Here is a 1,153,433-nt window from a genome sequence, read left to right as displayed (position 1 = left end):
GCCCGCGCCGCTTCCCGCAGCCCCCATTGGCCTGGAGCGGCGAACCGCGGCCAGTGGGAGCCGCGATCGGCCGAACCTGCGGACGTGGCAGGTAAACAAACCGGCCTGGCCTGCCAGGGGCTTTCCCTGAACAAGCAGCGGCCCTAGTTTGAGAACCACTGACTTAGACCATCCCTGACAAGTGTTTGTCCAACCGGTTCTTAAAAAGCTTCCACTGAATGGGGATTCCGCAACTTCCCTTGGAAGCCTATTCCAAAACTTAACTATCCTTACAGTTAGAGTGCTTTTCCCAATATCTAACCTAAATCTCCCTTGCTGCAGTTTAAGCCATTACTTCTTGTCCTACCTTGAGTGCACATAGTAACAACTGACCACTCTCCTGTTTATAACAGGCCTAAACATATTTGAAAACTATTATAAGGTCCCCTTCAGTCTTCTTTTCTCAAGGCTAAACAGGTCCAGTTGTTTGGTTTTTGTTGTTGTTCTTTTAAACCTTTACTCATAGATCAGGTTTTCTAAACCTTTTATCATTTTTGTTCTCCCCTTCTGGAGTCTCTCCAATATGTCCACATCTTTCCTAAAGTGTGGTGCCCAGAATTAGACACTATTTCAGCTGAGGCCTCACCAATGCCGAGAAGAGTGGGAAAATTACCTCCCATGGCTTGCATTACAACACTACTGTTAATACACCTCAGAATGATATTACCCTTCTTTGCAACTGCATTACATTGTTGACTCATATTCAATTTGTGATTCACTATAACTTCCAGATCCTTTTCAGCAGCGCTACTACCTAACCAGTTATTCCCCATTGATTTTTCCTTCCTAAGTGAAGTGCTTTGTACTTCTCTTTACTGAATATCACCTTTTTGATTTCAGACCAGTTCTTCAGATTGTCACAGTTGTTTGCAACCCCACCCAGCTTGGTGTCATCTGCAAATTTTATAAGCATACTCCCCACACATTTTTCCAAGTCATTAATGAAAACGTTGATTAGTACCAGACCCAGGACTGATCCCTTTGGAACTCCATTAGATATACCCTCACAGTTAGACAGTGAACCATGGAAAATTACTCATTGAGTATGGTCTTTTATGCACCCACCTTATAGTAATTTCATCTAGACAGCATTTCCCTAGTTTGTTTATGAGAATGTCACGTGGGGACTGTCTCAAAAACCCTTCTAAAAATCAAGATCTATCATGTCTACAGCTTTCCGCTATTCACTAGGTCATTAACCCTGTGACAGAAGGAAATTAGGTTGGTTTGGCATGATTTGTTCGTGTGAAACCCATGGTGGCTATTCCTTATGACCCTATTATCCTTTTGGTACTTATAAATTGTTTAATAATTTTTCCAGTATTTTGGTTACATTTGGTTATTGCATGCAGGTTCACATTTGCATTAATGTATGAAAGTGAACTCAGATTTTACTGCAGTAAAAAAAAAAAAAAAACTAAAACCAAATAAAAAGCAGTTTAATTTAAAAAACAAAACAAAAAACATTTTGTTTTTAATGCAAAGAAAAATAATGTTTTGTTCCATCCAATCCCTTTTTACCACTGCTATTCATTTTGAACTGGACAAAGGGTATCTAAGTGAAAATAAACAAGGCAGATGGCAAAGTGTCTATTTTCTGGACTTCCTTCAGGTTATCATCTACCCAAATTACTATTAGGTACTATGGCTCATCCCTAGTAACAAAAATTAATTAATCCTTAGAGAGGTATGTGAGTAAGTACATAAAGCAGTGGCCTTTCATCTCTAGTTGCCTTGATCAGGACTACACTCTCAGTGAAATCTATCCAACAGGCTTATATAAATCTTCGCTGGGCTTCAGTCCATCCACCACCACATGTCTCAGACAGACAGACTCTCTGACCCTGACACACACACACACACACACACACTCTCTCTCTCTCTCTCTCTCTCTCTCTCTCTCTCCATACACATATACACACATACACGGAAGAGGAGCAGACTTTCAGCATTCAGGCCTTGATTCAGGAAAGCACTTGCCTAAATCCATCCCTATTCTGGACAGCACCTAAGCAGATGCATAAATCCTGTTGACATCATTGTTTTAAATGCTATCCTGAATACAAATGCTTTCCTGAACTGTGTTCTTCCCTGCAGCTTTTAAATCCAACTCAGAAAGAACACAAAAAAGAAGCAGCAATTGCAGAATCCACACCTCAGTTCAATGTACACTCACAAACACTCCGTTACAACAGTGATTGTGTGGAAAGTCACGGATCTATAATATGTCTTTGTTTCCACCACTCTTGAATACAGATATTACTATTTACCTACCTCACGGGGCTGTTGTGAGACTTAACTAATTGAAGTTTGTAAAGGACTTCAGAAGAAAGGCACTGTGCAAACACAAAGCCCTGTTAGGTATGCGAGCCCACACCTACTAATTGTGTCCTTCCACTGGTTAGAATAAAAAATACATACTCCTTTTAGACCTAACTTCTGACACCAGCTGTTAGCGCCCCTCCCCCGAGCTAAGCCACTGCATTCTGGAAAGGAAATCAAGTTTCCTATAAGAGATTTAGGTAGTCAGCTTCAGAGATGGCTCGGTTAATTCTCTCTTGATAGGAGGCCTAGAAGCACACTAATGATAGCCTATATACATGGCATGCTTCATCCAGAGAGATCCCAAAGTTCTCTACAAACTTTTAAATCTGATTTACAAGCTATTTACATGGGAATCATTTCACCCACCATGGAAGTGCAGCCACCTTTGGGATGAAATGCATCAACTGTAACAGATATAATCGTACACCAGCAACCCAGGAAATTAATTGTCAGCATCTTCTTCCTGCTAAAAGTAATTTCAAATATAGAATGATACATAAAGCAGTGGGCTCAGAACCCCTTGGAATGAAACTAGCAGTACTGTTAGTTACTAAATCCCTTGTGGAGACACTGGCAGTAAGCAGGCTAGTGAAGTGTTTATCACAGTTTACATATTTCTATTGCCACTTTCCCACCTGTTTACAGCTTTTCAATTCACCCAGGGAAAATTAAATGTTCTTCTTCTGGACCAAAGAGCTGAAGGGATAGTGCTCTTTTATGCAGAATTCAAGCGTAAAGAAACCAACATCATTTTAAACATGAAAAGCTTTTCCTTCCTGGAGACAATGCCCTAGAACCTATGGGCCGCACCCCAGCTAACCAGTACAATATTCTTCGCTTATATATTTTTTGCATTACAGTCAGGCCTAAAGTAGGGTTGCCACATGTCTGGTTTTCACCTGGACAATCCGGGTTTTGGCACGTGTGTCCAGGTGCCATTTGACAAGCCCTAATGTCTGGGGGGTTTTTAAATCTGGGGGGGAGGGGGGGGAAGAGGTGGAGAAGGGAGAGGGCCCTTGGGGAGGGGGGGAGAAGCAGAGCAGGGACTCAGGGTCTAGTTGCCAGCCATTAGAAAGCTGGCAACCTTAGCCTAGAGACGCCAACCAAGATCAGGACCCCACAGTTCCAGGCAAAGCACAAACACATGGAAAGACACAAAGAGCTAGCAGTCAAAACAGACAAGACAGAGAAAAAGTGGGAGTAAAAATGGAGGCACAAGATGATGAAGTGACTTACTCAAGGTCACAGAGTGGATCTGTGACAGAGCTAAAGGCAGAACCCAGGTCTCTTGAATCCCCATTAGTGCCCCATCCACTGCCCCCATGCTACCTCACTTACAACAACAAGAAAATCTTAGCAAAACTTCCCTTGGAATTCTTCACTGAGCTCACAATTCTGAACAGACACGGTATCTTCTCTGAGACATCCCAATCAATAAGAACTTTATGCCAATAGCTATGCTTGCATAATTGGCAGTGGTTTAAACAGTTACCAAAGAATAACGTATCTTCGCTTGTTTGTTTAAAAAAGTATTACAAATGTTTAAAAAATATTAAAATACACTGTCCTAGCATCACAATAATTAGTGGCACAGGAGGAAGCACTGACTTGTTACAGAAATGCTACAGATTCTTTTAGGATTCAGCAGTTAAGAGGAACACAACACACTATGATCAGTATATAGGTTACAGGTCAGTCTTATTATGAATACTAATGCCTACAGGAGACTAGGGCCATCGGATTTCCAGCCCCATATGACAGGGCTGAAATTGGATCTTACTGTGTTGTCTTAGAGAGAAAAATTTAAGAACGCATCATGCTCATCTTCTATTTCTGTTTTACTCAAATCAGGAAGGTAAGTTACAGCCAACAAAAGGAGAGACAAGCAAGATTCGGATCCAGATCTGAAAATTCAGGGATATCAGATCTGAGATTTGGGTTCAGACCTATCTTAGAGGGAACCAAAAAGTAAGGGAGGGCAGAGGTAGCCAGTATAGGCCTCTATCCAGGAAATCACTTACACATTTGAATGAAGGCCAAAGATGGTTACCTCTGGTCACCGCCTCTCCCCCCCACACCACCCCAGAGATGGTCTCTGATTCCAAACCTCAGATCTGATGCCCATGACTAAACATTGATTCTATGTGTTTTGATAATGCTTTTTCTTTAAGGGACAAAATAAAGTTAAGGCCTTGATTCACGAATGCACACAAGCAAAATTACTGAAACACACAAATGTCGATATCCTTCTGTGCCTATGTTAGGGTTGCCAACCCTCCCTGATGGGCCCGAGTCTACTGGAATTGGCATCAATCTCCCGGTGACTACTGAAAGCAATCCGCGAGATTTTAATAGGCTGCTAAAAGTCCGGTCAGCGGCACAGCGGGGCTAAGGCAGGCTCCCTACCTGCCTGGCTCCACGCGGCTCCCGGAAGTGGCCGGCATGTCTGGCTCCTAGGCGCAGGGGCGGCCGGGTTCTCCATGCACTGCCCCACCCTGAGTGCCAACTCCGCAGCTCCCATTGGCCAGGATCTGCGGCCATTGTGCGCTATGGGGATGGTGCCTTCAGGCAGAGGCAGCTCATGGAGCGACCTGGCTGCCCCTACGCCTAGGAGCCAGAGGGACATGCCGGTCACTTCCGGGAGCCATCCAAGGTAAGCATTGCCCAGCCGTAGCCCGCACCCCTCACCCCAACCCCTGCCCCAGCCCTGAGCCCCCTCCTGCACCCAAACTCCCTCCCAGAGCCTGCACCCCTCACCCCTTCCTGCACCTCAACCCCTTGCCAGAGTCCTGAGCCCCCTCCTGCACTCCAAACCCCTTGGCCCCAGCCTGGACCCCCCTCTTGCACCCCAAACCCCTCATACCCAGCCCCACCCCAGAGCCTGCCCCCACAGCCAGAGCCCTCACCCCCTGCCCCAGCCCAGAGCCCCATCCCACCCTCAGCCCCACCCTCCAGCCCAGAGCACCTTCCTGTACCCCAAACTCCTCATCCCCGGCCACACCCCAGAGCCCACACCCCTAGCCAGAGCCCACACCCATGCCCCAAACCACTGCCCCAGCCTGGAGCCCCCTACTACACCCTGAACCCCTCATTTCTGGACCCACCCAGGAGCCCGCGCCCCCTTTTGCACCCCAACCCCTGCCCCAGCCCGGTGAAAGTGAGTGAGGGTGCAGGAGAGCGAGCGATGGGGGGGGATGGAGTGAGTGGGGGCAGGGCCTTAGAAAAGGTGGGGCAGGGGCGGGGCCTCGGGGAAGGGGAGAGCCAGGGGCAGGGCAAGGGTTTTGTGCGATTAGAAAGTTGGCAACCCTAGTCTATGTCCAGACCTATTGTGAAGAGGATGTCAGAGAAACTAGTGCTGTGTACATTCTTCCCAGTATGTGGGGAAAGTTGAGCGAGCCCTAACAAACCTTCTGCTACAAGTGCGCAATTTTTGAACTTAATTAGTCAGGCAAGGGAAATGCACCTGCCCGAATCTATGCATTTTCTGTCTTTCTTATGTATAATTTAACCACGAATCACAGCAAACCCTCTCTGGAGGCAAACAGCAGCTGCTAGGAAAAGATTTAGATCTGCAGTGGTGTTCATGCTATTTACAGTTCACTGGGAAGCTGAGAAATACAGTGTCTTTCTGCAAATCATCTCCTTGTATTTAAATTGTTTAAAGATTGAGCAGGTTTACTTTCACTGCACTGAGCTCTCTGATGCACAGGATTGCTACTGGTGTTTTGTTTTTAATTACTACCAGTTTATGGTGATGGATGTAATATAAATAGTTACTAAATTACAGCAGATCAAAACAAAAAGAGGTTACAAATGCACACAAAAAGCTAGCAGAAACTGAACAACCCCATTGAAAGGAGGAATTCACCATGACCTAAAACGGCTAAGGGCAAAATGACAAACTGAGCTGGTGGGGCTATTTGGCTCCCACAATTTATTCTTTAATAACTTCTACTGTAATATTTCTGTGCACATCAAAGGACAATAAGAGGCTGATGTTGGTAATCCCTCTCACATATAAAAACTTTCATTACAGAGTGTTAAAGGCATCACTCTGTCTGAGAAATGGGAATTGATAGGGGTCGGCTTTTTCCTATCCTGGGGAAACATCTAAGGCTTTTTCTCATGGTGACGCTGAGTACTCTTGCCAGAATTTGTTCTGAAAGCAGCAGATGTGCAATATGATGAAAAATCTCTTTGATAAATGGGAAAAGAGAAAAAAAAAGTTCAGCAGGCCACTTTTCTGTGTCAGCCCTAGAAACTGCTTTCCATTCCAATTAGTTTAAAATGTTTCTTGTAAACACTTTTCTATTTCTTCTGATAAAGTTGTCGGTACTAATTCTGACCAAAACATCTAGATTCAAACACCCTTGTAAAAACAGGGTGAAAGAAGTTTTGGCTTCTTTTATAAAAAAAACCAATATAAAATTGCAGCTGGAACTCCTTTCATTATTGTAGCTATACTGTTCATAGAATTGACTAAACGCTGCTCACACAGTTTCAATCTCAATTAAAAATGGTATTTTTGTTCCTTTGCGGAGCTAAACTGCTGTGCATTGTGGCTGTTTTTCTTATGGCGCTCCAAAGTCTACTGCAGAAAGGGCTTCATTTTACTCTCAAGGATGTCATTGCTGAAGGCCTCAATCTAGCAATTCTTACGGGATCAAGGCACGAAAGGTCAGGATCACATGTTGTGAAGTATTGAAAGCCTTCGGGATGGAAGGCACTACACTATACACAAGGCAGTACAAGTAGAAGGGCAGCCTAGTTGGATGACAAGCTAAACATTCACCTCTACTGAAAAACAGATCGTTGCTCATGTCTGTACAAGTTGGTAATCTCCCATTCTCAAATATATTTTTTAACATGTGCATCTGAATCCCTAAGGAAGACTAACAATAAAGTGGGGGGTTGTGCATACAATTAGGATAGTTTCTTACTCTTCTGTTTTCTTAGGACTTGATTCTGCGAGGTACAGAGAATGCTAGTCCCAATCCAGCACTGTTCTTAAGAAGGTACAAACGGCCTCACTGGGTCAGACCAATGGTCCATCTAGCCCAATATCCTGTCTGCCAACTGCGGCCAGTGCCAGATGCTTCAGAGGGAATGAACAGAACACAGCAATATCAAGTGATCCATCCCCTGTCAGCCAGGCCCAGCTTCTGGCAGTCAAGCACATGCTTAACTTTAAACATGTGAGTAGTTCCATGGAAAGTCATTGGGACTACTCTGTTCTTACTGTGAAGCACATGCTTGAGTGCTGCGCAGGAACAGGCCAAAACATCCAGCACAGTGGAAGATTCAGCCCTTAACTTATTTTTAATATAACTTGGATGAATTTTTGGATGAGAACGCTGATTAAACCCAACAAGCTAAATTATCCTCTCTGTTATACGCAGATGTTTCAGATGAGCACATCTGAAACCAGTGGAGATATTTCTTTTGGCCCCTACTTTATGTGGGAAAACTATTGACCCCGAGGTGGCTGATAGAGTTACCAGCAGTGGAACAGAATGCTAAAGGCTGCAAACAGAGGAGATTACCTACTACAGACTACTTTTTTACCCAGGAAGCAACAGTTGTTTACTATATCCTGACAACTTTAGCATTAGGGCCCATTTCTTCTCTCATTACTGAGGTGTACGTAAGTAGCTCTATTGACTTCAATGGAGTTACGTGAATGTAAAACCCGTGTGAGAGGAGAAACAGACCCTATGTTTTATTATACCCTTTAAAAATTGAAACAAAAGGAGTGCTCCAGTAATGAAAACTACAGATTTGATTAACGCAAGTGAATTTTCTCAGTTTCTATTTCATGTCCATTATAAATTTAATTTATTTTATTTTTTTACTCTCATGAACATTGTGCCTGGTTTGTGGTGCTATTTTTAAGCTCTACTTGTGAAAACAATTTTACCTCTGCCCCCAACCTATCTTGATACTTTCATAGGTAGGTTTCAACCTCCTGGAGTTTTGGAAGTGAAGTAAATGTGATGCAGAGAGCTGAGTGAATACTTGATTTTTGAGTTGGGTGGCTGAACTAAAAAGTCAAAACACATTTAATTTGACGCAAAACATTTTTTTTTTTTAGTTTGTTTAGTTTTCAGAGGGACTGGTAGGTTGTTTTTTTACAAAAAAAAACAAGCCTCATTAAATTTTGAAATCGAACAATTTAATTTAAAAAAACACATTGAACCAAAACAAAATATTTTGAAAAACTATTTTTTTCAACTGAAACTATTCACCAAATTTGACCCAAATTTGTTAATAGTTTCGGTTGACACAAAACTGCATTTCAGTGAATAAAGTATTTGAAAGATTTCAGCCAACTCAAGTCATACATATTGCAAGAGAACTCAAATATAATGAATAATACAACTTTACTGATATTGCTCATTATGAATATGTTTCTTCAAAACAGAAGAAGGTAGAAGAATAAGAGGTACAAGTGATGTTTATTTTTTAAACATGTGTGTCTAATATCCTGTATACATTAGTCAAGAGGAACTAAATACTTCATAACTATCATACTTGTCTACTATATGACTAAAAAGCAGCAAGTAGACAGAAAATGTGGCCTAAATATTTCAGAAGGTGTGAAGTAGGGCAAGAGCCTCCTATATGGGACAGCATCCTCTCAACTAGATCACATCATCATTAGGGTCATCCTCTGTTTTTTAATTACAAGATTATGTGATCCTGTTTCCATTCATTAAGCAGCAAACAACTGCTCTAATGCAGTCATATAACTGCATCTCAGCCAATTATATTGTTTGACAATCCAAAGTTCTAATAAGACAACAGTGTATACATCATTTCAACCCAAGAGTTAGATCTCAAAACAACAACCAGCAAGAAGAGTAGCAAAATTTATATTAGGCTATAACAACAAAACCTGCTTTTTTTTTTTTTTTGCTTTTTTTTATTTAAGTATAGTACTTAAAATATTCCCCTTCCCCTCACAGTTAACAGATCTGATCACTGGAAAGTCCAGAACACAAAAAAGGGACTCAATCCTGTGAACACTTAGGCATGTGAGTCTCTTCTTCCATATGGCAACTTGAAAAACACCATTAAATGTTGACATCCAAGTTTCTCATCCACTCTGGGGCTTCTGGTGACATGGAATGAATCAAGTCTGTCCTCTGGACAAGAAGCTTAGAGGGCAGTGGTTTAACAGGGGTTCCTAGGTTGGTCTTCTCCACGTTCACATATCGGGCTCTCCTTCATTTTTCATCTATGTAGTAGGTAATTGCAACACCCTTGTGATGTGGTTTGCTGTATTCCATATCTTACATGGCATGAAGATGTGTTTGTAATCAGATCTTGATCCTTGACCCTGCTGTTTTCTCACAACCTCCACCACTTGCCTTTTGGTGAAAGTACCCGAGTTTTAGACACTTTGGCCCTGACTCAGAAGAGGTTCCTGGACTTAAGATGGAGTCTCAGGTGGTTTTGGAGCTCTTCAGAGACAAGCAAATCTGGGTTCACTATTATACAGTTGTATTTTCATATTATTGCTGCTTCTCTTAGGCAGGATGGTGGTAAGATGTCCGTGAGGACAGGAGGGCAGACGGTTGGTATTGACTTCAGCACTTTTGTGACAATTCTCACAGCACGTAAGTAAAATCATATTGAGGAAGTTACTCTACTTTTCATGTGTCTAGTCCTATTGATTGCAGCAGCACTACTGGCGTGAATAAAATTGCTTGCATGCATGTTGTTTCCAGGACTGGGAACATTCAGCTTTGCATTGCAATGGGACTATTCACAAGCTCAAAGTTAAGCACTTGCATGACTCTGATCCTGCATACAGATAATGTTTATACAGTGCCTAGCCGAATAGGCTCTCAATCCTTCCTGAAGTGTCTGGATGCTACCATGAGCGACCTAATTATCTTGTTTGTCTGGGTCTTTCACACCACAACGCAGGAGTGAAATAATTGAAAAATGTTTTCAATAATTGAAAAATGTTGTCAAACCACAAAAACTGGTGCAAAAATTGAGAGGCAGGTAAAGACCCTAACCCTATTTCCAACACTTTTTTTTTTTTTTTTTAAACTGACTTGATTTCAAGTTGGCGTCCTTTTAATTTATGCTACTGGCATTTATGCGGCTGCCCTTGGCAGGATTACAGGGGCAGTAGTTTTACAAGGATGAACTGCTCTTCAACACTGCTCCAGTGTATTAGGCAGGCACATGATTTCTTTTAAATCCTAGCCATGTGTGTCTGATTCCTCCACCTCCTTTTGTTTTGAAGAATAAAATGTCTCATTGGTAATAAAGCAAATACTAGTGTCCATTAGACTGTCACACTTACTTTAATCCTGAAGGCAGATCATCTTTCCAGCGATAAGCCTAGACTGATTCCCATTGACTTCACTAAGGGCTACCGGATACTCAACACTTTTGAAAATTGAAAGTTATTTGTAAGTGCCCAACTACGAACTTGGGAGACTAACTTTAGGCATCCATTTAAAAAACATGACTCAAAGTCAAATCTTTCAGATTCTTATGCACTAGTGAAAGCTGCTTTCAAGAGCTGAATGAAGCGTGGCATGTCCGGTCCACATATGGTCTTTTACAGCTGGACCTTCAGGCAACAGTTATCTGTTCACCCAATCAGCCCTCTGAAAACTGCATCAGAACAGGACTCTCCAGGCATGGATCTCATCCTCTGCTCATAGAGAAGATGGTCAGATACCCCAGTGACACTGCTCCACCTCCACTCCTCCCCTTTCTTACGGGCACACTGCCCTTCCCTCTCCCTTATGCTATTTAGAAAAAAGAATAAGCCTCTACCTCGATATAACACGAATTCGGATATAACGCGGTAAAGCAGCGCTCCAGGGGGCGGGGCTGCGCACTCCGGTGGATCAAAGCAAGTTCAAAATAACGCGGTTTCACCTATAGCACGGTAAGATTTTTTGGCTCCCAAGGACAGCCTTATATCGAGATAGAGGTGTACATGTTCTGTACATCCTTCAGTCTCTCTTTGTAGGGCATAAGATTTTTGTATATATACCCCTATTCTGACATAATCATGATAACAATGCAATGTTTCCTGTCTATTAACCAGTGTGTTATTATCAATGTTACTGTTAAGCTTCCTGTGGAGGTTCTGTGTCAAGGGGCTTGCTAAACCCCAGATAGATTACGTACGCTGAATTTGCCTTCTCCACCCAATCCGTTACTGTATTGGAAAAGGCCTTCAGGTTACTTTGACATGATCTGTATTTTGTAAATCTGTGTTGACTGCTACTCAATAAGCCCCTCCACTACATATTTCTACAAATCGATTTTCTTATTATGTTTTCTACTATTTTATCTGCAATATGGGGCAGGCTCATCGACCTATCATTATCCCAGCTGTCCTGCCAGTCCAATGTAAAGGGTGGAATGGCACTAGCCTATGTACCTGGAGCATCACTACTGTTTCCCAAGATTTATCGAAAATCCAGGACTCCCTCATTCAGTACACTCAGGACCAAGTATCTCATACTGCAGATTTCTATTCTGGGCCAAGTTTATCTGGGATGCAAGTCCACTGAAATCCTCTCTCCAGTGATATCAATGGTCTTCCACCAGAGAAGAGTTTGGACCTGTTATTTATTCATTCACGCTTTCTTTATTGAATGTTAACTCTGTCACCGCCTCATTTGCCTCCTTCATCTTGTACTTAGTGAATTCTGGGAAATAGATCAAGGGGTTCAGTCACCTCTGATTTCTCATTTTGTCTTTCCTTTTTCATAGAATCATAGAAAATCAGGGTAGGAAGGGACCTCAGGAGCTCATTTTGTTCAACCCCCTGCTCAAAGCAGGACCAATCCCTAGACAGATTTTTGCCCCAGATCCCTAAATGGCCCCCTCAAGGATTGAACTCTCAACCCTGGGTTTAGCAGGCCAAGGCTCAAACCCCTGAGCTATCCCTCCCCCAAAAATGTTTTCTAAAATATATGGAGATATACCTATCTCATAGAACTGGAAGGGACCCTGAAAGCCCCCTGCCTTCACTAGCAGGACCAAGTACTGATTTTGCCCCAAATCCCTAAGTGGCTCCCTCAATAATTGAACTCACAACCCTGGGTTTAGCAGGCCAAGGCTCAAACCCCTGAGCTATCCCTCCCCCAAAAATGTTTTCTAAAATATATGGAGATATACCTATCTCATAGAACTGGAAGGGACCCTGAAAGCCCCCTGCCTTCACTAGCAGGACCAAGTACTGATTTTGCCCCAAATCCCTAAGTGGCTCCCTCAATAATTGAACTCACAACCCTGGGTTTAGCAGGCCAATGCTCAAACCACTGAGCTATCCCGCCCCCCCAAAGGTAGGAGCACTTTTTAGAAGTGATCCTACCTTCCCACTATGTGTGAAGAAACTTCCCCTATTTTGCTTCTCTTCTTCAGCTAATACAGTTTGATTTCTGGGGATTTCTTACATCTCTCCTACAACTTCTGCTATGTAGGCTGCTAAAAAACTGCATTCAAGCATTGTGTAATTCTATTGACAGATGGCCTTTCAGACCCATTGGACTTTCAGAAAGAGACAAATTTTCAAAGGTGAGTACTGATTTTGGGTGCTTCCCTTTCTTGGTTATGTAAGACGAAACACATTAAAGGGGTGTGATTTTCAGAGAGCAGGTGCTCACCACTTAAATAAATAAATGCTGGTGTAAATAATAATCACTTGTACAAGTATTTATACATTCATGAAAGCCAACCTCTCCCACAATCACTAGTGCTCATACAGGCATATATGAGCATGTCATGCAAGTCTATCCCCAAAATTGAATTAGCTTTCTTGCCTAAACTATATAGGGAAACATTCACTAACTGTTTTCTCAGGTACTATTGAAACTTTCCACATTTGACAAGCTTGCTAAATGCAGAGCATAATAATCCGACATGCTGAATATTTTCACCTAGGGCAGTCTTTTCAATTCAGAGTACCACAGGAGGTCTTAAGAAATAAGTAAAGGATGGTGGGAGTTATCTCTGCTCTCACTAATCCCCTCTTTTTCTGTACGTCCTGTTTTCATTACAGCCAAGGCATTTAGAGCTACTCGGAAGACTAGAGTGGTTAAGTCTTTTGAACAATAGCTGTGCAGAGTCAGCAATATAAATAAAACTTTCATTCTGATTTGTAAATAAAAATCACTCATTCCTTAAGCTGTGACAAGACGATGAGGAGTAAGGAGCTTGGGGATGGGGAGAGACACGCAGATTTCTGGATATTACATACTAAAATGCATGAGCTTTAAGAGAAAGAAAGAAGAAAAAATAAAAAGGCTCCATGTTTACTTTTTCATTTGTTTTTTCTACTTTCATGCAAGTGAGGATTTCATTAATTCTGTCTCCATCTATTTCCCAATATTTTCACTGCCTGGATAGTAATACAGGTGTAACCCCAGCCCTGAGGCAGGGCTTAGTGGTCTCCCTATTGCTTGCTGCTTGGGAGTGGCTTCTCACCTCAGGTCCGGAGTTCTGTATCCTGGCACTTGGTGCCTCCACCCAAGGAGGCCCCCTCCAGTGCCTGAAACACAAGGGATGCTGTCCCTTGGGAAAATATTTACTACCAAACAACATACACAATGCACAAGGGATAAAATAAGCATCCCAATCCCCAAAGTAGCAAAATAGGAACGGGGAACTTTATTAGAGCCAACAAAGAGAAGATAAGGAATAAGGATGAACAGAAATAACTAGAACAAAAAGCAACAATACCTTAACCACTCCACCTGCCAGCACTTACAATGGGCCCAACTCCCCCCTAGTACTGACCTAGGCAGTGAATAGAAAATCACTTCTTTACTGGGGAATGCAGCACTGTCATCATTGGCCATCTTAAATCTCACAAGCAAAATGAACAGACATGGGATTTCTTACAAAGTCTTCACACCTAAAAGGATAGGATCATCACAAGGCTCCCTGATCTAGAGTCCAACAGAAAATTCGGCTGGCTCTGTATCTCAGTATTCCACCTCCCGGGTTGCTGGTCTCTTTTGGGCTGACACCTTTCTACGGCCCAGTAACCGCCACCAGTGTTAAAAAATTTCCCTTTGGGTAGGAATGGGAAGTTTTGAACTCTGGTGGTGGTTTCATGCCCAGCAAACCAGAGGTTAATCATAGGTACTACCATGTATTTGTTTTTTAAATATCTGATGCCACTATCAGTGCTGAAGTGTTAAGAGGGAAGTGTTCTTCCCTGCATGCAGTCATGTGTAGCTATAAAATGAGAGGAGACTGTTCTCTCATCTATAACAGTAGCAGCTCTTTTTCCACACTACATATGAAGGAGGCTTCAGTACGTTTTCCGTCCACCTACTCTTTGCTTGTCTTTGGGCCAGCTTTGCTTTATATGTTTCTGTTCCCTTTACCCAGTATGTTGCTTTTCTCACAGCTGATCTTTCAGAAGGGATCTGCCCAACTGCAGATTAAAATGAATCATTTTTAAAACCTTTCCTTAAAGGCAGGTTATCACTTAACTGGGTTTTAACACCTCCCTCTGAAGCAGCTGGTACAAACTGTGTTCGGAGACAAGACTGTGGACCAGCTGATGCACTAGTGTGATCCAATGGGATGATTCCTATATTCTGACAAAGGTAATTAAAAGAAATCCACATCGTTTTGCTGCCCTTGAAATAACATGGTGGATCACACAAAAAAAGCACAAAGTAGCCTTGAAACCTGGCATGTCCTTGAGACCTGGCAGATCCAGTACTTCACCATTACAATAATACATGTCAGAATATCCCCTTATTTTATTTAGTTCATTAAAAATTGCCTACCCAAAGCTATCCATACACGTGCAGTTAATTTTAAAATGCATACACATGTTTAATGTGTTAAGGAAGGAAACTATCTTGAAACAAGAGTGTCCATTAGGTTATTAGAGACATCAGTAAAGAATCAGCACATTACTTTGACCGGATTGTCTGTGCTTGGTTTTAACTAGCACTGAACGCATTTGCATCAGAGCAAGTCAAACTCCACTTTTATTTTTTCACTAAATTGCAGCATTTAATGTCACCTGTCAACACACAGAGACCTCCTAGACCAGGAAAACTGGAAGCATAATTTAGATTAGGGAGTGAGGCGAAGCATCCAGCTCATCCCCCAGCCAACTATTGTAACTGGCAGTGTTTGAAAGGGCAGCCAGAACTTCACCTCTTCCTGCTGAAGAAAAGGAAAAATAGAGATGGGAGAAAGTTAACAACTTCCATAGCCAGCTCATTCTAAACAAATCCATTAATTTACCTTGATATTTTAACAGAATTTTTCTAAGCACTACAATAGGTTGACCTGTCAAGTGCAAGCTGTGTATGGAGATTAAATGGCATTTTGGGGGATAGAGCAGCTTTATTTTACAGAATAACATGCAGTGTCTGGAGTTCTCTCAAGCAAGAAGTTTTGAAGCACTGACTGCTAACTTAGTTAAAAAGCACAATATTCCCTGACAAGCTGAATGCCAAGACCTTGTGTGCACTTTTTAAAATGGCAAAGAATTATTAGTTTTCCTACACAGAGAGAGATTTCATCCTGATTCATCGTCAAACTGTACTTTAAATTAAGAGGCATGGGCAATTCTGGATTCCTTGACTTTTTAAATTAGGGTCAGATTAACTCAGAGAATCCAAAAACAGTAGATCTGCTAGAGGTTGCAATTCATCCAAGGGCTCTAGGCCCAGCTCTGAGCAAGGCATGGTATGTAAGCTGCACCACCCAAGAAGTAGCCATAGGAAGCATTGTTAATCATATAGCCTGTGACTCTCAGTTCCTCCCCTGCATCCATCTTGCAATGGAAGTCATGTGGGACTGGGTTGTAGGGGTGCTGATGGCACACTACGCTGGCCAGCCGGAGTGGGGGATGAAGCCACGGCACCAGTCCTAACCACCCACTTTCCCATGGGAAGCAAGGGAAGTCATCAGGCATACTGCACCTGCTTACTTCTGAGAGCCCAGTCCCAGGGTTCAGGTGGAAAATGCAGGGACATAAGGGGAGTTCTTACTCCCTGTTATTCCCTCACCTCACTCCCTGTTATTCCCTCAGCCCAAGTCAAGTCAAGAGGCTTTACTCGCAGTGATGATAACGTTATGCATTAGGCTCTGTGATAGGCTATTTTAACAAAAGTATCTTCTGTTGTCTTTTGGCATTTCTGGACATATAACAATGCAAATAAAATATAATGAAGCCACAGGCAAGTCTTATAAAAAGCCGGAAGCAGGGGTAGCCTGCCCCTAACTAACCATTTATTTATCATTCTCTGGAACAGTAATGCAGATAATTTCCAGTTTACATAGTCCCTAACCTTGGCCAGCCCTACACTGTCACACCAATGATCAAGTTCTGTTGGACCTCTGCCACCCCACTGAGATGAATGGGCTGGTCTGGAAATAAGAACCTGACCCAAGGCTCACTGAAGTTAATTGGAGTCTTTTCATCAACTTCAATGGGCTTTGGATCAAGCTCCAAATGTGGTCTGAATCCATTTCTAAAGTAGTAGGGCTGGCCAGGAAACAGCAATTCCATTTCACAAACAGTTTGATGTTCTGAAATGTGTTTTACATATAGGAACAAAATAAGACCTTTTGAAATTTTTCACATGCTGGAGAGAAACTATATCAGGGGTTGGCAACCTTTCAGAACTGGTGTGCTGAGTCTTCATTTATTCACTCTAATTTAAGGTTTCGCGTGCCAGTAATACATTTTAATGTTTTTAGAAGGTCTCTTTCTGTAAGTCTATAATATATAACTAAATTATTGTTGTATGTAAAGTAAATAAAGGTTTTTAAAATGTTTAAGAAGCTTCATTTAAAATTAAATTAAAATGCAGAGCCCCCTGGACTGGTGGCCAGGAACCGGGCAGTGTGAGTGCCACTGAAAATCAGCGTGTGTGTCACCTTTGGCATGCGTGCCATAGGTTGCCTACCCCGGGACAATATCCTCCTGCTTAGGGCACTAGCAGAGGATGTGGGAAACCCAAGTTCAAGTCCTTACTCTGTCTGATTCAGAGCAGAGTTTGTCATCCCACTCCAAAATCAGAAAGAGCAGGGATCTCCCGTGGCTCAAGTCAGTTCCCTAACCACCACGCTATCAAGTGTTTGAGTCCTTCTTTTCCTCCCTCAGACCGAAGAAAACTTCTTCATGAAAATGTCATCAAAACCCTTATATTTCTACTCAACATTTTGGTTTTGTGGAAAATTCTGACCAGCTCTATAAAAAACTATTTCAGAATTTACTGACATGTCCAGTAATAAACCAACAGATGCAATTATGGAGTTTATCTGTTGAGCTGGGCTTTAAGCAAAAAAAGGGAACAGAAAAAGAATGACTTCTATTTGTCTGTGCTATGAAGATGAAAATCAAAGTGCTCAGGCTATTTGGGTTTACTAAACAAGACACTGCAGATGTATCTACATAAAATAAACTACAACAAAATGTCTACTATTTTATCAGCTTGTATTTTTATCACTCAATATGCATGTATAGCCTTGGAGTTTGTTGTTACCTGTGAAGTAGCATCACTATTCCATATTAACCTATCAGAGAGAGATTTTGATTGCTTTTGAGGCTTCCCAAGAAAGGGATGAAAGATAAAGATTTAAAACAAAACTGACATTTTATCGAAATCAAAAAACTTTATTGTTTATTCGGTTTATTGTTTTAAATGGAATGTTTCCATTTGAAAATTCAGGCCATCATCAGAGGAAAGAGGAATCTTCCTAATAGATCTCATTTACAACTGGGAGCCAAGGATTGTGAAGAAACAACACATTATTCTTCCAATGAAACAATTAAAGATCCATTATGACATAATGGAAGTACAGAATGCCTAGGCTGTGTGGGTACCACCTCTTCCTCTTTGTCAATTAATAATAATCAGAATCAGCAGACCATTGACTTCAATGGAGCTACACCAAATTTACAACAGCTGAGGATCTGGCCCACAGTATTTAATTATTTGCAAAGACACATTGTACCTTCATATCAATTGAATTATGCAAAAGTTCTCCAACTATAATTGTATTTCTCTAGTTTCCTCCAAATTGCTTCCTCCTACTGCAGCTATTGTTAGAAACCAACCGCACAGGGAAAACCTGCAGCCATTAAAATACTCACATACATACAGTTAACCCAACTAAATTTTGTACAAGCTACCTTTTATAAGGCCCCCAGTACAGAAGCAGTACAATGAGTTGGCATCAACTCCCACTTCTGTCTTTAAGGTTTGGCACAGCTATTACTTAGAACAAGCTCGGGTAAAGTTATTACTGCCCCCAGAGTTCAGGGAGAGGTGGGTTCCGAGTTCAGTTACAATCCCTAGCAGTTTAAATGATAGTTGCTGTGCCATAATCTAAAATAAATTGCTTTTCACAAGGAGCCATGTAAGCTTTCGCACTGCAACACTGAGGAGGCTGCTGCCTGTATCTCATCTGAAATTCAAACAGCACAAGAGCTCTGCCTTTGAACTTGCATCCTCACCTCAAGCAGAATTAGTTCACTCTGCGGGTTCTGTTCATTCTCTTTGAACCTGACATTTGTGTTCCAAAAACAATACTGGGGGGAGCGGTAATTTTTGTTCTCAAAATGTCTGTTTCCCCCCCCACAACCGTCTCCGCTATTTGGAAACCATTCATTATTTTTCACAGTCTTCCCTCCTTACCTCCGCACAGTTATGTTTCGCTTCACCAAGCAGGACTATGCAGCACATATAGCCAACTTCTCCAGTTCCTTCACTCCTATTCTCTCCCTCCCACAAAATGAAAGTGGTGGCAAGCTCTCCTCTCCAAGTGCACAGTACAGTCTGAGGCTAGGTCTACACTACCCGCCTGAATCGGCGGGTAGAAATCGATCTCTTGGGGATCGACATATCGCGTCTCGTCAGGACGCAACAATCGATCCCCGAATCGACGCGCTTACTCCACCAGCGGAGGTGGGAGTAAGCGCCGTCGACTGGGAGCCGCGGCAGTCGATTTTGCCGCCGTCCTCACAACAGGGTAAGTCGGATCTGATACGTCGAATTCAGCTACGCTATTCGCGTAGCTGAATTTGCGTATCTTAAATCGACCCCCCCCCTGTAGTGTAGATGTACTTGCACAGTATGACCACAAAGAGATGTAGCAGCATTTCCAGCCTGTATTGTACCATACACACGTCACCTCCTGCTGAGTAAACTAAGCTTACTGTTATGCTAATTGTGTGCGTTTACAAACTCAAACTCACCTATGAGAGACCATAAGGCCAAAAATTCTAAAGGGCAATAGTGATACAGTGGGTTTGCAATTCAATCCCTCCGACCTGTCTGAAATCTCTCTGGTTTTGGCAGTGAAGGTGAAAAGGCATCTCAATTAACTCTCAGGAAAGAAAATGTAAGAGAAGTCAGGATTAAGCAGATCAGCCTGTTTCTTTTAAACACTCTATTGAATGATTTTATCTTAAAGACAAAATACAATACAACCTGTACCTACTCAAGATCAACCATGCACAGATGCTGAAGTCTAACCAGTGATTCTTCAAAAACAGAATGTTACCAAACTTAATCTAGTCTAAGTGATCAGGGAAAGGAAATGCTTCAGTCCCCCCAGAAGAAACAAGACTACCGGACAGGTCAAGCTAACAACCAATGAGAAACAAAACCATTGCACAATCATGCTGCATATTATCTATTATAGCAAAAGATAAACCCTAGTTAGCATAGGTATGAGTTATCATTATCAAGTATCTGCTCTCAAATCTACAGAACTAACTTCATTGTGTTCACTCTTCTTTTGCAGGGTTTAGGTTTTCAAATGCTGTATTTGAGTCAATAATTAAAAATACAAACTAAATTACATTTTGGTTAAGTTTCTTCATTTACACTATGCTACTGCATTCACAGTTTCAAATGAGTTCAGCATTTGGATATTAAAGGTGAATTCTCAGTCTTTTCCAGTAATTTCCAACAGACTTTTCACCCAAATCATTGATCCCAATCAAAGATCCATTCCCTTTTATACACAATCTTAACAGGATTTCACCCATATAAGTAAATGGCAAAACTCATTCATATAAATTATTTTTAACCATCACATTGATCTACATAACTGAGTATTTACAAAGTTCTTATCACCATGGTTTCGGTGTCCCTTACACATTCTAAGCTATGCGCACAAGGATCTCACACTCTCTCTTTTTCGCCCCTTACCCCTACAGCTTCAGTGAGACGTTTGTTGTAAATACTATCCCTGTGGGAAAGGCAGGGCAAAGCAATAGCTTTTACATTCCATTCTGCAAGTGGTGAAGGTCTTGGGTATTCTCATCATTCAGATCCACAACTGCACATCAGCTGCCTAGAAATTCTGCCTCCGACCAATGGACAGTTCCATTGGTCCAAAGAAACATAGCTGCAATGGGAGATGGAGATCATGAAGTAGCCTGGGAACTTATGATAAGGTAGCCTGGGCTAGTCCAATGAAGGCTTTGAAGACAAACCTTTAGCTTGACTCAGTATTCAGTGAGTAGCCAGAGTTTAGGGTTAATATGCTGTCTGCGCCGTATGCTGTTGAATGGGCAAGCTTGTACAAGACGCCCACCCATCCATTTTCATTCCCAGGTACAGTGTGCTGAAGTAGTCAAACCTAGAGGTCACAAGTGAATGGATCACTGTATCCTGGAATATACCGGTCAGGACCGGGTACAGACTTCTGGCTGGCTATCGGCCGAAGAAAGAATTTCTAGCTGTTATTGCTCCTTCAGTATCTAGTAGCAAGGCGTGTCCAGAAGAGCCCCAGAACTATTTGCCATCTCGATGATTACAAGGTAGACAGACTGAAGCGGCGAGAGTGCTAACTAGTTCTTCAAAATGTTTCCCACATATACCAAAACCAGCTCCACCGTGCCCAGGTTTAGCTGTAGCCAGCTGCTCTTTATCATGCTCAGAGTTACAAATGACTGCATTTTAAAAATCTAAACAAATAAGAGAAAATAAATGTAGGTGCTATCTGGCTTAGGCACTAGGACAGCTGGGTGATGGTGCTATTTGCTTTGATGTCCTTCATCAACCAATCATCCAATTAGCAAAAAAATCCACCATTCCTACACACTTTGGGTAAACCACAACAGCTGCTAAACATTTCAGACACACACACAGAGCAGATGCTAGCCCCAAAAGAAACACTTTAGAACAGTCACATCAATGTCCCTGCTTCTTCTTTGTATTATTCTGTGTCCAGGATGTATCCCCATAGACATGTAAGCATCCTTGAGATACGGAACATACAGCTACTCTTCTTGATTTAGCAAGGGAATGTTCAAACACACCTGTTCAAATGTTTCCATCAAAAGAGGACTCCCGTATGCATCAAAGCTCTCTTCACATTAGTTTTGGTAATAGAAAATACTTTGAGCAAAGCTGTCACCGGTATGTTCTTATTAGGGAAACCCATCTGTAATAAGGCAATTCCTTAACTGGTTACTGTGACAAGGAACTCTGCCACCATTCACCTTTTCTGAATGTGTTCAGGGCAGAATTAAAATACTATATTTACAAGGGTCAGAAGAGATGATCTGGTGGTCTCTTCTGGCCTTAAACTCTATGGCTCTATGTATTTAATCATCACATGATTTGAAGAGTGATCAGATACAGACTATTTATGCCCTTTTCACTAAATGTAGCAAGGCACATGGGTAGGGGAGATAAAGGAGGAATGTGTTTGTATACATAACACTAATAGCACAATATGAGGAATGAGAGGAAAGATGTCGGGTGGAAAACCTAAAGTACCAGCATACCAGAAAATATAAAGTTACTAGCAAATACACAAAGATACAAACTTTTCTTAATGTTATGTAAATAATGGAACAAATATATGTACTTCTCTTAGTTCAGGCTGCTCTTTCGCACTGGTCACCCCTCCTAGTTTTATCATTCAGGAGTAGGTCTCCTCGCCATTTTTTCCATTCTAAATCTCCAGTTGAGTCAGTCTCTTTTCTCTTGAGAATGAGTTTTCTCAAACTGTAACCATGTTCAATGTCCCTCAGCTGGGGTCTGTCTCCAACTTATTCCTCTCAGCCTCAGCCCCAAAAGAATCCCAGGACTGCGTCTTGCTGCATTACCTTGACAACTTTATGTTGTCATCCTTACGAATGTTGTATGGCTGTGGCATCATCTCATCCAACCCACTCTGCTATTATACTTCAGCACATACTGTGCCGGTAATATCACAGATGCCATACAATCCCCACTGGAGCTAAAATACAGGGGTCAGGTACATATATGTGCACATGTATGTGTATAATATAAATAAATATGGGTGCATTTGTACACAATATAAAATTACACATCATCCCACTTAGCTCTTACATAGCACTTTTCATTTATATATCCTAAAGCATCTTACATAGGCAGTAAAGCATCATCTCTATATTCAGATGGGGGAAAATAAAAAAAAAGAGTGCGCACATGAACATGTGAGACAATTCTATGGCAGGACTTTGCTAAGCTTTTAAAAATACATATTTTTTATATCCCAAACAATATAAAATCCAGTGGTCATCAGTAAATAGTCATTTACCAACACTTGACTAGGAATAGTTACTGAGATCCCAGAATACTATGGTCTCCTATCCTTAACATCTACTATTCCCCTACGTATAAAATAAGCAGTAAATATGGTACTTCAAATACTCCTCTGGGCAGACATTTTTATGGTCACCACTGTAACAAACAACAATCCTTGTCTAAACTGCACTAACAGTGTAAAATGCCAAGGTGCTGATCCTTCAAAAAGGTTCATAAAGGATCAATTGAATATCATTTCAATACTAGATTAAGTTTTTATTTAAAAAAATTGACTGGATCATTTATAACGATAAGGAAAGTTTTTCTGGTTATTCATAAGACAGTTATCAATATGAGTAACAAATCAAGCATCTCTGTATTTACTGTTCAACCTCATGTCATCAGACATGTTTGATACACACTTTATTCTAACAGTATACACCTCTACCTCGATATAACGCCGTCCTCGGGAGCCAAAAAATCTTACCGCGTTATAGGTGAAACTGCGTTATATCGAACTTGCTTTGATCCGCCAGAGCACACAGCCCCGCCCCCCCGGAGCACGGCTTTACTGCGTTTTATCGGGTCGCATTATATCAGGGTAGAGGTGTACAAGTATAAAGGACCTATGAAACATCACTGATTTTGCCTTTGTAGTTCTCTTAAAAAAAAAATCAATCAAAGGCAAAGGAACAAACAATGCTCAAAAAGGAAAAATATAAATCCCAAGAAGATGTGAACATTTAGAAGTGCACTATGACCGAACAGCAAATTAACTAAATCGCCTTGCCTTGAAATGTTTATTCTTACATACTGCATCTAGACAGAGGTGTAGTTGCCAGAAACAGTAGACACGCTTCACCCACAATTGTCTCTTTCATAAAACTGATTCCCCCTGGGAGTGCTGCAGTAGTTTTATTACCAACTGAAAAAGACACTCTCCACTGAGACTGTTCGCTAATCACAAAGAAATTTTGAAATCAGTTCTTGGAAAATGCTGCAGAGTATGTATTACACAACACACCTGAGGTGCCATTGAAAGCTTTAGGACACACTGCACAAAAACAAAATAAAACCCTTTATTTGCCATCCAAAAATCTCATTTGCCTCTGTTCATTTACATTTTGCTGAATCTGTTTTTGGTTATTGTTGTGGGGGAAGGAGGGTGGGGTTGGTTCTGTCTGTTTTTTGGTGGTTTTCTTTTTTTTTAAATGATTCAAAAAAGATAAAGCAAAAGATCTCAACAGATGCTTCCAGATTGAATGTGCAAACAAAGTAAGAATGTAAATCAGCTAAGCAAGCTAGGAGATTGCGCAAGTGTGGCATTCACATCTCTTCTCATCACGCCCAAGAGTTAATTACATTGCTGAAATCAGACTTTGAGAACATGTCACAAACAGATGCCTCCTGCCTAGAAGAAAGTTCTTTGACCATCCTCACTGGCCCTCTCGAATTCCAACGGGCTGCATCTTTTCTATAATATGCTGCAAGAGAATTTTAGAAAAATTCATTTGACATAAAATGATGTCAGGAATAACATGTATGATAAAGAATGTTGTTCTCCTGATATTGAAAAGTTGACATTGGGGGTTAAGTTTTTATACAATGTAAGGCCCGAATTGTACTCTGTCCAGAGATCTGCTTGGGTAGTTTGCAAGCTCCCCGATTCCCTGGGTTAATCTGTGCTGGCCCCAGTGTCGGTTAGAGTCCCTGGAGAGCAGTTACGTAAGGTTTGTCGCTCCAGTCACATTCTAGGGTAACAGCAGTTTCTACACCATACCAGATGCCGCCAATCCCTTCTTTCTCGTTCTTGTCAAGTCAGTCTTACCAAACTCATAACAGAAGGAAAAGAAGAGAAGAGAGACGGAACACAGCACAAGCAGCTATTTAGGAGGATGAGAAAAGGTACAAAAGATGCATCCGAGAGCACAGACATAAGGGAGAAAGTTGGAGATAAAAAAAAATGGTGTCAACTTAGGGGAAGATTTTACGTGTGCAGAGGGAGGGCTAGATATTCATTGCCAATCACCACTCTACTTTTCTAGCTGTATGAAACAGAAATGGCCTTGTACCCCAGACTCAGTGCGCCTCATTAACAATGGGAAAAATATCTATCCTGCCATTTATTTTCCTGCTTCTGTACCTGGAGGCTATAAAGTGTGAATCTCATGAAAGCAACTACTTTTATGGATCCAGCCCTTCTGTCACATTCACTTTCACACTGAGTTAGATGGCAGATTTGTGCCACATGTTATTCTATTACCACCTTGAAAAGGAATTCATTTAAAATGAATTTTCTGGCTTCAAATGAACTTCAACTATAATGTAAGCCTGCTAGAAAAGACCAACTTGCATCTCTTCATCTTGTCTTAGTCCCTTTAGGCCAGGTGATAAATTTGGTTCAGATTCAACCGTAATAGATTTTATTTTTTAAAGCAGTTAATGCTTCCATGCAATTAACATTCAAGATGACCCAATGTAAAAAACAACGCAGCAAATACTACAGTAATCCATTCCTCAGGCCTTTTATATTGAGAACAGTGGAAAGGAAAATGTAAACTTTGCAGAGATTACAAATATAGAAACAAATCCACAAATGGCTGCTGTTTGTAAATCCACATTCTCTTTTCTTAAGCCCTACTACCTCATCTTCCTTTTGCTCTTTATACCAGAACACAGAAATTACCACTGGCAGGGCTCCTTACAGCTAGGCTCTAACAAAGGAGACAGATGCTCCAATCACATTAGCCAGTTAAATGGTTCAGCATGGATACAAAAATCTGTCTGAGGCATAAAGTAAAGGCAAGATACTACATTGCACAGTATTGGAAGAGGGATAGCATGGAAAACATGGATAGTATTGAAGTACAGCACAGTATTGGACGAGGGATAGCATGGAAAACAAAACACTGATCAATATTACTTTTGATTTATTTTTTTAGATCCCATCTGGAATTAGCTGTGTGTTTCTGACCACTGTTCCACAAGGAGGATACTGTTGTCTTGAGAAATTGTAGCAGAGAAAAGCAAAGAGAAATCAAGTCTTGAGAATCAGACCTATTTTGGTGACCTGAGAAGTTCCCCAAATGATTACAGGGACTGATAAAGTTGAGACAGATATTTTACACATTGGTAAAAGGTTAAAAAAAGAAATTAGAACTAATCTAAATATTAGAAAATGTAATCAAGACCGGGGACTCATGCATATCTGTTTCATATTAACAATAAATAAACACACAGAATATGTCATTGAACTGACACAGATGTGATTCAGAGACAGTCGATTTTAGCCTGGTGATGAAGGGGCAGCAAGGTGGGATGAAGATAATGCTTAAAAGAAGATGGCACGAAGGAGAGAATGGATTTTTTCTGTTACAAAAGTGTCTCATGCTCTTGTATTTCCCCCCCTTGAATCACAATAGGACTCGTTTAGGCTCATTAGAACACAGACACAAATTGTACTATAAAGAAGTTATACATTTTAAAACAAGTAGTTTAATATGCAGGGCCAGCCTTGGGATGAGCAGGACCCCACGCAAGAACCCTTGTTGGGTACTGAGAATCAGCAATCACAAGCATACACTGGCAATGACAGAAGCTAAATCATTCTTTGTTTTTAACACAATATGGAATAATGAGCAAAAACGTGTCATTTTGTGCATATTGCAGGGCAGATGGGAAAGTCGGGCTTTAAGTTCCTTTCCCTTAGGTTCTTGCTGTCACAGTGGAGGAAAGCAGGCCAGGGGTTGCTGATGCTGTATGGATGCTGAATTCTCGAGCTTCCCTTACCATCTGAGGAAGTTGCCAACTTTTAGTCCAATATATTCATAATTTAGACGGGTTTCTGGATTCTTAAGCAGCTCCTGGATTCTCAAGAGACAGCCAATTTCAGAGTTAAAAAAAACCAGCAGAACTAACATGGTATTTGCCCCCCACTACCCTGGTTTCTCTATTTTCCTTGTCTTCATCTGCCTTGTTTGTTTGGACTGCAAGTTCTACAGGTCAGGGATTGCCTTTTCGTGTGCTTGTACAGTGCTTAGCTCAACTGAGCCCAAATCCTGATTGGAGTGCCTAGATACTATTGAAATAAAAATATATTAAGTTGGAAGTGCAATTTGAATATGGAAGTGTAATGTTAGGAAGGTATTTTAATACATTTTAAGCTGTCTTTTAATGAAGTTTAGCAACTGACAATTAAGCAGGACCAAGTACTTTAGCTCTCAGCAGACCTGAAACACATGCTCTTTTGACCATGGACCACATTTAGACATGTCAGCTCCATGGTACATAGTTGCGACTGAGGTGGTTAGTATAAGGGGACAAATGGGGAAACAAGCAAGCACTGAAACATTTTCCGGCCTGAGAGTTCCTGAAAGATGCGCAATCTACCTGTCTGACTAAAATTCCAGAGGAGTCAAATTACTTAAGATGCTCAGCACATAAAGTGTTTTAAGACCATCCCTAGTCTTCAATCATTCTAGCGTCCCAGCCCGAATGGATACACATCTGAATTCTTTAAACACTAAGCGAAGCACAGAACTGGAGCTCGTGGAGGCGTTAGCTTTCAAGGGTGAATACCTCGTACCAAGAAAACATATGTATTCATAAAAAGCTAAGGAGCTGTTGTTCCCAGCACCATGACACCCTATTTTACTTACTAACCTTGACAGTAAAACATTATCAAAGCTTATAGCCAAGAGCTTAAAAGTATTTACCAAATTTAATAAACCTTGACCAAACGTGCTTAATCAAAAATAGTAGGCCCTTTAGTAATGTGAAACTATTGAACCTTGTGCATTATACCCCGGCATCCAAACAATGTGACTTTGGTATCTCAAACACCGAAGAAGTGCCTTTCTCTTAAAAGAGGAAGGGTTTAAGTTTGACTCCCAGTACAGCGTTTCAGAGATTTGGTTTGCATAATCATTTTATTAAATAGATTTCTGTGAACTACCTGGGGACTCTCCGTACAAATTACCAGTAACAGCTCAAATCTCTCCCCTTAGCCTCAACTCTTGTTAAATGTATTTAAAAGTACAGGGCCAAATGGGGAAGCTACATTAATTTACACCAGGACAATTTGGCCCAGCAACTTTAGCAGAAAAATTATAACTTCCATAGATACTCATTGAAGGCATTTCCCTACTGTAATCAGTCATCAGTGTCCATCCAAGCTAAAATTCTCAAATTATTTCCTACTGTGACCCTATGGCAGGCAGGCACTTACAACTGGTTCCTCACAGATGTATGCCCACAATGCTTTCCTTCTGATCCCACTTTGCTTAAAAGGAACAAGGGAGGAAGCAGCACCTTGGGGCTTGTTTGCTGTTTAAGGAAAAATCATTTGCAAATGTCTGAGAACATTTACTTGAGTACAAACCCAAAGACAGGGAATGGGATCAAGTTTGGGTAGTGACAAGCCACCATTGCTGGGGAACTTTCCTTCCCCTATGGGTCAGTACCCACAGGATGGGAGCGCTAAATAGATAACAAAATGTATTTAAAACTAATACTTCAGAAATTCAGTTATCAGACATAATTAAGTGAATTAGAACAGGCAAAAATCAGTAACCTCAAGATACAAAAATCAGTAACCTCAAATCTGAATTATACTGGTCAGCTAGCTACATGTCTCACCACCTATTGGTGTTTCTATGGCAACCCTCATCCAGGGCACTCAAAGTATTTTTCACAACACTTTAGTGAATTAAGCCTTCCAAGCTCCTTGGCAGATAAGAAATATCACCCCCATCGTATAAATGTGGGAAATGGAGGCAAAGAATGATTTGCTTAAGCTTATGAGGAGAGTGAGCAGCAGAGGCAGGATTAGAACCCAGATCTCATGATTCACAGTCTGTGCTTTAGAGCACTCTATAAATATTCCAGAAAAGATAACTCTGTCAAATAGTGCTGCAAGTAGTGGAGTTGATGTTAAATTGTATAAATATTTTGTAAATCAAACTATATCATCTGGCTTTAAATAAAGTGAGAGTGAGACAGATCATTCTAACTTTAACCTTTAAAGTCACAGCTGCTTGACTGAAAAACATTTATACACTAAATTTTCAAAAAAGTGATGATGGTTTTGGGGCCCATTTTAGCTTGTTGGTGCTCAGCACTTCGGAAACCAGTTGTTTCTAAGTTGTATAAAGTTGGGCACCCACAAATCAAGGCGTTCAGAACCACTAAGCACTTTTGAAAATTTAAACCACTTCTCCTATAATTAATGCAAAAGCTACATTAATAAAATGATAAGTATGTAGAGCTACACATACAGAAAATCAAGAAGTGGAAAAGTTAAGGAGTCTAACAGCAACATTAACTTAGACATTCCACACATCTTATAAGTTATGTGGTAATACCAACAACAACAACAACAACAAAAAGCCTGATGGGATTTTACTCCAATTTTAGTCACATTCAGGGGACACTATTGGGGGACCACCTTTCCAAAAGGCAAGAGCCCCCCTTTCCCCGAGCCTCCACCTCCTGGCCAGGCCAGAAGCTGGAGCCAAGCCATCGTAAGAGCCCCCCTAGGGAGCCCAGGCCACTGTGGGGAGCTCCAGACACTCTACCTGCTTGGGTGGGACTGGGGTGCCCAACAGCAGCCTCCAGCCCATGTCCCCACCCCCAGGGTAGGTGGAGCGTCCGGGGCTCCCCACAGTGGCCTAGGCTCCCTGGGCGGCTCTTATTATTGCCGGCTTCAGCTTCTGGCCTGGGCAAGGTGCAGGGCCTCGGGGAGCTAAGACCCACCTCAGCACCCCCCTCCACCAGGAAGAGCCTGGTGCCGCCCCTGAGCCTTGGGCAGAGACAGAGTGGCACTGCAGGGTATCCAGGACAAATGCTGTCTTGGAGTCATTCAGCCCAGGATCAGGACTTGAACTCTGCATTTCATAGAATCAAAGAATAATAGGACTGGAAAGGACCTTGAGAGGTCATCTAATCCAGTCCCCTGAACTCATGACAGGACTAAGTATTATCTAGACCATGCCTGACAGGTGTTTGTCTAACCTGCTCTTGAAAATCTCCAATGATGGAGATTCTACAACCTCCCTAGGCAATTTATTCCAGTGCTTAACCACCCTGACAGTTAGGAAGTTTTTCCTAATGTCCAACCTAAACCTCCCTTGCTGCAATTTTAGCCCATTGCTTCTTGTCCTATCCTCAGAGGTTAAGAACAATTCTTCTCCCTCCTCCTTGTAACAACCTTTTATGTATTTGAAAATTTATCGTGTCCCCTCTCAGTCCTCTCTTTTCCAGACTAAACTAACCCAATTTTTTCAATCTTCCCTCATAGCTCATGTTTTCTAGACTTTTACTCATTTTTTGTTGCTCTTCTCTGGACTTTCTCCAATTTGTCTACATCCTTCCTGAAATGTGGCGCCCAAAACACAATACTCCAATTGAGGCCTAATCAGCGCAGAGTAGAGCAGAAGAATTACTTCTCGTGTCTTACTTACAACACTCCTGTTAATACATCCCAGAATTATGTTTGCTTTTTTGGCAACAGTGTTACACTGTTGACTCATATTTAGCTTGTGGTCCACTACGACCCCCAGATCCATTTCCACGGTACTCCTTCCTACACAGTCATTTCCCATTTTGTATGTGTGCAACTGATTGTTCCTTCCTAAATGGAGTACTTTGCACTTGTCCTTATTGAACATCATCCTATTAACTTTAGACCATTTCTCAAGTTTGTCCAGATCATTCTGAATTTGAATCCTATCCTCCAAAGCACTTGCAACCCCTCCCAGCTTCGTATCATCCGCAAACTTTATAAGTGTACTCTCTATGCCATTATCGAAATCATTGATGAAGATATTGAACAGAACTGGACCCAGAACTGATCCCTGTGGGACCCCACTCATTATGCCCTTCTAGAATGACTGTGAACCACTGATAACTACTCTCTGGGAATGAGCAACAGAGGGTCCTGTGGCACCTTTAAGACGGTTTTCCAACCAGTTTTGCACCCACCTTATAGTATCTTCCTCTGGGTTGCATTTCCCTAGTTTTTTTATGAGACGGTCATATGAGACAGTATCAAAAGCTTTACTAAAGTCAAGATATACCACACGTACCCCCTATCCACAAGGCTTGTTACCCTGTCAAAGAAAGCTATCAGGTTGGTTTGACATGATTTGTTATCCACGCTGACTGTTACTTATCACCTTATTATCTTCTAGTTGTTTGTAAATTGATTGCTTAATTCTTTGCTCCATTATCTTTCCAGGTACAGAAGTTTCAGGACTACCCAGCCCAATTCAGGACAGGTGGTCACCCTAAACACTATGCATGTAAAATTTCAGCCCCAATGGTAAATGTTTAGGAAAGTTATGAGCTAATGAAAAACAGAAATTGCTCTAGAACTTTTTTAATCTTAGTGTGTACTGCCAGTTACATTATAATATCTGAATCATGACCAGGAGCCCAAGTCAAATATCAAACACAGGAGTCTAAATCTCACTGAGATTAAAAACCAAGACAAATATGAAGAAAATGCAGTTAGTAGTTTAAAGTGACAACTGTTTAAACTCAGCAATTTCTGACACTTGGCATTTTAAGCTTTTGAATTTCAATGAATTTAAAGGCTACACATGTTAAACAAGCCCCAATGCAGGACACTACTCCACTGATGGAAACGGAACAGTTTTAAATGCCAAGTTGATGATTTCTATTTTGAAGCCAAATCCTGCGGTCATAACTTTAGCAAGACGCCCTTTGAAGTCTATTGCAGCAACTAATTATTGCAGGACCAAGAACAAGGTCCATCAGAGGAGGCAGTGCTCAGAGTAAGTGGAGTCCCTAAACTCTGCAGAGGCAAGATCTGCCAGACCAGAAGCCTTTAAACATCAAACCTCAAATTTCCTGAGCAAGCAAGTGCAGAACCACCTCCTCTCATTAATACAACACTATGGTTGAAATGCCAAGCGTCCAGATTCAGATAATCCTCAAAGTTAATCTTGCTCCCTTAATGTCAATTCTGCTATATTGCTCGCATGAAGCATTTCCGACGGTCTCCTTGTTTAGTGTCTTATTGTGCAACATGACGGAGTTAATATTGTTAAAACCACCTTAACCTGGGGCATCCCTTGACTTGAGTGATACTTAAACCTCACCATTGCATTCACACACCCTATTTTGCCTTTAAATGATGTAAAAGGCTGAATCATATTTCTCTCTCTCCCCCCACCACCCTCCACGCAAGGTAGCAGAACCAACCGTTGCAATGCTATTGACACTATTTTATCACTCTTACATGAAAACCACTACAGGGGATGCAGAAAACAATTTTGTCCTCCACTGTAATCTGTATTTGGAAGCCTGGACACTTTGAACATCAGAAGGAAACATGCAATATAACAGAAATTTTAATAAACCCACTAACTCGCTTTGCCGTCTTTCCCTGCTTTGGGAAAGCCACAATTTTCCAATTTAATATGGCAATTATCCCTCACAAATACCTGTACATCAAAATGTTAATACTGCCTATATTTTTAACCAAGAAACATGGGGGCGAGGCAGATAGAAAAGCCAGAGTAACTATGCCAACCAAAGGAATAATTTGAGACAGCTAATCCTACCTGAAGGCGAGAGAAGCAGATTACAACTTCATGGCAGCTCTTGTCAGGGTTTTTCCCCCCGCTTCTCTGAATGGTCAGAGAAATATTTTCTTATGCATAATTTGGACCAAGCAGTAGATTGCCATCATAGGCAAGTGGAGATAAGTGAGACTGCGTGGTTGTGCCGAGAGGAAAATTCACATGTGATAACAAAGGCATCCGTCACCATTTAAAAAAAAAAAAAACGATTCAAGTGAATTGTAGGAACTGAAAGCTGGACAATTTCTTGAGTAATGCATGAATGGCTGGGACACGCTGAGTCCAGAGCCTTGGCCAACAAAGATACTGAGTCATCCGCTTCAACTGCCAGTTATTAACTGCCTCAAGCTCCACCAATGGCTGACTTAGAAAGTATCAGCAAAAGATTCACTAGTTGGCATGGTTAACAAAAGGGACCATCACCCACCCAGTCCCATGTACTAAAGTAGAAAACTCAACGCAAGAGTATTGTCTCTGTTCCTTGGCAGACATGTAAAAACACTAACAAGAAATGTCTCCTTCCATCTTCAGATTGTCAGAAGGCTCTGTCCATTTCTCTTGAATGACGACCTAGCAACTGTGATCGAGGCATTTCTCAGCTCAAGGTTGGGCTATTGTAACTGTCTGTACCTGGAGCTACTCAAAGCTCAGCTTGTGTAACACTCAAACTCACCTGGGGAGCAGAACTGACAGTGAAAGCACATCACCGGTGATCTGCACCTTCCACTCACTTCCCCCAGGCTTCCACACTCAGACACACTCACTCTCATTCTGTGACCTCCGGAGAGAACTGAGCTCAATGGGGACACTGAAGTGCCCAGAGTGAAGTTCCCATGAGACAGAGGCCTTTGTGGCAGAACACCCTGCCAAAGGAGGTCAGAATGTGGCCTGACCCAACCTTTTTCAGAGATCTCTGCAAAACCCACCTTTCCATAGCAGCGTTCTTTCAGCAACAGGTGCTAAAGAATGACAGACCAAGGAGGGAAGAGGGGAATCCCTCAGTATAAAGGGACCAACCCTAGGATACCAAAAGGCCCTCGAGAATAAATGTAATGTTACTTTTAATATTGTAGTGAGCTGATCAGTACTACAGCAAGTACCTTCAGGTGGCAAACATGGACTGAGTTTGTTCAGACAACCGGGACACTGGTGGACCAACCTCCCTTTAGCCAGCCCTCCCACAGACGCTGCCTTCTAACCCCCACCATCCTGGAAGAACACTCCAATTCATGGAACTCAACACCCCCTCCCCCCAAAGGACTCTGCAAGAGTTGGTTCACTTCTAGTTCTTGCTAAGCAAGCAGCAGGGGGTTTCTCTCAAGCCCTTTCTGAAACCCTCAAGGTTCACACAGCCCAATTTAGAACGATAGTGATGGTTTTTTGTGAAAAGTCACTGAGCTTGTAATTTGCAGGAAAGAGATTTCCTACCTCACAAGTCCAGAAGCCATAAGGGAGTTGCAGGAGTCAGAAATGGAAGAAGCATTTTGACCTTCCAATCTGGGTTCTGCACTAACGTGCATCAGCCTCAGCCTCCTGCACTAGACAGATAGCTGACAGAACCAGCCATTAGAGACACAAGGTATGTGAGGGGATCGCTTTTATTCAACCAACTTCTGTTGGTGAGAGAGACCAGCTTTCAAGAACCAGTCACTAGTCAGGTCCCTTCTGTCTGGATTCCTGTCCCTCCCACATCTCCTGTGGAGTACTGCCAACGACAAAGCATCCCATGTAGCACTTCATAACAAATCACTAAGCATCCTTTATAATAAAGGGCACAAGGAACTGAGTCATAACTGAACAGAACTGTTACTCATTTTAACAAACCAAACTGATCTGCACCCTGGGGCAGTCGTTATAACGTGGTGTCCCTCAAAGTGGGAAACAAATTAACAGGTAAAAATACTTATTTCTATATTGTTGGAAACCAGTTCACAATGGATGGGATCTGCCTAGCAACCCCTGGAGAGGGAACACAAACTGCTCTCCCAAGGAGAAAGGAAAGGATCGGGAAAAAATAAGGAAATACACAGTAAAAACTCTCAGGGTGACATTTTCAGAAGTGCCTGAATGACTTCGGAGCATAAGGCCTGTTCACTTTCCATGAGACTTGGGCAGTTTTGAAAAAAACTCATCTTCAATCTGAAGACAAAGGAGCGTGCAGGTTCTACTGAGGAGAGAAGACATGTAGGGCAAACTAGCTGCTGCTCTGCAGAGTTCTTGCTGACCTCCCTTTTCTATTCACAGGAGAAAGCTACTGGGCAGTTAGTTTGGGCAAGAAGACTGGAGGGGTCACTGCAAGAGATTGTCCTTGCTGCCTGCCTGCAATCCTCCTTGAGGAGCCAGAATCCTGCTGAGCTGCGGGCAAGCCTATCAAATGTGACCTGTGACGTAAGACTCTTCGCAGTTGTATGCATGCTGTCTTTTCCTTCTCTTGGCTCTAAACAGGGAAAGATTTAGGTCGATCTTCTGAGTCACCCACCGCTAAGAATGGTCTTCCATTCCAGTGTCCAGGCACTGTGACCACGGAAAGACCCCTGGGTATTCTTGGTTTTAACTTTTAATAAGCAACTGATACTTCTTGGCTAAAATCTATTGTTTTCCACCTTGCACTTCTCCATGCACACTTGGCAGAAAGGTCCGGCAACAATCAAAAAAGTAGAGCCACGGTTTGGGCATTTTCTTTCTTGTGCCCTCATTCAAGCACATTTCTGTTATTAAGAAGTGACAATCCCCAAGCTGCTGCAACTTGCCTTCAAGATATGTAGGGAGAAAAAGGAGCCCAAAATGTCTGGCTCTACTGCCTATCAGCTGAAGGACAGGGAGCATCCACCCATTACAAACTGGTGACCAAGGCTGAAGACAGATCTGTTCGATCGAGTCCATCCCCATGCCACTGCAAGACAGTCCCCCTGATAGGAGGAGATGTTTGGATTGAAGGATGTGGGAGATGCCTGCTGTATTTTATGACTATTATATGTTCTGTGTGTTATATCAGTATAATGGGTTAATTCCCACAGGAGGTAACCGCATATACATGGGAAAGTGGACAGAGCTTCAAACAGCTCCATTAAGTAATGCTTAGAGGACAGTACATGTTTTGAAATTTTACATCTGACCATGCTGAGACCAGCAGTCTGGCTTAGAGTGGGAGAGGGGGAGGAAGGAATCTAGAACAAAGAACTTTGGGGGTGATAAAAACAGCCCCCAAAGCACAATTGGGGAGCAGACTGAACCCCTGAGGTGGGAGTGTCTGGGATAAAATAGTCCTGCTTACACCTCTAGGAAAGAGTAAGGTGTGTAGACATACTGTGTTAAGAATCCTCTCTCTCTTGTTATGCTTTGTTCCTATTGTTGAGATTAAACAATACTTTGTTCTGTAGAAGCTGTTTTGGATCACAAGGTACAGCTAGTCCTGAACCATGACATGTGGTATCCGTTATCTACACTAGATTTTAGCTAAAAATGATATTTGGACTTGTCCACAGAGGGTTAATTCAGATGAAGGTAGCAGGCAAATTTAAAGCAGAACAGGTATTCTTGATTCATTTTCTATTAATCTGGAATAAGAGCATTCTGTTCTGAATTAGCTTAATTTGTAAAGTGAATTAAGGCTCGCTTATTCCATATTTTTATTTACATGTTATTCATATGATGAATCTGGCTTCCCAGATAAATAGAAAATAAAAAGCTAATGAAACTGCATTGTAAAGCATATTTGAGCTAACAGTTAACTAAGTGTCAACACAATGAATTTTTAAAAAGTGTTAACATACTAAACTACCAAAATCAAGAAATTATAATGAAAAGCAAACTCACCTTTAAGTACACCAACCTTACTGGGGTTTAAAGAGAGGCCATTCATTTGAAATCCCATCAAGATTTTTAAAAAGGAGTTTTATATCTGCTTCTGAGACCCAGGGCCAATTTTTCTTGTTTTACAATTATATTTTTCTATTTTTAAAAGGTGTTTTCCCTCTTGACTAATGAAAGACCCACAAAAAAAACAAACAACAACAGGAGAAAGTGACAAACTGATTATACAGTGAAGCTGCCTAGGCACTAAGACCTGTCAAATGCACAAAGTAAACGAACAAATAATAGAGAAAAAGGGTTTTCCCTAATCCCTTTTGGTTATAGCAACACACCCACGCATTGTGGCTTAGGGACAGATGATACTTGATATAATACTAGGTAATGTGATTTTTGAGTTTATGGAGCCCCTTTAAAGCAACTTCTGCTCAAATATTGGGGAAATCACCATTAGACAGGTTAATTGATCATTAATTTTCAAGCGACAAACAACTCTGCTGAACGCTAGACTTCAAACTTGGAAGTTTTCTCTGTGGTTGCTAGTAAATTCTCTTTGACCACAAAGGAGACCGCAGCAGTAACACTCTCCCCCTAACATAACATCTGGCAACACAATTATATTGATCAGCTGATTTCAATTATGTTTGTGGAAGGAAGCTTTAGGTATCAATAAATAATTTCTTACTGCCCCATCATGCTTTATTGTGCACTAAGCTAGCAATCAAATTGAGGGAGGGAGCCTTTCAGTTGAGTGGTGCAGGGATTTAAATCCACCACCTAGCTTCTTTTTAATAAACATGCAGTGATTGGATAATTAAGTCTCTTGCTACATTTGCCCGCTGCTGCTGCTGCTCAGATCTCCCCACCTTAAACAGATGTAAAAAACAATCTACGTGAGCAAACTACTGAATTGTTGCCCTGTTGGATAAGCTGTGCCTTTAGGACTGCAAAATTCCTTTTAAGGAGAGGCAGAAGAGTGAGCTTTGCTCAAGTGCAGTATTTCAGTTCTAGCCCATTGTGGAAGAAGACACTGCATAGAACAACACTTCCAGTGTTTGAGTAAGTGCAACTGTACAGATATTTGCCAAAACAAACCAACAGAAAACAAACCTCCCCCCCCGCCCCGCAACATTAACTGAGATCTTAGAGAAAACTCCTTCCTGAGCACAAACTCGAGACAGACAGACCCTAGAATGGACACTCCACTTTCTAGTGTGTCTCACTCAGATGAAATTCACCAGAACAATCACAAGTGGTAACACCACATAGGTGTGGCAGCTATATAGAGGTCATTTGCATGCATCTTTAATTAACCACAGCAAATCATGTATTTTAGTGCACTTGCTCTGAAAGTATTATCTTGTTTTGTAGCTTCATGCATAGCATATTAAACAAGCAGATTATTTTTGTTAATAAATGGTACTCAGGGCTGCATGCGTGGTGCAGCTAAACAGCATAGTCAAAAATACTACACGGTTATCATAGAATGTCAGGGTTGGACGGGACCTCAGGAGGTCATCTAGTCCAACCCCCTGCTCAAAGCAGGACCAATCCCCAACCAATCCCCAACTAAATCAGTTATAGTCAGAGACAGAATGTAATTAGTATCCCACTTTGTAATAATGTGGCAGCAATCGCATATGCAAAGACTTAATTGATAAACAAGAATTAGGATATGACCATTTGCTCTCATCTCCATTGTTGTACTCTAATGAAAGGGCACTATTCAATTCAGTTTCCAAGTATCTAAACACATGATACTGAATTTGAAGACAATCTGGAAAGAAGGCCACAGAATTCTATGCTGATAATAGCATTGTATTCACACAAGAAGAGCAAACTATTAATATCTGGGATATAAAGGATGCTCATAGTGTAATGATGATAACATTATGATCCAGCTATATTATGCTGAGTAATTCCTCCCTTTTGTTCATATGTTGTTTGCTTCTAATAGGGGGAGCAGCAGCAGGTTGGGGGTTATGGTTGTTTTTTGGGGGGAGGGGAGTAACTTTTCTTCCATAAAGTCAAACTCTGGTAAGACAACAAACCCAAGTCGCTCGAAAGGACAGGTGTTCCTGCTTTGTATTCTTTTTGGTTTAGTTGTTCTAAGAAAGTTAGCTCCTTGGTGCCAAATGCAAGTGCAACCAACAGTGACACTTTTGCATGGAGAAGCTCTTTCAATTGCCAGAGAGCACAAGGAAGGAGGGACAGGGTCTGGCCCTGGCATGGTAGACCCTTAACTGGTTCCAAAACAAGTTACAATACTGCAGCCAGAAACACAAAACTATAAAATAGAAGAGAATCATAAAGCTGTTCAAATGCTGTTGCATCAAGAATGGCACTGCATGGATACCAATATTTCACAAGTGCACTAGAACAATATGATTTCTTGAAGTCCATCCTCACTGACTTGGGAATATTTGAAGTACTGTTTCCCCCTTCGTTTTCTTATCTTAAAAGATAAGATGAGTGGAGACAAAAACATACTATATTTTACAGTTTCGGCTCATTGTAAACACTGGTGATACATCAAATAGTCAAAAAACAAGCAGGCGTCTGCTAGTTTCTTTTGACAATGTGACTATAACACTTCAGAGCTGTTATAAAGTATACCTCATCTTGAAATGCATTAGATAAGGACAGTCTAAAAAAGGTCAATGGAAGGAGAGCTTTAAAAGCTTGCGAATCTCTCTCTCTCACACACACACTTTTTGTTTTATCTGTCCCAAAAGCGAAGTCCTAAATATCATCCCACAGAGACACTTTTTTTATCCTCATTAAGGCCAATTAACACACATGCTCTCTTAGGGTTCTCTGTAGCCCCCACATCATCATTATAATGGACCGCCAGGTCTACTAGAGTTTAGATTTAGACCAGCTTTCTGTTTAAAGCATCGCTCTGCTAACTGCTCTAAAATCTACACAGTTAATCAGATTGCCTTGAAATTCAGTGTGCCTCATGTAGGTGCAGAGTATGATTAGTGACCCAACTTTGGGGTCATTTGACCAAGGGTTCCCCAAGATACAGCCTCCCCTCCTGAAAAAAATTAGCAATTTTGAAGTTTGACCCTTCTGTGTGAGCTGGGATGGGGGGGACTCTGTCTGCATCCAAGCCCCTCTCCTTGCTCCGCCCCCCCCCCTCCCAATGTGAGCTGATATTTTGCCGGGATGGTGCTGAAGGTAATATAAATTTAAACATCTGAAATCCAGGAAATGACTAGATAAAGATACACATCACCCCTGGCCAGAGTTTGCACATGCACAGGGGTTAATCCTGAGGCCTGCTGGAGACGCATGGCTGAAACAGGGGTGGGAGACCCATCCGGGACATGTAGTGGAGTTGGGGGCTCAGCTCAGTGCATAGCTCAGGCTACATTACCAAGAAGTGGACGACCCTCTAGTAAGATGGTGCTTGTCATATATGTATGCAGTAGCAGACGAGAGCAAGGAGCAACTTCTCCTGTATTAAAGGCTTCAACAGGGCTAACTAATGACTTAAAGGGATGGAAAGGGGAGGGTGCACTGGAAGTGTTGGCACGGGTGGGAAGGCCCTACATGTTGCAAGGCACAGCTGGGGAGGGAGGTAGAGAAACAGATAGACTCACCACTCTTATCACACCTGTAAAGTTACTGTAACCACCAGGGAGTGAAACTGTCTAGATTCTGGTCCATAGACCATGTCTGAGTTCTCTCACCAGCCGTGTTAGCGACTACACACTCCAAACATTTAAAAAAAATGTGACCCTAATCCCCATTTCCCAGTGGCTATCGCCAGTTCTGCCAGGGGGGCAGAGTTAAGGTTGCGTATTTGTTGATTTTCAGAAGTTTGAGTTTTGCTGAACCTGACATCCTGGAAAGGCACAAGATACATCCAGACAACCTTAACTCTGTGCTAATGATTTATTTTTTTGGTCAGTGAATAGTATCTAAGTACACTGACTCATACATTGCAATGAAACCCTCTCAGCTGCTGTCCATCACTGGTACCTAGTCACTCTATTATATGCACTGACAATATAGTATAACCCACCTATCACAACAAAGGATACACCATCAGTGTAAGCACCCCTTTCCCTCCCACCCCCGGCAGATCTTTCCTCGTGCTGTAGAATCTTCACACACAAATTAGGGCAGCAGCAGGAGAAACAGCACTGAGAAGGTCTCATTTTTCCCCTTTCATGCTCATGTATCTCATTCTATTTCCTCTCTCTGATTAATCAGACTTTCCTATTGTTGAAACTATTACAAAGCTACTTACGAGTCCATCAGATGATGGATAAGGAGTACACCACAGTTTGTCAACTTATGCTTTGTTCCTTTACAGATTAACATTTTAACACAGGTAAAACTCTAGAATCTATTACTTTGCCACACAAGCAAAATGCTTCAGTAACTGCCCAGGACAGAATACAGAGTGGTGTTTTTGTGAGAGCAGAGTTAAATAGATTTAACTACTGAAACATTATATTTACTTCTAAAGCAGATGGATTCAACTACTTGAGCACAAAAGTGAGGCATCCCCCTTAAAAATGTTTAACATTAAAGTTGAAAAGAATCAGTCTTGTGGAAGTTTATCTTGTAAATATTTAATAATTAAAAACTACCACCACAACCTAACCCAGTTTATCAAAATAACTCACAGGAGAAGATTAAGTCTCATGACAAATGTATGAGTTAAACAGAACATTTGACAGAAAGAAACAGACAGAAATCATGATCACACAAGCAAACAGTAAGTGACATTTCATAGCATGCGTATGTAAAGTTATCTCAGGTATCCATTCGTAATTCAATATTGTGGCAGAGCTCTGACCTTGTCCCCGTGGGTCCTGCGCTTCTAGGCGGTATATGCTAGCCTCAGTGGCTCTCTGTGACCTTCCACATAGCCCTTCTCTCTCTAGGCCAGGGCCAGGGTTACAGTCTACTGAGCCCTTTTCATCATAAAGGGCTCAGTAGACTTGAGCCAGCAAGGAGGTTGGTGAGAGAACTCCCACAGTCTCTGTTGTCCCTAGGGCTTGTTTTAGAACAGTTCAGCCTCCTGTCCTGACAGGGGCCTGAATTCCTCTCCCAGGAGGTGTTCCTGTAGTGGTGGGTTGGGGGGAACCCAGGCCCGCCCTCTACTCTGGGTTCCGGCCCAGGGACCCTAATGGTAGCAGCTGTTGGCAGCCAACCTTTCACTGCCAGAGTTGCTACATTTCCCTGGGCCACTTCCCCACAACTCTCCTGCTTCTCCCTTCTTCACCCTTACCTTAGGGCTCCCTTATCAATAACTTGAGGGTGCCTTCATTAACCAGCCCTTCAGCCGCACTTCCTCTCCTCCGGCTCCCTGGCTCTCCTCTGCCTGACTCGAGTGAGCCCTTTTTATAGTATCAGCGGGGCCTTAATTAGAGCCAGGTGGTCACATTAGCTTAATGGCCTCACCTGACTCTTTGTAGGTTAATTGGAGTCAGGTGTTCTCATTAGCCTGGAGCAGCCCCTGCTCTGGTCAGTCAGGGAACAGAATACGGTTAATCCAGTGGCCAGTATATCTGCCTTCTGCTATTCTGCTGTACCCAACTGGCCTGGGTCTATCACAATATGCAACACTGATGAAACTTAATGGGGTCGTGAATGCTCAGCACCTTTCCAAATCTAACCAGATATTGTGCCAAGAAACCACCACAGCATCTGCACCCACAGCATCTTTCAATCACTTTCTGGTCCCCACTAACCTTCCCCAGTGCAGGGTTAGTCTCTTTTGAAAGCCTTTTCCCTGCATGCCTTCCCACAACAGACTCTTTATATGTGGCAGAACCACGTTTGAAATTTTGGTCTAAGTCAATACATACAGCATTAGTGGGCAAGATCACTCCAGGAGCCCAGCATTTGGAACCCTGATTTGCTGGTGTCAGTAGAAGAGCTAATGAAAGATCCAACTTGCTTCGAAAAGTCTTCAAGAATTCCAGTAGTTAACAAAACAGCACCACGTGGCACAGACAGTTTCTCAGTTGGCATGTGCTTTACGAAGGTCCTTGAGGATAAGTATCCCCATTTTACAGAATGAATGACTGAGGCACAGAACATTGATGTGCCAAAGGCCACATAGCAGAACTGGAAAGAGAACCCCGAGTTGATTCCCTATCTGGTGCCCTACCTTCTAGTCCATCTTGCCTCTCTTTTGTCCAGTTATTCATAGGACAAGAAAAACCTGTAATTGTACATGGTACCCTGGAAAATAAAATATTCTGATATAACCCACAGCAGATTGAAAAACCCTCACAGCACTGGCCCCTGTGTAGTCCCAGTAGACTTGGTTCAAGATGATCTGCAAAACTAATTCCTGGCCTTTTTGACATCTATCCATTTGAAATCAGAGCTGGTTTTAATATATTTTGAAAGGAGACTCAGAATGACCTATTTTACATTTCATCTCACACAGTCTGTACACCAGATGAATCTTGAATATTCACTAGTTCCCACTGTGGAGGCTTGTGACGTCTAACCCTAACAGCCTCTAAATAACTGCAGGAAGCGAGCAGCAGTTTACAGTTTCCCAGTGAAATGGTACAGCAATATTGTTTTCCTTCACATTTCAGTAAAATAGCAAGTCAGGTTAATCCCTGGTGTAATTTCACTTACTGCAATGGTCTGAAGGCAAGTAAGAATTTCGCCCATTGGTGGGGTTTTACGTACATTATGTCAGTAACACCGAACCCAATGTTTAATGTCCTGTTAATTAAAGACGCAGGCCCGCCAAACTAGTCAAGAAGAAAAACCTTTTAGAAATGGTGGCCCCTATGCTGTTAATTGTTGCATGCCTGAAGCCAGCTCGCTCTCAGTACACAGGAGAGTAAACTATAAAAGATAAATGTTTCTCTTTATGCAATGGGAGCAATGAGTAATAAAATCATATCAATTATTCACAATGCTTCCCAGCAGCTTCGAATTTCAAGACCAAAAAAACCTGATAAATAGGTTGGTAGATGAGCTTCAACCGAGGAGTAAGTATTCCGTGGTGAAATCCAAGTCACCCTGAAGGACTAGAGATTGGTATGCTGGTACCAAGTTCTCCCCTACCCCCAACATTCTTACTAATACAGCCCCTTTGCCAAAGCATAGGTTTCAGTTCTGACAGTAACATTCGACACCACTGAATAGCTAATACTCTGAGTCTTCCTTCTAAGAAGCATTGGGAATGCTGTAGAAACCACGATTGGCCCCTGGCCTCTCTAGTTTGAAGTGTACTTACCACACCGGTGGTTGACTACTTGAGCAAGAGCAGATCCACAAGCACTGTGCCTTCTCTCTATTTAACTGCATTTGAAAGGTACTAATCCTGTGTTTATCTTATCTCTAATTAAATGAAGTTTTAAAGATGCAAAAAACAAATCTTGCTTATTTGTTTACTATCCGATTAAACTGAAAACCCCTTTATCGTTCCGATCTTATTTTCTAGCCTAGGAAATGGTAGTGAAAGAAATATGGCAAGTAGAAGCAGAGACAAATGCATTTCAAAATGTTTCATGAGACCCATGAGATAGTAAATATCTTCTGACCATGAAGTAAACCTTTTACAGGAATGTAGTTTAACATTTTATTCTGAAGGATAAATCTAATCCTTGACACACACACAAAAATGAAATGCAAACATTAAATGACTTTCTTTCATGCTGTTTCTTCTGTTAGGTTGCCCACCAACCATGTGCCCTACGGATAGTTGGCACAGATCCAGAAAAGTAACACCCATTTAGCTCTGTGAACGTATGGTGAACTGTCTTTCATTGCACTGTGCCACACAAAACAGTAGCTTGAAAGAGTAACAAAAAGGAAGAAAAAACTGAAGGCGCTAAAACAACTGACTGTGTAATAAGTCATTACTCACACATATCTGAGTAAAATGTTAGTTGCGTCTCAATCATTCATTTTTGTATACATTTCTGAAGTTCCCATCACTTAAATAGCATTATCTAAATTAAAGAACATCAACAGCCCTTCCCAAGAAGGAGCCAGCTCTCCTCCAGTCCTTCATGCTCTGAACTTCTGACTTGCATACAAGTAGTTAGATCTAGGAAGGTTTACCCCAAGACCAAACTGCCAGAGCTATTCCAAAGCTTGGATATTATGGAAATGCCTACCAAGGGAGAGGAGCCCTTCATCGCAGTACAAAGGCTCCAGAATTTGGGCTCAACCTGAGTCCTGAATTCCATAGCTGATGGCCCTCCAAGGAGAATGTTTTGCTTTTTCACAGCCGAGTTATTATCAGAGCTATACAACACTAACTAGCAACAGCCAATGTCAGTACACACAGGGCCTGACCTGAAGCCAAATGATGTAAATGGAAGGCCCCCAATAGGTATTGGATCAGGCGTATAATTTTCAGAAATGAGGATCATTTGAATCATCTATACACACAAATGTAACAGCGCTATGTTTAAAAGACTCCACCTACTAACACCAAAGTCTCCTTTCCCTCTAGTTATCTCCTTCTGGTTGTTAGATCCAGGCTGCATGTGCATTCTTGTTTTATGACTAACGTACAAATGGGCACTGGTTGGTACATTTATATAAATAAAGAGGTAGTTTACTGAGGCAGAATGGCCTCCCTCCAAGCCTGAGTGGGAGGGAACACTCTCTACCCCCTGCTGGATGGAGCAAGGCCAGGCCTGCCCCTTGCACCAGAAGCTGAGAGACAGAAGAGTTTTCCAACCAGTTATGCACCCCACCTTATAGTGGCTTCATCTAGGTTATATTTCCCTCGTTTATGAGAAGGTCATGCGAGCCAGTATCAAAAGCCTTACTAAAATTAAGATATACCACATCTGCTGCTTCCACTCTATCCACCAGGCTTTTTACCCCGTCAAAGAAAGATATTAGGTTGGCTTGACATGATTTGTTCTTGACAAATTCATGCTGACTGCTACTTATCACGTTATCTTCTAGGTGTTTGCAAATGGTTTGCTTAATTATTTGCTCCATTGTCTTTCCGAATACTGAAGTTTCACTGACTAGTCTGTAATTCCCTGGGCTGTCCTTATTTCCCTTTTTATAGATGGGCACTATATTTACCCCTTTCCAGTCCTCTGGAATCTCTCCCATTTTCCACGACTTTTAGAAGATAATCGCTAATGGCACAGATATCTCTTCAGTCTCCTCCTTGAGTATTCTAGGATGTATTTCATCAGGGCCTGGCAACTTGAAGACATCTAACTTGTCTAAGTAATTTTTAACTTGTTCTTTCCCTATTTTAGCCTCTGATCCTACCTCATTTTCACTGGCATTCACTATGTTAGATGTCCAATCACTACTAACCTTTTTGGTAAACTGTAATACTAAACTATATCTACCAAAAAAGTCCAAAAGAATGAAGAACTGCCAACAGTGTTTGGCTTTATTAAAAAAAAAAAAAAAAAAACAACAAGGCACGCACAGTGTATTGAGAATCTTTAGTTTATAGAATTCTGAGAAGTTATGAAAACAACTCCAAGTCATTTTAAAGATTTCAAAATACATATTTGCTCTGTATTCCGTTCAGGCAGCTGTCACAGTGTGGTAAGATTATTTATGACAGCACAAAGAGATGCAAGACCCATAGGACTTTTCGGCCTTAAGAAGGCAAAAAACAAATCCATTTGGAATTAATTGATTTTTCTGGCCCTGAAGGACCTTCTTATTAGAATAGGCTTACACAAAAAATGTCATCCACAACCATTCACCTCTGCTCCCCATGACTTACAGACAGCGACACAAAATAATGCACCTGCCAGAAATCATAAAGACTTTAGGAAAGAAAGATAAAGCATTTCTTTACTGTGTTTTTTATTAAGTTGGGGGGGGGGGGGGAAAGAAGGACGGCTATCACAATATTATGAACCTTTAAACAAAGCCAAAAAGACGTATGGACAATCAGACCTTTCCAGTAGGACACCGATTTCCAGAAATGGATGCAACAAGACCTTTGGCATCAATGAGTTAGTACCATGAATTGCAAGCAACATTCTTTGATAGACTTCAGACTGCAAGCGTCTATGTTTAGAAGCTAATTTACACTGGAATTTAATCATCTCTCCTCATGCATTCTGAGAATATCTGAAGTAAAGTCTTTGTCCTAAATTAAAACTTTGAAATTTTGCTATGCAAAGTAATATAATAATATCGAGTCAGATATGCCGATCTTACCTTGAAGGAAATTAATTGCTTGATTCTTCCTGTTAACTTTATCCTGATATGGATAGAATTTCCCTAGGCAGTACTGGATTGTGTGATGTCTAAAGCAGCTCTGACAAGCTTGGATGTAGATAAAAACTCTGAGAATCACCAGTAGGTAAAAAATATCATTTATTTTCATCTTATGTACTTCCAAGTATTTGTCAAGAGGTTACTTTTTATTCTTTTAAGATCTGATTTCAGTGGGCTTTGGATCTGGCTTTTATATAGTAAAGATGTAGGGTTGGATTTTTCAAGATGCCTAAATGATTTAGGAGCACATATCCGTGGTGCTTTTGAAAACCCATCCTGTGTAATTATTTAATAGTTTTCCATTTCAAATGAGTTTTGGAGAGTCAGGAAAGGCTGGACACTTAGGAGAAATAAAGAGAGGGGACATACTTCTTATTCATTTCTCCTTTAAGAAGTAATTCTGCAATCAGTTACTAGGAAAAGAAAAAGTCATAATCAGTGAGAGAGTTCCTTAAGAGAAAACCTTCTATTATCAATCAACCCCCATGACAGCTCTTATCAGAAGGTAGATTTGCTTTCTACAACAGGAAGAATAAAAGTTAAGTACTAGTATGATGTAGTGGGTTTATTCTTGCTGAACGTTTATTTGAAGAGAAAGGAAGGTTACTTACCTTTATAGTAACTGGAGTTCTTAGAAATGCATGGTCCCTATGACTATTCACTATGGGTCAACCAAAACTTTCTCAGCCACCAAGGCACCACTAGAATTACTGTCAATGTCTTGTTTCATCTTGTTGAAGACCCAAGGTAAGAAGGGGATGGGGGGGAAAGCACACATTAGTGGCTCTGACCACTGCACCAGGAATAGATCCACTCTGGAATTATGCCCTCGAGCTGCACAGGAGCAGTAGGCTGAACACTTCTTCTTTATCTATGGTGCAAAGAGCTCCCATGACAGGAAGCCCCTCTGCACCACCAAGTTGTGGAGTTCTCACTCATGGTCTCTGTGGAATGGTCTGCTGAAGCTGTCCACTAAGGCGTATACTATCTCTGGAAGGTGCACTGCCAAATGGGTTCACTGGTGTCGTGTGCACCAATTCTAATTTGATTGCCTTTGTGCAAAGAGAGGTGGACCTCGCTCCCCACTGCTTTTTACATAGTATACAGTAGTCCTGTTGTCTGATGTGACCTGAACATATACGCTGCATATGAAAGGTAGAAACTTCTTGCAAGCTTCCTGTACTGCTCAAAGTTCAAGGAGGTTGAAATGTACTCTGGATTCTTGATGGGTCCAAGAGCCCTGAGTCACATGGTTCTCCAGGTATGCTTCTCAGTCCAGTAGGAAGGAGGCTGTAATTAGCTTCTTTGTGGGTTGAAGGGAAATGAAGGGTATCCCTACACACACAGCTTCCCTGTTTCTACAGGTAGAGCCATTGCTACCATTCAGTGGTAAGAGAGCTGGTAGTCAGGACCGGTGAATAATACACTGCTGGTGTAGGTAACAACACTATGGCTGGTGGACAGAGCAGTGCGTAGTGCAACAACAGGTATGCACCTCTCCAGTCATTGGTTCCAAGAGTATCAGCAACTCCAGGTCATCATAAACCGCTAGGTCCTCAAGGATGGTATAAAGTCTAGAAAATGGTGAGAGAGAAAGACTTCTGCCCATAGGAGAGCAGATGGTGCAGGCTTGAGTTGGGTAAGAGTTGGTACCATCAAGATCTTCTTCTTGTGGAACGGTGCCACCAGTGCAGTCGGTGATCGCTCCTTCCTCTCCATCACAGGTGCTGGTGTCAGGCCTGCCCCTTGTGGAGGCAGTAGCTTTCACATGTACTAGACATGCCCTTGGCTCTTGATACCAACGGTGCAGACCCCAGGTCCCACTACATTCCACATTTGGGATACTGAGGACTATTTTGAATTACTTTGGGCTACAGGCCCAGTTTCAGGGGAGAGCTGGCAAGAGCCCTCAGAAAGCCTACATGGTGCTCCCAAGAGTCTCCAAAGAGGGGGAGCAGAAGGAGGGACCCTCTGGAAACCTTTGGCCACAAGGGGGCAGCTACCAAATAGCAACTCTGCTACACTACCTGATAAGTTACGGTACCACACGTTGAAGCAGAGCTTTTGCTAAATACTATTAGAGGCTATCAGTATTTCTGATTAAAAAGTAAGACAAAAAAACCTAGGCTAAATACAAAGAACTCCTGTTTTATTTACAAGGTATTCACATGAAAATTTTCTAAAAAATAATAATTTAAAAAGTGATTTTATATATATATAAAATCTGCTCTTGGGTGCTTAAAAGACACCTCACAAGTCTGATTTATGAGTCTTCCCCTCCCTATATTACCCCCTTATATCTATAGCCAGCTCTCTATGGAGTGAAACTTTTGCACTTTCCACTCTTCACAGATGCCGAAAACTAATGAGCAAAACTAAGTTTCAATATTTAATTCCAGTATTTCTCATTCGTGTCAGTGCAAAGTCTGCCATAAAGAAAGGGAACTAGATGTATCAAGTTCTTGTCTGCTCAATGAAATATCAGTAACACCTAAATATAAAGAGAAAATGCCTGATTTTTTTTACTACATATGCCAGAAATTAAGAATTATCCAGCTATACCAAGATACTACTCCTTTCTCAAATGAAACTGTGAAAGAGGGGGAAAAAATCTATATATTTTGATTAAAAAAAAAATCCTTCTGACTGCCGACCTGTTCCAATCACTTATCTTTTGGCATTTGTATTTATAGCAATCCTGTATTCCATAGTATCCAGGATTATGGATATGACTTGAAAACGGTACACTGGGAATTTTCATGCACAACTAAGATTACAGAATGCTTTATATATTGCTTTTCCATTTGCTAACCAACATTATAGCAATTTATCTTATTACTACCTATCAAGTTTCCCACATATTGACAATAATGTTGAAAATTCCTCCCCCATGACCTTTAGAACAAAAACTTTCGGGTTTTCATTTAATCTGGAATGAAAGGAACCATTATAGCTTGGGACATGTTCACCTACCTGAATCATTTACAGAGAGCATGCTAGTTAACTGTCTTCAGTTCCAGGAGAAAAAGGGTACTAACTGCTCTGAGAGAGAGAGAGAGAGAGAGAGAGAGAGAGAGAGAAAACCCTGCATCTGAGAAGACCAATGTGATATATATTGTCCTGGCTTAGCTTAAAAAAGGCTGAGATCCAAGAGAGAGAGAAATAGAGGTTCAAAGCTTGGTATAAACAACTTAATTTAAGTTGAGGATCAGAATATTCTACTGAAACTTGTTCTCTAGTCATAACACTGTGATGCATGAGAGGAACACAAAGTTCAAGAGGAAATTGTCATTCATCCACTTAAGAGCCAGAGCCATCAACAGTTTAACGAAGACGACAAATAAGTGCAATTGAAGACAGGATAACCTTTAGCAGCAGTGTGTGGGAGGACCCTGCAGTATCTAGTTGAAACTTACAGTGAGGGATTTAAGGCCACCCTGTTTCTTTCCTGAGAACAGCAGAAGCATGCATTTAATTAGCTTTAAATAACTCAAAAACATTGGAATCTATTCCCATTAATGTCAGTGGCAAATTGATCCCTGTGACTTTGTTGGTTGTTAGTAATAATAGTAAATAATACTACTTAGCACTTACATAGCTCTTTTCATCCATTAACTAATTAACGTCTAATTTAGTTTGAGAACAAATATATTGCTGTCTTGAGGGGGGGGGGGGAAACCAGACGTCTAATGCAAAGCAAACATTTACAGATTTAGCTAGATATTAAAATGTTTTAAAGGTATTTCCTAGGAGACTTTACTAAAAACAAAGAGAAAAGTTTGAAGGAACACTAACTGTAAAAAGGAAAGGAGTCCAAGTCATAGGAAATGTTAATATCAGTTTTCAAAACAAATACTATGGGTAACAGCTGCCAAAAATTCAAATATATGTAAATTATTGTGACACGGGATTCTTTTTAATTTGTATTCTTACAACTCATAGAAAGTGAAAAATTAATCAGAAATAATATTTCCAAAATGGATTCGTCTCCAGCAATCTCTCCTGTATGTCAAAATTTTGCTTCATAGGTATAACAACAAAAATGATTAATGACCCCTGACATTAGAATTTAAAATGCCCTTCATGCAAATACACTGGTTCCTAGATTCTTTTGTAATACAATAGCAAGCAGGAATTAGAATTGCAAAAAAGCAAAAAGGAGCTACATGGAAACTACACAATGAAGTAGTTTCATTGTGATACTGAGAGAGGAATATGAAATGAATACAAGATAACACTGATATGAGAGTCTAGCCAGCCTTTTCCCCTAAAACTATCCATTCATTTAGATTGCTCTTCATTGCAAAAAAAAAAAAAAAGATCAAATTATATGATTTGATCTGCTCAGCCAGAGCTTTTACATAGTAGAAAACAGTGATTAATTTTACACAAAAAAAGGAAAAGTTTATTCTTAAAGGGACAGGATCCATTCAAATTTGACCCATAATTTTTATATATTTTTTTTAAAAAAATAGCTTTTACAAGAGCTATGAGCTATGGAAACATTTCCATGTTTTAAAAAAATCCCATGTTCAATGAGGTTGTCTATTGCTGTACTGTGCTAGTTCATGACAACCTGAAAGCAAATGTGACTTGTGTATTTCATTCTCCAAACTACAAGAGACATAAAAAAAAATCCAGTAAGACTGTGGGAAAAAATAGAGTTTAAACTTTATTTCAGAATCATCTGTTAGACTGTTAAGAATTCAAAGTATCATTGACCTAGAGACCCTGTCAGAGATCAGGCACCTTTGGGCTGGGCATTGCAGAGGGAGCAGGAGACAGTCCCTGTGCCAGACAGCACACACTCTAAGGTCCCAGTGGGAATTACAAGTTCATGTTTTGAGTCAATCAGGAACTTAAGGGGTTTGCTGGATCAAAGCCTACATTAAAACACTGGAATTTTACCCCATTCTCCTTTTACACATTTGGAGATCTCTATACAAACGGTTCATCTTCAAAAGGAGAAAAACTACTTAAAACATAGGGAGATAAATCCATCGCTCAGATCCGAGCATTTGAAGTTGGTTGACATAATATACTGTACCACTGCACATTACACACAAAGCAGCTAAAAGGTTTGCTTTCTGAAAAATATAAAGTAGCTCAAGCTAAAGGGAGACTTTTAGGTACATTTTTATAGTTTTAATTTATTTTGTTTACTGTCTAGTGCTCACAATATCCTCTTAGATAGTTGAGCACAAAATGCCTTTCCTGCCAATTTGCTCCTTTTCCATTTATCAGACATTGATTTCTTTTACCTCCTTTATTTCTAATGGAGCACAAACCAGTATGGTTCTCATCCAACTAATTGCTTGTGTCCCCAGCATTATCAGTGACGTCAACCCAGCTCTGAGAATAGCTCTGTTAACTTGCACTTCCCGTGCTGTAGCAGACCCATCCTACAGAGCCTCCATGAACAATGCAGACGGCGCCACTTTAATTTCAAGGAAACAAGGTGGAGGATTTTTGTATTTTTTTAAATAAAGATTTTCTGTGCAGGATACAGCAGAACTATATGGAGAAGGGGGGGGGGGGGGGAAAGTGGTCAGTTAGCTAAACCATGGCTGCCTGGTGCTCTGCATCAGCCGTGGGCCTAGTGCAGCCCGAGGACTGCTCTAACTTATGCCATAACCAGACTGCATCATGTCTAACTCTCTCCACCAACACTTCCCCCCTACCTGCAGCTAGGGCCGCCGAGAGCGGGTTCGGGCCCTGGTGAAAAATTTTTTTCGGGCCCCCCAGCAAGGGTGGACCAGCTAAACAGGGCCGACGAGAGAAGGGGGGAAACAGGCCCCTTCTGGTCCGCCGGGCACTGCGGGCCCCCCAGCAAGGGCAGACCGACTAAACAGGGCCAATGAGAGGAGGGGGAAGCCGGGCCCCGGGCACCCTTCCGGACCGCCGGGCCCCGTAATTTGTACCGGCTTCCCCCTCCCCCTTCGTCGGCCCTGCCTGCGGCATGCACCTGCAGGAAGGCTAGCACATAAGCTGGCTCGGTTAGCTCCAGGCCCATTGGAGATTCCCTCATGTTGAGGGGACACTCCAGCTGAAAACTCCAGGCTGAATTCGGTCCCCTTTGTGCTGTAGGCACGGTGCCAGGCAGACAGAACGGGGCACTGGAAACATCCCCTCTGCAACATGGCGAGAGGGGACTTTACTGCTTGTCCAATCACCACCCCCTTGGGGCAGATTTCTGCTCAGACCCAGGAGCAGCACACCCTTGAGCGTAGCTGTCCCTCAGCCTTAACCCCAAGAACCCATCTTCAATGGGTGGTAGCAATGGGGTCTCACCTGCATCTGGGACCGCAGGTATAAAAGCAGCTGAACCCCTGCTATGCCTCTCCTCCTGAGATCTGGTCCCTAGTGTGGGATTACACTGTGCATGATGCAGTGAAGGAAGCATGTGGCCCAGTAACATTAAACATTATGGATGAGGTGGAAAGTGAATCAAATTTTTTTTTATAAATTACAAAAACAACCCAGCCAACACCTTAAGTTGCTTTGCTAGCCTGTCCTTTCAATTCTCCCTAAGAGGTACAGATGGAGTTAAGGGGCCTGACTCTCACCCTTCACACTGTTCTGGCAGGAGCCATACAGCAACTGTAATGGAATTTAAACCCAATTGAAATCCCCTTTGCACAGCCAGAACGGAGAAGAGGGGCCTTTGGGAAATAATGAAATGTTTAATTAAAGGGATATAGTTGGGAATTACAAATATTTGTTATGTTTTATTCCAACACCAACAAAAAGAGAAACAAACTGCTCTGAAGCAATGGGGAGGGGAAGAAAGATGTGCCCCCAGGCTGAGATTACACAGATACCAAGTTTTAGCCCAAAGCAAACTAAAAAGCTAAGATATAAATCCTCATAAAAGAGACTGATAATGGAAACAACACATGACCCTTAAACTTTAGCATCAGACGTGGAACTATATATTATTGAAGACAACTCTAAGCAATCTGCTTAGTGTTTGCCTCTGTGGATCCTGCCTATTGTAGAGGCAGAGATATGCTTTTTCCCTTACATAGCAGGATGATGTGAACTCTGAAGTTCAAAGACAGACCAGAGCCATGGGAAGGGACTTCCTGGAAAACTGTAAAAGGGGCTCCTTGTCAAAAAACACTGAGTGAGCTACAGTCAAACAAATCTGTGAGGGGAAAACATTGAAAGATATAAAGTTTGTAAGAATGTTGCTTGTAAATGGGGGGGGGGGGGGAAAAAACAGGAAATCTTTAAATGGCTTTGTCAAATAATTCTGTAAGGCAAGATTAGGAGTCACAGAACATTGGTCATCTGCTAATCAAAGGCCTTCAAAATGTCTCTTGGCTTCCAAGTTGTGGTCTAGAGTGTGGGGGCGGGGGGGGGCATATGGAGGAGGGGTTGTACAAAAGTAAGTTTGAACAGAGCTAAATAAAAGCAGAGTCAATAATGAAGACTATCTATCTATCTGAGCATTAAAGCTGAGGAAAAACAGAAAAAAAACTGCCGAGCAGAGACACCACCAGTATGTTACTTTAGTGAGGGAAACTATGGCAGAGAGGCTTTTCAAACAGGATGTTTCTGACTTAATTGGCAACGTTTTCATATGCAAGTATTTCTTTTTTGGTGCAGCTTTATTTTACTGAACATTTGGCATGCATCGTGAACAAAGCAGAGTCGACCATCCGTAAATGAGACTACTTTGGAATCTGTGTTGTGTCTAGAGGTATCAGTTAACATGGGAGGGGGTAAAGACCAATAACTTGTAATAAAACCAAAAGATCATGAGGCTGGGTCTTCAAACATTATGCCTGGCCTATAACCAGAAATATGGTGTTTGCAGCAAAATTTTTTCAGGACTGGGCTTGGAAGCCCTTAGGAGCGGACTACAGCAATCGCAATTAAGGGATGAATTCTCCTCTCCGATATAGATGTGTGTGAAGGGGGTTGTGACGTTGTGCAGTCTATATGGTTTTATAAAAACATGATAATAAGTGAATATAATGTAACTGGGATAGTTTTAGAAAAATATGGTAAAAAGTGAATATAACGTACTGGGATATGCTTCATGCAAAAGGTCTCTTGTAAGGTATCATTACAAAGTTTATAATCTACTGAGTGTAATCATCCGATTTGTATAAATGTACCACTCTTGTATCTAAAACTAGAAATATAAAACATAACTCTGAGGGCCTATTGTAATTATGTAAAGTGTGCGCCATTAATGATGGTTTGGAATCTTGATGACTCCCATTAACAAGGACCATTGTCTGCAGATGACTGTGTTTACCTGTGAGTCTTCCTGTATGTGTGTGTGCTGGCAAGTGAGTATTGAAGTCTTGCAGTGACATGTGATCATGTCACCTGAACTGGAATCCATCTTTAACCTGGTGCTTTTCCAGTGAGGGGGGGTGGAAACCCAGAGGGACAAAGGGTTCCCGCCTTATGCAAAAGATATATAAAGGGGTGGAAGAGAACAGAGAGGGAGAGGAGCCATCATGGAGAATCCCCTAGCTAACACCTAAGCTGGAACAAGAGCTGTACCAGGGGAAAGAATTGTGCCCAGGCCTGGAAGGTGTCCAGTCTGAGAAAAACTTACTGAAGCATCTCTGAGGGTGAGATTATCTGTATTTAGTTTGATTAGGCATAGATTTGCGCATTTTATTTTATTTTGCTTGTGACTTACTTTGTTCTGTCTGTTACTACTTGGAACTACTTAAATCCTACTGTCTGTATTTAATAAAATCACTTTTTATTTAGTAACTTACTCAGAGTATGTATTAATACCTGGGGATCAAACAACTGTGCATCTCTCTATCAGTGTTATAGAGGGCGAACAATTTATGAGTTTGCCCTGCATAAGCTTTATGCAGGGTAAAACGGATTTATCTGGGTTTAGACCCCATTGGGAGTTGGGCATCTGAGTGCTAAAGACAAGCACACTCCTGTGAGCTGTTTTTAGGTAAACTTGCAGCTTTGGGACAAGTGATTCAGACCCTGGGTCGGTGTTACAGCAGATTGGAGTGTCTGGCTCAGCAAGACAGGGTACTGGAGTCCTGAGCTGGCAGGGAAAACAGAAGCAGGGGTAGTCTTTGCACATTAGGTGGCAGCTCCCAAGGGGGTTTCTGTGATCCAACCCGTCACAGGGGTGCTGTTAGCTCCCTTACCCACTGGCTTCCTCAGGAATGGCTCTGATCACTGCCTGAAGCTAGTCATGGGTAAGGACTAGGAAAGCTCTGTCCTACCATGCCCCCCTCTCCACACCGGAGTTAAGAGGAGCAAACTGACTCAGGAGCCAGCTATATCCATAGAGGGCTCCCCTGTGCAGGATCAGTTCTCCACTGGCCATTTTTGACATGTTTCCGTTCACTTGTGGCCACTAATGCGGACGTAGTGAAACTGGTGAGCCTGGCCCCACGGTTGTGATTCTCCAAAGGAGAATAAGTGAGTTAGGTGCCCAGCTCCCAAGAGCAGTCTCATTCCAATAGGAATAGCTCCCTTAAAAATTCCAGTCTAAAAAGCTACAATTCTGCCTAGGCAGGTACATAATTTGGCTCATAAACAGGAAGTAATATGGCTAAATTAATTATTTCTGTAAGGACTGTAATAACCACCACACTATATCCTAGTGCCCACAGAAAGGGCAGAAATTAGAGTGCGAGAATCTTAATTCTGAATGTCCTGACTCCTGTGGGTTTAAGACAGAAGTTGAAGTCAGTGGAGCTATGTCAGTTTACACCAGCTGAGGATCCAGCCCTGTAGATCTTGCAAATTACAATCCTGTCGAAGTCTCCCATTTCTGAGTAAGACAATCAATAAGCTAGCACAGGCCCTCTTCCAAAGACGCTTACCCACCAACAATATACTTTAAATCTCTCAGTCAGGGTCCAGTCCTGGTATTGGAACAGAGGGCATTGGCAGAGTTGATGGATGACCTCCTGCTATCCATAGATTCAGGCAGGATGCCTACACAGCCTCCAGGATCTGTCTGTGGCATTTGATACTGTGCCATGGCATACTACTGTCTCTTCTCTGAGAAACAGGAGAGGTTGGCCAGAACGTTCTGAAATGTCTCCAGTCCTTAATTTCAGGAGCTCTCAGAGTGTGGTGATGGGCAACTGCTCCTCTACTTACAAAATGATCACAAAAAATGGTGAACATGTCACTGGTGACTATGTGCAAAGGCATCACAGTACTAAGTAGTGTAATTGTGTGTGCGACCTCCCATAACTTCCTAAGTAAAATATGCATTTCTTACTATATTTGCATATCACCAGGGCAATAAGGCATGGCACCAATGACACAAAGTGTGGATGTTATAGCAGGGGTAACACTAATCTACATATTCTCATTTTTATCTTGCTTTGGAAAGGAACTCAATTTTCCCTCTAACCATGCTCAACTATTTTTAAACATAAATGCACTGTTAAAGCACATTAAGTTTAATGAACTGGAGCATTTCCCTTTGAAATGCTTTCAGTAATCTGATTGGTGGGCAGTATATGGAGTCTTTTCGTTTATACATTGGCTGCGGCCAATCACTGTATAAAATACCATGGCCACAGTATGGCAAATAGCATGCAGTTCTTCCCTAGTCTATGCACAGCTCGGTGTCCCCATGACATAGCAGATCAACAGACCATAAATTCAACACCTCCTGTTATGTTACTACTCTTATTGGCTCATTTTTTACCTCTTCTCTTTGTTTATTTTTACACCCAATTAAAAAATTTTAGCCTTTCAAAACCTAATATTTCCTTCTGTTACTGCACTAATACGGCTACCAAACTCTCTCCTTGATACATTAATTCACTGATTACCTCCAAGGTGTGTCTACGCTACTGAATAGTGTTAGAGTTTAGTCACTGAGTCCCAGTCACATCACTTTTTTGCTAATACATTTGTTCCTTTAGCTCAAAGCTAATATTTCTTTTGGTCAACATAAATCTTTTCAGTCGTTTTATTTTTGCTGTCACTCAACCAGGTATTATCTTGCTGCGTCAAGATCTTAATTTATCCATGATATTCTAGGCTTGTTCCTCAGAGCAGTTACCCTTTGAAAGCATCACTATTAATCTTTCTTTTGACCCTCCCAGTTTTTATACCATAAATCTGTCTCCCAGGTGTTAACTTACATAAAGCAATATGTCCTGCTTCATTAAATGCTACCTACTGGCAGGGCCGGCTCTGGCTTTTTTGCCGCCCCAGGCAAAAAAGCCTCCTGCCGCCCCCCCAGCCCGGGGAGGGCGGCGAGCCCCACTGGGGAGAGCGGAGCCCCGGCGGCCAGAGCGCCAGGGGGAGGGCGGCGAGCCCGGCCGGGGATCCGCTCTCCGCGGCGGCCAGAGCGCCAGGAGGAGGGCGGCGAGCCCGCCGCGGCTCCGCTCTCCCCGGCGGCCAGAGCGCCGGGGGAGGGCGGCGAGCCCAGTCGCGGCCCCGCTCTGGGGCCGGAGCGCCGCGCCGCCCCCCTCCAGGTGCCGCCCCAAGCACCAGCTTGGTGGGCTGGTGCCTGGAGCCGGCCCTGCCTATTGGGGCGGTGGCACTATTCACAAACTTCCTTATGCTGCTTGCTATACGGATCTGCAGCCCTTCAGCTGAAGTCATGCTGTGTGGGCCAATGAGTCCAAATCCCCTGCTAGTATTTTCCATAGGTTCAAAGTACACCTCTACCCTGATATAACGCGACCCGATAGAACACAAATTCGGACATATGGTGGTAAAGCAGCGCTCCGGGGAGGCGGGGCTGCGCGCTCCGGCGGATCAAAGCAAGTTCGATAGAATGCGGTTTCACCTATAACGCGGTAAGATTTTTTGGCTCCCGAGGACAGCGTTATATCGGGGTAGAGGTGTAGTATTTAATGTGACATCACGCACGGTCTCACTTTGACTTTTGGGTTCCTGACTGGGAAGAGAGCATTGAGAACACTGTGTGTGTCAGTTGAAAGAAAGAAAGCTACGACGTAGGATGGGAACGACGTGTGAAGTGCTAGCCTCTCTTTCCTCGGAGCAGGAAAGACTCATTGCCATGCTCAGTCTTCCAGGCCCTTCTTCCAGGGTGCCTTTGTATTCATTCTGACAAAACTCCTGATCGGTGCAGGCTGCCTGCACCTAGAGGCCTTTTACTCCGCTCCCCTCTCATTACTCCAGAGCTAGTCACAGGATCCAACCTCCCTCCTTCAGCCCCCTTCACCCGAGCGCCCCCCCGGCCCTTTTAGTGAGTCAACACCAGACCCCTTCCCAGCTGGATCTGATAACTGAGCAGGGCTAGTTCGGCCCAGCCTGCTGGCCCTTAGAGGGGCAGTCCAACCTGTGAGGCTGTGTCACTATTAATGATCTAAACCAGAGCAGGTGTTCCATATTTTAGGAATATGTGCCATACTAAACACTATGGTACTACTTCATGGTACTATATTAAAGACAGACATTTAGTATATGAAAAGAAATTAATGACTTATTACCATCTATGATGGTATAAGCTTTCTTTTTTAAAGAATGAGAATATTTGGTTACAACTATGTTACCGGAAACAGGGCCGGCTCCAGGCACCAGCCCTCCAAGCATGTGCTTGGGGGCGGCGCTCACCCGGGGAGAGCGGGGCCGTGGCCGGGCTCGCCGCCCTCCCCCCGGCGCTCCGGCCAGCCGGGAAGAGCGGGGCCACCCTCCCCCCGGCGCTCCGGCCGTCCGGGGAAAGCGGGGCCGCGGCCGGGCTCGGTGCCCTCTCCCCCCCCCCCCCCCGCGCTCCCCGCGGGGGGGGGGGGGGCGCAGGGGGCAGCAGGAGGCTTTTTTGCCTGGGGCGGCAAAAAATCCAGAGCCGGCCCTGACCGGAAATAATGTATATCATGAAATAAGTACAAAAGAGTAAGTACAGAAGCTTTCTATTTGCAAAATAAATTCATGAATTGAACAGTTTGTGCACACAATTAAATTAAACAAACACTATACAAACATGCATGTATGCACACACATACCTTCAAATAACTTTTCCTTTAACTATTTTTCTGTCTATTGATATCCATGTTTTTTGCATTGGCAACCCACACCATGGTATGTTAGGTTAGTTAACAGGCGCTGATCCGGGGCATATCAGCTTCAATGGAGCTTTGACAATTTATACCAGTTCTGGACCTGCCCCTTTGGCTCTCTTTTGGTTATGGCAGTGGAACATCTGTATTTTAGATCTATCTGATGCACACATTCCCCCCACCATCACCCTGTATTAGTTTTATTTTTTATTATTTGCCAGAACAAATTTTTTTTTTATTTATTTATTTAAACACACAGAGTACAAAATGTGAATAGCTATGAGGTAAAATCTGAATACGACCAGACAATGGTAGTATTTAAATAGCTAGCACTAATATACTCTAATTTTTCTCTTTTCCCTTCTTTTTTTCAAGAAAGTAAGATTACAAACCTATCTTTCCATGCATCCTTTTATTTGCCATTTAAGCAACCTCAAAGCACATTGGACCCAATAATCCTTCCATACTATTCAGAAAAGACTGTTCACATTTAAATCAGTGCTGCTGCTCTCTGTTTCTCTGAATATATATTACAAGAGAAATACCTGAAGGCCAGACCCAAAGTGGATGCTGATTGGGATAGCTCCACTGTAATCAACCGAGCTACACTGATTTACAAAAGCAGAGAATCTGATCTTAAAGCATGTGTCTTGTTTTTATCTTCCTTCCTTCCTAATCCGATGAATTAATGTCACAATGACAAGGATCTCCCAAGCTCTGAAACACCATGCTATGTGAAAAAGAGAATCCTTTTATTTTTCTATTTGAATTTATGTTTCCTATGTAGATGCCACCTTTCTGGCTTGGTAATATTTAAATACCAGCATCCTGAACCTTTCATCAGTAGCTTCAAACCCAGACGAATTTCCAGAACTGTCAATCTCCTGCAATGATGTTCTTGGCTCAAATACAAACAACATTATGTTTGTAAGCATACAGAACTGATTTTTGGCTGTCTTCCCCGCCCCCCCGCCCCCAATCTACTCATTTAATTAACTAATTCTCTCTAATTTGGGGGGCAAATGACTATCGTCATAGCAAATAATAGTGAGAATGTACAGCCTTGACTGGTTCACTTATGCGGATGAATTTTTTTTCATAGATAAAGCCATCAAGTCTAGCTCTTGTAGAAAGCCTCTCTTCATCTCAGGAGTCCATCTCCCTTTCCCCCCCTTCTCCCCCCAAATTTCTCATCTCCTTTACTCCTATTCAATCCTATCAAACATCTTTCCAAGTCTAACAACAGCATAATTTTATTCTTTTCGAATACACTATTTTCAATGCTCCTCCAACATCTGCTAATTCTCCATCCTTGATAAACCTGTTTAGTCCCTATATATGGAGTTAGCTAAAAGATTAAACAATGTTACCTAGCTTCTTAACCAGAATCCCAAAATAAAAGTTGGCCTGTGCAAGTTATGTGAAGCCATATATTTACCCAGTAATGAGGTTTCATTCATTGATGCTGGAAAATCTTCACCATCAAAAAATAAAAATAAATTAAAAGCAGTCTAGAGAGCAGACTTAAATGCTTTGAAGATTCAGTGACAACTCCAGGAGTTTTTTCCTGTTATCGTGGCTAGAATTTGTTTTAATAATGCTCCTTCATTTTCCATTAACATTTGGAGCTTTATTTCATTTTATTTCCATAGTCCTGCACAATTGTAACATTTGAGATTCTCCAAACTTTGCAAATGTCTGTATTACCCTGGAAAAGTTTCACATTGCTTTTTGGAATTTCTACATTTTATTAGCAAAGTTGGAGGGATTTGTCTATATTCCATTTGCATCTTTAGCTTTTTTGCCAATCACTCTTTACCATTTCCTATCCTGATTGATTGCTATTTCTACTTTTTCATTTTAGAGAATATTTAGCTTACGCGTGTGCTAATAAGTTGCTTTAAATTATTTGCAGAAAGTATCTTTTTATGCCTTTGATCTAAAATAATCATTTCATTATTACTCTGAATAAGAGCAATGCAACTGACCAGAACCCTGTTGTTTGTACTCTTTTTGATGCCAGCTTTAAGCATTCACCAAAGAGAGTTTTTCCATTAGCCGCTGGTGAGCAAATTGGGCTTTTTTCCTAGTCCTGTTAATATATTTTGATATTCATCACTAGATAAATTAGTATCTGCTTATTGTGGGCTTTGGATCAGACCCTATATATGGTAGCCTACATTTTTACACATTTTGTCCTGTTATTGCATTTCATCTTTTTTTTCCATTTTCCTTGTGTTACTGAATGTGACTCTGCAAAGCATTATTCCTTTATTATATCTCCTGGTGTAAATTGTTTTACAGCATTTCATAAGTAGTATATTCCACACAAATTCTATTTATTGTATAATCAGCCAAAAACACACTGCATGATGTACCTCATTGCTTTGGTGGATGTTTAATGCTGCTATTTAAATGCTGAGTTTGCTTCCCATTTGGTCTAAATTAATACTGCTTTGCACAAAACATATTTGCCTCACAGCTAAAATATATGTTGAGAAAAATCTATCAATTTCTTATCTAACAGATGGCTGTGTATGTAGCCAACTAATTTAAAGTCCAGGTCCTTACTGGGGGATTCTTTTGTACACATTCAATTTGATTTCAAAAATAAAATATAGTTGGAAGTAAAAAAAAAAAAAAAGCAGCAAAGTTAGTAATTGTTATTTTTAGCTATTAACACATTAGCAACTTTCAGCTGTAGTAATTCAACATAATCATCATTCCACCTCCCATTAATAACCCGTCAGAGTCAGAAAATAATAAACATTCGTCAGGCCAGGTCATTCTTCAGTCTATGAAGTGAGATCTACACTTCAGCAGGTATAGCTCAGGAGCAATTTTTGGTAGGGAAAGAGGAAAGTGGAAGGAAGCCTAAACCCACAGCATGTAATACACCTTACTTCTGTAATCCCTTGCTCTTTGTAAAGGGAAAATGTTTCCTTTTATGAGGGGAAAAAAAAAAGTTATTGCAGTGAACCTTGTCATATTCACTTTAATAGGTCTTTTGGTACTACAAAATTCCTGGTTATAATATATAGTTAATTTTTTTTTAAATCTACACTCTTGGGAGACTGTATCTGTTAAAAATTAGATTATGTGTCCCTTGAATAATAAATTGTAATCACCGGTAAAACCCTTAATTAGTTTTGTTTATTTAAGGTCTAAAAGAAAGGAGGGGAAAGTGCAACATAAAATAGCCATCAGTTTAAATGGCAGCTGCCTTAACTAGAACACAAGCCAAGATAGTTATAGTGTTAATAATTCAATGTTGGTAGAAAACTGTGCTATTATGACTGATTTATACAGACTGAAGGAGGCATATGTTATGCTACAGGTGGATGTGAGGGCACAAGAAACCACTTTACGGTTTTCCCAGAAGTACAGAGTCAAAAAGGTCATCTGTGGTAAAGGATCTTTTGGATTAGTCTTTTAAATCAATGCATGAATTAAAGGCAATTTACATATAAATGGGCTAATACTCTGGCTTTGAAATTAAATGAATTTTTAAAAGACTTAAGAAACAGCAGAAAGGGTCAGTGAGGTATTAAGTGTACATAATGTGATTTTTTTTAGAAATTGCTTGTCTTGGAAACTATATGTTTCTGGTTAATAATGTTGGTTTATTAATATTTTGTATTCATAATCAGTTCTGTCCAAAAATATACTGCTAGCTATGAGTAAGCAGATGTAGAAAAGCAATCCCAATGAGAGGAATATCATATCTGAGGAAACAAGGAGATATTCTGACTACCAACATGTTTAAAAATTGACCTTTGTTCACTATGTTGCTAAACAGTAGCATCAAAGATGCGAATATCACATTGTAACCAAATGGTGGCTTAGGTCTGCTTTGACATTTATTTTTGGTTCTGAGGGGCCATAGGAAAAATCATTGCCGGCATCTAATGGGGCCCGATTGTTTCCTCGTTTACACTCATCTAAATCAAAAGTGTGTCCATTCACATCTATGGCCCAGATCCTGCCCTGTGATCTGTGTAGGTGTGACAGTACTGTTACAGCAGCCCACCACAGGTCACAACGTAGGATCACGACTACGGAGCAGCAATAACCTAACATGTGAGGGATGACTCAAAACCACTGCTTATGGAAAAGCACCAGTATGAAAGCAAGGGAATGCTGGAGGGTTGGGGGGTAGGGAAAGCACAATCATATAGTAAGTTTATTGTGTATGTTTTGTTGTAGGATTTTTTCTTTCAATAGATTTTAAAATTCCTTGAATAAAATAAAGTTTTCCAACATGGACATTTTTTCTCAGTTGTTTCTTTCATTTGCAGAGCAGAGAATGCCTTGATGCTATCCACCTTTTCCACTGGCAGGTGGCTCCTGACATCTAAACAGCACCCTCAGCAAGTTTGCGGATGACACTAAGCTGGGGGGAGAAGTAGATATGCTGCAGGGGAGGGATAGGGTCTAGAGTGACCTAGAGGATTGGGCCAAAAGAAATCTGATGAGGTTCAACAAGGACAAGTGCAGAGTCCTGCACTTAGGATGGAAGAATCCCATGCACTGCTACAAGCTGGGAACCACCTGGCTAAGTGGCAGTTCTGCAGACAAGGACCTGGGGATTACAGTGGACGAGAAGCTGGATATGAGTAAATGGTGTGCCCTTGTTGCCAAGAAGGCATATTGGGCTGCATTAGTAGGAGTATTGCCAGCAGGTTGAGGGAAGAGATTATTCCCCTCTATTCGGCACTGGTGAGGCCACACCTGGAGTATTGCATCCAGTTTTGGGCCCCCCACCACAGAAAGGATGTGGACAAATTGGAGAGAGTCCAGGGGAGGGCAACAAAAGTGATTAGGGGGCTGGGGCACATGACTTATGAGGCGAGGCTGAGGGAACTGGGCTTATTTAGTCTGCAGAAGAGAAGAGTGAGGGGGGATTTGATAGCAGCCTTCAACTCCCTGAAGGGAGGTTCCAAAGAGGATGGAGCTTGGCTGTTTTCAGTGTTGTCAGATGACAGAACAAGGAGTAATGGTCTCAAGTTGCAGTGGGTGAGGTCTAGGTTGGATATTAGGAAAAACTTTTTCACTAGGAGGGTGGTGAAGCACAGGAATGGGTTACCTAGGGTTTTTAAGGACCGGCTTGACAAAGCCCTGGCTGGGATGATTTAGTTGGGGATTGGTCCTACTTTGAGCAGGGGGTTGGACTAGATGACCTCCTGAAGTCTCATCCAATCATAATCTTCTATGATTCTCACCACCTGGTGCTCTGCTAGGGGGCCTTCACTTGGCAGAGGTAGGGAATAATGGAGATAAGGGGTTCAACATGGTGCACTAAAGCTTTTGTTCCATCCTTCCATTCCTGATCCTGTTTTAAAGAACACACCCAAGTTATTACATAGCACTTGGTCCTCCAATTCCCCCAGAGAGGACCAGGATCTATTGTATGAGCAACTTAATAAAGTTAAGAACAACTGGGTATCCGCTCATTTCTCTCCTTCTCTGCTGAAGCACAATGTTTGTTCATTCTTCTCACACAACATCTACCTCCCCATGGCTTTATGTAACAAATGAATCATTGCCTAATATCTAGGGCTGTCAATAATTAAAAAATTATTCGCAATTAATCGCACAATTAATCGCTCTGTTAAACAATAGAATACCATTTATTTAAATATTTTTGGATGTTTTCTACATTTTCAAATATATTGATTTCAATTACAACAGAATACAAAGTGTACAGTGCTCACTTCATATTTATTTTTTATTAAAAATATTTGCACTGTAAAAAACAATTGCATTTTTCAATTCACCTAATACAAGTACTGTAGTGCAATCTCGTTATCATGAAAGTTGAACTTATGAATGTAGAATTATGTACAAAAAAAACTGCATTCAAAAATAAAACTTTAGAGCCTACAAGTCCACTCATGCTTCCAGGCTGATGATGCTAGTTAAAATAATAAAGCGTTAATTAAATTTTTGACTGAACTTCTAGGGGAAGAATTGTATGTCTCCTATTCTGTTTTATCCATTTTCTGCCATATATTTCATGTTATAGCAATCTTGGATGATGACCCAGCAGGGCTGCCGAGAGCGGGTTTGGGCCCCGGTGAAAAAAAATTTTTGGGCCCCCCAGCAAGGGCAGACCAGCTAACCAGGGCTGATGGGGGGGGGGGGGGGCGGGCCCCCTTCCGGACCACCGGGCCCCGGTACTTTGTACCAGCTTCCCATCCCTCTCGTCGGCCCTGTGACCCAGCACACGTTCATTTTAAGAACACTTTCACTACAGATTTGACAAAACGCAAAGAAGGTACCAATGTAAGATTTCTAAAGATAGCTACAGTAGTTGATCCAAGCCTTAAGAATCTGAAGTGCCTTCCAAAATCTGAGAGGGACAAGGTGTGGAGCATGCTTTCAGAAGTATTAAAAGAGCAACACTTTGATGCGGAAACTACAGAACCCGAACCACCAAAAAAGAAAATAACCCTCTGCTGGTGGCCTCTGACTCAGATGATGAAAATGAACATGTGTCGGTCAACACGGCTTTTGGATTGTTATCGAGCAGAACCCACTAGCATGCGTGCATGTCCTCTGGAACGGTGGCTGAAGCACGAAGGGGCATATGAATGTTTAACATATCTGGCACGTAAATTTCTTGCAAGTGCCATGCAAATGCCTTTTCTCACTTTCAGGTGACATTGTAAATAAGCAGCTGGCAGCATTATCTCCAGTAAATGTAAACAACATTTACATTTGTAAAAAACGTGTTTGTTTTAGCAATTGGCTGAGCAAGAAGTAGGACTGAGTGGACTTGTAGGCGCCCAAGTTTTACATTGTTTGGTTATGGCGTGCTATTATGCATCAAAAAAAAAATCTACATTTGTAAGTTGTACTTTCACGATAAAGAGATTGCACTACAGTACTTGTATCAGGTGAATTGAAAAATACTATTTCTTTTATTATTTTTACAGTGCAAATATTTGTAATAAAAATAATATAAAGTGAGCACTGTACACTTCATATTGTGTTATAATTGAAATTAATATATTTAAAAATGTAGAAAACATCCAAAATATTTAATAAATTTCAGTTGCTATTCTATTGTTTAACAGTGCAATTAAAACTGGGATTAATCAAGATTTTTTAAATCACGATTAATTTGAGTTAATTGCGTAAGTTAACTGTGATTAATCGACAGCCCTAGTAATAGCCCAAGGGCTCAATCCTGAAGCCACTTTGATAGTTGAACTTCCAATCTGCCTGCACTGCGCATGTCCATGCAATCGACCTGAGGTTCTCTCAATGCTGGGATACCCAACTCAAATTTCACTGGTGGATTTCCAAAGCAGGGGCTGATCTTTCCAAAATGAGATGAAATTGTATCCATTCTCCAGGAAACTGTTAGCACCAAGCAGGGCACTGGCATTTTGCAAGCCACAAGAGCGGCTTAAATAGCCACTTTAAAGTATATTAATTCACTGAACAAGATAAGAACTCAACTATTTAACCGAAGGATCCATTGGCAGAAAATCAACAGTGCAGGCACTGTTCTATAAATTATGTTAAGAATAATTTATGGAAATATCTTATAGCATTTAATAAGCACGAAACCAGTACATTTCTATAGATATGTTTTTAGACTAACTTCTAGAGTACGCTCTCATTTATATTAGAAATTGATAACTTTTCTATATCTTTTTAAAATCGCACTACATAATTCTATAGCGAGAATCTAATTATCTAGTAAGTTGTGTAGGATAGTTAAAAACCTATAGAAAGGTTATTTTTGATTAAATTTCACACAATATTTTGATGAGGAAATGAACACATGAATGACTCTCCAAAAATGTGACTCTTTCTTATTCAGTTATTTTAAAAAGGGAAAACTGAATTTACGTAGTAATCGTTAAACCTCTCCCCCTTCCCTTGGAGTGAGGTAACAGCCATGAACTGGGGCTTGTGGATGAGCATTACAGAGCACATTAAAAAAAAGGAATCTTTACAGTATGTACTGTCATAAAGATACATAGTCAAAGCTATATAGTATATATTCACAAATAGATACATAGGTGGTGTAAAGGTAAACAAACAGTTATGGAAATGGACATCTAACATTAAAGAAAGGTGAACCAAAGAATAGTTTTACAGTTAATAGCTGAAATACATGGACCCCACACATGCTTAAAGACAGGCATGGGTATAGGTACCTTGTAGAATCAGGGCCAAGACACTTACATAATCCAACATAAATCATGCAGGGTGTCAGAAACCACTTTACTAGAATCTAATAATTTTTTAGCTTTACGGCAACAAGCTTCAGGCCCCAGATGCCCTGATCTGGGACAAAAAGATAGAAATATCTAGACAATACTGATTTTATTAAAAGTCAAGGGTTCACAATGGAAGATTCTCTGGCAATAATCTGATAAATGCTTCTGAGGATACTACCAAAGGACTTGATGGGAAGGGAGCTATAGACATAAATTTACCTTTATTCAGGCAAACTCTGGCTACCATAAATGTAACATAGTGAGGCTTGGGCTACACTTAAAAATTAGATTGACATAGCTATGTGGGTCAGGGCTGTGAAAGAAAAAAATCCTACTTGACAGGCATAGCTATGCCAACCTACCTAACCCCCAGTGTAGACGCAGCTATGGCAACATAGCTACCATTATTTGTTCCTACACAGATGGAAAAACCCCTTCCATCAGTATAGGATGCATCTACATTGCGGGGTTATGCTGGTATCATTTCTATAGTGTAGACATACTTAGAGAGCTACTTTATTAGATGAAAAACTAGTTGGAATCTCAAATATAGGCGGCAATTTGGATAAAAGGGGGGGATTGGTGTACAGGAAAAATCAAAACAGATTTAATTCAGTTCCTACAGCACATTCGTTACCTAGAGGTCTGAACCCCTAAAATCAGTTTAAGGATTCAAAAGAACAGATGGGGTCAGTCAGCAACTGGAAAGAAAGAAAGAAAGATTCAGAATGGCCTGGCTAGACCAGACCAAGCACCATATTGTATGTATACTAAAACACTGCTCTTATTATCCTTAATAATATATTATCCCAAGTATGAAAATAATGAATTCAACCGAGAGAAATGTGAGAATTAGACTAGTGACAGGAAGGAGAGAAAGAATACAGTGTCAGGCCAAAATTTTCAATGTGGGCACCTAAAGTTAGATAAATAAAGATGGCCACATTTTCAGAGGAACCAAGCAACCTCAACATGACTTGCAGATGCCCAGCAACTCGGAAATCAACCCACTTCTTTAATTGCCTGGGGAGTTAAGTTACTAACTTTGGGAGCATAAGTTTGAAAATTTTTCCCTGAAAGGTCATATGTTACAAGAAAAGACTTCAGGGAGTGGTGGATAAAACATTAAATCCTTTGGCACTAAGCATTAAAAATAATTTTTAAAAAAATCAAACAATTCTAGGATACATAAATAGGAATATAAAATATACAGTAAATCACAGGAGCACTATACAGTGCGGTGTAGGAGAGATTTGAGAGGGGCACATTTAGAATAATGTGCACAGTTCTGACCACCACTTTATGAAAAGGGCAGCACAGAAATGGAGAAGACAAAAAAGAGAGGTCAGCCAGAATCATGCAGGTTCTGGAGGATTTGAGATATTCAAAAAGGTTAGAGAAACTAGGTCTGTTCTTTGGAAAATAAATTAACAGGGGATCACACCAAGGCATACAGAATTCTGAAGGGGAAAAAAAAAAAAAAAAGACTCTCCAGGGTTATATGAGCTCATGTCAAATATAAGAACAAAGGGCATGAACTTAAGCTACGGAAAGGTCATCCACGAAAAGAATTTAGGAAAAAATGCTTTACACATAGAATAGCTATAATAGAAAATAAACCAGCCAAAGAAGCCTTTGGAACAACGGATATAAACTTTAAAAAGGCGACATGCACCTGGAGGACAGAATTATTGTGCAGAGATGACTGGCCTTTTGGAAAATGGGCTTTGAGAGGTTTGTTGGGTTTTTTTAAGTCACCCACGTTATTTTCCTATGTACTGTCTGCTACATCAGATAATATGTGGCTAGCATAATGCCAATAAAAGACATCTGATACCAAACTAACATGAAGCATCTAATAGCGAGACCCCAATATTTCAAACAAGGGCTTTAGAGATTCCACTCCTTCACGTTCCTGTCTAGTGTTATTTTTGATACTTACTGGTTTCAGTAGGACAGGGAACACCACAACAAACTTTGTTCTACTATTTGAGATCCTTTCTTTACTTAACTTTTTCCAGTCTCAGAATAAGTTTTGGTTTAGTAGGTTGAGACTTTTTAAGCAAAGGCTATTATCCAATATGGCTGCCAATCTCAAATATATATAATTTTTATGCATACTTATAGAACGATCCTTAGCAAGGATTAGCAGGAAGGTTTTAACTCCGAACATTCAACTCTAGAGCACAGACATCTACTGCTTGAGCTAAATGAGCAATTCCATTAGCTGGCAACAGTAGGCTGTTACTGTATACAAATGCTCCCCGGGTTACGCAAGACCCAATTTATGCAAATTCGCAATAACAGAAAAAGTTCCATAAGCCAGAATAGGATTTTCAAGTTGCGTAAATTTTTGCGTAACGTACGGGTATACATTTCCAACTTACGCAAAATTCGAGTTATGCAAGGCTTTCCGGAACGGAACGATTGTGTAAATTGGGGGGCGTCTGTATTTGGATTAGCCACTGCAGGCGGACGCAGACTATGTTTTTCAAGCATGTTACACACTCAGTCTTTCAACAGGTAGGGCCAAAGTGTGGCCTAGATAGTGTGGAGGTGCATGGGCATAAGGGGAAATATATCATGGGAAGGGACGCATGTTCCATAGAGACACCAGCTCCCACCATCACACAGGTGGGCAAAGAGGTGGAAGAGGTTGGGAACAGACCAGTGTACCAGCCAGCACAGTGGCACTGGCACGACATATACTGCAGCAACAAGTACAGATCCAGCACATTTACATCCTCTCCCTCCTTCTCCAAGCCACAAGTAAAGCAGGTTGGGAATGTCAATTCATCTGCACTGAAACCATTTGTGGGGAAGGGTTGGTTTCAATGCGTCTCACTCCAGAAATATTTGGGGGAGGAGTTTGAAGTTGTTGATAGGTCCTGTCTTGTCACCTTCAAAATGAAAAGTTTTGCTTTCAGTTTGAAAATCTTTTGGTTTAAAATTGTATTAGTTAATATTTGTAAAAAGGTTAAATAAAAAAAAAAAAAAAAAAACACAATTCCAAATCAACATGGGATGTTTCAGTTAACTGCATCAAGAAAACAATTTGGATTATTGATCTGCAGACATTTGAGACTGACTTTTTGTCCCAATTCAGGACAGGAAAAAATTGTGAAATCTCAAACTCTTGTGGGATGGGAAAACTGTTTCCCACCCAGCTTTAGTCACTATCTCCCTCTAAAGCTACTACTGGGGAAGCACAACTTGCTGCGCTTTTCTGTGGGTTCATGACAAAGCCATGCATGAGGCCTTAATGAGCTTCATAATAGCTAGTACAATTTTATTTATCATTTGAAATGTCTTTGAGAGAGAATGTGGGTGAAGCAAAATATTTTACTGGACCAACTTCTGCTAGTAAGAGACAAGCTTTTGAGCTACAAAGAGGTCTTCAGATCTTCAAGAGCTCTGTGTAGCTTGGAAGTTTGTCTCTCTAATATTCTGGGACCAACACAGCTACAACAATGTAAGAACTTTTGTCATTCTTCACTCTTTTTACCTGTTCGCTAACAAAAGCCAAGAAATTTTAAGTCATAGCTAACCTCCACCTTAAAATACCACTTCAACTAACCTACATAAAGTATCATAAAACCATAATGGAAATAACAGCAAGCCAAAACCTGTCACTCAACAAGGCAAGACCACTATTGAAGGCAACAAGATTTCCACAATTCAGAAGTGTGCTGTAATTCAGCATTTGACTTGGAATGCCTTATTGAAATCTGAAAGACAAGGTAGGTGAAGGAATATCTTTTGTTGAACCAACTTCTGTTGGTGTAAGGGACAAGCTTTCAAGTGTCACAGAGTTCTTCTTCAGGTCTCTGGAAAATACCCAGAGTGTCTGAGCCAAATACAGTTTTGGACAGATTGTTAAGCATTTGATGCACTAGATGTTGTATGATCAATATCCCCCCTCCCAAACGCTTTTTAAGATCCAGGGATCCTTCACATGCCTATCAAACATGTGTTATACCTCATACAGCGCATCCATTGCCCCAACAAAAACATCAATTATGCTCTCCAATGAACTCACACAGAAAAACGATAGACAGAGACACCGTAACACCCATAGGCAAAAAACTTTCCACAAAGCAATCACTCCATATCGGACCTCTCAGCCCTCACTCTCAAAAGGAAATCTGCACAATATCTTCAAAAGATGAGCCTGGGAGTTTAAATTCATAACTCTGCTAGACACTAAAAACCAGAGACTAAACATATACACTGGTTTTATGGCTCATAATTTGTAACACACCCGACTGCCTGCTATCCCTTAACTTAAAATGAAGTGGGCCATTATCTCCCACAGCATCTGTCCCAACTTGCATTTAGCTCAGGCACTCTGGTTACCTTCTCCAGACCTGAAGAGCTCTGTAATGTTCAAAGGCTTGTCCGTTCCACCAGCAGAAGATGGTCCAATAGAAGATATTACCTCACACATCTCACTCATATCCTGGGACCAACACAGTTACAACAATGCAAAACTATTAGGATCTGTCATGCAAAATGGGGGTGTAATTCAGGTATCATTTATGGACAAGCAGCAGAACTGGCTGGGAAATAGAAATCCCACCATTTGAAAAAATTCATCCCAAAATGGGACAAAACCTCAAAGCATGAATTTTTTTGAAGGGTTTTCCAGAAAAATTCCATTTTGGAAGAAATGAAACAATTTTTTGGCTTCCCACCTCCTCTGAACTCGCGGACCAGACAGCTCAGCCTCCCCACCAGCTCTGTAGCCAGTGAAACTGTACCGTGGCTCTCTGCCTCCCCAGCCCTAGAACTGTGGAGGAAGCTGCTGATCAAATGTGAAGCTTGCCAAGCTAATTTGTGGCAGCCTCTTCAACGAAGTGCAGAGCCCTTAGACCACAATCAAATCTGGTCATGGACAGTCAGTGATGTGAGAGATTGTCTTTAGCCACAGCCATATGTGGGATTCTCTCATTGGCCCCAGGTATGAAGGTTGGCTGCACATTGATCCTGGCATGTTCAAAAATGGTCTAGAAGAATACCTAAGCGGCATGGCAAATCAAAGCTGGGTACACACCTAGTCTGGTCAGTAATGAGAGACTGGTGTCTGACATCAGCTACAAGCAATTCTTCATGCCATATCAACCTTGCAGAGAAATTTGGACAGAGAAAGTGGTCCCACAACGAGTGCCTAGATGTCAAGTGCGCTCTTGGGTGGTCGCAGAGGTCTGTGTATAGCAGTAGGCTGGGTTTGCCCAGATCTTCTCAACCATTCTACAGTTGCACATCAACCAACTTGATGCAAGATGAATGGAGCGAGACCGGACGAAAGTATTCTGCTGCAGAGTAACAGAGGGCTAACCCAGATAATAGGAGAGTTTGAGTGTTTTCTCCCCATGAAGCATCAGTCAATTTACTTAGAAGGTTGTTATTTGTCCTCCCCTTAGCCGGAGTTTTCGTCAGGTGGTTAAGAGATCTATCTAGGGTTACTCCAAGGTAGACTGGGTGGGATTCGTGTTCCAAGCAATGTCCATAGAGAGAGATATTCAGTTCCTGAGCTGTTCTGGCATTATAAAGATAGAACATTCAAAACGGTCTTGGCCACACTTGGTTGTAAATACCAACAACTACTTTATTTGGCCATCTTACTCAAGACAGGGTTAGGGAGTCTTCAGGCTCTGGGAGTGACAGTGCTTGGACGCCTAAACAAATGTCATCTGCATATGTGAACTTGAGGGACTGGGTGAGCGGAAGGTCTTTTGCGTATAGGATGAAGAGAGTCGGTGCCAGCACAGAGCCTTGAGATAGGCTTTTCCACGCAGTAACTCTGTCTCCCATGTGCACTCAGAAATGTCTGTTGCAGTGGAGAAGGTCAACAACATTAACCACCCATGCTGGGAGTGCTCTTGACAATTTGACTAAGAGCCCCATGTGCCAGACTGTGTCATATGCTGCTGCAAAGTCCAGAAATACAGCTCCCATCTCCAGGTTTTTCTGAAAACCGGTCAATGAATGTTGTCAAAGCTAACACTTGATCACAGGGGCTACAACCTCTCTGAAAGCCTCCTTGCTTAACGCTATGTATTAACTCCACTTGGGGGCGGGGAGTGGCGCTGAAGTATAAGCTGCTCCAGCACCTTGAATGGCACAGAGACAGACACATCAGTCGACAGCTTCCTCCACATAATTTTGCAAGCTGAGAGGCAGTCAGGGCACTGAGCCTCAGCAACCATAAAGGAAAGCTTTTTGTCAATTTCACTGATAGAAAGTGGGTGTGTTTCCAGCGAGGTCTTGGCCCTATGCTATTTAACATTTTTATCAATGACATGTAAGAAAAACAAAATCACTGATGAAGTTTGCACAGGAATTGGGGGAGTGGTAAAGAAGACAACAGGTCACTGATTCAGAATGATCTGGATCATGTGGTAAATTGGGCACAAGCCAACAATATGCATTTTAATATGGCTAAACATATACATCTAGGAACAAAGAAATTAGGCCATACTTACAGGATGGGGGATTCTATCCTGGGAAGCAGTAACTCTGAAAAAGATTTGGGAATTGTAGTTAATAATCAGCTGAATATCAGTGCCCAGTGTGATGCTGTGACCAGAACAGCTAATGTGATCCTGGGATGCCTAAACAAGGGAATCTACAGTAGGAGTAGAGAAGTTATTTTACCTCTGTATTTGGCAATGGTGCAACTGCTACTGGAATCCTGTGTCCAGTACTGGGGCACACAATTCATGAAGGATGTTGAAAAATTGGAAAGGGTTCAGAGAAGAGCTGAAAGAATGATCAAAGGATTTGAAAACAGGTCTTATAGTGGTAGATTCAAGGAGATCAATTTAACAAAGAAAATATAAAGGGTGACTTAATCACAGTCTACAAGTATCTACATGGGGAATAACTATTTAAGAAAGGGCTCTTCAGTCTAGCAGAGAAAAGTCTAACATGATCAAATGGTGGGAAGTTGAAGCTAGACAAATTCAGACATGAAATAAGGTGTAAATTTTTGACAGTGAAGGTAATTAACCATTGGAACAATGGAACAAAAGTCATGGTCAATTCTGCAACACTGACAATTGCTAAATCAAGATTGGATTTTTTTCCAAAAGATCTGCTCTAGGAATTATTTTGCTATATGGGAGGTCAGACTAGATCATCACAATGCTTCCTTCAGGCCTTAGAATCAATGAATCTATCTATAAAAGTGGAATTCATAACAGCATGGCAGCTGGCTGCGGGAGAGCCATCATTCCAATTTTCCCCGATGAGGGGTGGGGGAAGGGGGGGGGGAAAATCACAAAATTTTGGTAAAACCAATTTCTGCCCCCCTCCCACCCAAAAGGAATTTTTTTGTAGGAAAATTGTTCTGATGAAATTTTTTTGACCAGCTTTAATTGGCAATATGTACCACACCTAATGAGGTAAGTTAAGAACAAAGTTTCAGACTCAGTTCTGAGTTATCTGCCTTCTTTTGGTTTCAGGCATGATCAGGAAGATGACAAGTGTGAAGCAGCAGCTTCAGGAACCAACAACCAAAACAACAAATGGTGAAGACCAGACCTATTCTTAAAGCTGTTGAGTTCCTGGAGGTACCCACCATTTGTCTGGGAATGTTTGCTAAATCAGGTGCATAATTTTTTATTCTTATTAATTTGTATGGCAGTAGCATCCAGAGGCCCCAGCCAAGATCATCACTCCATTGTATTAGGCACTGTAGAAATTAAGAGACCGTCCTTGCCCTGAAGGACTTACCATCTAAACAGACAAAAGTGGGGTGGGAGTGCTATAATGAACACACAGATTAAACAATGTGTAGGTTTATAAGCATTTCGTTCCATGATTCTTTTCTTAGGGAACATGGCCCGGGGAGTGGGGGAAAGAGATGGGAAGGGTGCCGCGAGGGAGTTACCTGAATAATTACCCAGTTTCACCAGTGTATTCATATGTCTTACTTTGTTTCAGTCCCTGCTCACACTGAGATACCTCATCATGTTCATGATGGACAATGTAATTGATCTATGCTGGAGCAGAAAGGAATTACTGAACCTCAGAAAGTACCCTTTTCATTCTGCATTTCACAGTTCTCCAACACTCTTTTTAGCCTCATAAGAATAATTTATTTTAAGCTTTCCTATTTATCTTATAGTATAGGAATAAACAGAAAACAGTACACACTAAACTTAACACTTTTAGTAGGAAGAATACTTTGACACATACAACAATCAGTTTACATGACAGAGCATGAGATGCAATTGTTTTTACCTTAGTTTACATAACCACAAATGTTACTGAGTGCCGTGGTTACAGGGCGAGCTGTGTCTTAGACCTCTCTGAATCTCTCCCAAGTGCACACCTCAAATGACAGGCATGGCATCCCTCACCTCTCTCAAAGATGGAACCCTACAGTGCAACCCACTCTGGACTGCGGCCCTGCTATTTACCAACTGTGTTAATGTAACAGGCCCAACTGTGTTTGGCACCCATCAGCCCTTTTCTTTCAGGCGCCGATGACCACAGCTGATCACAGTGACTCAAAAACAGATTCTTTAGAACAAAGTATTTATTCAGTAACCAAAAGGTACAGAGCACACAGAACAAAAGACAAAAAACAATAAAGGCCTATATACCTATTCCCCTTTACCGAAAGCAACCGTAATCTTTCCTTGCAAGCGTCATTAAGTTCCATTCAGGCCAGTTACCGTCATCTCTGGGTTTGGAGAAGCAGATTTAACAGCTGCACCATGCTGTGTCTGTCTCTCACTCAGTATGTCTTCTTGCATCCCTATCAGTGCTCAATGACACTCCTTGAACAGCCCCTGCTCACAATCCACTCAGCCCCATCCCAGTGTCCCTGCCTAGGCTAGCATCTTTAGGTTTTAGTATCCCCTTTGAGCCTAGGTTTGGCCTGAGAAGAGTACACTTGGCCAGCATGGGTATTCCCGGATTAATAGCCTCCCCAATGACACTTGACATTCTCTAGGATAGTACCACATCTTTGCCATTGTTTTATTTTCCCCTTGCAGCTGCCTTTGAATTAACTCCATGCAGCCAAGCAGGATAATATACAGAAAAATCTGAGATGCACATATTTATAATAATTAATGCACAAGGTTTTCCCCCTCTCTGACATTTTTGCTACCTACATGTAGCCTACACATTTTGAGTCATTTAGCTATATTACAGAATGATCTGCTAAGCAATGTTTCAAAATGAAAAGGGTTTTTTTTGAAGAAAAAATTGTCTATTTTGTTAAGTCTATGCAGCATTAAGTAGAAAACTGAAAAGCCCACAGACAAATACTACGTTTGTTACCTAAAAATATTCACGTGGGTGTGGAATCAGAGTAATTTAACAACACATCTCTATACTTATACATGTTACCTCAATGAAGACTCAGTCTCTTGTTCAAATCCCTTATCTAGCCCCACCTCTAAGAATTCATCCAAAAACAAATGGTTGGGTTAAGGGACTGCTGAGAATAGTTGATACTTTATAACAATTTTTTAAATGCAAACATATAAAACATTGAATGGATATGGTTGTATCCTTCTCATCACATCCTTCACGTTGCAGTTGTTACCTTATGGCAGTTTCTGCCACTCCTGATCACAAATGAGATTCTCATTCTCACACAGACCCGCCCAAGGAGACTAATTTACACGAACTCCCAGGACTATCAAAATTATTCTGGAGGCTGCTCCGGCCTCCAGAGCAGCCCAGAATCAGGAGGGCATGAGGATGGCAAGGCTCCCTTGGCCTCCACTTTTAAGGGATGTCTGAACTGCAAACGTAAAGGTATGTTCTTAATTCGCTTTAGCTAACTCGGGCTAACATGGCAGTGAAGGCGCCGCCATTCAGCTTCTAACTCTGATTAGCAATTCAAATTCAGCCCAGGCTCCCCTACAGGCTTTAACTCAAGCCACTAACCAGCATTAAAACCAGAGATGCCATGTCTTCACTGCTACTTTAACCCCAGTAAGTAATGGGCACTTCCTTTGGGGGGGGGCATTGTAGACATACCGTGAGAGGCACAGCAAAGAACCTCACCCAAGAAGAGGTACCTTATTCCACAAGTTATCCCCTTGAAATCAATGGAGTGAGCAAAATGGCAGAATCTGGCCCTTAGATTGTAAACTCTGGTGCAGGGACCCTTTCTTTGTATGTGTTTGTACAGCATCTAGGATAACGGGACCCTGATCCAATTGGGGCCTCTGGGTGCTTCTGTATGTAATATCAACATTAAATAAATACTGCTACCACCACCCAGCTTGATTAAGAGGGACAAACAAGCACTGTAATGAGCAGTTCACTACTGTCTTTGTACGAAGAGTTTCTGCTAATAAGTTACTCTTGGGTTACTATCATTCAATCATGCTGCTAATAGGAACACTTTCACAGTAATTGGTGCATTTTAGACAGCATAAGATAGTGGACGGTTTTGGAATCGTTAATGATTTGTGGTGACTTCCGCTGTAAGGATGACAATATATTAGTTTACCAGATGCCAGATCAGGCCATGGGCCATTAACGAGAGGGCGTTCTCTGAACACTTTTAGAACAAATACCAGCTGGTTTATTTTCAGCATGCAGACATAATCACACGCATCTCAGATTCAATTCACTACAATGCTGTCAGATACATCATAAATTAAAGGCTCCAAACACTCATTACCATTTCTTAGTCTTAAAAGCAGCACGTCATACAGAGATCCAAAATATTAAGTTTACCATTTTAAAGGAGTTTGATAACATTATATACATTTTGTAAAAGATGATAAATTCTCTAAACAACTCTTTTTATTACCCAACTATTCCAAATATTCTTCAGACATGCTCTTTCCTATTATAGACTTTGGAGCAGCAAATTTCTTTTCTGCCAAGAATTCTTTGAAGGCCAAGGAAGTTTAAGAATGCAGCTGAAACGTATCAGTAAATTTTGGCTATTGTATTCAGATCACCACAGTCACGGAGATTAAACAAATGGGTAAAAAAAGACAACTCACACCTGATTGCAGGGAACTGTCTGTGCATGGCAGTGGTAAAGAGGACTACACCTGATAGATCCTAGCAATCAACCGATTCATTTTTCAGAGAAATCTGAACCACTCATGTATCTTCTACACAAATGTTAGCTAATTGAAATAATCTCTAGGTCTGCTGCATGGAGAGATTGGTCATGCTAATCCAGGACATTTCTATTAGAACATGATGGAATATAAAATGGACTGGGGGGAGAGACAGAACTATTCTTCCACAAACATGGTCTTTGCTGATTTAATTTATTTCGCAGTTCCAACTGCCAGATTAACCTTTCAGAAGATTTAACAAACTAACTAACATGTGATTAATATTCTCACTAGCGTTTTAGAGTACGTCTTCACTACCCGCCGGATCGGCGGGTAGCAATCGATCTATCGGGGATCGATTTATCGTGTCTCGTCTAGACGCCATAAATCGATCCCCGAACATGCTCCCCGTCGACTCCAGAACTCCACCAGAGCGAGAGGCAGAAGCGAAATCGACGGGGGAGCCGCAGCCATCGATCCTGGGCTGTGAGGACGGGAGGTAAGTCGATCTAAGATACGTCTACTTCAGCTACGCTATTCTCGTAGCTGAAGTTGCGTATCTTACATCGATCCCCCCCCCCCAGTGTAGACCAGCCCTAAGAAAGAACCCAAGTTACTTCAGAGAAAGCATTGGTTTTGCATTTCAAGTGAGTTTCATTACTGACTTGATTCTGAGATGTGTTCAACACACTGTCACCCACTGAATTCTCTTCTACTCAGAACTGTTCCTTGGGTACAGCAAATCGGGGCAACCGCTCCTGGCCCCGCGCTTTGGGGGCGCCCAAGGGGCCAGTGCAATTGGCCGGCGCGGTCAGTCCCGGAAGTGACGGATTCTCACTTCCGCCCCCAGCCCTGCACCCCCCCTAGGGACGGCCCTGATTCTACTTATCAAATGATTAGCAGCCCAAGTTTATAAGGAGCATGCAAGGGAATTTTCAAAAAAAATTGCACCGCTTTTGCGTCTTTATCACGTATTAAAGTCTGAAAGATTTGGGTGGTTGGCTTAATTTCTTTTTACTGGAGATATCACACTGGTTTTGCTGGAAGATTCTGGGAGGGGTTCCTCAGACCTTAAATGAAGCTGTAGTGTTGATAACATATAACAAAAAGATAACTTCCTTCAATGACTAATATTCTGGAAAAGGATAAGTCTGAATAAAGTCAAAAGTAGTAAACAGGTCCCTCTCAGTTTCTAATATTAGTCTCTTGACTCTAATGTTGTCATTTCAATAGTTCTCCAATCACTAGGGTCTTCCAGGCTAGACAAGACAAGCAAAATTAAAAGAAAACTTGCAGATCTTCCTTATCCATCATAAAGAAGCAGAAAGGATCACTAATCCAATTTTTGTTTTCCTTGGCAGGTCACCTTTAAAGAGATAAGCAGCAAGCTGTGTCATTTGTAATGGAATAGAGGATCCTTCCAGTAAAAAATAGTGGCCCTCCCCAAAAATTGTTAAAAAGTTAAAGAAACCAACGTTTCTACAGCTTGTTGCAGAACAAGGGGGTAACTAATAAATGTTAATATGGACAGTAATTGTTACAGTGAATACTAGAAAGCCGATTACTGCTCTAGCGCATGCATGCCCAGGAATTGCTAACTCGCCCATTCCTCTGCTCCAAACATAGATTTAAAAAAAAAAAAATCCTTCAGAAAAAATTAGTAATTTATCAATATTGTTGACTATTTTCTTTGTAAAAGCCTGCTGCTTTAATCTTTTTAAACTCAATGAGAATCATGTGGTTAAAATACAACTGGAAGACTATATAACAATTGTGCAAAGGGCCTTTACAAAAAAGTGGTCTTTTTGCCTTTGCTTAAGGAAAGAGAATAGATAGAAATGAGTTTTTCCTGGGGAACCAAGGGAAGTAAATTAACATGGTAGTTCCAGTCACCTTTTGTTATTATGGACCCCCTTATGTACCGTGCCCACTCCAAGCCTTCATTACAATTTTTTGTCTCAAGAAACATCTTTGGATCTTGACAAACCCAGTTTTACAGTAAATGAGCTATGCTAGCTCAGACAGCTATTCAAAAAACCAATAGAAAAAAATTAGCATGCTCCATTTAAAACAACATGTTACGTATAATTTATTCATGACATACACGAGGCTACAATATTGGGCATGGATGTCCTGACACAAAGCCCTAGCCACCAACAACTATGTACAGTGATTGCTATAGCCTTCTTGGATTATGTACCATTAACATGCTCCAGTGAGATACACCAAGAGCTGTCCACAACCTTATCTCTGGCAAATAAACAGTTCAGAAAAGCCCCACTGCAGCATAATCTCTGTTGAATTAGTCTGTTGGCCTCAATCCACAATCAGTGGTTTATTTTAAATTTCACTCCTTGGGTGCAGAGGACAATGTGTTAGCTCTAGGCAAGAGGTGCAGGAAGTTTTATGTTAGCTTTTCCTTTTGCCTTTCAAGTCAGCAAGCTATTCAACTCCACCCTGCAAAAACAACAGTAAGATATCCAAAAGTCGGGTTTCATTAGGTCATCTCTTCAGGTGATACCATGAAGTTACTAGTTCACTGGCCTGACCACTTCGGGTGCCATTATCTCCAAATGCATTTGAATGGTAGAGACTAAGTTTTAGCTGCCTGAGGATATTCTGAATTTGTTTAAATTTCAAGTTTGGAATTCATACTGCCACCTCAGCTGCATAATTCAGCCTGCCAGAGGATAAAATTAGACTGATGGAGGTTTAGGTGATGCAGCAGACCACAGGCAGAATTGCAGAGAAGGAGCAGAGGAAGAGAGATCATCATTTGGGAGAGGTTATTTTTTCTGTCAGTGTATGTACTACTGTTATGAACATTAATACCCTTACACAACAGGAGAAGACTAAATTATAATGTCTGTATTTTGTATCAGAAGGCAGCAGATGAGACAGGAAGGTGGTTTAGATTTGAGTAGAAAAGTAAGCACCCTTCAGAAGCTATGCTGTACAGCTGGGTAGCCCATTAACCAATGCCAAGCCTGTTTGCTTCATATGATCTGCACTTGTGATCGGATTAAAACATTTTGGCAAGAGGTAGAGAGAAATAAGATCTACCACAGATCACGAAATAACCCAGCTGCATCTGTTGGGGATTGTGATCTCCAGCCTAATCTCTTATTCAGCGAAGGGATTTATATATGCTTTCCTAGGTACCCTAAAGCTGTTCTGCATTACTGGCTCTGTTTTAAGCCTCCAATTTTTCTCTGGTACAGCTTGGTGCATGAAATTATTGGGCACCATCAGGAGACCCAGGTAGATACAGATATTCAGAGGGCGCTCTGTTGCACAAGGTGGCTCTTTCTTTCCAAGATGTTTTCAAGCTATTTTGCTGTAACAGGTGCACTGGCCACCTGGATTTTGTTCCCTTTTCTTTGTTTGTTGCTATCAGCTCCAAGTGGCAGAGTCTAAGTTCACAGTCTAAGTATCTACATGAGGAATAAATATTTAATAATGAGCCCAGTGAACAGAACTATAAATTCATATGAAAATGTAGTTATGTCAGGAGTTCTAATAACTCTCTCCTGCACAGGTCTCTATCTTTACCTGAAAGAACACCGTTCGTAAAGGCTCCTTAGTTGACCTGAATGAAAATTTTGAAACAAAGTCTCTCTGTCTAGAAATGCCTGTTGTTCAACATTGACACGTTCCTGCAGGACCCCTATTGAAATGGAACATTTCCATTTTTCAGTCTGAAGGAACTGTTACAAAATTTTATTTTATTCTTTTATATCAATTAACAAAAAATTACCAGTAAGAATACCAACAATTACCAAACCAGCTGCTGCAATACCAATTACTATGCCACCAATTGAATAAATTACCAATTCTATCCTGGGAAACACTTACTCTGAAAATGATTTGGGGCTCATGGTGCATAATAAATTGAACATCAGCTCCCAGTGTGACGCTATGGCCAAAACAGCAAATGTAATCCAGGGATGGATGCATAAGAGAAGTTTACTCAGCTTGTGCAGTAACTGAGGTTCGAGATGTGTCCCCCGTGGGTGCTCCACTGCAGGGGGCAGTGCGTTCCGGTGCCGTCGCTCGGAGATTTTGCTAGCAGTGTCTGGTCGGCGTTCACGTGCACAGTAGCTGTCTCATGGTGGCGTGGACGCCTCTTCTGGCATGCGCGCACCATGACCCCCTCAGTTCCTTCTCTACTGTGGAGCAGTTGATTCTTACTCCGAAGTAGAGGGGAGGAGGCTGGGTAGTGGAGCATCCACAGGGGGCCACATCTCAAAGAACCTCAGTTACTGCACAAGGTGAGTAACCTTCTCTTCTTCATCGAGTGGTGTTCCTGTGGGTGCTCCACGTATAGCAGTGCTCTCATGCGGATGGAAGGGGTTTCGGAGTTGATTGTGTAGCTGCTGCTAGGACCGGGCAGCCTAATTTCGCTTCTGCGCTCGAGCTAAGCGTGATTGCGTAATGATCGGTGAAAGTGTGTTCAGACGCCCATGTAACTGCTCTGCGTATGTCAAGGATGGGCACGTTGTGCAGGAATGCTGTACAAGTTGCTACAGTCCTTGTCGAGTGTGTTCTGATACCCGTTGGAGCTTCAGTGTTGCATAAGGAAGCATAAGTGGATGTAGTTTGATATCCACTTCGATAGTTTGTGTGTTGATATAGCTGCATCTTTCGACCTTTCCGTTGCTGATACGAACAATCTGGGGGACTTACAAAAGGCCTTTGTCCTGTCCAGGTACAAGGCCAGAGTATGGCGGACATCTAGTGTGTGAAATGCCGCCTCTTGTGGGTTGTTGTGTGGTTTAGGGTGGAAAGTGAGTAGGTGAATTGGCTGGTTAAAGTGGAATGAGGACCATATTTTGGGCGAGTCCTCAGAGACACTTTTTCCTTGTGGAATATTGTGTATGGAGGGTCAGCCATGAGCTCCCCAATCTCGCTCACTCTTCGTGCCGATGTGATGGCTATTAAGGATGCTACTTTCATTGATAAATGTAGCATAGAGCAAGATACTAAGGGTTCGAATGGTTTTCTGGTTAAGCATTTGAGCACTAGGTTTAAGTCCCATGCCGGAGTTGGTTCATGAATGTCCGGGTACATGTTTTGTAGGCTCGTTACGAATCTTTGTAAACGGGTGGGTGAATACGGAAGTCCCTTCTACCTGTTGGTGGAAGGAGGAGGTTATTGCTGCGAGGTGGACCTTGATCGAGTTTTTAGCCAGTCCTGATTTCTTTAATGATAGTAGGTACTCCAGGATCAATGGGAGTGGGGCCTGGTTTGCTGATATTTGTTTGCTTTGGAAAATGGAAAATCTCTTCCAGTTTTGGAGGCAAGTATGTCATGTGTTTTGTTTCCTGCTGTTAATCAGTACTTGCTGTACTTGATCCAAACAGGTTAATTCATCCCCTCAGAGCCATGAAGGAGCCACGCTCTCAGGTGAAGTTTCCCTGGATCGGGATAGAGGACTTCTCCTCTCATAGGACAACGGACATCGTGTCGTTGAGAGATATTGAATGGAGTGCATATTGCCATGCGATTCAGGTAAGGGAACCAAGTCTATCTGGGCCATGTTGGCACTATGAAGATTATCTTGGCCCTGTCTGTTCGTATTTTGTGTATGACTCTGGAGATTAGAGGAATTGGAGGGAAAGCTTATAGGAGAGGGGTGTTCCATTTTATCAGGAACGCGTTTCCCAGTGATTGCATTCCCTGTCCTGCTCGTGAGCAGAATCCTGGGCATTTCTTATTTGCTCGTGTGGCAAATAAGTCTATGGATGGATTTCCCCACCTCCGAAAGATGCGTTGTGTTATTTCCTTGTTGAGTTCCCATTCGTGTTCTTGTAAGAACTGTCCGCTTAGTGTGTCCGCCATGATCTTCAGGTGGCCTGGCAGATATGAAGCTGTTATAGTGACGTTGTGCTTTATGCACCACTTCCATAACTTTAGAGCTTCCGCACATAACGAGTGGGATCGCGCTTCACTCTGATGGTTGATATAGAACATGCATGCAATGTTGTCTGTTAATATCTTTATCATTCTGTTTCTTATGAGTGGAAGGAAGTGGTAGCATGCATTGCAGACCACACGTAGTTTAGTAGGTTTAGTGAAGGTGCGTCTGTTGGTAACCATTTGCCCTGGGCAGTATATTGTTGGATGTGGGCCCCCCTATCCGATCAGGGAGATGTCTCTTCTGATTTGAAAAGGTGGTGTTTCCTGTTGGAAAGGTATGCTTGAGCACACGTTTGATAGGTCTGTCCACCAGTGCAGTGATTGAATCACCTCTGCGGTGGGTGTGATTCTCTTGTTTAGGCTGCGCCTTCGTAGTATGTAGACTGTATTTAGCCATCTTTGTAGGCACCGCGTGTGTAGCCTGGCGTGCTTGAGCACAAACGTGGTGACCGCCGTGTGCCCCAGTAGTTGTAAGCAGGTGTGTGCATGCACCGATGGGCTGTGCGAGACCACCAATACAAGGGAGGTCATCATTGTAAAGCGGGGCTCTAGAAGGGATGCTCTGGCTGTGAGGGAGTCCAGGCGAGCACCTGTTGTACTGGAGTGAGGGTGGATTTCTTTTTGTTGATTTGTAGCCCCAGGGAGTGGAAGAGGGAGATGGTTAATTGAACACCTCTTTCTGTTTCTGTCTTTGTGGAGCCCTTGATTAGGCAGTCATATAAGTAAGGGACTATGAGCATCCCTTGTCTGTGTAAGCGTGCTGCTACTACCGCCGATGTTCTGGTGAACACTGTCAGTGCTATGGATAGGCGGAATGGTAACACTCTGTATTGGAAGTGTTCTTGTCCTACTGTGAACCTTAGGAAGCGTCTGTGAGCCAGGTGAATTGTAATGGGAAAGTATGCATCTTGTAGGTCAAGGGCTGCGAACCAGTCCTCTTCTTCCAGCATAGGGATAATCGAATTCAGGGTGACCATTTTGAATCTGTGGGCACGGACGAATTTGTTGAGTTTTCTCAGGTCTAGGATGGGTCTCCACCCGCCATTTTTCTTTTGAGTCAGATAATAATGGGAATAAAATCCCTTCCTGCTATGTTGTGTTGGGACTAGTTCCACCGCGCCTATTTGCAGAAGGTAACGCACCTCTTGTCTCAATAGATGCTCATGGAAAGAGTCCCTGAAGAGGGACGGGGAAGGAGGATGGGTAGTTGGGATAGAAGTAAAAGGGATGGTATAGCTCGTTAGAACTAATTCTAAAACCCACTAATTGGATGTGATCGAGGCCCCATTGGTGTAAAATGGCCTGAGTCGATTCCCAAAGATTTGGGTGTTGTCCGCTGACGCTGATGTTATGGGGAGGTTGTGCAGACCCTGGACCAATACTTCAAAATTGCGGTTTGTTTGGTGGTGGTTGAGACGCTGAGTTCTGGGATTGGTTCTGTTGGCATCTTTGTGGTCTATTTCTTTGTCCCCTTGCTTTGTATGGTCTCTGCTGTCGCTGAGACGTTTTGTCTCTGTTTCTGTGATATGGTTGATAATGTCGTCTCCTTGTTGGGGTTGTTTATAGCCCTAATGTTCTGAGGGTCGCCCTGGAGTCTTTCATGGAGTGGAGAATTTTGGCGGTTTTGGCCAAAAATAGTTTGTCTCTGTGGAAGGGCAAGTCCTCCACTTTGTGTTGCAGTTCTCTGGGGATTCCTGATGAATGCAGCCATGATGCCCTGTTCGTTATAATGGCTGTTGCTGTCGTACGAGCTGCTGTGTCTGCCGTGTCAAGGGCGGCCTGTAGTGCTGTTCTGGAGATAAGCTGGCCTTCGTTCACGATGGCCCGGAATTGTTCTCTTTTCCCTTTAAGTAGATTCTGGGTGAATTCTGTGAATTAGTTATAATTGACATGATCGTTTGCCAGTAGTGTGGTGTAATTTGCAGTACAGAACTGCAGTGTGGCTGATGTGTACACTTTTCGGCCTAGAAGATCCAGTCTCTTCCACTCTGTCTTGAGGAGTGGATTTATATTGTTTTAAAGAGTTTGGTGGTGGGTGCACAGATAGGAATTCCATGCCTTTATTTGGCACTCGGTATTTCCTATCCGTGCGCTTGTTGGCTGGTGGGATGGAGGCCGGGGTTTGCCACATTACGTCTGCCAGTTCCATGAGAGCATCATTGATGGGGATGGGGATGGGGATCTTGGAGGAAGTTGACGTATGGAGTATTTTCAGGGCTTGGTGTTGTGTTTCCTGTACTTCCTCTAGAGCAGAGGTGCACAAACTTTTTGGCCCGAGGGCCACATTGGGGTTGCAAAACTGTATGGAGGGCCAGGTAGGGAAGGCTGTGCCTCCCTAAACAGCCTGGCCCTCACCCCCTAGCCATTCCCTCCCACTTCCTGCTCCCTGACTGCCCCTCTCAGAACCCCAGCAGGGGAAGGGCCGGGGGCTAGCCTCCCTGGCTAGGAGCTCAAGGGCCGGGCAGGACAGTCCCGCGGGCCATAGTTTGCCCACCTCTGCTCTAGAGGGATGTTCTGGCTCTGTGCCACTCACCGGAAGAGTTCCTGGAAGTGTTTGAAGTCACTAGTGGCTGTTGTAGTTGTGGCTATAACTGCTTCATTTGGAGAGGATGAGGAGCTGTGTTCTGGAGATTCACCATGTTCTGATGTGTCATCTCTTTCTTCTTCCCCTTCTTCTGTAGCTTCAGAGGGTTCGGGTACCGAAGTAGGTACTGATTTTATGGTTATTCTGTGCACGGATGTAGGCAGTTGGAATTGCACCCTAAAAGCTCCCATGGGTCCCATTGTGGCCATTGTAGCTGGAATGGCATGGGTGGACATATCCATGGCTTAGCCAGGTATGGTGGAAGACCCTTATTTGGGTCCAATTTTCATTTGTATTTGGTCGCTGTTGGGGAAGAATAGCCAGAAAAGAAGACAGCTTCCTCTTCTTCATCGCTTGAAAACGGTGGTGCGATGGGAGAGTGGGGTTGGTCTGGTGCCATAGGTACCAGTGAATCCACAGTACCGAGTAGAGGAGAGCTCGGTGCCAATGCAATCTGAATTGTTGCGGTTTGTTTGGCAGACATCGGTGCTGCTGCTTTCGGTGCTGATCGCTTCTGTGTGGCCTTTCTTGGCACCGTGGTGTCTTGATTAGGTTATTTTATGCTCTGTGCCGCTATCATCAGTGCTAGAGGGGACACCATGATGTGTGATGTCTGTTGCGGTGCTGTTCCCTTCGCTGGGGTAGACAGTGCCGTGGAGCAGGAGGAGGAGGCTGAACGGTGCCTGCTGCTTGACTCCTTAACTTTGCGGGCAGAGGTCCCTTGGCGGATGGTGCCGGAGGTGCCCAGTGTATCGAAGGTGCTCACTCTAGAGGAGCTCGGCACTGAGGGCGCGAATCTCACTGGAGACCGTTTCTTTTTTAAACGGTTCTCAGCTTGGAGATGGCGAGGCTCTCTTCCTTGCTTTCGCTGAGGACGAGGCACTCGCTCTGTCCAGTGACATGGCCTCAGGGGAGCCACTTGTGGATTCCATTGTGGAGGTCAATGTTTTCTCCATTAGGATGAGTTTTAGGCGGAGATCCCGATCTCTCCTTGCCCTTGCCTTTAAGTTACTACAGTGATCGCACTTCTGGGGGGGGGGGGGTACGACTCCCCCAGGCAGCAGATACAGAGTGAATGCCCATTTGAGACTGGCATCGCGTCCTTGCAAGATGCACACTTTTTAAAACCTGGGGATCCAGGAATTTTTGTTTTTGTCCCTCTTCAAGGTTTTGGGGACAGAGAGAAAGATTTTTTTTTTTTTTACACTACGCTACTGAAAACTACATCTACTTAAATCCAAGCTTAAAACTAACTATTAACACTATAAGTACTATCCTAAATCTTTAAAATCAATTTTTTTTTTGTTCTAGGTAGGGACAGGATGGTAGAGAAGGAACTGAGGGGGTCGGGGCATGCGCGTGCCAGAAGAAGCATCAGCGCCGCCACAGGACAGCTACTGTGCATGTGTGCCCTGACCAGACACTGCAAGCAAAATCTCTGATTGACGGCACCGGGACGCACCGCCACCTCAAGTGAAGTGTTTTGATTGACCTGAAACAATATTCCCTCTGCCCACCAACATTTTATTTTGCTGGAAATTTTGATATTTCAACTTTGTTCCAAATCATAGTGGGGGGAAATTGAAAATTGTGAAAAAAATGGAAATGCCAACCAGCTCTACTCCTTAGTGAAAGTTACCCTTCTCCATTATAACCAGCAAAGTTAAAGATACTGTACCTCATTCCGAAGATTGATCTTAAATATTTAACTTCACACACCATTAAATCAAGCAGGGATGGTAAACTGGATTGTTATGACTGATGAAACAAGCCGAACAAAGATGTTTCTAGCTGTGCCTCCTGGAAGATGGCTCCTTAATTGGAAGAAAGAATTACATCTGAAGGGATATTGTGCTGTTTCTGAATCTTAAATATACTGAGCTGTAAATCTTAGCTGTGATGGAAGGTAGTGCTGACTTCTCTGGGCATGAGAGAGGGTGCACCACTACCAGGAGTCATTGGTATCTCAGTCAATATGGTAGATTAATCTTCATTCAGCAGTAAAGCTTCCCTCACACACAGACTGGAGTCTTTGTAAAAAGTTACTCATCTTGTGCAGTAATGATGGTTCTTCATGATATGTCCCCCTATGGGTACTCCACTGTAGAGGTGTGCTCACCCCCACGCTGCTGATTGGAGAATTTCAACAGCAGTCCGTCCCGCCCACCAATGTGCAGCTCCCCACCTACCACAAAGCTAGCTAGCATGCACAGGCATTCCCTCCTCAGTTCTTTCTCTACTGTAGAGTCAACCAGTGGAGCACCCATAGGGACACACACCTCAAGGAACCATTATTACTGCACCAGGTGAGTAACTTCGAGTAGTGTCCCTATGTGCTCCACTGTAGGTGACTCCTGAGCGGTACCCACCACTGGAGGCTAGGACTTCAGAGTCCAGTCTGATACAGATGACAGTACTGTGGCATCGAATTGGGCGTCCGTAGCCAAATCCTCCAGAATGGCATAGTGCTCTGCAAAGGTATGCACAGATGCCCAGGTAGCTGCTCTGCAGATCTCATATATAGGGATACCCTTGAGAAGGCGATTGACAAGGAGACTGACCTATGGGATGTGTGCGTATTAAAGATGGGAGCATTACCCCACACAGTTGGTAGCAGAATTTAATAGAGCCAGAGACCCACTTGGAAAGTCTCCGCTGAGATAGCTGCACCTTTCAATCTATCCACAACAGAGACGAAGAGTCTTGGAGATTTATTAAAGGCTTTTGTCCTGTCCAAATAGAAGGCCAATGCTCTTCTCATGTCAAGCATATGGAGAATGACTTCCCTGTTGTCCTGATGAGGTTTGGGATAAAATGTTGGAAGCTGAATAAGTTGATTCATGTGAAATGCAGAAGTCACTTTAGGGGGTGAACTTTGGATGTGGTCTGAGTGTGACCTTGGCAGGGAAGAACACAGTAAACGGGGGACGCACCACCAAAGCTGCACTCTCGCCCGTCCTTCTGGCTGAAGTGATGGCGATGAGGAATGCCGTCTCCATGGAAAGGTGAATTGGTGAACAAGTGGCCATGGGTTCAAATGGTGGTCTAGTCAGTCCTTTTAACACTAGATCAGGGGTTCTCAAACTTCATTGCACTGTGACCCCCTTCTGACAACAAAAATTAATACATGACCCCAGGAAGGGGGACCAAAGCCTGAGCCTCACCTCCCCAGATGGCGGGGAGGGGGGCAAAGCCAAAGCCCGAGCCCTGCCACACCAAGCGGGGAAGGGGGGGGCAAAGCTAAAGCCCAAGCCCCACCACCCTGGGGTAGGGGCCTACGCTGAAGTTTCAGGTCTTCAGCCCTGGGGTCCTCAGATGTAACCTGAGCCCAGCTGCCCAGGCCTGAAGCCCTCGGGTTTCGGCTTCAGCCTTGGGCAGTGGGGCTCAGACTTTGGCTTCAGGCCTGGGCCCCAACAAGTCTAATGCCAGCCCTGGCGACCCCATTAAAAAAGGATCATGACCCGCTTTGAAAACAGCTGTACTAGATTGAGGTCCCATTGGGAGTGAGGGGCTTGGGTTGTGGGAAGAGGTTTGCTATGGCTTTAAGAAACCTGTTTCTATTTGGGTGGGGAAAGATTGAGTAACCTTCTACCTGCTTGCAGTGAGCTACCAGAGAGACCAGATTTCTTTAAGATTAACAGGTAGTCTAGGACCACCACAAGTAGGGTGGCTGTATTAGGTGTGACACCCTTGGGTTAGCACCAAATCTGGTACCTCTTCCATTTCTGGAGGTAGGTTCAACAAGTAGTATTCTTTCTACTATCTCCTATACCTCCTCAGAGCAACATGCCTCTCAGTGCTGGAACCATGAAGGAGCCACACTCTGAATTGCAGGACCTGCAGATTGGGGTGGAGGATGTTTCCCTCGTTCTGTGACAGGAGATAAGGAGTGACCGGTCAAGTCATTGGTGGACATAAATGCAGTTGTGACAGGTAAGGGCATCACATCTGCCTGGGCCAGCTGGGGGCGATCAGAATGATGTTCACTTTTTCCCTTTTTATCTTCAACAGGACCTTCAGTAATAGAGGGTATGGGGGGGGGGGGGGGAAGGCATAAAGAAGGCCCTTGTCCCAAGGAAGGAGGAGAGCATCTCCCATGGAGTGTTATCCAAGACCCGCTCTGGAGCAGTACTGTGGACATTTCTTATTCTGGTAAGTAGCAAACAAGTCTAATTACTGGTGTCAGAATATGTCATGTAGAATCGCTGACTATCTCCCATTCATGGTCATGCAAGAATTTGCAGCTGAGACTGCTGGCTGTCATGTTGTGTATTCCGGGTAGGTAGGTCACTGATACTAAGATGTTGTGGAAGATGCACCAGTTCCATAGCTTTAGTGCTTCTACGTACAGAGAATGAGACCTGGCGCCTCCCTGTCAGTTTATGTAGTACATACAGGCCATGTTGTGCATCATAACCTTTGTATGCGTGTCCTTGATCAGCAGGCGGAAGTAGGTGCATGTATTTCTGACCACTTGGAGCTTAAACAGGTTGATATGGAGGCCTGCCTCTGCAAGAGACCATTTGTCCTGTATTGTGTGACCACTGAGATGCGTGCCCCATCCTATGAGGGATGCATTGGTAGTCAGAAACAGAGATGGAGCGGACTGAGTAAATGGGATTCCCATGCAGACGTTTATTGAGTTCTTCCACCGGTTCAGGGGTCGGTGCTGATGACTGCGTTGACATAGCCTTCCCTGGGGCAGATCTTCCATGCTTTTCACACCCCTGCTGTACCGATACTTCTTTGCCTGTGCCCATTGGGTCTTCGGGCAAACCGACTAGCTGTCAGCTCGGTACTGCAAGTGCCTTGGATACCAACTCTAGATGGCATTGGCACCGTTGGTACCGATGATGCCAATGGAGCCGGAGATCACTTCTGGCTTGATTGGGGCTCGCTATGGGTATTCACAGACCCTTTCATAGTGGTCTTGAATAAGTGGCTCATCTCCTTGGGACCACTTGCCTTCGATGTAGCAAGTTGTGGTGGTGGTTCTCGCTGGGACTCCGGGGGTTGAAGGGCTGACTCCAGGAGCAGGAGTTGAAGCCTTAACCATCTGTACTTCCTCGATCTGGGTTTTAGCTGCTGGCACCAACCACACTTTTGTGGACTGTGTTTTCCCCCGGGCAACCAACGCACAGCGAACATCCGTCCGTCACCAGGGTAGATTCTTTGCAGCTAATACACTTTCTGAAGCCTAGAGAGCCAGGCATACTCTTGCCTGGGGAATCCCTCCCCACTGGAGTTGGTGGGAGGCAAACCCTTTTTCTCTTTTCTCCTTTTTTTTGGCACGGCCAGCAAAAAACAAACAAGATACTAAAAGAAAAGAGGCTTCAAGTGAAGCTAAAATTTACAAAAACTATAGGGAGTTAACAATCCATGAATGGAGAGCTCTTAGCTTTGTCTCTAGCCCGGGGCAGTTGAGGAGGGAATGCCCACACACGCTGTCTAGCTTTGGGGGAGGCGGGGAGCCGTACATGTGTGGGCGGGATGGACTGCTATTTAAATTCTCTCATCAGCAGCATGGGGGCACGCACACCCCTACAGTGGAGCACCCACAGGGACAGTAATCGAAGAAGAATAGCCTGTTATTACTGGGTGAAGGTCATTAGTAAGGTCAAAAGTATGATTCCATCTTCACATAAATAAATCAGCAGCCCTTTTTCCAGTTGTGGTTTGGTAATGATTTATTGGGAAAAGTGAGCCTGGGGTAGGCAGTATGCCAACGTGAAGGAGGCTAGTATAGGTCAGTACCCAGAGGACATAACGTTTCTATAAATTAGTGTAGCGAAGATGTTTACGCATAAATGCACAGCCCTTACATATAGATTTAACCTGATATGCCCTATTGTAGGTCTGTGCAGTAGTAACAATCAGAAAGCTCTATGAAATAAGTATCCATTGATTGTTTTGGGACCTCTGTTCCTCTATCTGTGTACTGGTCCAGGTGCCTATTATTTTGGGAACAGATATGCTTCTCCATTTCCTTTATTTTAAGGCTTGTAACAGGGCGGCTTGCCCCTGCTGCCCTAGAGGAGCCGGGGCTAGCTAAGTTAGAGCAAGTGATTCCCTGTAAAGAGCAGCTGGACGCTGCAGAGAGGGGAGGGAGGGAGGGAGGGAGGGAGAGAACGAACTCAGGAGGTTGTAGAGAGACTGTTGTGAGAAAGACTCCTGCACAGAAGGCCCCAAGACCAGGTAGTTGTCCCAGCTGGGAAGGGTTGGGAATACTGCTAACACAGGAAAACCCTCTGGCAACAAGGACGTTTGGGGCCATGCCCAGCTAAAAGCAGGACAGGATATTTGCGTTTAATTTTTAACTACATTAATAAACCAGACCCCAAAAGGGCTGCCATTGGACTTGTAGAAGCTTCTTTTTTGAATTATTGAGGAACAAAGAGAGAAAACTGAGGTGAGGAGCCAGTTGTAGGGCTGTCCTTCGGCCGTGAGGGTTGCAAGGTAGAAGGCCATTCACTGACAACGCTATTATTGTAATTAAATATGGTAACTCACTGACTATTACAATTGTCTAATAAAATCGTACTGGTTTCATGCACGACTGTCTTTTGAAAGGGGGGAATATAGTATCCATTTTAGGATGGATTGTTATTCAATAAGACTGCATGGAAAATTTACATCATCTTATATCCCTGCACATCACATCAAACCGCTTTCCTCCTCCAATGCCCTATCATTGAGTAACCAGGAAGTAATCGCTAAAGGTGTCCTCAATGTTGCTCCAAGATTTGATCAGAGGTTACACTAAAGTTGGATGCAATTATAAACCCTCCTTTGCAGGGACCTATTCCATGCCTAACATGTAGTATTTAGTATCCACTAGTACAGAGAGAGCAAGGGATGGATGATAACTGCTGATGCTCTCTTGCTTGATAGAAAGGGGACATCGAGTAAGTCATTCAAACAAAAGGAAATCATTCTACAGGACACCAATTCTCAGAAGGGATTACTTTCCACAATGCTTCACTCTTTGAAGTGATGGTAAGCCTACATTTATTACAAAAGGGAAAGCCTGTAGCAGAGATCATGCAAAAAGCTAGAATGGAGTGCCCCGAACAGTTATATTAGCTCACTTGGGCCTTGAAATATCCAAGGACAATTTTGACTCAAGTTACAGCAATGAATAAAATGTGCCTCTTTGTTCTTCCCTTTCCAGGCAGGAAGGCTTAATACCTCGATTATAGAAATACTACTGCAATTATAGAGTAAAACTATAAAAAAAAGCCCTCACCCTTTAATCAAAAAGCTTTTTAAAAAAAAGGAAACCAGACCGTCTCACCACATTAAAGAGAAACACCATACTATTTAGGGCACGTCTACACTCCCGCACTTCAGTGCAGCTGCACCAATGCAGTTGTGCCGCTGTAGCACATCTAGTGAAGATGCGCTATGCCAATGGGAGAACGCTCTTCTGTCAGCATAATTCCACCTCCGCAAAAGGTGGAAGCTATGGCTGTGGGACAGCATCTCCCACCAACATAACACCAATGTGGACAGCGCTTAGGTCGATGTAGCTTACGTCGCTCAAAGGGGGGGGGTGTATTTCACACCCCTAGTGATGTAAGTTACATCAACTTAAGCGGTAGTGTAGACCAGCCCTTAGACTCCCCTATTCTACCCTTGAAAGCCTTCCTCCATCCTACAAAAACTAGAACATTTTTTCAGCCAAGCAATTTGACCAGCTAAAAACAGCTTTTGCACCTGCTGTAAGAATATACTACATATGGATCAATTTTCAAGACAACAGTGAAAATATTTCAGATATATTTACAGAATTATCCCACTATGGTCATTTAGTTGACCTTAGTTGGCCTCACTCGCATTCACTCCTCAGCTCATGACTTAGAAAAACATTATTTAAAACTAAAGCAGACAGATGTGTATACAATTTTTAAATGCTGTCAGAGGTTACATGCAGACTTTCAACTCCTTCTATTAAATCTCCATCAATTGTTTGTCAGCTGCATGAATTTCTATTAAGTAGCTATGGTCTGGCCTCATAGCACAGCGTTATAATTCTTGGGTGTGAAGAACATACAGTACAAATAAGTCAGCTATTGAGTATTGGAGTTACGACAGAGAGTTTAAGGAGGAGGATGCATATACACATTTTTAAAAGAAAAAGTAACTGGTTTCAGTCTGATGGGTTTGTTCAAATGAACATATTGATTTTGGTACCAATTACTGTTGATTAGTTCATCAACATGCGTGGTTACTTGCCTACTTTAAAAAAAAACAAAAAAAACCACGACAGAAAATACTTTGTTCCAGAACTTTGAATCAACACACACATTTTCAAAACAAAAATACCAAGTCTGGATCTGTCAGGTTTCAGATTCTTTTATAAACAAATTGATGTTTCCTAATTAAATAATGCTAGACAATACATTTCTGCAAGGAAGTTACAGGTTAGAGAAGCAGGCCCCATAGTTCTTTCCTAAGTCTGTCCTCTCTGACAAGTTACTAAGCCCTCTGGAGCAGGGACCATCTCCTCTCTACAGAGTCCCTCCTATAAAGACATATGCCTGGAGGATAGGCCCATCAATGGCTATTATGCAACCCCTTGCTCTGGCTGTCCCTAAATCTCTGACTGCCAGAAGCTGGGACTGGACACTCAATAATTGCCCTGTTCTTAGGGTGACCAGATAGCAAATGTGGAAAATTGGGATGGGGGTTGAGGGTAATAGGCACTGTATAAGACAAAGCCCCAAATATCAGAACTGTCCCTACAAAATTGGGACATTTGATCACCCTACCTGTTCTGTTCATTCCCACTGAAGCATCTGGCACTGGCCCCTGTTGGAAGACAGGACACTGGGCTAGATGAACCATTGGTCTGAGCCGGTATTGCTATTCTTATGCTTAGCTTTACAACTCACAATGTGAATATTGACGGTGCATAAACTTAAAAATACATGCATAAGCCTTTGCAAGATTGAGGCCTATGTTTGTATAGCATTCTGCACAACTGGACCCTGAGTCTAGATTACATTTATTATGGTAATACCAAAAATCATATTAGTACTACTACTATTTAGCCCAACTCTTTTAGATTGGGAACCTAATTCCAATGGGCCAATTTTCAGAGGTGCTGAACACTTTAATATCCCATTGATTTCAATGGAGTTACACCAGGGATGACTATGGCCCCTCAATAATGAACGAGGAGACATAAGTAACTGAGCCAGGGTGACTAATGAACCCACAATTCACTAATGGGAAATTTTATTGCAAATGCTGTGGAAATCTGTAGTATTGGCTGCCACTGATGTGGCATTTGATGCTGCTGTTATGAAGTCTCCCTAAATACATTCCATAATCTTGTGGGGCTGTCAGTAATTTAATGCTACATTTTGCAGCAGGAATCTGAACAGAAATATTGGCAATGACTATTCATACAGTTTTTTCATACCAAGGCATTTTTTGAAAGATGTACAATAGAACAACAATACAGGATGCCTGTAGCGAGGCAGTGTGGCCTTCCTCTGAGCCAGAGGGGGAAGGACAACCGCGCCACCACTACAATGCCATATCAGGCTAATAACTGAAAACAAAAGAATACATGGTCCAGGATTAAGAATGTGGTGGAGTTGTGACAACCTCGACCTCTTCAGCCAAGCAACAGCCACACAACATGATACCTTCAGAAACCGTTGAGACAAGCACGACAGCATCAAGTTACCTCAAATGGCAAATCAGATTGTTTAAGGTGAACATACCAAACGGCTGTATAGAAGCTATGAGGTGCCTCTTGAATTTAATCTAGATTGTGGCAGGCGTGGTGAAGTGCTGCCAATATTTCAAAAAGGAGTTCCCACAAAAATGTCCCCCTTTTCTTGGGCACAGGCCTGAATGTGTTTGCACAGAGAAGGGGTAGGGAAACAGAAGCACTTGATAAAGAAACTTGAACATAAGAACAGCCATATTGGGTCAGACGAAAGGTCCATCTAGCCCAGTATCCTGTCTTCTGACAGTGGCCAATGCCAGGTGCCCCAGAGGGAATGAACAGAACAGGTAATCATCAAGTGATCCATCCCATCGCCCATTCCCAGTCTCTGGCAAAGAGAGTTTAGGGACACCATCCATGCCCATCCTGGCTACTAGCCATTGATAGACCTATCCTCCATGAACTTATCTAGTTCTTTTTTGAACCTTGTTATGGTCTTGGCCTTCACAACATCCTCTGGCAAGGAGTTCCACAGGTTGACTGTGCAGTGTGTGAAGAAATACTTCCTTTTGTTTGTTTTAAATCTTCTTAATGATTCCCAACATTCTGTTTTCTTTTTTGACTGCCGCTGCACATTGAGTGGATTTCCCACGTTGACTCTTCCCCAACAAATTATGTTCATCTAGGTGTCTGATTATTTTCTTGATTGTAGTTTCAACCAGTTTGCCCAGTAACTTGGTTTAAGTTAACTTTGTTTCTGAAAGCTATACAGACTACGTGTGATAGTACAGCACGGTGTTCAATGTGTGTCGTTTGAAACAGGGAGAGGAGGAAAAGAATTTGTAGTGAGGAATCTGGGGATATAATCTGGATTTCCTCAGCCCCATAACCAGCAATTTTTGGAAGATTCCTGCCATTTTGGTGCAATCTAATCCAATCATCTGTGCAATTCCTTTTGGCTAGTAGAAGGTTAAATTTATCAAAGGGGTGTTTTGGTGTTTCATTTTTGGGAGAAGGCAGCCAGCTCTGCTCCACTATGAGGAAAGGGCGATTTTTAGAATCTTGCCTATAAAAGCAATCCCACTTGTACACTTCGATTAGTTTGTTGATCAGATTTTTTTTCTATCCACACACAGAATATTCAGATTAATCTTGTTTACAATGAAAGTTGGTTAACGGACTGGATTAGATTTGGAATTTATTTTAGGTTACTTTTAATTAGCAACCTCAAAAGCTGCCGAGCTAACCCCTATCTTTAGTTGGCAAAATTAAAGGCTGCTTGTGAACAAGTCAAATCACTATGATTCTATATTAGTTAAGACAGGTCATGAAGGATTTAACCTTCATCTCGCTTCAGATGATCTCCACAAGCCATTAAGAAGAGAATCATCTGTAAAGTGCCCAAGCAATCCAGTGCCATTCAGGAATGAGAGCTGTTAAATAGCATGAAAAATCCTTTCACTTTCTTCTAAGTTCATTTCATTTAGCTAATCTTTTACAAAGCCAAGCAATATATCAAAACTTGGTCTGTCATATCTATTAGTTATATCTGCCCTTCAAAAAGATTTTAAGCCACTAAAATATTTGTGGCACATCTGCTTTTTTTTTTTTTTTTTTTTTGGAGGGGGAAGGAGATATAATAGCATCTCAATCCGATTAAAAACACAATAAACCTTTCTAAAAAGTTTAAAGTTTATTTCATGTATGTTCAGATGGCACATTTATGCATAAGTCTTAAAAGCAGCAGCTGCTAAGAGACATCAATGGAGAATGGCTTCTGCTGGGGTGTGGAATTTAGCATGGATATTTTATTTAAGTTATTGCCATGGTTTGATTACATTCAAAAACATCTATTAATAACGGAGTGAAAAGATTACAAGCATGCCATCTAAATAAAGCACCAACCCTTCTTTGTAATTGAGCATCTAAGCATTTTAGGCTCTCTTTACCCTACTGCTTTTGTCGGTAAAACCTGTGTCAGTCAGGAATGGGGGCGGGAACCCACAAACAAAATGAGCAACATAAGTTTCACGGACAAAAGTGCTGGTGTGGTCAGCGCTATGCCAGTGGGGGAGGCTCTCCTGCCGACACAGCTAATGCTGCTCATTGGGGATGGTTTAATTATACCAGCAGGAGAGCTCTCTCTCCGAGCGGCTACATGAGAGACCGTACAGCTGTGTCACTAAGGTCCATAGTGTAGACAAAGCCTTAGTGTTAACAACAGAGAATCTAAGGGCTCTAATGGCCTACTGCAGCAGCATAATTTGTTTAAACAATGTCTGATGCACTGAAGTCTGTCCCAGTAGCTGGTGGGAGCTCTAGCATATCCCCTCCTGGATAACTGTGGGGTTGGCCAGACCATGGGAGGAGGAGAACAACATCCCTGGGGGAAACAATGGCCTGAATGCAATTTATATTTTATTAGACTTAAATTTGCAGAGTCACAGACTCCCAGGGAGTGTTGGTGTTCGGAGGACCTCTGGATGAAATCCAGGAGGAATGGGAGAAGCAAAGACCTTGAAATAATTTGGAAGGAGTTATGTTAAAAATGTTTGTAAATGGTTCAGTCTATGATGTGCACGAGGCCTGAAACCAGGTCTGGGCCGCTTGACTTCGTAGGGCTGAATTAGGATTGCAGTCTAAATACAAATTAGGCCCCGTACTTCTCTTCTGAAAAACAACTATGTGCAGGACATTTGTTTGTGAGTGTGTTCACATTTCACCTAAACATACCATAGCCTTTTGGATTGGATCCCTATGATAAACTAAGTCTCTGCAGCTGCTTTAGAACCCTTTGGAAGTCAGAATCATAGAATATTAGGGTTGGAAGAGACCTCAGGAGGTCATCTAGTCAAACCCCCTGCTCAAAGCAGGACCAATCCCCAACTAAATCATCCCAGCCAGGGCTTTGTCAAGCCGGGCTTTAAAAACCTGTAATGATGGAGATTCTACCACCTCCCTAGGTAACCCATTCCAGTGCTTCACCACCCTCCTAGTGAAATAGCGTTTCCTAATATCCAACCTATACCTCCCCCACCATTGCTCTTTGTTCTGTCATCTGCCACCACTAAGTTTGCATGTCTGTTTCCATTATCTATTTAATGTTCATATCATCTAAGTGGCACATTAACAGTCTCTTCCGCAAGACATAGAATTGTAGTTGAAGTTTCATACCAGCACTGAGTTCTTTTCTCAAAAAAAATTACCCCCTCATTCTTCCTTCCATGCACAATGTGACCTGCAACTGTATTTAAAAGGAATAGTTTGAAGGCTGATAAACCCGAAATTACACCCACCACTGTTCTCTTGGTTCACAAGAACACACTCATCATGCTGGCCTGTGCTCTGCCTATCTGCTCTGTTCCCAGGAGCAGGCAGGATACTGAATTAAATAGAAATCCTGCCTCAAGTGCAGTATGATTGTAAATATTAATATCTAACACTAACATAAAAATGGAGCAGGGAGGTTGGCATACAATATGGTATGTGGCCTATTTCCCTCGCTTGATGTGAGCCTACCATCCAGGTGAAGACGACGACAGTTAAATAAAAGATACTTACTTAATCTGTCAACCTGAATGGTGGCGTTTTGTTTTTTAATGGTTACAATTACCATATTTTGGGATGGGGGGGGGAAAGAGTGCGAACATTTTTAGTTTGCAACTCGTGAAAGTTAAAAATCCGTATTGTCTCATTGTTATTGATGTCCACACTGAGCAGAGAGAGACTATATTTGTTTCAACACAATACATGAAAATACAGTTCCTGCCATACAGAACTTACAGTTCTTGCAAAAACCACCCCTTATTGCCTGTACTTTATTCAACTTGCTCTGAAATTAGCCCCCTCTCCTCCAAAAGAACTATACTACATCACTGCGTAATGGTCCCATGCAGTCAATCAGACAACCATATACCCATGACTTCGTAAGCAGAACTCAGGACCACAAATGCCCACCCTACAGCACCGGATGATCTAGGATTTGAATTTGTGAATTGCATCGTACACACTAAGGGACAAATCCAAGTCCACTGAAGTCAATGATAAAACTCCGGTGAACTTTAATGGACCCTAAATTTGGCCCAAAGGAAAACAACAGGTTCGGATAGTTAGCCATTTCCCCTTCTGCGTGTAATCTTCCTTTGTTTAACTGAGGAGCCTCAGCCCCTTCAAATGACATGACAATTTCCCCCTGATTTTGTAGTCAAATACTTTCACCTCTAACTGCAGCAGCAGCTTACTGCATCACTAAGGCACTGACCCTGCAAACACACGTGCACAGAATTAACTTTAAACCATTGAACTGAACCAGACTACCTATTTAATTCAGAGTTACTCACATGCAGAGGTGCTTGAAGGACTGAGACGTTCGTTACTATGTACAATTTGTTTACCAAGTTTTTGGATCTTCATTTTAGTGTGACTGATTAAATTCGTGACAGTGACATGTATTTAGGAAAATAAAATTATTACTTTTTAAAAGAGAAGTTAGCCTTATGTTTATATAACTTGAACAGCAACATGAGAGCCTGAAGAAATCTCAATTACATATACTGAATACCCAAAGGTGCTTTTCTAGTCTACCAGGTCTATCATCTGGATTTCTAAATTATCTTAAATGTGTATTTATGTGAAAGACCCTAATGGCTCCAAAAGGAGCAGTTATAGGCAATCACAAAGTCAGGGGGTTCAAAATTCCATAAATACAAACCGTGTGGACTCCAAGGAGCCCAATAGTAATATATACGCCAAGGAAAAGTTAATTTTGTATTTATGGCTTTATTTTGTATTTTCTTGCTTCAGTATTAAAACGAACATTATTTAAACATTTGTGAGAGAGTATAAAAACCTACAGTTGGGCTTTGGATTGGCTGCTGACAATAAAACAAACAGGGTGCAACATAAATGTTTTGAATAAGTTACCTAGGTACATTTACATTTTTGTATGTGTGCATGATTATAAAAATGATTCCATGCTTGGAAATTAGACTTTTCAAAGCTACTACACTGAATCATTTAATTTGTTTAAGTAAGTACCTTTAACGCAGTTGCACACTGCAAGAAACATTTGAATTTTAGATTGAACAAATGAATTGAGAGATATTTCCTCATAAATACAGTTGGAAGACCATTTAGTCTATGAAGACAGACCATAACCCAGTGCAGTTCCATAAAACCATCAGCAGTAGCAATGCATCTTTTATAAATATTATCTTTATTTACATTGTTCCCTTTTTATGCCCGATATATGGCAGTGGACTTCATTTTACAGAAAAAATAAGACCACTAGACAGTACTTCCCATCTTCCTTTTCATTCCTACAAGTCAGCTGTTAACACTAGCTAATGTTATCAGTTCGATAATGCATGCAGATGGATTTCTTAAACTGCACAAGTAGTAATGTTGAATTATTTTTAGGTGATTAATCTGGAGTTTGTGAGTCTGTTCTGCTGATGCAAGTTTGTGCAGAATTGCTATGAATATAATTGAGCTGCCTGCAGGACTCGAGGAGCGAAGAGAGACAGGATGAAGGGTTGTTAATTGGTAACTGGTCAGTAGCCATGGAAATGAGTTTAGGCTTGTAGATTGCTTATTTACTGATTCGAGCCCACAACGGATGAGCCCCGTAATCTAGTAGTTTGACCTCCTGCGTAACAGGCCATATGACCTCATGCAGTAATTCCTGCATCAAGCCCATACCTTCTCTTTGAGCTCTAGCATATCTATTTTCCTGTGTTCCCTGTACTGCTTTAAAGACTTCATCCTGCAAAGTGCTGAGAGCCCTCAAAACACAAAATGAAGTCAACAGAAGTTGACAGCATTCAGTCGCTTTCAGAATGGGATTCTATGTGCTAAGAAGCTGCTAGCTCTTGTAGGAAAAAGGAATTTGGGCACTAAAGGCTTCACAGATAAATGAAGAACTGCTCATCAATTGTATTTAATGTACACCTCTACCCCGATATAACGCGACCTGATAGAACACGAATTTGGATATAACGTGGTAAAGCAGCACTCCGGGGGGTGGGGGGGAGAAGGTGCTGTGCACTCTGGTGGATCGAAGCAAGTTCGATATAACGCGGTTTCACCTACAACGCAGTAAGATTTTTTGGCTCCCGAGGACAGCGTTATATTGGGGTAGAGGTGTATTTGCAATTTTCAAGCTCATGTTTATGACAAATCCTCAAATTTGTAATTTATTTGTACAAGTGATTTTCATTTTACTTTTAAATAAATAAGGGTACAATACACCTGATTTCTCCATATTCTCACTCCACTGAATTAATGCAAAAAAGTCCCTTGGAATGAAAGTAGCATGTTGTTAAGATTAAAAATGCAGCAATGCAGAGCTTCTTTAAATATAACCTTCACTGTCAAATGGGCCAATTACCAAAATATTATTGTAGAGGGTTCGTGCCGGGGCTCGACCCTCCTGGGCAGGAGGGGAGCCACACCGACTCACTCCCGCAGAGACAACAGTATAGTTCTCGAGGCTAGGGCTCAGGTCCTTTGGTGCAGGGGCTGAGCAACCATACAACCGTTAACGGGGCTCAGGCCCTTTGGTGCAGGGGCTGAGCAACCATACAACCGTTAACGGGGCTCAGGCCCTTTGGTGCAGGGGCTGAGCACACAAATAGTTACTTCAGGGCTCAGGCCCTCAAGCAGGGGCTGAGCAAATAAACAGCAGTTCAAGGCTCGGGCCCTCAGGCAGGGGCTGAGCAGCAATCGAACAGTTCAGGGAGCTCAGGCCCTTTGGTGCAGGGGCTGAGCAACAATATAACGATTAGGATAGGCCCAGACCCTATGCCTGAGCGTTGGGTGAGGGGCAAAGCCTGCCACCCGTGAGCGGGGGTGGCAGGGGGGGACGCAGGCCCACCCACTCCACTGCGTCCCAGCCCGGGGCCCTAGCAGCGGCCTCTGCCGCTGCGGGTCAGTGGGGTGTCCTGACCAAAACACACTGACATCGGCTCACACGTGTCTACAGCCTGACCGGGGTCGGCTACCCCCGGGCTACTTCCAGGTTCTCCCTCAGGGCCTACCTCGTCCGTGGCACCGGGTCCAGTCCAGTCCACGAGCATGGGTTCCTCTCGGCCGGGGCTTGGCGGCAGGTCCGGCAGTTCCTCGGGGAAATCCGGCCAGTTGCGCTCGGGCAGCTCCTCTGGGTAACAGCAGGGCCGGAGGGGCTCTGGTGCGGCCTCGCCTTCGGGGTTGGTGTGGGGGAGTTCCAACGGCTCCTCCCAATGACGGGAGCGGACGGGCTCCGGTGGTTCCTCCTCGTAGTGGGCTCGGGGTAACTCTGGCCAGTTAGGGCCAAGGCCTCGGGCCTCGGAGGTCTCCCGGCCGCAAGCTCCCCGCCGCACGTCTGCTCCCTGCAGTGGCTGGGGCCGCACTGAGCTCTGGCGGCCGGCTTTTATACTTCCTGTCCCGCCCCTTGACTTCCGGGGGGCGGGAACAGGCGGCGGAGGCTCCGCCCACCTGGGTGTCTGTAAGGGCACTCCCTCTGCTGGGCAGGAGGGGAGTCACACCGACTCACTACAATTATATTAAGAAATGTAGTTTTAAAACTGATATTCAGCTGTCTCACCTTTAGTTCAAAACAATGGCTTTTTGAATTAACCTGCAATCATAAACTGTATATTTATATAACATGTTGAGGTAAGCTTTGTACATGTTACTTTGAGGTACTGCTAACAAAAAAATGCCAGTATTGATTCCAAGCATTCTGAAACTTCTTGACAAGAAAAGCCAACTTCAATAATAGTTTTTTTTATTTCAAGGACTTCCTGTGATGACTTCCTGTGATTACAGGAACAACCTGACATTTTCATGTCCAGCTGTAAACTTAGATATTTCATAATTCTTCCTTGGAATAGCCAATTAAAAACAGGTACAAAGGAAAGCTAATCAAACCATACACCAGGACAGATTATTATTTTGCAGTGACAGGGTGCATACTACCCCAGTGAGCAACTCCGGCTTCACTTTCCCTTTCTCCTTCACAAATCTAGAAATATTCAGCTCCACACAAAGCTCTAACCACCATTACCCACTCAGCTAAATCTTTTTCAAAATTCTGGCTTAGAAACAACAAACAACAACAACAACAACATCAATTTATGAATTCTTACTAAAAAGGGTTTTGAACCTGTATTTTTTTTTAATCAGAGTAACACTTTTTTTTTTAAACCACAATTGAAACTATGAAATTCCTAGAGGGCCTATCAAAAGATGACTCAAAATGTATACCATATCTAGAGGTCATCAGTTCCTCATTGAACGGAGGAAGCAAATATCAGTCCAGGTTTCCCCTCTAAAAAAGAAGAAGAAAATTGGAACCATGAGGAACAGCACATCAGCTGGTCTCAGCTGTCAGAATAGTGAATTTGGAGCAAGGCAGTATCTCAAGCTGACAAGAGCCAGAATACATAAGGCTTTAAAAGATCACTGTGTATTACCAACCAAGAGTCAATCAATACCCAAATTGCACTTGGAAGCAAATAGGAAGCCAGTGAAGTTTTCTAAGCACTCGTATAACATGCTTCCTACAACTAACCTCGGTAAGTAAGTTGCCTGCTACATGGGATCATGCCCAGTTCCATCAAGTCTGTGCATGTAAGCATCCCTACTGCGTAGTTTAGTAAGGTGGAGGTAACTCTCTTTTTATAATTGAGTATTATCAAAATTGGACAGTCTAACCAATAGCTTGAACTTCAGCATAACTTTATTCTCCAGGATAACAATCCACAGCTTAAATATGGGACCTGATTCCTTATGTGTGAAGGAATCACAGCCTGTGATTCATTGACCCTCTGTATACTTCTCATTTAAAAAAATAAATAAATAAATGAAAGAATCAACTGCTCACAACTTGAAATGCATAAATTGGCAAAAGATCTCAAACGAAACCCAAAACAAGTAACCCACGTAAATTTTTAGCAGTGAACTATCTAAAGTTTCTAACAGTGCTGAAGATACCATAGAATTCATATCCTCAAGAGTGGTCTTAAGTAGTAACTGAATTAGTTATTATGGGTCTGTGACAAAGTGGGAAATATTTGTATTATTTTATACTGGGCATATTTTTGTGTTTATGATGGTGGATTACTTGCTGTGGAGTGAGTTCAAAATGAGGAGGGTTGACAGAAACAAAGTAGGAAAGGCAAAACAACGACCTAGGTAAGGAGCATCTCCCTTACACTCAAGCATAATAGCCAGGTTAATAGCTGTAGATAAGCTGGTACCAGCAAAGATACACAGCTGTGTCACCAATATTGAGGAGAGAGATCAGAAGACATTGGCCAGTTAGTTCTGCCCTGCACAACAGGAGGGGGAGAAAGGGTTGTTGGCAGACTGAAGCTGAAGCACACACTGACCGGGACAAAAAGATAGAGCCTGTGGAGATGGGTACCAACCCTCATACTCAGAAAGAGAGGACTGGAATAAGCTGCACCTACATGAGCTATGGATAGAGAGGTTACGCTTAGATAAGACAAGCGGCATATAGGACTCTGTTGTTTTAACTCCGTTTCCTAACTGCGGTGTTACAGTTTCTTCAAAATAAAGTAGTATTTCTTTGCCAAAGGTGTCTATGTCATTGCAAACTTATACTGGCACAGAGGAAAATGGCTTACAGCTGCCAAACCCAATTGAGCCTCTGGGTTAACATGGATCACAAACAGGGGGGCTGCAGTACAGAGATCCAGTTAACCATGTGGTTCCATCCAGAGTGAGGTGCAGGAAGCCAGACCTCTCACATGAGGGTTTCCTTCAAGACAGACTGAAAGGTCTATAGCACTCTTTGCCCTGTAATTGTGACTAGGCCTTATCCTGAAACTCCTCCATTGACTGCAGGGGGCTTTGGATCAGATCCTACAGCCCTTTTCTTAAGAAAAGGAATTACTGGCTCCAATAACCAAACTCCTGTGAATAAGATGCTCTGCAGGACAAGGATAAGCTATTGTTTCAGGGATGGATGAAGGAGGTTTCCAAAAAAAGTAAATTTTAATCCGCTTCAAACATTCAGAGTAGGAGAGAGTGTACTGCATTAGGACGGTCTAGCCAGAGACTCTGAGCAACATCCCTTTCTGATCAGTTTCCTAAGCTTTTTATGGTCCTTGCCTTTTGACATTCAACAAGTTAACATCCATCTCTGAAAACTAGCAACAGCATGCGATCAGCGATGTACCCATTAACGTCACAGTGCAACCAATGGAGTATGTGCCAGACAATCCAACTACTAGTTGGTGAACCCTTATTTGCTGACAGAAGTTATTTTAAAAAATCCTCAACCAAGCGTATTTATAGAAATCAAATATACTTTTAAAATTCCATATTCATGTGAAGATGTTCTCTTGTTGGCTGAAGTGAATTAATTAGAAATGAGACAGGAACAATAATATACTGCCTTAAGACCTATCAGCCAAAACGATAACTACATAAATCACTTGGTTTAATAGAAATAGAATAGTACACGAACACCATCAGAGGATAAATATTTCCAGCTTTGAAAATAAATGTCTCTACTATGTCTCGGTATTTACCTAATGCCAAGAGACCTGTGATAACATTCTATTCCACTGGTGATATGAAAAATGGATTAGGATACCATGTCCTCAATGAGCTGTTAAAATCTATTACTAAATTTTACCGCACATTTATACAAATCATTTTTTTAAAATCCTGAATTATGTATTTAAACTGAATCAATTAAAAAGTCCATATAGGCACCTGGCACCCTGTAAATAATAATCCTATATAATAGATGTTATAACTGTAAGTATTTAACAGTACCTTTTTAAAATGCATATTTTAAAACATTTTTCTGTTTTTATTTAATTCTAATAAATGACCTAAGGGGGAAAAAAAGAAAAAAAAAGCTTTGGTATATGTATAGAATATGTATATGTATATGTGCTAAAGACCATGAAAAAAAAATATCAAGGACATTTTAACATGGCTTTCAATATAAAAGCCACAGTTCAGTCTGAAAAGTTGCCTCCCATTCTTACAATACCCAAGATTACTAGAACTGAAAAATATCAGAGAGAGAAAAAAAAGAAACTGAAAAAAGTTAATTTGTACTTTGACAGCAAATGGGTATATTCTATTCTCTATAGGTTCTTATACCACCCTCATCACCATAATATCTGAGCACCTTCCAATGGTGCATTGAATGATGCGATCAACATCTGTCATATTTGCTCTGTGTGTCTCACTTGTGCGCACAAGAGTGTTTGGGGCTGGTAGGGTTTTCGGTTTGTTTGGCAGGGTGTTTTGTTTTGTTTTTCATTGCCAGGTTACTCTGTGTTTTGCTGGAGAAGGCAGGTTGAAGAAATGAGTTTGGCACCTGTGGCAAACGGCAGGGAGGTTTCTGAAGGTCCTTAGTTCTTGCGAGAGTTCATGCACAAAGGCACAGTAGAAAGTTCCATGGAGTATGAGCAGCACAGTGGTCAGCCATGGTCTGTCAGGATGGAAAAACTCAATGGCTCCTTGTTGGATGGCCTGCGTTACCATTTGGTCTTTCACTTAAGCTGTGTACTTGACTGGGCCTGCTCAGTAAATGCTTTAATCCACATTTAGAAAAAACGTAGTGCCCCTATGGATTCCCCTTCTCTTTGTGGGGGACACAGCAACAGGAGTCAGAAAATCATTGTAAAAATAAAAAACGTGGTTCCGGTGCTTCAACTGGATCCACACAGGTGGACCTTTATGGCCGTGCAGAGTCTCATTGAAGTCAATGGTGACAAGGGTCTGCCCACAGGGATCCTAGTCCAGGATCAGGGCCTACGGCAGAGGGATTCCTGGGCACATGTGCAACCTGAACATATACTTATTTTTTTAATTATTCAGTTTAAGTTGATGGTGTCCCTTCAAGGCTAAATTTAACTTCAGGGTTTGGCATTATGCCATGAGATGAGGTGTGGTCCACTGGATAAGGCACTTAACTGGGAGTCAGGAGGCCTGTGATTCCTACCTGTGTCTCTGACCTGCTGTGTGACCTCTGGCAAGTCATTTCATCATTTGTGTTTCCCCTCAAACCCTTTGCTGGTCTTGTCTATCCAGTCTGCAAACTCTTCAGGCCAGGGAAAGTCTTTAAGGGTGTGTGCGCGCAATACTTGACACAACAAGGCCTTGATTTCAGCCATAGCCTCTAAACAGATCTGCAATAACACTGCAATGTGTCCGAGATCAATACAGGAGACAGCATGGCACTAACTTAGTGTAAGATAGCCGTGAATTCAGACACACGTTAAAAACTCCCTAGCTTTTGACAGTTTGTCAGAGTATTTAAAGACCAATATGCTGGCTGCTGAACAATGATTATTTTGTGTCATTTGTGGGTCTTCAAACTGTGGTCTTTGCAAAACATTTAGAGAAGAGTCTATGTTGCCCTACAGAAACATCACTAAATCCCTCCCATCCCTAAGTATCTCACAAACAGGAATCCAAAACTTTATGCTGATGGACCTGTACAGTCCAAGTGAAACATATTTGCATATTCACTGAAGCATAAGCAGCTTAAGTCCTGATGAAATTCCACTAGCCAGTACCATGCAGTTCATGAAAAACTAGAAGGGCAGTAAGTAATAAAGTCTGGGGAAGAGGTTTCTAAATTATAATGTAAAACATTATTAATGCTCCGAGTTCTTGTTACCCTTTGTTGCCAACAATTAAAAGTAAAATAGAGCCTATTAATGCTACTAATGATACATCTTTCAGGCACTTGTCTCTGCCTTGGAGACATAATGATAGCACACGAAAGTGATGCTGCCTTCAGTACATCATCTAATTTGGAATGAATGCGGAGGATAGTTCAGTGAGCTTTTCAGCACTCCATCTCCTTCTGAAAAAGAAACGAGCGTCTGTTGGACCTGACTGGCCTTTTGCCAGTCAAGTTCAACTTTAAAAGAAAGAGGAAGAAAGCTCATAATCAAAAAGGAAAGCTAAAGTGAGGGTGTTCTCAGACAGGTGGAACGCTGGTATGTAAGGAAAGACACTTTTGACTTGATGAGTTTACTGGAATTTTAGATTCATTTCATACTTTTCTTTCAATTCTTTTGTTTTACACAGTTTTGGCCTGTGCTGGCCAGATTTCCGGCTGGTGAAAGTGAGCACAGCCCCATCAACTTCTGTTGAGAAGTTAGCCCCTTGCATCTATTCCTTATGGCCCACCAGGTCTGTAGGTATCAGGCAGTGTTCAAAGGGCAATGCATCACACATTAAACAGTGTGGTCCTGTGTTCACACTCCTCAACTATCCAACCCTCTCATAACAATATATTGGGTCCAAAACTAAAAGCTTGTAAAGTAGGAAAATACATTTTGAAAGAGTTTATGGTAACTTACAAGCTTTTTTTTTTTTTTTTTTAAATCTACACTATATCTAGGAAACAACTAACTGAGCTTTTTACCTAGAATACACCATACCCAGAGTCCAGACCCTTCTGACTGACTGTTTCACTGCAGTGTCTGCTACCTGTTTCCTTAATCAGATGAAACTGAAGTTATTTTGCTGGCAGTAAAAGACAAGCTGTCACTCTATTACATGATTTCTTACTAGAACCTATCTGCAAGCATAAAGCATTAACATAATTTATTAGAACAATTAGAATGCATCCTTGTTGTCTTCTAAATTATATTATTCCTTGTACTGGTAATTATATTAGACAAGAGAGAATAATAGTTTGAGATTTCTAAAATCATCTGTAGAGTATGTGAGGAGAGAATGATCAATAATGCTAATCTACTGGAACACAAATTCCCAGAAAGAGATATTTTATCATGCGCGATTCTTTAAATAATCAGCATTATTTCTCAAAGTCCATATTAATCTCATCTGCAGTTTAAAAAAAAAAAATCACAAACAGAGGAATAAACACCAAAACAACTGTCAAAAATGCAGAATGAAAAATCCACATCTTCAAGGGGGTCACATCAGAATTGTTTCTCCTTGATTGCAAACACTTAACATGGGAATTAGCATTAAGTTTACTTCATTTTATACCATTACAGAGAATAGGCACCAATGCTGCACAATATTCCCCAAAGCTTCTACACCACTAACTTTTTAAAATAGCTGATGACATTTTTAAACATTCAAAAAAATTGAGGTTTCCTTTAAAGGATTTTCACAACAGGGAAAGCCAACAACCTACATACCCCCAGTTCCCCCTCCCTAATTATTGCCATTTTGTTAATTAGCAAAGCTAGGCTTATAGATGAATGGGTTCAGAAACTGTCCCAGCGCCAACACACAAACAGGGCTTGTGAAAAATACTGGACTGTTATCCTTGAGCACAGACAAGTACAGCACAGAACACAGTACATGCATCCTCATATTACTCCCATCTGTGTAACTAAACCCTATCCTGAAAAGCAACATCTTTGGAAAGTCAGAGCAGTCTCCGTGCCCATTCATTCCTGGGTCCCTCTGCCATATGCAAACAGATGGCAGGTTGTGCACATTGTGATGGTGATTTTTATTATATGGATACCTGTGCCCTGGAAAATGGGCTGAGACCAAAACACATGTCAAAGAGTCGGCAGATAGTCCACTGTCACTACCCGTCTCAGTTGGATTTGACCTGGCAACAGACAAGTGAAACAGTATATTTTGAGCCATCTATTTTTCCAAAATCATTGAAGGTCTCGATTACAAACAAAAAGCCCAAACAAAAACCCCACAACTTACCACCACAAAACTTCACCTTTGTTCTGCACTAGAAAGTTCCCCCATTTTGCAGAAATTATGGTGGGTTTTCTATTAGACTAGAGCTTCCATCTTCAGATCTCACACTTTAGTGATTCCTTGGAACAAGAGACACTCAATATAAATTTTCAGCGTTGACCCAAGGGAATCTCCACGTGCTTGTGAAATTTCGAGGCAGCTGTTAGCCCAGCAAATATCACAATATCTGATGAGACTCCATCATGCGAGTTAAAGTTAGAGGTGGGTCTCCTGGGGACAAAACAGCATTCAAATCAAATTCAAAAGAAAGGAAAGGGGGAAAGGATGTAACTGGGTGCAGAAAGGAACTCCACCTCAGAACTGATTGTATTCAGTGGCAGAAAGGAAATGAACTGTAGGGAAGAGTGATTACATGATTTGCCCAAGTTTAGATAAGCATTGAAAAAAATTGGGAGAAGGGACCAAGGGGATAGACTCTTGGCTAACCTCTGCCGTATTTTAGTTTTTTCCATTACAGGCTTAAACGAAAGAGTCTTTTCTCCCTTATAGTCCTACTTGATTCCACAATTTATGACCAGTAGGTAGCACTATGTAGAAGAAAACGCTGGGCCCTATCTTGAATCTCTGGAACCTGCTGTGTAGTTGATGGACTGCGGAATCCAAGCATCTTTCAAGTCACTTGATGAAAACTGTACTGCTTCTTCACTTGGATGCTACAGGAGATGAGCATTCATAAATGCTGATGCTTCACTTAGGTGTTTAGTCATCTCTGATCTAAGACCTGCAGCTTCTATTAGTACTAGAAAGCAGTGTCAACACATGCCTCTCTTTTGAGAATCGTCTCTTCTAGTTCTTTTATCAGAAAGGATTTTGAAGAACACAAGTGTGCTTTATGCCTTGATTGGAATGAAGAATCCTAGTGCAATAGTAACTAGGTAGTGCTGATCTTCTACCACAATCCAGATTCCTTGTCGCTTATTTCTTGCAGACTATTCCAAAGTTAAGATTCTTTCCCCATGCAGTTGGTCTTTGAGCATAACCTGTAACTCCAGTTAGAGTAATCAAGGGATCTCAGTGCATCAGGACTGCAAAACCTGGGGTGCTTTAAGCACCTCTAAGAGAGCAGGTAGGGCAACCAATGCACTAAGAAGTGTCCTATTCCTCCTTACAACACGTAATACAGACAAATTTACAAAAGAACCCATGATTCATAGCACACGCTGCCCACGGGCTTCATATATTTCCATTACTTCAATATATGCATTAATATTTTAGACAGAGAATCTCTCAAGCTAAACATAGCCAAACACAGAGAACAATTAGCTCCATTCATAAAGCCAGAGATACAAAAGGCTTCCACAGCTTAACAATTTGTACATAAATAATACTTATCACAATTATTTTCTGAGTAGAAGACAATTGTCTCAAAAGCAAGCTGAGATGGCCCCAGACAATGCAATCTTTAAGTCCTGTTGGTCACGAAGTCCAGGCCAAAACTTGAAGCTACTGTGCCTTCCTGATTGAAATCACAACCGTTACATACTGAGAGTCATGAGTGCTTAGTGGGGTGGGGGAACACAAAATTATGGTCCATAATTATCTGGGGTGGGCCTTCTCCTAGGATTACATTGTCACTTCTGCCCCTCCCCAGGTACAAAGCCAGAGCAACCTGCCTTTGCATAGGGGGTCAGTGTGGGACTTGGTCACTAGGTGCTGAACCCTGAGTACTCCTCTCCCCCTCCAGGAAGCAAGGCTGTAATCTATGGATACTGCATCTTCCAGGCCATAGAGGCTCCCTCCAAATGGAGTTTGGCCAATAAATCCATAGTTTGTAGCCCCACAGATCACACCACACCTCTCTCCTGACCAGCACCCAAATCCATCCGACTGCTGTGGACTAATGCGTGACCTCTCTGCATAGTGGCCTACCCCCGTTCTCAACAAGAGTTAGGATTTGATCCATAGTGTGCAAAATTGAAAGGGAGGAGGGATATTGTGCGGAAGGAATAGGAAAGAGAAGCTCAGATCAGACAGAGAGTCCCGAAAGCAGCCTGTTACCTGAAGGGCCAGATCATCTTGTGCTTCTAACCAAAACATTCTTTACAAACTTAACATTTTTTTTGCTGAAAGACAGCCCTGAGCAGCAATGCGTAGCAGTTCTTTCAGCGCTCACTGTGGAACAACTGCAGCTGTTGATGTTCTTTACCTCCAAGGCCTAAAACCAAGGACACTTACAGTAGATGAGTGGAAACCTGTCTCATCTATTAATAGCTCAGCCAGCTTCCCCAAATGGGCTGCATATAATTTTTTGAAAGTTTAGTAAAATTCCCCATTTGTTTTCAAAGAAGCAAAAAGATGATTGTGAATTTCTTTCCCACCACAGTAGTTCAAGATGCAAGCAAATAGGAGGTGATCTAGATATCACTGCATCTGTTCCTTAAGCCAAGAGGATACTGAGAACAAGGTCTCTAATTATCAGATTCTAGCGATGGCAGTTTTACCTTGGATTAGACATTTTTTGAGATCTACATACACAAGACACTACAATCCAAAATTAAACAAAGCATATGGAGGTATTCAAATCATTGCACAGGAAATAAAATGTGTAATGTGTGAAAAGAGTCTCAGAAATATTAACAGCTGCCAAAAATATAATTAACTGCCATGCAGCACTTATAGTTAACTACAGAGCAGACATAAATTATCTCCACAAAAACATGCAGGACCATCTTATTATTGGGTTTGCGGGCAGGGGCAGAAATCAGACTGGCACCCTACAAAGGGACAGCCTGATAAATCTCTGATGAAGAGTTTAGGCTTTATTAATCTGATGGATTTATAATTGGAATACATGGCATCACTGCATCTAACAATTTACACCTGTAAGGCAAGTGATTTATAATATTCTGTTCAACTATATGTGGAAACCTAAATCTTACCCTAGCCAGGTGGCAGAACAAAAAAAAAGCAAAACCCACAGCATGTGGGACAGTGCAGTGCAAATGTGCTGAAGATGGAGAGTCACACAGGGTCGCTACATACAGAGGAGAGTTTAAAAGATACAAGTAACCTCCAGGAAATGAATACACAAATGGGAACTAGCAACAACCTATCACTCTATATACACAAAAGTCATTGTTATTGCAGGAGCAGATGATCAGTGGATTCTTAGATCCAGGCAGAGCACTCCGAGGCATCATGAAAGACAAATGACTGTCTGTTAGAATGAAGCTGTCTGGGTGGGTGGAAGGTCAGAGTCTTACTAGAGGAAAGGCCCAGACAAAAGACGCAGCCAGCGAAGCAGACGAAGGCGCGGCCGTCTAGTGCATGTGAGTGAGAAGACAGGAAAACTTGAATGGATCCGAGTCCCATCTCATTTTAACCCACTCAAGGCTATGTGAAAGACATTAATCCTCTGCACTTAGGTCTAAAGTTCTTGCAAGATTTGGGGACACAAAGTCTTGCAAAACTATCCAGCTTGATTGCAAGGCCAAAAAAAAAAAAAAAAAAAAGCTCAGAAAAATCTACAGTGTAGTTGCTCATCCCTATTAGATACAATCTCCAAACATCACTGCCAAGGTATCACATTCAGCTGCCAAGGATGATTCAAAACCGTCCCCATTGCCTCATCAAGGAGCACAGGGAGATCCAGGCTGAACACACACAGGACAATGAAATCCACTATGCAAGGAGGAGGGGATTATAAAAAAAAAACAAAAAAAAAACCAAGGCTTTTGTAGGTTCCCCATGTCCCATACCTCCCACTATTTGGATGGAATAGTCTTCATTGGAGAAGTCACCTGAAAGGGCATTGAAAGAAGATTTATAAGGACTTGGTGTAGGGTTTTAAATGGGAGTAATCTAGGAATACTATTGGCTTGGAAAATGTGCATACAGGAAGCCTGTGCACTTCTGTATGTCTATTTGCTAACTAAGGGCTGAACTGAGTTTGCCAGCGTTATGTTTTAGTTTGCCCCAAAAAGTACTGGAGGAGTTTGAGTAATACCACTATGGCCTCATTTCCCATGAAGAGGAAATCCCAACCGTAACCTCCACATGATAGAGAGTAGTAACACTCACTGAGTGGCAAATACAGCTCTGGGAACCAAGTGGTCATCAGTATAAGGAATCAACCTTAAAAAGTGCCAACAGCTAACTGGGTGGAGAAGCATTTAAGATAGGGCAGCTTTTGCCCTGAGAGCAGGAAATGACCCTCCAATTTGGGTGGATGAGGTTTGGAAGTTTTGGATGGCAGCTGATCTAGGAGCAGGTGTCAACAATGAAAACCACTGTGGGGTCAGCAAAGTGGGCAGCACCTGTGGGCTACTTAGTTCCTAGGTTCTTTGTGTATTATTGATTCTTCATGCTCCAGTCATTTAAAACCTGCTACCATGTTGGGGGTACCCAACATGCCCTCTTCCAGGCAACAACAATTGACAAAAGACCTTATTGTTAGTTATAGTAGCAGTAGTGTTGTCATAGCACCTAGGAAAGCCAGTCATGGACCAAAAGCCAATTGTGCTAGGCGCTGTTTTTTTGTTTTTTGTTTTAAATCAGATTATTCTAGAGATAATCATAGACTTTGAAATTTCCTGGAAACTAAAGAATTGCAAGCAACAAAAGAGAGCTTGATTCTGTTAAGTTTTCACATTAAACACGGTTCTTTTAGGACCGGATTCAGCAAGCCTGGTTTTACTATTCAATCACTGGACTGAACTTCAGGCTGTCTGGGTTTCTAACCCGGCTATGCAGACTTTTTGGGGGGGCAAGTTCTTTAATCACTCTGTTTTTAATTGCCCAGCCATAAAATGTGAAAGATAAGTTCATTAAATGTTTGTGAGGTGCTCGGATATCATGGTGACAAGGGACATATCCGCACACATAAGTAAGGCAAACCTTGGGAGGTTCCAATTTCATTCGTATTAGGGGGCACTGAACAGCTTGCAGGTTCAGGACATTATGAATTTGATTCAAGTCAATTATCTACCTTTCTTTCTAGAACGAACATGCTGGTGGGACAACAATTAAATATTATCATGAACACACAAGGAAAAAGTTGTACGTACCAGCATGTGCACATAATGGAGAAAAAGAACGCTTCTATGTGCAATGAAAACTTTCGCTGGGCTTTGCCAGTCAAGGAATAAAGAATGAGCACAAATTCAAAAAGAAAATATTTTAAAAGGAGCATGAATCATGTATAGTTAGTTATTTTATCATCCAAGATGAACACAAAAATACAAACAAATAATTGAGCAACAATAAAGAAGGCACTCGATACATATTTTAATGTAAGAGCTAACCAGTTTTAATACTTCAGTAATCTGAAATAATGATGTATAGAAGAAGAGAAAATAACCCTGCAGTGTTCATTATGTGGATTATACATAAATTCCTAAATAAACTGACAGGGATTTTATCATTTTATTGCTTTGTTGTGTAGAACATCAACAAAATATAAGCGTAATCTAACCTAAAACAGAGGCTTCTGAATGCACTGTTAAACAGGTTGTTATTGAGATACATTTGTAATATTTTTGGTCTTTGTAAAAGTACATGAAACAAAGAAGAAAACAGAGTTAAAAAGGTAACCATAGCTTAGGCTCAATGTATCATTCATTACAAAAATTGAATAAGACATAGATAAATATGCACAGCACAAATCAGGTATTATGGACTCATGTGAAGGTCAATATATATTTTTTACAATATCTACTATAATTAGGGGGTTATGTACAACAGTGAAAGCAGTACCGTCATACACTGACCAGGGTAATATTTGCACACAGAAAGCATTCTATGCAATGGCTTCAACTGTACTGGCATCACATACAAACTAATGAAATCTTTACACTTATTTATTTCAGAAATCTATTTGATGATGTCCACTGGTGTCATACTGCTCAAGTGCCACTTCAGACTGCTGTGGGAGATGATGACACTTTAGAAATGTGTTTTTCCAATATGAAAGCATGCAGAGGAGAAAAGTGGAATTCAGGAAGTACGTGGCACCTTTCATACAAGTAGACACTTATCTCAGTACAGAAGCTCAGATTCTAAATCCTTACTTCCATTTTAATAAGTTCTGTATACCAAGACATCCAGGCCATAACAAAAGGTCCCCCCTTCCATCCCCCCAAAGAAGCGTAAGCTTCTGGAAGACAAGGTTTTTAGCTCTGCCATAAGAGTTAGGGCAAAAAGTCTGATCTCAGCTACACTCAGGCAATTCTTGTCGCGGGAGGTGGAGGGATGTGACTGAGACCAGGATTTAACCATTAGGATTCTTCAGAAAAATATTTATTCTCTGCCCAGAAATCCAGCAGATATTTATACTTTTCACTATACTCAGGCAGACTTATTGTCTGAGCAAAACCTGGATCACACTTAAGAGTGCACTGGCGCAATCACCCCTGTATTGCAGATCAACATCAATACAATGAGAACAAAAACACAAAAATGTTTCATGAAGTATCTGATAAATCTAAATTGTCTTTAGATGAAAGAATTAAAGAGCGCATACTGAAAACATTTTTTGTAATAAGCCTCATCTCCTGTAAGATCCCCCTAATGATGGTGTACACTATAGAAAGAAGTTCATTTTAAAAAACAGAAAGAACCTGGATGTGGTCAAGACTGATTTAGCAATGGTAAAACATAGGAAACAGAGCCCATATAAATGAAGGCACAAAACCACCATCTGAAACGGACTCAATTCTCTTACCAGGATGTGTGATATACAGGACAACTTCCTGTTGGCAGCAGAGATGGTCTTTTTCTTGCTGCTATTTGAACTTGGAAAGAATATTTGTAAATTTGAAGAAAAGAGTCTTTGGGGGGGAAATGGCCTTTGGCCAAGACCAGCTTGAGGCTGACAATATAACATTCCATACTCCTTGCATGTTCATTCCCAAGATCAGCAAGAGAAGAGAGATCATATGATAAGCAGAGTGGAGGGGATAGAAACGCCAGTCTCCTCGGGGAAATAGATGAAGCTGTAGCACACGTCACTATTTCTAGAAACTGCAAACAATACAAAAATGCTGCGGGTTAAAGTAACTGCTGTGCTGCAGTAACTACGTTCTATGGAATACACTAAAGACAGTTTGAATTTCCTAATTTTTTAATTCATGCAATAGTTAGCGTTAGTAGTATTGTTGCAATTTATGATAATTACAAGCATCACTTCCAATCAAGGAGGAAATGTAGATCTTCTTGTTGAAGTAAACAGTTAAGCATACAAGCAGAAGTGGGGAGAACAGCCAGTTTGTGTGTGTGTGTGTGTGTGTGTGTGTGTGTGTGTGTGTGTGTGTGTGTGTGTGTGTGTGTGTGTGTGTGTGTGTATACACACGCACACACACGATTTTGGACAGAGATTTCCTTTATGCTCTTTACAGACAAGAAGTCTGGAGACTACCTGTGAGAGTCTGTCCAGAGGCAGAACAGAGCCGGTAGGCCTGACATGGGAGCAGCTCAGCTCTACCTCATCGATTGACAGGTTCGGACTAGTCTTCAGTTCGACAGAACAGAAGGGAAACTCTCTGCTAACAGTTGCACCAGGCTATGAACGGCAGAAGTGCAGAGGGAGAAGGCATGGGATGGAAATTCCCTGACTTTGCTCTATTTAAATGTATTTACTGTAAGAGAGAAGATCATAATTGTCCATTAATTGTGTGGGGGGCTGGGTTTTTGGGAAGGGCTAGGGTAACAACACTGCAGGTAAGCACCCATTCAGATGGACGCTTTTGGCCTTTCTAACCCATGTTCCAATGGCAGTTAAGCCTTCCATCACTACCACCCTGGTGTATTTCCGGCTGGAAGTGTGGGCTCTGGGGTGGGGCCATGGATGAGGGGTTCGGGGTACAGGAGGGGGCTCAGGGCTGGGGAGTGCAGCTCTGGGAGGGAATTTGGGTGCGGGAGGTTCATGGCCAATGGGAGCTGCGAAGCCAACACGGGGGGCAGGGCAGCGCGCAGAGCCTCCCTGGCCGCCCACGTACCTAGGGGCCACAAGGACCTGGTGGCTGTTTCTGGGACCCACGCAGAGCCAGGGCAGGCAGGGAGCCTGCCTTAGCTCCAGGCCCCCACTGCGCCACTGACCAGAATTTTAACAGCCAGTTGGTGGTGCCAACCAGAGACACCAGGGTCCCTTTTCGACCGCGCGTTCCAGTCGAAAACCAGATGCCTGGCAACCCCAATTCTCAAAACTATTCTTGAATTTGTTGTTGGGTTTGTTTGGTTTTGCTCCCTCCCCCATTACTGAAATCTGTCAAGATGGCCAGAAAGGTAGGAAAGCACCCATCTGACTCCAGAGTTAATGCCGATTCTATTCAGTGGATAAACTGGCATGATGTTCTCATGTCTATTTCCTAACCACCAGCAGATTAAAGCTCATCTACTTAATGGCAGACTATAGCTTTGGATGTCCACTGAAGAGTCACCTGATTGTTTTTCTCTCCCTTCAACTCTGACCTTTGACTGCAGTGATGGTTTTAACACCAGTTGGTCCATCTTATTTTTCCCCCTTGCAAGTTATATTTGCAAACTTGAAATTACAGGGGGGAAAAATGTTTGATCGCCTGCAACTGTTGAACGTCCCATTCTCCATTAATTTTCACCTGCACCCATTTATCAGCCATATAGAGAAAGATCTGACTTTTTACAGAATTCTGCTAACCACCTCTGGGCAGAGTTTGCAGGAACATAGTAGAGATGTCTATGTGCATAAGTAAGCTGATGCCTTATTAATTTTACTGTGAAAAAAGCAAAGTGCATGAAGTTACTCCAGGTTTACAGTGGTATAAATGGGACTAGTCTGATCCTTAGTGCGTTTCTGATCTTACATTGATTACTCCTTATTTAGACCAGCATAAGTGAAGTGAGGATCAGGCTCCTAGAGGGCCAGCACAAAAACAATTATCCTTTAGGATATGCACAATGATGAAAACATTAGAAAGTTCCATGCCCAGGGGTTAAGTATATGACCTTCGGTACAACAATCTTATTTCTCAAAATTCTTTACTGTCAAAACGGCATTGGAATGACATAGCATTAAGTGTTATATGATGATGTAAGTCATGTAACGACCTTGCACAGACTAAACAGCAGGTGAACTCAGATCATTTGGACATCTGATGTTCGTAACTATCCAGATTTAACTCATATACTTTTCTACACTTTTACATTACCAACATTTATTGGTTGAAGATTTTGATGATCATATCTAGAAAGTCAGCTTTAGAAACTCCTCACACAAATTATTAAATGGGAAATACAAGTTACCCCTGAGATGAGACAAGAATTCTTTACCCTGATGGCACAGAAATACCTATTCACTTAGAAAAGTAACATTTCATTTCATGGAAATGTTATGCCATTCAACGTTTGCTGTCAAAATCTATAGCAGTCCTCATTGCCTTTGCTATCAGTCCCTCTAGACTACTGAAGGCTTATTTGAACTATATATAAATTCATGTATTGCAATACAACACAATACGGAGATTTAAAGGCACCACGGTAGCCTTCGTTCACAATTCCCTTGCTTTTATTAGTGTGTGTCTCAGTTTTAACATTCCGAGTAATTTTCATATCACTGTTTTCATGAAAAATATTTCATCAGCTGTGTAAGTGGGATTTTTACAAATAGAAAGGTTTGTGATTTAAAGGCCTATGATCACTGCATCTAATCCAGCCTGTTATTCACAGTTTAACTGCCCCAAAATTCCCCCCGCCCCCCCGAACACAACAGAAAATAGAATTAGCTGTTTTATGGGGCCTTCAATTGCTAGAAAATAAAGTCTAGAACATGCCCCAAGAACAACATGCAGTGAATGTAAACCTCTCTCTCTCTCTAGGAAGGGTCTTCAGAATAAGAGAAAATATATTGGATCATGGCTCATGGGAAATGCAAATACTTTTAGGAGTAAATTCACAATTAGAGGAACAATAGGGAAGAGATAAAACCACAAATAGGCTTAGAGTACAGACAGAGCAAAACTAAGTAAGAGTAACAGAAAATCAAGGGTCTAGAGCTTAATAGAACATCATGAATCTTTCCTAGACATCCAAAAAACACTGACGAGTCTCACTGTAGAGAAAACAAAAGCTATTAGGTGCTTTCTTAAATGTAACTAAGCTGGGCCCTTTGCCTAGCATTCTTGCACATATTTTGGACTTTAGACCAAATATCGTTCTCAGTTACATGCATATGGCTCACTGACTTGACTTTCATGGAGTTGCATGTGTTTACCAGACTGCAGAATTTGGCTTTAAGATTCTCTGAGTAACTCCTTCATTTCTCTACTAAACCAAAAGCACCAACACGCTCATAAAGACTAGTTAAAAAGGGAGCTTCATGATAGGAGAAATCGGTTTTGTTCTCAATTCTTCCAGGGACCCACTGTGTAATCTTTGATAAGTCACCTATTGTGTTTTAGTCTTACGCTGGCCTACTCATAAAAGTTTTACCAGCATAGGTATGTTGGTTAGAGGTGTGATTTTTTTTTTTTTTTAAACTGACTGTTATGCCAGTAAAAGCCCTAGAGTAGACCCAGCTATACTGGCAAAAAAGGTGCCTTATATTGGAGTAAGCTATACTGCTATTGGTCACCTTTATACTGGTACAACTGTGTCCACACTAGAAGGGGATTGTCGCTTCAACTATGTTGGCATAGTTGAAGTGACAAAACTTAAGTGTAGCTAAGCCCACAGTTTCCCCATCTATAAAACGGAAGCAATGGCCCATTTGTCAGGTACTTGGAGATTCCCAAATGAATAGTTTAACACAAGTGTAAAATACCACTATTATTAAACATTTCACTCAGATCATCTGTCAAATTGTCTTCTCTCAAGAGTAAATCTCAATCTTGTCAATATTAAGTGTATTTTACTGCTCCTTGAATTTCTATTGCTTATGCCATTATGACTACATATTGTACTCTCCTGGTGCGCTCGTTACTTTGTATATTTTCTTCATCTGCCAAAAAAATAAAAAATAAATCCATATTCTGGTTCACAAACAAAAGCATCCCATGGCTGGCCAACTCCCTAAGGGAATCACCTCCCTAACAACTATTGTTTCCCTTATCCAATGATATATGAGCTCTTTTCAAATCAAATCAGGGCTGTGCTGGATTTACTATTTAGTTTCTTTGGGAAAGGGGCTGTAACTTCTTAAAAGGATGATAAAGATGCTTAGCCCACGGCCTGAGAATGGAATTCAGCCAAACCCTTAACCTACAATCACTCCCACTCCTTCACCCAAAGCATCAGAATCAATTTGCCAAATAGGATTTCAAGGTATCTGTGGCCAAAAGGCACAGTCAAAATTATTTCTGTCTATTTCACGGAAAGCAAAATTCTCAACCAATAATCGTATCATATACATAAAACCAGTGCATTACAATTCAAAGCTGTATCTAAGTCTTTTTGAATATTCCTGTTTCCCCTGTTTTGGATAATCATTGCTCCCATGCACATTTAAAATAATATCAGAACACTATGGTTACTGATGGCAGAAATAGTTACAGTTTCTTTAAATACATTGTCCTCTTTTTTTAGGCTCCAGCATTGACCAGTTTCAGTCTTATAATGGGAATCTCTGAGGGAAGACCAGTGCCTAGTCATCTTACTGGAGCCCCCCATCATCCTTATTTAGGCAAGTTCCCCTAGTAGGATGAGATTAAGAAACAGTATCCAAGATTCCTAGACTGAGAGGAAGGGAGTGGTATCTTTAGTATACTAGAGACAGAGAATCAGAGTTTTCTAGAAGAAATAGCCTATAATCATTTGCTAAATTCTTTTAGGAAGCCCAAGAAGCAGCCACAAAAATTAAGTTTAAATAGTCACCTGCTCAGTCTCTTGCAGAATATGCCCAAAACACAACAAACAAACAAACAAACAAACAAACAAAAGCATAAAAATATCTTGTAGAACTGAAAGTTTGTTAAACTAATTCAGCCAACTAGCTGTCTCACAAAAGGCTGCTGAGAAACGTGCATACTTAGTGAAGTTTGTTGGTACACAATTTAAAGTCCATTACCAAGATTTTAACATCCTCCGTCCTTTTGAAGCATCACTTAGGTATTCTTCTTTCATCCCCCAAATGAGGCAATTCATCAGACTCTTACTGATGGACCTTCGAGGAGAGTCTAATTTTGAAATACATATGGAACTGTGAATCTCTCTTTAGGTAATACAAATAAATCGACTCTCAGAAGTATTGCCTTCTTAATCATCTTTAAATACAATGTATCTATCACTACAGCCTGTGACTCCAATTTTCTTTGTTGAAATTATGGAAAGAAGGAGAGAATTTATGTAGGAGGAATTCTAACTGTGAGGGCTTCAAATGGATGATCGGTGAAAGATTTTTAAGGACCAAAGCAAGATGCAAGAACAGGGCCTTCTTACATACAGATGGTAACCTATCAAGAACTGATCATTAACAAAAAAGTCTGGGCATTTTTTGCCATTGCAGGCAAAAATTTGCCAAGCCTTACTTCTGGCACAATAAATACTTGTTGTTTGCCACACAGTCGCTGGTAAAATCTCCTACACTTCAGGTTCTCTCTTTCTAATTCAAGGCCTGTTAGAGCATGAGAAAATCTTTTGATAGCAACTTTTCTATTCCCACTGAAGAAAAAAAAAATTGTATTGATGACCCCCCTTCCCCCACTTTAGTTCTAGAAAGAACCACCAAAGGAAAGGTAGAAAGAAATGAGTCACAAAGACGGTAAATGGAACTGTTCCTCAAAAAGAGATCTTAACTGAGGGGAAAAAAAGGCATAAACATCATTCAATACCTTTCATGTGACCTCCCCACACTCTGTGCACACAGAAGGAACTTTTAAGTTTGGCAAGTTACCTTGTGTCAGAAGAATATTTAATGACTGTTACATAAAAGTGAAAGTTGTTGCCTTAGGGGAGACCTGTGTTTTCTTTGCAGCTTTTGTTATCCTACTGTGCCTTCTTCTTGAGACAGCATGTTCCTTCCACAGAGAGAGCCAGCAGCCTTCTCCGTGTGGGGGCTGAGTATGTGCCACAGCACAATTTAACCAGGCTGTCCAAGCTAAGCTAGCTGGAGCCTGCGCATAGGTGATTCTGCCAGCTGATTCTAAACAATTTCTCTCCATATTGTTAACTGCTGCTTACAGGCTAACAAACCCTCATCACCAATTAAAAGAATGCCCATTCTGTTTGGACTGAATGGTATCAAACTCCATTTTCCTGCAATAAAAAAGGATACTTTACTGTAACAGTCTGATTGTCTGTAAAAGAATTGCAGCAATCAGGATTACTCACCCTCTGAATTTAACTACAGCTCACACACAACCAGCCAAATTGAGCCTATTCATAAAATCACTGAAGAAAAAAAAATGGGTGGCAGATATAGCCCAAGTACTGCAGAATCAGGTCCAGTCGGAGTGAAGTCAGTACTATTGGCTCGATGCAAAGCTCACTGAAGTTAATGGAAAGACTCCCCTTGGTTTCAAAGGGCTTTAGATCAGGTGGTGTCAAAAATTGAAGATCTGCTATAATCTCAGTCATGTCATTTACACGCAGCAGCTACGCACTGGGGCAAAGTTCCTTCTGGAGCTCCACAGGACAGGGGAGCAATGCAGCCGTGGCTGCACCACCTATGAAAAATGCAACATACTCTACCCTGTGCACTTGGCACTGGCTCACCTCATTCCGGCTCCTTTGGGGGTGTCTTGTATTCTGGGACACATAGAGATCAGTCCCTTCACTCAAGGGAGAAAAGTACCAATTACTCTTCTGCACAGATGTACAAGATGGCAGATGGAGTGCTCTGTGTGTTGGCTCCCTGTAAAACCACATAGCATCTGGGTACAACCTGGCCCAGTATCTGCAGTTAGTTTCCAAAGAGATCCATCCCCAAGAAATCTTGAAGATGTAAGTGCTATTTTAAGTATGCAATAAGCAACATTAAAAAGAGAATTCTTATGGATTTAATTAACTTAACACTAGGTTAGCAATTAACTTCCCACCACCCCAAATTGCTAACACTTTCATATGGACCAAACATTCAGCACTGTGCTCTTACCTGCCCAATTAGTGATCAGATGATGACCCAAGGCACAAACAATTCTGAATGCAAAAATTTAATTCCAATATGTATAACAAAAATTAGAGATATACCTGCTTATTCCAAGCCCAGAGGAAGCTCAAAACCTGAATCCAATCAAATTAGATTAGAAAAAAAAAAAAAAAAAAAAATCAATAGCACTGCTGTAAATGGTAACCCCAAGCCAAAGTCTTTGTTTGCCTGGAGATAAGGTTGCTCAAAAACAAATCCCACTAACACAATCACCAATTAAATATTATTACCTAACTCTTATATAGCACTTTTCATCCATAGATCTCAAAGTGCTTTACAAAGGAGCTCAGTCTTAGGGTACGTCTATACTTACCTCCGGGTCCGGCGGTAAGCAATCGATCTTCTGGGATCGATTTATTGCGTCTTGTCTAGACGCAATAAATTGATCCCAGATCGATTCCGGAAGTGCTCGCCGTCGACGCCTGTACTCCTGCTCCGCGAGAGGAGTACGCGGAGTCGACGGGGGAGCCTGCCTGCCGCGTGTGGACCCGCGGTAAGTTCGAACTAAGATAGTTCGACTTCAGCTACGTGAATAACGTAGCTGAAGTTGCGTATCTTAGTTCGAAGTGGGGGGTTAGTGTGGACCAGCCCTTAGCAATATCACTTACAAAAAAAACTCTCTTTCACAACCCTTAGCACTCAAGTACCTCACCATCAAAACACATTCGGACTCCTCGTTTTCACAACAAATTCCTTACACGTCTGACAGAGCCAACCACAAGGCACACCCCACATTCCTCCACACTCAAATGTGGAGCTTTAACTCTATCCACAGCTAACTCCGCATTCATTCTTTATAGACAAATGGGATACAATTTTCAAAACACACATAAGTGATTCATGCATTTTTGAAAATTACACTTATATACACCGGGGTGAAGCCTCTCATTTGTCATTTCTGCATGAGATACTAAGAGGTTACAGTTTAGATTCTACATTTCAGTCTGACACAGAGGATTTGATATGGGAATTTTCCATGGTTTCTCTTCCTCCAATATAATTTCCAGCTAAGACAGAAATTTTACCATGTTCAGCAAATTTATAAGTGCTATATTCAATGCCTATTGACATACATCTTTTACTATTGAGGGAACATGGGGGGGGGAGGAAGTGTGAGATAGGGAAAAATAATGAAAAGAACGTTTTCAATTTAAATTTTATATCCTAAGTTATTGTAGAGTTGCTGGCACTATTATAATTTTTACCATGTTCCACTCTAGAAGTGGCTGCAATTTGATGGTGCGTGAAGTGCTCCAAATACAAGATGTATATAGTTGGTACTTCTATAAAGCTTGAGTCTTGTGAAAGAGGATATGTAAAATCAATGAGTCAATAATACTGAGCCCTCGAGATGGTGATTGCTGGGCTGTGGAAGGAGAAACATCCTGAAAGTCTTCTTTTTTGTCTCATTCTTCTGCTTTTTTAAAATATATTTATCTTCTTTTGTTCTCACAGAAGTTCCTCACAATTAGCCTCTCTCTGTGATCGTTCAGGTAAAGAGAAAACACAAAAGTCCTTTTGACAGAGCTTTGAAAAACAGAGTGAGACGCACCGGCATTGTAGAAATGTGTTTCTGTAGCAAAATTATAATTCTGTGTTTGATATCATTATCCAATGCTACAGAATTGTGATGTCATAAATGCAGTACCACACACTTCAGAATAAAGAGGCTGTGAGAGAATCTTTAATTCATCATGAAGGCAAATCCTACAGGGCCTAGTTCTTTGCAGATTTATCCAGGTGGCATTCAATCTCCAGGTACATAAGACAGTCTGTCTAGATGTTCAATCTATGTCTGTCACTGGCGATCTGATCATGCCACAGAAGATTTATTGATGATCACATGATTCCTGACCACATAGCAGCATTCCTCATTTAACACGTTATTAGGATGGAAAACCAATGAACAACAATGTCTGTACCAAGAAAGCTGCCAAAGCATACCATTGCTAATGGAGATGATTGCTGCATTTGGATAGAAATATCTCATTGCCGATCTGGTCCTGACACTCAGTATGTCTTTAGTTAATTACAGCTAGTCAAATGAAAGACCAGAGGAAATTGTTAAAAATATGAAAGATAAATAGATCTATATCTTCAGTAAGACATTTGAATGTTTTCCCCTACACAAAATTCCCCTTTTTAAAAGTATGTTAACGTTTGGTTTTTGTTTAAACAAATGCACACTTACTGTGCGATTAAAAGAAAGAAAGACTTTACCAGCTGGTCAATACTTCTTAGCCTTTAAATTTTTTAGTGAAATATTTGGGGAAATAATTTGCCTTAATGCACAATCCTTTGTAAAAAAAAAAACCTCCACTACCTTTTCGGTACACTGAAGGATTATACCTGTTCATAAAATGCTTAATTATTGTTCCAAGAAGTCTGTATAGGCTGTCCTGCTGAAGAAATCTTACAGTTTATCAGCTTTTGTGATTAAGTTAAATGGGGCATTTTTGCAGGGTTTTATTTATTTAACATGATAAGGATCCCCTTAGAGAAGTTTACTGGATAGTACAGAAACACAAAGGTACAATAAGGGATGAAGCATAGAATAAGCCGTCTATATATGGCTTGAAAAAAGTCTCTTTGTATGATGATCCTACAATACTTTTAAATGAGTATAAAACCTTGAATTTACAAACTAAAACTTCAGCAAAAACTGTTTCTAGAAGTTGTGGTTGAAATAAGAGTTCAGATTCTGCTCCCAGTTAATACCAATGTAAATCTGGAGTACAGTAAGCCACTGATTGAAGTCAGAGTAACTCCAGAGGATACACTTGGCTAAGAGGAGAAACTGGCCCAAAGATATTTTGAAGGGAGAAGCAAAGGCACTTTCTTCTTTTGAAATGTAGTTTTTTTTAATTCTACTAAAGCCAATCAACTTTCTTTTTATTTAAAAACTATTGTACTCAAGATTTCCCAACATAGTAAGTGTATTATGCAGTATATGATATTAATGTTGATGGCATACAAATAAGGTTGAAAGTGTTAAGTTTTCAGAGGTTAACAAAATGCAGAGGTTAACCTTTCTGTAGCAATACTGCCTGTACGTGTGCACTTTAGAACTGCTTACTGCAGCACATGTTTGTTAGTGGGAAAAAGTCTGGATGCATATTTGTTTTACATTAGTTTCAAACCCCTGCTGTGCAGTGCAGCATTGCCGCTTGCCCCGTTACTGGAAATCACTGTAAATTAATTTTAGCAGATATTTCAAGTACACAAATAAAGTGAAAATTAGTGTACAGAAAATGCTGCCTGTTTTACAATCTTTTCCTTCCCTGTTTTTCTGGTAAAAGGCCCAATTTTGCAAATATCACTCATCTGAGCAATTTCCACTCATGTGAGAAGTCTTACAGGGTAAAATAAGAATTATTTCTGTATGTAAAGGTTGCAGAATTGGGCCTGAAATGTGTAGTTTATACTGGTTTGTTTGTTACATTTTTGCCATAAAATACTAAATATGCAAAGCAGAGGAATTGACGCTGCAAAAGTTAAGTTTCTTACAGTATTTCCTGACTCTTTTCTTTAATGTTGCAACAATTTTTCATCTAAAATTCCTTTGTTTATTTAAGACAACAAAACTGCAATTTAATATTTTAAGTCCTCACCTTGGTGAGAGGAGGGAGAGTTCATACCTCAATTCCTGAATAAGGTAGACTGAATTCATCGCTTTGCTCATGCTATTGGGCCCAGTGCTTTCAATGTATGTGACTAGTCTGAAGCCTGGTCTACACTAGAAAATTAGGTTGGTTTAAAACTAGGTCGGTCAGAGGCATGAAATATCCACACCCCTGAGGGGAGTTGTTAAGTCAGCCTAAGTCCCCATGTAGACAGCACCTGGTCGATGGAAGAATTCTTCTGCTGACTTAGCTACCACCTCTCATGGCGTTGGATTACCTATGCCGATAGAAGAACTCCTCCTGTCAGCGTAGGTAGCGTCTACGCTGAAGTACTACTGCTGTAGTGTTTGAGATAAGACATACCCTTATTCGTGCAAGTGGTCCCATTAAAGTACAAAGTACAAACTTTCACATGAAAGTTAGAACAGAGAGAGTTTGGACTTGTTTGGGGACACAGTAGAACCTAGAACTGTGGATAGCTGGAACCATGAAGCAGGTCCCTGTTAAATTAGGATTAGCATTCGCAGCATGAAGGTTTGCCTCTTCACAGTGCTCGCTCTCTCTCGGAATTTAAAAATGAAATCCATTATGTAAGCATGGATGTTCTTATTATCCAGATGTATATTTAACATCCCACTCAACTCTTGGTGTAACTCACTAACTCCATTGACTTCACTGGAGTTAAAATAATTTCCACTGGCTGAGAATCTAACCCTTGCTCTCAATGGTGTCTTATGGCAGTGAGTACTGCAGGTTATTTATACATCGTACAAATATTATTCATTATTTTGTAGGTCTATGTCAGGTCTCATCTTATTATGTTCCTAAACTGTTTAGAGTCCAGGCCTGACAGAGAATAAAGTGCCGCTTAGTGAACCACCACTTCTTGAGCACCTAGGTTGTTTTTTGCAGGTTTCCCATATAATTACTGACCATGAGTATAATTTAAGACCTGAGACAATCACAGTACAAGGAGGAATGGAAAATGCTAAGATTTTAAACTGGCAACAAAGAGGTCAATTTCAGATTGGATTGAGGCTTGGCTGTTCTCAATAATCAAATAGCTACAAAAATCAGTCAGTATTTGAAGAGGCCCTGGAAGAATGATGACCTAGATCAGCTTCTTTGTAGGTTTTTATTTTATCATTATAGTAAGACACTTCCCATAGAGACAAGTCACTCCTCTTAGGAAGGTGAACAAATATACAGGAGAGCAAATCCCACATGGGCACACTGGCTGCTGGTGTAAAGTACAAAAAAATATATGGAGAGAGATTGTAGGGATAGATTTCCAGAAAGCGCTCAGCCCTGCATTCAGGGCCAGTTTTCCAGAAGAGCTCATTCCCATTTAGGCACTTACATGGCCATATTTCCAACAACACTTTGTTCCCAGGAGCCCGTATTGAGAACAAGAGATTTAAACAGACTCTCTTCCAGCCCTCAGAATCTGTGCAAGCCCCAGGTCAGCATTGCATTTGGCACTGAAAAGAGTACTTGCCTTTAGCTACCCCCGAGGAAATACAGGACAGAGCTTCAGTCTGCCCTTTTGGGGCCTGATCCAATGACCTGCTGCAGTCAGTGGGAGTCTCCCTGAGCACTGCATCGGACCCTTTCTGAGAAAGGGTCTCCACTGCACTTCAAGTCAAAGGTCGCCGAAGCAAGGCACCGGAGACTGATACAGAAGAAAAAAAATCACTGAATATGAACATTAGTCAGCTGGTTTCTATTTGGCAGAGAAATAAACCCAAAAGAAGCTCCTAAAAAGCATGAACAGGTACACTTTTCTCCCTTCAATCTTTGTTTAAAGAGGAGATTCTGCACTCCCCAAATTCTGTAGCATACATACTACATGAAATTTGGCCGTACAGTGGCCATCACTGAACATTTACTCACCACAGGAATTAAATCTACCACACATACATTCCCTTATTGTGGTATTTTTCATTCTTAGTACAGGAAATACTACTTATTCATTGTATGTCCATTTTAAAAAGGGACTACTACAATACCGGTGTAATTATAAAAACCTGCATTATTGACTAACTTTGACCACATATCTCTGTATCTGTATCCAGAACTACAGGAAATCCTTGAAATGTGTGCTTTGTGTCCTTCAAAAACTGTAATGCTGTCTAAATACAGGCAGATAGCTATATGTCTACAGAGAGCTGAGAGGTAGAACAGATTAATAGTAGGAGGTCATAGCAGAGCACTTCAAAATAACACGGGAAAACATCTCTGAAAAACTTGTTTTAGAAACAAGGAGGAAAATGCACAGTTTCTTCACTTGTTCTCCATCCTGCATGGAATCACGGGTTTTTCCCCCCCTTTAAGATATTATGAATATGCTGCATAATGAAGACAGAGTGGTTTTGTGTTTTTTTTTAATCAGAGGGCATATAGAGAAAAGCACTTGCTTAGTAAGTTGTCCTGTAAAATTATTTTCCCCAAGTGCACCCATATGAAAATCCTTTAACAATCAGCATTTTTTGCTCTTTATATTATTCTTGCTCTCCATGTAGTAAACAAATATTCACCATCTATATAGTCCCACAAGTTTTTTTAAATTGAAAACAAGTTTTCAAATACAAATGCTACAACTCAAGCGCCATTAACTTTTCATGACAATTTCTTCTTTTACTCCGAAATGTGTGGCTTGGTTTAAGATTGAGTTAATGATTAAAACCAAATGACAGGTGTCAGTCCCAGTAGGAATAGTGCTTTATGCATTTTAGATTTCAGCACATACTAGCAAAACAACAGAGAAGCAATTCTATATGTTTAAACACAGAATAATCAGGCATTCTATTGTTTTCCAATACATTGTTATACCAAAAATCAACTGTTAGCTCTGAATTTCCTAGTAGTCAATGAGGGTTCACATTTGTATACTTATTTCCTCTACTTGCCTGGCATGGAGTATTTGAGGACAGTAAAGGAGGCAGTGGTCTAGTGACTGGGACATGGGAATGGGAGACATAGGATCCTACGTTTTATTAGGTTTCAGAGTAGCAGCCGTCTTAGTCTGTATCCGCAAAAAGAACAGGAGTACTTGTGGCACCTTAGAGACTAACAAATTTATTAGAGCATAAGCTTTCGTGGGCATCCGAAGAAGTGGGTTGTAGCCCACGAAAGCTTATGCTCTAATAAATTTGTTAGTCTCTAAGGTGCCACAAGTACTCCTGTTCTTTTTGCGTTTTATTAATAACTCAGTGTGTGTACTTAGAAAAAAGGGATACATGTACCTTCCTCTGTAAAGCACGGAGATCTAGAGATAAGCAGTAAGTGCAGACATTCCCCAGAACTCTCAAGAGCCCATCTCTTGGAGGTGGTACCAGCACAGCCTGAAAAAAAATTCTAGACCCCTCTTGCCAGTGGAAGAGGGCCAGTATGGCCTCCCTGGCTGGCGCTGGGGAAGAATTTCCTGGCCTTGGGGATAATAGATGCTGAAGGGATTAAATGACACCGCTGCTCTGAGGAGCCACTAGGGGTTTTTCCCAGGGCCTCAACAAAGAGTTTCACTGCATCAGAGTGCCTGACTCAGGTTGACTCCAGCAGTGCTGTTTTTACAGCCCAGGGGGCATATTTCTTTGAGCCAGGGTGTAGTAGACATGAGACCTAGTGAAGTTCTCAGCCTTCTTTAAGGCACTCCTCCCAAGACTCTCTCTCTCTGCCACAGAGACCAAGATAGAGGCAGAGGCAGAAAATGGCAATAGTACCGAGAAAGGAGCCCTCAGAACTGCTGAGGAAACAAAGTGAACCTCTGAACAAAGTGAGAAAGGCAAGGAGCAATATCAGGGCAGATTACCAGACGGCATGCAGATGGGGCAGGCAGGAGGCAGACTGCCTGAGGAAAGGGAGGGATTAAAATCCTTGTCTATCTCCAAGACTTGGTAAACACAAACTCAATAGTTCTAAGCATACCGGAGCAGCAGGTTTCCATGACATGAAAAGCATGATTGCTATACATTTAAATACAAAATAAAATGAAATACTGACATATTCGAACATTCATAGGTTCAATTTGACCCAAGATACCAAAGGTCTGCTGCATCACAAAGTTGCCTATCTTGGCTCTATGGGAAATCAACCTGTAGAAAAGAAGTCAGCAAGCTGTATTGTGTGCACACAAAGGCAGGGTACATTGACCTGAACAGAGAAGAACTCATGAATTAAGCTCAGTTTTGCAATTGTTGTTTTGCAAGGTCGTACTGACTTTTTCAAAACACACTCTGGTTATAGAAGAGCACTAGTTACATGGTGGGTGCAAAGTGTCCAGCTGTTCTGAAGGACCTGGAATAGTATTACATGGAGAGAACAAACAAACAGCCCAGTAATAAAAAGGAAAGTGAAAACTATGACCTTCACGCAGATAAACATTTAAGGCAGCCAAAGGGACAAGAGAGAGAACATATTTCAGTATCTAGGGGACACCTAAGAAGGGAGAATAAGTCTTCCACCAGTATACATAACAAGGGCACATTGAAGAAAAACATCAAATTCATCATTAAGAACATGTTGATTAACTCTATCATCACTGTTAAAATCTATACACAGCTTTTAGGGGTATTAAGGAGAATAGCTAAATTTACAGGAGAAAAAAACATATTGATATAAGCACTTTTATTCTGGAATAACTGCATCTACAGTAGTGGATTGTACTAATTTAACTACAGTATATCTGATTCTAAAGCACTACAATTAAACCAGTACCAAAACTGTCAATAAGCTATCCCCCGTCTAGGAAAAGGGAATTAAGCTACATTCGTGAACATTTCCAGACCCCATAATTTAGCCCTGAAATCACAGTGGAAAACTGACTTCCAAGTAACCCTTTCCTATGCGCATCTAGAGAGGATTTTATATAATCAGATTATGAAGATCCAAGATAAGAGCTTCACTTCTCCCTATAAGGAAGAAACTATCAAACTTGTTATTCAAAGTGTGTTCTATTTTAAACAATAACTGCAGAAAACCTGCATCTTCTTACTTAACAGAGCTGTATTCACAATCTTTATCAGTTTACCTTGAGTTTTCACTGCTTTTTTCCCCATTAGCACTGCAGAGACAACACAGCAAACAGAGAGCTTGCCTTCATTCTTGTGCACCAACAAACTAACGCATTGAGTTTCAATCAACTGCACATGGGCAATCCAAAGGACAGCAGTGGAGCTGCATAGGTGTAACTAATACCCTAATTTGGCCTGCAAAGACTTTGTTACATGTGGAGAGCTTCCAGATTGAGTTTCCATGGCTAGAATTTAGAAAAAAGGATATTTTTACTTTTAAACTTGACCAAACATTTGATATGAAAATTGACAGCTAGTATGGAACATCATGGTCCCTTTTTACAATCAATTTTCAGCGCTCCTCTATAAATATTCAAACTGTCGCAAAGCCTTACAGGAACACTCAGATATCAGAGCATAATTTGGTACCAGAATCCTTCTCATCCTTGGCCCATGTGCTAAAATGGCAACCCAGCTTGCCAATGAATGCCAGCAGTGGTGGGGATTTTTCCAAACCTATATTTACAAAAGCTCCCTTTAATTTGAAATACCTGTCTATGTCCTGGCCTGGGAACATTTTAATCTAAAGCAGCATTTTAACAACACATAGCACATTAGCACCTTTGATCCACTAGTGCTGTTAGTCTAGCAAACAATTAGCACTATTATCACCTAATCAAATGCTATTTAACCAATGTTATAACAACCTCAAAGTGCAGGTCTTATAAGGGGAGCTGTTTATATGTGTTTTTTATATAAAGTATGCATCATAGAAGCCCCAAAAGTTCTGAAGATGAAAGTTCTTGTAAGACATGAGTTTGACTATTACTTTTCTTGGTTTAAATAAATGAATATGTAATGTTGTACAATATGACTACTGTTGTATGTGATCCTTGCTTGCTAACGGTGCTGTTTATATGTGCTCTCATTTTTTTTATTTTTACTTTTCCAAAAGTTTCAGATGCAGCTGAATCCTTCAGATAATTGCAAATCTACTGTAAGTGCCATGTAGAATTATACTAGGCAGACACTTTATACAGTACCCTCACTCACCTTTTTCCTTTGAGTTAACACAAAGGATACCCTCAGAATGAGCACCTGCTACCTACCTCAGGTTACCTACCTACCTCTTTATTACCAATCTCATGCTGTTGTTATGCTGGAAACTGTTAATGACAGCCATCAAGAACATCTTTGATCTGTAGACAATAACTAACCTGCTTAAACCTGATGGAAGTGCTACACAGCCTTCATACAGGCTAAATGAAAGGAGCAATTAAATGCTCCTTTATGTAATGATAACTTGAACATATGCATCCGAAGAAGTGGGTTGTAGCCCACGAAAGCTTATGCTCTAATAAATTTGTTAGTCTCTAAGGTGCCACAAGTACTCCTGTTATTTTAACTTGAACAATGGAAGCCACCGCCCATTGAGCCCAATGGGAAGGCCTAAGGCAGTGTTTCCCAAACTTGGGACGCCGCTTGTGTAGGGAAAGCCCCTGGCAGGCCGGGCCGGTTTGTTTACCTGCCGCGTCCGCAGGTCCAGCCGATTGCGGCTCCCACTGGCCGCGGTTTGCTGCTCCAGGCCAATGGGAGCTGCTAGAAGTGGCGGACAGTACATCCCTCGGCCCGTGCCTCTTCCAGCAGCTCCCACTGGCCTGGAGCAGCGAACCGCGGCCAGTGGGAGCCGGACCTGCGGACGCGGCAGGTAAACAAACCGGCCCGGCCCGCTGGGGTTTTCCCTACACAAGCGGCGTCCCAAGTTTGGGAAACACTGGCCTAAGTGTAAGAGGACTGTTGCCCCCTTACTAACATTCAGTGGGGGTGTTTTGATTGGCTTGCTCCCAGTACTAAAAGGGGAAGGGTCGATGGCAAATCAGGAGCCTGAGACTGACAGTCCCCAGGAACAATGGGGAGAGGCCAATGCTCCAGATCAGCCTGATTGACAGGGCGGCCAGGCTAATCAGAGGGTCAGGAGGCGAGGGAGGTCCCGTCCTCCGTGTGAGCTGGAATTGCCTGGATCAGACTGAGTGGGGCCGAGCTAAGGAGAAAGCAGGGGCCCAAGCTGAGCTGGAGAGCAGAACCGTGCCAGATCCAGAGGGGCCAGAGGCGCAGCCACAGAGCCAGAGACAAAGCCCAGGGAGAGCAGATCCTGAGCTGGGAGCAGAGCTGCAGCCCCAAAGCCAGAGCACAGCCAGGAGAGAGCAGGGGCCTGAGCTAAGTTGCTGGGAGCAGAGCTGCAGCCCCAAAGCAGAGTTACAGAAGCAGCCTGCAGAGCAGACCTGTCCTGGGGGCAGAGCTGCAGCAACCAGAGCCAGAGAGGCCAGAGAAGCAGCCCAGGGAGCTGGAGGCAGAGCAGCAGCAGCAGCCGTGCTGAGGCAGAGTGGAGCTGGGGCTGGAGCTGGGGCTGGGGCTGGAGCAGTCCGGAGCTGGGTGCGGTGAGCAGCTGGGGAGAGTGAGGGGGACCCTGGCAGTGGGCCCAGCGCAGGGAGATACCTCAGCCAAGAGGCCTTGCAGGCCAGACTTGGAGGGGGATCGTAACCCTGACAGGGCGGGGGCGACGCTGGGAAGAAGGGTCCTGCCACCTAGAGCCTGAGAGCGTGTGGCCACCACCAGAGCAAGTGTCCAACCCACAGCGTCCCTGCAGCACAGCCAGGGCCTGAGAAGGAGGCCCGGGACCTACAAGGAACAGACTGTGAACTGCCCTGACGTTCCAGAGACACTGCTTGTGATATTCCCTGCCTCAGAGCAGGGTGATGTGTTTCCTTTAACCTTTCCCATTTTTCCTTATTCTTTTTTAAAAGTAATTGTTAATTAAACAACTTGTATTTGCTTTAAATTGTATAAAATGATCAGTGGGTCAGGGAGGTGCCCAGTGCAAAGAGAGTACCCCGGAGTGGGGACACCCTAGCCCCTGTCCTAGGTGACCACAGCAGGGTTGGGGGTCAAGCCCCCCAGGAATCCTGGGCCCAGCCTTGTCGGGGTTTACGAGGACTCTGCCAGACAGGAGAGTGGAAGGGGAGTCCTCAAGGGCAGGGAGGCCTCTGGGTAAAGGAAGTGGGAGCGAGGACTCGGATCCTTTCGCTAGCCCACTTCACCGGGGTAGTGCAGAAGCCAGGAAAGTTCCCCACAATAGCGGGACCATTCCCCCGCTTACATAAGCAATAACTCTCTCAGGGACAGAGAGATTTCCCTGGGTCTGACTCTGGGACAAGGGGACTGACTACTTGTAGGTGGGTATGTATGTGGTGCAGAAAGCAAGAAAGGGCAGTCCTGAGCACAGACTTGAGACACGGGCAGCCTGTGACTCCCGCATTTGGAGAGGCGAGGTACCAGCGCCGGAAGCTCCCTAGAAGTGAGGGACCACACCCCCTGCTCGGCCTCCACCCCAGCCCCTCTCTCCCCCACCCCACCCCGCTCCACCCATGCTCTGCCCGAGGCTGGTCGCTCGCACCTCTTTGTGCCCTCCCCTGAGCTCCTCCCACCCCACCACCACTCTTTGTGCTCTCCCCCGAGGCCCTGGGGGACGGGAGGAGGCGAAGCAAGGGCGGGGCCTCGGCGGAGGAAGAGGCAGAGTTGGGATAGGAAGAGCAGCAGCATCGGCAGGGCTGTGAGCAAAGAGGACGAGTCGGAGCGGGGCCTTGGTGGAGAGCACGGGCGGGACCATGGAACAGGTGCCCTTTCGATGCTGGCGCTCCAAAGGCGGCAGGCCAGCATGCCTCCAAAGGGAGATGTGCCGTGTCCTATGCTGGGAGGGCTTAGCCTCCCCCGGCCTCTTATGCCCGCTGCCCATGGCTTGAGACAGAGTTCCTTTGGTCACAAGACCTGCTAGAAAGACAAGCTTGGATTTCTGAGCAAGGAAACTGCCGCTGCTGTTTGTTCCAGCTGTGCTCGGGGAAACGGGACGTTGTGTGCTTTCTTTATAAATAAACAGAACTGCACCAAACAATGTCTCTGACTCACATCATCAGATTCTCCTTCTAATGGAAACAACTGGCAAGACCCCAAATACTGGCTAACCACTTGGCCAAGGAGCAAGAGTATCTAGGCGCTGCCTCTACAAAGCAACTTTTGAAAAGTTAACAGTTTTTTGTTTTAAAAACATCACATCACACTATCCATGTTATATACTCTAATGATTTTCTCAGGTTTCACAATATTTGATTGTTTTTCTTAAAGCCCCAACTTCCAAAATCCTCCGATGAGATGGGAATCTCTGCTTTTGTTTTTCAAAGAAGAGTTTCTAACTCTCATGGTTGTGGAGAAAAGCTTGAAAATGTGACCCAAGTGAAACCCAAGAGTTCCAAAACCAAAAAAAAAAACAATAAAAAGACCCCTCCAAGGTGTGTGTGTGTGTGTGTTTAAGATCTCATGTTTGAGCCAATCTCATAATGTTGGGGGGGGGGGTTAGTTCGTGATTTTTGAACACTTGGGGCATGCAGTACTGCAGTATAAAATAATATGTTAAATCATCTCGAGACATGTAGTGAAAAATGTATGTTCCTGAGATACAAACCAAATCCTTCAGTCAGCAATGTGATTCATAGGGCTTGAAAATATGAAGTCTTTCATGAAAAATACTAAACATAGTTTAACAGCAAAAGCTTTGGTTTAAAAAAAAAAAAAGTATATTTCATATGTTGCTTCATACCAAGTCTTTATTAAACTCCATAATTTCAAAGGTTGGAATATTGTGTTGTTCTGTTTTCCCCGGAGTTGTTCATATTTGCATATTTTTTACACATTCTGTGAAATTAATATAGACTTTTGTGTCTTGTACTTAGGTAATAAAACTTGCATTTTTACCTTTCACAGATATGAGTAATGTAGATCGAACACCCAGAGGGACTTTACAATGCAGACTGGAGCTTTATTCTTTGTATATTTAATTTTTTTCACACTAACACATTAAATAAAGATTAATAAACCTTTACAGGGCACAGCAGCCTTTCAAATGACAAAATTCATGCTGATGAAGCCATGCCCCACACAAATGACCCAAGTTCTGTAATATATAATGAAAATTCTACTTTCTTACTGCTTTTCAAATCAAACAATGCCCTGCAGCATTTCACGTTTAGAAAAAGTTTTAAAACCTTTTAGCACCTTTTTAAAAACAGGTCCTAAAAGCTACATTTAAAAAAAAGTCACAGGTTCTTTATTTTAAATGTTTATTCATTTTAAGAATTGTCCCAAACTTGACATTCTCCAAACATAATCCACTACCAGGGAAACCAGGGAAACAAATATTGGTGTAGAAGTATCAGGGTTTATGTCAGCACTGCCCAGATGCTGGAGCAGGGACCAAATGTCCTTTAAAGCATCTTCAGATTTCCAGCAGCCATACTATGCAATTGCTCCTAAATTCCAGGCAGCTTTGCTCCTTTGAGAGGCTCGTGCATCGCCACATCCTCAGAAGGGGAAATTTGTGCTTTATTAAAAAAAACAACAACAACAACAGCAGCAGCTTGAGGCTTGTTCTGGATTCTTTTCAGAGGCCTGGTTTGATGGAAAATGTGTTAAAATGTGTATTGCAAAACACTGTCCTCTGGATGACTGTGGGCCAGATAGTATCACGATGCCCTGTGAGCAAAGCCAATCCTAACACATGGCTGCTGAATGAGAGAGACACCAATCTAGAACTTTTGCTGGCCTAAGGAATCTAACCCTAAGTTCTCCCTCTGCCCTGCTGCAACTTTTCTGTGGATATTGAACTGCATGGCTGTAAATGTAGCCCCAAGCACTATGTTCCACTGTGGAGCTTCCAGAGGATCATTATGGGCAACTGCCCCTTTGCCCCAAAGCCCTCGACTTCAAAGCGCCACACGACTCAGGTTCTTCTTCCATATTATTCAGCATCTACATGAAGCCATTGGTGGAGATGGTGAGAAAACACAGCTGAAGGTGCCAGCATTACAGAGGTGGTGTGCTGTTCCAGTCTCCTTTACATCAAATGTAAAAGAGCATCATCTCCAAACTGTCTCCATGCTTAGCCTAGCATGGGGATGAAATGCAGCTGGCTCAAGATGAATCCAGAAGGCAGACGTGTTTTAGAGAATGTACATCCTTTATAACATCCCCCCCTATCAAGGGCATATGCTCATAGACTGTCAAGGAGACCCACAGCTTTGAGGTCCTTTTGGAGCTCTCTTTGCTGTTAGATTTCCAAATTGGGGATCTCTTAGAATCAGCATGAGCTATTGAGAAATTGTTTCTCCCACCATGACCTCCCCGTGACAGCTATTTTCCACCAGAATATAGAAACTGTCAACCCACAGGGAGAGGCTTGTGAGTGCAAACGGTAGCACCTCTGCAGGAGCCAGAGACAAAAGAACTCTCTCCCATAGGCGAGAAGAATGCGCACAGCCTTCCCAGTTATATCTGGTCCTAGCCGAGAAGGAGATAGACACAGAGGGAGCTGACAGTAATACAAATACAGCTGTCTGCTGTGCTGGCTTTATTGTTCAGGCAGCAAAGGTGAAACGAACTGAAACTTTGCACTGGGAAGGGGAAGTGCTCAAACATTTAAAGGGACATGACATCCCATTCACCACCCAAGTTCCCTTTACGGTGCACATGTACACCCACTACTCAGCAAGGGCTACTAGCCAGTGTAGCTGCTTTCAGCTACCTGGAGGCTACTGGACTGTCCCTTCAGCCCAGGAAAGAATGACCCCCAGTCCAGACAGGCTGGTTTAGACCCTCTTCTCAGGGCTTCAGCTTTATTTTTTCATATTAAACTAGCATATTATGTCAATCGTCCCTTACCCAGGGTCTGCTGCATGGGCCTATCTGATCCCTATAGGTTTCCACTCTACAGGACAGGCCACTTGCCTGAGAACCAGCCCTGGAGTCTCTTACCATAGGCTCCTGCCAGCTCTCTACCCCAAGTAAGCCACTTGCTAGCTTTTATAATCGCCTGATTCCTAGCTGATCAGACTCAGTTGAGAGGTAGCTGATCTACGACAGGTGAGGTTGAATCCAATTCTCCTCAGAGGGCCTGCTACCCTGTGACACTTGCTCCAGGAAAGCCCAACTGAAAGCTACAAGTCCTTGTTCTGTCTGAGGAGGGGCAAAGGAAGTAATGATGATCCCTGTGAGGATTAATTTCCTCCACCTGTAGGTCAAAAGCTGATGTTTTAATCACTAAGCAAATATGGGTATCAAGACTAATCTCCCCTCAATTTAATCAAGTGCAAGAGTAGCATAATGTTCAAGTAAATGTGTGTATGGCATATTATCCTGAAATAGTCTGTTTTTAACTGGTCTGTTATCTCAGCAGGTATCACATGCGACAACGGTCACTGGCAGAGATTGCATCAGTAGAGAAATAATCAACTTTCCACATTGGTGGCACTGCAGGGGATGAATGCTCCTTAATTCAGTGAAATGCACAGCATACCAGTGGTGTTGAGGGTAGGAAGGAAGAGAATCAGAAAGGAGAGAGACACAATAAGCCATGAAATGGAGCCTGAAACAGACAAAAATAAATAAATAAATAAATAAATAAATAAAGAGTAAACCTCTTTCCCCCGACCCCTGACAATATGGAAAAGGAAATGCCAGAGGCAGGGGTCTAACAAGAAATAGAAGGAGACAAACAGGAGGGTACCAATATGTCATAAGCAGAACAGGCCACAGACAGAGAAAAATAAGGTCAGAGTGAGACTAAAATAAAGGCTTCTGGCAGCAAACCAAGAAGCATTAACTAGGACAAAAGAAATATGAAAATATATCAAATGTGGAGGTGTTGTTTGTGTTCATTTTAATTATTACTGTAATGGCTAAAATGGCAAATCTGTTCATGCCTGGATAAATCAGTGCATGCCTGACTCCACTGATTTGTGTAGCTTGATAATATAATGCCAAACTTGAAAAACATTATCGGGACCTCATCGTTTTGATTTTCACGGTCTGATGTTCAAAACCAATATTCATCAGAGATAAAATATTGACTAAGCACAACAGATAAAATCAAATCTCTGAAAAACATGAAGTTATATCCACTATAGATATACAGATTGGTTTTATATTTATATAATATATATTATGTCTATATAAATATAAAACAATGTCCGTGTGTCTACTCAGATTTAAAGCAAATAGATAAAGTTTACCAGAGAAGATCAGGACTAACACCACTGAAATCAGTAAAGTTATTGTGTATTTACATTGCTTACATAACAGCAACATGCTTAATGCAATAAAGATTTACCCTAAGAATACTATGTGGCAGGGCTCACCAGGGCCGGCTCTAGGTTTTTTGCCGCCCCAAGCAAAAAAAATTTTGGCTGCCCCCCATCCCAGCCCTGGGCTCCTCGCCGCACCTCCCTGCCGCCCCAGCCCTGGGCTCTCACCCCACCACCCGCACCATTGCCCCCCACACACACCTCCTGCCGCCCCAGCCCTGGGCTCTCCCCCCCGCACCCTGCACCCTCCTTCCGCCGCAGCCCTGGGTCACTGGTAACTCGCTCCCAGGGCGGGTCATTCAGCAGGAATTTTGGGTGTGCACAGAACACAGACAGGATTGGTTCCCATATGGTTACAGAACTTCAGTAAAGTGGAACAATTTTCAGCTTGTGTGATTGGAGGATATCTGGATGCATATTATAAGACTGTCCTACATAAATGAGGAAAAGTTGAGGTGCCTTTATTATTCTTTTGTTCCACTCTTTCTTTCTATGGGGAATTTGCCAATGTAATATCACTGTCTTCCTTTTAAACAAACAAACCAAAAAAAGGCAATGGCTGTTGAAAATAGCAATTCCAGTCCTAATAACCACTGGGAAGCATTTCTTGCTCAATTTTATCCTACTTTTTCTACAGCAAGTTACAGTGGATCAATATATTTGATTTGGGAGAAATGAAGTAACTGAGCTTGAGCACTCCTGAATTTTGAGGTGTTCAAATCTGCAAGGCAGGTGCTGGGGGGGGGCCCTGTGGCTCCGCAGGGGAGCACGGCAGCATGTATGCAGCAGCGTGTCTGGTGCTGCGCGAAGCCAGACACGCTGGTCTGAGTGGCACGGTAAGGGGCCTGGGGGGTTGGGGAAGGGGTAGCGGGTTCCGGGGGGGCAGTCAAGGGACAGGGAGCAGGGGGGGTTGGATGGGGCGGAGGTTCAGGGGGGCAGTCAGGGGCAGGGAGAAGGGGAGGTTAGATAGGTTGGGGGTTAGATGGAGGCAGTCAGGGGACAGGATAGGCATGGGAGTCCCAGGGGTTTGTCAGGGGACAGGTAGGGGGGAAGTTGGGGAGGGGTCTCAGGAGGGGGCAGTTGGGGACAAGGAGAAGGGAGGCTTAGATACGGTGTGGGGTCCCGGGAGGGGGCAATCAGGGGACAAGGACCAGTGGGGCTTAGATAGGGGGTGGGGTCCGGGGGGGCAGTTGGGGCAGGGGTCCCGGGAGGGGGTGATCAGGGGACAGGGAGCAGGGGGGTCGGATGGGTTGGGTTTTCTGTGGGGGGCAGTCGGAGGGAGTGGATGGGGGCAGGGTGGGGCTACCCTCCCTCCCTGTGGAGTGTCCTATTTTTTGAATGTTAAAATATGGAATCCCTACTCACAGTGCAGCTCTCCATTCACAGCAGACTGCAGCATGAGGTCTCAGCTTCCTCACTCCCTCCCCCTCTTTCCTGTTGGTAGTGGCCAAGGGAATGCTGGGAAATGTAGTTCTTTCCCTGCTCCAGGGCTGGCTCTATAGGCAGGGAGCTAACCACAGAACTACAGCTCCCAGGGCCCCCTGTTGGTTCTCAGCTCCCAGGCTGGATCCCTGCCGCCCCTGCAAATGGGCTGCCCCAAGCATGTGCTTGCTTTGCTGGTGCCTAGAGCCGCCCCTGGGGCTCACTCACCCTCGGAACATCCCCTTGCACCGGTGCAGGATGTTGCCACTATCTTCAGCCCCAGCACCGCCTGCTGGCCACCTGCCTCTGGCTTCTGTGGCTCACCCCTCCAGCCAAGTCATCTAAATTCAGACCCATTCCAAGTTATCATAAACAAGTCCAGACAAAACTGAAAGTTCTCCTTCCCTCTTGGGCTACTAAAGTCTTTTCCTCTCTATTTACTGTTTCTCAGGGCTTCCCCTGCTGGAGCCTATGCTGCCCCTGTTGTCTCTGTGCACCCTAGCCCTGGGCTTCTTAGAGCCAGAGAGATTTGTCTCCTCTGCCATCTCTTGCCCAGCTGAGCCCCTTCAGTCTACTTATTATGGCTTAGTTCTGCCCGCTCTGGAATTAGGAGTCAATTAGCGACTCACCTCCCCAGATGCAAAGCATGACTAATTGGGCACATTCGCTAGCCTTGCAGCTGATGTGGGGGTAAGGCCTAACACATGCTATTAACAGGATCACACTACACAATGTGCACAGGCATTTTTCCTTTCCATAAAATATTTACACATACTACAGACAACATTTAAATTGTCTTTTGACACATGATGGCTGCTCATGAATCTGCCCCACAGTGCTGCCTCCCATACGTTAGGTCAGACTAGTTGGTATTCAGAGCTTCCTTTAGAAAAAATTGGCTGGATTCTGGATAAGTTTATACTGGTATGCCTCCACTGAAGGTCCTTTAGCTACATACTTACACAGTCGTAACTGTAACATCTGCCTACCTCATAATCATTAATGGATTTTATCCTCACCTAGCACCCATTTGAGGAAAGGAGGCATTATCCTCTTTTTTTTTAAACTGAGGGGAATATGAGGCACAAAGAAATTAAGTGACTTGGCCAAGGTCACACATACAATCTGTGGCTCACAGACAGAAAAGCACACATAGGTCTCCTGAGTTCCAGGTCCATGTCCTATCACTAGACCACCCTTCTTCTCCTCCTGATTTACACCACTGTAACTCAGACAAAAATCACAACCTTAGGTAAGAAGTCAGAAAATTTCAAGACTCAGCAAGGGGAGTCTCAATGAAAATGTTTTACTTCAGCCCATGCGGTTGTAGATATGTCAATCCCAGGATATTAGAGAGACAAGGTGGTGAGGTAATCTCTTTTATTGGACCCACTTCTGGATTTATTGGATTTAGCTCTGTGTGGCTCGAAAGCTTGTCTCTCTCACCACCAGAAGTGTGTCCAATAAAAGACATTACCTCACCCACCTTGTCTCCCTGTCTTCAGCAAAACAGCGTGCAGGCCTGCCTGCCTGGGTTTTGTAAACAGGAAGATAATTTAGACCATAATACAACTAGGAAAGGGTAGTTCATGTTTCTCTAATCAAGATTTTTGAAAACAAATTAGGGACCCTTAGTGTTAAGTGCAGTCAATTAACATAAAAAGGGAGACTGAGGGAACTCTCAATTTTGCATCACATATCTCTAACACGATAGTCTAAATATTAAACTAGTCTTGAGCTAAACACACTACAAAGTTGAATTATTTCAAAGCATCATTGTGAGTGTTTATTATGTACACTGACAACCAGGGTCTGCGGTATTGAAATGTATGTAGACTCCTGAGAGTATCAGAATGGCAGCGTAATGGGAGAAACTAGTTTACAGTCTTTTTCCATACCTGATATTTGTAACAATGCCAAACTCTTCTCTCTCTCTCTTTTTTGTCTGTCTCAGTATGAAGCAATGGTCAGATCTATTTTTAAATGACATCAAACAGCAGGGAAGGAAACAGAGTCTTTATATTGTAAAAAGTCAGTGCAGGTTCTTTACAGCAAAAGCCCTGTACTGTGACCTTTTGTATTTCTACAGCCACACAGACAACCAGGTCTGACAAAACCAATGTTTGGAATTAGGATTTTGTCTATCAGAGAACTAAACAATTCTGAACTTGCACCTCCAGCCTTACTGTTTAAATCCACCCAAAAGCCCGAAGTGCAAGGACCTCTAACAGCAGTCTGCTATACAACACCACTGCAGTTTCAATCCTGGAGACTGGAAATCCTGGATTTATCAAAATGAGTGAGTCTGAAGCGAGTCTCACAGCTAAAGGTCATGGTGCCTCCTGTCAGATGTGCCTCACAAATGGGACAAAACAATACCTCTTACTGAGGATTCCCACCATGTAGCTGGGATTATAGCTAAATAGAGAATGATAGACCTACCACTGCCACTCACTGACTTCCACTGACTAGAAAAAATGGAGTAATGAGCTGGGGTTTTGGCCCTAAAAGCATGTAGTTAAAGCAGTTACATGCCTCACTTGCATGTATTACACACATTTAAAAACACAGAATTTAGAAAAAAAATACAAATAAATCTTTCACACAGAGAAAAAGCTCCCCAACTCCAGCATAGCTTTCATTATACCCTCAATCCTTTCCTCCATGGAAAGTATCTAGCAGAGAATCCCAAAGATTACCAAGCTGGAAGGATTAAAGTTTGTGCAGTTTAAACACAGAAAGTGACACACTGAGGCTACATTATACTTTTAACAGAGCTGGCTGGAAAAGTGTGCAGTTCTACAAACCCATAAATAATCACCTTAGATTTCTACAAGAAATCTGGGCAAAAATTACATTACATAGAGCGTAGTGGGGGAGCATGGCCTTGCATTGAAAATGGAATGGTGGAAAAGGCTAGGAATGTTATTGTGACATTGAGAAAACTCTACCAAGCTCTCTCCAGCAATCCACTCTGGGTGCCTGGCCTGGCACATCAAAAGTGACCCCACTCCTACAACTCCAGTTACAACTCCAGTTCCGGGAACTCCCCTCTCCCCCGCAGAGGCCTGAGACAACTTCATGGACACTACCATGGCTTAAGTACTTGACTATTCGCACAGTGTAAGGCTGTCCCTGATTTAGTCAAGACAGTTGATGGATCGGTGCTTGTCTCGCCCCAACAGTCAGGAAACTACAGTTTTGGTGGTGATAGGTTGGGAGTGCTACAAGCTCCTCCAATTTAGTCTGATTCAGTCCCCATACTTCCCTTTGAAACTCATAATCCCCTGGTTGGAAAACATGATCTACATATCTCATGCATTAGCACACCATGACATTTAATTCTAAATTTTGCCAGGACGTCTGCTTCTTGACTTCTACGCTCAAGCCTCTAGAAACACACGTTGGATGCCTTGCCCAGGCAAGGCAGGGAGAGATGCTCAGGTAACAGAGCGGACCTCCTTGCTATTGGGGTCAGGCATCACACTCCCAGCAAAAAAATCAAGAGTTTTCAGATGTATTCGTAAAATGACATGCAGGGGAATATGACTGTCTGATCGATTTATAGCCGAGGCCAAACTTCCATTTGGCCAAATATATTCCACATCAGAACCTGAATTAACCACCCTTAAGGACTACATCCATGAGAATCTGGAGAAAGTTTTCATCCAGTGTTCCACATTTCTGGCCGGGGCCCCATCCTTTCTGTAAAAGATAAAGATGACTTAGTCCAGACTCTGTGTGGACTAGCACATTATAAACAAAATCACAGTGCAAAATTGATACCCTCCGCCTCTGATCCCAGAGCTCCTGGATTAGGTAAGAATAGCCCAGTTATTGAAGTTAGACCTCAGAGGGGCATACAACCTAGTCAGAGTCCAGTCAGGGGATGAATGGAAAACTACTTTTTGCACTTGGCACGGTCACTTTGAATAGCTGGTGATGCCTTCTGGACTTACTAATGCTCCTGCAACCTGTCAGCATCTAATTAATGATGTCTTATGAAATATGCTTGACCACTACGTGGTTGTCTACTTAGATGACATCCTAATTTACTCTGAAGACCAGCCTATGTACAACCATCATTATTGAAAGTCCTAGAAAAACTCCACCAACATGGGCTGTATGCTAAGCTGGAGAAATGCATCTTCCATCAGCCATTGTGGAATTCTTAGGGTACATTCTGTCCCCTAAAGGGAGTTCCCTTGGATCTCCGGAAGGGGGAAGCAATTAGTGATTGGGCAACACCACAAAGCATTTGAGAAACACAGCGCTTCATTACATTTGTGAATTTCTATAGACTCTTTACACAGGATTACTCCTGAATCCTGGCCCCTATAACCTACTGTGCTGTGAAAACCCATCAAGTTCTCTTGCATGCCAGAAGCCTAAGAAGCCTTCAGTCATCTGAAGGCAGTGTTCACCTTCATGCCGATCCTCACATGTCCCGACCCAGGTCAGCTGTTCATCCTGGAAACTGATGCTTCCCGTGTCACAAATGGGGCGGTGCTGTCCCAGAAACAGGGGCCTCAACTAAGAAGTTCATCCCTATGTGTACTACTCCCACAAGCTCACTCCTGCTGAATGCAATTATAAAATTTCAGACATGAAGCTACTTGCCATTAAAGCAGCTTTTGAGACCTGAGGGCATTATCTAGAAGTATTCAGACACACAGTTCAGGTGCTCACTATCACAAAGATTTAGAATAGCTGTGCTCTGCTATAGACCTAACCCAACAACAGTTATGCTGGGCTCTCTTTTTCTCTAGATTTGATTTTACTATCACCTATCACCCTGGCTCATGCAATGGTAAGGCAGACACTCTGTCCTGCAAAGGGGAATATGCCAACTATCTTAAGGGACATGAAGAAGAGCCTCCTTGCCTCCTAAAATCATATCACTTCCTTGGAGGATCATCACTATCTGATTTGTTCACAACCATAAGTTCCACCCTATCAAATGACCCCTTCACCCACACACTCCAACCTTCCAAAAGCAAACTCCAGGGTAAGTTCACACAACAGGATGGACTCCTCCTCGTTCATGGGCATACCTACATCCTTGAGGGATGCCCCTGTTTGGAGGTCCTATACATTAGCCATGATGTCTCTTGGGCTGGACACTTCATCCAGGCAAAGACTACATGCCATATCATTCCTTCTGGCAGCGAAAACTGCAACATTCAGGCCTATGGGAGGTCTTGCAACACATGCTGCTGTACTAAAGTTCCCCAAATTAAACCTTTTGGGATGTTAATACCCGTTGAACCCGCCCGCCCCCCTCCCGAAGGATCTGGGCTAACATTACAATGGACTTCATTGCTGAATTACCAAAATCTGAGGGATGCAATACAATACTGACAGTAGTGGATCAGCTGACAAAGATGGCACATTTCATTCCCTTTGCATAGCTTCCCATCACCAACAATACTGCTTGTCTCCTCATCACATACGTTCCGTATCCACAGCCTCCCAGACTACATCTCTTCAGACTGGGGTTCCCAGTTCATGTCTCGGTTTTGGTGGGAGGTGTTCTTCCTCCTACAGGTGCGTCTCCATGCATCAACCATCTACCACCCACAAACTGATGGCCAATCGGAACAAGTGAATCAGGTATTGGAGCAATGCTTCACCAACTACCACAAAAATGATTGGGCCTTACTGTTTGAGACCACTTTTTTGCAAATTATGGCTTCCACTCCCATTGTCACCCCTTGATACCCAGAACACCCACAGTCCCCACAGACTCAGACTTGGTTTGTCAAATCCATCAGACCCAGAAAGAATTCCAACAAAACTTAGATGTGGCTAAGACGGCACACAAATATCACGTTGACTGTCATATACCATTACTATATACCATATACTGTTGGCACCTCAAGACAGGCAGATCCGTATGTAGACAGCCAATACCTAGAACCATACCAGATTTTCAGGCAAATCAACCCAGTAACCTTTGAACTTCAACTTTCCCACTACCTCAAGGTGCATGCTGTATTCCATGTCTCCCTCATTAAATCCTTTTCTGACAATCCCTTTCCCAAATGAAAATAAACTCCTCATTTGCCAGTCCAAGACTAAGGCCAAAAATAATATCTTATCCATGATATCCTAGACTCCCATATATCTCCCATATCTGGTTCCACTTGCTGATTGGAAAGTGTACATGCTGGAAGAATGGTCCTGGCAACCAGCCCATTATGTGCACACTCCAGAAAAGGTTAGATCCTTCCACAGAGCTCATCTGGACAAGTCAGGTCCTTTGGTGCCCCAAGGGAAATGGGTTGATATCAGCACCCTGGTATTAAAGCCAGGCCTGCCAGGTCTTTACGTGGCTACCTTAGCTGCTGTCCCACAGTGATACACTGAACTAGTCGCTCTGACCAACAGCCTTGATACTAAAGGCCACGGGTCCCTGATTAGATGGACAGGCAGCACTCTTATTGAATACCTGGACTATATAAAGGCCCCAATAGGAAGAGGAAGGTGTCTGAGCAACAGACCAATGCCTGCTTTTTTACATTTACATTTTTACAAATAGTGCTTGTTTTGTATTTTAAACTAACAGATTTATTAAACAAAGGCGGTATTATCTGTAGTTAGTGAACTGAACTGACATATTCTTAAAAATTTTAGAACTAGTAGATCTCATCCTCTCCAACCTCACTTTTATTCTTAGATTGGAAGAGGAAAACAAGATTTCCTGCTTTTTTCAACATCCAATCCGTTTTTCAACTTTGAACAAACTAGTCATTGATCTGAACTAAATAAACTGAAATGAAGAAAATATTCTCTCTGTTCCTGCAGAAAAGGGTAATGCTGTCAAAAGGACTTCAACAAACTCTGGTTCCACGTGCTTAACCAGTGACTTCCCCCAGTTCACTGGTTTGAGTTTCTTTAAAACTTTGACAACAAACGTATACTGCTTGAATATTATTTTTAAATTTAATTTAAATGATTTTAATACATTATGGTAAATTTAGGCTTTGAAACAGGTTGCCATAATTTCAAATTTAATTTTAAATAGGTTAATTTTTAAAAGAAAAATATAGTAATTTAAAATTAAAAAAATCAAATTTACGTTAAAAAATCAGATTTTTTTAAATTATAAAAAGCATTTGTCTTTATCTATTCCACCAAAAACATTATCCTTCATGCCTGTATAGTCAAGATTCTCCTTATCCATTACAAATACACAGGAAGCATTTAGTTTTTCCACCGTTTATTTTTCAACGAGTTGCATTTTCAAGGCACCTAAAGTGCAGGAAAGATGCTCTTTATTGTATTATTATTTATTAACAGTATTATGGCCTAGATGCCACAGTCCCATTGCACTAGGTGCTGTATGTGAACATAACAAAAAGGAGGTTCTGCTCCAAGGAACTTACAATATAAATAGCTGTAGAATAAATTGAAATTGTGCCTTAGTAAGATGCTTTAATTAATAGCCCTACTGTTCCTCTTAATTTTCTGTCCTCCATCGTGTTTGAAGCCTCTTTTGCTCTCTGCCCCACCATTTTTATTGAGTTTGATTGCATTGCTACCCCTTCTTAGGCAGCTACCTTTACGTTGTAATCAGCGGTCCATGGAAGTTCTATTGGTTGAGGCTGGCCAGGAGATGAACTGAATCAGTACATCCCCCAACCATTCTGGCCATTGCACTTCCCTGGTCAGATGAAGCACTCGCCCACTGTGGGCACCTAGTAGAATGGAAGTGAAGTGCTTCCCTCCAACACAACCTCCCTGTGGATGGACTTTGCACTGCTGGGGGCCCTCCATTCAGGGTTGGAAATAGCACGTGCTTTACATTCCTTTTACTCCTTGTTACAAAGCTTTATTAAAGCTCTTTTTTCTCTTCTCTCTATAATTTAAAGTGCTTGTACTTGCAGTTAACTAAGACAACTTTTCCCTCAACCCACACTGCCTTTAAAGTTTTATGTTTTGTTTTATATAATGGTATTCATTCCCCTGGAGTCAACTTCACCACCTCTTTAAACTTTAGCCATTTATCTACAGTCGTCCTAACTAATTACAGTGTGCCTTGCTAATTAACATTGCTGATCTATTTTGTTTAATATGGCCCTCATTTTCTCAAGTCACATTGGGAATTTCAGAATTTAATGCATGCATTTGTATCCAACATCCTTCCAATGGCTGTCATGTGGAATCCCGGTAAATGGTAATCGCTATTTCCCAAATGATTCGTAATAGTCGCTTAATTTACTAATTTCTCTTTATTGGACCAGATTAGATCCAAAGTGTTACTCCAACACATACTGATAGGGAAATTGATCTACAAAGTGAACAAAATCCCCTCCCTTTTTATCACTTGATGTTTCACTATCCCCATAGATCCCTGGCTATCACTAGGCTATATCATCCCTGGCAATTTAAAATCCCCAGAGTGCCTAATGTAAACAGAGTTAGATGGCCCTTTTGGAAAACTTCCACATGTGGATCTCCTTATTTCTGTTATGTTCGTGGATTGCACTCAAGTTCGACAAAAACATAAAATACTCTTGTTGGTAGGATGCAACATAACACTACTTTATTCCTTAAAATCCAGAACTTTAATAACACAAGAAGCAAAAGCAAAGAGACAAAGCAGGCTGCTCCCTAAAGCAGAGAGCACAACTCACCCACTTTACTGAACACTGTCTGTCTGCAAAACTGACTGCATCTCCCAACAGCACTAAGCAGAACCAGGAAACTCCACCCACCCCTTAAAGATAGCTTGCAAGTCCAACATAATCCTTGGTACAGCAACTCCTCAATTAACGTCCTAGTTATGTTCTTGAAAAATACAACTTTAAGAGAAATGATGTTAAGCGAATCCAATTTCCACATAAGAATTAATGTAAATAGGGGGGATTAGGTTCCAGGGAAATATTTTTTTTTCGCCAAAGGCATTATATACATATACAGTATAAGTTTTAAACAGTTTTAAACAAACAATTTAATACTGTACTCACCAATGATGATTGTGAAGCTTGGTTGAGGCAGGGGCATAACGAGGTCGGGGCACAGGGGCTTGCCCCGCTCCGCCTGCCGGGCGTTCCAGCTGTGGGAGTGGGGTCGGGGCACAGGGGCTTGCCCCATTCTGCCCACCTGGCGCTCCTGACGGGGAGCAGGTTTGGGGCGCGGGGACTTGCAAGCCCCCATGCCCCAACCCCACTCCCCATCAGGGGCGCTGGGCAAGCGGAACGGGGCAAGCCCCTGCGCCCCAACCCCGCTCCCGTGGCTGGAACACCTGGCGGGCAGAGCCGGGGAGCCGAACAACGTTATAAGGGAACATTGCAGGATTTTAAAGAAGTATGTTCTCTAGTAGGTAACCGACCTAATAACGTTAACCAGGACGACGTTAAGTGAGGAGTTACTGTACACCACAGTTTCCTCAAGGAAGTGAGTGTTAAGGTCCAGGTGCTGTGTGTAGGGGGTGGGCACTGGGCCAGGTGGCACCTACCCATCATCCCTTCTCCAACTCTGGAAGGAATACACTAAAAAGTTACTACAGCCCAGGGGTCTGTTAAACAATGAGTACAGCCTTCTCTGTCTACAAGACACATCCTCCCACCTCCACCTTTTAGAGGATTCCAGATGCAGCAGCCATGCTGAGAGAGCTGGAGAGGGTAGCTAGGGTCTTGGAGACAGCACAAGATATAGAGACCACACGTGGAGAATTCCAGCAGATCCTGTGTGACCTGTAGGGTTCAGGAGTTGAATTCACGGCCTGTTGCATTTTAAATTTTATGAAGGAGGGATAATTTAGCATCTGCTAAGACGTGTAATGTAATGGCATCACCTAATAGTTTAGCATCACTGAGAATGCATTGTTATTGTTATTTATTATATGTGTTATGGTGGCAAGCAAGGATCAGAGCTCCATTGTGCTTGGTGCTGGACAGACAAATAACAAAGAAGAAAGTCCTGGCCCCATGCAGTGTATCATCAGGTAGTCAGCCAGGACTCTACACATGGACTAAACAGAGAAAAAGGGATGGGGGGAGGATGAAGTAACAAAATGGTGAGAGTTTGGTAGAAAGATGGCAGGCTCAGCTCACCACCTACCTAAATAAACCCAGACATGAGTCATCTGGGGACATCACAGCAGAGGTAGGTTTTTAAAGGAACTTGGAAGAGGGCAAGGCCGCCGATTTTGGTGGAATTTTTACAGGGTATTTCCCCAGCTTAGAAGCAGCATGGAAGAAAGTACAGAATGCTCGAGGAAGAAACGGACAGGAGGGCAATGAAAGGGTGACATCACTGACAGTGTAAAGATGGGGTGGATGGCTTGATAAATTAGTCAGTCTGATCGAGAGGGGCTAACTGGCAAAAAGGCTTCACAGGCATAGAAAGGCAAAGCTGGTGTTCGATGTAATGGAGGAGGGGAGCCAATGAAAGATCAAAGGCGGGGGGGGGGGAGGTTATGTAGTCAGAATGAAGAGCCAGGAAGATGACCCTAGCAGCATACTTTGAACAGACTTGTTTAGTATCCATGCAATAGTGAAGACTACAGTACAATGGTCAAGGTGTGAGATGATAAGGGTCTAAAGAAAAGCCTTGATATAATCACCCAGGTACAGAGGTTATTGGAAGTATCCTAACAGTCTAATCGCTGTCAGATTACTCTCAGAGCACCTGGGTTTTTTAAGCATTTTTTGCTGCTCTGACAAAAAGGTCTGGGATCATCTTTTGTGCAACTCCATTAACAAATTGCATCTGAAAGAAAAACAAAAGAGTCAGTGAAAAAGTGTGTGCTTGCAATTATTGTATTGTGATGGTTAATGTACAGTGAAAGTAAGAGAACTGAAGTTTTGAAACAAAGAATAATCTATATTTGTCTAGCTGAGATTTCCTTTGTATCAGCACTTTAAATATCACAGCCAACTGCTGACAATAATTATGTTAATGTTGCTATGAAAAACAGAACCCCAGGATCTTTATTTTTATTTACTTTATTTACTTTTAACTTAGGCGGCAGGAACTTCAGACACCAAAACATGAGTTTTCTGCCACATTTCCACCATCACAGGACACAGACTATGTCATTTAAACTCATTGCACACAAAGCAGGTCAAATGGACAGAAGCAATAGTCAGTCGTGATGTAAGAAAATGCAGTGATTTTAACTCTTTAAGGTGCAGTATATAATATCTATCTGCACTTACTAATAGAGATAATTAACTACGGGCAATAACAACAAATAGAGAAAAAAATCCCTGTGGATGCATTGATGGAACTCACAATTATCATGGAAACTACTGATGATCATATCTGAGGAGAAAACAAGTAATTTAGTTAGTTGAACACCATCAACTTAAAAATTATGTATTTATTTGGGCGAGGGAGAATTCAGTTACCTTTTGTGGCCTCCTGCACAGGACCTCTCTATCTTTCTTCTCCAATTAGCATCACTGTATTGTTTGTACTTGCTGCAATGGAAACTATGCTTTCCACAGCCACTGTGGTGCTGAAAATCCTGAGATCATGAAAGTAGTCCTGAGGGCCTGAGAAATCCTTCAAAAATATCAGTCTCAAGCCAAAAGCATGAGCTGAAACACAAATGGGAGGAATGGGGAGGAACAAGGAACAGGGAAAAGAAAAGGCAACAAGTATCGAGAGTGGAATAGGTAACATCATCAGTGTAAAATCCCTAGGCTTACCCCAGCAGTCAATTTATCTAAAACTGCAAATGAAGTCCAGAGATGCTGCCTATTTTCATAGCATCTACCATGACTTTTTCCATCAAGAGCATTCAGACTATATTTTCAGGATCACAGTCAGCAGTGCTGGACTGCACTCACAATAAAATAGTTTTGCTCACCTTATAAACTTTACTGTCTCTTATAGAAATATCAGAAGTGTGGCCATTGTTAAATAGCATCTTGTAAATTTCACTATTCATTAGGAAGGAACCAGCACTTTGGGTATTGTTAAGCAGCACCTTGTAAATTTCACTCTCCCTTAGAAAGTAAGAAAGCAGAGAGAAATATTGCTTAGTGGGAACTTGTAAATTTCATCTAGCACTGCAGACAAATGGGCTCTGATTACACGACATGGTTCATGCAGTGTGTCAAACACTTGTTTTAGTATACATGAGCTGGTTTTCCTGAAACAGAGAAATTGAGATGTCACTGCCTAACAGTTCCTTTCAATGCGGTCTCTTTTAAAGGACTGAGAAATTTACAATTCTGACCATTTTCTTCAGTAATGCACAGTGAAACAACTCAGAATGGTCACATGGTACAGTACATGATCTTGTAGGATCCAGTAAGGACCTTATTTTCCCTCCTTACCTTACTGTGTGGTTTTCTTTACATTGAACTCATAATTTGGCAGTTTGTGCGTTTTGTTGATATGATAAAGAGTCTGGGCAAAAGAAGCTCTGGTATTTTCACTCAATGTAATCGATCAAAATTCAGAGCAAAGGAACTTGAAGATCAAGCAATATTTAAAAATGTAATAAAGTTACGGTTACTAAGTACTAACTTTAGAGAGTAAAGACAACAGCTGTTGGGTAAAACTGAGACAGCAACCTACTGGACAGAATTCCTCTGAATGAGGAGTAGCATGTGTCACCTTCTTAAATACTGAAAATGTCACTGTCACATTTTCAATAAACTGTGGGTTGTTAGAAAGCATGAAACCACCGTGCACAAGGTTCTCTCCCTATCAAAGAAAGCTGGAGCATTGCCCAGAGTAGAGCAGTCAGAACAGTCGCCAGGGAAGTTAGAGAGACATTTTTATCCTAGTATGGGGAACCCAGAACCAAAGAGAAAGCAGGTTCCAGGTGTTTGTTTCCTCTGAAAGAATTCCTAAATCACAACTGTTCATTATGCCACCATATAACATTCACGCCTTTTAAGAAACTCACCTAATGGCCATATAAATGGTGAACTAAAGCCACCAAATTATTTTCACTTATCTTTTGTGATAATAATTCACATTGCCAGAGATTAAAGGCCATTTCATGACTTCACGGTGCCACTCTGCCCTTACAATGCTATAATTCTAACTGGTCAAGTAGATCCCTAATTTGCAGACCTCTTCAGAATACTGATTATCTGCATTTTACAGATATCTGCAAAGCATATCTCATCCACAAGCACATATTTCACAGCTGCATATTTTTACATAACATCAACTGGGATCCATCATTTTAGCATTCTCTTTTAATGTCACAACCCGATGCATTATTTCAATAAACAACTCCTATTAGTCATTTTCTCATGTGTTGTCATCACAGAAGTAATATTGTTCTATGCTCTGTGGAAATTCATAACATAATACATGAATAAGGCTGTTACAGAAGACTAAGCATGGAGTACAAGGGGCAAAAACAGATGCAAAAACTACCGTGTTTTCTTGGTGAAATTCCAGTCTTTGTTTGCGAGTAAGCAGGAATGTGGAAAAAAGCAATTACTTTGGAAAGAATGGATAAATGGATGCACTGTGGGAGTGTATTCTCATCTTCATCTGGGCACTGATGTTTATTAAATAATAGGCTGTTAAAAATCATTCCATAAAAAATGTAAATTATTTTTGAGGTAGGGAAGATAATAAAGTCATATTATTCACACACATAATGTAGAAAGGAAGACAGAAATAGAAAAGACAGATAAATACAAGGATAATTTCTGTATAAAGTGACAGATGAATAGAAAGAGAAATGGTGTTAACAAGTGATCTCAGCCTGTTTAAACATACAGAGACAAATTCCACCCTCAGTTGTAGGTATGCAATCTCACTGACTTCAGTATAACAGATAGCAGAGTTTGGCTCAAAGGCTACAGCATAACCCCAATTTTACCAAAGTCTCAGGACACCGGAGATGATCTTCAAAGTCAGGGATTCAGATAACGGTTTTCCCAATTACAGAGACCGCTCTGGCTATCTAAATTTGGCGGCACCAGCTGGCCTTCCAGGAGTCAGCCAACAGTTTCTCTGCCTCTCTGTAGCTCTTCTCTTGCTGAGCTTAAAAATTCTAGGGTTACCATATTTCCACAATCAAAAAAGAGGACACTGGGGGGAAGCCCCGCCCCCGCCCCCACCCCCATCCACTCCCTCCCACTTCCCACCCCCCTGACTGCCCCTCTCAGAACCCCAACCCCCCCTACTTCTTGTCCCCTGACTGCCCCCTGCTGAGAACCCCCCACCCTAACTGCCCCCCTAGGACCCTACCTGTCCCCTGACTGCCCCGACCCTTATCCACTCGCATGGGTGGCAGGGTTGTAGAAATTTTGGTGGTGCCCAGAACCCACTCCCCCAACCTGCCTAAGGCTCTGGGAGGAGGGTTGGGTGGGGGGAGGAGGTCTGGGGTGCAGGTCCTGGGCTGGGGATTAGGGTGCAGGAGGGGTGCAGGGTGCAGGCTCTGGGATAGAGTTTGGGTGCTGGGTGCAGGCTCCGGGCTGGGGCAGGGAGTGGGTGTGCAGGAGGGGGTGAGGAGTGCAGGCTCTGGGATGGAGTTTGGGGGTGGGAGGCGGTGCAAAGGGAGGGGGTGCAGGCTTTGGGAGGGAGTTTGAGGGCAGGAGGGGGTGTGTGGGAAGGGGGGAAGGGGTTTGAGAGGGAGTTTGGGGATAGGTGGAGATGCAGGGGTGAGGGCTGTGGGTCTGAGGATGAGGGGTTCATGATGCAGGAGGAGGCTCAGGGCTGGGGCAGAGGATTAGGGTGCAGGGGGATGAGGGCTGGGGCTGAGGGGTTTGGGGCGTTGGAGAGGCTCAGGGCTAGGGTGGAAGGGCAGGGTAAGGGCAGCCTGTCTTCCCATTAGTGGATGGGGGATGCTAGGACCCGGGGGCAGCAGACAGCAGTTGCTGCTGGCTCTGGCAGTACAAGCAGGCAAGGGAGAGGCAGGCAAGGGAGGGGGGCCACGGGGGGGGATGCGCGGAGGGGGGGTGGCAGGTGGAGGCCGGGGACCCATCCAACACTCCCCCGCTCCCTGACTGCCCCCCCCCGGACTCCCCTTACCATTCTGGCTCCACGTGTTTGCAAAACACGCTGCCCGGTGGGTCGGTTTGTGTGTTACACAGGGCTGCAGACAGAGGGAGGGGGGAGCAGGGGAGGGCTCTGGCTGCTGGAGGCCAATGGGAGCCGTTCAGTCGGCCCAGCCGTCCAATCAACAGCCGCACTCTGCATGGAACGGAGGGAGGGAGGCGAGGGAGAAAAAAAACCTGGACATTTTAACCTTGTTACCAATTCCTCCCGGACGGCTATTTAGAGACGCAAAAGCCGGACATGTCCGGGGAAATACGGACTGATGGTAACCCTAAAAAATTCTGCAGGAGCAAAGTTTCTTCAATGTAACTTCAAAGGATATAACTGGCCTTCAGTTAATCACAGTGCAATAAATCAAGTTTGCACTGAATACATAAAGAAACACACAGAAGAGCTAAACTCAAATTTCACTCTCTTTTGATCTATTTAGTCATGAGCGTATTTTGAACTTAATATTTCCACAGACACTGTACAGATGAAAAATGAAAGCATTTTCTGCACTGCAGAAAAGGTACAGATGAACCAGTTCCAAACATGGTTTAACTGGAAGTGTAGCCAATGACCACCCCTGGTCAGTACTGTCTACAGTCTATGGAACCGTGATGAACATGGTTTCTCCTTGTCTATACCTGCAGTTAAGCTGCATTCTGCACCAATTTAGCTGCACCTGACATCTGCAACTGATAATGTTTGTAGCAGAGATAAGGCTCAATGCAGAGAGACAGAAGTGCCTCACCTAAGGTCATTTGGCATCTCAGTGGCAGAGCTAGAAACAGAAAGCAGATTTCCTAACTCCTCGTTCTGTGCTTTAAGTTTGAGTCCATCTTTCCTCTGCATTGATGTAGATGGGGTATGGGTCGTTTTGGGAATCTGTGGGAGATGGAAGTGCAAGCCTTCTGGAACGCAGGTGTACAGTATCAATAGTGTTGATAGTGAAGGCACTATGAAAATGGAAAGGAATGCACACATCTTTCTCCTTAATTTCTTGTTTCCTGTAAGGTTTTGGGTGGATGGAATGTGACCTAAACTAGTTTTTGTTTGCTGCTTGAATACCTACGACTACTTTGAATTCTCTATTTGATTTAAGCTACAAAGAATGCTCTTGAGTTCAAAGGAAACTTTGTGTAAAGTAACACATGTGGGTTTAATCGAAAACATGCTGGGACCTGTCCTTTGGGCACCTCATTGCTCCTCATATGCTGATTCCCTAACTGCCTTCTAGAATGGGGTTCATGGCCTTAGTCAATAATCAGGACAGTTGATTGCATGAGAATTTCAACAGCATTTAAAGAGGAAAGACATGAACGCCTGGTCTCTCCCCACTCAGAGAGATTTCCCTAGATTACAGGGGTATTTGGTGAAGGAGTCTCTCTCACTGTCATGTTTTCTACTGCCAGAAGCAAGTAATGATGCTTACACCACAGCAGATGTGTCTTCTTCAAATGAAATTCAGCATATTCAGCTTGATGCACATATTGTCTGTTACGGCTAAAAAGCTGTAAAATGCTCTATAGACAAATACTACTTATACTGTAGAAATCAGCACATAAGAAGCAACAAGGTGCCCAAAGGACAGGTCCCAGCATGTTTTCGATTTCTCACAAAAGGGGTACAAAGAAGTTAGACAATCTAGTGAAAAATCATCAAAAGAGGTGATTGTTAAACTCTCACTATTCTTTCTGAATCAATTCATTTTTATCAAACCGTCATGAAAAATTCAAACAAAACTCATAGTGTACAGTCCATGTTTTTGTTTTGCCACTTCAATTAGAGTTTTTACAAATTCAAGGTGTTAAGCTCCTGTTAATACTGAGCTCTGTAACAGAACCTTAATTATGGTGCAAGATAATGCATGAAACCTACATATATGGAAATTGCCTATAAAGAAATCACTATCCCTGCTTTTTTTAATGTTGTGCTGTTGTTTAAAATCAAATCTTTACAATTAAAAATGCATCATGCCAAAGAAATATCAGCATCCTAATTGTTAGAAATGTTGTTGTGTCTAATTATGTTAGAGAGACAATGATTCTAAGAAATGATTTCTTCTTTCATTAAGTTAGCTATTGTCTATTCTGAAGCCATGTTTAACTGCCAAAGATTTGGTAGATTGTTTTATACAGTTCCATTTACTGTGTATTAAGTTAGTCATCTAAATAGTTCTTGCTGCCTCCTATCTGAAAGTCTTCAAGATAATCAACATTTTTCCCCATTGAATTTGATTTACAGAAAAATCTTGACAGATAACACAATGCCAAATTTTATCACTTTTGAAACTAGTAATTAAATGTCATTGGAAACGGTTCATTAAAATTGTGAAATATGCTTTGCATCTACCTAGTTGGAGTCAATAACTGTAATGTGAAAGACACTTTTGAAGATAGCAAGATCCAATTTAAGTCACATCTTTCAATAAAACTCAGGTGTTAAAGATTCTTTAAAAAAACAACATTGCAATGTTCACTAAAATTGAAAGCATAGTATCTTCTTTGACTGCTCAGAATAGAGTTTATTCAGTTAATTCATTAATTAGATTCAACATTCAGTTGAGCAAAGAAAATATTTTTGAGTAATAATCACTTCTCCAAATGCAGTACTGACCTGTGTTATAAAAAATATGCTCAGCACACAAAGTTAGGGACCAATTCTGAAGCCATAGATTCTAGAAGAACTACTCATGTGAGTAAGGGCTGCAAGACCAGGCCCTTATTTCATAGTACATCGTTCATAAAAATGATATCTCTGAGAACACTTTAGAAAGCCAAACACCAGAGTTAAATAGAAAAGAAATAGAAGAAAGAATTCAATCTTTATTATTATTTATATTCCAGCAGAACACATGAGCTCCACTGTGCTAGGCACTGTAAAAAACACATCGAAAATGCAGAGCTTACTTCACAGGAGCAGTAAGGATAACAGTCTGGTAACTAGGTAGATGCAGGGTACAAAGGGTGGGTGGCTTTTAGAGCCTTCTTTCATATCTGCTCAGAGCTGGCTACAATTGAGCCTTTTCTACATACAAGAAATATTTACTTACAAAACAAACAACCCTCCCCCCAATAATTAACCAAAGACAATCAATAGCCTTATAAGAAGACTGGCTGCAAGCCTCTCATAGATGAAGATTCCCCTGGAGGAGCAGTCCTCCAAGTCTCTTGTGGGCATTTCTAAAACCAACCTCCTGTATTCTCTCAGATGGTCTAAGGAAGGTAAAGTGCAATTCAAGGCTCCAACCTTCAATAAGCTATCAGTACAGCATACATCCAAACATAAAACTACCATTTCACTACCTTTGTCAGTCTGAGCAATCAGAAACCTTGCTGGGGTGGCTTCCAGTTCTGAAATGAAATGTGGACACAGCCATAGGTACCGACTCCATGGGTGCTCTGGGGCTGGAACTCCCACGGAAAAAAAATAATGGGCGCTCAGCCAATCAGCTCCTCTGCTTCGCCCTCCACGCATCTCCCACCTGCTGGTGATCAGCTGTTCAGCGGCGTGCAGGAGGTGCTGTGGGGAGGGGAGAGGAGCAGGGGCAGGAAGAGGCGGGGTGGGGGCTTAAGGGAAGGGATGGAGTGAGGGCAAAGCCTGGGGTGGACCGAGGGTCGAGCACCCTCCGGGGACTCAGCAAGTCGGCTCCTCTGGATATGATACATGGGACGTGTATCCATGTTCACATGACACAACCACCCTGAAAGCTCCACAGTACCCAGCTGGAAACATTTCCTATCATATCCTCCACTTCTCAACCAAAGAAAGTCAAGGTCCTTCTGTGTAAAAGAAAAACTTTGTTTACATTTCTAATTTAAAATTCAGTAAGATCCCATTTCAGCTTAAGCTTTACCAGAAAGGTGGCAGTGGCTGCTCAATATATTCCTACGCAATATTCTCTTTTTTTTAGAACATAGCACATCAACAGAGGGAGTTCTCACCATTCTCCCCCGGTGTCCATCCCCTACCCCGAACTAACATGTCATCACAAACGCACCCGGACCTGCTGTTTTATCCCTACTAAAATCAATCTGCATTATGTTTCATTATCTTGGTTTTTGCTAATGTAAAATACTCGTGTCGTTAAGGCTGTTGCTGATGGTGGTGATAATCATTTTTCACAGAATTTATCTCAAGGGACCTTGCAGAAGTGCAGATTGCCAAGAGTGAACATATCATATTACACTAGCAGTCTCAATTTCAGCATTAAAGACACACAAAAACCTTGCTGGTAGTGGCTATTTCAGTTTCCCAACAGATGCCAAATTAAACCCACAAACACAGATTACTGTTTGCAAGATGATGTAACGGCCTGGGGCCCTCGTTACCCAGCTATCTGATAGATTTGGTATAGATATTTACAAGAGCACAAGGATTTGATCTGCACAGTTCAAAAGCAAAATGGCATCCTAAATAACACCTACAGATCATGCGAAGTCTAGATTCAGTCAGAATGAATAAGGTATCATGGTCACTGAGTGAGCTGCCCCTTCTGAGACCCTTTTCCAGTCCTCGCGTGTGCCCCTTTCAAATAACAGGCCTGTGCCTTCACTCGTCTTTGGGGTGGGACCTGCAAGCCAACCACTCTCCACCTGGAGCTCCAAGTTACACCACCCTGGTTATCAGCCATAATACCTAGTAGGCCCAACGGGCTTTGCACCTGCAAGAATTTCCCTTCAGGAGGGTGTGGACAATAATGACGTGCAGTGACGCAGAAGCTATTTCCAAAAAAGAAAGTATGATTTATTTGCCAAAAGGACACAGCACTCAAGAGAAATGGATTTAAAACTACAACAAGACCTATAGGGATCTGGTCTTAGCTATGCTTGGCATTCCCCTCAAGCCCCTAGGCAGACATGACTTAGCCTTGGTGCCCCGATTCTCTTGGGGACCAAGGTACAGCCCGTTTGCTGCCGACCCTGACACTGAGTCAGCCTATGGCAGCCAACAACAGTGGACAACCTCCCCACCTTCCTTTCTGCAGGGCAGACCTTTTAACTCATTGGTGTCTTTTGATCTCCAGGTTCTCAGCCTTGACAAAACTGCCATGTAACTAGGGTTGGGACCATGGAGTCGTCTCTTCACAGCTATTACTCTGGCTGTTGTGTTGGAGCATTTGCTGGAATGCTCCTTATCTAGGCCATTGTGTTGCCTGTCCTGCTTGGTTCCTCTAACAGTCCCATTTGATCTAACTCCAGAGCAATTAGCCCATCATAAATACACACACACAGAGGCATGCACAATATTTATAAAAAATAATATAGATATTTCCTAGCTCTCCACATGAGGTTCCGCTTTTCTCTTCTTCTGCCCATTATTCACCAATCCAGTGATAGAAACAGGAAGTCATCACCTTGAAAAGATGTCATTCCATACAGTGCAGTAGCACCTGGAACAAATTCAACAGTGGGGTAACTCTACTGAGTTCAAAACTTCCTCAGCCAGGCAGGCAACGGTTACAGTGTAGGTGCTTGAAGATGGAGGTGTGAAACACAGTGAGGAGGAATGGAAAGAACCCTCGGGGGTCCTACACATATATTGTAGTGCCAGGGGACCCATCCTTTACAGAGAAAGGAACCTTCCATGAGCAGAATGGTCCAAGAGACCAGTAGTGAAGATTGCCTCCATGGGTTTTCACAAGTAACTACTGGTATAAAGCTCCCAGCTTCTGAAAATATTATTTAGGGTAAAAAAGCTGTACATCAGTGGGATTATGCCAATGATTACATTGGTCCTTTATGTTAGAAAGCCACTTAAATCCATCTTGAAGGTGAACGCTAGGTCTTTCAGAAGCAGAGAACTGTAAAGTTATTCATAAAAGTCCAAAGAGACCTACACAAAGGGGCAGTATTGATGCCTCTGACAATTTTACTCATGGAATTCTCTTTCCTCTGTAGAGAGTGAGAGTGTTTTTCTGCTCTCTGGGAGTAGAGCATACATCTACTGGACCCCTGAGGATCCTTCCCATTCACCATGATACTCCAGTGCTGTTCCTTAATCAGCCAAAATGTCACTATGGAGTCTATGTATCAATCTTAGGTTTTATACCCATCACCATAGACTGAGAGCCTTCCGTGTAAAATCAGTAGCACCAGCCACGTCCCTAGCACAACATGAGGTACTGTCTTGTTTTTCTTTCCTTGTAAAGGCCTGAAACCCCTACTTCCACAGCATTCTCAGCACCTGCAATAGTAATTCTTATCACTGATAGAGAGCTTTTCATCATCAACTGCATTAACTAATTAATTTGACATTAACTAATTAATCTGCTGACCAGAAAGGGAGAGACTGGCACTGGGAAATGATTAGTTTGGAGGTTAAATTAATTAAAAATACTACAGTGGTGACAGGGTTTAATCTCGTACTTCTCACGAGACCATGGAATCGCTCACAGCTGCAGCAATTTGTGATAAATCTGTCGAGAGATTTCTTAATGGGAGTGGAATTAATTTGTGTCACCCTTAAGAGGTGCTCACTCAACAGCACCTACAGTAAACAATGTTAAAAATGTAAGAATTCAAACCATAGGGAATCTATCATTTCAACTAGTACATGGCACCTGTCCAACACCAAGAGACAATGATTTGCACCAATAAAGTGTTTAGGCAACTGCAGCTGTGTTAAGATTTAGCAGGACATTCATGACATTCTATCTTTAACTGTAAATCTACTTCCTAGCATTGCTTTCAGTTCACTTTTCTTTCATAGAACTATATTTTTATCAGTAGAGCTTTTGATACAAGATCTCAAAAAACAAGGAGTGATTTTAAAATATGGCTAAGCAGAGAAGGTTTTCGGTGCTTCTGGAAAAGAAAAGAGAGAGGCTACTACCACACCTGATCTTAGGTATATATACAGAACTACTACGCGGAAGAGCGGTAGTAATAAAAAAACATACCCCACTCCTCAAGAGTGATGTAAGCCTGAAGGCTTTCCTTACACCAAAGTGCATACAACAGCACACCCTAAGCATACAAAGTATATTCAACTGCGAACTACTTTGGGGGCTGTTTAATTGAATACTCCCTGAATAACTGACAAATGAGAAAGTCAGTCAATGATTTTCCTTCTGATTAATGGAGGAGCTTTAACATTAGTAAAGGGTTTTCCTTCACCAGTAGTTCAGTTACATTAACGAACATTTTATATATAACTAGGCTTGGCAGAATTTGATTTTTATGTATTTTATAATTTCAACGGATAATCCTGATGTTTATTTTTAAGTATTTTTTCTGATTTTTGTCTATTTAAATTTTCACGGTTGTGGAAAATAATGGGGAAGTTGGCCAACCGGGTGAATTAGACAATCATTATTTAAGGATAGTAGGCATTGATTTCAAAAAGTTAAAGATTTATAACACAAATGTCTCATGTCAAAAAATACAAAGTAAATATCCTTAAATCAAACCCTAATAAGTTCTCCAGCAGCACTTTTCATACTTCGTCTATCTGTAAACTGCAATTATCATCGAGGGAAATAGTATTTCATTGGTTTGTGAGTGTGCAGCGAAATCAACGTTTACCGGTAAAAAGCTAATCCTTCCAAGCCTATACAGGGCAGGCTCTCCCACAATGTGGCTCGGTATTTTGCTGGGGCCTGAAACTCCAAACTTATCTTTTTATTTACTATCTGAAAAAATAAAGAAATGCCAAATCGCTGCTGCCTGGGGCACTCCCTCGAGTGCTCTTTCCACCTCCAGCTACAGCCGCTGCCACACACCCAGAAGGGCTTCAGGGATAGATAAGGGCTCACCCTGCAGGGATCCTTCTCTGGACACTGGTGCTGGCACTGAGGGCAGGGTGAATGACTCCCCACCTGCTTCCCCTGGGTGGTGTGCAGCCAGCCTAGAGCTAATGGGGAGGAGCAGCAGCAAGAGCAACCCAGGGTCTTTTGCTGGCTAGAATGGGAAGGGCGGGGAACATAATGGAGGAGGGCAGGGGCTCAGCGAGGAGTATACTGGTAGGAAGGATGTCCCTAATGGAGACTCATCTTTCCTATTTTGTCTCCCCAGTTCCTCTTTTTGGATTTGCAGGTCACTTTCCAGCTTCCGCTTGGGTCACTCTTCCCAAGCTCTGGGCACAGAAACCAGCTCCTCCGTCCCACTGGAAGGTGTTTAAAGAGTAATAGCTAAACGAGTCTAAATCCCACGGGCTGCTCTGGCCATCTCAGCCATCGTGTCTAGCAACGTGAAGGTGAGCTCAACTGCTCTGACCAACAGGAGGTATGATGTTAAAAAGCTTTGAGACCTGCTGCCCTAAGATATGTTGTGTGTAGATCATGAAACGTTCAGACTATAACACAGTGTGATGGGGCGCCTGCCCCACACTGGGCTCTAAGGGGTTAATAGAGGCGTAAGGAGGCTGCACAGAAGGCAGTCAATCAGAGAAAGGCTGAGGGGAGCAGCCAATCACGGCCCGGCATGCCCCTATAAGAAGAGCTGCAGGGCACAGCAACTTCAGTCACTCCCTGGAGCTCGAGGCAGGAGGAGAACTGGCTGCCTGGCAGGCTGAAGGCAGTTAGCACCCTGGATAGAGCAGTGCTGCAAGCAGAGACCCGGGGGAGGGGCCTAAAGGCAGCTCCTAGTGGGCTGCAGGCTTCTGCAGGCTGTGGCCCTGAGGCAAGGGCAAAGAGGTGCTGGGGCTGCAGGGAACTGGCTCAGGGAAATCTACTGAGGAGTCGGAGGGGCACAGAAAGCAGCGGCCTTCTACAGGGTCCCTCCCCCACTTGCCATTGGGGAAGTGGTTGGATAGGGATTGCAGAGACGTCCCCCAGAAGTGGTGGGGGGAGCACACTGTGGCATGGCTGGAGGGCTGTGTCACTGAAGAGGACACTGTGGTCCTTGGAGGGATGTGAGTCCAGGCGCGAAGAGGTGATGGGTGGAGCACCACCAGAGCTACCTCCCGTATCTGCCACAAGGAGGTGCTGGAGTGGTGAATGAACCCTGTTACACACAGCAAAACTCTTGTAGAAGACAGGTGGATCAGTCTCTTAACCAAGACAACCTACTGACTGACTCACAGACTCTGCAGCTATAACCTGTGTGACGGGCCCACACCAGGCCTTCTGTATCACATAACCTCAGCAACAAGGTTGTGCCGGGTTGGGCCACAAGTGAAGAAGCTCTGCTAAGGGGCTTCCATGAGCCCAGGGTGCCATAGAGTGTCTCACCAAGTTAGCTCTAAATAAGCAGAAAGGTCTTTGGGCCTGGATAGAGGGAGGGGGCCACTAGATTCTCATGTGAATTCAGTGGCAGGGGAAATCCACATAATTGGCAGGGGGCGTTCAACCCTAGAGCCTGGGCCTGCCTGTGTATCATAAGATTGAATTTCATTTCTTCCCCACTTGCTGCTCAGCTCCCCCACGAAAAGCTTGTTTTCTGGAGCTCTGTGCAAGGTGAGGTGAACTGCATGCTAAGGCAAGGTTCTCCATCTTCCAAGCACAAAAGGCAGCTGTGAATAAAAAAATTGAGCACCTTGTCAGTGTTTTTTTCCTAATACAAAGCTGATTTAAAATAATTGGTATGGCTTTCAGGCATATTGTGGTAGGTGCCAAATAAAGAGTGTGGAAGGAAAGCTGAACATGGTGAAGGTGCTGGACTTGGACTCAGTTCTGGCTCTGATACAGATTTCCTGTGTGGCTCTGGGCAAGTCACTTAATCTCTCTCTGCCTTAGTTCCTCAAGTGTAAAATGGACAGAATAACCCTTCCTCTTACTATCAAGTATTACGGGCAAGGGCTGTCTCTGACTGTGTGTGTCACAATAGGGCCTGATATAAGCTGATCCCTCAAGGGAGTACTGTAGGACCAATAACAATATCAACAACAAAAAGAACATATTAAGATGAATCAGTACATATAGGAGAAATGAAGCAAATGTAAAACGTTAAGGTCTATTCATTGAAAAATTATTAACCACAGCATACAACTAGACCAAGGTCACAGATAAATTAAATTATTGATTTACATCAAGATCTTTTCCTCCATTTGCCAGTATTTCCAGATTTTTTTATATAACTATGTATTATGGCTTACAATGAAGATGAGTTTTGTTATAAATTCTGCATGTCTGCTGACCTATACAATTCTTAAATTAACTATCTTGAAACGTATGTTTGCAGCAGGTGGAAGGCATTTAATTCTGCAATATTGTCTCCTGTTAAATAAATACCTAAAGTTTTAAGATATAGTTTAGGCTCTTCTTCAGCTTCTACACCAAGAAACATACTACAGAGCCTTATCATTGGGGTCATGATGAATAACAGTTGTTGAGAAGGTCTGCTCAGAATGCATTCAGCTGAGGAGCATGACAGTTATTCAGATGTCTGAATAAATCAATGAGTTAATTCAGCTACTACTAAATAAAGTGTGATATAATCAAAATTTTTGGAGTTAAACTAATGGATTTTCAATTATTAAGTCTAAATTCTTTAATTACAAGTAGTGTCACCTACTTTTCACAAGTCAATTAAAGCTGTCTTAGTTACCATTTTTGCATTTCTGTAAATTTGTGGGCTAATTTGCTGAAGTGTTGAGCACCCACAACTCCAACTGAAACCAATGAGCGTTGCGAGTGGTCAGCACCTCAGGAAATTAGACCCAGAACGTGTTTTGTTCACACACACGTGCACACACACAGAATGATGGTGACTACTGAGGCCTGGTCTTCTCTGAAAACTTAGCCTGACGTAGTTACGGTGCTCAGTGGTGTGAAAAATCCACACCCCTGAGCGCCGAAGTTATACTAACCAAACTCCCAGTGTAGACGCAGCTAGGGCAATGGAAGGGTGCTTCTGTAAACCTAGCTACTGTTGCTTGGGGAGATGGAGTTCCTGCAGTGAAGGAAATACCCCTTCTATCACTGTAGTCTACTTCTACACTATGGGTTATAGCAGAATGGCTATGTGTCATAGCTATGCCACTATAGTTCCTGTAGCGTGGACAAGACCTAGCACACCAAGTATCTCTTTTCTGCTATTTATACACTGTAAAACTGCTCAGAATTTGACAATGAAATGTTGTGACTATTTCCAGTAACTTGTTTCACAAAAACAAAGATTATCGTATTATGAAATTAGAAAGTCCAGGTGGGTGAGGTAATAGCTTTTATTGGACCAACTTCTGTGGGTGAGAGAGACAAGCTTTCGAGTCACCCAGAGCTCTTCTTCTTTAAGATCCCATCCCAGGCTCAGCTTTTGAAAGTGCTGTGCAGGTTTCCTTCGAGGATAAGGACTGATAGGTCAGCTATAGAGTGATCGCTTGGTGAAAAGTGCTCACCCACAGGCAATAGGGTGTTTTTGTCTTTGATCGTTTTCCTGTGTGAGTTCATTCGTGAGTGTCTGGTTTCACCCACATAGTTATTATTGGGGCACTGGACGAGGTATACCACATGTTATGGTAGGCATGTGCAGGATCCATGGATCTTGAAAGGTGTGTTGTGGGAAGTGTTGATCATTGTAGCAGTGCAGATATATCTGCAGGTTTTGCGTCTAATGTTCTGGAAGAGTTTGGTGCTGCTTTGAGTTGGGGTGTCCTGGTCTTTGGGAAGCTTGCTTCTGATGGTGAGCTTGGAGAGGTTGGCCGGTTGTTTGAAGGACAGAAGTGGGGGTTCAGGAAAGATTTCTTTCAGGATGGGGTCCCTATCGAGTATGGGTTGTAGTTGTTTGATGATACCCCGCATGGTGTGATAGGAGACAAGTAGGGGTATGCGCTCAGAGGGGGATATTATTTCAGTAATGAAGCAGGTTTTCTCTGGGTATTTGGGTGGCCCATTCCATGATGCAAGCTACTTCTCTGGTGGAGTGTCCTTGTTTGATGTAGGTGTTTTTAACTGTGTTTACTGTTAAGGTGTATATCCCAGACTTTCTTCTTAGAGCATATTCTGTGGTATCTGAGTGTCTGGCTGTAAAGAACAGATTTCTTGGTGTGTTTGGGGTGGTTACTAGATCTATGTAGGTAGGTGTGATGTTCCGTGGGTTTCTTGTATATGGTTGTCTGTAGGGCTCCATTGTTGAAGCTGATTGTGGGGTCCAAGAAGTTGATGGTAGTGTGAAAGTGTTCCATGGAGACTTTAATGGAGGGGTCATGGTTGTTGACGTTGTGGCAGAAATCTATGAGGGAGTTTAAGGATGAAAACATCATTTATGTATATCTCAGGGATATCATTGGTTTTGTGGAGTGTTTGTCCAGAAATTCTTCTTCTTGGGCCACAATTTCAACAACCACAGCCCATTTCTAGACACTAAAAATCATGGACTGAATAGAAACCCTGGATTTATGGCTCATTACAACAATCTGTAACACACTAATCCCTTCTTTTTGTCCTATGACTGCGGAGGTGTTAACGAGCAACTCTTGAACAGTCCCGACTCTACCACGAACGGTCTCACTAACAGAAGTTGGTCCAGTAAAAGATATTACCTCACCCACCTTGTCTCTCTAATATCCTGGGACCGACACAGCTACAACTACACTGTGTACGTATTATTAAATTGGCATACATGCCCGATCCTGCAAAACTCTGAGCACAATGAACTCCAGTTTACATCAGTAAAGCAGAGGGAACTTAATAGCTCATCGAGTGGGTCAGTGACAGAATGGTCTTTATAATAGAATCATACAATCATAGGGTTAGAAGGGACCGCAGGGACATCTAGTCTAACCCCTTGCCAAGGTGCAGGATTTGACAGATGGCAATCCAGCCTCCTTTTGAAAACCCAGCGAAGGAGCTTCCACAACCTCCCTAGCCAGTCTGTTCCATTGTCCGACTGTTCTTACAGTTCGGAAGTTTTTCCTGAGATTTAATCTAAATCTGCTCTGCTGCAGTTTGAACCCATTGCCTCTTGTCCTGCCCTCTGTGGCAAGAGAGAACAACTTTTCTCCATTTTTTTTTTGTGGCAGCCTCTCAAGTATCTGAAGACCACTATTTTATCCCCCCTTAATCTCCTCTTTTCCAAACCAGACATACCCAGTTCCTTCAGCCTTCGCTCATATGGCTTGTGTTCCATCCCTTTGTTGCTCGCCTTCATCTTTGTTGCTCGCCTCTGGATCCTTTCCAAGTTCTCTACATCCTTTTTATACACTGGTGACCAAAACTGGACACAGTACTCCGGCTGAGGCCAAACCAGCACCGAGTAGAGTGGTACTATCACCTCCCATGACATGCATGCTGTGCCTCTGTTAATGCAACCTAAAATTCCATTTGCTTTTTTTACAACAGCATCGCATTGCTGACTCATGTTGAGGTTGTGATCCACACAACTCCCAAATCCTTCTCAGCAGTGCTGCTGCCAAGGCAGTTTTCCCTGATTCTGTATTTGTGCATTTGGTTTTTCTTCCCTAAGTGTAGCACTTTACATTTGTCTTTGCTGAATGTCATTTTGTTGTCTATAGCACAGTTCTCCTATTTATGAAGATCCCTCTGAATTTTAGCTCTATCCTCCAAAGTATTGGCAACTCCCCTAGCTTTGTGTCATCTGCAAACTTGATCTGCATGCTCTCTATACCTACATCCAGGTCATTAATAAAAAATAAATAATAAGTCATTTCTTTCTTGTCACATTTGTACTTTTTGTCTACTGCACATTTAACTGCACAAACTTAGTGACAGATAAAGAAGAGTTTCATTTTTAACCTTTGAAAAGAGAACATTGGGCAAAGCTCACAGTAAACAATATTTCTTATGTGCCAGATGCAGATTTACATCAATGGCCATTAGAAGATTTGCTTTCAATGCATTCATTTTTCTACAGGGTAGGGAATAAGTGACAATTATTTTGGTTCTACACTCTCTTAAATGGGTTTTATCCTCCCACTGAAAAATAACTACTTTGTGGACTCATATGATGCTCCTGAGATAAATTATGTTGTAAATCACACTAGTCCACTGGATACTATCCTTGTCTTTAGTTTTACATTACCCACTATTATACCTCCACAAAAATAAGTCAAGATTCCAGAAGAAATTTAAGAGAGAACAACTAATGGTATAGAACATGATCACCAAAACTATTACTAAATTAATGTTTCTTCTTTTCCCAATAAACACTTAAAGTATCTCCTCATGACAGCTTTAATGGTCCTTTTTTAACGTTACTTAACATTTCTGCTCTGTTAATCTGTTATGCATCGGTGTAACCAATTTATCAGAGAACAAACAAACAGGGTTATCTGAGAATATCTAGCAAAGTTTTGGTGTGGGTATTTTTGGCAATGTTTTACCTAGCTAACTATTTCAGTATACACGTTTAGCAACATTAAGCATGTCACTGATGGACAAATTGGTTCTGGGGGAGATGTAATGGGGTCAACAAACCCCATACTGAGCATGGGGGTGGGGTAAATCTCTCCTGTTTACAAGCAAGTTGCTTGATCACAAACCCACACAGCTGCCAGAGCTGCCAGTCATGGAGGCAGGCACCCAGAGCTGCAACCCAGAGGAGACAAGGCCTGCTATAAAGGGAAGAGTAGAAAGAAAGAAAGAAAGAAAGAAAGAAAGAAAGAAAGAAAGAAAGAAAGAAAGAAAGAAAGAAGGCCTGGGATAGCAAAGGGGCAATAGCCCTGCACCAGGCTGCCTCCAAGAAAACAGTCAAAAGACTGATGGAGACTGCAAGCCCAAAAAGTAAAGGGCTGACTGACTTAATTAGAGGTGGAGGTCCAGGAACTGACCTGACTGAAAACAAACTAAGGAGAGTCAGTCAAGAAAAGCTGAGCCTCTCAAGAGACCATTCAGATGGTGAGAGGAGAAAACCTCTAAATTGCAGTTCTGAAAATGCTTAAAACCATATTAAAAGGATTTCGAATGGAGTTTTATTTTATTCTCCTTGCTCGCTACCTGATGGCAATCTTTTGAGGACAACTTCAAAATGATAGTCGATCCTCCACTATAATCTGCCAGGCTAGCTATGTTTAAAACAAATACAAGGAAGTTCTTCTTCACGCAGCGCACAGTCAACTTGTGGAACTCCTTACCTGAGGAGGTTGTGAAGGCTAGGACTATAACAGAGTTTAAAAGAGAACTGGATAAATTCATGGTGGTTAAGTCCATTAATGGCTATTCATAGAATCATAGAATCATAGAATATCAGGGTTGGAAGGGACCTCAGGAGGTCATCTAGTCCAACCCCCTGCTCAAAGCAGGACCAATTCCCAACTAAATCATCCCAGCCAGGGCTTTGTCAAGCCGGGCCTTAAAAACCTCCAAGGAAGGAGACTCCACCACCTCCCTAGGTAACGCATTCCAGTGCTTCACCACCCTCCTAGTGAAATAGTGTTTCCTAATATCCAACCTAGACCTCCCCCACTGCAACTTGAGACCATTGCTCCTTGTTCTGTCATCTGCCACCATTGAGAACAGCCGAGTTCCATCCTCTTTGGAACCCCCCTTCAGGTAGTTGAAGGCTGCTATCAAATCCCCCCTCATTCTTCTCTTCTGGAGACTAAACAATCCCAGTTCCCTCAGCCTCTCCTCATAAGTCATGCGCTCCAGACCCCTAATCATTTTTGTTGCCCTCCGCTGGACTCTTTCCAATTTTTCCACATCCTTCTTGTAGTGTGGGGCCCAAAACTGGACACAGTACTCCAGATGAGGCCTCACCAATGTCGAATAAAGGGGAACGATCACGTCCCTCGATCTGCTGGCAATGCCCCTACTTATACAGCCCAAAATGCCGTTAGCCTTCTTGGCAACAAGAGCACACTGTTGACTCATATCCAGCTTCTCGTCCACTGTGACCCCTAGGTCCTTTTCTGCAGAACTGCTACCTAGCCATTCGGTCCCTAGTCTGTAGCTGTGCATGGGATTCTTCCGTCCTAAGTGCAGGACTCTGCACTTGTCCTTGTTGAACCTCATCAGGTTTCTTTTGGCCCAATCCTCTAATTTGTCTAGGTCCCTCTGTATCCGATCCCTACCCTCTAGTGTATCTACCACGCCTCCTAGTTTAGTGTCATCGGCAAACTTGCTGAGAGTGCAGTCCACACATCCTCCAGATCATTAATAAAGATATTAAACAAAACCAGCCCCAGGACCGACCCTTGGGGCACTCCGCTTGAAACTGGCTGCCAACTAGACATGGAGCCATTGATCACTACCCGTTGAGCCCGACGATCTAGCCAGCTTTCTATCCACCTTACAGTCCATTCATCCAGCCCATACTTCTTTAACTTGGCAGCAAGAATACTGTGGGAGACCATATCAAAAGCTTTGCTAAAGTCAAGGAATAACACATCCACTGCTTTCCCCTCATCCACAGAGCCAGTTATCTCATCATAGAAGGCAATTAGGTTAGTCAGGCACGACTTCCCCTTGGTGAATCCATGCTGACTGTTCCTGATCACTTTCCTCTCCTCTAAGTGTTTCATAATTGATTCCTTGAGGACCTGCTCCATGATTTTTCCAGGGACTGAGGTGAGGCTGACTGGCCTGTAGTTCCCCGGATCCTCCTTCTTCCCTTTTTTAAAGATGGGCACTACATTAGCCTTTTTCCAGTCATCCGGGATGGGAAAGGAATGGTGTCCCTAGCCTCTGTCTGTCAGAGGGTGGAGATGGATGGCAGGAGAGAGATCACTTGATCATTGCCTGTTAGGTTCACTCCCTCTGGGGCACCTGGCATTGGCCACTGTCGGTAGACAGGATACTGGGCTAGATGGACCTTTGGTCTGACCCGGTACGGCCTTTCTTATGTTCTTATGTTCCGCTGCTCTCTAATACTCTCATTACAGGCTGCTGCAACAAGCTTCATTAATGTTTGTTTGGCAGTCAAACTTGGAGACTTCTGAGAGAGTAATTATCCACAGGGCTGCATATGAGGCAAACGGAGTGAGAGGTGGTATGAACCACTATCATGGTGGCAGTCCACCAGTGGAATCGGTGACAGGGGCCAGGATTATACAAGCCAGCATGATTAGATTCCCACTGTAACTCACACCTGCACAGGAAAATGGCAACAGCAGTGCGTGAGGCATTCAGGGGACAGTATCTCCCACATACAATCTTTATAGAACAAAATGATAACTTATTTACAATATGGGCTTTGATGAATATGTCCAAATATTTTTTCTTTAAAGCAAAATATTATGATCCGAAATGAGATATGCTTCTTTTCTGAACCCTATCCCTAGCTCAATGATTCTACCTTTCAATAAAAGCAGAGCAAGTAAGGGCCACAGAGGATGTTATCTCTACTATCGCCAAGCTTCCTGAGTTTCAATATGTAAGTAATAAAAAACAATATGCCATAAAGGATTGACTATATTTGACCTCATATTTCAATGTTAAAGAGGAATTGATGCGCAAAGCTATACTGGTGTGTTATGTAGGGGATGCCCTAAATTAAGTTTCCTTGTACAAATTAGAAACGTTGACATTTAACCGGGTAATAAACTGAGGAAATTTCATCGCTCCTTACAAAATACCAGGCAGCTCTCACCTACTGACAGCTCACACTGGACGAGAGTCATCATTAAACCCTCCTGATGCAGCATATTAACAGCCATGTCAGAGTGACACCTATTTCTAGCGTTATGTTTTAAACTCAAAAATGAAGGCAGAAATACTTAGTGAACCAGATTTTAGCACTATTTGTTTTTGATATAGTTGTTCCAAAACACACATTTTAACAGCATTGCCAGCTCTCGCAATTATATTGCAAAACTCTTGATATTTGGTGCTTTTCTTAAATCCCCCACTCCCAAAGGCAAATGATTATGTGAAAATCTCAGCTTTCATTCTTTAAAAGAAATATGTTTGGTTTTAGCCTTCCTCATTGGGGAGCCTGAAAATGTGAACTGAGTGTACTGTAAATGCTCAGAAACCAGAAGGTAAATAAAATGAACCCTGAATTTATTATTTATTTTAGTCTCACGATCTGTTGTAGTCCGACTCATGGTATTTGAGCATTTGGGGCAGGTGATATGGTTATATATAATCTGTGAAATGAAACTTGTGAAAACTACTGCTTCCAGACATGGCAATGTTTTACGATTGTCCTGGGATACATACCAAACAAAGCTTGGACATGAAGAATTATTTCCAACTTGGAAAAACTCAGAGAACTTAATAGCCCTTAAGTTTCCAAATCTTGTCAATATCTGCTCTTTGAAATGGTCTAAAACTGCGACATTCCAGAATAATTTTTTTAATGTCCTTCATGGTCTAATATTAATACTCAGGTCTTGAAAAATGCACATGAGCACGAGCACTGGGACCAAGCAGAAGAGAGCTTACAGCAGCTGAAGCAGGAAAAGGAAGCTGACAAGGTTATGTTCAGTTTCACAGGCTACCCACTAAGTCCTGAGTAATGAAACTGACAAAGGACTTTTAAATTTCATGCTTCTGCTGCTTCAAATGTTCTTGCTTTGAAGGCATGGGACGTCTGTGGATTTCTCTAACCCAAAGGTTCTCAAACTTCACTGCACCATGACCCCTTTCTGACAACAAAAATTACTATGGGACCCCAGGAGCGGGGACTGAACCCTGAGCCCACCCGAGCCCTGTCGCCCCAGGTGGGGGAACCAAAGCCAAAGGCTACGGCTCTGGGCTCCAGGCAGTGGGGAGGCTTTGGCCCCCAGCAAGTCTAATGCCAGCCCTGGTGACCCCATTAAAACAAGATCATGACTCACTTTGGGATCCCGACCCATAGTTTGAGAACCGCTGCTCTAGCCTCACTTCCCCCTATTCTAACCTTACTCTCCCACCCCATTGAAAAAGCAGGAACTCTGAATTGAATCTGTATCTGTGCTACTGCAATAGAATTAATCTAAGAAGATCTCGGGGTCCCTTTCACCCAGGGTGGATTGATTTAAATCAAAATGAGCAGGAAATCTTTATTTAAATAACCAATTTTAATCTTGCTTTACCTTTATACTTTTTTTAACTGATTTATTAAACAAAGGAACTATTATCTATAGTTGGTGAATTGAACTTACTCCTTCGGTCACCATGTCCTTCAGGATTTTAGAGCTAGCAGATCTGATCCTTTCCCACCAACTTTTTATTCAGAGGCTGGAGGAGGAAAAACAAGCTATCCCGCTTTTTTCAACTCCCAAACATTTTCTTAACTTTGAATGAGTTAGTCATTGAACTGAACTAGTCAAATAAACTGAAATAAAGAAAATGGAAACAATAAAAGTTATGAGTTTCAGTAGAAATACAAACTGATTTCATGACACTCAGATCAATTTTATTTAATTAAAAAAAAATAATTTCTTCCATTCTCCTCACCTTTCCTTAAGTAGGTCAGGTGTTCATCTAATACAGGCAGTGAATCACTCATTTCCTTAATGCTTTTATTCAGGGCAGTGACATTTCTATAGTTGATATTTGTGTTTGCCATCAGTCATGAAATACATTTCTACACTGTAGTCACAATAATTCTAAACAAGTACCCGTCTTTGTTTAATGTCATCAAATCCCAATATTTTCTTAATACTATGGTAACAGAATACGGGATTCCATACATTTCCCAACATGAGTATATATCTTTTTTAAATAAATAACCCACCTTCTCTTGTATGGAAAACTAACCCTTTCTGAGTGCTAAACTGGGATTCCCCAAATTTAAGAGAGCTGCCTGAGACAAAGCTCTTGGTAACATACAACTGCTTCTGTATGCTGATTGGCTGCTTAGAACATAGTCATTTATAGATCTCTAATGTGTTGAAGGAGATCCAGGTTCATCTTAACATGGGAATGTAGCTGAATGCAGAAAGGGCTAGGAAAATGCAGGTGGGTAATCAATCCCTTACTAAAAGTTTTATTGGTTTTTGTTTTTTAAATACTTCTTTTTTCAACAGTTCCAGAGAGTTTTTAATTAAATATAACTAAGTAAAATAGAGGCGTTGTCTACACTACAGCCTGCCTGCCACACAACAACAACTGTGTCAGGGAAACTGATTACAATGCAGTTGTTTCCTGCCAAAGCTAGCACACAGTTCTGTTGTCTGGTGTAGATGGGACTTCACCCATGTTTCCAACCCACAGTAAAGCTGTGGGTGGTTTGAACTGTGTCAAAGGACAGAAGCGTTGGAAGCAGGCTCCCCAGACAAGGTTGTAGTTGTAATATAGATGGGCCTTAATCTCTCGAGTGCTGACTGACACAAAATGACAGTTTGACAGGGATGTATTTGTTTTATAAACTGAATTAATTTTCTGCTTTTGCCAAAATGGGAAATTGTGGTAGTATTTTTTACCAACAGTCACAATAGCTGGTCCTCAAGGAACACTATGGCTTTGTAACCACATTCCTGTTAATTACACTGGTAGGAACAAGATATGAATTGCAAAACAGAATTGTGTTGCCTAGGAATATCCTAACAGAAATACCAACAGTGGCCTTGGAGGGATTGGAAGGGTGCCAGCTGCATGGCCATTCATCCCCTGCTGGCTAATTCATGGAAAGGCATTTGCAATGGCTTCATAAAGAACAACTTGGCACCTTTCCAAACACACTTGCTTCCAAAAAAAAAAAAGGAATAAGGGAATAAAAATTGGTAGAAGAGTAAAATGTTCTCTACATGACCAGAGCAGACCTTCATTAGACCTCAGGATTCCCTGGCAAAAAGGCTTAAAGCCACTGCATGCTAATTATGTAAATCTGTCTCTGTACCTTGTCCAGAACATCTATCGATTTAACATTACCACTGCCACACTCGTCGTGGAGACAAGTAGCCAATCTATAATTACTAACACTACATTTGACAATAGACTCAAAAGGACACACAATGTCTTTTTTTAAAATGTTTCAATACAGATTTAGGTCACTAAGCCCTGTGTATATAACTGATTCACCCTTCCTGTGCTTTAGTGTCCTATTTATCTATTTCAGTATGAATGAAATTCTATGTACTATTTACTCCTGACATTTACTTTGGAGGCTGTATTATATAAAATGGATTTAAGACTATATAGGTTTAATTCTGGTAAAAAATGAAATGAAATAATAAATTAACAAGAAATATTTCTGCATCTAATTTTGATGTAATGTCTATATAGCAGTTATTACCATGGCAGCTAGATACTTTAGCACCTTAATTATAGAAAATTAAGATGCAAAACGTGATCAAAAATAGTTAATCAAATGCATCTTGCCTTAAAGATTGCTATATGCAGGCAGTGATGGACTGCCAAAGGGAGTGAACTCTATAGATGGTGGCTCTTGACTGAAGTTCAAATCGCAAGCACTTCCCCAAGCAATAGGGGAAAGGCTGCCTCTTAAACAACTAAGTCCCAGACTATTTAGGACACAACAGAACCCCCAGTAACTTGAATCGCACCCAGAAGTGAACAGGAAGTTAGTGCAGAGATTTTAGCACAGTATTATATATTCCCATTGGCCCAAACTACTCTGAAGTCATGCTCTGGCTTTCTGCATTAGCTCGAGCTTCTGGACCACAGAGTATCCCTAAACAGAGCTCACAGCAGTCGTCAGGGTTTGGGGTAAACAAGTCATGGATGAATGGTTGTAAAGAATGTATCAGAGAGGTATAGCTACAGTCACCTGGCCAGCTGCAGATGTTGAAAAGTACTATGGGCCACCAGTGCTATTTGGAAATATACAATTAACAGTGGGTACAATAGGGCCTCATGGATCTGAACCTGTCCAGCAGAAGTTGGGTTTAGACCCTCACTCAGTAGTACAAGCATAATTTCCATCATCATCCAGATGCTTGCCTATCCCCAACTAGCATCACTTCCCTATTATACAGGTTGAATCAAAACCTGATTTTTCATCGATCCCTCTCTCAGACACAGAGAGAGCAATGGGACTGTAGACCAATGTTTCCTCTAATTTTTTCCATCCATATGCGGAATGAATTTTGCTATGCACCAATATGGAGGTGATGTGTCATGCGGGTTAGGGCCGAGGGGTTCAGAGTGTGGGACGGGGGTCAGGGCTGGGGCAGAGGGTTGGGGTGCAGGGGGTGAGGACTCCGGCAGGGGGTGCGGGCTTTGGGATGGGGCCAGGGGTTGAGGGTGTGGGAGGGGGCTCAGGGCTGGGGCAGAGGGTTAGGGTGCAGGGGGATGAGGGCTCCGGCTCGGGGTGCAGGGTCTGGGGTGGGCTCGGGGATGAGGGGTAAAGGCTCTCCAGCCCTCTGTCCCCACAGCAGCACCTGGGCTGGGGGAGAGGTGCCTCTCCCCAACACAGCAGCTCAGGGACTGGGGCCGGGAGGAGAGATGCCTCTCCCTGGTCGCAGAAGCTCTGGGGCTGGAAGCCTCTCCCCACCACAGCAGATCTGGGGCTGAGCCATTCTTTTTAGGTGACAAATCTGAGGAACTGTCCCAGATTCTGGTGTTAGCAGAGGAGGTTTTGGGACAAACTGATTAAACAGTAATAAGTCACCAGGACCAGATGGAATTCATTGGAAGAGTTCAGAAGGAACTCAAATATGAAATTGCAGAACTACTAACTGTGGTATGCAACCTATCACCGAAATCAGCCTCTGTACCAGATGACTGGCAGATAGCTAATGTAATGCCGATATTTTTAAAAAAAGGCTTCTGAGGCAATCCTAGCAATTACAGGCCAGTAAGCCTAACTACAGTACCAAGCAAATTAGTTCAAACTACAGTATAGTAAAGAACAGAATTATCAGACATATAGAAATAATATGTTGGGGAAGAGTCAACACAGCTTTTGTAAAGGGAAATCATGCCTCACCAATGTATTAGAATTCTTTGAGGGGGTCAACAAACAGGCGGACCAGGATGATCCAGTGGATATAGTGTACTTAGACTTTCAGAAAGCTTTTGATAAGGTCTCTCACCAAAGGCTCTTAAGCAAAGAAGGCAGTCATGGGATAAGAGGGAAGGTCTTCTTATGGATCAGTAACTGGTTAAAACATCAGAAACAAGGGTTGGAATCAACGGTCACTTTTCACAGTGCAGAGAAGTAAACAGTAAGGTCCCCCAAGGATCTATACTGGGATCTGTGCTGTTCAGCATATTCAGTGAGGTGGTGAAGTTTAAAGACAATACAAAATTACTCAAGATACCTAAGTCCAAAGCTGACTATGAAGAGTTACAAAGGGATCTCACAAAACTGGGTGACTGGGCAACAAAATGGCAGATGAAATTCAATGTTGATAAATGCAAAGTAATGCACATTGGAACACATAATCCCAACTATACGTATAAAATGATGGGGTCTAAATTAGCTGTTACCACTCAAGAATGAGATCTTGGAATCATCATGGACAGTTCTCTGAAAACATCCACTCAATGTGCAGCAACAGTCAAAAAAGCGAACAGAATGTTAGGAACCATTAGGAAAAGGGATAGATAATAAGACAGAAAATATCATAATGCCACTATATAAATCCATGGTATGCCCATACCTTGAGTACTGCGTGCAGTTCTGGTCACCCCATCTCAGAAAAGACATATTAGTACTGGAAAAAGTACACAGAAGGTCAACAAAAATGACAGGGGTATGGAACAGCTTCCGTATGAGGAGAGATTAAAAAGACTGGGACTATTCAGTTTAGAAACGAGACAACTAAGGGGGGATATGATAGAGGTCTATAAAATCACGAATGGTGTGGAGAAAGTGAATAAGGAAATGTTATTTAGCCTTTCATATAACACAAGAACCAGGGGTCAGCCAATGAAATTAATAGGCAGCAGATGTAAAACAGAGGGAAGTACTTCTTCACACAACGCACAGTCAACCTGTGGACCTCGTTGCCAGGGGATATTGTGAAGGCCAGAAGTATAACTGGGTTCAAAAAAGAATTAGATAAGTTCATGGAGGATAGGTCCATAAATGGCTATTAGCCAAGATGGTCAGGGATGCAAAACCATGCTCTGGGTGTCTCTAAACCCTGACTGCCAGAAGCTGGGACTGGACAATGAATCACTCGATGGATCACTCGATAAATTGCCCTGTTCTGTTCATTCCCTCTGAACCATCTGACACTGGCCACTGGGTTAGATGGATTATTGTTCTGAACCACTATGGTCATTCTTATGTTCAGACCTGAATGTAGGCTGATAAGCACTACATTTCCATGCAAAGGATCGCATTTAAACCCTTCTCCCCTTAGACATTCCTGTTCTCTGTGCATACCCTTCCCTTTTTTTTTTTTACTATGTGTTTGAGACTCAGAAAGCAGATACAAAATAGGCTTGAGACTTATTACGTCTGCTCAGTGCTGAGCACTCCACCTATGTGAACCCCTGCAGCACCTCCATTCACTAAAGCACGACCAACTTGAGTTTCCAGTGATTTGCAGGATCCAGGCCTTAATATGAGGTAAAGTTGGTAACGGTGAAGTCTATTATACTGTGGAACAGTCTCCTGGGGGAAGTGCTGGAAGACCCACTGGGAGAGTCATTCAAAACTATATTATATAGAGCCTTGGATACTTGAAAAATTAGCAATCAATATTTCCTACTAGGTCATTTCTTCTATCCCCCAGGGGCTCAGTATAGGATTGTTCTCCTTCAATCAAATGCAATATTAAACGAATTCTGATAAATCCTTGACTGACATATGCTATCCTGCCAATGCCAAGGGAGGATGCTTATGGTTACATACTTTTTTTCCCTCTCTAACTTGTGAATCATCTTAAGTCTCAAGTGCTTTGTCTGTGAACTTTATTCTCAAGTCTTTCATGAGTATATCTTAGGATTTCAGGCTGGAAACACTCTCTCCTTTGTTCTTCATGTCTTTTATCTCATGCACTCAAATATTTTGCCATTCTGTTCATTAGCATCTATTTTTATTGTATTGCCATCCCTTTCTCTCTCTCTCTTTCTTGCACACAACAATATTAACATTCTAGTTTTAGGAATAACTCCAAGTCCTCACTTCCTGTTATTTAGTATCACTTCTGTCTCATCTTTCTTATTTGACATACATCTTACATCGAAAGCACCTGGCAGTAATGCTTCTTTTATTAATAATTCAGTTTCAGAAATTTAGACCATTAATACAAACATTACTTAGTAGCTGCACTCTTGTCTTTCTTCTCATTATTTCAAATTGGACGCAGGCAAGATTTTTTTTTTAAATTGAAAAATTCCCCCTGCTCCCACCCTATCCTTTTCCTACATAATGTAACGGCCATCTTGACATTCTTAAGTTAATCAGTAATAAACATGCAAAAATCTCTGCAGCACAATTGCTGTGTCTTCATCAACTGCTGATCAAAAAGCAGGGGTACCTTTTCAAGCACTGCCCAGGAGGCATGAATAACAACAGCATTAAAAAATCAGAGGGTTTATGCTCTTACCTCTTGCACACTGTGTTGAAAATGTACCCCGAAGTGTAACAATCTGAATGTCAAGTGATATACAATTGTTCTAGTGCTCTATCCCTTCCTCTGCAGTAAACAATAATGGGTCACGGGACGGAACATCTGGGCCACAAATGACACAAATGTTCCAAGAGAAATGGATTGATTCAGAAATGTGGAATTACAGCTTTGTTCCTCCTGAAAATAAGGCAAATTAGAGTTTTTATTGAGCTTTAAATTGAATAAAAATATAAAAGGGGAAACTTTCTTGAAAAAGAAAATCTGTATACTGTTCAGTACTCTGTAACAATATCCAATCTGTGATTTTTACATCCACAGATACTAAATTGAGAAAAATCTAACAAGTAAATACACGTCTTCTAAGAGTTATGTTCTAATTTTAAAAACTAATATTTGGCTGCTTCTCATGGTATGTATGCCTGCTCAACAGAAGGTGTTTAATTGAAAACTGAACTATAATGGAGATAAAAGTAGCATTGGTTACATGTAAATCTTGCTTCTTGGTAATTAAAAGAAGCATACAAACAGTGTGATTATATACAATTTGACGCTTTATCTGACCAATCGTGCCTTAACATTTTTATTAAGACTGTATCTAGGTATAACAACAAGTTATTACCAAGTAATGTCTGACTGTCTTAGCCTTAAGGACAAACTCAAATAGCTGTTCTTTTTATGTACCAATGCCCTTAGGAAAAAATAAAAATACCTAAACCATGGCTACTCTCCTGCTTTCTTCTTCCTAAGTATTCCCATGGGCCTGTCTGCAATGCTGTTTTGTGTCTTGAAAAAGTATTTATCGCTTTTAGAAATTCTAACTTGACAAGAAAATCACCCTTGGGCTTAAGTCTGATTATTCATTATTTTTATTTGTATTACTATAGAACCTAGGAGCCCTGCTCATGAACCAGGACCCCATTGTGCTGGGCGCTGTTCAAACACAGAACAAAACATGGTCCCTGCCCTAAAGAGTTACTGTCTCTTAATTAAAAGACAAGAGACCACAGAAGGATAGAGACAGGAAGATGGGAATATTAGGAACAAATGAGACAGTATTTGGTCAGCCTGAGCGGCAGTGGTCTCAGCACACGAGTGGCCTAAGCACTAAAGATTTTTGTAGGGATCACGGTAAGGGAGAGTTTTAAGGAGGGGTTGGAATGAGCTTTGCACATTTATGGGGAGCTTCTTCCAAGTGTGAGAGGCAACATGGGAGAAAGCACGACTGCGAAATCAGGGTTTCACCCTTACTGATCTGGGTGGAAGATTCTGTGCAAGGGAAACTCCGCTACAGAAACAGCTTCATGCTATACTTGCTGTATAAGAAACGACTGCCATCCGAACCACAAAGCAACACTGGACATGGTGGGAATGCGTTGTTATTCATCTCCTGGGGAAGGCTTCAAAAGGTCCAAGGCTCTTTATAATCCTCTGTGGTCTGGCTTTTAGAAAGGACAGTAAATGACCTTGGAAACATCCACAAATGGCAATATTCAAATATCGACTCATTTTTGATGTCTTGGTGATACCAACAAATGCAAATATACCTTGAAATACGCATTGTACACTAAAAGCTTAGTCAAATTAAATACCACAGAGACTGATTATAAAACAGATCTGGGCTTTCAACAGAGTTCTGCAGAACATAAATGAGAAAAACTATGGGTTTAAATCATTGTACTGTGAATTGTCAGGAGAATTAAAGATTTTTCCATTAAGTTCTGTTCTTTAAAACCTCTTCTTTATGACTGTTTAGCATGGTGACATTTACTGCAGCCACAGCTTTTTGCTATAGTTTGACTTTTAACATGGAACTGCCAACGTAAGAAGTAGATAGGCAAGGCAGAAGATTTCCAAGAAATGATTAAATAGTCTGATCTGGGAGAATGACTCTTTTCCACGCTGACAAAGTGCTGCTTAACTTGGGGAATATAAGTGAGGTGAAAATATTTCTAGGCCGGGAGTATGAGATTAGGGGAACATGCAGTGTTGCATGACATTGATGCTTCCTTCCATGGTAAAATCCAGTGAATTAGGACGACAGATACAGGATGAATAGCGGTTAACTCTTCAGATTCTGATCAGCCAATGCTTTAATTCACACACTGTCTGTTTTTCTTATAACAAAACAGCAGAGACATTCGATACAACTACAGCACAATCATTCTCAACTTAAATGGTCACATTTCAAGGGTGGGTGCTAGGAACTCTGGGCATGGGCGTAGTTTGGGGAGGTGAAGGGGGGCACTTCCCCCCCAAACAGAGGTGAGCTGGAGGGGGTTGCATGGGGTCATGTGCCACTCCTTCCCCCCCCCCATTTCTGTGAGCGCTGAACTGCCCTGCAGGACTTGATCTTCTTGGCCTGCCCGGGGGGGCTCTGTCCTTTCCATGCTGTACCTTCCCCCCACCCTCGGCATATTTCGGCTTGAGTGGCGAGGAGAGGGCAGGACGGAGCAGCTGTTTTCCTGTGCTCCAGATTGCTGCCTCGGCAGCTGGACGCCACCTCCTGGCTCCAATGCCCACCTGTTTCCTGTACCCTGGTCATCAGTGGGCAGGATCAAACCTGGGATCTCTGGAGCTAAATGCAGGAGCTAAAAGCCAGCTGCCTGTTAGCTAAGGCGGTAGAGCAGACTCATTCATCTCTCGCTAAGTGCTCCCAATGCCACTAGACGGGGCAGAGCACCACACCCAGGAGGTGTGTGGGTTACATACTTCCCCTAGCTAAAGAAGCATGTCCCAAGCTTCAGAGACTTCCCCGTTGAAATCCCGGACGAGCCCCCACTTGTAACACTGACAGACCCCCAGTCGTCAGTGGGAGGGATCGAACCTGGGACCTCCGAAGCTAAATGCATGAGCCTCTACTGCATGAGCTAAAAGCGAGCTGGTCAGTCAGTCAGTCTCTTTCCTCCCTCTCTTGCCCCCCCCCCAGATTGCACAGAGCTCCACACCCAAGAGATTCGTGGGTTACACCAGCAGCTAGGGCTCTTCTGTTAAGCTGGGCCCCCCAGCACCGGCAGCCCAGGTACCATTCCAGGCAGGGGGAAGAGAGCCAGTGAGCTAAGGGAAATGGCATCAGTGTGTATATGTGTGCGTGCTTTGCCCTCCCGCAACAATAGCAGTCAAACCACACCTATGGGAAAGAGCCAGAGGGCCAAGGGAACTGGCTTCAGTGTTTTGCCCCTCCCCAAAAATGGCAGTCAAATGATGCCTACGACTCTGAGATATGGTTACTTTGACTGGAGTCTGCATGCTACAATGGGGATGCCAGAGCCCTGTTCAAGCACAGGTCAGAAAATTCTTAACCTAGGGTTAAAATACAATGTAGACGCTCAAGCCCATGAGTCAACTGATACAAGTCCCACTAACTCTGGGCTTGCATTGCAGTGCAGACATACCCTAAAGAAGCCTTGTCCCCTTCTCGGGGCTTAGGCCACTTCACCAGTGGGGGAACCCTGGCCTGCCCACTACTCCAGATTCCAGCCAGGGACCCTATAAACAGCAGACACGTATGGCTCCTTTAATTAGTTGCTGCTGCTTCCCTGGGCCTCTTCCCACCTAGTCTCTTTACCTTCACCCGTTACCTTATGGTTATAGTTCTCAGACTCTTTCTGTCCCAGGGCCAGTAAATGCTCCTTTGGCCAGAGCAGAGCCCCCTTCTTCACCCCTCTGGTCCCAGCCAGGGACTGACTTGCTAAGACCCTGAAGTTCCTTTTATCTGAGCCTGCTGGGCTCTGGTTGGCTGCTTCCACGAGTTCTCTCTGGGCAGGCCTGGAGAACCCAACTTCACTGCTCCTTCCTGGAACAGGGTGTAGTAGGACTGCAGGGCGTCCAGCAGGGAGCCACAAAGGAAGGGCCTGGTACACCTCCGTCACAATTGTAATGAAGAGAAAATGTGATGGTCTCTTATTACATCCTAATAAAGGGTTACCGGTGCACTGCAGTGTGAACCTCCTCTAACAGTGTAATTGTTTTGTACTATGCATTCTAGGTCTCTGGTTGTTATCGTTTTAATTTTTTTTTTAAAGGTGAATCTTGGGCCACATCTCTGGAAAGGATGCCACCTTGTGCATTTAAAAAAATGCCTTCCACACGATCAAACAAACCCACAAAATAAACATTGTCTGGACCCACAGTGGCTCAGATCTAGAACTGGGGTTCTGGCTGCACCAATGGGATTGTTCATAGGCATGTCCCTAGCACTCTCTTACCCCTTCATGTTCTTCCTCCCTGCTCTCCAGTCTACTTTCCTGACCTTGTTTCTCTTGTCCCTTTCACCCTTCACTCTAGCCCTAGGAACATGGTGCACTGTGCGAAAACTTTACTGCCTGCTCTGCGTGTTACCAGGAAGCAGCTCACTTTGCAAAAGGCTTGATTGGTTCGCTCTCCATTGCAAACCCAGGAGGCTCTCCGATGGTGTGCTTGCAGATTGGAGATCAGAAGAGCATGGCTTAATGCTGACCTGAACTGCTGCCATTTGCAAAGGAGGGGACATGGCTTCTGCTTTCAACGGAGTGGATTGCAGATTGTTGGGATAGAGAGGACTATGAAAGTTGTCCCATAGAATTGTGGGATACTTCTGGATAACTCCCAGAACCTGAGTCAAGCAGGTCTGCATCTACACTGCAAAGCAATAGGGCTCAGACCCCGGGTCCTGGCTTGACTTGCGCTTGGATCCTCCAGCCCTGTAGGGTCCTGGGACCCTGGGTTCAAGCCCTGGTTAATGCAATTGCAGTGTAGACGCAAGGGGGGTTAGCCTTGAGCCTGGGCTCAAGCACAGGCTTACAATGCAGTGCAGACATACCCTTAGAAGCCTGAGTGAAAGGGCTCAGAGACTGGGCTGAAGACAGACAGCTTGGTGAACTCTTTGCTATACTGGAAGGAGTCCATTTTTGACTGTCAAGTATCAGAGGGGTAGCCGTGTTAGTCTGTAGCCACAAAAACGACGAGGAGTCCGGTGGCACCTTAAAGACTAACAGATTTATTTGGGCATAAGCTTTCGTGGGTAAAAATGACTTGGCCGGAGGCCTGAACCACTGAAGGCCCATTTAGTGAAGTCACCAACTTACAGGGGGCACCAGGAGTGAGAAAAAAGATTGTATACCACATCTAGCTGCTAGGAGGCACTTGAGAGGTGAGTGCTGCCCTATCACAACAATATTGTTAAATGCAACGATGAAAAGAACAAAAATAGCATCAGAATATTAGTGACCTTTGTTTAAGTCATCAGTCCTTGGATGTTACAAGATAATATGGTTTTCTCACAAGAAAGGAGAAATAAGCATTATTTATCCTGGACGACTCCCGGCACAATTTTATAGCTCTTTGGGGATTCTAAGGCTTTTAAATAAGCTATTATTACTTGGAACTTTTCCAGTAAGCACCAAGTATTAAATATAGCACCTGTACTCTAAGTTGAATCACCTGTTTATTACCCAAGGGAGCTAAAATTATTTAATAAAATATTATGGAAAATTGACTAAAAGAGACCTCTTACACTTTTACAATGTATTAATTTACCACAAAAGGTTAGGGGGGGGAACTAGAAAAAAAGATTAAAGTAGTCTTATGAATTATGAGAATGAAGTTTTCATGTGGTTTTGTCTAACACCTAACTTTTCCATTGAGAGAATCAGTCTTGGGTGGCAAACCTATATAATACTTTGTAATTGTCAGCAAGCAAGGGGATACTTATACTAGTGTATAACAGATTCTTACCTGCTAATTGAAACAATCTGACCTCCTAGGGGCCACAGGCTCTAAACCAGATTGGTAACTATGCAAATCACCACTACTCTGCAGATGCCAGTATCTCTCTACCTGTAAAAAGTATGCAACTAAACATATTCAATTTCATTGATTAAAAATTAACTGTTTCTCCATCTACATGGTTTGTTAAACACCAGAAATGAAAAAAACTATCTGTTGTCTAAAGTAATATAGCACTCTTTATTGTAACTCAAAGGGCAAAGGGTCATTGGGAAAACTGATAATCTGTTCCACATGTAATTTATATTGATATTTAAGTTAGTTCTGGGGGGATGATAGTGCTTATAAACCTATAATCTGACATTGTACATGTTCATCGCCCAATCCTACAACCTTTACTCATGCAGTTAACACTTATTTATGCATCCAGTCCCACCAAAGTCAGTTGGACTACTTGTGTGAATCAGGTTTACTTGCCTAAGTAATGGTTGCAAAATCAGGTCCTATATTGTTTAGAGAAATGACTTACTTTGCTTTGTATTTTTAAAGATCCATTTTCAGAGGGTTTTTTCCTTCCCTCTCTTGAAAAATAGCATTCCAAATTCATAAGCGGGAGGAAATGACTACTGGGAATAAAATTAGAATTCCTTGTAGATGCTTCTCCCTCTGGTAAAGGTGTATTCAGCATGTGTGTATTCTAAAATTTCCACATCTCTGGTCCTGGCATTTAATTAGGGGGGGGAAGTAAAATGTGCAGGACTAGAATTTTAAGTGTTGGTTTAATAACCTTTATCCAGCTCGTTTCTGAATGATTTTCTTTCTCTCTGGAGGGGCTTCTAATGTCAAACAGTGGTATTAAGGTGAGTCATGGTTACTGAAGAGGCACAAGGCACATGACAAAATTATTAATTTCAAGGGGGAAAATGTTGAGGTATTCCTTTCATTTCATAAATGCTCCTCTAAAAGGAGTATGTAATGTTAAATTCAAACTCCTTTTCAACAGCCAATCGTAATCTCAGTGGTGTCAAAGGCTGGAGATTTCAATACATGTACTGTTGCAAACAGCTCTAAATTAGACTGTAAGGGACGTCTACACAGCAGCTGTAGACTCCAAGCACGGGGAAAGAAACTCAGGCTAGCTCAGCTCGAGACAGCATGCTAAGAATAGCAGTGTGACCACTGCAGCACTGGCAGTGGCTCAGGCTACCTGCCCAAGTCCAAGCCCACCCAGCCCCCCATGTCTGACCATGGGTGGCAAGTCGGAGTCTCCTCCAATGCTGCAACATCTACACCAGGGGGAGGCAACCTATGGCACGTGAGCTGATTTTCAGTGGCACTCACACTGCCCAGGTCCTGGCCACCGGTCCAGGGGGCTCTGCATTTTAATTTAATTTTAAATGAAGCTTCTTAAACATTTTAAAAACCTTATTTACTTTACATATAACAATAGTTTAGTTATATATTATAGACTTACAGAAAGAGACCTTCTAAAAACGTTAACATGTATGACTGGCACGTGAAACCTTAAATTAGAGTGAATAAATAAAGACTCGGCACACCACTTCTGAAAGGTTGCCGACCCCTGGTCTACACTGTTGTTGTAGTCCGCTACCTCGAGCTGAGCTACTGTGAGTCTGTCTCCCCAATCTCAGAATCGCAGCTCCCACTGTAGGCATACCCTTAGACTCTATAGAGGCACAAATATTTTAAATACAGTAAAAAATTAGACAGCCATTCCACAACTGAGGAACAAAGGGATTCATGGATTATACAAATCAAATATGATCACTTTAAATTGTCACATCAATCTGCTGCTGGGTTTTTGGTTTTTTGTTTTATAGGACTCCTTACTTTCATACTACTCAGAATGTGTCAGACAGGAGAAGACGAAGAATAAAAGGTAACTAGCAGTGACAATTTCTGGTTTTAATATTAAATCAAATCTCATTCCAGAACTTTTTGAGTCAGTGTTCGTCACAAGGATTAGTACAGAGTCAGCCAAAACTGAACCCACACCTGCTGTCTCTTTGCAGGTTGGGGAAAGACGTGAGAGCGTGGGGAGATGCAATCCCTGGATCTAAACCCACATATACGGTTTTTGTTTCATATCAGATTGCAAACCAGAATTTGAGGGGGATTAATTTCCAGATGCAACCTAAATCTTGACAACAGTTTGTGAGATTTGGGCACTGTCAAATCTGAATTTAAGTGAGAGACTTGATTTGGCCCGGAAATCTGAATTCTATCCTAACCCTGATCTGGATCAAAATACTGCTTTCCTCAGCCCATTGCTGTTTAAGAACACAAGATTTGTTATACCAAAACAAACCAAGAATCTATGTAGTCTGGTATCCTGTCTCAAACACTGGCTTATACTGGATGCTTTGATGGAAGACAAAAAAACCCACATAATTGGGCAAATCTGTTACACAGAGAAAAATGCCTCTTGACTCCAGCTGGTCCAAGAATGAGTTTTATAATTGTCCTGGCTAATGGAACCATAGATTCTATTCATATGTGTTCAAGTAATGGGTTTTTTCTAAATCTTACAAGCCTATTAACCTCCATAATATCCCATGGCAGTGAATTCCACAGATTAATTATATATATATATATGTGTGTGTGTGTGGTAATTAGTATTTCCTTGGATCACTTCTACTTTTACTACAGTTTTACTCATCTGGAGGCGCAATCCTTCCCCCACTGAAGTCAGTGGCAAAAATGGGACCAGGAATCAGCCCTTTCTAGGAATTAACCTTGTATTTTGAATGCTAGTGATATTGATTTGGTAATGTGTTACAGACATTGTGATACTGCTCACTCTACATTGGAATGCATAGCATCATATATGCAGCCTAGATTTGCTTTCTGCTACATGTTCATGATAATGTATTACCTCTCTGGTTTTATTTTTCCCGGAGGCAACTGCTGTAACAAACCACTTGCCAGATATGTTGTGACCTAGAAATCTGCTCTTAAATGCTCATTATTTGGATTCTGAACCCAGCCTGCAGTTTGAACCTCAGTGACTTGTAGCTAAGGACTTTCATGTTAGCATGTTATATAGTCACTGTTTTGGGGGGAAAAAAAGTTTGGTCTTTTTCAAAATGACCATGTGATGGGGTATAGGCAGTTTCACTCTGACTTGTTATTTTTACTAAATTACAGTCATAACTCAATTTATGAAGATTCTCTTTGGATGCTATCTTCTCGATATATCATCCACAATCACACCCACTCTCAAACAAATGTGTCTTCTAAATCCATTCTTGATGATGATGAAAGCACAAACCAAATGACCTAAACTTCAAAGCCAGGAACTAACCTACAAGGTTAAGAGCAGTGAATATTACAGTACTGCATTAGTGACACTACAATTATGGTCAAGATGGCCATTCCAATCTAAACCCCTATTTTCAGTTGCTTCAAGCTTTCTTTAAAAATTTTCTTTTGCTCTGAGGGGAGGTAGAGGGAGATTAAATTTATCCTGTTAATTTTAAGTCCCACGGTAAATTTTTTGAAGCTTTGTAGAAAATCCTTTGTTGTTTTTGAATTATTAGTGCATGAAAATGTTTCATGTTTTTTTTTAAAAATTCAGATTTCATGTTTGAATTACTCAAATACAGGGACAGATTCTGATCTCAGTTACACTTGAGTACAGTAAAACTGGAGTCACATGATTGTAACTAAGATCAAGGAAAACAAGCTTTACCAAGTTTGGGACATTTTAAAGAAATTAACAAAAAAGCAATTAAAAATAGCACAATGTGCATGCATTGTGACTTCCTATACTTTTATAGAACTAAATACAAAATATGTCAAAGGTAGCATTCCCGATCCATGATAAGCAGAACTGCATTTATCAATGATTAGACATTTTGACTGATTACATACAGGTAAAGACGTTTGTGTTTATTTGTATAAATGCACAAGCATTTATTTATTTATTTTGCAGAGGAAGATGTTCCAAATCTATGAATAAACTGTGCAAGTGGTGGGTTACTGAACCCAGAACCTACTTGAAAACAGTGTGGAATTGGGTTATTTCTGAAAACCTCTGCATGGATTTGAGAATTGTTTCTGTGTCTGGACTGATCCTGTTTGCCCAGCCTTCCTCATCCCGCTAATGGGGATTTCATGCATCTTTTTCTTTGAATACAATATTCTTAGATTAATCTTAATCAGACTCCAGTTTAATTTAGTGCCTAGTTTAATAAAGTAGTTCACATAGATTTTAAAACCAGGTAGATAATTACAGTCATCTAGTCTGACCACCAGCACATCCAGGCCATCAAATTTCACCAAAGAATTCCTGCATGAAACCCATAACTTCTGGGTGAGCTACAGACTATCTTATAGAAAGATCCAATATTCATTTAAAGTGACAGAATCCACAACATCCCTGGACAAATGAGTACAGTACTTAAAGTGCCAGATATTTTAGGTCCAAAATATAAGCCAATTTAAAATGTGTTAACTAGTGGAAATTGCCCTCCTACCTGCAACAGTATATATTTTAAAATCAGTTACTGAGTAATTTCAAAAACACCTGTTACCTAATGACTCTGCAATATTTTTATGCCACTGGTATGGAGACAACAGTCCAGCAATCAGAAGGAGCATATAACAACCATGGTGCTCTTCATAAATTGGTAAACAATCTAAAAGAGTGTGTAGCCTTTGGGAATGATATCCATCTCAGCTTCCTGACAATCAGATAGCGGCATAAGGAAGAAAAACCTTCCTGCTTTTGACAGGTTTCAGAGTAGCAGCCGTGTTAGTTTGTATCCGCAAAAAGAACAGGAGTACTTGTGTCACCTTAGAGACTAACAAATGTATTTGAGCATAAGCTTTCGTGGGCTACAGCCCACTTCATCGGATGCATAGAATGGAACACACAGAAAAAAGATATTTATACATACAGAGAACATGAAAAGGTGGGAGTAGCCATACCAGTTGTCTACTCCCACCTTTTCATGTTCTCTGTATGTATAAATATCTTCTTTCTTTTGGATTTCCTGAGGCTACACCCACTCCTCTTGAATGAGCTACCATATGCTCAGTGCCTCAAGACTGGAATACTGTACACCTGCCTCTACATAAGGCTATATAATGAAGGCCATTCCACATGACTAGCTTGTACAACACACACATCAGCCTGATTCCTGAGCATGACTAACTGCTGAGAGTACCCTCCTCTGGATCCCTATGTATTTCCAGCTCCAATTCAAATGCCTGGACCTAAGTATCAAGGCTGTCAGTGGCCTACAGCTATTTCAAAGACACTTTTCTACTGCCTTCCGAACAAGTGCACTCATCTGGGTTACAAACAAACATTAGCTATGGTGAAACTTTGAGAATGCCTTGCTTCTGGCTCCTGAGTGTCCACTGAAAGAGATCACACCTTAATATAGAGATCAGAATGAACTTGGATATCCGTCTTATAACCATTGGCAAAACTCAGCTTTGGGATGGAAGGCAAGAGAGAGACAGTGATTTTACAAGTTTAAGTGACCAAACCAAAGGACACCAGAAGGAGATTCCCTTTCCAATATTTCTGATGTTTATTCTAATATTGTATTTGGCACCTATATACTGGGGTAATTAGTGCCCTATAGATACCATCACTACACTGGGTTGCACTCCCTAAGAAACAGAGGGATTAAAATTAATTGTGACAAATGGAACGTTAGTGAGGAAAGAAACGTTAATTTCCTGCCAGGTGGAAAATAACTACTAAGACTAAAGATTTATTGAAATGTAAAAATTGTAAAGGCCTATAGTTAATATATTAATAGGTATTAATAAAAATTCTGGGGTTAGCAACTAAATTAGACAAGATTAAACTTTACAGAAAAATAGAAACACTTATTGAAATCCCAGCATGCCAAATAATCACTATTTGCTTTATTTTTAGCTTATTTTAGTATTCTTTTCCTGAGAGGGGTTAAAAAACAGTACAGCTCCTTGGTGTCATTTTTCTTGCATTATGCTGTTCAGCTTTTACACAACGTTTTAGAAGTGCATTAACACACAGAAATAAATCTGAAATTGACTTTGTGGATTGATTTTTTTCTTCCACTTTAAAACACTGTAAATTAATGTATCTGCATATTTTATGTTATGCTGGTAAAGCTCAGTATTCTATTAACAATTGTTTTACTGATCAAACTCATGTGTTTGGCTTTAATATAGATATTGGCTGTTTTAAGTTATTTACATTACTGAAATTGTGATGTTTAATGGGTATGTGGTGCCATAATAGGTTATAATGGACACATGTCAGTTGCCAAGGGAATCCATAGGTTATAGCTTTTTAAATTTTACTTAACCAGCCATGGAGGTGGGGGGCAGAACATAGAGAATAGGGAATCAAAATCAAGTTAAAGTTCTCTGGGTGGAGTTTAGCTAGGCGTGCAACCAAAGTCCCAGGTTTGTCTGATGAGTGGACTGAGGAGCTGAGTACTTACCTTGAATGCTCGGTTGTACCTCCCAGTGAGAACCAGATCGAAAGCCCACTGAAGTCAATGGAAAGAGTCCCATTGTCTTCAAAGGACTCTGAATCAGCCCCTAAGTAATTAGCAGCTCATGCTGTGACTGACTGACGCTACTGACAAATATTTTCTCTGACACTTAAGGCTGAGAATGGAGAGGAGATAAATTTATTTTACTTCTTCAACTAGGAATGTGGTTAACCCCCATCATTCAACAGTTTTAGTAATATTCCTGTATATCATGAAGTGTTGGCCTTTTTACCTATTATTCTTTCAAATCTAGGTCAATTTTTCTTGTGTTTTGGTATTATTTAAAAGTAGTTCTTTACTAGTATTCTAGGCTAAATAAACTGCACAAGTTTCTCTGTTCCCCTACATGGAGGAGACTGAGTCACAATATTTAAACCAGCAGTCGTGGGACACTGCAGAGGGAGCAGAGCTTAATGTGACAGGCTTCGAAGCACACATTGCCCTGTGTGGCCACCTAATCAAATAGAGATCAAAGATCATCAGAAATATTATCAAAAGTGCCATACGCAAAGAAATGTGTTGAGAACACTGTGCCTTGTTTCCATATGGCCCTCGGAGTATTTGAGTGCCTCCCAACATTAACAGAGAGCACATTCTGTGGCACGCAGTTTTCTTACCATAAAACAAGATTTGTTTTCTTTAGCTGCTTTTAACTAAATAAAATATTAAAATTAAATGGATGGATACAATAGGGAGGCAATTTTCCAAGAGAATGCTCCTCTTTAAAGGTATATGCAATTAGCGTCCTATGCCTCTTGTCAACCACCCATAAAAATGAATGTGTTCAGTTTTATGATCAACTATGATATGTCATTACAAATCTGGGGTTAGACAACAGTATGTTAACTCTCCTGAAACAAAAAGTGAAGAAAAAGCCTGGCCACTGAGTTTTCTTAGGGCCTCTTTTCATAGATTTTTAAGGCCAGACAGAACCATTCTTTTCATCTAGTCTGACCATAGAATTTCACCAAGTGATTCCTGCATCAAGTCCCTAAAATCTGGGTATGTTACAGCATATGATTTAGAAAGACATCCAATCTTGATTTAAAGACTCTAAAATGTAGAATCTACCAAATCCCGAAGTAAGTTGTTCCAATGGTTAATTATTCTCACTGTTAAAAATGTTCACCTTATTTCTAGTCTGAATTTGTCTAACTTCATTGTCACTTGTTGGACAATGGGCTTCATTATGCCTTTGTATGATAAATTAAAGATAAACAGAAATCTCCTCTCCATGTAGTTATTTATAGACTGTGATCAAGTCACCTCTTAACCTTCTCTTTGATAAACTAAATAGACTGAGCTTCTTTAGTCTCTCTCTGCAAGCCAACTTCACATCATTTTTGTATCTCTATTCTGAACCCTTGCCAATTTATCAATGTCTTTTTTAAAGCGTGGACACCCAAACTGGAAACACTACTTCACTAATGGTAAGGACACCTCCCTGCTTCTTCTGCTCCACATTCCTCTACTCATGCTTCCAAAGAATTCATTTGCTCTTAGCCACTACATTATACTAGGAGCTTGTGTTCATTGTTTATCAACCATGATACTTAAGACCCTTTCGGAGTCACTGCTTTCCATTCCTCCACCCTATACTTGTGATCTACATTCTTTGTGCTTAGAAGTCTAACCCTGCATTTAGATGGATTAAAACACAGATTGTTTAACTTAGCCTAGTTTACCATGATATCCATAATGACCTTCACAACCTATCTGTGCTTATTGCTATTTACCACTCTACCCACAACCTTCACCAGCGACGGTTTTAGATTTTCTTTCAGATCATTGACAAAGATATTGAATATCATTGAACCAAGAACAGATCCCTGTGGGACCCCACTAAAAACACCCCCTCTGACTAATGATTGATGATTCTCCTCTGAGATTTTGTAACAGTTCTGTCACTTTTATATCTAGTGGAGCTGCAGGGCAGCATGTTCTACTTTGGAAAGATGTAAGGCTTCAGTGTAACTATGTTGCTACAACTGTATGATTGCTGATGCAATATATTGTCAGCAGGAAGATGAAATTCACCACAGAAAGACTTTTTTGAAGTTGTAGAAAGAATGAACAAATGACAGATTAGCATCTGAATGTCATTATCATATTTGTATTTATGGACCTCTTTTCTGACTACCTGAAGTTTCACGCACACTTCATTGGGGTTTTTTGTGGTTTTTTTACTGGGATGAGGACACCATGGCTAAGCAGTATGCACAAAAACCAATGTCAAAAAGGCATCATCAGATAGCAGCATACAAGGTAAGGGACGCGTGACTTTGAATGGATTTAAAATATGGGCATGGAGATTTATTTTTAAACATCTAAGGGAGCAATGCCTATCTTACTACCAGTTGTGTACTGGTTCTCAACAAAGGAGAACGTTCCATCATCATGAACAGGAATTGGTCAGCACTATATTACAGGCTCAGCAGATAAGCCTCAGTTCATGCTGATACTGCTACTTTTGATCCCCAAAATACTGTTGCCAGCAATGCCTACAGTATGATGGGACAAATTTATAATTTATCTCCACATATACTGCACTGACCACCACAGCATTTAGCTGCAGCACATACACACAAATATCATCATCCATTGATCAGTGTCCATGACAGGCAGCAGTACTGAAAAAGGAAGCCTTAGTATAGATGCAATACAGGCCAAAGTTTTGGCTGAGAAGTTGAGCCTGGCCACATGGTCTGGCAGCTAAAGAACTCAGGCTTTAATGTGAGGCCTGGAGGACCAAGTTCAAGTTTTGAGGACCTTCCACAAAGTACACACAGATGGTCTCTGGAAACGAGACCATCCACAAAAGTGCTTCAGCGGATCTCAACCCTGGCAATGGTGCACAAGGAGTGAAGCAGTTTCCAAAGTTGCATTGTCCCCTAAAAAGACTTCAGATAAAGCCAATGCCAATTTTCACATCACAATGAAGAAAATCTCATTCATTTCCTCTTCCCTCCAGAAAATGAAACAACCCTCACTGCCCCACCACCCACATACAGCTGGTGCAGACCACCACGTAAAACAAAATGCAAACAGCGCCATATCACTGGTATCTGAAATCTGCACGGATAAAAGAAACCAGACACTGCGTTTAGAACACAATTTTGCATTATTTCAGTGCCCTAAGGTACTGAATGAGACTCGCATAGCAACTGAGACACCAAAGGTTGTTTCTCTACCACTCTTATATTTTCATAAAAATTACCCTGTAGTCTTCCAATATTTGTTTGATTAGCTATTGTTTAAAGGAACAGCTTTGGTTTACACACCTAAATTTCTGCAAATGTTGTAATTATTTTGTTTGTTAAAGATAATAAGTATAATTCAGCCATTTAACCATACTCTACCCAATTTCTCGTATGTAAGTGCACATGGACAATACAGCCTAAATATGATAGGTGTAACCAAAACAAATGATGTTAAGTATAGGAACAATACATAAAATTATAAATTCGCATACCATACCTCAAAATGATGATAGAGATAATCAGAAAGTAAAGGAGAATGAGTTTTAAATGAATGAGAATTGCCAAGGCTATTAAGAAAAAGACATCACGCCTACCTCCTCTCTCCATGGATGCTTTCTATTCTACCCCAGCCTATATTTGTGCTGTCAACAGCACTGGGCCTTCAGCAGCAGACAGAAGAGTTAAAATGAGACACCTTTTTCAGACAATCGAACACTGTTTATGTTCCCACACAATAGGTACAATCATGTACAGTTTGTATTTGAAGCCAGTTCAACAGATTTAGCACTTCAAGGTGAAAAGTTCCTAATTCGCATTGCAAAGCTATTTTTATGTAAAGTAGGTCTGACTTGTGCAATGGGATTTCATCAGTGTACCGTTACAGATAAACGGCACCCCTAAAACAGAACTGTTTTGTTGGAACATCATGCTACATCATAGCAAGAGTGGCAGGAACTGGTACAGTTAAGGTTGTATAATGGTTTATATTCTAATTCCATGTCAGTTCCTCAGCATTTTTCAAAACTTTAATTTTTAATTTGAGTGAGAAATTTTCCAGGCTTCTAAAGGTGATCAATTATAAAGAAAGTCTGAGAAAAAAATAGATCAGCCATTTTTTGTTAAAGGGACAGTGAAAAAAATACAATTTGCTGATTATATTTTTTAAAAAGTGTGTCGTTATTTGAACATCCCTACAGCAACAAACAGAAGGGATTAGAAATTTAGAGTGGGCCTGGACAACAGCTCTGTTATAAGGAAAGTGCTCAACTATCCTTATACCCTTGTTGGGGGAAGGGATAGCTCAGTGGTTTGAGCATTGGCCTACTAAACTCAGGGTTGTGAGTTCAATCCTTGAGGGGGCCACTTAGGGATCTTGGGCAAAATCAGTACTTGGTCCTGCTAGTGAAGGCAGGGGGCTGGACTCAATGACCTTTCAAGGTCCCTTCCAGTTCTCGGAGATAGGATATCTCCATTGTGTTTCCTGAGCCCCTTAGCCTCCATTGCAGTATAGCCTTCAATACCTTCTCAATGGTTTAGAGTCCCCCCAATAAATCTCACTTCCTAACAAAGTTAGGAAAAGGAGAGATCCACTCAGTACAGAGTGAGCTCACCTATCCTAAAATTATCAAGGTCAGTCTTATCTCCCCCGGTGTGATGAGGCAGAGACAAGGCTGTAGAGAAAAACCAATTTCACCCATGCCCAGTCTACAACACCTAATCTCTGTGCTGTACCCAGGGAGAACAAGTTGAACTACCTGACAGTTGAGTATTTTGAATGGCTGGACTCTTCTAGAACAAATACAATATGTACGTATATCTATCTATCTTTATCTGTATACCAAACCATCGATGTACAGGGCATCTTACAAAGCACATTCAGCAAGTTAAAAGACACGGTCAGTGCCCCCAGAGAGCTTGCCATCTAAAGTGACTAGACAAAGATAAAAAAATTAACTCAGAAAGGAGTGCGGGCGCGGGAGGAGGGTTCAGAGTCATGAAATCTCCTCCCCCAACACAAAAAGAAAAGATGCACAGCCATTAAGCTGCTAGGAGAGCTAGCCTTTTGCCTACATAGCATAAGTGCATTTAAAAATTACTTCTTTCTTTCATAACTTCTGTGTATTTGCTTTATTTCTGTTTAATTTCCTTTTTCTTTCTGTTGGAACTGTTCAGTCTTGAATAACGTTCACATTTAACTGTTAACATAACACTGCTAAAAAGTAATAATTTTCATTTCTTAGAACACCAGTTCATTGTGTTTTGCATTTTTCTGAGTTAAAAAAACTCAGTTAACTAACTTGTTTTTTTTGTAGTTAGCCATAAGTATCTAAATTTAAGCCTACTGGACACCATCAAGTCTTACTCTTTTTTATCACTGCTGACACAGTTCTAATGAATCAGTGCCTTAAAATATTTGACCACTTTTGACATTATTTGACCAGTTAACTGACCAATTATTTTTGGACCAGTCAAATACCCAGCCCTAGACTGTCACTACTATGGGTAACACAGAAGTGAGGGTCACAAATTTGTTCAAAAGTAATAAGGACAGAAAGGAGAGAGAAGACCATTATACCTACATATGAAAAATACAATACTTTTCTTTCAAATCTTATAAATAATGAAGTACCCTGATTCTTGTTATTCAAGCACTGAAATTAAGGTGACATCTCTCCTGAAAATAGTCCTTTTAAAAACCCACCTCTACAGCATTAGAAAGCTTCTGACAGTCTGTCCATTCTGTCCATTTTAGTCCATTCTGTCCAGAAGAGGGAAGTAAAAGGCCCCTAATCCTAACCAGCCATGAGTGCACAGACAACAAATGAGAATTAAAACAAAAACCAACCAATTAGTATCGGCCTGTTCCCCTTTCCTTAGCACAAGCAGGTGTTGTGTAAGGTTATACATATCAACGATCACACAAGGCTCCTCAAGCCATGGCATATCCTACACAGAGCAGAATTTTCTCTGTTATCATTAATTTAAACAATGAACATGCTAATTCCAAAGATTCAGAGACCCATGTTGTCCATTCATATCACACACACACAAAAAACCCCAAACAACAAATTCTAACATCCTAAACTCTCATACAATAATATGGCAAGACTTATAGCTTGTTGCTAGGAGGCTCCTAGTAGAAGAATAATATTTGTTGCACCACAAATAACAAGTCTTACTAAAAATCAGGTTGGATAAAAAAAACTGATGATTTAAAAAAATCAAAAATCAGATTTTTATGTAAATAGAATTTTTAATTTAAAATATGTTTTCCTTTTTAGAAAATAACATATTTAAAATGAAAGTTGAAATTATGGCAACCTATGTTAAGGCCTACTATATTAAATTTTTTTAATTTAATTTAAATTAAATTATGTAGTGTATGCTTGCTGCTGAAGTTTTTAAAAAAAATCAAACCACTGAACTCTGGACTCCAACAGCCATCTTAGTTGTAGTCCTTTTGACAAAGCCCCTTAGGCCTTGTCTACACTAAAGGGAAAAGTCGATTTAAGCTGCGCAATTTGAGTTACGTGAATAGCATAACTCAAATCGACATAGCTTAGATCTACTTACCACAGGGTCCACACTACGTGATGTCGACGGGAGATGCTCTCCCACTGAATCCCCTTACTCTTCTCGATCAGGTGGAGTATAGGAGTCGACGGGAGAGCGACTAGACCCGCTAAATCGACCGCCGATGCATCGATTGCTGCAGTGTCAATCCTCCGGTAAGTGTAGACAAGCCCTTACAGGTTCAATCTACGGTTCCAAGAGTTAGCAAACTCCAAGTGGGGTTACAGCTATGAGAGCCATAAATCATCTTTTTTTTTAATTTTAGGACTATTGCTGTTGTTTTTCTCTAATTACTAAAACTGAGTAAATTAGTCCACATTTCATTTCCTTACCAAAGCCTCTGCTTATCTAGAGCTTCCCAGGAAAAGTGGCTGAAACAGTAAAAATTACATTTTTTTTTATTTCTACTGCAAAAACATGACAAGCCATTTTTGAAAGCAAGTTCCCATTTAGGATGAGATCTTGTCAAACAAATTTCAGACCAAATGTACTATGAAAGAGCGGATATATTAATCCCCCAAAATCAGGCCTTTTTAATGGAAATTCCAGATCAACCTGAATTACTTCAGTGCTATTAGCAAAATTCTAACACTGTTATTCCATTAACTATAATTTCATGAGACTATAAGGTTGTCATAGTTTACAGAGTGAGAGCTGTGATCAGAACATAACAGCATCATTAAAACATGAAACAACCAAACAATATTGGCTTTAGACAGGGGCTTGTATATCTCTATTGATCAGCCATAGCGTACTCTCAACAGGTACTATGGATTATAAATTCAAATCCCACATTAGAGACTGAACTCACAATAAATGTGGCCATAGTGCTTAAAATATAATTCCATATAGAAAGGCTGATTAACAAATACCACAGGTGAAAGCCCAGGTAATTCCACAGATATAATCTATATTCTGCTACTGCAAGGCATTCTCATATCATTGGAAATTGTGTGTTACAATATATTTTGCATTTTTAATTACTGTGGAAGTGCCCAGATCAATGGATGGGTGGCTTTTCCTTCAATGTGTAAGAAAAAACCACCGCTACTTAAATAGTAATATATATTCGTTATTGTTAGAGCATGCTCCTATATCAATATAAATTAAATCATTTGTAACGAAAGCCTATAAATAGGATTTAATTAGAAATATTAAATAATTGCCATCTGTTTATTTTAAAATGTAATTTGCCATAAGTTTATACACATGACCCTTAAAACAAACAAGGTCTAACTCAGTTCTCAGATATACCGTTGTTAACCAAGAGAAACTCCATTCAAGTAAAGCAGGCAGCGCAATTTACACTAGTGGGAGAGAAAAGTATGGCTCACAACCTTTCTCCAATTCACATCCCTATTCTAATTTTCCCTTGCTTTGCATGCTTCCATCCAATCACTACTTCTCCACACAATCCCATTTATCTCCTGCACCTTCCATTCACTTTGCCCCTTTGTACATGGAAACATCTCCCACATCTTGTCCAAACATCCTGTTTCTTCTCCTCCTTCTTCATCTTGGGTGAGATCAATACAACTACAGTTATATTCTAAGAGCTTCATTCTGCTCTTCAGTTGGTAAAATGTATGCAGGCACCTCTTATTGCTGCAGGTCTGTATCCAGGACCAACAAGAACATATTTTACCTACATATCTCGGCACTCCTGTAGCTCCACCCCCCAGAAAGAGCTAAATGTCCCCACATTTTGCTCCGTCAGCTCAGAGGGGAGACCTACTCCCCCTATACTTGGCAATGGCTGATTATTTTCAAGAGACAAGCATAATTCCCAGAGGGGTACAGGGACTGCCCCCGATGGCACCTATAGAGGCATCAGCTATTTAAAAGTGGACAGTGATGGTTAGATTTAGGTCACAGCCCCATGGCCCCACTGACCTGGCCAGCATAGCAGGATAGACATGCTTGTGGTTCTTTTTTGTGTGTAAAGGGCTCTGAAGATGTAAAGCAGCAAATATTACTGAGATTACAAAGTATTTGAACAGGTTGGTCAACCGATTTACGAGCATTTCAGGGAGTCAAGATGTAACAGACACACAGAGCTGCCAGGTATACAGCAAGGGACAGGCTCACACGAAGCAAAATACAGTATGGTAGTTGCATTTATTTTGTTTTATTGTCAGAATATCATAAAAAGAATCACAAACCACAAAACTCATAATGGCAGGAAAAGGTGTGTTTAAAACCTTGCTTGCAGAATAACACCAGGTATACTTACACCAAGCAAATATTTAGTGCCTTTGACAATAGTTGTTTAAATGACAGCACATATGGGCCCTTAACTGACACCCATCTATAGTTCTGCCTAAAATGCACTATGTACACAAGAGCAATCGTGATGGTTTGCAGATTACCACTGAACAGCAGCATAGGCATGTAACCTATTCCTCTGGAATACACTATGGTAATATTACCAAACAATTCAATAACAATTTTCAGGAAGTGGTAATAGTCCATACATAATTAATTTGCTTTAGTCTGTAAGTACATATCTCTGTGTAATACTGCATTTAAAATAGCAGTTACTGCAGCTTAAACCAAACAAACTCACATTTTATTATTCTGTATCAGAGCAAAGGAGTTCTATTTTAGCTCTCCAACTATTATGCTGGGCAGGCTTCATTATGAATGTCTTTTAACTGAGAACTAAACCCCTCTAATCATAATTTAAGCAAGAAGCATACAAAATAATATTGCAAAACAGTGTTAATATTATAAATGAAGCTAGGCTTCCAAAACTAAGCATTTCTATCCAAAAAAACCTAATAAATAATTTGTCCAAAATGCTCTTCTTTTGCATTATGAAAAGCCTACAGCATGTTTTTCACCATTCATTGCCCACAGTAGGTGTATCTGTGTGATATCATCCTACTCCTTATGCACACCCTAAAATAGAACTTTGCCAATGAATTATATTGCCTAAAAGCACAAGTTGTACACTGCACACCACAAATGTCAGACCGAGGAAAAAATGATGGATGCTTTAAAACTGCCTGCCATCCTTTTAACAGAGGGTCATTCTGACTCTTACTGTCGATGGTTTTGCTGTAGTCATTCATTGTGCCAATAGAAATCCCACTGGGAAAATTTAACACACACTCTGGGGCAAAGGCACTGCGCTAGTCTTTATTATGTATGGAAGTGGCTTCTCACAGACTCTAGGTTTTGTTGTTATTGTTTTTGTTATTTGAAAGTTTGCACATCAGTGCCAGATTCAAGGATGGCAAATGCTAGTGCAAATCACATGTCAGAAATATGTGAGTATAAATCCCATCCCTGCACTCTCCCATTCTCCATCACAGCTCCAGTTTTCAGGCGTATGTCTATGACTCTACTCCTTTAACCCAATTTCCCCTTGTCACTTTGTCCTCCTTTGTTCCCACAACTGTCCCCTCTGCCCCCGCCCCTTTCCTCAGCCGCTTCCTTTCATCTGGCTCCTCACCCTTTGCTAACAAACCTGCCCTCAAAAACTCTCTTCCATGATCCTACCAGCTTGGCTAACGAAGGACCTATCTTCCCTCCTTCCCTTTGCCTCCAAACTTCTCAAATCTGTAACTCTTTTCTCTCTCTTTATTCAGGTTCTTATACTGGCTCCCATCTCTGAAATGTCAGATCATTTCCCAAGAGTGCAAACAGCAAAAGTGATATCAATCCCTTTCATTCCTCCCTGCCACCAGAAGGGAAGGGGCTGTGGTGGAAGGGAGGCGGTGGAATCTCCTTCCTTAGAGGTTTTTAAGGTCAAGCTTGACAAAGCCCTGGCTGGGATGATTTAGTTGGGGATTGGTCCTGCTTTGAGCAGGGGGTTGGACTAGATGACCTCCTGAGGTCCCTCCCAAACCTGATATTCTATGATTCTATGGTTCTATGTTGTGGAGAAAGTTATTCCCAACAGAAAGCAGAAGAGTGCCTGCACTTGCTGAAGTTGAGTTAAATTTGTCTATGTAATATGTTTCTTGACAAAAATCCTTCCCAGGCATTAGAAAACCAAATACTGTTGAAAGGATGTGACCCAAGTCAAGAATGAGTATTTAGACCCTTATTTTAGTTAGTTTCAGTTTATTGACTGTACTTTCGGAGAATGCAAAGGCTGATAAAGCATCCAGTAAAGCCTATCATCTCATCTTGTAGCTGTTCTGTTGTCAATCTTTACTCCTTTTTAGTCTAATTTATCGTGTAGCCCCAGTGATTAAAGTGGAAGGAAACAGCAGGGGGAGCCTCACAGAATTAACTAGAGAGAAGAGTGAGCACTGCTTACCCAAACCCAGGAGAAGAGAGGTGGAGCTAACCTCTCTCGTTAGCACAGGCTGGGGACATGTGCAACTGCCCAATTCCCTTTATTTTAACGCCAGTGTAGCACTGTGGGGAAAGGAAACACATTTTTGTACAGCTCATTCTAAACAATATTCTGACATACTCAGGACTTGAAGCTTAAGATTTTATTTTCTAAACAAGTACTTTCCACATATTTTCCTTTGGATCAAAACTTCAACAGTCAGCCCCACCCTGAGCAGAGAGGGCAGGGTTGAGGCACATGAAAGCTTACCAGAGCAGAGATGTAGGCAGGCACTGCAGTATATACAGAGGAGCCTTAAATGCAAGGACAAGAAGTTTGACCTTGTTGCATAAAGCAATAAACCAGTAAAGCAGAACCAGTGAAGTGATTTAAAGGAGGAGGACGCTACATGATCAAAGCAACAGTAAAGAGAGATGACTTTGCCAGCAGCATTTTGACGGTCTGGACTGAAGGTCAAAGATACTTACTGTAACCTTAAAATAATGCTCAATAATTGTCAACATTATACTCAAGGTTCTGTGTACAAGTAGACATATGTTCTCAGTCAACAGTAAAACTTTAAAATGAAAAATTGAACCATCTTACAATTTAAATACGCTTGTAATATTTCCCAGTGCTGTAGTCATGTTTGATATCACTTGAAAGGGCTTACTGAACTGAGAAGAGGGACACAAATTCAAAATGACAGAACAAAGTACTGTGCAAGGCTCAGTTATGAATGTTTACACTTTTCAAAAAAGTCATCTTAGTTCGTAAACCGCAGACAGACAATCTCACCAATGGGAGAACATACAAAAGATCTGAATTGTGAAGAGTTTGTCTTCTTCTATTATTTATCTGGCATCAGTTTGTTTGTTTTTTGTTGTATCTCACTAAGGCTGTCTTCCTCCCTCTTTTCCATCTCTCTTTAATCAGCTAACAAGAAAGTGCCTTACATGTAAATCTGAGTTCAACTATTTCCTTCAAACACTTACCAAGGTGGACAGCAGGAGGGCCATGAAACTCCCCTCTTCCATCTATGGGGGTAACTTCCTGGGAGGTGAGTGAATGGATCATGTGACTGAGAGCTTGTCTATATGAAGCCAGTGCACAGCAAGCTGGGGTACAAACCTACCTCGCACTAGCTTGTTATGCACTGTCCTACTGCTGCACACTAGAAATTCCCTAGGGCGCTTTGATCTACTTCCTTTTCAAAGTGGGGAGATCCAAGCGCACTAAGTGTGAGCACCAGCAGGAGCCACACGGACATAGAGCATGTGGGAGGCTAGTGAGAGGTAGATTTACACCCCAACTTGCCCTGCATTAACGGTTTGTATAGAGAAGCCCTGAGTGAATGGGGAGGGGGTGAATGGGACTGACAAGTGGCGTGCCTTGGGTGGCATGCTCACACATTTGAATTCCCACATCACACCTGCCTGCATCAGTGCAGGAATGTCATATATCCTGGTGAGGGGGGAGGAGAGGAAAATGGGGCAGCAGGCAAGGCTCAATGTTTCATGTGGATTTCCTCCTCCAGGCAATGGAGGCTGCTGTAGAGCCACAGTCTCTCTTAGGGTTACTTGTCACTGCTCCCTGCTGCCCTACCGAGAGGAAAGACAGAAAGTAGCATGAGCCCTGCTGCCATGATAAAGGGCCAGAGCTGGGGGAGTGAAATGGTGGGGATGGGGGAGCCCAGCAGAGAAGAAGGGAGTTAGTGTGTGAAAGGGAAGTGGGAACCACAACTGGGAAAGAAAGGAACTGGGGAGGAGGCATAAGTCACAGTTTCTCCATTAAGGAGGAAGAACCCTAGCAGCAGCTCCCTTGCTTCACTCACACCTCTTGCAAAGGGGCATCGTACATGGAGCTTTTCAAAACTTGGCACCTGAGGATGAGTGGAGAGTTGGGGTGACGGGAGTGATCAATGAATGGATGGGAGCAGTGAGATTCCGGGGGGAGGAGAAAGGTTACGGGGGGAGATGTGAATGGCTTTATGGTATGAGTGCACATATGAGCAACCGAGATGATTTTGGAGGTCCTGAAGGAGAGACTGAAATAAGAAAGAAGAGGAGAGCTTGAAAGAGAACATGGGGGGGTGAGGGAGAAGGGCAGAAAAAATGCTGTGCCAGAACAAAGGAGGTGGGTAGAGAAGGGAACAACAGACAGACGCAAGACTTGAGGAATTGAACTGTTTTGAAGTGGGGAGTTTTTCATGCTGGCTCACTCTGTAGTGTATTTGATGGGTTGGCTTTTCTTTAGAAGATTTTAATTTTCTTGTATGCAGCCCTTACTCTAAGGTACTGAACTATCTCACAATAAGCTCCTTATAAATAGATTAAATAATAAATTATTCCCTGTACATAAGCACATTCCTATATCGATTCCTTTCTCTCTGGTAAACTAATTAAGCAGACATCAGGGCAAAGACTGGAAGTATCCTAACTTCTGAGTATGCCCCTGTATCCAAATGTTTGACCTGGACCTTAGTCATTATCAGTGGAAACTTCAGAGTGTAAACTTGGTTACACAAACAATCTTTGTTTACTTTGTAAACTATTAAAACAAAAGTGATTTATTTTCTCAGGCTATTCCTATCTCAGACAGTAACCGCATTTGGGAAGATTTCTGAAGCAGTCCTGTGTGGGGATTTACTCTTAAATATTCCTGAAATTATCATTGGTATTATTACTAATTTCCCATAGTGCCCAAAGTGTGATAAGTAATTTCCAAATAGAAAAGAAAGCACAATCCCTTCCCTAGAAAGACACAGTCTAAAGACACACGAAAGCAATTAATATGAGCTTACCTGCTAAAAGGCGTAACCCAACCTGACACCACTTACACAGCTAGTGAAGTCACTTGAGGCCAAACATAACCTGGAAAATAGGGAGGTAGTTAGACTTCCAGGAGACTTTCATTATGTAAACTTAATTCAAGCTCTATAACACAATTAAAAAAAAAAAAAACCTGCATGAAATCAAGAACTTTGTCTGGAGATCACAAACTTGCTGCTATATCTTATACATACAGGTACTAAAATTTATTCTGTAATATGAGAGGTTCAATCCTTTGGGTGAAATCCTAGACCCACTGAATTCAATGAGAGTTTTGCCCTTTACTCCAGAAGAGCCAGGCTTTCATACATCATATTATAAAATGGACTTAAGAATCGTGACTCTCTTCACTAAAGGCTAGATCCACAGAAGGCCTTAGGCACTTAAAATGGCAGGTAGGCACCTACATCCAACATTTAGGTGCCACTGAGATCCTCCAAACCCCTGCTCAGCTACCACCTAACATTACAGGCACCTAAAATCCCTTGATGCCTAAATCTCCATTGTTACACTTCCCTATGCGCCTATGTTTCAGCCTCTGGGCATGTACACAGCTGCCTCATCTAGATGCCTGGGCAATTATCTCATGCCCAAGACCCAGCAGGACCCTTAAAGTAGGTGTTTTCCTACCAATCTTGCCTGAGCCAGTAGGCGTTCTCTGAGCATACCTACACCTACACTCACACAACACAGCCAGGAGGGAAGGGAGGCAGAAGCAAGAGGAAGCAGCAGCAGCCACCCACCTTATCATCTTTAGCCCATTGAGAGTTCATCAATGCGCACTAGTGTGCAGCAGCAGGTCCACACAGACAGTTAGTATGCAGGAGGTTAGCACACTTCACATTAGGGCGACCAGATCATCACACTAAAATATCGGGACACATTGGGGTGCCATCAGCCCCGCCCACAGTCCACCCCCGCTCCTCCCAGGCTCCGCCCCCACTATGCCCCAGGTCCCGTCTCCTCCCCGCTCGGCCCACCCACCGCAGCCTTCCTCATCCCCCGGCCTGCCATTGGCTTGCTGCATCCCTCCTCAGTCTTGGCAATGGGCTTAAACTGCAGCAAGGGAGGTTTAGGTTGGACATTAGGAAAAAGTTCCTAACTGTCAGGGTGGTTAAACACTGGAATAAATTGCCTAGGGAGGTTGTGGAAGCTCCATCTCTGGAGATATTTAAGAATAGGTTAGATAAATGTCTATCAGGGATGGTCTAGACAGTATTTGGTCCTGCCATGAGGGCAGGGGACTGGACTCGATGACCTCTCGAGGTCCCTTCCACTCCTAGAATCTATGAATCTATTAATCTGGTCACCCTACTTCACATTCACATCCTGGCTTGCCATGCACTAACTAGCCATGTAGACAAGCCCCGAGAAAGATCCACACCAGAATATCCCAGAACCCAGTGCTTAGGGAATCCCCTGAGAGATGGAAAACCCAAATTCAAAGCTTCAAAACCCTTCTCAACATCAGGCTGGGGAGGGGGTGGGGGTAGCTGAACACTTGTCTCCCACATCCCAGGTGAGTGCTCTAACCACTAGCCTAAACGTTAAAAGAGTGCCTCTTCTCCGCCCCCAGCCATTTCTTGCAAAAAAACAGTTTAGGCACCTAAGTCCAGGAGAGGGTTCACAGCTGAGACTCTCAAGCAGAGTTAAGTGCCTGACTCCCTGAGAGGAGCAAGGCTTAGGCCATGCCCCTCTGCTCAGTATTTCCTACTTAGGGTACGTCTATACTTACCCGCTGGTTCGGCGGCAAGCAATCGATCTTCTGGGATCGATTTATTGCGTCTTGTCTAGACGCGATAAATCGATCCCGGAAGTGCTCGCCGTCGACGCCAGTAATCCTGCTCCGCGAGAGGAGTAGGCGGAGTTGACGGGGGAGCCTGCCTGTCGCGTGTGGACCCGCGGAAAGTACCTTTAAGTTCGAACTAAGATACTTCGACTTCAGCTATGTTATTCACGTAGCTGAAGTTGCGTATCTTAGTTCGAACTGGGGGCTTAGTGTGGACCAGCCCTTAGACAGATCCTTGATCAGCTCACTGCCTTTTGTGGACCCCATTCTTAGGCCTTGTCTACACTACTGCGGTAAATCGACCTAAGTTACACTACTCCAGCTATGTGAATAACGTAGCTGGAGTCGACATAGCTTAGGTCAACTTACTGTGGTGTCTACACTGTGCTATGTCAACGGGAGGCGCTCTCCTGTCGACTTACCTTAATCTTCTCCTTCCGGTGGAGTACCAGAGTCGATCAAAGAGCGCTCTGAGTTCGATTTAGCAGGTCTTCACTAGACCTGCTAGATCAACCCCCGCTGCATCGATCGCAGCAGCGTGGATCCCCAGCAAGAGTAGACATGGCCTTAGTCACCTAACTCTTTCATGCACTGTAGGGAGCCTAGGCACCTAACTTGGGGCTGTGAATTCCACTGGATGGCAAGACACCTAAAAGTAAGGCACTATAATGGTCAGCATTGCAACACCTCAGTGCCTTTGTGCATCTAGTCCCTACTGTTACCTACACTATTCTAATATTAGAACACTGTAATATCTCAGAATGTTAGCTAAGCCAGTTCCGGTTTTGAAAAATCTGACAGCTTTACTTAGATATTCCATTATTAGATGCCTCATCTGAATAACTGGCTGCACTTAGGTTGTGCATACAGACTATGTGAATATTTAACTGCTGTTACTTCTTTTTTATTAATCTTTTATTTAAAAGTGGAAAGACTATTTTACCAAACTATTCATAATCAAGGTTACAGAAGGAAATACATCAACATACAGTAATTGAGAACATTTCTAAACACATCTTAAAGAAGCATGGGATGCAGAAATTAAGCAAAATATTCTATGTTGTGCCAAAAATAGAGAGAATATTGTAGATTATAGAAAAACTACTGGTCCCCATGCTTTCAAGGCATCTGTCCAATTTCATTACTATAGCAAATGCCAAATAAAAGCGATACCTTCAAGAAATCCCATCTTTGCAATGTGTAGATATGCTTTGGGCATTAAGTATGAGCTGTGTAATAGTCATTCAATGCCGTAAAAAAATTATCTATCTAAATCAAATCCCATTACACAAATTCTCCTTCTTCCTTTGTTTCTTCCTTTTTTGATACTAGACTGTCAAGGGAGCTAGCTAGCTCATTCACTCAAGGTAGAGAAAGAACTGATGAGGTGTGGGGTCCTTCAGATTCTCATTGGAAATCTTTGTCTCCCAGCAGGTGCAGAATGGTATAAGCTCCCATCCCCACTCCTCCTGCCAACTGTCTGGATTGCCATATGTGAAACACACAGAACTACTATTTTCAGCCTTTTAAAGAAAAAAGAGGGGATAAAATTTGGTCTGCTCAGCAGCATTTTGGTAGAGGTTGTTTTGTTTTGTTTTTTCTTTTAAAGCCACCTTCCATAAAAAAAAAATCACAAAATATCAGTAATAGAAAATAACTAGTATAAATCCATCAAAGGAAAAATAAAGTAAGCGATAGTAGGGGGAAAAGGGCAGTGGTACAGTTACATTTTAAGAATTTGAAAACTAACATCTTAAAATGTTTTGTGTCTGTTTATTTAAATAAGAATTTGAGTTTATAAAACAGAGCTAGCAAATGATTAATTCAGAGGGTTTTTTTAATCGGTATTATGTTAATTAGCTCACTCATGGTAGGGGCTTTCCAAATGTCAGGAGAGACAGTCTTCCTTACGAAAAACACAAAGTAAAGACTGTTCAATTGGTCAAGCTTTAAAATTCAGCTACAGTTCAGCTGTAGTGAAAGGTATAAGGATTTTTATCATGTGAACAATAAACAGTATATTCCTTTTGGTTTTAAATAGCAGATTTGATCCACGGTTGTGCTCTCCCTGCATTCACAGAACTGCTGCTTAGGTCCATAGGAGAGCCACACAGGTAAGGACAGAAAGATAATAAAGATCAGCAATTGCAGGGTGAAAGCCTCAGAAACAATTTAGGGGCAAGCAGATTTACTGGCCACTTGTGACAAAAGCTGAGAGCAATATAGTAAATAATCATAATTCCTTCTACTGAAAAATACAGACATGGCAAAGAGGCAAATTGTGACCGTGTCTGTGCAGGTGCATCATCACAGCATACCCACTCACAAGGCTATGCCCTATGAGAGCAGGGTGTCCTTAGTCTTGCCCCTCCCCCACTGCCCTGCACACTGTGTGTCTGCTCCAGTTGGGAAACACAGACTGCCCCCTGTGTAAGATGCGGAAAAGAGGCACTGATAAGACAACAGAACAAGTGGAGGTAAGGCTGTCCTATGCAGGTAAAATGCTTCCTTCCACCACGACTCAGGCAGTGCAGTTCCACGCTGTTCCCATCATGGATCTCATCCTGCCTAGCAGCCTTCATTTGAAGTTTATTAGAAAAAATATATAATTTAGATGAATGAAATTAAAGCAGTTCCACGATTTTTAAGAAAAGCCTTTTAAGTTCAATGATTTGCCATGAAAAAACTGTAATGGTGCCAGAGGAAGTATTATATTCTATTATTAGATGAACAATAAATCATTTTTTAAAAATTATCTTAAATGGAAATATAGCAACAGATTTGAAGAAACTACACAAGACTTTCTTCAGAATGAACATTTCACTTAACAGTCAACAGAAAGCAGCTCCTCCAGTTTGTGTAGGCCATCAGTAAAAGCAATCGACATATAACAAGACGAATAGAAAGAGTGTTTCTATCGATTATCTTCAGTATGCAAAATATAATAACAGAGTTCAGAAATGGACTATTTTTACTTTTGTCCTGAATTCTAACTGGATTTTCATGCTAAACTCCACTAGCTGTTCTTTAACAGGTTTAACTAATTTACTAGTTGCCTCAGTTTTGAATTTTATCTTAACACAGTATTTAACTTTATCTTTTAAGCATGCAAAATATTTCAGCATCCGTGCTAAGTATTTAATATATTAATATCAGAAGCCTTTTCCCCATGAATTCTTTTTAAAGAATCACCTGTCATATTAAATGCGAGTCCCTGTGTGAAATGACACAGCAAAAGTGATAACCTGTATGAATTATAACTAAACCAATGGAAGATTGTTGTTCTATGTTTTATTGCTTTTGATATTTCTTTAGCAATCATCATTGCAGTCTGTCTCAACAATTCCCTGTGCACTGACATTCACAATAATGTGTTTTCATCACAAAGTTAGGCACTGTCATTAGATTTAGCAAAAGGCTATATTTTGCAGTTCCCAACCATTTTTCACACCTCACTGCTTCATTGGGATGGGAATGCAACAGTTTTTACATCTGTCATCTTTAGTTATAGTTACATGAATACAAGCATTAACAACGGATTACTGGAAATTTGTAGAGAGATGATTAAGTAGATATGTTCTTGTTATCCAACGTTGGTATGGGGTTAGGAAAGGAAGACATGTCATAGTCTACTGCTGGGGCAGAGTATATTTGTCAACCACAACTTAATCTTCTGTAAAGCTTACTCTAGGGGCGAGGCGTAGTGTCCCTCAGAGATTGACAAGGAGGGACCACAACCCGCCCCTTGGTTTGCAGAGCCAGGAAGGCCACGCCCGCCCTGCCGGAAGCTGAGGGACGGGACAAGAAGCGGAAGTATAAAAGGTGGGCCCTGCAGCTTAGTTTGGCTGGAGCCACTAGGGGAGACAGATGCATCCTGCTTGCTGCTGGAGCCCAAAGAGGACCCCAGCCATACCTAGGACTTGCCAGAGCTGCCAATCGACCAAGACGCCAAGGAGCTGCTGGAACTACCACTGACAACCTACCCCAGGGAGACAGAGGACACCCGCAGAACAGCAGTACCCGCAAAGGGGACATAGGAAGTAGCCCAGGGAAACTAAACTACAGTCTGGTTGGGTCTTGGCCTGATTCTATGTCATCGTGTTGCGGGCGGATCCCCACTGACCCAGTGGCAAAACAGTCCGTCACTGCTAGGACCCTGGTCTGGGACTCAGTGGAGTAGGGTGGGCCCAGGTCTACCTACCCCCTGCCACCGTACCTCTAGGCCAAGAGGCCTGCGTTTGTCAGCCATCCACCAGAGCCAGGATGCCCAACACTTTCTTGTTCTGACCTAACTGCAGGCCAGAGCCCCATAACTGTTTGGTGCCCTGCCCTGCCTGAGAGCCTGGGCTTATAGACTCATTACTGCTCGGTCCAGCTTGAGTGGCCTCAGCTTTAAAGACAGCTAATTTTCACCTGATTGAGCGCAATGACAAGAGCGTGACCGTGAGGAGGCATGGTCTTCCTCAGATATTGACAAGGAAGGACGGCCACGCACGCATTCTCTTACAAAACGCATATTTATTCAGTTTTCATTATTTCATATCTACTTAATTCATACTTCCTTTTGATTTCTTACGATCATCACTCAACACAAAATACATTTGTTATCAATGGTTGGGATGCTTAGAATTATAAGCAGCAACGGTGCTTAACGTAGGCTTTGGCCTACAACTTTTCAAATTCATTGAGTGGTATAAAGATGCACAAGCTTTTTTTCACTCTACACAGAAAGAACAAGCAATTCTCTATTACTGAACCTTTGTATTAAAAGAAGCAACATATGTGAAGCCACCAAACCAGGAAATACTTTCACTGTAGTTTAATTCTCTCAAGGGAATTAATAAAGTAGATTTGAGAATATAATGGTTTGTAGGTCACTGAGGAATGGGCACTTTGGGGACACAGTAAGCACAGATCAGCTTTCAATGAAAGAATGCGGGGCAAAGGAGCAAATTTGACTCTCTCTTCCCCTGAATCTACTTCTTTGTCACCACCTTAGCATCCCATTCTGAGGTCATGGAAGATCCTGAAAAGCAGTCCCAAAATATGATAATATGAAAGGACATTAATATTAAAGAATAGTTGACCCAAGCCAAATAAAAACAAACTATATTCCAAAAAAACAAAAGATTTATAAAGTTTATTTCCCACATAAGGTTCTGTAGACATGGATTAGAATCACCTGCTTTGGCTTGGGCTTGGGCAGTTGGACAGTTCTCCAGGAGGCGCAGAACTAAGGCCTGCCTTGACAGACAAGTCTGTGTCTGGCCTATAAAACCGTACCAAGGGGGGAATCTACTACAAAGAGTGGCAGCTGTAACTGAGATAGGAAATGGCTTTTTAATTTTGGAATTCAGTTCAAGTGCAAGACTGAAATCATCCTTTCCAAAACCTCACTAACATGTCAGATTTTTTAAACAAAGGCATGTCTCTGTTTTTGCTGTACTGGATCAGAAGAACAATTAGTTTAAACAGATTAATACATCAAAAGATTTCTGCTATTATTGCTAAAGTTCTTCCAAGGAAATGGGGAAAAAGTCACAGAAGACACATGAATAATAAATTTTTCAAATGTTGTTTTAAGGTTTTTAAATCTCAACCAATTACGTACCAATTGGTAGAGCGTGAAAACTATTTGTGAAGTTCTCATAGATCTGAAACGCCTGATCATCTGCCAGTGTCACTGGAGAGTGCTACTTCGGAGAAGACTGCAGTTGGGTAACACTGCCCTCATCAGCAGGTGTCACTGCTATCTACTCTAATTCCAAAGTGTTCAAAAGAACAAAAGAAGATTTTGACCTGCTGAGAAAAAAGGCATGGCAAACTGAACATCAAACTAAGAACATACCTTTGATGTCTACCTGATAGCTGTAGTTCTATTTGCACTGCAACTGCAATGCAGACTCTCATAATGGAAGAAAGGATCATCATTTAGGCTACTTACTAAGTAATAAGGCCATTAAAACCAAGACTGAACAGACTTGACTGAAAATGGGTTTAGCAGTATGAATCTAAATCACCTGAAAGATCAGTACAGTTCTATTACATTGTACATACACCTGGAAGAGGATCATGAGCAACGACAGCTTCCTTTTTTAAACTCATCCTTCATTTCAGCCTTACAAAAAGAATGAACGTAGCAGCGGAGTGGGTGGCAGCGGGACACACTTTTCACAAAGCGCTCTCTGCTGAGGCTTCCCTCCTCCAGGATCAGACGCCAGCCCACACAATGACGGGGATCAGTGAGCTGAGGAGGGAAGCCTCAGTTGGCCCAACGACCAGCAGTGCTGGGCTCCACGGACTGCTCCGCTAGCAGTGGGTTCCCACTAAGCCCACCCACCCAACAAAGGTGAACTGTGGAAGGGGTGGAAGGGGAGGTCTCATCATCTCAGCAAGGGCCTTGTGTGAAGTGGTAACGCAGCCCACACAGAGCCTTCTGCTTCAGTGGATTGTGGTGCCCACCCCTGTTCCCCACAGAACAGCAATAGTCAGCCCCCTTCTCCTCTCCCTTCTCTTCCCCAGCCACCTCAATAGCAGCAGTGGCGTTCTCACTCCCAGTCAGGCTGAAACATTACACATATCTTGCATCTGGCATCTCTGTCTGCATCCTCGGGGGCCACAGGAATGGCCTGTGATTGCAGCTCACAGCCAGCAGAGGCCATCAGCTCTCTCTGGCACAGAGCGAGCAGCCCAAGAGCTGATGTCTCCCTGCTCACCATGGGGGATCTCAGCAGCAGGGAGATGCCGGCAACTCTGCTGTGCCTAGTGGTTAATCCAGCCCTGCCATCTGGTGGAACGGGAAGAGCCTTGGTGCAATGTTGGTGGTGAAAGCTGGTACCAGTTGGTGCTTGGTGAGACCCAGCTCTCAGCACCATATGTTAAGTGAAGAACAGGGGGATATTACTTCATAGTGTCAGACAGGTTCAGTCTCCCAGTTGGACGGGGGACTCTAGCTTTGTGGCACCGCCGCTGGGGTCCCGAGCAGCTGCTTTCTTCCATCCATTGGGAGAACTGCAAGCCTCCAGGAGTGGCATTCTAGGCAGTATCAACAGCTAGTCTCCTTTAGGTAGGACCCTTATGGCCCTAGATGAAAACAACAACAGCCCCACACCATGAAAGGACTCTAACCATAGGGAGTCCACCTAGAACACTGTGGAGGCCAGAGAAATATGGCTAGAACCACACCGGATAGAGTGTTGTAGGGTGTCAGTCTAGCCATGTCTTGATGACTGTGTGCATGTTGGGGACCCTGCTATAAGCAGGGGGAAACTTGACGGAGGAGTGACACAGGGGTGCCAGATTGCAGAGGAATGGAGGCGGAGATGATGGGCTTGATAAGGAGAATTTATTGATTTGAGAGGGAGGTGGAGCAAGGAATTGAAAACTGGTGACAAGGGAATGCAAACAAGGCGATGTGTATTCATTTAATATGCAACTTAGGACACTGTATAATTTGCATAAATTATCCAGCTTTCCAAATTCCTGCAGCATGTGATTTGTATCACATGATACATTTACAAATATTTGAGTCCCCTGCTTTCTGGGGGGTTTTTCCTGTTAAATAATTATATAATTTGCCAATCTACCAAACAGACAACTATTAACAGGGATCAGGGCCTTATCCAACTTCCATTAAAGTCAACAGAAATAGTCCTATGGACCTCACTGGCAGTTTGATTGGTCTCTCTGTCACTAGCACTGTCCCTACCCCAAATATGGCATCCTTATTCAAAGTCTTTGGTCTGAGACCCTCCCTTCAGGAAACAAGCATTTAATCACTTTCAATATTGATAACACTTGACATTCGCTACAGCCCACTTACTGACTACATCTTAAAGCAATCCAGTTTAGTTCTGCACAAAAACATGTTAACCCATTCAGAGAGAATAGCTGAACAATTTATTTTGCAGAGACAAGGGATTTGAGAGACAACTCAGGATATAGATCAGATATATAAATGGCATCTTTATAATTTAGGAAGGAAAACACAAGCTAGCAAAATGTATTGGCTAATTAAATTCAGTACACTATACCATTAAATTCTTAGTCACGTTTACTAGACGTACCAGCAGTACAACAGTAACCACATCTGTTCCAGTATCAGCACAGTAGTGATATTATATCAAACACTCTGAATTAATCCTACAGTAACACACAAGAATTATTTTAATTAATAATTCACTAAATGCGTTTAACAAATATATTTTTAAGTATCCTACATTTCCCTGTTAGCAGTAGGCATACCAAACCATAGCGTCTATTGATAGTGATAGAATTTACAAGCTGAGGCTGTAACCCTGAAGCATAATACTAAATTTGCAAACAGGGAACTGTATGTTTTGATATCCTTATGTCCTATTTATTTTGAATAGCCATAGTTCGTAGATTAAGGACTATGTACTGCATGTCTTGAATAGAATGGACCAAATTCCAAAGTCCTTAGTTAGGCACTGATCCTGCAAATATTTTAGCATGTGGTTAATTTTAAGTACAAGGATATTCCTATAATTAAGCAGGTGCATAAGTGTTTGCAGGATTGGAACTTTAGTTTAGACTCAGGCATACTCACACTGAAACCATGACTGAGTAAAAACCGATCCAGGACCGTGGAGTCTGGCCCTGTGCGTATATTGTCTTACTAGCTTAATTTTTTTTTTACTTAGTATTGTTGACATGATTTTTAGGGTGAACAATGCTCTCAGTATGTTTTACATTTTTTGCTTCTCGACATAAAGTGAAACTGACTGATTTGAATCAACGGCAGTTTTGATTTGCCTTTTAAAAGGGTGTTAAAACCAAAGCAGAAGATGGAAAATGAAAGATTAACCTGAAATGTAGAGACTTTGGGGGACAGGGAGGGAAAGGTAGACTGAGAGACCTGAGATTCATAAGAATGAGTGGGGAATGTAAACCATAGTAATTCAGGGAGTGATTTATTTCATCACATTCTCACATTCCCTTATTATATACAACAATGATCCACTATTTCTTATACACATAAGGGTATGGTGCCTCTTATTAGATAAAACTACTGTCTTGTTCAGAATTTCAGCATCAGAACAACTCAATTTTTCTTCACACCTTTCACAAACTGTTCATGACAATGCTCTGCTCAGATAAGAGGTGCCCTTATCTGATATACATCAGATATACATTTATTTTAAAATCACTCATCTATTCACAAGGAAAAGCTCCAATGTGTGTGTGTGTTTGTTGTGTGTTCTTTTTTAAATTTAGGAATAAAATGTGTTCCCCTTTCTATTTACAGGCATTTTTTTCTGGCAAGTATATACCTGTTTACTCCTTTATATCTTTGGGAAAAAATGAAGTTTCTTTAGGGACATGCTGCCAAGAAGTTGAGAATCTCAAAGGCTACATTAATCAAGTAAGATCTGTGCTTTCAACACTTCACAACTTTCACACTGCAAAAAATGTCAAGAGAGAATAAAAAAATGCATTCTTCTCAGGAATCTTGAAGCCTGTTAAGGGATATTTGTAAGAAAGATCTACAAAACATGATGTTCACAGATAAAACACTTTCCCCATGTCACACTGGCTCAAAGAACAGAATGGTCCCTGGCAGTCTGACTTGGTGGTCAGCTGTCAAAGTGAAATTTAATTTAGCAGTAACAATAGACAAGGTATGTCAGTATAAGTACTTGATAAAAAATCTGAAGAACCTGCTGAATGAAATGGCCTTAATGTAAGTTGCATCCACAATAAAATCTAAATCTGACGAACCAAACTATAGAAATACTGCACTGCAGATGAATTATGAAAACTATCATATAGTTTTCCTTTTTAAAAATATCTTTCTTTCCTCTCTCTCTTATCATTGTCAAAGGTACTACTCTCTTTAAAAAAAATGCCCAACTGTCTAGTTGGTCTTAAGCATTTGATAACTTTCCCCCAGACAACAGCTGCCTTGTCACTGGTCTGCATAGCACAGAAAGTTACTAAAAGAGCCTTCACTTAGAGAATCTCCCATAATTTGCTGGATTCTACTTAATATTTTTCTATTCAATTACAGTTCAGTAACTAAAAGCTAAATACATTTCAGAATTGGTAGCCCAGCTGTCTCTCCAGCCTTAGGGAGCATTTCAATTACATTTTTAGGAAAACAATCGTTTTGGCATTGACTGCAGATTAGCAATTTATGCATTTTGTCTGAGGAATATGGCTCTTAGATAGCTCATATCTTCTCTGCGTGCCTCACTGGTCCCTCTTCCTCAGGCTACATGAGCACTGGCAAAGCACGCATGGCCCTGTTGTGCTTTAAAGCAACACATGAAAAAGCCTCAGCTCTAAAACTATGCATTTTAAGGGATGTGTACACATCTCAGCACCCTAAGACCTCAAAAGCCATTAGATTTCATAGGCAGAAAAAGATCTCCTGTCCGCTACCAACACTGCTCTACAGCCAAAATGCTTCTGAAATAAATGTAGTCAAACTTTACTACTTCTGGGTCACTGAGAACGAAAATGATGCTTAAAATTGTTGATTGGCTCTAGTTTTCAAGATATGCTATTGGGTCAGTATATACGATCCTTGACTTGGGAATGGCGGAGGATAAGTGAGTTATAAAGGGAAGGGATCTCAATTTAAACCAGAAATGACTAAAATACATCTTTGACTGGATCTATGAATAAATCTATGACTGGGTTTGGACAGTACTTGCTTTTTAGGCAAAACAATGAATGATGCAATTTGAAGCTGGTATTGCATCATACATGATATGAATTGCATCATGTTATTCCTAGAAGTCATGGATGATGCAATCATAACCAAGCTTACATCACTCTGCTGAACAAATTGCCCTATATCAGCTCTAGAAATCATACAGTGTCGTGCTCTCTTATTTGTCAGTGTTTGATTTTGCAAAGGGACACATTTATGTTTAGCCAAAGTGAGCAGAGATGCCTCGTACTTGTGTGAACAGTGCAGATAACTTCTGCTATGTTTGTGGTGAAGTGACTTTTGCATCACAAAAGCGCAGTATAATCACTATGGTTAAGAAAGCCTATCACCTTTATTTTGGCTGCAAAATTGGAGATCAGGACAAGAGGTGGGCCCCACACATATGCTGCAACTATACTGCAAATATACTGCAGGTGATGTTAGGGTTTCCATGTTCCGTGACCGTCAAAAGGATCTTGTCCCATTCTTCTTCATGGAAGGTGATCTTGTAGCCTGCAACAACATCGATGGTGTGATGGCAGCCCTCAACATCATTCACGATCCAGATGAGTGGAGACTGTTCATTGATTCATCAAAGACGAGTCTTAAAGCTGTTTTACTGCATAATGGCAATGTTTTGCCATCAATTCCAGTTGGTCATGCAGTCCATATGAAGGAAACCTATGACAACATGAAACAGCTTTTGAGGTGCATAAACTATGACCAACATCAGTGGCAGCTTTGTGGCGATTTGAAGGTTGTTGCTCTCTTGCTTGGTCTGCAGACTGGATACACAAAGTAATGCTGTTTTCTCTGCGAATGGGATAGTCATGCAAGAGATTCCCACTACATCAAGAAAGGTTGGCCACTCCGACAGTCATTGGAGCCTGGGAGGAAAAGTGTTCAGCATCCACCACTTGTTGAATCAAGGAAGATTTTGTTACCACCCTTACACATCAAGCTGGGTCTGATGAAGAACTTTGTCAAGGCCATTGACAAAACACAAGCAGCTTTCAAGTACCTCCGTGGAAAATTTCCAAGGTTAAGTGAAGCTAAGATAAAGGAAGGTGTCTTTGTTGGTCCTCAGATTCGTGAACTTCTTCGAGATGATGCATTTGACCATGCACTGCGTGGCAAGGAAAAGACGGCATGGAAAGCCTTCCAGTTAGTGGCAATACATTTTCTCGGAAACAACAAGGCAGACAACTACAGGTTGTTGGTGGAAAACCTCCTCAAGGCATACAAAAGCCTTGGTTGCAACATGTCATTAAAGATACATTTTTTGCACTCTCATCTAGATTTTTTTCCACCGAACTGCGGAGCAGTGAGCGACGAGCACGGCGAGCGATTTCACCAGGACATTGCAACAATGGAGAAACACTATCAGGGTAAATGGAGCCCATCAATGCTTGCAGACTATTGCTGGACAGTGACAAGAGATGCTCCATTTAATGAATACAAGAGACAAGCCAAGAAGCGCCGAGTAGAGACTGAATAGGACTAAACTATGTACATAATAGTTTTTTGCCTTTTGTTTCATAATAAATTTTATTTATATAACCCTTTTGCTGATTTTTAAAGTGTTACATAAACAGGACAGGTGAAATATTATCATGTAAAGCAACCATAAACACATGAAAAGACCTAGGTTTACAATTTATGATTAAAACTCTACTATCTACACAATATACATAGACATAAAATGTAAAAACTTAAATATCTTAGAAACAGTAGCCAATCAGTTGTTTTAATTGTCATATTTGAATTCAGCACATCAAAATACATAATAAATAGCACATTTTATCTCTGAAGCAGACGACTTCTCAAAAATTGTAGACCAGTGTAATTCAACCAAAGATGTTTCTGGAGGTATTAGAATAGCTCCAGTCAAGTGATAGATGAGTGACTAATATTATCAAGCCATTAGAGAAGTCCAATGAAAAAAAATAAAAAAAGCAGTGCATGTCAGTTAATATTACAGACAGCAGGGCAAGATACAGCATTTTACATAGGTATTTCTTAAGGAAATAAAAAGTCCACTGTAGCAGGCTAGTAGACTGGAGAGGACCCAATTAATTTTATATGTTGTTATGCTGAAAGGTGTTAATGGCTGCCAGCAAGCGTGTCTTTGATCTGAAGGCAATAACAAACCTCATTAAAGTTGATGTGCATGATAGCCATCCTTTATTCAGGCTAAACACAAGAACCAATTAAGCTCCTCTGTGGAATAAAAGAGCTAAAACAATAGAAGCCACCACCGAAGGCATTGGGCTACAAGGGAAGGCCTGAGCAAGAATTAACTCAGGGAGAATAAGAGGGCTTCTCCTAGGGACTGACTGCATATGCTGATTGGCTGCAGCTCTGTTTGTCTGTCTGGGTTTTACAGGCAAAAACCAACCCAAAAGCAAGGAGAAAGCCAGCAAAGCAGTCATGAGCACGGCCCTGAGAGGAAGCCCAAATAGAGCCCTGTGGGACACAGGTCTGCCTGGGAAGGCAGGCTTGGAAATTGGGAGCAAGAAAGTTGCCTGCTATTGTTTGTTCCTACTGTGTTCAGGGAACCAGACCATTGTGTACATTCTTTGTAAATAAACAGGATTGCAGCAAATAAATGCCTGACTCACATCATCAATTTCTCCTCCTAAAAGGAAACAACCCAATATGGCCTCATATATTGGCTAGCCTCTCTGTCTAAGGAGAAACAATATGAAGGCTAAGTTCAGGACGCTGTCAGACCTTGTTTGCACTACAAATGCTTTGACGGTATAGCTATGCCAGCAGAACCCCCGAGCGTAGACTCAGCTTATGCCAACTGAAGGAGGTTTTTTGCTAACATAGAAACACAACCTTCCCAAATGCCATTTTAAGATAAGCTGACAAAAGCACTCTTCTGACTGAATAGCTGTGTCTACACTGGGGGATTTACTAGAAACGCTATGTCCATTAAGGGGTGTGGTTTTTTTCTCACCTCTGACTAACAAACAACAAATGCCAACAAAACTTCGGAGTATAGACCTGGCCTCAGGTTTCCAGAACAGAAGGATGTTTTTTAAAGGTGAGTCCCTCAAGCTCCATGTGAGGAAAATCCATTCTGGCCCTCTCTGCTGCCGAAGGGAGACAGGGGCTGAAGAGCAGATTGCCTTAGAAAGCTTAAATCTTTACATTGGTGAAAAAACAGCTTCTTGGCTAATCAGACACTAAAAAGGAACTTCACAGATAGGTGATCAACAGGTAGATGTTAATCTAGTTGATGAGAATTATCAGAAAGGATTGGAGAGGCTATTGAGACAGGGGGATAATTGAGCCTGTCAAACACACTTCCCTTTCAATTAAACCAAAGATAACACTCGAACAGCTTTTGAATCAATTTCCATTCTCATTTCTGCTACTCACCCTCTCTTAGCAGGTCTATTTTCAGATAAATATAAATAATTCAACCCTATTGGAGAGTTCACAAACATTACAAGTATCAACTGGAAGATATTTTTGAAGTTGTAAATTAAGGAGACTGCGAGCATTAGTAATTGAAACTGAACAATTATATAGGCAGAAGGCTGTCAGATTTTTCACTCTTCTTTTTAAACTGTGCAGGGCATAGGGCTCTCTCCTTCAAACACTGTCAACCCCTTGGGTGCACAAGCACCTTGGTAGCACCAAAGATTCCAACAGAAAGGTCTGAAGAAGCCACAGTCTTGAAATCCTTCAGTTCCTTCCACTTAATACAACAATCTACTGGTGCTGTACATATGATATTGTAGACGGTTCCGTGTTTATTGTGCTCCACTGACACCACAGCCAATTTGTCCAGTTTAAAATAAACAGAGAGCTTCTGAAACATCCTCGTACTAATGATATGTATTGGATACCGCAAACAGAGGTGGCAAACAGGCATCTCAGAGGGAGAAGCTGCTACTCTGTGCTTGCAGGTAGCGGGACTTGGTGAGTTGTGCATCTGGATGGTCTGTGGGTTGTTCGATTGACTGTTCTGTTTGTTTGTTCTCTGTGTATGCGTTGTGTAACTTGAGCTGTGGGCCCTGAGTAAGCTAGGTGCCTTGTTAAAGGCCACTAGGCTCTAGCCCTTGGAGTTTTGATCAACCCAGCTGTTTGAAGTCTCTGAGTGATTAATTGCTCCCTGGTGGGGAGGTCTGGAGCTCAGCTGAACTAAGCAGGGAAGACTTGGTATAAAAAGTCATTTGCTAGGTGAACTTGATAACCATAAACAGAGGCAGCGAACAGGTGAGTTTTCGAGGGAGCAATTACATGTGATATCAAGATGGCCAGCAACAGAACAGCGATGGTGACCTGCAGCCTATGTGCCATGTTCTCTTTCTTCCTATGCATGAAATGAAAGTTGGTAGCTGTGTTGGAGGGAAAAGTTCTTGAATTGGAGGGGGCAAAGTATGATGCTACTGAGAATCAGATAAGCTGCAGAGTTCCTAGACAGCCAGGTTTGGGAAACACCAGTACCCAGGTTCAAGAAAGAATGGAGCTGACCACCAAGGAATTGGAGAGAGAGGAAGTCAGAAAGGAGACCTAGCAGATCGTAACCAACAAAGGCAAGAGGTCACAGCGGCATTCTACATGGCTGAAGATGGATGAGGATGGGCAGACTGTAGCTACCAGAGAGAAGAGGACCAGGAAAAATTACACACAGTTAGAAATTTCAAATTGATAACAAGTCATCATGAGGATGGAAGCTAGGCCCAATCTGTAAGAAATCAAACTCACCCACAAAGAGTTCTCCAACTGTCCATGGAAGACAGATGATCTTTGTTGGAGTTTCAATATTCAGAAGACCCGAAAGAACATTCTGCAAAGGACAGGAGGACAATAAGAGAGGGTGTTGCCTTCACAGAGCCAAAACACAAGATGTCATTCTAAGATTGGCTAGACTTCTGAAGTTGACAGGAAAGGATCCACTGATGATGGCTCATATCAGCATTAATGACACTGTGTCACAGGATATCTCACAGATAGTAGATGACTTCAGAGAACTCAGAAGTGTGCTAAAAAAAGAAGAATGTCCAAGCAATCTTTTCTGAGCTCCTTCCTCCCCCACAAGTGAAGGAAGGGTTTTGTGAAACATTGGTCCACCTTTTATGGTGAGAGGGGGCCGTATAGTTTGGATGGCTTCCACCTCAGTAGAAAGGGGACCAATCTCTCACGGATGGGCTGGCTAGAGTAGTCAGGAAGAGGTTAAACTAATAACAAAAGGGTTAGGTAAAAAGAAGGAATATATGAGCATTCATTTAGCACAAAATCCATATGCTGAGAACAAATTAATCAAGGAACCAAAGGACACACAGAGAAGAAATTCTTTAATTATCTATGCACCAATACTAGGAGCCTGGGTAATGAGGGGAATTGGAATTGCTCATTTATGAGCATAACTTCGATCTAACTGATATTATTAAAACCTGATAGGATGATTCGCATGATTAGAATGTTAAAATCAATGGTGATAACCTATTTAGGAAGGATCAAGTGAGCAAAAGGGGGCGTGGCACTATATGTCAAAATGGCATTACCTGTTTCCAACCCACTGATAACTTGGTTATCTTGAATGTTTATGGATCAATGTCCTAACAGATAAAGCACAGATAGGGTACTAGCTGGTATCTGCAATAGACTACAAAATCACACTGGGGAACAGGATGACCACCTTCTTACAAACCTATCTATAAGGCATAGGGGAAAAAATCTGCATGATTGTGGGGAACTTCAATTTTAGTTACATATTCTGGATGTCTACTCTGTGCACAATATTTTAAAATTCTGCAAAATTCTGCATATTTTATTAGTCAAAATAACACAATATAATCATGCCAGTTTCAATTATTTTGGTAATTTATTTTTAAAATACCTGCCAACAAGTATGGCTGTAACAATACAGACAACAAAAAAGATTCAGGAAATGTTTTTTGGCAGATAGATTCCTTACTAGGCATAATAATTCATTTAAACTACAATACAGAAACTATTCCCTATACCCCTCAGAAGCAGTGCACAGACTTGGGGCAGTCAGGGGTAATGGAGGAGCTGAGGGAGAGGGAAGTAAACCTGGAGGGCTGTTGGCTGTGGGTGGGAGAAGTATGGAACAGATTTTTGGGGGAAGAGGTTGTTGGGGAGCCTTCCCCATGCAGATCCTGGCTGACCCCTAGCTTCTCCCATTCAGTCACATCTGCTCCTGTCCCAGTGTGTCCCTACACACCCAATCCCCATTCAGTCAGGCTTATCTGCACACGTCCTGCACATGCACTCCCCTGTGCCCATGTGTCCCTGCACCCTCACTTAGCCAGACATAGCTGCCCCTGTCTACATGTGTCCCTGCACCCCCACTCCACATTCAGCCAGGCCCATGTCCCCTCTCTTCTGGCACCATATCATCCCCCGGTGGGTGAAATGTATAACTGCAGCTTCTCTTCACCTCCCCGTCAGAATCAATTATTCTGGGGGCGGGGGAGAATCATTAATTCTGCACTTACACAGTGGTACAAAATTCTCCCAGGAGTAGATGTTTCATGCTGCCAGTACTAAAACACCCTTGCAATTTCTAAACATTATAGATGACAATTTTCTAACTCAAAAATCAAAAATCAGGATTAAACAAAGACTGTGAATGGCTAGCCAACTACAAAAGCAGTTTCTCCTCCCTTGGTGTTCACACCTCAACTGCTAGAAGAGGGCCTCATCCTCCCTGATTGAACTAACCTCGTTATCTCTAGCCTTACTCACTCTTGCTTGCATATTTATACCTGCCCCTGGAAATTTCCACTACCATGCATCCGAAGAAGTGGGTATTCACCCACGAAAGCTCATGCTCCTATACGTCTGTTAGTCTATAAGGTGCCACAGAAACAATCAAAGAACATAAAATTAATGATAGGTTAGGTATAAGTGATCGTGACTTGATCACATGTATAATGTGCAAGCAAAATAAAGTCCAGACCAGTAATATATATATATATATATATATATTGTTGTGCTTTAATAGGGCTAATTTCACAAAGATGGAAATAATTATGAGCCAAATGAGCTCAGAGGAAGAATTTAATCAGAAAAAATGTGAATGATAATTGGGAATCATTTAAGAATACCTTACTAGATCCCCAAAAAGCCACAATCCCACAACTGAAGAAGAAGGCTGTGCAGGTTGAAAAAAAAGAACCCTGGTTTGAAGGGGACGTGAAGGCAACTATAAAAAGTTATATATATATACACACACACATACACATACATTCATACACAGAAATGGCAAAAAAGGGAAGTTGATAGTAATGAATATAAATCAGAAGCTAGAAATTGTAGAAAATTGATAAGGGAAGCAAAAGGACAAAAGGAGAAATCTCTGGCCAGCAGAATTAAGGACAATCAGAAGGAAGTTTTTAAAAATACTAGGGACAAAAAGAATCCTGACAATGGTACTGGCCCATTAGTAGATGGAAATGGTAGAATTATCAATAATAATGCAGAAAAGACAAACGTGTTCAATAAATATTTCTGTTCTGTATTTGCAGAAAACAGATGATATAGTTTCATCATATGCTGATGACAGCATTCTTTCCATTTCACTTGTATCCTGGAGGATGTTAAACAGAAGCTACTAAAGTCAGATATTTTTAAATCAGCATGCCCAGATAACTTGCATCCAAGAGTTTTAAAAGACCTGTCTGAGGAGTTTACTGGACCGTTAAGTTTGGTTAATAAGGATAATAGTGTTGACGTAATAGACTTAGGGTATGTCTACATTACGAGAGTAGTTCGATTTTACTTAAATCGAATATGTGGAATCAATATTACAAAGTCGAACGTGTGTGTCCACACTAAGGACAGTAATTCGACTTTGTGAGTCCACACTAACGGGGCAAGCGTCGACATTGGAAGCGGTGCACTGTGGGCAGCTATCCCACAGTTCCCGCAGTCCCCGCTGCCCATTGGAATTCTGGGTTGAGCCGCCAATGCCTTCTGGGTAAAAAAATGTGTCGAGGGTGCTTTTGGGTAACTGTCGTCATCCGACCGTCACTCCCGCCCTCCCTCCCTGAAAGCGCCGGCGGGAAATCAGTTCGCGCACTTTTCTGGTCAGTGACAGCGCGGACGCCACAGCACTGCGAGCATGGAGCCCGCTGCGACCATCGCTGCAGTTATGGCCGTTGTCAACACCTCGCACCTTATCATCCACCTTTCCCAGAGGCAGATGCTGAGAAATCGGGCGAGGAGGCTACGGCAGCGCGGTGAGGACCTGAAGTCTGAGAGTGGCACAGACCTGTCAGAAAGCACGGTACCCCGCGCCGAGGACATCATGGTGGCAATGAGTCATGTTGATGTTGTGGAACGGCGATTCTGGGCCCGGGAAACAAGCACTGACTGGTGGGACCGCATAGTGCTGCAGGTCTGGGATGAATCACAGTGGCTGCGAAACTTTCGCATGCGGAAGGGGACTTTCCTGGAACTTTGTGAGTTGCTGTCCCCTGCCCTGAAGCGCAATGACACCCGGATGCGAGCAGCCCTGAGTGTCCAGAAGCGAGTGGCCATAGCCCTCTGGAAGCTTGCAACGCCAGACAGCTACCGGTCAGTCGCGAACCACTTTGGCGTGGGCAAATCTACCGTGGGGGTTGTTGTCATGCAAGTAGCCAACGCAATCGTTGAGCTACTGCTCTCAAAGGTAGTGACCCTGGGAAACGCGCAGGTCATCATAGATGGCTTCGCCGCGATGGGATTCCCAAACTGCGGTGGGGCTATAGATGGAACTCACATCCCTATCCTGGGACCGGACCACCAGGCCAGCCAGTACATTAACCGAAAGGGCTACTTTTCAATGGTGCTGCAAGCACTGGTGGACCATAGGGGACGTTTTACAAACATCAACATCGGATGGCCGGGCAAGGTTCATGACGCTCGTGTTTTCAGGAACTCTGGTCTGTTTAGACGGCTGCAGGAAGGTATTTACTTCCCGGACCACAAAATAACTCTTGGGGATGTGGAAATGCCTATAGTCATCCTCGGGGACCCAGCCTACCCGCTAATGCCCTGGCTCATGAAGCCCTATACTGGCGCCCTGGACACTGAAAAAGAACTTTTCAACTACCGGCTGAGCAAGTGCAGAATGGTGGTGGAGTGTGCTTTTGGCCGTCTCAAGGGGAGATGGAGAACCTTACTGACTCGCTGTGATCTCAGCGAAACCAATATCCCCATTGTTATTGCAGCTTGCTGTGTGCTCCACAATCTCTGTGAGAGCAAGGGGGAGACCTTTATGGCGGGGTGGGAGGTTGAGGCAAATAGCCTGGCTGCTGATTACGCCCAGCCAGACAGCCGGGCGATTAGAAGAGCCCAGCGGGACGCGCTGTGCATCCGGGGCGCTTTGAAAGCTAGGTTCCTGAGTGAGCAGGGTAACCTGTGACTATTAAGTTTGTGTACAGAGAAGCTGAACCTGCCCCCGTTTCTTTACCAAGTAAATATTCACTATCCTCTCCAGTTACATACCCCGTTCCCCCCCTTCCAACACACGTTTAAAAATAAAATCACTGGAATTTTGTTAATGAACACCGTTTTCTTTATTACTGTTATCTCGGTAAAGTGTTGAACCTGGGACGCAGACTGTGGTGGGGAGCGGGTGTAGTGTAGTGATGCAAAGGACGCTTCTAAACTCTGTGTGTGGGGGCTATGTGACTTTGTGGCAGGGGGAGGACGGTTACAGATCCCCTGCTGCGTGGCTCTGTGATCCAGGATAAGGATCGCTGCATAAGATCTCTAACTGCCCTCCCCCGCCACAAAGTCACAGAGCCTCCCCCCACCCCCCACAGAACATGAAAACCACCTCCCAGACTGACCAGGGTAACTAGTGACTGCAATGTGTGTGTGCCCTGCTGCTGAACCTGCCCCCGCCTCTGTACCCTGGTAAAGGTGACTGTCCTGTCCAATTACCAACCCCCTTCCCCCCCTTCAGACAGACTCTCCTCTAAAGAACATGATGGAAACAGTAATTAACAGAAACGTATTTTTTATTAGCAACTGCACATGAAACTGGGGAATGAAACTTGGACGGGGGCTTGGGTGAGGCGGGAAGGAAAGGACTTGTCAAATTTTGGTGAATGAGAGCCTTCTGGTGCTTGAGCAGTCTGCAGGGGTGGAGTGAGAGTTTTCACGGACACTGCCGCCCCTCCTTCTTTGGACTTTGGGTGAGGGGGGTATGGGACTTGGTGGCGGGGGAGGGCGGTTACTGCAGCGGGGCTCTGTCCTCCTGCCTCCGGTCCTGCAGAACATCCACAAGGCGCTGGAGCGTGTCCGTTTGCTCCCTCATTAGTCCAAGCAGCGTTTGAGTCGCCTGCTGGTCTTCCTGCCGCCACCTCTCCTCCCGTTCCATGTCTGATCGGTGCATTTGGGACAAGTTCTCCCTCCACTGGGTCTGCTGGGCTGCCTGGGCTCGGGAGCAGCCCATAAGTTCCGAGAACATGTCCTCCTGTGTCCTCTTCTTCCTACGCCTAATCTGCGCTAACCTCTGGGAGTGTGATGCCAGGCTAGGTCGGGAGACAGTCGCAGCTGTGGGATGGGAAAAAGGGAGTGAATTCCTCAGAAAGATAAATTTTTGGGTGAACAAAGAACATAGTCTTTCTCTGTGAACTAGACCATGCACAGCACCTATCACATGCGCACTCAGGACAAGGTCGAATTTTCGGCCTTCGCATTCAGTGCCTGGGGTCTTGCAGTGCAGATCAGAGAAGCGGGGCAGGACACCAGAATTTGTGTAGCAGGCCGACATGGTAAGCCGTAGACGTGTGGATGCTTAAAACTTTAATAGCAGCACTGGCCTCCTTTCACGTTGAAAGCAAAGCCAGTCCCTGCTGCCAGCAATCCGGCAAGCATGAACTCTGCCCCTGTCCCACCCCCTCGCGGCTGTCCCAGGGAAAGATCCCTGTATGCTGCCCCCTCCCGCCTCCACCACGTGGCTGTAAGCCGCCGGTTACAGTTCTGTAAAGGAACAGGCAAGCAGTCCCAATACTAACATTCCCCTACCTAATTCAAAGCAGGTCACCATGAGCGACATCACTCTGATGAGGATTTCAGAGACGGAGAAAGAAAGGATGCTTCGGGAAAGCCTGCAAAGACCAGGGCTGTATGCCGCCATGCTCTGCAAGGCAATGATTCCCGAGTACTTGCTGATCTCCTGGCGCGGAAACGTCTCCTACTACGGAGGACACAATAAGGCCGCTCTCCCCAGGAACCTGATGCAAAGGCTTTCCCATTACCTCCAGGAGAGCTTCATGGAGATGTCCCATGAGGATTTCAGCTCTATCCCCAGACATATAGACCGGATTTTACTGTAGCTGCACTGGCAGGGACTAAACAGTAGAGCGCCTAGGGCAAACCAATCATGCTAAACCGGACATTGTTAGATTTTTTTTCAGTAGTTGCACTGCCAAGGACTGAAACGTTAAGCGCCTAGGGCAAACTAATCATGAAAAACCCATTGTTATTATTGTTAATATTCCTGTTCTGTTAAAAATAAATGTTTACATGATTAACACTTACTGACTGATCCTTCCCCTGATTCTGTGTCCGGGTTAACGGCTGGGGACGGTTGGTAGGGGATCTCTGTAAGGGTGATGAAGAGATCCTGGTTGTCGGGGAAATCAGCGTTGTAAGCGCTGTCGACTGCCTCGTCCTCCTCATCTCCTTCCTCATCTTCCCCGTCCGCTAACATGTCCGAGGAAGCGGCCGTCGACAATATCCCATCCTCAGAGTCCACGGTCAGTGGTGGGGTAGTGGTGGCGGCCGCACCTAGGATGGAATGCAGTGCCTCGTAGAAACGGGATGTCTGGGGCTGGGATCCGGAGCGTCCGTTTGCCTCTTTGGTCTTCTGGTAGCCTTGTCTCAGCTCCTTGATTTTCACGCGGCACTGCGTTGCATCCCGGCTGTATCCTCTCTCTACCATGGCTTTAGAGATCTTCTCGTAGATCTTTGCATTCCGTCTTTTCGATCGCAGCTCGGAAAGCACGGACTCATCGCCCCACACAGCGATCAGATCCAAGACTTCCCGATCAGTCCATGCTGGGGCCCTCTTTCTATTCTGAGATTGCATGGCCATCTCTGCTGGAGAGCTCTGCATCGTTGCCAGTGCTGCTGAGCTCACCACGATGTCCAAACAGGAAATGAGATTCAAACTGCCCAGACAGGAAAAGGAATTCAAATTTTCCCGGGGCTTTTCCTGTGTGGCTGGTCAGAGCATCCGAGCTTGGACTGCTGTCCAGAGCGTCCACAGAGTGGTGCACTGTGGGATAGCTCCCGGAGCTATTACCGTCGATTTCCATCCACACCTAGCCTAATTCGACATGGCCATGTCGAATTTAGCGCTACTCCCCTCGTTGGGGAGGAGTACAGAAGTCGAATTTAAGAGACCTCAATGTCGAACTAAATAGCTTCGTGGTGTGGACGGGTGCATACTTAATTTGATGTAACGGCGCTAAATTCGACATAAACTCCTAGTGTAGACCAGGCCTTAGTGTTCTGCAAGGTGTTTGGTGTTAATCAACATTTTGATTAAAAAACTAGAACAATATAAAATTAACATGGCATACACTAATTGCATTAAAAGCTGGCTAACTGATGGATCTCAAAATGTAATTGTAAACAGGGACTCTTCATCAAGTGGGTGTGTTTTCAGTGGGGTCCCACAGAGATCAATTTTTGGCCCTACACTATTTTAACATTTTTATCAATGACACAGAAGAAAACATGAAATCATCACTAATAAAGTTTGCAGATGACACAAAAATTGGGGAGTGTTAAATAATGAAGAGAATAGGTCATTAATTCAGAGCACTTTGGATTGCTTGGAAAACTGGGAACAAGCAAACAATATACATTCTAATACGGCTAAATATATAAATCTAGGAACAAAGAATATAGGTCATATGAGGGACTCTATCCTGGGAAGTAGTGACTCTGAAAAAGATTCAGGAATCGTGGAAGATAATGGACTGAATATGAACTCCCAATGTCAAGCTGTGGCCAAAAGAGCTAATGCAATCCTGGGATGCATAAACGGGAATCTCCAGTAGGCAAAAAGAAGTTATTTTACCTCTGGTATTTGGCACTGTTGCGACCACTGCGAAAATATTGTATCCAGTTCTGGTACCCGTTATTCAAGGAGGATGTTGATAAATTACAGGGGGTTCATAGAATAGCCACAAGAATGATTAAAGGATTGGAAAGTATGCCTTATAGTGATAGACTCAAAGAGCTCCACCTATTTAGCTTAAGAAAGAGAAGGTTAAGAGATTACTTGATTACAGTTTATAAGTATCTACATGGGAAACAAGTATTTAATAATGGGTTCTTCAGTCTAGTAGAGAAAGGTGTAACATGATCCAATGGGCTGCAAGTTGAAGACAAATTCAGATTGGAAATAAAGTGTAAATTTTTGACAATGAGGGCAATTAACCATTGAAACAATTTACCAAGGGTCGTGGTAGATTCTCCTTCACTGACAATTTTTAAATAAAGATTTGATTTTTTTCTAAAAAATATGCTCTAGGAATTATTTGGGGGAAATTCTATGCCCTGTGTTATTCAGGAGGTCAGACTAGATTATCACAATTATCCCTTCTGGCCTTGGACTCTATGAATAACACATGTGGGTACAGCATACTCTGCTAATTTAATGCAAAAAAGAATGTCAAGTAATATTCTCCACCCTGTTCCTATGAACCTATTTTATTGCTACTCCTAAGTAGTCAAGAAAAGCTGTAATTTCATGTTCCTTTTAAATCAATGTGTCTATACGATATTCACTAGCGGATATGGAATGTCTATATTAAAAGCATTCATATAGTCACATAATTTCCATCTTGGACTGCAAAAATAATAGATGTAAAACTGACAGAACTTCTCCATCAATGGCTGTGAAAACAACTGAATAAATTATACATATTTAAGAAATAAATATTTTTGAGAACAATACGCTGAAGAACATTATGGGTAATGGCTGTACACACTTGAAACTTGCATCAGAATTGTAAATAGCTTAAAGCAAGCATCAACTTTTATATATTGTAGTATTGCTTGTGGAAGGGAAGGGAATGAGGTTCAGTATATTTAAGAGGAAGAAAAGAATGACATGACGATTATGAAGAGCAAAGATATTTTTAGTATTTTAAAAAAAGACAAATTGATAAAGGACTTCCTTCTCCAGGACATTCAATCCAGCACTTCTTATAAACACATTCACTAAATGTTAGAGAAATGAATGACAAATTTCAGTCTTAATGTAAAAGTGCTTTTTGAAGAGTGTGTATATTTAAAGAAAGGATAAAGCAACTTTAAAAAGTTGAACATAAATGGAAAAATGACTTGCTAGCCAATAGAAAAATGACTTCCTAGTCAACAGCATTCCAAAGAAGCTTAACGCATGAACAGTAAATCCTTTATCATCCCACAGCCACATAGCACTAAGAACCAGGATATGCACTCGGGGTCCAGGGCAGTCTTTTTGTCTTATTATTTTTGAGGCTGTACATGTGTGGAGTCCCGGGGTTCCATCCTGTAAGGTGCTGAGCACTCAGTCTCCAATGCAACAAAGCAATGGAACAACTGACGTGCTTGAAGTTAAGCACCTGCGTAAGTACTTTGCTGCATAGGCAGTTAGAGTGCTCATGATCTTGCAGGACTGAATAGAGCTGGTCAAAACATTTCCATCAGATCATTTTCCCATCAGAAAATATTGTTTTGTCAAAATCAAAACATTCCACAGGAACATGCTGGTTTAGACAAAAAATGAGAAAAGCATTTTGATAACGTTGAAACGTTTCGATGTTCTAATTCTGTTTCGATGTTCTAATGTTTCGAGGTTTTGTTTTGAAATGGATAGTCATTTTTAATTTATCTTATATTCTAAAAACAATTTTTTAAAAGCCAAAGTCAAAACAAAGTGTTTCAATTTTATTGAAATGGAAATATTTCAATTGACTCAAAACATTTTTTAAATTTAATTTCATGGGAGAGTTTGACTTTTTTTGGTTTTATTCCAATTCAGAACAAAAATAAGTTTCAACATTTCAGAATTTCCCCTGGAGCAGAAATCCAAGTTTCAACCTACTCGAGCCTAGTGGATTTTGTTACCTTCAGGATCACCTCACCTGTTGAGACATAAATTGCCTTCAACGTCTCTTCTCCTTCAGAATAATAGAACTGCTTACCTTAAAGGTGAAGCATGCCAGTGAAATCCTGCCTTGTTGAAGTGAATGGCAAAACTCTCATTGAACTCAATAGACCAGAGACAACTCTTAAGAGATGGCAAGAGCCACACCAAGACTGCGGAGTTCATTCCTGCAGGAGCTAAAACAGATTGCAACCCACACCACATTTTGTTCCAGTTACAACAATCACTTCTTCAACCTCAGTTTCATGTACAGTATCACATCAATATTAGCACATTTTTCAATTTAAAAAACAAATAAAAAATAGAAAACATAACTTTTCTAGAGAAAGAATGGAGAGAAAACTCTGTAACAGCAGCTTGCCCCATGGGCTGGAGAGCCTGGGGCTAAGCCCATAGGTGCTGAAACTAGAGGTGCGGGGGGTGCTGCAGCACCCCCTGACTTAAAGTGGTTTCCATTCTATACAGGGTTTACAGTTTGGTTCAATGGCTCTCAGCACCCCCACTATAAAAGTTGTTCCAGCACCCCTGGCTAAGCCCACTCTGATTACAGGATTAACCCCACCTATGAGGAATCTGGTGATTCCAGTATAAAAGAAACAAGAAGTTGCAGTGAAAGGGGGAAAACTCAGGAAGCTGTGGTGGAATCTGCAGAGACCAAGGAAAGCTCTCCAGGCAGGAAGGCCTGGAAAAGACTTCAAAGGCCCCAGGCAGGAAGGTCTGGGAGAAGGAAGAGAAACCTTGGGTTGTGTGGATTTATTATTAGACTTTATTGCAGGAGCTGAGTTTAATTTAGAGCTTATTTTATATTAATGAACCCAGACCCCAAGGAGGGGTATTTTTTGACCAAGAAAAAGCCTGCAGTTTATGTGAACAGTCTAAGAGGGGAAACTGAGACCGGTTGCCTGTAGCATGACCATGGGTCATGAGGAGGTTCATGGGAAGCAGCTGGCTTGGTTACACTGTCATTTATAAAAAAATCTCATTGTTTATTTTTATGCTTTCAAAGATGCTCAAATATCACTGTGATGGGTGTGATATAAGAACTTAGAACAACATTTTAAAACTATATGCTAAATATTTGTTCACAAAGAATATTTTTTCTTGTATGTGACTCAATGTCAACACAACTGCTACAAAAAGTCCTCTCTATTCTAGCAGTGCTTATTAAACATTCCAACTGCATACATATTTTTCTCCATGGGCTATCCATACTGTATGCTGTCATTTTTAAAGACACAATTGTAGAACAACAAAAGCTTGAAAGCACTCCCCTTGTTATTTCCCCCATCAAGTGCAAAGCATGAAACCGTCCTTTCCAGTTAGAGGGTGGTGGATTTGGAATTGCTATGGAACTCTGATTGTATGGTATAGCAGCTGCCTCTGTGGAAAAGCTGAAAACTTAATTTATTTCCTGGGTTACAATACTCAAGGTTGGTGCTATTTCTTGTTAGATATTTGAAGAGCCAGGCAAATTATATTGATTTATTACAACTAACCACACAGGACTTATGTATCACTGTCTACAGAAAAGAACCTATTAAATGATTTAACTGATCACATTACTGAATGTAAAAGGTGGCACACTTCACTGATTATGAACAAGCATAATTGTTGAGGTAGTACATTAAAGGCTTTTGTATAGCACCATTGGTTAGGTTAGTCACAAAATCTGAGTCAATATGATTTCTTGTTTCATAAAGAATGCATGCAGAGTTTCAATGTCACAATTTAAAAAATCCCAAACACAAAAACTTCCCTTTGAAAATTTCTGACCCACTATCTACTTGAATGTTACCTTATTACATCAGGAGTACTGCACGGCATAAACCTGGCATCTGGGGCAAAAAATCATAATTCACAATAAAAATAAATACATCAGTACTTTTAATGTGGATCTCTTTTCCACACCCCAAATCCGTTGTGTTGGATTCCTCACTATCAGGATCCACAACAATCCCAACCAGTAACGTATACCCAGTCCTGGCAATTGACGCAATTGCTTTTCCCAATCCAAAACTCCACAGTTGCTTCATCTTGTGCTTTCAGCGTAACGAAAGGAAGAGACTTAGCCGGAGACAGAACTGAGACCGAAGGCGCTAGCAAACCTGTGTTTCTTAAAGAGTAAAACTGCCAGGACCTGCTCGCTGTCCTTAACTCCCATTCGGGGTTGCTCATTTGATGAAGAGAGAACTCCACATAACTTAGTACTGACTGGGTTATCGTCTCACTTGGGGAATTTCTGTAGCACTGCAATGGGGATGCTGCTATGGAAAATGGCTGTAACCATTGCTCCACCAACAGTTCCTCAGCTTTCACTTAGGGTCACAACACCAGACTTTGCATTTTGCTTCTGCAACCACCAGTCTAGCTTACATCGATGCTATCATGGATGTGGAGGGGAGGATTAGATTCTATTCGCAACCTCTCTATGCTTTTCAGAAATGTTAGACTCTTCATTTGAACTTTGCGCTATAATCCTCCTTCCCTTATAAATACCCAGGGGGCGGACTTGTAAAATCAGTTTAATTCTTTAGCACCAGCTAATTGTACATTGTGGCCAAGAACATTTTGTGAATGGCCTGCTAGGGAACAGTAAATCAGACAATACTACTCATGTATTTGTTGCTATCTTAATTGCTGTTAAATATTAAGAACTTTTAAAACTGATTTACACAAAGATTATCAGCAGTGACAGAACTCACACGGAAAGGGCGCAGACTAATTAAAAACTATCACCACAAATCTGCAGCAAAACAAGGAACATGAACAGCTCCAGTTGTGCCAGGACACGTACTTCTGACCCGGCTCCCTGCTTTGGAAGGAGAGATGGCGGCTCAGTAACCTTGCTGACCCACTCTTTCTTCTTCCAGAGCAGGCCTGGAAGCAGAAGTGGAGGAGACAAGAATGCCATCCTCTCACGCTGCCACTTCAACCTATTCCACTTCCAGGCCTGCTCCAGAAGGAGAGATGACAGCTCGGTAGCCTGGGCTTCCACCTCTCCTTTCAGAAAAGAGAGCTGAGGGTCCCCGCAGATTCGGCATAGGTTACTGAGCCGCCATCTCTCCCTCTGGAATAGGGGGCCTGGTCCAGGCAATTCTGGCACTACTTTTTTAAGAACTCGAGCATTGATTGTGAACAAGATTTAAACTCCACCATAAGGGAATAACTGGATGATATTTATTCTACAGATGGATGATATAAATACAAGAGAGCAGAATAGATTTATTAGATTTTTCCTTGGGTTTGTTTCCAAGCCTTGATGAAGTTTACTACACAGATTACACAAGAAGAAATTAGTATGAATACATACATTCTCGGGTTTCTCTGGCAAGCCATATTCTAATGCAGACTATAGAAACACAGGAGGTACTTCACAAGTTACGAAAATACAACACAGCTTTTATATTACTTCTACTAACAGACATGTCTGTTAGTACAAGTCAAATATTTCTATTATCCAAAGAGCTAATGAATTGTGTGTATACAAATACATCTTATAGATTTATTTTCTAAGAAATTACAATTTAATAATGCAAAGGCATTGAGGTTACACACACACAACTGTATTTGGGCTTAGGAGGGTTGTAAACATGGGAATGTTTATTTGAGGTCATTTTCAGTAGAAACGGACAGACTTCTCCCCAGCAAACTGACTTTGTCTACAAATTTTGATAACACCAGATGTTTGCTAATGTTGTACAAACAGAAGTCATTAAAATGTATTGCTATGAAAACCAGACACCTTTTCAGGATCGGCATTAATATGCAAAGACACAAGATTTGACCTGTATCTATCCAGCAACCAGAGTCAAACTTCTACTAGAAAATTCAAATAATTCTAATTAGACTGAGCACTAATCCTAAATTAGATCTGGACACAAGCCAAAATTACAGCACTAAGCCCATGTCATTTGGAAAGAGGGTGCAATCAGCATTTAGTGATTAAACTTCCTAGGTTTATGATTTGAAGAGGATGGTCTTTTGGGGAAAATGACCTCTATTAAACATTTTTATCTTACACAGGAATTGCCATACTGGATCAGAACAGTGCACCATCTATTCCAATAGTCTGTCTCTAACAGTTGTTCGTACCAGATGAAAGATGCAGGAAACCCTGCAATAGACAGTAATGTGATAACCTGCCTTGAGAGAAAGTTTCTTCAACTCTGTTCATTAGAGAGTGGCCTATGCCTTGAAGCATGAGAGATGGGGATGGGACACAAGGAGTCTTCCCTGATGCCTCATTGTACCTCATGAAAAGGAAAGGGACAGTCAAACTCCCATCACTTGGGAAAGCCCAGGGAGAGCTCCGTCCATGACTCCCAAGATCACAAACTGCCCTTAAAGGGAAGGAAGAGGCAAGGCCATGGCCCCACCCTCCTCCTCTACACTAGCCTGCAGAGCTAGTCAGGAGCACGGTTGGAATTAACCTGAAGGATAGTTCATCTGCAAACTCCCCTGCATAGAGAGCTCAGGGATAAACTGTGTCTTAGGGCACTGTTCCTTCATATGTTACACCTAGAACAATATGGCTCTGCACCATCCATTACTAAAAGCTGTGGTTAATGCCCTGAGTCTCTGTCCTATGTTCTAAAGAACCATTAGACAAAGCTGCCTCTCCAATACTACCTTAACCAGATTATGGCCATAAACCATGGTCAACTATGGTGACTATCTGACAGTGTGTGTTTATGGTTGGGAAATTACACCACCATCAGCTATGGTCAGCGTTCTCAAGCCTGGTCATCTCAAAGCACAGTTGAGCATGATAACATAACATTTGACCACTAAAAATTGCAACATAGCCATGGATAATTAGAGACAGCCAAGATTTACCTATTGTATCTGTAGTAAAATATAAAAGGGTCACCTTTAGTGAATTAAATTAAATGGACAATAAATCAAGCACCAAAACTGCATACCTATTGTGAATAGCTTAACTGTTTGTTGTATGTAATAGAATCCAGAGGGGGGGAAATCTATACACTTTACTAGTCATGCGCAACTTTGTCCTTTTTGATTCTCACAAAAAATACCCAGCACACACACAACACCCACACCCCTCTAACTAACTGATTCAGTGTTTTCCTGACATCGGTAAAATTTTATAAGTTTAAACTACATTAGTTGCCACGTGAATGCTTCATAGTAATTCTCTCAAAAAAATATAGAAGCTTTTCTATTTTAATTGTACCATATAATCCTGCATGATCAATTTTCATCATTTCAAATTCTTTTTTTATGTAATTCCTTCAGGCTCATCTGATCAAAGAACTTTCATCAATATCCAGGAGTATCATAAAGACTTCAGAAGATTCATGGTCCTACTGCAATACTTGCAGTGAACCATATTCCTCATCCTAATAGATAGCCACCCTAGGATGAAGATGAGAGAAGCATTCTCTCATTCTTGTTATCTCCCTCTGCTGGTGCCCTTGTCAGTTGTTGGCATTGAGATATCAAAAGCTATTCATCACCCATTCTCTCCCCTCCGCTTCTCCATTCCCCTCTCCAATTCATTTTTATATTGCCATCCTAATGGAAGAAAAGCCTTTACATACTTTAGTCTCTTTACCCTTAATTAAAAATCCCAAATCTCTCATCTAATTTTTTTAGTGGCTACATATCTTCAAAAAATAAATTCAAATGACACCACAATTATCAAGATGAGAAGCACACAAGTATTTTCGTGCACAATGAAACAGAGGCAAGAGGACATCTTTATATAGGATTAGCATGGGAGAGGTATGATTGGGGGCTACACAGCACTCTGGTTGGAGAGTACAGCATGAGTCACTTTTGAATTCTCTTTCTACGACCCAGAATTTAGGATTATTGTTATAGGTCTCCTATGTTTGGTTCCATGTTATCAGTAGGAAAATGCAGGTTTTTTTTTTTTTTTGTAATTTGAAAGCATTACTTTATCTGATTTCAAGAGTTTTTGAACTGTCTCTTCAAAAGGAGCCTTGGGATCTAAACCTGATTTAAGGAGCCACATCTATAAACCTACAGTGTAAAACAGGCAGCTGCACTCTAGATGTCTGAGCACAGAGCTGAGATTCCAGCCACCCAGCAACTCCAGTCATTTTCTATGTGACCATAAACACATGACTAAGGGTACGATTAGAAACCTGCAGCTGGCCAATGCCAGCTGACTGAGGCTCACCGGGCTCGGGCGGCACCCCAAGCTCTGAGACCCTCTGACCTCGCAGGGTCTTAGACCTTGGACTCCAGCCTGAGCCCAAACATCTACACGGCAATAAAACAGCCCAAGCCCCGAGATCCTGACCCAGGTGGCACGAGCCAGCCACGGGTATTTAATTGCAGTGTAGACATACCCTTAGCAGTCACATGGGCCACGGAGGGCAGCAAACACTGCTCCAGCTGAAACTCTATGTCACCGTGCCTGAGAAAAGCACAATATCTTCTGGCCTGCCGAGGCATAGAGGGGAAGCGTGGTTACTGCTACTCCACTTTGAGACTCTTCCACTGCCTCCACTGGGAGCAGCATTAGGAATCAAATGGTGGCTGGCCCCTGGGCATGGAGCTCCTTATACTCTCCCCCCCGCCCTCTGTGCACCCAAGCAAATAGCGTTTGACTCAGAGAGCTATGTCCTCCAGGCCTTACCCAAACAAAACGTAAGGACTACAGCATCCGGGGAAAACGAACTGGATTTAGACAAGCATTTTGGGGCAATAATAGTTGTTATCAATCAAAATCCATAACACATTTCAGTCAAATAAGTATTCAGAATACTTTTGAGAAGCCTGCCAGGGAATGTACAGTAACAATTCTTATGACGATTTCTTACTGCATTTTCACTATCCACTTTTTAGAAGTTAAATGTCCTTGGTTTGTCACGTGCAAAATCGACAGAAAATCTCAAACATAAATGATCCGGTGCATTTCCTCTGTATTTCAGGAAGGCAGAGGTTGTGCGTTCCCCGTGTGTGTCATAGAGGCCGATTCCCTGCAACCCAACAGGGAAAGACCAGCAAGACCTATTTATTATTTATTTGTACTTTTGTAATACCCAGTGTCCCAAACTGAGATCTGGGCCCCGACTGCGCTAGCTGCCAGTCATATACATAGCAAGAGACGTCCCTGGTCCAAAGAACGTACAGTCTACTTAAACAAGAGATTATCTCTATTTTCCAGATGGGAATTGAAGCACAGAGGGTAAAATTTTCAAGCACCTAAGTGACTTAGGCCCTTAAGTCTCATTGACTTTCAATGGGACTTGGGCATTTAAGAGAGTGTTACACAAAGATATAAGTAACTTCCTCAAGATCACACAGGAAGCCTCTGGCACTGAGTTCATGTCTCCTGAATCCAAATTCACTGTCTTAACTATAAGACCATCCTTCCTGCCTCAGGGCCTGCAGTGGTGTTTGTGGCGTCAGGGTACTCTGCAGGTTGGCATGGCAGTTTAGATTCCTTCCTCCCCAGCCCCTGGAAACCCATTATTTCAAACCTGACTACAGTACTTAGGCTGGGAGCATGGCACATCACACACATGCTCCTAATTTTAATACAGCAGAATCTTTGTCACATTTGCCAAAAGACCTGGATTCTAGAATGTAGGCCAGGCTTCAGGTAAGAAGATATTTTACTGCTATGGAGTTAAAACCTCTTTGAAAGCCTAGGGTTTATAATGGAAACAATATAACAACTTTAATTGTCAGAGTTCAAGTGGACGACCCATACCATGCAATAAATCCTTTTTGTTTAGTAGTTTGATGGCAGAGTTCAAATGTTTTTGCAAACAGCCTTTTTTTCCAGGAAACAACATTTGCTGAGTTAAACTTGGAGGGAAAATTAGTTTGAGAGTCTTCCTCTACCAGTAAATAGAGAAAAAAGCACAACTTAAGCAGTTTCTAACATCAATATGTCCAAATGCTGTATTTTAAAGTTATGCAACTGTTCTGACTACTCAAGGTAATAGTTAAAAAAATCTAGGTGAACAAGGTGGAATAGGTTATTGACTAGAAATCCAGTAAATCATGAAACCAAATAAAAGGTATGACTGAGGCATCCAAAACAAAACCAGTATTGGGTCCTCATAGGAATAAACACATGTACAGTGTGTGCTAAGTGAATGCCAGGACCATAAATTAAAAGTCTTTCAATTATGTTCTTCTGAAGAATATACCTATTAAATCGGAAGATCCTCCCTCGCTGAAGGCAATCAAGAATGTCATGACTTATAACAGCAGGACAGTCTAAAACAGGCTTTATATCTAGTCCAAGATGCAGTGTTATCAAAATCTGGAGAGATAATATGCACTTTTTATTAGCAAATGATAATCTCTTAGAAGAAAATGTACAATGTCTGCTTTAGAAGGCCATTGAAAAAAATAAAAATAATTGTATTTATTTCCTTTTAGTACTAGACGTGGCAATTTCCTGACACAAGACTCTAGTGTCTTAGAATAGTGCACTGGAATCACAAGCAGGAAGAATCTTAAATTCTTAAATAACCTTTACTTTGGAATCCCTAACACTGAACTTTAAATCTGTTTCATCTTTTGGTCAAAGCATCTTTACAGGTCCAAGAAGAACATATGATAGACTTGCTCATGGCTTGTGAAGTAAGCATTTTCTTGCTGCAATGGACAGGAAGCTTTTCAAGCTTCTGTGTGCTCTATGGTTGGTTGCAACTGCTGATAAATGTAAGAGTAGAATGAGAGAAAAATCAAAAACATGAGTTACAGTGAAGGAAAGGGGTGATTTTCTTGTGAGAAAAATGAACAGAGAGAAGTAGAGAGAGATGAGAAAAGCATCATCAAAAGTAAAACAGGTAACTGCGACCTGTCCCTGGGAAAAAGTATCTTACAAATCCATCCAGAAAATGGGGGGCTATTAGGAAGCAGAAAAAACAGCACATGAGAAAATCCAGATGTAAAGTGACAGACAGTTAATGCTTCAGTCTAGCTCTGATATTGAAAAGTTCTAAAGCACATAACAAAAATGACATCTGCTGTATATCTAAATAGACAACGATGTACAAAGAAGAAAAAACTGCATTTGCTAGTAAAAAAAAGTCTTTTAAAAGTGCTTAAAGTTATAGACAGAAAAGTTTGCTAGTTTGGACAAGGATAGACTAGGACTGATCAACCATGCAGCTTCTCTGACTACTCAGGAAATTAGCAGAGGAGGGCAAAGGAGGGCACAATCTGAAGGATAAGAATTACTAGAAGGGAGTCAGCAATCTGAAGAAAAACAATTTGAAAGAAACAATTAGAAGCTGGCACATATCCCAAATCAATAAATGGAAGTTACTGTAGGGCACAGAGTATAATGGCCATGTAATGAAAACTAAAATGCAGATAACTTAGCACTGGACACATAGATGTCCCTTTTAGATTTGATATGATTGTCAAAAGGTCAGCCACCAAAAACCCCACCAAATATATGCCTTTTAACCTATCACTCTTCTGCGATATGGCATTCTGGCATTCTGGCCAGGTGCTAAGCACCTCCAGAAGACATGCAACATCTTGCAGAATTGGGCCATATGTGAGAAAAGATTTCACTTTGTTGCTATATTGTTCTATATGGGTCTGATCCAAAGTCTAATAAGTCAATGGAAAAACTCCCACTAACTTCAAAAAGCTTTTGGTCAGAGCCTATAGAAAGAGTTCTCTCTCTGAAGCAGGGACCAAAATCAATGTGATGCCCTGATTTTCAGAGGTGCTCATCACCATTCTTATTTAATACAAAAACGGGGGAACATAGTAATAAATAGTCAGTGCACCATGATGGAGATTGAATATGCAATTCCCATTAGCATTAATGGAAGCTACAATTGTACTTTAAATACCCCAGCAGAGAGGTGAATATCTGCAATTCAGTAATACATTTATAATTGAGTAACGTCCACTGAATATATAATCTTTAAGAATTCATTTTTCTTAAAATTGAAAGAATCTGTAATTTAACATGATAGGTTACCCAGAAGATTGCCATACAGTGATAATTAATGCAAAGTCTAAAAGTGTCTGCAGCTGTGAATTAGATGAGGCTATACACATAAACAAACATATTGACATCGCTTAAATTCTAAATGGAGAGAAGTCCTGCATCTGAGAACTGATTCTTTTCAACTTGCAAAAGAGAGGAGTGGGACTCTTGTATCCACTCTCAGACACAAAGAGCCACTGACATTGTCGCCCCATTGACATCAAAGCAAAACTGCCATTGATTTCGGTGGGGGGCAGTATTTCATAGAATCATAGAAATGTAGGGCTGGAAGGGATCTTGAGAGGTCATTTAGTCCAGTCCCCTGTGCTGAAGCAGGACCCAGATTACCTAGACTATCCCTGTCAGGTGTTTATCTAACCTGTTCTTTAAAACCTCCAATGACAGGGATTTCACAACCTCCCTTGGTAACCTATTCCAGTACTTTACTATCCTTACAGTTAGGAAGTTTTTCCTAAGATCTAACCTAAATCGCCCTTGCTCCAGCTTAAACCTGTTACTTCTTGTCCCATCTCAGTGGACATGGAAAACAATTGATCACCCTCCTTTTTATAAAGGCCTTAATGTATCTGAAGACTTTTTATCAGGCTCCCCTTCAGTCTTCTGTTCTCAAGGCTAATCATGCCCAGTTTTTTCAGCCTTTCCTCATAGGTCAGGTTTTCTAAACCTTCTATCATTGTTGTTTTCCTCTGGACTCTCTCCAGTTTGTCCACATCTTTCTTATAGTGTGTTACCCGGAACAGGAAACTACTCCAGCTGAGAGTCACCAGTGTCAAGTAGTGTGAGACAATTACCTCCTGTGTCTTACATACAACACTCTTGTTCATACACCCCAGAATGATAGCAGCTTTTTTCAGAACTGCATCACACTGTTGACTCACATTCAGTTTGTGATCCATTATAAGCGCCAGATCCCTTTGAGCAGTACTATTGCCTAGCCAGTTATTCCCCATTTTGTAGCTGTGCATTTGATTTTTCTTTTCTAAGTGTAGTACTTTGTACTTGTCTTTATTGAATTTCACCCACATATTTTTCTGCCTGGAGAGGGGGGAAGGAGACCTGGACTTTCTGATATTGTTAAAGAATGGAAACCTTGTTCAGCCCTCACTTTAAACAGCTTTGTACAAATTATCCTCTAAAATCGCTTTAAACCATGAACTATGAGTTTATACTTTCCTGAGAGATCTTATGAACAGGTCTGTAACTAAACTACTTTCTCTTGGTATTGACACCTCCTCATCAATTATTGGGAGTGGACCACATCCACCCTGACTAAATTGGCCTTCAACATTGGTTCTCCACTTGTAAGGTTACTCCCTTCTCTTCGCGTGCCAATATATATTTATGCCTGTATCTGTAATTTTCACTCCATGCATCTGAAGAAGTGGGTTTTTTACTCATGAAAGCTTATGCCCAAATACATCTGTTAGTCTTTAAGGTGCCACCAGACTCCTCGTTGTTTTTGTGGATACAGACTAACACGGCTACCCCTCTGATACTATAAACTACTTTAGTGGCTATCACACTAAAGTCATATCTCTCCCTGACACCAAGAATGAATCCTATGCTGTTTACGCAGGAAGCTAAATGCCAATCGTTTAAGATTTTTCTGATCTTCTTAAAAACCTCACTCATACATATCAAAATTCCCTGAAATCCACTCTAAAAGAGCACTTTCCTCATACCAACACATTCTTTGAAGCCCCAGAATAAGGAGACTATACTCTTTTTTTTATACCCAAAGAATCATTTGGAGAAATATTGCTTTCTTGAGGTAATGAGTAGTTACCTGCACCTATAATCAGTATGTGCATGTGTGAGCCCCAAATTCCCTGTTTGTCCTTGAGCAACTTATAGAATTTGAAACCGTACAGGTGAAATTTTCCCAATGAGTTTGAATTAAGTTCTCCAAGGCAGAGTGTACCGGTACATTCAGCTCATTTTCTTCTTCCACAGCTATTTATAAACCTTCCAAGGGCTGCTTGAAGGTTAAATTATTATTGTTTTAATATAAAATACTTTAGCTAAGCAGGGCCGGCTCCAGGCACTAGCGGAGGAAGCACGTGCCTGGGGCGGCACATGCTAAGGGGCGGCATTCTGTCCATTCTTGGGGCAGCACAGTCCGGGCGGCTTTTATTTATTTTTATTTTATTTTTTTGCTTTGGCAGTTCAGGCGGCAGTCCGAGCACCTTTTAGTTTATTTTTTTTTTTTTGCTTGGGGCGGCAAAAATGGTAGAGCCAGCCCTGTAGCCAAGATTCTTGTTAAACAGATATTTATTTATATGCACATCGGAGGCACACATCATCACAATATATGAGTGCCCAACTCCCTACTCTAAACTTTTTAGAAGCTTTCTGCATCTATGGTCCCTATCCTTGATAATCCAAGAACTGTTCTCCAGCTTTACTTGATTGATAATAGCTCAGACACAGGAATGAAGGGAACGAAAGTAATATCAAGAAGCACTTCAGTTTTATGTGATCCCCAATAACTCAGAGGTTGATATTCTCCCTCAGAATTAAATGTCCTCCACAAATGAGGGATACATTTTGAAGTGGGTTTGAGGTGGGTTTGTTGAAGTGTGTGTGGGGGGGGAGAGGGGGGCCTGAGGAAATAAAGGAGGCTGCCACACATTTGTATAAACTTGGTGCTCTTAAAAAAGAAATACCAGAAGCACGCCGGGAAGTTCAGGCAGGATGTTAGACACAAATAACAGATTGGGTCCCAAGGCAGGAAGGCTTCCCATCTCACGGAACAGGAACCCACCGGATTTTATAACTCTGCCACTATGCTCTTGACCAGGGGAACAGGCTTTGGTCCAAAAGGGTTGCTTGAGTTGCTGATTTTTGGAGCTGTACCTCTGACACCAAGATGTTTTGAAGGGACCTTAGAGCTGCCTGCCAAATCAGCTAGCTTACAAAGCTATGCCTGTAGGCCCAAAACCAGGTAGAGTATTAAGGGGTGCCTGCCAGAGCCACTTGCTCCTCTTCAGTGCCAGCAGCTGCCTCTTCACAGCTGCATAATGTTTATCACTCTCCATTCGCTTTCGTTTTCAACTATTCCATTAACTTTTCCTTAATTTTTCAGGAAACATGATCTTAAGCTGCTTGCTGTGACTGTCTCTGAGAGTCAGAACACCTGGAGGAAAAGGAGCCCCATTGGGATCTCACCAGAGGGAGCCAAAAAGTTCTACTTTCAGACTGGTTACTGCTCCTACTTGTCCAAACGGAAAGAATTTTTAACCCATCTGCTCTGATGTGGCTGTAAGGGACTGGGCCGTAGGCGGTGTGGTCTAGCATCACAGCTGGTCTGGTGTCCACAACTCATGAATGGCCATGAGGTAACAGTCAGCAAGCAGGGATCACAGTAATTGCTAGCACCAGGATCAATAGGCAAGGGTCAGATATCAGAAATAGTTACCAGGCTGGAATCAGAAGGCAAGAATCAGGGTCAGAGTCAGGCTAGGGTCAGAAACTGGAGATCAGAAAGCAAGGTGAGATCTGAAGTCGCAGCAAGCCAGAAGTCTGCATGGTTGCCCAGACAACTTCCTGAGTCACCCTCCAAAGTTCAACAGAATGCCATAGGGTGCTGCTGCTCTGCCCCTTTGGGTGGTGCTTCCTGGGGTGCATAACTTTTACACAGCTCCTGGTGGCAATGTAGGAATGTCAGCCATCCCAGACTCTGCAAACCTGGCTTCTAGGCCCATTCTTATACACAGTATGTGAGCAGGGCTGTCACTTAAAACAGGGAGTGAGCCATAGCAGCTAAGAGAGGGAGAAGTCTTTGCCCTCATCAGGATGGTAACGGATTCCCTTTCCCAGAGGAATGGCCAGTGCCACCTCGGGTATCTGCTTACGTGACATCAAAAAGATACTTTATGACCATTTGGGACAGTTTAGAAACTTCACAAGTTATTTTGCCAGCTATGTAAACTTAAGCTATATTTTGAAAGGTTTAATATCTTGCTTCACTACACTTGTGTCTTCACAGATCCATTATTGGATGTGGTATTAGCAATCTACAAATGATGTACTGTGTTCTTCAGCTCTATTTTATATTCAAACAACTAGACAGAGTTATGGATAAAAAACTATAAAAATTCTATTAAACTGCTGCAGTATACAAAACCGAGACAAAAATTAATGTAATATACACTAAACATTTTATTTAAATTTAATTGTTTTTTATCTTTTTACATTTTTAATGTTTTCAATTTCATACAATTGACTTATCAGATAAATTCAGACTAAAATCTATAATGCCTTTATTAAAATTGTAGCATATAACAGTAACTGCTGTAAATATGGTTACAACCGCTCTCTACATTATCAGTGAAGAGAGCATGAAAAAACAAAGTGTAGTGTGACGTTTCAGAGGAAAAGAATTTAATCATGTTTATGAAAATATTGTTTAATCTAATTGGTTAGGAGAATATTTAGAAGAAACCTTATGCAAACTTTGAATGATTCATTTCCAATAGTTTTATTTCCATATGTATTAATAAAAATATATTTTCAAACAGCTCTTTACTGTTCAATGCAGTCTTGACTTGCTGGTAACTTCAAATATTTCTTCTCTGTGCCCTTTGTTTATGTTACTTTTTTACAAAACATATTAAAAAAATTGACACAAAAATAGGAAAATACACCTATATGAAACATGAACAATATAATCTAACATGTTTTTCAGGTAAGAGTAATAAAAGAAAATATCCCAACAACCTATTGTGGGAGCCCATACTGGATCTGAAGATTATTTCAAGATATTTTCATGGGCATAATTTTAGTCAGACTATTTGGGTCAGATCTTGTGGTAGACTCCATTTATAAATCCTTATGTAGAATAACTGGGAAATAAAAAGGAAAGGCTTGTGGTTGACCATATAAAACATTAAGTAAAGACTGTTAAGGTGGAGAAAAACAGATGAAGTTTTACAGCTATATTTTACCTTCCCTAGATCACTCAAGAAAGAAGATAGGAGTTTGCTGTACAAAGGAAAGTCTTGCAAAGCATAGCCCTGAAACGTCTATTACTTAACCAATCAATGATACTTGCAAGTGTTTTTAAGATATATCTTCTTGGTCAGAGAAGTCGCATGTTGTCTGTTGAAGATAAAGCAAGAGAATTGGTAGGGTGACTCTGGGGAGGGTCTGAATGATTGAGAGTTTATGACACCTTTAAGACAAGAAGACATTGAGCTGTTTCATTACTTTTTCCCCCTTTTGCTTTGAATTACTTGGGCTGCCAACTTTTCATGGTTGGTTTAAATTTGCTTGGCAATCCATTTGTGTTACTGCCAAGATATATGTTGTATACGCATCTCTTCTCTTTCTTTCAAGCCTAGTTCACCAAGTGGCAGGTAAGACACTTTATGTTATATGCTACTTTATCTATATTTTCTTGGTCCAGAAGCTTTTGTTTTTATACTTAGTGGCACAATGGATTTATCTCCTTCCTCTCTACCTCCTGCAAACTGGGGGTGGACAATCTGAAACTGTTCCACCTTGTATTTTGCTGTGACACTGGGAGTATGTTTCCCAGACCTGAAGAAGGGCTCTGTGCGGCTCGAAAGCTTCTCTCTCTCAGCAACAGAAGTTGGTCCACTACAAGACATTACCTCAATCACCTTGCCTATCTGAAACTTTAGATTTTTTGATTTATGTTTATTTTCTTCAGTAATTGTCAGTGACTTCTTTGGGAAAAGGTATAGTGAGTAAATACTACTACTGGAAGGAATTGTGTTATATTTTTCTCAGTTTTTCTCCTATCTAAATATTGTACTTTGCTATGAAACCTAAAAAACTTTTTTAAAGAGCCTCTAATTATCTATGCCCCTATTGAAACTGACCTATTAAGTCATCTTGGGCAAATTCTTTTATCTACTTACATTGATCATTATATCTTAAAAATAAAATCCAAATAAATATGGTGATACAAGCAAATAAACTAAGAACATTATTTTTGTCTAAACTGCATCTGATTTAGTTGCAAATGAGTCAGTCAAAATGAATATTTGGTACCATTCCCTTAAAAGATAATGGTGATATTTTTAAGGTAATTTTTCATCTGAACTAAAAAGCAGGCATAAGATTCTTCCAACAAACAACAAAATCAGAAACTGAGAATGCCAGAAATGTCCCAATAGCCTCGTCCTTAAGCATCAATTTTACTTTAATGTACATCATAATTTAAATACTTGGATACTTTTCTAAAAGGCTTTCTTATTGAACAGTTTCTAAAGTAGAGTTGGACCTATACTGGCTCTTAACTCCATATAAACACATTACAAATACCAACATTTAAACATCAATGGGCAATCTTTAAACACTGAGATGAATAACCTCTAAATATGTCAAGGAGACTGAATCAAGCAGAAGTTAAGCGCATGCATTGTTGAGAAAAAAGGCAATAAAATTTCCCCAACAATTTGTTGACCTAATTGCTTTTTACTAAAGATAAAGAGAACTGTTGATGGCACAATTAATTTTCTGATCTAAGTATCAAAAGAAAGATTTTCTATCACTAAATGTTCAAAATAGAGTATAAACAAGTTACACATAAACATTAATTCCAAGAGAGAAGTAGGGATTATTTAATTCAAAAAAGTAATGTGATTTGAGCACACAAGCCCCATGTGCCATTTTGAAATTTTAATTATAACACAGGAGCAGACTGAGAAAATTACACGTACAAAAATCTGTGCCTTATACATGCATTTAAATTAAGTATGAATTACACATGCAATTTTTATATTCACAACTGCATGCAATGTTTTCTGACCCAGAGATGATCAGCCAGTTGCATATGGGTCTGATCTTGCTCACATACAATTCAATGGAAACAGTACCATTGACTTTAGTAGGGAAGGCTCAATCTATTTGAAGCATTAGTGACTTTCAACCTTTCCACTCCAAATATTTTGACCTCTATTTGTGAACTGAAGAGGAAAGGGCTATGCAATAGAGAGTTTCATCCATTAGAGATCAATGATAAATGTACAGACATGTGAGTTTATTGCATCGCCATTAGGTTACAAACCCACCACATCATAGCTTTAGGTTCTCACAAGCCCATCCTAACTGCAGCACACGCACTCCGCTAGAGCAGAACTCTTCTCACAACAGCACTAGCATTTAGCCAGCTAGACAGAGGAGCAGGTGAAATTTCAGATACCTGTCTCTCTGTTAAGGGTACATACTAATCCTGCTAGCCTACAAGGCCATGTTGATTAGGGTTTATGCATGTGCGTCCTGTAAAACATAAACAGAGACAAATACTTTCAAATGATGTGCGCCATTATTACTGGCTGTACCTCTTATGTTCAAAAAAACTAAATCAAAGAAAACACATAAATATAAAATATTCATCTTTTCACTTTGAACTTCTCTTAAATTTCTTATCCAAACATGTACTATTTACAATTTAATGAACAATACCATCTAACACAATCATTATATCTTAAAAATAAAATCCAAATAATCCAAAAATCCAAATCCAAATCCATGCCAAGTGTACACTGTGGAAGTTCCTGCAAGCAACGGAACCAGTGCAGTTAACATGACAGTGATATCTCTGCAAGCTAGCTCTCTTTATCCACTCTAGTTCAAGGAGACTTTGGGGATAGGGTCAGCCAATTAAAATGCAAGGGTATGGACCCATAACAAAACGATTCAGCCATAAAGAAACTTCAAAACTAGAATGGAGGAAGATTCCGTCCCACATCCCCCCAATCCAATTGCTGTGTAACATTTCATAGATGCCAAGGCCAGAAGGGAGCATTGTGATCATCTAGTCTGACCTCCTGTAGAACACAGGAAATAGAACTTCCCCTAAACAATTCCTAGACCATGTGTTTTAGAAAAACAGCCAAATCTTTATTTTAAAATGGTCAGTGATGGAAAATCCACCCCCGCCCTCGGTAAATTGTTCCATGCAAAAGTCTGTTTAACATTTGTGTTGCACAGGATAGAGATGTTTTGAAGTCTTTTGGGATTTTCTTCATTTCCCATAATTATACAGTACAGAAACTTATAAAGACATAAAGTTCTCTTTCTTGTAAGATTTTTATTTTTAAATTTGAAAGTTTGGTACTCTAAAAAAAGGAGTCTCAGTGTCCTGGCTGGCTTTATTCCTATGCGTCAGACTGCTGCACTTCCAGTTAATAGTGTGACTGTAATGAGAAGTAATTTAAATAATGGAGACTGAAGCAGAAGAAGCTATAAGGACACAATGCAGAAATTGCCACGGTTTATCAACATCACTGGCGTCCAGCTCTTCATTATTTCTTTGAGCGGGGTCAAAGTAGTTAAAGTGATGCTGTAAATATCGACTAAAACAAAGCAGCTGTTTATTCATGATTTGGCACAGGATATTTGTAACAAACAAGATATGTTTCCTTTCCATGGGTTATTAGGCACAAGAGCATAATTGATATTAACCAACTTTCAGGCATGAGTAACTTTTTCTTACAGCTTGTCTATGTAATTTTTTTAATCACAAGCAGTATGTTCAAAACAGCAACAGGAAATATATTAGAAGTCTATACCTATTATCACTGGGATGCCAGAGAAGTGGAGATCTTCAGTAATGCAATTAAGTAACAGAACCCTAATAAGACAACAATAAACACATCAGTTTCCTAGCCTCAGAGAGCGTTCTTTTTAGAAGCAAACAAACTGAGACTGCGATCACATTCCAATATGTGTTTTGAAACTCCCAGTTTCTGCTATTGTGTTTTAGTATTTCTGATAGGTTTGTATAAATGCTATTATGCTTTTAGTAAATACAGGAGCTATATTTAAACAAAATATTAAATCTTGATTAGTTATGTGCAGCCAAAATATCTTCTATAAAAGTACATCATGTTCAACCTATGGAAAGGGCAGAATCAAGAAACAGATGCATATAACACTCTTGAATAATTATTTTAAACGTCTTGGTAGGTTCATGATTGGGAGAAACAGAAAAGTCTTGTGTGGTCATTGAGTGCACTTCCTGCAAGTGTACAGTTCCCCCAATAGAGGGCATTTCAGATGCTGAACTAATTTTAGCCAAATGCTAAGAGGTGAATCAAGTAGAGGTTTGGGACATGCCAAATTTCCAGACCTTCATCCTTGTCATCACAGCAAAAACATGAAGTATGCTACTAAGCGCAGTTTCCAACTGTATGTTTGGATGTGCAAGGGCTCTGCTAAGGATAAAATGCTGCAGATGTGCTAAAGTAAAACCTTATGTTCAAATTCAGATCAGAGTAAAACTCAAAATGTTGCCTGCCATTTTAAAAGAGAACATTTTATACAGGCCAAGTAACATTTGTGTGAGGTTTACTTACATTAAGTTAGTAGGGTCACAAGAACAACTAGTCAGTTATTAAATAAATGATCGATGGACTGATGAGGCCTGAGTTTTTATAAATTTATTGATAGATTATTTAAATGAGATGAATACATAGAATCCCAAGTTGTTTCAGTAACAAGAATATATAACTTTGTACATTTGTCTTCTGATACCTTAGCTCAGTCGGATTCCATAATATTAGACTTTCAGTCACTGATCTAGCTTTTATTCACTAACCAAGTGCAAATACCAGCAAGCAACAGAACTATACACAGCACATATATAAAGCAGAAAGGAATGTAAGGGCTTGTCTACATGGTCAGTTAGAGCATGGCAAGCCAAGGAGCGAATGTACAGCGCACTAGCCTGCCATGCACTCAGTGGCCATGAGGAGCCTGCAGGTCACCGTGTGGGCAAGCAGAGGGGATTCAGGGTGTCTGATTCAGTCATAGGAAATGACCAGCTCTGAAATTCAGACCCAATTTGGTTCTGACCACCCTAATCTGCAGCCAAGGTTTTGGTTCAAACTCCTCTCTAATTCTGAATATATATATATGTATTTATCTCATTGGTGCCTCTGATTCAGTACTCCATTATGTGCAGTTTTTAAATGGATTTATACAGCTGAGTTGAAAAATTATGTCTAAAAGACAACAGAAAAGGAAACATTGTTAGAGAACTAAAACATGTATGGAAAGATGGAGACGTTTACTTTCAGTGATTTATAAATGGCAGGACACCCTTATAAAAGTCATGAATTTAATTAATTCACTCTCTCTCACCCACCTCTTCGGTGCCCAACAAATACTGCACAAAGAGATCCCAGAACACCTGCCACTTGCACAGTGAGGGGTACTTAAATAGTCTCTACAGTGATTGGTCCATTTCTGCCATTAGCAATGTGTTTTGCACACATTTTATAATCGGTCACCATAGATCATAATACCATTAAAGAGTTACAATAAAAAGAAATGTGCCTATTCAAAACAAGTTCACATTAAATTATGTTATTAATAAATAAATCATGAATGGAATTAAAACAACTATTTGAGGTGAATGATTTCTTTTTATGTTACGCGCCAAATGCACAGATTTCCAATCGTACTGAGATTTTTTTATTATATCAATAAATAAAGATTCTAAAACAAAAGCAGTAAGGGAGTCCATTAGATTTATTGTTAATAAGAGTTAACAAAATAACGAGTGAGTACAGCCACACATGAATTGCTATTGTCACCTCGCTCACAATTCTGTAAAAATGCAGAAATGTTTTCAGGATCGGGCCTTTTTTCATTCCTAACCACTTGTACCCACCAAAATAAATTACTCACCCTCTCTCCACTGATTGAAATGTTAGGATAATTTTTAAGGTCTGTTTAGAAACCTCTTTACAAAATTTCAGGGAAGAAAAACATGTTTTCTTTGTTGTGAGTTCTTCAGGTATAAGATGGAAAGACAGAGTGGGAATTAATATCATCTTTAAAAAAACTGGAAAACTAATTACTGTTTTTAATAAACAGTAATAGTCTTTTGTGCTCTGAAAAGACAAATTGTCCCAGGGCCAAAGTAGGCGTTCAATATTACTGTGCACTAATGAGTATATTTACATACAATTTTCTAAAATGTATGTACATCATCATCTGCAGACAAAATTTGATACCAGTAGGATTTAACAAAAAACAATTAATTTTCCTTTGATCAAAGTGAATACTGAGTGTACTCTATCACAGGTAATTCACTCCATACACAGGTAACCCTTCTGCCAGTTGGAGTTGGCAGCAACAAGGGCTAGGTTCAATACCTAGGCAGGGCCGGCGCTTCCACTAGGTGACCCTAGGCGGTCGCCTAGGGCGGCAGGATTTGGGGGGCGGCATTTTGCCATCCTCGGCGGAAATGCGGTGGTGGGGGGTCCTTCCGCTCCGGGTCTTTGGCGGAAAGTGCCCTGAAGACGCGGAGCGGAAGGACCCCCGCCGCCAAATGCTCAGAGGAGGAGCGCTGCCGCTTAGGGCGGCAAAAACCCTGGTGCCGCTCCTGTATCTAGGAGTTCCTTTTCAACAATACAACACAAAACCGGCTTGAGCCCCCACCCAGTAAACTGGGACAGCTACATACCACCCCCTGGGCACCTCTAAGATACAATACTTCCCCTCTCACAAGCACAAAGTCTGAGTGGAGAAAAGAAACTTTTAATAAAAGGGGGGAAATAACCCAGCATTCATTTGAGGGGGAACAGGAAGGCACCTTGCTCGCTCTGCTGTCCAGTCACTCACTCGCCACTCCACTCTGCCAGCCGCCCTGCTGGCTGATCACCGCTCTGTGGGCAACTGCTCCTCTCTGTGAGAGTATCTTCTGGTCCCACCACTTGACACAGATCTCAGTGATTTCAGCTGTTAGTACAGGAGCCTCACTGCTAATGCATATGGGCAGTCTCTTGCATCAGAGACACTGTCCCAAAGCAGGACTAATGGTTAGACCTGCTTATCAGTGATTTCAGCTCTGTGGTGTGGAACAAGACTCTCAATTGAGTCTTAATGAGCTCTGTTATTACACAGTAGAAAGAGGAAGTGTCAAATGGTGTCTATGACCCTTATGCAGAGCCCAAAGCACCAGGTACAAATACCCATCCCCACCCTCTCTCAACTCACTGGGCTTTGGCAACCCAGTCCTCTGCCTAGCGAGTGCACTTTAGTTGAGGGTGAGTCCCTCAAACAGGGAACACCAAGCACAGTTCTGCTGCCCTTGATTCACACAAAAAGGATAACAACCTTTTAGTGCCCCTGCCCTAATGACAAAGAGATTTGTTACCCAACTCGAGCCAAAAGTGATAATTTGGGCAAAGCAGTCCCATCATGCTGAGCACCTAGATACGGTGGGTGTGCCCATGCAAACAAGGTTGGCTCTTGAAGTCCTCTTCCCCAGCTCATCACTAGATGTCAGGGGAGAGCTCATTCAGACAGTGCTTACACACACAGAAGTTATACAATTTATAATCACTTTTAAAAAAACAAAACACAGCTGTAGCGATGGATAACATTTCCTATACATGAAAAGATTTGCCTAACAAAGTCAGACAGTTGGGGATTACAAAGTTTGGGAAAGTTATGTCTGCTTCAGAGTGACAACTTCAATGATCAGGGAGAAGGCATGCTCCCTTACTTTGCCAGAGGAAAAAGAAACATACCAGCAGTGACATCTTTCTGACTACAGTATCCACAAAGCCAGTTGCGCATTTAAAGTCAGCATTAGATGGTATCCTCTCAGGAGATTATCATCCTTCACTGCTGTCAGGTAAAAAAAGCTATACACTACCATATTTTTTAGTATAACAATTCAGATCTACAAGGAAAATTCTTTCAATTTATTTGCATCCACTTGTCTCCATTTTGATTTCCAAAAGTAAAATAATGCAAAAAAACCCTTTTAGATTCTGGATTTATATTTCAGTTTCTGTAGGCTCACTCCTAAAAACAAATTCAGAAACATCCCTAGCATCACTGGGGAATCTTATTAAACAAAATATTCTACTGAGGACTTATGCATCAAGGCTCAGTATGAGTCAGTTGCTGAAGGCTGCCTTTCTCCCCTCCATGAAATGTGCAGAACTCCAGTTCAGGAGGTCCCACATTCAAGCCTCCCTGGGTACACAATGTGTTAAGTCATGCTTCCCTCATGAGGTTATATGGAAAGCAAGGCCATGCTTCAAATGTGGATCCAACTATAAATCTCAACATTGATGTTTATCTCCAACTTCTCTACATAAAACCTGAAACATTCAATATAGACTTGAAGGTTTAATCTTCCTTACTCTGAAACAAAAATAATATATATTTAGGAGAGACATTTTATTATGATCTTTGGGCAGCCATGTGGCATACTTAGGGGAAGGGAGAATTAATATCATTATTTTTAAGGTAGCAGCGTGCTTAGAATTTGCATATCTATTTTCACCATGGGCATTGATTATGCAATATGTATTCAACTCCTGTGAGTAATATAACACTTTTTATCATTTTTCATCCAGTGAGTCCAAAGAACTTGACAAAGGTGGATAAGCATTATTATCCCGGCTTTCCAGATATGGAAACAGACAGAGAGGTTAAGACCTTCACTTTATTACTATTGATGAATGTTGTGGTAGTGTTTAGAGGCCAACCAGGATGGAGCCACATTGCGCAAGGCGCTATACAAATAGATTAAAACGTATAAGACAAAACAGGCGATCATCACCATAACCTATCACTCCAAAACTGCAGCCAAGAACTGGTTTTATCATTTATCTCTAATAGTTCCTTTGGAGCACAGGATGTTGACAGGGGAACTGAACCATGCAATGTTCAAGTTTTTGCCTAGGCTCTCCACATTCACGGTCATTCCTCAGTTTCCACATGATTATATTATCACCACTCTTTGCCACCCCAGCTATCACTCCATTTAGAGTACACCAGTATTTTCATTCAAAGTCAGCATCTGGAAGGAGTTGTTCTGAAGGACCCAGGCCCTCCAAAATCATTGGTATTTCCTGTCATTTTGTTATTCTGTAACCTTCCACAGTGGTATTTTGGGGTAAGTGATTTTCACAGGCACAGCTCTTTCTGGACTTGAGCCTCTTAGGTGGTGGAATGTGTCCATACAGTGGATACCTTGGACCATGCACCTGTTTTTGTCTTTTCTTTTTACTAAAGTCATCCCGCCTCACTGATGATGCAATCTCCACTGGGCAGTCTAGCGACAGTGTGGTATTGGTTTGAAACTTCTGTGGTGATCTTACAGGACTGATTGCATTCAATATCAATTTTCTGTGCATGGCTTGAGTGTGACCATACTCCGCAATTATTGACAAATTCAGCTCCCCATTTTGTGTTGCCCAGTTTCTGGAGTATATAATTCCTGGTGTTCACTTTCCTTTTCAACCTCTTGACATCCTCTTTGAAACGTCAGTGTCTTGTCTAATGTGACCTCAAGGTACATCCAATGTTCATACTGCTCAAGGACTGTACCATTCCATGATATCCAGAGTTTTTCCTTGGCCTGAGGGTGTTTCAGGTGGGAGGCACACACTTGTATCTTAATATGGTTGGCATTCAGGATCCATGTGCAGCAGTATTCTCCAAGTACACTCTGGGAGCCAGTTAGAATGTACTTAGTGTCCTCAAATCTTTCTGATTTGGTGGCATTGCAAAGATCATCTGCATAAATGAATCTTTGCATGCCAGGGAATTCTGGCTGGTCATTTCTCTTCACATTAAACAGCAAGGGTGGTAAACTTTGGAGCTATCCATTCTGTTGAGCCCACCATCAACTTTTCTGACCATCCAGCTCAACGAAGAAATTTCACTTCTCAAGCAAAAAGGAGATGACCCTGGACATCTTGCTATTTCTCAAACTTCTTGCCAGTTTCAGTAGAAATGCATGATGGCTCACAGTGCCATAAGCAGCCAACAGAACAACAAACACAGCACCTGTAATTTTGCAGGTTTGGAAGCCATATTTGATGTATTGAGTTAAGTTTGCAACTTGACCACAGCATAAACATCCAGGGCAGAAACCAGCTTGATCATCAGTCAGATGCCCTTCCAATATTGGTGCAATTCTACCCATTATTGTCTGCTCATATAGCTTGTAGGTTGGGCAGAGGAAGGATACTGGTCATTAACTCATTCCAGAGTTCAGGTCTTTATGTGGTTTAAGTAGTGCAACTACTTTAGCCCATCTCCACAGTCTGGGTATCCGCATTGCCTCCGTGCAACAATTAAAGTAGCCACTTCTGTGATCTCGTCCCAAACTGTAGTACTAGTTCATTAGATAGACCACCTAGTCCAGCTGCTTTTCCATATTTCAGCTATTTCATTGCTATTGTCAGCTCCTCGGTGTTCAGCTGCACATTGTGGACCTTGCTGTTACTGAGGAGTGAGCGAAGTTCCTGCTGAACATTTTGTTTTGCTATGTGAGCTGGTTTACCATTTAAGATACTCTGGTGTGAAACTTGGTTGGGAGAGACTGTGGTGATTCATTTTGGTTGTTGGTTTAGGGTTTAGCTTCCAAATGGTGGCCCAGGTATTTTTGCTAGTATAGCACAGGTTTGTTGTTTCAATCAGCTACTTCCAGAGGTTGTGCTGCTCCTTTGCGATGAGACAAACAAGACTGTCACGTGGGGAGGAAAAAACTCATAAGAAAAATAATGGGATGCCTATAATTGTGTACAATCACACAGCAAGTCAATGAAAGAGCTGGAAATAAAACCGACTCTCTGTTCTTTGCCATTTCCACTGAATCACTCTGCCTCACAAGTGTTGCAAGAACAATCCTTAAATTTTCACACAGAATCCAGCCAAATTTCCACTCAAGTATGGGTAAATACCAGTCTCTTCTTATCTCCATGCTTCTGACTATCCAGACCCTTAGCCATGAGCTTCTTGGAACAGGGTTAACTACAATTAAGCAGAACTTAACTGATGAGCCAACCTGGTTAACTAGCACAAGAGAAAATGCTGCCATGAAGCTCAGGACTCAGCTTAATCCTTTGCGCTCTCTGCTGATGGTGGCTGGAAGTAGTGAGAAGACAGCTTGGTGAAGCCTTAGATGGAGGATAAGAATTTCTTGCCCAGACATCAAGGAAATCTATGGGTTTTCTGGTGTTGTTCAATTCTTAATAAGATATAGGCATACCAAGAGTTACTGTGGAAGTAATTTTTGAAGACGACTAGAATAAGTCCTGCCACTTTTTACAATTAGGGGAGGGTAGTCTACTTCATCCTACTATTTAATGGGCTCCTATTCAAATCCAGAAAATGTCCCAAAATCTAGAACGATAGTAGCAAATAAGAACATCAGCCGGCAAGCCCTATAATGTAATCCAATTTATAAAGATGACATCCAAAAGCCTCAACTCAGGACATCCAATATTTCCAATTACATAGTTATAGAGAAAACACGACTGACAGCATCCATGCATCAAGTCAACTGCAGAGTGTTGTGAAAGCATACTTTAATTTTGACAAAATTAAGTGACATGCATTCTGAAGCTAAGAGTCTTTTAAAATAGGATGCTAACCAAGTCAATTGGGAAGCATTAAAGAGTTAATTTATATGGTATTATAAAAAAACCTAATTAAAAATGGATTCTTTGTTTAGGCTAAACTCTTGTTATATTACTGAGTTAGGTGTTAAAAACAGACCCATTTAGGCTTGCCACAACCACGGGGGCTCGACTTGATGACCTCTCAAGGTCTCTTCCAGCCCTACATTTCTATGGTTTACATCAGAGATCTTAAAAGTAGAGGAGTCACATGAGAATCACACCACTTTTAAAAGAGAGAAAAGGCAGGTTTTATAATTCTGCTTTCTTTGGCAACATCGCCATTTGAAAACCACTTCTCTTTCTGTCACTCAGAATCTGTCAGCCCTTCAGTATGTTTCTCAATTTAAGCAAAGAAAATGCATTTAGCTTTGCAGTTGATAAAAAAACACTCCACAAGAACACCCTAAGTGAAAATGATTATTTTAATTTACCAAGTAAAGGCAAGACCATAACAGCCGGCATTATTATGCTAGTTGTTTTGCAAGGAGGAAGTTATGGAATTTGCACTGGCTTGAATTTGACGTTAAAAAGGTACATATTTGATAAGAGATAATGAATTGATATCTGTTTCACACATATACCAATCTGTAGTCACATTTAAATAACCCAGGAAAAGGGAGCAGAGACTTTTTTGTTCACCTTAAATATATTATTGTAGGATTTATCATTCATAATCCTAAGTATTCTATTTACATAAGTGGTATTAATTTATAAACCTGTTGTTTTACTCACTTCATGAGATAAAATGACATTGAAACAAACAGAAAATACATTTTTTCTTACTGTGTATCCTCAGAAAGAAATCATCCTGCTGAAAATATTCACTACACACTTCCTGGAAAAGGTTTATGCGTGTGCTCAACTTTACACAGGTGAGTAATCCCATCGAGACTACTGTTGTGCAGACAGTAGTAATTTGAGTAAACTAGCAACAACTTGACCTGTTGTAACAGTAATGGTTTATTAACATCTTATCCTTTCTAAGGCATGAAACATCTTCCTATCAAGACAGACTACTCACATGGTAAAGGTAAGCATGTACGTAAGTCTTTTCAGGATCAAAGCCTTAGTTTCCTTTTTTGTTTCAAGCTTATTGCTAGACGGATCTTCTTTCTGGCTGCTAGACTTCTACAGCCCTAAGCATAAATGTGGTCAAGAGTCATATGCTTCACACCACTTAATTTCCATTGTAGTCATACTACTACCTAGCTCTTATAAAGTGTGTTTCATGTTTAGATCTCAAAGTGCTTTACAAAGGAGAGTCTAATGTATGTTAGGATGCATACATTAGAAGTAAACGGCACAACCTAACCATTGGCCACAGAAAAGGGAAAAGAAAAGAAACGCCCCTTGCTGCAATTTGGTATTTCTTCCATGGCAAGGTTAGATTTATACTGTGCTCACAGGTCAGCTATTACAGATTCTAATCTGCCCTTTTCAATAGGGACAGAGGCATGGGATGCATAATATTTCCAAAGTATGACAATAAAACAGGGTCTGGACCTTCTTATTACTCATAAATTACCATTTGCAAACGTCATTTGAGCAGTCAGTTCTTCACAGGATTCTGTCTTCCCATAAATTATATTATACAATGGTCTAATCTCCTCCATCATTTTAACTGTAAGAAACTCACTTTTCTTTTAAGTTTTTCAGTTACCAAGCTTTTTTCTGTTTTGTTTTTTGGAATGTTGAAAACATTTTACCATCCTCGTTGAAAGGGCTTTTAATAGTCACTATTTGTGAGAATCACAGCAAAATGAGAGTGTTAATAAAATATGCCCTATGTGAAAGTTTGTACAGGGGAACTTTTAGGCTATGGGGACTCCACTGGCATGTGGGAACAAAACAAAGTTAACTGGAGAAAAGATAAACCCAGGGAGACAACATTAATCTTTAGCTTCTTTCATCATCCATTTGCTTGGCACTGGGAGTTGGGTTTTCCCAAACCTAAGTGCTCATGTAAAATACATTACTGCCTTGCATTAGGAAATCTTGTCTATCAGTGTCATGGGGTTAATAGCAAGAAGATATACTGAATGTCTCAAGTATTTTTTAAAATCCTGAAGGTTTGGGGGATTTTGTTTAAGGAAATTGGCAGTTGGGCAGTAAAGCCCAAAATGATGCATGGAAGGAAGAAACCAGAGTTATAGAAGGATGAAGTAACGTATCAGATTCCACCCATGACAATCACAACCTCAGCCTCACAATTATTTCTAGGATGATTATGCCACAGACATAGTAGTTCTATGGTAGCAGGTTTCCAAAAGGTTATTCATAACCTACAAGGGTGAGGTACTGTAGTGGGAATAACAATATTCACATAGTTTACCAGATAAAACATTTTGAGCATATTATATTTCATCTGCTTGATTTTAGAAGCTCTGCAGTCTTAGTGCCCTTTTTATACTGTTCATTCAAAGCTAAAATCTGACACCACAGTGGTACAACACATCTATGAAGCCAGCAAAGAGACAAATCCACAAAGCAGCCATAGAGCAAACATTTCTGGCTTATCCAGACATACAGTACTGTGGGAGCAACGTGGAGTTGGTGAAATCCAGAGAATACACATAGATTGCACTTAAAGACCCATAGGCCTCTTCCTGAATGACCCACTAAGAGTCACTTCAGAGCTCTAATTATGCTGGTAGGATCTTCCCACAATGTAGCCTTGGAGACTGGCAGAAGTTGACATGAATATGGTGGGTGAACTGATGTTACTCAGATCTTTTAATCTAACTCCTCTTTTGCATTTTACTTTCCTAGCCTTAATATCTGGTTTCTTTCCAAATGAAAAGAGTGAATTTTAGTGCTCATGAGGAAGAGACTACTAGGGTTGGCTAAAGCCAGACGCACTATGGGCATGCACTGTTCCCAGCTTTCCCTACATGCCATTGATCCATTCTTGAGCAAAGGCAGCCAGTGAAGACATTAGGGTGACCAGATGTCCCGATTTTATAGGGACAGTCCTGATTTTTGGGTCTTTTTCTTATATAGACTTGTAGCAGGGTGGACACCCGCTCCTGCCTGGGAGGGCTGGAAAGCAGCCCTGGAGAGGGATGCAGCTCTAAAAGCTGGGCTGATTGGGGAAGTGGCCGCAGCTGGGCCCTATAAAAGGCTGTGAGCCAGAGGCCCAGGCAGTCTCCCTCTGTCTGCAGAGGGAGAAGGGCCTGGCTGCTGCAGGATTAGCAGGAACCTAGATTTGGAGCAGGGCTGGGGAAGGGCCAGAGGAGCTGGGAGCTCCGGCCTGCAAAGCCCCAGGCTGCGGGCCTGCTGACAGGTCTATTAGGTACTGGGTTGCAGGGGACAGCCCATGGGCAGGCAGAGGCAGCAGGTCCAAACCCCCTTTGCCTATGATGAGTGGCTTACACTGCAGTCCGCCCCAGTGAGCGGGGGGCTAGATGGGGACTGGCAGTAGCCGAACACTGAGGCGAAGTGGGGATAGTGGGTGGGGGTTCCCCTGGGATGGGGAGACCCTGAGGCTGTGCGGGGTTATTGCCAGAGGGGCAGCAGCCCAGTAAACGGGGCACTGGGGTCCTGGGAGGGACACGGGGCCACAGGTAAGGCAGATCACCAGCCTGCAGAGGGCGCTCCGGATGCTGGGAGAGCTAATTCCCTAGACAACCAGCAGGAGGCGCCGCAGGGGTGAGTCGAACCCCTTACAAGACTCCTATTACCCCCCACCCCCGTCCTGATTTTTCACACTTGCTGTCTGGTCACTCTAGAACAGTGGTTGTCAAAGCCGGTCCGCCGCTTGTTCAGGGAAAGCCCCTGGCGGGCCGAGCCGGTATGTTTACCTGCCGAACCTGCAGGTTCGGCCGATCGCGGCTCCCACTGGCCGCGTTTCACCGCTCCAGGCCAATGGGGCCTCCAGGAAGCAGCGTGGGCCGAAGGATGTGCTGGCTGCCCTTACCGCAGCCTCCATTGGCTGGAGTAGCGAACCACAGCCAGTGGGAGCCGCGATCGGCCGAACCTGCAGACGCGGCTGGTAAACAAACCGGCCCAGCCCGCCAGGGGCTTTCCCTGAACAAGCGGTGGACCGGCTTTGACAACCACTGCCCTAGAAGACATACTACATGGCAATTTTTCTGAGCTGGTTAAATTATCGATAGGTACCTGGCAAAATTGATTTGTACCGCTTGCAACTATGTCTGTCATAAACTAGAACTTTCAAACCCTCATTTTAAAATGTGAGTAAACATAAAACAGCATAAACCAAAGCAAAGAACTCAGCAATGAAAAAGGCATGATGAGTCCCTATGTCAAATTCTGCTCTTAGGTATACCTGTTTACATTGCATATAGTCATTTGGGTAAAATTTTCAAAAGTGCCTAAATCCCAGATTTTTAAAAGTATTTAGGTGCTGCTTTGTTCAACATTGGAAAGTATAACTGACTCAGGAGCCTAAGTCCTAGTGCCTAAGTCACTTTTGAAAAAGACTTAGGTTTTGCAATGCTGAGTGAAGCAACACCTAAATACCTTTCAAAATATGGTCCTGAGTAACTTAGAAGCACAAAGCTCCATTTTCAAAAGTCACTTAGACACTAGAAACCCCTTTTAATGGGCAAAAGGCCTGCAGTGTATTAGTGAGACAAATTAATTAAAATTTACTAAATAAACAATGCACTGAAGGTTCTCTTTGTTAGTTATTTCATTCTGTTCCTCTGCACCTAACTATAGAAATTTGTTGTCAAGATACATGCTCATTTGATAGTTACAGGTAGGTTGGCGGGGGAGGCTACAAAACAAAAACAGTACCGAAAATAATTTCTTTCTCTGAAAAAGTAAACTGAATTGACTGCATTATGCTCTGCACCGGAGCAGCTTGCCCATGACATATATTAGTGTTTTGTGCATGCTGTGGGAGGACGATATGCGCCAGGTAGGGTTGCCTACCCTCCAGGATTGTCCTGGAGTCTCCAGGAATTAATCGTTACTCTTTAATGGATGGAACCTCCAGGAATACGTCCAACCAAAATTGGCAACCCTAGTGCCAGGCAATTTTCAAACTGGACACACCCCTTTTGTCTTTTCTCCACAGCCAGCTGCATTAGCTACATCAGGGGTTGGCAACCTTTCAGAAGTGGTGTGCTGAGTCCTCATTTATTCACTCTAATTTAAGGTTTTGCGTGCCAGTAATACATTTTAATGTTTTTAGAAGGTCTCTTTCTATAAGTCTATAATATATAATTAAACTATTGTTGTATGTAAAGTAAATAAGGTTTTTAAAATGTTTAAGAAGCTTCTTTTAAAATTAAATTAAAATGCAGAGCCCCCCAGACCAGTGGCCAGGTCCCGGGCAGTGTGAGTGTCACTGAAAATCACCTTGCGTGCTGCCTTCGGCATGCGTGCCATAGGTTGCCTACCCCTGAGCTACATGTATCTCTGTACACATTGTTCTGTGCTCTAGTAGGAGATCTTCTTCCTCTAATGCTACACTCATTTTGCTTCTTTATTCTTTTTCCAGGCCTTATGCATTGGCTGGGGCAGGATTTAACCCTCTGAATGAATTTCCAGTATAAGCAATCACATTAGGAAAGGCTATTAAAAAAGCTCAAAAATAAAATCCTAGCTCCTATAAAGACAACAGGAGTTTTGCTGTTGACTTCAATAGAATCAGGATTTCACCCCAGGCCTGGAAGTCCTTTTTCACTGAATATAGACAAAGAAACTGTCTACATTAGGGATTTTTGCTTTGTAACTGCTACCTTGACTGAGCTACACCAGTACAACCACCTAGTGCAGATGCAATGCATCAGTGTAAAATAGGACTTGCACCAGGATGGCCTACCCTGGTTTCAAACTGAGATAAGCTGAACCAGCACAGCACATGTAAGCACATCTGTGAAAATATTTCCAGGGTAGAGAAACCCATAGACAAAGCATTCATCTATCTCTCACTGTAGGCTACCAAAACAAATATATGTATTTTAATATTTTATGTATGTTAATCTGTATTTAATTTGTATTATATTTAATATTAAAGTGTAATTTATTACCTATGCCATTTTTCTAGTCACTTTGATAGATGTACTTTTTGCAGGGTATTTCAGAAAGGAATCCAAAAATACATAGCAACATGATGGTGCCTGGATGAGGTTTGGCTGGCTGAGTTCTCAAGTACGCACAAAGTGCCTAGTTTCAGAGTGGTAGCCGTGTTAGTCTGTATCAGCAAAAAGAACAGGAGTACTTGTGGCACCTTAGAGACTAAAAAATTTATTTGAGCATAAGCTTTCGTGGGCTAAAACCCACTTCATCGGATGCATGCAGTCGGAAATACAGTAGGAAGATATACGGTATATACACAGTAGGAAGATATACGGTATATACACAGAGAACATGAAAAAATGGGTGTTGCCATGCCAACTATAACGAGACTAATCAATTAAGGTGGGCTATTATCAGCAGGAGAAAAAAAAATTTTTGTAGTGATAATCAGGATGGCCCATTTCCAACAGTTGACAAGAAGGTGTGAATAACAGTAGGGGAAAAAATTAGCATGGGGAAATAGCCTACTATCTCGATTGCTGACATTTTATCCGTAAACAAAGAAGAAACCTCAGATCTGAGCACAGCGGAGAGGGAAATTCTGGGTTCACAACATAGTGTCGAACTGCCTCATAGTCTGCTCACACCCAGGGCACAGATGCTGCCAAAGTTGCTGCTGCTACATCCCTCTGCTGTTTATATCACTGAAAACTCTCAAGCAATGGGTCAACAGATCCTTTGAATCTTCACATACTAATGTAAGGAAATTCTATTTTTATGTTGAAAAGACAGAACCATTCATGCAGACAGCAACCAAAATACTAGCAGTAGCTCTAAATGTACTGGAGTGTTGAACAAGATTTAATAAAATACATACCAAGTTTTGGAGGAAGATTCAGCACTACATCACTTCCCTGGGTTTCTATGAGGACTTAAAAAAATTCAGATTTGCATTTTCCTTCCAGTAGTTATAAACATATTTGCACAATAGAGAAGGATGGAAAAGGAAATCCCAGATCCCTTATGTCAAAGGACAATATGTTTTTGCCTCGCTTATTGAAAAACAGTAAATAAATGTGCAACACTATTGACAGTCAACCACAGTCAAGTTCCGTATCATGTTAAGTTTACTGCTGGGTGAGTATTGACTGCATATCTTGGACTTTCCTAGACACTACTCAACATTGCATATGTCCTGTCAGCGTAAGTTTTAATTCTTATTAAGGATCTATGCCCCATTGTACAAGGTACTGTACAAACGTACTATGCTATTTTAGCTCATTTTAGTTCCAACTACAACCCACTTCGTCCTTCTTTGGCCAAATACATATCTATTGTTTCTATGAAGGAGTCAGACAAGCCTGTGGCAGCATTGGCTTGGATCAGTTTTACACCTGGGGTAAACAGATGCAATTCCCAGTGATCTAGGCTGTGTTACTTTACTCATTCTGTGTCATACCTTACACTTCAAGCATTTATTTATTTCAGTCCATACACATTCTAATAAAAGAGTTTCCAAACAGACACTACCTCAAAGAGTAAGGTATACTCAACATGAACAAGGAGGTAAGGAGGTAGCAATATGGTCCAATGTGATTATTCCAATCCTGCGGTTTGTGGCTAAGGTTCTGTCAATATCAGAAACTCAAAGAAAAACACATTATCCCATTACTTTTTCCAGTTAGTTAAATGGAAATATTAGTGGACAATTCTCTCCAGGATCTAAGAGAGTTCTCATGGCTGGCTATCTCCAGCCATTTACAACATATTTCTGAAGTTTCGGAAGGGTTTAATTACTAGATTTTCCTTTGTCTATGTACAGTCGCTTTTCACCATGTGCTCCATTCCTCAGGCAAGTGTCATATTACATGCAGAGAAAAGTTGGTTGATGAATATAGGAAGTTTTTACCTGTTCGTTTTATTGTTTTTGCATCTCCAATCTACAAATCTGGAGAATCCAGTCTATTCTCTCCTTCAAAAGTCTGAGTGGCAGAAAGAGCAGGCATTTTCTTACTAATCCACTGTTCTTTGATTCTAGCCATTTTTTCCCCAGTCCAAAAAACAAGATGTGAACACTGGAAAACTAACCTATCAAACATATTACAAAAAAAGCTGAAGTTTAGCAAGTATAGTTGTACATATCAGAGTCTACAGAGGTGCCCCAATTAACTATATCCAACATGGGTGAGATACATAAGGAGCATTTATGTCCCTTACTGTTCTTTTTCATTATTATATTTTATTATTTATATTACAGTTGCACCTAGAAGCCCATGGGGCTCCATTGTGCTAGGCGATATAAAAACACAAAACAAAGAGACAGTCCTGGAAGTATTATCTTAGTAATTATCTTAGAAGCACTGTTCATTCTGGGATGAGAAACTAAAAATTGAGCTTCTGGGAAAATCAAAATCTGGGTGGTGAACTGCTACCATCTGCCTAAGGCAGAGAACAAGGTGTGAGAAGTATGAGACTGGAAGGAGAAAGCAGCGCTGAAAAGTTCATTATTCCTGAAAATGGCCTGTCTCTTGAAGATTAGATCAACCCAGATGTTATAGATTTGTGGCATTTGAAACTGCAGAAACCAGTTTAATTAAATTAGATGAGAATGTCACAGTGCATGATTTTTCTGTTTAAAAACATTAGCGCTTGGTTATGTGCTTGTTACATGACCTCAACAGCAGCAACAACACTCTGAGAAAAGTTCAGTTTGTATCACAATTCTGCACCCTAGATTGGTGTTGTGTTATTGGTAATGAGCAATCAGGGAGGAGAAGTTGTATGGCATTTCAAAAAAACCTTTAAGCCCTAAAACATTATTTTATTTAACTGCAAAAAAATATCAGTTTTCAAATCAGGTGCTCTGGTGGATAAAGTCAAGTGCTGCTAATTAAGAAAATGAGTGATGAATCATAATCCCAGCATCACTCATTACACAAAATTGCATTTAACATGGCTTTACTACATTGAATTTTAGGACTGAAATAAGGATATAAAGTAATTGAATTTCAAAAAGCTTCCAACATTTCTATAATAAAAAAACAATATTTTGCATGATATAGCACCTTTCATCCCAAGATTTCAAAGCATTTTACAAATATTATCTGCATTTTCCAATGGGGAAACTACAGCACAAAGCGATTAAGTGACTAGCTCATGGATGCCCACTGAGCCACTGGCAGAGGAAGGAACAGATCCCAGGTTTCATGAGTACTAAGCCACTGCTCTAACCACTAGGGATGTGAATCAAATCTAAAATTTGACATAAAGTTCAGCATACTAAGCTGAACCCACTGAACAGCCTTCTTATTACCCACTTCTGCCCTTGCCAACTCCACAGGACCCACGTTTGCTAAATCCAAGTAATAAAAATATCTGTGAAACACAGTGTCCATCACTCTACTGTGGAATGCCCCAAACATGGGTGGTGCTCAGAAGAGATCTGGCTGTCAATGCACCACAGCAATTCCTGGTGCTTCAACAGGCTGACGGGGCTCATCTCTTCTGATCAGTATTACCTTACCTAAGTTTATCTGTCAGTACGGATAAATGTAATATCAAATATCTACAACAAAGAATGTGGGCCATACTCACAGGATGGAGGACCATATCCTGGGAAGCAGTGACTGAAAAAGACTTGGGATTCATGGTAGATAATCAATGAGGTCTCGGTACGACAATGTGGCAAAAAGGGCTAATGCAATTCTTGGACGTATAAGCAGGACAATATTGAGTAGGAGAGCAGGGAAGTTATATTACCTCTGTATTTGACACTGGTGCCCGTGCTACTGGAATACCATGTCCAGTTCTGGTGTCCACAATTCAAGAAAGATGTTGAAAAAATAGAGAGGATTCAAACAACCATGAGTATAGCTACATGGTTGCAAAACCTGCCTTAGAGTGAAATTGTTAAGGAACTCTATCCATTTAGCTTATCAAAGAGAAGGTTAAGGGGTGATTTAATCACAGCCTACCAGTATCCAAATGGGGAACAGAAATTTAACAGAGGGTTCTTCAATATAGCAGACAAAAGCATACCAAGGACCAATGACTGGATGTTGATGCTAAACAGATTCAGACTAGAAATAAGGTGCAAATATGTAATAATGAGGGTAATTAATCATTTGAAAAAATGTACTAAAGGTTGAGGTGGTTTTTCCATCAATGGCAATTTTAAATCAACTGGATGTTTTTCTAAAAGATAAACTTTACTTCAAACACAGCTATTGAAGCAGGAATTAATACAAGGAAATCTTATGGCCTGTGTAATGCAGGAGGTTGGACTAGACAATCATAATGGCCTCTTCTGGCCTTAAAAATCTTGGAACATCTAATCACCTAATGACCTCTAATGTGTTTATCTTCACAGTACCATGTGTGGTAAGGAAGTGCTATTATTTCCATTTTATTGAGACAGAGACTAAGGCCTGGTCCACACTAACCCCCCACTTCGGACTAAGGTACGCAAATTCAGCTACGTTAATAACGTAGCTGAATTCGAAGTACCTTAGTCCGAACTTACCGCGGGTCCAGATGTGGCAGGCAGGCTCCCCCGTCGATGCCGCGTACTCCTCTCGCCGAGCTGGAGTACCGGCGTCGACGGCGAGCACTTCCGGGCTCGATCCGGGATCGATTTATCGCGTCTAGACAAGATGTGATAAATCGATCCCAGAAGATCGATTGCCTGCCGCCGAACCAGGAAGTAAGTGTAGACGTACCCTAAGTGACTCGCCTAAGGTTACAGCAGAAGTCTGTAGTGGTGCAAGGAACTGAACCTGCCTCATTCAAGTCCCACGCCAGCACTCTATCCATCAGACCATCCTTCTTCCCTAGATACTAAGGGTCTAATGCTTGTCTCTGCTTCCACAAACAACAGAGAGGCCTGGTCTACAGTGTGGGGAGGGAAGGGAATCGATCTAAGTCACGCAACTTCAGCTACATGAATAACGTAGCTGAAGTCGACGTACTTAGATCTACTCATCGCGGTGTCTTCACTGCGGTGACTTGACAGCTGACGCTCCCCCATCGACTCCGCCTGCGCCTCTCGCTCCGGTGAAGTACCGGAGTCAACGGGCGAGCACTCGACAGTCGATTTATCGCATCTAGATTAGATGCGATAAATCGACCCCCCGCTGGATCGATCGCTGCCCGTCGATCCTGCGGGTAATGTAGACAAGCCCAGAGTAAAAGCAGCAGTTCCAGCTCAAAGGTGCAAGCGAAGTGCTTGCTCTGTGATTCCTCACTGCTTTCTCCCCACCCTCCAGAAGCCCTTCTACTAGTATACCTTGGGGATTGGGCCTGAGGGTGGGAGAGATGCAGGCAACGGGCTATTGCGCACTCTAGCATTGTCCCTCTCAGATCCACAGGAATTTCCATGCATCGCAGCACAGCAAGCCTCCCTCCCTCCCAAGAGGGAATTTGGCGGGAGCAGTTGGAGGAGGGGAGGCAGTAGCAGCATGGCTTCTGAAGAAACCATTCTGCTATGGGCACAGAGGAAAGGGCAGAGGCCAAAAAGCAATGTCGTTGCCCTTGGCCTCTAAACGTTTTGGGAGATATGCAAGAAGGACCCTCAAGCCAAACTGGTAGGAACAACCCTGACACCTGAAAGTAACAATCTAGCAGAAACCCTGCAATCCAAAACACATTTGCTGTATGACAGTGTTAAGTAACCTTCTCTTATAGGAAATGAGGCATAAAATACAATTGGGGGGCGGGGGAGGGGGGGTGAAAAACACACACCTACGATGGGAAAGATTGGTAGCAAGGTTCTGAGAAACAGAATCTTTTTTTTCATATTCAAAGAACTGAAAATCCACAATATTTGTAAACATCTAATTGCATCTTCAATATTACAATGAATGAAGCAACAAACTCTTCTGAAGTTATTTGTTTTCAGTCAAGTCAGCAATACTACAGTAGATGGATTGTCTCTAAAACCGGCAATATTTGAGCTGAAGAAATTCTTATTGATAAAATAGTACCTTCTATTAATGAGAGCCAGGACAATTTAGTAGGAATCGATTCTTTTAATAAAAAGTGGTCACTATACAACAACTTCAATAGTGGGAACAAACAGGATTGCTTGTTGAATGACATTTTACATTATCTTCTGTCAAATAAATATTCCACTGTTTTTTTCAGTATGTTGGTGTTGTTATGCTCATCTACATTAAGAAATATAAATTAAATCTTATCCATGCAGAAACTGGAACCGAACTAAGTACACTGGCTTTAATTCACACCTCTAGTTATTTTGAACAATGCCATGTGTGGGCACTTATTTGGGATTAAGGGTGCCCTCTTTTAATTGAGCTTAAATCAATGTTTTGCCAATTTAAGTTGAAATAGGGCATTCCTAATACAAAATAAAATTGTCCATGCATAGACTTGCACCAATTTATAATTGTGATATGAGTTAAAACTGATATAGTAATTTTCGTTCCAGTTTGTGTGTAGATAAGCCATTATTTTATGACCAAAAAATACTGAAATGATTTTCGAAGCATGGATAAATGATCTCGTAAGCATAGTCTAGTGTCTAAAGCACAGCACTGCAAGTCAGGACATTTGATTTCTATTTTCAATTCAGCCACAGAATTCCTGAGTGACCTTGGGCAAGTCAATTAACCTCTCTGTACTTCTGTAAAATTGGGATATCACCTACCTCACAGTGAGATTTAATTCTTTAACGTTTTTGAAGTGCTTTGGGATCCTCAGATGGAAGGCACTATATAAGTATGAAGTAGTTTATGTTAAACACTGTCTTGAAACTTAAACCTTATTTAAAAAAAACCCCACTCTTTAGCAGGTAAAGAGAAGTATTTTACTAACTGTAGGTATATCTGAAAATAGATGTGAAATGTGGAAAGCTCCTTTAAGTGGCTCAAAAGCAGCATATTACTTCTCTTCATCTTCGTCTCCCATTCCTAGTCTTTGAACAGGAGTACATTGTAGCCTGTGCATATGTGGAAGATGTTATCAGGAACAGGAGTCAGTTGCAACCATATACATTGTAATAAACTTTTTTTTTTTTTTTTTTTTTTTTTTTTTTTAATGGAGATATCCCATCTCCTAGAACTGGAAGCGACCTTGAAAGGTCATCGAGTCCAGCCCCCTGCCTTCACTAGCAGGACCAAGTACTGATTTTGTCCCAGATCCCCAAGTGGCCCCCTCAAGGATTGAACTCACAACCCTGGGTTTAGCAGGCCAATGCTCAAACCACTGAGCTATCCCTCCCCCCATGCACTCTCCCTTCAGCAATACAAAGCCTCTTAACGGCTCTCCCTTCAACTGACCATTTCCTCAGTGGCTGCAACTCCACAGAAGTTCCTCTGAATTCAGAACCCAACCCTGACTCTGAACGGGCAAAACTCCTCCCCCATGTGACTGCAGAATGTAAAACAGAACATCTCATAGTGCCCTCTTCTCAGTAGCAAACTCTGTAGCCATCATTCACCATGACCTACTTGGTAAAAAAAAAACAGGTACTACATTCCTTGATCTGTATTACTTCATGTATGGCCACAGGTGAAAAGACTGACGGCCCAGAGACTCAGAAGAAAACTAGGCAGGAAGTCATTCCAAGGAGAAAATGAGTTTTTTAGAAGACACTAATTCTTGCTATAGAACAGGATTTTTCTTTTCTGGATACCATTTCTGGACAATCTTCTACAACATATCTCTGCAAAACACCCAGTATCTTTGGACTTCCATAGCCTGAGTGACTCAGATGGAGTCTCAACAGATATCATGTCTCAACAGATCCATTTTAAAATGTTTTTAGGAACATGATACTAGCACAATCTCAAACTCAGTTTTAAAGAACAATATTGTTACATTGTATGTTTGCTACCATTAGAAGACTGTATTCCACTTCTTGTTCTTCAGTATCAGCCCTTATTTTCTGTTTTTTTCTACTCCTCATGCATCCTAGAGGCTTATCTTCTATACTATACAGCCTCCATGCTGTTGCTGCAGAACAGATTACATTTCAACAATTCCAGAGTTCCACTGAGCCTTCACAATCTTCAGTACACTCAAGGGCTGGGGACAGCCTCTATAATTCACTAAATACACTAAACACATTTTCCTACAGAAAGTTGTTTAACATAAATATTGTATATAGCTCATGCAGTACATTTTTTAAAGGCTATATTTGGCTTCAGTACTGAAAGTAATTTATTGGGAGATGGTTTTGAATAAAGGAGAGCATATTAAGTATGATCCATTATTTCAATGGGAACAGATTTGGTTTAAGGGGGAAAAAAGACTTTTTAGGGGAACCCGTGGGAAAACTTAATATTTTTAGCCTCTTTCTATCCACTCAGACGGTTAATAAAGCTTTCAATTGCAAACAAGTGTAATTATGTGCTTGACAATATTTTAAATACTCTATTATCTATACAAATATAAATTAATCTGGTTAAAGACCAAATTCAACAAATGGAGGATGAAAAACTATTAAAATAAACTTTAAAACAGCTGTATTAGGTTTTAATCATGCTATTGGAACAAACCCAGGTAAAAATTGGTTGATGAAATATTTTCTACAAGACTTAAAAACATAGGTACAACATTTCTACAATTACAAATATTAAATAGCCACTAATTCATATTATCTACTTGGATGTAGGCACCAGACAGCTAATATGATTTGCATATCCATATTTTATCCCACATTTTGCTTAATTTTTTTTAGCATCTACTAGGAGGATGCCACTGAGGTTTCTTACCAATATCGGGAATGCAGATATCCCAGTTCAAGACATTCGAGTTGCTCTTAGAATCATAGTAGCACAGTAGCGCTTAGACACTCTTAGTGGCAGTGCTGCAGATATCAGAATCAATGTGGAGGAAAAGGGATTTTATCTGCTTTTTTCATAACTGTTAATCTTTTAAATACTAAGGTGATGGGCATGTTAAAAATGTGACTATATTGGATTACACTCCATTTATTTATTTTATTTCCCTTTCCATTCCACTCCCTTACCTCCCATCCAAAAAACACACAAATCCTTCAGGAATCATCTTCCCCTAGATTCTGCTGTTATTTTGGTGGGGGAGGGGCAAGTCTAGTGTTTATTGTGAATAGCACTCCTCCCCACGCCTTCAACTGGACTCCTCTCCAGTAACTCCTTTTGCAGAAGGATGTATGTCAGCTGGACCCCCACACGCGTTGTTCCTGGCACTCTTGTTGCACAGGCACAGAACTCTGCAGCAATAACATTACTTAAAGAGCTACACATAGGGGTCCTCGCTCGCAGAGGAATGCAGGCTCTCAAACCACTATCTCTGCCTTTTGGGAGCTAGCATAACTGTTCCACTGCTTTTATGGTTTAACTAATAAGACAAAAACCATGAGAACAGCTCAGTGGGGCCACAAGAACATCATCAACCTCTTTTAATGATCCATTTATAGATTTTGGATTGCAGGATTTTCAGCTGGAATTACAGATATGACCCAGCAATTGTTTGACCATGTAGAAGATCTGGAGATAGTGTGGTGCACAGTCTAGTTTAAGGCCACTGGAAAGGATTAAATTAACTGGCAAGGAAAAGAGCCAATACCTTTTTCTAGATAAAACGCGTTCAGTAGCGCTTAGAAATGGAGTAGAAGTCCTGATACCTTCTGAAAACCTTGTCTACCACATAAAAGTGGTAAATTCCACATTAAAAAAGGTGCTCTTTCTAAACACAACAGGACAAGTAAAATATGACGCAACAAGATTTTTTAAATTTTACTACTTTAATTCTGAACAAATTGGGTAACAATAAAATCTCTAAAATTGTAGTTTGCAAATAATTAATATACTAAACAAAGGGTAAAATTAAAAAATTTACATGGCAACTAATGTACTGTTTTTTAAACATAAGTTTCCATCTTGGACAGAATAATACACTTTGTCTGTTATCAAAGGGGGGGGGGAAATTATATTTTTCCATAAATATTTTTAAAACTATCAGTAATTTTTATACCAGTACAATTATCCTGAATATATATTTTACTATAAATAAAGTATTTCACAAGGTTTACTTATGTCTAATAGCATCAACACTTCAATTGTTTTGTATATGAACAATGTCCTCTGTTCAGATAGAAGCAATGTTTAAATCTGCTGTGAGCTACACAAATTCTATGGTCCTAATGGAAGAGGTTAGATGAAGCATTACTGTACTGTAGCATATGAGTCATTCTACACTACACTAATCTGCAGTTCCTTCAAAGCATCACAACCATCCAAGACTCTGAATAAACAATCTCCTTAATCTCTCAAAAGCTAGGACACATTTAGATAAGAGTATTGATCTTGGAATACACCTGCCTCCTTTTTAATTTCTGAAAGTCTTGTGCATGCACCTCTACTACGTGATTATCTAAGCATGTCAAAGCTAAAGAAAATTAAGCTTTAGAGCTAGCATGCATTGATGGAAACACCTCCCTTGCAAAAATTAGCTGCTTATATTGATGACATAGCTTTTATGCAGCTTGGAAGCCAGTGGTGGTAAATTATTTCCTGAGCAACCTACACTCTGCAATGCAATGTTACTCTCTAAAGCACAGTTCAGAGCCTGGGTCTGCTTTCTTTTCACTGCCACCCAAATAACAGTGTAGAACTTTGATGCTCGGTACCCTAGAAATACAAATGAAACACCCACTGTACGCTAGAGGTGGATGGCTACTTGGTAGAGTTACTGGAAAGTATTTTATAGCAAGCTTAATTACTCTAAAGACAGAGAATCATTAACATGGAAAGGCTCATTCCTATTTATGCCAAATGTTGCTGAATATAAAGGTAAATCATTGATTGGTTATGAATAACTGCTATAAATATATGACAAAAACAGTGACAGCCAAAGGCAATTATGCTACACAGAAATATTACTAAGGATGTAGTTCCAAAAAGTTATTTCCAAACTTATGGGGTTTGTTTTTGCAGGGGGATTTGGTGTTGGTGTTGGTTTTGGTCATCTGCCTTCATCATAGAATCACAGGACTGGAAGGGACCTCAAAAGATCTTCTAGTTCAGTCTCCTGCACTCAAGGCAGGACTAAATATTATCTAGACCATCTTTGACAGGTGATTGTCTAAACTGCTTTTTAAAACCTCCAATGGCAGAGATTCCACAACCTTCTTAGGATATTGATTCTAGTGCTTAACTACCCCGATAGGATGTTTTTCCTAATGTCCAACATTAACCTCTCTTGCTGCAGTTTAAGCCCATTGCTTCTTGTCCTATCCTCAGAGAACAATTTTTCTCCCTCCTCATAACAACCTTTTATGTACTTGAGTCATTTCCTCTTCTCCAGACTAAACAAACCCAGTTTTTTCAATCTTCCCTCATAGGTCATGTTTTCTAGACCTTTCATCATTTTTGTTGCTCTCCTCTGGACTTTCTCCATTTGTCCACATCTTTCCTGAAATGTGGCGCCCAGAACTGAACACAATATTCCAGTTGAGGCTGTATCAGCGTGGAGTAGAGTGGAAGAATTATTTCTTGTTGTCTTGCTTACAACAATCCTGCTAATAAATTCCAGAATGATGTTTGCTTTTTTTGCAATAGTGTTACACTGTTGACTCATAGTTAGCTTGTGATCCACTATGACTCCCAGATCCCTTTCCGCAGTATTCCTTCCTAGGCAGTTATTTCCCATATCCCATCATTCACTTCCTCTGAAAAAGAATGTGAATCCCTGTGCCTTCCTCCAAGATCTTTTGTTGCACAGGGAAGGAGATCTTCAAAATTTGACTAAGGTAGGGTAAAAGATGCTATCCCCATTCCTCTCAAGACACTCCTTAGATACTTCAAAGTTAAATGTGGGAGGAAAGGAGAGGGGAAACTGAGTGAGCTGGGAGCACAGAGTTTGAAGGCATTTCACCCTTCTCTATTGCACTGAAATTAGAGGGAGCACTGGGGTGCAGATGAAGGCATTGTCTGCTCACATGTGCTGCAGAGAGAGACCTGGAAAATACTCTGGAAGAGGCAGGAAAAAAGAGACTCAAAGGTCTCTGGGGAGCATTCTTAGAGGGCTTGTTAGGAACACAGATCTTGAGGAAGGGAGAAGAAAGAGGCCACATATCCCCAATCAATTCAAAACAGTAGCCTGCAATACAGTGGAGGATCCAGGGTCAACCCCTGCCATCATGTCTTCTTCAAGTTCTTCTTTCTCTGAATCTGTGTTCAGAGCACAGCTAGAGGCAGACACCTATTGTGCTGGGAAGACATGAAATATGGCATAGTTGTCTGTTCAGAACAGGTCTCACTGATAGCTTCAGAGAAGTGGAGTACTTTCTCCACTTCCCTTACCAGTTTCTCTGGCTCAAAGTCAGTCTTCCATGTTGGCTCCGTTTCTCTGAAGACCAACTGCGGCAGAGAACAAAGATGTCAGCTCAGCCAAAGGCACCAGCTGCTTCTTCTAACATGGAAAGAAACAAATGGAGAAGGCTGACTGGAAGGAGAGGAGAACAATTTTCTGCCACAGTTGCTCTTTCCCCATTGTAGTGGGGGCTAAAAGGAAGTAGCACATGAAGGCGAAGATTTTCACCCCGTAAAGATAGTGTATCATATATGGATGATGATTCAGTTTCACACAAGACTAGGCTGTGTTGCAGGGCTCAGTCACCCTGTTAGCTGAGAAAGGTGTGTGAGTCATTCAAGCCTATTGGGGCAGCTTTGATTTGCAACAGAGCCACACTTCCCCAAGAGGCTGACTTGGAAGATATACAGAGACAGCTTCACAAAGAATAGCTGCCTGATATCAATTTGTGCATTTCAAAAGTTGCCATCATTTTTTCAACATACATCGTCTCTACACCTCACTTGCAGTCTGTGAAATTTTGCCATAATAATATAAGTAAGCATTCACTTGAATTCTGACCTAACCAAAAAAAAAGGAAAACCTATGCTTTTCAGTGTAGCCCACTCCTTTTTGAAATCAATGGAAGCAGTTTGGTTATTACTATTTGCCAATATATGTTAGAACATGACAAAATAATTTTTTTCTTTCTCATATTAAAAGCTCAAAGATGGGAAAAGAAATGAAAAAATAAGGTTAACCAAAGAATCATGAAAAAGTATACTACAGTGATACTGAAACCAGGCATGGCATTTTAGTTAATTAAAACAAAAATAAACCAGGTAGTATTTCATTAAAACACCGGGGAGCAACATTACTTTGAAATGTCACTTTCCCCTTTAATTAGTACACTCTAATGATAAGTGTATGTCATTCATTACCTAATGAAAGTTATGAGCACATATCGAATCTGGGTCACATTCTACAACTGGGAGGTGTGCAGGTAAACACAGAATAAATTAAATACTCTATCAAAAGGGAAACAATTAGGGATGCACTTGGTCTCAACTGGTTTGTATGTCTATTAAAACAATTTCCTAAATTTTTCAGCAGTTTTTTTTTAAACAAGGAAGTTAAACGCCCTCAATATTACAGCTGTTGCTTTGTATAAGAGGTATTTCTTAAGAATGGCTAATAAGTTTTACAGAGACATGAAGCCTCAAACATATTCTTGCAGCCATTTCTCTGAAGTGTGACTCTGAACAGGACCACCAGATTCATATCTTTAATAAAGAAACAATAGGACCACCTAGTCACAAGAAAAAATACCAGGCTGTCTTTACTTCCTTCCTAATATTGAGAGGCATTTTCTCCTTGCAGAATGAGATAACTCTTACAAAACTCTAAGAGATCAACAACAACATTCTCATTTGTAAAGGAGAAAAAGTCGTAAATAAATCCACTTTTTTATCTGGAATTCAGAGTACTGACAGTGGAGTAACACATACAAAGGCTTGTTGCGGCAGTACAGGATATAAAAATGTTGAAGCAAAATGGTATGCTTGATATATTTATTTGCATGTCAATACCCAGAACGCTCTAACACGTCATAGGAGTCCTGGTGCTTAGGCTTTTACAAACCGAGATCTTTCTACATGCTTTTATGTGCAGTCAATTCTTTTCTTTGCATACAGGATTTCTGGAAGCCTCCCCTAACTTCTACCCTCCACACACCTTTACTTAACGGAGATTTTTTTATAGTCCTCTGCATTTGGAACTTTTTGTACTGAAATGTTCGTACAAATCTTGTTTGAGATGTCAACAGGGGATTAAAGTAAGCCCAGAGAGGCCATTCAAAAAGGAAACCTGAGTGTATATTTTTAAATCTTATGATTGCAATAGAACCACAATAACTAGAATTGGGACTGAGCAATATACCCCCCACCTTTTTTTTTTTTTTTTTTTTACAGAACTTATAGTAATAGCCTACTCCATTAACCGGTTAAGCCTTTCTCTGCAAAATGGTATTATCACAGCTCCTTTACAATGACGTCCAGCTCAGACCCTGCTTGCCTTTTCTACAGTTCCACTCTCACTCACATAACCGATCCCATCCGCCTTTTCTCTATCTCAACTCCACTCCACCAGCTTCTGCTCAGCTTGGTCCTAATTGCAAGGCAACTTCTCTATGCCAGTCATGGCACAGCTGCCCCAGTTTATAGGAAAACATTTCTTCCAGAAACTGCCTTAAAACTCACTTCCAAGAAGAATTACAGTGCTTGCACAGTGTTCAGAGGCATGTTGAATTGAAGCAAAGTGGAGATGGTTCTTAATTATTAATTAATTATTATTTGAACTGCTCTTAAGCAAAGAAAATCAAGGAAACTACATTTTAGCTGGGGGGGGAGGGGTTCCTCTGACACTACTGTCTTTGTGCTACTGACTTAACCGCAATTGTAGAGATAAGTTTGCTGGCATCAGAAGCATATTTTTATTAACTGATTCCAAGAGAAGTGCTCATCAAAGAAAAATTCTAATTCCCAAAGTGTAGAACATACAAGGAATTATATATGCTAACAAGGAAATACTCCAGTGAATGCTAACTATTCTGGCTGGCATGAGAGGGCAATATCTCTTTCATCTCCTACTCTCACAAACAGAATTATGCTTCTTCCATGCGGCACATTCTACTTGGAATGCCCTACCAAAATCCATTCATCAAACTTTCACCCTCACCTTGTTCAAATCATTCCTAAAAAAATACGTCTGAGGCATTGTCTCAACATAAGAACATAAGAACGGCCCTACTGGGTCAGACCAAAGGTCCATCCAGCCTAGTGTCCTGTCTTCCAACAGTGGCCAATGCCAGGTGCCCCAGAGGGAATGAACAGAACAGATAATAAGTGATCCATCCCCTGTCGCTCATTCCCAGCTTCATAAAAGGAGCCATTACACTGCCAAAAAAAAACCAACAACAAAAATTGAACCTCTGTAATGCATATTCCTTTCATGAGCTACCATGCAGTCAGTTGTTATTAACTCAAATCCCTTCTCGCCCCTTCCCTGTTCCTGACGCATGGCATAGCCTCACTTGTTTGTCAAATAATCCATTGTTTTAAGACTGCAAGTTCCTGGGGGCAGAGAGATGTCTTGTTTTCTATTAGATGTTTGGGATACTTTAAAAATAAACAATGATGAGAAATAAAAATTATGATTAAAATAGATGTTAGTATTGACTAACACTATTCATTTCAGTACCACACTTCTTTTATACTGTTATCAATTTAGTACTAGTATAATGAGTTACCACTCAGATAGCATGAAGCCTAACTCTATCATAGTAATCCTTTTTCTTATTCCTCCCCCTACCAATTTTTCTTAAAATTATCATAATTTTGAATAATGTAATTCTTCTACAGATCAATATACGGTATTTATTACATTGCATCTCAAAACTGCAGGCTCATAAGCATAAGTAACATCACTTCTCATTTACTGTTGGCGTTTGTTCTCTACTTTTTACTTCTGTTGACCACATTAAATGAGGCTCATTAAGTGGATAACAAGGTAAACAATAACATTTTTTCTTTTTTAATTTCCTCATTTTCTGATAGTAAAAACCATTCAGTCTAGTAAAACAAAGCATATGCTTAGCTAAAAAACATATGTTCTAGAATTACCTTGCTAAAATAAGGCAAGCAAAAGCATAAAAAAAGTGGATTTTGACATTTAATATTTTGTTGAATACTATTACTGCACTGGCAATCACTGTCTCTTACATACAAATTAATAGTCTACCATCTGTCAAGTGTTCAGATAATCACAGAGTTTAATGCACAATATGGTTATTAGAATGTGACCTGACAAAAAGAAAAAGAACACAACCTAATTTGGACTACAAAATCTATGATCTCATTTGCAAATGACAGTTTGACAAGCTATTATTCTGCGTTTTGGCTTCTACAGTAAAAACGATTTTATGCATATGTAATTCTATTAGTCATACAGCCAACTGTTTGTGGAAGATTACTTTAAACTATAAAATTTGCTTAGTCATACAGTATTTTGACTAATTCTTACACAAATATTTGCACCATGAATAATAATTTAATGATCTGTGCAAACATATCTAGAAATAAAGCACGAATCATTAAGCAAAAATAATCCTTTGTGATGCTGCCACTAACTATAACTATAGACTATCCAGCATGGATTTCAAAGAACGAGTGCAAAAAGTTATTAAAAAAATAGTAATTGTCTATAAATCAAAATAAAAAGATGACAGTCTTTTGAAAAGTATAATGTATGAGACTCTTTTGTATGGAATCTAGTTCAAACCCAACTGTGGCATTTGCTAATGAGCACTGTTAATAATACCTGTTTTTATTTATCATGTCATTTGTGCGCTATCTTTATGGCATATTCCATATGCAATGCTTTTTGTTTTCACCAAGGGAAAGAGTACTGACAGTTGTCTCTAATAAAGAACATTAAAAACCCCTATTATTCTTTAATAGTAGGACACAGTATCTGACAAGCCACATGTGCCTTTGGCTCCCCCATTTTTCTATGCGTCTCAACTGGATTGTAAAGGTTCAAACAAAACATATTTCCAAAACATATACTTATATCCTGAGAGTTACTTAAAGGTATACTCATTGTGTAAAACACACACTTAAGAGAGAGATGAATTAATTAAGTCTGCAGACAAAAAGTTCTCTGAAGGTGACAAAACAAAACAGAATTTTTAATATAAGCAATTATATTACCTGCATATATAATAGGTAGAAACAAGTAATGCTGTGAATTATATTTCTTTGTTTTAGCCTCCACTGAGCTTCTATTATTTTAACTTTCACATTGCTTTTAGTTGTGAAAAATGATATATTTTCCTGTCATGTTGGCTCAATACACTCCTGAGTCAGTGCACTGAACCTCTACAGTGTAGAATTATGGGATCAGTTTGGTACTGTCATAAATGCTGGGATATGAATTTTAAGAACAATGTGATAGATTTTCAAGCTTTAGTTACACTACACAAGAACCTGCCTCAATAATAAAGGATCATGAAAGTCCCCAGAAAGCAAGAAAAATCAGATCAGGGTTTATGCAAGGCCTGTAGGCGTTTCAAAGCATAACACTATTTACAGCTGTATAGAACAACAATGCAACTCTTGTTATCAGTTTCTACTAGTAGGGAAACAGGAAGAATAAATGAATAGCACATGAGAAGGCAAGATTCAGAGACTACGCGTTTTAGGTAGTCAATTTAATTGACTACCTAAAATTAATTAGTAGTAATTAATTAATTATCAATTTAATAAAAGGGTGCAAAGTATCCACCAATGATGTCACAAAGAGTGTCATTTAATTATACAAAAGAAACTTTATTTAGGCTAAAGTTTTCCTACGGGCCTAAGTGAGTTAGGAGCCTGTCACATTTTCAAACATGCTTTAGGGGCAGATTTACAAAGGTATCTAGGAGTTTTTGAAAATCCCTCTGTGCAACTGACTGCATCTTTAGACACATAAACACCTTTGGTAAATCTGGCCCATCAGCACTAGCGAGTCCACTTCTCATTGAAAGTCAATGGGGCCTGTGCCCTAAATCTCTTCTGAAATTTGAATTTAGGCTCTTAAATCACTTAGGCAGTTTTACAAAAATTTCCCTTAATCTAAAAATTGCATGGGACAATTGTAACCATGCCTTTGTGGGTCACAACTGAGAATGCCAAATTCAGGACAAACTGCTGAGAAATAGGGCAGACACACCCCAAAACTGGTGGTTATTCTCCCATGAGATAATCCAAACCAGCAACAAAAGTAAACTTCTGTTTCACAACACTGGCTAACAAGAAGTCAGAAAAGCAGTTTACTTAGGTATTCCAGTCCTTGTGTTACCACCAAAAACACTAGACTTAAAGATGAGTGGTTCTTTAAAATCAATTTAATCAAATAAAAGGTTCTTCTGATCCCAAAGGACCAACCACACACCCAGGTCAATATACAACTCAGATCTTACCCAGTAATCAAGCTGTTGCCAATCCTTTAGTATCTAAAATCTAAACGATTATGTATAAAAAGCAAGAAAGCAAGAAAGGTCAGAGTTAAAATTGGTTAAAGAAATCAAATACATACAATAATTGCAAAGTTCTTGATTCAGGCTTGTAGCAGTGATGGAATAAACTGCTAGCTAGTAAAGTCTCTGTTTGCTTCCAAATCATTGGAAGGTCCTCAGTCCTTTAGTTAGATGCTCCCATTAGTATAAGTCCATAGTCCAGAGGTTTGAGCAGGAAAGAGGCTTGAACAGGAAAGAGGCAAAATGGAGATGTTTCCAGCACCTTTTATAGCTTCTGCCATGTGGAGGGAAATCCATTGTTTCAAACAAAGCCCTCAGCACAGCTAGTGGAAAATTACAGGTAAAAGATGGAGTGTGGAGTCAGATGGGCAAGTCACATGCCCATGCATGATTTTGCTTAGTCACAGAAGAAGCCATTACCTATACCCCACTTAACTTGAATAGTTCCTTCACAATGTGTTGGCTAAACACCTTGTTGGTGTTTCCCAGAAGCACACATTAGAAATACAGGTATAGAGCCAGTACTCATAACTTCAGATACAAAAATGATAAATGTATGCAAATAGCATAATCATATTCAGCGAATCATAACTTTTCCATAGACATCTTTCATGCCACATTTTGTACAAGATTTGTTGCAATTATATAACAGTGGTATCAACAATGATCTAAATGGTCATATTTTAATCAGATAACGTCACAACGATATTTATCTGTTGCTGACTGATTTGGTTTGCTGCCAGAAAATTCAACTTCAGGTCCTAACTAGAAAGAACTTTACACCACCTCCCAGGTCACACATGGCCCAGGAGACTGCATACAGGCATATCTTTGTGTCTATGACAACCAGGCTCTGTGACTATTCCCTTTAGATGGCGGCAGGCCTGGATTAGAGCTAATGTTGAAATTGGCACTATATGAAGACTGATAATGGACTTCCTCACCCGCCTCCAAGTTGAATAGCTAGCAGCCTCCATGTCTGCACAATCTGGGAAATAAAGCAACCTGCCACAGCTTTAAAGCTGTATAGAATTTTTGGGGCTGGATGGACTCATTCGTTATGAAACTCAAGAATTTGTACAGTATAGGCTAAACTGTGCCTTTGAGCCGCAGCCCTCAGTGAGTGCAGAGGCACAATTCCCTGGCAGGGTCTTCCAGAAACACTGTACCTGCCTCAGGCACAATGCCCTGAAAGATAGCCAGTGTTTCACCTTTGAAACAATGCAGGATGTGTTCCATTCTATATAGTGCTGGCCTCTCAAAGGGAAGCTAGCACGGCTATAGGTGCTACCCTAGAGCAGTTCTTGAATTCCCTCATGGCAAGGATGGGCACTGTGCCAGAATTTATATAGGGGGCACAAGAAGAGAAAGTGTCACGCACTCTCTCTCCTACGGCATACCCCACTCAGAACTGGAGACAAAGATGCAATAGCTACTCTTCACTGTGTCAAGAGGCAACATGTCAAGCGCTTTTCTAAAAAAAATTATTTTGCTTAAAATTACTATATTCTGATAGGTAAAGTCCTGGTAATCCTTACTTTCTTCTTACTCAAGAGAAAATAAAACAGAAAAAAATAGCTTAGCTTAGCCTAACCCTAACCCTAAATAATTGATTAATAAGAATTAAAGGGCCAAAGGTTCAAAGCTGGGCACAAGGGCAAACACTAAAATGCATATGATTCAACTTTACCTGCAAAATATGTGCACATTACTGAATTTAATTTTGAATCCCAAGTTCTTTGCCACTTTTTCTAGGACACTGATGGACATGCAGGATTCAAGGGGTGGAAAAAGCTGAGAAAAGGGCAAAATCCTACAGAACTCCCATTGTACTATCCTTGCCCCCATCCCCCACCCCCACACCTAAAAATAAAAATCCTTGGCAAAGGGAATATTTTAATAAACTATTAAACATAAGATTCTGTAATTAGATCTCATAGCTTTGTTTCTTTTCCAGCTAACACTTGCACATCACGTATTAATTTACTTGTTGAAAAGCTTTAAAATACAGATAACAGAATGCCATATGTCAGTTTTCTTTTGCTGAGGAAAAAAATATTTCCAATTAAAGCTGATCAAGCTTTTTTTCTTTTTTTTAAGATGCATTTGCAAGTTCTTTGGCCTTTACTACCGAACAAGGGATTTATATTACTGTGATTCTTCCATCCCACCCACCTTCCTCATTCCCTCAAGAAAACTTGAATTGTGAAACAGAATATAACAGTAGCATCATTTAAAAATCACAAGGACACAGCAAGTTTCTGTATCAAAACAGGCCTTGGAAGCTATTTTTTAATGTAATTTCTCACTGGACCAAGGGGGAAATTTTTCAGTATAATATGGATGATTATCCCAAAATATTTTAATAAAATAGCAGCTGAACTAAATTAGTATAATATAACTGCCCACAGCAGTAGCAATGAGAGTCCCTCCTAGATGATTTAGACACAGTGAGCTGAAAACACAGAGAAAAAAAGAACACTTTAAAAGGACACCTTTGGTTATGAGAGAAACTTTTTGTTTTTTTCTCTGCCTACAGTATCCTTCTGGTATTAGTTCTGCCTGTACATTTGCTTCTCTGTAATATTCTCATCCCTAACAAGATCAGAGAAAATGATTTATTCCACCCCCAGACTTCCTACGTTTGAACGTCATCCTATGGGACACTGGATTTCTGAATTGCTTTCGGCCATCTGATATTACATTACTGCAGCCTTCCCTAAAATGAGCCAGAAAAATCAAAATAATTACATTAATGCTGGGAATCAAAGTTTATTGACTTTCCCTTGAGCTATGATACCAAAAAACTGGTTACAAAAGTTGCCTTCTTATTTAATGATACCACCTCCTCCTCCTTCCTTGTACTTGTCAAAATATCTTTTGAAAACATTCTCAAAAAAACATTCTCAAAAAAGTTTTTCATGTGTAGCAATTCAATATCATATCAATTCCCTTTTAAAGGCAGCTAGTTTTCATCATCTCTTTTAAAACTCTAGTTCATTTGAATATTGAGGATATATTTTATTTTATCTCCCTTCTCCAATTCCTCCTTGTCAATGCCTAGGGAAGTACTGGAAAACACTGTCACTTCAACCCCCTCACTCCTTTCAAGAGTGCTCTACATTGTCGTATATTCTCAAGCAAACTGTTATCCCCATGTCAACATCTTAAGCATATTCTCTTTGTGGAGTGACACCCACAAAAAAGTTAATTTGAATGCAGCTACTGCTACCACATGTCACTAGCAAGTGCCCTGTGCCCTCATGATAACTGGTTCTGATGATTTAATGTTTGTAACTTGATATTCTACTGCTGGAGTGTTCCAGGGGTTGGAATTTGTGTGGAATCAGATGAGGAACAAGAATGTTCCTTCTTCGACTTTCTCTCAAGCTCAGCTGAAGTAATCTCTTACTCCTTAGTAAAAAAAAAACAGGTATATTTCTAATTGTCTCCAGAACCTCTCCTCCATATACTCAATAACGTTCCTTTCCCATAAGTCTTTCTGTAGAGAACAGGTCTTCTTTTCTGGAACTGTTTTGTCCCAGGTTACTGGGAGCACCTTGACTCAGACAACTGAAAATTAATCGTTAAATTTAATTTTAACATAATTAAATCAACTGCAACAATTCACAAAAGGACTCGTCAAGTTTCAAAACACAGAATGTTTCTAACAAAAATTAATAAATAATTATCTTTAGCATCTTCTTTCAGAATAAGCAATTTCCTGAGGACTACTTCCCCTCGAGATCTCTCTTTTCAAAGGATCTGCATGGCTAAGTGGTCTGAGTAGATGACTGGGAACCAGCAATTCATGATTTGTAATCCTAAATAATATAGGCTTTTCAGCTAAAGAGTCATTGTGAAGCCCACCTGTTGCTATAGCTCTCCTTCCATATTGGTAAAAAAAGCACTATCAACACTTACACAGTTGGAGGTGGGGAAAGCACACAAAGCTTCCCGGATCCTAGGAAAGATGAAGAAGTGGAATCCACCACAATGTCCTCTATGAATAAGTCTATATGAATTAAATTGTAAGCAGGTTCTGAATGAGCTCTCCCCTGACATCCAGTGGTGAGCTGGGGAAGACGACTTCAGGAACAGACTATGTTTGCACAGACACACCTACTCTGCCTAGCTGCGCAGTATGATGGAGTTGCTTTACCAAAATGACCACTTTTGGATAGTGTTGGGTTACAAATCAAATACATTCCTCTGGACAAAGCCTTGAGAGCTGGGGGTTACGAGTTCAAATGCATGCGCTGATCATCGGAGCCCTGGGCACAGGGGACCCCAGTAACGAGCGAGTGTTGCAGGAATGCGGAATCGGTCAGCGCTACGCTCATCTGATGGGGCAACTCAAGGCGTTGGATACCATCAGGCAGTCAAGGGACATCTATTTAGAACGTATCACCGGACATCAGCAATACCAGGACAAATGAGCCGGAGTGCCGTTGAGAAGCAAAGTCGGGAAAGTAAGTGAATGGATTGTATTTACCGAGGGGCAACCTATCCTAAATTCTCAATTACTGAGGGACCATCTAAACTCATTGCTATATTTGCTTTCCACAAGCTACTCTTAATATAACTTTTTATGAGTGATGTATCCAAATATTTGGATGCTAATATGTTAACTGCATTGTTAAATTTATTAACCTTGATTTGGGATATTGCAGATTATATACTATATGTATTTTATGATTTGGAAACCAAACTTTGTACTGGATAATTTAAGCATTATACACATATGTATAGAAACTCTTTCCTTAACCAGGTATTAGATAATTTTAACATTAGCTTTGATATTGAGTGCAGGGGTAATGAAATGTTGTTATCCTTACTGTATGAGTAAAGGGCAGAACTGTACTTAGCCTGCCCTGATTGAGAGGGTCACCCTAAACTGAACCTCACTTGCTAAGCTGGGGGCAGGGATGCCATATCCCAGCAAAGTAAAGAAAGAGAGAAGGGACAGATGTTCCTACCTGGAGGTGTGGGTTCTGCCTGAAGAGTCCTAAACACCATTTGACTAGTCTCTTGCTATTGTTTAAAAACAGAGCTGATTAGACTCAATTTGCTCAGTGATCACTAGAGCTGAAATCACCGATAACCATGTGCTGAGCCTTAGAGTTGGTGTTGGGACAGTGTTGCAGTGAAAGAGACTGCAAAGCCTGCTCTAGCAATGAGGTTTCCCATTACCTGCTGAAATCAGTGAGAGCTGGGTTAAGTGGTGGAACCTCAGAACATGATGTTGCAGCAGAAAGACAGCGGTAGCAGGGGGCGGAGGCAGCGAGTGAACAACAGTGCAGCGGCCAACGGAGGCAGAGTGAACGGTGGCAACTGTGAGCCAGTTGCAGCAACAACCCAGCAGCTGAGGCATTGGTCATTGTTCCCTGCCCCCAGCCTTGGGGTGCAAGGTGAACTCATGTGAGCACATTTCTGAACTCAGGGGCTTTGCTTACCAAGGATAGCAACTGTGAATGGGGTGCAGTGGAGGGAGAGGAGAGTGGCATGTTAAAGGAACATTTGTCTGTTGGACTTTCACAATGCAAGGTGAAAAACCAAGGCAAAGGATACTGCCCAATGTACTCTGCGGTGGGTGTCTGCTTGTGGTCAGATTATTTTGAATCATGATGGTGGTGTTTTCCCACATTAATGCTGGGTTCTTTCTCCCTTTTTATTAGAAGTGCTTTTGCTATACACGGACTTAGTGCTTGCGAGGGGGGAAGTACTGACTCTTAGAGGTGCCATGGGGTGGTCTTTAATTTTCCCAGATTACTGGGTGGTGGCTTGAGCTGGTTCTGTTTTGTATTGTTAAGAGGAACCCTTAGATCAGGGGTCAGCAACGTTTGGCACGCGGCTCACCAGGGTAAGCGCCTTGGCGGGCCAGGCCAGTTTATTTACCTGCTGACGCGGCAGGTTCGGCCGATCGCGGCCCCCACTGGCCGCGGTTCGCCGTCCCGGGCCAATGGGGGCGGCGGGAAGCCGCGGCCAGCACATCCCTAGCCCGCGCCGCTTCCCGCAGCCCCCATTGGCCCGGGACGGCGAACCGCGGCCAGTGGGGGCCGCGATCAGCCGAATCTGCCGCGTCAGCAGGTAAATAAACTGGTCCGGCCCGCCAGGGTGCTTACCCTGGCGAGCCGCGTGCCAAACGTTGCCAACCCCTGCCTTAGATATTGAAATTAGGCCTTGTTGCTACTAACTCCACCAGGCAGAAGGGTTACAAAGTAATGTAGTTGGCATTTATCTACTATGGAGAAGACTTTTCTATAAATACAATAGATCAGAGGAATAGAAAGTGAGGGTGGGTTTTTTTAGGTATATTGCAAAGAGGACACTTTTTGAAACCCAATATGGTCCAAACTCACTTATTGGGGAAGTGAGGATAGATTTCCTTGTTAAAATTTGTTGTTGTTCTGAGTTTTGTTTTAAATAGCAGTTGGGTAGGGTTTTTGTTACTTTGTTTTGATGATTTTTTGTTTAAAAAAAATAGCAGAAAAACAAGATTGGGATGGGGTCAACTAAGAGGAAAACCTCAAACTTTTCAATTTCCCACTATAGGCAGGAAAGCCCCTCCCCACAAGAGTTCTGTGCCCTGACTGCGCCCATCAGAGGGAGCAAGCAGAGGGCTAGTGGCCTTTTACCCATTCTTTACTTCCAGCATCTACAGAGGGTGGCCCACGTGGCTGCCCCCCCCACCAGTTCGGGGAACCTGGAGGATAGTGACAAAGTGGACAGGCTGTTAGATTCACTAAACTCTACATAGCTTTTGAATAATCATTTGGAGAGGTAGGAATACAGAAAAGGCTCCCCTTGGTCCTGCTCATTCCTTGCTTCCAAATTTGAGACCACAAGATTGTATTGTAGCTAAGAATAAAAGATATCAGGTCTATTTAGGATACAGAGGGGAAATATAAGTATTAATTAATGTTGTAACACAACACTTGCAGGCTTAGGCCTGTAAGATATTTAATTTATCCGCTTTAGGATAAGATCACTATATTATAAAGATAAGTTAGCATAAGTTGGTTAATAATAAACTTGCTGAGCTTGTGTCTCTGCTTGTGATATGCTGATGTTTCAAAAATAACTTCTGAGTTTGAATAATTATGTCTACAAGAGATCACTAGACACCACAAGATGATGGTCAGTAGCCAGGGTGAACTATTAGAGGGAGGAGGGATAGCTCAGTGGTTTGAACATTGCCCCACTAAACCCACGGTTGTGAGTTTAATCCTTGAGGGGGCTACTTAGGGGATCTGGGGCAAAATCAGTACTTGGTCCTGCTAGTGAAGGCAGAGGGCTGGACTCGATGACCTTTCAGGGTCCCTTCCAGCTCTATGAGATAGGTATAGCTCCATATATTATATTATTTCCTTAAGGTAAACCACCTGTTGTTCTGGTGATAGAGTGACATAAATGTTAATGAGTATAAGGGGAACAAACAAGTTAATCTATGGAAAACAGGACACCCTAAAAGTAGTGGGGTGTGGAAGTAAGTTCAAAAAAAGAAAAACCTTCATAAGTATATATAAATCCCAGTCAGCATCAGCCCAACACATTATAAAAGCTATATCCTAGCCTGCATGTCTTGGGGTGGGGGCTGAGGGGGATGCCAGGATGATGACCACTGGTGCTGATGATGCTGGTGAGAATGATGACTCACACTTTGGGTTTTTCTGCAAGGGATGGTGTGAGTAATGTAAATGCTAGACATTCCGGATTATTCTCTCTCTCTTTGACTAGACTGAAGTACATGTACTGCTGTTTGGTTGGCTAATAAAAGTGATTATTACAGAAAGAGCACTGTGTAGTGTCTGTTGTGCACCATAGGGTCCCCTTTCTATTAATAACATCTCTACTATAGTCCATTTTGGGACTGAACTCTCACATTAGGGTGGGTAATTAGTTAAAGTAAGCCATTACTATAGATAAGGCTCCAATATTCTGGGGTGTCTCAGCCACAGGGTGAGGCTAAGACCTAGTGGAGACCCACAGGTGTCTTTCTTGTCATTTTACTACAAGCATGCATAGATCTGGGAGGGGGTCGGCTTCTAACAAAGATGCAAGATGAGGGAGTGAGAAGACGCTAGGTGACCTACCCAAAAGACACAAAGTTTAAAGGTAGCCAAAGCCTGCTTTGGGGAGTTTGGGTAAAATTTGCTGGTTTTATAATGCAGTTGGCATGCTCTGATGTATTCATTTGGAAGTTTTCTAGGTTTCAAACTAACCTGAAATGTCAAGCAAAACAAACCTAGACAAACCCAAATCAGTGTGTTTTGCCTAGCTTTAATTAAAACCAACAACACAGCAAGCACTCTAAAAACATCAGCAGTATTATTTATTTTCTTTTAATAGCAAGATTTGCTAATCTGTGGTTTTAGATAATCTGTTGACTATTTACATTATTTTTTCCACTAATTTAAACAAAAAAGCCAGAGAAGGATACATAGAAATAAACCTATCGATTTTCTTTTGCATTCTTTCCCATAAATTCAACAATTTTAATAGAACATCCAAATAAATTCATTCTGGGGGTGAATATCACTTAGAATTGAATTCAAAGTTTATTTAATAGCATTTGAAATAAGCTTGAATCCTTACCAACCTTTCAGGTAAAGAGCATGCATTTGCCTTGGGTTAATGCTGTAAGTATTGATTTGCAACTTAACTTTGAAAAGTACAAAATGACCCAAAATTACAAGGGTATAAACAACTATGGATACAAATACCGCAGTGTGTTGGGGGAATTTATGTAAACATGGGAGCTCTATGAGATAATGGAAAAATACTGATCTCTCTGGTATGATATACTGATTCTACAGCTTGAGGCAAAACAACAAAACCATCATTTCCTGTGTAATGGAAACTTGGTACCTACAGAATGCCAAAGGAAGGTGAATTTGAAGTGTATCAGTGTGGTTTTGGTTGCCCAAATACTTGTGCAAAATTTAACACGTTTAAGAAGAATTTTTATTTCTATATTTACAGAACTCAGTATAAAAATTCACTGAAACCAATGAAATACAGTGAAACCTCTTAATAGCCTCCGTTGGGATATTTTGGACAACATAACATGCTGGTGGTTAACACAGGGTTGGCCGATTCACCAGGACTTCATCTACATTATGTGTGTACATTAAGATAAGAATTTATCCCCCACAATGTGTAGTATGGAATACTGATATTTAGTACAAACTAGAATAAGTAGCTACTGCCTATGACCAGTTGCTGGTTTTCAACATTAATAACAGAGCATTTGGTGGGAGGAAAAAAACAAAATATTTAGTAACGAGGACATGACTTTACTTGCTCTCTTGCAAAGAATCCAGTTTTGTTTGCTTTTACACTGACTTCCCAACCATTCATCCTCACTGAGATCCCACCTCAGCCTGCCTTACTGTGATTCTTACAAGAGGTAGGAACTGGCGCTAGTACATGGGGGCAAGTAGAAGGAAGACATATCAATCGCAGAGTTCCAGGATGACAGCTGGAGCAATGTCTGTTGGCCCCCCACCTCCTGGGTTCTACTGGTAACATTATCAGCAGAGAGTTCAACAGACCCTTCCTTCTGCTGGAGAGTGAAGGCAGAGTTATCTGAAAACCTAAAAGCGGGTTTCAAATTTAAAAATAAACAAACATTTTGATACCTGTTTAATGAATCATCTCTTATTCATGAAAAGTGTAACTTTTTATATAATAGTCCAAAATGCTACAATTTTCAATAGCATATTTGCAGTAGCTTGAGTTTTAATATTTTCAAAAAGGAGGGGCATTATGAAATCCAAAGTGTGGGGGTATTAAGCACACACTTGAGGATTGCAATTTCAGCTAAAGGAATGCCTCAGTTGTACAACACTGGAGAAACTTTTAGCTGTAAATTGGATTTTTCAATGAATGAGACCAGCTTTTTATGTCAATAGAATACAATATGAAAAGACAGAATTAGAAAAGATCTCTTTATTTGATTTGTACTGAGAGTTCAAAACTGCAATTTCAGAAATGTTTGATAAAGAATGTCTTTTTTTATTGATTGGCATTATTAACCTCTTGCCAGAGAGTCGTTCTATTTGATTTAGTTTAAACACGTCTCACATCTGCAGTAATGTATGCTGTCCTTGGTCCTGCTCCTGCCAAAAAGCCTCTTGCCAATGGAATGATGCATTTCAGTGGCCATTCCTGTATAAATATTTTAAATAAATAAATGTCAAGATAAGTAAGTTACCTACTGGGGATTATATTGCCGTTTTTTTCTAAGCTGTAGTTGAAGATATTAAAACCTTCTTTTAAAAATAGCAGTTTGTTCTCTCATGCCTAATGACAGATAAACCCACTGAGAAAGTGACAGGGAATTTGTTTTTGAGCCCAGCTTTGGGTCTGCTTCTGTTTAAAAGTTTCCTAGTTGTAAAAGGCAGATTTAGACCCAGGCTTGAGCCTGCGGGGTATTGCAGGTGGGGAGGTTTGAAGGTGCTACATTTTTCTATTCAGTACACAATGCAGCAAGCATTTAAGTTTTCACTTAAGCCCCACTTAAGCCAATCGGACTTAATCATATTCTTTACTTTAAGCACAAGTTTAAGGGCTTTGCTGAATCAGGGCCTTACAGATCCTGTAATGAAATGATTTACTGCCAAGATCTCCAGATCATTCTGATATCATACAATAGTACCTGAACCTTACTAACAAAGAAACCTACATTTATATTAAACAATGCAGAGCTATTTTTATCAATTGAGTAATCCACAAAACAAGTCTCTCAAACAAATCTAATCTGATGACATTCACAAGAGAAACCAAGTTCTTTCTTCACATAATCAGTTGCTTTATAAAATATTAAATAAGCAGATGCAAAAAAAATTTTCTATCTTGCAGTTTGAGAAGTACAAACTCTTTCAGACCACAGACTTTCATTATTGATCTTTAAAAGTAAAAACTGGTTGAAGAGATTTTTCTAAATTAAAAGTAAAGATTGCAATTTAATTCTCATGTTTGTATAAATTATTTATGTATAGACTAAACAGCATTTGGGCATTTCTACCCAGCAGCTACAACGTGCAAACATGTGACACTTCCAGTGTAGAGCATACTCTGCTATACATGTATTAGGCATTAGTGGAGTTTTCATGTTTAGCACGGTGAATATCAAAAGCAAACATTTCTCACAAGACTGATAAGTTTGCCTTTAACAAGAACAACCTAGACCAAAAATTATTAGAAAAATATCAGCATCCCCAATGGGCTTTGAAGCAATCTAATTAGGTAGCCCAACACTATATTTTGTCAAAAACCTGTGACAACCTAATAACCAGATTGTCATCAGAAAGACATTGAAAAATGATGTTGTGTTTGCTAGCATTAAAATACTACATCTTTCTGTGCTACCTTCATCATATAAAAAATCTTGCTGGTATTCCACTGGTGTGGAAGGATATTTATTGAAATTATTCTTTTCCACTTGAGAAATAAGAGGCATGGTGTACTAAATTTAACTTAAACTCTAATAAGAGCTCTTAAAAACCAAATGCCTAATTTCAGATTTGGAACCTGGTATTCTGTGCTATGAGAAAAGGTAAGCACTTGACATCAAGAAAGTATATGTTCTGTCTTCCAAAGGATAATAATTCAATGGGCATTAAGTGTAGTATTTCAACCTTAAAATCAAGTCACCATACATTTCAGCTTCTAAGATAAGATAAAGCAGGAGTTATAGATATGTCACAATAAGAATAGTTATGGAATTTTGAAATTATAATATATTGTCCTGGATTTTAAAACTGTGCTTGCCCCCTATTGCACCCTTGTTATTCTAAACAGAGTTATCCAGACAGCTTCATCTAAGCAAACTGAATTAGAGAATAAACTGTTAGACCTGCCATCAAGATATACTGGACTTTAAAATCATGTAATTTGGTTGCCATCTTCTTTTCCCCATCCCCTATTTCCATTTAAATTCTCACATGATTTTATCAGCTACTGTCTTGAGAACCTGTAAAGCAGAGCGAGAAACCAATGTTATATACAACCTGAAAATTGTAATCTCAGCCCTCAAGCAGTATAATGCATTAATCTCTAGCTCTAGCAGTTTGAGAGAGACTGGCTGCTAAACTCATGTGGCAAATACTTTTGCAAAGATGATTAGTTAAGGAACCAGTATACGTATCCTGTCATTCGTTATCTACTAGTGTTCAAAAAGAAAAAAAAACTGATCCTGTGCCTGGGAGGGACAAAGGATCTTCGTTCTCTTGGAAATATGTCCATTATTTACAACATGCGACTCCAGTAACCCCCTTCTTGTACACAAATATGAAGGAAGAGTCTCGATGAACAATACTGTACATAGCCAGAGATCTTTCTTTCTTGGGAATTATCTTTCTCCTATGTAGTAAAACAGCAATATGTATGATGTTGCCAATGCCTGTGACAAAAGTCACTTCTCCCCACTATCTAGCTCAGAGAAAATGATTCAGCACTCATCAATTTTAATCTGTATTTATACACAAGATGAAAAATCACTGTGTGTGACTGCAATGTCACCCCATTGCACTTGAAGTATTAAAGCTAGAAACATAGCAACAGACCATTAAATGATAAACAGAGGGAAGGGTTATGTCATTGAACTAATCAATTCATTCTAAGTGTGCATGTGTGGTGAGCGTATCATATCAATACACGTAGTATTGAACTTTAGCCATTGTTTCTTCATTCTTACATTTTCTTTCACAGAGAATCCTTCGTAGTGATGCCTGAAGAAATACCCACTAGAAATGAACAGAGCTCTTAAGATGATGTAATGGTCTAAGTTACTTGCCAAGGCAACTACTGCTAATATTGTGTAATTTCTTTTTGCCAGTCACCACACTATGAGAAAAATCTCTGTGCTGGGAGCAAGGCATGAAATACTGCTGTCTTGCTTTCTGGAGGAATGTATTTATGGTGAGGGAAATCTGGCTTTTTCCGAGTACTTTTACACTTGAACTCTATTTTAGAATTGTTTTCCTGCTCATGTTATTGATTGGATTGAGAGCCATATACTGCTCTCACTCCACAGCAAAACTCCCCCGCCACCATTACTGCTACTGGAGTTGACTAAGGGCAGCATATAGCCTTTGGGTAGTACAAGTCTCCATTTTGTACACAGAAATATGTGGTAGTCTTTCAACACTTCATCCTGAAAGCAAGAGCTATGGAAAAACAACTGCTTTTAAGAAACACCTTGTCATTGAATATGAAAGATATGTGTTCCAAGAAAAAGAATTTAGACACAAGCATGCTATTTTGATTGGGTCTAGGACAGGTAGGTTCCCCTACTGACACATTTCAGAGAGCATATATTGCAAAAAGCAAAACACCAATGTTGACTTTATATCTCCATTGGGAATGTGAAAGAGAATTCTTGATCATGAACGTAACACCCAGTTTTCATATAAGTTATCCATCAATTCTCAAAACAAGAATAAACACATTTTCCCCCCTCAGGAAAAGGATTAGGTAGGCATGACATTTTTTCCCTTCTGTGCAGCATGTGTTTATAAGCTTCCCTTTTGTAGCATTTATGGATTCATTCAGAGCTATGGTTAAGCTGGAGCAAAGCAATTTGGCACGCTTGCATTTCCTTTTATCGGGGAAAGCAAAAACAGTCCACAAGGTCTGGATTGACCTTTAAAGCATAAGTATTTATTGGAGATGCTAGTGGCTTACTGACTGTGTTTAGTAAAAGGGAACCTAAATTTGATCAATACCATTATCAACAGCACATTACCCTTACTCAAGAATCATTTTTGAATTGTATTGGTGATAAGATAATATGACTGGCATTTCATAAATATAACCAGCTAGATCATTTTAAAAGACACATTAATAATACACGGCTTGATTCTGCCATGGTATATTTGCAGACACCTCACTGTCTATCTTGTAAAGTCAGCTACTTCACTTAAGACAATTAAAAAATTTAAAACCCAGTTTGTTCAATGCAACTATGTTTTAAAAAACATATAAATATATGTATGCCTATCTTACGCTACCACCCCTGGGAAGTAACAAAAATAATTGGCCTCGTAAAGGTTGACTTCAAATAAAGGTTAAAGAAAATTATCCTGGAAACATTATGGATGCTTTAAAGTGGCTGTTTACGAAAGAAACCTATTAGAGGCAGTCCTTATTGCAGTTTTCATTACAACGGTACATTATTTCTAATTTTTCTCTGGAAGCATTTGCCTTTTAATAGAAACACACCCCTTGCTGTAGTGATTGGACTCCAGATAAAGATAAGCATGCACCTCCTCTGTTGTGGAATTCTAGCAATCACTTTGTTAAAGGAAAGCCTAGAAACACATTAGGAACAATTAATTGGGAGGAAAAATTACTAGGAGATGCCCAACCAGTGACAAGGGCACTCAACTGATACAAAAGCAAATACTCAAAGAAACAGAACAATAGGCAAGTATTTTTCATTTCTTCACATATAATTGCTTTGCAATAGATCCACACTCCTGGAGACTCAGTTTTGTTGATAAGACGACCGGAAGGGACCACTGTGATCCTCTAGTCTGACCTCCTGCATAACACAGACCATGGCAAATTCCTGTTTGAACTAGAGCATCTCTCTTAGAAAAACATTCAATCTTGATTTCCAGTGACAGAGAAGGAACCATAACCCATGTTAACTGGCCTTGTTCCAATGGCCAATTATTTGTGCCTTAATTCCAATCTGAATTTGTATAGCTTCAACTTCCAGCCACTGGATCTTGTAATACCTGCTAGCTTGAAGAGCCCTCTGTTAGCATATATTTATTTGTTCCACATATAGATTCCTATAGACTATAATCAAGTCATGCCTTAACCTTCTCTCCATTAAGCTAAATAGATTGAGCTCCTTGAATCTTTCATTACAAGGCATATTTTCCAGTCCTTTAATCATTCTCATGGCTCTTTTCTGAACCCTCTCTAATTTTTCAACATCCATCCACCAGAACTGGACACAGAATTTCAGTAGTGATCACATCAGTGTCAAATATAGAGATAATATAACTTCCCTATTCCTACTCAAGATTCCCATTTATCCATCTGTAACGGGATGCACTCACCTCTTCTGAGCAGCCCCTTAACTGAGTGCGCCCCTGCACACTCTCTCCCTCTGAGTGTCCCTCCTCTGGAGACAATGTCTTCACCCTCCTGGGGCTTCCTGGCTACAGCTCTCCAGCTGGGTCACTATAGTTCAGTTCCCCTCTCTGGGGTGCCTTACTGTCCAGGCCACCAAAATGTATATTGCTTGCCTGCACTTAACATACCAAGTGATCCAGATCACTCTGTAGCAGTGACTTATCCTCATTATTTACCACTCTTCTAATCTTTATCATCTGCAAACTTTATCAGTTATGATTTTATGTTTTCTTCCAGCTTTCTTCCAGGTCATTAATAAAAAAAAACCTATCCCTGTGGGACCCCACTGGAATTACATCCGCTTGAGGATAATTCCCCTTTTACAATTACAGTTTGAGATCTAGCAATTAGCCAGTTTTTGACCCACTGAATGTGTTCTAGTTTGATTATGTATCGTTCTAGTTTCTTAATCAAAATGCCCAGTCTAATAGGGTTGAGAGGTTAGACTGCGTGGTTATATTTTATTTTATTTTGGTAACCATTCTGACTTTTTCCCTATCACTTATAATCATTTAAAGCCTATCTTTTGTAGTCAATAAACTTCTTTTACTGATTTTCTTTGCAAGTGAGTTTGCCTGAAGCGTGTGGTAAATCTGCTCAGGTTTGCAAAGGCTGGTGTATATCCACTTTCCATTGATGAAGTGGTGAACCAATTTATAAATTTGGACTCCTCATCCTGAGCAGTGCAATATGGTATATTCCTGAGGTACAAGGCTGGAGCTGGGGGGATTTAGCTGTTGCCTTTCTCTGTGGGATTCCTGAGTGGTTCTGGGAGCATTCATGCAATCTAGCTGGAAGTGGGACTCCACATACTGTTGAATTGAGTATTAACAGGGCCTAGAGGGTTTCGCTGCTTGTCACTAGCAAAGCATTGTGAGAGACAGCCCAGGCTGGAGAGTTAAGGGGGCACAGCGGTCCCACAGTCCCAGGCTGCACCCCGGGGATCCCCGTCACAGTCTCCTTGTGTCCTTTAGCTTTCCTTACTAATTTTCTACAATTCATAGCTTTATATATATATATTTATAGTGCCTTACTTTCCCCCTCTAAGCCAAGATAGTTTTTTTTTTTAACTAGTGTAGTCATTTTCCTGAATTGTCATTTTTGGGCATCTAGTGAAAACATTCTTAAAAAGTTAGCAATTATCATTAAAAAAAAATTTGTTTCAGTTCTTTCAGCTGACTTGGCTCATAATTGTTTTCTGTTAAATTGGCCTTTTTAAAATCACCAAGCCTGTTACTGATTTAGACTTTGTTTGCACACAACAAATATAATCAATTCATGATTATATCAAATCACACTTGGAGTTGCAGCTAGCAAGAGATGTTAAGAGTAACAAGAAGGGTTTCTTCAGGTATGTTAGCAACAAGAAGAAAGTCAAGGAAAGTGTGGGACCCTTACTGAATGAGAGAGGCAACCTAGTGACTGAGGATGTGGAAAAAGCTAATGTACTCAATGATTTTTTTGCCTCTGTCTTCACAAACAAGGTCAGCTCCCAGACTGCTGCACTGGGCACCACAATATGGGGAGAAGGTGACCAGCCCTCTGTGGAGAAAGAAGTGGTTCGGGACTATTTAGAAAAACTGGACGAGCACAAGTCCATGGGGCCGGATGCGCTGCATCCGAGGGTGCTAAAGGAGTTGGCGGATGAGATTGCAGAGCCATTAGCCATTCTTTTTGAAAACTCATGGCGATCAGGGGAGGTCCCGGATGACTGGAAAAAGGCTAATGTAGTGCCCATCTTTAAAAAAGGGAAGAAGGAGGATCCGGGGAACTACAGGCCAGTCAGCCTCACCTCAGTCCCTGGAAAAATCATGGAGCAGGTCCTCAAGGAATCAATTATGAAACACTTAGAGGAGAGGAAAGTGATCAGGAACAGTCAGCATGGATTCACCAAGGGGAAGTCGTGCCTGACTAACCTAATTGCCTTCTATGAGGAGATAACTGGCTCTGTGGATGAGGGGAAAGCAGTGGATGTGTTATTCCTTGACTTTAGCAAAGCTTTTGATACAGTCTCCCACAGTATTCTTGCTGCCAAGTTAAAGAAGTATGGGGTGGATGAATGGACTGTAAGGTGGATAGAAAGCTGGCTAGATCGTCGGGCTCAGCGGGTAGTGATCAATGGCTCCATGTCTAGTTGGCAGCTGGTTTCAAGCGGAGTGCCCCAAGGGTCGGTCCTGCAGCCGGTTTTGTTTAATATCTTTATTAATGATCTGGAGGATGGCGTGGACTGCACTCTCAGCAAGTTTGCCGATGACACTAAACTAGGAGGGGTGGTAGATACACTAGAGGGTAGGGATCGGATACAGAGGGACCTAGACAAATTAGAGGACTGGGCCAAACGAAACCTGATGAGGTTCAACAAGGACAAGTGCAGAGTCCTGCACTTAGGACGGAAGAATCCCATGCACAGCTACAGACTAGGGACCGAATGGCTAGGTAGCAGTTCTGCAGAAAAGGACCTAGGGGTCACAGTGGACGAGAAGCTGGATATGAGTCAACAGTGTGCTCTTGTTGCCAAGAAGGCTAACGGCATTTTGGGCTGTATAAGTAGGGGCATTGCCAGCAGATCGAGGGACGTGATCGTTCCCCTTTATTCAACATTGGTGAGGCCTCATCTGGAGTACTGTGTCCAGTTTTGGGCCCCACACTACAAGAAGGATGTGGAAAAATTGGAAAGAGTCCAGCGGAGGGCAACAAAAATGATTAGGGGTCTGGAGCGCATGACTTATGAGGAGAGGCTGAGGGAACTGGGATTGTTTAGTCTCCAGAAGAGAAGAATGAGGGGGGATTTGATAGCAGCCTACAACTACCTGAAGGGGGGTTCCAAAGGGGATGGAACTCGGCTGTTCTCAATGGTGGCAGATGACAGAACAAGGAGCAATGGTCTCAAGTTGAAGTGGGGGAGGTCTAGGTTGGATATTAGGAAACACTATTTCACTAGGAGGGTGGTGAAGCACTGGAATGCGTTACCTAGGGAGGTGGTGGAGTCTCCTTTCTTGGAGGTTTTTAAGGCCCGGCTTGACAAAGCCCTGGCTGGGATGATTTAGTTGGGAATTGGTCCTGCTTTGAGCAGGGGGTTGGACTAGATGACCTCCTGAGGTCCCTTCCAACCCTGATATTCTATGATTCTATGATTACTTGTACCTAGGCTACCATAAATTTTTAGTTTTTGTCATCAATTCCTCTTTATCTGTCAAAATGAAGTCTAATATAAAATTCCCCTGTGTTAATTGAAACACTTTTGAGTTAGGAAATTGGCATCAATAATTTTTAGAAATTCCAAGGACAGTTTAATACTGGCAGCATGAGACCTCCAGCATACATCGCTCAGATTGAATTCCCCCATGATAACACAGCTTTTTGTCTCACACACATTACAGATAGGGCCTGGTCACCCTGTTCTCTGTTGTGATTTGGAGGTCTATAGCAGACACTAACTAGTACCTCATCTTGTGCTTTATCTGCTAGGCCACTGATCCATAAGCATTCAGAAACATTTGCTTCCAACTTGTCAGTGATTTTGAAACAAGTAATGTCATCTTTTTTTAATACAGAGTGCAACACTCCTCCCTTTTTACCCACTTGATTCTTCCTGAATAGGTTATAACCATTATTTTAACATACCAATGATGCAAATCATCCCACCAGGTTTCAGTTATATTGACCAGATCAAATTTATCCTCACAAATCAGAAATTCCAAATATTCTTGTTTTATTAACCAGGCTCCTCACATTCGTGTACAGTCAATTAAAGAATTTCTTTTCTGCATGTCCCTTGGTGCTTTGATTAATTTTGTTCTCAACATCTCCATTTTGTTCTAAATGTGTGCTCATTTCCCCCCCTTTTCACCTTCCCCTTTTATTGTTAGTTAACACCCTCCTGACTAGTATAGCCAGCCTGTCCCGTAGCAGACCAGTTCCCCTTCTACTGGGAAGGAGGCCATCCAAACTGCACCGCCCCTTCTGTCTTTCTTCACTCCCAGGATTCTGAGAAGTTTACTTAGACATTCTTCTCCTTCAGCACCCTTCCAAATTCTCCAAAGTAGTCTATAATCTGTGAGATTTCCTGTGAAGCAGTGTCATTAGTGCCAATATGCACCATCATCTTTGCATGCCAATTTCAGATGCAGATCCCACCTCAGTGTCACATCTCATGTCTTGGAACCAGGAAGACAGCACACCATCCTATTGTCTGTCTGCAGAACTTCCTCTCCATTCTTCTGAGTACAGAATCTTAACAAGGATGATCCCTCTTCCTTGGATGGGTAGAAATTTCTTTGAGGACGTGCCTGATTATCTTCCAGGTTGAGCTGAGTAGCCATCCACAGGAATGGCCCACATAGCTTTCCATTCCATTCAACTAGCTGGATCTTCAGATATATTTTTTAGAGTTTTCATGCTGAGAACATGATAATGATTGAATACTTCTAGTTGTGTGAAATTCCTCCTGGTCCTCTGCTATCTGGTGGTTACACCATGCCCATTCCCTTCTACCTCCAGCCATGGAGAAAGTCAACTGCTCCTCTTGCCTCTGAGGGTTACAAATTGCCAAACCTTCTCTCTGGTTTCCACTCTCCCCAGTTCTGTGGTGGCCAACTCCTTTCTTTCTAATCTGATGCTTCCCAAATATGGTGTCCAAGATCTCTTCAGCCACTCTGATGATGTGTAGAGTCCATATTTGTCCTTCCAGATCACAAATCTTTTCTTCCAGCACATCCACCAGCATAGACTCCTACAGAGGAAATGGCTGCCAGCAAGAAAGAAAACATTGCACCTCTGCTGCAGGTCACAACCACTCATCTATCGTTGGTCACAATATTGAGTGTAGAACTGTACCGAGAAAGAAAGCATCTCACAACTCCTTCTGAAAATCCTCTTTGCTGCTCCTGTTAACCTCAGGAATTCGCCTGACAACTGACTTATATACTAAGTCTCGCTGCTTAGCATGAGTCTACAACTTATAAAAAATACATTATAGTATAGTCTGGAAAGTAGATAAGGTGACATACACCTTGGTAGCAAAATAGGGGGGGGGACTATTTCTTTAAAGGGACTGAGAAATAAAACAGCTGAAGATCAAATAAGTGTTTAAAATACAAATCCCAAAGTAAAACAGATCCTGAAAACTAAAGGGTGAAATTAATCCACTGGACCAGGGATAAAATGTACCATTATTCTGAGAGAGCCAAAGCAACATAGTATAATGAAAACAATTTACTGTCCTGGAATTCAGAGCTTGATCAGCTGTCAGAACTGGTGTGAACGAAAAGTTTGAGAGTCCATGTGCAGGAATGAAGGGGAGGTGAGATGAACTGACAAATTAATTCATGTCCTTTTAAGGTACTGTGGACTTGTTAAGCACTTCACAGGGCATAGTCCTCACCCTCACCCAGGATTGTATGTTGAAACATCAAAGGTATTTCTGTATCAATGGGCCTTGTTGGCACCAATATCTTTGGTTTATCTGACTGCTCTTAGGGGGATCAAAGTACAGCTTCAGGATCCATCTTATCAGACATCATCCAAGTTGCCCAACACTGATGCAGTCCTGACACACAGTTTAGACCCTCTGATTCAGATAGATTATAGATTATTAGGGTTGGAAGGGACCTCAGGAGATCATCTAGTCCAACCCCCTGCTCAAAGCAGGATCAATCCCCAACTAAATCCCCAAATGGCCCCCTCAAGGATTGAACTCACAACCCTGGGTTTAGTAGGCCAACGCTCAAACCACTGAGCTATCCCTCCCCCCAAATGTCCCCCTAACATTCACTGGAGGGTTTTGTGTTATCTTCACATGTGACTTCCTTCTGGAAATAATGACCGACCAGGATAGCTTTCAGAAACTCATTCATCTTCGAACCTGACAGTCCATTCATCTTACAGCCCAGCCAGCCATGACCTACACCATGGTCTTACAAAACAGCAGTCACCTATCCATAATAAGCAACAGAGGGTCCTGTGGCACCTTTAAGACTAACAGAAGTATTGGGAGCATAAGCTTTCGTGGGTAAGAACCTCACTTCTTCAGATGCAAGTAATGGAAATCTCCAGAGGCAGGTATAAATCTGTATGGAGATAACGAGGTTAGTTCAATCAGGGAGGGTGAGGTGCTCTGCTAGCAGTTGAGGTGTGAACACCAAGGGAGGAGAAACTGCTTCTGTAGTTGGATAGCCATTCACAGTCTTTGTTTAATCCTGATCTGATGGTGTCAAATTTGCAAATGAACTGGAGCTCAGCAGTTTCTCTTTGGAGTCTGGTCCTGAAGTTTTTTTGCTGTAAGATGGCTACCTTTACATCTGCTATTGTGTGGCCAGGGAGGTTGAAGTGTTCTCCTACAGGTTTTTGTATATTGCCATTCCTGATATCTGACTTGTGTCCATTTATCCTCTTGCGTAGTGACTGTCCAGTTTGGCCAATGTACATAGCAATGTACATAGCAGAAGTAATACATCCCATTACTTCTGTTAGTCTTAAAGGTGCCACAGGACCCTCTGTTGCTTTTTACAGATTCAGACTAACACGGCTACCCCTCTGATACTATCCATAATAGACATTGTATGAGTGTACTCAGAGAAAGCACTTTCGATATTGTTGAATGTAAGTGCTGTAAAAATGCAAAGTCACATGAACACTTATTTAACAATCAATATTTATTTGTGGCCAACCAAGTGCATAAAGGGCTTAAATTAACACACAAAGTACAGAAAGTACACAATATATAGCATTTCTGATTAAGGTATTTCTTTTGAGGAACATTTCTTACAATACCTACAGATCTCAAACAAGTGTTGTGAGGCTTATTTAATAAGCATGTAATGTGCTTGGGATCCTAAGATGGACAGGACTATATTATCACTACTGCATTATGGCTTTGAAACAATTTACTTTACATGTCGGTATAAAAAATCCCAAACCAAATTTCACTCCCCTTAACTTGCCTGATAAACAAGAGGTACTGGAAAGATCAAAAGAAATTGGAATTAATAGATTTGAAACATTGAAAAATTCCTCTCACCAGTATCACTCTGGCTCCACTGCATTTGTCATCTGAATAGCAATGTTCTGAGGCAGCAAAATAACTTAATATGAAGCTTCCATTAGCCTTTAGGACATTGACCAGTCCTGGAATATTTTATTTATACCTGGAAAGGTACTGAAACAAATTATTAAACAATCAATTTGTAAGCACATAGAGGATAATAGGGATATAAGGAATAGCCAGCATGGATTTGTCAAGAACAAATCATGCCAAACCAACTTAATTTTCTTTTTGGACAGGATTACTGGATTAGTGGATAGCGGGGAAGCAGTCAACATAATATATCTTGAATTTTAGTGAGGCTTTTGACATGGTCCCACATGACATTCTGATAAGCAAACGAGGGAAATGCAGTCTAGATTAAATTAGTATTAGATGGGTGCATAACTGGTTGAAAAACCATACTCAGAGGAGTAGTTATCAATAAAGCTAAGATTCTGTCATGGGTATTTTTAGTAAAAGTCATGGACAGGTCATGGGCAATAAACAAAAATTCACAGAAGCCCTTGACCTTGGGAGAGGGGGGACAAACAGAACACTGCCGAGACTTGCAGCTGCTCCAGCCCTGCCACTGCTCCCGCAGCAGGGGCTGACTGCTGCTGTTCTAGTCTCAGGGGGCTGACCCAACCCCAGCCACTGCTCCGGTGAGCCAGGGACTGCTGCTGCAGTGGCCTCAGGGCTGGCCACCAGTCAGCTGTTCTCACGGCCCCAGGGCTGGCCATAGGTCAGTTGTTCCAGCAGCCACTGCTCCAGCAGTCCTGAGGCTGACAGCTACTCCAGCCCTGCCCCAGAAGAAGTCACAGAGGTCCCCGAAAGTCATGGAATCCATGACCTCTGTGACAGAATTGTAGCCTTAGTTATCAATAGTTCCCTGTCAAACTGGGAGAAAGTATCTAGTCGGGTCCTGCAGAGATCAGCCCTAACATTTTAAATTAATGGTTTTGATAATGGAGTGGAGAGTACACTTATAACATTTGTAGATGAAAGGGGTTGCAAGCACTTTGGAGGACAGGATTAAGATTTAAAATTATCTTGACAAATTGGAGAATTGGTCTAGAATCAACAAGATGAAATTCAATAAAGACAAGTACTACACTTCTAGGAAGGAAAAAATCAAATGCACAACTACAAAATGGGGAATAACTGTCTAAGTAGTAGTAATGCTGAAAAAAGGATCTGGGGGAGTATAGTGGATCACAATTTCAGTAGAAGCCAACAATGTGATGTAGTTGCAAAAAAGTCTAATATCATTAGAGGATGTATTAACAGGAGTGTTGCATGTAAGACATGGGAGGTAATAGTCCCACTCTGCTCAGCACTGGTGAGGCCTCAGTTCGAGTACTGTGTCAAGTTCTGGGCACCACGCTTTTGGAAAGATGTGGACAAACTGGAAAGAGTCCAGAAGAGAGTAACAAAAATGACAGATCAGGTTTAGAAAACCTGATCTATGAAGAAAGGTTAAAAAACTGGACATGTTTAGTCTTGAGAAAAGAAGACTAAGGGGAGGACCTGATAAAAGTCTATAATAGCCCTCAATGTTTTTGGCAAGAGGACAGTGATCAATTGTTTTCTATGTGCACTGAAGGTAGGACAAGAAGTAGTCAGCTTAATCTGCAGCCAGAGAGATTCAGGTTAGATATTAGGAAAAACTTTCTAGCTGTAAGAGCAGTTAAGCACAAGAACATGTTTCCAAGGGAGGTTGTGGAATCCCCATCACTGGAGGTTTTCAAGAACCAGTTAGACAAACACCTGACAGGGATGGTCTAGGTTTACTTGGTCCTGCCTCAGCACAGGGGCATGGACTAGATGACCTTTCCAGCCCTACGTTTCTATGATTTACATCACCAGTAGATAGATAGCTTCCTAGGTTATGGCAGAAGTCACCAGGGGATGCTTCATTAGGAGGAAGGGCCCTAAACGGACATGAGGAAAGGCTTGGTGGCTCACACTTGGGCTCAACCAGCACTTTCTTTCTCCTACCAAAAACCTTTCTTCCTACCAGCTCATCCTCCAAGAAGCAGAAAAACCTTAGCAGCTCAGGAATATAGTAGTAACTGAGGGCATGGTCTGCCTGGCACATAGGTCAGACCAGCTCTGTGGTGAAGAGTCAGCTGTGGATCAGGATGAGGATACCGGGAAGATCTAGAGGCATAGAAATAACTGAGAAGGAAAGAGAGAGAGATGGATAAAGATGGACTTGAGAAGTTAACTTATCTCGAGTCCTTATCTTACAACCCTAAAGACAAGTATATGGAGAGTTAAAGCACAGCTGTTTAGTTCAGAGGTTGCTTATCACTTGTGATACAGCAGCTGCCGCCAAGGTAACTATATACAGCATTTGCTTAACAAACAGAAGATTAAGCAGGTGCAAGCAGCTATAAGCCCATAAATTGCAACTGACATATATAAATAAGAACAGATTTTTTCTCCCCTAAAAAGTTTTCCTTTTTAAAACACTTTTATCCACCACATAAATATTTGTTCCAATTCTTTTGGCTTTATTCTACCTATAAACAGCTGAACTACACATATAAACATTAAAAATCAATTTACCATGCCATAAAATGTAAACGTGCTCAGAAAAAAAATAAATTTCACTCACATACTATACCATAACATACATTCATTTCTTCTATATCATACAACTCTGTTATTTCCCAAATGTTTTAACAGTTGATCACAGTGGTTTACAATTGACGACACTGCAAGACAATAATAATTTAAATCTCACTGCATAATGTGACTGTCTTGAATTTCTAAATCTGCCTTTTATGTTGCAGGCTGCTTTATTTACTTCTGAGGACATTCTGCACCAAAAAATTAAAAATTCTGCACACAATATTTTAAAATTCTGCAAGTTTTATTTATCAAATAAATGTGGAGGCTCCAGCATGGCATTGGGGAGCACAGGCCACTGGCTGCACAGAGGTGGGAGATCACTGTGCAGCTCCCCCTCGGGACACGGACTCAGCGGTGAGGCTGCACCCAACCCTGACACAGCGCAAGGACCAGGCCTTCCCCAGAAACACTCCAGAGCCCTGCCCCTCTGTGCCAGGTGCACCAGGTGTGGGCAGGCAGGCTCAGCAAGGCAGGATCCAAGTGTGGAGGGGCTTAGTGTGGGGGGATCCAGATGTGGGCTGAGAGGGTTCTGTGTGGGGCAATCTGGGTGCAGGCGGCTCAGTAGAGGATTCGGGTGCACGGGGATCTGGATGCACAGGGGCTTGTTGAGGGGTTCTAGGTGCAACGGTAATGGGACTCTGCAGAAGGGTCCAGGTTAAAGTGGTTGGTGCTCACCAGGGGGGCTCTCAGTGTGGAGGGGTAGAACTCAGCATGGGGGTCTGGGTGTGGGGGGGGCTCAGTGGGAGATCAAGATGCTGGAGGAGTGGGGCTCAGTGGGATAGGGACCCAGGTGCAGCTGGTTGGGGCTCAGTGGGCTGCGGATCCTGGTGCGGGTGGCTCACTGGCGTGGTCCTGGTGCAGGGGCTCATGGTTGGGGGGGGTTCTGAGTACGGGAGGGGTGAGGCTTGCCATGAGGGACTGGGTATGAGGGGGTCTGGATGCATGGGGGTTGGGCAGATGGGAGAGCATCTCCCTGTACAGGGATCCTCCCCCTGCAGCTGAGGAGCAATGGGTGCAGGAAGCGGGGCGTGGGGGGGGGGAGGGGAGTTTGCAGAGCTTCCTGCAGCTGGGGGAGAAATCTGCAGGTGGGTCTGACCCAGCCCTGGATGCCATGTAGGGAAAGAGGAAGTCCCGTCCTCCCCAGCCCCAACGAGCAGCTGAGCCCAGCGCAGGGTAGGAGCCACCAGCCAGGTCTTCCCCAGTCCCACCCTCTCCCCCATAGTGATTTATCTCTCTGCTGTCTGCCCTAGGAACCTAAAACATATTGCTGGGCAGGGACGCATGACCGCTCTTGTGGCTTCCCTTTGCTTCCCTGTCAGAAAGTTATTTTTTTTCTGCGGGGAAGCAAAGAACTCTTCAGGGGACATAAATTCTGCATGTGTGCAGTGGCGCAGAATTCCCCCAGGAATATTTATTATCACAGTTCTTAACATTAGCTCTTATGAAATTGACAGCAGAAAAATCTCAAAATTAAAAAATAACTTGTTGAAACCAAATACAAGCTTATAGGCTATTTTAACCTGTCCAGTGAAGCCACTTGATGAAAGCGATCTCTGTCACAGCCCACAATTTATCGTCCAATTTCTTTTTTGCATGAACTATTTCCAGTTTAAGTATGAATAAAAGAGCAATTAAGTTGCACATTTATAAATACGCCTACCAATAGGAGTAACATTTTCTTCAGAGAAAAGACGAAAGCTATTGAAAAACTGCAAACAAAGCTAACTATTGTTCTCTATTACTTCAAATTCAGCTTTTTATCCATTTAAAGCCCAGTGACAAAGTCAGAAGAACTTTGCAGCAGTCGAAGTCTGTCCGATAATTTCCTGCTTTCTGCAGAGTTGCCTGCTGCATACTATTGCACAACTAACTATCACAATAAATTTAATACAACCAGATTAAAATGCCACTCTGCATTCTGTTTTAAATGTTTGATTTTGCCAGCTGGCTTTACTCAGTTACTGACCAGAAGCAATACCAGTGTTGTTGTTTTTTAAATCACGCCTACCATTAATCATAGTGAACAGAGCTACACTGGAATATCTTAACCACTGTGAACAAAGCATAAGTCAGCACTCATGCTCTAAGATATGGCCATCCTCAGCACATCAACTTGTTTCTTTACACTTCTCCTCTAACAATTGCTCAGCATTTTTTGTGTGATGGGACAACTAAGTGGTTAAAGAAGTTGTCCTGTCAGCTATATCTTTAAATGCTTAAATCCCTGAATAAAAGAAAAATCAATGTTGTAAGGCAATGTTTGTCAATGCAATGTAATAAATACACTTACCTTTACAGACTATTCTCAATGGATTTCACTTCTTTGCTGTACTTCAAAGCTACAAAGGGATAAAAAATAAAGCATTGACCTGCCTGCCAGTGAAGAAAGAATGTTTGGTGTATACATTAGTAACCATGTTTTACTTATGTCACAGCAAGAGTCGCTGGAGAAACCTCTGATAAAAAGTTCTCACTACTATTTCATAGGCCAAATTCTGGCTGCCAATAGCACATAGGCATATAGCAGAAAGCTTGCAGGGGGGGGGGGGCCAGGGCAAAAGTGTTCTGTCCAATTTTGGCTTCCTCCAAAATCCACAGAGACGCTGCTCCACGCACCTGCCGAAGGGGCACTACTGAGCATAGTCTAAAGATCAGCTGGCATGATCCACATGCGATGCACAAAAGTGGAAGTACAATGCCTGCTCTGGCAATAAGAACCACTCCCCTTGTATGGGGAATGAGGAACATCACCAGTTCAAACGCTGCTTTTGCAGCACTGGCATGTGGTTCTTTTGCAACCTATTTTGCAAGAACACCATAAATATAAGAATTAGAAGTGAGTAAACCTCCACCATTGTAATGTAAGTGGTCATGGGAAATTTAATATACAGTTCTTTCAGCTTCCATCTTGAATGATAGAATACCAGGGAAAATATTAGTTGTATCAGGGAAAACTGAAAAGGTTAACATTGAATTTTAAATAATTTGTTAATTTCATTCCATGTATTACCTTCCTGTTCGACTCCCATATCCCTGTTAGGATTTAGAAATGTTTCCAAAAGCTGCAATGCCTAACTTTTATTACACATCTGCAACGTTCACTCCATGCATCTGAAGAAGTAGTGAGGTTTTTTACTCACGAAAGCTTATGCCCAAATAAATCTGTTAGTCTTTAAGGTACCACTGGACTCCTTGTTGTTTTTATTACACAAGACTCCCTCAATTCTTTATTTTTCTAATGGCATCTTTTGGCTAACAAAGAAGCCATGGCTAATCTCCTCAACTAGAAGGAAGGATCCCTTAGGGCTGGAGAGTCTACAAAAGGGAACTGCACAAAGATGCTATCTGATATCCCACATGGTACAAACCTACGCAGGTTTAGGTCCTTCTGGATACCGCAGGGGAAAACCCACTTGGGGTCATGAAATCTGAGGTTTGAGCAGCAGGGTGATGTTTCAAGTCAAACCTGCACTTACCTAAATAACCCCCCTCCGACTTGCTTATACAGATAAAAAAAACTATCCTGCAACCAGAAGAAAAAAAATCAGACAGAAGTATTTAGGTTTCTCATGTCAGACAAAGATGCATGGTGAGGAAGATGTGCCAGATAACACACTGAGCTGTCCATCCTCAAATTGGCACAGCAGTTTAACATCAAAACCACTCAAATCTCCACTCAGATATGCAGATGTAATACCCATTGAATTAAATAGTATTAAGGCTTTGGTGAGACCGATATTGGGATACTACGTACAGCTCTGGCATCCATATTTTTACAAGGATGTTGAAAAACTGGAAAGGTTGAAGAAAAGAGACAAAAATATTCAAGGTCTGCAGAAAATGCGGTAGAGTGGAACACCTAAAGGGCCCGATCTGTTTAGTTTATCAAGACGACTGAGGTGATTTGATTTCAGCATATATGTATCTCCACTGAAAGAAAATACCAGGTACTAAAGGGCTCTTTAATGGAAAAAGGCATAACAAGAATCAATCACTGGAAGTTGAAACCAGACTAATTCAAATTAGAAAATAGGCACAAATTTATAACAGTGAGGGTGATCAACCATTGGAACAAACTACCAAAGGCAGTGGTAGATACTCCATCTCTTGATGTCTGCAAATCAAGACTGGATGCCTCTCTGGCAGATGTGTTTTAGCCAAACGCAAGTTATTAGGCTCAATATACTGGTAACTGAGTGAAATTTAATGGCCTGTGATACAGAGAGGGTCAGCCTAGATGTCTAGATGGAGGATTGGGCTAAAAGAAATCTGATGAGGTTCAACAAAGACAAGTGCAGAGTCCTGCACTTAGGACGGAAGAATCCCATGCACTGCTACAGGCTGGGGACCGACTGGCTAAGCAGCAGTTCTGCAGCTAAGAACCTGGGGATTACAGTGGACAAGAAGCTGGATATGAGTCAACAGTGTGCCCTACATATTGGCAATGAAATAGCTGGAGTTTCCTGTCCCCACAGACTTTCTGTCTTCTGAACCTCAGCGGGAGATGATTTTCAAAGAAAAAGAGAACTATAAGAAAGGGGAACAGATGCCCCCAAATACTCCTCCCTTTCTCTCTCCCCATGGCATCAACACCACCTGAAGGATAAGGAAAGTAACACTGAACTGTGGGAAGGGTCCTGGCTGAAAGGAATCCAGCAAGACTGCTGAAGCATGTGGTGTGAGAGAGATGAGCTTTGAATTCATTTAGCTTCTTCAGTTAGATAGTGGTTGCATTGTATCTTTTATTTTCTTGTAACCAATACTGACTTTCAGCCCTCATTACTTGTAATTACTTAAAATCTTACTTTCTGTAGTTAATAAACTTGTTTTATTGTTTTATCTAAACCAGCGTATTTGGATTGAAGTGCTTGGGAACCTAATAATTTGAGATAATAGTATTTGGACATATTTTATATTAATAAAATGATGGACTTCATATGAGCTTGTATTGTCCAGGTGAGGGCTGAGCAGTAGAAGACGCATATTTCTGGGGGAAAGTCTGGGACTGGGAATTTGCTGGTGTTGCTCTGCAGTGTAATTCAAAAGTTTCTGGCCATAGCCACTTACACAATATAGCTGGGAGTGATTTACATGCTGGAAGCTGTGTAAGAGCAGACCAGGAGTGTTGCTCTCACAGCAAAACAGTGTAAAAGGCACATCAAGATGGAGAATTGAGGGGACACAGCTTTTCAACAGTCCAGATCGTACCCTGGGTAATGTCACAACTGCTGCTGCAATTTGGCTAGTATTTTCCATACAAGTCATTTACTTCATACAGACATACTCTTCTACTGGTTATGAAAACATTGTGCACATTACAGAAGACATTTTGGAACTCTGCCTTTTCAATTCTAAAACTGACCTATCTTGACAAATTAGTTATTCTTAATCTGATAGTAATTTACACTGCTTTTTTGCGTTTTGTGTGTTTCAGAGGAATCAAGTATTTACTTCAAAAATAAACATCACTGAATTAAAGAAAGCAAGATAGGATAGATGAGATCGCTGTCCAACTATGTCAATTTTGTACTAAAACCCAAAATGATGCTTTTGAAAGGAACAGAGGGTCCTGTGGCACCTTTAAGACTAACAGATGTATTGGAGCATAAGCTTTCGTGGGTGAATGCCCACTTCGTCGGATGCATGCAATGCGATGCTCCAATACATCTGTTAGTCTTAAAGGTGCCACAGGACTCTCTGTTGCTTTTTACAGATCCAGACTAACACGGCTACCCCTCTGATACTTGAAAGGAACAGTCAACTTGCAATCTACACAATTTTTTATTTTAAAACAGGTTGAAAGTAGTTTCAACAATTATATCTGCCTCTGAATTCCACTGCCAAATTTTGGGATTTGCAATTTCAGTTTCATGTTTTTAATTCCAACTGACAATACAAAGAATGCTGTCAAATATACTAAGTAAAGCTGAAAACAAGTGTTCTGTAATCTTTCAGTTACAGTAATCTTAAGAGTTATTTGTTTTTACACTAGTAGGTAAACATTTGCGGACAGAACTGCAATTTCTTTAAGGATGGCAGTGTCCCTTTAAAAATTTATCTGCAAAAAGTTCATTATACTAGATATAAATTAATTTCTGTGTATTTACGAAACATTAGGTCAAGTAGCTAATGCACATGCATAGTGCTAGCTGATTTTCAAACAAACTATGCTGATGAAATTCAATAAGGACAAACGCAAAGAACTCCACTTAGGAAGGAATAATCAATTGCACAAATTCAAAACAGGAAATGATTACCTAGGAATGAGTACTGGGGAAAGGAACTGGGATTATAGTGGATCACAAACTAAATATGAGTCAACAGTGTAACACTGTTGCAAAAAAAAAGTGAATCCCTCAGATAGAGACAAGCACCTACAAGATCTCTATCAAGCATTCTTAAAACTACAATACCCACCTGCTGAAGTGAAAAAACAGATTGACAGAGCCAGACGAGTACCCAGAAGTCACCTCCTACAAGACAGGGCCAACAAAGAAAATAACAGAACACCACTAGCTGTCACCTTCAGCCCCCAACTAAAACCTCTCCAGCGCATCATCAGAGATCTACAACCTATCCTGAAAGATGATCCTTTACTCTCACAGATCTTGGGAGACAGACCTGTCCTCGCTTACAGACAACCCCCCAACCTAAAGCAAATACTCACCAGCAACCACACATCACTGAACAAAAACACTGACCCAGGAACCTATCCTTGTAACAAAGCCCGATGCCAACTCTGTCCACATATCTATTCAAGTGACACCATCATAGGGCCTAATCACATCAGCTATACCATCAGGGGCTCGTTCACCTGCACATCTACCAATGTGATATATGCCATCATGTGCCAGCAATGCCCCTCTGCCATGTACATTGGCCAAACCGGACAGTCTCTACGCAAAAGAATTAATGGACACAAATCTGACATCAGGAACCATAATACTCAAAAACCAGTGGGAGAACACTTTAACCTGTCTGGCCATTCTTTGACAGACCTGCGGGTGGCTATCTTAAAACAGAAAAACTTCAAAAACAGACTCCAACGAGAGACTGCTGAGCTGGAATTGATATGCAAACTAGACACAATCAACTCAGGGCTAAATAGGGATTGGGAATGGCTGAGCCATTACAAACATTGAATCTATCTCCCCTTGTAAGTATTCTCACACTTGCTTCTTATCAAACTGTCTGTACTGGGCTATCTTGATTATCACTTCAAAAGTTTTTTTTTTTTTTTTTTTTTTTTTCCCCCTCCTCTCTTACTTAATTGGCCTCTCAGACTTGGTAAGACAACTCCCACCTGTTCATGCTCTCTGTATGTGTGTATATATATCTCCTCAATATATGTTTCACTCTATATGCATCCGAAGAAGTGGGTTGTAGCCCACGAAAGCTTATGCTCTAATAAATTTGTTAGTCTCTAAGGTGCCACAAGTACTCCTGTTATTTTTGAGGATACAGACTAACACGGCTGCTACTCTGAAACCTATCATTCTGGGATGTATTAGTAGGAGTGTTGTAAGCAAGAGACAAGAAGTAATTCTTCATATCTACTCAGAACTGATAAGGTCTCAACTGGAGCATTGTGTCCAGTTCTGGGCACCACACTTTGGGAAAGATGTGGACAAACTGGAGAAAGTCCAGAGGACACCAACAAAAATAATTAAAGGTCTAGAAAACATGACCTATAAGGAAAGAATTGAAGAACTGGGTTTGTTAAATCTGGAGAAGAGGCAACTGAGGGGGAACCTAATAATCTTCAAGTATGTAACAGGTTGTTATAAAGAGGAGGGTAATACATTTTTCCTCAATCACTGAAGATAGGACAAGAAGTAATGGGCCTAATTGCAGCAAGGGAAATTTAGGCTAGACATCAGGAAAAACTTTTAAACTGTAGGTAAAGCACTGGAACAAAATACCAAGGAAGGTTCTGGACTCTCTGAAGGTTTTTAAGAATAGGTTGGACAAACACCTATCAGGGATGGTCTAGATAATACTTAGTCCTGTATCAGTGCAAGGGACTCAACTAGACGTCCTACCAAGGTCCCTTCCAGTCCTACATTTTTATGATTCTATACTATACCCCAGTATTGTAACTAAAAGAATTAAAGTGATTTAAATGAATTTTGTTAATAAAATATTAGTCAGGTATTTGTATAACTAGTACAATATAATGCAAATAAACATAGGTTATTTATATCAATGTACAAAGGAAATGCTGCAAGAAAAATCTTAAGGCCCAAATCTGCTCCTCTTAAAATCAATGGAATTTTTGCTATTAATTTAGGCCCAAATCCTGCAAACACTTTATCATGTGCTTAACCTCAAACACTTGAATAGTTCTGGTGAAGGGGAGGGATAGCTCAGTGGTTTGAGCACTGGCCTACTAAACCCAGGGAGTTGTGAATTCAATCCTTGAGGGGACCACTTAGGAATCTGGAGCAAAATCAGTAGTTGGTCCTCCTACTGAAGGCGGGGGCTGGACTCAATGACCTTTCGGGGTCCCTTCCAGCTCTATGAGATAAATAAAAAAAATATACCTAACTATTTGTGCTTAAAGCTAAGCATGTACATACGCAATAAGAGGACCAGGGCCTTCTGTAGAACTATATTATTGCAATACAAATAATATAATATCACTATAATAGATTCATAGATTCTAGGACTGGAAGGGACCTCGAGAGGTCATCGAGTCCAGTCCCCTGCCCGCATGGCAGGACCAAATACTGTCTAGACCATCCCTGATAGACATTTATCTAACCTACTCTTAAATATCTCCAGAGATGGAGATTCCACAACCTCCCTAGGCAATTTATTCCAGTGTTTAACCACCCTGACAGTTAGGAACTTTTTCCTAATGTCCAACCTAGATCTCCCTTGCTGCAGTTTAAGCCCATTGCTTCTTGTTCTATTGAGAGCTGCAAAAATAATAATAGGTGTAACTCATTTCCAATATAATGCAATCTCTTAATTTGAGAGTTTTATACCTCACCAGAGTGATACTATGCAAGAAAAGTCTAAAATCATTTTTTCCCAATATTTAAATTATTCATTTGTTTTTTTACTACTGTTGTTTTTGCAATTGAGAGCTGCAAAAATATATGTTAACAAGTTACGTATATGTTAACAATTTGTAGCCTAAAATTTAAAATGGAAAAATAAGAGCCTATGCAGAAAGTTGCTTTAGGAACTTTAAAGAAAAAGCTATCCAACAATCTAATCCATACCTGCTGTTTGAGCAAGCGGTTGCCACAATTTTAGAAAAAGTAGTAAGTTAACAGAATACATAAAAAGATCAGTGAGGGAGACATCTACTGAAACTGCCACATTCCACATTAATTCAGGAAAGTAAAGAGTTAACCAGTTTATTGTTGTAAACAAAGGCATTTGGTTAAATGAAAGTTCCATCAAAGCTTAATAACCAAATTCAAGTGAACACAAAGTAAAGGATTATATACTTTCTGTGGTTTCTATAATGGCTAATCTAATGACACTAAATGGAGTGTTATTGTTGATTCCTTTGCCTCTATTTCATAAATTAGATAAAGCAAACTGACAGTTACAGTACTTGGGAATTTTATTCTACTAAGTGATTTTAAAGGCATGACTTGAACGACTACTGACTCATATTTCTTTCACTTTTAAGGGAAAAAATCATTAAATAAAATAATTGTACACAACACAATGTATGTCTAAACAAATCACAATGTAAGAGTTAGAAGTCAGAGTGAAATGAATCATTGTCATGGATAGAGAAGTAGTCAAGCCAGTGGGATATAAAATAAGGGTAACACACAAGGCCATTCCCTAGCCTCATTCTATTCATGGAACTCTCAAGAGCTCTGTGCATAAATGATGGCATGACCGAGTGTAGAATTCACTGCTGTACAATTTGAGTAGCACATTTCTAAATCTTCATAAAAGTTCACTCTTTTCAACTGCTAAGAGTTTGGTCATCACTTGGTGAAGAATATAAAAAGCCAGCATCCCTGGCCTCTCCTGGACTACAAGACACATCAACCTGAGTTGTCTAGAGACAAAGTTAATAGTACATCTGTTAATTTAGTAACTAAAGATAAAGCCCTTCTCTTCATATGAGCTTTTTGTATAATCAAGGGGCTTTTCTCGAGCACTTGCAGTGTTTTCACTAACCATTGAGTTTATTGGATGAGGGTTACACTTCCTAGAAATGGGAGGGAAATGTCTATCAGCTTTTAGAGATGCATTTGTCCTAACAATGATAGTGGGTTTTTTTCAATTATGTTGATAGCCTAGGAAGGAAAAAATCTCTTTCCCATTTTCATTCACATAATAAGAATCTGCAAGCTGTTCCATATGACAGATGAGCAATGTGAGCTAAAGCAACTTGTTCCGCTTGTCATCATCCAAGAACCTACAGCAATGAGATATATCTGTGATGACACTACTATCTACAGTAGAACTGGGTCAAACATACGGTCATTTTAAAACAGAATGTCAACTATTCTTTCTACTTCAGAAACTTGATTCAGTGGGACTCCAAAAACCATTAGATACTATTGTGATTGTGACAATATTAGAAGCATCCACTTGTGAGCACGAAGATACCATTAAAGGTTTGCAGGAATCTACAGATGATTGTCAAAAAATGTAGATTTCCACCACCGATATCAAGTTCTTTATGCCCAGAACAATTTAATGTGTTGTACCATCAGATCTGTTCTTTACTTTTTGAAGTAATACTCTCATTTTGGCTGATGGGGATTAAATGCATTTAAATCCCCACAGGTAACAATAAAAGTCATTACACAGGTCTACAATTCACAAGAAACATAAAAATAAAGCAGCAAATTCAAATTCATTCCTAGAATCACTCATTTGTTTTTATTTTATAACAACAAAATCATTCCTCTATAGTTCACTGTTTCATATGGAAGTAATTCCCCATTACTCAGTTACTTTTTTATTGTATTACAATGGAATATGAGCATGACTGATATATTATAATATATACAAAAACATAAGGAAGACTGATTGTATTATAAAATATACAGAAACAGAGCTGATAAAATTTACTTGAAAAAATCCAGTTAATCCAGTCTGCATCAATTAATCTCAGAGGCTGTGTTTCCATTATGTTATGACTGAGTGTACATTTCTACCCCATACAATACTACTAGTGTGCATTTGTTCATAATACAAGTAATTTGGGGCAAGAAGTAGACAACTGTGACTTTTATGATGCTACATGATAGATTTAAATTAAGTCTCTAACAGTAAACATTAATATGAAGATGGTCCTTACCCTGCTCTAAAATTTGATCATGAAAATAGTTATTTATCCATGTACAAAATTGCTTTTGCTTATCAAAATCATATTCAACTGTCTTGAAGTGTATACTTACTGTAACATTTTCATCCATTAGTGTTCCTAAATAAATATATCCTATCTCCTAGAACTGGAAGGTACCTTGAAAGGTCATTGAGTCCAGCCCCCTGCCTTCAGTAGCAGGGCCAAGTACTGATTTTGCCGCAGATCCCTAAGTAGCCCCCTCAAGGATTGAACTCATAACCCTGGGTTTAGCAGGCCAATGCTCAAACCACTGAGCTATCCCTCCCCCCACTACTCTGAAAGTGATGAAATTGCATATGTTCATGACATACACTGGGAATTTCCTTCTAAGTGTTTAAAGGCCTAATTTGGCTACCCCTCAGCAGGTGAAGTTCAGGGTTCCTCCTCACCTATTAAGTTCTACATAGCTAATGGCAAGTGTAACTACATCTCAGGTCTCCCCTTCTTACTGGTATATCAGTTCAAATTAGCCCTCTGACCAAACCAAAACAACCCCCAGTCTAGGAGGAAATAAATTCCAATAAGAAATGTTCACTCCTGGGTGCAGGGACTCACCATCGGGTTCCATGGATTCCAAGAAACACACAAAACAAATGAATCTTGCCCTCCCTGGAGTCCTGCTGCAACCTATCTCTAGGCGTCCTTCCATGCTCCTTTCATTGCCTCTCTCAGGGTCCTTCCTCAGCTTCCTGGCAGCTGGCATCCCACTGCCAATGTCTCACCTCCTCACTAAAAAAGTCCATTAACACCTCCAGCTCCCTCCAGGTCTCTGGCTTTCCAAACCAAACATAACTCCTTCCTCCGGGTACCTCTCCAGCCCATTAGTTATCCCCTTAGGCCACAATAGCCTCTTGGCCCTTGGCAGCTGCTGTTCCTTTCAGGTCTCTCTCTATTCTGAGAGAAAGTTACTTTGAAACCTGGCATGCCTTGCTTCTATCCTACAGTCCCCAATATAGCATCTTCTTGGAACAGTAACTCCCAGAATCCCTCCATTCTGGGCCAGAAGTTGGAACACAAGTGTTGTAGATCTAAGTCTGCTCTTAAAAAGGCACCACCTTGTGTCACCGAGATTAGTGGAAACTTAGAATTTCTGGTATCAGTAAAAGATGAGGAAAGGATTTTAGCTATGGAACTACTGTATTCCTTTTCTGGCAAGACTACATGGAAACAAGTACATTTGCACATAATTGTATCAAATCAGAAAATACATTTTAAGTGAAAAATTATACAATTTAGCATATCAAGCAAGTGACATTCCATTTAATCTGATTCATTGAATGAGTCAAAATCCAACATTTTATTGTTCAAAGAGAGATGTATAAACTTGCTAAACTGTAGTATTGGTAGTAAATAATAGGGGCCCTGTTCATCATTTAAGGGTGAATTCTGTGTAAATGACATTTGGAAAAAATCAAGCTACATGACTCTCCCTTGTCACATACACCAAATTCATACTCAACATGAATTGCTTGTCACACAGCATTTGATAGGCACTCGAGAGACTCAAACAAGCCAAAAGGAGGGCAGCTGAAGGAAAGGGAAAGGACGTAAACTCAGCACAAATGTTCAGTTCACAGATGAAAATGAATATTGTGCACAATATATTGGACATTCAAATTAAAGGTCTTATGGGTATAGTCTTAACTCATGTTGCCTGCACTTATGCAATAGGTAGCCCACATCCACACTGACACCACTATATGGAGAAATATATTCAGGAGACTTTTTTTAATCTCATTTATTTGAAAAGTGAAGACAGAAACCAAACAGGGGTCTGTAACCAGCTCTTCATTCTAGAGCAGCCACGTTCCCCATACCTATCTCTAGCAGCATCCTACCTAGATAGGGCTATAGTCAGGGCTTGAAAATTTTATCCAAAACCTACTAGCTTGCCACAGGCTGAAAACTGTGTTTGCTGCCACAGCACCTGCATATTAAAGAAACAGTAGTTGTGTCCTGTTTACTGTGTATTATCATTAAGCATGACATTATCAATCAACATTCTATTTAAGTTATGTCTGCAACTGTAACTTGCTGTGTCTCTTGCTTTCATTCTGCCTTTTCTCATAGTTTCATTCCAATTATTTTTTTCATTCCCTATAATTAGGCATAGCAGAATTCAATTTTTATTTGTTTATAATGTTGATTGCTGATATCAATATTTACTTTTAAGCATTTTTTTCCCCTATTTTTATCAACTGAAATTTTCAGAGTTGTGGGAAATTATGGGGCACACGCGCAGACAATTATTATTTGACAGTAGGTTGAGATTAAAGATGTTAAATCTTTATAACCATTAAAAAACAAGATTGTCATCATAGGTCAAAATATACAAAATAAACATCCTTAAATCAAACTTTAATAAATTGCTTACTTTCCCTTCTCTTTCTTTACTGTTCTTTGCATCTTCCACCATTTGTTCCTTGATTATTCTACTACTTCTCTTCCCCAAACATACTGACCTCAATATTCTAGTCTCATCTAACCTCTCCCCTTCCTTCCTCTCCCACACAGATATTAACCATCTACTCACCTACCCACTCACACAAATATCCACCCCCTCACACATCCCCATTCACTCATATCCTCAGACCTACAACCTAAAAAGAGAGAGAGAGAGAGAGAGAGAGAGAGACCTATCTCATAGAACTGGAAGGGACCCTGAAAGGTCATCAAGTCCAGCCCCCTACCTTCACTAGGAGGACCAAGTACTGATTTTGCCCCAGATCCCTAAGTGGCCCCCTCAAGGATTGAACTCACAACCCTGGGTTTAGCAGGCCAATGCTCAAACCACTGCCTGTGCCAGTGACCAGGTGAGAAACTAACCCAGGGTGCTGTCCCTGGACTTTGCGTGGAGGCTAGTGAGGGTCTGAAAACTATTTAGTCCCATGGCCACCCCTAAACCCCAGCTGCTGGAAAGACCTCAAATTATCTCCCTCCTGGCCAGAGTGTTGGTGATGAGTCTCTAGATGCATCTGGTTTTGGGTCCTCCGCTTCTGAGGAATAATTTCAGTGTTTGTTTGCCATGTTCATAGCTCTGAATAGCAGCAGTGCAGTGAGACTGAGCTGATTCTTCTCACTTCACCTGCGGTCCATCAGGTTGTGAATAGCAGCCACTAAACTGACAAGGATCCGGACAGTTTCCACGTTGCTGCTGCAATGCAAACCAGCAGAGGCACTGGGCTATCCACATATCTAGGCAGACGGCACTACACAGATTAACATTCAATTCACATTTGAAATGTTATCTTTGCAAACATAAAGGACTAAAAGATTCTATTACCTTTCTTTAATTCTTTATTAAAGGAAAGCATGGATTCTGCAAGAGTTGAAAGCACTTGCCCAGAAAGTTCCCTATTCACTAAGGCCAAAACCTTGGCCATAAAGTAGCTTTCACGCCAAGCAAGAAGGCACAAAGGGAGCTTACTGGGAAGCATCATAAGTACTACTCCATCAGCTATAGAGAGGGTTTTAACATGCCCTGCAGCCACTATTCTCTAACCTCTGATAAATATTTCACTTGCATTACGTCTTGCTTCTTCGCCTCAAAAAGTGGGAATTCTCAATATCGCTCCTTTTTAGCAAAATACAGCTGAAAACAGAAGTTCAGAATGGAAGTACCATCTAGGGTGACCAGATGTCCCGATTTTATAGGGTCAGTCCCGATTTTGGGGTCTTTTTCTTATATAGGTGCCTATTACCCCCCACCCCCATCCCCGATTTTTCACATTTGCTGTCTGGTCACCCTAGTACCATCTCAATCATGACACAACATTGACAACTCTTTCCCAAATTGTTTGCAAGAATGATACCTTTTGATGCTATCTACAGGGCCGTTGTCACAGTTGGTAGGCTCACAACACAAACATTGTAACTAAACAGATTTCATTATCCCAAGGAGAGTTGTAAATAAGAGTATAAAGTATTTTAAATACTAAAAAATACCTATTAAATTTAATAAGCTCCAGGGCAACATCTGCCCCTTGCTGTTCTGTTGGATAACCAAGGTTTTAGTTGTCTTGCTAAATTTGTGCTGATTTACTCTCCTTCTAACATGCAACAACAACAAACAAACAAACAAAAATAGGGAATTCAGTTTTCATTTAAGCATATATAACTAAATACTTCCAACTATTAAAAAACCTGTAAGACCTTACTCAAAAGACAAAAATCTAATACACCTGCTTTTGAGGAAGTATTTAGTATAATCTTAACTAAAGTTCTCATTTGTCACAGATAATCACAAAAAATGTGTAATTTTTAGTAGTAGTGAGATTCAATAATCCCTCAATCTAAATTTTTAAATATTAAAAGGTAATTTCTCTCTGAATCACTGATAGAATTATGGATGTATATCCTATACTCAATTATTTCATATATAGTACGTTCTGATGTACTGCATGTATTATATTGTACTGTTTTGTTTGCATTGTGTAATTGGATTTTTTGTTATTGTAAACTATAAAGAAAGCCATCATGGAAAATATTCAATACCCTAAGTGAACTATGAGTAAAAGAGACATGTTTTTGTGTAATTAAAATCTTGTCCATTATATAATTCTTAAAAATATAATTGTTGTTTACTTGCATTGATTTTTAAATATTTCTTTGATCTCATACATTAATATTCATTAGTTTTCTGATATTGGACTAATGAGAATCCTAAGTGTTTACAAGAAGCCATTTAAACACTACACTGAGATTTTTTCTGATTCATATATCTCTCTTCAGTATTAGCAACAATTTACTGTTATATCTGCGTTCTTTAGCATTTTCTTTGAACTTCACAAAGTTATATTATACACACTGTAAACAAAGTGAACACTTGAAGCTTAACAAAATCTCTGCTCTATCAGTCAATTTATAGCACTATCACTGTATAGTCCAAAGGGGAGTAGCATAAACACATAATGCATGACTGAATGAGTAATGCTCATTGTAAAGGCCTTATCTACTTCCTCTATGTTCAACATACATTTTTCATGTTTATGGCATAATACCTTAAAAAGTAAGCCAGGAAGAATGTGATCTAGACATAGCTCTCCTATTTCCAACATTTACATGGGACTTTCACAAAGGAAGCAGAGAGTCCTGTTGCCAGAACAGGAAAATATCAGTCCTCTTTCCTTCACACGCACAAATATAATTTGCATTTGTTATGTTTAATACAACTAATGCCACACCCTTTATTTAAAATAACCTTTTTTAATAGTGTAACATAATGCCAAAAGTGAAATCCCTGCAAGCTGCATAGAAACTTTTTAAAGACACCATAATAGAGGCTCAACTTAAATATATACCCCAAATTTAAAAAAATAGTAGGAGGACCAAAAAAGTGCCACCGAGGCTAAACAATGAAGTAAAAGAAGCTGTGAGAGGCAAAAAGACATCCTTTAAAAAGTGGAAGTTAAATCCTATTGAGGAAAATAGAAAGGAGCATAAACTCTGGCAAGTGAAGTGTAAAAATATAATTAGGAAGGTCAAAAAATAATTTGAAGAACAGCTAGCCAAAGACTCAAAAAGTAATAGCAAAAAAATTTTAAGTACATCAGAAGCAGGAAGCTTGCTAAACAACCAGTGGGGCTAGTGGACGATCTAGATGCTAAAGGAGCACTCAAGGACGAGAAGGTCATTGCAGAGAAACTAAATGAATTCTTTGCTTTGGTCTTCATGGTTGAGGATGTGAGGGAGATTCCCAAACCTGGGCCATTCTTTTCAGGTGACAAATCTGAAGAACTGTCCCAGACTGAGGTGTCATTAGAGCAGGTTTTGGAACAAACTGATAAATTAAACAGTAGTAAATCACTAGGACCAGATGGTATTCACCCGAGTTCTGAAGGAACTCAAACGTGGAAACTGCAGGACTACAAACTGTGGTACTTCTGTACCAGATGACTGGAGGATAGCTAATGTGACGCAAATTTTTAAGAGAGGCTCCAGAAGCGATCCGCCAATTACAGGCCAGTAAGCCTAACTTCAGTACCAGGAAAACTGGATGAAACTATAGTAAAGAACAGAATTATCAGACACATAGATGAACATGATTTGTTGGGGAAGAGTCAACATGGTTTTTTGTAAAGGGAAATCATGTCTCACCAATCTACTAGAATTCTATGAGGTCAAGCATGTGGACAAGAGTGATCCACTGGATATAGTGTACTTAGCTTTTCAGAAAGCTTTTTACAAAGTCACCCATCAAAGGCTCTTAAGCAAAGTAAGCTGTCATGGGATAAAAGGGAAGGTTTTCTCATGGATCAGTAACTGGTTAAAAGATAGGGAACAAAGGGTAGGAATAAATGGTCAGTTTTCAGAATGAAAAGAGGTAAGTAGTGGTGTCCCTCACAGGTCTGTACTGGGACCAGTACTGTTCAAAATATTCATAAATTATATGGAAAAAGGTGTAAACAGTGAGGTGGCAAAGTTTGCAGATGACACAAAATTACTCAAGATCGTTAAGTCCAAAGCAGACTGCAAAGAGTTACAACGGGATCTCACAAAACTAGGTGACTGGGCAACAAAATGGCAGATGAAATTTAATAACAACAACTATACATACAAAATGATGGGGTCTAAATTAGATGTTAGCACTCAAGAAAGATCTTAGAATCACAGGATGTTGGGAATCATTAGGAAAGGAATAAATAATAAGACAGAAAATATCATATTGCTTCTATATAAACCCATGGTACTCCCACATCTTGAATATTGCGTGCAGATCTGGTCGCCCCATCTCAAAAAAAAGATATATTGAAATTGGAAAAGGTACCGGAAAGGGCAACAAAAAATATTAGGGGTATGGAACAGCTTCCATATGAGGAGAGATAAATAAGACTGGGACTTTTCAACTTGGAAAAGAGATAACGAACGGGGGATTTGATAGAGGTTTATAAAATCATGACTGCTGTGGAGAAAGTAAATAAGGAAGTGTTATTTACTCCTTCTCATAACACAAGAACTAGGGGTCATCAAATGAAATTAATAGGCAGCAGGTTTAAAACAAACAAAAGTAACTATTTCTTCACACAATGCACAGCCAAGCTGTGAAACTCTTTGCCAGAGGATGTTGTGAAGGCCAAGACTAGAACAGGGCTCAAAAAAAAGAAATAAATTCATGGAGGATAGGACCATCAACAGCCATTAGCCGGGATTGGCAGGGATGGTATTCCTAGCCTCTGCTTGCCAGAAGCTGGGAATGGGCGACAGAAGATGGATTACTTTATGATTACCTGTTTTGTTCATTCCCTCTGGGGCACCTGGCATTGGCTACTGTTGGAAGACAGGATACTGGGCTAGATGAACCTGTGGTGTGACCCAGTATGGCCATTCTTATATTTTTAATGCCATCAATTCCCAGAAATGGGAAACACTGTTGGGGTAAAATGACAGTGGTGTGTGTGTGGAATTTAGGGACAATCAGGTGCAGCAGACACTCAACCTACAGACTGTGTAGAAGCAGTCCTGTTGATCTCTTAGATTATAGGGTAACATTTTTATTTATATTTTTTTCTCATTTCCTTCATATTAAATTGTAATCAGTACAGAATGTTGAGAATAACACAAGTGTTCTGTTTCCTTCTTTATTAAAGATGTACTACTCTATTCCTGCCTGTACTCTCCCTCTGCATATGCATATATATTATACATTATGTTTATTAAGTGACTAGTCAAGTTCTTTTCTAAAACAGTGTGGTATTTCTCTTGACTCCATCATTCTATAAGACACTAACCAACCCCTTCTTAATCTGAGTATTCAAAAGACTTGAGTTGTGTACAAGCCTGTGTGGTGCATAGTGAAAAAGTCATAGGACTGGATGTACTGTGAAATAATAGGTAACTATGTTCCTGTTAAATTAATGTCCACCAAACCCAAACTGTATGTCAACTTCTACTCCAATTAGAGTTTTGCCACTGGTGTCAACAGAAGCAGGATCAAGCCCAAAATGTAAGTAATAATTTTAAAAAAATCCAACCCTTCTCCATTATGGATTAAAAGAACCTTGTAAGCAAGAACTGAATCTCAATCAAGTGTTATCTTCCTAAGCCTGCAGAAAGACAGCTCTACTGTCCCTGCTGCTAACTTTGCCAAGCAACAGCACTGTATATTTTAAAAGACCCAGGCAAGTTTCGCTACTACTGTTCTAAAACCTGTGTGATTCACATCGGTTTCATACTGCTACTGTTGCATGGGAAAGCAATGAACAGCAGCACAAGGTAGGCGCTATGGGATAAAAGGGCCCAAGCAACTAAAGCCAAGGGAAGGGTAGAGTAGCAGAGACCTTCCCCATTGAGAAGGGAGGGCAAAAAGAAGGCTCCTGCTCCTCTCAGTAGCTAGTGGATGGGGTGAAGCTTCAGAATATCCACCAGCCGATATGAAAGATGGAGACCTGATGCACAGTCAGCACCTTGACAGAAGTCCCAGAAGCAAAAGTGGAAGAGGGCTGGGCTTCACCCAGGCCCCCAACCATCTACCCTTGCGATGATCTTTTATATACAGCTCTGGCAAGAAGGTTTAATGCTCCAGCTAGAAATACCTGCATTCTGTGCTTCTGCATTTTTTACCGTAGAAAGAGTTGCAGTTCCATAGGTGCCGACTCTGTGGGTGCCTGGAGCACCCATGGGGAAAAAATGGTGGGGGCTGAGCACCCACCGTCATCCTCCCATCAGCTTCCCCCTCTCCCAACCCCCTCCTGCCCACCAGTGGGCTCTACGCATCAGCGTCTCCCCCTCCCTCCCCGTGCCTCCCACCCGCTACAATCAGCCGTTTCGCACATATAGGAGGCGGGGGGGGGAGGAGCGAGGACGTGGCGCACTTAGGGGAGGGGGCAGGAAGAGGCGGGTGGGGGTAGAGCAGGGGGCAGGAAGAGGCGGGACAGGGCTGCGGCATTGAAGGAAGGGGTGGAGTGGGGGCAGGGCCTGGGGTCGAGCACCCCCCGGCACAATGAAAAGTCGGCGCCTGTGTGTAGTTCCTTAGGTGAAACTAAATATTCTCTCCCTATAAACAGAAGCCAGAATAATTATCTAATTTTGACATAATTGCAAAAAAAATGTTCAACCTCCTCATAAAATGTGCATTAAAAAACATTGCCTCTTTACTTTATGCACTTTCAGCTAGTACAGTCTCACATCCTGCCTCATTCAGATTTCATCTCCCCTCAGACAAAGCTCAAGGGAAAAGATGTAATGTCAAAATGCTTTTTGATCTATGATAGAGAAAAATTGGCTGATTAGTTTCAGCAATAGATACAGTTTTCAAAGTTAATGTAAACTTTACAAAAACGTACTAATGTTCAGCTAAGGAGCCATTACTATTGTCTTAAGAGTCTCTCTTCATTTCTATGACTTGTTTTTACCATTTAAAAAAAATAATCCATGCCAATGTGATCTCTACCACTCTGTAATGCTAAAACAATGTCTATGCACTGTAAAAAGCCTGATGTGACTGTCATTGTTTTTAAAACACAAAAATGCAGTTTTCTTCCTCCTCCTCCCCAGATCTCCAGAAATACGTATGTAATAAAGGCTCAGTTTCTTGCCAATTGTTATTAGTTTTGTTACTGAAAACTGTAATTAGACATGCTTCACTGACTCATACATGAATCCTATTGTGATTTTATTATTATTCCTCCTGAATGTTGATGAACATGACTGTTACAAATTCTAAGGATTTTCTTTATACCTTATTAAACTACATGTGACACAAGTCAGTTAAATACTGTCCACCTTCCAAATAAACTATTTTAGCTAGAAAAATGTAAATCTACAATACGTAGGAAATAATCCCCAAAAATAAGTGAATCCAACATAGCTATTGCTTCCTTTGTGTTTCCACTATATATAATTTAAAATAAATAAAACATGACACTATGAATGCAACTTTAGTATAGATGAGAGCTCACCGTTTTAAGTAAATTTAATCAGAGAAATTTCACTGAGAAAAACAAACCAGTAAACAAAAGTTATTTTCATTAGTAGGAAGGGAAACTAATAAGGATTATGAAAACCTTACTTCTTTAAATTCCAAAAAACAACTCCTCCTCTCCTGACCTTTAGAGAGCTCACGATTTGTATGTATGCAGAATAAAATAATTTCAAAGCAAATTCATTGAATGCAGCCAACTTTGAAATGGCAGATAATTTTAATCAGATTTGTCCACTGTTAATCTGTTTTAGCCAATGCCTAGCCACAATTTAAATATCATAAAGAGAAGCATGGCAGAACTGTTTAAGAAAAAAATCCACAACACTACAATAAAAGCATCTTGAAATATTTTCTGTCAGTCCAGAGGTCAAAGAGTCCTGGGTGGAAGAGCAAATTCTCCATCTCCCCAGGCATGTGGTAAAGGTTATGCAATTGGGCTTCAGAGAGAGGGTGATGACTGGCAAGCACACTTCTGCCAGTTGAGTAACGGAGCAGGGACTGGCCTCAGAGGAAGCTGTTTTCTCTCCTTTGCAGCAAGAAGATTAACATTAAAACTGTGTGTATTTGGACAGCTGCAAAGTGTAGTCAGTAGCCCATTCCACAGTGAAACCACATTGAGACTTTCTGTTGCAATGCTAGACATTACAGTCCATGTTTGTCTGTCTGCGAGTTACAGAGCTAAGAAGAAATAACACAATGTCTCAATCAGACTACCTACAAGTAGTTTTGAATGGTAAAAATGCTGGTTGCAAAGATGAGAATAAGGAGGCTCAAAATCAAGTATGAGGTAGCCTTAGCTGCAGTCAACTGCCATAGAAAGAATGTACCCTCAGGTTTGGGAAGACAGAGGGGTACTCCACAAAAATTATGCATTATCTTTGGCAATGAGCATCAGACGACATCTTTTCAACCACTCAAATTAAATGCCAAAACAAAATTGATTACCTAGAATAAACTTCTTTTATATCTGGATAACATGTAACCTTAGTGCTTGTTTTTTAAAGCAAAGTGCAAACAGTAAATTCCCACATTATTGGTATTATTGATATTCCATAACAAGACATAAAAAGGAAGGAAATAATGTGGAAAGTGACAAGATCTCCATCTGAGAGATTCAGAAAGTGTGTGCTCCCTTCATTATCTAAGACCTTTCAGCTACGGTTAGAATGAGGCTCTAATATACCTGAAAATGTTAGCAAGATGGACAGAGGGTAAAATACAATTAACTTTAAAGCACTGGTAAGGCTCAGTGGGGGTGACGTGGATTCTTGTATGAAAAACAGGTATGTGGCTGAAGCAATGATGCCTCAGTATGAATGCATGCGTCTGTACTGGGCTAACCTCTAGACATTTTTTGGCCTACGATTGACTGAAAGTACTCTTTTGTCAAATAATGCACTTTAGAAATCATTTGAACTAATGTTCTCAGATTAGATTACATGGTTCTAAACCTATAACTTATTTGCCTCTACAATACATAGGAGATTAATTCTACAGAACCACTTATCCCTTCAGAATAGCCTTGAGGAAAGCATAAAAGCAATCGTTTAAACTACATAAAGTTGTAGCTATATATTTCTCACAAAATTCAATTTTATATATTGTATGTTTCCTTCGGCTAGCAATTTTCACTAGTGTGTGATTTTTATTTTTAGAACTACTGTAGTTTGGCCCAATTTAAATCATGAAGCAGGGTGAAATAAAGGCATTTTACAAAACATTCCGCCAATTACAGTGTAAAATGAAGATAGATGAAAGCCCTTATTTTCTGAACTGTACCCTTACCTGTCCTACATTTGATCTTAAAATACAAAATCTTTCTTCATTCATACTTGCCTTTAAGATGGTACCAAAAAAAACCTGGAAAAGGGTATTTCTATAAACAGGTTCAATAGAAGGAAAGTAGATATGTCTCTGTACTCCACTAGCAACTTCTATGAATGGTGTGGAGAAAGTGAATAAGGAAGTGTTATTTACTCCTTCACATGACATAAGAACCAGGGGTCACCCAATGAAATTAACAGGCAGCAGGTTTAACACACACAAAAGGAAGTACTTCTTCACATACCACAGAGACAACCTGTGGAACTGGTTGCCATTGGATGCTGTGAAGGCCAAAACTATAACTGGGTTCAAAAAAGAATTAGATAAATGTATGGAGGATAGGTCCATCAATGGCTATTAGCCAAAATGGTCAGCGATGCAACCCCATGCTCTGCATCCTTAGCCTCTGACTGATCACTTGATAATTGTCCTGTTCTGTTCATTCCCTCTGAAGCATCTGCCATTAGCCACTGTCTGAAGACAGGATACTGGGATAAATGGATCATTGGTCTGACCCAGTATGGCCATTTTTATGTTCTATTGACATCAATGGTTGCTGAGTGTGTGTATCTGAAGGTAGGATTTGGCCACAAGGTCTACTTAGGGCTTGTGAAATGATGTAAAAGGTAATGATCAAGTGATGTCTCTCCTGCCATCCATCTCCACCCTGTGACAAACAGAGGCTAGGGACACCAGTCCTTACCCATCCTGGCTAATAGCCATTAATGGACTTAACCTCCATGAATTTATCTAGTTCTCTTTTAAACCCTGTTATAGTCCTAGCCTTCACAACCTCCTCAGGCAAGGAGTTCCACAGGGTTGACTGTGCGCTGTGTGAAGAGCCTCCTTTTATTTGTTTTAAACCTGCTGCCCATTAATTTCACTTGGTGGCCCCTAGTTCTTATATTATGGGAACAAGTAAATAACTTTTCCTTATTCACTTTCTCCACACCACTCATGATTTTATATACCTCTATCATATCCCCCCTTAGTAAAAGACAGCCTGTAACTGAAGTAAGATCTCCAACACAACAGTGCAGATTACTACCATTAGTTCATTGGCCTGTAATTTTTGTCTAGTGAAGGCACAATTAGTTGTAATAGAATAGTATGTATTATTTGTATTATAGTAGGATCAAGAGGCCACAAATGGGTAAATGTCCCATTGTGCTAGTCACTGTACTGTCAGATAGTAAAAGACATGTCCCAAAGCACTTACAGTCTTCCGCTCCAATCCTGAATGCACTGATGCACGTGCTTAATTTTAAATTTTTGTGTTTGCAAGATTTGGTTCTAACATTTTAAAAAGACCTTTTGGAATCAGCTATGTAAATCCTATAAAAATTTGCTTTTATAAATAACAAAAAATAATCTGTGTGCTATGATGACCCCTGATTAATAATGTCAGATCAGACTCCCCCTACACAAAGATTTTTAAAATAAACGAACAGGAGAGGGTTTTGTTCTCTTGTAGTATTTTAGCCTGAAGGGGAAAGCTTCCCATACCAAACATGCACATGATCACTTCAGGAAGAAAATTCAACTTGAAAACACACAAAATCATGTTTGCCTACCCACAACAGCTCAGAGGGGGATAGCACTTAAACTCTCTTTACTCCTAGTATGGGGAACTATCAGTCTTTCCCTCCCCAGACACCTAGGGGTTCTCCACTGTAGATTACTCCCGAGCAGTATCCCTAATGGGAGGCTGGAGCTTCAGAGTCAAGTCTATTATGGATGACAATACTGTGAAGCCGCATCTAGCATCGGGAGCAGAGTCCCAGTGAGGGCATAGTGTTCTGCAAAGGTATGCACAGATGCCCATGTGGCGGCTCTGTAGATTTCCAGGGTGGGGACATCCTTGGAGAAGGCAATCAAAGAGAAAACCGATCTCATGGAGTGTGTATGGATTCCAGATGGAGGTACTACCTTGCAAACACGATAGCAGTGTTTGATACAGTTCAAGCCCCACTTAGAGAGTCTCTGGGCTGATACTGCTGCGCCTTTAGACCTATCCACAATGGAAAGGAAAAGCCTTTGTCGAAGGAATGAGTTCTGAGGAGTCAGTCGTCCAGATAGGGGTAAATCACAATCCCTTGAAGCGTAGGCATGTAACGAGAGATTTTGCTTTAGATCTACTGAGATACTTTGCAGCACCCTGATAGAGGCTTGCAGGAAAAAACCTCAGAGGGGGTTTAAAACACCATAAAATTCACATAATTAAGGTGGTGACAGTATCAAGACACTTTGATTTGCATAAAACAGTAATTAGTTCTAAGATTTAGGCTTTAAATAATAATAATAGAAATTAATGATAGTTTAAAACTAGAGAAATCAACATGGCAGATCAAAATAGCGGAGACAGGGATAATGTAGTTTAAATTTAGAGAGTGGAAAATTTCAGAAGGTTCCAGGAAGTTAGAGGGAGGAGCTCTGCTATCTAAAAATAGGAATGACATAATAGGAAAGATCTAGAATTATGCTAATATCTGGAAGCTGATTGGCTGAGATGAGCTGACCTTCAGAGAGCAACCAGTATATAAGCCCGACAGCTAGAAGGCAGAGTGTAGTGTATTTGGGGTTCCTGGAAGAACAGAAGCAGCAAGACACACAGGAAAGAAAATGCTGCCTGGAAAGGAAAGGAGAAGGAAAGCAGCAGCGAAAACAGAATTTTCCTGAGAGTAGCAGCAGAACTCTGAGGTTGCCTTGGAAACAGCCTTCAGAGAAGCCACCTGCCAGCAGTTACCTACCAGCAGCAATCGCTGCTACATCTGCAGCCTAAAGGAGCAGTAGCAGGAAGACCACGGCTGTGGAAACCACCCTCCTGAACCATAGACAGATCAGAAGGACCAATAAGACGATACAGAGGGAATTTGGGTGCAAGTGTAAATCTGATCTTTCTACCTATTATTTTAGAAGCCTATGGGTCCATCTGAAAATAAAGCTGAATGCCTGTGTCTTGAGTGAGATCTCTCCTACCCATCCTGTGACCGCTTGGCCAGTGTTCACAAAACGTTAAATATTAAATGTTAGATATAAAATGTTTAGTCTTAGTCTTATTGTTAAATAAATGCTTTCTTTTTAATCTGTGCATATGATGATGGTTCCTCATGTGTGTATATCAGGGGTGGGCAAACTTTTTGGCCTGAGGGCCACATTGGGTTTTCTAAATTGTATGGAGGGCCGGTTAGGGGAGGGGATGGAGGGCCGGCCCCCACCTCCTATCTGCCCCATCCAACCCTGGGACCCCTGCCCCATTCACACACCCCCACTCCCTGACCGCCCCAGGACCTCCGCCGCCCCATCCGACCCCTCCTCTCATTCCTGATGCCCCCCCGGGACCCCTGCCCCATCCAACTACCCCTTCTTCCTGTCCCCTGACTGCCCCGAAATCCCTGCCCCTGACTGCCCCCTGCCGCCCCATCCAACCACCCTCCTTCCTGACTGCCCCCCCGGACCCCACCCCCATTCAACCCTGTTTGCCCACCCACGACCCCTATCCACCCCCCCCCCATCCCAAACTCCCCTGCCCTCTATCCAACCCCCGCCCCTGCTCCCTTACCGTGCTGCCTGGAGCACCAGTGGCTGGCGGCGCTACAGCTGCGCCGCCCGGCTCGAGCCGGGCCACACCGCCACCACCACCACGCAGCACAGAGACCAGGTCAGAGCCGCTCTGCAGCTGCGCTGCCCCAGGAGCTCACAGCCCCACCTCCCAGAGCATTGCGCCGGCAGCGGAGCGAGCGAGCTGAGGCTGCGGGGAAGGGGGAACAGTGAGGGAGGGGCTGGGACTAGCCTCCTGGGCCAGGAGCTCGGGGGCCGGGCAGGACGGTCCCACGGGCCGGATGTGGCCCGTGGGCCGTAGTTTGCCCACCTCTGGTGTATATAGAGGCCGCTTATACTACATTGTATTAAGTACAGGGTTAGATTGTAACACTAAGATTAAAAGCCTGTGTGTCTGAGGGATCTTTATATGCATGTTACGGAGAATACAGTAGTTTCAATGTATCTGTTAGGTATTTTATGCAGTCTGTGTCTTTTATTTTGCTGCACCACTTTACTGTATAATTCCTAAATATAATTCTATTGTGTTGTATTAAATCCTATGTATCTTTTCTTGCTTTATTAAACTTTTTTTTTATTTCTGTTAAATAAATAATTATTTTGTTTTTGAAGAATTTCTGCTTGTGTGTGTCAAGCCTGGAGGGGAAGGCTGTATCCATGTCCTTTCATGGGTTAGCAAGACTAGCTTGCTCTGGGGAACGCTCTGCAGGTCAGAGACAAGCCCCCTGGTAACACCCTGGCAATTCCTTTCGGGCGGGCCACAACCTTGTTACCCTTTTGTTAAATTAGAAGCGCTATCTAACATAGACTAACATAATTGGCAGGCTTGTACTGAAGGCGCTAAGAGCCCCATGCAAATTTGTAGGTAACATAATTGATGTCTAAATTTTAGGGTAACAAGTGAGCCGCTACTATGGAAAGGACCTTGGAGACTACTTTGGGAGCCGATGATAACCCAAAGAGGATTACTCAGTACTGGTAGTGGTCCTGTCCTAGGGTAAATCTGAGGAACTGTCTGTGGGATGGTAAGATTGAAATATGGAAATAATCATCCTGGAGGGCAAGGGCCAAGAACTAATCTCCCTATTCCAAAGCGGGAATAATTGCTGCTAGAGTGACCATCATAAATTTGAGCCTTGACACATGTTGAGTGTTTTGAGGTCCAGTATGGGTCTCCAACCTCCCCTTTTTTGGGGATATCAAGAAGTAACAAGAGTAAAACCTTTGCCTCATAAATGCTGAGGTACTGGTTCTATGGCTCCTACACGGAGGATATGATCCATCTCTTGTCACAACAGACTCTTGTGATAAGGGTCCCTAAAGAGACAGGGAAGGGTGTTGAGGGTGGGAGGGAGGTGAAATGAATTGAATACCCATTGCAGATGATTTCTAAACCCATTTGTCAGATGTTATCCATTCCTATTTGCTGCAGAACAGAGCAAGGAATGCAAAGGGTTGATCAGCATCAAATGGTGTTGAAGGGCATGGTCTGTCGGCGCCCCGACCAATCAGTCAAAACTGGTGCTTTGAAGTGGATGGTTGGGAAGAAGAAAGCTGTGTGTCAAATGGCTTGCGCTTTGCGAACCTGGACTTTTTCCTTTGAGGCTCATAAAAGCACCGAGTTGGGTAGTATGCCGTATGAGATTTAAGTGAAGGCTGAGAACTGTATTTTCTCTTCTGTCGAGGTGTGGAAATCCCTAATGACTGAAGAGTCTTTGAGTGTGTGGAGAGATGCATCCCGTCTTCTCTGCAAACAATTTGGTGCATTCAAAAAGAAGGTCCTCTACAATTGCTTGTACTTCCTTGGGGAAGCCAGATAAATGTAGCCAAGAGGCCTGCCGCATCACAACAGCTGTGAAGATGGATCGCGCCGCTGTATCAGTTGCATCGAGTGCTGACTGAAGTGCTATCTTGGCCACCAGTTGCCCTTGATTGAGAATGGCCCTAAACTGATCTTTGTGTGATTCTGGAAGTTGATCAATAAACAAATTGAGTTTGGAGTAATTGAAGTAGTCATATTTTGCTGTTAGGGCCCAGTAATTTGTGATACGGAACTGTAGTGTGGCAGATGAATAAGCCTCTCCCCCCTATAGGTCAAGGTGTTTTCAATCCCTATCTTAAGGGATGGACTTCACCTGATGTTGTGACCTCTGGAGTTCACCACATCCACAATGATCAAATTAGGGGGTGGATGGGAAAAAAAGAAAATCTGTATCCTTGGCTGGAACGTAGTATTTCTTATCAATCCGTTTACAAGTTGGCGGGACCAATACAGGGGTCTGCCATCTAAGCGTGGCTGGATCCAAGAGAGCCTCGATGATGGGGAGGGCTACTTTGGATGAGGAAGAGGAATGCAAAATGTCCAGCAGCTTATGTTGTGACTCTTTTACCTTCTCTATAGGTCATTACAGAGTGTCTGCCACCCACTTTGCTAAGTCTTGAAAGAGCTTAAAATTGTCTGCTAGAGATGGCAGAGGGGGCATCACTGCCTCATCTGGTGAGGAAGACAAGATGTTGGTTTGTGGTGTGACCTCTTCCTCAAGGTCATCCTCCTGTTCCTCCCTCATCTCTTCAGGAGGCTCAGGATATGAAGGCTGAGGAAGGGCGCCTCATTGGTTCATGGTAGGCCACGCTAGATGTTCCGGAGGCATAATGTCTATACACCTCCCACAGGTCCCAGTAGAGCCTGGGATGGCGGGAAGGATCCCGGTGGCTAGTACCATGGTTGTCCATACCAGGGTGGTTGAAAGCCAGATGGACAGTACAGCTGTGGAGGCCCAGATTGGTAATGGGGACTATAAAGTGCATGGAAGGAGCGATGGGAGACAACCTCTTCCTGCTCGCTGTCCAACTCTCCACTGAAGAATGGAGGTGCATGATATAGAATCTCGAGCTCAGAGTAAACTCTGGTACCAAGTAGAGGAGACTCAGGTTCCTCAGATAATGTGAGGTCTTTCAAGTATCTGAACTCCTGTGGTGCTGTGGAGATCGGTACCAGTGGTGGCTGCTGGTGCTGGGCCAATGGTACCAACGGGGTCGGTAACATAGGCCAGGCTAAAAGCTACAAAGCTGTTTGGCATACCATTGATGGTACTGAAGCTGTTGCCTATACTGAGGGAGCCTTTCCCAAGGCATGGTCTCTGTCCTTCTCTCTCCCAGTTGGTATCGTTGCTTTGGGTCTTTAGGCATATCAATATTTTCCATTGGAACGGTACCATGCGAACTCTGGGTACCGCATTTGGACAGTTTTGGAGCCACTGGTAGCAATGATACTAAACATGCCAGGGATCTTTTTCAACTGGTTCTGGGCTCGCTCTGGGGACTCACCGCTCTTTTTGAAGCCTTATGTGAGTGGCTCATGGCTATCTTCTTAGCTTCACCACCTTTAGATGTAGAGGGCTGTGGTGAAGACTCCCATCATCTGGGTGAATCTTGGTACGGGTCTGAAGGTGATTGGAGAGCTGCTTCCATTAGGAGTTTAAGCCTCAGCTCTCTATCCTTTCGAGACTATGGCTTCAGCTGTTGACAAAACACACACCTCTGGGGAATGTGGTTTTCCCAAAGACAATAGACACAATAGGAATGTCTGTCGATTACAGGGATGGCCTCTTTACAGGAGAAGCACCTCTTAAACCCTGTAAAAAGCAACAGAGAGTCCTGTGGCACCTTTAAGACTAACAGATGTATTGGAGCATAAGCTTTCGTGGGTGAATACCCACTTCGTGTTAGTCTTAAAGGTGCCACAGGACTCTCTGTTGCTTTTTACAGATCCAGACTAACACAGCTACCCCTCTGATCTTAAACCCTGGTGAACTGGAAATACCTTGCACTGGGGTAGTTCCCAGACAAAGGGGAGGAAGTAAACAAAGGTTTTTTAAGAGAAAAAAAAAATCAAAGGAAACTCTAAAACTAACGAAGAAAAGATTAGTAACTAAGTTTGAACAACAGAGTTAACGATACAATGAACAGACTGCTAATAGCTCTGTCTCTAGCAAGGGTGGTTGAGAAGGAAGTGAGAGGGGTTCACCCTCACACTAGTGAGCCTCGAGACAGACTGGGGGGGGGACAGTACATGTGCAGGCCAAACGGACACTTCTACCAAAGTTCTCTAATCAGGAGCGCAGGGATGCAAGCACACCTAAAGTGAAGCACCCACAGGGACATTACTCAAAGTAAAAACATACTATTTCTTTATCCCATTAACAATCTACTGTGCAATCTAGTCCCCCTTTGAACTAATATGTACAAATGGAAGCCCATCACTTAAGCCGCAAACAAAATACCTCCTAATTTAAGCAAGAAAATTCCAATAATAGAGAATTTGCAGCCCATCTGTTTGTGTGCTTCAGGTCCTTCACAAACTACTTTGTATCCAGCCTTTAAAGTTTCAGACTGTATGAAAGATAAGAAGGTTAACAGTCATCTACCTTCCTGACCACAAGGGAAAAAAAAAAAATCATCAGAGGATACAGCCAGAAGCCGCCTCATAAAAAGGCGATAATTAAAAAAGTGTTACTGCATACTTAAAAGAAATTAAAAGCTAACATTTTCAAAGGCTAAAATTAGAAATACTTATTAGTGATTTGTGTTTTGTGTTTTAGAATATCTTCTAAAAAAAATAAGAAATTCACAGAGTTAAGTAATCTTAACTGTAAAATTTCCTAATAGCCTTTGTGCTCTTTGGTGGTAAAGTGCTCTGATCTCTAGTTCTTATTTGGCAGAATGTGGTCAGTGGGAGTTTTATTTGAGTAAGGACTGTAGGATCAAACTCTTAGCTTTCACATTGCATGAGGAAGACTATTTTTCTTTCAGCTGAGAGTCTGATCCTGTAAAGTGCAGAATGTCTCCTACTGGAGCTGAACATCCTCAACTCCCAAATGCTACAATGAGAGTGGAAGGCATTTAGCATAGGGTTACCATATTTAACAAATAAAAAAAGAGGACCCTCCACGGGGCCCTGGCCCCGCCCATTTCCCACCCCTAGCCCCGCCCCTTCCCCGCCCTAACTCCGCTCCCTCCCACTCCCAGCCACGCGAAAAGGGCTGCCCGAGCGCTACCGGCTTCACGGTTTGCCGGGCAGCCCCCAGACCCTGCGCCCCCGGCTGGCGCTTCCCCAGCGCAGCTGGAGCCCGGGAGGGGAAGCGCCCAGCCGGAGGCGCAGGGTCTGGAGGCTGCCCGGCAAACCGTGAAGCCGGTAGCGCTCGGGCTTCGGGCAGCCCCCATGCCTCCGGACCCTGCGCCCCCGGCCGGGCACTTCCCCTCCCGGGCTCCGGCGGCGCAGGGTCCGGAGGCATGGGGGCTGCCCGAAGCCCGTAGCGCTCGGCTCTTAAACAGAGCCGAAGGCTAGGTCTACACTACCCGCCTGAATCGGCGGGTAGAAATCGACCTCTCGGGGATCGATTTATCGCGTCCAGTCGGGACGCGACAATCGATCCCCGAATCGACGCTCTTACTCCACCAGCGAAGGTGGGAGTAAGCGCCGTCGACGGGAAGCCGCAGAGGTCGATTTTGCCACCGTCCCTACAGCGGGGTAAGTCGGCTGCGATACGTCGAATTCAGCTACGCTATTCGCGTAGCTGAATTTGCGTATCTTAAATCGACCCCCCCCCCCCCCCCCCGTAGTGAAGACGTAGCCGAAGAGTCAGGGGAGGAGCAGAGCCACCGCGGCCGGAGGCTCTGCTCCTCCCCTGACTCTTCGGCTCTGTTTGAGAGCCGAGCTGCCCGAGCGCTACCGGCTTCGGGCAGCCCCCATGCCTCCGGACCCTGCGCCACCGGAGCCCGGGAGGGGAAGTGCCCGGCCGGCGGCTGGGGTCCGGAGGCAAGGGGGCTGCCTGAAGCCCATAGCGCTCGGGCAGCTCGGCTCTTAAACAGAGCCGAAGAGTCAGGGGAGGAGCAGAGCAGCTGCGGGAGGGGAAGTGCCCGGCCGGCATTTTCCCGGACATGTTCGGCTTTTTGGCAATTCCCCCCGGACGGGGGTTTGATTGCCGAAAAGCCGGACATGTCCGGGAAAAACCAGACGTATGGTAACCCTAATTTAGCACCTCAGGCTACGTCTACACTACGGGGGGTGAATCGATTTCAGATACGCAAATTCAGCTACGGGAATAGCGTAGCTGAATTCGACGTATCTGATCCGACTTACCCCGCTGTAAGGACGGTGGCAAATCGACCGCCGCGGCTCCCCTGTCGACGGCGCTTACTCCTACCTGGGCTGGTGGAGTACGCGCGTCGATTCAGGGATCGATTATCACGTCCCGACGAGACGCGATAAATCGATCCCCGAGAGATCGATTTTCTACCGCCGATCCGGGCAGGTAGTGAAGACCAGCCCTTATAGGAATGGGAGTTAAGTATGCATCTTGAATACACCTCTAAATGTCATCCTGAAGTTAGCATGCAAGTGGTTAAAATAAGGTTGTAAATATCTATTTAAGATTTACTGCAATTTAATCATCAATTTAAATTATTTCAGAATCCTTATCACATTTTAATACATCAACATGAAGTTGAAGTACTGCTCTCATTTAAAATTAGAATTTCTCCCTTTATGTATTTTTGCATTACAAAAAGTTTACTGCTTACTAATTTAGTTCTCTTTTACTATGACTCCAGGCTATGAAATACTTACCATATTCTAGAAAAAAATTAATTCAGTTACCCATATCACTAAAATATGTTTATATAAAAAGTTGTCTCGGATAATTTAAAAAAAGTGAGCTGCAGTACTGTGTTGAACAGAACTTTCAATGAAAACCATGTTCAGGCAACAGTAGCTCTTCCCCCTCCCCTTACCCCCTTAAGATTTGCCTTTTCAATGTGATCTATCAGACAATTTAGATCAAAGAAATCCAGGCCAGGACTGGTTAATAGTTGAAACTGCTTTTTTCTTTTTAATCTCCTGTACAAGTAAAGATTGGCAATTAACCACATTTTATTGCATTCACCAGGTAACAACACTAATTCCCAAAGGGGGTGACTTGAAAGAATGCAAAGTTAACTAATTTGTGTGCAAAAAGATATATACATAACTGTATGTCACTTTAACATTATAATTCTTACAAACTATTAATTAAAGAAAATGTGGAGTAAATGTTTCTAGGTTCTTAACAGCAATCTAAATGTTTCTAATGTACATTTGTATGAACAGATTTTTTAAAAAGTCAGTTCTGCAGTAAGACACGACCAGACTGATAGATGTGTACAGGAGTCTGAAACTTGAGAAGTGCCTCAATCAAAGCTACTGCAAGGTTTAGAGTTCTTTAATATGTATTTTCTATAATGCACATTTATCAGTAATATTTAGTTATATACAATATTTTATATGTATACACACACACTGAACATAAGGGAAAGCAGCAATGCTCAGCCCATTTGGAGCAGATACAAGCCTTTGATAGTACTGGCATAGGAAAATGCACACTTGCCATCAACAATTACTACACTTGTAGAAATCTGCTTTAGGGAGCAGGTAATCATTATTGTTGCCTGTGACTGGGTGCTGACCAGGACCTGCTGAGCCAGCCCTCTGTCACTCAAGCTCCAATTAAGGGAGGTGAACTGGAACTGACTAGAGAACCTGGGCCTGATTGGCAGAGGCGGAGCAACTGCCAGCTTGATTAGCCTAGGGTTATACACCGGCTCAGAGGAAGGAAGCAAAGGGGAGGGGGAGAAACCAGAGAGTCGAAGAAGAGGGGTAGTTCTCCCCTCCTGGCTGCAAGAAAGAGAAGACTGGAACCCCTAGTGGTGTGTGTTGAGAGGTGGTGGGTTTGCACTGTGTAAATAAACTGCACCGGGGTAGTGACTGTTGAGCCAGAAGGTCTTTAAGTGATTTTTGGAGCACAGCAGAGGCAGGACCAAGGGGGGCCCTGCTACACCGCTGTGCAACAGCTTTGCAGTTGAGGAGGGGAATTCCAATACTGGGACAAGCCTAATCGTTATCTTAGTTCCCTGCAGTAACTAGCATGAAATCACTTTAAAGCTATGAAATCCCTGCTTTTGACCATATTAGCTATCAATGTCATATTATTCCTGTGTCATTAATGCCCATTTAATGCAGACTTATATATAAACTTCATTATATCAAAACTAATGATCTCTTAACTTGAAAAATGGTTGAGTAGATGCAAATTATGTTCCTTCAAAGGCCATGCCACCAGTTTTCCTCCATCATTTCTTAGGGCTGTTATGATTCAAGTTCACTTTCTTCCAAATGGGAGCAAAACCTCAGGTGGTATAAGTTGTCATACATCCACTGCCAATTTACACCAACCAAGGATCTGCCCATGACCCTTATTTCATGACAAGTGGTAAATTTCTGTGCATAAATTACATAGCCTATCAGTAATAAAGATTAATAAAATATATAAACAATCAAGGTAAAAATATTCATAAAATTCAGTGAATCTTTAATTGTGCCCATGTGGAATGTTCAATATCTTTAGTTAAGAGACAATTTACAGCCACTAATTGCAATATACTCACATATTTAAATGTTTGGTTTAGATATATGCACATTCTTATTTCATGGTCAAACATACCTCAAGTACTTCATAAGAGACCTCTCAAGAAATTGATTATTCATATAAAATTTTGATAAAAATATTTTATTTCCCAACTGAGAGTTTGAGTATTTGTTATGCCTCCTATAAAGGAGCCAGAAGCATTATTTTGGACTTCTATAAAGATGTTAGTAGCTTTGGACCCTAAAGGGGACATAGAACCAGTGCACAGGAAATACTGTAATGTACTCTGGGTGAGAGTGAGAGATATAGTCCTCTAGTTGCTGGCCTACTGAAAGCATAAGGCCCCTTCTGCTAGTGCCAGTTAAATGGCTTCTTCTGTTGCTCAAACAGTAGAGAAATCCTCCCCTCCCCACCCCCCACCGCAGTACATTTGTTCAACTTGTAATTGTGTTCAGTGTCTATAAGACATTGTTGAGATCGCTGGTTGCCCCAAAGTTTTCCAGTGTCTGTTTCATGAAGTATTATACTGCGGAAAATATTTGGGAGGGAGAAAGAACAGGAGTACTTGTGGCACCTTAGAGACTAACAAATTTATTAGAGCATAAGCTTTCGTGGGCTACAGCCCACTTCTTCGGATGCTGTAGCCCACGAAAGCTTATGCTCTAATAAATTTGTTAGTCTCTAAGGTGCCACAAGTACTCCTGTTCTTTTTGCGGATACAGACTAACACGGCTGCTACTCTGAAATTTGGGAGGGAGTAGTTCTACAACAGGTGGTATCTTCTCAGAAAAATACAATACTAGAAATGGCTTATGTTTTGACTGCTATTGATATCCTGGTCATACAGTCCCAAAACACACTGTAGAATCTCAGACTCTAGGCCTTATAACAAGAGACTACACTCAACTGATATAATGGAATGCTCCTGTGTACTATGTATCTTATTTATTTAAAGTTGGCTTTATGATCTGAATAGTCAACTTACATAGCAGATTTATTTAAGCATATGGTTGTAGACTGTTTCCTTTCATGCATTTATGGTTGTTACCAAAAAAAAAAAAAAAATCTAAAAATTTTAAATTGGAAAAAATATGAAAACTTCAGAGGTAGATAAAAATATAGCATATGGAGCCAACTCTTTTTTCTACTTGTTTATTTAAAAAAAAATCTATCCATACCTCTAACATTGAAAAAAAAATTAAAATCTTATCCAAAATAAACTCATCCATTCCTATAAAGTGAAAAAGTACTAAAATGCACTTTTTTGTCCAAAGTGAGTCAAGCTAACACAGAACTCCTTAATCAGCTTTCATGTACTACTCCTGTCTGAACACCTGAACATCCAATATGAAGTATGTTCCTTATTTTATTAAATCTAGCAGTTGGCATCTTATCTACTAAATGCAGAGATAATGCTGACTTTCACTATAAAGCTACAAACTATTTTTTTACCCACCATCCCACAATATACAGCTTAATTGTTTAAAATACAATTGCCAAGGACACTACATTGTGCCAGTTCAGTACTGAGAAAATATAATAATGTATTGAACTATCAAATTCCTAGCTACACAGGACTCTCACTAAACAAAACATAAATCCCACATGGAAATATTAGTTAGTACTATCTTTTTATAACTGAACCAAAAATATCAGCTGATGACCTAGATTTAACAGCACTCAACAGATAAATAAATAAAAAGCAATCCAATAGTCAACATAAAATTTCACATAGGTGAGAGCTTTCATGTGATTTATACTAGACTGTGCTTATGAGCATATTTTGTGCAGATGCACCCAATCACTACAGGCTTTACCACAGCGAAGTCTGACAATATTGATTATACTGCTTGGTAGTTCCTTATTGACTAGAGATGTGCTCAAACACCAACCCTCTGAATTTACTTTTTACTATCTCTTCCACTGAGTAACCTGAAAATGTCTGTGTAATGAAGAAAATTTGCCATTCTTAAATAGTATTTATTATAGCCATACAAGTCTTAAATATTTAATAATGAAACATGCACTAAAAAGAAACTTAGAACCTGAAATCATTAGATGTCCCAGAACAAGAAATAAAAAGAAACATACATTTCTCTGTGTGATTTCAAAGTTCCCTTACATAGGGAGTTAGTTGCTTTGCTACTGTATATTAATTAAATGTGATGTATCCACTGGATGCCAAATAATGTAGATTAAGTATCTAAAAAACTGTGCATTTGAAACCCAGATATTAGGGGGCGGAGGGCGACAAGACTCAAGCAGCAGAAGGAAGAAATGTTTGGGAGGATAAGCAACAAGATGAAATCTGGCCACACTTGAAATCTGAGTGACCATTTTAATTTTTTTTGTAAATTATTCCAGTCATGTTTCCAAATCAGTTCAAGTACAGGGAATCATCACATGATTCATAGTAACAGAACACTAACTTCTAATCATTGTATTGCAAACTGAAATTCCAAATTTATCCCTTGCAATTTAACATTTTTAAAGTGCCTTTACTGTTCTTCAGTCAGTTTTCAGCCTAAGCAAAAATCAGCTGAGAATTATCATTTACATTAATTTAGATCTCAATCCAGCAAAACAGTTAAGCTTGTACTTAACTTTCAGCACCAGCATTTTTCCAGGGTCAATCTTTTAGAAGGTAAGACGTGAGATGTCCCAAGGAACCTTTGGATGTGATAGTCTATGTTTTGGTTTCATGACAGCAAATCCCAACAGCTTCAGGCTAGGTTGAGTCACAGGATTAGAAATTCAAGATTCACCTGTGACTTACAGTAGTTATTCTATTTAGCAAAAATAAATTATGTATATTTTTCTCTCCTGTTTCTCCAGATTTGATGCGTCCCTGAAAAATGCAGTGGCAACCAAACATATCTTCCCATAGCTGCTGCCACTTATATGAAAGCAAGTGCTGTTTTGGGCACACTACTTAATGCTAAGTTTATATATTGCTCATTGGTAATTGCTTTTCGGTGTATACAACTACAAAGAGAATGTTTACCAGCTGGAATAGCAGAATGAGGGCTAGTGAAGCATGTGTTACTATTTATTCAGGTGTATTTATGCCCATTTTTAGATTCAAGACATTTTTTCCCCTTTTTCATGACTTAATACTATGTGGTTACACTTCTTTCCTTTAGATTTAATTTTTGTAATAAAGATACCTAGCCTAAACAAGGGCTGCTAAGCATCCTGCCTGCCTTTGACTCTGCTCTGGAAATGATATGGAAACTTGAAACAGGATGGGAGGCAGAAGGAAAGGAAAATCATTGGCAAGGGGTTTGGAATAGAGGGGGAGAGCCACAATAGGTCTTTCTTGTACTGTAGAACAGGCCTGATCTTCCCTCCATTGAAATCAATTATGAAACTCTCAATGGTGCAAGAACAGACCCAAAATAGTGTCAGCCATTGTATCTATTCATTATGCAAGTCTGCTTTTTGTACTATATTTGGCCAAATACAATGAAATCATCTTATAGTTAAAGGGTTCCCCACTTTTCCCAACACTATTTCTCTATAAGTAGAGTTTCACTAAAAAAGCAAGGGTCTGCTTGGCAAAATATCTCCTCCAAGAAGTGACAGCAGGACCTCTCTTCACCTTCATGTAGTTTCAGGAGACTTCTAATAGTTGTAAGGGCAGCTACTGGAGCTATACCTTCACAATAAGCGGGGAGCAGCAAAGCTGACTCGACTCTTTCAACACACACACACACACACACACACAAGCAGCTATAAACTAGACCACGAACCAGTGATTCCTCCTTTCACAGCAACTTCTCTTTGGCTGAGTAGAGGAAGATTCCAATGAAATTTTATGTCAAAAGTTAACTGATAATTGTTACATTCCTAGAGTTTTAGCCCATTTGATATCCACTTTTAAGGGAGCGGAACATCACTATAAGTGGAGTTTATGCTCACATGAGGAGGACTGAAAGTCCACTGCAATGTACTCAATCAGTTTGGAACTCTTCCGCTACTTCACTATAAACAGAGCGAATCGAGTGCACTAATTCAACAGCCTGTGCACCAGGGAATACTCTCCAGCCACAGCATTCCAGTCCTCTTATCTTCAAGGCTTCTGTTTATTTCTTCAACAAAAGGAGCTGTCCTTTTTCACTTAACCCAGAGGCTCCTGCAAAAGACTATCTATTCACTCCAGGGTTACACTCTGCAAGCCATCTGATTGGGGCTGCTCGACAGACCCCATCCACCAGGAACTCCTACATGAGCCTTCCTGCTCCTTTCAGGATTACACTCAACCCACCTTTGATGTGCAAATTACATATGAGCTGGGTGGGTTCTTTCCCTTGACACAAGAACTCCTGAAAGAGCTTTCAAACTCTCTGCACCTCTCCAGCTCAACTGAACTATTTGCTATCTTTTATGAGGACCGGGTAATCTTCTAGCTATTTCCTGATCCCTGTCCTCACAGCATCACCTGGAAAGGAGATGTCACTGGTGAAACTAGGCCCAATTCCCTTTAAAGGGCCAGCCAACCTGTGACACAGAGTTGCGCTAGAACTAAGTTCACTATAAGCAGCTTTTGCATCACTTGCAACTTTCAAATCTTGATAGACAAATCAGCTCGGTATTAAAGACTTATTATCCTTAATAGGGAAAGTGCTGAACATAATAGTCCTATCATGCAGTATATTTGTCTCTCTCTATTTTATGTTTGTGGAATTATGTAACAGTAAAAATGATGTACTATGTAACTTTAGGAAAATTCAAAAATAAATAAATTATTGATAGTCAATTCTCCAGTAAACCCTTAGGATACATCATGTTTCAATGTGTAAAAACAGTAGCAAATGGTGCAAAAACATGAGTAATGTGTGATCTCATCAAAAATAGAAGCTAAACCCACACCTAGTTTGCGCTGAGTGGGTTTTTTTAAAAAAGCTCATATTATATAATTTAATGTTCACAGTAAAAAGAGTACACATTGAGCAATAAACAAGAAGGATCCATGAAAAACAAATCATGCCAAGAAAACCTGATCACCTTCTTTGACAGAGTTATCAGTAAGGTAGAGAACGAGACAAGATGAACATAACTGAGACTGTAATGTAGCTTTTGATACAGTTCCTCTTCGAATTTAGAAAACTAAAAGTGAAATAGAAAATACACAATCCTGTTACAATTTGTAAAAGCGACTATAAAAATTCTGAAACTATGCCAAAGGTCTGTATATGACACCTCATATGACACCTTCAGATACTGTTGTCAAACTGTGTACTAGGTGTAATGAATGTCAGGCCTAACTAGGCCAAAAGGATATAAGGAAGATCTCCTCCATCTCCCTCCCACTCACTCTCTCTCTCTCACACCCTGTCAGTCTCATGTGGAGTAAGGCGACCTCTAAGCATAGCTACTGGATCAGGTCCCACACACAACTTAGGCAGTCAAACTAGCTTGTGAATTGCACTGGGGCATAGGCAGGAGATAAGCACCCAGTGAAACGGCAGTGCATATGCTCAGAGACAGAAACACAGGCACAGAGAACTTTTATTGCAAAACCTGAGGTGCCAAGCAACTAGATGTGCCTACAGAATTAGGCTGAAGCCAACGGGGAGTTTTGTGGATCATAATGGTGCCTAAAAGGGGACTTAGCATCCTAAGTACCTTTGTGAATCCCACCCTGTGTGTTCATAGTGCCAACACAACGGGGCCCTAGTCTAGTTGGGGACCCCTGATGTTACTGTACCTATAGAGGTCCCGGGGGGGGGGGGGAGAGGGGGGGAAGGTGTTCCTGCAAGCCTGCCCACATCTGAAGGCTCCTCTCCCAGCCTCAGGGAGGAGCCATGAGCCCATGGCTCAAATTGGTGCTACTGTAATACAAGAAGTTAAGAGAATAAAATGGCTACAAAACTGAGTTTTTTAAGAAATAGGCAAATTTAAGTGCAAGTTTAATTTACATGACTATACAACTGCAAACTTCAGAAAAAAATCTATTTAATGAGTGTACAGAAAAGGATTTGGGTGACTGATGACAAACTGAATATGAATTTCCTACACAAAACAGCTGCGGAAAAAAAAAAAAAAAAAAAGAGGCAAATCCTTTCATGTACATACAAGGTTATCACTTACAAGACAGAAGGATAATCCCGCTCTACGCAAAAGGTTATACTAGATGACCCGGGTAGTCTTTTCCAGCCCTATCTTCTACATTTCTTATTTTCACTTAGCAAAATGCATCATAATTCCAACTAAGTGCTCCCGGGTGCGGTATAGTGAATTAAAGGAACAGGTATGAATGGAAAATACTCAAACAAAAGTGACAGTGTATTTGCTGAATATTTAAAATGCTTACAAAGTATACTTTTCATTTCCTCAATAACATAAATTAAACACTAGGCATGCAAAATATATTAACTATAGCATTAATAAAGTCAGTGGAGATTAGAAGCATGTTTTCCAAGGACAGCAAAAGTAAGTCATTGGTCTTCCACTACGCGTTTAGATTCATGTTCTTTGCTCAATGCATTGGGAGTTATGCATGTAAATCCTTACACAGATGTGAGGAGACAAACTTGTAGCCTTTATACTTACACAGTAAGCAGAAACATCTGAAGAACAGACTCTGCCTACAACTCAAACAATCATCCACTTAAAACAACCTCTGTGTAAAATTACCAATTAAAAAATTGCATTATAAAACATGTTTTAAGGAGAGTTGATGTGAAATCTAATTAAATCCCTTTACAAAAATTTCCACACACTGAAACAATAACAGCTAATGTTGGCTGAATCTAACAACATTCCAAGAAGAGACCTGTCTAAATAACATTAGCTGCGATCCTCCCATGGAAAAAAAGCTACCCCCACTGAAAGAAGCAACAAATAAAGCTTTCACACTAAGTGGCAGAATTGACAAGTGAACTAAATTCAGCTTTTATGAGAACTCCAAACCTACCATTCAAATGAAAAAAAACAAAAAAACCACAATGTCTATGTGGAATTTCTTTTCAGCACATAGAATGTAACTTTTAAAGATCAGAATACTGCTCAACTGTCATTCAAAGAAGATCTAAACCACTTCCGAATATCTTAAAATGCATTGGAGGGGAATATAAAAACAGGTTATGAAATCAAGGGAACTACTATGTGTTGGACATAGACATCTTGCCCAAGGGAAAAAAGGTGAAGTACTTAATGCAAGTTTTCTATTAGGCATTTCAATGATTCAATTTTAAATTAAATGGCCAAGATCCTACCACAGAGAAATAATATTCTGGAATGTCTTATTTAAATCACTGACATCAGCTATTTGAAAATAAATTACTAAAATCTGCCTACAGGCAGAGCACATTGTGTGCAATTATTCTTTCAAGTGAACTTTATAGATACATGCTTAAGAATGTTGCAATTTAAGATTTTTAATTATATTACATGCTATATCTAATTGTCCGAAGAGTTATACCGAAGACTTCTTTTCTCCATCCAGTAACTGACTTTAAAATGTTATACATACACACACACACACACAACGTTAACTGTTATTTAAACTAATCCCATCATAAAACCAAGGTCAAAATGACCAAAATGATTTTACTAACTGATTCTTCCATCTAAGTTCTTATGAGTTTCATATTAATTTCCTAATGGGGTTGTTAATAATTTACAAAGGACAGAAATTAAATTTGTACTCCAGAGAAACATATCCTCCTTATTAAAAAAAAAAAAACTATACACTATTGCTACCGATATTTTCGAGCTGTCACTCAGTCCACCCACTACAGACTTTTTCCCATTAAATTCTGTAGTTCATATTTAAGGAGCTATGTCAAATCTGATTGATTAGTTAAGGTTTATAAAGCACTCTGAAGATGTAAAGAGCTATTATTTTATACCCACGTTTTAATTTAAGCGACTAGAACAAGATGAAGAGATTCTGCTGGACCCTCAATACTGCACCTAGGTGGAGGGGTTGGATTATTGTTTTTAATTGGATCCCCCACAGATGACAAGATAGAAAAATAATCGCCTTGGTGCTGCAGAAATACCAACACTTCCGCAGTCCCTGTGGCAATAAACCCTACTCCGTGGGCCAGGGTCAGTCAGCGAGGCTCCCGCGGAGACGTTTTCACGCGAGATGGGAAAGCCCCCGCGTGATGCTGAAGCCGTTGGAAAACGGCCACTCCCGTTTCCCGCGGACTGTTCAGTAACGGCCAGGGGGCGGGGGAGGGGCGCGCCTCGCGGGAACAGGCCTGCCCGGGTATTGAACAGGCCGAAAGCGGCCCGCCCACCAGCGCTTGCTCCAGCCCGCCAAGGGCAGGCGGCTGCGGAGCAGGGAGCCAGGGGTTCCCCCCCTCAGCACAGCGCGCCGCGGGCGGCCACCCAGCCAGCCGACGGACCCAGCCCGCCCTGCGGCTGGGGTACCCGATTGAGAGGGAGCCTCCGGCGCGGAACCGGCCGCGCGGCAGAGCAGGGGCAAGCCCAGCGATACTCGTCAAACGCGCCCGGCTAGCAGCGCGCTGAGAGTCCGGGGGGGGAAAGGAGCCGCGGAGACCGCCAGAGCCGCGCGCCCTGCACCTCCGCCCTTGGGGGCGCCAGCGCGCGCTTCCCACCCTGTCCCAGCGCTTCCCATGCTGCCCGCACCGGAGCGTCCCCGACTCCTCCTCCCCCCCCTTCCCATCGCCCTCCCGCGTCCCTCGCCCCCTCCCCCACCCTGAGCCGCTCCGGCCGCTGAGGAGTAGGGACTGGGAGGGGGAAACAAAATGGAGACTTACACTCCGACTGCTATTGCGCGTGCGTCAAGCCGGGATGGGAGCGGGATGCGCCGGCGCCCTGACGTCACGCACCCGGGACTGGCTCAGGGAAAGGCGTGAGGCTGGCGCGGATTCCCGCCACTCTGACAGGAGCGGCCAGCGCGCATGCGTGTGGCGCCCTTCTGAGGCGGGGTGGCCGGACCCGCTCTGTTCCCTGAGGGGGCGAGCGCGGACCCTGGGCGCGCTGACAGGGCGATTCATGGGCAGTAATCACGGGGCAGGGTGGGATGGTGCGTGGTGCCCGACCCTCGTGCTGCCTCACACTGCAGCCCTTAGGATGGGCCTGAGGCCTCCAGGAATCACGTCAGGCGCTGAAACCCCAGGGCTGTGCCCCAGCAGCATGGGCAGCCCTACACCGACCCCAGCCCAGAGGACAATGTCACTGACACAGCCAGCAGGAGCCCTGCAGGCTGCCATAGATTCCAACACTGTCCCGCCCATGACACCACAGGCAGCATCCCCCTCCTCGGGCAGACATGCCATCCCCCTAGCGTGCTCCTACAGACACCAGTGATGCCCACCACAGAGGCCAACACTATCCCTCAGCGACACCAGACACTCCCGCTGTCACCCTCCCCGCTGCATACAGTGGCAAGCCAGTGTCATGCCTCTGGTACCAACACCAATGTCCATACCTCGCTTCTATATTCTATTCTGCGGAGAAAGTAAATACAGAAGTGTGATTTAGTCCTCCTAAGACAAGAACTAAGGGTTACCAAACGAAATTAACATGCAGCAGGTTTAAAACAAATAAGTATTTTTTTCCACACAAAGCATAGTCAATCTGTGGAACTCCTTGCCAGAGGATTTTGTGAAGGCCAAAATCATAACAGGTTTCAAACAAGAACTAGATAAATTCATGGAGGATAGGTCCATCAATGGCTATTAGCCAGGATGGGCAGGGATGGTGTCCCTAGCCTCTGTTTGCCAGAAGCTGGGAATGGGTGACCGGATGGATCATTTAATGGTTACCTGTTCTGTTCATTCCCTCTGCATTATCTGGCACTGGCCACTGTCAGAAGACAGGATACTGGACTAGATGGACCTTTGATCTGACCCAGTATGATTTCAGAAAACTATCCACACTGATTCCAAGATCTCTTTCTTGAGAGGTAACATCTAATTTCAAAGCCATCATTTTGTATGTATAGTTGGGATTATGTTTTCCAATGTGCATTACTTTGCATTTATGAACATTTAATTTCACCTGCCATTTTGTTACAAAGGGATCTCAGAAAACTGGGTAACTCTTGAGAGTCTGTTTTGTGCTTGACTAGTTTAAGTAATTCTGGATTATCTGCAACCTTTCCCACCTCAGTGTTCACTCTCTTCTCCAGATAATTTGTGAATAAATTGAACAGCACGGGTTCCAGTGCAGCTGTTTGGGGGACCTGCTTATTTATCTTTCTTCACCTGAAACCTATTAATTCCATCCTTTGTTTCCTATCTTTTAACCAGTTACTGATCTATCAGAGGTTTCAGAGTAGTAGCCCTGTTAGTCTGTATCCGCAAAAAGAATAGGAGTACTTGTGGCACCTTAGAGACTAACAAATTTACTATAGCACAAGCTTTCGTGGGCTACAGCTCACTTCATCGAATGCATGTAATGGAAAATACAGAAGGAAGATTACACACACACACGAAACAATGGGTGTTACCATACACATTATAAGGAGAGTGATCAGTTAAGGTGAGCTGTGGTCAGCAGGAGAGGACCCTCCCTCTTATCCTATGACTCCTTACTTTGCTTAAGAGGCTTTGGTGTAGGAACTTATCAAAGGCTTTCTGAAAGTCCAAGTACACAATATTCAGTGGATCACCCTGTGATACTGTGTGATTGAAATGATTATGAATATAATTAATATTGCCACTGTTAGACAATTGCAACAAATTGTGTACAAAGTATAGTCAATGGAAAATTATTTGCTAAATAAGATTATCCTGTTTAAATCCATGTAGCATTTTGTATCTGAAGTTATGAATATTGGCTATATACTTGTTTTACCATTGTGTTTGTTCCTATGCTAACACCCATAAGGTAGTTTATATCCAGTCTAGCCTGCACACTGTGAATGGACTTTTCAAGCTTGATTGCCTATTAAAGACACAATTCTCACAATGGGCCATAGAAGAAACTCATCCTGCCCAGTAAGTCTTCCTATGGACGCCATAGCATGAATATAGCCAATGGCTGCCGTGCCCTCATGAGTCAGCAAGCCCTATAAGGCCATGTGATATGCTCATGTGACCCTGGACTCCATCTTGTGCCAGTAACTTTCCACAGACAGGAGCTGTAAGCTTTGTTTGGAACAGTAAAATTCCAATCACATGGCAGAGGATATAAAAGACCCTTGAACCATCTCCATGTTGCCTCTTTCCTGATCTGATTCTCTGGACTGCAGATTTACAACTAAAATGGAGCATATCGGACTATGGACTGAGAACCCTCCAGTCTTTTAGAAGTTACCAGAAACTTTACAAGCCAGCAGTCTATAACATCACTTCTACAAACCTAATATAAGAACATTGCCATTATTGTATGTATATGACCTATTAACCATTTTAACACACCTTTCTTTTAATAGTAAACCTTTAGATTTTAGTTACTAGAGGATTGGCAGCAGTGAGATTATTGGATAATATCTGAGTTATATATTGACATGGCTAAGAGGCTGATCTCTTGGGATTAGAAGGACCCTATATTTAATGAAATTGGTTTTCAATAACCACTCATTGTAAAGTCTAGTGTCTGGGTGAAATAAGGGCTGGAATGCCTAAGGAGACTGCATTTTTGACTTCTTGTTAACCAATGTGGTGAGACAGAAGTTTACTTTTGTTACTGGTTTGGTATAATCTAATGATAGAATATACATCAGTGTGGGGTGAGTCTGCCCTATTTCTCAGCAGTTTGTCCTGAATCTCGCATTCTCTCTGATCCAATGAGGTATAGTGACACTTGTCCACGTGCTTGTTGATTCCCTCAAATCATTGTAATATCGGTGAGGAATGATTTCCTTTTACACAAACAGTGTTGACTCTTACCTGCCACAACTTTGTATGAGGAAGGGAAGTCTCTAATGTAGACTCATAGCGGAGCCAGCAGGGATTCTTAAAATAGTCCAGGGGTCAGCAACCTTTCAGAAGTGGTGTGCTGAGTCTTCATTTATTCGCTCTAATTTAAGGTTTCGCATGCCAGTAATACATTTTAACGTTTTTAGAAGCTCTCTTTCTATAAGTCTATAATATATAACTAAACTATTATTGTATGTAAAGCAAATAAGGTTTTTAAAATTTTTAAGAAGCTGAATTTAAAAATTAAATTAAAATGCAGAGCCCCCCGGACCAGTGGCCAAGACCCGGGCAGTGAGAGTGCCACTGAAAATCAGCTTGCGTGCCGCCTTTGGCACGCATGCCATAGGTTGCCTACCCCTAAAATAGACCATCATTGAGGCTGCAGGCTTTGCTGATCAGCCCAGTGTCAGACACACAATACGAGGTGTAAGTGGCACACAGCTAAACCCTCATTCTGAAAAAGCAATCTACCTTACCATAGCACATGATGGCACTGGATGTAGCTCCCTGCTCCCCCACCTCCACACACACAAGTCCTCCGCTATCCTGCTTTCCCCTAGGACATTTGACCTACCAACCCACCTGACTTTCCTGACTTTCCCCTCAAAAGGTGCGCCCCAGTGCAACTCCTGTCAAATTTGTATGTGAAGGGAGTTAAATCAATCAACATGACAGCTGATTTTGGGCACCTCAATTTTTGGATGGCCAACCTGAGACACCGATTTTCCAAAAGTGCTGAGTACCTATTCTCTGCAAATCAGACCCTTTCAAGGTGTCTCAAGTTAGGCACCGAAAAATCTCTAGTCATATTTGAAATTTGAAAATCTTAGCCTTGGCTTTAAACTAAATCAGAGGTAAAGGGTTAAAAAGCTTACCTCTTATGCATTCTCTTTCACTGACATCATATACTATCCCCAATCAAGGGATAGGGAGGTGTTCACCTTGCAAGTATATTCCTTTATCCTTTCATCTGTCTTCCCTCTTTTTGTACTTGGCATTTTAAATGTACTTCTTCCTCCTTTCAGATACTGAACATTCAGAAGTGGCTGAAGAGGCAGGCACGTTAAAAAGAAGAATGTATTTTGTCTCCCTCAGCCTTCAATGTATACAGTCATGAGTGTAAAACACAAACATTGTACAGAAAAAAAACCTGAAAAAATCCAGAGTTCAGTAAAATGGCATATCCTAGAATTCGGTTAAGCATGTCAAAGTTAAAACTGATGAAGGGGGAAAAACTATGAGTATTATTGAACAGTGTTAAAAGAAATTGGAAAACCTGAGCGTTTCCAATAGCTCTTCTTATAATTCTCCATTTCTAATGCTATAACCTCTCTACAACCAGAGATTATGCATTACATAAAGAATTATAACAGCTAAATTTACACAAAACAGATGAAGAGGTGGGTTACTACTAGAGCAGAAGCTTTTGTTTACCAAAAGATGGCTTTAATATTCTGCTATTAAGGGAGGAAAGAAATGCAAACACATGAAGCAAAAAGTGATGCATATTGTTAGATACTGTTTCTAAAATTCAACTGAGCATGACATCTCTTGAAGACAAGCTGAGTAGAGATCCTGGGAACACACTCTTTTAGCCCAATAGGGACTCTACACTTTTCCTCATTTATTCTCAGCTGTTTACTAGTTAAGATGCAAAAATATAAAACTCTCCCTAATCCTTAGCAATACTACAAGCCTTTAATAACTTGTCCTTGCTAGCCTCACTACTTCAATGTCCCAGGTGCTTCTAAAAGCAGTTTTCCCTGCCAAGTGAAATCTGAGAAGCTGTCTGCTATTGTGTTTAATGGGAATTGTACGTTATTTTTCAATGAATTTCAGTGATTCCAATATAAAACTGCTTTTATCTAAAAACTACAAATCCTAGAACTTGTGGTGTTGTGCAATGTGTATTTTCTCCTATGGGAAATTCAAACAAACTCTTCTATCTCTTGCCCTATTTTCTTGGTGGCCGAGAAGTGGGAACATAATCGTCGTGGAGAAGTAAGTGGTATTAGTAATAGCCTTACTTAATCTTAAAAATAAAAATAATAAATTCCTTACCAATTCTCTTCTCTTCTATCCATATGGCAAACTGATTCTTTTCCTCATCACCATGTTTCTACCCAGTTTTGAGATGGACAGTGTATTTCTGTTTAATCCTGTTTATCAGGAAACATTATTTATGATCTCCAAACAGCTCCGATACCAGGGTTTGGTGCTTGAATTCATTTTGCCAGTTATGCAGCAGAAAAGCAGCAAAACATTATAGGACCTTAGACAGTTATTATGTTTTTATTTTTTGGAGCTCAATCATAAAAACAACAAAAGATTGCTTTGTTTTTATTTTTATAGGGTAGGTATATAGAATCCAGAGAATATTCTCCACTGGATTATGACTATTTTAAAGCAAATTTTGAGCCTGATAGCTTTACAGTATCCCTTTAATGGCTGCTGTTTATTAAATATTGTTTTGATTATGATTCAGTTCTTGTCCTCCCTCTAAACCTTTTACTCAAGCTACTGCACAGTCTGCAGTGGTCAACTAAACAGCTTCTTCTGTAAGGCCAGTCCATCATTTCTCCTAACTCATCACTGGTCATTCCTCAAAAAGTGCAACAGTATTCATGTTTTTTGACATAGTAACGACAGCCCAACATCCAGTCAAAACAGCCTCTTCAGTGAGGCCAGTCATTCATTCCTCCCTATTAGATCATCATCCCCAGATGCCTGCTGAGCTACACCCTGTGTATTTCCCAGGACTGTACCCACAACACATCCACAAATGACTCTATTTTCAGTAACAGCACCACATCCTTTTGTGAGCCGCCTTCTTCACTAGCATGACAGCTGCAGCTGCTGACCACAGAACTGCTGCCTTTTGAAGTTGTGCCCTTTGCATCACCCATGACTCAAACAGTCTACAAACAGCAAAAAAGTCTAATATAACTTTTTACTGAAAGCAGAGAGTTTGACAAATCAAGGTGTCAACAATGTTTTGCATAAAGTGATGACACAGAGTGTCCCGAGTCTAACACGAAAGAAAGCTACATAGACAGAGTATGATGTTTTTCTTGACTTTGAAAAATATTGGTAGTGAAATCCAAGCCTCCCAACAATAAAATCTGGAGGAGGACTCTCAGATATATCTAAGCATGAGGAGAAGTGTAGGCACATTTCCCTCCAGAAATCTGCAGTCACTGAACATGGCCACCAGTAGTGGATCCAATTAGCTATAGAATCCAAGAGACTAGCTTTCATAGTGTGCTTAATACAGTGAACAGAGACTGTTTTTATGAATGCTGGGGTAATGGCACAATTTCTCAATACTATGGAAAAACTTACAAAATATACATGCAAGGTATAATTATAGAATGGTGCAAATGGAAATTATAAAATATAATTGAAACTCCTTTAGTTTCTTTTTCAAGATGTAGAAGCTGTAGGATTTCTGTTTAGCTAAAGGAGAGCATACAACATTAAGCAACATTATTTTAATACAAAATGAATTGGGTCTCATCCTAAAGAAAAAAATAAATAAGTTCCTAAGTGTTACTGAAAGTACTTATTTGAGTTATGAAATCTGTCAGGCAAAATACTAGCCAGGCTATATGAAAACAAAGAAAACAAAACACATACTACAGCAGTCAAATATAAAAGCAAGGGTTGGACAAACAAACCACAGTATACGTGGGGTCTGCAAAGATTAAAAATGAATGGAAGTATCCATGCTGAGAATGCTCACACTTTTGCTATCAAGGGCTAATGCTAAATTTGAGATCTTCTTGCAAAATGTAGGGGGAATCTACTTTTCCATTGACATATGGCATGACTTTGAACTCAGAAGATTTTAGAAGGAGTTTTCATTCAGAATTAGCAAATTTTATTCTTTCAGATTTTCTCCAGCACTTGTACAATGTAGAGAGGAACAAATGTGCATAAGTGATGTAGGAGATGGGCCTGTACATTGAAGGGAATGTTGGCTTTGCTACATGCTCTTCCTGTCCCTTGAATCAGCAGCTCCTCCTTGCAAACAATGCATTGCAAGCGCCATGTGAGAGGAACAGCTTATATGGAATACAGACCTTATACAAAATTTAAAATTTTACGTTTCAAGTGGGTTTCATCTTGATAGACTTTAAAGTAGCTTTCCTCTAGACACATGAAGATTCCAGAAGATAAGCCGTTTGACTTATAGCCCAGTTCCAAAACAGAAAGACGTCACAGACTTAGTCTCTACAGTATGTAAAACACTGAATATTTTTTAAACTGCTGATTTAAGTGGGACTTTTCCAAGTTGATGTTTGCTAAAAGATGACCTAATTTGAACCTGATTGCATGACTCCAGGGTAGGTTTCACAGCTGATATATTTGAAGACCTTGGATGGAGGCACTGCAAGGCTGAGTAGGTGAAGTTCACAAACTATAAGAATCAAAGGTATGGTCCAGAAATATCTTTTGGGATCAACAAGACACACATTCCAGAATCTCAAAGACCAGCCATCCTGGGAAAGGACATCATGACATCAACAAAGAGTCTCTGCAGCCTTTCCCTAGTGTCCCTGTAACTGAAGGGCTGCTAGCAAGAAGCAATGTGTCAACAGAACATCACCATCTGGTTCCTTGACTGCAGTTCCAGCTCCTACTTTACATGAGTTCAGAAAACTGCAAGAGGTGAAGAGTTTGCAAATCGCTGTTATCTTATTTTTCCTCTCTCTTTTTATGAGCTGGGAAGCATACCAACCTTTCTATAAGCTGTGAAAGTATGGTTGTGTGGATGCATGTGTGTGTGTGTGTGTGTGTGTGTGTGTGTGTGTGTGAAAGCCCATACAGTTCACATAGGGAAAGAGTCAGAAAAAAATGTTTCCCAGGTTTAAACAGCCCTAAGCATTGTCTCATAAAATTATTCATTAGAGTGTGTTCTGTGGCCTATGTTAAAAAGTCCTGAGTAACTGGAAATGGTCATCTGTAATTTCTGGTAAGCAAGAATTGCCAAACTTCTGCTTATCAAGAGAGTTTTATGTTAAAGTCTGTATTTTAATAAGAATTTTAAAGAAGAGGCTTTATAATTGGCTCTAAGATTGTGGTTTAGAGATTAGATAACTGTTTCATTATTAGGTTCTTAACAAGCTCTTAATCATATATTTGATAAAGTTTAGTAAATTCTTTAACTGGGATTCAGAACCAAATGGACCTTTTTAGAGTCCTCTTTAGAATTTATAAGAATATTATTTTTACTATTAATTTGATTTAATTAATTTGAGGATTTAACCTCAAACCAGTTTTGAGACTAATTTCTTGATTTCATCTTGATTGGAATGTTGTAATACTCCATTTCTACCTTAGCTTAAATATTACTATTAATAGCTTTGGTGATACATTTTCATTATTTTAGGTGGTTTAATAAAGTTTATAAGAAGATAGACACATTTATTTCAAAAAACAACATAGGTCTAGATATCTTTGAGGACCTGGGTGGATGCGTAAGATGTGAGCCGGGCATGGTGACTGGTGGGTGGGTGGGGAAGTATGGTTTTAAGCTAAAGGTGTGTTGTTGGGTATCCTCGAGGTTTGGCTTCTGGGCCTTTACATGCCTTCCCTGCTGCCTCTTCTAAAAGACTACTATCACTGATTCAACTAATGAATTATGCAGTAGAGAAACCACTGTGAAACACTCATGGATTTTTAAAGTAAATCTTCCTTGGCTGTCATTTTGTCTGCAGATTGTACTGTTCAGAATACAAAGCCAGTTCATACAGCAGCCACATGAAACTTCTGAGCAAACCAAAATTAATGTGAGAAGCAAAAGAGGAATTACAGAAAAATGTTGCAACTCTAGAAACGAATAATGCTATTGAAGACCTCTGAGTTGGCAAGACAGATATCCAACAGAATGCCAACAAAGACATCCAAATAAACTTTAATTCTACAAGCATTTAGGCTATATGGGGACATTTAAATGTGGCATAGAATGCTTGCCTAAATAAGTAAACGACACAAAAATAGTTTCCCATACCATTTATTATCCCAACAGAAGAATGGCTAAAAACTATAGACTAATTTCTGCCTGGATAGGCATGGCACTAGGGAGGAGGAAGAGTGGGGGGCAGGCAGGATAGGGGTTCTAGTAGACCCATCCTCTCCTTTAAGACACCTATAAAGTAGGGAAGGATCCTACCAGGCAGTCCTGGGGAAAGGCACAATGAGGTATACTTTACTCTGAAAAGGCGCATTCTGAAACTTGGTCTGATCATACCATATCATGCTACCTTGATAGGGGAGATAGAGATATCCTCCCTGGAAGCTGATCGTGTCATCTTGCTGTTGCAGTGTTCAAGCTGGTGCATTTCCTGCCTAGTCTTCTTGAGTACTAGGAAGAAATCCTATCCTGCTTCTTGTGCGGAGACAAAAACCTTGTTATGTTCATTCTTAATCAGCTGCCCCACTCCTACAGTGTGCCAGCTCAACATGAAGAAGGACTTAGCCCTATACCAACAGATTTAATGCCATGTTTGTTTGATGGCCCTTGGCTGCAAAGCTCTCTGCCACCAGATATCAGGGTGAAATGCAAGCCCCAGCTCTGTACAGGTATTTCTCCAGTAACAATGACTGTAAAGTGGGCTGGCAACACGTTCCTTGAAACAAACACCAAGAAGGATCCAACTTCAAGATTACAACAATAAAAATTAAATGGTGTAAAAGGAAGTAGGAGTGGCAAATATCCTCCTTCTGGACAGAATTACACATCCTGCCTTATCCTGCTTAGTTACTACTGTACTCTCATGTACTATGAGCAGTGCAACAGAAAAGCAAAATTAGAGCAATATAGATTAGAAGAGATTAGATATTCTTGCCAGTCTCTGTACAGAATGAGTCCGCAAAAAACAGCATTAGAAGATAGTAATGTGATAGTCTAAGACGATTGGAACCGATCAAAAGCTCATTTATTTAAATTAATGGGTAAAGCTGTTCTATGAAAAACCAAAAAACCCACCTTATCTATTTACTATAATCCATGTGTCATTTGAAATGTAAATGGGCACAAACAAGGTTTACTATTGTCTCCATTCCTATAAGTGATTATGTGTCATACACATTTACCAAAAAGTCAACATGGGCATATGAGCATAAGGCATCGCTTGCTGCCAGTTTACAATTACATATAACTAGCCTCAAATCAGCTATATACAGCAGAGAAACATTGCAGTGCCTTTTGCAACCCTAAAGTCAACATGCAAAAATTATACAATATACAAAAATCATAAGCAAGCTCTAGGCAGTATCCACATAGTTTGTAACCTCCTTGAACCATAGAAGTTCACTTTAAAATTCTGCTGGCAAGTCTGTCTATGGCAAACTTTATTAAGTCCGACAGAACCTGATGGGTATTTTTAAGGTTTAACAGCCTGTAGGGAGTTAGTTCTAATATTTGTACCTGGCTCTCCGAAAAATAGGCCAGAAAACAAGATATCATTTAGGACTCAAGAATAAATCAAACGTGAGGATTCTAACCCTACCTGGTTTTGAGACAATTTTTGTACAAAGAAGATTTAGAAGACTTTTTAAAAGTCAGTTTCCTCTAATTTTGGCAGATTACCTCTCTGAACCACCTTGTTTGATCATCCTTAGCTTTCCCCCCAAAAAAATTCTACTGGCTAGATACCACACAAGCAAAACTTCCTGTACAAAAGGTAGGATTTTCCCCTCTGGAAGATAGAGGGTGTCATAATCAGACTACGATAACAAGCAAGTTACATGAGATATCACCGTGATGAGCAAAGTATAAGAACCTGAATCAGATAGAATCCTCAACTATAAAGTCATTATCTAGACTCTATAATCAAAACTGGGACACAAAAGATATTACATAATAGAGAACTGTTATCATGGTGAAATGTTCTGGTCTTTTTAATTAATCAGACAAAAATAGGTTATTGAAAACAAATAATTATTTTTCCTGGCATGATATTTAGTGTCTTTCTTTCTGCCTGATGTAAACTGTATCTACAGTGTATTTAGTGTTCGGTAAGATACAAATCCTCTCTTACAGATACATATTGTAACAATTAGCCTGTGTCAAGGGCTCCCCCTGTTTGCATAGTAATGAGCCATCCCTCTTTGCTGAGATATGGAGGAAAATGCACCAAAGAAATAGCTTAAATCCAGAGCTCAATGACTGGCCAGAGGTTTTTAAACATTTTATTTTAACAAAGAGGCTGTAATGGAAATAAGGCTGATTCTTTACTAGTAATTTTATGCTTCCACTACCAACTCACATAGAAACAACAAGCCCATGGCAGATGGCGAGTATGATTCTCCCCTCACTTACACTGGTGTAAATCAGCAAGTAACTCCAGAGAGAGAACAATCAGGCACACCCTTTAATATGTTATAGTAGTTGTAATTTCTGACCATTAACTGCTGCATTTTCACCTTTGATAGTACAGGTGAATGGCTGATATCAGCTAAATGTTTTGGATAGGGCCTCATTCACCACTGCATTTTACTCCATTATTACAACCTATCTGATCCCAGTTTTACACTGCGATACCAGTGACAGTGGAGTTCTAGCTGCATAAAAACAGAGGAACAGTCATGATTCAGGCCCATCAGGTTTTTGCATGTTTGTTAACAGTGGCAGCTATATTAATTAAACTACTTAAATATCACTCCGGCATTTGGCAGCCATATTTTCATAAATATTTAGGAATCTCCACTTTTATATTTAGTTGGATCCCAAATAGTCCGTTTCCTACTTCAATTGTTCTTGGTAGAAAACTAGTTCTATTTACTTGAGAAAGAAGGCAGACAAATTGGAAACTATAGTGATGGCAAACCTACATTTGGAAAGGACACAGACAGTATCTCATTAGACATTAATATTTATTTCTATGTTGCAAAAGTGACTAAAATATTTGATTGCATGCAAATGTTGTCTAGGGATCGATATAAACCAAATGATACTGTGTGAGCAACTCCAGCCTATTGTTCTCGCCATTTCTCATGCAACTGTCTTTTTGGTTATTGAACAATTGCTTATTTTCTTGATTTGCAAGTATCAGTTCCTTTTCTCTGCAGAACCTCACTACTGATGAGTAAGTGAAAGAGGAAAATTTTATACTGTGATGATATAAACTTTAAAAATCATGTTTTTCAGGCTCACTCTTTTATTCAGAGCCATCATTTTCATGCTATTGCATCCCTGTTTATCATCCTTCACAGCATGCCGGTTTTCACACTCATTCTTCTGGCATTACAGTTTCTAGCAGCCTAGCCTGCAAGACAGATATCTGTCCAACCATGTGTATTTTCTAGAACACACAATACCACCACATGGAAACTGAATTAACAAAAGTACAATAAGTCTCATTTAGATTGCAAAGATTTAGCTTATTCCTTGAGGTTATATGCTCTACATATAGTCCTTTTATAAAGGATTTGATGATTCTGTTTTATTTATCACTAATTCTGAATAAAGTAATTAAGAACAGGATATTTTTGGTATAATATACCCAGACACTAGTTATTAACAGCAGAGACTTTGGCTTTCCTGTAGTTAATATTAGGTCTGCATTTCCATTTTAAGCCTAATTTTTCACAATATTATAACTCCTATACACATTAATTCTGGGGTAAGAATCACACAAAGAACCTCAGTTTATGAGTGATTTATGTTTTACCAAATATATGAAGATAGTTGTAGTTACACAACATAAGAAAGCATTTTCTAGTATAGCTATACAGGAATGAGATATGCGCATAGAGCTATACCAACCAAGAAATACTCATTAAACAAGCTGAGAAGAGAGAGATGGTGTAATCTTGGACCAGTCTACTTAAATGACAAGTCTTCAGACAGATGATGTGACATATTCTCACACCTTAGCTTTCAACCATACTTGTAAATATCAATATCAATTGCATGACCTTCTCCATGAATGCCTTACAACCTGCAAAGCTCTCTGGATCTACATTTAGATGCCCCTCTCACAATCTACAGATGTACGTTTTTTTTCAAGGTGCAATTGCTTTTTTGGTTTCATTTTTATTACACGTTACCTCAAAACCATAAACCACAACCACCAGAGAGGGAGACCAATAAAAAGGGTCAATGCCTCCATAGCCATCCTGAAAATAGCTTATATTTGTGTGATCCATTAAAGGTTAACAGCTCTTTCATATTGGTATTTTAATCTTTTAAAAATTATTAAATATATATATATTATATATAAAAAAAACACACTAATTGAACCTAAAATGAAAATTTACAAAGAAGGGGGTCACATTTATGTATGTGCTTGCTTCCTGTATCAAACTCCCCAGACTTCTATTTTTGACAAATATTTGTTATTCACATTGATCAAGAAGGGAATTGCAAATCTGAGCATTGCTGGCTAGAGCACTGCACTCAAATTCTGTACTCTCTACTCAGACAACATTTTCACTGACATCAAGAGTTAAGCCTGTATGACAGTGGCAGGATTTGGCTCAGAGTCTCAAATGCGGCCACCAGGAGATTTTCTTGCAGCCACAGCCTCCTGGGTGGTGATCGTGCGGGAAGGGGGTGCTGCCAGCAGGGGTTTGACCTGCCCCCCTCTGGAGCTGCAAATGCCAGAGGAGCAGGCAGCCGAGTAAGTTCCACACCTTCCCAGGGGTGGTGGGGCTCGGGCTTCTAGCTTCAGCCCTGGGTGGCAAGCTCTAGCTGTGTGGCATTGGGCTCTGTCCCCCACCTACAGCAGGGCTTCAGGCTCTGGCCCTGGGCTAACCACCCCTCCATTGCTCCTGGCCCCCCACTGTGTCCTCCAGCTCCAGTCCCTGGCTGCAGGTCTTTGGGCAAATATCACTTTCCACAGAAGCAGACTTACTAGCTAGCAAGTCAAAAGTCAAAAACAAACAAGAACATCAAAGCACCTTATTTGTGTTTCTATTCTGTTTAGGTCCAGTAAAGGAGAAACAAATGTACATTTATTATTGAGTCTGGAAAAAAAAAAAAAACACAAATAACTACTATGATTTGGACATGTATATGTGCATATTTATTTGTTTTCCCTAAAGTTAATTAGGTATTTTAGGAAAAAATTGTCAGAGCAACCCCCAGCAAGAGTTGGTTGCTGCACTCTGAGGCCACCAAAAAAATTGTTGAGAATGCCTGTAGGTAACCTCCTATGCAGAACACTTAGTGAAACAACATTGGTATAAATGAGAATATATGTGGTTCAGATATTAGCAAATGATAATTGCTCAGAGGTACTTTTACAATATGTTTTTGACCAGATACTCAAAGGATTCTCTCATTTTGTTCATTAAATCAAAGCTAGGAACATCCTTGATCTTAATTTTACATTAATTTGCTGTCGTCTAAAATTAATTTACCCATGTTGAAACTTTGGCCCTGATCCAAACACTTATGCATAGACAGAACTTTAAGTACATGAGTAGTTCTAGTGAAGTCAATGGGACTGCTCATGCACTTAATATTAAGAACATGCATAAGTGTTGCAGATTACGGGTGAAATTCTGGCCCTATTGAAGTTGATGGCAAAATGCCCATTGACTTCAATGGGGCCAGGATTTCACTTGCAGAGTCTTAATATCCAAACACCTGAATTTAACAGTCATCAGAAATTTTCTCAAGTTATTACTTCCAGTTAGCAGAAATGGACTGATATTCTTATATCCATGTATTTATGAACAAATATATAAAGTAGCTACTTTAATAGCTTTTAGGAGGCCAACAAATATATTTTAATACACAAGCTTTACATCAAAATATCCCTTAGCCACAAACATGGCAACCCAGCCCATTGTGAAGAGCGGAAGAGAGCAAAGAAGAATGCAATGGAAGAGGGGGAAGCTACAAGATATTACAATTGCAATACAGAACAAGGGATATCAATAAGGGAAGCAAGGAGGCAAAATAGAATTTTAGATAAGGGAGTAAACAGGAAGGAAAATTTTATAAATACATTTTGGGTAAAAGGAAAACAAAGGCCAGTGCTGAATCAATAGTAAGGTCAAAGCATACTGGTCACAAAAAGTGCTGAATATCTCCATATTTTTTTCAGTCTTTAATATAAAGTGTGAAGTAAGCATGAAGCTCCGTGAGATAAATATTAATAAGGCTCTGGGAATATCTAGCTTCAGAATTAATAAGGGGCAGGTAAAAGAATATTTAAGTAATTTAAATATTTATAATTCAGAAGGGATCACTCATATTCATCCAAAGATTCTTAAGGAACTGGCTGAGAAGAAACACTGGTAGTCATCTTTCAGACCTCATGAAGAACAGGTAAGGTACCAGAGGATCAAAGAAGAGAGAATAATAGCACAAATCTTAAGAAACAGGAAGGGGAGAAACAGTTATAGGCCAGTTATTTCTCCACAATGCCAAGAAAAATACTATATTAAAAATTAGGGATGCCCCCAATCTGTACTACTTGATCTGAACAAGTTGAATACCCAACAGTTGAGGAGGTATGTGTATGCATTGGCTCTAGGGTTGTGTTTTGGCCTGTGATGATAAAGGAGTGAGCCATGAAATCTGACTAAGGACTCAGGTTCCAATGCCAATATGTCAGGCAGTTTTGATTCAAGGCTTATAAATCTAAACATAAGCCTAGCAATATTATTGCCAGGAGAATGCTTTTAGCATGCTTTGTCTACCCATCCTAAACAAAGACAACTACACCCTGCTGGCTAGCTGAGCTAGTCACATTCCAGAGAAAACTGGATCTGTGCATCCAATCCAGCTTTTTAAAAATGATCTAGATATTTACAGGTTTCTTGATGGGAGACAAGATTTTCCATTCTACCAATGGGGGACGACATGTTAGATTACAACTAATGGCAGTTATGCTAGACCTACATCACAAAGAGTTAAACAGCAATAGAGACAAATAAGAAAGCAATATCTCACATCATGAATAATAAATACATTGTTCCATTTTGTCCTCAAATAAAATAATAAGAAACATGAATAATGAGACTAGTTGACAGAGGTGTAAAAATATGAAGCTAAAACTTGTATTGTTGAATTCTAAATTTACACATTATATTTACATTTTATATGTTCAAAAAATTCACTTCATGGTGATAATGAATCTGTATGTAATTAACATTCTATCACTCAATGCATTATAGTGTTAGAATAATCTTCCAAGGCACTAAGCTATCATGCATCTAACATTGCTTTCCGGTAACTGGCTGTTCAAAGTAGGTCTCCTTTTGGTTTTGACACTATTAATCTTTCTGCCTCTAGGCAAGACTAAAAGATGTGGGCTCCAGAAGGAAAAAGGGAATGCTTAGAGTAAAAAATTAAAGAAAAACAAAGGTTAAAAGACAGAAACAATAAAGTAAAACAGCCAGGGAAGGTTAAAAAAATTATACAAATAAAAAGCTTTAAAGTAGCAACTTAAGTTCCTCTTAAAGAGCACACACTATTTTTATTATTGCTCTTGAAAGAATATGGACCAAAGTCAGCTCTGGCATAAATGGGTACAACTCCCATACAAGTCAATGAAAGATATGTCCATTAGTGTCACGGCTCAGTGTGATCCAGCAGTTTCCTATCTGTATTAAACTAACCAGAGGCTGCATGCATTTCTAAGCAGTCCTGTGAAATCACTCTTGCTTACACCCCTATATCCACCCACGCAAATACAACTGCTTCCTATTCACCATTGTAATAGCACTGTGCATAGGACCAACTTCAGGATTCAGGGAAGAGCTAGTCTGATCTGAGGATTCTTTGGGATATACTCTTGGCCACCAGCAGTAAGTCTGCTGAAAAGTTCATGCAACCTGAAGTGGCGTTGCTTTGCATGGAGTTCCTTCCATGCTGCCTAACCCTACTTAAAATGTTCCCCAGCAGCTGTTTTCTCAGAGCTCTAGTGAAGTCTCTGCTCCAAACAGGGAGGCCAAGAAGCCCTATACCCAGTGCAGAGGCATACAGGGCCTCCATATGGATGGGTCTTGTCTCATATTGATCTTGGGAGATCTGCAGATTCTGTGTATAGATCATCCCAACTCTTGCCATGATGGTTGGGGGGCAAAGCTGTACTCTCCCCCGAAATGGAATAAAACCCATCAGGTTCCTCTTCCTGAGTATTCCACACACATATATCCAGAGTCCCTTCCTGTGAAAAAACAACAAAAATAAAAATTTAAAAACAGGAAGGGTATGTGAATTTCTTGCTAAGCAATTTCAACTAGTCAAGGGAGTAGAACTCTCCCAAAGGCATTGAGATGCTGTTGATTAGGTCCCATTTTTGTTGGAAGTTATGAAATGTTATTGGAATAGTGGAGTCCCTGGGATACTTTAGGATGGGAGGAAATACAATCTTAAAAATTGGTGGCAGGCCTAGAATTTGGGCAAGAAGCCTATTTTTATTCTCGAACTATAGAAATATAGTTCCTTTTCTACATTTGCCCAGTTTAATCAAATTTACCATTGCTTCTTTTAGAGTAGGGTGAAATTACCCCACTATGATCAGAACTTTGAAAACGAATGGGGAACATCATAAAATCAGCACTGATAAACAAAAGTTTAATATAAAGTCCAAAAGGTGCTATGAATGACATTGCAATGGTTATTTTTTCATTATGCTATAATGTCTTTGTAGCTCTAATTAGTTTAGACATAATTGACTAGAGCTCTCTGCTGCCAAGGTAACTCTCCCGCCCAGGGTAACTCATGCATCAGCTTTTGATCTCTGTTTATAATGGTAAATTTCTCATGCCAGTAGAATGGAAGTAGTAAAGAGAACTGAAAAGAAAGGGGATCACTCAGCAGTCTCAAATGTATTTATCTCTTTATTATAGCTAAATCTTATTTTTGCCCACTCTTCATTTAAAAAATGAAAGATTTCAATTTATGACACTTTAATTACAATCATAACACTTCAGGTTTATTTCTACTTAGCTTAATGAGTGGTTTCTGTAGTGAGGGGGTGTGGCCTCCCTCCAAGACTGATGGGGAGGAACCACTCTCCACCCCCCGTCGTCGGAGCCAGACAAGCCACACCCACCTCTCCTGCCAGAAGCAGAGGGGCAGGACAGGAAGTTTAAAAGATGGGCCCTGCAGCTCAGTTGGGCAGGAGCCGGAGAAGGAAGCAGACTTCTCTTGCCTGCTGCAGAGCCCTGTGCCTGAGACGGAGCTCTGCCACACCAAGGACCCTGAGAAGGTGCTGGGATGCCGACTGACCAGTACCCAGAGGAGCTGGTTGTGTTCTCTGGGGAGACGGAAGAATCCCAAGAAACAGAGATGCTACTATCCCTTCTGAGTGTAAGTAGCCCAAGGACACCTGACAATAGTCTGGTTGTGTTGCCAGAGTTCAGGTCATTGTGTTTCAGTGCGATCCTCGCTGACCCAGTGGTGGAACCATCCACCAATATTAGGGCCCTGGGCTGGAACCCAGTAGAGTAGGGTGGGTCTGGGTCCCCTACCCCTGCAGCCGACCCCACCCCTGGGATGGCTGCCTATCCACCTTAAGTCAAGAGGCCTGCATTTGTCTGCCTGAGCCAGGAGGCCAGGTGATAGACTGCTTGTTGCTCTGTCCTGCCCAGAGGGCCAGAGCCCTGAGACTGCTAATTTCCCACTGAGCATTGCATTTATAGACACACAGTAGTGAGGGGGTGTTGCGACCCTTCAAGACTGACAGGGGGTGGATGGTCACCGACCCCTATAGTTTCCCTTACATACAAAAATCCATTAGAATAATATCAATACATCTAGAAACAAAGAATGTAGGCCATGATTACAGGATGGGGACTATCATCGGAAGCAGTGACTCTGGAAAGAATTTGGGGTCACGGTGGATAATCAGCTGAATATGAGCTTCCAATATGATGCTGCAGCCAAATGAGCCAATAAATCCTTGGATGTATAAATAGGGGAGTCTCAAGTAGGAGAAGGGAGGCTATGTTACCTCTGTATTTGGCACCGCTGCAACTGCTACTGCAATACTGTGTCTAGTTCAGGTGTCCACAACTCAAGATGTTGATAAGCTGGAGAGGGTTCAGAGAAGAGCCAAGAGAATGATTAAAGGATTGGAAGACAGGTCTTATAGTGATAGACTCAAGATCAATCTGTTTAGCTTCTCAAAGAGAAGGTTAAGGGGTGACTTGATCATAGTCTATAAGTACCTACATGAGGAAGAAAAGTTTGAGAATAGATGGCTCTTCAATCTAGCAGACAAAATTGTAACAAGATCCAATGCCTGGAAGCTGAAGCTAGACAATTTCAAACTAGAAATAAGGCATACATTTTTAACAGCGAGGATAATTAACCATTGGAACAATTTACCAAGGGTTGTGGTGGATTCTCCATCACTGGGCATTTTAAAAGCAAGATTGGATCTTTTAGAAAAAGATCCACTGTAGTTCAGAGAGGAATTAATTCAGGGAAGTTCTATGGCCTGTGTTATACAGGAGGTCAGACTATGAATATAACAGTTTGTATAACTGTAGGGTTTAGCCTAGAAACACATACATTTTGACTTTAGGAAAGTTAAGAAATAGGAAGAAATAGGAAATACACTAAGGAATTATGTAAATTATATAAAACCCACTATAGACGAGGAGAAAACCTCTAGGAAGGACAGCATATTGTCACCAACCACATCACCACAATATTTTAGTGTCAGCATATGGAGAGTGTATATTTATGGTTTCTACCTTTGTTGCACAAACCAATGTCCAAGATAATCTAAATAATTTCTGCCATTAGTTAGCCCTCTAACCGCACTGTAGAGGGTCCGTGCCGGGGCTCAACCTTCCTGGGCAGGAGGGGAGCCACACCGACTCACTACTGGTGGAACAAACAACCAGTTAGGGCAGGGGCTCAGGCCCTCTGGTGCAGGGGCTGAGCAACAGTACAGCAGTTTAGGAGCCCAGGCCTATGGTGCAGGGGCTGAGCAAACAAATAGTTAGTTCAGGGCTCAGGCCATCAGGCAGGGGCTGAGCAAACAAACAGTGAAGGAGCTCAGGCCCTCTGGTGCAGGGGCTGAGCAACAATCAGGTAGGTAGGTAGACTCAGGTTCCTACACCTGAGCGTTGGGTGAGGGGGAATCCTGCCACCCGAGAGCGGGGTGGCAGGGGGGGACGCAGGCCCACCCACTCCACTGCGTCCCAGCCCGGGGCCCTAGCAGCGGCTTGTGTCGCTGCTGGTCAGTGGGGTGTCCTGACCGAAACACACCGATATCGGCTCACATGCGTCTGCAGCCTGACCGGGGTCGGCTACCCCCGGGCTACTTCCAAGTTCCCCCTCCGGGCCTACCTCGTCCGTGGCCCCGGATCCAGACCAGTCCAGTAGCATCGGTTCCTCTCGTCCGGGGCTTGGGGGCAGGTCCGGCAGCTCCTCGGGGAAATCCGGCCACTGGGGCTCCAGCGCTTCCTCCGGGTAACAGCAGGGGCGGAGGGGCTCTGGGGGCTCCTCGCCTTTGTAGTTGGCGCGGGGCAGGTCCGACGGCTCCTCCCAATAATGGGTGCGGGGGGGCTCCGGCGGCTCCTCCTCGTAGTGGGCTCGGGGCAGCTCTGGCCAGTTAGGGCAACGGTCCCGGATCTCAGAGGTCTCCCAGCGGCACGTCTGCTCCCTGTGGCGGCTGGGCCCTGACTGAGCTCCGGCAGCCCGCCTTTATACTTCCTGTCCCGCCCCTTGACTTCCGGGGGGCGGGAACAGGTGGCGGTGGCTCCGCCCATTCAGGTGCCTGCAAGGGTGCTCCCTCTGCTGGGCAGGAGGGGAGCCACACCGACTCACTACACGCACACATACAGGGAAACAAAGGAATTGTGGCTATTACCATTTACACTGAGAAGATGGTGAAGAAGGTGCTGGGGGAGCGGCCCAGGGAATTAAAGCAGCATTGACAGAAGTTAAGGAGAGGCAGCAGGAGGCTACTACCTACAGCAGTGGTCTCCAACCTTTTTAAGCACGAGATCTTTTTGAATATAAGTGCAACCCAGGATCTACCCCGCCCCTTCCCCAAGGCCCTGCCCTGCTCACTCCATCCCCCTTCCCTCGGTCGCTCTCTCCCCCACCCTTACTCACGTTCACTGGGCTGGAGCAGGGGGTGGGGGTGCGGGCGGGCTCTGGGCTGAGCCTGGGGCAGGGGCTTGGGGTGCAAGCTCTGGGAGGGAGTTTAGGTGCAGGAGGGGGTATGGGGTGCTGGCTACAAGAGGGGGCTCAGATCTGGGGCAGGGGGTTGGAGTGCAGGATGGGTGCGGGCTCCTACCAAGCAGCACATCCCTTGGGCTGCTCCTGGTGGGCAGCATAGCAAGGCTAAGGCAGGCTCCTTTCCTGCCCTGGCCCTATGCCACTCCCAGCAGCTGCTGGCACGTCCCTGCAGCCCCTGGGGGGGCATGGGTCTCCCTGTGCTTCCCCTCCCTGCAGGCACTGCCCCCACAGCTCCCATTGGCTGCAGTTCCCCATTCCTGGCCAATGGGAGCTCCAGGGGCGGTGCCTACAGGCAGGAGCAGCACGTGGAGACCACCAGCCCCCTGCCCCATGCAAAGACGTTCCAACTGGTTCTGGGAGTGGTGTGAGGCCAGGGTAGGCAGGGAGCCTGCCCTAGCCCTGCTGCGACACTGGACTTTTAGCGACCAGAGACTGCAATCAACTGGCAGAGGCTTCGTGATTGACCAGTTGATTGCGATCTACTGGTTGGTGACACTGATTTATACACTATTAAAATGTATTCGGTGAGACAGGTGTGGGCTGACATTTTAAGCGTGGGATGAAGAATCAGGAAGTCCCATATTCTATTCCAAAGTATAAAAATTACAGGTTTAGGGACACAGGTTCCACTGAAAGCCAATGAGACTTGTGCTCCTAAGTCACTTAAGCACTTATGAAAGTCACTCTGTACATCTGTGGTCTTGAGGAAGATAGTTAATCTGTGTCATTCCCACAAGACTTGCTGGTTTTATCAATCATCAATGGCTCTCTTTTTAAAAAAAAGGAATTCTTGCAAACAATTAATTAATTATATTTTAGACTAATCACTTCTGCATTTTAAACCAAATTTACCATCAGTGTTCTTTATTTCAATAACAACTGCTTGCTACACTGACATAGTATCTACACTGTGGTCAGATTTTCATAAGGATTTTTAGTATGCAGAGGCAGCATCCGTGCTCATCAGCTACATTAACACAATGGCTCTTCTAGAGCCATTACAGTTGATCGTGCCAATGATCCATGGATTATGTACTTTCTCAGAGTCTGATGCACTTACAAACAAAGAGTTCCCCCCCCCCTTTGCATTTCTTGTTTCTCATGAGAGATTTTTCCTCTTTCCACCCCACACTTTTAACACTAATGCAAAACAGCCAAAAAAGAAAATATTAAGCCACAACAGCTTATGCTAAAGTAACATGATGGGTCTGATTAATCCCAGCAAGGCAAAATAATTTACAAATATTATTTATGACCGATATGGTCTTATTTCTTTGTTCTCCTGTTTGTCTGTGTCCATCTGCTGTCTCTTGTCATATACGGCGATTGTAAGCTCTTTGGACAAGTACTTTTTGTTCGGTGTTTGGACAGTGCCTGGCACAATGGTGTCCTGGTCTGAAACGGGGGCTCCAATAATAATACCTGAATATCCTTTTCTATAACACTGCCTAACTTCTGTAGAATTTCTCCCAAACCAGGTGATTTTCCTAATCGTACTTCCAGAAATATGTAGGCACAGTGGGTTGAGGATGGACTTTTCAGCCACTGTACTCCCAGTCAGGGTTACCCAATGAAATGTGGTTTGTCATTTCTGTGTGTTGTGTGTCCCCCTCAAGCCTTTTCCTGCAGGGCCAGAGGGGCTCAGACAACTACAGTCCCACTTACAACAATGACTCCAGGACAAAAACTGCCCTCAATCTTCTGACTGGAGCATTAACTTTGCCTCTAACTGCCATAGCCATAAAGGAGCAAATGGAGGCTAGGAAAACAAATCACTGGAGAATTTTTAAATCAAAAGCCTGGGGAGAAGCAGCACTGAAGTTTGGGAGAGTCAGATAGGGTGCTCCATGGGAACGGCTCTCTCAACCGGCCCTCCCAATTCATCATCCACAAGCTCCAGTCCCTGTTGCTGACACAAGGTACCCGATATACTACTTGTGAGGACTTCAGGTATAGGGAAATGCCATGCCAGAGCTGAACTCTTGTCAGGATAAAACAATAGATAGGGAATTAAGTTTAGACAAAAATGAAGTAAAGCGTTGGGGAAAACTAAATCAGGATCTCATTAGCCGAACAAATCTCTGCAAGCACTAGAAGGACACAGATACTTTCTGCAGTGGGATGACTACTTTGGGGGGAAAGGTCAGCTCACTGCAGAAGAGTCAGACAAAATACCTCAGCTACACCCCAAGTTGTTGCTCAGGAGAGCCAGTGTGATGTAAACATATTTCTTGCCCCTCCAGATTCCTAAGCACTCTCTCTTTCCTTACCAGTTCTGCCAAAGGTTTCCTGTGTGGTCTAGGGGAAAATCCCTTAACCTCTTTTGCCTCCGTTCTCCATCTGGGGAACTGAGGTAATAATCCTTCCTTCTCTCATCCCCATGGCTGCCTTGTCTATTTTTATATTGTAAGCTCCTCAGGGTATGGAGCATCTCCCTGTGGGTATGCACAGTGCCAAGCACAATAGGACCACAATCCTGGATGGGCCCTCTAGGTACTATAATAATAATGATACCCAGGGGATTTACAGGAGCCTTGCTATCAATCATTCAATCACCCAGAGAAGGATGCCTTCTTCCCTGTCTCCTTGCCCATGGATTGAGACATTTGGGGTCTCACACACACACACATGCATTTTCATGACCCACTCGTCCTTTATTGGAAGGTAGCATACTTGGGTAACTACAGGGGCATTCAATAGCATCTACCAAGGGGCACCTACTGCTTTAGAATTGGGCAGCAGCCTTTAGCTGCTGACCTCCACAAGGTCCAACAATATAGGTGATTTTGGTTTGTGTAAGCCCCTGAAGTAGGAAGTACTTATTAAATAGAACAGTCATGCAGAGTACTGACCAGAAAAAAAGATTTAAGGGCTATTGTCAAAAAAGGACCTTGAAGATGTCAGCCCTGTGTATTGGAAAAGAAGCTAGCTGAAATGCATCAATGGGAGGTGGAAAACGCAGAGACGGAATACTAATCAAAAAATGTGCTATTGTTAATCTATAATCTGGTCCCATCTGCAATACTGCTCTCCTTACCGCTTCAGCCCAGGAAGGGTGCAGCATGGGCAGCCAGGCTGATTCCAGGCTGTAAGAATCTTTGGCACAAGGCAGTTAAAAAGAGTTAGGCTTGTTTACTTTGTAGGTTTTCAAGGAAATTTAATAATAGATTTCAAGGTGACAACTGAAGTATTTAATGTTATGCATGTATTTAAGAAGGATCAACCAGATCCACACTTCTCAGAAGCTCAATATTAGTGCTCAATCCAACTACAGGAAATCCAGAAAGCAAACCAGATCCACACGGCTGAGACACTCAAGAGCTAGAGGTCACAATCTAAAAACAGGAAATCCAGAAAGGAAATGTGGGCCAGGATCATCTGCTGCAGACCTCTGGCCAAGAGCACCCTTCCCATACACAGGCCCCTCTGGAGCCCCTTTATGCCATTCTGGTGAAGAAAAGGAGCTCTAAAGGAACAATCAAGGCCTGCTGTGGAATCCCTTCAATGCAGGAGCACCACAGTGCCACAGGCAGTCCATAGGCAGCTGTAGTTAGAGTTCGGACAGCTTTAACTTACTCTGGGGGTCTCAACATGCCCCCCACCTTTGGAGCAGCACAGAATCTGGGAGTTGACGGTAGCAGGTTGGGACTGTGGCCTCCATGCTGCAGGTCTCAGGAATCTGGCTCTTACTCTCTCCATTAACGTACAGTAGCCAAGTATTAGGTTGCAGAGTAAGACTAATTTAAGGACTGTGCCTGCCTGGCCTTTGCCTAGTGCAGAACTGAAACTATAACTTGCTTGCATTTTGAGCTAGTACGATTTCTAACAAACACTACTCAACCATTTTGTCCAACATAAGGATTTAGCCCATTTCTCTCTCCCCCTCCCCCTTTTATAAATAGCAGCTTCTAGATCAGTGGTAACTATACAAAAAGGAGATTCTCTGAGGAACTTGTGAAAGTTTTTATTTTTCTGCTACATAGATTCACTCTTCTTTTGGCTAAGCAAACACGTTAGGATAGGGCAAACTTCTAGGTTAACTGTTAAAAAAGGATAGATTTTGCCAGAAGGCTCTTTTAAATATCCTCAACTCAGGAGATTTTTATGCAGTCTTTTCTCCTTTTTAGTCAAACCCTTCATTCACTGCGGTCTGCACTGTTCCTTCCCTCTCTGGTCATTTACACACCACTTTTATACTGCTCAGCAAGCTACCCCAATGACCTAATTAAGAGTCATCTAGTTATATAAGGAGAAATCTTTTCCATCTAGACATCAGCTTTTCCATTATCGGTCCTTAAAATAACAGTAGATTGCCACCTCTAATGCACTACTGAATTTTAAGTGCAAGTTTTTAAAAGCACTTTTCCAAAGGTTTAATGTCCATTACCCTGGGACACGCATGTAGTTCCCACGGGTATAATGGCAGTTGGGTGCTTACATGTAGAGAATAGACCACTTTAAGTTCAAATACTGTATGCATCTTGCATAGAACATTTGACACATGGAAAAACTATTAACAGTGCATTTCCTATCAGAGAAGATATTCATGAAATCTTTTAGGGTTCATTGTTTTTTCATTTTTCAGGTTTTTCTTTGCATTGCATAGATATGTCAGAGCTTAACTTTCTTGCTAAACCTCCTCTGCAGGCATAAAATATGCTGGAGAAGTCTATGAAATAATCTGTTGCTATTTTCATTTAGAATCAGGCACAGTGACAAGTAGGGAGCTTAATGTTGTCTCTTCACAGTGACCACACGAAGAGCAGTGACCATTTATACAGTGGACTTTCTGTAGCTGGTTTGCAGTTCTAGCCATTTCCTTACAAAGAAAAAGATATTAAAGACAATCCTGGCCTTTTACAGGAAAAGGGATGCTGGCGGCTCTGGTCAACACCGCTGACTGTGCCGTTAAAAGTCTGGTTGGTGGCGCAGTGGGGCTAAGGCAGGCTCCCTGCCTGCCGTGGCTCCACATGGCTCACAGAAGCAGCAGTATGTGCCCCCTCCAGCTCCTATGCTTATAGACTCATAGACTTATAGACTTTAAGGTCAGAAGGGACCAATATGGTCATCTAGTCTGACCTCCCGCATGATGCAGGCCACAAAAGCTGACCCACCCACAACAGAATCTTCCAGCCTGCGACCCCTGCCCTATGCTGCGGAGGAAGGCGAAAAACCTCCAGGGCCTCTGCCAATCTACCCTGGAGGAAAATTCCTTCCCGACCCCAAATATGGCGATCAGCAGAACCCCGAGCATACAGGCAAGATTCTACAGCCGGACCCTCATTTTACCCGCGATGGCACGTTAATGCCTAATTGACTAAAATCACGTTATCCCTTCAAACCATTCCCTCCATAAACTTATCAAGCCTAATCTTGAAGCCAGAAAGGTCTTTCGCCCCCACCGTTTCCCTCGGAAGGCTGTTCCAAACTTTCACCCCTCTGACGGTTAGAAACCTTCTTCTAATTTCAAGCCTAAACTTCCCCACGGCCAGTTTATATCCATTCGTTCTCGTGTCCACGTTACTACTGAGCTGAAATAATTCCTCTCCCTCCTTGGTATTAATCCCTTTGATATATTTAAAGAGAGCAATCATATCCCCCCCAGCCTTCTTTTGGTTAGGCTAAACAAACCGAGCTCCTCGAGTCTCCTTTCATAGGAAAGGTTTTCCATTCCTCGGATCATCCTAGTGGCCCTTCTCTGTACCCGTTCCAGTTTGAGTTCATCCTTTTTAAACATAGGAGACCAGAACTGCACACAGTACTCCAAATGAGGTCTCACCAGCGCCTTGTATAACGGAAGCAGCACCTCCCTGTCCCTACTAGAAATACCTCGCCTAACACATCCCAAAATCGCATTAGCTTTTTTCACAGCCACGTCACATTGCCGACTCATAGTCATCCTGCGATCAACCAGGACTCCGAGGTCCTTCTCCTCCTCCGTCACTTCCAACCTATGCGTCCCTAACTTATAACTAAAATTCTTGTTAGTCATCCCTAAATGCATCACCTTACACTTCTCACTATTAAATCTCATCCTATTATTGTTACTCCAATTTACAAGGTCATCCAAGTCTCCCTGCAGAATATCCCGATCCTTCTCCGAATTGGCAATACCTCCCAACTTTGTGTCATCCGCAAACTTTATCAGCCCACTCCTACATTCGGTTCCGAGGTCAGTAACGAATAGATTGAATAAAATCGGACCCAAAACCGAACCTTGAGGAACCCCACTGGTGACCTCCGTCCAACCCGACAGTTCACCTTTCAGTACTACCCGCTGCAGTCTCCCCTTTAACCAGTTCTTTATCCACCTCTGGAATTTCATATCGATCCCCATCTTTTCTAATTTAACCAATAATTCCTCATGCGGCACAGTATCAAACGCTTTACTAAAATCGAGGTAAATTAGATCCACCGCATTTCCTTTATCTAGAAGGTCTGTTACTTTCTCAAAGAAGGAGATCAAGTTGGTTTGGCACGATCTGCCTTTCGTAAACCCATGTTGTAATTTGTCCCAATTGCCATTCACCTCAAGGTCCTTAACTACTTTTTCCTTCAAAATTTTTTCCAAGACCTTGCATACTACAGAAGTTAAACTAACAGGCCTGTAGTTACCCGGGTCACTTTTTTTCCCCTTCTTAAAAATAGGAACCACATTAGCTATTTTCCAGTCCATTGGTACCACCCCCGAGTTTACAGATTTATTAAAAATTATCGCCAAGGGGCTTGCAATTTCTCGCGCCAGCTCCTTCAATATTCTAGGATGGAGATCATCCGGTCCGCCCGATTTAGTCCCATTTAGCTGGTCAAGTTTGTCTTCCACCTCTGATACTGTAATTGCAATCGCCCCTCCATTATTCCCCTCTGTCCCGCTCCCTCTATTCCTAAGCCCTTCATTAGCCTTATTAAACACCGACGCAAAATATTCATTTAGATATTGTGCCATGCCTAGATTATCCTTAATCTCCACTCCATCTACATGCTTCAGCAGTCCCACTTCCTCTTTCTTTATTTTCTTCCTATTTATATGGCTATAAAACCTCTTACTATTGGATTTAATTCCCCTCGCGAGGTCCAACTCTACACGGCTTTTGGCCTTTCTCACCGCATCCCTACATGCTCTGACCTCAATAAGGTAGGTTTCCTTGCCGATCTCTCCCCTCTTCCATTCTTTGTACGCTTTCTGTTTTTTCTTAATCGCCCCTTTGAGACGCCCGCTCATCCAGCTAGGTCTAATTCTCCTGCCTACTAACCGTTTCCCCTTTCTCGGGATACAGGCCTCGGACAGCTCGTGCAACTTCAGCTTGAAATAATCCCAGGCCTCATCTGCCTTTAGCTCTCTAAGTATGTTAGCCCAATCCACTTCCCTAAGTAGTTGCCTTAATTTATTAAAGTTGGCCTTTTTGAAATCGTAAACCTTAGTCACAGTTTTATTTCTGTTAATCCTTCCATTTAGTTTAAACCGAATTAGCTCATGGTCACTCGAGCCAAGGTTGTCCCCTACTACCATTTCCTCAACGAGGTCCTCACTACTCACCAGCACCAAATCTAAAATGGCATCCCCCCTCGTCGGTTCAGCTACTACTTGATGAAGGAATTCATCTGCTAGCACGTCTAGGAACATCTGAGCCCTATTATTGTTACTAGCATTTGTTCCCCAATCTATGTCTGGGAAGTTAAAGTCCCCCATGATTACACAGCTCTTATTAGTTTTTACTTCCTTAAAAACATTAAATAGTTCTCTGTCCGCATCCAGGCTAGATCCCGGCGGTCTATAGCACACCCCAAGCAGTATCTCAGGGGAGGCTCTAGTAGTTCTTTTACCCAGTGTAATCATTGCCCAGACAGACTCTGTCTTATCCATTCCATCACTTATTATTTCTTTACATTTTAGCTCATTATTGACATACAGTGCCACACCCCCACCTTTACCTTTTTTCCGGTCATTCCTAAACAGCACATACCCTTCCATACCTGTACTCCAGTCATGACTACAGTTCCACCACGTTTCGGTTATTCCTATGATATCAGGTTTCATTTCTTGGACCAGGAGCTCCAATTCCTCCATTTTGTTACCTAGGCTTCTCGCATTGGTGTATAAACATCTTACCGTATGCTGTCTATCCTTTCTCCCATTAGTTATGCACTTTGGTACGGGGGGACAGAGGGCTCTGTGCGCTGCCCCTGCCCCAAGCACCAGCTCTGCAGCTCCCATTGGCCAGGAACTGCAGCCAATGGGAGCTGCGGGGGTGGCACCTGCAGACAGGGCAATGCACAAAGCTGCCTGGCTGTGCCTCTGTGTAGGAGCCGGAGGGGGGGGGGGGGAGAAGAGACATATTTCAAGCAGCTCCCAGAAGCAGCAGTAAGCACCACCTGGAGCCTGCACCCCCTCCCACACCCCAACCCCCTACCCCAGCCCTGATCCCCGTCCTACCCTCCGAACCCTTTAGTCCCAGCCCAGAGCACCCTCCTGCACCCCAAACCCCTCATCCCCAGCCCCACTCCAGAGCCTGCACCACAAACCCCTACCCCAGCCCTGATCCCCCTCCCAGTCTCCAAACCCCTCAGTCCCAGCCCAGACCCCCCTCCTGCACCCCAAACCCCTCATCCATGGCCCTACCACAGAGCCCACATTTGCAGCCAGAGCCCTCAGCTTCCCGCACTTCAACTCCCTGCCCCAGCCCCCTCTTGCACCCCTCATGCAATCCCTCATCCTGGCCCCACCCCAGAGCCTGCACCCCCCAGCCAGATTCCTCACTCCCCCCACACCCCAAACCCTTGCCCCAGCCTGGAGCCCCCTCCCACACCCTGAACCCCCAGCCCAGACCCCCTCCTGCACCCCAAGTCCCTCATCCCTGGCCCCCACCCCAGAGCCCGCACCTCTAGCCAGAGCCCTCATTCCAAGTTAACCCCCTGAGCCAGCCCAGTGAAAATGAGCGAGTGAGTGAGGGTGAGGAGAGCGAGTGACAAAGGAAGGGGGATGGAGTGGGACCTCAGAAGGGGCAGGGCAGGGCAAGGGTGTTTGGTTTTGTGCAAGTAGAAAGTTGGCAACCCTAATTCTCCCCCATTTATAGCTAAGCCACCATTTGTTGTGTTGAATGAGCTTTCTCTGATTTTCTTCAGCTCACTCTGTCTACCCCTTTCTCTACTTTATTGTTTTATTAAACAGGAAGACAGGTAAAGACAGGGGGGAAATCAATATAGTTAAACACATTATTCTCTGGACTCCAAATACTGAGAAGATTCAGCCCCGTTACATTTTGGTGCATGAATCCTCACAAATCTGTAAATCGGAACCATTTCATGTGTCTGGTGACTGATGCAGATGTGAGAAGAGTTCAGAAGTTTTTGGAAATACAACTCTACCCAGATATAACGCGACCCGATATAACAGGAATTCGGCTATAACGCTGTAAAGCAGCGCTCGGGGGGGGGGGGGGCTGCACACTCCGGTGGATCAAAGCAAGTTCGATATAACGTGGTTTCACCTATAACGCGGTAAGATTTTTTGGCTCCTGAGGACAGCGTTATATCGGGGTAGAGGTGTATACCCTGGCCCCTTTGTATCCGTTTACAGACTGTGGGATATATACTCTTAGAATGGCTTTGGCTGGCAGTCCAAAAGAAGGTTTGTGATCTTCAGCCTTTCACATAGTGCTTCCATACAGCCATCACTGAGCAACTTATACTTGCCCTATGCTAGCTAGAATTTCTAATGCATTGCAAACCTCTTTGGAGGAGGATTACATTTTAATGATCCTTTCCTAAGAGTCTATTAAGGAGTATACGAGACACTGACACTTCACAGAATAAAGTTTAAAATAGTGTAGGGTCAGATCTTGCTGAGAACGCCTAACACCACCAGTGGTACCCCTGATTTCAATTGTACTGTTTTCTTAGGAAGGTACTGCTCCGTGTGATTGAGTGGAGCAATCTGGACCTTTATGTGTTAAAGTGATTATAACTTTGCTTCGTCTTGCCTTACCGAGAAAAATAGGAAAAAGGCAAACAGTTATACGTAGATCCGATAGACCTAGAATGATCTGAACTGTCCCTTTTCTATAGTAGGAGACTAATCACATGATTGAAGTTATTAACATACAAGGGTTTAAGATGCATAAAGGTACATTTCTCACAACCCTAATTATCCATCTGATCAATAAGTTCCCAGTTCACTAAGTTCTTCATCAGAATAGGTGATTCTCCCAGTTTCACTTGTTTTGCTCAGTTTGTAATAAATGACTATTGGAATAATTGAAAGATACACGTTGCTGTGGTAACGTGTGACACGTGCAGAATTCTCTCTTCGAAGCCTGTGCACTAAGATTTAAGATCGGCTGCTTCTAGGACAAGCTGGCAGCTGAATATTTGCATTCCCCTGGGAACGTCCAGGAACAACACAACCTCTTCACCAGGAAACAATCTTACTTTACAATTGCCAGAACCACCCCGTGTGTATCTGAAGAGCCGACAAACAATAGTCTAGAGATTTGCTCCAAAGACTTATCAGGAGAAGGAATTCTGTACTAATGAGACAATTCAATGGAGCCAAAAGAAATGTTCTTCCTACAGCCATGACAAAAATAAACTTTTACTAGAGGCGTTTAAGTCCTCATGAAGCACAATACTTAGAAATCTCCTTTCCTAAATAAAGTCTAGAGTTCTTGACTTTTTAAATCATTGTTTTTGCTTAAAGTTGTTGCTCTTTAACGCTAAAGAAATTCCCACATTTTCTGTTTTCCTGTGTAGCTAAAAAAGTCTAGCAGATGTTGCCATGTTTCTAGTGTTAACTCAAAAACATTAACCACTTCTTTCAAGCCTTCGCAACCAATTTCTCCATCATTACCTCACACAACTCGATTTTTTAAAGGAATCTTGCAAATTACATGGTTTTTTCCCCCCAAAACCGCCTTTAAACACAACTTAAGTTCCCAGGCAAATGCTGAAATTAGCTAGTAAACGTCCACTTCCACCTGCTTGCCGCTGCCAAAGCAAAGCTGCTGAGTCCCGGTGATTTTTCCAGTTCACTCATTCTGGGGCAGGAGCTCTGAGAGCATTTTTTGCTGCCAGGGATTAAACAATTTCTGGACTTTTACTTCCTTACGGCCTCACGATCTGTGTTTCTTCTTCAGGCCATTCATGCAACATAAGCAGAACCCAGCTAGAAAGCTGCACCTCTAACACCAAGGGAAAAGCTCCTAGAGAAGGGGCCAGTGCTAAAAATGAGCAGGCCTCAGCTTACCAGCTAAACTTCTATAAAAGCCTCCTAAGTGGGTGTGTCAGCATCCAGCAGCACCCAGAGGCCAGCAGCCAGAGATCAAAGCAGAAGCAGGACACTGAGCTGCAAATACATCTGGTCAAGTTGTGGCCATCTTACTCCCCTGGCTCTTCACTTTGTATCCCCATTCCATACCCTTGATTTTCCACATCATTATGGCGACCTCTCTGGGGAGATACTCCAGCAGGAATCCCCATGCAATACCTGCTAACCAGCACTAGTCAATCATTTCTTTATTGGGCACTGGATTCAGGATGTGGTCCTTTACGGCAACTGGGAAACCTGCCAGCTCCCACTCACTAGTAAGCCAGAAAGTTGGAAGTCCAGGAATTGAATGAATTCATGTTGTGCATTTGAAGCCAAGCAGGTTCTCAGATTTGTAGAACAATGTATTGAGCAGTCTTTACATCATAGAGGAGTTAAGTCCAAAGCCCTCTACAGTCAATGGAAAGACGCCCATTGAATTCTGTAGGCTTTGGATCAGACTCTAAGTGAATTTTGTTTGCTAACTTTTTTTCTCATTGTCTTTGAGACTCTCCACCTCTACCATACAGGAGACATGAATGGGCTGAATTCATCCCTAGCACAGCTTCACTGAAGTCTATAATGGTATGAGGCATGACTTTGAACCAAAATCTATGAAAATCTCAGTGCTTTAACTGTGCAAATGCTACTAAAAATACTTGCTTTCTTAAAATTCTGGTCAGTAAAATAAATCTCCTGCAGTAACTGTCCATATCAAGAATTACTAATTTTACTGATTCCAAAGAGATGTATTTTCTACATATATGGGAATACATTCACCCCTTGTTTCTACCTGTCCTATGGTTACCAGATAGCAACTGTGAAAAAACAGGACAGGGGGTGGGGGTTAATAGGCACCTATATAAAAAAGGTTCCAAAAAACAGGACTGTCCCTTTAAAAATGGGACATCTGGTCACCCTACACCTGTTCATCTGCTGAGGTGATTCACATCACCCCATAGCTGAACAGTTTCTGCTGGCAAAAAACAGGGCCCAGGGCTGTCAGCAGCAGAAAGTCTGTATCAAAGGTTGTGGTAGGTGCATCACCTTCCTCCCCTTCTACTGAAAGGCCTGCATGGGACTAGCATGAAAAGGGTAAACTGGATGACCCAGCTAGTGATAGGCCAGTCAGTCTGACATTGATCCTGGTCATAATAAAGGAACAGCCAATAAGGGACTCAATTAATAAAGAATGAAAGGAGGGGAATAAAATTAATGCCAAGCAACATGAATTTATAGAAAATAGATCCTGTCAAACTCACTTGATTATTTTTTTTTTGCTGAAATTAGAAGTTTGGCTGATAAAGGTAATAGTGTTTACATAGTAGACTTCTGTAAAGCATTTGACTTGGTACCACACGACATTTTGATTAAAAAACTAGAATGATATAAAATTTACATGGTACACATTTAATGGATTAAAAACTGGCTAACTGATTGGTCTCAAAATTTAACTGTAAATGGGGAATCATCATTGAGCATGTGTGTTTCTAGTGGGGTCTTACAGGGATCTGTTCTTTGCTCTATACTGGTTAACAATTTATCAATGACTTGGAAGAAAATAAAATCATCACTGATAAAGTTTGCAGATGACCCCAAAATTGGGGGTGTAGTAAATAGTAGAAGAGCGATCTGGATCACTTGTAAACTGATACAGATAAATTAATACAGATACATGTAAACATTTAGGAACAAAGAATGTAGGCTTTACTTATAGGATGGGGGACTCTGTTCTGGGATGCAGCATGTCTGAAAAAAATTTCAGACTCCTGATGGAAAATCAGCTGAACATGCAGCTAGCAGCGAGCAGCGGTCGGCAAACAGGGCGGCTAACAGGGGAGTTTAAGTGGGAGTTTACAGGGGGAGGTGGAAGGGGAGGCAGGAGGGCGCGGTGGTCGGTGTGCTTTGTTCCCTCAGAGGCTGCAGGCAGAGACCATGGCAGCCATGAGCCAGGCAGCAGGGGACACAATGCAAATGAAAGCATGTAGCAGCTGCGGTATGTATATAGTCCTAGCAGGTGCACCTGATCAGAGGTATGTCTGTATGAAGTGCCGCCTACTTGCCTTGTTAGAGGAAAAGGTTCGGGGGTTGGAGATGCAGGTAGAGACCCTGGTAGAGTTTAGAAGGGGGTTTGAGCAGCTAATGGAGCAAAGGCAAGGGGTGACTGAAGGGGAATGCTCGGGGGTGCAGGTGGAAGCGGGGGCTATGGTCTGTGAGGGGGGAATGTCGGGGGGAGAACAAGAGCAGTGGAAGCATGTGACCGTGAGAAACAGGCCAAGGAAAAGGAGGGCTAGTGAGGGGGAAATAGAACTCAGGAACAGGTTTGGGTGTTTGGCTAACGAGGAGGGGACGCAGCAGGTGGTAACTGATGGTGGGAGGCAGAGGAAGAAAAGAAGGGCAGCTAGTCCAATAGACAGGGGGGAGGAGTTGATGGAGACGGCATCAATACTCGGCCCCGGGAGGATACAGGATGGCAATAGGGGGACTATAAGGGAAAATGGAGACAGACAGGAGTTACGGCCACAGGGAACAGGGGATAGATTGGTAGATTGCGCTGCCCCTAGGCAAAGGCAGGTTTATGTGATTGGGGACTCCTTACTGAGGAGGTTAGACAGGCCTGTGACCAGGGCGGACCCAGAAAACAGAAGGGTGTGCTGTCTGCCGGGCGCTAAGATACGGGATGTGGACCTGCGGTTGAAAAGGATCCTAAAAGGAGCAGGTAAGAACCCCTTGATCGTCCTTCACGTAGGAACGAATGACACGGCTAGGTTCTCGCTAGAGAGAATCAAGGGAGATTATGCCAGGCTGGGGAAGACGCTAAAGGAAGTTGAGGCTCAGATTATCTTCAGTGGGATCCTGCCTGTTCCTAGAGAAGGACAGCAAAGGGCAGACAGAATTGTGAGGATAAATAGTTGGCTGAGGGAGTGGTGCTATAAGGAGGGCTTTGGGATGTATGGCCACTGGGAGGCTTTCGGGGACAGACAGCTGTTCTCGCGGGATGGACTTCACCTGAGTAGGGAAGGAAATAGACTTCTGGGAGGGAGGCTGGCTCATCTCATCAAAAGGGCTTTAAACTAGGAACTCGGGGGAGACGGTTGGGAGATGTCCAGTTAATCTCCACGCCAGATTCCAACACTGAAAATGAGGGCAAAGAGATAAGCACAGATATAGATAGGGGTAGGGAATTGGACATTAGGAGGAGGGGGCGGATGGACACTACGGGGTTCATACCAAAGTGCATAACTAATGGGAGAAAGGATAGACAGCATACGGTAAGATGTTTATACACCAATGCGAGAAGCCTAGGTAACAAAATGGAGGAATTGGAGCTCCTGGTCCAAGAAATGAAACCTGATATCATAGGAATAACCGAAACGTGGTGGAACTGTAGTCATGACTGGAGTACAGGTATCGAAGGGTATGTGCTGTTTAGGAATGACCGGAAAAAAGGTAAAGGTGGGGGTGTGGCACTGTATGTGAATAATGAGCTAAAATGTAAAGAAATAATAAGTGATGGAATGGATAAGACGGAGTCTGTCTGGGCAATGATTACACTGGGTAAAAGAACTACTAGAGCCTCCCCTGAGATACTGCTTGGGGTGTGCTATAGACCGCCGGGATCTAGCCTGGATGCGGACAGAGAACTATTTAATGTTTTTAAAGAAGTAAAAACTAATAAGAGCTGTGTGATCATGGGGGACTTTAACTTCCCAGACATAGATTGGGGAACAAATGCTAGTAACAATAATAGGGCTCAGATGTTCCTAGACGTGCTAGCAGATGAATTCCTTCATCAAGTAGTAGCTGAACTGACGAGGGGGGATGCCATTTTAGATTTGGTGCTGGTGAGTAGTGAGGACCTCGTTGAGGAAATGGTAGTAGGGGACAACCTTGGCTCGAGTGACCATGAGCTAATTCAGTTTAAACTAAATGGAAGGATTAACAGAAATAAAACTGTGACTAAGGTTTACGATTTCAAAAAGGCCAACTTTAATAAATTAAGGCAACTACTTAGGGAAGTTGATTGGGCTAACATACTTAGAGAGCTAAAGGCAGATGAGGCCTGGGATTATTTCAAGCTGAAGTTGCACGAGCTGTCCGAGGCCTGGATCCCGAGAAAGGGGAAACGATTAGTAGGCAGGAGAATTAGACCTAGCTGGATGAGCGGGTGTCTCAAAGGGGCGATTAAGAAAAAACAGAAAGCGTACAAAGAATGGAAGAGGGGACAGATCGGCAAGGAAACCTACCTTATTGAGGTCAGAGCATGTAGGGATGCGGTGAGAAAGGCCAAAAGCCGTGTAGAGTTGGACCTCGCGAGGGGAATCAAATCCAATAGTAAGAGGTTTTATAGCCATATAAATAGGAAGAAAACAAAGAAAGAGGAAGTGGGGCCGCTGAAGCATGCAAATGGAGTGGAGATTAAGGATAATCTAGGCATGGCACAATATCTAAATGAATATTTTGCGTCGGTGTTTAATAAGGCTAATGAAGGGCTTAGGAATAGAGGGAGCGAGACAGAGGGGAATAAAGGAGGGGCGATTGTAATTACAGTATCAGAGGTGGAAGCCAAACTTGACCAGCTAAATGGGACTAAATCGGGCGGACCGGATGATCTCCATCCTAGAATATTGAAGGAGCTGGCGCGAGAAATTGCAAGCCCCTGGGCGATAATTTTTAATAAATCTGTAAACTCGGGGGTGGTACCGATGGACTGGAAAATAGCTAATGTGGTTCCTATTTTTAAGAAGGGGAAAAAAAGTGACCCGGGTAACTACAGGCCTGTTAGTTTAACTTCTGTAGTATGCAAGGTCTTGGAAAAAATTTTGAAGGAAAAAGTAGTTAAGGACCTTGAGGTGAATGGCAATTGGGACAAATTACAACATGGGTTTACGAAAGGCAGATCGTGCCAAACCAACTTGATCTCCTTCTTTGAGAAAGTAACAGACCTTCTAGATAAATCTAGATAAAGGAAATGCGGTGGATCTAATTTACCTCGATTTTAGTAAAGCGTTTGATACTGTGCCGCACGAGGAATTATTGGTTAAATTGGAAAAGATGGGGATCGATATGAAATTCCAGAGGTGGATAAAGAACTGGTTAAAGGGGAGACTGCAGCGGGTAGTACTGAAAGGTGAACTGTCGGGTTGGACGGAGGTCACCAGTGGGGTTCCTCAAGGTTCGGTTTTGGGTCCGATTTTATTCAATCTATTCGTTACTGACCTCGGAACCGAATGTAGGAGTGGGCTGATAAAGTTTGCGGATGACACAAAGTTGGGAGGTATTGCCAATTCGGAGAAGGATCGGGATATTCTGCAGGGAGACTTGGATGACCTTGTAAATTGGAGTAACAATAATAGGATGAGATTTAATAGTGAGAAGTGTAAGGTGATGCATTTAGGGATGACTAACAAGAATTTTAGTTATAAGTTAGGGACGCATAGGTTGGAAGTGACGGAGGAGGAGAAGGACCTCGGAGTCCTGGTTGATCGCAGGATGACTATGAGTCGGCAATGTGACGTGGCTGTGAAAAAAGCTAATGCGATTTTGGGATGCGTTAGGCGAGGTATTTCTAGTAGGGACAGGGAGGTGCTGCTTCCGTTATACAAGGCGCTGGTGAGACCTCATTTGGAGTACTGTGTGCAGTTCTGGTCTCCTATGTTTAAAAAGGATGAACTCAAACTGGAACGGGTACAGAGAAGGGCCACTAGGATGATCCGAGGAATGGAAAACCTTTCCTATGAAAGGAGACTCGAGGAGCTCGGTTTGTTTAGCCTAACCAAAAGAAGGCTGAGGGGGGATATGATTGCTCTCTTTAAATATATCAAAGGGATTAATACCAAGGAGGGAGAGGAATTATTTCAGCTCAGTAGTAATGTGGACACGAGAACGAATGGATATAAACTGGCCGTGGGGAAGTTTAGGCTTGAAATTAGAAGAAGGTTTCTAACCGTCAGAGGGGTGAAATTTTGGAACAGCCTTCCGAGGGAAACGGTGGGGGCGAAAGACCTTTCTGGCTTCAAGATTAGGCTTGATAAGTTTATGGAGGGAATGGTTTGAAGGGATAACTTGATTTTAGTCAATTAGGCATTAACGTGCCATCGCGGGTAAAATGAGGGTCCGGCTGTAGAATCTTGCCTGTATGCTCGGGGTTCTGCTGATCGCCATATTTGGGGTCGGGAAGGAATTTTCCTCCAGGGTAGATTGGCAGAGGCCCTGGAGGTTTTTCGCCTTCCTCCGCAGCATAGGGCAGGGGTCGCAGGCTGGAAGATTCTGTTGTGGGTGGGTCAGCTTTTGTGGCCTGCATCATGCGGGAGGTCAGACTAGATGACCATATTGGTCCCTTCTGACCTTAAAGTCTATGAGTCTATGAGTCTATGAGCTCCCAGTGTAATGCGGTGGCCAAAAGGGCTAATGTGATCCTTGGATGTATGAACACAGGGGAATTTCAAGTAGGAGTAGAGGTTATTTTACCTCTGTATTTAGCATTGGTGTGACTGCTGGTGGAATCTTGTATTCACAATTCAAGAGGAACGTTGAAAAATTAGATTGTTCAGAGAAGAGTCACAAGAACAATTAAAATCTGCCATCTTTGATAGACTCAAAGATCTTATTCCATTTGTCTTAACTAGGGCTACCATATGTCCGGATTTCCCTGGACATGTCTGGCTTTTCAATATATAAATAGCCATCCGGGGGGATTTCTAAAAATCTAAAAATGTCCGGGATTTTCCCCGGTCGGCTATTAATAGATTGAAAAGCGGCGCCGATCGGCAGCCAAAGCCCCTTCTCGGCTCCCCCCATCCCCTGCAGCCTTAGCACTCCCCCGGCCCCGCAGCTGTCTTCCCCCTCCTCCCCTCCCCTGAACGCTCCGCCCCCCTGCTCCTCCCCCTCCCCTGCTTCCCGCGAATCAGATCTTCGCGGGAAGTCTGAAAAGAAGCAGGGGCAAGCAGGCAGCAGCAGGTAAGCTGGGGCGGGGAGGCGTGGCGCGGCCCAGTACGGCCCCGGCCGAGCGACTCTGGCCCCGGCGGCTCCGGCCCCAGTTCTGGCCGAGTGCGCTGGCCCGGCGCCGGCCCCAGCGGCTCTGGTTCCGGTCGAGCGTGCCGGCTCCGACCCGAGCGGCTCCGGCCCAGCCCGGGCCCCAGCCCCGGTTCTGGCCGAGCGTGCCGGCCCCAGCGGCTCAGGCCCAGCTCCGGCCCCAGGGCGGCCGGCCCGGCCCCGGCCCCGGCCGAGCAACCCTGGCTGGAGCGCAGCCCGATTCCTGGGCTCTTGTTAAAGCCGGCCCTGGTCAGGGGATGGGGGCGGGGTTGGATGGGTCGGGAGTTCGGGGGGGGCTGTCAGGGGGTCACGGGTGTGGAGAGGGGGCGAGGCAGGCAGGGAGCAGAGGGGGTTGGATGGGTTGGGAGTTCTGGGGGTCCTGTCAGTGGGCAGGGAGCAGTTGGATAGGGCATGGGAGTCCCGGGGGTCTGTCTGGGGGCGGGGGTGTGAATATGGGTCGGGGCAGTCAGGGGACAGGTAGGGTCCTGGGGGGCAGTTAGGGTGGGGGGTTCTCAGGAGGGGGCAGTCAGGGGACAAGAAGCAGGGGGGGTTGGGGGTTCTGAGGGGGGCAGTCAGGGGGTGGGAAGTGGGAAGGAGTTGATGGGGCAGGGCAGGGACGGGGCTAGAGCGGGGCTCCTCTCCCCCCCCCCCCCCGTCCTCTTTTTTGATTGTGCAAATATGGTAACCCTATCTTAACGAAGAAGATTAAGGGGTGACTTGATTAGTCTATAAATACCTACCTGGGGGACAAATATTTAATAATGAACTTTTCAGTGTAGCAGAGGAAAGTATAACATGACCCAATAGGCTCAAAGTTGAAGCCAGACAAAATTCAGATTGGAAATAAGGTGTAAATTTAACAGTAATTAACTCGTTGCAACAGTATACCAAGGGTTGTGGTAGATTCTCAATCACTGAAAACGTTTTAAACCAAGGTAGGATGTTTTCCTTAAAGATGTGTCGTAAGAATTATTTTGGGGAACTTCTATGGCCTGTGTTATACAGGAGGTCAGTTTAGATGGTCACAATGGTCCCTTCTGGCCTTGGGATCCATGAATCTGTAGAGTGGGTGCCATGGTCAGGGAGAATACATAACCAAGGCAGCCAGGAGATGCACTGATTCAGCACCCCCTTCTGCAGCCTCAACTGATAAAATTCCTATGAAGCCCAACATAGAAACCACAGCTGCCCTGTGTAACCCAAGGTTGGGGCAGCAGTGTAAAAAGCCATAAGCCCTCCTCTACAGTTGAATCTCCCCATAGCCAGTTGGGGAATGGAGATGTAGCTTTCACTCCCCTTACCAAGCAAGGTGAACCTAGCCTGTTTACTACAGTTAGATTAGATGCTAGTTAACAACAACAACTTGCATTTATACAGTGCAATTAATCCCAAAGAATTCTAAAAGGTTGGAAGCCAGGTGGACAAAATCTATCTAGCAAATGACACCAGTGTGAGGAGGGGAAATTTTGACCCAAGGCACCAGAGTTAAGCCCCAAATATTTCAAAGACAATCATGGGATTTTATGGTAAACTGTTTCAAAGAACAAATGACAGGCACCTGACTCCTATTAAAGTCAATGAGAGCTGGACACCTAAGTGCCACATATGCTTTTGTAAATCTCTTGAGTGTCCAAGCAGAGCATAGAAGCTCTCAGCTATTAATGTCTCATTCTAAAGATACATTCCCAATAAACACTTCCAGCAGTGCACAAAATCTGTTTTAGGAAATTCATTACCATGTTATTTAAGCACCTGAGAATCCTTAAGACATTTAGCCTCATAATACCAGTGAAGTGCTATTACCCACATGTTACAGAAGGAGAACTGAGGCACAGGAAAATCAATTGTGCGATTTTTTTTTTTTAAGGGCCTATGGAAACCAGTGGGAGTTAGGCACCTTGGTTTTTGAAAATCCCCAGTGACTTGCTCAGTTTCACAGGAATTTGTGGCAGAGCAGGGGAGCAAATCCAGGTCTCCCAAGTCCCTGGCTAGGGTTTTAGCCACTGGAACATCCTTGCTCTCAATAGAAACTCCCCAATTGTATTATGGGAACATGGCAAACCATTGAAAACAACTCTCAGTCCCTGGGGAAAGATCCTCAGCTGGTGAAAGTCAGTGTAGTTCCATTGAAGCGAATAAGCTATGCTGATTGAGAGCAGCTGAGCCCTATTAGATTTCAGCATCTCACCAATTTGGGGGTATGTTCTTTCTGGATGTGATTTGTTCCATATTAAAGACGCTGAAGGTCGGACACGATTCCTCTTCCAGTGTCAAGTCCTAGGTTCCAGCCCTTACAAATTCAAACTTCCCTGCAGGATTCGGCCCCAAGATATACCTACCCACTTTTCATTTTGAACTTAAAATTAACTCCCGGCACACACTCTGTCCCAAGAGGACAACTCACTAAAAGCGATGGGGCAGCTGCCCCACACTAGCAGAAAAGTAGCCCTAGGGAGGCTGTGCCGAAGGCAGCCAATTAGAAAGGGTCTGAGAGGAGCAGCCAAATATGGCCCGGCAGGCTCATATAAGAAGGGCTGCAGGGCAGAGCAGAGGGAGTTACTCCCTGGAGCTTGAGGAGGGAGGTAGACTGGCTGCCTTGCAGACTGAGGGCAGCAAGAACCCTGGACATAGTAGTGCTGCAGGCGGAGGCCATGAGGCTAGGGCAAAGAGGGTGCTGGGGCCGCAGGGAAGTGGCCCAAGGAGATCCATGGAGGAGTCTGAGGGGATGCAGTAAGTGGCTGCTATTTATAGGGTCCCTGGGCTGGGACCTGGAGCAGTGGGTGGTCCCGGGTCCCTCCCCCCTGCTCCTTGCCACTGGGCAAGTGGTTAAACAGTAGACTGCGCTTGCCACTGAAGAAGACAGCTGGACAGTGGACTGCAGTTCCCCTGGAAGGGGGGGAACACAGCCTGAGGGCAGTGTCATGAAGAGGACGCTGTGGTCCTGGGAGCGATGTGGGTCCAGCAACAGAGGTGACAGTGGGCGAGACACCACCAGCAGAGGGCGCAGCACTAATTCCCCGGACAGCCAGCAGGAAGCGCCGCAGTGGTGAGTCGCGCTCCATCACAGGTGGTCAGCCTGCAGTTACACACAGTGATTCACTCTGTGCCAGGTTACCAAAACTGCAAGAAAAAGATATCTGTATCTAAATCTAGGCCATGGACAACTCCAGCTGCTTTTTTTAATAGAATCATACCATGGTTAGGGAGATACGGAGAAGAACAAGTCACATTTGAGGGAAGACCTAAAAACCTGACTTAATTGGGCCCAGACTATGGTAATCAGTTGAAATTCCACCCACACTGTAGAAGATGGGACTAAGGGACCATCTGAATCGTTGTCTACTACTGTATTCGTTGTTTTACAGGGAGTGCCTGGGAGGCATAGAAAAGAGGTGTCAAAAGTTGGCTACTGAAAAGGCTTTGACATTGCAGTATCAGAGGTGACAAAAGCAGCATAAGGCTGTCTACACAACAGTTTATGTCAGCATAATTTGTCACTCAGGAGTGTGAATCAACTGCCCCCCCGAGCAACATAAGTTACACCGACCTAAGCGCCAGTGGACAGCGCCATGTTGGTGGGAGAGCTTCTCCTGCTGACATAGCTATCACCACTCACGCAGGGGCGGCTCTATGTATTTTGCCACCCCAAGCAGAGCAGTCAGTTAGTTTTCGGCTGCATGACTGCGGGAGGTTTGCTGGTAACGCGGATTCGACGGCATGCCTGCGGGAGGTCTGCCAGTACCCGCCGCCGAAACCACGGGACCAGCGGACCTCCCGCAGGCATGCCGCCGAAGGCAGCCTGACTGCCGCCCTCACAGCGACCGGCAGGCCGCCCCCCGCGGCATGCCGCCCCAGGCACGCGCTTGCTGCGCTGGTGCCTGGAGCCGCCCCTGCACTCACGGAGGTGGTTTTATTATGCTGGAGAGCTCTCTCCCATCAGCATAGAGCGTCTTCACCAGACATGATGCAGCAGCAGATGTGTAGACAAACCCTAAGACTCAGAAAACTGCCTCTGCCACAGACTGTGATCCTGCGCAAAGCACTTAATCGCTCTAGGCACCCTGAAGCCCATCTGAAAAGGGAAATAATCCGTTGTCCTTTGTCTGTCTTGTCTATTTAGCTTGTAAACAGAGGCAGGGACTGTATCTTACAATGTGTTTGTACATTATCTCATACAACAGAGCCCCAATCCAGTTGGACCTGTTGGCACTGATGAAAGGCAATAGCATTAATAATAAAGCTATGCCATCTAGTAGCATGTGTCCCATGGCAATTAGTATTTGTCATAACTTGATAAAATTATGGTTAAAAAAAGGTTATTACCATGATACACTTCTGCTTCTGGTGACTGAAATGAATTACTCAAATGAAAATACTCCAGCCCTGTGGGATTGTAACAGGAACTATATAGCTCTTGGACATGTTTGACTGACAGTCTTAACTGCAAGATCAGCAGCAGCCTCATATTGAGTATCTCACCTCAGTAGAACAAGGAGCCCCTACTTAACCCTCTAGCCAGCTTCAGAGGAAAGCTAAAAACTGGCAGGAAATAGGGAAGATCGACTGGATCATATGTGGAGAGAGTGTGCTTAATTCTCCTCTCACTCACACTAATGCAAATCAGTAATAATCCACTGCTGCCAATCAGGTTACAAACCAGTGCAAGTGAGGGAAGAATAAGGCTGTGTCAGTTGCTACTGACAATATCAGAGCAGAAGTATATACAGCAAAAATGCTTCCTCCAATTATCCATCAACAAGATTAGGATACTTCCCTTATTACTCATAGCCCAGGCATCAGGGATATGGTTCTTCCACATTACCACATGCTGATATTTTCACTGTAGCCACTTAATTTTCTCATTTATTATTGAGATTTCAGAATAGGTCATAGTGTCATGTCATAAAAATAAAAGTTCCCTCAAATTTTATTTGCAACTGTAGCTATCCAGAGCTGGAAGTGGGGAAATGATAGTAAATAAAACGGAAAGAGAAATAAAAACAGATTTAAAATAACATAACATTTTGGTAGGAGAATTTTTTTTTAATAGCAATGGCTTTGGAAAAAGTTACTTTTATGACCAGGTTTTCCACAGTGCATGCAGAATTTGCAGGTTCATCCATTGGTATGCAAGGCATGACACACTGAAGAAAAAGCTCTCTTCAAGATAAGAGACCTTCTCCTCACTCCCTATTCGCTTTTAAAACACAAGCCTTATTAGATGAAAACTAACAGATTCTTAATCTTTGTGGCTGGAATCGTCAGCAGGGCTCAGCATATTGGGTGCCAAACTGTCCTAACAACCTGGCCGCAAGTATCACCATGGGAGCAGCAGGGTGCTGAGCTTTTGGAGAACCTGACCCCCATTGTGGGTGCTCAGCCCTTGAAAATCTGGCTCTGAGCTTTTGGGAATTTGATCCCCTCTTGCATATGTGTTATTCACGCCACACACAGGACTTGCAAAATCACAAGTGCAAAGCACTTGTGGGTGATCCACATGCACAATGTTCAGTTGCGCTAGAGCGAACACGAGTTGATAATCCTAGCGTAGGTCTGTACTGCAATCACAGGGTATGACTGCTGCTCGCTTCCTGAGCTAGCTTTCATCTAGTTAGCTTGGGTACAGGAGCAGCGCAGCTGTGGCAGCATGTGCTTCAGCATGGACTGTGCAAGCCCACCCGAAATCCTGGGCAATTACTTGCCGGGCTAACCTGCGCTGCCATAGTTTCACTGCTGTGGTATCTGAGCTTGCTAGATTAAAGCTAGCTTGTGTAGGTCTACATGAGCACCGGTCATACCCAGGCTTGCAGTACAGACACACCCTTTGTCAAAAGGAGGAGCTGAAGATAACAGAGCCAGGCAGAAATCCTGAAATCGGATTGCTAAAGTTGGGAAACTGTATTTATAGACAATTAATGACACTCTCTCCTACCAATCTTGTCGGTTATAAAGGTCTCTCTGATGTACTGTATCCACCAGCTACATGCTCAACGAGGAAGGAAAAGATGAAAAAGGAATGCCTCAGTAGCTCAAAGCAGTGTTATTTCCCACCTACACAAAGCTCTTCTCTTCACCCTTCATACTGCTGTAATTCCTCCCTCCCTGCCGCCTTGGGGGGGCGGGGGGAAGAGCACTTGTAAAAAAAAATTACTAATGTTTAAAAATCACTCGTGAAATGCTACTGTATTTCCTGCTGCTTTGCATCCCATACATGTGATTAGAAAATGCATATTCAGGGCAATGTGATTAGAAAATGCATATTCAGGGTAGTATCAAGTCTCTGGGACATCTGATTGGAAGTGGAGGTAAGCAGGGGGCAAGCTGGTACATTAGAATCTGTGTCAGTGAGATCCATGCCTACATCTGGTGGTTTCTGTAGGAAAGGATGGATGAGGAGGATGAACACATGCTGCTTAATTGCAGCTTAAATATTTATATTTCAACTAAGTTTGTATCTCTTATTTGCACCAGACATAAGACTGTCCGTCACATGGAATTGGCTGGGAAAGCTCTGCCTTTAAGTAATGGGTGAACATGTGCAATGGGAGCTCTCTTAAACAGGACTGTAGCAGAGGACACAAACCCATCCTGGACCCAAGGAGGAAGGGGTTAATGGCCTACCTGGGAGACCTGAAGCCTGAGACCAAACCTGTTCCACAACAACTGACAATATGAAGCCAAGAGGACAGAGTCTTCAACTGGAGGGATTAAAAGTGAAAAAGCAGGCTCCAGCGTGCTGTTGCCCTGATGGAGAAGCTTCAGGGAGAGACTGATCATCTGACAGTGTGTGGCCTAGCAGTCCTTAGGCAGGAACCCTAGGAGCAGTCAAACCTGGGGAAAAACTTCAGCTGGCTAAGTTGTGTTATCTTCTTGCTTATGTTGCAGGGCTGATTACACCCCATCGCCTTTTGCGGGTGGGGGAGAGGTGCGTTCCAGCCCCATGGTTGAGTCTGTAGAGCTGCCCCCAGTCTCAGGGCTGCGTAGCCCAGTGGCCTTAGTCAGTAGTCCAGCCCTTGCTCTCAGGGCAGTGCGGCCCAGCGGCCAGAGTCAATAGTGCTGGTGAGCTGGGCCACCACTCCTTGGTGGGCAGTGGCCCAGTAGGTGGACCCAGGCCCACCCTCTCCACCAAGTCCCAAACCAGGGCCCTTTTGGTGGCCTTATTGGATATCCTGGGAGGTGGGCAGGGAGCCTACCAAAACACACTGAGCCTGTCTCCAGTTCTACAACCGCTTCCCCGCAAAGCTTCCCTGGGTCACTTCCTACCCAATTTTCTGCAGTTTGCCATCTCTGGGTCTCTCCCCTCTCTGCAGCGTCCCAAGCCTGTGTGTCGGGGTCCGTCTCTGGCTGGCCGGCCTCTGCATCCTGGAGTGCAGGTGGTCCTCCCCCAGGAGTCAGCAGAGTACCTCCTTCCTTACCAGCAGTCAGCCTGGATTGAGCGGCTCTGCTGCCTTTTATATCATGTCTCCAGCTGGAGCATGCCCAGCAGAGCTGAGGGGGCGTGGCCTCCTCAGCCCAGAGAGAAGGATTAACCCCTGCTGCGCCAGTGTGGGGCTGTTACACCCCATCACATCTTATAAAGCCAAACTCCAGGAAAAGAGTGTGTTTTGACTGCATCAGGAGTGGACTAGATTAGGTTGGGGAAAGGCTCCTGTTTTACCCTGAGGATGCATGTATTTTGGGAGAATTATGCACTCTTTATACACAGAGAGAGAAAGAAGGAAAACTTTTGCATAACCTTTGGGGATTTTGATAAATAATGCTTATGAGAATTGAACACACACATTTTCAGATTTTTTTAAATAAAACTTTCTCCTTGCCTTATCTATTTTTCAGGACAATTGATAGTTGCATCCATGCTCCAACATAGTAAACTCAGCTTTCTTCTAACATAGTCCCTAAAGGTTAAGGGCTTCATCTCTTATTTACCCAGTCAAATTCTACACTGGGACATCAGGCTAGCCTCCTGACTAATTTATCTTTAGTAGGAACACTAATTGTAACTGGTCTCTGAGGAATCTGGTAAACTGTGAAGAAAGTAAATCCCAAAACACACACCACCAATTAACAAGCAATCAAGGTATTGGGCAGATGTTTTCTAGTGAGGGATTTCATTTGCTTTTTTTTTTGTTTTTGTTTTTTTTTTGTTTTTAAAGAATCACAGTGAGACTTTTTTCCTTTTATCTCTTCTGCATGCTGGAATGATCAAATCTGAAATTTGTGAAGATTATAGACCCTTTGTGAAGACATTATACTTCAAATTTTAAAGCATTGATGGTTGGCAGGATTTGATGCAATGTTCCAGTCCCCTTTTACAATGAAAAATCTTGACAAACTTTGTTCCTTTTTTCTCCCTCTTGCATTTCACAATTTACCTTTTATAGCTTGTGACCATGAAAAATTCATGGGGATGGTGGAGGTAGAGTTCCTTCATTTCATCTTACCTTCTCTGTCCTCTCCCGAGGCTCCTGCTCTCTGAACAGCTTATTACTGAATGGTGGTGTTGTGACAGCAAAGATAAGTCACCTCTCTCCATCTCCTTCTTTTGTTGTCCTTGGTGCCTTTGCATACTGTAGTCCTGTGACTGTCTATAACTCTATGTTCACCCCTTCTTAAAAACTATCATACATTTTGTACAAAGTATGCCTTGTGAGGTATCATTTGAAAACGCATAATGTGCTGGTCATTATTGTCCTGGCAACATATATGTGGCAACATTGTATGTAAAGTTACAAGATTCTAGGGATGTTACTAAGGCATATTCCAATTCCGGGCCACAAACCATGGGCAGTGCAAGACATGCATTTCTGGCAGAAAGTCTGGGACTGGGAATTTGCTGGTGTTGCTCTGCAGCGTAATTCAAGAGTCGGTGGTCATAGCACTCATACAGTATAGCCGGGAATGATTTACATGCTGGAAGCTGTGTGGGGGCAGAACAGGAGTGGTTGCTCTCACAACGGTGCAGTGTAAAAGACACAGCAGGCTGGAAAGCTGAGGGGACATAGCTGTTGAACAGTCCAGATTGTACCCTGGGGAATGTCACATATCCTATTGGCTGAAAGGAAATGACTCAGCAAGTTGAAGGTGCACCTACACAAAGAAGCAGAAAAGCTATGGCTGTTCGGTGAATATTGGCAAACGGCATGCTGTTACAGCTGTCATAGGCTTTCTCTCCCTTGAGAAATTGGGCAAAGAATTCCCATTAGTACTACCATACCTTTAGCTTCAGAAATGGATCCCTTCGTGTCAAAAAGGGTCCTGTGGTTTACCAGCATTTTTACCCATGTCCATTACAACTCTGCATCTATGTGTACAGCAAGGATCCCATTAGTGCTGCCACCAATGACATCAGTGGCATTGCACCATGCCCTAGTGTCTCTTCTGCATCCTGGAACAAGCTTATTATGCTGCTTCCAGAAATCTCTAATTCATACACGACCATAGTATCTTTACGTAGTATCTTTCATCCAGAGGCATTCCAAGCTGGTTTCCATATTACATGTCATATCTATCTGCCACTAAAATGCAGCCAGTCTGAGGGTGACATGCAGTGGCCACAAGGAGTTGTTTTAAAGTGGAAAAGTGAGGAATAATTGGCCCATTTAACCTATTTTAACCCCTTCAGGATGGTGTGGAGTGAACACCCCATCACAGGGTGCTGTGGAAGTGGTTTGCCCCATGATAGGAACCAAAAGTGTTGAGTATTACAAAGAAGTGCAAATAATTAGGGCAGAATTAATGGCATATTTCAGCCAAAATATCCGTCAATATCAGAATGCTCTATAATCCTGGAATCGCCAACATGCTAAATGCAGCCTTAACTTTATAAGATATTGAGATAGCAATTGTTAAATTTTAAACATCATAAAAACATCTGGTCCCAACGTTATGTACATTTCTGTTCATATTGGCCAGCTTCCTTAGTTTACTGTATTTGGCAGTCATTTCTGTGGCTTAGAGTGGAAAATTGTTAGCCACAGGATCCTCAAACTTCCACTTATATCTCTCAGAGCAGACAGGAAACCAACCAAAGATGGACAAGCAGTTCATACAGTAGAATCTTTGTCCTGGTCAGCAGGACAAATTATACACCTCAAACTCCCATTTTTTCTCAGCATACATATTGGATGACCAGAATTAAAGACTCAGTAGTATATGTAATTCTCATATCACCTCTTCTTGGCATTTGGCTAATCTTAAACTCTTTGCCTGAAGTTTCTTTCCCTAGGAATTCTTAACAGATAGCAAAATTGTTGCTGTAATGGTGTGTTGCTGTACTGCCAACTAGTGATGAGGATGAATAAGAGGTAGCTGAATAAAAGTGACTAACAATATATCTGTGCTTGTGCCATAAATGTTACAATTCTTCTTAACATATGTGTTATGTGCCCCAGCTGGCACTTGACCAGGATTCATCACGGAATTTAGTCCACTGGTTGGATCATTTAGCTTTCCCGGCTTGGGCTGTGTACTGATGGGGAGTGCAACGTGAATGCTGATCCATGCCTCCCAGTATTACAGTTAAAAGTTGTTATCCTCATACTATGTGCAACAGAGTCACAAACTGTATTGTTGTCGTAAAGATTACTGTTTTTAAGAGCCCAGGTAAGGAGCTGCAGAAAGGAAGCCATTTGGAAGAAACAAAAGGTTATTTTTGGTTCTACCAAACCAAGGAACTATGCTATGTATTCTTGAGCTCCATCTACTGGCACCTTATCTATTAACTATTTACAGACAAATACTGCGGCTGGTAATAAACAGGGTTTGATAATATTATAACTCAGATGTGTAGCACTGTAAGATAATGATGTGTAATTAAATCTGTAATCACCTGTGATGGCCAGGAAGGGCCCTTTCCCTCCATGTACAGCTTTCCTATATTCAGTGCAGAGTCCTTTTGCCAGCATTGATCTTTACCTGATACCTAGAGGAAAATGAAACTATAATACAGCTCTTGAACTGTGTGATGCTAGGTGTGGAGGGAAAAATACCTTCCAAAATGATCTAATCCAAAGTGCATTGAAGTCAAGGGACAGACTTCCATTGACTGTGGATTTTAGACCAGGTCCATAATCAGCATAGGCCATGAGCATGATATTTGCTTGTCTTTAGTTTGCATTGCTGCTGACGTTTTTAATGGGCACACAAATACAGAGCCCTTCAAAAAAAAAAGGTCACAATATTTGATTTGACGATATCTTGCATCTGTCAGTTTTGTCAACTTGTGAAATTATATGCAAAGCGTTCGTAACCCAATTGAACAGGTGAAAACACTCATCATACACCTACCTCGGTGACTTGGGATATTAGCCCCCGACAGGCAGGTTACTGCATTGGTTGGACCAACAATCTGACAAGCTCCAGCAAATCCTTTGTTCCTATCTATTCCTATGCTATTCTTATCTTGATAAGACACCAGACAGGTACCTTCCGAGGCTTAATTTGTCTGTGGAAGTAACTTCACATATAATGTTGAATGCTTGTAGAACAGTCCATCAGACCAAAATGGGCTCTTCCTGTCATCCAGTTCTGAAAAGGTCTTCAGCGTGTGAATGGAAGATCTCACTGAAAAGTGCCAGGATCAGAACGGAAGTTTGAAAATACATATGAATGTTTGACTCTTATCCCTATGTAATTGGCAATAAATGACCATTGATAAGACTCCATTTTAGCAGAAAGCTTGAAAGGCTTCTCCTAGATCTCCCTAGCTGCCCACATTGCTCCTAGAGACACTACGAATTGTGCTCCACCCATCCAAACGTCATCAGCGTTTAGGCCCCAATTCAGCAAATCATTTAAGCAGATGCCTAAGTCCCATGGAAGTTGGTGCTGAAGCAAAGCACTTAAGCATTTGCTTAATGGGGTAAACTTGAGCACAAGCTTAAATGTCTTGCTGTATTGGGGCCTCAAGAAAAAGAAATTGATGCGCTGCGTTTATGATCTTTCTTGTGTCCAAGCCTAAGACCTTTATCTCTATAGTAATAAAATCATAATGAATTTAAGAACATTTTATTTTTCAAATTAGTATAATTAGTCAGAGGCAGTGAATCACTGGCCTTTCACTCTGAAACATATGAAGTTCAGTTTTGTCTTTAAATTTATTCTGGAAGAGGTTTAATATATTTTTGGCTGAGAATTTCATCTTCCTTAGAAGCTGTATATAAACAAAATGTCATCCTTTTAATTAGGAAATTGAAAAACAAGATGTAATAGAGTCAATCTGGTTAAAATGACTTAATCCTCTTTATAATGCAAATACTTCTTTTATCTTTATCAAAGAGAGGGTTAAATGTAAATGAAGTGGTAAATAAAACTAGAAAATGCTTAGATTAAATATAATGAAATTGTGTATGTCAGAGAAATAAAGGTAGGTTTAAAGACAAAAAAGGAAAATGCAAAAGCAACACATCTTTAAAATGCAAGAGTTAAAAATTATTCTATTAAACACACCAGAAAAGGAATAGGGATAAAATTTTCAAAAATGCCTGTCACATTTTCAGATTTGATTTAGAAGCTATGGACCTTAGAACAAGACTAGGGTTAAAAACAAATGCCTAGAAAAAAGGCAAGGGTTACAACTTTCACATAATATAATGGTAAATATTATGTAATTGTTATAACCACTTTACGTCTATATTTTATCCCTTTTTCCATTTCCCTTCATATACTCTTTACTTTTTGGGGTAGTGACTGTCTCTTCTAACGTGTGTGTTTTTACTATGAGACTTTGAACCTGATTAGGTGCTCCCATAATATAAATAAGCATTAATGGTTTAAAAGTTTGTAAATTACTTCATGCATTGTATTTGTAAAGGGAGGCCACCCAGAAACAAAAGTGAAGTGTCCTTCATCTGTGCAGATAAGTAAAGAGAGAAAGAAGCAGAGGTTTCTTTGGGATTGAATGGTTCCTGCTTCCACAGGTTATGTGAGGAGGGAACAAAATCTTTCCTTCTCTGTAATAATCTTCTCTCTTCTGCCTAGCAGTAAATTTTAATCCTCTTTATCTAGGCATGGAAGGAGGCCCATAAAATTCTATCCATGTTGATTCCTTTGTATCGATAATCCGTTTTCAGTTGTGTGGGTTTTTTTAAGGTGCTCTTAAAATGTGGTCACAGCTGGTGTATGAGGCAGGCTTTTAAATCTTACTTGTATTTCCCCTCTTGGCCAACACAAAGACTATATTTGTCCAATAATCATTTTTATACATAACTCTGCAAAAGATATGATGACGTTTTTCTGTTTCATTCACAAATTCAGCTTTGGTTGAACTAGACTTTGTTACCCAAAGACATCTCCACAGGGTCTGTATTTAATCTGTACAGTTTGCAGCCTCTAACGGCTCCCTTATGAATAACTTGTGCCAAAGATTGAGCAGAGTCATGGATTATTCTTTATATCTGGAAAGATCAGAAAGAACCTATTTTAAAATACCACCCTCCCCAGCCCACAGTAATGAATTAATTGGTTCAGAAGCTAGTTAAACTCAATTTAAAATTATACACAGGTTTTCTTTTGTGTCTCTTCAGTGTGCTATGACATTAAGTTGCTTATCACTTTTATGTGAAACCCACATAAATGTAAATACTCCCCGGGCTTCCTTTGGCACTATTCTTTGAGCCTGTCCTTACGTCAAACACTTCTGGATCCCGATTTTTTTGATTCTGGACCCCATCTTACATTCCTCTGGGAATTTTGAAGGTGTAAGGAATATAAAAATTAGGCCAGTTTGCACATTTTGTCTGTAAATATATTGGCATATATTTTGGTCAGTTTCCTGAATTCTGCCTTCTAAGAGACATCTCAAGGGATCTGTCCTAGGGATGGGGGTTCCACGACCACCGCTCCCAAGAGAAGGAGGTGGGTGGTGGTGGTTGGGGGACTCCCTCCTCAGGGCGACTGAGTCATCTATCTTCCACCCCGACCGAGAAAACTGAGAAGTGTGCTGCTTGCCAGGAGCAAGGATTCACAATGTGACGGAGAGACTGCCGAGACTCATCAAGCCCTCGGATCGCTACCCCTTCCTGCTTCTCCACGTGGGCACCAATGATACTGCCAAGAATGACCTTGAGCAGATCACTGCAGACTACATGGCTCTGGGAAGAAGGATAAAGGAATTTGAGGCGCAAGTGGTGTTCTTGTCCATCCTCCCTGTGGAAGGAAAAGGCTTGGGTAGAGACCGTCAAATTGTGGAAGTCAACGAATGGTGGTGTCGGAGAGAAGGCTTTGGATTTTTTGACCATGGGATGGTGTTCCAAGAAGGAGGAGTGCTAGGCAGAGATGGGCTCCACCTAATGAAGAGAGGGAAGAGCATCTTCACAAGCAGGCTGGCTAACCTAGTGAGGAGGGCTTTAAACTAGGTTCACCAGGGGAAGGAGACCAAAGCCCTGAGGTAAGGGGGAAGTGGGATACCGGGAGGAAGCTCGAGCAGGAGAGTGCAAGAGGGGAGGACTCCTGCCTCATACTGAGAAAGCAGGACAATCAGCGAGTTATCTAAAGTTCCTATACACAAATGCAAGAAGCCTGGGAAACAAGCAGGGAGAACTGGAAGTCCTGGCACAGTCAAGGAATTATGATGTGATTGGAATAAAAGAGACTTGGTGGGATAACTCACATGACTGGAGTACTGTCATGAATGGATATAAACTGTTCAGGAAGGACAGGCAGGGCAGAAAAGGTGGGGGAGTTGCATTGTATGTAAGAGAGCAGTATGACTGCTCAGAGCTCCGGTATAAAACTGCAGAAAAACCTGAGTCTCTGGATTACGTTTAGAAGTGTGAGAAACAAGGGTGATGTCGTGGTGGGAGTCTGCTATAGACCACCAGACCAGGGGGATGAGGTGGACGAGGCTTTCTTCTGGCAACTAACAGAAGTTACTAGATCACAGGCCCTGGTTCTCATGGGAGACTTCAATCACCCTGATATCTGCTGGGAGAGCAATAAAGCGGTGCACAGACAATCCAGGAAGTTTTTGGAAAATGTTGGGGACAATTTCCTGGTGCAAGTGCTGGAGGAACCAACTAGGGGCAGAGCTCTTCTAGACCTGCTGCTCACAAATAGGGAAGACTTAGTAGGGGAAGCAAAAGTGGATGGGAACCTGGGAGGCAGTGACCATGAGATGGTCGAGTTCAGAATCCTGATACATGGAAGAAAGGAGAGCAGCAGAATACGGACCCTGGACTTCAGAAAAGCAGACTTTGACTCCCTCAGGGAACTGATGGGCAGGATCCCCTGGGAGAATAACATGAGGGGGAAAGGAGTCCAGGAGAGCTCGCTGTATTTTAAAGAATCCTTATTGAGGTTGCAGGAACAAACCATCCCGATGTGTAGAAAGAATAGTAAATATGGCAGGAGACCAGCTTGGCTTAACAGTGAAATCCTTGCTGATCTTAAACACAAAAAAGAAGCTTACAAGAAGTGGAAGATTGGACAAATGACCAGGGAGGAGTATAAAAATATTGCTCAGGCATGCAGGAGTGAAATCAGGAAGGCCAAATCACACTTGGAGTTGCAGCTAGCAAGAGATGTTAAGAGTAACAAGAAGGGTTTCTTCAGGTATGTTAGCAACAAGAAGAAGGTCAAGGAAAGTGTGGGCCCCTTACTGAATGAGGGAGGCAACCTAGTGACAGAGGATGTGGAAAAAGCTAATGTACTCAATGCTTTTTTTGCCTCTGTCTTCACGAACAACGTCAGCTCCCAGACTACTGCACTGGGCAGCACAGCATGGGGAGAAGGTGACCAGCCCTCTGTGGAGAAAGAAGTGGTTCGGGAGTATTTAGAAAAGCTGGATGAGCACAAGTCCATGGGGCTGGATGCGCTGCATCCGAGGGTGCTAAAGGAGTTGGCGGATGTGATTGCAGAGCCATTGGCCATTATCTTTGAAAACTCATGGCGATCGGGGGAGGTCCCGGATGACTGGAAAAAGGCTAATGTAGTGCCCATCTTTAAAAAAGGGAAGAAGGAGGATCCGGGGAACTACGGGCCAGTCAGCCTCACCTCAGTCCCTGGAAAAATCATGGAGCAGGTCCTCAAGGAATCAATTATGAAACACTTAGAGGAGAGGAAAGTGAACAGGAACAGTCAGCATGGATTCACCAAGGGGAAGTTGTGCCTGACTAACCTAATTGCCTTCTATGAGGAGATAACTGGCTCTGTGGATGAGGGGAAAGCAGTGGATTTGTTATTCCTTGACTTTAGCAAAGCTTTTGATATGGTCTCCCACAGTATTCTTGCCGCCAAGTTAAAGAAGTATGGGCTGGATGAATGGACTGTAAGGTGGATAGAAAGCTGGCTAGATCGTCGGGCTCAACGGGTAGTGATCAACGGCTCCATGTCTAGTTGGCAGCCGGTTTCAAGCGGAGTGCCCCAAGGGTCGGACCTGGGGCCGGTTTTGTTCAATATCTTCATTAATGATCTGGAGGATGGCGTGGACTGCACCCTCAGCAAGTTTGCAGATGACACTAAACTGGGAGGAGTGGTAGATACGCTGGAGGGTAGGGATAGGATACAGAGGGACCTAGACAAATTAGAGGATTGGGCCAAAAGAAACCTGATGAGGTTCAACAAGGACAAGTGCAGAGTCCTGCACTTAGAACGGAAGAATCCCATGCACTGTTACAGACTAAGGACCGAGTGACTAGGCAGCAGTTCTGCCGAAAAGGACCTAGGGGTTACAGTGGACGAGAAGCTGGATACGAGTCGACAGTGTGCTCTTGTTGCCAAGAAGGCTAACGGCATTCTGGGCTGTATAAGTAGAGGCATTGCCAGCAGATTGAGGGACGTGATCATTCCTCTCTATTCGACATTGGTGAGGCCTCATCTGGAGTACTGTGTCCAGTTTTGGGCCCCACACTACAAGAAGGATGTGGAAAAATTGGAAAGAGTCCAGCGGAGGGCAACAAAAATGATGAGGGGGCTGGAGCACATGACTTATGAGGAGAGGCTGAGGGAACTGGGGTTGTTTAGTCTGCAGAAGAGAAGAATGAGGGGGGATTTGATAGCTGCTTTCAACTACCTGAAAGGGAGTTCCAAAGAGGATGGATCTAGACTGTTCTCAGTGGTGGTAGATGATAGTACAAGGAGTAATGGTCTCAAGTTGCAGTTGGGGAGGTTTAGGTTGGATATTAGGAAAAACGTTTTCACTAGGAGGGTGGTGAAGCACTGGAATGGATTACCTAGGAAGGTGGTGGAATTTCCTTTCTTACTGGTTTTTAAGGTCAGACTTGATAAAGCCCTGGCTGGGATGATTTAGTTGGGGATTGGTCCTGCTTTGAGCAGGGGGTTGGACTAGATGACTTCCTGAGGTCCCTTCCAACCCTGATATTCTATGATTCTATGATTAAAAATTAAGGCCCTGATTCAGCAGTGGATGAATGATGAAGGCAAGTGGACTTAGGCACATGCTTAATTTCGAGTCTAAAACTTGAGTTGGATGAAAATATATCATCTTGGTTTGGTCCTTTTTACTGAAACGCAATCTATCCTTACACAGACTAAGGGAGTAGCATCAATAAATGGATTAGAAATGACCATTCTACTATGAATTCTTTTATTTGAGCTGCCAGCTGCAAATGCTACATTACCAGCTTTTTAAAAAAATTGTGAGGCCAAATCATTAGAATCAGAGCAGAACAAAGATCTCTGGTCATGGACAGAGATCCAAAAATAGCTTGCAAACCTTAATATACACCTCTATCCCGATATAACGCAACCCGATATAACACAAATTCGGATATAACACGGTAAAGCAGCGCTCTGGGGGGGCGGGGCTGCGCGCTCCGGCGGATCAAAGCAAGTTCGATATAACGCAGTTTCACCTATAACGCAGTAAGATTTTTTGGCTCCCGAGGACAGCGTTATATCGGGGTAGAGGTGTATGTGAGAACTGGAAACATGTATATACTTTGTTTTGTCTCAGTTGAACGGTTCGCCTCTCAGACTACAGTGTGTGTACTTTATATACGTTCCATAAAGACCATGACTTTTTACCATGGTGATTGATTTGTGCTCCATAAGGAGTTCTTCTGGATGCATTAAGGGTCATATTAGTTAGGAAGTCTGATTTAAGAATAAAAATCATGAGCCATCCCTTCAGCTGGTGCATGTCAGTGCAGCAGTATTGACTTCAGTAGAGCTGTACTGACTTCCACCAGATGAGGAAATGGCCCAAGATTTTTCATCACACACATTAAAATGTGTCCAAGCTAATAATGATTCCCAACACCTAAGTATCTGGCCACTTTTTTTATTTTTGTAAAATCATGTGCTTTACGATATACACAGTGTGATGAACAGTTCAGATAGGCACAACAGGAAATAAATTTAGAGAACCACTATTCTGCGTTATTTACATTATGGATAGTATATTGTCAAATGGAAGTAAACTAATACAATAAACCTAATGGAATACTAAGAATTCCTACTGTCCTATTGGTTACCTCATTGTAACTGTTCAGAAAAGACCTGGACTATACACAAACAAACTGGCAATTCAACTTTTAATTTTTCAACATTAAGATCCCAATTCAGGAAAGCCCTTTATTTCAATGGGACTTAAGCATTGCTTAAAGTTAAGCACATGCTTATATGCTTTCCTGAATTGGGAGTATAGAACTGTAATTGTTTTTATTATTTCTTAGAATTTGTATATTCTCTGTTTTTACAATAGCCAGGTGATTTGCCAGGTTAAGTACACTTGGTTCCTCCTCCTTTATCACCTCTAGCTATTCACTGTCTATCAAAATTCAAAAACCCTTCATTCTCCCCAGATTTTTTTCCATTTAGGGAAACCACTTTTCAGTAATTTTCCCCCCTGGAACCAGTACAGTAAATGGTCTACATCCTAGTGTAGACTAGACAAGCTGACTTTAATACTGTTTCAGAAAGCATGCCTGAGGCCAGGGCCAGCGCTTCCACTAGGCGACCCTAGGCGGTCACCAAGGGCGGCAGGATTTGGGGGGTGGCATTTTGCCACCCTCTGCGGAATTTTGGCAGCGAGGGGCTTCTTCCGCTCCGGGTCTTCGGCGGAAATTTGGCGGCGGGTCCTTCACTCGCTCCAGGACCCGCTGCCGAAGTGCCCCGAAGACCCGGAGCGGAAGGACCCCCGCCGCCGAGAATGCAGCTTCAGAGGAGGAGCTGCCGCCGATTACTGTGGAGGAGCGCTGCCGCCTAGGGCGGCAAAAACCCTGGCGCCGCTCCTGCCTGAGGCATGTTTCCATTGGAGGGGTCAGTATGGTGGAATGGAGGCTCAGCAAAGAATACACAATTGAAAGGGTTGGTTCTTTGCTTCGACGTGGTTTTAGGTGGGAAGGGGATCATACAGTATGGGAAACATAGCAGTGGCCAAAGGGTAAATAGTTACTTTCCATTCAAATCTATTGCAAAGTCTACAGAGAAATGGTAGTGGAAAAGTACACTAAAAATTTGGTAACCAGAGCATGTCTGTGAGATGGGGTGTACCAGGCCTTTGTGGCCCCCTAGTGGAGGCAGTGCTGTGCCTCACCCAAGGAAACTTATCTGGGGGGAGGGCAGCCATTTTGAAAACCAGTGAAATCTAGGGGCCAACAGCCAGTCAAGTCCCAGAAGGCTGAAATAAAAAGCTGCAAGCTGTCAGCAAGTCAGTTCCTAGCTGGAGCTAGAGGAATGAGTAGGGATAACCCCTAGGCTGCAGCCAGAGGAACCAGGCCAGGCCCGGCCCTATTACTAGCTCCAATCAGTGGTGGGGGCTAAGAAGGAACATTGCTGATTCAATCCCAGAGAGGGAATTTAACCCAGAAAGAGTAAGAAGCTGTTTTTGTTTATAACTGGCCCTGAGGGGCCAGGAACTGTTTTTACCTCTGGAGTGTGTTATACCCTGAAAGGGGTTTTGGACTGTGTGACCTGGCTGGAGGGGGCTGAGTCACAGAGGCAGGCAGAGAGCCTGCAAGAAGTGCTGGTAGCCAAAGAGAATGGCAGCACCATGACCGGATGATGAGGGAGTATTCAAGAGATGAGTGCAACCGTCAGGGTGATATAGGAAACTAAAGCATTTTAAGATCTGTCACTCTGGACTTGAAAGTGTTACAGTGCTGCATATATGTCCCCAAACAAACTAACCCTTGGGTCTAAGACATTTAAAATAAAGATTAAACTTCAAAAATATATTGACAAACAGGCGTTCGCTCCCACATGGCAAATCAATGCATCACGTACCCATACTTCTGAAATCAGAAGTTTAGTTAAGGAAAACAGTGAAACCACAAGCCACTGGGAACTAGATCAGTTGAAAAGTTACTGTTTTGTCAATTCAATCGAAGTAGTGAATTTAGTCAAGATTTGCCTTTCTCTATTATGTCCTGGATAGCTACTTAGTAGATATGCGCAGCTGAGTGTATCTGGCTAATATGAACTTCCCATATTAATTTAACGGGGATGTAATTACACAAGAATGTGTGCTAAAATACAAAGTCTAGGGTAACCTATTATAGCTGTTGCATTTGATTACTATACCAATGGCTTTTGCATTGTTAGCTGTACTTTTTGTGTTGCTCCTTTGAAAGTGCACAGTACATTATATCAAGCAAAAATCTGCATGAGAATAGATGTATTGTTGTAAATAACTATCCAATACTTGAGAATATTTATTGGATTGCTGTCATTAATGTTTAAAAAAAAAAGCTTGATCATGAAGATACTGTTACACAAATAACTTAGCATGGAATTTAGTGTCTATGGCACGGCTACCAGAGAGAATGCTAGGGCACACAGTCTGAGTTAAGGTCGTTGCTTCCTCCAGGCAACAAGTGGTGTATGATTCTGCAAGATTTTCGTTTATAGTATTTCTATGGCTTATCCCATGAGCTATGTAATCGGGCATTGCATGAAGCAAAAAAATGCCCAGCTGCCTGGGGAATGGTCTTCACTGACCTGGAACATTAGTAATAACAGTACATTGGAAATAAATATTTGTTGAAATGCTGTATAATCTTGTGGGGATTTTTTGGAAACGTAAGAACGGCCATACCGAATCAGACTAATGGTCTATTTAGCCCAATATCCTGTCTTCCGACAGTGGCCAGTGCCAGGTGCTTCAGAGAAAATGAACAACACAGGGCAATTATCAAGTGATCCATCCCCTGTCGTCCAGTTCCAGCTTCTAGCAGTCAGATATAGGGACACCCAGAGCACTGGGTTGCGTCCCTGGCCATATTGGCTAGTAGCCATTGATGGACCTGTCCTCCATAGACTGAACTAATTATTTTTTTGAACCCAGTTATACTTTTGGCCTTCACAACATCCCCTGGCAACGAGTTCCACAGGTTGACTCTACATTGTAGGTGAAAAGTACTTCCTTATGTTTGTTTTAAACCTGCTGCCTTTTAATTTCAGTGGGTGACCCCTGGTTCTTGTGTCATGCGAAGAGGTAGATAACACTTTCTCCACACCATTCATGATTTTTGACTTTATCATATCCCCCTTAATTGTCTCTTTTTTTAAGCCAAATAGTCCCAGCCTTTTTAATCTGTCCTCATATGGAATCTGCTTCATACACCTAATCACTTTTGTTGCTCTTCTCTGTACTTTTCCAATTTTTTTTTTGTTTGAGATTGGGCAACCAAGTACACAATGTGTGGGCATACCATGGATTTATAAAGTAGAATGGTGATATTTTGTTTTATTAGCCATCCTTTTAATGGTTCCTAATTTTCTGTTAGCGCTTTGACTGCAGCTACACACTGAGTGTATGGTTTTCATCTCCTTAAGAGACATATAATTCATATCAAATACTAAAAATCAGCCATCAGAGATTATATCATTTACCATGCTTGTTAGGAAAAGTACATTCTTATCCTTCAGATAATATTGTCCAGAAGTAGCTTCCAAATATCCTAGAATCAATCCATTTACTTTAATTAAATGATTTTCCCCAGTAGAATACATTGAACTATAGCAACACTTCTACCCTTGTAATTCCAAATCTATATTTCTAATCAGAACTGCCAAATGTACAAATGTGGGATGTAGCCAATGCAAATTCTACAGCTGTATATTTAAAATACACACAATTGAAGTGCAAGAAACTTCCTCCTTAACCCTGTATCTTTGTCAATGAGGAGTATCTCAGGCCTTGCATCAGGAACTTGCTAAGGTGTTAGCTCCATCCTATGTAAATAATGGAAATGTATCAGTCCAGGTGTTATTGAACTGAGCCATGTACTAGCTTGCTGTAAAAACTGAAATCCAGTCCTCTGAAGAATTATCCTGGTTTACAACTAAACAGCATGCTCTGTAAAGTAAATCATGCTAGTGTTACTGACAGAATTAATGCTGACATTATTCTAGATTTCATGCTCTTTGTGATCAATATAACACTGTCTCTAGTAAAATGGTAATGTTTCAATATATGGATTTGCTAAATTGCCTAAACTATTTAACAATTTACAGTAGGGTGACCAGACGTCCTGATAAAATCGAGACCGTCCCGATTTTTAGCGGTTTGTCCCGCGTCCCAACCGATCTGTGGTCGGGGCACAATATGTCCCAATATTTCGCTCCGCAGCACTCGCCTTTTTTTTTTTTTCTGTCCTCCCCCCCTCCTCCCGGTGTTCCGATATTTTCTTCCTCTCATCTGGTCACCCTAATTTACAGCCCAGTTTTGCCACCCTTACTCTCACTGAGCAAGTAGCCCAACTGAACAGTAAAACTGGCCCCTGTACCTAGTCCTTACCCACCATAAAATTCCCCAAACAGTCAATTTGTTGAAAGATATTACTGAATTTTATTGCACCAACATTACTAATAAAGGCTGTTTGCATCACTGACAAGAACCAGGTGTTGCTGTAATTCCACCACCTTCCCTTATGCAAAGGCTTTCCACCCTCCCTGTTCAGCATGGCCAGGTGGCAGGTGACTGGTAGACATCATGTGTGTCAGCCACTGACCTTAGCTAAAGCTAGCTATGGGGGTGGGGGAGGATAAATGTGCATTGACTGAGTGTTTGGAACATTTTAGTTTCATCATGCTGATGAAGAGCACTTTAGAGATGGCAGGGTCTTCAGCATGCCAGGAGAAGCTGGTCTGAATGCACGTGAGATCATGGATGTGGCTGGAGCCACAAACTCCAGCCGGAGGAACACTTCCTCTTCTACTTTCAGACCAAAAAGGCCTTTCTGGATGCTCCCTGGCCCATCTGTGTGAGGCTGGATGGATGTGCCTGCCTTCGGGAAATGGCTGGAACTCCCTAGGCAAGGGCGATAAGCCGAGCCGAGGGACCAGAAATAGGTGCAATGGTGGCAGCTGGAGCTGAATGGAAGGGTCAGATGGAACAAGAACAGCAGCAAACAAGCACAACAAACCTCAGATCAGTGCTCCAGAATTCTGTAATTATGCTTTTAACCATGTGCAATAAACATTCCAGTTTTGAAAACAGAATATTGGCAGCATAAAAATGGTATAACTCACTTTACTTTACTGCACAGTCCAATGGCGGACTGTGTGTGGCATCTTCCTCAGGCAGGTCTTCTGGCAGATAACAGCCTACTATTGCTACCAGCAACTCCGGATTATTCCTTTAGCTCAAGAGGCAGAGGTGTGCACTACAGTTGCTGAAAGTCTGGGGTTCAAACCCTCCTGAAGATTTACGCAGGGCAATAAAATATGAATGCTTGTTGCATAGGAGCTATTGCCTGTTCTCGTTACTAGGGGCCGTACAAGCAGAACAAATACAATGAGAAGTAAGGATTAACAATGCTCTACGGTGATATTGGTTGTCAAGGGGTGAGGGAGATCTAAGATTTGGTTTAAAACTTTGGCTGTGAGGCTTCATAGCCAATCAAACCAAACTGAATTTAAACACAGTTTAGTGAATTCAAACACCTTGGAAAACATGGCCATTAGATTGAGTCAAATCCCATTCTGGCATCCAGTGTGTCAGCTTCTTCAGCGCGGTATTCCTCATGTATAAAACATATGACCTGGAGGAGACTTTGTAGATTATGGTGGGTGGATCTTGCTGACAGAAAGCTGCATAGATTGATCTCGACTAGTTTTTCAATCACTGCCTTTAGGCATGCAACCACAAAATTCTGTGTTACTCATCTCACAAAGGCTTTGAGGAGCCTTAGAGCCTTGACTTGCTTGAACTGAACTATAAAGCTATGACAGGATAACCATGCAGAGTTCCACTGGCATCCCCCAAACCAGCCCAGCAGCAGTGTGACCTTGGCTTTTGCTGCTAGTTGTTTTTTTCCCTCTCACTCTCTTCTTGCTGTCTAAATGAGATTGGTTATCTAAAGGAGTTGTAGCTCAACATCTACCTAACATTATTGCTTCCTGTTTAAGACCTAAAGTAACTTGAGTAAGGCAAGATTCACCTAATTAACCAAATTTATTCTGTAGTAAACTGACCCAGAAAGTGATTAGAGGTGCCCTAGTTTAGACTGAGAATTTAGGAAAGACTCAATGATTTTTTAACACTTTCCTTTTCAGATGCTTGTACCTCAAAGTGGTCTTTGGAAACCTAAAGTTTAAGTAAATTATTAGTGCCTGCATAATAGTTCCTGGGGTATTTATAGGTTGGCTAGCCTAGTAGGAACCCAGAAACAAAGGGGGGGGTGTCAACAAGTTTTCTAAATAATGGGATTATGTAGAATGCTAGGACGACATCGAATGATGCTCTTTTTTCCCCAAAAGTTAAGTGACACTAGTTCTCCAGCCAAGATTATCTCATCTGTGCATTCAGATGGGTGCATTTAATCCCTGGGTTTCCTGATGTCCCCTCTTAGAACATGAGGTTAGTGAGAAAAATACTGATGTACAAGCATATTAATAGAGAAACAAAGTATCAGGGCTGCAAGAGCTGACAGCAGGATTTTCGTGAGCACCCATACGCTATACGGTTAACTATTACGTCAGTGCTGAAACACTTTACCCAGCTACAATTGCCCAGTTCTAAAATTGGAGCAATTAAACTTCTTTAGGCTTATCATTACGGCAGAAGTTTAGTAGCTCTTTGATTACACCTCTATGAATGCAGGGGCAGCCATGCACTGAGCATCTCTAGCTCAAATTGGCAACCATGCTTACCACCTGGGGCCTGCTTTGCTCAGTGGTTGAAGGCCCTATTCTATATTACTCAGGGAGTGCATATGCTGCCTGGCTTAATCTCCCTCCTGGTGGATCTCCACCACCTCTCCCTCTGTACAGTGCTTAATTGCTTGCTATTCGTGCAGAGCATTAGTGCAGCATTTTTCATCCAAGGATCTAGAAGTGCTTATAAACATCAAAGTATTCCACCTGCTGGGAGGTAGATAAGAGCTACTGTATGCACTTCACTGATAGGGAAAACTACGCAATAGAGAGCTACATCCAAGCCTGGGTGGGAGGGTGAAGGGGTGAGTGGAGTTTCACCAAGGATGAATTTGGCCTAGAGAGGTTAAGTGACTTCTCCAAGGTTGTACAGTGAACCAGGACTAGAACCCAAGAGGCCTGGCTCCTACTACGCTGCATTATTCATTATTATTTTGTATTACAATAGCATCTACCATTGGATTAGGCACTGTACAAACACATTGTAAGACCACCCCAGCTCCAAAGAGTTTAGGGCCAAAGCCACACAGAGATTTCGGGTGCCTAAATCCCATATTTAGCCACCGCTACAATACACCAAACCCCCACTTGGTTAGTACCTAACTCTGTAGGTGCCTAAACTCACTCGCACCTACATTTTTCCTGTCGAAGTCCTCTAGGCGTTTAAGTTTCTGCCTGTGGGCCTGTATGCTGCTGTCTCAGGCAGGCGTCCGGATATGTATGTCAGGCGTAGCCCCTAGCACAATCCTCAGACCAAGGGAAGATCAGCATTATCTTGCCTGTGGGGCCCAATCAGGTAAGTATGCTCCATGCTTACCCCAGTGGTTAGGGTATTTTGTCTGGGATGTAGGAGACGCTTGTTCGGTTCCTCCCTCTGCCTGATGAGGTGAGAAGAGATTGGAACAGAGGTTCCCCAACTCTCAGGTGAGTGCCTTACTGACACTGGATGAGAGGGAAAACAGAGGGGGAGAGAAGGGGAGTGACCTGCCCCAGGCCATGCAGCAGAACCAGGAGTAGGTCTGCAGAGTTGTGCTCCAGTGCACCATTCACTGGGCCGTGCTGCCATTCCTTTGCATTAACCAAGTGCTCCCATATCCTCACTCAGCAGTCAACACTTCCATTACTCGGATGGTTTAAAATCTCCTTGTAACATTACAGAGAGGTTACTTTTAATGTTTACAGTGCTTGAATAGGACAACGGTCAGCTCTCAAAATAATCAAAACGTAAAGTTAAAAGATATGGTGGCAGGTAAGAATTACTTGTATTCACTAAAGCTTAATTCCAAAAATCAACTTATTTAGATAACGCAAGGGGGTTTCATGCTTCTGAAGCAACAGCTCTGTCCTGGACTAAGTCAACTTAGAGGCCAAAAGCTGAGATGTTTACAAACCCAGAGAACAGAGCTTATGGAACCAAAGGGAAGCACCATCAAGCTATGCTAATGTCTGATGGTTAAACATTTTGGGGGCAGTTAAAAATAAGAATTAAAGTGTGGGTTTTCCCCCCAGCATCTAGACAAAGGGAGAGTTTGACATTTGCAGCGTGTGTCCAGCAGGCGGAACCATGATGCAGATAGTTACTGAAAACTGTCTGTGATAGGGTGGAGGGTTCAGTAGCTCCTCATTGGTGAGCAAATGGTTAACATCAGTTCAGCTCCCCCCCGGCTGTCAGAGAAAGGACTATTGGCCTGCTTCATCCCCGTGCTGGTGCAGAGCTCTGGGCAGGAACTGACTGGAGGCAGCTTGTACGTCCCCTATACAGGGGCTGCAGAGAATTGGTTTGGCCCCACCACAGTCCATGGCAGCTCTGAGAACCATGGGCCTTGAGGGCCTAGGGAGACACTGGCCATGTCTCTTCTCAGACTGTCCCAGATATGACCCAGGCATCAGGGGGTTCTGTATGGGATGGGGAAACAAAGACCCTGTCTTGTCCTTTACACCAAATGTTCTCCCAGATGAGGGAGGTGATTTCAGTTGCTTTGCTGCCACTTTGCACTGGTATCGGGGGTAGCCGTGTTAGACTGTGTCCACGAAAACAACAAGGAGTCCGGTGGCACCTTAAAGACTAACAGATTTATTTGGGCATAAGCTTTCATGGGTAAAAAACCCACTTCTTCAGATGCATGGAGTGAAAATTACAGCTGCAGAGGTAACTCCCTTCTCTTCGTGTGTCATTATATAATGCCTGCATCTGTAATTTTCACTCCATGCATCTGAAGAAGTGAGGTTTTTTGCACTAGTGTCACTGACAAAGTATTCACATGACACAAATGAATCAGGCCCTATAGATTAGGTGGTTATGGCAAAGCCTTTGGGGTGGTCAGGCTCTGCACGCTGGAGTATTGGGCTGGGTGGATCCCAGGTAGAGAAGTTCCCGTTACACTTTTTGCTGCTTTGTTTTCTGGTTATAGACATCCCTTTGAGCAGAAATCCTCACCGACTGTAGCCTGCACCTGTGCTCTAGTTCTGCTGAGTCACTCCACCAGTTTCACATTATCTGACAGATGAAAGGCAGTAATTAGACAACATTCTGGAGTCTAATTGTCTGAGTCCATTCATTTCAGGCTAATAAGAATTAATAATAACTCAGAACCCATGTTTTGATGGAGTTAGTTAATAAAAATATGGTTGTTAAGTTAAAAATTAGTCATTCATTAAATGTAGATCTTTTACTTAATCAGCAGCATATGGTTTTAATATATAAACTACTTTGTCTATGTATACTTATCGAGATGTATACCTGCATATAACACAGTTCATACATAAGAACACAATGTTATACTGAGGAGTGAGCAGTGGAGTATATGATGCACTGAGTTCTGTTACGGAAGAATAAGTTTTCATGATGCTCAGTTCTAAAAATCAGAATGCTGCTAAGTTTTATCCATGTCCTGTGTCTCTGCCAAGGATGGTTGTCAGACCTCACCTGTCCAGCTCACTCATGCTTGCAAGTTTTAATGAATCCATGAGACTTGTGATGAGAAGTGAACCTAAACTAAAGTGCAACTAGTGAGACTTGGTACTTTGGTTAAAATGGGCAGTTTCCAGAAGCTGACATCTTAGAAGATGGGAAGACAAAGGGATGTGGCATGACATTCCGTTATTAACTTTTATTTTCATGCTGAAACATATAAACCCCAGGAATCTGCCTAAGGGAGGAGTGCTAGAGAAGCTTTAATAAACACAAGAGATCAAGACCCTTGCTTTCTATTTCATCAAGAGGTTTTTCTTCATTTTCTTCACCTGCAGATCTATTCCAGTATAAGTAGAGGCCATTTTCCATCCCTTCTGCCTATGACCTGGTCAGTTTATTGCCACATTAGCTTGTTTACAGTCTTGAATATGATCTCCACCTTGATGTTATTTCAACATTTTTCTTCAGGTAGGAAATGTAGGATTTTTTGTTGTCCTACTTGTAGCAACTTCACGGGGAGAAAAGCATCCAGCAATCAAGAGCACTGCAACGCTGCATTTATTATGCTGTGGGCATGAGCACTAGGCATGAAACTGCAGAAAAACCTGAGTGTCTCTGGATTAAGTTTAGAAGTGTGAGCAACAAGGGTGATGTTGTGGTGGGAGTCTGCTATAGACCACCAGACCAGGGGGATGAGGTGGACGAGGCTTTCTTCCGGCAACTAGCAGAAGTTACTAGATCGCAGGCCCTGGTTCTCATGGGAGACTTTAATCACCCTGATATCTGCTGGGAGAGCAATACAGCGGTGCACAGACAATCCAGGAAGTTTTTGGAAAGTGTAGCGGACAATTTCCTGGTGCAAGTGCTGGAGGAACCAACTAGGGGCAGAGCTCTTCTAGACCTGCTGCTCACAAACCGGGAAGAATTAGTAGGGGAAGCAAAAGTGGATGGGAACCTGGGAGGCAGTGACCATGAGATGGTCGAGTTCAGGATCCTGACACAAGGAAGAAAGGAGAGCAGCAGAATATGGACCCTGGACTTCAGAAAAGCAGACTTTGACTCCCTCTGTTCCCTGATGGGCAGGATCCCCTGGGAGAATAACATGAGGGGGAAAGGAGTCCAGGAGAGCTGGCTGTATTTTAAAGAATCCTTATTGAGGTTGCAGGGAAAAAACATTCCAATGTGTAGAAAGAACAGTAAACATGGCAGGCGACCAGCTTGGCTTAACAGTGAAATCCTTGCTGACCTTAAACGCAAAAAAGAAGCTTACAAGAAGTGGAAGATTGGACAAATGACATGGGAGGAGTATAAATATATTGCTCAGGCATGCAGGAGTGAAATCAGGAAGGCCAAATCACACTTGGAGTTGCAGCTAGCAAGAGACGTTAAGAGTAACAAGAAGGGTTTCTTCAGGTATGTTAGCAACAAGAAGAAAGTCAAGGAAAGTGTGGGCCCCTTACTGAAAGAGGGAGGCAACCTAGTAACAGAGGATGTGGAAAAAGCTAATGTACTCAATTCTTTTTTTGCCTCTGTCTTCACGAACAAGGTCAGCTCCCAGACTGCTGCACTGGGCAGCACAGTATAGGGAGAAGGTGACCAGCCCTCTGTGGAGAAAGAAGTGGTTCGGGAGTATTTAGAAAAACTGGACGAGCACAAGTCCATGGGGCTGGATGCGCTGCATCCGAGGGTGCTAAAGGAGTTGGCGGATGTGATTGCAGAGCCATTGGCCATTATCTTTGAAAACTCATGGCGATCGGGGGAGGTCCCGGATGACTGGAAAAAGGCTAATGTAGTGCCCATCTTTAAAAAAGGGAAGAAGGAGGATCCGGGGAACTACAGGCCAGTCAGCCTCACCTCAGTCCCTGGAAAAATCATGGAGCAGGACCTCAAGGAATCAATTCTGAAGCACTTAGAGAAGAGGAAAGTGATCAGGAACAGTCAGCATGGATTCACCAAGGGCAAGTCATGCCTGACTAACCTAATTGCCTTCTATGAGGAGATAACTGGCTCTGTGGATGAGGGGAAAGCAGTGGATGTGTTATTCCTTGACTTTAGCAAAGCTTTTGATACAGTCTCCCACAGTATTCTTGCCAGCAAGTTAAAGAAGTATGGGCTGGATGAATGGACTATAATGTGGATAGAAAGCTGGCTAGATCGTCGGGCTCAACGGGTAGTGATCAACAGCTCCATGTCTAGTTGGCAGCCGGTTTCAAGTGGAGTGCCCCAGGGGTCGGTCCTGGGGCCGGTTTTGTTCAATATCTTCATTAATGATCTGGAGGATGGCGTGGACTGCACCCTCAGCAAGTTTGCAGATGACACTAAACTGGGAGGAGTGGTAGATACGCTGGAGGGTAGGGATAGGATACAGAGGGACCTAGACAAATTAGAGGATTGGGCCAAAAGAAACCTGATGAGGTTCAACAAGGACAAGTGCAGAGTCCTGCACTTAGGACGGAAGAATCCCATGCACTGTTACAGACTAGGGACCGAATGGCTAGGAAGCAGTTCTGCAGAAAAGGACCTAGGGGTTACAGTGGACGAGAAGCTGGATATGAGTCAACAGTGTGCCCTTGTTGCCAAGAAGGCTAACGGCATTCTGGGCTGTATAAGTAGGGGCATTGCCAGCAGATCGAGGTACGTGATCGTTCCCCTCTATTCGACATTGGTGAGGCCTCATCTGGAGTACTGTGTCCAGTTTTGGGCCCCACACTACAAGAAGGATGTGGAAAAATTGGAAAGAGTCCAGCGGAGGGCAACAAAAATGATTAGGGGGCTGGAGCACATGATTTATGAGGAGAGGCTGAGGGAACTGGGATTATTTAGTCTGCAGAAGAGAAGAATGAGGGGGGATTTGATAGCTGCTTTCAACTACCTGAAAGGGGGTTCCAAAGAGGCTGGATCTAGACTGTTCTCAGTGGTACCTGATGACAGAACAAGGAGTAATGGTCTCAAGTTGCAGTTGGGGAAGTTTAGGTTGGATATTACGAAAAACTTTTTCACTAGGAGGGTGGTGAAGCACTGGAATGGGTTACCTAGGGAGGTGGTGGAATCTCCTTCCTTAGAGGTTTTTAAGGTCAGGCTTGACAAAGCCCTGGCTGGGATGATTTAGTTGGGAATTGGTCCTGCTTTGAGCAGGGGGTTGGACTAGATGACCTCCTGAGGTCCCTTCCAACCCTGATATTCTATGATTCTATGATAAGACAACACTGAAAATCAAAAGACCTTTTTTCGGTTGTGTGCCACTAGATTACAAACATGACTCTTATACTGGGAAGGATTTCCTGGCTGTGAATCAGAGAAGTTATAGTTTGAACAGTGGGAAGTCAGCAGCTAGTTTTTGGCTTAAATAAAAAAAATCAAAAGTAACAACTCAGTAGAGCCTAAGAAAAGCATGTTCGCTTTGTCATGAACAGGGTAACCGTAGGATAATCTACTGTAAATATTGAAGGGAGATGGGGCGAGGAAGAGATGCTCATTTTAACAGTACAAGCTTTGTAATGCAGTAGAACTTTGACTTTTGAGAAACAATCTAGCCTTGTTGCTGTCCAGAGGTGTGACTTTCACAAAAGGAAACTTTAGAATTAACTTTCTAATGTGGTTATTATGGGAGAGGAAATGGCTTAAGTGGGGAGAAAGCTAGAAAAATACTGGAAACGTTAAGAAAACGGTTAAATGGCATTGTGAACCCCACTGAGGGCAGAGAAATAAAAACACAAATGGCGTTAGATTAGGAATATGGAAAGGAAATAAGAAAATTACCATTAACCTGGACAAAGGCAAGCTTATGTGACTGGGGGAAAATACGCCAAAAATACAGATACTTAATAGGAGGGATGTACCTGAAAAGCAGAAATGCCGAAAGATGCACATGCAATAATGGTCAGTAAATTAGATGCATTCCTTCAGTGGCATATTTTAGCAAAAATATAAATAACTTGCATTAGCTTTTTATTTTATTTTAAGTCTTCTTCATATATATAAAATCTCAAGGAGCAGTAAGATCTATAAATAAACTGGAGGCATAGCAATTGAGGGAAGAGTACCCAAAATGCTCAAGGGACTGGAGAGATTGGTTTAGTAGGAAGGATTGAAAGAACTAAATGGCCCGTATTCCTCCCTGATTCAACTCCATTGTGTACCGTTTGCTCAAACACCTAAGGGGAGAACTTGGTTCAGTGGCAATTAAGGAGAGGGAAGGTTTAGGCATATAAAGTATAACAAAGCAACGGATGAGATTAAGAATTAAAATTTTAGGATGAATGGGCCAAATTCCACTCTCAGATAAATAAAGGTAACTCTCACTGTAGCTTGCATGTATTTGAGGGCAGAATGTGCCCCCCAAATCAGGAAAAACTTCCTAACAGTGACATTGCTTAGGCTGTGTTAGTCTCCCAAGTGACGCTGGTGAGCGCCTGTTGCTTCAGACCTTTAAAACAAGACTTGATAAAGTGCAGGAAGATATAATGAAGGCAGCATTCCCACGCTGACGGGAGCCTGAGACATGACTAGCGGGTCTAAAAGCCCTTTCCCATTAGAGGTCACGGGGGTTGCCAGGACCAGGATCTGTTAAAGTATGTCTTAATTTCTTCCCTTGTGAAAGGTGCTGTGATGGGCTGTGCAGGTCCAGGAAAGGTTAATGAGGACCTGAGAGGCCACTGCTGTTATCTGGCTGCACCTGGAGAGTGGGCTCATTAGAAATGAAGCTGAGCTGGGAAGTGATTTTCAAGGCAGGAAGCTGAGAGCAGAAAGGGGCTGCAGGTAAGAGTGCTGCACTCTTCAGTCACTGTTTCAGACTATCAAGATTGAGAAGAGAGAGCCTAGGGAGAATATTGGCCTTGGGCTCATCTCCTGAGCCTGGAAGTCTGTCACGACTCCAGGAAAGAGCCCAAGCAGCCACTGGGAGTGGAGCAGGCTCTGGTGGTGAGCCCTGATAAAAGGGCAGGATTTGGACCCACAGGGAGTAGGGTTGCCAACCCTCCCAGATTGGCTAGGAGCCTCCCGGAATCGATCTCCTGAAGGCTCTTGAAACCAATCAGGGAGATTTTAATAGGCTGCTAAAACTCCGGTCCATGGCTCCCTACCTGCCCTGGCTCCGGAAGCGACCAGCACAGCCCTCTGGATCCTAGGTGCAGGGGCAGCCAGCGGGTCTCTATGCGCTCTCACCGCCCTGAGCATCGACTCCACAGCTCACATTGGCCGGGAACCACAGCCAGTGGGAGCTGCAGGGCCGGTGCCTGCAGGCAGGGGCAGCGTGCAGAGCTTCCTGGCCACCCCTGAGCCTAGGAGCCGGACATGTCAGTCGCTTCTGGGAGCTGCCCAAGGTAGGCACTGCCAGGCTGAAGCCACACCCCTCAGCCCCTCCTGGCCCCCAATCCCATGCCCCAGGCTCAGCCCAGAGCCCCTTCCCACAGTCCGAACCCCTCGGCCCCAGCCCAGAGCCCGCACCCCCTCCCGTACTCCAACCCCCTGCCTCAGCCCAGTGAAAGTGAATGAGGGTGGGGGAGAGCGAGCAACGGAGGGACAGGGGGATGGAGGGAGTGGGGGATGGGGCCTCAGAGAAGAGCAGAACAGGGGCGTGGCCTCGGGGAAGGGGTGGAGCAAGAGTGTTTGGGTTTGTGTGATTAGACAGTTGGCAACCCTAACAGAGAGGGAGCCCTCGGAGGTGCTCAGTGGAGGAACAGAGGCTAGAGCAGCAGAGAGGGACAAGCAGTAAAGCCCACAGAGGGCTGAAATTGTTTTGAGTTTGTGTATTCTTGGATTTTTGTCAGGGGATTCAAGGGAGAGCCCTGAGAGTCCCAGCCCCTGAGACAGGGGATCAAGATAATAGAAGGCCCTGAGAGAAGGGTGTGAGGACCACAGGGCCCAGAGGTGAGGCTGACGACCCTTTTGTGAGGACACCAGGCTGTTTTCTGTTGGACTTTCTGTTACCCCACAAGCAGGGGGGACTAAAGTGTGACTCGGCCGGAGGGCTCCATCACTGGAAGAGGCAGAACGCTGGATGACTTCAGCAGCCATCAGTGGGGTGCCAGATGGGGAGAGAGCCGCTACCCAATACCCAGCCATGAGGAGGCGCTCCAGCAGAGAAGACTTGCCGGCAGGTTGGGGCAGAAAGCATTACTGGACTGTGGGCAGGTGTGGAAAAGCATCTCTGCGCTGCAACTCTAGCTCAAGTGATAAACTGTTTATACAGGGGAACTGGCCCCTTAAGACCGGACGAGGCAGGCTGTGCTCCAGGTTTCCGGGGAAGGCAAATGAAGGCCAAAGCAGATGCTGGGTGAGAGGAAGATGGTCCTGGGGAATTGTTAGTGCCTGGGAAAGGAAAGGAAAGGAAAGGAAAGGAAAGGAAAGGAGTAGGAAAACCCAGGCCATTGCTCTTTAAGGAGCCATGTAGAGAGGGTGGGGCAAGCTCCCAGCCAGCCCAGCCAGGTGTTTGGGGGTTATTAGACTGCCTGGAAAGGATGAAGGGAGTGGTGAGATGACGGGGAGGATAGCTCAAAAAGGAGGCTCCAAGCCAGGTCAAGGAAGAACTCAGCCATCATACAGCCCCCAGAGGGAGGGCTGTGAAAAACCCTGAACTTAAAGGGAGAAGAGCCCACAGGCCAAGGAGGCCAGGACCTGAGAGAGACAGTCCCTAAGAATAACAGGAGTACTTGTGGCACCTTAGAGACTAACAAATTTATTAGAGCATAAGCTTTCGTGGGCTACAACCCACTTCTTCGGATGCATATAGAGTGAAACATATATTGAGGAGATATATATACACACATACAGAGAGCATGAACAGGTGGGAGTTGTCTTACCAAGTCTGAGAGGCCAATTAAGTAAAAGAAAAAAGAAAAAGAAAAAAAACTTTTGAAGTGATAATCAAGATAGCCCAGTACAGACAGTTTGATAAGAAGCAAGTGTGAGAATACTTACAAGGGGAGATAGATTCAATGTCAAGGCTGTATCCCTACTTTGAACTTTAGGGTACAAATGTAGGGGCCTGCATGAAGACTTCTAAGCTTAACTACCAGCTTAGTTCTGGTCCGCTGCCACCATCCCAAAGCTAATTCCCTTTCCTGGGTAGCCTTGAGAGACCTTCACCAATTCCCTGGTGAATACAGATCCAAACTCCTTGGATCTTAAATAAGGAGAAATTGACCCTTCCCCCCTCCTTCCTTTCACCAACTCCTGGTGAATACAGATCCAAACCCCTTTTGGATCTTAAAACAAGGAGAAATCAATCAGGTTCTTAAAAAGAAGGCTTTTAATTAAAGAAAAAGGTAAAAAAAAGTCCCTAAGAAGGTTGTGGAAAACCCCTGAACTTAAGGAGAGAGCTTGTAAGATGGGCAGGCCAGATTTGAACGCCACACACAGCCCTAAAAGGAAGACTTGTGGAGTCCTGAACCTAAGTTGGGGGTGGGGGAAAGACTAAAGGGTCTCTTTTTGGAGCCAAATGTATTTAACAAATGAGACCCCAGGAGAGGGGGAATATTGTTTTAAAGACTCTGGGTGTGAGTGAATTATTCCTGGGACACTGAGGAAAACTGAGGGTGGAATGTCCTCAGGACCACCGCCCACCACAAGGGGGGTGACGTGTAGACTGTGTCCTACTTACGCTGCTGATTTGTTTTACCTTTTTTGTTTTTAATCCAAGGGGTTTTGCATTTATGCCCCACTAGGAACAGATTCCTTGTGCTGGCACAACCCTGTTGTGGTGAGCAGGCTTTTGTTCCTGGATTTAGATGTCTTCCGAATCTACCCAGCAGTAGAACAGTGCTGTGTGACTGCCTGGGGGCCGGCTGCTTTGTTAATGGTGTTGAATTATGTGATCTCAACCACAAGAGGCCAGGAAGTTCTGCTTCCAGTGACAGGTAATCACTTCTCTTTTTCCCCCCTAGAAGCCAGCAGAATGGCTTTGTTACAGGCCTCTTAGGAAGCGTTCTAGCTATTAAACAGGATCTATCTCTAGAAACACAGAATGGCTCAGAGGACTGAGAATGCATTTAAATTCTAGGTCACCATTTCAGATTCAGCCTAATGGGATGTTGGATTTTACTGGGAGTAGCTGGCTGCTTAGTTGTCTACATGGAGTAGGTATGATGGTCTGTCCATTTCCAAGTGGACAATCCCCTGCATCACAACATCCATCACTACAATTAGTACCTGCTGCCTGCCTTGTTGGCAGCCCCTTAGGGCTTGGCTACACTTGCAAGTTAGAGCGCATTAAATCAGCCCCGGGCGCCATAACTCTGGAGGTGTCCTCACTGGCAAGGCACTTAGAGCACCTGGACTCTGCGCCCCTGGTAATCCACCTCCACGAGAAGCATAGAGCTTGCTGCGCCCGGGCTGGAGCGCCGGGGTGTCAGTGTGGACGACGTGTTGCATTACTGCGCTGTGATTGGCCTCCAGAAATGTCCCATAATCCCTTGAAGTCAAGTGGCCACTCTGGTCATTGTTTTGAACTCAGCTGCAGGCATGCGGATATCTCCTTTCAAAGCTCCGTTTCTGACAGCCCACATGCTTATCTGCTCCGGGACACAAAGCAAACCATTACTGTGGAATGCTCCTGCTGCAGAGGCAGGCGTTTGTGTGTGTGTGAGAGAGAGAGAGGCAGGGGGTGGGGACTTATGGGTTTCCCCCTTCCCCCTGCCGCTGTCTGAACTTACAAGACAGCATGCTGACACACTCTGCCCTCCAAAACACACTGTCTCTCCCCTCACATACACATACACTCCCTGTCACACTCCCCACTCTCTCATTTGAAAAGCAGCTGGCAATCTGGTAGGATGCCCATGGAACAATGGGAATGGGAAACCTGCATCATGTGACGCTGTGCCTGCCCCATTAGGCATTGCAAACCCTTCCCAAAGCACGCTGCAGCCACTTGCACACTGGGATAGCTACCACAATGCACTGCTTTCTGGGGGGTTGCAAGAGCTGCTAATGTGGACATGCTCCACAGTCACATGGAGCAAGTGTGAACACACAACAGCACTTTCCCTGCGGCTCTACATCTGAAAGGATAGCCATAGCCTTGGAGAGACTAGGAGATGGATATGCATGGACAATGAGTGGCTTGCTAATGCAGGGAGATGGTCTTTTCAGATCAGTGTTGCCCCTGCACTGCCACAGCCTGTGCTGTCCCTGCTCTCTGGATAAACTGGAGGCTTTCAGCATCCAAGACTGTCAGCTCAGCACCTTTCACAAGCCCTGAGTTAACACACAAAAATGTAGTTCTAGTTGCATAAAGCCACCTTGCAAGAAGCAAACAAGGGTTCTCAGAAAAGTTTCCCGGAAAAAAAGGCTGATCTTCTAGGCAAAGAAAATAGTATGGGCATAACATTTTTCCTAGTGGGGATACTTTCCACAGTGATATAACTCACTAACTGGTTTTCCGCTCCCAAATAATTCAAATGTATTTGTGAGGGGGTGGACTAGGCCCAGAGGGCCATTGCTGGAGGCTTCAGAGTCCTGCCACATTCGTCCCAGGTCAGGAGCAGTGGAGAGGTCCTCCAAGCTGGCTAGAGTGGCAATCAGGGCCCAGCACCAGAGACCGAGCAGTTCCTTGCAAGAACTGGAGGCGTGTGGCTGGCAAAGGGAACGACAGCACAATGGACAGCCCAGTGCTAGTAGGGACCTGGGGAGCAAGGAAGAGCTCCTGGCTGGCTACTGGGCCTGAGCTTAGAAGAGCCCTGAGCTAAGGGCATGGCCCATTGAAGGCTGGGGCCCAGAGTCGTGCGTGGGCCCAGGTCCCCTCCATAGGCCATTGGGAAAGGGCCTACAATTGGACATCAGTAAACTCCCAGAAGGAGACTGAACTGTCAGGAGGCCCAGCAGAAGACTGGGGCCAAAACAGACAAAGAGGGCAAAACCATTGCCTCCAGAGGGACTGGTTTAAAGACTGCAGACACACCCACCCAGAGGGAGCGCTCGCCAGAGGTGGGTGCTGACCCTGTTACAGTATTGGTGCAACATTCTCAAATCCTTATTCAGGAAAAATATCTTTTGACCGTGACATCAAGCCTGAAGGCTTGAAATTTTACCAGTCCTGCAAAATCGACACGCTTGCGTCTTCCTCTTTGCCTTTTATGCTACTGTGATGGGGTATGCACAGGAGCGCCGCCAGCTTTTCTGCCGCCCTAGATGGCGGAAGGTCCCGCCCCGAAATGCCGCCCCCCACAGAGGCAGCGGAAGGTCCTGCCGCTGAAATACCGCCGCAGTCGCCGCCCCCCAAATTGTAGTGCCCATGGCGACCGCCTACGTCACCTAATGGGTTGCGCCGGCCCTGGGTATGCAAACCCCCCACACTGGGCAACAAGGGATTAAGGAACTGGTATGGCCTCAGCTGGGCCTGCCCCACCACACCTGTAGGAAATGCATTGATTGGAGGAGCAGTTAAAAGGCAGGGGAGCAGCTCACTTGGGGGCAGACCAGAGAAGAGAGTAGACCTGCATTCTGCCGCTCTAGCAGAGGTAAGCTGAAGGCAAGGCGGAATCCCACCCCACAACAACTGCCCAAAAGTCCCTCCCTGAGGGAAGGGAGGGCCTGCTACAGAGCAGGCTGAGGGGAAAGCATTCCCCTCTCCCTTTCATATGGACTCTGGGTTTTGTTAATTTCCCTCTGTTTGGTTTGGACTACCTCAGCCAGGGAAAGCCCTGGGACTGATATGGCCCAGGAGGAGGCAGTTGCTGCCCGAGAGAGAAAGAGAGCTACCATGCTACGTGCTTTGCACAGCCACCTGAAGGTGCCTTGTGGTGAATGGACACCCTTCACGCTGCCGTAACCCAGACAGCGATTTTGGGACTGTCGGGGGGAGGGAGGGGAGGGGAAGGGAAGGAAGTGGCCCACGGAGGGAAGCTTTAAGCATTCCCTGGCTGTTAGATCACTGATGGCCCTTAAAGGCCCTGGGTGGGAGCCCAGTGGAGTGGGAGGGATCCCCTACCAACAACTCCCCTGCAGGGGCCAGGCTTACCCCCTGATTACTAGATGATGCTACCCTACCAACTAACCCCTGAATGAGAACAGTTAAGGCTACTATCTTTATCTCATCTGCCTGACTTTTTAAGATGTTTCCATTGATTTCCCCCCCGCCCTTTATGCACAAATCAAACACACATAATCAGTACCATACACATCTGTCATGAAACATTGCCAGTATCCTAACATCAGGCGATTCCGTTTTTGAATTGGCCTAAAATTAGGCCTAAGCCACAATATAAGCTTCATTGATTTAAGCACAGCAAGATATCTATTCAATAAGATGTGTTTTAGCAAAGTTTTTTTTCCATTTGTAAAGACTTTCTGCAAATTAAGGCTCATCTATTGTGTGCTATAAACATGGTGGGTCAAACCTTGTGGCAGTGTGCAATGCATCCTCATCCTTCTGAGGGAAGTAGTATAATAGGGTGAGTTGTGTAAGCAAAAATACAAGTCACAAGAGTTACAGATAAAGGGCAGTATCTGTATGAATCTGAGCCTGTCGGTAGCTAATATATGTTGTTGCCCCTGGGCTCTGAGGATTGTTTCTGTTAGGAGGGAAAATTGATAATAGAATCAGGAATTTCTCTGATGTCATCCTGTTTTGCACAAAGTCCAATTTCCCTGAACACAGCAGGAGACCGTTTCTTTGCTCACAGCTCCAAGCCTCTTTCTAGCCAGTACTTAGCCTAAAATTATCTTCGTTTTTTCTAGCTATAACTGCTCCTCTGGCTGTCTGGTGCTTCCTTGCTACTTTTCTCTCCTTCTCTGGTCTTTCTGTTTCTCTTTCAAACACGCACTAATGTTCACAAAACAATATCCAGAAAAACCCTCTCCCCACATGCCTTCCCTGTGCCTTTGTTTTGGGCAGTGACATGTGCCCGTGCTTTGGGTGAAAGCTGCTATTGTTTCTGCTGTCTGGTTCCATAGAGGAGCTTAATGGTGGTGGTGGTTACGCCCAACTCATAACAACATAGCTCACTATATATAAAGAATATAGTAGATCACTATCTACTGGTGTATAAGAATAGGGTATGTGGTTATGTTCATTAATGTGTAGGTTCACTAAAGCTATTGTTACACTGCAAATGACTTCCTTAACAGGATCTTCCTGAGCAGATCTTAACACCACCCCCTGGGATGGATATAAGAGGAGCTTAGTGGCCTCTGGTGGAGGGTGGGTTTAAGTGAGAAATGGGTGCATCCTATAGGAAAAAAAGATGGTCTCTGTGTTGAGACCAAAGAGGTAATCGGTCACTGTTTTAATTTAGGGTAGCCATCCATCCCATAATAAGATATATCACAGCCATCAGACAGACAATACAGAACACCCAGCCAGCATGACCGGAAAAAAACCACAATGGGCCAGTGCACGTCCAGGCACCATCGCAGCTACTTTGTGGCCACTGGTGAAGGCACCACCCACCATAGGACATCCAAGGAGATTCCCAGGGACAGACCCCTAATGCATGGTATGACAACTGGGGAGTGGGGAGGAGGAGATAGGTGACTCCAACAAGGAAGAAGCTGAAGGTAGCGTACAGCACTGCACAATGACACTTTCACCTGTCAGATACTGATTTTTGTGATACTTGAACAACACAGCTTTTCCATTAGAGGCAATCTCTGCCCCGAGAGCCACACCCAGTTCTCACTGCGTTCAATGCATGGGCACCCCAGCGCAGAATCTGTCCCTTCATGTACATTAAAATCCTGGATGCACAGCATGTCGGTTATGGCATCAAAGAGGACTAACATTTGGCAAATGCACATGATTTAATGTTACATGAGTTGTCTCCTTAACTTCAGTGTGGCTAGTAATGTGAGTAAAGGTAAACGTATGCAGGATCACATCACATCCTAAATTGGTACAAACACCTTATCATTTTTCAGATGAGTTGAGAATTACATGGAAAAAATGTACTTTAAAAGTTTGTTTTACTGTTGGGAACTAATAGCTGATGGGCATTTAATTTTGAGCTGTTGCAGGAATGAATCCTCCTTATTTCCATTGATAATTCACAAACATACTGTATTCCTACCCTGGGAGCTGTATTATTTTGCTTAAGTATATCAAGATTTGAGGGCAATAGGATTTTGTATTAGACTATTTACATAGACAGTCAAGTGACTTAACTAAGCCATGCGAGTTCCTAGAATCCCTGTAAAGAGAGGAAACCAACTAACTCCCTGAAAAGAATCACTTTTAACATCCTGAGAGGTTGACAAATAAAAAAAAGATGGGGTTGGCCAAATATTTGGGCCACATAGGGAATACTAATAAAACAGGAACAGTTATCTTGACAGGCATGTTAATTTAGGGACAGAATCTGCTGATGATGATGTTCACCCTTGTTTTACTCTGTCTACGGCTGCAATCCTGCAAACACTTAAGCATGTGTTTAAATTCTACTATCATGGGTAGACTACTCATGATAGTAAAGTTAAGTTCATGCATAAGTGTTTGCAGGATCAGGGCCTAAGAGAATGAATTCTGTTCATAAAACACCATTTAAATGTTTATGCTCTAAATGATAATGATCTTCACCCATCCCTCTGACATCTTTTGCTCAGCAAGCACTATTTCTGTAGCTCCCAGCAATTTCACCATGGCTCTACAGTTTGCTGTTGGCACTTGAGGAGATAAGGCTAATGTTTGCAAATGCTTTATGTATGCAATTAGCAGGTCTGCTGCTTGAATGGGACCCTGTAGATATGCTATTTTTTTAATTATTATTAAATGCGGGTTCAAGAAAGCTCATTATAGGTCTCTTCATGCAGTGACTACAGTCCTAGGACCTGCTTCCTTTAACCATAAAACAGGACTTAGATAGAGTCACAGTGGGAAAGCACAGCCAGTTTTCTGATTATAACCTTTGGGGCATACAGCTAGACACAGTCCATCAGCTCAGAGAGAATTTGGCTCCTTTCTTCTCCCACCTCCCCAAAAGAAAAGAGCAGGGGCAGCCTGTGTCCTGAACAAAAATCAGTCATCCCACTTCCCTACAGGTGAAATAAAATCTATTACTAGACCTTAACGGGAACTTACCCCAGGGGTATAATGATCCCAGATGCTGAGCACCTTGCAAGATCGGGACCTATGCACAAGATTGGGACCTAATGCAGAATCTTGTGCTCTCTTGTTCACTGAAAACTCCCACTTCCAGCTGATTTCTGGGGGAGTTTTGAGTGTGAAGGATTGGGCTGTAAGCTAAAGCCCCCTAAAGAGGCAACTTATGAAGATTTTGCTGGCATAGAAACAGGTTTTTTTGTTTGTTTTTACTGAATATCACAGGGCACTTCACAATCACAGGTTGATGAATAAAATGCTGGGTAACTTCCTAAATAATAACGGCACTTCCAAAATATCCCAGTGATTCAGAACTCCTGGGTTTTCAGTGGTGGCTAATAAACCACCCCCCAATAAAACAGAATTTTCCTTTTTCCATCACTATGTTCCGGTTGTCTGTCTACTCGCCTTTCCTTCTCGTATAAAAAGATCCATTCACTTCACTGGCTGGTAGAAGAATGGACGAACCTTGTATTTTCCCAGTGAGACTGACTGACTGACAGTGGCTTATTTCAAATGTAAACCATTGTCTGCTTATTGAAAGAAAATAAACTGGCTGAGCTGCTTTAAAAATAAAAAAATACTGCGAGAAGCATACGAATCTCCCGATCCGGCTGTCTACAAGGCCACTAGGTTAGCTGCTAGAGAGAGCTGTTCTATTATAGATGGATGTTTACATGCCAAAATAGACTGGTTTACTCTTTCTAAAATTGTTCGCAAATTTCAGTTCTTGCCCTGGTTACTGTCTGATGAGGAGTCCACAAACTCATTTCAAGCCACCCAAAATTTCCATAGAGGGTCTCACCAGCCTATAGTAAACTAAAATATATTAAATAATAACATTTCGCACTCTCTCTACATGTCCAGAGGGCTGTGCAAAGATTGATCCTGCAGCCCTTGTACTCTGGTGAGTAGTTCCATAGACTTCAGTGGGATAACTCACATAAGTAAAGGCTGCAGGATTTGGCATGTTAACAAATTATTTATCAGAACAGCTCTGTGATATGCAATATCTTGGGGACATCCCTCCCAGACTCTTGCACAAATTCTTTGAAACTACTGCAGAGGAGAATGGCTCCAGAGAATTCATTCCAGATTTTACACTGAAGCCACTGGTTGCTGAGACAGAACTTTGGGAGTCTGGCGAATGCTGTGTGACTGCTCTCATGCAGTCCAAAGTCCCCAGATAACAGCTATGTTATGTACCTCACTCTAGTGACAGTGCCTACATTGGAGTGGCAGTGTTGCCTACTAGCTAGCGCACTGACCTCAGACTCAGGAGACATGGGTTCTATTCCTGGCTCTCTCATGGGCCTACTGGGTGAGCTTAGGCAAGTCACTTCAACTATGTGCCTCACTTTCCCCATGTGTATAATGAGGCTGATGATATTGACCTTCTTTGTTTAGTGGTTTGAGATCTACTGAGGAAGAGCCCTCTATAAGAGCTAGTGTTATTGTTACTCACCTAAGTAACTCTCCTGTTAACAGGGACACAATAGCAGGTATGTATGTATTATTATTCCCATTTTACAGATGTTGAAGCAGAGTGGTGGTGAATTGGCTTGCCCAAGGTTGCCTAACGGCTCCAGCACTGCATCTTTCTAATACAAAGGTGAAATTGGTTTCCCTGATAACAAAGACCCATCTCCTGGTCTGCAATCTATAATGCATTAGGTGTCTTTCTGATCCTCACCTCTCAACTAAAGATAAAACAAAATCCTGCAGATTTTCAAGCCGTTAGGGGGCAGGTAGATATGGGCTGCTAGACATGACCAGCTGAGGCCTTGATTCAGCACATGCTTCAGCAATGACAGCACTTCAGTAATGTCAATGGTCCTATTGAAATCAATGGTACCGAAGCACCTGTCTATGTGTTTTGCTGTTTCAAGCTGCATAGTGATCTGTGTGAGATTAATCTAGGAGACAAGTACCCACCTCAGAAAAGCCACCATCATGATAGACCATTTGTAGACTCAACTATCCACCACCCCTGAAAGATTAACACTTCTCCTGGTCAAAGGTTGCACAGTGGCAGGACAATGTAGGAAAACATTGCCCTGGTAGTCTGTGCTGTACGGGCTCTGCGGGTAACGTCTTTCTCTATCACCGCCAATCCTGCACCTTTCACCAGTCCCAAATGCATTTTCAATGCTATATACAAATCAAACACCACTGCAAATTAATTACACGGTATTAGAAAACAGGATGAGACTCTGGACAGCGCTCTGATATATCAAATAATGCGTATGAGACTCTCTGAAGCATTTAAAAAGTTTCTGTTTCTATATCTTTGCTAAACAATTGTAAATTTACACTGAGCCTCAGAGACCTAATCAAAAAACTCTTGTCAAAATACCACCTAGGCTATATTTTAAACTAGTCCTGAAAAATACTGTGCTGGCTTTTCCTCTCATGATCCTGGACTGGCATTGCTTTAATGAGGTGTAGTAGAGAGCTGCTTCTTCCTATGCCCTAAGTCAATTAGAGTGGATAAAACTTAAGGCCATGATACTGCATTGAGCCATGTGGACAGACAGGGCCTAAACCACTTACTCAGTTTGGCATCTTATCCAGCATAGGCCTCCCGGGACCCAAGCCATCCATACCTTTGAGCAACAAGGTTCCTGATTATTCACTAGGATGCTCACGCAGCAGTGAAGGGCTTAAGTTAAACTTTTATCCCATTTTCCCCACAAAGGTGATTGTCTGTGTGAAAACCAGACATGTCAACCAAAATTCAATGAGTAAGGCCCTGATCCTGCACTGGAACCATGGGAGTGGACTCCTGCCCTCACCTGCTACAAGGGTGCATGGTGCTGCTCAAACAGAATCCAGTGAACACCCGGGGTCTGTGCAAACAGCTCCCAGTGCAGACTGGGGCTTTTGTTATGAAGGATGGACTTTTGAAAAGTGCCAAGTGATTTAGGAGCTGCAGTCCCATAGAAAAGCAATGGGACTTGTTGTCCTACATCGTTTAAACCCAGATTCTCAAAGGTTTTTCAGGTACCCTTAGCCACTTTTGAATCCCACCCTAAATGATCACATTTAACAAGACAGAATTGGGTCCTCTAAATAGTCCACCCTGCAAATTCAGACCTCTTGTGATTGACCATCTGAATTTGAGGAGGGGGCCCAGTTAGCCCTGGCATATGCAGTTCTGAAACAATTACAAGAAAACTCCACCTATTGCAGAATCATCTGAAAAAAATCCAACTATTCAAATGTTAAAAGTAAAATTACCTGCCATCTGTGATAAGTTAGCGATTGATTATGCCATGACCGCAGGGGAGGAGGAGTACATTTAAAACTAAAATTGGGGAAATGGCAGAGAGGAAGGATTATTGAATCTGTGTTAAACTCCTTTCTAGTTAATTCACCAGTCCCAATTCATTTGAACATCCTTAAAACCTGATTCTGAAGTAATATCAAATATGTATAGAATACAATTCCAAATGAAAGTGAAAGGCAATACAGGCTATTTTATACTAAAGAAACAACATAGTGATGTGAGGACTAGATGCTCTCTCTGAATTATGCCTTGTGAACACATACATATTTACAAGCCAGATGTCTTATTTTATGCCCCTTAGGAAACTGGCTTGTTCTGAGGTGTACCATATCCTAGGGACTCGTCATTATGTTAGGGTGTAAGCAAAGTCATCAGCAGGTGCTGTGCTGGAAAGGAGAGCGTGTTTCTGACCCCAGGGTGCATGACTAGGTGATGGGTTCCAGGAGAAGCAAATATCTCTGTGCCTGATCGGCCGCCTTTCAATCCACATCCATCCTCACCCTGTTCTCCTGCTGTATCGCACCTCTCCCTGGGGCATGCTGGGAAGTTAGTCCAGCATTAGCAAAGAACTAGGATGGAGTCGGTGGCGAGAGAGCAGGGAGCGGGGATTTTAATAAAGGGGGGGGGACACACTGGAGTGCTGTAGAGACTGACTGTTCTTTAGTGTTTCTGACCCCAGTCACATGCCATAAGTCAGGGTTACAAACGGTTAATAATAATCAGCTGGCAGGGCTCAGTGTGCACTGGCTGCTCTTACAAGGCTGACAGCCAAGAGGTGGGCAGAGATCACTGGCCTGCTAGACAGGTGATGTTCTGGATCTCAGCCTAGGGGCCTGCTGGGGTTTGGGAGAGAATGTTTTTTTTTTCTTTCTAGCCCCTCTCAGCTGAGTGCTTATGCATATTTGTGCTGTGAGGGTTAAAAGTCATGGGAGAGGCAGGGTGCAGCTTGCCACCAAAGAGAATCTATGCGCACCAGAGACTGAGCCCTGCCCAGCACGCATGCTTGCTTAGCCTGCTCAGCAATATGTCTGCAATATGCTGATTTTAACTCAACAGAAAAATAGGATTTTTTTTTTTTAGGCTCCATCTCCGGAGGCCTGTGGGATTGTACCTACAGGAGCAAGAGGGCCAGCATCTAAAAATAAACAGCAGCATCTTGAGTTTTTAAAGTGAAAATGTCTGGCTTCATAACATAATAGAGCACCTCCTGTCTTTGGGAACCTCTTTGGAGGAATGGGTTGCTGCTGTTCCAGCCTGAGAGAGAATTCCTTAGGAAGGTTGCTGGAGGCTATTAGTTCAAAAACACATGCTGAAGACCGCAGCAGTGATCCCGGGCGCTAAACGGGACAAACTCTCACTGTAGACATATCAATCCTAAGCAGTAGGTCATTGCCAGATACCATGGTGATGGTCACCATAGAAGAACCTAAGAAGAAAGATGCATGCTGGGGAGACACAACCCATATAGACAGGCACAAATATAAAGCTTCTGGAAGACTGGATGGGCTGCCTGTAGATAGGCCGTACAAGTTATTTGCAAAAGGGCAGAGGGCTATGGATTATAAACTAAGTGTTGGATAACCAGGACTCTGCAAGGAACATAGTGGTAATTTGTTCGCTAGAGGCTGCCAAGACCAAAGCGATTTTCACTTGCTTTGATAAATGGATTCCTGAAATTTAGCAACTCAACAATGGCACTCCTCAGTGTGCAAATGAAAGGGAGAGACATGATTTCTCAGTCAATAAAGCCACAGCATAACTGATTGTACAGAAATATGGTACATGCAGATAGTCCTAGCCATACAAAACTAACCCCAAATCTGCTGCATCTTTCAGCTTTGGCCCTGCAAATCTCCCTACCTGGAGTACCACCGTATCAACCATTTCTAGCAATCATTAATGAGTTAGGTCCAATTGGGAGCCATTCATCTTTGGACCAACCAGTTGCAAACCCCCCCACTACCCCCACCCCTCATCACTTGTGTATGGCAGGGATGCAGGTGCACTTGCCACTTTATGGCAAACTGGGATGTGTCCTTTGGCTGGGCTTGTCTGCAAAGAAAAGCGCACTGCAGCCTGGAAATTGAGCAAGAGCTCTGCCACCAGCTGTGCTAGGTGCTGGGTGGGAATGGGTGGGTGGGAAAAGGGCTACTCGGTAGCACATCTCCCAAACTGTCTCTGCCCTGCCTACTCCCCCACCCTTTAATGGAGGATCCTTTAGGGCAACTATGGGCTCTGGCCTCAGCACTGGGGCTTGGGCAGTGCATGGCTGGGACCTCAAATGTTTGTCTGTTTGTTTGTTTGTTTGTGGGTTTTGTTTTTTTTTTTAACTTACAAGAACATGCAAATTTCTGCTGTGAGGCCAAAACTAAGGGCAGGAAAGCCACGTCTATTCCCCATCAGCACCCAGGGGTTCCCAGCCCACCAGGAGCTGGTGGGGGAGGTGGAGAAAGTAATGGCATCTTGGCCTTGCCAGCAGGGAGGGGAGGGAGACAGGGACATAAGAGGGAATGGATGCGGGGGGGGGGGGGGGCGGTGGAGTAGGGATTCCTCCAGATTCCCTGTTTCTCCAGCCTTTCTTCCTTGTAGCTCCTATGGGACTCACAGGTCATTCTCCAGCGTCCTTTTAGGTCAGTCTTCCCACAGTGGCTTAAGCCCTGTGCTCAGACACCAGCTCCTCCCTCCCACTGGAGGGTGTCCCAGGAAAGGCTGTTACAATGTTTGAGACCTTGGGGTACTAGTACGTTGTTGGTAGCTGATATAGAAGGATATTGCCTCTAACACATGGGAAGGTGGGAGCCTGAGCTCATTTGCTTTAATTACCTGTGTGGCTGGATGGTAAAGAGCCAGAGAGTCACTGCTCCAGGGCATGCTGCGTAGCTGTGACGGGTGGACTTTTCTCCCTGCTAGTGAGGAGACCCTATTACTGGAATCTACATGTAACCCACACACCTCCTGGGTGTGGTGCTCTGTCCCCCTTGAGTGTCACCGAGACCCCTTGGAGATTAATGAGTCTGTACAGCCTTAGCTTAGAGGCAGCTGGCTTTTAGCTCATGCAGTAGAGTCTAGTGCATTTAGCTGCAAGAGATCTCAGGTTCAATCCCGCCCGCCAATGATCGGGGTCTGTTGGTGTTACGTACACACATACCACAACAGTATTGCTAGGCCCCCAAAAAATCCTGTGTCAGACACTTTGGAAGGCAATATTACATTCTGATTTTCCTTTACTTGCCTTCTGGCATTTGACCCTACAGGGCTCACATTTTTCAAGCTTCTCTCCACAACTATGTGGCCTGGGAACTACGATTGTTTTGGTTTGGTTTTTTTAAATGAAAGCCAAGATTCTCCTGTAATTTCAGGACTCCCCGAGCTGGGTCTTAAGGAAAACACCAGACATGACAAGAGCTGAGATAAAATCATGAGAGTAAGCAACAGTGCTACAAGATATCAAAAGCTGTGAGCAGAAGAATTAACAAAGAGCAGAATGAGAGAGAACAGTAGATGTTAAGGCAAATTTTGCCTTTCCTTATTCGTTTATTCGAGTTGCCTATTTAGATTTCTCACTTTGTTCTAATTAATTAACAAACTACTGATAGTCATTCATTTCTCAAAACATATTTATTTTGCTTCACTACATTTATTTGCACAGTACTACTGTTGTGTACATAGATTATTCTTTAATGAAGTTCAAAACACCCTCTCACAGCATGCATTACTCTTCCAAACACAAAAAATACAATGTTCTGTATATGAGCTTCTGACAAACTAATCTAATTCAGTTTCACTCTGCTTGATTACTCTTTATGTGCTTTTTGGCATATTATTTTTACTCATTATTTTGACTATTTTTAATTACCTGTTTTCATAACATATTTACAGTAATATTCACAACTCTGTTTAACAGAGTTTGGATTACCTAATTAAAATGTATTGGTTTATTTTTGCAATAACATTTTTTTTAAAATGTAATTTTTATTACCTGCATATCTTAAAGCAAAGATGGGCCCAGCACAGTACCTCCAAATCTGAACTCCTTCAAATTTTGGGGTGCTGGGGTAGAGCTAAGGGTGGAGGGTTGTATTTGAATACCTGGATCTGAGCCCACACCTCCAACTTTGGGTCTGTATTGGATCAATAACTGGAATGAGGTCTATTTTCTAGTTCAGAGGTGGCTAGACTCTTGCAAGTCACGGCAGGAAATCACAGTCCGAGATGGTGGAAATTTCCTGAGATCAGTTGATATTGTGAATTTTCCACTTCTTTGGGCTATGAGATTTCAGTGCAGTTGATTTGAATCCTAGCCCTCATTTGACCTTCAACCCTAGCTGACAGGGCCAATAGCAATCAGCCTGAAAAGCCCCCACCTTGGGAATAAAAGGCTTTAAGATGCTTTTTTTGAAATTAAGAGATGGAATGAGGTTGATATAAGGGGGGGTGGGATCAAGTCATATGCCCTATAACACAACCCACTGAAGGTCCTGTCACCTGCCTCAATCCTGTAATGACCTCCCCGTATGCAGGTGACTGCAACTACCCTATAACAGAGTCGGCAACCTTAGGGATGCAGGATATCTATACTGACCCATCCTGCATAAAGAGGCTGGGTAGGGATTTCTAAATCACTATAGCAGATGTCCCTTGTAAATTCCAAGCAGGTTGAATATATTTCAGAATCAAGGGGAGCAAGAAGCCACGTCAGGGACGGGAGTGCCAGCAGAGGAGCAGTCAAATCTGGGGAGAAAAATCAGGGCTGGGATTATATCCTGTTATTGCTATTTGAGTTACCACTAAAGCAAAAGCCCAGGAAGGATGCAAGTTGGGGCTATGTGCAGTGTGCACGGGCAGGATGGGAGCACCACGTTCTGACAGATCACATTTGGTCACAGATGCACAAGCCAGTTAGATCTGGGCAGCTGCCCTGTGGGAGACTGGCAGTAATAGCATCTGATCCTTAGTTAAGTGTGGAGGTGGCTGCTGCCAGACACTTTAAAAGCGGAAATAAAGCCAAGTTATTTATCTCATTTTATTTACAGTAATAAGGTGCCTGCTGGACATCTTCTAAGTGCAGTCTGATAAAATCAATACAGAGCATTAGAATCAGAAATAAAGCTCAACCAAGCCGAATAGGCTACCAACCAGAACTGAAGAGTCTGGTACCAGGGCAAACACAATAGCTCTCAAGCAAACCAACCCACCAGAACAAAACAGGGACAATTCCCAGGTTATGTGGGGCCCAGTCCTGTCTAGTTTATATTCAGTCTGTACTGAACCAAACTACCCTTGAAGTCATGACTCAACTGAAGTCTTCAAGGGGGAATTTGTTTCTGTGAAGGCTGAGATGGGACCTCAGGTTTTGCCCCACCAAAATAGGGAAGAAAAGGCACCGGCACATTTACATAAAGGATTAAAACAAAAGAGGGGCTCCCCAAAATGGTCACTGATAAGGCTGGTGAAATAAATGGCCCTCATGCGCTGCCCTAAAAGAGGGCTCTGGCAGATTTAGTTGGGGATTGGTCCTGCTTTGAGCAGGGGGTTGGACTAGATGACCTCCTGAGGTCCCTTCCAACCCTGAGATTCTATGCCCTCGGGAGCGTTCCACAGCTGAGAAAGCTGTGCTCATGGTCTGATGCTGGATGAATGCAGGGACCAAGCACTGACCCACTGTGACTGTAACTGCAGAGCAGGGATAGAGAGGGAGCTTATAAAGATCCAGGGTGAAATCTTGGCCCACTTGAAGGCAAAGGGAGTTTTATCATTGGCTTCAATGGGCCAGGATTTCACCCCCAGTTTGCAATATGCTAATACTATCCGTGGTCCAATGAGTGAAGGGAGATGCTTTCCTTCAGGTTTAAGCCATAGAGACATGGTGTTTAAGTGTATGTGACTGGAAATTTTCTCTGTGGTACAGATATTCTGATTCCGAGACCATGGTTAATGGGCAAAGCTTAAGAGTGGCTAGAAAAGCTGTTATCTGGATCACTGATCCACGTTAGTCCAGTTTGTGAGCAATGATTTATATGATAATGTACCAAGAAATATGTTTAAAACAAAAAAAGACAAAACTGAGTTTCTGTGGGGCTGATTTTCATCCAGTTTAACTGAACTGTAAATGAGCTATCAAAGACAGCTTACCCATTAGTGGGAATTACTGCAATCGGTTACCCCTATACTTCACTGGATATCTTCTCGACAATCTCCTGATCTCTACAAATTGTTGGTAAGTGCTGCATTAAACTAGCTGTCATCAGTCTTGGCTCTTACTACAGTAGCTCAAACAGATGTCATTGCAGCAATGGGGAGAAGATACGAAGCTTCGGTTTTAACTGAAGACTGTACCAAATTGTAACAATAATATAAAAGTGAAAACATATTGACTAGAACTGATTGACATTTTTTGTTTGAAACTTTTTTAAATGACCTTTTATCTAAAATGAAGACTTTCGCAAAAAATGTTCTGGTTTTGCTTATAAAAAAAATCTTTTCTTTTATCAAACCAGAAATCTTGAATTATCTGTTTTTCCCCCTTTTCCCATCTCTTTTCATCGTTCTTTTATTCTTTTCTGCCATTAAATGCAATAGAATAAATGATGTTTAGAGTTGATTTGCTTTTTCACATTTTCCTGTTTTCCCCCCCCCATTTTTCTTGTTGCTACTCTGTAACTTATCAAAACTTCCCTCAATTCTGGAAAAGTTACAGATTGGCAAATGTCAGAATGACATTCTGTCACTGTACTAAAGTTAGCATAAGAAAAGGTCAAATTAAAAGACAACCACCACCACCCCTGGCCATCATACACGTTATTACATTCAATCGGGGAAAGGAGGGGGGGGGGGGGGAGGAAGGAGAAACTGGGATAAATGGAGGAAAACTAAAAATTACAAATAATAAAAATAAAGAAATAAAATCAAAGAAGTTCAAACAATGAAAAATGATTCTATTTCAAATCCTGTGAACTGGAAACAACGTCATGTTTTTCAAAATAGTCTCTTCCATTTTTCAACCAGCTCTAGGATTGACATATGGACCTTTCTCTAGGCCTTCCAAAAGCTGTATATGCCAATTTGTGGTTTGCTTAAACTTTTGATGCTAACAATACAGTTCTCATTTCACATGCTACAAACCTGGTCACTGTTGTTCTTCCTTTCCTTCCAGATGACCCACTGTCACACTTCCAACTCTGAAACTGGGTGAGAGATTACTTTGGCTATGATTCAGATGGCTCGGGTACTGTAATCCTCGGGACCCTCAGATGTTACACCTGTAAACTCTTTAGTTCTTTTTCTTTATAACAACGTGTCTATTAACAACTCCTTCAATGGAGAAGGAGGAAGAAGCTAGAGAGAGGTCTTTGGTATTGTTCAATAATAACCCTCGTTTTCTTGGAGTGGCAGCCAATACTCACTAGACATTGTTTGTCAGGACATGTTGTTTTGCTGGATAATATCCCAGTGTAATAGCTTTGGTCTACACTAATGCCTTGTAACAATGGACTGGGGAAACGAGTCTTCCCTGTGACATAGCAAAGACAGAAAAAATGGTGTATCAAATGCATGAGCACATAGATGTGAATATCTTCTGACCTGGTGTAAACCAAATCCAAGACATTCACAAGCTTAAAAGAAGCAAAGCAAGAGGAGCTCCTCCCTGCTATACATAATCGTTCCAAATCGGCAATCGAAACTACGATGCGCGTTGGTGCTAATGTGAATGCATGAGATCAGAGAATGTTGGAATCGCTGAGGTTTGTGATGTAATTTTCCCACTACCCATGTATTGTAGTCCAAGACTAGCCTACCTGCTAAAAAGAGCACCCTTGTGAACCCCAAAGAGAAATGGACCAAGGCTAGTTACAACCTCCCACCACCATGAGAGGCTGCCCACACTTACAGGAACTGGACAAATGATTAATATGTTAATCAGGCTGAAGGATAATTGAGAATAGATGGTATCCCTGCCGCTGAGCAATGTGCAATGACAAAAGCCTGCTCAGACAAGGTTGTTCTTCTCCCTTTGTTTTGCTGTGATAATGCGGGCTAGTGACATGCCAGGAAGCTGTAGGGTGACCAGGTGTCCTGATTTTATAGGGACAGTCCCGATTTTGGGGTCTTTTTCTTATATAGGCTCCTATTACCCCCCACCCCCCTCCCAATTTTTCACACTTGCTGTCTGGTCACCTTAGGAAACTGCCACACCCTGAAGGTTTCTAAATTATATTCTAAATCTCAGACATTTTCTTAACTCGGGGCTGTTTCCCTCGCTTGTCTTACCCTTCCTCGAGGAGCTGTCCAGGAAGCCAGCAAGTTCACTAGAGCTTAAGAGAAAGAGCCTTGTCTGATACACAAATCTCCCCCCTCCCCACCCCCAATGCCTACCCACAAAATCCCAGCTCGTTCCCTTACTTTAAACTGGATCCATTCACAAAAAAACAGTTTGGTTTAGAATGCTGGATATTTCCCCCACCTTTTTGTCCCAAAAGCTGCGTTATCTCACAGACAAACTGCAATAGCTGCACGTTACAGAGCAATCGAGTTACAAAGAGAAGGATTTATGAAATAGAAAAACTCCTTCATTTAAGCAGAGAGACTCCCCCTTGTGGTAAATGTGCTGTGGTAGGTTCAAGGTACTAGTGATCTCAACTACCTAGAATGCCTATCGTGGGCAGGCTGGCAAGTAAGTAGCTACCCTACCTAAGAGTGGGCCTAGGAACACACCCAGGTGCAGATGTAGCCCACATTTTAAAATTAGCTTGGCCCACATGAGAACAATGGTTTTACATTTTATTTTATTCAGTAAAAAAACACAACAAAAAAAAGTGTCACCTTTTTCCTGTACATGTCTTTTAGAAGAATCATGGGGTCTCATATTGTCATTTGAATGAATTACTCTTACAACGTAACTTTCAACTTCCCATTTTTAAAATTTCCTACTTTGAAAGCTGACACCTTTAACAGATGATAAAGTAATTCTATGTGCTTGGATTTCACTTGCTGTTTTAAAACCTGGATCTGCAAAAGTCACTTGGAATAACAGGACAGTGGGAGGTTCTGTCCGCATTTATGTTATATCTCCCTTTCAGGTATTCGTATTAAATATATTTCCCCTTGGAAGCCTAGTTATCAGCCCTGATTCAACTATTTCGTCCTTAATATTAACCCAGCATCTATTAAACATTTCTTTAGCTATCTATCCTATACTGTAAATAATTTTTGTTAAGATTTGGGGGTGGGGGCGCGAAAGACTTTTTTTGTTATAAAGTCATATGGCTTATATATGGCTTTATAAAGTCATAAAGTCAATTCTGCAGTTAGTGACACTAGTATGAATTTAATTTGAGTGAAGTGACTTCAGATTTACACCGGTACGAGAGCAGGATTTGGCCCCCAAAATGTTACTGTTTTGTGTGATTTAAGCCTTTCCTCTGCCCCCCCACCTGTAAAAATAAAACAGATGTTAATATTTTAAAGCTGGTTGGTACTCGGGATGATCACTACACTTTTGTGATATTTGGTCACATCCCTATTTGATTTAGTGACATTCAAGACCAAATTCAGACCCAGTGTAAGTGGTGTAACTGCGTTGAAATTAATGTTGAGTCATTCAGGTTAGTGGAGCTGGGGCCAGGTATAGTAGGTCTGTATGTGGCCTTTCATTACAAATGCAAATGAAAAGCTGAATGAAAATCAATTTGGTTGCATTAGGGAGGTATGTTGGCAGGAATTGGGAGTACTGCCTGCTTACCTTCTGGGGCAGCATCTTGTCACTCTCAAGAAACCTTCTTTCTACCAGGTGTGGAATGACATAGATGGACTCCAGCCAAAACGGTACACAGTCCTTTTCAGGGAGGATCATCCCCATGACACTGATCTTTGACAGTAGAACGGGGGGAAATAAAAGCATAAAATTAGGGAATCCAGAGGACTCTTAGTGCTGAACAGTCAAATCATAATAGCCTAAATGTGCATTTGTTATCTAGCTAGTCTACTGATGCCTATAGGAGGTACCAACTATGGAACTGCACTGAGGTCGGTGTGCATACTGTGAGTATCCAGTTTTATTCCTTTCCTTGGAGGGTTTGTTAGCTATCGACTCTCGTTCACTTAATGGGGTACTAGTGGTGGAATCCCTTTCCTTTTTAATGGGGTCTTGTTAGCTAATGTACTGTATGTCACAAGGATCTATTTCAACAGCAATTTCTTAACACACAAACCTAGAGAAATTCACATAAAACTACATCTAAGTAACTGGTAGTTTTCAGAGTAATCCCAGGTGCAGGGAAATTCACAGTGAAGGCAGAGAAGTCTCAGTCCCGATTGGGCTGAACTCTGCTGCCTGCATTTCTCGACTGCAGCACTGAGAGCTAAATCCCCCAGCCAGATCCTCAGGCCAAAAGCCAGATGAGGGCTTATCATGGCGGCAATACAGAAATGTCGTTTCTCCCAATGCTCCATGCTGCAGTGAAGGACTTAAAGCAGCTGCCCAACATGTGCCTGATTCACCTTTGCTGTGCAATCATTTGCACATTGCAAAATGGTGCAGGATTACTACTGACCCAGAAAAGTAGTATTTCGCACCCTGTCTGCACAGGTGTAAATTTTGCCCACAAGGGGTAAAGCAAGCAAGAACCACGTCTTACACCTTCGTTGGGGCAAATGTGTCTCCAAAAGTGTGTGGTTTTGGCCAGCCAAACCCTTCTCTTCATACACAGGCTGAAATGAAGAACATTTTAAGTGCCAGTGATATTCCACTCCTTAAAATGACCCTGCCACTTGTAACACACAAAACTGCTTAATGTGCACTCAGTAGGTCAGCTAGGAAAAGGCTTTTCATAGTCTGACCAATCTTCCTTGTGGAATCACTGAAGGGGATGCGTGTGGAATGGAGCCTGGGCATTGCTTATCGTGGATTTATGGTAGTTCAGGCCTCAGTCGTGGCCTAGGCAGCGTTTTGCTATGTTGAAAATCTGTGTCCCTATCTTTCATGTGCATGATGCATGTCTTTATGACATCATGATCTGTGCTGCAATGCACTGTGCTCACAGCGAGAGCAGTGTGCAGCAGTGGGATGTTGGTTGGGCGTGGGCAACGTCTCTGCTGCCCACACCCAACCATCTGTTATGTTCCTTTCACTGGCTGCCTGTGTGGGCAAAGACTGACTTGAATGCTTTGGCTGTAATGTTTTCAATCCTTATAAAGCAGGACATCTCCCCGTTTTTCTGGTTTATGTGCCGTCCCAATCTCTGGAGGCAAAGGAGCGCTGGAGTACGGGTTTGCTCAGACATGAGAACTGTTCAAATCTTTGCCTCAAGAGACTCTGTTCTGTGGAACGCCCTTCCTTTCAACCTTAAAATTACTTCCAGGAGAGCCCTTCTTAGGAGTTTTAACCCCGTTTTATTTCAGAGGGCCTTCAGCGTAGCACATTGAGTTGTTTTTATGTTTTCGTACTTCGATGAGTTTTATATTTTTATTGTATAGGGTGCCTAGGGCGTCACTTGATGGATAGGTACCTAATAAATGTAATTATTATATATTATGATTATCTTAGCCATATAAACTCCCTTAGGTCATTTCCGAAATTCACAACCAACCACCCACTTCAGAATGAGCACTTTTGCATGAGGAGATCAGCAAAACGTCCTGGTTTTTAGTAGGTCACTTCCTCATGCCTGCTGTAACATGTAAGCCTTCAGCCTTCCTCAGCACTTGACAATATTTTGCTGAATGAATATTTCCCACGATCTGTTGCCATTCTGATTTGATAGCCTTTGGCACCTACTTTGCATCCATTCATCTTGCCCTGGTTCAAATGACTATCCACAAGGTGCAGAGCAACCGTGAATCAGGCCCTCCATTCCTTGGGCTCAGCTCTTGTCACTAAGGGCTAGTCTGAACTAGAAGTTGTACAGCAGCACATCTGCACTGATGCAGCTACGCCTCTGTAGCGCGTCTGGTGAAGCTGCTCTAAGCCGACGGGAGAGAGCAATCTCCTGTTGACTTAATGACTCGACCTCCGTGAGTGGTGGTAGCTATGTCGGTGGTAGCTATGTCAGTGGAAGAAGCTGTCTACACCAGAGCTTAGGTCAATGTAACTTAGGTCACTCAGGGATGTGGATTATTCACACCCCTGAGCAATGTAAGTTATACCGAAGTAAGTGGCAGTGAAGACAAGTCTAACATGCTTGCTCTGCTCACCATTGCATTGGGCATAACTATTTTTTTATAACAAGAGGGAATTTGTGCATCTCTCGATCTTCTCCTCCCCCCCAAAAAATCTTACTGAGTTTCTTGTCTATGGGTTACCACAGTAACTAAATTAGAGGTCTTTTTGAATGAACTAAACTCACAAGAGATCAATCTGCCCTGCCAATGTGCCAGTTGCCGACAAACTTTTATAGAACAAAGCCATTTTGGGGACTCTTTTAAAAAAAAGCTCTATGTGACTTCAAGACCAGCATGAGGCTTTCATGTGAGTATTTCAGCATACGAACAGCTGTCTGCTCTGAAGGTGTTATCCTAAGGGCAGCCTGTGGAGGGGGGTCTCTTTATAGACCATGAGGAAGAAAGCTTATTGGTCTCCCAAACCATTGTAAACATTGGGGGAGATTGACCAATCAAGATATGTTTGGGTATCATACAAGTAAATGTTCTGAAGTCATTATCCATCTATCACTGGTAGGTGGCAGATGTGCTGGCTAATAAACAATATTTGTAGTAATCTATGACCTCCAGTACGATATGTCTTTACTTAGAGTTCACATCACCTATCAACACTCTTCATTCCATTTTGCTTCACGCATCTTTCTGGATTAATCTGTTTTTTATGTCTTCATAAATCAAACAACACAGCATGTTGCTATGATTACATTGAAATAAAGGCCCTTTTTTCTTCCAGCTACTTTGCTTGCCCTCCACGTCTGTTTCTCAGCAGGTTCTCAGATGCCATGTAAGACTTTTAATGCCTCACAACACACTTAAAGAAGAATGAATCTGTCGTGAGGCTATGGGAAAGTAGCTCTTCTGATAAAATAATCCATGAAACTCCAAATTCCGCACTCCTCCATTCCTTCCTTTGCAATGCTAGACAGAAATAAAGGCTGCTGAATTAATCTGGAATCTTATAACACACATGACTTCTTGTAATCTGAATTGTAGCCTCTGAGGTACTTCATGATGATGCTTGCGTGCTCGCCCTCTCTCTCTGGACCAAATCACATGTAAATTGGTGTCACTCCATTGAAGTCAATGATTCTAATAGAGCAATACTGCTTTACACCAGCGGAGGATGTAGCCTTTTGTTTTAAAATGTTACAAAATGTAAGTTGCTATGTGGGGATTTTCTTCCCCTCCCCCCAATTTTTATCCTCCCTCCCTCAGTCTTTATACAGTCATTCTACATATTAACAAGCCTGGTTTGGAAATGATGAATGTTATTAATACTCTTCTAATTCAATAATCCTTCTCATATTTGAACTACGTGCAATATTTTTCTGCTTTCTTCAGCTTTCCCCTAATTCAAACATATGACAAATGTGAGTCTTGGTTTCAGTTTTCTATTATTTCCCTTGTCTGATCAAATAAATTAACAGACTATCATTCCTTTCCCAGGAGTGATGCCCATATGTTGAGGAAGGCAGGGTAAAAATATTACCTGTTCAAACAGAGAAGATAAAAGTTATTATACATTATTCACTCTTCCATGCAAACCAGACAGAGATGCTGATCCTACTCCTTTCACCTTGACAGTGCCCACCACGTGTAATGGTAAATATAGCAAGATTTGCAGAATCCACATCAGTCTGGTCTTCCTTGCACTATATTATAATTTCCCCTTACCGTCCATTCTCATCTCTTCACACAGTAGGAGTTACTTTAATCACACACAATGGCAGTAGTTACTTTAAACAATGGGAAAGAATCCTCTGTCCTCTCTAATGCACACTCCTCCCAGCCACATGGCATCAGTGTTCCCGGGCTTCATGCTGTCGAGGCAGTTTTCTCTATTTGGACAATCAAGGGAAATCTTCAGAATGATTCCTACCTAGCTATTGTTGTTAGACAATGTGCCATAGGCAAAGAGATGCTGCAGGAAATGGATTCTCATTTAACTGTGTTGCATCCCATTCTCCAGACCCCTGTCATAAGTCTTTACCATTCTCCTACCCACCCCAAATTGCTAATGTAAAAGGAAGGCTACTTCCCTCACTACAGGTCTTTATTTGATATATGATGATGTAATGATTGATCTGCAGCTGTACAGAAACTGGGTTATAAACGTTGTACCTTTGGCATGCTGAACCAAGAGTTTTGCTCCTCTCTCTCTCTCTCTTTCAATATTCCATAGCCGTTAAGACCCTGAAGGAACCATTAGGATCCTCTAGTCTGACCTCCTCCATTTCTTTTAATGGGGCACAGCTGTTTACAAAATATGCCTTACAAAGACATATGAGGTAATTTGCTGTCTGAATTCAGGCACTAATACCAAACGCTTACATACTTGTATCTCAGTTGTGTGTGTTTGTTCTAAAGATGGAAATGCATAAATCAAAATTCCAGGTTCAAGATGTGGAGTTAAGTATCAGAGGGGTATCAGGGGTAGGCAACCTATGGCACGTGTGCCAAAGGTGGCACGCGAGCTGATTTTCAGTGGCACTCACACTGCCCAGGTCCTGGCCACCGGTCCGGGGGGCTCTGCATTTTAATTTAATTTTAAATGAAGCTTCTTAAACATTTTAAAAATCTTATTTACTTTACATACAACAATAGTTTAGTTATATATTATAGACTTATAGAAAGAGACCTTCTAAAAACGTTAAAATGTATTCCTGGCACGCAAAACCTTAAATTAGAGTGAATAAATGAAGACGCGGCACACCTCTTCTGAAAGGTTGCCGACCCCGTATCCACAAAAACAATGAGGAGTCCGGTGGCACGTTAAAGACTAACAGATTTATTTGGGCATAAGCTTTCGTAGGTAAAAAACCCACTTCTTCAGATGCATGGAGTGAAAATTACAGATACAGGCATAAATATACTGGCACAGGATCCCTACTCTTCATGTGCCAGTATATTTATGCTTGTATTTGTAATTTTCACTCCATGCATCTGAAGAAGTGAGTTTTTTACCCATGAAAGCATATGCCCAAATAAATCTGTTAGTCTTTAAGGTGCCACCAGACTCCTTGATGTGGAGTTAGTTTCAGAATTTTAACTTACTAGTCTAGAAAGACATAGGCTAATGTAAAATGATTGATATTTTTAAATAAAACACTGTGGTCCCAGTAACTTTCATTAATGATTTTGCATCAGTGAGAATAATTAATGCAAATTGCATTTAAAAAAAACACTGTTACTTTGTTCTGCCCTTATGAGAATGCAATTGCTTTTTAATTGCTTTTTTCAAATAGTGTCACCTGTTGAACTTCCGTTTACAGTCCCAGTTTTGCACACCAGCCTTCCATAATTTTAGAGAGAGAACCCTTGTTAAGTATCAGAGGGGTAGCCGTGTTAGTCTGAATCTGTAAAAAGCAACAGAGGGTCCTGTGGCACCTTTAAGACTAACAGAAGTATTGGGAGCATAATCTTTTGTGGGTAAGAACCTCACTTCTTCTCTTGCATCTGAAGAAGTGAGGTTCTTACCCACGAAAGCTTATGTTCCTAATACTTCTGTTAGTCTTAAAGGTGCCACAGGAGCCTCTGTTGCTTTTAACCCTTGTTAAAGTAGGAGTACCTGCTTGACCTATTGCTGTGGTTAGCTCAGGGATGTCAGGCTTGGAGTGCTGAAGAGAGAACGTTGCTCAGGTTTTCTGGAGCAAACCCATGTGAGTGAACTAGTTGAACATCTGTGTCACTGTATAATCCTTAAGGTCAAAACAGGTGTGGTTCCCCCCTACTTCTCATTTGCATAGGAAGAGAAAATGGATGCAGGTTTTTTTAGTTTTACTTTCAAGCTATTTGAAACTAAATCACACAGACAAAAACCACCTACTTTGAGAGACTATGGGATTTGTCCATTTCTTCAGGCCTCTGGGTCTTTTGTTTTGATTGTTGGTTAGTCTTGATGCAGGGGCCTTGAATCTGCATTCCTTGTGAATCCAAAACATGCATGACCTCGACAGCTGTTTTGAGTGTGCAAGGAATGCAGGATCAGCCCCTAATTCATAGCAGGCACAGCCTGGAGTGGGGGAAGCGAAAGCAAAGGTGGACCTAAGATACCTTTGTGTCTCCTGAATTTGGGGTGCTTAGGGCTGCAGTATACCCCATTCTACATCCTACCTGCTGCACATGGGCATGATGGCTGGTGGTGACTCTGGGTTCGAATTCCCGTACCCTGGAGTACAGGGTTCTTTCATGGTGTGCAGTGGGGAAGAATGGGAGAGGGGGTCCCTTCCCACACAGCTTTCACTGCATTCCAGGCTCTTTTGTGGCAACAGGGATAAGGCTAGTCGTGAACTGGGATATAGAGTTTCCAGCCTGCAGATAGTAGAAAACGCACTGAACTGCTGCAGATTGCAAGCCACCTTTGTGGTTATTGTGATCTCCCTGCTAACACCAGTGCCAGCGGGGTTTGTGTTTGTGTCCCAAGGGATTGACATAGCCATTCCAATGGCTGGGGGTAAATAATATTCTGCTGACTTCCTTAGATTTGTTCCTTCTTCCCCTCCATCCCCCTTTTTGAAGCTATGGTTTGAAAAGAACTCATAGATGAAAGACGCTGTATGTAAATAAAGGTAAGACAATGCCAGCAAACAACAAAACCAGCAGTGACCATTCCAGTCCCAGATAAATCATGTGATTTGTATTGACTGTAAAAAAAAAAAAAAAAAAAAACCTGTAATAATATATTTTTTAAAAATCAGACAAAAACACTATCTGAATAAAGTTCAAGTTTTGACAGAGGGCAACAAAGCCAGATGAGCTCCAGTTAATACTAAAAATAATTCATTCTCAATTCAGACCCTAGGCACTGGAACTAGGGGTGCTGTTGCACCCCCTAGCTTGAAGTAGTAAGAACCCTAAATACATGGTTTCTGCTTACAGCACCCTGACTATAAAAATAATTGTTCCAGCACCACTGCATTGTCTGTTTCCCATGCCAGTGTAAAGGTCTCATTCCCTTGGAATCCCCTGTCTCTTGCTAGGCTAGGGATCAAGCTTAACTTGAAAGTAGTTTTTAAAGGTACCTGTTTACAAACCCCCATGCTAGTCTATTATTTTGTGGGGGGTCTTTGGCCCTAACCAGAAGTATGATGGACATTACTCAGCAAGCTATGTAGGATGCTATAGTGTATATTGAAGGCGGTGTAATAACATAACTTCAAACAGATACAATTTAGATAAGAGTGAGAAATTTTAAATTACAAATGGGAAATTATCTTGACTCAATTACACATTTAATCAAAAACGACCCTGTACTAGTTAGAAGCAGGATAAAGGCAAAATACGGTGCTTATAACTAAAACGTGATAAAATCTTACAGTCTAAAGGAAGGGACAAAACTCATTACAGATAAGCAGCGCTCCCATGTCCCTCGGATTGCTTTTTATTTAAACGCAAGGGCTAAAAAGGAAATCGCTTCCACGTATCTGCCAGAAATCAGCCTAGCGTCTGGGCGCTGATCATTCCAATGGGCTCCCTTTAACCTCAACTCTGATCCGGAGATCAGGATCCTCACAATATTAAACATCAGCAGCAAAAGTCTCTGGCCGTTCTTCGTATGATGATGATGTATCAGATTAAAACGGCAGAACATCCGTCCGGGTGTCTGCTATTGTATCTCGGTAGTTAGCCAGGCTCCTGCCAAATAGATCGATACTGCTTTAAACCCCCCTGCTGTCAGGAAATTGAAAAAAATATGCAGCCGCAGGCCTGATTTGCAAACGGCTGGAAGGAACGCGCTGGAGAGAGACTGTGAGTGTGTGGCTGTAGCCAGCAGGGTTTGCAGGCGAGTGTGGCGTGAGAAACGAGATGTACAGTATGTGAGCGCATGTGTGCATTGCATACACACACACACACACGTGTGTCTACCGTCTACGCACACAGGTGTGCGTATGCACACACATGCTCCCGCAGACCGAACAGATGCTGTCTCTCACACACGCCTATTTTCACATGCAAACGCCTCCCGGGTTTCCAGCGGAGGGACTGGAGGCGAGAGAGAGACAGGGGGAATGTGTGCACGGCCCCTTTAAGAGCCCCGGGTGCGCGCAAAAGCCCGACTCCCCTTTTCCCCGCGCGCCCCCGCCTCCTCTCTCCCTCTCTCCGCTTTAAAGTCTGAGCCAGGCGCCGGGCTCACATGGTGCGTCCTGCATGGAGGAATGGAGCGCGCCCGGCTGCCGTCTGACCGCCGCGGAGCCGCCGCTGCTGCCCGGGGCACGGACTGAGAGCCTGCGCCAGCCCCCCGGCTCCTGCCCCTGCCATGGCTTGGCCCTGGAGGCTGCTTGCATGAGGAGCGAGGGAGAGCCCCAGCCCCAGCCCCGCCACGGCGCTTCTCCTCCGGCCGCCGCCGCCGCCGCCGCTCGGGGAGTGAAGTTCTGAGCGCTCCCCGGGAGCCGACCCAGCCGCCGCGGGGCTGCTCCGGGCCTGGCGCTTGCTGCGTCCGGGACCTTCTGCTCCGGCCCCACAGCACCCCCGCTTTGCCCCCGGCGAGGGCGGGTGACCCGGGGACGTGGGGTGGGGTTGGTGTGTGTGGTTGGTTGGCTGGTTTTTTTGGGGGGGTGGGTGGCTGGGGAGAGGGGGAGGACAAGCGGCAACTTCTTCTCCACAAGTTCCAGCCCCCTCCTCGCCCCCTTTCGATGTGCGCCTTTGGACATGCGGAGGCTACTGCAACCGTGTTGGTGGATCTTTTTCTTGAAAATCACCAGCTCCGTGCTCCAGTATGTGGTGTGCTTCCCCGGTGAGTGGCGCCGGCCGCGGGCTGGGGGGAGGGTGTGTTTGAAAATACAGGGCTCCTGCTTTGCGCGCTCTGCTGCACCGCCTGGCCCGTGGGGGGGCTGGGGGTTCCCAAGGGTGCGTGGCTGCTGCCTCTCCCCGGGGGGCTGGGTGTGCTGGGGCGGGGAGCCGGCGAAAGTGTGTGTGGGGGGGTGTTGTTGATTGACCAGCTCACCCCTAGCCATGGGCGTGCGAGACTCAACGGGGGGGGGACGGGACGGGGGGACTGGTCTCTGCCCTACCCCGCTTCGGGGTGGGCTTTGTCTCGGGTAAGGGGGGCGGTTCTCCGCTCCGGCTTCCCAGCCACACTTTGCCCAACTTCTCCCCTTCTCCCCTGGTGCCCCTGCTCGCAGCGGCACCGGCTGCGGGAGAGGCCCCCTACCCCCGGGTGCGGGATCGTGGCTGCCCGAGCCTGGCCCCCGGCTCGCAGCTGCCTGCCCGCCCCGCAGCCGCCTCCCATCGCCCCTCCTGGGCTTTGCCCGCTCGGCAGCCGCATGCCCCACAGCACCGGGGAAGGGCGGCGAGAGACTCCGGCCCCTCGGCGGCCCCTTGCCCCGGGGCGCGCCCGTGGCGAGGGATGGGCACCCCGGGGCGCCCGCTCCCTCCCTCCCCTCCGGCGGGCTCGGCTTTGGCGCAGCGCTTCCCGCGGTGGAGCCCCGAGCGGGGCCGGGCAGCAGCCGGCGGAGCTCGGGGCGCTGCGCTGCGGGGCGCTAATGGCACCGGGCGCCCCAGCTCCAGGGGCCCGGACGTGCCCCGGGGAGGCTCCCGCTAGGCGGGCTGAGGTGCCCCCGCACCCCGATCCTCTCCCCCCCAAAACTTAGTTGTGTCTTGCCGCCCCCGGGGCTTCCCACCTGCGCCCCTTGCCCCTGCTTGGCTGCGTTCCGCCGCCGTCCCCTTGACCTTGGGGGCCGGGGATGTGGTCTGGGGGGCCCGGGGCCAGAGGGACAAAGGTCGGAACCTGCCCGTCCTTCGGGGCGAGCTGAGCACACAAACCCTGGCAGCTGTTCTGGTTCCTTTGCTCCTAGCCCGGGCAAGGAGGGAGGCAGCGGAGCCTGATGCGGAAACTTCCCCCGGCGGGTGGGGATGCGGGGTGGTGGGGGGGTCTGGCCACAGCCTCAATCCTCAGGGGGCGCTGGGCTGTGCTCCCCGCATCACTGCCAGGCGCAGGGGTGGATTCCCACCCCAAGGTTGCCTTAACACATCCTCTCCAGCCTAGTGCGCTCAGGTCAAAAGCAAAATCCTCCAGGAGGCTGCGGAGAGGAGGACGCTTGCTGTGTGTGTTGTGTGTGTGATGGCTAAGGAAAGTTAAAATGTCAAAGGCTTTGGAGGGGTCTGCTATTCCATTTCCCAAAGCTGCAGTCAGGCAGATGCACCCACAGAGGCGCTGCTGAGCTTCTGTCTGTCACCGGCTGCGTTCGTCCCCTCTCCAGAAAGCCCCCCAAACACGCACGCACGCTCCGGGATGGACGTGGCCCTTCTGATGAGTTACTCAGAACTTCTCCTGAGTTTCTCTCGAACTAGAATGTATGTGATAATAACTTTCCCACGTCTGCACATCTGCTGGCTTTCAGTAGCCACACAATCTCCCCTAACGCAGCTGGGGAGATCAAGATCTAAAGTTGACCAGTTTCTCTACCCAAACAATTACAAAACCCATTTCTGCCAGAATTTATTTGTGCACCCTTCAGTTTTAAAGGGGCACTGTCAACTGTACATATGTGACTCCAGTTTCCAGCACCCTCCAGAATGTTGTATATCTCTGTCTTTCTCTGTACATTCCTTTAAAAATATCTCCGGTTTTTTCCTGTCTTCCCCATTCCTGTCTTATGAGAATCTTTGTTACAGAGAAGTAGCTGAGGAGTGGAAATGTTGTCAAATGCACAAGCTGGTGTGTGTGTGGGGGGGGGGGGGGGAGTGGGTGTATGTAGAGCAGAACTATTTTTTTAAAAACTTCTTTTGCTTAGTGTTACTCGTTACTTTAGTAGCTACAAAATTTTCAGCCAGATGTGATTGTTTTTATTTAAATAACCAAGTCCAAAAAGGTACCACTAAGTGTGGAGATATATATTAAAAACGTACTTTGGTATCTTATTCCAGAAAAGTGAGCAAATTGAATATTTTTGGAGGCCCTTGCTGCTTGCTTTTCTGTTCATTTTGTTAGTTAAGCCTATGTCTTCATAGCTATTAAAGATGAAAAGCTGTGACACTGACCTTCTGATGCAATTTGTATTGTGGACCACTTACAGGATGCATGAGAAGAGTAAAATCATTTTCTGGAAGCTTTCTAGTAACTTTCAATTCTCTTTTAAAATACCCACAAGGACACAAGCAAATAGTCTGTATACCCCAATCACCTCCAGTAACTTATCAGATGATAAAATGATTTCAAGCAAAAATAAAATAAGCCGGAGAGTTAAAACCTCTATCTGTTTGAAATTCTGCAGCTCTTGAGGAAAAAAACATTTATCTTCTTTGTATTGATTTCTTCTCTATTTCACTTCAATGAGAGTGTGCCTTTCTTTCTGGTTCTGATGTATATTATACAGTAATTACATCTAGAAAGCAGGCTCTAAGAACAATTCAGGAAAACAAGCTCTAATGTAGGTTTAATATTACAATATTGTAAGAATAACTGATTTATATCCATGGAGTTAAAACTAGATAATATTTGCATTATGGGTTGATGTAGAGAGATGCTCTGTGTTTGCATACCCATGTTCATGTACCGTGTATAGCCAAATGATTTAACAACGTTAGTAACTGAGAAATAGCTATATAATACTTACAGATGCTGTTCAACATGGGGCTTTGCTTGGAAAACAAAGTATTTTCTTATGAAGGCTTTTGTGGCTGTAGTTCTTGACACTGCTACCATGTTAGGCCTCGCTGATTTCATTATTGTAGGTTTTCTTCCAAACAGTGATCACAGTTGTGGGTTGGGCAAGTTAGAACATTAAGACAAATAAGGACACTGTAGCCTTCTCTACTGTGACCTGGTACATGAGAAGTGCCAGAGGCAGGAAGGCTGCAGCGAGCGCCTCAGGGGACTAAAACAGGACATCAGTGTTGACAACACCAAATGGCAAATTGTCAAAATTGTGTTAATGGGGAATCCCTGCCAAAAATTAACTATTTATCTGAAACAAAATCTACTTAATTTTTTTTTAAAAACCTGAATTAAGAAGCTTACCGAATGCAGATGTTTGTTTTATGTAGAAAAACTTTATTCCCAGCTGCCTTTAAACAAGAGATACAGATCACTACTTTGTCTCTTCCCCCTCTCCTTCCCCAATCGCTTTCATTAGTGAAGCAACATAAAACAGACAATTTAACATTGTAAAATAAAATCTGAGGTCATATAGAAAATAAACCCTTTCACCTTTTGCAGTCCTCTAACAGACTTGTAATGAATTTTTACCTTTGTATAAGTGTCTTGTTCTCTACTCCATCAGTAACAATGAGGAAAATATATTGGAAGCTTTTGCTCTTCCTGAAGTGCTAGTGCAGTACATTTAACTGTGAACTTGTCACTGGTAATTGCAATGGTTAATAAATCAAACTAAGATAAAGTAAAAACAATTGTTGCTATGGGGTCTGCTCACTCATGCAGCTAAATTCATTGGGTCAATGAGTAAGAAAAGGCCTAAATATTAATAATACAATAGCATCCTTAATAATCTGCTTCCCTGAGGTAAGGAATGTTTGTGTTCTGTTCCGCATTTTGTGACTAGTATAGTACCTGGCATCTATGGAGCTAGAAGCTTGTTTCTGTTTTCTTAGGAGAAATGTGTAAAAGGTGGATTAAAAAAAAAAAAATCTAAATGACCTAATTGGCTAACAAATTTAGTTCAGTATTGACCTAGCATATATCAGCCTCCAACTTTTTTAAAGGCATGATGTTGGTGGCTTTTAGTTCTTCACTCAGCAAGTATGAAGACTATAATTTCTTTGGGGGGGGGGGAGAGAAATCTTTAGTATTGTTTGTTTCCTAGGAGCTTGTGCCTTTGAGTTAATAAAATGCCACTTTCAAAATCTTTAAAGGTGCTGAATAAGACTAGCCTTGTTTATCCAAGATTTTCTAGAGCAAGGTGTGTACTCCTGCACTCCCTTTCATAGAGAAATGTGGAATGTACAGGAGAGGGCTCTCCAAGACTTTATTTAGTCCTATGGCTTTTATGAAGATGACACGTCTTACATTTTAATTATTCTCTTATTTTCAATGCCTTTTTAAATATGCTTTATGTTCCAGGAAGTGGCTAATGGAGTCCTTGCTGCTAAAGAATGTCAAATATTCCTCTCTTCTTTTTCCCTGTGCACTGGGCGCTGAGCTTGCTGGTATGCTTCTGAAGAGAAAACTAAGGAAGAGCTTTGATATTGTTAGCAGACGTATGGAAGCTGATTCACAGCTAACGGTGCCAGGACAGAGCTTTGTAAAATCTTTAAGTGATGCTGGAAGCTGAGTATATGAACAGCTACAGCAAGTGTGATTATTATTTTTTTTGGGGGGGGGGGGGGGGAAGAAGAGTAGAATCTGGATATCTGAGAAACATAGTGGTGGTGCAGCAACTTTCTGTTTGTCTGAGGTTTATAGGTTCTATAGAGCCATTGTTCTCACCTAGTGGGATCAGGCCCTATTCTGGGTCTTCTGTTTTTTAAGGGTGAAGAAGTGAGATAGCATCCTGTGTGTGCTTCTCGCCCCTCCCCCCTTCTCTTCAATATGTTACAGAAAACTGGTGCAAATAGCTTTCTATCACACTTTGGGAAAAGAGGAGCCTTTACTCAGAACTAACGAAGGATTTGCATAATCTAGCATAGAGACTTGATGTTGTTCATCAGCTAGTTTGTACAGTAGCTTCTGATTGTCTTGCTGAGAGCTGCTGTTGACAACTCAGCCAGGACCTACTTGTCCAAGTCCCACTGTCCGTTCTATTCTCCTTGAAAAGGTGGAGGAGCATCTCCTAAGAAATCTCACTGTCCAGGAATATGATGTGGCCTCTGTTAGGAGTGTCAACTTTCTGTCAGCAGCGCGGGGCTGAAATCCTGGATTCATTGACTTGTCAATGACTCTTAATAGGGCTAGAATTTCACCTGGGGTGTTTTTCTCCAACACTTTCCTTACATAATTTTTTTTTAAATTAAGTGTAAGGCTTTAATTATGTAACATGAATAGTTTTCATTGTCTATTCAGTTATAGAAAATACGATGAAGATCCTATCCCTGTTCTGATCAGCGTTGAAGGACTAACATGCTGGTAGCTTTTGGAAAGAAAGCATTGTTAAGTTTGGCTCTAATTTAAATGTTGAGTTTTATGGTTAAATTAAAAAAAAAAGTTTCAAACTATTAATCTCAACTATCTTTGGAACAAATGCTAATCTCTTGGCGGCTGCTTTTTAGCAGCCAGTCGAACATGTGGCATGATGTGCTCGGGAGCCTATGGGTATAGTAATAAAATTGCACTTTATCCAGTACATAACCTTAATATGAGGAATTATGAGAGAATGAGACTAATTTCTGTTTGCTTTTAAGTTACTGTATTTTAATTTTATTACAAAACATACATCGTAGTTGCTGTTACGTTCTGACTGAATTGTGATTCTTTATACTCTCACGTGGCAGCAAGAAGTCATTCTTAAGGCCTAATTATACAGTGCTTTTAAATATTTCAGTAAATTTGTTCTGCTGAACCCCTAGAGCCATTTTTTAAAAGGTATTTAGGCTCCTAGTGGGATTTTTTTCAAAAGTGCCTAAAATCCCAGTAGGCACTTAGCCACGTCTTCAGGTGCACAGGTTTAAAAGGTAAGGGCCATATTTTTAACTCAAGCAAACTGCCATTCACTTTTTATCTGAGTAAATCTGCAGGCTTTACTTTCTTTACATAATACTGACCTGGGTGTAACTCCATTGACTTAACTGAGAGTCACTCCACTTGACATTGACATCTGCATCTCTCTGGGAATGTTTGGGAGGCCAAGGTTAGGAGGAAAATATAAATTATTGTGTCCTGCTCAGACTGCATTTCTGTACTAATGAGGGGAGCCTGTTATATTGCCCACCTGGTAAGGTCAATTGAAGACCAGCTGTTCTGGTTGGAAGCCCTAGTTTCTCCATTTGTAGATTGATATTCCTTCAATGAAAGAAAGGGGAGGGGGGGAAGCATGTAGGTAGCTGATAGGGGTTTTTGTAATGTGGTCGGGTTGGGGGCCCTATTGGGCTGGATGCTACTGCACAAACACAGGCAGACACAATCCTACCCTGCCAAGGTTACAATCTAAATAATGACCCTTCACACCAGAAGCTAACAGGTGAAAGGAGGGAGAAAGAGCATTTAAACAAAGCAATTGAGGTGAGGGATGAGATGGCTACTGCTTCTGTTCCTTTGTCTCTTTCCATATTTTTTTTCTTATGGGAATGAGGGGAATGGCAGGAAGTGACTAAATAGGAATGTGTGTGGGGAAAGGGAGAAGAGACATATCACCATGATGCATGGCTTCTTTCCTCTCAGCCTAGGATTTATTTTTTATTTTTATTGAACAAGTTCACCTTAGAGCAATTTAAATTAGCCACAGTTTTTTGGGAGGCTAACAGTAAAATCAGGTAATGGGTGGGGTTTTTCACGTCATTGTACAAATTTAGATACGTTTGGCAACTGGTGTATTAGAGTTCCGAATCCAGTAATTTGGATAGTGCTAGATCATTCTGTAGAACTCCTGGCTGCAGCGTGCACCTGCCAGCAGCAGTGACAGGTGAAATCTCACTTGATACGGGGTGCTGCAGCTCTTGAGTACATAAATGTTGATGTGACGCCCAAGTACATGTATTCTCTGCCAGTTGCTGCTTTGAGGGATTTTGCATTCATAGCATGGAAACCTATGTAAGGAAAATCTAGATTTTTGAGACTTGGCTACTTAGCTTAACAAAACTGCTTTGAATAGCCGTTTCTGTGCTCACAGATACTTGATGAATGAAACCTGGAGCCAGTGGGAGCTGCACTGGTATTTGGGAGCAAAATATTGGCCATTATTTGGTCATGTGGCAGCTGTTGGTTCTTTTTTCTGATTCAAAAGCATGCCAGTCTTTTCGATGGAATGCTTTTAGAGCTCTTCTTCTGACAGCCAGCTTATTCTAGTGAAAAAGAGGAATGCTATCTGATCTCTTTTGCTCACCAAAATGGACAGTAGTACAGGATTTCCCCCCCACACTTTTGGAGGGGAAGAGACTGATAAAATGCACCAGTGTTTTAATCAAAACAGTGCTTCAGAATGTGTCCACAGAAAAGCGCTTAAGTATTAGATTATTGCCCTTCATCATTCTCAAGCCTTAAAACTGGCATTTCTGCTCCTTGGCTGTGCCACCTCCTTTTTTTTAATATTAAAAAAAAAAAAAGCATTAGTCTCTCTCTGAAGAGAGGAGGCTTAAAAAAGAATGCAGAAGGACTTAAACTGAAGAAGGCACAACTCGTGAACCCCCCCCCACCCCGCTCCCAACCCCTGTCCAAAAAAGGTCAGATTCATTCTGTAGTCTTCTGCACCACTACAAAGTTTATGTAAAAACACTTCTGTGCTGATTTTTGCAGTGTTACTCGCTTGGCGCTGGTGCCAGTACGGGACAATGATTGTGCGGTACAAGGCAATGGTGAACTGGACCCATTAAATGATCTGAGCCTTCAGCAAGGATACTCATTTAGTGCCACCAAAGACTGCTGGTTTGTGTGCTCTATTCTGCACAGCGTTCTAAACGCAGCCCTGTACAATTGGAGAGACACTCTTGCTAGCTTCCGCTCCTTCGACTTAGGATGTTGAAAGGGCCATTTTAAAGAGGTATTGCAACCATTAATAGGGAGTTCCAAAATAAAAACCTCATAAAGAAGTGGTCTCAGATGGCCAAGATTTTTCCAAAAGTGACTAGTGGCTTTTTTTTGCTTGCCCCAATTTTTTGGGGTCCAACTTCAGACCCCATAGTGGGTGCTGATTTTTTTTTTTTTCCAGCAAATGCTGAGCTCTGACGTTCTGATAATCAGACCCATTTAAGTTTTCTTCACCTGAAAACTGAGGCACCCAAAATTGCTTGTTGCTCTTGAAAACTTTGGTGCGGATCTACATTGACCTGAAAAACTAGGGGTAGAAATGTCAAAAGCTCCTGAGTCCCACTGACTTTCAGTGGGATTAAGGTTCCTAGGTGCTTTTGAAATTTTTATTCTGGATCTACTACAGAAAGGATAACCGTAAAACCTGTAAACTGGGGCTTCACAGTGCAGGAATACCTTTCAAGCACAGCATCCATTTAACCAGTGAAATGAGAGAGCCGGAGCACTAGTTCAACGGGTCAGAATCTCCATATTGCTCACCAATTAATTACGTTCAATATTCTTTTTACAGTAAAATAATTTAGGCATAAATATTCTAAACACTTTTTAAAAAATATACCTAACATTTGCCTGACAGCAGTTGCATCATATTCTAATTGGTGAGACTCACTAATGAGAGTACTCACGATCTAAAATTAGTTGTTTATTTTTCCTTTCTTCTGTGCCCGAGGGTTTTGCATCAGATTATGTGGCTTCCGTATAACTGTTTGTATTTCAAAGCAACACCTTCCTGAATTTTTAGCTATTTAAGTAAGTGTTAACTGTGTGGGCTCAGTGACAGCAGTTTCAGAAACTGATTTTTTTTAATTGTTTCTTACTACATTGTTGATGCATAGTAAAGTGTTCCTCTTTTGTTTACTGTGAATAAATTCATTGTTATCTTTGTAAGCTATGGGTGCGAATGTGTGATCATATAATGTCTCTCTCCTTAACATGGCGCAGATCCTCAGCTGATGTAAATTGTCATTACTCCTCTTGTTAAATGGAGCAATGACAAATTACACCAGCTGAGATTCTGCCCTGTTGTCTTCATAGTGGGGGATGGAAAGGGTTATCTTGAAAAATGTTGCATATTAAAACTAGGGATTTTGTTAATTTCAGGGAGTTGTTGAATGAGATTCTCACAAAGAATCATAATTTGGTCAGAACATAACAGTAACTATGATGCATGTCTTTTAATAAAATTAAAATACAGTAATTGTCTTTTTTTGTTTTTTAAAAATCCCAAGTCTACATTATTTTGGTTTGCCAGTATCTAGGGTCTTCATAAAAAGCTAGGATCCTTCAACAGAGCCTGTCTGCATGGTTTGGCCTTTTTTAAAATTTTTGTTGTCGTTAACCATTGGAGGGTTTTTGTTTTATAGGTGTAGTGAAATGTGGAGCAACATCTTCATTTGGTTTCTCATTGTAAAGCTACCTCCTTATTGTAAGGCATGCTGTGTGCCTTTAACATCTCTGAAATCTCCCAAGTCACTATTGACCATTGTTATGCAGTCTTACTCTCCTTTTTTTTTTTTTTTTAAAAAGGAAAAAAAAAAAAAACTTTGTGTAGATAAGGTGATCAGTTACAGTCGGCATGGATTTGTCAAGAACAAATCGTGTCAAACCAACCTGATCGCTTTCTTTGACAGTGAAACAAGCCTTGTGGATGGGGGGCGGGAGGAGCAGTAGATGTGGTATATCTTGATTTTTAGTAAGGCTTTTCAGACTCTCTCATGACCTTCTCATAAACAAACCAGGGAAATACAACCTAGATGAAGCTACTGGTTGGGAAACCGTTCTGGGGGAGTAATCAGTGGTTCAGTCATGCTGGAAGGGCATATCAAGTGGGGCCCTGTAGGGATCAGTTCTGGGTCTAGTTTGGTTCAATATCTTTGTCAATGAATTAGATAATGGCCTAGAGAGTACACTTGTAAAGTTTGTGGATGATACCAAGCTGGGAGGGGTTGCAAGTGCTCTGGAGGATAGGATTAAAATTCAAAATGATCTGGACAAACTGGAGAAATGCTCTGAAGTAAATAGGGTGAAATTCAATAAGGACAAATGCAAAGTACTCCACTTAGGAAGGAACAAGGAGTTGCACACATACAAAATGGGAAATGACTGCCTAGAAAGGAATACTACGGAAAGGGATCTGGGGATCATAGTGGACCACAAGCTAAATGAGAGTCAACAGTGTAATGTATCAGGGGGTAGCCGTGTTAGTCTGTATCTACAAAAACAACAAGGAGTCTGGTGGCACCTTAAAGACTAACAGATTTATTTGGACATAAGCTTTCGTGGGTAAAAACCTCACTTCTTCAGATGCATTTGAAGAAGTGAGGTTTTTACCCACGAAAGCTTATGCCCAAATAAATCTGTTAGTCTTTAAGGTGCCACCAGACTCCTTGTTGTTTTTTAACAGTGTAATGCTATCACAAAAAAAAGCAAACATCATTCTGGGATATATTAGCAGGAGTGTTGTAAGCAAGACACAAGTAGTAATTCTTCTGCTCTACTCTGCGCTGATTAGGCCTCAAGTGGAGTAGTGTGTCCAGTTCTGGGCACCACATTTCAGGAAGGATGTGGACAAATTGGAGAAAGCTCAGAGAAGAGCAACAAAAATGATTAAAGGTCTAGAAAACATGATCTATGAGGGAAGATTAAACGCAATTTTTTCAGTCTGGAAAAGAGAAGACTGAGGGGTGGACATGGTAAGTTTTCAAGTACATAAAAGGTTGTTACAAGGAGGAGAGAGAAGAATTGTTCTTCTTAACCTCTGAGGATAGGACAAGAACCAATGGGCTTAAATTGCAGCAAGGGAGGTTTAGGTTGGACATTAGGAAAAGCTTTCTGTCAGGGTGGTTAGGCACTGGAATAAATTGCCTAGGGAGGCTGTGGAATCTCCATCATTGGGGGATTTTTAAGAGCAGGTTGGACAAACAGCTGTCAGGGATGGTCTAGATAATACTTAATCCTGCCATGAGGCAGAGGGCTGGACTAGATGACCTCTTGAGGTCCCTTCCAGTTCTGTGTTGTTTGTTTGTTTTTTTAAATGATTTAACCTATTAGCCAGACTCTAAACCAGGCAACAGACAGGAAATTAGGATTATCTCAGTCTAAATACCAATTTGAATTTGATCCAGGCCACTTGGTTCTTACTGGCAATTCAGTGACTCTGTGAAAAAGATGTGATTGACAATGGAATGACAGCTTTTTACATAGGATTTTGTAAGGTGGACATATATGACCAGACCATCAAAAGGTATTTAGGTACCTGAAATCAATGGGAGGTAGGAGACACATTTTAGGGAGCTGGGAGAGACCTTTGAGGAGCTGGTCCATATTGTCTAAAGTGGATTGAGAGTCTCGGCAGAGCAACTAAGGACTGAATGCACATGGAGCCCTAGACTGGCCTCTTGCCACTGGCTGTTATGCTTGGACAACATTCTGCAGGGACATTGGTGAGGGAAGCTTGCACCCGTGGTATAATTCGTATGCCAAGAGCTATCCATGGGGCACCTTTCCGTAAACACTTCCATGATTTTCCTTTTTAAAAATCCTGTTTTAAAATCACCTGTAAGTGCCAAGAAAAAAAATTCTTTACTCTCTTCACTTCCCATTGACAAACAAACATGTTTGTTTGTCAATCATATTTGACATGTTGTTAGGAGCACTGGAAAATAAATATTCTTGGGTGTGTATAAGAATTAATGGGGCTTGGCAATTAGCTTGCTAGAATGAACCAAGTGACTTAGTTGAACGTACAGAGTTTTACTGAAAAAGCCCTTCCTCGTAGTTAAAAACAAATGAAATTGCTTCTTATTGATTTTAATTTACCTTGAAACACTGCTGTCTCTCGAACAATGCCAGAAATGGAAGCAACTATAAATGAGTACAAGATGTGATAAGAGAGGCGGACTCTTAAGCAATCAAGAACACAGACAACCTCCACGTTAGACAGTAGTTAAAATATGAGACTATGTATGGATCCATACATAGATTTGCCTTAATCTTGTCCTTAAGCACTTGAAAGCTACATTCCTGATATGTCGACACACCCCGTCTCTCTGGCAGAGACTGTAAGGCCTACTGCCACAAGGGAATATTTTTCACTATTGCCCCATCCCTACACACATGGGTTTGCTTGTGTTCTGCAGTACATACCCACGTGGGAAATGGATTGAGGAAGCATAGAGGGCGAGGCCAGTATTTCTAGAGACCCTTCCACAAATGGCTGCTGAAGGAAGTGCTGCATGGCTTTTGGAATAACACCCCTCCCCCCCCCCCCCACACACACACACGCACAAACCATCACCCTCAAAACTAAATACATCAGTATGTTTAGAAGGAGAGTTAGTGAGTGTGAGACATGCACTGGAAGTTATTGGTCCATATCAGAAAATACACCCTACAACTCTGGCAAGAAAAACTGCAGCAGTAGTAGACTAGTGTGAGGAAGAAATGCCATATCACAGGGGCTTCAGCTATTCTTTTGCTCACCACCATCTCCTTTAAATGTGGAGTTTCTTCTTGAGAGTAATTTGAGCAAAGATTAGTAAACATGAGAAACCATACAACACACACCAGGTATTGGACTTGAAAGACTGAGCTAACGTTGCAGCTGATGTAATTAACAAGGTAACTCTATTGGAAACTGTTAACTGCGTTCTGCTGGCCTGATCCTGAGGGGTACTGTGCATTCCTAAGTGCTACTGAAGTTAATGGGAGCTGTAAGTGCTTAGCACATATTTAGGATCAGGTACTAATTCAGTAATGCAAACACATTCTCTTCAGATAAGCGGTGCCCTTAACCTAGCATTCTGAGGAGGTAATTGGGTAGGTTCTCTTAATCAAGCAGTACTAAAAAGCCATGAATAAGCTACCATATTGGACACTTATGTTTGTCATTGTAGGTTACCTCCATGTCGGCCTTTTGATTTTGCCCATTGGATGGGCACGCTGGACACCTTGGGGGAGGTTCATTTTAAAAATGTCACATTTCTTACTTTGATAATGTCAAGACAATTTAATATAAAAAAAAAAAAATTAGTTTGGTCAGGGGAAAATCCTGCTCTCTGGGGAGAGATCTATTGCCCAACAAAAGTGAAACGGGTTCAATGAAAACAAATTCTTATGAACGTTTTTGTATCCTCAAAAAAAGGGATGGAAAAAAGTCAACCAGTGCCAGTAGAACAAGACTCACGTGTAAAGAGGACACCAGTTATAGGCTCCACCTCTCCCCCCAGCAGACATACGTGCACATGGGCAACTACCTTACACGGCTGCCCTCACTGGTGTACCTGAGCAAGCTTGGATAGGTTAGAATGCTTCTATCCAATGTTCTCAAAAATCCGAGCAGAGAGAGGAACTTTACACATTACTCCAGAAGCAGCCAACCCTGCTCAGGCATGGGTCTAGCAGAAACAAAGTGTCTTCAAAGACAAAAAGCTCACTGATGACACCCTGCTTCAGGCTCCAACAAGCATCATCTCTGGAATGAACGGTGAAGTGTCATGAGGGCAGAGCAGAAGTCTGGCAACTGCTCACTTACAGAAGAGAGCATAAGCATTGCCACAGTAGATCATAGTAATGCCCTGCCTAATAATGATCCCCTCCCCAACCCTGACCAATATAAGATGTTTGAAAGAATGCTGCAACAACTGAGGAAAACAATATGCACAGTAGGCGGGTCAATAGTTTCTTCCAAAAAAAAAATATATAATCCATGACGGCTAGGGGTCCATCCCAAGAGTACCCAGCACTTTCCATTTCACCTGAAGCTGAACTGTGAGACACAGAGTACTGTGCACAGGTGTTGTACATGCTTACTAGTCTACCCTATTCAAGAGAGAACCATATTCTATATTACATGAAGCTTCTGCAAGGTACAGGGCACTGGGTGCAAGCCTGAATGCGATCCATGCTTTCGTCATTCCAAGGAGGTGCATAATGTAGAGGAGAGAGATCTCTTGGCCAGCTGAAGGCGGAGGGGCTTTTGGCCACTACTCCCTTACAACAGCTATTGCCCAAATCACGACAGCTACAGTAACAGAACTACATGGATTCAGGCTATTAACTGTAGAAAACTACCATTGTGAGGGTTGTCTACATGGAGCAGCAATGCAGACTACCGGGGTGTGATTTCTAGAGCACACGTATGTGCTGTGCACTAATTGGCCCATGTGGACTTTGCTGGTGAGCACTAGAAGTTCCCAAGGGTGCTTTAATGTAGTACCGAAACAGGTTAGCCATGCTGTCATCATCCCCAGGTTTGTATCTGGCATCTGTACCTTGCAGAGGCATCATGCAGTGCAGAAAGAGTAGTAAGGAACCTGTAGGAAGTTTTTCTTAACATACAACCTAAACTGGCCTTGCTGCAAATTAAGCCCATTGGTTCTTGTCCTATCCTCAGAGGTTAACAAGAACAATTTTCTCCTTCCTTCTTGTAACAACCTTTTATGTACTTGGAAACTGTTATGTCCCCTCTCAGTCTTCTCTTCTCCATACGAAACAAATCCATTTTTTCCCCATCTTCCCTCATAGGTCATGTTTTCTAGACCTTTTATCATTTTTCTTCTCCCCTCTGGGCTTCCTTCAATTTGTCCACATTTTTCCTGAAATGTGGCACCCAAAACTGAACATAGGGTTACCATATTTATTAAATAAAAAAAGAGGACCCTCCACGGGCCCTGGCCCCGCCCCAACTCCGCCCCTTCCCCGCCCTAACTCCGCCCCCTCCTCCCTCCCACTCCCAGCCACGGGGAAAGGGCTGCCGGAGCGCTACCGGCTTCACGGTTTGCCGGGCAGCCCCCAGACCCTGCGCCCCTGGCTGGCGCTTGCCCAGCGCAGCTGGAGCCTGGGAGGGGAAGCGCCCAGCCGGGGGCGCAGGGTCTGGAGGCTGCCCGGCAAACCGTGAAGCCGGTAGCGCTTGGGCTTCGGGCAGCCCCCATGCCTCCAGACCCTGCGCCCCCAGCCGGGCACTTCCCCTCCCGGGCTCCGGCGGCGCAGGGTCCGGAGGCATGGGGGCTGCCCGAAGCCGGTAGCGCTCGGGCAGCTCGGCTCTGAAAGTCTGAGAGGGGAGGAGCAGAGCAGAGCAGCCGCGGGAGAGGAAGTGCCCGGCCGGCATTTTCCCGGACATGTTTGGCTTTTCGGCAATTCCCCCCGGACGGGGGTTTGATTGCCAAAAAGCCGGACATGTCCGGGGAAAAACCGGACGTATGGTAACCCTACTGAACACAATACTCCAGTTGAGGCCTAATCAGCAGATTAGAGCGGAAGAATTACTTCTTGTGTCTTGCTTACAACACTCCTGCTAATACATCCCAGAATGACCTTCGCTTTTTTTTGCAACAATGTTACACTATTGACTCACTATGATCCTCCGATCCCTTTCCACAGTACTCCTTCCCAGGCAGTCATTTCCCATTTTGTATGAGTACAACTCCTTGTTCCTTCCTTAGTGGAGTACTTTGCATTTGTCCTTACTAAATTTCATTCTGTTTACTTCAGCCACTTTCTCCAGATCATTTTGAATTTTAATCCTATCCTCCAAAGCACTTGCATCTCCTCCCAGCTTGATATCGTCCGCAAACTTTATAAGTGTACTCTCTATGCCATTATCTAACTCATTGACAAAGATATTGAACCAAACCAGACCCAGAACTGATCCCTGCAGGACCCCACTCGATATGCCCTTCCAACAAGGCCGCCCGGGGGGGGGGGGGGCAAGTGGGGCAATTTGCCCCGGGCACCGCACGGGCCCCCACGAGAATATAGTGTTCTATAGTATTGCAACTTTTTTTTATGGAAGGGGCCCCCAAAATTGCTTTGCCCCAGGCCCCCTGAATCCTCTGGGCAGCCCTGCCTTCCAGCATGACTGTGAACCACTGATAACTACTCCCTGGGAACAGTTTTCCAACCAGTTATGCACCCACCTTATAGTACAACCTAGATGGAGCTATTTCCCTAGTTTGTTTATGAGAAGGTCATGAGAGAGAGAGTCTGAAAAGCCTTACTAAAATCAAGATGTACCACATCTACCGCTCGCGCACCCCCGTCCCCCCCAGCATCCACAAGGCTTGTTTCACTGTCAAAGAAAGCTATCAGGTTCGTTTGACATGATTTGTTCTTGACAAATCTATGCTGACCGTGACTTATCACCTTACTATCTTCTAGAAGTTTGCAAATTGATTGCTTAATTATTTGCTCCATTATTTTTCCGGGTACAGAAGTTAAGCTGACTAGTCTGTAATTACCTGGGTTGTCCTTATTTCCCTTTTTATAAATGAGCACTCTATTTGCCCTTTTCCAGTCTTCTGGAATCTCTCCCGTCTTCCATGACTTTTCAAAGATAATTGCTAATGGCTCAGATATCGCCTCAATCAGCTCCTTGAGTATTTTAGTTGCATTTCATCAGGACCTGGTGACTTGAAGACCTCTAATTTGTCTAAGTAATTTTTAACTTGTTCTTTCCCTATTTTAGCCTCTTCTGATCCTACCTCATTCTCACTGGTACTCTCTGTTAGACATCCAATCACCACCAACCTTCTTGGTGAAAACCAAAACAAAGAAGTCATTAAGCACCTCTGCCATTTCCACATTTTCTGTTGTTATTTTTGCCCCCCCATTGAGTAACGGGCCTACCCTGTCCTTGGTCTTCCTCTTGCTTCTAATGTATTTGTAGAATGTTTTCTTGTTGCCCTTTGTCTCTAGCTAGTTTGATCTCACTTTGTGCCTTGGCCTTTCTAATTTTGTTCCTACATACTTGTGTTATTTGTTCATATTCATCCTTTGTAATTTGACCTAGTTTCCACTTTTTGTAGGACTCTTTTTTGTTTTTGTTTTTTAGCTCATTGAAGATCTCCTGGTTAAGCCAGGTTGGTCTCTTGCCATACTTCCCATCTTTCCTACGCAGTGGGATAGTTTGCTCTTGTGCTCTTAATAATGACTCTTTGAAAAACTGCCAACTGTCTTCAATTGTTTTTCCCCTTAGGCTTGCTTCCCATGGGATTTTACCTACCAACTCCCCCAGTTTGTGAAAGTCGCCTTCTTGAAATCCATTGTCTTTATTGTGCTGTTCTTCCTCCTACCATTCCTTAGAACCATGAACTCATCATTTCATGATCACTTCCACCCAGGCTGCTTCCACTTTCATATTTCAACCAGTTCTCCCTATTTGTTAAGATCAAATCTAGAACAGCCTCTCCCCTAGTAGCTTTCTTCACCTTCTGAAATAAAATATTGTCTCCACTACATTCCCAGAGCTTGTTCGATAATCTGTGCCCTGGGGTGGTGTTTTCCCCACAGATGTCTGAGTAGTTGAAGTCCCCCATCACCATCAATTCCTGTGCTTTGGGTGATTTTGTTAGTTGTTTAAAAAAAGACTTACTCACCTCTTCTTCCTGGTTAGGTGGTCTGTAGTAGACCCCTACCATGACATCACCCTTGTTTTTTACCCCTTTTATCCTTACTCAGAGACTTTCAACATGTCTGTCTCCTATTTCCATCTCAACCTCAGTCCAAGTGTATACATTTTTAATATATAAGGCAACACCTCCTCCCTTTTTTCCCTGCCTGTCCTTCCTGAGCAAGCTGTACCCTTCTATACCAATATTCCAGTCATGTGTGTTATCCCACCAGGTCTCTGTAATGCCAACTATGTCATAGTTGTATTTATATACTAGTATTTCAAGTTCTTCCTGCTTATTCCCCATACTTCTCGCATTAGTATACAGACCTCTAAGATACTGATTTGATTTCCCACCCCGCCAATTCTGCCTTGTCTCTCCTTTTTTCTCTGCTATAACAGCCCATGCTCCCACCCAAATTCCGAACCTTCTCCCAGGTCTCCATGTTCTTGACTTACCTGTGGGCTTTGGTCACCTGCCCCCTTCGAACCTAGTTTAAAACCCTTCTCACTAGGTTAGCCAGTTAAAGTAGCACTCTCTGAAGCCTTCATAATAATTTAATCTTTATTAATCAAATATGTGGATGGCTCAAGGGATTGGTTAAGCGGTTCAGGAATTCTCCTCTGTCTTTGTTTCAAATTCTTTCCACAAGAGGGTAGTGAGGAAATTGTTACGATCTTGATGATTTGTCTCATCTATGAACTCAGTGGTCTTGGTTCACTTTCCGGTGAGCAAATGTCCTCCCTCAATCTTTGCATCTGGTTGGGAATCTCAACAGAGGCCAAGAGCTGACTGGGTATGGAGACTTTAACTGCTATTTCCAACTTAAGACAGCCCTTCCAGACAGGATTCAGACTTTTACTGGTGGGACACTTGTGTGTGTGTGTGTGTGTGTGCTCGTTTGCACTGCTGCTAATATCATACCTCCTCTACGGATAAAGAAAAGTGCAGTTACTAGTACTGTCAAACCAGCACCTTTAAAGGCCATTACATTGTCCGGTCTATCACATTTTTAAATAAAATATAGCTGGTGAAGTCCTGGCCCCTCTGAATTCACTGGCAAACGCAAATGATTTCAGTGGGGCCAGGATCTCCTCCACTCTGCTACTTTGAGTTGGTACGGTTTTGACCTCCATTTCACTCCCTTAGAAATTTATTAAGTATACCAAACAGGCTAAGGGTGTTTTTCACACCCACACCCACACCCACACCCACACACACCCTTCCCATCCAGGGCTATTTGGAGGTGAGCTACCTACCCTGTTGCATGTAGCTTCCTCGTAGCTCTGGCTTTGCTCATAGTTACCTTACTGATTCAGAAAGGCTAATGAATTGGGGGAGAAGGGCAGAGAATGGCAGCAGTGGTTATTGGGATAATCAAGGTGAGCTTTTGTTCCCTTAAAACTGTAAGAAAACAATGTTCTGTTGCTACAAAATGTAATTAATAACTAGCTCCTGTTGATGCAGAGCTCATTTCATTCACCTTTGAAGGCAACTTGAGTAGCACGCGAACTGCTCGGATCTGATATCAAAACAGCAAACCATTTCTTTTCAGCTAATCACCTAGAACTAGATAGGAATTTACACGTAGGTGCCAGATGGCCAGCTGTGTTTAAAATATACAAATAGTCTCAATGCACATTGCACCTGTGAATCTAAGCTAATAGGGGTTTGATCATACTTTAGTCATACCTGTCCTATGCAAATCCAGGATAGTAGTATAATAAAAGCAGCAATGTTTTCCAGCTCATGCAGTTCATCTGCGTGCAGAGTTAGTTAATGCCTAGTTCTGCAGGCTCTCTGCCTTTGTACATTTTATATTATCAAGCCATGTGACTTTTCTTTTTTTAAACTAACTACTTTTAAATGTTAAATAGAATTTTCATCTTCAGCTAATTTTTTTTCTGGATCTTGGGGAGTCTTGTACAAGGTTTTCCAGTAATCCTGGTCTCCTCTAAAATTAGAGTTCTGGGCCGAGATCCTTGCGTGTATAGGTGCCTAACTCCCATTGAAATCAATAAGAATTAGGCACTGCAAGTCCCTTTGAGGATCTGAGCCTTGGTGACTGTTTTGGCCTGCGAACCTCCCACTTCTGTGATTGTACATTGAATTACCAGGCATTACATTTTGGTGCCCCCACTCACCATAGTCTCTCTCATAGCCATAATTCCAAAAGATGTAAACCCCCTCTTGCGCCACATTCTCGTAGATACTCGAGTGCACAGTCTATCTGTAGAGCCAGGTAAGTACTCACAGGATTTACATTATGAATGGATAACTACAGCAGCTTATCTCATTTGCACTCTATTAGTGCCAAGTTAATTTACTAAATAACTCTGTAGTCCTAATCTTCAATTTTTAATTTGCCTGTCAATTGTGCTTTCTGCTGAATTGATAACTGCTTGCAAGTGCCCAGCAGAAGAATGCAGTCCTGACGTTTTCTTCCTCAAAACGAGCTGTACAAAATAGTGTACGCTATGTGCATGAGGGAGAGACAGATTATTTTTTGGGGGTCTTTATACATAGGGACCATATTGAAGTTTGCTGCATGACATTTTGATCTAGTAAAAAAGATTAGAAAACTCATAGACTCCCTTTTTGAGAGTCACCAGGTTTTTCTGCTAAGCTGAAAGTGAATTAGGCCATTTTGCCAACACTGTCTCCATTCCTGTTCATTGTATGGACCTCTTCATCCAGTGTACCATATGATGTCAAGCAAAACAATCGATGAAGCCATTAGCCAGCTTGCTATCTGGGTAGGAACATTGATGAATTCCTTCATATTTCCCCTTGGGTTTATTTAGTGATTTGTGTCAGAGGAGGAATGAAGAAGTATAAACAAAAGTCACACGCTTGCTGTACCTCTCAATCCAGGAATAAAGCAGAGACAACAGTGTGATTTGCTTTTTAAACCCTTGCCTTCCTTATGTATATTTATAGAGTGTGGCATGAAGGATCTGCTTAACTCTTTCCTCCTTCTTTTAACTTTCCACATGGCCTTATAGGAGTAGTTGGATTTATAAATCTAGTAGAGAACGAATATACAGAAATTAATCAGAGGGCTTCAGCGGAACTGTATAATGATACTGTAGTAATACAGTACTGTAAGTGTGCTTTTTTAAATGTTGCTTGAAGTGTCTTTGCAGAATCTTTCTACCTTTTTACTGATACTTTGCTGTATATGCCTTGGCTAAAGAAGCAGATATTTCTGTCTAGCTGCAGATTCAGAAGGCTGGTTGTCCGTCCCTTTTTGCTTATTTTGTCTTGCAGCAGGGCGGTATGGGCCCGCGGCTAGGACATGGGAGACCTGGGCTCAGTTCCCTACTCTGGTGTGACATTGGGCACATCACTTAGCCGCTCTGTGCCTCAGTTTCCCGTGTGTAAAAGGGGATAACAGTCCTTCCCTACCTCACACGGGTGCTGTGAGGATAAAACACATCAAAATATTGAGGAGCACTTTGACACCTATTGAGGAAATAAGCATTATTATTGTCTGTCTGGCATTGTCCTCTGTTCGTTGTTTTCTTGGTGGTGCACGGCTTTCACAGCTACACTGACATTCCATGTAGTGTCTTCTAGCACCTTCATGACCACCTTCCAGTTGTGAATTAAGCACATGCTTAACAAACACGTAGCTTGTTCCCTCCTCCACCCCCCCCCGCCAATCCCCATGGGGAGAACTGCATATGCATTGGAGTAGGGGAGTTTTGGAGGGGGGTGGGGTTCAGTGGGACTGCTCACGGTAGCGAAGTTCAACATATGCAAAGGTATTTGTGGAATGAAGGGCCCAAACCTGAAGTGCTCACTGAGTCCATTGACTTCAATGGCAGCCTTGCCTGTGTCAGGCCTAGAGCAGCAACTCAGACCTGAAGGGCTTGAGCCATTAAGAGTAAAGGGTTCCCAAGTGTTCCCTTTAATACTCGGGTAATGGCTGCAGCTGCCTGTGTGTCAGTAGTCATAAAAATGCTCTAGGTAAGCGTTTGTGGTTTTTACTGGCCATTATCCTTTCATTTTTGACCTTAATACCATGTTTCATTTGTGTTTGGTCTCCTTAAAATGCTTAAGAAATGAGTGTGTGTGTGTGTGTGGGGGGGGGGGGGGGGGTGTGGATGGGGGGAAGGGAATGCTGTTTAAGGCCCCGATCCAGCAAAGTACCTATGCGCGTGCTTAAATCTGACTTCAGTGGGACTTAAGCATGTAATTGGATATTGCTTTGCTGAATGCTAAAGTCTGTTTATAAATGAACGGTGTTCATGATAAAACGAAACCATACCATTCAAGGATTGTTTATAAAATGTTTATGTACGAAATTCTGCCCGTTTGCAAAACGATAAGCAAACAAAGTGATGGTATTGAAGAGGTTTCCTCCACGCACAATTGGTATGCGAAGTAGATCACTTTTAGCAAACGTTGGGTTAATAAATCACAGTCCTAATTTAATGAAGTGGCATTGTAATCTGTGTCTAAAGCCGTGCTTGTGGAAGAGCACAAAGTATGGTCAGGCCAATGGACTAGATAAGATACGTTTCCAAAGTAGAAAACTACCGTGGGGAGGTCACATGGCGTAACGGCGCTTTCCGTTGGATGGTGGTGAAATGCTGACTCAGGAACATGCAGATTTTTAACAAGCTGAGCAAGAGCCAGTTGTTACTGAGGCAATAAAGTTGAAGCAGTAGTTTGTCAATAGCACCTGCGGGTGACACCTGAAAACTGGTAGGGAAATTGTTCTATGACGGGACTCAGAACAGAGTAGGGAAAGGCCATCCTGAGGAGTCTTCTCTAAAGACACCCTAAATCTACGGTCCCCTAGGGTACCTCTTCTTGTTTTGGCAAAACTCCTTGCTGAATTCAATGGGGACCTCTGCTTCATGTCTGGTATAATATGAAGCAATGTTTGATTAGTGAGTGACTTACTGTAGTGTTGACAAGGAAAAAGACTATCAACTACAGGATATGTTGATAAAGGGCAATAGTGTTTCTTTACAGTTGCTTCCCTGGCAAGCTAGTATGGTGCATGGTTCATGAGATTTGGAAGTCTGGTGGTGCTGAATGGATGTGTGGAAATTGCATGCTTTAAAATACTGTGACTTTCATATAGACTATAAAGTAAAGCTTAAGAAATCTTTAATAAAATAAAGATTACATTAATCAAACCAATTGGAGGAGGAAAAACTCTATTAGCACCATTATATATGTAGTCACAGGCAGCTCTTATCGTCTATCTCCGGAGTAGGCAACCTATGGCACACGTGCTGAAGGCGGCACGCGAGCTGATTTTCAGTGACACACACACTGCCCGGGTCCTGGCCACTGGTCCGGAGGGCTCTGCATTTTAATTAAATTTTAAATGAAGCTTCTTAAACATTTTAAAAACTTTATTTACTTTACATACAACAATAGTTTAGTTATATATTATAGACTTATAGAAAGAGGCCTTTTAAAAACGTTAAAATGTATTGTTGGCGCGCGAAACCTTAAATTAGAGTGAATACATGAAGACTCGGCACACCACTTCTGAAAGGTTGCCGACCCCTGGTATATATTCCCATTTTACCATCTGCACTTCTCTTCCAAGTAAAAATTTTGAAGACTAAAAGAGCAGTAGAAATTCTGGTGGCAGATTTTATATATATATATATATATATAATCAGCACTGAAAATCAGTTTAATTATAGAGTGTATCTTAATACACTAAAATAAACTCCAAATGCCTTTCTTCCCCACTGGTTTCCCATTTCCGCTCTGTACAACAATGTCTCTGGAGCCTAGAATTCTCAGTGCAGAATTCTGCAAGTGGAGACAGTGTAGCAGTTACATGCAGTAAGATACTGGACTATAGGATGTTTGCCCCAGTTATAAAACCACGGAGGGATTCTGATGATTGTGTTGGTGAGAGTCTGATTCTGTTGCCTCTCTATCCATGTCCTGGGCTGAACCCTGATTGGAAGAGCGTTAAAACTTTGAGACCTATGGGGTGTGTGACCCAAGTCTGTCCACCCACCATGACCATCAGTCTACCCTAGGTATGGAGGCCAGAGATTGTAATATCAAAGGTAGCTTAGCTTTGAGCCACTGCTAAGGTGGTGAAAAATACTTTAGCATGGCACATAACCAACACTGCTCAGGTAAGAACCCATATTTTCATCACCTCCAGGTTGGACTGCCATAACTCACTTTATCTGGAGTTGGACGCAACTGATGTAAAAAGGCTAGTACACCATGTCTTACTAGTTTAAAAAAAAAACAAAAAAAACACCCAGTGTGATCACATCACACCTCTGACTGGCAAACTCACTTGGCTCCCAGTTCTCTCTAGAACTGCTTTAAAATTCACGGTTCTGATTTGTAAGGGGATTAGACCTCCATATCTTGGAAAACTTCTTACCCTCTCCCTTCCATCCTGAAAACCGTTGCAGTTGGATAGGCCTGGGTTCAGAGTAGAGGGCACTAGAAATAGGGTATTTTCAGTGGCTGGACCCCAGCTGTAGAATTCTCTGCCATGTGAGATCGGGCTGAGTCCAAGCCTTGGAGGAAGACTGATAGAAATGTATGTTCTCTTCTGCTCTCATCTGCTTCTCAATTTTGGGTGGTGCATGTATACCACAGTAATAGGAATTGAGAGAGGGACTATAATCATGTAAAGATTGCCAATAGCTTCCCTTCTCTCAGGAGCGCTGACTAGCTCGGTCAAAAGTGGACTGAGATTCTGCGTGGGTTTCCACCAGCCAAGAAGAGCCTGGGTGCATTTTTTGCATGTGGAAGCACTGACTTCCCCAGTGCTTGCAGCACGTCCTGTTGTGGGTTTGGAACTTCAGGGCAGGTGGTTTTGCTGTCTTCTTCCATCCTGGTTCTGATTGAGGGCCTGTGACGCTCTTCCCCAATTCAGTCAACGCTTCCTGTGCAGTAGGATGAGCAGTAGTATGCCAGGGGATGGGCAACCCAGACTAATTCGCCATCTTGCTGCATCCATGGTGGAGGGGAGAGACCAAAAGACATCTTCCTTACTGTTGTGGCAGAGGAGTGAATCAAATTCTTGCGCCGAAATCCGGTTCAGCTGTGTCGGGAGCATGAATGGCAGTAAATCCTACCCCCCCCCCCCCCGTTTCATTTGGCTACCGGGGGCGGGGGAAGAGGAGGGAGTGAGGAGTAACTGAGGATGAGTATTTTGATGGTGGCTTTTTTCATGACCTACCCATCATTGCAGTATCGATCACCTTTGCTTGCGGAAAGTAGATGGCTGTAGTGCTCTGCTTTGTTCAGCCTCCTGGATGCTGTTCTGTCTGTGAATTAGCATTTACGGACAAACAGCTGATTGTGTCGGATGGAATCCGGGATAGGGCTGCCCATCTCTGTTGGGATGAGGCGGTGGGCGTAGTTATGACCGAGGTAACGCTGTGTGAATGGGCCGTGGATGCCGCCTGTGCGGGTCCTGAGCCTACTTGACAGTAATCGAGTAGCAATGAGCTTTAGAGGTCCCAGTATTTGGCTCAACACAGATTCTATTGCGTGGATCAGCTGAAGAGGGGATGGTCTGTATATCGCTTGGGAGCCCTCTTGGCCTTGCATAGAGACTTGAATCCCACGCAGTGGTCTGGCCACCCCTTTGGCTCAGTTTCTGCTCAGTGCTGCACCAAATAAGTGGAGAGAACAAGTTGTGGTTACTCAGGGCTGTCTGCCTCATCCTGTCTGGTCTCTGACCTACCCCATCTTCAGACAATTTTTTGCTTTTTGAGCTGTGGATGGTGTTGGCTTTCATAGGTATAGACCTTGCATGGAGCCTCACAGGCCTGAATTTGAAGTCTAGCATCATGTCAAAATAATGGAGTGAATGGCACAATGTGATCTTGAATGATGCATCCATCATGCCTGCTTTTTGCTCTAATTGGTGATACTTTTTGAGAAAGTACCATGTGCCTGTGAACTTTTCAGGTATAACGCAGGGATCGAAAAGCAAACAACCGGACACCCACATAGTTACAGATCTCTCATTTATTGCCTCATAAACTGTCTCCAAAGGCACTTATTCCATGCAAAGCAAACTATTCCAGGGCGGAGGTATTAGTACTCTGTCAGGCAGAGAGTAACAGCTTCTGTAAACCAAGGTTTCATTTAAATAGGTCTCATGATCTGTTAAATATTTAGGTATTAATATTCCCCCATGGCTTGATCAGCGATTTGAAATGAATTATCTCGCGCTGCTGTCACAATTAAAGAGAGACATGCTGAGGTGAAAGGGATTGTCTGTTTCCTAGATTGGAAGGATGTGCTCAGTGAAAATGAACATCCTCCCAAGGTTAAATTATCTATTTAAAACCCTTCCAATTACATTGCTAGGTAGAGGCTTTTTTATGAGATTTAGTAGAGAACAAATGAGTTAATTGGAGGAGGAGAGAGATTCGGCACACGCCTCCTACTGCACCCTTCATCATGTGCTCCCACCTATTTTCATCCCACTCTAGGGGAGGGATGGGAATGGAATTGCCAGCCGTCCAGCTCCACTTGTGGGTTTTTTTTTAATTTTGCTGCCCAGTAGCATTAATCCCATGCATTCAGGCGTGCATGTGTGTGCGAACACTACTTGTGACCTCCCTTTCTTTGGCATCCCATGTGGGGCCGGCCATGTGTTCACAGTGGGAAGGAGTCTTTTGTAAGAAGCTCCTGCCTGTCCTAACTCCCAGCTGACAGTGGCACCCAGTAGCTGTTTCTCTTCAAATGCAGTAACCCATGAGAGGGAATGCATTTTGGTCTCTTCTTCAACCCTATGTTTCAGCTAACACAAGTTCCCATAGCCCGAATCCAAACCAGCGCTGTCCTTGGCCACAGAGGCAAACCAGCTGCCTACGACATGAGGAGATGCTCTCCACTGCACTGCTAGCTTTGGAAACATTTGCTCCAATTGTCCCTTCCTGTTGGAGTTGGGGACAATGGACTCTAAGCAGTTCAGAGCTTCCACTGTGTGCTCCCTTGGTGGTGAGGGGCTGGTCTGGCTTCGTGGAGTGGCAACAGAGTGGTACCAGAGAGCCTTCCTGCAAAGTGGAAACCCTGTGGATTCCAGATCAGCTGCCTAGAGAGCCTGTCTCTCAGCACTGTGGTGACCCTCCTCCATTTGGCTGATCTTTCATCGTCAGCCCCTGGAACAGAGGTTGCCAAGGCTTCTGGCAGCAGGAATTTCCACGGGTGGCCATCTCCTTGTGTCAACTTTTCTGGCAAAAATCCCACTAGGTTTGGAAAGGAGCATATCCCAGCAGGTGGCTGCTAGCCCTTTAGCTCCCTTGATCCCCCTTCGCTCCATTGATCTCCAACAGAGACTCCTCCCCTGCAGAGCCATGACTAGGATGGTTGTCTAAGAGCATTTACACATGCTCCCTGTGGAGGAAGGGAAGGCACTTGTGCTGTGCCGATACCCCCTCCCCATATTCCACGAGCCATGGGGTATCACCTTTCATCTCCTTGTTCCAGTTCAATACAGCAGAGTGCATTGGCTGCAGGATGCAAGTCCTAGTAACTTGTGTATCAAGAGAATGCTCTGTCTAAATTAGATAAGTAGACTATGACTGTAAAAGACAATCACTGAATAGAGGGTTCTTAAAAGACCCAGTGAATACACTTCTTTAAACTTGGGCCTGCTAGGGTTTAGTCACAGAATGCGGCAAGATTTTTAATTTTTTGACTATTCTGAAGCCCTTTCCCTTGGAAGATAATAGTCTTTGTGTAATTGAACTTCAAGGTATGTACTCGTGATTGATAAGCTGCAGATCTTGTCCGGAGATATTGTCTGCTTTTCTTGGGCCTGGTTATTGACACAGTTAACATGCTTTATAAATATATGCTCAGACGGAAGCCTGGCGCTGCCCTCTTGAACTTGAGAAATTCATCTCCAGGTCTGTAATGATGATCACTAGATGAATCTTATCTGTGAAGCAGATGGCCTTCTTTGCTTGCTTCCTAACTTGGTATACACAGCTAATTGCCCTTCTGAGAGACGTCATTTTGCAACCTTACATTGGAAGGAGGCTTATTGTCTGCAGACCTATTTTTCTCTGGCTGCCAGAGGCCTTACTCCAGCAAAGAAACCAGATTATAGCAGATCTGAGGAAGCGTCCTTTAGGAGGGAGTTTACTAATAGCAAAAAGAGAGGAAAAATCCTCTGGTGTCTATGGGATATTTTACACTATCGTGTACAATACTGTTGCGTCTCACTCCAATGTGAGACTCTTATTGTCGGAATGCCAGACCTCTATTGCCATGATTAATGTAACAGATAAACGAGCCAAATACTCAGGCAAGTAAAATGTAGTCAATCCTGGCTGTGTGTGTGTGTGTATAATATGAAAAAACCCTGCTAATTCTGTGAAATAAATTTGAAACTTCCCTGGCATAAAATTTATACTGAACTACATAAACACACTTGTAAAAAGCGCATCTGCTGCTGTAGTTACCATTTTAACACTGCTCTGGGGAATATCTCCAAAAATCAATAGAAAGCTCAGACAGACAAATCACGACCTAGATCTCTAGAGTGTTGATACTAGAATGTGTGGTGCTCAAATTCCACACACAAAGAAGGGAATAGCTTGTCTTGGAAATGGCAAATGAAGATGGCCCTGCCCTGAATCACCTGACCTCGAGCCTGGACTAGGGTGACCAGACAGCAAATGTGAAAAATCGGTACAGGAGGTGGGGGGTAATAGGTGCCTATGTAAGAAAAAGACCCCAAAACCAGGACTGTCCCTATAAAATCGGGACCTCTGGTCACCCTAGGCTGGGATGAAGCTCCTTTAGCTGTGGAGGGAATATAAAGTGAGAAGGCTGGCTTCAGCATGCTGATACCTGGATGGAGAGATCCTGGTTCAGAGAGTGAGGGGTCTGTTGAGTGGTCCAGAGGTTGGAATGCTGGGAGTGGCTAGTTCTGGAAGAAGACTTGAGCTGGACTTTGTTACCTTATTGTTCTCTTCATTAATAATGGCAGTGCTCAGGAAGGGGATGGTAAAACTTCCATTGACTCCAAGGGGAGCAGAGCTGTGCCACTGCTGAGCACGTGTGGAAATTCCACCCTACATAGTGTGTGGACTGTGCTTTCAAACAAAAACAAAAAAAAATTGGGGAAAAGCATCTGCTCACAAATAGGTTGAACCTTAAATGAATGATACTGTACATAAATGAGTGGCTTCTGTTGCACCGTTTGCATCACTTACTTTCCCAGTCCTTCTTGGGTTGAAAATATTATGTATAGAGAATGGAGCAAAAGACATTATGGAGTAAAATTATACAAGCTTTAACCAAAAAAAAAAAAAAAAAGCCTTACACACAGGACTTTGGGGGGAGTGGGTGGGGGGGAATCAAAGGCATAACAAATTTGCATAGATAACATTTGAATTGTTAATTCACATCACAAGGATGTGTCATTTTTAATTAAGAATAAAATGTGGATATTCTAAATTGGAAATGATTATAATTGCAGATGGAAATTGAGCTTATGGGAGCTGGTTTCATTAACTTAAAATTTAAAACTTGGCTTTGTTTTTTTGTTTTGTTTGTGATACTGAGGTAGTTTATAAACCATAAATTTAAGCATGTGTGGACGAAGACCTCATTTCTGCAAACACTTACACAGGTTTGTAACTTAGGTCTGAGTTGTTCTGTTGATGTGAATGGGGTCTACCTATGTGGGTACAGTTACTCATGCATGTGTAAGTGTTTGCAGCATTGACCCAATATTATGGCCTTAAATACTATTGCTAGTAGATTTCAGTGCTGTTAAAATACAGTGTTCATTAGGAAGAATGTTTTTTGTCCCATAGGGTTTTCATCTTTATGGCTTTCTATTGACAAATATGGCAAGTACTGTGCTTCTAAACACACAACTCACCGTAAGATATTTAACTGGAGGTAGTTGTATGACTCACTGGATTATAAATCGGGGAGGAAAAAATGTAGTTTTTAGAGCTTAATGGTCACCTGTTCAGCCATGTGAGAGAGCAGCAAACTTAATTATCAAGCATACACCTGTGTGTTAGGAAAATACATATTTTGAAGCAAGCAAAATTAGAAGGTGCTTCTGCTTCTGCGAAGAGCAATACACTAAGGGCTCCATTACCTCTGGGATACAAAGGGGCTTTAAAGTGAGAACTCCAATTAGTGCTAATGGGAGTTATCTGTGTAAATCTTCAGCACATTGGTGGGAGAATGGACCCTCTAAATGATTGGCAGGTATTACCTCTGCATTCTAATTCTCTATGGAAGTGTAATCCAGAATCATTTCTTTGATCATTCTGTTCAGCCTTCCTGTTTGCTGTATGCTGCAACACACTATGAATAAACTATTGTTTACCAGCAATGGCCAGGTAGCATCGCTGAGTTATTAGAATAATGTGCACGTGGAAATTTGAATGCACGTTTGTGTAATATACTGGGTCAAGAATAGCTCCGCTGTCTCAGAGACTTAATAGGGATTCAGTAGGGCTTTCTTCTAAGCAGGGTTGAATCCTTTTTTTTTTTTTTTTTTTTTTTCCCCTGGAAATTTAATTGATCTGTGATTCTCTGACAAACTCTCTCCTCTTCCCCTCCATACATATCATGCACCCCCTGTAAACTCCTATTTGAAAGGTCTCTTTCCTCTCAGTTGCTGCAATACTTAAGAAGCAGTAATTTACAACAAATAATTCCATGTTAGGCTTTAGTCAGTGTTGGCAAGTTCTTGCTAATGAAGATCAACTATATGTGGGAAGAAAGATCACAGCTTAATTTTATTGTGTGGTGTGTAAATAGCTCAAAAATTAAGAGTAAAGTGAACTAATATTTAGTAGGATGATAAAAGAACTTACTTGAATGACAGCACAGTTGATTTCCCCCCCCCCCCCCAAGTACGTGACTAGAGATAGAAAGCAGGGTAATGTCACTAGGGTAATATACAGCTGATAACAGTGACTTCATTTGCATTTCTTCCCCTTAGCTTGTGTTTTTTTCCCCCTGAAGCACATGTGTTGGGAATTGAAAATGCAGTTTGCCTATTATGTTGGCAGTAATCTTTCAATTTTTTTAACATAAAAAATGAGGCAGCAAACATGAGCAGCCAGTGATGTATGGGGCTATTGATGGGAATTGAATTTGCAAAGGGAAAATGGGATTTGGTTGCAGTCTAAACTGATAATGATGTAGCCCAAATGGATTTGTAATGGTCATTCATTCATTGTTTTTGCCAACTGTGATATTTGACAAAACATATTCATGGAGGTGACTATGAAAGAAGCATAGGTTAGCTCTGTGAGTAGGAGTTAATAGCTCATAGCAAACAACAGGTATGCAAACATTGGACTCCAGCCTGTTCCCAGTGACTTCATTAGATGCAGAAGGGGACTGAGAGATTTATTTACATGGGAGGAAAAATGGTTGGTGTTTGTACATATTTTTATTAGTAACTAACTGTCACACAGAGAGTGAAATATACTGTGGTGCATACATTTTAAAGAATGTGTTTAGGTTTGTTGTATGGACCCTGAGAATTCTTCCCTACTGTTCATTACTTATACAGTGTTGTAAACCTACAAGGCACTTCACAGAATATCCAAATAGCCCAGGTGCATGCCCTGGGGGTGTGGCAACCTAGCACAGATGAATCTGATGCCTAGTGCAAAGACGCACACATTCCAGTGGGTCTTCTGTTGTTTTGTTTTAAGTCACTGACTGAACGAGGAGTTTGGAGTCGTGTCTACACTGCAGCTGGGAGCAAGATGAGCACTACCTGGGCTTAAGCCAGTGCGCTGAAAATAGCAGCATGGACGTTGTGACTCTGACGGAGACTCAGGCTAGACACCCAAGCTCAGGCCCATGGGTTTGGATGGGCATCAGTTCCCAAGCTGCAGCATTGACACTGCTATTTTTAGTGCTCTAGCGTGAGCCGGACTACCGAGAGTCTACCTGGGGCTTTGAGGCTCCCTCCCAGCTGCAGTGTAGACATGCTCTTGGCTGCTAGAAGAATGTAGAATCATGTTTCACGCTACTATACATGTTGGGCTCGATCGTCCTCTAAGGGTATGTCTACGCCTCAAATGAAGGAGTGATTGTAGCGTGGGTAGCGTACCTGTGCTAGCTTTAATCTAGCTAGCCTGGGTAACAGTGGTAGGAAAGACGAAATATATGGACCTGAATGCAAGCTGGCAACCTGAGTACAAGCCACCTAGGTACAAAACAAGTAATAGGTGAAAGTACTTCCCGATGGCTCCTTCTCCTGTTAGGGGTTAAAAAAAATCCATTTTTTCAGAATCATTAATGGTCCAGTATGCATAGCAGTGAAGGCAAAGGCAGAAATGTGGGTTAAGTAAATGAAAGCTGCATAAGGTTTGAGCAAATCCGTGCCATGTTGTCAGTAACACCCACAGTAGGACAACCTATCTTTAACAAATGTTAGAAGGCAAGCACTGAAAGAAAGGGTCCCGAACTTCGTGTCTACTAGCAAATGGCCAGAATGCTAAAGCTAACTTCAGCATTGGGTACTCTAAAAATACTACTGCATCATCTAACCCTGCTTATCTATTTGGGCAATAGAGTCCCTTCCTGGGAAGTGAAAAATCTTTTCTGCTCTCTCTTTGCCGTCAGCACTTGTGTGTATATAGTTTAATATAAAGATGTTGGAGACTGAGGAAGAAAGCATGCCCAATGGTCTCAATAATTCATGGGCACTTATTTGGGAGTGGGAGTGGGAAGCATAAGTTTCTGCCTTTCTGTGGAGCAGATATCGGAGCAGGTGTCTTCATGCCTAGGAATGTGTTTTGCTTGTGGTCCTCACAGGCAAGAGAATAAAACTGACTCAGAATATTATGTGTATAAAGAGCGGTTTAGTTCTACAGCTGTGTGAAACCTACAAAACATTCATGTTAAAAGGGGGTATGCTGTCAACATGGAAACTTTTTAAACAAGACATGCCTGTGACGTTGCACTCTATATAATTTTATGAAAGTATGCTGATGAGTGTGAATATAATGTAACTAAAATATGCTTCATGCAAAAGGTCTCTTGTAAGGTATCATTACAAAGCTTATAATCTACTGAGTGTGGTCATCCTATTTGTATAAATGTATCACTCTTGTATCTGAAACTAGAAATATGAATTATAACTCTGAGGGCCTATTGTAGTTATGCAAAGTGTGGGCCATTAATGGTGGTTTGGAATCTTGATGGCTCCCATCAACCAGGACAGTTGACTGTGGATGGCTCTGTTTGCAGGCAGGCCTTCCTGTGAGTCAGGCTGGGAGGAATGAGGGCTTGGAGTCGTAGTGACATGTGATCATGTCACCTGAACTGGAATCCGTCTTTAACCTGGTGTTTTTCCATTTAGAAGGGGGGGGGGAACCCAGAGAGGGACAAAGGATTCCTGCCTTATGCAAAAGATATATAAGTGGGTGGAACAGAACAAAGGGGGCAGCCCTCATGAGAAATCCCCTAGCTACCACCTGAGCTGGAACAAGGGCTGTACCAGGGGAAAGAATTGTGCCCAGACTAGGAAGGCGTCCAGTCTTGAAAGAAACTTATTGAAACATCTGAGGATGAGATTTTACCTGTATTCAGCTTTATTACTGTACTAGGCTTAGACTTGTGTGTTTTATTTTATTTTGCTTGGTAATTCACTTTGTTCTGTCTGTCACTACTTGGAACCACTTAAATCCTACTTTCTGTATTTAATAAAATCACTTTTTACTTAATAATTAACCCAGAGTATGTATTAATACTGGGGTGTGTGCGCAAACAGCTGTGCATCTCTCTCTAACCGTGTTATAGAGGGCGAACAATTTGAGTTTACCCTGTATAAGCTTTATACAGGGTAAAACGGATTTATTTGGGGTTTGGACCCCATTGGGAGTTGGGCATCTGAGTGTTAAAGACAGGAACACTTCCTAAGTTGCTTTCAGTTAAGTCTGCAGCTTTGGGGCACGTGGTTCAGACCCTGGGTCTGTGTTGGAGCAGACGGGCGTGTCTGGCTCCACAAGACAGGGTGCTGGAGTCCCAAGCTGGCAGGGCAGGAAAGCAGGGGCAGAAGTAGTCTTGGCACATCAGTTGGCAGTTCCCAAGGGGCTTTCTGTGATCCTACCTGTCTAACTTGGTCCCTTTCCTGTGTCCTTACACATGTCTACAAGGATGCTCCGAGTCACGGAGATGAGACCAAGATGACCCTAACTGTGTCCTGTTTAATGTGACCCATTAATTCTGCAGACTCCCGAATGGCGGTAATGTGTGGAAATAGCATAAGCCTGGACCCTAAATGGCCCATTCCTCCCTGTTGAACCTTTGTAAGCATGAACTGCTGTGTAACTTTTTTTGGTTTTTTAATAAGTGACATACCTGGAGTTGAGAACTTGCTTTGCATAAACAGGTACAGATTGAACTGTTAATGACCTGGAGTAGTGAGTTCCTTGACGTTGTAGCACAAGCACACTTTTTAGCAGAGTTAAAACTTGCTAAGGGTCTGATTCTGTGTGGCACTGAGCTCCGTGCACTCCCATTAAAGTCAGTGAAGTTGATGGTGCTCCGCACCTTGTGGCACTACTAGGCATTAGGTTTGTAATCGAAGGCACAGATATATTCTCCACTAGTCTACAAACTTCCAATCAGAGCGGTGAGACTCTGAAGATGACAAATGATCTGTAGAATCAGGATCTCCCATTACCTCCTGAATCAAGTGGAAATGCTTTCTATGGGAACTTACCGGTAATGTACCTCTGACTTGAAAAGAAAAAATAATCAAAGTTACATTGGTCTTAATTTCATAGCTAGGTTGTGTGTGTGTGTGTGTGTGTGTGTTTAAAAAAAAAAAAGGGGGGGGGGGTGTAGCTTTAGTTAAAAGTGAGATGACATAGAACAAGAATCTCCTCCATACAATGTAACAGACCTCTTCCATGGCCAGATTTTATAATAAAACTGTATGATGCTGAAGTGATGAAGTTTATGCCAAAGACTCCATAGGGATACAATCTCTATGCTTGCTGTTGTTGAGGTAATACCCAGATTTCCTTTTAAGTTCCATTCTACATAGATAGGAACACTTGTGCTCTATCTTGGCATAACTCACTCATGTCGTTATCCATAGTTTGCTTACGGTTCTCCATTCTTGTACTTGCTGTGACCCCCACATCCAGTCTTTCACAAGTGGTCGTCTTTAGATACATCCCAGAATCCTTTGTGTCCGTTTCCATGGTAATTCAGAAGAGTCCCCAGATCCCACGGCCCTTCAAAAGGGATGTCATGGAAGTGCAATGATTTATGGAATGCTTCTGGCATCTGAAGGGGACTAGTGGAAAGTGACCGAACACATCGGCTTTGGCAGGAAACCAGAACCAAGGACTAGGAACTATCTTGCACCATCTTCTCTAATCCCCCCCATGCACATTGCTGGCAACCCAGAAACTGAGACTTGCTGTTCTAGGGGATTTAGTGTGAAATATCAGATGTGAACTTTTGGCAAGCAAAGAAGGGTAACTGATTTAAAGACCAACAGTGCGTTTCCTTAAACTCTGGGGGGGCAAAGGTGGTCAGGGTAGCCTCTAAGGGCTGAATCCTGTGGTTCCTATCAAAGCAAGGCTCCCAGTGAAGTCCAGAGTAATGGCAAATGGTGTGTTCTAGTCAAAGAATCTCTTAAATCAGCATTGTCACAAAGCTGGTTGTATAGCAGTCCAGTTTTAGCTAAGTTAGGGAAGCAGGGTGAGGTCCACTCTTCAATGGTAAAAAGGATTAACTTGTTCTCTTAATAAGCCCACAGTTCCTTTTGGAGAAGTTTGGATGAAATAGGCAATTTGCAAATACGGGCCTACTCCCAAGCATAGTAGGAGCTGCTGTGTTTCCCAAAGACATCGCTGATAAAAAATGATACTCCCAGCTCAGTATCACCTAAACAAATGCGTGAGCGTTTTGTCTAGACTCAGTTCTTGGTATTGCTGGAAAGAACGAAGGCAGTGGCTCTCAACCTTTCCAGACTACTGTAGCCCTTACAAGAGTCTGATTTGTCTTGTGTACCCCCAAGTTTCACCTCACTTAAAAACTTACAAAATCTGACCTAAAAATATGAAAAGTGTCACAGCACACAATTACTGAACAATGGTTGACTTTATTTTTAACCATATAATTATAAAATAAATCATTTTCAATATAAATATTGTACTTGCATTTCAGTGTCTAGTGTACAGAGCAGTATAAACAAATCCTTTTGGATGAAATTTTAGTTTGTACTGACTTCTCTAGTGCTTTTTATGTAGCCTGTTATAAAACTAGGCAAGTTACTAGATGAGTTATGTACCCCCTGGAAGACCTCGGAGTACCCACGCATACCCCTGGTTGAGAACCACTGCACTAAGGTTCTATGTTCGTGTAACCCACAAGCACTCTGTCCCCCTCTAGTGGTGGCTGGGCCTCATATAAAGCTCGGGAAGTCTGCTACAGCCTAGGGTAATAGAGCTGCATTTTCTAGGGCTAGGTCTACACTACAGCGGGGTGTCGACCTAAGATACGCCACTTCAGCTACGTGAATAGCGTAGCTGAAGTGGCGTATTTTAGGTCGATTTACCTGGCTGTGAGGACGGCGGCAAGTCGACCGCTGCCGCGCCGCCGTCGACTCCGCTACCGCCTCTTGCCGCGGTTGATTTCCGGAGTCGACGGCAGAGCCATCGGGGATCGATTTTATCGCGTCTTCACTAGACGCGATAAGTCGATCCCCGATAGACCGATTGCTACCCGCCGATCCGGCGGGTAGTGAAGACGTGCCCTAGCTCAGGCAGTAGTGGCTTGTGCTTTAAGACTTGGAGGCTGCAGACTCTATCTCCACTCCCAATTGCATACACAAGGGGTGTCGTGTTACATTGCGCCATGCACTTGGCTTAACTCTCTGCTTCCATACTGGTACCATATCGGGTCACTGCTAAACAAACAAACGTTATTCTTCAAGGCTCCAATTCAGGGAAGTGCTTCAGCATATGCTTAGAGTTAAGCTCGTGCTTAATTACTTTTCTGAATCGGAGCCAAAGCAGTGGAAAAACATGTCGCTTTCAGTAAAAAGTAAATTATTTTCTAGTTAAAATTCATGTGAACTCTTTCTGAAACAATGTAGGTGATTGTGCTGCTTGGCTTTAGCCTTCTGTTTTTGCAAAATGTGCATCTGTTGCTTTAATAATTTGCAACATGCACACAACATATGTTCTTCCACATACTGCGAAGGGAAAACCTGAACTTTCATCTAAACAAAATTTGCTTATATGATCACTTGTGTGGCTGCTGTTCTCTATTTTTGTTTGTTTGTTCCCTTCCCAACTACCTTAGGTTTTATGTAGCGCAGTGGAGTAGTATATTTCTACGTTTCCATTGCAGCAGTATTTTGCTCATGTTGGTTTATAAGATTTTTCAAGAGTAAGCCGGTATTTGTCATTAATGTCACTGATTGAATAGAACATTTTCTTTTACCATATGTGTGACTATGCAGACATTTGTTCTGGATATTTTTATTTAACGGTTCAAGGTTCAATTATTTTACTGGATGGAGTCAATTTCCCCCTCTCCCCCCCACCTATTTAGTACCTGCATATAACAATAAGTTAATGAAACATTTATGGTGGCAGTCCATTAACAACAAAAAAACAAAGGATCCCGTCTAAAGACAGCCACCAAAATGTTGTGTTGAAATGAAACCTGTTCTCTAGCTATTGTGTATTCATTACCACTGCCTCTTACGGAAAGGTGGAAAGGTCGATATGATGTAACGCAGTGATACCTTTGTGTGCAGAACTGCTTGGAAGCAATCTGAGTCAACAGGAAAGCAATATCTTCTTAAAGCTTGTGACTTATATTACTTTTGTGATCTCAGGTATGAAGGAGATAAAAAGGGCAAGGGTTTACTGTAGATTCTCTTGAAGGCATGTAGAGTTCTTGAAGTAGTAATAAATGGCAGATTAAAATTGATCTCAGTGAGACTTCCGATGTTAACCAGTGTTATGAAAGTAAATGATTTTAGCGTTTTAGCTGCTTCATCAAACAGGTCATGTCATAGCATACTGTCACGGAACCGCCTTCCCTGAAAAACCCAGCTACAGAGAGAGCTTTGAAAAGCATTTCTGGACTGGCTCTGGAACGGTAATTTCCAAGCGATAACGAACCATCAAATGCTAATTTTTTTAATTGGAAAAGTTAATATTCTTGAAGTTCCACAACAGTAGTTAATGATTCAGAGGTGCTTTAAAAGCAGCAGCATTATTTTTGGGTGTGTCACAGGGCATGCCCCCAGCTGACCTAGTGTGGCTGTTCAGGCACTCCGCCTCAGTTTCCCTTCTCTCATGGCCCTTCTGAACTCCTCACACCTTTTTGGACCATGTGGCAAAATTCCCTGCTAGGTTTCTAATTTATTAAATTCAAATAAACTTGAGACAGTCTTTGCCCTTGGCTCAGTGGGTTGTACAGCCTACCTCCTTGGGGCCCGTGTGTATCGATCCTAGCATCTCTGGCCTGTAGTCTTCCCCACCGTGGCTTCATATGTTATGTGCATATGCTGTGTAAGGGGTTCACAGCCTCTTCCTTGAGGCCTGTAGATTCTGGGTGCTTCTCTCCCTCTCTGTCAGCACCTCTCTTCAGCTGATGGCCTGTTATTGGGCCCAGGAGCTCCTTATTCAACTAACTGCCTAGCTGGGCTTGTTCCTCATGGGGAGCCTGTGCCCCGACTGCCCTCAAGGGGCCAGCAACACTGGGGCAGTGGTTGAGGGATTAGAATTTGTTGCTTAAAATGTGTGTATTTGGCATGGCTGAAACAAAAGGAATCGTCAATTTATGTGTTTAGAAAATGCTAAATCCACAACAACTGCTGGGGTAGAACCTCAAAGTACTTTTTAATCTCCTTGTCTGAACTCGACTAGATTTCATGCGGGTGTCTTGTAATGGGCATAACCCCTGGTGCTGTTGACTCTCGTGTATCGTAGTACATATTCAAGTGAGTAATATGGATGGATGGCGGGGCAGGGAGAGAGGAGTGTGAAAGTGTGCCTGCCTTCTTCTTTCACGACAAAAGGAATGAATTTACTCCACGACTATTGTCATCCGCTCTGGAAAGACTGACCAGCATCTAGTTGGATCCAGAGTATAAGCTAAATTCATCGTTGGTGTCTGTGAGCATATCTTCCCTAAAGTCAATGCTTTCACCACCAGTGTAACTGGCAGTCCGTTTCCATAACGGAAGCTAAAGCATTGCCCCAACATGATTGAATGTCTGGCTATATGAGTCGTATAAAGCCATTCTTTGAATTTGTACTGTTTGCAATCTGACTGATAGCTCTATAGGACTGAACAGATAAGTGGCCCCTCTGTCAGGAATTACAATCCAGGTTACATTTGCTACATGAGATGTGAGATGAGGGAGGGAGGGAGGGAAGGCTTACACGAAATGAGGCTGAGGGTATTTGGTTTTTACAGGTTATGCTTTGTGCCTAGTTTAATTGGCATGTGTCCCATTTATTAGATCTAGTAGTTACATGGGATGCTGTTATCTCACCCATGTGGGAGTGTTCCATTTTTACACAAACCGGTTGTTTGACATAGGTTCAAAACTGTGGAGGTCAGCACAATAGTTCATCTTAATATATTGCATTTCTAAACCAATATGCATGCAAGGCACTCTCAGCACTTCACAGACAACTGAGGTAAGCCTCCCAGCATCCTTGTGGGGAAGGACAAGGATTGGTTGTGGGGAAACTGAGACCGAGATGTGAAGTGCCTTGCCCAGGGTCTCGGAAGGAGTCGGTGTCCAAGCCAAAACTAGAACTCAAGAGGGCCTTGCCTGGGCCATAGATTGTCCTACTGGCTTCCCACAGTACCATGTAAATTGAATTGGCTTGCATCATGCATATTTACCCTGCCTTTGACATGGGATATGATGGGTTTATTAGTAACTACCGACAGCAGCTCTGTTTTGCTTACCTGCTAGCTTCTTTTGACGGGGAACTAGCTAGCTGCTGAAGAGAGGAACAAGGAATTTAATCCCTCCTTCTCCCAAATACTAAGTCTGCTCTTCCGGAAAGAGTTAAACGTGATATAATTGTTTGCGATTACAAGGTTTCTTGAAAAACGTAACCGTTGACATAATATCCTTAGATTTCTGTAAGGCGCTCGGCTTAGTCCTGTACGATGATCTGATGTAAAATAAAATTTAGCACGATATGGAATCAGTGTAGCCATATTTAATGGATTAAAATTAGGGTTACCTGATCACAAAAAGCAACTGTAATTGAGGACTCCTCTCCCAGCGTCGGGGTGCTTCTGGGGCCCTGTAGGAACCTGGTTTTGGCTGAATGCAATTCAGTCTTATCAGTGATCTTGCAAAATTTTACCGACAGTTAATTTATATTTTCTTCAACTGACACACGGTTGGAATGGTAAATAAAGGGGACGTGTGTTACACAGACCAAGCTGGGTTGCTTGGTAAGATAGGCTCACGAGAACAGCATGCCAAATGCAAGGTCAATAGATCTAAGAACAAAGAAAGTAGGTCACACAAGAGAGGATACAATACATAGGAATGCAGTGACCCTAAAAAGGACTTGGGGGTCATGATAGATATCTACAACGCTGCACTGGAAGCTCACTTTCTCGTGGTTAAGAGCACAAATGCAGTCCTTGGATTCATAAGCAAAGGATACCAAGTAGAAATAAAGAGGTAGTATTACCTCTGTATATGGCATTAACTAAAGAAACTCAGTCTATTTAGCTGATCAAGTGATCTCTTAATCTTTTCTTTGATCATGGTATACTAGTACAGTAGAACCTCCAAGTTACGAACACCTCAGGAATGGAGGTTGTTCGTAATTCTGAACAAAATGTTATGGTTCTTTCAAAAGTTTACAACTGAACATTGACTTAATACAGTGTTGAAACTCTACTTTGCAGAAGAAAAATGCTGCTTTTAACTATCTTAATTTAAATGAAACCAGCACAGGAACAGTTTCCTTATTTTGACAAATCTTTAACTTTCCCTTTTTTTGTTTTAGTAGTTTACATTTAACACAGTACTGTATTTACCTTTTTTGGGGGGGGGGGGGGAGGGAAGGTCTCTGTTGCTGCCTGATGGTGTAATTCCGGTTCCAAATGAGGTGTGTGTGGTTGACGGGTCAGTTCGTAACTCTGGTGTTAATAACTTCTGAGGTTCTACTGTAGCTATGTAGGGACAAGAATTCTGGTAGTAAATGGCTCTCTAATCTAGCAGAAAAGGGCATAACGAGATGAGGTCCAAGCATTAGAAGCTGAAGCTAGAGAGATTCAGACTGTCCATAAGACATTTGTTAACAGTGCTGATGACTGGAACAACTTGCCTAGAGATGAGGTGGCTTTTCCATAACTGGAATTCTTTAAACCCAAACCGCCTATTTTTTCTAGAAGAGATACTGTACCTGAGTAGTGATGGGCTTGGTGTAGAAGTCACTGGGTGAAGTTCTCTGGCTTGTGTCTATGCAGGAGGTCAGATGAGGTGATCATAATGGTCCCTTTTGGCTGTAAAAATCTAGGGGTAGGTCTACACTTACCCGGTAGTTCGGCGGCGAGCGATCGAACTTCTGGGTTCGACTTATCGCGTCTTGTCTGGACGCGATAAGTCGAACCCGGAAGTGCTCGCCGTCGACTGCGGTACTCCTGCTCGGCGAGAGGAGTACCGCGGAGTCGACGGGGGAGCCTGCCTGCCGCGTGTGGACCGAGGTAAGTTCGAACTAAGGTACTTCGAACTTCAGCTACGTTATTCACGTAGCTGAAGTTGCGTACCTTAGTTCGAATTGGGGGGTTAGTGTAGACCTGCCCTAAGAATCTAAATAACGGAGGAACATTTTCTTGAAAACGTGTAACTTTTCAACCAGCTTTACTATCTTAGGGAGCTCTCAAAACCCATCCTATGCAGGTGAATAACAGTGAAACATGCCTGTTTACCTTGATCCAAAATGATATGGAAGTCAGTATAACAGTCTGGATCCTGTAGCTTTCATATTTGTTGTGTAACTAAAGAGTGTTTTACACACTTTTTGGAAACAACATTTTTTTGGGTAAATTAATATTATATTGGTTTTTAACTCCCCTCCCCCCCGGACGTTCATTTCTTTTCTTCTTCTGGTGAGCAAACTAATTGAGGGAACAGTTAGACATAGAACCAAATGCATACGGGAAATGCATTTTCCCTGTTGGATTCGTGTAGCATGCTGGATGGAGGACTCTAGAAAATGCATTGTTAAAGGAAGGGAGCATTAGTCAGACTAGCAGAGTTCTCCCCTATTCAGAAGCCGCAAGGAAGGGTCCAGAGAGACAAGTGACAGGGACTTTTGTTTGCTCCATTGCTGTAGGTGCATAGAATTTTATGTCAGACAAGTTAATCAAGGAAAACGTGTCTGTGCCATGTCTTTATTTCTTCCCCCTTCGGCAGCATCTTTTAGTAGCTCCATTGTAGCAATGCTCGACTCACCGGTGTGGCGCTTCTTGCTGGCTATCTTGGGAATTAGCTCTCGTTCAGCCCGGAGCACCCTCTGCAGGCCGATGACTCGCCTGCCTCAGGCCCCCGTGTCCCTCCCGGACCCTGGTGCCCCTTACCCCAGGGTTCTGCCCACTGTAGTACCCCCACACGCTCTGGGGCTCCCCTCCCAGGGGAACCCCCAACCCTCACACCCGCCTCGCCTCAGGGGCCACTGCCAGTCGTCCTGTAGCCCCACTCACTGTGGCAAACGGCAGTCTGTCATGGCCACTCTTCATTGGCAAGGGGGTCGGACCAGCTGCCTCTGCCTATCTCTGGGCTGCACCTCCCAGCCCCAGTACCTGCCTAGGCCTTTACCAAGGCCTCAGCCTGGGGAGTTGCCAGGCTGGAGCTCCCCAGCTCCTCTGGCCTTTCCCCAGCCCTGCTCCACTCCAGGTAACCTTTTCTCCCCAGCAGCCAGGTCCTTCTCTCTCCACAGCTAGAGAGAGAGAGAGAGAGAGACTCCCTCCATCTCCTGGCCCAACAGCCCTCTTATCAGGGCCAGCTGGGCCCTAACTGAGCGGGCCACAGCTGTGGCCGCTTCCCCTATCAGCCTAGCTTGGCTGCTGTTAACCCTTGCCTATCGGAGTGGGGCAGCCACCCCATTACACTCATTCTTACAGCTTTTTTTTGAGCTCATAGGCAAAATTCTCCCCTCTGGCCCAAAGTCACTTGACTCCCGTTGGGTTACAACCCAATGCGATTGTCCCCTAAGGTCTCTTCTGTGGTGTTGTGATGAGGGCAGGATGTAATTTTTCCTGTGGAAATGGCTACATAACAAGATGGTTCCCCCCCCCCCCCCCCCATGAAACTAGCAAAAGGCACTACTGGAATGGAATGCCACGTCTCTGTGAATGCCATTGGTGTGTTTGTTTTGCCAGTGTAATACTGTCAAAGCTATGTTGAATGAGCTGATTTCAAGCTGTTGATATAGTTCAGACCTTGGCAGCTCTCTAATCTCCTTGAAGCTTTAGTGTTTGATTGCATTCGTTTGCCCAGCAAATAGTCAACTGTGTAAGTTATCTCAAAGTGAGAATATATCTAAAGCCTGTATTTATAACAGACAAGGTTCATAGGAGTGCAGAGACCCTATAAATACACATATGGGCTTTTTTGAATATCCCATGAAATCTCAAATTCTGCTTGTCGACACCTCTTAAACAGGCCTAAGTTATCTTTTTGGGTGCTGTTAGGTTTTATTGTTTAACAACATGTGAAATAATATCTGGTCTCTCTTTTTCAGATCACTGTGGCAGTTTTATGTCTAAATTAAAAGGTCTTCCCATGCGTGATGCACTAAAATGTATATTCGCAAGTGGTGGTTGTTGAAGGCGAGAACACTGACTAAATTGCTACTAAATCTGTGTAAACATCTACCGTCAATAATGCAGTGTCTTGTCAACTTTAACCAACTGATATTTCTTCATGCCAAAAATCTGGGAAGTTCAGTGGCTGTAGGGGAACAAATGTTTACGCAATCTGCAACTCAACAATAAACTAATTGCTTTCTAATATGCACTCATGTTTGTATATAATTGTACTACTCTAACCCAGTGCAGCATGACTCCTATAGGAAAGGCAGCAAGGGCAGCTTTCATTCTATAAGGTCACTTTAAGATCCTTATAATTTCTTTTTTTGGTTACAATTTGGCACGTTTTTGCTCAGCCCTACAGAATGTTATGGAGAGTTTGAGCAAAAAGAGAACAGCTATTTTGGCAAGAGGGAGGAAAAACATATTGCAGCAGTTCCAAACAAGCTTTGCAAGCTGTTGTATGAACAGCTCAAGCTTCTCGAAGGAGGGGTGTTAAACTCAAAGTTCAGCAGGGATGGATAGACCTCTGTCCATGGTGCCTTTTTGCCTGTCAAAGACTGTCCCCCTGAGTCTTATTGTGCTTTTCCCTGCTCACCTCCCCAGACTTCCATTTTCTTTAACGGCTGTTGTTCCTCACGTGACATGAACACGGCGCATTTGAAAATTTTCCATACTAGAAATGTCAAGGTCTATGAAAAAAGGAAAGTTTTTTTTTTTAAAATTCACACACGAATTAAAGTGAAAAGGGAAGAGATGAAACAGTCAAGGCACTTATTTCCCACTAGGCCTAAAAGGCATAAACAATAAAAACGAGTGAATTGTCTAGATGCCTCAAAGACAGGGACAGATTAAGGCCTCTGCAACCTAGGCAGGTGCCTGGGGCCCAACTTGAATGATGCTGCAATCCCTGTGCGCTAGGCCCCAATGCTCCTCACTCAAATTTGGTCCCACTGCCCCCCTGTAAGGGCCAGACTTGAGTGGGCAGTGGATGGCCAGGGCTGCTGCTCCTCACCTCTGCCACAGGGCTGGCTTCTGCCCAGACCACCAGCCGTAGCTTTGCTGCCAGGATGGGGAACTGTGGTAAGTGCCCACAAGGAGGGTGGGGGGAGTTGTCTGGGACAAGGGCGGTAGGGAGACTTGCGAGGCTACAAATACAAAGGGGTTAATAGGGCAATGTCTATGCCGCCAGATTAACTGGCTAGGATTAACCTGGATAGGAGAGGGGTTAACTATAAGCAACATCTGTGTGTGTTTGTCTAAGGCCCAGTGCTGGGTTAATCTGGCCCTGCTCAATGGGCCAGGATTTTTGGAGTCAGTGTTGATTAGAGACAGGCATGGCTGGACAGGGTCATAGTGGAAATCCTTTGTCACTGTTCGTTGCTAAAGTGAAAATAATGTCAAGAGCTTGTAAGTCACAAGCTAGAAAGGATTTGTGCTCACATCAAAAGGCAGAAAATCACTGCAGGTTCCTCAGGATCAAATGTATGGTTGAATGAAACTTTCAGCATTTTGAAGAGAGCAAAATGCTGCATTTTATCCTGCAAGTGAGAGGTTTTTTCCAATGATGCCATCATCAAAACCTATCAGCAGCAAGGACTTAAATCCCTGCCTCCAGGCGTCTCAGTAGCTTATTTCAGGAGCAGGCCCTGTTTGGCTCCAACACCCCAAAAATGGCAAAATGTAATGGACAAAGTCATAAAAACAGATTTGAGCTTTATCAAGGTGCAGCCTCCTTAAATGTCTTCAGTGTAGCACAAAATAAGCAATTTAAAGACCAATAGTTCAAGCACTCTGCCCTGGATACATTTTTTCAGACTGGTATAAACTTGCAGGCCAATCGGCCTGTGGTCATCTCGCCTACATTCCCCGCCATCCAAATTGTGCACTGAATGGGTCCGATCTTTTAGAAGAATTACTATTTGACCATGTGTCGTTAACGATTGTAGTATAATGCAAATGTGAAAGGGTGAGGAGTTCATGTTGCCGGACAACCTTAACACTCATTTCCTGAATCTTGAGTGTCCCACTTTACAACATTAATATTCTTTTAATTTAACTCTTTGAGTGGAATATTCTATGCACATACCCTCCCACCCCCAATTCTATGGAAGGTGGGAGGGAGTGTATGAGTATGTGACACTACCTCAAGTGATTCTCAAATGAATTTCTACCGCAAAACAATTGAATACTCTTCATTCAATTTCCCAGCTTGAAAGACTTAGTGGAACATGTGGTTGTACCCCAGTGTGGTAAAAACGTTATTTTAAAATTGTTTCTTTTCCCAAGCAAAATGGACGTTCAAATTAACGTTAAAAGTTAGAAATTGCAAGTATAGTAAAGCAGAAAATCTTAGAGAATCAGGACATACATTCATCTTACTCAGAACTCCAGTGCTGTCCTTGCCTCTTATGGTAGTTTCAACAGCTTGTGAAGCATATGAGCAGTCCACTTTACTTAAGAATAGACCGGTAAAAAAATTTAAAGAAAAACCTATGCAGTATTTTAAATTATTGACTGGGGTAAAAATGGATTCTGAACATGTGAAAGAGCTTGTGTGTGGTGTGGGTTTTTTTTATTATTATTATTATTTTATTTTAAGCCAAGAGCAAACTTTTCCGTTAGTCTCGCAACTTGAAATTATCTGGGTGGCTTTTTTCCTCCTAAACATTGAAGGTTTGTTTTTTACAGACCATTTTAAATTCCTTTTCCTCTTAATAATCTCTCTTGCTTGCACACACAAGATAACGGTTGTCTATATGGTTTTGCTGGATTACTAAATTGACAAAGCATCAGAATAAACAACAATCTGTTGTGAGTAGAATTAGCTGGTGTGTGTTAGCTTATTTATTTATTTTCTAATGTAGCCTATTTCGATAATGGTGCTAGGCTCCGAAGTGAAAGAAGTCCACGATGGCTCACTCCATAGCATTCTATGCAATTCAAAATGATTACACTAACCTATCAAAATGAGTGGGGATCGGGGTAGGTGAGTGACTGAGTTTGGAGTCAGAGTTTTTGCAAGATATTCTGTTTTTTGGCAGACATCCAGAAAGAGCCCGCTCTATAGTCTGTACATTTATAATCCCTTTAATGTATTGGCTTAGCTACAACATGCTGATGTCAAATAATAAATGTGATATTGTAGTTCATGGGAGGGATTTTGTTGCCCCAAAATTGGACTGAACATATAACATTATGGTGATGGAAATTCCTTTGGAGATGAAGGGTTTCTTTCTGCCGGGCTACCTGTTCTCCACAGGCCTCCCAAAGTAATTGGCACTAATCATTTGATGTGTATGGGTTGTAGAAGTTTGACCTTGAACCTAATGAAGACTGCAGGGGATCTGACCTACTGTGAAACATCTTATTACAGTTAAGGCCCAGAAGAACCTTTTCACTTTTGCCACCTGTTATAGTCTTGGACCCTCTTGTAAAGGGTTCACTTGTAATCTATCCTGGTACATTTCTAATAGGAATTTGACTTACTCATCACGATTAGTTGTATCCAAGGGTATGAATTAAAAGAACATGCCTTTCCACTGGGGTGAGGTGAAGTTCATGGAGTTCAAGCTGTTATGAAACTCTTGAACTATATACTTTCAGGTTTGCAAAACTATATTCTTAAGTTGAAAACCTCTCCTCTCTAATTTAACATCTCGCCTCCCCACGGACCCCCAAGGATGATCCAATGTTAAGAACCAGGCTCTTCTCATGAAAGAGGAATCTGTGATTTATATCAAAGCTAGGGTGGCATAGGCAAGTGCCCTATATGCAGTGTTAATATCCTGTTCTGTATTTTTACTAACCTTATTTCTCTCTGCCCTTCTGCTACTTTATTTAGTAGCACATTGTTTAGAAACTATCAACCACAGACTCTCCCAAAACAGCAGTTTCCCCAAGCCCTAGGATTTCTCTCTTGAGTTGAAAGTCACCCTACCTGCCATCTAGGAATTCTTCCTTTTTGTATAACTTTGTTTCATCTACTCACTTGACCTAGTTCATTCTAGATCAGATCATTTCAGTAGAGCTGCAGGTTTCTAGCTGGATGATGAGCTCCATACTTGAGAATGAGTTCTGGTTTTTGTATGCAGGGATATGACTAAGGGTTGAGGTTTGGATGTGGCTGGAAGCCACCTGGCACATCTAAATAGTGACCTCATAACATCTTGATGACATTATATGAAGGTTGAGGATTAAAGCCCCAATTCTCCACTACAAAACTCATATTCTCTCTCTCTCTCTCTCTGATATAGTTAGCCGTAGTACGACTCTGCTATGTGGAAGTCAGATGGGCATAGAACCTTAAAGTTGAGAGAGCACTATTAGCACAAATTAAACCTAATACATGTCAATGCCTTGGTTTAAAGCAGCGGTTCTCAAACTACAGGGCGGGCTTCCCAAGGGAGGCACGGGAATGTGTCAAGGGAGGTGCGAACTGTGTACTTTATATTAATAATAAATAATAAAAAAAAAAGCTGGGGCTTAAGCAGAAGGGCCGTGCACACACCCAGGAGGCGGGGATAAAGGAGACAGCCGCAGCCCCACTGACCGGACTCAGGCTCCACTCCCCCATCCCTTTCCTGGAGGCGGTGGGGCTCCAGCTGTCAGCCCCGGGATGGCAGCAGCAGCGCAGAAGTAAGGGTGGCAATGGGGTGCCAAGTCTGCTGTGAAAATATTGATGAATATCACTTTTTATATTGCCACCCTTACTTCTGTGCTGGTGCGATGCGACTTTCAGAGCTGGGCGCCTGGCTAGCAGCCGCTGCTGTCCGCTCTACCTTCAGAGCTGGGTGGCGCTATATGTACTTGTGTGTAAGGGGGCGGGGCATAAACGGCTACAGACACAAAGACAAGGGGGGCCCCCATTCAAATAAATTTGAGAACCACTGGTTTAAAGCTGGAATATCCTCTCTGTTGATAGCTCTGTAGTACGACACATTCTTTACTGTTGTAAAGACCTAAATCTAAAAACTAATTCTAACTGATGCAGATACTTAAGATAAAAGGTTAGGGTTTTTTTAGAATTTATCAGTGCTTTGACATTAGACGTTTCAAATGGGTGTTATAGAACAGAGTGTAACTTTTTCTTGTTCTATTGAAAGGTTATTCCTTTATGTTGGAATTTAATCCAGGGTTGTAGTTCTTAGCAGATGTTTTGATTAAATCTGACTAATTGTAGACTTTTTTTTTCCCTTCTTTCTCCTGTGAAAGAAACAGTTGGGAGGATAGGAAACTGCATTTGTAAGAAATGTTGGAACCATTAGTTGCACAATTTAGAATTTAGGGAAGTGTGAAAGAAATAAACTTTCTCTACAAGAAAGAACAGGGCTATAAAATTGATGGTTCTTATCGGGTTTCATGTCCATAGTTAATATGGCAACAACTCTCATTCAAACCAGAGTTTGCTGATAATTGTGAATGAATGGCTCTGGATGACACATAGCCAGGCATGACTTGGGTAATCACTGTAAAAGATGAATCGCTGAAGGGACGTGAGAAGTTCCTTTTCAGGGTATTTCTGGTTAGGGTGAATGTTATATGCTTACGTGGCTTCAGATGGATTTTTGTTTTTTAAAATGCAAAGCACAGGCCTTGCCTTGTCTTCAAGCCATCTTTTTTTTAATTCATATCCCTCCCCCACCCCCCATAATAAAGTTGCTTGCGATCAGGCTACTTTGACCCAGTACTGAGGCATTTGTTTCTCTTTGCCTCTGGCTCTTCATCTTTCGATTGTGTAAATCTAGCTCTTACTGTTTGTCAGTTCTCTCTCCCTTGTGACGAGGACCTTTCCTGGCTTGCCCCAAGGGGTACTGTGTGTGTTTTTTCACAGATGCCTTCTAGGGATCACGTGGCAGCTCAAGGCAAGGTTGAGGAGTCTGTCTAGCCATGCACAGGGGTTAAGGAAGGGAACTGTTGTGGAGCACTTCAGTGCTCAGTCCCTGCTCTGTGTGGATTTGTCATTCAGAATGGCAGTTCCTTTATACAGAATCCGAGAGATGATTGAGGGGGTCCTTTTGGGTTCTGAGCTGGAAGGGAAACTATTCTGTCAGTCATCATGGCTTTGGCATTCTTCACGTGTGCTAAATGATCAGCCACACACTATTCAGAACAATTTTTGGTTAATTGTCTGTCTGCTAATTGTTGGAGTCCTTTAGCTCCATTTTTAATAGGAACACAGCAGTCATTGTGGATTACTGGCTTTTTTCCCCAAAGCAGAGAGAGCTGACCAATTGCTTGACAAGTTCCCTTCCTACTTGTTTGATGCATTGTGGGTCGTCGTGTTCCCTCTCTCCCCCCCGGCAGATACCACTTTAAAAATACTCATAGATGTGGTAACAAACCATATTGGAATGAAAGCAGTAAAATATAAAAGTACTTTAATATACTGGAATCCAGACAGTCAGTAGAATCTTATACTCTCTAATGGGAGAATGACTAGGAGCAACCTGGTAAAAGAGCTGTTAAATTATTATTATATATGCTGGCCTGAGGTTCAAAAGGGAATTGACTTGACTTTTGAACTTTCAGTACCCTATGGAGCTAACTATCTTCCATTTTGAATAACTTTTAGTTATTAACGTACATCCCACCATTAAACCCCCCTGATATTTTCAAACTCTGTGGCGGATTCTAGAAATTCGTTATTAGTCTAACAGAACAGATTGTCAGATCGGACAGTTCTGGAAAGATTTGCTGTAATCTCAAATAGGCCTAAATGTTCAGTGGTGATCGAAAGAGCAGCCATTTGTTGGGGATAGCAGGTTTAATTGGTTCTACAAATGTCAAGAAGTATACTACATGCTGGGTATCATCTGCTGCCATCTTATCTATTAACTACTCAGGCATATACAGCGTGTCTGTAACCCTAACTGGACATTTAAATCTGGCTACAGATTGCTTAACAAGCGCTTAATTTATAGAAAAATTAGATAAATTGTGTTGAAGAGGAGACTAAATACTATTTAGAGCTTACAGTATTAATACTGTAATTTTAAATACTGTTAGCTTTAAATACTATTTAAAGCTTAAAGTACACCTTAGTTTACTGTAAGGTTACTTCCATGCCAAGGTCTACCTTGTTGCTTGGAATTGGTTTGCTTTGGTTGTAGATAAATTGAAGTAAAATCCTGCAAGCAAGTTGTCACACACCAATCCAGTCGGTTACCTTCTTGTTTGCTGTTAACGGTTCCTTGACCCGTATTTAATTTCCATATTTTATTAGCACATCTCTTCCAACAGCCTGTTATATGCAGCGTCTTCCTTTGACTTTTGTAAAAAATTATTTGGGAGCGATGACCTTAACTTTTAGTGAGGATTGATGGAGAAACACTATTAATGCTTATAAAATACGTATTGGGGAGGTATTCTATAGCAAAATGTAATACCTAGATAGGCCCACTTGGTCCTAGGACAGAACCTGTCTCCTAAGACCGGAGTAATGTGGAACGTGACGGTGGGGAAGAACCAAAGGCAGAAAACCTTGCTGCCTAATGTCAGAATCATAGAGCTGAAGACCATAAACTGATCACCAGTTCATCTAATCAGCCCTCCTGGGTATCACAGGCCACCAACACCACCCTGCACCCCACACCGAACCCAACACCTGAAGTGAGCCTAAAGTATTACAGCCCACAGGAGATGAGACTATTGTGGGGTGAAGTGTATTCCCCCCCTCCCCCTCATACTCCTCCAAACCTAACCCCGGGTCAAGCAGTGAGTGCATTGTCACAGGTCTGACCAGGAGAACACTCTTAGGGTGCACATCCTCCATCACCCCCTCTTTAAAATGGTAATCTCACGCTCCAACTGCCTAGACCCTGGAATCAGCAATCAGCCTCAGACGCTCCTGTACCTTAAACACATCCTCCTCTCCCAGAACTCCAGCCACGTGGGTATAACATTTAGCGTTTAACTTCCAAAGAATGAACTTATTATTTCCTGCCCAAAACTTTAAACCAAAGCCAGGGAGTAGGCCACCAACTGTTATTTTAATTGTCTTCCCTGTACATAAACCTGTCTAGATTGCAGGATGTTAACATGAAAAAAAATTTTTTTTTTCATGTTATCTATTAACTTGCGAATGACTTTGCTGTCAGTGTGCTGTAGTGAAAAGAAAGTCAATGTTCCACGCCAAGGCCCGTACGGTACCCTTCTTAAAATACCCCACAGCAGAAAAGGGGCGCATGTATGGTGTGTATGAAAATGTAGACGTGTATTTGTATAAGGTGAAATTCAGGCCCTCTGCCTTCATAAACCCAGAATTGCCAGCCCTGATTGTTCAAAAATTATTAGTCCGATCCCAAAAATTCATGACTCTTTAAAAATTTTGGTTCCTACTTTCATTTTATTTGAGCCTTTAGGATTCAGGCTAGGAAAATAGGTACAATTTTGAAACAGTGAGGTAATTAACCTTTGGAACAATGTTTCAAGGGTTGTGGTGGATTCTCCATCACCGGATATTTTAAAATCAAGATTGGCTCGCTTCCCTAAAGCATTTGTTTGCACAGGAATTAATTCAGGGAAGTTCTATGCCTGCATTACACAGCAGGTCAGACGAAATCATCACAGCAACCTCTTCCGGCCTTACCGTGCACAAATATCTTTCCAGGATTTTCTCCATAACCAATTTCTTTTCTTTAAAATAATGAAAGCTGAGATCGTCACATAATCCCATGACTCTAGGATCTGGGGCATAAAGGAAAGGGCAAAATATCATGAGGAAGCCCACAAGACTGTGAGCCCAATTTTTCTCCTTTGTAGAGGAAGAAGGGGGGAGCTTAAGCAGTCTGTGCACAGGGGTCCTCCATGCAGAAACCTGAAGAGGCCTGCATAGAAGGTAGCGTTGGAAGTGGGGATACTGCATCTTCTGCTCTGCAGAGTCAGTGATCCTATCACTCCATACAAGTAGTAGGGGGTGGGGAGCTAGGGCTGCCACCCCCTCCATAGAGGCGTGTATTATAGTCGCACTCCGTTGCCCCAGCCCTCGGCTGGGGGGAGAGTGCGTGTGTGCGTGAACATACCTGACTTGCTCTCCCACTCTCTGCAGACTTAACTGGCATAAATCTCTTGGTCACTCATGCTTTTTGCACACATGAAATGAATTTATCCGTTCGTTAATTTAAATGCTTTGAATGCTACAGAACTTAAAAAACAAAACCCCATACTGCTGCTTCTCCTATACTTTTTACACTTAAAAATACCCAAACAAAACTAGCTGAGCTCTGTGGAGCTCCTGCAACTGGTTGCAGGTGATAGATGGAGAGAGATCTGGGCTTGGGTGCTTTGGGTGATGCTCCGAGGTCCCCATGCAGTTCAAACTCACAGCCATGCTGCAGTCTGTATCTGCCCACTGTGTGCCTCCCTCTGTCACATTTTGCGCAAGTCACCTAGCATAGTAGGAGGCCTTCAGTTTAAGTGTGACTAGTAAATTTACTAAAAAGCAACAGAGGGTCCTGTGGCACCTTTAAGACTAACAGAAGTATTGGGAGCATAAGCTTTCGTGGGTAAGAACCTCACTTCTTGCATCTGAAGAAGTGAGGTTCTTACCCACGAAAGCTTATGCTCCCAATACTTCTGTTAGTCTTAAAGGTGCCACAGGACCCTCTGTTGCTTTTTACAGATTCAGACTAACACGGCTACCCCTCTGATAGTAAATTACTAACAATCAAACACTTATGTAACTCAGAACAGCTGCTCAATCTCTGAGGGCTTCAAACGATACAAAGGAGGGGATGATGCCTTTTGAAATCTAAAATACCCTTAAAAATGGGTTTCTGAGACTCCATTTGTGACCTCAGATAGGCAGAAAAAAGGCTTGACAGTACCACAGTCATTCAGTTTTCATCCTGGAGGACTGTGAACATTCAAGATAAATTTATACAGAGGTCTCTTGAAATTCTTGCAGGCAGATGTTACTTCCAAGCGTGGGGTGTTGCAAGACCTAACGCAGGATATTGAAATACTTCAAGTTACTATTAACATGGGAAAATTCACCTAGGCACAATCTGGCGTGTACACAGTATGTGCCAATGTGACTCGTCATCTGGAGCATTTTTGAAAGGGACGTATGCCAAAGCTCAAAAATACGACTTTAAAGCGTCAGTTCTCTGACTCTGACTGTGGTCTAGTTGGAGTCTTGTGGTCAGAAGTAGGAGGATGCTTTCAATTGTCAAAATGACTGGTGTAGCTCACCAGCAATGTATGTTTATATTGAGCAGGCTTTTTTTAGCGTTCTTGGTTGCAGAAACAATTTTGTTTCTTTTTGGATTCTAGCAAACTAGAAATTTGTCTCAAATCCTTATGGTCAAATCAATTATATTTGACAAGGGCTGCAAAGAAAATCTGTTAAGTCCTTTATAAGTCATAGTTTGCTATCTGCATAATGAGATATTTGGGGGCAGGGGAAGGGAGATGTTAGAGGGAGTAGGCCTGATCAGACTGAGAGTTAATAGGAAACAAGAGTCTGGTTAAAATTTAAAACTGAGTCCTTCTGATTTGGAGCCTGGCTCCTTTCACTCTTCCTATCCTAACCAAGTCAGTGAGTGGAGATCTTCTAATTGTTAGTAGTCCTAGGAAACGTACTTTGCTTTCAAAGCCAACCTTGTTTTTTAAATGCAAAGGGTGGCATCTAATGAAATCAGTGAGAGTTTAGCTTTTGACTTCAGCAGGACCAGGATTTTGTTTGTTTTTCACTTTACTATGTCAAAATGGCAAGTGGAAATGAATGCGACTATTCCTTACTGTCTCAGCATGCAACTCTTGTGTATTCTTGTCCTACACTGCCTCAAACAAAGCAAATTACCATTTTTGTAACACAAAAGCTTTCCATTCCAGGCAAACAATATAGCTTGCTATATATGCTGGTGTTTACATGGGTGCTGCATAGACTGGCTCTAATCTTTAGGTTGCAGAAGCACATCCCGCTGGCAATCTAGGAAATACCAGCTTTCTACGGGTTAGAAAGGGAGATCCTTTTGGGTAAATGTGTACTCCAGGGGTCCGCGACCTTTCAGAAGTGGTGTGCGGAGTCTTCATTTTTATTCACTCTCATTTAAGGTTTCGCGTGCCAGTAATACATTTTAATGTTTTTAGAAGGTCTCTTTCTATAAGTCTATAATATATAACTAAACTATTGTTGTATGTAAAGTAAATAAGCTTTTTAAAATGTTTAAGAAGCTTCATTTAAAATTAAATTAAAATGCAGAGCCCCCTGGACTGGTGGCTAGGACCCAGGCAGTGTGAGTGCCACTGAAAATTAGCTCGCGTGCTGCCTTCGGCACGCGTACCATAGGTTGCCTACCACTGGTGTACCCATTAGTTCTTCCCTACTAATAGACAGGCAGGGGCTAAAATCCTGGCTATAGTGAAGTCAGTAGCAAAACTCCCGTTGACTTCATCAGGGCCAGGAATTTACCCTGTATACCTTTGTTCCTACTCTTATGGATAAAAAGCACAGAGGCAATAAATTGTTCAAGAAAAAGAGAAAAGCATCTCAACTGTTCTGGGTAGCAGCTGAGAGAATGTGCTAAGTGCAGCAGTCCTAGGCCTTGATGGTGAACTCTGGCCCAGAGAAACCTCTGAAAGAGCAAGCTCAGTAACTGCTCCTCTAGAGATTTTGTGGCCTGATTTCCATCTTGCTTACACCGGTATAAGCCAGAAATAATGTCAGTGAAGTCAGTGTAATTAATTGGTGCAAAATCAGTGTTAAGTGAGAGGAGAATCAGGCTTGTCATTCTTAGTTGCGTTTTTTTTTTTTAAAGAGCAGATAAACTCCTTAGATTTTTTTTTTTTTAATACCGTTCTCTGAGTGGTAGTGAGGCTGGTATAAACACAGCTGAAATGAAAAATAGAAATGCTCCTCTTACCAATGGAAAAAAAAAATCTGCAGAGGAGGTGGAACAGAGCTTAATGTAGGTTGGAGGTTAAAGGCTCTATTTATAGGGGCTAGTCATGTCGATGGCCCATGAGACTTCTGTGCACAAATCAAGGGCAGTGTATGGCCCAGCCAACATCTTAAATAGTTGTGAAGAGAGAGCTTCAAAATCAGCTACACACGAGTACAAGAGGGTGGAACACCCAGGATACCCGTAGGATGATTTGAGTGTTCATTTGCTAAGAAAATAGCAAAGTTTTAGCATAAAACTGATTAGAAGCAGGTAAACAAGATGGCCTATCCTAGAACTGTACATGCCTGTAATGCAGGAGCAGTTTAACACGCTGATTTGCCAGGGATAAAAGTGTAGTTCTCCTGAGCAATCTTCAAGGGATGGCTTGGGGCCAGCTTCTGAGCCCATTGAAGCTGATGACAAAACTCAATGACTTCAGTGGAGCAGGATCGATTCCTGGTTGACAATCTAGACTCTTTTGGGATTATTCACTTAATTTCTAATTCTCTTTATAGATTCAGACCTATTATGTATAGCTGGGATGGGTGTTGGACCTACTGTTGTTTGTAAACACCTGTTAGGTTATAAAATAACCTACAAAGGTATAGGATTTAATTTCCCATTCAAGTCACTTCATGCACATTTGGCTGGACACACAGGGCTTGATCCTCCATCACCTTCCACTTTGTGGAGCCTCTGAGACTTTGGCAGAGTGGGTGTCATGCTTCCAAATGACAGTGGTACTATTCCACACACTCTGCACTGGTATCAATGACTATCCAAGGTGCAGAGAGAATCAGCCCCAAGATCTTCACTGGCTTATGCATCTGGAACTTGTAAATTTTACTACATAAGCAGAAAGTAGCAGGTGTGTGTGTACTTGTAAACTTTGTTGTAAGCCATCTTGTATAAAAGCTCCAATGCACTAGAACAATGATTCAGCGTTCTAAAGCTACCCCTTTTTGTGAACAATACGGTGGTAATTTCTCTGTGGTAACACTGACTCTGATGATGTGGAGACACTGTGCTCACTTGTTTGGGGGTATGCATTTATATTCCCTATTGTGCACAATTTTTGCGTCCTATTCATTGACCTCAAGTACTCGGGTTTATCTTGATTTTTTTACAACTTGTGTATGCCACCAGATGAGTGCGTTGGCTGTAATATTAAAATAAAACTTAAAAAAAAAATCCCAAAATGCTCAGCCTGTCTGAAATAGTGATTGGGTTTGGCTGACTACAGAATCAAACAGAACACAAATACATGCAAAGTATGCTACCCTTTCCATGTATTTGTTGTTTGCAATATGTATTTTATTTTAGGGGGGGAAAGCTAGATGCAGAAAACATTGGAAAGTATGTAAGTAAATAAGAAAATTTGTGGGAAAATGTAGGGCTAGTTTTTTTTTTTTTTTTCCAAAGTGCTCAGGACTAGAGCTTGGCGAAATTTTGTGTTGGAACGTTTTTCTGGTGAAAAATGCAGATTTGGCGACACTGAAGCATTTAGCTAATGCCTGCTGGTTTCCTTGAATTGTTCATTTGGAAAACAAAGTAGTTTGAAAAAAGTCAGAACTTTGTGATTTGTTTGTTTCTAAACTACTTTTCGTTTCAAAATGTCTTTAATTTTATTTTTAAAAACTCAAAATAGTTTTAAAAGGCCCCATTGGCCGGGAACGGCGAACCGCGGCCACTGGGAGCTGCGGGGAGCCATGCCTGTGGACGGTCAATTTACCCCGATGGGCTGAGTGCTGAAGGTTGCCGACCCCTGTCATATTGTTTGAATACTTTACAAAAAGGGATTTCTCCCCCCCCCCCCCCCCCCCGTGTGATGCTTGGTTAATTTTCCTCTTCAAACTGGATTTCAGTTCAAACACACCATACTGAAATTTTACTCCACTCCTTCAGACAATAGCAAATCGATAAGAGCTAGGGACAAGAAAATTTACCGTTTTCATCATTTCTGCACCTATTCCGGAATAAAGCTAAAACCACAATAAATACTATTCTCCCATATATAGGATTCTGCAGCGTACCTTCTGGCTGATGAATCATAGAAAAGTTTAGGTTTTAACACGTCGCAATATCTCAGCATCATCTTTTATCTGGAGCAGATTGTAGTTAAGAGGTTTGGGCTCTTCATTTAACGCTACCAAGCTGATCGTTAGTGCCAACTGTCTGTCTGAACTGCCAAAACATTTGGAAAGAATAGACGTGAATTCCTTCCTCTTAAGGTAGGGATTCTCTCTTCTCCAGCTGCTACAATATCTGTATTAGTTCCATGCTCCTTTCATTGCCTGTTCCTGCCGTTGTCTTGGCTGGAGCTGTGCTGGGGTAGCATGCCAATCACGCACCTTGCTGGTCAAGAGCTGAGTAGAGGCAGAGCCTTGTCCTTCAATAAGCAGCATCTTTTTCCTCCTCTTTCTCCTCCAGCAGCTTTAATTTGAAAAAGCAAGTAGGTGTGAGTGCAGCCGGGGGCCAGGCTTCCTGATGCCAGACTCGAAAGCACGAGCAAGGGGTGAGCCCCCTGACACCAGAAGGTTCTGGGGGCAGTTTCCTGGTACTAACCAGGTTTGCCTCAACATGTCTGACTTGGGCTCAGATCCTGCAGCCCTGGTCTCTTTTCCAGGAGCAAAGACACTGGTTAGCAGTGACCAAATGGCCTTCTTCATGCCAAATATTGAGTGCAACAAAAGCATTTCAGAGAAAACATTTTTAAAATCAATAAAGCAGCCTATATGCGTCCTGTTGTGCCCTAAGGGCTGGTCTACACTGGGGGGTGTGGGGGGGGAATCGATCTAAGATATGCAACTTCAGCTACATGAATAGCGTAGCTGAAGTTGAAGTATCTTAGATTGATTTACCTTGGGTCCTCACGGCGTGGGATCGGCGCGGGATTGACGGCCGCAGCTCCCCCGTCGACTCTGCTACCGCTGCTCACTCCGGTGGAGTTCCGGAGTCGACGGGGAGCGCGTTCGGGGATCAATATATCGCGTCTTAACGAGACACGATATATTGATCCCCGATAAATCGATCGCTACCCGCCGATACGGCGAGTAGTCTAGACGTACCCTAAGATTTACCATTCCCTGGATCCAGGAAGGCCGAGCTGATGTAGACTCCCTCTCCTGCAGAGGGAGAGATCAGCTCCCTAGGCAGCAGCCTGACAAGAGAACCTGCCTTCTTTTCCTGAGAACAGCTCTTGATTTCTGCGGGCTCTGTTGATCTTCAAGCTCACAGCTCTGGCAAAGCCAGGTTTCCAACTTGTTGGAGACCAACTGCTGCCTCCTAGAAGTGATCAGCTTGCCCCTGTTGTCTTCCAGCAGTGTGCTTGAGGTTGCTTCTCTAGACCTATTGTGTTGCTTTCCTGTTTGCTCTTCCTACAGCTCCTATGAAGTAGTTCAATACATTGATATAGGGAAGTCTAATAGTTCCACTCCCCATTATACAGTAACTTTAGCTGACTGACCAGGTAATTTACAATATTCATACCACTCTTACAGCTCAGTAATCCTAGATAATACGTGGCAGCTCCTAACCTGCCACACCATCTACTGGCACCTTACCTATTAACGAGGGGGGGGAGGGATAGCTCAGTGGTTTGAGCATTGGCCTCCTAAACCCAGGGTTGTGAGTTCAATCTTTGAGGGGGCCATTTAGGGATCTGGGGCAAAATCAAAATTGGTCCTGCTAGTGAAGGCAGGGGGCTGGACTTGATGACCTTTCAAGGTCCCTTCCAGTTCTAGGAGATGGGATATCTCCATTAATTTATAAGACTTTTTATCAATACATTAGAAGCAAGAGGAAGACCAAAGACTGGGTAGGCCCACTGCTTAGTGAAGAGGGAGAAACAGTAACGGGAAACTTGGAAATGGCAGAGATGCTTAATGACTTCTTTGTTTCGGTCTTCACCGAGAAGTCTGAAGGAATGCCTAACATAGTGAATGCTAATGGGAAGGGGGTAGGTTTAGCAGATAAAATAAAAAAAGAACAAGTTAAAAATCACTTAGAAAAGTTAGATGCCTGCAAGTCACCAGGGCCTGATGAAATGCATCCTAGAATACTCAAGGTGCTAATAGAGGAGGTATCTGAGCCTCTAGCTATTATCTTTGGGAAATCATGGGAGACGGGAGAGATTCCAGAAGACTGGAAAAGGGCAAATATAGTGCCCATCTATAAGAAGGGAAATAAAAACAACCCAGGAAACTACAGACCAGTTAGTTTAACTTCTGTGCCAGGGAAGATAATGGAGCAAGTAATTAAGGAAGTCATCTGCAAACACTTGGAGGGGGGTAAGGTGATAGGGAACAGCCAGCATGGATTTGTAAAGAACAAATCGTGTCAAACCAATCTGATAGCTTTCTTTGATAGGATAACGAGTCTTGTGGATAAGGGAGAAGCTGTGGATGTGGTATACCTAGACTTTAGTAAGGCATTTGATACGGTCTCGCATGATATTCTTATCGATAAACTAGGCAAATATAATTTAGATGGGGCTACTATAAGGTGGGTGCATAACTGGCTGGATAACCGTACTCAGAGAGTTGTTATTAATGGTTCCCAATCCTGCTGGAAAGGCATAACGAGTGGGGTACCGCAGGGGTCTGTTTTGGGACCGGCTCTGTTCAAGATCTTCATCAACGACTTAGATATTGGCATAGAAAGTACGCTTATTAAGTTTGCGGATGATACCAAACTGGGAGGGATTGCAACTGCTTTGGAGGACAGGGTCATATTTCAAAATGATCTGGACAAATTGGAGAAATGGGCTGAGTTAAACAGGATGAAGTTTAACAAAGACAAATGCAAAGTGCTCCACTTAGGAAGAAAAAAATCAGTTTCACACATACAGAATGGGAAGAGACTGTCTAGGAAGGAGTACGGCAGAAAGGGATCTAGGGGTTATAGTGGACCACAAGCTAAATATGAGTCAACAGTGTGATGCTGTTGCAAAAAAAGCAAACATGATTCTGGGATGTATTAACAGGTGTGTTGTGAGCAAGACACGAGAAGTCATTCTTCCGCTCTACTCTGCTCTGGTTAGGCCTCAGCTGGAGTATTGTGTCCAGTTCTGGGCACCGCATTTCAAGAAAGATGTGGAGAAATTGGAAAGGGTCCAGAGATGAGCAACAAGAATGATTAAAGGTCTTGAGAACATGACCTATGAAGGAAGACTGAAAGAATTGGGTTTGTTTAGTTTGGAAAAGAGAAGACTGAGGGGACATGATAGCAGTTTTCAGGTATTTAAAAGGGTGTCATAAGGAGGAGGGAGAAAACTTGTTCACCTTAGCCTCTAAGGATAGAACAAGAAGTAATGGGTTTAAACTGCAGCAAGGGAGGTCTAGGTTGGACATTAGGAAAAAGTTCCTAACTGTCAGGGTGGTTAAACACTGGAATAAATTGCCTAGGGAGGTTGTGGAATCTCCGTCTCTGGAGATATTTAAGAGTAGGTTCGATAAATATCTATCAGGGATGGTCTAGACAGTATTTGGTCCTGCCATGCGGGCAGGGGACTGGACTCGATGACCTCTCGAGGTCCCTTCCCGTCCTAGAATCTATGAATCTATGACTGACAGATATCCACATATAGAACACTCCTGTAATGCAGCTCTAAGGGAGGTGACGTACTCTGTTACTCCAGACGGGTAACCGGCAGCACTATTTGGCACAAAGATGGGGCCTTTGCCCTGTCCAGGCTCAGTCCAGCTGTCAGCAGCATGAGAGCTTTGGATTATTCCAGGAAAAGACTAAAGAAACGGTTACTCAGCGTTTGAATATGATGGGCCAGCTGACTGACTGGCCCTTTTCAAAAAGGGCAAAACCCATTGCAATGAAGAGAGCTAAAGGAAACATAAATATTTTCCTAATTACTTTGCCATGTAGGTGATTGATTGCAGTTACCCAGGGATGTTATATAAACATGAATTGGGGGTCCAGGAAACCATTTCTGCACTAAGATATGGTCTGTGCCTAGAGAAAAGTTTCAAACTCCTGGCCTAAGCAAACTTCTCACTGCAGCAGTGGACGTTGTTAAGTATTAGATCCTGACAGTGGTAAAGAGCCATTTATACCACACTGCCAAATTGGTCTCTTGAGCTTTAACTATTAATTTTTTTCTGCATTGTATTATAGTGCATAAGAAACCCAGTTGGGAACCAAGACACCACGGTGCTAGGCACTGTACAAACACAGAACGAAAAGATGGTCCCTCCCCAGAAGATTTTACAATCTAAATAGACACGAATTTTCCAAAGTGACTAGTGATTTTAGAGAGACCGGGTGGGTGAGGCAATATCTTTTATTGGACCAAATTCTGTTGGCAAGAGATTTTTGGAGTGCATCAATTTTTGGGTGCCTGGTTTAAGGATTGCCATTTTTTAAAGGGTCTCCTTTTCAGAGGTTGTGTGCTTGATACCTGAAATTTGGGGTCTTTTATAGTAGACCCCCCAAAAGCACTAGTAGCTTTAATGTAGGCCTTGGTCGTTGGTGGACTGACATGGAGCGTGAGAATGGGAAGCATCTAGCTTCCAGTGAAGTGGAAAATAGTCCCGGCTGCCCGAGCAACTCATGGTACAACGGGTTACAGCCTGGTTATAGCAAATAAAGTAAAGTTGATGGACTGAACTGAACTCCTGCCTCTCCGTGACTTGCTACCAAAGGGCCACCATCCACTTGAACTATGATGCTGCTTTCTGAGACTGTTTTTGTCTCCTAGTGTTTTAAAAGCAACACCTTAAAGCTACTCTCCTTGAATGGGATTAGAAAACTTTCAGTGTATTTACAGGTTGTGCACTCCATACATTTGACATCACTCTGTACAGTGAGGTTCACTTATTCACCTATATAGTACGTCTGCTAGACCTGTTTGTCTTTCACACAGCAACAGCGTGGAGAGAAACTCTTTTACACTTCAGAAAGGTCAATTATAAAACCACAAATTGGCTGGGGAGTGAAGAGGCAAGAGAAGCACTGGAAAATAACTGATGGGGTTTGACTGGATTTCTAGCTAGCTGTTTCTTTAAAACAAACTTTCTTTGAACAGCCAAAAAATTCTTTAACATACTGTAGTGGGTGTGGTGGCAGGAACTGCTATTTCCCATGAGAACATTTGTCATCATTTAAGATCAGAAATAGGCTGGAAGACTGATGTTACTATGACTCTTCCTTCCTGGTATTTATTCTTCTGTTCAACTCGGTTTGCCTGACTTTCCTCATCCTCCCATTGCTGCCCACTGTGTCCTGTCTGACATGTAGATGGTGAACTTTCTTGGGCAGGAACTATGATCTTTTGTTGTCTGTGCCGCACCTTGGAGATCTCATCCTTGCTAGGATTTCTAGGTGCTACAGTAAAAGAAATTAATGATGTTTATATTTATAATGAGGAAAGTTTACTATCCGAGGTTTCTGGTGCTTTGCCTATCAACTAAATATAGTCCTAGGTTTTGTGTCTTTGTTTTTTTTAAAGAAACAAAAAACACGGTCCAGCAAATACTCGACATCCCCAAAGCAGGAAAGAATTGAATTGAATACTAAATCATCCCAGCCATGAAGTTTTCGGTAAGATCCCGGAGTACTGGTGTCCTGCTACTGAGGGGGCGGGGGAGAGAGACTGCATGATGATTGAAGTTCTGTATTCTGCACCTTCTTCAATCTCCAAATGGATCTGAGGTGTGGCCCCATGTAGTCCGCATTGTTGGAATCTAGTCTTGAAGTGACAAAAGCACATGATGATGGCAGTAAGGTCTTTGCATGACAAATTGTTAGCTGGTCTAGCTGAGAGAGGGTAGGCTTTCGGCAGCCAGCTCCTATTGAATTTCAGCAGGATGCTAATGCCTAACTTCCTTCCTTCCGCCTCTTTTGAAAATCACAGTCTCAAACTCTTTTATAGCAGGTACCCTATTTATCCAGCACTTGGCTTCCGTGCTTCTCGTCCTACACTGAACATGCCTGATTTCTAGACGCTGTGCTGTTCGAGGCAGGGAATGTCTCCATCTGTGTTTGGAAAGAGCCCAGCCCATTTTGGGTACTACTTAATGAGTCACCAGTGATGGAGTCACATCTAACCAATTTTGATCCGCTTGGTACAGATTTTAGCACTTCCAGCATGAATGAGCGTGGCACCTCACTAATCTAAGCTCCGCCTTTTCGCTCTGCTATTGATGCCCTTTGACTAACTTCTCTGTTAATACCTGGTAATTGTGATTGTTGTAGGGTCCAGGTGGCAAAGAGCCATTGACTCCTAGGCAGTCCACAGAAGTCATTTTGGTAGAAACCCCAACTTGGTTCTTAGTCATGCTGTCGCTGCCCCCCCCCCCCCCCACACACACACGCACACAATTTGCCCATCTTCCTGCTGACCTTTCTTGTTTGCCCCTTTTTCATTTGATTTCTGCTCTTACTTGGCAAATTGTTCTGAGACTTTTCTCATGTATCTGTATTTGGAGTGATTCCTTTCTCTTAAGAGCTTTTAACCATGTGGGGACAACCTTGTTATTTGCAGGCAGTGGTTATTAATAGGGGCTGGGACTGGAGAATTTTTAACCTCCTGTGGATATGGTCTTTATTCCTGCATGCCAGGCTAGAGTTCCTTGGGTGTTTTTACATACGTCTTTACTCTGTTGTTCAGTGTCCCCGAGGCATTTAAAATATACAGCAGTTTGTCATGTTCCATTTTTCTGTGCAACTGCAGCTTGTCCTTTTTGTGTGTCTAGATTCACAGATACGTTTTTGTGTTGGTGTTTTAAGAGTGTGTGTGTGTGTGTGTGTGTGACAGCAGTCACTTGGTACAAGCTGTATGAGTCTTTGCATGTTTGATTTGTGGAAGCTTCTGTCTGCTTTTCGTGTCTGGAGTGGGCGTGATTCCTTGCATTAGTTAGACTTCATGTCTGCAGAAATCCTGAACACCTGGGGATGCTGGTGACAACTCCATGACATCCATAATGCATGAGCTTGATAAAGCCTCTTGCTTAGAAATGCTCAGTCTCTCTACTTGGTTTCCTAATTGAAGTAAAAAATTCTGTAGGACTCTGTGCTGTTGAGGAGAAGGAAAATCTTCCACAAGGAGAACATCAAGCTGGAGCAGAGGGAAAGGATCTAGATAATGCCATGGTATCCTCACACTGAGGATACCCTTGGGGCAGGGGACCCCTGTTATTAGGAAGAGCCAGCACTTGCACCAGGAAGTTGTCCCCAACACTTTCCAAAAACTCCCTGGATTGTTTGTGCACCGCTGTATTGCTCTCCTAGCAGATGTTAGGATGATTGAAGTCCCCCGTGAGAACCAGGGCCTGTGATCTTGGAACTTCTGTTAGTTGTCCGAAGAAAGCCTTGTCTACCTCATCCTCCTGGTCCGGTGGTCTATAGCAAATGCCGAACACGACCTCATCCTTGCTGCTCTTGCCTCTAAACTTAACCCAAAGACTCTCAACAGGCTTTTCTCCAGTTTCATACTGGAGCTCTGAGCAGTCATACCGCTCTCTTACTTACAGTGTAACTCCTCCACCTTTTCTCCCCTACCTGTCCTTCCTGAATAGTTTATACCCATCCATGACAGTGCTCCAGTCATGTGAGTTTGCCCTACCAAGTTTCTGTTATTCCAATCACATCATAGTTCCTTGACTATGCCAGGACTTCTAATTCTTCCTGCTTGTTTCCCAGGCTTCTAGCATTCTTTTACAGGCACCTAAGATAACTAGCCCAAATAAAAAAAGTAAAAGGATCAAAAAATGCCACTATGGATAAACAACAGAGTAAGAGGTGATCAGAGACAAAAAAGCATCCTTTAAAAACTGGAAGTCAAATCCTCCTGAGGAAAATAGGAGCATAAACTCTGGCAAGGCAAAAGTAAAAACGTAATTAGGTAGGCTGAAAAACAATCTGAAGAGCAACTAGCAAAAGACACAAACTACCAGTAAACATTAAAATGCATAAGCAGTTGGAAACCTGCCAAACAATCAGTAGGGCCTCTGGAAGACGGAGGTGCTAAAAGAGCACTCAAGGAAGACCAGGACGTTGAGGAGAAGCTAAATGAATTATTTACATCAGTCTTCACTACAGAGGATGTGAGGGAGATTCCCACACCTGAGCCATTCTTTCTAGGTGATAAATCTGAGGAACTGTCCAGTAGCGGAGGTTTTGGAACAAATTAATAAATTAAACAGTAATAAGTCATGAGACCAGATGGTATCACCCAAGAGTTCTGAAGGAACTCAAGAATGAAATTGCAGAACTAACAACTGTGGCATGTGACCTATTGCTTAAATCAGCCTCTGGACCAGATGACTGGAGGATAGCTAATATGATGCTGATTTAAATAAATAAAAAAAAAAAAAAAAAAAAAAAAAGCTTACTGGCCTGTAATTGCCAGGATTGCCTCTGGAACCTAACTTGAGTGCCAGGCAACTTTGGTTGAAACTATAGTAAAGAACAGAATTATCAGACACATAGCTGAACACAATATGTTGGGGAAGAGTCAACTCAGGTTTTGTAAAGGGAAATCATGCCTCACCAGTCCACTAGAATTTTGTGAGGTCAACAAATATGTGGACAAGGGTTATCCAGTGGACATAGTGTACTTGGACGTTCAGAATGCCTTTTGGCAAGGTCCCTCACCAAAGGCGCTTAAGCAAAGTAAGGCGTCATGGGATAAGAGGAAGGTCCTTTTGTGGTCAGTTACTAGTTAATGGATAGGAAACAAAAGGTAAGAATAAATGGTCAGTTATCACAATGGAGAGAGACAAATAGCATGGTTCTCCAAGGCTCACTACTGGGGCTAATGATGTTGAACATATTCATAAATGATCTGGAAAAAGGGGTGAACAGTAAGGTGGCAAAGTTGGCAGATAATACAAAATTACTCAGACAGTTAAGTCCAAAGCTGACTGTGAAGAGTAACAAAGGGATCTCACAACACTGAGTGGCTGGGCAAGAAAATGGCAAGAAAACACACTTTGGAAAACATAATCCCAATTATATGTACAAAATGATGGGTCTAAATTAGCTGCCCTCACTCAAGAAAGAGATATTGGAGTCATTGTGGATAGCTCTCTGAAAACATCCACTCAATGTGCAGCAGAAATCAGAAAAAGTAACAGAATATCAGGAGAGGGAGAGATAAGACAGTAAATATCATAATGCCACTATGTAAATCCATGGTATGCCCACATCTGGAATACTGTGTGCAGTTCTGTTCACTCCATCTCAAAAAAGATATATTTGAATTGGAAAAGGTACAGAGAAGGGCAACAAAAGTGATTAGGGGTATGGAACGGTTTCTGTATGAGGAGAGAGGAAAAAAAAGAGTGGGATTGTTCAGCTTGGAGAAGAGACTACTAAGGGGGGATAAAATCATGAATGGCGTGGAGAAAGTCAATGAGGAAATGTTATTTACCCCTTCACATAACACAAGAACAAGAGGTCACCCAATGAAATTAATAGGCAGCAGGTTTAAAACAAACATAAGGAAGTACTACTTCACACAACACAGAGTCCACCTGTGGAACTCATTGCCAGGGGATGTTGTGAAGGCCAAAAGTATAACTGGGTTCAAAAAAGAATTAGATAAGTTCCTGGTGGATAGGTCCAACATTGCTATTAACCAAGATGGTCAGAGACACATCCCAATGCTCTGGGTGTCCCTAAACTGCTGACTGCTAAAAGCTGGGACTGGATGATGGGATGGATTGCTCAATAAATTTCCCTATTCAGCTCATGCCCTCTGAAGCATCTGGCACTGGCCTCTGTTGGAAGACAGGATCCTGGGCTAGATGGACCATTGGTCCTGCCCAATATGGCCATTCTTATATTTTTAAGATGCATGTCACAGTTCAGGGAAACTGCACCTGTATTCCTCTCTCCGTGGTCCAGCACAGGCACTCATTCAAGACTTCCGGCTCCTCAGCCATCAACCCGACTGGGGTTTTTCTAGGCAGTGGAGCTGCCTACCTACACGGTGAGATCCCCAGCAAGACACACGGCCTAAACAGGCCCATCTGTGCTTTGTTTTTGTCCTCAGTGGCTGTTCACAGACTCTAATTGCCCATAGTTAGAAGTGCTTTCTAAGAAAGTACGTTTATTCTTACATTGAAAGCTTTACAGAGACAATGTAATAAAACAATAAACCCTGCTTGCATGCTAATAAGCATACCAGAACTCAACCCCCACCAAATTCAGCAGCAGCTCTGACAGGAGACTCTCCTTCACACATCACAAAAGATTCATAACAGCTTCAGCTCAGAACAAGCACCCGGTGAATAAGTCATTCTGTTCTTCGTACAGCTTGGGCCTTTGATCTTCAGGGTGTAGCCTCATAAGGCTGGGTCCAGAAGTGGGAGTGTAAATTCCCTTCCCCCCCAGATATTCCTAGGAAACGCACTCAACTTTGTCCCAAAAGTTCCTTCTTGTCTGGCCCATTGTGTAAAAGTCTTCTGAAACACATAACACTTCCTGAGGCTTACATTGGTCACATTTCCCCACTGAAGAAGTTACACACAATCCCATAATAACATACAAATAGCTTTGTATTTAATGCTATGGACTCCAAAGATGCTTAAACTTAATTCAATAATGGTTTTCAAGGATATTGAAGGGACTCGTCCTGTCTGTCACACACTTTTTTTTTTAAGAAATGTGTATCAATTTTAAGTTTCATGTCAACACAGAAATCAAATGTACAATAAATAGCAGATGTAGCCATATCCCAGTTAACTTAATGACACCTTAATTAATAAACTGAAATCCCTCCAGAAATCTACACTGTGTATGAAGGGATACATATCTGCTAGCATATCAGCCTCAGTTCTGGGGTTGATGAACCATTGCTGTGGGGTTAGTGTTGGGGGCAACACATACCACAGCTATGCAAAGGGAGTGGAGATGCATTTTCTAGAAGATGTATCTGGATTTTGTTAAAAGTCAGGTGGGAACTGCTACCGGTGTCTTGGGTTTTCATAGATTTGAAGGCCAGAAGGGACTGATGATTTAATCTGACTTCCCGAATAACATGTTGCCCAGTTCCTGAATGTTGCCCAGTAATTCACAGTGTGTTAGTAACCTCTCAATTTACCTATGTTGTATGCAAAGATGCTTGGCCAGTCCTTTCCTGGACATCTTACCCTCATTGGCCTTTTGAGATATTGTCCTCTCCTGGTTCTCCTCCTTCCTATTTGACCTCCCCGCCGGTGGGTCCTCTCCTCTCCCAGAGTCTGGGGTTGGATTCTTCTGGGTTCTGTCCTTGTCCCTTTGCTCCGCTCCGGTTATATTCTTCTTTAGATGGTCATATCAGTCACATGGCTTGACTGATGGTCTCATCAGTCTCCATGTGAGTGACTTGCAAAAATCTCTCGCCACTAAATTATCTCCTCCTGCATCTCATCTTGTCTCTATGGTGTCTCTTTTTGGATGTCTTGTTGTCAGCATAAACTGAACAAGGCCTCTGTTTGTGATGTCACTCAGGGCTACAACCTGGGGATTATTTTTGATTTTTGCCTTTCTCTTGTCTCCTGCGCCTTCCAGTCCAAATCTTGCTGTTTCTTCCTCCTCAGAATCTCCATGATATGTGCTTTTCTCTCATAGTCATGTGCTTTTCTCTTACCATAGTCAACTCTCTTGTTCGGACCCTTGTTGTATCCCGCCTTGATTATCACAACATCTTCCTCTTTGACTTCCCAAACAAACCTATTATCCCCATCAGTCTATACCAGGGGTCTCAAACTCAAATGACTACGAGGGCCGCATGAGGACTAGTGCATTGGCCCGAGGGCCGCATCACTGACACCCACCCCTTGCTGCCCCAGCCCCGCCCCCACTCCACCCCTTCCATGAGGCCCCGCCCCCGCCCCGCCTCTTCCGCCCCTTCCCTGCCTCCATTCCAACCCCTTCCCCGAAGTCCTCACCCCAGCTCTGCCCCCTCCCTGCCCCCAGGGGGTGCAGGAGGGGTGCAGGGTACGGCAGGGGGCTCAGGGCAGGGAATTGGGGTGTGGGGTGCAGGAGGCGTGCGGGGTGCGGCAGGGGGCTTAGGGCAGGGAGTTGGGGTGTGAGGTGTAGGGTGTGGCAGGGGGCTCAGGGCAGGGAGTTGGGGTGTGGGATGTGACAGGGGGCTCCGGACAGGGGGTTGGGGTGCGGGGTGCGAGTTCCGGCCCCTGGCCCCGCTCCCTGCCTGCTCTGGCCCCTGGCCCCGCTCCCTGCCTGCTCTGGCCCCTGGCCCCTGGCCCCGCTGTGCTTCGCTCCAGGAAGCAGCCGAAGTCCCGGGGGGGGAACGGCGCCATGTGCTGCTCTTGCTCCTCCAGGTACCTCCCCCAAAGCTCCCATTGGCCGCGATTCCCCGTTCCTGGCCAATGGGAGCTGCGGGGGGCAGTGCCTGGAAGCGAAAGCACGGAGCCCTCTACTCCCTCCCCCCCCCCCCCCCGCCCAGGGCTGCAGGGACATAGTTCCAGCCGCTTCAGGGAGCGGTGTGGGGCTCGCGGCGCCACGGGGTAGGCGGGGGGGTGCGCGGGGGGGGGGAGCTTGGCGGGCTGCACAAAAGAACCCCGCGGTGAGACCCCTGGCCTATACAAAATGCTGCCACTTACCTCCTTTTCCTTGTACATGGAATTCTCCTCCTTGAATTCCTCAATAGGCTTCTCATCCTGGCTTGTATCAGATTAAGGCTTCTAGTCATCACTTTGACAGCTCTGTATAACTCTGACCCCTTCCCCCCCCCCACTTACTGTCCTTCGTCAAACTTTGTGTAGCCCAATATCACTTCCACTCCACCCATGCTGCATTCTGTTTCACTTGTTCGTCAGTTTTTATCACAATCATCTCTGTGCCGCTTTCTGTACAGCTCCCTGTGCGTGCTACAACCTCTCTGATCGCTTCCTGTCGACGTGTAAATCCCTCTTAAAGACCCACATGTGCCATGCTGCCTAGTGAACTGAGTTGATTTGTATACAAATTGCCTATTATTTCTCTTCCCCTGACCTCTCTCTAATTGTGGTTTTTTTTTGTTTTTTTTAAATTCTGAGCTCCTTGGAGCAGGGACCCGTTTAAGTTTTGGAAAGTGCTTAGTATGTATTTTGCAGTGATTCCCACTAAACAATAATACTCTGAGTATGAATCAGTCTGATTTTGTGGTACAGCTTCTCCACTTGTAACTCCTGGTATGGATAGCTAAATCACCTTAGTCTAAACAGACAGTCCTGTGAACAGATGGTAAATAATTTACAAAAAGTGAAGCTGTGAGTAGGATCAGCGTGACCTTTGAGTCACACCCTTCTTAGTGTCATCGAAGCAGACTTGCAGCTCTGAATCACAGCAGACTACACTGTATTTGTAAGATGAATTTTAAATCATTTAAGGGTAAATGAGACGAAGCTGAATTTATTGAATGAAGCTGATAAGCCAGTGATCCTGTAGAACAAAGGGCTGTAAAGAAACTCAAAAGCATTGCCTGAAATTCATCTCCCGTCTTTCATCACAGCTCCTAGTCTAAAGCAATGTCCAATCCACTTGTCCTTTCACTCTAAAAGCTATAGGGAAAGTGTCCAAGCCCAGCATGAGTTGTTGTCAGAAAACAGCATTTTTTTTTTTAAATTAAATTAAATTAATGGAGATATCCCATCTCCTAGAACTGGAAGGGACCTTGAAAGGTCATTGAGTCCAGCCCCCTGCCTTCACTAGCAGGACCAAGTACTGATTTTTGCCCCAGATCCCTAAGTGGCCCCCTCAAGGATTGAACTCACAACCCTGGGTTTAGCAGGCCAATGCTCAAACCACTGAGCTATCCCTGTGCATGAACCAAATTAACTATGAATGTGGAAAGATATTACAGGAAGAACAGCTATTAATTTAAGAAAAGGAACAATATAAAGGCTTTACAAACGTTATACTCCTAATACTGTCTCTGTGAAGTAGGTAAGTAATGGCCATATTTTTAAATTTTGGGGTGGCTTTAGTAAAACCATATTCTATAGTACAGTATAAGCAGGGGCATGTGCAGGGATTTAAATGTGACTATTTTTTTGGAGGGGCACTTTAAACACCAGCTCCCAACACAGTGCCCCTAGGCCCCCACTGTCTGCCCCACCCACCAGGCCCCTGCTGCCTCCTCGGGCTCCCCACCCAGCACCCCGAGGCCCTATTGCCTTACCACTCCCTATTGTCCTGAACTCCCTTCTGTGCACCCCAGGCGGGCTCCGAACACTTACGGGAGGCTGCGGGCGAGGACTCGGGAGGGTTCCCAGCGCCCCCTCTGGCCAAGCTGTGCTGCCAGTCTGGTTTCCCTGTGCCAGGCGTCATCTAGTGGGGCTCAGTGGGAGCGCCAGCTGCAGTGCCTTTCCCAGGCATGTCCCTTCAGCTGCGCAGCCTGATTCCCACCCTGGCAGAAAGCGGGGGAAGATGGGCTGGGGGGACGGAATCCCGGGGCGGGTGGTGTCGGAGCAGAAGCAGGGGGCGGTGGTGGAGATAATTATTGGGGGACCCATGCCCCTGCTTGCTCCCTTCGTGCACGCCCCGAAGTATAAGCAACAACACTGCTTGATTAGTTAGCAGGTCAGATACTCATTTCAGTCAAACTGACAGATAAGACTGAAAGTAGTGACTAAGGTAAAGCATCGTCTCTCTGCAGCAGGCTGCCTTCACTCTCATCAGGTTTTTGGTTGACAGTACAACGTGGGTAAAGATGAGATTTCTTTTACTAATGCATGGTTTTGCAAAAGGGAGGGGGGGAAAGGTGTATTTTTGCCAGATCAGTGTTTAGACTATTTTTTTAAAAAGTGAGAGGAGCCTTAAATGGTTTTATCGCTTCTTGTCTTTGGATATTGGTGTTTTAAACTTAGCGAGATCTCAAAAGAAAAATCATGAATTATCTTCTGAAGTATTTTCAAGAAGTGTGCTATCTTGTGCTTAAAAATACGTTGCACTACGACAATCTTTTATTAGCTGGATTCACTCCACCACCCAAACTCTTTATCTGGAATAGCTGCACGCCATAACATAAGGTTTTTTACTTACACATAGAATTGATGGAATATTTATTTGGTGGATATTCAATTTAAATTGGCCTAGTTTTGAATGCATATTTATGACTTTGAATCTCAGTACTTCCAAGAAAAAAGTTTAAAAACCGTTCTTATTCCCGTGCTGCGGTTAATAGAAACTTACCTTTGGTTGTTTTATTAATAGCTCCTTCCAAGTCTGGTTAATCAAAGTACATTTGGCAGCAAGATATTATAAATCATGATTTAGTAACAGAAAGTTAAGGCTTTGATGTCAATTATAGGATGAAACACCAAGATTTAAATGAATACTAAATTTTTAGTAGACATGTTTAAAGAGTTTACATGGTGTCGTAACTGTTCATGGAACTTCACATAAAATATGAGACTCTGCCCCTAGACGCTTACGAGACTAAAGAGACTTTTCTGTTGTCTATAGCTAGATCTCACGTTAGATGGTATATGCAGTGGAGGCACGGTTCACCTCATCGGTGGCGTGTGGAAACATTCTGACTGACAGCCCATCTTTGTGATGAGTTTCTTGCTCTTTTCACAACAAAAAACAATATGAAGAAACCACGCTGGCACATGTGGGTCCTAAATAAGTGTTTACATGATCAGGCGAAGCCTAGCTGTCTACATTTTGCTGTTCTGGCTGGTTTTTGGCAGCTTCTACAACATAAAATGCAGTGAGCACCATTGGATGCCTCACAAACTACCTGAAGGGATGCTACCCTATTCCTATGCACTGCACAGAGATAATCTGGAGGGTGGCTTTAGACAAGGAATGTTGCATATAGTTCTGCAGAACTATATGCAACCTCTTGCTTGGTCAGTGTGTATTTGGGGCTCATGAGGAGGCCTGAGTTGCGTTATTGTCAGGATGTTGATGATGCCCAGTTCTGTCACATCTGACCCAGCTAATGCTGTCAAACGTTTACCCTGTGTTTTGTAGAGACTGGGACATGAAAAGCCCAGCAAAGAGAGGCAGGATGTGTGGTGGGTCTGGGTAGCTAAATCACAAGGAAGGAGAGTTGCTGAACTGAACGGTAGAAATAAATGTTAAGTGACCAGAGATGACAACTTCCAGCTTCCACTGTTGCTAGTTGTTTTATTCCACCAGTTTCAACTATTGAGTGAAAGTGATAGCTAATCAAATGATGGCAATGAATTAAAATCCATTATATAAAATCCAAGGCATGATAAATCTTGTGCTCTACTCCCGGTATTCCCCTTTGTTCACTACTGCTGTGTGTGTGTGTGTGTGGGGGGGGGGAACATGTGCTCTAACTCAACCACCAGATATGGGCTTGATGTCAGAATCACTGGGTTATGTTATAGGGCCCGTGTTATGGAAGAGGTCTACATGAATAGATGAGCATAATGGTCTCTTATTGGCATTGAAATCAATGGATGAAAAGTTGGTCCTATTGAAGTCAGTGACAACATTCCTATTGATTCAGTGGGGCCAGGATTTCACACTATGAATTGAAAGCACTATGGTCAGTCTCTTCAGGCCCCCAAATATACTTTCTGTAAATTCCATGTGGCATCCCGGGAGTAACGTCTTTATCCCAATTAAATCAAATGTTTAAATTGGCTTTGATCCTCAGCCACTGGAAAAGCAGGTCTCTCTTTGAGTTGCTGAGGTCCTAGAAAGCACTATAATGTAGTTTCTCGTTTTTAGAAACAAACTCTTCATTTAATTTAAATAAGGCGATCCTATATACAGGCATCCCCCAGGTATATGACATGGAACACACCTTTTGTTATGAAAGTAGGGGCTTAAATGACTCCACAGGGCAGTGGAATATTTGAACTCCCATGCAAAGGCATATTTTGAAATTGTTCATATTCTCATTTAACATTATATTTGCTTTAAGGTTCATACATATTGTCAGTAGAATTATTTTTTCCCCTTAACATTTAGTATTGGCACATGGCTAGTTAATAAGGTAGCCAGACACATCCATTTTTCATGTCAAGAAATACTGAAAGGAATCTCTCTCAATTATTTGTTTTTTTTTCTCTTCATATGGAAGTCATATTTATAAACAACTATTTTCTATATCTCCATGAAGATGAAAACATATCAAAGGCTCTGATACCATCTTTTAAAAGTACCGTTGTATTGAATTAGTTTAAATCCCCAACCCAATACATTTATTCATTTACACATTTAATTAAATAGAAGTTTAAAATAAATGAGATCATTCATTGCATAACACAAAGAAGAGCCTTCGTCTACCACAGATGTCTGTCACTCAGTTGTGTTTTGTGCCCAGTGAATGTTCAGCAGCTGTTAGATATTTCTTTACAACTTTGTACAGAGTCAAATTCTGGAGGGGATGCTAATCCTTCCATAATTAAAGCTGAAGCCAATTTTCTGCTACACACCCAGTCTTTTTCACACACAACCCCCCCACACGGCATAAATTGATCAAACCAGAATCTATCACAAATTCTGCATGCCTCATTTCATTTTAGGTTCAACGTTGTTGAAAGTTTGAGGGAGATCACACAAGGAATTTCATTTAGGAGAGATGGATCTTTTAAAAATTTTCCCTAATGCTTTGTTTGACTTGTTATGTCTCTGAAGCTGATTAACCTCTAAACTTCATACTTCACTTCTCCTGTAATGCTTAACAAGTGGAAGCACTTTCCACTGGGTTTAAAGGGGTTCCAGCATCAATTATTGAAATACTTAAATGGGTTATTGTGAAATTATCAAAACATGGATGAAATTCTTAACTGATATTTATAGACACTTATGGTTGCACTTTGCAGTAAAATAATGCAATGTGTGTATGGCCCCATGAGACGGGCTTTGCAGTGGCTGGCATAAAACCACAGTTATGTTCACTGTCTCCATCCTACCCATCAAAACTTTTTCAGGCTAGCTCGGCACTGGCAATCTCACAACCGGACAACATGGGTTTAAGTGAGTTTGCACAACTGAAGGAACAATTTTGCTCTTAATTCTCCCCTTGTTTGTGTGAGGATTTTTTTTTTTTTAACTTGAGCAAAGCTTGTTCATATTTAAAACAATAATGCAAATACCAACCCTACTCCGTCTCTGCAGAGATATGATGGGCCTAGCCAAAGAGCGGCGCATTTTAAACCCCCGAAGTCTTGATCGTATGCCCAGGAGTTGCTGAGCAACCTGTATTGATGGACCTTGGGTCTCTGACTGGTCACTGAAATGCATTGGAAGCAACAGAGAGAGAGCTTTAGATATGAATGCAGCAATTCAGAATGTAGTCAGAAACAGAATGGGAAAGCTGATGCAACGAGTGTAAAACAGAAAAAATAGGTTAAAAATAGGGGTATATTTAAGAATCCTGGCAGCAGAATTTTCCATAAGCTGAAGTCTGACAGAGGGTGGTGATGGAGGGTGTTTGCTCTCTGCTATTCCATGAAACACGTACTGCAACAAGGTATCCTGTAACCTTTCAAAGCATGGATTCTCGTCTTGGAAAGAGGCAACAGGATTAATTCAAGACTGTTTTCCCTGAGATGGTAAAAAGAACGTACAGTTAGAGGAATAATCTATGACAGAACTAAATCAAGGCAAACACCTTGCATTACTCGCTGTATCTTCACAATCTTAATAGTAAATGTAATGGCTTTTCTGGTGGAAACTGATCTCCTACCGCAGATGCAAGAGGCTGTTGCTTTTTGGACTATCTGTCATAAAGTCAGTCATAGCTGAATTAAACCTCTGAGTATTATCTGACATCCATTTTTATAGAATAGGAGCATTAACATGGCTCAGTTAGCATTGCAGAGAGGCCGAATTGAATGAAGCCTGTGTAACAATAACAAATCAGCCCATCCTGACATACATGAGTCGAGACTTTCTGAACATTGCTAATTTCAGTATTAGATTCTTAGTGCAGACTGCACACAGACTGCCAGAACAGGCAATGGATATTGCCTTTTTAAGTAAGTGTTGGGCTGTCCTTAGACAGGAAGGAAGCACAGGAACAGCAGAGCCCCCAGAAAAGCACAGAAATAACATCGGGTCACCAGGCTGTCATAGAGCCACTTCTATTCCTGAGACATCTAAGATCCTGTCTCTGTTCAGTTCACTGATCTTGTGCTTTTACTGCTTATTATTCTTGGCCATGTCAGTGATTATGGCCTGTTGCCCTGAAGGTGTATTTTTAAAGTCGGAAACTGTCCTCAACTTCTGCTGCATCCTGCCATTTAAGGAGTCTCTCTTTATCAATAATGATGCAAGACTCTTGAACAGTGACGAGCCTCTCGTGCTTAGATCCATGGCTTTTTAAACAGTGAAGGTTTAAGCCCATGCCAGAAGTCTGTTTAAAATAACAACAAACCTCCATAGGGATTTAAATGAAGCATCGATCATGGCTGGAGACACATTGGGATTTCCAAAAGTGTTCCAGTCACTTAGGAGCACAATGAAAGTCAATATGACCTAGGTTTCTGAGTCATCTGGGTACTTTTGAAAATTCTGCCCACCATTTTTAACATACTGTTGACCCTTCTTACACCAGTGTCCCATTCTGACAACAGCATCTCCCCTGTGAACAATAGCGGATAGCAGGGGCCTCAAAGCTTAGCTTGCCAAAGGAGGAAAAAAACAGATATGCAGCCGGAGTATACTCTCAACTTATTTACACACATACACCAGTCCTGGAACAGAGGTAGTCAAAACAGCATGCAGAGCAGTCAGTCACCTCTTTCAGGAATCTCAGCCCAATAGCAATGCGCGGTTCCCATGGAGCAACTCTGCCTCAAGAATTGAGAATTCAGCACCTAAGGCAGAAAGCAAACTTTCCTGTTGCTTGTCCAGCTCCCTCTCCAAGGGCCACTGTTGCTACAGAACTTTGCAGTAAAAAACTCATTCATTCACATGCTAAGAAAAATCCTGGAAGACTGTGTAACACATTAGTGACACGAGCTATAACATACCTGTAAGGGGTTGTCTACATGGTGCTGCCATGCAGACTATGGGGGTGTGAACAGTAGTGTGCTCTGAAGTGTTGCACTTGACCTGCCCAATATGAACTCTGCTGGTGCAAACCTGGCAGTGGGTACCTTTTTAGCTTGCACTAGCAGGGTCCACCCAGGGCAGTTGTTAGAGTGCAACACTTCAGAGAGCTCTACACTTCACAACCCTCTAGTCTCCACTGTTGAGCCGTGTAGACAAGCCCTAAGATTGAGGCATTGTAGAAGTAACAGCCAGATTTGAAACCCTTACTCCATTGAGCAGTATCTTAATCCACAAGTAGTCTCATGGAGTTCAGTGGAACAACATGTGATGTGATGTGATGTACTATATAACTTGAGTAAGGGGCATCACAGTCTGTCTCTACATTGGCAATCTAGTACGAAGATGAAATTTAAAATGAAGGTCAAAATTCTGTTCTCCCATGCACGTGTTAGGGTGCCCTGGGAGTCAATGAGTGTTCGCTGTGTGTGATTGAAGATGCAATTTGGTCCTAAATGAATTTCATTGGTAAAACTGAAACTCAAACACAGTGTGAATGAGACATCTGCTAATCTGCTGAGTCACGTCTATAGAGAAATGTCATAAGGATTTTTAGAATGCGACACTGCATGTGTGGCAGATGCTCTGGCACTGTGGATCGGTCTGTTTTTAGAGGAGGTCTTAAACAGTAAACTTTTGTGTGGTCCTTTTTATTTTAAATGTATGTCCTTTAAAAAGCAAAGAAATTAAACTACAAAAATAATAGTGAAATTGACACAAGCTACAATAAGCAAGGAAACTCAAAATTAAGGCTGACCTGCTCATTTTAGGCTTGCCAGGTCAGTTTTTCTTTTTATTATTGTTGTTGTTCTTATTTTATCATGTTAAGTTAGTGATGTTACTTTAGCAGAACAGGATGATGTGAAAAAATCACTTATGTATGAAATAATTTTAAACGTTTATCGTGACCTTCTTGTCTGGCATCACACCTTAAAGAGCTGTTGATGCTTCTTGTGAAACAAAAATATTCTCTTTAGAGAACACTTGACCTTTTCATTTGGTCTTTCACTTTTTGTTATGTTGAGCACTTTTTTGCATTAAAGACCTGTGCTGTTTAAGAATTCATCTGCTCCCATTCCATGTCCGTCACATAGTCACAAACCTTCACTAGTAATGACATAACCATATGCATTTGTATTTATTTGGCTTTTTATTCGCTTTTATAGCATCCTGGCATTTCCCTTGGCATTTGAGTGCTCTGGTGTGCGTATGACTGGGATGTGGCGAACACAAATTAGACATGGCGGGCCAAATGCATAAAGCTCTCATAGATTTCCATGGCAGTCTTGAGTGTGCAAGGATGGCAGGGCTGGATTCACAGGGAAGTGTGATGTTGCCAGGGAGGATAAGTAACAGAGCATCTGAACACCAGAGCAATAGAACCTGTTTCCATTTAGATTCCCTCAGTAGTAAGAAGGCGATGTACTGTGTGTGATGTACCGACAGACTTGTCTTTATATAGAATGTTTGTTTTTCCCAAGTCTTCCTTGACAGTTCAATGCAACATTGGTGGACGTGTTCTCCTAGTAGAATAGCAACAGCTGGAAGTCTTAAAGGAACAGACAGACAAATGTGCCTCACGGTAGCTTTTACATGTCTTCATTTTCTTTTAAATTTGTAACTGGATTGAGCAATGTCGTAGCAACAAGGAAGTATCAAAAAGTCCCTCCTAATGCTATCTTGTGTGTTTGATTTCTGCTGGCTCATTCTTCTGGAATCAAGTCTCCCTTTATTGTGTACTTAGTATTAACAAGAGCAAGAAGTACAGCCACATTCCTTTATTTACATATGAAGAGCTGTCTGTGGGCAGCTAGAGTAGCATGGAGTATCTTCACAAAACAGCTCTGGGGATGTAAGTTTTTTGTGCATTATGGTAAAAGTAGAAAACCGGAACCGGGTCTACACTACAGAGCTAGGTTGAAACAGGGCAGCTTACATCCACCTAACTATGTGAGCATCACTCCCACTATGCCGACTTCACTTCACCTTCATGAGAGGCGTGGAGTTGATGTAGTTAGGTCAACGCAGTGTCAGTGTAGACACTGCACTGCTTACGTTGACTGTTATTGGCTTTCAGAAACAGTCCCACCATGCCCCGCACTGGCCGTACGGTTGGTACAAGCGCTCCTGGTGAGGACGCACACTGCCAACGCAAGCAGTGTAGCGTGAACACGCAAAAGCCATTTAATTAGATGTAATTTTGAAGGGTAGACATGCCCGGAGTGTATTTTAACCAGTGAACTTTCTAGCACCTAAAGGAGAGAGAGTTTTACCATCTGTGTCTGCCCGGTCTAGCTGTTCCCTACTTGCCCACCCCTATCTCTCACACAGAAGAAGGAAAGAGAGAGAAGGTGCGTGAGGTGTCTTTATTGGACCAATTTCTGTTGGTGGGAAGGACAAGCTTTTGAGATTACCTCACCCACCTCATTTCCCTCATATCCTGGGACCAACATGGTACCAACAGCACTGAAAACAACTAAAGAAAGAAGAGAGCTGTTTTTATTTAAAGATTTTAAGTGTGGTGGGGAGGGAAAAATCACCACTCAGACAGCTGACTTTCAGATCTCCTCAGAAAGGCTGACAGCCTGTGACCTCGGTCTGCCAGACCAGATCACAGAAACCGCCTGGCTGGTCTACAGTGTCCATCTGAACAGCTAACCCATACACTACGTGTAAGGCCCAGACTGGTAGGTTACAGAGAGTTCATGGGGCGGTGTCAGCAGCAGCTATTCCACAAGCAGAAATGGAAACTGCAGTGAGTGCAAAGGGCACCTTAATCTTAATTGCAAATTCAATACGTTTCCCCCACCCTGTTTAGGAAACTTGTGGTGCATTACGTAAAACTTGGTTAACCACGCTGTCTACTTCTACAAGTCATTTAACAGTTCCTTTATTCCTGTGGTTACTCTACTGGGTGAGCAGTATGTTAAATCCAAACTCCTTTTATAACTGCATCCTGTCTGAGAAGAGTGGCGAGTGTGTGTGTGTTTGGCTTTTTGGGGGGCGGGGGGAGGGAGAGAGAGTCAAGAATTCTCTTCTTTTATTTTTATCATTGCTTAAACTAGGCTGCCTGATATGACAAGGGTGTTATTTGTATGCTGATATCATCTATACAAGATCAAATACCTCTTGAAGTTGTCATGTGGAGACTTTGTTCCAAATGATACGAGCACTGGGATCAAAACATCAGCATTCAAATATTTATTTCAAGGAACATGAAAACGTCCTGCCATTCCACCCGCAGGACTGGTTTTTTGGTGATATTTGCACACACTGTCCTGCAAAATCAGGAGCTGAAGTGTTGGCTCACTTACAACGAGAAATGGTATTGTGAAGGTCACATGAAAGCACTCCAAGCACTAGAGTCTCTGTCATTCACTTCTGCCCTTATCTTCAGTGTGCTGAGTGACTTGGGCTTGGCATATGTAGGAGATCACCTAAAGCTGCAGGACGAGGGCCCTGGATAACTGCTCTGGTACAATGGAACTCTCTCCAAGGAGGGTAACATTTGTCAGTGCTGGAGATGGAACTTTATTGGGAGCTGACCTGGGACGGTGGAATGAACTCCCGTGGGAAATAAGGGCCATCTCAAATCTCACCACTCTGCCACAAGCACCAACCTGCCTTCTAACACATACTCAGAGCTGTGCGCACATCGTAAAACAAAACTCTACGAAAAACAAAACCCTCCACAGCACTCACCGTTCTTCTCCTGAAGAGAGGATGAGAGAATGAACCATGTCTCACCAAATGGAGTCATGTTGCATGCTGCAAGGCTCAGATACCACGGTGACCAGGGCTGTATAAGAACCTACATAGACTAGAATAGCATGAATGCCATCTGGAGAATGAACACGGCCTTTGTCATACGTTCTTGTTAAGCTGTAAGGAAAGAAGGTGGCAGTGGGGTGGTGGTGGTGGATTAATTAATTCCTCTAGCCCAGATCTGTTTCTTGCTTATTAGTTACTTCTGCTCTTTCTAGAATCCAGATGGTTTCCAATGTCTGTCCCTTGGTGAGTAGTCCTTCTTGGCTAGTACTGATGAGTAAATTACAAGATGAAGCAAAAGGACTTCCAAGAAAAAACAGAGGAAATGTGAGATTTTATTTGGCTACCAATGCAGCCTGAAGATACTCAGTAAAAGTAATATGTGGCAGGAACACGGTGTAATAGGTCATGGTGCCTCTCGTCTCAGGAGAATATCTCAATCCAAACAGGAAACCTGTTTGGCAACAAAGGCGATCTTAATTCTTCTCCATTCCATGATGAGGCAGAAGGCTTCCTGTAGTTTCCATGCCATTTACTCTTGCCTTTGCAGCAATAAAACCAGTTCTTTTGTTGCATGTTAAAACAAAAGCCTGTTTAGCCATTGGTATATGCATATCCTATTAAAAGAGCTGGGATGTAGGCACAATTATCAGCAGCAAAATAGCTGTGTGTGTGTGTCTCCACGAATGGAGAACTTTGGCAGTCCCCTCACCAATAACGCTGCAGGAAACAGTATCTTTATGTCCAATAAAATGCACCAGCAACTGTCTTACTCCTTCTGCATAATCTTCAGTTGAAATCAATGGTTCAGACACCTCAGTCGTCTAAATCAGCTTATCGGCATGGCAGTGTGGACATGGCACAGAGGGAAGTCTAGGGACACAGAGTATGGGAACTGGAGATGCTCACGTGGCAGCTCCGTTTTGACCAGCTTTGGGTTGGTGTTCGATAGAGTACACACCGGTGGTGGCCTTGTGCAACCAACAACAAATTTGGACTCTTACAGGCTGACTGCTCCGTTTTGAATTGATGCCAAGTTGCAATGACCGGTCTCTTGCTGAGAGCAGGAGGAGGCACCATTTTCAGTTCCCAGGAGGCTTTTGAAATTGTTAGGTAAACCCATAGGAGAAGTGAGCAGCTGAAAATGTGGCTTTAGTTGCTCAGGTTGTTACACCAGCTGCACAGGTTTAGGTCCTCCTACTTGGAGCCTTTACCTACGCTGCCGCACAATCAGGCATAAGCACAATAGACACACCCATTGTTCAGGCTCCCTCTACTACAGAATAGGTTTCTGGGTTGCTGTACTAGGTGTGCTTAAAAGTACACCGGATCTTGGTGAGATGCACCAGGCAGTTTGGAAACTAGAAGGTGTCTAGAAAACTGAACCAGAGGTGGCTAGTTTGAGGGTGCTCCATAACGTTATTTAAATCTAACTAAACCACTATTTGCCTTGAGTAGTTGTGCAGGACAGATCGAGCGAAAGTCGTTTGGCTCATGGCTGTACCTCTTGTGAGAGTGGGGAATAAACAGTATGGCAGGGAACATGGTTCTCTGTTACTCAGTAGATGCAATTTACAAAGATGTCAGAAAGAAGGAGTTATGTTACTGTCTGGTCAGTTATGTTTAGATGCTCTGGTATTACTTGTGTGTTTAGAAATGGCTTTTGAGAACTATCTAGCTTAAATTGAAAACTAAGCCCAAACCAAACAACACGGTGTTTGGGTCCACATCAAACCTTTCTTCACAATGCTGTTCACTCCTGGGGGACAGTGGCTGGATAAACATGGAAATTTAAAGGTATCAGGGTTTCCAGTAATCAGCCGAGTATTCAGTATGCCATTCCCAGCTAGTCACGTAGACATGTTTTCCCAGTGTGGGAGTCTATAAGACTGTACACAGCTTGGTTTTAAGCTAGGAAGTGTTTTGTTTGTGGAAGTGCTCATTGTGACCATGTTCTATTCAAATGTGTGGTCTTCACCATTAAACAGCTTTCACAACTCTGGATCCTCCTATTTGTCTGCTCTTGCACCTTATCACCCCAGTGCCAACATGCCCAGTTTTGATTTGTCCACCTCTCTTACAAGAGTCTTTATGCTTCCATCCATACCTCCTCCTTATGCAGTCCTCCCTTCCATCACAATGCGTGTAGGAAACTGTCAATTGATGATAGGCTAATAAGTGCCCTGGGGGGATTGCTGATACCCATTTGCTTTGCTTATCTTATTCTTGCATTCAGGAGAGGGAACCCTTTTAAATGTCTAGCTGGGTGCATAGCTCCTCTATAACCACATGACCCTTGTCCTCCTTCCCCAGTTCCCTCCATTTGGTGCACCCACTTGTTGCATCTTTTCTTTAAAGTAGATCGTAAGCTCTTATGGGCAGGGACTGAGTTTCCCTATTTTTATACGACCCTTAGTCCAAGGGGCCCCCAATCCTGATAGGGGCCTTCAAGTGCTACCATAATACGATAATAATAAAGGGTAACCACTGTATTGACGAAATGCCAATTATAGCTAGTAAGAAACGGGTGTGACGTTGTGCAGTCTATATGGTTTTATAAAAACATGTATTTTTGCGGATACAGACTAACACGGCTGCTACTCTGAAACATGATAAGTGAATATAATGTAACTGGGATAGTTTTAGAAAAATATGGTAAAAAGTGAATATAACGTACTGGGATATGCTTCAAGCAAAAGGTCTCTTGTAAGGTATCATTACAAAGCTTATAATCTACTGAGTGTGATCATCCGATTTGTATAAATGTACCACTCTTGTATCTAAAACTAGAAATATAAAACATAACTCTGAGGGCCTATTGTAATTATGTAAAGTGTGGGCCATTAATGATGGTTTGGAATCTTGATGACTCCCATTAACAAGGACCATTGTCTGCAGATGACTGTGTTTACCTGTGAGTCTTCCTGTATATGTGTGTGCTGGCAAGTGAGTAATGAAGTCTTGCAGTGACATGTGATCATGTCACCTGAACTGGAATCCATCTTTAACCTGGTGCTTTTCCAGTGAGGGGGGGTGGAAACCCAGAGGGACAAAGGGTTCCCGCCTTATGCAAAAGATATATAAAGGGGTGGAAGAGAACAGAGAGGGAGAGGAGCCATCATGGAGAATCCCCTAGCTAACACCTAAGCTGCAACAAGAGCTGTATCAGGGGAAAGAATTGTGCCCAGGCCTGGAAGGTGTCCAGTCTGAGAAAAAGCTTACTGAAGCATCTCTGAGGGTGAGATTATCTGTATTCAGTTTGATTAGGCATAGATTTGCGCATTTTATTTTATTTTGCTTGGTGACTTACTTTGTTCTGTCTGTTACTACTTTGAACCACTTAAATCCTACTGTCTATATTTAATAAAATCACTTTTTATTTAGTAATTTACTCAGAGTATGTATTAATACCTGGGGGAGCAAACAACTGTGCATATCTCTCTATCAGTGTTATAGAGGGCGAACAATTTATGAGTTTGCCCTGCATAAGCTTTATGCAGGGTAAAACGGATTTATCTGGGTTTAGACCCCATTAGGAGTTGGGCATCTGAGTGCTAAAGACAAGCAAACTTCTATGAGCTGTTTTCAGGTAAACTTGCAGCTTTGGGACAAGTGATTCAGACCCTGGGTTTGTGTCTGGAGCCAGATGGGAGTGTCTGGTTCAGCAAGACAGGGTGCTGGAGTCCTGAGCTGGCAGGGAAAACAGAAGCAGGGGTAGTCTTGGCACATCAGGTGGCAGCTCCCAAGGGGGTTTCTGTGATCCAACCCGTCACAACGGGCTCCCATCTGGTTTAATTATATATTTGAAAAAATGCTTGTTTTTATACGACCACTTTTCAGAATGTGTCCTGGAATTCTTAGCACCCTTGCAACGAAGTGTGATTAGTGTGTCCGTTGGTGAATGGTTTTTGTTTTTGATGTAAACTCCCTTAAAACAGGGCTGTTCCATGCCCAGAATTTCCCTTTGGGTCAGCGACGGTCTTTTGTTCTGCGTCGTGCCTAGCACAACAGGGACCTGGTGTGGGACTGGAGATCTGAGGCGCTACAGTAACACAAGTGATTGACAATAATATTAAGGGGATGCTGTCCCTGTCCTCTCGTTACAGGCCCAGTGGTTCTGACACACACACTCCCACCTAGCATCTCGGATCACTTAAGTCTCTCAGTCAGTAAAAGAAGTCACTGCCCTTATCTACTCCCCTGTCCATCCTCCGGCTCCCCATTACCTAGGCTGTTGATGCAGAAGATTGGGGGAAAGCTGGAGGTGACAGGCAGTGGTGACTGGATGAGCAGCAAGGCAGGAGTCACCAGCCATTGTCTGTGCTCCCCAGTGTGGGCTTCCTGCGGTCAGAACAGGGATTGGACACCCCCAGTCTCTGCAGGCTGTCTTCTCTTTTTCAGGCACCCTATGCTGCTGCTTCTCTGTAGGCCAATCACACATGTGGGTTTGAGCAGCCCTTGGATTCAACGTGTCTTCCTGCTTGTGGCAGCAGCATCTCCTTCCAGGCCCCAGATGTTAAGATTTATGGCCTGGACCCAATGAAATTCCCATGGGCTCATATAGCACATAGGGTTGCCAATTTTGATTGGACGTATTCCTGGAGGTTTCATCAAATGACGTAATCTTTAATTAAAAAGATTAATCTTTAATTCTTGGAGACTCCAGGACAAACCTGGAGGCTTGGCAACGCTAATAGCACAGCTGGACACACTGGAGTCTAAGCTGCGGGAGCCTGCTGCAAGATGTAGTAACCTACTATGGATAGACATTGTTATCTCATTTTGGCCAACATTTACAATTTTATTGCAAGTCTCATGATACCTGGAGTTGTTCTTAAAGCCCCAGCTCCTGGAGTCATATGATTGTGAAAGTCTTGGCTTACTTTATTTTTTAAAAATGAAAATTTCTAGCCCTCTTGGTTGTGGGGAGAAGCTTGAAAATGTGACCCACAGAGACTCCAAAGCCAGAATGGAAATAAACAAGAATCCAACGTTGATTATCTCCAACAAAGCCCCCAAACCAAACAATCCTCCTAATTGTTTAAGCCAAGCTCATGACTTCTGTTAGCCTGATTCGTGAGTTTTGAATGGTTGGGGTTGGCCGATACTGTTATCTACAGATACAACAGATGGGTGCTTTATGCTGCACATCCTCAGCGGTAGGGAGTGGAGCTTACAGATTTCTGTCGTCTGTAATTGCTTTACTTTGTTCCATTTAAAATATCCTACTGGGTAAAGTATTATTGAAGGAGATATTGTACCTCTCTTACAAAAACGTTCCGTTGCAAATACCACCTGCTCATGCCTCTCATTTTCAAAAGTAGTTTTTTTAATCATAAGCTAGATGGTGAGGATTGTGGAATCTCATCCTGCTTCTAGCTCAGAGATGAATATTTAGTTATGTAGAAAGGGTTTATGAAAGCAGATTCCCTTTTCAAAGATGATTGTCACAGTAGCTTAAATTGTCTGCCAACCATCATAATAGAGTTTTACTACTGTAGAGAAACAAAAGCATAAGATAAGCTTAACTCATTGAAATAAAAAGAGAACAAAGGGAGAAAACATCAGAACAGCAAAGAGCCTTGCTGATGACAAGGGAACACGGAGTGATTTCCATACAAGTAACAACTTGAAAAGAGCTCCCAAAATAAGGTTGCAGAGAATGGATTTAAGGTCCTTCTCCCCCTCCCATCCTCTTCACACTTCTTATTTCAACAATAGCTTTTACTTGTAGTAATAGCAAGGGCAGTGTGCTGTGTAGGTGATTTCCTGAGAGCCTGGCCTTGCCCCAAAGGAAGGGACCCTGAAGAGAGCATATCAAGCACAGCAGCTCAAAGGTTTGATGGGAATTTAAACAAAAATCCTCAGGTGAGATGGAAAATAATGCTGGGACTTGAATGTGGCCAAAACCAATTTTGTGGCAGGTTGCAAGTTCTCTGCATTTCTAATTTGAGTCTCTATCTCTACCTCCTTTCTTCTAGTGGGAGCAACTGTTTCTCCAGCTAGTTCTCTGTGTTTGCTGTTTAGCCTGTACAAAAGGCAGGGAGGCAGGCAACTGGAGCAGGTGCTAAACAAGGCTGCATACGAAGAAATATGTCGGGGGAACGGTGTCCATTCCATGTTAAAGGAGCAGTTTTGTCACTGGACATGAGCATTGACAGAAAGTCAAAGGAGAACATCAGGTCTCCTTCAAATGCAACATTCAACCCTTACTTAGGACTTGAAGGTTTTTACAAATGTTAATTACACCTCTATGAGATACATAAATGCCATCCTCATTTTATTAGGAAACTGAGGCAGAGAAGCTATGTGAATTTCCCACGTCTACAGAATGACCCAAGACTAACACTCCAGAGTTTGACCCTCAGGCCACACCTTTTATCCATTCCCAAAAGTAAGGTTCCAGTTCGGCAAATGCTTAACACATGCATTCTTGGGCTTCTCATGATGCACACTTACATGCTTAAATGTGTGTGTGTGGAGGGGTGAGGGTGGGGATTAGGTCCTAAATATGCAAATTTGTTACACTAAACAAGCAATACGATTTGCTCGTACGATACTGCAGAATACCGAGGAGTTGAGAAATAAGCACGCTGCTTAAACTTTAAAAGCGGACTGGAAATGCTAATTTTCTTCATTACATGCTTTTTTAGCTTTTATCTAAAATATAAAGGAGGGAATAATGAGCAAAATTGCTAAAATATATGAACAAAAAGCTCCTACTAATCCCACAGCCTTTTCATGCATGTAATGCCCATTGAAGTCAAGCTGGGGGTGGCGAGGGGGGCAGTTAGGTTGTAAGGAGGAGGATTATATGGCTGAGCCTCCAGTTTGGAATTTGTGTTTTTTAATGAGTCACCTGTTCTCTCCATTTGTCTCTTCCCCCCCTAAACTTAGCATAATTTTGTAACAAACTTGGATCTCGATTGGATTCAATCTAGCTTGATGGTATGGATTTGTCCATAGTTATTGACCCTCTTATGACTCCTTGTGCCATAATCATAGCATATTTCTTGTCTAGGTGTCTCAAGACAAAATGTTGTTCCTGGGTATATCGAGTATCAAACGCATCATTTGTATTCCCGTGCCTGTGTGAGCACTAAATTACGTGCTGTTCTATTCTAGAAGGAGGGTATTTAAAGCCATCTACACTTTAATGGAAACAAGATTTCAATTATTCTTGTAATGATAGGGATGAAAGTTTTCTAGTTTAGCCAGAAAAAGTCGTGTCCTCTAATGAACCTCAGCAATTAGAAATGCACCGCTCTATAACTGGGCTTCTAATGAATAATCTATAGCGAAACGAGTTGTACATCTTAGTAGCTGCTGTCTTCTCTCCTACACCCTTTATGTTCACATGGGGCTACATATTTCCCACTGTGTTCCAGAGCACTCGCCCATCATGCCATATGGTTTTTTTCCTCTAATGATTGCACGCAAAGGCCCTGAATCTTTGGGCCTGTGGGGCTTGTGATCTTGTTGGAACATGCAGCATTCCAGTGTGAAAATTTTCACATTGATACCCAGCAAATAACTCGTTACACAAATGGCAGCATAACAACTAGAGCTGTCAAACGATAAAAAAAAATTGCAATTAATCACAAGATGAAAAAAGTCGTGATTAATTGCAGTTTTAATCGCAATGTTCAACAATAATATATCAATTTAAATGTATTATAAATCTTTTTGCATTTTTCCACATTTTCAAATATATTAATTTCAATTACAATACAGAATACAATGTGTACAGTGCTCACTTTATATTTTTTATTACAAATATTTACACTGTAAAAAGATAAAAGAAATAGAATTTTTCAGTTCACCTCATACAAGTAGTGCAGTCTCTTTGTCATGAAAGTGCAACTTACAAATGTAGAATTATTTTTTTTAAACATAACTGCATTCAGAAACAAAACAATGTAAAACATTAGAACCTACAAGTCAAAGCATGAAAGGACATCCAAATGTTTAGCATATCTGGCACATATATATCTTGCATAGTCACCTACAACAGTGCCGTGAGAATGCCTGTTCTCACTGTCAGGTGACATTGTAAGTAAGAAGCGGGCAGCATTACCTCCTGTAAATGTAAGTGAACTTGTTTGTATTAGCGATTGGCTGAACAAGAAATAGGACTGAGTGGACTTGTATGAGGTGAATTGAAAAATACTATTTCTTTTGTTTTATCTTTTTACAGTGAAAATATTTGTAATAAAATATAAAATGAACACTGTACACTTTGTATTCTGTGTTGTAATTGAAATCAATATATTTGAAAATCTAGAAAAACATCCAAAAATATTTATAATACATTTAAATTGAAATTCTATTATTATTTAAGTGTGATTAATCACAACTGTTTTTTAAATCGAGTTAATTTGTTTTGCGTTAATGGCATGCGTTAACTGCAATTAACTGACAACCCTAATAATAAAAACCTAATTGTTATTGGGATTAAAAACAGAGCAATTCTATGCATGTGTGTGACTTTCAAAAAGGCAATACATATCCATTTTCCAGGCTGCTTGGGTCATTTTCTGGAACTAGTTGTTATGGCTGGATGCATGTTTCATGGATGCATGTAATCAGTTTCTTGGCAAATGTACTTACAAGCAAATTATTTATAGTCATTTTCTCCCTGCATTAAAGGTTATGATATAGCATATGACATTTTAAAAACAATAAAGGTCCAAGTAACTAAAATCAAGGGATTAATGCTATAATAGGGGAGGGGGAGTAAGTGCAAATTGTGCTAAGTTTTTTCTGTGTGTGGCCATGATTGAACAACAGTGCACTGATGTTACTAAGCTGTGCGTCTTTACCCCATTTATATAAGCACTGAAGCATTTAAACAGAGTATTTGCAGTTCATTTCCAGGCAGCTACACTCTTATAAAAATAGATGAAAGGGATAAGGGCACCTTTCTGAGAACAAATTTTTATCTGAATTATCCCTCCTCACTACTGTACTAGAGCCAGATTTCATGACATTTAAAAGTGGCTATGCACAATTTCATTCTCCTAATTCTTCGCTCCATTTGGTGGGAGTGGTGGCACGGCTGAATCATAGGAGACACGGATTCAAGAGCTTCTTAGCCAGGTGGCACTGAGCAGTGTCACCTTCATGATACACGTGTGCAGCTAGAGCGTCTGTGTGCACACCTCGGTGGGATGATTAGATGCTCATTGCTTGTTGAATCAGCCCGGAGGTAGTCCTGGAGTAATGCTGACCTTGGCTCAGCATGTAGAGTGTCAAGTTCCAAATCCTCTGCACCGTGAAATTGGGGCGTCAGGAGAGAAGGTTTGAGAGGAAAGATGGCTGTGGCTTAGAGCGTGTCCACACATACAGCATGGCAGTGACGCAGCTGCACCACATTTGGGGAAGACGCGCTCTGCTGATGGGAGCAAGCTCTTCTGTCTGCATAATAAAACCACCTCCACGAGTGGCGGTAGCTATGTCAGAGGGAGAAGCTCTCCCTATGACCTAGCGCTGTCCACACCGGCACTTGTGTCGGTGTGACAATGTTGCTCGGGAGGGTGAGTGACATGAATTATGCTGCCAAACTGTAGTGTAGTCAGAGCCTAAGGCACTGAAACACGACTGAAAAGAGCTGGATCTGTCTATCTGAGCAAGTCACCTGATCTGCTTGTGTCCCATTATCTGTAAAGTGAGGATAACAATACCTCCTTGGTCTTGTCTATTTAGATTGTAAACTCTTGGAGTGAGGGGCCGGGATGGACTGTTCATTACTATCTGTATGTACAGTGACCAGCACAATAGGGCCATGTTCTGGGTTAGCACTACAAAATAAAAAGCTTGCTCCTCCCAAGTGAAGGGTTGTGAGATATCTCTTAGGCTTCTGCTAGGGTTTATTGCTGCAGAAAGAGAACTCTACAACGGAGAAGGATACAAGCTTATTGCAGCCTTCACTCATCCTCTGGGAAATGCATTAAAATCTTAAAACCACGGGTATGTTGTGTTTTGTTTTTAAGAGCGTTGATACTTAGGTGAAGTGGAGGGATGTTTTATGTACCCAACTTTAGAGTGACTCGATAGCTTCCAACCTTCTGACTTGCTTACCTAAGTGAGGCTCTTGGGAGACTATTCTGTTAGTTTTCTGATAGCACAAATAAGTGGGGGGAGGGGAAAAAGATGTCAACAGGAGCTAATCTGGCTATGGTGATGAGAATGAGGATTCTACAGCTTCTGCTGGTTTCCATAGGTCTGCTGGAGAACTCTGGCTCAGAGCATAGAATTACAGAACTGCACAAAAGAAAAGGTTTGTTCCTGGAGCCAACCCTACTGGTGATAAAGGCAGTGCCTCATTTAGGAGTCAGCATGGTCTAGTGGATAGAGCACTGGACTGGGGCTCAGGAATTCTGGGTTCTATTTCTGGCTCTTCAGCTTGGTGACTCTGGGCAAATCGCTGCCTGTTTCGGATAATGATACTGACCTTCTTCGTGAAGCACTTTGAAATTAACTGATGGAAAGTGCTCAGCGTTGTTGTTGTTGTTACTGTGAGGTGTCTTCCGAGCATTTAAGCGGAGAATGGTCACCAAGGTAAAACTTTCAAGAGCACTTAAGTTCCATTTTCAAAAGTGACTTTCCATGGTGTCACGTAGGTGACTCTCGAAAATGTTACCTATGTCTCCGAAACACAGACAATGTGATATTTTTAAAGGGTGAATTCAGGAGGCCTGTTTTTGTCCATTGTGGCTGCAGCTAGAGTGCGCGCACACCAGGAAGTGAAAGCTCATGGTTCACTCACAAACAAGCTTTTGTGCATGCCAGCCAGGGTTCTGTCACTGCAGAGGAGCCATGTGTGTATTTGTGGGTGCACCTGTTGTGCCACAACTGAAAATCTGGCCCAGTGCTTGTTTAATGCAGAAGATGATGCTGCCGCAAAGATGCTGATCTGGTCTGACGGTGATAACGAGTGGGTAACGGCAGCTAAAGCTAAGAAGCCCCCGTGCAGGGAGAGGGTATCCTCTAAACAGAAACGTTCCGGCCTCACATTATCGCTCTGACCGTCCTGACGAGGAAAGGGACTAATTTATTGCCAAATCAGTCAAGCACATTGGAAAAGATCAATCAGATTACTGTTCCTCCTCCATTAGGCTGCATTTGTTTGGATAGAAGGAAGCTTGATTGTGCCTAGATGGAAAGGGAGCGACAATTGAGTGGAAAGCTGTAACATGCCAAGCTGGGTTGATAGCTTTATAATTCCTGCTAGTACAATCATGTCAAACAGCAAGTGAGCAAATAGGAGCTATACCAATAAATCTTGGGCTCTGCTGGTTGGCTTATGAGTGGGTGGGTAGGTCTTGACCTTCCCTTCCACAGTGTTTAATTACATTTCCCACATGACATTTTCTCTCTCTCTCTCTCCTTGACACATTCCATCATTTGCATCAGTGATGATTGGCACCAAGCCCCTTTGGCATCTCCTGGGTTTGCTTGAGACTTGTTTGTTTTTCTACCTTTTTTTTTTTTTTCTCCTGCTGCCCTAATTTTTCTCTTTACCTCTCCATATGCACTCGGTGAGCTTGTCATTCTAATAAACAAGCTTATTCTCCAAGTAGCTTTTCCCAAGTTGCTACGGCTCTATTTTGTGTCTCTGTTTCATGACTATTACCTGCAAGTGGCGGGTGTGTTTGACATATTTTCCCCAGTAGAGAGAGAATTAATATTTCCATATTTTTCAAATATCTGGCTTCTGTGTGTTAAGTTTCAGTTGGCGATGCTTTTATAAATAGGCAAAATTCAGCTTGTATAGTCAGATGCCCACTCGGTCAATACACACACCTACAGATATCTGTATATAACATATTGATCCCAGCCCCCGATCTCTGCTCCTGTGGACAGAAGCCTTATACCACTCTAAGGGATTGTCCATATGGGGAAATTAAGTATAAAACTATACTGGTATAATTACATGGTTACAGTTATACCAGCATAACTATTGCAGTATATCAGAGGGGTAGCCGTGTTAGTCTGGATCTGTAAAAAGCGACAAAGAGTCCTGTGGCACCTTATAGAAGTGGGTATTCACCCACGAACGCTTACGCGCCAATACTTCTGTTAGTCTATAAGGTGCCACAGGACTCTTTGTCGCTTATTGCAGTATAGGCTCACCTCTTATACTGGTCTAACTTCTCATGTGGACAGTCCCTTAGCCTCTGATCTTGCAACCTGTTCTGTACAGGCAGACTCTGCTGTTGATTTCATTGGGGTCTGGGTCTGCCTGCATGGATCAGCTAGTGTGATGCGGACCCTTAGCATGCTTTACAGTGGGATACAGATGAGGCTAATTGGTAAATTTGTACATAGCCAGAGTGCTGCTGAAGGTTTACTGAAAAATAGTCTCCAACTTTTTTTTTTTTTTTTTTTTTAAAGAAAAATAATTTCTCCACAATGGTGTCAGACAAAATGCTGTCTTAGTCAACAGCTTTCCCCAACCGCTGCTGTCACAACTGCTGACCAACAAGTACTGGATTACTGCCGTCTCTCTTGCTTTTTGAACCTCTCTCTCAGCGATTAATTCTGCCTTGTTAAATATTACGGTTGATTTAAAATTCCATGGTCTTTTCACCCGATGACTATTTTAAAGCATTGCTGTGGATTAGACTTAAGAGAAAACAAGGATTTCTAACAAATGATCAGATTTCATCCTGGTAAAGGGCTAATGGTGGGGCACCCCAACATTGTGTATTAGGACTAACTTGGTATTTATTGATGACCTGAAAAAAGGGATGAACAGTGATGCTGCAGAATTGGCAGATGACACAGAATTATGTAGGTTAATCAAGACTAGAGAAGTGTGAGGAACTTCAGAGGGACCTGACCAAGCTAGGTTAATGGGCAGCTCAGTGGCAGATAAAATTGTGTTAAGTGCAAGGTAATGCACTTAGCAGGGGAGGAATAATTAGACCTATTCATACACCTTACAAGTTTCCAAATGAACTGTAATAGCTTCTGGGAGGGGAAAAGATGTAGGCATCACATGCTGCTGTAATGAATGTGGGAGCGTTCTGTGGCTATTGATCTGTACCTTCGCAGTGTGATTTATGCATTGGTGTGTTGGACTGCCAGAGGCAATTTCAACGCAGCCTCCCATAGGCAGGTGTAAAACCAGTGATTGCAAACCATTATGGCTGCCTGGCCCAGTTACAAGGCCATTTTCCTAGATGGTCTGGCTGGCTGATTGGGAGAGCCTTGTTTGACCCTTCACACCTAGGACCGGTAATGTAGATGCTATTGAGCAATATTCGTCAGTGGAGGCCAGAGACACACAGGGAGGGGTGAGTTTTTTTGAGAGAACCCTGTTCCCCCGAGAAAGGGAGAAACAGGCTGGTGGAGAGACGCTCTTTGAGCCAAACGGAGACCTGACTAGGTCCCAGCAGTTCAGTTCCCTGCCTTCCTAAAAGAATGGACGTCCATTTTACCCCTCCCTGTAACGTAAGTGGAAAGCCTTAAATTAGGCAGCTGGTGTGCTGAGACCACTGCCTGTCGTGCTGACCAGCATTGTCTCATGGTTTCTTGTACTCCCCTGTTGGTCTGTCTGTCATTTGTGGTCATCTACTTAGATTGTCCCAGCCCAAAGCAGCTAACAATCTTTTTGTTGTGTCTGTCCAGCAGCTAGCACAGTGGGGTCCTGGTCCGTGCCTGGGCTCCTGGATGCTACAATAGTACAAGGAATCAGATACTATTATTATGACTAAATCAGCTTGTAGTGACGCATAAGGTTAAATGAGACTAACTGTACATGCATGTGGTTTGTTTTAAAATCCTCTTTCTCTAATCCCATTGATAAATAAATACTCTTGGTTGTAGGCTCCTGAGGGGTGGGAATGCTGGTGCCTAAAACCTACTCAGACCTGCAGGGTGTGGTAAAGGATTGGTGCATGGGGGGCAGTGTACGTGGGTTTCAGTCTGTCTTGTAAAATTCCCTCTGAGACAGATAAGGCTAAGAGACCAAAGACCTGAGCTGGGTGCTGTCCTCAAAGAGACCAGAAACAGGGCAGAGGTGCTGCTGTCCTGTAGCTAGGACAGCTACATAAGCCAAAATGCCAACATGCTACTGGGATACATGAAGAATGGGATGGAAAATAGTATGTTACACCACTTTCATGAAAAATAGTATAGCCAATGATAGTACAGCCTCACTTTGGATGAGAAAAGTGAGTCAGAGCCCTGCAGAGACTTCCATAGATGTGTGGGTGCAAGAGCTTTGAAAGAACTTAATTTTGTCCCGTTATTGGCCTCTTGGGCAAGTAACCGTGAATAGGAAGGAAAGCGACCCAAGTATAACTAAGGCAGGTGAGACGGAGCCGTAGTCAGGGCCGGCTTTAGGCCGATTCTCTCGAATCGGGCCCCGCGCCTAAGAGGGCCCCACACCCTAAAGAAGAGCGCCTAACTTAGGCGCCTTTTTAATTTTTACTCACCGGGCTGTGGTCCAGGTCTTCGGCGGCACTTTGGCGGGTCCTTCACTCGCTCCGGGTCTTCGCCGGCATTTCGGTGGCAGGTCCTTCAGTGCCGCGGAAGACCCGGAGCGAGTGAAGGACCCGCCGCCGAAGTGCCACCGAAGACCCGGACCGCCGCCAGGTATTCAGATCGGGCCCCGCACTTCCTAAAGGCAGTCCTGGCCGTAGTCTGTGCAGAAGAAAGCTGGCATCACTGGAAAAGGCCACCAAGACATCGGTCGCGACGTCTGCAGAGACACATCTCTCGATCATGGGGATGAAGCGAATGCAACTTTCGCTTTGATTGTCAGAGCCGTGTGCGCATGGGACCCCAGCAATGAGCGAGTGTTGCGGGAATGCAGAATCGGTCAGCGCTACACTTGGCTGATGCAGCAACTCATGGTGTCAGATGCCATCAGGTGGTCGAGGAACATCTACCTTGAACACATCACCGGACGTCGGCAATACCAGTAGAAATGAGCTGGAGCGCCATTGAGAAGCAAATTGGAAAGTAACTTGAAATACTTCTCTGGATTATATCTATTAAGGGACAACCTATCCTAATTGCTCAATTAGTGAGGGACAATCTCCATTCATTCCTATATTTGCTTTCTACAGCCAACTCGCTGTATAATTGTTTGTGTGTGATGTAGCCGAGTATTCGGATTCTAATATCTAAACTGTATCTTTAGATTTACTAATCTAAATGTGGGTTATTGCTGATTATGTACTATATGTATTATATGACTTTTAAACAACCCTTTTGTACTTTGGATAAGCCAAGCACTACACCCAGATGTCCAGACACTCTTTTCTTAATTTATGGATTATATCATTTTATATATAACTGATGAAGTTCTGCCAGGGCTGAGGAGCTTCATTATATTTCTACTGACCTGTCAGGTAGGTGTATGTCCTGCAGGAAGGCATGTGTTCTCAGAGCGTTTCAACTGTCTGTGTCCCTGTTCCCTGAAGGGAACTTCATCTGTAGTGTGCTTGGAGCAGAGAGAGGAGGCAGGCAGAGGACAGAGAGGGCAGCTTGCATAAGGTCCTGTCCTTACAGCTGCTAAATGCAAGGAGGGTCACCTCCAGTGCTGTGGGAATATGTTCATGTTGTCTCTGCATTTGGACCCTTGTTGTTACAATAGACACCAGGCTCAACTGTAGGGGTGCAGGCATGATTGCGTGCGGGGACAGCTGATTCAGTCGGAACAAACAAGTGCAGAGGTGCTGGCTTTCTTAATTTAAACGGAGTTGTTTCACTTACACCACATGATTTTCAGGCATCTAATCAGAGGCCTGCATGGGTGAAGGCTTGAGGGAGCGCTAGGACACATCTAGGTATATGGCTCACATAGCTTTTTTCAGGCCAATAGACCACAGAGTGCCACAATCTAAAGGTTATTCCTTGGATAGACCAGCTGCATTGAGCTGTTGAGGTTTTCCAGCCAGCTGCTGCACCCAGACTTAAAGGACAGCAAGTGTCTTGCCAGTAAATTAGGTGTGTTTACTTTCACAGCCCTTTCACACACACTCTTCTCTGGTACTTGAAAGAAGTGTTAGGTATGGATCTGCCAGACGACAAGCTGCAGTCAGCAGGCGGCCTGTAGCACTGCAAGCAGGTGTGAGAGAAACAAAGCTGCCACTGGCTGTAATGTGTTGGGTGACGTAGGGTCTAAGGATTTATTTAATGGAATAGCCTCTCTGTGGAGTATTCCCCTCTTCCTACTTCAAGTGCCAGGGAGTGCAAAATCTGTATGCAGCCTCTACGTTAACCCCCTTGGCAATCTCTAGGGGTGTGTGTGTGTGTGTGTGTGTGTGTGTGTGTGTGTGAGAAAATGCAGCTCCTATTTGTAATCTGAACTACACCTCTACCCTGATATAACACGAATTTGGATATAACGCAGTAAAGCAGCGCTCCAGCGGATCAAAGCAAGTTCGATATAACGCGGTTTCACCTATGACGCAGTAAGATTTTTTGGCTCCCAAGGACAGCGTTCTGTCGGGGTAGAGGTGTATTTAGGACAATAAAAAGCCATACAAATGAAATGTTCACAAGCTGAGACATTAAACTGGGAGAGAACCATAATTTGGACCAAATTCTGCTCTTGTATTAGTGCAAATCCAATGTAATTGTATAGACTGCAACCGAGTTACTCTGGTTGGACAATGGTGTGACTTAGGAAAGGCTTTGGGCCTTTTTAGAGAACCTCATTCATCAAGACACTTGGGGGATGAAATCATGGCCTCATGGAAGTCAGTGGCAAAACTTCTATTGACTTCAATGGGGAACGCTGAGCACGCTACAGAACAAAACTTTGTTTAAAAAGTACAGTCAAACGTAATCAAAAATACAAAACAAAGGCTCAGTATCAGCTGAAAATGTATAAAATGGAGGTTGTCTTGCGACAGGCAGTTTGAAAGACCCATCTGTCTAGGTGCTATATTCGTAGTGCACTGAGCCACTGGGGCATTATAGCTTAGATACTATATGTCACTGTGATGATCAGGAGGGAAACTTGTGCTGTCATAGACTGATTACATGTATTTATTCCCCGCTGTTGCAACAGAAGGACCTTGCGAGGATTATGGAGAACGGGCCAGAGAAATATGAAATGCTTTCTGTATGCTAGTTATCTACTGTGGTTCCAGTTTGTCCTGTAGGATCTACTGAATTTCCCAGCAGTGCCGGGGAAGCTGGATGCAGCAATCCAATAGTCCGAGATGAAGCAGGCCATTCTGTGGGGAATTACTGCAAATGTCTGTTTAGTCCTGTACTGATTCCCTTGTAACGGACATCCTGGTAGGGTACTGGCTTAAAAGCCACCAGTATTAGAGCTTTCAAGTCCATTTGATGACACTGTTTCCAAGTGCAGCTCTCAAAGTGAAGAAACCCTTTTGAAAGCTTATTCTTTAGGCTTTCAGATTATGTAACATTTGGGTGCAGACTCTTTTAAAGGAGCCTCAACCTGGCGTCTGTTCTGGTGCCCAGAGTTGATTCCAGGCACAAAATTGTGGGCACAATTGTAGGTGCGGTTAGGAGGGTTTCGATGCCTAATGTCCTGATTTGTTGGTGAAATCAGGTGGTTCGGGAACTAAATATCTCTTGCGCCTATAATTAGTCAAAGGTGAAAAAATAGACGGTGTTTAAGAACTTGGCCCTCTCTCAACCTATATGAGTCAGCCTTGGCATCTTCATTATCCAAAGTGATTCATTTTAGGAAATTTAGTTTGTGAATAGGATGGTGTAATTGAAGAGGGGAAGAAGTGTGTGTGTGTGTGTGTGTGTGTGTATGTATATTTGATACAGATTGCTATGAGAGAGCAGGGATTGGGGCGTCCTCTGTATGTGCACAACTGGGCCTATAAAGGCCGTTAAGGTGAATGCAGCCAGGTTTTAGATTAAGTACAGCGCATGTTAAAGTTCATTAGTGCAAGAGGAGGAACAAATTTGGAGCACATTTAGGAACACGTTTAAGACCCTGATTGTGAAAGTGTCATTATCAATATTTCTTCACTGTTAGCAGCTTCTTATTGGCACAACCAAAGTGCCTATTTACACTGAGGAGGATTTTAAGTTAAGGTATCAACTTCTATCCAATATTTTCTGGTTTTTACTCCCTTTTGTCTAATAAATGTCTAGCTGAACCAACTGGACAAATCTCTTCTTACAACACTCTGTGACCAGAGTGGCAAACTAAAAATGCCAGAACACCCTAATTCTGCTATTAGGCTCAACATCCTAGAGTGGCTCGGAACCTTGGGGGTCACTTGCTTTGTTTCTGCAGCAACTACATTGCAAGCATCAAAGACAGAAGCTGCATTTTCCTCTATCTTTGTTCTTTTCTCTCCCACATATTTAAATAGCTTTTAAAAAAATCATTCTGTGGTGTGCTGCAGGGAATCACTGTCAGGCACTGGGCAGCTGAATCGGAGTCTGACTGAGTGTCTCTGTTTTCTCCTCCTCATCATCATTTTTGCTCAGGAAGTGAGTATGGTCTGAAAGAAACAAGCCCAAGGCCAAGTGAAGAAGATGGAGAAACGTTTTCTAATTAAAGCCTTGATGAGTCTGTCTCCTTGTAGCTAAGTGTTCAGGGCTGGTTCAGTGTTTGAACATCGTGCCAGCAATAGAAATTGAGCCCAACTACCAGTGTGGTGGGAGGGGGAATTGCCCCAAATGTAACTGCAACAATTGAAATCCAAAAGGAATCTTTAAAAACCACATGGCAGCGACTTGTAACAATGGCTTGCTGCACAATGGCTCTCCTTCTCTAGGGGTTTGGAATTTAAGTCTCTCAGTAGATGGATGTGTGCTGCGTTCAAAGATGAAGGCCCTTAGGTTTAAACAAAGAAAACCCACAAGTATTCTATTAATACACAGAGAGCCAGTGCAGAAGATTCAAGACATTCTGTCTACGCGTGCCACAGCACGGCACGAGACTTTTTATACCCATCTCACAGCAAGTGTAAGTCTTCCCTTCTGTTGCAGGTATCGGTGATTGGAAGTAAGGACTGGTATGTACCTTCCGAAACAACGTGCTCTTGAAATGTCAAGATGACGTTGAACTTAGCTCCGGTTCTGTAGCATAGACGTGGCCTAATATCGGCATAACCCCATGATGTAGGTGCAGCCTATAGCAACAAATGGGTTTTTCCATTACTGTAGGAACACCACCTCCCCAAGCAAGGGTAGCTAGGTTCATGAAAGCATTCTTCTGTTGATCTAGCTGTGCCTACGTCAAGGGTTAGTTCCGCATAGCTATGGAGCTCAGGGGTGAGTGATAGAGATATGTCAGCCTAAATTTTAAGTGTAGATGAGGCCTCTGTCCGGTGGTTCCCCAATTTATATTTAAATATAGCTAAACTGGAGAAGCGCTCATGTATCACCTTAGTGTATTGTAGTTCATAAGAACTTCCAGAGTAATTGTGTTAAGTGCTCTCTTGTCAGCATATGGAGTTAAATTCAGACCAAAGAGTGTTTTTACACCTGCCGGGGAAAAGTCAGGGAAGCATAGAGTATCCCTGCCCTACAATGCTTTCAGTAAAATATGTGCAATTAAATGCATATTGATCAGCAGCCTCTAACTAGCGGAGTAGGGCAGTGACCAGGAGGATTACCTGCGATGAGCTTGAAACCAGCCATGTAGGAAATAAAACTCACTGGAAATTATGAATAGCCAAATAACAAAAAAGCTTAATTAAATCTTGATGAAAATGTCTAACAGATTGCACTTCGTTTCTTCATTTAAAAATATACTTTTGATAAATTGTTTTAATTCCTAGGGCATAGGTATACTGGTCTTTGCTTGTCCTTACTCAGTTGCCGTAGAAGTTTGGAGTTCAATACATATTGACTTGGAACATGTATTAAGGTTTGAATTGCTTGATAGGTTCCAGAACTTCAGATGGCAGGAGGAGTGTATAAACCTTGCTATTCTTATTTATTTTTAAAAGCACCTCGGTACCATTTGAATGGTTTTTGTTCTAGCCTTTTTTGTAATCTGTGCATAATTTAAAAAAATGAAAGGTCCATATAGCTGAACTAGTAGTTAGAAGAGCGGCTGTATAACTTATGACAGACCTTTGACTGCTTTTAGAAAGGCATTGGCTCTGACCATTAATCTCAATAATATACATAGACACAGACATGCACACATCGTTAAAATGTTATGATCAGACTGTGCCAGTGAAACCAGGAAACTAAGATGTAACTGTAAAATGTAGCATTTTAGACTTCAGCAGGGCTGTTTTTGTCTATGCATTACACTAGACCACAAGCAAAAATATCATTTGAGCACTTAAGCACAAGTATTGTCCATAGCACCACCTCACTCAACAGGGTGCTCTTGTCTGTGTGCATAGCTGTCTGTCCTCATGGGTGTATGTTGGTCCAGTTGCCTCTTTACATGTCCATCACCTCTGTCTCAATTTTCAGGGCAGCCAGTAAATAAACACGTTTGCCATCCGGTTATCTGTAGGTTAGCAGGCTGCCTGCCTGTTTCACCACCACCATTCTGCAGCTACATTAGGAAATGCTTCTCCCACACCCATTGCTATTGTGCCTTTTAAGGTTCTTGTGCTGAGATACTGCAGGGTACACAGTGTTTGAGTGAATGGCTTCACTTAGTAGGTGTTCCTTAGAATACTTTCACTTTTAAATACTTTTAAAAGGCTGCTTTTAGTTATCAGTCAGGACGTTCATTGGGCCAAATTCCGTTCTTGACATCAGCTCAACCCTGCGGAACTCAGTGGGTCTCTGTCCTTGCAACTGAGGCTACATCTACACTACAGGGGGGGGTCGATTTACGATACGCAAATTCAGCTACGCGAATAGCGTAGCTGAATTCGACGTATCGCAGCCGACTTACCCCGCTGTGAGGACGGCGGCAAAATTGACCTCCGCGGCTTCCCGTCGACGGCTCTTACTCCCACCTTCGCTGGAGGAGTAAGAGCGTCGATTCGGGGATCGATTGTCGCGTCCTGACGGGACGCGATAAATCGATCCCCGAGAGGTTGATTTCTACCCGCCGATTCAGGCGGGTAGTGTAGACCAGGCCTGTGATGAGAATTTATGCCATTAAGTTATAAAGATTTCTACAAAGTGATATCAATTAAAAAACAAAATCAGAAGCCTGCAACACAGCAAATGGATACAGACAGGGATGAAATAGAGCAATGAAAATCAATATAAAAAATAGTTCATGGTAATGCCATTTAACAAACATACTCTAAGTATGCTCTCAATTTGTTGGGGGTGGAGGGAAGATTTTTTTGGCCATTCAAATCTTACGGGATGTATGAAATGGAGAGACTTATGCTAGAGGGCATCAATATAAAGCTCATCACATATTTTAAAAAATCTTCCCTCCTAATTAAGCCAGACTAAGCTCGTGTTGAGCCTCATGGGACACTCTCCTCGGAAGAGAAAAAACTGACTAAAACTAATTTTTATATTTTGAAGTTGATTTCTAATAAATTAGAAAGCAAAGATCTTGCAGTAGGAAAGCATTCTCTGCTTTCCCCCAGTTAAATGTTAGACTCTGGATAATGGCATCATAGTTAGTCAATTGCTACAAAGTCATAATAGCAGTTTGAGTATAACTGATACTCTGAAGCAGGAAAGTGTCTATGGTAAAATAATAAACCATTATTTCAGTACTAATCTCAACTTAATTAGAATAGGACAATGAAGCATATTTTTAATACTAGAGGAAAAACTATTAGCATACTATTTAGTAACAATGATATCCTATTATCCCAAAGACAAAATAGGATTAATAGAGCAGTAAAGCACTGAAACCATATATCAACAGAAGAACATAGCAGTAGATTAATTTTGTCAATAGCCAAATTAAATTCAAATGTGTGTGTGTGTGGGGGGGGTGGGTATTTTCCTTCTGCAAGGATCAGAAGGGATGGCTTGGCCACAATTTAAGTTTTTGTTGCAGATTCTTTGTTGCCAAAAGGCGGAAGGTGCCCCCCATGTTAAACATGCAGTTAGATGGATACAAACTCTCCAAAATTTTGTCAAGTCTGGGCTGATTGCCCCCCTTCCCCACCGGCCTTTTTTTTTTTTTTGAGGCCAGAAGGGACCATTAGATCATCTAGTCTGAACTCCCATACAACACAGGTTATCGAGGTTCACCCCCTTATTGTGGTGCTGACATCTGAAACAGGGATATATATTTTAGATGCTTCAAGTTTCAGAACTATTTTCCTGCATGCAGTAGCCAGGATTCTGACCCGATCAGTTGTTAATGAAGGGTGAAACTCTGCAGCACACTTTGTTGCAATCGAAGTGACGGAGATCTAGGGTACTCTGAGAGCATGTTTAATGTTCTAACCAAGCCTAGTCAAACAAGTTTTCCCCAGTGTCAATGTGATCAGATTTCTCTTTATTTGCAGAGATTAGTCAAGTGCAAAATGCTGGATTGTTCTAAAAATATCTATTAACATCACTTTGTGATAATTTCTAATATGATGCAAACCTGGGAAATATGATGTCCTCTTTGCCTTGCTGTTTCATTTAAGCTGTGGACTCTAACATAGTTATCAGAGTACCCACGTTTGGATATGGGCCAACATATTCTCCAGTTAATGCTCATCTGCACCCAGCCTGGCTTCCATTGCTAAGGTGGGAGACTGAAGATTACTCCTCTCCTTGTTCAAGTCTCTAAGGTGCCACAAGTACTCCTCGTTCCTCTCTTTTCGGTTTTTATTGCCGTCACTACGGAAACCAAACAGCAATGGTCCCTGGTGGCAGGAGCCCTGTAGAAGCAGGTCTGCTGCTTTCCTGGGTGACTGTCAGCTCTCAGCGCACTCCTGGTTAATTTGTTTTGGAGGCTTTAACACAAACTGAGAGCTATTGAAACTTGGCAGACTGAGCACGTTTCTACCCGGCAATCAGACATGTGACTGCAGCGTGTGTAGATGTACTCGCGCTACCTTTGATCTAGCTATCTCAAATAAGAATAACGGGGAAGCTGCGGCAACCTGGGCTAGCCATTGGAGTATGTAACCAGGTTTGAGGACAGGCTGGTACTGCACTGCTGCCGCGGCTTCACTGCTGTCCGTCAAAGCTAGCTTGGGTATGCTGTGCGTGTGGCAGTCACACCTCTACTTGCAGGGTAGACATACCTTAAGTGATAGCACTCCAGTGATGTCTTTTTGTCTGCAGAATGAAGAGGTGGCAATGCCCCTCCCTTACGCTCCCCCACCAAAGTGAACATGTGACAAGCCTGTTCTGGAAGGCACCCCTCTAGGGAAAAGGCTCTGCATTGAGTCTGCACCCTGATCGAGGGACATCAGTGGGAAAACTCCCATTGGTTTTGATGGGTGGAAGATTTGAGCGCCTCTCTGAGACTCCCAACAAGGGTGCATTGACATTGTGGGGTTACCAAATGTGATCACACAGCTCACTGAGCAGCCAGCTAATAGTAATGGCTTTCAGCCAGCTCAGGGTTGAGTCTGAAATAGTGACCTACATGTGAAAAGCCTTGAGAGGGAGTATATGGGAAAAGGGCAGGAGAATATTGAGCATTTTAAACGTGTAATGTAAATCATGAACATTGACATAATTTCTGTGCTAAAACTTCAGGATAAATGTAACTATATATCCCCTAAAGAGCTCTGGACGTCTGTATGCTGGCTTTCATTTTCTGGAAGTTATCTACAGTATTAAACAAGGTTAATATACCTTTCGCTTTGTGTGTGACTATCTTATGGAGAAAATATGTACCATATCATCTGAAATTATGGCAGTCGTGATCAGGAATATGTTATACAAAAAACAAACAAACCCCCCACTTTTTTGCTTTAGAAAAATCAAAAACTCATTTGTTCAGAGAAATAAAACCGCTCTAAGTAGCTACTGCTCTCTGGGATATGTCCACAGGCTTCAGGACTGTGTTGCTGTCTAAGCACTGAGACACATTCACCTACTGCAATAAGTCGATAAGCTAAAAAGTTGATCACTATTTATGGCCCTGGCCTTGCACTGCATTTGCCTCCATTCAGAGCCTTGCTGGCTTCAACGGCTGCAGTGACACTGTGCACTGTAGCAGCAGTCTGCCCATATGCTAGCAATACAGGATCAGGGCCTATTATTGTAGCCACTTTCTCCTTTGAATTTTTAGTTACTCTTCTGAGCTAGTAAGGAAAATGACTTTGTGTACTGCCCAAGTAATACTGGACTACATGGGCTGCAGGTCTGTGCTAGTATGACCATTCCTGTTTTGCAGCACAGCTGTTTTGTAACCAACAGCGTTAGTGTCCTGAAAAATCTAGGCAGAGTCCTGTAGGAGGAAAGACTTCACACACATACCTTGAGTTTATAGCCATGTGTGATCTTAGCATTTTTATCCCTTTTTATTTTGATAGGAGTTTTTATTCCATCCATCTCACAATTGCAGCACAAGTCTGTGCATTTCTCTTGGGGTCTATAACTGGGAACGAAAGCTGACATTTGATAGAGCGAGGAGGGGGTGGGGAAGAGAAATACCCGCAGTGGGTTGGAAGGTTGCTCGGTTTTCTGATGACATTCTTCTCTGAGAGGCAAAAGAAGAGTCTGAGCTAAATGTGTCCTGAGATTAATTTGTAGTTTTTTCATGTTAATTATAACCACTATCTGTGAAATCAGTAGGAGGTCAAAGTATCAGATACAATGATTCTTTTCAAAGAATTTAAAAATATAAGCTGCTTTGAATAAACTTTTCTAAAACCCAAGAGAAAAGGCAATTCTCTAACACCTTACCCATGACAGGCAAACCTAGGATTGTGCTGAAAATATAAGATGTGTTGCTTTACATGAGACTTTTCTAACGCTGTCAACCCTTGTAGACATATGGCTCCATTTGATGCAACCTGACAATAACAGTTAGCAGCAGCCCAGTCCTCCACATTCAGAACAGGGCACATCTGTTATACATTTGTTGACCTTCAAGGCCCAGTTAAGAACTAGCTGGAAAACATCCCTTTTCATTTCCATTTTTTCTGGACTCTTGAACATGTTAGCGAGTTACTGCCCAAGGGATGGTTTCATAAAGTCTGCTAAGACTATACATTGTAGATGACGAGCCTTTCTTTTACCTGTAGTACACTCCTCTGCCTACATGGCGAATGGCTCCATCTGCCCGTTTTGTTCTGAGAAGTGACTTTCTAGAACATTCCGAGGTGTGTCTTTTGTTTTCTGGGGCTGTTCTGACGCTTCACACCATTTCAGACCATCAGTTAGTGATCTGGGGCATAAACCTTTCTTGGCATGGCAGATAGAGGCTTATTTTTAGAACCCGCTAGGAGGTCAGAAGATGCCTGGAAAACTCTGTCGTGTAGTGGGAGCTTACAGGACCAAAAAGCTCTCTCAGCATAGCGTAGCCCAGAAATGTATCTAGTGCTAGTTCTTACTTCTAGGAAGGTCAAACACTAGTCCCATACAGCATAAGGGGAAAATGTATTTTAGGGGAGATGGGAGTACTGGGAGGAGTCTTTCCAAGGGACAGCTGGAGGGCTCAGATTTCCCATCTCTAAATCCGCACCATTCAGTATTTTTCCATTACCGGCTTGCACTTTCTTGAGTCTGTTTCACTCCATGTTGTATAGCATTACTGTAATTATGTGACCTAGTCTCCTCAGAGTGAATTATCCACAGGCTGTGCCACCCCTTTCAGGCAGAAGGAGGCAGTGTTGCCTAATAGAGCTTGCACTAGGATTCAGAAGACTTGGGTTCTAATCCAGGCTCTGCCACTTCCCTCACTATGTCTCGGTTTCTCCAGTTGTATAATGAGGATAATGATACTGACCTCTTTCCTAAATCACGTTGAGGTCTACCAATGAAAGGCACTACCTAAGAGCGGGGGTAGTGGTATTCTAACTCTGAGGCATCCTTCAAGCATTCTTACAGAGTACAGTCATCAAGGGTAAAACTTTCAAAAGTCCCATTTTCAAAAGTGACTATGAGCAAGGTATTGATAATGGATAAGGCTGCGATTTGGTCATGGAAGTCACGGATTCCGTGACTTTCCGTGATCTCTGTGACTTCTGCAGCGGCTGGTGCTGGGTCACGGGCTGCCTGAGCCGGCAGCAGCAGCAGTTTGAGTGTGTGAGAGGGGGTTGAGGGTGCAGGGGGTGCTTACCTTGGGGTGGGGGGGCTCCCCAGCTCCCACTGACATAGCCCTGCAGCTCCTAGGAAGTGGCGGGGGGCCTCCATGTCTTCTGCTACCTGTGCCCGCAGGCCCCGTCCCCACAGCTCCCATTGGCTGCCGTTCCCAGCCAATGGGAGCTGCGACAACCGACACTTTGTTGCAGGAGAAGCGCAAGGAGCCCCCGGGACCCTCATCTGCCTAGGAGCTACAGGGACACAGAGCTGGGTAGGGAGCCCTGCCAACCCACCCACCCCAGCACCAGCAGGGGTCCCAGGCCACCTCCACCAGCACCCCCGGATCACCCCCTCCAGTGCACCTGCAGCCCACCTGCCCAAGTTTTAGTCACAGCTATTTTTAGTAAAAGTCATGGACAGGTCACGGGCCATGAATATTTGTTTACTGGCCGTGACCTGTCCATGACTTTTACTAAAAATACCTGTGACTAAAACATAGCCTTAATAATGGAGACTCAGCTGCCGTGGCTTAGTGAGACAGAAAACACAAACTGTTTTCCCTTCGTGGGGAGGGACAAGCAGCCATGAAAAGGGATGAGGAAGTGCCTAGAGCCGGGAGATCTGCAGGACTGGAGTTGGGGCCAGGTCGCAGAGCATCACTGGGGGCTGCTTGGCCCTGTGCGTTCTGTGGCCTCCCCTCTGGGAACACAGCAAGCTCATGGGCTGTAGGGCACTGGCTCCCATCTGTTGCTTCATGCTTTTCTCGTTAGGGGGTTAGGAGTGCAGATTAACAACTAATGCTGTAAGAAAAGCATTTGGAAGCTCAGCTAAGTGATGTTTGTTCAGCTTTTTCCACCAGCCTGGAAGTAGGAGAAGAGAAGGGTTTACAAAACTCCCTCCCCTGACTTCCGGTCTCCCTTGAGCAGACTGTTTCATCTCCAGTTCTCCTCACTGAACAGTGGAGGGGCTAATTGCAAGTGATCCACTTACTCAGTGAACATTATGCTTGGCATGCAAATTTCTGCCCTGCTGCTGCATGTGTCAACCTGTACTTCAGTGGGAGTTGTGTGGGCACCCTAGGGCAGGAATTGGGGCTGCATATTATTAAAATTAATGACTGAAGTCTCACCTGCTCAGGATCTATGCAGCATACTCTTTTTTGCATTTCAGTCTGTTTGCATAAGACTGGTTAGTTTCACTTCTTAGGTCTTAGGCACTGGCATGCTGCTGCTGTAATTGATTCACAGGACTGCAAGGAAAAGTTTAATTAAACAAAAAGTCTCTCCACTTTAAATCAAATTTGAACATTAAGGAAGACATCTCTTCTTACCATTTAATCTCTTTTGTTTTTAATACAATTTATTATAAAATCATGAATGTAATCCTAGTAAAAGACATGCAGCAAGTGCTAATTTATTGGAATGTTTCAAAAAGAATAATTTAGTCAGGGGAAAAATGAATGTAACTTACACTTGAAACTTGTGGAAATTGCATCTTAAAGGGACACAGTCGGTTTTTATTTTGTCTGTTTTGTTTTAAAAAACACATCGTTATATTTTAAAGAACTCCAGTCTCTGACGGTATGGTCTTTCACTATTTATGTCCTGATGCTTATATTTTTTTAGAAAGTCCTTTAAATATAAATTTTAATGTTGAAAGCACAAAATAAGCAAATGAATTTTTTTTGTTTTGTTTCTTGTTACCTTTCAGTAGTTGTAATCTTTGGTGCTACTTGTAACTAATAGCAGGATCAAAATAATCAAACGTGATTTAATTTGACTGTGCTGCTTGAAATTTTACCGAATACAAATAACCCTGAATCCATTTTTTAAAAATGGTTTCACATATAAATGTTGGTGCCTGGGTAATATCGGATTCTCAATGCCCTAATCTTTATGGTCATGATCCTCCCAAGTACTGAGCATCCTTAGCTCTGGCTTCTTGCAGCTAGAACCACTCCATGATGCGTCTGTCTGCTTTCTACCTCTCCATGCCCCCCCCCCCTTCCACTTTAAGCCCCGCACAGATGATAATGAACTGCTATTGATTGCACATTGCTTAGTGAACTAAAATTTTCAAATTCAGTGTTTCCGAACTAATGTGGGGTTTGGTTCACTTCAATTAATGCCACTGTTCTGGAATGGAATGGCTGTAAATTGCACAAACAGCCTCTTGCTCAGGTTTTTTTTTTTTTTTTTTATTTAAACCTACGTACTTTCTTATGAGCAATCAGGTTATCTTTCAATGACTTTATGCAGTTTGCTGAATTTTTGCTTTCACTGGACTGTCAGTCCTCCTGCGGTGTCTCCTCCAATCTCTTCCATTCAAGAGTGTACTTCCCTTCTCCTTTTCCCCTTGCCCACCTGGACCACCCCCTGGCCTGGGCTAGATATAGCATATGGACTAAGTGTTTCATGTAAATTCTTTGGGTCAGGGACTGTAATAGAAATGTTACATAATGTTTTCCCTGACAATACATCCACGAGAACTTGTGACCTCCTCATCACCCTTACCCAGGATTCAATTGTGCCTCTCAGTCACAGATCCATGACAGGGACCATGGGGAGTTGCATGGCCTCAGAGTGAGTTCTGGGAGCAGCCAGCTATGTAGGGGGGCCTGTACTGGCTGCTACATCCCTTAAAGAGAGTGTACCTTGGGCTTGCCTCTGGTGCAGCCAGTCCTGCAAGCTAAAGCAAGGAATGGGTGGTAGCCTCCACACTGATGCTTTTGGGGTAGCTAATGCCACTATCCAGGGATGGTCTTTGCCTTCAAAGGAGTGTACAGTTTGCAGCAGTGACCTGGCCCTGCAACCAAAGCAGGGACTGCTTACCTCCTTCTCCGTCTGCACATGTATTCCATGTAGTGGCTGTCCACAATCTGACCCACAGGATGTGGCAGTAGTAACACCTTACCTTGCTGTGTAGCGTGGCTTCAGGTAATGGGTCCAAGAGCCCTTTGCAGATGAACATATAAGAGAATAACGCACAGCAAGGTGCAGCTGCATCTGGGTTGGCGAGTTGGAGACAGACAGACAGCAACAAACCACCAGAATGTGGGGAGGGGAAAACGTTATCCGAGGACCCTGGGCACAACCCCTTCTCTTGCAAGAAATGCCATAGGAGCAAGCAGAATATCTGCCTCTGCAGCTGCCCTACCTTACAGAGGCTTCTTTCTCTCCTACTTCCGCCCCTGGCTCTGACCATGGTGGGAGTGTTGGGCTTCTCCTCTCCCATTCCTGCCATCAGCCCCTGCCTCCTCACCCTTCCCACTCTTTCTTCTCATTTGAACGACACTGCATCTGACTCTTCTCTCCTTTCCCCCTCTGTATGTCGCCGTCTTCTACCATCCACACGATTCCCTCCCATCAGGCTTCCTCTCTGATCTCTTCCTCCCCTCTTCGCGACCTCCTTTCGCCATCCTTGTGAACACCACCACTGTCCTGCCTGTCACTCAGGCCCATAACTTGGGCGTTCTCTTCAACTCAGACCTCTCTCTAGGTCCTCACATCCAGGCTGTGGTTAACTCTTCCATGTGTCTTTCCTGTATAGCGTCTCTATGGTACAGCCTTTCCAATGCAGCCGCACAGCTGAAACTTTCGTTCAAGCTCCTCAGATCACGTCTCCATTACTGCACCGTCCTTCTCTTTGGCCTTGACAGATTCATCTTTCTTCACTTGTATCCATTCAGAAAGCTGCTGCAAAGGTCAGGTTCCTGACTCTCTCTGCTTTCACCATCTTGCCTTTCTTTGTATCCCTTCACTGGCTTCCTCCTCTCTATTGCATCAAACATAGGCCACTTCTCTTCACTTCCAAGGCACTTCTTGGGCCTGGTCCCCACTAACCCCCCACTTCGGACTAAGGTACGCAAATTCAGCTACGTTAATAACGTAGCTGAATTCGAAGTACCTTAGTCCGAACTTACCGCGGGTCCAGACGCGGCAGGGAGGCTCCCCCGTCGATGCCGCGTACTCCTCTCGCCGAGCTGGAGTACCGGCGTCGACGGCGAGCACTTCCGGGATCAATCCGGGATCGATTTATCGCGTCTAAACCAGACGCGATAAATCGATCCCAGAACATCGATTGCCTGCCGCCGGACCCTCCGGTAAGTGTAGACGTACCCTTGGCCTATCATCTCTCATTCACTATGGACATATTCTCCTGCCTGTGACTGGCCCATGATAGCAGCACTTGTTAAATCTTCAAACAAGCACCTTCATTCTTTCTCCCATGTGGCCCTCCATGGTTTGGAGGAGCTCCCTATAAGCATCTACCAAGTTACCTCATTATCCTCCTCCCAAACTCTCCTCTTCCTTAATGCCTATAAAAAACTTGACAACAGTTAGGCCATTGGTGTACTGGTTCCATTGCCTGTGATGCTGACTAATATCATCTCATTGTTCCCTTGTGTGTCTGTTCATCTGTTGTCTCTTGTCTTACACTTAGACTGTGAGCTCTGTGAGTTACGGGCTGTCTTTTTGTTCTGTGTTTCATAGATTCCAAGGCCAGAAGGGACCACTGTGAGCATCTAGCCTGACCTAGAACTTCCACAAAATAATTCCTAGAGCAGATCTTCTAGGAAAACAGCCAATCCTGATTTAAAAATTGTCTGTGATGGAGAAGCCACCCACAGCCCTTCGAAATCATTCCACGTGTTAATTACACTCACTGTATAAAATGTACACATTATTTCCAGGGTGAATTTGTCTAGCTTCAATTTCCAGCCATTGGATCGTGTTAGAGCTTTCCCTGCTCGACTTAAGAGCCCTTTGTTAAATATTTGTTCCTCATGTAAGTTCCCATAGACTGTAATCATGTCACCCTGCAACCTTCTCTTTGTTAAGCTAATTAGATTGAGTTCCTTTGTATAGTGCTCAGCACAATGGGGTCCTCCTCTATGACAGTACACTACAAACAAATAATAATAATTGTCTGTTTTTTTCAGGTTTTCCCCAAATGACCCCCACCCCAGGCACACAGCAGGCAGAGCTGGCTGAAAAGTGGGGAAATATTTTGTGAAATATTTTATGAAAAATTTATCTTTCTTTGGTTGAGTTTCTTTTTTTTTTTTTTTAAATTCTTAGACCAGCTGTACTGTCCATCGCAGAAGAATGAGGGGTTGAGCCATCCTTGCTGGGAGCTGAATTTGCAGAGCTAGCAAATCTAGCTAAACTGACTTCAAACCTGATGCCTAGCTCACTAAGTAGTATCCCTTCAGGGTTGTAGTCTAATAAGATGAATACTCCGTTGGGGCAGAGACTGTCTGTGCGTGCCTTGTGCAGTACTCAGCATGTTGGTTACTTAGCATGCTATTATTGCATGCATATGTTTAGGGATGTACAGCACAAAACATTTTCCTGTAGCTTTAAAATTAATCACTTAGTGGTGGGACAATGTTTTACTGTAGTATACTATGATTTTTTACCGTTTAAAATCAAATTATTCATATGGTCAAAGCTAATCTAATAAAAACCCACAATATAATATGCAGAATGTCAGGCAAATAAAAAAAAGTAACAACTTATTTAATGCTCCTAAACTTCTTCAAGGAAAAATAGCATTTGGTAGTCTGCGCGGTGTTCTTGTTTAAAAATTCTGCTTTACCGCAGCAAGCGCTGCATCTGTAGAAAGTTAAGATGAATATGAATAGTGCTCTTACAAAACAATCACTGACATGCTGTCACTTTTTAATGCATTAGGGTTTTATTTAAAGAAAATCATTTACTTAAAATTATAATGGCTTTTTAAAGTTGGTTGTAGTAAAATTGAATAACTGTGGTGGTATTAAGGTAATAGCTGCTTTTTGGCCAACTTAGATTGTTGGATGTTCCCTACAAGATTCCTTTGTGGCACTGTATGAAAGGATTAATCTATTTTTAACACTGGCACCAGATGTACAAGAGGAAGAAATATTGTTACAGTTTACCACGAACAGACGTATGGAATACGAAAACAGCAACTGTGAAACCCACAAAAGCAAGGAACTTCCAACTTAAGGTTGGCAGTGCCCTTAACTCCCCCTGCTGTGGATAAGTAACATAACTCCTATAACACAGTATGTAGGAACACTTCGCCCCAGCAGTCACGCGCTTGCAGTAGCTAGGTGAGCGTTTGCCAGCGAGGCACAGCAACACACATCTTAAGGGAAAGTTGGTTTTCTCTCTTTTTTTGGAGTAATTAAACTTTCCATGGATACTGAGGACCATTCTGGGGCCTCCTAAATCAAGTGGGGGCTACAGTGCAAAGTCATCTTATAGTTAAATCTCGCCCAATCTGCTCTTGAGCAGAGAAACCTGCAGTCGTCAATCTTGCTTTCTGAAAGTTGGCGGAGTTCCTGGTGAAAAGGATTCCTGTGTGCAAAAAGCTAGATCCACCAGTGCTTTTGTGGGGTTATGCAACACAGAGGGCCCTGGCTATTTACCACGGAACAGAGACTTAAGAAAGTAACTATGTTCTTCGGACCAATGTGACTTGCACATTAAATGCGGTGTTGTTACCTGGGCATAGTTCTTTCAACACGTTTTTTTCCTAAATGAATTAAGTACTCAAAGTAATTGTCAGATTAATAGCCCTGGAAACTGAAAGCCCTCCGCTCACTAGTTAAAGCATAGACAACAGGAATGAGAGCTTCTCACTGCTAATGTGCCTCAAGTTGCTGCTTCTGGGGAGACCATTGCTTGGGAAGAGAAAGCAGTTTGGTCTCCATGACCATGCAGCCATTAGTCTCTCTGGGAGCTGGGTAAGGGCTTGCTACGGAGGAGCCTTTTTATGGTATAGATCCTGCCTACAAGTATGTGGAATTCCACGACTCCCTGCCAAGTGTCAGTCAGACACCACGATCTTTTTAGGTACCGACCAAAAGCTGATTCACATAGTGATTGAAACATGTGCCGGTCCCAAGCTCCTGTGTGTGCTAACTTCCTTCTCCCCTGGCACAAACCCCACTTCCACAACAAGCTTACGTTACAAGCGATTCCTAGCTGTAACGCAACCCCAACGCCAACTGAAAGCGTCCCTGTATTGCCCGTTTCCCCCATCCCTTCTTTCTCTTTCGCTCTGTATGTGCCTTAGCAACCTTCCTGCCCATAGCTATCTTCACCACCCTGTTCTGCCCTGCCAGGTTGCAGCTGCCAGTCACTGAGTCCAAGATGCTAATGTTAATTTAATAAAAGCCAATACCTGTATTTTTTTATACAGGCTCAGATACAATTGACAAACTGTTCATCTAATAGATACTTTCCTATATCCCTGTTTTCAGCTGCCCCTCTGACTTAGGAAGGCCACATGGTCTAGTGATTAGAATACAGGGCTGGGAGTCGAGATGATTTATGACTCCAGTTCCTGCCTCTGCCACTGATACCCTCTATTGACCTTGGATTCTTCTTTGTGCCTGTTTCCCCCATATAGGCAATGTGGAGAGTAATACTTATCCTTGTTAATAAATGTTTGCCAAGGGCTTTAGGATCCTTTAGCGAGAGGTGGTACGTGCTGGGTAAGGGCAAAGTGTTTTGTCCTTTAAACTTTTCTAAACTTGTTAAGCTCCCTTTTTCAAAGAAGCGGCTTCAGCCTGCATTCAGCATTGCGATGGCAGTCTCTCTGACTTCTGCCTAAAGCAGCAGCATTCCCGCCAGTGCTTGTGCATGCACCATGGGATGGCAGTTGGCGTTGGTCTTTTGGCAATGGCGTCGCAGCATGAATGCTCTTCCAATTCGTTATCCACCCTCACCCCCAGTCCTTTGCTGTTGCTGCTTTTGAAACAGCACTTTATATTCCACTTTATATTTACACAGATGATTATTTCTCCCCAGGGCCATTACCGTACATTTATCTATAGGAGGTCATCTCACTTACATCTGCCCAGTTGTCTGAGCTTGCCAGATCACTTTATATTTTGGATGTATCCTCTCTAGTGTCTACTATTCTGCCTGGCTTGGCATCACCCACCGATGTAATGAATGTGGAGTTAACGTTGTCTTCCAGACTGTTATGTGAATGGAGGGGAAAGAACAGTCCAAGTCCTAAAATGGATTGCTTCAGGGACCCACTTGATACCGCCTTTCGTTTTCAGACTGTTTCTACTTGGTTACAAAGCAGTTATTGTAACTAATATTGTTCTTGTCCATTTGGTTCCTCTGAGCCCCATTTCTACTTTTTCGGCCCCCTTCTGCCAATGGCCTCACTGGAGGCAGAGTAATCTTCTAGCCAGCTCTAGCTCTGCTTGGTTCCTGAGGTGGTTAGAAAGACTGCTGCAGAGCAAGGAAACTCCCTACCTACTCACGCCCCCGAGGAGGAGTGTCGTGTTCCTGGAGAATGCAATAAATGAACTGTTACTTTTGAACTCTGCTTCCCTCATGTGGCATCATGCCCTGCTGCTGCTAGATTGCCAGAACTGACCCTTCCCCTAAATACAACATTAACAGTGAACAGCAAAGCTCAGATGTACACTGAACATCCCGATTAGCCAGCCTGTGAGGGGTGCATGGCACCGCAGTGAGTTTGAATTCGGGAATTTCTCCCCTGGATTAGGTCCAGTATCTTGTCACATATCAGCTGTTGCAGAGGAAGGTACAAAAAACCAGATGGTGGAGAATTATGGAATAGTCTACCCAGGGTGAAGTTTCTTCCTAACTGCTGTCAGCCAGTGGTTGTCTTTTCCCCGGAAAGAACAAGATGGTTTATCTGGAAGACTGGTTGAAAAGGGAGAGAATTCTGAAAAGGTGGGATAATATTCTAAATGCCCCTCCACCCTGAGCCTGGTTAGTAGGGTCAATCAGCACGAACGTTTGCCTTTAACTCAGTTTTCTATTGTTTTGGTCTTTGCATGTCATCTTTAAATAAAGATGGAATTGTTTTTTCCAGGTGAAGTCCATTGCTGGCAATATCTGTATGTGCTATGTACTGCCAGCATAAAAGGATTAAGATGCCATCACTATATGAAACATCAACACCATTAAATAACTTTTTAGGCATAGAAACACTAATGCCTATCAACTGGATTCTAAACTTTTTTTAAAAAAAGCTTTTCTTAACCTTTAATTTGTTCCCTTAGAGCATTTTGTGCCTTGTTGACCTTGAGACCTGACTGCAAATTACAAGAAAAATAACCTATAAAATATATTATTAGAACATTTTTATTCTCTGTCATAACCATTCCCCTTTGGAGTTTGCAGCTCCAATGTTAGTGCCTGGAAACCAGAGTGAACCTAACTAGAGAGAAATTAATGTGGTTTTACTTCATTCACACAGTAAAATTAATTGTAAAATTGTCCAGGTATGTAAACCTTGTAACCTGACAGGAACCTGGTAAAATTCCAATCATGGGCCTGTTGCTGATCTCATATCAATTTCACACCAAGATGGGTCCATTGACTTAAGTGGAGCCACTCTTCATTTACAGTGTGAATGAGAAGGGCATCAGCCTCTATGTGAATTGCTGAGGAAGTGCTATCCTGCTCGTTCATTGAGTGACCTGGCTTCAGTGACAAAATTGTGCAACTTGATAGGTCAGAGGGAGATGTATGGGCCTTGGTGAAGATTCAGTGGGGGATCTGCTTTATGTTGGATATCTTCCCCCATCAGGAGAACTATGGGCTGTCTTTGCAAGAGTATAGATTCACTGGTCTGGTGGGTCTCTTACATCTCACGTTCTCACGTGGCTTAAATCAGGGGTCTCAAACACGCGGCCCAGGGGCCGCATGCAGCCCGCGGGGTTGTTTTCTGCGGCCCGCGAGCTCCTCGCGCCCCCCCCCCCAGCATTTACCTAGAGCGGCTCCAGCCCGACGTGCACCGGGGGAAGGGCAGGCCCCCTGCCGCTCCGGGAAGCGGCCGGAACGTGGGGAAGGGGGGGCACAGGGCTCTGTGTGTTGCTCTTGCTTCAGGCAGTGCCCCCAGCAGCTCCCATTGGGTAAAACGAAGCTCTCCTTAGGATTTTGGCTTTCTCTGCAGCTTCTGGTGACTAGGGATGGTCTAAGCAAGTCCATGGGCAGAAGCTGGGTCCCAGTGGGGAGGGGGGCTCCCTATGCAGCCAGTTGATTTTTTTTTTTTTTTTTTTTTTTTTGGTCATTGGAAAAAAGGTTGAAAATGAATTTTTTTTGGCACTGCTGGGTATCTGGCCAGCTTTGCTTATGTCTAATGCTAGTTCTGCAGGCGATTCCAATTATCTGATTTGGCTCAGCGGCCCAAAATTACCAGCAATGCTGCATCTCACACAGCTGATGCCAACTGAGTTGTAAACTGCATAATACAATACCAAACTCTTTGTAATCATGCAGCAGCCTCCCTGGACAAAACTGGCAGCCTCTCTCTCTCCCTGACCTCCCCAGGCTCCCTTTTTTTAAGTTCCCTTAATGGGGTCATTAGTATAACTTGAGGCTGCCTGGCTGACTCGCTAATGAGGCTGGGCTGCCTTGCCTCAGACCCAGACAGGCTTGGGGAGGGGTCCATAAAACCTGGCGATGATCATGGGGATTTGGATTCATTCTTCCCAATTCCGTGGGAGCTCATCGAATGTCCCTGGCAGTGGCTAGCTGCCCTTGCACACCCTGAGACCTCACTCATGGGTAAGGGGAGGCTATCCCTTTGCATAAGGGTGGGAGTCTCACTGCCCTGCAGTGGGGGACTTCCCTGTCAATCCCCGAAGGGCTCTATATCCTGTCACAATACGCCTGCTTTCGTGCTGTGAAAATAGATTTTCAATGGTTTATTTACAGCAGCCCTGATGCTTGTGGGAGTTGTGTTTTCCTGATACCGTGGAATAATGGAAAATGCATTAGAGTGAATTCAGTGGCTTCTAACTCACCAGGTTGCAAAGGGTTAATGCTCCTAGCAGCTGCTGCATTCCTCTTGCTTGGTACAGGGCGTTTTAATTCCACTGGTTAATTTATTTCCCCACAATGTGACACTGTGTTCCCTGAACTATTTTTCATCTTCAAATTGCAATCTGCCGGTTAGTTCCTGTAAGGCCTGCTGTGCTCTGCGTTTATGTTCTTGTTCTCAGCCGCTGCGCTGCAACCACATCATATATCAGGTACATAAGCAGCAGAAAGAATGAATAGACCTAAAGGTCCCATGCCATTTACATGAACAGATCTGTAGATTATATTCACCCTAAAGGGGATCTGCGGGGTGACTCGCATATGGGCGGTAGGGTCTGTATCACTCAGCAGATCCTCAGCTCAAGGGGTGCCTCTTCTCCCATTGAGTCATAAGAGATTTATGAGCATAACTCCCATTGTTCATTAATGGGAGCCATCCATGAACATTACCCATTCATCCATTGGAGACTAGATTTAGTCTTTTATCTGAGAATCAGAGGAAAGTCACTGTTGTATAATCAAAGGAAGAAGTCTTTCTTGGAATATAATTTGTTGGTACCGTCTGACCACCATATGTCGTTTGACTTTCATCCTTTTTTGGCAAGATATAAAATCATCTGGACAAAACATGGGGTTCTGTGGTTGAGAAATCTGTTTTAAAGCAATACAGTATTAAAATGGACTAGCTGCGCCTGAGATGTTGTGTAGATTTATTTGCTGTCAGAGGCTGATAAAATATTTGAGGCAAATGGCCTAGTTCTGTTTAGGCAGTTTCCTGTGAGAGGGACTAGAGAGATGGATCGAATCATTTTTTATTTTAATTGCACAAATATACTGTTAACCATTATAAATCTGTTTTCTATCAATTGTTCTCTCTTCCCCCCCCCCCCCCCCTTCCTCTCTGGCCTATCATGCAGTGTTTCTTTTAAGACATCATCTGGAATAGTAAATGCTTTTGCAGTTGAACATGTGGAAAAGTTAAGTCTTGTGGTGTCTACATCTTAACTGTCTCTAGTAGTATCTGATTGTGATTTGAAAATAAAGCCAGTGTACCTAATCTAAGATGCTGGTTTTTATAATGAGGATTGTTTTACAGATAGTTAACGGTCTTGGCTCACAGCTCTTAGCCATGGTCTACACGAAGAGATCGGTCTTGTGCATGCTCTTTTACCTTCTAAAATTTGTAAATCTCTCTCTAGCTGAAAAATGATGTAGTTTTCAATAAAATACCTTTTTGGTGCACACATACAAAACACCCAAAACCCAACCCCACAACTCGTTCTGCAGCCTGAATTAAACACAGGGCTAATTACTAACAGTTTGGATAACAAAGTCCCTTTATGGCTAAAACACTAACGAGATTTTTCTCTGTGCTCTTTAAGACTTCACATAATAATGGAGGGCCAAGTTCTTAATAGCCTAACTCTCAGGAATAGTCTTGAAGGGCTTATCTACATTACAAAAGTAGCACTGGTTTAACTAAACTTATTTAGTTAAAGTAGTGCAAGTCCCTAATGTAGACACACTTAACCGATTTAATGCTTGCTTAAATCAGCTTGCGTGGGTAAAATACTGAATTAAGATGAACTGGTTTAGGTGTGTCTACATTAGTTAGTTTAATCAGAACAATTGCAAATTGATTTAGTCATAGCAGTGCACCTCTTCTAATGCCGACGAGGCCTAAAATGATCAGCATTTGGCCCAGAATGTAGTGTGAGTTAATCTAACAGAATGTATGAATGATGAAATCATTAGTTATGAAATATCAGCCTTAAAGGGTTTTGTTTCCCCCCCCCCCCCCTTACACGGATAACTGTTTGATATCATTTGAACACTAATGCCTAGAGTATAATCTCTCCAAATATTATAATAGTTTTATATACAAGTAGATAGGGGTTAAATTCTGTATTTTCATGTGAACTCTGAATATTACTAGAGTATTCAGGAAGAATTACCTTATTGTGCCTTAGAGGGTACTTATCAAATCCATTTTGTTGAAAACTTAATATACTGAGACAGAACAAATGGAAAGCTGATCAGAATATTAAATAAACAGCACAAAATTTCATTGCTTTTGCTGGCTGTGGAAGTGTGACACGGATTGATTCACTTTAGAATATTGTGCAGGATCTGAGACTTAGTGCTGATTAAAATTAGAGGGAATTAGGGATGAGAGAGATTTCACCATGATCTCTGTAGGGATCTTTACCTTCTTACACAAGTATTTATGATAGGAGCCAGTGCAATTCCATTGACTGCAGCTGTTGTTCCGGCTGATAGGTATCGATAGTACAGCAGAAATCAGTGGAGTTGCTCTGGGTTTAATTTTACATCGGTGCATCTGAGAGCCAAATTGGGCCCAACGTATTTTAAATATGTATTTACAATTCTCAGACCACATATGCTGGTGTGCATAAAGGTGTGCATCTCTACCTTCAGCATTGGCCTGGTGTATGTACCCAGCACCCTTTGCAGTTGGACACTTGCTGTGTGTCTCCTTGTATCACAATCTCTCTCCCCTTCTGTATACATTGATCCCCCACTTCCTTCCTTTTTTCCTCTTGTGGCTTCCTTCCCAGGGCAACTGGTGTGTTGTTCTGACCCTCCTGTGCACCCTCCTGCAACCTCAACCACTCCCAAGCTGCCTTGCTTCCCTAGTCCTCTTTGTATTGACCTCCGGCTCCTAGCTGCATTGCAGGATCCAGTTCTTACTGAGTACGACGAGAAACAAGTTTGCTGCTCTCTGCTGCTGAACTGATTTGAACCTCAGAGCTCGTGAGTTCACCATCTCCCACCTGTGAAGGAATTATGGAAAACTGTAATGATTAATGTTAATAACTTCGCTCCATTAACATTTACTTAGGCCAGGTCTACACTACCGCGGTAGTTCGACGGCTGGCAATCGAAGTTCCGGGTTCGATTTATCGCGTCTGGTCTGGACGCGATAAATCGATCCCGGAAGCGCTCGCCGTCGACTGGGGTACTCCAGCTCGGCGAGAGGAGTACCGCGGAGTCGACAGGGAGCCTGCCTGCCGCGTGTGGACCGCGTCTGAACCGCGGTAAGTTCGAACTAAGGTATGTCGACTTCAGCTACGTTATTCACGTAGCTGAAGTTGCGTACCTTAGTTCGAATTTGGGGGTTAGTGTAGACCAGGCCTTAGTGTTTTCCTGTTCTTGGATACACACAAGCTAATCTCCATCCATTTGATCAGACCATCTATCGGTCTATGTAGGTACTGAAATAACTCACATAACCATGATCTGCGAGTGCCTCACAAACATTAATGACTATATCCTCAGGCATCTCTGTGAGGTAAGGAAGGATTACTAACTCCATGTTACACTTGGAGAATGGAGGCATAGTCAGATTAATGACTTGCAAATCTGCACTGCAAGAAAAGATCTGCAGCAATGAGTCTCAGACCCTGGGCCAGCTGAGTTGGGCGTATGCTACGGGGCTAAAAATTAGCTGTGTAGATGTTCCTGCTCAGGTTCTGAGACCCATCCCCTTTGCCGGGTTTCAGAGCCCAAGTGGGAATGCTTCCACTGCTATTTTCAGCCCATCACATGAGCCCTGCAAGCTGAAGTCAGTTGACCTGGGCTCTTAGGGTATGTCTAAACTACAATTAAAAACCCGCTGCTGGCCTGTGCCAAGTAACTCAAGCTAAGGGGCTGTTTAATTGTGATGCAGACATTTGAGCTCAGGCTGCAGCTGGAGCTCTGGGACCTTCCCACCTTGCAGGGTCCTAGAACCTGGAGCCCAAAGTCTACACCACAATTAAACAGCCACTGTTTTTTAGTTGCAGTGTAGACATACCTTGAGATGCATCACCACGTTTTTTGTTTCAGTATAGACATACCCATAGGAAGTGTGTAGCAGACTCAAGGATTGAACTCAGGTTTTCTGAGTTCTACTACAATGCCTTAACATCAAGACCAACTTTCCTTCTCTCAGAACTCCTCCATTTGTGTGGCTTTATATCTTGCACTTAACTGTGTCAATCATCTGAAAATGCCCAAAGACCATAGAAGAGTAGTATTTACATAACTATTGAGTTGCCACTCAGTAGACATGAGATGTTTAGCACATCGTATTTCAAGAGTATTGTTATCGTTTTGTATCATACAAAATATATTTAACAGTGTAACGCAATCAAATTCCACCCTGCAGTTCCGTTAACAAACACTTGAGCTACTTTCTTGACTTATATTGCCAGAACTTTTCAGTGGAATTATACAGTTGCATAACGTGGCTGCTCACTTATTAAAAATATAGATAGATTTATAATTATAATTAGTGTCTATGTAGAAGTCTAAAACTGCATATTTTCATAAGGATGTCAATTTTTAATTGCATAAATAAGATGCTGACTTAAGCAAATATTCAATTTCACATTAAAGTAAGAGATTTGTAAAGGCCTAGATTTACATAATTTAATTTTCTGCACAGACGATACTGAAAATCAATAGCATGATTCATAGCCACACCGCAGAATTGCCATGCAGCCATTCTTTGACTGCTTAAGCTAAGAGTTCAAAGAGTTCTACAATTGATTTTAAATGTTGTGTGCTGACTCGGAGTGTTTCCCTTTAGAATCCCTAAATGGTTTAGACCCTGTCTCTTTCCTGTTTTGCCGGTAGGGCCTACCAAGGGCCTGGTGGCTATGGAATTAGTAGCAAAACTTTACTTCTGGTGGAACTGGCTATCTAGCATCCTTCTTCTGGGTGAAGAAATCCAGATTTTTCTGGAAAATCAGCTGCCATCTTGTCTACTGTCTACAATTAATCTATATCTGCATGCTCAATGAAGTTATGACTGTCTAACTCCCCCTTGTGGGGCATTAGATAACAACTAGTTGCAGTGCACATGCAGGGCCGGCTCCAGGGTTTTGGCCGCCCCAAGCAGCCAAAACAAAAAACAAAAAACAAAACAAAAAAGCCGCGATCACGATCTGCAGTGGCAATTCGGCGGGAGGTCCTTCGCTCCCAGGCGGAGTGAGGGACCGTCCGCCGAATTGCTGCCGAATACCTGGACATGCCGCCCCTCTCCGGAGCGGCTGCCCCAAGCACCTGCTTGACAAGCTGGTGCCTGGAGCCGGCCCTGTGCACATGTCCCAGGACACATGGTTCAAAGTCAGAACTTCCTGCAGTTCTGAACCACCATGTTCTTTTCCTTTCCCCCCGGCTGCTGCCTCCTGCTGTCTCCATTCCCCCACGTGCTTTTTCACATCTCTCCCTATGGAGTTCCATGTCCCTCTTCTGACTCCACATACTCCTTCTCTTGACATTGATATCCCCTGCTCTTCTGTCAGCTGTGAGGAGGAGAGGAAGTAGACCCTCTCCCAGCAGACAGGAGGAAGGGGTATGGCATATTGAACCTGAATCCTGCAGCATGACTCCTGATTTCTTATTTCTTTAAGTTCAAGTTTTCACAATTGGATTCTACAAGTGAACCAGGAATTTGGCAGCTGCCTGAAATGTCAGGAAAAATACTCAAAACCAGAGGTTCTGATTAAATAACACAATCTGTCAAGATTGTTGTTCATGTGGGCTGGGGCGAACCCTACAGTATGTTTTTGGGAAATTCTTTTCTTCCATTCACACTGGTAGAGAACTTCCAGTTTGCCACAAAATTTAGCATGATTGTGCTGCAGAAATCAATTGGCCCTGCCATTGAATGAAACTCTTTGCACTGCTTTGTAGATGGGGCAGCTTAATACACCTGCTACTGAAATGTAACAAGCTCCAAGGTACCTTAGTACGAAGCTGGATTTATTTCAATGGGAAGAATTGAACTGAACTGCCAATACTTGGTGTTCCATGAAGGTTTGTTACAAGCCCAGCCTTGCTATGCCTGGCTTGAGAAGTGACGGGCATACACCACTTGTGGTACGGCTACTACAAGCAGTAACCTTTTGGACACTTTACTGAAGTTAAGTGTTGGAATTATTTAATTAGTACCTTCCTGATTAAATAACTGAACTGAGAACAGTCAGACTTAAATTGCTGTTGAGTCAGACTATGCTCGGCTTTTCTTCTAATACTGCCTAGACAGTTCTCTTTGGATTTAAAAGGCGGTTTTATTTTTTTTATGTGCATTTATTATAAGACATTGGTATGCAGGTGTGGTGTATTGTGAAAGAGAGTGGAATTCTTCAGACTACCTTTCTGACATTTGTCAACTCATACAGCTCAGATTTGATTGTCACGTGTACAGAAGCAATACACAAAATCTGCATGTATAAACTTGTCCTCTTGTGAAAGCTGAGCGTTGCTTTAAAAGAAAGAAGCAGATGTTAACAGTAACCAGAAAAAAAACATGAAAGTACTCTGTGACACAGTGTAGTTTGTATTGTTTGGTGGGTTCTAGTTCTTTACTTTATGAAAGCAAACCAGCTTGGTGGCTCCTTTTTAATGATGTTTTTGCTGCGTGGTGGTCTTGGGATTGTACACAAGGTGGCTGCCTGACACTACTGCCCCTTCTCCTTGGCTGGAAGGCAGTGTCAATGTCCTCCATTGTGGATTGGAGGGCATAAGCTGCTGAAGTGTGACTTCCCGTCAATGAAGTTCTCAAGCCTTCACCACTTTGGCCAATTAATATTAACCTCGCCAAAGACCTCCACACAGTCTGGGAGAGAGGGTACTTCTGTGCCATAGGAGGGCTACCTGTTTTGGGATTTTTATAAATATATTAATGGAGATATCCTATCTCCTAAAACTGGAAGGGACCTTGAAAGGTCATCGAGTCCAGCCCCCTGCCTTCACTAGCAGGACCAAGTACTGATTTTGCCCCACATCCCTAAGTGGCCCCCTCAAGGATTGAACTCGCAACCCTGGGTTTAGCAGGCCAATGCTCAAACCACTGAGCTATCCCTTCCCCCTTTTAAATATAGTTTCTGCTGTAGTGGAACCAATACAATACAGTATCAAAAGCAGAAAGTTTATAGAATGTGCTGGACTCTGGCATGTGTGTGTCTCAAGAATCTGGCTACCTGCTGTTTTTCCTATACCAGTTATTGTTTTGTGTATGAATAGTAAAGCAAGTCCACACGTACCCTTCGTGTGGCTAGATAGAAAGTCTATCGACAGTCTAAATGTCCTGGGATAGACTCTCTGCTGGTGTACGTTTTGTTGTTGATACCTTGCGTGATACTCTTCATGGATAAATATTGTGTAAGATGTGTATGATGTAGTGAGTTTGTCAGGTCTGAGGTGAGAGTTGTTGGCAAAGAACAGGGGACACTTTGCCTAGGAGCCTCTGTGTCACAGTAACCCACTGTTGTCTCTTCAGAGACCGTATGCCTGATTCAGAAGTCTGTACACATAGAGTCCAGGCCGAAATCGTGTTGTCATTTATTATTTGTGTTACTGTAATGCCTAAGAGCCCCAGTCATGCACCAGGATTCCATTTTGGTAGTGCTGTGTAAACACAGAACAAAAAGACAGTCCCTTCCCCAAAGCGTACCCACCGTGCCCCCTTTCCTCCAATAGCATTGTCAGCCCGAACATCCCATTACGCCCTTCTCTCCTCTTTGCACCCTCTTCTGCCCCCCCCCCAAGGAAAGGTCTTTGTTCAAGAAGCAACAAAACCTATTCCGAAGGTAACTCGGTCATGAGGGTTTCCCAGGACGCCCTGTCTTCTGTGTCGTCTCTTTAGATTGTGAACTCTTCATGAAACAGAGACGCTCCTTACTCCTGAACAGCACCACACCCATTGTCTCTGCTTAACAAATAATATCTTTAGCGAGTGAACGTCGTTTTCCTAATTGCTGCTGTTTCTTTTCTTTTCTCAGCTCTGACTGAAGGGTACGTTGGCTCGCTGCACGAAAACAGACATGGTAGTTCTGTGCAAATACGGCGGCGTAAGGCCTCGGGGGATTCTTACTGGGCTTACTCAGGTGAGTTGACTCATACCACATTGGAGTGAAATGTGACTGGGACACTGCCAACCCCCAAACTACCTGTTTGAAATGTTTGTTGTATTAGTTTTGCTGCTACGTATGCTTCAGGAATTTGAAACCGGAATCAGACTTTTATTTTGCAATCTTTGCAACTTGGATTTTTGTACTGTCACTCCTGAAAATTCAAGAGCTTGACTGACCCACCCTGACCTTGCCTTCCACACACACAACAGCACAATTGCATAGCACACTCATGCACTGCTCTTGGAGCCACTGCACTCCCCCTCCCGCTCTCCACAGAATGGCACTGAAGAGCTGTGATGATTCTTGGAGTGCCCAGGACTGAGTCGCCTAGATACCTCCTCCCCCTCTGCCTCCAGCATGAGAGAGACTTGCTGGTGCTTAACTGGGTGTCATAGTCATAGACTTTAAGGTCAGAAGGGACCAGTATGATCATCTAGTCTGACCTCCTGCACAACGCAGGCCGCAGAATCTCACCCACCCACTCCCGCAACAAACTCCTAACCTATGTCTGAGCCATTGAAGTCCTCAAATCATGGTTTAAAGACCATGGTGCAGAGAATCCTCCAGCAAGTGACCCATGCCCCACCCTGCAGAGGAAGGTGAAAAATCTCCAGGGCCTCTGCCAGTCTATCCTGGAGGAAAATTCCTTCTCGAAACAAAATATGGCAATCAGCTAAACCCTGAGCATGTGGGCAAGACTCACCAGCCAGACACCGAGGAAAGAATTATCTGTAGTAACTCAGATCCAACCCCATCTAACATCCCATCACAGGTCATTGGGCATATTTACTGCTAATAGTCAAAGATCAGTTAATTGCCAAAATTGGGCTATCCCATCATACCATCCCCTCCATAAACTTATCAAGCTTAGTCTTGAAGCCAGATATGTCTTTTGCCCCCACTGCTCCCCTTGGAAGGCTGTTCCAGAACTTCACTGCTCTGATGGTTAGAAACCTTTGTCTAATTTCAAGTCTAAACTTCCCCATGGCCAGTTTATATCCATTTGTTCTTGTGTCCACATTGGTACTGAGCTTAAATAATTCCTCTCCCTCCCTGGTATTTATCCCTCTGATGTATTTATGGAGAGCAATCATATCTTCCCTCAGTCTGCTTTTGGTTAGGCTAAACAAGCCGAGCTCTTTGAGTTTCCTTTCATAAGACAGGTTTTCCATTCCTCGGATCATCCTAGTAGCCCTTCTCTGTACCTGTTCCAGTTTAAATTCATCCTTCTTAAACATGGGAGACCAGAACACCGCACACAGTATTCCAGATGAAGTCTCACCAGTGCCTTGTATAACAGTACTAACACCTCCTTATCTCTACTGGAAATACTTCGCCTGATGCATCCCAAGACCGCATTAGCTTTTTTCACGGCCATATCACATTGGCGGCTCATAGTCATCCTGTGATCAACCAATACTCCAAGGTCCTTCTCCTTCTCTGTTACTTCTGACTGATGAGTCCTCAGCTTATAACAAAAATTCTTGTTGCTATTCCCTAAATGCATGACCTTGCACTTTTCACTATTAAATTTCATCCTATTACTATTACTTCAGTTTACAAGGTCATCCAGACCTTCCTGTATGATATCCCGGTCCTTCTCTGTGTTGGCAATACCTCCCAGCTTTGTGTCATCCGCAAACTTTATTAGCACACTCCCACTTTTGGTGCCAAGGTCAGTAATAAAAAGATTGGTCCCAAAACCGATCCCTGAGGAACTCCACTAGTAACCTCTCTCCAGCCTGACAGTTCACCTTTCAGTATGGCCCGTTTTAGTCTCCCCTTTAACTAGTTCCTTATCCACCTTACAATTTTCACATTGATCCCCATCTTTTCCAATTTAACTAATAATTCCCCACGTGGAACCGTATCAAATGCCTTACGGGTATCAGCTCCCAGTCTGTCAGCCACCCAAGCACTCTGGGATATACCAGCCTTCCCTTTGCCTTGTAGATGAATAATAGGTGCACCCCATCGCTGAGTCCTTTGGAAACTTTTCCCTGTAGTGATCAGCCCCGTAACCATTGAACACTCACAGTAATACCGGGTATGCTCTCCCCAAAGGAACAATGCACATGCCAGCTCGAATGATTCCGCTCCGGATCACCTTCTTAAATAATACCCCAGCACTGAGATATGTTTATAGTGAAAATAATCGTAAGTTTATCATCAAAGATCAAGATTCAAGAGCAAGTGAATAAGGATCATGGTAACAGGAGGGTTACAGATGGAACAAAATCAGTACATGGTTCCTAGAGACTAAACTTAAAACTTATTCAGACAGAAGGTTAGCCTAAGTTATCTCACCTCAAATGTCCTTTGCAGCATTTTCAGCCAAGCCTGGTTGAGAGCCTGTTTTCATTAATGTAATCTCATTACCCAATTACTTCCTAGGTGGGGGATAAAGAGGTGTCTTCCTTGCCATCTACTTATATCCCCAAAGTTCATTGTTTGTTCTCCAACTCAGGAGAACCCCCGTGTCTTATTTACCTGTGTTTTGTTATCTTGTTGATTTCACATCTCCCTATTAGCTTTGTATATAAACTGTGTTAGCTTATAATGCTTAAGTTACATGTTGCACAGACAGGTGAATAAACCTCCTTTGTCTGAGAGAAAATCTGTTTGCTAGTTCTTCCTTGACAGGAACATATTTTCAGTATACATACATTACTTTTTACAATGTATCTATATGTACATATCCCAATGATATTAATGACCAGTGTGAGCATGGCTTTCATTTAGGACCTTACATGATATTCTTTGGTGAACCATAATGTACATACTGGGATCAGGATATTCTTGTAACCCCCTTTACTGGCTGACATTGAGACATTCTTAGGGTTACATGAGTATTGTATATTTTAAGTGTGCATGCTTCCAATTTTACATTTTTGCAGATTACGCTCCTGCTAGGTTTTTAATCCCTGCGCTCTCCAACCCCAGTCAAAAATCCCTTACCCACTTCTCACTCAAATACCGGTTTTCCAGGTCAGTCTTCCTACCACTGCTTGCTTTCCCCTTACTTTCCCCCAAACTTCCCCAACTTGCTCTCCTGCTTCTCTCTTTCTTACCTCAAGTAGTTCTTCTGGACCCCTCTAAGGAATTTTCTGCTCCCACAAACTCTCACTTTACCATTTTCCCCCTTCACAAGTAATTCCCCAACCTCTCATATGCTATTCAAACAATCTCCCAGCATCTCACAGTGGAAGTGTGTGTCCAGAAGTCCAGATGCCAACCTTTTGGGGCTTTCAAATGACTGCTTTGAGTGTATATATTTTACAGTTTTGCGTCACAGTGAGACAGACTGATGCAACATTTGTTAGAGAAGGTAGGTTTTGGTGGATGTTTTATTATTTGTCCTCTTGGCTTGTTAGGAAAGGTCTAGGAGAAACCTGCTCTCTTGGATCAGTTTTGAGACTACTAATCAAGAAACAACGTAACTTGTACTAACCCACCTCCGTGTACAATTCTCTGGTTATTGCAGGCTTGGAAGGTTCTAGACCTCCAGTTTATTTGCAGACTAGTTCCTCAGGAGCCGGGGGGGTGGGGGTGAGGGGGCGGGTGCGGGAAGAGAAAAAAGAAAAGTTCATGTTGGTAGCTATGGTTCTGTTTGCAGAAACTGTTTCCACACACTTCTTTCTTTCTGAAGGTCCATTGTGTCATTAATTTTGCCAGACTTTTTTTGAAAGGACTTGTGATGTATTTCACACATTTGATGTTAGTCCTGATGGAGACATTGTGTAGAACTGGTTTTATCGAAAAGATAAAGTTGGGTTTCTAAGGAATTTGAATACTGATGCCAGCTAAATAGGAAAATTATACCCTAGATAATACTGCTAATTCTGTCCTCAGTAATAAATTATCAGTTTCACTGAAACTGCATGAGTAGCTGAGGTTAGAATTCATCCATTAATACACACAAATATCAGATGTCAATTTCCTTTAATTCGATGTCATAATAAGAGATGCTGTCTCATTTGCAAATGAGATCGTATAAACAAAATACATTTCAGTAACAGATGACAAATGAACTCTTTCTGCTTAAACTTTGAGAATACTAGCAAATGAACAGGAAAGGTATTGTCTCAAATTTTATTTCTTTATTGGATTTTAAATAATCTGATAGAAGGAAACAAATCAAGGAAAAATCTGTATGTTAAGATGGATAGTCTGTCAATTCTTATTTGTGCTCTACCAACTATACAAAAATTACAGGTTAAGTGGTATTTGGTATGTTTCCTTGGTTTTGGTTACCTAAAAATGTAGTTGGAATATTCATTGCAGCCTATTAAAGGAAAATGTTTCAAGAAAACAAATAAAACACTATTGGAATTAGTCTGCTGTCATAGATATGAAAACTCTTTGCGTGAGTTATTGGATTTTGATTTTAATCAGTCCTGCAGTTTATGAAACGTCTCTCCATGTAACGATTTTCTAAATTCTATTTTCATGACTATTCAGTTTTTTCGTTGGTGACTAATATCACCTTATCCCCAATAAAAGCTTTTACCATCCACTGCTCATTTGAGATTTATGTCAGTGTAAAATATATAGACCGATCTTTAATTACACATTATCTGTTGGCTTTTTTGCTTCGTTTTGTCTATTGATAAATCTCCAGCTTCTACAGGGAAAATAGCCAATCTGTTTTGTTTTACAGAGGATAGCTAGTGTGTTCTCAGTCGTCAATCACATGCAGTTCTACTTGATTAGTGTTATCTAATTAGAACCCTTTTTGTCACTATTGCTGATAAAAGAAGTAAAATTGGGAAATAGAGGCATAAGAATAGCCACACTGGGTCAAACCAATGATCCATCTAGCCCAATATCCTGTCTTCTGATAATGGCCACTGCCAGATGCTTCAGAGGGAATGAACAAAACAGGGCAATTTATTGAGGGATCCATCCCCGGTCGTCCAGTCCTACTTTTTGGCACTTGGAGGTTTAGGGACACCCGGAGAATGAGGTTGCATTCCTGAATATCTTGGCTAATGACCATGGACCTATCCTCCACGAACTTATCAGGTTATTTTTTGAACCCAGTTATAGTTTTGATCTTCACAACTTCCCCTGGGTATGAGTTCCACGGGTTGACAGTGCTTTGTGTAAAGTACATCCTTAAGGTTGTTTTAAACCTGCTGCCTATTAATATAATTGGGGGACCCCGATTCTTGCGGTGAAGGAGTAAATATAACTTTTTCTCCACATCATTCATGATTTTATGGACCTCTATCATATCCCCCCTTAGTCATCTCCTTTCCAAGCTGAACTTTCCCAGTCTTTTTAATCGCTCCTCGTATGGAAGTTGTTCTATATCCGTAGTCATTTTTGTTGCTGTTCTCTACTTTTTCCAATTCTAATATATCTTTTTTGAGATGGAGTGACAAGAACTACATTCAAGGTGTGGACGTTCCATGGATTTATATAATGGAATTATGATATTTTCTGTTTTATTATCTATCCCTTTCCTAGCAGTTCCTAACTTCGTTAGCTTTTTTGACTGCTGCTGCAAATTGAACAGATTATTTGAGAGAACTATCCCACATGATTCCAAGATCTTTCTTGAGTGGTAAAAGCTAATTTAGAACCCATCATTTTCTATGTGTAGTTGACATTTTTTCCAATGTGCATTACTTTGCACTTAACAACATTCAATTTCATCTGCCAGTTTGTTGCCCAGTCACCCAGTTTTGTGAGATCCCCCTGAAACTCTTCATAGTCAGCTTTGGGCTTAACTATCTTGAGTAATTTTGTATCATCTGCAAAACTTTACCTCCTCACTGTTCACCTCTTTTTCCAGATCATTTATGAATGTTTAACAGCACAGGTCCCAATACAGATCCTTAGGGGACCCCACTATTTACCTCTCTCCATTGTGAAAAATGACCATTTATTCCTACCCTTTGTTTCCTCTCTTTTAACCAGTTACTGATTCATGTGAGGACCTTCCCTCTTGTCCCATGACTCTATACTTTGCTTAAGAGCCTTCGTTGAGGGACCCTATCAAAGGCTTTCTCAAAGTCCTAGTACACTATAACCATTGGATCAGCCTTGTTGACATGCTTGTTGACCCCCTCAAAGAATTCTAATAGACTGGTGAGGCATGATTTCCCTTTACAAAAGCTGTGTTGATTCCTCCCTAACATATTGTGTTTATCTATGTCTGACAATTCTGTTCTTTACTGTAAGTTTAACCAATTTGCCTGGGAGTGAAACCCAATTGGCTTTACTTTAGCTACCCTATAGTCATTTGGTACAGAGGCTGATTTAAGCAATAAGTTACATACCACAGTTAGTAGTTCTGAAATTTCATATTTGTGTTCCTTCAGAACTCTTGGGTGATTGCCATATGGGCTTAGTGACTTATTACTGTTTAATTTATCTATTTGTTCCAAAGTCTCTTGTATTGACACCTTAATCTGGGTCAGTTCCATTCTTTTAGGTGACCAATCTGAGGTTCAGGTGTGGGGATCGCCCCCACATCTTCTGCAGTAAAGACAAATGCAGAGAATTCATTTAGCTTCTCTGCAATGGCCTTGTCTGCCTAGAGTACTACTTTTGCATCTCTGCTATCCAGTGGCTCCACTGAATGTTTGGCAGGCTTCCAGCTTCTGATATACTTAAAACAATTTTTGCTGTTAGTTTTTGTGTCTTCAGCTAGTTGCTCTTCAAATTCTTTCTTAGCCTGTCTAATTATACTTTTATACTTGACTTGCCAGAGTTTATTCTTCTATTTGACTTCTAATTTTAAAAGGATGCTTTTTTGGCCATAACATCCTCTTTGCTCTGTTGCTTAGCCATGGTAGCATTTTTTCAGTCCGCTTACTGTTTTTAATTTGGAGTATACATTTAGTTTGAGCCTTTGTTTTTAAATAGTCTCCATGCAGTTTGCAGGCATTTCACCCTTGACTGTTCCTTTTAATTTCTGTTTAACTAGCATCCTCATTTTTGTGTAGTGCCCCTTTTTTAAGTTAAATACTATTGTGGCGGGTTTCTATGGCAGAAATGATCTATGTACCATTTCCTTGCCAAGGAACTGAAAGAGGATTTATTGTTAAGTTGCGCTCATGGTATAACGTAAGTATAATATTTGAGCAGTACAATATGAAATTCCATTCGGGAAGAAACCCTTTTAGAGTTTAACATCCCAGACTCGGAGACACAGTGCAGGCCTCCATGGTAGTTGGCATGGAGTTTTTGTGTTACATCAGTGGGTGCTGAAAGCATTTGGCCCCTACCTGGTCCAACCCCATTTTATCACTCAGTAAATACACAATATATAGCAGTGAGGAATCTGTCTAGATAGTGCACATGCCACATTGAAGGCACTTGAGCGCGTGCAGTGCCTTGTGGGAGAGTGCTGTATTGAGGCAAGGTGAACTGCTGTCTTCAGCTCCAAGCAGGAGGAGTTGTTCCCAGAGACAGGGAGAGCGGGAAAGGAAAGGGAGCATGTAGAGGGGCATTATTCATGAAAAGTTTGTGAGGTGGTAAGGAGAACAGATGATGAAATAACTAGAGAGGCTTGCACAAGATGGATAAATATCCAAGCTTTTGAAAAATACTCCTGCAATGCTCACTCAGGAGTCTGAGGGGATTCTGGCATTGCCAGGCCTAAGGAAGGAAAACTAATGGAGTGTACAATAAAATGAAGACCGAGGAGAGCGAGACTATATTATTAGCATGTAAATGCTTCTCGATGCTGTCTAGTTACTATTCATTTCTAAGGGAGCTGCTCCACTTCTCCCCTGACCCATGTATACCACCTCCCTATCATCCCCAGCTACATGTGGGATTTTCAACCAGCTTGGCTGCTTTTATCCCATATCTCTTCTCCACGTTTGTGCTTGTAGACCTTGGGGACTGATGTAGAGAGAACATGTCTACAGAGATTGGGGTGAGGTAGCTGGCAGGGGACAGATGCTGAGCATATATTTGTCCTGAATCGAGTGTGATGAGGTGAAGGCTGGAAGCCACCTATTTTCTTTCTCTCCTCCCCCTACCTGTCTTAGACTGTTCCCTGGGCAGGGCGTGGCGAAGCCGTTTGCCCAGCTTTCACAGGTGATGACTCTCTTGGGCAGAGGTTTTGGCCATGGTTCGGGTGGTTGTCATGTCATGTGTAGCGATTTACATAATCATCTGCATCGGGGGGGTCCTCAAGCTTTTCTGTATACATTTCCTGGTGAAACACTTCCCTTCCCAGTCAGTTATCCAGGCCATGTCGTCTTCTCTTTGCAGTCATAGAACATCCCTGGGGCAACGATAGCAATTGCTGGTGGGGTAAAGTGCTATTAGCAACTATTTTAAAGCTTCTTTTAGTGTAATTTAACAGCTGGAGACAAGGACCCCGCATCACATGTCCAAACAGCTCCTGCTAACTACCAACAGCATTCAGGCCACTGTGGTGACCAGCACTGTAACAGGTGCTCCATGGAGACCACATAGACCTGTGTGCCTGTTGCTCATACATTGAGCTGAGCTTTAGTTGGATACTGATTTCAATGGAGCAAGGCTGATTCTTTCCCTGCCAGATGGCATGCAGAGTGGTGGTGTTTTCAGGCTAAAACATTCAGTGATCAGGTGAGTTGTGGGCACCACTGGCCTGCTGTGGGGCAAGGGGTCAGTTACAAGGGCAGAACAGTTCAGAAGGGGCTGCTCAGTGACAGGGTCCACCGTCAAACCTCCCCTGGGTAGGCAGCCTGTGGAATAACTGCACTGCTGCTCCACAGCCAGGGGCAGGAAGGATGCTTCGGGGGTAGTGTGCTGAGCTGGGACTCGGGAGATCTGGGCGCCATTTCTGGCCTTGTGAAAGACTTGCTGAGTAACCTTGGGCAAGTCGCTACCTGTAAAATAGGACTAGCACTTCCCTACTGCATAGGAGTGTTCTGAGGATAAACATCTGCTACTGATTATAAGGCACTCAACTACTACGGTGATGGAAAGTTCCTAGAGACATCTTCTCTGGACCTCAGTGGAACTCCTCCGTGTGCTGTCCTCATACTCTAGGTTTGTGTGGCAGTAGGGGCCTGGTCCACCCACCATCTCATCCAGTTGTACAAGTCTATTTTTTTTAAGCCTTACAAAATGATAACGTCCATCATCTACAAATACAGCTCTTGTGTGAGTCTTATGATGCCCTTAACTGCAGATGGGATAAATGAGAACTTGCATAAGAGAAGTAATAACTTGAGAGGAAAAAAATAAAAGAACAGATAATTAAATGAAGTGAGAACTCAAGGTCTGTTTTTAATGGCTTCTGTCATAATCACAGAGCAGAAGCTTACAGTGTATCAAAAGAAAGGAGTATGCCACTAGCTCTTTAAACCAGCTTCAGAAACGAATGAAAGCCCACTGAAAAGAAAAAGAATAGCAAATTCCTTTTAAACCTGCAAGAATGGATGGAGATGGAATTTTTGATACAAAGTGCTAAAGTTCATTTCTATGGGAAATACTTTCTGTGTGTGTTTCGGCAATATATTGTATACATGTGCATATGTCAAATCTGGCTAGAGAGATTCAAAAGAGATTGACTGTAATATTTGGCTAAAATATTACAGCGTAATGCAAAGTAGAGGTTTGGATCAAGAGTAGTTCAACCTGAATGAATTAGGAGTCTCAGTTTAAATAGCTTTACCATTGCAGGGCCTGATTCTCCAACCACATAAGCATTTGTGTACCTTTATTCACGTGAGCAATCCCTTTGAACTCCATAAGAACTAGTCACACCAGTATAGGACCTTACCACATGAGACCAACAGTCTGCTTGTGCTTAGTACTCAAGATAGTTAAATCCCAGGCAGACTGTGAAGAGATACAAAAGGATCTTTCAAAACTGGCAGGTGAAATTCAAAGTTGATAAATGCAAAGTAATGCACATTAGAAAACATAATCCCAGCTATAAATATAAAATGATGGGGTCTAAATTAGATGTTACCACTCAAGAAAGAGATCTTGGAGTCAGTGTGGATAGTTCTCTGAACACATCCATTCAATGTGCAGCAGCAGTCAAAAAAGTGAACAGAATGTTGGGAATCATTAAGAAAGGGATAGATAATAAGACAGAAAACATCATATTGCCTCTATAAATCCATGGTATGCCCACTTCTTGAATGCTGCGTGCAGATGTGTTAGCCCCATCTCAAAAAAGATACACTGGAATTGGAAAAGGTTCAGAAAAGGGCAACAAAAATGATTAGGGGTATGGAACGGCTTCCATATGAGGAGAGATTAATAAGACTGGGACTTTTCAGCTTGGAAAAGAGACAACTAAGGGGTATATGATACGGGGGGTCTATAAAATCATGAATGGTGTGGAGAAAGTAAATACCGAAGTGTTGTATACTCCTTCTCATAATACAAGAACTAGGGATCACCAAATGAAATTTAATAGGCAGCAGGTTTAAAACAAACCAAAAGGAAGTATTTCTTCACACAACGCACAGTCAACCTGTCAAGTATCAGGGGATAGCCGTGTTAGTCTGTATCCACAAAAACAACAAGGAGTCTGGTGGCACCTTAAAGATTAACAGATTTATTTGGGCATAAACTTTCGTGGGTAAAAAAACCTCAGTCCTTCTGATGCATGGAAGAGGTGAGTTTTTTTTACCCACGAAAGCTTATGCCCAAATAAGTCTGTTAGTCAACCTGTGGAACTCTTTGCCAGAGATTATTGTGTAGGCCAAGACTATAACTGGTTTCAAAAAAGAACTAGATAAATTCATGGAGGATAGGTCTATCAATGGCCATTAGCCAGGATAGACAGGGATAGTCCCTAGCTTCTGTTTGCCAGAAGCTGGGAATGGGCGACAGGCGATGGATCACTTGGTGATTACCTGTTCTATTCACTCCCTCTGGGGCACCTGGCATTGGCCACTGTCGAAAGACAGGATACTGGGGTAGATAGACCTTTGGTCTGACCCAGTATGGACGTTCTTATGTTAGTGAATTGCAAGATCAGGTCCTAAAATGTCTGTTAAACACATCCATATTCCCATATTTAATAGGCTAAATGGGGCATACTCCCAGTATCCATAATGGTGACTACTGGCAGTTCAGATGGCTTGTCCGTAATGTGGAAAATTCTTTGCAAGTTCATAAGTCTTTCTCTGTCTTTTTCTTTCTTTAAATTAAAAAGAAATCTCACAAATACACAACATGGAAAAGTGTACCAGATTGAGGGCTTTTTTTGAATGACACGTCCTTAGGCTATCTACTGTATTTCATAAAGAATAATATTTGGAAGAGTAAACCAATTTTTTGTTTTCAAACTTTAATGTTGTTTTTGTGTTACATCAGTGGGTTCTGAAAGCATTTGGCCCCTACCTGGTCCAATCCCATTTTGTCACTCAGTAGCCTATGGGATGTGATGGAGGATAGGATTTTTGGATCCAAATCTGGTACTCTACAAATCTGTCAATAACCACGGTCCAGAGAAATATCTATGACTAATTAGTGAGATACAAAGAAAGGATGATTTACCGAATGGTTTAATGAGATCATCTCAGTACATAAAAGAAAGTAGCAGCAAGGAAAAAAAACAAAATCAAACCAAAGCATCTTACTCTCTCACTCAAACCAGAAAACCTCTACCCAGATCATAGAATCATAGAATCTCAGGGTTGGAAGGGACCTCAGGAGGTCATCTAGTCCAACCCCCTGCTCAAAGCAGGACCAATCCATTAAGAAAAGGGATCTTGCTCATTGCTGTCATTTTAGCAGCCATTGCTTTATATGAATGTGACTGTCATCAAATGGCAATTTCTATTGTCCTTTAAGATGCAGTATTTAAAATATAACCAGTGAATTTAAGACTTGAGACTTTTTTTTCCTTAAAAACAATTCCTGGCATTAAAACAGGAAAAACCACTAAAGGTTATTTCCTGTAAGAACAGCAAATGGTTTTAAATATGATGAAATGTAACTTGGTTTTGTCCTTTGTAAAAATCTCAATTTCCAGCTCTTTGCCTGGGTCTGGTGTTCTCATTAGGCAAACAGCTAATACGAACTACACCGGAAACAATTGTCACATAGTGACTTCTGTAGAGGTGAACACCCAGACTTATTGTGCTGAGAGGTAACTAATGGCCTGTTTGCCTTGGTCAATATTTCTCTCTCTCTCAGGATGCTAATATATCTTGATGTTGACAAAAAATATGAAGTCTGTACACTCTCTAACATTCTGAACACATTCATCAAAAATATCCAGAAATGTCTGCTACAGCTAAGAATTTCAAAAGTAAGTCACCTCTCCTTTCAAGCTAACATTCTAAAGGTGAATTGAAGTTAGAAGACCAGAAAAATACTCCTATTAATCTCTGAACTGATCAGTAAATTGAGATTTGCATATCCTGTCTCTGCTGATCAGAGGTGAATGGTTGTCTGCCCTGAGCCATGTTGAAACCAGCTATGATGCCATCACTTACAAAGGCAATTGGATTGGTTAACAATTGATCCAGATATTAGTATTCACCTTTTTCATGAAATGGAATGGCTTGACAGTTTATTATTTTTATCTAAGCATGAGTACTGACTTATTTGTGCATCTAAAACTTTTTTTAATAGAAAAACAACACATTCAGAGATGAAATAGTAAGGTGGAAGCAAACCCATGGACGTTACACAGAAACCAAACCTAAAGACCCAGCCTTAGGCTTTACACTTCTATATTTGATAAAATCCCTTTTCTAATAAGAGTTATGTTGCCTTCATGTATGGAGTGTTGTAGCCATGTCGGTCCCAGGATATTTGAGAGACAAGGTTGGTGAGATAATATCTTGTAATGGATCAACTTCTGTTGGTGAGAGAGACAAGCTTTCTTCCTCAGGTCGAGCTCTGTGGTGCTTGAAAGCTTTTCTCTCATGCCAGAAGAAGTTGGTCCAGTAAAATATTACCTCACCCATCTTGTTTCTCTGTTACCTTCAAACAGTTTCTCAGCATACCCCCTAGCTATAGGGGGGGGGTCTAGTGTTCCCAGACAGTCTCCGACCATGAGGTTGTCCTCCAAGTTCTTGATTTAAAAAAAGCTTAGTTCCAATCCTGCTTTTAAAAGTCTTTTTTCCCCCCTTAGTCCCCAGCGACTCATGACTAGTCAGAGTGGTGACACTCCCTCCTGACTTGATGTTCGAGAGCCACCATGTTCTTTTCAACTTCGAGTTAAAACTAGAAAATTGAATTGGCTTCACTGTGTTGCTCAGGGGTGTGAAAAATCCTCATCCCCTGAGCAGTGTGGTTAAGCCAACCTAACCCCAGTGTAGATAGTGCTAGGTCATCAGAAGAATTCTTCCGTCAACCTGGCTACTGCCTCTCGGGAAGGTGGAGTACCTACGCTGGCGGCAGAACCCCTCCTGACAGCATAGGTAGTGTCTACGCTGAAGCGCTACAGCTGCACCACTGCAGCTTTTCAAGAATGGAGATGCCCTCGGTGTCTTACCATCAGAGTTAATGGACCACCGTTGTCTCTTCCTGGGCTGGACAATGGATAATTACTCATCGAAGCTGGTTTCATGTAAACAGCTGGTTTGGGAGAGGCCCTTCCTGCTTGACTGCTCACCACCCGACTGAGAGGTGGAGCTGAAGTTGCCCTGCAGTTTATGAGCAGTTTTTTCTATATACACCAACACAAAAATTCACATAACCATCGCCTGTATATTCTCTCATAATGATTGCTACATTTCAAGCACTACAGGCTTTCATAGGAGAGCTTACATGATATATATATTTTTTGTAGTACAAGAATGTAGGATGCAACCACTTGGTTTAATTGTTGATTTTTTTTCTGTTCTCCCTTTGGTGTGTCTGGACCATGATTGTCACAACCTTTGTATAGCAAAAGCTGCCCTGCTGGCTTTTGAGCCTCAGAAGTTACTCATTCCTACTGTTCTCTGCCTCCAAGACACCCTTTCTGGATTAAGAGAGGCATTCCTCTCTCACTTAGTCACCCATTGGCAAATCTCCATGTCACCTTCCCGCGAGGTCGCTTAGGACATTAAGGGTATGTCTGCATTACGATAAAAGACCCCCGGCATGGCTGCGGCTGGCCCAAGCCAGCTGGCCCAAGCCAACTGACTCATGCTCACAGAACTTGGGTTGTGGGGCTATAAAACTGCAGTGTAGACGCTCAGGCTCAGACTTGAGACCGGGCTCTGAGATCCTGTGATGAGGGAGAGTCTAAGAGTCTAGGCTCCAGCCCGAGCCCGAACCGCTACACTGCCATTTTTAGCCCCGCAGCCCTAGCTCTGTGAGTCAGCTGGCCCAGGCTCCGAGATCAGTGCCAGGGGGTTTTAGCTCATTGTAGATATACCCTAACTTATTTTCACAGAGACACAGACAAAGTGGTTTCTTTATTAGACACCAGTAACACTGTCTTTTCCTTCTCCTTCTCCCCTCTGATGGTTGAAATACTTGTGGTTTATTCCAAATACAACCAGAATGACTGCTGATATCCTGGTTATGTGCAAGGAATAATATCTGGATTTTTCAGTCTTGGACATGGGTTACCTAGGGAGGTGGTGGAATCTCCTTCCTTAGAGGTTTTTAAGGTCAGGCTTGACAAAGCCCTGGCTGGGATGATTTAGTTGGGAATTGGTCCTGCTTTGAGCAGGGGGTTGGACTAGATACCTCCTGAGGTCCCTTCCAACCCTGAGATTCTATGATTCTATGGTCGCTATAGGTAAAGTTGCCATTTTTCACCTTTTTTGGCCAGTGCCCTTGTTGAAATTGTGAATTGATTGGTTTCTATGCTTCTGAAAAAAATAAATAAATCTGTGACTGAAAACTCTGTTTTTTGGCTGGGAGGTAGGCTGCTGAATAAGTTTGACTGAGAACCTTGAGCTCCTGAGTCTAACCCCTCTCTAGAGCAGAGGTGTGATAATGAGCAGGCATTCAGGAAAGAACCAGAGAAAGATCTCAGAGAGCTTTAATTCTTTCATGTGGTTTCTGCCTGTCTCAATATAATAAACATAAGCTGGAGTGTTAAAAGGGGATTTCACAGATTCGAATATTGCAGCTTCCGTATTATCTCAAAATTCTCTCATTTGCCACAGAACAATCATGGGTCTAGTTATTTCCACCAAAATGGGAAACTACAAAACAATGCTAACGACACATAACCCTTTAAACATATATTGTGTTTTGGCTATTCAACTCTTTCATTATAACCAGAATTGGATATTTTGCTGAAAATTGACATAGCCATAATTATAGTGCTTTAAACAATGGAAAATGTGTTCAGACACAGCAAAGAGTTAAATGTTCATTTTTAAAAGAGCAAACCTCAGTTCTAGTTATTTTAAAAGGGAATTGAGTCTAAAATGTTCCTGAATCTTTTCTAAGGAAAAATTCCCCCAGTGTGGAGATAAATATACAATAGCTGTGTATTTTGAATGTGCAAATGAGAGATGGCACGATCAGAAACCAACTGTAGCTCAAGCTGAACAAATGTGCTGGAGAATGCACAGAAGGTAAGAGAGTGCCATTGCCTTGAGGTTCTTAAAAGATTGCAGCAATACATTGAACTTCCAATTTTGGTTTAATATATAACTGAATAAATATAGCAGAATAAATAACTGAGTGGCTTGTGAGTAGCAAGGAAACGGCAGTGGAAAACAAAGCAAGCAGGAAGGCTGTGAATAGTCTGCAGGGTGTGGATAAAAGAAGTAGTCTGGTGCCAACATTGCAGTAGCCCAAGCGTGAAATAATCCAGGAATGAATCAGAATTTTAGTTGCAGAATAGAAGTGGAATCCTCATGCTGTATATATGGAGTGAGTAGTGCAAATACTCCAGTAGATGAAGAAGTGGTAGCATTGCTTTTATTGCTTTTATTTCCGAGGTCTGTAGTGGCTACTGTGGTGGAGTCTCCACGATAAAAAAGGCAGTTATAAGATAATCTTCTTCTTAGTATCTCTACCCCAGGAATTGCCCTCAAGGCAGGATCTCCATCTTGCAAAATGTAACATCAAAACATTATGGTCCTTGAAATGGCAGCCTGTGCCTGGATAGGGAATATAGCATTCTTTAACCGTGGGAATTAGCAAGCAAATACAGCGCTGAATGGCTACTGACAGGATGCCAGTCAATTGCCAACAGTGTAATGTTTGATGTAGTTCTTAAAATTGTCACATATTCCTTTCAGGCTGGATTTCGGGTGTTTGCCTGTAGAATTAACAGGTCACTTCTATCTAGCTAGGTGCATGTGTGGCTCTTGTCACTATAGCATCTGACTGCCTCACAATCAAAGGATTTTAATCCACACATCTCTGAGGCAGGGGGTATTATCCCCATTTTACAGATGAGAACCTGCGGATCAGGGTAGGTTAAGTGACTGACTTGCCCAAGCTGTTACAGGAAGTCTGTGGCTGATCTGGGAATTGAACTCAAGTCTCCTGAGTCCCACTCCAGTGCCTTCTCTTCCAGGCCATCCTTCCTCCCTTACCAGATGATAAATACAGAGGCCCTGGTTAGCCCACAAGGAGAGCTCATTGCCAAGGTATCGTGGCAGCTCAGGTGTTCAGAGGCTCATGAGAAACAATGAAGGGGCTGGAGGCAGGAGACCTTCACTGAGGGGGGATCCCCAGTTGTGGGGTGCAGTTCCTGCCTGTTTGGGAAACCTGGACTTTGACCCTAAAATCATGCTGCAAGGCCCATGGATGCTCCTGGGTTTTCTCCAGGGATGTGGGGGATGCAAGGTGTGGGAAGCGGGAGGTAACAGGGGCGGCTGGGAGGGCTCAGTTCATTGGCCGTTGGTTCTCAATTGCTAGGTTTTTATTAAAGCCTGCGTGTGCCCGCAGAACTGGGTGAGTACACTTTAAAACACCAAATTAAATAAATATGAAATCCCGCAGCGGAGTGCAGAGCTGTGCATCTAAATTACATCTTTAAACAGCACTTGAGTGATTTTCTTGAAATGTTTTGAAACTTTACCCTGAACTCTTCAGGGTCGTACGTGTAGCCTTCCAAGCTGTGCAGGCTGAGGGAGACCACTGGCACGGACTTGGCAGCGGGATGATTTATTTAAGAGGCACGTCAATCTACAGCATAAGGACAACATCAAGCCTCTCCGTGAACCCATTTGTGGAGCTGGGGAGACAAGTGGGTTTAAAGCAAATGAAGCTCCTGTCTCCTGCACTTGTACTTCCTAGTAGTGATCTGTCTCCTACCCTTACTCCCACCTTTCCTCACTGCACAGCCTTGCTGGGTGGGCAGATCGATTGGGGTTTAATTTGTTCCTAATGAGGATGGAGGAATGAATTATCCCAATTCGCTGGTGAAAAGTAGGAAGCCTTTGTTTTCTGTTGCTGTTCTAGAGGGTGGAGATCCCTGATTCTTGTTGACATTTGGTTTGTGGGAAGTGATGGGAACTATTGACTCACAGGGCCCTCGTTATTCTCCATGGCTGAACTGTCAGCTAGGGAAAAACACCTTCCAGCGATGTGCAGCCGCTTTAAAAGCCTTCAGTATTCTGGTCTGACTAGCAAGCAGTCTTCCCAATGGCTACCTTGTTGTGTTTCTGTAGTTCTGTAATTTTCATCGTGGAGGACCAGCAGAGTGCTTCTCAACTGGTCCCTGCCCTTTGGCCTGTCTGGCTTGGGTAGCTTTCCCAGGTGTTAGAACACCTACTGGCATAGCTCACGGGGTCAATGGAACACACACGCCTTCCTACTGCCATCAAGGTGCTGGAGCATCTGCCGCGGCCGGCACGCCATTGGGCTGCTGGAGGAATGCAAAGGGGATGATGGAAAGACTTGCTCCCTCAAATACTACTCCAAGAGGGACAATTGATGGGAATTAACACCATTGAGGATATGCAAAGAGCAGCCCAGGGTAGACAGGGATGGTGAGGCCTTGTCTGTGCCCTGAGTGATGTTTGACAGCACAGGAAAGATTTAGGCTATTTCTGCACTACGCACCTTTTAGCGACACAGCTGTGCAGCTACAGCCGTGCTGCTAAAAGGCGCGTAGTGTAGCCGCTCTTTGTCGGTAGGAGAGAGCTCTTCCGCTGACAAAAAATCCCACCCCCAATGAGCGGCGGTAGCTTTGCCGGCAGGAGAGCTCTCCCACCAACAAAGCGCTGTTCACACCGGCGCTTTTCGTCGGTAAAACTTTTGTCGTTCGGGGGGAGGGGTGTGTTTTCACACTCCTGAACGACAAAAGTTTTACCAATGAAAGTCCAGTGTAGACAAAGCCTTAGATTCATTGACTGGAGTCTGTCCATTGGTGCTAGTGGGGATTGGATCAGGCCTTGAGTTTTTTCTCCATCTCAAGGCAATTCCTGAATGTCCGTCTTCCGCACAGTGTTGTTAAGTTCTCCACGACCCCAGTCTGTAGGGTCTCTAGGATAGGTCTCTCTCAGAATTAAAGCCTCTAAGGTTCTATTGAACTGAAATTTTCCAAGAGCACCCTTGCAGTTCTATCATAGGCATTTATCTGGCCCACATTACCATAGTATCTGACCCCCTCACAGTCTTCTCCGTATTTATCCTCACAGTACCTCTAGGAGGAACGGAAATGCTATTTTACAGGTGGGGAACTGATGCAAAGAGAGACTGAGTCCAAGGTCATACAGGTAGTCTGTAGCAAGAGCAGAGAATTGAGCTCAGGTCGCCCACATGCGAATGCTAGCACCCACTCATCTTCCTGCCTTGCATACTAAAGGTTTTATTTGCAAGGGTAAAGTTCCACTGGCTCTCTTCTGGCACAGCTTTTACCCCACTGCAGTAATGACTCTAAACATGTGGATGTAATGCCGCATTGCATGCATGAACATCTTAGCTGACCAAAAAGAACTTTAGGAACAATAAGGTACTTCTATTCTTCTGACATTATTTTTGAGGCACTGTCACCTGGCCCAGCATATAAACGTCTTAAGAATTCAACGAAGGAGAAAACAACACTGTAAATAGAAGACTGAAGATGACTGATACTGACAGGTAAACTATGCTGATGTAACCAATCAAAAAAAGTTACCTTGTTTCCTTCTCTCCTTCCTGTAATAAAACTATGGCTACATACCTCTCTCCACACACTCCATCCATTGTTGCCTTTGGACCCAATCCTGAGAGATACCCACTGCCTTTAATTGCCATTAACTTTACTGTTCTGCATCTTGCAAGAGCACAGCCTTAAATGGCTTATTTGGCATTGTCGAGTCTTTGGGCATTATGGGCTCAATCCTCCTACCCCATTGGAATGAATGACAGTTGTGTATATGCTTTGCTTTCTGTGTATCTTTATCAAGTAGAAAAACAAGCTTACCCCCCTGAGGTAACGGCTACTGTGAAGTCACAGAGAGTTTAAATCACTTCACATTCCGTTTGCCTGTTGTCTTTGTTCTAAAGGTGTATTGTCGTGTCTTAGGTTGCCTAGGCTCGCATCACATGCTAGGTCCTTCTCACCCTTGGGGTGTGAAAATGGCTTTACATTTCAGATGCTAATCTGCTTCTAACCAGAAGTGACATTATCTTCCCAAATACTTTCCTACTCAGAGGCTTCCAGAACTCTTCAGAAATGGTTTTGTTTTGTTTTTTGAAGACCAGAAAGAGAGAGACCGCTCTGTGTTATACAATACTATCAGATACCCTGTAATCATTCTGATCTCCCAGGGGAGTGAATTTATTTTCATATAAGATGGATTTCTCTCTCAGCAAATCTCTGACTTTACAGTTCAGGATCATGGATCATAGGAGCTCTAAACACAGAACAGGGCCCTGTTGTGCTGTAAAAATGTGTAGCAAGGTGGCCTGTTCCTCAAAGAGCTTACAATTGAAGAGAGACAAGGGACAATGCGTAGATACAACAAACAGATTGGAGAAGCACAAGGTAACAATATGACAATTATGAACAACTGGGGGGAAAAAAAGCCTTCCCTCTTCTTTTATGCATTTATTAAAGCTTTCCCTGTGCATTTGACACATCCGGTATGGCCTCTTTTTGCTGCATTATCTAAAATTGCAAACTTATTAGGTTTGGAAGTGGCCATTCTGGATACACCGCAGCTCTGCCCCAAACTTCTACCGGGAGTCTCTGCCATTTGAGAGCCTCATGCCAATTTCTTAACACTGCAAAACCTGTTCAGAGCAAAGTTAGTCAAAAATGTTGTGACAAATTGAAAAATGACGTGAAAATTCTTTTTCCCAGGGAAAAATTTGATTTTGATTAAACCACATTTTCCGATATTTTGGAAAAATGTGGTTTACTCAAAATTTTCCACAGAAAAAGGACAATTTTGGTGACGTTTTAAAACTAAACATTCCAGTTTGAATCATCACTGGGTTTTGATAGTTCTGTGACAATCCTTGAAATTTTGACTTGTCATCCCAATTTTGTATGACAGACTTTGAAATATTGGAATTTCCTGACAGGCAGTAATTCTGTTTCCTTGCCAGTTCTGTTTAATAGCTACATATTTGGAAGCACATAGGTGAAATCTAAACAAGACCTGCTTGTAGTAGCCTATTCTAGACCTGCATTCATAAGGAGGTGAAATTAAGGCCTGCACGGTGGACCAGTACAAGAATTATGCACTGTGTAAGTCAAGACCTAGTTTGGAGTTGGGTCCAAATCCCGCAAACAACTATGCTTGTTTCTCACATGATGTGCCATTGATTTCCATGGGATGCCATGGAGGAATAGCCTGCGTTTCTGGGTGCAGCTTTTTGCAAGATTGGGCCCTTTGATTAACCATTTTTACCAATGACTTGTCCTCTGGTCTGTTAAGCACCAGTCCTATCTATAGCACTGTAGGAATATCATAGCAATCTAGATAACATTTTTATGAATTTAGATTATTTTTGTGTTTGGTGAAGTAATGATCCATAGTTTGAATGTGAATTTAAAGTACTTGAGCTTGAATCCTAATAAAAACAAAATTGACATTTCTTTGGAGTTGTTGCATAGTTGATAACTGTGATCACCAATATTTGTATTCTGGTAGCATCTAGAGAAGTGTAAAGAAAAGAGGCATGTTGGGCCAGATTTTCAGAGGTATTTAGATGGCTAAAGATGCAGAGGGGCGCCTCTGCACTTTTGAAAATACCACTGGGCATCTCTCTGCATCTTTAGGCATCTATATACATTTAACAGTCTGGCCCATTGCATTCAGTGCAGTATGAATATCTAGGGGAAACAATCCCAGCCTCACTGAATTTAAGATCGAAGGTGCCAATCCTGTTTGGCTGAACCTGCACAAAGGTCCACTGAAATCAATCAGGACTGAAGTCAGTGGTTCTCAAACTTTTGCATTGGTGACCCCCTTCACACAGCAAGCCTTCGAGTGCGACCTCCCCTTATAAATTAAAAACACATTTTTTTATATTTAACTCTATTATAAATGCTGGAGGAGAAGCGGGGTTTATGGTGGAGGCTGACAACCTCGCAACTGCCTGAGGGGTCACGACCCCCAGTTTGAGAACCCCTGACCTACGTGGATGCAGCAATCTACCAATCACTGAAAGATGAGACCTTAAATTATGGAAGACATGGTGATCACTTCCTGTCTCGTGTCATGATTTCAATACACAGTTATAAACAGAGTCACAACGCACAGAAAAGAGCTTTCTGATCCCTCTCATCAAAGTAGCATTGGTCTCTATAATAAAAATAACTGCTGTGTAGATAGTTTTGCTGAGTTATACCATTTTTAAAAGACCATAATGCTCTACAGTCTTTTAAGTGATACTGGGCATTTTAAACATTCATTGATGTTAATTTCCTGGCATATGGACATCTCTGCTTATTTTAATAAATAAGTACTTTCAGCTTTAATGTAAATGATGGAGGAAATGGTCTTTTTTACATTCAAGTCCGCTTCACTGGATAATTTAATATTTTAAAATGTAAGTTCATATTAAAGTTTAAAATTGAAGTGTTGGTTTTTGAAATTTCATAAGGAAATGGTATAGCTGCAGCATGGACCTAACCATTCAGACACGCAGTACCATGATTAGAAAGATACGGGTGACGATAGCTTTTGTATAAAATGCATGTTAAACGCTATTACTAGAATTCCATGCTTATGATCTAGGAGTGTAATCAGCAGGGTATTTTGATGTGAGGATGTGATTACAACAAAAAGCCTGTTTATTTGTTTCACCCACCAGTTTACATCTCGTCTCCTTTTAGCTTGCAAGCTCTTTGAGGCAGGCAATTGTCATTCACTATATGTTTCTACCGAACTTTGCAAGATGGAGCCCGGAGCTGGTTTAGACCTTTCAGTGCTACTGCAGTGTAAACAGTTAATAATAAAAGATACATATCAGAAGTGCACTTTGCTGTTCTCTGTGCGTTGAGGGGGAATAAGAATTCCCTTGAGCATATGTAACAGTCAGTTTAATTGACTGGGAATAAATATATGAGCCCTACAGTCAATGGAAATATTCAGTAGAAATGGTGATGTTTAGATGTATGGATATGTAGATGATGGAAGCGTTCTTTGTGTGTCCTATTCCTTGGGAGGCTGCTTACCGACAATGCTAGAGCCCATTTCAAGGCACACTGGAAGCTGAAGAACATATGCACAGGGAGAAAAATGGTAAGGAAAATGAATGAAAAATCCACTCCATTGAAGTGGAGATGACAAAGGTTCTTGTGGTTATATTGATTTTAAATTTCTGTTTAGAGATGGCGCTTGACTATGCCTAGTCCTGTGCTGTTGGGTAAGGTGAGAAGCCACAAAGTGCTCTTCCTTCCACCACTAGCCTTTTTGTGTCCCTGTGCAAGAACCAGAAGCAATGCTTATTACATTCCTAGCATGCCAAGAACCAGGAATTCTAGAATTCTCAGTGAAGCCTGAAAGGGAGAAGAGGCAGAGCATGGATGAGACCATGGTCCTCTTTCTTCTTCCCACCCCACCCCTGCACACTGGCTAACTGAGCTGGGAAGACATACAGTGTCCTGTTCAACTGGGTAACAGATGCCCCTACCCCAGCTCTACGGAAGCTGTTATCCTGGATTTATGGGGAGTGTGTACCCAAGAAGGTGATCAAGCTAATTGCAACCATAGGATGTGCATTCAGCCACCATGAATTAATAAACTAGAACACCACAGAGTTAAGGGTTAATTGGAAAGTAGGCTTTTAGATGCAAGGTCAAAACTAGCTGGTAGTTTCTGCTAATCAGAATGGGAGGAGGGGAAAGAAAAGTAAACAAGTGAGACTAAAAACCTTGGTGGTTGGAAAACCTTGAGTCTAGATGCCTCTGATATTAGAAGTTTATTGAAAGTTAGGAAAAGTGATGATCCAGTAGGGATCATTATGACTTATCTGTTCTGTAGGAGTTAGTTATAAAAGATTAGCTATAGAGTGTAACTTCGGAACAATCCTCTGAAGCCATCTTGAGAGATGTTTTTCCTGACTCCCTTTCTTCCCGGTGGGTGAGCAACTGGTCACTGCAAACCTGCTGTTAATTACTCAGTATCGTTCCAGAACTTAAGTAAATATCTGGGATGTTCTAAACCTATTGCTTCTGCCTGTGTGTGCTTAAATCTAATAAACTGCAGTTTTAGATAGAGCATGCTTACTTGCATTAATCTTTTATCAGATGCAATTGCTGTGTTCCCATTGATTTATTCCTGACACCACCTGGAATGAAACAGTTAAGTTGCCCCTGTTGTGGGTTCTGAAAACCCTGGGTAACAAAGCCATTAATAAGAAATGTAGCATGTCATAGTTAAATGCATGGTTTAAAATAAAATAGCTACAATTGTATTTACAAATTGTATGGAGGCTAGAATTAATAGCAATATTTATTTAACAAACTTTTTCTGTAAAGTCATTACTGCTTAACTTGATGCAGTTTTCACTGATTTGCTGTCGATGAGAAGTTTATTCACTTAGTAAGACTTAATGTTTTATTTTAAAACCAGTCTTATCTATTTTGGTATCTACTGTGCCTTTTGGGAACGAGACCGAAGAGCAAACAAAGCTAATTGTGATGAAGATTTGATACATTATCATAATGAAACTCTTAGTTACCGTACCACTGAAAGAGCACAGCACCTGTGCTAAATCCAGCAAAGTTGGGAAGGGAGATGTTCAGTCTTTGTCTGGTGGGAACTGAGAGAACAAAAAGGCTCTTGACACAGGCAGCTTTTATAAGCACTGTTTGATTACATGTAGAACTCTCAATCAGTCAAGGATTTTGATCCATTTCTGAAACAGCAAATACCTTTTAAGATATTTGGGGATATTGAGGAAGGAGTAATAAATAAGGCTAACATTAGATCAGTTAGCAGTGATAGAATTGACACAAGAATCATGTACCAGAGACATGGTGCATGGAGGTCATCGGGTAGAGAACTAATGCAAGAATGTTTGTTTAGTTTTGGGCTTACTTTATCTCATTTCTAGCTGTATGAGTGATTGGTTAACAGCGGTTTATAAAGGTGAAATGAACTGACTCGTGTTTCATGTTAATGCTTCAATAAATAATTAAATATTTGTTTTCTCTGTGTAAGAAATACATTATAAATAAATGACTTTAACTTAGATTTATAATATGATGGTCAATTTCCCAGTCCTCTCTATTACTTAGTCCTTCTATTTTTTTTAAACTGAATATGGATTTGAAGCATAAAAATACAAATTCCACAGCCTTAAAAACAGGTTAAGACAGCTTTATGCCTTCAGTAACTTAAGGGTCTTTCAAAATCTTACACTTTAAATGAGTTTCACAGATGTGAAGATTTTATTTTCTTGCTTGCTTAATCCAAAGCGATACCAATAACTCTCACAGGAAATGATAATATGGAGGATGTATGGGACTTCACTTGCAGGGAGATGAATTTGAATGCATCAGTGCTAGTGGAAAAGAGAATTTAGTAGAAATCTCCAATTAGATAAATGGCTGGCATATAGGTGACAAGACATAATACTACTTACTAGAGTAAACAGCACATGGAGTTGCAAATATGGTCTACATTTCACAAGGACTTTTGGCTTCATTTAGTGTTTTAGAAAGTATAGTCGGGAGTACAGTAGCCTGAGTTGGGCAAAAGTTTAGGTCTCTCTCGCAAAAGACGTGGGCCCAGATTTTAAAAGGTGTTTAGGCGTTGTTCCACTCAGCACTACAGTGCCTAAGTGCCTTTTCAATGGGACTTAGCCACTTAAATAGCGAAGTCTCATTTTCAGAAGTGACTTGGGCATTTAGACACTCAAGTCTCATTGACTTTTAATGAGAATTAAGTCCCTTTTAAAAATGAGGCATTGCCAACTAAATCACTCAGGTCTTGCAATGCTAAGCCGAGCAACACCTAAATACCCTTAAAAATCTGGGCCACAGTCCTGCAGCCCTTCCTCATATAACTAGCCCTAGCATGGAGAGTAAGGGCTGCAGGATTGGGCATTCGTATCTCTTTTCGTACAACTGGCTCTTTCAGTATAAAATTTGAAAAAATGTCAAAACCTTATGCCTTTTTGTGCTAAATTAAAAAAACCAGAACCAACCCCCCAAACTTCTGATAACCTTCCTGAAGGTTACCTCTGAGCTTTCAATGAAATATAGTAATCCAACTCTGCTGAGCAGATACTTTTTATATTTAAGTTAAAAAAAAAAAAAAAAAACGGTGGGAAGTAATTTGAAGAAAATTGCAAATTCTATTCTTAGTACTAGTGATGACTTAAATCTTGCATGATTAGTCATAGGTGTGGAGATAGGGCAAAGTAATGAGATTAGCTCATTTGTAACTGCACAGAGAATTTTTTAATGTGAAATGTCTATACATAGCTTCAAGTATCGAAGGAGGTCTGTTGCTTTTTTTTTTTTTTTTTTTTTTTTTTTTTTTTTTAAACACAGTACTTCGAATCCAGGGGTTCTCCAGCTGTGGTCCACAGACCACTTCCATGTGGTATGCCAATGTGATGGAAGAACCTTTTGCAAAACTTCTGTCAGGCCTCAAGCAGTGACACTTGCTGCTCATTGCATCCCAGTGCAGGTCTACTTCAGGGTTTCCATCAGCTCTTCTAAAAGCCAATTAATCTCAACATCAAGCTCCTGTGTGTATCCTGTACAGCTGCTTCTGCGTCTTTCTTTGTTTTGGGTTTTATGTTTGGGGTAATGATGGCTTAAATTTAACCATAATCCTATTTTCATTTTATGAAAAATATACCAGACCTGAACTTCAAATTTATCCAGATGGTATAATGCGGGGCTTCAGGCAATATAGGGAGATTTGGTATTAGTAAACCAACAGCTGTATGTCCAGGAAAAGGAAATAAAACAGCACAGACACAAAATAGGTGGATGTGAGTAAACAGCAGCTGCCCCCAACCTATTTAAGTGAGTTTATTTCCATCACTGACTTAATACCATCCTAATGTTTCTCCTTCATGTAACAATTGGCTATAATTGTCTCAGGGCAGGTCTGGGACCTGGCAGGTGTTGATGGGGGGGTTTCTACGTAAGTTGTCCACAAGATGAAATCCGCTGCATTAACCTATTGATTCTAAGAGGTGAATTTTCCTGGTGTTGAACAGTCAGCAAATAAAGCATGAGAAAGGAATGGTACTGACTGTTGTGGCCTTTAAATGATCATCTGTTGTTCTCATGAACTGCATTGGATTAGAATCCCTCAGGTCCTCCACGTACTTCTTACATCCTGAGGTTTTTCTAGGGTTTGATAGGTGAAAAATGCAGTGGCCTGGCATGAGCGAATGCTGATACAGATCTGTGTCTGTAAGCTTCTTTCTTGCTTCAAACTCATGGACCATGGTGATAGTTAAGACAGGATTATATAGGGCAGCACGGAAGTTCTGCTGACAGGACTTGAAATCAAAGCAGTTCAGTAAAGCCAAGGTATTCTCAATCTCAAACCTTTGTGCCAATTATCATTGGGCTATGACAGCACAGTGTGTCTCTACTTCTTAAAAAAAATTCTAACGTTTATTTGGGAGGCTAGGTGGGTGGATGGATCCATGGGGGAGGGCCGGGGGGAACCTATAACATTTCCTTGTGATCAGCTTTCCCCAGCATTACATCAGATCAAGGAATATTTGGCAGCTGGGATTTTTTTTTACTTCAAAGAATTTAGCATGATACCAGAGATCAGATGCCTCTGGAAGTGCTGATGCTGTAAACCAGTGTTTTTCAACCTTTTTTTGGGCAAAGGCACACTTGTTTAATGAAAAAAATCACGAGGCACACCACCATTAGAAAATGTTAAAAAATTTAACTCTGTGCCTATATTGACTATAAAGTAATTCTTTTGAATAGGAATCAAATAAACACAAAGAAAGTATTTTATAATTACTTTATTATGAAATAGTAAGTAAACAGAAATATGAAAAATTATAAAATACTTTATTCAGTGCGCAACCTGGGCCTGTTTGGCTGAACACAAAGCTGATATTCTGAGCTATTTATAGTCCTTAACATCAGTGGTGGGATTCAAAAATTTTAGTAACCAGTTCCGACATTCAAGCATGGTTTAATATTTTTTTCCCACGGCACACCAGGCAACATCTCGCGGCACACTAGTGTGCCGCGGAACAGTGGTTGAAAAACACTGCTGTAAACTGCAGTGGAGACACCTCTTACTCAGCCGAATGTGTTGCTCTGGGCAAGAGGGCGTTCCTTGCTACGAAGCGTAAATTCTACAGTAGATACAGAACTACATTTTAATTTGGAAAAGCCATAGGTGGGATTTGTACTTAAAGCTCAGTATTTGGAATCACTCTTATGGGCCTCAATCCTGCGAACATTTAAACACATGTGCAACTTTGCTCATATGAGTAGTTCCAATGAACTACTTATGTGAGTAAAATTATGCACATGCTGTCTGTAGGCTTGGAACCTTTGAACCCATCCTGGACCAGAATCTAGAACAGCATTCATTATACTTCTCATGCATTCAACCCAAACTAAGACATAAATTACTGATGCAGTAGGTGTTTTTACAGTGAAACTTTTCAGGGTTAATTTTCAATTCAGTACCACATGGTGTAATTAATTTTCTAATTGTATTTCTTCTTTTGCTGCTCTTTTAAAATTTGTGTGCAGTTGCTTTTAATAACATCTGGTAGCCTTTTTCAGTGATATGGGATCCGGTGAAAGTAAGAATCCTACAGCATTTAACAGACATGAACTGCGGAGTAATACAGAGAATACACTTCATGCACAACTGACGTGCAGCCAACTCTGGAGTGAAATGCAGAAATGGTTGAACAGCACAGAGAAACATTACAAAGTGATTCAGGGCCTGAAGTGAATAATATTGTATCCCGCTGGAATTACTGGAAAACTTTTTAGTTAGGTAGAATGTTGGTACATAATTTTAAATTATGTAAGCACTGTGACCCTGTATTTATACAAATTGCCATAGTTTTGATGATCACAAATAGTTGGGACCTCAATTGTATTTGAAGAACTTTTAAAGGTCATCTGTTATTGGCCATTTAGTTAACTGTGAAAGCACAGATAGGAACAGAGTGTTGGCTGTACTGGATCCAACCATTGGGTGTCCTAATCTAGAGTCCTGCCTCCAGCTGGGATCAATATTTGATGCTTGTGTCATTTTTAAAAACAAAAGTAACTACAACTCTACCCCGATATAACGCTGTTTTCGGGAGCCAAAAAATCTTACCGCGTTGTAGGTGAAACCGCGTTATATCGAACTTGCTTTGATCCGCAGGAGTGCGCAGCCCCGCCCCCCCGGAGCGCTGCTTTACCACGTTATATCCGAATTCGTGTTATATCAGGTCGCATTACATCGGGGTAGAGCTGTAATATTACCTGGATATGAGATGCCAAATTTCTGTATGCTGCTGCTTTGTCCAGTTTTGAAATTATCAGTGATGTCAGAGTTTGTAAAGGGAACAAACTGTTGCCATGGAAATTCTGAAAGCTGTCCCTGGTTCACTCTTGGGTGGTGAGTTGTGGAGAAATGTGACTCACTGGAGCACATTCTTCCTTGGGTGTAACTGCACACACTGCTACCTCAGTGGACAAAGCTGGGTGTGTGTAGTAGGGTTGAGCCGGGGCTCTACCCTCCGAGGTGGAGGGGTGCCACACCGGCTCACTAAATTGCCGATAGTTGAGCCTCAGTTCCCTTTACGCAAGGGCTGAGCGGCTCACAGTTTCGGAGCTCAGGCCCTTAGGTAGGGGCTGCCCGCTAACTAACCGTCTAAGCAGGCCCAGGGTCAGGGCGGGGCACAAACAGTCACAGCTCAAGCCCTTTGGGGCAGGGGTTGAGCAAACAGCAGTTAAGGGGCCCAGGCCCTGGGTCAGGGCAGGGCAGAAACAGTCACAGCTCAAGCCTTTTGGGGCAGGGGTTGAGCAAACAAGCAGTTAAGGAGCCCAGGCCCTGGGTCAGGGCGGGGCACAAACAGTCACAGCTCAAGCCCTTTGGGGCAGGGGTTGAGCAAACAAGCAGTTAATTCGGCCCAGGTTCCTACCTGAGCGTTGGGTGAGGGGGAAGCCTGCCACCCGTGAGTGGGGGTGGCAGGGGGGGACGCAGGCCCACCCACTTCACTGCGTCCCAGCCCGGGGCCCTAGCAGCGGCTACTGTCGCTGCCGGTCAGTGGGGTATCCTGACCGAAACACACTGACATTGGCTCACAGGCCTCTGCAGCCTGACCGGGGTCGGCTATCCCCGGGCTACTTTCTTGTTCCCCCTCGGGGCCTACCTCCTTGGCGATGCCGGGTTCGGGCCAGTCCAGGAGCATCGGTTCCTCGGGTGCGGGGCTTGGGGGCCGGTCCGGTAGCTCTTCCCCAGGGTAGCTGGCCCGGGGCAGGCGTGACTCCTCCTCGGGGCAGCTGGTCCGGGGCAAGCTTGGCCAGTCCTTTTCAGGGTAGCTGGCATGCGGCAGGCTGGGCCAGTCCTCCTCGGGGTAACGGCTCCGGGGCAGGCTGGGCCAGTCCTCCTCGGGGTACCTGGCGAGCGGTAGGCTTGACCGGCGCGGGGGTGTAGCAGGCGGCTTTTGGCCTGCGGCGGTCTCCCAAGCGGGAGCTCGGCCCGGGACGTCTGCTCTCTCTGGCGGTCTGGGCCTTACTGAGTTCTGCTGGCGGGCTTTTATACTTCCGGGTCGGGGCCGTGACCTCGGAGGGGCGGGCCCCGGACCCGGTGGCTCCGCCCACGCTGGGATTGGAGGAAGGTCGGCCCTGTCGGAGACGGAGGGGGGCCACACCGGCTCACTACAGTGTGTATTTGCTCACCCTCCAGGGTGCCCAGAAGGTATGGGTGCTACAACAGCTGATCTGGTGGAAGAAAAGAGAAATGCTTTCCTTTTGCTCTCTGTTTTCCAATTTATAGCAGAACTTGCAAATAACTCTTGGCAATTAGTGATCACTAAAATGTCTGGCCCCATCCCAATGTTTTTTCTTCACTGGAATGGTAGTTTTAGGGGAAGAGTTATAAAGTAGATGCCTAACTCCTATGGAAAGTCACCAGGAAAGTCAAAAGCCACTTGTGAAAGTCCGTGTGAGCTAGGCATGGAGGTGATATTTATGCCTTTTGAAAAATCTCCCCCTTGATTGTTTGTGTCACGAGAGATAGGGCCTTTGGTTCCTGTGTTTGTTGTAACACAACTGTCGGATCACTTCTTATGACAGCATTCTAGCATGAGCATGTTCAAACTTTCTAACAAAATTCTTCTTTGGTCTGACATTTCTCATGCTAGCGCTCAATCTGAAGGTGAATGAACGCTTTTGGGAAGTTTGCTAAAATTTTGTGGCCTATCTATTCTGTGCTGTTTAAGGACCTCTTTCAATACCCGTTGAGATAAGTGGGAGTTTTTCCACTGACTCTCAGAAGATTTGGATCAGGCCCAAAGAGTGCAAAAAGTTTGGTTTAATGTTTTTAATAAAATGTGGCCATGTTTCTTTGGCAGACTCGGAGATTCAGATACGTGCAAAAGTGGGTTGGGTTTAACCCCTCAGTATCCATTCTCAGACTGAGGGAGTCAAGAGATGCCTTTTTTTCTCCCTCCCCTCCCTAATTCCCACCCCTTCCACCTCCCTGTCCCCACCAAAAGTGACAATCCAGTTTTAGCTTGTTTCTTCCCCTCCCTTCCACACTTTTCAACTTTTCCCTGTTTTGCACCAGAAATGGGGGAGGGGGAGGAGATGGAGATGCCCCTTTCTCCCAAAATTTGAGCACTGGCATGTAAAAGACACTGAAATGCATCATGCAGTGGCATATACTGTACCTCAAATTGCAGGCACCAGAGTCCAATAGGCGCCTCTTTATACCTGGTCGGCCCCTTTTCTTGCCACAGGATGTAGGTGGAGGTGTATAGGGGATTATCCATGGGAGAAGTAGGTGTCTGATGGGCTGTAAGGATGGAGATATGCTTGTGAAAATATATACCTGACTATCTTCCTACAGCACACACTCACATTGGTAATGTGCTAATTTGCTTCTTTCTTACCCATTTATTTTTACCCTGAGCAAAGCATGCCTTCCTCATTGAGGGCTGTTTTTTAATTATCAGAGCACAGAATAAAGCAGCTGTCTCTACCAGTTTCTATCCAACTGTAAGGATCATTTGGTATGCAGGAGGCTGAAAACTTCACATGTACCACAAGAAGTCATGTGAGTCTAATGATGCCATTTAACAGGCAGTGTTTTTCTTGGCATATATTGAGACCCTTTAGAAAAAGAGTATAAAAACGGAGAAACCAAGCTGTGGCAGAGAGGGAGAGGATGGGGAAGACACTTTCAGTGTTAGGACTTCATAAATCTTCAGGTGGGAGGAGGAACTATGCTATTGTCTACTAGGAAATTCAGGATTTCAGTTGTTGTTTGTGGGTTCAAGAAGAAGTTCCTTATGCTAATAGAAGGCATTAGTTCTATTTGGCTATTCCTAACCTGGGCATCCCATAATTCTGATTATTGCAGCATTGTAGGGCAGTCACCTGTGACACTGGAGAGAAGAAATTCCAGATAGGCAGTTAGGAGATGATAGCTCATTGAAAGGCATCATATTTATAATGTAGACATGCAAAATACACACAAAACAGATTAAGATGAATTGTCAGGTGCAATCATGTTTTAAGTTCCCAGATTTACCTAGAACCTGAATGCTTAAGTGAAACCTCCACTTTGCATCCCTGCTCTTAGTCCTTTTATTATTAAAATACGTGACAAAGTTCCTTCTCTGCCTTGGTGGGTCCTGCGCTTATAGGCGGATTTGCTTGCCTCAGAGATTCACAGCAGCCCTCAGTTTGGCCACTTTTGCTAGTGGCTCAAACCTGCCATCCACTCAGCTAACCTCATCACTGGCCAGCATGGGGGAAACAGAGAACAATCCCCACAGTCTCTTTGTCCCACCTAGTGGGTCGGGGACAGACCAGATCCCTTTCCAATTTAGACCTTCCCTTCTGGTGTTTCTCACAGACCAGCTCAACTCCGCCTGTGTCCGATCAGGAGTTGGGGGAATGGAGGGAACCCAGGCCCACCCTCTACACTGGGTTCCAGCCTAGGGCCCTGTGGATAGCAGCTGTCTACAATGTTCCCTGTATCAGCTGTGTGACAGCTACAACTCCCTGGGCTACTTCCCCATGGCCTCCCCCCAGCACCTTCTTTATCCTCACTGCAGGATCTTCCTCCTGAAGCCTGATCACACTTGAACTCTTCACTCCTCCAGCAGCACACCTTTTCACTCCCTACTCCTTGCACATCCCCCTACTAACTGATGGGAGGTCCTCTTTAAACCAGGTGTCCTGATTAGCCTGCCTGCCATAATTGATTCTAGAAAGTTCTTAATTGGCTCCAAGTGTCTTGATTAGCTAGCCTGTCTTAATTGGTTCTAGCAGGTTCCTGATTACTCTAGGGCAGCCCCTGCTCTGGTCACTCAGGGAACAGAAAATTGTTCATCCAGTGGCCAGTATATTTGCCTTCTACCAGACTCCTGTACCCCACAGGTCTGGGTCTGTCGCAAATACGAAAAACAATTTTCTACGATAGTCTTTGCCACATGGATGGGTTTTGGTTCCTTTTTTCCGTGTGCGGTCTGTCTACGGTTTTATAAGGTTGGACATGGTTTCTGGCACTCACCTCAAGAAGTAAACACCAAAATCTTTCTTCCGGCCCTGTTAGGAGGAACAAACATAGAGTTACTTATTTATTTTATAGTAAGTGTGTTCCAGATGCTCCTGGGTTATCTTAATAACAGCCACCCAATAGGAGTTGTGGGGATGAACAACTTAATTGGTTTTAAGAGAGAGCTGGACACATTTATGAGTGTGGTTGTATGACTGGGTTGCTTGTGATGGTGAGGGGCAGGGCTCAGCAGGCCTGGAGCCTACTTCCAGTTTGCTTATGTTCCTAAAAACTCATGCTGCAGGGATCAGGAAGGGATTCTCCTGCCCCTCCCCATGTGGGCCCTTCCTCTAAAAGCATCAGGGATGGCCACGGCCAGAGATGGGATATTGCACGGGGAGGGCCAGGGCTCTGAGCTGGCACCAAAGTGTCTCTCTATCATGTGCTTGGCTGGCTGGTTCTTGCTCACATTCTCGGGGTGTAACTGAAAACCCTATGTGGGGTCGGGAAGGAATTTCCCCCCACATCCGATGGGCAGTGACCTTTGGGGTATTTCACCTTCCTCTGCTGTGTGTGGGTGCAGGTCACTTGTCAGGGTTATCTCGGTATATCTCACGTAATCATTTCCCTGCTATTGCGGGAGCCTGGGGCACTGGTGCACATCAGACCATCCGTGGTACATAATAGTCTAGCCTTCTGTGGGCTGTACGCTTGGGTCCAATTTCAGTTGTTGGATTTAGTGCACAGGTGCTGGGTGGTGTTGATATAAGAAGTGGCAAGGGTATTTTCTTTCACTTTTTGTTTTCCTTAAGTACAGTCTAATCATAATGAGGGTAAAGTTCTGTGTCTATCGTTTATATGAAAGTTCCTGCATAAATATGCTTATTTGTGAGACATTTTCTATTGTTTTGGTATTTCCCTTTCAATAGATACGCGTAGTTAACAATGGTACAACAGCTGGCTGCAGCTAAATAATGAAAGACTGCCTAAAGCTGTTTGCAGAGTTTGTTTTAAAACCAGCGCAACTCCCAACTTTTAACATCAGGATAGAACAAAATGTAAGGCATGACATGTTAAATAGTTGGGGACTTGCTAGGGAGTCTCTGATGGCATCAAACTGAAGAAAAGCATTTGCTTGAATCACCCTTGAGTCTGGCCTATAACACACTGTGTCAGGTGAAGTTTTAAAATTTCCTACTTAATTAAGGTCTGCCCTGTCCTTAATTTAGCTTGATTTCTGCCTGTGAATCACGCCTCACTGGAGAATGTACTGCATAGATTATAGATGTCATCTGGGAAACAGTGAAGAGTAGTACTGCTTCACACCTTGTCTGTGTCTGGTATCACAACTCACGGTAGGACAGAAAGGACATGAACCTGAGAGGTGCTGAACGCCTATAACTCGAGTTGACTTCTCAGGATCAGACCAAAATCGACTCTGGACAACAAATTCTCCCCGCCCCTCTTTTCCCACCACCCCATTTTTTTTTAATCCAGGGGGGAAAATGGAATTCTGTTACTATACCCCTGGGTTTGTTTTGATTTAAACATTGTCAGGAAAATTTACCCTTGCACCATCGATATCTCTGATGTGAACAGTTTAATAGTTTGAAAATGAATGAATTTAAAATTGGATAGTTGAAGGTCAGAACCCTATAGTGATAACTCAGTTAATGTAATATTCATATCTGGCTAGGAAATGGCACCATATATCAATATGTTGTCGTTGTCTGCCATCATTATGGAGGGCAGAAGTGCATTTGTGCTTTGACAGATAGCTAAGAAAGAAAACGATGGGTTATTACATACAGAAAACATAAAGGAAAATTCAGTGGTTGTGCACCGAACAGAACTGATAGGCATTGCACCATTAATCTGTTGTGAATAAAGTAATCTGTGTCAGTTACGCATTAACCCCGTCAATGTTTTCCACTATAGAAGTGTCTGAACTGGAGATGGAAAGATGCTGTAGGTTTACACACAGTCCTTTAGTGGTGTTCTGCACACCAAGATTAGTATTTTACTTTTATATATTAGCCAAGACGGGAGTCGGGGTGATCCCCATGTGTTTCTTCACAGGGTAGTTCTTGAATCCAAAATGTATCGTGGGTTATAAGGCCAGTCTGCTGATCCTGCTGGGTTGAGGAGGGAAGAAAGTGGGCATACAGAGCCTCTTAGGGCAATAAGAATATCCTAATATAAGGAGTTCACCTCCTTGGTGCATGAGGTACGCAGGCTTGTGTTGGTTATGCAACCCCAGGCCAGTTATGTATATGCTGCCCTTAGCAGCACGTGCTAGCCAGTTGCAGGTCAGCATTCACTTGACTCTTGTTTTGTGAACCAAAAAGTCCTACCCTGGGTCATGTCGTGCTGGCTCACAATGCAGAATACTGGCCTGTGCAGGCAAGGATTTCTTGGCCTGAGGACGTACCAGCCAGTATTCTCCATCCATCCTCACTGTGCTATTGCCTCATAAGAGACAAAACTGCTGACTGTCCTCTCCACCATTTAAAAAAAAAAAAAAGAGAGGTTGTGTGGACTGTCACCCAGCTGGCTGAGACAGGCTTTAAATCCCCTCATTTGGGTATGAGCTTGCCCTGCCACAAAGAGACTGCATAGATTGAATGAAGGGAAGGCCATTCTGCTAGGGTTTACGAAGAGGCAGCCATGAAGAGGGTCAGTACATTCCTGGCGGAAACTCATCTGAGTTTCCTTCCTCTGTGTTTTCTGTAGCAAAGCAACCCAGAACCAGTGGTGGCCTCTTGATTAGCCCTGAGCAGGACAAAGAATGAAACCTATTATTTGCAAATATTTGCTTTGGGGGAAAAAGTCATAAAATTCTTATGTTCACAAATATTTGCATCATCTGCCAAACTCTCTAAACTGCCTGGATAATAGAAAAAGATGGAACTGGCTAGATTAGCCTTCTATGTGTATTTGTACTATCCTGATGAGAAAAGGAACTCTTCTCTCCCCCCCCCCCCTTTTCTTCTTCTTCTTCTCTATGCCGCAAGTGAGAACCTGCATTGTTTAGGTGAAGCTTTATGAGAAGCAAACTTTTTGTGGCTAGTTGAACCCTGCTGGTACTGTCTCCTTCTGGTAATTGTTAGTAAAAAATCAAGACAAAAGTTGATATGCTTGTATTAACTGCTGCTAGCATTCCAGAAAAGCGAATGGGAACTGGGGCCAGATTTTTAAAAGTATTTACGCACCTTACTCCCAGGGAAATCAGTGGGAGTTAGGCACCTAAACTTAGCACTCAACTCCCATTGAAATTCTTTATATCCCAGCCTGCATGAATAGCTTGTCAGACTGAGCATGCTCAGGCTTCTGGCGAATCTGGCCATGCTCATAGGCTTAACCAAAGACTTAGGGCATGTCTACACTGGCAGAGTTACATCGCTGGCAGTTAGTGCCGCTCAGAGAGCGCTGAAGGGAAACCGCTGTTGTGTGTTCACACTATCTGCTGCCTGCGCAATAATATGTTCACGCTTGTGGCACTTGCAGCACTCTTCAGAGCGGTGCACTCTGGGCAGCTATCCCACAGAGCATCTCTTCCTGTGGGAAGGCGGAGAGGGTCACTGGGCATCCTGAGTCCTGTCTCAATGCCCCGTGATGCTTTGCTTCACATCCCAGCAGTCCCTGTGCTTCCGTCCGCATTTGGCATCATCTTTCAACAGTTTGTGTACTGTGCGCTCTGCCTCTTCGGTCTGCAGGAATGGATCCCGAACTGCTGACCAGAATGCTGCTCACTCACTAACACATCGCGAGTGGTAGTGGAGTTATTCCTTAAACTACAAAGGCAAGAGGAGTTTGACATTGATCTCACCACGTGGAGTAGGTACGGCACAAGATTGCTTGTGGCATCCACAGAGGTGTTGACCACAGTGGAACACCACTTTTGGGCTCAGAAAACAAGTACTGAGTGGTGGGATCACATCGTCATGCACGTCTGGGGTGACGAGCAGTTGCTGCAGAACTTTCAGATGAGGAAAGACACATTCATGGGACCATGTGCTGAGCTCGCCCCAGCCCTGCGGCGCAAGGACATGAGAATGAGAGCTGACATGTCATTGGAGAAGCGCATGGCACTTGCACTGTGGAAGCTGGCTACTTCAGACTGCTACCGATCGGTCGCTAACCAGTTCAGAGTGGGAAAGTCGACTGTTGGTCACGTGTTGACGGAAGTGTGCAGGGCCATTAATCTCATCCTGCTCCAAAAGACCGTGACTCTGGGCAATGTGCGTGACATTGTGGATGGCTTTGCACAAATGAGCTTCCCTAACTGCGGAGGGGCGATAGACAGCACGCACATTCCAATTCTGGCACCAGACCACCTAGCCACCAAGTACATTAATCAGAAGGGGTATTTCTCAATGGTTCTCCAGGCACTTGTGGATCAACTTGGGTGTTACATGGACATTAACGCAGGCTGGTCTGTAAAGGTGCATGACGCACGCATCTTTCAGAACACTGGCCTGTTCAGGAAGCTGTGAGCAGGGACTTTCTTCCCGGACCAGAAGATCACAATGCCCATTGTGATCCTGGGAGACCCTTCCTACTCCTTAATGCCGTGGCTTATGAAACCATACATGGGGAACCTTGACAGCAGCAAGGAGCGGTTCAACAACAGGCTGAGCAAGTGCAGAATGACTTTTGAGTGTGCTTTTGGCCGTTTAAAGGCCCGCTGGCGCTGTCTATATGGGAGGCTGGACCTGGCCGAAGACAATATTCCTATGCTTATAGCCACGTGCTGTATGCTCCATAATATTTGTGAAGGGAAGGGTGAAAGTTTCACTGAGGGCTGGACCACAGCGCCTGGAGGCTGAATTTGAACAGCCAGAGACCAGGGCTATTAGAGGGGCGCAGTGTGGGGCCATAAGGATCAGGGATGCCTTGAGGCAGCAATTTGAAGCTGAAATCCACTAATATTTGTTGCTCTGCTCACGAGTGCAGTGCTTGTAATGCTAGGATTGGTGCAGACGATGCACTATGAAGGTTTAAGAAAATTGCCTGTTGCTTTGCAGGGCTCTGTTTGCTTTCAATTAATGGAATAAAGATTGCTTTCAAACCAAAACAATTCTTTTATTAAAAACAACAACCCGAGGAGAGAGACAAAAAACAACAACACATCAGCACTGTGGGGCATGGGGGAAGGGACGGTCCCACGGGGAGGTGGGGTCCCAGGACAGTTAAAGAATTGTATATGTCCAGGTATCATATGCAACCTTATCCTTTGGAGTACAGTGCAGCGGGTACTGTAGTTCAGCAGGGCTAAACTGCAGAGGGACGGGTGTTGAGTGCTGTAGCCCCAGCGCAGAAAGCTCTACGCGTCTTGTTGGGGTGGTTTTTTGTTTTTTTTTTTAAACGCAGTTTCTGCGCACGAAGTGGCTTGGCAGTGTGTAACCTCAGGAGTTACAGCGCAGAAAGCTGCTTTACTGGGCAGAAACTTGCCAGTGTAGACAAGGTCTTAGAGTTAGGGTAACATAAGCATTACAGCAACTCATTGATGTCCCACTCCCATGCTAACAATGTGATAACTATGCTTATACTGGTCTGCCAAAAATGGTAACCTTAAAGCTCTGTTCCCTGCCCTGAATAGGAAGTGACTTATTTAAGATGCTTTTCCATGTAAAGTGTTCACAAGCCCTTATTCCAGAGGCAGTGGAAGAGAATCTTTTACAGCAGGGGTGGGGCTAGAAATACTCAAACAAAATGGGATCTGTAAAACGACCCTTAAAGCATTTTAAATAAACTAATTTATACGTAAGTGTTCTTTTTCTTTTCCTATTACCAGATGTTGTAAAAGTCAAGAAAATTAATCACAAATAGGCTTTCTGAAGAGAATAGCTAAATAGATATTGATTTTTTTATGTGCATTTCTTCCTCCCCTCCCTCCAGTTTTCTAGTTTGCGCCCTTTTAATGAGTGGGATGTGGGGGGGAACTCACTGCTGTTTGACAGGTACTTGGAGTAATCATCAACCACCTGTCATCTGTAATTGTTTGGCAGTCAAGGGAAAAGAAAGTTATTTTATGCTTTCATGCCATTACCATGTCTAGTATGGAATTATCTTACTTGTGTGAAGATGTTGTATAAAATATTTCAGTGTCCTGTACTTTGTATATAATTAGATGGGGGTGTTTTTAGAACTAAAAGGGACACTGTCCAATATTTTAAAACCAACATTTGAATTATCATCATCTCTTGAGGAATATGCTCTAGATTTATATGCATAAAGTATACATACTTTTTTTTTGAAAAAGAAGAAAAAGCTATTTTCAAAGATAATGTAATTATTTCACAGTGAAGACTGAACTGGAATAAATAAGGAAAAGTGTAGATTTGTTAAAATGTCTTTTTTGGATGTATCTGGATGAGACTTTGCTTCACTTATTCTTGGGATTTTAAAAAAAGTAAAATATTGTAGCTAGCAGATGCTCAGCCTGTGTGCTGGGAAGAGTTAGAATTTGAGATGGTTAACAAATGACAAACAGTTGGTTCTATCTAAAGTAAATTGATAGCCAACCCCCAGCTATCCAAGAGTAGATTTAATAAAAGAATACAAAAGTCTCAAGGCTCCGTTCCCCAACAGCCTAAGAGAAGAGATGGACCCTGCAGTGTGACAAGGGGAACAAATCCAGGCTCCAGTAGTGGAGCAAGAGGAAAAGTCAGTTCCAGACACAAGGAAGAAAGGCTGGCCCATCGTTTCCTCTCATTCAGAGCCAGGAAACCTCATTTCAAGCCCTGTCCACTGACTGGAACTCTAGCAGAATGGCATGAGGAGAGGGGCCATCTCTCAGATAAGTAGGTCTCTCCAAAGGCCCTTGCAACACAGAAAAAGAGTGAAGTGTAGTAAATGCAAAGGGATTCTGCATTGCACCTTCTTTGAAAAAGACACTCTTGCTTTCTATCTTACAAACACATTGTTGGGCTGTACAGGATTATCACACCATCTCTGCCTAAATCCTTCTGGCCTGGATCTATGGAATGGATTGCTGGCTCCAGTCCCAGAGCTATTTAGGGCTTTACAAGTTAAAGCCAGAACCTTCAATCTAACACAGGTATCTAGAGCTGCCAGCTGATGCTGTAATCAGCAAATGAATATTCTGCACTGGCTTCTGTTTCTAAGGAGTCTCAGGAGAGTTCTAGGGAGTGTGCATTATAGTGCACTAATATTAGGTGGCCAAGGCATTGGTAGGTGTAGCTGGATTCACATGTGAAATAAATAGTCACATTTGCTGCACAAAAGCACAAGTTGAAAGATGCCATTTTGACTATATTTATTATCCCTACATCCAGTAACTTCACATGCCGCTAATTCTTCCCAGGGCTTTGCAAGTTACACTGGCTAAAACTTGCCGAAGACTCTGCTTTTTGTCCTGTTATGGGAGGCGTTGCCAGAGGGCACTGCTACATGTAGTCTTGCATGTTTTTCCCTAGTATGCAAGCAAGTTGTCTTTGAAGAAAATGCTGTGTTACTGTTAGTTTTCTTTGGGGGAGCAGTGGCAAGCAGTAAGAGAGTTTGCTCCCTGCCTTAATTTCTCTTACTAGACTCAATTCTTGGGGCAGAATAACTCCAGGTGCCAGACACTGGTATTGGGCTGAGACTCCTGAAAGAGGGGATTGCCTGCATGCAGTTTGACCACCTCTGTTCCAGGACTGGTGAAGATGTTTAAATAAAACAAGATGCACTATGAAGAATATACCCAGACTCTGTCACCGATTTCTCCTCTAGCAGGAAGCTGACCTGCGACATCTCGGCAGTGGGGCAGCAGTCCTTTCATGATACTGCTCTGTTTCCATGGAATCGGAAAGCGTGGTCCAAACCTGAGAGATTATTATCCCCAGCAAAACTTTAAAACTCTTCACAGGGAGAAAAATTTGATAGGGTAACCAAATAATGGCAGTCTGATTGATGAGGCTTTTCCCCAGTTGGGTCAATTTCACTGTATATGACTTTGCAGACTGCATGGAGGAGGCAAGGAATCCTTTCTTTTGCCTCCTGCAAGGCAGCAGGCTAAGACTTTGAAGGCCCTTTATTCCTCTATAATGCAATGGATCAGACTGTTCACATGACTACTGTTGCTCTAGCAGTCCCCTCACTTCAGCTGTAAACCACAGTAACCTGTAAGAGCAAAACCAGGAGAAGGAGGCTTCTGTGTAGTCTAGAAGAAAAGATGATTATGAAGTCTGACCAGGGCTTTGATAGAGCCAATCTCAGAGCACCATATCATTCTTTGAGTCTTCTGAAAGTGGACAGGTTCAGTGATCTCTGGTGGCTCATCACAGAAATCAATAGCAAGATGAGAATGCTCCTGTCTCAAGCTCCTGAAGAAATGAATGACTAATCCATGTGAATGGAATAATGTTTACCTCCTCATACTCCAGTCCCATCTATAGTGCTACCAGCTCCATGGGTTGAGACAGTCCCTGGTTGTCAGGGCAGTAATGAATTCCTGAGTCAGTCCAGAAGGACCATCATCTGTTTGAGACTCTGGTCATCAAGGGCTGTCTCCATTGGTGCCTTCAGTACACCCACAGTATGGAACCTGAGAAACTCGGAGATCTGCATGCTGACTTCATAGTCAACACCCCAAAAGAGAGGGCGTGAGAAAGCGACAGACAAAACCTAAGTTTCTAGTGGGTTTTTTAAAAAGCTTTTTTAATGTAGGCTGAAAAAATTCACCGCTGTAAATCTATTCGGGAGAGCTGTGAGAGATAACAGATAATTTTATTTCACTTAAAGCTTTGAATGTTTTCTTTTTCCTTAAGTAAATAACACCTTGCTGAGCTGTATTTAAGTGTGCCAATCTCTCCATGCTAAGGTGGCTGTGAGGGTGTTAATTACAGTGAACAAGCTAGTTATTAATGGTATTTTTACATTCTTGTCATCTATTGGTGGCTAGGGGGTTGGGGAGAGTTATTTAATTTATAATATCAGCTACTTTCTACCAGCGGGAACAAGTTTAGAGGGTGTAGGGAAGATTTTACCATTTTATATACGGGTTTAAGGAGTTAGTGTCTTTACATAGATGTGTGGTAGTCCATATAGGATTACTGTCTCTCATTTAAGTGATCCGTGTACTAAAGTGTCCCCAAGTAGACTATGACACAGTAGTCTGTGACTTACTCATTAAAGGCTATCATATTAAGGCCTTCATGGGAGCTCTTTAATGTGAGATCATTGATACCGTGGACTATAACTGCTCCTTTAGAGCTCTTATGGTCTTTAATAGTAATGCAGATTTAGAAATGCCTCCATATCTGGTTCAATGGGGAGCAGTAGACAGCACCAGTTCCTTCTGGAGTTGTTAAAATCTGTGTTCTTGGACACCTCCTAAGACCCAGATTATTGAATGACAGCACCTTTATGGCTCAGCGTGTCATTGTGCCAGTAATCTTTTTAAGGAGTTGTCAGCTCAGCCTTGAGTTGATAGACCTTAAAGATTCTAGCTTACCATCTGTCCTGTCAATGAAGGATGGACAGCCTGGACAGTCTCAGGCCAATACACTCTGTTGACATTGTTTTTGCTTCCTACCATATTTTAAAGAAAAGGCCAGAGAACCACAGCAAGGTTAAAAATAACAAGACATAAAGTCAAACACTTAAAAGTGGTGGTGGGGGGTGGGTGGGAATCAATTGGGGTGGAACTCTTGACTGAATTCTGTCTGTGTTTACACCGAGGGACCCTAGCTTTCTCTCTTTGTTGAGTCTCAAAGCAGTGTTTAAACTACGGTATCAGAAGCTGCATATAAATTTAAAGATGGAGCCTTGTGCAAAAATCTAAGCACAATGATTTTACATGTTTAATTTAGACCCTTCACATTGCTTTCATGGAATTCATTGTGGTGTTTGTTTAATGATGATGTAGGACTAATTCTAAGTATAGCGTCAATAAAGATTTCCCCCTTCCCCTTATAGATGTATTTTTCAGGGTAGGGACTCAGCAGTTTACAATATGAATGTATCTGAATGCATTATGTATCTGCAGTGGCATATAAACAATAATAAAATAACAGTCTATCATGCTGTTTAATTTTAAATTTCCTTTCAGGGTTGGTAGATTTAAGTTCTGCACTGACATACAGTGCATTTAAGTAAATGGTTTTCCACGGGAAGTAAATTACTGTCAAACTTGGCCACAGAGTAATGATGAGGAGCATCCAGAAGTACCTTTATATTTGAATCTTAGGATACTTTGTTCTTCTGTTTCATTTTTGTGATACTATAATTATCTGGTCAGCAAATAAATCTGAATAAGGCATTTGTAATTGCCAGGACTTGGAACACTGATGTCTTTTTTTGAGCACAGATAACTTCAGACACAATGTATGGAAAATAATGTGTTGAACTCAGTACAATGATGTACGACATCGCCCTGGGAGCAACACATTTTGGTGCATAAATTAGTTTTTAAATAATCCCATCATTTCATAGTGACTAAACTTAAATACATCATCAGCCACATTTTCTGTGAGCCCTCAGCTTGGATTTTAGTGTTTGTATGGGAACAGCAGCAGCCTCAATCATTTGTGTGCACGGGTTAGAATTTAGTTGCATGAAATCTACTTGTGTTCAATCTTTCATGTGTTACTGGGGTTTGTGCATGTAAATTCTACCACGGGCACAGAAAAGATAAAGTGTCCGAAACGATGCACATGCGAGTGATTGCTCATGCACAAATAGAGGCCAAAAAAGGGCTAACAATGAAATGACAACTAGGCTAAAATCTTGTATTGCAGCACTAGTAAATTAAGCCCTGATCCTGCAACTGGCTCTGTTGGCACGAATCACTGTAGGAATGGATTGTATTGAAGAGAATTATACGCAAATAAAATTGTAGTTAGCCTAAATAACTGCACATGCGTCGATATACATATAAGTTATAAGAGCTGAATCTTTAATCACAAATGGTTAAAACGATTTTAATAGACGAAAGTAATTGTGTGATTTAAAACCATGTATTTTTCAGTTTTTAGTCAAGGTGGTGCTTCTCTTAGTCTAGAGATCTCTGTTTTGAAACAGAATAAAAATGCTTGTTGTGTTTGAATATTTGGTAAAAGCATGTTGGTTTGTGAACAGTTTTAGACAACTGCCTCCCCCAAGTCTTTGCTCATGTCTCTTCCGAGTTCTTGTCGCTTGTGCTGTTCCCGAAGAATTTAATGAGGTTTTGTCTCCAAGTATTTGCTTCCTTGCAATACTGTGCTTCCTCTTTTGTGTGGAGGTGTTATCTAGCCTTAGTGTTGTTTATTTTAATGAGTTATTTTTTTGATAGTTTTTGGTTGGTTTTAATTAGCTAGAGCTTGTTTGGCTCTTTATTCTCCTTTAGACACTGTGGGTCAGATCGTCAGCGGGATACAATGCTGTAGTCAATAGAGCTCTGCCGATGTGTTGTATGTTAGCCCAATAGGATCCTATTTGAATCTGTGGTGGGTTCACTTTATTTCCCAGTTTTGCTTCTGGAAGCCAATTTATGTTCACAATACACTTCTCTTCATTTGGCAAACCAGGTGGATCTCAAAGCACACAATGTAAAAAAATAATTAAGAGCCTTAGTTCCCCATGAGGTAGGTAATTCATAGATTCCAAGGCCAGAAGGGACCATTGTATCCTCCAGTCTGACCTCCTGTAGAACACAGACCTTCCCCAAAATAATTCCTCAAGAGTATGTTTTAGAAAAAACATCCAATTTTAACTTTAAAATTGTCAGTGATGGCGAATCCACCATGACCCTTGCTAAACAGTTCCAGTGGTTAATTATCTTTCACTGTTAAGCATTTATTCCTTATTTCCAGTCTGAACTGGTCTAGCTTCAACTTCCAGCCCATTGGCTCTTGCTTTGCTCTGCTAGGTTGAAAAACCCACTATTAAATATTTGTTCCCCATGTAGGTACTTATAGACTGTAATTAATCTTCTGTTTGTTAAGCTAAATAGATTGAGCTCCTTTATCACTATAAAACATGTTTTCCAAACCTTTAATTCTTCTCATGGCTCTTCTCTGAACCCTGTCCAGCTTTTCAATATCCTTCTTGCATTCTGGGCACCAGAACTGGCCATGGTATTCCAGCAGTGGTTGCACCAGTGCCAAATACAAAGATAAAATAACATCTTTACGCCTACTTGCGATTCCCGTTTTTGCCTTGGCCACAGCATAGTACTGTGAGCTCATGTTCAACTGATTATCCACCCTGACCCCCAAATCTCTTTCAGAATCGCTGCTTCCTAGGTCACAGGAACCCCAGGTCTCAAACGCTGGTTTACAGGGCTCTCAAGGGCCAATAATTTCCAACTTGCCAACCGTCACCAGAACTAGGAGCTCAACTCTGACAGAGGACTCCAGTCCTGGGATCTGATTGGCAGAATGCTGGGGGTCCTGACCGGTTCTCTGCTTCTGTTTAAAGCAAGCACAGGAACTGGAAGTTGTCCATGCAACTGGGTTTCCTCTGCTTAGGACTGTCTCCCTTGTGCTACCTGCTCCTACTGCATGACTGATCTACTGGTCAACTAACCGTGCCTCGCTTCTGACACCTGAATTGCCCTCTGGTCTGTCTTGAACTATGATCCCCCGGTGTCTGACCTGGCCTGGCTCCCGACTCCTCCAGCTCTGACCAGTAGGTCTGACCACCCATGTCCTGATCATGACATCAGGCTAGAGTCCTCCATCGTGTACGTATGGCCTATATTATTCCTAGGTGTCTATGTTGATATAGCCATATTAAAATGTGTTCTTTGCTTGAGCCCGGCCTACTGGGAAATCCAGATCGCCCTGAGTCAGTGACCTGTCCTCTTCGTTATTTACCACGGCCATCTGCAGACTTGTCAGTGGTGAGTGCATGTTTTCTTCCAGGTCATTTATAAAAATGTTAAATAGCATAGGGTCAAGAACCAGTCCCTGCGGGACCCCACTAGGAACACACCCACTCTGTGATGATTTGAAACCTATCAGTTAGCCAGCTTTTAATCCATTTACTGTGTGCCATGTTAATTTTATATCGTTCTAGTTTTAGCAAGAGGTATCTTCATTTTACAGATAGGTAAGCTAACGGTTAGAATAATTTAGAGTATAGGATTGCAATAATTTTTCATACTGTGGGCAACATCTTAATAAAGAGATTATATCACAAGTCACAGCTTCTATTTATTATGGCTTAGGCCACCTCCTCTCCCTTTTGCCATCACATAACATGCTTGTAAGAACAACAACATCTGCTTATGTGGACAATAACTTTAGGAAAACGTGCAGTGCATTTTTAGCTGTGTTTGGCACAATATAACATCTGTCTAGATACAAGGAGAGCCAGCACTGTTTGGTCAGCCAGTTTCCTAGATCACCAGCTAACGCTCCAGCTACCACCAGTGGTCTATGGACCACAGTTGGGGAGCCACTGCTGTAAAGCCAGGTGTCCTAAAAAGTCAGTGACCGAGCTAGCAGTGGAACTCAGGAGTTGTGGTTCTCAGTTTAATTCTCAAATCTTTAGGCATGCTGCATCGGTGTGTTAAGAGACAGCTATACATATTCCTAAAATAAACTGTCACCATACATGAAGTTACTTACTGGTAAATCAGTTGGCTAGCAACATGAGCAAACTTTTCAGGAGATATAAAAAGTAGTAACATACTGTACCCTGAGCATGATTATTTGTGTGGGTTGTTAGGTTCCTAATAATATTCAGTTAATTTGAGAGGTGTATCTTTTTTTAGTAAGCTGTCATCTGTGAGGGAAGCTGTTAGGATGGAAAGAGAGGGTCTATGAAGATGATTTCTCTAATTATAATATACACTTCATCTTACTTGTGGCAGATACCGCTCATGATTCATGTGCACCGCACACCCGCCGCTTATACCCTTCTGTTGTAGGGATGGCTCAAAACAGGGAAGGGAAAGGTATGGGTTAGTATACGTGGAAACACAAAATAAAATAGCAAAGCAAATAGGAAAGAGTTGAGTTGCAAACAGACCTCTTCTCTGATGCAACCTGTTCTGAATTATTGCAAACATCATGATGAGTATGCGGTTTCTAGGGGAAGGTAGTACAACTTCAGGGAGAAGAGATTCGTAGATCTCTTTTGATGCTAGCAGAGCAATTTAGCAGACAGCATGGAGTTGGAGGTAAAAGAAACATAGCCCAAAGTTTGAGGGTGTTGAAGTGAAGAGTCAACCCCATTTCTAGTATTTGCATGTTGCAATCTGTAGACTACAAGAAGAGTGATACATCTTCCCCAAATGTCCTCTCAGAAGAATTATTTTTATCACCCCCACCAACACTCATACCACCACCAATCCAAAAAGCTGGAACTCTGGTCTGGACAGTAATTTCTTCATATGTGATCTACTTAGGCTGGCCTCTTGCCTACTTTCCATGACACACTGTGGAAACTCTACATTGACTTCTAGATCTTCATATGAAGCAGGACTACTTTGGTGCCATGTCTCAGCAGGGGGAAATTGCCCCAGTTGCTTTTATATGTTCAGAAGTGAGGGCTTGTGTGCAAGCCAAAATGGAAGGCTCAAGATTTAAAACCTACAGGGGGCAGTAAGATAAAATAACTTAACAGCCCCAATATGTGGTTATGTGAAACTCAAGTCCAATGTTTGCTGGAATGTCTTGTGATGAAGAGGTTTTGTCTATTACAGGATGTCTCTAGCCATAGAGCATTTTGGAAAGTCACGTGATGGTCCTTTCCCTTCTCCTGACTTTGGTTCCACCACTCTGGAGCGTTTGCTCCCTTGTCCTCTGCCCTTAGCATTGATTTTACGCAATGCCAAGGGTAAAAACTTCAGCTTCATACAACCCACATCTTTGTTTTTAACTGAACAGCTCCACTTTGATCCTTGGTTATATATCAGACCTATCTTTGAAGCAACATTTGATTTAATTTGTGAATATCTTCCAGGAATAGGAAAGAAACTGCACCCAGTAAATACCAAAAAATCATTACAAAGTCATATGGATGAGAGTGTAAATAACTGCAAGGCTTGCATATTACTTATCTCAACAATAAGACGGAAAATCATTGGCAAGTTAATGCACATGTATGGGCAGGACTTTGAGGTCTAAAGTATGATTTCTAGCGGGGGTGAAGGGGTGTGTGTGTGTAAATAATACAAATATATGTTACATTTGAAAAACTATCCATTACATACTTTCATAGTAACAGTAAGCAGAAATAGGAGATTTGTTTACGAATGAAAAACGTTTGTTAGACTTCTTCGATGGCTAGGTGTTGTATTGCAGAACTCTCAAGGTTCTTCATGAAGTTGTGGATTGACTTGTTAATTACTTTGTCTTAATCAATACTTTACTCAAATGCAGACACATGGAGATTCTGAGAGAGTCACTTTAAAGGAAGATGAATAATTTAAATGACCTATTAGCTGCCTTAGTATGGCCGAAGGACTTCTGGCAGGCACCCAACTTGTTTGGGTTCAAAATTCAAAGCCCACCAGCTTTCCAGATGAGGCATTTTAGCTGTTTGAAGCCTCCATCACATTGTCTATTACAAATTGTTGTACTGAAATATTGGACTGAAAGAAAACTACTCTTTGTTTATTTTTTTTAATGTTGTAAAAATGTGTAGATGACAGAAAAGTTATTGGATTGATAGATATATAATAAAACACTGCAAATTGCTAAAATGTCATTCTGCTGAGTTGGAACTTGACGCTGTGCACACTTGGGTACGTGTTTGAGTTCACCAGTGCGAGTGATTCTTACTGTAGGGCTGTATGCAACCAGACATTACTCCTATGCAGAATTGTTTGCAGGATCAAGCCCATGGGACCTGCTTCTGTTCCCCCCTCACCCTTTTACAGCCTCTCTATGCCACTCCGGCAGCAAAGAGGAGGCCACTGGAATGATTCAGAGATGGCTATGCAAGGCTGCCATAGCAGAGCACCCCCCAGCACGGCTGTATGTTGCGTTGGAAACCAGGCAGGCCTTCCCCAGAATTTAGAGGCTGGTGTACGACAACCTTTGCTCTCCTCACAACCTGGGCTGCCCCTCCTGTGGTTACTCCTGAGGGAATTCTGCGCAAAAAATAAATAAAAAATTCTGCGCATAATATTTTAAAATTCTGCATATTTTATTTGTCAATAAATACATGTGGAGGCTCCAGCATGGCAGTGGGGAGCACAGGCTACTGGCTGCACAGAGGTGGGAGATCAACCTGCAGCCCCCTTCTACACCTTCCCCAGACATGGACTCGGTGGTGAGGCTGCACCTGACCCTGACACAGTGCAAGGGCTGGCCCTGTCCCAGAAACACCCTGGAGCCCCGCCCCTCCATGACAGGCACACCAAGATATCAAGTGAGAGGGACAGAGTCTTGCATGCACACTCAGCCATAGCCCCCAATCCAGGTGTGGGCAGGCAGGCTCAGCCTGGCAGGGTCCAAGTGTGGAGGGGCTTAGTGTGGGGGGATCCAGATGTGGGTTGAGAGGGTTCTGTGTGGGGCAATCTGGGTGCAGGCGGCTCAGTGGAGGATGCGGGTGCACGGGGATCTGGATGCACAGGGGGCCGTTGGGGGATTCTGGGTGCAGGGGGAATGGGACTTTGCAGGGAGGTCCAGGTGAAGGTGGTTGATGCTCATATGGTGGCGGAGTGTGGGGAGACTCAGCAAAAGGTTCAGGGACTGGGGCTTGGTGCGGTGGGAGTCTGGGTGCAGCTGGTTGGCGCTCAGTGGGGTAGGGTCCGGGTGGTCTAGGTACAGGTGGGGTGGGGCTCATTGGAGTGGGGGCTTGAGCGCAGGGGCTCAGTGGGGGGGGTCTGGGTGCAAGGGTGGAGGTCTGGGTGCAGGGGGCGTGGGGCTTGGTGGGAGGGGTCTGGATGTGGGGGGACTCCGGATGTAGGGAGTGAAGCTCGGCGGGGTGGGAGGTCGGGTGTCGGGGGGGCTTGGTGAGGGTCTCTGTGTGCAGGGGTGTGAGGCGTGGCAGGGGGTCTGGATACAGGGGGGTCTGGTTGCACAGGGGTTGGGTGGATGGGGGAGAAGCTCCCCATACAAGCTCCCTCCTGTCGCAGCTGAGGAGTGATGGGAACAGGAAATGTGGATGGTGGTGTGTGCCAGGGGAAGTTTCTGGGGGTGGCCCCGGTCACTCCTTGCAGGGGAAAAGGAAGTCCTGTCCATCTCTAGCCCAGCCAGGACTAGCAGTCGAGCTTGGCGAAGAGTAGGAGCCACTGGCTAGGGCATCCCCAGCCCTGCTCCCCGGAGTGATTTACCTCTCCGCTGGCTGCTCCGGGCACCCAAAACAACACTCCTGTGCTGCTGGGAGGGACACATGACCACTCTTGCAGCTTCCCTTTGCTTCCCCATCAGAAGCCATTTTTCTGCAGAGAAGCAAAGAAATCTGCAGGGGACATGAATTCTGCACACGCACAGTGACACAGAATTCTCCCAGGAGCATGTGGTGCATCACCCAGGACAAACAGCACAGAATCTGGCAAAGAAAGTGGAACTCCGTATTTGAAAACCTGAAAGAAGCTGCAGATTTTCCTAATTACTTAAAAGTGCATTTTTGCTCTGAAAAGTGACTTAAAAAAACTTGACATAATGGGGATACATGTTGCCTGGAACTGAATGATTGGCATGTCTTTTATTCCACATACTACTTCTGTAAGTGAATACCAACACCTCTGAACAGTGTTAATTACAAGGGTGCCCATTAGTTTGGTAAAGAAATGTTTTTGGTTAATGTTTGCCATTGTTGCTTATGGTCGTGATGCTTTATCTTCTGGGACAGAAGATCTTTCTTAATGATAACCATCTGTGACAAGTCGCAGTGTGGTATTCAATACAGTACTCATTCCAGAGCTACCTTGCAACTTGGATGTGCATCACAGAGTACAAACCACTGCAAGCTTCAGCTGATGAGACTGAGGCTGGTCTACACTAGGGGGGGGGAATCGATCCAAGATACGCAACTTCAGCTACGCGAATAGCGTAGCTGAAGTCGAAGTATCTTGGATCGAATTACCTGGGGTCCACACGGCGCGGGATCGACGGCCGCGGCTCCCCCGTCAACTGCGCTATCGCCGCTCGCTCTGGTGGAGTTCCAGAGTCGACGGTGAGCGCGTTCGGGGATCGATATATCGCGTCTTAATGAGATGCGATATATCGATCCTGGATAAATCAATTGCTACCCGCCGATACGGCAGGTAGTGAAGACGTACCCTGAGAGAGCTGAAATGGAACTTCAGCATTATGAGCGTGGTCTCTCCAGAGACTAGTGAGAGAATCCAATTATAGTATGCATATTTGATTGAATAATATGAAGATGGACTATTAGATCAGTTGGAAGATATGGCTGCTGGCTCATCGAAGAGGCTCTGGTACATAAGCTAAGGCTTTGGTATATTTTTGGCAGTGTTTGACTTCAGAACCGTGTCAGTGCCGTTGCCTCCTGCATCAAACCTGTACTGAATTTTTTTTTTTTTTTTTTTTTTTTTTTAAAGAGGAAGCTTGTTCTCACAATTTAGAATTCAGTTACCTGTTTGAACTGGTGAGATCTGTTAGCTCTGCATAAGTATGTCAGTGATGGACAGCTCTTAATCACTGCCCCGGTAATCTGTTTCCCTCCCTACTCCTAGGGAATCGTGTGATCAGCCTTGTTAGAGTGAAAATAAGACCTGTTTAGCATATATTGAAGAATAGTGGGAAAAGTGGTTGATTTTTATTTTGTTTTGGTCCTGTAGGAAGACTCCAGAATCTTGATGAATGGGGGTAATGAAGTGTAAATTGCACTGGTGCGTAAGAGGCAGAATTGAACCTTGCGCTCTTTAGGTGTCAATTTATTCTTAGTCCTTCATTTCTTCCTTATAAATTCCTCCTTACATGCATCTGCACATCTGTAATATCAGTATACATACTACACTGGCTGCACACTGAAAACCAGCATAAAAGCTTCTCAGACTCCCCAAAGAATTAAGAGTATAATTATATCGTCATATCAAAAGTTACCTGTAAATCACAGAGAGAGGGCATGCCATAGTTGGTCAAAGCCAAAGTAGGAAATGTAATAGTTTGTTAAAGATTAATAAAAATGGATTGTACCAATGAAATCTTAGAGAAAACCCACTTGGTAAGCAAGCTCTTCTTATGTTCATCAGGATCAGAAGCCTAGAGAGAGCTCAGTTATATAGTTCTTCACAATATGTCCAGTGCATCCTTGAGCCAGGAGCTGCATATTTTAAACCAATATGTGCCCCTCTCCTATAGCCACAAAAAGAGGGTTTGCTTTCTGCGTCCTGCAGCTGAGTACTAAAGTTCTCAGATACACTGTAATTGTACTTAAGTCACCTGAGCCTTGATCAGTCTTGTTCTCAGCAGTTAACAGAACTGGTTTTCAGTCTCTTTACCTGAATACGGAATTGGAGATTAGAGAACTCCAGAGGAGATTAGATAAATCCAGAGTCTGTCCACCTTTAGGAACTACTGCAAAACCCTTTCTGTTTAATCAAGCTTCCCCCCCATACTCAGACCGACATTGACCACATCAGACATCTCCCCTCTCTCACAGCCCAAAAGAGACCCCACCCCAAGCAGAGGTTTTGATAACTAGAAAAGGGAGAAGAGCCAGGGTCTCCATGAAGTCCACTAAACACTTCACTGTTGCTTGTCTGTTTTATGTGAAAGGCTCTCAGATACTGCAATGATGTGTAAAGACCTAAGACGGAGCCATAGGACAGGCAAATAGCCATCAGTCTGTTCTGCCTCTGTTTAGCGGATGATTGCAAGGAGAAGCGGTGCTTTATCTTTATTACATGATAGGGCATTTTATTGCAAACTTAATCCTGCCTTAAGAAGCATCTGACTGTGTAGAATATGCAGCAATCCAGCTGTCATTTATTAAGAGAAATTTTGCATGTGGAAGCTTGCCTTTGATGTACCCTAAGGAAGTCTCTCCGGTGAAGTAGTTTGATATGAAATTTAGTAAAATATTGCTGTGAAGCCCTACAGAAACCCACAAAACTTGCCTCAGGGAACTATCTTCTTAAAATGGATATCACTATGATCTGTCACACCGCCTGAAGAGCTATCTGTGATGGAACACGCCCCTGTATTCACAACATACACACGGCTGTAATAATTTTTGTACAAGGCATGCCTTATGAGGTATAACTTGCTGATCAGTAATAGTATGCTAAAATGCGTGTAGCACCATTATGTATCAAGTTGTGAACATAAACTTCACTTATGACTGAAGTGTGTTTCCCAGATGGATCTGGGGAGTGACTAAATCAGTTTCTCAAAGACAAAGGGCAAGCGGACGCCCCACCAGCTGTCGACAAAGCCGATGGGCCATCAACTATCACGTGGCCATTCTTTGGCAAGAAAGGGGGGGCAGGGACAGAGCTCTGCATTGTAGCCAAGAAACAGCATGAGGTCTGCTTCCTCCACCAGACCCTCTGTCTCTTGGTTCTCAGCTGGAAATGCTTTTCAAAGAGGGACTGAAACTATACAAAAGGAGGGGAAAATACCCCAAGGCACCTCACCTGACCTGAAGAGTTTAGTCGGTATTGCTGTTGGCAACATGTGGTGAGAAACTTTGCTTTAAATCTAATATAGTTTGTTAGGCATTAGAACACATTTTGTCTTTATTTTTCTTTAACCATCTCTGACTATTATGCCTCATTGCTTGCACTCATGTAAAATCTATCTCCTTATAGTTAATAAACTTGTTTTGTCGTTTTATCTCATCCAGTGTGTTTAAGTTGAAGAGTCTGGGTACTCCATTTAGGGTGGCAAGTTGTGTGTATATCATTCCCTTAAAGGAATAATGGACTTCATATATTTGGACTGTCCCAGAGAGGGCTGGGCAGTACAAGACATATATTTTAAGAACATAAGAATGGCCATACTGGGTCAGACCAAAGGTCCATCTTGCCCAGTATCCTGTCTTCCTACAGTGGCCAATGCCAGGTGCCCCAGAGGGAATTAACAGAACAGGTAATCACCAAGTGATCCATCCCCTTATATCATCACATGAGTCCAGGAGCTGGGACTGTAAGGAAAATATCATGAGTTAGCAACATTCCCAGCTTCTGGCAAACAGAGGCTAGGGACACCATCCCCGCCCATCCTGGCTAATAGCCATTGATAGACCTATCCTCCATGAATTTATCTAGTTCTTTTTTGAACCCTGTTATAGTCTTGGCCTTCACAACATCCTCTGGCAAGGAGTTCCACAGGTTGACTGTGTGTTGTGTGAAGAAATACTTTCTTTTGTTCGTTTTAAACCTGCCGCCTATTAATTTCATTTGGTGACCCCCTAGCTCTTGTGTTATGAGGGAAATTTTGGAGGGAAAATTTGGGACTGGGAATACGTTGGGGGTCACCCTGTATTATAACCAAGGCTGGTGAGAGCCAGGGTGTGACTGGCAGGCTGCAGTTATGCAAACGTATCTGAGAGTCACCTGCAGGCTGGCAAGCTGTTTGAGAGTGCTCCGGGTTGGAAGCTACAACAGTAAGGCATTGCAAGGCATTCCTGGTTTCAGGGCAAGCGTGAAAGAGCCCCCCACTGGTCTGGCTTGCACCCTGGTATGTCACATTAATTCAGCTGTTAAAAGTGTATTCACCTCTTGATGAGCACTTGTAATGCATTTAGGAGCAAATTCACCCAGCCAGGGTACAGTCCAAGCACCAAGCTATGTGCCTATTCCATAGGAGGGGCAATCTTTTCCCTTGTCACCCAAAGCCATGGCTGCAGAGCCATTTCACTGCCTTGAGGCCACAATAGCACCCATAGCCATTTGGTACCTCTTGGGTTAGTGGGCAAGGAAGACTATAGGTGCAACATGAGGGAAGTGAGAGGGACAGTGAGAAATTTGGAGATGTCTCCCTCTGTGCAGTTACAGTATAGGCCCTGCTCTTCTCCTTCCCCTGGGAGGATTGGACTGAAATGGGTGGATTCTCCAGCCTTTGACTTGCCTCTGCTACGACCTACTCCCTGGAGGGTAGGGGGGTCCTTCACGGAGATGGGAATCTCACGCCGAGGGAGGTAGACCTCTTGCACACTTACCCTCGCCTGGAATCCTGCCATCCCTCTTGTAGAGCCAGAAGCATTCTGGTTTGGCTACCCGGGGAACTCATGCAGTATTGCCAACCCCTGTTGTTCAAAAACAATGAGTCAGGCCCCCCAAAATTTCATGAGAGTGTCTTAAAAATCATGCCATTTATTTATTTATTGGCGGGCTGGGGGTATTTGCCTTTTGGTTTTTGAGCTGTTGGGGAACACATTTTCAAGGTTTTTGCTGCAACCATGGAGTCTAGAAACTATTTTTTTTTAACTGTCAGCTGAGATTCTTATATCATCACATGAGTCCAGGAGCTGGGACTGTAAGGAAAATATCATGAGTTAGCAACACTGTATTTGTCCTGACAAGAGACATGGCAACTTTTATTTTTGTCTGTACCTCAAAAACATGATCTGAAACACTTTCCACTGGCTTTCATACGCCCATCTTTCTAGCTAGATAGTAAATTCATGCTCATCAATGTTGTCTGTGCACCTGTGGGGTAGAATAGGGTTATGCTTACATGGTCTGATTCTGTAGTCCCCTTTAAATCAATGTTTTGTTCATACCATAGCTGGTCCTTTTACTTCTGTATTTAAGCCACTGCTTCTCTTTCTGTGGAAGCAATCCAGGAAAAAGTGCAAATCCAGAGGTGTGAGGGAGCACATGGTAACGCTGATAAGTTTTATTCTGGAAATGCCATGCATACAGTCTCAGCTAATCATTTTATTTATATATATGTCATACTGTATGTCTGTGGGGAGAGAGAAGGATGTTTACTCTAGAAAATTAATTTTTAATTCCTGATTCTTATTAGCAAAGGCAGCATACAGTAGTAGATTTAATTAAAGGTGTAGCAAGCTTTGTCAGTCAAGTGAGGCAAAATTGGATTTGGGCTCCCTTCCGAAATCCAGAAACAAAACAAAAACAAAAAGCCTTTCCTAAAGTGTGCTAACACATTTCAACTGTTATTACAGCTCATGTTTGTTTTTTCTCATTCCAGTACCAGAATATCATTATATTGAAAATCAGGTCTAACAGTTTATATTACTGCTCATTGCTAGCTATGAGCTTTAGATCTCCTTTCTGTTAGTTACTGTGTAGCTTGAATGATTTAATTGAGCACTAGGTCAGTCTTTTAGAAAAAGGCTTTTATGTAACATGTGCCTTGCAGTAGAAAACTGTACTATCACTTTGTCTTCAATTTCAGCAGGAGATTTTCCTGACAGGGCAATAGATATCTAAAAATAATGGCAGCTTTGCACGAAAATGCATATTTGGGGATTATGATAATAGCACTTTGTTTACCTGACCTTCAAATTAGTTAGATCTGGATTCATGCTTCTATCCTGACTACCTGATTTCAATGTATATGACTGGTTTAGCTGGTGGTTCAGTTCATTAAAAAAATTGCATTGGAGATAGTTCTATTTTCAAGACCTGTAATTCTGAATAAGCTTTTGGCCTTTTTTTTTTGGGGGGGGGGGGGGTTCAGAATAATTGCTACCCTCCTGTCTATGACTGAGGGCTTGGCTACACTTGCGAGTTAGAGCACATTAAAGCAGCCCCGGGTGCCCTAGCTCACTACCCATCAACACTGGCAAGGCACGTAGAGCGCTCTGACTCCAGGGCTAGAGCTAGGGTTACCATATTTCGGCAAGCAAAAAAGAGGACGGGAGGAGCCCCGCCCTAGCCCCGCCCCTGCCCCTCCCACTTCCCGCCCCCCTCAAAAACCCCAACCCTCCCCCCCGTTCCTTGTCCCCTGACTGCCCCCTCCTGGGACCCCTGCCCCTAACTGTCCCCCAGGACTCCACCCCCTACCTAAGCCTCCCTGCCTGTTGTCCCCTGACTGCCCCCTCCTGAGACCCTCCCCCCATCCTAACTGGCCCCCTAGGACCCTACCCTCTACCTGTACCCTGACTGCTCCAACCCTTATCCACACCCCCACCCCCAGACAGACCCCTGGGACTCCCACGCCCCATCCAACCACTCCTCACCCGCAGACAGCCCCCCCTGGGACTCCCGACCCATCTAAACCCCTCTGCTCCCTGTCCCCTGACTGCTCCGATCCCTCTCCCCACCCCTGCCCCCTGACAGCCCCGCCCCCAGAACTCCCAACCCTCCCCACCGCTCCTTGACCCCTGACTGCCCCCTCCTGGGACCCCTGCTCCTAACTGCCCTCCGGAACCCCACCCCCTACCTAAGCCTCCCTGTTCCTTGTCCCCTAACTGCCCCCTCCTAAGACCCCCCCCACCCTAACTGCCCCCCAGGACCCTACCCCCTACCTGTACCCTGACTGCCCAAAATCTTCTCCACCCCCCGAACTCCCAACCCCCCCCCCCGTCTCTTGACTGCCCCCTCCAAAATCTCCCTGCCCCTTCTCCTGCCCCCTGGCCCCCTTACCCTGCCGCTCAGAACATGGTGTTGGGCTCTGTGCGGAGCCGGACACGTGGCTGCGCTCCCCAGCGCAACACACAACCCGGTCCCACCCCACCCAGTGCTGCCGGAGCGAGGGAGCAGGGGAGAAGGAGAAGTGGGGGGAGGAGGAGCTGCCAAGGCCCGATGCAAACGCCCCGGCAGGCTCAGAGTGCGGGGGAGGGGGAGCTCTACAGCTGCTCCGGAGTCCAGCCCGGCAAGCTGCGGGGAAGGGCTCTGGCTGCCAGAGCCCCATGCGAGCGGCTGAATTTCCTGCAGCCCTCCCAGTCGCACCTCGCTCTGCCTGGGGGGGGAAATCCCGGACATTTTTAGTGATTTACAAATCCCCCCCGGACGCTATTTTTAACACAAAAAGGAGGACATGTCCGGGTAAATCCGGACGAATGGTAACCCTACTAGAGCGCTCCTGGTACTCCACCTCGGCGAGAAGATTAACACTTGGTGCGCATTGGCTGAAACGCCTGGGCGTCAGTGTGGACGAGGTGTTGCATTACTGCGCTCTGATCAGCCTCCGGAAACGTCCCATAATCCCCTTAAGTCAAGTGGCCACTCTTGTCATTGTTTTGCAATCACTGCAGGCATGCCGATATGCCCTTTGAAAGCTCCCTTTCTGACAGCCAGCTGCTTATCTGCTCTGAGACAAAGCAACCATTACTGTGGAACGCTGTGTGTGTGAGAGAGAGAGAGGTGGGGAGGGGGAAGGGGGGGTCTGTTGCTGTCTGAACTTACAAGACTGCATGCTGACATGCTCTCAGCCCCCCCAAAACCCACTCTCTCTCCCCCAACATACACACAACACACTCCCTGTCACACTACACTCCACCTCACCCCCCCATTTGAAAAGCACGTTGCAGCCACGTGCATGCTGGGACAGCTACCACAATGCACTGCTCTCTGTGGCCGTTGCAAGAGCTGCTAATGTGGCCACGACAGTGCGCTGTCAGCTGTCAGTGTGGACAGATTGCAGCGCTTTCCCTACTGCGCTCTCCGAAGGCTGGTTTAACTCAAAGCACTCTACATCTGCAAGTGTAGCCATGCCCTGGGATTCAGAGAAGCTATTTAACAACTGTTGTTTTCTCAAATGTGAATTCTGACTAATAAGAGAACCTTTTTCTCCCTTTTATTTCTACTTAAGCCTGTAACTAACACACTTCACATTGGAATAAACAGAAATTCTATATTGCTTTTTATCCAGTGTCCTTTTTCTAATTGCGCTAATTTCAGGAGGCGATTGTAACCATCAAACACAAGTGGTTACCCTAATATATAGCCTTTGCAATTAGACAACATTGGCTCAGTATCTCCTGAATCTCCCTGTGTGTATTGTAGATGATACTGAGGTTATGTTTTAGTTACCTCAGGCAGTTGACAAGTTTGTAAGCGTGACTGCTGTAGAGACAGATATTTGCTGTAAATTATTTCATTGCCCTAATTTAGGGGCAATGAAATAAGATTCATCAAACTTGCATTGTATAATGTCAAAATATAAAATATACTGTGCATTTGTTTCAGTTTTATAAAGGCCAGCTGGCCCTTGGAAAAGATTTCAGTTCTGGTAGCTGTTCTGTCCTGGGTAAAATGTGTTAATCCTGTGTGAGGTGACACATTCACCACTGTCCTTGCTACTACAATTTGGCCTGTGCCAATCTTCATTAGCTAACTGTTCTCTAAGTAGGAATTTACAGCCCGTGTCCATGTTGCAACTAACGAAGGATATGTCTAGACTTGCGAAGGCTGCAGGAGGTCAGACATTCTCTTATGCAGTGCAGTTCTATATCCTGTAGCCTTCCAGTCGCTGCCCCAATGTATTGCGTGGTAATGGGGAGCTACTAAAAGTGACGGGGAGGATGGAGTCTGTCAGTGCATAGTGTCACAGTGAGTCAGACAAAGCATGCAAGCCAGCAGGTTGGGCTTTGCAATAAAGAGATGGATGGTGGTTAGTTTGTTTTGTTTTGTTTTTTGGAAGGGGAGGGGACGCAGAGAACTGAGAAAAGGTATTTTGGGGTGAATGGACATCTCTCTTCTCATGTGCCGTCATAACAAAATATATTCCAGGAAGAGAGCACTGCAAAATATACCAGCAGTAGCATTTTGTGTACCTTACTGACTTACCCATGTTTTAAGTATAGCTTTAAAAGATTGCTTGCTGATTTCAACAGGGCCGGCTCTAACTTTTTTGCCGCTGTAAGCAGCCAAAAAAAGCGCCGCCCCACCGTAACGCCCCACCGAGTGCCACGCCGCCAACCTCCCCCCCCCCCCCCGCAGAGCGCCGTGCCGCCGAACAACTGCCGCCCCCCGCCGCGCTGCCGAACACCCCCCGCCGCGCTGCTGAACCCCCCCACGCGGAGCGCCGCTGAACATCCCACGCCGAGCACCGCGCTGCCCAACACCTCCCGCCCCCCGCCGCGCTGCCGAACACCCCCCGCCGCGCTGCTGAACCCCCCCACGTGGAGCGCTGCCGAACATCCCCCACCGAGCGGAGCGCTGCTGAACAGCCCCCGCCGCACTGCCGAACACCCCTCGCCCCCCGCGGAGCGCCGCGCTGCCGAACTCCCCCGCAGAGCGCCGCGCCGCCGAACACCTCCGCCCCCTGCGCGAGCACCGCCAAACACCCTCCACTGAGCGCCGCGCCGCCGGAACACCCCTCCTCCCCCGCCGAGTGCCGTGCTGCCCCCCGCCACCCCAAGATTGGCCGCCCCTTACCAGGTGCCGCCCGAAGCACGTGCTTGGTTGCCTGGTGCCTGGAGCCGGCCCTGGACTTCAACTCTGGAAACATTAGAACGTATGCAGCCAGTTATGGACAACTAATAATAAGTATTGATAATATTTATGATATGCACATTCATTCAAGGACCTCAAATCATGTTACAAACATTAAGTAAACCTCTTAATACCCCAGTCAAGTTAAATAAAATGCCAAGGTCATTTGGGCACCGAATCACTAAGACATTTAAGCAGGTGGATAATATTACTTACGTGCATACAGTTATGAGTCTTTAAAGTACAATTTTGAATTGGGGCCTTAGTGAGTCATTGGCTGAGCTGAGATTGAGGCTGAGAGTCCTGCTCCCAGTCTTGTGCTTTAACCGCTAGACACAACTCCGTCTCTTTTGATGCTAATTTCAACTTTCCATGACCCCAAGCAGAAAGTAAGCCAATTTGCCATTGTTAGACGTCCTGACCAGCTGGAGAGGCAAGAACAAACCGCAAATTCTGCTTTAGAGCGGAACCTCATTCTATTAGGGCGCTTTCATTTCTAAAAAGCCTGAAAATGAAAGACTCTGTTAGTAATGTTCTCGAAGCTCGCTCACCCAAATCATACAAGGATGACTCAGAGCAAACTTCTGAAATCCCCAGTGCCTCTCTCTTTTAAATAGGAGTTCTGTGAACAAACTCCTATAGGAGTAACAAGAGACTTCGAGTGAAAGGAAAGTGTGTTAGCCATTCAGGCCATCTGGTGGCTTGCCATTTCTCGACCAGGCAGTGTTTTTCACATTGTAATTTATTTTACTCTTAAAACAAACCGCCCCTACTAATGGCACACACAAAAAGCCTTCTTCCTTCCAGATTTTGGATCCTTGAATGAGAGGGGATGTGGGAATAAACAAACCAAAGCCACTTAAATTTCATGTCATGCACCTTCTCTGGAGAAAATTGTCTTCAGCTTTCAGTGGGTGAAGGGTAGTTCTCTCCTCCTTGCCCATCCCTCCATGATGTGTGTATTCGTATATTTCTGTCAGCAAGAACAAATTAATAATCTATAGCCTGACTCCGTATTGTTAAGCCAAGCCCACTGTTCCTAAGCTCGTAATGTGACAGAACTGCATGTAAGCGCATCCCTATGAAGCACAACGAGTAAGTATGTGCCTTAGTCCCGTTGAAGTCATGGGGCTAGTCATGTGCTTAAAGTTAAAGTCAGAGCTTAGTTTGTGATGAAAGAGGTGCCGGGACTCAAGGAATTTTTTTGTATATTCATAACTGATGCAGGAAGCCCAGAGGTGCACTGGTTAAAGTACACACTTTGCTGAAGTGGGGCTACAGAGACCAGCCCTGATATCAGCAGTCTTTACTCCTGTGGAGCATAGCTGTTTGTGTCCTCAAAAAATAAACGAATACATAAATAAAATTAGGGAGCATGTCTAACCGCTAATTAACAAATTCTCATCCATTATGGACATTTAAAAAAAAAAAAAGGATTTGTTCTGTTCTATTGTTTTATTCTATTCTATACTGTATAGGTTCTTACTACGATGCTGAGTGCAGTATATCTGAGACCTTCCATTAGTAGCATTGTGACTAAACATGCATCATGTTGTGTGATCTGTCATCCTTTCCCCAGGGGGAGAAGCATGTGCAGTGGAATGTCTTGTTTTAGGGGGCTTTGCTAATTTTTAATACACATGTTGCTCTCTAGGTAGGTTGGAGGAGGCAGGTCAAGGAAGTGTGCCTTGTATATGGAGTGGAAGGTGGTGAGGTTTGTGATAGTCCTTAGTTCCTGGGTGTATTCCAGTCTCAGACCAGCCCTGAGAAAGTTTGCTCCTGCAGAGACCAGCTTTACCCTTACTATGTAGAGAGTTCTCTTGTGCCAGAGGTGTGTAGTTGTCAACTGCAATCTCCATCAGTTCAGTTCAAGGATTTGCTCCTAGCAACTTTTACCTGTTCAGATATTAGTGCATTGTTGACTAAAGCACAAGTAACAAAACGTTTTAGATAGAATATATCGTGATCCATTTTGAAACGATTTAAACTTTTAGGCCCTCTAAAATATGGATTTTATAATATAAATATCAAAGAGGGAAAACTTTGCTAGATTTGGAGTGTGGTTCAAATAATCAAAATTCTTAGATACTTAGGTGCTTATTGGCATCTCAATAAATGCCCAAGTCCCTTTAGCCCATAAATCTCCCTAAAAGAGGCTTTATTGTGAGATTTCCAGTATATACCTTGGTCAAAAGAACCAATGAGAGCCTTTCTGGGGGTATTTGTTTCCTAGTCTAGATACAGACTGGAACTACATAGGTGTGTGACTACTTCCTTTTAAAAAAGGGCACCTCACCTGTAGAATTTCAGGTAAGATTCAGGGTAGGTTGGCTTCCCATTCTGAATGAAATTTGGTATTTTATATATGTGTATAATTCCTAATAAGTAATTTAAACTCACTTAGAGACCCCTTTATGCTGCCACAGTGGTGCAACGGGATCTTAATGTATATGAGAACCAGACCTTCAAACCCAGACTATATGATGATTTATCCCCTGTAATCCATCCTGCAAGGTTCATTGCAATCAATGTGGTTGCAAAAAATCAGGGTGATGACCCCTAGACAGCAGTTCTAATAGTTTCTCAAAGGAAATTCTCAAAACTGCATCTTGAGACTGATGCAGAATAGTGGCGATTTTTTAAGCAAAAGAAAGAAAAATCTCCTTGTATCCTCCAAGGAATCTGCCCCATCTTTCCAAAGAGCACCGAGACAAGAAATATCAATCAGCCATTTAAGGGAAAGGAGACCGTTCAGAAGCAACATCCTTGAGGGTATTCTGCATTGTACTTATGCTGTTAGGGCTAATGGACCAGAGACTTTGCTCTTAATTTAAGCAGAAGAGTATTTTCCAAACCATGGATTTTTTTTTTCTTTCTTTAAATTTGCCTGTAGCTTTTCAGTGACAAAAATATTTGATGGCCTTTTGTGTAGCGACCTTTAATATGCTGGCAAGAAAAACACACTTCGGCCAATCTTCCACCTGAAAAATGGCACAACCAATGCCCTTGTCTTTTTCCTCTGAGTCTTTTATAACATGTTTTTTTTTTTTAAATAAAAAAAAGACCTTTTATGGGAAAGGGAATTATGGTTTCACTGTGATAATATATTCATGTTAACCCTAGAAGTGGCGTAGGTTGCTTGACCTATCAATGCATTTAAAACAGAGACTCCCACTCCAGCTTCTGAACTATGGAAAAAATAGTGAATATTTTCTGATATAAAATAGAAGATTCTTTTGGCCAGAGGCAAGCAGACGCTTATTTCATTTGAAGGAATTTTAATTTAAATGGGAAACTCTTAAATATACCAATGTTATTGTCCGTGGGGATAAAAAACAAACAATGGTAGAAGTTTGTGAGATTTTCTCACTAACTCTTCCCACCCAAATCCCAGTGGGTGGAACAGTTCTCGGAGTGTAGTGTCTTGCTTGCATTTATTGATCTGCAAAGAGGAATGGTTGCATTGTAAAAGCTTTTGTTGTAGCTGGATACAGCCTATTCCTCCTGACATTCAGTTTATTTGATTGGATGCTCTGGGAAATTGGCTACATCTTTTATCTGATTGTCAGTGAGAAGTGAATTGGGGGCAAGGCATTTCCTTTAGCTCTCCAATCTATTGAAGTGATAACCAGGCGGTTTTTGCCTTTTGACTCTGATATAGGCATGATGGGGGGTGAGCTGTGAAAACTTCTAGAGCATCTTAACTGTTGTCCAGCATGAGTGGAATCAGATTTGCTAAATATTGGGTGCTAATAATGTAATGCCCATCTCGAAAATGTACAAGCTGCTGACCCGCCACCATTGACGTATCAGAATCCAAGAGTTCAGCCTTGGCAAAAGTCACAGTCTGAAGACTTGGAAGATGCCCAAACGCTCTGTCTTCAAGTGGACACTCAAGTTACACTTCTAGGGTGGGAATTTCCTAGGAGCCCAAGGAAGTTTTTTTTTTTTTTTTTTTTTTTAAATGAAGATATACCTATCTCATAGAACTGGAAGGGCCCTTGAAAGGTCATCAAGTCCAGTTCCCTGCCTTCATAGCAGGACCAAGTACCATCCCTGACAGATTTTTGCCCCAGATCCCTAAATGGCCCCCTCAAGGATTGAACTCACAACCCTGGGTTTAGCAATGCTCAAACCACTGAGCTATCCCTCCCCCTCTCTCTGGGAAATGACCAGATACTGTAAGGTCAGAGAACTTTATATGAATGTTCTGCTGCTGATGCACCTGAATCCAGCAGGTTGCTAGTTGTTGGAACACCTGGATTCATATTTTGGTAACAAACATAGGCCTTAATAAGAATAAATATAAGCTGAACATTTCAAACCTGGATGCTTAAGTGCCTGATTATGAATTGTGGGGCCTAACTTCAGACACCCGGGTTTGAAAATGTTGGCCAGAGTTTCCCATTCTGGTTTTAACACTACTCATAAAAGAAGGGGAAGAGTTGTGGAACTAGGAAGAGACTCCAAAGAAAAAGAAAGAAAGGGAACCTGTGATGGGGTGATAGACCCTACAAGGAAACAGACACTAAAGGGTTAAAAAAGGGAGCCATCCGTTTCCCAGCTGCAGCCTATGGGCAGGCTGAGAACAGCAGGGATAAAAGGCTGCTGCTCAGGTAGAAGAGGGTAGCTGCCAGAGAGACACAGATACAATGAAAGAGCTCCATAGGGTCAGACCGGAGGAAGCTGCCCTGATAATCCAGTTCTCTGCCAGAAGGGATCAAAGAAGATTACCAGGCGGGAGTACCTGCAAGGTCCCAAGGTAGGAAGGAGCCCAGCAAAGCTGTAGGAGATTTAAACAATCAAGTCTCTGACTGTACCACCTTGGGTCCCTGGGCTGGGACCCAGAGGAGACGGCAGGCCAGGCTCCCACTGTCACCCCTGCATGGACGGGAGTAGAGAGAGCCGAGAACCCTGACCAGGGTGGCAATAACAACAGGAATATTGGACTTTGCCTTTGTGCTCCTGCTTCGACTTAGTTTCTATCTGCTCTGTTGAAGAAGGAAGGGAAGAAACCTGTAAAGGGGCCAGCACCAGACAAGGGGTTAGGAAAGGACCTGAGACAAAGGCCCAAACTCCTGGGACTATTGAGTGAAGGTCCGCTAAGGGAAACGGAGGCAGGGGCCATCACAGTTCCACGGCTGACCAGCTGGGGTGCTACAGAGCTGAGGTCCCTCAGTTTCAGAAGCCTTTCTTTGAAAATTTAATCAGTACTCCATTAAAAGCTAGTATGCATGTGTGTCGTTGCACCTGATTGAAGAATTGAATAAATGGCTGTCAGTTTGTTTTGTAATTGGACAATGTGCTAAGGTTTTTAGATCAGTTTTTAAATTATTATAAAAAAAACCCCTAGAATAAAGGATTTTTTAAAAAGAAAGTAAGCTCTGTTTTGTTTTTTTCTTTAATCATTAGGAAGATTTTATTTTTCATAGAACCCACCTTGCCTCTAGCTATAAAGCTAAAAGTGTAAGTGTAGCCGACTTCTGTGATGTCTGTGGTTGCATTAAATGCTCTGTATCACTTTGCTATTCATGTCATTACTCCCAGTAATCACTGCAGTCATCCTTGCATATTGCATAATATGCTCAGTTGAATATCTCTTACTTTCAGGAGGCTTCGTCGCTGGTCATTGTTTGTTTCTAAATCTGTTCAGTGACAAACTCTATTGGACTAATTTGATGGTTTGCACTCCAGTGGCTATGAGTTATGACCTGTGTTTGCTATCTAACATGCAAATGAAGAACTAAAATTTACAGGAAATCATTTGCTTCTTTGGTTTCTTACTTTGAACCTACAGAATGTGATAAATATGCAAGTTTGGGGAGAGTTCAAAACTTTCAGCACTTTCCCTCCTTCCCCCACAAAAATTAGTTGCTGCTGCTGCACTTGTAGTAGAGAATTACAATGGAAGAGAAAGAGAGTTTCTTGGCTACTTAAGACTGTACCAAGTGCTGCCTCATCCTGTAATCAGACACATGGGGTGGATGGACCCTTGCACTCCTGCAGAGTCATCTTAATTTCATTTGTTCCCTCTACAGCCACCAAGGGTCCACCTACACAGGTCTGATTGCAGATTCTGGGCCGTAAAGTGAAAGAACCACAAACTGAAGTGTAGGCCTTCTGTTATGTGACGGGATGAAATCTGGCATTGGGGGGTAGAACTGTAATTCCTACTGACTTAAACAGTAGCCTTGTGCACATGTCTGAGAGTAGATTTGGGCGCTTCAGATGGAGGAAGTGAGTTGATTAGCCAAGGTAACTTGATCTTCTTTCTGTGATCATTATAAGTCTGATTACAAATCATTCAAGGATTTCAAAACTGTTTGGAAAAAAATGTCCCTTTTCAATGCAGAATATATTCTTAGCAGCCTCCACCACCAAAAAAGTGCCTGAAGTATAACAAGGCTGAATGATGACCGGGCCATTGCAGTAAATTGTCGTATAAATGAAGTCAGTGCAATTCACAGAATAGTGAAGGCTTTTCCTTTTCAATATACAAAGCTGAGAAAGTGCACAGTATGTTCTACAAACACATGCCGGTTATTTCTGCACTGAAATAAGGCTTGGGGCCAGATTGTGATACTTTCACTCACATTGAGTTAGTCCCCTTTTTTTTGATGATAGAGCACTGGTCTGAGACTCTGGAGACACCTGTGTTCTGTTCCGAGCTCTACCACTGATTGGCTGGATCACTCTCATTAGGTTATTATACTTCTCAACACGAGTACAAGTCTCAGAATCTGACCCTTTGACCTGTTTATATTGTGATGATTGCCTATAATGGTTGCATTATTACAATCACAGGGAAACCTGCATTTGCAAGGCTTTCAGCTTTGTATAAACATTGCAAGCATTACAGATCAATAATAAAAATGTTGATTTTTTTTCTGTTTACGAGACTGAACAAATGGAAAACCAAGTTAGTGCTAGAAACCACCTGTCAGGCTGTCTGGAGCAACTCACAATCGTGGGTGCCAACTCAGGGCAGACTGCCACAAACCAGGGCACCAAACCCCCCATTGGTTGTGTGTTCTATAATTAGATTTCACCAACCAAGCATCAAGTGTGAACTCCTCAAGCACTATAAGATGGAGTCACAGACTGTCCCCTAAGGACCCAGACAAGTCTGCCTTTGTGATAGTCTCTTACACCAAAAATCACAACAATATTCAGGTTATTCCCTGTCCCAAAGAATCAGTTGCTTGCCCCAGGTCAGTTGTACCTCAGATCTCAAACCAATGACAATGCTTTGTAGCTGATCCTGTAATAAACTAAAGATTTATTAACTAGGAAAGAGAAATGAGAGTTAGTTACAAGGTTAAAGCAGGTAAACATACACACACAAATGAGATTCCAAAAGATGATGATAGCTGCTATAGTATACATGCTTTATATGTCCTTTAGGGCTAACCCCGGCTAAACAGCTGGGGACCCTTGCCTATGCTTAGAAATCTTCGCCTCTCAGAGTTCAAGCAACATAGGGATACAATTTCTCCTAAACAGGGATTTTTATTATCTTCCTCAGCATTCAAGCTGTGATGGGACGAGGGCTTGTTCATGTACCTTCTTCAGGGGTATGGGGAAAGCAATCAACCATGTCTTTGGTGCACTGATGTTCCACAATGACTTGTCTGGTGTTTCTAGGCCTTCTTTTGTTGGGGAGAAGTCAATGTCTTTTGTGGTAAACTAGCATTTCACACTTGGTAATGCTTCTCCCCGGGTTTACAGCCTTAGCAAACATTTTTATAGTTACAGCGCAAACCCTTTTAACATTACTTTATACCATGGGATATAGATATTATAAGGAAGATTAATACATGCAGCATCCTACAAGAGTTCCATCAAGTCTAAACACTAAGCACCTTCTTATAACTCTAATGCCTATTTTAACAATACTAACACACAGGTGAGCCAGACTGGTTCCTAGCTCTGCATTCATCAGTGTTCACTGAGGCCTAGTGGCCTTGGCATGAGCTGGCCCCTGGTCTGCCAGCGTCCCACCACCATTTTGGAGTGTTGGTAGTAGGGGCGGCTCTAGCTTTTTTGCCGCCCCAAGCACGGCAGGCAGGCTGCCTTCGGCGGCTTGTCTGCGGGAGGTCCACTGGTCCCACGGATTCAGCGGCATGCCTGCAGGAGGTCCGCCGGTCCCGCGGCTTTGGCGTACCCGCCGCCAAATTGCCGCTGAATCCGTGGGACCGGCGGACCTCCCGCAGGCAAGCCGCCGAAGGCAGCCTGCCTGCCACCCTCGCAGGGACCGCCAGGGCGCCCCCTGTGGCTCGCCGCCCCAGGCACGCGCTTGGAGCGCTGGTGCCTGGAGCCGCCACTGGTTTGTAGTTACGGAAAGCTTTTTGATAGATCATTTTTGAAAAGCCAGCTACGAGGCTTGGAATTTTAGGAGTCTCCTGGCAGAGATGGATTGCTATCCATCATTTATATTCCATTGGTGCCCAAGGGATCTGAGGCCTCGTAAATGGGAAAGAGGCAAGTGAGGGCAAAGGTACAGGATGAATCAACAACCTCCATCATCCACTTGTTAAATTGTCAAACAAGGACCTGCGTGCTTTCTGCTATGGTGCCCTTCACACCTGGGAGCAGTTCCCTGTAAACATCTGCAGAACTGGCTCATAACCTCTTTGAGGTCTCTCCTTAAAACTCCCCTCTGCTGTGAGGATACAGATAACTTGATAAGCGTTAGGCTGCTGGTGTGCTGAGACCAATGCCCTTCATGCAGACCAGTATTGTCTCATTGTTTCCTTGTACTCCCCGTCTGTCTGTCTTTGTCTTAGATTGTGAGCTCTTTGGGGCAGGGGCTGACTCTCTTCTGTATTGGTACAGTTGGCACAATGGGGTCCTGGCCGTGACTGGGGCTCCTATGAACGATGACCCTACAAATAATAAACAGTAATAAATCCAATTTCTTCCAAGATGAATGAAAGAAAGGGTTTATTCCACGCCTCTCATGACTGTATATATGATAAATACCGATCTCCAGGCTTAGGAATGTAAACAATACAAGTAGGTGTCTATGTACCCTGTTATCCAAGATTAAATAACTAGTATTGAAAGAGCAATACAGAGTATGCCATGTGCAGTACACCAATGGAGCAGAAAACTCCAATGTGTGTTGTAGTTCTATAATGGCTATTTATCTCAAATGTGCCATCTGTTTATTCACACTGAGTAATGAATGACCTTTCTGTTTCCACACCCGGACCTGTGCAGCCTTCAGTTGAAGCGGGTGTAGCGCCGCAGCTATTTATCATGCTTCACTTATTCTGATCACTGGTTTAAGCTACACCACCAGGGAAATATCTCAGACTTATATTATGATTCAAAAAGAGAGATTTCATGGGTTAACGGAGAAGAAAAGCAGCTATTTTCTGTCCCTTGTTGCTATAATTCAAAGTTGACTCTGCTAGTGTTTGAATCAAATTACTGCCAATATTGTCATAAGCAAATTTATCAGCCACAAGCTTATTTACCATGTCTTAGCAACGCAGGGCCTGATTTGTTGTCTGTTTTGGTGATTCCTTTGTAAAGTTTCAATTTCTTACATTGATAAATGGGATAGAATACATGAATGAAAACAAGGTAGCTGAAAAGAGTTTGCATCTTTGGCTAGCTTCTGAAGAAGAAAAGGTCTATGTGAAGCAGAGATATTTTTAGCCAGTTGTATTATATATATAAAAAAACCCTGTCCTAAATAAAATACAGTAGCAAAAATATTGCTTCAGGAAGAGGAGGGTGAAAAGGGGGGAAGTCACCAAACTCCTCTTATGCTCTGCTACACTTGCCTGTGTTGGTCTTGTAGATTGCATCAATTAGTTATGTTTTACTGATGTAATCCCTCGGTGCCCGAAGTCAGCCATTTCCCATATGGCATGTTAAAAAACAAAATGCATTATTAATGCTTCAGGTGGGACCTGTGGAACTGTGGCATAAAGCGTTAAATGACATTAATTTCTATGATAACACTATCACCGCGCTGTTTTACAAGCCAATAACCTAGTTCTTGTGCCTCCTAGTAGTTTATCTCCATGAGGGAGGTAGATTATTGCCTTGAAAAGGAGCACAATGGTATTATCACCCGGGCTGCTGCTGGTGCTGTTAGCGCTTCAAAAATACAAAGTGAGAGAAGTAGCTGGGTAGAAGCAGAGATAGTGGCAAGGAAGCTAGTAGAAGGGGACAGCACTCTAAGTGTAGTGCGAAGGCAGGACTATACTGCAGACTTATATCGGTATCACTAAGTCACTTGCGGGAGTGAAAAATCCTCATCCCGAGCGACGTAGTTATACTGAACGAACACACACACACACACGCCCTCCCCGTGTAGACAGCGCTATGTCGGCAGGAGAATGTCTCCCATTGACATACCTACCGCCTCTCAGGCCTGGTCCCCACTAAGCCCCCACTTCGGACTAAGGTACGCAAATTCAGCTACGTTAATAACGTAGCTGAATTCGAAGTACCTTAGTCCGAACTTACCGCGGGTCCAGACGCGGCAGGCAGGCTCCCCCGTCGATGCCGCGTACTCCTCTCGCCGAGCTGGAGTACCGGCGTCGACGGCGAGCACTTCCGGGATCGATCCCAGAACATCGATTGCCTGCCGCCGGACCCTCCGGTAAGTGTAGACGTACCCTCAGGGAGGTGGATTCACTACGCCGATGGGAGAAGTGTCCTGTCAGCATAGTAGAATTTCAGGAGAGGTTTCAGCTGAGCTCTGTTGAAAATCTGCATGTGAATGTCTTCTCCACTGTTAAGAACACAACCCAGGAAGTGTTTATCTTTTTTTAAAGAAATAAAAACACAGCAGAGATTGACTTGAAGACATTACAAAAGCTGTTAACCAAAATTTTCCTTTATATCCATTAGTTTCTCTAGTTTTACTGATGCTCATATCTGCTGTCTGGAGTCATGCAGAGCTGAAGCTGAGTACCGACAAAGCTTCCCCTCATGTCCATTGGTGAAACTCACTCCGCTTGCCCTGAGAAACTCCTGTTCTTCTAGACACCATACTTACTTTGAGCAGCGAATACTAATTATTTTTTAGTTTTGGGGCTTCTGTGGGGGGTCAGTATTAAGATTGAGACCATCAAGTTCATCTCTCTGGTGAGTCCATCAAGATTTGGATCTTGGTTTGCAGAGATGAAAATATAGCATGTTATCTACTGGGGAGCTTTCTGGGGACCTGATGTGAACTCTTGATGTTGCTTCCACTGCTGAAGTGATTGAGCTTCACAATATAGTCTTTAGAGGGAGGAGTTCACTGTGCTAGATACAAAAGACTTTTCTGTTGTCTGGCAGATAAACAGTTTGTGGTTTGGCACAAAAGATCTTGTTGCAGTGCTTTGCACGTGTCAAATTAATGGTCTCTGGGCTCATTTGATCTTGAATTTCTTTTCAGGGAAAGCTTTTCAATAAAAACCTGTACAGTATTCTGTAAGATAAGTGGTAAAAGACAAACATTCGATTTCCAAACTTCAATTATTCAGCCCTCCCAGCTACCAGAAACAGGGTCATGTCCCCTGACGTTATTTAATTACATTGAAAATTACCTTGATTATCCAAAACCTCAATTATCTTATCCAATGTCTCTGTGACATTCAGGTAACAAATGTGGTGCTACTGACTTGTGCCCATTCTGTTCTCACTTCCACCCATGTAATCCTGCTGACCTCAATAAATCCTCTTTTGTTTTGTATGTTTAAAAATAAATTACTGATATTATAGTGGTTCTTAGAGGCTCCATTGTGATAGGTGCAATACAGACACAGAGAAAGAGTCCTTAAGAGGTGGCCTGCAGAGCTTATTATATAAATTGCAAGACCTGTAAAGAGTGGGAGGAGAGAAGTAGTGATATTCCCATTTTCCAGATGAAATAATCAGGCCCAGAAAGATTAAGTGATTTGCACAAGACTACACCACAAACTTGTGGGAGAGGTAGAAACTGAACCTAGATGTCTGGGGATAGTCCAGTGCTCTAATCACAAGACCGTTTTTTGTCCTTGTGACAAAAAATATAAGCTTTTTACCAAGTGAAAGCTTGCTGAAGGACACTGATGCTAATGGTCTAAAACATACAGCAGAGCCACTGTATGAAGACATTGGCCATTGTCAGAAGACAGGATACGGGGCTAGATGGACCATTGGTCTGACCCAATATGGCTGTTCTTACATACTTTTTTTCCTCTCAACTCTAATTTAGAATTAGTTCTCGTCTTGTGCTTCAATAAATAAAATAGTATGTGCTGCGTCTCTTTGTTTTCAGTGGCTTGTGAGTTTGTATGCAAAAACATGATAAATAATATAAACCCTTTCAGGCTGATTGGGATGTTTTGAGGTAAATAGTATTGTGAACTGATGCCCAGAAAAAGTGCATCATACATTCCCCCTCCATGGTGAAGCACTGGAATGGGTTACCTAGGGAGGTGGTGGAATCTCCTTCCTTAGAGGTTTTTAAGGTCAGGCTTGACAAAGCCCTGGCTGGGATGATTTAGTTGGGAATTGGTCCTGCTTTGAGCAGGGGACTAGATGACCTCCTGAGGTCCCTTCCAACCTGATATTCTATGATTCCCTTTACCCTTGGGTCAAAATTAATAGGGAATTAAGATGCTTTGTTCTATTATAATGTGTCGTGCAAGAGGATTTGATAAGTTAGCGAGCAGGATGCATATTTGGCACCAGACAAAATACTTCTTATGTATGTTTTCTAGGGTTTCTATTGGTAGATTACTCCACAGAAAGTAAAATATATGAATTTGCATAGGAAAGTGAAGGATAATGTCAGTACTCCAGGGGGTGTTTAGAAGACGATGAGTTCAGTGTGAGACATGAGATCTCAGTATGTTTGAATGAGTGTGACTGTTTTTCTCCTGTTAACTTAATCTCGAAAACGCTCATTAAGTAGAGTGGTGCTGCCTTCTGTCCATTTCCCTGATCACACCCAAAGCACTTGGAGTAAGGGGAAGTCAGTTATGCAGCAGGGCACACCCAATATAAGTAATTATGCTTTAAGTAAATTCATCTTGGTTTTTTCTGTTGTAACAAATAATGGACTGGTAATCTAATAAATCAATTGATTTAACAGCAGTTAATAAGTGTTTAATGTGGATAAATTGGGTTGTCTTACAAATGGTGCTTAGATATTTAATTCAGTAAGTGTTTTAGCTGGGGTTTTTTTGGTTTGTTTTGTGTTTTTTGTTTTAACTTTCATTTGGACTTATGTGATGTGTAAGTAAAAGTGCTGATTTCCCGGGGAAGGGCTACATTTTCAAACAGAGGTGCACAGCGTACATTCCTGAAATGGCTGTGTGGGCATCTAAGTAGATATGACTGCACTTCCACATGCTTGAACATGTTCAGTCGATGGTCTTTAAAATCACATGGATGCCTCAATAAGGAAAGATAGAGGGTACAGCTCTCTGTTTAAGTGAGTAAGTGTATATTCAATATTTTAGCCCCTGATTCTGGGATTATTTGGATCCTATGTACACCGGCTGTGTTGGCAAATAGCTCCAGGAAGCATGAGTCATTCCTTGGCACCATGTGGTCCTATGCTGCTCAGCCCCACCTCCTCCTTAGCCCTTGGTATAGGAGTGTGCCCCTAACTCAGTAAGGTGTGGGTCTGGGGAGGGAGGGGGATGTAGTCAGAGCTCTTCCTATTCTGGATTGCCACAACACTCCATAGAGGGATACTGCTGCAGAGTGTAATTTAGAGTAGTCACTGGGCTGCTCTAATTTACACTAGGGTTGGCTCTAGTCCCAAACTGGCTCCAGAATTCAGGCTCTAAAAAGATAGTGTAAAGTAGTCTTTCCCCCTTCATCATGCCTGAACTGAGCTCAGGAGGTAATGGTGACCTCATTCCTGTTGGGGGGCGGGGGGCAGGGGAGGGTGATGAGTGTTAAACATGTTGTCTTTTCTGAAGTTTGAAGTCCCAGCCATTAAGTTCAAGGAGAAGCATGAAAAGGCAGGTCTGGTGATAGGGACAAGAAATAATTTTATAAAGCACTCTGAATGGATGGGGGGAAAAGAAGGCACCGTGCTGCCTTTCTCAATAAGAAACAATAGGCATTAGCAGCATAGCCATGAGTTGGTCTTGAGATCCTTTATCATGGTGAAACCACAAATGATTCTTTGACCAGGAACAGCAGAAAAAATAGCATGGTCCTTCTTGACTACAAACAGTAAGCCCCACAAGTGCTGTGAAGATGCCGTGAAATATCGCAAAGAATTAAATGGGATCATTCATACCTACTCAATAAAACCACCTTAAAAATGCCACTGCAAGTAGCAAGAGCAAGTCATGTGTTTAGTTCCTTTTTTTTTTGATCAGCGAGTAAAATATGAGGTGTTTTATAAGGGTAAGTTAGGGAAGTATATTTTGTGCCTATCTGGTACCTTTTATTGGTAATTAAAAGGTGCATAGATGAATGGGTTAAATCCAGGATGATTAGAATATTCCTTCAGCTTCCATGCTTCCCTTTACATTGACTTCAGCACACTCACACAAAGGGTTGCAGACAAGAAGTCATTAAATGGGCTAATGGGGCATTGAACTAACCTGAGGCAGCGTTTGAAAGAACTGCTCCTTTCTTAACTTCTTATTAGAACTCTCTCAAGTATAACGTCAAGCTAGAGGTAATTACGCTAAAAATGCAAATAAACGTGGCATGATCATTTTTATGCTAAATGACCAGCTGAAAATTAAATATTCATGTGGCATCTGTCGTTTCCACAGAGGCAGCGTAAATCTAGAAAAGAAGCGTTTGCTCTTGTATCAGGGTCATGGTCTCCTGCTGCTGCACAAATCGAACAGTGAGGCCGTTGGGTCAATGGATAATTAGTGTCAAGGTGAAGGCTCGCAGTGTTTATCCTCGAAGCAGGAGGCATTGGTCCTATCACAGTGGTGGGTGAGGAATGGAGACAGGAGCAATGTCTCAGTACAGAGACAATGACTGAGCATAGACATTGAAGTGCTCTAGAAGTGGCTCATCCGGATGAGAACTGAGGCCTATTGGTGAAGCAATATGGGGAAGCTTCGCCTTGTTGCCGATTGTGCTGTAGGTTAGGTTTCAGCTTCCAGTGAAATCAATCCATCACCTGCACAAGCATTATCATTTCTTTAGCGGCTTTCTCACTCCTCTCCCCCTCAAAAAAAAACTACTGGGGGGAAATCCTGGCCCTGTTGAAGCCAATGGAAGTTTGGCCATTGACTTCAGTAGAGCCAGAATTTGGCCCCTGGCATCTTAATCATCTTATCAGATGTATATTAGTGTAGGAGAAAGATACTTAGTTGTATGCTCTTGGGACCTGATCCCTGACTGGGGCAACTAGGGACTACACCTCTACCCCGATATAACGCTGTCCTTGGGAGCCAAAAAATCTTACCACATTATAGGTGAAACCGCGTTATATTGAACTTGCTTTGATCCGCCGGAGTGTGCAGCCCCGCCCCCCTGGAGCACTGCTTTACCGCGTTATAGCCGAATTCGTGTTATATCGGGTCGCGTTATATCGGGGTAGAGGTGTACCACAATACAAATGAATAATAATGCTAGTTAGTGTCTTCCTGTCCCCTTACTGAATTGATGCATTTGTATCAGTTTATCAAACAGTGCCTCAGCAATTTAGAACTTAGCGGTTTTCCACAAACATACAGGACTTTTATCAGGCAAAACAGTTTGGCTGGCTGAGCTTGTATTTGTTTTAACTTTTATCCCTCCACAAGGATCCATTCGGCAAACTGACTTGCACAAATTTACCTTAGCATGGGCCTGAGGCTGAGTGCTCTGTATTCCCATTGACTTTAATAAGACTTTAGGACACTAAATGTGTTGCAGGATCATACCCTACAATTTGTTTTCTACGATTGACCGTTTTACATGATAAAATTTACAGCATCAAAGAAAGCAAGACAAGAAAAGGATTGTGAAGCTTTACAGGCATCAAACCACTTTCATATCTGCATATTTATTTTGCTCATACTTGAGTGCCTGTTATTTAATAGCACTTAGAGATTTAAATGAAAACTGACAACATCAAGAACCTAGGCATACTGCTGCTATAACTATATTTAACTTCCTTTAGCTGCCTGACTTCTTATTTAGCTTTCCGCATAGCGGTAGCCAAAATTTCCAAAGTATTTGATATTCAGAAACCCAGTGGGCACAGTACTCAACCCATCTCTATGCACAGTAGACATGCAACACAGATATATGAGAATATTGGCAAAAACCATAAAGGAAACCAGTTCTGCCCCGATTTTGTTCTCCCTCAAGTCTGTGGCAAAACTCCCATCTACCTAAATGCAAGCAAGATTGTGCCCAACTGTTGCTTAAAGAGAGAGACGATGAATGCTCATCATATTTCATTAATCAGGTGGCCCTAAAGGAAGGGCATCGACAAATAAGAGACGCAAAAGTCAACGATGACAATGACAAAAGTCAACAAGGCTTTCAAGTGGTAGTAGTAGTGGTGGCCCTGAATCACAGTCCCGTCCAGAAGCATGATTGGATCAAGGCCCCATTGTGCTGGGTACTGTTCTTTCATATATAGCACAGCCTTTGCCCCAGTGATCTTAGAAACTGATGAAAAAGAGGGGTAGCAGGATACGTACAAGGAAAGCCATTAGACACATTGTGTTAAATTCTCCCCATAACCGACACAAATAAGATACAAAGGGTGGGGGAGAGGAAAACCATTTGAATATGTTGTCTTTATATACACCCCTATTCCAGGGTCTGGTTTCTTGTTTAATTAAATACATACGTCCTCCTGAATGCCCCTCAAGCTGTGAAAATGTGAGGGAGCCATCTTGGCTGATACCAGGGAATGAGTCTCCTCAGCTGAAAGCGTGAGTCTGTACGATTTAAAACTGAAGAGCTGAGCACGGTAGCCAGGGGTACAACAGTCTCTGTGGATCAGGCCCAAAAGGGATTGTTTAATGGGTTGAGTGCATAACTTAGTCATGGGATGAAGTTGTACGTAAAGAGATTAGGGATGAATAACAGGGAAAATGTTGTAACTCAAATCTGTTGGCTTATGGCAGTTCTTGATGCCGGTTCACTGGAGTCCTTTAAAGGTTTTGAAGTTTTTATGTACTATTTTAAACCCTTTGGGACATATAGTTGCCGTTTAAATAAATAAACTGGGGGGAGGGATAGCTCAGTGGTTTGAGCATTGGCCTGCTAAACCCAGGGTTTTGAGTTCAGTCCTTGAGGGGGCCACTTAGGGGTCTGGGACAAAATCAGTACTTGGTCCTGCTAGTGAAGGCAGGGGGCTGGACTCGATGACCTTTCAAGATCCCTTCCAGTTCTAGGAGATGGGATATCTCCATTCATTTATTTAGTTTGATTGCTCCCTGTTCTGCAGCTGAGCTGTCCCCATGCATTCTGGGACCTCATACCTGTCAGAAGCCCATGAGAGGGTCTTTCAGAGGTATTTTTTTTAAGTGTGTTTAGAATATTTAGATGCAGACACCAGCTACTCTTGCTCTTCAGTGGCTTTAGCACTTAATTATAAGGTTAACAAATTTTTCCTAAGACCTAAAAATACTTTTGAATATTCTCTTGAGAACAATCTTGCCGTGGCAGGGAACAGAGAAGATGAACAAATAGGTCTTTTCTGTCACTAATTGTTACAACTTATTTTTATGGTGCTATATCTTTATAAAATCATACAAAATATGTGCAGATGTCCTTGTTCGGGAGACTTTTTTTTTTCTTGTTAAACATTTTGAAACTGCTATGTGCAATCCATGTTTCATACACCAGCACATCAACAGATTATGCTTTCATTACTACAATTTTTCGTAACTGCTTCATGCATAGTCTCCATGCATATGGAGTAATCTCTTTGATTTGCAAGATCTGATTCAAAGCTGGAGCCTAACCAATTTTTATTTTTTTTTATTTTTTGCTGACTCCTAGGCCTGGTCTACACTGGGGGGCAGGGAGGGAATCGATCTAAAATACGCAACTTCAGCTACAAGAATAACGTAGCTGAAGTCGACGTATCTTAGATCGAATTAAAATTACTTACTTCGCGTCCTCACGGTGCTGGATCGATGGCCGCAGCTCCCCCATCGACTTTGCTTCTGCCTCTCACACTGCTGGAGTTCAGCAGTCGACGGGGGAGCGATCGGGGAGCGATTTATCGCGTCTACACTACACGCGATAAATCGATCCCCGATGGATCGATCGCTACCCGCCGATCCGGCGGGTAGTGTAGACGTACTCCTAAAGAAGAACAAAGTCATTGGAACAGCTCCTGACATATGCTTGGCATCTATATTACCCCTTATTCCAAAGTTCCACTTATGCTTCTCAGCTATGGCTGGTCCTCTTCCTGGTCAATGTTTGGCTTTTCTTTTAGTCATTTTACACCCTATGGAGGTACAGTAGCTTCATTTATGTTGATGATTTCTTTGGAATTCCCTCCTACTTCTGAAAGATGTTCTCCTGTTACATGTTGGTAAATGTGGTTTTGGACCCCTTAGGTGTAAATTCACCCACTGGCAGAGGATCCACATATGCATAACCCTGCAGCACCCCCTGTGCGGAAAGGTTGCCGGGTGAGCTGAGCTCTGCAGTGACACTTCATGATGAGGGAACTGTAGATGTGGACGGGAGGTGGTGGTGAGAAAATCAGGAGAGGATCTACTATTCCATGCTGCAGTGGCCAGGAAACCACACACACGGTAGCTTGGAGTGGCAACGGCTGCGCTTCTAGTCCGTAAATTGGAGCAGTGACCGCAAATGAAATGCTCTGTAAATCCATGGCTAACCCTTAAACGAGGGATAAAATCCTACCATTTCCCAGCCTTGCCCCAGGACAGCTTTATGAGTCATTATAGAATTTTATCCTCTCTGCCTCGGATGTATGATACACCTCCCAAGTTACACACGCTCGCCCTTCTGCAGTAAAATAGAAAGTTGCACCATAACCAGATGTGCGGTGTTCATTATTCAGCCAGCTCTGGGGCAGCCTCTCTTTCACTTGTACGGCATAATTTATTTTTGAAACACGCAGAAGAGTGATGAAAACACTACAGCGCTTAAACCAAAACAAAAATTCCAAAATGTAGCAAGTGTGTCTGGCAATTTAAAATAAAAAATGGTTCCTGTCTAGCAGCATCTTCCGAGCAAGTAGTTACTTTCCAGAATATCTTGGGGAAAGCATTTCATATTCTACTCATGTAAATCCAAAGAGCAATTTTAACTTTAAAGATTGAAGTTATTCCAGAAAGTTTCTATTCATTTTTATTTAAAACAGGACATTCCTTCTCTTCTGTCATCTAGCTATGCTATATATTAAACAAATTATTTCAGTCCAACTCTGGGTTTACAGTCTTTCAATAATACTTGTTTTACTTAAATCTAACTTACGGCATCAAGATAAAAATCCAGTCATTTAGTTTTATGTGCACTTCCTTCCAAACAAAAGAGCGGGGTTGGGGGGAAGGGAAGTGTCAAGTTTGGTTGTTTCTATTCTTTGAAGAATATAAAGGATTTGCAGTTCAGACGGGCCCATTTCCTTTAGTAATGGGAAAAGTTCCAAGTATTTCTCTTCAAACAAAGCTAGAAAGATTATTTTTGCAGACTTCTGTTGAGTAGGTTTTGGACAACACCCTAGAACAGGAAACCTCAGTTTCTCCTAAGTTTATTCAGGATGCAAATAGATAACATTCCTGTTTTAAGAACACTATCCACAATTAAACCTTTCAAATGTGTAATAATAATATGTAGTTTGATTTACTCCTTTCTCACATGAATGCATATATTTAATCAACAATCCAATTTGAAGTTAGCTTTTGAAAGTGCAGTATTTGAACTTTGCATTTTTAGGCTGCAGAGACCTGCTAGCAAAACAGTCTGAACAAAAAGTGTATAACAGTATTCCTAGGAAACAGGATTGAGAGCACACATGATATTGCAGAAATGATGATAGTGATGGGTAAATGGCACTTGCAGTGGAGGTACAACCATCTTCTGTTGGAAATGATACAATGGGCCCTATGAGACAGAGGAGTGATATGATTAAAAAGAGAACTTCACAACTGCATTGTGCAACCGAATTTAAAGTTCTGTTCCAACAGTCAAAATCTGCTGATGAGTGTAACTCTTGAAGTGTATTATAAGAATACAAACTAAATTTAATTGAGAGTTCGAAAATCCAGTGCCTTTACGTGGTCTTGGTATATATAACCAGGCACTACAGTTGGTTTAGTTAGACAACAAATATAATATAAACGTTTATTTAACTTGTGTTTATGTCTAACAAGTCTGCAAGAGTCTTTACATTGATATATTAGTAATTTAGGGGTTTGGTTCTGTGCTAAAAACATAGAGTGCATGATACTGTCCACTGGGAATTATATACCTATATCTAGGGCAGAAAAGGAGCATTCACATTTTTTACTTAGTTTTTTGGGAGCAATGACGACACTTGCTGGGTAGATGGGGCTGTTTTATAAGGACTAAAAATTAAGCTGGAGTCATTAAAACTTCACTGTTAGTCCCACTAGCTAGAAAGTGGTTATTTTGTCTTTCCTTTTTGGTCTTGCTTCATGAGGTAGAAAGCATTTGATTCACCAAGTGATGTCCAACTTCCTAATATCTGCCAAATTCTTACTGGAAGATTCTCTTTGATTTCCAAAGTTCTTAAGCTTTAGTTAAAGACTGCAGGAACTTTGGTGAACAATTTGAAATCTCTGTATTCTTACTGAAAACCTCAGAGATTGCAGAGCTGTGAGAAATTGCGTTGTTGCCTTTTATTAGACAAGAGGTTCTGAGTAAGAAGTGTCTGATTGATAGCCTTTGGTCCCTACCCAAAAGAGCAAAGAATTGTTCTTTTCACAACAGATCATGAAGGGTCTGCACTGGAATATTTTTTTTTTCCATAGCTGATCAAAGAGTGTCCACTAAGCAACTAATAGAATGTGCCGCTTCTCTCAAATAAGGAACAGGATTTTAAATCTGGTGTCACTCTGATATTCGCTTTCAGAATTCAGGAACCTTATTATTCTTCCCTGTGTTAACTGTCTTGTTTATGTGGGGGAATAAGCAAAAATAACTCCCTTTGCAGTCCTTCTCAAGCGGGGGAGGGATAGCTCAGTAGTTTGAGCATTGGCCTGCTAAACCCAGGGTTGTGAGTTCAATCCTTGAGGGGGCGATTTAGGGATCTGGGGGCAAAAATCTGTCTGGGGATTGGTCCTGCTTTGAGCAGGGGGTTGGACTAGATGACCTCCTGAGGTCCCTTCCTACCCTGATATTCTATGATTGGAAAGCAATTCACTGTTAAGTCAAGAATTACAAATATGGGCTTAATATGTGGTCATCGGTCCTGCTATGTTGGCTGGGCTTCATCCGTGACAGTCTTGCTTCTGTGGATGTTACGGTATTTCGGGATGGTGATGTGAATGGGCTGTATCCACGTGGTGAAGGAAATGGCTTGAGAAGATTTAAATCAGGGCTACGGTAGGAGCACCGTGCCAGTACAGTTATACCCGTATACTATACTGACCCAGTGCTCCTAGTCAATACAGCTTATACTGGCAAAACTGCACTTTTGCAGTATAATTTATTCTGTCCCCTCCCCTCAACGAGATAAGCTGTACCAGTAAAAACACAGTTTTGTCAATATAAATGTATCTACACTAGACACGACTTGTCCGGCAGGGCTCACCCTTCATCACGCCGCAGATCAATATAGGTAGGCCGGCAATAGTTTGTAGTGTAGGCCTGGCCTCAGAATACCGGGATCTCTCTCTCTCTCTCTTTTTTTTTTTTTTTTTTTAATTTTAATTTTTCCTTTTTCTCCCACTCTGCCCTTCGCCCCTCCCCCCTCCCCCCCCCCAAAAAAAAAAGTGAGAAAGAAAGAAAAGGCAAATGGCATGGAAGAAAAGGATACTTTCTGGCATTTTTTTGTTATATGTTGATTGTTCACATGAACACCAGAACACCCTGTTACGTTCTGACACTAGAGTTTGCTTTGTATTTGTATTGTGCGAATAAGGTAACCTGATTAGTCAGTGTTTCTCCAGTGCGGCCCCCAGGGATTTCCAGTACCGCCCCCATGACTTTAGGGGGTATGTGACCAGTAGGAACTTCATGTGAGAAATTTTGTTACAATTTTTTTTTCTAAATTGACATGGTAACAACCGTGTAACTTTGGTGGTGGTGTTAATAGTACATATTCGACTTGACATTGAAAAGATTTATTTTATTTACATGGCACTTCCAAATAACCACATGATTGGACTGCCACTAGTATTATAATTTAGCTGTCAAAACCGCGGCCACTGTGAATTTGCTGTGGCTGAATGTGTGGCCGCAGCCCAAATTTGGTTGAAAACCACTGGGCTGGATTCATAAGAAGAAGACTGGTTTAAAATGACATCCTCTCTCCCCCCCCCCCCCCCCCCCCCCACACACACACACACATATAGCAGCTAGGAGGTAATTTGGAAGAGTTTTACTTTAGGGAGTTAAGTTTACTTCCATCCGGGAAGCCACTGCCACTGGAGGAACAGATGTAAGTGGCGATCTCGGCCCTGGCTTGGGAGCTGACCGTGCTCTGCTGTAGCACAGAGGCAGAGAACAAGCTGCATGGTGCAGAGGTGGCTACAGCTACAGCGGACAGCTGGGCCAGGGGGAGAATGGGTGGCTCTGTGCCAACTGTCATTTCCTTTAGCTCTTGCCAGTCAGAGGTTCTCCTGCTCAGAGGAAGATGGAGCCGTCTAATCTGGGCAGAGGGTGAGAAGGAGGCGAGAAACTGCGGGAAACAAACGAGAAGAAGAAATAAAACTGGGAGCGGTTGGGGTTTTTTGACATCTTATCCCCAGACACTGTCAGTCCTTGCTATGGTCCTGCTGCCACCACAGTCATGCTTGGATTGATATAAAGTAATAAGCCGGGGTTCAGGCCTCTGGCCAAAGCCAGTTTTGGGGTTTTAAAGTAGCATCATACTGTACTTCTAGCTACTCTTCTGCTTCATAAACTGCTGCTCTGCCCGAGTTTGCTCGTCTGTTGTTGAGTGCAGAGCAATTGGCACAATGGGGCCCCGATCCTGAACGAGACCGCTAGGCACTTCCCCATATAAGTGTCATTATGGAAAGCTAATTCGACGTTATTGGCCTCCGGGAGCTATCCCAGGATTCATAGATTCATAGATTCTAGGACTGGAAGGGACCTCGAGAGGTCATCGAGTCCAGTCCCCTGCCCGCATGGCAGGACCAAATACTGTCTAGACCATCCCTGATAGACATTTATCTAACCTACTCTTAAATATCTCCAGAGATGGAGATTCCACAACCTCCCTAGGCAATTTATTCCAGTGTTTAACCACCCTGACAGTTAGGAACTTTTTCCTAATGTCCAACCTAGACCTCCCTTGCTGCAGTTTAAGCCCATTGCTTCTTGTTCTATCCTCAGAGGCTAAGGTGAACAAGTTTTCTCCCTCCTCCTTATGACACCCTTTTAGATACCTGAAAACTGCTATCATGTCCCCTCTCAGTCTTCTCTTTTCCAAACTAAACAAACCCAATTCTTTCAGCCTTCCTTCATAGGTCATGTTCTCAAGACCTTTAATCATTCTTGTTGCTCTTCTCTGGACCCTTTCCAATTTCTCCACATCTTTCTTGAAATGCGGTGCCCAGAACTGGACACAATACTCCAGCTGAGGCCTAACCCGAGCAGAGTAGAGCGGAAGAATGACTTCTCGTGTCTTGCTCACAGCACACCTGTTAATACATCCCAGAATCATGTTTGCTTTTTTTGCAACAGCATCACACTGTTGACTCATATTTAGCTTGTGGTCCACTATAACCCCTAGATCCCTTTCTGCTGTACTCCTTCCGAGACAGTCTCTTCCCATTCTGTATATGTGAAACTGATTTTTCCTTCCTAAGTGGAGCACTTTGCATTTGTCTTTGTTAAACTTCATCCTGTTTAACTCAGACAATTTCTCCAATTTGTCCAGATCATTTTGAATTATGACCCTGTCCTCCAAAGCAGTTGCAATCCCTCCCAGTTTGGTATCATCCGCAAACTTAATAAGCGTACTTTCTATGCCAATATCTAAGTCGTTAATGAAGATATTGAACAGAGCCGGTCCCAAAACAGACCCCTGCGGAACCCCACTCGTTATGCCTTTCCAGCAGGATTGGGAACCATTAATAACAACTCTCTGAGTACGGTTATCCAGCCAGTTATGCACCCACCTTATAGTAGCCCCATCTAAATTGTATTTGCCTAGTTTGTCGATAAGAATATCATGCGAGACCGTATCAAATGCCTTACTAAAGTCTAGGTATACCACATCCACAGCTTCTCCCTTATCCACAAGACTCGTTATCCTATCAAAGAAAGCTATCAGATTGGTTTGACATGATTTGTTCTTTACAAATCCATGCTGGCTGTTCCCTATCACCTTACCACCTTCCAAGTGTTTGCAGATGATTTCCTTAATTACTTGCTCCATTATCTTCCCTGGCACAGAAGTTAAACTAACTGGTCTGTAGTTTCCTGGGTTGTTTTTATTTCCCTTTTTATAGATGGGCACTATATTTGCCCTTTTCCAGTCTTCTGGAATCTCTCCCGTCTCCCATGATTTTCCAAAGATAATAGCTAGAGGCTCAGATACCTCCTCTATTAGCTCCTTGAGTATTCTAGGATGCATTTCATCAGGCCCTGGTGACTTGCAGGCATCTAACTTTTCTAAGTGATTTTTAACTTGTTCTTTTTTTATTTTATCTGCTAAACCTACCCCCTTCCCATTAGCATTCACTATGTTAGGCATTCCTTCAGACTTCTCGGTGAAGACCGAAACAAAGAAGTCATTAAGCATCTCTGCCATTTCCAAGTTTCCTGTTACTGTTTCTCCCTCTTCACTAAGCAGTGGGCCTACCCTGTCTTTGGTCTTCCTCTTGCTTCTAATGTATTGATAAAAAGTCTTCTTGTTCCCCTTTATTCCCGTAGCTAGTTTGAGCTCATTTTGTGCCTTTGCCTTTCTAATCTTGCCCCTGCATTCCTGTGTTGTTTGCCTATATTCATCCTTTGTAATCTGTCCTAGTTTCCATTTTTTGTATGACTCCTTTTTATTTTTTAGATCATGCAAGATCTCGTGGTTAGCCAAGGTGGTCTTTTGCCACATTTTCTATCTTTCCTAACCAGCGGAATAGCTTGCTTTTGGGCCCTTAATAGTGTCCCTTTGAAAAACTGCCAACTCTCCTCAGTTGTTTTTCCCCTCAGTCTTGATTCCCATGGGACCTTACCTATCAGCTCTCTGAGCTTACCAAAATCCGCCTTCCTGAAATCCATTGTCTCTATTTTGCTGTTCTCCCTTCTACCCTTCCTTAGAATTGCAAACTCTATGATTTCATGATCACTTTCACCCAAGCTGCCTTCTACTTTCAAATTCTCAATGAGTTCCTCCCTATTTGTTAAAATCAAGTCTAGAACAGCTTCCCCCCTAGTAGCTTTTTCATCTCCTTTTGTTTTTCACAAACCTCTCTACCCAGGATACCCAGCACAAACCCCTGTGGCTTCTATGCTACATCCGTGGACTCAGTTCTGCAGTTGCTTTGGGCTGTGCAGCTTGGGGAATCGGCCTCAGCTGGGAAGTTGCCGTTCTGCTGGAGGAAATGGAAATAAAATTTGTTGTGGCCCATAGATTCCACTTTTGTTTGTTTGTAATGCTGAGATACTGCTCACATGCCATTTAAGATAGCTTGCACAGTTTAAGCATAACACTTTAGAAAGTACTGTAGCAATTTATGCATCAGCAAACCAAACAAATTCTTTACTGCGCCCTGCTGTGCAACAGATTTTGCTGAGAAACAGCATAATTTTACTGATGTTGCCCCTGAGCTTCCTCCCTCAGTTCCCGCCTACTGTTTCGTTACCCAACTTTGTTGTGTCGTGTATGAAATTAGGCCACGATCCCATAGTTGGATCCACACAACTGCCTTTATGCCTTCATGGCCTCCTCCCCCAATCCCCCATTGATGCTAATGTATTTCTGCACGGATGCAAGGGCCCACCTCTATGAATTTAATTACACAATCAGGGCCATAGTTTGTAATTCTTCAGGATGGGGACTGTGTTGTCTTATTTGTATCAGGAGAAGCCTACCACACTTTTGGGTGCTATAAAATCATGATAATCTTTCACCACTTTCCACGGACCCCAACCCAGGGCCCATTGTAGTCAAAGACTTTACATCAGGTCCTTTATGCATTGCTGTTACTTTCTTAAGACATTTTGGGTTATACACCACTGTTTTAGCTATGGTTATATACTGGTATTATTGTACTGTTAACAAAACACAGTTTATTTTTTCAACTTCCACTTTTATGACTATGACTACAGAATGGAATGTAGAGTATCTTTCAGTGCTATAGCTACCAAGCAGTTGGCAAAGAGAGGAGGAATATGCTAACTCCAATAAAAACTGCTGGGCCAAAATCAATTGGTTCAATATATAGATGTGCTGATAACTAGGATGCATTTCATGTATATAATGGTTCCAGTGTTGTCTTTCATGTGTAACGGGATCAAATAGTTGCAGTGACATGAGAAGACTAAGTAAAAAGAGACAAAATGTAAAATCAGCCTCAGGGTCACAGTTGCCAACTTTCACGCGGTAAATAAGCACCCTGATTTTCACAATAAGCCAGAAACCAAGCTAATCCCATTTCAAAACAAGGCCAAAACAAGCCAATCCCTAAGAACCCCAACATTCTATGACTAGATCCCCCCCAGTGTGCAGGCTGGGACTGTGGTGGGCCCGCTGTGCATCCGACTCTCTCCCCTCCTTGCCCCTGCTTGCCGGGAGCCGATCCCCCCAAAAAAAAAAATCAACAAGCTACAAACTAAACAAGCTACAAGCCAAAAACTAACCAACGAGCAACTCACAAGCCAATTAAGCCAAAACCAAGCCCAATTTCTGCATTTTTTTCACCGGTTTGGTATGTCTGCTCTAGGTTAGTTATATCAAATTAATGTCTTCTTATGAGGTAAATAAACTATAGTTCATGACAATAGATGGCATTCTAATCCCCAAAACCCGTATAGCACAATTTATATTACAGGGCATGGGGGATGATATTTTATCTAATCTTTCAGAGATTAAAGGGATCTCCTGTTGTTTGTAGTATTGTTGTAGCCATGTGGGACAAGATGGATGAGGTGATATCTTTTATTGGACCAACTTCTGTTGGTGAAAGAGACAAGCTTACAGTCTTACTCAGAGCGCTTCTTCCTCAGACCTGAAAAAGAGCTCTGTGTAGCTCAAAACTTCGTCTTTGAGATAAAGTACATTTTCATATTTTTTTTAAAATTACCCTTTGCCTTTCATTGCAGAGTGCATGTAAAATGGCATTTTTAAAGGTATTACCTACCTTTTTTTATTTCACCTCCCTTTATTTTCAGTTGGCTTTCTCTTCAGTTAGCCAACTCTGCAGACCTCATTAGCCCATTGTTCCCTAAAGAAGAACTTGTGTGGGGAAAGGAAATTCTGAATCTCATCTAGCAGAGTTTCTTACTCGTTCCCTTGTTCAGGCAGTTTTTAGGTTAACTAACAGAATAGATACAGAAAACCTAATGGTGTTGCTGCAGTCCAGCCTGGCTGCATTCAGTGTCTCGGTGTCTGCTAATTGATCCTGGGTCTGTCTGTGACAGCAATACATGGGGAGCAGGCACACAGCCTACAGTGACCAGCAGGCATGTGACAACTTTAAACTTCTTGCTGAAACTTTTAACCCTTTATAGCAGAGGGTGAGGTTTGCCTTTTGTATGGACTAAGCAGAGGTTCATTTCCCTGACCACGTCTTATGTGGGTCTTTGGATGGTTGATATCTGATCCCCTGCGAGCCCAATTCTTCCAGTAACTCTTCTGAGCACAGCTGTCTTCCTGAATCCCCACTACAAAGGGATTCTGTAGTGGGGAGAGAGCAACAGTAGTAGTTACTAGTACCAGTGACTTCCTCAAGTATCCTCTGCAGGTTTGGGGGGCTGGAAGAGGGGAATCTGGCAGTCTCTCCTGACTCTTCCACCCCTAAACCTAGGCAGACCCAGTACCCTGTGAAGTCCCCGTGGAGGGGCTTTCACAAGGCCAGGGGGAAGAATGAAGCATGCAGCAGAAGTGGCATTTTTTCCATCTCCTTGTGTACAGTTTCTGTCTCTACAAGGGCATTGAAGGTATATGAGACCCGGCCTTACCGAACTCTGCAAATCAAAGGTTGGGGAAAGGAAGCAAAATCTACTGACATTCATCCAAATTAACCTTTGAACACCTAACATTTTCTGAATGCACTTCGTCAAACAGAAACAGAGAGTGGTAAATGGTCTTGTTTAATATTTCAGGGCTTCAGTGAACAGTAGAAAAAACTCCTTATTGTTAAAATAAATATCTGGTTTAGCCTGATAAGAGGTGAGATGGTTCATAAACTGCTGGGTGAGTAAGCTTAAAGAATCTGTCTAATTGAATCTTCTTACTTAGAATGTCACAGTTGTAGAAAATAGAGGTCTAGGGAATTGTGGCAATATGCTGTCTTGACACCTTCTCATTGGATGAGTGGCTAGTTATAATATTACTTGGGGTCCCATTGAAACCAATTGTAGGCAAGTCATTCTGAACAGCAAACAAAAAGTGTGTTCAGGCTAACCTTGACTGTATAGAAATATGGATATCTGGAGAGGGGGGTACATGGTTTAAGTTATTAGATCAAATAAGGAAGCAAGAAATTGCACAGCATAGGAAGTCCTTACATTTGTCTCTAAGTCCCCGTTGTTTGCTGGTGTGACCTTTTATAAAGCTCTCCACAACAGGGCTTTTTCCCCATGTAAAATTAAGCTTAAGTTTTAATTTTCCTTGTTACTGATACAGACATGCTCCTGGCCTTGCAACACCTGAACAAGGAGCCCTTACTCATGAGAGTAATCCTATTGCAGCCAATGGACCTATTCAAGTGAAATTTACAATTGCAGGATAGTGTCCTAAATGTTTAACCTGAAGTAGGAATGATCAATAAATGGTGACTTGTAGTATGAATATTACAAAAATCAAACCTCTGTTTCAGACTCCTGTTAGGACTTTGGAGGGACAAGAATCTAGTTACCTATCACATCATGTACAAAACCTCAGCACTTTAATGCAAGGTAATGAATAGTTAAGGACATCATAAATCTTACATGCCCACATAATAAACACCCACATTATTCTTATCAAGTATGAAGTAATGCATATTTCATCACAACCCAACCTGAGCTCTGACCTATGGATTGCTGAAGCTTTTTATGTATTATTTTTGTTTGTTTCACAATTCATTATTTTGATGTATATAGTTTTCTTTTCTCATCTGCTGCAGCAATTCATGACAAGTTGTCAAATACCAATTGGTTTAATATTTCACTATTTTTCCCTGGAAAAACTGCCTCTTGGATTAGCCACTGACAAAATCATCTTTGTTTTAAATGGTGGTGTCTTTGGCAGATAGGACATACAGAAGCATTAGCTGTTTGGGCTAGGATTTTCAAATGCATCTATGAGTTTTGGATTCTGCATTCCAATTTATTTCGGCTGGTTCTACGCTTTCCTTAGAGAGCTGTGAAAATAGTAGCATTTGCAAACATTTTTTTTTAAATGTGGCATTTAAAGTCTTTTTTAAATCTTAATTTAATAGAAAACCTTGTAACAGTCAGTGAGGCCCTAAACATGTGAAAGAAGGGGGCTATTTCTTCAATTTGCAAGATCAAATTGGGATCAAAATTAGGGACCATTTTGCAACCTTAATGATGGCGATGCTACCACCTCTTCTCAGCTGAGCTACTTTCATATTTGCAGCACTGGGATTAGAACCCACAAGCTTTATTCCTAGAGACATAGCTCTCGGCCACTGGGACTAAAGGGAGATCTCTCATAGCTGTCAGCTACCACCATACTCTTCTGTTCTTTGTAAGCCAGTAGAGGGCAACATGCCTACAGAAATATTACCCATTCCTGCTTCCAGTTAATTAAAACTCCCATTGAAATCTGTGGAAGCAGGATTGGGCCCCAATGGCCCACAACATTGTTAATGACTTATTTATTTTCAGGTTTCAGAGTAGCAGCTGTGTTAGTCTGTATCCACAAAAAGAACAGGAGTACTTGTGGCACCTTAGAGACTAACAAATTTATTTGAGCATACGCTTTCGTGTATCCGATGAAGTGGGCTGTAGCCCACGAAAGCGTATGCTCAAATACATTTGTTAGTCTCTAAGGTGCCACAGGTACTCCTGTTCTTTTTATTTATTTTCGTCACACTGTAGGTGGTGCATGCGTTTTCAATGAGACTTTAACTGTATGGAAGGTAGGAAGGGCTTGTAGCAGGCTCTTCTGAGCTAGAGACAGACAAAGAAATTGTAGATAACTTTTAATGACATTTATCAGAGGGGTAGCCATGTTAGTCTGGATCTGTAAAAAGCGACAAAGAGTCCTGTGGCACCTTATAGACTAACAGACGTACTGGAGCATAAGCTTTCATGGGTGAATACCACCCACAAAAGCTCATGCTCCAATACGTCTGTTAGTCTATAAGGTGCCACAGGACTCTTTGTCGCTTTTAATGACATGTAACTCGAGAACAGTTTGAAGTTTTTTTCAAGCTTTGTAGAAATATTCTTCTTACCTTCAGAGTAATTTTCAGGCCAAGTTCCTTAGAAAAGACAAAGTTTTATGGGCTGCTAAACCAGGGCTTTATGGGGGGTTAAAGTTACGGTAAGTAGGGGGTGGGAAGCGGTTTGAGGGGAGCTGCACAGCCCCCCATGCTCTACTGAAAGCAGAGAGGAGCTCCCATGCTTTGCTTTGGGGAGCTATGCTTCCCCTACCGCCATCTATTGGAACCGTGGCAGTCTTTTTTAACTGCTGGTGCTTTACAATGGAAGCTGGATGTCCTCTTAACTGCGGGAAAACTACTGCCTCTTCATAATAACTGGTAGGTTTTCCCCGAACAATTAGGAAGGTTAATACTTTCCCCACGAGGCTAGTCATTATTTCAGCAAAGATAACTTCTGCTGGCATAATAAAGATTTTTATTAAGGAGCTGTGATCAGCCCACCCATTAGCTTTAATGGACACCGTCAAGGAGAGTGTGTCCCAAACCTGACATTCTTTTTCTTAAGACTTGAAAATTGATGGTCTACATCAGGGGTAGGCAACCTATGGCACGCGTGCCAAAGGCGGCACACGAGCTGATTTTCAGTGGCACTCACACTGCCGAGGTCCTGGTCACCAGTCCGGGGGGCTCTACATTTTAATTTAATTTTAAATGAAGCTTCTTAAACATTTTAAAAAGCTTATTTACTTTACATACAACAATAGTTTAGTTATATATTATAGACTTATAAAAAGAGACCTTCTAAAAACATTAAAATGTATTACTGGCGTGCGAAACCTTAAATTAGAGTGAATAAATGAAGACTCGGCACACCACTTCTGAAAGGTTGCCGACCCCTGGTCTACATTGCCACAGCCTGCAGGAATACCTATGGGGGAAGGCTCAGTAAGGATCCTTTTGTAACGTCTCTCTGAGTTGTTTCACTGGGATAACGGGGATTGCTCTTCACGGGGGACAAACAGTGGTTCTGCATCCAAATGTAGTGGGTGGGTCCTGTGGGATCCATGGGAATGCTATACCTCTGCTTCTGGTGACTGGTCTTCCCCCTCCCCAATGCATCATGCAGGGGAGCAGGGTTATGATCAGATCCCATCTAACTTATTGTTGTTGTTTTTTATCTCAAATAGAGTAGGGTTACCATATTTTAAAAAAACAAAAAGAGGACACTCCACGGGGCCCCGCCCCCGCCCCAACTCCGCCCAGCCCCCTGCTCCGCCTCCTCCCCGAACGCTCCGCCCCCTGCTCCTCCCCCCTCCCCTGCTTCCCACAAATCAAATGTTCGCAGGAAGCCTGAAACAGGCAGGCAGCAGGTAAGCTGGGGCTGGGGCGGTAGCGGTGGGGCGCGAGGAGGTGTGGCCCAGTCCAGCCCCCCCCCCGGCCGAGCGGCTCTGGCCCCGGTGTCTCCGGCCCGGCTCGGCTCGGCTCAGCTTGGGCCCTGGGGCGCCGGCTCCGGCCTCGGCGACTCCAGCTCGGCTCGGGCCCCGGGGCACTGGCCCCGGCCGAGCACCCCCAGCCCCGGTCCCAGCGGCTCTGGCCCGGCTCGGCTCGGGCCCCGGTTCCGGCCAAGCGGCTCTGGCCCGGCCCTGGCCCCGGCCCTGGGCGAGCAGCGCCGACCAGCGGCCGAGCACCCCCAGCCCCGGTCCCAGCGGCTCCGGCCCTGGCCGAGCGGCGCTGGCCGGCGGCCGAGCACCACCGGCCCCAGCGGCTCCAGCCTGGATCCAAGCCCCACGACCCCTCCCTATTTTCCCGGACATGTCCGGCTTTTTGGAATTTCCTCCTGGACGGGGATTTGAGGACCAAAAAGCCGGACATGTCCGGGAAAATCCGGACGTATGGTAACCCTAAAATAGAGGGACACTCAGGAAAGCTACAATGCAGTGAAAGGATTAAATAAAGGCCGGCTCCAAATATAAAACCTTTCTCACTGGTTTGTTTTGAAACATGCAGCTTAAGGAGAGCTCAGCAAACTTTGGGTAAAACTAGTAAAGTGAATTCAAAGTCCGGCAACGTGGTCTGTGAAATCTGGGATGATTACTTTGTCAGAGAGCTAAATGTGGAAAATAATGGGAACGGAAGCATGCTCTGTACGGTGTAAAGCAGAGAAGTTCTGCCTCGGGGCAGGCTGTGAGTTGAAATATACATGATAAAAGCAGACTGGGCCAGTAAGGAAATCCTGCCTGACAATTTCAGATGTGCCCTGAAATCATCATCTTTCACCTTTATCTCGCTGACATTTTTGGCTCTGCCCTTTGTCTTGTCAGCACTAAAAGAAACTGTGAGATAAACCATTTCTTAGCTCACAAAAAGCTATTGTTGTTTTACGTTTCCTCAAAGTGGCTGCTAGGGGCGGGAGGAGGTTGGGGAGAAAGTCTTTCTCCAAAGATCAACATCACCCCCAAACAAACCCCACGCAATTGGTGTAGCACTGGGACATACCGGGTAGGATGTCAGAGCTGAGTGTGGACAGTAACTCCATGTGAGTCTTGCTTTCCAGCAGTTTGCTAGAGTAGCCTTTTTCTAGTCATGGGGGAGAGAAAAAAAAATGGCACAAGTGATCCCGTCTCTTGTCAAACTTGGAGCTTGAAAAAACACCATCGTGACTTTGATCAAAGATATTGTTGTAAAAATAAGCCCTTTAGGGTGCAAATATGCGGTCTTAATTTTACTGTCTTGCATTTGGCTTCTGTTGGTAAAGTCCTGTCCTGTGCCTTCAGAAGCTTTGGAGAAATGTGCAACATAAAAGAAATGGTGATGGGGCCACCAAAGAGGCCTGTCTTTGTTGTTGTTTATACCCAAAGTATTATGTTATGCTATTGGCAAAGTAATTTTCAGCTCCAAGTGAGACAAGATCAGTCACAGTGGTTTTCACAAGATTGATGTGAAGACCTAGAGTGGTGCTAATTAATCAGAGATGGGGAGAACGCGTGCCTGCATACTCAATTAGTGTAACATTTCCTAAATTGGAGAATAGCGCAGCTGTACAGTAATATTATACAAAGGCCATCTTTAGAGGAGACTGAAAGATGCAGCTCTTATTAAACTATCTCAACTCATTACTTGTATACTAATACACCAGGACAGAATTGACTAGGAATCTGTGTTCTTAGAGAGACCGCTCTACTGTGCACTTGAAACATACCCAAGGACAGCCTCATCTCTGATTATGCTTTTATATAAGCAAAATCAGACAGAAAATTTTATTTGCTTTGTCATGTTTTTGATACAAACAATAGTCAAGTGAGCTACATATGCTTTTCATTGCTCTTCTTTGAAACCAGAGTATGATAATGAAATTACTTTCAAGGTTACAGGAGTTTCAGCATCCTCACAATACTGCATGCAAAAGCTTGCCGTGAGAACTTCAATCCAAGTAAAACAACACACAAGGAAAGTCAATGTTCTGTACACAACCTACACATTAATTATATATTCAAACATTTGTACATTTTATTATAGAAAGGTTACTTTTTTTTACCTTCCCCATGCACCAGTCAGTTACTTCAAGTAAAATACTAACCTACAAGCTACAGTGGTGTTAAATAGCACAAGACACATGCATTTTTAAGTCTTTAAAAATAAAGCGATTTAGTAGTGTAGCGGCTTTAATTTTATCCAGATTTGGAGTTTACATCAGACACAGCTGTTGAATAAACCTGAGAAATGAATTAGAAATGGATTGATGAAGCTGTAAAACAAAGACAGAATATTTTAAGTAGTGCTCAAGAAAACCAATTTTAAATATGTAATGTCTGATACTCAAAGCAAAATAAAATAAAACAATAGGCCCAATTTGTGAATTGACAGCAAACACACAATTTTTTCACAGGCTTCTGAAGTATGCAAACCCATATAATTATAGTTCAGACTAGTTAATTGGTTCCTATGGTTTGAGAGCCGTAAGCCCTCCCTAATAAATATGTCTATGGCAGCTAGCCCAATACGGCTCCATCACTCCAACGAGACTAGAAATGAACATAATGTGCCAATTCTACTCTTAGTAACGCTAGTGTAAATCTGGAGTAAATCCATTGGCCTGATATTAGCATCAGAAAACTGAGTTCGGTTTTCCTTGCCACTGTCCATCTCTTTATTCATTTTCCATGCAGCATAAGGCCTCTGTCTCCATTACCTCTGTGTCTATATGTAAAAAGAGGACACTGAGGTTTGATCCTTGAGCAGAAAAATGTTCAGACTAAACAACCATCAAATGTGGGTTCAGCTTCAGACAGACCTCTTTGACTCAAGGAATCATTGGGAGATCCTTGGGGGGGTGGGATGGGGTGGGGTGAGAAGTGTTTTCTTTCTTGCCTCAGTGCAATTTCTTCCTGATCTCTATTTTTTGAGATCATTTTTGCATCGTGTTCAAACCAATCAGGACGTGGGAACCTGAAAGTTCATGATTTGCTGCATTATTGCCTGGTGTACATCTACTATATCTGCATTGCCTTATGGGAGAGGAATGAGTAAGCACACCAAGGACTTGTCTACATGGGGAAAATTTACTGGCATTACGATTCTGGTTCAGTTACACCACTATAGTTATCCTGGTATAACTCCATTGTGTGAACACTCTTGTTTGGAATAACAGTGGTCTTTTTTCAGTTTAGCTTCCTGATATCCTGAATAGGAGTGTCCACACTGGCAGTTATATTGGTATAAATTTCCCCATTGGGTCAGGTTTTTGCTTAGAACTTCACTAGCATTTGGCTTGAACCGAGTCTGGTGAAGAGAGTAGAGTTTGTGAGCATATACTTTCTGCCTTCCTTTTCTCTCTCTCTCATTCATTGTAAGATGGTCTTATCCCTTGTTTCGCTTAATTGTGGTCTTTGGAGGTTTGTTTGTTTTGCTGTCTTTTAATGGAGAATATTCCTGTGAGAAGATGTAGGGATGAGATCAGGAAATCTGGTTTGTTTAGAATGTTTGACAGCTGTACAGATACATGGGAATCTGTACAGAACAGTGTTTGTAAAAGATAATTATCCCTGACTTATGCTCAAGAAATGCAAAATCAAAACCCCATAAGGCTCAGGTCAAACTGAGCTTAACCCAGTCTTGTGAGATTTAAAAAAGCATATGTATGTAGTTAAATACTTGTACGGTAGTACAAATCCTCCAGTTGGGTTTCTGAGAATAAAGATTGTAATTCTGAAAATAGCATTGCAATTTAGAAAGCATTTGCAAATGTTTCTGTCTTCAGTGTCCATTCTCAGTTTTTCATTTGCTTACTGGAGTGTCACGTAGCCCTTCAGCGCTGCATAAGAGTTATCTCTCGTGAGCACGAGTGGGTCATCTGTGGCTGTTCTCATTGTTGGAAAATGCAAGGTTACTTTACTGCTGTCTTGTGCTCTTCACATTGCTAGTTTTAGGCTGTAAGGAATTTGCTTTTTGTACAGTCCATACGATCCTACACACATTCTCCAAAGGCTGTGTGTCCAGTGACTGTTTTCAAAATTTAAAAAAGGAATAATTTTGTAGCAACATTTTTTTTAAGCTTGCAAAATATTCACACTTACTATTTTTTTATTGTCACCTTGTGTTGCTATTGCCATTGACGCTACAGCAACTATGTGTATTTCCCCGAGTTGGGGACTTTTCCGAATCCTTCTGCGATAGCCCAAAGAAGCGGTTTGTTGGCACTGTCTAGGCTGGGCCACCAGACTTGTGTTGCAATGTTGTGGACTGACAAGTTATGACACGCTTTGGTGTGGAACACTTGCTCACTACGTGATGAGAACAAAAACAAGGTATAGACAGTACAGTCTCTATCTGGGCATCAGTACATCTTGAAGAAACATTTTGTAGTCATATATTTTTAAAAAAACGAAAACCACGACACACTTGGGACATCTTGATTGATTGAAATGCAAATCAGAACGTTTCAGGCATCCCAAAATAAGTTCCTGGCTCCCTAGAATGTTCCAGAATGTTCTGGTAAAACCAAGACGGTAGGGTCTCTCTACCACTGTCCACCTATAGTGGAGAAGCATTTCTGTACACCTGCATAGCTGTGGGCCTTTTATTGACTCAGCTTGTCTTAGAAGTGGGTGTGTGAGGTTGTTCAAGATCTCTTGTAAAAATAAATAAAAGCCAGAGTCATTGAAGTATAACAAATATATAATTACCACTGCCCAGAGGATAATATCTTTTAGAACAAAACATGATTTTTCTTTTACACCCAAGAATATAATTTCTTTCCCCACTTTGTTTGTCTGACTCTTCATGTTCTAGTTGGAAACATTATTTTTTCTCTCTCCCCCCTTCTCTTTGACCACAAGTTGCCCTTTTTGTTCCTACTGTATTGAATACTGTAGTCTATGCCTAATTAATTCCAGATCTCTCTGTTTGATTTTAAAGGATGATATCATTCCATACCGACAACCATTGGGGTTACCAATTAAATAGCATCTCGCCTAGTGGGTTAACATTTAATCAACCTTTGCTTGGAATATTTTTGCAGGGATAATCTGAATCATTAACTAGCTGAGCAGGGACACAGATCAGAATATTAAATGGAAGCAGCTGAATGTTCAGTTAACTCTTCTAATTATGAGAACAACACCAGTGGAAGCTCTGCTTTTTGACCAAGTCATTGTTCTCTGATCAAAGAGATTGTCTCCAAGAGAAACTTCCTCTTTGTTTTTCTTCAACAGATGGAAAATCCACCTTAAACCTGAATAGATAAATAATGGTGTTGATTTTGAGATTTTCAAACTTCTTAAAACTTCTGTATCAAAACACATGGTACTGGATGGCTCAACAATGGGTAATAGGATTTGAGGATTTTTCACCTTCAAATCACTGGTTCAATTCCAGCTTGGGTTAGTTTTTGCCTTCTAACATTTGCCGTGTGTGAAATGAGTTGATGTTCTAGCCTCCTAGTAGGCAAGTGTTAACTTTCCACTACTGCAACTTTTCAGGAAGAAAATACCCGATATTAAAGGTCCTTTTAATGTAGCTGAGAAAGGCATAACCAGAATCAACGTCTGGAAGTTAATCAGAAAAATTCCAGTTCGAACTCAGCCATAAAATTTTAATAGTGAGAACAAACTACCAAGGGCAGTGGTGGATTTTCCACCTATTGACGTTTTCAGATCAAGAGTGGATGCCTTTTTGGAAGGTATGCTTTAGTCAAGCACAGTTAATTGGGCTCAGAACACGGGTAACTGGGTAAAATCTAATGGGCCTGTCTTATGCAGGAGGTCAGGCTATAAATGATCTACTGGCCCCTACTGGCCTTAAAATATATGAATCTATTCCCATGTTTCCAACTGCCATAGATATGCAGATGGCAGTAAACCTGGGCAAAACCAGCCCTCAGGAAGGAAGCAGATTTTGGGGGCCATGCAGAGCTGCGATAAGAGAACGTTCTTGGAACAGGGAGCAGCCGGTGTGGCTGAATATCCAGTAAGACCCAAGGATCCACAGGGCCTTAGGTGGGTGGCTCATTTCTGCCTGATGAAAATCAGAGCTAAAACAGATACTTCAGTTCTGCAAGTCCCAACTCAGGCAATGCTCCTCTTCAGTCAGGTAGTTTTGCCTGCGTAACAGCTGAGTGAAAAATGAGTAATGGTTTAAGAGTTCGTCCCAGAGTGGATTAGAGAGCTTCTGTAACCTAAGTAACAATGAAAATAAACCCACTGCAAAACCATGCCGGTGCAGACAAGGAGCTGCAAGTGGAGAAGGACATGCTGTTGACCTGCTGTCATGAATTTTGCAAGGGCATAAAATTTATTAAAGTATTTTATTTGTATTACAGTAGTGCCTAGAGTGACAAGGTGGGTGAAGTAATATCTTTTATTGGATCAACCTAGGCAAGGCCTGGCCCTCTAATATCCTGGGACCAACACGGCTACCACTACACTGCATACGAGTAGAAGGCCTAGAAGCCGTAACTGAGGTCAAGGCCCCATTGTGCTAGGTACTGTCCATAGTGGCCACAAATCATTGGGCTCATGACACGAGTAACTGGATGAAATATAACTGCTGTTATACAGCAGATCAGTCTAGATAAAGTAATGGTTCCTTCTGGCTCTAAAAGCTATGAAACTACATCCTTGCTGGGCAGCTCTGCACAAGGGATCCAGAGGCCTGGAGATGGGGCGTTAGGGCACAGCCTGTAGAGCTACTATCTGGATCCTGTTTGGTGCTCATATTGGCAATACATCTGGGATCATCCCTATTTTGACTGATCTTCATGTATATCCCTGAGCAATGACTTGCAAAATGTTTTTTAAATGGAGTTTTTCATGGGGTTGCATTGCAATGCAATAATGTTGTCATAATTGTTGACCCTATGAAATAAGTGTATATGTATATGTCTACATATTGTGTTGTTTTCTTTGCTAATCATTGATCAAATACATGCACAACAAGCTGTGCAATTTCGTCTTTGCCCTGCATGTGTATGCAAATAATGACTAATACTCAGCTACATTATAGACTGAATTTTTATGGCGTTATACTTGTGGCTATATTTTAACTGGGTTAACTTAGATTTGTGTACTTCCAGGATATATTACAGTCCCTGATAACAGAATGCATCTGAAATGATTACGGTATCTTTTATTTAAATATGGGATTTGGCAAACACTACAGTTTCCATTTTAACAAGTAAATGAAAACAATTCACTCTTAGTTAATGAAATGTAAACAAATTGAAAAACACTTTTTTATTCTGCTCAGAAACGTAGCCAGAAAATGCTGATTCTTGAAATATGTTTTAATTATTAAAAAAAGGAACACATGTAGCTGGGAAAGGATGTGGTGAATGATAATATATTACATCTTTCAGCACTTCTGTTTGAAGTTGGGAACTTTGTTGTTTTAATCTATCTGATGTAACAGAGGGATTTTTTTTTAAAGAGAAAAGTGGATATTATCTTCAGATAGTACCACATACTTAGATTTATCTGCGCAAGGCTAGTACTGCTGTGAACTGACCGAAACATTCAAATGTGAATATCTTAATTAGCCTTCTAAATTCATATTAGGTTACTAAATGGCCTACATGTGGAATTAGGCTACTAACTTCAGGATTGTGTTTAGAAAAAATTGGCCTGTGTCTTTACATGTATGTTTTGAATGGAAGACTTAAAAGGTGGTCAATATGGGTGAAATTCACCCCTCTGCAGAGAGTCTGCAAAAGGCCCTATGCATCACTTAAACTCAATGTGGACCAGTGGGCATGGCAGTAGACAGGAAACCTGGGGCTCTATTCCCAGCTCTGCTACAGTCCTGCTATATGACCTTGGGCAAGTCATTTCACCTCTCTCTGCCTTGGTTTCCCCTTTTGTAAAATACTGATTCTTTCTTTTGTGTGTGTGATGGGATCACTGGGGTATAACCTGGAACTGTGGGACCGCTGGGCCCCCTTAACTCTCCAGCGTGGGCTCTTTCACACAATGCTATGACAGTGACAAGCAGCAAAACCCCTCCAGGCGCTGTGATCATTCAGCCATCGGCATGTGGAGCCCTATGCCCGGCTAAATTGCACTAGTGCTCTCTAAGCCATTCATGAACCATACAGAGAAAGGCCCCAGCCAATCACCCCAGCGTGGCTCTCCAGAAATATACCGTCTTACACTGCTCAAGACTCCCTTGCACGGTATAAGCTCATTAGTTAGTTCACCACTCCGACAAAAGGGTAGTGGGCGTGCAGCAGCCCATGTGAACCTGAGCTGAGATTTCCCAAGCTCTTCAACCAAAACCACACTGGTTTAGAAAAAATATAAAACAGATTTATTAGCTACAGACGAATGGATTTTAAGTGATTATAAGGAGCAGGCAGAGAGATCAAAGTTGGTTACATAAGAAATAAAAATAAACATTCACTCTAAATTCTACAGACTAAGCAAGATTTGAATCAAGCAGTTTCTCATCCCATTGGATGTTTCAGGCAGTTTACAGTTCTTACTACACAGGCGGAATTTCCTTCTCTGCCTTGGACCAATCTCCCCAGTTCAGTCTTTGTCTTCCAGATGATCTTCCAGGTGTTGAGATGGGGGAGAGACGCCAAGTGGGGATGTCATTGATCCTCACTTACACTTTCTCTCCAGCTGCTAGAAAGATCCTTGCTGTGTCATTTGTTAGGCAGCCCTCACTGGGTATGCACTCTCTCTGAAGAGTCTATGGGAGCAGGGCCAGCTCCAGAGTTTTGGCCGCCCCAAGCAGCCCAAAAAAAAAAAAAAAAAAAAGCCGCGATCGCGATCTGTGGCAGCAATTCGGCAGAAGGTCCTTCGCTCCGAGCGGGAATGAGGGACCGTCCACCGAATTGCCGCCGAATAGCTGGACGTGCCGCCCCTCTCCGGAGTGGCCGCCCCAAGCACCTGCTTGCCAGGCTGGTGCCTGGAGCCGGCCCTGTATGGGAGTGTGGATTCTTCTTGATGGGCCACTGATAGTTGCTCCTTTGTTGCCACTGGAAGGCGGGCTGTGGGTGTCTCCCAACAGTATCACACACATAGCAGTACTTCATAACTTCACATACAATCATAGTGCACACAATTGAACAGGATATTAATGTTCAGCAAATCAAGACTTGTTAAGTGATACCTCACAAGGCATACTTTGTCCAGAACACATCATAATCATATGACCGTGGTGAATATGGGGGTTCCAGGGTGCTATTTTGAAGTAAAGAGTGTCACAGTTTGTCACCTTCTTTGAGGTCTACAGGTGAAAAGTGTGATATAAGAGCTAGGTATACTATATCAGAGCAAGGCATATTGGGGCTGAGCTAATGCCTGTTGAAGTCAGGGGGAGTTTTTTCCTTTAACTTAAATGGACATTGGATTGGGACCAAGAGCTTATGTGGTGTGAAGGCCCTTTTGCTGGTCCCTGGCACTCTGTTCTGTGTGCCTGTGGGGGTGTGGTGTGAAGGTGTATATACAGAAACAAAATAAAGAGGATCACTAGACTATTATCATCAATAACAAGTTTTTTATGCTTCTGTTTTATTTCTGATCTTTGCAATAAATGGCTGAAGAATAAAATGTTCTGCAGAAAGAAGAAAATTGAATGCACTTATCATGGCATTAGCTAAATTTCGAGCCGGTCAGGCCACCAGAGAATTTCACTGGCAATTCTAGGGGAGAAATTGTTCTGGTGCGGCACAGAACTCTCCGCTTAGGCGGAGGAGAGAGCTAAGGAGGTTTAAGCCACCTTTGTGCCCTCCCTCTGCTGGGTTGTTGCAGGGGCAGGGGAGGCCCCTGGTGTGAAACACGTGTTCCTGGGGGCCTGTCCTAAGGTACAGAAGCCTCCGGAGTGGTGAAACTGGGGAGTCAGCATGGGCTAGCACCCTGCAATGGAAATATTGTGGGGGACTGTGCCCCCATGTAAACTTGTGCACATGTTGATGTGGCAGAACTGAAAGTGGGACCCAGAGGGGCTGGAGCGCTGATGATTGGGCCAGGAGCAGTTAGAAACCTTGGGGATCCCTCCCTTCATCACCCCAGACTGTAGCTGCTGTGTCTCAGCAACTCCCCTCCCTCCTCCTATCCCTCAGCCCCCCAGTCTCAACAAGCTTCAGTCCTCTTGCCTGAGAAGGCTAACCCTGGACTGCCCTACGTGTCATGGCGCTGCTTGGAATCTGCAGGGCACTATGTGGCCCCATTCCCGACATGCCCTTCCTGCCCCCAGCCCACCTCCTACTCCATGGCTTGCGAGGGCATCCTTGTGGGGCAGCTCTATGGCTGTCTTCTGAGGTGCCAACCGCTGGATATGGGACATTTAGGCCCCTTTACATTTCTCTGGCCTCTCTACGCAGGGTAAACGAGCCCAAGTCAGGCTTCAGATAAAATATTTACCAGGGTCGTATAACTAGCTTTTCACGGAAAAGACTTTAGAAATGATGGTCTAGGTTTAAATGTATGAAAAGAACATTGTTAGCATTTCAGATAAAATCTCAGTTGGAAAATGTTTCTGTTGATTAGATTTCCACGGCATGAACACTTCTTTGCAGTACTTTTGATTAACGGCTGGGTGGGAAGATTTTGCATTTTTTTATACAATATTATAAGGGAATATTCAAAAGCCGGAAAAGGTTCTGCACTATTTACATATTAAATCAGTCTGTGAAAGCCTTATCTAATCTCATCAATAATTAAAAACAAAGCAAACTTGGGACTTGACGATATGAGAGAGAATATTGGTACTTAATGTCTCCATTTATGGAACAGTCCATTTTTTGAAGGTTTGGTTTACTTCAGCATTTTATCACAAACTTTTTATTTCTGATCAAATCATAATTCTAAAAGATCTTGTGTCTTATGCCTGACATATTAAAAAGACACTTTCCAATGTGGCTTGATAGTGGTCCTGAGAGACCAGAGTTTTATCTTCAAGTTACTTTCAATAAGTGAGACCACAAAGTTTTGTTGCCATAGCTGTGTTGGTCGGGGTATACAAAAACCACACCATTAGTCCACATAGCTATGCCAGCAAAACTCCCCATGTAGAAGCTACTATGGCAACAGCAGAGGGCTTCTGTCTGCATAGCTAATATCATTCGAGCAGGTGATATATACTATGTTGAAAGAAAAACTCCTCCTCTCACCATTAGCAGAGTCAACACTAGGGAGCTCTGCCGGCATACCTGTACCAGCAAAGCTTTGTAGTGCAGACTAGGCCTGGATTGTGACATATGCATTGAGATGGTGAGAGCGTGTGGGTTGGTTTGTTTACCGTGAGTCGTGCCGTGACCTGCGTACTGTTTTAAAACCTTTTCTTTCTAGTGGCAGCATAATTCAAATTGAAATACAAGTATATAGGGGTTAGAGTCTCAGCTGGTGTAAATTAGTGTAGCTCCAGGAAAATCCATGAAGCTAGATTGTTATACTCCAGATGAGGATCTGGTCCCATTACATTCTAGATTGATAGATTTTAAGGCAGCAGGGACTGTTATTATCATCTCGTCTGACCTCCTGCATAACACAGACCACATAATTTCATCCAGTAATTCCTACATCAAGCCCAATAACTTCTGGTTAAAGTAAATGCGATTCTTTCAGAAAGACCCAGTTTTGATTTATAGACTTCAAGTGATGGAGAATCCACCATATCCCTGGGTATGTTTTTCCAGTGGCTAATTCTCCACACTGTTAAAAATGTGCACTTCACTTCTAGTCTGAATTTGTCTAGCTTCAGCCTCCAGCCATTAGATCTTGTCATGTCTTTGTCTGTCAGATGAGGGCCTTCTATTTTCAGAAATCTTCTCCCCATGTAGTTACTTGTAGACTGTGATCTAGTCACCTCTTAACCTTTTCTTTGATAAACTAAATAGATTTAGTCTCTCCATTGTAAAACAGGTTTTCCAGACATTAGATCATTCATGTAGCTCTTTTCCGAACCATTTCCAATTTGTCAATCTTTTTAAAAGTGTGCATACCAGAGCTCACCCAGTACTCCAATAATGGTCTCATTAATATCACCTCTCTACTTCTGCTCAGTTTTCCTCCACATATACATCCAAAGACATGTTAGCTCTCTTAACTCGTGTTCAGTTAGTTGTTCACCATGACCCCGAGTCCTTTTCAGAATCACTGCCTTCCAAAATACAGCCCCCCATTCTATGAGTGTGACCTGCACTCTTTGTTCCTAGATGTGTGACCTAGCATTTGGCTGTGTTAAGATGCAAGTGGTTCAAATAAGCTCAGTTTACCAAGCAATCCAGGGACAGTTTGCTGAGGGCCCCCAAACAGGGTGGCATTGTGACCTGGTGCTTGGGATTGCATTGGCACTCTGGTTTGGTCCACTAGGATGCAATGCCAATCAAATCTGAATAATTCGCCATTCCATCTCCATGTACGGGGTAGGGGAGGGGAGAGTTCCAAACCTGAGAGCTTGTATCCTGAGAAGAGAAACGTGTTTGCAAATAGACGTATCTCTAAGAAACGGCAGAGAAATTTCTGGGAAATGTAATCTGTGTCTAAATAATGCTATACCCAGTATGGCAATTCTTTAAAGAGGAGAGTACAGCTGCTGATTCTGGGATAGATTAAGTTCTGTGAAAACACTTTCCTGTTAGCATTTGTTCGCTTCCTCATTTCTATTTTTGAGTCCAGCACAATTCTTTTCTGTGTGCAAATGTGCTCAGAATAATTGATGCTGTTGTGAGTATTCTTTGTGTTCGGCAATTGAAATTTCAAACTATTAACTACATTGATTAAATTTATCTGAGTACTGTAGCAGATGAGGTATTCATGCTTTCCACAAGGCGAAAGGAAGCATATGGTGTATTGTTTTATAACTATTCATTATATTTTCATGAGTCAAATAACACAGCTTCATATACGGCATAGGAAACTTGCTGCTAATGACACTGTGGGACAAAATAAAATAATTGTTCCTGAAATATAAGAGGATTTAATAAACTAATGGAGAAAGAGGCATCCTAAATCCTTAGAAGTGCCTCCTCCCACATGTGTGGGTGGATCCCTGCACCGACACAGGGTCCCACTGATTCAGATAGGGCTCTGTGCGGCTGAAGAGCCCACCATGCAGAGCACTTTGCAGGACCCGGGCCTTAGAGAGAGTATTTTCCTATAGGAAATGCGCCTACGTAAAGACTTTACTGACAGACTGAAAAGATGTGCTCTTTTAGCAGGCGGGTTAGCTAACGTTTGAGGAGTCTGTACGGCTGGCAAATTAATTTCCATCCTATTCAAATTAAAAACAAATAAATAATGGTTACAATGTGATAGTTCATCCTAATATAAATAATAAATTCATAGTAGATTATATTTATACTCAAACAGGGAGGGAGCATTTATCTTCAGTGATTTATTCTCACAATCTGCCAAGCTACTAAGCCAATATTTATTTGCCAGAGACTTCAACCTTGCTCCACGAGATCATTTAGATTATTCCTTACATGGCTTTTTCTGCATTAAGAAAAAGCTAAAGAAACAATAGAAACATTAATAAAGACTTAAAGATAGTGAAGCCTACGAAAAGGAAAAAGACCCCCAAAATACACACTATCCATATTAATCCCTTTTTATTGATTTTTCTCATTTCTAAATTTATTCTCATCTACATAGGTTCTTATGCTGTGTTCATTACTGTATCCAAGGACCTTCCAGGAGTGCCTTAACCAATGTGACTAACATTAGGCAGGTGTTTGCCAGATCTTTACTCCCAGAGATGTCTGGGGAGGGCTAAATAATGATACTGGATCATTTCATCTCTGCAGCCGTGCTCCATTTAAAACAGAGTGGAGAATGGATGAAGGAATGAATTATGAGAGAATATGAACTTTCAACATGCATCCTTTTTCTCAAAGACAAAGAATTCAGAAATACTATAAAAGGGAAAATTAAGCTCTTTGACGAGGCAAATGCTAATATGGGAGAGTCATCACTAACTTAATAGGTAGTACTTAAATTAGTCCTCAGGGGTCATATAACAGAATACTCAAATGAAAAAACAAAACAAAACACAAAAAGAAATAAAAAATAATTTATTACACCCTATTCACCAATTAGGGAAAAATACTGAAGAGATGAGAACATTCATTACTTAAATACTGCTATACAAGATGATGGACAATTAGCCTTTGAAAGGACAGAAAAATCATTAAAATTCACTAAAGCAAGAAAATATGAATGGGGTGTGGAAGGAAATAAAACAGGAAAACTTCTCATTTGGCAATTAAGGAAGAGACTCAAAGTTCAGTTAATGAACTACAGGCAAACTAATGACATCCACACAAATATTAATAAAAGATTTAATACATTTTAACTATACATATCTAATCCCAAGTATCCATGTCGGAAATAGAAAAATACTTATTTAAGTTTTACTTACACTTACAAGTGTAAGAGAAACTGAAGCTGGGGAAAATTATCAGAGCATCTGCAAAGGTTTCCAAAGCTGTATTTCGTGTTCATGCAGGCAATGCCCATGTATTAGATGGCATTACATGAAAGTTCTATAAATTCTTCTTGACCAACATAATTCAGTATCTACAAAAACATTCAGCTACCTAACTGGAGGAAAAAACCCTCTTCTCAACAGTTCTGTTCAGCTACAGTCTGTCTTAAACCAAACAAAGATGCCGTAAGATTGGCCTATAATATTCCTATCTCCTTATTGAATCTATTTACTTCACAAAAATTGCAAATTCAGGGCTTGAGAAAGGACTGGCAAAACTTTCACATTCTGGTCAGAAAGGCTTTGCAGGAGGGAAGAGTATTTTAGGCAGTATTCCCAGAATAACAACTATAATTGAGGGCCACATAATTAGCAAATTCTTGATTCTAGATCCTGAGAAAGCCCTTGATAAGGTAGAGTGGGGTTTCCATCTAACAACACTTAAGAAATTTTGATTTGGTCCATTTAAAAAATGTATTAAGTCACAATATTCCAAATCTGTAGCTAGAGGTACAACTGACAAGAATTTATAATGCTGGGTTTTTTTTGTGTTTTTTTTTTTACTATGAAGGAAAAGGAAAGTTTGCTCACTTGATCCCCCTTCCGCACATTATTTGCACTCTTATAACTCATTTCCAAACTAATTCTAGGTCTATTGAGTATGTCGATTGCTGGAACACAAAGCAATATTTCTCTTTAGGTTGATGCTACTCTACTTTATTTGAATGAGGCAGGGTGGAGTAGGGCAATCATTCTATCAGAAATTTGAAAACTCAGAAGGTTATCAAAGAATAAAATTAATACAGAGAAAAGTAAAATGCTAAATGTTAACTGGGATTGAAATTCAATTGAAGGGAGAACTCAAAATTGTCCTTTTAAGATACGTAGGTGTGACTATTTCCATGAAATGGATGGGGTTATGTAAATTGAACTATTCCCTTCTGCTGGGCAGCAGGCATAAAAAAACTTTAAGAGCAGAAAAAGTTACAAACTTACAACATTGATTAAAATGAATATATTACTACATTTCCCACTTCTATTGCTGTGCATCCCATGTAATTTGTTTATCTTCTTTCATAAAAACAATTACCTTCCATGCTGTTTTCTCCCACTGAAAGTATTCGTGTTAAACAGATAATTATGTAGTTGCTTTAGTACAAGGCACTTAAATGTAGTTTGTTGATTGATGATGTCATATTAATAATCAGACATAACTGCCTATGTCTGATTTATTTTGTTTCACATTGAGTTCCATTTAGTAATAGTAGCATTGCATTGCCCTTAAAACACTCTGGCGTCTTGCTTAAGTTAATGATTGCTTGCAAATAGCGAGCTAGTTTCTGCACTGACTTACACCCATGCAATCATGCTGAGGTCAGTGTGGTTTTCACGGGTATATCTTTCATCTTTTTAAAGAGAACAATATGGTGATGGAGAATAGAGTGTGGAAAAAAAGTATAGTGGAATTTTTGCACAAGCTATGCCACTGGGAATGAGAGCTTAGTTATACAGCCCTTTATTTGAAGAGATTGCCTCAAAGTATCCCAAAAATGTAAGATGTACTCTTCTGGTTACATTTGATAGAGACCATCTCCCACCGTTGTTAAACAAACAATGTTTGCCAGTCACTTGACTAACTGCTTCAGACAAGTTTCACTGCCACCATACAAGATTAACCCTCTTAATTTTGTGTTCTTCACTTCTGTACAAGGGCCCAATCCTAAAAGATGCAGAACACCTTGATCTGTTCAGGCGCTAAGCGTGTCCTACATGACTTTACACCCTATTGACTCCAGTAGGAGTCGCAAAAGATCAACTTCTTGTAAGAGCACCTTGCAGAATCAGACCCCTAATGAGCAAGCAATGGAAGAGTGGAAGGGGGCAATTTTCTTCTCACACCTTTTGTGTCCGTGAAACCTCAGTGGAGCTACTCCTGATTTACATTGTGGAAATGACAGAAGAATCAAGCCCCATTTCTCTGGTTGCATTGGCTTTGCAGATTATCAATAGCACCATAGAAAGAAAGTTGACTAGCTGACTTTGAGGAATGGAAGGGCTTTAGCAGTGGAAAACTGCAGTAGTTAATTAGCATGTTAGATGAGCAACAATGATACAGTCTTTACTTAGACTATGGCTGCACTACAGCCTATGTTGGCATAATTTATGTCAGTCAGCGGTGTGAAAAAACCACCCTGAGTGACAAAAATTACACCGACATAAGTGCTCATGTGCACAGCGCTATGTCCGAAGGAGAGCGTCTACCGTCGGCATAGAGCGTCTTCACCAGACGCGCTGCAGCAGCGCAGCTCTCTTGGTTCAGCTGCATTGCTGTAGTTCTGTACGCATAGACATGGCCTTAGGCTTGCTAGGAAAAGGGGATAACTTACCATTTAATTGCTTATCAAAAAATGTTAGGGGTATTACTGTATGTGAAGAAGCTGAGTACAGTATGAACATTCTGATACAGTAGGACTAGTGCAACATAGTGTGTAGTATTAATATTGGGTAATAAAAATGTGACCGAAGTAGTTGCATAATGTTTTAAAAATTAAGTCAACCTCCTGTGGACACGTCTGCATTTTTTATTGGATTATCAGTGACATCTTTCAAAATTACGAAATACAAGTTGTATTCTCCAGTACTGACGGCTGTTATAATTGCTAGACGTACAGTAAATGTCCCCATCAGTCTCTGGGTTTAATCTCAGCATAATTAGCTCCTTGCACAATAGAGTGTTTAATTTTGAATGGCTGCCAAGGCTCATTAGGTTAGAGAAGTAGTTCCTGAGATCTCTGTGTTGTTAAAAGTGGGACTTGGGTATGAGAGAATTTTCACTAGATGTGTCAGAGTTCTTTTTAATGTTCTGGCATTAATTGTGAACACCAAACTAAATATTTAAAGTTTAAAGAGATATTAATGTAGCTTCTACTTGATACTAGAAGCTGAAATGCACAACTCATTCAGAAATGCACATGCTGCTTAATAGATCTTACAAAGCTGAATAGGACGCAAATAATGTGCAATTAGTATTGCTTTGAGCTCCTCAAAGGAATATTTTTCTGGGGGATGGTGTGAACATATAGGAACATTATTTGTACCTGCCTTTTTGCTATTGGTGGGGATCACAATGGAATAGGGGCATCTTGTAGCTATGGGAATAGGAATCCTTCCTAATTACTAATGTAACTGTGATTCATCTGTCATGGTGAAATTCTTGCATCAGGGAGATGCTATTTCTGAGCTTTTAAAGGGAATTCTTGAGTCTAATTATTTCTCTTTTACTTCTGCCAATCTCTTTCCTATTGCAGACAGCCATTCCCAATATACTGATCTGGCTGTGGGAGTAGTTTGCTGATCTATATTCCCTATGTTGCCACTCTCTCAATATCCTCACAAGTCTTAAAGCCCTACCTCCAGGAGTCAGGTGATTACATGAGAATCATGTTTGCGGACACGACAAGGTCATTTATACCAGTGCAAAGTGGTACCGTTATGATTTAGTGTGTCTTGGACCCACTCTGCCTGGATATAAAATAGTTATACAAAAGGCAAGGCAGTGCAAAAAACCTCCTCAAAATGTGGAACTGGTGTGACGTCTACAGACTATCACATTTGCATGTTATTTGCCTTTCCCCAATCCTCGTCTGTTTAGATTTGTAGAACTCCAGGGCAGGGACGGTCTCTTCCTCTGTATGTGCACAGTGCCTAATACAGTGGGGTCCCAGTCTTGGTTGGGGTCCCAAGCAGGTACTACTAGAATATAAAGAATAATGATTATAAAAGGCAGTGGAGAATCAGGTCCCTGGTGTAAAATGCGTACAGAAAACCTGTACCCATTTTGTTCATCTCTAAACTCTGAAATTTCAAAAGACTTGTACCAAATTATTTCACGTATATACCTTGTACTTTATTCATACTGACTTGTTTCCTATCTTCTGAGATTTCACGCTGCTGGTCTGAAACTAATGGGGACAGTTTCCATTTAAATAGCCTGAAACATACAGGAGCAACAGTGTGGCTGTCACACATTTATATGTAGATACACATAAAAATGTTTGTGTGGAATCAAATTCCTCCCGAGATTGTGGCAAAATCCACATGAGATTCTTAAATGTTGTAAGTGTTTGCGTTGGGATATCTATATTAGCTAGTATGTATGTACAGAGACCATTGGATGAGTTGGTCACTCCCTATTGATGCTCCATTATGAGGCAGTATGGCCAGTGGATACTGCATTAGACTGGGGTTTAGGATTAATTGGATTCGGTTCCTGGCTCTGCAAATGACCTGGTGCATGGTTCTGGGCAAGTCACATTACTTTTTTGTGCCCCTGTTTCCCCTTTTAATCCTCTGTCTTGTCTATTTAGATTGCAAGCTCTTTGTCCAGGGAATGTCTCTTACTATGCATGTGTGCAGTGCCAGAACCATGGGGCCGTAACAGCAGCTGCATATTGGTGAAGGGTGAATTATTTGTTCATCTAAGAAAAATGTGAATGGATTTTTGCATGATAAAAACTGCACAAGTTGCAAGTTGTGCTGAAGATGGCCCTTTCCATGCTCCGCCTCTTAAAACATGGAAGACATGATCAAAATATAGACTTAGGCAAGGAAGAGTCCTATAAGATCACAATTAAGGGTCTCTCAGAACAAGTCTACATGAGAATTTTGCACTAATTTAACCTAATATGTGAATTTAAACCCATTTAGCTGAACCAGTGCAAACTAGTGGACGCTGATTTCGGTTAAGAATGACTTATTTTGCTGTTACTTAAATCAACGGGGAACAAGTTTAAACTAAGTTTTTGTAGGAGTGTCCTCACAAGGACACTGATTTAGGTTAAACTGGTGCAGCTTTCCCAATGTAGCCCACAAAAGACATTTTAGGAGATAAGCATGTGTGGATCTGATCACAGCATTTCATTCTAAATGTGCAAAAAATCAGTAGCTCTAATTTTTTTAAATAAATTGGGGCCCTAAGGCAGCTATTTAATATATTAAGTTACAAGTCTGAATTTATACCCTCCAGATTTGTCTGAGTCACTAATTTCAGCTAAATATTTCAGAATGTAATAGACTCCCAATATAGTATTTCTGTGGGAACACAGAAACCAGCAGAAGGAAATCTCCATGCCTTTGGCAAGTAACCAAAGATGGTGAACTAGAGACCCCAGCTTTAAAGGCATGATAGTATTGACCAATTTTAAACTGTCATAGAAAACGTCTTATCGAGAAAGGGTGGAATCTACCATTGTCCAAATCTAAGAGAAGGCTTCAGATCTTTGGCTTTTGGAGCATATTGGGTATAAAAGGAGAGGAGAGGTGTTGCCGGGGAGTGAGTGGGGAAGGGTAAGGGCTGCAGGGAAAAATGAAGGTTTGTGTTGAAACTATAGACATAAATTGGAAAAGGGAAGATCTGGATTGTTTGGGAGACTGGTAATGAGATGGCTTTCACCTGTAGGTAACAAGCTAAAATCCAGCCCAAGTTAAGAGTGACTGAAAGGTAACATCTAATGGCTGTTTGGCCCAGATCTTCAAAGGTATTTAGATGTCTGACTCCCATTGATTTTACTTTTTTGAGGTGCTGTGCCTTTGTTCTCTGCGAAGTGAGTTTAGATGTCTTTGTTCAATTTGCAGAGTCCACCTAACAACCCACACAGCTGGCAGTCTCAATAGGGAGGTCAAGGGCTGAATGGGCAGGAAGGAAGGAAGGAAGGAAGCAAGCCATTCTCCCCAGAGGCTGTCTGTTCAATTCAACTTGGAGCACATCGCCCAAGTATAAATCTTGGGAGGGAAACTTCTCATTTGAGGGGGAGAGAAGGAAACCTATTTTTGTGTTACTTGGTGTTTAAACATTTTCTTAATGGATATCTGAAAGTTGCTCAGAGTTTTGGGATGTTAGAAGTAGTCCTGCCCAGGACTGGATCTAGGGACAGGGGAGCGGGATGTTCGCTCTGGGCCCCAATTTTCAGAGGGTGCAGTACTGCTATGCCACTTTGCTATATTTCCCCCTTCCTCTGTTGATTGACATGCTGTGTGGTGTTTTGAAGGGTATTTTTGGTAGGGGTAGGGAGCATAGAAAGCATGGCAGAAATGATTTGGGGTCAGACTGCAAACCTTTTACTCATATTAGTGAGCACGTACTCATGTGAGTAGACTTACTGACTTCAGGGGGACTACTCATGTTAGTAGTTGCTCACTATTGTTCACAACCTGGGCCTTCATGGCAGAATGTTGCTCCAGTTGTGAGTATGCAAGAAAAGAATTGCACAGCCAGGTGAGAGATTGGATCTGTTATACAGTTGTCATTCCTTATATAGAGCACGGGCATAGCTGTGAGTTAAACTATATTTTTGGCTGGTTAGATGTGGAAGATCTGCCTGCGGCCAATCCAAATGTGAAAATTCAACGTGTAAGTTGTGGTGTTCATACGGAATGCAAGTGCTTTTTTACATTATGTAAAAATACAGGTGAACTGAAATTCAATACAGCTGATCCTATGCTTCTGGAAGCAAGGCTAGAATTATTCTCACAAACACCTGGAGATATTCTATCACCAGCCCAGAAGAAGGTCAATATTCTGTTTTGTAAATGTCTACTCATAAAAGGGAAAGCATGGCCCATAGTTCTGCTAATACACTTCAATCCTGAGTTCTAAAACCCCTGCCATTCCAGTGCCAATGGCTACATTTTGACCTCCGCCGTGTCAGTTCAGTTTGAGACTTCAGCCCAAGTCTGGCCCTCATGTAATTCATGCAACTGGAGCTGCTTAGACCATCCTTTCATCTCCAGTGAGGGGAGTTGACAGCGGAGGGCAGGATTTGGCCGTATACCTCCATGCTTTAGAGATGGCCGAAGGTGTGAAAATACGATTTTGGTTTTTTTAGCTTAAACACCTCCCCACCCCACCCCCGCTCCCCGCCACCACCCATTACGGGAAACGTGATGCATGAATAGACTGGTCTTTTTAAACAAGTGAAGGTTTGATCAAGGTTGTAGTCAATCCATGCATGCAGTTCATGGGGATCAAGTAAATAATGAAGTGTTATGTGTACCCTGCCAGTAAAAGATGAAAAATGGTTCTGATTTTCTAATTTCTCCCTTGGAATTATGCATTTGGAAGTCAACTCACTCTTTTCTTTTAATCTTTAACTTTTTTTTTTTTAACTGAGTTCTAAAGTGCTTTAGCCAAAAGGACACAGAATTGCTTGACAAATTGGATGAATGCAAGCCTGCCCTTGGCTAAATTAGCGGGAGCGCAATTTTAACTATATTGTGAGCTGAATGTATCTATTGCAGATTTCACTGGATAATGTGAACTGTATTGGCCATACACCATTTAACTCCAAAAGGTATTGCATATGTTTGAGATTTATTCAGGAACTGGAGTCTGTAAAGAGATTAACAGAGAAGCTACAGTGCAAATCATAGACCTCCTCACTGCTCTGTGTTTTTAGATGCTATTTGATCGTTTTATTTTCAACAACAAAAATTTTGAATTTTAGAGAATAACTTTATAAAATATTATTGAGTTCAATCCAGTATTGCTTAGGAACATGCTTTGTTTAAAAAAAAACATTTCCATCAAAACAAATTTACTGACCTATGTTATTGAAAATACCTTGGATTATTAAAACTAAACATTTGTGGGTTTTTAAAATAATTTACTTTTCCTCTTTACGCCCTTTCGCTTAATTTTTGCATTTGCATTCTTGGACAGTTGATGGAAGGTTCGCTTTGGGCCACAGACACTGATCCTACAAAGAGAATAGTGTAGCCCAACCCTTGCACGTACATGGAGCCCTGCTGTGAAAGTGTTCCCAACTCTCACTATTTTATCACGAGTCTCACAATCGTTGTTGTTATCCTTAAAGGCCCAGCTACAGGAGCCAAGTGAATACATGGGAATCTTATTTTTCATTTAGAAGGAAAAGGAATTTTCTAGCCCTAGTATTTGTGGAGAAGAGCTGGGAGACATGACCCAGTTCCACACTAAGGGCTTAAGAACCAAAAGCAAACAGACAGAACTTAAAGTTTGTTGCTTTTATTTTTTTAAAAAAATCTCATGATTTTCAAGGCAATCTCATTATTTTCAGAGTCCAGACTCATTAATTTTCAACGCTTGGGATTGGCAAAACTAGAATTTCATAGCAGCATTTCTCTTGGGTTTTTGACATCTTAGGTTAGGTGAAATGGTTATTTTAATAAAATGTAAATTTTAAGCCAAATCAAACCCAGCACTGTTAATTTAACAAATTGTATTGCGTTGTGTTGGTAGAAATTAATGGGAATGTGCTGTCATGGAAAAGTTAGTATCTGCTATATGAGAGTTTTTAGAGGAGTAAAGTTAAGTCTCCAACAATTATGGCTTTCCCAATTGTTCAAGCAGTGTTAATAGAAGCTTGTTTGAACATATTCCATACTTTGGACCTCTCCGGCTGTGTAAATGAAGTTTCCTTTGTTGCGTTACCCATGGCAGAGCCATTGCATTGTAATGGGCATTACAAAGCCCTGGCAGCGTCTTCAGCAGTCGGTGATCACTGTTTTCATTGAGCATTGGTGCAGTTGCACCTGGTAGCCGTGAAATGTTTTTTCTAGTAAACCACCTGGGATTAGGTTCTATAAAATGGTTCTTTCTCCCTCACTTTCAAACTAAGCAAAGTAAAGTGAGAGGCTTGGAAAAAGTTTTAGAAATCAGAGTCTAGTACACAGTCAGACAATGAGACGCCATCATAGATAGAGTTGCTATTGTCTGTACACGAAGAAAAGGTTAGTATTGATGTTATTGCAAACACTTTTTGCAAGTAAAGGCACTGTAGAAGTTTTTTACTTTCTATTTCAAATGTTGAGCTTGTTACAATGGATTTAAGCTCATGAGTTCTAATCCTGCTCAGTGATGGAAGAGTGATCCAAGGGTTAGGCCAGTAGCCTGAGACTCTGAAGACCTGGGTTCAGTTCCCAGTTCTACCACACACCCTATGTGACCTATACAAGTTATGTAGCCTCTCTGCGTGTCAGTCCCGCATCTATAAAATGGGGATAATAGCGCTGCCCTGCCTTGCAGAGATTCTATGAGGATAAATACACTAAAGATTGTGAGGTGCCCAGATTGTAGGGTGGCAAGGGCCCTGTGAGTAGTAAGATAGATTTCACCTCGCTGAGGCAGTTGTTTTCCAGGCTATAGAATGGAGATAATGTTTGCCTACTACTGGCAGTGCTGATTGATTAGTGAGTGCATGGCACTTTGGAAACCGGAAATGCTATATTTGTGTCTTATTTATTATTGTCATTTTTAATATTTCTTTACAGGTGTCTTGCTAAACACATTTTATCCCATAAGCCCATATTGTCCATGTTCACGCTTTGTGCTAAATCAGCTGTCTTGTGCTACTTCACTGAGTAATGAGTGTTTTTCTTGATTAAAAGCTGCAGAGTTTGGCCTTTTGCATTTACTGGTACCTGTTTCAAAGATAATATTGCATCAGTGAAAAGTATGTTGTTGCACTGGGAACCCTTAACACCCTGACTTATGTGTTCTCAACTTGAATGATGGGGAAGAGGTAACCACAAGGTCAATAAATCTGTGGTGGTAGAAGTCAAACCTTTTGTGAGGTTTTTAAACAAGGTTGAGTAGACTGAGCACTCGAAAATATGCTATAAGGAATGATCCTGCATTGGCAGGAACATGAAGCAAATAACCTAGTAGATCTTTTCAACAGCTGACTCCTATGAAATCTCAAGATTGCATTTGTAACTTTAAATTAATTTAAATAAGATGTTATTTTCCTCTGCTATCGATGAAGCATTCCTTTGTGAGAGCAGATGGGGAAAGTGAGGGAAACGTTCGGTAGGATAACTAGTTGATTTTTTTAAATTAGAATGGGCATACTGCAGTTATGAACAGAAAGATCAGTCCTGGTAAAAAGCAATGGATGATAACTGGCTGAAAGTAATTATATAAAGTACAGCTCTTCCTGATACATGTACCACTGCTTTAGTTATGTGCCTAGTTAATAGGTTGCCAAAAGATGTCTTGTTTAATTAAATAATAAAATATAAAAAGTTAACCTACATTATTTAAATTACTGGAATGTGCTAGTATTTAAATTATGGCAATTAAAATTTAGTACACTTACTCCAATTATATTTAACTCTTTGACCTGAGGTAGTGTATATGATTTCTTTCTAATATAAAGCTGCAACAGGACAATTCATTACAACTGGACTCCAGAATTATGAAAGAGAATATTAATTGCCAGGGAGATATGACTTTACATGAAAAATCCTCTCTCTGTTTCACTCATATGGAGACATTTAACTTAATAGGAATGAGTTTTATTGTTCTTAATACTTGAAATGACCTTATGGGTTAATGCTGGCGAATATCTGAACAGAAGGTGTAATAGGGTAATTAAAAGTCAAATTTGATGTGTTCAGAAACTATGTTCCCAGTTTCCTAACACAGGAATGTAACAGATGTTATTACATCCAGACTGTTATCTTGATAGGTGACACATCATTATCAACAACTGTTGATGAAGTGCATATTAATGCCCTAGGAACATGATGTTGTACAGGTGAAGAAGCCCTAATTGGAATACGTTTCTATCTGTGTGTGTTAAAAATTTAAAAGCTGTTATCTGGGTTATTAGAACTAGTGTATTTTGGGAAAAAGAATATTTCTGTAGTTACAGAAAGCTTTAGCACTAGAAAATGTTATGTAGTGACAGCTGATCTATGCAAGTTTGGCAAAACCAAATGCCCCATTTATTTTCCTGTACCCACTATGAAATCTTCTGGGTTTTTTTGCGAGGAAGTTTGAAATTGGAAATTTCTCCATGTATTGTATATTGAGCACGTTCTTCTTGCAGCCATTAAACGTAGAGCACGTCCAGTGGCTTCATTTTGTCTTCAGATACATAAACGTGAATCATGGTGTGCTTCATAAAATTAGATACAGTGTTGACTAACATTGTACTGTAGCTAATTTTATAAATTAAGCAGCAGCATATTCCCATGCATTTTAATACAGGAAAGAGCTCTAGATCTGGAGAATTTAGAATATTTTATTTTAAAAGCTGATTCACTTTAGTAGAGGGTTACTGTAACCGTGTGGACTCACCCCTGCGGCGCCTCCTGCTGGTCTCTCAGGGAATTAGCTCGATTTCCAGCCTGGAGTGCCCTCTGCAGGCCGGTGATCCGCCACAACTGGGCCCCGTGTCCCCCTCGGACCCTGGTGCCCGTTCTCTCTGAGGTGCTGCCACCTGGCAATACCCCAACAATCTCTGTGGGTCTCCCCTCCCCGGGGAACCCCCACCCACTACCCCCACCTCGCCTCAGTCTGGGCTACCGCCAGTCCTCACCTAGCCTGTTCACTGGGGCAGACTGCAGTATAAAAGCCACTCATCACAGGCAAGGGGGTTTGATCTGCTGCCGCCTTCTACCACCCAGTACCTCTATGGGCCTAGAACCAGGCCCTGCAGCCTGGAGCTCCCCTGCTCCACTGGCTCCTCCCCAGCCCTGCTTCACTCCCAGGTACCTTCTTACTCCCCTGCAGCCAGGCCAGTCTCCGTCCACTGCTAGAGGAGAGACTCTGCTCGGCTTCTGGCTGCCCTGGCCTTCTTATAAGGCCCAGCTGCCCTGATTGGGGTGTGGCCCAGGTGTAGCTCCTTCCCCAATCAGCTTGGGCTTTTTCTCCTAGCCCCAAGCCCTCTCCCAGGGCTGGCTTCTACCCTGTCAGGGCTGGAGCAGGTAACCACCCCGCTACAGTTACCATGGTACGTTATTGGCAGAAATTCATGCCCAGAAAGTTCAGTCCAGTTCCTTTTAATGGCAGGTCCATAATGGATAGCAGGATATACAGCAGAAGTACATAGGCTATGCAAAGCAGAGCTTTACTAAAAGTACTATGTGCTCAGGAAATTCATTAGATAGGCTTTGATCATCTTCTTTTATCGCTTAAAATGTAGAGTTTATTTACCAAGTCTCCTCTTTTGAAAAGTTCCTTTATAAAATTTATGCTTTTATGAAGGTGGTGTATCGGTAAGTTGAACTTTCCATAGCCCAGCTGTGCATTTTTGCTTATGTAAGACATTTAAGAAAGTAATATATGACTTGGCTGCTGCCTATAAATTCAAATAAATTCTCGGCTGGGCTATTCAGGAATAGACTTTTTGGGAAGCAGAGCTTCATTACATTGCTGCACACATCCAAATACATTCAGGCAGTGTTAAAGGTTTTGTTTAAGGTGACAAATGCTAGTAAATCCCAGAGTCAAAGCAGCAATTACGGCAAACAGACTGTACAGCCATAAATCTGAATCCCTGTGTATTCAGATAAATCCAGTTCCATGACCCCATACACAGACATACAATTATCTGACCCCATGTGCCAGCAAAAAGTAATGTTCGGGGTTTGGGTTCAGTTAGTGCAGGTTTTCTGCCTTTCTTACTGTAGTCCCCACTGTGAGAGTGTTGTGCCCAGGGGTTAGGAGCATAAGTAGCAGGAAAGCCAGGCTAGGAGAAGATGCCTCTATCCTTAACCCTGCTGCACATCTTTATGTGGAAATACATGTGTGAGAGAGAGAGAGAGAGAGAGAGAGAGAGAGAGAGAGAGGGAGGGAGGAAGGAAAATGACCACTTGTCATCCATGGATCTCTGAGTACTTTATAAAGGCAAGCACTGTTATGAACGACAGAGAAGCCATTGGGATGGAAACAGATATTTAGATTTTGGCCAAACGGCCACAACTTTATTAAGCCTTGTAGCTTTAAGCTCGATACTTTCTGGAAGGCAATATGCTCTGGCAGCAGCCAAAGTGGGGAAGGAAACAGCTGCATCAAGCTATCACTGGCCCTTTCCCCCCTATTTCGATGCTTGAATCCAAAGCACCCTATGTGTTGTGGGCTTAACCTCCCCACTTAAAGCCTGGAGCCTAGCAGGCCTATCTTATTACAAGACCTAGCTGGAACAAAGCAGCCTCTGGCGGGACACTACTGAGAGTATCAATTCAGGACAAATTGCTTAGAGTAGGGCAGTCACAGCCCAAGGCTGGGGGTCTTCCACTACTAAGCCACACCAAACCAGCCAAACAGAGAGGACTTTGGTTTCACCCCACTGGCTAACCAGAAGTCATACAAGCAATTCCCTCAGGCACTCCAGTTTCCCATATCACCACCAGCACCACTCCTTATGGGGATGAATGGTTATGAAAACCAATACCCCAGTAAAAGAAAAAAGGTTCTCCCACTCCCAAAGGACCAAGCCCCAAACCCAGGTCAATATACAAGTTAGATCTTACTCACAAATCGCGCTGTTGCCAATCCTTTAGAATCTAAAATCTAAAGGTTTATTCATAAAAAGAAAGAAATATAGATGAGAGTTAAAATTGGTTAAATGGAATTAATTACATACAGTAATGGCAAAGTTCTTGATTCAGGCTTGTAGCAGTGATAGAATAAACTGCTGGCTTAAGTCAAGTTTCTGGAGTACAGCTTGGATGGGTCATTGTTCAGAGCTTCAGTTTGTAGGAAAGTTCCTGCAGAGATCAGAAGCAGGATTGAAAACAAAATGGAGGAATTCCCAGGGCCTCTTATATCCTCTGCCAGGTCGAAGGACCCCTTTGTTCTTACTGTGGAAAATTACAGCAGCAAGATGGAGTTTGGAGTCACATCGGCAAGTCACATGTCCATGCATGACTCAGTTTGCAGGTGGCAACCATTGCTCACATGCTCCCTTGAACGTCCCCAGGAAGGCTCCTCAGATGTGGATTGGAGTCTCCCAAGGTTCATAGTCAGTTAAGTATTTCTTGATTGGGCACTTACTGAGAATAGTCCCTTCTCAAGAAGCTGACCAAATGCTTCACTGATGCTACTTAGAATCAAACACACACATTGAGATACAAGTACAGAGCCAATATTCATAACTTCAAATACAAAAATGATACACACATACAAACAGCATAATCATCACCAGCAAATTACAACCTTTTCATAGACACCTCATTTGACCTCCTTTGTACAGGATTTGGTACAACTATAGGACCTTGGTTGCAACAATGATCTATACGGTCACAGTTCATGTCAATAACGTTACACTAGCCAAGGCCTGCAGCCCTGTTCAGGCTACAGAATTTCTTATTGATTTCTCCCCCAACTACTTTCTCTCATCGCTTCGCTTCCCTACCACTACCACCCGTGCACTGTGTCCCCAGGTCCTCTCTCCTCCAACCCCTTCTGGGTTTCTCACAGGCTCCATCCTTTCCCTTCCTCACCTGATGCGCCCTGGCATTTATTTAGTATGTGTGTGTATAGACACATGGTCACTTACTCACTTACGTGACTGTCAACTGTGACTGGTGCACCAGTCAAGCCATAATTTAAGTAGCACCATGTGGAGGGCCAAATATCTAGTCTGTAGCCCATTTCTTTTGCCAATTTGTGGTTCTTTTTATTTGCCTCCTGGTTTTTGAGCCTTGTTGGTACACTCAGCTCATGTTCTCGAGTTTTTTTTTCTGCAACCGTGAGGGCTAAAAATGTACTTACTTAAAAATAAATAAACAATGAAAGCTGAGCTTCTGACATAATCCCACGATTGTAGGAGCTGGGCCTTGAAGAAAAACACCAAATATTGTGACAGGAACTGTCTGAAATGGGCCACTCTCATTACCACTTCAAAAGCTATTTTTCCTCCCTTGGTATCCTGCTGTCAATTGAATTGTCTCGTTAGACTGACCTCACACTTGGTAAGGCAAATCACATCTTTTCATGTATTTATACCTGCTCCTGTATTTTCCACTCCATGCATCTGGTGAAGTGGGTTCGAGCCCACGAAAGCTTATGCCCAAATAAATGTGTTAGTCTCTAAGGTGCCACAAGGACTCCTCGTTGTTTTTACCAAATATTGAGAGATTTGTGATGAAATCCTGAGAGTTGGCAACAGTGTTAAAAAGACCAGCTTCCCTTTTGCATAAGCTCATACTTGCAGTCACATTTTGTAGTTACAAACACTGTTGGTTGTTGCATATGCTGTAACAATATTATCTAACATTTGTGTGCACACTTTAAATAGCACCCGTGCTTGCCAATGTTACAGTTGGCACCCACTGGACTCACCGAATTACCATAATAGAGCACATGATGCAATTAATTTTATAGGGTATTGATATAAAAGTATTAATGGGAGCACTTCATTGAGTCTTTATCAATGTTTCTCAACCTTTTCAGGCTAGTGCCCCTGTATTTGAAGTCAAAATTGTATATGATCCCCTTACATTTACTATATAAAGCAAGAGGAAAAAATGTGTGGATATTTCTAAGCCTCTGTAATTTATCTGTGTCTGTGTTTTCAGAGGTTGACGAGAGTAATTGACCCTACAGGTGAGGTGAGGATGTACAGGGAGTGGGGGAGCCCCTACAGGTGAGGTGAGGATGTACAGGGAGTGGGGGAGCCCCTACGGGTGAGGTGAGGATGTACAGGGAGTGGGGGAGCCCCTACAGGTGAGGTGAGGATGTACAGGGAGTGGGGGAGCCCCTACGGGTGAGGTGAGGATGTACAGGGAGTGGGGGAGCCCCTACGGGTGAGGTGAGGATGTACAGGGAGTGGGGGAGCCCCTACGGGTGAGGTGAGGATGTACAGGGAGTGGGGGAGCCCCTACGGGTGAGGTGAGGATGTGCAGGGAGTGGGGGAGCCCCTACGGGTGAGGTGAGGATGTACAGGGAGTGGGGGAGCCCCTACGGGTGAGGTGAGGAGGTACAGGGAGTGGGGGAGCCCCTACAGGTGAGGTGAGGATGTCCAGGGAGTGGGGGAGCCAGATTTTCTTGGTTTTAGCTTGTAAGACAATTTTCAATGTCTTGCAGCTCCCCTGAATTCCTCTCAGGAGCCCCCTGCGCATCGCAACCCACTGGTAGAGAAACGGGTCTCGTTGGATTTGTGGGTGAAATGTTAACTTCACAGGTGTGTGTTCAGGCGAAAGTGCATATGTCGCTGTTAGGACTTTTTATAGCGCTAACATAGGTGTCTGCGTTTGTAATGTGTGGGTGTAGGTATTTGTGCCAGCCAATTTACACACTCATGCAAGAGTAGTTTAGAGTCTAAACTGAAAATGTACCGTAATGTCGCCTAACAAACATTACTCCTAACTCTTGGAATAGTTCTGCCCAGTATTCAGTAAGGAGGGGAATGCTCACTAACAGGAAATGTGTTATTAAAGAAACATTAAATTCTTACTTTTCCTCTATTGTTTTCCATCTCCGTCAATCCGATCTTCACACGTTGCTGAGACAGCTTAAACTTGTCACATTAGAAAGATGAATCTGAGCCTTTTGGCAGCAAGCGAGATTCATCTGGTTAAGTTTCTCCTGTCTCTACTTCAAGTTAATTTGACAAACATAGGAATTACAATTTTTATTAAAGCTAATGTTAAAATTATATAATACATAGTTTAAGAAAAAGTGTCTGGACATCTGGATATAATGCTTAAATTATCCAAAAGTACAAAATTTGGTTTGAAAGTCCTAAAATACATGAGCCATCTTGATTATCACTTCAAAAGTTTTTTTTCTCTTACTTAATTGGCCTCTCAGAGTTGGTAAGACAACTCCCACCAGTTCATGCTCTCTGTATGTGTGTGTATATATATCTCCTCAATATATGTTTCACTCTATACGCATCCGAAGAAGTGGGTTGTAGCCCACGAAAGCTTATGCTCTAATAAATTTGTTAGTCTCTAAGGTGCCACAAGTACTCCTGTTCTTTTTGCGGATACAGACTAACACGGCTGCTACTCTGAAACCTATTCAATCCATGAATTTTAGTATCTAGCGAAGTTATGAATTTTTTCTTTCCCCCTCTCCCTCTGTATGATGGGAGGGGTGTTAATGGGTCATTTCACCTTGAACACCAGAACACCACTGGCCATCACATACAGCCCCCAGCTAAAACCTCTCCAGCGCATTATCCACAATCTACAACCTATCCTGGAAAATGATCCCTCACTCTCACAGACCTTGGGAGGCAGGCCAGTCCTCGCTTACAGACAACCCCCGAACCTGAAGCAAATACTCACCAGCAACTACACACCACACCACAGAAACACCAACCCAGGAACCAATCCCTGTAGCAAAACTCGTTGCCTACTCTGTCCCCATATCTACTCTGGTGACACCATCAGAGGACCCAACCACATCAGCCACATCATCAAGGGCTCATTCACCTGCACATCCACTAATGTTATATATGCCATCGTGTGCCAGCAATGCCCCTCTGCCATGTACATTGGCCAAACCGGACAGTCCCTCCGCAAAAGAATAAATGGACACAAATCGGACATCAGGAATGGGAACATACATAAGCCAGTAAGTGAACACTTCAATCTCCCTGGTCATTCTATTACAGATTTAAAAGTCACTGTCATTGAACAAAAAAACTTCAGAAACAGACTTCAAAGAGAAACAGCAGAACTAAAATTCATTTGCAAATTCAACACCATTAATCTGGGCTTGAATAGGGACTGGGAGTGGCTGGCTCATTACAGAAGCAGCTTTTCCTCTCCTGGAATTGACACCTCCTCATCTATTATTGGGAGTGGACTACATCCACCCTGATTGAATTGGCCCTGTCAACACTGGTTCTCCACTTGCGAAGTAACTCCCTGCTCTCCATGTGTCAGTATATAATGCCTGCATCTACAAAAACAACAAGGAGTCTGGTGGCACCTTAAAGACTAAGGCCTTGGCTACACTGGCAATTCACAGCGCTGCACTTGCTGCGCTCAGGGGTGTGAAAAAACACCCCCCCCCGAGCGCAGCCGCGGCAGCGCTGTGAATTGCCAGTGTAGCCAAGGCCTTAGTCTTTAAGGTGCCACCAGACTCCTTGTTGTTTTTGTAGATACAGACTAACACGGCTACCCCCTGATACTTGTCACCTTGAATGGGTCCTTGAAATGTGTTAACTACCTGTTCCAGCTTGTATTTAGCTGTGGAATTCCAAGTACATTTCCCAGACCTCCAAAAGAATTAATGGACACAAATCTGACATCAGGAATCATAATACTCAAAAACCAGTGGGAGAACACTTTAACCTGTCTGGCCATTCTATGACAGACCTGCGGGTGGCTATCTTAAAACAGAAAAACTTCAAAAACAGACTCCAAAGAGAGACTGCTGAGCTGGAATTGATATGCAAACTAGACACAATCAACACAGGATTAAATAAAGACTGGGAATGGCTGAGCCATTACAAACATTGAATCTATCTCCCCTTGTAAGTATTTTCACACTTGCTTCTTATCAAACTGTCTGTACTGAGCCATCTTGATTATCACTTCAAAAGTTTTTTTTCTCTTACTTAATTGGCCTCTCAGAGTTGGTAAGACAACTCCCACCTGTTCATGCTCTCTGTATGTGTGTGTATATATATCTCCTCAATATATGTTTCACTCTATATGCATCCGAAGAAGTGGGTTGTAGCCCACGAAAGCTTGTGCTCTAATAAATTTGTTAGTCTCTAAGGTGCCACAAGTACTCCTGTTCTTCTCTCCCTGTAGAAGTTGGCCCAATACAAGATATTACCTCGCTCCCTCCCCCTTGTCTAGCAAACATAGGAATTGTCCTAATCAGAACAGATTCCATGTGTCCTTGCTTCTTTTGCTGTGTGACTAGACCCTGCCCTTGTTCTTCATCTGAAGCCTTTGAGCCAGCTGTGTGCACCCAGCTGGTGCATGGGTTGCCAAGACTTACCACTCCAGCTGGGCTGAGAGACCATCACAGTCTCTAATAAAAGGAAAGTCTCCCTACAAAAAGGGGAGGAGAAAGTGCAAAGGCTCTTTGTTCTCTTCCTCTGAGCCAGTGTTACGTTCAGGCTGTATTGCCTGAAAGTCGTTCTGCCATCCAGCCAATTTGTCCCAGTGGGAGAAGGCGGATTTGTTCCAGCATTGTCTCACAGCAAGAATTCTTTGGAAAGCCTACTTCACTTTCCTTTAATTGTCTCTTCAGATCTTCAGTGTGGCATGGTTATTGGGAAGAGTTAAACACAAAGCTCTCCTGCCTTACTCATCTCCTCCAGATGTGTATCTCCTGTGGAGGTGATTAGCTTCCTTGGTCAGCTCGGCATCTCTAAACCCTAAAGTATCTTTTGGCACATTTCATTGCTCTTAAATGTTGGTTAACATTTAGTGCATAGTAAGTATTAAATATTATTACACCCAGGGTAGGTTAAAAATTGATAAACCTGTCAAAGGAAATGCAGGGCAGGTGAACTTTTAAATTACAATGAATTACGTTCTCAGAAACATTAAATTGATTTTATATACACTGGAGAACATTTCTTCCACATGGTAAAATTGACCCTAATGGTTTGGTTAACAGATACCGTGTTAGTTAAAAGCCCACTTTTTATTAATTATTCCAAACTCCAGTTAAAAGATTTCAATGGGAAGATAAGGCAAAAATAAATAAATAAAATAATATATTCAAAAAGCAAAAAAATCTCCCTACAACTAGCCAACACCTCTACCCATCCACCCCAACTTTTAAAAGGCATTCTGAAATTTTCCTTCACTGTATTTATTCATTCAGTTTATGTTTCACTCTTGGCCTATATGCAAGAAATACATTTTTCAGATATGACTAATAGTTTTTCATAAAATCATGGCATAAGCTTACAATATATTTAAGCACCATATTGTAAAAATATTTAACTTTTTTTTAAAAAGACAGTCATCTATTTATCTGTTTCTGTGGTTCTTTTGTCATATTCAAGAGTTAAAGAAAAGGGATTAGAGAAAACCCCTTGTTTAAAAAAAAAAAAAAAAGTTTTTCAGCTCAAACTCCTACATTGGTTTCTGAAGTTAGAAAAAGGAAATTAGCGTTAAGGAATTGATGTTAATGTTTTTTGTTCATTGCTTTGTTCAATATTTTTGGAAAGTTCAGTTTCCAACTGTTTGCCTTAGTGTATAGTACAGATATTAACCTCTTATTTATCAAGATTTTTAAAGGTATTTAGGCACATAGTGGGATTTTCAAAAGTACCTAGGCCCCTAACACCCATTGAAATCAGTCCCCAAGAGCCATATCATTTGAAAGAATTCAAGAATTAAGGGTTTAGTATGTAAGAGTTGTATCCTGGCATAAATAACATACAACATATATACTGACTTCTATGACAGCACTCTTATGGGTCAGTGTCAGGCTGTGGTCCTGAGTGTAACATACTTGTGTTTCACCTAAGTCTAAGCATTCTTTGGTGATCTAAGAGCTCCCCTGTCAGCTTACTGATTCCCTACAGTGATGTTCTGGGAATTGTGGTGACTTCCCATAATCTAATAAACTTTCAGAAAAATAAAAATACAGTGGAACTTCAGTAATCCAATCTTTGCTGAGCCATAAACCCCATAATTCACCCCCAGGGCCGGTCTCCCTCCCTCGCACCGCTTCTCAGCACCGATGTAAATAAAAGTGCTGAATGTAGTGAGATCTCATTGCTATGACTGATACTTTTACAGCAGAATATTTGCTAGTAATACTGTGAAGTATCATAAATAATTACTATCAATGAACACAGTGTATTTTGTAATGCATTTAGCATTGCTGTTTTTATGTTTGTTCACTCAGGGTTGATCCAGTACTTATTTTAGGCTGCAGTGTGTGAGGTTATGCCACTGATGGGTCTACTGAGATCAGACCCTTACTTGCTAATAAACAAAATTCCACAGACTGCATTTCATCTCCCAGTCACTAGAGCAAATGAACAAAGGTCTGCTTGTCTTCCATAGAAGACAGTTTTATTAACCTCTTACTGATATCTTCCTTGAAGATGTTGAACTAATAAATAAGACAAGATATGTTTTAAAGAACTCTATGGACCTAATCAACTTAACCCTCCCTTTGAAGTGTTTTAATTGGTTTCAAACAGGGGCGCTGGAACAATTTCTGTAGTGGCGGTGCTGCGAAACATTGAACCAAACTGTAAAACCTGGATATACTGGAAACCACTTCAATCCAGGGGGTGCTGCAGCACCCCCATCACCACTAGTTCCAGCACCTATGGTTGCAAATGGCCTTTGGGATTTAATTGAATTTGTTTAATTTACTACTCTGAAGTCAAGAAGTAACAACTACAATTTCAGAAGGGGATATGGTCTTGCAGTTCAGGGATAGAGTGGAATTGTATAAATGAGTATCAGTATCATGCCTTCCAGTCATGAGGAAATGACAGTGGGTGTGTCGAGAAAGAGAAGCTGCAAATACTGGAGCATGGAAGATATGGAGCACTGCACTTTCATGGTGCATATGCAGCTGAATCTGCAGTGAGAGGCCATGGGGTTTGGAAACACTAAGCAAATTCTTTTAGTCTCTTGCAGCTTGTGCTGAGACTTGGAGCATAGCCTGAAGGCCCGAAGATCTGGGTTAAGAGTTTGGATTAAGGATGATAATGGTGTTGGCAGAGAAGGTTTCCAAAGGAAAGGGTCTCTGTAAGGAGAAAGGTTTCAGAGTAGCAGCCCTGTTAGTCTGTATCCGCAAAAATAACAGGAGTACTTGTTAGTCTCTAAGGTGCCACAAGTACTCCTGTTATTTTTGCGGATACAGACTAACACGGCTGCTACTCTGAAACCTGTCATTATGCAAGGCACTGCATTTAGCCGTATGGAGTGGAAAAATTTGTTAGTCTCTAAGGTGCCACAAGTACTCCTGTTATTTTTGTAAGGAGAAAGCTCAGCCAGTGATATTTTGTCTTTTATACAGAGTGAGGATTCCAGCTGAAGAGCATATCATAGACTACAAATTGTAGACTTCTTGGAAGTGAATTTTGAGGTAATTAAGCTAACAGGCTTTGGTATAGAAACCACACACACACACACACACACACACACACACACACACACACACACACACACACACACACACACACACACACACACACACACACACACACACACACACACACACCAGTGAGCCCTAAGCATAGATCACATAATGCAAATAGGAATCAATTATGTTTTATGAGGTTAAATGAACGTTCAGGAAAAGTCTGTTGATAAGGCACATATATTTATTATCATTAATCTACATAAAATGAATATTAATGTCAAAATAATGTTAGTACTATTGATGTGACATGAAGATGGAAGCCCCAGATTGAGGTCATACCGTTGTATCCCCTCACTTTGGTGGGAGCAGGGGGGGAAGAAACACAGCAGGTATGGAGTTTATTTACAGAGTGTGAGCTGGGTCCCTGCAATTAATTGGTGTTCCATTGCCGCATTCTGCAGCATCTATACAAGAATTCTGTGGGAAACTTCAGTGAATTCTACAGCATTCACTATCCACAAAACAATATGAAAACCTCCTGATGGAAGGAAGAAATCTTTGATTCTAGCAAAGCTTTGCAGGGTATGAGTTATAATATTCTCATTGCTCTACGGAATATGAAATCTGTTCTTTAATGGCATTTTTGCTTTGCTCATGTAACATCTTCTACCAGTTCCAAAATTCTTCTGTTTAAGTGCAAGTGGCCTGATGTTCCAAGGTGTTGGGTACTTCTAACTTACACGGATTTCAGTAATATTTGTGGGTGATTGGGGTTACTGAAAATCAAGCCACGTATTTGCAGAATTACAGGTTCCATGCAACTAAGACCTTAAGCACATTGGGAGAATTTACATTAGGCTTGTTTGTGATGAGAAACATCCTCTCAGACCATGTTCACCCTTTGCTTGTTGATTTACATGAATCTTTGACATGTCATCTCCATTTTTGCCACAAGGTGTAATAAGGAAGCTGGTATGGGGGAGATGTTTTTGGGAATAAAAGATAAATATTTTAAATGTTAGAATTAGGGCTGTTGATTAATCGCAGTTAACTCACTCGATTAACTCAAAAAAATTAATCGTGATTAAATAAACCAATTGCAATTAATTACCACCGTTTTAATCGCACTGTTAAACAATAGAATAAATAATAGAAATTTCTTAAATATTTTTGAATGCTTTTCTACATTTTCAAATATTCAATTTCAATTACAACACAGAATACAAAGTGTACAGTGCTCATGTTATATTATTATTTTTTATTATAAATATTTGCACTGTAAAAATGATAAACAAAAGAAATAGTGTTTTTCAATTCACCTCATACAAGTACTGTAGTGCAATCTCTTTATTGTGAAAGTGCAACTTACAAATGTAGATTTTTTTTGTTTGTTACAAAACTGCACTCAAAAACAAAACATGAAGCATGAAGGGACATATGAATGTTTAGCACATTGGCATGAAAATATCTTTCAACGCCGGCTACAACAGTGCCATGCGAACACTTGTTCTCACTTTCAGATGACATTGTAAATAAGAAGCGTTATCTCCTACAAATGTAAACAAAGTTTTTTGCCTGAGTGATTGGCTGAACAAGAAGTAGGACTGAGTGGACTTGTAGGCTCTAAAGTTTTCCATTGTTTTATTTTTGAATGCAGTTATTTTTTGTACTTAATTCTACATTTGTAAGTTCAACTTTCATGATAAAGAGATTGCACTACAGTACTTAGGTGAATTGAAAAATACGATTTCTTTTGTTTTTTTACAGTGCAAATATTTGTAATCGAAAGTAAATATAAAGTGAGCCCTGTATACTTTGTATTCTGTGTTGTAATTGAAACCAATATATTTGAAAATGTAGAAAACATCCAAAATATTTAAATAAATGGTATTCCATTATTGTTTAACAGTGATTAATTTTTTTAATCACTTGACAGCCCTTGTTAGAATTTTTAGTCTACAAAATATAAATAACACCAGTAAGTGATTACAGTAAATGACTGTTGGAAACTGAACTTTCCACAAGAGCATGCTCATTGGACTTCATAAATTACAGAAAAGTGAAACAAAACGATTATGTTAATAATGTATTAAGGCATCCCACATGATACATGAGTCTTCTGCTGTTCATGGAATGTGTATATAGTAATGTCCTTATAGGGGTTTCCTTCAGGATTAAAGGTGACATCTTCAATGGGGGAATGGGGTGGTTTTTGTCTTAATGAGAGAGAAAAACACACATTGCAGAATTTCCCGAAACTGCTAACTACCTTCTAGATATTTAAATGCTGCTGTTTCTGCACTACAGAGCAATATAAATATTTAATTTTCCTTGTTTAAAACAATATGTGTCTGAAAAGCAAATTGACACATTATAGATAGTATTTCCTTGCTTCTGTTTTTTAAATTAAAATTTAATTATGGATCTATATTCCACAGTCAATGTAATTTTTAAGAATTAGGTTTTGCTTACTGAACTGAAACCACAAATTCACTTAAGCACAAAACAATTACCCTTTAATGTCAAATAAAGGATTTTGTCATTATGATTGATTTTTGTACATTAAAGACCAGTGAGATTTCAAGAGACTTTGATGTTTGTGTTTTGATCTCTTGGCTTTTCTTTTTGTATGGTACATTTGGTATGTTGTTCTCATTCTTTCGTTCATACCCTTCACTTTAAATCAAGGCTAGAAATTATAAAAGAGAAATAGAAAATTCATAATTATGCATATTTCCAGTTAACAAATCCTCTTTGCTCTGCAGAATTTTGAATCATTGCAGAACTCTGCAGAGTATGAATTCAGTGCTGTTTTCACAAACGTAGAACATAACTCGGGCTCAAAAACAAGATCCTTAGGCTGACATGGAAGGGCTACATTGATCTGATTCTTATTTGAATGATAATTAGCTAAGCTCTTGCTCGTTTTATCATTTACTCAATAAATACCTTTTATTAAAATTGGCTTTTCAATTACTCTGCTCCCTCTGTTGGCTACTGCAGTTTCTTCTCGACTATAGTATGTGGGGGGAGGGGGGGTTGTTGACAATTGGTTTGTCACCCAGACAGAGGGTCTAAGGGTATCCCTGACATGTGGGCTTAGTAAACCGGTTTCTGGGGAGTACACTCAAAATCTGAGTCTCCATCTGCTTCATCATTCATTCTTTATTCCTTTGCTCCCTAAAGTAGGCATTTAGTTTTGCCCTAATCAATTCAACCGAGGATGACCAGACAGCAAATGTGAAAAATCGGGACAGGTGGGGGTGGGGGGGTAATAGAAGCCTATATAAGAAAAAGACCTAAAAATCGGGACTGTCCCTATAAAATCGGGACATCTGGTCACCCTAATTCAACCCCCTCTGCAGTGGAGTTGTCACTACCCACTAAAAGCATTAACCCTATTTTGCCTAGTGATTTTGTTGACGCCCATCATTGCTTACCTCTAGATGTGCACATTGTGTCAGATCCTGCAATCACATGCAATATCTCTGGGGATCAGATATTAATAAAACTTGGCCAGAAGGGACCATTGTGATCTAGTCTGACCACCTGTAGAAAACAGGCCATAGAACTTCCTCTAAACAATTCCTGTAGCAGATCTTTTAGAAAAAAGATCCAATAATCTTGATTTTAAACATAGTGATGGAGAATCCACCACAACCCTTGGTAACTTGTTCCAATTTGTTTAATTACCCTCACTGTTAAAAATTTACATCTTATTTACATTTCAGCTGGAGACAGACCTGCTTGATGATGATTCCCTGTTTACAGTTACATTTTGAGTCTATCAGTTAGCCAGGTTTTAATCCGTTTAAAGTGTGCCATGTTAATTATATATTGTTCTAGTTTTTTACTCAGCATATCTTGTGTAAGTATATTATGTCAACACTTTTACCTTTATCAACCGAACTTGTAATCTCATAAAAAAAATATCAAGTTAGTTTGACAGGATCTATTTTCCATAAACCCATGTTTATTTGAATTAATTACATTACCCTCCTTTAAGTCTCTGTTAATCGAGTCCTTTAGCAGTTGCTCCATTGTCTTGCCCGGGATCAAACAGACTGACGGTCCTATAATTATGCAGGTCATCTCGTTTACCCTTTTTAATAAGTGGCACAACTTGACCCTTCTTCCAGTCTTCTGGAACTTCCCCCGTGCTCCAGGCCTTATTGAAATCAATATTAACAGTCCAATAAGTTCTACAGACAGCTCTTTTAAAACTCTTGGATGCAAGTTATATGGACCTGCTGATTTTAAAATGTCTGACTTTAGTAGTAGCTCCTTGTGTTCTTTGGCTTCCTTTATCAATTTTCTACAATTCCTACTTTCTGATTTACAGTAATTACCATCAACTTCCCATTTCTTTCATTTGTTATACCTTATTATTATTTACAGCTTCCTTCAGTTCCTTTTAGACCAGTATGGCCATCTTCTTCGATTGTGGGATTGTGTCTTTTGGGGCATCTAGTAAGGTGTTTGTAAATTATTCCTAATGATCAGTCATGTTTTTCTGATTAAATTCTTCCTCCCAGCTGCTTTGGCTCATAATTGTTTTCTGCTTTGTGAAATTGGCCCTGTTAAAGCACCAAGAATATATATTATTGCTCTGGACTTTATTCTGCTTGTTTGTCATAAATGTGATCAAGTTGTACTTAAACTATCATTAATTTTTAGTTCTGTCATCAGTTACTTTTTATCTAAGACAAGGACTAGTATAGAATTCCCCCATGTTGGCTGCCACACTTTTTGAGTTAGGAAATTGTCATCTATAATGTATAGAAGTTCAAAGGATGTTTTAATACTGGCAGCAGGAGATCTCAGGTATATCTCACTCAGATTGAAGTTCCTCATGATCATGCAGGTTTTTTTCTTTTCTTGTAGATAGGTGCATAAGGAAGTAGTCATCCTGTTTCCTAGTGTGATTTGGTGGTATATAGCAGAAACCAACTAATACCCCATCTTGTGCTTTATCAGTTAGGAAATTGATCTATAAACATTCAAGATCACTTTCTTCCAAGTTATCAGTGACTTGGAAACAGGAAATGCCATTGCTGACATAGAGTGTCACTCCCCCTCCACTTTTGCCCAGTCAGTCCTTCCCAATAGGTTTTACCATTGATTTTTAACATTTCAGTCATGTGAATCAGCCCACCAGGTTTCAATAATACCAGCTAGATTGAATTTATGCTCATAAATGAGCAATTCCAATTCCTCTTATTTGTTACCCAGGCTCTTAACATTGGTGTATAGCAATTCAGTAATTTCTTTTCTTTACATCCTTTGGTTCCTTGATTCATTTTTGTTCTCAACATCTCAGTTTTGAGCTACATTAGTGCTTACATCTTCCCTCTCTTTACCCCCCACCCTTTTGTTATTAGTTTGACCCCCTCCTGACTTCTCTAGCCAGCCTGTCCTGAGATTGCTTCCCCCCCACTTCTACAAAGGTGGAGGCCATCCAAACTATACAGACCCCTCTCCCCATAGAAGTTGCACCAATGTTCCACAGAACCCAAACCCACCACCTTACACCACTTACCTAGTCAGTGATTCACTTCCAGAATCTTCTGCTTTCTGTCTTCCTTTGCTCATGAGACAGGAACGATCTCCAAGAAGATCACTTGGACATTCTTCTTCTTTAGCATGCTTCCGAGTTCCCTGAAGTCATCTACTATCTTCAAGATATCCTGTGACGTAGTTGCATTAGCGCCAATATGAAGCAACACCAATAGATTCTTGCCTGTCAACTTCAGAAGACAAGCCAGCCTTCAAGTGACATCTCGTGTCTTGGCTCTGGGAAGGCAGCACGCTGTCCTGTTGTCCACCTGTCCCTTGCAGAATGTTCTTTTGATTCTTCTGAGGATTGACTCTCCATCAAGGATCGTCCTTCTTCCTTGGACAGTTGGAGAACTCTTAACGGGCAAGCTTGATTTTTCTCACAGTTTGGGCCAAGTTGCCATCCACATGTGTGTCCTGTACATCTCTCTGTTCCATAGTGTGTTAAATTTGTGAATGCTATATCGCTGTGGGCCAGGGATTGTATGCAACTCCAGTGTGAGGGTTACCACAGATCCTACAGCAAAATCTGGGCAGGGTGATTAAAGTGAATCACTCATGTAGCAAACACCTCCAGAGAGGTACCACCCCTGAGGAAGCATGCATATACTGGTGGGTGTCTCCTGGTATGTTTAGTGTGTTTCAAGCTGTTCATTGTTTTATGATGTTTTCTCTGTAATGCTTATACCTAAGAATAAATGTGCTTGCTTAGAAAGAGCGGTGTGGTAACTTGTTACTGCTGACAATGCACTTTGATAGTCCTCTGAGAGAAAATAAAGCGCAAACTCTGCCTGTTAGGCAAACTGGCTCGCTGGGGACATGGCAACATATGATGGGCACTCCTGGAGTGGACCGCGGAGAGGGTGATACAGGTGCAGTTACCCTGAAACTGAGACACGCGTGTCTTCCTTTGGAGACCATTACAAGTCTACAGTGGCATGCGGAAGAAAACACCTCTTGGTGGAAAGACATTGCACAGCTTTCTAATCACTAGGCTGGAGAATTTGTTTTAATGAAATGCTTTGGATGGAGAGAACTACCTAACTGGCATGTGGGTTCTGTTATTACTCATGACAGTCTCTCCCCCTTACATCAGCACATCCTTCATCAGTTTAGTGGCATACAAGAACTCCGTCAGCTTTAGGACCCTGCAGCATCTTCAAAGCTCTGACTTATTTCTCTCCTGCTTTGACTCTGCTCTTGGATGCTGCTCTTGTTATTGGTTAATCTGTGGGCGACAATAAAGTTCACCTGAATCCAAGGCATTTGTAGGGCTAGACAGAGCTGCACAGGGCCCCGGGAGTAGCTCAGGCAGTGGTTGGGCCTTGTCTGTCCCTAGTGCTCTGGAGCGAGGTGTCTGGCACAGCCTGCTCCTGTGGTTCATACAGCCTGGTCCAGGGGCTACTTTGGAGGATGAGCCACTCCTTCCCTGTGGTGCTTTGCAAAGGTGTCCGCTCCGCCGGTTGGGTGGAAGGGAGTGGTACTGGTATACGGTGGCAATGTGATTGTCCCTGACCCTCACCCGTGGTGTGCGCATGGGGAGTGTAAACCTCCTCATATTTCCCCCACTACCAGTCTCCAACTGACCCTCAATGTTTGATGTTTTAAAATAATAAAAAAAAAACAACCACCATCACCACGAGTTCAAAGCAGCCTGGATAGCATTGAACTTTTATTGACGGCATTAGCTTGCCCTGCAGTACTGCACTGGAAAATAACTACCAGGGAGATAGAAACAGACAGCCAGGCCATGATTCTCAATTGTACTATGTGGCTTTTCATCTTCTATTCAAACAGCTAGATTGGTGCATTAAAATATAAACCTTAATTTTACAAAGTGAGTTAGTTGCAACTGAATAGCCACTGAAGGTCACTAGTGAAGGGTTAAAAAGGGTAGGAGTCATCACCCAGCACCATCAAGATGTCGCACTCTTCAGGCTGTAAAACTAGAGGCATTTTAAAGTAGTGTAAATAAAATCTTACTCTTGGGGGACCTCTTTCAAGCTAGGATGCTTGATTCATCCCCGTGGAGCTCATTACCTCTGGAGTGTGCTCATCTTTACATTGGCTTATCTTTTGCAGTGGTGATGTATATTATAGTGGGCTCACTGGCAATGTGGACTGCTCAAGTAACATCCAGTCTGTTGCACTAAATCATGGCATGTTCTTTTCCCACCACTATTCATCTGATAACCTCTGATCATGTTTAGTCTCATGCACACAGAGAAGGTGATAAAAACATAAAATGCTCTTGCTGGAAGGTTGCATTTGAACAATACTTTATTTCTGAGAATTCAGAACATCACACACAAGAACCCAAAAACAGGCAGAGAGAAAAACAGGCTGCTCCCTAATCTAGAGAGGCACAGTTCACCTCACTTTGCTATAAACTGGTGTCTGCAACCTGATTCTGCTCCTACACATTGCTGTAGAACCCCCTACCCTGCAAGCAGGACCAGGGATCCTTAACAGGCGGGCTTGCCCCCATGGACTGGATTGTAAGCCAGCCCTGATTACAGAATGATCCCAACCTGCGGGGAATCAGGCAATTCCCTGTAAAGAGCAGAAGGTGCCTGCAGTAAAACAGAGAAGGGAGCTGGAGCTAAGCCGGTGGACATTGCAGGGAGAAAAAAGGCTCATACAAGAGTGTGGAGGATAAAGTCCAGTGAGCAGGAGGCGCCTGCGGGCAGGCAATCTGACTGCGTTTGGGACTGGACACCAGAGCTCCAGTGAGGGAGAGCTGGGAGGACTGGCTGGGAGATCAGACTGGGATGGAAGAAGAGCCCTTGGAGTGACAGAAAACGGCAGAGCTAAGTATGGACTTTTTCTTCGTGGTATAGGAATGGATTTTAGCTTGGGACTCTGGGCTGTTCTAAAGAGGTGCTGGCATTAAACTACCCCTGCAAGGGTATTGTGAACCAGGGAGAGCCTCTGTGAATTCTTAAAGAGCCCCGTCGAGAGGAAAACCAGAAGTGGGGATCCTGCAGGGACACCTCTGGCCATCGGGGGGCACTCAGTAAGAAGCTTCCTCCCCTCCCTCAGCTCTTAAAGTGATATCCTGCAATTCCGACATGGTCCTCAGTACGCAGAGTGAATTGCACAACCAGGAGATGTAAAAACCATTGCCTGAGGCCAGGGCCGGCTCCAGGCACCAGCCCACCAAGCTTGTGCTTGGGGCGGCACCTGGAGGGGGGCGGCGCAGTGCTCCGGCTCCGGCCGCCGGGGAGAGCGGAGCCCTGGCCGGGCACTCCGCCTTCCTCCCAGGGCTCCGGCCGCCCTCCCCCCCGGCGCCCTCCCCCCGGCCGCTGGGGAGAGCGGAGCCCCGGCCGGGGCTCACCGCCCCCCCCCCCCCGGGCTCCGGCCGCCCTCCCCCCACCCCGCGCTGGGGGGGGGGGGGAGGGAGGCGGCCGGAAGCTTTTTTGCCTGGGGCGGCAAAAAAGCCAGAGCCGGCCCTGCCTGAGGCATCCCAAAGGGAGGAGATGGATGTTTTATGTGGGCAAGCTTCCTTAGAGTGTTTCTAATCCCACTCTTTCCTCCTTTAATTCTTTCTGGTAGTTTCTTTTTAAAGAGAAGTAAAAGGTGGCTGCCAAGTCTCGGGGGTATCGTGGCAATGCCCCTCTTTTGTCTACGGGTGCCATAAGAGAGCTTTGGGAAGACAATTGGTATTTTTAGTTACATTTGTAGTGAAGGGAGAGCCTGGGTAGTGTCTGCTCAGTCTCTGTATTGTCTCCCACACTGTTTGCTCCTTGGAGAGCAAACTTTTAGGTGATGAACAGCAGTAATATCAATTCTGCAAATAATCCATTCAAAGGCAGTGGCAATAGCCGTGTACACCTTGGCATTTCTTTTACAAGACGAAAACCACAACCCATAACTGACACGTTCGGAAGAATGGAGCCTACCCTCGCTATGGTTTCCCGTCTTTCTGTGGGTTTAAGCATTTCGGGAGTGCAATAGAACTTGGCAGTGGTTGGTTTGAGACTAAAGAAACTGGAGAATTGAGCTCAAACCCTGATTATTGCTCAAGCTGTGCAAGCGTCTCTGGTGTTTGTAAGACAAAAGGCATCAGGGTTTGGGAGAAGAGGAGTCATTATGCAAATAGAACGGTGGAATATCCTCTTTATCTTCTTATAACTTACACAGCCTTCACGATAGAGATGAATGCACAAAGTTTGCTAATCTTAGTTTAGAAGTTATATCATGAGCTTCAAATGAAAGATGGGCAGCTGAGACATTTGCCTCCTGACATTTTGGTAAGGGAGGAAGTGGTTTTAATTCTATTATCTCTTGATTATTTTTAGGTACTTTAAGTAAAAGAAAACTAATTTTCCAGCAGGACAAGAAAACCTTTAGGGGAAAACCATTAGAAATTGCATGGTATTGTCACTATTTTGAGTTACCCACTTTCACATTGATCTAAGGGAACAATAGAGAAAATCCCATGCAATGACATTGAACTCCAGCCAGTTCTGTTTGTGTTTACTGCTCCTAGCTGAACAGCAAAAATAATTGCAGCCAATTCCTGAATTAATGTGCCTTTGCTTATATGGATTAGAAAATATGTGGGGAAATAAAGTACAATAAACTACTCATCCATTGATGTTAATTCTAACAAATTGAGGATCCAAGGACTAAAGTCAAGTCAACCCGGAACATTAGAGGAGCTTAATTCCTAAACCCCCATGGCGTTTGCACTAAAACCCTATGCCACAGACACAGTCTGACAGTCTCCTATGGCTATCATACAAGGAAACGATATTTGTTTTGAAACCTTATTCAATCCCTGGATTATTTTATTTTTTCTTCTTTTCAGTTTTGTGGCTCACTGCTAGTCTCGATGAAGATATCAAAACATAGCCATAAAATTCAGCCTATGTTGAATATGTAACAAGAAAACTGTATGTTAACTACTAAGCATTGATATATTAACTCTAAAATAAGCATTGTCTGTTGAACTGTGTATTGTATACAAAAATGAGCAATAACAGAAAAATCTTTAATTTGCACTTGTAATGCAGGGTTACTGGAACTGCACCTGAATAAAAATTTAAAATATTTAAACATCACTTGCCTATCAGTGGTTCCATAAATCTGTTAGAAATAAGGCTGATATTCTTACCTTGACCACAAAAATACAAACTGGGTTAACTTAGAATAATATTTAAGGCTTGTAGTTAGATCAGATATTTCACAAATCCATATAAATCTACATTACAGCATCATAAGCGCCTAGCCTTCCGTAAAGCCAGTAATTACAGTGAGATGGGCCTTAAAGGGGCATTGTTCAGCAAATCATATTTGAATCAGGTGTTTGCTGACAGTGGTTGCATTCTAGGTCAGAGCCCTAACTAATGCTTTGTAGACACACTGCAGCTGTTGAAACAATCTGAGTTTGGTTAGTGGAGTCTGGCCAAGTAAGACTTGCATCTTCTTAGTACGCTTCAGGAACTGTAGCTTTCAACAAGCATCCTGCCCTGCAGAGGCTCAGATCATTGCATTGCTATGTCATGCTGAATAATTCGCAGCATTTAGCACTTAAATTGGCTCATTGCAGACAATCCAATTAGAATAAAGTCTATTATCGTTTTGGTACCTTGGAATGAAATGGAGTGTTGAAGTGATGAGCATGCCATGCAGGCAGTTGCGTTTCTTCGAACGTCCCTTTAGTCTTGCAGGTTTCTTGCATTGCGTTGAAATGGTGCTTGATGCGACGAGTTCCCATTATACAGGGAGAGTCGCTTCTTTATAACCTTCCAGTGTGAGTTCCCTTTTCAACTGTCGAGGTTTGGAAATGCTACAAGAGCAAGAGAGAACTGAGGTGGTTTGTCTCTTTGCCGGTTCATATGTAAAATTTCATTATAGCTGTTCCTTTGGGTAAGGTCAGACGCATTAAAACATCTTGTGTCTGAATATCTGGCATCTGTTGACTTTAATGGAGTTGTGCTGATTTTTGCACCAGCTGAAGAGCTGGCTCAGGATCAGGAGGCAGAAGCCGTGGATCCTAGTCTCAGCTTTGCTCCAGGCCTCCCATGTGACCTTTGGCAAGTCACCTAGGGCCTTGTCTCTCAGATTCTCAGAGCTATTTAGGTGTTGTAACACGATAGCTGGCCCATTAAATAAAACTGGTCTCTACTCTCCTGTTCCAGACCAGATCCTCCCAGCTGGGTCAATTAAGTGGGTGGGGCAGCACCTGGGGGCTATTATAGGTCAGTCAGGAGTCAGGTAGGAGAAGAAAAGGAGATAAGAACGGACAGAGAAGGCAGGAGAGCAGAAAGAAGGGTTTGCTGGGGTGTGGTGAGAACAAGGACTGTACAGACTGTGTTTTGGGACATCTGTTACAGACTGCTGGCACAAGGTTTTGGTAACAAACTGGCCCCAGGAGGGGTACCGTTTAAGTAAGAGCCTGAAGTGTAGTCCTTTGGGTTATCCAAGAGGGAAACTGAGGCAAAGGGCCACTTGCAGGACTGCCCTGAGGCCACAAGGGGCCACTGGGGAGGAGGCGACCTGTTTACAGGCACCCAAAGATAGGTGGTTAGTGGGATTTTCAAAAGCGCCTGAGTGAGTTAGACACTGAATTCCCAGTGATTTCCATGGGAATTAGGTGCCGAACCTGCTGAGGTACTTTGCAGTTCCCTTTAGGTGCCTATCTGCATCTTTAGGTGCCTAAATACTTTTGAAAGTCTGACCCTTCACTTCTTTGTATTTCAGTTTTCCCATCTTCCCTACCTCGTGGGGATGTAAGGATTAATTTACTAACCCTTTAAGCACCTTGAGATCCTCAAATGTAAGGCTCTTTAAAAATGCTAAATATTATCATAGCATGTGGTTCTTGTAATGCAGTGAAAAAAATCTAAGCTTTCCACATGATACAGAAAGTGCACATAAGGAGCTGAAAGGCTAGGGAAAAAGTATCGCTTGGGTGGTGTCTGGTATTGATAAAATATTTCATCTAAGACATAGCGCACAGGACAAAGCTAGGATAAAAGGAGGAAAGGAAAATTAAACAATAGATTGTGAGGATATTAGTCATTACTGTTATTTATGTAGTGTTCTAGGTGTCCATGATGCTTTCAAAGATGGAGATAAGGGCTGAATCCATTGACTTCAGTGAGGGCTGGATCGGTTTATGTCCAAATTCCTTGATGTGAGTGGGTTAAATTTTAAACTTAACACATCCCAGTGAATAACACGACTGCAGCCGGGAGGGGGCAGTGCAGTGGGGAGGTAATAGCAAACAAAGGGAAAGGACTGCAGTGATGCTCCTGGAAAAAAGCCATTTATGCCGGAAGCAGGGACCTCATACGTTTTGTCATGTAATATTTGCCTTATTGAAATACTTTTTTCTCCTAACTAAATCTGAGTATATAATGCACACACAAAATAACTTTATCATAGTTCTTAAACATATGGGCCCTGATCCTGCCACGACTTATGCATGTGCTGAACGTCACATATGGTGAGTAGCCCCAAGCCAGGTCTACCCTGCAGAACTATATCGGTATAAATGCGTCACACAGGGGTGTGAAAAATCCACACCTCATGGCAACATAATGACATCAACCATATGTAGACAGCGCTGTGTCGATGGGAGAGTTTCTCCCTTTGACATAGCTGCCGCCTCTCGGGGAGGTGGATTAACTACGGCAACAGGTGAAGCTCTCCTGTCAGTGTAGGTGCATCTTCACTTAAGCGCTACAGCAGTGCAGAGTTTTAAGTGTAGACTTACCCCCGGGGGGACTCCAAACGTATTAGTAACAGTGTGTACATTTAGGCATGGATATCAGTCTTTGTAGGATTGGGATTAGTTACATGCATGTACTGTGTGTGTGAGAGAAGAAAGAGAGATTAGATGTAATTAAGAACAGCTTGGTAATAAAAGCCCTCTTTTAAAAAGGCCAAGTAGAAGCTGTATTTACTGTGTGGCATGTATAATTTGTGGTGGTGCAGTTTAGATTTCTCTGAAAGTGACATTTTAATATACTAGTATGAACAATGACAGTGCATATTGGAGTAATGGTTGCGTCTCACATTATATACAGTGTCTCAGATTAAATGTTAAAACGAGCAGATATTTCAGGATACCTCACCACAGCCCAACTGTGCCTGAGAGAATCTGCTGTTCCATCAATTGTAAAGGTTTGTTCCTTTACACAGAGACGAGACTTTTCAATGCAAAAGAAACACTTAAACTATATGAATTAATTTGTAACATTTTTATTGCCCTATTATCTAGAAACCACAACCTGGTTGGGCCCCATTGTGCAAGGTGCTGTACAAACACACACAAAATGGTGGTCCCTACCCCAAAGACCTTACAGTTTAAAATCCACATGCTTGCTTCTTGTTCAAATTAGAAAACCACTGTGCGGAGAGGAGTTAGGTCCCAGGAGTTGCTGGAATATCTACGGCATGACTGGCCTTGGCCTTGGCACAGTAGTGGGCAATGCAGCAAAATGATGGTTAACGTTAACACAAAAATCAGTTTAGTAATTCAGCTCTTTTAAAAATACTGTTTTGCCCCTCATCGGTATGACAACCTGGCAGAGATTTCATTTGATCGAATGTTGCATAGCTTGTGTTCAGAGTTCCTCAAGCTGGCTCTCCAGGTAGGATTTAGAGTTGTCGTTTTTTTAAGGTGATAACTGGGGGAAGGAAATGGGAAAAAGCTATGCATCATCTTCTGTGTACTCCTTACCGTAAAATGAAGGAAGGAAATGGAGTTCACATGAAATAGAAAGAAGTCTGTTTATTCAATCGTGATTAACTTTAAAGCAAAAGATTTTTTTTCTTTTGTATATTCTGGGGTGTCTCGTATACAATAACCAATTAAAGGAACACACATAAAGAACATTTAGTTTAAAAGAGCTAAAATAAGGGCTTAGAATGGAAGGGCTTTCTCGATTTTTAACTACCCCGAAGCATTGCCACTGCAAAGCTCTAATAATGTGGTAATAGCTAGAGTTGATGCAGCAGGTAATGAATCTTCAGTTGGGTATGAACTTTATTATCGAATGTAAGATTTCAGCTTGAGCCTGTTTCTTGTTGTCACAAGAGCAGCATTTGCATAATTAAATAAATGATCTTAAAACTGTCTGCTCCTGTGTGGCTGTGAAATACCACACTTTTTCCTGTCAGTACTCAAGCTCTCAGTCATGGATTATTGGAAAATGCATCACAGAAAATTACCATCAAACCTTTGGTCTTTATGGTACGCCCAGTAAGCAGATGACTTACTGAACCAAGATTCTGGGTTCTATTTCTCTTCTTGTCTCACTTAATTGATCTCTGCTGTAACTTTTCATTTAAAAGACAGAAGCACAAAGGCTATTTTGAGGACTTTCTCTTGCTGACTAAAACAGATGTCAAGCTGTAAATAAGACCAACGCTAACAGATATGAGCAGAAGGCCGGTGAAGATAAGATTAGGTGGTCCTGATTTTTATTTACTTTTAATATTTTCATCCAGCAGATTATACTGAGACTCATTGTAACATATAAACATTAAAAGACATTTCAAGGGTAGAGCTTCCATTTTTTCTTTGTATTTTCATCACAAGTATGCTCTAACTGATGACTACTACTTTTAATGGAAATACTTAGTGTAACCCACTGGTCAGTGTGTGTGGTGTCCCTGTCTATTCCTGATCCATAGAGGATGTTAGTATGTTACAAATCTTACCTAGAAACACTGGCTCTTTAGCTGAGCCTGTAATGACTCATACTTTTTAACCCTGGTAGTCACCAGTTCAATTCCTGATGCCAGTCAAGATGGTGGCCATCACATAAGCAAGAAAGATTTGGGGAGTAAACATGAGGAAAACCATTCATGGTCCATTGAAGTTGATTCTCAGTGGCTTTGGTGGAAACAGAATTTGGGCCCTCCATTAAAAGAATGGAGATTCTGGCACAAAATGTTGTGCCATTTTTTAATTCCAGTTTCCATTCACTGCCCTGGGAACGGTGCATGCAGAACCGTGGCAGAATATGTGGCTTTGAGTGAGTAGAACTCGCTGAGCATACAAGCACACCTGTAGTGCCCAGTTGGAAGAGCATCCTACATGGTTTTTGGATATCCATGTCCAGTAGTGTAACAAATAGATATTAAAGCTGAAACAAATTTTACCGAGGAGAGGTCTGCAGAAGTACAACTGGTCCTGCGCTCCCTCTCTCCCCCCCAGAAAAAATCTTGTGGGGACTGAGAATGCAAATACAAGAGTTCTGCAGCTATTCAGTGGGAAGACAGCAGAAAGATAGTTAAAACTTGGGGGCATTGGAGTACGTACATAGACTTCAGAATGGGGCCTCTCAAATGACTTGTGACTGATAAGTGTGTGTTCTAGGTCCCCTTGCGTGCCTGATCTGCACAGCATACGAGTCTGTTATAACCCAAGCTAGAGCACTTTAGCTCAAGCTGTAACAACTGTTGCTTTTAGCTTTGGAGGTTTCTGGTTCAATTCCAATGTATTGGCCAACATAGTGGCCATGTTTATACACACGGTTATAATACATGACACTCACTAATGAATGGCAATGAGAGTTGACTAACAGGTAATTAGTAAATATTTTGATAATAGTGGCAGTGTAAAATTAAATTTGTACTCGTGTTCTGGGAGGTTTTTCATCTGCATGGGAAGGTGAAGCAAACACAGCATATCACTATGTAATACTGACTTTTTTGTCAATGGTTTAAGTCTAGCAATGGAGTGACATTAGTTTAATACAGCTGATAATTTACCAGCTAAAGGTTTAAAAAATTCCATAAGAGTGGTGGGTAGACTTTTCAAAAACGCCTCAGTAACTTATGACACAAATCTGCTGAAAATCAATGGCATTAGTGCTCTTAAATCACTTAGGAGCTTTTGAGAATCCTACAAGGGGTCTTGTTTTCAGTTGAAATAATTTGTTTCCACTGTCGGTCTCTTGTCACACATGTTTTAGCAGAGAAGATGAGTTGCAGTTTAAACCATATGACCATAGAGAGAATAAATATGAAAACCACTGGCTCCCAATCAGTTCAAGACTTTGGGTCTTCTAAGTTATCCATCGATGATCAGCAGCCAGGTACATCAATATCCATATTCCATAGTTAGTGGGGACAACTGTGCTTCTCTAGGGCTAATGCAGCTGACAAAGCACACACGTAGTGAGTGAGAGCTGGAGGGGAAGCTGTCTCTGTTGGAGTGGGCTCACTAAATGAATTTGCAGAGACAGAAGGCTAATTTAGAGCCTGACCACCTGTAGGGTATGCTAGAAGACCCACCTCTTTGAGGCATAGCTGTGCATTGGGCTGGATTTTGTGTTTCACTTTGAGTTCCTCCTGTGAATAAAGCCAAACCCAGGGAAGGGGTTAGTTCTGACCCACCGCATGGATTGTGTTTGTCAGGGTTGTGGAAACCACCTGCTTTACAGTACACAATGTTCTCTTTTCATCTTGAAGGCTCCGACAGCACGTCACAAATTTAACACGCGTACGTGCAAACTGTAGACAGGGGTCACTCCACCAGCCCCCTGAAGCGTGAAACATGACAACTGTTTTATCAACAGCACTATACACAGCTGTTCAGGGGAAGAACCAATATCTATGGTGATCTGGGCGAAGCCAAATCAGATAAGCAGAAGAAAGAACCTAGGCTGACATGAAATGAAATCCCTCCTTTAGGGCCTCATCCACGGAAGTCAATAGGAAGAATTCAGTGAGAGCTTGATCTGGCCAAATGCTGCCAAGTGGCTCGACATTGTGCAGGGCACAGTCACGTCTCATAGAAAAAGAAAAAAATGGAAATTCCATATATGTTTTCAAGCTTTATACATTTCTGTAAAGGTATCAACTGTATCATGACATTTTCCAGATATAATAAAATGTCAGTTCTACCAAAACCCCCATGATGGATTTCCACTATAATCAAAGCCAATGTACACTGATGTACACATTTTAAAACTAGTTTTGCCTTGATGCTTTTACTTGTTTAACCTGACACTTTCTATTACCATATCTAGACACCTAAATATGTCAAATATTTCTAGTGTGGAAAGAGCTCTATTTCTTGGAACTAACACAAATCAAATGTGAACTTTGTACAAAACTGTTTCTGGAAGTTATTCACGATCGTCGGGCATTGTTGGAAAATATTGATTGGAAAAACATTTTTCTTCTTCCGGTGATGGTCCCTGTTGTATTCCACCGAGGGTTATGGACATGCGCCTAGAGCAGGAGCTTTTGAAAGTAATAGTGTTTGGCGGTCTGCGCATGCATCCTGTGCCTCATCTTGGTTTCGCCCGAGGCGATAAACCGGGCCGCTGGCGTCTCCAGTCCCTTCTCACTGCCGCATGGAAAAAAAATGTTGTGGAAAATATATTGGTTGTGAAAGGAAAGGGACTGAGTTTATAAGGGAATTCAATCCTCTCTTAATCCACTGACTCAATTCAGCACAGTTTGAGTCTAAATTTATTTCCCAGAACTAGACCAAACATTTATTTGAAAAGTGAGCAGCTTGTTCCATCTCCATATGTTTTTAATTGTTCACTTCCTTTGAGAAAAGGACATTAATTGAGCCAAATTGTCCTTTGGATGTGAGTTTTTCCATGTGGATCGCTGCCCAAAAGGTGATAAATTAGTTGTTAAACTCACTTTCATAGTGACCTGCCAAACTATTTTGAAAACAAAAGTGAAGGCTCTTGGCTGACAGTCTGTGACTATCCCTCTAGAGCAGTGGTTCTTAACCTGGGGTGCACACACCCCCTGGGGGTGCGAGATGCCCTTTCTGGGGGTGTGAGACATGCCAGATTTTTTTTGAAGGTAAATCATCGAAAACACAAATTAAGCACAGGCACATAAGTACAACTACTTTGTTTCATCAAACCTATGTATTTATTAAAATTATACATTTTTTAACGATTACTGTAATATACAAACAAAAATATATCTAAGTTTAAGGGGTGCGAGAACATATTTTTTTAAGTTTAAGGGGTGCGAGAATATATTTTGAGAACCAAAGGGGTGCAGGCTGCAGTAAAGGTTAAGAACCACTGCTCTAGAGTACAGTAAATTCATTCAGTACCTGTCCTGTTTGAAATGATTAACAGTAAACCAGCAGTTCCAAGCTCGCTGCAATGTTAGCCCTTTGACATTCCCATGTTTCTTACGTTAAGCCTGAGCAGCATTAATGTTGTAATCATTAAGATATCAGAGGCAGTCTGCAGACCTATATATTTTACTGCTTCAATTTTGGCACCTTTTAGTTCTACAAGAGCATATAGAAACCAGATGGGAATGTATGCAAGATGCTGTACTTGTCATGCTGGGGCTTCAAGTTTCAAATAAAGCAATAATGGAATACAAGGGAATAACTAAATTTAGAATTCTTAGTGATTCTTATGCTTGTTTTCTGATTTTATGCATCAGCAGAACTTTATTGCAAGAACAGCGAGCAGTGCTTTTACTCAACCACTTTTAAGGTCACCAGCTAACTGAGAAGAAGCAGGGCACGTTTGGCGCATCTGTGCGCAATACGGTTTACGCACATATGTGCTAGCCGTATTGGCCAAAGCAGGAGAAGATGTGTGTTCCTGTAATTTTGTTGCTGCTATAAAACCACTAGATAAATGCTAGCCTTTTTAGGCTCACTTTTGATAGTTGATGGTGAACTTTGAGAAGGGTTCCAGTTCCCTTGCATTACAGGGCAGCCAATCAATAGACGCGGTTGTATAGCACCGTATTTCACTGCCTCACGGGGGTAGCAGTTCATTTTATAGTTTGTCATTGACTGCAGAGAGTCTAGAGGCAGCTGATCTTGTGGCACAAGCACTAGGAGCCCTAGTATCACTTGTAAAGGTAGGAATAGTGTCTAACGACCCACATATCTGTATCTTATTTCCCAGGATGGAGCGCTGGGGCATTTGATTCCTGACGAACCTCCATTCTGCTCTGTTCTACACCCTTTCCCCTCCCCCTTGGAAGCACAGGGAAAGTTTTTGAAGAGAAGCTGGAGGCAGGCAGGGCATCAGGCAGGCTGGATCATCTTTTCAGCTGTCTTTTTTAGACAGACTGTTGGGGGTGAAGAGGATATGGCTGTGATCAGGGCCTGTGTGAGTGTTTTCCCGGTGGCAAAGAAGAGGACAGAAGGATTCTGGAGATTACCCTGCAGGATTTAGTGACCACGTCAACAGGCCTGGTTTGTGGAGGTGATTCAGCTGTGAGAAGAGCTCTGATTTCTTTTGACGGCAATCCTGAAGCTAGTGATAACTAATGCTGTTTGATGGCTGGTTTGTGTAAATGAATTAGAAGGTTTCTCCTGGGTCATTCTGGAATGACTAGATGCAAGGAGAGCATCGAGCAGTGAAATAGTAACCTCTTATTTCTAGAGGAACAATGGCCTGGTGCACTTAGTTTTCAACCCTTTTCATTCCATAGCCCAATCACCACCCACTGTGTCAGTCTGACCCAGACATATCCCAGAGTTCTGTGTGCTGGCTTTTCCGGTGACACACAGGAGGTGCTGAATTCCTGAGGCCAGGGTGCATAGGATATTGCGGGTGTCTGAGAAGGACAGCAGAAAGCCACTGAGAAGAACCCTGGAGACAGGTCATGGGAACAGCCTGGCATCCTCCTTCACTGCCAACTACCACTCCTAACCTCCTTGGCAGTTACAATCAACCGGCTGGGAATCGCAGCTCTGTTGCACTAAAAGAGAATCATTTATTGTTCAACGTGGGGTTATTGGGATACAAGTTGCCTTGTTTTACAACACTCACTGCATTAGTTTTAAACATATCATTAGCACCATAACATCAGTAGTGTCCTAGTGAAATATGTAACCCGCAGATTGACTGGCTCCAAAGTGGTTCACTCAATAGCAGGCAAAAAATAATGCAAAATTCAATGCCAGCTTGAGTCTCAAAAGTTAGAAATTTTAGTCTTCATACAGCTGAATGGAACAAAGTCTTAATATTTTTATGCAGCTTGTATCTTAGTTTTCTAACTAAATATATTTTTCCTTTAAGAGAAATAGGTTAACTGAGTTAAAAATGTTATATTAGCTCCTGTGTAAAAGCACCACAGAGCTATACCAAGTAGCTAAATTGTTTTTGACATTGCCTGAATAGTATTAGGCAGCTGAATTTTAAAATTGATTTTACTTAGGAAACATCTCTTTGTTACAGTATATCACACAAATACTACCCAACAAATAGGAGAAACTTTTCTTGTGCCATAACCACAATCACCTGGGGGATTTTACCTCCTCCGCCTGTCCGGTTGATGTCCTGCTCAGTATAGTTGCAGGATTCTTGCATTTTCATTCTATCTTTTCTTATGTGATCATACCTCTGTTTCCTGTTCATTGTCTTCGACAAAGCCCCTTGTTTGAATGTTATCACTGAAGTCTCCATAAAGAAATATGTTTTATGTTTGTATGTAATTATATCTTAATATACACACATGATAACAGTTGTACTACAAGGAAACCATGTTTAATGCATGCAAAATAGCTTGAATCAAGTGGACAGATGATGAAGTTGCACTAGATTTGCTGTTCGCCAATGTCTAACTAAAACGGGGAGCGGTATTCTCAAAATGCAAGTAGCATTGCTGTCCATTCCGTTCAAATAAGAGAAAGAGAGTCTAGTGGGAAAGGCTCATGCCCCCTTTATATAAGCATCGCTTCCTTCAGCTGTGAAAGGTCTTTCAGCGGAGAATTTGACTCTTAAGAAAGCAAAAGAATCAGACGTAAACGGCTTTTTTCCCCCCCACGAGCCAATTCACAGCAGCCAGATATAGTAATGCAGGCTGAGCAGAAGCAGCTAAAATCCCTACAAGCTATGTCACTATTGTTGATCTGTTTTATTGTGTGGCTCCTTCTTGTACTTTTCACAGTTTTAACAACCCATCATCTGTGTTGCTGAAAGTCAGTTTTAATCTAGAAGGGGCTTCTTTTGGACTGTCTGCATAGATTTCCACCTTCAGCTTTGGTGAGAAACTTGTCACATAATTGATAGAACTCATAAACATTGTAAATTACAGCTCTTCTTGAGACTACGGCTGAATTTTAGTGCTGAATATATTTATCAGATTGACTTTTGCCATGGCATTCACCAAAATCTTGTTGTTCTATAATGTATAAATGATCAAATGGATGTGATGCTAAATTTCACACCGCTTCTGACCACTAGATTTCAGAGCCTTGCGAACTCCATTTGTAAAGTTAGTCATCTGAAAAAGTTTCAACAGCTAGAATTTTCTGTCTAATAGTTGATTCAGGAAAATCAATTTGTATCCAACGTGCTATCAAATAGCAGTTAACTGAATGCACCGTTGCTTGTTTGTGACAGTAGTGGGCTTGAATGAATTGTCCTCTTCCAAACTCCCCAGTGTTTTTATTACAATCTCCAAAACCATTGCAATTACCTGTTAAACACTCTCCCCTCCCCCCCCCCCCCCCACATTTTTACAAATTGCTGGTGCTGCTGAGAAACTGTTAGACAATGCAATAAAAGGGGGAAAAAATCACCCTGGATCTTAATTTTGAGCAAGGGGTTTATGATGAGCTAATATACCGTTTCTTCCTACTTACCATATTGGTTTCCTGCTTAAATCAGGATTCATTGTGACATGTACAACTTGCACAGGAGGAGAGATTAAAAAGATTGGGACTGTTCAGCTTAGAAAAGAGATGACTAAGGGAGGATATGACAGAGGTCTATAAAATCATGACTGGTGTGGAGAAAGTGACTAGGGAAGTGTTGTTTGCCCCTTCACATAACACAAGAACCAGGGATCAGCCAATGAAATTACTAGGAAGCAGGTTTAAAACAAATATAAGGAAGTAGTTTTCCACATATGCACAATCATCCTCTGGAACTCATTGCAAAGGATGTTGTGAGAGTCAAAAGTATAACTGGGTTCAAAAAGAATTTGATAAATTCGTGGAGGATAGATCATTTAATGGCTATTAGCCAAGATGGTCAGGGATGCAACACAATGCTTTTGAGTGTCTCTAGACTTCTGACTGTCAGAAGCTGGGCCTGGGCAACTGAGGATGGTCCTGTTGTGATGTCACAGGTCTTGAACCCAGGCCTGGGAGTCCCCAGACAGCTGCCCGATCCTGGGCTCCAGTCCAGTGCCCTATGACTAATCTGCACTAGCTGTCATGCATGTCACTGCTTGTAGTAATGTCCCCGGAGCATTGTCAGGTAATTGCTCATCTGGTTTCAAAGTGTTCTCATACAGAATAGAATAAAATAAAATAATTACAGTGGAGTTCTGTATAGCTCTAGTTTGTCACCCAAACTGCTGGGGGAGATGGGGCAGAGGGTGACAAACTAGAGCTATACAGAACCCCACTGTAATTATTTGTCAGACCCCTGATGGTGCAATCTTTCTCCTTTCCCACTGCTGGGGTGGGCATGGGTGGGAGTGAGCGATTTGAAACACAGTTCACAGAAGGTAGTGCTGGTAGCTACAGGGTACCAGGAGGTGCAGTGGCTGTCTGCCCCGCTATTGATAGCGTGCCCACATGTTGTCAAGTAGGTTTGAAGTCTGGGGACGCTTCTGTGTATCCCAGATACCAGCTGTGAAGTGGAATACTTGTTTCCACCATCATTTTTCTAGAAAGTCCCAATCATGTCCCTTTGCTATGGACCCCACCATATGTACCCTCACGTTTATGATCTGCAGAAAGAACTGCTGCGATATGGTCTATATGGGGCTACCCTTAAAGAGGGTACCAAACGACAGCTGGTGCAGAATGCAGCTGCCTGCTTGCTTAGGGGCGTTAGGCATCGGGAGCATACTCTGTTCATTCTGCAAAGGTTGCCCTGCCTTCCTGTGCATTCCAAGGTACAATTCAAGGTGTTGATATTGATCTGTAATGTCCTTTGTGGCTTAGCTCCTCGTCGCGGAGAGACGGCTTCTCTTGCGATGTACTGTGAGGACAGAGGAAATAGATGGGGGAGCCATTTGCTACAATTATGTGCCCGGGGTAGGGGTCCATTCACTGAAGGGGCCTTGGCTTGGAATTACCTTCCATTGTCTGTTTGTCAGCAGCCGAATCTGCTTGCTTTCAGGACACCGTGGCAGGCTCATCTATCACTCAGGCTTATGCTCAAGGGGCTGATTGAGGAGATTGTGATAAACTTTAATCTGGGAAGGGAAGTCTGTTTTGCTTGGCATTTGTCAATAAACCATATATATTCTTGTACATGAGCCTGGAGACCACATGCTAAACTCAATTCACAAATCCCCAAATAGATGGATACTGGTAATAACGTGTGACTGTTGTTTTTATGTGTTGTGGTAGCAGCCAGGGACACCGGTCAGGGTAGCCACACCCTGCGGCCCACATCAGATGATGCATTTCTTAGATGTTTCCCAGTATGGGGTTGGCTAGAGGCAGTTTCTTTAGAAAAAAAATGAATAAACCCGAGACTAGAAACTTCATAGTCACAAAATAAATTAAAAATCTAACCACCATCTTGCTCCCACCGCAACTAACCCCACAGATTGTGTTGAGCTGCTAATTCCTAAGAATTGGCTCCCTTGGGGTTACGGATTCCTGCTGATAGTCCAGAAGCAGGGTTGGCCCAGGTGTGGTATCTCTGATGATCAGTTCCCCCTGCTGGAGTCTTGCCCATCTAGCCGGGCTGTACAGAGACCGCAGTGATTCCTCAGTGTTTTCACATCCTGGCTGCTGCAGAATGCTGTAGGGCTTTGTATTCAGTCAGCTGGGACCCCTCCTCTGCCTCTGCTCCCGCACTGCAACCAGCTAGCATGGAGGTGGCATCGGGCAGCCCCAGTCCCCTGCTGATGGGGATCCAGGGGTGGAAGACAGAACAGGGGTTGTAGAGGCATTGGAAATCATATATGGGATGGGAGGGAGGGTCTGGAAGGGGGTACAGGATGAGGGAGTAAGGAAGAGCTGAAGGGAGAGGGACATCAAGGTTGCACCAGGCTCCCCTAACCCGCCTAAATAATCACCTAGCTGGCAGGATCATTCCACCAGGCTTTCTCGCAGCACACAAAGTTCTCCCCTTGCGTTTCCCGGTTTTGCTGGTAAATCCCAATTCCCTTTTGGCTTCTTCCAGCTGCCCTGTTGTCTTTGTCCCTCCATCACCTACCTTACTACTCCTCCCTCCCACCACTGCCCTGCTCTTATTGCCAGGAGGACACCAAACAGAAAACCAAAAACTTCTCCTCACCAGCGAGAAATGTCACGCTTGTCAGCTATATGCTGCAGAGGGTCAGTTTTAACATACAGGTGCCCTGCCGGGGACTCAACAGCCCGAAGTTGCTTAAATAAATCCTCTCCCCCCACTCATTAGCTGTTTTGCGAATGCAGAGCGATGTAGGCACTGCTGTGCCAAATGCAACTGGTGAGCTAACGAGGTTCGTTCAGTGTCTGTAAATTTGTACCTTCTGGACAGAATGGCAACTTCCTCCTCTTCGGGGGGCGGGGGGAAATATTTAATGCTGTGAAGGATGGAGAGTTCTGTTCCACAGAAATGTCTCCAATTATCAAAAGGAAATTGCTTAGAAACCAGGATCGGGTCGCCTGCACGGGTCCAGATCTCACGTTAGGCACCCACCGAGTCCATTGATGGCGTGGCTCTTCCAGGAGCCAGCTGGCCATTTCCAAATTGTTGGCAGAACTGTAAAAACAGATTTCGCTCCTGAGAGAAGGATGCATTGGCAAAGTGTCTGATTAGCAGTGTGTAGTAACTGGAAAAGGGAAATAAACCATCCCTAGCAGTTTGTCTACACTGGAAATGGGCATTCATTAAATCTGGTAAATGCATACATGCACGGGTCATGCACATACACACATGTGCATATATCTGTTTTGCATGTCTTTAAAGAGCCAGTCTACTTTATGGTGAAGGTCCTGGACCTTAATACTTGAGCTCCACGGTGACATGCTTTGTGGATTATCGAAAAATTGTGATCTGTCACTTTTAAACTCTCAGGGTTTTCCTGAGCTTGCTTGCAGGCTAGTGGGCTCTGTAGGGAAGCACACAAGCTGGGCCTAGCAGCAGTCAGGTTGCAGCCAGTTAGATTAGCATAAACTGGGTTGAGTTGCATCTCTCTGTTTTAGGGAGCAGCCTGCTTTGTTTCTCTATGTTCTGGGATTCAAGTGTGCTATCATTTTGAATTCTTAGAAATAATGTAGTGTTACATTGCCACATTCCAGGAAGAACACTTTGTTTTTAACCCAACTTCTCTGTGTTTATGCTTTAAAACATAACATGCTTGCCTCTCTTGATTTCAAAAGACCATAAAGTAAGAGGGAAATACAAGTGGACTTTCAATGAGAAAAGAATAGCTCTTAAAATGACAGTTAATGTGGATTTGTGAGCATAAATCGTGTGACCTGTTGAGCACCAAAAATACTATTCTGAGATGTTTTTCTCCTGCTATATGGCTGCCTCTCTGACTTTGGAAATAATTGTTCATGATGAATAGAGGTATTATTGGCACAAACAATTATGACTGCCAATCAGAGGTCCAAAAGTAAATAAAGTTCCTGTCAACATGAAGGGTTTTTTTTCCCCTTCTCCTCCTCCCACCAATTTTGTGCAAACACAGTTGAAGGAGCAGCACTACTGACAGGATTATCGTCTTTCTCGGGACCATAGACAGAGTGAATTCAGCTTTCTAAAAGCCCTCAGAAAGGTTGTCATAGCATCTGTGTAGTGGAAAAAAGACCTAATCCTGCCTCATTGAAACCCAACTCTAAAAGCAATGCCTTTCTGTCTTGATAAACGAGATCAAAATGTAGGCACCAGGACGGATGAGAGAATCATTGCTCCAGAAGTAAATTCGGGGTGGGGGGTGGGAGCGGGAGGCTGGAATGATCATCTGAAATATGGCTAATAAATGAAAGTAAAACTCTTAAGAAGCAAAATGGAATCAATTGAAAAGCAATGAAGAATTGAAAATAAGCAAAGAGCTTAAACGGATGAGGAATCAGAATCTGAGAACATAGAAATATTGCACTTACAGTGACTGCCAGAAGCTTTAGGAGCTCAGAAGTCTCCTTCCCTATTACTGGGAGACTCGGGTGCCTTCTGGGAAAGCAGTGAGCCAAAAAGAACGTGCAGTGGTTTAAACACTGCGTATGTGATGCTAACAGGCGAGAGAAGTTAGTAGCTACTAGGAATCCAAGAACCTAGCATGGATGGATTATTGTTCAGCATTGTTTAAGACAGGAACCTTTTTTCTATCAGGGGCCATTGACCCACAGGAAAAATCAGTCATGGGCCATACACAGCCCCGTGGGGGGGGGGGGGCGCAGAGGCTCAGGGGTTAGCATAGGCTCTGGGGTGGGGCCAGAAATGAGGGGTTCAAGGGTGCAGGAGGGGGCTCTGGGGTGGGGCAGGGGGTTGGGGTGAGGGCTTTGGCTGGGGGTGCGGGCTCTGGGGTGGGGCTGGGGAAGAGGAGTTTGGGGTGCAGGAGGGCCGGGCTGGGGCCAAGGGGTTTGGCGGGCGAGAGCGGGCTCAGGACTGGGGTAGGGGCTTGGGGTGTGTGGGGGGATGCAGGCTCTGGGAGGGAATTAGGATGCAGGAGGGGGTTCCGACCTGGGGCAGGGGGTTCGGGGTGCGGGCTCCAGCTGGGTGGCGCCTTACCTCAGGCGGCTCCCGGTCAGCGATGCAGGGGGGATAAGGCAGGCTCCCTGCCGGCCCTGGCTCCGCGCTGCTCCCAGAAGCAGCTAGCATGTGCCTGTGGCAACAAGGCGGAGGCGTGGCCAGGCGGCTCTGTGTGGTGCCCGCACCCATAGGTGCCACCCCCGCAGCTCCCATTGGCCGCAGTTCCCAGCCAATGGGAGCTGCGGAGGCGGCACTCGGGGCGGGGCAGCGTGTGGAGCTTCCCTAATTGCACCTGTGCCTAGGGGCCACAGGGACATGCTGGTCGGTTCTGGGAGCTGCACAGAACTGACTGGACTTTTAATGGCCTGGCAGCTCCATCTTCTGCCCTGCAGCGGGGTGAGCTGGTGCTCGTGGCTGCAGCCCTGCAGGGGTGGGGCGGGGGGCACCGAGGCTTGGAGCTTCTGGCCCATGGTGCGGAGACTTGCTGCGGGCCGGATGAAATTAGGCAGCGGGCTAAATCCGGCCCACCGGCCGTACATTCCCCACCCCTGGTTTAAGAAGCGAAAATGTAACAAGCGTGGGCTGAAAGCACATTCTGATTTTCCAGCAAAGTTTTAAAGTGTTCCTCTGGTTAGTAGTTCTCTGATGATTTTTGCACCGTGATAGAATCAGATGAAGCTGTTATGTTGCTCATTAGCAAAGAAGAAAGGATCAGTCAGAGCTGGAGACACCATTGATTGGTTTTCCCACGTTTGTGGCCTTGTGACATTATTGGAGTTTCACTAGAAAACTGACTTGTTTGGAACTTTTCAGGTGGTGGTGGTGGTGGTGTGATCTGTAATTAATATGCATCTTTTGGTGGATTAGGTGGCTGCTTGGCAGCATGCTCTACTGCATTGTCAGATTAGAAAGCTGAAAGTGTTTGCTTGAACTCATTTACTGGGGTGGAGGAAAGACTTCGACCCTGAGTAGCCAAATGTGAGAGGAGAATTTGTTAAATCATTCCTGGACATCTTCTCCCTCCCTTCTTTGCAGTCAATTGTAGAAGTATTTAAAATGAGTAAAACATAATACAGTATTTAAGTATAAGGCAGATTTTGGATGACAAAAGATTGCTCTTAATGGAGTAAAATATACACTGCTGGGTGACTCGGCAGAAGGCTGCACGAGGATTGCAGCGTGGCTGTCATGCACAGCCTGGGAAACTGATCTGACTCCAGGGAAACCAAGATTCTGCGTCTAATTATTTTGGGGGGGCTGGAGTAAGAGCTCTAGGGTTCCACGCGGAACTGGACATCTAGATTGCGAGAGGAAAGTCTCCTGTGTTCAGGGAAGAGGTGTTCTGGCTCCCCGGACACTGCTAATGTACCTCCCCTCCAGGCGAGACAAGCAGGCATGGAATATTCCGGTTTATGGTCAGCGAAGACTCTTTGGGTGATATGAGGGACTGAGGTAATACTGTGTACAGTAGCCGGTGTAGATTAAAAGTGACTGGTGAGCTTGGTTTTGTATTTTTGTTTTGTTAAATGTTTAATGTTTTGTTTTTTGTCAAAAGAACTAGATAAATTCATGGAGGATAGGTCCATCAATGGCTATTAGCCAGGATGTGCAGGGATGGTGTCCCTAGCCTCTGTTTGCCAGAAGCTGGGAATGGACAAGAGGGGATGGATTACTTGGTGATTACCTGTTCTGTTCATTCCCTCTGGGGCACCTGGCAGTGGCCACTGTCAGAAGACAGGATACTGGGCTAAATGGACCTTTGGTCTGACCCTGTACGGCTGTTCTTATGTAAGTCAGAGTTCTGTCGTACACTTCCTTTTGAATTACTTACCTCGCGTTCACTGAAGACATGGGTAGCATTTAATGGGGTGGGTAAACAATGTGCTGGACAAGAGCAGGGAAAAGTTAGTGGTTTTTGCTGGATACAAGTAATACCTCACAACCCCAGCCAGAATTATCCAGCCTAGAGGGAAGACTTCATATTTCCTTCTTCCTGGAGGGAATGAAAAAAACAGGAAACAGACTTCAGGGGGGCTGCTGTAACAGGGATATTGGGTCTGCAAGGGTGGATTGAACAGTCCTGATCATTTGTGAGCCTAACCATGAGCTAACTGTGGGGAAAGGGGATGGAAGTTTGTAAAATAGTTTAGTCACTTGTCGTAACACATGTTGATGGGAGAAAGGTACCAAAAGTCCAACTCAGACTTGCATAAGGTTGTTTTAAAAAATTAATAAAAGTGAAGAAGAGACTGAGTTAGTCTAAACAAATGGGCTTTACCAATATAACTCAAGGGCTTTGCTGAGACCGGACTTGGTAAACAAGGAAGTTAGTGAACTAACCTTGGCCTGCAGGAAGTTAGGCCAGAGTGGTGATCAAAATAACGAAAGGATGGGCCATTCCCTCCATCGCCCCTCTTTCGGCCCTTAAAAAGAGGCTTTGGGGGCTGGTGAACTGACTGGGGGAATTCCTGGAGGAGGAGGAAGGCCATTAGGCCTCCGTCCTGCTCCATTACAGGGGCCTGGTCTTTCGCCTGGGCATCATGAAGTCCAGACCTTGACACACCAGTGGGGACACCTGGCCAGCAGCTGGGGATGTGAGATCACGCTTTGTCTCGCTTTCCCTTGTGTGTTCCTTTTTGCCCCACTATTTTTCCTCCTGTTCATTTCTCTATCTGCTTTCCATCCTATCTGATCCTGAGGTCAGCTGTACCATACAGCACCAGCACAATGAGACAAAGCAGCCCATCCAGCTCTGCCCAGCCTAAGAGCCACTGGTAAAGAAGAAGGGACCAGACTCACCCAATGATGTCCCAACCCGGGAAATGAGCCAGAGCTCAGCGTGCTGTTGTGGTGGCTGATCTGCCAACCCAAAGCATCTGTCCGTGGTTGACCTACCACCTGGAATCCTAAGAACATCAACAGATGCTGTATTTCCTCTGCCTTTACTATCCTATCTCTTCTCCCCCTCACGCCGGTCTGTTTGTCAAAAACAGGAAAAATAACCATCCTTCACATCTCGGAACTCAGCAACAAAACTAACCCTTTTCTCACCACAAAGAAGCGTTGTCCAACTAAATAAGGGACTCTAACTGGTATCCTCTTTTTAAAAGGGACTTTGATAGGTGTTGGTTACGTTTGTCTAATATAATAATTTAATTTTAATTTTAAACGTCCATGTTTCTGCCTTTTTTTTTTTGGATCTTAGTTAATAAATTCCTAAACTTTGGTATGAGTTTCTTAGAGCGTTTGCCATGAAACTAACAAACTGAGGTCCCAGTGTATCAAACTCCAACCTTGTTTAAAGTGTTTACTGTTGGATCGTTTCCGGATCACATTAACACCTTTGAATTTTTGGGCCCATTTATTCCATCTAAATTAATACAACAGGTCACTAACCATAACCTTTAATCATTGAAAAGGCTGCTAAAGTTGCAAGACCCATGCCTTAAACTTGGAAATAGCTCCCATAGTCAAGTAGTGGAAGCCCCACCAAGGCCCCAGTCCTGCAAAAACTTAACTTGATGCACGTGGAATTAGTCCTATAGATTTTAATGGAATTACTTTTGATTTATAAAGATAAACCCATACATAAATCATTGCAGGATTAGAGGCTAATTGAGTCATTTAGAACTGGATTAGACAAAACTCTGGATGGAACAATCCTGATCAGGTGCTGGGGGATGGACTAGATGCTTTAATAGTAAAGTATGTCAAAAAGTCCAATTTTATTTCCCTGAAAATTTTTAAATGAAACAATTTTTTTCAAAAAAAAAATTCACAATTGATTTTTTTAATTTCAAACTGAACAAAACAAATTTTATTTTGAATTTTGTCAAAAAAGTCTTAATTGTTTTCACAATATATCTTGATTTTAGTGAGACTGCACTGTAACATTTGTAAAATTTCAACCATGTCTCCATAATAGGATGTTTCTATCTGATTTCTATGAAGGGACAGTTTTATAGATATCTTTGCAGTGTCACTTTTTGATCTGAAATCTTTATTCTGCCTCCTTATCTTGCTGGTAGGTATTAAATAACTGAGTGAGCTGAATAACACACAAGCTGCTCATTACACAGAGGTCTTTTGCTGAAAGTCAGATTGTTTCTCAAAAGTGCTATTATTTCTACTGATCAGCAATATCAAAATTTCTCCTATGTTTCTATAGAAGATTGGGAGGAAGTTGTGATTCGGTTGCTGTGTATTGCTGTAGATTGGGGAATAGTATGTTATCAGAGTAGGTATTTCCCCATAGGTCTTTGGTCTTGTAGGTGTATCATGAAGTCCTTTACTAATAAAATGAATAGTTATCAGAAAGACATTTAGTGCAACTATCATCTCTCAACATTCCAACGTTTCTGTCTTTTAATTCTGACCTGCAAAACCTAATAAGTCTTTGAAAAGACTTTAGGGGAATAGTGATTGTTCCAAATGTACTAAAAGGTAGTAATTCTCATAGATGATAGCTCCAGTATAAAATTTGAGACAGCCTTCCATATATCATCTTCTTTGCCTCCCATTCTTGTCCCTCCTGGATTTGGCTGTTGAAAGAGGATCCTCTTCACCTTCATGTTATTTTATTCCTCATAAAGTCATTTGAATTAGACTAACAATAAAACCCATCAGAGTATTCATTGGGGATGTCTTGTGAGTTTCATAACAATTCTTGAAGGAGCCTTACTATCAGGGACAGGGATAAATATGGATGATGCTGACTTTGCCCATATCCCCAGGTTTCGTATAATTCAAGAGTTGGTGTTAACAGCTTTCTTAATACTGGAAATTAAAACACACACACACACACACACACACACACACTAAATGTAATAGGCCAATGTCTAAAAGAGAATGTGAAAACACAAAATGGGGAAGGATGTTCAAAGCACGTTAGAAAATGTTTCTGCCTATATGCAGTTGAGAGAGAGTTTGCTGTTTTCATACATATCACACGCAGGCACATGCTGTATATTAAATTTCTGATTTGTTCAGCTAGAAGCCAGGCAGGGTATGGATTTTTTGAAATGCTTTTCACAGTAATATTTCTCCATTTGTCAAACTAAATAGCCACTGTAAAAGTAGACTCCACTGGAATAATTAAAAGCAATTCATTCGATACATTTATAAATACTAAACTAAACTCTAGCAATTGTCCACTGAAAAATAATCTGCAGTGAAATCTGATAGCCCTGCAGCGGAAAGTGTAGAGGATAAATACACAGGGGAGCTGCACTCAGCAAGATGTGGAGTCCGCCAGTATTTAACAAATCAGATGGCAAGGGGAGCTTTGAAAAGAAATCAATTTAAGTGAAAAGAATGCATTTATCAGAGGTTTGATTAAACAATACAAACATGTCAGAGGGAAGACAAGAGACTTCAGTAATAACTGAGTGACTCAACCTGCTACATACTGTGGTCACTACAGCATGATTTTTATCCAATAGAATCTACTTTATGGTGATCATAGATTGAGGAAATGTTACATGCACCGTCTCTGCTCTTGTGTATAAAATATAATTCCTACTCATTGCAATAATAATGTTGCCTGTCTGTCTGTATCTCATAAAGATATATGCCCTGCAACCCTTGCTCATGTAAATTGCTCCACAGAATTCAAGGCAACAGAGAAACTCACATGAGGATGTGTTGTAGAACTGGGCCCATATGGCATATAAGTACTGCATGTGTTTTGGATACGTATAGATGTAGATACTCACACACACATCATTAGCCCTTCAGAAGAGAATATGTTATATGTAATTCTCATCTGTTTTGTGACCTCAAGAGTGCTTTATTGTTGCCAGGAAATTCTCCATTTCTTCCCCCTCCCCCCCCCTTTATGAGAAGTAAATGTTAAATAAATTGAATTTTAATGTTTATCATTGTCCCAAAGGAAGATAAAACCATTAGCTAATGACTACAGCGATGAACAAATTGTATTTAAATTTGGAATAATATTTGATATGCTATGTCGTTAATGGAAATTTGGGTTTAAAAACAACTTTATTTAAATACAAAAAGATCAGTGTGACTTACGCATGCAGTATGACATTTTAAGTAAAATAAATGTTGAATCAGTTTTCCTCTGGAACTTTATGTGCAGGTTTGGATGCTGAATAGAACACATTTAGTGAGAATACCATCCTGTTCAATTGCAATGGAATATCAAATTACACTCCAGTTACCCATTCTTTTAGAATATCCTCCTCTTAAATTTACCTTAGCAGTAGAATGGGACTAGGAATTATGATGGAATGATATCCCAGGGATTAAAATTCATACTTCTAACCATCAGAGCTTTAATTTTTATTGCAGGATTTGCAAATCTATATTATAAATATTACTGGTGTGGTTATACTGTTCAATATTTATATATTTTCACAAAATAAAACTCCATGTTTTAAAAATTTTAATTTCATTTGGGTTTTTTTTTATTGATAAAAATATGTCCACAGTGTTTTGGTTTGTTTTTTTAAAAAAAACCTCAGGTGGCATATGCAATGTCAGTTACCAAACGAACATTTGGACAAATATTTGAAATAACCGGCCTTCCCTAACTGCCAAAAACCACACTCGGCTTATTCCACCAGCTGTTCCACTCAGGACAAAAGTCTGCATGAAAGGTGGAGCCATATCTTCAAGGTCAGCAAGTTTGGGTTTTGTTATAGAGACAGAAATGGATCTAGATTGTGTGTCTCTGTGTTCACAAAGCCCTACCACAAGTGTCCTCCAGGAGTTTTTCCTGATCTGTTTGCATGGAGGTGAATATCGCCCCATGTGAAGTATTCACAAAAGGCCCTCTGTGCTGATAAAATCTCATTTAAGACCTTAATGAGTGACATCATTAATGCACGGAGCTTGATGCAGCTTTCTGCACTGGGTGGATGTCACTCAACGTGCCTAGATCGAAAAGAACTTGGATCTGAGCCTTATGGGGCTTTCAGGATCCCAGTCAACCGCTGGAATTGCTATTGGAAACAGATGATGAGCCAGTGCAGGCTCTGGAAAACAGACAGAATATGCATCACTTAAAGGGGCATCGTCCACTTGAAATCCAGTCCATTTAAATAAACACTGAGCTAAAAGTTATTTCAGTTTCTGCACTTGACCTCTCTGCCAATGTGGTTTTATAGGTCTGTGAAGTTAATGCTTTTCTATCCGTGGTTTTGCCAGATCTGAATCATGGTCTTGGGTTCATGCTGTTGATTGCAAGGTCACTGGTTGATAAAGTGTCAAACAGCCATGACATATTAGAGGATGAGGCTCCCAATATGCATAGTTCCCCAAAACCTTCTCGCATGATACTGCAAGAGCTTGTTTTAGCATAGTTGATTTCAGCTAGATATTGACCATAAACCTAAGGGAGACCATTGAATAATAATTATTTTATGAAGATAATGCGTGGTAAATATGTATAAGCAAAAAAGGCAAACAGTGAGTCCACAGTGAATAAATTACTATAAACGTATTGAAGTCTAGTTTCAGAAATGTCTGTAATGAAATTCTTCATTGTGATCAATATTTCTTCCTACGCCATCCTTTGCAGTTTTATATGTTCAGTTCCAGGTGGATGATATCTTATATGCGGGGCTAAATTTCTATTTTATATCATGTATTATTTTTATGCAGTGCACAAAAACATATAATCTCTAAATATAGATCTTTTTGGAGTAGTAATTACTGCTTCTTTGCCAACTGCAAGAGCAATTAGGCATCATCTAATGAACAGTTTTTTACATTATAGTTTATTCTGCTCTCTTAATAGGTCTTATCTCATTAAATAGATTTCTTTCATCAGAAAAGAAATGTCTAAATTCATTACACATTTTACAACTAATGGCCAAAAGAGCTTAATCCTTTTCTCTTTAAGGCAATTTTGGGATTTTTTCAGGTGCATCTTTTTGTGGAAAAAAAGAATTTCTATTTACATTTTATATCCATTTGAATTTAGCTTCGGCAGCCAGCTTCAGAGTATCGAATTGCTTTACCTGAAGCCCGTCATAAGGGCTTTCAGCTGAAACAATGAGACTTATGCTACTTAACCAAGGTTCTACTCCAAAAGCAAATGTGCATTAAGTGTGAATTTCATACTTTGCATTTTTCAGAGTAGCAGCCGTGTTAGTCTGTATCCGCAAAAATAACAGGAGTACTTGTGGCACCTTAGAGACTAACAAATTTATTAGAGCATAAGCTTTCGTGGGCTACAACCCACTTCTTCGGATGCATATAGAGTGAACCATATATTGAGGAGATATATATACACACACATACAGAGAGCATGAACAGGTGGGAGTTGTCTTACCAACTCTGAGAGGCCAATTAAGTAAGAGAAAAAAAACTTTTGAAGTGATAATCAAGATGGTTCAGTACAGACAGTTTGATAAGAAGCAAGTGTGAAAATACTTACAAGGGGAGATAGATTCAATGTTTGTAATGGCTCAGCCATTCCCAATCCCTATTTAGCCCTGAGTTGATTGTGTCTAGTTTGCATATCAATTCCAGCTCAGCAGTCTCTCGTTGGAGTCTGTTTTTGAAGTTTTTCTGTTTTAAGATAGCCACCCGCAGGTCTGTCAAAGAATGGCCAGACAGGTTAAAGTGTTCTCCCACTGGTTTTTGAGTATTATGATTCCTGATGTCAGATTTGTGTCCATTAATTCTTTTGCGTAGAGACTGTCCGGTTTGGCCAATGTACATGGCAGAGGGGCATTGCTGGCACATGATGGCATATATCACATTGGTAGATGTGCAGGTGAACGAGCCACTGATGGTATAGCTGATGTGATTAGGCCCTATGATGGTGTCACTTGAATAGATATGTGGACAGAGTTGGCATCGGGCTTTGTTACAAGGATAGGTTCCTGGGTCAGTGTTTTTGTTCAGTGATGTGTGGTTGCTGGTGAGTATTTGCTTTAGGTTGGGGGGTTGTCTGTAAGCGAGGACAGGTCTGTCTCCCAAGATCTGTGAGAGTAAAGGATCATCTTTCAGGATAGGTTGTAGATCTCTGATGATGCGCTGGAGAGGTTTTAGTTGGGGGCTGAAGGTGACAGCTAGTGGTGTTCTGTTATTTTCTTTGTTGGCCCTGTCTTGTAGGAGGTGACTTCTGGGTACTCGTCTGGCTCTGTCAATCTGTTTTTTCACTTCAGCAGGTGGGTATTGTAGTTTTAAGAATGCTTGATAGAGATCTTGTAGGTGCTTGTCTCTATCTGAGGGATTGGAGCAAATGCGGTTATATCTTAGAGCTTGGCTGTAGACAATGGATCGTGTGGTGTGTCCTGGATGGAAGCTGGAGGCATGTAGGTAAGTGTAGCGGTCAGTAGGTTTCCGGTACAGGGTGGTCAGTAGGTTTCCGGTACAGGGTGGTATTTATAAATACCACCCTGTACCGGAAACCTACTGACCGCTACACTTACCTACATGCCTCCAGCTTCCATCCAGGACACACCACACGATCCATTGTCTACAGCCAAGCTCTAAGATATAACCGCATTTGCTCCAATCCCTCAGATAGAGACAAGCACCTACAAGATCTCTATCAAGCATTCTTAAAACTACAATACCCACCTGCTGAAGTGAAAAAACAGATTGACAGAGCCAGACGAGTACCCAGAAGTCACCTCCTACAAGACAGGGCCAACAAAGAAAATAACAGAACACCACTAGCTGTCACCTTCAGCCCCCAACTAAAACCTCTCCAGCGCATCATCAGAGATCTACAACCTATCCTGAAAGATGATCCTTTACTCTCACAGATCTTGGGAGACAGACCTGTCCTCGCTTACAGACAACCCCCCAACCTAAAGCAAATACTCACCAGCAACCACACATCACTGAACAAAAACACTGACCCAGGAACCTATCCTTGTAACAAAGCCCGATGCCAACTCTGTCCACATATCTATTCAAGTGACACCATCATAGGGCCTAATCACATCAGCTATACCATCAGTGGCTCGTTCACCTGCACATCTACCAATGTGATATATGCCATCATGTGCCAGCAATGCCCCTCTGCCATGTACATTGGCCAAACCGGACAGTCTCTACGCAAAAGAATTAATGGACACAAATCTGACATCAGGAATCATAATACTCAAAAACCAGTGGGAGAACACTTTAACCTGTCTGGCCATTCTTTGACAGACCTGCGGGTGGCTATCTTAAAACAGAAAAACTTCAAAAACAGACTCCAACGAGAGACTGCTGAGCTGGAATTGATATGCAAACTAGACACAATCAACTCAGGGCTAAATAGGGATTGGGAATGGCTGAGCCATTACAAACATTGAATCTATCTCCCCTTGTAAGTATTTTCACACTTGCTTCTTATCAAACTGTCTGTACTGAACCATCTTGATTATCACTTCAAAAGTTTTTTTTCTCTTACTTAATTGGCCTCTCAGAGTTGGTAAGACAACTCCCACCTGTTCATGCTCTCTGTATGTGTGTGTATATATATCTCCTCAATATATGGTTCACTCTATATGCATCCGAAGAAGTGGGTTGTAGCCCACGAAAGCTTATGCTCTAATAAATTTGTTAGTCTCTAAGGTGCCACAAGTACTCCTGTTATACTTTGCATTGTTATCCGACAAATGTAGAGAGACGGCTTTTCTGAAAGTTATGTTTGGCAGCCTTGCTTGGCACACTTTTTTCTAATAAATTAAAGTACTGTTTATTGAAACTTTTAAAGATTGTAGCTAATATTAAATTGATGAGGGGCATAATATTGTGCCTTGCAGTATACAATGCACGAAGGAGCCAGTGAAAATGGAAAAGGCCCAGAGGACTACAGGCAGTGTTGCAATTTTATTGCAAATCTCACACTATTTGGTGTTTTTTTCCTTAAGTCCCAAGTGCTGGAATCCTGAGGTCAAATAAAAATTCATCAGATTTCATGTTTAAAAAAAAACAAAAAACCTTTGTGGCTGTAGCAAGCGCATGCAAATGTGATCAACACATACCCTCACGACTCATGAACCAAAAGTCTTGTTAAAAGGCCCCAAAATGATGTATCACATTAAAAAAAATCAAATCTCATGATTTTGGGGAGCGAGATTTCTTATTTTAGAGCACTCAGGATTGGTTTAGGGTTAGGGTAAGTAGGAGGGGTAAGTCTAGAGAGAAACATCCCCCAACATCACTGCCTCTAGGCCCAGTGTGGAAGCTTGGCTCCATATGGCAGGGATGTGACCTGAGATGAGAAGAGCCTATAATGGGTTTTACTTAACATTCTGTTCACTCCCTTCAGCAGTTTAAGCTACTAAATCACCTAAACTGAAAAGGCCTATGAGCTCTGGTGAGTGGGAATTTAACCACACACTCTCTTCTTTTAACCCCTTTCTGGCAGAATTCCAGGGTCAATATATATCCATCATTTTGTGTTTGTAGTCCGTGGAAAATCAAGGTATTGGGTATGCAAGAAATTAGAATGGACCCCTGTTGGCACTTTTACTTCCCCAATTAAAATGTCAACACTTTAGAGCTGAATTTGTATGTGCCGTGCTAAACTCCCCATTTGACTTTATGGCCCAGATTGAGCAAAGCCCTTAAATATATGCTTAACTGTAAGCATCAGAATAAACCTGTACTTATTCAGCAAATTACCTACGTCAACTTCAGGCATGTGAGTAGTCCCAGTTACTTGATGCTTAAAGTTAAGTGTGTACTTAAGTGCTTTTGCTGAATCAGGGCCTAGAAAAAGAAGGGTCCACTATAACATGTGATCTCTGAACGTGAAAACAAATCTACAGTGAACTGATGTTCTCTCACAACTGTAATAAAAGTAAAGCCATGTACATGGCAGTGCTCTGATGTGGAAGTGCTGTGTGTTTCTAAGCAAAGCCCTATAATAAAAGTTTGTCTCTTGAATATTTGTGGAGGCTCCTTTGAGTGAGTGAAACTGGAATCTATGCTAGCCTGCTGCATTGCTCAGTTTACAAGCCATCATACCATGAACATTACACTACATGATGTCAATAATATAATAGAGGGTTGTTGGGCTTTTCCTGTGCCACTTAATCTAGGAATAAACTGAAACTGTGAAGTAAACTCTGGAGGCCAGGTGTAAGTAAAGTGGATCAATAAGGTCTGTCTCAGTAACTACTAATTTAATAAACATATGCTTACTGATTTGCTAGGTTTTTCTGCTTTAGCATATTCTGAATATAAACAGTTAAATCAAAATTTACTTCAGAATGAACATGATTTGTTTTTTTCTTTTTTCCCCCACTACCGTGAAAAACTGATGGGACTGTTATGTGGGGAGTTCTTTTTCCAGTGTCTATCATATATCTGTTGAAAATCTTTTTACAACGCGATTTTTTAAAATGGCATAATGAAATACAATACAAACAATGAAACTCATCAATATTCAAAAAAACAAACATCTTAACACATCTTAACATCAGACCCTTCCCACTAAAGTTAACACGTGACATCAAATTGAGCACCAAGCCTCATTTGTATGACCATGCATTTGTTTTGGCTTCATGGCAGCGACAGGAAAAACCTACATGTGGTGTGTGTATATATATATTTATAAATCTCTCTACTAAAAGGTATGAATAAGATCCAAATAAAAGATCCAAACAAAAGGAAGTATTCTTCACACAACACACAGTCAACCCATGGAACTCCTTGCCAGAGGATGTTGTGAAGGCCAAGCCTGTAATAGGGTTAAAAAAAGAACTAGCTAAATTCATGGAGGGTAGGTCCATCAATGGCTATTAGCCAGGATGGGCAGGGATGGTGTCCCTAGCCTCTGTTTGCCAGAAGCTGGAAATGGGCAACAGGGGATGGATCACTTGATGATTCCTTGTTCTGTTCATTCACTCTGGGGCATCTGCCTTTAGCCACTGTCTGAAGACAGGATACTGGGCTAGATGGACCTTTGGTCTGACCCAGTATGGCTGTTCTTAATAAATTTATAAAATGTCCCTCTCCTAGTTTAGACTGTGTAATGTATTTGGGGTACCACTTGGGATAAACAGAGCATGGAGTAAAAACCAATCTACTGTAGTGTCTTCTGGGATAATAAGGGTCTGATCCAGTAGAAAATAGCTGCAGCCCTTCTGAGCAACGCATGGTGGCTGGCCTTCAGGGCCTGGTGTGAGTCCCTTGCATTTGTTCAGGCCTTTGGTTGTGGGGAATGTCTTGAAGTTTTGTTTTTGTTTGTTCCTGGCACTAGCATCTGTTCGGCATTTGTCAACAGTTAGGGACATTGCAGTATGTCCCTAACAACCCCAGCTGTTCAAAAATCATAAGTCAGATGACATCCCCCACCCCCACCCCAATCAAGACATTTACCAATAAAAATTTGAGGGGGTTTTTATTAGCCTTTTAGCTTGAGCCATTCTCCATTCATGTTTTTCAAGCTTGTCTGTGCAACCATGAGTGCTGGAAACTTATCTTTAAAAATGTGATTCCTTCTCATGAATGAATTGTCATACAGCATACATGAAATACTTGTCATGCAGTCTCTTGATTCCAGTCACTGGGGCTTTAAGAAAAACTTTAAATATTGCGAGACTGGCAATATAATCACAACAGCTGTTAACAATGACATGGTGTTTAGTTATTTCTTTTGGTACGTGCGCCCATAAACGGTGTCATAGATGTACTTTTAAAACTTAAAATAACTGAGTGGGTGTTGGCCCTCAGCACCCAGCTCTCCCCAGCCTGGGACAGAGACCAACCTGGAAAGGCCAACCTGGACAGAGAGTTAGGATAACCCAGGAACCCTGTGAACTGGGGAGATGCAGGGCAGCTTGAGGGAGTGAGGGGATGAATGTCCCTGCCTCACCTACACCACTGATCTGTTTTACACACGATAGTTTTATTTCCCCGCATAGCTGGCATAACCCCTTGTGTGGGCTCTGTAGGATGGTACACCACAGCCTTTTGGGAGAAAATACTTTCCTCTTGGCTCTGGGAATGGAGTAGTGTGTCCTTACTCAGCTTGGCTGTAGGGGACCTGCTCTGCGCAGTGCAGCAGAGGACCTCCCTTGATCTCTGTATGGAAAGGAAGGCAATCTTCAGCCCAGTGCACTCCTGACTAAGCTCCAGAAAGGATCTGTCTGTCAGGGAGGACTTTGGGCAACACCCTGAGCGTGCCAGTTCCATTTTTGGTTCAGGTGGAGGCCATCCTTCCTGTTTAGGCTCCTCCTTTCCCAAAAGGTTCCCCAGTTCCTCATAAACCTAAATCCCTCTTCTAAACACCATTGTCTCATCCACACACTGAGACCCTGCAGTTCTGTCTATCTGTCTGACCCTGCGTGTGGAACCGGGAACATGCTACCATGGAGGACCTGGACTTTAATCTCTTACCTTGCAGCTTAAATTCGGCCTTCAGGACCTCTCTCCTACCTTTCCCTGTGTCACTGGTACCTACATGTAACACGACCACTGGCTTCTCCCCAGCGCTGCACATAAGTCTGTCTAGAAGTCTCAAGATGTCCCCTACCTTTGCACCCAGTGGGCAGTTCATCATATGGTGAATTGTAGCTTCACAGGGAGAAAATTCTGGGTATTAAAATGCTCTTTAATCTAGCCAAGAAAAGCACAACAAAAACCAATGCCTGGAAGCTGAAGCAAGACAAATTCCAATTAGATAGAGGGCACAGCATTTTAACAGCGAGGGTGATTAATTATTGGAACAAACTACCGAGGGAAATTGTGGATTCTCCTGATATTTTCAGATCGAGATGGGATGCCTTTCTGGAAGATATGCTTCAGTCAAACACAAGCTATTGATTCAGGGGTAACTGGGTGAAAGTGTGATAGCCTGTGTGATACCAAAAGTCAGACTAGATGATGTAATGCTCCCTTCTGGCCTTAACATCTACCAATCTATTTCCATGTTTCCAATTGCGAGATATATATGCAGATGGCAGAAATGCTGGACCAAACCTGTGGCTCTTCCCCCATGAAGGAGGCAGACTGAAGCCATCCAGAGCCGCAGGAGGAGTACTTCCTTGGAATAGGGAGCAGTCTATGTGGCTGAACAGCCAATAAGGCTCAAAGACCCACAGGGCCTTAGGTGCAGTGGCTCATTTCTGCCTGACGAAAATCAGAACGAAACAGAACAGAAAAGTGGTTCTAATTCTATAAGTCTTTACTCAGGCACCACGTCTCTTCAGTCAAGTGGAGTTTTGCCTGAGTAACAGCTGAGCTATAACCAGGTGAGGGCTTAAGAGTCTGGCTCTGAGTGGATTAGAAAACTTGCATGGCCTAAGTAATTATGCAAATAGACCCACTGCAAAACAGTGCTGGTTCAGACCGGGTGCTGAAATGGAGGGGATGTGCAGTTTACCTGCTGTCGTGCTGTCAACGGGCACCTGGCTGAAGTCCAGTAGAATGCATTATTGGTATTTATCATTTGTATTGCAATAGCGCCGAGAGGTACTACTGAGATCATGGCCCTGTGGTGCTGTATAAACACACAGTGGGAGACAGTCCCTGCCCTGCACCGTTTACAATCTAGACAAGACAAATGGTGGAAGGGGAAACAAAGGCAGAGAGATGGGGAAAGACTTGCCCAAGCCAGGTCAATGACAGAGCCAGGAATGTTACACTGGAGTTCCTCTGTCCCCTCTACGTCAACTGCCCCAGCTCTCTGACCACTGCTACTCAGGATGACTGGTTAGAGGCACTTCTTTGGTTAATTTTAAATAAAGTCATGTGAAACCATGAGCAGCCATTGTTGCAACAGACTCAAAATTGGGGTCCAAGTATTATCATGCTTACATGACCTGGGAAACAAGATTCAGGGCTGGAAAAACATATGACTCTGATTGCAAAGGACTTAACCATACAGCATGTGTGATCACTAATTTAACATAACCCACGACTGGTTAAAAGGAAATAGGGCTTTGGGTAAAATTTTCAAAAGCACCTAAGTGGCCTATTTTCAAAATAACTTCAGTGCATTTGAAAATTTTACTCTTTAACTTTAGATCTTTTAGGATTATCAAGGCCAAGCATGGAATGTTAGGTTATAGTGGCTACCGTACAAAAAAAAAGTAGCAAAAGGAGATTTGATTAGCTTTCTAGACAACATGCTCGTAAAATTTTCTTTTTTCTTCTTCCAGCTGTGGTCCCATATGAGGTCGGCTTTTCAAGTTCTCCTCCATTCCAATCTTTCTTGAAGCAGTTCCTCAGAAACTCTGCAGCTAATCAAATCCTTTTGTATGACGTCCATCCATATAGTCTTCTCTTACCTCCATTTCTAAGTTTAATAGCCTGTTTTTTCTCAGCTCATGCCCAAACCGGCTAAGCCTAGATTCCCTCAGCGTTTCTATAATTGGTGCCACCTTTACATTTTCACTAATTTGTTCGCTCTGAACATGATCCATCCTTGTAATTCCAAGCATCCATTTTAATAGGCTGGCAGAATACTACAGTTAAATAAGAAGGAAGAGTAGCTTTATACGGAAGGGCATATAGAATCCCTCATGAGAAGGGAACTGAAAGTGATGGGTTTGACGGAAGAATGGTATTCAGATGAGCCGATTGAAAGGATAAAAACAAAATACTGAAATCTGCTTGAGAATGGGTGAAAATAGCACATGCAAATCCTGGAGAATTAATTCTGTCCGTCTCAGATCTAATGCTTTTCTCACGAGCAAAGAGGGAAGCCCTCGTATCCAAGAGAGATACCCTGTTGTAAGAGAATCAGTGGACCCACAGTCTTTGAAATCCAGCTAAGTGTTGTCACAAAAAGAAAAGTCAAATGTATTTTGGGATAAGGAAGGAAAACACAAAATACTTTCTGGACAGAGTTGAGCAACCTCTATGCTAGATGTGCCAGACCCAGGTGGGGGGGGCAAAAAGTCTGAATTTCCATGAATTCAAAGCAATTTTTTGTTTAGGAGGAATAGTTATTTTGTAGAGACTGTCGCTTTCATTATTGTAGGTCATCAGGGCCACGTATCCTTTCAAGCTAGAATTCAGCAAGAGTTTTGTCACCAAAAGGTGAACTTGTGGCCAGTAATATTAATGTTGTGAACAGGCCTTTATATTATTGGCCAAGTTTCTGCTTTTAGTCTAATATTTTGAAATACTGTTTTTTTCCTGCCCCCAACAAGAATTTAGAAAATAAAGGGAAGGGTGGTGTAAAGTAAATAAATGGACCATTCTTTCCTGTGTAATGTCCAAACTGCTAGACATGCCTCTCATACCAGGTTCATAGATTCAAAGGCCAGACGGGGCCATTGTGATCATCTAGTCTGACCTCCTGTAGAACACAAGCCAGAGAACTGCCCCCAAATAATTCCTAGAGCAGACCTTTTAGCAGGCTGGTGCAATCTGCTGTATTTACTAATGATTACAAAGTTTAAAGTGCCAGTTTGGTACATGCCCTGGTCAGAATGGAGATCCATGAATCTTCCCATAACCTTTGTATCCTTAGGGTGAAGTTCTGGCCTCATTGAAGCCAATGGGAGTTTTGTCATTGACTTTAGTGGGGTCAGAATTTCGCCTTTTGGTCTTGCCAATCTGCGATGGAGAGCATGCCAGGAGACTCCAATGCCCATGAAGAACTCATTGGCTGAAATGGGTCTCTGTGCAGTTACATGAGTTCATCCATTTGCAGCCCAGGCTGTAGGCTCTGATCCTACAAACAGATAAGCACATAATGTCACTTTACTGAAGTGAGTAGTCCCCTTGACTTTAGTGGCATTATGCACATACACCTCTACCCTGATATAACGCTGTCCTCGGGAGCTAAAAAATCTTACCGCGTTATAGATGAAACCGTGTTATATCTAACTTGCTTTGATCCACCGGAGTGCGCAGCCCCGCCCCCTCGGAGTGCTGCTTTACCGCGTTATATCCGAATTCGTGTTATATCGGGTCGCGTTATATCGGGGTAGAGGTGTACTTCAGGTGCATTAGTGTTTATAGGATCTGGGTCTTAGTAAGTAAATTTTTTTTTTTTTTTTTTTTGGTAAAGAAGTCTTAGTATCATCAAAGACATTGTACTGCACTCTTGAGTTTAAAATATCAAATTGCCCCTCGTTTAAATAGAAGTTGATATGTCCTGTCCTTTGTCTCTCTCGACACCGATTCTGCATTCAAGTGAGGCCCTTTCTTGTCTGCCTTGCTTTTAGTCCTTTTTCTTCTCTGTTCTGTGGATCTTGTGTCTGTCCTTATGTCACATCTTTGTATGTGCAACTCAAGTGTGATTCCCATGTTTTCATCCTTTCAGTGATACGTTTTCACTCTTTGCCCATTCTACCCCCGAACTAATTTATTGCATTTTGAACAAAATTAATAATAAAGGTGACTTTATGCCACCAAGCAGTTCCTATTGGCACAGTCAGTGTGGGGCGTGTTAACAAATCCCTCCATATTGTATCCGAAAGAGCTGCACTTTTCCTAAGTAGCATTTTGTTATGAAGTTCGTTTGACTGAAAATGTGTTGCATGCTTAACTACCTGCTGGTGAATTTTTCTATGCCAAGTAATGTGTCAGAAGCTAGTGGAGCATAGTAAGTTAATTACTTGTGTGCACACTGTGAAGCAAAAGCAAACAGCAAGGCACCAGTGATACGAAGAATGAGACTTCATTTCAGTCTCCAGAGATTGTGTTGTTAATGAATCCGCTCAATCAGCAGGGAATTGGTAGTGTAGATAAGACCAGGTATGGCTGTGTACTGATACGAAGATTACTCCCTCAACCAAAACATTGTTTTTAGCGAGGGTTTGCTAATATTAAGTAGTTTTTCAAAAGCACTGGTGAGATAAAATGACAGCCTGAATAATTATGGCTGTCTTGAAAAGACATGATGATGATGATCTTTTAATGTGCTCTGCAAACACTATATAAATCCAATATCTTACAGATTTAACACAAGCTCACGGATACACTATCGATTTCATCTGATAGTATAGCTCACTTGGGGCTGCCCCGATGGTGCCATGAATACACAGCATAAGAGCGGCATGTTCAAGGCTAACCCCCCGGCTTTTACGCCTGAGGCCAGTAGGGGCAGGGAACACTGTGCGAGAGCACACTACCTGCTGCATGCCAAGCCAGAAAGACCTTGCAATAGCAGAGGGCATTGCCAGCCCTTCAAGTGGCAGGGTTTGTACTGCCCTTTGAGCCAGATGATGCTCTCAGCTTACACCAGTGTAAATGTAGAGCAGTGGACCAGCCTGTGGCCCAGAGACCTGTTGTAGCCTTCAAGGGCGACTGTCTTAAGGAGAAAATGTCTATTTGATTATCCATTAAAAGTGTGCATCCTTGCCAGCGTTTGAATCTGCCTTTTCATAGGGGGCGCGGTCTCCCCAACTGCCTTCTACTGCTCCCCCGGCAAGCCCAGGGGAGCTAGGAGTCCTCCGTGCAGCTGTGGTCCCTTCCTTGCAGTAGCTGCTCAGCAGCTCCCCACATGGCCACCTGCTGCATTGCAGAAGAGGGAGGCGAGAGTAGTCCTGGTAACCCCATCGCCTGCATCCCTGCTGAACTGATGGGCTTCAGGGAGACCAGGGTAGGAGGTTGACTGGTTCTGCTTGAACTTTGGGGAGCTCCTAGTACCGCATGGCTCCCCTTCCTCAGTCACCCAGGGCAGACAAGGGGAAAGAAAGAAAAAAGATACTGAGAACCAACAACTAGTTATGGCTCCCTGATTCTCTGCCTCAGTCCAGGTTAGAGCAGCCTCCATGCTCCTTTAACTTGTGCAAGCAGGCAAAGGTCCCCCAGGGACCATATGCCATCTGGGGATAGCCAGAGTGCAGCAAACTCCAGCTATTCTCCCTCCTTGCCCATGCTGGGGAATACCAACCAGGGCAATTGCATATGGTTTCTGCTTGGTTTGTGGCGCGAAAGGAGAAGAACGGGGCAGGGGAGCTGCCAATAGGTATTGATGGTGGCTGCTCAATCTGTTTTAAATACTGCATTGAGACCTGAGGCTGAGAAGATTGAATCCCATTCCTCTAGAGCAGAGGTGGGCAAACTTTTCCCCCTGAGGGCCACATCTGGGTATGGAAATTGTATGGCGGGCCATGAATGCTCATGATATTGGGGGTTGGGTGCAGGAGGGGGTGAGGGCTCCAGCTGGGGGTGCAGACACTGGGGTGGGCCCAGAAATGAGGAGTTCAGGGTGCAGAACGGGGCTCCGGATTGGGGCAGGGGTTCGGAGTGAGGAGGGGGGGAGTGAGGGCTCCTGCTGGGGGTGTGGGTTCTGGGGTGGGGCTGGGGATGAATGGTTTGGGGTGCAGGAGGGTGTTCTGGGCTGGGATCGAGGGGTTCAGAGGGCAGAAGGGGAATCAGGGCTGGGGCAGGGGGTTGGGGTGCAGGAGGAGGTCGGGGTGCAGGCTCTGGGCAACGGTTGCCTCAAGCAGCTCCCAGAAGCAGCGGCATGTCCCCCCTCTGGCTCCTACGTGGAGGCATGGCACTGGCCAGCCGGCTCTGCACGCTGGCCTGTCCGCAGGCACCACCCCTGCAGCTCCCATTGGCCACGGTTCCTGACCAATGGGAGCTGCAGAGCTGGCGGTTGGGGTAGGGGCAGTGTGTGGAGCCCCCTGGCTGTCCCTACGCGTAGGAGCCAGAGGTGGGGGGACATGCTGCTGCTTCTGGGAGCCGCGCGGAGCCATGGTACGTGTGAAGCAGGGCAAGCCCCTGACCCTGCTCCCCGGCTGGAGCGCTGGAGTGGGGCAAGCCCCTGACCCTGCTCCCCGGCGGGAGCTTGAGGGCCAGATTAGGTTTGAGGGTCTGGATGCAGCCTGCAGGCCTTAGTTTGCCCACCCCTGCTCTAGAGTCAGTCACTGCTGATGTCACACTGGTGTAAACTGAAATCAGTGGAGTTTCCTCTGGATTTATGCAAGTGTTGCTGAGGGATACATTTAATCCAAGGGGTTCTAAAAATGGGACGTGGGCCCAGACTGTTAAGGTGGGTTGAAAGAGTCAAACCCAGACCATGTGTGAGTACTAACCTGTGAACACTGAGGGTGCTTATGTTCCCCATGCCATACATCCTGGAGGGATGTGGTACATTGAGATAATGCCCTACATTTATGTAACACTTCCCATCCACAGGCAGCCCAAATCACTTTACTGCTCTATATTTAGAAACCACTTCACCCACCACTGAGGACAAGAGTCTCAAAGAAATTAATTAAAAGAGAAGAAAAAAGCATTAGCTCGGTTTTAATTCAAGCACTGGGTCATGTGGACATCTCTTCAAAACCAGTGCTGTGCAAAGACAGACCGTTTTACTACGGTGACCTTGTCCAAGACCTTGTCCTTGGTCGCCTTTTTTAAATTTATTTTCTGCTTGTCCCCAAGTGAGACTGTTGATTTACTGACCGGTTGTTGAGTTTCCAGTTTATCAACGCAATGTTTTTAACAATCAATTTAGCGTTTTGTTTTTTTTTAATTATTATTGCTATTTATTTGCATTACAGTTGTGCCCAGACAACCCAGTTGGTGATGAGGGCCCCACCAAGGCACTGTATTTAATAAAAGGACAGTCTCTGTCCCAAAGAGCTCACTGTCCGTACGCATGATGAGGGATAAAACAAATAAATGGAGGGGAATTCTCTTCATGCGCTCATTTGAACCACGGATTCTCATACTTCATAGTGTGGAGCAGTATTTAGCAGAGAGATTGTCTCACAAACACCTTCTCTCCTATTTATGATTGCTCAGGCCACCTCTGCTCCCATTGGATGTCGACTGAGCTCCTAGAAGTTGATGACAGGGAGAGGTAATCTTACTCACTGGTCAGCCTGTGAGACGTATGTCTCTCCCCTCTCCCCCCGTGGGACATAGGCCAGTTTCCGCCCCAGCTATGGAGCCTGGCTGTTTAGACCAAACCGTAGAGATGAATATTTTAGCTCTAAAGGTCATAAATCTTAGAAATGTAGGGTGGAAGGGGACCTCAAGAGGACATCTAGTCCTGCCCCCTGCACTGAGGCAGGACCTGGATTCAACCCGCAATGTGTGGGCCAAGATGGCAGCTGTTGCAAAAGTGGGAATTTATCCAGGATTCAAACTGCTCTGGATCACAGGTGCACCAGTTGCTAAAAACTGACATTTTGTTAGTTTGTTTGATGACAACCTGAAAGATTTTTCTAAAGCAGACATTTCCTGTGGAAGTTTCCATTTTGCTGAAAACGTTATTTCCACCAGCTCTCCCTTTGTAGCTTTTTAAACACATTGGCCTAAATTTTCAGAAATGACTAATGATTATGGGTGCCTGACCTTAATTGACCTTTGAGTTTCAGAAAGTGCTAAGCACTGACCCTTTGAAAATCCAACTTTTTTAGGAGTCTTACTTTGGGCACTCAAAAATGGTGGCATCCCCAAAACACCTCTGAAAATTTAGGTAGTTGAAAGTAGCATTTTGAAAATGGTAATTGTGAAACAGCTGAGGTATAAAACTATAAAATCAGTTCTCTTACATCAGATATAGATGCAGTTACATCTCCTACATATGTCAGATTAAAGAAACCCTTAAAAAAAAAAAAAGCCCTAAAGTGGGTATTGTGCTGTTGTCTTATTCTAATTCCTGCTGCTGTTACAATTATGGTGGGAAAATAGATTGAATATTCATGATAGGTGGGTCTAGGGAGCATTCAGTATCATTAATTAAAAGCTGGCAATCATGTAAACCTTTTTGAGAACTATTTAATGTGCATATAGTGAAGAGAGGGACATCTGAACTGAATAATCGGTTGTTACTGTGACAATATTAAGTCTATAGGGTGGGCAAAACTGTTCCTAACTGAAAAAAATAAGATTGCTGTCGAATCAGGGTTTGTCAAATACTAATTATTCAGGATACACAAGTGTTGCTTGTGATATAGTTAAGCAATAAGGGCCAAATGTAGGGTGCAGCCCTTAATAAATCAGATTAGGACCAGCAAGGGGTAATTCAGAGCCCAAGGTAAGGCCAACATTTAACAAGCAGTTGATCTTTTTCTCCGTGTTTTGTTTATTTTTTTAACCCACCTGCTACATGGATGATTTTTCTGGTTTTGTAAATGTAAAAGCTAAGAAGCCAAAGCAGCCACAAGATAAAAATCATTCTTTTTTTAAAGCAGGTTTCCTTAGAAATCCTGAGGGTTCCCATTCCACCATTGCCTTCAGCAGGGCTATATTGATGGAACTCCTCCCTGCCTCTGTTTATTCCCTTTATAGATTGGTCTGTGCTCTCAATCAATGTTTTATTAATCTGTATCCTGCAAAAATTCAATAAAAATAGAAAGTTCTTGGAATGAAGTTTTTTAGTGCAGTTCCCAGAGCTGGGGCTCCAGGGAGGGAAAGGGCTCGAACTGGCTACTCATAAGTTGGCCAGGAGCCAACTGCAGCACTTTCTGTTCCCACAGCCCAGCCTGTATTGAAAATAATTAATTTACAGCGCAGTATCGTTTACATTAGCAGTTTTCATCATTGCGAGCAAGACTGCTAAGTGCACTCCTTAGAGAAAATAGGTTTTCAAAGCTATTGTTCCAACACTAGAAAAAATAATTACAGTGTTTGGTTTTCCTTATGTGCACATATCTAGAGATTGCAACCAAACCTATGAGGGAACTATGTTTTTGCACTAATATAGCATTTTTCAGCTCCAGAGTGCTTAAAACGTTAGCCAGTCCTCACAACATCCCTCCATCTTATAGATGGAGAGAGACACTGCGGCTGAGTGACTTGCCCACAATGTTAGAAAGGAGTCAGAGTCAGGGGCAGGGTTAAATCACTGGGCGGGACCCCTCTCTCATTACTCTTATCCGCACACTTGACTCATCACAGCAAGCCAACGAGGTGCTCCCCAGCCCAGCAAGCATCAGTGCCACGCCAGGACCTGTCTGAGGCCCTTGTCTCAGGGTGCAATTTCTTGGTTAAACAGAAACATAGGCAAAATAAAGTAATTTCTGTGCCCAACATGGGCTACAGTTCCCACAGGCTTTCCCCCTCTCCTCTCCCAGCCAGTTCTCATTCCCCAGGCAATCTGCCCAGAGTCACCGAATAGCGGCATGCTGCCTCTGCTCCAGGACCCCACCATAAAAGCTCCCTGCAGTTCCCTAGCTCAGCGGAGCTCTTTCTGGCCTTTACAAGGACCGGGTGCTCTTCAGACCATCACCTGACCTCGAGTCCCACAGCATCAGGTGGGAGGCAGCTTTGGACCAATTGGTTATTTGTTTTTTGTAACTGTTTGTCTTGTGTTCTTCTACTCTGCACTCTTTGGGGCAGGGACTCTCTGTTATTCTATATTGTTCAGTGCCTGGCACAAGGAGGCTGCCTGGCCAGGGCTTCTCAGCCACTACAGAGACACAAATACTAATACATGTGCTTTCAAGGCCCAGCAACACAGCTATCATCCTTCCAGAGAAAGGGGACAAAATGGGGGACTCTATTTGCTAGGGGTCATTGCGAGGCACTATCACCTTGCACATACAGAGTAGTCTATCTCCGCAGCACTTCCCTACGCTACCTGCTGAAGGAATACATGTCCAAACTCCTCAATTAAACCTAGGTCTTCCCTGCCGCAATGCAAAGCACGGTCACTGAGCCACTGCTCTGACTCGCAATGCACCTTTACAGAGTAATTTTCATTAAGATTTATGTTTAATCAGATTTTAAGTAAATGTATCTATGATGATATTTTTAAAAAGCACATAGGCCTTTTTTTCTACAGGCTTAATGGGTTTTTACTCGACTTGCACAGAAGTAAATTTATACTTTCACCATATAAATTCATCTTGTATTTTCTCTGTGTACTGTAACTTATCACCTCATTCATTACATGCATCTCAGTAATGGGCAGTTTTTAAAAGGCCACAGAGACAGACAGTTATACAGTGAACTGTGTGAGATGTCAGATACTTGGGTTAAAAATGCAGCACATTATGAAAAATAGAGGATGTCAATTTATGTATTCTCAGTCACTGGCTACCTATAGGCACATTCTATGCAATAACTTATTCTCCTACTCAATAAGTTCTGCATATTAATTTTATTGATACTGTTGTGCTGTGTGTTACATACTATACAAGTATTGCTGAAATGTTGCATAAAGGTAAGAAACTCGCAAAGACATTAGTCATATCTTTCAGCAGTTTAATGCAAGTCACTCCCCTTATTTTTAAAAAACAATTTATCCACCCCACCTAAGCGAATGCCATTTTCCTGTTTATAGTGGTAAATTATTTAGATCATGAATGCTGAATATTAGAATGTTTATATAAAAAGCTTGTTTCGCTAATTATGTTAATTCCACTTTACTACAAGCTTCCTGCACGATTTGTCTTAAGTTTTTGATGTTTTCTTATGTTGGCTATTTATCATACATTTGTGCCCTTGGCAAATGATCAGTACGATGGGAGCTTCATATAAGATTCATGAGAGTTTCATACGACATTCAAGAACAAAATTAGAATTTTGAAATTATATATGTATGTTAATATGCTTATATACACATACATGAGTGTAAAATTTTATATATATATATATATATATATATATATATATATATATATATATATATATATATATATATATATATATATATTTTTTGTTGTGTTGAGAATACAAGGAAAGAGAAAATACATATGTTAGCAAGTTTTCTGCCAAAAGCAATTGTGAAACAATTTAAGGTTGTCATTAAAGAATGCAGCAACAATAATTCTTTGCAACTATGACTGAGAAAATACAAATTTATATTAACATTTCTGAGGTGAATCACTCTGGCTTCAGGTTTAAAAGTTGCAAACAACACAGGAAAACATGCATCTAGGAGCGTGGCTTGAGGCTCTTATTTTTGCAAATATCTACTTGTGATTAAACATGGCGGAAGCTGTATCACTGACAAAATAAATCTTTTTTAGATATGCTTTGCTGCTAAAAAAGAAAATATTTAGACATTCCCTCTAGGTATGCTGGGAATAAATAGTTATGATTATTAACATTGTGACTGGCTAACAATTGTTAAAGATTAATACTTCTCGTTGCGTCTGACGAAGTGGGTATTCACCCACGAAAGCTCATGCTCCAATACTTCTGTTAGTCTATGGCCTGGTCCCCACTAAGCCCCCACTTCGGACTAAGGTACTTCGAAGTACCTTAGTCCGAACTTACCGCGGGTCCAGACGCGGCAGGCAGGCTCCCCCATCGATGCCGCGTACTCCTCTCGCCGAGCTGGAGTACCGGCGTCGACGGCGAGCACTTCCGGGATCGATCCCAGAACATCGATTGCCTGCCGCCGGACCCTCCGGTAAGTGTAGTCGTACCCTATAAGGTGCCACAGGACTCTTTGTCGCTTTTTACTTCTTGTTTGTCTGTTCACCAGTCCAAACCTTTCTTACTGTAGATGTTACCCAGCAACCTTTTGATTATAAAGGACCCTGCTAGAGTTTACATGCCAAGGACTGTAATTTCAAATACCTCTCATTGGATCTTGTCCTTGGTAGATGTTTCGTTCAGCTGTGTTATTCTCAAAGAACTGCCATCCATTGTTTGTTGTTCTTGCTCCTCATGAACCCCTTTCTGTTCTGAGCTTGCAAAACCAAAAAGATGATGCTTATAACCTTGTTTAGGCCTCTGAGTGCAACTCTCCAGCATCTTGCTCTTGGTATTAGGGCTCTCATTTTTCAAGTAGTAATTGGAATTTTCTGCAAGTGTGAGCCTCTCATGTTAAACAGAGTGATGACAGAGAATAATAAAATGAAAAGCCCTTTTCCCCTCAGGGTAGGAAATCCTCGGATCGTTGTTCAAACCAGCATTGTGATCTCTAACTACTTCGCTCTGTTTCTCCATCTCTTGGAGCTAGATACATTCTTTTTAGAACAACGCAGGACAATTTCAGCAATTTCTCCCCCAGTATAATAATTCAAACAACTCAACTGCTTCTTCTGGGATGGAAAGGCCTCTGAAAGATGCAACTGATTGTATCAAGGCTTCCAGGGATTTTTATACTTTTTACCCCTGCAGTCTCATAGACTCATAGACTTTAAGGTCAGAAGGGACCAATATGGTCATCTAGTCTGACCTCCCGCATGATGCAGGCCACAAAAGCTGACCCACCCACAACAGAATCTTCCAGCCTGCGACTCCTGCCCTATGCTGCGGAGGAAGGCGAAAAACCTCCAGGGCCTCTGCCAATCTACCCAGGAGGAAAATTCCTTCCCGACCCCAAATATGGCGATCAGCAGAACCCCGAGCATACAGGCAAGATTCTACAGCCGGACCCTCATTTTACCCGCGATGGCCCGTTAATGCCTAATTGACTAAAATCACGTTATCCCTTCAAACCATTCCCTCCATAAACTTATCAAGCCTAATCTTGAAGCCAGAGAGGTCTTTCGCCCCCACCGTTTCCCTCGGAAGGCTGTCTCATGACAAATTACTTAGCAAGAGATAAGTCAGTCACTCAAAGTGTTCTTTTTTGCCTTATGTCTAAATGCCGTCTTCCCGATTCATCTTGACTGCTTTACTCTATTCCTTCTTCAATGGAGAGTCACAGGGTGCTATGAATCAGCTGCTCTGGTTCTGAGGTGCACACTACAAGTGGCCCTGTCTCCTCATTTAACCCTTTCAATTTGAGGTCCTCCTTCTTTAGGTGCCTTCCTAACTTTAGCATCACAAGGGCTTTTAAATTGCTACATTTATGGGGAAGACTTGAGTTACGGAGTCAAGTAGTATGTTTGAACCCTTTCTCCCATGAAGTGTTAAGACTGGGATTTCCAAAGGAACTTAAAAGTCTGTAGCTTCCATTGATTTCGGTGGTGTTTGGGCACCTAACTCACTTATGCCCTTTTAAAAATTCCAACCTCTAAGTAGAAAGTGTAACCGTGGAATTTAGAATTGGCGCCAACTTGATGGTAGGTAAGATTCTGAATCATATTTCATAAAGAGAGCTGGTTCTTGCTGGGACAGGAGAATTATGACAAGGGTCCTGGTGTGAAGCTTTGGTGATTTAAGCCGGCAGCCTTGTTCAACAAAACTTTAGTGTTCTTGAGCAGATCATATCTGCAAGTTTATGGGAAGGAACAGTGCCTCTTTATTCCTTGCCCTGCCAGACTAGCAAGAGTCCTTACTTACTTCTGTCCCTGAGACAGCCTTGAGTCTGAGTATGTTGTTGACATGCAGCCATGAGCTGGTAAACAGCTTTTTTTGTGGAGAGACTAATTCTTCCCATCAGTCCCTAGTAGTTGGTTTGGTGTTGACACTAAAAGAGACATGGGATTCTTCCCTGCTACCTCACTTGGATTGGGAGCGATCATGCCTTCATACATCAAGGGTCCTGTTTTCAAAAGTACCTAAGTCATGTCGGAGCCTAGATCCTATTGACTTAGGCTCTTACTGGTCTCCTTAATCACCAACGCCTTTCTGAAATTTGTACCCCTCTAGTGGTTTAAGCAGGCTTAAACCTTGTAGGAGGGCTACCCAATGCCAGATGCCACTAGCAGCCTGCCTCCCGCCCAACGAGAACAGGAACCTGACCATTTGCACACAGCTTGGGCACACTAATTCTTGTAGACCGTTCCTTCGTATGATGACAGTCCAGGTTTGTTTTTTCTCTGCTCTGAAAAGCCAGACAAACGAGTTGAGCATTAAAAGCTGGATATGGGTCAATGAAGAGAAGGGCAAGTTGGGAGGAATGAGAGGTACATGTCTACCCCCACCGCCAGTTTTTGATGGTTCTGTTGATATCTGCCTTGTACAGCTGTATGTTTCATATGCGATCACTCCTGGTCTGTACTGTTACTGATGAGTGATCTCCCTTCAGGGATGGAATAGGTATCCCCACCATGTGACCAAAGTAATTGAGCCTCAGTCGGGCTGGTGCTGAAGCCTAATTATAGAAATGTTAGGTCACTTTGCAAATGTCACTCCCATTTGCTATTGGAAATGAAGGATGTGTTAGGAGTCAAGGCAATTGAGCACTCTAAGGTTGTTGTGTACGTGGGATCAAAAATTGGCCCATTGCATGCCAGATCCGGGGCTCAGAGTGAGATGACTCATGTCAAAGTGCAAGGAAAGTGAGCTCTAGAAAAATAAATTTTATATTCTATCTTTATTTCCAACTGGTAAATGAATGATCAGCATAAGATAACTCGTACATGGTACCACGTGTCAAATTAAGTGTGTTGTTATGTAAAGAAATATATGAAGACCACGACTTTACATAAAGATAACTGAGCCGGTAATTGGAAAGTTAATGGAAATGAGGGAAATTTCAAAGTTGGAATACAAATGCGGCTTTAAAAAGTTATATTTTTAAACAATAGTTTCATGAAGGAAAAATAAATACATTTGACTGAGTAAAAAAAATCCATGGAAGTTTATATCCGCTTTAATTAGATTTTGGCTGAATTCATTATTTTTAATGGTTTTTCATTAGTGAAGCCTAGTCATTATTTGGGATGTACAGTAGCAGGAAGAAAAACAAGGTAATTTTGGATTCTATTTAAAGAACAGCTTATATATTAAAAGGCTATTAATAAAAGTCCTGCAGTAGCTGACAGAAGATTTTAGCATAAGAAAAGATTTTAGAGCTGCCGGTTGAACGAGGAATATTTCCTCATCCTGAGGAAAACTTGATGTTCATGACGGAACCTAGCTAGGAAGCGACAAGTAGTTTCCGATGAGCATAAATGAAAGAAACCTTGACTGTTGCGTGCTGCTTAAGATGCCTGAATTCATATGATAAGAGACGGTTGCACTCCTAAGATTACTGACCTAGGCTCTGAGCCCATACCACTAAAGTCAACAGGAGTTTTGCCATTAACTTCAATAGGAGTGTGGTCAAGTCACTAGAGACCAATCATGCAAAATTAGATTCTGAGGCTGCTGGCCCATGGAAGATCTGTAAACCTCTATAGCTCAGCAAACTCCTGAGCTGTCCGAGAGGAGTACTAACCACCACAGGATCCCAAATACGGCTATCCAGCCACAGGGGGTGGAAAACCACTCTGCGTGGGAAGCATTTCAAATCCTGGAATTACTGGGCCTTCCGCAGGTAGCTGGTCTGTTTTGAAGGTCAGCCAAGGAGAGGAAAACAGGGCTGGGAGGCCTGACAACTCTGTCTATAAGGCAATCAGTGGCCTCAGTGGGAAACTCTCAGTACCATGGCTAGTAAGAGAGGGAAGCTTTCCCAATGACGCAAAATAAATGGGGTGAGACCGTGCAAGTCTCTGTTCTTGATTCCTGTCCCCCCACCTCACCCAATGGTCATCCATCTACTCCCTACGTGAACAGTTACCCAATCCTGATCCTTTTGTTGCTACTCCCCTTGACCCCCTGTTTCTATAGCCTGGGGGTTAATGCAGCCCTTGTACCATAGCACACGTCATTAATCTGTTATGTTTGCAGTGTGTTGCTCATTGGACTTATTAGCACAATATAGTGTAAAGGCTTATTCAGGTTAGATGGAGAGCTCCTCAGAGCAGGGGCATTCTCCTTGAGTGCTTGAAAAGTGCTTAGCGCAGAATGGGTGCTAACATTAATAACTAATGATGCTAAAGGTCACCACCGTGCAGGTCTATAATATTTCTCTGCAGATATTTCTTCTGGCACTAGAACTCAAGGATAAGGGTGGTTGACATTTTATTATAATTCACATGTATTCCCGGAGTTTCCTGTGGAAGCTTGTATTGTTCGTGAGTAGAGAAAGGCTTCCAGTGTCAAGTTTTGAACACTGAATTATTTGTCAGCCATTAAATGCCCAATTCAAATTCAATCCAAATTTTACCTGATTAAAATTGTGATGCTTGTTGCTGATCAAATGAAATGCAAATAGTTTTACGTTTCTCTGTTACAGACCAGTAAATGTCACACGTAAGATCCAGGGATTTTTTTTACTAGGTTTAAGTTAAATGCAATCTTTATTTAGTGTCATGTTTTTATTTAAAAGCATTTATTTAAAGTTCTAAAAAACAAAGAATTCAATATAGCAGGACAGGTGCAACTGCGAATGATTAATGATATAATTCTCAGTACTTTATAAAGTGTCTAACACTAAAGAGATTTATACAGTGCAGAATAGCAATTGTGCTTTGATGTAGGGAATAGGTAATCAATACCTGCAAGCTTAGAAAGTGTTCTATTTCCTCCACTAATGATGTAGGTTTTTTGCAAGGCAAGGGTGTCTGGAGCATGAGACACTCAGAAGAAGAATTAATTTGAAATCTGTAGTGGAAGATCAGTTTCAATTAAAACTCCACTTGAATGTACATGGAAAAAAGCAAGCTGTTACACTTAAACCTTCTGATGGTTATGAGCGAATAAATAAATCTTTTGGGGCTAACCTCTTGATTACATTTTTACAGGGTGTTAAGCTAATTTTTCCTGAGTATGAAGTATTATTTATTTACCCCGATTCTCAAAATCTAAAAGAAAAACGAATCCCCTTTCTTGTCTTTTCAAACTGTTCTGTAAAAATGATATGGGGGACACCCTCAGCTGCTAAAACTTGGCATAGCTCCATTGAAATCAATGGGACTATGCTCCTTTACACCAGCGGGGGGATCTGGCCCTACATTTCTCACTATTGACAATTGCTGGCATTATAGTGCGGATCATATTGTGTGTAGCAATTTGCATGCCACACTAGCATGCAGTGAAAATAGCTAGAACATTTCAAAAAGTTCCAAAAGAAAATTAATGGAAAATCCCCAGTTTAAAAAATCCCATGGTGATTCTAAATAGCAGGTCTTAAACTTAGCTTTGTGACAGTGATATGAAATGGCAGGACTCACAACCACAGCACAGCTTTCAGTTGTGGGTTTGAATAGCTCAGAGTGTTATTGCGTTACTTTTTTTTTTTTTTTTTAATAATTCAGCACCAATATGGAAGCATTTTATGCATATAACAATAATACTATCACATAAAGATGCAGCTGCACTTCCATTAGTAAATCCTAGATTTCGATCCAAAGGGAGCTGGTAATTGTCTAGAAGGAGATTATCAATTATTAAAGCAATACAGAAAGGGTATAATTTTCAAAAGCATGTAAGCGATTTAGGAGCCCAAATCCTGTTTTCAGTAGTGACTTAGGTTCCTAACTCCTAGGGGAGTTAGGGACCTAAATATCTGTGAGCATCTGGGCCGTAGGAGCATGAATCTCACTGAAAGTCAATGGGACTTATGCACCAAAGTGCCTAAGTCACTTTTAAAAATGGGACTTCGTTTTGCTGAGTCACTTAGGCACTTTTGAAAATTTTACCCGTATGTCAAATCAAATTAACAAGACATTTTCTCTGCAAATTGATCAACAGTTCTGATTTTCAAAAAGGTATGTGCCTTGCAAATGTCCATAAAGGAACAATCCTATAGTCCTTATTCAGGAAAATCTCCCACTGATTGCAGTGGTCACCAAAGCATTGTGGGTGGGTGCAATGCGATCCATCAGGCCTTTTCTGCCCCCAGCTGGAAGCATTGGCAACCTGACACCTGCCTGCTAAGGGACAACCCACTCAGGCCAAGCTACCAACAAGACTCAATTCTTCAGAGCCAAGAAGGGCCATGAGGAGACACTGACCAATTGGGATCCAGAAGGCCCGTTAAGATGGCTTACATGCTTCTTCTCAAGATCACTGAGTGAGACTGTGATGGAGGAGGGGTGCCTCAGAACTAGCCCAGAATCCCAGGGCCTTAGCTTCAAGTATTGGCCTTTGATGTATGTTTGCTTGTTTGTAGGAGCAGCCAGGCAAATTCTGAGTTTGTTACTGTTTGACTCGTCAAAGACTGAGGCTAGGTCTACACTACCCGCCTGAATCGGCAGGTAGAAATCGACCTCTCGGGGATCGAATTATCGCGTCTCGTCGGGACGCGACAATCGATCCCCGAATCGACGCTCTTACTCCACCAGCAGAGGTGGGAGTAAGCGCCGTCGACGGGAAGCCGCGGAGGTCGATTTTGCCACCGTCCTTACAGCGGGGTAAGTCGGCTGCGATACGTCGAATTCAGCTACGCTATTCGCGTAGCTGAATTTGCGTATCTTAAATCAACCCCCCCCCCCCCCCCCCCCCGTAGTGAAGACGTAGCCTGATACTGAACTTACACCGTGGGCTGCCACAACTGGTGAATTGAGGCAGCAAGTGCCTGCAGTGCCAAGCTTGGCCCAGCAGGGGGCGCTGCATCGCAGCCCTGCCGAAGACGGTGGGGTTTTCAAAAGCCACTAATTCCTGTTTGAGTGGTAGAACTCCCATTGTCTTCAATGGAAGGACTGTTAGGCCAGTGGTGAACACTTTGGAAATCCAGACCTTTGTCTGAATTTGTAACAATACCAACATGTGATAGCTTGAGGGTTATCTGCATTACTGGGCCTTTTGAAATGTAACAAAAATTTCATTGCCATTTTAATGCAAACTTGTTTGTAGGCTATCTAAGTGGCCAACTAATACGCCACAGAACAGTTATGCATTAAAACACTTTGGTAAGGAAATTCTGTCTAGAAACAGAACATGTTTAGGATTTAATAATTGGGTTCCCTTTAATTGGGAATTCATTTAAAGTGGCTTTTTCTCAGAGTATAAACTGAATCAGGAGCTATGTTATTCTAAATAGAGCAGAGAGCATAGAAGATTTTTAAAACACATTGCCATTTTGCCAGCTTTTCGTTTTAACGAACAGGACACTTTTGTTCGGATTAATGTGTAGCGTTTGTATGTGATGAGTACCGAGCACAATATCAAGGTACCCACTAAAATGGCCTGCGTTAGAACAACCCATTGGAAGATGAGTGCGATTTGTAGGGTGCCCTTCAAGGAGAAGGAGTTTAGAATTCCCTCAGCCAGGAGGATCAACCTGCACAACCTTCTCTGATCAAAACGACACTAAAATCGGAATAGCTGTTATGCTTGATTGCCTTATGCTAGGTCAAGGGGCAAAATGACAGGATGCAATCCAATAGCTCATATCTTAAGCCAGATATATATTTTACTTATAGAATCATAGAAGATGAGGGGGAGGGATAGCTCAGTGGTTTGAGCATTGGCCTGCTAAACCCACGGTTGTGAGTTCAATCCTTGAGGGGGCCACTTAGGGATCTGGGGCAAAATCAGTACTTGGTCCTGCTAGTGAAGGCAGAGGGCTGGACTCGATGACCTTTCAAGGTCCCTTCCAGTTCTAGGAGATAACCCATTCCAGTCCTTCACCACCCTCCTAGTGAAATAGTGTTTCCTAATATCCAACCTAGACCTTCCCCACTGCAACTTGAGACCATTGCTCCTTGTTCTGTCACCTGCCCCCACTGAGAACAGCCGAGCTCCATCCTCTTTGGAACCCCCCTTCAGGTAATTATCTCGCTTTACAAACTGTAAAAATCGAACAAGCACCTCCCTACTGTATACAGATAAAAAGGGGGGGGAGAGGAGGATGGAGAAGTGTCCGTTTCTGGCACTGTTTCTGCAGTTGGCTAGCTATCCTATCTGAAGCAAACACTGCTGTGCAAGATGTAGAGATATGTATGCAAGACACTGCTGATCTGTCCACGGTGCATCACATTGCTACTGTTTGACTTTTGGCGGGGAGATCTGGAAGAGTAATTTAATCAACTGAGAAATTAGGTGAAAACAGATTTGAGTAGTGAGAAAAATAAAAGCACAAAAAAGGATAAATGGTAGAAGAAAATGCTGTGCTGTCACTCGCCTCTACCATTTCTCCTTTCTGTAGTTTATTTTTTGTACCACCCAAATTTGTTCACACTTAATTTCTCAGTTGATTTAAATTAAGTTCTCCCCCTGGTTGCCTGCTTTTAGAACCTAAAATAAAATAGCAGTTATTTAAGGTCATATTATCTTAATCTGTCACACAAACTAGAGTTAATGCATTATTAGTATATTAATTATCTAATCCAAACAGGTAAACTACATAACTTTCTACTATTTCTCTAGCTATTTGAAAGTTCCTGTAACACCATAGTAACTCATAACTCAGTCATGAAGGGATTGGCAAATTGAAAATAATTTTATAGAAGGGCAATTTAAAATAACAGTATTGTTGCTTATTGCTAGAAGGAAAATTTGAGTACTGCATAAAGTTAATGGATTTCAGTCTCTTCATAGGTTGCATGCAGGAAATGTAGCAGCAGCGTAGTTACCTTGGGAACTAAAATGCTTGCTGCCCTTACTTAGGGATAGTCTTATAACTATTGGCCCATCAGAACAATAAGTTGTTGGTCTTTTCTTTTAACAGGTACATATGGTCCTGAGCACTGGGTTACTTCAAGTGTGGACTGTGGAGGCACTCACCAGTCTCCAATAGACATCGTAGACCATCAGGCACGTGTGGGAGATGAATATCAAGAATTACAGCTTGATGGTTTCGACAGCGAATCCTCTAACAAGACATGGATGAAAAACACTGGGAAAACTGGTATGTTCTTTCCTGTTTGTCTCCGTAAGCCTGCCTGCAATCAATTAATAACTCAAGCCATAAATTTAAAAAACAACTACAACACACAGACATCCCATTGTTCTATTTAATCCTAACGTGAGAACTTCCCAGTGTAAGTTGCCAGGTCGCTATCTCTGCATTCCGTGCAGAATTAGTGCTGTAGATCAGTTTTTAACAGTTTTTTGAAGTTCATCCCCAGTATAAACCATTTTCTTGGCAGCCAAGTGAGCATCACAGTAAAGGCCTGTGTGAGAGTTAGAAGGTCTAACCTTGAATTACCCGCTAAGGGAGGCTATAGAGTCCAGTAGTGAAGAGTACCAAAATGCAAGGCTCAATGATATTCTTGTGAATAAAAGAAAAGACTAGGAGTTAGGAGGTTCTGACACAGAAAGGGCAATAGATGTGCGAAGTGGTGTAGCTGTGATTAATATATTGTGGATATTATTACAACACCGAGTACTGCACTGTAGCTGCACTTCTCTTCTGGCCCATTTTTATAATTGTTTTATAAAAGAACAGTCTGAAAACATTGCTTATTTGTACCAAAAATTCAACGGTTCACCAAAAGGTCAAGGTTAATTAATCTACAAAGTTGTTTGCGTTTGCTTACACTTGAATACTGAAATTGTAAAAAGCAGAAATCACAAGGTCTGCCTCTTCAGTTGTCAAGGTCAAGAATTTTTAGGTAATTGAATTAAATCTATAATTAATTCAATTTTATTTATTAAATCTGTATTTATATCCTTGTTAATATTCTACATGTTTCTCTGCAGTACTTTATATCATGTTTCTCTAGTTAAGGGTCTGCTCACATACACAGTAGAAATCATACCTCAGGGGGTTGTAGCACAGCTGCAAATAGACTGGGAGTTCTTCCACTGAATTCACTGGGCTTTGGATCAGAGCCATAGATACTAGCCAGAGATCCATTATGCCCTGTTTGTTGAATTCAGAATCCTTTGGACTACACAGAGATTTTGAGACATCCTCTAGTTAATGGAGGGTCCAGTGGCTAGGATTCCAACTGGGATTGTAGGAAAATGGGGTTCATTTCTCTCCTTTGCCACAGACTTCCTGTGTGACCCTGGGCAAGTCACTTAGCCTCCCAGTACCTCAGTTCCCCATCTGTAAAACAGGGATAATAGCCATGCCCTGCCACAGAGGGGTGTTGTGAGGATAAATACATTGAAGATTGTGAGGCGCTCGGATACTTGGATGGTGGTGACCATACAAGTACCTGAGGTAGAAAAAAATAGGACTGTATCTAATAAATCAGATTCTTTGTAAGAATATTTCTATGACATTTGAAGGAAACCAGCAAAAGAATGGAAAAATAAACCATTCTAGACAGCATAAAGTAGACAATGCCATGGCGGTGCTGTGTTCACACACGAACTGTAAGGCGAGAGGTGTTTCGGATACACCTGCCAGTAAGGCCCTGTCCTAAGCAGTGAAGTTGAAGGGAGCGGAAGGCGCAGGATCAGGCCCTTGGGGGGAGGTAGAGGATCAAACCAGTGGTCAGAACAATCTGAGGTAGGACACCAAATACAGTCTTTGACAAGTGTTTCGTGGACACATGAGAGTCATTGGCCAGGAATTGTCCTCCATGTTTCATGGACAATAGTGCAGGTGATGGCCATCCCCTCTCCATCAGCCACTGTTATTGTCACACAAGGATGATTATCTGATCTGAGGGGCATGGCACCCCTGGTTTGAATTTGGGATTCCTTCTCTCAGGCGGGCTGCCTACCAAGACTGAAGAGCCCTGCCTGTCCTGAGCAGTCTGGTTTCTTTCAAGGCACCAGACTTGACACTGCTACCATGTTTGAATTGTTCACACTGGGGTGTGGATTTTTTTTCTGACAGGCTAACACCTCTCAGAACATCAGTGATCAGCTGTCCCTTTTCTGTAGTACCTTATGTCCTTTTCTCAGAGCTGTGCACATGGTCTTTTTAGCTTCGATGTCTATGCTGAGTCTGTCAACATGCTGCCTGAGTACCTGTAGCTCCTCTCATATTTTCTCAGGCCCCACCCCATTCCCTGGATGTTTTCGCTGGGAAGAATTTTGAATTGGCAGTTTGGTACAGCAGCAAACCAAGTAGGATAGGTAGAAGGTAGTGGCAGATTTTGTAGTAAATTGCTATGCTTTTTGGCACCAGAGTCATGGGACCAACTGGCCCCATAAGACCTTTATATTAAATCCTGACACAGTCACCTCAACTAAATGTCTATTTAAGCAATGGTGACACAAGCAGAGGGCATTTCTTAGCAGTTAATGACTGGTCGGAGGAGGTGAGGTTCCAAGGCAAAGCCAAAGGCTCTTAGCCTAGACACACTAACTGCCAGGAAATGCCTGACTCAGATATTGGTTATGCTGATACATTACTAAAATATTTCCCTTAAAAAAGAAAGAAATTATGTTTTATGTACTGAAAAGTTACATTTGAAATGCATGTGGCTACAGTTGCTGTGTTAGCTTTGCAGTAGTGGGTTTGCCCTAGCAGATAAAGAACCGTATGGTAACCCATAAGAAAGCAGGACTTCAGTGTGAATATGCAAATCAATTCAGTTAAGGCCTTGTGTACCTTAGGAGGATTTCGTTATAGCGATATAGCTATACTGGCAAAACTCTGTAGTGTGGATCAGTATAATAGTACGTATCTGGTATAATTGAGGCTGGTTTCCCTGACCGGCATAAGCTATACTGGTATCAGCACAGTTATACCAATAGAACTGTTTTACACTACAGCTTTTACTGAGATAGCTATGCTGCTAAAATCATGAAATGTAGACCAGACTTAAGGCTGAATATTCTTAATGTATGTTCTGTTGTTCCTAGGTTTTCCAGGGGGAGCACCACTTCCTACTATCGCTTATAAATGTTGCTCTTCTAACCCCATGTCACTTAGAACTTGACAAATTTCTTCCCTTTTGGAATGCAACTTACCAAATATAACTGTAAGAAGGGTGTTTTTCTTCATTAGTTTTAACATGCGAGGGTCACCTTTTTGGCTGACACAGCAGGGAATGAACCAGTAATTTCTGGCGTTGAAATTACGAGCCTCTACAGCTTGAACTAAAGAGCTGGCTTTGGCAGCTGAATGTTGTAGCAGACCCCTGTTTTCTGTGGATCACGAGAGGGAAACTATACAACGCATCCTGACCAGTGGGTTGCATGAGCAAAAACAATCCATGGGTTTCAACGCATTAGGGGAGTAGAAAAAAATACATTTTCCTCTTCATGCAAAAATTCTATTTTTGACTGTTCTGGTCACAAACTACCTTGAGAAAAAGAGTTGAAAATTGATGTGGAAATGACCCTAATTGGGAGAACTGCCCTTCGTGTTCCAGTGAAAATTGGTCAAATTAAACTGAGTAATAACCCACTGAAAACCATGCCTTATGTATGCACAGTACTGTTGGCATGCTCTTTCAGCCCTTCATAGCAGCGTTCAGCGAGAAGGTAGGATGCACCAAGCATTCAGTGTGCAGCTAAGTTTGCTGCAAAGAGTAAGCGAATTCATAACACACCTTGCACGGTAAAAGCCACACATCTCCTAAGGCTTGCAGGTCGAGGGAGCCAACCTGTGAACTATTGAGAAGGGCATTTTGGTGATGTGTAAGTCCAGTAACTCCACATTGGGGAATTCTGGTTTTTCTATTATCTTCTTTGAAAACCAAAAAACCCTAGGGAATTCCATTTCAATGTTAGCATTTACTAACTTTTGTCTCCTCTAAACATGCAACCTTAACATTCTTTTAATGTTGCCATTTTGATGGAATTGTATACAGTGTTCTGAGATCCCTGCAATCTTTGTAAGAAAGGGTATGTGACATACAGTTGTCAATCCAGACGTCTGCAGCCTTAGCTCTGCATTCCCTAGTATTTTTAAATCTAAGTGCGGATATTAGCAATACTGTACTTTGAAATAGGGTGGCCACTCATCCCCAGAATACTGGACATTCCGGTACTTCTGGGAACAGTGTGGGCCCACCCACCCCCATCTGTGTGATTTTCCCCCCCCACACACACACCTTCCCCCACATGACCTCAAATACATGAATGTGTGAAGTCACGCTGGCGGGAGTGGGGCAGCACACTCTTCATAATGGCATCCCCCATCTGTGATACTGGACAAAACCATGTCTGGTTTTATCTCAGTGTGGGGCAGGGGACAAACTTTGAAAAACAGGACTGTTTGGCTTAAAGCCGGATGAATGGCCTGCCTACTTTGAAATGACTTTCGATGGGCTGATTTTTCTGTGTTCCCTGACTAAATCATTGTGTAAAGACAAAATGTCAAGAAGTCTTATACTGCGGTACTTGAATATTGCAGTTCTGGGTAATGCTAGAAATAGTTTACATAAAGAAAAATCTGATGGCCATAACAGAGTGATGCTGAGGCAGAGAGATGGTGGGGCGCACATGTCATATGACACAGGGTAGTAAGAAATACTGTAAAATGAACAATTAGATGAACATTTCAGATTGTACGTCCTCCTAATTATCCTTTTAATTATTCATCTAAAACAAGTAAAATGACCCCTGACAGAGCCATAAATGATTTAGATACTATCAAATATTTATAAGATGCAACTGAAATCCCCACTGTGCATTGTAACAGATGCACATGAATCTGCTTTCTCGGATTCCTCATCATGTGCAATTTTATGTATGGGATTTATAACCAATTGAATGCAATCTGCAGTATTTTAAAAAGCAACTGAGATGTTTAAGGGAGGAAGAAAGGCGTGTTGCTTTCAGTCACTTCTTTGATTTAATGGGCATAATTTAGAATAAAGATGGAGGGCCAGATTTGGTGCAAATAGGCTGTAGGCGGCGAGCAGCGAATTCCCCCTGTTGCAGGTGAACTCCCTGCTTGTACCAATAGAGGCTGCAGCTAGGGCCTGCCCCCTATAGTTCTCCCAGCCACCTGGACAAATTGAGAGGGGTGTGTCAGGACAATCAGGAACGGAGCTCTACTATATCAAGGGTGCAACTTTAGAGCTGCTGCTGGGCTGCTGTAATTGCATCAGAGCTAGATCTGACCCTGGAAATCAGGGAAGTGTTATTAGCTCCCTCGCAGGCCTGCGCCTGCTCCTCTGCTGAACAGAGCTTCAGTACGGGAGAGATTCTAGCCTGTATGATTTTCATTTCATGTTATTTCACAACTATCCTGTTCGTTTTTCAGCACTGAGTAAAACGTTTCCATTGGTACATAATAAACGTGGATTTATATGATTATATGACCTTTCATCCTGAGGTTCTGAACACAGTCGGTGGTGCTCCCTAGCTACTTTTAGGAGAACTACTTTGGGATAAAAACTATTAAATAAATAGATTAAAAAAATCCCTTTTATTGTTAAGCAGGGGTTTTGTAAGGGGGATTTTTGTAAGAAGCCTTCATTTGGTCTCCCATCTCCTGAAAGGGGGAGGAGTAGAAATGAAAGACGATCTTGTAGTTAAAACAACAGACTGGGGTTTGGGAGACCTGGGGTTAATTCTCAGTTCTCCAGACTTCTTCTGGGAACTTGGGCCAGTCACTTAATCTTTCTCAGTGTCAGTTCCCCAACTGTAAAATGGACATAGTAATGCTTCCTATCTCCAACCTCTTGTCTGTTTCATTATAAGTTCGTCAGGGTAGGGACTAAGTATACATGCAGTGCCTAGCACAATGGGACCCTGCTCTCTGTTAGGGCCTCTGACTGCTACTGCTACGTCAAAGACAAATGAATTTGGAAATTAAGTATTTAGCCCTTACCCTAAACGGTACATTAATGGTGAGGACACATGTAACAGCCATGAATTGCATTGCCTGAGGCACTACTGGGAGGGGCACAGATACTACAGAGAGGAGCACAGCGTAAGAACCAATAAAGAATTAAATAGGAGAGGCGTTAAGGAAAGTGAATGTAAAGGGGGGAGATGGAAGTGTGGAGGGGCCAAATTTAGTTCATCTGAGAATCTGTCCACACAGCAAAAGCTGTGCACAGTCTAGCCTACTCGAGCTGTAACACTAGCAGTGAAGTCAGCACTGCAGGGGCTTTAGAGCAGGCTAACAAGCTGAGTACGTACCCAGGTTCTGTTGCGCTGTCTTCACTGCTGCTGTTCCCCGCAAGTAGCTGGAGTAGGCGACTGCTCGTGCAGAGCTCTTGTTGTGCGGACAGACGCTGAGATAGGGGAGCGGAGTTTGGGGGGAGGCTTGCTAAGGTTGTATCTGTCTGTCCTGCAAGGTTATATTGTGTCTCAAGCACTCCTCCAGCAGATACACTCAGCTCCAGGGTTGTGTTGATTGCATACCTGGAAAGTGGAAAGTTCTGACGACCCTGCCTTTGAATTCTAAAGAATGGCATTTCATGCAAATCGCCCTTTGATAGTGCCAGGCAGATGCCAGCATTTTATCTCTGCGCCTTAATGCAGCTAATTGCTTTTTAATGAAAGCAGACTCCCTGGCTAGAGAAATAAACTCTTAACACTGTGTCTCAGGCTAGGTCTACACTACCCGCCTGAATCGGCGGGTAGAAATCGATCTCTTGGGGATCGACTTATCGCGTCTCGTCAGGACGCGACAATCGATCCCCAAATCGACGCGCTTACTCCACCAGCGGAGGTGGGAGTAAGCGCCGTCGACTGGGAGCCGCGGCAGTCGATTTTGCCGCCGTCCTCACAACAGGGTAAGTCGGATCTGATACGTCGAATTCAGCTACGCTATTCGCTTAGCTGAATTTGCGTATCTTAAATCGACCCCCCCCGTAGTGTAGATGTAGCCTTAGAAGGCAAGTTTGAAATAGAGTCCTCCTGCACCATGGTCCAGACCCAGCAAAGCCCTTAAGCACGTGCATAACTTTGTTAGTAAATACGCCGATTGTCTGCAGTGAGATTACTCACGTGCTTAAAGTTATACACGTGGTTAAGTTGTTTGCTTGTATAAAGCCCCTGGATGGAAAATATAGGAGCGAATCCTGTCCCTGGTGCCTCTATGTGACGAAGGCCATGCTGCAGTGGGGAATATCCTTCAGACTGGCAGTATAGTGCTAATCTCTTCTGGATGCCCTAGGGCAGAATCACATGGTTGGCAGGGATGAGACGGGTCTATTGGGGTGAAGATACCTCCTCCCAGGACAGATTGGCGGAAGATGCCAGCTGCAATTACGCCCCACCTAGAAAATCTTTTTCCTCCTTCCATGGGTCCCATTTCTCCCCCTCTGGAAGCTCTGCAGGATTTCTGTTGTTCCACCGCTGCATTTACCCCTGGGCTCAGTGTGAGGAAAGAGGGGGTTGGATTACTTATGGATGGCAAGGGAGGAAGATCCTTGTTCACATGACAGCTTTGCTTCCCCATCAGTCCATTTGTGTAAGTCCCACTGGTGGAGTGGGAACGGAGCCCTTCCTCACTCATCAGGAATGATTTGGTGGAGCCTTACACGCAGCTGACTGAGGTGTGGGGAGTCTGACAGCTGTGTGAAGCGTACTGTAGTAATTGTTTTGCCAGCAGAGACAAGAAGGTTCCTCTTTGGCTCATGTTTTTGATGGCATCATAGAGTCATAGAACCATAGGGCTAGAAGGGACCGCAAGCATCATCTAGTCTAACCCCCTGCCAAGATGCCATCCAACACAGATGGCTATCCAGCCTCCTTTTGAAAACTGCCATTGTCCTACTGTTCTTATAGTTAGGAAGTTTTTCCTGAGATTATGGAGAAACGTTGGTAATCTCCCATTGTTTCCATGGAATCGAACTCTCCCTAATTCACTTGTATTGCTCGTATTAGTGCTTTTCCTATCTTCCTGGACTTGCATATGGTTAGAAAAAGAAAGCCATTGTAACCAGCAACTGTGCATCAATCATCATAAACACTATAGCAAAAATACACTCAAAATCTTTGTCCCTCTCTTTGTCTTGTGTGTGCAGTCGCTATCCTTCTGAAGGACGATTATTTCATCAGCGGTGCTGGGCTGCCGGGTAGATTCAAAGCCGAAAAAGTGGAATTTCATTGGGGTCAGAGCAATGGATCCGCTGGCTCTGAGCACAGCATCAACGGCAAGAGATTCCCTGTTGAGGTGAGTGGAAAGAGAACATGTTTATGTCCTTGCAGAAAAATGGATTGCAGTCGTGTGAGATGCATCAGGAGCACTGCAATGTTCCATCCGCTGACATATCAGTTTTCAGGTCCTTCATGGCTGATTGCCTATCATCTCGCATGTGCTGCTGAGGTGTCAGCTCCCCCCACGCGGCTCTGCTAATGGTGCCAGCCCTCATCACCCACTTGTTACATTTTCAAACAAGCACCTTTGTGCTTTCTCCCAGGCCATTTTTTACGCATGAGAGGAGCTCCTTGTAAAACATCTGCAAAGCCACCTCATTGTACTCCTTCAAATCCTCCTTACAACTCTCCTCTGCCATGATGCCTACAAAAAACAATGGTTACGCAGCTGGCATGCTGGGACTGCTCCCCATCATCAATATTTTTTTTGTTTCCCTGTGTTCCCATCTCTCTGTATCCACTTATCTCCTGCCTCATACTTACATTGTGAGCTCTTCAGGGCAGGCACTGTCTTTTGGTTTCGTGTTTGTACTGCCATGGGGCTCTGGTCTATGACTGGGGCTCATACGCACTATGGTAAGACACACAATGAATAATAAATGTCATTTATTTGCCTTGTCACTCAACTTTGCTGATAGTGTGCAGTATGGACTGAAGGTTTTCTACCGCGACATATAACGAATGATCTCTGATGGAAGGCACTACATAGAAGCCATTGTATTGGATAAACTCTTTGTTGCAGTATTCGTTATAGACGTGTAACGTGGCTGTGAATCTTGTCTGCGAACAATGTACTCATGCTGAAGGCTTGCGTGTAGACAGGAAAGGCCTTGCGTATGAGGCATTGGGCTGAAATTTTAGGAGACCTTGGCTCCATTCCCAGGCTCCTCCTGTGTGATTTGGGGGAGAGTTTTGGAAACGCAAACATTTGTGCCTCTGACAATCTCCTTTTGAATCTTTCTACCTCAGTTCCCCATCTGGAGAATATGGATAGAAGTCCTTCTTTTCTCCCACCTTTTGTCTGTCTTGCCTATGGAGGCTGTAAGCTCTTTGAGAAAGGGATTGTCTTTTACTATGTATTTGGACAGCATCTAGCATGATAGGGACTCAATCTCTGTTTCAGCCTCTAGGCGCTCATGCGATGAGGATAGTGAACTAACAACACACATATTTCAACACATGTTGCCATCTCTCTCTCATTTGGCAATGCTGGTATGCGCAAAGAGGAGAGTGTTTTTTATTGGGGAAGAAAGAACACAAGTAAAGCTCTGGTGCCAGGCTACTCGCCTTCTGAAGTTGTGGTAGGACACTGTGCAACCCTTCCTTTGTGTCAGGTGTTGTAATTCCTTTCCCCATGCCGACAACGTTATTCCACACTCATTTGAAGAATGAAACGTTATTTTGCTTTGAAAGAAGCAATATATAGAAAATAATTTCCTTTTCTTTTAAATAGAAAAGTATATTCCTGGTTTCTTTTTGCATTGGTTAGAATACTCATTTATTCTGCTTTTTAAAAAAAACCCTGCTTACGTCTTTAAGGTGTCTGTTCACACATCAGGAGTACTTGAGTGAGAATGTGTATGCAGCAGTGAGCCCTCATGGCCCAAACCTGAGAGCTTCTGCATTTAGGTTGTGCTTATTTCTGAATGTTTGCCCAAAAGCAGTCTGCTTTTTTCAAAATTGTTTAATTTTACGGCAGGTGGTTTATTGCAATTAAAATCTGATTTAAAAACCAGACTTTATTCAGTGTTACAACATGGACTTCCGAACTCCTGCTCTTTTTAGACTGCACTGTACTAGCACAGAACCCACACTTTATTATTTATTAATGGAGATATCCCATCTCCTAGAACTGGAAGGGACCTTGAAGGGTCATCGAGTCCAGCCCCCTGCCTTCACTAGCAGGATCAAGTACTGATTTTGCCCCAGATCCCTAAGTGGCCCCCTCAAGGATTGAACTCACAACCCTGGGTTTAGCAGGCCAATGCTCAAACCACTGAGCTATCCCTCCCCCCCCCCTTCTGCCTTTAGTATCTCTTGAAAGGAAACAAATTAAAAAAGTTGGGGCCTGATCCGTTGGGATTGTGCTTGAGCCCCTTTTGCAAATGCTCTCTGCACACGTTGGCGACAATGCTCCTTCATTATAACATCAGCCAAAGAGGCCCCATTGATTTTAATGGGAGCTGAGAGTGCTCAGGAGCGTTCAGGTTTGGCTCTGAGGGCTCAGTCCTGCATGTCCATTCTAATGCGAGTATTCCGAATGCGTGCATAGGCACTTTGAAAAAGGACCTAGGTACGTTTTTACGGGATGGAATCGTTTTTGTGTAATGCTAATTGCAGTTCAGCCTGCAAGTGCCTACTGCAACTCCGACTGCCTTATGCTTGGTGTTTCTTATACTGTGCTGTGCTCTAGAGGTGGTATTTCTAGGATAGTTGTGAAAAAGCGGGGAAAAATCATACAATGATGGCCCCACTGATCTTAGCCCCTAGACACAGGCCAGTTATCTGTGGAATACTCAGGGGCACTTTGTATTCCAAGGCCTGGTCTACACTGGGTGTGGGGGGGATCAATCTAAGATACGCAACTTCAGCTACGAGAATAGCGTAGCTGAAGTCGACGTATCTTAGATCGACTTAGAATCACTTACTTTGTGTCCTCGCGGTGCGGGATCGACGGCCGCCGCTCCCTCGTCGACTCCGCTTCCGCCTCTTGCCGCGGTGGAGTTCTGGAGTCAACGGCAGAGCGATCGGGGATCAATTTATCCGCGTCTACGCTAGATGCAATAAATCGATCCCCGATAGATCGATCACTACCCACCGATCCGGCGGGTAGTGTAGATGTACCCCAAGTCTGGCACAGTTCTAATGTCAAAGTAGTTGAAAGCAAGTGATCTCTGAACCTAATTGGAAAACCAGATGTGGACTGTACGAAGTCCATTAGTTCCAGAGCACATCCCATGGGAATGCAGATGAATCTGCTTCAGCCATAGACTTGGCTCTGTAAACATGAAGTTCAGGTGCACATTCCTCTAGAAAACAAAATACTTGCTGTTAGTCTTTTTGTTGAGGAGGATGCACTGATTGCAGAAACTAATTAGAAATGTCAGATATAATGTGGAGCCTTATTGTTTGACCATGTTGTTTGTTTTTTATTATTACAACTAATGTGTCAGATGGTGAGGCTGTCTATGTTAATTGGTTTCCTTCATTGAAGCCCATCTGGATCACATTTTTTGTGATTTATATGTTAAATTAGTTGGTAGGATATATGAGAGTGTCCTTTTATTTCACATTTTAAAGGCAAATCGAATCAAAGGCATCTTATCTTTCAGTACTTTTATTTATAGAGAGCGTAATTGTTATCTCTTTTCAATACATAACATATATAAAAACATTTTAAATGGTTGGTTTCATGATGTGGTCTTGACTACCTATCTAGTTCTTCGATTTTCTTTGCAGACATTATAGCAGTCCTTACCTACCCAGCGGGAGGAGAGGGGTGGGGCCTCGGGCAGAGCGGGAGGGGCTGAGGGCTAACTTCCCTCAATGGCGTGTTCACCCACCACCCATGGGTAAATGCTAGTATTGTGGTGACTGTTCAGTGGACCCCAAACCTCTGTGTTTGGCCACGTGCTAAGACCACAGTACCAATGCTAGTGGGCACTGTGTATTGCAGTGATCGCTTCTCTCACACTCCATGTTAGACCCTGTGTCTGAGCAGGGTCACTAACTAGTGCTGGGATGCTGATGATTAAAGCAGTGCTCTTCGTGTTGTCAATAATCCTAAAGAGGAGGCTGTGGGCTCTAGACCTACTGGGAGAAAATCTCTTTGTTTCCTTGAAAGTTTTTAATGTGTTCTCCTCATCTTAATGAGCTGCTGACGTGTCTGTGTGCGTGCCTGTTCTATTCTAATTATTTCATTTTTTCCTGAGAGCCAAAGCTGAGTAGCTCTGTGTACAAACGCCAGAAGCCATTAAACTGTGAAGTGACAGCATTAAAACAGAAAAATAGAAAATAAAATAGAAGCCTCCCTCAGGCCAGCTTAGAAAGCAGGTCTTCCCCATTCGAGCCACTAGTGATAACAGCAGAACTTTAATCCTCCTGCGCTGCGGGATAGCCTGGCCTCTGCAGAGGTTCTGCCACGGAGGTCAGACTGTCTTTCGTACCCGCTAATATGGTGGAAGCACAGGTGTACAGCATCTCAGGCAGGCGGACAATAGACATGGGAGGGCTGTGCTGGCAGCATTCAGCACCTCTGTCTGAGCATGACTGGGACTTTTTCAGTTGCTTCCTATTCATTTTTATGCAAAATGCTGATTATTTCTGTGAAGAGCAGAAATCAGAAGAGTGATTTTAATCATGACTGTGTTAATGTGATATGAGCTTCGGCTGTTTATGAGCTTTCTTTTTAATGGCTCTAATTGTCAGTTATAATGTGAGTGCCATTATACAGTAATATACAGTAATTTATTTAGTAAATGAGAATCTTATTCCAAGGACCATACTGCAGTATGCCATAGAGACCTAATCCCGTTAATCTTACATGAGCAAACTTGTACTGGCTGGCACCCCAGGCTGTCTTCTAAAGGTATTTGGCACATGGAGGTTTCTGCATGTGCATTTTTGGAGATCTCTCTGTTTCTTTGAATTGAACAAAGCTGAAGAGAGGGGTTTAAAAAAGTTGTCCCCTTTCCCATTGGTTAGCCAGATTCTCATGGAAGGCTTCTACATTATGGTGATTGACCCATGTCTCTAAATTATCATCATAAACAATCATTTGCATGAGCCGTTCTAATTCTTCCTTAAATACACTTCTGGGAACATTTTCCAGGGTTGACTATTAGCCTTTGTGTTGTTCCTCTAACTCCCTGTTTGTCCTCTCATAAGAACGGCCATACTGGGTCAGACCAAAGGTCCATCTAGCCCAGTATACTGTCTTCCGACAGTGACCAACGCCAGGTGCCTCAGAGGGACTGAACAGAACAGGTAATGATCAAGTGATCCATCCCCTGTCGCCCATTCCCAGCTTCTGGCAAACAGAGGCTCGGGACACCATCCCTGCCCATCCTGGCTAATAGCCATTGATGGATCTATCCTCCATGAACTTATCTAGTTCTTTTTTGAACAGTGTTATAGTCTTGGCCTTCACAACATCCTCTGGCAAGGAGTTCCACAGGTTGACTGTGCGTTGTGTGAAGAAATACTTCCTTTTGTTTAACGGATGTATTGGAGCATAAGCTTTCATGGGTGAATACCCACTTCGTCAGACGAAAGCTTATGCTCCAATACATCTATTAGTCTTAAAGGTGCCACAGGAGAGACTGTTGCTTTTTACAGATCCAGACTAACACGGCTACTCCTCTGATACCCTTCCTTTTGTTTGTTTGAAACCTGCTTCCTACTCCCTTTGGGGTAGTTCCCTTTGCCCAAGATTATACTAGTAAGACTAACTCCATTGTTGCTCAAATATGGAGATGGTTGCTCAAATATGAATGCCCCCCTCATAGCCCTGCCACAAAAAAGGGCAGTGGAGAGGGCCCTCCAAGCTGCTTAGAATGGCTGTGTGGGGCACAGCCAATCAGGGCCCAGCAGCCTAGTATAAGAAGAGTTGCAGGGCCAGCCAGAGGGAATTCTGTTCCTTGCTGGAGCTGTAGGAGTGTGGATGGTGTTTGGCTGGCTCACGGAGCTACAGAAACCCAGACGGGCAGCACTGCCAGAATCCAGGGAGAGCTGTTTGCTGGGACTCCATCAGGACAAGGCCCTGAGGTAAGGGTGAAGACAGCGTGGGGCTGCGGGGAAGTGGCCCAAAGAATTAGAGAAGTCATGCGACATAATTAAAGGGACATGGCGGATGGCTGCTATCTACAGGGTCCCTAGGCTGGGACCTGGAGTAGTGGGTGGGCCCGGGTCCCCCCACCTCCAGTTAGCCACTGGGGGGAAGTGGCCAGGACACTGAGGCACCCCGGAGAGGGAACTGAACTATGGTGGCCCAGCTGGAGAACTGTAGCCAGGAAGCACCAAAAGGGAAAAGACATTGTCTCCAGGGAGGGAGCCCTGGGACACTGCTTTATCCCAGAGCAGAGACAAACTGAGAGAGAGTGTGTACAGGTGCGCGCACTCAGCCAAGGGGGCGTTCACGAGAGATGAGTGCACCCCATTACAGACCCATTAGCATCATGTGACCCTATTGTTTCATATTGCTACTTGTGTGTCCCTGATGTAGAAGAAATGTGTGTGATTCAATACAATGAAGCTCTTTCTAGAGGAAATAAATTGAGATCTAGTCTGTTTGTCTGCCTTTACCCTCAGTATTAATACCTTTTGCCACCCCTAGGGCCATATAATATAGATTGTTTTTCACTAGTGTTTTGGGCAAGCCTTTTAACATTTGTGTACTTTTGGGGTTTATGCAAAGAAGAGCAGATTGCTAAATGATTTCTTGAAGCCCACTGTTAGAACTCCCATGCTGCTTTACCATACAATAGTTGGGTTTGTTACTGCTGGCATGCTGCACCTTAGAGAATAATGTCGTTGCTAAGGTCCTGCAGTTGGCTTTAAGCAGCAGTAAAGTTTTCTAGTGAGATAGGTAGACAGGAGTGGTTCTGTTTTCATTATATTTCTTTTGGTGGTTGCTCTTGAAATTTCCTTGCCTCCATCTGGCAGAATGTAGAAAAGTACAAATCAGTAAATGATTGCGGGAATTTAAAGAGACCATTGGGAATATCTCATAGCAGGAGGCTTCGAGCAGATGAAGAATTTTTGCTTAGCGTTCTCTTTGAAGGTCCAACCTTGTAGTCATATGGAGGTACTTAGAGCTCCCATTGACTCCAGAGGGAGAGCTACAAAGTCCACTTTGGGAGTGAGGATCTGGACCTAAATTAGGATTGCCAACCATCCAGGATTGCCCTGGAGTCTCCAGGAATCACAGATTAATCTTTAATTAGAGATTATGTCATGGGATGAAACCTCCAGGAATACCTCCAACCAAAATTGGCAACCCAACCCTAAGTCCAGTGTTGTCTAGTGGTCTTTTGTATGTCGGAGGGAATTTCGTCGGTGTGAATTCCATCTGTTCTTGTGTCCATGACCTACTCGGTCAGGCAAGGAAGGGATGGCTCAAGTATTTTTTAGACTAATTATTGTTTTTAGCAAACTCCCATTTTGCAGGCAATTTTGTTGCAAGCCTCAGCTACTGCTTTTCCCACAATGCCCTGATACCCTAGATGACAGAGGTCATCAAAAAGAAGGAGGAAAGCCAGAAGCTACCCTCTCTTCTCCATTCCCCTCCAGACTTTGCATCTCTTCCCCCTCCTCCACTTGAAATGCTATTTTGGGTTTGTCATCGGCAGGAGTTCTGCTCAGTCTAATTTTAAGGATTAATATTGATGTATGTATTGAGTACATGATTGCCTTGGTTTACCCTGTGTTAAGCTGCCAAGTCCATGTTCAACTGAAGCAAAGCCTCGTGTAACTGTCTACTTTTTTTTTCTTTTCCATGGCATCGCTGGTGCACTTTCCCCTTATGATTGCCTTTAGTGCTTCCCGTATAGTGACAGGGGAATTGGTTGAGTCTTTAATTAATGACTTTATTGCAATAAAGGTTCCATTTTAGTGCGGAATGCTTCATCTTCTCGTAGTGAAATATTTAATCTCCATCTGGCTGATCTTTTCTGTGAATGCCCTGTGATAATTAAGAGGAAACATGAGAGGATGGTCTGAAATTAAAATGTGGTTGGTGGAGGTGTTAATGTACCGTGGGACTGTTCATGCAGAGACCAACAAAAATTTAAGGAAGGAAAAGCAGTCTGTTTTTATGATGTCTTGCTGTCTGCTGGACCCAAGTAACTTACAGTAGCTCACCGATGACAGGGCACCTGCAGAGTTTTGTTTCAAAGGAGCCACTTAGTGGCTAGAAACAGATACAGTTCCCTCAGTGTTTGATGGGAATATCCTGCTTTCCCCTAAGGATTTTCTGTGGCTTGTTGTGAATCAGTAGCACTGCACTGCAATTGCAATATGTTAATGATGGGCTAAGAGTTATACATTCCCTCGACATAAATCCCTAATTTTCTACATGTTTAATAGGAGTGTGGAAAGAGTGACAAGGAGAAGGAGGATCAGGTGGAGGGGAACATAAGAGATAAGAGGCTGACAGCCTGCTCCTGTTGTAAAGGGAAGTTATTTTGAATAGGAGAAAAATCAGTACAAAGGTTGGAGAATTTGACAGCGTTATAAGAGCTGTTTAAATGGAAGCTAGCAGATTCAATGGGACTGCTACTTGAAATGCTGGATTGTCAGGAGCCAGAAAAATGGAATGGGATAATCTCACTCTTACAGTGTGTTGGCTAGTTTCCTTATTTGCAAAGGACACCAGGATCTCTGTTGTGATGTTTTGGTGGCCAAACCCATGGCCAGTTTGCAGCAGTTCACAGTGGATATTGGACGCCTGGATGTAAAGAAAACCCACAAAGATTTATTGACGGCACAGACTCTCTCAAGCTTTTTTCTGTCTTGATTTTCTGAATAGCTGATTATAGAAGACATGGGGGGCCAGTGAGGAGAGGAAATCATAGAAGTGTAGGACTGGACAGGACCCCGAGAGGTCATCTAGTCCAGTCCCCTGCACTCCTGGTAATAACTACTAGAGCATTCCTGACAGGTGTTTGTCTAACCTGTTCTTAAAAACTTCCAGTGACAGAGATTCCAAAACCTCCCTAGGCAATTTAACCACCCTGACAGTTAGGAAGTTTTTCCTAATGTCCAACCTAAACGTCCCTTGCTGCAATTTAACCCCATTGCTTCTTGTCCTATGCTCAGAGGTTAACGAGAACAATTTTTCTCCCTCCTCCTTGTAACAATCTTTATCTTTATCCCCTCTCAGTCTTTTCTTCTCCAGACTAAACAAACCCAGTTTTTTCAGTCTTTCCTCATAGGTCATGTTTTCTAGACCTTTCATCATTTTTGTTGCCCTTCTCTGGACTTTCTGCAATTTGTCCACTTTTTTCCTGAAGGGTGGCATCCAGAACTGGACACAATACTCCAGTTGAGGCCTAATCTGCGTGGAGTAGAGCGGAAGAATTACTTCTCATGTCTTGCTTACAACACTCCTGCTAATACATCCCAGAATGATGATCGCTTTTTTTTGCAACAGTATTACACTGTTGACTCATCTTTAACTTGTGATCCACTATGACCCCCAGATCACTTTCTGCAGTACTCCTTCCTAGGCAGTCATTCCCCATTTTGTATGTGTGCAATTGATTGTTCCTTCCTAAGTGTCTTTATTGAATTTCATCCTATTTACTTCAGACCATTTCTCCAGTTTGTCCAGATCAGTTTGAATTTTAATCCTATCCTCCAAAGCACTTACAACCCCTCCCAGCTTGGTATCATCCGCAAACCTTATAAGTGTACCTTCTATGCCATTATCTAAATCATTGATGAAGATATTGAACAGAACTGGACCCAGGACCAATCGCTGCAGGACCCCACTTGATATTCCCTTCCCAGCTTGACTGTGAACCACTGATAACTACTCCCTGGGAACAGTTTTCCAACCAGTTATGCACCCACCTTATAGTAGCTCCATCTAGGTTGTATTTCCCTAGTTTGTTTATGAGAAGGTCATGTGAGACTGTATGAAAAGCCCTTAGTAAGGGAGAGAGATTTCTCCAAGTCCATAACTTCAGCGTCAACCACGGTTCATCTTGGCGGCACTTGGAAAATGTAAGTGTTTGATAATAATGGGGAGGCCTTGCCTACTGACTTCATCTTCCAAACACATAGTGATAAGGGACATGTTGTCTTTGATATGCTTAGTAGAAGATTTAGGAGTCTAACTGCCTTGCGGCAGGACTATTCTGTGTTACACCGGCCTCCTCCTCCTGTGGGGTGAATAGCTGCTGCAAGTGGGTTGTTCTGCTGCTACCATATATAGCAGCTGTTAAACCACAGACTCAGCAATATGAGGTTGGGACTCAGCCGGGCTCAAGTATCCTTTGGCTCAAAATGCAGTTCAGAGAGCACTGCCCACTCCTGGGACCTGCTGCCTGGACCATTAGAAGATGCAAGTCAGGAGTATTTTTGAGAAGGAAGTCTCAGCTCTGTTTTTTTGCTCTCGGTGGAAGGTATTCGGCCCATTCTAAATTGGCGACATGGTCATTCCAGAATGGGCAGTTGGTAACTTTGAAATCGTTCCGTTTAAAATAAATCAGGGGGATTTTTGTCAGAAATGGACCTGAATAAAGCTGCCCTGAGCTTTTCTTTAATTCTGGAAGTCAGAACATTCCTGGGGTTTATGTAGACGTGAGTTACAAACCAGTGGAGTGTACTGCTGTCCAGGCTGCATATTGTACTGAGCATATTTACAATGGTAGTGTGACCATTGGTTCAGATGGTCAGAGCCCTAGGTGCACACTTTTTGTATTTGTATAAGATACTCATTGCAACAAGCCCATCTGGATAGAAGAGCTATAGTTCATTTGTTAAAAAGATTAGGGATTTGTTTAAATATTCAACACTGCTCAATTCCATTAAAGAAGTCTGAGACTCCTGGATTTCAAGTAGTTCATACTTGTGGAACTGTTCCCTCCTGAGTTGTAATGGCACTGGGAGACTTCTGGGGAGGGCACTTTAGAAATACCACAGACAGACTGACAACCCTGGACAGGAATGAGAAAGTGATGCACAAATGCGTTAAGAAGCAGTGGCATGTCCCTCTCACACAAAACGTGTAGCAAGGCTAATGGGCTTGCCAGTGGCTCAATTAAAAATATTTCCAATAGAAACGGTTCTATTAGGGCTTCAAAGGATTGGGAGTCAATGGCAAATTTACCAGAACATGTTTGGATTTTATGAGACGGAGGGGAAATGTGATGCTAAGAAAAGCCTCAGTTCCCTTTTGGCATTCTTGGTTTGGTAATGCTGGAACCGATGCTCCCAAGTCAGAAGAAGCCACAGGCATCCTCGTAAAAACGAACGGCCTTTGGAATGTAGCAAAACGTACAGACAAACTACCCAAGTAAAAACAAATTGGAGCAAGTCAGAGTCAGCTGAGGAGCACTGAGTCATCTGCGAGGGAGAATGAATTCTCATTTACAAATAGAGTCCGATCCCGCCAACCATAAAATGTTGATGTGGTTACTAGAAGTACAGGCTCTCAGACTAAAATAGTAGATGCCTTGCCCAGTGGTAAGAGCCTTGGGAGGAAATGATGTTAGATAAGAGGGATTTTGAGATGTCATAAAGGTTTGGGGGCTGGTTGATTTTACAGTTCTCCATGGGCTCTCTGCAGAGATATTGGGAACAGTGAGAGAGCTGTTAGCAGAGGACACTGTCCAAAATCCAGATGACTCCATGATCACTATCAAGGAATCAGCAGAGTGAGGCGTTTCAGACACTGGTTATTGTATGGCTGGGAGGATGGAAGTTGTCAACAAATTGTAGGCAAAATGAAGGACTGAAAATGCCATTTTGAATGTTAAATCCAACAGATTATTTATTAGCTTGTAAAGTTAATGAAAGCAAGGCAGTGCTTACAATTAGGATGTACTGTGCACTTCCACCTTCTCATCCATGTTGCCAGAAATGACTCAAACTAAAGGCTAGTCTACACTAGAAAGGCTTGGCCATTACACTACATGGATATCACTATTCTGGTAGAACCATCCCGTGGAGACATCGCTGATACTGGTATAAGGAGATCTTTTACTGATATAATTAAATCACCTCCCTGAATGACATAAACTATACTGGCGGAAGGACTCCTGCCAATATAGCTGCATCTACATTGGGTGTTTTGCTGGCATACCTATGTCGGTCCGGGGAGTGGATTTTTTCACACCTTTGACGTAGCTATGCCAACAAAACTTTGTAGTGCACACCTGGCCAAGAGAACACTGGGCCATTCCGTATCCGGTTATCAGGGCCAGCTCTAGGATTTTTGCCGCCCAAAGCAAAAACAATTTTGGCCGCCCCCCCCCCCCCCGTTTTTTAATTACCCCACCCCCGGCCCCGCCTCAACTCCGCCCCTTCCCCAAATCCCCAGCCCTGCCTCCTCCCCCCAGGCTCTCAAGCCTGGGAGGGAGGGCGAGTAGCAGCGCGTGAGCGGCAGCAGCAGCGGAGGTGAGCTAGGGCGGCCGGGGCACATATTTAGGGGCGGCATTCTGGCGCCGGCCATGCCGCCCCTAAAAATGTGCCGCCCCAAGCACCAGCTTGTTTTGCTGGTGCCTAGAGCCGGCCCTGCCGGTTATACCTTGCAACCAGACTGACGTCAGTGTATCCAAGATATCATCAGAACCTATCCAACCTCGTTGCCTTAAATGGGCATCACCAAAAGTAGTATTTGCTCATAGTGTTTGTCATCTCTTCAAGAACTATAAGAAACAAAATACAAGATGACTTTCTGGAAGTAGATGAATTGTCTTATGATAATGAATGGTGAAATGTGAAGAGTTCAGGCTGGAAAATGAACACCAGCTTTTGGTACTTACCTTGGCCTTCAAGGTGGCCCAATTTTTGAATGTGTTGAACTATGGCTGGAAAGAAATTCAAGCTGTTGTAAATTTCTACTTTGTGCGAGAGGTAAAATACAAATCGACTGGTCGGGTTCAGAGGTTTATGTGTCATCCTGCCTGAAAACATGCAGCAGAAAGATTTTAAAGACAAATTAATTTTAAGGGAAAGAAAATGAATCCTGGAATGTGTAGGTTCTCCGGGTCCTAGAAAATCTTTGAGATGAATAGACTCATGGGTTAATTCTCCAATTGGCTGGAATTTTCAGCAGACAGAATTGTCAATCACAGGAACTAAGCAGGCTCATATTGTTGGGGGAACTGCAGTCCATTCTATTTCCTGGCAATCTCATCATGCAGCCTCCCCAGAGCGCTTTCTTCCTGAGCTAGAGTGTAGGAAAACCCGTACAATTCCTTTCATCTTAGCCCGTCTCATGGCTTTAAGGCTTTCTTAGAAGTTTTGGATCCTCCCCGCCCAGCCCCACACATACACAATGCCTCAGGCCCCAAAATGGCAAAGAAACGCTCCAAAAAGAAGGGGAAAGCTAGAAGCATCTCTTCTGCTTAGTTATCCTCTAGTAGCCTTGCTTCAAGGGGGAATTTTGCCTCACCTGCTGCTGATCTCTCCCCATGTAAGATCCTCCACTGCCAGACAGTCCCTACTAACAGCTCATATACCACCTCGCAGGAAGAGCCTTCCCCAAGAATTAGTGGCGTCTGCCTGATGGACATAGCTGTTCTTGTGTTGGCAAACACCGAGAGGTACCATAAAACCCCATAAGAAAAAGAAATGTCATTACACCCAGTGCAGAACTGGCGATTTCAGAGGGCAGTGAGGTTTTAACATATCCAAGCAGTTAGGAAAAATGTAAATTGTGTATTAAAAGCCCTTGTTTCCAAACAAGAAGCCTTAAATCTCTCTGCTGTAAATAACCATATGTAACTCCTATTAACGGTTACAATTACATGCACTTGTCAGCAGCAGCCTAGTCACTAAGGGTATGTCTGCACTGAAGTGACACCTACAGCCAGCTCAAGCTTGCAGGGCTCAGGGTGCAGGGTGTTTGATTGCAGTGTAGCTCTTCGGGTTCAGGTTGCAACTCAAGCTCTGGGACCCTCCTCCCACCTTGCAGGATCCTTAGCAGCCCCTTAGTCCATGCGAACCTGAGTCAGCTGGAATGGGCCAGCACCGGGTGCTTGCAACCCCAGTACCTGTCCCATTGAAGCCAGGGTGGTTTGATCACTAACTTAAATAGAAGCAGAATCAAGCCCTAAACTGGAAAAAGTTAAAAAATGAGTGTTTGTCCTTTAGCAGAGATGTTGCACATGATGAAATGTGACCCTTCAGTCTATATTTTTACACTAGCTCCATTTGCAGTATTCTAGCTGTGTATTTTATTTTGATGCATTTTTGAAATGATCACTACAGCTCTGTAAGATGCATGTGGCCTAGAGTGGAACTGGAAAATCTGGGCTGCCGTTATCATTATTATGTGTCTGCTTCCTCTTGAAGTCTATCCTTCTCACTTGGTTGTACTGTATTGCAAATATCAAGTGATACATCAGGAGCAGTTCATGTTATCCTTTTCCCCCCAAGAGATCAAAAGCAGCATTTTCCTGATGCTCCCAGTTCAGAGTGGTCTTGGGAAATAGCATGTTTCAAGAAAAAATTAAAAGAAACTAAAATATTTAGGGTTTTGTTTTTTTTTCCAGATCTTTTAATTCTTTTTCAGTGAAAAGCCAAAAAAAAAAAAATCAAATTTTAAACCCAAAATATAAGGAAAACCTCAAAATGTTCCAGTTCAGGGGATTTTGAAAAACTGGAACAAATGGAAGGAAATGAAAATTTTCTACAGAAATATTCATTCCTTAAAAAAAAAAAAAGGCCAATTCTTATCGAATGAAGTTTTCTATCAAAAAGTTTTGACCTGGACTTGAGAAGAACATTTCTAAATGTGGGTCTTTGACATAACATCTTGTTGCATTATGAGCACAATTAGTCCAGGAATTTTTCTCAACATGGTCAGTTCAAATGAGTGCTGCAAAGATTGTTTGTCAGGTGATTGTGTAAGTGTGACGATTTGGCTGCAGCAGATACCAGTTAAACTAGTAGATTTTTTTTTTTTTGGCTGGGGGGGGTGAAGAGGCATAATTAGCAAGGATGATTTTCAGATACCAATAACCTCACATGTCTTTATAGCAATCAACAGAGCTTCACCTGACACTCACAGATAGGCATCAGATAACAGCAGTCAGAAAATCAATATGTCAATGCCTTATCCTTGAAATGCTATTTAAGGTCTGCTTCTAGCTTTATTTCCTTGCTTGTGTGGAGTCACAGCACTCTGGGTGTTGAGATAATACATTCATTATGATGTCGTATAAATAAAATAATTCCTGCAGAAATGCAGATATCAGTCCTTCCTCCCTTTCCTCTGTTTTAATGTATCCATCTTCCAATTTGACAATGGGCTCTCACTGGGTTAGATTTATCTATGCTTTCTTGGTTTGTAAAAAGAGGTGCTTAAAATATTTAAATCAGTGCCATGTGTAGGTTAGAAAAGATGTGAATCAGGGGTTTATACAGTGACATCAAGTAGTGTTGAAGAGATGGCTGAAAGATCTCAAGATTCTAACTATACAAACTGCGAGAGACGTGGAAAAGCTAAGAACACCAACTCTTTTCTACGTGTTTTTGTAAATTGAGTTTCTGGCCAAGCCCCCAGGGTGCTAATAATGCCAAAATGTTTCTGGGTTGAACCTAGTTCTGTTTCTTCCTCTTAACAGATCTCCCTCTTCCCCATCACTTCTCTGATTATACTGAATTATTTATGGGATTCCGATGTGCACCACAGAAATAGGATTTGCATAGTTCAGATAATAGGCTGTGTGTGTAAACATATATAGAGATTTAGATGCATGCTGCAGCTGGAAATGATCATCAGAGGCCCCAAAATGTGAATATCTTAAATGAATTTAAACTGTGGTGGAAGTTGCATTGTTTGAGTGCACAGGAAATATGCAGCAGGCTAGTATCATCTGTTCATCTACGGGTTTCCATTTAATATACTGGGTCAGCTTCTATCATCAGCAAAGGAGAGGATCTGGTTTACAAAAGCCTATTTATCTTGTTCAAAATAACCAGTTCCTGACAAAGGAATGCAAAGATGCGTGCTGGTTATTCTCTGAATATATTAGAAGAATAATTCCCACCCTCCTTGCAATGGACAGGAACTTTACTGTGACATACTGATTGACAGGTATAATCATTGTCACCTCCTTGTGGCTCACTAGAGGGTGGAAAATTTAGTGCTTCTTCCCTAGTAGGTTTTGTTCAATTTAAGCAGATTATGCTGTGAAAGATGGGACGGGAGATCAGGCCTGGCAGAGGACACCGTGATTTGAATAGGGCCTTCAATTTATTTGACATATGTATGGTTCTTGTGAATGGAGCTGGACTCTAAACAGGTGGGGAGATTGCCATAAAGAATGACAGGCACTTGAGAGAATCACTATATCACGTTGCTAAAAGCAGGTATTGACATACCTTCTTCAGAATTTGCTTCACCTAGCAACAGCTTATGTTAAACGTGTTGGGAGATGGGGGAGTTCCCCCCCCCCCCGTTGTTGAAGCAATCTTCTATGGGGATATACATGGAGTGGGTGCAGATCATAGGGCCTGGTGATCCTCTCACTTGTACTGGTGTAGATCATATGTAAAATTAGTTTTAAATAATGCGTGTACTGGGCCTGGCACAAAGAGGCTGTGATCCTTAATTTGGGGCCTCCAGATGCTCCCACAATACAGATAAATAACACTAATGCCAATACTCAGGCCTTCAGTGCTTATTTCATCTTTAACAGCAGCATAGACATTAGAGTAGTTCATCATTATCATGCTGTACAAATTGAATGGACTGGTTCTGCTGGCAGTCTGAATCACCAGGGGCTGTTTATAACTAACTTGCTCTATTTTCCTGCCCCTTTCCCACTTGTCTTTGAAGCTAACTGACTTTCCCTGCACTTCCAATGCAAAGAGAGGAATCTTGTACTGCTCCCCTCTTGCCTCTCCGGTGGCGCAAAGGGATATCAATACTGTAAGAGTCCAGTGGCTCTTATACCTCCCTCCTGGCAGCCCTAATACAGGGAGCATATCAGGGCAGGAAGGAAACATTGCCATATGCTCTGGCAAGCCTTAGCTGGTCCTTTAGGAAACCCCCTCCCAACGGGCGTATGGTAGAGCAGCATCTAGGCTGCTCTAACTTGCTCATAGGACTGTACAGAGAAACAATGAGCGATAACCAGCTCCCCGACAGCCCTCATCTCTGCAGCACCGAGTGGAAGCTGGACATAGCACAGAGCACACCCCTTAATGTGGCCCCAAACCAACTTACAAGGCGTGTCCCACCTTCTGCCTCTTCTCTGGTTGTGCATCCAGCATCATAAAATATTAAACTAGAGATGGGCTCGTACTGCAAAACTTGGGTCTGGCTTTCAAACATACCAAAGTCTGGGACTGTTCAGAACTGGGATGTCGCTTCATCCTGTAATGAAAGGAGGGTTCATTTGTCAAACTCTGATCTCAGCTTATTTTCTGGACTCCCACAAATTTTAGGGATGCTGGGCTTTAGTTACGAGCAGTCGATCCTGTCAATTTAAGCAATTCCTTCGTATCCCCGTGTATTTAAAAAAAAGCATTTCCTGTTTTCCCCCTTATATACATTGATATATTTGTAATTGTATAGCTTTCCTCTGTTAGTACCTATAAACTGAAATTATGTCCTTCATACTGTGATGCTCAGTGATTTCCTTTTCAGCCAAGAGTACATTACAAAGGTTAAAAATGGTCTTTGCAATCCATGCATTTAAGTATACATTACTATCTGTTTTAAGGAGGGGTAATCAATATAATAAATGATACCTCTGTGTATTTTGAATAGATCGCTGTGTAAATATCCATAATGGAATTGATCTCTTGGATTATGGCAACCGTTAGCACAGAAAGGGATTTGACAATTAATGTATTAGACATTTGCCTTTCATACTCACACATAAAATGATTATATATTGATTATTTTCAGTCTAGGTTAATGATGTTCAAGAGGTTTCTGTATCTCTATTTAAGATACTGAAAGTATTGACTCAGAAAGAGGTATCGTATCACTCTCAATGATAAACATGCAGTATCGGGTGAGTTATGTCTTGGGTCTTGGTCCTGAGTCTGTTTTACATGAAGGTTGATCTGGGCACCCAAAGAGCTCCATGAACTGATTAGGGGTTTGGGCAGCATGCAAGGAAGGCAGGATTGGGTCCTTATGTTTGTTCTTTAGGAATAATTTGTTGCCATTGTAAAACACTTGGGGGTCCAGCCTCTGCTCAAAGCACGGGTGACTCTCATTAGTGTTAATGAGAATGGCGCATGAGCAGTGACAGGACGATAATTTTCTTGTTGAGTGTAAATCCCCCCATCCCTCCTTGCAGGCATTTCCTCAAGCTAGCTGGTGAGTTTGGTTGTTTCCTTTACAAATAAGCAAACAATGAGGAAAAATAATGTCCTAGGCGATATGCTAAGGGAGTGAGAGGATACAGGGTGGCTGTTTTTGAAAATGAGACTATTGTCCCAATCCTGCAAGATGCTCTGTATGGGCAGATCTGGGTACCACACACAGCTCCAGTGACTTCACTGGCTCCAAGCATCCACAGGGGTCTACCCATGCAGGGCACCTTGCGGGATGGACCTGTCTCTGTTGGCCCTTTTTTGGAAAGAACAGCACCCACATTAACTCCACTGTGAGCCTTCAGAGGGGCATCCTATTCTATTCATCGGCCAGTGTAATATCATCACCTACTGCTGCAAGGTGAAGATACAGCATCCTCCTAAGGCAGGGGCAGGCAAACTTTTTGGCCTGAGGGACACATCGGGTTTCCAAAATTGTATGGAGGGCCGGTTAGGGGAGGCTGTGCCTCCCCAAACACCCAGACATGGCCCGGCCCCACCCCCTATCTGAACACACACCCCCGCTTCTCGCCCCCTGATGGCCCCCCCTGGACTCCTGCCCCATCCAACCCCTCTGGGTCAGAAAAAAGTAGTGATTATATTTTCACTGTTACCTACTGTTTTATCTTTAACAAACTAATTATTGTCTAGCGTTTTCCGATACCATGTGTATGAAAAGCACTGTGTAAAGCCAAACTGTATTCTAAACTGCTGGCTTAATTATGATTAATATTTCCAAAGTGCTTTTTTATGAATTAAGCGTGCTATTTTCAAAAGCACATTAGTGACTTAGGCTGCTAAGTCCCATTTTCAAAAGTAATTAGGAACTTAGGGCTAGATTTTAAAGGAGTTTAGGCACCTAAAGATGCAGATAGGCACCTGAAGATGCAGATAGGCACCTGGTGGGATTTTCTGAATGGCAGTTAGCCTCCTAAGTCACCTAGACACTTTTTGAAAATTTTGCCCAACACCCAGGTTGGTGGTTCTGAGTCATTTTGAGCTGTTACCCACAAATAAATAAATTATTATTTATAATACAGAGCAAAATGCCCCTCAAATCAACCTGACTAATCATCTCCCACAATCCTTTGTGGCCGCAAAGAAATGTGGGTGGCAGGTAGTGATAAGAAACAGTGGGATGTTTTGGGGCGCTGAGTGGGTGGAGGATGGTGTTGGCTGTTGCTGTCGAGTGGGGGGAGCTGGGTCTGCTGGGTGGAGCCAAGGCCGGCTCCAGCGTTTTTGCCGCCCCAGGCAGCGGGAAAGAAAAAAAAAAGGGAAAAAAAAGCCACGATCGGTGGCACTTCGGCGGCAGCTCTACCGCCGTCGCTTCATTCTTCGGCGGCAATTCGGCAGCAGGCCCTTCCCTCCGAGAGGGACCGAGGGACCCGCCGCCGAAGACTGGATGTGCCGCCCCTTTCCGTTGGCCGGCCCAAGCACCTGCTTGCGGCGCTGGTGCGTGGAGCCAGCCCTGGGTGGAACCTTATGGGAGGGTGAGTTCATGCGGTGGGGAAGGGATGTTCATGGTGTTGGAGGGGGTTGGAACTGTCGTACTGTTGGTAGCTTTTGGAGGTCTCTCTCCTCTTTCCCCGTCCCGGCACAACATTCAGCACTGCTTCGGGAGACTGCAGCTGGCACATGGCCCCTTGGAGAACCTTGAAGTTTTTACTTCCTCAGCTGCCACTGGGTGCCTCCTGGAAACCCACTTCCAAGCTGTGTCTTGCTGGTGGGGAAGCACTGACTTAGCTGACTGTTATCCCCACTAAGGAGAGGAACCTGAGGAACAGAGAGGTGAAGGGACTTGGCTGGAGCCTCCAAGAAAGTCTGTAGCAGAGAAGTGAGCCACCTTCCCCTGTCCCCTGGTTGTTCCCAGAGGTCAATCCTACTTGCTTTTGAAAGGGCGACTCTCTGGAAATGCTTCGTGTCTGGGGAGGCCGTTTTCTCTACTCTGTTGCTGTTTGCGTTGTGGGCGCGGCCTTCCTGAAGGGACTTGATTGGTGCAGCTTGGGGTGTGGTGTGCCAGAGTGTCTGCAACATGAGACGTTCACCACACCACTTATTGCTAGGTTGTCACCGCGATCCTGGTCCCAAAGGCTGGAGGAGACCTGAGGAGTGGGATGGGCCTGGGGAAGGGGAGAAACAGAGTGCGAGATGGGTGGTTGAATACTCAGTGGTCAGGGTGGGAGCTCAGTGGGTTCCAACCAGAAAACTCCACAAGCCCCAACGTGACTGTGCACCCTGATAAGAAACCCAGTCGTCACCCACAGCACCTAGTAAACCCTTTTAGGACACATTGTATGTAACATTCCAGGCGGAACGGGTTCCCCCACAACAGAGAATGACTATAAAGGGAGGGACTGGTGGGGCAGGGAGGGTGACCCCCCCCCCCCCCCCCATGGCCTGCAGGTCTAACAATATGTGTGGAAAGGAGAGAATTGGGTTTTATGTCAGAAAGAGAGGATGCTTCCTCAAGGGCCAGGCATCAGAGGAGAAACTGATTCCTCCATTAAAGCCCAGCTTCAGTTCAACAAAGCACGTACGCATGTGCTTGTCTGATTGATTGATTAGAATGGCACTGTCAGTACCTGCTGAAGAGCTTTGATTAATAGGGATGGTTTTGCTGGATTGTGCCCGGTGAGGAGCAAGTCAAGGTGCTAATTCAGCCATCCTCGTGCAGGCAGAACTCCCATGGTGGTGGTCCAGCACTGGGATCAGTGTGGCCATTCTGCATTGGTTAAAACAGTGGTTCTCAATTTTTTTTTTCGTGGACCACTTGAACATTTCTGAGGGTCTCAGCGGACCACTTAATGATCTTTCCAAATGTTGTTTGTACCATTAGCTAACTATTGTAAAGAGCTTTGGATAAAAGTTCTATATAAAAAAAACCCTTAATAACAATAAACGTTTTTTTATTCTACAAATAAAAGCACACAACTCATATTTTAATATCCGTAGTCTTACCTTTCTTATGCGATGGATGTACCCTCTCTCCCCTGCCGCAGCAGCCCCCGAGCTGGGGCTGGGAAGGAGGGGGGGGGGTGTCTCTCCCTCTCTCCCCCAACATGGCAGCCCCCCAGCTGGGGCTGGGAAGGAGGGGGGTCTCTCCCCAGTAGCTGCAGCCCTGGAGCTGAGGTAAGTTGCCCTTTTCTCTGGCCGCCGCAGCCCTGCACCTCCCAAATTCCCCCCAAGGCCACCACCTCGCCTTACATGTGTGTCTTTTCCAGGGTCCAGGCACCTAATTAGTGGAGCTATGCCTGTGCAGCCTTATTGGATGGGTGGCCCTTCATTGTGTTGGGTGTGGCCGCCCAGGCGCACACCTTAGAGGGAACTATCCGCGGACCACCTGAATGGAGCTCGCGGACCACTGGTGGTCCACGGAGCACAGTTTGAGAACCTCTGGGTTAAAGGGAACTATCCTTACTGGGAATAACACCTACAGGTGGCATTAACCCTTCACACGCCATTAAACCTTCTTTCTACCTAAAATACTTCTCTCACGCATTAACGGTTCCTCAAAACACACGCTCAAGACAGTTGTCTGTGTGTGTAGACCCGGACAGCTTACAAAATTTCTTTGAGAAATGAAAGCTGGTTTTAAGCCATAACATTTGTAAGGGCACGGGACGTTTGCATGGGGGAGGGGGAGGTATTGGGAGGAAGGGGATAAGTCAGGGGGCAAATCGGAGGGGAGGAGTCTGCGTGTGGAAGAGGGTGGAGTGGGAGCGGAAATCATCCGAAACCACTGAACTACTACTCATTTGTAAATGCCTACCTTTAAAATAACTTCTTCTTTTAACAGTCATTATTCTAAACGCTGAAAACTGGGGTCGATAATGTATGGTTTGAAACCACCTGAACTATAGCAATGCAAACCGCATCGCTGTTACTGCCGTTTATTTTGAAAACGCCTCGGGCGAAAAAATTGCAGTGCCATAATTAACTAATACCGAGATCCTGTTCCTGGCACTTTGTGCAGCTTTTCTCTAGGAATATGCAGCAAGTGTAAATTCCCAGGGCTTGAAAGATGGTGCTTCGGGATATCCTGACATCACCATGTCATTTGAAAGTGATTAGAGCTTGGGGCCAGATCCAGTGTGGTGTTGAGCGGCCTTCAATTTTCATTGAAGGCGAAAGGATGTGAGAGGGCTTAGCACTTCACACAGTCGGGCCCTGGAGAGGGGAATCCCCGTTGCTTATTCTTTTCAAGGTTTTGTTTTTGTTTAAACACTCACATCAAGGAGCATCGCTGTGCAGGCTGCCTTCTAATTATTCTGCTTTCTGATATTTTAGGAACATTGATCTTTCAAAATGATCTCTTGCTGGTGGCGTCAACTTTGCGGTGGGAAACATTCTTCTAGTTCTGCAATGATAAACTAATTACAGACTATACATTTTTAATGATTTAATCTCCTGTCATATTCCTAGAGAGGCGTGATCTTGATTCCAAACAAATCTCCTCCGCATGACCGAATGCGCACCATGAAATGTATGGCTTTCATTAAAGCCTGTTGGTAATACAGTTTTTAGGATTGTTTCGTTAAAACGAGGAAGGGGTACATGCCTGCTGAAAGATTACTGTAATAATGCTGCACTCAGCATTTCACATCACACAGAGCTCCCAGCAACATGTGCTTCATATTACAGAGTGCTCTAAACAAGTGATCTGTAAAGCCATGGCGCCCTAAGTGCCTGTAGTGGGTGGCACATTAGAATAATGCATTTTATTCTTTTTTCTTTTTTTGCCACTGGAAATCTAGATTCATGTCTGCCATCCTGTCTGCATTGGTCTTTAAAACAAGTTTGGGACGATGATTAGACAAGGGATGGGCCAAAATCAGAGTCTCAAGTCTCATCCCCTTCAAATTTTTGGCAGGAGCCGCCACTTGTACCACTGAGACCACTACTGTCCATTTGCAGTTTGTGCACACACCCTGGTCTCTGTTATAACCCTGCCCTCCCACCTCCCTCTCGCTCCTGTTTCTCTAATTCTTACATTGTCGGCTCCTTGGACTGCGGCTGCTTTTGTGAAGTTTGTGTTTGTATAATGCCTAGTGCAATGGGGCCATGATGGCTCGTTGGAGGGCTCAGGTGTTACTGCCGTGGGAAGGTTTAAAAATCATTGATCTCCTTCACATTTTTAGATTCGTAGATTCCAAGGCCAGAAGGGACCATTGTGATCATCAGTCTGACCTCCTGTGAAACACAGGCCAGGGAACTGCCCCAAAGTAATTCCTAGAGCCGATCTTTTAGAAAAACATCTAATCTTGATTTAAGATTTATCAATGATGGAGAGTCCACCATGACCCTTGGTAAAGAGTCCCAGTGGTAAATTACCCTCACTGTTAAAAATGTACACCTTATTTCCGGGCTGAATTCATCTAGCTTCAACTTCCAGCCACTGGATTGTGTTATACCTTTGGCTGCCAGATTGAAGAGCCTGTTTTCAAATATGTGTTCCCCAGGTAGATACTTATAAACTGTGACCAAGTCTTCTCTTAACTTTCTCTTTGTTAGGCTAAATAGATTGAGTTCCCTGAATCTATCACTATAAGGCAGGTTTTCTAATCCTTTAATTCTTCTCATGGGTCTTCTCTGAACCCTCTCCAATTTATCAACATCCTTCCTGAATGAAACGGTGGTTGCACCAGTGCCAAATACACAAGTAAAATAACCTCTCTACTCTTGCTCAAGATTTCCCCATTTTTGCATTCAAGTATCACGTTAGCCCTTTTGGCCATAGTATTGCAGTGGGAGTTTGTGTTCAGCTGATTATCCACCACTGCTCCCAAATCTTTTTCAGAGTCACTGCTTCCCAGGATAGAGTCCCTCATCCTGTAAGTGTGGCCTGTATTCTTTGTTCCTAGATGTATACATTTATGTTTTGAAGGGGATGGATTTGCAACACTGAATCTGAGGCAGCTCGTACTGTATTGGCTATGGGTCAGATTCAGAAATAGAAGCGAGACTTGTTTCTGGTTTGGATGTGATTAAAATCTTGTGAGAATGGCTCTTTTAAATTGGTGGAAATCGGACAAGGCTTATTCAGTGAGATCGCCACCATTTGGGGTGGCCATTTTGCATCCACAGCCCATCAGGTTTCACTGCCACCTGGTCCAAACGCAAACACTACAATGATTTTAGCCTCAAAAATATTATTACAATTATTTCAGTATTACAGTAACATCTAGGAGCCTCAGACACAATCAGGACTTCACTGGGCTAAACACTGTTCAGGAAAGGAATTAAGCATGTGCTTAAATTCCATTAACTCAAAATTCAAATGTAAAGTAGGTGAGATTAAAAAAGATTAAGTGAATTGTGGATGTGGCAAACCAATGTGAGTGCCTGGGGGTTTTAATCACACATCTGACCTGGCCACCCAAACTGGAATAGAACTTGGTGTGGCTAGAACCATATTTAAACCAAGTTTTAAACTTGCCTTCTCAACTTAGTTTGAATCCCAATTTGTGTTTTAATCACAAGGTGTACCTCTCTTTACTACACAGCTGTCCACAAGCACAGTTAAGTACAATTGGAACTGGTTGTCAGGGAAAGCCCAGTGGTGTTGAATGTCTGGGTTCAGGTCTATTCACAGAACTCTGACACATTTGGAAACTGCATGCTAGTTAATGCTACCATTGTCTCTTGGTCACCAGACACAACTTCACCACTTCCCACCTTCAAAAACAAGGCAGGCCGATGGCACGGATGGTCACTAAGGCAAGGATCACTGGACCTAGGTCATCATCAAACAGTATGCGGTGGGAGTGAGTTACAGGCCCGTATGCCTAACTTCAGTACCAGATTGGTTGAAACTATAGTAAAGAACAGAATGATCAGAAACGTAGATGAATACGATTTGTTGGGGAAGAGTCAATACAGCTTTTGTAAATGCCTCACCAGTCTATTAGAATTCTTTGAGGAGGTCAACAAACATGTGGGCAAGTGTGAACCAGGGGATGTAGTGTACTTGGACTTTCAGAAAGCCTTTGACAAGGTCCCTCAGCAATGGCTCCTAAACAAAGTAAGCAGTCCTGGAATAAGAAGAAAGGTCCTCTCATAGATCAGTAACTGGTTAAAAGACTGGAAACAAAGGGTAGGAATAAATGGTCAGTTTTCAGAATGGAGGGAAGTAAATAATGGTGTCCCATAGAGATCTGTACAGGTACCTCTGCTGTTCAACATATTTTGATCTGGGAAAAGGGGTAAACAGTGAGGTGGCAAAATTTGCAGACAATCAAAATTACTCAAGCTAATTAGGTCGAAAGCTGGCTGTGAAGAGCTACAAAAGGATCTCACAAAACTGAGTGACTGGGCAACAAAATGGCAGATGAAATTCAGTGTTGGTAAATGCAAAGTAATGCACATTGGAAAACATAATCCCAACTATACATGTAAAATGATTGGGTCTAAATCAATTGTTACTACTCAAGAAAGAGCTCTTGAAGTCATTGTGGATAGTTCTCGGAACATATGCATTCAATGTGCAGTAGCAGGCAAAAAAAAACCTAACAATGTTAGGAACACTAGGAAAGGTTTAGATAATAAAACAGAAAATATCATAATACCATTATACAAATCCATGGTATGCTCACACCTTGAATACTGTGTGCAGTTCGGGTCACCCCTATTGGAAAAGATACAGAGAAGAGCAGAAGCTGGGAATGGGCGACAGGGGATGGATCACTTGATGATTACCTGTTCTGTTCATTCCCTCTGAAGCACCTGGCATTGGCCATTGTCGGAAGACAGGATACTGGGCTAGATGGATCATTGGTCTGACCCAGTATGGCCGTTCTTATGTAACAAAAATGATTAAGGATACAGGACAGGTTCCATATGAGGAGAGATTAAAAAGACTGAGACTGTTCAGCTTGACAAAGACAATTATGGGGGATATGATAGAGGTCTATAAAATCAAGAATGATGTGGAGAAAGTGGTTAGGAAAGTGTTATTTACCCCTTCACATAACACAAGAACCAGTGGTCACCCAATTAAATTAATAGGCAGCAGTTTTAAAACAAACAAAAGGAAGTATTTCTTCACACAACACATAGTCAATCTGTGGAACTCATTGCCAGGGGATGTTGTGAAGGCCAAAACTATAATGGGGTTCAAAAAAGAACTAGATAAGTTCATGGAGAATAGGTCCATCAATGGCTATTAGCCAGGATGGGCAGGGATGGTGTCCCTGGCCTCTGTTTGCCAGAAGCTGGGAATGAACAACAGGGAATGGATCACTTGATGGTTACCTGTTCTGCTCAATCCCTCTGAAGCACCTGGCATTGGCCGCTGTCAGTAGACAGGATACTGGACTAGATGGACCTTTGGTCTGACCCAGTGTGGTCGTTCTTAGGTTCTTGTCCTTGCCCCTTTCCAAAGTATTAATAACAAAGTGATTTGTAACTCTTGTATAGCATTTTTCCTCAGTAGATTTCAAAGCCCTTTACAAACGAGGTCAGATTCATCATCCCCACTTCGCATTTTTTTTTAAATGACACCATGCTGCAGACAGTTGCAGGACGGAGTGTAGAGAGCACATTAAAAATAGATTTTGGGCCCAAATACATGAGTGCACTTACCCTGAATGCTAATGCACTTGTGGTTATTGCATGTGCAAGCCATGTGCGCAGGCATTCCTGGAGTCATGAAAATGAAGACCCGGAATTTCTTAACATGAAATAGTGAAGCGGGAGTTGAGGCCACTCTGAACTTTAGCCTCTTGAAGACTTCGTGGCCAACTTAGGATGAAACTATTATGATGAGCTAGAACTCCAATTTTGTTAATGTTTTAGAGTATGGAAGGAAGCAACAAATCTGATTTAAGTGAAGACATTTTGTCTTGGCAGTGTGATTTACTGCAGGACTGTAAATCTGACATGATGGAGACTAAAATGTACTGCAGCTTAAATTTCTCCTATAGCTCACTCAAAGTCTAACATGATTTAAATAGCAAGATCTTAGAAATGAGATGTATCCTTGGATGCAAAGCTGTTTCTGAGTTGAAGATTTTAATTTCACGTCAGAGAAGAATTTATCAGTATGAGGATTCTGAATGTTGTAGGATGTCAATCAAGGGGTAAAGTTTCAGGGCAATGGGCAGGGATTTGGCTTGGCAGCATATTTTTTAAAATAATTTTGACAGACAATATGGATGTTTATTTTAAGCATTTTTTCCGTTTTTATTCCTTTACATTTTCACAGTTGCACAAAATTATGGGGGGCGGTTGTCAGACAGTAGAGGGTGTCAGAGCGTAATTATTTTACAACAGGTGATGATGAGATTCAAAAAGTTAAAGCTATGTCACCATTAAAACACATTTGTCAACATCACGTCAAAATATACAAAGTAAATATCCTTAAATCAAAATCTAATAAACTCTTAAGCAGCATTTTTGTTACGTTGCCTATCTGTAAATTTTGATGATTGTCAATGGAAATATTTTTTCCTCAGTTTGAGTGTGTACAATGAAATCAATATTTTACCAACATTTACCGAAACAAATTTAATCCTGCTAAGCCCAGCGGTAATGTGTGACTGTATCCATGTATGCCACAATTAAAATTTATTCCCTGGTAACCATCTAAAAGGGTTAGCTATTATACCAGTATGATCAAAGGTCAAATACCATATTGCCTCTATATAAATCCAATGTACACCCACATCTTGAATACTTCATGCAGATCTGGTCGCCGCATCTCAAAAAAGATCTATTGGAATTGGAAAAGTTTCAAAAAAGAGCAACAAAAATGATTAGGGGTATGGAACAGCTTCCATATCAGTTGAGATTAATAAGATTGGGACTTTTCAGGTTGGAAAAGAGATGTCTGGGAGGTGAGGGGGAGCGCGGATATGGTAGAGGTCTATAATATCATGACTGGTGTGAAGAAAGTAAATAAGGAAATGTTATTTACTCCTTCTCATAACACGAGAATTAGGGCTTACCAAATGAAATTAATAGGCAGCAGGTTTAAAACAAACAAAAGGAAGTATTTCTTCACACAGTGCGCAGTCAACCTGTGGAGCTCTTTGCCAGGGGATGTTGTGAAGGCCAAGACTATAACGGGGTTAAAAAAAGAACTAGATAAATTCATGGAGGATAGGTCCATCAATGGCTATTAGCCAGGATGTGCAGGGATGGTGTCCCTAGCCTCTGTTTGCCAGAAGCTGGGAATGGGCGACGGGGGATGGATCACTTGATGGTTACCTGTTCTGTTCAATCCCTCTGAAGCACCTGGCATTGGCCACTGTCAGAAGAAAGGATACTGGGCTAGATGGACCTTTGGTCTGACCCAATATGGCCATTCTGATGTTCTAAAATCTGTTTTGCTGACCCAGTTTCTGACTGTGCTGCCGTCCAGCAGAAACTCACCAGACTCTTCTCCAGTATTACTGGCTCCCTGTCTGGTGCTTAAGAATGTTAAATACTCAAAAGAAACAAAACAATGTATCTGATTTTGGGGGGGAAGATCTCCAGCTGGTGTCAGTTGTCATAACTCCATTGAAGTCAATGGGCCTGAGAATGCCCCCCATGGAACTGACAACACCTCCTCGGAGTATAGCCCCTCCCAAGAGAAGTTCTCCCTTTTTGCCTTGTCATTAGCTTCCCCTTCTTCACTTGCCCCTGGTGTTGCTGTGACTCCTCCCCGTGTTATGAGTCCAATTTAGAGGCAGGATCTTTGGGGCAGGGATTTTGTCATCCTGTGTGTACAGCGTCCAGAGCTAGATAAATAATAATTCTGGCAGGAAATCACAATGGCACCTTTTCCCCCTGAGCCCTATTTCTTCTGTAGTTGAAATGCACTAACCTAAGGGGGTTTAAAGGGAAATCCCTGGGGCCATAGAGGTGCCCCAGGCACTGGAACTAGTGCAGATCCGCTACATAAGGCTAGTGGTAGAAGGGCTTATGGGGACAGATGCGCCTCTACGGCATTGATCTCTTGTTCTCCTTCCACCCCAATAACAGGGGCTGATTGGAGATGTAAAGGCTCCAAAGTACCATCATAGAGTGGCCTCATGGTTTCAGGAAAGGATGCTGTGGTGAACTGAGGACTGTGTTGAAATTGCATACCTATCTATCTCATAGAGCTGGAAGGGACCTCGAAAGGTCATTGAGTCCAGCCCCCTGCCTTGACTAGCAGGACCAAGTACTGATTTTTGCCCCAGATCCTTAAGTGGCCCCCTCAAGGATTGAACTCACAACCCTGGGTTTAGCAGGCCAATGCTCAAACCACTGAGCTATCCCTCCCCCCCTATGCTATCACTTTAGGGATGAGGGAGTTTCCTGGTCCTGGCTGCAGGCTAGGGAGTGCCGTAGCAAAGTATGTGAGGAGATTCAGTCTAAAAAAGAGAGGTTAAAGCCAGGTAGGGTGAGTTGTGCCTTGCTGTCTTAGGGAGCAGCCTGTTTGCTCTCTGTGTGTTCTTGGAGTCTTGCGTGTTATCAGCCTGAGTTCTACGACATCAAGTAGTGTTACTCCCAGCAAGAGTATCTCTATTTTTTATCTAATTTCTCGGTGTGTATCCTGTGACCATAACAGGTGCCTCCCCTTTGGATCTTCGCAGTGCCCAGCTCAGCCACTTGGGTCATGTCCTAGGCTGAGGACTTGGTCTGTAATTTTTTGGGATTGGTTTTTTTGTCACCCCAGTGGAGTTGTAGCCATTTCTGCTGCTTGTGAATTTGGCCTTTGGGGCCTGCAGTAATTGAGCAGAAGGTAGGGTTGATCTGCTTGTTCTCCCCATTATTTCATTAGTATAGTGTTTAAAAATTCAAATGTTCCTGACCTTAAATGAAAGAGAGCTTGCATTTAGAGTATTTTTAAAAAATAAGTCCAGCAACGTTTATGGTCTTTCTCTATGTGTGATTCCATGAAATGGAATTAATTACTCTGATCGCACTAAGCCAGCACTGTCAGTTCGATAAAAGTAATGTGAACAATCTCACTCTATTACTTTTAAATTAACTTAGTCCATACTGCTCTTCCTAGTCCGCTGCCACCTTGTGAAAAACAGGGTGGCATTGTATTGATTCATGTGATGGATGAGAATATTAAGTGTTCCCTGGCGAATGAGCACCCCAAACAACTCGAGGCTCTGTAGCTCATAAGGACTGGGGAACTAATTATGCCGAGACATGGACAGGCTATTTTGCTAAGTTGTAAAACAGCAGAACGTTGAAGGGTGTTTCTAGCTGTTCAAAAAACCAAACAGATACTGTACTGTGCAGCACCATATCTTAAAATAGTCTTCTGCAAATGCAGAATTTAAAGAGGTCATTGGGGAGTCGGTAGCAAGCAAATCCAAGGGGAAGAAAGAAGCCAGTGAGAATGTAAGGAAAGGAAAGGAGGACCTTGGACCTTGATACACCTGATATTTCAAAGCTGAAAGTAGCCCAGCTTTCCACAAAGGGAGAGGGATGAAAGGATATTGCACCTTCAGAGATCAAAACTAATCAGAAAGGTTGCTTGTTAAACTTTCACTCTCTGAAAGATGAACTCTGAAAAAAGCTGGCGTGATGATCCTTCGAGGACATTTTAGAATAATTGTAACAATAATGCATTAAAATGTCACTAGAGGAAATGATTAATTGGAATTGCCTTCATTTTTCTCTTCCATTTACTTGCATTCCTGTCCTTACTACCTCATATAAAAAATAAAAATAGTAACGTTCAGCCCTAGCACTATATATGAAGTATTTTATTACTGCAAAGTGGCCTATGTGAAACCTCGCTACTGACATTCATAGACTTCTATGCCTACTACTTCAATTGCTTTATTAATGTTTTGGCTTTCAGCATAAAAGGTAAAGTATTGAAAACCACTGAGAATTTGTGAATATGACAGTAACATTTATCATTCCATGAGGGAAGGCTTGGGAGCTTCTGCTCTGAATGTTGGCTTGCTCTTTCTAATGCAGAGATTCTAATTTCCAATTAATTTTATCTTAACCCTAGCCCTGAGTCAACGAGGAGTAGGTTATCTGTTGGGAGAAGTTGTTTTCTTAAAGCTCTTAATAAATAGAGAAGAGAGTACTGATGTAATCATACAGCCTGCCTCCACTTTCACCAATTCTGTTTGCATGAGGTCCCATAAGTCAATGGGCCACAGAGCCAGCATCCATAACGTGCAGCATAAAAAGTTGTGGATATGTTTTCCTTGATGCAATCTCTTTAGCATTCAGAATTGAAAATTCACTCTGGATTTTTTTTTATTTTTTTTTGGGTCACATTACCCCATCAGAAGAACTAGAAGAGGGATGGGGGGAAAGCCCAAACATTACTTATTTATTTTACTTATTTTTAATCTGTTTGTTGCTTTAGGCATGTTTTTACTCATTTTAGTTTGTTGTCATTCAGTTTGATTCACTGAACTGATTCAATTTTAATGGTTCACTTATGTATGCAACTACCTAGAAAAAAAAAGATAAAAAGTCCCCCTGAAGCAAGTTTATTGAGATTTTGGTCAAAAAGGGATCATAAATAAGCAGAAGCGAGAGCAAAAGCCAAGGTAATATGGCACACGTCAAGCAAAAAGAAAATATAGTATGTGAACTGAAAAATAGGCAACAAACATCAGATACAAAATGGAAGTTCAAAAACAGTACCTAAGAAAAAAGCTCCAACTCAGTGTGTTTGTTTTACAATTACACGGGAGAGCGAGTTTCTTCAACCTTTGGATTCTTTCTTTAGTCTGTTAATTTTAAAAGCACTGTGCCTGGGAATGGATCTCTTCTGAAGTACCAGCAATTTCTTAGGGCTCTTGCCAAATGCAGGAAAAATTAGCAATGGGTGAAATTGCATACACTAAGAATACAACATGATGAATATTTTGTCACACAGATACCATCTGTGAGTTATCCTGATAGACGGAACAGCTTGTCTGCCAAACCTGAAAACATGGCTTTGCTTAGCACATACAGGGTGGATAATCTTGAGGATTCTAAATAGGCTGTAAAACTTGACCTTGAACTCCTCCTCTGCAAGGTCATGTCCTATGTCACAGGAAAGGAAGCTGTCCCTTGATTTGTAATGGGGTCTTGCATTTTGTATATGGAACAGGTCAGTTGAACATGAACTCTTCTGGGGAGGATGAGGTCATACCTCTTTTGTGGCCAGATTTTTGGATAGCCATCACAAATGAACCCACAAAAGGTGTAGCTGCATCTGCTTGTATGAAAACTCCTCTCTCTGTGCATAGTGGTTAGACATTATTAAGAAATACTTGGATGTGACTTTTAGAGGGATAATGGGGTGACCTGAAATCAGAGGGGTTAGAGGCATTCAGCACCCCATTTAGCTCCATTCAGTATTGATCCCATAGTGCGTATGTATTGTTCTGTAGATATATATTATTTGGTTTACAGTAGCATCTATACTGCAGGATGACAGAGAAGGAACAATTAAATATCAAGTGATGATAGTGTTCCCAAATGCACGATCTCTTCCACATTCAAAATAAAAAAAACTTTATTTTGTTATTATTGATTATGTATTATTTGTACTGTGTAGAGCTTAGAAATCCTAGTCATAGAGCACGACCTCACTGTGTCTTGTAGCTGCTCTGCTTGTGAAATTATTATTTAATTATTGCACCTAGAGATCCCAGCCAGAACTGAGTCTTAGTGGGCTATGCGCTGTACATATTCACAGAACTTTGTAACCCTTTCCCGCTCTGTTTAATAATGGCGTTTGCACTAGTGTTTCCAAATCTTTCACCTCAGTGAAGGGGGCTAGAAGCCTCTCACATAACTGGACTCCTGCCATTTCAGTTACTATGGTAGGAAATGAATTTTGCAGGTGCTCAGTTAACAAAGTGTGTTAAACATTAGCTTAAATTTTAAAAATAAAAGCTGGTTTGTGTGGTAATATGACCCAGATGTAGTGGCTTCTACATTAAATATATCTTGTAAAGAGGTCGCTTCCTGAGCTACAGTGCCCATAAACATTAGGTTTATTTTATAAGTAGTTGCTTTTTCCGCACCACAGTAGCTGTAACCATTAAATGTATTTAATAAGGAATGCGTTCTCAGCTACTGAGTGACTAGATGTGCTAAATATTTTAAAAACGTATTCTACTTCCTGAGCAGCTCTTCACATTAAATATAATTATTAAGGCTTTTTTTTCCACTCATAGCATTAAATATTTTTTCTAGGTAGTTACTTTTCAAGCCACTGAGCAGCCCTTAATGTTAAACATTTTAAAATTTGCTTTCTTGGCTGTAGAATGGCTCTCTGTTAAGTACTTTTGGGTTTGTTCTCCCTTAAGGTTTTGGAAGCTCAGGACAATCCGCTCCCTCCTCCTGAGCAAGTTATTTAATAAAAAGACACAGTCAACTGGAATTCTAGATCGTTTCCGTAAATGAGATAAAAGGGTAACTGCCCTGACTCCCTCTGCTCACTGTTGTGCTTTTACAATCACATTTTTTTATTTATGCATTTTTTCCCCCTGCCTGTTTTGTGATGGGCTCACGCAAACAGAGGTAAAAAGTAATTGACTCGATATGTCTACACTGCAATTAGACACCCGCGGCTGACCCGTGCCAGCTGACTCGGGCTTGCGGGCCGTTTAATTGTGTTTTGGGCTCAGGCTGCAGTCTGAGCTCTGGGATCCTCCCACCTGAGCCCAAACGTCTAAACCGCAATTAAACGGCTTCTTAGCCCAAGCCTCATGAGCCCAAGTCAGCTGGCACGGGCCAGCTGCAGGGTTTTAATTGCATTGCAGATATACCCTCAGTGACTATACAGGGGGAAAGGGGGAAATAGAGTCCTATCAGAGGCAGAAAGTAATCAAACTGGAACAAAAAACAACCCCCTCCCCATCTCTCTCTAAACTGTAGCATAGTAGGTAAATATTTTCAGAGACATTTGATTTTGTTTAAGTTGATAGTGCCCATTTAACTCTTGGGAAATATCAACATTCATATAGATGTTTACATGTATGAATGTTAAGTGGGTGCATGAGTGGGTGGGTAGGTGAATATTCACATATACAAACACTCCCAAACACATGCACATTATGTACATCTCACACTGGTGCACGCACACAAACAACTAAATAGCTGCAAGGTTTCACTGGCCCGAATAAATTTTTAGTTTAATAAGCAAAACCTCTAAGGATGGAGATTCTACCACCTCCCTAGGTAACCCATTCCAGTGCTTCACCACCCTCCTAGTGAAAAAGTTTTTCCTAATATCCAACCTAGACCTCCCCCCCACTGCAACTTGAGACCATTGCTCCTTGTTCTGTCACCTGCCACCACTGAGAACAGCCGAGCTCCATCCTCTTTGGAACCCCCCTTCAGGTAGTTGAAGGCTGCTATCAAATCTCTTGAGCCTTTTACCTCTAGGCTGCTAGCTCAAATCCAGCCAAGGTTCTGTGTAATTGAAAGATATTCCCATTGGCTGGTTGTTTTTGTGGCATGTGAGATAACTTGATCGTTTCAGTGTAGTTTCTTGTGGACAAGTGTCTACATCACACTGTTATTGTGATTAAAGTTATTTGTACTGCAGTAACGTCTACAGACCGCAGCTGAAATCAGGACCATGTTGCACTGGGCAGTGTGCCCAGATGTAGTGTGGAAGGCTGCTGGACAAAGAACGGGTTGGGAGAAAGGGGGCATTTTCCCATTTTACAGTAGGGGAACTGAGACACAAAGCACTTGTGACTTGCTCAAGAACAATCAAGAGGTCTGTGGTCGAGTCGGGCATTGCATCCAGCTCTTCAAAGTTCCAGTTCAGTGCCTTAACCGACACACCATCCAACTTCTCAGTAGATGGCAACTGTATGTTGGGGAGAGGCAACTCTAGATTTAGTCCTGAGTGGTGCGCAGGAGCTGGTCCAAGAGGTAACTATAACAGGACCGCTTGGAAATGGTGACCATAATACAATAGCATTCAACATCCCTGTGGTGGGAAGAACATCTCAACAGCCCAACACTGTGGCATTTAATTTCAAAAGGGGGAACTATGCAAAAATGAGGGGGTTAGTTAAACAGAAGTTATAAAGTACAGTGACTAAAGTGAAATCCCTGCAAGCTGCATGGGCGCTTTTTAAAGACACCATAATAGAGGCCCAACTTCAATGTATACCCCAAATTAAGAAACACAGTAAAAGAACTAAAAAAGAGCCACCGTGGCTTAACAACCATGTAAAAGAAGCAGTGAGAGATAAAAAGACTTCCTTTAAAAAGTGGAAGTCAAATCCTAGTGAGGCAAATAGAAAGGAGCATAAAAGCTGCCAAATTAAGTGCAAGAATGTAATAAGAAAAGCCAAAGAGGAGTTTGAAGAACGGCTAGCCAAAAACTCCAAAGGTAATAACAAAATGTTTTTTAAGTACATCAGAAGCAGGAAGCCTGCTAAACAACCAGTGGGGCCCCTTGATGATCAAGATACAAAAGGAGTGCTTAAAGACGATAAAGTCATTGTGGAGAAACTAAATGGATTCTTTGCTTCAGTCTTCATGGCTGAGGATGTTAGGGAGATTCCCAAACCTGAGCCGGCTTTTGTAGGTGACAAATCTGAGGAACTGTCACAGATTGAAGTGTCACTAGAGGAGGTTTTGGAATTAATTGATAAACTCAACATTAACAAGTCACTGGGACCAGATGGCATTCACCCAAGAGTTCTGAAAGAACTCAAATGTGAAGTTGCGGAACTATTAACTAAGGTTTGTAACCTGTCCTTTAAATCGGCTTCTGTACCCAGTGACTGGAAGTTAGCTAATGTAACGCCAATATTTAAAAAGGGCTCTAGAGGTGATCCCGGCAATTACAGACCGGTAAGTCTAACGTCGGTACCAGGCAAATTAGTCGAAACAATAGTTAAGAATAAAATTGTCAGACACATGGAAAAACATAAACTGTTGAGCAATAGTCAACATGGTTTCTGTAAAGGGAAATCGTGTCTTACTAATCTATTAGAGTTCTTTGAAGGGGTCAACAAACGTGGACAAGGGGGATCCAGTGGACATAGTGTACTTAGATTTCCAGAAAGCCTTTGACAAGGTCCCTCACCAAAGGCTCTTACGTAAATTAAGCTGTCATGGGATAAAAGGGAAGGTCCTTTCATGGATTGAGAACTGGTTAAAAGACCGGGAACAAAGGTTAGGAATTAATGGTAAATTCTCAGAATGTAGAGGGGTAACTAGTGGTGTTCCACAAGGGTCATTCCTCGGACCAATCCTATTCAACTTATTTATAAATGATCTGGAGAAAGGGGTAAACAGTGAGGTGGCAAAGTTTGCAGATGATACTAAACTGCTCCAGATAGTTAAGACCAAAGCAGACTGTGATGAACTTCAAAAAGATCTCACAAAACTAAGTGATTGGGCAACAAAATGGCAAATGAAATTTAATGTGGATAAATGTAAAGTAATGCACATTGGAAAAAATAACCCCAACTATACATACAATATGATGGGGGCTAATTTATCTACAACAAGTCAGGAAAAAGATCTTGGAGTCATCGTGGATAGTTCTCTGAAGATGTCCACGCAGTGTGCAGAGGCGGTCAAAAAAGCAAACAGGATGTTAGGGATCATTAAAAAGGGGATAGAGAATAAGACGGAGAATATATTATTGCCCTTATATAAATCGATGGTACGCCCACATCTCGAATACTGCGTACAGATGTGGTCTCCTCATCTCAAAAAAGATATACTGGCACTAGAAAAGGTTCAGAAAAGGGCAACTAAAATGATTAGGGGTTTGGAACGGGTCCCATATGAGGAGAGATTAAAGAGGCTAGGACTCTTCAGCTTGGAAAAGAGGAGACTAAGGGGGGATATGATAGAGGTATATAAAATCATGAGTGATGTGGAGAAAGTGGATAAGGAAAAGTTATTTACTTATTCCCATAATACAAGAACTAGGGGGCCACCAAATGAAATTAATAGGCTGCAGGTTTTAAACAAATACAAGGAAATTCTTCTTCACGCAGCGCACAGTCAACTTGTGGAACTCCTTACCTGTGGAGGTTGTGAAGGCTAGGACTATAACAGCGTTTAAAAGAGAACTGGATAAATTCATGGTGGTTAAGTCCATTAATGGCTATTAGCCAGGATGGGTAAGGAATGGTGTCCCTAGCCTCTGTTTGTCAGAGGATGGAGATGGATGGCAGGAGAGAGATCACTTGATCATTGCCTGTTAGGTCCATTCCCTCTGGGGCACCTGGCATTGGCCACTGTCGGTAGACAGGATACTGGGCTAGATGGACCTTTGGTCTGACCCGGTACGGCCGTTCTTATGTTCTTATGTTATGTAGTTGGCCTCAGTAGAGGGGCTAAGTAGTTAAAGATACAGACACATTGTGTGGGTTAAGCTTGTGCTGTACTTGTTCAATATGGGGAGGACTTCATGCTCAGGATTGTTAATCCTAGCACCTGTCTTGAGAACTTCAATCAAACAGACATACAAAGCTGTATGCATTGTATCTGTTGTGTATGGAAATAGGGTAGTATCCCTTTAAATAGCTTGTGAGCCCTCCGGTAGAGCTCCCCGTGTTCTGTGTTTTAGGAGCTGCCAGAACCCAGAGCCGCTGTGTGTGTGTAGCAAGGCCTGGCGTGTTCGGGTATATTTAATAAACACAGTTATTTGAGGCCAGTGGCAGTCTGGTTTCTGGATATTGTTGTTGTGTAAAGAGCAAAAAAGACAACCGTATCCTATATAAAAGAAGTTCTATCCTGCCCAGTGCTGCCGCTGCTGGCATCTGTTCACCCAGATTGCCATTGCCTAGAGAAGAAAAAACCTTTTAAAAAAAGTTTTACTTTGAGTATGGGAATTGTTTTTTTGGAGTCTGTGTAAAAGGGAGGGAATGGTTATCAGCTAGGAACTTATCACTTGATAACCACAAGGCATAGTGAAACTGCAAAACTCATTTCCATTGTCTGTTTGATTTGGTCCTATAAAAATCGTGATGGAGAACACAAGCAAGCATAATATATTCTTCCATTATGCTTCCATATTTATTTTGTATAATAGGAGGGGAAAATAGATATATCAATAGCAGTTTCTTTTTTAAAATATGGTAGTGTTAATTTAAAATATATATATGGGGGGGGGGTATTTTTCCCTTTTCTGAATGTATTGCACATACTTATGTTTTAAATCAACACTATTTCCTTCAAAGGGTCGCGGTCATTGCTGAATATTACATTTATATGAAAACTCTACTGTATTTAGTTGTTTACGTGAAATTGCCTAGCTTTCATTTTGGGCACATAAGGCAATTCAGTAACTGCCCTGAATAAGAGATGTGATCAGAACACAATCACTTGTCAAGTAGCTAACAAATTGGATAAAGGAAAATAAGAAAGAATCATGATTACCCCTGAATTTGTTCAATAGCATCACTGCCTTATACTTTAATAAGGGCTGGATTCAGTTGCCACTAAAAGCTATAGCAGATCTTCCTTTAACTTTAATGGGCATCAGATTGAGTTCTATATAGATATCCGTAAGAACTAGCTACTTAGCTAGAAGGTGGTAAAATCTAGCTGGAAGAGCCAGGTTTGGGAGTAATTTAGGACTGTCAAGCTTGGCCCCGCTGAGTTTTTATTTATACGTATGTAAATGATAATAAAAAAACCACGAAGGCTCCAGGCGCCATAAGACATCACTAATAATACAACAAAATCCCAGCAGCATTAAAATAATAATTTCAACAGGAATTCAGCCCGTAATCTACAGAAGCTCCTTTTCCATGTTGTGGGGCACACGCTCAGGCCTTTCCAAAATCTCTGTCAAATAGGTGTCTTCTGCATCGTGCCAGGAAGGTCACCAAATTGGGGCTATTTTGGACCAAGGCAGGAAGCAAGTTCCAGTGTATGGAGCTCCACAGACAACGCCCTGCCAGCCACCTACTCTCTCTTATAATAATGGGGATCCAGCTTCTGCTGATCACAGCTGTGCAACAGGACCTGGAAATCTGTCAGGCTGGTCCCGGGCCATTTAGGGCATTATAGGTCAAACCAACACCTTAAATTTCACCTTGAGACCAGTGGGCAGCCAGTGCCGATCCCAGAGCACTAAGGTAATGTGCACGGTACCCTGATCAAGAAGAGAGCCACTACATCATTCTGCACCGGCTTCAGTCCCTGAGTGACTTTAGGATGTAACCCCATGTAGAGTGCATTGCACATGAAAAGAGAGATGAAAAGGCTTTTCATGTAGTATGGTTGGGTGGGTCACGTACTTTGAGTGTGGGAAGAGTAGAGCAGGAAAGTGATGGCTGTGTGGGTTTCCCAGTGCTCCTTACTAGTCATTTCATGGGATGGCACAGATCATAAGGAAAGTAGCTAGGTGTCCTGGTTAAGGGTAACAACAAGTGTCAGCATATAGATGTTGGTGTCTGGACCAATATTAAAGTTGGAGGCAATTTCAGCAAAGAGAGCTCCTTTCTGGAGGACAGTGGGTTGGGCCAGAAAAGCTTTATACCACTTTGCTTTAAAATATTCAGTCAAATCAATCATGCCAGTTGCTCTCCACTTCAGATACAGTATATCTCAAGAACACTAAACTTATGAAGTGCCTGCTAAAATAATGTGCATTACATCTCAGTTTGGAGACTTCCAATTCAGGAAGAAGTTCCCCAGATGGAAAGCTGTGAATTATTGATGCTGTGTTTATCTCAAAGTTTACTTCCCTTCACAATCAATTAAGGCTATTTCATTTCATTAAAACTAGCATTTTCCCATTTGGGAAATAATTTATCTGAGGAAAATTTTAAAATACCCTCTACTTGTAGGCTCAGAAGCTACCGTCAATTCAGATAGCCAGTGTATGAGCCAAGAAAGTAAAAGGCTTTGTCCTAATTGAGAGCTGCTAAGTTTGATTGTGATTAATTGCAATTTAATGATTCAACCTTATTACTTTTGACTTTATTGTAGAAATGGCTTTCAACAGCCCCTGTGCAGGCAAAAAATCACATGTCACTGGTGTTTTACCTACATAAGGAAAACAGAAAATGAGTTCTATGGGTCCCATCTTGCAAACTTTACACCCATTGATTCTGAGTGAGGGCTTCAGCATCAGGCCCTGTAAGAACAGATTGTTTTGCACAATAAAACTACCATTTCATGCTTTGTATCTTCTATAAATGACCTGCTTGGTTTTTATAGTGAAGCATATATACTACATGATGTCTTTATTTTCTCCTCTATTGCTAGGGATTGGGCATTGAGGATATGTCATTTCATTTCCATAGTAGACAAAGGGACTAAAATTAAAAGTTCTATTATTATTTGTTATGGAGGCTTTCCAAGGGAAGTTAGTACTGGACTTCCCACAAGGATGAGGGGATTTGGACCTGATGTTTTTGTTCTAGTCCTGAGTAACTAAACAGCAGGGGTCTTTGTAGAATTGGGGACAAGGGAAGCTGTCTTGCAATCACCAGCCTCACTTTCAAAGCTTAGCCCACTTAAGCTTAACACTTAAAATGCCAAACTTAGGAATTGTAGACATTAGAGTTGGAGAAGACCTGTTAAATCATCTGTTCCAGTGCAGCATTGTTACATGTTTGTCTCATCTAGATTTTAAAAGTCGGCAGCAACGAGGGTGCCGTTCATAGAAGTACGCTCGGAAGATATTGCTGAAAATAGCCAAAATAACAGATTCTGCTTGCTCTCTGCTGTTTAAGATTGTGAAATGTATCATAGCGAACTTTACTGGTGGCTGTGCTGGGAGGTTGGGTCAAGAATAGCCCAGTTAGAATGTGGAAATATCGATTTGCACCAGTGGCAGGCCTGAGACTGGCGTTGCCTCTCATGCCCTGTTATGCTTCATTGCTTAAACATCAACAATTTGGACTGCAACAATCTTAATTTTAGACTCCAAATTTGGATTTTCTTTAAGAAAGGCTCTTACAAACCATTCAATATTAGCTGGCAAACAGCTCAGTGTTTTAGAGATTGGCCTGAGTGGTCTGTGACAGTCTGTTAGTGTATGTATCATGCATTTGAGGCGGGGAAAGAGCCCTTCTGAAAAGTAAGCCGTTACCTCCCCAAGCTTGTTTTTTCCAGAGTATTTCACATTTATGTTGCAGCTCTGAATCTTTAAATGCGTATTGACATCATGGCTGTTCCTTGGTGGAAACGTGGCAAAATTCCATTCTGATAAAAAACTGATAAGTCTTTCTTACGTGAAAATGAGTAGGAGGGCCGTATATATTTAACTTGGATTTGTATGTAACTGCAATCAGGTCATAATGGGGATGTGAGGGAGGAGAAAATATCACCCAGGTTAAGCCAGTTATGGCTCTTGGTTATACATTAGGGCACCAAAGAATCATCACCCCCCAAAAATGTAATCACTAAGAGTTGTACCAGAGAAAGTAGAACAGTCCTTGACCCCTTTTTAATCTCCTCTAATCCGAGGATCTCAAAAGCTGTACATATGCCACACAGCAAGTAAACTTTATTATTTTTAGTACTGTTATTTATTTGTATTGCAGTACTGCCTCGGAGGCCCAGTCTTGTAGCAGAATCCCATAGACATTTTACAAAAGCAGAACAAAGAGTTTACGCCTAGGTAGGCCTGACTCCCAGTTGCCTCTAATGAACACCACACCAGGCTGCCCATTTTTTCCCAGGATGCTAAGACTAAGGCCTGGTCCACGTGGATAAGTGGCACCAGTATCGTTGATATCGCTGTAATTAAACCAATGTAACTAACCCAGTAGAGTCCAAACTGCTGGGTGTGCAGTGGCTCAAGCTACTTCAGTGGTGACAAATTGCACCCACCCAGCCCAGCCATAAACCAACATAAGTGCACTGCGCTATGGTGAGTAATTTAACAGGAGCAAGCTAACCCATTGAAAGAGTGTCCACACAAAAAGTTGCACCAGTTTAGCTAAATAAGTTTAACATCACTTAGAGGAGAGGAAAGTGATCAGGAACAGTCAGCATGGATTCACCAAGGGCAAGTCATGCCTGACTAACCTAATTGCCTTCTATGAGGAGATAACTGGCTCTGTGGATGAGGGGAAAGCAGTGGATGTGTTATTCCTTGACTTTAGCAAAGCTTTTGATACGGTCTCCCACAGTATTCTTGCCGGCAAGTTAAAGAAGTATGGTCTGGATGAATGGACTATAAGGTGGATAGAAAGCTGGCTAGATCGTCGGGCTCAACGGGTAGTGATCAACGGCTCCATGTCTAGTTGGCAGCTGGTTTCAAGTGGAGTGCCCCAAGGGTGGGTCCTGGGGCCGGTTTTGTTCAATATCTTCATTAATGATCTGGAGGATGGCGTGGACTGCACCCTCAGCAAGTTTGCAGATGACACTAAACTGGGAGGAGTGGTAGATACGCTGGAGGGTAGGGATAGGTTACAGAGGGACCTAGACAAATTAGAGGATTGGGCCAAAAGAAACCTGATGAGGTTCAACAAGGACAAGTGCAGAGTCCTGCACTTAGAATGGAAGAATCCCATGCACTGTTACAGACTAGGGACCGAATGGCTAGGCAGCAGTTCTGCAGAAAAGGACCTAGGGGTTACAGAGGACAAGAAGCTGGATATGAGTCGATAGTGTGCCCTTGTTGCCAAGAAGGCTAATGGCATTTTGGGCTGTATAAGTAGGGGCATTGCCAGCAGATCGAAGGACATGATCATTCCCTTCTATTCGACATTGGTGAGGCCTCATCTGGAGTACTGTGTCCAGTTTTGGGCCCCATACTACAAGAAGGATGTGGACAAATTGGAAAGAGTCCAGTGGAGGGCAACAAAAATGATTAGGGGGCTGGAGCACATGACTTATGAGGAGAGGCTGAGGGAATTGGGATTGTTTAGTCTGCAGAAGAGAAGAGTGAGGGGGGATTTGATAGCAGCCTTCAACTACCTGAAGGGGGGTTCCAAAGAGGATGGATCTAGACTGTTCTCAGTGGTGGCAGATGACAGAACAAGGAGGAATGGTCTCAAGTTGCAGTGGGGGAGGTCTAGGTTGGATATTAGGAAACACTATTTCACTAGGAGGGTGGTGAAGCACTGGAATGGGTTACCTAGGGAGGTGGTGGAATCTCCATCCTTAGAGGTTTTTAAGGTCAGGCTTGACAAAGCCCTGGCTGGGATGATTTAGTTGGGGATTGGTCCTGCTTTGAGCAGGGGGTTGGACTAGATGACCTCCTGAGGTCCCTTCCAACCCTGATATTCTATGAGTCTGTGATTCTATGATCACACCTTCAGGTAAACTGGTTCAAGTTCTGTGTGTAGACCGGGTCCTTAGTGCCCCCAGTTACTAAATATCTGCAGGTGGAAGGGTGGCAAACTCTACTGCTGAGTCTTTACTGGCATCTGCAAGCCTCCCCCCTATAAAACCTCTTTGGGCCCAGGCTCTCTGCCTACTGAAATAATACATCCTTGGGGGTCCTCTTCTCTATCAGGTGCCATTAACTATAGTGCCAGGACCATCCATGAGGCAGACTCCAACTGTAACCAACTTCATTTAAAGAGCCTTTCCCCAAAGGTGTCAGAGCCTCACACCGGGGAACCTCACAGGGCCCTGGAAACCCCACCCCCGTTTGGAGGGGATTTTACTTGTTTGTGGAGTTAGTTGTGGCAGAGTGGGCCATACAGGGATACTTGGTCTTTCTGTTGCTCAGGTAAGTATTTTGACCCAAAGAAATGAATAAATATCAATGTCAACTCGTCTGTAATCTGTAATCCTCCATGGGTAAAATAAAGTCCAAAAGTCAAATTGAGGCCCAAGGTGAGGGAGTGTGCAGATCCTATTGGTTGACACGTCCACTCACACCAGGGCCGAATGAGTGGGTTCATAACATGGCCGCTGTCTGTATAACCACATTCTCCCAGTGGTACACAGTGGTATCGGAGCATCTGAAACTCCCTCACACACAATGGCTGTATATCAGATTTTGGGGGGAACTTAATATTACAGAGTTTAGAGAGGCAACCAGCCAGCATTACTTATAATTCGGCTGGGCTCCAATTGTGGGCAAGATACTAATGGAAATGCATCACACTTTGAAGCTGAAGTGACATGTATAGATGTTAAAATGCTGTGTTTTATTGCACCTAAAAATACTTGTGATACTTCACCACCCTTACTTCTTGAGCCTTGTTATGTAAAGTCCTCAATCATTGCTTAAAATCTGGCACTTCCAGATTAATCTCTTTTTTTTTAATGTAACATTATTTTCTGAAGAGAAACAAAGTACGATGGAAGATGCAGTTCACAAATGATCCCAGCATTCATCTTATTTTTATTCATCATGCAAAGTAGAACTAAATGAAGGAGCATTTCATAGCACAGTGGTAAACAGTAATGCAGCTATTTGACAGTGTGAGACAGATCTTCAGCTGGTGCAAATTGGTGTCGCTCCAGTGACTTTGATGCCTATCTACTCCAGGTGAGGATCTGGCCTCATCTCCATATTTTTAGTTGTTGCTATTGTAACAATACACTGAAGATGTGGGTACCAACTAAATCGAAGTGAAGGGAAACGTGACATGACATTGGAGCACTGGAGAGCTCATAACCTCATAGAGGCTTTGGAACAAAATGTTTGAGCGGTAAACTGAGGTTGAAATGAGAGGCCGAGGTTTTTTTAATCTCTGCTGCTTCTCTTCACTTGATCAGACTGTAAGAGGGAGTTTTATGGAGTAGCCTTCTGCCAGTGTGGAGAAAACTGCTGGGTAGCTCCACTCGCTTCTGGAGGCTGGATTATGCAAATTTCATTCTCCGGGTTTTGTTAGCAATAAGTAATACTGTAGGCAGACAGAGTTATAGGAAAGATCTTTACTGAGGGTGCATAAAGGCCAGAACTACATGCTGAGAGGCCGATGAGACTTAACAGTAGTTCGCTCTGGACTGGCAGGGATCCACTCCACGAGACTAGGAGAATTTTATCTTTTCCGTTAATTTGTTTTTCTGTGGAGTCTTTGGCACTCCAGAGCTTCCATCTGTGCGTTCTTCCTTGCTATCTTTCCTGTGCTTATCCAGCCATGGGAACATTCCCTGGGAGTTTGTGTGCCAAACTGGCTCTTAAGGACTAGGGCGCTGGTGCCTGGAAAGGGAATTTTGCATATTCCCATGAAGCCAATCGGAGAAGCTACCCAGTCATTTTCTCTGTAGTTCTCTCTGGAGGGCTACTCCATGAGAAGCCCTATTAATGGGTGAGGCAAAACTGGCCCTTTCCTTGTCCTTGGAACAACTAAAACAGACTATAAGGTATTTATCATCATCTTTGTTACGTTTGTGAGAGATTTAATAGTCCCCAGAATTGTTCGTTTCTTAAGAGCTATATGCTATTAGACTGAGGCATTATTTAGCAATTGGTGTCGTCTCAAGAGGGTAATTACTCAAAAGTATCTATTTGAAAATTCATCTACTGCTTGTTGTATAAATGTCTTCAGTGCGTGAGGTACTTAAACATTAACAGGCCTCATGATGAAAGTTCCCATATTACAATATTTAACAGTATGGTGCGTTTCCATTAGTAATATGCATGTTTAGACCCCAGCTCCTACATCATAAAGTGGCTCATGGGATTTTGCCACTCAACACCTATTAATGTCAACTCCGTTGAGTAAAGAGGAATTATTGTGTCGTGTGTCCTGGTAAGTCACAGAAATAACATGCAAATATGCAGAAATAACTTGAAAATTAATGTGGGTCAAATTTTAAAAAGCCAAAGCTTCCCCATCTCTATCGCAAGGGTGGACCAGTGGGGATGTGACAGAGGCTAATAATGCCGCTAGCCTTCTCCAGCAGACTGATGGTCATGACAATGAATGGAGCAGCAGGGAGTGCTATGTGAAGCATGTAGGGACAGTCTTAGTGCCTGATCCTTTACCCGTTTACATGGGTGATGTCAGTGGAGTTGCACCAGTGTAGAACTGGTGTGAGATGAGGATGAGGCCCACTGCTCTGTGGGGAAGAGAGAGAAGAAACGTGAGTGACCCCATTACGAAAAGACAAGGGTCAAATTCCCCACTTCTGGCTTCTGGAAAAGCAGCAGAGGTTCCCTGTCCCCTTCGCTGGGAATGATGATGAAGAATGGCCTAGTAGAATGGGTAGGGATTAGTGGGGTGAATGGCTGGTTTGGGGCAAATGAGGGGGATGCTCAGAGGTGTATCTGTGTTTGTGTCTCTTCTCCCCACCACCACTCTCTGTACACAAGTAGATCTCTGCATGCGTCTAGGATTGAAGACTCTCCCAGGCTGGATTAAAGCAAGCTGGGGCCCTTGGCACATCACGACATGGGGACTCATCCCTTGTCGCCCCACACCATGTTGTGGCACCACCCACCACTTGGAGTATGGTGACAGGGCCCCCCTCCCTTCCCAGAGAGGCACCAAGGTGCCCCTTTCTTCCTGCCAAGGAGCAGTAGGGCTAGTCCCTTCCAGAGAATCTACCCAGTACTTTAACAGCTGGGGTGTATTTAGTTGGTTGCAGGCAAGGAATGCTGTGCTCTTCTCCTCCTGCCACATACAGTCCGGTGCTGCAGAAGAGCTGGTGCCCCCTCCTCCCGACCTTCTCGGGTCTTGAATTAACACCCCTTTGAGATGAATGGTGCAGTTCATCCCTCTAGGCGCTACTGTTTCAGGCTCTCTGCAGACTCAGTCAGATGACATTGCTGCTGAAGTTCCATTCTTTGGCTTTTCTTTGCAACCATGAGAGCTAGAAACTTGTTTTTATTAAATGAAAGCTGAGCTGATGGTGGAATCACATGACGCTAGGATATGGGGCCCGAAGTGCAGGTCTGTAGTGCCTATGCCTTAACCCACCATGCTGTCTCCTATTATTCGTGGGCTATCATTAGCTGTCTACTCCTGATAGCCTTGGAAAGGGAAGTATGGTGGGAAGAGAAGAAGGTGGGAAAGAGAAAAGATCAAAGACAACCAGGAAGGAAGGGAGAAGCTGAGAAGACATGGAAAATGTACGTTGTACGAGAGACAACAGCCCTTGTGGCACACAGAAAAGCAGTGCTGCCTATAAACAAATCACTTTAGGAAGTGAGAAACGAGGCCTAACCACCTGACCTAAATTAAGGGAAAAAATGGAGTATGACACTCGCTTTCAAAATTCCTCTCTTATTTTGCCTCATTATTTTGCCATGGTTTGGGGTGGAGGGAGAACACTGTCCCATGTTGCTGCATTTCTAAATGCCCCCTGTACCAGGAACAATATCCTAACAGGGGCTTCCACTAGATGTAGAATAGTCTCCATAAGGAAGGAGTTGTTCATCTGAAACTGGACTGGCCAAAATCCCTCAGAGAGAACAACACCTAGATCACCTAATTGGTCTTTTCCATCAGTAATTCCTATGATCTGAGGTTAAACCACCATTCCCCCCCCATTTTTAGTTAATTTCTTGTATAATGACATTTAACTTAAAACAAACAAACAAACATTTCAATAAGATGGATTGGCATAGTCTCCTTTCAGTATGTGAGTACAATATGCGTGTCTCTTTGCACCTTAACTTAAACCTACAACAGAAGGAAAACTAAGGCCAAGGCTTTGTCTTTAATTCTGCCAAGTTGGTTTCTAGACAGTTGGTGTTACGTACCACACAGTGTGTACAGCAATAGATCGCCACAAGGACAAGATGTTGGTCTGTATTTCTGCTTTAAAGTCATAGTTTCAGAGTTATGCCAGTAACATTATTTGCCTCAGTTTTGTGGTATGTTAATATAGTGATATAAAAAAGTTAATAAATAAAAAAAAAACCTATAACTTTTATATAAATATATTATAAGTCACGCTCCAAAGGGAATTTGTGATTTGTAAGTTATTTGTAGTTTGAACTTCAATGCCACGCTTTTAATATATTTCAGGCTTTTTGATACTTTATATTCTGAAGGCATGCATTTGTTTGCTGTAATCTCAAGAGAAGATAAGCATGACATCTGGTTCACACCTGTGGTTTTAGGGATAAGAGTGTAGCTAGCTGCTTTATGTATTATTCAGGGCGCTCTGTCAAAACTGCATGGAGTTTGGCTCTTCAGGCCTTTTATCCCAGGTTTTTGCGCTTGTCGAAGGTAAACACAAAATATAGTAGCCTCCTCTTGGTAGACATTGGAAGGAGGCAGTTCCAAGGAACGCATGCTGCAGGGGTGAAAATTAGTTGTGCAGGTTGATTTTCAGATTTATGGGAAAGGCTCTAGTTTTGCAACTCCCATTTGAAGGAAGTTCAATGGAGGCACGCTGCTTTGTGGCCAGGTCCGTGCTAAGCAAAATATGAGTGCTAAGTGGGTGGAGCTAGCAATGAGTGATATCTCTCACTTGTGCGAGCAAGGACTGTTCTAGGTGGGCAGCTCTAGAACTTGGAGAAATCACGTTGACCTTAATAAAAAAAACCTGATCTGGAAGGTTGTAATTCATCTCAGGGATTGCTAAAATAGGAGGAGTGAAGGGAGGAGAATGAGGTTTGAAGACTTTGGGTGCTGTATCCAGCAGGCACGCTACCCCTGAGAACAGTCAGGCTCAGGAGAAAGGTTACACTGGGGTTTACAGATAGTTGTTGTTGAAGTGAACAATAAAGGGAAACCTCACGAGGGGGGAAGTTTGTACCATATCCCTTGTGAGTGTTGCCTGTTTGCAGCAGGGTGGGAACTCCTCCTCAGACTCAAGTGCTAGCACTGCTGCTCCACCTGGTGTGGGCAGCGGCTCCCTTTAAAGGAATGGCCCTTTCCCATTATCACGCAGAAATGGGGCAGAGGAGTCCAGTCTGCAGCATAGGGAACTCAGGTCCATTCCAACTCCAGCTCTGTGATCAGTTAGACATCAGCATTGGCCTGGGGAGAACCATGCCTTGAGCCCATCGACTCCAGCACTTACAGCAAGGCCTGGTCAGAATAGGGGATGCAAGAACAGCTCAGTGGAGCGGGCAGCTGGGGGGACTCTATGACATAGGGAGGGTGCCACAAAGGGGATAAAGAGGGAGGGACAAAGGGGAGAAACAGAGGGAGGGGACAAGGGTTGCCAGGTGTCAGTTGAAAGGGAACCTGTACAGTGTCCGGTCAGATGTACTGATCAATAGGGTTGCCAACTTTCTAATCGCACAAAGCCGAACACCCTAGCCCCGCCCCTTCACCGAGGCCCCGCCCCCGCTCACTATTTCCCCCCCCCCCCCAGTGGCTCGCTCTCCCCCACCCTCACTCATTTTCACTGGGCTGGGGCAGAGGGTTGGGGTGTGGGAAGGGATGAGGGTTCTAAATGGTGTGGGCTCTGGGGTGGGGCCAGAAATGAGGGGTTCAGGGTGCGGAAGGGGACTCTGGGCTGTGGTGGGGGCTAGGGTGCGGGAAGGGGGGGTGAGGGCTCTGGCTGAGGGTGCGAGCTCTGGGGTGAGGCTGGGGATGAGGTGTTGGGGTGCAGGAGGGGGCTCCAGGCTGGGGGGTGGGGTTGGGGTGCAGGGGGGTGAGGGATTTGGGCTGGAGGTGCGGGCTCTGGGGTGCAGGAGGGGGCTGTGGGTTTGGGAGGGCTCAGGGCTGGGAGTTGGGGTGCAGGAGGGGGTATGGGCTCTGGGCTGGGTGGTGCAGGCTCTGGGATGGGGCCAGGGATGAGGGGTTTGGGGTGCAGGAGGGGGCTCCGAGTTTGGGGGGCTCAGGGCTGGGGCAGGGGGTTGTGGCTCAGGGTTGGGGCGCTGGCTTACCTCGGGTGGCTCCCGGTCAGCGGGGCTAAGGCAGGCTGCCTGCTTGTCCTGGCTCCATGCCGCTCCCTGGAAGTGGCCAGCAGGTCCGGCTGCGGGGGGCACAAGGCTCTGTGGCGTGTGCTGCTCTCGCCCGCTGGCACTGCCCCCCAACTGCCATTGGCCAGTTCCCGGCCAATGGGAGTTCAGAGTTGGTGTTCAGGCAGCGCGCGGAGCCCTGTGGCCCCCCTGCCTAGGAGCCAGACCTGCTGGCTGCTTCTGGGGCACAGCGTGCTGCCCCAGGACAGGTAGGGACTAGCCTGCCTTAGCCCTGCAGCACCGCCGGCTCGCCCTTTAACGGCCTGGTCGGCAGTGCTGACCGGAGCTGCCAGGGTCCCTTTCTGACCGGGTGTTCTGGTCAAAAAACGGACACCTGGTCACCCTACTGACTGGACATCAAAAGTCCCGGGGGAGGCACCGGGTCATCAACCCGTGCCAGCCTCTGCTCAGCTGGGACCTCATCCTACCTGCATCTCATGGGCAGGCAGGCTTCGTGTCAGGGACTGCAGTTCCCGTCCCAGCCCCAGAGCAGAGGGAGACCAGCTGGTGGCGGGAGGGAGGTAGAGAGGATTGAGCCGCGAGCTACAGGGGAGGGGTGGAGAGGAGTGAGCAGGGGGCGGGGCCTCAGGGAAGAGGTGGAACGGGGGCGGGGCCTCAGGGCCGGTGCGGGGAGATTTCAGCTCTGCTACTGTAGTGTCCGGTTTCCAGAAATTAGAAAGTTGGCAATCCTAGGCACAAACCCAGAGGCTGATCAAAATGGAAGGGGGAGAAATGAGAAAGAAACATATGAAACAAAGCAAAATAAAATAAAATAAAAACCACCAGCAGCTTTTCATCTGGGAGTTATGGCTACGTTCCTTTGTTACTCACGGGGGCTCCGCTGCAGCAAAGCACTGACTCATGGGCTTCGCGTCCCTCTTGGGAATAGTCTCCCTCTCATTCGACTAAAGCAGAGCACAAGGCGTTGAGTCTTTGCAAAAGAGGGATGGGATTACTCACTCGCTCACTGGGATTAAGCATGTGCCTAAAAGCTGGGCTGAATTTGGGCCTATAAAATGAAATTTGAACCGAACAGCTTACTTAACAATGCTGTTCTCTTCGCCAGAAGCCTGACAACTCAGTGGGTTTTTTTTCTTTTTCACTGAGCTCAGTGGGCATTATATTGAGCCTTAGAAAAACTAAAACTGTGAAGAGTGGTAATTGTATTCAAATTCCATAGTATAAGGAACAATACACTTGAAAGAAGGAGATGAAGGGGCGGGGAACCTTCAAATATCCAGGCCTGAGCAGCCGTGTAGTCAAAGTGCTCAAAGGGACTCTTGGGGTGGCTCCCTGGGGATTTCTGCAGAAAGGGGCCAGTATGTGGAGGGGGTGGGCAGGAGTTAGATTTGTGTTTTATTTCACAACTGTGGCAGAATAACTGTGACATTTTGCAGACGATTATGCTACAGAGAGTCTGTGTTTGCAAGTGGATTTGCAGATGTGTTGATGGGCAGGTTTCAACATCTCTTGAGAAAATCGTGCAGTTTCCAGAAGCTCTCCCTTTTCACTCAGTTTTAGTATTCACTTGAATATTTTACCTTTCGTGACCCTATTTATGCAAGCAAAATGTTAAAGTGTAGTTCTTTTGATGTGTTAATGCTAATTTGGAAGTGGATGACACATGAGTTCAGAGAATGAGATGGAGACAAAACCTCCACCTCCTGATAGTTTCTTACTAATTTTTCCAGTTGTTGAAGGAGTACAATAATTCTCATTGTTACAAGACATGCAGTGTAATGTTGCATAGTAATGTTGTATGTTACATGTGTTGCACTAATATCCCCCTACAAAATCATGTTGTCTGGTCAGGGCCGGATTAACTCTCCTGTGGGTCTGGGGCTATTAGATTTTGTGGGGCTCCTGGGGGTTTGGAGTGCAGGAGTGGGCTCAGGGCTGGGGCAGGGGATTGGGGTGCAGGGGGAGTGCAGCTCCAGCTGAGGGGTGGGGCCAGCGATTTGACAGGGGTTGGGTGTAGCAGGAGGTTCGGGGTGCGGGCTCTGGGTGGGAGTTTGGGTGCGGGAGGGCGCAAGGCTTGGGGACCGGTGTCCGGCCCGCGGCACGGAGACTTGCCAGGGACCAGATGAAAAGAAGCAGTGGGCCGCCACTGGCCTGCGGGGCCCCCTTTAGCCTGAGGTCCTGAGCTGCAGCCCCTAAAGCCCCTGCGTTAATCCGGCCCTGTGTCTGGTGCAATTAGAACGTTGCAGAGAAAACCTTTGTTTTCTACATTTTTGAAAGTGTTTGGTCACCAAGTCAGGTGATGAGATAGGAGATGTGAATTTTGTGAGAAAGCTAGGCACCAAATTCTTCTCTCCGTTAAGGTGATATAAATCTGGATTAATTCTACTGTGGTCAATGGAGTTATTCTGACTTTACTGCAGTGTAACTGGGAGTAGAATTTGGCCCCATGAATCAGCCATAGTAGTTTGGATGGGAGTCAGATATGAACTGCACTGTAGGTACCTGACACTGCCCGGGTTAGATATTAGCTGCTGGAACTTATCAACTACAACATTCATTTTAATTTAAAGTGAGACTACTATCAAACACAGGGGGTGAGTCGCCAGAGCATCCGCCTAGGAAGCTACACTATTATTGCCTTTTAGTTTCCTCTGAATTCATCAGTGAACTGTGTAGAACTTTACAAACTTCTTAAGCCATAACTTAGAAACCAACTGTGTGACGTGTTCACATTCTGAACAGCCAAAGGGTGAGAGAATGGGACACGATGTACAAGAAGAAAATCAAGAACCGAGGCCCAGGATTTTCCAAAGAGACTAGTGATTTGGGGTGCCTTGATTTTAGGGAGCCCAACTTGAGATGCCTCCAGAAAGGGCTGAGTATTCTCCCCTGAAAGATCAGGCCCTCAGGTATCTCAAATTGGGCACCCAAAATCACTAGTCATTTGTGGAAAAAATCTTGTCTTCTGGTCACATGTAGCAGAGGTGGGAAATGTACCCAGTTCTCTTGAGTTCGAGTCCAGTACTTTGCCTTCAAGTCAGGGCCAGCAGAATAAGCAATTGCTTAGGGCCCCGAGCAGCTCAAGGGGGCCCCTTATTCACTTTTTATTATGTGTTCTGGGATGGTGGAGAAATATTCCTGCCTAGGGACCGCAATAGGATAGCACTGTCTCTGCTTCAAGTCTGTCCTTCCTCTCTCTCACCATGAATCCAAGAAAACACCAGAAGTTCACGCAGAGAATTAAATGACATTTAGCACCATTGCGTGCTTTATTAGAGAAACTCTGCCTTTTGGATTACTGCACTATCTTGGATGGAAATGGTTATTCAGTAAAATATGGGAGAGCGCACTTTAAATTGTGTCACAGAGTACTTGGAATGAGTCACTCTCATGGACTGGTTACACTGTAATTGCCCGTACAGTTCACAGCTCAGCAAACAAAAATAATTCTGCTAGTATATTGCCTGGGTGAGTTCACATCCCCTCTGAGATACAAATGGCCTTCCTGCCCAGTGGAAAGCTAGTGAAAACCTACTTCATCTGCTGCATGGATCAGAGCCCAAAGATGCAACAAAACTACAAATATCTCAGAATTTGTTCTAAACCCTTTTGAATAGCATTAAATGGAATGAAAGAGCTCCCTTCCTAACCCTCCTAAAAATAACCCAGTAAACCATGCTCTGAATTCCATACCACAAGAAGAATAAATGCACTAAGCCATGATCTCTCAGAGGAATCCCAGAGCTGGTGCATCTTAAAAAGCTAGAGTAAATGGTATTTGAAATTGTATTAATCAGACATGCTGAGAAAAGTGTGATTTTTCAATATGTCTTTTTTAAAGGTACAGTACTTTTATTGCGAGCACTTCAGTGTCTGACTCCTGCTGAGAATGGGTTGGCAGTGTGATCAGGTGCATGGGATGGACCAAACTGAGAATACCACACTCAGAGCAGACCACAAGAATCAAGGCAGACAATTCCCCAAAACTGGTTGTTTATTTTATAATTAGATTCACCAAGCCAGTAACAAGAGCTTCTTCAGTATCACACTGGTTAACCGGAAGCCAAACACAGTCCTCTTCAGGCATTCCAGCCCTAGGTTCCCATCCAGACAAACTGGTCTAATGTAGTGAGAGGTTACTGAAAACCCAGTTCACCATATTTGAGGTTCTACTGATCCCAAAGGAACAGACACTTACCCGCAGGTCAATATGTATCTCAGTTCTTACCCAAATAAGCCAATCCTTAGTAAACTAACTAAAGATTTTATTAATAAAAGAAAAGCAGAGCGTTATAAATGGTTAATAGATCATATACATACAAATGATTGCAAAGTCCTTATATCAGGTTTGTAGCCGTGATGGAATAGACTGCACAGCCCCTGGAAAGGTACTGGCCCAAGGTGGAGTTCAGGGTCACATGAGCATATCAGGTGCCCCTACGTGTTTTGCTGAATCACAGGGGGTGGCCATTGGCTCCTCGCTGTCTGACGCATCCACGGGAGAGGCCTACTGGATGGGATTAGTTTCTTCAATGGCCCATTGTGAGTGTGGCGTGTCCTTAATGGGCCATCAACACATAGCTGTCTAGCCCTGATGTAAATCTCTCTGGGGGTCCCACCTAGGTACACAACACATGTTTGAGATAGATACACAGCCGATATTCATAAACTTCAGATATGGGATTTAACCAGGATAATCATACTTCACAGATTGTAACTTTTCTATTGACACCTTAGATTATATACTTTGTATCACATTTAGTGCAATTGTGCAACAGGGGTAGCAACAGTGATATAAATGGTCATCTTACCTTTTCATAACAGCATCACAGGCAAATCCTAGGATTCTTCTGCCATCTTTGTTCCAGCAAAGTTTTAGACCCCTTCTTGATATTTAGAAATGCAAATGCATTCATCAAAGAGGAGCCAAAGTATAGAAAGATTTGGCATTGGAGTTGAACTTGGAGGTGCCATTTGGAGACCGCAAAACACTTGCGTCCCTTTGGTAAAACACTTTAGTTGAGGGTTGGCTTTCCTTTAGGATATTCTTTCCTTATAGGAAGGACTTAATGTGATCCCAAATTCCAAGGTCAAGCTCTGGGAAATTTATGGGGAAGCTATCTGTAACAGTCACTTATGACAGCAGTTACATTTATAAAATTAGTCCATCCATTTTTGGTTCTCAGCCACTTCCTGAAATGTCCTGTAAATTACCTGTTTCAATTTTCACACTAGACACCAGCTAAGCACAGGCTCCAGTGTTTCTGTTTTCCAGCCATCCAGTTTTATAAAGTAATGCTGCTGCTGTTGGGTTGTTTTGTCCATTAGACAAAAGTAAGAGAGTTGTCACTGTGTGTTTATATGCACACTAGCTTTTCATCCTGGTCTGGAATCCTCTGCATTCAGATTTTAGTTCTATAAAGTGGATAAGGGGCAGTACTCCAAACAACAGTCGATTTAAAACAACACCTCTCATGCAAAGTCCAAACAATGGGTTTGATCCAAAGCCCATTGAAAGACGTCTGTTGATTTCAACCTGCTTTGGATCAGGTGCAAATGGGTGTCATTCCCATGCAAATGTCTGGGCAAATTCTGTGACATAAAAGCTATGAGTTGGTTAGGAATGGGTGTACGTTTGTAACTTCATTCAGTGGCGTTCCAGTGATATAATCAAGTACCTGTATTCTGTGCGTCCAAGGTACTTGTACATGGCCCCCGTCACCATGGTATCTGAGCGCCTTACAATCTTTAATGTATTTATCCTCAAACACCCTTGTGAGGCAGGGAAGTGCCGTGAGTGCCACTGTACAGGTGGGTAACTGAGGCATCGAGAGGCTACGTGACTTGCCCAAGGTTACACAGAGTCTGTAGCAGAGCAGGGACTCGACCCCAAGTCTCCCGAGTCCTAAACTAGTGCCCTGACCACTGGACAATCCTTCCTCTCAACCCTGTGTCAGTATTCCCAACCTTGATCATTCAAAAATCACGAGTCAGGCCCAAAAATCATAAGATTGGCTTAAAAATAATGAGCTTTTCAAATAATAAGTAATGTTTAGTTCTTTGTATTCGCCTTTTGCTTTCTGTGCCATAAAAATACACTCACTTCACGTTACCTGGCTTTTCTCTTCAACCATAAGGGCTGGAAATGTATCTTTTTAAACGAAACTGATGTTCTTTTGGAATCACATGATTCCAGGACCTGGGGCTTTAAGAAAAACACCAAATATAATGAGACTTGTGATTGAATTAGAAAAGTTGGTGACACTGATTGCAATTTTACATCCTCCTCTTAGTTGTTATTTATTATTTGTATTACCATAGTACCTAAGAGCCTTGTGTGACGGGTTGGATCACAGAAACCCCCTTGGGAGCTGCCACCCAATGTGCAAAGACTACCCCTGCTTCTGTTTTCCCTGCCAGCTCAGGATTCCAGCACCCTGTCTTGCTGAGCCAGACACTCCAGTCTGCTCTAACAAAGACTCAGGGTCTGGATCGCTTGTCCCAAAGCTGCAAGTTTACCTGAAAACCAGCTCACAGGAGTGTGCTTGTCTTTAGCACTCAGATGCCCAACTCCCAATGGGGTCTAAACCCAGATAAATCCGTTTTACCCTGCATAAAGTTTATGCAGGGCAAACTCATAAATTGTTCGCCCTCTATAACACTGATAGAGAGATATGCACAGTTGTTTGCTCCCCCAGGTATTAATACATACTCTGAGTAAATTACTAAATAAAAAGTGATTTTATTAAATACAGACAGTAGGATTTAAGTGGTTCCAAGTAGTAACAGACAGAACAAAGTAAGTCACAAGCAAAATAAAATAAAATGCGCAAATCTATGCCTAATCAAACTAAATACAGATAATCTCACCCTCAGAGATGCTTCAGGAAGTTTTTCTCAGACTGGACACCTTCCAGGCCTGGGCACAATTCTTTCCCCTGGTACAGCTTTTGTTCCAGCTTAGGTGTTATCTAGGGGATTCTTCATGATGGCTCCTCTCCCTCTCTGTTCTCTTCCACCCCTTTATATATCTTTTGCATAAGGCGGGAACCCTTTGTCTCTCTGGGTTTCCACCCCCCCTCACTGGAAAAGCACCAGGTTAAAGATGGATTCCAGTTCAGGTGACATGATCACATGTCACTGCAAGACTTCATTACTCACTTGCCAGCACACATATACAGGAAGACTCACAGGTAAACACAGTCATCTGCAGACAATGGTCCTTGTTAATGGGAGTCATCAAGATTCCAAACCATCATTAATGGCCCACACTTTACATAATTACAATAGGCCCTCAGAGTTATGTTTTATATTTCTAGTTTTAGATACAAGAGTGGTACATTTATACAAATCGGATGATCACACTCAGTAGATTATAAGCTTTGTAATGATACCTTACAAGAGACCTTTTGCATGAAGCATATCCCAGTTACATTATACTCACTTATATTTTTATAAAACCATATAGACTGCACAACGTCACACCTTGTTCCTGTACCAGGACCCCATTGTGATCGGTGCTGTACAGTCACGTACCCTTCCATCATTTTGGCATGTAAATGACACTTTTTTTTGCACACTCACTTTGCCAAACTGTAAACTTACCATTCACTGTCTCTAAAGAGAACCTGGTAAATATACATCTAACAAGAAAATATGACAAATCCAGTCATAGTTCAAGGAAATTAACTAGAAAAGAAGCACAAAAAATAGCCCATATTTAAAATATTTTTAACTTTGTTTACATGTACATGTTACAAACATTTCCTGCATTTGGAAGAAATATAAGAAGTTTAAGATAAAACAAGTGTAAAGGGGAAATGAGCAAAAATGTGAAGTATGGGTGAGGTAATAACCACAACACTATAATGCTGGGCTGTAGTGTGTTTTGAAATAGAAGATTTATTGCTGATTTCTTGTTAGTTTTGAATGATTTATAACATTTTACTTGTGGCAGAGTGTTGCAATCTGTGTTGTCATAGAAATTCTATTGAATTTATAGTTCCATTTATCCAAAACGATTTTCCAGACTTCATTTCATGGTGAATCATATGGCTGTTACTCGGAGTACAAAGCAATTTCAAAAAAGTTTTATGGTATGGACAGCATAAACACTGCAACTATTACATTCATTTGTATCTCCATAATATGAAACTAACGCACAGCCCCTTAACATCAAATTTGTCCACACTGTATAGCAACTCACCCTATGGAAATGAGAGCACCACTTCCTCGTTTGGGACAGGCAGCTGGGTGTGGGAAATATTTATTGCTCGAAATACAAATCAAGATCCTGGCATGCCAAACTACGACTCTTTCCTCATTCATTACTTAACCCTCGAGGTGCTGAGTGTGTGGGCCCTGAGCCAGCAAAGCATTTAACACATGAATCATCTCATTAATTTCTTTTTGACTCATTAATTGACTACTGGGACTTCAATGGGACTGCTCACGCATTGAAGAGCTTGCTGGATTGGCATCAGAGTTCTGAGCATCTTGTAGGATTGGGGTCAGAAGGGCACATAACAGTCATCTTGTGAGACTTCTTGCATAACAGAGGCCAAATCACATCTCTTCTACAGTGCCCATAGGCCAGTGGTCCCCAAACTTTTTATGTCACGCCCCTCCTTACCCGTAACGTAATCTGTCCACGTTCTTCTGGGGGCTGGGAGCTGGGTCGTGGTCGGGGCCTTGGCTGGGGGCTGGGCTGGGACCAGAGCAGGAGAGGAGCGGAGTGGTGCTTCCTCCCTGCCCCTTGTGGGTAGGGTTGCCAAGCCTCCAAAATTGCCCTGGAGTCTCCAGAAATTAAAGATTATGTCATGTGGTGAAACCTCCAGGAATACGTGCAACCAAAATTGGCAACCGTGCTTGTGGGGGCTGGCCCAGGAGCCACAGCCGGGAGCAGGGCTGGGGCCGGAAGCTGGGAGCTGGACCACAGTTGGAGGCCAGGAGCTGAAGCTGTGGCCTTGGCTGCGGGAGGGGCCAGAGCTGGAGTTGAACTGAGGGCAGAGTGGGGTGGGGTGGCTCTCCCTCCCCGCTCCAATGGGGGTTGGCCCAGGCCCCACTGCGCTCCCCCCACCCAAATGTTGGGTGTGTCCCACAGTTTGGGGGCCACTGCCATAGACGATGAATGGCTATTATTAAAAATGAACAAAAAACCCAGCCATTTTTTATCCTAATTCCAAGATGTGCACATGCCAAAAATGAGCGACCACGTGATCTCATTGTTCTTGTTTACCCTTTTGACTCCCTACAGCTTGCAACTTTGCATCATGTTTTTCAGATTGCAAATGCTTCTGACCGAGCCTTTGTCTTTGTTTTGTAGTGTGTTTGAGCACTGTAAAATGCTGAGTGACAATGGTAGTAATAGAGTCCTGCACTTGCCTAAAAACTCATTGGTGAGTAAGGGGTTATGTAGAAGAAAGGTGTCTCTCCCAGTTCTTTCTTTCAAAATTCTGTTTTAATACATCAAGCCCTTGCAAAGGTATTGGGGGAAAAAACCCACATGGTCCTTCTCCCCTCAACGAAGCAGGTATAGAATATGCTACAAATCAGAAGTTTTACATATATTAAGAAGAGAAGTAAATCTAGGATTTACACTGCTGCAATCAAGATTAGAACATGGTCCTAGATAATTTTTATGTCTAATCAAATGGATGACATCAGCCAGTTCCCTAAAAATCCGTGCACATATTTAAAACAGAATAAATTAGCTGCATACAGGCTTGCAATAACAACAACAAAATCATGTATGATTCATAGTCTTAGCATACAATTTATTTTTGTGCAAGCCATTTTAAATCCAGCTGTAAAAGTGGTTGAGAATAATTCCTACAGTACAAGCAGCAAAAGGTAATAATTAAGGATGCGTATATTCAGTGATTAACTTCATTGTATAAAGCAAATATTTCAGAATTTTTATTTCAATGCACTATACAAAGTTGCTGTCTACCTGCTATCCTTTTGAGTTCCATTCTTCTAAAAATATTCTGGGTCTCTAACGCAGTATGTAATAAACCCACATCACTGTTGCCTTTGCACCTAACTGGCTGAGTCACCAGAAAATTGGCTGGCCTACAAAGCTTTTTATTCTTCCCCCTCTTTAAATTGCATGTTAGTCCTGTGTGACCAGGGAAGGGAATGAGCAGAAAGCTAATGGCGATGATCTCTGTCCACATACTGGCATTCCTGTTACCATTGCATATATTTTTATTCTACCTCTGTGACAGCACAATGAGCTGTTGTTGATTTTTAATCTAAGAATAATTTGTCCTGGGAGGTTGCACTGGGGCAATAGCTTTGGCAGCCTTGTTTAAAGCTCTTAATTATTTTTTTAAAATACTTGGCATCCGGCTATGGAGCAGTCTCCTTGCTTGAGTTCCACAATCACTTTAAACTCTCTTGGACCCTTTGGGCTCCATTTAATGCTCATCTTTGTTTTACTTTCATCTGTGCTGCAAGAAGTTAACCGAGAGTGTCTGTACTGTGTGTAAACGCTCCTCCTCTGCAGCCCTCCTCATCTGTGGCAATGGGGATGCCCATCTGTAGCCCTTCTGACCTGAAAGCAGATTGAAAAGATACCATCCAAACAGAAATTAAAAACCAGCCACTCATTATGCCATATTGAAAGACCGAGGGCAGAAGTCTCCAGGGTACAGCAGGCCTTATAATAAAATCAAAATGGATAAATAGACATTAGATGTGCATTAAGAACTAACAATGTGTGTACACATGTACCAGGAGGGCCTGTCCCTTGAAGAGCCTGGGGCCAGCAGCAGCCTTCTTCTGAGGGAGAACCCTGTTAAGAACCAGTTGGGGCTTGGAGGTTTGGAATTGGCTGGGTGATTGGCTCATGTGCACCTGACTCGTATAAAGGCAGGAAGCTCGTCTGAGGAGGGAAGCTGCAGGAAGTAGGTTGGCTTCTGTGGTAGGCCCTGAGGTAAAGGGGCTGGAGAAGGGTTGCTAGGAGCAGGGAGGATCTGGCAAGGAAGCCCTGGGTCAAATTGTTTAGCGGTTGGATTTATGTTGCACTGTGGGGAAGACTGTTGATGCCATTGATAAATAGCGCACCGAAGAAGCGCCTGAGCAGATCCTGGGTATGGCACTAATTATTTTCTGGGCTGGGGAAGCAGGCTAGCAGCCTACAAAACATACCACATTTCATTGCAGTATGGACAGCAAGATCTAGGGTTAATGTTACATGAGGGGTTTCACTCTAACCCCCTGTTTTCATTCACTTGTAACTCAGGCTTGATCTCTCCTGCAAAATGAATCTTTCTCTAGTCTGAGGAAAAACAATCCAGCTACTTCAGAGTATAAGGGGAGTGAAAAAAATATAAGCTTTTCCCATTATAAGAAAAGTCTTGCAGCCGAAGCAGTTCTGGGGAGAAGTCTGGCAAGGAAGTAATCCTCCTAGGGGAGACTTGCCTCTGAGTGTTCCAGTGAAGCTTTGCTTTGATTTGACTAAGTTAGCCACTGAAAATTTCATGCTGCTCATGTATGGTGCAGTTTGCATGAGAAATGTTTGCAAGGCATGTAAAACATGCAGCTAAGGAAGCTTGTGCTGCACGTGTGAGCCACGTAGTGAAATGTTTTGAAGGTCCATTTAGGCCCCTGCTAACCTTGTAAGTGGTTAAGGAGTCATAAAAGGTTGGTGTAAACCTAGTATTTTGGGCGAGAAGCAGCACTGCTCTTGTGGCCTGAAGGAACTGTCACTGGGGAAGGCTTTTGGCTGTAAAGCTGTCAGGAAGGCTCCATGGAACACGGCACTCTGGTGATGTCTAGCCAAATAGTTTCAGATTGCAGAATTTATACTTGTAAAGATTGTCAGCTTCTTCCAAGTGTGAAGAGGTTCAGAGTTCTGCTTTTTGTTTTTTACTCCCAAGTTTTATTTTCTCAAAATAAAGCAATAGCCCCGTAGGAAGTTGCGTACAAAAACCTGCATTTGAACTACCTACTCTAGCACTCAGAAGTCAGGAAATGTCACAATTAAGGTTATACAGGCAACCTTAACTCTGCTCCCTAATGCATATTCTAGTGCTCATATTTTCCATTATAATAAGATGCAATTTTTCTGCAACATTCAGTACACTTTTGTAGTATCTTGTAGTCCTGGTCCGTGTGTGCCAGATGGAGTCCCTGAAAATCATTTATACCTAACGTGCACTGCACATTGTACATATTAAGCATATAACAATGAGTAATAGTGAAAATTTACTGGCATATTTAGGTCACCTATGTATGCAGTGAAGTTAGCTTTATAGCTAATTGACTTTTCTCTGAATTGTAGCTAAGGAAGTCTGTGCTGCTGATAGAAAACATTAGGTTAAAATATCTATTCGTGAAGATATACCAGACTCCAGCTGGCAGGAGCAGCCAAAGTACAGCCCTTTGCACATTCAGAAAATGTCCTGCAGGTTTTGCTGGACTTTTGTACCTTGTGCTGATTAGCTGTTTGCTTCAACCCTCCCATCGCCCAGTCTCTCTACCTCAGCTTCACTCCACACTTGTCCCTCTTCTCCCCTGCCGTGGCTTCTTCACCCCAGCTCCCTACAATATCTTCTCTCCCTTCCCTTTGCTTTCCATGTAGCTGATCCCCTCCTAACGACCCCCCCCCTCAAAAAAACAACAACAACCCATCATGGAACTAATCTGCCATTAGCTGCTCTCTCTCTGTTCGTTCTGCGGGTGTGTTCTACCCTTCCCCCACTCTGTGTCTGTCTTGTCTATTTTGATTGTAAGCTCTTTGGAGTAGGAACAGTCTACTCCTGGGTTTGTACAGGGCCTAGCACAGTGAAGCTTTGTTTGGTCCTCAGGCACCACTGTAATAAACATGTTTCGTAATAATAAGGTTACCATATTTGAACTTTCAAAAAAGAGGACACTCCCGGGGGGGGAGGGGTAGCCCCACCCCGCCCCCTAGCCACTCCCTCCCACTTCCCGCCCCCTGACTGCCCCCCACAGAACCCCCAACCCATCTGTGACAGTGTACCCCATAAGGCTTTATGGGGAGGGGGTGCTTATAAATGTATGTATGACATAACTGGAATATGTTTTGTGCTGCCTGTGCCAGGTAACATATCTCCGTAAAGGTTATGGTCTACTATATCTATTCATCCTATTTGTACATATATATATCATTTTCTACTTGAGGTTAAGAATATGGGCTGTATGCTTGCTTGGTTTCTAAGTAAGCTTTGGGAGGTATTTGGTCAGCTTCTTTAGGAAGGAATTCGCCAGGTTAAGTACCTGATCAGGAAACACTTGGAGAACAATGCATCTTGGAATACTCCAATCCACATAAGAAGTCTTCCTGGAGACATGCAAGATACCATGTGGACAATGGCGTCGGCCTGTAAAGACTGAGTCATGCAGGGGCATGTGACTTGCCCAGGTGACTCCAAAACTCCATCTTGGAGCTGGACTTTGCATAGGAGGGAGGAGGGGGGTCCCCACCCACAAGAGTCTATTTAAACCCGTGGGAGACCCCTCCATTTTGTCTTCAGCTGGCTAAAGAAGGAGCCTCTCCACCCCCCCCAGGATACTTGAAGGAAACTGAAACAAAGGACAGTAACTACAGGGGTTGTGAGAGATTGCTGGACCCAGGCTAAAAGGAGATTAGCCTGTAAAAGGGAGCATTCTGGAACTGGTGAGGAACTTATCTGTATTTAGTTTGATTAGACATAGATTTGCGCATTTTATTTTATTTTACTTGGTGACTTACTTTGTTCTGTCTGTTACTACTTGGGATCACTTAAATCCTACTGTCTGTATTTAATAAAATCACTTTTTATTTAGTAATTTACTCAGAGTATGTATTAATACCTGGGGGAGCAAACAACTGTGCATCTCTCTCTATCAGTGTTATAGAGGGCGAACAATTTATGAGTTTGCCCTGCATAAGCTTTATGCAGGGTAAAACGGATTTATCTGGGTTTAGACCCCATTGGGAGTTGGGCATCTGAGTGCTAAAGAAAAGCACACTACTGTGAGCTGTTTTCAGGTAAACTTGCAGCTTTGGGACAAGTGATTCAGACCCTGGGATGGTGTTGGAGCAGACGGGAGTGTCTAATTCAGCAAGACGGGGTGCTGGAGTCCTGAGCTGGCAGGGAAAACAGGAGCAGAGGTAGTCTTTGCACATCAGGTGGCAGCTCCCAAGGGGGTTTCTGTTATCCAACCCGTCACACCATCCAACCCCCCCTGCTCCTTGTCCTCTGATCGCCCCCTCCCGGGACCCCTGCACCTAACCACCCCCGGGGACCCCACCCCCTATCTAAGCCTCCCTTAGCCTTGTCCCCGACTGCCTCCTCCTGAGACCCCCCCCACCCTAGCTGCCCCCCTAGGACCCCACTCCCTACCTGTCCCCTGACTGTTCTGACTCCTATCCACACCCCCGCCCCCACCAGATCCCCGGGACTCCCACGTCTATCCAACCGCTGCCTGTCCCCTGACTGCCCCCCCGAACCTCCAACCCGTCTATCCCTCCCTGTCCCCTGACTGCCCCAATCCCTCTCCACACCCCTGCCCCCTGACAGCCCCCCCCCCGCCAGAACCCCCGACCCATCCAACCCTCCCCCTGCTCCCTGTCCCCTGACTGCCCCGATCCCTCTCCACACCCCCACCCCCTGACAGGCCCCCCCCCAGAACTCCCACCCCATCCAACCCCCCTGCTCCCTGTCCTTTGACTCGCCGCGCTCCCTGCCCCACCCCACCCCAGCTCACCTCCACTCCAGCTCTGCCTGCTCCCCTGAGCGCGCAACCGCCCGCTTCGCCGCCCTCCACCCCCCCGCAGGCTTGCCTTGAATCAGCTGTTCGCGCGGCAAGCCTGGGAGGGAGGGGGCGAGAAGCGGAGCCGCGCGGCTGCGCGCTCAAGGCAGCAGGCAGAGGCGGAGTGGAAGTGAGCTGGGGCGGGGAGTGGTTCCCCTGCGCCCCTCCCCCCCGGTTACCTGCTGCAGGCAGCCCTCCCCGCGCCCCCCTGCCCCAGTTCACCTCCACTCTGCCACCTCCCCTGAGCGCTCCGCTTCTCCCCCTCCCTCCCAGGTTTGCTGCGCAAAAGTCTGGGAGGGAGGGGGGTGGAGGGGAAAAGCGGCGTGCCCGGGGGAGGAGGCGGGGCCTGGGATTTGGGGAAGGGGTTGGAATGGGGGTGGGGAAGGGGCGGAGCTGGGAGCGGGGGGGGGCGCAAGCCCCCACCGGCGCCGGCTAAAGTCGGTGCCTATGCCCTGCACAGCGCTGCCAGCGTGCCGAAGCTGCAGGGGAGGGGCTTTTGCTGCCGGAGAGGCCCCAAGTGAGCAGCTCAATCCGGCGCGGCCGCCCTGTCAGCCGCTTTTGGGTCTTTAAATAGCCGTTCAGGGGGAAATCCCGGACATTTTTAGCTTTTTACAAATTCCCCCCGGACGGCTATTTAAAGACCCAAAAGCCAGACATGTCTGGGGAAACCCGGAGGTATGGTAACCCTACATAATAATATTATACGAGACCATTCTGATAATAGAACACATATTAAGTATAAAATAATGTACATGTATCTGAAGTTGCAGAAAAAAGTATATCGTATTATGGGAGGAAGTAGTATGTGATCCCATGGTCAAACTGTGTCATAATACCAATGCACAAAAGTTTCACGTGCAGTCTTAACTGTGGAATTTTGAGTACTTAACCATGGCAATGTTATCTTCCTCTTAACACTACTTTTGTGTGATGCATGCACATGTAAATTACGGCATTTCCTGGAAGACTCTACTCCTAAATTCCTTCCAGCCATATGATCATGTAGGCATGTTAATGTGTGACAAATGGAAATACTTTTTCATACAGTACAGTTCCCCTTGATTTGACTGATACAGGTAAGAACACCACCCTCTGTGGAAAGACATCAGGGGAGCTCCATGAAAATGTTTCAACACATGTGGTAATCAGGGCAGGTACATACTTTCGATTAGACTACGCAATTGCAGTGCTGAGATGGAGGATCTCAACTCGACCATTTCACCAAAGTCATTTGCACTATTATCCAAAAGTCTATTATAAAAGTTAATTTCCTTAAAATATTATGAGCAAAGATGGTCTGTAATGATTTTGGCATATAACTGAACTCGCTGAACAATACTTTCCTTCATAAACTCCGACGAGGGCCGTATATTAAAATATTTTATGTGAGGAATACCCAATTGTAGTCTGTTTGTTTTAAGGGGAAGTAAAATGTAATTTACCATCATCTAGTGAGCTTCTGTCTGTATAAGTTAAAATGAACCCTAAGCAATTCAACCTAAAATGAATTGTTTTTAATTTCAACATCAATGAATGGATGTTTCTCAGTCTGTTTGTTCAAGTCAAAAGCTGGCCAAGCCTGGAGGCACTACATTTGTAAGACACTGCCAGAATCTCTGAGCTCTGTAAATACACTGGTATGGGGGCGGGATCACCTTCCGTCACTCCCAGGCGAGGGTATTTTCCAGTGGATTTTTACAATTGTTGTGAACGATTTGCAAAGTAGTTTTCTTTCTTCATTTCCACTGTTAGAGATTGATCTTCATCTGGGCCTCTTCTTTTCTCCCTATGATAATGCTTCATTAGGTGTGCAGGTGCTGCCATAGTTTCACACCTTTAGAACCAGTGTATGCTGCCAGAACCCTGGGAATCACTAAACATGTCTGGTAACTATCCCAGGAAGATAATTAAGATTTATTTTTCACTTTGAGGAGGCTAAATGTGCCTTTGATGTGGTTGTAGCAGAAACCTGCCTGTTGAGGCAGCATGATGCCCTGCCATGCGCAAAGCTGCAGAAAGCAGGAGAGAGCGCTGGTACGTATGCAGAAGCGATGATAGGATTTGTTCCACAGCGTGATCTCAGAATAGCACAAGCCGTCTGTCAGAGCCATCGGAGAGCAGTGAAGGGTAGAAACGTTGTCAGAACCAGCACGTACAGTACCCGTGTTACCGTAGGCCCTTGGGATTAGGAACTGACGGAATTGTGCCCTGTACAGATGCATAGTAAGAAACAGTCTCTGCTTTGAAGTGCTTACAATCTAAATTGCAAATACGGGCAAAGGAAACAGTGAAGAGACTTGCCCAAGGTCACCCAGCAGGCCAGTGGCAGAGTTGGGAATAGAACCTCGGTCTCTTGATCCTCATCCAGTGCTCTTGCCACTGGAACACACTGTAATCAATGTGCTGATGCTAGTCAATGTGCATGAGTAGGTGTGAAGGTGCTGTTCAGTCCTAATTCACTGGAGCTCTTGAGGCAAAATTGGTTGATGTTTAACTGAAGTCAGGGAAAAGTATGGCACTGTCATACTGACAGCTCTGGTTATCAGAGGCTCACAAAAATGCATTGATACCAATACTCTTTTTTAATCTCATGAATTGCTTTAGAAATAAAAAAGTAACGCTCCACATTGAAATGCTGCTTGTAAAAAAAAAAAAAAACCTTAACGATTTTCAAGATAAACTTGTTTAGCAGCTGTAATAGAACTGGAGAAAAGCCTGTGATGAATAAAGAAATGTGAACATGCTGGCAGAAAATGGGTATGCCATCTAAACAGGCCGGCTGCACTGTTTATCCATTGGTTTGTTATTAAAATTCATTGCATTGAATCTGGTCCCTGGTTACTGTCCTAGTAAAGCAGCCATGCCGTTAATCAAAATGCTAGTTAAAGGAATACTGCTGTGTAATATTTTTTATCTTGGATTTGTAACATCTGATTGAAGGGCAGCACTGTATGTCGCCTCAGTTAAACGTTATAGGAATAGACAATTTATTTGATTGTGTTAATTTTTACAGATGCAGATTTACTTCTACAATCCTGATGACTTTGACAGTTTTGGAGCAGCAATTTTAGAAAACCGGATAATAGGAGCCATGGCTGTGTTTTTTCAAGTAAGTTATACAGTGGCTAAAGTACTAAAACCAAAGAGTTCGCCACCTCTTTTTTATTCATTTTATTCATTGAATTGTTTCTTGTTTAATGGATTCATCTGTTTTCTCGGTCACACCTGTCTAAATGAAAGATATTTCATATTGTCTAATGTGTGATTTAAAATGTAAATAAGTATGTTTAGAAACATAATGAAAATTTTTGCATGAATTATTCTGATTTTATAGCTACTTGACTCGTGCACAGATTGGAGAGCACATTTATCATGGAACTTATTTTGCTGCTGAAGCATGGTGCTCAGGTTCTCAGAATGTTAACAGACTTATATAAAAGTGCTTCTGTTTGTAGAAAATTTTAAACTCAGACATAATTTGCCAGCAGATTAATCAATAACTTCAGTCAATTTTTCTGTAGTAGTCTCTGATTCTGAATTGCCGTGATAACAAGTTCTTGGGCAGACCACGTTTCCAACTGTGTGAATTTATGCATTTCTTTTTTTCAAATGTATTTTCAAGAATATGAATGTTCAGTTAGTTCATTCGTTGGTTTGCCACACTTGAGCCCTGCAGTCCTTTATAGAGACTGCTGCATATGATGGCTGGCAGGTCAAGTCAAATTGGGGTGGCTTTCAGCAGTGTGGGCCTTTTTTGTCACGTTACAGCAGAAAAGAGGTTTTACTTTTCTGACTGGAGGATAAATTGAGGCGAGTGTGTTGAAGCAACTTTACATCACTGGGCTGTCACAGAGTAGTATCTAATGAACAATGTGAAACAACTAAAGATAAGCACATAAGAATGGCCAAACTGGGTCAGACCAATGGTCTGTCCAGCCCAGTATCCAGTCTTCCAACAGTGGCCAATGCCAGGTGCAATTGTAACACCAACAGACCCCGGTTGTCGGCAGGTGGGATCGAACCTGGGACCTCTGGAATTTAGTGTATGAGCCTCTACTGTATGAGCTAAAAGTGAACTGGCTCTTAGCTAAGGATGTAGAGCAGACTCATTAGTTTTTCTCTCTCTAAGTGGTCTCGGTGCCACTAGAGGGGACAGAACACCACCCCCAGAAGGTATGTGGGTTACACAATGTTCCTTTTTCAGAAGAACAACAAAGCTCATGGTACATCCTGTTTCTGTAATGAGTTTCAGAGGCATCGCACACCTTTGGGAAAGTAGAGGGTTTGTCCTGAAGAGTAGGTTGAGCTTTTTATTACTTTTGTGAAGCTGAATTAAAACATATGACGTGTGATTGCAAGAAGAGGCGATTCTGTTCCATTGAAAGGAATATGGACACATGGGTAAACGTGTGTCGTCGTCTTTATGTTAGATGGGCAGACCTGACTTCGCTGTCCAAAGTGAATATAGCTTATCTTCTCCTTTTCTTTGATTTTGACCAGATTCCATGTGAAAGAGGAGAGGGCAGATCCTCAGCTGGTATCAATTGTCATACTCCATTGGGTTGATGTCACTGAAACTATGCATGGAGAAAGAGGAGTGACAGGGTTGGAGCGGGGGATGGGGCCTTGAGAGGAGGGGTAGAGTGGGGGTGGGACCTGGGACTGAGCAGAGGAAGGCTTGGGGGTCCACGGCAAAATGTTAAATCAAAATGGGGGTTCTCGGCTACTAAAGTTTGAGAACTGCTGCTCTAGAGTAGCCCTGATTAGGAAGAGCTGTGTCTAACTGGTGGATGAGGATGGGCTGAGGAGAGCCCCGAAGGCTCCTTTGCCCATTACCCAAGAAGTGGAAAAGGCCCAGGAAGTGGTCAGGGGGAAGAGAGAGAGAAAGAAACTTTTTTCAGATGTCTCTAAAAATTCACTGTGATTATTTTTTGTATTCCTCCACCTGCAAAACCAGGTGCCTTAGTTACTGTGTGTTCCACTTTACAGGGCTCAGAGGGAGCCATAAAACCCACTAAAAATAATGTAAGGTAGTGCTTTAGTATTGTAAAACATCCTGATTTTAAGGTATCTTGAGCCTGGTTGAGTGCTGTGGCTCCTTGGGGGAAGCAGGGAATCCACATTTTTCAAATTCCTAGCCCTGCAAGGCTTTAATGATGTGACATCTGTATGATGATGCAGCTGGGTTTCTGGGTGCAGGAGCCACGAAATCTGATGAACACTATCCCAGATCTCTCATCATTTCCAAAGAAGGGGACTAAGCTAAATCTGGGGCACACTGACCTGATGACAGGCCTGCCTCGTAGCTGCAAAGAAATTTTTTTTCCTCCTAATTTTTCTGCCTCCAAGTTTGAATTATAAATCAGTTATGTGTTAATGATTCACTTTTTGGATCCGTTTGAAGACTATCTTCAGGGTAGCTGTATGAAAGGATGACAAGTCACCTGTGCAAATGTCTAGCTATCTGGGCCCTGATCCTGCAAAGATTTAAAGTTGTGCTGAATTCGGCACAGCTGGAGTAGCCCCATTGACTTCAAGGTTAAGCAGGACAGCTGCAATCTTGGCCAACACCCGGGGTTGAACTGGGGAGTCTCTAGAGCTGAAAGCATGTGTCTTGAGTTAAAGAGCCATAGTACATAGTTGTGAGCTGGACCAGACTTGTGTCCTCTATTAGGGTTACCATACGTCCGGATTTTCCCGGACATGTCCGGCTTTTTGGGCCTCAAATCCTCGTCCGGGGGGAAATCCCAAAAAGCCGAACATGTCCGGGAAAATAGGGAGGGGCCGGCGCCGCTGGGTGCTGGGCCGGGGGCCGGGCTGGGGCCGGGGGTGCGGAGCCGGGGGGTGCTCGGCCGGGGGCTGGGCCGGGGTGCGGGGCCGGGCCCGGCGGTGCTGGCCCGGGGGCCGGGGGTGCTGGCCCGGGGGTGCTGGGCCGGGGCCGGCAGTGCTGGGCCGGGGGCCGGGGCCGGGGCCGGGCCGGGGCCGGCAGTGCTGGGCCGGGGGCCGGCGGTGCTGGCCTGGGGGTGCTCGGCCGGGGGCTGGCCCGGGGGTGCTCGGCCGGGGGCTGGCCCGGGCCGGCACCCCAGGGCCCGAGCCAAGCCAGGCTGGAGACGCTGGGGCCGGGGCCGGGGCCGGCCGCCGGAGGGAGCCGCTCGGTTGGGGGGGCCAGACTGGGCCGCGCCTCCTCTCCCCATCCCCCCCCAGCTTACCTGCTGCCTGCTTCAGGCTTCCCGCGAATCAAATGTTCGCGGGAAGCAGGGGAGGGGGCGGAGTTGGGGCGGGGACTTTGGGGAAGGGGTGGAGTTGGGGCGGGGGGCGTGGGCGGGGCTGGGGGTGGGGCCGGGGCCCCGTGGAGTGTCCTCTTTTTGGACACTCAAAATATGGTAACCCTACCTCTATGGATCAGGGATGTATGACACATGCTGACCAGTGGGTCACATAGGCACATGTGTAAGTCTTTGCAGGATTGGAGGGTTAGGGGATAGGGAAATGATTAAATATGGAACTTCTGTATTTCAGTGGTTCTGAATAGAAAGAAAAAGCTTCAGATGACCTTTGCAATCTGACTTAAGACAAAATAAACAGCTGTAAAATTAAAATTGATATCCCCAAGGAGAGTAAATAGTTATTAACCTTTGCAAACCATGATGCATATCTAAATATGAAACACCCCTGACTCTCTGAAGGCTTCTTCTTTGCTCCAGTGGGCTTCCATTGTGGTTGTAATCTAGCTGCATACTGCATGCTGGGGCGTATCGCAGAGTGGGAGCTAGTGAATCCATACTTAGATCAAAAAAAAAAAGAAGAGAAGGTTTCCCTCTCTACTACTACTAGGTGCTGAATACTTCTCTTAACACAGGGGTTCTCAAACTGGGGGTCGGGACCCCTCGGGGGTCACGAGGTTATTACATGGGGGGGGTCGCGAGCTGTCAACCTCCACCCCAAACCCCACTTTCCCTGCAGCATTTATAATGGTGTTAAATATATAAAAAAGTGTTTTTAATTTATAATGGGGGTCGCATTCAGAGACTTGCTATGTGAAAGGGGTCAGCAGTAAAAAAGTTTGAGAGCCACTGTCTTAACGTCACTCTTTGGGGTATTATGCAAATAACCTTACTGATCCTGATGTTTTAAATCAGTGGTCCTCAAAGCCGGTCCGCCGCTTGTTCAGGGAAAGCCCCTGGCAGGCCGGGCCGGTTAGTTTACCTGCCACTTCCGCAGGTTCAGCCAATCGCAGCTCCCACTGGCTGCGGTTCACCACTCCAGGCCAATGGAGGCTGTGGGAAGGGCGGCCAGCACGTCCCTCGGCCCGCGCTGCTTCCCGCCGCCCCCATTGGCCTGGAGTGGCGAACCGCGGCTAGTGGGAGCCGTGATCGGCTGAACCTGCGGACGCGGCAGGTAAACAAACCGGCCCGGCCCGCCAGGGGCTTTCCCTGAACAAACGGCGCACCGGCTTTGAGAACCACAGTTTTAAATAACTACTTGCAAGTAGTCACCTTGAAGAATGGTTTTCTAACTTCCGCCCAGAAAATTCCGGGATGTCGCTGTCTGCTTTTTGTGTAATACTACTTGCCCGTCCAATATTAGACTCATTGTTTCCAATCCTTTAGATGCTTGGTTTTTGTCTAGTAAATAGAGCCTTCTCTCTCTTCACCACCTAGGAATATGTTTCTAAGTGTTGGATTAATTATGGGACAAAGCTTGTTTTTTAAATACAAAAAGAAAATTAAATAGTGCCTATTTTTCTACATAAATATTGTATCGTGTAATGGATTTGCTAGGGTTTGCCATTAAATGAAGGCTTGAATTATTCCTAAGGTTTTAATGCAGTGTTAGACTGGATTTGTGGGTGTACCACACTGAATTTATGGTCTGGCAGGTGTTTTGTGCTTGACTGATATTCACAAATGTTCCTTCTAAATTCAGGTTCCCCAGTAAGTGAATATTATACTGAGCTATATAATTATTGGTGAAACATTAAATAATTAAGAACCCTTCTTTTCCTCCTTTTTAATAATTTAACTTAGATCATATAAGAATTTTCCTTATTGAATTCATTATGTTTCAAGGGCACTTTCCAAGTATAGTACCTTGGATCCGAACTTGACTAAATTGAAGCAATTAGAACTTGGTTGTAATGAGTGCTGATGAAGTCTGTATTTTTCTCATTGCTTTCAGAGACTTTATCTCAAGCCTTATGATGATGATTATTATTATTATTTTAAATGTTGTCAGGGTAGTTGACCTCATGAGTGAATAAAATTACAAGGTTAAGTTGAATGAGAAATTCTTGCAGGTGCAAGCAGCATGCATTCATAGGTGTTAATCTGAGTTTGTTTTTGAGTGTGGTTATACTCCTGAAAAATGATTCTCTGAAAATAATACCATGGGGAGTTCCATGTTGATTGTTTCTCAAGGACTCCATATCAGATGTTCTCAGTTTGCAAGTAAAGCAATGTTTTTTCTGACTGCCAGACTGCGATCTCAAACTGGGATCTGAAAGCCAATATTGTGCATTTGATTTGAAATCCCCCCCCAGGCAGAGGGCCAGCATGAGGCCTGTGTGCAATTTAAGTCTGACTTAAGCCCTGATCAGCCTTGATCAAATTTCACCCTGGCAGCTTGTTGGAGATGCACAAGGCAGGAAAGACTCCAGCTTACTCTCCCACAGATGAGTTGGCTCTGTGCTCCTAATAGAAGTCAAAACTCACTTTTGTCATTAAAAATTAGCAGATTAATCTCCTTGGATGCATAGGGAGCAGACACAGACATACATATATTCTCTCATAGTGCAAAGCACCAAAAATGTCATCACAGTGCACAGTAAACAAAACACATGGGCAGAATTGGCCAGCAATCTCCCTCCACGATTCGCTGTCTTCACAGAGCCTCGAGACGTGCCCCATACTGCATCCCAGCCAGTCAGTCTCATTGTCACATTCATGGCAGGTGCCCCCTGCCCCTGGCACCAGTCCCTGCAAAACTTGCTTTGGCAATCTTCCTCTGCTCCCATGTCCGACAAACTCAAGTTTGCTTTGTCTGATTGTCTTGATAATATCAGGTCTCTCTCCACTTATGTGGTACATTTGGGCAGTTACCTCCTCGTTAGTCATATAGGAGGTAGAGCTAATGCGCATCAATTGCCTGTAGCATTTCAAATTGAAGGCAGAAAGCCTCTGAATCAGGGTGGATAAAAATCAATGATTTAAAAAAAAAATTTTTTTTAATTGGATTTTTTTTTATTTAAATCAGACTTTTTTGATAAAATGCTTTTTGAGGAAAAAACCTATCTAAAGATAGTTTTAATTAAGATACATTATAGGTCATGGAATAAGGATTATAAATTCTAATTCTATTGTATGAGACAATATATTCATGTAATGTTTAAGAAAAGTTTTGAAAATGAGTTCCAATAGTTCATGGATTAAGGACCCAATCTTATGGGATTCCAGGGGCTTCTGTATAGATTATTTAGGTCACCTTTCTATCTACCCAATGGGACTCAGTGCTCAGTCTAGAAGATACCATCAGAGCTACTTAGTTTTGCAGTTCTCAAACTCTGGATTTGGGTCTCCAGAGATAACATGCTTGTTAACAGCAAAAAAATGTTTTTAAATAAATAAATATATAGAGGTGAGAAATAACAGACCTCAACCCTATTGTCCCTCTGCAAATTTGTGTACACGGAGTCAATCCCTTACCTCTCTAAAAGTGCAAAGTTTCAAAAAGTTCAATGAATAGAAGATTGTTGGGGGCGGAATAGATCTGGACAAGAAGAAGTCTGGAGATAAATGTGAGAAGGGAGGAACAGGCAGTAAAAACAAAAGTGAAACTGTTTGAGCAGCATATTCCGGAAGTCTTGAGGTCTTTCTGAGCGTAGCCTTCATTGATTTGAGATCTACCAACCCATTCTCTCACTAGACGGGAAAACCTATAATGGCAACAGGCCATAAAAGAGACCCAGTTTGGGTCTCCTCTATCTCATCTATCTCTGAGTTGTGAAGAATATGTATTAAGGTTATAATGACCGACAAGAATGCACTTTTATGTAGAAATCCATGATTAAATCGAGTCTTCCTGACTAGTGATTTAAACCATTTAAATCAATTTGATTTAAATCAAATCCACCCTGCTCTGAATGTCCTGATTTCTTAGCATCCATGTCTCACATATGTATAGCAAGATGCTGAAGACATCGGAGCAGATATAGTGAGGGAAAAGGTGCCATTGTACACAATTGCTGTCCTGACCATAACCTCACTTTAAGCAGCATTCAAGAAAAATACTGTATCTATAAGGGAATATGGTAAGTACTTGCATACAAACAACAGTAGACTTGGCTCAGCTCATCAAGGACCGTGTCCATGCTGTGAATGTCTTGGATCATGCACCTGTTTTTGTCTTTCCTTTTCACTGAGTGCATCCCTTCTCACGGATGCAGGTGCAGTCCCCGTGAGGCAGTATAGCAACAGTGTGAGAAATGGTTTCAAAGTCCCTGCGATGAGGCTGCAGGATTAAGTTCAGTATCGTTTTTGTGTGCATGGCTCGAGCATGACAGGGACACGGCTCTCCATGGCTGAGTAACACAGGGCAAGACAGGTTGCTCGGAGTGTTTTGGGGTCAGTGCCCGATTTTGTGATGGCCAGTTTTTGGCATACACAATTCCTGGCGGGTGTTCACTTTCTTTTTCAGCTTCTTGATGTGCTCTTTGAATGTCCGTGTTTGGCCTAACCTGAAGATTTATAAGTGCTCAGGTATTGTACCATCCGATGATATCTGGAGCTAAACCTACCCACACACTTTCGGTTAGCAGTGCCAGTTTAGCCAGGAATAAAAGATGATCGCTCTCTCACAGGATATTCAGGTGTGAGGAGAACTCAGATCAGACCATCCTAGGCTGGACCTCATTGTCTCTTCCCTGACCCCCAGTGGGGCCATGAATCCCAGCAGTTGGCCCACCAAGAAGGGAGGTAGATGGCTTCAGAAACTGGTCACCTGTACATTCTGATTATTTTAAAGAGCTCTTCAGTAGCTCTCCCAGCAGAATGAGGTGGGTGGCGAACTGCTTCTCTCATCTGCCAGGGCTGTGGTGTGTACACCTGGTCAAAATTTTCACTTGAAATGTTTTTTCAATTGAAAGGGCTTTTTCATCAAAATGAAAACTTCTGCAGGAAATGTCTATATTCCAAGTATCTCTTTGGGGTTTCATTGAAAAATCAAAAAGAATCAACTGAAGGTTTTTAGCTGAAAACTGAGAAAAGTTTTGGGCTTGAGTTGAAAAAAAAATTCTTTTTGGGGGGGGGGGTCACCTTTTGGGTGAAAACTCAAAATCTTATGAAGAAAAATTTAGATGAAAAGGAAAAGTTTTTCACTTTGTTTGAAGGTTTCTCACAGGGACAAAAACCACTTCCTGACCAGCTGTAACAGTAGGCCCTGCCGTCCTTAGCTGTTGGCATGGAGACTCCTCGATCGAAGTTGAGAGCTCACTCACAGTTCTCCTGTCTGAGTACAGATGTGTTCTCAACCCAGTCATTTGCACTGGCTCCACTTGTCTCTTTAACAGTGCAGAAAGAGGGGCTGCTACCATCTGCACTCTAGGGGGGTGGACAATAGGGGCCTGTCCTGACCGCAGCAGGACTATTCTGTGCTTCTGTTTTAAATCATCTCTGAAAGGTGGCCTGTGAGTACCTGTTATTAATGAGCTTATTGTAGGGTTATGTGCTGAATTAATCAGATAGCAACACTAATGGTGTTTATTGCAATGCAATGGTGATTATAAGCCTAGAACTGGTTGGGGAGGAAGGGGAAGGTATGTTTTAAAACCATTATAGACTCATAGACTCAAAGGTCAGAAGGGACCAATATGGTCATCTAGTCTGACCTCCCGCATGATGCAGGCCACAAAAGCTGACCCACCCACTTTCCCTTGAAGTCTTTAAATTAAGTCGCAGAGAATCCTCCAGCCTGCGACCCCTGCCTTATGCTGCGGAGGAAGGCGAAAAACCTCCAGGGCCTCTGCCAATCTACCCTGGAGGAAAATTCCTTCCCGACCCCAAATATGGCGATCAGTAGAACCCCGAGCATACAGGCAAGTTTATACAGCCGGACCCTCATTTTACCAGCGCTGGCACGTTAATGCTTAATTGACTAAAATCACGTTAGCCCATCAAACCATTCCCTCCATAAACTTATCTAGCCTAATCTTGAACCCATTATGTACTGGATGTCCCTTTTACCTTGCTATTTGAGTCATTCAGCATATAACCCTGTAACGATTTCAAAGTGAATTCACTGCTAGTAAAAGATGCTAGATTCCATTTATCTACAGAACAGGCAGGGCACGTGTAGTGGCTGTGAATTCACCGCTACCTCGATATACCGCGACCGGATATAACATGGTAAAGCAGCGCTCCGGGGGGGGCGGGGCTACACACTCCGGCGGATCAAAGCAAGTTCGATATAACGCGGTTTCACCTAGAACGCGGTGAGATTTTTTGGCTCCCGAGGACAGCGTTATATCGAAGTAGAGGTGTACTTCCTTCCATGCCTCTGCCAATGCTCCTCACATGTGACAAGCTGAGAGGTGTCTCAAGGTTCCATTGATGTGGTTAAAATCACTGGTCTCTCTGCTGGGTCGGCCAATCTGGATGGCACGCAGTGTTACTGTGGCTGTGTTGGTCCCAGGATATTAGAAAGACAAGGTGCGTGAGGCAGTATCTTTTATTGGACCAACTTCTGTTGGAGAGAGAGACAAGCTTTCAGATTTAACATTTTTATTAACGCTAATGTTAAAAAATTATATAATACATAGGTTGAGAAAAGTGTGTCTACATCTGGGTATAGTGCTTAGATTATCCAGAAATACAAAGTTTGTTTTTAAGAGTCATATGATACATACAGTACCTAATCAGCAATAGCCCAAATTTAGGTGACTAGATTTAAGAATGTAGTTTAGATGTTCACCTCCAAGTATTTGGGTACATCACTCATGAAAAGTTGTACAGAGATTTGGCTGTGGAAAGCAAAATATAGCAATGAGTGAAGATTGTCCATCAGTAATTGAGCATTTAGGGTAGATTGTCCATTTAGACAATCCAATCCATGAGGAAAGTATTTCAGTTACTTTCCTTACTGTGCTTCTCATCGGCACTCCAACTCATCCCTCCTGGTATTGCCGATGTCCAGTGATGTGTTCTACGTAGATGTCCCTCGACCACCTGATGTAGGGTTACCATTCGTCCGGATTCCCCCGGACATGTCCGGCTTTTCTCAGTTAAAAATAGTGTCCGGGGGGAATTTGTAAATGTCCGGACTTCCCCCCCATGCAGAGTGCACGCGGCTGACAGGGCAGCCGGCCGGATGGTGCCACTTGCATGGGGCTCCAGCAGCCAGAGAGAGCCCCTTCTCCGCTTCCCCCTCCTCTCCCCTGCAGCTGAGATCACTCCCTCCCTCCCTCCCTCCCTGCCTTCGCAGATCGCCGGATGTTCAGGCCTCCGGCAGTCTGGAGCTCCTCCCCATGCCCAGTGTGCCGCTCCGCAGCACTCTGCGAGGGCGAGAACCGGGCTATGCACTCCATGGGGGAGCGCGGCAGCGTGTCGGGCTGCGCGTGGAGTCCGACACGCTGTTCTGAGCGGCACAGTAAGGGGGCCAGGGGGTTGGAGAAGGGGCAGGGAGGTTCTGGAGGGGGCAGTCAAGAGACAGGGAGCAGGGGGAGGGTTGGATGTGTCGGGAGTTCGGGGGGGGCTGTCTGGGGGTTGGGGGTGTAAGGTTTTGGGCAGTCAGGGTACAGGTAGGGGGTAGGGCAGTTAGGGTGGGGGGGTCTCTCTGTGTAGCTGAAGAGCCGAGCTGCCCGAGCGCTACCGGCTTGACGGTTTGCCGGGCAGCCCCCAGACCTCCAGACCCTGCGCCCCCGGCCGGGCGCTTCCCCTCCCGGGCTCCGGCTGCGCTGGGGAAGCGCCCAGCCGGGGGCAGGGTCTGGAGGTCTGGGGACTGCCCAGCAAACCGTGAAGCCGGTAGCGCTTGGGCAGCTCCGCTCTTCAGCTGCACAGAGCTGAGGTGTCTGGGGGGAGCAGCAGCAGCCGCCGCCGCGGGGGAATCCGCCTGCAGCTCCCCCCAGACACCTCAGCTGTGCAGCTGAAGAGCGGAGCTGCCCCAGCGCTACCGGCTTCACGGTTTGCCGGGCAGCCCCCAGCGCAGCCGGCGCCCGGGAGGGAAGCGCCCGGCCGGGGGCGCAGGGTCTGGAGGTCTGGGGGCTGCCTGGCAAACCGTCAAGCCGGTAGCACTCGGGCAGCTGTTTCGCGGCTGGGAGGGAGGAGGGGGAATGCGGGGCGCTCAGGGGAGGGGGCGGAGTTGGGACGGGGAAGGGGTGGAGTTGGGGCCGGGGACGGGGCCAGGGCCCCGTGGAGTGTCCTCTTTTTTTAATGAGGAAATATGGTAACCCTACCTGATGGCGTCTGACACCATGAGTTGCCACATCAGCCGAGTGTAGCATTGACCGATTCCGCATTCCCTCAACACTTGCTCATTACTGGGGTCCCATGCAACCAAGGCACAGATGATCAGCGCATGTGTCTGAACCTGGTAACCCTTAGCTCTCAAGGTTTTGGCCAGAGGGGCATATTTCTCCACCTTTCGAGCTTGGGCATCGTGGAAGGCCGGGGTCATGTTCTCAAAGGGCACTGTGACGTCCACCATGATGATCTTCTGGTCCTCGTTGGTGATGACGATGTCCGGTCGCAGTTGGCAGTTGGGGATGATGGAGTTCATGGCAACCTTCCCTATGGGTGGCAGGATGGCTCTGACCAGGGATTTTGGATGATGGTGTTTCTCAGCTGCCAGGCTCTGGAATGGGGCTTGCAGCAGAGCTGTTCTTCAGGTCTGGGAAAGATATTCCGAGCTTTACAGCTAAATACAATGTGGAACAGGTAGTTAGCACAAATGTTTAAGGGACCTCTGAAGTGGAGTAGTCCATTAACACCTCTGTAGTCATAGGACAAAAATAATGTGTTGGATTTACTGTTTATTACAACAATCTGTAACCCACAACTCCCCCTTTTTTGTCCTATGACTGCAGAGGTGTTAACAGGCCACTCTATCTTGAATGGTCCCTTACAATATGTGCTAACTGCTTATGCTAAACAATTTGTTCTACCTTATTTATCTGTGAAACTCCGAGTACCTTTCCCAGACCTGAAGAAGAGCTCTGTGTGGCTTGAAAACTTGTCTCTCTCTCCAACAGAAGCTGGTCCAATAAAAGATATTACCTCGCCCACCTTGTCTCTCTAATCTGGATGGTGATCATTTTAGTGATGTGCGCACTAGTCTACTACTATGATTTGGAGTGAAACCAGGTTGTTTCACATTTGAAATATCCACAACCACCAAATATCTAAAGAATCACATCTCAGGGCATGTCTACATTACAAAATTAAATCAATCTAACTTACGGCGGCATACAGCCACCAAAGTAATTACATCGCTTGCGCGTGTCTACACTTTGATCCTTGTGTCGGCGATGCGCGTCCTCACCAGGAGCACTTGTACTGATTGTACTGTCAGTTTGGGGCATTGTGGGATGGCTTCTGAAAGCCAGTAACAGTTGATGTAAAAGCAACGCAGTGTCTGCACAGACCCGGCGGTGACCTAAGTACATTGACTCTATGCCTCTCATGGAGGTGGAGTTATTAAGTTAGCGTAGTGGGGGAGTTACATCAGCAGGAGTGAAATTTAAGTGTAGACGCTTACATAGTTAGGTCAATGTAAACTGCCTTGTGTCGACCTAACTCTGTAATGTAGACCAGGCCTCAGCCTCTACTAGGTCTCCATTCAGCACAGGCTTAAGTTCAATGGGACTATTTATGGGTTAAACTAATGCTTCACATACTTTGCGGGATCCGGGCCCCAGTTACTGCAGTGTGAACAGGGTGTGACCTGGCAACCAAGTGGTGACAGGTCACAAATCCCCTTAATAGTCCTTGAGCCAGCCACTCATATTAGTTCATATGAAACATATGTACAAGTCACATTTCAAATGAATAGTTACATGGATTAAATGCATTCCGGCATATTGCGCTGCTCTTTTTTTTAACCGTATCACAATGTAATTCATTGCACACTTCACTACTTGCTTTATTAAAACCAAACTGAAATGTGTTCAAAACAAACATATTGCTTTTGCATTTGAAATATTCATCTTCCAAGCATACAGTGGATTCATTATAGTGGAGAGTACTTCAGCCCTTGATTACTGCTGTGAAAGACACAATACTGAATCCCTAAGCACCCGTTAAATATTCGATAGTGCAGAAATTCAGGAGGAGGTAACAGAATTCTTATTTCCACAAGGAGAGTATATAAATCTGTTTTGCCATTTAAAAAGAAAACAGCAGTGATTAGTTAATACATCGCACATAGCTAAACAAATACAGAAGATCCAATAAAAACGAATTTTTAAACCGTTTTTAGAAATGCTTTTCGGCTGCTTAAATATCTCTATAATGATGAGTCGTGCTGGTATCTCGACAAGATTTTTAAAGGGATTTTAGACCCCCAAAGATGCAGCTAGGCACCAAAGGTGGAACTCCCAAGGGGGACTGAGATGCTGCAGTGCTGAGGGTTGCAGGGCCTAACTTTTAGGCACCCTGTGGCCTGGTGGAATTCACAGCCCTGGCAGAGTTACCCTGTACAATGCATGGGGAGAGTCCGGCACCTGAGAATGAGATTCACAAAATCCAGCAAGCTGAGTGGGGAGCCACCTAAGCTAGCCAGCAGGCAGGGCCGGCTCTAACTTTTTTGTCGCCCCAAGCAAAAAAAAAAAAGCGCCACCCTGCCGTAACACCCCCCCTGTGAGCGCCGCCCCGCCCAAAGTCCCGCCCCCTGAGCGCCGCGCTGCTCGAAGCCCCGCCCCCCCGAGCGCCGCACCATGCCGCCGAAGCCCTCCCCAGTGCCGCGCTGCCGAAGCCCACCCCAGCGCCGCACCGCGCAAGCCCCCACGCCCCCAAGCGCCGCGCTGCCGAAGGCCCCCCAAGCGCCGCGCCGCCTGAAGCCCCCCCCCGCTGTGCCACCCAAGCCCCTGCCCCCCCCGAGGGCCGCGCCACCCGAAGCCCCCGCCCCCCCGAGCGACGCGCCACCCAAGCCCCCCCTCCGAGCGCCACCCGGCGGAAACAAAAACAAACAAAAAAACTCCTCCAGCGCTGCCCCACCGAACCAAAAAAAAAAACCTGAGCGCCGCCACGCCCCAAGCACGTGCTTGGTCGGCTGGTGCCTGGAGCCAGCCCTGCCAGCAGGATATGCTGAGGAGAGGCGTGTGGCCTACGCCCGGCCCTCAAAAGGTGTCGGGCAGCTAACTCTGGGCTGGAGGGAGGCGCCTGCTGTGAACCCTCTTTGGAGTTGGGTACCTACGCCAGGTCAGCTGTTTTTCAAGAAAAATGATGGTGGTTGATGGTTCTGCCACCCTTATAACGGTTAGCCCAGTGGTTAGAGCACTCACCGAGGCTGTGGGAGACCAAGGTTAAAAATTCCCACCCTGTCTGCTGTGGGACATGGACCTCCCATCTTGCAGGTGAGTTCACTAACCACTGGGCAATGGGGGATTCTAGGACTGGGCACTCAATCTCTCCAGTTGAAGCAGTTCTGCGGTAGGTAAATAATTAAATAGTCATTGGGCCAGAGGGCGCATGAGGGCACTCACCTGGGAGGAGAGAGAACCAGGTCCCAGTCCCATTCCTCCAATTAATATTTAAAAGAAGTGCTAAGATCTGTGTTACACAGGAGGTCATACTAGGCATTCACAGTGGTCCCTTCAGGCCATGTGATCTATGAACTTCTAAACAGTTAAAGGATGGGTCATATGAAAAACATAAATAGACAAACAAATCATAGAAGATATACACTGTTAAAACAGCTCTGCAGGACTATTTTTCTAAGAAAGAGCTCATGAGATACTGGAAGTTACAGTTCAAAGGCGCATCTCTACAGAAGGAAAAATAACTTCTTACCTTTAGCGGACATAGTTGCCTAGAAAATTATTAAAATACAGGCCTGAAAAAGATGATTTTTTACCATACAAAGAGTTTAAACACCAAATCCTGAGATGTGCCTAATTAATATCCTCAACTAGTGTTGGCTTCAGTAGGTGGAAGGCACCGAACAGCTCCCAGGATTTGTCTCTGTGGCTAAAATTTTCAGACGTGGGTGCCTACAGTTAAACACTAAGGCTGATCCCAAATTTTGAACTGAAATTTTTTTGTTGCAAAAATTAGGATTTGAATGAAGTGCACATTTTTATGGAATTTTCCTCAAAATTCCAACCAAAACCATGGTTTTTTTATCACTCTTGTCGAAATTTTCTGTGGTGGTGGTGGGGAGGCGGTTGGGATTGGACATTTTCCAGCCTTCACTGTTAGGTATCTAAATAAATGTGATGGTAACTTTGGTGTTTCTTGACTTCTGAGTGCTGAACATTTGCAACTGTATCTTAATTGAGTGTCTTTGTTTGGGATTGCTATAATAAGGGAAAGTTTTAGTATTAAAACAAATGTCTACAGTTGTTCTTGTTTTTTGGGGGGGAGGGCCCGGGGGAGGGGGAGCCTAAATACTAAAGCTATATTTTAGCTCCTAAATAGGTGGCCTAATTTTCCAGAGTGCTGAGCAAACAATGCCCATCGAAGCCTTAAATTTAGTTGTGAAGCTTCAGATGTTCTTTTGATGCAGTGGAAAATACCGATGCTACAAACACTGCCAGAGGTACTTTGGCCTGACTCCCGAGAGCTCTGCTCTCTAAAGGCTTGATCCCATATACCTCAACTCCCGTTGACGAACCGAAACTCCCGTCCGTCCTCAGAGGAGTGTGGGTTTAGGCTCTATTGTTCTATTGTTCATGTGGTGATGCATTCCTAGTGATTATCCTTTAGAAGTAGTTCATACTGACCTTGTAAATTGGAGTAACAATAATAGGATGAGATTTAATAGTGAGAAGTGTAAGGTGATGCATTTAGGGATGACTAACAAGAATTTTAGTTATAAGTTAGAGACGCATAGGTTGGAAGTGACGGAGGAGGAGAAGGACCTCGGAGTCCTGGTTGATCGCAGGATGACTATGAGTCGGCAATGTGACGTGGCTGTGAAAAAAGCTAATGCGATCTTGGGATGCGTTAGGCGAGGTATTTCTAGTAGGGACAGGGAGGTGCTGCTTCCGTTATACAAGGCGCTGGTGAGACCTCATTTGGAGTACTGTGTGCAGTTCTGGTCTCCTATGTTTAAAAAGGATGAACTCAAACTGGAACGGGTACAGAGAAGGGCCACTAGGATGATCCGAGGAATGGAAAACCTTTCCTATGAAAGGAGACTCGAGGAGCTCGGTTTGTTTAGCCTAACCAAAAGAAGGCTGAGGGGGGATATGATTGCTCTCTTTAAATATATCAAAGGGATTAATACCAAGGAGGGAGAGGAATTATTTCAGCTCAGTAGTAATGTGGACACGAGAACGAATGGATATAAACTGGCCGTGGGGAAGTTTAGGCTTGAAATTAGACGAAGGTTTCTAACCGTCAGAGGGGTGAAATTTTGGAACAGCCTTCCGAGGGAAACGGTGGGGGCGAAAGACCTCTCTGGCTTCAAGATTAGGCTTGATAAGTTTATGGAGGGAATGGTTTGATGGGATAACGTGATTTTAATCAATTAGGCATTAACGTGCCATCGCGGGTAAAATGAGGGTCCGGCTGTAGAATCTTGCCTGTATGCTCGGGGTTCTACTGATCGCCATATTTGGGGTCGGGAAGGAATTTTCCTCCAGGGTAGATTGGCAGAGGCCCTGGAGGTTTTTCGCCTTCCTCCGCAGCATAGGGCAGGGGTCGCAGGCTGGAAGATTCTGTTGTGGGTGGGTCAGCTTTTGTGGCCTGCATCATGCGGGAGGTCAGACTAGATGACCATATTGGTCCCTTCTGACCTTAAAGTCTATGAGTCTATGAGTCTACTGATCAATTTAGAAAGACTGTGATGAGCATGGTTGGAGTGCCGTGGTGTTCACACGTATGTGTATGAGTGAGAGAGGCAGACTGACAAGACTGCTGAAACTGACCATTCTTGGAATCAAAGGCGTCGCTTATGCTTGCCTGTGTTCTGCCAAGAGGCATTGCAATCTCGAGATCATGATGGTTGCATCCTGCTGTGTTGAAACTTTTCTATCCACAGGCAGACTGTGCAGTGCAGAAAGATAATTTACCTTATGTGCACTTATCTTCCATAAGGCCCAAACAATCATTTTACCCTCCTTTCTCCTGCTTTATAAATTGTTTCATGGTATTTTTCAATAGGGCACAGGAGTATGAAACCCAAGACTATGAACAGATGACCTCCAGAATGTAAAACCTTCAATTAAAGCCTGGTTATAGGATCAGACTTTATAAGCGCATGCTCTATACACAGAGTGACAGAATGTAATTCTCTCTCCTATGTTTAGCAAAATAGCAGAATGCACAGTCAGTCTTCGGGCTTGATTTTTTTATTTTTTTTTAAATTTCAGGTACATCTACATAAATGCAACTTATCCATAATCAGAGAGAGGAATGAATTGTGTATTTTCTTTAATTCGCTGTAGATATCTCCTTAGGTTCTAAGTAAGGCCTGTGTTGAGATGGTAACTATCACCTTAGACTTTCATTTCTCTCTTTCTGGTATGTTAACAGAGAGGGTAGTTTACATTGGTGACTGGTTGTCTAATGACTTTTTGCTATTTCCTGCTTTTAGTGAGACAGCATATTCCATCGGTTTGATTTTTTTTAATGAAAATGCCAACATTACTGATGATAGGAACGAAAAACTGGTAAGCTGTTTCACAACTGAGAAAAGACTCTAGATTTAGATTTGAATCCACCTCTAACATTTGATAGGGTATCTTCTCTTCTCAGTGTATTGAGCTGACTCTCATTTACTCTAATCATGAGTTCGTCATGAGCATTGCACAGAGAATAGACTCCTATGCTCCTACACTTTAATATTCCTTTGCATGTCAGAATGGGTGTCTTTATTTTTGACTTTCAGCCTCTTTGCTTTTCCAAGTGATTATTAATCAATTAATGTAATAGAATTAATAATTCCTACTGGGATGACATTTGTTTTTTGCCTTGTGTCAATGGCTTACCGTATATACTCGTTCATAAGCCGAATATTTTTGGTAAAAAGGTGATGCATTGAAGAGTGGGGGTTGGCTTATAAACGGGTCTACACCAAAATTTGATGATTTTAAACTCTATGGAATATCTAATACCTTGTCGTTTTGTTTACCTGGAGCGTCTGCAGGCACAGAGCCCCTCAGCTCCCTGTGGCCGCGGTTCGTCGTTCCCAGCCAATGGGCGCTTCCCGCAGCTGGGAACAGCAAACCACGGACACTGGTTGCTGAGGGGGTCCGTGCCTGCGGATGCTCCAAGTGAACAAAACGTCCCGATCTGCCAGCAGCTTACTCTGACAGGCCGGGAGCCAAAGTTTGCCAACCCCTGAAATATAGGCTCGGCTTATGAAAGGGTCATACAGTTTTTGCTTTTTTTACCTAACCATCTTGGGGGGTCGGCTTATAAACGAACAGGCTAATGAACGAGTATATACGAGCATCTTAATTTGTTACATTGAATTACTTTAATTATCCCATTATTTTAAAAGATGTTCTGTTTTTGAATTATTTCCCATAAAAACTCATTGAGCATGAGTTCATATCTTAATTTTTCCTTACTGAATCACTGCCTCTGTATTTTTCTTAAATGCTGGGGAGTGGAGTTAGCATAGGAATATTTATAGTGGGACCAGGTAAATGAGATAATATCTTTTATTGGATCAACTTCTGACCAAAGAGACAAGCTTTTGAGCTACACAGAGCTCTTCTCCAGGTCTCAGAGGTAAGGTGCTCAGAGTGTCACAGCTAAATACAAGGTGGAACAGATTGTTTAGCATTAAGTAGTTAAAGTGTCTATTATTTATATTGTCTATTAATGTCAGCGTCCTAAACTTAGTAATTTGGTTCTCTGTGAGTAATGAATGTCTTGCCTTTAATAATAGAAATTAATTTTGTGGCCATACAATAAAAATCTTTACATGGATAGAATACACTTCATGGGTGTTTCGTTAGCAGACTCCTGCTACCAATACTTAGATGTCTAATATGTAAAAATTACAGTAGTCAATCATAGCAGTCATATTATCTCACACCCTGTGCGGTTTAGGGAAGATTGATAACCAGGATGCCTGCTGATTATAATTATCAGAATAAAAGAACAAATTAGTTAGATATTCCCTAACTATAGCAACATTTAATGCTTCTTGCATTTTATGCTTTGTTAACAAATTACAATTTCAAACTGTTTACACTTTTGTCTCACTGAAAGAGGTATTTTTAATGCACCATTTTACTAACACATTTTAAAACAGATACTCTTTCTCTCTTTCTCTCTCTCTCTCTGTGTAGGCTAAGAAATGTTAATGCTGCATGAACAAATGCATTTCTTAATAGTCTGGCTCCATACTGAAAGGTCGAGGAACTCCCTCATTGGGAGCACAGATGCCTATCAATCATCTATGGCCCCTGCTAGTGCAAGGTTCACATCCCTGTCATGCTCCTCTTTGTGTCTTTTGTACTGCAGGGTTGGTGGACTCCACCTGTTTACTCTGCCTCCCAAAGAGCCCTTTCTCCTCCCCTGAGATAATCAGCAATTGTTTCTTCAATATGAATATCAAATTCCAAATTACAGTTCTATTTAAACCTGATCCTGTTTGTATCAGAGAGAGAAGAAATTGATAGAACCTTGAATAAAGCATCATCTCTCTTTTGAACTATCATAGCTTGTGAAAACAACAAGGAGTCCAGTGGCACCTTAAAGACTAACAGATTTATTTGGGAATTTTCTTTTGTGGGTAAAATGAAAGCTTATGCCCAAATAAATCTGTTAGTCTTTAAGGTGCCACCGGACTCCTTGTTGTTTTTGTGGATACAGACTAACACGGCTACCCCCTCATATTTGACACCATAGCTTGTGCTGTGTCTAAGGGCCAGCCCACAACATTTTGGCACCTGAGGCTGGGAGCTCAAATGACGCCCCCATACCCCCTCGCTTGGGCCAAAACTTTGAAAGGTCTCAATTCTGCCTTCTTTCTGCTCTATTCCTCTCATGGTACTGCTTTGCTACCTACCCCAATAAAAGAGAACTAACAACTTAAAATGCCTTGTTCAAAAATTTTAAGTAACACTTAACTTTCAAACGCCTGAACAGCAAATGTAACTTTTCTTGTCTGCATAGTAAACACTGGCATGTTTATCTTTTTGAATAATCAAAGTGGTGCTTTCCGTGCCTTCTTGGTTGCAAAGATTTGAACAACTGCTTCCTGAAGGTCCACAGGCTGGGCCAGCTCATGCTCTATTGAGATGGTTCCAAGGCCGACCAGCCTCTCCTGTGTCATTGTGGAGCGTAGATGTGTTTTTATTAACTTCAGCTTGGAGAAGCTGCGTTCTCCACTGGCAACTGTTACAGGAAATATTAGAAGTATGCGCAGAGCAACAAAAGCATTTGGAAAGAGCGTGGTCATCTTATTTGTGTACATATATTCCAGAACAGCCTTTGGAGTTGATCCAGCTGAAATGTATCTTGAAAGGGCATTCAGTTCATCACCTAAATCACTCGCATCAATATCACGAATGTCATCATGTGTCAACACTGTCTCTAGTGCCCTGCATTGCTGGTGTACGTCTTCTTCAGTTATAGTGAGGAGTTTTGGAAAATCATACAACATCCCTAATATACTGCTGTGTTCCTTGAGCTGCATGAAACGTTCTTCAACTGACTGTATTGCAAAATCTAGCACCTGGTTAAAAAATTCAACTTTGAATTGTTGTCTCTTATGGGATTATCCCGTGCCTCGTAATCAAAATGTCTTCTTCTTTGGTGACTCTTGTATTCTTGAATGGGTGGGAAAATAGCTTCAGTGTGAAGTTCCTCTGCCAACTTCTGTGCACTCTTCAGAATGTTCTGAAATCCTTCATCTGACCGGTAAGACTATAGGAATGACTTTGCTTTGTCCAGTTGTTCCATTGCTCCAGATATATCAAGGTCAACACCTTGGAGTGTCTTGCTTACAACATTTATTTCAAACAGTATGTCATGCCACAACACTAAGCCACACAGAAATGTGAAGTTATGTATGTTTCTGGTGATTCCATTTCCCTCTGCCACTGTTCTCCCACGAATAGTTCCCGTCATAGCATTATCCTCCATAATGGCAACTATGGCATCATCTATCTTCCCAATTTGGTGTTTGATAGGCTTTATCACCTCCACTCGACTTTCCCATCGTGTGGCACTCACTGGTTTCAGTGTCAGAGAGGATGTTCCCATATGTTGCTTCAAAATTTGCCATCGATGAGTTGATGCAGAGAAAAATACATAGATGCTTTGAATTACATTAAAAAATTCAGCACCCTCACTAGAAGCTGATGCTGCATCACTGACCACCAAGTTCAATGAATGAGAACTGCACGGGACAAAAAAGCTCGAGGGTTTAACTCTCGGATGCATGTCTGCACTCCTCTGTTCTTTCCTCTCATGTTGGCACTATTATTGTAGCCCTGACCTCTCATGTCAGCTATCGCAATTCCCGTATCTTCCAGCTTTTTAAGAAGCATATGTGTCATACCAGCTCCTGTAGAATCATCAATGTCAATAAATTCTAGAAAATGCTCTCTGACAGTCACCATTGCAGGGACATTTCCACTAGGTTCTGTTGTTGTTACAAAACACACCATTAAAGTCATTTGTTCCGAATGGCTGATGTCAGGTGTGCAGTCCAGAATAACAGAGTAATGTCTTGCTGACTTCAGATCTGCCACAATCTTCTGTTTTACTTTTGTTGCCAGTAACTGTATGATCTCATTTTGAATTATTTTTCCAAGATAGTGGTATGTGTACATTTCTTGGGTGGTGACTCTTCTTAGATGCTCCTGGAGTACAGCATCAAACTCAGCCATCAGCTCCACAATTTTAAGGAAGTTTCCATTGTTTGGCACATACAGCTGATCTGAAGTGCCACGCAGTGCTAGGTTTGGGTGGCAAGCATTCTCACAATGGCAATGAGCCTTTTCAGGACATTTTGCCTGTAAAGAGACTCTGATGCAATCTTCTCTTGATGCTGATCATCTATGATGGCCTTTAACCTTAGCCTCATCTCAAGCTCTTTCCACCTATGGAATGCTCTCTGGTGATTTGCTGCCTTCTCATGGCATGCCAGATTTCTAGCCAGATTTTTCCAGTCCTTTGTTCCTGTAGAACCCAATGTGGCTGGAACATTAGACTGGAAGAGTTTGCAACAAAAACAGTATGCAGCATTCTGGGTTTTTGAGTACATAAGTCATGGCCTCTCCACTTTGTCACCATTGGGGATTTCATGCCAGTAATGTATTGGATGGAAACTTCTATTTTCATTGTCTTTGGGGAACATGAAGTTTTTCACTTGCTGTGGCCCATGCAGTACAAGGAAGTCCCTCAGGCTACTGCTCCAAGTGGGTCCACAGTCCTGGATCATCTAGACTTAAGGAACTAAACTCAGCAGCAGCTGTTTCTTGCGCCTCCACCACACTCTTTTCTGATCTACACTTTTCTTCAGGAATGTGCATGATTACATCCATTTGAGATGGAGATATGGATGCTGCAGTAGGTCACCTGCACTCTGACTAACTGGAAGATCAGGTATCTCCTCACCACTCCCATCCTCACTGGGGCCAGAAGGCTCACCGTGAACATTTGTGTCTATTTTCAGAGTAGACTATGTGTCTATGTATCTCAGGAGAGCTCCTTCCTGCTTAGATAGAAAAGCTTCCTTTGCTTTCTTTCTTTTTCTGAATGCTGCCCCAGAGGGGCGTTTTCTTCTTTCACTCATGACTGCTGTTCTGTGCCAGCTAGAGTGGCTCTCAACACTCAATTGAAGGGGACAAATAAGCAGGCTGGTAGCAGGGCCCGAGTGAGGGAAGATATCCGCGTCTTAAGGGCCTAACTGGCTCCTACTACTTCAGTTGACTGCCTGTTCTCCTCAAGTGGGTCAGGGAAGCAGCAGGAAACAGGAAGCTCCCTGAGAAGCTGGTGTGAATCAGTCCAGGCTCCTGGGGGTGCTAGAGAGGTACACAAGAGGCTCCTCCTCCTCTCTCTCCCTGCAGCTCCTGCTGCTTTCTGTTATTCCCTCTCACCTTTTCTCCTGCTTACCTGTTATGTCTCTTGTGCCCTCCTTCCTCCAGCACAGCACTCCACCATCTCTGTGCATCTAGAGCAGAGCGAATACATATGCACCAGCAGCAAACACAATTTTCTACACTCTGGGTCCCAGTGGCGCCCCCCCTCCCCCCCACACACACAGTCTGGCCCCTGAGGCGGCTGCCTCAGTTCGCCTCATGGTCAGGCCAGCCCTGCCAAGTCTTGATAGAATAGGTCTCCGTTACAAAGGTTGAAGGACGGTAGTTGTACATTTAAGAGTCTGTGTCTATCCCTTTCACTTTGTTCTCTTGCCCAGTTCATAGCCAGCCGCTCTGTGGAGATCAGCTTTGTCTGTTCTCCTTAACAGTCTGCCCTGGTTCCTGGATAATAATTGTTTTATGTAGGTTCAGTCCATCTCTCTGCACCCCCCACCCAAGACCCCATTCTGTGTAGTCACCTGAAGATCATAGAATATCAGGGTTGGAAGGGACCTCAGGAGGTCATCTAGTCCAACCCCCTGCTCAAAGCAGGACCAATTCCCAACTAAATCATCCCAGCCAGGGCTTTGTCAAGCCTGACCTTAAAAACCTCTAAGGATGGAGATTCCACCACCTCCCTAGGTAACCCATTCCAGTGCTTCACCACCCTCCTAGTGAAAAAGTTTTTCCTAATATCCAACCTAGACCTCCCCCACTGCAACTTGAGACCATTGCTCCTTGTTCTGTCATCTGCCACCACTGAGAACAGCCAAGCTCCATCCTCTTTGGAACCCCCCCTCAGGTAGTTGAAAGCAGCTATCAAATCCCCCCTCATTCTTCTCTTCTGGAGACTAAACAATCCCAGTTCCCTCAGCCTCTCCTCATAAGTCATGTGCTCCAGACCCCTAATCATTTTTGTTGCCCAAGATGATGCCCAGTTTGCCCCATACAGAGCCTGAGCAATCAGACTTTATGTGGATGAAGTGCAGAGGAGCTTGGGAGGTGAAATCCGTCTACTCCAGCCAGTAATCACAGATCCCCAGTCCATCCCTGTACTGCCCTGTGGGGGCTGTCTTACACAGTGGAGGAATTTGTTTGGCCTCAATTTCATCCTCTGCCTCTGCAATTAAAAACTTGTAGAGTCTTCAGATGTCTCTGACTACCAGTTTTTGTAATGGCTCATTGTAAGTTAAGATGTGGTCAGAATCTATTCTTAAATGATTACCTGGCTCTGCTTTGTGCTATAAAAGAGAGATTGGTTGTAATGTCTGAATAAATTGCGACTTCCTTTGCCTTTGTATCTTTAAAAATGTAATCGTCTGTCTCAAATGAGAAAGTTATTCTTATTAAGTGTAAGCTGTTCTGCCTGAAGAAATATTTCTGCAGTTCTGAAATCTAAAGATGCCAAGTTTGTGCTAGTATTGGCAATAATAAACAATGTAAGACTCAGATAGTATTTCTTGGGTAGCATACCAAATGTTATAAAAACTCATCTTGGACAGCAGGTTATACATTTTTAATACAAATAAAAGACTATTGCTAGTTTGTTCTTTAGTCCTATTTCAGTCTGATCCCTGTGGCAGAAAGAATATACAGAAGATGTATTATTTATGTATTTATTTAAAATATTTAACCAAGATACCCTTTTGGCAAAGAACTCTTTTGCCTGTGTATCTTCCTAAGGATGAGTCTGATACAGCTCAAATTGTACAAATAAATGCAACATATAATTATTGTACATGCAGTGACTTGGTTAGTTACAGTAAAGTATGTATCCAGTTCTGGGCAACACACTTCAGAAGGTTATGGACAAATTGGAGAAAGTCCAGAGGAAAGGAACAAAAATGATTAAAGGTCTAGCAAACGTGACCTACGAGGAAAGATTGTAAAAAATGTGTTTGTTTAGTCTGGAGAAGAGAAGACGGAGAGGGGACATACGTCTTCAAGTATATAAAAGGTTGTTATAAAGAGGAGGGTGATAAATTGTTCTCCTTAACCACTGAGGCCAGGGCAAGAAGTAGTGGCTTAAATTGCAGTAAGGGAGATTTAGGTTAGACATTAGGAAAAACTTCCTGTCAGGGTAGTGAAGCACTGGAAGAAACTACCTAGTGGAGGTTGTGGAATCTCCTCGTTGGAGGTCTTTAAGAACAGGTTAGACAAACACCTGTCAGGGATGGGCTAGATAATACCTAGTCCTGCCTCAGTACAGGAGACTGGAGTAGATGACCTATCAAGGTCGCTTCCAGTCCTGCATTTCTATGAGGAGAGCATCACTACAAGCCTCTGTCCGCTGGGGGAGAAACACTGCGTCCCTGACCGAGAGAGGCCGTTAAGCAGACTGGAAAGCACCCAGCAATGAGTGAACGTTACTCTTTGACTGGAAGGACATTGTGGGGCTAGGCCCCTCCAGGGACCTGAGGCAATGACAGCATGCTGTGAAAGGTCCCCAAGGGGTGCTCCTCCAGGTGAGCCACTACAGGCTATTTGGACTATGGGGGCCGTGCCCCCAAACTAAAGGGACGTAAGTAGGACGTAGCCCAGGGCAGTGGACTTAGACTCTCTGCCAGGAAGACCCTGCAAACGGTGGTTCACACAGGGCCCTGGGCTGGGACCTGGTGGAGGTCCCGGGTCCCACTACCACACCTCCTTAAGGGCTGTGGGGCCCAGATGTAAGTAGAGGCCAGTTGATTCCCGGCCCAAGGCCAGGAACCAGGCATCTCTGCTGCCCTGTCAGGGAAGCAAGGGGCCAGACATCAGGTCGCTAACCACTAGGACACCCAGCCTTGCTGGCACCATATCAACACACTTCTAATAATGTCTAGAACATGAATAGCTGTACTAGACCCTGCATATTTCTGAAATTCTTGTCCTAAAGAATATAAACAAAGTGTACACAAATGGGGATGGAGTTTGCTACCAGTTTTCAACTTGAAAGAGCCCTCACACTGCAAGGTCTGGTAGCTAAAAGTGAGTTAAACCTTCTCCTGCTTTGAAAACACTGTAGAAAAGAGCGTGTGCAAGCAAAGCTGTGTGAAACTCTGTGATTTCAGCTCATAGGGGATTATCGGTTCGATCCTGCAAGGTACTGAGCACTCTAGCTCTGATCCAGCAAAACACTTGAGCGTGTGCTTAACTTTACGTATGTGAGTAGCCCCACTGAGTTCAGTGACACTACTTACATGCTCAAACGCCTACTTAATTGCTTTGCTAGAATGGAGCTAGAATACTCAGCACCTTGCAAGGTTGAGCCCTATGTGAAACTGCTACCCTCTATTCTTGTTTATTTTCCCGCTCCTAACTTTCACTTTGTGGTTCAGCTATTAACTAATCCCAAACCACAGATCAGAACCGAGCTAATCTTCAAGGTTTTGTCTGGATTTGGATCCAAACCATGAGAACCTGACAATATTTCCATACTTTTCACCCATAATACTAACTAGTTCCAGATTCAGATCGCTCAGCAAACTTGGCCTCAGTTGTGAGTTTGAAATGAAACCCCAAACTGGGAATATTAAGTCTCTATTCTACGCACAAGCATGCTCCACTTTTTCAGTTAGTTCTCAGGGTTCAGACAACCACACAGCTGTGAAACAGATTTGAGCTGTAATAGCATTCTGGTAGCAGTATGTAATTGAGCTCTCCAGCCTTCTCCTTTACAATGGCATAACCAGCGTTTCCACAAATAGCTTTCTACATGGGGATGGTTTTTATGTCTCTTTCAAGAGTGGCTTTGACCATATACCTAATTTTAACTAAATCAGGTGAGCTGCTTGTTTCATTTTGATGAGGTCAAGTTGTAACAAGTTCTGGTTGCACAGCGGGGGTGAAATCCTGGCCCTATTAAAGTTGAGGGCAAAACGTCCACTGACTTGAATGGGACCAGGACTTCACTGCTGGCATGGGTAAATCCAGCTCCAGTTTTAAAAGCCAGCATTGGATATGGGAATGTTAAAATGGCAAGTGTGATACTTAGTGTGGGCCTTTTACCGCTCTCTCCAAACCGTTCCATAGTAACGCTGGTATTCAGGTTCTCTGAACAAACCAGCCAAAAAGCGTGGGCATGCTCTTGTGAGCATCAAGTTCTACTGGAGATAAATAATGCAAAGGATTACCAGTCCAGGGCTTGCTCTTCACTGGGAATTAAAACCATGTGTCATGTATCTCATGTTTTAAGCAAAGGTTACAGGAACCTATTCTTGACAACTCTGAAAGAGAAGCTTCCAGTGTTTGAAAGATAGGGCAGGAATTTTTCTACCTGCCCATGGTGTTTGCTATCTCTGAAAAACAGACTGAGAAATGCGGAGACAATGAAAAAGTGCTGATAGTGTGAGATATGTATTCATTCTGATCATAGTAGTTGTGTCACTTAGGTGTAGACAAAAACGTATAGCAATACAGTAATTGTCAAAGAGTGAAGAGACTTACTGGATATGAGTACTGGTTTTGCATCATATGTACTATATCAAATTAATTAGGCCTAACTACAAATTTGGCATCCTCCTCTCTTTATTATGAGAATAAAATGATATACTATATAAGGAAGCAGCCAGACTTTTGCAAACTGAATTTTGCTCCTGGTAAAATAAATTTTTCAATTTAAAATTCATCTTCAGTTGGTGTGGATAATATTACAAAAACAGATTAACTTTAGATCCAAGTCTCTTTATACATTACCTTAACACCACAAATATTACATCAGGTGATCTGTAAGCTTTACTTTCTGTGCCACTTTTTGGGGTCTTAGAAAAAACAGGGTCGGGTTATATTGGAATCTAGATGATTGAATTAAATCACGCCTCTAGACACATTTTCCCTCAGGATAATGCAAGCAAATATATATTTTAAAAAACAGCCATAGACAATATTGCAAAGTGTCGATTAGAAAGCCAAGCTTTGTCATTGTAACCGTGAATACTTCTTTTCTATATTTCATCTATGATTTGTATTAGATCATATTTATTCCTGAATATTAGTAGCAGTCAATTCAAAATTTTCTAGTTTCTTCCTTCTGCTTATCTTGCCACCTGGCTAACTTCTGTGAAGTGTAGATCCTATTAAAACATCTAACATAATTTGAAATATTCCTGTATGAAACATGATCTGACTACATCAATTATTTTTCAAAAATTTCTCTGCATTTTGTATTCCAGGCTGCTAAAACACTTAATTTTATATCCTATTTTATTTCCATGATATGCAGAGCAGACACACAGTTCAACATCTGAGATAAACCAGACGTGTTAAGTATTCTTTCAAAGTACATACAGATCAAATTCAACTTTAGGTTAACTTTTTGGAGTGTTCTACCCTTGCCAGCTCATTACCAGCGATATGGCTAAGCAAACTATTACCTTCTGCTTCTCCGTATATCCTCAGAGATTTATTGTATCTCGGATAACAACCTTACCTTCTATAATAATGCAGGACTCATCCCACTTTATGGTTAGGCTTGTCTTTTCTCATAACCTTGGGCATACAGTTACATATCAAAATTAAAGCTACCTTTAAACATTTCTATGAGAGTCTGTTGGAAGGTCTCTGTGTTGTGGATGAAGACATCCATCATCCTCCAGCCTAAAAATAGCTCATTAGCCTGACATATTCACTATACCCCGGTAGGCATTCATTTTACTCTCAGGACAGATGGTGAATGGGGGGAGAGAGAGATGGTGAATACCAGCCAGGTGGCACGGGGTTGATGCGTTGCAGTGCCATAGGACAACGCAGACTTTAGAAAAACTTTTGAGTGTCTGGGTGTGCTGGACAGTTGGATCCTACCCCACCTGTTTAATAGATCCGTTGAAGGCCTGTGCAAATTGTTGCTGAGCTATGGAGATTCTCCCTCTTCCAATTAGCTGTTCTTAGGTCATTAGCATTATGTTTTCTGCTGTATTCATGTGATAGGTGAGGGTTGGGGTTTTTTTGAAAGGTGTTTTACAGTTTGGGCAATTCCACCTTTCTGTCTGCGTTACTGCTGGTACCTTGTTTCTCTGTTACCATCTCAGTAGACCTCTCAGCTGAAGTTTTTGTTGTCCCCTCTATATAGTATCATCAGCATAGCTACACTGCTGCATAAAAGCACTGGTGTAGACAAAGCCTAAGGTTCAGGCAAGGTTAAAGTGCCCTTTGTAATGCTAGACCTTGAGAGAGGAATTTGGGGAAGTTCCTCCGGAGTTGGGTAGCAGTTGGCAGAAATAGGGGGCGTAGTCACCGAACAGAGGTCGGAGACTGTTCAACTCCGCTAGGTGATTCAGCTGGTCTGACACCACCCTACAGATTGCTGAAGTGTAACCTTGACTTGAATGTCTGATGTGCTAATGAATCCAATTACACCTTTAACATTCTAAATGGTCACCAACTCCGAAGGACTGGGTGTGGGTGACGTGGAGGAGTTGCACACCTGAAAACGAAAAGGGGATGTGTCTCTGACAGGCAGGGTGGTGGAAAAGGTCAAGGGGGACAAAAGGAGGGGAGACAAGATTTTTTTCTCCTTACTAAAACTAATCCTAGATAAGCGCACCAGCAGGTAGTTTAGCGCTTGCTGAGAATACAACTAGGCGGGTTGTGCAGATAGCTTCTTGTTTTAATCAGATTTTCTCACTCTATTTTTAATGTATCTTGAGTTTAATGAGACTAGTTGAGTCCTAGATGGTTATTTTGAAGTCTGTCTTGGAAAGGAAGACAGCTTTCTGATCTGCGAGAGGCAGCAAGGAAGAAAATGACGCCTGGATACTGGCTGTAGTCAGTACAGGCACAGGGGAAGCCAGTGGATCAGGGAAATGCCAGGAATAGAGGACTGAAGTTTCCATTACCATGTTAAGTACTGCGACTCTGTGACTATCAGATATTCACATTGATTGAATAGCCTTCAAATAGCTCTGCCACTTCTGAAATATAGAACATCTTGAGACAAGCACACATGTCATGGCAGCTTCTGTATTTCAAGAGGAAGAAATAGCTGCTGTAAACTGAATGTTTTCCAGGCTTTTAATGCACTTGTATTTTAAGTGCTTTTTTGTTCTGCACAATTATTCTCCCATTTCCTTTAAACACAGAACAAGAGATTTGTTGGAAATGTCTTTTGTGCGTTATAGACTGAATAGTTAGGTCATTCTAAACAAGTAAAAATAAACAGCTTGAGATTTGATCTTTGCCATGGTCTGTGTAATATTGCATGAGATAAGGAAAGCACTTTTTTAAAAAGTTGAAATAAGAAGAGAGAACCTTTTCACTGTGGCAAGATTTGAAGACTTTAGGAAGCAGCTGTGGAGCAACATGCCTGGGCCTCAATCTGCAGCCCTGAATTCAATAGGAGCTCGGAACATCCCCTTCTGTCACTGCAGACTGCGTCTACTCTAGGGGGTGAGGCCTGCCTTGCTAGGGCACTAGAAGTGTGCTGCAGCCCCCATAGTGTAAACGAACCCCTAGGGAGAGACAGTCTCTGCACCAAAGAGCTTACAATCTAAATACAGCACAGATGGGGGGGAGGAGGCAAATGTCATGTTAGTCCACAATGGGCTTTTCTTTTCTTTTTTTCAAGGATTATGTGGCGGGGAGGGAGGGGGGAGAGTTACGGGGACTATGTGGACGGGTTTAGGGGGAGGAGACCGTCTGAACAAACCGAGGAAGGGGCATGGGAGGAAGTGTGGGAGCCTGGGAGGCAGGTGGAATGAGGCTGATGTGAAGAGATTGAGGAAAAGGGTAAGAGGGGATTGGAGCCCTTGGCCAATCAGCTGCGTGACAATGTAGAAAGCAGTTGGACACTGGGGATGCCATCGGTGTTCGAAGGCCCCTGCTGCAGCTGCTTGCCTCTGCTTCTGCCAGCTTGTCTCATGGTGGGTACTCTTCCAATAAACAGCTTCCCGATGAGGGGCACTGTCATTGATTTATGTCTGGGAACTTTGAACTTTTAGGCGGGGCTTAGTGCAAGCGGACGCGTATGTGAAGGAAGGAATACAGCCCGAAGGTTACCCTGGTTTGTCTCGTTTCGGCCTCGTTATGCTTCTACAAAGGACAGGCCTTCCCAGGAGTTTCCTTCTTCCCCAAGCTCATGTGGCTGAGCCGGAAGTGAGGAGAAGTCTTCATGGAGCCTGGTGCCCTCGAAACCTTGAGCAAGGACCAGCATATCCAGAGGAGTACGTTTTAGTGTAAAGAAACTAGCACAAGATCCTGCCTTTTACGTTCCATATGCAGGTTTCACCAGGCGGTTTCCAGCCACAGCCCCCCATATAGTGTGTCTGGGCCCAGCCAGGTCAGCAGGGAAGTCCAGCACGGATTGCTTCAGCCAAATCCAAGGAACAAGGAGCCTCCCCACAACCCCTCTCTGTTCCGTTAGTCAGTCCAGCGAGAGTCGTTCCCCAGTGACCATTGTCTCTGTTTGGTTTGGTCTAGTTTTAAGTGTCCCAAGAAATCAGGCTCACAGCACTTCCCTCTGGGGATTATTCAACCTGCTGGTCAAAGGGCCCCCGGTAACTAGTGGGTACATGGGACAGCATCACCCCAACTTTTATTGTCTTTCCACCTTGCAACTTTTCTACTGCCTCCCTCCCCTCCAGGTGGAACAGCCTGAGGCTGCATCTCAGCAACCATTTCTTCCCCCACTCCCTGCCCATATCAGCCTGTTGAGTTGCTGGGCTGGGTCTCCTGCTACTGGGCGATGCTCTGTCCCTTTGCTAGGCTGCCAGAAGGCTGCTCTCTGGAGCTGGCTCCATGTCCTCCCCCTGATGGGACCCTAGTGGGCAGATAAAGGCACAAAAGGAAAAACACTGAGCCCTGGCCCCATAGCCGCTCCTGCTCCATCTCCTCTCCCCACTTCCATGAAGGACACCAGGTAGGAGAAAGTGATTGAGTTGGGGGGCACAGGGACTTCCTGAGGACACAACAGGCGGGAGGAATTAGGGAGCTACACAGGCTATGGGAAGATTTGTAGGCGCCTTGGAGAGGAGGATCCAGGCTTGATGGGACACCTTGGGGAGGTGGATGCAGCTCCAAATGGCACTTGAGAAGAGGATCCCAGGCTCGGGGGGGGGGGGGGGGGGGGGACACAGACAGAACCTCAGGGGGGATTTGGGGGATGTGGGAGCTGAGGTTGTATGTCACAGAAGGATCTGGGTGTGGGGAACAATGGGTATGGGGAGCTCTTGGAAAGGAAGTTGGGGGGAGAAGTTCAGGCTTGTGGGAAGCGGTGGTGCAAGTACGGTGGTCTGGTCTGGTCTGGACACCGCACCAGTAAGATATTTATAGCTGGTACGGCGTACCGGAAAGACACAGGAGGAGGACGCCCTCAGCCTCGCCCCCAGCCCTTCCACGCAGTGGCATCTCCTGAGTCCTTCTGCCTGGGGTCTGTACAGCAGAAGTCTCTGGTGCAGTGGGAGGAGGACAGAGCTCCCCACGTAACATGGGATGGATGTGGATCATGAGGAGGAGACGGGGAGAGTGCGGGGGCCCCGAGCTGGGGGCAGGGTGGAGAGGAGTCACGTGGGGAGGTCACGTGCCCCCCCTTTGTGTCCCTCCCATGAGTGCAGGGTCCCAGCAAGAAATGATTTCTACTTACACCACTCGTGGGAAGCCTTGGAGAGGGGAGAATGAGGTGTGCTTTGGAGGAGAGGGAGGATGGATTGGGGGGAGAGAGGATGGGGATAAATGGAGAAGGGAGGTATCACTGGAAATTTGGAAGGATGAGAGAGTTGGAGGTGTTTAGAGACTTATTGGTGGGGGCGCTGGAAGGAATTTGTACTACAGGAGGGTGTCTTGTGACACCCTGAGGGTCTGTGTCCCATTCCCCTCCCCCCATTTTCCTGGCAAAGTTTAGGTAGCTGCACCCACATGTGCCATCACCAGTCAGAGCAAGAAGGGCAAAGCACCTCAAGGGACGTTGTTGGCAAGATACTGCAAGAACCTAAACTAGTTTAAAAGTTTACAGTGAAAAAGGAGGAACTTCCTTAAAGAGAAATGCCAAGTCTAGCTAGAATACATTGTAACTGACAGACTAATTTGTCCTCCTGTGGCAGAAAATGATTAATTAACACTGTTGATCTAAAACAAGGTTCATGGAGAAGGAGCGCGAAACTCCTGCAGGCGCGTGAGTCCATTCGACTTACAACTGCATCACAAATGGGAAATGTCTCCCTCGAGAAACTTGTGTTGGAGAAGTGAGGCAAACAAGCAAAGTCTCCCCTTCTTTTCCCTCCCCAACAAGACATAGCTGTGTCGTTTGTTACTGATGGTTGTCTGAAGGCAAGAAATATTGGGTTAGCAAAAAGAGGCGAGTGGATAGTTTGCCACTAGCTGGCAAGTGTCAATGGATGAATGGAGGGGGAAATGTAAAATTTGAACACGTCACTTGTGTTTCCTTGCTGCCAGCACAGTCTGCGTTGGTGACTATATTTCAAAGTAACCCCTTAAATAAGTATCAGAATAAAAACTAACTTTCCTGATGATGTCAGTAGGTGCAGCTCCATTGATCTTTGGCAGACTTGTGCCCATTTACATCAGCAGAAAAATTGGCCCTGCTTTTTTGAACTCCTAATTTGAGTCTTGTCTCCCCTCAATCCTGTACTCCAGGAAGTTACTTCACTTGATTTGTTAATTGAATTGTGAACTGAGGTGTGGTTATGGTCAGAAAAATGACTGTGTCAACATGTTACCTTAATCAACACTTCTGCCCCCTGCGTGTGTTCTGAGTCACAGCTGCCTGCTTTACTTTCTGCACCAGTTCCCGTGGCGGAGCCATTGTCGCGCTGGGAGAACCAGCCGGGTGGTGTGACGGTGGGCAGCTGAAGTGGGTAGTCAGCATTAGGAAAGCAGGGAGCGCAGCACCAGTGGGAGGTTTCCAAGGTGAATGAAAGGTGATGGCAGGAAGCTGTGAAAGTTCTTCTTGGCAGCTGCTGTGAAAGGGACAATTACTGTGCCCAGTGCCTCTGTGTCAATTAGGAGGGGAAAGGGCTGGAAATGCCTGATTTACCCTGACATTCTGAATTGGAGCGGTTTCCATAGTCTTCCCCTTGCAAACTCCTCCCAGCTGCTGGGAGTCTGGGTGCCAGTCTGAACTGGTCCCCTGCACCTTTTGTGTTTCCTCCAGCACAGATTGTTGTTTTTTTTTAACGCTTTCTCAGTTGCACAAACAAATCTTTACCGAGTTGGAGCCACGAACACGAGAAGATTAAATATAACTTCGCGACTTTGAATCTAGTCTCTTCAAACGTGTAAAGCGTCTCTTCGGTGAGACGTGGGTCTTTGCTGATAACCCAGCTGCAACGCGGGCCCTGTTTCTCATGGCGACGCTTCCTTCCCTGCCCCGTTTTCAGTGCGATAGCTGTTGTCACCTTAGGTCTCTCTGAAATTGGACACATCACAGCAACAGTAAAAACGGACCCGTCTAAGTTTCTTCCTGGAGTAGCGAGAAGAGAGTTTATTACTGATGGCAGTTTTTATAAAAATAGATTTCTTCCCAATAAAATGTTACCCCCTGGTGTGCCATTTTTCCAGCTGAACTGCTGGTAGGATTGAGAGATCTTGCGCACTGCTGCTTAAATAAGTAGACTACACGCTGTATGAAGAAATCATATTATTTTCTCAAAGGAGAGCAAGTGGGCACAGTGCACCAAAATTGCTTTAAATAAACTTGCAGCTTTTTCCTTTTTTGCTCAGCTGCAAATAGCCTATTCTATCAATCAAGCCTTCCTAGGGCTGAGATTCCACCACCGTAGCTGTCTCTTCTTTGTCATAATTAAATTTTGTCTTCTGCAGAGCTGTGGTATATTTTAAATACTCTATTGAACTGCTCAAATTGCTGTTTATCAGTGTGTCCTCTTTGAGCTGGGGTTATCTTTTGTTTTTCCTCAGATGGAGGCTTATTAGAAAGGTTTTTTTCAACAATTGGTGAAGTGAGTGTGCTTTTCACTTACTGTACATTTTCTTTCTGGGATGAAAATGCTATTACTTAGTGCTTTTAAACAGTAGTATAAGCGGCCTTAGGAATATTTTTGTGAAATTAGGACTTGCTGTATTGCTTTGTCAACGGATGGAGTCAACGTTTAGGACAATGAATGGTTTACAGCAAAAAAAAAAAAGAATAAAAGCACTCTTATGGGGCCAGCGATTACATAACTTGAGGTACTGGATGGCATTGATATTCTATGTGACATAGTGAAGAATTGCTTGGCATAGTGAACTAATCAGTCACTTGCCAGCATGCACCACAGTATGTGATTAACATAGAAATGCAGAACATACTCTGAGCTGAGTAATTAAACTGCACTTAATTAGTTACATTTGGGTTCAAAGCCCTTGTTTTTTGATCCAGTGCATCCTGCGTTAGCATCCTGCCTTGGGAAATATGGGAGTTCAATATCAAGATGTTATGTGTTTTCTCATTCAAGTTATTCGGTCTCTTTCCTCTTTTCTTAATACATTAAAGTTGCAACAAACTGTTTGTATAAAATTATTTGTGCGAGTACATTCTCAACTATGCCTACTGTACATCATAAAACCACAAAAGTGAGTCCGGATAGCCAGGAGGCAATGAAATGGGGGGGGGGTTGGGGAGTTTATTATGTAGACCATTATCTCTGTCCCTCAGCAAAGATGTTTTCTGCTGTTTATAAATAGGGACATCACAATATCTCATTTACACTTTTATATCCTGGACTTTTATGTAATTTCTATATGGATAATGCGCTGGAGATTTGGGAGTAAACTGCCTGCAGAAATTTTACTGGAGTCTTGAAATGAGCCTCATTATGGAGAACAAAGGGCCAGCCCAAATGTTATATATAGAAGGAGAGCAAAGCTGAGGCTGCCCTAATCCCCAACAAGAAGCTGAAGATTAGTTTGGGAAGACTACATCATTTGTAACTGAAGCTGGACTATAAGGACAGGAATGGGAACTTCTGGCACAACAAGGAAGCCTGGTTTCCCTATAGAGAAAAAAGACCCATCCTGGGAAAGACTCCCTGAGATCTCTGAAACCGGACTAGAACATGTGAACCAGAACAAACACTAGAGCAAGGAAGCGTGGCTGAGAATACAAAGACTGAAAACAAGACAGCTTTTGAGCTGGAAATTTTCAAAGATGTAACATCTTCCAGTTTGCTTGTCTAATATCCCTGCAGCTAACTCCAGGGCCTTCCTGGATGTGGTTATCACAGTGCTGAGCAAGGCACAGTGTGTGCACATGTGGGTAAGGGGTGTTTTGATGCTTTCCCCAGCAGTGGTGTAAGGAAGTTGTGCTGCACTCAGGGCAAGCGTGGGGCAGCCAGAATGCCTGATGTAGATGAGACTGGTTACAATATAATCAGTCGGTTCAATAGCTTTTTAAACCATTTTTAACTTAACCTTAAAGGAAAAAAAAAAAAAAGCAGCAGTATCTGCCTAGCAGTCTCCTCTTTGGCATTGCTAGTTAATATCTCATTTTAAATACTCTCCACAAAGCTGTGGTGTATTAAGTTAATACATCACTACAAAGTCCTCACTCGGAGATACATTATTTGAAGTGGAATTAGCTAGAAGGATCAATGCACACCCATTATTCTATTGAAAATAATCATTGGAAGACCCATTAGCTGCCTTTTTTTAAACAATGCAATATATAAAACTTCCAGTCTGCTTGCGTGGGAGTTCCTACGTATCAAAACGGAACCCTCCTCCTTTTGTGCCTCTAAGCCTTGAATATTTTCTTCGCCCCTGAAAGGGATTATTAACACCTGAAAACCAAAGGAGCTCAGAAAAACAGGTTTGACTCAGTGGAATTTATCTTCAAGTCACTGAACCTGATACAGATTGCCATAGTTGGAGGTTAACTCAGATCTAATACATATTTTTTTTAATCAGAGGTCCTGGCAATATCTGTGCGAAATAGTGTGCGCACCGTGCTTAAGGTTTAGTGTCACATTTTGCCTGCATATCTGTTTTTCTTCCTGCTTCAGACAAACAGCAATTTAAAGTCTTAAAGGGACCTTTTTTATTACTTGCTATGTCTTAGGAGGTTTGTGGTTCAAGATGCTTATTCTGTGTGCATCACATATTATATGGCAACCCCCCCCCTCACTGCATGTGGGATGATGGCACCTCTACTCTGCTGCACCTGTCTGTGATGTGCAGTCATAGCACATTACCTGTGGGGGGGAGGGGGACAGAGAAGAATGCATCCTTCTAGACCTTTCAACATTCAGGAGGATGGAAAATCAGCAGCACTAACTGTAGCGTAGCACTGTGCTGGCGCTATCCAGCCTGCTGGCTGCCCACACAGATCTGCCATTGCACCACAGTATTGACCAGCATCTTTCAGCACAGACTCCAGAAAGATCTCAAATTGGAAACACCACCAGTATTTCAAAGTAGAGTATAGGAAAATCTTCCACCTCTGTTCATTGACACGGATCCATCGATCCATTTATTCAAGACTGGAGCATGTATTCAGATACAGGAGATTTAACAAGGTTGATTTCCCAAAGGAGACAAAGTGGGGGGATGTGTTTTGTGCAACATAATAGGATACATATCCTGGCCTTGCAAAGAGTCACACCCTTTCATACCACAGGAGACCGGAGTTAAAGTGGAATCATTCAGTAATATTAAGAATAAAAGCCACTCGAGCAATTAGATAGCTATAAAATAATCTGGCCCAAAAGACTTGTATCTGAACAATTTCATCAGCAGCATGTCAAATCCTTTCCCTGTCTGTATTTCCTTAGGCTGCAGTTACCTTGAATTTTTGAAAATCGGTAGTTATAGTATTAAAATAGAAACTCGTTTAGGGTTTAGTGTATGCATGCAGGTGGCTTTTCTTGTGCTTGAACTAAAATAGTGGAAAATTAGGAGCATTCCTACCGAAGTACAGTACTGACATCTGTCCAGCCAGAGTAGGCTGATTGTGAGAGATCAGATTGCTTTACCATGTTGATTCTTCTGGAATTTTACAGGACAATTTGATCTCTTTAGCATAGCTAATAGATAAAAGTTTTCTTTCTTTCTTTGGAAACTGTACAGAAGCTCTGGACTCTGAATATTTGTCTTGTGGGCAGTAGACTTCACAGGCAAACTGAATGGCGCTGCAGCCAGGCAGTCTGGAGAGTTTTCCTCCTGACCTGCACCATTGTAACTGAAAGCAGAATTTGCCATCTCTCTGTCTCCCCTGTTGTCACTTACGTCAGCTGCCACAGTTAACTATGTAGTCGTTCATCCCTGGCAGACAGTCTTTTTCAACACTACAGGATGGTCTCTGGATGCTAATGCTATAGTACTAAGGGAGCAGCTGGCTATATGAAATTCAAGGCATGCAGATCGTCTTGGCCAGTTTACTTAGCAGATGGGTAAGACCTGATAGATTGAAAATGATTAGTTTCCAAGGCAAGGGCCAAATATTGCACAGGGAGAGAAAAGTAAATTATGACACTCTTGTGAGGGGAAAGGCTCAGGTAGAGCATTACAAAATTGTTGCCATTCATTTTCCTGTGTCTTATACAAAAGGCATGTCATTTCAGCTTTCCATATAGTAGACTTTGGCATAGTACTTGCTTTGTGAGCCTGTAAAAGGTTCGTGCCAGGGCTCGACCCTTCTGGGCAGGAGGGGAGCCACACCGACTCCCTACTGACGGAACAAACAACCAGTTAGCTCAGGACTCAGGCCCTCTGGTGCAGGGGCTGAGCAAACAACAGATAGTTCCGGGCTCAGGCCCCCTGGTGCAGGCCTGAGCAAACGACAGTTAAAGAGCCCAGGCCCTCTGGTGCAGGGCTGGGCAAGCAAGCAGTTCAGGAGCCCAGGCCCTCTGGTACGGGGGCTGGGCAAACAAACAATTCAGGAGCCCAGGCCCTCTGGTGCAGGGGCTTGGGCAAACAACAGTTCAGGAGCCCAGGCCCTCTGGTGCAGGGGCTGGGCAGGCAAACAGTTCAGGAGCCCAGGCCCTCTGGTACGGGGGCTGGGTAAACAAACAATTCAGGAGCCCAGGCCCTCTGGTGCAGGGGCTTGGGCAAACCAACAATTCAGGAGCCCAGGCCCTCGGGTGCAGGGGCTGGGCAAACAAACAGTTCAGGAAGGCCCAGGCCCTGGATCAGGGCGGGGCACAAACAGTCACAGCTCAGGCCCTGGGATGCAGGGGCTGAGCAGATACACAGGGAGCTCAGGCCCCCCTTGCGCAGGGGCTGAGCAACACTCACTTGGGGTAAGCCCTGGCTCTGACACCAGAGCGTTGGGTGAGGGGGAAGCCTGCCACCCGTGATCAGGGGGGAACGCAGGCCCACCCACTCCACTGCGTTCCAGCCCGGGGCCCTAGCAGCGGTTACTGCCGCTGCCGGTCAGTGGGGTATCCTGACCGAAACACACTGACATTGGCTCACATGCGTCTGCAGCCTGACCGGGGTCGGCTACCCCCGGGCTACTTCCAGGATCCCCCTCAGGGCCTACCTCGTCCGTGGCACCGGGCCCGGTCCAGTCCACCAGCATGGGCTCCTCTCGGCCGGGGCTTGGTGGCAGGTCCGGCAGCTCCGTAGGGAAATCCGGCCAATTGCACTCGGGCAGCTCCTCCGGGTAACAGCAGGGGCGGAGGGGTTCTGGTGCGGCCTCGCCTTCGGGGTTGGTGTGGGGGAGTTCCAAGGGCTCCTCCCAATGACGGGAGCGGACGGGCTCCGGCAGCTCCTCCTCGTAGTGGGCTCGGGGTAACTCCGGCCAGCTAGGGCAACAGCCTCGGGCCTCAGAGGTATCCCGGCCGGGAGCTCCCGGCCGCACGTCTGCTCCCTGCGGTGGCCGGGCTCTGACTGAGCTCTGGCGGCCGGCCTTTATACTTCCTGTCCCGCCCCGTGACTTCCGGGGGGCGGGGATAGGCGGTGGTGGCTCCGCCCACTCGGATGCCTGCAAGGGTGCTCCCTCTTCTGGGCAGGAGGGGAGCCACACGGACTCACTACACAGCCCCTTTAATGAGCTTGAAAGTGATTGTGCAAATGTATGACAGTCTAACAAGCCTAAATGCCAGATGTTTTGGGTGGAAACGGGAGAGAAGTTTTTATTTTATCCCAGTTGGAATGGATTTGAGGTTTTTCTTCTGCTCGCTTTTTCCATCTTGAAACTCAGCTCTATTAACTGTGCTTCTAAAGGAACACACATTCTTACTTCTGTTCTGCTAGTCTTGTAATAGTCATGTACATTTAGAAAGGTGAGTCTATTACAGTAGGTGATTCTAGCCAGGGCCGCCCAGAGGATTCAGGGGGCCTGGGGCAAAGTGGGGGAGCGGACATAAAAAAAGGCGCCACCCACTGTGGCGCTTGTACTCTCCGGGCGGCGCTCCGAGTCTTCGGCGGCAGGTCCTTCACTGGCTCCGGGTCTGCCACGGCACTGAAGGACCCCCCGCTGCCAAAGTCCCGGAGCGAGGTGAAGGACCCCCTGCCGCCGAAGACCCGGAGCGCCGCAGGGTGAGTAAAAATTAAAAAGGTGCCTCTAGCCAGAAAAGGGATTCTCGGCCAGGGCTCGTGAGGCCCCTGTGGAGCCCGGGGCCTGGGGCAAATTGCCCCAGTTGGCCCCCCCCCCCCCCGGGCGGCCCTGATTCTAGTCCTTCATTGTAGTGGTGGTGCTGCTGCCTCCAGACATTGCCATGTGGAGACTGGTGGCTGGGAGTGCCACCGAGGCGTGGAGGTGTTGCATAAAATAGGAAGCCAGGAAAGGGGGAATGGCAGGCTCTCTTACTTCACTCCTCACGTGCATAGAGACGTGATGCAGCTTATTCAAGCCAGGGTATCAAAGATGAGATCTAGTACCCGCTCCCTGAAAATAATCGTAGATGCAGCTATAAATTTGTTATATTACTCACTGCCTCAGTGTAAGAATACATCTAGAACAGAGACTGTAGGCCATGCTTACAGGGTGGGGACTCTTTCCTGGGAAGCAGTGACACTGAAAAAGAGTTGCAGGTCATAATAGAGAATGAGTGAAATGTGAGCTCCCAATGTGATGCTGTGGCCAGAAGGGCTAACGTGATTCTTGGAAATGTGAATGGGGGAACCTCGAGTGTAGAGGTTATTTTACCCTAGTATTTGGCACTGGTGCCTCCATTGCTGGAATACTGCATCCAGGTCTGGTGTCAACAATTCAAGAAGGATGTTGATAAATTGAGGAGGGTTCAGAAAATATCCACAAGAATGATTGAAGGATTAGAAAACATGCCATATACTGATAGATTCTAGGAGCTCAATCCATTAATTTAGCAAAGAGAAAGTTAAGGGGGACTTCGTAGGAAACAAATATTTGATAATAGGCTCTTCAATCTAGCAGACAAAGGTTTAACACAGTCTAGTGAGTAGAAGTTGAAGCTAGACAAATTTAGACTGGAAATAAAGTGTATGTTTTTTAACAGTGAGTGTAATTAGCCATTGGAGCAAATTACCAGGGGTCGTGGTGAATTCTCTGTTACTGGCAATTCTTAAATCAAGATTAGATTGTTGTTAAAGGATATGCACTAGTTCAAAAGGAATTATTGGGGGGCGTGGGAGGGATAGCTCAGTGGTTTGAGCATTGGTCTGCTAAACCCAGGGTTGTGAGTTCAATCCTTGAGGGGGCCACTTAGGGATCTGGGGCAAAATCAGTACTTGGTCCTGCTAGTGAAGGCAGGGGGCTGGACTCAATGACCTTTCAAGGTCCCTTCCAGTTCTAGGAGATGGGATACCTCCATTAATTTATTTATTTTATTTTGGGGACGTTCTCTGGCCTGGGTTATACAGAAGGTCAGACTAGGTGATCACAATCTGGTCTTGGGATCCATTGGTGCTTGTTTTTTTCAGAGTTCATTAGAAACTCAAATATAAAAATTATTAAAGAAAGCAAGCTGCTTCACAAACTTCTCCATGCACGTTTAAAATTGTTTTGACCAAGACTATTTTTCATTAATCTATAATGTGTAGAATTACTTTGGGCTGAAAGACAGGTCTGAGTTCACTTGCATGTTCTTAGCCTGGCCTTTTATAAATTCAGGATTTTTGGGAGTCTAATTTTTTTTTTTTTAATTTTGAAAGCTATAAGAGACTCCTAGTTTGTTTCTAAAGGGTTTTTTTTTTTTTTTTCTTTAAAATATCAGGCTAGCAAAGAGCTGCAGTTACTTAAAGGATAATGATAGGGCATGGAACTGAATTTTGAAATCGACATGTTATGCTTCGCACTCCTATTAAACAGCCTTATGCCATGTAAGTAACAGACACATAGTCCTGTAGAGTCTGTAGGTTATCTTTACTTGTGATTCAATACCAGTACTAGAGTAGCATACAATAAAAAAAAAACCCAGCAACTCTAACCACAATGCAGCTGTGATGCTAACTGTCAGTTCTGTTAGCAGTCCCACTACACATGCTCTTTAGACCTTTTGTCTTTAGAGCACTAGTAACATGATGGTTAGAGGATGCCTGTTTCCCTCTTCTGCACCTTTCCTATTGACACAGAGACAAGGGCTGACAGCACACACTCTTAGGGACATGCTTAGTCACAAGGTGAGCACAGGCAGCTGCCATTAAAAAGTGCTAGTGTTGTTGCCATTAAAAAAGTTCATCATTGATCAACCATGGTCACGCTGTGGGTATCTGAGATACCAGTTATTTCCTGTTCAAAGTGTTGGAAACTGGAACTGTGGGTAAATACTAACTGTACAGTGTCACGATCTTACCGTGATTTTTATTTGCTTCTCAAAATAAACCCCCTCAAAGAATGCATTGTGCATTCGATTGCTGGGTTGTTTTATGTCTCTGGGATGTGGTCACTTGTGCATTGCCTTGTTATATAGACCATATTACTTTGTTATTTAGATTACGTAAGATACAAGATGCTCATTTTATATTTTTATTCATCCCGTTAAAACAAAACAGTTCATTCTACCCAGAATAGCGTGTGCATTGGGGAACAGAAATAGCACAGAGAAAGTGATGAACAAAGAGATTGTATATACTTAGTTTACCTTCATACCATCTCTACCCTGAGGTGAGAGAGTTCTATTAGTATAGGAAACAGCATAATGATATTCTTAAACTCCAAGGCTGTGTTTGTTTTTCCATTGCACTTAGTGTGATGGTTACCTATTTGTTTCCGTCAAAGAGGATTACAGGCACTGTTCAATTATAAATGATACATGCAAGTTTTCTATCCCATTTCCTGAGGATCTTTTGTACATTAGTTATACTTCAGTGGATGCTTCATATTCAGTAAACACAATGCCTTGTCACGTTTCTATGGGCATTTTTAGGAAAATTCCAGAATAGTGTTTTCTGTCTCCGTGTCATTAATCCATACTGAGCTGAGAGCGCTTCTGAACAACAGTATTAGGTGTGCGTTTATGATCACACTAGAGAAGTCTTCATTTGGCTGGTCTCCTTCAGTGTTAGCCTTTCCCATCAGGAAGTAGGGGAGTTCATGCTCTTGTTCCAGCACAGGAAAAAAGCTTTGCTAAGCTTTTGCAGGCCATTCTTAAGTGAAGCCCAAATGAGGAGAAACAAAGATGTGCCAGCACCTACATATGATCTTTATAATAACTCTGTGGCCACAAAAAAAGCACCAGTCACTGTGATTTCACACAATGCACAATTAGCCTGTGGAACTCTTTGCCAAGATATCATGGAGGCTGTGAATTTAGCAGGATTCAAAAAAGGATGAGACATTTGTAAGGATAAGAGGCATATACAGCATTTCCCTAATAAAGACGTTTTGATAGAGTTTTGGAAGGGATATAAACCCACTTGATGGTAATGGTGTGGTGGAAGGAGTCGAATACCATCTTGTTGCACAAGAAGGGCGATCGAGAAAATCTTAAGAACTACTGCCCTATATGCCTGCTGTTTCACATCTACAAGCTCTTTACAAAGGTGATAATAAACCACTCTCGCAGAGTCTGGATGAACAACAGCCGAGAGAGCAGGCAGGGTTTCGAAGAAATGTTAGCATGATCGACCATATATTTACCCTTAGCCAGCTCCTAGAAAGAGCGAGGGAATACAAACTGTGAAAAGGCCTTCGATAGCATCGAGTTTAACGCAATAAAGGCGCTCACAGAGCAGGGCATTAACACGCAGTACATCAGTTTGTTGAAGGAAGCGAATATTGGATGTACAACAGACATTACTCTCCTCGAAACTCCCCTCCGCATCCCAGTCGAGAAAGGCGTAAAGCAAGGAGATACGATTTCACTGAAACTATTCACTGCTTGCCTCGAAATGGTTATGAACAAGAGGAGTGGTGTCAATATAAACGGAGAACGATTATCTCATCTCAGATTCGCGGACGACATCGTACTAATTGCCGAAAGCACCAACCAACTGCAGAATATGCTACGAAGACTCAACAAGAAAAGCAGTCAGGTCAGCCTGAAAATGAACCACTGCAAAAAGAAATACATGCGATCAGACATCTTACTAAAAGTCCGAATAATGGTAACAGGAGAAGAAATCGAAGAACTTTCCCTGTGGGGAGATTATCCCATAGCTGCCTTGTCCACAATTCCGTTAAGCATCCGTTGCGGGCCAGTGTCAGAGACATCATACTGGACTAAATGGATCCCTGATCTGATCCAGTATGGCAGTTCCTATGTTTCTGTGCCAGGTAAAAGAGAGACATGTAACACTTGGGCTAGAACCCAGCACTTTGGGTTTCAAAAGCACACTTTGCTACCAAAGGGAATTAAAATGAGGAAACTTGAGAATTAATCTTTTTTTTTTTTTTTAAGAAAGAAGTTTGAAAACTTGAGTTTTTCTTCTGAAGGTTTGAACCATTACAGAAAATGGATATTGGGCTTAGGAGCTGCAAAACAGATCTTGAATTACCTCCGGCGTGAGCGCCATTGCTGGAAAGGAGCTATTGTGCTGTGCATTGCTGATTCCATGCACTGCTCCCAAACAGTTGCTCATCTGGCCTGTGATTTTAGGCCAGCTCTGAACCAGGCAGAAAAAGAACGTTTCTCCTCATGGTTTGCAGTTTTTTAAACACGTTTAATCTTCAAAAAGCACCAAACATCCCAATGGGAAATGAGAGAACTCTGATTTTTTTTATTTTTTTTTTGGTGAGGCCTCTTCACCTGTGGAAAAAGCCAACTAGTAATTACGTATAGCTTTGTCCACAGCGTGCAAAACCAAGCCGCAATAGTGGTGAGATGTTGAGAAAATGGAGTGCAGCGTTAGCAAGAGGAAAACAAAACAACTGCATGGAAAAATAAGAACATCTCCCAAGGAGCACTGAACTGAAACCTGATCTCCCTAAATGGTATCCATTTGCACACAAGTTTTTAAAGAGACAAGAGACCCTGCATTATACAGATGAACAGAAAATGTGATTACAGATGCACCGATACTTTTTTCCCTGAACCGAGCCTGAGTCCCCATTTAATTTTATTGCAGAGCATCACACATTTTCAGAAGACACTTTCAAAATGCTTACTTAGCTGGTTCTATAATAGGTGCTGTACCTCAGCCGATTAAAGGGACACTGCCAAGGTTGGTAGATCTAAAAATTGATCTACTTTGACAGAAAATCCCATCTGGAAGGTTTTTACCTTCAGGATTCTTTCCATCTCTTTCCTCTTTTCAAACCAATTGCAGCTGTCACCAGAAATAAAAACAAAGCAAACAAAATAAAAGTCTGCACAGTTTACAGTTAAACTACCAGTTAGTAAAGCAATGCCCAAGTCCAGGGTCAGGCACCTCTGTTTTCTTTGAGTCACAAACTAAATCACTAATTTTACCTTTTTTTAAAAAAATGTGATTTTAGTGGCAGCAATGATGGGTTTGGAGAAATCTAAATAGATAGGAAGGACCCAATAGCATACCCCTGAACAATCCTGTATTTTTAAACTGTTTACTTGCTTATTTGCCAGAAGCAGTGCAAAATCTACAGGCCTGACTTGTGACTGTTGAATACTTGCAACTTGCTGCACTCAATACTAGACTTGCCTTGAGTTCTACTGCCAATGTTTGTGATTTTTACATAGATATTTTCTTATTTTTAAAAACGTTTTTCACCCTTTTATTATGTAAAAGACTCCCACAAACAGGGAAGACTGTTCAAGAGACTTCTCTCTCTAACGTGCCTTCCCCTTACCATATGATCTGAGAGCCACACAATCTTTAAATTCTCCTCACTACTTTCTGGACGGTAGGGCCTTGCTATCACCCCCATTTTACAGATGGGGAATTGAGGCACAGAGAGACTAAGTGATTTGCCCAAGGTCTTGAAGGAAGACTGTGTCAAAGGAGGAATGAACCAGTCTCTCCCAGGTGCCAGGGTAGTGCTCTAACCACTGGGTCATCCTTCCTTTCTCACTCTGGGAGGAAACAGGTAAAACTTTAAAAACCACACTTGTGTCTGAGAATGCTTCAGTTACCACTATTATAAGAAGCACCTGAGATTATTAGAATTGGAAGAGTATGGAGAAGAAATACTTCCCTGTTTTTATTTTTTCTTTGTTATGTTTGTTTTTGTTTGTTTGTTTCTATATACTTTGTCCGTCTGCTGTTGCTTTTTTGCATCTGGTATCATTTTGTGCATTCTCAATATGTCCTCTTGAGTTACTTTCTCCTTTTCTTAATGTAGGTCTCACACAGCAGCTATAAGAAAAACACTTTTTTTAAAATACAGCAACATGAGTATTAAAGCCACAAAATGACAGAGGTAATTGGGGGCATGCCTTATACTATTTTTAAGTCGTGAAATTGTTGGGATTTTTTAGCGCTGTCCCTTTAAAGGTGGAGTGAGCTAACCCAATAATGTAAATGCAGTAGTGAATGTTCTTTGACCACTAGATTAAATAACATCCATTAATTGTAGAAATGGATTAAACAATGGCTAGGTTAGCTAAATAGCAGCAAGGCGGGCAACAACAAGGAAGCAATGAAGTGGCAGGAGTGGTTAAAGCTGACAGTTAATTAAATGGCAGATAAAATGCAGAGCAAGTGGGGATTTGTGTAACTTTCAACTGTGACTCAGAGGTGTGAGAGTCATTCAAGCTTTCCCTTGGTGTCTGGCCCTTCGCTGCCCTGGAGTGACGGCTGTGGTGCACCTGCCCTGTAACAAAGGCTGGCTTACAAGTCAGACTGTTTAAAAAACAAAAGGGCTGCATGTATCTCAGCTTGTGCCAGATTGAGGGACGGGGCTAAGAGGGCCAGCCACGTTCTAATGCTGGCCAGGGCCGGCTGCTGACGACTGTCCGTCTTCTCTTGATAGGGAGCTGCTATTGGGCAATCTCAGAGCGTCTTGGTGGTTCTGGAATTGGCAAGCGGGTGGTCAACGTAGCCCACACAAGGTGGTGATGAGCTGAAGCAGGCCTCTCTCTACTAGTCGTGCTGCTGCAGCTGTCACCTTCCTTCCCAGGCAGTTTTAACTGTTGCGTGAGCGGAGTCACTTTCAGCTGGGTTTAGTGTGCAAGGTTGTATGTGGCGTTGTGACAGACTGACAATTTCCTGCAATATCCTGAATGAACTTTATTGAATTAAGTTAAACCTTATTGAATTAGGTGTGATGCCTTTGGGGTTCATTGTGTTAAAAATACAATTGTGTATTGGTTATTGTGGAACTGTATGTAACTTCTCTAGGAAACTGACTAATGCACCCTCTGGAAGGTATTAGGAACGTCAAAGGGCTTTTTGGAACAATACGTGTGAAGTGTATTTCCTAGGAAGTAGCTGGGGATGGATGGGTATGCAAATCATCCACTTCAAATCCACCCTTTTGGAAACTATGCCCTGGGGAAGAAAACCCATTTTCTACGAATGTCTTGCTCCTGGAAGCTCCAGCTCAAAGACCCCGGAACTGTAGAAAGGGTGTTTATAAACCTGTTTTGAGTTTGCTAGTTCTGTGCTGAGGCTGTGATAAACTAGTGACCACAAGGCTTCCCACTTGGGTGGGAGTTTGAAGGACTGTTCCTGCCAGAATCCATGTTTGGGCTGGAGTTAATTCTGGTAAACCTATTAGCATGCATGGAGGTTATTTCATTGTTTTAAATATGTTTTCTCTGTAGTGCTTTTTACCTTCAGAATAAAATAGGCTTGCATAGAAAGAACTTTATGGTACTTATAAATGTAGCAATTATATCTGTTAACCCTCTCTGAAGAGGAAGCAAGCAGGTGTCCTTTTGCAATCTGTCTTTGCTGGGAATGACATAGTGAAGGCAGGGAACTGTGCCTGAAAATGCTGTGATCAGAAGGGAGAGACGCATGAGTCTCCACCCAGACAGGCAATGGCTGGGGAGCTAGAAGTGGAGAGTGGTGCCCTGGCTGGATCACTGAGGGGAAATACAGATGCAGTTGCCCGGAACTACCACATTATGCATCAGGTAATCACAGTGGGTTGAGTTGTGTGAGTGTGAAGCAATTGAGAAGGTTGAGTTGTGTGCGCATGAATTTCTTAGTATATGCACGTGGTTAAACTAACCGTGGTTTGCTTCTTTCATGAGGTCACAGCTTTGGGGTTATTGTTCTGCTGGCAGGACTTGGAATTACTTTGGTGGGCATTCGAATTAGGGCAGCCGGGTCTCTCAACCCCACAAATGTTGGACAAGGAGGTAGTGCCTTTTCCTGTGAATTAGGCATTAGCCCAGCTTTACCAGGGTTGATTTGCATAGAGACCCTGAACTATCTGACAGGGTTCACAGTTTCTTCAATGCAGGGTGTATCTAGCCCTTGGGAAACTGCAGGCCCAGAGCGGGTTGTGTGGACAGTTAAACTATTCTGTATTTGAACATCAAAAGCTGACAGCACGGGTTGGCCAGTGCCTCCTCCACTTGAGCTGCTGCTAGCATAGGTTGAGGTTGCCTTTCTGTCGTTCCCACCCATACATCCGTATTGAACTCCCATGGCTCCTTCCTATGAGTGTGCTGTGGCTGAAGCCCAAGAGGCAGGTTGGCTGAGCAGGCACCAGACAACCAGGGCTGGCTGCCTCCTCCTCCTACCTGCCTCGCTCTGTTGCACTGAGAGGCCAAGTGAGGGCCAGAGGTAAAGATATAGGGAGTGTGGGAGAGTCTTCCCCCTGTTAAAGCAGATAAAGACCTCCCAACTCCTCTAGCATTGAGTGGCTTGGGGGAACCATGCCTCCTACATCTTTCTTACTGGCTGATGAAGTGAAGACTCACGGGACATGGAAGATCTGAGGTGGAAGGGAGTGGGGCCTGGCTAGGGAGTTACTGGGACCCCACACTTTCCTTCCACAGATGAAACAACAGCACTACACGAGGGAAGAAGAGCTGTCCCAGCTAGGAATCTCCTATTCTGGATTACTTTTCTCAGCAAAAAGATCTGCGCTCTCACCCTTCTCCAGCCCTGCCAGCTGGCTGCCCATCTTTTCCAATGGGTATAGAGAAGGAAATCCCACCCACCAGATAGCACCCTGATAACTAGCATACATTATCCAGATAGTACACACAGTCACCCTTTGAAATGCCTCAATCCCCTGACGTGCAGGAGAATAGAAATTCAGCTGAAAAATGCATTCTTCTGAAACTATTAGCAAATTTGGGTCGACCTTAACTAAGGGATTGTCTACATTACCCACAGGATTGATGGGCAGCGATCGATCCAGCGGGGGTCGATTTATCACGTCTAGTCTAGACACGATAAATTGACCGCTGAGCGCTCTCCCGTCCACTCCGGTACTTCACCGGAGCGAGAGGCACAGGCGGAGTCGACGGGAGAGCGTCAGCTGTCGACTCACCGCAGTGAAGTAGATCTAAGTGCGTCAACTTCAGCCACGTTATTCACATAGCTGAAGTTGCGTAACTTAGATCGGAAAATCCCACCCTACCCTCCAGTGTAGACCAGGCCTTTTACTTTCGGCTGGAAAACACCTGATTTTTTTTTTTTTTTTAAAGTCTAAACATTTCTTTTTGACTTTTTCATTTCAAAATGGCTTTTGTTTTTAAACTTGGCCATTTTGGGGGCAAAAAAGGATGAAAAACATCAGAAAACAACTAAAATGAAAAACTCAGGGGGAAAGAGAGATTTCAGTCAACCAAAACATTTCAGTCAATTCAAAATGAAATTGTTCTGAGGTTTTCAATTCAATGAAACTTTTCAAAAAATGGTTTTCAGTTCTAATCGAAACAGATTCCCCCTTCACTCCCCTAGTTTGGCCCCCAAAACAAAATATCCAATGTATATGCTCGTCTCTAGGGGAGAGCAGTAACTTATATACTCATTCGAAAATAATCAACACCTCTCAAATTTTAAATATCCAGTATTGGCAAAAAACAGTTTGTGACCGAGTACATGCCAGAATTTATTTCCCAAAATTAAATTGAAAAGTAATTTTAAATAATGAATGTGTTAGTGTAATATGTAAGCTATTCTACAGACACCCAATGAATAGGGGAAACGGCAAAATTTCTCATGTTATTGGTTGCTAATTATTTGCTTAGCTCTGTTGCAAACAAGTGACAGAAATAAGAACATACGAACGGCCATATGGTGTCAGACAAAAGGTCCATCTAGCCCAGTATCCTCTCTTCCAACAGTGGCCAATGCCAGGTGCCCCAGAGGGAATGAACAGAACAGGTAATCATCAAGTGATCCATTCCCTGTCACTCATTCCCAGCTTCTGGCAAACAGAGGCTAGGGACACCATCTCTGCCCATCCTGGCTAATAGCCATTGATGGACTATCCTCCATGAATTTATCTAGTTCTTTTTTGAACCCTGTTATAGTCTTGGCCTTCACAACATCCTCTGGCAAGGAGTTCCACAGGTTGACTGTGCATTGAGTAAAGAAATACTTCCTTTTGTTTATTTTAAACCTGCTGCCTATTAGTTTCATTTGGTGACCCCTAGTTCTTGTGTTATGAGAAGGAGTAAATAGCACTTCCTTATTTACTTTCTCTATACCACTCATGATTTTATAAACCTCAGTCATATCCCCGCTTAGTCATCTCTTTTCCAAGCTGAAAAGTCCCAGTCTTATTAATCTCTCCTCATATGGAAGACGTTCCATACCCTAATCATTTTGTTGCCCTTTTCTGAACCCTTTTTGAGATGGGGCGACCACATCTGCATGCAGTATTCAAGATGTGGGCATACCATGGATTTATATAGAGGCAATATATTTTCTGTATTATTTCCTATCCCTTTCTTAATGATTCCCAACATTCTGTTAGCTTTTTTGACTGCCACTGCACACTGAGTGGATGTTTTCAGAGAACTATCCACAATGACTCCAAGATCTCTCTCTTGAGTGGTAACAGCTAATTTAGACCCCATCATTTTATATGTGTAGTTGGGATTATGTTTTCCAATGTGCATTACTTTGCATTTATCAACATTAAACCTCATCTGCCATTTTGTTGCCCAGTCACCCAGTTTTGAGAGATCCTTTTGTAGCTCTTTGCAGTCCGCCTGGGACTTAAGTATCTTGAGTAGTTTTGTATCATCTGCAAATTTTGCCACCTCACCTCACCACCCTTTTTCCAGATCATTTATGAATACGTTGAGTAGGACTGGTCCCAGTACAGACTCCTGGGGGACACCACTATTTACCTCTTTCCATTTTGAAAACTGACCATTTATACTTACCTTTTGTTTCCTATCTTTTAACCAGTTACCGATCCATGAGAGGACCTTCCCTCTTATCCCATGACAGCTTACTTTGCGTAAGAGCCTTTGGTGTGGGACCTTGTCAAAGGCTTTCTGAAAATCTAAGTACACTATATCCACTGGATCCCCCTTGTGCACATGCTTGTTGACCTCCTCAAAGAATTCTAGTAGATTGGTGAGGCATGATTTCCCTTTACAGTAAGGGAATAAGTCATTTCATGGTGACTTGTTACTTTTTAGTTTATCAATTTGTTCCAAAACCTCCTCTAATGATACCTCAATCTGGGACAGTTCCTCAAATTTGTCACCTAAAAAGAATGGCTCAGGTTTGGGAATCTCCCTCACATCCTCCGCTGTTAAGACCAATGCAAAGAATTCATTTAGTTTCTCCACAATGGCCTTATCATCCTTGAGTGCTCCTTTAGCATCTCGATTGTCCACTGGTTGTTAGCAGGCTTCCTGCTTCTGATGTACTTACAATTTTTGTTGCTATTATTTTTGAGTCTTTGGCTAGCTGTTCTTCAAATTCTTTTTTGGCCTTCCTAATTATATTTTTACACTTCACTTGCCAGAGTTTATGCTCCTTTCTATTTTCCTCACTAGGATTTAACTTCCACTTTTTAAAGGATTCCTTTTTGCCTCTTGCTGCTTCTTTTATTTTATTGTTTAGTCACGGTGGCACTTTTTTGGTTCTCTTATTATGTTTTTTTAATTTGGGGTATACATTTAAGTTGAGCTTCTATTATGGTGTCTTTTCCATTCAGCTTGCAGAGATTTCACTTTTGGCACTGTACCTTTTAATTTCTGTTTAACTAACCTTCTCATTTTTGTGTAGTTCCCCTTTCTGAAATTAAATGCTACAGTGTTAGGCTTCTGTGGTGTTTTTCCCGCAACAAGGCTGTTAAATTTAATTATATTATGGTCACTATTACCAAGTGGTCCAGCTCTATTCACCTCTTGGACCAGATCCTGTGCTCCACTTAGGACTAAATCAAGAATTGCCTCTCCTATTGTGGGTTCCAGGACTAGCTTCTCCAAGAAGCAGTCATTTAAGGTGTCAAGAAAATTTATCTCTGCATCCCGTCCAGGAGCGGCACCAGCTTTTTTGCCGCCCTAGGCAGCGGAAGGTCCCGCCCCCGAAATGCTGCCCCCGACAGAGGCGGTGGAAGGTCCCGCCCCCGAAATACCACTGACGACCGGGGCGGCCGAAGATCCGGCCGCCGCGGTCGCCACCCCCCAAATGTTAGTGCCCTAGGCGACCGCCTAGGTCGCCTAATGGGTTGCGCCAGCCCTGATCTCGTCCTGTGGTGACATATACCCAGTCTATATGGGGATAGTTGAAATCTCCCAATATTACTGAGTTTTTTATTTTAATAGCCTCTCTAATCTCCCTGAGCATTTCACAGTCACTATCACCATCCTGGTCAGGCGGTGGGTATTATATCCCTACTGCTATATTCTTATTTTTCAAGCATGGAATTACTATCCATAGAGATTCTATGGTCCAGTTTGGTTCATTTAAGATTTTTCCTTCATTTGATTCTACGCTTTCTTTCACATATAGTGCCACTCCCCCACCAGCATGACCTGTTCTGTCCTTCCGATATATTTTGTACCCTGGTATTACTGTGTCCCATTGATTATCCTCATTCCACCAAGTTTTTGTGATACCTATTATATTAATATCCTCATTTAATATCTTATTATTTAGACTTCTTGCATTGGTATATAAGCACTTTAAAAACTTGTCACTTTTTAGCTGTCTGCCATTACATGATGTAATTGAATGGTACTCTTTTTCATTTGACTGTTTCTGATCAGATCCTACCTGTATTTTATCATTTTCCATCCTGGAGCCTTAATTTGGAAGGTTTGAACTGAAGTGGGGAAGGAAGGTTTAATGTCCCTGGCCTGGTCTACACTGGGGGGGGAGGGGGGAATCGATCTAAGATATGCAACTTCAGCTACGAGAATAGCATAGCTGAAGTCGACGTATCTTAGATCAACTTAGATTGACTTACTTCGCATCCTCGCGGCGCGGGATCGATGGCCATGGCTCCCCCGTTGACTTTGCTTCCGCCTCTCGCCGAGCAGGAGTTCAGCAGTCGACGGGAGAGCGATCGGGGATCGATTTATCGCATGTAGATGCGATAAATCGATCCCCGATAGATCGATCACTATCCGCCGATCCGGCGGGTAGTGTAGACGTACCCCCTGTGTCTGCTGGTTTTACTCCCCTCTCTGGATTGTGGCTAGATCATCTCTGCCGAGGATGTGTTTATCTCTGCATAGAAGAATACTATGGACATTTTTGCCCCAGGAGCACAGGATTGCACAGGATTATCAAATTTCAGAGGCTATTGTCTGGACTCTGCCTGATGTGATCTTTATCCCTCCCTCTTGCAAAGGGCCCTTAAATAAGTTATTTTAAAAATATTTTAAAAAAATACACTAAGGGCTAGATCCTTTTCTGGTACGAATTGATGCAGCTCTGCTGACTTCCATGAAGCCACATTGACTTGCAGCAGCTGAGGATCTGGCGATTTTCAGTGACTAGCGGACTCTTCTTTGGTAACTTTGAACTACTATTTAGCTAAGAAATTTGTGGAGAGAAATCAGCTGTTCACTTTTAGGCTTTAACATTTCTAATGTTTTAATGTATTCTGAAGACTTTCTCTCTTTTGATTTAGCCTTTGTCGCATTATTTTATTATACCATATATCTTCAGCATTTGTTGAGGAGCCATTGTAAATGTGAGAACTAAGCAGCTTGCTAGATAACATCTTTCCCCCCCCCCCTTAGAAGATTAAACTGAGACTGTTCTGTCTGATGCCAGAATAGATTTAACCAATCATGTATCCTTTATATGTAGGTCAGTCAGAGGGACAATCCAGCACTGGATCCTATTATCCATGGGTTGAAGGGTGTCGTACATCATGGTAAGTAGCTACTTAAACTTTTTTTTGCTGGAAGGGTAGAGGGGCTAGAATATTGTCCTTAAGGGATCGGATCACCCTTCAAAGGACATATTGAGATGTACATTCTTCATTCACTGATGTTTAAGGGCATTAAAGCCATTATTTGATTGGTACAGATCAGACTCATTTGTTACCTGAAAATGGGTGTGGGTTAACAGTAAACAATTTGTTTCTTTTCAATCAGTGCTTTAGAATGTGTAAGTTATAAATCAAAACTTAGTACAATATATCATTCATATTAGTACTTCAAATTCAGTGCAGACATTTCATGCCTGGTATTTATCTTGCATTTGGTCTAAAAATACTCCTCTGAAGTTTCTATTTGTTTATAAATTATTTGTCTTTCAAATTTAGGGAGCTGATAATGAAACAGAAAATTAACTATCTGTGAAAATTAATTAAACTTTGCAGCAGATGAACATCTTTCTAATGCTGGCATAAATATAATCATTCAGCTGTTCTGATGCATATAAACCTATTATCCTTGAACTTATAGAAGGTACTGAAATAAATATTAATATATTTTATATTTTTATAACTAGTTTTCCTGAGGAATTATCCTGAAACCTTATCATTAGTAATGCGTCATTAGCAATGACATCAAGATTCTCCACTTCTAACATCCCCTTGTCAAGTTTTAATATAATGATTTGTAAAGTTTTAATAATCTCATTATAATTCAAAAGGCATCTGCAGAAATGCCGTTAGGTACTATAATAAATCTCTGTTCTGTCTATACTACCGCAATAAAACATCTTTGCACCTTTTCAGAGGATTGTCTTTGGACATTAGCTGGTGCCATAGAGCTTAACAAACATTTTTTTTCTCTTGACTAGAAACCTAAAACTAGTTGACAGTGTTAGATTAAAACAAATAGGATTCTGGATTAATTGCTATGCTTTCAAAGTCATTTAACATTGCAGCTGTGCACACCAATAAATCTAGTGCAAGTGAAAAATAGGGGTTAAATGATAACATACCACAAAATCCTTCATTGAGAGAATTTTCCATAGGTTTTTGCCATTTATAAATTGCCGTGTTCTACTGTGAAATAAAAACTACACACTGAGCTGAAATAGATGTTATTATCCAGTTCCCACTGAGTTACAAAACAGGCTGGCAAAAAAAAATAAAATACCAAGGATGAGTTGGGCAGTTAGGATTTTCCGGCCTTAGGTAATTTGACACTGAAGTCAAGCTGCCATGTAAGTGAACCCAAATCTTTTTTAGGTTTGTATTCTACCTGCTCTCTCTTTCAAGGCCCTCTTTCCCCTGGCAACGGTGGATGGTGTTTAATCCATCCTGTTCCTTTCCCACTTTTTTCCCCCAAAACAGCTGCTGAAAAAACTGCTAGCGTATAATCATGTTGGAGTCTAGTAAGAGTACCCCATTCCCCAAAAAATTAGTCTGGTATAACGTGACCCGGTCCCTAGCTTGTGATTCCGTGGCCACATAATGATATTCTTGGAGCTGCTTAGACACAGCAGAATCTGGGTGGATAAAAGATGTTTATTTTTGTTTCACTCACAATGCACAGAAGACTACTAACATTTCAAGGGGAGGAAATAGGTTGATATATTTCAATAACTTGCTTCCTTTAAAAAACGCTAAGAAAAAAAATAGAGGAAAAACTTGTTTTCCTTCCTGTTTTGGCTACTTAAAGCCTTACTTTTTGGTGGGAAAAAGGCTTTCTTGGAGGGAGGGGGATTTAAAAAAATAGTTAGATTAAATACTGCTAGCTCCTTCCTTTCTTTCTTTCTTTCTTTCTTTCTTTCTTTCTTTCTTTCTTTCTTTCTTTCTTTCTTTCTTTCTTTCTTTCTTTCTTTCACTATTTTGGTTCTGTGTAGAGTAGTGGTACACGTAACAGCTTCAGTTCTACTATAACTGCTTTCATTGCTTTATTTGATATAATTTACCTAAAGCCTTATGTGGACACATTTTTATAACTGAAATAAATACAGAATCCCCAGGGGTTGTATCTTAAAGGGGACCCCTGTTTGTCATCAGTTATGCCCCGTTTAACTCTGATTCTCCCGTAATATGGACTCCAACTGAGTTGTACGTTAGTTAGATGGAAACTCTTATGGAGTTTGGACAGTTTGCTAGTGGGAGAGGGAGAGGAGAGAAGAGCACACCAATGAATACAACCAATACAAACAAAAGAAGATGGAAATGGGCAAAATAAGGAACTTGAATGTCTTTGCCATTTGTGGACTTTGGCTGCCTAGCTACCGCTGTCACAGTAACACCTGAGAGCATGTGTGTTCATGTACATATGTATAAGATGATGGGTACGTCAATACTTACCCGCTGGTTCGGCGGCAAGCAATCCATCTTCTGGGATCGATTTATCGCGTCTTGTCTAGACGCGACAAATCGATCCCGGAAGTGCTCGCCGTCGACGCCGGTAATCCTGCTCCACGAGAGGAGTAGGCGGAGTCGACGGGGGATCCTGCCTGCCGCGTGTGGACCCGCGGTAAGTACCTTTAAGTTCGAACTAAGATACTTCGACTTCAGCTACGTTATTCACGTAGCTGAAGTCGAAGTATTCACGTAGCTGAAGTTATTCACGTAGCTGAAGTTGCGTATCTTAGTTCGAACTGGGGGCTTAGTGTGCACCAGCCCGATAATATAGAGAGTGTATGATCCTTATCTTTGGGCTGGCCATGTTGCTCAGGAGTTAGTTATATTCATCCCAAGGTAGTCTTTATACTCTACATGTGCCATATATTAAAAATAAATCAATAAATAAAAGGTCCATTTTAGAAATGTTTCCAAAAGTTATTTAAAGTGGTGGTGGTGGTGGTATCTTCCAAATCTCTCTGCCTGTCACCCCAGATACAATGGGCTGGCTCATTGTGCAGTAAAACTCTCAGAAGGAGACTGAGGAGGAGGAGAATTCTACCAGGATCCCCCTGTGGAGATCCACCGCCAAATTCTAGAGATCCTGAGGTATCAGTGGGGGACCAGGGCCATCTTTGTGGAGGCGCTGAGCCTCTACTGCAGCTTTGGCTGTTTGTTTTCTTCCACCTTCCCCTCCATTGAAACAACAATATTTGGCAAATAATGGTGTAAACTAGCTAATTATCATGCTGTTTTGGTAGAAAAACTCACCCAACAATAATGATGCTTTTTATGTATTTGTTTGCATTATACTAGCACCTAGGTCAGGAGCTCCAATCCAGGATGAGGACTCCATTGTGCAAGGGGCAGTACAGAAACACCATTTCATACAAAACAATTGTGCTGTTATACCTGCCAATACGTGTTATACAAAACCAATACATATGGTTTTTCCATTTTTTCCTGGAAAGTTCTCTTCGTTGTAAGTGCCCTTCCAGGGGTGAGTGAACATTTTAAATGTCAGAAATACTTCCTGTGGAAGCAATTTGAGCTTGAGATTTCGTCAGGGATTTGAATTACTCACTAATTTGATGGAACATAAATAATTGTGCCCTTCACAGTGTCACCGGTTTAGTAATGATGATAGAGAAATGTACACATAAAAATCAATACGGACTTAGTCGGTGCTCAGAATTTGCTTTATTTCTTTCATCTCCAGGCATAATTTCCTAGAATCTTAATGTCATATTAAGCTTAATTTTACAAGAAGAAACATATAAAGTTCCTTAGTTGGAAGGAAAACTAGTGATGTGCCAAACATCCTAACAGCGTGGTGGATAAACGACAGTGCTTTCAGGTTTGCTTCATGTCTTCCTGCCTCATGGCACATTCGCATCACATGCTGTGATTCCAAATTCCAGGATGCTCCCTTGCAAAGCATTGCATAGGCACGATGAATGAAGAGGCAGCTTTTCTCAGAGCTGTCAGATGCCTGTTGCTGATGTTGGCACTGCTTCCAGTTTTCTGCCTTGCCAAGGATTGTCGCTCTTGCCCTCTAGAGAGGTACATGTTATTCTTCCCCCCCCTTTTTTTTTAATCTGGTTCACAATATACTAAAAGTACTGTGCACGGGCCTGTATCTGGTGGTGCTCATGCTAGACAGACAGGCTTCAAGAGTGGAGCCCTCTCGCCACAGATGGGACGTAGCGTGAGGCAGCAGCAGTGCTAGCTGACCTGCCAACTTGTTTTCAGCCTTCGCTCTTGGTCTCCTTTTTCAATGTCCATTCAGTGTCTCTGCGGAGACTGACAACAAAGGTCAGTGCCAGTTGTGCTGGTCGTTTTGGGGATCTCCACTAGGAATTGGTTGAAGTTAAATCATACATCAAGACATCGTGGTCATCGCTGTGACCTGGGCAGCATGTGAATGATCAGTGACCCTGCCGATATATCATTCCCAGTCTACAGAACCATGCACTCTTCCACCTCCATTTTATTGTTCCCAATAAGAGTCTCTCTTTGCCCTGACTCCTGATACTGTTGTACATGATGTAGAGGCGCAGAGGCCAGACAGTAGCTGCTCCCTCCAACGTGAGTACTGAGTTCTCTGTTCTCAGACAGAAAGTGTGTGCCCACTCTTGGAGGTCCAAGGGACACTGATACTAGGACATGTATTTTGCAGCAGATTACCATTACAGTCGATGATCAAGCTTTCACTTGCCTCCCCAATTCTCCAACTAGAGACCTGAGGAACACCTAACGTAACATGGAGCTATTCCATTGATTTTCCACCTCATGTGTTTCTGATTTTTCTCTTTCTATAGTACCATTTAGTGAGACACAGTGATGAGGTAATATCTTTTACTGGACCAACTTCTGTTGGTGAAAGAGACAACCTTTCAAGTTACACAGAGCTCTTCCTCCTCCACTGGTGTCAGTCCTCTCAAGATATTCTATCTCTTGAAGGGAATACCTGGTGGCGTTGACTTCTTTGTTGTTCAGCATTGTCCCTCGCACATCGGGTGACCAGATGTCCTAATTTTATAGGGACAGTCCTGATATCTGGGGCTTTGTCTTATATAGGTGCCTATTACCTCCCACCCCCGTCCCAATTTTTCACCCTTGCTATCTGGACACCCTACTCGCAAACATACGCACACCATGTGTGTCTTCTTCCTTCAGTCTTACTATATGTACCACCGAAGCAAACAGATAGAAATATTAAGTTTGCAGTGTTGTCATAGCCGTGTTGGTCCCAGGATATTAGAGAGACAAGGTGGATGAGGTGATATCTTTTATTGGACCAACTTCTGTTGGAAAGCTCTGTGTAGCTGGAAAGCTTGTATCTTTCACCAACAGAAGCTGGTCCAATAAAAGATATTCTCATATCCATCTTACCTCTCTCAAAAAATGAAGAGGAGACAGCTCCACTCCAGACCCCACCAAATCTTGTGCCAGTGATGGTAGGCCACATTCTGCTGCTCTTTCCTGTCCCCTGTTCTGTTTGCCAAAGATTCCACAGGTCAGCAGAAAGTTATAAGTAGAAGTACAGATAATTTACCATTTTGGAAAACCCTTCTGTGAATGTCACAAAAAAAGGGGCTCTTATTCCCTTCCTTGTCAAACCAAGTACTGAAAATCAAAGTGTACAGCAAGATCAAAGGCTTGTGAACAAACAGAAAGTGAATCACTTACATGTGTTGCTTGTTGTTGTGGGTAGGAGTTTTTGTTTGTTTGTACCTCTGCTTATTTAACCAGGTAGTTGGGAAATTTCTTGCTTTTTTCCCTCTGACTTTGTATTAATAAGTAAGTATAATAATGTAAGCAGGAGTGGACATGGAGTAGAGACTGCTTTTATGTCCCCTCCAGCAAGGGAGAGAGGAGAGAAGTGAGGTAGATGATGGTCACCAAGATTTAGAGGTGCCTGAGAGGAGAGAAGACAATGCTGAAGTAGAGAGAGGAACTGGGAATGGCATAGGGAATGAATAAGCTGCACATCACTAAAGTTGTCATAGGCAAAAAAGGCGTTGAATAACCTGTTAAAAATAAATCAGCACTAAAAAGGAAGCAATCCAGACAGTGTTAGTTATCCTGTGGATCTATCGTACCACCAGGCGTAATAACAAGAAAACACCATTAGCAGCGTGACAGGTTTTTTTTCTTTTGTTTTTAACTTGAGCCATAACACCACCTGACAAGCTGTTTGTTCTCTGCATTAAAGAACTGCGGGTTGTAGAAAGGAAACAGAGGGTTATCTTGGGACTGGTCTTTGAAGAAGGCAAACACCCAGTGGAGTTTGGAGAGGAGAAGGTCATAAGGGTGGGATATGTTAACTGAGAATGAAAACGAACAAGAACAGGTTGTAAGGATGAGTTGGCACCATCCTTTGTTTTCTGGTGTGTACTTGTGCTCTCATTGGGAGAGAGACCGGGACATGATCATTGTGTAACAAACAGGAGGAGGAAGGAGGCAGGGAAAGGAAGATGAGAGTAGAGAGAATCAGTTCACACCTTTTACATTGGCCAGCGCCTACATGAATAACTGCAGGGGTTGGAATCATTTACAAGAATATGTAAAATAAGTGTTAGAAATTCCCACTGGTCTAGTCTCAGGAAAGAACCACTGATAATGACTAGATACAGGGCCAGTGGGCTGATTTTATATATTATAATAATAATAATTAATAATTAATAATTATATATATATATATATATATATATATATATAATCAGCCCACTGGCCCTATATCTAGTCATTATATATAATATAATTACATACAAAACGACTTTAACAGAACATTACTAAAGTTGCAGAGTCAAGCATTTTAAAGTTAGGAAGAGCCAGAATTAAGGTTGCCTGTGCCTAATTTGGCCCCCGTGTGCGTATGCATTTTGATACAGTCTTTAATCACATGAGCACATCCTTTTTTTCCCCAGGACTCCTGCCTCATTCAGTGCACAGGATGGACGGTGCTCAATTAATGAGCAGCTATTTCAATGTTTTGTTTTATCCTCATTGTTCCATGTGTGAGTCTAGGCCTTATTTAAAGCACACTATCGAAACCTTGCTCCGAAGACAGAATTCTTAATGTCCTCATAGGCTTTTCCATGGTGCTCATCTCTGTAGTGTCTGAGTGCTTGGCAAACTTTAACTAATTTATATTCACAACACCCCATTGTAAAGTTAGGGAGCTGAGGCTTAGAGAGAGAAGGGTCAAAATTGTCCACTAATTTAGGGTGCCCAATTTGAGGTGCCTGGGCCCTGTTTTTTCAGAGGACTTAGCGATTTCTAGCACGTATACATTCAAAGCACCGCTCCCCTTGACTTCAGTTGTAGCTGTGAGTGCTCAGCACTTCTGCCGATCAGTTGAGGACTCATAAAATGAGGAACAAGCATTTAGTGACTGCCTGTGAAAAGTTTGGCTTAAGTGACTTGAGTAGCATCACACAGGAACTCTGTGGCAGAGGCAGGGATAGAAAACAATTCTCCAGGGCAGTGTTCAGGTGCATTAACCACGAGACCATCCATTTCCTTCCTGCAACCCCCTACCTCATTCACTACACATCTCCCCCTTCTCCCCGTTTCCTCCAAGCTCAGTCTCTTTTGCTCCATCCCCTCCAAACTGTCCTCATCCAAATCCTGTCTCTTCCCCAACCTTGGCTCCTTGTCCCCATCACATTCTCCTCACAGAGCCAGTGCCCTCCTCAGGCTTCTCATCCTCCTCCCAGTCTCCTTGCCCAGCCAGTTCCATTTCCTTGTCTGTTCTCTCTCCTGCCCCAGCCCCACTCGTTTCCCCTGCAGCCCTGTGTCTCCCCCCTAGCCCCCGCTCCCAATCCCAGTTTCCCTCACAGACTTCACATCCAATCCCAGTCTCCCAACTCCATCCTAATCCCCTTCATGGTTCCTTGTCCCAGTCTCTTTGCCCAGCCATCCCAATTCTCCCCCCCACACATGGTGGCTCCTCATCTGATCTATTTCCCCTGTCCCCCTCACCCCCCATATGGGTTTCCTGTCCTTGTCCAGCAGTCCCAATCTCCACCCCACCCAGTTCCTAGTCTGATCTCAGTGTCTTCTCCCTCCTCCCCCATTTTCCTCACCAGATCCCAGTCTCCATCCTCCCTCAAGCTCAATCACAGTTTTTATCCCCCCACCTCCAGTCCCGGTCTCGCCAGGTTCCTTTTCCCAATCTACTTCTTTCCCTCTCCGCTGGTCCAGCTTTTGTCCCCACTGCATTCAAATCAAGCACCTTTCTCCTCCAGGCTTATTTCAGGTGCCCAGCCTTGCCCTAGCCCACAGCAGCTGGGAACAACAATTACAGGGAAAATCTGGCTTTGCCCCTGTAGCCCTGGGCTGGAGCATGCTCATTTGCTTTGTGGGGGTCACACATGCACGCACAGTCCGGTCACACGTAGGTCAAGATTGGTCAGAGAGGATGGAATCTTCAGAGATTTTAGCTGCTAAACTCTGAGAAGTCTGTACCGAGCATGTAAAAAACACGGTTTTTCAAAGGCTTAAAACTTGGCCAAATTTGGGCATATTTTCACAAGAGCAGCAAAAGGCACACTCCTGCTGCAAAGGCCACCCTCTGCCAAATTTCAAGACTCTACTCCAAAGCTTCCCAAAGAAAAGGCTGCCAGAATTTTCAACATTGTTTTGCAATGTATTTTTCCCTAGCCTTGTTCTCAGAAGCAACTGAACCATTTTGGCTGAAACTTTCCAAAAATTCAGCCTCAGGCAGACACCCAGGGTAGAAAATTTCAGCCTCAGTGGTTAAAGCAGGGGTAGGCAACCTATGGCACACGTGCCGAAGGCGGCACGTGAGCTGATTTTCAGCGGCACTCAGACTGCCCGGGTACTGGCCACTGGTCCGGGGGGCTCTGCATTTTAATTTAATTTTAAATTAAGCTTCTTAAACATTTTAAAAACCTTATTTACTTTACATACAACAATAGTTTAGTTATATAATATAGACTTATAGAAAGAGACCTTCTAAAAACGTTAAAATGTATTACTGGCACACAAAACCTTAAATTAGAGTGAAAAAATGAAGACTCGGCACACCACTTCTGAAAGGTTGCTGACCCCTGGGTTAAAGTTTGGCAAAATGATAAGCAACTGAAAACGGGGTGGGAAGCATCAGGCAAGCTTAATTGGCAGAGCTATCAGACCCGCCTGTAATAAAACTTTAAACTGATTTGGAATCACATGGTTCCTGTGAACACACTCATCTTCCCTGTTGCCTTCCTCCCTGTGCTTTGTTACACTCACTGGTTGCCTCTTGTCTTGCAAGCTCTTTGGGGCAGATAATGTGATGGTATCATCATCTGTCCTCTCCCCTCACCTTCGTGTGCCTCCTATACTGTCTAGATTGCTTTACATCGGTCAGTCAGGACCCTAGCTCTAATAAATAGTCCACAGAAAGTTGCCTGAATTATCCTAAATTCACTGGATTGTCTGAAATTCTTCATTCTTGATTCACACATCAAGTACTCTTTGTGCTCATTCGAACAGCCTTCCAGATAAAGCAGTGTGTGCTATTTGTAACCACATCTTTAAATCACTATCGTATACTGGGTGCCTTTTTCCATAATGTACAACCTGCTTCGTCTGAGAAGTTCTGACTCTGTGGGTGTGCGGCGTGGTGTCCTGTTTGTTTTTGTTTGTTGGTTTTAAACGGTTAGGATCCAGAAGCATTAGAATGAATTGGCTCATTGTGAGACTGAAATTGGCAGTAATACCACTTTACAGGTTTGGGAGGATTTTTAAGCTGTTGGAATTGCGAATTTCACAGCTGTATTCAAAGTATTTTAAGTCCAATGTCTGGGTAGTGTTTCTGTCTATCAATTATTCCATGTAAATTAATTCTGGAAATAAGTTCATTTTAGGATATTATTCTCAATCCAGCTGAGTTTCTGTTGTCCTGCAGGAAAACTCTGATGACTCCCAGAATACTGCGTGGGAGATACAAACATACTTGGCATGCAGTGGTTGTCCTGTGATGTCTGATCCAAGTTTCTGGTAGATTTGAAAAGGGTTTAGATTGCAGATAGTCTGGGTGTTGTTTACCTGTGTGTCTCACGGGTCCATTTATTTTTCAGTGATTGGCTTTTAATTCAATGTTACCTTCACTGAGCATTTTTCCAATATTTATTTTTAGCAAGCCAGTCTTTTGGGGGCAATACATTCCAATGACAGTAGGTGAGAAAAGATCTTTGGCTGCTGCTCATGCTAACCTGTAGTCTTTGGTAAAGATCAGTTGTTAGTATCCATTTAATATCTGATTTGTCGTCTATTGGGGAAACTGTCCTGCACTTGAAAATGAATGACTTTGCTAGTACCAGTTCTGACACCCCAGTGGTGCCTAGACAGATAGATAATGTGAATAAGTCTGTAGCATCCTTTGCAACTCTTTTTGTCTTCAGTTTGCATGGATTTAAAAGGGTGGCTTAATGCAGCCTTGCAAAAGAAAATTTAACAGCCCGAGCAAAGAATCTGCTCGCCTACCTGCAGTAATATAATGAATGATCATAAAAAACGAATGATATTTTCCTTGCCTTCTGGATTAGTAGGGTGTTACAAGACGCTTTTAGAAGCGCTCAGGCAGAGACCTGGAACTAGGAGACGCAATCTGCTTATCTGCACTCATTTCGGCTTCCCCGTTAATAAAACTATTTCAGTGTCGTGCTGAAAAAAAGACCCAGAGGTGGCCATGAATGCTGCTTTCCTTTTTAATACCACTGCAACAGGAGGTTAAGTGTGTATCCAGCAGGCCATGTTAGTCCGCTTGCCTGTGAATAGAAGAGAGTTAAAATAGCACATTGTCCTTTTATGCTGTAGCAATCTCAGTCATTTTTATGTCACTTCCATTTTTTTAATTGTTGATGATGAATCTGTGATACTCGTTTTTCCTTTGGAAATATCAGAGTGGACGCTTTTTTTAACACACACTTCAGTGCTTTACGCAAGGAGCCACTATTTGTATATTGTTAATAAAACTGATTGCATTAGGTTTATGGTGGCATTTCATTGGGCTGATATCAGGTTGCCACTTTTCAGTGCTTTGCCATGTTTATGTGGAAACAGGTTTAGCCCATCTTCCTCAAAAGACGTTTTCCTTTAGGTCTAGTGCAGGACTCTTAACATTTGAGCCATAATTGGTGTGTTTCAGGTTCCTTTTCAGAATACCAAATTTTCTATTCACATACATATTCATGTGTTGGTATCGATAGGGGAGTCTGGCACAAAGGAGTAGAGAAGACTTTAAGGATGCCTGGAACCGCAGTTTGGTGGGCTAACACATAGGTCTATGTAGTATTGAATGAGGCAATCCATGAAGCATTTTGGGGGGTACACAGAAGTCTTCACTAGTGCATGCGGCGGCATCTGCCTGTCTGTCTTATATTATAGTGCCCATCACCATGGTATCTAAGAGCTTCCCACATAAAATAGGTGTGTACGCCATGGTCCCTAGTAGACTTCATGAATCCTTGTGCTGTTCTTTCATCATGGCAAGGAGGCTGTTTTGGGGATATATGTGGGTGTGTTTCATAAGATGCAAAGCTGAGTTTGGGGAGTCTTGGAGGTGCTGCTGGAACAGTCGGTATGTGGTTGTGATGAATCCCTGGTCCTCAGGACAGACGGACTCCCAAGGAGGTCACTAGTTCCAAGTCACAGCCAGGGTTTGTCCAGGGGAGTGCTGTCCCTCCTCCTGGTCAGGTTGTGTGCATTTCTCTTATTTCTTGGCACGTCTGTGCAATCTCCTCGGAGCACCCCAGAATGGGCAGCAGCAGTGACCCAACCCCAGTGGGGCCAGAGGCTGGGATCTCACCTGCTATGGAGCACCACTGTCATCCGGAGACTTCTACAGGGAGATGATGCTCATTGTAGAGGCTTGGATGGGATCCTCCGTGGGATCTGGCAGGCTTAAGGACAACTTCAGGCTCATCTTCCAGGGGACAGCGAGGAGCCTGTACTGTCACTAATATGCCTGTGCCACCAGGAGTAATCAGTGAAGGTATCATTCACCTAACGCATACGATCGTGGCATTTGCTGAAAGTGTATTGGACTGGCCTAACTAGGAGACATGTATTAACACATGCCTTTGGGACACGTGAGGGCAAGAAAAGAGTGTGCGTGGGAGGGGCTTTGTGGACTTCTCTGTTCTGGAGGAATTGAGATTTGCTGTGGGTGATTTAATGAGGATGTTGACGGTGCAGCCGTTACTAGAAACTCAAGAAAGCATCCAGTATAACTGAAGTGCAGCCTGCTACTGATGTGCGGATGGCTTATTAAAAACACATTGTCACCATTTGCGGGCGGCTTGAGTCCTCCTCTGTAGTGGGTCTGCGTGCGCTTTCCCAGAGATAGCTGATTTAGCAAGAGTGGCCATCTCCGTGGCATGCTGCCAGTGCTCTGCAGACCCCCCATCCCCAGTTCTCCTGCCAAGTGACCGGACTTACTCCCAAAGAGTTTCACATTCTGCCAGCAAGTGGTGACTCCCTGCCCTTTAGACTGGGAAAGAAAGCAGGGGGTTATGGCGTTTTCACTTGTGGGAGGTGTGGAGTGATGCCAAAGGCTGCTGTCTATCACTAGGCTGCTTGGTTACCTTGGGTCAGCAGTGCTAAAATATTTCTTGTAATATTTCTTGAAACGTCTCCAGATGCAATAGACCATGAATCCTTTGGCTCCGTCCAGCCTCCTGGGTCTCGGACCTTCGTAAGCGCCTGACTTCTCAGGACATCTGCAGAAAGATGCCTGTTCTCACGCCGAGTTTAATTGTTTTCACCCTCATCTGCAGAGAGACCCCACCCCAACTCAATTCATTCCCCACCCCCTGCCACTGAGGATGGAAACCTGGGTGTGACCCATACAAGGCGGTAGGAGGGGCTAGATAATTTTTCCAACCGAGTCATCTCCGTTAAAAAAAAAAGTACAAGTTGAGTTGTTCAGTGTCTGCAATGGATGCTTCTGCCTACCTTAAATTACCTTCCAGTTTTGCTCGTAAAAAGTCTTGTTCTAAACTAGGGGTAGGCAACCTATGGCACACATGCCGAAGGCGGCACGCGAGCTGATTTTCAGTGGCACTCACACTGCCCGGGTTCTGGCCACCGATCCGGGGGGCTCTGCATTTTAATTTAATTTTAAATGAAGCTTCTTAAACATTTTAAAAACCTTATTTACTTTACATACAACAATAGTTTAGCTATATATCATAGACTTATAGGAAGAGACCTTCTAAAAACATTAAAATGTATGACTGGCACGTGAAACCTTAAATTAGAGTGAATAAATGAAGACTTGGCACACCACTTCTGAAAGGTTGCCGACCCCGGTCTACACTGTTGTGCAGTGTAAGCCTAGGCTGTTTTAAGAGATGCCGCCTTCCCCTCCAGAGTTCAGTACTGCATTTCAGGCTACATCTACACTACAGGGGGGGGTCGATTTAAGATATGCAAATTCAGCTACGCGAATAGCGTAGCTGAATTCGACGTATCGCAGCCGACTTACCCCGCTGTGAGGACGGCGGCAAAATCGACCTCCGCGGCTTCCCGTCGACGGCTCTTATTCCCACCTTCGCTGGTGGAGTAAGAGCGTCGATTCGGGGATCGATTGTCGCGTCCTGACGGGACGCGATAAATCGATCCCCGAGAGGTTGATTTCTACCCGCCGATTCTGGCTGGTAGTGTAGACCAGGCCTCAGTGATAGGTAGAAGGACACTGGATAAAAAATGACTACACACTGCACACTAGTCACGCTTAGTGACATCGCAATGGGAATCTAGGATAAAATTTTCACAAGCAGTTAACTGATTTAGAAACCTAAGTCCTAATTTCAAAATGACTTCTTAGTGGGACTTAGACTCCTAAGTCCCACTGACTTTCAATGAAATTTTGGCTCCTAAGTCCTTAAAGGAAAATGGGACTTAGGCTTCTGAGTCACTTAGGTGCTTTTGAAAATGCTCCTCTTAGTAATTAGACAACTACTCAATATTAGCAGTGTTTCTACGGAAATGATAGGAAAGTACAGAGAATACTGAAAATAGTATCTGTTTATCCGAAGCGAAACTGGCCAGTTTTCAAGGATGGCCACTCTAAATGCTTGTTTGCATCACTATGTGGATATTGCAATGATAATTATTGTCTAAATTAAGCATCTTTGTGCTAGAAGGTACGAATAAATATACTATTCTTGTAACATAATTAAAGCATTCAAACTGAGAAATGTTTATAATTGCATGGTTCCTAAACCCAATACTGTGCATCTGGATACAAAATTAATGGACTTTTATGAAATATGAAGTTATTAAAACACAGCAAATGCAATTAATCATCTGATTATTTTCTAATATTTTAATTATCATATTTTAATCCAATGTATATGTTTTCTTTGTTTTAATCTTTGGAATTATTAATGAAAAGTTACAACATTGCTTGTAGCTAAAAATAATAATATTCGTCAGTATATATCATGCCTCACTTTAACTGTGAGTTAGCAAAGCTACATTTTTTTCCCCCAAGAAATTTTCTCTTTCACAGTTGACTGTGACTTTCCAGACACTTAAAAAAAAAACTGCCTAATTGATAACCAAAATTTAATCATAGTAGGATACTTTCAGTTTGCATTCAAATAAGGTATTTCTTTGTCTAAATAAGCTTCCCTTGGTTGATTATTCATGTTGTAGTTCAAAATGTTTAAAAATGAAAGACAGACTTGGATGAAATGTAGACTACTTAATACAGTGTGTATTTAATATAAAAGTCATACATTATTCATTTTTGCAATTTGAATAACTTTGAATTTAGCATCCCTGTTCTTTTTCTTTTCCTTTGATGAACAATTAATTATTAAAATATAATATTGTCAGCGTATGGCACAAAAATCCTTGAAAGTAGAATATGAGCTTCATTCTTCAGTAGTCCTTTAATAAAGGAATATGCCATACTTGTATGTTGTTTTATGTGTACTTTTGTCCAGCATTTTACAAATTTTTATACATTCTAACAAAAGATTAAAGGAGTCAAAAATTCAGATTGTTAATTATAACTGAAGATTTGTAAGCCATACAATTTTTTTAAAATGCGTACCCACCACATCTATTTCCATGCCTTTGCTATGTGCATGTCCAAATGGCCTGTTGGGGTCATAACTGTCCGTTTGTACGTGAAAATACCACATTTATACAGGCAATTGCAGGCACTAGCTAGGCATGTAGTTGTGTGCCTTTTTAAAAACTATTTATTTTAGTTGCTTTAAAGTTGTATGCAGGCTGCATTTGAAAATCAGAATCTAAAATTGAACCTACAGTTTTTCCTGATCAAATTTTCATGTGTAAAATTGAGCAAATGGAATTTGAGGTTGTGCGCATATAAATTTGGCTGTGAGAAAGAAAAAAAAAAGCACAGCAATGATTATAAATGCATGTTAGGGTCCCTTTTGAACTTTGGTCAGTGGTACGTTTGACCATTTCTGTTTTTAAAAACAAACTTTTTTTTTCATAAAGGAATAATGTTTTGGTTTAAGGGCCAGAAATATGGCCTGCTTTTTTTTTGTCATATCTGTTTGCATTATATGGAAAAAATATCCAGTAAGGAAAAGACAACCGTGCTCTTTTAGCATATATGCTTTGACATGAATAGAATTATTCATATTTTTGAGTATTGAAGGCTTCAGAGACATTGCACACCTGTTGCTGCTATGTAGCAGAATCTAAAATGCCTACAGTGCATCACATATTTACATCTTTCATCAGCAGTACAGAAAAATATCATGATTACAGGAATGGTGCTCTGGGATATAGATATACCTTCCTTTGATGTGATCAAGGCCACTAGAAAACTGTGTGGTTTAGTGAAACTGAATTCTGCAGCTTTTTAATCCTGCCTTTCTGTGTTCTAATTTAGGACATATTTCAGCAGATCTACCAATCACCTTGCAGCCAATTAAACCATGAGAAACCCCACCAGTAGGGAGAAGTGGGGTAGCTCATTAGCTCTGATGAGACTAGATAAGCACAATTGTGGATAAGTCTTAATATGGACTTTTGTTTATAGTCCAGAGAAGATAGAGCCATACAGAGGAAGGAAGGAAGGAAGGAAGGAAGGAAGGAAGATGCTTTCTCTGTAAAGGAGAAGTTCCATTGTTGGGATAGCCCACAGGCATAAAGCACTTATTAAGCACCTTACTGGTACCTTTTCCGTAGACATAGGGGGAGGTTCAGCCCGTTAGTCATGCAGACTGCAGGGGATAACCGCAAAGGAACAGTGGAGAGGCCATCTAGCCTCTAGCTGTTTTCTTCTTTTATGGTGCGTTCTCCAAATTTAAATGTTACAAAACTGCAGCTATTAATTAATCAGAATTTGTACAATATATTTGTTTGGATTTCAAGATGAAGTTATGTCAGTTTTACTCCAAGCTGTGTCTGTGAAGTGTGAGAACAAGAGGTCCTGAAACAATTGAATTCCACGAAGAATAAAAATGCACCTCTTCTATATTGTTCTTTTGAATGTTGATGAACCATGCAGGTTTTCAGCACTGCATGTCACTGACTTCAGGACAGTTTTGACTGTGTGAATTACACATGATGAAATCTGTTTTATGTGACTATACAATAGACCTGCAAAACCCAGCTGCCTGGCTACCTGCCTGTCTGCCCTTTTAGGGTCACAGAAGTTGGATAGAAAAGACATATTAGATTATCAGTTCCAATCTCTTGTCTGTGCAGAGTACAATTTAAAAGTATATATATTTTAAATGACACATAGAAAAATGTGATTACAGTAGAAACTTCCTCATTAATTCTTGCTCTAAATGTTGGGAGACCAATTGAAATCAGAGAAGCTTGCAGTTTAGCAAGTGTCTGTGACGGGGGACAATGTGTTCTGTAATTTTGTCCTGCCGGGAAACAGTGTCTCATGCTGGCCCCACCTTGATGCACTACCAGGACTGTTCATACATCCTCCTCAGAAGGAAAGTGGTGGTAGGACAGGCCGTCAGTTCAGAGTTCTGATGGACCTGCAGGAATGAAATGGAAGCTGACCGATTGACTATGGAAATGCCTGGTTTGATCAGGACAGGGAAGGCTTTCAGAAAGGCTGGCCTCATTCCTTTCCTCTTCCATGGACAGTAAGAGAGAGAACCACACCGGAATGTACTCCTGTAACTCAGCTCAGTGCACTGGCAGTCAGTGACGCTATATTTGCATGGAGGAGATGTCTCCAGCCTCAGCAGTGCCCTCTCCTGCCTGGAAGAAAAGACAGAGGAAGAAGAATTGCCATATGCAACGTTCCTTAACAACAGGGCTGCCCAGCAGCTCTGCTTACTTACCTTGCATTGAGTCGAGCCACATTAAGAGGGACTATTTTAAGAGTGGGGCAACATTTCCAAAGGCTCTCTATGATAATGATTCTGCAGACTTACCCATTGCTTTCTCTTCATTCCCAGAGCCCCAGCAGTTCCATGAAACACTGGATGGGCAACCTGCCTCTGGTTCCCCATTCTCGGCCGCATTGTGTAATGTAACTATCCCTATTTCAGGGTTGCAGTTACTGTTTAATGTGGGACCAATACTTTATATGGTACTCTCTGACTGGCCAATAGAGAGCATGATGTCACACGTGCTGGCTCCACGCCCCAATAGAGCTTTCTGGGTCTGCACTTTTACGGATTACTAAGATGAAGAGCAATTTAATGGGGTTCTACTCTCCTGCCATGCTGAAAACCATATTATATTATTTCCTAAGGTTAAAAAAAAGAGAAACCAATTGGAAAAACAAATGCATTTCACACCTGTGTTATACCCACTACATTAAACACTAATGTTTGGCCCAAGATCGATGAACATTTCAGGTGTCCTTTCAAAGAAGCTTTCTGACGTGGTTTTATATTTTATAACTATGATAAAATATATTGTAACCGATGCATATTTTAAAGCCATCCATCAACATGATATCTGTTTTAAAGTAATGTAAAATATCTATAATTTTATTTGTTGTTCTTTCCTACAGAAAAAGAGACCTTTCTGGATCCCTTTGTGCTGAGAGACCTTCTGCCGACATCACTGGGAAGTTATTATCGCTATACAGGTTCTCTGACAACTCCACCATGTAGCGAGATTGTGGAATGGATAGTTTTTCGCAGGCCTGTTTCTATTTCTTATCACCAGGTAAGCTTATGCCATCAGTAATGGTTCTATCTTGATTTGCCCTCTACTACTCAAAAACTGATGTTTTAATTTAGAGGACAAAAACAAAAAAAATCTGTTGACAAAAAAAGGAAATATTAGAGGTGTTTTTTTTTAAATATATTGTTTCTGAGCATGAGCAATCAAACTTAAGGAGATAATACAACATGAACTCCAATTTCCTTCTAATGATTTAGCTAGTACTGGTTATTTTAAGATAAAGTTAAGCTATCGTCTAAATATTTACATAGAATCCTTTTTTCTTCTTTTAAATTGAAGGTTTGTTTTGAAAGTAAAATAAGTAACTTTATATGGACACGTATTTAGTACTTTGAAGTAATTACACTAGGAAAGAAATGTTACCATTCATTTGCCATCTTTAACTGTTGTTACAGCATAGTGAAGCTTCCATTATGTGCTTATCTTATCCAAATCTTTAAAGCTAGCACATAGCATCTCTTATTGTAGATTGAGGCAATGACTGGAACTTGTATTGAGAGGAATCCCACAATAACAAATGAATATATGCAGTCAAGTGTTTAACTATTAAAAACATTTTGACATTTTAAAACCATTGTTTTTAAAAAGACTTCCTGTTAAAGTCAGATTCTTCTTTAATGTTCTTGTTTTGCTTCAATTGTTGAAAACAGAGCTGTTGTAAAATAAGCTATTCCAGTAAAAGTTAGTGAAGTATCTAACTAGAAGTGAATGTAAATATGTCCGTATACACACTCCATAGGTAAATGTTAAAATTATCTAATACACAGCTTAAGGGATGAGTGTCTATACATCTGGGTATAATGCTTAAATTAACCAAAAGTACAAAGTTTGGTTTAAAAGTCATAAAATAAATATAGTACATAATCCGCAATATCCCAAATTAAGGTTAATAAATTTAACGATACACTTTAGTTATTAGCATCCAAATATTCAGGTACGTCACTCATAAATCTTAGTCATTAATCACTAAGAGTAGCTTGTGGAAAGCAAATATACAATGAGTGTAGATGATACCTATATACCCCACCCCCACTAGGGGTTGCACTGCTGTATGTATAGTGGCATAGATAAAATAGTATAACTGGTGTGTGTAGACAAGCTTTCCATGTTGGTTTAACAGGCAATGTGGAATAATGGTATTATTTCCCCCTGCAGCATAAGACGGATATACACTTAGAGATGTAGGTTCCAACCTGGCCAATGCTGTCATTATTATGTGTTCCTGTTATAGAAGCCGCACAGAGTAATCCATTCCCTTAGTTTAACTTTATCACAAACCATAGGAAACAGTCTGTAATCCCACATGGAAAAAGTGATATTATTTAAGCTCTGCTGAAGTTCCAATAAAATCCTTCCAAGGTAGCTTGCTGGAAAATTGACAGTTTTGAAAACAGTCCATTTGTGGAGGCTCCTCTCTTTTAGTCTTCATGCTCCATCACTGTCATCTCGCCGTATAATTAGACAACAAAACAGGACAAGGCCTGTCACCCCGCCAATGCATTGTAAAGCTAAGTGCATTCCGTGACCCAAACATAACATTATCTCTCATAATGCATACCTCAGAGTATTGTATTGTGATTATAATGGGTTCAGTATTTTTAATTGCCATTTATATATCCATCACTTAGAAAACTGTGCACATCAGGTTTTTAATAGTTTGTAATTACATGACTTTGGGTTTTAGATCACTTTCCTCCTTACCGACAATGGTGCCTTAAGAGCTTTTTATTTCATTTGAACCGGAGCTCTCGCTCCCGTGAAGGGCACAAATTTAACTTCCTCTGTTCTGCCAGCAGTGATGGATCAATTAATAGCTAATTTGTGTTACATAATATTTTTGTAATAAATCATTTCAACTTTGGTTTTATATATCAGCATGTAAAAAGGAAAGTTAAAATTGCATTTGAAACGGCAGCAGTTCAAATGCAGTTAGGCCTCCCCAAGGTAGCTTGCCAGAAGAAAATAGTTGAAAAGTTCTTTCAAAGGGTTTAAAAAGTCAGGTTAATGTCATGGAAGTAGAAAGGTAAAGACTTAACTTAGAGTGAGCAGTTGGTACGTAAATTCTTGATCCTGCATAGACCTTATGCACCAGCTTAACTTTGTACATTGCAAGTAGTCCCACCAAGTTCAATGAGACTGTTCCCAGCGCTAACAGTTAAGCAGGTGCATAAGTCTTTGAAGAATCGGGGCCCAAGAGGGATTATCAGGAACCACGTGTTTTCTCTCCCTTCCTTCCTCCCTCATAAGAAAAGTGTAGGGTAATAGTCTCTTCACCCTTTTATCAACCTATGTGTGATGCCTCTAGATTTCCCCATAAATGCTGGTTAGAGATTCCATGGGAGCAGGATTGGATCCTTTGAGTCTTTCTTATTGCAATATAACAAATTGTAGTTCTTGATGTGAAATATAACCAGCCTAAGCACCTCCCGCACCCCAGATTTCATTCTGGCATCTTTCAGTTGCCTGCATCGATGAGGGAACATTTAATTTCTTTATCACTGTTGATGCTTGATCATCAATACTATGCCCACCTCTTTAAAAGGCATGGACTGGACATCACTGTGTGGAGTTGACTAATGGAAGTTCTCCACGTTCCCACAAAGTAGATAACACAGGGTCAGTCAGAGCTGTGGTGTTGGACTGTTCAGTGTGTGTTACTTAACCCTCTTTGCCTCCATTTCCCCATTTGTGTAATGAGGTTAATAGTTCTGTATTCCATTGGGGAGTCGTGAGGATCACTGTTTCCAAAGTGATTTCAGCTCCTCTGATATAAAAGGCTGTATAGGCCCAAGTTATGGTCGATGATGTATTAATTTGAGGGCAGATGAATTCTCTTGATCTAGGGCTACCATACGTCTGGGTTTCCCCGGACATGTCCTGCTTTTCGCTCTCTAAATAGCCGTCCGAGGGGGAATTCTAAAAATCTAAAAATGTCCGGGATTTCCCCCCGGTCGGCTATTTATCGACCGAAAAGCGGCTGACAGGGCGGCCGAGCGCCGCTCGCATTGGGGCCTCGGCAGCCAAAGCCCCTTCCCGGCTCTCCCCATCCCCTGCAGCCTTAGCACGCCGCCCGGCAGCGCTGGGGGGCGGGGCTGTGCGCCTGTGAGGGAACGCGGCGGCGGGGCTGGCAGAGGCGTCCAGAGCCCCTCCCCCGCTTCCCCCCTCCTCCATAGCCTCAGCATGCCGCTCGGCAGCGCTCAGGCGGAGCGGGGCGCTCCTTGGGGCGCGGAGCCAGACACCTGCTCTAAGCCGAGCGGCATGGTAAGGGGGCCGGGGAGTTGGAGAAGGGGGGCAGTCAGGGGACAGGGAGTGGGGGGAGGTTAGATGGGTCGGGGATTTTGCAGGGGCTGTCAGGGGGCAGCGGTGTGGAGAGGGGTTGGGACAGTCAGGGACAGGGAGTGGGGCAGTTAGATGGGTCGGGTTTCTGGGGGGGCTGTCAGGGGGCGGGAAGTGGGAGGGAGTGGCTAGGGGGCGGAGCTACCCCCCAATGGAGTGTCCTCTTTTTTGGAAGTTCAGATATGGTAACCCTAATTGATACTCGGTTCCAAGTTCCCTACCTTCATCCTAAATTGCCAGACTCAGGATTAGAGATGTATAACAAATCCCTTAAATAAATAAAATATGGAGATATACCTATCTCATAGAGCTGGAAGGGACCCTAAAAGGCCATTGAGTCCAGCCCCCTGCCTTCACTAGCAGGACCAAGTACTGATTTTGCTGCCCCGGATCCCTAAATGGCCCCCTCAAGGATTGAACTCACAACCCTGGGTTTAGCAGGCCAATGCTCAAACCACTGAGGCTTCCAATGCGAGAATTCTAAATTTTGTCTCGAATTAGCAGGCCCAACATACCATCAAGCTCCATCCGGGCCTCCTATTGAAACAAAATGGGCCCTAATGATCAGAAGAAATTTTACAGGTTTCAGTTGAGTAGCTAGAAACCACAGAGCACGGCAGAGTGAGCGGCCTGGACAGCATCACAGAATGGGTGCTTCAAGGTTGCTGATCTGTGGGGGAAATTAAATGATTTTAGTGGGTGCCCAGACTCCAGTGGGGAACCCTTGACAGGTCTGTTAAGCTGATTTTTTTAGAGAGAAGCTATCAACTGAGGCTATGATGTGGTTGACAGTATAATAGTTTTTTTTTCCCTGGGTCATTAGTTTGTGTCTCAGAACTGTCACATCCTTCTCTGTAGCTTTTAGTGTAAATATACTTAATGAAAAGGAGGCTGGTATAGCTTTCAAACCGTGGTTTGTCATTAAGCTGTAAGAGAAACTCAAGGCCCCTCTAAAGTCTCTGGGCCAGATCCTGCTTCCACTGAAATCAAAAGCGTTGATTTCAAGGAGAGCAGGATTAGATTCTTTATACTGTTCTGTACTGCTCAGTCTTCCTTACTAATTCTAGTTCTTGATCTGAATGATAACAAGCTTTTAATAAATGCTGTATTGACCTCAGCAACCAACTGAACAAACAACTTAACTGAATCTTTTCAATTCAGTCTGCCAGTAGTTTTTCTCTAGGAAATATTGTGCTTTTTCTTAACAGAATGCACTTTTAAACTACAATTATATCTTAGGAATTAATATGTTATAGGTAAAAATAGCCTGGATCTGCATGCAGCATAGGAAACAGCAACCTGTTCTCTTGGAGAGAATATGAAAGAATTAAATGTACCAAATAACGTGCCACACAAAATAAATACCAGGAGCATGGTTAGGGTTTTCTCCCTTAGCAGTGAAGCAGCAGAGAGAAAAAGTCAGTGTGGCCCAGTGGACAGGACATTGGACAAGATGATCTTGGTTCTAGTCCTTACCTGCTGACCTGCTGTTTGACCTTGGGCAAGTCACTTTGTGCCTCAGTTTCCCCATCTCTAACATGGGGAGGATGCTATTGACCTTCCTTTGTAAAATGATTTGAAATCTATCAATGAAAACAGCAGCCTAACAGCTACATGTCAGTATAAGTAAGTAGAGGGACTATATACAGAAGAACGATTTTGTGATGTAATGAATGAGTGTACAACACTTCTCAGTATAATATTAAGAAACATGATATAAGCACAGAGGGAGGGAGGTACGGGGGGTTTGGGGCTTGTCTGTGCACATATTAAATGCTTGAAGACAAGGGAATCCAAGAACAAATGTTTTCTTTCCTGTGTCAGACTCAAAATCAGCCTTGGCATCAGCACTTCCTGCCATTTTACATTCTTATCAGCTACCCGGATTTCACCACATTGTTTTTCTAATTAATGTTCTTTTTTTTCTTCCCTGCCCTGATGGCCACGTTCAGCTGGAGGCGTTCTATTCCATATTTACCACAGAACAGCAAGATCACGTCAAGTCTGTGGAGTATCTGAGGAATAACTTCCGACCGCAGCAGCGTCTGAATGACAGGGTGGTGTCCAAGTCTGCTGTGAAAGACGCTTGGAGCCAAGATGTGATGGACATCTTAGAAAATCCATTTGGCACAGAGGCTTCCAAAGGTAGATTGAGATTAACTGCATTCGTTGAATGACAGACTTGTCTTTTTTTTTACATAGGGCTTTCAATTAATTGTCACTAGAAGTACAGGAGGTTCACTAAAGAAATGTAGCAAGACTTAGTGATACACTGTAGTTATACTTTATTATATTTATTACAGGTAAGAGGCACTGATGTATACTTTTTCCCACAATGCTCACTTAGCCTGTGGAACTCATTGCCACAAGGAGGCCAAGAGCTTAGCAGGATTCAAAGAAGGATTGGACATTTATATTGATAAATCTGGATCTTCTAGAAAGGATTTTTAAAAATAGCCAAGAGTTTTAGAAGGGCTATAAGACCTTTAGGTTCAGGGCATAAACCAACCTCTCGGTAATGGCAGTTGGGAAGAAACTATCCTTGTGGAGAGGTTATTCAATAACTCCTTTCTTCAGTGTTTGTTGCACCTCGCTGTGGAGCAGCAGCTGGTGTTTGCTGCTGGCAGAGATAGCTGGACCTCAGTTTGGAAAAGAGCATTAAGAGCCACATGGCTGTTCCAGGCTGTCAGGCTGCTTTGCCTGCACTCAGCAGAAGTGCAGGTGTAAATAATACTTTCAGATTTATTTCTTGTATGTTTATGTTCCATTTTTTCTATGTGATGATTTTATTAGGCAGAGCTCACTGCTTAAATAATCCAAGTCAGGCACCTACCTGCCTCAATGATGGGGGAACTTGATGGGGTGGGTGGCGAAAGGGGACAGTCCCAATAGCGAGGGAGACAGACATTTGCTAAGAACGCTAGGTAGCTCCTCCCCTCAGGAGTCTCTGGCACCCATTGGCCAGCTGGGGAGGAATGGGTGCTGATTGGCCAGCCTTCCCCAGCTTCCAGGATTTCACCTGGAGCAGGGGCCACATGGAGCCTCTTTCGGCTCCGTTCCAGCAGCCGCACCTTACCCATCCAAACTAGGAATGGGAACCCATCCTGACAGGGTCTAGTCAGTTGCCCATTTGGGGGTCAGGAAGGAATTTCTTCTCCCATGAGCCAATTGGCAGAAGACCAGGGAGTTTTTTGCCTTCCTTGCAGCACCTTCAAACCACCGAGGGTTAAGTAGGAAGGCACTTAGTACCTAACTGAGATACTGGGGTTGAGTTGTTTATTGGTCGCAACTTGCAGCCGATTTCCAGGGCAGTTAAGAGAATAAAATGGACGATTCCCAGAGATAAAAAGATCTGGGATTGTGGTGATGGGCCTTGGGCTCACGGGATAGGGTCTGACTTTGTTGTCTTCATGGGCCAGGATCTGACTTGGTGGCCTTTGCGGACCAGGGTCCCCACCCTTCTGCACCCTCTCTCCTCCTTGGAATGGGGAGGGTGCAAGGACTCGGAGAGCTGAGTCTTGGGGGGGCAGGCTGAGGAGAGCCTACCCCAAGATATGGGTTATATAGTAAGGAGCCCTGTAACCCCCGCACTGTTAGTAATTAAATATCCTGGTATAGGAGAATATGAGCGATAGGTGTGTAGTGCCCCTCCCCGTGTTAAAGTTTAATAAAGTTGCAGCCTGCCTCTTCAAATCCATCCACATGTCTGTCCTCATTTTACCGCTGTGTCCACACCAGTTGAGTGGATTCAAATACGCACTTCCAAGGTTGGCACTTTGGCCTAGCCAGGCACAGACAGCATACCTCTTGTGGCGCTCAGCTGCCACCCTTGCCTTCCCAAGAGAGCTGGGACAGAGCGGGACTCTTGGGACTTTATTATTCTGTGGCTGTTTGTTCGCTCATATAGAGAAGCACATAAAAGGCTGCTTTGGGACAAGGAATTTATATCAGGAGTGAGAAGAAGATATTGTCAGTCAGAACAATCCAGGCTGTGCTCTGGCCTGAAAGTTTAAAGCAGTGTTTTATCAGCATCATATGCCAATATTTATTCCTTCTGATAGATACTGCGTGAGTATTATTTACCCAGGGCAGTAATGAAAGTTAATAGTTTACATTATGTTAAAATGACAAAACCTATAGCTCAGGTACCTCTGTATCAGGTGGTGTAATATTGCAGAAGGTTTTACTGCTTTGGCTGAATGCTTGAATACTCCTTCCCTCACTGGACTGTTTTAAAGATGATAAAGGATTGTTTGTGTGCTCCTTACTTTCTCCTCCCCACCGAGGAAATAGCTTTGACCCACAATTATAGCTGCATGTTACAAATACTATGCAATGGATTAGACTTGAAATTCAAAATGTTGCCATTGATCAAAGCCCATTAAAGTCAATGGAAAGATCCCCATTGACTTCTCTGTGCTAAATCCAACCCTAAGGCCCTGATTCAGCATGTGCCTAACTTTAACATGTGAGTAATTCCAGTGAACCAAATGGAACTACTCACATACTCAAGAGTTAAGCTTAAGTGCCTTGCTGAATGGGGGCCTAAATCTGTATGGAGTCCTGTATGGAGAAACCTCTAACAATGGTGCTTTTGCATCAGCTGAGATCAGTTCAGGCATACTGACCATCCACAGGTGTTGTGACCATGTTGGCATTTGGGGGCAGGGCATTGTCAGTGGAGGACCCTGGATTTTGGAACTTATATTCCCCACACTTGGTGCCTTTTGTGGGGGGAATATAAGTTCCAAATGGGGGATGGCCCATTTTGGTGCCTTTATGTGGGGTGGTGTCATGGGGTCTACTCTCTGCTAGTAGCACCTCCTGCTGGCCACCCTGGGAATTAGCTCTGCCAGGCTTGCCCGGCCCTTCTAGCAGTGTCTTGCCCCATGCTGTCTCACCCTGTGACCCCTCTCACTCCAGGGACTGCAGTCTCCTCTTCGTGGCTTGGCCCTTCAGCCAGGCCACTAAGGTCCTCCCATGCTGAACAATTCTAAGTCTTTCCAGACCCGCTGTCTGGCTGGAGTCTCCAACGCCCTGTGCCACTGCCCAGTGACTGGTAGGGTAACCCAGGCCTGCCCTCTACACTGGGTTCCAGCCCAGTGACCCTATAACAAACAGCCAAGATCTCTGTACCATCCTACCCCTGCTGCTGTTTCCCTGGGCTTCTTCCTACTTATCTGGCTTCCCCCCCTCTCTGGCTTTGCCATTCTCCCAACTCCCTCCACTCAGGGAGTGGATGTAGCCTACTTCCCTGCAACCCTTGTCTACAGCCAGCTACCTGGATTTATATAGCTCCCCCTTCCCCCCGTTTCTGCACAGGTGAGCCTGTTCTTTAATTAGGACTTCCCCTCAGCATTCAGTCTACCAGGTTAATTGGCCCATCTGGCCTCCATTAACCTCTTCCACTCCTGTGTTGAGTGGACACCCCATCACAGGCTGGAAAAGAACCACTGATTGTTTTCTCTAGGCCTTTTCCTTTGGAGGCTGACTGTTGGTGAGAATTTATTTGCACTGACTCTGTCAATGTGTTGTAACTTTTCCAGCTGCACATGTACCAGGGGACAATGGCGGCAGGTGCATTTTTATAAATGTAAAAGTAAATAGGTTGCTCCGGTGTAACCAACATAAAATGGAGTGTAGCACATCCCTGCAAAGGCTATAGGGCCGAGTTATATCTCATAGACTCATAGACTTTAAGGTCAGAAGGGACCAATATGGTCATCTAGTCTGACCTCCCGCATGATGCAGGCCACAAAAGCTGACCCACCCACTTTCCCTTGAAGTCTTTAAATTAAGTCGCAGAGAATCCTCCAGTCTGCGACCCCTGCCCTATGCTGCGGAGGAAGGCGAAAAACCTCCAGGGCCTCTGCCAATCTACCCTGGAGGAAAATTCCTTCCCGACCCCAAATATGGCGATCAGTAGAACCCCGAGCATACAGGCAAGATTCTACAGCCGGACCCTTATTTTACCAGCGATGGCTCGTTAATGCCCAATTGACTAAAATCACGTTATCCCATCAAACCATTCCCTCCATAAACTTATCTAGCCTACTCTTGAAGCCAGAGAGGTCTTTCGCCCCCACCGTTTCCCTCGGAAGGCTGTTACAAAATTTCACCCCTCTGACGGTTAGAAACCTTCGTCTAATTTCAAGCCTAAACTTCCCCACGGCCAGTTTATATCCATTTGTTCTCGTGTCCACATTAGTACTGAGCTGAAATAATAATAATAATATATCTGCCTCAGAGATACAGCAATGCAAATGTTCCTGGCCCCTTCCTTGACGAAGGTGAATTGGGGAATGAAATGCCTGGTCCACTGCACATTCTGAACTACTGACATATAAATAAAATGACTTGAAGTCACAATACTTGAGTGAAAGCTAAACCTATTGTTTATTCCTCTAGTAAATACAGTGCATCATTATATAGTGTCATTCATGCAAAAGTACTGCAGCACAGAACATTTCACAGCCAGAGATAGTCTAGCATACAAATATAAGACTACAAGGTTAACATAATGTATTAAACCTTAACATATTTAACATCCTTCTACGTTCAGTGGCTGTCATTAAAATACCAGCATTTGTCAACAGCTAACATATTGTAATATCCAAGATTACCATAGTTTCTCTTTATATGTAGCATAAGAGATATTTGCAGTAACTGTATGATAATGGTTGGGAAACATTGACTTTTTAATGGCTTATGTTGTAATATATTGTAGGATTGGCAGTAGCCATCTTAAGATTTTGTTATGTGAGATTTTTATGTCAAACCTCATGAAAACCCTGTGAACTGTTATAAATCTAGAAAACAATTTATAGTACTTACTTAATACGCCATTTTATTTTATAGGAAAAGGAGCACAGAAATAGAATTTACAGGATGTTTGGAATAATTTTGAGAATCACCCACTTAACAGTGCCATGTGGCTGTCCATTGATGAACTATCTTCTCTTGAACTGTTCTGGATATGCCATACATCAATATTGGAACTCCTGTTCTTTAGATATCAAAGATAATTCAAATCAGATCAATGGTGACCAGCTGACCAATAAACTATGAAGATACATAATGCATTTTGGGCTGTATAAGTAGGGGCATTGCCAGCAGATCGAGGGACGTGATCGTTCCCCTTTATTCGACATTGGTGAGGCCTCATCTGGAGTACTGTGTCCAGTTTTGGGCCCCACACTACAAGAAGGATGTGGAAAAATTGGAAAGAGTCCAGCGGAGGGCAACAAAAATGATTAGGGGTCTGGAGCGCATGACTTATGAGGAGAGGCTGAGGGAACTGGGATTGTTTAGTCTCCAGAAGAGAAGAATGAGGCGGGATTTGATAGCAGCCTTCAACTACCTGAAGGGGGGTTCCAAAGAGGATGGAACTCGGCTGTTCTCAATGGTGGCAGATGACAGAACAAGGAGCAATGGTCTCAAGTTGCAGTGGGGGAGGTCTAGGTTGGATATTAGGAAACACTATTTCACTAGGAGGGTGGTGAAGCACTGGAATGCGTTACCTAGGGAGGTGGTGGAGTCTCCTTCCTTGGAGGTTTTTAAGGCCCGGCTTGACAAAGCCCTGGCTGGGATGATTTAGTTGGGAATTGGTCCTGCTTTGAGCAGGGGGTTGGACTAGATGACCTCCTGAGGTCCCTTCCAACCCTGATATTCTATGATTCTATGATAATAGAAAAATCAGTTTGTTCATCCAGTTCCCCTGAATGTATGTGTGATGGGTTCGGTCACAGAGACCCCCTTGGGACTGTCACCTGACGTGTTGGAATTACCTCTGAGCCCGTTTTCCCAGCCAGCTTGGGACTCCAGAACCCTGCCTTGTTGAGCCAGACACGCTAGTCTGCTGCAACACAGATCCAGGTCTGAACCACGCCCCCAAAGCTGCAGGCTTTAACTGAAAGTCTGCTCAGAAGGTCAGCTCTCTCCAGCACGCAGACACCCAGTTCCCAATGGGATCCAAACCCCAAATAAATCCGTTTTACACTATATAAAGCTTATACAGGGTAAACTCATAAATTATCCGCCCTCTATAACACTGATAGATATGCGCAGCTGTTTGTTCCCCCAGGTATTAATCACTTACTCTTGGTTTGTTAATAAACAAAAGTCTATATGATTTTATTAAGTATAAAAGTATAATTTAAGTGGTTTCGAGTAATAACAGACAGAACAAAGTAAGTTACCAAGCAAAATAAAACAAAACATGCAAGTCTAAGCCTAATACATTAAGAAACTGAATACAGGTAAATCTCACCCTCACAGATGTTTCAATAAGATTCTTTCACAGACTAGACTCCTTCCTAGTATGGACCCAATCCTTTCCCCTGGTACAGTCCTTGTTCCAGCTCAGGTGGTAGCTAGGGGATTTTTCATGACTGGCAACCACCTTTGTTCTGTTCCACCCCCTTTTATAGCTTTGGCCCAAGGCGGGAATCCTTTGTCTCTCTGGGTCCCCACCCCTCCTTCTAAATGGAAAAGCACCAGGTTTAAGATGGATTCCAGTACCAGGTGACATGGCTATATGTCCTGTGAGACCCCAGCCTCCATTCTTTCTGGCCTGACTCACATGAACACAGGAAGGCTTACAAGTAAGCAGAGCCATTTACAACCAATTGTCCTGGTTAATGGGAGCCATCAAGATTCTAAACCACCATTAATGTCCCCACTTTGCATAGTTACAATAGGACTTCAGAGTAATACTTCATATTTCTAGCTTCAGATACAAGAATGATACATTCATACAAATAGGATGAACACACTCAGTAGATTATAAACTTTGTAATGATACCTTACAAGAGACCTTTTGCATAAATCATATTCCAGTTACATTATATTCACACTCATAAAACATTTCCATAAAACATATGGAGTGCAATGTCACAGTATGTTTCCCCATACAGGTCAGCAACTTGTAGTGTTTAGCAAGTGGAATTTCTTGAATTCCCTCATCCCATTTCCTTCCATTGGCAGAACCTACTGAAATTTAATTTGTTTAGGACTACTCGATCTTAAAAGTTAGGCACATGCTTAAGTACCTTGCTGAATCAGCACCTATGAGCTGAGAATAACATTTAAATTGATCCTGCGGTGATCAGTTCAGCCTGCTACGTCAAGAAAACATACAAATCTTCTGTAACAATCTAGTCACTGAAATGTACAATTATGACATTCAGAACAACCTCAGCTGGAACATGATTTATTGATTAAGGGGTATCAGCCAGTAAATAAAGCATAAAATAACCGGTTGACGATCCCAGATTAGTGACGGATTATGGCTCTAATCCTTCAAACCCTCAGGTGATTTAGCCCATTGAATTTAATAAGACTACTCACCTGTTTAGTACTATGGATGTGTGTAAGGGTTTGCAGGATTGGGGACTGCATGTGTAGACTTAAAAATGAGAGTTGGTCAGATATTAGATACAATTTTTAACTAAACAATAAATGAAATGGGTAATGTATTGAATATATTATTTGATTGATATTCTTAACTAGTTATCAAACTTATCAAATAATATAAAAATATTCATCAGAAAACAAGTAACAGAATGGTAATGGCAATATTAGATGCATACCACTTGACCATCTCCTTTAACATTAATAATTGCACTTTAAAAACAAAAAACCTCCCCATAATAATTGGTTTCTCTATTTTCTGACTTTCCCACCTGATGAGTTCAGATTTCTGTCAAAGAGCATCACACATTATGTAAAGTAAGGAGCACACATTATGCTCCTGGTTCTTCCTTGTTCAGTTTTTAATGAGCTGAGGTAGGATGATTTGTGATGATTAGCATAATAAGTGAGCATGACACTTAAGAGTGAAATAATAAACAGGGCCCTCTCACTAAAGAGCTTGCAGTCAACGGGCTCGACTCTCCAACCCTGAAAATCCCTTACTTTCATAAGTAGCCCCACTGAAACGAGATATACCAACAAACAGTTGGTGCAGCTGTTGCAAAGAAAACATACACTATTAATTCATAACTTAAGGAGAAGTTGCTGCCTCTCAAGTAGTTGGTTTCAAAATGCAACTGATTTCCAATAAAGTCTTTGCCTGTATTTCTGCTACTGATTTGGGCTCTTAAACAATTGTTTGTACGTATATATAGTTTGATTATGAATGCCTTGCCTTTCACCTTTCAGTCTCAGATGAGCTATAAGGTTCACAACAATTAAACGAACATCCCATGGGGAGGTGCTCTTGACATCAGAGTTCTTTCGCAGATGCCTGATTACTTCCCCAAAGGTGTCTGATTGCTCTTCACTGAGTCCCATATGATGCAGTTTGCCATCAGTGGGAATTTGTCTTAGAGTACCACCTTTAATTATGATCCTTGACTTAGTTAACTAATGAGCAGTCATAATTTCACTACAGTAGCACCTAATGGCTTTTGACTCTGAGTCAACATCTGGGTTATTTCTCTAGTATTCCACATGTAAATGTTTTTCATATTTAGTGCGCCAGGTTAAGCCATCATGATGCACTCAGTTTGTAACCTCCAGGTTATTAAAACTATCTAGAAGATGTGTTTTTGTTCTTGTTGTTTTCCTGTATGTTTAACTCTGGGGCAATGCTCCGAATATTGATTTGGAGTCAAAAGTACAGCACTACTCAAGCAAAGCAAGGTAGTTCAGAGTCACTATTTCACAGCTCCTGATATCAGAAATGAAAGCAATGCCTCCTACGGAAGTTCTTCCTTTTTTTCTGAATATCATCACATACTCTTAGAAGGACTGTATCAGAGCATGGCTTCAATTAGCATCATCCAAAAAAAGATGAATTTTTCTGGAAAGTGTGCAAGGTGAAGAAGTGTGTGAAGATGCAGTCATTTGGGGGCAGACAGTTTCAGGCATTAACAGTAATATTTCAGAATGGAATGAAGCCATGTGGCTCAATTATATTCTCATACAGGCAGTCCTCGGATTTACGACACAATTGGTTCCTGAAAATTGCGTCGAAACATAGTAACTCGGAACTGCAATCCACTCCATTGCGGGACCAAGCATCGTAAAGTCGAAACCAATTGTCGTAAGTTGAATCAGGGTGTCAATTCAGAAAAGTAGTAAGTGCCGTTGGTCATAAATCGAATGTCGTAAAATCAAGGACTGCCTGTATTTGTGCCCTGTGCTTTATTTCTTCTTTTGGAATGAAAAACATCAGGAATAAAACTGAGTGTCTGGTCTGTAGATTTGATGCTGTCTTGTGGGAAGATAATGAGACTGTAAGTCTGGGTGGCCAGCCACTACCAAAGGTACAAAAATTCAAGTTGAATAGTACACGAGAATGGTGAACTCAATGGTGAACTTCTAAGCAGGACAGGAAGGGCATTAACTAAAGGAGAGAGAGGTGAGAGCAGTGATCTGCGATAGGAGAATGCTTATCATGCTGGAAAGTAAGGTCTACAAGATGGTCATTAGACCTGCAGTTGTGTGTAGTTCTGAGTGCTGGGCACTGAGGAAGAGACAGGAGCAGATCTTGAATACAGTGGAAATGAAAATGTTAAGATATGGATGCTTGGCGTTACAAAGATGGACCATGTTCGTAACGAACAAATTAGGGAAATTGTGAAGGTGACACCAATGATGGAAATGTTGAGGAAACACAGGCTTAGACGGTTTACGCATGTGAAAAGAAGATAGAAACAATATATAGGAAACAGGGTGTTAAACTTTGAAGTGCAAGGTGAGAGAAAGGATGGAAGACCTCAAGCTAGATGGATGGATGTCATACAAAAGGATTTCGTTAGCTGCAGAGTTTCCGAGGAACTGCTTCAAGACGGACTGGAATGGAGTCGGGTCTTTGAGACTAAAGCTACAAGAATAATAATTTGTTTTTCCTTTTTAAGTGCCAGTGTTTTATGTAGCCCTAAAGGCAGACGAGCAGTCCCCTTGATTTCTTTCTGCAACTCCAAAGAAATAGCTCACGCAGGAAGGTTCCTTCTCTTTAAGAGTTGTTTTAAAAAGTTTGAGGCAAACAAAGAATCTTGTATAGCAACAAGTCCTAAATCCTCATTTCTGTCTCCCCTGAGAGACCTAATCTTTTATCCAAAACATAGCATACGTGAGAAATACAGATTTAAAATTATATATTACAAACATCTTAACTTGAAATCACTAACAAAATGATAAAACATTATTTATTTCCTCGCATCTTATCGTTAGGGAAAATGCAAATGAGCAAGAATCATTTTCAGTGCATTTACCATATGGTCAGAGTTGCAGCTAGTCTTGCTGCCTTTAGTAGGATCTGTTCCACACACTGACTGCCCTCTGGGTAAAAAAGTTTTTCTTAAACTGCCTAAGAGGCAGTTTTTGTTCATTCCCTTTTGTTTTTAAGTTTCTTTTGCAAATTTCTTTGTGCCATCACCTTAATTGTTATGCCTCTTCACATTTGCATATACCTTAGCCACATCACTTCTTACTTGTCCTTTCCTTTGCAGATAAACCTAGTTACCTCAATATTTAAACTGTTCTAATCATTTTCCTAAGTCATGTCAGACACTGAGCTGATAATTCTATGCACCTTCTCTTTATCACCCGACATCCTTTTCCTGATCAGTATCTTGCATTGCAGTTCTTGAGCCCTTGTATTATTATTTATATAGCCCAGTAGGTGTGCACTATGCTAACATGTTAAACCGTGTCCTGCCCCCCAATCTGAGAGACATGGAATACAAAGGATTAGGGATCAAGGTGAGAGTAGGAACTGACACTTTTCAAAAGGAGATACTCCACTTTTCTTACAAAAATTTGTAAGCTGCTTGGTGTCCTTCCAGTTTGGTGTGTCCTGCCAACTTATTTTGTGTTAGTTTAGTGTGATGTTTCCATTGCTGTGACCACTATGGATAGTGAGTGAGTTATTAATAAGCATTTATGAAGCACCATAACTTTGCCTGGTGCTCTTGAGATTAGAGCATGGACAGGGGTTATTTTTAAAGAGTGGTGTGAATAACATGTTATAAAAATTAACACCGTACATATGCATCCTCCTGTGGTATGAGTGCACAGCTCCTATTAATGCTAATGGGAACTGTGTACTCCACAAGGAGTGAATAGGTGTTTTCCATTATATACCTCCTGTTCCAGTGGAAGTGTGACTAGGTGTATCTGTCCTTCATAGAAAACACGATAAAACCACAGTTAACAGGATTAACGCTCAGGGGCTCTGTTTCTGGCTCTGCCACAGAGATCTTGGACAAGTCACTCCATCTTTCTGTGCCTTGGTTCCAACCTTAGTAAAATGAGGATGATCGTTTTTCCCTTCCTAACTGCAGTGTTAGGAAGTGCTCAGGTCCCACAGTGATGGAGGCTATCTTAAATTCTATGCAGGGGGCTCCCCAGAAGGGATCAGAAAACTCTTCGTAATGTGGGTCTCTGACTTTCTACCATTTAACATACTTGGTTTCCAAAAACTACTATAATTTGATAGGTTGGAAAGATGCAAAGGTATCTGATTTCTGTCCTCCCTTCCTCACACACGCCTCCAGCAGCCACCTCACCCTAGCTAGGAGCTCTTGCTATCAGCCAGGCCAGGGTAAGCTTACTGGGCCAATTTAAGTAAGTTCCTGGGTTTGTCACCCATTCAGTCGATCACATTTCATTTTACAGCTGCACTGGCATCACACACACACGCACTCCTCTTCACCTGTTTTCGAATGATGCTAGTTAGCCCCCTTGTGATGCTCCCTAGGAATTAGTTTTCTAGGTCACTCCTGTATTGGTATGGCTGTGTGCCTCTCGTAGGCCAGCCATTTGGCCCTGGAAAATATTGATCATTCATCTCAAAATTTCCTACAGTTCAGACCAAGAGGAGTCATGATACATTCCCTTAATGAAAAGATCATAAGCTAAGTGTGGAGCTGATTTGCCATTCTGAACAGGGCATCCTACATGCACATACATATTGTGCATAGACTCTTGCCTCACTATGCCCATGCCCACATGTTCCAAAAAAGTGCCATGCACAAGTTGGCCGAACTGTTGGCGGCCATGCATCAGAAGGTTTAAATAGGTGACCCTAGTTAATGCTGCAAATATTTCCCTTCTCTAGAAAATCCTCCTTTGTGCCCGCATTGACACCGTATGTGTCTCTGCACTTGATCACACCTGTTACTCTATATACCAAATATATAAATATATAGATCTAAGTAGACATAGGTATCCTTTTTAAAGGTATGTATCGTACCACGCATATGCTATGTGTATCTGTAGTGTATAATATATACACAGAGATTGTAGTCCAGATCTTCAGCTGGTGTAGACTGGCATAACAGTGTTGAGCTCAGGGGAGTTGTGTTGATTGATACCCGCTGGATTTGGCCTACAGTGTACAAACCCGTGTGTGTGTGAGAGAGAGAGATGAAACATTTGGGGGGAGAAAACACACCACAGTTTCTGCCTTTCAGTAAAATAGGATTTGTTGCAGTGATGCCATGGAAACTCAAATACTAAAAAGAAATCCATACAGGAATGAATCAAATTGCACCCCAGATGTTAGCTGAATATTCACCTCAGGAAATGGGCCATCAGCAAACGGGGCAAAAACTTGGCTTCCCAAAGCCTCTTAAATGGGAAATTCTGTAAGAGCATTTTACCTACCCAGTCACCAGTGGGATGTCTTTGTTTCACATGGAGCATCAGACAATACGAGGTTTTGTCCATGTTTCTTAAGCATAAGGAACAACCTTGTTTGTTTGAAACATAGTCAAAGGTAAGAGCAGAGAAGATAAATAGTCTGTCTCCTAGACACATTCTGCCTGTAGATTGAAGTAGATCAACACAAATATTTGCGAATACTGTGCACTCTGTAGCCTGTAGATGCCTGCTAGCAAAGTGAAGGCAAAGGTAAAGGATAAAAGTGTGTGTCTCTTTAAAAGTGATTATTCTCATGTATTAATAATGGCGCTTACAAGGATCACAGCACTTAACATCATGAACTAAAACATAGCTAAGTGTTACAGACATTCGGTAAAAGAAAAGTGGCAGGGATGTTGTAAATCTGCCTCTTAGAACTCTTTCATGTATTTAAGCCTGTGTTTCCTCTGTGTATGATCCTCATAACCTATCTCTTTTTCTTAGTGTAGGCAACCCACCATTCCAGGACAGAGAATGAATCAGATAGCAAAAAGCATGGTGGTGTTTTCTATGGGTCTCATTCTGGTCTCACCCCCGTTACATACTGCAGTATTTCTGTTGAGTTACTCCTGAGTGATGCCAATGCAAGGAAGCAGAATATGGCCCTTTATTACTTCTATTGCTATGATATAGTCAGTTTAATACATGCAGTGGGTGTGGATTTTGTGTTTGCAGTGTGTTTTACTTAGATTGAATCATTTTGATACATTGCACGAGTTATTTAAAGTTGGAGGGAAGGGGTGTTCGGAGACAGAATATGCGGGTTTCATATTTGCCCACTTTCTGGTTAGTCTTTAAAATGGCCTTGATTTCTGTATTGTTTGCAGACATGTTTCTCCTGGTCAGAGTGACAGGTTGAAACTAGGGCTGTCGATTAGTTGCAGTTAACTCACGCGATTAACTCAAAAAAATTAATCGCGATTAAAAAAAAAGTAGTTGTGATTAATTGCACTGGTAAACAATAGAATACCAGTTGAAATTTATAAAAAGAAATTGATGTTTTTCTCCATTTTCAAATATATTGATTTCTATTACAACACAGAATACAAAGTATACAGTGTTCACTTTATATTATTATTTTTATTACAAATATTTGCACTGTAAAAAACAAAAGAAATAGTATTTTTCAATTCTTCTAATACAAGTACTGTAGTGCAATCTCTTCATCATGAAAGTTGAACTTATAAATGTAGAATTATGTACACACAAAAAACTGCATTAAAAAATAAAACAATGTAAAACTTTAGAGCCTACAAGTCCATTCAGTCCTACTTCAGCCAATCGCTCAGACAAACAAGTTTGGTTACAATTTGCAGGAGATAATGCTGCCCGCTTCTTGTTTACAATGTCACCTGAAAGTGAGAACAGGCGTTCGCATGGCACTGTTGTAGCCGGCGTCGCAAGATATTTACGTGCCAGATGCGCTAAAGATTCATATGTACCTTCATCTTCAGCCACCATTCCATAGGATATGCGTCCATGCTGATGACGGGTTCTGCTCGATAAGGATCCAAAGCAGTGCGGACTGACGCATTTTCATTTTCATTATCTGAGTCAGATGCCACCAGCAGACAGGTTGATTTTCTTTTTTTGTGGTTTGGGTTCTGTAGTTTCTGCATCTGAGTGTTGCTCTTTTAAGACTTCTGAAAGCTTGCTCCACACCTCGTCCCTCTCAGATTTTGGAAGGTGCTTCAGATTCTTGAATCCTGGGTCGAGTGCTGTAGCTATTTTTAGAAATCTCACATTGGTATCTTGTGTTTTGTCAAATCTGCAGTGAAAGTGTTCTTAAAACGAACATGTGCTGGGTCATCATCTGAGACTGCTATAACATGAAATATATGGCAGAATGCTGGTAAAACAGAGCAGGGGACATACAATTTTTTCCCAAGGAGTTCAGTCACAAATTTAATGAATGCATTATTTTTTAACGAGCATCATCAGCATGGAAACATGTCCTCTGGAATGGTGACCGAAGCATGAAGGGGAATACGAATGTTTAGCATATCTGGCATGTAAATACCTTGCAACGCCGGCTACAAAAATGCCATGCGAACGCCTGTTCTCACTTTCAGGTGACGTAAACCAGAAGCGGGCAGCATTATCTCCCCCGTTCTGTAAGTGTGGCCTTCATTCTTTGTTCTTAGATGTATACGTTTACATTTAACCATAATAAAACGCATATTTGCTTGAGCCCAACTTACCAAGTGTTACAGATCGCTCTGAATCAGTGACCTGTCCTCTTCATTATTTACCACTTCCCCAATTTTTGTGTCATCTGAAAACTTTATCAGTGATTTTGTATTTTCTTTCAGGACATTAATAAAAATGTTCAATAGTGTAGGGCCAAGAGATGATCCCTGCGGGGCCCCCCTGGAAACACACCTGTTCGATGATGGTTCCCCGTTTACAATTACATTTTGATACCTAGCCATCTTTTAGTCCATTTATTGTGTGCCACATTAATTTTATATCTTATTTTTAATCAAAGTGTCATGCAGTACCAAGTCAAATGTCTAACTATGTTATTGCCTTTATTAAGCAAACTTGTAATCTCATTTAAAAAATCAAGTGAGTTTGACAGGATCTATTTTCCATAAACCCATGCTGACTGGCATTAATTATATTACCCTCCTTTAATTCTTTATTCATCAAGTCCCATTTCAGCCACTTCATTGCCTGGGATTGATGTCAGACTGATAGGGTTATAATTACTCAGGTCATCCTGTTTACCCTTTTTAAATATTGGCACAACAGTAGTTTTCTTCCAGCCTTTAGGAACTTCCCCAGTGTTCCAAGGCTTATTGAACATCAGCATTAATGGTCCAGCAAGCTCCTTGGCCAACTCTTTTAAAACTTTTGAATGCAAGTCATCTTAACCTGCTGATTTTAACATGTAACTTTAGTAGCTGCTATTTATCATCTTCCGGAATAATAGTGGGATGGGAAGAGTGTTATCATATGCTATGACTATATCATCTATTTTTTCTCCAAATACAGAACAAAAATATTTATTGAACACTTCTGCCTTTTCTCCATTATTATTGATAATTCTACCATTTCCACCTAGTAATGGACCAATACCATTGTTGAATTCTTTTTGTTTCTAATATATTTTTTAAAACTCCTTCTTATTGTCCTTAACTTTGCCAGCCATAGATTTCTACTTGCCCCTTTGCTTCCATTATCAATTTTCTACAGTTCTTAGCTTCTGACCTATATTCATTGCTATCAACTTCCCTTTTCTTCCATTTGCTATATATTATTTTAAATTTTTTTATCGACTGTCTTCACTTCTCCACTAAACCAGGTTGTTTTTTTTAAGTAGTACGACCATCTTCTAAAATAATTCCCATCATCCATCTCTCTCTCTGTGTATGTGTGTGTGTGTGTGTATATATATATATATATATATACTGGACTTAATTCTGTTTGCACATTATACATTTGATCAAGTCATGATACTTGTACCTAACTTACCATTATTTTTTAGTTCTGTGATCAGTTCCACTTTATCTGTCAAGATGAGGCCTAATATAGAATTCCGTCATGTTAGATGCACACTTCTTGAGGTAGGAAATTATCATCTCTAATGTTTAGGAATTCCAATGATGTTTAGTACTGGCAGCACGAGACTTCCAGCATATGTCACTCAAATTGAGGTCCCCAGTGATCACACTGCATTTTTCCTACACGCTGTAGCCAGGTGCATAATGTGCCGGTCATGCTGTTCCCTAATATGATTTGGTGGCCTGTAGCAGACACCAACAAATACCCCATCTTGTGCTTTATCTGTTAGGACATTGATCCATAAGCATTCAAGATGATTTTCTTCCGAGTTATCAGTGACTCGGTAACAGACAAGTACTCATGTATCTATTGATAGTCATGCGGATAATATGCCACTTAGGATGAGGTAATATTTAGGTTCTAAATTGCAGAGCCATGTGATAAATAAATGTATTCCTCGCCTTGTAGCACTTCACTTGCTCTCTGCCCACTAATCCATCTCCCAGGATTTATTCTAACATACCAAACCTCTGAGCAGCTTCAATGCACTCCCGGTTTTTAAAATCATTTTGATTCAGAAATGTTTCCTTTTCTCCATCCACTTGTGAATTTTCTTCAAAAGTCCCCTTGCCCAAAGACTCCCCATCCTTGCACAGGCAAGATTGAGTTCTTCACCAGCCCTGGCTTTTCTGTGCACAAAAATGTCATGACTTTAACATGCAATATGTCCCAGTTCTGCAGCAATAGAAACAGCAATTTATGCCTTTGGGAAGGAGGAGATTCCCAGCTTCCCAAAAGAGGACACAGTACATCCAGAAATAATGGTGGTGACATTTTTATGCATAGAAAAGCTAACTTAGAACATTTCTAGGTTTTGATGGATCTCTCTGAGCCCTGTCCTGTTGGATTCAGAGTACAAGTAGGCTTGGAAGGATTCAATTTTTATCGTTAAAAGTCTATAACCATCGATTTCGTTGTACACGCACAAACCGACAAAAAAATTTCCATTGATGATGATCCAAATTTACAGACTGGCAAAGTAAGAAAAATGCTGCTTGAGAGCTTATTCGAGTTTGATTTCAGACTATTTGCTTTCTATATTGTGACACGCAAGGTTGACAATTTGTGTTTTAATGGTCATAAAGCTTTAACTTTTTGAATCTCAGCATCTACTGTCATTAAATTGTCTGACCTCCCCATTGTCGGACACACACACCCTAACTTTCCCCAACTGCGAAAAATTTAATTGATAAAAATTGGGGGGGAAAGGCTGAAAACTTAAATCAATAAAAACAAATGCTTAAAAATAAACTTTTATATTATCCGACAAAATTATATTCTTTACAAGAGGAAGCGATACAAGAAATAAACTCAATGCAAGTTTTAAAACATTCCTTAAATAGTTTTTCAGTAATATAGCTAGCGTAAGCAAAATGCACGCTGGTGCAGCGTGTCATAGAAATTTTATCAGAGTAGAACTGCATATGCCTGTGAATAAGGTGCCTATTCCAAACTTCGGCTGCTAAAACCTTTCTAGCACATGGCGTGATCAAGTATGTTATATAAATAGTTAGTCATAGGTATGTCTTACATCAGTGCCTAATTCCTGCTAAACCAAGGGCATCTTCTTTTCTTTCTTTTTTCTTTCTTTTTTTTAACACCTCTCTCAATCAGAGATGCAGAGGAGGGCTGCCATGAGCCTCTGGATTAGGCTCTATGGGAATTGATTGAGTTAGGAAAATCCCATGGAGGTTGCATAGCCAAATACAACGTAGAAATCAAATGAAGGGAGAGATCAGTGTGGAGATGTTACATTAATTTTATTTGTTCCAGACCATTTGAATGCTTTTAATATGAAGGAAATAATTCTCTGTTGTGTGGCTGACCTGGATGGTGCTGGAGATTAAGCATATGACTGTGTTGTGCTTTGCTGTGGCGGTGTGCAAGGGTGCACAGGGTGCAGAACTCCCCCCATGAGTGAAAGGGGAAAGCAGGATCTCTCCATAGTTCAGCGAAAGCTAGGGGAAGGAGGCCAGCCATAAATCTCATTTTTCTCAGTGGGGCCATGATCTGCAGTGCAGAGGCTGTGTCTAGTCCCCAGGAAACCACCACAAATGCTGCCATCAGCTCTAGACGTCAGCTGGGGTTGAACAGTGTTTCAGTTCAGAGCAGCCAAGTGCACTCAGAGCTCCTTCCCTTAGCTCGACCCCCTCTCAGCCTCCCCCTACAGCCGTTTTGCAGAGGACACGGAAGGCAGACACTGTTTCTGTTTGTTCTTGTTGCACCAGCCCAGAGAGGAAGAGATGGTCCAGTTAGGGTAATAGCTGAGAACTTGGAAGACATGACTTTGATTCCTGGCTTCACCACAGACTACCTGTGTGACCTTGGGCACATCACTTAGCCTCCCTGTGCCTCAGTTCCCCTTCTGTAAACTGTGGATAATAACACTGCCTGCCTCCCGGGGTATTGTGAGGGGTGTTGCATTATAGACTGTCAGGAGCTCAAGTACTACTGTGCTGGGAGCCATATTTAAGAGACATTTGTCCTGAAATGAGGACTGGCTGTGGTGGTTTTGTGTTGGAACAATTCCAAGACCTAATACTCTCTTTATCACTGCCTATCATGCTGACCAGTATTGTCTCATTGTTACTTTGCCTTCCCCGTCTGTCTGTCTGTCTCTTGTCTTATACTTAGATTGTAAGATCTCTGGGATGGGACGCATCTTTTCTTCTGTGTCAGTACAGTGCCTAGCACCATGGGGTCCCAGTCCATGACTCGGGCTACGGTAATATAAGTAATAATAATGGCTGAATCTGAAGGAAAGGCATGGTAATATTTTCTCTAAAAACAGCTGAGATCTGTGATTTCAATGTCAAATGGCTTTTTTAAAGAAATCATCAGTTCACTGGCTTGTTTGCTCATTTAGCCTGAACATTTTTTGTTTCTTTTCAATGTATTCTGTTTCAATCCAGAGCAACATACAAACATTTTTTTCTCTCTGCATTTGTATTTGTCCTTCAGCTTTACACTTTGCAAAATCTATGGGGGCTCCTTAGCATCCTAAAATATGGTTTAAAAAAATCCAGAATCTGTGAATATTCTCCTTCCTAAAATGCAAGACACACACAATATGGAAAGGAAAATTGGCTCTCTAGAAAATGCGGATAGCTTTATAAACAGTCAAATCGTTATGTACTTTTTCACTCCTTTCAGACATTTGCTACATTATGTACTGTTCTAATTAAATCATCAAATTGAATTATCAGATCAAATGTTTTTGATTCCATTGTGTCCTGAACAGGTTTGGTTAAATTAATAAACCATATGTTGCATTTTATAAACAAAAAGGGGAAAAAATCCTATTTTTCCCATTCATCAATCCAGAAACCTTCAAAATAGATACTGAATAGAAAATGCTAGTTAGTATGTAATCATAACACATTCTTCCCTTGTGCCTGAGAATAATTGGAACAAAGTCCTATTAAATCATAAACTTTGTGAATATTCTTTACTGTGAAATAGCAGCATTGTGAATTCAGTGTCCTTCTAGCAGGCCAGGGCCCTGATTTTCCAACCATTCTAATGGCTGGATCCAGCAGAGCCTTTTAGAACATGTGTTAGTGAAATCAGTGATGGCATTAGAGCGATTAAAGTCATGCAGTCTGCTTACCTGGATCGGGGTTCAGGTGGAAACAATGGCAGCTCTGTGTACAGTGGCTGCGGGATCCCTGTCAGGCTCTTATGCACAAGTCTCTAAATGATGAGTCAACAAATGCTAAAGGGCCATTACAAGTATTTGGGGCCTGTTGAGCCTGTTGTCCCTTTATTTTATGTCTCATGTGAAGGTTACCGGAGAATTGCTTTTTAAATCAATTCCTGCTGCAGTAAAACAAACTCCAAGGAGGCCTTGATGGGGCTTCTTTGGGACTAACCACTACTTAACTGGACAGTGTGTTGGCTGCTGATTGATACAAGCTCCCAAGATCTGAGCATGCTCCCAGTTCCAGTAGGCTTTGAATTGAATGGAACGATAAAGCAAGTATGGTATTTTGGAGAATAACACTTTTATGGCAAAGGTGTTAATGAAATATTTGTTACGATATATGGAAATAAGTGTTCAGTGTGAAAATCTCCATGGAAAGGGGTGAACATAAAGAGACTTGCCTGTGGAACTGGCTATCACAGCTATGTCTGGACAGTCGTTAAGGGGATTGTGTGGCTTAAGTGCTCTCTTTTTCTCTGGATGGGAACTAAATAGCCCCATTGGATACTGGATAGAGTCAAACCTACCGGAGGTTCTTGTGTTGCAGAAAAACTGCAGAAAGGGGAAGTTAATGCGTAGGCCCCCACCTAAACCAGCCCACACTTAGTAGACGGAACGTGAGCCCCATGCAGCCTGTAGGGCTAAGTGTTGAAAGAACAGGGCACCAGTAGGAGAGAGGAACAGGTAGTATGCTCAGAGGAGAAAGACAGAGGCCAAGGGTGAGAGAGAAGAATTCTTGGGAACAGTGACTTAGTGGTGTCCTAACTGGGGTTTCTGGAAATGGCATCGGTGCAGTTTTGGCCACCTCCGTTCAAAGTAATCAGAACATTTGTAAATAGGCAAATTACACTTGAAACTGCCACGAGTTTGACTTGCCAGTTTTTTCTGTAGGGGGAAAGTCTACTGCTACACATCAATTGCTTCACAAACGTGTCTCAAAAAGACAACAAGGTTCTGTTCTCTCATTTTGCACCCGTTCGTTATAAAATGAGGGTGACAAATGCATGGGATACATTTAACAGGGCCATCCCACTGGAAGTACTGGAGATGCACATGTTTATCCATTTGCAGCACGTTTTTATTTATAAACCAGGGGTGTTTGGTAATGCAGCAGCACACGACATGGCCAGACAGGAAACCCAGCTCTGGAAATAGACTTCGTTTTCTCTTCAATGCAGCTGCGACTCTTCAGGAGTCAAATGTTTGTATGTGTACATGCAGGGAGCAAACTTAAGGCAGGTGTGGGGAGGATAATATTGGAAACAGTGCACAGGCTTAGTGGCCTGGGTGACACCCTGAGCCTTTCCTGTCAGCAAAGACCAGATCCTTAGTCCCTGCTGAGTGGATTGAGGTACCACAGCATGCAATTCTTTGTGGCTCAAGGGTTATATTTGGAAAGAGGGTGTGAGAATCTGTCCTGAATTATATATTTTAATCACGACCCTTTTCAAGCTTGGAAAAATATATAGCCCTTATAGCGGGAGACCAGTATGTACTTTATAGATAGCATATGAGTGCCATCTAGTGTTCTCCATTAGTATGCCTTTAAATTTCAGTTATTAGACAAATATTTTCTTGAGCCAGTCTGAATGGGCTGAGTTCTTTAATGCATAGCGCATACGCTGGATCAGTGCCCATACTCAGTCCTCTTCTTTTGTAGGCAGCTGAAATAACTAGCAGTTTAGCTCAAGCCAGGCCATTCCTAGGGTTTCCCTCCTGGACATTCCCTCCCCCACCCCCCAAGTCCTAGCACACTCTGGCCAGAGAGCAACTTCCACCTTCTTTATAGCCGAGGCGGGATTAGAAAGCCACAGCTTCCAGAGCGAGGCAGCAGGAGTCAGTCGACAGTTCCACACAGCGTTCCTCCCAGAAACCTGCTAGGAAGCGTCAGCCAAAGAGCTAGGTGCCCGGTTACCGACATGCCCTTTCTTCCTTTTGTGACATTTGAATGACAAACAAGGTCTGTGTTTCCCTGCAAAGCAGGTGAAGAAGAGTATAAAATACCCGTAGTTTATTATGCACTAGTGGGCATAAAAAAGAAACCATAGAGTGTCCCAGTAATAACTCTTAGCTCTGATATAGGGCATTGCATTTTCAAAGTGCTTTGCAACCATTAGCCAATTCTCCCTGCATCGTGTGAGGCAGGGAAGAATTATTGCTCCCATTTTAGGCATCAGGCAATTGTAATACAGGAAAGTTGCACAGGGAAATTAAGACCCAAAGGTTTAAAAGGGCACTGAGCACTTTTGGGTGTGCAGAACTCTCAACGTGCGGAGGGTGAGAGATGTAGGCACATGCGGGGAGTGAAGATTTTGTGCTCATTTGTAAAATAAATAATTGGCCCTAAGCAACTTGCCCAAGGCCACAGACATAATGGGCCCTATTGTCTGTTATCTCTTTCCTGCACTTGGCACAGGAAAGCAACTGGAAGTGGTTTAAATCCCATTGGTTTCAATGTAAAATAGAGTAAAATATTACAGAGCTTGTGTAAGTGTGTCAAAAATCTGGCTTTTTAATGTTATATGCAATTATTCTCCTATTTGGTTTCTCTCTGTTCTTCAGGAGAGCTTCATATCTGATCCCTTTTGTTTAGTTTGCAGTACTCCCCCGGTCAACATGAAAGTGCAGCCTGTGAACAGAACAGCCTTGCTAGTAACTTGGAACCAACCAGAGATCATCTACCACCCTCCCATTATGAACTACATGATCTCCTACAGCTGGACTAAAAATGAAGATGAAAAAGAGAAGACTTTCACCAAGGACAGTGACAAGGACCTGGTAAAACTACAGCATCAGCAATTGACCTTAGTCTTAAGCTAGCCTTATACTATACTTTCCTCAGTAGGAGAAGGTGGGGTACGAAAGCATTTGTTCTGTTTAAATGAACGGTTAGTTTTTTAAATTGCAATGGATTGCTTTTCACACATTCAGTGCTAGTTGAATTCTACATAGCACATCGCCCAGTATACTAGAGTGTTAATTTATCGTTCACATGGTGGGCACAAAGGGAAATGGGTAGGCAGGTATTTTTTTTTATATACTGCTGTTGAAAACTACCTGGGTTGGGAACTAGCTCCACTCACTCTGAAAAGCTTTTTGGCTTATGTGCAACTCACTGGTTTCACAGTAAGGACTGATCATGCAAAATCTATTACTGGACCAGTGCTTCCCACTGTGCATAGCCCATTGAAGACTATTGGGATGTCCCTGGTAGTGTTTGCAAGATCAGGGCCTGGGAGCTGGGGATGCATTGGCCCAGGCTGCAGTATTAAAAAGGAAGTGTGCCATAGATTTCTCTGCTGATGAGATAATAGAGGGAAGGTCAGAACAGTTTAGGTGAATGTGGAAATACCAATCCACCAGCTCCATTTAAGATTGGATCTGTTTGTCATTCTTGTCCAAGTGGAAGCAAATACTGTAATAGTCTTTAACATTCTTTGCATATAAAATCAAAGTTATATATTCAAGTTTGAAAGGCCTCCGTTTATTGTTAATCAAAGGAAGTCTCTGGAATAAGGAAATCAGTAATTGTATATGCACATGAAAATGCAGCCGCGCTGAGAGAAATTCCTAATGACTGTTATTTTTTTTCAAATACGCAGTCCTCTGGGCCCATTCAATCAGTTATAGAATAATACTTCTCTTATTCCTTCAGATGAAGATTCTTTTACTTCATTTCCATTTATATTTTCAATTTCCCCACTAGACATTGTTATCTAGGTCACATTAGGGAGTGATGTACTTCATGAAATCAGAGAGGAATCTATTGAAAGACACTCAAGGTTATGAAGGTTGTGATGTATTGTAACCTCTCTCTTGTCATAACGTCACATGCTTAAGGGAGATTTTTTCCATCAGTAATGAGGATGGAGTACGTTAAACAGCAGGAACAATTTGGGCACAAATACAGTGTCTTTTTTTTATATAAAAATAACAAAATCTGCAGGAAATTCAATGAAGTGATAGCTTGAAGTAAATGGCAATGAACCCAGCTCTGGAAAAGGGGGTTGGAGGTAAAGGATTCAGCCAAAGTTTAGATTAGGGCCAAGAGAGAGGGGCTTGGCAGAAAAACATCCTTTGACAGTGAAATATAATTTACTGTCAACGTACTTGTACTGTGGCAGAGGGAATTGGGAAGTCCAATTGCTTGAGACATTTGAAACTAGACTAGAAGATAGCGCACTGGCCTTGCAAATGACCCACGCTGATACTCAGTGCAGTTATCTTCCTCTGCTGCAAGGCCCAGAGAGGAGCAATTGCTGGCAAAAAGGGGACCGATGAGCACTCTGAGCGTGCATGAATGGCTGGGTAGCCAGGCAGCATCTCCAGAGAATCCAGGTGCCTATTCAAATACTCACATTGTAACAGTGATGGTGGGCTGGAAGGTGATGCCCAGCCCAGGGCAGTGTGGGGGCAAATTGCCCCAATCAACCCTGCTGTTCATTGCAGAGTAAAGCACCTGGCCTAGGTACTGTGGTGGTTGGTAGCTCTATGTTCATATCCGGGTTGATGGGAAACACCCTTTTCTCCCCCACCACATTTTTTTATTTTAATTTTTAAAAGATCAAGTAACTTGTTGGCAGTTTTTTGAGCAGTGAGGAGCAGCAAACATGTATGTTAGGGTGGTAGCTAATGCATCATGGGTGAAATTCTCCCCTGTGCAGAGGTAGCGCAAGGTCTGTGCACCACTTAAGTCCCGCTAAAGTCCAGCAGCTTACGTAATGCATGGGCCAGCAGCTGGACCTCTGCCCAAGAGTTAATGTTGCCCTCTAGAAATGGTCTTGTCTACATGTTCTATGTTAGCACAGTGCTCTATATTGTACAAATTGATCATGGAGAGCCCTTTGGGGGGGAAAATCTGAATAATATCTATTTCTTTTAAACAGAAAGCCATCATTAGCCATGTCTCACCTGACATCCTTTATCTGTTCAGAGTTCAAGCAGTTTGCCGAAATGATATGCGTAGTGACTTTAGCCAGACAATGCTCTTTCAAGGTAAAATATATGTGTGTATATATATATATATCTGGTTAAAATTATGTGATTTTTTTTTCCTGCTTAGCATTCTTTTGCTGACCAAAATGTGTACATGGAATACTATTACAAGGGGTCTGGGTGTTATAAACGGTGCTAATTTCCAACTCTGATCAGCTGAGGTTAGCAGAACATTCATTCAAAAGAGAAGGGCTCATTGGCAGACTCTTCTCAGTGATAGGTTTTCAGCTCCTGTAATTACTTCCCATCTCCCGCTGAGTGATCCTTTAGAACCTGGATCTGATGATCTCCAGCGCATATAGCAAGTCCCTTTTATTAGTCCAGGTTTTCCAGGAGAAGGCTATGAGAATCCTTTGTTGGTCTTGTACCAATTTGTTCGTTTTATTTTGTTTAATTAGTATGTTTAAATTTTGTATCTGAGTTTAGAGCATGCCTTTTAGAAATCTGACTGAATATAAATATATGTAACCTTATTTGAAATCAGCCTTTCGCTACCTAATTTAAAAAATAAATCAAAGGTCGCATAGCCCACTGATGTGGACCATAAGAATTACTGTAGCTGTAATCCGCGTGTAGCAAGGATTAGGTCTGGTTAGTGTCTGTATGGGATGAAGGAAGGCCCAATCTTACCACGACAACAGTGTGCACAAATTCTTACTCCTGAACACAGTCTCATTGATTACCAAAACAAAGATATTTTAACTCACTGATATAAATTGTGTGTCACACTCTCATCTCTCATCCATTTCCGCTTCAATGACTCTGAGTAGTGTGATAAGTCGGAGACCAGGAATACAACTTATTGATAAAAATTATAAATCCTAGTCCTAAGAAAAAGCAAAGAGTTAAATTACTTGAGTCAGAAGTTATCCATTAAATTAACAGAGACATTTTTAAGGGTGACCTTTGGAGAAATATGGGGGGTTCAAACATAGTTAATCTGATAATCCTCAACAGCTGAAACTGTCTATGAAAATTCAGGCAATGGACACGATTCATTTCTCAGATCCACAAGGTGCCGATTTTGCCTCTGGTCCTAGGGGGACCAGACAGCAACTATGAAAAATGGGGACGGGGGTGGGGGATAATAGGCGCCTATATAAGACAGAGCCCCGAATATCGGGACTGTCTCTATAAAATCAGGATATCTGGTCATCCCACTTCCAGTATTATGTTCTCATTGCAAGTGCCTCATTATCTATCACCAGTGTGGAGGGGGAGGTTCTATCATATCTAATATCTAATAAATGTATGCTGTACACTTCTATCAGATCTAATAAATGTATGCTGTACACTTCACTGTGGTATCTGAGCGCCTGGATCTGTGGGGAGAGTTTCGATCTTTGTTTTAAGTGCCCAACAGGATCAGAAGTTTGTGTACTGGGGACCTTTCATCTCAGCTCTTTAAGCTAAGGGCGAAAGGGACTGAACCACTGAAACGTGACCATGATACTCATTTGATTATAGGCAAAAGAGCCTTCCCAATTACACTAAGAGATATATAATGGAGGCTACACACACACCAGTATGGCAATGGCAGACGTTGATGTGTTTCCCTCCTTAGCCATTCCCCCTCCCCCCTCCAAAAAAGTAGGGCAAGTTCTTCCAGTTTTACACTGGCTCCAGAATCTAAATTTTAAAATAACTCCTCAAAAGGTATCATCACACTATATCTTGCTGGTTGGAATTGTTTGGCTGTTTATGCTCATGCTAGCCTGCGTTCTTCTAGAAGTTTAAGCTGATAGAAACTCAGATTGGTGGTGTGTATATGTGTGTGTGGGGGGGAAGGGGGAACAGTACATTGGGATGGTTAATATGTAATTTAATTTGTCTAGCAGATTATTACAATTTATATTTCCTTCACCCTTTACAAACTAGTAATTATAAATAAATAAGACAAAAAGAAAAACCCTGTTTTGTGATGGCTGGCAGTGTTTTAAAGTATTTTATTAAAGTTTTATTTTGAAACATTGCTCACTCACATACACACTCCAAACAAACGATAAACACGTACCTAATTACAAACAATACACAGCATGTGGCATGACAGATGAACCTGAAATACATTTCTCCCCCACTGTCACAAAAAACAACTTGAGGGATATATAATTGCTTACGACAAACCCAATTCCTTAACTTTAGCCAGTCTAATATTAATTCTGAATACCAGGGACTAGAATCTGATTTCATTTATATCAGCCTAAATTGAGATGAACACAGCTGTAATATGTTTTAAGGTCAGTAGACATTATGATCGTTTAGTCCGACCTGCTGCATAACTGGGCCATAGATTTTCACCTAACTTGTGGGTGAGTAAGAACATATATTTTATGGCTCAGTAGGCAAAGGCCAACATTTTCAAAGCCAAGTGGTTAATATAAGGCTTGTAAATCCATATTTAGGCACTAATATGGATTTAGATGAGTAACTTCAGGCACCTTACCTTGAAAATCTTGGCCTGACTCTCAGTTTACACAGGAGTAATTGGGACCAGAATTTGGATTTGGTTGTACATATCAGGCCACTTCAGACATTTTTTACTGGTCTGTGGTTACCATCTTATACACCAGCCACTGTTTCCTCTATAGTAATCCCTAGGCACACTCAGTAGCAGTGGCTCTCAAGATTTTGAAATTTTTAGATGCCTTTAATTTCTGAGAAATTATTTAGCAAGAATAACTGCATTTTTTCAGCTTCATAACCCACATAAAAATTATCCTTCTTTGTTTCCCAGCTAACACTACTCGAATATTCGAGGGGACCAGAATTGTTAAAACAGGAGTGGTAAGTAGTGGACATAAATCAGTGCAGCAAATTTAAAAGCAGTTGTAAATTGTGCCATAATACCCACCAGGTGGCAGCATAATGTTGTAAATCTACTGCAGTGATTTGGGAGGGTGTTACTTTATTTAAATCCTGAGCAAAAGCTTTAATAGCCTGTTTCCACACATGGAATAGCTTTATAGCTTCATGATTCTGTAAGCTTTCTTTGGAGAGAAAATATGTAATCCTAATGATGACTAAGAATATGCTTAATTTCTTTCAATAATTAAATGAACAGAGAGGTTCATGCAGTAGGAGCCAGGCAATGTTTTGGCATATGGCATCTGCAGTCTTCCAATGCCGTGGAAATATCTACTTTTGTGTAAATTAGGCCTTAGCAAATTATTTATTTTAATTCTTTATTTCATGTTACTTGAGGCTGTAAGTATTAACTAAGGTGAACTTTCAACAGCTCTTCTAATTTCATATTCCAAAATCCAGAAAGTGCAATAAGCGAATATATTTTACACCATTTAAAAATGCCCAGTTTTAGTTCTGAAAGAACATAGTTATGTTCAGTGCTGTAATGTCAATCACATTTATGGAATTCATATTAGAGAACGTAGGCTAAGTGCTTTATTTCTGGTTTCACTCAGTCCCATTCTGAATGGTAATACCCCAGTAACACAGGCCTCGAACAAGAATGATTAAAACATTTTTCACGGATAATGTAGAGATGTACAAAATCTGCTGCCAACTTTTACTTCTTCGGCCCAGCTCTGAGACTAACGGCGAATGCCAGAGAAAAGCACATTTCTCAAAGCTATAGAGGTTCAGATTGATAAGCATCCAGAAGTTCAGATGCTTATTTAAAGTTTGAGCTCAAGATCTCAGAAGAACAGGCTCTCCCTTGAGATCTCCAGTTCTTTGTGATTGCAGCTGGGTCAGAAAGAACATGAGAGCAGTCTTTCTTGTTTTGCTGCAGCATTTCAACTTCCTGGCCTGGCTGAAAACAGGAATAGCAAGGGGATGCAGAGTATTATGACTAAATGTACTAAGCTTTTAAAACTCTAAAAATATTTGGGGTTGTAGACATTTTATGGGTTGGGTGAAGGTTCAGATCAGTGCCTATGTTTCCCATGTTAGCTGTCCCTCATAAATGCATTTGCAGCATAACCTCCACTTTATTTTTGTTGATTGAACTGGTAACATGAAGCGTAAGTGCAGCATGGTCTAGTGGCCTGAGCACAGAACTAAATTCTAATCCCGGCTCTTCCACAGAATTATTCTGTGTCTTTGGACAAATCAGTGAACGTCAGTGTCTTTAGGATGATCACCACTACAGGCAGCCACGGTAACAGCGAAATTCATCTAATGGTTTTCAAACGTTTAGCCAGGTTTTATTCTGGATAGATCGTGTGTGTACAAAGTTGATCGTTTTAGGGTTGCTGATCATCTTGCAGTACAGCCCGAGTAGCTGCAATTCTGGGTCACAATTCAGCCCCTGCTTCCCCCTAGCTGCATTGGAGAAATAAACTGTGCCAGCCCTTTTCCTGCTACAGCTTTCTGCCCTCCGCCGCTCTGAGTTGAGAAGGCAGAGTGCTTTGGGCAGGATGGTAAGTGCTTTGGGCAGGTGATGACTAAGGGCTGGTGATGGTGGTAGCCAGCTCAGGGCAATAAGGAGGCCCTGCATGCCCTCGTACTGCCCTGTGTGGTGCACAGCCAGGGTCTCAGTTGAGATCTTTTGAAGGACGATGATGCCAAACTGTGCCGTAGTGCCAAACCTTAGCAGAATAACGCCAACCTGTGCAGGGTAACGAACAAAATTAGGAAATAATAGGAACTGAGACCCCAATCCTGCAATCAGATCTGTATGGAAGGACCCCAGGACTCTGTGAGAGCAAGGGATGCCCCATGTTTGGATCCGATTGCAGGAACTGGGCCCATTATTACAAAATTAGGGGCATTATAGTAGCTGCTGCAACACAGCTTTTATTTTAAGGTAAAATGTACATGATTTCACATTTTAAACATTTTTTAGTCTATGGTTTAGAGAATTGGCATAGTGAAAGTCATTAAACTTTTAAAAAATATACTCCCTCCCCCCCTCCCAAAAAAGAAATATTCTTCAAACGTCACTAAGGAAGGGGAGAGGTCGAGTATAAACCGAAGATAAGAGTAATGAGATATTGCTATAATTGTTGTTTGGAAATGGCAAATGCAAGAACTTTTACTCCTCTTGGGAATGTCTACACTGCAGTCAGAGGTGTCACTGCAGCTGGTGTAGACATAACTCGAGATCACTTTAATCTAGCTAGATCAAAGCGAGCTCAAGTAACAGTAGCAGTGAAGCCGTGGCACGGCTGCTCAGGTACCTACCCAGGGTCCCACATGGGGTTGTACAGTATGTGTACATCAAAACTAATCCGAGTATGTGTACGTGGTCTGTGATCACACCTGAATGCATTGTAGACATAATCTGTGTCATTTGCCTTGTGACTTTTTAATGCTCGTGCTTGTGCTATTTCTGGGTAGATTTGACTCCAGTTTGTATAAATATACTTGTCTCATTTGAACAGAATAATGGGCAGAATGGAGTGTTTGGAAAGAAAAAGAAAACAAAAGGAAAAAAGAGCCGAGGTAGCATATCAGTGACCCCTACTGACACTCTCTCTGGTGTGTTTTCTTCCCTTGTCCCCTCTGGTGATCTCTTCAAGCCTACAGCTTCTCCTGCTTCTTCAGCTGACATGGCTCCCATCAGTTCTGGATCTTCTACCTGGACTTCTTCTGGTCTTCCTTTCTCCTTTGTTTCAATGGCAACTGGAATGGGACCTTCATCCAGTGGAAGCCAAGCAACAGTGGCCTCCGTGGTGACCAGCACATTGCTTGCCGGCCTTGGGTTTAGTGGTGGCGGTATTTCCTCCTTTCCTAGCACTGTGTGGCCAGCCCGCCTTCCTAGTGCTGCTTCTACCAGCAAACAGTCAGTTAGGCCGGTGCTTACAACTCCTGAGGCTTTATCTTCCCCAGGACCGGACAGTGATTCCGCTCTGACGAAAGACAATGAAGGAGCAGAGGAAGGAGAAAAGGATGAGAAGAGTGAAAGTGAGGATGGCGAAAGGGAACATGATGAAGAGGGAGAAAAGGATTCGGAAAAGAAAGAGAAGAGTGCAGTGACAGAGGCTGCCGAGGTACAAAATAACACTGAGACCACACTAACGACCATTTCCCCTAATAGAACTGTAGAGGAGGAAGGAAATAAAACCATACCTGGTCAAGAGCAAAACATTTTCCCAACAGATAAGAGTCCTGAAGAAGAGAGGGTTACTGAATCAGACACTCAGCCCCAACCTGTCCCCTCCACCCAAGTGCCACCAGCATTCACAAATGAACATTATGTAGGGCAAATCCCAAAGGGACCAGAGACAACATCAAGAAAAGCTTTTCCCAACGACCGCAGGTTTCCAGAGGAAAATCCATCCGATAACAGATTCATCACCATTAACCCAGGTGAGTGATCCTGGGGGAGGGATGAGTGGGAGTTGTGTTTACTGCCTTGTTTCAGATTCCATTGAAAAAGCTATAGGGACCAGATTTCTCACTGACTGACACCCCACACGATCCCATTAGCAGCAATAGGGTAAATCAGTGCAGGACTCAGCCCACAAATGATGTTAGAATTCTGGGGGTGGGGTGGGGGGGAAATACCCAGGGGAGGGAGGTTATTGTGTTAGGAAATTACCCAGCCTCCAATTAAAAACGTGTGCTTCGAGCTGAAAAATGAAGTTTGGCAAGAAATTAGCCTCCAATATGGTTGGCTGCTTTTAGGAGTTTTGTTGTTAGAAATTAATATAGCTAACTATAACTGTGAAATTATCTTTGAACAATGGCCGCTGTGTCTTATGCATATCTGTTTTTCATAAGACGTTTGTGACATATGTATACAGTTATTTTATTTATGCGTAAGGCTTTCACTGCTTAGCTCCAGCATATCTGGCTGGCTTCTTTCTCACCACGCACTCACAGGCCTCAATCCTCAAGCCTGATCCACATAGATGGTCCTTTATATTTCACAGAGTCCATGGAAGTTAAGGGGGTTCTGCACTGGTAGTGTCACGTGGATCCAATTACAGGGTTTACCTTGGTCTCCCTCTGAGGTTTTAATGAGATGACTGTCTGAGTGACTGTAAGATGATGTATGTTTGTTTGGTTTTTTTAAAAAATCACTGTTTATTTTTCAGAACTATAGTATGTTTAGTAATTTTGTTTTTCCAGCAAAGCTGTTGTGGAGTTAGAATACTGTGAAAAAGCATCTTAAATATTTATTTCTCTTTTACATTTATAAAGATTAAAATCCAGACCTTTTATGCTAAGTTACAGCTCAGAATCAATTTTCACGGCTAAATTTTAAAAAATCAAAGCCCCCAATCCTTAATGATGTTTGTTATAGAAATGCTGATCCGACTCTAATGCTGCGACTCAGAACTGTTCTTCAAGAAAACAGATTAGCAGCAGTGGAGCGGTCATGCTCTAACCTCGGTTTTGCTGACATTTTTTATGCAGACTCTGCTGATTTTCTAGCTTTCTTTCTTCTACTCCATGGTCCCACATGGTGGTTTTCTTCAAAGTCAGCTCTTCCCACCATACATGCTTTAAAACACTTGCGTAGGCAGCCTGCGAGACCCACCTTACCATGTCTGCTTTTTGTCGGGATAAGCATGTGCGCTCTGGCTTTTGCAATGTTGAGTCAGAGGTCAAGGTCGTAAGAATTGGGCATAGTGGAATCTCACTTCGAGCCCACCTGGCTTGCTCTGTGAAGGCAAATCTGCCTCTAGAATAGAGGTATTGGGTTCTTCCCTCCCCTGCTTAGCAGTACCTAATGTCCTGATTTCCTCGAATGTCCAAATTTCATGTCCTTTGTGCAAGCTCTAGCAAAGAGCCTGATGGCTTACTGCCAGTGTAATGTAAATGAGAGAGGAAATGGACAGATGGCTCCGATGTCCATCAGAGGACATATGGTTTATTATCACATTAGTTTTTCTCGGGTGTGAGTAAGGGGGGGTTAAGAAAAGATGGGACCCATTGCAGAGTGTGAGGAAGGTGAGAAAACGCTAATGCACAGCCATATTTTATTATGGATAGGACTCACTAGTCTGACATGGCTTGCTCCCACTCTGTCTGACACACGGAGAGCCCATATGCCTCGAGGAATCTCTGGAGGGAGGAAAGGAAGTAGCCCAGGAGCAGTCCAGGGAGTCCGGCATGGCTTGTGCTAATCAGTTATCAGGTCTGTGGGCATTGTTCACTTGGAAGTTGGCTGTGGGCTATCTGGAAAGACAGAACATGTAATGGATCTTCCTGGAGACCTGAGAAAAGGACAGTCAGCCTATAGAAGTCACAGCCAATATGGTTCTAGGTTTTTCTATGCTGGCGTGAGGGAAGTGACATCTTGGGATCAGCTGTGTCCTTCATGTTCTGGCTCAGGATATCTATAAGGAGAAGTGTGTGAGTCAGACTTTAGAGCCAAAGTCTCCAGAGGAAGTTTTAGCCAGAGGAAGTGATGAGTGACAAAGTTTCCTGCCATCTCCCAGGCCGGAATCTTAATTGTCTCTCTGGTGGCATCACATACAAATTTGTTCAAGAACAGGGGGTGGTCTAGCTTCTTTTCAACTTCAGAGGCAGATGGTGTTAAGCTCCTAGGTCTTGAATCTGCAGAAGAGGAAACATGAAGGTGAACCTTGAGGGACATGCAGAGACCTTTAAGGGCCAATTCACACCATTTTCCTAAGTTAGAGTCCCCTTTTCTGCCCCTGGGCTCTGAGGGGGAAATGTTAGTCTCTAATAGACCAGAGGATTTGTCACAAACCTAGTGACCATTGAATCAATCTTTGGGAAGGACCAACACTTTTTTGCTGTGTCTTGAGGGAGTTTTGCAATGTTTGTCATAGCCCTGAGGGATGGAAGACTTAGAATCTGGATCCCTTTATATATCTGTGTATCTTGGCTGAGAGGAAAAGGCTTATCCTTCAGCGTCTCCTCAGTGAAGTCCTCCTTCATGTCATCATGTGAACCTTTGTCCCAGTGGCCCCTTCAGGGACTGCAGAGGCCACTGGTTGCTCACTAAGGGCAAGTTCCCCAGGAATTTGTTCAGTACGTTCAGATAATTGAAATTGAAATGGCTGAGGAAGCCTGGCTCTTTCAAGCCAGAAGAGGAAAGGGAGAGAGCTCCCCTCCCTCTCAGGGAGAGATTCTGCACCTTTGGAAGCTTTCCTTTTTTTAATCCTGATTTCCACATAGAGCACACAGAGGGTCGGGGTGAGGAATGGGAGGGGAGTCAGAGGCCGAAGAGGCAATGCCTAGCTGCGGGTGAGGGAAGAAGGGTAACCACGCGAGTGGGAAGGGCGCTGGACTCCTGAGCACCCTGCCCTACTGTGAAAGAATCTCGGGATCAATCCCCTCCAGGAGACAGTGCTGTGCTACCTCGGGGAGGTGTGGCGGCGGGGGGGGGGGAGACCTTTGGCAACTGAATACCGGGTTTTTTGGCTTTTGTTTTTGAGCGAGGGCCTGAGAGGAAAGTCCCTTGCTGCTCCTGTGAGGGGAAAGTGGCGCATTGGGAATTATGGCATCCCCCAGCCTCAGGGTGGGGAACTCTTGCATGAACTTTCCCGCATCAAAGGTGGGGGCTGAGTGCACCAGGGTTTCAGCACAGTAGCCTCCTTACAGCACTGCTCTGCCCTTTTCTGGAGGAGGAGGGTCATAAGCACCGCAGTGCCAGGGGAGGGGAGATAATTTCCCCCTTACTCTACAACCCGCTACACTCTGACTGGGGTGAGGAAACTTTGCACTTAGCGAGGGCGGGAGAGGGAAGTTTCCCAGGCGCTGGGTTCCATAGGCGTGCACGGGGTGTGCCCAGGCACACCCTAATGCCCGCGGCCCGGATTTCCCCCCGTGGTGCCGCGTGCGCTCTCAGAAGCGGCTGGCACACGGAACCACGTCCCTGGAGCCCCGGGGGGCAGAAGGCTCCATGCGTTGCTCCAGGCACCGCCCCCCGCAGCTCCCATTGTCCGGGAACGGGGAACCGCAGCCAATGGGAGCTTCGGGGGAGGTACCTGGAGGCGCGGCAAGGGCAGCGCGCGGAGCCCTGTGCCGCCCCGCCCCCCCCCGCCAGGGGCCGCGCAGGAACGTGGTGAGCGTTCATGGGGCCAGGGCGGGCAGGCAGGGAGCGCGCCGCTGCAGGTAAGCCCGAACCCCTCCTGCACCCCAACCACCTGCCCTAAGCCCCCTGTCTGCACCCCAACTCCCTGCCCTGAGCCCCCTGCCTGCACCTTGCACCCCTCCTGCACTCCAATCCCCTGCCTGCACCCCGCACCCCCCCTGCCCTGAGCCCCCTGCCTGCACCCCGCACCCTTCCTGCACCCCAACCCCCTGTCCTGAGCCCCCTGCTGCACCCTGCACCAACATGCACCCCAACTCCATGCCCTAAGCCCCCTGCCTGCACCTCACACCCCTGCTGCACCCCAATCCCCATGCACTCCAACTCCCTGCCCTGAGCCCACATTGCACCCCGCACCCCTCCTGTACCCCAATCCCCTGCCCTGAGCCCCCTGCTGCACCTGCACCCCAACTCCCTGCCCTGAGCCCCCTGTCGCACCCTGCACCCCAACCCCTTGCTCTGAGCCCCCTCCTGCACACCGCACCCCTCCCAAACTCCGCTCTCCCACCCACACCCCAACCTTTATGATGTTCACCTTTAAAAAAATAAAATAAAATAAAATAAAATTCCCTGGGTGCACACCCTAATGAAATGTGCTACGCACGTCTATGGTCTAGGCTGTGGAATGGACTCCCACTGAGGAGAAGTATGACCATGGAACTGACCACTCCCAGCACTAAATGCAAACTCAACTTAGTTGTCCCTCAATTATGTCTTCAAGTACACATCTCAATACACAACACACCCATTCACTCCCAAAACGCTACTCAGATGCCCTAAAACTCTCTCTTTTATTCTCTTGATCCTGGCAACCCCTTCATTCATGCAAAGAGACTGGTCCTTTGCTCATGCATGTGGTTGTCTTCAGTGAGACTCCTGGCATGAGCAAACACTCCTGTCACAGCTAATGGTTTGCAGGCCTTAAGTGGCTTTTGCAACATTGAGATAAACATGTCATTAGATCAAAGTTTGTGAAACTTAGCATCCTTAGGTGGCTAGTGTGGAAGGAAGTATCTTAAAGCATTGCTGAGAACTAGTACGGGTGAAAAACATGTGCAAAGCACTCCCAAGATGTGCAAAAAGGAAAGTTTGTGCAGTTGATTATGGTCTCTAGAGGACAAAGCAGCTTTTTTTGGATACTTCATTTCTACAGTGAACCAGAAAAGCCAAATTCGCTGTCAAGTTATTTTGATGGGGTTTTTGAGTGGAAAATTGTATCATTTTAAAGAGTAGAACATTGTTTTATAACCATGTACACTTCCAAAATTAATTATAGGGAATCAAATTAGCAGTGCGTAAGGAGATAACTGAAAGGGGAAGCCCAGCTGACTAGAGGGAGAATAGGAACACGTGAGAAATTATGGGGAAAGAGAAGCCAATTAGTACAGGAAGGCTCATTTTCTTTCAGCGCTTATTTCACACGCACATATACATACCTTTCCTGAGGCCATGTCATTATTTTCTGAATGGCATTGGCCCCCTCGTCTGGTGTTATTGGCCAATGTTAATGGTTCCTTCTGCTACTGAGTGCTTGCTCACATGCTCCTGTTTCAGTTTTTTGCTCATCCCTCTCTATTGTGTTTTTTGCCTAATTGTATCTTGATCTGCAACTGTAAAATACACAGCTGTTCAGAATTCTTCAGGATTTTTTAAATCTGGAAATTAGAAGTGATATTCTGCACAAAAAAGCACGATTCAGTCTTAACATGTAATTGCTGATATTAACCAACAGAACTTTGATTTGCCATGTTGGAAGCGTCAACAAATACTATTTGATACAAGATAATGTATTCACTTTTCACCTCCGTCATCAACAAATTTAACGTATTTCCAGTTGATGCTTTAAACTGGGTCATGAGCATAGCTTGAAAACAATATAGATCTAGACCCTGACCCTTTGATAGGAACTCCTCCATATTCCCTACGGGGTTACAAAGCTTCACACAAGTTTGCTCACAAGAGGGCTTTATAGTGAGATCATGTTATGCATTCTAAACCTTATTTAGTCTCAATATAGGACTTCAGTGCTTTGGTTTTCAGAACAATCTTCACCGGGGCTGAGGTTACAAAAGCCTTTTGGGGATAATCTCATTAGGATAATTAAACATCTGTGTAATTCTCTTTCTCCATATGTGCAAGAATTATTAAGTTGTATTTTCATGTGACTCTTGAGCTGTTTTGCGTGGCAAATTGTAGAAGCATACAGTAATAGGGTTTGAATGCTGTTAAATGGAAGTACTGGATTACACGAGGAGATCTTATTCAGAAGAACAGTGTGAATCCTGATTACTTGACATTATGGTTATGGGTCATCAACATCAGTTTATTAAATAATGAAATGGCATATTTAAGTGTTATAGCAGTCAATAGGAATGAGCACTGAAGAAATGCCTATAAATAAATAAGTAAAAAATTTTTGGCATGATGACATTTTTAAAAACATTTTTAAAACTTCTCACATTTCCACACTTAGAATGACTGACATTATCTCTGAGTGCTATTAACTGACCGTTCTGTATCAGCTTGTAGTCTCGTTTACTCAAAGGAATGACTGACAATTGCCTTTCATTTGAATGAGTGGATGATATGAGACAGCTCTGCTCGGACAATGACATTTTGTTGGATTCAGAACATATCTATTGTCTTGGTTATCTGTATGTAAAATTATATGACAAACAGAACTTTGTCTCTGCGATGGAGGTTTATGCGGTGTCAAGGGATGATAAAGGGGAAGTTTCAGCAAGGCATAGGTAAGGTAGGTAATATATTACCAGCAACTATTGCTTATTGTGACAAGTGGCATTACTTTTGGAGAATAAACATTTTTATATTCTCAGGGAGAAAGCTTTAGAGACTAGAATTTTCTGACTGTAGGATTTCTTTCTCCCATTGACCTTTGTCAATAAATCCCCATGCCAAAGCACCCTTTGTTGTTCTCTCTCTCTCCAATTTCCTGTGCCAGGTCCTGAAATAGATGAAAGTGCTGAATAAGTGTTTCTCAAGAAAGTGATTGTTATGGATACCTACACCCTTCCGCACACTGAGAAGTGGATTTTGAACTGCCTGAGCTCATGTTGTGTAGGACTTCCTGAAGCAGATATGCTATTATAGTTTTTATTCCTTCCTACTGGGATGAATTCCAAGCCAGTAAAAGGCAAACTGAATTAATTCAACAATGACATATGCCACTGGAAACTGTTTACATTTCTTAGCAAAATTGGAGTTTCCTCGTCCATGTTTTTTTTTTTATGCTGAAGTAAGGCATATACTGGGCACAGTTACAACAAGGATACATTATTTGTTCTACCACTGCTCAGTGTTCTCAGTTTAAAAATGAAAGATTGAAAGGCTGATTTTTGCTAGAGTGCAGAGAAGTATAAAGCTCTGTATCCTTCTTTTCAATGTATCAGTTCCTCAACGTTTTGTTCATGTTACCCAGCACGCTGTCTTTTAATCTGCTTCTCTTCCCCTATACTGAAGAAGGCACCTGCTGGCAGTCCAGATGTACTGCTAAAGTCTTCTAGCATCAACAGTCATCTTATAGCAACTTTCGCTGATGTTTTTATTTCAATTCACTCCAAATATCGCTTAAGCAGTGAAAAACACTTAGTTTCTCTTCAAAACCAAGAAACTAGTTTTTTCTCTCTAGTGGCAGATTGTTGCTTGGCCATTTCCACTTGGAATCTCAGCCCTCAGCATCAATTAACTGTGCTTGCTATTCTACCTTTTGACATATTGAGCTCTTTCTTCTTTTCACATCTGTGGCAAGACGGGTATGAGAGGTCAGATAAGCACAATCTCCCCAGTAGAATAAATAAAAGAAACATCATGAATATTACAAAAGTATTGTACTGAATTGCGGTGTGTCAAAACTCTAAGTCAGGCTGTGTTTGCTAAGGGATGTGAATTATTTCATGTATTTTTTTTAATATACATTTTTATGCCGAAGCGTAAGGAGAGGATCATGTAGGGAACACTCACCTTGTAGGAGAGAAATGAAGTAATATTCTGTCTGGCATGGGGTTGCCAGTGGTATTTCACTTTCCTAGTAAGTTTTAATGGACCATATGTTTTAATTTGCTCTTCTCTACCACTCTGATCAATAGTACTCCCCACACACACACACATGAGTTGTGATGCTTAGTTTTTTTTAAAGCAATTTGAGTTCCGCTGATGAAAAGATTTTTCTTGCTCTGAACTACTAAATGAAATCAAATGTCTTAATAGTGGTATATTGTTAGTGTATTGCAATGACTAAAGCATACAATGTGAAGCTTTCATGTATAGTGCACACATATTTTAAATAAAAACTCTGAATAATGTGCCTGAGACATGTTAGCGCAAAGCCGGTGCCCTCTGCAACCTTTATTCATTGAGGTTAGAGACTAGGAATGATACTGGCTACTCATCTCTCTTGTGATCAATTCTGCACTCAGTACACGTTCACTTCCCCCCAAACATCCCTCTGATTAGCACCTCATTTAGGCTTGCCTGCCAAAGGGCATTACCTCCATCAGCCTACTTCTTAAAACTAGAAAGATTTCTTGCTGGGCTTGCAACAGCCTATGGTCTTGCTCTGTTTTCAGCCGTCTGGCAAAAGCATTTACAATTAACCTTTACTTCCATGTTGTTTGAATTTTACTCCTGCCTATGGAGGAGTATAATCTAAATGCTATTAAAATAGAGTATGACTTCATATTATGTGACATCCAATTATCCGTGTTTTGCCTACCTATGGTGAAAAGGCAATTATGTTTCTCTGGTAAGATTTGCTGCAGTATCAGAAGAGATCATAATACAATATGGAACAAGAGCATGGAATTGCTCTAGTCAGAGAAAACACATGGCGGGGTGAGGGGGAATAAACAAAAAGTCAAGTGTGTATTTTTCCATCTTTGTTCAGATCTGAAGCCATTTACAATCTTCCTTACCCTGCCGCTTCTTATTGACATTTGTGGAACAGCCAGCAGGATGTTTAAGTAATGCAAAATGAATGACAGAAACTGCACCCAATAATTTTTCACTTAAGCTGTTGTGCAAGAAAGTTTCACTTTTCAACATGTGAATTTGCACAAGGTAGAGGGCTTTTTGAAATACGGAATGGTCCTTAAAATGTAAGTTCTTATGGGGCGGGGTCCCTCTTGTCATTATATGTGTATACAGTTCCTAGAACAATAGGTCCCAATACCTGACTGAGGCCTCTACTTTTGTGTATGCAAGGCCCTATCATCCTCGTGTTATTTCTGCTGACTCATCCTGATATCCGCTGCCAGGATCTTGCCATAGTTTTATTTTATATAAAACCTGAGAAGTAAGGATTTCCACAGTGGATTGCAACAGGTTCCATCTGTCCACCCACTTCAGTAATCAGTGTTCTAAAAGTACCTTCATATGTCCTAACTCAACAGACCTTAACAATTCACCGAACATTATGACGTGCTACTGGATTGATAACACGTTGAGGTTTTTTCTAAGTGCAGTTATTACAATAGTGCATACATTGAAGTACATTTTACACAGAGCTTCGTAAAAGAGTAAAACACATTCCCTGCCCCAAAGCACTTACAAATGAGGGGCATGAACCTGCAAACTTTACTTACCACGCGGAGCTCTTAATTCATTGACCTGGGGGAATGACTTCTGATGGTAAGAGTAACACTTGGATCCTGTTTGCAGGACCTGGCCCTAAAATTGTGAGTAAGTTAAGATTGGAACTAGGTACAGTAGTAGAATCCAGTTGATGCATTGTATATGCACCATACTTTCGTGCTGTAATGCTTATATGAAAGTGAAAGATTGAGCGACACACTTTTTTGAATTATTTGATTATTTGCTCACATCATGTGAACTGGAGTGAAACTGGAGTGATGGCAGTTCTAATTCTGTGTATAAACGTAGCCATTGTAGCATCATTCTTTTTACTGGTACTGATGATGTTCATTATATGCTTACTGTACAGCAGACAAGAATAGCTCAAGTATGGCAACCAGACCTTCTCCTGGCAAAATGGAATGGATCATCCCTCTGATTGTGGTGTCCGCCCTGACCTTTTTGTGCCTCATCCTTCTTCTTGCCGTGCTGGTTTACTGGAGGTGAGCCTTGACATTGGGAACTGATTGTGATTTAAAAGAGTGTTGGGAGTGTCTTTTGAATATTTCTCTGTATTTTTTATTTTACTGGCTGTGACGATGATGGATGCATTAGATATCTCTAGAGGTGTTAGGACAGCCGTATTGGTTAACTACCCGTATATACTTGTTCATTAGCCTGTTTGCTTATAAGCCGACCCCCCCAAGATGGATAGGTAAAAATAGCAAAAATTGTATGACCCTTTCATAAGCCAACCCTATATTTCAGGGGTTGGCAAACTTTGGCTCTGGCCCGTTAAGGTAAGTCGCTAGTGGGCCTGGACGTTTTGTTTACCTGGAGCGTTCACAGGCACGGAGCCCCTCAGCTCCCTGTGGCCGCGGTTTACCACTTCCTGCAGCTCCCATTGGCTGGGAATGGCGAATCCATGCCTGCTGATGCTCCAGGTAAACAAAACGACAATGTATTAAATATTCAGTTCAATGATTCCATAGACTTTAAAATCATCAAATTTTGGTGTAAACCCGTTTATAAGCCAACCCCCGCTCTTTGATGCGTCATTTTTTTACCAAAAATATTCGGCGTATGAACGAGTATATACAGCATTTCAAGTGTTTCAGGTATTGATTTTCGTGTCATGAAAATGAGATTAGTGGTAGCAATGGCCAAAACCACTTGTAGCACAGACTAGTGTCTCCTCAGTTACCTTTCCTTAAATAGCTGTAAGAACACACGTCAATCCTGACCTTTGGGAAAGATGGTCTTGTGAAAAAGGCCCATTGAACTTGGCCACAGACTCCCTGTATGATCTTGGACAATTCCCTTAAGCTCTCTGTGCCTCAGTTTCCCCATCTGTAAAATGAGGACAATAATCCTTGTCTACCTCATAGCAGTGTTTTGGGGATTAGCTCTGTAATATTAGTGAGGGGCCCAGATACTACTGTAATGAAACGCATAGTAAAGCCTATGGGAATAAAATACAATAAAAACAAACCCTTCAGATTGCCTCTTCTGAAGAGATCCTGTTGGTTAGGCCAAGTTGTATATTGGTTTAATGATGGGGATGATAGTTCCCCCATGAGGGAACTAGGTTTAGCATCACTAAACTCATCTCACTTTAGAACTAAAACAGATTTGATTCTAAGCATCTTTCTAGATGTACCTGAAGCCACTGCATCTTTTGTCTTCTGTTGAGATGAAGTTATTTGATGGAGTTTACTTTAGCATGTACTTCTGTGCAAGACAGGCTCTGAGGAGAGACCCAGGGCTTTTCTGCTCTGGAATTTACCATTTATTTTCTAGAAGAGAATCTGGATCCTGAAGGACAGGAGGGATGACTAGTTCAGAAAGCCCTGGAGTGCCTGTCCAGAAAGGAAAGGTTTAAATAGCAGGGCCGGGAAACAGCAGGTCTCTACTGGTTAAATCTTTGCCATCCCAGTCCAGAGCTCCAGGGCTTTCAGACCCACTTGCTGTCATGGGGACCCAGATGTTTAGATGGAGTAACCATCTAATGGGAAATGGGAGACGGCTGTTTCAAGGTTCTAGCACAGATCAGCGGTGTTGGATTTGGGTGCAGTGTTTATCGCTGATGTCAGTAGTATCCGTGTTCGTTTTGGTTTGGGTCTGTATCAAAAGAACTTAAGTTTTCACTGTTAGTCTTTAAAACCATTTTTCTTCAAATTGTTGAGCACAAATTTACAAAGGATTAACCCAGTACAAATGTCAATATTGATTAATACAAATAGTTTATTTCAAAAACAGTTTAAATAGGGCATGGGAGGGGTAGTATCATTAGAAATCCGTGTATTTTAATCATCTTCCATAAAGAACCAATTTAGGGGACTACCAGTCTATCTTCTAAAACATCTTTGAGCAATAATTAATTGGCCAACTTGATGGATCTGGAAAGTTCAAACAAATATTAATAAATAGGCAACAGTGCTCCACATTAAAATCTTTTCAATTAACAGATGCAAATAATTAACATTACTATGAGGCTATCATGAATACAGTAGTAACATTAATTAGTTAAAAGATTAAATTGTAAAGACGCCAGTGGCACCCCCGTAGCTGGCCTTTCTTTTATTGTACATCTTCTTTCTAAAATCTGTCCTATTTTTCCTCCAGATACACAAACAAAGAGGCAAATTTCTCATCCATGCAACACCATTGAAGTAAATGAGGTTCTACAGGCACAGTATGATAGAGGGTAATATTTATCTCACAGTGATTTAAAAGGCCCTTCTCAGAAAAAAGCCTTTGAGGCTGAAAAAAAATCTTAATAGGAATCATCCAGGAAAACGGTTGCATGGCACTGGGAGATTACCGTATATCCGTTATTTGGGAAATGTTGGTACTTTTGGTACAATTTCACTAATGCACTGTGAGGAGTAATTGAGAAAACTAGTGTTGGATTTGCTGAAGCGGTAGCAAAAATTTGCTCTAAGATATACGGTGGAATTGCAGTACCGGCTCCATCACCAATATCTATAGAGCAACTGTTAGTAAATGCTTTTAATGGAGATGGCTATATTATAGGTGGCTAAAATTAAAATATAACTGAGGTTCAACACGTTATCCTTAAAATGTTTCAGGTGACTTTTTAGGAGATTCAATTTGCTCAGTAACAACAAAAAACTACATAGAGGAAGGAAGGAACATGGGGAAAGACCTTAATTGAAACTCAGTTACTTATTTGATAGCATAAAGGCACAGGAACTAGTCTTTGTCTATTCTATAATTTGCATGAGTAATTAACCATTTGTTAACAGGGTAATAAGAATTATGAAAACCAGACATTAAACCCCATCACAACAATGGATAGCCTCTCTATGTATATAATCTATACTGAAAACTCAAGGAGATTCAATATTACTTTAGACATGAAAAATATACATTTGGACCTCTACATGAAGCATAAATATATGAATATAATTAGCAGTCTAAAGATATTTATGACCAAATATAAAATAACAAATTTGGAGTCAATAACCAAACCAGAAGGGTACACATTAGATGTTAACAGTCATGCCATATATACTGAGTAGGAATTCATTTAAGATTTTGTGTATGAAAATCCTTGAGACTATGAAACTAATATATAAGGGCAATAAGAAAGGCAAACAGTGATATTTCTGACTGTACAGCGCATTGGCAGTGAAGTGGTTACACTTCATTTTGAGTGCCCTTTTCAGTTTCTTCACTTTCCTTAGGAAAAATAATGTATTTATATTGGTCGGCATTTAAAATAAAACAAAGCCACCCATGCAATCTAATTTAAAAGTTAGGAAATTAAGATAAACTGGGTCTTCAGAAAGAAATACTTAAAGTGAAATGGGCAACATATGGAATAATTTGCTAAATAAGGTCATCAAAGCAAATAGCATGAAAATGAGTTTGAGACAGATTTTTCAGAGTGGGAAACATGCTATTGAACTATAAGCACAAAAAGCAGTTAAGAAAAAATAACCCTCAAGGGGACAGACGTGTTGGTCCATGTGGTCTTTTCCTGTCCAGCAATTCTTTGTTCTTGTGTGAGAAAAGCATTAGGAAACTCCTACCGAGAATTAGAAAATTCAGAAGAGACATGGATTACCCTTTAGCAATGCATTTTGAGGGTAAAACAACTTGATATTTTCACTTTTGGGCATTTGAGAGACTAGATGATTTGAGAACAGAGGTGACATAAATAGAACATTGAAGCAGAGCAAAGCCTTCTGGTTGTTTGTATTGTGTTGACGCCCTAGCATCTAGAGGTCTAAATAAGAAGTTAGATTTTTTTGTTTGTGAATATATATAACAAAATTAACTCTGTTCTGATCCTTTGCAACTGTCATTTCATGTTCTATAAATGAAATGTTTCATAATATGTAGATGTAAGGGAACAGTTTGAAAATTGAAAGAGCAAAAGACAGTCTCTGTTTTTCTAAGTTTTTCCCACCTTTTAAGGTGTTGAACTTCAATATAGTATTCAGTAGAAAATCTTTACAGTTGGAGATATTTGAGTGTGGTTTGTCCATTTCTGTATGAGATTCTTGATTTGCAGGGGCAATTTGTGCTTCCTACTCCCTTTGCCTGAAGGAGATTGGACAAATGAAGACTGTGACATGATTGATCTTAGAATGAGGAGGTCACTTTATTCTCTCTAGCACTGCTACCATCTGAAGTCATGAAAAGATATTGCAACACGAATCCAGCAATTTTGGCCTCTTTTTTACACTCGTTTTCTTAGTCTTAACATTTTTTTTAATGAAGCTGCAATGCAAAGACGGCTATGTTATTTTTTGCATTATTATAGGGGCAAATAAAATGTCAGCATAATGAGGCTGAAAAAAATCCCATTGCCTGATACCCCAGAACAATGAGCTGGTAGCTTCCTCAGATATCCATAAGACAACCAGAAACCCAATCTTTGCATTATAACGGATTTGGCTTGAAACTTTACTGGCGTTGGTTGTGAACCTCTGGTTGCTGGAGTAGGAGGAATGAGAAGTCCATCATTTAACATTTCACTTCTGTATACCTTGGTTCACATCTTTATTCACATTTGAAAATGAGTTTGGCAATCGGATCTTTAGCCCCAGTGGACATGATGACTGGAATGTCTGGTCACACAAGGTCTAAAACAAGACGACTTGTTTTATGCCTGGAATGAGGGGCATTAGTAGAGCGGCAAAGGAAAACTAGGACAGTACTTATCCATACTGTGCTTGGATTAGTAGTGCCCCACTCCTGCTAAATAAAGTGTTTGTTCTAGTGACTGTTAGCATAGGAATGCTGAAGGAAGGTGAGAGTCTAGTTATGAACATATTCACACTGGTGTGAAGGAAGGATATCAAGACAGTTGGTTGCTAGTCACAGAAGTACTGATGGGAACAAACCAAAAGGTTTGGATGTGCTTATGCGTGCATAGGTTCCTTTTCTCTGGGCTTTGAGAATTGACCTCCAGACGTGTGTGTGTGAGTGTGTGTGTGTGTGTGTGTGTGTGTGTGTGTGTGTGTGTGTGTGTGTGTGTGTGTGTGTGTGTCCACTTAACTTTTCATATAGCAAACCAATATGTGTACCGTGCTGTGCCCTGATATGGCATGAGACATGTTTATGGTTACACAGCTGATTTCAATGAACTCTGTTGCAGATTAAACCTTTGTATGGTGGTACTTGTATTATTAATCATTAGAACCGTGAAAGTAAGCCGGTTACTTGGTGTCACTAGTTCTGCATGTTGATACCAGAATGTTCTTTGTACTTCTGTTTCATAGAGGAGAAGGGAGATGGCTACATTCTGGGAACACCTGAAATATTTAGACATGCAATGAGTTCTTGTCTCTGAGTTTTGCAATGAAAAAAAAAAAGGCATTTTGTGTGACTGGTGACCTTTCATTGTCAGATGTTTTTGTTTGTGACTTTTATTCAAAACAATACCATGCTATAGAGAGTGGTTTAAAAAGGGCAAAATACGCAGACACTATTAAGAAGCAATTAACATTTTAGAGTTTTAGCCAACAGCAATTTTTAAATAGGAACTAAATTATATCCATTTCTCATTTTCAGCTAAGAGGAGGAAATTAATTCACAAGTATAGCTTGAGAGTTTTCTTTTTTCCTCTTTTCAGTGGATACCATAATTCACCTTTGAATTATTGCAGTTGTCAACGTTGTGATCCTGAAGACAAAGCAGGAACATTGTACTGCCTTTCTTATTAAATCAAGCTGTTTATACAGTGCTAATATGTTTACATTCAGGAGGGATTTCTGGAGCAACACAGCTGCTGCCTTTCAGAGAGCAAAGCAAGCTTTGCAGTGCTTGTTTGTAATCACGTGGTCTTTGAGGTAGATTGGGGGAAATGATTTTAACTTCCTTGGGCAAAAGTTTTATAGGAACTTTTTTTCTGTAGTTTTTTTTAATAGCGTCCTTTAGAGTTTAACAGTGAGTCAGGAGATCTCAGTTCTCTTTCCCACTCTGTCATTGATTAATTGTGTGACCCTGGGCAAGCCACTGAGTGTTTGATAGCAGTACCATAGAACTCAATGGCAGAGATCTCATTGACTTCAGTGGGAGCAAGATTAGGCCCTTAATATCTCAGTGCCTGTTTGTTCCCAACTGGTGTATTAGTGATAAAGCACTTAGCCTCGTCTGTAAATCTACAGATGAAAAGTGCTAGGTAAGAGCCAAGTCTGTTGTTATATTTATCACTACTAATGAAGGTTCTCTAGGAAAGCTACCATTCAATATTAAACTACACTACAGCCTGTGTTTGAACTTATTGGAAATGAGGGAGCTTTCTGTCTGACCAGTGGTGGAGCTGTTGTTTGATCATTTTATGGGTTTTCTCTTATGAGTACCCATGATAGTGTATTTTGTCTGATGTACTTTGCTGAAAAGTGAATATTGCTGTTATATTGCAAATTCACAGCATTTCTAAAATTGCTTGTTTAGTTTAATGAGACAACCTACTTGCAATGTACTTTAAAAATGTTCCTGTCTCTACTGAATGTCCTACTCTTGAAAGTGTCTAGGTAACATTTTCAAAAGCACCCATTTTCAAAGGGACTTAGGTATCTAAGTCTTCCTGAAAGTCAGTAGGACTTAGGTTCCAAAGAGCCTAAGTCATTTTTGAAAATGGGATGTAGGTTCAAAAGTCACTGAAGCGCTTTTGAAAATTTTGCATGCTGTCTTGATGGCACTGAGTACTGACGTTTTGGACAGAGAAGGGCCAGAGCTGAAAGGTTTTGGTACTGATCCAATCTTTTCCAAAATTCAGGGATGATGGATCCATTTTTTTCCCCCCCAGTCAGCCTGTGCTCTCCCTGGCCTGGGAAGTTCAGCAGACAACTGGCTGAACTGTTCCCAGTCCTCTGCATTGTCAAGTCACTACGGTGAGTTGGGCCTCTGGCTAGATCCCAAAAGTCCACCCCTTGCAGGGTATCTTCTCTTCTCTCTGCCACCACGCTCCATGAGCAGCTGCACTTCTTTGGCCTCTTCAGCAGTGGCACCTTCTTTCAGCAGCAGAACACAGACCCAGCAGCCACTTCGGTCAGGGAACCAGCTCCTGGTCACCTGATGCCTTGTCAGATGACTTAACTGATTGCCTTCCACTGAGGAAATGGGCTGAATCTCATACAAGTGCAGTTGAGTCCTCAACCCTCTTAAAGGGACACTCACCCTGTGCCACAGCCCGTTATGGAGTTATAGCCCAGTGCAAAGTTCAGGTCTGGAGTTAATCTTTTCTGAAGTTAGACAGCCGATGTGTAGTTTTGTGTCTATCCGCAGAATAGACTCAGTATGGGCAATAGCATTGCAAGTTTTCCCGCACTGCCCTGACACAGTGCATCAAAACACCTTTCTGGAGGGACAGCCATCCCTAGAAGCGAAAGGGTAATTTAGCTCTTGGTGCCTCTGCCTCTCTTCCAGGAAACGATACCATTTTAATTAGAGCTCTTTTCTGTGATGTCAATAGTTGTCCACAAGAAACTGTTTGGTGGCCTCAATCCAGCTGGTAACAATGCTCAGCATTTCCAAGGTGGATTTGAATCATTGCCCTTGAGATGATAAAGTGTCTCTCTCATTGCCAATCACCTGAGAGATCCATTTATTATTTCACAAAAGATTATTTGCATTGGCACAGCCACTATTAATAATGGCTTTCAATAAAACCTGCAGAATTCTCCAGGCTTCCCTTTCTGCCAGCCTCCTAGATTAGTTTGGCATGCAGCTGGTCCTTAACGTGGAATAACCACAATACTTTCTTCTTCTAATTAAAAACCTTATTTTGAAGTTGCTCCGTATTGAACTTTGAAAACTAGGTACTTGAACACAGCAACGGTTTTTACTGCTCGGTTTTCTGTGAAACGTTGCCATTTTCAAACCTAGTAACTGCCCAGTCATTCTAGATGTGCAGAATATTTGCTTACTAAGATTGGTCTAAAACGTCAGTCCCACTAGATTCTAATTAATTCAAAAATTAGGTGTTCGAGCAACCACTTACATACAGTAAGATGCAGATATGGTGTTACAGCAACACCTCAGGTGCTGATCCTTTATGAGGACATGATGTAAGCACATGATTAAGTTCCACTGACGTCGATGAGATTGAAATACATGCTTAAAGTTAAGAACATGAGAACGGCCACACTGGGTCAGACCAATGGTCCATCTAGCCCAGTGCCCTGTTTCTGACAGTGACCAATGCCAGGTGCTTCAGAGGGAATGAGCAAAATAGGTAATCATCTAGTGATCCATCCCCTGTTGTCCACACCCAGCTTCTGGCAATCAGGGACTAGGGACACAGAGAGCATGAGGTGGCATCCCTGACCCTCTTGGCTAATTTGAGGGACCTATCCTCCATGAACTTACAGTTCTTTTATGAATACAGTTATAGTTTTTGCTTTCACAACATCCCCTGGCAATGAGTTCCACAGGTTGACTGTGTGTTGTGTGAAGAAGTACTTCTTATGTTTGTTTTAAACCTGCTACCTATTCATTTCCCCTAGTTCTTGTGTTATGTGAAGGAGTAAATAACACTTCCCTAGTCACTTTCTCCACACCATTCATGATTTTATAGACCTCTTTCATATCCCCCCATTGTCTCTTTTCCAAACTGAATAGTCCCAGTCTTTTTAATCTCTCCTCATATAGAAACTGTTCCATACCCCTATTCATTTTTGTTGCCCTTCACTGGACCTTTTTAATTCTAATATATCTTTTCTGAGATGGGGTGACCAGGACTGCACAAAGTTTTCAAGGTGTGGGTGTACCCTAGATTTGTATAGTGGCATGATTATATTTTCTGATTTATTATCTATCTCTTTCCTAATGGTTCCTAACAATCGGTTAGCTTTTTTCACTGCTACTGCACATTGAGTGGATGTTTTCAGTGAACTATCCATAATGACTCCAAAATTTCTTTCTTGAGTGGTAACAGCTAATTTAGACCTCATCATGTTGTATGTATAGTTGGGATTATGTTTTCCAGTGTGCATTACTTTGCATTTAACAACATGGAATTACATCTGCCATTTTGTTGCCCAGTCAGCTGGTTTTGTGAGATTCCTTTTGTAACTCTTCACAGTCTGCTTTGGATTTAACTATCTTGAGTAGTTTCGTATCATCTGCAAACTTTGCCACCTCACTGTTGACCCCTTTTTCCAGATCATTTATGAATATGTTGAACAGCTCTGGTCCCAGTACAGATCCCTGAGGGGACCCTGCTATTTATCTCTCTCTATTCTGAAAACTGACCATTTATTCCTACCCTTTGTTTCCAGTCTTTTAACTTCCCTCTTACCCCATGACTGCTTAGTTTAAGAGCCTTTAGTGAGGGACATTGTCAAAGACTTTCTGAAAGTCCAACTACACTATACCCACTGGATTGTCCCATGTTTGTTGACCCCCTCAAAGAATTCTAGTAGATTGGTGAGGCATGATTTCCCTCAGGGCCGCCCGGGGGGAGGAAGTGGGGCAATTTGCCCCAGGCCCCACAGGGGCCCCCACGAGAGTTTTTTGGGGCCCCTGGAGCGGGGTCCTTCACTCGCTCCGGGGGCCCCGGAAAACTCTCGCGGGGCCCGGGCCCCCAGAGCTTCTTCCGCTCCGGGTCTTCGGCGGCAATTCCCCTGCTGCCGAAGACCCCAGATCCCCTGAATCCTCTGGGCGGCCCTGATTTCCCTTTACAAAAGTCATGCTGTGACTCTTACCCAACAAATCGTGTTCACCTATGTGTCTGATAATTCTGTTCTTTACTGTAGTTTTAACCAATTTGCCTCGCACTGAAGGTAGGCTTACTGGCCTGTAAACTGCCAGCGTCGCCTCTGGAGCCTTTTTACAAATTTGCGTCACATTAGCTATCCTCCAGTCATCTGGTACAGAAGCTGATTTAAGTGATAGATTACATAGCACAGTTAGTAATTCTGCAATTTCATATCTTTTGGGTGAATACCATCTGGTCCCGGTGACGTATTACTGTATAATTTTTCAGCTTATTTATCAGTCGGGGTCAGTTTCTCGGATTTGCCACTTGTGCTTAAGCGTTGTCCTGAATTGGGATGGACGTAAGCACAGATATAAGTGCTTTCCTGAATCACAGTCTTAATAGTTAATGCTACAATTAATTTTTACATTATTTGTGCTTGAAAGACTTAATTCTTCAATTTGTTCACAAAAAAAGACTCCATTATATTGACATATCTTTTTCACATGTATTATCTAGGGGTATGAGACAAAGTAATAAATATGGTGATATCCAAGTGACCATTGCGTAGGTTTGGTTTGGGCATGTTGGTCTGTCAGACACCCACTGACATCCCAATGGATATATGTGAACATCCTGGGTGGATATGTGGCAACATTCCTTGTACGTGGAAGGAATGACCCCATGTACCTAGCTGGAAAACATGATCTGCTATATTCCCATAGCAGCAACAAAATGATGAGACAAGAAGAACTGCTACATCTCTCTCTCACACACACACTTTCTCCACTCCCTGCCCCAGCCTCACCCCAGATCTTGTCTGGGACCCACCTTTCCAAACATCGTTTTTCAAAGGAAAACTACAGATTTGTGTGTAGTAAAAGTAATCTGTCAAATTCAGTGCTGAGTTCCTGTCATGCAAAAAGTGTAGCATTCGCATTTTTAACAAAGGTTAGGAAGCAGCAAGACTTAGGAAACAACTAATCAAAGGGTCTCCAAAGTTGTACCTACATATCTTCCACACACATCCTTTTGACATGCAAGTGCAGGTCTCAGCATGTGCAGTGGATGCACGTGCAAAATTTGCCCAGGAGTGTGAGTTAAGCCCCAAAGAATCAGGTGTGGTTTGTTGGCATAGGAGTAAAAGTGTGGGTGTGGTTCTGTTGGGACTGCATAAAGCTTCCCTTAGCCATGATGCTGCAGTCCGGAGAGAGTGGAGCTGTGAGTCAGACCACGGCGTGTGGCCTCACAGGCTGGAGGTGAAGAACCATTCATAGGAAGAGCTGTGAGCTCAGTCGGACGCCTAAGCACTTCCTACAAGTTACCAAACACTCTCGCTCTTTCCTTAGACTGTCCTCTGGTCCCCCACTCCCATATTGATCAGCACTGAACCTGCCTCTTGATTCCCCATCCCAGCTTCGGTGTTTCTGCCTCCTCTGCACCAGCAATTCCTTAATTACCTTCTCAACTTCCCCCTTCCCAGCTTCAGCAACTTCCAGATGGTCTCTCCATCCGTGCACTGGCAGTACAGCATCTACCTACATTCTTGTACTGGAGCCCATCACCGTGGTATCTGAGCCCCCTGTGGGTTTTGCATTTCTGTAGGTGCAAAGTGCTGCATGGAGTGGGGAGAGTGCAGTGAGCACTCCACCCATACTACTGCGTGATCCATCGTGCCCACCTCCCTGTGATTTGGCGGGTCCATGCGATTCCTCACCAAAGGAGCGGTGGGGATGGGGAGCATGCCGTGCCCTTCCACCACATTCCTGCCATCTGAAAGAGGAGACGATATTAAAAACTGAGGAATCTGATGCCTACCATCACTTTTGGGGGAGTTGGGTAGGTTTCGTCATCATGTTCTCGCTCCCCAGTTTAGACAATGCAGAGAAGCACTTCACAGCTTATTTGCACCTGGTGTATACAGTACAAAAGACAAGAGTTGTATTTGGTTTCGGTGCCACTAGAGGCAAAGATACAGAAATAGTACTCGCTTACTCAGGACATATCTTGGTGTCCTGATCATGCTCACTGAGGTGTGGCAGATCTGTGATCAGTTACCTCTTCTATACCGTGGAGAGCTGAAGCGTCTCATTGTGCCAGTGGCAGGTCATTGTTGCATTTTAAGTTTGGAACTCTGGCAGCTGTTGGTTACTTATTCAAGCTTCTAGCATCACTCTGAGTCCTCTTCATGCTTCAGACACAACACGAGATAATCCAGGTAAATTCTTCTCTGTCTGTATCTCAGCTTTTCAGAGTAAAACAATGTGAAATCCAGGGGGAAAAGATCTTGTAATCCCAAAGTATGGTGTGCCGCAGCTATTTCAGTTCATTGTTAGTTTGTGGTGTTTGATCCAATCTTGTAGTGGGGAACTAAAAAGTATCTTTTCTGGTGCCCCAGCTGCTCTGTGATGCCAGTGACATGTTTCTTCTGTGCTTGAATGGCTGACATAGTGAGGTGCAGCTGTGTGCAGTGAGGGCCCTATCACATGATACCTAATAATGCCATTCCTTTGCAAATTTTTACTCCGTAACTCTTTCCCAAATGGCTACTTTAGGGCCTTTGAGAATTCACTGGAGTTGTTAGTTGTTATAGTAATGGACCCCCTGCTGCTGAATTGGCTTGGAGATGTATGTTCTGGCTTTTGAACAGACTAACTCATGCTCATTAGACCCTCTTCCTCTCCCCCCCCCCCCCCGCCCTCCCCCACCCCCACCCCCCAAAAAGAAGAGAGAGATTCACTGGCTGAAGGTTGCTTTTTAAACATACTGGATGATTTAAGGACTGGAGTGAGTGTGTGTGGGGAGAGAGAAAGAGAGAGATGGAAAATTGTCCCCTTCTGTTGTTATACTTCTGTCGTTTCTATATTTGTTTAAGCCGCTTTAGTTTTATTTTTCACTGCAAGCTATTTAGATAAGAATTACAAGAGCTGTCAGTTTTCCCATTAGACAATGTGATGATGATTTCAGTCTTTAACAAACAACATTTATTGTTAGTTTTCTTTTTTCTTTTTTTTAAAAGGTAGGTGGGAGAGATGAAGAGGACTTTGCCAAGCCAAGATACCCAGAACTTTATAAAGAGAAAACTGATTAGTGGAAATTTCTGGAACTGTGAAGAAGTTTATAAAATTCAGCAACTAGTATCTTTAGTTATTTATATACAGGTTTTCAAAAACCTGTTTAGGAACTTTAAGTGCAGAAATTATTATTCACTCATCTCAAGATACTATGGGATAGATTCTGCTTTCATCCTAGTGTAAACCTGAGTAATTCTATTGAAGTCAGTAGTGACTCCACATTTATGCTGGTGTTAGCATGATCAGATTCCAGCCGTGTCAGGGTTTTGAACCTGCCCTGTGTGACTGAAAAAGTGTTTAGTTCTAAATATGTTCTCAAACGTATTTATTTGCATTTCTAAATCACTGTTTCCTCTGTATTCTGAGCCAAATCCTTCTATGTTATACGCATCCCACCCCATTGAGCTCTGTGAATCAGATTCATGTCCCATTTGTCCCAGTGTATGTGTGGAGTAACTCCACATTTATGCCAAGTAAACGAGAGCAGGATGGATCTGATCAGGATGGATGGATGTAACTGAAGGCTTGTCTACACAGGGAGAATGCCTGGAGTCGTTAGCATGCATTAATTACTAACTCCCTGTGTGGACGCTCACTCCATGCTAAGAGTGCCTGTGTGCATACACTTGGAAGCGTATTAAGTTAAAGGACATAAAAGGTATGTCTACACTTAGTCAGCGTGCCGAGTAGACACTGCACACCCAGCTGGCACGGGTAGCAAGAGCGGAGTGGACAGTGAGGTACTGCTTAGGCGAGTAAAGCACAGACATCAGAACCCTAGGGTATATTCCCTACATGGTTCCCTACACCCTGAAGCAGTATCTTCCACATCTACACTGCTGTTTTTAGCAGTGCAGTGTCCTGCTGCCTCCCTGCTGCTGGAGTCTTTTTCCAATAAAGTGAAAAGCTCCAGCAGTGGGGAAAGGCTCTGGCCACTCCCCACGGCCACAGGCTACCTTTCCCCGCTGCCTGCCTCTGCCAGAGCCTTTCACTGCTGAGTGAAGTTACACACTGCAATGTGGACAGAGCCTGCCTTTCACTGCGGCATGTAGCTACTGTGTCACGAAACCCATAGGTTGATGGAAACCAAATCTGTTCTGAGTTCGGAGTTTCATTTGATCTGTTCTACAGTGGTTGGTAGCCTGAAAGCAGAGACAGGTTATAGACGTTGTAACAAAGAGAAGGAGAGCTTGGTACAGCTGCTGCTTATTAGAACCGGCAGGTATGGTCTAAAACTCCGATTCTACATAGTTACTGTTCCTGGCATTGTCTACAGTGAGTGCCAGCAGTGGACATCCTAGAAAGAGCAGCAGCATTCTAGGTGAAAAGAGAGAGGAATTAGCAGCATCCTGACGGAAAGGGATGAGGATGATGAAATTGTATGGTATTGCAGATATTGTTTCATGTAACTGTGCTTGCAAAAGAGATGCAGCATGTTAAGTGTTAAAAGGACTCAGAATTAAGCCTCAAATAAACCAGATGACTGAATAAAAGCCATCTTGGTGCCTGTATTCCATATGCCGTAGACAGTTTTTAATATTACCCTAGGAAGAGAAATCCTGTTTTTAAGCCATTCCAACTGGTCAGATCCTGGATGGTATGTTGCTTAAAGGAAAAAACAACAGACCTCTTAAATGCTGATTTAAAAAAAAAAAAAAAAAAAAGATGACAGAGGTGATCCTGGCAATTACAAGAATTAATAGGCAGCAGGTTTTAAACAAACACAAGGAAGTACTTCTTCACACAATGCACAGTCACCCTGCAGAACTTGTTGCTTGAGGATGCTATGAAGGCCAAAAGTATAACTTGGTTCAAAAAAAATTGGATAAATGCATGGAGGATAAGAGGTCTATCAGTGGCTATTAGCCAAGATGGTCAAGGATTCAACCCCATGCTCTGGGTGTCCCTAAGCCTCTAATTGCCAGAAGCTGGGACAGGACGACAGGGGATGGATCAATCAATAATTGCCCTGTTCTGTTCATTTCCTTGGAAGCATCTGGCACCAGCCACTGTCAGGAGACAGGATACTGGGCTAGATAGATGGTCTGACCCAGTATGGCCGTTCTTACACTCTTATAACTTTCAGAACCTTAGGTCATCTATGTGAATTTCTTGTCCACGGGGACTTTAAGGGAAAGGGTCACTGAAGTCAGTGGGAGCTCTTCCATTGGCTTGACTAGTTTTAGATTGGCTCTTATTCAAAAGATGTTGATGCATATTTAATAATAAAATATTTAACATGACTATAGAGTGAATTTTATACTATAGTAAATATTATAGTGGCAGAACAGGATTTAACAACTATTTAGAATTCCTTTTGTCTCCACAAAGCATCTGACAACGTAAAATATTGAATTGTATTCTTTTTAACTTTGTTATTTAAGAATGCGTCTGACAAGAGCAGAGAAATTCAGAGATACAATTTGAATGGGAGGATGTGTATCTTTTTTTCCCCCCATGTAGATCACTCAATTGAACTCATACAGAATTGTTGTCAGCCAGTCTGAAAAACCCTGTTTATACACTTCTTGTCTCTTTTTATTTAGAGAGTGTAACAAAATAAAGTCCAAGGGCTTACCCCGACGTTTCCATGAAGTGCCACCTTCTGGGGAGAGAACAGAGAAGGGGAGCAGGTGAGGGCGGTACAGGTCGGGTGGGGAGTTTTTAATGCCTGGGGTGACTTACTAACTATGTATGTATGTATGTGAAATTAACCAAATTTGTTCATTCAGAAGTCTTATTCTGAAATCACCTGTTATATATGCCAGATTCATTTCCGCAGTAACCCTCTTGAAGTCAGAGGGGTTACAGCACAGATAAGTTTGATCCATTATCTTTAAAATGGTCACACTTCATATTAAGGTTCTATTTATAGCTGGTTTATAAAGGGTTAACAAACAGTGAGTTTTGGACATGCATAATATGTGATGCTGATGATTAAGCACATCAGTAGAAGGTGTCAAAGCAGGCCATAAGGCATGGTTATAACCATAATGGACACTATAACAATTTATGTCAATTGATTATTTATTAAAACATCTATTACTCATTTATTTACCCTTTGTAAACTCTTTTTAAATGGAACCTTAATATAAAGTGAGACTTTTTAAAAGGGTGATGAGAAAATGGGCCATTTAAAAAAGATTATTAACAGTCATTGACTCTTTTGTGAAATATTCATATTAATTTTTAAAATTAAAACATTTTGCAAATAAGACAAAAATGACAGTATAGCCTCTTTCTCTCTCCTGCTCCAGGGACCAGTTTATTATCCCATCCTTGTTTGAGCTGTTGCTGGGTTATATACTTTTATGTGATGCTCTGAAGGGTCTCTCTATTTGTATAATATGGTGTCTCATAAACAGATCAGTTTCAGTCGTGTAGGACTCTCCTGGAAGAACTGTGAATGAAACATCCTATAATACAAGTAGATGCATCCTGAGGGCCCAGTATACATTTATCATAAAACAGTGAAATAACAGAAGCTGCCAGATAAATCATGTTTTCGTCCTCACCATGTAACTGTAAAGTGTAATCATCTAAGGGCCATATTCTCAATCCCACAGCAGCAGTCGGAGTAATATTAACACTAGTTAGTTTCACAGCATGAGGCACTCTGGGTATGAAATTATAGGGTTAGGAATGTTCAAATCAATCCATCAGTATACCTGGATACATAGAATGGATCAGACACCTGGATGAAATAATAAAGAACAGGGGTGATCTTATCTTAAAGCTTCCTTTCTTAATATACAGTCATAGAATCATAGAAGTTTAGGGTTGGAAGAGACCTCAGGAGGTCATCTAGTCCAAACCCCTGCTCAAAGCAGGACCAACACCAACTAAATCATCCCAGCCAGGGCTTTGTCAAGCCGGGTCTTAAAAACCTCTAAGGATGGAGATTCCACCACCTCCCTAGGTAGCCCATTCCAGTGCGTCACCACCCTCCTAGTAAAAAAGTTTTTCCTAATATCCAACCTAGACCTCCCCCACTGCAACTTGAGACCATTACTCCTTGTTCTGTCATCTGCCACCACTGAGAACAGCCGAGCTCCATCCTCTTTGGAGCCCCCTTCAGGTAGTTGAAAGCAGCTATCAAATCCCCCTTCACTCTTCTCTTCTGCAGACTAAATAAGCCCAGTACCTTGTGCATACATATACCAAGAGACAGTCTCTGTCCCAAAGAGCTTGCAGTCCAAACAGAGAAGACAGACAAAGGGTGGGAGGGGGAAGCAGAGAGAGGGGAAAGTGACATGCCTCAACATCCCACAGCAGCTGAGTGCCTGAGCCAGGAATAACACTAGACCACAGTGCTCCACCCCATATCCCCAGCCCACTTCTCATGGGCCCCAACACACTGGCTTGTTCTAGGCCTGTGCCGGGCCCTGCTCTGCAGGGCTGAAGAGGCCCGGAAATTCTATCTATGTAGCATTCACAGTGTACTGCATGCCCACCCCCACCTCTTGTGTACTCATATGGGTCCAGTGCTATGGGGGCCTTTCGTGGGCTCTGGATTGGGGTGAGTCGCTCACAGCATATGGAAAATTGAATCCACCTCTGTTCATAAATATGGAGTATTAGCACGGGGCTTTGTGCGCTGAATATGAGCTTAGCACTTTGCAAGGCAGCAGGAGGGGAATAAAAAACTCTCTAAACCCATTTTAGGAAGTTAAAATTGCCATTCTCACCATTTTAGCAACAAGAGAATCTGTGGTTTGTTAACCAGGGTTTTTTCAGTTGTCAGGCTTGAGTAGTGCTTAATTTCTAAGAGGTGCTGGGGCTCGAGGAACAAGGTGCCAGGGCCCTAGCAATTTTTTTACACTCATAACTGATGCCGCAAATCCAGAGGTGCCGGGGCTCAGCCCTGGCCCAAAGTAAGCACAGGGCTTGAGGATTTTATGTAGATACAGGGGGCAGTTGCATGCCAGAGAGATAATTGGCATCTAGAATCTGGGAGCATTTCTGCAAGCCACCTGCACTGACAGTTTCATCCCTCCTGCTTAGCCCAAGTTGATAAGAAGCATGGAAGCATAGGTGCTAAAAGAGATAACAGAGGAGGCAGGGAGAGAACTGGAAAAAGGGAAACTTTTAAAGACTGCTGCTTGGATAGTATCTATTCTTCTGCTGCTGCCAGCCAATGACGTTACAAACTAATGTTGCTTAAGGAAGGTTGTGATTGGATAAGGGTAATACACACTACAGTATTTTAGTCTCCTGTGTTTTCTAATCAGAAGTACTCAGTTCCTAATCGTGGTAACCTTCATTGCTACTTGGTGTCCATATTACAGATGCAAAACCAAACCTCTGGAAGTATTGTCCTAGTCCTACCTCATAGCCTTCATTTTCTTGGTTTTTGAATTATTTTAATAAAAGCTTCCTCGCTCTTTCTTTCTCTCTTTCTCTCTCTCACTCATAGCACCAAGGAGCCCCAGTCATGGACCAGACTCCATTGTAGAAACACAGAACCAAATGACAGCCCATGTCCTAAAAACCTTACACTCTCAGTATAAGACAAGAGACAACAGATGGATCCAGACAGACTGATGAGGGAGTACAAGGAAACAATGAGACAATATTGGTCAGCATGATGGGGGATGGTCTCTGCACACCAGTGACCTAACTGTTGTCAAGTTTTTTGTAGGAATCATGGCAAAGGAGAGTTCTAAGGAGGGATTATATATACCAGTCTCATTTACATTCCCCATTCATATTTTTTGTGCATTTCAGTATTGCACCGGTTTTGGAGTGTCAGAGGTGGTTGTTCGTGCATCCTGTTCTCCAAAACATTAGCGACGCTGGGTGCGAAAGTTAAAGCTGACTCTAGGCATGACCGGCATTTACACAGCAGCAAAACAAGACTGTCCTGACCTTGGCATCATTACAGGCTTCATCTTCATTCAGATGAACTATTTCTCACCACTCTCTTCATTGTCTTTAGCCCTGCAGGACTTTTCTTTCAATCTGTGTCTTCTTCAACAAGCTCCTTTTGGACTTTGCGTAAGAAAAAATCCGACTTGTAGTCCCAGCTAATGGTTGAATTCCCCAATTTCCTAATGACTATATGTTTGTCTTGTACCTTTGCCTTTTTTCTTTTGGGAGAGTTGAATCTCCCATAAAACATCAGTGGCATTTAGTTTACAGACCTGTTTTGAACATGTTTTGTGATATTTAGGGTGACACACACTCATCAGATTTGATAGCAGTTACTCAAGTTTCATAATAATTCAGGTTTTTTTTCTTATTAAAGAAACTTTATTAAGTAACATAATTTGCATGTGGAAATCAGCCATAATTTGATTCTGGTGATATTTAATTTAATATTATACCTATTTACCCGGGAAGATTAATTATATCTCTTTGAGATCAATTCCAATACATATAACAAATTTAAAATGTAAAAAAAAAATTAATGGGCAAGGAATAAATGATTCATTTTTCTCAGTCATGAAATACAATTTCCGTTTTCCAAAGGAAAATATAGTAATTAGGGAAATTTGCAAATGGAAATTAGCCCTGTTTGGTCTGCCTATTTATTTTGGTCATTAAATGAAGTATTTAATTAGCATTTATATAATTCATGTTTCAATATCATCTATTTTATAATTCCAAGTTTAAATATAAAATTGAAATGGGCTTGATGCAAGCTATTGTTCACATGCAAAGCACCTAATTTGATAACATAGATATGAAGATACTGAGAATGTGAATTACAAAAATTCGTATTTTGTAAGGATGCAATCTACATTTTCTGAAACTGTGGGCTGAACTGTTATTTTTTTAACTTTTTCTAATTTGCATACATATTAGTCCCTGTTTAAATGATGTGTTAATTCTATTCATTAGACTTCAGTAAATGTGTTTAAGTCTCCAGATAATCAAGCTTAGGTCCCTGGGAAGCAAATTATGGACTTTCATGTTAAAAACCTATTGTAAACGTGACATTTATCATCACTGAGCCAACTTATGTGTAGTACTTGGCTACAGTCAGTAGGGTAAATCCAGTCTTTCTTTCTGACGCTTATTGTAATGATTATGATCTCTGAATAAGTAGCTGGTACCAGGCCCTTAGTGTCTCTTCAGAGATGATTGGGCACTTCAGAAACCACTCCACCCACGATGTGTTCAAAATGCCAATTCAGCTCTCCTGGAAAAGGGAAGCTTAATTCAAGCCCTAATGCAGATTGCTTCAAGGAGAGAGAATACAATTTTTTTTTTCAATCCTGAGGATAATGTGGGGGCTGAGATGACTAGAATTGCTTGAATGGCCATGCTGATGGGGCCCCACAATGCATCTGGCCCATCCCTACCGGGGGATTCTTCCTTGCTCCAGTATATGATTGGTTTTTGCTCTGAACTTGAGACTCTTTAGCCCTCATACCAGAATCATACCAATTGTCACAGGGAAGCAGATTTTCAGAGTCCTTGCTTCCAGGTCCCTCCATCCTCCACAGAATGTAGTGAAGGTGGAAACAATCTGTTTATGATAACATGCTATGGGAAGAAAAGGGACTAGGAAGAGGTGTTAGAGTTACATGACTTCAGTTGCCTATTGATTTGCCAGGGCTCATGTTGGGGTGACCCCTGAATGACAATTACACTTGGAGATGCCATGTGTGCTCTGATTAATAAAAAATGTGACAGCAAAAAACATTCTTAGGCCATTATTGTGAGAAAATGCCTACCGCATTGCAAGGCCTATATGTTAATTTACATCTGCTCTTGGAGCGTATGGGCCTTCTCAAAAGACCGCGCTGAAGGATAAAAGGGAATTCATTTGAATGTTTGTAGAAACAGAGGGTTAGAGTTCAGTATCACTGTTTTTGTTATCTACAAAGCTACATGGAACAAGTTCCCCATTGTATAGTTTAAAGCAATAGGTGGAGTCTACCAGAAAGGAAGCTTGTTGTCCCTGCAGTATAGTTTTATTCCAGATGCACAGAATGTTCTAGCTGAGGACAAAAATAATATTTGATGTACATTCGCAGCGGCTAGTTTATCTCACAGCACCTGAATACATAATCTCCTCCTTCTCTGTGGCATTCTGCTTAAGAAACAGCTGGGCACATTTGAAGGTATGAGGAACGCTCATACTTCACTACCATTTATAGTACAAACCCGAAGGCAGGGCCATTGGAAAATGAAAATTCCATGTTTGATTATGGATGGAAGGTTCCTATGGATTGCGGTGTTGCAGGACTGCAGATTTTAAATTTTCATTTGGTTTTGGAGATCTTCTTCAGAGTGTGAGCCAATTCACTTTCTACATCTCTGAGAGAACTTCCCTTTTACCTTGCAGTCTTCTCAAAGGGGGCTTAATTCTGAAGCCCAGTGCTAACATTAACAATTTCACTGTTGATTATTTTATTGATAATGTCCACTTTATGTGGATGGATTCATTTGAAAGCTCTAGTGGTCAACACAGGTGAGCTTGGCAGCTGCAAAACTAAACACCAAGTCCAATCTTGCCCAAACAAATTCTTGGGCTTACATTGCAAGAAAGAAAATTTAGATTAGACATTAGAAAAAACTTCCTAACTGTCAAGGTAGTTAAGCACTGGAACAAATTTCCCAGGGAGGTTGTGGAGTCTCCGTCATTGGATGTTTTTAAGAGCAGGTTAGACAAACCCTTGTCAGGGATGGTCTAGGTCAGGGGTCAGCAACCTTTCAGAAGTGGTGTGCCGAGTCTTCATTTATTCACTCTAATTTAAGGTTTCGCGTGCCGGTAATACATTTTAACGTTTTTAGAAGGTCTCTTTCTATAAGTCTATAATATGTAACTAAACTATTGTTGTATGTAAAGTAAATAAGGTTTTTAAAATGTTTAAGAGGCTTCATTTAAAATTAAATTAAAATGCAGAGCCCCCCGGACTGGTGGCCAGGACCCGGGCAGTGTGAGTGCCACTGAAAATCAGCTCACGTGCCGCCTTTGGCATGCGTGCCATAGGTTGTCTACCCCTGCTCTAGGTAATACTTAGTCCTGCCATGAGTGCAGGGGACTGGACTAGATGACCTCTCGAGATCCTTTCAGTCCTGCATTTCTGCGAACTTGGAATTTGTCTGAGAAATTTCTAAACAATGGGGGGGGACAGTTATCCCCTTGGGAAGAACAGCCCCCAAGTCAGACAGTAGTGCTGGAATTTGGGATAAACCCGAACAGGAATTTCATAGATGTTCTGACTCTCGTCTGGCAATGCTTCCTTGAGCTGTGATAACTTAAGGGAGGAAGCCGTAGACTTCCTAGCTGCAGTGGAGGATAACCAGGTGTAGCTGCGCCTTGAAAATAGCTGCTCCTTTGAAGGCAGAAACAGGTAGATCCTGCCTGTCACTGTTATAAGGCAGGGTAGGGAGTTCTCAAGATATAAGGGGCCGGATTCCTAGTTCATCCGTTCTTGTGCTCCACACAGGAACAAAGGGTGAGCGAAAGTGGCTTTAAATCACCTTAGTGCCCTGGGTGTGCAGCTGCTGACACCTGGTGTAAGTATGAGCACCCGCAAGTCTCGCTCAACGGTGCCCAAAAAGTGGGACGGCAGCACTAGCTGAGGGCAGGCAGCAGTCAGGACAGTGGGGAGCGTTCTGATTCAGCATCTTCCCAGAGGGAGCCCTGTGCACAGAGCTCCTCCCTGGCCCTAGCAAGACCCCCAAAAGAGAAGCATGACAATAACACCATTCATCTTCCCATAAGCCAAATCCACCCCCAGGCACAAGAGCGCTCCCTAGTGCGGGAGGTGAACGCTTTGTCATTTCCATACATCCGCATACAGTGACTGTGTGTGTGTGTGCGCATGTGCGCGCCTTTTCTCTCTGCCCTGGGAACATCGCATCTCATTGGTGCATTGGAACAGGAGAGAGAGTATTTGTTTGCCAACAAAAAAAGACGTTAACTAAACACACCGTATTCTGCCACACGTCCTTGAGAAAAAAAGACTCATTTGTTAGTCAGCTGAAATTATCTGGCACTGAACGTCTTGTGCTGATGTGACAGGGTTTGCTTGCTCATATAAAAGCTGTTCAATTTGCCCTTTTATAAGTGAGAACAATAATTTCCCCCTTTCCAAATTGCAGTGTGCTCATGGTTTAAAAAAATAAATAAATTGTGATCTGCAACTACAGATTAGTGGACATTTGGCCAAATGTAACCTGGAGTAACTGGGTGCAGCTCCCTTGGATGTGTCTGGGCCAAACACAGTGGTGTCATAAAAGTGATGAAAGCCCCCCCTTGGTATAATACTCCTGGGTGCATCCTGCGCCAAAAATTAAAAAATTAGGTGCCCAAAAAATAAAAATTCTGTGCACAATATTTTAAAATTCTGCAGATTTTATTTATCAAAATAATGCTACATAATCACACCAGTTTCAATTATTTTGGTAACTTATTTCAAAATATCTGTCAGCAAGTGTGTCTAACAATACAGGGGCACACGCAAAATTTCCCCCAGGCGTAGAGAGTTAAAGAAACCCCTATGACAACCCAATTCCTGTTTCTCTGCCCCCTTCCCCCCCCCAGAGCCCAGCCATTGGCCCCCCCACCTCCAGCCCAGATACCCGCACTCCCTGCCCCCCCCCCCCCACAGCCCAGCCACGGGGTCCCCCCTTGCCCAGATACCCACACCCCTTTCCCCTCAGAGCCCAGCTATGGACTCCCCCACCCCCGGCCCAGACATCCACCCTCTCCCCCCCAGAGCCCAGGGATCCAGAGGGAAAAACAGCCTGATGCTTGGTCCCATGCTTGCATGGAGTTTCCTGCACGCGGCCCACTCTTTCCCTCAGGGCATGCTGGGAACTGCAGCTGCTAGGAACCCTCTAGCTCCTTTCCCCTCCACCCGGCAGTGTCTTCTCTGTCCGAGCTGGGCTCTGCTGGATCCAGCAGCCCTTAGTAGCAGCCAGCAGCACTGTAGCTCATTTCTGTGGGGGAAAGGAAATTGTGCACATGCAGTGTTAATTTCTGCAAAATTCTGCTTTGTGCAGTGGCACAGAATTCCCCCAGCAGTAGGTATAAACTAGTCACAAAACAGGGGTAAGTGGGTACAAATTGCAAAGAACTGTGACACATTAAAAATACTCAGATTAAATTTAAAAAAATCCTCCTAAAATGAGCAATATCTACAATATTTTCTAATGGCGAGAATTGCTGAAGTTCCTTTGATGAGAGTTCATTAGAGAATTCCCAGACTTCCTGGATCTCTGCAAAGAATTGGTCCAACAAATGATATTTAAAACCATAGTATGCAATTATGTTAGGATACAAGAGCTCAGTGTCTGGACAGCTTTTTCGAGTCTATTGTGGAAGTATAACTTCGTGTGCTATAAATAAAGCATGTGACAAAAATCACCAAGTTGATTTATCCATCCTGTCAAGTTGGCTGTAATCAGCTAGAAGACAAATAAATGGGTCAAAAGGTATTTCACACTTGAGTGATCTAGACAAGAAATCACAGACCTGAAATCAAAAGTCTGAGACACAGCTACCAGAGAGAATGGCAAAATGTTTCTCTATTTAATCTGTGTTTTATACAGGCTTCATCTTGCAAAATTCCTCAACTTAAGGCACAGGTATAAAACTTGAGGGAAAACGTTACTGAGTTTCCAAGACCTCAGAGATGGAAATTGATGGAGTGGATCATTTAATAAAATCACAAACAGAAGAATACAACTGTGCCAAGTCTATGTATCGGTTAGATGGTATTCCTTAGAATGGGTGTAACAGCCTTAATTATTGTTATCACTCTATTGGTCGCAGGGCTATAATCTAACCCCTCCAGCAGAACAGTATTAAAATTGCTACCAGAGATCACATAAGAATGTGGAGAGCAAATACAGATGGGGGGGGGGAAGACATCACGAACAGGATTGTTAGGGTCATAGGTATTACAAAATAGAATAAGGAACAGAACCTAAAAAATCATGGACAAAATTATATCTGCCTTTAGGGTCGGAGGTCACTTTATGTGGAGTGAATGGAAAAGATTTCTGAAACCAAGTGACTACTCCCAGTTGTCTAGTGGAGAGCAATGAAGAGGTACCTGGCCCACCGGCTCTCTTTTTAACATTAACATTCAGAAACATTCACATGTTTCTTGTTAAAATGCAGCCTCCAATGAATACTGCTTTTTACCCCCCCACACCCCCAATCTTGAGACAGTTCTACAGTAACCAGTGCTAAAGTTAAATGAGCAGAGATTTAAGAAATCAGTCAAAATTAGGCTAGTAGGCTTTATTCTACTTATGTTCTGCAAATATGAACAGAAAACATATTAAAGAGGATCTGTTGTTAAAGGATCTAAACACAGACAGCCCTATTGGTAATTAATGTAAATGACTTGAGTTCCCTATCTTGTATTTCACTCATTTGAAACTCAGTTTTATCTTTAATCAGAATATTCATTTCAATATGATGATTCTTTTTATTAGATGTTTCAATACACACATTAAGGCAAATGGAAGCTAATACATTATCTGTACACGTTGTGTCTCTGCTCAAAACTGAATTGATCTGGGTATGAAAGTAGTTTCCAGGCCTCAGTTTAATTTTGACTGTTACACTGATCTCCGAAAGGCAGACTATCCTCTGCTACTAACTTGAAAATTCTTGACTTTTCTGTACAATCAGGGATCTATTAATACATGTTTCTAAATCCCACTGTAATATTTAATGATGTTCCTTGATCTTTCAATCCTTTTGCATAACAAACATCTTTTCCCTTAACAGGAATACTCAAGGCATTTTGAATCAAGGGATAGCTCTGAAACTTCAAAGATGTTCTTGTTTCTTTTTTCCTTTTTATAAATATTTTGAAAAATTTTATTCTCCCTTCTCACTCTGTCCCCCGTCTTTTTCAAACTCATTCTTGATCTTTGACTGAGATAGTACAGTCACCAGTGCCTCTTGAGGAATTAAAGTATCAGCAACAACATTTGGTTATAAAATGTCTAGAATTTTTTTTATTGGAAAATTATCTGGCCAATGTTTATTAGGTCTGGGAAAGTGGGTAAGTCCAAATAAGCATTGTCTTCATTTGCTCATGCTTAATTACACTTAGCTTTAATAATGCTTACACCTTTTTTTGTATTCATTTGATATTTCTGGTGTATGAGCCGAAAATCTCTTGGATTTGTATTAGAGGATTGCTGTTGTTGTGGGATTTGTTTATTTGTTTAGAAAAATCCATGTAAGAAGCAGTTGCCCTATTGACTACTGAAGTTCTTGGACAGACCCTTAGCTTTTGTAAATCAGCAGAGATCTGTTGGCTTCAGCGAAGCTACGCCAGTTTAAAACAGCTGAGACTATGGCTCAATGTTCCCCCCACAATGTTTCATTGAGCACTAAGTTATTGTGATGTGTCTGATATTTGTGTTTCCTCACTACACTTGTTAACCTTAGAATACAAGGAACGCCTTAATTAAAAGTGTCTCCCCAGATATACCTCTGGCTTAGCTAGAATTGTGAAGAGTCGATAATATATCAGCACCAGCACCATTAGGAACAGAATCTCCAAATGTACTGATCACTGAAGAGATTAATGATTCCCCAGACCTCTGCCTCAGAGACCCATATAACATATGAGGTTTGTTATCTGTCCCTGCACAAATCTCGGCTTCCACAGACATGGCTGTGGAAAGAAGACTATCTGGATACCAAAAATTCTGTCTTTTAGTGTGAGGAGCAGTTTTTGTAAATTTCCTTACTGGAGTACTAGCATTAAATATTGTATTTCCATATACATTGGCCAAACCGGACAGTCTCTAAGCAAAAGAATAAAGGGACACAAATCGGACATCAGGAATCATAACATTCAAAAACCAGTGGGAGAACACTTCAGCCTCTCTAACCACTCAGTGACAGACTTGAAGGTGGCAATTTTGAAACAAAAAAAACTTCAGAAACAGACTCCAAAGAGAGACTGCTGAACTTGAATTAATATGCAAATTAGATACAATTAACTTAGGTTTGAACAGAGACTGGGAATGGTTGGGTCATTACACTAATTGAATCTATTTCCCCATGTTAAGTATCCTCACACCTTCTATGGGTCATCTTGATTATCACTTCAAAGGTTGTTGTTTTTTTAATTTCTCTCCTGCTGATGATAGCTCATCTCAGTTGATTGGCCTCTTACAGTTGGTATGGCTACTTCCACCTTTTCATGTTCTCTGTATGTATAAATATCTTCTGTGTGTTCCATTCTATGCATCCGATGAAGTGGGCTGTAGCCCATGAAAGCTTATGCTCAAATAAATTTGTTAGTATCTAAGGGCTGGTCTACACTAGGGGGAGGGTGTGTGTCGATATAAGATATGCAACTTCAGCTACGGGAATAGCATAGCTGAAGTCGACATATCTTATTTCTACTTACCTCCCGTCCTCACGGCGCGGGATCGATGGCTGCAGCTCCCCTGTCGACTCCGCTACCGCCGCTCGCCCTGGTGGAGTTCCGGAATCGACGGGAGTGCATTCGGGGATCGATATATCACGTCTAGACGAGACGCGATATATCGATTCCTGATAGATCGATTACTACTCGCTAATTTGGCAGGTAGTCTGGACGTACCCTAAGGTGCCACAAGTACTCCTGTTCTTTTTGTATTTCCTGTGTCCCCCATCAACTGTCTGTCAGGTACTAAACATCTGCTGTTCTTTTCTTTTGGCACCTGCTACTCTTGTGTTATGTTGATCAAAGGGTCTTCTCAATACATTTGAAACCAAATTTTAATAAGAAGCTATAGGATTTTCCACAAAATTTGTGAAATTCCCTTTTCTATGTAAAAAGGCAAACAATAAAGACTTTCCATATTATTCACAACACTCAAAAAGAAAAACCTGCCCTAAATAGTCTGAACTTGAAATATGCCAAAATAGTCTCGGGAAGATCTTCCCAGTCATCTAGACTCCCATCAGCAAAGGAATCTTTCCGGTCTGGAAAGAAAGCGGGAACTACCTTCCCATTGTATGGTTAATTATACTAAACAAATTTAAGAATCTCTGAGTTGCAGTTAAAAACGGCCAATGCCTAAGAGCAAGATGAGAACTAAGTCTAAATTTTAAGTACATTTAGTTGCAGGCATGTCTAGATCCAAAAGCTGGTTTGGTGATCACCCAAGGGACACTTCAAATAAATATCAAGTAATTGTTCTGTTTTCTTATTGTAATTTGAAGAAAGGATAACCCTTCGGCCGGAAAAGCAGGTCTCTTGTATTTTGGAAGCATTTACTGTTTTCAGGTGCATATTCCAAGCAGAAAAGCTCTCTCCGCTACTCACTGTTAACAAGCCTTTTCTGAATTGCAGTTTTTATAGGAAAGCTTCTGGCCCCAGTGAATCAGCGTATGTGAATTAAAACATGAAAAGAATGCACCCAGTTTTTGGACCTGGACAAAAACACAGCCACATGTTCTTTAAATTTAGACTTAGGTTTCTTCTTATTCTAAGGTATGTCTCATTGGATAGCTTTATAAAACTAGCTACTGTGTACGAGTCACGCAAGCTCCTTCTGTTGGTGGTGTGGCAAAATAAGACCCAACTCTTGCAAACAGACGTGTTTGGGGCCTGCACAGAGCCCCAGTGCAATCTTGAGCTTCTAGTGTTGGTACTGACAGCTTGTCTTCATTGATCACTGGAGTTCTTGCAATTACTGTACAGCTCTTCACTTGGAGGAAAATTTAGCCGCCATTTAGAAAAGTTTTAGGCTACTTTCTGATACCCTGCTATAGTCAGGGTGTTGGAACTCAGCATTTTAAGGCACCACTTAAGCTATGATTTGCTTGGATAACTGAATCTCTCACCATTTTAACATGTAATATACAGCGTGGAAGATACAGTAGCTAGGCCGTTTGCTAGCTTTGCAACATATACATATCCATTGCACTAAATACATCTGTGGCTCATAGAGAAAAATGTGACTGCAGATACACTTTTTCATACCTTACCGATACCCCATTTTTAAAGACTATGTTAAAATGCTGCCCGTAGATTTTTAAACCCTGCTTTTTCCTCGAAATCCTCTGAGTGGCAATGCATATGCCTGAGAGCATACTCTCTTTCCGTGGAAAATACTGAAGAGAAAGCCTCCTCAGGCGCATGTGAAACTGCGGAGTGTAATCAACACAGATGTTGCAAGCTATTGATTAAAACTCGGGGAAATTCTGACTCTTCTAGCTCTGTCAAAGGTCACAAAGACAATAATTAGTTACCGAGTGTTACAAGGGTTAGTGTCATCACAAATAAGCTTTCACAATTGCCTTAGCTGTTCTCAGGGGACACTAGAAAGATGGGAGAAGGAAGCATGGGAAATGTTTATGCTGGGTTAAACTAAGATTTATCCACTTACAATTTGCAGTTGAAGAGCTTTGTAAATGCATTACATCATTGGCCACCTGGACACTTTTTGGTTGTACATCTGATGATGTTAGGAATGGGGGAGGGTTTGTGAAATCAAGTCTTTGTGCATGTGTCATGCTTTCTACAGCTGTTTAACCACTTAAATCCCTTTTTCTAAACGTTTATTGCATACTGACTGTGTTCAGCACTGTATACTACATAAAGGGAGACAACCCTGGGCTAAAGGAGTTTACAGTCTAAGGTTATTCTGTATAATCTGTTGGCATCAGGGGAACAAGGTTTGCAAATGAATCCTTTGTTCTTAACATGGACATCTCTGCAACAGACTGTAAATACTTGTAACCTGTGCCTGGTCGGTGTGGCACTCTGTCTCCCTCTAGTGGTGAGTAGGCCAGCTAGAGATTGATGAGCCTGTTACAGCCTTGACTAAGAGACGTAGTACGGACCACCACTTATAACGCCACTGCCCTTGGTGGGTCATCAGCAGCAGGAATCAAACCTGGGATCTCTTGAGCTTAATGCACAAGCCTCTACTGCCTGAGCTAAAAGACACATTTCTCTTAGCCAAAGCTGTAGCAGGCTTATCAATCTCTAGCTGGTCTAGCCACCACTAGAGGGGGACAGAGCGCCACGCCGAGCAGGCGGGGGTTACATACTTTGGGCTGGTCTACACTAGGGGGGGAGATCGATCCAAGATACGCAACTTCAGCTACGCGAATAGCGTAGCTGAAGTCGAAGTATCTTGGATCGAATTACCTGGGGTCCAGACGGCGCGGGATCGACAGCCGCGGCTCCCCCGTCGACTGCGCTACCGCCGCTCGCTCTGGTGGAGTTCCGGAGTTGACGGTGAGCACGTTCGGGGATCGATATATCGCGTCTTAACGAGACGCGATATATCGATCCCGGATAAATCGATTGCTACCCGCCGATATGGCGGGTAGTGAAGACATACCCTAAGTCAGCTATCCTTCTCTGTCAAAAAGTCACAACTCCTCATGGCCAAATTGTTTTTTCAGGTGGAAAGTTTTGACCTTTGATGTATTCTTTGAAAGGGACCATATCTTTAATTCTCACCCACTTCCTCTTATCCCGTTGTTTTATTCCTTCCCTTCTACCCGCTAGCTACCACCGACATTTACCTTGCGCTGCAAAGACATGTGCAGGGGTGTTTGGGGCAGAGAACAGCAGGGCTCTGATAAGCAGAGACAAACTGTAGAAGGCTATCCCCACTTTCAGCTTCTGTAGCTTTGAGTGTGTACGATACGGAGAAGGGGTGTGATAAGATGCAGTGCCGTCCTCTGCTGTGTTGCTAGCAAGTTGATCCATGAAATAAGAATCTTTATATTTAAATAAAAGTAACTTCCAGGCTTAGCTTGAGTTCTTTTTAGAAAGGATCCACAGTAAAAATAACTACTGTGTGATGCGTCATTTCAACATAATACCCTTCTCCTGTTAATATGAATTACTGTTCGCCCCGTGTTGGATGAGAGACCTATCTCACACAGGAAGTGAATGCTGCACACCTGTAAATCTTTCACTTCAACACTGTGCACAACAGTGGTGCATTTTTCATGGCCAATTCCTTGTTCGCGCCCATATGTGTATATTTTGAATACACAAACTGTGCACCTGTTGGGGGGTGGGGGGGAATGACCTTGCTTGCCTATTTGATAGGCATCAAATGGTTTGTTTCTTTTGGCCTCTGGAAATGGCATGATAAGCTACTTCTCCACTGAGAACGTGTGCTTCTTCAAATACTTTCAGTGTCTGTATAAAAAAACCCAAATGTTCAACCTGTTTAGCAACTTTATGATTGCTTTTGAATAGAAGAGTGACAGTAAACGCATACATGCATCCGACGAAGTGGGCATTCACCCACGAAAGCTTATGCTCCAATACATCTGTTAGTCTTAAAGGTGCCACAGGACTCTCTGTTGCTTTTTACAGATCCAGACCAACACGACTACCCCTCTGATACTAGTAAATGCATAGACGCTAATTGAATCCCCAAAATGTTTTTTTTTAATTACTAGGTAAACAAGACACACTTCTTAACATACCCTGAAGAAATTTTCATATCAGCAAAGGAAGTACTCAGTTAATGAGCACTGTAATATTTTTTAGGTTACTTTATTCTTATTGCCTAATGTCTTTTAACGGTGGTTGTCTTTTCCACAAAGTGCTTTCCTCTTAATTGCGAAAAGTGTAGCTTTTCTTTCCATCTGTGGAAAGGTGATTAGCAGAGCTTCTGTGATTCTGAATGGCCAGAGGGCTCGGGAAAAGCAGAGGAACTGGTCTAAATGATCAAGTGTGTGTTTGTTACGCGGACTGGTGTAATTTTTTCAGCATGCTGAGAGAGCGAGGGGGAGAGAAGGTTAGCCATTAGCGAAATAATTACACTGCTCTACAGCCAAAATGCTTCTGAAATAAATGTAGTCAAACTTTACTACTTCTGGGTCACTGAGAACGAAAATGATGCTTAAAATCGTTGATTGGCTCTAGTTTTCAAGATATGCTATTGGGTCAGTATATACGACCCTTGACTTGGGAATGGCGGAAGATAAGTGAGTTATAAAGGGAAGGGATCTCAATTTAAACCAGAAATGACTAAAATACATCTTTGACTGGATCTATGAATAAATCTATGACTGGGTTTGGACAGTACTTGCTTTTTAGGCAAAACAATGAATGATGCAATCTGGAGCTGGTATTGCGTCATACATGATATGAATTGCATCATGTTATTCCTAGAAGTCATGGATGATGCAATCATAACGAAGCTTACATCACTCTGCTGAACAAATTGCCCTATATCGGCTCTAGAAATCATACAGTGTCGTGCTCTCTTATTTGTCAGTGTTTGATTTTGCAAAGGGACACATTTCTGTTTAGCCAAAGTGAGCAGAGATGCCTCGTACTTGTGTGAACAGTGCAGATAACTTCTGCTATGTTTGTGGTGAAGTGACTTCTGCATCACAAAAGCGCAGTATAACCACTATGGTTAAGAAAGCCTATCACCTTTATTTTGGCTGCAAAATTGGAGATCAGGGCCCCACACATATGCTGCAACACTTGTGCAACAAATCTTCGCCAGTGGTTGAACAGGAAAAGGAAATCTATGCCTTTTGCAGTGCCAATGATTTGGAGAGAGCCAACAGATCATACCAGCAATTGTTACTTCTGCATGGTGCCTCCAGTTAGGAAAGGTGTGTCAAAGAAGAAAAAGTGGACTGTGTATTATCCAAACATTCCATCAGCTATACGCCCAGTACCCCACGGAGAAGGACTGCCGGTTCCTGATGCACCAGAATCATTCTCACTTGAGTCAGACGAGGAAGAGGAAGAGGATGAAACTTCTGGTCCTGAACCATCAATGTCACAGGACCCACATTTTCTCCCATCCTCCTCCTCTGAACCACACCTCATAACACAAGGTGAACTGAATGACCTTGTCAGGGATTTGGAACTACCCAAGAGTAAGGCAGAGCTGTTGGGCTCCAGACTACAGCAGTGGAATCTCCTGGCACGTGATGTTAGGGTTTCCATGTTCCGTGACTGTCAAAAGGCTCTTGTCCCATTCTTCTTCATGGAAGGTGATCTTGTAGCCTGCAACAACATCGATGGTGTGATGGCAGCCCTCAACATCGTTCACGATCGAGTTGAGTGGAGACTGTTCATTGATTCATCGAAGACGAGTCTTAAAGCTGTTTTACTGCATAATGGCAATGTTTTGCCATCAATTCCAGTTGGTCATGCAGTCCATATGAAGGAAACCTATGACAACATGAAACAACTTTTGAGTTGCATAAACTATGACCAACATCAGTGGCAGCTTTGTGGCGATTTGAAGGTTGTTGCTCTCTTGCTTGGTCTGCAGACTGGATACACAAAGTACTGCTGTTTTCTCTGCGAATGGGATAGTCGTGCAAGAGATTCCCACTCCATCAAGAAAGATTGGCCACTCCGACAGTCATTGGAGCCTGGGAGGAAAAGTGTTCAGCATCCACCACTTGTTGAATCAAGGAAGATTTTGTTACCACCCTTACACATCAAGCTGGGTCTGATGAAGAACTTTGTCAAGGCCATTGACAAAACACAAGCAGCTTTCAAGTACCTCCGTGGAAAATTTCCAAGGTTAAGTGAAGCTAAGATAAAGAAAGGTGTCTTTGTTGGTCCTCAGATTCGTGAACTTCTTCGAGATGATGCATTTGACCATGCACTGCGTGGCAAGGAAAAGACGGCATGGAAAGCCTTCCAGTTAGTGGCAATAAATTTTCTCGGAAACAACAAGGCAGACGACTACAGGTTGTTGGTGGAAAACCTCCTCAAGGCATACAAAAGCCTTGGTTGCAACATGTCACTAAAGATACATTTTTTGCACTCTCATCTAGATTTTTTTCCACCAAACTGCGGAGCAGTGAGCGACGAGCACGGCGAGCGATTTCACCAGGACATTGCAACAATGGAGAAATGCTATCAGGGCAAATGGAGCCCATCAATGCTTGCAGACTATTGCTGGACAGTGACAAGAGATGCTCCATTTAATGAATACAAGAGACAAGCCAAGAAGCGCCGAGTAGACACTGAATAGGACTAAACTATGTACAGAATAGCTTTTTGCCTTTTGTTTCATAATAAATTTTATTTATATAACCCTTTTGCTGATTTTTAAAGTGTTACATAAACAGGACAGGTGAAATATTATCATGTAAAGCAACCATAAACACATGAAAAGACCTAGGTTTACAATTTATGATTAAAACCCTACTATCTACACAATATACATAGACATCAAATGTAAAAACTTAAATATCTTAGAAACAGTAGCCAATCAGTTGTTTTAATTGTCATATTTGAATTCAGCACATCAAAATGCATAATAAATAGCACATTTTATCTCGGAAGCAGACGACTTCTCAAAAATTGTAGACCAGTGTTATACAAGGAGTACTAGAAATGCCTGCTCTATCTAGCAGAACATCCATTTTACAAACATGGGGCCAGACAGGCCACCTTAGTGAACACATACTCAGCCAAGAAGTCCCGTTCACTTCAGTGGAACTAATTGGGTGTGTAACAACTTGCTACTGTAAGGAAATACCCATAGGAAGTGCAGTGAAAGGGATAGTCTATTTTTATGCCATTGTAGCTAGAAAAAGATTCCAGAGCCTGGGCACACTCTGTTCAGGTACTGTATTGGCCTCTTCTGATCAACACTGCACAAGAAAGACAAGGTGGGGGAGGGAATATCTTTTATTGGACCAAGTTCTGTTGGTGAGAGAGACAAGCTTTCGGGTTTACACAGAGCTGTAAAACGAAGGTGATTTCCCAGACCTGAAGAAGAGCTCTGTGTAAGCTCAGAAGCTTGTCTCTCTCACCAACAGAAGTTAGTCCAATAAAAGATAATATCTCGTCCAACTTGTCTCTCTAGTATCCTGGGACCAACACTGCTACAACAAGAAAAGAATAACAGGCAGAAATTAGTTTGTGAGGAGAAGGAAAATCATCTTCATGAGAGACCCAGGAGAACCAGCCTTTTATAGATGTAGTGGGAAATTTTCCTCTTGTTCCAGCAGTACATTCGCTCTTTGTTTTATACATTGTTAGGTTTACGTCATTCCACAGTTTGTATGTGAAGGCAGCATTCTCTGTGTTACCTCTCTAGCATTTGATATCTTTCTGTTTCTGTTTGGAGGAGGTTTCTTAAGAGTGCATGTACTTCCGGCTTCTTATATCATTCTGCTGTTGAGCTGCGGGATGGTATTTTTTTAAGCCTGGAAGACACTGGAAGCAAAATACTCTCAGAAAATGACAATTTTAGCTCTATCGTGCCCTGTATGAAAGAGGGGAGTGCAGATACTCCTTAGCATATAGTGAAAGGATGAGTGTAATATTATAGCTCCTCATTAGTCACTTGTTAATATTCAGGACATTGGTTTTGCTTCTGTGTTTTCTCTGTCCCTCTGTTTATTTTTTGTTTTTGTTTTTTTGTTTTTAATGCTGGAGTCAATTTTATTGCTCATAAAAGTCAGTGACTGATGCCCTGGCTAGAGCTTTGCAGACCGCAGGCAGTTGTTGTCCAAGCTCCCATACTCTGGTCTGCCAGTTACTTAGTCCTGATTTGCAGCATTTCTGCTCTTTCACAGTCTGAGGATCTTTTTTGAGAAGTCGTTGCCAGTTTTGCTGGTGACACTGACAAATGTCCACAAAGGAGGGGTGAACCTGGTTTAAAGGGCAGAGCAGTGCAGTACTGGTACGCTTGACCCCATACGTGCTCTGTTGTCAGTTCCATCAGAAACTAATCTGGACTCTGTTCACTGGACAACATGCAAAAATTGCTCACTGAGAGTGTGAAATAATTTTACTGAATCTAAAACTGCATGTACAGAGGCAGGGAACTAGCTCTTTCACTATCTAGGGTGCCAGGCGTCTGGTTTTCGACCGGAACTCCCAGTCGAAAAGGGACCCCGGTGACTCCGGTCGGTGGCGCAGGGCGGGCCCGGGTCTAAGGTAGGTTCTCTGCCTGCCCTAGCTCCACACAGCTCCCGGAAGCAGCCACCAGGTCCTTGCAGCCCCTAGGCATGTGGGCGGCCAGGGAGGCTCCCTGCCCTGAATTCCGGCTCCGCAGCTCCCATTGGCCGGGAACCACGATCAGTGGGAGCTGTGGAGGCTGCACCTGCAGGCGCAAGGGCAGCGCACAGAGCCCCCCTGGCCGCCCGTGCGCCATGGGGCTGCAGGGACCTGGCGGCCGCTTCCTGGGAGCCACAGTAAGTGCCACCGGGACCCAAACTCCCTTCCGGAGCCCACACCCCTCCACACCCCAACCCACTGCCCCAGCCCGGAGCCCCCTCCTGCGTCCCAAGCCCCTCATCCCCAGCCCCACCTCAGAGCCCGCACCCCCAGCTGGAGCCCCCACCCCTGCCCCAGCCCTGAGCCCCTTCCTGCACCTCAAGCCCTCATCCCCAGCCCCACCTCAGAGCCCACACCCCCAGCTGGAGCCCCCAGCCCGGAGCCCCCTCCTGCACCCCAAGCCCCTCATCCCCAGCCCCACCTCAGAGCCCGCACCCCCAGCTGGAGCCCCCAGCCCTGCCCCAGCCCTGAGCCCCTTCCTGCACCTCAAGCCCTCATCCCTAGCCCCACCTCAGAGCCCGCACCCCCAGCTGGATCCCCCACCCCTGCCCCAGCCCGGAGCCCCTTCCTGCACACCAAACCCCTCATCCCTAGCCCCACCTCAGAGCCCGCACCCCCAGCTGGAGCCCCCACCCCTGCCCCAGTCCGGAGCCCCCTCCTGCACCTCAAGCCCTCATCCCTAGCCCCACCTCAGAGCCCGCACCCCCAGCTGGAGCCCCCAGCCCGGAGCCCCCTCCTGCACCCCAAGCCCCTCATCCCCAACCCCACCTCAGAGCCTGCACCCCCAGCTGGCACCCCCACCCCTACCCCAGCCCTGAGCCCCTTCCTGCACCTCAAGCCCTCATCCCTAGCCCCACCTCAGAGCCCGCACCCCCAGCTGGAGCCCCCAGCCCGGAGCCCCCTCCTGCACCCGAAGCCCCTCATCCCCAGCCCCACCTCAGAGCCCGCACCCCCAGCTGGATCCCCCACCCCTGCCACAGCCCGGAGCCCTCTCACGCATCCTGAACCCCTTATTTCTGGCCTTACCTGGAGCCCACACCCCTAGCCCAGAGTCCATACCCCCGCACACCCCAACCCTCTGCCCCAGCCCGGAGCCCCCTCCTGCACACCAAACCCCTCATCCCCAGCCCCACCCCAGAGCCCACACCCCCAGCTGGAGCTCGAACCCCAGTCTGTAGCAGTGCATGGGATTCTTCCGTCCTAAGTGCAGGACTCTGCACTTGTCCTTGTTGAGCCTCATCAGGTTTCTTTTGGCTCAATCCTCCAATTTGTCTAGGTTCCTCTGTATCCTGTCCCTACCCTCCAGTGTATCTACCTCTCCCCCCAGCTTAGTGTCATCCGCGAACTTGCTGAGGGTGCAGTCCACGCCATCCTCCAGATCATCAGTGAAGATGTTGAACAAAATTGGCCTCTAAGGATATTAGGGAGAAAAAACTTTCCAAAAATGTAATCTTAGCGTGGCAAACACTCCCACCATTCCCTTTCTGTGGAGATGTTGGTCTCACGGAGTATGACTTTCTGCATCTTTGCCCCATATGTGACAATTATGTGTCTGATCTCTGGTTATTGTGCCCCAGGGAAAAGCAGCCCAAAAAAGCATATGGGGCTCGGGGGAGGAGTCTGTTTCACTGCACACTGATTTTGTTTCAAAGGCAACAGAGTCCTGGGGACTTTGCAGCAGCATGCGGGCTGCCTGGAATTGTGTGGAATTAAAATTAAGAATGTGCTTTGCTTTACTTTAAATCGCTGCTGTAGAATCGCTTCTGTCATTCGGATCTAGTATTTCAGTAAAGCTTGTAGCGATAATTTATGCCATTGCCAAAGCTCAATTGCTAATTCACAGAACGCTGCTTCTAGCTGTCAGGAAAAGTGTCTGGCATAAACCTTGTGTATCGGGCACACTTTCGGTTTCCCTAGCAAATTTACAAGTAGTGTAACGTTCCGCTGACAATTATCGGTCCGGACCCTGCGAACACTGTGGCTAGGACTTCGGACTGGGATTCCTTTGACCCCGGTACATACCCTTGGATTGTTTGGGGCAGGGACTCTCCTATTGTAGAGGCTGCTCTAACTTTCACCAAACGCTACGTTCCCTCTAAGGTGCGCACCTGTTTGGCCGCACAGGAGACCACCAAGGGCTGTGCAGGCATTCACACTGCACTCGAGGGCAGGGGGGCGAGGTGGGGGTGGTGATGGAGGAGCTTGGGGCATCGGCGCTGCAGTGACTCCCCCATCCCCGGAGCTGCTGTGGCCTGGGAGAGGCGTCTCTCCCCCAGCCCAGCTGCTGCTGCAGGAGAGAGGGCTGGGGGGAGTCCTCTCTCCCCGCTGCAGCCCTGGGCAGCCTGCACCCCAAACTCCTCATCCCCGGGCCCACCCCGCACCCCCAGCCAGAACCCTCGCCCCAGCCCTGAGCCCCATCCTACACTCCGAACCCCTCAGCCCTCCACTGATCACCTCCATATTGGTGCACGTAACAAAATTCATTCCACACATGGATGGGAAAAATTCGAGGGAACGTTGCTCAAACGGCTGCTCCTCTGGGCACAATCACTGGAACATAGCGTGTCCTGTCCCATTCCACCCACAGGTGACCACAGAATGCCCCTGTACCGGGGGGGAGGGATAAGTGCCTGCGCTAAGGTAGCTATAAGCCCCATGCTGGAGCCCCACAAAGGAGACTGAAGAGAAGCCAAGGAACTGGCCTAATAACCTGATCTTTATGGAAAGTTCATCTTGTGAGTTTGTAAAACTCATTCTTTAAAAATTATTCATTTATTTTGTATGGGATTTTTTGACAGATCAGTCTAGAGAATAGCCTCATTGAGGACTAGCCATCTGTAAAGTTTCAGCTTTGGAGTTACTATGTCACTAAAAGCCTCCTTGCAGAGGAGAAGGTGTATTTGTATCACCTTTACCGACCTGAAATGGGTGAATGGACTTTCATCAAACTTCCCCTCTCCCTTCCCACAAAATTAGCTGAGACTAAGGCCTGGTCTCTGCTAAAAAAATTAGGTTGACCCAGCTATATTGCTCAGGGGTGTGGAAAATCCACTCTCCTGAGCGACGCAGTTAAGCCGACCTAACCCCTGGTGTAGACAGCGCTAGGTTGACAGAAGAATTCTTCCATCGCCTAGCTACCGCCTCTCAGGGAGGTGCAATACCTACATCAGCAGGAGAACCCCTCCCCTCAGCATAGGGAGTGTCGACACTGAAGCACTGCAGTTGTGTAGCTATCGTGTTTCAAGTGTAGACAAACCCTAAATTTGAAAAGATAAAACTGAAAAGGAGTTTTTTAGAAAGCTATGAGCACGTGAAAAAGGGATTACAAGGGAAGCCTACCGCTAATTTTAATTTCAGTGTTTGCTACCAGGAAGTGCTGTAATAAGCAAATGCTTTATTATGTATGTGTAATACCACGCCTACAGTTACATCCACATGTACACACTGCGTTGTAGTCTGATATATTTGTAATTAGGCAAAGCACTTGGATCGTTACCTGATTGTGACATAATGATGTTTTCAATGACAGCTATAAATAGCTATCCAGGAAAGAGAAATATGGATTTGTCAATTGCATAAATTACAGCGGCAAACTCTACTATATGATTAATATATTATTACTAATACCTGTATATATTACACTGTACTGAGATGTTACTGCATATTTAGTATATTACTACATATGTGCATTACGCACATCACACAATGTAATTATGCTGTAGAATTAAGCAATTTCATATTTTTATTAAATGATTCCCTTGGGGAGATATAAAAAACACAATGCAATGGGTTTTCTGTTTGTTTTTTGCATATGAGAGAAGTGAATAAATAAATGAATAAAAAAGAATGCCATTTCATATGTATTGTAAGTCCAACTCCCGCCTCCCCCAAGAAACCCTGGGATCAATAAATAAAAAAGTCTATCTTTATTAAACTGCTATGTGGAAAATTGTATGTGTTCTTAAGGCCTCAATTACCAGGAGACCTCTCCGTGGATTTTCTGTAGAGTTTACTCAAGGGAAAACAGTCCTGAATGCATCAAAACCGTGAACGTTTTCCCTGTTTCATATTCATACTTTCTCCCCTTGTGTGTGACTGATTTATTCTGCTCTGTGCCCCCAGGGTGCGCATTGTCCAAAGAAAAGGCTGCCAAAAAATAAAGGAATTCCCTTTTTGCTTTAAAAAAAAAAAAAAAAAGGCAGCGGAGGAGAGGAGGGAAATGAACGAATTCGTTAAATGTCACGCAATATGGAGTCTCGTGTATGATTTCACCCTACGGTGTTCCCTAGCAAAGTATGCTTACCATATAAATAACTCTAATACGGTACAAGACACTCTCCCTGAAAAAAAAGACCCACTTGAAGAAAACCACGCCATGCTGTGAAATGTGATCTTTTCTGGTTGCATATTCAATAGCATATGTGAACTTACTTGTCATATACTTTTATTATTTACAAAGTCCCATAGCTAGTATTGTGCTGCTGTGCAAACATAGACCTGTGGGGATCTTAGGTTCTTTTCGAGACCCGTTTTGCCTTAAAGCATTCTTGGATTTTTTCAGTGACTTCTTAGCACTCTGGTTTGCATCTGTGATGAAACAATGGAAGCATAAATTAGTTTGACAATGTCAGCAAAACAGGCTATAGAGAGTGGGCTTTCTATGCAGAACACAATGTCCAGAATTAGAGAAAAGCATAGGACAAGGCAGAAAGTTACAAGCCATTAAATGCAAATATTTTTCAGCAGGAGAAACAACAATTCCCATAAAGGGGCAGTTAATCAGGGCTGTGTTCCAACTCCATACAGGTGTTGAGGAGCGGTTCGGTCAGAGCTGCAGTAAGAGGGATCTTTATGGAAGGGCAAAGCTCTTGTTAAGAGCCCCTGACAGATGAGAGCAGACCCTTCTCTCGTCACAATAGCTGCTCACACTGAGCAAGGCTCATTAAATATTCAGTTCCAGCCTCAAGCAGCTCATTAAGTCAGCAATGAGTAGTGACGCGGATGTTGGAAAACCCTGCCTCAGTTAACATCACCATGCAGAAGCTTCTTGCATCTCTTGATTCTCATCTGCTCAGTGCCTTCTCTATGATGACCAGCTTGTGCTCTCTACTTTGCATTAAATACAGGTAAAAACAGCCAGGTGGATTTAAGTCCTCCTTGCAGGGTTTCTAGCATGGTTTCTGCATTTGACTTGTCGTCTTGGGCCTTTTCAGAGACAGCTTCTGGGGCCCAAGCTAAGCATCGATTGGATTTTCTATAGCAGCGTCTGTGATTCAGTGTTAGCTGGAGGTTATGAAGAGGATTTTACAGGTTTAGGGCTTATAGAAATAAAGTTTGTTACTGTGGAAACTGTAACTTTCATGACAGCAGTGGGGTAACACATAGCCGTTACATAATCTGCGTTAGATACTGCCCACTGTTACGCAGCATTAAGTTTTACAGTAGGTGCATAGTCCCTTGAAACATCTTGCTTTAGTTTTGATTTGAGAACTGATCCATAGGACTGTGTATGTTTCTTTCTGAATTGTGTATTTGAAATCTAGAATATTTCAAATAGTAAACTTTTGGCGCTTAATTTAATGTGAACTGATACGTAGCAGTAGTATGCTCCTCAACCGGGGGCGGGGTGTGTGTGTTAGGTATCAGTGAATTAAAGTCATACTGAAAGCACAAATATAATTACATACAGCTTACATGTGTTTTCTCTAACGAGCATTTAAAGCTGTAACATCTGACAGTATGTAACTAGAAATGGAAAGGCAGAACATGTGCAAAAGTTCTTCACTGCATTTTTATCTGCTATTTTTCATAGCACTTAACTTATTCTGTTCCTTTAACAGAAAGTGTTTTCAGACGGCTCATTTCTACGTGGAGGACAGCAGCTCGCCTCGAGTGGTCCCTAATGAGAGTATTCCCATTATACCTATCCCAGGTAAGGCAGGCCTACCCTCCTGTTAATTATTGAATGAAGTCACACTTTTTATGGACAGGTTCTAGTTTAATTATGTGGATGCAATAGAATTGTATTTGTGACAAGATTACAATTTTCCTTTTAAGTCTTTACAGAGGTTTGCAATGTCCATGCTGTTTCATGAAAATTAACTTGCTTTGCAGTTTGACTCTCACCATGAAAATATTGTGCATTCATCAGACAATTCACCCAAATGGTTTCAACTAAAAGTTCCAGAATAACTTTTTTAAATGTCAAAAACAAAAGTGATGTCTTTTAAAAATAGAAGTGCAGGGCATCCAGTCTAGAACTGAATACAGATTCAGGGCCAATTATGGAGTCTGGCGTTGGTTTCAGCTCAGGGTGGTAGGATTGCTCTGATTTACACCCGGTGCAGATTTGGCCTTCACTGTTATATGGGAAGGGAGAGGGGAATTGCGTATAAGTAAAGCACCAAAAGTATCATTCACAGCCATTTGTTATAGTTGTAATATTCAAGATACCAAAGGCCAAATTCTTCTCCCAATTACACTGAAGTGGAGCTGAGAGCAGATATTGGCTCCGGGTCATTTTCATGGGATATTTCCAGGTATCATCGATCGCACAGAATTCTTTACCCCTTCAGTGACAACGACAAGGAAACTTTAAAGTTTCATGATGTTGGAATGGACTTTGCGGTTGCTACCTTGTTTGGTATTATTCAATCTCATTTACAGAACTAAAATATACAACATGTTATAGTGACATTAGTTTCACAAAGGATTGTCTATTTGTTGTGACATGATGACGTATCTTTCCTTTGTTTCCTTCTCATTTTCTGTCGTGGTTTGACAGCTCTAGGATTCCGACTGCAGCTATTACATTAATCTTAACTAAAACTTTCAAAGATGCCTGTAGCACACTAGGACAAGAGACACTAGAGAAATACACTCACTGGAAAGGGGAAAGCATCAGAAACCTCTCTAATGGGGATAATAGCATTGTCCTACCTCACAGGCATGCTGCGCAGATAAATATATTAAAGATTGTGGGGCTGAGATAATGGGGGATATATGAGTACATCAGAACAGTCAGACTGGATCAGACAAATGATCCATCTAGCTCAGTATCCTGTCTTCTGACAGTGGCCAGTGCCAGATGCTTCAGAGGGAATGACCCGTACAGGGCAGTTTGTCGAGTGATCCATTCCCAGTCATCCAGTCCCAGCTTCTGGCAGTCAGAGGTTTAGGGACACCCAGAGGAAGGGGTTGTATCCCTGACCATCTTGGCTAATAGCCACTGATAGACCTATCCACCAGGAACTTACCTAATTCTTTTTTAAACCCCATTATAGTTTTGACCTTCACAACATCCCCTGGCAATGAGTTCCACGGGTTGACGGTACCTAGTGTGAAGAACTACTTCCTTATGTTTGTTTTAAACTGTCTATTCATTTCATTGGATAACACCTGGTTTTTGTGTTACGTGACGGAGTAAATAACATTTTCTTACTCACTTTCTCTACCCCGTTCATGATTTTATAGACCTCTATCATATCTCCCCCGCCTTAGTTGTCACTTTTCTAAGCTGAACAATCCCAGTCTTTTTAATCTCTCCTCGTACTGACGCTGTTCCGTGTTCCTAATCCTTTTTGCTGCCCTTCTCTGTACCTTTTCCAATTCTAAGTACCTGAGAGAGTGGAATTTTCTCTAATATTGTCTTGGGCTAATATTTAATAACGCTGGTCGAGGAAACATTTGAAGATAAGACCTTGTTGAAATTCTCCCATGTTCTTTAGGGATCCCGTGACTAAAGAACCAGAATCCTGACAAACTCCAAACACAGAGACATTTGCATACAGGCCCAGGGACAGTCCAGATTCTAAATCCCCAGTTGAAGAGAAAGAGACACATTCCTCTCATTCAGTACTTGTTCTCTGCTAGGAAAAGCCCTGGGACTGTTCGCTTCTGCTGGCTAGTTCTGTTCTGCAGTGTTTCTAGCCTGTCTCCTCTTTCACTGGCTTTGCGCAGCAGAGTCCCTGAGACTGGCTGGGCTGATGTGGAGGAGATGGAAATCTGGGGCCGCACAAGGGGAGAGTTGAATAAGGCTGTGAGGGGATATGTGGCAATGGGGAAGCTGGGTGCAGGCAGGAGATGGGGAGCTAGGGGCAGGCAGGAGGACAAGAAGGGCTTGGCACTGATCTCTTGGCTCCTTGGTGCACCAGGCAGCATCACTGTGGGGTGGGAGGATTGGTGGGTGTGAAAGGCACGGAGAGTGAGCTGGGATATGGAGGGCCAGTGGGGCTTTGCAGGGGCATCAGGTGATCAGCATAATTTTGGGGTGATGGTCGGGCTGAGCAGGGAGGGGTCGGAATCTGGGATGATTGAGAGTTGGGTACAGGGTGCTGAGGAAAAGGAGGCCCAGCATATATAGTTAGATATTGCTCAGACTTGAACAGTGGGGTCTTGGCTCATGACTAATGCTCCTCGGCACGATGGTAATACAACTAATAATACTAGTTAATGCCGCCATCTCTGTATATGGACTGTGCCCTCATTAGATCACTTGGGAGCGGCTTCATCATCACTGAGTGGCATGGAAGGCTGACATCCTGACGCACCAAAAACCAACCCCTTCCTTCGCCAGCTGGGACGGCCCTTTAAAAAAAATGGAATTCTGAAAAGACCCTCGAGCTCCGTTAAAGCCACCGGAGTCTCAAAGAGGGGAGATGCCTCAACACTTGATTTGTGGTGGATTTTTCTCCTGATGTCCGTCCCGATTTGCTAATGCTTTTCTTCATCAGATACGTTCATATAAAGAGAGCTTGCTACTTTGGTGAAGAATGGTATCTCTGCTGATGTGTGGGGGGGAGATCTCAGTGAATATATTCAACCCACAGGTGTACTAGGTATAATAATATTAATAACTTGCGCTTTATATAGTGGCTTCCACCTGAGGATCTTAAAGCACTCTATGCACATGAGTTAATTAAGCCTCGCAACACCTCGGTGAAGAAGAGGGCAGTAAACCTATTTTACAGATGGGTAAACTGAGGCACATAGTGGTTATACTTAGGCGTATGAAGATGCAGATGGGTGCCTAAATAATTGAAAATCTGGCCACAAGTGATCTGTCTAACACAGGGGTTCTCAAACTGGGGGTCGGGACCCCTCAGGGGGTCACGAGGTTATTACATGGGGGGTCGCGAGCTGTCAGCCTACACCCCAAACCCCACTTTGCATCCAGCATTTCTAATGGTGTTAAATATATAAAAAAGTGTTTTTAATTTATAAGGGGGGGTCGCACTCAGAGGCTTGCAATGTGAAAGGGGTGACCAGTACAAATGTTTGAGAACTACTGGTCTAATGTGGCATAGCAAGTCAATGGGTGAGCTGCGAGTAGAGTTCAGGAATGCTAAACCCTGTGCACTAAACACTAGACTCTGTTTCCTCCAGCAGGAAAATAGATATGTCGCATGAAAATGGCTACTTAGTCCATTTGGATGGTCCAGACCTCATCTAAACACTTCCACGGGAATAGAAAAGACCTGCTCCCGCCTCCCCCAATCTACCTGCTAACAGGGGCCATTTCTCGTCTGATATCAATTACAGCTCCCATAAAGCCATCCCATTGAAATGGTTTAAAAAGATTGAACAGCAAAATCCTCCTTTGATTCACCTGTAATTCTGAGGAAAAGATGCTGCTTTTGAACTTTTTCTGCTGGAAACTGCCAGAGAGCGTGAGAAAATCTTACTTGCCATATTGATCCTGGAAGTAAAATATAAGTGGCATTTTCACAAAAGCGAGTTCTTCAAAGTAATCTTATTAGCTTCTGATACCCAAGGCAATACCTTTTAAAGATATTTAACTATATCCCCATGGAGCTATGCATCTATTTCCTTGGATTTAGTGGACCAAATTCCACTCTCAGTTGCACATACAGAGCTCAGTTGAAGGCAATTTAGCTCAGTGTGTCTGAAAATGTGTAACAGCTTTGCCAAGACTGACTGATTCCTCTGCTCTCAGAACTCTAAGAACACTGGCAACCTCTTAATATACTATCAATAGCTTCTACCATAAAAATGGAGCTTTGCAGGTCCACAAGCAGAAAAATCATCCAACAGAGGAGTGAGTTTACCCATTTTCTGCCTCACTTCCCTCTGCCGAAATTTACTTAATTATTGAGCATGAAACCACCTAACCCATAGGCATGCTCTCTTATCTATGCAAATTTTGCCCTGAAACATAAAGCCCTTTTCATAATTCATAATTATCTGTACTGCTTGATCTAGAGAAACACAGGACAAAGGAGAGATCATTAACTGACTCATCCTCTGGCTATTACAAGTGATGTATGAATCTAAACTCAGCATGAGTCTGATTTAGGATCATGCCCCCAGGGGTGTAATGTACCTATAATTGAATGGCAGATTTCTTAAACACACCTGCCACCCTGATAATTTTTTTTCCAACTTCTCTGTCATCATTTCCTCAATCAGTGAATTTTGGATCATGTCATCTTTCCATGGATCTCTTTGTTATAAACATCTAGTCATGGCAAGACCTCGTGGTAAATGTTTCCTGTTTCCATTCCTTTTCCCGTTTCCCAAGTGGGTCGGCATCTGCTGCAAGTTGCTGATGGCATTTCTGTGCTTGTCTTCTTTTGGTATGGCCCAACAACTAACAGGAACAGTTAATCCTCTAAAGACAAGTTTTGCCTAGAATTCGTAGTCATGATTGCAAACCATGCAAAACCTGCTCTGGAATAACACTTCTGTAGTCAAAAGGCATGCCCCCAGCCAGTTCCCATTTTACTCTTGTCACAAGATCTGAGCCAGTAAAGCAAAGCAAAGGTATCATTGGTGTAACAGTGGAGCTATATGGTAGGCACTTCTTCCATTTCTGTCACATACTTTTCCTCCTTGATCAAGCATTTCATAGCTTTTTCTCCCCCCTGTGTAGTGAACTGTTCTTCTGGGGATTCTATTGACTTCAGTGATCTCCTGATGAGGCCCCAGGAGTTAAGAATTTCTATCCTGGAAATGGGAATTTTGTCATTGGCCTCAGTAGCACTTAGGATCAAGCCTTTTGTTTCTAAGATCAGTACAGAAACACCTGAAGGATTAGTGGAATGCATGCTTGGCTCTATGGCCAAATTTAAGAGACTATAACTACCCATAGTCCAAATTACCATAATGACTGGCTCACTGAGGCTGTTAGTTAACCTAAATGTATTAAGACAGATGTTCTTCAAAGTTTCTGGTCTGAGTAGAAATGTCTCAGTTGTGATGCCAGTCACTTTGTATCCCAAGTTGAATTTAGGGTTTAAGAAATCCAGTTTAAGAAATCCATTAGTGGTAACATCCATGTTCTCAGGCCTCAGACTATATTGATATTAGATGTTTTCTGGTTAATTCTTTGCTTTTGATTGCATCAGATGATATGGATGATAGAGTTCCTGAATAACATAATTGATTTTTAAGTCATTAGTAGATATGGTTGTGATGTAAACATGCTGCTTCTTCAAGTATTTATCAGTGTGAACCCCACAGGAGGTGTACATTGCCTCAGGTACACGAGACCAGAGACTTCTTGAGTAGCAGGGTCCGTCAGGGCTGTGCATGTGTCACATGCCTCCTTGTTTCTCCCTGAGTGAGGGCAGAGCGGTGATCTTCCCACCCGTGACAGTGAGATGGAATCTGGCGAGTGTCCAACCTGCTCATTGTGAGCTTCAGCTAAACCTTCTGAATTTCTTCATAACTCCTTTGATGACCTTCATCTGCAATTGCTGTGACCATGTCAACCCATTTTGACTGATGGCTAGAACTCTCACCCCATACAAACTCTCTCTGTACCAAGGCTCCCTAACACGGTGGCTTCAAACCCTGCCCATCCTCTGATGACTGATCCCCTTAAAAGATGGACATAGCAGGTGCCTCTTCTGTTCAGGGGAACTGCACATTCCTAGCAGATGCTTGGAGAGCCTATCGTTTTCTGCTGTGTAAGTCACAAGATGTAAGGCTTAAATTACACCTTCTGGAACAACCTGTGAAGGTGCCATCAGCCTGTGAGGAGACAAGGTCCAAGATCCTGCCAGTGGACAAGCCAGTGTCATCCAGCAAATTTTGGCACCAACAGAGATTGTGCTGAGCATAGAATCAGAGACATAATAAAGGAAAGTCAGCAGGTGGCCAAGGGAGCACTGCAGTGGATGCCTCCGACACCAGGGCAAGAGCTGTGGCCATCACAGTGACAATCCACAGAACATTATGGCACCAAACATCGGGTACAGGCCACAATTGAGGATCTATTGGTCTAGGGCATGGAGCTCTTCAGCAAGCAGACAGAGAGTGCTCAGCACATGTTTAAAAATTCTAAAGCCACCTGACCACAAACCATCCTGGCCCTAGTCCCAGTCAAGGCTGTGGATTCCGTCCTCCCAACGCAAGCATCCTGACTACCAGGCCAAGAAAAGACCGAGGTATGGCAGAAGATGCCAGCCTGCCTCCTACTTCACAGCGCACCCTGCTCCCACGGTCTGCCAGCAAATTTGACGGTATGATTGTGAGACGCATCAGATCCAGTCAAGTTTGCACTACGTTCAAAAGCCACCTTGCCTCATTCCACCTGCAAACACAAGGACGTGATTTCAGGTCATCCTGGTGCTGAAATCCTTCAGATTAGCCTGCACAGGGTTCCTATCTGTTCTGCAGAACTCCGTGGTGCAAATGCTGATAGACAACACATCAATGATGCATTATATAACAAACTGAGAGGCACCTGCTCATCACCTCCTTCCCAGGAGGCCATCTGGTTCTAGAAGTGGTAACATCAACATGGGATAACCCCACTGGCTCTACATCTCCCTGGGGTCAGCAATGATCTAGCAGAGTTCTTAAGCAGGCACATAGTGACCAACCCCAAGTGGTCACTGAAGGAGCGTATCGTAGACTTCCTATTCCATCTATGGGAACTCCATGATAGACCTTTTTCATCAGAAAGGACAATACCAAATGCATGAACTTTTGTTCCAGAGGAGGTGTGAGTCTGGGCTTGTTGCCAGATGCCTTTCTTCCCTGGTGGTCTCAAGGACTCCTGTATGCCTTCCCACCAATTTCTTTGATCCCCAGGATTGTGTCCAAGATCAGGAGGGCTTAGAGTACAATCATCCTGATAGCCTCTTAGCGGCTGAGATATTTTTGGCTGTCATACATGCTACAGATGTCCATGAGACCTACAGGCCTGCCCAGATACAATATTGCAGCACCAATGTTAGATCTTGCACCCAGGCCTGCAGTTGTTATACATGCTGGTTTGGATGTTGGCTGATTGAGCGGCACTGAAAAAGACTGCTCCTTTCATGCCCAAAACATTCTCATACCAAGCAGGAATCTGTCCACCAGGAACGTTTTCTCCTCACAATGGAAATTATTTTCCATATGGGCAGTCCAAAACAATCTGGACCCAGTGGAGGCACCCATTCCAAAGATGCTCTAGGAACGGGCGGCACTGTCATTCAAAAGTCAACTAGGCGGCAATATTGATGTGTCACGTTCTGGTGCGGTTGGATTTGATCTTTTCACACTCAACAGTATCTAAATTCCTTATCGGCGTCCTTCATACTTAACTTACAGTTATAAACCCAGTTCCCTCATGGGACCTCAATGCCGTCTTCCTGAAGCTCTTGGAGTTTCCCTTTGAACTACTATCAGAATGCTCCATGTACCATCTTGCTATTAAATGCGCTTTCTGGTGGCCATCACCTGGCTCACAGAGTCAGCGAAGTCTCTGTGTCTCCTTAAATGCTCTTATCGCTCGACCTCCTTTCGCAGTCTTTCATAGGGACACAGTGCTGCTCAGACCACGCCCCAAGTTCAACCCTGAAGTGGTCTTGGACTTTCACCTAAAATAATCCGTTACCTTGACAGTCTTCTTCCCAAGGCCACACTCGACACTGAGAGCGAAGGAACTCACCACCCAGGACATATCCGGAGCTCTACGCTATTACCAGAGTAGGACCAAGCCACTTTGCTTTCTCTCTGGCCATTTCTGACTCCTCCAAAGGTTATGCCATCTTGTCACAGAACTTCCAAGTGCATCACACACTGCATTTCCATCTGCTGTCATCTCTGGTGGGTGAGCCGTTTCCTTTGAACATCAAGGCATACTCTCCCAAAGCACAGGCTGCATCTATCACCAGCTTCAGAAGCGTGCCTATCTCTGAGTTGTGTCAAGCTGCAATGTGGAGTAACACACTGACTTTTGTGAAACATTATGCTTGTGACGTGGCTGCCAGGCCAAGGCACCAAGTTCACAAGAGCGGTACTGCAATCACTGTTCAGCTGATACAGCTGAAACTCCTCCCTCTCATCATCCAGGGAGGACACTGCTTGCCAGTCACCTACAGCAGGATTCACGTTGGCACATGCTTGCGGAAGAAAGCACGGTTACTTACCTTCAGTAACTGGTTCTTGGAGGTATGGTAGTCAGTGTAGATCCTACAACCTAAGTTTGCTCTAAGCTGCGCGGCAGCCTGAAACCAGCCCCGGCCTGGACCTGCTGCAGCCGGGGGAGAGGCTCCTATCCTGCGGCCCCAGCCCCGGAGCTGCTGCAGCGGGGAGAGGAGCTGCTGCAGCGGGGAGAGGCGCTTCTCTCCCTCCCCCAGCCCAGGTGCTGCTGGGGGGAGTCCTCTCTCCCCGCTGTAGCCCCAGAGCAGCCTGCACCCCAAACTCTCATCCCTAGCCCCACCCCAGAGCCCGCACCGCCAGCCGGAGCCCTCACCCCCCCACACACACCCCAACCTTCTGCCTCAGCCTTGAGCCCCTCATCTCTGGCCCCACCCCCCCAGCCCACACCCCCAGCCCTGAGCCCCTCATCCCCCGCACCCCAGCCCTGAGCCCCTCATCCCCGGCCCCACCCCAGAGCCTGCACCGCCAACCAGAATCCTCACCCCCCGAACACCCACCCTCTGCCCCAGCCCTGAGCCCTCTCCCACACTACAAACCCCTCGGCCCACCCCGCCACATGAATTTTGTTATGTGCACCAATATGGAGGTGTTATGTCACACATCACCTCCATATTGGTGCACATAACAAAATTCATTCCTCACATGGGTGGGAAAAATTAGAGGGAACACTGCCTACGACCCACCCTACAAGCAGAAAAGTACAACACTGAAACTTGCAAAAAAATCTTCCTTCTTGATTTCCGTCCCTGGAAAATATTTCAGGTAGAAATGAAAATGCAAATTTATTCTAGTAACGAACAAAGTTCTGCATTTAAAAATACTTTGGTAGTGCGTTCTGACACCATGACTCATGTAGAGTAATACCTTGCTAAACAAACAGTCCAACTGAAATCAATAGGATCACTCTTGAAGTAAAGTGCCACTCAGTATAAGTACGGGGATAAGAATCTGGCCCTTAATGTTTTAATATTACTTCCTCCTTATACGTGCTGTAGCCACGATGAAAGAAAACTGCTTCACCTTTCTGTGATGTGTATAAAAAGGGTAGTCAGCTTGTGGCATATCCTGCATTCCCTGCACATCCAAACTCTCATGGCAGGCAATGGGAATTCTGGTTGTGCAAGAAATGTACCATCAAGTCCTTGGAGAGCATGTCTAACATTTCTATTATGTTCAAATAAGAATAATCCATGTACAACACAACTAGTAATAAACCGAAATGCTTTAAACAAATCCAACAATGACTGTAGGCTGGGAAGAAAAATTCAGTACTTGCTTTCAAATATTAAGTCCCCAATACAGCATACACTTATGCATATGCTTAATTTTAAATGCATGAGTAGTCCAATTTCAATGTTTGTACAGTGCCTAGCACTATGGGGTCATAGTCATAGATGCTACAATAATACACATAATAAATAATAATAAGATCTGTCCCAGGCTTTTAAAGTTAATAAAATAATGTATATGCTAATAGAAAGCTTGCATGATTTCATTCTGTTGAGCTGAAGTTAGTACCGTGGATTTGGTTGCTCCTTTCTGCTTCAAAGGGAAAAGATCATTTGGATTGCTGTTTCATTTATAATTAATGATGACCTAATCTAAGATTTTACATGCAGTTTTAAAATTCAGATTTCATTATGACGCGTATAATTTTTGTAATGAACGTTGTCCTTCATGTTTGTGATTGGCATATGGTTAATAGTCCTTTATTAGATTAAATCTTTAAATAAGTGAGATTAATGTAACTGCAAAACTGCATGTCTTATTTTACATATTCTGCTTTTCTTTTTATGCTTTCATTATGCATTACTGCTGTATCAGAAATCTGCCCTAGTGTTCATTTGATTTCATTATAAAATGTAGATAATAATATTTTCGCTGAAAGGTATTTTGTGCAATATTTCCAATATGCTGAAACATCAAGACCCTGAGTATGAATATTTTCATATTAAATCTTTTTTCACCTTTTTCATTTTGAAAGGCATTGTTTAAAAACCAATAATAATTAGTTCATGCTTACAATTTGAATAACATAAAAGTTAAAAAGGAATTGTTCCCCCTGATACGAGGCTCTCTACAGTTATAATTTATCTTAATAATTCTAAGGTCACTGACTTCAGCAGGGAGCCAACATTTAAAGGGTTTTCAGCATATAGTTCAAACTCTGGGGATGACACCAGCTGTGTTGCCCTACTTTATTATTTATGCAGATATGATCTGTCTAGAAAATGTCCACTGACAGTTCAGAAATATTATAGCCACTTCTGTGACTTTATTTTACCCTAAACAAGTTGCCTAATCTTTCCAGCTCTTTTTGTATTGCAAGAAAATATGATCTATCAGACAAATGCAGAATTCTGAGGGATACACTAACATTTCTATTGCCTCCTTATTTTAAATGCTTTAACAAGTCAAGTCATTCTATCGCTCAACTAAATGTACTGCACCCACATATACATACACTGCAACTAGACTTAAACATAACACTAAAGGTTTAGAGAATATTCAGGGCCAGGTTGCACAAATACTCAAAACTCAGGCAGTGCTAGCACTAAGATTGCACGTGAAATGTCAGTTCCCCTGTGTGTATGCTTTACAATACAGTTATCAGTTACAGGACCAGTACTGTTTCAAATATATTTTTTCACAGTCTTAGATGCAAATTCTTCCATTCTTATACTCGTATTGTTAAAATGGTGAAAGATATCTTTGTAGACTTAGACCTTTTTATATAAGCTCTTGTCTGTCTAAGGGGTGAAATCTTGACTTTATGGAAGTCAGTGGGGCCAGGATTTGACCCAAAGTGTATATTTAACAATATATCAGCACCTACATACAGATCTTTTCTACCAGCAGCATTTCCTATGTTAGATGCAGTTCATACAGTGCAGCAGTTAACTGTGAAGCTATCTCAACAGCAAGCTACACAGATAATTCAGCTGTGGGGTGTATATATAAAAGCAAGTTTTCATTATTGCACTGTGTCATCACTTAATATGTAATATATTATGTAAATGTAGTTTCCCCCCTTTCCTATAAATGACTTTCAGGGACTCCGTTTTCTGACATACACAGTGATACAAGATGCTACACATATGTTAGATGCAAGACTAGGAATATCTTGCACTATCAGGAGTTCTTCTGCACATCTCTTTTTGAAATTAAACATTGTGAAGCCCCCAGAGCATTTAACTAAAACCCAGGACTTAGTAAAACTATTGCTGGAATCACACCCAATGTTAGCATCATGGCCCTTGCAAAAAAAAAAAAAAGGGAAGAAGAAGAAACAAAAATAAAGTATATAAGGCCCTCTCAGAGGAGATAGCATTGGGGACCAACTTTGTGATCAAGCAACGTAGTGTAGGTTAAATAACAGCAGTGATTTTTTGGAATGGGGTGCGCTGATTTATTCGATAAAGGTTTTTTAACTTGTTTTTTTCACAAACACACAACAATATACCAGTGTACAGAAGTTGCTGGTTGGAGAGAGTCTACACAGAGAAACCTTGCAGTGTAAGAGAGAGCAGCAACCGGTGGAAAACATTTAAAGTTTCAGGTTGTCCTGAGGTATTTTTCATTATTTAGGGAAAACACAATGGAAAGTGAAACTGAAAAAAGGAAGCACTTGAAAACAGGGGTGGGGCTGGGGTGCTCCCTCTCATGAACAGTCCTGATTTGGGTGCTGGACTTCTGGTTGAGACCATGAGAAGCACCAGAACTCCAACGAGAATCCAAACTAGAAATGAGGAGTGTCAGGCAGCACTTTGGTTTTGACCTTCTGGATTCACTCATGACCCAAAATGTCTATTCCAATCCAATACCATTAAACCATCTGTTGAGGTCTCCGGTTTCAAATGAATCAGAGATCTTATTCTGTGGAGGTGCCGCCTTGATACAATATCCCCTTTTTTTTCATTGACCCTGATTACTTTAGAGTAAGTATCAGAGCAGGTTTATTAGGCAGGACATAGATGAAAGATTCCTTCCTAATCACATTGCTAATTATACTGCCTTTTAAATATGAACCTGTACCAGCATTATAGTTTTAAAATATACTGGGCATATTGATTCCTGAAGGAATGTACTGCATGTTCGTTGTCCCTTGCCCTTTCTTAGGTGAAAAATGAATGGGTTTTTTTGAAATGCAGGTGAATATCATTCATATCCACAATGTTAGCAATGCCGACTCCTTTTGTGGGGAGAAGTGAGTTGCATTATGCCCCTCTCAAATTCATTGTGCATCATCATGCCCGTGCATATGGTAGGTCCCCACAGAGCCTCTCAACATCACTCCAGAGTTGAACACATGGTCACTATAGAGCAACAGGAGTCACTCCCGCAGCAATCCCAGATCCTGCTGGCCAGGGAGGGATGAATCCAGTTCGCCTCCGATTTGCATATCCCACACAGTAACATGTGGCACTTCCATCAGAGTACTGGAGCAGTCTCTGATTATAAATCCTTCTAACCTAGAGATCTTTACCTAGGCTTACCTCATTTGTACACTACCATGGAAAGCAAGGTGTTTCCCAGTGAAAATTAACATGGTGAGAGATTGTGCTCACATTTTATACTGGTGTAAAACCAGGCTCGTTCTGTTCACACTGGTGTAACAGAGGGCTGAGTCTGTGCTATAAAGAACTGTTATCTTTGCACTTGCAATTAGTTATGAAGACACATTTTTAATACATTTCCTCCCTTTGAATAAGCTGTAGGTCTGGTAGAAAGTATACAGTATATTGACTGTATAGAGGGGGAGGGATAGCTAAGTGGTTTGAGCCTTAGCCTGCTAAACCCAGGGTTGTGAGCTCAATCGTTGAGGGGGCCACTTAGGGATCTGGGGCAAAAATCAGTACTTGGTCCTGCTAGTGAAGGCAGGGGGCTGGACTCAATGACCTTTCAAGGTCCCTTCCAGTTCTAGGAGATAGGATATCTCCATAAATTTATTTATCAGGGGGGAGGGATAGCTCAGTGGTTTGAGCATTGGCCTGCTAAACCCAGGGTTGTGAGTTCAATCCTTGAGGGGGCCACTTAGGGATCTGGGGCAAAATCAGTACTTGGTCCTGCTAGTGAAGGCAGGGGGCTGGACTCGATGACCTTTCAAGGTCCCTTCCAGTGCTAGGAGATGGGATATCTCCATTAATTTAATTTAATTTAATTTGACATTAACAAATGTCAGTGTGGTTTTAGGCTGGGAAAAAGTAAACAGTGCAAAAGGGAATATGCATTGAGCATTAGGGCTCCTAATTAGCTATTATAGGATTCCATTAATCTCTTCCATTGACTAGAAGAGTTATGGTCTCTGAGGCTCATTTGTCTTAAGATGGAAGAGAAGCGTAACCATAGCCTTGTGGCTGAAGATACCTGCAAGAAAAAGTACTTTCCATGTATCCAGTTACATTAGTATGTTTTGTTAGAAAAGGTTTAAGGAGAGATTCTTCAGATTAGACAGTCACCATCAGAGCAAATGCCTTCAGACAACAGTGTGCCATATCAGTACAGTATGTGTTTTAGCATAGATCTCCCAAGCTACCTGTGGCCAAAAACACACCCTCCCCAACTAGGTTAATTAACGCTCTTAACTAGGAGGTTTTGGGGGCATTACAGATGGGCAAAATATGGCCCCAAAGTGCATTAATTTGTGCCAGCTCCATTTAAGAAGAGAGCTGGAAATCAGAAGGATACCTTCTAGCACACCGCATCAAATTTAGATCATGTACCTGAAGGCCTTGCCAAACGACTCCATGTCAGTTTAAATATCTTTAGTATCACTGCTTTCTATCAGGGAGCATGAAGGTGTATTTATGGACTGGGAAGAAGGATTCTGGATTCAGTTTGTCTGTCTTGTCTATTTAGATTATGAATTCTTCAAGGCAGGGACTCGAACAGGTGCAGAGAAGGGCTACTAGGATGATCAGAAGAATGGAGAACCTGCCTTACGAGAGAAGACTTAAGCAGCTTGGCTTGTTTAGCCTAACAAAACAAAGGCTGAGGGGAGATATGATTGCTCTCTATAAATACATCAGAGGGCTAAAGGCCAGGGAGGGAGAGGAGGTATTTAAGTTAAGTGCCAATGTGGACACAAGAACAAATGGATATAAACTGGCCATCAATAAGTTTAGGCTTGAAATTAGATGAAGGTTTCTGATCATCAGAGCAGTGAAGTTCTGGAATAGACTTCCAAGGGGAATAGTGGGAGCAAAAAACATAGTTTGTTTCAAGACGGAGCTCAATAAGTTCATGGCCGGGATTGTATGACAAGGGTTCCTGCAATGGCATATGGCCATTAGAAAATATCTCCAACAGCCAGGGAGGGCTCTGAGTTACTACAGAGAATTCTTTCCCACGTGTCTGACTGGTGGGTCTCGCCCACATGCTCAGGGTCTAACTGATCATCATATTTGGGGCCGGGAAGGAATTTTCCCCCAGGACAGGATGGCAGAGACCCTGGGGGGGGTTTCACCTTCCCCTGCAGCATGGGGCATGGGTCACTTGCTGGTTTGAGTAAATGGTAGATTCTCTGTAACTTGACGACTTTAAATCGAGATTTGAGGACTTCGTAACTCAGCCAGAGGTTATGAGTCTGTTCTGTGGTAGATGGGGTTCTTGACCTGCAATGTGCAGGAGGTCAGACTAGATGATCATGACGGTCCCTCCTGGCCTTTAAGTCTGAGTCTCTTACTATGCGTGTGTACTGTGCCTAGCACGGAGGTGTTAAACACCTGGCCCGTGCCAGATCCAGCCCACTCAATGTATTTATGAACCCTCCACCCCATGGCATATTCAGATTCTGTAGAATCTAACCTTTTGTTTTATTTTATTAAGTTTCTAAACTTCATGGCGGAGAAGTTAGGCTTTCAAATGCTAAGCACGTGTAACTGTTACAGTGCTATTTTCTTGGTCTGCAGGCAGGCGGAAACAGAAGCTCTGGAAGTGTGAACTCCCCCTCCCCCATTATTCTCATTGTGATGTTCATCTGCCTCACGTCAGCATTATTAACTATTTCATTGCTGATCATTTTATCAAATGGGATGGGAAACTGGGTTGGGGTGAAGCCCATGGAGGGACTTGGGAGTTGCTATAGTAGAGAACATACAGAGGAAAGAGAGGAGGAGAGAGACAAAGAGAGAGAAGGGGGAAAGAGGCAGAGAAAGCTGCATGGGGAAGGAAGAAAAAGAAAGAGCAGAATTAGCTGTGGTTATCCAGGTGAGGATACTTTGTCACTGAGCAATAATGATAGCTAAAAGTTTAGTTAATACATAAGGACCATATTCTGTCCTTGATCTTTGCTACCAAACGCTCATTGAAATCAATGGGAATTCAGAAGATTGAAGGGAATTTGTCATCCTAAATGTATGCCACGGCCACGGCCATCATTAAAAATGGAGTTTTGCTCTCTGCAAAATTGAATTTGACACCCTGAGCTAATGCAATGGGTCCCTGATCTCACCTCGATCTCTAGGCTCTACTGCAGGACAAATAACTCATAATAATAATGAAGAAGAAGAATAGCACTTTTTCTGTGAGTTTTGTATGATGTGAAATTCTTAACACAGCAACGGTTATTTTCTAGGAAGCGCGGGACATACTTTACTTTGTGGGAGAGGGAAGATTCTTTTACATACCGTTGGCACTACTGTCCCTGTGATCCATGAATGTCTTGGCTGTAAAAACATAAATGTATCTTAATGAAATACTATTCTATTCTAATATTCTAGTATACCATTGTTGGTATTTAAATATTGTAAATTGCTAGCGATATTCTAAGGCCGTTTGCTAAAATGATCGTACTCTTATCAAATGTTCTCAATGTTCAAAATTACCATGATGAGGTGATCAGATTATAAATACATATTAAACAGTTGCCCCTGTAAATAAACTAGAAGAAAGAGAATATTTTCCCCTCAGGCTGATTCAAGTTTGAAAATGTCAGTAGATGCAAAAAGCTCCCCCAAAGCCTTACTTGAGAAAATGACAGTAGATGAGTAATGACACGGTCATTAGTAACTGCCAGGAACCAGAGAAAAATCAGATTTTCAGGGTTGGCGCTAAAAAATTCTTGCCAAAGTAGAACCGCATTTACACATACTGTATATTCGTACCCTTTGCTAAAAAAAGCGTATGTGAAAGCTTGCTGGTTTATTAGTTTGCCAAAGATCTTTCACTCTGAATACAGTAAATGTTACATGTCTCTTTGTTTATCTTTAAATTTTGCTGAATATCTGTAGCAATATTTGGATTTTTTTCCATCGTAACATAGATATTTTTGAAAAGCAGGAGAATGCAGAAAATACTGCAGCTGTAGCACAAAACCATGTGGGAGGAAAAATACATCCCAGGTACTTGAAGTAAACATAAGCCACATGTAACCTTCAGAAGGATATTAAAGAAAATACATAAAGGTCTAAATAGTGCCTTGAATGATGCAATCAGACAATAGTAACCATTGGGCAATAAGCTATTGCACATGCTGAAAATAATCACACTTGTGTTGTAGTGCATGACATTTTCAAAATGTCACGTTGTGAGCATTAACTAATTACGCTCGGAACGCACAGGGATTTTACCAATTGAAGTGGTGAATGTAGCAACATTGAGACCCCAGAAATAAGAGGGCTTATCTAGATGAACAGAGCAGCTGGAGTGTAAATCTATAGTGCACTAGCATGTTACATACTGTTTGTCCATGTGGACCCTGCTACCACACACACGAAGTTCCAGAGTGTGCTTTGATTGAGGCTACATCTCCACTACAGCACTTACAACGTCACAGCAGCATCGGCGTAGCTTGTGCTTGAGGTGGAGACAGGAGGGAGCTCTCCCATTAATAACTCCTGCCTCCAGTAGCTATGTCGGCAGGAGAAGCTCTCCTGCCAACATAGCGCTGTCTACACCAGCGTTTAGGTAAGTGTAATTTACATCACTCAGGGGTGTGGATTATTCACACCTCTGAGCGACGTAAATTATACCGAAGTAAACTGTAGTGTAGACAAAGTCTTACTCCACTCTGAAATAGGATTAGGTCAATGCACATTAGAGAGCTTTTAGCTCTAGGTAGCGGGTTCCACACAGATACTTAGACCTTATCTACGCTACAGGTTACTTGGGTATAATTTATGTCGCTCAGGGATGTGAATAATCCACACCGCTGAGTGATGTAAGTTACACGGAACTAAGCGCCGGTGTAGATAGCGCCATGTCGGTGGGAGAGCGTCTCCCGCCAATGTAGTTACCGGCTCTCGCAGAGGCAGGAGTCATTGAGCCAATGGGAGAGCTCTTTCCCGTCGGCTCAGAGAATCTCCACCAGAAGCACTACAGTGGCACGGCTGCATCGATGCGGCTGAGCCACTGTAAGTGCTGTCGTGTAGATGTAGCCTCAGCGTGCTGCAGATTTACACCCCATTTGCCGCGCACTGATTGTTCCTCTAGACAAGCCCTGCCTGAGGTGGGTACCCCTACATCCCAGTTTTACCAGGACTGGCCTGGTTTTTCATGATGTCTTGATTTCCGAGGGACTTCTTCCAAAACACTGGAAATGTCCTTAGGTTTTTATTGCATTCATCGAAACTTTGGGTTTCTTCATCATTCAAAGTGTTCATGATTTATTGCCGTACTGAATAGAAATGGCTCTGTGGTTAGCAGTCCAGTAGAGTGAATGTGCCATGTTAGGAACAGTGTTTGGAGTGAAGAGAAAACTCAAATGACACTACCCAAGCTGTTCTTTTGCTCCAAGTGAACGTTAATGATGCTCGTATAGTATTTCATTACAGATTCATTGGGATGCTACTGTACTGTAAATTAAAAAGGAGAAATTCCTCCACTCTGGGAAATACACCTGTGTCGCTTCTGAGTCAGGAGCTGTCAGCAGTGATTCAAGTATAGTTTGTCTTTTGTGTGGCTATTCTGTGACTCTTAAAGAATTTGTTGCCACAAAAGTGCTCCAGGTTTTGATTGTCACCTTATCTGAGAACTCACAGCTACTTTCCTTTTTAAAATACCCCCAGTTAAAATACTCCCAAAAGTATAATTGACAAAATGGTACTGTAACTTTGTGCTAAAGGATAGCTTTGCAAAAATGCATTACAAGGCCAAAACCACTACTCATATTTGTAATATCTAGGATTAAGTATGATGCGTGAACAGTCGCACCCCGATATCAGTAACCGATATGCTAAGATTTCTTGTAAGTATATACAGTACAAACCATGCCACTAGAGAACTCCAATAAGGCACAAGTGAAATATTCTATGACCTGATGTTGAAGATGGAGTTATGGATCTCTCAGTCTCAGATATGAAACATATCAGCGTATTTACAGAAAAAACATGACCTAGCAACTCTGAATATCTTTCTCTTTCTACAGATGACATGGAAGCCATTCCTGTCAAACAGTTCGTTAAACATATCAGTGAACTCTATTCTAATAACCAACATGGCTTCTCAGAAGACTTTGAGGTAAGTTTCATTAACCTTTAATGAAATAGCCTTTTCCAAGCCTAACTAAACATTCTGTGTACTCACAGTAAGGGACAAGCTGTAGTTTACTCCAGTCACAATGGGCCAGGGTTTGCTACCATCACTCACACTAAATAATACCTTACTTCTTGAGTAGCCCAGGAGGAGTAAGATACGACTCAGCCCTGGTCTACTCTGGAGCGGGAGGGATCGATCTAAGTTATGCAACTTCAGCTACATGAATAACGCATCTGAAATCGCCGTACTTAGATCAACTTACCGTGGTGTCTTCACCACGGTGAGTTGACTGCTGCTGCTCCCCTGTCGACTCCGCCTGCGCCTCTCGCGGCGGTGGAGTACAGGAGTCGACGGGAGAGAGCTCGGGGTTGATTTATCGCGTCTAGACTAGATACGATAAATCGATCCCTGCTGGATCGATCGCTGCCCGCCGCCGATCCGGCGGGTAGTGAAGACATATGCTAGGGTGGTAGAATCTGCCCCTTAGTAAGCAAAGTTAAACATGGGCACGAAAATTGCTGCTCTTACCTGTTTATGTTGGGCCAGATTCCAAAGTCCTTATTCAGTTTTATATTCACTCCTTACTCAGAAAAAGTCCCACTGAAGTCATTGGGCTTTTTGTCAGAGTGAAAACTGAGTAAGGGCTTCCAGTTTGGCCCACAGTATTTATATTATGTGAATATTTTAAAATATCTAGGCCAGATTCTGATCGGAGTTACACCAGTGTAAATCTGGAACACCTCCATCAACGTGAAACTGAGATTAGAATACAGCCTTTTATCTCTCTAAATCCAGGTACATGACACTTATGTATTCTACACCTAGTAACAAACAGGTTTTGGAGCTTAGCGATCAATAAGGGATTGAACCTGCAATTGTTACACATGCTGAATAACATGGGTAGCCTGAGTGATGCCCATGGAACTACTCACAGGAGTAAGCCCCAGTCAGTGTGAGTAAGGGTTGTAGTCCCAGGCACTAATGAGTGAGAACAGTCATTCTGTAGCTAGCATTAACAGGAGTTCCTTTCCATCAGTTCACAATGGAGGTTGGAAATATTGGCACATAAGAGGTATTTTCAGCTGAGAAATCTGGTAAATGGTGTGCAGCTGTGGCATTGCCTCCACTGAGGGCACAGTGAGACCACAATGGGTGAGATTCATCAATATATGCCTATTTTAAAATGTTATGGATGGATCATAAAGGCAGCTGTATTTACAAACACGACCACAGAACAAAATTGGTGGTCTAATATCTAAAGCCTTGTCACTGAATGCAATAAAGACAAGACTATATGCAGGAATTGTCTTTTATGGGATCATTTAAAACATTTACTGCCTCTGTTTGGTTGCAGTCTGTGTGAGCGGCTGCATTGTCTGATACCCAAAAACTATTGTGTAAGTCATAGATATTCTGTATTCATGAGAACGGCAAATGGGTGAGGTGTTAAAGTGATTTAGTTCAATTGGCTGCTGGCTGGATGACTGAGCAGGAATATTGAGGCATTTAACAATGTTGATGGTATTCAGGACAAACATTTATCCTCCAGAGAGTAGAATTTGATCAGAATGATCAAATGCGACTCAGGCTTCTCAATTATTTATGAATTGAGCCCCCAGTGCAATTCATCACAGCTGGTTTTGACACCATTTAATTATTCAAAATAATCAGCTACACATCTGTAAACTTGATCTGACTTAATATAGGCTTTGCTTCAGCTGTCTCAAAATCATTGCTATTAACAAATGTTGGATATCTTCCACCTGTGTTCGGCAGAGGAAAACACTGCTGTAATAGCCTTTTCTTCCCTTCGTACTGGAACTCCCCTCTGTGACTGCTACTCCATGGTAGCTCGTCAGGAGAGAGAGCCAATTAGTTCTCTTCTTGGGAGTTCACGATCTCCTATAAAGGGAAGTAATTTTCTTTGTGGAGTATCTACTCCCTAGGCCAAATTCTGCTCTCTGCACTGGTGTATAGCTGGAGTAATTCCTTAAAGTCAGTAAAGTTACTCCAGATTTATACTGGTGTAAGAGAGAACAGAATTTGGTCCACGTTTCCTTAAGAACAAGTAAAAATGGAATCTCTTCTCCTGAAAGAGAGGTAGAATGATCATCTTGAAAAGATAATGGTGTGACGGGTTGGATCACAGAAACCCCCTTGGGAGCTGCCACCAGATGTGCAAAGACTACCTCTGCTCCTGTTTTCCCTGCCAGCTCAGGACTCCAGCACCCTGTCTTGCTGAGCCAGACACTCCCGTCTGGCTCCAACACAGACCCAGGGTCTGAATCACTTGCCCCAAAGCTGCAAGTTTACCCAAAAACAGCTCACAGAAGTGTGCTTATCCTTAGCACTCAGATGCCCAACTCCCAATGGGGTCTAAACCCAAATAAATCCGTTTTACCCTGCATAAAGCTTATGCAGGGCAAACTCATAAATTGTTCGCCCTCTATAACACTGATAGAGAGATATGCACAGTTGTTTGCTCCCCCAAGTGTTAATACATACTCTGAGTAAATTACTAAATAAAAAGTGATTTTATTAAATAAGACAGTAGGATTTAAGTGGTTCCAAGTAGTAACAGACAGAACAAAGTAAGTCACAAGCAAAATAAAATAAAATGCGCAAATCTATACCTAATCAAACTGAATACAGATAATCTCACCCTTAGAGATGCTTCAGTAAGCTTTTTCTCAGACTGGACACCTTCCAGGCCTGGGCACAATTCTTTCCCCTAGTACAGCTCTTGTTCCAGCTCAGGTGATAGCTAGGGGATTCTTCATGATGGCTCCTCTCTCTCCTCTGTTCTCTTCCACCCCTTTATATGTCTTTTGCATAAGGCGGGAACCCTTTGTCCCTCTGGGTTTCCACCCCCCCCCCCCCCCCCCCCCCGGAAAAGCACCAGGTTAAAGATGGATTCCAGTTCAGGTGACATGATCACATGTCACTGCAAGACTTCATTGCCCACTTGCCAGCACACACATATACAGGAAGACTAACAGGTAAACACAGTCATCTGCAGACAATGGTCCTGGTTAATGGGAGTCATCAAGATTCCAAACCATCATTAATGGCCCACACTTTACATAATTACAATAGGCCCTCAGAGTTATATTTTATATTTCTAGTTTTAGATACAAGAGTGGTACATTTCTACAAATCGGATGATCATACTCAGTAGATTATAAGCTTTGTAATGATACCTTACAAGAGACCTTTTGCATGAAGCATATCCCACTTACATTATACTCACTTATTACCATATTTTTCTAAAACTATCCCAGTTACATTATATTCACTTATTGTCATGTTTTTATAAAACCATATAGACTGCACAACGTCACAAATGGATTGATACAGTTGTGAGGAAACACCGCTTCCTTTTGTTGCATAAAGTCTCTTGCTGACTCATAGAGGGACCTGATTCTCCTCTCACATCAGTTTCATCCCAGAGACATCAGAGGAATTGCTCCTGATTTACACTAGTGAGATAGGATAATGAGGCCTGGGTGGATCAATAAGAACACGGGGTAATATTTTCAGAAGCATCTAAGTTACTTAGCGGTCTTAAGTCCCATTTTCAAAAGTGGCTTTCTGTCTTAGGAGCCTACGTCTCATTGACAGTCAGTGGGATTCAGCCTCCTCAGTGCCTAAGTCATGGCTGAAAATGGGACTCATGTTCTTAAGTCACTTCGGCGTTTTTGAAAATTTTACTTTCTGTCTGTAAAATGAAATTGGAAAAAGAGAAAACAGGAGCCTGGACACTGAAAGAATTGTACCCAGCACAGGGAAAAAAAGTAAGTTTTCCAAAGACAGCCAGCCCTCTTAGTGGAGGGGGATATTTGAGTGTGAGAGGAGGTCCCAAAGTAGCTTCAAAAGTTCTGCAATAGGAAGTTTTCCCCTTTGTGTCTTTGTGAAATAAACTGAAGATGGGGGGAGGGATAGCTCAGTGGTTTGAGCATTGGCCTGACCCAGGGTTGTGAGTTCAATCCTTGAGGGGGCCACTTAGGGATCTGGAGCAAAATCAGTACTTGGTCCTGCTAGTGAAGGCAGGGGGCTGGACTCGATGACCTTTCAAGGTCCCTTCCAGTTCTAGGAGATAGGATATCTCCAATAATTTAAAAAAAAATTAATTTATTTAATTTAAATTTAAATTTAAAAATTTGAAGAGGGAAATGAGCATGATGGGAACAAGTGAGATCTGCCATGTGTAGAAGGCACAAGTCGTGTTATGTTTGATTAATCTTTTTGGTATAAATCCTCTCCTGTGTTTTTGGGAGCTTGCCTTGAGTTGTATTGGGAGCTTCATTAGACGAGGAGCATTCCTTTGGAAGCAACGTGTCCAAATACTCCAAATTGCCCCTCTCTTAAAATGAGCTGTAATTACAGTGAAATATTTTGTGAATATGCTTGGGGAGCATTTTATGTGAAAGAAGAAAAGGACTTTGAACTCACAAGCTTCCCCTGGAAGGTAGATCCAAAGTACATCCATATTCCCAACAGGGAATCAAACTGCAAGTCGATGCTTTAGTGGCTAGTTAGCTAGTCTTTCTTTTGTATAGAGAATGGCTAAGGTTAACCTTGAGAACAATGAATTTCTTATTTTTGAAGTAACTAGAAATTAAAGTCCAGAACCTGATTGACCAACAAAACAGCCTTTTAAAATGATGCCCACAATGGATGGTTGTCCATGGTGCTTTCTGAACCTCCTCTTGAAATTTCTCAAGTAGGATTTCTGGTCTTGCTCCAACTCTGAAGAATATAAATGAATAACAATAAAATTCCTGTGAAATTCAGTGGGATGCAAAGCCCTTTTTGCATTGCTACTTAAGAAACAGCTCCAGCACCTTTTCCTATGGCACAGGCATCCTAGGTTGCATCTGGACCATTGTGTCTCTTCTGCATCTTTGGGGTAGGATGTGGGTGTCCCATACCCCATGTGCAGTGCAGCAATGCTCTGTGGTATGCTGCCAGGGATTTTTGGGGGTGCTTCTACAAGTATGTAAGTCAGCAAGCCATTCCAGCCCACTCGGAGGAGGGGGAAAAGGGGAGCCTGAGAGAGCATTCCTCCACCTCTGCGCAGTCAGACTCTCTGGGGTGTTGCTGGATTTGGCCCTGAGAGCTCCTGTATATACGAGGCGATAGCTCTCTGCCTCCTCCTAGAGTGAAGCTTTCTCCCACAGGGGACCCTCTCTTTCTGTCCTCAGTTGGGCCTATTACTAGAGTAAGACAATGAGTTTTGTTAGCATAGCTGTGTCCTTTGGCTCTAAGAAAGGAATATTGGATCAGGAAATCTCCAAAGAGCCAGCTATGAATTTTTATAGCATAATACACTATTTGGATTTCATAGATCAGATAATTTTATTTGCCACCTCCAGTTCTTTAGTGGGTGGGTCAGCCCTGCTGCTGGAAAGATTAGATTGGGTAAATGTAAACTTCTCAGACCTGTCTGCTGCCTGTAGACGCATGAGGGTGGTGATTCACTGCCAATTTGGAGTCTGAGCAGGCTAGCTGAACTGAAGGCAGGCTGTCTACCTCCCTCATCACATAAATTGAAAATATCTTTATGCTCTAGTGACACCTTCTCGGAAAGCTCTGAAATATAAGAAAACAGCATAAATCCATATCTTTTGAGATGTGGCACAGATCTGCTACCTTCGTCCTTGCAGCTGTTGCAGTTTGGGTGTCACTGAATATTTATTATCAGGTGATCCATAATGTTTCTGTTTCTGAAGAGCTCTGTTGAAGACTGAGAAACCACTGTGTTTCCAAACTTTTCCTGACGTCAGTGGGAGTTAGACACGGATCTGGGCCTAAGGCCTAGTCTACACTAAAAGAGGTTTGCCAGTGTAACTATGCTAGAATAATTGTATTGGCACACCCTCCTATCGTCGACACAGCCTCCACTGGCCGAAGACAGGTTTTTGCCAGGAGACTTGCATCAACGCTAGGGCTTTTGCCCATATAAAAATGTCATTAAAGAAGGAAAATCACACTCCTAACTGATATTTCTATACCAGCAAAAGTTTTAAGTGTAGACCTGGACAAAAGTTGCTACAATCAGAGATTAACATTTTAATATCCCAGTCTGTGCATTTCCATATTGTATTGATCTTCTGAGGGATAGACTGGAAAGACCAAAGATGCGTGTACTGTGATGCTGCCTTATGGAGGAGCATCCATATTCCATCACAGACTCTTCCTGAAATCCAATATTCACATTACCTCGTTGAATGTTTAACCCCAGGAAACAGTTTTTGTAAATTCACAAACAAAATTCAAGGGAAACAGTACAGCAGGGTAGCCCAAATCCTGGACTTTCTGTTACTAATTGTGTATATTATGGTAGCACCTGAAGGCCTCGATCCAGATGAGGGCCCCGTTGTGTTCGGTGCTGTACAAACAGGCGGGTTGACCTGCTCCCTGCTCCTAAGAGCTCATGCGCCAATGAAAGAGAAGATGCAACAAGCAAGTGTAACAAAACTGGGAGGGAAAAGGGAATGTGACGATGGTTGTCCCACTGCCTATTATCGCTTCTATATTAGCTTGTGTAGTTTGTTTTGTCCCTGCTTCTGTTGTTTATCCCCAACCACCCCTCTGTGTAATGTTATTGAAGGATTTATACCTGTGCTAGATTCTTAGAAGAGTCTATGCTATACCTATTGCTAGATCCTTGCAAGCTACTGGGTGAGTATCAGTACGTCCTCTTAGCCTTTGCCGTGATAAGGCCAGGACCCGCTGCAAGAATTACAAAAAGTTGGCACACAAGAGTCCTATGATTTTGGGGCCATGATAAAAATGATCTTAGTGATGAATGAACTAGTTGGTTTCATTCTCAACATACCAAAATAATTTTCAAACATAACTACTGATCTTTTTTTAATATATGCCTGTAAATGAAGCTCCTTTAATCTACTCATGTAGCCTCCCAAACATTGTTCATATGCCTACAAATCTCCTGACGTTAGGAAGGCAACTGATCTAAAATAATGGGAGACATGTAATGCCCACAAAATTCAAGTCAAAAGACTGGGTTCACAATCACCCATTCCGGTGAAACTTTTCATTAATTCACGTTACCAGATATGTAGCAATTTGATTTTACGCTTAAATTTTGTGAAAATTCTTTAAAGTTTATAAAACTAATCTGTAACTTGTTTCAGAAAGGCAATGAAAATGAGTCATTAAATCTTGGTTTATTAATTGCCAATTAGTATTTGCATGGACCATATAATTAAAGCTAAATTAGCCATTATAGCACTGAATATAACATTTCTTACAGTAATTAAAGGTTGATTGAACCCAAGTATTTTGGGTTCTTGAGTTGTCAATAAGTTGAAAAGGACAAAACAAGAGCATTATCCATTGATCTTCAAACACTAGTGTGTTCTGAGAAGTTAAACATAAAAGACACCAGTACACTAGCTAGCCTGAATTAAATTCAATAAAAAGAGACCAAGAAGAATTTTTTAAAAAATGCTCCAGACTCCATTGCCCACAATAGTCCAACAAGAATCCTTCAGTTAAAACCTGAGGTTCTTACTCCTTACAGTCAAGCTGATAGTGGAGTTTACCTGAGTAAAAGCTCAGAGTAAGGATGTCAGGATTTATTTGGCCCCAAATTAATGGTGTTTTGCATAGAGCAGCAGAATAATGTATGCATTAGAACCTGCAGAATGGAATATACAGAAGAGATAGTGACATTGTGGGAGGATAAGTAATTAGAGTTCCACTGTATCTACCTACATCGTCTCCTGTCTTGTCGACTGCAACCTTTTGCCCCTGGCCTCTGCGACCCCCACAACACCCCATGATAAATGTAGCCACTAAGATCATCTATGCTGCCTGCCATTCTGAGAATGTCACACTCCTCTTTGATTCTCCACTGGATTTTCTACAACATTTTAGGTTTCTTATTCTCTCCTTCAAGGCCTTTCATCACTGTGCTCCTTCCTACGTTTCTGATGCTCTCTCTTACCGTGGTTCCCCTTCCACCGGCTCTGTCAGCCTTGATCTCCCCATCTCATCTGTGCATTTCTCAGACAACTGGTTTTGTACTTTTTTCCACACTGCCTCCTCTGCAGGGAACACCCTCCCTGAACTAGTCATAAGGCAACTGTCCTCCTTTAAAACACTTCCTCAAGATCCATCTCTACCATGAATCCTGTAGGAAGTTAGCCATCTAAGCAGGACGTTTAGAGAGAAATGATCATTATATTTTTAGAAACAGTTGAATGTTTTATCCCTTTGCCACATGTTTCCTCATCTTCAGCCACAAATGCCCACTCTGATACCATATTTATCAGTTTCTCTTTGCTGTCATCGAAAAGGGCCAAACCATCAGTATACATTAGTTTTCTCTGTCTCCCCACAGGCTTGTTTCTCCTACTAATTAACTCTATAACTAGGGTGAAGAGAAGTGGACTCACCACCTCTGGGCTCAAAATCGTAGCTACCCCATTCATTTTCTTTTTCCTCCAGGCCAAAAAACTCAAAACTCTCTGAAATTCCATGTATTGTTATCAACTTAGCTCTTGGCCCTCGATACAGCTCCTCTATCATCTCCACTTCTTAAAGTCCCCCTCCCATACACCCATCTCAATATTCCAAACACCAGCTCCTGCAGAACCAACTCATATGCTTTCTCAAGATCAATAAAAGCTACATAGCAGTAATATTCTCCATTTATCATTCTTTCACACTTCTCTCTCATTGCAAATTTATATTACGCTTTCACTTCCTAAAGCCATGTCATGCCTCTCCTTTATTTTCCTCCATCTTGCATCTCAACCATGCCTCCAAAATTCTCTCAAGGACTTTGAGAAGCTGACTTAACAGGTGATGCCCCGATAAGTGTTTGGATCATTTGCATTACCCTTACCCTTCCAAAGAGGCACAATCAATCCCATTCTCCTGTCATCTGGTATCCTTGTATGATCCTATCAAACCCATAGTCATCTATGAAGCCACTTTGCTCCAGTATGTCCAACTTCCTTGATCATATCAAGAGTTATCTCATCTTGACCAGTCTTCATCTTCGGTGCTGCTTCTACCTCCTCTACAGAAATTGATATATTTTGAGGTTTCTCATAATTGTTGGTGGTGCTTGCATTTGAAACTCCCTTTTCTCATTCAACAGCCTTTGACAATATTTTTCCATACTTCAACCACCTCTTCAGGGTTAGTCACCACACAGTTCCCATCCTTCACACACAGATTTCTTCAGATCTTGTATTTCATTGTTCCTCTCTTTTAACAACCCAAAACCAATTTTCTGCTATAATCTTCCTCCAGCTTTCTGTATAATTCCTCCTAAGCATCCATTCTTGTCTTGGCAACTGCCTTCTTAGCCTCTTTTTTTTGGCCTGTTTGTATGCATTTTTTATTCTCATTATCATGACCTGCTGCCTCAAACTCTTTAAATAATTCTTTATTCTTTTTAACTTCTCTTGTACATGTGACTTCCACCACCATCTTGTTCTCTGGAAGTGCCTCATCTCTGCCTTGTGTTACCTCCACTGCCTTAATGAAACATTCTTTCAAGTTCCTCCATTCTTTCTCCACTGACTTCACTGTTGTTGGCAAAGCATTAAAGCCTTCCTTTACTTAACACTTCCTTTCTCCCCCTCTCCCTCTTATAAAACCACCAATGCAATTTCTTCCTCAATTTCATCTTCTTTCCTGTTATCTCAAATTGCCGTCAGATTTTAGCTATTAATACCTTACCTTGTTCTGGAACATATTCACTCAGTATAACCTTTATACCTTTCACCTTTTTCATGTGTTTCTCTTCTTATCAAACTATTGTCTACTTGGGTTTTTGCTTTTTCTGCTGTAGAATGTCACCATGGGCGATTCTTTTATTTTCAAACCATGTATTCACCACTGAAAATCTGTAGAGAAAACACCACCCAACCCACTTCTCTCCTTCTGCATTTCTTTTACCAAAGCCAAATTTACCCCCCACTCCTTTCATGGGGCTCCCTTCAGCAACATAGCAAGTTCCTATCACCCCCAACCACTAACAAGATGATACTGTCACTCATAACCACAAACTCTGCCAACTCATTGCTAATACTCTTCTCCTCTTCCATCGGTCTACTTCGTTGCATAGCGTATGCTGACATCACACATAACCCTCCTCTCTATCATCAGCCATAGTGCTGTCAATTGGTCTCCTCTTCTTTGTACCCTCATGACACCCTGAGCAATCTCTGGGCTCACAATGGTAGCGACCCCATTCATTTTCTTTTTCCTCCAGGCCAAAAAATGTTAAATCCACCTTTCAAGATTTTACTTTTGCATCCACACTACCTAATTTCCTGCAGACATAGTATATGGATTTTCCTTCTAGTCATTGCCATCTCTCCTGACCTCCCCGTCAGTGAACCTACGTTCCATGCTGCAATTTCCAGGTCTTTGCTAATGTGTTGCTGTTGCCTGGAAGAGGGCACATCAGCTATCCCCAGTGTGGTAGCATGTTGTAAATGACTTGAGCATGAAGAATCCGTAATACATGAAGAACCTAGGAACTAAGTAGCCCGCTGGCACTGGCCCTCTTTGCTGACCCAGTGGCAGTTTTCATTCGGAGTGTACCTTCTCAATCAGCTGCCATCCAAAGCTTCCAAGCCTGAGCCACCCCAATCTGAGAGCCATTTCCTCCTCTTGGGGCAAAAAGCTGCCCTACCCTCAACACTTGTATTCCAAGTCAGCCACCAGCACTTTTTAGGGTTGATCACTTATACCACTCAGTCCCCAGAGCTGTATTTGCCACTCAGTGAGTGTTGCCACCCTCTTCCATATGGAGATTATGATGGAAATTTTCCCTTTTCGGAGCTGAGGCTATAGTGGCATTACTCCAACTCCTCCAGTATTTTTAAGGGCAACATAAAAAAGGTTAATTAAAGTGATTAACCTTATAAATCCTTCCCTTCTGGAAAAATTCCTATAGAAGTTAATAGAAAGTGATACATTTACTATGCAGTATTTAAATCATCATGGAGAATTCCTTAGCAAGGATATAATTCTCTATTAAATTCGACAGCTCTTTAGAGTTCTCTCTGTAGAGCCCTATTTGGAGTCTTCTGTATTAAATTCTGCAGGAGTTTTCTGTAAATGTTTTGACACTAAATAACCATTTTTAAAAGGTTTGTAATGAACATAAGGACTTTTTTTTTTAAATGATGAGTGCCCTACAACTATATAGGAATGACAAGATCTGAATTCTAAAATGCAACAAAAATGATCATCCGTTTTCCAATTGTGGTTTGGACTGAACTGATGTTTCCTATTGTAAACCAGAACACCAGAAGTGAGCATACTCCTCCCCTCTTCTGCATCCTGGCGCTGCAAGGCAGAACTAGAAAAAGTGCACACATTAATATGAAAAATATTTTTCCATGCTAGAAATGAAAGTCTGTCCATTTAGACCAGCTGAGGATTCAGCCGGATTTCTTTGTCTTTGCTGAGCTCATCCCCCTGACTGTAGTCTGGTCCTCCCTATGGAAGAGCGAGAAAGGCAACTGTTCGCTGGGGAGCGCCTTGTGAATATAAAGCCACAAAATGTACTTGGTTTTAGTATATTTTGCACTTTTAAAATGTAAATGCTGTGGAAAATATCAAAATTACTATGCAACCCCTTTGTGAAATGTCTGCATAATGCTGAACTCGGTTACATCTGCTGTTTGTATAGCATTTCTCTTGATAATTTTCTCTGTCACTTAGCTCCTGATCTTTGTAACAGCTGTGCACTGCTAATGACTTCCTTTATTAAGCAGGTTCTCTCCGGTTGTTTTTTAAGCCTCTAGTACAAAATAATTTGGCACCCCATAATCTTGGAGAGAACTGGGTATTGGAAAGGGATTTCTTGGGCCCACAAAAATCTTTATAAACATGGTTTCTTCCACAACTATTTAAACAAACATGCACTGAACTATTTTCAAAAAGTGTGGAAAGAAATGGAATAATAATGTTAATGTTAAGGTGCTGAGCTCTTAACTTTGTCATTAGGATCTTTTTTCTGGATGTAAAAGAGTGTTAACATTTTGAGGTTGTGATTAAGCACGTGTAAGAAAGTATATCTTGAACGTGATATTGCCTATGAGTCAATTGATTTAAATAGCACCCCAGATTAGCACAGGGACATGTCAGACTGGCAAAGTCTGCAAGACATTCTCTGAAACCTTGTAACTCTTTAGATGAATCTAGCAGAAGGCAAATCTCTGCTATGCTAATGCTGTGAGGAGAAGACACCCACTCCGCTGTTTTAACAGACCCACATTGTACAGTTTAATTGTGTATGCTAGAATTATGCTGAGAACTGAAAGTCAGTAGGAGTCAGGCACCTAAACTACTTAGACATTTTTGTAAACTCCAGTAGGCACCTCTCTGCATCTTGAGGCACATAAATCCCTTTGTACCTGTTACCCTTGTTCTATTATATAAATTAGATGAATTGCCTAAATATATGTACCTAAACATGGATAACATTACATTTTTCTTTCAAAAAAGTTTTTTACTCTTCAGTCATTGCCGTCAGTTGTATTTAATGTACTTTTCATAACCATCAGATCAATTTTTTTAAAATTGTATTGAAGTCATTCCTGTGCAAAAAGCTAACAAATGACCACTACGGCACTTGCATTCCTTTAAAGCCATATTTTGAAGGCAACATAAATAGGTACACAGTAGGGCTGGTCAAAAATTTTCTAATGAAATTATATTTTGGACTACATCTCCCATGATGCACCATGACCAGTGACTCCTATGACACACCCCTTCTTCTCATCAAGAGAGTAGAAACTTGTGCATCCTGGGAGTTGTAGACTGTCTAGAAAACTCAGCCTATAGAGGAGGAAAGCACGTAAACTATGACTTCTACCAGTGTTGCCATTTTGAATTGAAATATTTTTTGAAAACTAAATTCGTCAACGTTTTCTCTGGGGGAGAGAAAACCCTAATCTGACCAGCTCTAGTGCATAGGCCTTTCATTGATCTTTGCAGAAGGAGTGAATTCCACCCATTCTGGAGACCTGATTCTGTAATCAGAGACCAGGACTCAGTTAACATCCCTGATTTAACCAGAATGTGTCTTACTGGACTACACTGAAAGATTACAAGAAAGAAATCAAGCCATTAAAATGTTGATGTTTAAACATGTTTGCAAAGAGCTGTTGTAAAATGAGACAAACCATGTTTTTGTATTTATCTTTTTCCATCTGAATAATTCTGTCACTAGGAAGTGCAACGCTGTACAGCCGACATGAACATCACAGCAGAACATTCCAATCACCCAGATAACAAGCACAAGAACAGATATATCAACATTTTAGCATGTGAGTAAGCAATTACGGTAAATACAGTACATAAATTGTACAAGGCCCTCTGTTCTAAGAGGGTCAGTGCATGAGTGGAAAACCCAGGTTGTTTAAAATTAATTTTAATCGGAGGGACAGCAATTAACAATTACAATTCTAGTCTTGTTGAAGTCTATATGAGTTTTGCCATTGACTTCAATGGGGCCAGGGTTTCACTCAGGCTTTTTACCGGGAAAACATTGACAATTTGGTGTTAGATATTGCAAGTTTAGCTTACAAAAGTAGCACTCCTGCATAAGACAATGCAACTGAATAATTAAGATCAAATTACTGCCAGAACTCTATATGCTAATCTGAAAAGCGACTTAAGGGAGATGTGTGGTGGATCAACGTGTTTTATTGATGATCCTTGGGATTCATTTTATCTTCCCAAATATGCTAAAGCTGAGATCGGTATGTCTGTCACATTTCAAACTGCTCCACAAGAGAGAGCGACTTGGACAAACAATGGCCTTCTTAGCACATTGCAGGTCTCTCTCATCGTCCTGCGGAGAATTGCAGAGCCGAAGTCCGTTTCAGGACTGCAAATTATTCCGGGTCTGAGCTGGGAGGTGCAATAACTTTCTCTGTTGTCATCTCTCATGTAGAACGGATGGGAGATTGTCAGTCAACACATATTGTGTAGCAGTACTGAATTCCTGCTCCTGTAAAGGTCACAATGCAAAGCTTTGCACTCAAGAACACCAAATGCAAATGGGACAAATCCAGCATGATTTTAATTGTATACAAAATACAATCCTCTGACTTACATCCTCCGAGAGGGAGGATGGCCCAGTGGTTAGGGTGCTAGCTTGGGTCTTGGAAGACACCCGCACAATTCCCTGCTTCCTGTGTGACCTTGGGCATGTCAGTCTCTCGGTGCCTCAGTTTCCCCATCTGTAAAATGAGGATATAGCACAGCCCCAGTGTTGTGAGAATTACATGTAAAACAACAACGGAAAGGGGAGTGGAGAGACCTTTCAGGCACTCAGATACTACGGTAAGGGGGCGGTCCTTCGATAGATCCTCCTACTCCGAGCACACCTACTCCTCCCATTTCATACTTTTTAAAGGGACGCTGTCACATACTAAAAAATAAAACCACCCCTCATTTGTGTACAGCCCGAGGCTGTGATCCCGCAATCAGATCCGCGAGAGCAGACCCTTTCCATCACCGTAAAGCCAGTTACACAGGTTATGTGCAGGCAAAGTGAATCTCACCCATAAATTGCTAGGAAATGGGATGGTTTACCTGCATTATTTTTAATGTACTGTCCCTTAGTGCTTCTCTGCTGTTTTTTCTCATAGATGATCACAGTAGGGTGAAACTAAGGCCTTCGCCAGGAAAAGATTCTAAGCACAGTGACTACATTAATGCTAATTATGTTGATGTAAGTTGTTTGAATATTTTTTCTCCTCTCTCGTTGTAAATACGTTCATAAAGGGGGAAATCTATCCGATTGCTCCTTATGAAGCATTTGTGTTTTCTGACTTCCCCTGGACTCCTGCTACAAACTCCTCAAATATTCAAAACAGGAAAGACACCTCTCTTTGTTATCTGTAAATTATTAATATGTCTGATCTGCTGCTGCTTTCATCTTACTTTGCATTTTGGTTTTCTTTGAAGGGTTACAACAAAGCAAAGGCCTATATTGCCACCCAGGGACCTTTAAAGTCTACGTTTGAAGATTTCTGGAGAATGATTTGGGAACAAAATACTGGAATCGTTATCATGATTACAAACCTCGTGGAAAAAGGAAGAGTAAGGGACCATGTAGCTTGATAATGGCTACCCTTTTCTATTTAATATAGTGAATTAAATCCTGCCTTCCTATTCATGAATGAGCAGAATTTGACCCATTAGCTTTAAATACACAAATAGCGTTTTGCTGTATCGTATGTAAATCCCATAGCGGCGATATAAATTACTAGGCATGATTTTTTACCCTTTCTAATAAACTCTAAATATGGTTTTAATAAAACCAAAATGACCCCAACCCATCTAATTCTCCCTTCATTCAGAGAAAATGTGATCAGTACTGGCCGACAGAGAATAGCGAGGAATACGGCAACATTATAGTCACATTGAAGAGCACAAAGGTACATGCCTGCTACACCGTCCGCCGTTTCACAGTCAGGAACACAAAAATGAAAAAGGTGAGTGAGCCCCCTCTGTTCATGTTAATTTCCTGTCCGGCTTGTTAAGTGCAAGCAAGGGGTCTTGCCTGCTACGTGTATAACTTTCAGTAGCTGGCTGGTGGGAAATAACTAAGTGAAGCCCGGGTTACTGGCTTTCTGGCGAAAGCATTTACCCTGCGCCCACAGTTTCTTTTCCCTTGGGGGAGTTCTCATGGCCATTATTTCCCCACTGTCCTGTGCATTTCTCCCCAGGACTCTGTCTGCATCGAGCGGGAGGCAGAGCTGGGGGAGCAGGGGCACTTCTCCAGTTTAGCCTCAGCTGACATGTGCTTATTTGAACATGTTGATAGAGTTTGAAGTAGTTCCAGGCCTCCCCTTTCCGAATATTTATTCCTTGTTGGCTACGTTTTACATACAGGGTCAGAAGGGAAACCCCAAAGGGCGACAGAACGAGAGAACAGTTATTCAGTATCACTATACACAATGGCCTGACATGGGAGTGCCAGAATATGCTCTGCCTGTGCTAACCTTTGTGAGGAGATCGTCAGCAGCCAGGACCCCGGAAATGGGACCCGTGCTTGTACACTGCAGGTATGGCAACTCTGGTTAACTAGGGTGTGGGAAGCACACTTTGGATGCAACAGGTACTGTAGGTGGGTTCTTATTAACATGCAAATACAACAGATTATTAACACACCAATTCAAAGCAGAATGAAACTCATCTCAGTGCAAAGCCTTTGAACCACTTAATCCCAGCAGGTGTAAATGATGCCTCCGTCTTCTGCAAGGTGCCGACACAGGGGTGAATTTCAGATGCAAGCAAGGGGCTGGCAAAGGACATGTACAACTCCACGTACTTGCTATTTGCACTAGACATTTCTAAGGTTTGTTTACAAAATTCCAGACATCCAACCAGGGAGTAACAATACCGTGTCTCTCTCGACTGACCAGTCATGGTCTGGGAATAAAGATTAATGAATAATCAAAGACCTAGTTAAGGAATTAGTTTGCAAACCACCCATGGTCTGAAAGATGTTAGCACTGATTGTACGGCAAACAGTTATTGGGAAATAGTCTGGTCACAGATAACTTTCATAGAGAAAAAGCAAGTAAATTCTGTGGCTACATTATTCATCTGAATAGAACACCCAGTGCTAGCTATGGGGGAGCTCTCACAGATGTTAAGGTCAGAATAACCATCGTATGACCATAATGATCATCTAGTTTGACTTCCTCCATAGAGTTTCACCCACAATCACTGGTGTTAGCAGTTGCACTCAGCAGGGGGCATCACTACAGATGTCCTCAGAAGGAAGCTAGAGAGGGAAAAGGAAACAAACATTTGGAAAAATAGCTAAAATAAGCACACGTTTTCATGTGATTGAAATCCTAGAATGCATGTAACATGTTACTTAAGGACTTTAATGATCAGGAGGGTCAAGGTGTTCTAATACTGTAAAGTTTGGGGACAGAAATGTAGGAACTCTGTTTTGCCCTTGCTAACATTTAATTGAATACAGCAGAATTATCAGGGTTTCTTTCCTGTCCTTTGCAGTGCTGGTGTGGGCAGAACTGGTACCTACATTGTGATCGACAGCATGCTGCAGCAGATACAAGACAAGAGCACAGTTAACGTCCTGGGTTTCCTGAAACACATCAGGACACAGCGCAACTACCTTGTTCAGACAGAGGTAAAGCTTGGAGTGATACTGAATTGAAAGCAGTGCTCGTTTTTATGATGTGATCAAAAAGGAAATCGGTTTTTCAGTTACTTCTCTCTAAATGCGGAATACGTTTCAGCAGGCGTTTTGGTGACTTGGAATGTCTTTTTTCAAGACCAGAAACTTTTGATTCCTCCCTTGACTTCTTAAGTATTGTTTAGATTATACTCATGAATGTATACTCCAGTCTGAGCAGTATTTGTAGACTGAGCTTGTTTTAAAAAGGAAATGTAACCCTTTCCTTCAGTGTGCTGTCCGCCTTCATTAATGACTCTGCTTGGTATAATTTTCTCCTAACTCTTAAACTGCTTGCTCTTGCCTTTCTAGGAGCAGTACATTTTTATTCATGATGCCTTGCTGGAAGCCATCCTTGGGAAGGAGACTGAAGTATCTGCAAACCAGCTGCATAGTTATGTTAACAGCATTCTTATACCTGGAATAGGAGGAAAGACACGACTAGAGAAACAATTCAAGGTAAAGGTTTATCAGGCATCAGGAGTGATTTCACACCCACAGCTCCCTATCTTTTGTCACATGGAGAGTCTTTGCTATCATATCTAATAGGCAGAACGAAAGGCACCTGAACCAAAACGCTGGGTCCAAGCACCCCTGAATTTTGGAGAAGTTTCAGATTGAACAACCTTAGTTACAATGATGTAAATCAGGACTAATGCTATTGAAGTCAATGGAGTTTAGGGTGACCAGATGTCCCGATTTTATAGGGACAGTCCCGATATTCGGGGCTTTTTCTAATATAGGTGTCTATTACCCCCCATGCCCTGTCCTGATTTTTCACACTTGCTAACTGGTCACCCTAATGGAGTTATACTAGTGTAAAATTGGTGTAAAGAGAGAATTGGGCACTCATTTGAACTATGCTGCTGACCCCTCGTTCTATAAGGAGCTTGAACCAAAATGCTGAATCCAAACACTCCTTAGATTTGATTAGTTTTAGATCTAGATCAGGATCCAAACGTGGTGTCTCAGACCCATCTCTAGTTAAAACAAATGGAAATGGTTGTTGGTAGCGCAATTAAAATCCTCAGTATTGTATGAACGGGGTAAATTAGTTTTCTTGAGACTCTAGAAAAAAACAGCTGTTGCAGCTGTTGCTTTTCCAGTAATACATTACAGATAATTTCATCATTAAAAAAAAGTTTGCCGTTTTCTCACATTTAAGAATTAAAAGCCTCCAGCCGTTTAAGATTTTCTGATTACATTTTAAATACACATTTAAAACTACTTTGTGTTACTGTGTCTCATTAGGTGAATCTGTGCAGACCCTGTTTTCACAGTTAAACTCCCTCAGACAAGTACCAGTTAAAGACATGAAACCATTAAACAAATTAAACCAGGTGCCAAATGATTCAAAAAATGAATAGGCCATTTTCTGAATTCACTGGTGAGACTTTCTGGGTTTCTGTAGCATCCATGACATTTTAGATGCTTAACAACCAAATTAAAAAAAAATTGCATTAGGAGAAAAAATCAGCACAGAAAAATGTTGCGACTTTTTCTAAGTGGTAAATAATAACTATAAAAATGTTTTTAGAGAGTGGTGGCAACAAATGCAGTAATACCGAAGGATATGTCTACAGTGCAGTAAACCACCCACGCCTGGCCCAGGTCAGCTGACTCAGGGTCCTGGGGCTTGGGTTTTGGGGCTATAAATGATAGTGTGGACGTTCAGGCTTGGGCTGGAGCCCGGATTCTGGGACTCTCCCTGCTTGCAGCGTCTCGGAGCCTGGACTCCAGCCGGAGTCCAAATGTCTCCACTGCCATTTATAGTCCCGCAGCCCGAGCCCCGCAAGCCTGAGTCAGCTGACCTGGGCCAGCTGCAGGGGTTTGGTTTTGGTGTAGACGTACCCTAAGTGTCTTAGCCACCTAATTCCCATTTTCAGAAGTGACTTGATGCTTAGAAGCCTATGTCCCAATGAGACTCCTAAGGGCCAGATGTATAAAGGGACTTAAGCACCTAAAAATGCACATAGGCACCTTCTGGCATTTACCAAAATACTTCAGTAAGTTAGGTACCTAACTTGCTTAGGAGCCTTTGAAAATGGGACATTAGGCTCCTAAAGGTCTGTCTACACTAGGGCAGCATGTAGCGCATAGACACTGCATGCCCAGCTAGCACGGGTATAAACAGCAGGATAGACAGTGAGGCGTGGCTTAGGCAAGTAGCATGCCCTACACGCCTGAACCCTGGGATATACATCCTGCACTGCTCTCTACACGCTCAAGCAGTGCCTCTCACATCTGCACTGGTAATGTCTCCCGGCCAGAGCTTTTCCTCGCCGTAGTGAACGGCTCCGGTAGCAGGAAAAGGCTCTGGTGGAAGGAGCAGCTCTCTGCTGCCGGAGCCTCTCCCTGCGGGAGCCTTTCCCTGCTGCATGTAGCTATAGAGTGCAGCGACAAGGGTGAACACGGCTGCCTTTCTGTGCGGCAGGTAGCTACATGACTAATACCTGTACTCTGCACACCATCGTAAGTGGAGACAAGGCGTACGTCACTTCTGTACATTTGAAATTTTTGCCCTGGGTGAATATTGGCAGCTATTTGATGTTACTTGGAGGTTTGGAATATCAGGAGAGAAGGATTAATTGGCAAATGGAGGACACAGCACTTGGTTCTGGAGTGAGAGTTTTGAGCGAAGGGAGGAACCTTTGTCTGAGAGGGTTTTTAGCTTTTTTTTTCTTTTTTTTTAAATGGTGGCTGTTTCAAGTTGTTCAGAGGTTTGTAATAGTCCTGATGAGGATGGGATTAGCCACTGGGCCAACAGGTCTGTGCTCAGGGGCCCCGGCCAATTGACCTGCTACCCCCATGCCCCGACCCCGCTCCCCGGCAGGAGCGTGAGGGGGCCTGCAGGCAAAAGGGATGGAGCGGGGCCCCCACTTGCTCTGGCCCAGAGCCCCACAAAAGCATAATCTGCCTCTGCCTCCACATACATGTAGAGAGCCAAATGGATTGTTAGGCAGAATATATCAGTGCCGCCCCATTTAATTGAATGCCCATTATATATCTGATAGAGGGATATCTTTGATGAGATTGTTAAACTGCTATTCTCTTGTTGATATTTTAATGAATAGAGCTGGTCAAAAAATTTTCAACCAGAATCTTTTCCAGCTAAAAACTGGGGTTTTGTTGAAAATAAAATCACATGAAAATGTTGTCAGCTAAATTTTGATATTTTTTTTAGTGAGAAATTTCAAAACAAAACTTATCATTTCCGTTTTTGAGAATTTGAAATTTTAATGTTCCCCTTCATTTTTCCTTTTTTGACACACAGAGCAATAAAATTAATAATGTACAGGTTTTATTCCACTTTTTCCAATCTCTTTTTATTTTTTTCCCCACTCTGCAACATTTCAAATCTTTGCCATCTCTGGGAAAAATTACACAAGAGTAAAAAGAAAAATGTAACTCTGGTGCTCTGAAACTGTTCCAAAGTTGAGGAACTTTTGAAAAGTTAGAGTGGGAAAAGAAAAAATAGAGGAAAAAAATTGAAAGAAAAAACAAAACATTACCCCTCAGCATCATTCATTCTATTGCATTAATTGGCAAAATAAACAAAAAAGGAGAAAAGGGAGAAAATAAAAAAATTAAATAAAAAAAATTTTTAAAAACCAAATCCAAAATTTTGATTAAAAACTAAGTGAAATATTCATTTAATTTTGTTTAGAAATGTCCCACAAAAAGTTTAAAATGAAAATTTTTCATTTGAAATTATTTTTGTGGTGGGAAAAACAAGGTTGAGGACCAGCTCCAATATTGACGACCTACTTTTGCTTCCAACAGTATGGAGCCATTGTAATGACTCTTGATATAATAACTGTGTAACATCAAAAGTGCTGCTCTCAGAGCAGGATAATGATACAGAAGGAGTGCAGTGTATCTGCACAATTTTCTTTCCTTTTTGTCTTTCCTTTTCCATAAGCTCCATCAAACTTCACATGCCTCTCGGGTATTCCATCCCGCAGAAGCAGATATGAGGAGCTTGATTCTACAGCAGAGCTCCAGCCCAGCGGAGAGTTGGCATTGACAAAATATCAGTCACCGTTCCCTTATTCTTCACCACCTGGTCCCAGCATAAATTAAAGCTGCTTTGACTTCTCCCTGTGGAGAATTAGGCATAAAGGAGCCTTGATTTGCCACTCCCTCTGTTCTCCCCCCAACCGCCTGCTTCACATTCCCTGCCTCCCCTTATACTGAGCAGTGGAGTTCTGGTCCAGAAAGCAGCAGAGCCAGCTTTACACCAGCTTTACACCAGCTTTACACCAGCAATGATTTTCCCCACACAGAAGGATACTGCAGGACAAATCTCCTGCCACCTCAACTTCATTCTGTGCCACGGAAGCGGCACAAAGTGAACCTGGCAGACTGGAGAACGTGCCCCAAGATGGCTGGTCTCAGCTGAAAGCATTTTGGGCTCACAATAGGCCACAGCAGTAAATAAACTTCCTTAGGCATGAGCGTGTTTCAATTTAAAAAGGGAGAGAGAGGGGCTTGCTTTTGTTGGGTTTTTTTCCCCTGAGACCTGCTACTGGGCTAAACATCCCTGCAGGGCTTCAGAATAAATTGTCAAAAGTAACTAAATCTAGAGTGTTCTGTGAAAATCAACTTGGAATGGAATTTCATTTTGATGTGTGCCAAAGCTGAGATCTGTGGAGACCTTAGTATCCAATAAGCATCCATATATTTTATGAAGAGGATGATTCCTATTGGCATTTTGAGTACTTTAAGCAAATCTGACCATACAGCTTGTTCTTCCAGTGAGGTATTTTTTCTAGGAGCTGCCAAGGAAAAACTTTCCTCTTCCTTTTGAGGGCTATGAGAACGTCGTCAAACCAGTTCCTACTTATTTTCTTTCAGCTGGTTACACAGTGTAATGCAAAATATGTGGAATGCTTCAGTGCTCAGAAAGACTGCAACAAAGAGAAGAACAGAAACTCATCAGTTGTGCCATGTAAGCTCACCTCTTTGGTTTGATTACTGCTTAGCATAACTTTTTGTGTTGAATTCTGTTGGTTATGCATGAAGAGGCATAGCTGCCAGGAAGGAGAATGGTTGTGTTTTGTTCAGCCAAAGATGTCTTGTCTTTAGAAATTACTATGGGGAAACTGAGCAAAAGGACCTGGTGATGGTGTCAGCATAATGCATTGTCCAAGCAAAATGTTAATCTGAAGAGTTTAAGTTTTTGAATAATTATATGGCGGGGGGGGGGGGACGACTTTCTAGCTACGGAATCACAGTAATGCAGTCATGTTTGCATCTGTACTCGGATAATATCTCGCAATGCGATTGAAGTTGATTGTTTGGTAGTGTTGCTACTATGAGTAAATTATCACATTTGGATGGCTCAGTTAGTAGCACATTATGCACACTCTCAAAAAAAATTGGGGGACTGGAAATATAAACTACATTTCTTCCCTTTGGAGGAGACGAGATGTGCTGAGGGAGTTATGTATGTTCTTGGGTGACTAATCAACGGGGATTGCCTCAGCTGTGGAGACAGATGCCTGCTTGCCCCGAGGTCAGCGAAATGGTCATAAAGCAATGCTAGAAAAAGACTGGAGAAGCAAAATAAATCAGATGGTTTTGTGTGCAATTGGAGGTGAATAGAACGCTGTAGTCAAGAATGATCTGAAATCCCCTGCCATCACTGCATAGACTTATTTGATAATTCAGCCTGTTGTGAAAAGCTTTGCTATAGTAAAATCTGATTCCTGAAATTACTTTGTCCTTGTAGGAATATTGTACATTTCATTTTATATTCTGCTTTGGCTGGCAATGCTTTATCACGGTTACAGTGCGGGCCTGCTGCTGGGGGAGATGGGAGTTGTGTTAGATCTGATTTGTTAAAGTCATCTCAGAAATTCATGCTTTCTGCACCATGCCATGACCAGACTGTGATCATTTTTTTCATCTTATAGCTGAACGTGCTAGGGTGGGTCTCGCGCCACTGCCTGGAATGAAGGGAACTGATTACATTAATGCCTCTTATATCATGGTGAGAAAATCAGCACTTAATTATAGAGCAAAATCAACTGAAAGGTGTTAAATACCAGATTCCTACAATTGTCTTAATTTTGCATATAATGATTGAGTATAAAAGTTTTAACACATTTCATAATGTAAAACTTTTAACTATCTTTAATAAAAGATCATTGTTTAAAATATTTAAATTATGCAAAGCATTTTTATGGAATTAATTTTTCCATTACATGCACTCAAATAAATATTGGCATTAAGAGTAAATGAAAGCAGCAGGGACTCTGAGAAGTGGAAATGTACTCAGAGTGAAAATGGTTTGTGTAGAAATATTAATAATAGCACAGGAAAAAATTAGATTGTACTGGATGTTTTCAGCTGTAGTCAAAACAACATTATCTGTTCCTATAAATAAAATGTAATGCTTTGAAAGTACTCGGTGTAACAAGAGACTGTGTGGTTCTGTCTTTGCTTTATAAGGGTTACTACAGGAGCAATGAGTTCATCATAACCCAGCATCCCCTTCCACATACAACTAAAGACTTTTGGCGAATGATCTGGGATCATAATGCACAGATCATTGTCATGCTGCCAGACAACCAGAGCTTGGTAAGTTAAACACTTAACTATGTATATACTATCCTTCAATTACCGAGCACAGCAGGGTGCCGGAATTGGGTCACTCATGCACGCTGGTTATGTTTCCGTTGAAAATGTAGCTAATTTTGAGCCATCTACTTAAATCTAAGTTCATACAGCAAGCTTGTTACAGTCAACTATGTCGCTGCTCTCTTTCAAATCAATTGTATCCTCCTATAGGTGAAAGGTAACCTCAACTAGTGTATCCTGCCAGGACTGAATTACTAATGAACTGAAGGAAACCATAGTTTCCTCAGAGCAGAGCAAAAATGATAGTTTAAGACTCTGTGCTATGTGTTTGTGGCCCGTGTGACGGAAAGGATGGGGACAATGAAGTTATTCGTTTGCCAGGGGCTACGGTTAAGGACAGCAAGTGGTAACCGAGACAATAGTGTAGTTATTAGTTTGCTTGGGGGGGACATAAGGTTAAGGAGATCAAAGAGAGGATAAATACATGATTTCTGATTGAAGGGGAAAGCAGTTGTGGTTGTATATGTGGATATAAATGGAAATAAAAGACAGGGAGAATTCAAGTGTTGGAGGTGAGACAGGTGAAGTGTTAATGATAGCTTTCAGGTTAACCGGCATATGCCTAAGAAGAATGAGTGCTGAAAAGGATTAAGGTCTGAACAGTTGATTTTTTTCATATGTGCCTGACTAAAGTGTGGCTGAGAATGGTAGGGAAACAATGGTCTTCGTTACTAGAAAAGAGTGGTTGTGAGGGCTGCCACGTTTATATTCTTCCTTAGTGCAGTGAGATTAAAGGGATCAGCAGGAATTCCCAGGGAAAGAGCTTTCAGATAAGCACTATCAAATCAAAAAGAATTGATGAAAAGAGAGAGTGTCAGGTGAAAATGAAGAGGATGCTCCTGCCTTTAAAAGCACACGAAGCAATGCTGCTGAACAGTTCTGATTATGATATAACTGGGAGAGGTGACACTTGGCTAGATATGAAAATACCTTGCAACTCGTCTTGGAAGGCACATAGTGCCAGATTCTGCCTTCGTTGTGAGGAGGGTGGTGGGGGTTGCCCTGGAAACAGGCGCCGGAATTTGGCACAAACTTTGTGATATGGTTAATGTCAATGTGGGTGAAGCTGAACATACAGTGCTGAGAGAAAGATGACAATGCAGACTGACTACTGTGTCTGAGTGAGTTTAGTGTGAGGAAGAAGGGTGAAATTACTATGGAACAATCAACAATATTAGGGACTATTTGAATATGATTCTATAGACTGAGGGCAACCTTTTCAGAAGCACCTGAGTGACTGGAGCCTAAGTCCTGTTTTCAAAACAGACGTAAGCACTTGGGAACCTAAGTATCATTGAAAGTCTTGCCCTGGGCACAGAGGGAGAAAATGGATTCATAGATGCAGAGGATAATGGTTCATGTTTTTTCAGAAGGAAAAACAATTTGCCTGATCTTGTCCTCAGAGACACAGGCAAGCAATGCCATGTAGTATGTCCAATTAACTTCTATGCTTATGCCGGCGCGTACCATACAACCTTGAATCCAAGAACAGGCACAGGCGTTGGGTCTACTGTTCCTTCCATTCTTTGGGTCTGTGACTTAGGATGCACAATTATTTTTCAAATGATATTTTCTTGATAGTATAATCGACAGCTGGTTATTCATTAAAAGTACTGAAACTCTTAATCCTTTTTTCCCCATCACTGCGCTCTTTTTATTTAGAATTTACCCTTGCTCCTTCAGTAGACGATTTTTGCCATAGACTAAAGTTTACAGAGAATTAAGCTGACCTGCTGTTTTCCTCAGGGTTAGGAATGTTTGGGTTTCTTTTTCTCAGTTCATAAAATTTCAACAACTAGATATGACAACCTCCAGTGTTCTGATCCAAAGCACAGTAAAGTCAGTCAGAATCTGTCCCCTGACAGTACTGGCTTTGGATGAGACCAAGATAGATAAGAATTAAAGACAATAACAAACAATTTCTAAAGTTCACTCAGTGTTTCTAAACAGGTACCTGACCTGACTGCAAAAGAAAGGGAGTAATGTACTGGGTAGACAGCAGGTGGTGTAGTCTGGGAAAGATTGTGTCTACATAAAGATTAAGTGTAAGTTAACTAAAATAACCATTTCCCTATGAAACCAATTAAAAAGCAGAGTTGCACTATTTGGGAGGCACAGGAAGGATTACTTGAGGTTTGCTGACTACTCTAATAAATCTCTTTTAGACACAAACAGTTTTAAAGATCAGTTTCTGGTCATATCTATGTATCAAATCCGTTTCTGGATCCATTGGATTTTTCAGTCATACATAAAATAAGCTATTTGGAAGACTGCAGTGATCTGTTTGTTTTATTCCCCCAGGCAGAAGATGAGTTTGTGTACTGGCCAAGTCGTGAGGAATCCATGAACTGTGAGGCCTTTACCGTGACCCTTATCAGCAAAGACAGACTGTGCCTCTCTAATGAAGAGCAAATTATCATCCATGACTTTATCCTTGAAGCTACCCAGGTAAAGTGAACCCCCACAATAGGTGCATTTGGGCTCTCCCTTTCATCCAACGCGTTAGCGCCTTCAGTTAAACTTTGCAATAAGACAGAGTTTGCAAATGACTTTCAAAAGGATTTACTTGTAAATATATTGCCTGTGTGTCCGATGCAGGGGGAAGGATATTGATATCGGTTCCTTTTCCTTCTCACTCCCCAGACACTGAGATTCGGTGTCCTGTTTCCCCTTTTATAAATTCAGATTTTATAAATGAATTGTTTTGAAGCGATGATGGTGGCTCTGCATTTGCTAAACCACATTTATATTGAGCGACAACACCTATACTTTGACTGCTATCACAATGGCAGATGTATTTAGCTGCAGGGAAGAAGATATTGTTACAAGCCCTTGGTAGCCTTTTTAGTCTGGATACCTTTGGTCGCTCTTCTCTTGTTTGACCAGCTGCCCTTGGAATATTAGAGATGCTGAAGAGACCAGTGGGCTAAGAAAGACCTATGTGGAGGTGGGCCCTGAATTGAAATGGAAAATATTTAAACAATTAAATATTTCATTATATTCAAAATGATTTAGTATGGACCCAAACCTGCTCCCTGGAGCCTCAGAGATGCCAGAACTGCACAGCTTGGCTGTGTTCTGCATTCACCCAGACCTCACTGAATCCTGCGTGGGCAACTATACAGCCATTGCATGGTTGGATAATGTCTTCCCCTCTCCACAGGTGCATGCACATTGCCTGCCTCTGCATCACAGTGAGGGGAAGGATTTGTGCAGCTAACTGGCAACGAGTGGAGTCTCACAGAGGCTACGCAGCCTGCAGGCTGTTGAGTGATGGCTCTGAGATGAAGAAAGGATAGGGAGAGGGGCGCTCTCCAGCAGGCAGGAGGTTCCCCCCGTAGCAGTTGGGGAGAGGGGAGAATTATGTTATCACGCAGGCAGGGGCAAGGCTCACCCTGGCACTTGCTGTACCACGGGCATAAAGAGATTTACTGAAGACTACCCAGAAATGCTACACACCAACACACCCTGGTCCTCTCGAAGAGCTGCAGGACCAAGAGCTCTGTGATCTAACTCAGTAGTTCTCAATCGGTGGTCCGCACACACCCCTGGGGGTCTGCAGACTATGTCTAAAGGATTTGCGAAAGGTTGTCATTACCATAGAACAGTGGCTTTGAACCTGTGATCCACAGACCCCTGAGTGTCCGCAGACTATGTAGATTTCCAAAGGGGTCCGCACCTCCATTCGAAATTTTTTAGGGGTCTGCAAATGAAAAAAGGTTGAGAACCACGGGTCTAACTCATCTCTACAGAGAGGAGGACTCAACTTTCTCTCCCCACCACGGACCCCTTCAAAGAGAGAGAGAATCAGGTGAACTTGGAACAATTCTGGGGTCTGTTCCTGGCTGTGCTTTCTGCTTGTGTAGGAGCAGCCCCATGGTTAATGCAGTCCTCGGGGAGGGAGGGAAGCTTAGGGTCCATAGTCAGCTACTCGGAGAGAGGACTGGGAGAAAAGTGCTGGGCACCACCTCTTCTGCCCCCACTTGCGTGCCAGCCTGTCTGTCCCAGAATTGCTCTGCTCGCTGCACAGCGGAATACACAGCGGTCTGGGGTGCACAGACAGTTACTTGCACATATGTGTGGAGGATGCACACATCCATGTCTAACGTAGTTGCTCCTGACCTGCCGGGAGGTGAGAATACTATTTCCATTTCTGGCCCCTCTCGTTTCTTTCATTGACGGGCAGAATGGGGAGGAATGTCCCGCTATAAAGAAGCCTCAGCATCCCTAAGTGTGTGAATGTGGAGTTAAAATGGCTAACGACAGGATGGTTTTTCGTTTCAGGATGACTACGTTCTGGAAGTACGCCACTTTCAGTGTCCCAAATGGCCAAACCCAGATGCCCCCATAAGCAGTACCTTTGAACTTATCAATGTAATCAAGGAAGAGGCCTTAACAAGGGATGGCCCCACCATTGTTCATGATGAGTATGTCATCTGCCTTCTCTCATTTACATACAGCTTGTAAAAGAAATTTTACACTGGATAAGGGTGTAGATGGAGGAAAATGTCCTCACTCCTCTGGAGAGGATGGGTTTTCATGGCCTAAGCACCACAATCTAAGTACCTAGCCTCCCTGAATTGCAGCCAGTCATCATGCTTCAAAGGCAAATAAATTGAATTTAATGCAGTTTATTATGTTTGGGGCTTTCAGGCCAGACCCTCCCCCCCGCCCCCAAATTCTAATAGCTTTAAAACCAGTGAGAGCCATAGTTTAGACCAGACTCCAGAGTTGTTTTTTTATTAAACCAGTTTCAAAACCACCCCAGGACTCCTGTGTAATAATGTAGGTCTAATGTGCCACCTGTGACACAGGGCTTTACTTCAACAGTATGTAAATAGCACTGAACCAGTTCAGCTCTGTTGGTTCTCAAGATGCACAGCAAGGATAATTTGAGCCACAGAAGCTGAGGTTTCTTTATGGTGGGTTTATTTTGCCCACTTCCGACAGCCATTCTGTGGAGCCATCTTGACATCAGCTGGATGAGAAGGAAACACCCACCCCCGCAAGAGGTGTCGCTGCTTTCTAAGAAATAGTTCTGCAAAGCAACCGCATGTTTGTGTGCCCAGTAACAATTCAACAGCTGATTATAGGTGATGCTAATTCTTACATCACACATTCATTTTTACTGATGCTTTGCATACATTCATGGCAGTTTCCAGCGCTGGAAAATGTACTGGTTGTAAAGCAGAGCCTAGTGCCTGACAGATCCACCACAGCTCTTCTCAGAGGGAGAAATTCACCACCGTGCAGAGGACCAGCACAAGAATTATGCACCACTTAAGTGCCAAGGAAGCCCATGCAGGTTGAACTCTGAGGCTACATCTACACTACAGGGGGGGGTTGATTTAAGATACGCAAATTCAGCTACGCGAATAGCATAGCTGAATTCGACGTATCGCAGCCGACTTACCCCGCTGTGAGGACGGCGGCAAAATCGACCTCCGTGGCTTCCCGTCGACGGCTCTTACTCCCACCTTCGCTGGTGGAGTAAGAGCGTCGATTCGGGGATCGATTGTCGCGTCCTGACGGGACGCGATAAATCGATCCCCGAGAGGTCGATTTCTACCCGCCGATTCAGTCTGGGAACCACTTTGAAGAACTGTTGTGACGGCCATTAGACCAGCCATGATCTTTAGTCAATGCTGCAGCAAGATACATTGGAGCTAATGGGGAAATCTTTGAGGCCTCCCTTATTTTGCAAAAGCCTTACCACACACTGGTATTTCAGTGCTCAGCCAGGCTAATGACTGAGATGTAAAATCGCATGTTAGTATTCTGCTGCTGCAAAGCAACCTTTCCGTTAAAGTATCGCTACTACAGCAGGTTCTCGTGACAAACTCCTACAAAGAGTGACTTGGGCCTGGGCAAGTGGGTTTTCTCCCTTTCTGCCTCACTAATGCCTAGTGTAAGCTCTATTGCATTTTGGCAGCTTTCATTAATTTGAGGCTAGTTTTAATATTAATGCTTTGGCTAGTCTGGAGTGCCGTTTTGCTGCACTTGCATTATTCAAGATTATGCTTTACAAAATTAGAACCATTATTGATTTGGGCATTTCATGCTAGACACCCCTCTCCCTCCTGCCCTCCCAGAAAACCCCCCCAAACAAATCCTCAAAACTGTGATTCTAAAAGCGCTGAGTTACTTTTTTCTGTAAATTGCTTTTTTGGTTTATTTGTCGTAGTCAGTGATTTTTATTTTTCTGCCTAGCATATAATGTGTATTGCACCTTTGATTTGGAGGCTGAGCAAATGTAGCTGAAAATGAAAATCTCCCTTTAGTATGTGCAACAGCCGCATCCAATAATCCACTAATAATTACAACTGCGGATTAATTCCAATTGTATGGATTTGCAAATACTAAATGCAAGTGGGATTTAGGAAGCACTTGGTAGACGACTTGATGAAAAAACATTTCTAAAAAGTTCTGGAACTCTACCTACAAACCACATGTTAAACACTAACAATTTACACCCAAATCTTCAAACATGGCTGCCTATATTTAGGCACCACATTAAGGATTTTGTGGTCTGATTTTCCAAGATGTTGAGCACACAACAGCTCCCATTCAGGACATTGAGAGCTGTAGGTAATCAGCCTCTCTGAAAATCCGTCCATTAGTGCCTTAAACAGGCATTTAGGTGTCTCCCTTTAGGCACCTATGTTGTCCTTAATCCATAAGGACAATGAGCCCGGCCTTGTTTGGTGTGCAGTTCGTAGGTGACTAAGGCAAGGCCCATGCTGACTGAGACAGAGGGGCGTCACTTTTGACTAAATTCAGTTTGCAGTTATCTTCAGAAATCACCAAGGCAGTGTTGTGCTTAGTCCTATTAAAACGAGGCAGAGATCCTGTGGAAATAATAGCAGGTAATCCTGGATTTAAAGACTGTATCGCAACACAAACATAGAAGGGGAAGCAGAATCAAGGTTGGCTTGAGTTCTTAACATTCTTTTAATATAGTCTTTGCAATGGGTTTGTTGCTATGGGCATGGGCATGGCTGGAGTTTGCTCCATACCAGCAATCCCTGGCACAGACATTTCAAGTGACTCTGGTGTCTCACAAACAGGTTCTGCGCTGCCCTCAGGTCACAAACTACTGCTAAAATTCTGATAGGGTGCCTCCAGTGAATCAGTATCAGGCCTGGTCTACACTGGGGGGAAGGGGGTCGATGTAAGATACGCAACTTCAGCTACGGGAAGCTGAAGTCAACGTGTCTTATTTCGACTTACCTCCCGTCCTCACGGCGCGGGATCGACGGCCACGGCTCCCCCGTCGACTCCGCTACCGCCGCTCGCCCTGGCGGAGTTCCAGAGTCGACGGGAGCGCGTTCGGGGATCGATATATTCCGTCTAGACGAGACGTGATAGATCGATCCCTGATAGATCGATCGCTACCTGCCAATCTGGCGGGTAGTCTGGACATACCCTCAGTAGCATTTCTTGAACGCCTTTATATCTCAGCCACACCCAGAAGTGCTGCCTTTTGCCTACAAACGAGACCTAGCTCAATTGAAGGGTGTTAACGAGATGTTTGTCATTGACTCATGGGCACTTAGTATCCAGCTTAGGCTTTGTCTACACTGGACTTTCGTTGGCAAAACTTTTGTCCTTCGGGGGTGTTAAAAAAACACACACACCCCAACGACAGAAGTTTTGCCAACGAAAAGCGCCTTTGTTGGAAGGGGAACTCTCCTGCCGGCAAAGCTACTGCCGCTCACTGGGGGTGGAAGTTTTTTGTCGGCGAGAAGGCTCTCTCCTGCCGACAAACAGTGGCTACACTGCATGTCTTTTAGCAGCATGGCTGTAGCGGCACACCTGTGTTGCTAAAAGGTGCGTAGTGCAAACATAGCCTTAGACTGTCTTACATAATTGTCAGAGGGAGCGGAAGAACTAAGCTTGTTTGGTTGTCATGGCTTGTGATTTGCTTGAGTTCCCATAAACGTATTGTAAAATACACTCCGACATAATGGAAACGCTTCTACGCAAACAGAGTGTGAAATTTAACTCTGCTTTTGCGCAGTCCAAGCAGGGTATTTTTAAACAGTTCACATTATTTGGTTGATACGGTTCTTTATATTGGAATCCACAATTAGCTCAAGATAGCCAGTGTATGGTTAATGCTGCTTTGCTATTCAAATGGATAAAAATGACTTGTTCGCCCATATAGAGTAGAACATTGAATATTTACAAAAAATGAAGAAAACAATGTATGTAGCACTTGGATAAGCCTGAATCAAAGCTCTGTGGCAATTTGCCAAGGTGCCCAGGTTCACCTCTGTACGTCTGACCATGGCGGTGTTGTGGTTTGCAGGTATGGAGCTGTGTCAGCCGGAACGCTGTGTGCCCTGACCACCCTTTCCCAACAACTGGAGAATGAAAATGCTGTCGATGTTTTCCAAGTGGCAAAGATGATCAATCTTATGCGGCCTGGAGTATTTACAGACATTGTAAGTCTTTCAGTGGAGGATAAAATTGGTCCTTTATAAGGCTTGTGCTGACAAGTAAAACTTGAATTAAAACGCGCACACAACATGGTGTCCATCACCAAGCCTTGTTGCCTCTGCTGCCAAGCAATGGAAGTTGCTTAATGGGCCCATTTGTGTTTTCATGCAGCTACGAGGCTCCCACACAGGCTCTCACTACATTAAGCACATTCAGAAAAAAATCCCAACCAGTGCTACTACTGCTTTAGCAGAACCAAAGAGAGGGAGCCCTAGTGAAATGATGGGCCTGATTCTGGGAATCACTCCACTCCCTCTACACTGAAAACATGTCAGATTCCCCCGTGGGTATAGACACAGTCCCAGCGTCGGGGATAGAGGCGGGACTGGGCCATAACGCACTGCACTTCAGCTATCCTTGTCTGGTGGCCCCTAACCATAGCCAATTGATATAGTTCAGAGTAACCCCCAGACTAAGACTCAGAATCAAGGCGCCATAACTGTCTTCTTCACCCACTCCTGCCCCCAAGCTGCCATCTGAGACTCTAGCCCGACATCTGTAGTTAGTGTCTGTTTATATACTCAGAGCCAATATCCACAAAGCCATGACTGTGGTTTTACATAGTCATTGCTCATAAATTCTACGGCATTGTTAAAGATACACATAACAATGAAATGAAGGAGGAAAAAAGAAAATGGCTAACTGGAAGGAAGCCCCAATTACTAGAACGTTAGCAGAAGGCTTCTTACGTTTGCCCTGATGAACCGTACAGTTTCTTGCGTGTTACATAATGTACTTCACAAGTGCATTTCTGGCCTGATCCGATGCCTTTGAAATCAATGGAAAGATTCCAGACAACACTGGATCAGTTCCTGTAAGAGTCACCCTGAATATAAGGCAGTATTACATGTGCTGGGTTTGGTTGCTCACCAGATAGTCTCTTTGCTGTCTGTAGCATCCAAATTTGTATGCATTAAACTGACAAAACTACAAAACTGACAAAAATAATGCTTCATATTCTGTAACATCTTAATGCTTTCCACATGGTAACAACAATTGTTCGTTATGTCCTCTGAATATGGGAGGATTTAAACTCTATAGTTTAAATACTGGCCTAATATGGTAGCATTGACTGGGTAGAGAAGACAGCAAGATGAAAGTAAATAAATTTTCTATAAGAATTTGAAAACATGGCAGCATGCCTGTGAAGTGCATTAGCTGGGCATGATCTGTTACTGAATTTCTGGACCACATTTAACGATTACAGTCATATTGGTGATTTTACTGGCCCCATGCATTTCATGTGAAAATAATGGGTTCATTCTGATGACTCTTCATAACCAGCTACACTGGAAACACAAAGCAGAATGCATTCTCTTAAACAGCATGGGGATTGAAACCATTTGTCCTTTTCATTCTAGGAACAGTACCAGTTTCTTTATAAAGCAATGCTAAGCTTGGTGAGCACTAAGGAAAATGGAAATGGTCCCATGACACTGGACAAAAATGGTGCTGTGATGGCCAATGATGAACCGGATCCTGCAGAAAGCATGGAGTCTCTTGTCTAATTGGAATCTTGAAAAGGCACTTAATTTGTAGAACTTCTGAAGACTGAGTGAACTTTTTTGAGGCCTTTTTTGCCAGACTCTAGGTTATACAATAACCCAATTACTTTTTTACACTGATAAAAGTTTTGATATTTATTTTTTGCCATTTTATGTCTTAATGGTATCCTACTGAGCATTCGCACCTCTGTTTCTTTCACTCAGTGCACCGCAATTTTATCTAGTTTGCACTATATGATCAGTGTTACTGCCTATAATACTCTAATACAAAAGCAAGCCCTGATGTGACATTCCATGACAGCAAACATGCTACTTTTTAGTTTAAATACAGTGAAGTTTTGTTAACTACAGTGACCCTTGAATCTTAAATCTTGAATGCTAGACCAGATGGATTCTTTCTACAAGAAATACTGCACCCCGTCATACTCCTAATATTTATTGCTTTAATTTTAATTGTTGTAGGTCTTCTGTATTCCAGTTCAGTGGATAAGCAATATTCATCCTTTCTTGATAAAATGTGGCAGGTGATTACTAGCTACAGTGAAGGTATAATAGCCTCATGGAGCTGAAACAATTGCTTCTGTATTGTTTCAGATTCTGCTTTTGTATACTTTGAGGCCTAAGAATTGCTTCACATGGAACATATAAAATTACATTAAAAAAACGTATAGAACAACTCATACCTGGGACACGGTCACGGATTTTGACATTACAGCTTCAAAGCTTCCCCAATTATTCAGAATAAAAATGTCAGTTTTAGATTTTAAAACCGCCATATGGGAAAGTGTGTTATTTTTTATTTTCATCGAAGCCAATTCAATGAAAACTGTGCTACGATCAAAAATAGGTCTGTTTTCAGACACATGAAGGTAGCAATATTTTACATTACTAAGCTATTCAATCTTTTAAACACATTAATTTCCTTACTATTTCTTGAACAGGACCTCACACCTAATGGTATGTCACATGGCGAAGACAAGCGTTTCTTAATTTCATAACTGTTAGATGCCATTTTTACAGGTGTGTAATTTTCATATTTTAGTGCTAAAACATAAAGTACTGATCCATATTTACTGGTGAAGCAAACTAATAAAAATAACTACCTATAAAAGTACATTCTTCCTCTTTTATTTTTTGCCAAACTAATTATTTAGTACAAACCTCTTGATTCCATTCTCCCTCCCACATAAATCAAACAATTTCCCCAAATTACATTATTTAAACAGTGTTGTTATCTTGAGCACTTAGATGTAATCCCTCATTGGTTCCCTAATCCTGTGCATTTTGATCCCAGTTCGGCAAAGTACTTAAGTCTATCCCTATCTAGCAAAACCCTTAAGCAACTGCTTAAAGCTAAGCACGTCCATAACAGCTTTGCTAAATAGGTATGGTTTGCTCTAAAATTGGATATGTTAATTTGACAGTTCGGATGTTTTGTGTAGATTTAAAGGCATTATCCCTTATATAGAGATTTATTTTCATTAGTTTTAAATTTCAACCAAACAAAAAGGGCACTGTCATGTTTCAGGACTTGCTGTCAAAATATTACAGCATATTTTTCACTTCAATGTAAAACCATGGTTTTTTTCCCCCCGTTTCCAGTACACCCTCGCTCGGATGTAAGCATCTGCCAGGCAGGCCCACTTCTTTGGTTGAATTATTAATTTGGGTTTCCAGAGGGTTAGAGAGAAGCTAGTGATTCTGTGCATTTTCATACAAAAGGACATTTAAAGTGAACTTTTCGATAACGTTAAGAGCAGACACTTGGGGCCCAGTCTTCAGTTGGTGTAAATCAGCGTAGCTTCACTGATCTGAATGGAGCTGTGCTACGTTACACAGGCCGAGCAGCTGGCCCTTTATTTTTAATGATGGAAAGATTTCTTCATGCTGACAGACCTGGTTCATCCAGATTTCTAAGCATTTGAAAGATTTCATCAGTAACAACTATGTCGTTACCTCGAATTTATCTGAATTTATTTAACCTGATCCTAGTGGTCCAAAATAGCTGCTGATACTACACAGCGATGCATTAATACATTCGTGTTTTCTATCAGAAAATCCCATGTCCAGCACCAAGGAACTGATTCAAATAAAAAATGTCAAGATGACTCAGAATAACCCTTCGGTGCTAGTGCTGTGGCGCGCCCATCAATAGCTAGCATTAGGCAGCCCAGCACTCAGGGGTCAGCCAGTCTAATACACTAAGAGTTCAGATTGGCTTTCCAATCACTTCAATAACAGGAATCCTTCAAGCACATTTCAAGTATTGCTGCCTGCACTGCTTAACTGAGGCTGAGAGCCTTCCAAGCGAAGTTAATTTGCCAGTCTGCGCTGGTGCCAGACGCTTCAGTGCACCCATTGCTGGCAATGGCTGCTGCACCGGGAAATTCCAGCTCTTGGCACAGGAGGACTGATCAGCTCACATCGGAAAGATCTGAGTTCCTGGGGGGATATAATTCAGGTCCTGGCAAGAACAGAATGGCTTGCAAATTAACAGAGGTAGTTAGAGAGTTGGATTTGTTCAGTCCATTTAGTAATCAGTTACTCTTCATTTCAGTATGGTTTTGGGGAAGGAAGTAGCACAGTGGAAGTGGACTGTTTTAATGAGACTCTGCCTGGCTTTTCTTGGGCTGATTCCTTACATTTGTGCCATTTTCTTTAAAGTCAAATGAGATATGGGAACAGGGTTGAATGTTGATGAATGTTTTTGAAATCCATGACACCGGGCTTAACCCCTGGGGAAATAACTCAGACTGATGTCTTGACTTTTCCCTGGCTTTTTTTCTCATGGGAATCAAGAAGTGTATTGCTATTATGTTCAACTGTGCACCTGTTTCCCTGGGGCTGCATGTGACTGAACATATGTTAACAGATCCTTACGCATAGAGGTCTGCTGAGATGCTGGCATTTGTCTGTCTCACCACAGTCGTCTCCCACGTGCAGGGCCACACACTGGCACATCCTTGCTGTCTCCACTCTGCCCCTACACACATTGTGATGACATTTCAGTCGTTAGTACAATAGAGTTGTGATAAGCAACAGAGGGTCCTGTGGCACCTTTAAGACTAACAGAAGTATTGGGAGCATAAGCTTTCGTGGGTAAGAACCTCACTTCTTGCATCTGAAGAAGTGAGGTTCTTACCCACGAAAGCTTATGCTCCCAATACTTCTGTTAGTCTTAAAGGTGCCACAGGACCCTCTGTTGCTTTTTACAGATTCAGACTAACACGGCTACCCCTCTGATACTAGAGTTGTGATGTCTTTCACACCTTGGAAATTCTCAAAGGATGTGCAAGTCTGCAAACTAGGAAGAACTTAAGCATTGCTTTGCTGTAAACAATGGTCCTCACCACTTGCGCTCCGGGGAAAAGGGGAGTAATGGATTGCAAACGAGTGTGTGTGTTTTCAGGTGTGTGCGCACACACGCTTTCTAGAAAATGTCATTTCCCCATGTTTTATAAGTGTATTCGGCCAGGAGACCAGGCGAGTGAAGTACAGGGCTTTTATGAATTGAGTCCTTAGTAATGACCAAGGATTTCTGCAAAAGCTGCTGTCTGTTAACAACATCCAAAAATCAGTGGCATTCTCCGCCTAAAGCCCCGATCCTTCAGACACTTACTTACATGTTAAACTTTACACGTGTGAGGAGTTCTGTTAACGTCAGTGGCACTACTCACATGTGTACAGTTAAACACATTGAACAAGTGTTTGCAGGACCCAGGGCTAAAGAACTTTCATTCTAAAGCAGCATTTGTCCTTGGCATTTCAGAATGTCTGTTTCTAAATATGAATTTTGGAAACAAAAAAAGGCTAAAGTTTATTCTTTGTGTTTGATTCTGATCTTTTATTCCTCTCCTGTGGATCCATTCTGTGTAACTGGGTTTATTTACTGGATCAGCAAGGTTTCAATCCTTCTTCAAATATCTGATTGTTTGAATCGCTTCGGCCCAGAGTGATCTATTGGAACACTAGAAAAACCACCTTTTTAATGACACAGCACAACTGCCTTGTTGTTCATCCTTTTCTGTTTTTTTAAACAGATGCATTTTATTTAAAAGTTAAAATACAGATATCAGTTTCTACCAAAGATACCTATTACTAATTCTCAGCACAAAAAAAAATCGTAATTTAAAGAAAAAATAATAAAATGTAGGAGTCTAAAATATTTAGCAGTCATGCTCTCAAATTCATTCTCTTCTGCCATCAACTCCTGTGTTCTGAAGTTTATGTTCAAATGGTGCCAGTGAATTTTTATATGAAGGCAAAAAGGCGTAATTGTTAGTCCACTGCATTGCTTTTATTTCCCCTACTTTCTCTCTTTGTTGCCATTCTAACAATGTAAACTACATTGGCTTTGCTTATCTAAGGAGAAGGCACACAAAATGGAGAGAGGACGAGAAGGAACTGTACTGAAGAGATTTGGCCTCTACTTTATCTTTGCTGTTAAAATGTTTTTAGTATTTTTGTTAAATATTTGCAAAGGGAAGCATTTTCTACAGAAGATAATTAATTTCAAGAAAAATGTCTTGAGTTTTAAGAATAAACATGTCTCCAAAAGAGGAGATAGTCAATTTTATAAAATGTCACAACTCTCCAACATTTGGGGTAGTGACTTTTTTGTTTGTTTGTTTTGTTAGAATGTTTGAAACTAGCAAGCAGCCATTGTTTCTAAAGAACTAAGCATTCACGTCTACTCATATTTCCTTTTCCTTCATTTTTAAATAGCAGAAATCATTAAAACTGTAAATATTTTGTTGCTTGGGTAAGCATCTTCTGGGAACTTTGTATCTATGGTATATAATCATAGAATTTTATATTTTCATATAAAGCTAATTTTTTTCTAGTTTCAACTCCTTCATAGTTTTTTTGTGGTGGACATGTGAATACATACTTTCTGTGTATTGAAGTAGTGAAACACGATCATCACATTCCAGAAAGAATTCAACACATGTTATTTCTTTGGGGGCAGTGATTGTGAAAGTTGGATTTTCTTTCAATTCCATTGTCAGTGTGTGCAATAGGAATTAGATTTAGCCAGCCATTGGAGAAGTTCGTTTCATTGATCCATTGGGGGGAGGTGGGTTGAAATTGGTGTTTGGTTTTTGGAAGTTATTTTTTGTTTGCTTTTTGTTTTGTTTTTGGTTTTAGGGGTTTTTTGTTTGTTTTGGGTTTTGGTTTTTTTGTAACTTGAAAATCTCCTTTTTGTTATGTTTAAAACTATATCAAATCATTCTATTATAGTGTTATTTAATCTGTACATTGTATTGCTATACATAAAATAAAGTATGGTTTTTGATGTATTTTACAGACTTCTTTGTTATTTCTACCAAATTTGCACAAATTACCAAAGTTCAGGTGTATATTTCATTAGAGGAGGAGTGTTCCTCTGCTCAAGGCCCTGATCCTGTAATCCCTACTCAGATGAAATGTCCATTTACTTCAGTGAGTAAGAATAAGGGCCCTGATCCAGCAAATCCCTGCACCCCTGAGTAACTTCACTCATGTGACTAGTCCTATTGAAGTCAATGAGACTGTACATGTGAGTGAATTAACGTATGTATTAGCAGGATCAGATGTAAGGACTTTAAGCTCTGGCCTCAGCACCACTCTCTTTCCTTATGGCTAATGGTTGTTTCGGCTTTAAAAATATCTTTTAAAAATAAAAGAAGTAGGGGGTATGTTTTTAATATCACACATTCACACGCAAGGTTGTAGCCAATGGTTCCCATTAGTGGATCTGGGTGTTGTGCACATTTTGCAAACATTTCAGTATTTCGTCTTCTCTGCTGATTGTATCTATTCAGTGCATGTGCCACCTTTTTAATGGTCATGGAGCAATCTCTTGGGCTTCTGGGTACAATCTCCGGCAGCTCCACTACTGGCAGTTGTACGTTATAGTACATTAGTACCTGCTGTATAAATACTGCAGCTGTTCTGGAATCACAGAGGTTAAAAATTATGTTGGCAGCTTCAGATGCAAGCACCAGGCTGGTTCCTATGTAAACATCTCTCATACAGAGAAATCACAGGCATAAACTACAATTACTGCCTGACATTTTCAAAGCCCAGTTAGTTAACAGCTTTTTAGGACCCTGGGGTTCTGAGGAATTTTGCATTGCTGCGTTTTACACCTCAAATATTTGTATTTCAGTGCTCTAAAGAGGGGGAGACTGAAAAATGGAGGGGTTGTGAAGTAATGGCAGAGTTGGGAATAAAGCCCAGGTCTCCTGACACCTGGTCACACTTCCCAGACCACCTGCCCTAAGCTGCGACAGAATGCTGCGCATCTATTGGTGAGCAACATGCGACTTGTGACTGTAAATCACAGGTCGGAGGAGAAATGGTGGCACAAAGTCCCCGTTTCATGTCAGAGTGGTGTAAAGGGGTCTTACAGTAAAGAGAAGCCTGATTCTATATTTCAGATCCTCCGCTATCTCAGCAATGCTGTTCGGAGCCTGGAATTTTAGAAACAGATGTGGCATTTGCCCCATAATGCTAATCTCAGTTACTATCGTGCTATATAGTCTCTTTGGCTAGGAAATGGCTAGGACGTCCATCCCGCATTGAACAGATGGAATAAGGCACATGACAGACAACAAATGCTAAACAGAGACCCATCTGGACAAGTTATAGTTTGAATATGTGACAGAAGCACTGCTGTGGAAACCCGACTCACAGCCAGATCTGCACACACATCATGCAAACAAAGTAGACCAGGATACAGGGTAAACTGGGCTGTCCGTGTGGTGCAGAGAGAGAGAGTGGACCCTTTTCTTCTAGTTATCCATCTCCTAATCAAATTCAGTACTGAGCCTTAGACTGATGACCCCGTTGTGTTGTGGAATCCCTTGTACTCTTTCTAGTTCAGCACGTCTTGTGCCACCAGATAATGTGAAGAAAAAACAGGGGGGTGATGCTGGAAAGTGCTGTGAGAGAATGTTATGGCTTTTGCATTCATGTTCTGTATGGAAAATGTCTGCAGAAACTTACGAAAATGGGAAACACACAGTAATACTTTGGCCCCACAAGCAGTGATTTACCAACACTTCCCACTAGTAATGTTAAACTTGAATTAATTGTCAGTATCAGGAAATCCCAACTTCTTGTGTAATAAGAGTTAATGAGGTTTACCTTTAAAAATTCCAGCACCTCCTAGCAGTCTTATTTAGCAGTCACAAATAATAGTGCCATTCTTATGAAATGGGATTAAGGTTCCCCCCTCCCCGAGATAGTTCGCAATGTAAAAATAATTGTGATCAACGGGGTAGTGTCTTAACTCCATCGAGTGCCATGCAGTGCTTGCTGTGCTGGGGTGTCAACACCGGCTGGAAGGTCACTTGTGATTTCTGTTTCCTGCCTGTTGCCAGCCCATGCTTGTCTTGTCTTTCTGACTCTGTAATGCTTTAAGAAGTGACACTTCACAAACCAATCTTTCCTGGATAGTGTATTGACCAAATTCCAATGTTGGTAATTCAACTCCATTTGCCTAACTCTCCCTGTGGTGTTCTTCGCTTCCGCTCCTAAACAGCTGAGCAGAGTTATTTTGCGCTAATGCATTCCAGCTGCAGGTGACGTGATCTCTATTCTGTTCATACACTTAATATTGTGTAGCCATTTAAGATAGTACTGAGTGCCTTGTAATCCTTCAGGTTGAAAGGTAATTTATTCAGGTCCATTGTTTTTATCATTACAGGAAATAACACTGGTTATAAATTTTGCATTCCCTGCTGCCTGAAATAATATCAGTTCAGCATATGGCCTGGCAAATTCTGTAACACATCAGCAGAGTTCTGAGTGGCTCTGTGCAGACCCTGTCTCTGAGAGGCCATGGGATTCTTCAGCCCCCTTGCTGAGTGAGAAAAGCTATGCCTGAGATGACAAACTTAATCGCTAGGTTAGGTGACAGCTGAGATGTCCTGGCTATCACTCTCTCTGCCAGTCTGCGGACTACGACCAACGGTCTTTCTAAGAAAGCCTCACTTGTAAAGAGGCTGCCAGGGTGGTTACTCAGCTAGAGGGAATGGGCTGTCCTGAATGTCCCGTAGAAGTGGGCAATGCCCTGCAATTACAGAATAGAATGTCATGGAACAATAGTTTGTGGCTTCTTCTGTCTGATCATCACCTACCATCTGATGGGACGTTCAGTAACACACAGGATCAACCTCTGGGTATTTTTCTTCCTGAACTTGGATTAACATCTGAGATTTTTATCTTTCATCATTTAATGCCTTAGAACAAAGCCTGCCCTGGCTGGCACAGTAAAGGCGAACACAGCTGCCACCCAGCTTATCCTCTGCAGAAAGAATTCTACCAGCTAGGGAAGGATTCCTTGTGGTGAATTAACTCCAAGGCCATGCCCCACTGGGGATCACAGAGTACAGGTTGGCACAGTTGAGAAGCTTCTTTTCCATCACTTTCTTGAGCATTAAGAAGCCAGCTTATCCCACTGCTTCTGCAAATAGGGGAGGGGCGTATCCAAGGGTCAGTCCTAGGACCATCCTATTCAACTTATTCATAAATGATCTGGAGAAAGGGGCAAACAGTGAGGTGGCAAAGTTTGCAGATGATACTAAACTTCTCAAGATAATTAAGACCAAAGCAGACTGTGAAGAACTTCAAAAAGATCTCACAAAACTAAGTGATTGGGCAACAAAATGGCAAATGAAATGTAATGTGGATAAATGTAAAGTAATGCACATTGGAAAAAATAACCCCAACTATACATACAATATGATGGGGGCTAATTTAGCTACAACTAATCAGGAAAGAGATCTTGGAGTCATCGTGGATAGTTCTCTGAAGACGTCCACGCAGTGTGCAGCGGCAGTCAAAAAAGCAAACAGGATGTTAGGAATCATTCAAAAAGGGATAGAGAATAAGACGGAGAATATCTTATTGCCCTTATATAAATCCATGGTATGCCCACATCTTGAATACTGCGTACAGATGTGGTCTCCTCATCTCAAAAAAGATATACTGTCATTAGAAAAGGTTCAGAGAAGGGCAACTAATATGATTAGGGGTTTGGAATGGGTCCCATATGAAGAGAGATTAAAGAGGCTAGGACTTTTCAGCTTGGAAAAGAGGAGACTAAGGGGGGATATGATAGAGGTATATAAAATCATGAGTGGTGTGGAGAAAGTGAATAAGGAAAAGTGATTTACTTGTTCCCATAATATAAGAACTAGGGGCCACCAAATGAAATTAATGGGCAGCAGATTTAAAACAAATAAAAGGAAGTTCTTCTTCACACCTGTGGAACTCCTGGCCTGAGGAGGTTAGGACTATAACAGGGTTTAAAAGAGAACTGGATAAATTCATGGAGGTTAAGTCCATTAATGGCTATTAGCCAGGATGGGTAAGGAATGGTGTCCCTAGCCTCTGTTAGTCAGAGGGTGGAGATGGATGGCAGGAGGGAGATCACTTGATCATTGCCTGTTAGGTTCACTCCCTCTGGGACACCTGGCACTGGCCACTGTCGGTAGACAGGATACTGGGCTGGATGGACCTTCTAAATAAAGTACTTTGAGATCTACAGGTGGAAAGCGCTACATATCATCTTTCCAATTCCTTGGTTTGAGCACAAAAAAAGAAAGTATCCATTATTTCCATAACAAGCTAAAACCAGTGCTCAAATTTGCACCCTCATTCTAAAGAGGAATTGACTATCCTGTGTTATATATTTGTCCACTGGCAGATTAAATAAATGGCTCATTTTTTGAGCTGAATAAGATCATCCAGTGTGTGCTGGAGTGCAGTCTCTCCAAAGAGATTGTAACTATTTGACAGAGATATTTAGTGGTCTGTTTTCTCTCTCTCCTTCCCCCAACCCCAGGTGGATACTGGGTAGCTTATACACAGATAGAATATATATGGAAAACAGCTGCCTCGCCTTTATCCTAATCCACCCTGCTATAAAATGTACGAATGTAAAGACAAATATTATAGAATATAGTTCTTTTTAAAGTATGAGATATTTTAGACCATGCCACTAGAAAAATGGACATTTACTGTGTATGAGGAGTGTCCAGTTTTTAATGGCACCCACCGTCTATTAAACTGTCATGTGCATAATTGTAAAATACAACTAAAAAATACCAAACTTTCCACTATCTAGTTTTTAACTGTTGCAAGTTCCATGCAGAAAAGAAGCCATGCAGGGAAAGGGTTAAGATAGTTACCTTAACAAACACGTTCCCCTACTGGTTATAGAAAAGATGATCAGACTTTGTAACACATGGAGACAGTAACCTCGTGCTTCTTAATAATAGCTCTTCAGACTGCAAAAAAAGGATATAAACGGGGAAAACATTCACAAAGGTCCTTAAAAATTCAGTAGCTTAGGTTACAGAAAGATCTTCCTTCTGAATTTAAGTGCTTCAAATAAGCATCCTTATTACTTAAATCCAATTTTCTAGATAACCTCTTACTTTGAACCTGTTTGACATATGTTGTGCCTTTGCCTGTCTTTTAGCAAACTGTAAATTCATTGCAGCCTGTGAAATTGGCTCTAAGTAAATCTTTTTTCAGAGGAAGTGGCTGGAGGCTAGCTGGTATCAGGATATAGATTTTGTATACAGCTGGAAAACATTACTAATCTCCTAATGGTAATATATTGCCTCAAATATATAACCGTATCAGAGTACTGTATTTCATTATGAATCTAAGATTAGAGTGTTCATTATTAATGATCAAATGTAACAAAAAACAAATTTTTCCAAATTGTTTTTATGAAGGTTGCTATAATTATAAAAAGCTCCCAAATATCTGCAATAGGAATATTTTCCCAACCGGAGCCATGCCTGGCACTTCTGTCTGTTTTGTAACAGCCTGTTTTGTTATCTATTGTATCTGGGAGCAATAGTAATATACTAAATTGGTTCCTTGTGGAATACTGGAGTAAAAGCGTTTTAGTGCATTAATATCTACCTTGCTAATCTGCACCACGCAGAATGCATGCCCAGAAAACAGCCCCCTACCATTTTATCAAAGCTTTAATAATGGATTGCTATAGCAAAGTCTCATATGACTCGGGCTTCGTGACTTTTACAAAATATACTGGGAGACGCTCTACAAGTGCGCTAGGACATATCATAAATAATTCAAAGTAAACTTGTCAGATGAACAGAGTACCTTTTGCAAGGCGGCATCTTTGCTTTGTGCATATCCCCTGGCTAATTCACAAATCTCAGTTATTCACGATGGGTCTCTCAGTTGTTAGTGTGAATTAGGGAAGGCTTCACTGTATCATTAGTTCTCATGGTGTGTCAGTGAAAATACATTGTTTTGTTGAAAATCAGGAAGATTAAGGATGTAACAACCAATAAGCCAAATCAAACTAAACAGCCTTTGTCATATAAAAGGTTTGCCAAATAGAAAGGTATTAGGATACAAATGGGCAAACCAATTAAATACAACTGGCATAAATTTATGCAAATTACACTTGAGATTTCAAGTAAGGAAAACTAGCCAAGTTTTGTCTTATTTGTGCCATATGACCCCAGTTTCTGTGCTCCTGCCTTTAGGTCCTATGGGCTTAAGTGGGACCTTAGTGATGCATAGACTTTGCGACAGCCCACTGCACAGGGGTGAATTTCAGCCTCCAATACAATCTCCCCCCCCCCCCCCCCCGGCCGACTTTCTATCTGAGGCACTTCCTGATCCCTTGTCTTTCTTTGAAGATCAGTGTCCCAGTCAGTCTAATAGATTCTCCGTGGATCCCTAGGCTGTATTTCATCTGCGTACTGGGGCTGCCACTGTACTTGCATTTCAGACTATGTGGTGCTACCTTGCCAAGGTATAGTGTGAAGTTCGGTTACACTATTTCCTACTCAGCAGGTCCAACAAGCACGCACTAGAAAGGTCATATTAATCTTTAGATACTGGATTAAATGTCGTCAGCACTGTTATTCCACAGCTTGCCTGCATTACAGAGGCTACAATCTTAATTGAGTTTCCTAAATCACCTCCCAACCGTTCTCCGTGGTAAGGGTGATGCATTAACTTTCCATATACTGAATATTCCTGTTTGATTCCTTGCTCTAAAAGACGCTTGTGCATTAAAGGGGCACAAAAGCATACAGTCTCTTAATGCAGTGTTAACATTTTACATTGCCTGCGCTCAGTCGCATTTCATGGCATTTGTTTCTCATGGGTTGGCAATCCCAAAATAGAGCTTCAGACGTGGAGATCTTGCTTTTAACACAGCCAGCCAAGTAATTTGATGCCCATTATAAAAAAATCTATATTCTTTAGAATGGTTTCTACAATAAAGCTACTAATAGCCAATCTCCACCTTGAAAAGGGTGCTAGACAGTGACTACTTTTTCCCCTGCCTTTTAAACTAATTTTATTCCAATAGGTTACATTCTCAGCAGTCATAACCTTAATCTTGGATATTAGCTCCAATTTAATGAGTGCACTTTGAAAACTCAATAGGCTTTTCATTCTATCTACTGTCAGTAATATCAGGAGATAAACTAGTTTCCTTAGTAAAAACTTCCTTGTCTATAGATGGGCTGACTCAGGTGGTAAAAGATGGGTACTTCTGAAAAGAATATTAGCTTCCTCAAAACTGTCTTGTTCATATTCCCCTAAATCTATCTAAGGTCACAGGTTTTGATATCGCAAATTCTAAAGCCAAAGTCAACTCTATCATTCTGGGTTTGGAAATTATGTGACTAAATCCAGAACCTCTGATGTAAGCTCACCCTTATCACTTACCAATGGCACTTCTGTGTACTTTCTGAACTTAATAGCCACACAATCCCCAATAAATGGCAATTTATTTCAGCTTGTTTTTTTAACAAGGCTCTTAATTGCAGATTTCTGTATTTATTTTTATCACACAAAAAAGTAGGCTACCAATAAGTTTTTAAATGGAGCATTATAAAAAATAACTACGATGGATGTAGGCCTACATTTTCAAGAATGATTAATCATTTTGGGTGCCCAACTTGAGAGAACTCTGAAGGTCATGAATTTCAGAGGGCTGGTTTTTTAGCATTTCTGAACGTCAGGCCCCTTTCAAGGTGTCTGAAGTTAGTCACTCAAAAGAACTAGTTTATTTGGCTTTAAAATAGTTGCGCAAATCATCATGGTATCTGAGCAATGAAGACCACATTCCAAGGTGGACTTGAAACACAGTGGATGTGAATCATTGCCAAAGAGTCACACACACTGTATGTCACAGATAATAGTTTATATTTATAGCTAACCTAGCTTACCTCAGCAAACAGGTTTTTGTTTTGACTTTGGGCACTGCAGCAACAACCCACCTTTGTGGTCCCACTATAGTCCTTGTCCGGCATGAAAAATGGAGATGTCTATTTAGAAACAAAAATGTATTTTTAGAACAGAAACTAAACCAGAGCTTAATCTCTACTCCCATTTGAACTCTACTCTAAAAATTTATAAATAAATTTATGGAGATATCCTATCTCCTAGAACTGGAAGGGACCTTGAAAGGTCATTGAGTCCAGCCCCCTGCCTTCACTAGCAGGACCAAGTACTGATTTTTGCCCCAGATCCCTAAGTGGCCCCCTCCAGGATTGAACTCACAACCCTGGGTTTAGCAGGCCAAGGCTCAAACCACTGAGCTATCCCTCCCCCTCTATGTTTTTGTCATCCACCTCCTCAGACTCAGACAAATGTAAGCTAGAGATGGAAGACAATACAGTATTAACTAAAGTACAATAATAACTAAGGCAGTGAGTTTATATTATACATCCATTTCGGTCACACTTGATATTAAGATTCCATTTACAAATAAATACATAACGAGTTAATAAATGATTAATAGATGTTTTAATAAATGGTTAATCAATAGTTATAGATGGATACAGAATTCAACAGGTTGCTTATTATTGTGACGTAACATCATCTAGTGATGTGCTCATAACCATCTGTAGCACCTACAGGGCTCATTAAATAGGTCAGGCTAGAGACTTTCTGAATGACATGCTAGGGCCCAACAGACTTCACAGATCAAAATACTGCTATTTTGATATGTTTCTTTGTTAGAAGCCAATTTTTCATGTGTGCAGAACTTGTACGAGGACATGTTGAAGTGAATCAATCACCAACGATTTGAGAAATGTAGAAGAATGAAATCTGAGTGGTGATCAAGTTACCGCCATAAGAAAGGCTTGACCCAAAAGGAAATCCATGAGGACACGGTGGCAAAACTGATGATGCCCCTTCATATGCCACAGTAAAAAACTGGGCTGCTGAATTTAGGTGAGGGAGAATCAGCACTGAGGATGAGCCAAGATCAGGAATGCCCCAGAGAGGCCACCACTCCAAAAAGAGTTGATGCAGTCCACAAGATGGACAGAAAATCAACAGTCAGGCACATAGCTGAGACCATGGGCATCAGCACTGGGTCAGTGCACAGCATCCTCAGTGAAGACTTGGGCATGAGAAAGTTGTCAGCAAGATGTGTGCCCAGAATGTTCAGCACTGATCAGAAGAGAGCACAATTGAGATTTCCTGGGAAATTTGGGAACTTTTTGCTTCTACAGGACACTTCACCCCACACATTGCAGGTTGCAGTAAGCACATTGTCCACATTTGGCTTTCAACTGCTTTCCCATCCAGATAATTCATTGGATTTGGCTCCCTCAGACTCCTGCCTGTTCCCCGCGTTGAAGAAAGACCACCATGGGAAGATTTTCAATGATGATAACGAGGTGATCACAGCAGTTGAGTTTCTGGACATGCAGGACAAGGACGTCTAAAAGATGGGCCCAGCCAGCTGCAGCAAGCTGGACCATGTGCATTGATGTCGAGAGATTATATTGAAAAATAAACAAACAACTGAACGCAAATTATGTTTTTTTTTTCTTTGTCAGGCTAGAAACTTTCTGAATGCCCCTCATAATCCTCATGTCTGTAACATGCTTATGACATCTGTTAATAATCTATAAACCATTTATAAACTCACCTGAATACAAAATTTGACCCATATTACAAAACAAAAGGGCAGTACTCGAACACTAACAAGTTAACCAGTTTCAGAGTAGCAGCCGTGTTAGTCTGTATCCGCAAAAAGAACAGGAGTACTTGTGGCACCTTAGAGACTAACAAATTTATTAGAGCATAAGCTTTCGTGGGCTACCAGTGTGGCTATCCTCAGTTCCTTTAACCTCTCCACATCCTTCAGATTTTGGTTTATCAATGCGGCAGATTCTCCAAAGCATTAAACTCCTTTCTAGATGTAGGGATCAGAAATGTATATAGTGTGTATCCCACATGGCACCTGGTTTACATAGGGTAGGTTCAGATCCTTGGATCTTCATGGGTAGACTCAATGGCAGGAGTGGGGACTCAGTGCACCACTTGATAGATATCTTTGCAGTCTAAGGGTATGTCTAGGGCTGTTTAATTGTGGTGTAGATGTTCAGGCTTGGGCAGGAGCCTGGATTCTAGGACCCTGCAAGGTGGGAGGGTCACAAAGCTCGGGCTGCAGCCTGAGCGTCTACAAACAGCCCCTTAGCCCGAGCCCTGTGAGCCCGAGTCAGCTGGCAAAGGCCAGCCGCAGATGTCTAACTGCTGTGTAGACATACCCAAATGGGCTCCACACAACAGCATGGATCAGATTGCAGGACTGGGGCCATAGTGACAATACCACCACTTGTGTGTTCTTATCCCATTCCAATACAACGCAATATCTTGTTTCCCGTGTTTATGGCAGTTATGCCCAGCTCCTATGGATGCAATCCCTCTTCCATGATAACCTTTCACATTTTCCTCGCCTTTAAGTGTGTTAGCGTTGCACTACTTCATTATAAAAGCTGTGACTAAAAGCACTGTCACTATGACATAGCTGACCACATCTGGAATCATTGGATAGACAGTACAACTGCTAGAAAAAGTACCCAAGAATGACATCTGTGGAGGTTTCTTTTCTAATGTCTGTATATGCTATAGCTGTACAGTTTGGAAAAATAAGGGTTTTATATTTGTGTTTATTAACAATGCCACTTAACAGTATTTCTCTCTAATGTGCTTTATACATCAAACCTGTCTACAGTTTAAAAAACAGTCCTGTGTATTTAAATGTCTGTTGCCAAGCTCTCTCATATGGCTCTTTTAACTTGCGAGAATATTCATTCCAGTCACGGAACATACATGGGAGCACCATCTGTTAAGAGCTTGCTGCTCCAGGAAGTGACATGGTCAAGAGTGATGGCAAAGCGGGAAATGGAGCAGCTTGCTTACTAACGGGCAAGTGGCGTATGATACCAGTTTAGTCAAACGTTCGTCACCCACCAATCCAAGGACATGGTGTTTTCCCATGACATGACGGTCAGATTCTGGAGAGGGCTCGAGAGACTGTTCTCACAGGTACGGACTCCTATCCCGTAGTGGGATCTTAACTTGGTCCTCTCTAGGCTCACTGGCCCGCCCTTTGAGCCGCTGGGTTCCTACTCCCTTTCCCACTTGTCATGGAAGGTCGCATTCCTGGTGGCAGTGACATCAGCAAGACAGGTCTTTGAAATTAAAGCCTTGACCTCAGAACCTCCGTACACCATCTTCTACAAAGATAAGGTTCAGTTGCAGCTCCACACGGCCTACCTGCCAAAGGTGGTCTCCACCTTCCATATGAACCAGGACATCTTCCTCCTGGTGTTCCATCCCAAACCTCACAAGACCAGTGAGGAGAGGCCTCTTCATGCCCTGGACGTCCAGAGGACCTTGGCTTTCTACTTAGAACGTACCAAGCCTTTCCGAAAATCAACTCAACTCTTCATCACTACAGCGGATAGGATGAAGGGCCTCCCGGTGTCCTCGCAGAGGATTTCCAATTGGATCACCTCATGCATAAGGACCTGTTACGACCTGGCGGGGTTCCGCCACTGCCGATTGTCAGAGCCCACTCGACGATAGTGCAGGCGTCCTCGGTGGCCTTCCTGGCGCACATCCCCATCCAGGACATCTGTAGAGCTGCAACGTGGTCCTCTGTTCACATGTTTACTGCTCATTACGCCATCACTCAGCAGGACAGAGACAACGCTGGATTCGTCAGAGCTGTGTTACAATCTACACGTCCATGAACTCCTACCCACCTCCAGGGGTACTGCTTGGGAGTCACCTAATCTGGAATGGATATGAACAAGCACTCAAAGAAGAAAATACAGTTACCTTTTCCGTAACTGGTGTTCTTAGAGATGTGTTGCTCATGTCCATTCCACAACCCGCCCACCTTCCCCACTGTTGGAGTTTCCGGCAAGAAGGAACTGAGGGTGGGGGGGAGCCGGTGGCGCCCCTTATACCGCACCACGCGGGCGCCACTCCAGAGGGCCCCAGAACCGGTCCCCTACGGATACTGCTGAGGGAAAAACTTCGGGCACCGGTGCATGTGGTGAGCACACACACCTAATATGGAATGGACATGAGCAACATATCTCGAAAAACACCAGTTACAGAAAAGGTAACTGTCTTTTACTCAACCACTTGGTACCTCATTTTTTGGATCTAAAAATGGAGATAATACTCACCTTTGTAAAGCGTTTTCAGACCTTTAAAATTAGTTTTTAGTATAAATTTTAGTATTTACATTTAGTTTAGTTTTGCTAATCACTCATACATTTTGAACTAGCAGGCAGCGGGTAATCCAATTACCTTTTAGGATTTTCCCCCAGAGTAAACAGGTTATTTCCCCCCAGTTACAATATTTTTCTGTCTAAATCTCATGACTCCTAGATACTATTTTTTCTGAGTATCACTTCAGAGTTGTTTACTAAAAACTAATCAGATCACTTTCCTAAAAGTAAATGGATTATGTCACCAAGCAATCGTCAAACACAGATTATTTCAAGGAGGGAAGGAGAACATGCCAAGGCTATCATAAATTGCCAGTGCTCAAGGATGATTCTTATACTAGGGTATTTCCTCATACCTTGGCAAACACACATAAGTAAAACAAAAATCAATATAAACAGGGAAAGAAAGAAATCCTCCTGCTTTATCAGAGCTCATTTGGACTTAGCAAACACATGGTCCCTTAGTGGAAAATGTGCCTTCTATGGTGAAAGAATATCAAGGTTTCTTGGAGAATCATTTCCCCAGCCCATGAGAATGTCACAGACATGCTAACTCTGCTAAAGCTAGTGTGCTAAAAAACACAGTGTAGCTGGGGGATAGCATGGGTGGTGGCTTGGCCTAGTCCCCCAAGTATATACCAGGAGGTCCAGGCAGGTCTGTACGCATGTGGCTAGCCTGAGCAGCCACATGTTCTACTCTGCTGCACTGCTATTTGGGGGGCACTAGCTTGAACACAGCTAGCCTATGTCTGTCTAGCTAACCTAAGAAGCATGCTCCTGGCTGCAGTGTAGAAGTATCCACAGAGACACACCAAAAGGGCAAAGGTGAAGGGGCGCCCTGGAAAGGTGGAGTTGGCTGATAGATTGAAGCCTAGGGACTGTCGCTAAAAGCCTATAAAGAAGGTTCCTAGGGGCTCAACTTAGTTCTAGTAGGGATGACTGTCTGCATAGATATTACCTGAATTTTGCAATTCCAATGGTATTAAACCAAATTAATTTAATTTGCTTTTTATTTAAATATACACACACTCACCCTATTCTTTATATATAATGGACTCTTGACTCCTTTCTGTTCTTCTTCCCCTTCCTGACTTTAAATGAGTCTGTAGCTCACAATTCCATGCCATAGCTATAATGGGAGACTTGCCAAAAGCTAATCAGAGTATTTTTCAGGAATACTTGATAAATAATCAAGGAACATTTCCTTTTGTTATCAGGATTACATTTAAATTATATTTTTAACTTGATCACTTTATTAAAAAGTAATGCTTACGTAGATAGGTGAATTACATTCAGGATTACATTTTGTGGTGGTGTCTTGTTACCGCCAGGTTGCTTTGCTGAATTTTTGCTCACACTCTCGGTGGCACCACTTATGAGCAGAAACCACAGTATCTCTCCTCGTACATGACCAGGAACTTGCTAGCCATTTCCTTCACTTGTCTGTGCCTCCTTTATGCCAGAGATAATTTTCCCTTCAAAAGAACCTAAATATAACAATCTAATTCAATTCAAAGTAGATAAAATTTATGAGCTATATATTTTAGTAGGGACTGGATATATAGCATTTTAATTAGGCATATATGACTTTAAATGATATCATAAATTACTCTGCGAGATTAGTCACCCATAGAGAGACAACCTATCTCCTGAATGTGAAGTTCAGTGCATATTACTCAACTACCTTGAATCATATTACAAACCCACATTTTAGATCCAGATTCCTTTGTAGCCTATATAAATGGGTGTCGTTTCACTTTCTTCAACTACAGCTAATTTTTTAGCTAAAAACTTTTGGGCAAATCCTCAGCTGATGTAAATCGAAGAAGTTCCATGAACTTCTGTGGAACTCTGCCCCATTAACACTAGCAAACGATCTGGTCATTTGTTGCTCAATTCTCTCTCTAATACAGTTTAATGGACAATAAATGAATACTCCTAAGGATGTTAGTTTTCTCATCATTTAGAATTTTTTTATCATAATGTTCCCTTAATGAGGTGATTGCTTCATTTTTGCAAAGAAAATCACCAGTACTAGGTCATCTCTGGAGTGAAACATAAATCTCAAGAACACCATGTGTTGACCCCATTGGTATTAGCAGAGGTACTAATGCTCTATCCAACTATGTTAGGGCCTTGGTTCTGTAACGCTGTACATATCTCTCATCACTTACAGAGCTACTGGACAAGAAGGTCTTATATATTCAACTGGGCAATCTGAGAATGTTGTTACAACTTCCTGTTATTTTAATAGTTTAAACTGACAGCATTTGAAAGACAACTTAAATTTACCTGCCTTTCTGTGCCTTCGGCTATGAGCAGAGGTGCAGAGAAACAGCCAACCACAAATAATGTAATGTAGGACTTTGTAATATAAAGCACATATTGCGATCAGAGCAAACACTAGTTTACATTATACATTCCGTGCAGCCAAAATGAACTTTCACCACACAGTAAAAACAACACCACCAATCCCATTCTACTCCCTGTGTTTGAATAGAACATATATATATATATATCACACCTACATTGCATCTGTGTCAGCCACAAGCAGGCTGACCTGACAGGTAAATCAAAGCCGACGGTAAAAGTTCTATGTTATGTGATTTGTTGTTGATTGTTTCTCTCAATCTCTCTTCATAGCTGGAGGCACAGAAAGTCAGGTAAATTTGAACTCCAGCTTTCAAGTTGTTTCAAAGGCTGTTAGTTTATTAAAATATTCACTTCGGTGATACTACTCTGGATTTAACCAGTATAACTGAGAGCCGAGTTTGGCCCATATGGAAGTGTATTGCACATTAGACTTCTCTTGAAGATATTGTGTTCAGAGGAGAATCCCACCATCAGTCATAAGGGTCTGCCACAAGTGAGGCCAGCGGACCAACTCTTCTAAAGGACTGTGGGCCAGCTTGACACAAAGCACTGCCTGATGCACAGAAAAGTTAAAGCAATCCAGAGAGACTCCTGCTGATCAGTTGCAACCAAGGTAACATAGCTGCAAACCAATTATAGAGATGGGGCCCAGGAGGACAAAGGCCTGTTATACGGTGCATGGCCCAGCCAGGCTGAAAGAAAATACTTTGTTTGTTTTTTCTTTAGTAATTTGTTTTAAACCCAGAAAAAGAGAGACAAGCAAAATAAAGTCAAAGAGGGGGGAAAAAACCAACAACAACCTTATGAAACCTGGATTAAAGCCAACAAGAAGGAAAAGGTCCAGTCTATAGTCAAGGAGAATAAGCAGAAGAACTAGGCCAAGGTTGGAGTCAAAGAGAATAAGGAAGAAAAATCAAGCCTACAATGAATAACTAAAAAGAAGCATATTGTAGGCTAACAGAGAGCCAAGAAAATAATTCTCTCAGCAGGCAGAGAGGTTCAGGGAGTCCACTCTGTCCTCCAGTTAAAATGTATGGTTAGATCTCACTGGGCTTTTCAAGTGTTTCTGAAGCTAAAGGAGAGGAGATTGTAAGGCACTGAAAGCATTATCTGTAGGATTCACTAAACTTGGAAGTTGTGCAGACCAGCTTTAATAAAATACTCTCTCTTGTTAAAGCCACAGCTGCCTCTCTCTTCTCCTTGCTCCTACCTACAATACAACATGACAGAATTCTTTGTCATACAATGTGTATTTTTGCTGTATTATATTGCTATATATTACTTAGTCCTATAAATGGGCATATTGATGTACAGTCAAATGATAAAGCTAAAGTCTTTGTCCTGAAGAGCTTACAATCTAGAGGCAGACTTAAAAGGAAGAGAAGAGGACAAACACTGGGGGTGATTCATACAAGTATTTAGGTGCCTAACTCCAATTGAAATTAATACTGGGACACACTACAAGTGAGATATTGTGGGTTTGGTTTTTGCTCTTTGTCTTAGTCAGTGGGAGTTAGGTCCAGAGCCTTAAAGTTATTTAGTTGCTTAAGTGTCTCAAGTTGGGAATCTCCAATTAGAAGAAACTTTTTAAAATGCTGGCATAAATGATTTGGCACTGGCTATGCAGCCAGCCAGTGGCAGAGGTAGGAATAGAACCCAGGTTTTCTAACTCCCCTGCTCAAACCACTAGACTATCCCAGAAAGAAGTAACTCAGAAGAATCACTCTGACAGGTTAGTTCTACTGAATTGCTGAGTACATAAAGTGTGTTTAAAGAAGGGGTAAAGCTACTTGAAAGGTCTTAGAAATGCTTAGATTTATAATCTGCTGTGGCAGAATCTAGGAGTCCAGAATTCAATGAAGCTAAACTGACAAATTTATTATAGGTATAAGTCTGAGAAATCTATTAGAGGAAATATAATAAAAGGCACATTTTTATGAAGCTTTAATGGGAACTCAAATAATTCAACAAAAGACTAAGTTTGGTAAGGGGAAAAGTCATTTATTAAACTTTTCTAGGAAGACTGACTGACCTGCCTTTAAAAAGAGGCATTTTTTGGTTAAAATGAAAAACTGAACTCTCATGAGAACAACCTAGTGAAAGGGCTTATTGGAGGCTGACTTTTTTTTGCAGGCTCAGTTACTTTTGTTGTCAATGTGTTATACAATAAGAGAAACTCTGTTGCCTCTGTAATTTCTTTCAATGATTGAAAAAATTCCTAATAAAAACATTCAAAAACTAAATTGGCATCTGAAATAGAGAGCATTCCTGGTCAGGATTGTACAGATAAGAACTAGAGATGGAAGCTGGAGTAGTTGAGAATTCTGCTTCGAACTAGATCACAGCAGAATTGTGAAAATGTTATTTTTTCTAGATCCACTTACAGTAAAAGTCAAGCTATTAACACTGGACAGCAGAAGAGCCACATATTTGCATATTTTAAAAATACCAAGTACTTTCTGTTTCTGTGTGTCATAATTCCATAATGGTTAAATGTTACTCTTGGGCCAGACTGTAATACTCTTACTCGTGTTGGGTATAATCCTATTCTATGTGGAGTAGTACCTTACCCATCATGCATATTAAAATCTGGGTCTTAGTGTAGCTATTCAAAGTGTATGTGAGCATATTAGCATTCTCATACAAAAAATAGACCAAAGCATCAATGAAGTTTGTGGGCAATTTTAATCAAAGGGTCACTTCTGCTTGTCTTATTCATGTGGCTACTCTTGCAGGATGCAATGAAACTAACTACCCGCAGGCATAAAGTAAGCAGTATTTAGCTCAGAGTGGTAAGCTGAGCATTATTTGCAAGATGCATGCTAAATATCACCACCATCCCACATGCTTCAAAATATGAATAGAGAATGGAGAATTTCCAAGTACTTGTTTGTATTATGTTTCCTATGATCAGGTTAGGGGAAACAGGCAACAGGAGTTGTTTGAAATAAATCTGTAATTTACAATCCTAACATGCTGAGAAGTGATTAAATCCAAGTTAATTACTGTAAATACTTTCTATAATTACTTGTAAAACATTTTACTACCTGTACATCTGTTAAATTCAACTGAGGCCTGTAGATTTTTAGTCATCTTTTAAAGACTAAATGGGCCTAATGTTATTACTCAGGGGTTGCATTGAGTCCTCAAATAGAGCTAGCTACTTCATAGAAATAAAAGATAGAAAGTCCTGCTAGGCCACATATTACATCCCCTTGACAATACAGAATTGGCCTGACAATAGGCTGTCTCGTGCTTTGTCCAGTCTAGTTTATATTTCCCAGCCATTTGCACCACCACTCTTGGGAGTCTATTACACAGCATAAAAAATTTCACTGTCAAAGGTCTTCCTAACGTTCTGCCTGAATTTCTCTTTTCATAATATAATGATACATCTCTACTTGAAACAAAATGCCAAGTATTCTTAACCTTGAATATAATGTGATGTGAACCCTCCCAACATTGAGATTAAGTGCCAGGTTATGGCTCCTTGTGTGCTGGAAAGCAAGGGGCAAGTGCAGGTGCAAGGATTCAGTTTTTGCACCTCCTGGATTTGTTTCCTCATTACTCTGCTCCTGCACTGTAGGCATTCCTTGTATCCCCAGCCCTTGTAAATTACAGCAGCCTCCTGCTTATTATTGGTCAGAAACTGCAACATAATCCATCTAACCTTGGGCCAGTCCTTGTCCAGGTTGCTGAATTGCTACAGACCTTCATCCACTCCAACAGATGATGGGGAGAACTGACAGAATCCAAGATGATGGCCACAAGCTGGTATGATAGGATTCCATGGCTCCTATATTGTCCTACAGGCCGGATACATTTTAAAAGTGACAGCACTTTAGAAATGCATATGGACAGATAGATTTTTGGCAGCCAACAAGATATTAAAAACTACTATAGTGACAGAAGTGAACAATCCCAAAGGGGCAAAGGAGGAAGGAAAAATAAAAGCTACCAGTGAAAGAGATACCTAAGATATTTATTAATATTTAAAACAGATTTTAAACTGGGTTTTTATAAAACACATTTTATAGTGATTTTTCCTTTGCAAAACTCTTATTGGAAATCCAAATACATAAAAAAAAAATTTCAAAAACTAACATGATATAAATTCGTACTGGTAAATAAAAGCACATAAAGCTGCACTATACTGCACTAAATGTTAGTAAAACTGACAAAATAAAATACTAGCTATATAAACTGCATGCAGGCGTGTACCATTATTACAAGCAAAAAACATATCTTACGATTATGGGCCTACACTATTTATTTCATTTGTTTGTAATTACATTTTATACATGTTTGTTTAGTAATATCAATCCAAGACATCATTTTGAGACTATAATTAACTGCATGTTACAACAGTATATTTTACTATTTTTGTGTTACGATTATTTTAAACTGTTATGCCCTTGTTAGTTGTGTTTAAGTGCCATCTAGTGTTAAACTTAACCAATTTCTCTTCTAATGGTCCACTTTTTAAGTTTTTACATTAAGACAGAACTGTGAGTGGAGAGAAAACCTATGGCCAAAATGCTCCCACTGTGGTGCCTAAAGTTAAGTACCTTATTCCATATGTAAGCACCCACTGACTTCAGTGGGGACTGGATCACAGTGCCTAAGGGCTCAATCCTGCAAACTCCAATGACACCATTACATCTGCTGAGTAGTGCTCATATACGCTCAGTAGTATCTGCTGAGCTAGGCAGTAAATACTGATGTAAGTGCCTTACTTGGAGCTACCATAGATGTAAGTGCCTAACTTATAAGTACCCAATTTTTTAAAAATTATTCTATTTTAATCAAACATTTTTTTATTTATACAAGTAAGAATTCACCTAAAACAAAAGTAACTCTGTTTGTTGAGATTCAATATATCCAAGAAATGAACACACTTTGACACATAGTTGACAAACTTTCATATTTTCATCAGATCCATTAAATTAAAATGATAAATATCAAATTGTAGTAAAGTAATAGTAATTCAGACACATCCTCCAATTGAAATATAGTTTCAGCGTTCAGTGAAATTAGGTGGTTCTACAGCAAAATCCCATTCCCACAATTTGCACCCTTGTTGGCAATCTCATCAGAGAGACCAGTGACTGACTCGCCCTCTCACCCTAAGAGCTGAGACATACTGATGGGTGGAGAAGCTAGCAATGCTGCTGGCCATGCATGGAGGATTTCAGTTTCAGGACTGTCAGACTGGTACCTCCTATAAATATTAAATTCACTTGGGGAAAAAAGTATGTATAACTGAAAAGAAGCCAAACTTTCAGCAAAAATATAACCTGATGACATCTTTTAAAAATTTTTGAATGTTTAGCAATGTGACTCCATGAAGCATAAATGAAAGCTTAGACAAAAGACAATATACAGTATTCAAAAGAATCTGCTATATTGAGGCACTGACATAGAAAGGTACTTAAGCAGATACATAACTTTAAGTAAGCATAGTCACTGGGACTACTCATGTGCTTAAAGTTAGTTAAGTGCTTAATGTATTTGTTGAATTGGGGCCTTAAAGAATGTGTAGATCCCTGTGTGGGAGCCTCATTGACTTCAATGGGGTTTTTTGCAGGTGGAAGGATCTGCCCATTCAGAAGAGTTTGAGGATTTGGGACTTCTATTTGTTACTAACAATTTTCTTTTTTCTCTCATTACAATAAATTGCTTCACAATTTAAAGCTTGTATTCTTGACAAGCTTAGATATGATCTAAGTTGTTCCTTGATTCGCAAAGAGCATTTTAATAGTAAACATCCAATTCAAGTAACAGAGAAAAATACTAAATGTGAAAGTAGATTCTGATCTGCTATAAACGGACATTTTTTTCTCAACTACAAAGTAATAATTAGGAAATTATTACTTCCATCTTGTTTCTGCTGTTGTTACACTGAAGCACTGGATAACATAAGGGAACTGCCTCCATAGATTTAATTTAAATTCTTTTTGCATACTTTCCATAAATGGCATATTTATTCTGATTCTATTAGAAGACATTTTGGGCTTATTTAAACCAAAGTTCTATTGTCAGCATTCTTTTTGAAATTCATTGAACACTACAACAAAGAAGGATCCCTGCCACCTAAAGGAGAGAACTGGTATTGCTGAAAGCAGAAAAAGATGCAGATTTTGTAGGGCCTGATTGATCCAGCTCCCTCACTGAATTCAGTGAGAGTTTTGCCATTGACTTAATGAGAACTGATCAGGCCCTTCCTCCTCCCCCAGATATGTTATAAAAGAGTCTTCATCTAATTCCATATTGCAAGTGACAGTAATGAAAAAACAGTTTAAACTAAGATCTAACTACTCTTCTTCCAGAATGTTGTAATAGACTTGAGCAAAGTAACAACTGCTTTAAAGAACTTCAGTTAATTACTTACATGAAGAGAACAGAATTTGAATGAACAGAACAGAAAAGAGACAGAGACCAAAGCAGACATAAGAAAGAAAACTTCTGCAGTAAGAAAGGCTTGTGATGAGACAGCTTAAAGACTGGCTTCAGAGCACATATAAGAAGACACTGAGAAAACAAGCTGTCTCAATTGTAAAGACCAACTCTGGAAATCACTTGCAGCTGAAAATGTGTATAAATCTAACAATCATGAAAAATGAATAAGCTTTTAAATTGTAGTTGGATTAGGTCTTGTTGTTTTTATTATGTCTGTGAAATAAAACAAAATATGCATGAAAAGAAATGTGGGTTACATTGTCTTTTAAAAACTTACTTGTTCTTATAGCCAAACTTAGGATTCTAGAGAATTTGGATCAGCCTCAGTAATGATTTAGTTAGAGATATATTTTAATATCTTGGGACAAATTCTGTCCTCAGATGTATGCACTCCCACTGAGGAACTTGTAAGTGCATACTCAGAATTTGGCCATAATGGAATAGTTACGTACAGAATTACCTAAGCTGGCATCTTGTGTAGATAAATAACAGTGTGCTTCACACGTAAATATGTATAACTGAGGCACATTCCCATAGCACTGTAGCCAAGTGAGTGGAGTCTGTGACTCCACCTTGGGGAAGGGGACATGCTTGAACATCCATGTATTGCAGAGGCCCTGATGCCCCAGTAAGGCTCCACCCAGCACAAGCCTCCACACTGGTAGATCCAATTGTGGGATCTGGGTCCTATTGCAAACATGATGCTGCTCTGAAGGGGTCCATCCCCCTTTGGAACAGGCAGAGGCTTCTGAGACTGCAAAGCCCACAAAGATTGCGAAGCCTCTATGGATCAGCAGCTGTAGAGTCTATTTGGGGGCTGACGGAGCAGAGTGGCTTAAGGCAGCTTTTAAAGCCTCTCTGCCCCAGGGGTGAAGAATTCTGCTGAGATTTAAAAGTTCCCTTGCAGCCCCCCGGGGTAATCCCACTCCTCTGATGGTCAGGACTTGACTTCACACCTATGTTCAAAAAAGCTCCAGCCACAGACACGCTCATGATTGCAGGGATCCCAAGCTGCCAAGGAAGTAAGGTTGCCAAGCCTCCAGGACTGGTCTGGAGCAGGGGTGGGCAAACTATGGCCCGCGGGCCAGAGCTCCAGCTGGGGTGCTGGGACGGGGGCTGCACCATGCAGCTCTCGGAAGCTGTGGCATAGCCCTGCTCCAAGGGTCAGGAGCTGCTCCATGCATAGGAGCCGGTGAAGGGACATGCCACTGCTTCCGGGAGCCGCTTGAGGTAAGCACTGCTCGCAGCCTGCACCCCTGAGCCTCTCCCCACCCCAAGCCCCTGCCCCAGCCCTGATCCCCCTCCTGCTCTCCAAACCCCTCGCTCCCAGCACAGAGCACCCTCCTGCACCCCAAACCTCTCATCCCCAGCCCCACCCCAGAGCCTGCACCCCCAACTAGAACCTTCACCCCTTCCCCAGCTCTGATCCCCCTCCCGCCCTCCAAACCCCTTGGTCCCAGCCCAGAGCACTCTCCTACACCCCAAACTCCCAGACCCAGACCCACCGCAGATCACACCCCCCCAGCTGGAACCTTCACCCCTTCCCGCACCCCTGCCCCAGCTCTGATCCACCTCCCGCCCTCCGAACCCCTCGGTCCCAGCCCAGAGCACCCTCCTACACCGTAAACTCCTCATCCCCAACCCTACCCCAGAGCCCGCACCCCCTCCTGCACCCAACCCCAATTTTGTGAGCGTTCATGGCCCACCATACAATTTCTATTCCCCAACATGGCCATCAGGCCAAAAAGTTTGCCCACCCCTAGTCTGGAGTCTCCAGGAATGTCATGTGGTGAAATCTCCAGGAATACAGCCAACCAATATTGGCAACCCTACAAGGAAGGCCAGTCTATTGGTGGGAGAGGAAGGGCAGGTCCATCTGACTTGGAGGCAGGACTGAGGGAGGGAGGGGCATGAATGAAGGCTGAGCTAGATCTGACTGAGGGAGGGGCAGGACTGACTAATTAGGGGAGGGCAAGAATGGTTGGTGGGGGTAGATTTCAATGACTATGGGGCAGAACAAAACTGACTGGGGGATGAGGCAGGGCAGGGGCTGGAGTGAATGATGGGGTGGATCTCACTGACTATGGGGCAGGACTGACTGGGCAGGGGGAGGAACGAATGATACAGGGGTCTCACTGAGGGAATAGAAGGGGTCTGACAAGGGGCAGGACTCACTGGAGGGGCGGGGACAGGAGCGAATGATGAGGAGTTGATCTGACAGACTGGGGGCAGGACTGAGGGGTAGGGTTGCTAACCCTTCCAGTTTTGCCAGGAGTCTCCCGGAATCGGGCTCAATCTCCCGGAGGCTACTAAAGCCAATCTAGGAGATTTTAGCGGCTAGAGGTCCAGCGGCGCAGCAGGAGTGAGGCCAGTTCCCTGCCTTCCCTGGCCCTGCGCTGCTCCCGGAAGTGGGCAGCACATCTCTGCGGCCCCTGAGGGGGGTGGAGGCAGGGGTCTCCGCTCGCTGCCTGCACCTCGAGTGCCGACGCCGCAGCTCCCATTGTCTGGGAACTGTGGCCAATGGGAGCTGCAGGGATTGCGCCTGCAGGCAGGGGCAGCACATGGAGGCCCCCAAGGCTGCCACAGGTACTGGCCGCTTCCGGGAGCAGCACGTGCAGCCCCCTGACCTCGCTTACCTCCAGTGGCTCCCAGTCAGCGGGGCTAAGGCTGGCTCTGCCCCTGCAGCTCCCATTGGCCGCACTTCCTGCCCGGGCAGCGAGCGGAGACCCCTGCCTCCCCCCCCCGCTCAGGGGCTGGACAGGCCGGCCACTTCTGGGAGCAGCCTGCCTTAGCCCCACTGGTCCACCAATCATGAACCACCCGAGGTAAGTGCCGCCCGACCAGAGCCCACACACCACACCCCCTCCTGTACCCCAACACTATGCCCCAGCCTGGAGCCCCCTGCAGCATCCAAACTCCCTCCCAGAGCTTTCATCTGCACCTCAACCTCCTGCCAGAGCCCTGTAAGTGAGTGAGGGTGGGGGAGATCAAGCAACAGAGGGAGGGGGGCTGGAGTGAGAGGGGTGGGGCGTTGGAGAAGGGGGGGCAGGGAAGGGGCAGGACAGGGAGTAGGGTACAGGTGTTTGGGTTTGTGTGTTTAGACAGCTGGCAATGGCAACCCTACGGTGGGGGTGGAGTGACTGATGGGGAGGTGGATCTCACTGACTGGGTGAGGGCAGGAGGGGTCTGCCATTGGGCAGGACTGACTGGAGGGGGGAGAGGAAGGAGCAAATGATGAGGGGGGTCTGACGGACTGGGAAGGCAGAAGGGGTCTGACATGGGGCAGGACAGAGTGGGGGAGGGGCAGGAGGGAATGGGGGGTGGATCTGACTGACGGGGGGCAGGAGGGGTCTGACACGGCCCAGGACAGAGTGGGGGAGGGGCAGGAGGGAATGGGGGGTGGATCTGACTGACCGGGGGCAGGAGGGGTCTGACACGGGGCAGGACTGAGTGGGGGAGGGGCAGGAGGGAATGGGGGGTGGATCTGACTGACGGGGAGCAGGAGGGGTCTGACACGGGGCAGGACTGAGTGGGGGAGGGGCAGGAGGGAATGGGGGGTGGATCTGACTGACGGGGGGCAGGAGGGGTCTGACACGGCCCAGGACAGAGTGGGGGAGGGGCAGGAGGGAATGGGGGGTGGATCTGACTGACGGGGAGCAGGAGGGGTCTGACACGGGGCAGGACTGAGTGGGGGAGGGGCAGGAGGGAATGGGGGGTGGATCTGACTGACGGGGGGCAGGAGGGGTCTGACACGGCCCAGGACAGAGTGGGGGAGGGGCAGGAGGGAATGGGGGGTGGATCTGACTGACGGGGGGCAGGAGGGGTCTGACACGGCCCAGGACAGAGTGGGGGAGGGGCAGGAGGGAATGGGGGGTGGATCTGACTGACCGGGGGCAGGAGGGGTCTGACACGGGGCAGGACTGAGTGGGGGAGGGGCAGGAGGGAATGGGGGGTGGATCTGACTGACGGGGGGGCAGGAGGGGTCTGACACGGGGCAGGACTGAGTGGGGGAGGGGCAGGAGGGAATGGGGGGTGGATCTGACTGACGGGGGGGCAGGAGGGGTCTGACACGGCCGAGGACTGAGTGGGGGAGGGGCATGTCTGACGGACCCCGGCGGTTGGGGCCGGATAACGGACGGAACAGCAGAACCAACGGCCCGGCAGGCCCCCGTGGCAGAGGGGCGGGGCGAGAAACAGGGACCTTCTAACCTTCAAATTCCCTCCTTCCCCATCGCCCGTGTGACCCACCCGCCCTCCGCATGTGATTGGTTACCAACCCCTCTCTCCTCCAATCACGGCGGCGAAGGCGGGGAGGCGCCTGACCCAGCCCACGGCCTGAGCCCGCCCACCGAGGTGGAGGGACCAATGGCAGGGAGCGGCGCACCCCTCCTTTCCTGCCGTCGCCATGGTGCCGCGCCGGCAGCGTCACGGTGAGTGGACAGTTGGCCGCGGGGACTGGACGAGCCGAAGGGGGCGCTGCGGGGTGGCCTATCGGCCCTGCAGGAGTGGTACATCCCGTGGGCCCCCTCCTCCCGCACGCAGTGGTAGAGCCGCAGAGGAGGCTAGCGAAGCGGCAGATGCTGAAGCCCAGGGGCGCTTACCCCTTCTCGTGCGCGTGCCCTGCCCCCAGGCGGCGGATCGAGCGCGAGCGCCGCCCTTGGGATTTTCCCGCCCACTGGGCCCTGAGGCGCTCGACGTGTCACCCTCCCCCCCCCTTCGTATCGATGTGCTGGGCTTGGGCGCTCTCTTCTCAGAGCACTGCCTGGGGGCCTTTCAGACCGGGGCCCAGGAGACAGTGACTGGGCGGGGAGGAGCCCGAGGCGCTGGCACCAGCTTTATGGCCGTTGGCAAGGGCACCCCCAACACCGCCAGGAGCTCATGTTTATTACGGGGGTGGTGATTTGGCCTGTTTTTTCCCCCTCTCCGGTGTCCACTCACGAAGTTCAAGGTGGATGCCCTTGGTGTCCTTCACGCGGACAGCCGAAACTACAGAGCCATAGTGTGACTTCTGTATGGGGGGGCAGCTCCAGTCAGGCCAAGTCTGCAACTGCTTCAGGATGGCCATGTGGGAGGGCAACAGCTCCCTGCCCCCCCAACTACACCCATGGTAAAACTGTGTCTATAGGGGTGACTCCCATTTATCCCATTATCTGAATCCCTTGTCACCTATGAGCTCACGTTAGGGGGGGGTCAGATAATACAGAGGCCTGAATAACAGAGCAGAGGAGACACACACACACCCTGGCCAGGCTTGTGAGGTGGAGGACAGGCCCTTGGCATGTCGCTGCTGAACGGCTCTTTTCCTCTGAGTTGTCTGAATAAAATCCGCGTTGCCCATGCTATGTGGATAATTGGCCGTATACTGTGTGCATGCACATGGGGGGGAGGGGAATTGCTCGCATCCTATTCTAGCTGGTTGGGACCCTGGATATTTTTATTTCCCCAGATAGCTGCTGCGGACAGTTGTGGTCATCACTTTGTGTATCCCTAGTGGCTTTCATTCTGCTGGATCCCAAAGCACTTTAGAGTAATGCAGACTCCTTTGAGGTGGAGCTTGTTAAACAACTGACCACAGAATAGGGTAAACTTTTATTATGTGGAGGAAAAAATGTTATAGGGTCTTTAAGCTCCATGCAGAGCAGACAGTATGGACGTTGTTTTTTGGTGTCTCATTATAACCCCCACAATAAGATTTAGATTCCACCATTTGTGTAATTCTTCATCCTCTGATTTATATAGCAGCGGGACTGTGCTGTTTTCACTCCATTTTTAGATAACATAGTAAATAACATTTATATAAGATGAATTACCATAATTCAACTGTTTTAAATTATCTATATGTTTAAATAGGACGCGTCTTTTTTCCAGTGTCTCTAAACTAGTGCTTTTCTCATGGCTGATCTAAATGTTCTTTGTATATGCACAGTTTGCATGAGCATTTTTCTATAATAGAGGCATGTAAATACACATTCAGTTTGCATAGCTGAAAACCAAGCCCTTGTGCTGTCATTCTCCAGTACGTAAAATGGGTTTAATGAGATTCAAGAGGAGATGTAATCATGAGTTAGTAATGTGTATATACAGTGTTTTGAACAAGTAAAGTATCCAGTAGTATTGTTGTCTATATAGTGTTTTATTGTACACAGCTCCAATTTCATTTTTTTTGTTTAAAGTTGCTTAGTCGGGTAGGAAGGTGCCCTGCATGCAATTAGGTCTGTCTAATATGCAACATTCTTAAATACTTAAAAGATAAGTATTCATGTATATCTTTGGAGGAATAATTTTAACTTTACTTTGTTTTCTTTAATAGAGTAAAGTTGGCAGTTAGTTAAGGAATCAAAGATGGCATCCTACTTAGCACAAGAAGTTCAGCTTGCTAGAAGACATGACAAGATGTAAGTATTTGTTTCAGGATTGTGGCCTATGTTGTAGCAACTTGCGCTATGATCTTCCCAAATCTCTCAAACTACACAGGACTGGCTGGTGAGTATGTGGATGGGAGACCTCCACGGAACATTTAGGTCTTGTAAAAAGAGGTTGGTGTTTTGATAGAGGACACTCTTCCTTTGAAAACTACTGAATCAGTATCCCAGCCTGCCACAAGGGAGATCAGTGCTGCCAATGCTGTTGTCTTCCAGATGAGCTGCAGAACTGGGGACCTGACCTTTAACCTGAGTATGCTGGCTAAATTCCAACTCAAGTAGCTTGGGTTCTGCCACCCAAAACTCAACTTGTGGTTTCAATTCAATATAGTACAGGGGTCGGCAACGTTTGGCACGCGGCTCGCCAGGGTAAGCACCCTGGCGGGCCGGGCCAGTTTTATTTACCTGCTGACGCGGCAGGTTCGGCCGATCGCGGCCCCCGCTGGCCGCGGTTCGCCGTCCCGGGCCAATGGGGGCGGCGAGAAGCCGCGGCCAGCACATCGCTCGCCCGCGCCGCTTCCCGCCGCCCCCATTGGCCCGGGACGGCGAACCGCGGCCAGTGAAGGCCGTGATCGGCCGAACCTGCCGCGTCAGCAGGTAAATAAAACTGGCCTGGCCCGCCAGGGTACTTACCCTGGCGAGTCGCGTGCCAAACGTTGCTGACCCCTGATATAGTATTTTCTTCACATTGACTTCTAAAATATCAGTACATCTTCAGTTCACTGGTTTCAGAGTAGCAGCCGTGTTAGTCTGTATCCGCAAAAAGAACAGGAGTACTTGTGGCACCTTAGACACTAACAAATTTATTAGAGCATAAGCTTTCGTGGGCTACAGCCCACTTCTTCGGATGCATATAGAGTGGAACATATATTGAGGAGATATATATACACACATACAGAGAGCATGAACAGGTGGGAGTTGTCTACCAACTCTGAGAAGCCAATTATGTAAGAGAAAAAAACTTTTGAAGTGATAATCAAGATAGCTCAGTACAGACAGTTTGATAAGAAGTGTGAGAATACTTACAAGGGGAGATAGATTCAATGTTTGTAATGGCTCAGCCATTCCCAGTCCTTATTCAATCCTGAGTTGATTGTATCTAGTTTGCATATCAATTCCAGCTCAGCAGTCTCTTGTTGGAGTCTGTTTTTGAAGTTCACTGTAAACTCAGCTTGTACAGTGAGTATCTTATTAAAATGAGTTAGAAAAGTTTGCCTACACTCTGACAACTAGTCAGTAAAAGTAATACACCCTGCTATTAGATTTGTTTAGGGTTAAGCTCTCAGGGTATGAGAACTATGAAAAAATAAATGTTGTGTGGGAAAATACGTTTTTATCTATATCAAGACTACAGTAATATAAATATCATGTCCATTTACAAGTTGATTATAAAATTCTGACCTCTGGTGCTTGCCTTTTCATAAACACCTTGCATGTACGTTGTTTGATTAGCTCCTTTATATTTATCTTCCAGTTCTTGCTGAACAGAATATGTAACAAATTAGTTAATTCTTCATTAGTATAGCACAGGATTGTTGCTGCAGACTGGGAAAACTGACAAAGAATAATTGTTCTGAAAATCATGGGTCACATTCACATCTAGTGTAAGTAAATGCAACTAGATCGAGTGAATTCCGTTCAGCTGTTTGCAGAATGGTGGGGTACTCTGTCTGCAACACAAACCAAATTTTATGATCACGTGCATCTTATACCGCATCCACCATTTACTAACTTATGTGACAACAGAGTCTATCTAGATTAGCACTTGTGGGCAGGGTTGAGTTTTCTAAGTTAGTTTAAAATGAGACATCTGAGAATCTAAGGCTCATGTAAGGATGGCTCACAAGTACCACCTGAGTGGAGGTGGCTGGGTCCATAGGACAAGAAGTATAATTGTCTCTGGGGACTCTGCAGGGAGCTCTTTGACTCTTGCTATATTTCTTTCAGAAAATATATTACTCATTCTCCTCCCAGTGTTGGCTTCTGAGCACTTGCAGGGGTGGTGCCATGCCTATGCTACCTCAACCCATCCTGCCACACCTCATCTGAGATACTCAGTGCTTGTGAGCCCCCTTCCTGCGTGAGGACTGCTGATTGCAGCATTATGTCTGCCTCACTGCATGGGAACACAGTGGGAAGAGTCTGCCTGTACTTTCTCCCTCCCTCAGCACACCCACACTGAAACAGGCATAATTAGGCCTATAATTTCAAAAGAATTGGTTAAGGTAAAAGGTTATTCTTTTCTAGCTACTGTGCAATATGTTCTGCCCCCTTATTAAAATATTTTCCTTTGTAGACTGTCTCAGAGATTGGTATTGCTACAGCAGATGGAGAATCATCTAGGAGACAAAAAGACTGAAAAGACATCGCAAACACAAGCAGCTGATGCAGCTTATAAAAGAAATGCAGCACTTTTAAATGTAAGTTTCTGTGACTGTCAAATGGCACATTGTGAAATCCAGTGTTACATAGATTACAGGCTAAAAACATTTGTATCTTAGTTTTTCAGGTGAATTTTATAATATTAGGGTCTTGATTCTGGAACTTGTGCAAAATGTATTAAATAAGAAGTCTTTGTAACCTGGGACATCACTAGCTATTCCTCACACCCTTCTCATGAGAGCCTGGTGGGGTCCCTAGTGGGATCTCAGAGTCTGGGGTCCAGCCTGAGCCCGAACATCTATACTGCAATTTTATAGTCCTGCAGCCTGAGCTCTGTGAGCCCAAGTCAGTTGACATGTGTTTTATTGCTGTGTAGACCTATCCCAAGTAAACTGTTTCTAAATGGCTGATTACTGAATCTTTCATTGCAGGCAGACTTACAATTCTAAGATCATGTTAAGACCCATTTGAAACAAGAGCAGTCTTTTCCTCTGCCATCTTTGTTCGGTATCCATCCAGGAGATTTGCCCATCAAATCCACGTTTCTCCAAATACTCATTGAACACTGTTGCTTAGATTCAGTCTCAAGTCCGGAGTTAAAATTTGATTGATAGACTAATAGGTGCCGACTCCGTGGGTGCTCTGGGGCTGGAGCACCCCCAGAAAAAAAAATAGTGGGTGCTCAGCCGCCCAGCCGATCAGCTCCTCCCTCCCATCCACTGGTGATCAGCTGTTCAGCAGGAGGCGGTGAGAGGGAGGAGTGGGGACAGGAAGAGGCAGAGTGAGGGTGGGGCACACTCGGGGGAGGGGGTGGGAAGAGGCAGGGGAGGGGTGGAGTGGGGTTGGGCTTTGGGAGAAGGGGTGGAGTGAGGGTGGGGCCTGGGGCATAGCAGGGATTGAGCACTCCCCGTGGAAATGAGAAAGTCGGTGCCTCTGGATGACCAGAACCTTTTTCCAGTTAGCAGCTTTTTATTTTTGAGATGTCTGATTTTTTGGGGTTGTTCAAAAGAAATCTTTTCATTTCCTCCTCTTTTTTTAATGAAAAAGAGTATAAAACCTATTAAAATCACCTTTGTCCAATACATATGTATTTACTGTTATTGTTCAAGGTATATTCACCTTGTTTTTCTACTGGATGTTGCAGTATCCTGTTCAGCGACATTGTGTCTTTGTTTTATAAAGGCATCCCTGGAACATTTTAGTCTCCAAGGGTGGGGATCCGTCACCTCTATCTTTGAAGAAGGAAAAATTACTTCCCTTTAATTGCTGTGATTGGAACGTGTTATGACAGATCACCTACTCATCCATTCTGCACTTTTCAGAGATAGGGGTAACTTCCTGTATACCGGGATGGCCAACCTGTGGCTCCGGAGCCGCATGTGGCTCTTCAGAATTTAATATGTGGCTCCTTGCATAGGTGCTGACTCCGGGGCTGGAGCTACAGGTGCCAACTTTCCACTGCTCAACCCCAGACCCTGACCCCACTCCACCCCTTTCCGCCCCCTCCCCTGAGCCTGCTGGACCCTTGCTCCCCCCCCCTCCATCCCAGAGCCTCCTCTACCCTGTGAAACAGCTGATCGCTGCAGGCAGGAGGCACAGGGAGGAGGTGCTGATCGGCAGGGCTGCCAGTGGGCAGGAGATGCTGAGGGTGGTGGGGAGGGGGTGGGCTGATGGGGGCTGCTGACGTATTACTGTGGCTCTTTGGCAATGTACATTGGTAAATTCTGGCTCCTTCTGAGGCTCAGGTTGGCCACCCCTGCTGTATACTTTTAAATTCTGTATATATCTCGGCTTCTTCCTCAAGGGGAACTGGTAATTAGGTCAATAGAAGGCTCTTAGTTCGGTTGCAGGGACTGACATATGATACCCCCTGCTGGAACCAACAGCTTAGAATTTTGAACCTGAAGAGATCTCACCTTGACCTCTAACACAAGAGCACATTGTAAAGTGGGGGTCTGTTACTAAGTATATCTTCATAGAACAGCACTTAAAAGTAGGTTATTTCCTCCTTGTACATGCCCTTTCTTTTTGCTGTTGCTTATTACTTAATTCTACCAACTAATATTGCAAAATGTTTTGGACTCTCATTTGTATGAAAGATGCTGTACAAAATAAAATCATATTTTTATCTCATGTACAGCCAGAATGTCCTCCTGTGTCCATTGGGACAAAGTCTGAAATTTTTCATTCTAGAAAGTGAAAAGATTCATCTTTGTGGAAAAATTTCTGTCCAAGCTGTGTGTGCTGGGGCAAGACTTAACATATCTGCAGTTTGAATGAAACTCAACTGTAGTGCAAGGCCCTCCACCCTACTTAAGTCCCAAACAGAGGCTGCACAACTGGGGACTGCAGGCAGAATTGCCAGTCAAAGGTGCCTGTGTACCTGATATGTGCTAACGACAGGATCTCCACACTGGTCCCATTTAAGGTCACATTGGGGATAGGATAGGGGCAGGATTGCAGGTCCAATGGCGCCAAAAACCTCTGGAATGGGTGTGGCTGCTATTCCAGCCTTGGTCTGAAACAGCTGATGTGTAGATCTGGCCTCCCCAAGCCTTCTGCACTCCACTCATCTAGAGCCTGAATACCTAGACCTCGTGAAGGTGTGGCAAATTTCACCCATTATATTTTCCCCCATAACTCTTCTCCATATGTGTTTTTATAAACATGGTTCAAATTAGCACTTATTTGTTGACAAGCATAATAAATGCAGATTACATTTGTGCATACTGAAACAAGCTCATAATGATAGTAAATGTTATTGATATCTTAATGTAAACCTATAGCAAAAATATGTAGTCTTGTAGTTATGCAGGATATTTGCCATCTACTATCATATTCCTCAAAATGATTTCTTTCAAGTGTCAAAAACATTAGTGTTCATAGAAGAAATAAAAACATATGTATGACCATCAAAACAAATAGTCTGGCAGGATAAAGCAGCATAAATAAGGCTAGATATATTAATTTTATACTAGCTTTAACAGACATGCAGTACTGCAGATGCTTTCTGATAACAAAATAAAACAGGAAAGAGATCCATGCAGAATAATATATTAGAGCCTTGAAAAAACGGTTCATATTTATGTGCCAGCTTCAGAATATTGTTCCTGATACCAAGCACTGTACATTTCACAGTTACCATGTGGGGAGTTGTTGATTTGGCCTACTCAAAAATACACGGACATGATGAGGTGTTGATTTTTGCTTAAACTTAGAAAAAACAGAAATGCAAATAAAATTAATTCAGTTTTATGGGAACATAAAAAACCCTACGCTTTCCCTTTCTGCCAGTTGAAATTTTATGCTCACATAGCTCAAAAATGGCTGAAGCTAGAAACTTCAAACTTAGCTTGCTTTATAATCTTATTGAGTAAGAGAGGAAAAATGAAATTTGAAGAAAATAGATTTTAAAGATTTAATTCAGCATTTTTCTGCAATTGTGTTAGAATATGTTTTTCCGCCTAACATGTTTAAAGAAGGCGTTGTCAGGTTTAAGAATGTTCATTCAGGCCTTGGATTAAACACCTCACTTAGGTTCTGTATTTATTAAGTGCTGAGATTGCAGTAGTACTACTAAGTGTCTTCAGAGCTATGTTAAGTTGGCCACCTTGCACATATGTACATAAGAACAGCTATACTGAGTCAGACGAAAGGTCCATCTAGCCCAGTATCCTGTCTTCCGACAGTGGCCAATGCCAGGTGCCTCAGAGAGAATGAATAAAACAGGTAATCATCAAGTGATCCATCCCCTGTCGCCCATGTATGTAGTATTTTCTGTTCTCTTCCTTGTTATTCATAAATCTTAATGTATTACTGTAATATTTAGTGTATACCATAAAGTTTAGGATGTGTGATGTAACAGAGTGATCATTTTAGCAGAAAATTTGGGCCAAATTCCGATCTCGTATATGGTGGTGTAAGTCTGGATTATACGAGTATAAATGACATCTGAATTTGGCCCCATAAAAGTGATGTATGTATCAGAATCTCCATTTTACCTCTGGGAAGGGACTTGAATTGTTTTTCTTGTAGTCCTGGCCATTTTATCCAAAGTGTTATGGGCTTTGGAGCTGTGCTCCAGCTCCAGGCAAAAACCTGCAGCTCCACTGCTCCGGAGCTGCTCCGCGCTCCAGCTCCAGGCTCCACTCCAAAGCCCTGTAGGATAGACTAGTGCTTAATATTGTAGTATCCTAGATTCTGTCTTACTTGCCAAAGGTGTTTGCACTGCTGACTTCAGATAAGTTGGAGAGAGTTAGAAAAGATAAATTCCCAACACCAGACTTTAAAAAATAAAAATGCCACAACAGGCACCTCCTAGCCACCAGCTACATGCAAAGGTGCCATCTAATCTTTCAGTGGCCTCAGTTTTTTTCCAAGCAAACATTTCTTTCACTGTCATTAAATCAGTTTTCTGAATGACAATAGATTGCAAATATACAAACTGGAGTGGAGCAACAAAAAGAGACATCTGATATCTAGGCCATGCCAATGTGACCTTCTCTACTAAAATGTGTACAACAGCTGTTTTCCCTAGGCTGAAAGTAATTTATTTCCTACTATCATAAACATTCCTGTATTAAAATTAAGTAACCACAGAGATAGCAATCTTAGTCTGTTTTGCCCCCTTCTGTGTAAATACTTGTAGGAAGAAGTCATAGGGGGAGAAAAATGCTCTGAAGGAAATGTGGTGCATAAAAACCCAAATAGATAGGACTGAATGGAGACTGATCCACCTTTTTGCCATGACAGGTAATTCCTCCAAGCCATGGCAAAGGCATATTGGTGAAGTGTGGGGGAGCTTGGCTGGTGCTGTTAATGGTATACCTGTTCTGTGTGCATGCACAGAGAACTTGACTTTGCAGTGTTGTCAAGCCATGGCTGCTGTCAAGGCTGCTTCCCCACTCTGAACTTTAGGGTACAAATGTGGGGGCCTGCATGAAAACTTCTAAGCTTAACTACCAGCTTAGATCTGGTCCGCTGCCACCATTCCCAAAGCTAATTCCCTTCCCTGGGAAGCCTTGAGAAACTTTTCACCAATTCCCTGGTGAATACAGATCCAAACCCCTTGGATCTTAAAACAAGGAGAAATTAACCATCCCCCCTCCTTCCTCCCACCAACTCCTGGTGGATCAAGATCTAACCCCCTTGGATCTAAAAACAAGGAAAAATCAATCAGGTTCTTAAAAAGAAGGCTTTTATTAAAGAAAAAGGTAAAAATCATCTCTGTAAAATCAGGATGGAAAATAACTTTACAGGGTAATCAAACTTAAAGAGCTCAGAGGACCCCCCTCTAGCCTTAGGTTCAAAGTACAGCAAACAGAGATAAACACTCTAGTAAAAGGTACATCTACAAGTTGAGAAAACAAAGGTAAACTAACACGCCTTGCCTGGCTGTTTACTTACAAGTTTGAAATATGAGAGACTTGTTCAGAAAGATGTGGAGAGCCTGGATTGATGTCTGGTCCCTCTTAGTCCCAAGAGCGAACAACCCCCAAAACAAAGAGCACAAACAAAAGCCTTCCCCCCCCCCAAGATTTGAAAGTATCTTGTCCCCTTATTGGTCCTTTGGGTCAGGTGTCAGCCAGGTTACCTGAGCTTCTTAACCCTTTACAGGTAAAAGGATTTTGGAGTCTCTGGCCAGGAGGGATTTTATAGTTAGTACTGTACACAGGAGAGCTGTTACCCTTCCCTTTGTAGTTATGACAGCTGCTGTGCAATTTTAACTGAAAATCACTTTGTTTTGTCATTTTTTGTTCTGAGTTCCAGAAAAGGAAGGAATCGGAAAGTGTTGTATTAAGTATCAGATGTGTTTATGCCTCAAATTCTTATGGTTTCAACTGTATCCAGGCCAATTCCAGAACAAAGAACGGAAATTGCATCCACAGAGTCCATAAAGTCGACAATTACTGTCATGATTTGTATTATTCACTGGGCATCATCTCTGGTGCTCAGCCCTGTTCAGAATATGCCAGAAAATGTAGTTCCTGAGCCAGTGTGTAGCCCGGGATAAGATGGCTCAGATATTTAAGTATGAAGTGTATAGTTATTAAGCACATGTTAATATCTGTGAGTGAAGGTGCTGATGACAATAGAAGTTTTACTAGATTAAGGACTAGAAGATTTGACTCTCTAACTTTCTTTCTAGAGGAAGAGATGCCCAGAGCTCCTGTGCCTGTTTATTTTCCTTTCCTGCCTGCAGTAGCCCTGATATATCTCAGAAGTGTCCGGTTTTTTTCTCAACTTTAAAATATAGAATTTTCTTGCTGTTTGGTTTTAAATATTCTCCTGTGAGAATTGCAACTCAGTCACTGTAGTGTTGTGTTTAAGAGCCTTCTGGAAAGTAACTAGCCTTTAAACAGAAGTAAAAGCAGTGTTGCCAAATCTCATGATTTTGTCATGAGTCTCATGCTAATTGCTTTCCTTAAAGTTCCAGCTCCTGGAGTCAAGTGGATATGTGATGATTTCAGCCTTCATTCTGAAAGAAAAATGAAGTTTCTAGCCCTCGTGGCTGTGGAGAAAGCTTCAAAATATGACCCCAGTACACCCTAAAGGCTCAAAAAGCAAAAGGCAAATAAAAAGAACCCCAAAGCTGTTATTTTTACATAATCTCATGATTTTTGGTGAACCTGATTCATGATTTTTGAACATTGGGGGTTGGCAATAATACTACGAAAGTGACTGGAAAGTGTCAGTTTCACTCCTGTTTAAAGTCCATTTCTAGTCTATTAGTAGTAGTGAGGTAACACTCCTAGAGCCCCTGGCAGATGCATTCTAAACTCATGGGGCCTTGCCCTAGTAGGATGTTTCCCAAGTTAAATGATCTGTTCCAAGCTTGATGAACTGCAAAAAAGTGATAGAAAGTAAGCTAGATTTTTCTACAATTGTTTCAATTGTTGTATTCAAGAGTTAGTAACAAAGAATATACATTACAATTTTAAACCTAACCAGTGTCCCTTAAGAAGTGACTTGACACAAGATATGAGAACATGTTAGTATTAGAGCTGAGTGGGTCTAATATTTATTTAATCCTAATTTTTATATAGAAATTAGATATAGTGCTCCTATCAGCTAATTTCTAAGTTATTATCTGCAAAAAAAAACCCTAGAGTTTTCAGGTGCTTAAGTAGCCCCTGGAATCATGGTTAAAGTTGCCCCCCCCCCCCACCAAAATCTGAAATGGCGCCCCTGCATCGTTTGTTCAATGTCCCTTTCTCACTCCCTCATTTCGACCCTATGACCTGCACCCCTATTCCTGTTTATTCGTTTTTTGTCCATTGTACTTAATTCTGGTCCTGTGGCCTCTCCTTCATGTGAAAAGGCAGCCTTCCATTACTGTGATGTGCTCCACCTGTCAATCCCAGGATATAAATAGGGTAGCACCTTATACCATCCTTCCGCAGAGATCAGTTAGCCACCTCAAAACAGCACTAGGTTCACTGATAAACTGTAAAAAGACCAAACAAAAAACTGCTTGGATGATATTTTCAATCTTATTCTTTTCTATCTGCATATAGTAAAATCACTATAAATATGCTATAAAACCAGTCCAAATATTAATACATTTTCATTCATTTTAAATAAAGATGAACATTATAACTTACTGGATTTTAGCTAAGAACTTTCAGCTAAGAACTATTAGTTTCTTTTAATCATGCTCTACACTAATTTTAGGCCAGATTCTGCAACCCTTACTCATGTTGAGTAGCACGTACACAAGTATTCCAATTGGCTACTACTCAATATGAGTAATTGTGTTTGGATTCTCCTGTAGACCTGCTCCTTCAGAATCTCACTGTTCTGAGCAGCAGTGGTGGTATATCTTTGGGAAGTCCCTTTGGGGAATTTCCTCACTCATTTATTTTTTATGTTGTACTCTTCACACCTGCTTTCTGCTCCCAACTCTGCCATCTGCTATGCTTCCCTCCCCACCCCACTGTTCTGCTTTGGCTCCTTCACACCCATCTCCCACGCCCCTTTCCATCTCTTCATCTGCCCAAAAGCCCTGCACTCAATCTCTTCAGTGCTTGGCTATGGAACTAAGCCCGCAAGAAAGGGTTACAATTTAAAAGAGTCTATTCAAATTGAGTCTAGGCCTCTGTGAACCCAACACATGTCTACTGGGCAAGTGGAAGCCCATGTGCAGATTTTATAAGAAAGCTAAGAGAGGTGTGTTCTCATCTGAGTTTGAATGTCTGGTGAACAGCTTGCTGCATCTCTACATTTCTGTGCACATGCTATGCATGCATATTAGCAAGTCATCTTTGTCTTGGGGAGACAAGATCTTGAACACAATTTGCTTAGTTACTTTAAAGCTACAGTAGATAGAATACATGCTTCGGTTCATCTGCATAGTACAGTGAATACCACTCTCCTTTTTTTTCTGTATTGTCATGAGGAACATAGTCTAACTATAAATTACCTTTATGTATGGAGATACTAAATATGTAGTAGGTGCTGTCTATCAAAACACTTCTGGCAAAGAAAACAATTCTTACAGCCAGGAAATGCAAGAAAGTTCAGCAAAGCCTCCAATATATTAGTGTTATTGTCAAAAGTAAGAGGCTGCAGGATCTATGGCTAAACAGAAGATTTCAGTTCCAGGGATATCAAATCCAGTGCTTTTTAGGAGAAATAAATTCACTTAAAAGGCAATTAAATATATATTGCCTGTTAATGTCACCTGTAACTTGTCAAACTGTTATTTTAAACAGGATATAGAAGCAGCAGAAAAGAGGCTGCAAGTAAGAATACATCTACAGCCACATCCTGATATTGTTAACCTTGAAGTAAGTCCTGAAATAAACTCCATCCTTTCATTTGCTGTGTACAAAATAGTCCCCTTTTTTTCTGAAGCATATTCGTCAAGTAAAAATAATTGATTTTGAAATTGACTGGTATAGCCAAGGGCCTGTGTACTGTGCAGTAGGCGGAACCTAAATTCTGGGCTAAGGTCCCTAGATTCTGCAGTAGCCTGGGGGAAATTCTCTAGCAGATTCAGATATTTTTTGACTGGAGCTTTTTATTTAATTAAATATGAAAATGAATAATTTAAGAGTCACAGCAGCCTTTATAGTGTTTTTCAATATTAAATTCAACTTACCTTTTTTGTCCTTACATTTTCAGTTTTAAGTACACCACAGATTGTCATCTTTATGTTTGAGTCAACAGCCCATGAAGATGAATGGGGAAGTTCACACCTATCAGAGCTATTGTGTAAGGGTGGTTGGGAACATGTGAAGATATCACTGTAGCAGTCACAGTTAGTTCACATTTTCAAGATTTTCTTTCCAACCACAATAGCTTGAAGCATTTTTTTTTTTAAATTAAAATTGAGGTTCTGGAGCACAAGTCTGCAGAAAAGGGTGAACTCTGCCATGGTAAAATACATGGGGCCTGATTATAGTGAGTGCCATCATTCAATTAATATCCTGAAGTCCTGAGTGTTTAGTAGAAGAAACAAATTGCATCAAACTATACTTTAAAAATGTCTATAACAGTGACGGATGTGACAGCATGCTATTTAAATGGTCATATCACTTTAAAATAAATAGGGATGTGATGCATTCACTTTTTTGGATTCATTGGGCACTAAATATGACCTATCTTCCCCTCATCCACCGAAATAAAAATCAGATGCAAAATATAAATTTAGGTACTGTATACTACACAGTTACTCAGGAAATGGAGTTGTTTAAAGTGAGTTGATTATATTAATGAACTATTAAATAGCATTAAAGTTTAAAATATATTTTAAGTTGCAACTTGCAAACAAAGTTAATGCTGGTAGCTGACAAATTACTTAAAAGTGAAGAAATGGAACTAAGCTATTTAAGCTGAGCCTGTGAAACTAAGGGCATGATCCTGCAAACACTTATGCACATGAGTAATTCCATGGAGTTCAGTAGGACTATGCATGTTCTAAAGTTAAGTGTTTGCAGGACCAGGCCTAAATTTATCCCTGAGATATATTTATTACATAACTCGTAAATGTCTGTTTGTGTGCTGCAAATAGAGTTTTAGTCCTTAATAATGTAAAACAGTTGTCACTTATGCATGGACTGTACTATCTCAGCTCTGTTTTAGCAGCATCTGTCTGTATTAGGCCTGAAGTCCCATACGCTAGAGAGTTTTGACATTTCCAGTACTGGTTCAATCACTATGAAGAATTACATACCATTGCATAGTAAATTCTGCAGAACAAATCAGGTAGCAATTACACAAAATAGTACAGATTAAAAAAATCTGGTGTAGACCTTTACAGTGTGGATAAAATGGACAAAAGTCAGATAATTCATAGAGATTATTGATAGAAACAGTGTTGACTTTTGCCTTCATCCTTCCCACCCAATTGTGTGAGTTACGGGAGAGTGGTGTTACTATTTCAAGGGAAAATTTCACATATTTAATCTTTTATATTTTTAAGGAACAGACACTAAATAGCATGAAAGGAAAAATATCTTTCATATACAAAATTGACTGTCCACATTCCTTCCAATAAAACTTTCAAAGGATATTTAACGCATGGTCTTAATACATATGTATATCAGCTGTGATTTTCACAGTTGATTATAATGGCTCCTTAACTTAGCAGTCCAAGTACATATCCATGTGATTGCACATAAAATTTCAAACAAGATCTATTGCGTAATACATATTTTATTTTATTAATGATGTATAGAAACTGTGCATATGAGTTACACATATAACCAAAATAGTTACCCAATAGTCCAGCACTTCCAAAGGAGTGATTTATGATGTATCACGTATGTGCACTAAAATATGTATTTAGGTAAATAAAAATTGATTTTTTTTCTTTTTAAAAAAAGCCTAAATATATGTGTACAAAATCTATACAAATGTTTTGCTAAAAAAGCAATTTCCAGATAAATATATTGGCCCCTATTGAACAAAGCATTTAAGAGTGTGCTTAAAGTTAAGCACATTGTTTGCTAAATCTGGACCTTTGTCTCCAACTCTTAACTAAAGTATTTTTATGGCCTGTAGTATAAATTGTATGATTTCATCCATAAACATTAATGATTTATCCATAAGCATTAACAAATATATGCTCAGGATGCTCCTGTGAAAATGGGGAATTTTATCTCTGTTCTTCAGTTGGAAAAACTGAGTCACAGATGTTAAACCTCTTACCCAAGACCCTAGAACTAGTGCATGTCAGAGCTGTAGTTAGAAACCAGGAACTTCTGGCTACCACTCTGTTTTCTAGACCACAAGATAGCTGGTTGTGCAGTTTTCTTTCTTGAGCTAAGTACTGGAACCAATTACATTATCAGGGATTTATTCATTGCAAAATTTAGCTCGCAAATATTTTTGAGCCAACCTCAAATTAATGCACTACTTGTTTGTTGATAGCATTAAACAACAAATTTATTTTTATCTCAAAATCCTGCTAAACTAGAATTATAATGTTAATATTTAGGCTTGAGAAAATGTTTGTTTTACAGAAACATGACTACAATTCCATGAACATGAATACTACCATTATGATGGGTTCCCTTTCTAATATATTATCCACCACAAGAGGGCACATTCAGTCACTGCATAACTTACTCTAGAAGGTGAAATCCTGCCAACTTCTGTTACATTGTTTAAGTGAGGGATTGGAAATTTGGTATCCAAATACTTTGTCCTTTTTTGAATTGCTTCACACATAAGGCAAGCTTTAATAACACATTGTATGTGTGTATTGTTTTGTGTTAAATTGGTAAATAGATTAAATTGTGAAGCAAAGTTAAATTGCTTATTGTTGCATCATATCTTTCTTAGACTCTCTATTGGGCATCAGTAGAAGAATCTATTCCTAAGTGGGAGCAGTTTCTTTTAGGAAGAGCACAATTGCCTGTTGGTTTTAAGAAAAAGAAATCTACAAAGTATAACATAAGTCACCCAGAAGGAGCGGCACAAAGATAAAGAGAAAACAAAACAGAGACTACCATTTGACTTCAGTGGGCAAAATAATCCTGTCGAGACAACAGTGTGTCAGGCCACTAAATTTCAATTTCAGTGTATGTGTATGAAAATGAAGCATGTTGGATGGGTTTTTTCCAGTTGTATCTGTGTGGAAGAGTTCAGCTAAACTGTAGTCTGCTAGCTCGAGGAGGCTCAGAATAACATTTCTCCTGGTGGGAGGAACAATCCTTTTTGAAAATGACTTTATAAGATCAGAAATTAAAGACACTGGTATAAGGGGCTGTGTTGATCTCACCCATAAGCAATTGCAATTTCTGTTCCATTAACCACTGCTGCACCCTCTTCCCCTGGCTGACTTCCCATATTAGGTTCTGTGCCTGGTTTGCGAAAGCAGAAGCCAATGTGAATTTGGGTTGAATCCAGCCATGAAGTTCATTTTACAGACATTGAAGTAACAAACATTAGTATTATATTTTGGCAATGTTTCCTTTGTAGTTTTAAGTCATTGCTTTGTGTCACTTTCATTTTGTTAATGTAAGCCAGAGACATAATTTATGGATAAGGCCATGGGAGGTGGGGAAGAACCAGACAGAAAGCCAGCCCAGCGAGTGCCCAAAGATTACAGATACTGGAATAAGAAGGTGAGGAGCTTGCTTTCTATCTCAGATCAAGGACAGTTTCTCAGCCTCCGGCTACAAACATGGAAGGCCAGCCAGTGGTTTTTTGCTTGCACATTGTTAACTATTTGTATTCTCTAAGTGCCTAGGAGCCTTCGTCATGGACCAGGACCCCATTGTGCTAGGTGCTGTACAAACAGAACAAAAAGACAGTCCCTGCCCCAGATAGTTTACAGTCTGAGGCCAACCCCTTGGTAAATTAGTGTGCCTGGGAGCCACTGTCCATTGCTTTCTAGTGTTTGCATATATTGAAGACCCAATTTAGAGAGAAATCCTTTCAAGTAAATGACTTAGAAGTCTTTGTGCTTTTTCACTCTTCCATAGCGAGGAAGGATGGTGGACTTTGGGAGTGGGGGTTTCCTCCAGAATTGGGACTCGAGTCAAGAAGATCAATAGAAACCAATTTCAATAAAGGGTGATTACTACTTCCATAGTGCAAGAAGAATTCATGTACATGGTTATATGAAATGGGGCTATGCAAACCACTCCAGTCAGCTATAGGCTAACCAAATTAATTACCAGGAACTATTAGGAATGATGAGCCCTCACCCTCTTATTTGCTGTTAGGGGTTTGTCATGTATCTGTGTCTGGTGGTAACCTTGTCCCTATATCTGATTTTTGTGTTATGGGTGGATGATCTAATAGCACCTTTCTTCTACTCCCTGACCAACCTGTACACAAGTATCACAGCTCTTTATACTGCTCCATAAGGAAGGTTCACCTTCCGAATTGTGCATTTAGAGCATTACGTGAATTTAATTAATCAAATAGGATTTAATTATCCAGTGCTGACTGGCTATTAGTGAGGAATTCATTGCCCCTCAGAATAGGGAGCAGCCTCTCCAGCTGGAGACCACAGGAAGTCTGAACAGTTTGCAAGGGCCAACACCTGCAGAAGCTATTTTCTGCTAGATCAGGCCCTTAGTTTGCTGAATTTAAATCACTCAAAGATTCACACACACACAAAAAAATCCCCCCCAGCTGCACTTTAAAATGATTTTACATGTTCAAAGTTTATATGAAACTTTTTCTATTTAAGTGTCCATTAAACTGATAAGTTTTTACAGAAACTGCCATGTTAGAAATATCCTGTTGAGTGGGTGTTGGTGTTTGTAACAATAACGTTGTTTTCATAATATGTGATGGCAGATTAGCACGCTTCTCTGCAGTGTTGTTAACAGTTGTAATTAAGGAATAAACAGTAAAGGGTGTCAGTCCGATGACAATTCCATCTATAGTGTCACAATACAAAATGTCACAAAATATTAGAACTGTTATATAACTACAAAAATATCAAATTAGGCTTTCATCTTAGAAGCAGAAAGCTTAAAAAAAACTGGCATAGAGACTGTTGCAATTTTATACCTACTCATTGTTCTGTCACAAAGACAAATTGGTAATATTTTGTTCTATAATCTTACAAAGTGATTCTCAGCCATACTGTTGATTTAACAGCAGTGTGCGCAGATTTTTAGTTCTGGAGCTCTGAAATTATAAATCCAGCCAGATGCAGGAGTGATAGAAAAGCAACAGTTTTTATACTTCAAAGGGGAGCTTTTTGAAAGGCACAAAGGAAGTTGGGCTCCCAAAGAGGAAGGATGAGTCAGTGGTTAGCTCACTAGCAAGAGACCTGGATTCAATTCCCTGCTCTGCCACAGACTTTCAGGGCAACATCCACAAAGGCATTTAGATAACTAATTGCATGTGCCCAACTTGAAAATTGAGATCCTTAAAACTTGTGGTCAGCTGCTGCCCCACCCAGTAGGTGCCTACATTCCATGGGTGCTGAAGTTCCTTTTGGTGCTCAGGTGCAAATCCACCTTAAGTACTGATGCCACCAAGCTGTTCAGCAAGCTCATGCCTAAGGTCCAGCAGGATTCACAAAGTAAGCATTTCCCCTGCCTATCTTGCCTACAAGGCCCGAGCTGGTAGGAATTCCCAGAGTATGTCTACTCAGCAACTAGACATCCATGTCTGGCCTGTGCCGACCTGGGTTTGTGGGGCTCAGGCAGCAGGGCTGTTCCACTGCTGGACTCAGGATGGAGCCTGGACTCGGGACCATGCAAGGTGGGAGGGTCGCCAGAGGCTACATAGCAGTTAAACAGCCCTGCAGTCTGAACCCCATGAGTCCAAGTCACCTGGCACGGGCTAGCTGTAGGTTTTGCTGTGTACACGTACCCTCAGAGGCCCTCTTAGAAGCTCCCAATGAAAAAGAATGGAATTTAAGTTCCTATCTCCCATTTGTACTTTTGAAAATCTCTCCCTGAGATTTGAAAATAATGAAGTAATATTCAACCACAGTAAAATTTATTTCTGTTTCAATCTGAAAATGACAACTAAACACATGATGAAATTGTGAAATGTTGATTCAGGGAAAAGATCACATTCCCAGACTTAGGGTGTCTGACTTTGGTAGTTAACAGCTCCAGATATTTTAACATTCATTTCTTTTAGTTAATTTCAATCAATTACAATCCAAAAGACCTAGTTTGGTTTAATTCAGTAAGGATTTTATAGTGTGCAGAATGTTGAAGCTTAAATTGAAAACAATACTGATGATGCTAAACTCATCCTCCCTTTAGAGACTTAGGAAATGAAATTCCATATTGTTCAAAGGGTATGGCCTTGGGAGCAGCAGAAGTACAGCTACTCTAGTGCATAAGGAAATATATCTATCCAATGCAGGAAAATACATAAGAACGGCCATACTGGGTCAGACCAAAGGTTCATCTAGCCCAGCATCCTGTCCTCTGACAGTGACCAATGGCAGGTGCCCCAAAGGGAATGAACAGACAGGTTATCATCAAGTGATCCATGCCCCGTCACCCAATCCCAGCTTCTGGCAAACAGAGGCTAGGGACACCATCCCTGCCCATCCTGGCTAATAGCCATTGATGGATCTATCCTCCATGAATTTATCTAGCTCCCTTTTGAACCCTGTTATAGTATTGTCCACCACAACATCCTCTGGCAAGGGGTTCCAGAGGTTGACAGTGTGTTGCGTGAAAAAATACTTTCTTGTGTGTGTTTTAAACCTGCTACCTCTTCATTTCATTTGGTGGCCCCTTGTTCTTGAATTATGAGAAGGCGTAAATAACATTTCCTTATTTACTTTCTCTATACCAGTCATGATTTTATAGACCTCTATCATATCCCCCCTTAGTCATCTCTCTTCCAAGCTGAAAAGTCCCAGTCTTATTAATCTCTCCTCATACGGAAGCTGTTCTATACCCCTAATCATTTTTGTTGCCCTTTTCTGAACCTTTTCCAATTCCAATACATCTTGTTTGAGATGGGGCGACCACATCTGCATGCAGTATTCAAGGCAAAAGAGGGCATGTCACTGCCCGCACCACTGTAACCCAGTGTGGTAAGAGATTAGCACATACAGAGATTGTACATGGACCGTGTGGAACAATAAAGGAAATGGGGCAGAGAGGCAAACCTCAGGGCATCTGAGATGAACAAATAGGGGTGAGTCTCTCCCCTTCACTTGATTGGAGAGCTCAAGGCCTATTGTCAGCACTGAGGACAATCATGCTGTCGCTCATGCAGCACTTAATAGACCTTGTCAACCACCCTAATATATTGCTAGGGTTACTGTTGGTCCTGTGTGCCTTAAGTTGCTGTGTATCTTGGCCCTAATTCAAGCCAGCACTCGAATGTGTGCTTAACTTTAAGCATGTGCTTAAGTCTTACTGACTCCAGTGGGGTTTAAGCCTGTGCTTAAATTTGGTCCTGAATAGGGATGCTGTCCTGAGCTATGGTCACTATTTGGAACATATGATTCCAAGTAGTCAGCCACATCTCTGACCCCCCATCATCTTTTTTTTTTAATTAGCCTATGTAGTTTCCTTTCAGTTCTTAAGTGCTTTTTTACTGAGCACATGCTGCCCTACACGCTGTTCTGTCAGGTTCTCCCTTCTTGTCCTTTTACTGCTAGTACTACAACTTAATCCACATAGTCCATGACAAGCTCCTGGCTGAAATATATTCTTAATTGAGAAAAGCAGTGGGAAAACAAATGACTTTACTGTGTGTGGATTAGCGCTTGTGTGTCTCATAAGAAGGAATACTGAATCGCCTTATTTGTTAAGTTTATGCACTGATGAGTAACCATTGTACTAACCTAAGAACACCGCCTGATTCATACCCATGTCGTCACCTCCACCACCACATTTCCTTAGCCGTACACCTTCTTGATCACTGGGGGAGGCAGTGGAGTTAGGTATTTCTTTGGGATGAGAAATTCTTTATTCCTGAATACTTTCTCGAGCCTTTTGTTATTTTCCTATAAGATATTTATAAAATAAGAGTTTTTATTAATTTTTAGGTGCATTTCCCCCTTTGTATGGTATCCATAGTTGTTTATATTCAAGACCATATTTTCATAGAGGCTTCGAGCTAGATTCTACACCGGAGGCTGCAGTTTTACACACACACTCGGGTGTGGTGCTCAAATTGCTTTTGTGCATGCAATTCAAGTAGTTAGCTGTCAAAATGCTCCGTTTGAACTTCTGTGCATTAAACAATATTTTAAAATCTGACTCTGAAATTGAGTGTAATCTTAGAGGTTGCTTCTGAAAATGTAGCCCTTAAAAATTATTTACTACAAAACAAAAGTTTTTCAAATATTCATTTTATTTTAATAATTTAGTACTTATACAGCTAAGATACAAGATATTACTTAGCCTTAGGAATCCTCTGAAGATTTAAAGCTGTTATACCATTTTTAAATAGAGCGAACTAATTTCATAAATATGTTTTATGTCATCCAAAGACCAGATCCTTGGAAAACGTGTTTTTAAAGTTGCAGTAAGGAGTGATCCGCATGACACAATGATTACTTTTGTGTATTCTTGTGCTACGTCAGATGTATAGCTTACTGTAGGAAAGGGGCTATGCTGGTTCCAAAAGACCAGTATGGCAATCCCACTGATTTAATGGGAGCTGTTTGAAGTGCAGAGCAGTGCTGAGTTTGATCCAGTGAATACATGTACAAGAGACCAGCTGCAAAAAAAATTGCTTGTTTAAAATAATATTCCTTCTCCTGAGTTCTCATTTGACACTGAATTGAAAGAGTTAAACAGCTGTATGGAGATCAGAATTTCAGAAGTTTATTGCTGAGAAATCCCATATTCTGCCAAACCTAAAGTGGAGGTGACCTATGGATTCACATTTTTGTTTCACAACAATGACACAATCAAGTATTTGATTATCTAAGGTATCATCTTACCAGCAAGATATGGATATGGATTTTTAAAATGCCTTTATGGAAGAGATAGATGCAAGAACAATTCCTTTTTGGATCCTCCTGCAGTGTGACGTTTTTGTCTTCGCAGTATGTAGTACCATTTAAATTGGGAATTTGTTACTCTTTCAAAAACAATGGTAAAAAAGCTCTTGAGAATGCTATGACCTGCACCCAGGGCATATATAATCTTCTGGTTGTTTTTTGTGAGATCCTCATCACAGGAGTTTGTCACTGATCTATATTACATATGTATTAGTAATGAATTTAATCATTCCCTTCCATAACTTTTCACCCAGGAATTATGATTATCTTTAAAATTATTGGGTTTGTTCTTTCTCCTGATTCCTAACCATATCACTTACCAAAGGCCCCTATTTGAAAGGCCACTGAATACCAAGAAGTTTGTTTACATCATGCTCTTAAAAGAAATACAAGTCCCGCCAGATTTCATAAGATTGTTTTGTAAATATATTGTAAATTAATAAAAATAATTTTTATTCTCCTTTAAATAAATCACTGTTTCTTTGGTCAGTTTATAGCTTAAGCCCACAGTCAATGAGTACCTGTCAAATATACCCAGCTGTGTCACAAAACAGTTTTTGTTTTCAGGCTTATATTTCTATATCTGCAATTATTAGTGTGTATATGTTCCCAATAGCATCATTCAAAGCTCTTTGACTGTTGTGCTATAATAGACTCTGGTGGCTAATTTGCTTAAGTGAATTGCATGCCTGCAGCTTTGTTTAAATTGCTATCCAAACTGCATGCTTCCCCTTGCTTTGGCCACAAAATATGTGTTTTTGCCTCTGCTCAAAGACTTTTCTTACAACAGAAGCAACTGGTTATCTGAGAAGATGGAATTGCTCTAAGTTAGACACATGAGGCTTAAGAAAGCCCAAAGCCAAGATGCTATAAAAGGAGCATTACGCCTTCATTTTTCTGGAGCTTTGAAATGAGACAGAGCAGGCTCATTGAAGGTCTAAACTATGGAACAAATAGGGGAATGTTTATCTTTCAAAGGAAGGTAAAATGTTCTGGGCCAGAAACAAACTCTCTGCCAAAAAAAAAAAAAAAAAGCAAACTAAAGAAATCTTTGTATATTTGTGATCACTTAATAGCAACGATAATTCAAAGGAAACAATAGATTAGCTTGTCATTGTGCTTCCCTGGAAATAAATGCCCATAATAATGTGAGAGACCTAATCCATACAAACTGAATGAAGTCTGTCACAGTTTTTCTCTGTCGTCTCTGAAGTGCATTTAGAATGATTTAAAGAGCCACTGCTGCTCTACATTGTTGTGTTCTTCAGGTTTCCTTTCCCTTAGTTTCTGATTGCCAAGGTGTTTTGAGTACATTTGTGCTTTTCTTCCTTTATAATCAGCTTTCTCCTGCTGGATTCATTCAGTGATGCCACAATCCAATCTTGGTGACATCCCAAATCATTAATATAATGAATCAGGAGGAGGAGGCTGATTATAAATTAGAAAGCGTCTATTTATGCAAAATATCTTGGCAAGAGGCACCAGCGGGGAAGGAAATAGAATATATGACAGTTAGTGGGATTTTGGAGAAATGATTGTAAAGGATCCCAGGTGCTCTCTGTGAATTTAAAATACCTGCATGCTTTAAGGCCAAAATCTGCCTGTGGTTTTGCAATATCATTGACTGAGCACAATGTTGTGGGTTACAAAGGCCCAGATCCTCAAAGGTGGGTAGGCTTTGAACTTCCGTTGTTTTCAACTTCCACTGAGCCTTAACAGCTTTGAGGATCTGGACCTAAGTCTTTAACCCTTTCTGTGGTTGTGCTGGTGCAAAGCACCCACAGCCTCTTGTACGAGGTACACAAATACCAATTTCAGCTGATATACGAAGATGTCATAACTTAAGTCATTAGTTCTTCAGACCAGAGATGGATTGATTTATCTGACCTATCAAAACTAGGATTTTCTTTTCACTGGGCTCGTTTCCTAGGTAGACCTCCAATGTTACAATAGTGTGGACATTGTTATATATATATATATATATACATACCTGTATCCACTAGGAGCACATCACTTTTGGGGTTTCTCATTAATCCAATCTATTCTACTCTAGTCATCTACATACACACACACAAAGATGGTGAGACCACAGTTTCCTGTATGAAAACTTGCTTCCTTGACTATTATCTCATTCCGCTCCCGTTTGCCTCCTCCTCCTGTTCCATCTCATAACCAGCTTGTGAGCTCTTTGGGGCAGGCTCTATCTTTTTGCTACATGTTTGTACAGTGCCTAGTGCACTGAGACCCTAATCACCAATTGGGCTGTTGGCAAAATTATATATGATAATAGTAATCTTCTTAAAAAGGTGAAATCCAAGCAGATTTTAGAAATACCTGCCATTCTTTCAGTATCTTCATTCAGTGATTGGGAATAGGGCCAATCAGTTACTTTTGTATCACTCGAAGTGGCATCTGCCATCTTAATGAATGCTTTCCAGCAAGGGTAGTATCAGAGAACAGTAGCTACCCCTACTACAGTTTCTATTATTGACTCAGGAACCAATCCTACAAACACTTATGCATGTGCTTAATTTTACACACTGGAGTCAGCCATTCACAGTTCATAAACTGTGAAGTTTTCGCAGGATCAGGGCCTAACACAGTCAAGCCACATCTCTGAAATTTGGGATTAATAAAAGAAGTGGTAGGCGCTCCAGCCTCCCCAAAAGGAAACTGATTTTCCTGAAATGTCTCATGCTGCATCTCAGGGTAGAGTGTTCCTGGGAAGTCAAATTAGGAGCTGAACAGAAGTTTTAAAGGCACAGTGTTTTGAAAATTTGCCTGAAGTTCACTTTTGAAAAATGTTCTAATTGTCTTTGGCTCCCAATATTTCCGAAGTGGCTTGGCCTAGAAACTGCAGATTTGTTTTGTTCGCCTTGCTGAGGAGACGTGGCTTTTAGTAGCGTCCGTTAGTGGCAAAATTACAAAGCTTTAGGCTAATAATGAAAACATTAAAATAGCTTGCGATGTTCCGCACTAAGGCAGGCAGCAAATGAGTTAACTATGAGAGTATTAAAGCAGGGTTGTAAATAGCCAGTAGAATGCTGGGGGAGGGGCTTGGCAGGGAAAAAGAAAATGGTTGTCTAATCCAAGGGATCAGGAAGAGCTGGGGAAATGATCCTGCTTGCACTAGACCTGGTATGTTGATTCCTTCCTCCACCCTGCTTCATAGGCTAAACAAAGTGTCAGCTATGTGGTTTGCTGGGGTGGGCTTGGCCCAGGCTGAAGAAAGCCCCAGCTCTGTTTCTCTGTGCATGAAGCCAGAATGGAGAAATGCTCTGGCCACAGGGTAGCCGTGTATAGTTTTCAAGCTGCAGTGTTTTGTCTCTCTTTGCTACTTGTGACTACAGCCTGGGCGATGCTTGTCCAGAGCTGTTTTCCTGGGTGTGCAGGGTAAGGTTTGCAATTACTCTGAAATGGTTTCAGCTCTGAATCGACCCATTCCTGACACCAGGCGTAGTTTATGCACAGGGAAGACAGGATGAAATGGGGAAGAGGTGCTGACGGGGAGGCATATAGACTGGGGCTAGGGGAGTAGGTGGCCTGATGCAGTGCTACTTGGAACAGGGCATTGTGGGGAAGACAGGAAGAGGATGTGTATGGAGGGGTAGGAAAGGGGGCTGAAGGAGGAGTAGGGGACTAGGATGTGTAGGGATGCCTAGAATTGGGAGACTGGGAACATGGAAGGGTATAGGGGATTGAGAAAAGCATTGAGCTGTGTGCAGGGACGCTGGGGGCATTGGAGGGGGAGACAGGGAAAGGCAAAGATCCTGATTGATGGGAAATTTTTAAGCATTTAAAGTTTTCTAGCTCTAAATCCTGAAGCAATCGGTTTTCCTTCTCCCCCCCCCCCCCCCTTCAATAATCCTGAAGAAAGGGAGAAGGGAGCTGCTTTGGTGGGCCTCAGAAGACTGGCAGAGTAAACTACTTCTCCTCTGGACCTTATATACCAGCCTGACTTAAATGTCTGGTGCGTGTTCAAAAGGCCCTGGGGAAATCACAGATAGAGAATGCTGTTAAAATGACTTACACATGGCCATGTTTCAGTGGCAATCAGTGTGCGTTGATGGCATCACCCTCTCCCCTGCTCTGTGCCTCTGGCACACAACAGTTTGGTGTTTTGAGGACCGAAATGCTTTGGTCTGTCTAAAGTCACTGGGCTCAGTGTAGGGGCTTCTGGATGAAATTCAATGGCCTGCGATAGACAGGTCGGACTAGATGATCTAATGGTCCCTTATGGCCTTAATCTCTATGGAACTATGCCACCCACTGTTACTTTCTTTACCAAAACAGAACCCACAGCACACCAGCTGTTAGAACGTCTGGAAATTAATGGTTAAAGGGGCCAGCCTGGTCCCCACTGCCATAGAAACCTCCATCAGTCACTTACTCTGAGTCCCTCCAATTTATGCTAAAGCCCATACCCCCAAAATTGGCAAAAATATACACAATGCTGAAGATAACGATGAGATGATTGGCTCTGGGCCCCTAGAATTGGAGTTGCTAGTGAGAACATGTACTCTAGTAAATTAACTCCTTTGCAGAAGTCCTAGACAAACACACTGGTGGCCCTGCAGCCCTTTTCTTTACTGTATCTGTTCTGCACAGCCACAGTCTGATGCAACAACGTCAAAAAGGCAGCTCTCCCACAGCTACCTCTATAGTCCCCCGTGCCTTTAGTCCCCCTCCCATCTTGCTAGGCCAGTTCCTAGGTTCTCGTGCCAGCCTCAGAGTTTGGCCTGTGCCAGGGAGTAGACGTCCATGTGTTCTGTGGGAGGGCAGAGGTGTGTGTGGTATGGGGGAGGGGGAGACAGGTATGTGTCTGATCTGCCCGTAGGCAGTGCAGGGGGTGTGGAGCAGGGGTCACAAAATGAGATCTGAAAGGGAAAACAAGGGCTGAAGGGGGAAATGGAAGGAAAGCATTAGATAAGGAGTCATGGGGTGTGAGGCAAAGCACTATCATGGATCAGAAACTGGCTTTGTGAAAACAAAGTGTGGTCAATGTCAACATTGCAAAAGGCTAACAGGGGCATACCTCAGGAATCTGCTCAGGGGCCAGTGTCTTCAATATAGGGGATGAAAATTGGCAGCTGACCCTACATTATTTAAATTTACCAAGACCAGAGAAGCCCCTGAGGAACTTGGGAGAGCCCTAACCAAGCCAGGCGAGTGGGCAGCATTGACAAATGCAAGGTAAACCACACTGGGAATAACAAATTACTTATGTCCCTGTGGGGTTTTGCCAACAATTGTGTTTGTCTTTGGTAAAATGTTAGTAACTAAACTAACTGTAATCAGGCAAGGAAAAGCTTTAGCTGTGGACAGCTCAATGAACAGTTCTGTTCAGTGTAAGGCAAATACTAGGATGCATAAGGAATGGGATTGAAAATGCCATTCTTTAAATCCATCAGATGGCTTACCTGGAACACTATCTGGTTCTGGTCACCCTATCTCTAAAACGTTACAGCAGAAATAGGGTTCAGCGGCAGGAGCAGATGTACCCCGAAACATGCCGTGGCATGGGGCCCCTCTACGACAGAGAGCCCCAAAGCATAGGCATGGGAACTAGGGGGGGGGGTGCAGCACCCCCATGTTTTATGCTGAGCGCCACTGCCGCCCCACGCCACTTACGTTAGGACATATTGTTAGGCGCACAGAACCACCCGGGCTCCTGGGGAGACAGGGAGGTGCCCGATCCCGGCCGCGGCGGCTAAGGGGAAATCGCAGCCCCCTGCTTTGCAAGGACCCAGCAGCAGCGGAGGCGAGCAGAGATCAGCGTGCAGAGGCAGCAGGGCGCTCAGGTGACCGTCGCCACGTGGGTCTCTGCCTGCTTCTCCGGGCCGGCTAGCACTGAAGGGCTAGCCCCCAGCCCCGCTCCTTCCGGGGGCCAGCCCCCCCACCTTGCCCAGGGGGGCAGCAATTCTGTCAGCAGCCCTGCCCGCACTCCCAGTTCCCGGCTGCTGCCTCGCGGCCCGTGCCCAGGTCTGGACCCGCGCTTGGGGTGGACAGAGGTCTGGCTTTCTTTTTCTTGGCTGGGGCCCCAAAAAATGAAACTGCGCACAGGGCCCCACTAACTCTAAATCCGCCCCTGCTCAGCGGTGGGCAGTGAAAGTGGTTCGAGGTCTAGATGCTATGAAAACCAGTGGACCTGTCTCTGATATTGGCCAATCTCAGATGCTTCAGAGGAGGTGCAAGAATCCTGCAGTGGCAAACTAGGGAATAGTTTTCTCATAGAGCAAGGCTCTTCCTACCTCTCATCAGTTCACAGATCAGTTTTATGCCATGAAGCATCTGATATGTTTGTATTTGTGGGAAGTAGGTTTGCATCCAGACTGGTGGCTCTCTGAAGTTACTCAGTGTTTAGGACATCAGTTGGGCCAGGCTTTCACCCCATAATTCTAGAGGGGCAGAGCTGAAGCAGTTAAAAGTGCAGTTTAGCATATGAATCTTACTTTCACCACATTAAAAATAATCGTCCGTTTATTACAGACACCTGTCTGGAACTCTGGTTTTCTGTCTCATTATAAGACACCCAGAAAAAAACTGTAATATTTCCTAAACCAAAATGCTTCATGGAAAATTATACAAGTGCTCCCTTAAGACATTGTCTACACACACAGATGTAACTAGTTAAACTGCTGCAAACCCCTAATGTGTCTATGGACAAATTGGTTTTAAAAGGGCTTATGAATTGAGCCTCCTATTGACTTAAGCTAACTGGATAGGCCTTTTCTAAACCAAAGTCAATACTGACTTAGGCCAAAATCAATATAAACCAGTTCTAAACTGATTGAAGGGTGCCCATGCTGGACTAGTCTAGACTAGGAAAAAAGCTTATTTATTTTTAATTGTTACCTTGCGCTATCTTAACTCAATTGCAAACCACACTCTACACCGGTGTAGACACAAGTAAGCCCAATTTTAGCAGGCTGAATGAGAACCTATGATCCTGCCAGTTCAGGGAAACATGTGCCAACGTGACCATGTCTTCATTAGGGAAACAAGGTGTTTTATTAATGTGTTAAAATCCCAGTGAAACGAGGCAGTCCTAGGTGTTAGCTGGTCCAAGCTAACTCTGCGAGGGCGTCTGGGATTTACCTATACCAATTAACAAGTGTTAAAACGGCAACTACCTTGTCTTCAAAGTAGGATTTTAACACATCTGCTAATGTGTTTAAAACACTTTTTTCCCTGTCTTGACGTGCTCTACGCGAGGTGGGACTGGGACACAACTAGGCTTCCCTGCAAGTTCCTGTGTTGTGGAGTTACTGCTTGAAGGCTGTCTATGGCGGTAGGAGCGCCTGCCGCGAGGGGGGATTGGCCTGGTGGCTGTGGTTGTATCTTACTTCTTACAACAGTTCAGAAATAAGTGACGCGTCCAGCTGGCATCACCTTCACTCCAAGCGCTGGCAGGAGACAGGGAAGTGGACAGGATCTCCATCTCCAGGCCAGCAGGGAAGGCTTGTTATTATCTGACCCGGTGGAGCTTAGCTACGCGCCACCATGTCCAGCCCGAGCCCGGTTGGGAGAGGACATGCCAATGCATTTTCCATCCCAATGGGGCAGTGGGGGCCTTGCTTTTCTTCCCCACCAGCTTTCAGCAGCCCTGTTTCAGATTGGCCTTTTTATGTTTGATATAAAGAATAGTTGTTGGCCAATTCCATCTTTTCATCACTGCTCTCCAGGCCTGAATCCAAGCGGCTTGTCAGATGCTCATTAACTCCCCCTTTGGCTCTTTCCTGTGTCTCCTAAGCGCATTGTGCCAAGAACTAGCGCTTCTTTCTCTTTACACGGCTCCCTTTCTCTGCTCCATCAGGGAGACAAATTACTTTCCAAAAGGGATCGCCAGGGATGGTTTAATGAGAATTTCTTTGGGGCTGGCCGTGGAAATCAATGTAGTTAACATTCGGTGGACTTAATTGGACTTTTCTCTTCTGCCTCCTTCAAAAAAACTCGGGAGCTATCCTGTTAATCTCTCATTTGTAATCAATTGTGTTGACTAAACAAAAGTCTAGGTCGTCCTTTCTTCCTGTCCCAGACAATCCTTTGTTGCCTCCAAATGCCTCATTCTTGAGTGCTGCTGGTCGTGTAGATGGGTTCGATTGTTGACAGTTCATTATTGCGCTTTTGTCCATTTAATCTCCCTCGCTGTGTTTTGCATGTGCATGCCTTAATGAGCTCCGTTGGCAATTAACATGTTTCTAGCAGCAAACCGGTTGCTCAGACGTTTGGAGAGCGGAGTGCAGGGAAAAGGGCAACGCATCTGCCTTTGGGTTGGTCGCTTCCCAGTGCTTCTCCCCAGCCCGCTGCCCCCCCCTGCTGCTCCCCACACCTGCCCCCCCCTTTTCTCATCTTCCGGGGTGGGGGGCAGGTGTTAGGCTGGAATTAGCACGTGGGGGATAGCACCCCCCCAGCAGCAAGGCAAATGGAGCGCACCAAAGGGGGTGGGGTCTGAAATGGTGGCAACTTTAGTGTCACTTTACATAGAGGTCCCTCTAACCCCCCCGCCAAAAAAGTACCAGGCCTGTTCAAGCTGTTGTGTTCATGGCTGTGTGTTTGTATTATTGTGATTTGAGGCTTGCTGGCAAGATTGCTGAAGTGTGAGCAGTCATGGACAGCAGCAACATCTTGCGGGGGGGGGGGGGGGAGATAATTGGAGTCGTGTGTGTGTGTGTGTGAACATCCCCCTCCCCCCCCCGGAATAGCGTGTGGCCGTAGCGGGGGCTGTATCCCCCGGTCAATGTCAGAGCCCAGCCTCCCCCCTGCCCTTGGCGAAGATCAAGCTCCGCACCCAGAGGCGTGTGGAGATAATCCAGCCCCTCCCGTCCCTTTAAACTCTTCCTAACTCGAGCAGGACTCGACCTTGCTCCCCGCAGCCGGCGGGCCTGGGGCCGCTCGCGTCAATGGGAATCCGGATCTAGCCCCTTAACATTCCTTCTGCGGGCCTGGAAGTCACTCCGGAGCGGCCCGGTTCCACGCGCGGCTCGCCTGCTGCTGCTCGGCGGGGCCAGGCCGGCCGGCGGCTGAGCGCTGGCGTGGGAGGGCAGGGGCCGCTTGCTGCAGGCACCGCGGTTCCACCCCGCTGTGCGACGTCCCCTCCCCAGGGGTAACCGGGACCGCGGCGGGCGTTAAAAGACGGCAGGAGCCGTTCAAAGCGTGACGTGTGATGCGAGAGAGAAACACGAGAGTGACACCCCGGGAAAGACGTCTGCAGCGCCCCCCCCCCCCCGCGCGCTATACCTGGTACAGGCAGGTAGCTGCTCCCCTCCCCCCCATTCCTGGTGCAGGCAGGTAGCTGCTCCCCTCCTCTCCCCCCCGCTATTCCTGGTGCAGGCAGGTAGCTGCTCCCCTCCCCCCCCATTCCTGGTGCAGGCAGGTAGCTGCTCCCCTCCCCCCATTTCTGGTGCAGGCAGGTAGCTGCTCCCCTCCTCTCCCCCCCGCTATTCCTGGTGCAGGCAGGTAGCTGCTCCCCTCCTCTCCTCTCCCCCCCCCCCGACTATTCCTGGTGCAGGCAGGTAGCTGCTCACCTCCTCTCCCCCCCGCTATTCCTGGTGCAGGCAGGTAGCTGCTCCCCTCCTCTCCCCCCCCCCCGACTATTCCTGGTGCAGGCAGGTAGCTGCTCCCCTCCTCTCCCCCCCCCGACTATTCCTGGTGCAGGCAGGTAGCTGCTCCCCTCCTCTCCCCCCCGCTATTCCTGGTGCAGGCAGGTAGCTGCTCCCCTCCCCCCATTCCTGGTGCAGGCAGGTAGCTGCTCCCCTCCTCTCCCCCCCCCCGACTATTCCTGGTGCAGGCAGGTAGCTGCTCCCCTCCCCCCATTCCTGGTGCAGGCAGGTAGCTGCTCCCCTCCTCCCCCCCCCGCTATTCCTGGTGCAGGCAGGTAGCTGCTCCCCTCCCCCCATTCCTGGTGCAGGCAGGTAGCTGCTCCCCTCCCCCCATTCCTGGTGCAGGCAGGTAGCTGTTCTGATACCTGCTGATGCTCCGGCCAGGGGCCCAGGCTGGCTTACTGAGACGGGAGACGCACCACATGCCCGAAGTAGGGGCCATGAAGCCCCCTGCCCATGGACCTTGGGGTGAGCAGGCTGCGTTCCTACGCTGCCAGGCCTCAGGGCTCCAGCTCCAGGGACCAGGCTCTTCCCATCGCCGGGGCTGGAGGCGAGACTGCAGAAAGGAGCAATTACGATGCTCATTTGGCTGTAGGGGCCTCGCAAATGACTAGCGCGGACGCGTATTCCTGTGTCACCACCACCTGTTTCTGACACACACACACACCCCTGCAGCCCGCACGGCCTCGCCTCGCTGGGGGCAAAGGCAACCGGCTGCCCCTCTGGCCCGCTCCTGCGGAGGACCCGGCCTGGGGTCTGGGCTGCAAAACGAGTCACCCGTTTAAAACGGGCTCCAAGGCCCTTTCTAGCGGTGCTGGGGATTGAACGCCAGGTCTAGAGCGCTGGGCCCATCCTGCTCCCCTCGAACCGCCCCTGGGAGCAGGCTCGGCCCCTTGAGCCAGACCCCCTGGCTAGGGAGCGGGACACCCGCGGGAAAGCCCCCAGTCGGGAATCCGCTGTCCCAGAGGTGAGCAATGCACCCCGGGGCTGCCCGGGTCCCGGTCCCCCCGGGGTCGCTTGGAAGAGGGAGAACTTCTGCTGCTCCCAGCGCGTGTCTTCAAGGCCGGGTTCGCCCGGGGCCCGGGCAGCCCCCCCTGAGCGCCGCTCTTTGCACCAGCCTCGGGGGGAAGCGAACGGCCCGGAGATGTTCCCCTAAAAAGTTCTCTGACCCGCTCTCCGGCGCAGCACCTCCTCTGGGAGCAGGGATCCCTGCAGCCGGGGGGTTCAGATTTAGAGACGGTTTTTTTCTGAGCGGGATTGTGTATCTGGAAATTAAGATGAATCTTGCAGCAAGTTCGAAGGCAGAGCAACTGCCCTGCAGCGCACGCAACCCCCGGCCTGGCCCCCATTGGAAGATGCTTCTGGCCTGAAAACCGGTGTCGCTTCCCCCCCGTACAAATAACAAGAACAAGCCCCCTTGGGAATCTGATCACGCGCCCCCGAGCCCCTCTGGAGCAAGCGGCGAAGCTCAATCGGACGCAGGGGGCCCCTCGCCTGCCCGCATTTAGCCACTCAATTAAGTGGGGAAAAGCGAACTTCCGCTGAAGCGGCCCCCAGCCATTTGGTGCCCGGCTGGTTCGCGTGTTCATTGGCGAGCTTGGAGTGAGCAGCACGCACAGGCCCGGCCCGCGAAATCTCCCTTCCCCGCTAGAATAATATTGTTCCTCCCGACGTGGGCAGAATAGACACTTGCATATTAAGAGCCTGGGAGGAGGGACGGGACCAGTTAGTCTAATCCAAGGGCTTGATTATCCATATTCTGATCAAAAAGGGGTTGCTGGGCCCTGCTGGGAGTGATTAGATTAATGTAATGCGGTTTGAAGGGTCTGTATTTTCGCTCTTAATTTGGGTCATTATTCAGAAAGCAAGCGTGAGATCATTTCATCAGCATTCAGGGCAAAGATAGCCATGCAGGAAACGGGCCTAAACGCGCCTTAATGAAGGGACCAAAAGGTGACATTATGGAAAGCCACAATTACCTTCCATCTTCAGGCTGGAATCCTACTGCCAATATTACAGCAAATCCGCCGGGGGAACCGATTCTCCATCAAATGCGAGGGGAAGGGGAGATTTGAGGACTAGCCCAGCACTGTGCCCTCTTTGATTGTGTTTAATTTCGCTACGTGCCTTCCTTTATTTTTAACTTTCTTCCCCGGACTGTCTCAGCTTCCTAAAAAGCACCCACTAAAAACAAACCAGCCCACTTTAAACAAGGGGGAAGGGGGACCAAGCAGTTTTCCCACGAGCTTTTCCTGGGCTTAGATAACTGCGCAATATTGGGTGGAAAATTGCTACCTGGGCCGTAGCGACCGGTCGCGTTTCCAGTGGCTCCAGTGAGCGGTTCGCTCCGCCACTTCCCCCGGGAAAGGGGGATGGCAGCGCGTAGCTTTTCACCACACTCCTGTCCCTGCAGGGTACGCGGCCCCCCGCGCTGAAGGGAAACACCAGCCCAGGACAGAAGCAGTTAAGCAAACAGGTAATTTCCTCCCAGCTAGAGACACTGACAGCAGGTTCGGAGCTTTTCTCGGCTGGTTTATTAGTTCTTGCAGCTCTTAAAGGCTCCTTCGCATCTCGCGTTTTATTTCTCACTCCGGCTTCTGCTGCTAGCAAACCGTGGTCCTCTTCCCCCCCGTCTAAAGTGCCAGAATCGAAACAAAACGCGCTCAGAGCAGCGATTCCCGGAGCAGAACGAAATCCGAGCGGACACTGGATCGGGGCCGCACCGTTCCGGGAGGGGGGTCCCTGGCTTGAATAAGAATCTTTTAAAAACGATTCAAGGGTTAGGAGAAGCTTTTTTAAAAGGCGGGAAAAGACTCCGAATTGACTTTTTATTATCCCATATATATATGTATATTCCTTATTCGATTGTACATTAGAATTTAATTTTACAGACATATATAAAGACGGCTCTGGTAGCACATATTTTACACATCGGCCCTGGTGAGAAGTTAGGTTAAAACAACCCCCTCATTCCCCCTTCAACCCAAGACAACCAAATCCCAGGAGTTGAGTGGCAAAAAGGAGTTTTAAATAAGTTTCCTCTTATATACAAATGTGACTCGGAATTCTGGCTGCTAGACACGGCTAAGCTGGGTTTTAAACAATCGCCTGGTTGGGAGAGAGTGTGCTGGCCTCTGGGACCCAGGTGGAAAGCTCGGCGGCTGTCACCTAGAGCGGAGTGAACGGAGATTTTAGCTTTGCAAACTCCTAGGCAGCTCTTTTGTAGGGGTCGCGGTGTCGTGTAGCTTTCGGACGTGCTTCTTTAAATCAAAGTTTCTGCAAAAGCCTTTGCCGCAGGTGCCGCACGTGAAGGGTTTCTTGTCGTTGTGAGTGTGCATGTGGAAAGTCAAGTTATAGATCTGGTGAAAGGCTTTGTTGCAGATGGTGCATTTGTACTGCTTCTCGCCGCTGTGAGTCAATTTATGGTTCTTGTAGTTTCCTACGAGAGGGAGAAGGGGGGAAAGGAAAGGGGGAAAATGCGGTTACTCGTGGGTTTCCCAAGCTCTGGGGCTGCCCCGCTAAGCCCCGCTGCAGAAAAGGGCCTCGCTGCACCACTTCATTAGGACGTGTCCTGCAAGGGGGAGTCGAGAAGTTGTCAAACGTAGTTTGCATCAAAGCCGAGCGGCGTACAACTGACACATTACAAAATTAGAGGCCGGGTCAGTGTTCTGACCCGGGGCAAACGGAGGAACCTGGATAAGGCCCCAAAAAAATGGCACCTAATTTTAAAAAGCATTTAGTTAAGACCGTCAGGAATTCCCCAGGCTGCGGCCCGCCTCAGAGGGAAATCATTGGAAGAGAAAGGCTCTTCCGAAACTTGTCTGCAGCGGGAATGTTTCCTTCTATTACACTCCCCTAGCGAGCCGGAGACCCAAACGCGGAGCTACCACATTAAATACGTTGTAAACTGCCCGGCTTGGTGGCTGCCTTGCAGGCCAACCTCGGGGTCCGCTTTAAGCCTAGATTGGCCTCGCGGGACACAGCTGGGGTCCCCCCTTTTATAACCCTTTTGTCCCCCCCAGCGGAGCGCCTCCATGTCTCGATATATAGGACCGAGCCCGCCCCCGAACGTTGTGGGCAGCTGGGCGTTATTCTGCTGGGGCCAGTGGGGAAGCTTCGTACCCCCAAATAATTTCTTCCTGCTTAGATCAAGGATTTAAAGCGGCACACAGGTTAGGAAACCCAGCCTCTCCGTTCTCCCCCGTTGCTTTGCCTGGCTGGAACCTCGGGCAGATAAATTAAAAACAAAAACAACCGAGGCGATTGATTTTTTAAAAATACCTTTTTGGTGAAATCCCTTGCCACAAAATTCACACACGAAAGGTTTGTAGCCCGCGTGGATTCTAATGTGCGTATTTAGCGTGGAGCTTCTGTTGAAAGCTTTGCCGCATTGGTTACATTTGTGAGGTTTTTCCTGGGGAAAGACAAGGACAAGAAATACGTGCAGAAACTTGGCGAAATCTTGCCCGTTCAAAGCCCCAGCCCGGCAAGGCCCGTGGCTGGGCCGGGGGGACCCTAGGCGCTACTTGTGTAAAATAATCAAAATAGAAAACCAACAGCAACAACTTGATTTGGTTGTAAAAGGAAAGGCAAGCCCGGCACGTACCTGCGTGTGGATAATTTTGTGTCTGCACAAGGTGCTGGCCTGGCGAAAGCCCTTGCCACAAACTTTGCAGACGAACGGCCTGGCCCCCGTGTGGACTGGCATGTGGCGAGTTAAGTTGTAATGGGCATTGAAGACCTAGGAGGAAACACAAGGGAAGCGTTTCAGGCGAGGGGCGCCGGGGCCCTGTCTCCTCTCACGGGCTGTTCCCAGAAGGTGCAACTCCAGGGCCCAGCTTTGCCCTAAAAACACACACACACACACCCAGGAGGGCGGCCTGGTGAACCCCCGAGCTGGGCTGCCTGCTCCACTTACCTTGCCACACACTTCGCAGGTGAAATTCTTGGGCTTGCCGTCCGCGGAGCTGCTGACTTTGCTGTGGCTTTTCACCCCGTTCCTCTCCCCGGCCAGGGTCGTGTTCTCCTTCATCACCTGGTCCAGGTGGCCGGGGAGCCGCTCCTTGTGCGGGTACTGGGCGCTGGGGAACTTCTCCGGCGCCAGCCCGGCCAGCTTGGCGTTCTCCAGCAGGAAGAGTTTGTGGTGCGCCGAGAGGCCGGCCGGGGGCTGGGCGCCCAGCAGGCTGGAAGGGAAGAGCTGGCCGGGGAGCAGCTCGGAGGGGTACGCGGAGTCCAGGTAGTTGAAGTAATACACGGAGCCCTGGGCGGGCATCCCCGCCGCCTGGCTGATGGCCTGGGGCTTGATCACTCGGCTGGCCGGCAGCAGCGAGTGCCCGAGGCCCAGCTCCGCCTTGCAACACATGCCGCAGTTGGCTTTGCACAGCCCGGCCGGGCCCCGCAGGGCGCTGCCCTTCCAGAGCTCGGAGTAGGTGAGCAGCGCCTTGGAGTGCACCTCGTAGGCCAGCGGCGGGATGGGCAGCACGCAGGGCAGCGGCGGGCAGAGGCCCAGGCTCTTCTTGCCCGGCTCGGGCTCCAGCCCGCCGAAGGCCGGCTTGGGCTCGGCGCTCTTGGCCATGATCCGGTCGATGGAGAAGGCCAGCGTCTTGGAGGGGTTGGAGGCGCCGCTCCTGCCTTCGTGGCGCGGGCAGGCGGAGGGCATGACCGTCTCCACGGCCGCCGAGCTCGCCATGGCGGGCAGGAGGCGAGCAGCGAGCCCGGCTGGGCGCTCCCGGTCTCAGCTCTGCATTCCAGAAAAGCCAGGGGACAAATCAACTTAATAAGCACCTTGTTCCCCTCCTTCCCCCCCCCTTTCAAATGACCCTACCCAAGAACAATGGCCCCGGGAGGGGGGACACCCGCTTAATGCTCATTAACCAAACACACCAAAGTAACCTCCAAGCCACAGCCCCACCACCCCACCGGGCTCCTCCGCCTGAGCTCGCCTGGCTCAGTTCTTGCCGAGAGGGGATGAATTACCTTTGCCCAGCACCGAGGAGACGCGTCCCAGCAGCGCGGAGTGGCCACACTGTCACATTTTGATAGCCAACATCTTCCCGAGCGCCAGCTCGCCGGCTCTGACACGGAGAGCTGACATCACACGAAGTCACTCCAAGCAGAATGACATGGGGAGGCCACGGTGCAGCCTCCCTGAGCCCCAGCGCCGGACTGAGGTGCAGCGGGCCCCCTCCTTCCCTCCTGCCAGTTTAAGGCGCACAATTTATCCGCCAGCCTTTAAGGGGAAGGGGGAGAAAAAAAAAAAAGCAAAAGCAACTTGCAAAGCAGAGGAATCGTTTTGCATGTGGCAAATTAGAAGGCAAGTGCGATTCACAAGTCGGGTGGAAAGAAGCGCCGTAGTTACTGCTCGGGTTAGAAAAGCCACTGGGAGGGAGCGGCAGGACTTTTTTTTTTTTTTAAAGGAGGAGGGTTGTTTAAAAAAAACACACACACACAACAAACCACCACACAAGCACGCTCGAGTTATTCTGGCAACCCATCTGCGCTCGGCTCCATTGCAATAAATTGTCACTTCTCTGCGAGCCTCCCCGGCATGTCGACATTAATAGCCAGCCCATTAATTAGGGCGGTGTTATTAATGTTAATTAAACTAAGTTTAATTCTCCTCCCCGTGTAACGCGGCGATTAACCTTAAATACCCGGGTACGGCGTGGCAAGGATCATAAGACAGGGCCGGGGCTTTTGCTTCTGAAACGGGGCATCGCCCGCCCTGCGAAGGGGTTTTGCAAATCTCTCAGCGGTGCCCCGCTGGGGTGAAGGACCCTCTGCTTTGGGGCTGGTGACTCGCCCCCTTTTCATCCGCTGAGTTTCGTTTCGAAGCCACGCTACCTTATTGCAACGGTGGGGCTTCGCGGGGTTGGGTTTGCTTTGCTTTGCTTTGCACGACAACGAGTTGATCCCGAGGGGCGCTTTACAAACCGCGGCTGTAGGGACTTTGCTGCTTGTCTAATTGAGGGCCCAATAGCCACCTGTTTTCGGGGGCCTGGCTGCCAGGGCAGAACCTCCCCTGCCCTGATTAAGCGCTCGCCCCCTCTCCGGGGCTATTCAACAGAACCAATTTTCCTCCGCCGCTTCAGAGCCGCTCAGTTCTCTTTCACTGGGCGCCACTATAGCGCGGCGTGGAACCTGGTTTTGTATGTTCCTAAAATAAAGGGAAGGATTATCACGGGGAGCTTGGGAAGGGGGAGAGATTTAGCCTGGCCAGAGGTAAAGCAAGCCATGAAAAGGCCCCTATATCTCCCCCTTCCCGCCCCCCAGCACGCCTAAGAAAGTTTGGAGGAATTCAGCGTTTTGTGTCCTGCTGACAAAGGCCCCCTTTTCCAGCGGGGCCGTTTGAATTCAGCTGTTTGCAGACAGCCTATTTCACCTGCGAAGCACAACAAGCCCAGGGGACAAAGTCCGCTCAATGAGCGCCCTCGAGGCTGCAAAGCGGCCGAGGGGTGTGAGACGATCGGGCTTGTCCTAAACGCAGGGAGCAGGCGGGCCGGCGCGGCTCTCCGAGAGGGCTGAAGCAGCCCCCCTCTGCTCAGGGGAAAGGGGCCCTGGACACTGCAGCCCAAGTGGGGTTGGTTCATTTGTGGCCAGCCGGGGTCTGAGTTAGGGAAAGGGAGCCAGGGGAAGAGCGCATGGGCCTGGCCTGAACTAGGAAAATAGATTTAAAAATTAAAACATCCACTAGCCGCCTCCAGTTATTTCTGAAAACAGCCGGGGGAAAGGCTGGTCCCTGGCACCTCTGCGCTTGGTGCATCGGGGGTGAGTGTAAAAATATTACTCCAGTCCCGGCATCTCTTTCATGACAACCTAAGTCTTGGGTAAAGGGCAGCCGAAATCAAGCCGCCGCCACCTTTGCTCCTGTAGGACAGGCCCAGGGGGGCACATGGCCCTTTCTCACCCCACCTTCCATCCGCCCCTAACCTGCCTCCCCCCTCCCCGCTTCATTAGCCAGCTTTCCCTGCATCACAATGGGCCCGCTACCTACTACAGAGCGGCCAGAAAGAAAACATTTGGGTCCCAACAAGCCCTGGCTAACGTGCGGCTCTCCCCAAAGCGCGCGGGCTTTAGCAAAGTATTTAATTAGCCGCCACAAACTTCTCCCCCTCGCCTGCAGATTCCAGCGCGGGGAGGGTTGGGAACTGCTCTACACCTTGCCACTCACATGTTAATTAATCTCTATCTAACCCTAATTGCAGTTGATTCAAGCACCGCTCAACAGCTCACCCACACAATAAACACGGAGCCTACTTTTATCCCGCTTACTCCACGCTAACACATCGAGTAATTAACTCCAGTACCAGCTAATAGTGCAAACAAATATTTTCTGTAAACGAGATGATTTCAGGCAAGAGAAAAGGGGGCTGGGGAACCGGTGCAAGGAACCGAAGCTTGCGTTGCAAGGTCACCATTGCCCTGGCCCCAAACTGCCCCGTCTTTTGCTCTCTTCCGCTCCTTTCTCTGATTATTGTCTTTCCTCCCCCTCCCTTCTTAACTGGCTTCACTTTTTAAATGGTAACCCCCTCCCCTCCCTCCTTTATGGAAAAGGTTTCTTCGGTTCCCCCCTGCATGCATCTCATGCGGAAGCAAAGGTCTTTTTTGCAGCGCACTCCTCTGGCTTTTTGCTACCAGGCGAGCTGGCCTTGGGGCTGGCTAGAAAGGCGCAGATCCGACCTGTTCCATCCCCTCTCCCCAAACAGCTAAGCCCCGGCACACCAAATGTGAGCCCAGGCCCATGGGCAGAATCGAAGGGGAATTCAGCGAATTCAGAGCCCGGGATTGCAGCAAAGCCCTGTGTGATCCCAGGCGCGGTGCGGGGGTTTGCTTGGCTGGGAGCCGAGCTCTAGGATTTAGGGGAGGGGAGGGGGACCCTCTGGTGGGATTTGATCGGCACAAGGAATAACCTTTTCTATGGCTGGAGAGACACCCTCCCCCCCCAGTGCAGAACCAATTCCTGGGAATTCTCAAGGCAGCGTCTGCTCCGGGGGAGGCGGGTTCGCTCTGCCCGGGACTGCGCATCCCCAGGGGCTCGGGGAATCTGGGGCAGCCCCCCAGGAAGGGCTGGAGCCGGGGGCAGCCAAATGCCAGGTCAAGAAGCGGGGGCAGAGCCGGAGGAATAACTTTGTCCTCCTGGGGGCTGCCAGGACCCCTGAGGCCTTTCCCCTCGGGCGAGCGCTGCGGCTGTGGCCCGGTGGGGAGAGGCAGCATCCAGGGGTGACTCGGCAGAGCTGGCCGGAGGGTAACCGGAGCTGGGGGGCGCTTGTGGGGGGCTGGGCTGCGGGGGCTGGCGGCCCCCTCCTGCTTGGCAGGGATGTCTCCCTCTCTCAGGGGGCGGATGGGCACTTTGGAGCTGGCTTTGCAAAGGGGCCCAGCTCTCTCTCCCCACCCCAGGCCTGGCCTTCGCCCGAGCACGTGGGGGCAAAGAGCTCCCGGGGGGAGACCCTGGGTCAGGAGGCTCCTGGCCCACAAGGAGGCAGAAATAAGAGCCGGGCACGTTCCCAAGCAGGTGTCCTCCTCAAAGTACCGCCCCCCAACCCCCCATCTTGCAAAATCCCCGCGTAGGCAGGACCCGGGACATCCAGGGAGCCTCTCGCCAGCCCCCTGCCCGCCCAGAGACACCCGCAGCCTTGGCAGGGATGCCCGAGACGCTGCAGCCGGAGAGGCAGCGCCCAGCAGCTGCTGCGCTCGGCCCAGGGCTGGGGCTGAGGCTGGTTCTGGCCCAGGCAGGATGAGCTCGGAAGCCAGTGGCGGGCTCGGCGGAGTCGCTCGACAAGCCGGTGCAGGGAGGGGGATTTGGATCCGTTCACATTTCAGTGGCCAAAGGCGCAAAGCTCTGGTGACACGTGGTTTTTCCTGCCTCACCCGTGCCCGGGGAGTGGCGCCTGCCCCGGTGGAAAACGGTTTTTACTAAGCAGAAGATCATAACTCTCCCCTCCCCCCCCGGGCAGTTGTATCCTGCCCGCCCCCCTAGATCTGGCTTCCCCCCCCCCCCAAAGGAAAGGAAACTGAGCCAGCAGGAGCTCAAGTCTACCCCTTCCCCTCCTTCCCAGCCTCAGCCCTGGACTTCCCAGGACGCGCCCAAGTGACACATGACTTTTCCATGACTGCGCTCGGCTCCGCGCTCAAACCCAGGGCCGGGCGCTCAGGCTTTTAATTGAAATTGCAAGTTTACGCACAGCTGGAGGCTGTCTTCATTGATTCCACTTCTGCCAGGCGGGGAAGGATATTAACTGTGACGGACTTTGATAAAGCTGCCCCCAATCGCACGCCCGCACTCGCCCTGATACGGTTGTTGTTGTTGTTTTCTTGCTAAACCCGAAGCGGAATGATATGAATCATTAGTTATTAATTTGTTCCTGTCGGAAACGTCAGGCGGGCGCTCGCCTTTTGGTTCTGCTCCGCTCCAGGTCGCGTTCAAGGGCACTTGGGCGAACAGCCCGTGAGATTTAACTGTAAAACGATTCTTTAGCGCAACCCTGAGTCCCCTAAACGCAGGGAAATTGAACCGGTCCGTTTCACAGCAAGAACCGCGTGGGGAATCTCCGTGTAGACGGCTTGATTGCCTTCCAGGTTCTTCTCCCTTCGCATGGTAATTCCCTCCTCAACAACAGAAACGACTTAAGGGGGTTGCAGAAAGTAGGCTGGGGGCTGCAAGCTTTTTCCCCCCAAATGAAAACGGGGTGATTGATTGTTTTCTTGGGCACCGCAGTCTGACTGCTCCAGCCACTTCGATTTGCTCATGGGACCTGGTGTCTAGCTGCGCTGCACATTTAAAAAAGCCGCGCTTACCCTCCACAGTGATTTGAAAATGAAAATCGGTATTTTCAACGGGGGACTTATTTTTAGCGCCCCTCACGTTAGCCTCTCGGGTGTCAATCGTTCCAGTTTTGCAGCCACGGAGGAGGAGGAGGGGATGAAAGGGAGGCGAGCTTTTTTATTTTGAAAAAAGGGACAGTGAGTCTGACGTGGTGCAATGAAAGGGAAGGAAAAGTTACTAGGCTAGGCTAGGCACGGGCTCTTTTGGGCCCCGACAAGCCGGGTCTTTCGCCACCACCAAGCCCATTCGTGAAGCATTTGGCTGTAAACCGCTCGCTGGGGCGAAATGTTCCATGCGGGTTAAGGCTGCAAAGACATTCTTGCCTGGGCAGCAAACCCCATAACCAGGGGCAGCTTGTGGGGGAAGGGGGGGTCACGAGCTGGAAAAGCAAAACCCTCCCAGGCTCGTTGTCAACACCGCCCTCGGCTGCTGGGCGAGATTGCGGGGACCCGAGTAATGAAAGGGTTTAATTGCAGGTCAGCCTGCGCTCTAGCGTCCTTAATCCGGTGTAGTGCGGTCAGTACCAGCGCCTGGCTCCGCTCCCGAACCGAGCCAGCCCCGCTCAGCCGTGCTGGGAAAGCAGCTTCTGCTTTGCTCTCTGATGCCCCTGCTAGGCCCCCAAACGAAATCTCCTTCTTCGCTCCACAGACGTGCCCGCATGTGGCACCCCAGGGTCGGACTCACGCTAAGGGAGGCTGCGGCATAAACACAGCGGTTTCCATGCTAAGGGCAGGGACATCTCATTCATAAAACCCGACTCCAGCCATTTGCCAGCGTGAGCAGACAGACCCCGTTCGCCCGTCCCTAGCTTCCCATGCGGCCACGTGCTTTGTGATTTCTTCCCCTCCCGGATTAGCAGCCGTGTGGATTCCTGATGGGGTGCATTTAGGGTCCACTGGGAGATAATTTAGGATCCTCCTAACTTGGCAGCTTCTTAAACTCCGCGGTGGAAGCTGCGGAAAGTTCTTAGCACGGTGCTCCGCTATCGCACGCAAAGAGGGGGCTTTGCTTGTTGCGTTTGTTTTCTTATGGCACAAAGCGAGGGCTCCCGAACGGGCTCCTAAGGCGGCACCAAGCCGGGCAAGGAGAAGGTGGATTTTTGCAGGTGTTTGTTGATGTTACAAAACATTACACGCTCCCATCCCTGCTAACCAAACTCAAAGGCTCCCCACTCTGCCCAAAATATAACCAGGAGCTCGTCTTGGGCCCATCGATTAACCCACAGCACTCCCCTGCTGTTTTACTGGCAACGAAATACTGGGGACAAAATCAATATCCCGGTCCTGTAGGCTGCTGGTTGTTGGTTTGGTTTTGGGCACACCGGCAAAGCCTCAATTGAAAATAAAGCAAGCCAAGTTTTGACTGATTGAATGTACAAGAGCATGGGGCAGGAAGCCACCCGTGTTCATATTCGTTTTCACCTGTTTTAAATAATACGTGCAACAAAATACGAAGAGCCCGGGTATTTGAGCCCTCGGAAAATGAGATGCACCCAGGAGCTAATCAGCCTCGGTTTATTGTGGTTGTAAAAGTTGTCTTCATACAAGTCCCTCGAGGGCCAATGTTTTGGTAAAGATTTTTGTTCGCCTTCAAACCCTGCAAACGCTTTGTGGCTGGGGGCTTTGCGCTGTGGATTCCCGCTAAACCGTTGCGTGCAATCCGCTTGAACGCACCCACATTTCGCCGCCCGTTTGGCAGCCTCCCCTCGTCGCTCTCCAGGGTTGCAACGGGGCCCGTTCAACGCCTGGGCGTTGCACGGCTCAAATCCCGGGACCAGGGGCTGGGTTTCCCGGGGTGTCAGGTCCCTGCAATGGTGCAAGGTTCGGTTCGCGCGCTGTCCTGCACCGGCGTCTCTGCAAATCAGCTGCTCTCCCGGGCTGCCCCGCTCGCTGCAGCACGTGTGAGCAGCAAGGCAGCGCCCTCGCGCTAGTGGGGTGATAGTCACTGGGGGCCCAGGCGCTGGCTTGCAGGTCGGGCGAGTGGGGGACTCGGTAGAGCGCCTGCTGCTGCCGGAACCACTCCCTGCTGCAAGCAACTTGACCTTAATGCGGCCGGCAGGTCTCTGCAGCCCTCCTGGGATGTCCGGCGCCCGCTGGAGATTGGGTGGCGGCTTCAAATACATTTCAAAATTGAGGTCAAACTTATTCAGATCTGGGCCCCTGAAATGCACGAGGCCTGATTTCCAAGCAGCGCCTTGGCCTCCAAATTTTGCTGATTGAAAAGGAGCAATCCAATCCCTAACGTCTCCCTTCTGTTCGTTAAGTTGATATTAACACATTTTAGCCTACTCCCAAACTTCTAATTTTGAACCCGCTACAGAGTTTTGTGTTGGAAAATGCACAACTAAATTACAGGAACCAACATGGCTGGGTCGGGGCACCTCAGAAGGTGCGAGAAGCCACTAGGATTTGTGTATCTGGGTATTAAAAGAGGGGGGGCAGTTCTGAATGTTAATAACTTTGTATCATTAGGTTTCAGAGTTCACACTCCCACTGAATGACCAGAGCAGTCGCATCTCTCAGAACAATTGTTTCAGGCTGTCTGTAGACCCATGAAGACATCTCTGCACTGGCTTCTATGCAGCTCATGTTTGGAAGGTTTTCTAAGGGTGAGGTTTTTAATGAATGGGTGCATTCTGGGGCAGCCTTCTCCACCAAGGGCTGGAGTCCACATCAAAGAGCATGGCTGTGGAATCACAGGAGAAACCAGGCGCTCCATCCCTATAGAGCTGTGCCTGTGCCAGCCATAATTCTTCCCCGGTGGTGGCTGCAGGAATGTAGACACTGCCCAGGGATTTTAACCTGCATAGTAGCCCATTTTTTGAGGTGGCGGATGACGGCACTAAAATCCCCTGCAATCTGTCTAGACTACAGCAGCCTCCCTGGTTACCAAGAGTGGAACTGCAAGGGGTACATCTGCATTTGGTCTGGGTCACTATAAAAATGGCAACGTCTTACTTCGGAGAGAGCTGGGTTTTATTCAGTGTCATACAGGACAGCAAAGCTGACAGCGCTGCGTAGTCCTGCTGGGTTCTCTGCTGGTTTGTCCATAAGCAACGGGAGTGGTAAGTAAGGCCTAGCAGACACTGCCCTGTCCTTCCATGGGCCCATGACACAGGGTTGGGGAGAGGGTGAGCTCAAAGTGGAGGCCTCATCCATGGAGTAAGGCGCCCCTCACTCTCCTGCATGACTCGTGTAACGACCAGCTAAAACTCCAGCCTCTGGGCTTGGCAGTCCAACCGAGGGCTGGGGGCAAGTAGGTAGCCGTGTCTTAGCCCTTCATGCCAACAAGCAGAGCCGGCCACTACGGCTAGTGTGACTTTTTTTTTAAAGAAAAGTGTCACATTTTTGTTGTTGAAAAATGGTGTTTTATCAAAAATGAACTCCCCCCCTCAAATAAGGGATCAATAATTGTTTTCATTTCAAACACTTTCAAAAAGAAATATTGACCCCCCTTTTAAAAATGCTTTCAATGTTTGGAATGTTTCATTTTGAAATACTGGGAATGGGCCCACTTTTTTCAGTGTGTTTAACTCTTCCACCCCCCCCCCCCATTTTCCACGGGGGTGGGGAGATAAGATGAGTGAGGGGGTCAAAAAGAGAAACAGAGGCATGAAAAAAACCAACAACCCCTTTCTGTCACTTGGTTCATTTTTCCCCTTGAAAAAAGTAAAAAAAACCAACAACAAAGAGAGAGAGAGAAAAACCCACTTTCTTTCACTTTTGCACGCGCTCCTTTTCACAGGGGGAAAAAAAGCAATAAAAGAAAAGGGGGCACCGCCCCCCCCCACGCCAAAGTTTTTAAATGAAAATTTTCTAAATGAAATAAAACTTGTGTTTCGTTTTGAAAACTTGTGGTGTGAATGTTAGTGTCGCTGAGACATGGTGACTGACGTGACCACGAGTCGCTGCCCTTAACACTTTTTTGGAACAATCCCCAACTAATTTCAGGCACCTTTCCCCGCAGCTGCAAAGGTTTGCATGACTCCTGTCCGGCAGCTGAGGTCTTACTCTCCCCTCCCTCCCCCGCCCACATTGGGGCCTACATACAAAGTACCAAGCTAATCCCAGATAATAATTGAAGGTTACACATTCAATCCTGTCTCAGACCTGTGCAGCCCCCATTGGGCTGCACAGTCTTTATTACTGTGACGGTGCCTGAGCGAGCAATGGATCTCAGAGCCCGGGTTGAGCTGGCACATTGTTGACCGTGTAACCGAAGCGTGTTGAATATGGTGTCACTGAGCGACTGGAAACCCCACCATGGCACCTACCGAGCTACTTGTCAGAGCAAAACCCTGTGTCATCGTCTCAGACGATATTATCATGCGTCTCGCGCTATTAGATGGTGTTCTTAAAGTCCCAGCACCGGGAGTCATGTGACTATAAGAAACATCTCAACTTTAATTAAAAACACAGCCCCCCCAACACACAACCAACCCCACCCCCAAAATTTCACTCCCGTATTGTTGTAGCATAAAGCTCAAAAATGTGACCAAAGTGACCCCCCTAAAGGTTTAAAAGATAAATGAAAAGAATCCACCATGTATTATTTTAGACCCACCGATGAAGTTTTCGGGGGAGGGCCTGACACACACTATTTTAATGCTCACGGTACTGAAAACCACGTTTGAAAAACGCAGGCAAAGCAGCACATTTATGGCAGTGAGCCGGTGTGTCCGTGCAGCGCCCACGGCACTGCTCAGGTACTCAGTCAGGAAGCCGTGCAGCAGCCTGGCTCAATAAAGGGCTCCCAAGGATGCCAGAGACGAGCAGGTGTAGGTGCCGCGTTATTTGGGTTCCTGCAGACAGGCCCATGCAGAGGTTTTTTGGGGCCCCGGGGTAAAATCTGAACCTCAGGGCCCCGCACCCATCCATAAAATGACCACTGAGGGACGGGCCCATGAAGGAGCAGGGCTAAATTTGACTGAATGTGACCTGGCGCATGGGGAGGTCACAGTGCCACTCAGGTTTGCATCAGGCCATGACACATGCAAATTTGGTATTGCCTCCCACCCCCATCATAACAAAGAGGTGCCAGGCCAAACCTGAGTGGCGCCGTGACTAGAGTTGCCAACCTCCAGGATTGGCTTGGAGTCGCCAGGCCTTAGAGATTAATCTTTAATTAAAGATTATGTCATGTGATTAAATCTCCAGGAATACGGCCCACCAAAATTGGCAACCCTAGCTGCGACTGCCTTCCCCCCAATGTGCCAGGTTGCAACACCACTCAGTTTGGGGGCAGGGCTCTCAAATGGGGGAGGGGGCTGAGGCAAACTGCCACTTCCCCTGCCCCCATGGCCCTGCCTGCAGGGGGCGCTGCTGTGGGGCCGCGGAGAAAGAGCAAGGTGACTGGCAGGCACCGGGACAGGCCGAAGGAGGGATTCAGCTAAGCAGTCAGTGCTTGACCTGGGGGTGCTGCTGCACCCCCTGGCTTGAAGTGGTTGCCATTACATACAGTGTTTACAGTTTGGGGCAATGACTCTCAGCACCCCACTTGACAGCTTGGCCCAGCACCCCTGCATTCAGCTGTGTGATAAAGCACCCTGGGAGGTTTGCAGCGGCGGGGTAGCCGGGCTAAGCCGTGAGGCAATGAGCCGTAAGGCCAGCGGAAGTGAGGCGTGGCAAGCAGGCCAGGCAGCATGTGGGTGGATGGGCAGGAGAAGAAGGAAGCCAGTGGGGGAGCAGGAGACAAGCCGAACCAGGCTGAAACCAGAAAAGTGAAATGAAGAAAAGCGAGACGGGGGAGAAAATCTCCAAACGGCTCCGAGCTGTAATTGGCAGAGAGGCGGCCCCGCCACCAGGCGCGCAAGGCGCAGGCTGAGACACGGTGCCAGGGCCAAGGACAAATGCTCACCCAGGCACGTGGGGCTGCAGGGCAAGCTGGAGATGACATGAGGTGGGCGTGTGCGCAGGGTGATGCCGCTGACAGTAAGGCCCCGATTCGGCAATGCATGGTCACATGACTAAGCCCTGCTCAGCTGAGTAGGCCCAATGAGGCCAGCAAGGAAGGAGCCCTCTGGGAAGGGTGGCTGGAGTGCTGGAACCTGATTTTGATGCCCTCACTCGGCGTGCGTGGTACGGCCTCCCACTGCTGGTGGCGGCAGGCAAAGGCGACACACGTTTTAATTTTTGACTCCAGGCTACTTCTGTAGGCCAGGCCTTAGGCCCAGCTCCTCCACGGTAGTTTGGAGTTAGGTGCTGAACTACCTTTGAGGCTCGGAGCCTTAGTGGAGCACAGCCCCAGTTGCTGAGGCTATAGGGGAGTGGCACGTGGTGAGCGTCAGGCGGCAACTTCCTCAGTGAATAACAAATTCGTGCATGACCTGAGCAGTGAGACCACAGCCTAGAGTATCGTTTCCGTGGGCTCGCCTATTTGGTGTCGGTCATACGTTGAGTGAATGTGCTTTGGGACGGGGCGGCCAGTATTTGTTTGTACAGCACCTAGCGTCACGGGGCTTCTGGGCACTAGTGCAATGTCCATTATAAAGTGCTCTGGCCTGGGTTAGGAGGTCAGCCCAGAGAGCACAATGGTCCCGTCTAACCTTGCTATCTATGAATGTGAAGGAAACTGTCCTTCTTTAAAGCCATGGCCTAGGTCTTAGGATGGCTGGGTTCTGCCACAGCTTCCCTGTCTGACCTTGTGCAAATCACTTAATCACGCCCAGCTCCCCATTGGCTAAGGGGCTAATGAATACGTTATTGAGATTGTAAGTTCTGGGGAGGAGGGAGGAGACGAAATGTCCCATATGTTTGTACAGTGCCTAGCACAAGTCAGGCCCGATATCGGACCGGGGGTGCTCTGTGCTACTCCGATATAGCCACTATGAATATATAAATCATACTAATCAGAACGGTAGTGCCAAGAACAGAGCACAGTTTGGTGAGGCTGCCAGCTAAGTCTTACCATCATCTAGGACAGGGGCGGGCAAACTTTTTGGCCTCAGGGCCGCATCAGGTTTCAGAAATTGTATGGCGGGCCGGTTAGGGGAGGGGGTTGTGGCCCGGCCCCCACCCCCTATCTGCCCCTCCGCCCTGGACTCCTGCCCCCCATTCAACCCCCCCCATTCCCTAATGGTCCCCCAGGACCCCTGCCCCATCCACACACACCCTCGGTCTCCTGACCACCCCCGGAACCCCTGCCCCTGACTGCCTCCTGCCGCCCCATCCAACCCCCCCTCTTTCCTGACTGCCCCTCAGGACCTCTGCCCCCATTCAACCTCCCTGTTCCCTCCCGCCCCCTATCCACACCCCCGCCCCCTGACCACCAGCCCGAACTCCCCTGCCCTCTATCCAACCCCCCCTGCTCCCTGCCCCCTTCCCGCGCTGCCTGGAGCACCGGTGGCTGGCGGCGCTACAGCCGCACTGCCCAGAGCACCAGGACAGGCCGCCGCGCCGCCCGGCTGGAGCCAGCCGCACCACCACGCAGCACAGAGACCGGGTCAGGCCGGGTTCTGCAGCTGCGGTGCCCCAGGAGCTCGCAGCCCCACCGCCCAGAGCACTGCGCCGGCAGCGGAGCGAGCTGAGGCCGGGGGGGGGGGGAAACCAGGGGAAGGGCGGGGGCGAGCCTCCCGGGCCAGGAGTGCAGGGGCTGGGCAGGAGGGTCCCGCGGGTCGGATGTGGCCCTCAGGCCGTAGTTTGTCCACCTCTGACCTAGGAGATGACAAGATGTGGTAATGCAAAAATGCCTATTGTGTAGGGGGTGCTGACATTGCTTTGCTCTTCCCCAATGAGCGCAGTTCATAGCTGGCCAGACATAGTTAGCGCAGGCAGTGAAGACGGGAACTTCATTGCACAGCGGATGGAGCCGGATGACGATTTGTTATGGAGCAGGTTTAAAATTGAGGAAAAAGGGATGTGCTAGGGAGACTGGCAAATAAAAGCGTTTGTTTACGCACTCACATCAAACAGGTTAGTCAAGCCTGTCGGAGACTGAAGAACTTCAGAGGCCCTGACAAAGGCGGGTGAATGGTGAGCGAGCCGGCACATGAACTGCAGGGAGACAAATACAAGGTGATGCCTTACAAGCTAAGGCCTAATTTGAACTATTGCGGTGCATTACTGGGTTCTAAATGAGCAATAACCATTCAGGAAACCGAGCTGGGCAACACTGCGGACAGCTCAGTGGAGGGGTCTGGTGATGTCACAGTGGTAGTAAAAAACCCAATAGAAAATATTAGCCTGTAGGAGTGCAATGATAATTATTATTGCCATTTTGCCAATGCCTTGATGTCAACCAGTGGTGCATTCTTGCCTGGATTTCTACGGTTCCACCATTTCTTCCTTTTTGTGCAGCGTCAGTGCTGGCAAACGCAGTTATTTTACACTTGATCATTATTACTTTTACAGGGTTCTCGCTTGTCCTTAGCACTTATAATGTGCCAATTGCTTCAACCAAATCACTGACCTGTATTCACCCAGAAAGCCACAGGCCAGTTTCTTGAGTAGAGCTCATACAATGGGTAACACTTTTCGGTCTAGAGATGTAGTTACAGCCTCATCATCTGAACCATTAACCCTGCCCAACACCATGACTCTTTCATATAGCCGAGCGCCAGGCCTGGACAACTTTTATCAGCTGCTTTGAGCGATAGGGCCTTGTTCACCGCAGCTGTCATCTGCACGCTCCTCAGCAAGTCTGCGCTTCCAAAAACTCCATCTTGTCAGGCTCTGACCACCTGGTTTGTTTTCAGATTGAACAGTTGAGTCATAATATGTTTGTTTATTTCAACAACTGTATTCCTCGCATAGGAAATGAGCCAATATGTCTACGATGGGCAGAGTGAAATATGCCGTGTTTACAGTTGCTTTTTGCCATCTCACTCTCAAATTTTACAATATAATCAAAATCTGATTTTTATACTTCTGGCCCCTGTCATTGACTTAATCTTCTTAAGTGTTCCCATTATTCCGGCTAGTTCGTTGTTGCATGTATTAATTTTAATCTTTTGATCTCCATATTAGCTACTGCCTGCGACTAATTTGTTGCACAGTGTTTTTCTTTGTTTTGACCTGCAAGGCATTTTTATGATGGCACAGAACTCTACTGGCAGATTGCATATAATCTCTGCACTTCCCCCTCCCTCCCTTTGCATAGTTCAACAAACGCAGATTTACAATTTTAGATGAAATCCACCTCTCCTATGAAGGTGGTGGGGGATGAGGAGGGGGGTGGCAATCACTGCATGTTTAGCTAAAGAAACTAAACAAGCTTGAATGAAGGCTGTACACTGAAATACACTGGGGTGAGGAGCTATATTCAATCTTTTATTTATTATTTAAACATATCTAGAGCTCACCTTCATAAACTAAGCACAATTATACTCATTTTAGATGCAGTCTTAGACATCAGCTAGTTTCTGCAGCATCCAGGGCTCCCATTCTGAAACGCAAAGAAGGTTTATTTTTTGGGAAGGGTTAAAAGGGACTTTTCGAGGTGGGCAGCTTGACACTGGCTCAGTCCAGCATTCGGCCTCTGTCCAGCCACTTGACCAACAGTTGCTGAGTCATGGCGCTATCAGAAAGGCTCAGAGCTTTGCAGCCTTGAGCTGTGTCAATATCAGGAGGCAGAAAAGCAGCTGCAGTGAATGTGAAATACCTATCGCTGCCAAGGCTGTTTTACCTTGGGTCACTTTTTGCTTGGTCATTACATAGACATTTTTTGCTTTGGTAGCTGATTCTTTAACCCTATGTTGGTTTATTAAAAAACCCAATCAAACAAAAAACAACCCAAAGTGGCTCACACTAGCCCAGAGATGTCATTTTTGCATTAAAAAAAAAGCGACATGACAACAACCTTTGCTTCATCCATGCATTTTTGTAATGCTTCGGGACACACATTTTTCTTTTGCTAGGAAAGCTCTGCCTTTCTGCCTCACTGAGGACCAAACCAGCAATGTTTAAGACGCCTCTGGGCCAGGGCAGCTGCATTATAACAGCGAGGAAGGAAACGAAATGACTAGTTGCTGAAATGTAAAACAAATTGGCTGACTAGCTGCTGAGACTTGTCAGACAAATGGTGGATTCCATTTCCAGTATCCATGCCACGTGCATTAACTCTGCCAAACAAGGCTATTTTAGCTGGACGCCTTTCCATAAAGACGGGAGAGGCTTTGGCCCGGTCTGCACTTAAAAGTGTTTCTGGCATAGCGATGTTGGTCGGGGTGGCGTGTGATGCTCTCCCGTCCCCTGCCCCCCTCCACCCTCGACACAGTTAGCTATGCTGGTAGAAGTGCTAGACATGGGTATACTGGCAAAAAAAAGAATCCCTTTGCTGGAATAGTTTGCTCTGGTTGGGGAACTGGGATAAGTTATACTGCCCAAAGAATGCCTGGTATAAGCAGCTTCTCCAGTGTGTGTGTGTGTTTGCTGGTATATCAAACCCTTTCAAGTGTGCACAGCCGCCAAGATTGACTGTCACAGGATCCCACCTGAGGCTGTGTGTGTTTGAGTCCGAGTCCCGGTGTAGTTTATGCCCAGGAGGGCTTTAAACCTGGAGTTATGTGCAACTAAGTAGAAACAGGCCATTTTTGACATGGTGTGTCTGAGGGAGCCGCCCCAAATCAGCACTCCCAGTGTCTCTGCTCCTGGTTGTTTGTAATGAGCTCTGGGACGTTATCATCAACAAGTCACCCAGTTCATGCCCTTACCCCACCAACCAGGCTGTGGATAATTAAAGGGAACGAGGCGAATCAGATACACACAGCCACCTTTGCCCAACGCAGCTGCCACAGTGGCCTGGTTGGGGGTGGGATAGGCATGACCACAGCAGTTAGCCAGCTCTGAGCAGGAACAGCAGCTGGCACGTTGCTCAGTTCTTTTTTATGTGCCACTCTCCCTCCTCCCCCCCCGAGTAAATCACTGGTGGAGCAGAAACCAGGTTGGTTTCTCTACTGACATGGTAGGAAGGGGGTTAGCTGGGTCGGGTGGCAGGGCTGGGTTACGCTTTGGGTTGAAATGTTCTTTAGAGGCCGACCAAGCCCAAGTCTGGCTTTCTTAGCTGTTCTCAACAAGCTTAAGGGGCCGTGCCCTGGCCAGTGGAGGAAAAATCCCCGCCCTTGTTTGAACAAGCCCCACAGCAGCACCTCTGGTATATGGGAATTCAACCCTTCAGGTGCAAGGAGCCACTTGGATTTCTCCGGGGTTTAAAAAAACCTGGTTCCACATCATTAAAAAAAGGAAAGAAACAATTAGAGATTTTTACCCTGTTTGCCTGAGGTTCCTTCGGCATCTGTAACCCACTCTAATGTACTGTGGCTCCCTGTCCACCTCCAGTGCCTGGCCCCCACCCACAGTGTTGTGCATCGGTATGAGCCTTCGAGCTAAGGCCAGGCAGTCGGGGCTTTTAGAGCCAGAGCTCCCAGAGTCAGTCCCTGCTGCTGACCCATCGGGTGGCTCACGTTACACAAGGACAAGAGTTTTGCCAGTGTGGGCACTGGCTGGGCCATTTCCGGTCTGCTTGTGCCAGATGCAATCTCACCTCCATAGGTGGGCGTCTTGCCTGAGCACCCTGCCTGGCAGAAGCCCACTTCAGCCAAGGAAGGACTATATGGGAGACGTGTGGTGAAGGCACCGGCCTGGGAGAGCTGTGTTCAGGTCTTGGCTCTGGGTGTGACCTTGGTCAAGATCTGTAGGGTGAGTTTCACACTGGGACATAGGCACTTCGCAACAACTTTTAGGTGCAACTGACAAAACACTGTTCAGCTGTTGCCTGCCTCTGTAGGAGGCTGAATTCCCAGTGGTCAAAGTCCCCTAAATTGCCACCGAGCGGCTGCTCCATGGCCAAGCCCCAGCCCTGAGCGAGCATGCATCCCAATAGCCCAGTAGCCAGCGTGCTGAGCATGCATGCCAATAGCCCAGTGGCCAGCGTGCTGAGCATGCATGCCAATAGCCCAGTGGCCAGCGTGCTGAGCATGCATGCCAATAGCCCAGTGATTTCTACCTGTAGCTCTGAGCTTGTCAAAACCCTGTGCCCCAACAGTGGATGGCAAGGCCCATTCAGTTCAGGTATAGCCTGCACATGGATTTTTACACCCACCTTTGCTTTAAGTATTCATAGAGGCTGAATGCCTGTTTTTAATGGCTGGGACCATGGGATTTCAGGGGTGATGCCAGCCAAGGAGCACTGAGAGGATGTCACAGCAAGGTGTGTAGAGAAGAACTGTTTTTAAAAATAATGGAAGTGAGACAAGCTGGGTGAGGTAATATCTCTTATTGAACCAGCCTCTGTTGGTGAGAGAGAGAGACAAGCTTTCATCTTCAGGTCAAGAGCTCTGTGAAGCTCGAAAGCGTGTCTCTTCCGCCAACCGACAGTCCAATAAAAGATGCTCCTCACTCCCCTTGTCTCTCTGATAGCCTGGGACCGACACAGCTAGAATAACATTGCCATAAGTGTTAGGCTTCGTTCAGCCTTCTCCATCACAGCATTTTTAGTCTGATTAGACTGTGTGAGGGGTCGACGGGGAAACACTACTAAATTTGCTGGTAAAACTTTGAGTCTAACGAGCTTTTCATCAGGGCATCATGTTTTAATTTCAATTAAGAGGTTGATCACGCAACATGCACTTTTAATTCCTACCAGATGTTTTTAGCACTGTGAGGGAAGGTTAAAATACAACAGGAGGCCCTTGGTAAGTGTCAGGAAAGGCCAATTACTGTGTCACAATAGGAACAACTTGCAACCACTTCCAAGAACAAACCATCTGCCAGCCCCCGAACAATGGATCACACGGTGGTGTGTGCAGGTAAAAGCAGGACTAACTGCCAACACAATGCTGGGAACTCCTAGGGTGAGAATCATAAAAGTGTTTAGGTCCCCAACTCCCATTGAAATCAATCGGAGTTGGGCACCTAAATACCTTTGTGAATTTCCACCCTTGTTAGGTGGGGAAGATAGAGTATGGTCCTGGTCTGGAACGTGTCCTTATTAATGCCTTCCTCACCTTGATCTTTGTGAGTGAAGTAGAAAACAATCTACTTAATTCAATAAACTGGAGAAATACCCACATGGAAACCGCCCCCCCCCCAGCCCTTGTTTATTCTGGAAGGGGACGGGGGATGGGGGGGGGACTCTTACATCTTAGCTTGTCATTTTTTTCTAAGGCAGACATAAAAAGACTCCATAGTTTATTCTCAGGACATCTGAATAGTCATTTATTGAAAAGCCACAGTTCCCACACCTTTACAACTGTCGGCTTGTAAAAGGCCAAAGCAAAATGGATCCACTATTTTACACAGCTTCTGGAGGGGGAAATCGGGGACATGCAGTTACTGGTCAAAATGCAATGTACATGACATATATAAAAAAAAACATTGTGAAACAAAGGAATTTAAGTTATGGTAACAGTCTACTGGAATAAATGTTCCTATATTATTATAAACACTTCTTTATAATCTAAGATTGTAAGTAAAGTGGCCTTTTTACATACACAGATACTTGAAACAAACAAGATGTAACATT

The 1,153,433-nt window shown here is 43.0% G+C and overlaps 3 protein-coding genes across 5 annotated transcripts; 2 read left to right on the top strand and 1 right to left on the bottom strand.

Moving 5' to 3' along the window:
- The first annotated feature begins 460,893 nt into the window (after positions 1-460,893).
- Positions 460,894-1,066,464, top strand: PTPRG (protein tyrosine phosphatase receptor type G). 2 transcript variants are annotated; one of them, XM_065407550.1, is made up of 30 exons: positions 460,894-461,011; positions 586,414-586,518; positions 777,304-777,483; positions 785,417-785,565; positions 852,974-853,069; positions 907,553-907,619; positions 925,504-925,661; positions 930,968-931,160; positions 953,531-953,715; positions 955,824-955,932; positions 958,667-958,716; positions 961,413-962,202; positions 971,865-971,997; positions 987,295-987,381; positions 1,013,550-1,013,641; positions 1,032,473-1,032,564; positions 1,045,817-1,045,913; positions 1,047,243-1,047,325; positions 1,047,562-1,047,696; positions 1,047,957-1,048,091; positions 1,048,492-1,048,664; positions 1,049,629-1,049,764; positions 1,050,122-1,050,268; positions 1,054,667-1,054,760; positions 1,055,728-1,055,804; positions 1,056,266-1,056,394; positions 1,058,756-1,058,902; positions 1,060,739-1,060,881; positions 1,064,766-1,064,901; positions 1,066,318-1,066,464. In XM_065407550.1, the coding sequence occupies exons 1-30, from the start codon at positions 460,927-460,929 to the stop codon at positions 1,066,462-1,066,464; spliced, it is 4,350 nt and encodes a 1,449-aa protein (XP_065263622.1). In that variant the 5' UTR covers positions 460,894-460,926. The 2 variants fall into 2 exon arrangements, with proteins under 2 accessions (XP_065263622.1, XP_065263621.1); XM_065407549.1 differs by lacking the exon at positions 987,295-987,381 and having other exon boundaries at positions 460,927-461,011.
- Positions 1,066,465-1,098,339: 31,875 nt separating this feature from the next.
- On the top strand, positions 1,098,340-1,113,577 carry CEP15 (centrosomal protein 15). Of its 2 annotated transcripts, none has more exons than XM_065408600.1 (5): positions 1,098,340-1,098,420; positions 1,099,150-1,099,234; positions 1,101,558-1,101,681; positions 1,110,358-1,110,432; positions 1,113,434-1,113,577. In XM_065408600.1, the coding sequence occupies exons 2-5, from the start codon at positions 1,099,182-1,099,184 to the stop codon at positions 1,113,575-1,113,577; spliced, it is 396 nt and encodes a 131-aa protein (XP_065264672.1). In that variant the 5' UTR covers positions 1,098,340-1,098,420; positions 1,099,150-1,099,181. The 2 variants fall into 2 exon arrangements, with proteins under 2 accessions (XP_065264672.1, XP_065264673.1); XM_065408601.1 differs by lacking the exon at positions 1,113,434-1,113,577 and adding an exon at positions 1,113,112-1,113,330.
- An 18,767-nt stretch (positions 1,113,578-1,132,344) lies between these two features.
- On the bottom strand, positions 1,132,345-1,134,842 carry FEZF2 (FEZ family zinc finger 2). The gene is made up of 4 exons (XM_065408350.1): positions 1,134,072-1,134,842; positions 1,133,760-1,133,894; positions 1,133,435-1,133,567; positions 1,132,345-1,132,592 (listed from the first exon to the last, which is right to left on the bottom strand). Exons 1-4 carry the CDS (start codon positions 1,134,840-1,134,842, stop codon positions 1,132,345-1,132,347), a joined length of 1,287 nt encoding a protein of 428 aa, XP_065264422.1.
- Positions 1,134,843-1,153,433: the final 18,591 nt, after the last annotated feature.

The sequence above is a fragment of the Emys orbicularis genome, chromosome 7 (genome assembly GCF_028017835.1).
Source record: "Emys orbicularis isolate rEmyOrb1 chromosome 7, rEmyOrb1.hap1, whole genome shotgun sequence".
Taxonomy (NCBI): Eukaryota; Metazoa; Chordata; order Testudines; family Emydidae; genus Emys; species Emys orbicularis.
The sequence above is the reverse complement of the archived record's forward strand: the minus strand, read 5'-3'. Positions and strand labels throughout refer to the sequence as shown.

Coding starts and splice junctions, on each gene's coding strand:
- CEP15 (XM_065408600.1), top strand. CDS start 1,099,182: ATGGCATCCTACTTAGCACAAGAAGTTCAGCTTGCTAGAAGACATGAC. Junction 1,099,235..1,101,557: donor GCTAGAAGACATGACAAGAT/GTAAGTATTTGT, acceptor TTTCCTTTGTAG/ACTGTCTCAGAGATTGGTAT. Junction 1,101,682..1,110,357: donor GAAATGCAGCACTTTTAAAT/GTAAGTTTCTGT, acceptor TATTTTAAACAG/GATATAGAAGCAGCAGAAAA.
- PTPRG (XM_065407550.1), top strand. CDS start 460,927: ATGCGGAGGCTACTGCAACCGTGTTGGTGGATCTTTTTCTTGAAAATC. Junction 955,933..958,666: donor CCAGACAATGCTCTTTCAAG/GTAAAATATATG, acceptor TTTGTTTCCCAG/CTAACACTACTCGAATATTC. Junction 1,048,092..1,048,491: donor GGAACACAAAAATGAAAAAG/GTGAGTGAGCCC, acceptor TTTTACATACAG/GGTCAGAAGGGAAACCCCAA.
- FEZF2 (XM_065408350.1), bottom strand. CDS start 1,134,842: ATGGCGAGCTCGGCGGCCGTGGAGACGGTCATGCCCTCCGCCTGCCCG. Junction 1,133,895..1,134,071: donor CCTGCGAAGTGTGTGGCAAG/GTAAGTGGAGCA, acceptor GTTTCCTCCTAG/GTCTTCAATGCCCATTACAA. Junction 1,132,593..1,133,434: donor CAAGGGATTTCACCAAAAAG/GTATTTTTAAAA, acceptor TCCCTCTCGTAG/GAAACTACAAGAACCATAAA.